Source organism: Balaenoptera physalus, assembly GCF_965194825.1.
Source record: "Balaenoptera physalus genome assembly, chromosome: 19".
Classification (NCBI taxonomy): domain Eukaryota; kingdom Metazoa; phylum Chordata; class Mammalia; order Artiodactyla; family Balaenopteridae; genus Balaenoptera; species Balaenoptera physalus.
The window spans coordinates 45,708,421-46,576,418 of record NC_138900.1 but is presented as its reverse complement, the minus strand read 5'-3'; the positions used below and the strand labels follow the sequence as shown (position 1 = coordinate 46,576,418).

General features: G+C 36.6%; 1 protein-coding gene, 1 long non-coding RNA gene and 2 pseudogenes across 4 annotated transcripts; 3 read left to right on the top strand and 1 right to left on the bottom strand.

The window, feature by feature from the left end:
- Nucleotides 1-101,131: 101,131 nt before the first annotated feature.
- On the top strand, nucleotides 101,132-114,442 carry LOC309649463 (small ribosomal subunit protein uS5 pseudogene; annotated as a pseudogene). The gene has a single exon. The product of its transcript is annotated as a small ribosomal subunit protein uS5 pseudogene (transcript).
- Nucleotides 114,443-132,829: 18,387 nt separating this feature from the next.
- LOC309649444 (uncharacterized protein) lies at nucleotides 132,830-633,313 on the bottom strand. The gene is made up of 4 exons (XM_082439483.1): nucleotides 601,467-633,313; nucleotides 320,792-321,335; nucleotides 141,704-146,518; nucleotides 132,830-141,024 (listed from the first exon to the last, which is right to left on the bottom strand). Exon 4 carries the CDS (start codon nucleotides 140,711-140,713, stop codon nucleotides 137,573-137,575), a length of 3,141 nt encoding a protein of 1,046 aa, XP_082295609.1. The 5' UTR covers nucleotides 140,714-141,024; nucleotides 141,704-146,518; nucleotides 320,792-321,335; nucleotides 601,467-633,313; the 3' UTR covers nucleotides 132,830-137,572.
- LOC309649492 lies at nucleotides 229,526-251,099 on the top strand. The gene is made up of 2 exons (XR_014257149.1): nucleotides 229,526-232,718; nucleotides 232,789-251,099. It is a non-coding gene; the product is annotated as an uncharacterized lncRNA (long non-coding RNA).
- On the top strand, nucleotides 425,640-429,207 carry LOC309649449 (eukaryotic translation initiation factor 4 gamma 2 pseudogene; annotated as a pseudogene). Its single transcript has one exon. The product of its transcript is annotated as a eukaryotic translation initiation factor 4 gamma 2 pseudogene (transcript).
- Nucleotides 633,314-867,998: the final 234,685 nt, after the last annotated feature.

Sequence of the window (867,998 nt, the reverse complement as noted above, 5' to 3'; positions counted from 1 at the left end):
AATGACTGAGGCCTTGACTGGGATGGCTTGAAAAGTAGAGATGTTTGGGGTAGTCCCATATCGGGCCATATGTTTAGGGACTTACTTTTGGCTGTCATCTGAGTTCTTCATTTCTTCCTCATATTATCTCTACTGGACCTAACATACCTAGCATTGTTCCCTCACTTACATGTCTGATGTCTGGGCTAGGATGATTATCACATCCAAGGATGCCCAGGCCCCTCTGTCTCTGTCTCTGTCCCTGAGTGGCCTTTCCACATGACTAGTGGCCTTTCACATGGCTAGTTTGGGCTTCCTCAGAGCATACCAATCTCAGAACAGTCAGACTTCTTATAGGATGGCTGGCTTCTCCCAGAGTGAAAACTCCAAGATTTATTATGTAGCCTCAGAGGTCCTATAACCTCTTTTCTGCTATATTCCTTTGGTCAAAAAGGAGTCACAGGCCTAGTTCAGAAAAAAGGACAGGGGATATAGAGCCCCCACCTCTTAATGACAGACATGTCAAATAATTTGTGGCTATTTTAATCCATTGCATAGGGTTTGGTGGATTCAAGAACCCGTACTTCTCAACATCATTCTTGGGTAAAGATGTGGTTGACTATTTCTCAGTAGAGAGAATTTTCCAATAATGCCAACATTCCTTATGCAGTAACCATGCACAAAGTGGAGTTCTGTGAAAAACTGGGAGATTTGGGGTACACCCTTATTGCCCCAACTTCATTTTCCATGTTACATCTACCAGGAGGGAGAAGTACTGGGATAACACTTCAGCCTTGCAGCTTCTGTACTCTCCTCAGTTCTCTCCCTCTCACTCTCTCTCTTGCTATCCTTTCTACTAGATGATGAAAAACTATGTGGTAGGGATGTCCTTGGTGGTGCAGTGGTTAAGACTCCACGCTCCCAAAGCAGGGGGCTGGGGTTCTATCCCTGGTCAGGGAACTAGATCCCACATGCATGCCTCAATGAAGGAGCCCACAAGCTACAACAAAGGAGCCCGCCTGCCACAACTAAGACCCAGTGCAACTAAATAGCTAACTAAATAAATAAATATTAAAAAAAAAAAAGGAAAAAGGAAAAACTATGTGGTAAAAGCTCATAAGTGGTTATGGTCTTTTGGTTCTCTCAGGACCTGCTTGCCAAGGGATCAAAGATGAGCTCTCTCCTCTTTCAAGCCGTCAGTCTGTGAGGACGGTGAGTGTCCTTGATGATGGAATCCAGGATCTGTCCTGCTGCTTTGACTCTGATTGGTAAGGGAAGTTTCATTCAAAAAGAAACTTCCACATGTCTTAGGTATAAGCCAGTAGTTATGTGTTGATATGTGCCTGGCCTTTGTGTCTCTTTTTCCATCAACTTGGAATCTGAACATAAAGTGAAGTGAGCGACTAGCTCCCTCAGATTCCAGTCCGTGGTGAACTAGCCTTGTGTTGACCTCACTCTCTCTTGTGGTGGTGAGAATACCAAAACTGAATGCAGAAAAAAGTACATAAACTTTTATACATTCTAATAGTGTGTCTTTTAAAATTACTCTTTGGCTTACTTGTTCCTTTTCATACTGTATTATTCAGAATTTCCAAAGCAGTGTTAAAAGTAATACTGATACAAACTTATTTTTTATTCTTCTTGATCCAAATGTCACTATTGTTTTATTACTAAGTAGGAGTTAAGAGATTTATCCTTTTACTTAAAAAAAGGAAACTATATGAGAAATACACTCCTCAACTGAGATGTCCATGGACCTTTTTTCTTATTACACTTATAACTAGATGGATATTTAGGAACATATTTAGAAATAAAGTATTCTTGGAGGTGGGGGGCAAACTCCACTTGATGAGGATGAAATCATTATATAGATGTAACCATATCTACAAATGAAAAGGGTTTTCAAGTATTTTCTTTATAATAATATATTGTTTTCATGATTATACTATAGTTTCTTTATATGTGTTTCCTATCTTTGTCAGCTTTTAGTACCAGCATTTTGCTAGCTTGCTAAAATGAATTTGATAGCTTTCCACTGAAAATAACTGCTTTGGTTAGATTCTTTAAACATATTAAATTGACACGTTAATTTTGGTGACTTTTACTGATCACAAATTACATTCGTCAGAAGGTCAATTAGTAGAAAAATAGAAAGTGTAAAATATTTAAATATACAGCTAATGGGCTGGGGAATATGTGTTTAGAAACAGACACAGGCAGTATCTCTTGCATATAAATATTTCACCAAGGAAGGGGAGTTTATATATTTGCTGTTGCTTTTGAGAAGGAAAAAAGAAATCAATGCTGTTCAGTTCTGAAGGGTCTTTTACCACACAAGCCTCATTTGAAAAGATAACAAGTTAGACCAAACGCTGGCTGAATACAAATACCCTATTTACCATGTATATCAGATATTAACAGCATTTAGAGTTTTCATGACAATAGTATATCTGGCTTGTACTTAATGAACTTAAAAGAATTATATCCAAGTCCAAATTCACCTATTCAGCATTTAGAGAATGATGGTTAAGAGGTAAGGTACAAAGCTAGGTGCTGGGTCACAGGCATGTGAAAAAAGAGGAAAATGATGTCTTTAATAAAGGGATGTAAATGGTTATTGAGCTCTCACAAATGCAAATGATTCATAATGCTTACTCACCAAGATAATTAGAGTGATGATTCACCTCCTACACAAAGGTTTAGAGACAACTATGGTCAGATATGTCTCTACCTTCCTTATTTCCCTCCTCTTGTGTCACTTAAGAGAGAGGGAGAGAGAAAGAGATGAAAGGAAAAGTCAAATTTTAATGTATTATACTATAGTATTCTTGTGTACCTATAACCTTATCTGATCTTCCACATAGCAACATATCATGTTTAATAAATGAGGGTGGTAATGAAAAATCTTAATATCAAACATACATATTCTGCAAACTTTGTTAACACCATTGTCTCTACTTCATTATCTTATTCATGCTTTAAAAATCCAATCCAAATGTCCATCTCCCTTACAGGAAGTCTTCTGAAGATGTCAAATGAAAGAAAGGGATCTCAGCTAACGTTTACTGCTCACCTATTACAGGCCAAGTGTTCTGCTAGGTTCTCCAAAAATGCCATCTCATTTAGCCCACAGAACAATTCATTATATCAAACGTTGTCTCTCATCATATAGTTCAGGAAACTGAGGCAAAGAAAGGCAATTATATTGCCTAAGGTATCAGCTAATCAGTAACACAGCCTAGATTTAAACCTATGCCTTCTTGACCAAAAAATCCCTATTTATTCCACAATACAAGCAGTACTTCCTCTAAACTCCCATACAATTGTGTTGACTTGTCAAAGTATTTTACACTTTACCTTGTCTTATATATCAACACAGGACTTGGCACTCTGAAAGCACTATTAAATTTGACTTAGATTTATTTGTATACATTAGCTGGACACCAGGTAAATGTCACATTCAGTAAATGTCCTATGTACACATAATTGGGCACATTCACAAATGGTGAGAGACAAGGACACCTTTGAATTTATGCCTGTCAGACAGAATAGGGAATAAGAAGATTAGAGGAAAAAATAAAATGCACCCACTTCAAAAATATTTTATACCTAACAGACTACAATTTTGCCTTGCAATTTTTTTCTGGTGCTTGGCTATCTTTAGAGACCTTATTTTCCTTCAAAGGCTTAATTTGAAAAAATCCCTCAAATAGGAAGTTACTGCAGGCAAGGTGGGCGGGGTACTTGTCTATGAATGTGCCACTCACCTTACAGTTACTGACGACCTCTTCTATTAATCATTGGCACAGATATTTACTAGAGCATGTGGTTAATATTGGGCAATAGGACCAATTTAGACCTCTCTTAGAGGAAAAAATTCCCCATTAGGCACTGAAAGCAAACCCAGGAGATGACAATTACAAGCTAATAGGGTCATTTCTTCTTGTGTTTATATTTTCAACTGAAAGAAATACATTAACTACTACAGGAGACCTCGAGAGAATGTGAAGGATCTAAAAGGAGAGTTTATTTTCTCATCTGAAAACCAAGCTCTAAGCCAAAAAACTAAGGTCTGACCCAAGCTTTGCTACACAATGGTAAATGCAGGGGAGGAGAGTAAGAAGCTGTTTAGCAGGAGTGACTCTGTGTATGAGATTCATTGGAAAACCACAGGATAGCTTTCAAGACAATGTATTTCAATATTAGTCCAGAAATTAACAAATGTTCATTAAGAGCAAGTGCAAGACACCCTGCTAGGCACCATATGACATAAAGGTGGAAAACTAAGTCAATCTTTGACTCCAGAGTTGGAAACTAGGAAGACACGGTAATTCAGTAAGTAGCAACTCTACACCACAGTAGGGGAAATGACATACGTACAAGTAAATATACAATTTCTTTAATATTAACAGGCAAGTCATGTATAAATTTTGTTGAATCAATGGCAGAGTGGATAGAAGAAAAAGTGTCTAAATGTAGAAACTACTGCTTTAAAAAGGGGAAATACCATAAGAATGTAGAATGTTCTATGATAAAGAGTGAGAGATTGACTGATTGTAGGAGAGTGGAGAGTAGAAGTCATGAGAATGTTATAGCATGAGCAATGCATTTCCTTTTTAGGTACCTGAAATATCCTAATGGAGGGTCTGGCTCGGAACGAAGGATCCAAAAGACAGAAATGTAGAAGTGAATGGAAGGAGTCAGGAAACCATGGAATATATGAGTATATATGTGAAAGTGTGCTTCTCTTCCAGTTTGACTCCTTCATAAAAGGTCTTATGCAAAGTGTAATAGGAAATACAATTTTTCTGTTGAAGTTTATAATTAGTCCTATTTGCAGGACAGAACCATTACAAAATTAAAATCCAAAGAGAGGTATGTAGAGAGTTGCAATTTAGGAATATTTACCACTGGGTGGTAACATTTCAATAGGATTTAAAATACCGTAGAGATGAAGAACATGGGTTTCAGAGTCAGAATGATCAAAATACAAGGACTAGCTAACAACTTGGTAGCTGTCTGACATACGCCTCACCTTCCTTACACGTGCATACCTGAGAGATATTGTGGGTTCAGTTCCAGACTACTGCAATAAAGCGAATATCTCAATAAAGCAAGTTACATGGATTTTTTTGTTTCCCAGTGCATATAAAAGTTATGTTTACACTATGCCATAGTCTATTAATGTGCAATAGCATTATGTCTAAAAAAGACAATGTACATACCTTAATTTAAAAATATGTTATTACTAAAATAAATGTTAACCATCATCTGACAATGCAGGGTTGTCACAAACCTTCAATTTGTAAAAAAAAAAAAAAAAAAAAAAAATTAAATATCTGCAAGGCATGATACAGTGAAGCACAATAAAGAGAGATGAGCCTGTATTTAAAATGGATTAATAGTGACTATTTCAGTTTTTTTTTTAAGTAACAAAGGTGATAATATTTTTATAGCATTTAGCACAGTGTTTGGCACATAGTTAGAACTTAATAAGTGGCACTGTGATCATTATTTTCATTGTTATTGATATGAGGCTATCCTTGAGACAGAATTATGACAAATGTGCAGGAAATAATTTGTAAAGCATAGGATTATGATATAAGAATCAGAGAGGATTGGGGAACATGTGAGAGAATTTGCAAAGCTAAAATTGTCTGATACAGGAAGGAAAGACCTGAGAAGAAGCCCTTGATCTTCTAGATCTCTCTCCATTTCGTCTAAGCCTTTGGCTTATGTTTGCCTGTATCATGAGATCATTTAGAAAAGATCTCTGATCGGCATGAATACGTTTGGAAAATAGGGTTCTGTGTGTAAGCTGAAGGTGTTAAAAGTTATCTCAATACTGCTTGCCCCAGGGTGCCTCACCATCTTGTTTCCCTTACTTTTCAGGCACCTTCGTCAACAGTCCTTGATTAAACTTCTCTCAATTTACTCTGAATGTGTCATCATTTTCTTGTGTGGCTATAGATGGATGGAACCACAAACACTGCCTCCTGATTTGGGGAGCAATGAGAGAAAATTTTATTACCTTTCTATTTTTTGTTGTTGTTGCTCTTGTTGTGTTGTTGTCTTTTGTATGTTTGCTTGCTCATTCCTCTTAAAATGATGGACAGTATCAAGCACATATGAAGTACCCATTGCATTGAATATAAGATATATCTGCATCAGTAGATGGAGATTACATGAGTAACCCACGTGGGGATGACATGAGTAACTTGTCACTGGAATTACTTTTCATTTCTATATTTGGAACCTAATAAGTTGGAACTACACTTTACTGGTAATGACTGATTAGGACTATCTCCCCAGGGACTAAAAGCACCCAGAACTCTTTAAGAACTTTAGGAGACATGTTTTTCTTGTTTGGACCTCCCATTAAAATTCAAATTAGTGAAAACATGAAGAACTTCTTGCTGTCAGAAATTCTTTAGTTATCTAACATACCCCAAACCTAAATCCAGTTCTTATTATTTTTAACGTGATCAGAGCTAGAGGCATTTGCTGCAACATTATAATATATGGTGAAACACTAACAGCCCCGAGCGGGCCAGGAGTGGGGGTGGGGGGTGGGCCTCCTGGAGGACATCTTTGAGGAGCACTATTGAATTGATGAATAGCCAGAGCTGATTAGAACTCTCCAGTCTTCTTGCAAATGGAACCATCACACTTTCTTCACCAAGCTTGGGCCACAAGTCTCCACTAAGCCTCCGTCTGCAAATCCTGCAAACCATGGACAGTCATGGCACAAAAGGGGATCTGTGAAAATCTAAGGGATTGGTCAGATGAAGATCCCACACCTACACTTGGGAATTCAACTAAATATGGAGAAGCATCTTCTGGCTCAAAGAGTAGAGTCCAGATGTGCCTGTTAGAGGTAAGAAATCAAGTACCTATAAATGATAGGTGCTTGGAACACATAGACCTGGTTTTGAGTTCTGGTCCTTCCTCTTTGGTGGAGTAGCTTGGTAATTTTGAGAAATATATTGAGGAAATGCATGTATCTATATCTGTATTTATTTATCTGTATTTATCTATTAATATGCACACATGCACACACAACATGCATAAAATATGCACAGCATACATGTACAGGGAGAATGTACAAAAAGTGCTTAGAATGGTGTTTAGAAATTATTGCTCAATAATTAGTAGCTGTTATAATTCTAGCAATGTTTTTTGAGAGCAAAACATGTGCATTTGTTCCATTGGCAACATTTTACCCTTTGACTTGTCATGTTATATAAAAGCCTAAACTTCTGTTCCAAAAATCTTAAATTTAATTTTTCTCAAAAAATACTACTATGAGAAATAATTTTTAAAATGCATCTCTCCTCAGATACTCATACTGTTTTTCTATTTCTACAATATTGCATTCCTTTGATTTTCTAACAAGTTTGGTCAACAGGAAAGCACAAATAAATCCACAACTTAATATACAGATTTTGAGATCTGCTTATCTAGGAAACATTTTATCATTATCTCATTTTGTTCCTGCCTGGTTCCCAAGGAGACAAGGCCTGGACACTTAAAATTAAAAATATAGCTTACAGTTCACTTAAATCACATCAGTATAGATCTGAAACAATGGTGCCAGACAACAGCAATTGATGCCATCACTCAGAATATCTGAAGAAGACACAGCAATTTCAATCCCTGTTTTGAGACACTTAGCATAATCTACATACTCCATTGAGGCCTTAGGATACCCCACTCAGCCAAGGAAAAGTAAAACCATAAATGCATGAATACTTGAAATAAGCTACAGAATATTATCAGCAACTATACAGAAGAAATTAATTAAGGGAGAAAAAGGATGAGAGAAAAAATACAGGATTTCACAACAGTTAAAATAAATGAAGAAAACTACACACAATAAATACATAGTACTTACGCTTTCATCATTTAAACATGTTTATATTTAATAGAAAACATATTGAAATGATCTCCAGATTGACATGTGCTCTACTAAAAGATACCAGAACCTGTAATCATCTTGACTTTTTCTTCATAAATACTATAATAAATGTATCAAAAGTTGTATCTCAATAATATGGATTTGGTTAAACTGGAATCCCTATTTATGTTCTCTGTGTTATAATGATTATATTGGTTTCAGTTACACCTAGGATCCAAGGTAGTCTTGTGGGAAGAAAATTATAGGAACTTGCCAGTTAGCATGGAGGAATGAGAGATCCCACTGTGTACTGTATTCCCACTTCATTTTAAAATTCTCCTTGACACATCTTTTATTCTATTGTGGTTTTTCCATCTCAGGGAGAGCAAAAGAGGGCCAACTCATCTAGGATTCCACAAATGTGGGAAGTGTTAGTTGGTAAATGGTTGTGTAAATAGTTCAGTTTCACATATCACTAAACTATAGATAAGGTCTGCCCCTGTTGGGAGAATAAAATGAGTCCTGGCTGTGAAGATTCCTTCATTTCCCAAGATATAAGAATAGGGAGAAGTTATTTGAATGAAGTGTTTCTCTACAGGAAACTGGGAATAAAATAGCTCTTTTAATAATATCCCTGGGTTTACGGGGTTATCTCCTTAGCTTTATGCCATAGAGATAAATGTGAACCAAGTAAAAATATTAACTGTCAATAATGGAGTGATAGAAGATATCACATCTGAGGTTCTACCTATATTGCTAAGGACTGTACTAAATACCAGACTGTATCTAAAATATTCTTTACAATAATGCCACAGGGTAGGAATATACAATACATATTTAATATATAACATGTAAACCTTTAAAATATAAACATGGTTACTCAGAATTTAAGTAACTTCCCCAAATTTTCAGAGCTCCTTTAAAGTCTTTCCTACAGTACACAGTGTGTCTCAATAAGCAAATCAGAGCCAACATTCATTGTCCTTATGTGAGCCTTTCCCAAAATGAGGGAGAAAGAGGAAAGAGAAAATCATCATCCTTGTGATTTTATATAGGATCAGTCCAATCAATTTAGTTTGGAATCACAGTACCTAGATCCTGGTAAATACACAAAAAAAGGTCCAATATATGTTAGCTGCTATTAGTAGAAGTATCGATATCATAGAGGTTTTATCACAGAGGATTTTTATTTACTTGTTTGACTCCAATAATAGACTCTCTTCTGTATCCCTGAAAAAATAAGCCTTCCTAAATAAGTAAAATTAAAGAAGAGGAAAGTAAGGAGTATTTATAATCACTACAGTATAAATGTGGTGAGGCATATAGCCAACCTAAGTTTCTGCCTTTCTATATAATAGGTACTTCATAGATGGTTTTGTTATTACACAATTAAAACTACATGAGGCACACTAGAATGAAAAACACGTTTGATCCATAAATGTACTGCTGCCCAAACAGAACAAATCCAGTATCCTTAAAAGAAGAAAGAGCCTGTTTCCAAAGTCCACTCCTGACTTAAAAGCAGACACTATGATCCATACTGATAACAGGTCTTTGTACATAACGCTTGCTGGCTGTTGAAGGTCTGAAAACTGCATACTGTTCTTTTAACAATTAGAACCTATTATTTGTGATCAAGTCAGACAAAATAACCCAAAGAAAATAACTGTTTACACGGAAGAAAAGGTTGATAAAAGCCCCTTGCTTCTTAGAAGCAGGAGTCCCCTGCATGTGATGCACTAACAGTACAAGACAAAGAAGCCTGATAGAAATGCTGGCGTTTATCACACCCTTTTTTGTTCAGAAACTATACAGGAAGGTCGAACTTTCCATTTCAGGGCAGGAGATAGAGATATTACAGTATTCTGTAGGAAGATGGAAATTGCTGAGAGGCTACAAACTATCCTGCTCGCCTTATAAGGAAAACTAACTCTACCAGAGACCTATATTCCCTGTCCTTGGACAAATGCCACTTTCCAGATAGGGCCCTCCCCATTTCAACAAGTAAAATCAGAAAATAAAGCAAATTAAAAATAAACTAACAAAAGCACAACTACCTCATTGACCCATGAAAATAAATTCTCATGGTCATGAAAACTAAGTGACTGAGATCACTTCTGAATTTTTTGTTTAAACTACAGGAGTAAGAAGGCAAAAAAAAAAAAAAATGTTACTTTATAAATGCTTGGAATTTTTAGTAGATATTCTATGAGTATGTTTTACTTACTTTACTTGTCTTTGTTAAATATCTTTACCTTCTTAGGAACATAGGTTAATATGGACAAGATGGAGATCAGTTTGGATTATACAAAAGTGGGGTACTGAATTGGTCTTAACTGATGGAGTTGAGGTCCCGGGAAAAGTTTCACCATGCCAGAAGTTTAGCTTTCTACTCTCTTTCTCTTGCTCGCTCCCTCTGTGTGTGTGTGTGTGTGTGTGTGTGTGTGTTCTATTGAGGTATTACTTATATACAAATACAATTAACACACATGAAGTATACAAGTTGGTGGCTTTTGACAAATGCTTACCCTAAAGTAATCACCACCTCAATCAAGATAATGAACAGTTCCATCACTCTAGAAAATTCACTTATTCCTTCTCACCCTCCACCCTTCAACCCAGGAAACCACTGATCTGACTTTCTTCAAGATTAGTTTTGCCTGTTCTGGAATCTCATATAAATTGAATTATACACCATGGATTATTTTGTGTGCAGTCTCTTTTGTTCAGCATAGTATCTGTGAGATTAATCCAATGAGTAGTTTGTTCCTTACCATGTTTTCATTTCTCTTAGGTAAATACCTAGGAGAGAAAATGCTAAATGTGTATTTCTTTATAGGAACATACCAAAAATGTTTTCAAAATTGTTTGCCCCATTTTATACTCTCTCCACAGTATATGAGATTCCTGATGTGACATATTGTTGTCTAGAATTGGTATTTCCTGTCTCTTTTAATTTTGGACATTTTAGTAGGTGTGAAATTGTGTTCCATTGTGATTTTAATTTGCACTTCCTGAATGATTAATGGTATTAAACATCTTTAATGTTTATTATTTGCGACTTGTGTATTTCTTAAGTGAAGTGTATGAGACTTTTGCTCATTTTTAGATTAGTTTATGCTTTTTTAAATTATTGAGTTATATGATTTCTTTCTATATTTGGAGTTTAAGTCCTTTTTCAGACGTATGTGCTAAGAAGTTGTCATTGAGTCATTAGCTTTTAGTCTCTAGATGGTATATTTTAAAAAGTAGAAGTTTTTGGAGAGTTGAACCCAGGCTTTAGGCTAAGGAGAGACAACACGGTCTCCTGTTACATGGGTTTGGGAGGAGAAAGTCAATGCCGCCCACATAGCCCACATCAGCAGAATTTTGGGACATCTATATGAAGAGACAACACATCTAGACAACAAAGAACAAACTCAGTTTGGTCTCCATGTAGGAGTTGATTATTCCTGAATCTCTCCTGAGACAAAGGACAGAAGTGGTTAAAAAAAAAAAAAAAAGAAAAAAGAAAAAGAAAAAATAAGTAGTTTTTACTTTTGATCAGGCTGAACTTAAACATTTTTCTATGTTTCATGCTTTCTATGTTTCATATTAGATATCCTTTTCTAATCCAGGGTTGGAAAACTTTTCTCCTCTGTTTTGTTCTATAGATTTTATTGTTTTAGTTCTAAGATTTATTTCTGTGAGTTAATGTTTATGTATGATGAGAGTTGGGGGGTCAATTAAAATTTTTTTATATCTATGGATATTCAGTTTTTCCAGCATGATTTGTTGAAAATAATATTATTTCCCATTGAATTACTTTGGTTATTAATTGAAAATCAACTGACAATGCATATGGATATGTATTTCTGAGCTCTCTGTTCTGTTTCGATGATCTGTATATAAGTCCTTATACCAATATCATTCTATGTTGACCATTAAAACTTTAGAATAAGTCTTCAAGCCAGATAGCGTCAGTCCTTGCTTGTTTGTTTGTTTCAAAGTTATTTTGACTATTTGAAGTTCTTTGTATTTCCACATAAATTTTAATCTACTTGTCAATTGCTACAAAAAATCCTGATATAATTTAAATTGAGTTGACACTATAGATCAATACGTAGCAAATTTACATCTTAATGATATTGAGTCCTTTAATCCATGAACATGGCGTAACTTTACATTTCCTTACATTTTCCTTATTTCTGTAAGCAATGGTTTATAGTTCTTCATTGTACTGGTCTTGCACATATTTTGTTAATTGTATCCTTTATTTCACATTTTGATTATTTTTGACTGGTATTTTTAAAATTTTATTATCTAACTGCTCACTGCTAGTGTATAAAAATAAATTTTATTTTTGTATATCAACTATATATCCTGTGACCAAGCTAAATCCTTTCAGGATTTTACAAAATAAATCTCTCAGAGTTTTCTATGCAGACAATTGTGTCAATGTCATATAAAATGTAAAGAGAGAGTTTTACTTCTCTTTTTCCAATCATTAAGACTTTAATAGCAAAAATAACAATAATCTTTGTTATCTAAAATGATGATGATGATGATATTGCTGATGACTGCTTTATTGCACAGTTACAACTTCCAGAGCAGTATTGAGTAGAAGTGGTAAGACAGGCTATCTTTACCTTATTTCTGGTCATAGGGGAAAATCAATTTTTTGTCATTAAGAATGGTGTTAGGTGTATATTCATTTTTAATGAATTTTTTTCAGATTCAGAAAGGTTTTATTCCTAATTTGCTGATTATTTTGATAATGTATATGCACTGAATTTTATCAAGAGTTTTTTTTTTTCTATTAAAATGACCATATTTTTCTCTTTTATTCTGAGACTACAGTATTGATTGATTTTCAGATGTTGGACCAAATATATATATTTGAGTCTCTGATATTTTGTACAGGATTTTTACATCTAGATTCGTGAGGGATATTACTTTGTAATTTTCTTTTTTAAAAAAAATTTTTTTAATTATTATTATTTTTTTATTTTTTTATACAGAAGGTTCTTGTTAGTCATCAATTTTATACACATCAGTGTATACATGTCAATCCCAATCGCCCAATTCATCACACTACCACCCCCACCCCCCTGACGCTTTCCCCCCTTGGCGTCCATACGTTTGTTCTCTACATCTGTGTCTCAATTTCTGCCCTGCAAACTAGTTCATCTGTACGATTTTTCTAGATTCCACATATCTGCATTAATATACGATATTTGTTTTTCTCTTTCTGACTTATTTCACTCCATATGACAGTCTCTAGATCCATCCACGTCTCAACAAATGACCCAATTTCGTTCCTTTTTATGGCTGAGTAATATTCCATTGTATATATGTACCACTTCTTCTTTATCCATTCATCTGTCGATGGGCATTTAGGTTGCTTCCATGACCTGGCTATTGTAAATAGTGCTGCAATGAACATTGGGGTGCATGTGTCTTTTTGAATTATGGTTTTCTCTGGGTATGTTCCCAGTAGTGGGATTCCTGGGTCATATGGTAATTCTATTTTTAGTTTTTTAAGGAACCTCCATAGTGTTCTCCATAGTGGCTGTTCAATTTACATTCCCACCAACAGTGCAAGAGGGTTCCCTTTTCTCCATACCCTCTCCAGCATTTGTTGTTTGTAGATTTTCTCATGATGCCCATTCTAACTAGTGTGAGGTGATACCTCATTGTAGTTTTGATTTGCATTTCTCTAATAATTAGTGATGTTGAGCAGCTCTTCATGTGCTTCTTGGCCATCTGTATGTCTTCTTTGGAGAAATGTCTATTTAGGTCATCTGGCCATTTTTGGATTGGGTTGTTTGTTTTTTTAATATTGAGCTGCATGAGCTGTTTATACATTTTTGAGATTAATCCTTTGTCCATTGATTCGTTTGTATATATTTTCTCCCATCCTGAGGGTTGTCTTTTCATCTTGTTTATTGTTTCCTTTGATGTGCAAAAGCTTTTAAGTTTCAATAGGTCCCATTTTTGTTTTTATTTCCATTACTCTAGGAGGTGGATCAAAATAGATCTTGCTGTGATTTATGTCAAAGAGTGTTCTGCCTATGTTTTCCTCTAAGAGTTATATAGTGTCCGATCTTACATTTAGGTCTCTAATCCATTTTGAGTTTATTTTTGTGGATGGTGTTAGGGAGTGTTCTAATTTCATTCTTTTCTATGTAGCTGTCCAGTTTTCGCAGCACCATTTATTGAAGAGACTGTCTTTTCTCCATTGTATATCTTTGCCTCCTTTGTCATAGATTAGTTGACCATAGGTGCATGGGTTTAACTCTGTGCTTTCTATCTTGTTCCATTGACCTATGTTTCTGTTTTTGTGCCAGTACCATATTGTCTTGATTACTGTAGTTTTGTAGTATAGTCTGAAGTCAGGGAGTCTGAGTCCTCCAGCTCCGTTTTTTTTTCCCTCAAGACTGCTTTGGCTATTCGGGGTCTTTTGTGTCTCCATACAAATTTTAAGATTTTTTATTCTAGTTCTGTAAAAAATGCCATTGGTAATTTGATGGGGATTGCATTGAATCTGTAGATTGCTTTGGGTAGTATAGTCATTTTCACAATATTGATTCTTCCAATCCAAGAACATGGTATATCTCTCCCTCTGTTGGTATCATCTTTAATTTCTTTCATCAGTGTCATAGTTTTCCGCATACAGGTCTTTTGATTCCCTAGGTAGGTTTATTCATAGGTATTTTATTCTTTTTGTTGCAATGGTGAATGGGATTGTTTCCTTAATTTCACTTTCTAATCTTTTGTTATTAGTGTATAGGAATGCAAGAGATTTCTGTGCATTAATTTTGCATCCTGCAACTTTACCAAATTCATTGATTAGCTCTAGTAGTTTTCTGCTGGCATCTTTAGGATTCTCTATGTATAGTATCATGTCATGTGCAAACAGTGACAGTTATACTTCTTCTTTTCCAATTTGTATTCCTTTTATTTATTTTTCTTCTCTGATTGCCGTGGCTAGGACTTCCAAAACTATGTTGAATAATAGTGGTAAGAGTGGAAATCCTTGCCCTGTTCCTGATATTAGAGGAAATGCTTTCAGTTTTTCACTATTGATAATGATGTTTGCTGTGGGTTTCTCGTATATGGCCTTTATTATGTTGAGGCAGGTTCCCTCTATGCCCACTTTCTGGAGAGTTTTTATCATAAATGGGTGCGGAATTTTCTCAAAAGCTTTTTCTGCATCTATTGAGATGATCAGATGGTTTTTCTTCTTCAATTTGTTAATATGGTGTATCACAGTGATTGATTTATGTATATTGAAGAAACCTTGCATCCCTGGGATAAATCCCACTTGATCATGGTGTATGAGCCTTTTAATGTGTTGTTGGATTCTGTTTGCTAGTATTTTGTTGAGGACTTTTGCAGCTATATTCATCAGTGATATTGGTCTGTAATTTTCTTTTTTTGTAGTATCTTTGTCTGGTTTTGGTATCAGGGTTATGGTGGCCTCATAGAATAAGTTTGGGAGTGTTCCTTCCTCCGCAATTTTTTGGAAGAGTTTGAGAAGGATGGGTGTTAGCTCTTCTCTAAATGTTTGATAGAATTCACCTGAGAAGCTACCTGGTCCTGGACTTTTGTTTGTTGGAAGATTTTTAATCACAGGTTCAATTCCATTACTTGTGATTGGTCTGTTCATATTTTCTATTTCTTCCTGGTTCCGTCTCGGAAGGTTATACTTTTCTAAGAATTTGTCCATTTCTTCCAGGTTGTCCATTTTACTGGCATTGAGTTGCTTGTAGTAGTCTCTTAGGATGCTTTGTATTTCTATGATGTCTGTTGTAACTTCTCCTTTTTCATTTCTAATTTTATTGATTTGACTCCTCTCCCTCTTTTTCTTGATGAGTCTGGCTAATGGTTTATCAACTTTGTTTATCTTCTCAAAGAACAAGCTTTTAGTTTTATTGATCTTTGCTATTGTTTTCTTGGTTTCTATTTTATTTATTTCTGCTCTGATCTTTATGATTTTGTTCCTCTGCTAACTTTGGGTTTTGTTTGTTTCTCTTTCTCTAGTTCCTTTAGGTGTACGGTTAGACTGTATATTTGAGATTTTTTTTGTTTCTTGAGGTAGGCTTGTATAGCTATAAACTTCCCTCTTAGAACTGCTTTTGCTGCATCCCATAGGTTTTGGATCATTATGTTTTCATTGTCATTTGTCTCTAGGTATTTTTTGATTTCCTCTTTGATTTCTTCAGTGATCTCTTGGTTATTTAGTAACGTAATGTTTAGCCTCCATGTGTTTGTGTTTGTTACTTTCCCCTGTAATTCGTTTCTAATCTCATAGCGTTGTGGTCAGAAAAGATGCTGGATATGACTTCAGTTTTCTTAAATTTACTGAGGCTTGATTTGTGACCCAAGATGCGATCAATCCTGGAGAATGTTCCATGCACACTTGAGAAGAAAGTGCAATCTGCTGTTTTTGGATGGAATGTCTTATAAATATAATTAAATCTACCTGGTCTATTGTGTCATTTAAAGCTTCTGTTTCCTTATTTATTTTCATTTTGGATGATCTGTCCATTGGTGTAAGTGAGGTGTTAACGTCCCCCACTATTATTGTGTTACTGTCAATTTCCCCTTTTATAGCTGTTAGCAGTTGCCTTATGTATTGAGGTGGTCCTATGTTGGATGCATATATATTTATAATTGTTTTATCTTCTTCTTGGTTTGATCCCTTGATCATTATGTAGTGTTCTTCCTTGTGTCTTGTAACAGTCTTTATTTTAAAGTCTATTTTACCTGATATGAGTATTGCTACTCCAGCTTTCTTTTGATTTCCATTTGCATGGAATATCTTTTTCCATCCCCTCACTTTCAGTCTGTATGTGTCCCTAGGTCTGAACTGGGTCTCTTGTAGACAGCATATATATGGGTCTTGTTTTTGTATCCATTCAGCAAGCCTGTGTCTTTTGGTTGGAGCATTTAATCCATTCACGTTTAAGGTAATTATTGATATGTATGTTCCTATGACCATTTTCTTAATTGTTTTGCATTTGTTTTTGTAGGTCCTTTTCTTCTCTTGTGTTTCCCACTTAGAGAAGTTCCTTTAGCAATTGTTGTAGAGCTGGTTTGGTGATGCTGAATTCTCTTAGCTTTTGCTTGTCTTTAAAGCTTTTGATTTCTCCATCTAATCTGAATGAGATCCTTGACAGGTAGAATAATCTTGGTTGTAGGTTCTTCCCTTTCATCACTTTAAGTATATCATGCCACTCCCTTCGGGCTTGTAGAGTTTCTGCTGAGAAATCAGCTGTTAACCTTATGGGAGTTCCCTTGTATGTTATTTGTCGTTTTTCCCTTGCTACTTCCAATAATTTTTCTTTGTCTTTAATTTTTGCCAATTTGATTGCTATGTGTCTCAGCATGTTTCTCCTTGTGTGTATCCTGCCTGGGACTCACTGCACTTCCTGTACTTGTGTTCCTATTTTCTTTCCCATGTTAGGGAAGTTTTCCACTATAATCTCTTCAGATATTTTCTCGGGTCCCTTCTCTCTCACTTCTTCTTCTGGGACCCCTATAATGCGAATGTTGTTGCAGTTAATGTTGTCCCAGAGGTCTCTTAGACTGTCTTCATTTTTTTTCATTCTTTTTTCTTTATTCTGTTCCGTAGCAGTGAATTCCACCATTCTGTCTTCCAGGTCACTTATCCGTTCTTCTGCCTCAGTTATTCTACTATTGATTCCTTCTAGTGTATTTTTCATTTCAGTTACTGTATTGTTCATCTCTGTTTGTTTGTTCTTTAATTCTTCTAGGTCATTGTTAAACATTTCTTGCATCTTCTGGATCTCTGCCTCCATTCTTTTTCCGAGGTCCTGGATCATCTTCACTATCATTATTCTGAATTCTTTTTCTGGAAGGTTGCCTATCTCCACTTCATTTAGTTGTTTTTCTGGGGTTTTATCTTGTTCCTTCATCTGGTACATAGCCCTCTGCCTTTTCATCTTGTCTGTCTTTCTGTGAATGTGGTTTTTGTTCCACAGGCTGCAGGACTGTAGTTCTTCTTGCTTCTGCTGTCTGCCCTCTGGTGGATGAGGCTATCTCTGTAATTTTCTGTTTTGAGTTGTCACTGTCAGACTTTTTGTAAGGGTAGTAATGTAGAACTCACAGAGTGAGTTGGGCAGTGTCCATTCCTCTCGAACTTTCTGAAAAAGTTTGAGTAAATTTGGTACTACTTCCTTCTTCTTTGTTTGATAATCTTCATACTCATTCAGACTTCATTTTTTAAAATATTTATTTATTTGGCTGTGCCAGGTCTTAGTTGCTGCACTCAGGATCTTCATTGCTGCATGCCACATCTTTCGTTGCGGCATGTGGGATCCTTTTAGTTGCAGCATGCAGGTTCTTCCTGGTAGCATGTGGGATCTAGTTCCCTGACCAGGGATCAAACCCGAGCCCCCCACATTGGGAGTGTGGAGTCTTATACTGGACCACTAGGGAAGTCCCTCATGCAGACTTCTTTGTGGGCAATTTTCTTAATAGAAATTTGATTTATTTAATAAATTTAGGACATTCTGATTTTCTATTCTTTCTGCCATCAGTTTTGGTAACTTGTTTTAAGTAATTTCTTCCTCTATCTACCTTGTAGAATTTATTAGCATAAGGTGGTTCATAGCATTTCTTCATTATCATTTCATGTCTGTAGGATCAGTACTGATATCTTCACTTGTATTCCTGATTTTGGTAATTTGTTCTCATTCTCTCTCTGTCTCTTTTTTTGTTTTGTTTTGTGCTATGTGTTGCTTAATTTTATTGATCTTTTCAAATATCCAGCCTTTGACATTCTTAATTTTCATTATTAGTTGTTCTTTATATTCTACTGCTTTTTGCTCTTTATTACTTCTTGCATTTTACTATTTGGAGGTTTATTTTATTTTGGCTTCTTTAGGTGAAAAGATGAGTCATTGTTTTAAAGCATTTCTTCTTTTCTAATATTGTTTAAAGCTATAATTTTTCCTATTGTTTAAAGCTATAATTGTTCCTCTGGTGAGGCTATAACTCACAGATTTTGATATGCTTATCTTTTGTTTTTAGGTAGTCTGAAATACTTTAAATTTTCATTTTGTTTTGTTGTTTGACTTATGAGTCATTTAGAAATCTATTTGCAAATACCTATAGAATTTGCAAATTTGTATTTGCTAATACCTATAGATTTTTTAAGTATTTTAATGTATTGATTTGCAGTTTAAATTTTCACAAATCATATAAGATTTCAAACTTTTGAATGTATTGAGACGTATCATGGGCAAATATCTGGAGAAATATTAAATGTGACCTTGAAAAGCAGGTATATTCTGTAAATTTTGATTGGAATGTTCTTTACATGCCAGTTAGGTAAGTAGGTTGAGACTGTTTAGCTCTTTTATATATTTATTGACTTTTTTTTTTGGTCAGCTAGTTTCATTAAGTACTAATACAAGGGTGTGAATATATCTGAATATCTTTGAAATTTTACCTATTTCTCCATTTAGTTCTCACAGTTTGCTTAGTGAACTCTGAATACCTTTTATCAGGTAAAGAGCTATTTAGAATTGTCATGTGTTCCTGGTGAATTCATTCTTGTATCATTATGTAATTTTCCTCTTTGTTTCTCTTAAAATTCTTTGTTGTGAAGACCACTTTTTCTTTATTAATATAGTCATGCCGGTGCCAGGGTTTTTTTTTAATGTTTACATTGTTTTTTAATGTTTTAATGGTATATTTTTCTATCATTTTTCTTGAAATCTATCTGGGTCTTTAAACATAGAATGCATCTCTTAGCAAATAGTTGGATTTTGCCTTTTTTTTCTTTTCTTTTTTTTCAGTCTGACAATCTCTGTCTTTATTAAAAGGCATATAGTCCACTTGCTCTTAATGAAATAATTGATATGTCTGGGCATAAGCCAACCAAAGGTTTTTAATCTGTTTCTTCTGATTTTGTTCTTCTGTTGTTCCTTTAATAACTTGTGTTGATCAATCAATCAACAAATGTTCTAGTGTTCTGTTTTATTTCCTCTATTGGCTTCTTAGCTAGATCTAACAATAATGCATCTTTAACTCATTAGAGACTATTATATCTCCTAGCGCTTTGTACTTCACCTTGACACTTCCCCTTTCCTGCTTTGCACTCTACAAATGTAATACTCTTACAACAGTATAATTTCATTTACCCTTTCAACACTCTCTTTTCCTCTATGCAATGGTTTCATATCATTACAAACCTTAACACTGTTATGCTTTTTGCTTTAAAATATCAGTTTTAAGTAAATTATGAGAAGAAAAAAAACACATAGTATTTTGTGTATGGTCACTTTCTTACAATGCCCAGATTTAATATGAAAAGCAAAGAGATAACATTTTAAAAATCCCTTATATATCTTAGGAGAATGCTGAATATTTAACTGACACAGAAATAAAATGGTAAAAGGCCAGAAGTTCCTGATATTTGAGAGCAGAAGAAAAATAAGCTTGATTTAAGAGAAAATTAAGTATATGCCTGCTCTCAAAAAATTAACATTACATGATTTTTATTTGTGTGGATGTAGGGGAAAGTGGCTCTCCAAAAATGTGGAAGAAAAGATTTTTTAAAAAAGAAAGTTTTTAAATGTTACAAATAAAACAAAAGCATGAAACTAATGTTAAATCCCTGATAATCTTTTTGAAAGCTAAACTAAATTTAAGAGGATAAAAGAAAAAAAAATGATAAGTATGATGAGTTTAATATTACAAAAATAAAGATTAAGTATTAAGAACTTTGAGTATGCTATTCTGTGTATTGAGTAATTAAGGTGTATCATGCCATTTCATCCTTTCAATAACCCTGTAAGGTAGGTGCATTTATCAACATCATTCAGGTGAAAAATACTGGGAAAGAATAAGTAATTTATCAATGTGTAGTTAGCAAATGTTGAATCAAAACAAATCTCTGATTCCAAAGCCCGCTTGGTTAAGACTAAGCTGTATTGCCCCCCATCTAATTAAATTAATCAATTTGCATAGAAGGAAGCCAAATCTATGATAAAAATGAGTTTTGAAAATTAAATAAATTAATCTTGACTATTATTTTAGAAAAACACAAAGATAATTACCATTAATAACAATAATTACCATTTGATAATAAAATCAAAATGTGTAAACTATCTTCAAATTTATAAAGAGGTAAACAGCAACCAAAAAGAACATATAACAAAACATACAAAATTAATGGAAAAAAATGTAAGATTGTCAAAGATAAAACATAACATAAAGCAATGAAAAATAAAATTTTAGTGGTATATCAATTACAATATTTGTTTAAATAAATGTAAATTGCTTAAAATCTCTTAAATTCCTAGAATTTTAGATTTGGTAAATTTATTTAACTCAAAGTTGCTTTAAGAGATACAATTAAAACGTACAGGACATTAAAAAAGTTACAGAAAAGTTTTTTGGGGCAACTTTAATAAGAGAAAAATTCTGCAAAAGTATTTTTACAAAACATTGTCAGGGCTTCCCTGGTGGCGCAGTGGTTGAGAATCTGCCTGCCAATGCAGGGGACATGGGTTCAAGCCCTGGTTTGGGAAGATCCCACATGCTGCGGAGCAACTAGGCCCGTGAGCCACAATTACTGAGCCTGCATGTCTGGAGCCTGTGCTCCACAACAAGAGAGGCCCGCACACCACGATGAACAGTGGCCTCCACTTGCCGCAACTAGAGAAAGCCATCGCATAGAAATGAAGACGCAACGCAACCAAAAATAAATAAATTTAAAAAAAAAAAAGTTGCTAAGAGAGTAGACCTTAAAAAAACCAAAAAACAACAACAACAAAAAAACATTGTCAAAGGATAAGTGATTAAACAAAGAACATTATTTTGTAAAACTTACAGAAACCCAACGACAATATAACATTTGTACAACTTTATGTACTATATAAAATGGAATATTACTCAGCCATAAAAAGAAACGAAATTGAGTTATTTGTAGTGAGGTGGATGGACCTAGAGTCTGTCATACAGAGTGAAGTAAGTCAGAAAGAGAAAAATAAATACCATATGCTAATACATATATATGGAATCTAAAAAAAAAAAAATGGTTCTGAAGAACCTAGGGGCAGGACAGGAATAAAGATGCAGATGTAGAGAATGGACTTGAGGATATGGGGAGGTGGAAGGGTAAGCTGGGAAGAAGTGAGAGAGTGGCATGGACATATATACACTACCAAATGTAAAATAGCTAGTGGGGAGCAGGGAGCAGCCACATAGCACAGGGAGATCAGCTCGGTGCTTTGTGACCACCTAGTGGGGTGGGATAGGGAGAGTGGGAGGGAGACGCAAGAGGGAGGAGATATGGGGATATATGTATACATATAGCTGATTCCCTTTGCTATACAGTGGAAACTAACACACCATTGTAAAGCAATTATACTCCAATAAAGATGTTAAAAAAAAAAAAAAAAAAACTTTATGGACTTAATAATAGGACCCAAGCAGATTTTAAAATTAGAAAACTTTTAATAATAAGATAAATTGATAGAAACTAATTTCTTAGAGATTTTAATAAGTTCCTATATAGTTTTGAAAGATTAATAAGTTATAAGAATGATAAAATTTTAAATATCTAAGTGAATATAAGAATACAATGAATTTAAGAATTTAGGTATATTTCCAAATGGGTTCTTGAATATTTTTCAATCATAAAAATTTGAGATCTCCTATTGATAGTTTTTATGTCAGGAAATTGGAAAGTCAAATAGAGTAAAAAGAAAAAGAAAACAGAGCAAATATATACTGTAATTTAAGGAAATAGCTATTTTCATACTAAATACAGATTACTAAATGCATATTGTTTATGTTTACAGTAAGAAAAGAAACACAGTTCATTCTGAATAGAATATTCTCAGAGCATCATATTTTTCATTATTGGTATGTTTCATCTCCTGTCTGTCTCCAAAATAATGAGATTTTAGCTTGAATTTTTAATGTAATCTAATATAGGATAATAGAGAATAAAGTTATAATGAAGGCAGTCTAAAAGTAGCTGAAGTTATAAATATCATCAGTTCCTTGATATAAATGTATTGTCTTTTCATATTTTGTCCTTGACAGAAAGAAAAGCAAAGTAAGTTTATTGTTTCCATTGCTTAAGGAATATGTTAGAATGTAGTTGTTATTTTTTGTTCTCTACAAGTTAACAGAAATTAAGATCCCTCTTGTGCCCTAAAGGTATTATAAGAAGTTGTAGACTGGTTTGATAAGCAAACTTATGCTTTTAAATTTAATCATCAATTAACAATCTATACAAATCTAGGCTGAGAATCTATTATACATTTTCAGATTTATAATTTTAGGAGAATCAAAACACTCAAATGTATATAATTTGTACTCAACTTCAATCCTAATCATTAACTGAGTCAATATTATTCCAATGGATTTTGACAAGTTGTATACTAGGTTACACACCAGTTAAAACTGACTCAATGTAATAATAACTAATTCATGTTCACCAGCTCTTGGGTCTTCTGCAAAAGACTTGCATTTGGGAGAACCAAAAGAGTTGGTGTCCACTCCAAAGAGAAGAGCAGCATTTGGGGGTCAGAGTAAGGTAAAGCAGTGACTGTGCAGGGTCGGGACACCCGAGTATGAGGCCTCGGCGTCATTCTGGGCATTTGGTCTGGCAAGTCTCACAGCTTGGCTGGATTCCCAGAGCTTCATCTTTAAAGCAAAGAAATGTGTCACCCCCTGGATCACCCTAAGATCCTTCCACTCCTAATACTCAGTTATCCTACGAATCACTTAGTTATTCTGAGATTTCCAGGAGCAGTCTTGGGACTCAGAACAAGAGATTTACTCATCCCTGCAATATTATGAAAACAAACACAGAATTTGGGAAAGCCTATCGTGAAGCGTTCCAGGGTCCCACCAGGGAGGGAAAGACAAGAATCTGGTTGGCACATTTTCTGCTCCCAGTCAGGACTGTGAGTGTGCAGGTGGCCCACTGTCACTGAGGCAAAGTGGACACAGAAGGCCCGGGGCACCATGGGGATGGGACCACCAGGGGGATGGGACCGCATACAAACGGGTTAGTTCAAAGCAGGAGGCAAGGAGACTTCATGCAGATGTTCATCTAATACGAGTCCCAGGCGGTAATTGATCACACTCTTGTGTTTCTGGTTCTTTTTCTCCTTCATCATTTTCTTGTATTTTCATTTTTATTATATTTGATCACTATCTGCATCTCTTCTATCAGTTTTTATAGTCCTATACCGACTGATGGCCTTTCAGAAGGTCAACAGGGAGACGCAGGAGGGAGGAGATGTGGGGATGTATGTATATGTATAGCTGATTCACTTTGTTATAAAGCAGAAAATAACACAACTGTAAAGCAATTATACTCCAATAAAGAGATTAAAAAAGTGCATTGGTAAGGAGAGACAAGATAGGGGTAGGGGAGTAAGAAGTACTAACTACTATGTATAAAATGAATAAGCTACAAGGATATATTGTACAGCAAAGGGAATAGAGCCAATATTTTATAATAACTATAAATGGAGTATAACCTTTAAAAATTGTGAATCACTGAAACTTATATAATATTATAAGTCAACTATACCTCAATAAAATATACTAATAAACAATAATAAAAGTTTACAGAAAGTATTAAAAAAGTACATTGGTAAGGAAGTAGATTGGCCTCATATATAAAGCGACCCTTTTAAAGCTTGTGTTATTAAATGTAATGGGGAATTTAACTGGTAAGATTTTAATGTGTTCAAATATCTTATTTATGGTTATTCTGCTTTTTCATTTTTCAAAATTTCTCTCAGGCTTCCAAGATTTAAAAACAAAAAGGTTTTGTAACACATAGTGAAAAATACATTTCTGTGATATCTTTGTAAGATTATTTCATGATGCTTTAATCTGAGCCCTCTTTGGAGGAAACAAATATGGATTTAAATTATGGACGAGTTCTCTGGTTATTGTTTTCTGAAGGATTGAAAAAGCTAATGGTACAAGGGAGAAAATGGTACCCTAAAACTCTTAAGGCATCCCCAAAGAGCTCTTGTTCATTAAGCCTTAGTGAATTCTTCAACATGCAGCCCCTCTTTTCCTGACTTTCTTTATTCTGCAAAACCAAGAATGTGACCCCCACCCCAAAATTTTAAAACAAAATTAACATGCTATATACTCATCAAAAAAAAAAAAAAACTAATTCAAAGAAATTTTGTGTTATATCTATTCCCCCTCCTTCCAATGGCAGAAATCTTTTTCAGATCATGTCATTCCTGTTTAACTTCTTGATCAAAAGATGGAGACCTACAATCATAGCATCTTCTGACATATTTAAAAGGAATCTATCACATCCCTTTGTCTAAGAAATATTTATTAAGATTTTATGTCTTTGTTGCTTGTGTGGTCAACACAGTTCATAATGTTGATGAGAGGTTATCTTCATTTCATGAATATTTTTCCAGGGTTTACCAAGTACTGTAATTAACCTTATTTGTTCATTACATGAGTCTTTTAGGAGCTAAAAGTACAGGGGAGAAATCCACATGTAACCAGCGTACTACAAAGCAACATAGCTCATGATTTGATAGAAGACTGACTGAGAAGTCACATGAGGGGCATGGAGGTACACAGAGGAGGTGTACTAGACATGGGGGTACTGATGGGCTTTGATTTAGCAAGTCTTGTTGACATAAAGTTGGCTTGTAATAGCTGGCCTGCAAGGTTCTCTTTCAAATTTTTGATCTTGTCACAGACTCACATCCTTTGCATGGTTCCGTGGACCCAGACTTCTTTAACCTAAACGAGCTGTTTTACAAAGTGAGCACAATCTGACTGGGTGAGTTCAAGTGTATGTATCCCAACATATCCATTTAGAGAAATGGAAAACACAGGACCTTCTGATTATGGTGGATTAAAAATATTTCCATGTAAACAATTCTCTAGTTACTGAGTTGTTGTTTTTTTCTCACCTATTCCTCTCACTGGCCTCTGTAAGCATTTATTTGACCTTCCATTTACACTACCATTTTAAATTAAAATCTAGACTACTAATGAAAATCCCATAAATGTGCATTTCATTGCTTTGGTGAACTTTTTGCAATGTTTCACATAAGTTGTAACTTCCTGATTGTGTAGCCTTATGATCTGTTGTGTGTATTTGTTTATTTTTGTATATAACACCACCTATATAGGTACAGGAGAGAGGGATGCTATATAACAGGGCAGAATCTTAAATGGTGGTGGTGGTCATAGCAACTAATATTATTTAAGGGTTTATTTTGTGCCAGACTCTGTGGTAAGCACTTAGAAAATATTATATATTTACTTTCACAATAATCTTTAAAGGTAGCTGCCATTTTTTTTTTTTTTTTTTTTTTTACAAAAGAGGAAATGAAAGTAGAGAGGGGCTGAGTACATTTTCCAAGGTGCTAAATTCTAGAGCGTGCATGCATCTGGGGTCTGTGGGATTCCAAGGCCTTATGTTCTTATACCCCTGCAGTATCACTCCTATCTAGTATTTCCCTCTTCAGTAAAATGTAAGAGAAAAGAGAAGTGCCAACAAAATATGTCTCTGAAAACACACCTAGGCTGCCTGCTCATGTGCAACTTGGTTACCTGTGAAGACCCTATTGAAGATGTTTCCCTACCACATTCTCAACCTCAGGAAAGAAAAGCTGACCTTCTCCCAGTCATTGGCTCTGGCTACTGTCCTTTTCTTCCCTTTCCTGGTTCACTAATCCCTCTTATCTTTTTGTTATTCACGTCAATGCCCCATCCTCAACTGACTGCACAGGTAAATTTGCCACTCTGATCTCCAGTCTCACACTCTCCAGCAAGAGACCCTGCAGCACTTCTCAAAGAGGGGCACTTACTGACCAGGGAGGTCCCTCCTTCTGTCCACTGGACAATGGGAATAATATGCAGGGCTGATGGCTGAATTCAGAGAACATAAAAATAGCACCAGTTTCCATTCCCTTCTTTTCATTTTTAAAAATATCTGAAATCCTTATTCTGAAACATTTAAAATATACCTACATCCAGGGAATAAATCCAACTTGGTTTGATACGAAAATAAATGAAAGGTATGCCACATGTCTTACAATAACAAGAAAACCTGTCTCTGCTGTAAAAGCTCTTCGAATCTATGGAGCAAATGACCTCTTTAAGTAAAGCTTCAGATTCCCCAAAATGAAGCGCTCCCAGGGGAGAGCAGTCATCAAATTCCCTAAAGTGACATCTCCATAGATCTGCCAATGTGTGATGGCGACAAGCGATTTAATTACTGAATAGGCTCTCCTTCCCTAAGGTCCCTTTGTGAAACTGTATGAAACAATTCTCTTCAAATTTATCCCTGAAATGTGTCATCACTGCACATCTTTTCATTATTTTCATATAAGCCAAGAGATGGATTCTTTTCCAAATGTATTTATTTGGGTAAGGTCCTGGCAGCCATTTTTTTTCTTTCCTTTTTCTTTTTTTAAATCAACTTTGATGCTAGTTTCCTTTGAAAAACAAAACAAAAGTGCACCAATCGTTTTTAGAACCAAACTTACCTGCTTGTGTGGATATTCTTCATAATTGAGTATCTGTTCTTTTTTAGCTCTAGGTGAATCTTTTCTCTCTTTTCCTCTCTCCTGCTTTCTTCTCTCTCTTTCTCTCCCTGTGTCCCTCCCTCCCTCTCTTCTCTCCCTCTCTTTCTGTCTCCATTCAACATATTTACTATGTGGATACTCTGATCCAAACCCTGGAGAGGATATTAGATATACTAATAATAGCTGATGTAAAAAAGAAGGTTCTAAGCATTTTAATGTATATTTACTTATATTTAATTGACATAACCATCATACGAAGTCAGTACTATTATTCCCATTTAAAAATAAAGAAATTGAAACACTGAGAGGTTGAATAAATTGCCTAAATTCACATGGCTGAAAAGAGACACAGTGAAGAAGACATGAACCCAGGATGTTTCCCTACAGAGACTGCACCCATAAATATGACACTCTTGATAGTATTACAAACACCCAGGGAGAATGAAAGAAAACTGACATGAGTTACTTTGAAAGTTCTCTCAGATTATTCTCATGATTAGCGTTACCAGTTAAAATACAGGACCATCAGTTAAATTTGAATGTCAGATAAACAATACATTTTTATAGTGTAAGTATATCCTGAATATAGCATGAGACATACACTAAAATTTTTTCCAACATTTATCTGAAATTCAAATTTAACTGTGTCCTTTTTGTTTGTTTTTGTTTTTGGCTAAATCTGACAACATGGCAGTTGTGAGAGGCAATTATTATTTTTATATTACATCTATTTTTATATATTTTATCTTACATTACATATATTATATATAAAGAGTGAGACTCAGAGTTTCCATGGCCATACACCTAGCAAGTGGTAGAGTAAAATCCTTATCTCTGGCTTCAACACACTGTGCCACTGTAATAAATTCAGCTTTATGGAGACATAATTTAATGGTTCAACCCACAGACACACAGCAGCATTTAACAGAGAAAACTGATGACATTACACTGCTAAGTTGGTTATGGAAGTGATCATTTCCATTTTCCAAAACATCTCCAAAGCGCTCTATTAAAAGACTCAGCAATCCCCACTTCCAGGAATTCAAAGATATATTCTCATAAGTGAATGACAGAATAATTTAAAGGTACTGAAGTTTATTATTCAAAATGCTGAAAAATGAACCAGCATATATTTCATAGAAGTTGGGATGGTTGGTGTCAGGAAGTAAATAAGCAAACAGAGGTTTTTCCTTCCTTCCCAGTCACAAAATCAAGTTCAATGAGAGGAACTTTGTCCTATGCTGTAGTCCACACATACAGTGCTGTGTGGTCCCATTACTGATAATCTCCTAAATTATTTAAATAGCCGTATTTTTCAAGAAAACCCTGTTAGCCTTTCTCCTTAAACTCTTTAAAGAAATGCATGGGAATGAATTTCATCTTCAGGGACTCACGCTTGAGCAAAGCCGAGCCGAGCCAGATATTTCTTCAACATAAGCTGCCTGGGAGAAGACTGACACATAATAGGGTCTTTAAGTAACCTTATAAGGACAAGGGCCTGGGTTTACCCTTTATCAGCTGTTACTATTATTACTACCACTACTCTTACGATTTATGAATGAGTGAATGCATGAACAAATAAAATGATTAGCAGTGAATAAACAACTGAATCATATATATATGTATATATATATAGACATAATAAATGTATATATGTTCCTTTTATATATTATTTGATCATTATATATCATTTAAACCACTTAATCATATATATATAATATAAACACCATTTAATCATACATATAATGATTTGATCATATATAAATACATACATCCTGTATATATATTTTTTTATATATATATATATATATATATTCACATACATACACACATACATACTATTCATTACTGTTGAAATTGTCTTTGCCTCAAACATTTCTAAACCCCACAGCACATGATAAAAGTAAGCTGTCTTATTCCTGCTCTGTACTCTCATTTCTCAAAAATGTCCCTGCAAACCCAGTTTAGGATGTAATTTAGAAAAAAACTGGCTGAGCAGTGGAGAGACTTTTTTCCCTCCTTTTAAGGAACTACCAGTAATCAATTCAACCTACTGAAGACAGGCTTCCAGTCCTGACCCACTGAAACAACAGGCTAAGTAGGAGGAGTTCTTGCCTATTTTGGGGGGGAGGAAACAGAGATACAGACTGCAGCAAACCAAAGAATAAACATCAGAAGCCTTCCCATACCCAGAACTCCTGAAAGCAATATTTAAGTTCAGGGTTTTGGTGACAGAGGTTATGATGATCGAGTTTTGCTGAAGGGTTCTGAATGTGTCAAAGGAACAACTTTCCTAATAATGAGACCTGGGTGGAATTTATCTCATCTTAGGTTATCAACAAAAGGACACTGGATGGATTGCCCAGTGTATTAAAATGTGTCAAAAATCAGCTGTGTGTTAGGCAAGTTACTGAATTTCATTGGGCCTAAGTCACTACTCTATGGCAAGATGGATATGGTAAAGAATTGTTCATTTTACTTCTGGCTGTGACAATCGAAACTTAAGTGCTGAGAGATTTTCTGCATTAGGAGAAAAATGGGCTCCTTCCAACCCAAGAGGGTGTGCCCCAGCATCTGTCCTTAACCAACAACCTCCAAATTCTCCCTCTGTGCTCTAGTTGCCTGCCATTCACTTGTCTTTCTCTCTAGAGCACAAATTCCTTGAGTAGAGTAACTGGACATTGTTTATCATTGTCTGAAAAGTGTCTAATATGTAGCGTGTAGTAGTTGCTCAATAAATGTTAAATAAGTAACTGATTGGAAGAAGAGAGTGAAGCAGCACATTAGCCTGTGAGTCCAATCTGTGTCTTCTTCTGCATGACTGGTTCCTGGGATTCTGCCTTGTCCATGAGACCCTATCCAACTCATTGATTTCAGTTCTTTCAAAGCTACCAACCTCTGGCCTCATAACCCTGCTCTTCCTATAATGCAGAACCCTGAACCTGATGAAATTCCCATTGGAGACCATTTTTGTGAGGAACATTCATTTACTCAAAATTTCATCCCAAACCAACTATATGCCAGGCATTATTCTCTGTGCTGGGACTGTGTACTTAATAAGACAGATTAGACCAGGTTCCAGCTCTCCCTAATCTTAATTTCTAGTGAGGGAGAAAGACAGCTGTCAAACAGTTACACACTTGCACAAGATGTTTCTGATAAGGGTGAGTATTCTAAAGAAACAAAACTAGATGAGGTGAGAAAAGGGGGAGAGAGAATATCAGAGTGTGTTGTGGACTCTAAAATAGTTGCAACCATGGGAGACAAAGAAAGGATTCTCTTTGGTTATCTGCTAAACCCAAATGGTCATATGGTCATCGCCTATAAACCCATCGTGTAGTATTGTTTTAATCCTTCCTTTATCTCCTATGTATATTGTCTCATCCCCCTTCCAACTGATGGTATTTCTGTTGCTACTGTGTTTTCCAGATCCTGTAAGGCATTCCTCTCTGGAAACATTTTTTTGTTTTGTTTTTTTGTTTTTCAGGACACAGTTTTTAGAAACCCTTCATAAGTTTTGCTGTAATACAGTGTCCTTAGCTTCTCCTACCCTGATGCCATTGCTCTCTGAATGGGAAACATTTCTTTTTTCCAGGCTTAAACTGTCTGAGTTTGACTTGCCATCTGGTGCTGGTAAAGCTGGGAATTGCATGTCCTCCTGAAAGCATGCATACACTGTCCTCAAACCAGGGGGAAATGCTGGATTGGGAACCCTCCTCCCTTTGACTTTGCTGGCACAGGTCCACAAATATTATTCCAAGCAGATTTATTTCTCTCATTCTTTTCCAGCCCATCCAGCCCATCCTATTATTTCAATCTTTTATTTTCTTTTTTCCCTCAACAGCTGCAGTTAGGCTTATGACTATGTTTCTTTCATTAAAAGCCTATACTTAGCAAAACCTGAGGTTCTTTGTAATTAGCATGTTGCATACAATTTGGAGGAATGTTGTGGTTAAGGCATGTGTCTTTTATAAAGAAAATTTTCTATTGTAAACTGCTTATTTTGCTAATTTCTTTTAAGGATTAAAAAAATAATTTTCCCAGTATGGCAGGTCAAAAAGATGAGTTCTTCTTAAGGAAATTAGTGAACACGGAGAGAGAGGGTACATACTATTCTGCCAATGTCTTTCTTCATTGAGTCTAAAAGAATTTTAGGATTGGTTTTGTCCTCATTTGTCTTGCTTCCCCATGAGAGTAGTCTTTATTTGGCTTGAAGAAGCTGGGAACTGGATATCTTTTTATTCTTTAAAACTATTTTGACAATGATAAGCAGCCTCTTCCAGGTGGATTGTAGAAATCTCTTTTTCTGATAGTTAAGGTGTTGTAAGGGGAGTACAACACTGGAAACTCCAGAAAAATCCCCATGGTACATCCAGGGACATCCTTCGGGTATTTTGGGTTTTTTTTACTTAAAATAACAAAGGTTTATTTCTTGCTCATGGTTCATATTCATCACAGATCATTAGAAAGTTCTGTTCAACATAATCATTCAGGGGTGCGGTCTAATAGACAGCTAGCCTCCATGTAGGATAAAGAAAGCTCTGGAGGGTCTTACATGGGTAATTAAATGCTCTAGAAGTGGCATCTCTTCTTCTGCTCACCCCACCCAACCAAAGGAGAGCAAGTAAGGAGAATGCCACCGGAGCTGGGGAGAGAATTAGATTTTGGGGGGAGATAGCTATCACAATATTTATTTTTCGTACATTGAATTTTATCTCTGTTTAAGGTATTTTAAAAGGACTCTGTCACTAACTATTGGTGAACTAAACAAGCATCCCATAAAGGCAAAGCAACAGAGTAGTTACAAACTTAGACTCTGGGTCTGGGCTGCCTGGGCTGCCTAGGCTGCCTGAGTTCAAATCCTAGCTCTGCTGCTTATCATGGAGCTTTAGGCAACATACTTAACCTTGCTGGGTCTAGTTTCCCCATTTGTGAAATGGGGGTTATTAAAATAAAATGTACCTCATGATGTTATTATGAGATCAAATGAGTTAAATATAGGAAACTATGCCGGACACATTATAAGTGCCAGACAAGTGATATTGTTACAGCATCATTCAAACATATAATTAGTGTTCTTGTATCAAGTTCTGTTTTTATGGGGTACACAAACTAAGAACTAACCAAAGGTAGGCAGCAATGTTGCACTGAGTCAATTTACTCATTATATATCTCTAATAAAACCTGATGCCCTCATCCGTGACTTAGTCATTGTCAGTGGGGAACTCTCTGGCATTTTCTGAGCCTCAGTTATGAAGTGAGGAAGCAGCACAGGCCGGACAAGGATGCTACAGGCACACAAATATTTCACTCATCCTGCTCATCTCATCCTCAGTCCATAGCAGACATTATTAATGGAGCAAGGCACTCTCTCTTGCAGGATCTGACACTCTCTGCAGAGCCAGGACATAGTCTCAGGCTCCTTTTCAAATTCCTGTCTGTGGAATCTGGCCTACATCAGTTCTAAGGTTCCTTCTAGCTTCAAAATCTACGAATCTAAGATGATAATTGGAACTTGAAAACACAGTTCCAGTTGATCTCATTGGAAAATTATAGCACAAGGATTTACTATGATTGCCAGGTCAATTTGACTAGTGCTCATAAGATCCAAAACCATCAGACCTGCCTTCAAGGTCATCTTGGATTGAAAGTTTACTTCTCCCTTTGCTCTGCCATATGTAAGTAAGATTACCTGTGAACAATGAATATTTAAATTCTATAATAACTATTGATGGAAGCTTTCTGCCTTCTGAGGTAGCACATTAAATATTTGGATAAGTCTGTCTATTAAAGCATTCTTTCTTGTATTAGGACCAATTAACTTCTGTTACTCCTTAATCTGCCTGCCAGTTTAATATCAACTGTAACTGAATTTACACATAGTTGTAGCCAGTTCTTTTTTTTCCAGCCTGGTTTTTCATCACTGAATTAACCATCCACAGGCCTTTAAATATTCTGTCAGCGGGTAGGAAATTTTCAATCCTTTCCTTTTCAGTTGCCCTACTATGGATAACATCTAATTTGTTGATTGGTGTCCTCTAAAGCTTTCATTTCATGTCTCTCTTTTTTACACTCGATAAATATCTCCTTTCCTCTTTTTGCCTCATTCTTACATAGACTGATTTGAAGAAATAAGACTGTGTCATTCACTTGGTTTCTTAAAAGAACAATTCAAACTGGTTTCTGGGAACATTCTGAAAATGACAATTGAGAATCACAGAAAGCTATCTACAGATTATTACAATAAACCTGGGTCCAATCTAGCAGAAGTGTCTATTATGGGGGCATATTGGCATTGAAAAAGATATAGGCACTTAGGACTTCTCTCAAACACAAAGCCTTTCTGGATTCAATGCTCACCTGTAGTTGAAACACTGTGCTAGTTTATAAAGGGGGTTCCAGGACCATCTATACTCATTCCCTTCCTTCTTTGGGAACTACCAGCAGAACCCGGGTTATTCATAAATGGAAAGAACAGGATTGTGCACATGTAAGTTAATACTGATATTGCTACTAGTACTCTATTACTACTTCTACTACTGGTACCACTTCTCATTAAAGAGAACTTGGCCAACACAAGGTTGTATGTTGAGAGCTTAACATTGATGTTCTTATTTAATTTCCCAGTAATTGTGAGGAAAGTTTCATCATTCACCTCTACCATAAAACAAAACAAAAACCTAAGATCCCAAGGTAACATGAGTTTGGAATTTCACCTATAGTTATTTGGCAAGGGAAATATTTTGACCAAATTTTACTGAGAAGGAGACATTGTTGCAAGTCAGTGTTCTAAATTATTGGCAACTAGCTTGAGGTTATTTAATGAAGTTTGGTCTGACTTCAGAGTCTGAGCTCAGCAGAGCTTCTAGCCACTACAGTACACTTTCTTCCATAAAATAAAACCAGTAGACTACTCAAAACCGCAAAAAGAGATAAGAGATTAAGGTTAACTTTAGGGCTTAAATGCTGGGGTCACTGGGAAGCTCACAGTGCTTAACTAAGGCAGTGGGCCCAGTTAGATTTAGTTGATACTGAACTTTTCAGAGCATATACGGCAAAACTGCTTGAGTCCTTAGAGGGGAACTGAGCTGTTGTATTTACTCTTTGTTCTCTTCGATGATGAACTTGTCCTCGTCTTTCCATTTCATTGTAAGAGATAATTCCCCTCTCTGTGTTGCCACATAAAGATCTGTGCACATGTTGTTTAGAAATCTCCAAAGTTTGTAGATAATCATAGTTGCATACATTCATATATGCCTTCTGTATAATTATATTGACTTTGTGAGAATTCAGGCTTATTCCAAGAATAGAAGAAAATTCTATGTGCAAAGATACATTTCCCATGCATTCATATTGCAATTTTAATGAGGTTGAAAAAAATTTTACTGCTTAAAAGATTTTTAACATGGTTGAACCTAGGACATTTCAAGAGGTTTCAAAGAAACCTGCATTATGTGTGCCTGCGTGTGTGTGTGTGTGTGTGTGTGTGTGAGACAGAGAGAGAGATTAAAGTATCAGCTTGTGTGATATTTGCAGCACTTTCTAAAATAATGTCTTATCTTTCAAAATAAATCACAAGCAGGGACAGCCAATGGGTTGATTGTTTTGACAATAAATACTAACTCAGCCACTAAAACAAGAAAGTCAATTTTCCAATGACAGGAACCTGTGGACCATTAACACATGAGAGATAATTTTCAAGAAGCACTCCAAGTTTACTTAGGTTCACTGGATTCTCTGGACCAGAAGGCATTTCTGGCGACCTTCAATATAGTGACTGTAACAATGCGGAAAAAATCAGCATCAACTTATGTTGATGATGATGTCGGGATAGCGCAGTGTTTTTGATGCAAGAAATAAGAGAGAAGGTCCTTCAGGGAGATCACTACTACATCATACCAGTAAAAAAAAAATCTCCTCTGCATGACTGTCTCATTCACGTGAGTTTCTCATTCAGAGAAGAGCCGATACATTGATTTTTTTTCACTGTGGTTTCTCATTAACTTGACCAATAAAACCAAGGCAGACTTTAATGGTAATTTCATTGATCAGTCCTGTTTTGTCACCATTAACCGTCATTTACTGAGGCCCTGTATGAGAAAACTGAGCTAGACATTTCATATGACTGACAAGCTAAATAGAAAAGGAATCATGATCTCTGACATCCAGAAGAACAAGTGTGGAAACACTGGGGTTTATAACCACTAAAACTCATGTTTGAAGCTCAGCTCTGCCACTGCTTATTGCTCTCTGGGCCTCAGCTTACTCACTTGTCAAATGAGGAAAATTATACCCATCTCACAGGATGGTTGTGAGGATGAAGCAAACTCCTCAGTGTCATGTGTCTTGTTTCATTCCTGGAGTATTACGGGTTCTCAACAAGTGGTCACCTCCCACCTCCCTTTTTCTAAAGGGTTAATTTTCTACTAATTTAAGAGACAGAATAGATATAGAAAAGTAGAAAACAAGACAAAATGCTGAAAAATCTTAACTATTGAAGCTATAAAATAACTTATATAGGGAAAGAAAGAGAAATAAAATGAAACATGAGAATGACTCTAGTGTATCAGAACCATGATCTTTGGAAACATTAGAGTTATTTCTAGAAGTATTCAAATTTTAATTTATATTTGAAATCCCAGTGAATCAAATTATTTATTTATAAATATCAAATATAGACTTAAAGTACAAACTTATAATTCTTTATGAGAATTGAATAAAGTGTGCGTGTGTGTGTGTGTGTGTATAAACTTTAATACCAAGAATCAATAATACCATAGGCAGGTCTGAGACTCAACAGGGCAGTAAACTTCTGAGCCAACACTCAGGCCATCTGTAAATGGACTTACTATTCTATACTGTGTTGAACCAAACGGATTTCATGATAGTAACAATAGAAATGACTTTCAGTTTATTTTTTCCTTTCTTCTTTTTGTTTGCAAAGTTTAAGGACTTTGTATCTTGGGTATATGATTTTTGTCATCTTGACAAACAGAAGGTGAGGACTATTAACCTGATATTCTACTCAAATGCTATTATTTTGAGAACATAAATAGATGTAACGTTCAACTTAGTATCTAATAACTCTGTAATAGCAATTAGTATTCTCCAAAAACTCATTGTGTGTATGTGCTTATGTTTGTGTATGCATATATGCAGTGCATATATTATTATTTGTATTAGTGCCATTTGACATGCGAGCAATCTGGAAATCAGAATGTGGGTGTTTTGGCAAAGATCACACAGCCAAACTGTCTCATGATACTTTCATATACTGTTCTGTTTTTGCTTGCTTTCGAAGATGATAACCTGTTGAGGGCCATTCTTTTTTAACTTGATTTATTCCATGAACGTTATCTGTAACAGGCATGGTTTCATCAGTCATAGATATATTCACAAGTAATTGTAATAGCTTAAAATATAATGCAATGTTTCCAATCTGATTAGCACCAACGAGATTACAACCCACTAATAAAGTAAATATATCAGGATTTCTTTGGGTATCAATTGGCTGTCTAAACTCTAAGAAGGACACATAACCATAAGCCTATCTATGTCCATTTGCTAACCCACTGGACACAAAACCTAGCCTTTTTTTTTTTTTTAACATCTTTACTGGAGTATAATTGCCTTTTAATACCATTTTCATGCAAATGTCAATCACAAGATAATGAAACACCAAACCCTTTGTTGAATTCCTATTCTGTGAACCTTGTCTTAGAAACTTTACTTTTATTATCTTTAATTTAAAGGGCAAAATTGTACAGGAGGGATTGTCATTTCTCTGTATATTCCAGATGAAGATATTTAAAGGCTCACAGAAATTAATAACCTTACCAAAAGATAAACAGTCAGTGGATAAATAGGTTTTAAACTCAGATCTCTGGACTAAAACTCATGTATTCTCCTTCCTTAACTGCATCCTGCTACATAGTAAACAAAGTAAGTCTCCTATTGGTTGTCACCAAGCTATAGTTTCAAATCTGAATTCATTTTTTTGACTCATCATCAACTGAGTGGCCCAGGCATATTCTTTCCCTTGTTCTGCACTTCAGCAGCAGACACAATTAATAATCCACAAATAATCTTGTGATCCTAGAGGGCATTACTGTTTTTAAGAAGCACACTTAATCTCCTCTAAAAAACTGGAGTATTAATAAAGGAAAATAAATGCATCTCAATTTAGGTCAGATTTGTGTGTATGTGTGTTTCCTAAAAAGGAGCATAATTATAGTCTCTTTCTTGTTCCTAAAGGAAATCTTAAATTTGCAAATGCTCAATTTTTAAGATGTATTAAATTTTTCTTTATGTCTGACAAAATCTTATAGTTGAACATAAGGTTCATTTTGGTTTTATTTAATTATCATTCAGGTGATCAGACAATTCCACAGAGATGAGAAGAATATACTAAGCAAAAAGCTAAAGGCAGTTTTAAATACTGATTCCAAGCTAAATCTTAGTAAAAGACAGTTTTGCCTTTTGATAGTAGAACTAGCAGTTTAGTCGAATCTCTATCTAAACAGAAATTTAATAGTGGTTATTTCATGCTCATATGGTCAGGTTTTTGGTCCAATTTGTTTGTGATGAGTTAGAGTAACTGATATGCTAATCACTGTTAGTTAATTAAAAGTGGAGTTTCCATTTAGTTACAAAGTACATTAGTGTGCCGAGCATATCACATGCTAGATGACCTGATTCACATATTTGAACTCCTAAAATGAGAAGGAGGTGGTGGCAAATCTATTTGATATGTTGCCAGGAGTGTCACTAAGCTGCTTCTAGAAACAGCTTTGGCTTGATAATCAGAAACACTGGGTTCTATTCCTTGTTCTCCTGCTGTTTTGCTCTGACCCTTGAGTTTTGTCTCTTAAACCCTCAATGACTCAATTTTCCAAGAACAAAGGATGGAATAGAATTAAATGATGCTGAGGCCCACTTTCTTGTGCTTCTGTGGCCAAGGTTCAAAAGTAATTCAGGGGTTTGAGTCTCTGCTCAGCCACTTCCTAGCTCTGCGATCTTGGAAAAAATGTTTAACCTCTCTGATCTTCATTAAATAGGATGACATGAGGACAAGCGTGCTACCCACATGGCACTGGTGCTCAACTACAGGTCATGACAGTGATGAAGAAAAAAAAAATGATGATGTGGTCATGAGACATAAGAAGGAGGGGGCGCAGCAGGATAAGAAGCTGGAGAAGGAGAGGAAACAGTATTCAAGAGGAAGAAAGAAAGAAATGCTAGAGTTTATGTATTTTACTGATATTGTAAAATTTTCTTATGGAGCTCCTGAAAATGTAAGTAAATGTATAATAAGAAAAAAATCCATAAATGTAGGCACTGAAACATAATCTAGTGGAGCTTTTCTCAAAACCTTATCCAAAGGGTTCTGTCAGCAAGTGTCAGTCAAATACGTATTTCATGGTTGACTAAGTTTTGGGAAAAGATCAGTGAAACAAAAAGATCTATAGAAAGTAGGGCCTCCCAGAACTTTCTGAATATTAGTGTACACAGTGATTCCTCAAGACTATTTCTTTGAAATTTATTTTCTTTTATTGTTTTTTTAACCTTTTTTGAGAGTGGGTAGAAGGAGGCAGAGGTTTAGAGATTGTACAGGCCTAGTGCTCTGTGGAACAAACTTTAGCAAACGTTAGAATGATGAAAATAAGTGAAGGATTGGATCTTAGAAACCTGATTAAAATCTCACTCCCGTTACTTAACCATGTCACTTAACCAAGCTAATCCTTGGGTGACTATAAGTGGAGATGATCCCATCTTGAAAGATTGTTTCGAGAACTAGGATCAACACAGGTAATGATACCAGCATGTGATACAGACTGAATAAACTGATAGTAGTAATATGATAGATTCCAGGCACACTTCTTTTGTTGAAGCCCAAAAGAGAAAAAATTGTGCATCTTCCCCCACTCTCCACTTGAAATCCATTTGTTATGAAAAACATCAAAGACTGATTCCCATATGTGGAACACTGTGGAAGCAATTTGTTGTTGATTGCTTCCTTCTTGAAACAGAATTAGAGGAAAATGGGATGGAAAGTTTTGATTCCTCCAAAGAAGGAATCTGAAATAAGATTGAGGGGGTGAGCAGAATACACATTCTGAGGTTAATGCTATTAGAAGTTAACTAATTCTTTCTGGAGGAGGGATATCATTTGCAGTAAAGCATCTGCCAACCGTTGTAAGATATCAGAGTAGCTGGACTTGTCATTGAAATAAACCAATGCAAACAGGCCTTTTCCTGCAGGGGGCATAATTAAAACTAGAGCCATTTTCACAGATAATCCATTTATAAATCATGGTAATAAAATGGCCATCATGACAGCAGCTCAGTGACATTTTTTCACAAGCTCAGCTGTATCCAAGCAACCAAAATGTCTTAACTCAGATGAGAAGAAAGGCAGGATGGGGTCCCAGGAGTCAGAGAGCAAGAGCCCACTGTCTGGTTCTCTTTTCCCGTAAGAGAAGGTGATAGGTTGATGGCTAAAGGGGCTTTATACGGTCCTGGTTACTACAGCTCACTTTATTTGCATGTCAGAATGAATGGACAATCAAGACTTTAGGTGTTTCTCAACTCTTTCCTCATTCTGGGAACTGATAAATGGGGAACTCCAAGGCCCATTATATCCACATCCAATTTTGATCCATACCTTGCTGTGAGAGATTCAACTGATCAGCAGGAGCTGGAGAGAGAAGAACATATGGCAGAAATCCAGGTATTCTCTACTCAGCTGTTTACATGTGTAATTGCAAATCGACAGTGGCTGTGATATTACTGAGCGGAGGTTCTAATAATCATCATTAACAGCAACTATCATGCACTGTAATGCTAGAAAAGTGTGTCTCTTTCCCCCAGAGGAGAGACAAGAATTCTCTTTTCACTGCTTCGGGATTTTTCTATGCAACCCATCCTTGTAACCTTCTGACAACTGAGCTGTCCAAACTCAGCAGGGATTTAAATATTTAAAATAAAAATAAATCTTATCCAAGTTTTTTTTAAGCACTATAGCACAAATAAATTTGTATAAATCCCATGAAATGACCTGCTTTCGTGGAAAGACCAAATATTATGGATTGTTAAACATACATTTAAAGATATTTGTGTCTACATGTGTGTACATATGCACATGTGTTAAATGAGACTTATCTTCACCATCTGTCAGTGCAGAGTAATAATCCTCTCAGAACTAAATGAGATGAGGGTGAAAGCATGGAAGGCAAAGTACTATGTTCAGGGAAACTCTTTATTATTAGCATTATTGCTATGAAAGATGCTGCTAATATTCCCATGGATTCCTTTATCCTCTCCTCTTTCATAAACTTTATTGAGGAATAGTTGAAAAATGTAATTCTATATATTTAAAGTGTGCAAGGTGATGATTTAAGATACATACACACTGTGGAATGATTATCGAGATCAAGATGTTTAACACATCCATCACCTCACATAGTTAACCTCTTTTGCATGTGTGGTGAGAATGTTTAAGATTTACTTTTGTGTATCCATTCCAAGTGTGCTTTCATTGAAAACTGCTAGGCCTATACTTCTAGGTAAGAAGCTTTCCCTCAGGCTGTCTGTAGTCACCTCCTCTTAGTAGAGGGAAAACTTTAAATGACTGGGGGCAGCCTTCTACCAATAATCCTGAAGACAGCCAGTTTTCTTGAGGTTAGTTTGGGACAATTCTAATTTCTCTAGGGAGCCAGATTACCTGCACATCAATGTGTAATCCATGCTCCCCTGTGGGACTGAGCCAACATTTCCCTCCCTGGGACTCTGCTTGATATCACACCCTGTGTGGTCTCCTTTTTCCCCCACTCCCAACTCTCCTACTACGTTTTCCTGAAAATTCTTCCAGATTAAATTACATTCCCTTGAATTGTTTGTTTCTGAGGAACCCAGCTTGCATATCTAGAAAAGAGATGGAAGTAGTTAGGACCTGAGTGGGGACTGGACTCAAGAGAGGCTCCCAAGGACTTACAGTATTTCCTGTATAAAACCTAGGAATCATCAAGTAGCCAGAAACACAATCCAGGTGAAAGTATTTCACCAGGAGATGGTTATATGGTTAGAGACCATGAACTGGAAAGGAATAACTACATTGATTAAAATATTAATAATTCACAATTGTAATAACATCCGTAATTGATTGAGGCTTTGTGTTAGGTGCTGTACCAAGAGCTCTAGTGCATTTCCCCCCTCATTCAGTGCATGCAGCATTGAGGTAGGAGCTATTATATTTTCTATTTTACAGATGTGGAAACAGAGGCTTAAGAATGTTTTGTGGGACTTCCCTGGTGGTCCAGTGGTTAAGACTCCACACTCCCAATGCAGAGGGCACGGGTTCAATCCCTAGTCGGGGAACTAAGATCCCATGTGCTGCACAGTGCGGCCTTAAAAAAAAAAAAAAAAAAAAAAGAATGTTTTGTACTTCCTAAGTTCACATAGCTGTGGACTTGGATTTGTGCCTATATTTGTCTGACTCCTATCATAAGGATAATCACTATATTGTAAGATTTGTTTACCAGTCTAATGGTGTTTTTGAAGAACAAAAAAGTCAAGATAAGGTTAGGGAACATGGTTGATATGATCAAGCTGATGTGATAACTAGTTGGAGCAAATGCCACATTTTAATGCATATCTCTGTGTCCCTTGCATGCGCCTTTGAGGACATGCGGCTCAGCACGAAGGGTTAACATCCACTGTAGTAGAAGAAGACTTTTGTTCTTTGTTCTCAATAAATCTGCCTCCTCCCTGCCCCCCACCACCTCACACACACCCACTACCTTACCTTCCAAACCCCAGCAATGTTAAGTGACATACTCAAGGTCACAGAGCTATAAAGGCAAGTGGGCAGCAAGTCCACATCTTCTGACTCCTAGCCCAGGTCAGTTTCTTTCCAACAACATCATGCTAATTTAGCGTCTCATATCCAAATCCCAGGCAAAATCAGAACTGGTTTAGTATTAGATGGCTGTCCAAACACAAGTTTCCAGTGGAGAAGCCAAAACCAACCCTCTATAAACCTCAGCTTTCTAAAGGAATGTCAAGATTCAGCTTCCTTCATCATCTTGCTGCCAACCCTCTGGCCTTTGGACTCAGCCTGATTTTGAAATGCTAATTTAGAGTGCTTCAAGTGGATATTAACCAAAAAATTATTAATAAGTGCTTCTCAAGCTCAAGTGTAATAGGCCCCATAGAAAACACAAAATTGTTTACTCAACATATTTAAATGTGTCTTAAATGAACTAATTGCTTTTCTTGGGTGTTCTGCCAGATTTGTGGCTTTATCCCTGCTTTGGAGATTACGAATCTGAAGAAAAGAATCTATTGACCAACAGATACTTATCTCTCTGTGCATCTGCAGACACAGAGGCATTAATATCAATCATTTCATAGAAGGAAGGTCATAAACATAATTTCTGTCTTCCTAGATTAAGCTCTGACCACATCAAGAGGATGGAGAATAATCTGTATATAAGATGGAAATCTAAGGCAGATGGATTCTTCCATCTGTGAGGAATCATTGAGACAACGCTCGTTTCCACTCTGCCATCTCATTTCCCTGACACACAGGCTCATTTAAACATAGTTCCCACAAGAATGAGCCCCAGTGTTATCCCTTGATTGCAACTAATTATCTCTCACCAGTGGGCTGACCATTTGCCTGTTTCCTCTCAGACCTGCTCCTTTCTCTCTACTTGCTTTGCTCTGATATCTGCAAATTACATTCACCAAACCAACATCTGGTTCTGTTTAGGCAATGGGATGCCCTGGTAGAAAACTGGAGGATCGAATAGGGAAGAGGCCAGCCTACTTCTCTCCTCTCTACACTTTGGGAGGCATCACTGATGGTGGGATGTATTTTCCATTATTGCATGTCTTCTCAGACAGGAAACCCTTACCCTGAGATCAAGCTCCCATTAGGTGGAACCATATCCTAGGCACTAGAACACGGCATTTGTCCCTTTACTTCAGGGATGGTAGCAACTGCCAGTTGTTGCTACTACCTCCCTTTTGGCCCTTTTAGCTTTTCCAACATTTTAGTATCTAGGGGCCTAAACAAATTCCTCTATTGAACTACCTGTTGTGGGCTCATTTTCTCTGACTGGTAAAACTGGTTTCAGCCATTTGCCCTTTTATCAGAGTAGGTATGTGCACTTTTCTTAACCTTGGTGTCTCCCTCAAATGAGCACAGCAGAGCACTCACCCCCCACCAAATATATCATATTCTTATTTCCAGGATATTTGTGATTTGCTCTTACACACATTGACAAGGGCCTTCCCTCCCTCGTGCAGGTAAATGTGACAATGAGAAATTTCCAAAATTTATCAACAAGACCTCACTTATCTGATAAGAATCCTCAAGGATGTAAAGTTGAACTCTGAATAGCTGAAGAAAATGGCAAAAAGGACCAGCTTTAAGAGTCCAGGCAGGCACTCATGAGGGCACTTCAGGTACAAACCTGACTCTACTCTTAGCTTACACACAGTTCCCATAAATGTAGATACCTGATTTCACATCAGATTAAGGAAGAACAAGGGGAAATACCAACAGGCACTGATAACGGTAATAATACTGATAGTTGATGATGAGAAAATGATAAATGGAAGCAAAACTTTAAAATTAATTATAATATTACCAAAGTAAAACTAGTTAGGGCTTTTTGATGTAGGATAAAACACAACTGCCCATATACGTGAATCATAACCCAATACCAGAATAGGGATAAAGGAAACTAGTATATACATAATGCCAGGAATCATTTTAGGGGTTAAAATATGCATTATTTTAATATTGGGGTACTGATAAAGCTATTAAGTATGTACTATGCTCAACCATTTCACAGTTAAGGATAACAAGGCCCTTTAAGCTAAGTACCTTCGGTGGTGTCACAGGCCTGTGACAAGGGAAAGGGCAGAGATGTAACACCTGGTTGGCCTCTCTCAAAATCTCATGGCCTTACTGCTCCATACTGGACAATTGTTGTTTGTAATTACAAACTTCAGATTTTTTTGTTTTAAAAGAAACAGTTGATTTTACTAAATACATTTTAAGAAAGTGATTAAGCATCTAATACATTGTAGAAAAACTTCCAATTGCCATGAAAGAATAAAAAAATGTTTTGAGAATTGGCTGTTGGAAGCTTTATAAATGCAGAGGGGAGAAAGAGGTAGCTTTATAAAAGGACGTGGGACAGCTCAGATGCAGGCAGTGCTGCTGAACTTGTCTGACTTCCACGTTGTAACCCAATCTGTTTGTTCTTGATGACCATTTACAGGTCAGTGGTTAAGCCCTGGCCTTCCTATCCCTCTCTCTCCAGAAATACCCATGTTGTTCTAGGAAGGTACAGCTTCTGGCCTACAAATACCTATCACTTCCTCTGTTGGTGAATGGAATTTAATCAGACTAGCAAACTAAGCCAAAGTCATATAAGGGGTAATATCTGATGTGCTTAACGAGAAATCTTTATGCAACTGTTCTCATCAGTCAGACTTAGAATAAGACGATGCTATTTTTACTTCACCTTGGCTTTCCACAGAAAACTTTAAAAGGCTTAAGATCAGTGCCGATTGTCAATAGATCATCTCCCATCCTGTGTCAGGGCTCACTGCTGTGTCCATGAGACCCAAGAAGGTGTCATCGATATGGCTGTTCCAAGTAATTCTAGATCCATTTTCTCTTTTGTTGAAATAATAACCGAGAGTGTTATAGCTAAATGCCCTGCTTTCCTCCTTCTCTTTATCTTCCAATACCAAGTAAGATCCTCCACTCTTATCAGAAAGCGTGGTGCTTATTAATTCTACATTTATTGAACATTTATCCCATTCCAAATGTAGTGCTAGGTACCACAAGGATAATAGGAACAAGTTATAGACACACCTTTCAGAAGCTTGTGGAAAAAAAAGAAAAAAAAGCATAAGTGTAAGTTTGAATTTTAAAAATTGACTCCTCCTAATTCCTCACAGATTAATCACTAAGCTCTTTCACTTTTACATAATGTCATTTGAATCTACCTATTTATTCTTATACTTTCTGGTCTTGGCTATAACCAGTCCTTACCTGGACCACTGCCCAAGTGTGATCATGTGATGCCCCTGTTGAATGGCTTTTAATAGCTGCTTTTTTCTCTTAGAATAATCTTCAGAATTCACTAGTAGACTGCAGAATCTGCTCTCACCTACATCTCCAGACTAACCTTGTACCTCTCTGCCTCTGATGTTCTCTGCGCTGACCATCCTGAACCTCTTCCAGGTTCACATTTATGCTGCATTCTCACTCACGTCTGAGCTCAAACTCATCTCCCCTGAGATGTTTTTCCAGATCTACCTGTCTCATATTGTTTTTTCCTTCCTCTTCCTCTGCTGACATTACCTATCACATAGCCCTAATGAAAACTCCCTTCATTATGTAAGTCAGTGCCAGACATTGCATCATTTCCTCGTTTTGTTACTTGTTTACTCTCTGTCTTCTCCACTAAGAATTTAAGCTCCAAAATATCTAGGAATTTCCCAACTTGCTCACTTTTGAGCTTCTAGTATCCAATAGTGCTCAGCATCAAGTGGGAACGCAATCAATGTTTGTTGAGTGAGTATATGAATGAAAAAACCTTAGCATATTAGCACATTTTTTCCCTCTGGTCAGATCGGTTGTCTCCTCTTTCTTTAACTGGTTACTTGTACTTATTCCTGAGGCCTTGGCTTCAATAGGATTTCCATCAGTACACTTCTTTGACTCACCAAGCTAAATTAGAACACTCTTGTGTATATTATGATAACCACTTCTGAGCTTCAATTTCATAGCACTTGGTGTACTCTTAAAAGATGAATGAATGATTTGTAATTATTTTGCTTATGATCCATGTTCACCCCTACCTTGTAAGCTCTGAAAGGGCCTGAATATCTTGTTTCTTCACCACCTTATTCCTCATGTCCAGTACAGTGCTGCATGCAGGCTTTCTAATATACAAAGGCAGATACTCAAATTCTGGACATCAGGTCAAGGGAAAATTGTCTAGCAGCTCTCATAGTGCTGGGAATCTAGTGTTGTATATACAGAAAGAAGACATAATCAGGGCCAAGTAGGGGAGGACTGGGGAAATAGTCATACAGGCAATAGTATATAATCTAAGCCTTATATATTATGACAGATTTTGATAGGCACAGACACTCCAGGAAAGAGAAAAGCCATGTAAAGCAATAGGAACAGAAAAATAGACAGTATGTTTGAGCAGAAGTAAGAAGGCAAATTTAAGCACTTAGTAGGGTTTTTTTTTTCACTTTTTCTTGCAACCAAATATATTTTCCTTAAAGACCTCTCTTTGTCACTATCCTCTCCAGCAGCACCTATTAATGGTATTAAGTAGTTTTAGAAGAATTTATATCACACTCTGCACGTACCCAGAACACCAACTTATAAACACCCAGCCGTGTTCCTGAATGGCCAGTTGGAATGGTGGGAAATGGCCTAGGCCAAAAACAAATAAGGTAAGGATGTGGGGACAATACACACACATACACACACACACACACACACAGGCGTGTACTTGGAGATTTCTTTTCACATCTCAATTACTTTGTATGGGAAAATAAACGATAATATTACTTAACACATTAAGCACTTACATGTCAGGTACTATTCTAAGACATTATCTATCTATAAACTTTGTGGGGGACAAGCATTTGTGACACTTGCTCAATTAATTAATTACAACTTGATCTGGAAGTATTATATATTTTTGGTGATGTTAGTATCATCATCATTACCATCACTACACTTTATTGAGAACCTAGTATATGTCAGCTCCAAAGTAGTCGATTAGCACTGGGGGAGAGAAAGCAAGTGCTCGAGGGAGGCGTAAAATGATTCTATCAGATAATCTGGGTGATGATGATGATATGGAGCTTTAGGGAAGAACTGCAGAAGTAGAGGAGAGGACTTCTCTACCAGATGGAACAAGTGACTATAGTACGGAGAGAGAGAAGTTCTTCTTCAAGAAATTACCTAAACATTGGCATTCCACCTCAAGCAAGTTGGACCAGTCAGACTGTCTTTTAGGGAAGTTTGGAACTATGACTGATAGCCTGTCAGTGAGCTTGATTTTACTTGCCTAATAGAGGCAATTCAACACAGAAAGATGTTATGCACTTGAAGAAACAAAAAGCAATCTGTATAAACGAGAGAGTGATACATATATAGAGGTAAGCAGAGAAGAGAATAGAAAAGATTTAGGATTATGGCTCTTCCAATTGTACTCCTGGAGAGGTTCTGGAGAAATCCCAATAGTTATAGAAAAAAGGAATTTCCATATGGCTTCTCTATAAATTATGGCATCTTTATTAGGAAACTATGACTCAATTATATATCCGAAAGTTCTCCATGATCCCCATGGATAATGGTAGAATAGCTGTTGAAATTTGTTTCATAAATACACTAGTGAAAGAAAGAAAGCAACAGACTGAGAGAGAGAGAGAGAGAAGTAAAGAAAGAAAGAAAGGAGAATTTAGAAGAGTGCTAATATCTAGGCTAAGACCATGCAATAGGAAGAGAGTTTAGGAACTTAGGACAACTCTCATACCCAAATGTCAATTCTGATGATACAGCATTTGATAAGCAACACTGGGTCCCCAGATGGTCCCCAAATCCTACATGAGGTAGCAACTTAATCTTAATGCTCCATAGATTGATAGAGGGGGTGGGAGTGTGTTGAAAGCATTTAAAAGCATCCTCCTTTACCAGCATTGTCTCAGGGACCATAGGGCCTGAGCCTACAGAGAGAGCTGGAGCAGAGCCCACAGCAGAGAACTGTGAGAGCCAGAGGAAGGCAAAGGTGGCCTGGATCTCTAGCTGGGTTAAGGCGTTTTCTCTCCCAAAATTAGAGTCAGAACTTTACCAATTTAATAAGGCACTTTTTTATCTCTCTCTCTCTCCTTCTCTTTCACTCCAACAAAGATCAAGAGTCAAAGAAACATCAAACAAGCGTACAGCAGACAACCCAAATAAATAAGCTCTTCTTTTTGGAGAATGGTGTCTTTTGTTGTTTGTCAGAAAGCAGAGCTCAAGCTGGGATGTACAAATTAGCCTTTGGAAACTCAATGCTCTCCCTGGAGCTCACCTTTATTTCTGAATGTTTAGTCTAGCATTTGTGACAAGCTGTGTCTTGCAAGGGGAATCTAGATTTCCTTCTGCCCTGAAAATGGGAAAGAGAAACTGTTGATATCATAAACTCTTTTCAAGATGGGTCTGAAAACATGTAATCCTTTTTTTCTTTTCATTTTTAGCACAAGCCACCAAAGACCATTTTATAGAATCCACACAAAGCGTGTTTCAGAACCCAATGGTATTTTATTGAACTAACGTCCAACATGGGAAGAAAATTTGGCCTCATAATATAAAAAGCCAGAAACTATTCATACACAGTTTAGCAAAGTTACTCTTTTCTTCTTGTCCTCTTCTGTATTAAATATGTAAATATTTATTTTAAAATTATTAAATTATTTAATTATTACTATTTATGTTAATATTTTATATATACATGACTAGTAATGGGAATAGCAGCTCCACTGCTAACCACATTGACAGAAACCTGAGTATTTGTGTTTGTGTGTGTTTCATACACAATTGGTTCTCTGCATCAGTGTCACTCATTCTATCTAAAGTATGAGAAGGATGAAAATCTGGTAAATACGTGCCTACCCAAAGCAACAATTCTAACAGAATGGATTCAACTTTGAGCTACTCAGAAGATGGCTAGAAGCAGTGACTCAGAAGCCTACCCATGGTCAAATCCAGCAACATTCTGGCTCTTCCACGTATGAAATTTTGGGCAAGATACTTAACCGCAGTGTACTCCAGTTTCCTGGTATGTTTCATGTGTTAGTATTTGCAACTATTTAGCACATTTCCTGACACTGTTTTATCTTATAAATATTATGAACAAGTTTTATATTATAAATTTAGTTATTATTATTGGCTAAAGAAAAAGGAAGAAAAAACATTTATGCATTTCAATCTTCTCCCCACTATGCTTGTTTTTTAGTACTAACTTGAATCACACCTTTCAGAAATTCAGAGAAAAAGTCCAGTTCTGTTTAACAAATTTTATTGGAAACACACACCAAGCAATGAGACCACTGAACTGGATACTGAGGTTATAAAGGTAAATAAGAAAAAAAAAATCTCTACCTTTTGTGGAAAAGAAAGGTCATGTGGGTCCCTAGTGTGGCAGGTATTTTGGAAGAGCCTGGACAGAGAGACTAATTTAAATGCCTTGCTAAATGTCCAGGCTAAGATGACAAGCCCTTAACCAGCATTTCCCAAAATGAAGTACCCATACCACTGGGGCGGCATGGGGTATATTACAGGGTGCAGAAAAGGTTAAAAACAACACTATTTACACAATGAGTTTCCTTTTCCAGTGCTATTTCAGTCCTCCTGATTACACAAAGTAGAAGGTCTCAGTTTGGTGACGGCTGTTCACACCTCTTTAAAACTTGCTAATCCCCCATCTCAGCAGTCAGAGCTGACCTCTAGGCAATGGTTTCCAGCTAGAATTAAAAAATTCATTTTTTTAAAACTGTAATTACTTTAAGGTTATCTTCTCTTTCTGTTCTGAACTATTTTTTACCATTCATGATTGGAACATATATGGTTTCTTTTTAAATAAATGCACTTAAGTTTGTGAATTTAGATAAATATATTAGGTAGATAATAGTTTACTGTGTTACCTGGATATAGAAGACATTAAAAAGGTGATAATCAATGGCTAAAACTAGGTGTGCACTGACAGTAGAGATTAAAGAACAGATTAGAGAAATATTTAGAAGATAGGATAAGCAGAAGTTAGTGATATGTTTAGGAAGGAAAGAGCTACAAATGGTCAAGTGGTCAAGTGATTCTGAGCCCCAGCCAAACCTCTAGTTGGTGCACAGTATCTGAAGAGTTAACTACCTGATTAATGCTGGTGTTGACTGCAGGTGGGAAGCCTATTTGAGATATGCCTAATAAAGCTCAACCACATTCTCTCTGTATTCATTTTCTTGACAAATGCTATCTCTGCACAAATCTGTGTTTTTCTTGGCCACTTTTTTGGGGGGTGCTCTGTAGAATAAGCACCCTTATCAAACGTCTGAATAGGCATCACTAATTGCCCTCCCTATTCAAAATGATGGGGTTTGACATATTATTTTACCAGGGTATGCCTGGAAGGTGGACGGACTCTAGTGAGATAGAAAAATGCACAAGGCACCTAATATTTAATCCCCTAAAATGCAACTTTCTGTCCAATAGCATATTATCATTTTACTTTGTGAAGAATTTATGAGAATTCCCCTCTCTCTTCACTGCTGGAGTAGACTGATATGTTTCAAGCCGTTATTAGACTTGATGAGGAACGCCATTCACTAAGGGTTGTGACTTGGGGAAAGTGGGATAGAAATAAACAAAACACAATTTCTGTGAGTTTTAAGTTCCACAGGAAAATTGTATCTGTTCTACATACTTCACAGGGTTGGAGGGAATATCTAACAAAATTACGTGGAAAAATATTCCCCAGTAGTTTTGGGTGAAAATAAACACACAAAAAAGGATTTTCTGTTATTCAGTGTTTAGTCTACAATGTTTCAGGGTCATGAGCACTCACACTAATTTGTGATGAAATCCACAGTCTCCAAACTGAAATGCTTTCTTCTTTGGACAGACTTTTCTAGCTCCCAAGACAGTGAATCCAACTTTCTTTTGCACTCATAATTGGGCATGTTTATACACAGAGCTTCTCAGCCCGGGCACTACTGACATTTGGGTTGGATAACTCTTTGCTGTAGGGGGCTGCCCTGTGGACTGTAGGATGTTTAGCAGCATCCCTGTCATCTACCCACTAGATGCTAGTAGCACTCCCCACCTGTGACAACCAAAAATGTCTCCAGACACTGCTGAATATTTTGCCTGGTAGGTCAAAATAGTTCCAGGACAACTGTTACATAGTTATGTGGCATTTCTCTCTCTGTACTGAAGTTGTTTGTTTTTATGTCTATTTATATCAGTACGTTAGAAATAATCTATATGTCACTGAGCACTGCATAGTGGGTGCTCATCTTTTTCTGGATTTTCTAGACAACACATACTGTATGGATAGGCACAAGTTCCTATTTATCTTTTCTCCGCATTTCAAGGACCTGTCTAGTGAAGGGCTGGTGTATAAAAGTCTCAATTACATTTCCTCAGTGATCAAATGATGAATGACCTCTTCAAAGGCAGCACCTAAATAATTTTCAGCTTGACATTTCCAGCATCAAACACAATGTAGGACATATAGGGGATTCTTGATGAATGTTTTGGGGATGAATCAGTGAATGAATGGATAGAAGGATGAATAGAGGAAGACAGCCTCACATTCACGGGGCCAGACATTCATGCGTGTACATCCTTAATTTTCCCCTGGAGTTACTATGACTACAAACACCTGAGCTGCCAACTTTCTGCCTGAAACTCTAAAGAAGATTCCAGGTGAGGAAGCGTCCTTGGCAGGGACCCAGCAGACCCAGCAGTGGCTCACAGGTGGAAATCTGCACAGACTTAAGTGAAAATCAGATTCATCCTAGCTGAACTAATCTGTGACTAGAAAAAGAAAATCATCGCAAGTCGCCATGGTTGGGCAGGGACAGGAAGGACTGAGATCAGACAATTTAATGCCAGAAAGTTTCACAAAGGCAGTGTCCAGAACACGTATTAATGGAGTTGTTGCTTCTATAAAGCCATAGAACAAGCCTCCCCGTTCAATAAGGGGCAGAATATTTTAGATCTAAGGGGTATTTTGGAAGAGAGGAATCCATGTGGACCACCACAGAGTTTCCTCTTTTTGTTCTCTTTTACAGGGAAATCTGATACTTCTGAATGGATTTATTCTACTGGGAGCTTTACCAACCACAGGAGCTTTGATGACCTGCATTGAAGTGGGAGGATCATAATCTCCTGGAGAGAAATCTTCTACTACCATCTACTCAGCCTCAAGTTCACATCTTCAGGGGCAACTTGATTTGGGATCCTAAGAATTTCTTTGGTGTTTCAGTTCAAGAAAGTTTTAATGTTGATGCTTCTTTGTTCTCTGGTCAGCTAAATCATACTCAAAGTTTAAGATGTGTCTTAAGCAAAATACTCTAAGAATCATTTCCTAAACTTATACCACCTCTTCTATCTATCAAAATTCTTTGCTATGATGATTTTGTTTTTATAATTGTTATTTCCACTATATTTAAATTCCCTGATGCAGGAATAGTATCTGAATATTGACGATGATGGTGATGATGATAATAATAATATAGAAAGAAATTAAATGATTTATTGAGCATTAATATAACCTAGTCAATGACCTTAGCATTTTACAAAAAAATTTTTGCATTTAATTCTTAACACAAATTTATGAATCACATCCAACTCTGTATTCTTATGTCTTTGGTACTCATATAGGCTCTGACACAAGGATGATTACTAAGTGCCATTGCATTGAATTTATATATAAAGAAATAGAAAAAGTGGGGTAAAGAAGGGGCCAAGGAGTAAGGAGTACCATAGACTGGGGTGCAGTGTTTTCTAATGGACACTGGTATTAAAGTATGAAGACCTGAATCTGAACCTCAGCTTTGTGTCCTCTCTGGGCATTCATTTAATTATCTGAGTCTCAATTTTCTCTTTTAAAAATTGTGGATCATGATATCTGCCAAAGAGAATGGTTAAAAGGACGTGGAATTTAGTAAGAGCCCAGTTTCTCCTGTTATTAATATGCATTTTAACAATTGTAAATATCATGAAGAAAACAAAGTTGCATCCAGATCAAAGCTGGTTAATTACCTCCTTCCATGAATCGAATCTCAGATTCTACTGGGATTAAGTCAAGTTTACTGCCCCTACTCCAAAAAAAAAATTAATAAAACGCTTTTAAATTATAGTTTTAAATCTAATTATTATACAACATTCTTAAATTCTCAGCCCATTTGCTCAAATCAATGATCTACACTTCACATTCAACATATTTGGAAGAAGAGTACAACACTAAGTATAGTTAGCTAACACTCAGGGAGTTTACCGGAAATCCTCATCTTGAAACTCTCAGTGCCTTAGTCCAACTCGGAGGTACTAATTTTTATTTTTTTTACATAGCCAAGATAGAAACTCATATGATTCTTTTGAGTAAATAGTTATGAGGGAGGAATACATATCCTAAAATGTGGCATGATGGCTCCTTTACTAAACCTCTGAAGACAAAACTTAAGCAGGCTTATTTTCATAATTTAAATAATTACAACTCTATTTTCTTAAAACTTTATTGTTTAATGGGGTACTTTTGATAAGTTTTAATAGCTCCAAGTTCTAAAAAACATATTAAACTTGGTAACTAAGTACTGAATGATGTATTTACTATCAACAAACCACCATAATGTATTTTAATTTGTTCCTGAGAGTACTGCTCTATGAGGTTCTATAGCCAATGATTATTTTTTCCATGAATTATTTTCCAAAAAAATTTGAGGACATTTTCACAATACTCTATATTAATAGAGGAAAATCAATTCTGGTTAAAATGTCTTGAATAAGTCCCATTAGCAAAAGATCTGTGTGTGACTGAAAAATTTTCTAATTCCAGTACTGATCAATTTGCTTCAAGTAAGTAGACTCTTGACATATTCAAGGAATATGGTTGGATTCTATACAAATATTCCAATTAACAAACACTACTCTAGCATATTCTTTTTCACCATAAAATGATGTAAAAATTTATAAAAAATTAGTTATCCCTTATATTTGTAATTATATTATAAATAAAGTCACACACACAGTTACTAAACTAAATTATACAGCATAATATAATTTCTTACAACTCTAATTTTCTACTTAGCATAGTAGTGTCTCTTAAGGTCATGCAAGAATGGGATAAATAATGCATTTAAACTGCTCATAACTAGTACATATTAAGTACCTAATACATGTTATTAATTGTTCTTATCATGAGCACCATTAATTCATTAATTCAAAAATATTTGTTGAGCATTTACAATATGCAAAGCATTATTCCTGAAGCTAAAACCATGGCAGCCAATAAGTTAAGCAAGACACTTGCTCTGTGGAGTTTGCATTACCTTGGGAGCAGAATAGTCTTACTAAATTAATAGTAGAGTGTTAAATACAATGAATAAAACAAGGTGATGTGTTAGAGAAAAATGGAGAGGGTGGGTGATTAGGTTAATGTAGATTGGGTTGTCAGGGAAAGTCTGTCTGAAAAGTAACATTTGGGCAGCTATCTGAATACGATCAAGACTCCCTTCCGGAAAGATCTGGAGCCAGAACATTTCAGGAAGAGGAGAAAGCAAGAAAAAAGGTCCCAAGACAGGAATTAGGTTTTCTGTCTTCCAGAATCAATAAGAATGCCAGTGTGCCTTGAAAACTGACCAAGGAAAAGAATGACAAAAGATTTGGGAAGATGGACAGGGGCGCCACCAAGTAGAGACGTGTAGGCTATGAGGCACTGGTATGTCATAAAATCTATAAAATGATGGAAAGCCGTTGATGGTTTTTAAGAAGGGTCATAACACTATCTGATTTATAGTATTAAAAGATGGCACTGGCTGCTGTGGGGAGAAAATATGGGAGTGGGGTGGAGAGAAGAGTGAAAGGGAGACAAGTTGGAGGCTATTACACTTGTTTAGGTGTAAGGAAGGTTTAAAGTAGTAATGAATCAAAGTTGATTTCCAATTTTCTAGTGTGACCAATTTCACACTAGAAATTACTATTATTTACTGAAATCGGGAAGACTAGCAAAGAAACAAGTTTGAGAGATGGGGCTAGAGGATTAAAGGTTTGCTTTTGGCCATGTCAATGATCAGGTGACAACAATATGAAATCTAAAGGGAGATTTCAAATATATATTTGAATTAATAAATCTGGAGTTTAGCAAAGATGTTAGGGATAGAAATATAAATTTGGAGTCATCAGCATTGAGTTGGTATGTAAAGGCATGGGGGCTGATAGAATTAATAAAGATAATTCATTGTGATGATTAAAAAAAATCATGCCCTATCTTGGAGGACATTTATATTACCTCTCACAGTCCCCACGCACAAAACCATTTTGTGAGGTAACTCCTAGGTTATCACTAGCTGGGTGTCACTAGCTGGCTACTGACTGTTGTCCACCATTCAATCAAATTCCCGTTTGTCTAAAGCCTTTCAAATGACTTTAGATATCTGAGATTGCTTATGGATGCTTAAATTTCTAAATGCCTTATACTCCAAAGGATTTATTCCAGTTTCAAAGATTTTTCAGTACCCAGTCAAAGTCTATTTTAATAACAACAACAAAATACCCTGAATCTTCAAAATATCAAATTTTTCATTAAAATAAGCTTTAAAATACCACATGCTCTTTAATTACTATGTGTGCTACATTATCACAATGAATTAGTAACATTCATGCAACACACACACACACACACACACACACACACACAAAGATATGAATAAAGATGGCTTTGATTTAGGACCTGGAGAGGACTCCCCCTTACATATCAGCCTTTTCTGTAGAATTTAGGAAAGCCTGTTTCATCTGGTTTGGGGAAGGTGCTAATTAATAGAAGATACTTAATCCCATCTCCAGAGATTCTTATTCAGTATTTCTGACATGAAACATTTAAAATAAGCGGTCAATGTGTTCTCCATAGTGGTGGTGTTTCCAGCATCACACTTTGATAATACTATGGTATTCTCACAGGAAGGTCACCGTACTGAACATTTTCTTATGATGTGTTTCCAAATAATAAGGTATTAAGACATTTTCTTCTACAGACAGGATCTTGGCCCTTACCGAATATAGTGGACCATGTGGAACGCTGTCCAGATTTCCTTTTAAGACAGAAGGACTTATTCCTCAGCTACTGGCACTGCTGTCAGCTGATAGCCCTCAGCTGTCAAGCATCTTGGAGATTTGCCTCCGATGAAGACAGTTGTCTTGTCAAGATCACATCCTCTTCCCAGGGGGCAGACTGCATCAAATGTCTTTTCTATGCAGGAGAATAAAAACCATTTCCCCATAGTTTAAGACAATATGGAAGGGAATCCTCACCAATAACAGTCCTGCATGCAGATCTCCATCTCTGTACCTGTTTCTGGGAACCCGAATGAAGATGGAAGCTAACTGATAAATGGCCATTTTCCATATTTGTTGAAAACAGCTCATTGTCTCAAATATCAAACAGCAGAGAAAGTCAGAGAGTGAGTTCTAACTATTTCCTACAGAAAGCTGAGCATTCCACCAACACTCCATGGCAAGCCCAGTTCTAAGAATGAGAAAGAAATATCAGATCTCAAGAATTGCATACAGACCAGAATTGGATGAAAGCATGAGTCAGTCAATGCAGGGGACATCGAGAGGATTTGGCACTTCCTGATGTAAAGTTTGTATTGGTCTCCTTCCTGCTACCTTATGCATTGATGGGCCTGTTAGACTGAAGAGCACGAGATCAGGCAGTCAAAAGTGGCTGCTGTAAAATTACACACTGTCCTTGATCTATAAGACTGTCAGAATAAAGGTAGGTAGAGTTTACTAGCTCTAAGAACAGGTTAATATGAGGGATATGGCTGCATTATTTGAAAGAGCTCATGCCCACCTCGACCCTTCTGTTCTGAGGCTTGAAATTCCACTATTTGAAATATAAGACAGGAAGAAGGGATAAAAGACTAAAGCCATTAGAAGTTAACTGTACCATGAAGGGAATCTGTTCTTAGGCACAGTAGGGGATACCACAATAAAAGCTGTTCTCTGATCAACGTAAAGAGAGCTCCAAACCCCAGGATCAATCCAAATATTTGTGTTTTAAAAGGTTCCATCCACATCTGGCCTACCTTCTCCACACATTCTTGACTTATAATGAGGAATGGACACAATTCCCCTCTTTCAACTTCTCACTTTGCTGTCCAATAAAAAAAATATATAGCAAAGGGAGCCAAAGAACTACAATAGATGGTAGGAGCCAAATAATTACAATAGAAGGTCTGAAGTAATAGCTATTGCAAAGGAGCAACAGAGAATGTTTGGTGAAAATTGATTCTTTTACCTGGGATAAATCAATAAAAACATCATGCAGGAATAGCTTTTGACCAAGGCTTTGACGGATATGTAATAATTGCTCAAAGCTATACCAAGATTTTTATTTGCTTTCTAGAGAAGATGCAATAAACCATTATTTCACTACAGTGTTTTAGTACGCCCAATATGCCAGGTATATTGTTTGCTGTTACGAATGCATTAGAGAACCAGTTTAATAAAATTCCTGTCCTTGTGGTACTTATAGCACAGTGGAATGTAATGCCAAGCTAATAACTGAGAATACTCAATAGTAATTAAAAACATAATATGGATATGAACAATTTACTCGATTTCGAAGGCTTGGTAGCATTAAAATGGGATGGGTTATTTCAGTTCCATTTAACATTCTATGTTTGAAATAAATTTACTTGGATTCCCTGAGAACAGTGAGACAAATCTGTATTCAATGTTCTCAGAAGCAACAGAGTGCTGTCTCTTCTACACTTTAGAATAGAAAGGTCCAAAGCAGAATTGGACATGAGGTAGAAGATGGTCTGCAATGCAGTCTCACTGAGGGATTAAGTCATCATCATGGGGAGATCTGGACCTTGAATGTCCCTTCAGAGTTGTCCTATCTATATTAGGACTAGGCCTTAGAAGCCTATATTGACTAATCTAATCCCCAGTATTGGATGGGGACTACCACCAACCAAGGAATAAGACTTTGGGAAAGGCAATTGCATTTGGCTTTGGGAAATTCTGGAGAGGAACTCAGCTTTGAACCCTCAGCAGGTAGCACTCCCAGCAGCTGGAGAAATGAGTGTCTTAATTCTGAAGTGGGCATATGGGCAGCACACCACAGCCTCGCTATAATATCTAACACAATTGCTTTCTCAGTTATCAAAAGCAGTTTTTCTGATTGTGCTCAAGACCTTTCCATAAAATATGAGTTTGGAAGACGCATTTTCTTGCTATTGCATTTCCTGATCAGGAAAACGTGGCAGTGTTATGGAATGAATTGTGTTTCCCCAAAATTCATATGTTAAAGCCCTAACTCCTAATGTAACTATATTTGGAGATTAAATGAGGGCAGAGGGTGGGGCTCTAATCAGATAGGACTGGTATCCTGATAAGAAGAGGAAGAGACACCAGGGGTGCACATGCACAGAAAACAGGCCATGTAAGGACACCGTAAAAAGGTAGCCATATGCAAATCAAAAGAAGAGGCCTCAGGAGAAATAAAACCTGCCAACACCTTGATCTTGGACTTTCAGACTCTAGAAAGGTGAGAAAATAAATTTCTGTTGTTTAAGCCACCCAGTCTGAGGTATTTTGTTATGCAAGCCCAAGCAGACTAAGACAGGAAGCAGGAGGGTGAGCTAGGTATTTTCATGTATCACAAAGGTGAACATTCAATCATCAACTCAAGGCCTATAGTTCCAGATTTGGATTTCTGACATGTATCTGGACAACCTAGGGATACAACAGTTTCTTCAGCTACATTCTAATTCATTTAAAATATCCATGTAATGAAGATTTAAAAGATTTGATTCTAAAATTAAATGTCGTATTGTAGTTCATATAGTTAATATATCTGAATGAATGTTTATGTGACTATATAACCAAAATATATACCTTTTCATTATTAAATATCATGAGTATATGTGTGTGCTAGTGTATGCTAATAATTTATAGATATATATGTATATATATACATATATGTACACACAGATATGGTTTGTACATTTACACCAGATTAAAATTAATGCTAATATTAATTTACTGTGCATTTTAAAAACATTCTATGTTGACTAGTAATACAAATTTTAATGAAGAATAAAGTGCCTGTCCACGTATCTGTGATCTACCTTAAGAGACAAGAACCATAACATTTCCCATAGTGGAGATGCTAGAAGCCACCTATTTGGTCTTTGTGTAACTAGTCTTGATAGCCTCAACTATGCACTGCTCTGATGCCAGATAATTCTTCCCAAATGCAAATCTATTGACATTACTTCCTTGCTTAAGTCTATTCCCACTGCCTTCAGCAGAATGACCAAGAATGATGTACAAGGCCTTTCCTGAGCTATCTTGTGCCTGTGTCTCAAGCCCATTTTGCATGTCTTTATAGCTCCATATGCTGCAGCCCCGCTGAAATACTTGTGGTTCTTATACAGACTCGTGTTACTTTCATGTGTCTGTGCGCAGGTAGAGCTGCTCTCTCTTGCTTCCCATTGGTGAAATCTTACTCCGACCTACCCGCCCCAGGAATGGCCACCCAGCCATTGCACAACAGTTCTCTTTTTAGAGGCCTTGACGTTATACTTATGCCCACAGCACCCCACTGCCCTGCAATGATCCAGTTTGCTTGTCTCGTTCCTGGTGAGTCTCTGAGCACCATAGAAACAACGAGGAGACCTTTATCTCTACATCCTTAGGAATTTTCTCAAGAGTTTGCAACCAGTATGTTCACAATGCAGGTTCATTGATTTGAACTGAAGGATGAATAGACAAGTGATATATATTTTACCCAGAATAAATCAAAGTTTTGCCATAAAATCATATTATTTTCAAAGTATAAATTTGAAATATAACTGAATTCAAAATGAGTAATTTTTTTTTTTTATGATAAAGAAACTATGCCCTCTTTTTGTTCAGATGCTCACATTTAACACTACACTGTTTTAGTAAAGATTTAAGCAGTTACATGGTCACTAGGGGTCACTCTTACAATTTTGAATCTTGTGAACCTGTGTAGGTTATTTTCCTTAGAAAAATTTAATTTCAACTCTTTCCTCTGTGACATATATAAAGGTGCCAGTGATGATACCTGATGGGTGTATCTGCTAAATAAATTACTTAAACTCTATGTTTACCTTTTTGGCTATTAAGTATCTCCAGGATGGTTTCCCTGGATGTGTTTAAAGGAAGCTGTAAGGTAAATATAACTGGATAGTCAAAGCACATATTAATGAAAAACAAATACTATTTCATCAATTATGTTCTCATTGAAAAAATATTACCTTATTGTTAAGGTAATATTGTTACAGATTGTTACAGATTTTTAAAAAGGTTACGGTGAGCCTTGCAGATGATCCTCCCATGTATCCACTGCTAAATTACCTGCAGAAATGCAGGCACAACCTTGGCTTTTCAAACCACCAAGTGTCATCTCAGCAGGATTCTTAAGCACAAACAGGCTGAAAAGAAACCAACAGACATTTGCAAATGACAGGGGAGCAGCAAAAAGAGAAACAAATCTCTTTTTAACTGTTCTGTGATCACCTCTATTCTTGCACCCACTCTCAAACCTTCCAAGTAATTAGTGTGTGGCAATCAATCATAGCTCTTCAGGCAGGCGCCAGCTAAGGTGTGTGATGTTTGATTTCACATCTCGCAGGAGCAAGACTTTCAGGAGTTAGGAAAAGAGGCAGGAGGCTGGGCAGGAGGCTGGGCAGAATAGATAGAGGGCTGTGGATGAGGCAAGTTACCCCTTCACGGGGCATCTGTAGTCAGATGACCAGGAGCCTGGGGCATGTTCTCAGAAGGAATAAGCTAGGTGAAGAAAGAAAATTTGTACTTCAAAAATAATTTGGAAGATTTAGGAAGATTGGGAATAATGACTATAGGCTTTAAAGCCAGACTACAAAATTGGAATCTCATTTTAGCTACTCAAAAGCAGTAGACCTTGAGAAAGTTGTAAGCTTCAATTTTCTCACTTGTATAATGTGAATATGGTAAGGACAATATTTGTTTCTGTATCTAGATATATATATACACACAAGTATCTATGTCTATAGCTATATCTATAGATACCTATATAAAGATAGATAAATATGTACACATATACACACATATATATGTATGTGCACATGAATATATACATACATGTACATGCACGTACACACACATCTCCAATTTTAAATGCCTGGCCAAAACTTGATGTTCAAAAAAGCTTCTTTCTCTATTATGCTAGCTGAGCAAAGTGTATCTCCTTAATCAAAAATCAGGAAATACTGACCTAATATACAACTGGGGGACAAGATAGGATATTTGAAATTGGATCTGTCCCAGAAAACCGAGGGTATTTAGTTGCCATAATAATGTGGCTAAACCTGATTTCCACTCATTCAATCTCTTTGAAAGGCATCATAAACCATTTGTTGATTTTTCTTAAAGGAGAAATAGTAAAAAACATGTACCAGTTGAAAATGAAGTCAGGCCACCCAATTTCAGTTACAAACTTGGGCATTGGGCCTGCCAGACCCTCTCAGTGGGCTCAGCTGTACTGAATATAAAAATTAAAAAATAAAAACAAAAAACCCAAACCAAACAAACAAAAAAACCACCCACAATTTAGAAGTCCCTTAACTCAAGGACAAGGGAAAAGCTAAAGAGCAGTATTAAGTAAGGTCACATAAGAGATGGTCATTGCAGGCCCTAATGCTAGATTCTGCTGACCCTGACTGCCTCATGCTAGGGTTAACCTTATGTCCCTTCATGTATGTCCCATAGCTTTAGCCTACAGAACCTAAGAAGAGAAGGGTAATGAAAGCCACAAAACACAGGCAGGGCTATTTAAAGAACTTTGTGGCCAGCACTGAGAATAAAACTCCACGAGCAGCTTTAGAGAGACATGCAGGGAAATCTGTTGATTCTACGTCTAAGATATTTGCTTAAGAAGTGAAGAAAAAGAAAAAAAAGAAAGGAAACAACACTATTGCTGTTAATATTTAAGATTCCAAGAGATAAATATTCTATCTGGAAAGTTTCTATCTATGTATCTTTCTAGAATCTCAAGGATTTTACACAATGGATGCCGCCATTTTGGAGATGAGTATCACAGTGCTTCTGTGGGCAGGGAAGCATAGAGTACTGCTGTGCAGTCGGTACTTTGCAGGCACAAAGATCTGACATTAACTGTATTACCGAACCTCTCTAAGAGAGCTTTCCTATTATCTAAAATGGGTAATAGCATCTACTTCTTACATGTTTGGTAAGAACAAACCAAAATGATAATGCACTTAAAGAGGTTAGCACAGTGCCTGACAGTTTATTTTTAGTTTATTTCACAAGGAGTTGCAGAGATTGATCTTTCTATTCTGTTTGTGATTTTAATAGCTGCCATTGGCACAGGACACAGGTTTTGTACCATCCCTCACCTTATTTTCTTTTGTACTGTTTGAAAGTATTTGCACAGAGAGAATTGTAAACCAAAATGTCTCAGTCCACAGGGATGATACAAATATGGGACTGCCTTGTATTTCAGGAAAGCTGTTGTCCTCTAGAGACATAAAGATTGGCAAAATGACCTCAAAAATTCTTTACAGCCTGGAGAATCTAACTTCCCAGCCATTTGTGTTTTCTTATAGGATGTTCACTTATACTCTGCATAAGGCTCTCTTGGTTGAGTGGATGAAGTATGTCAGTAGTTGGTGCCAAAAAAATGGAGTGTCTTCCCAGCAAACAATAGCAAAAGCACAGAGTTTTTTGGGTTTTTTTTCTAATTTTTACTCTTGAACTGGTACAGAGGTAACCTGTGAACAAACTAATGTGAATATTCATCATTTGGAGAGCATTTGAATTGTCCAGAACTTCCCCCAAATATCTATCCCACTTGTTAGTCCTTGGTTTGTTCTTGCACAGAAATATCTTCACATGTGTCTGTATCTCTCCTATAAACCTTGGTTAAAATACAAAGTTCTCAAAAAGAAGACAAATATTAAATATTTTTGTTGAAAACATCTTAATGGAGACCCTTATTATAGCACATCTAGGGACAAAACTCCACTCTAATGAGACAGAGAATTCCAGAACAGGGCAGGGAGATTTTGAAAGGAAAATGTGAGCACCAAGGACTGACTTTTCTCAATTCATTAATGACTTTGACTATTCATTTATATTTTAAATTACCAATTACTTGAAAGGACCCATTATTCACCATGATATATGCTAGATACAGATGTTGGGGATGTAATCTGTGAACAGCTTAGTCCCTGAATTCAAGGAATTCCGAATTCAGAGGAGGAGATGTGTTTGTAGTTAAGCAGTTGTTTTCATAACTTTATGATGGATGCTTTAAGAGATTTCTGCAGTAGGTATAGCATAGGGACCAAAAAGTTGAGTGATAATCCCCTCATTGTGATTGGGAAGGTGTACAATAGGTGGTATCTCGGTTGAATCTTGAAGGATGAATAGTTATTCATCAGAAGGATAATTTTGCACTGGGCTGAAGCTAGATGGAGTTTTATTAAAGAGTTATATTATCAGGGGCTTCCCTGGTGGCGCAGTGGTTGAGAATCTGCCTGACAATGCAGGGGACACGGGTTTGAGCCCTGGTCTGGGAAGATTCCACATGCCACGGAGCAACTAGGCCCATGAGCCACAATTACTGAGCCTGCGCGTCTGGAGCCTGTGCTCCGCAACAAGAGAGGCCGCGATAATGAGAGGCCCGCGCACCGCAATGAGGAGTGGCCCCCACTTGCAGCAACTAGAGAAAGCCCTCGCACAGAAACGAAGACCCAACACAGCCATAAATAAATAAATAAATAAACCCAAAAAAGTAAAAAAAAAAAAAAAGAGTTATATTATCAGAACATTAGAATGTACCTTCATTGATTTTCACATTGCAGTTTTTGTCTTTTTACTCTTCTGATATGTTCAGAAATAAATAAGAATAATACAATCCTAGAAATGGAATACACAATATTGTCAAAGCTAAAATACAATCACTAACATTTTATAGAAGCTTACTAGCTGCTGCAATGCATCAGATGTTCCACATACATCTTCTCATTTAATCTGGACCAAGACAATATGAAAAGAGCAATAGAATTCCCACTTTACAGATGAGGAAAGTAAGGTGCAGACAGGATAAGCAAATTTCCCACAGGCATATTAGATTGAAACTCAATATCTTGGTTTTCTGATTCTGAAATCTCTGCTCCTAACAGGTGTGAAATGTTGCTACTTGTCCATATTACCCTGTTCATTATTATTCAAAGCATGAACCGCTGACCAGCAATACCAACATTACCTGAGAATATGCTAGAAGTGAAGATTCTTAGGATCCACTCCAGATCTCCTGAATAAGAATTTGCATTTAACCAAGATCAGAGGTGATTCTTACACATAAGAATGTTTACCAAACATAGGTTTAGTCTAATCCTACCACTATAAATCCCGTACATGATTGTTCATACCAGAGAACGATTTTATCTTGCAGTTTCACTTGCTCATTTGCTAATGAAGCCTGTCTCCCTTTTATGCAGTAACAGTATACCCTCCCTGTAATGAATGGCCCTCTTTCTGAAACAATGGGACATGCATCCCTCACTCTTTCATGTGTCAACTCATCACTTATGTAGGGCCGAATTTGAATATATGGTAACTCTCTTATTCTTTGCTCCCGTCTAATTATTTCAATTTCTTTAACTATTACATTAATGATGTCATGTCTACCCCTCATCTCTCTGGTATCTCATTTATGGGCCAATGGTAGCTTGACATTGTCCTTCATAAAACCAAATCCTATGGAATGAACCAACTATTGCTGATACATTCTTTCTGGGAGAGAATACAGATAGACAATTACTCTCTGTAATCTGAATATTCTGGGGCTATTATTAATTGAATAACACCAAACATCTCATTAAGCCAGTGATCACCTCAAATGCCAGCTGCTGTTCCTAGATACCAAGACAGGTCATCTCCCTGCTCTCTCTATTCATGGTCAGATTTGGAGAAGTGGGCCTCATACATGCCCTGTCACACCCTGCCCCGAAATCTTATATCTGAAATTCCCTTTGCTCTTGAAAAGTCTTCAATAATTTTCTTCTCTGGGACTTTCAGACATTTGGAACATTCACTGAGTAATCGGGAACTGTAATTGTGGATCATTTAGGCAGGACTAAGTGTACCCGTAAAAGCAGGAGAAACTTTACCCTCCTTCTATACTTAAAATGAGAAAAAAAAAGTTCAATGAGTATCTAGACTCTGGGGAAGCAAAGACGAGTTAGTAAGAGTCCTTGCTTTATAAGAGGTCACAGACTGGAGAAAGAGAGAAAGGTAAGCAAAAGCATAATCACAGTGGAAAGTATGAGCACAATTCTATGGGAAACAGAGAGGAATAAATGATTAATAGCCTCAGGGAGGAGAAGAGAATTTCAGAGAGAGACAGCGTTTGAGCTGTCTTATAAGGATGATTTTGCTAGTCAAAGAAGACAGAGAAGTCCTTCCATGCAGAGAACTAGGTTGTAAATAGTCAGAGAGAAGAGAATCTTGTAATGGAGCATTCAGATAATGACAGACTTTAGTTTAAGCTGGATTCAGAAGGAAGGGGAGAAGCAGGAGATAATCTGTCACCAACATGTATTTTAAGAAGGCCTTGTATAATGAGCCATAAGGTGAGAATTTAATCCTTTGAGCACTGGGGAGTCATGCAAGATTCTTCTTAAACAGAGGATATCGTGATTTGATTTGTGATTAGAAGTTAAACTCTGCGGGTAAGCTGGACAACAGATTTCAAGCAGAGGGAAACTGAAGGTTGAAAGATCCTTAGGAGGCTTGTACCATAGTCCAAACTAAAGTTGTTGAAAGTCCTGTCAGACCAATGTTGGTAAAATGTATCACCCAGATATAAAGGACCAAAGCACATTAGCAATAATAAAAGCTTTGCCAGCACAGCTGTTTGACTCCTAAATAAAACAAATGCTTGAAGCTCTTAGAAATTGTAAGGGAATTAATTTCAGTTCCCCAATGGTAAAGGGAACAATCCTCACACACATTTTCTACTGAGTGTTTTACTGGATGAACAAAGCAGAAAGCCTGAGTACATATCGTTAATGAAATGTATAAATATTCTACCCATTCAGAAGAAATCTGTACAGTAAATCCAGGGAAGGAGGAAAATAGCTTTGAGAATAAACACTAAATGAAAGAAAAGTCATATCACATCCAGAAAGAAATAAAAACATGTAAACCTCTGTGTATTCTAACCAAGAAATGACTTAACCATCAGGGAGCGAAAGTTTAGAAACATAACAGTCTTGTTGTTTTTGAGGATGCTAAGGCAATTCAAACCACTTTACCTTTTTCAAAGTGTGTCCCCACCCAGTGTCTCATTTAATCCACACATCACCTAGAATAGGCTGCTGCTATTGTCCACATTTGACCAGGCAAGAAAAATTTAGGTTCTAAGAGGTTGAATAACTGACTTAATACTCAAGCCTCTTTGTGGTACAGCAAAGATTCAAACTGAGGCTTCTCTTAGGCTGAACCACATAATTTGCCATTTTTTAGGTTGAAATGTTTAAATATTGGCAACTTCGTTTAAATATTGGCAACCTAATAGGTCCCAAGTACAGTGCTCTAAAGTTTTCAATCAACAACATGTAATTCCATGGTTGCAAAAGCAAATTAATTTAAAATGTCAAGTGAAATGTCAAGCAAAATGGTTCTGTATCTCAATTCATCTGGGCACCAAACTGTCCCTTGTGTGTCACTGAAATGGATACTAAACTAACAGAAGAGCTGTTTGAACACCATCCCTTCTCTTATTTTCCGAAGCATCACCATAAATATCCTTTTACTCATAGATTGCTTTCTTTAGAATATTATACATCATAAGATAATGTATTAAAGATATATTATATATAATATATAATTATACATATCACATAAATATTACTATAGACCCAAACATGAACACAATTATTATTTTTGTTCCAGCTTAAAACTGGAACAAAAGATACTTTTAATTAAAATGTGGCATTTCAGGAACTATATTTTTGCCTCCAGGTTTCTGGAAAGAAAAATAAAAGAAAGATGTTTAGTAATGCAACTGTAAAGATGAGTCTGTGCCCTGAGAATCATGATAGCTGGTAGAAAAAATGATGTAAGGTCCCTTGCCAGGAGGATCCAATCAAGAACTCTTTGAATCATGTACTTTTGGTTACAAGGTGAAGGCCACAGATTTTCAAGGACCTTTGCTTCATTATTTGCTTCTTATTGAAAGAATGTGTCTGCAGTGAGTACAAAGAATTCTCATTATCTGAACTTCCATCTCAGCCCTTAAGGACATTTGTCCCACTATTGACCTTTCGCTGGTTTGTTTCATCAGCACACTTTCCAGTGGCTGCATATGGTGACCAAAGCTATCCACGAGGGCATAGAGTCTTTGCAGAAGACTTAAATATACCTACCCAAGTATCTACCAGGCATTTGCTCTTATAGTCTCAACTAGAAGCAACTGGCAAACCTTCCCATCTTGGGACAACTCCAAACATCTAGAGGTATATATATATTTTAATGTTGAATGGAAATACGTTTCTAATAACTGATAGCTCTGTTAGTGCCCAGAAATCACAAATTTTTCTCTCCCTCTTCCACATGGCACCAGATGTCTTGCATTGGTATTACCCCCTCCAGCCTAAAATCTTTCTCCATTCTTTCATCTGCTCCTTTATGTAATATAATGTGGAATTCCCTCAAAAATCTGATTATTTCTCTCTGGCATCCCATGTGACTTTTAAATGTAGTCCGCAAAAGTACCTCTCTCCCCACCTAAAGTGAAAACCACATGGTTTAAAACCTGAAGAGCTTTTATGTAACCTTCAGGATAAAAGCTAAGCTCTTGACTCTGTCACAAAAATGCCCATAGTATGATCTCAGCCAGCCTCTCTGACTCACTCAAGTCATGCCATGCTATTGCAACCCTACAGACAAACCTTGTTTTCTTTCCTCTCTAGGCCTCTGCACAGGCTGTGCTCTTCTTTTCATAGGGACTCATGTCCTATGAGACTCAGCTCAAGATTTTACCTCCTCAAACAATTTTGAGTGAGGATGAGTTAGGTACTGTTCCAGGGTGTTTCAGCAGAGCTGTGCCTCTCTCCACACTCAGCAATTATCCTACAGTCATGCATTTGTTTCCCTCCCAAAAATGCACAGCTGGACCATGACTTCTTTGAGGGCAGGCACAATGGCTTCATCTCATGTTCTTTTCTTTCTGCATCATTCCTGACAGAGTAAATGCCTAAGCCAAATAAACAGCTTAAATTAACACAACCTTAGCAGTTGAGGACTGACAAGGGATACACAGATAAAGCAGGCTTTAATGGACTGCAGACTACGTAAAAATTTAGATCTTAACATGGTTCCCTTGCTAATTGGTAATCCCAGTCTATTGGCCCAGCTCACCTATCAGGTTGGATATGGGGAACTCTCTAGCAAGGAATCCCCTAAATCATCCAAAAGGTCACTTTTAATAGCAGGGTTTAAGGACATGAGCTCTGGTGCTAACATACCTGATTCTACTGCATAGTGGCTGTGTGACCTTATACAAAACACCTAAACTCTTTGACCTTCAGTTTTCCTATTTGTTTTAATAGGGATTGCAATAGATTCAACTTCACAGTGAGCATACCAAGGCCCAGAAAAGCTTAAGCAACAGGGGCTCAAAGAGTTAAGTGGCAGAAGAATTAAGATCTGGATATCCTGACTTATAGATTCGTTTTCATTTTAGCATGATGCCTCTTATTTGGGAGCCAGATTTGAAGGACCCTGGATACTTAGGTAAGGGACTGACACATTCTCTAACCATGTGAGGTATAACTCAGTACAGACAACACACCAGCTCTCTGTAGGGGCTCAGCCCAGGTGTTTAAGATAGTTAATGAGTTAATTAAAAACTCTATGGGGATTCTTATTTGTTAGTGCATTTTTTCTAAAAGCACACAGAGTCTGCCAGGTCTATCAGTCTCTAGATCGCAACATGAGAATCTGCAGATTATGAGGTCAAGAACTCCCCTAAGGTCAGACAGGTATTTCTTTCAGCTTCATGCTACATGCTACTACACAAGGAGATAAGGCATCACCAAAACCACAAGGAAACCCTGCATTCTTGCCTCAGTGCTTTCTGACTGACCTGCTTTCTGTATTGTAAGCCTGTGGTCTCCACGATGTTCTGCAAAGTAATGAGCCACAGACAGGACAAGGAGGCTTATGAAAGAGGGCATATGGTTTATCTGTAAGCCCACATAGCACTCCATTCACCTGCAGGGCAGCATAAGCTTTGAAACTGCAGTTTGTGGGCAAACAGTAATTTAATATACAAGCAAAAACCAATTATTTTATTAAGCACAAGACATTTCACTTTGGTCTGATTGAGGTAATTTGGCATTTATTTATTGAAAATAAATTGAAATTCTATTTTGTTATATTATTACAAAAAGTGCCGTTCTTCATTGAGGCAATCTGCCATTGATTTTCTATATTTTCTACATATGCAATTCAAGGTTTGAAAATTAAAATAATATTTACCTTACAAAGAATTCACATATCTATTAATAGCTAATGCAACTGGCTCTTACCATATTACAGATACAGTTGCATATGTTACTTCAATTGTTACAGCAAATTCCATGAGAGACCATGACCATCATCATCTCCATTTTCAGATAAACAAATTAAGCAAGAGAAGCAGAGTAAGTTGTCTATGGTAAAACAACTAAAAATTTCTCTTAAGCTTATGTTGGCTTTCACATAATTCTCTTGATGTCAGTATGAAATATGAACTATTTCTTTATTATTTGTATTTTAGATGGACATGGTCAATAGAATTGGAATGGTTTTCTTAAACTATCTGAGGTGACAAACATCCTGGGGATGAAATAATCACTGTTCCAGCTCAAATGAAGTCAGGCAGGAGGAGTTCCCTATTATTCATGTGGGAGAGTCAGCCTTTTCATTCTATTCAGGTGCTCCACAGACTGGATAAGGCCCATCCACATTGGGGAGCACAATTCATTTTACTCAGTCTATGGGTTTAAATGTTACCCTCATCAGAAACACCCTCAAAGACACACCCAGAATGATGTTTGACAAATAGCTAGGCAACCCATGGCTCAGTCAAGATGGGACATAAAATTAATTATCAAAGCTTCCTACTCTGCTACATACTAAGAGTGATTGGATAAATCATTTAAACTGCTTAACAATCAACAAAATGTTCATGAGAAACCATCCTACATGGGGTTATTTTGAGGATTAATTATGCTACTATCTATGAAGTGTCTTTTACTATATGAATTATATCTGTTTTTATTCTGCAGCCTTTCATATCAATGCTCCCTCATTTATGAACCATTTTTGCCACTTCTACATATCATGAAAGATAATAAATATAAAATAATTAAGAATGATACAAGAAGACTTATAGTCTGGGTAGATTGCTCTATAAGAGAGTCTCGTTTCTTGTGTCTACCTACTCTGGGGACTGTGAGAATGACTGAGATATTGTCACACACACACACACAAATGAATACAGGAAATTTACTGATAGCAGTAGGTGTTATAGTTTAGGCTTTCCATGAAATAACGTATAACACTTTTATATCAGTCTAACATTTTGTCAGACTTACATTTTGTTTCCAGACAAAAGAGAAATATATTGAATCATAACTTCTAACTATCTACACTGTCAATTTGTTGCATCTATATGTTGTATCCATGCCATATTTTGTCCACACTTACACTTGATTTAGAAAACTATATTAGTTATCTGTTGCTATTTAACAGATTGCTACATGCTTTGTAACTTCAACTACCACGCATTTATTAGCTCATAGTTACCATGGGTCAGGAATCTGAGCACTGTTTCCTCTATACGGCTACAATGAAGGTGTAGTCAAGAGCTGGATCTGCACCTGAGAGCTAAACTGGGGATGGATTCACTTCCAAGCTCATTTAGGTTGTTGTCAGAATTGTTCTCCTTATGAGTGGAGGAATGAGGTACTTGGGTCTTTGCTGGTTTGTTCTTGTGGGTCACTGAGATCTCGAAGGCCTCCGTAGTTCCCTGCTACATGTTTTCTAGAGACAGTTCACGATATGGCAGTTTACTTCTTCAGTACCATCAAGAGAGTGGGAGAAACTAGTGTAGGTCTGCATAAAAGATTGAGTCTATATAATGTAATGTAATCAGGGGTGATATCTCATAACCTTTGCCATATAATGTGACATAATCAAGGGAGTGACATTCCATCACCTTTGTCATATTCTATGGGTTTGGAACAAGGCACAAGCCCTGCTCACACTCAAGGGGAAGTGGTTATACAATCCCTTCTGGTGTGAATACCAAAAGGGGACCATAACTGGGGGTCATCTTAAGTTTTGCCCGTGACAGAGATAAAGAAGAAATATAAGCAGCCATTAGAAAAATGTGAGATGGACTTTTTTTAAAATTCACTATTTCTTAAGAGATGTAATTTCCTGGAAGTAATTGCTCAGCTTCTTCAAGGTACTTATTTCTTCTTGTAAAAGGTTGGAGGAGGCTCTATTTTCCTTGGTGACATAAGTATAATTTTTAAATACCACTTCAAAATATAAATGTATATATACATACATATATACATATACTCAGTTTTGGCTAACCTTAAAACATTTAGTAAACTATTTGGGAAATTCTTAAAGACACTCAATTTTCCCAATGCCTTAGTGCACTTTGGCACAGATTCTGAGTCCAAGCACTACATATTTATTTCAAGGAAAATCCAACTTCCCTATAGGAAAAGAAAGCACTCATTCCTTCTTTCAAACAACCTCAGCAACACTTTCTAAAATTTTTAGTGTTTTTAGATGCAGCTGACAAATATTTCCACCTAAAATGCTGTTGTTTTTGAGGGATGATGTTCACCCAATGATAACAGCAATAATTTGATTTTGGGGGAGGGATAATAGGTATAACTTTTTACTCCCTTCTTTGTATTTTTATGAGTGGTTTTAATTTTCTAAAATGAACTTTTTATTTGAAATTATGAGAAAGCAATTATCTTCAAATAATTACATTGTGAGATACAAGACAGTTAAAAGAAGGGAAAACATGTTCACAACTCACACAATTGTAAAAAGAGAGAAAGATTTAGTACTGCTGAGAAGTTTGCATGTTGATTCTAAGGTAGGCAATATTCATATGGATTTACAAGCATGCTGACAAGTCCATGTCTAGTACAATTTTTGAGGTTCCCTGGTTGCTAGGTCAGTAATGCTCACAGATCAGTGCACCTGAGTCATAAACCACATGTGAAATAATACAAACTAAGAGAGTTAGAAGGAATTCTCAAGTACAAATAACAGTCTAAAATGAAAATAATAAAACTTAACTTGAAAATACTGAGCAGTTCAAAGTATATTTCTCAACTTCTTTCCCAGAAATCCTGGAGCCTTCTGTTCACAAACACCTGGAAACCCTAAGCCAGAATGTGATCACGTAGTCACAGTCTCCCAGCACTGATATTTCCAGAACCCTATTTATTTTCCCTCTCCTTAAATGACTTTAACTTGTTGTTATTGCCTGAAATATAAGTGGGACACATTCAGAAACAAGCAATACATTTTGTATATGGAATACTCTGAACAATCTAGTTACTAACTGGAAAAGATCGCTTAGGGAAAAGTTGAACTGGACAGACAATCAAGAAATGTAATGAAGAGCATCATAAATTGTGGATGTCGCCTGTATATAAATGTGATAACATCACAGTTGGAGGAGCTAGATGTCCTGTGTTGACATTGGATTTGGATTATAAAGTCATTAGGGCCAAATGTCTGGTCCCTCATAGGACATTTCTGTAACTACCAAGGTTGCACATCACACACACACACACAAACACAGAGGCACGCACACACACACACACACACACACACACACACACACATATGAAGAGTTTAAGGCATCTCCACTGGAGATATATGCATGGTATAGACAGTACTTTCCTACATTCCTACTTGGTCTACCTTTATTAGCCATAAGGAAGCTTTAAACAATGTTATACCTCATTTGGAATAACTGGGGAATTAATTATTATATAAAAGTATACTATAGGTAGCTGAAACATCCAAAATTAAGGTTTAAGGTTGTTTGAAACCAATCATTTTGGCAGCAAATTATTTTGAAAAATTTATGCCCTCCCTGCCTTAGTACACATAGAATTGTAAATTTAAGTTAAAAAAAAAAAAACCCTTAAATACTGCAACCTTTTTTATGGATATCAATTGTAGAGTGGCCAGTCGCTTGGTCTATAAATAAATGACCCCTAATTACATTACTAATTTGTAGAATTATTTTTTTTATTATATCCTTACTGTTAGTTGGACAACTTTCACTTCTTTCTCATTAATGTCAGAGTGTCTTTTATCCATCTTCTAATTTAATGTTTCTAATACTCCTTTGGTAGGAAAACCGGCCAACTGACTTTGGGTGTAGAATGAGAGAAAATAAAATAAAATAAGGTCTAGAAAGTACATGTAATGTGTAAACTTAATAAACTTTACTTTATGTATGTCTTAGCATTGGTATTAAATACCTATTTTTTTCATCTCTATAATTTTCTGATAAGTGAGTACTGACTACATGAAAAGTTGTCATATATATCTTTTTAAAGAATATAACAGCTTTATGAGATATAAAGCACGTACTACAGAATTCACACACTACAATTCGGGGGGGACCTTCAAGACGGCAGAGGAGTAAGACGGGGACATCACCTTCCTCCCCACAAATACATCAAAAATACATCTATGTGTGGAACAACTCCTAAAGAACACCTACTGAACACTGGCAGAAGACCTCAGACTTCCCAAACGGCAAGAAACTCCCCACGTACCTGGGTAGGGCAAAAGAAAAAAGAAAAACCAGAGACAAAAGAATAGGGACGGGACCTGCCTCTCTTGGAGGGAGCTGTGAATGAGGAAAAGTTTCCACACATTAGGAAGCCCCTTCACTGGCGGAGATGGGAGGCGGGCGGGGGGGAAGCTTCAGAGCCACGGAGGAGAGGGCAGCAACCGGGGTGAAGAGGGCAAAGCACAGAGATTCCCGCAGAGAGGATTGGTGCCGACCAGCACTCACCAGCCCGAGAGGCTTGTCTGTTCACCCGCCAGGGCAGACGGGGGCTGGGAGCTGAGGTTCGGGCTTCGGAGGTCAGATCCCAGGGAGAGGACTGGGATTGGCTGCATGAACACAGCCTGAAGGGGTTAGCGCACCACAGCTAGCCGGGAGGGAGTCCAGAAAAACTCTGGACCTGCCTAAGAAGCAAGAGACCATTGTTTCGGGGTGCACGAGGAGAGGGGATTCAGAGCACCGCCTAAACAAGCTCCAGAGACAGGCTTGAGCCGCGGCTATCTACACATACATCAGAGACGGGCATGAAACGCTAAGGCTGCTGCTGCAGCCACCAAGAAGCCTGTGTGCTAGCACAGGTCACTATCCACACCTCCCCTCCGGGGAGCCTGTGCAGCCCGCCACTACCAGGGTCCCATGATCCAGAGACAACTTCCCCGGGAGAACACACGGAGCACCTCAGGCTGTTGCAATGTCACGCTGACCTCTACCGCCACAGGCTCACCTCGCACTCCATATCCCTCCCTCCCCCAGGCCTGAGTGAGCCAGAGCCCCCGAATCAGCTGTTACTTTATTCCCGTCCTGTCTGGGCAGAAACAGACGCCCTCAGGGGACCTACATGCAGAGGCAGGGCCAAATCGAAAGCTGAACCCCAGGAGCTGTGCAAACAAAGAAGAGAAAGGGAAATCTCTCCCAGCAGCCTCAGGAGCAGAGGATTAAATCTCCACAGACAACCTGATGTACCCTGAATCTGTGGAATACCTGAATAGACAACGAATCATCCCACAATTGAGGCGGTGAACTTTGGGAGCAACTGTAGACTTGGGGTTTGCTTTCTGCATCTAATTTGTTTTTAGTTTTATGTTTATCTTAGTTTAGTATTTAGAGCTTATTATAATTGGTAGATTTGTTTATTGATTTAGATGCTCTCTTCCTTTTTTTAACATAACTATATTTTTTTCTCCTTTAGTGAGTGTGTATGTGTATGTTTCTTTGTGTAATTTTGTCTGTATAGCTTTGCTTTTACCATTTGTCCTAGGTTTCTGTCTGTCCGTTTTTTGGGGGGTATTTTTACTATAGTTTTTAGCACTTGTTATCATTGGTGGATTTGTTTTTTGGTTTGGTTTCTTTCTTTCTTTGTTTTTCTAATTACTCTTTAATTTTTTAAATATTTAATAATATTTTAAAATTTATTTTGATAACTTCATTTCCCGTCCTCCTTCCCTGCCTCTTCCTTCCTTCCTTCCTTCCTCCCTCCCTCCCTCTCTCTCTTTCTTTCTTTCTTTCTTTCATTTTCTCCCTTTTTCTCTGAGCCGTGTGGCTCACAGGCTCTTGGTGCTCCAGCCGGGTGTCAGGCCTGAGCCTATCACGTGCGAGAGCCGAGTTCAGGACACTGGACCACCAGAGACCTCCCAGGCCCATGTAATATCAAACAGCGAGAGTTCTCCCAGAGACCTCTGTATCAATGCTAAGACCCAGCTCCACTCTACAACCAGCAAGCTCCAGTGCTGGACACCCCATGCGAAACAACTAGTAAGACAGGAACACAACCCCACCCATTAGCAGAGAGGCTGCCTAAAATCATAGTAAGTTCACAAACACCCCAAATCACACCACCAGATGCGGTCCTGCCCACCAGAAAGAAATGATCCAGCCTCATCCACCAGAACACAGGCACCAGTCCCCTCCACCAGAAAGCCTACACAACCCACTGAACCAACCTCACCCACTGGGGGCACACTCCAAAAATAATGGGAACTACAAACCTGCAGCCTGTGAAAAGGAAACCCCAAACACAGGAAATTAAGCAAAATGAGAAGACAGAGAAACACACATCAGATGAAGGAGCAAGGTAAAAACCCACCAGACCAAACAAATGAAGAGGAAATAGGCAGTCTACCTGAAAAAGAATTCAGAGTAATGATAGTAAAAATGATCCAAAATCTTGGGAATAGAATAGAGAAAATACAAGAAACGTTTAACAAGGACCTAGAAGAACTAAAGAGCAAACAAACAATGATGAACAACACAGTAAATGAAATTAAAAATTCTCTGGAAGGAATCAAGAGCAGAATAACTGAGGCAGAACGGATAAGTGACCTGGAAGATAAAATAGTGGAAATAACTACTGCAGAGCAGAATAAAGAAAAAAGAATGAAAAGAATTGAGGACAGTCTCAGAGACCTCTGGGACAACATTAAACACACCAACATTCGAAATATAGGGGTCCCAAAGAAGAAGAGAAAAAGAAAGGGACTGAGAAAATATTTGAAGAGATTACAGCTGAAAACTTCCCTAATATGGGAAAGGAAATAGTCAATCAAGTCCAGGAAGTGCAGAGAGTCCCATACATGATAAACCCAAGGAGAAACATGCCAAGACACATATTAATCAAACTATCAAAAAATTAAATACAAAGAAAAAATATTAAAAGCAGCAAGGGAAAAGCAACAAATAACATACAAGGAAATCCGAATAAGGTTAACAGCTGATCTTTCAATAGAAACTCTGCAAGCCAGAAGGGAGTGGCAGGACATATTTAAAGTGATGAAAGGGAAAAAACTACAACCAAGATTACTCTACCCAGCAAGGATCTCATTAAGATTTGAATAAGAAATTAAAACCTTTACAGACAAGCAAAAGCTAAGAAAATTCAGCACGACCAAACTAGCTTTACAACAAATGCTAAAGGAACTTCTCTAGGCAGGAAACACAAGAGAAGGAAAAGACTTCCAAAAACAAACCCAAAACAATTAAGGAAATGGTAATAGGAACATACATATCGATAATTACCTTAAATGTAAATGGATTAAATGCTCCAACCAAAAGACAAAGACTGGCTGAATGGATACAAAAACAAGTATCCATATAAATGCTGTCTACAAGAGACTCACTTCAGATCTAGGGACACATACAGACTGAAAGTGAGGGGATGGAAAAAGATATTCCATGCAAATGGAAATCAAAAAAAAAAAGATGGAGTAGCAATTCTCACATCAGACAAAACAGACTTTAAAATAAAGACTATTACAAGAGACAAAAAATGACACTACATAATGATCAAGGGATCAATCCAAGAAGAAGATAAAACAATTGTAAACATTTATGCACCCAAAATAGGAGCACCTCAGTACATAAGGCAAATGCTAACAGCCATAAAAGGGGAAAACGACAGTAACAAAATCAAACTAGGGGACTTTAACACCCCACTTTCACCAATGGACAGATCATTCAAACTGAAAATAAATAGGGAAACACAAGCTTTAAATGACACATTAAACAATGGACTTAAATGATATTGATAGAACATTCCATCCAAAAACAACAGAATACACTTTCTTCTCAAGTGCTCATGGAACATTCTCCAGTATAGATCATATCTTGGGTCACAAATCAAGACTTGGCAAATTTAAGAAAATTGAAATCGTATCAAGTATCTTTTCTGACCACAATGCTATGAGACTAGCTATCAATTACAGAAAAAACTCTGTAAAAACTACAAACACATGGAGGCTAAACAATACACTACTAAATAACTAAGAGATCGCTGAGGAAATCAAAGAGGACATCAAAAAATACCTAGAAACAAATGACAAGGAAAACACGACAACCCAAAACCTATAGGATGTACCAAAAGCAATTCTAAGAGGGAAGCTTATAGCAATAAAATCCTACCTCAAGAAACAAGAAACATCTCATATAAAAAACCTAACTTTACACCTAATGCAATTAGAGAAATAAGGAAAAAAAAAAAAACCCCAAAATTAGCAGAAGGAAAGGAATCATAAAGATCAGATCATAAATAAATGAAAAATAAATGAAGGAAACAATAGCAAAGATCAATAAAACTAAAAGCTCGTTCTTTGAGAAGATAAACAAAATTGATAAGCCATTAGTCAGACTCATCAAGAAAAAAAGGGAGAAGTCTCAAATCAATAGAATTAGAAATGAAAAAGGAGAACTGAGACTGCAAAAATACAAAGGATCATGAGAGATTACTACAAGCAACTATATGCCAATAAAATGGACAACCTGGAAGAAATGGACAAATTCTTAGAAAAGCACAACCTTCCGAGACTGAATCAGGAAGAAATAGAAAATATAAACAGACCAGTCACAAGCACTGAAATTGAAACTGTGATTAAAAATCTTCCAACAATCAAAAGCCCAGGACCAAATGGCTTCACAGGCGAATTCTATCAAACATTTAGAGAAGAGCTAACACCTATCCTTCTCAAACTCTTCCAAAATATTGCAGAGGGAGGAACACTCCCAAACTCATTCTACGAGGCCACCATCACCCTGATACCAAAACCAGACAAAGATGTCACAAAGAAAGAAAACTACAGGCCAATATCACTGATGAACATAGATGCAAAAATCCTCAACAAAATACTAGCAAACAGAATCCAACAACACATTAAAAGGATCATACACCATGATCCAGTGGGGTTTATCCCAGGAATGCAAGGATTCTTCAATATATGCAAATCAATGTGATAAACCATATTAAAAAATTGAAGGAGAAAAAACATGATAATCTCAATAGATGCAGAAAAAGCTTTTGGCAAAATTCAACACCCATTTATGATAAAATCCCTCCAGAAAGTAGGCATAGAGGGAACTTACCTCAACATATTAAAGGCCATATATGACAAACCCACAGCTAACATCGTTCTCAGTGGTGAAAAACTGAAACCATTCCCTCTAAGATCAGGAACAAGACAAGGTTACCCACTCTTGCCACTATTATTCAACATAGTTTTGGAAGTTTTAGCCTCAGCAATCAGAGAAGGAAAAGAAATAAAGGAATCCAAATTGGAAAAGAATAAGCAAAACTGTCACTGTTTGCAGATGACATGACACTATACATAGAGAATCCTGAAGATGCTACCAGAAAAGTACTAGAGCTAATCAATGAATTTGGTAAAGTAGCAGGATACAAAATTAATGCACAGAAATCTTGCATTCCTATATACTAATGATGAAAAATCTGAAAGAGAAATTAAGGAAATAGTCTCATTTACTACTGCAACAAAAAGAATAAACTACCTAGGAATAAACCTACCTAAGGAGACAAAAGACCTGTATGCAGAAAACTATAAGACACTGATGAAAGAAATTAAAGATGATACAAATAGATGGAGAGATATACCATGTTCTTGGATTGGAAGAATCAACATTGTGAAAATGACACTACTACCCAAAGCAATCTACAGATTCAATACAATCCCTATCAAACTACCACTGGAATTTTTCACAGAACTAGAACAAAAAATTTCACAATTTGTATGGAAACACAAAAGACCCTGAATAGCCAAAGCAATCTTGAGAAAGAAAAATGGAGCTGGAGGAATCAGGCTCCCAGTCTTCAAACTATACTTCAAAGCTACAGTATTCAAGACAGTATGGTACTGGCACAAAAACTGAAATATAGATCAATGGAACATAGAAAGCCCAGAGATAAACCCACGCACACCTGGTCACCATATTTTTGATAAATAAGGCAAGAATATACAATGGAGAAAAGGCAGCCTGTTCAGTAAGTGGTGCTGGGAAAACTGGACAGCTACATGTAAAAGAATGAAAGTAGAACACTCTCTAACACCACACACAAAAATAAACTCAAAATGGATTAAAGACCTAAATATAAGGCCAGACACTATAAAACTCTTAGAGGAAAACACAGGCAGAACACTCTGTGACATAAATCACAGCAAGATCCTTTTTCACCCACCTCCTAGAGAAATGGAAATAAAAACAAAAACAAAAACAAATGCAGGCTTCCCTAGTGGCGCAGTGGTTGAGACTCTGCCTGCCAATGAAGGGGACACGGGTTTGAGCCCTGGTCTGGGAGGATCGCACATGCCACGTAGCAATTAGGCCCGTGAGCCACAACTACTGAGCCTGCGCTTCTGGAGCCTGTGCTCCGCAACAAGAGAGGCCACGATAGTGAGAGGCCCACGCACTGCAATGAAGAGTGGCCCCTGCTTGCCGCAACTAGAGAAAGCCCTCGCACAGAAAAGAAGACCCAACACAGTCAAAAATAAATTAATTAATTAAAAAAAAAAAGCGACCTAATGAAACTTAAAAGCTTTTGCACAGCAAAGGAAACTATAAACAAGATGAAAAGACAACCCACAGAATGGGAGAAAATATTTGCAGTCGAAACAAGTGACAAAGGATTAATCTCCAAAATATACAAGCAGCTCATGCAGCTCAATATCAAAAAAACAAACAACCCAATCCAAAAATGGGCAGAAGACCTAAATAGACATTTCTCCAAAGAAGATATACAGATTTCCCACAAACACATGAAAGGATGCTCAACATCACTAATCATTAGAGAAATGCAAATCAAAAGTACAATGAGAAAAAAAAAAAAAGTACAATGAGGTATCACCTCACACCAGTCAGAATGGCCGTCATCAAAAAATCTACAAACAAGAAATGCTGGAGAGGGTGTGGGGAAAAGGGAACCCTCTTGCACTGTTGGTGGGAATGTAAATTGATACAGCTACTATGGATAATGGTATGGAGGCTCCTTAGAAAACTAAAAATAGAACTACCATATGACCCAGCAATCCCACTAATGGGCATATGCCCTGAAAAACCATAATTCAAAGAGTCATGTACCACAATGTTCAATGCAGCACTATTTACAATAACCGGGACATGGAAGCAACCTAAGTGTCCATCGACAGATGAATGGATAAAGAAGATGTGGCACATATATGCAATGGGATATAACTCAGCCATAAAAAGAAACGAAATTGAGTTATTTGTAGTGAGGTGGATGGACCTAGAGTCTCTCATACAGAGTGAAGTAAGTCAGAAAGAGAAAAACAAATACAGTATGCTAACACATATACATGGAATCGAAAAAAAAAAAAAAAAAAGCTTCTGAAGAACCTAGGGTGAGGACAGGAATAAAGACCAGATGTAGAGAATGGACTTGTGGACATGGGGAGGGGGAAGGGTAGGCTGAGACGAAGTGAAAGAATGGCATGGACATATATACACTACCAAATGTAAAACAGATAGCTAGTGGGAAGCAGCTGCATAGCACTGGGAGATCAGCTCGGTGCTCTGTGACCACATGGAGGGGTGGGATAGGGAGGGTAGGAGGGAGACGCAAGAGAGAGGGGATATCGGAATATATGTATATGTACAGCTGATTCATTTTGTTATAAAGCAGAAACTAACACACTATTGTAAAGCAATTATACTCTAATAAAAATGTTTAAAAAATTAACTTATACAATTCAACAGTTTTTAGTATAATCACAGAGTTGTGCAATCATCACCAACCATCACACACACCATCACCACAGTCACTTTTAAGACATTTTTTCACCTCAAAAAGAGACTCCCATCCCTATTATTAATCACTCCACATTTACCCTCAATCCTCCAGCCCTAGGCAACCACTAACCTACTTTCCGTTTGTATGTAATTGCTTAATCTAGGCATTTGATATAAATGGAGTAATTGAATGTGTGGGATTTTCTGTGTGTGTATGTCTTCTTTCACTTAGCATAATATGTCCAAGGCTGCAGCGTGAATCAGTATTTTATGCCTTTTCTCTATTAAATAATATTCCATTATATGGAGTACCATGTTTTTTTTATCCATTTACTGGTTAACGACATCCTACACAACTCTGTGTGGCTTGTTAGACCAAGGGTTGGACCCTTCCCATTAGTTCTTTTGGAAATATGATCTGAGAAATAGTCAAGACAACCTCTGATGGTGGCTAGATCTGTATCATAAAATTAGGAGACGCTGAAAGGTCATTCTGTTATGTGGACTGGATGAAAAGAAAAGGTGTTCTGCTGTGAAAGAAAAGTGAAGCAGGTTTTCAGGAGGAGCAGAGGAAACACATGAGGAGAGATTGCAACTGTCCTTCTGGTTTATAATTCCAAGCCCTTCTGGAAATCCTTACTTTACCTGAGAGATGCATGAATCCTCAGAATAGATTTCCACTTTTTTTGGTTAAGCCAGTATGGTGGGTGGAGAAATTACTCCCAAAGTTTTCTATGTTGCAGTCCCTGAAATCTATGACTATGTTACCTTACATTGCAAATAGGATTTTGTAGATGTGATTAAGGGTATGGATCTTGAGATGGGGAGATTATCCTGCTTTATCTGGGCTGGTCAAATCTAATTACGTGAGTCATTAAAAACAAAGAACCTTTTAGAACCCTGAAGAACATTTGGTTAAAGGAAGTTTCAATTAAAAATGAAGGAGCAGAGAAATGAAATGTTAGGACTTCACCAGCCATTGTGGGCTTTGGAATGGAGGAAGGGGGCCATGAGCCAAGAACTGTAGGCAGCTTTTACAATCTGTAAAAGTTAAATAACAGATTCTCCTAAAGCCTATAGAAAGAATCACATCCCAAATTACATATTGATTTTAACCCAGTGAGACCTGTGTCAGGTTTCTTACATCCAGAACTGTAAGAAAGTAAATCTGGATTAAGCCACTATGCTAGTGGTAATTTGTTACAGCAGCAGCAGAAAACTAATACTGTTGGCTTCCATTTATTTCTGCTATATGAAAAAAAAAAGTCAACAGAAAGGTATTTAATGTAGGCTCCAGCAGCCAAAATATCCTCTTTGCAACGTAACTGAAAGATGATCTTCTAAGTGTGGGATGTAGTTTTTGTAATGAAGAGAATACTTGCTTTGGAAGGCAATTCATTGGTCAGTGCTGATGTGGCAGGCAGATTTCCTAATATGGCTCACCAGATATGTTTCACTTTGACCCCTGAACGTGGGAATATCATGAGCTATCATTCTACGATTGTGTTATAGTATATGGCACAATGGTTTTCAGTTAGGGAGATTACCTGCCTGGGCCTTATAGATCCTTAAAAGCAGAGAGTTTTATGTGGATGATAGCAGGAGAAACCAGATAAATTTGAAATTTGAGATGGATGTGACACACTGTTCCTGATTCGAGGTGAAAAGAGATGGGGGTGGTTTCTAGTAGCAGTGAGAGGCCCTGACTTAAGATGCAGCAAGGAAATGTTAACTTTCTACCTCGAGTCACAACAAACTAGATTCTTTCCCCAAGTCTAAGAGCCCAGCTTGGCAGACCTCTTGACTGTAGCCTTGTGAGACATTCATCAGAGAACTCAGCTGAGATCACCTGGACTTCTGACTTAAGAAATGTGAGATACTATATGTGTGTTGCTTTAATCTACAAAGTTTCTGGTAATTTGTGATGTAGCCATAAAAAACTAATACAGATGGTTAGAAGGTTGGTCCTTAAAAACTAATATCCACCCAGACTTCCCAGTTTTGATTCGGACTCTCCTGCTTACTAATTGTAGGTCATTAAGGCTGTTTATAATGTTCAGTTTCTTCTTCATATGAGCACAAGTTATGATGGCATTTCCCTCCACACTTTGAAATTAGGTGTGATTTGTGGCTTATCTTGGACACTTCAATGTGAGTAGAAGTGATTTGTATCAATACTGGGTAATGCTTGACTTGCTACATACCTTCCCTCTTGTGCTGATCACAGAAGGACGTGTTGAGATTGTGCTTCCATTATCCTGGGTCCTTGAGTGACTATGGTAAGTAGACTTTCCCCACATTTCTCTGCTGACTCATAGTGGGCATATACACAAGCAATAAATACTCTTTTTAGTATTAATCTATTAGAATTTTGAGGATTGTTGTTACTCAACAAAATCTAGCCTTTCCCTGCTGAAACACCATTTATGTAACCTTGGGCAAGACCCTTAACTATTATTACCTACTCCTTTGTTGTTGTTTTGTCTCCTCCTCCTCCTCCACCTCCTCCTCCTTCCACTTCTTCTTCCTCTTTACCATCATTATCATCATCAATTTTATAGGAAGAAGAATAATGCTCATAGAAGCTACCTTTTTTGAGCACTTACTATGTACTCAGTTAAAAAGCCCTTAAAATATGCCGTATCTATTTAGCATAGTAGCAAACATCACAGGTTCTGAAGCCCATCTGCCCTAGTCAACAACTTTGATACTTTGTTAGAATGTCTATTTTTATGCCTGTTTTTCCATTGGTCAAATTGAGATAATAGCACTTGCTTCATAGGGTTGTGTGAGGACAAATATAAATTAACACATGTGAAATGCTTAGAACATTGCCTGATATATAATAACTCTCCAATAAAAGGTCACTATTTATATGGTCTGATATAATTTTCACAACAACCCTATAAGGTAGTGATTATTATTTCCATTTTCTAGGCACGCACACTGAAACTCAAAAAATGAATTATTTTGCTCAAGTTTACACCAGTCATTCTATCTGACTTCAAAGTCCACGCTCATAACCATTTTCTCATTGGTTCTGCATGCCTCTGTCCTCATGATTTAATCAATTCCTTCCTTCTCTAGAGGACTCACATGCTTCCACTAAGTTGTGTCTTTATGTCACAATGAAATATCCTAAGTTCCTTAACTGATTTATGATCTCACCAGCCTCAGAACAACTGCTTCCCCAGTTTGTCAACTTAATATAATCTGAGCTCTCCACAAGCATAATTACTACGTATACCTAGATGGACTCTGGGCTATGTGTTTTATTAACAATACAGGAGAGTTTAAAATTACCACTTTTTTTCTCCAGAAATGGGGACTATATACAGGCTTGTTAGAATAATTAAAAAGTTGTGAAGAAGAGACATCAGGAACCCTGAGTTCCAACCTAAGCTCTGTCACTCACTGGCTGTGTGACCGTGGACAAGCCAATTTACTTCTCTGGGCCTCAGTGTCCTCATTCATCAAAAGAGGGGATTCAATTAGTGGGATATGTTTCAAATCCTCTGAGACAATAAGTCATATGCTTACTGAAAGCCTCACTTTAGCTCATGCGTGGAGGTGGCTCATGGGAATCTAATTGGGAAAGATGCTCAATTTTGTGCTGTGCTGGAATCAATGCACCAGAAGGAAGAGGGCATGTAAACAAGGGCCTATGGTGCTTATTTTCCCTAACAAAATATCCCAAAGTGTGAGAATTCAGAGGCTTGAGCTCTGTTGGCAATCAATAAAACATGAATGCGTCTTTCTGAATGCATTTTCCTCATCCCCTTCAGCTTTCCTGTAATGAGGAGATAATGAGCTATAGACATAGCCAGGGGTGCCTGGGAGCTTCTTCTAACATCCACTTTGTTAGAAGAACTTTTTCAGCTGAAAGCAAAACATTTTCAAGGGATATTCTGCCAGCTGTGTCATACCCTGAGATTAATGTCATGATATTTTCTCCAGAATTTGAGGGTACCTACAGGGGTCCCTCTAATGGGCACTACTCAGTTATTGTTGGGGAAAATAAGTTTTGTTGCCACTTCATCGTTTTTTTTTTGTTTTTTGTTTTAAATCAGACCATGAGAAAATATTTACTGGAGAGGCACAGGACTCAATTTTATAAACTAAAGCCCCCTGAGGTCATCATTTTATCTCAGGTATATTCCTGATGTTATTTCTTTTTCCTGCCTCTTTTACTGGCTTCTGTGACACAGCCTTCCCTCCTTTTTCCTTAGTATTTCCAACAACCACTGTATTTTGGACATCTTATATACCCATATGTGGTTGAGGAATGTCTCCAGCTCCCTGCCTAGCCTAAAACAAAGTCTGTAAGTCTATAATGGTAAAAAGTCTGGAGTGGTAAGTCTGTAAGTCTAGAGTGGTAAAAAGATTTCACCTTTCTTCTCAAAATTAACCAACTGTGGCTGTCTGGGGAAAAAATAATAACGATGAGAAGAATATCAAAGTGGCCACAGATCTCAGGGGGAAATGGGACTGTGTTTAGTCAGGGATGATTTCCAAGAAGAAGACCTGTTGTGTTCAATATTTGCTGTTATTGAAAGGATTTTCCTGAGTACAATAGGGAGAGGGGATGAGTGACTGGTTGGGATGTAAAAATAATGCACAGGAGGAAAAACAAGAGCTGAAAATGTGTTAAATGACATATTTGTTCTGGTCTCCTGCAGAGGCAGATGGACGCCTCCACCCCCCCGCCCCCAACTCAAAATTTAGTTTGTAGATGAAGATTGAGGGCATATCGCACACACACACACAAACACACACCCCAACAGGGTATGGAAAGTTTTATTACTTACATAATTGAGATCTCTGGGGAAAGTAGGGCAGGACTCTCAAACAGGTCAAAAATGACCTAAGATGGCAAGAAAAGGAGACTGGTTTTGGCATTTACTGTTGTTAGGGGGCAATGCTAATGAGAGTTCCCAGAGGGCAGGTGCTTGCATGGTTTGAATTTTGCACTGGACCCCAAAGGGGAAGCACCCAGCCTTTCTTATCAGTTTGTCTAGGAGCACAGCATAAGGGCAAAAGGGAGGGAAGAGTCTAAAAACTGTCAGCAGTCAAACATCAGAAAATGAAGTCAGATTCTTCATAACATTCCTACTTCAAGGGACACAATTTAAAATTGGTATAAAAAGAATCCAGTCTCAGAGGTCAGATAGCATGGGTTCAAATCTTAGCTTAACCACTCATAAGCCTGTGACCTAATGAAAGGTGCTTAATTGCTTCAAAGCTGATTTTGTTCCTTTGTAAAACAGGGGCAGCATTAGGACCCATCTGTAAGAGGGCAGGTGACTGGTGGAGAGGTTGCACACGACATTTTAGTATTGGAATACAGTAAGTGCAACACTATCATTGCATCAATGTTGTACTTTCTACTACTGGGTTTGCTACAACCACTAGCCCCACTCCTATTTTTCCTGATTTTTCTCCATAGAATAAGTTTCCAGATCTACCTCTCTTCTGTGTATTTGTGTGTTTCTTTCCTTTTTTGGGGTCCGTCAAGTGGCTCATGGGATTCTAGTTCCCTCACCAGGGATTGAACCCGGGCCTTCAGCAGTGAAATCGCAGAGTTCTAACACTGACCGCCAGGGAATTCCCTGTGTATTTGTCTTTAAATCTGAAATTGGGGTATTTCAAATGGTTTTTTAAAAGATCTGGGCTGGGTGTTCTTCTCCTCAGTGGCTATGTTGACCTCAGTACACTCCATTCTGGGGACAATGACTTGCTGACACCCACCTTCTTATGGTGTGCTCCTTCATGGAAAGCGGGGCAGCCTGCTGTGCATACTTACTAGAGGCAGTTCCTTAGTTGCCCACAAGATTTCACTATTTGGATTTGAACAAAGCAAACTCCATTTTCTTACAGAATATACACGATTCACATTTCATGATATTTCAGCTGATGGAGAAACTTGGTTTTCCAACTGCAAATCCTAGAAGCTTGCCTGAACATAAATACTTTCTTACCCAGATTCAATATTCATATCTTGGTTCAGATTTAATCATTTAACCTCATTCATTTTATTTTTAATTGTATGTAACAACTGTCCTTTTTCACAAATGTGTTCTCAAAGTCACAAGGTGAGAATTTCATTTAGGAAACTTTCTCCTATCTTGACTTTCCTAGTGCATTTTATCTATACCTCTCTCAAGACAAGGATCCATCCTATTTTGTGTTGTGTTTGTCTGTATGGCTGATCACTTAAACTTTCCACATGATTGGTATCATCGTTTGGTTGTCTGTTAGACACATAGCTTTTAGCCATTCTCTTGGAGATTCTGATTCACTGGGTTTTGGGAGGGTGCTTGGGAAACAATATTTTAACAAGCATTCAAGGATATTCATGAAATACTGGTCTATTCTCTATGGATTTTAACTGCATGCAATTTGTGTCTTTACCACTAGAAGAGCCAGCATACTTTGTGCACAGTAGTAACTCCAGTGCTCAGTTAGTGAATTCTTATGCTCATTGGGATTTTCTGGAGTAAAAGAATAATAACCATAACAATAGCTATGATTCATTACATACTTACTATATATTCCATTCTTTAGGCATATTACTAAATCTTATGTACTAAATCAGAATGTAGATCTCCAGGTTAGAGATCTGGAAGCTGAAGCTTGAGGTGGGGGTTGTAATTGCCTCAGTATACAGTTAAAAAGTAGCCAAATACATCTTTATATCCAGGTGTGTCTGACAGCGAAGCCCCTGTGACTTGTGAAGGGGATTGGGCATATTTCTCCAGCCACTGCTGCTTGCCCTAGTTAACATTCTCCTTGAGCAACCTACAAGGTCCTTAACTTCTCACTGGCATAAATGTCTCTGATGCTCCCAGTTTAAAAATTGCAATACACATAAATAATTCAAGCAAACAACTTGATATAGTGGAGTGCATTAAGGCTAAAATAACCCTCCCCTTTTCGACTAGTTTAGAAAACCATCATCATTTTCTAGAAATACTCTCTGGGCTTCATGTGGTGCATGGTACATTGAATTTGTTAGCATTTTGCCAGCTCTGCCATTCAAAAGAAAAAAAAAAGCACTCTGGAATTGCTGCAAAATCAGCGTAAATGCAGATTTAATTGGCTTTGCCTCACAAATAACCTTCTTCATGCCAGCTTTATTGCAATGGTTGGAGAAGAGCCTATCTTTTTCATCACTATACTGGTTTTCTGTTAACAACATTCATAGTCAAAATCTGAAAGGTATTTACTTATAGGCTAAGGCCTAGGTGGGTTTTTTTTTTTTAAACTTTGGGTTTATTTATTTATTTATTTATTTATGGCTGTGTTGGGTCTTCGTTTCCATGCGAGGGCTTCCTCCAGTTGCGGCAAGTGGGGGCCACTCTTCATCGCGGCGCACGGGCCTCTCACTATCGCGGCCTCTCGTTGCCGAGCACAGGCTCCAGACGCGCACAGGCTCCAGATGCGCACAGGCTCCAGAAGTGCAGGCTCAGCAATTGTGGCTCACGGGCCCAGTTGCTCCGCGGCATGTGGGATCCTCCCAGACCAGGGCTCAAACCCGTGTCCCCTGCATTGGCAGGCAGGTTCTCAACCACTGCGCCACCAGGGAAGCCCAGGTGGGTTGTCTTTAAACAGAGGTTTTTTCATCCACCAGAGGTTTATCTCGATAGATAGATGGGTGGATAGATTGATAAATCTAACTGTTTTTATCTCCAACATCATCTCATAACAACTCCTTCTCGCCCCTTGTCATTCCCTCCAATTACACTGTCATCTCTGTGGTCTTCAAACATCCTAGATTTTTCTAGCCTCTGGCTTTCACTCCAACTATTGCCTGTTTCGGGATACCCCTTTCCCCTCATCTCTTCGTGGGTTACTTCTTCCCATCCTTTATACCTCTGCTAAATTTCACCTACTTTAAAATGTCATCCTTGTAATTCTCTCTGAGATGGTCTACTCTCCATTCTGTTGAATCTCTGCTTGTTTCATTTATAGAAGGGGTTGGTGATTTTTTTTCTCTGTAAAGCCAGATAGTAAATAAAACAGGACACTGGCAGGATTCAGCTGCTAGGTGTAATCTCCTGACCCTTGCTTCATAGTGCTGATTACAAGCTTTAGTTGGAACATTTATTTTGTTTCATGCTTGTTTATTATCAGCATGCCCATTATAATAAAAGCTTCATGAGGACAGGAGTCATAGTGCACTTGTTCTTTATTGTATTAACATTGAACATAGTAGATGCTCAATAAATATCTCTTGAAAGAAAGAAAGAAAGTTAGTTTAGTTTGATTTAAATATTTAGCCTTAATGATTCCTTATAGACTGCAAGATTAATCCTAATTCCTTAGGACACATATTCCCCCAGACTCTTGACCCAATGAAATCTTCAGTGCCAACACTCACTACCATCTTTACTGTCATAGGACAAGAGCTGAAGTTCACTCATTCATTTACTCTTTCATTTAGTGTCATGCACAATAAATAATATTCTAGACACTGTGCTAGGCACCAGGCTAACAATGACACATAAACGAGACACAACTAGTTTAAACTCTCTCTTGGAGTTTAAAATCTGGTATTGTCTCAAGTAGACAGATATTCATATCTCTCTGTTTTGCATGCTGTTTAGCATGATTTCCTCTGCATGTAGGTTCCTGTTATCAGATTCACTGAGTACTCTTCCATTTGTGCATCCCACATTAATTGAGTGGTCACTATGATGCTCTTCCAATTCATCCCTTCATCCTCTCTGTCGTTCTCTATGATGTTCACTTCATATCTTTACACAGCCCCTATCTTTTGGGGCCATAGTCATTTCTCTAAGGGCCTGTCTCCTTCACTCAACAATGACTTTCGGTGAGCCAAAGAGGCTAGTCTGACATTCCTCATTGTATTAGCAGGGTCAGGCAGAATGCCTGGATTACAAACCAAATAAATGTTTGATGAATGAGTCAGTTCTGGCATCTTACCTAGCGACTTTTTTTTTTTTTTTTACAAATTTATTTATTTATTTACTTTTGCTGTGTTGGGTCTTCGTTTCTGTGTGAGGGCTTTCTCTAGTTGTGGCGAGTGGGGGCCACTCTTCATTGCGGTGCGCGGGCCTCTCACTGTCACAGCCTCTGTTGTTGCAGAGCACAGGCTCCAGACACGCAGGCCCAGTAGTTGTGGCTCACGGGCCCAGCTGCTCCGTGGCACGTGGGATCTTCCCAGACCAGGGCTCGAACCCGTGTCCCCTGCATTGGCAGGCAGATTCTCAACCACTGCGCCACCAGGGAAGCCCTTACCTAGAGACTTCTGTAGTACTAATTATTTATGGGATGAATTCAGAAGAGTTTGATAAGGATACTAAGAAATTATTGTGTTTGGATTATTATCAAATACATTTTTCTGAGATTTAAATATTTATGAGTTAAAATTCCAATATATCAATTAATTTTAGACATACTGCTATCTTTTACTTTTATAAACCATTAAAATGAAATGATATTCAAAATCCAGTGTTTTGACTGGGGTCAAAAGTGGAGACTTGACAAAGGTGGAAAATTTATTAAGGGTAAAATTACATAATGATACTTTTCAATGGATTAGTGAATCTGAACTGGTGCCTTGTTCTCTGGTACAAAAATAGGTCATGGTGCTTTTATTTCAAATACATTACATTATAGGACTTTCTGCATAGGATCAAAAATTTCACTGATTCATTTGATGTATCTGTTTGAAGACTTAAGTTCTAAACACACAAAACTATAAAACTTTTACAAGTCAAAATGATCCTTTAGAAAAGCCATAAAGCAATGTTTATATATACATATATATTGACTTAAAAATAGTTCTCTTGAAAAACTGTCACTGCTATACAAAATAACCCTGGACCCATGCAAATAATCTCAGCTTTAGAATATGAAATAATTTGCAAATTAAATGATAGAGTTTCAGAGAAAGCATGGGTTGTTTTTTAAAGTAAGTGATAGAAGGGTTGCAGATATGCAGAGAGCCTTCTGAAATGGAAAGTTTTCATGTACACTCAATGATTTCGTAGAAAAGCAAGTACTTTGAAGCAAGTGGCAGGGTTGAAATTCTGCTACCTTTCCTTTATCTATTTTCACTTTTCCCAGAGCATATGTTTCAGCATAGTTTTATTAGCAAGTGGAGAAGATGCCACTGTCCAAAATCTGTGGTGTGATTAGCATTATTGAATGGCAGGTTTTGTGTTACTCATGTTTATTTTATGCCTTTCCAAACCATCTGCTTCCTTGTGCTATGTCTTACGCAGATAGTGAGAAACAGTGACAGTAGAGGTATACAGTTCCACTACAATTCTAATGGTTTCTGACATTTTGGGTTTGGGTTTCTCTTTTTCTGAGTGTCCTAGACAAAACTGAGTAACATGCTCACTTCTTAGGAAACAAAGCTTAGAAATAATTCACTCATTCATTTAACTCAAATTTATTCAGTATTTATTCAGTGCCAGGTAGTAGACAAGAACCTGTGGTTACTGAGATGCATGAGACACTATTTCTACAATAGTTTAGTCAGGGAAACAGGGAGGCAAACATTGTAGTGTGAGAAGGTCTACTATAGAGTTAAGATAAAAGTAAGATGGCATCAGGAAGAGAAAGTGAAAGCATTTGTTTCAAGAATGCACTGGAGGGGGGGGAGAGAAGATGGCGGAAGAGTAAGACGCGGAGATCACCTTCCTTCCCACAGATACAGTAGAAATACATCTACACGTGGAACTGCTCCTACAGAACACCCACTGAACACTGGCAGAAAACGTCCGACCTTCAAAAAGGCAAGAAACTCTCCCCGTACTTGGGTAGGGCAAAAGAAAAAAGAAATAACAGAGACAAAAGAATAGGGACGGCACCTGCACCAGTGGGAGGGAGCTGTGAAGAAGGAAAGATTTCCACGCACTAGGAAGCCCCTTCGCGGGCAGAGACTGTGGGTGGCAGAGGGGGGAAGCTTCGGAGCCACAGAGGAGAGCGCAGCCACAGGGGTGCGGAGGGCAAAGCGGAGAGATTCCCGCACAGAGGCTCGGCGCTGAGCAGCACTCACCAGCCCAAGAGAGGCTTGTCTGCTCCCCCGCCGGGGCGGGCGGGGCTGGGAGCTGAGGCTCGGGCTTCGGTCAGATCGCAGGGAGAGGACTGGGGTTGTCAGCGTAAACACAGCCTGAAGGGGTTAGTGCACCACAGCTAGCCGGGAGGGAGTCCGGGAAAAAGTCTGCAGCTGACGAAGAGGCAAGAGACTTTTTCTTCCCTCTTTGTTTCCTGGTGCGAGAGGAGAGGGGATTCAGAGCGCCACCTAAACGAGCTCCAGAGACGGGCGTGAGCCGCGGCTATCAGCGCGGACCCCACAGCAACAGGGGCGCAGAGGGAAAAACGGAGAGACTCCCGCACAGAGGATCAGCGCCGAGCAGCGCTCACCAGCCTGAGAGGCTTGTCTGCTCCCCCGCAGGGGCGGGCGGGGCTGGGAGCTGAGGCTCAGCTTCGGTTGGATCACAGGGAGAGGACTGGGGTTGGTGGCGTGAACACAGCCTGAAGGGGTTAGCGCACCACAGCTGGCTGGGAGGGAGACCGGGAAAAGGTCTGCAGCTGCCGAAGAGGCAAGAGACTTTTTCTTGCCTCTTTGTTTCGCTGAGCGCAAGGAGAGGGGATTCAGAGTGCCGCCTAAACGAACTCCAGAGAAAGGCGCGAGCCGCGGCGATCAGCACGGACCCCAGAGACGGGCGTGAGACGCTGGGGCTGCTGCTGCCGCCTCCAAAAAGCCTGTGTGTGAGCACAGGTCACTCTCCACATCGCCCCTCCCGGGAGCCTGTGCAGCCCGCCACTGCCAGGGTCCCGTGATCCGGGGACAAGTTCCCCGGGAGAACGCACTGCCCGCCTCAGGCTGGTGCAACGTCACGCCGGCCTCGGCCGCCGCAGGCTCACCCCACCTCCTCTGTACACCTCCCTCCCCGCGGCCTGAGTGAGCCAGAGCCCCCGAAGCAGCTGCTCCTTTAACCCCGTCCTGTCTGTGCGGGGAATAGACGCCCTCAGGCGACCTACACGCAGAGGCGGGTCCAAATCCAAAGCTGAACCCCAGGAGCTGTGCGAACAGGGAAAATAAGGGGAAATCTCCCCCAGCAGCCTTAGAAGCAGCGGATTAAAACTCCACAAACAACTTGATGTGCCTGCATCTGTTGAATACCTGAATAGACAACGAATCATCCCAAATTCAGGAGGTGGACTTTGGGAGCAGGATATATTAATTTTTCCCCTTTTCCTTTTATTTGTGAGTGTATATGTATATGCTTCTGGGTGCGATTTTGTCTGTATAGCTTTGCTTTACAATAGCTTTATTTTACTTCACTATATTATAGCCTCTTTCTTTCTTTCTTTCTTTCTATTTTTTCTCCCTTTTACTCTGAGCCGTGTGGATGAAAGGCTCTTGGTGCTCCAGCCAGGCATCAGGGCCGTGCCTCTGAGGTGGGAGAGTCAACTTCAGGACACTGATACACAAGAGACCTCCCAGCTCCACATAATACCAAACGGCAAAAATCTCTCAGAGATCTCCATCTCAACATCAAGACCCAGCTTCACTCAACGACCAGCAAGCTACAGTGCTGGACACCCTATGCCAAACAACTAGCAAGACAGGAACACAGCCCCATCCATTAGCAGAGAGGCTGCCTAAAATCATAATAAGGCCACAGACACCCCAAAATACACCAACAGACGTGGACGTGCCCACCAGAAAGACAAGATCCAACCTCATCCACCAGAGCTCAGGCACTAGTTCCCTCCACCAGGAAGCCTACACAACCCACTGAACCAACCTTAGCCACTGGGGACAGATACCAAAAACAACAGGAACTACGAACCTGCAGCCTGTGAAAAGGAGACCCCAAACACAGTAAGATAAGCAAAATGAGACGACAGAAAAACACACAGCAGATGAAGGAGCAGGGTCAGGACATACCAGACTTAACAAATGAAGAGGAAATAGGTAGTCTACCTGAAAAAGAATTCAGAATAATGCTAGTAAGGATGATCCAAAATCTTGGAAACAGAATAGACAAAATGCAAGAAACATTTAACAAGGACGTAGAAGAACTAAAGAGGAACCAAGCAATGATGAAAACCACAATAAATGAAATTAAAAATACTCTAGATGGGAACAATAGCAGAATAACTGAGGCAGAAGAAAGGATAAGTGACCTGGAAGATAAAATGGTGGAAATAACTACTGCAGAGCAGGATAAAGAAAAAAGAATGAAAAGAACTGAGGACAGTCTCAGAGACCTCTGGGACAACATTAAACACGCCAACATTCGAATTATAGGGGTCCCAGAAGAAGAAGAGAAAAAGAAAGGGACTGAGAAGATATTTGAAGAGATTATAGTTGAAAACTTCCCTAATATGGGAAAGGAAATAGTTAATCAAGTCCTGGAAGCACAGAGAGTCCCATACAGGATAAACCCAAGGAGAAACACACCAAGACACATATTAATCAAACTGTCAAAAATTAAATATAAGGAAAACATATTAAAGGCAGCAAAGGAAAAAAAACAAATAACACACAAGGGAATCCCCATAAGGTTAACATCTGATCTTTCAGCAGAAACTCTGCAAGCCAGAAGGGAGTGGCAGGATATACTTAAAGTGATGAAGGAGAAAAACCTACAACCAAGATTACTCTACCCAGCAAGGATCTCATTCAGATGTGATGGAGAAATTAAAACCTTTACAGACAAGCAAAAGCTGAGAGAGTTCAGCACCACCAAACCAGCTTTACAACAAATGCTAAAGGAACTTCTCTAGTCAAGAAACACAAGAGAAGGAAAACACCTACAATAACAAACCCAAAACATTTAAGAAAATGGGAATAGGAACATACATATCAATAATTACCTTGAATGTAAATGGATTAAATGCTCCCGCCAAAAGACACAGGCTGGCTGAATGGATACAAAAACAAGACCCATATATATGCTGTCTACAAGAGACCCACTTCAGACCTAGAGACACATATAGACTGAAAGTGAGGGGATGGAAAAAGATATTCCATGCAAATGGAAATCAAAAGAAAGCTGGAGTAGCAATTCTCATATCAGACAAAATAGACTTTAAAATAAAGACTATTACAAGAGACAAAGAAGGACACTATATAATGATCAAGGGATGGATACAAGAGGAAGGCATAACAATTGTAAATATTTATGCACCCAACATAGGACCACCTCAATACATAAGGCAAATACTAACAGCCATAAAAGGGGAAATCGACAGCAACACAATCATAGTAGGGGACTTTAACACCCCACTCTCACCAATGGACAGATCATCCAAAATGAAAATAAATAAGGAAACACAAGCTTTAAATGATACATTAAACAAGATGGACTTAATTGATATTTATAGGACATTCCATCCAAAAACAACAGAATACACATTTTTCTCAAGTGCTCATGGAACATTCTCCAGGATAGATCATATCTTGGGTCACAAATCAAGCCTTGGTAAATTTAAGAAAATTGAAATCGTATCAAGTATCTTTTCCGACCACAACGCTATGAGACTAGATATCAATTACAGGAAAAGATCTGTAAAAAATACAAACACATGGAGGCTACACAATACATTACTTAATAACGAAGTGATCACTGAAGAAATCAAAGGGGAAATGAAAAAATACCTAGAAACAAATGACAATGGAGATACGACGACCCAAAACCTATGGGACGCAGCAAAAGCAGTGCTAAGAGGGAAGTTTATAGCAATACAAGCCTACCTCAAGAAACAGGAAACATTTCGAATAAACAACCTAACCTTGCACCTAAAGCAATTAGAGAAAGAAGAACAAAAAAACCCCAAAGCCAGCAGAAGGAAAGAAATTATAAAGATCAGGTCAGAAATAAATGAAAAAGAAATGAAGGAAACAATAGCAAAAATCAATGAAACTAAAAGCTGGTTCTTTGAGAAGATAAACAAAATTGATAAACCATTAGCCAGACTCATCAAGAGAAAAAGGGAGAAGACTCAGATCAATAGAATTAGAAATGAAAAAGGAGAAGTAACCACTGACACTGCAGAAATACAAAAGATCATGAGAGATTACTACAAGCAACTCTATGCCAATAAAATGGACAACCTGGAAGAAATGGACAGATTCTTAGAAATGCACAAACTGCCGAGACTGAACCAGGAAGAAATAGAAAATATGAACAGACCAATCACAAGCACTGAAATTGAAACTGTGATTAAAAACCTTCCAACAAACAAAAGCCCAGGACCAGATGGCTTCACAGGTGAATTCTATCAAACATTTAGAGAAGAGCTAACACCTATCCTTCTCAAACTCTTCCAAAATATTGCAGAGGGAGGAACACTCCCAAACTCATTCTACGAGGCCACCATCACCCTGATACCAAAACCAGACAAAGATGTCACAAAGAAAGTAAACTACAGGCCAATATCACTGATGAACATAGATGCAAAAATCCTCAACAAAATACTAGCAAACAGAATCCAACAACACATTAAAAGGATCATACACCATGATCAAGTGGGGTTTATCCCAGGAATGCAAGGATTCTTCAATATACGCAAATCAATCAATGTGATACACCATATTAACAAACTAAAGGAGAAAAACCATATGATCATCTCAATAGATGCAGAGAAAGCTTTCGACAAAATTCAACATCCATTTATGATAAAAGCCCTGCAGAAAGTAGGCATAGAGGGAACTTTCCTCAACATAATAAAGGCCATATATGACAAACCCACAGCCAACATTGTCCTCAATGGTGAAAAACTGAAACCATTTCCACTAAGATCAGGAACAAGACAAGGTTGCCCACTCTCACCACTATTACTCAACATAGTTTTGGAAGTGTTAGCCACAGCAATCAGAGAAGACAAAGAAATAAAAGGAATCCAAATCGGAAAAGAAGAAGTAAAGCTGTCACTATTTGCAGATGACATGATACTATACATAGAGAATTCTAAAGATGCTACCAGAAAACTCCTAGAGCTAATCAATGAATTTGGTAAAGTCGCAGGATACAAAATTAATGCACAGAAATCTCTTGCATTTCTATACACTAATGATGAAAAATGTGAAAGTGAAATTAAGAAAACACTCCCGTTTACCATTGCAACAAAAAGAATAAAATATCTAGGAATAAACCTACCTAAGGAGACAAAAGACCTGTATGCAGAAAATTATAAGACACTGATGAAAGAAATTAAAGATGATACAAATAGATGGAGAGATATACCATGTTCCTGGATTGGAAGAATCAACATTGTGAAAATGACTCTACTACCCAAAGCAATCTACAGATTCAATGCAATCCCTATCAAACTACCACTGGCATTTTTCACAGAACTAGAACAAAAAATTTCACAATTTGTATGGAAACACAAAAGACCCCGAATAGCCAAAGCAATCTTGAGAACGAAAAATGGAGCTGGGGGAATCAGGCTCCCTGACTTCAGACTATATTACAAAGCTACAGTAATCAAGACAGTTTGGTACTGGCACAAAAACAGAAATATAGATCAATGGAACAGGATAGAAAGCCCAGAGATAAACCCACACACATATGGTCACCTTATCTTTGATAAAGGAGGCAAGAATATACAGTGGAGAAAAGATAGCCTCTTCAATAAGTGGTGCTGGGAAAATTGGACAGATACATGTAAAAGTATGAAATTAGAACACTCCCTGACACCATGCACAAAAATAAACTCAAAATGGATTAAAGACCTAAGTGTAAGGCCAGACACTATCAAACTCTTAGAGGAAAACATAGGCAGAACACTCTATGACATAAATCACAGCAAGATTCCTTTTGACCCAGCTCCCAGAGAAATGGAAATAAGAACACAAATAAACAAATGGGACCTAATGAAACTTAAAAGCTTTTGCACAGCAAAGGAAACCATAAACAAGACCAAAAGACAACCCTCAGAATGGGAGAAAATATTTGCAAATGAAGCAACTGACAAAGGATTAATCTCCAAAATTTACAAGCAGCTCATGCAGCTCAATAACAAAAAAACGAACAACCCAATCCAAAAATGGGCCGAAGACCTAAATAGACATTTCTCCAAAGAAGATATACAGATTGCCAACAGACACATGAAAGAATGCTCAACATCATTAATCATTAGAGAAATGCAAATCAAAACTACAATGAGATATCATCTCACACCGATCAGAATGGCCATCATCAAAAAATCTAGAAACAATAAATGCTGGAGAGGGTGTGGAGGAAAGGGAACACTCTTGCACTGTTGGTGGGAATGTAAATTGATACAGCCACTATGGAGAACAGTATGGAGGTTCCTTAAAAACTACAAATAGAACTACCATACGACCCAGCAATCCCACTACTGGGCATATACCCTGAGAAAACCATAGTTCAAAAAGAGTCATGTACCAAAATGTTCATTGCAGCTCTATTTACAATAGCCAGGACATGGAAGCAACCTAAATGTCCATCGACAGATGAATGGATAAGAAGATGTGGCACATATATACAATGGAATATTACTCAGCCATAAAAAGAAATGAAATGGAGGTATTTGTAATGAGGTGGATGGAGTTAGAGTCTGTCATACAGAGTGAAGTAAGTCAGAAAGAGAAAAACAAATACAGTATGCTAACACATATATACGGAATCTAAGGGAAAAAAAGGCCATGAAGAACCTAGTGGCAAGACGGGAATAAAGACACAGACCTACTAGAGAATGGACTTGAGGATATGGGGAGGGGGTGGGGTGAGATGTGACAGGGTAAGAGAGTGTCATGGACATATATACACTACCAAATGTAAAATAGATAGCTAGTGGGAAGCAGCCGCATAGCACAGGGAGATCAGCTTGGTGCTTTGTGACCACCTAGAGGGGTGGGATGGGGAGGGTGGGAGGGAGGGAGATGCAAGAGGGAAGAGATATGGGAACATATTGTATGTGTATAACTGATTCACTTTGTTATAAGGCAGAAGCTAACACACCATTGTAAGGCAATTATACTTCAATAAAGATGTTTAAAAAAAAAAAAGAATGCACTGGAATCTTGAGCATTTAATTATCAATATAAGAGAAAAAAAGCTGCCAAAGAGTACTGCAGACCAAAGCACCTACATTGGTAGGTGTCCATAGAAATGTGAGAGAGATTGTTGTTGAGAAATTTTAATTACTTTGGTTTGGCTGAAATACAGGGTATGCGTGGGAAAGCAGGAGAGAATGAGACTTCGCAACTTGATAACAATTGCTGGTACCTACTGAGCCCTTAGTACATGGCAACTACTGTACACCTATTCTCTTATTTAATCCTTCCAACAAATTGTTAGACTGAAACAATTTTCTTACTTTTCTTATTTTACAGATTAGAAAGCTGAGTTTCAGAGTTTTAAGCGGTATGTTGACTCAGTGCTCTCATAGAACAATCAAACTGGGTAATTCTGGAGCGTTTAATATTGGGATTATTTATAAAGCTGTAGACATGGTTTAAACCAATGGATCTCAAAGTATTGTCCCTAGACTGGCATTATCTGCATCAGTTGAGAGTCTGTCAGAAACACAAATTCTTAGGTTCTATTCCAGAGCTACTGAATCCAAAACTCTGGGGGTGAGGCCACACAATCTCTAGTCTAACAAGCCCTACAGGTGATGCCGATTCATGCTGAAGTTTGAGAACCACAGATCTAGGGAAGCAACCATGGATGGTGCAGTGCTATGTGGCTGGTAACACAGGGGAAGATGCATCACCCTGATGTCTAAAAGAAAAGGCAGTTGTCAGAAGCACTGATACTTCTTAAGCCTTCCTGAAATGTCCTTTTGGTTGAAAATTTTACCAATTGTGGTTTCCATGATACGGTTTTTTTCTTTTTCTTCTTCTTCATTTCTGACAATAAACAGAAGCCTTCAGGGATTCAGTAAAGAGATCTGGGTTTGAATTTCAATTTAGCAATTACTAACTGTGTAATCTTAAACAATTTCCTTATACCCCCTGATCCTAAATTGTTGTTGTTTTTCACCTATTAAATGATTTTAATATTAGTGCCTACCCCATAAGTTTTTTTTTTGTAAAATTTAAATGATTTAATATTTAGAAAAAGTTTAGGATAGCCTGTACTAAATATGTGTTATATGTTACCTATTGTTAATGATATTTTATTGCCACTGTTGCTATTATCATTATTATTATTCTTTCTCTGTTTTTTTTCTAAGGCTCTACTTCCTCTCATGGTATTTCACTTGAAATTAGATTTCGCTTTTCATTTTATACATATATCCCAGGTTATTTTTACTAGTATCTATTCTGTGTAACCCTCAATCTGTATCTTCAGCTTCATTTATCTTTTAAATTCTAAACTTTTATATATAACAACCTACTAAACAGCTCACATTGCTTATAACATACACAGCATCAAATATATATACATAAAATCAATCAAGTAACCAACAACAAACAAATAATAATAAGAATCCCCATTCATTTACCTGCCATCTGTGACAGAAATCTGGGAAGCTTCTTATACTCCTTCTTCTGCCTACAACTTAGTCATCTATAGATTTTAACAAATAAATTCCACAGATTTTAATAAATTAGACTCTTTTGCCATCTCCATTCCTGAATCCTGAGTTCTTATCTCAGCCAGGTTAGCACAAAAGCTTTAAACACCTTCCTCCTCAAAAATATTGCCCAGTCCTACTGTTCTCCATTCTTCACCCCAATTAGAGTGTTTCTCTCAATCCAAAACAGAAATCAAACAACCAATAAACACATAAATAAATAAGACTGTATAACTGCACTACTTAAAACTCTTTTAGGGGCCATATTACTTGTACGATACATTCTCAGCTGCTTAGCCTGACTTAGAGGGTAATTCTCTGACCCCGACCTACTCTTATGTAGAGGTTGCATGGCATAATGTTTGAGAGTAGCACTCCAGAGTCATATTGCCTGCATTTAAAACAGGCCTTCACCTCTTCTTGCTCGTCATCTTTGGCATGTGTGACAGGCATCTTCTGTTTATCTCTCCTGATCTACACCCCATCCTTTACTTGCTCTGTGCCAGGGAGGCTGATATGTCTGGACCTCATCAGTTACCTTCCCTGTCCTCTGGTATCACTTGGATTTGGCCACTGATGGCCACCATCAGGAACTCTGTAAACTAGCAAGAGAGGGTTCCCTTCCTGGTGGGTTGCCAAAGGTTGATAGTGCCTGTCTACTGAAAGCCACAGCCCCTGTAATACAGATCTCTCAGGATTGCTTTTGCTGGGTTCTGTTAACTGCCTTCTTTTCTTTCAAGCCGAAGGGTGACAGCATCTTCCTCTATGTTACCAGACCCTGTTCAGTTTGGGTAACTGGGATCTGGCTTTTTCTTGTTCTCTGGGCAATAAATGGGTATCTGCCTTAGAACAATGCCCAGTAACCACTTTGCTTTTGCCATACTTTTTAAGCACCACATTCTTTACCTTGAACCCCAGTTCCTGCAGCTCATCATTTGCCATGACCTTTGCCATGAGGCTCCCTGATACAATGCCAGTCAGGTCAATTCAGCTACTTAGTAGCTGTGATACTGACCCCTGACCTTCTTGGCCTTGCACCTGTCACCTCCCCCTGGGATAACTGAGCAATGGTTTGGTTTCAAGGTCTCTAATATTTAATTGTCTGAAGTATTAAGATGTCAACCCAGTCAAGTTCTAACAGTGAGAAATTTCAGCTCTGGATGATTTTTTAAAAAATCAGTCATTAGAATTTTGTTATTTTAAAAGATGATTCTGACTATATATGTGTTTTCCCCTTGAGCTCTCCTTAAGGAAGCTAGGATTTTTTGGCAGTTCTTTCTCTTTTTTTCTCTTCCAATCAATACCTTAGTCATCTTCCCAAGAGAATTTTGGAATCATGGGATTCACCCCACTGCACCTTGATCAAAAATCTACTCTATTTTCTGCAGATATATGCCTAAGCCCTTTTCATTCACTTTATATCATTTAATCTCAAAAACATCCCTGTGAAATTGCTATCACTAGTATCCCTGTTTTACAAATGATAAAAGTGACACTCAGAAATCTTCTGAAATTTGCCCATGGTCAAAGAATCAGCCAATGGCAGAGATAGAATTCTAAGTTTTCTCTGTTGAATACCCAAAGTATGAACTATTTTAATATAATGCTTCTGTTTAAAAAAATACAAGCTAAAATATTTCAAACCAATAAGTAGCTTTATATTTCAAAGATAAAATCCAAAATCATATGGCTCATGTATATTATATATTAAAGGGTAAACACTCCTTATGTTTAAAATAATGAATTCCTTGTTCAGTTATGGGATGTTTGGAGTTCATAGAGTATGATCCAAGATGTCTTTTGTTACAAGTTTGACTTGAAGTCTTGGTGTTACATTTCATTCCTAATTCCAATTTCTCCTGGTCAGCTCTGTGCCCTGCCCTGGGTTAGGCACCCATCAGGAAAATGTTTTTGGCAGTCTCCCTCCAACAGTAAACAGCTAAATGGGGAACATGTTTATGGTGTGGAGTCTCATCTCTGACATGTCTGGCCCATACCATAGGACTGGGATTCTATTTAAGTCTCTATGACTAAGGTGCCAATTCTTCTTTATAGTAGAGATCTATCCTGAATTCCCTCTAACTAAATGTTTGTGGCTTCAAGCATTTTACCTATCTATAAAAAATTCCCATTACAGAAATGGATGTTTCCTGCCATGATTCAGGCCCTCCTCCAAACAGGTTGATACTTAGAACCATGGAATTTCAACATTTAACTGACTTTGCAGATTATTTCATGACACAGTTGGTTCAGTAATCATGTAAGCCTGGGAATGGGGGAGAGGGAGAATTTTCTATCCTCAACAACATTCCATCTTTCCCAGAAAAAGAGATGTGACCCAGATCCAAAGTGAATCCATCCAACCAGCAGTTAACTTCCCATTTTCTTCATCATCTTGTGTGTCAGTTGTCCTATTTTCCAATTATATATTCATCCACTTTTTCTTCATTTTTTCTGTCTGAATTTATAACTTATTTGCTTCTTCTATTTTAAAACAACAAAACCCACAAAAACAAATATTTTCTTTTAACCCTGAATCCTATTAGCTTCTGCTTCATCACTTCGCTTTGTTTACTGCCAACCTCTTGAAAGTACTAGTTTAAAACTTGATGTTTCTGCTTCCTTTCATGTCAATCATCTCAATACCCTCCTGGATCCCCTCTGAATCTACTCCTCAGTGCAGATACTCCTCACCTCCTCACTTGGAGCTCCTTGAATTTCTTGTTTGCAACAGGACTAATCCTGTGTGTGAGGGACACATCGCCCTAGATAGGGCAGTTAGAGTGTCATACTCATCTGGACTGAGTGGGATCCATTTGGAGCGGTCTGGACTATGTGATAATGATATTTCGAGTCCTCTCTTTTGCATTGCAATATATTTCTGACAACAAAAACTCCTGCTGACAGAACTGGAAAAATTTGAGCTACATGGATTTGAGCTACATGCATTCTACCATCCCCATTAACTTTCTGTATCTTGTATTTGTCATTTCATGTATTTTTCCTAGAGTACAAACTATTCTTCTTAACATCAGCTGTAGCATTACACCTTAACTTCAGTAAAGAGAGCCCAAAATAAAACTAAAACACTGAAAATAAACTATAATAAACATCTGGATGAAAATGTCCAAGAAAATAATGGTATTATTCTTTTCTATGACAAAAACAATTGGCTCCCAAAACAAAACAAAACAGTGCCTAAGAGGAGGTAAAGGAGGTGAGAAAGTGGCTATCGTATAAACCCTTATGACCAGAGCACTTGGTTTCATTTTTCACCATGATTTTGAATTTCTACTCTTAATAATATTTCCCCCCTATTTTCTCACTCCAGTTTTTTTTTTTTTAATTTATTATTGTATGCCTTTTTGTTGTAGTACACTTAAATCTTTGAGGGGAAGTAAGGCAATGAACAAATAAATGCATAACAAGTAAGACATATTGACAGCTTTATTCTTCTAAATATTGAAGGCATACTGACTTATGGCAGCATCCTCCTGGGTCAGAGGGTGAGGTGGTCATTTAAGGAGTATTTGTATGAGGAAATATCCTGGGGTGGGTGTGGTGCTCACGTCATAGGAACAGTAAGGACACAGAATAAAAATAGTCGGGAGGTTAAGGTATTTGTGACTCTAATTTTTACACAGCAGCTCGGATATTAAAATTAAGCATAATATGAAGAAAATCAATGACTTTTCTTGCAATAATTTGTTTTCATTTTTTTTTCCCCTCTTGGTTGTAAGAAGGTACCTATTTTATTTTTTTAAGTCCCTCTGAGGAATCTTGCACCCCAGTCCCCCAAAAGGGGCAGTATTACCAAAATACCTTAGAGTTGCCCCTCCATGAACTTGGGTGGCCTCTGTTCTTGGTAGGAAAAAAAATATATCATCAATCTAATTTCAGAGGCCGATGAGAATAAAACTTTTACTGGGCTTCATCAGCCAGACCTTAGATTGAAATGCGGGCCCATTTCACTCCCTATTTCATACTTATCTTTCAAAAGTCATGGAGAAGGCTGCAAAAGTCAGTATCCAACTGAAATCCTGAGTTAAAATTGTTTACAGTTGCCTGGGACAGTAATTAATCTGAAATCATTACTTGTCATTACCTGGCTCCCTGAATATGCATTCAATTAGTTAGGAACTTAGCTAAGGAGTGCTATTAGCACAATTAAATATTCCTCACAAATTCCATTGGCTGAATCTGAACATTTTGTTTTAATAGAGTCGCTGATAACTGGAATGTTTCCACAGGAATAGGTCCCATGGTCTGGATAATAAGTCTGGTGAGGAATAAGTGAAGGGATTTTGCAATTTTGAATCACAAAGAGAAGATTAAATCTCTTATCAACATTGGAAGATCAACAGAGAGAGAAGGAAGTTGTCCACGGATGTGTTACTAGTGATGGCAAAGCTGGAAACAAATTACAGAATTACAAAAAGGCACACTTAAAATCAATGAAAGAGAACTAACTCTGTGCAATGTGATAGGCTGATTGTAAAGTCCCCATCCCTGGTGGATGATCCCAAGTCCGCAATGTCATAGAATGACTCCCACTTCCACAGCCTAATTGCAGATGCCAATGAAACTGGGCTGGGGGCAGCCCTGCCCATGATGTCTATAACATTCTCCACTTGATTGTCCTGGAGACTAGATTTACTCAATAATACAAAAGGTCAAAAATCACTTCTATCAAAAGGATTTAATCATTCACTCAGAAACAGAGTGAGCTACGTCAAAAGAAAAACGGTTTTCCTTGTTTGGGCAGTATTCTTTATGTTGGGTTTAAATTGACTCCCGTAATGTAAACTGAGACTAACTTGCAGTCTAATTCCAGTTGTTCTCATTGAAGAGAATTTTCAGAAGCCACAGTTTGGCAGAACGTTCAGCTTATTCAATGAAGAAATTGATAAGGCAAAGACAGGCATGACTCTGGAGCCAAGGGGATGTACAAATGCTCTGTGCTTTTTGGCCTTGTTAGAAAAACCTCCACCCATCTTACAACTATCTTTTACAACACGTCGTAGACACTGGGATGTTTGGGTCCTAGTCTATGCAGCTAACATAGGGACAATTGTGTCCCTTCCTTTAGGGACTTAATAAACCTGAGGGAGAACCCTACATACAAACATAAAATTTCCACAGAAAACTATAAGCACTGAAATTTTAAGTATAAAATAAGCAGTTCCCTGCCCTCACTTATTTCAGTTTTTCCATCTGTAAACAGAGTGTTGATCCTTTAAGAAGGCTTTCCAGTTCTGAAATAATTACGACTAGTACTTAATCATCAGCTACCTGGAGCTACGACCTGCACCCTCACCGGAAGGTGGGCTTCCCAAGACATCAGTAGAATCCCACTGCAGCTTCCAGGCACATGGTAGAACAACGAATCTCTATTAGTGTCATAAACTTACTGTGTGTTTGTAATGGTAAACATCTCACCTCAACAGTTGACTTATGTCTGCTTTTTAAACAACTGCAACAGATGGTTGACACTTGAACAGAATACATAATTACTCTGCAATCTAACACTTCATTCTTATTTGTTCTTTCTCAAAGGAGAGAAGCTGTGCCTTATGCCATTGGGTCTAATCTGTTAGTTTAATCAGAAGCAGTGCTAGGAAAGCTCTCAAGAGAGATGAGCTGTGGGAGGATTCCTAATCCCAGCCTTTCGGGGACATTAAAAAAAGCTGGGGGGCGGGTGGTGGAGAGAGAAATCTTAGTACTTTTTAAAAACCCATGCCTCATTCTCATTTGTGTTCCAGATGAGGAAAGTTTTTACACATGTTTTTTCTCATTTCTTCTACTTCACCTCCCTTAGCCTCAATTTCTTCATCTGGGTTTGTAATCCCTAACTCAGAGGCTGCTCTGAATAGTAAACGGAATAACTCCTGGAAAGACCTAGCATAGAGCTTGGCATATAGTGGACACTCCACAAATATCGCTATGGATAAATTTAGGTGAAACTGAGGGGCATCAACTCCTACTTGTTCTGACACTGTTAATGTGATTCAAGTTAAGTCCTTGAACCCGCCCATTCAACCAGTGACCTTTCTCAAACCCACATTTCAGGAAGAAGCCTCCAACAATATTTCTCTCCCTCTTTTATGGAATCTCTTCTGCAAACATTGCTTCTCCACACTCTTAACCAAGGCAGCTCCTAGGTTGGCATAAGTCCCTGGAAGCCCAGAAATCCATCTACCCTTCTTTACTCAACCGTTCTTATTCTCCATGCGAATCTATTCCAAATTCCACTCCCTTTGCTGATTCAAGAAATCTTAAATCAAATATGCCACTCCCTCCAAAGTTTACATTTATAGAATAGTGCTATTGTCACCTTACTTGTTTTATGTGTGATATATTCATGGGAATTTTGATATCACCTATCTCAAGCTTGTCAGAGAACTATGCTGTTTCAGAGAACAAAACAAAAATCTATGTCTGAAAGGCAGAGGGTTGTCAAAAAATGGAATTTGGTGTATCAGAAGAAAACAATTCTACTTCATCCAAAGTATCCTAAAGCTTTCAGATGACCCTTGACCGGCGATAATACCATATTTATTTTGGAAAAGATTACATGCCATCAAAGACCACACTAAAATTTGGTAATCCATTGAATTTATGCAACTCAAGAAGGCAATGGAATTTAAAGTCTTTAGGGAAAGGGCAGCAAAGTACCATCTAGAATAATTTACAAAATGTAAAGAAAAGAAATTAGGTAACATAAAACATATAGAAAGCTAATTGGAGGGGTCTTAAAAATTCAATCACCATATGGGAGAAATGCATATTTATTGAGTTCTATGCTAAGTAATTCACATATTTCACACACAAGAAATGTGGTAACATACGCAATGTTCTTAGCATAGAGGGTGGCATGTAGTGAATGCTTAGTAGAGGCTGAGTACTATCATCTCACTCAATTTCAGAAACATTTCTGTTTTGCAGACGAAGAAAATTGGTCTCTGAATATTTGGACAGCCAGGCAAACTTCACAAAAAGAGAATGTGTTGAAATCAGGATTCCAAGTGAATCTTCCAGACATTAAATATCATCCATTTTTTTCTACTGTGCTACACGACTTGCCATTTGAGCTAAGAAAGAGGACTTTTCTTTCAGAGAATGCCCCATTACTCATTCACAACTCCAATCTTGGCAGATGTAAACACAACTCTACCTCTTCTACTCCAGAGGTAGAAGACACTCGAAATCTGCTTCCAAGTGATACCTAAGCCCATTGTGAGAATTTTAGCGGACTTCAAGTATATTCACTCATTCAACAAATATATAATGAACATTCTACTGTATGTCAGGAACTATTCTAGGCACATTTGCAGCACAACACCCCAGAACTCCTGCTCATCCCAGTCAACACCCTCTCCAGAGAAACCACTCTTCTGATGTCTATCACCATATATTAATTTTGCCTGTTCTTGAACTTCATAAAATTTGAATTAGACAGGTTGTACTCCTTCTTGACTGGTTTCTTCCACACGGCATTTTATGCTTTACTTTTAATTTAGCATTACATAATAAATGGTTTCCTTCAGCAAATTTCATTCAACAGAGATTTATGGAGTGTTAACCAGGTGACACACACTGACGCAGACACTGCAGGAATATTCACTATACCCATTATTATTCAACAATATATTGAGGTTCCAACAAATAAAATAAGAAGGAAATTTTTTTTTAAAAGATAAAACACTTGGAAGGAAGAGATTAAAATAATCTCTTGTTTTGATGGTGAGGTGACTGCTTACCTAGAGAATCTTAAAATATTATACTAGAATTAATGCAATATTTGGTAAGGTGATGAAGAAAAGATACATTTAACAATAGTCTTTTTCTGTTGTAACAATGCACTTCTAGAAATCAAAATAGACTTTTTCATTTTTAAAGGTATTATTGGGCATGAATGCCCATGTATTTGTCCTTCTTGACACATAGGGATAAATAAGTTAACAAAAGAAACAAAACCCTTGACCTCATTGAACACATATTCTAGAGAGGATAAATAAAATATAATCTATAAACACAATAAGTAAAATTGTATGGTAGGCTATAACTTGAAAAGTATGTTAGAAGTGGAAAATTAAGCAAGGTAGGGGGAAATTGCCAATGCAAAGGAGGTACAGTTCTAAATGGAGAGATCATACTCTCAAGCTACCTTAAATCAGTATAACACTGGATGGGGAAAAAAGGGTCATGGAAAAAGAAAAGACGATCCAGACTTGGCTTTAAATATGTACCATAATTTAAGGTATAATAGAGATGTTATTTTAATTTAGAGGAAAGAGAAGTGTGCTATTTATAAAATAAAGCTGGAACAACCACTATCCATCTAGAAGTTAATAAAAGTGGACCACTCTGCTATACTATGCAGAAAAAATAAGTCCCATTTAGGATAGAGACCAAACCTAAATGTAAAAATTGATAATAACAAAATGATGTAAAAGATCTCTCATGAGAAACTAGAAAGATAATACATCCTTCATTCCTACATATTTATTGAACCTTGTTTATGCTCGGTGTTTGAGGCACATAAATGAACAAAACACAGAGTTCCATGTTTAATAAGTAGCAGACAATAAATAACAAGCAAAATAAACAATTATATGATTGATTTTGTCAGGAAATAACAAATGCTATAGAAAAAAGGAATAAAGAGCATAAAGGAGTGAAAGAGAGGTTGTGAATGCTGAAGCCAGAGTGGGTGGGTAGAGAGTAGGTCAGATTACAATACTAATTAATGCCAAAAGATAAGACTGAAAATGTGGCACTTGAGCGAAGACTTGAGGAAGGTGAACTAGTTATTCAGGCAGATTCCTTGGGCAAGAGAACCCTGAGCAAAGTCAAGAGTTGATATAAAGGTTCTAATGTGGGAGTGTGCCTTGGGTCTTTAAGGAAAAGCAAGGTAGGTATGTGGCTACAAGAAAGTGAGTGGGGTGGGGGAGGGGGATTGAGAGATAGAATTGAATCAGGTCACATAGAGCACTTCAGGCCCTTTTAAGAACTTCATGTATAACCATTACATCTGAAAAACTAGAAATCAAGCCCTATTTGACAAGATAGAAATTAGAAATCTTATTGATTTACATACCATAAAAAAGGAAATAGACAAAACAATAGATTTGGAAAAAAGTATTTGCAGTACCTAAGATTCACTATATCTATACTATACACTAAATAGAAAAATGCAACAAGAGTATTAAAGACAATTCACAAAAGAAAAAAATAGAAGAGTTCAACAGGTATATGAAGAATTTATCTACCTTTCTAGTAGTTAAGTCAATGAAAATAGTGACATATGGATATATGTCTGTAAGACTGGAATAAATTAATAAAAAAGCTTTAATTCTAATCACTGGCTAAGATTCACAGTTACACTTGGTAGTAGACATACGAATCAATGCATTTTAAAGCAGTTTGTCAACATCTAGTAAGATTAATGACATTTATGGAAACTATAATTTTAAGTGATTGCTTTTACATCTTTGCAAGTCTTTTTATCATAATCAATTCAAATATTTATATAAAATTTGACTCTACAACCTGATTGTGTGTATATGTGTGTGTATGTGTGTGCAAAAGAGTGCATGTGTGCACACATACTCATATAGGTGTTTTTGGATGGGCTCAACACTGGAAAAAGATGCCCAGTGATTTTGGCTTTGGCACCAGAACCCTGATTTAGTCATAAACTTGTCTGCTTTGTTTTATACATAATAATATACATATAAGCATGCATAAGTATATATATTTTTAGATTTATATTTCATATATATGCAAGTAATTTTGGCATAAAAATTCAAGCTTACAAAAACAGGCTTTCTTTTATTCCAATATTCATTTTTTGTTGTTGTTGTGGAAACTAAGGCCCAAAGAAACATCCAACTTGACAGAACCTGTGAATAATAAAGCCAGACACAGCTCTTTTTCTTTCTTTTTTAAAAAATCATGCCAATGTTCTTTTTGGAAAAAAGAGCCTGAGAATTTTGAATTAGATGTGTTCACATAATATATTGCTTGCTTGTCTTCTCTTAGTCCACTCGAGATTTTTTCCACTGTGTTCCAGAGTCTCCCAAACTTTTTAAAGTTTATGCCTGAAATAAAGTAGCATGCAAAAGTTCTCTGTACTGAGGACAAATGTGTTGATTATTGTGTTATATTTCCCATTATAGGAACATCAGAGAGAAACATCTGGACAACAAGTGGCCATGGAGCAGAAATGGAGAATTACTGGGAAATGCATGCAATACTGTGGACAAGGGACAAAGGATTCTGAAGGCACTGATGCCAAAAAATTCATATCAGAAAAGAGCAAAAAAAGAGGATTTTGTCCCAAGATTTTTTTAAAAATGACAAATACAAATATCAACAAAGGTCCATAGATGTTTTAAATTTTATTCCAAGTGGAAAAAAAGTCTTCCAATTTTGTTGAACACTTTCTTTAGGCAATAAAGCTTACATTTATTTACAACCTCACATTTAATCATCCTGATCTATGTCTAGATTTATATAAAGAAAATAGCCAAGACCAAGAGAAGAGAAGCAACTTGCCTAAGGTCACAGAGTCAGCTATCAGCACTTCCATAACTGGACTTGTATGTTCTGACACATTCATTATCCCATCCCTTTCCTCACGGAATAACCTGGGGTGAGATCTTGAATGACTGCAGAAAACGGAGAATCCATAGTTCCAGGGACACAAAAGTAAAACGAAATTATTTTCAAATATACCTACTATAACTGAGCAGAACACATCTTCTGCAATGCTGATATCAGCTTTTTATTTCTGGACACAGATAAAAGTTACATGCTGTACATCACCGCTGAGGACATAGCTTCTTGAAGGTGGAAGACAGATGATTCATCTCCTATTATTTTGTATCTTTTTGACTTCATAATACATATTATTTTCACTGAGCTTTGAGCACTTTGAAATCATGAAATATATCTTTGATTTTTGGTCCTTGGGGCAAGCTTAATATGATCACAAAGTAGATGTGGATAAATGAATTAATGATTGAATGAATGAATGAATGGGTGCATTTCCAACTTACAAGTGCAAAAACACTTCTACTTGTGGACATATGACCTCAGGAATTTGTTGGTGACTCCCAAGCCCTTAATCACTGAAATCACTTATTATCATATATGTGTGTGTGTATGTGTGTGTATGTGCACACTGAAAGTCGCTTCCCCAGTGTTGTCAGTCAGAATCATTCAATACTTAGGGCACTTTATGTTTTGGTATGACTTCAGAATAAATGTATCTTCTTGAGCCACTGATCATCTTTGATTTGAAATACAATTTGGGGGAGGCTATCATAGGTCAGTTACTATGCCAGGTGTTAGGAATAAAAGAGGCAAAAACAATTTCTCTACATGTGCAGAAACTCAGAGATAAGTTTAGGACAAATACGTACAAGGAACCAGAGAGCACTAAGAAGGGCTTTGGACTTGTATTTGGATGTGAGACCTGAAGGATGAATATAAACTGCATGCAGAGACGGTGGGCATAGGAGTAGGCAGTGGACTATTTGGGGAAGCTTTTACAGACTGATGGATCTTCATGTGTGAATGGCACATGGTACATGAGAAGATCTGAGAGAACATATACTTTCATGAATGTGGAGTGTCTATGTTTACCTGGAATGATAGGAAAAAGGAGATAAAATCTGAGAGCAAAGAGAAAATAAACTCTGAGAGATAGGAGAAAAAAGCAATAAAATCTGAGAATAAGCAGTACCAAATCACAAAGAGCCTTGTAAACTTAGCCTAATATCTTATACTTTATCAAGGGCTTTGAAGGTTATTGAATGGTTTCAAGTAGGGGGTGCAGTGTTATCTTCAGATTGCTTTCGAGAAAGATTACTCTGCTGTGTGAAAACATGGTGAGATGGGCAACACTGAAAGGAGAAGATATGTTTCTTCATCTAAGATGCTAACACAGTTGGAAACCAGCAGGGTGTGTTTGAAATGGGTCCTGTACCATTTGATACAATAGTGCAGGTAGGATTTAAGACAGAGCCAAACACAGAGCCTGGCACAAAATATGCATGCAAAATATCTCAGTTTCTCCCCACTCACTTCTAATTTCCTCCTTTTCTCTTGTCCTATAATTTTCTTAAGTGCTATTATTATACATTGCTTATGTTATGTGTGTTTTATGTATGTGTGTGGGAGAGTGGGGTAAGAGTTGGCCTACCTACAGTCAAATCTCCAGGCAGCACCGAGTCTTTCAAGAATCACATTCCACTTCTTATCCGTAAAAACACCAAATGGCGGATGATGCTGGTGCTGCGGGAGGGCCCAGAGGCCCTGGGGGCCCTGGAATGGGAGGCTGAGGTGGCTTCCTCAGAGGCTTCAGCCGAGGCGTCCTGGGCTGGGGCCAAGGCCATGGAGCTCACAGAGGCAAGGCCGAGGACGAGGAGTGGCTCCCCGTCACCAAGCTGGGCCGCCTGGTCAAGGACATGAAGATCAAGTCCCTGGAGGAGATCTATCTCTTCTCTCTACCCATTAAGGAATCTGAGATCATTGACTTTTTCTTGGGGGCATCCCTCAAGGACGAGGTTTTGAAGATTATGCCTGTGCAAAAGCAGACCCGTGCTAGCCATCGGACCAGGTTCAAGGCATTTGTTGCCATTGGGGATTACAATGGACAATGTGGTTAGGGTGTCAAGTGCTCTAAGGAGGTAAGCCACTGCCATCCGTGGGGCCATCATTCAGGCCAAGCTCTCCATCGTTCCAGTGCAGCAAGGCTACTGGGGGAACAAGATTGGCAAGCCCCATACCATCCCTTGCAAGGTGACTGGCCGCTGTGGCTCTGTGCTGGTGTGCCTCATCCCTGCCCCCAGGGGCACTGGCATCGTCTTAGCCCCTGTGCCCAAGAAGCTACTGATAATGGCTGGAATTGACGACTGCTACATCTCGGCCAGGGGCTGCACCGCCACCCTGGGCAATTTCGCCAAGGCCACTTTTGATGCCATTTCCAAGACCTACAGTTATCTCACTCCTGATCTCTGGAAAGAGACAGTGTTCACCAAGTCTCCATATCATGAATTCACTGATCATCTTGTAAAGACCCACACCAGAGTTTCCATGCAGAGGACGCAGGTGCCAGCTGCAGCCACCACATAGTTTTATATGAGAAAAATAAAGTGAATGAAGCTGGTTTAAAAAAAAAAAAATCACACTCCAGTTCTTTTAATGCCCTTTTAATTTCTTTTTAGTTCTATTTTGAACAGGACTCTCTCTCCAGGTGTTCCTTATCATGTGTTGGGAAAAAGAAAGGGGAGAAAGTTATGATTGTCCTTTCCTCCAGTCTCTGAGTGTGACATTGTTCTGTCCATATACAATCTCCCCAATTTTCAGGTATACATAGAGGTCAAGGAAGACATTTTTATCATCCTTTCCCTTATACGTCCTTGTTCTCTGTGATCTTCTTAACAAGAACCTGTGGTGAAGTAGTAAGTTGACGAGGTCCACCTAGACCTGATACTATTCAATATTCATTAACTGCTTCTCTCTTTGAGGGGAAGGAGGTAAATATACCCTATCTGATCAGATGGTATAATGGTTAATTTTATATGTCAACTTGACTGGGCCACAGAATACCCAGACATCTAGTTAAACGTTTCTTTCTGGGTGTGTTTGTAAGAATGTTTCCAGAAGAGATTAGCATTTCAGTTGGGGGACTGAGTAAAGCAGATGGCCCTCCCCAATGTTGGTGAGCATCATCCAATCCATTGAAGGCCTGAATAGAACTAAAAGGTGGAGGAAGGTTGAGTTTGCTTTCTGACTGAGCGTTTGAGATGGGACATTGGTTTTCTCCTAAACTTCGACTGGGACTTACACCATCATCATTCCTGGTTCTCAAGCCTTCAGACTCAGACTGGATTTACACCATTGGCTCTCTAACTCTCTCTCTATATATCTTATTTATTCTGTTTCTCTGGAGAACTGTACTAATACTGATGTTAAAATAGAAAAATTATGTCAAAAGGTTGTTATGGAAGAAGAAAATGTGTTACAGTGAAACAACTTTCATTTCCATAGTTCCAACTGCTCTGGAATTAGGGGCAATTTCTCCAGGGATGGCAGCTTGACAGCAAATGGCTGAGTCTCTGAAAGGCTATATGATCACTTTTCTAAGTAAACTGTGGAGCGTCTCTTCATTGAGATAAAATGCCCAGATCCAGTTTAAAGGAATGCTACAACCCCCATCCACCTGACAAACTATTGTCTTAAATGTCAAACAAAAATATCACACTTCTATGACACTTTCCTTAATCCCTCAGGTAGAGAATGTTCACAACTTCCTCTGTGCTCAAAAAATCTTGTACACTAGGTTTCATTACACAGTACAAGCTTGTATTACACTGTAAAATTTAAATTTTCATTTGTGTATCCATTGGTCCCACTAGTATCTTGTGATTAGATTATGATTTTATCATGCCCTCTCTCTGTACATTTAGAACTTTCACATAAAAATAGGTGGTCAGCAAAAAAAAGAAAAGAAAAAATGTTTTTAAAATTAATGAATGAATCAATCCATACAGGCTCTGAGAAATGCCTCCTAAGAATTATTTTTTAACTTTTTATTTGGAAATAACTATAGACTCATAAGAAATTGCAAAGACAATAAATAAAGGTTCCCTGTGCCCATCACTCAGCTTCTCCTAATGGTAACGCCTTATATAATTATTGCATATTATCAAAACAGGAAATTGATATTGGAGCAATACAATTAACTGACCTTACTTGGATTTCATTTGTTTTTGTATGTCCTAATTTTTCTTTGTTTGTTTTTGTATGTCTGTGTATATAGTTCAATGAGATTTTATAACCTGAATGATTTGCAGAACAGAAATACAGAACTGTTTTGTCAGCACTAAGAAACTTCCCTGTGTTCCCCCTTTATAGTCTCTCCTTCTTCTTCTTCTTCTTCTCCTCTTCTCCTTTACACTCTCCCCTTCTTACCTAATCCTTGATAATTATTGACCTGTTCCCCATTTCTGTAATTTTGTTATTTTGAGAATATTACATAAATGGAATCATGCAACATGTTAACCTTTTAAGACTGTAATTTTTCACTCAGTATGATGCTCCTGAAGTCCATCCAACCTGTTGAATTTATCTGTAGTTTGTTCCTTTTTACTGCTGATTAGTATTCCCTTGCATGGATATACCAAAGTGTGCTTAGCCAGATGCCTAAGACTTTATTTGATTTTCCCAAGTTTTCTATCATTACCACTTAATGCTTATACTTCTCATAGATGACGTAATTAAATATCTCCCCCCCAGGATTCTTTGTGTAAGTGCTTCCAGTCAACTTCTTTTCTATAAGCCATTTCACCTAATCTGAAGTCCTTACTGTGCTAGGGAAGAATAACTAGACATCCAACTTGGCCCTCTATCATTCTCCAACCCAGCACCAGCAATAGCTCTTTCTCAGTAGTAAGGACATAATATTTATAGACTCTTGGCAAGAGTTTGGAACTGTACAGGTTCACAGTAAGTAATTTCGGTAAATGTTCCTAATTCACTCTAACTCCTCCTGCACACATTAATCTTGTACCCCAGGGTTTTTTGGCAACACACTTTTAGATGTTATCATAAAGAATTTATTTCTAAACCATGAATAACTCAGTGAGTCTGAAAGTGTGCTCTTCGTGGGGAAATGTTTTTAAAGCAAAATCAGTGATATCTGAAATAGCTATTGCAAGAACTGAATTTAACAAGTCAGTATACACTTACAGTTGCACTGATGACTTGGGGGTGGGGGAAATGGTTGTGGCATAAGTGGGAAAGGCAGCAACAGCATTTTCTTACTCTAAGTGGTGGAGTGGGCATTTTTCAGTACAATAATGATTCAAACACACAAAAGGAATCCCTATGATGCTAAATAAGGAACACTTTGTGTTTTCTTCTCTTTTCTTTTTTTTTTTTTTTTTTCCACTCTCACCCTGAGATTAGGGGAAAGAATGGAAAAAAGTAATGAGAATCCAACTCGGCGAAAGTAAAGTGCTTTCTCTGTTAGAAGTACAAAGAGAGATGTGCCCAGGACTTTCGTGTATATTCTGGAAGGAAAGCCTGCTTCCAGAAATGGCAAGCTTAACCTTCTCAAAGTTTTATTTTCCTGAATTATCAAGGCTCAGTCTTGTTCTTTTGTTACTGAATACATCTCCCATAGAACTCAAATGCCTTTTGCACTGACCGCGGAGCTGATGGTGGAGGCAGCAAGGGAGTGGGTGAGGAAGGAGAAAATGTATTTCATGTTTCTTATAATCAGTTTCTTTCAGGGGCTTCTTCAGGGACTACCTGATCCTTTCACAATAGTTCTCTTCCTGATCAAGAAAAAGAAATGTGATCTCACAGTCTCCTTGTAGCTCTCCTTCATTGAAGTGATTTTCTTGTTCTGAAACCAAAATGATTTCTAGGGCATGGCTGAAAAGTAAGCATTCTTGGCTTGTTTTCAATTTCTTCATCCCCAGCCATGACTGGAAAATTTTTAAGCAGTCTTTCTCATGGTTTCTTTCTGTTTTTACTATTCCAGTTCCCTTTAGATGAATCATTTTTCACTGCAGCAGAAAAAGTGAGGGAGGGAAAGTTAACACAGTGCCAGAGAATATAATGTTTGGTCTCCGCTGAGTGCTGTAACTCAGATGGATAGTTGGGAGCATTTCTAGCTGGGTTTCTGGCTGGAAAGGGATTTTAAAAATTACAGAAACTGGAAATAGCCTTCATGCTAATGGCCAGGATTCACCAGAAGTAGAAGTGTACACTGCCTACAAGAATGTTAGGGGAGATTTCCAGAAGGATCTTGCCCAAGAACCTCTTCACTTGTGCTCTCCAATTTTTAAGTTTGAGTTCAAGATTAAAATAGATGTTTTATAATCTCTTAATATCTGTGAAACATTTTCTATTCCATAAGAGGATAGGATGGGAACGAAATCATGGAATTTTCCAACTCTTGGTGCATGTAGTGAGTAGAAATTTGACTTAGAAAGAATTGGATTTTGTAGGCAGGCCTGAATGTACTTTCTCACTTTGTTATGTATCAGTTGTTGATTTTTGGAGAATCCCCATTACTGTTCTGATATAGGACACTATAACGCTACCTTTCTCACAAGGCTATTGTGGTATTAAGATGTGCGCGGAATATCCAGTCCAGGGCTCAGCACGTGGGGCTCAATAAAATGTAATGTCTTATTGGAACAGCTTAGCTCTAGTACAGGCCTTAAAAATAGTCTACTCATGTTTCTTCCATTTACAAACAAGAAATCAAAACCTAGAAACAAGAATTTACTAACACAGAAAGTTAGTATTAGAGACCTGACTCCTTGGCTACTATACGTAGAACTGTTTGTACTTACATTTATAACTTTTGTGTGTACACTTTTAAATATTTACAGTACATAGATAGTGTTTATAAAAAATAGCTTTAGTGTAAATCTGGCATATATCTAATAACACAAAACCATAAACACAGGTAAAGGATGATGACTACTCAAACGAAAATAAAACAGATTCTGCTAGATCCAAACCAAAGATTGAATTCAATATCAGGTTACAACATGAGTTCACTTATTTTTATCATACTCAGCCTACATCTGACTTTGTTACCCAATACATATTATGCTGAGACTGTTATGTAACATCCCTGAATTCAGCTGTTGTTCCAGCAGATGACATTAAAACTCCTTCAACCACCCTTAAGATAACATAACAAATGAATTTCACTTCCTTAGGATTTCTGGCAATGACTTAAAACTTATTTAACATATGTCTAGAAAGACAAGCTGCAGAAGAGGACAGAAAAATGATTATTCCACTTATTAAGTGTATTCCTAAGCTTACTTCAAAATGACTGGACTGACAGTTCCCATTGGATGATGGACACTTATGGCCCATTGCCTGTGACCTCTACAATGACTGATGGGAAGGTCAAAGTTGGCTATAAACATACACAGAGGTTGAGGTAGATATAAATGTTTTCTCATGTCTAGTATTAAAGATATGATTTAACCTTTTAAAATGCATCAATTACATGATACATAAGCAATCTCTTACATCTTCTCTAAAACATATTACTTAAATAAAATAGAATTTTAGCCTTATAGATAGCTTTCACAGCAACTTAAGTACACTGATGGTCAGGAGATTTTTCTTTACCTTTTTTAACAAATTTTTAAGTGTACAGTACAGTATTGTTAACCATATGCACGTTGTTGTAAGGCCGATCTCTAGAACATTTTCATCTTGCATGGCTGAAACTCTATACCCTTTGAAGAGCAATTCCCCATTTCTCTCCCCCCAGCACCCAGCAACCACCATTCTACTTTCTCCTTCTAAGAATTTGACTACTTTAGATACCTTATATAAATAGAATCATGCAGTATCCAAAAGAATTGAGATCAGAATCTCGGAGAGATATTTGCAATTCTCATGTTCACGGCAGCACTATTACGTTATTACACACAACAGATGGAAACAATCCAAATGTCCATCAATGGATTAATGAACAAAAAAGCATGGTATATACATACAATGGAATTTTATTCAGCCTTAAAAAATAATGAAATCTTGTCATATGTTCTAACATGGGCAAACCTTGAAGAAATTATGCTAAGTGAAAGAAGGCAGTTACAGAAGGACAAATTAAATGAGGCTATTCACATGCTATATTTTAGCATCATGACCTACTTTTCCCTACGAAACTAAGATTTTTTAAAAGATAAACCAAAAAAATAAAAAAATAAAAGATAAACCAATGTTATGCTCTTTTGGACAGGGAAATTCAAAGACTATGTCATTAATTAATACAGAAGTTTGTGCAGACTAATTATCTAAATGTTTCTCATGAAAGATTTGAGATCAACTTCTTACGGAAAATGTAAAAATGATCAGGAAGAAACCTCTTCAATGTTTTATTAGTGTTATATAATCTAAACAAGAACTTTTGCTCTTTGGGCTTCAATTTTCTTACTGGCCAAAAAACAAAACAAGCAAACAAAAAAAAGGAGGTGTAGCTTGTGAATCTCTAAAGGGTCTTGACAGTTCTAAAAGTTTATGGAAGTCAATCTTGTATGGAATCAAAAGATTTTCCAAAGGATTTGGAGTCTGAAAGCCTGGATTTGACTTTGACTTTGTCACTAAATAGCTTTGTGGTCTGTCATAGTCTTGGTTTCTTCATTTATAAAATGATGCTGATACCAGCAGCCTTCCAGACTTCTGGAGTGTAAATCACATGACACTGCTGAATATATGAATGCATTTTTCACTTCCTAAAAATATGAGGATTCTCCAGTGATTCTATTATTAGTATTAATCAGTAGGATGTATTAATCCTAAGGGCCTGGAATACAAACATGGTCTCTAACAAGGTCATGAGCATACTAGATTCTTTCTACCAGGGGCTTTAAGTGAATCTAAATTTGGGAGGATCTCAGAACCTGAGGATTATAGGACCTGTAATTTGAGATCTGACAGTTCTGGAAGCTCAACGGAAGTTAAACCAAAGGCAAGGCATGATTCAAGATACCAGATGAGGTTAAGAAATATCATGAATTACTGGGATAGAACATATTTCTAAATACCTATTTAACTTATTTTAAAAATGTGTTCCCATACAGACTCAATGACAGTATTGATTTCAAGAATTAATCAAGGAGAATGGATGAATGGTTGCTCAAACAAGGGGAAGGTGAGGTGCTTGCCCCTTGCCTAGGTGATTTATGCATATTATTTTGTATAATCTTCCTGATAACCCTATCAGATAAGGATGTCTATTCTTATTTTACAGATGGAGGTACTGAGATGCCTAGAGCCATGGAACAGAGATAAGATCTGAGTCCAAAGGATCGATCGATCGATCGATCTATCTATCTATCTATCTATCTCTATATATATCTCCCTATTTCTGTATCTATATAATAATTTAAGAAAATAAAATCCAAATCTTATTTTCATATTGGTGAATCTTGGTCAAATAAGAGAAATGGTTCATCACAAGTGAAAGTTAACCTCAGGATCATGCATGAGTAAATAAAGAAAAAAATAGGAGGAGGAAAATAAGAAATCTGAAATAATTTGTTGGTCTAATAGGCTAGTATTTCCATGAACAATATTAGCAATAATAATAATAAACCCTTTTATAGGCTTGTATAACTCCATGGGAGAAATAAAAAAAAGAGGGGGTATAACTGAGGTACATTTTAACACTTGATTCATACTTCATTAGAATAAATCGATTCTTAGAATTTCCTCAGAATAAGGTATCTTAGGAAAACTCCGGATGCTCCAGCAGTAATTTATTTGCATTACGGCTTAGTTAATGGCTTTTGGAAGAAGACAGAACCTGACCATATGAAGAAAGACAACATAGTTATCTTTGCCATCAGAAAAATTTGTCTGGTAAAATTTTTAAAAATAATGTATATGTAAAAACCTATGTGAGGAATATTCAGAGAACATAAATGATTCAGCATGAAGACATATTTGTTCGAAGTCTATCCTCTTTTATGAAGCCTATCTGTTCTTGGAGTCTTTTCACTCCTTCCCGAACTCTGTTCCTCAGAACTCACTGTGTATCTCAAGTAGACTGGATCCCTCCTCTCCAATTACGGTTGGAGATTTTTGAATAGATATATGGTTCCCAACCACCACTGTAGGTATGCAAAATAACTTCTAGACTTTAAGCATTATACAAGCCAGATTCTGAATTACAGAATGAGGGTCTTTTGGTTTTGTTTTGTTTTTTGAAATGCTTTCCTTACTTCTCTCCGTTTCTGGAAATCTTAAGTAATTTGGCATCTTGTCATATCTTGAAGGTCAGGCTGACAGCAATGGACATGCTCAATTTCTTTCTGATTTCCCAAGGAGATTCATTGATGTACTATATTTTTAGTGTGTGATTAGGTCCCTCACATTAATAACAGAATACAGACCATCTGTAATTCTGATTATTAGTCTGTCTTGAAAAATGAGGGGATTCATTTAACCAGTATTGAAGAACTAATTTGAAATTCACTAGCAATTCATTTTTCCCGGTTACACATTAGATTACAGGTCACTGAATTTGAAATCAGCCTGGATTCTTAATGCGCAGGGGAAAAACATCTGCTAAGAAACTACCTACAAGTAGCTTAAAATATAAAAAGATAAATTCCTCCATTATAATTAAGGAGACATTATTTCCTGAGATTCTATTGACTGACTTAATGTTACATTCTTTTCTTGGAGAACATTCAAGCAGATGCACATCTGTAAATATTGATGAGGATGCAGTGGAAAGAGTATTGATTTTAGAATCAGAATAATATAAGTTCAAATCCCAGCATTGTCTTTTAGTTACAGCCAGATCTTGGAAGACTTATTTACTTAACTTCCCTTATTTTCAATTTCCTCACTTATAAAAATCAGAAAAAGACTTTTAGACTTACAGAGAACTTTTCACCTTTACAGCTATCAATCACTTCTTAGCCCACTCTTTTCTCTGCTAATGTCCCTAGGGGTGAGTGCATGTGTGTTTGTGTGTGTGTAGCTATGCTGTAAGGATTTGTAACATCATGTACATAGGTTTGATGTAAGAATTCAAAGAACTGATGTCTATAAAACCCTTATACTTGATGAAGGATAATGATATGCTGATCAAGAGAGAAGGATACAGAGAAAGATTTTTTTTAATAAGAAGGTAGAAAACTTATAAACAGGGCATAATTGGTGGTACTGTTCCATAGATAAATTTACTTTATTATACAAGGGATAAATTATTTGGTTTCTGGGAAATGTAGATTCTAAGAGTTTTGTTGTATAGTTATGCATGGAATATATTCTGTTTTACAGGTACTATACAAACAAACAAAATCTCTTCAGACTGAAACATGATAAATTGGGAAACAGAAAAGAGCTAGTTTTGGCATTATTGCTAACACAAAAGAGGAGTACCATACTGAAGTTTTCGAGGAGTCAGTGTGGGAAGAAAATTAAATCTTAAGTGGAAAATGCGCATTAGATAATCTCCTTGTCTCTTGTTTCTCTGCAGGACTTGTTGCAGCCAGTAAAAATATTCCAAGTGGATGTCTGTCCAAGTGGATTTGTGGATGTCTTCGGACTCATGAGTCCTGCTTGCTGATATTGCTATGGATGGAAAACCTGAGCCAAGAGATGTGGATCTTGTCTTTTAGGAGACTTCCTGGATTTGGTGGAGGTTGATGGAGGAGACCCTGGTGCTTCAGTAGGTATCCCTGTATCTGGCCAGGACCAGAGAGGACTCAGCCTTGCCCCTAGTACCTGGAACAGGAAGAGTCTAATGCACTCTGTGGGACATAGTAAGAGTACCTCTCCTTGTATTTAGTTCTGCTGATTAACAAGTGGGCTTGGGCTTCAACAAAGTTCTATTCAGTGAGAAAGAACAAGGAAGAGGATGGAGGAATGTTTTGGATGGACTAAAAGAAAAGCAGTCATAAAAAAAAAAAGGGACACGCGGTAATGGTAGGATGGTGGCGTTGGTACCTTTTGTGGTTCCCATCGTGGGTGACAAAACATTGCTGGTGTGGGAGCTGAGCTCTAGACCCACGGCCGAGGCCTTGCAAGTGAGCCGAGCAGGGGCGGAGGGAGGGGTGGAGGAAGCCACCCCGTGCCCCAGTAACTGGGCGCCCTGCGGTACTGCTTCAGCACCTCATCTGCCTGTGGTCTCCGCTGAGAGGAATCTTAGTTCTAGAGCCGACCTGAGCAGTCAGCTCGCCCCCACAGATTTTTGAGAGGTAGTTCCCAACAGACGGCATTGCCTCTTACTTCTTCTCGAAGCTTAGGATTTCAGAGGGAAACTTGTTCCTGAAATGAGACGTGTTTGGAGTTGCAGGCTCACCACAGTTGCCTGCGGCGAAGGGCTGGGGGAATATAAGGGAACGGGCGGTTTGGCTTCCTGGGTGTGAAATTTCCTGCACTTACTTAGCATGGGACCACCCTACAGCATTCTCTGTTCACAGTCTTCTCCCAGTTTCGCCTTCTGTATTCGGTCCGAGTCTTCCCAAACGCAGCAGTGGCCGGTCCTGGGTTCTATGCCATCATCAAGTTTTATTCAGCAAGGGATGCCCACAGAGCCCAAAAGGCACGCAACCATAAGCAGCTTTTTCAGACATCTCCAGTGAAGAATTCTCAATCGTAATCCTTTGACAAGAGTTGAAGATTCTTATCTTTTTAAATTGCCAGCATTAAAATATTTAGACATGGGAACAACACAAGTGTCACTTACAACAACTGAAAGCATCCTCATGATGACCCTTGAATTGGAAAAACTGAGGTGGGTCAAAAAGGATCTTGCTGTGATTTATGTCATAGAGTATTCTGCGTAAAAATTGAAGGAGAAAAACCATATCATCATCTCAATAGATGCAGAGAAAGCGTTCGACAAAATTCACTCCCATGTATGATAAAAACCCTGCAGAAAGTAGGCATAGAGGGAAATTTCCTCAACATAATAAAGGCCATATATGACAAACCCACAGCCAACACCGTCCTCAATGGTGAAAAACTGAAACCATTTCCACTAAGATCAGGAACAAGACAAGGTTGCCCACTCTCACCACTATTATTCAACATAGTTTTGGAAGTTTTAGCCACAGCAATCAGAGAAGAAAAAGAAAAGGAATCCAAATTGGAAAAGAAGAATTAAAGCTGTCATTGTTTGCAGATGACATGATACTATACATAGAGAATCCTAAAGATGCTACCAGAAAACTACTAGAGCTAATCAATGAATTTGGTAAAGTAGCAGGATACAAAATTAATGCACAGAAATCTCTGACATTCCTATACACCAATGACGAAAAATCTGAAAGTGAAATTAAGAAAACACTCCCAGAGACTTCGGGGAAGATGGCGGAAGAGTAAGACGCGGAGATCACCTTCCTTCCCACAGATACAGTAGAAATACATCTACACGTGGAACTGCTCCTACAGAACACCCACTGAACGCTGGCAGAAAACGTCCGACCTCCAAAAAGGCAAGAAACTCCCCCCGTACTTGGGTAGGGCAAAAGAAAAAAGAAATAACAGAGACAAAAGAATAGGGACGGCACCTGCACTAGTGGGAGGGAGCCGTGAAGGAGGAAAGATTTCCACGCACTAGGAAGCCCCTTCGCGGGCAGAGACTGCGGGTGGCAGAGGGGGGAAGCTTCGGAGCCACGGAGGAGAGCGCAGCCACAGGGGTGCGGAGGGCAAAGCGGAGAGGTTCCCGCACGGAGGCTCGGCGCCGAGCAGCACTCTCCAGCCCGAGAGGCTTGTCTGCTCACCCGCCGGGGCGGGCGGGGCTGGGAGTTGAGGCTCGGGCTTCGGTCGGATCGCAGGGAGAGGACTGGGGTTGGCGGCGTGAACACAGCCTGAAGGGGTTAGTGCACCACAGCTAGCCGAGAGGGAGTCCGGGAAAAAGTCTGCAGCTGCCGAAGAGGCAAGAGACTTTTTCTTCCCTTTTGTTTCCTGGTGCGCGAGGAGAGGGGATTCAGAGCGCCGCCTAAACAAACTCCAGAGACGGGCGCGAGCCGCGGCGAACAGCGCGGACCCCACAGCAACAGGGGCGCAGAGGGAAAAACGGAGAGATTCCCGCACAGAGGATCGGCGCCCGCCGAGCAGCACTCTCCAGCCCGAGAGGCTTGTCTGCTCCCCCGCCGGGGCGGGCGGGGCTGGGAGCTGAGGCTCGGCTTCGGTCGGATAGCAGGGAGAGGACTGAGGTTGGCAGCGTGAACACAGCCTGAAGGGATTAGCGCACAACAGCTGGCTGGGAGGGAGACCGGGAAAAAGTCTGCAGCTGCCGAAGAGGCAAGAGACTTTTTCTTGCCTCTTTGTTTCGCGGCGCGCAAGGAGAGGGGATTCAGAGCGCCGCCTAAACGAACTCCAGAGAAGGGCGCGAGCCGCGGCGATCACCGCAGACCCCACAGCAACAGGGGCGCAGAGGAAAAAAACGGAGAGACTCCCGCACAGAGGCTCGGCGCCGAGCAGCACTCACCAGCCCGAGAGGCTTGTCTGCTCGGCGGGCGGGGCTGGGAGCTGAGGTTCGGGCTTCGGTTGGATCACAGGGAGAGGACTGGGGCTGGCGGCGTGAACACAGCCTGAAGGGGTTAGCGCACCACAGCTGGCTGGGAGGGAGACCGGGAAAAGGTCTGCAGCTGCCGAAGAGGCAAGAGACTTTTTCTTGCCTCTTTGTTTCGCTGAGCGCAAGGAGAGGGGATTCAGAGTGCCGCCTAAACGAACTCCAGAGAAAGGCGCGAGCCGCGGCGATCAGCACGGACCCCAGAGACGGGCGTGAGACGCTGGGGCTGCTGCTGCCGCCTCCAAAAAGCCTGTGTGTGAGCACAGGTCACTCTCCACATCGCCCCTCCCGGGAGCCTGTGCAGCCCGCCACTGCCAGGGTCCCGTGATCCGGGGACAAGTTCCCCGGGAGAACGCACTGCCCGCCTCAGGCTGGTGCAACGTCACGCCGGCCTCGGCCGCCGCAGGCTCACCCCACCTCCTCTGTACACCTCCCTCCCCGCGGCCTGAGTGAGCCAGAGCCCCCGAAGCAGCTGCTCCTTTAACCCCGTCCTGTCTGTGCGGGGAATAGACGCCCTCAGGCGACCTACACACAGAGGCGGGTCCAAATCCAAAGCTGAACCCCAGGAGCTGTGCGAACAGGGAAAATAAGGGGAAATCTCCCCCAGCAGCCTTAGAAGCAGCGGATTAAAACTCCACAAACAACTTGATGTGCCTGCATCTGTTGAATACCTGAATAGACAACGAATCATCCCAAATTCAGGAGGTGGACTTTGGGAGCAGGATATATTAATTTTTCCCCTTTTCCTTTTATTTGTGAGTGTATATGTATATGCTTCTGGGTGCGATTTTGTCTGTATAGCTTTGCTTTACAATAGCTTTATTTTACTTCACTATATTATAGCCTCTTTCTTTCTTTCTTTCTTTCTATTTTTTCTCCCTTTTACTCTGAGCCGTGTGGATGAAAGGCTCTTGGTGCTCCAGCCAGGCATCAGGGCCGTGCCTCTGAGGTGGGAGAGTCAACTTCAGGACACTGATACACAAGAGACCTCCCAGCTCCACATAATACCAAACGGCAAAAATCTCTCAGAGATCTCCATCTCAACATCAAGACCCAGCTTCACTCAACGACCAGCAAGCTACAGTGCTGGACACCCTATGCCAAACAACTAGCAAGACAGGAACACAGCCCCATCCATTAGCAGAGAGGCTGCCTAAAATCATAATAAGGCCACAGACACCCCAAAATACACCAACAGACGTGGACGTGCCCACCAGAAAGACAAGATCCAACCTCATCCACCAGAGCTCAGGCACTAGTTCCCTCCACCAGGAAGCCTACACAACCCACTGAACCAACCTTAGCCACTGGGGACAGATACCAAAAACAACAGGAACTACGAACCTGCAGCCTGTGAAAAGGAGACCCCAAACACAGTAAGATAAGCAAAATGAGACGACAGAAAAACACACAGCAGATGAAGGAGCAGGGTCAGAACATACCAGACTTAACAAATGAAGAGGAAATAGGTAGTCTACCTGAAAAAGAATTCAGAATAATGATAGTAAGGATGATCCAAAATCTTGGAAACAGAATAGACAAAATGCAAGAAACATTTAACAAGGACGTAGAAGAACTAAAGAGGAACCAAGCAATGATGAAAACCACAATAAATGAAATTAAAAATACTCTAGATGGGAACAATAGCAGAATAACTGAGGCAGAAGAAAGGATAAGTGACCTGGAAGATAAAATGGTGGAAATAACTACTGCAGAGCAGGATAAAGAAAAAAGAATGAAAAGAACTGAGGACAGTCTCAGAGACCTCTGGGACAACATTAAACATGCCAACATTCGAATTATAGGGGTCCCAGAAGAAGAAGAGAAAAAGAAAGGGACTGAGAAGATATTTGAAGAGATTATAGTTGAAAACTTCCCTAATATGGGAAAGGAAATAGTTAATCAAGTCCTGGAAGCACAGAGAGTGCCATACAGGATAAACCCAAGGAGAAACACACCAAGACACATATTAATCAAACTGTCAAAAATTAAATATAAGGAAAACATATTAAAGGCAGCAAAGGAAAAAAAACAAATAACACACAAGGGAATCCCCATAAGGTTAACATCTGATCTTTCAGCAGAAACTCTGCAAGCCAGAAGGGAGTGGCAGGATATACTTAAAGTGATGAAGGAGAAAAACCTACAACCAAGATTACACTACCCAGCAAGGATCTCATTCAGATGTGATGGAGAAATTAAAACCTTTACAGACAAGCAAAAGCTGAGAGAGTTCAGCACCACCAAACCAGCTTTACAACAAATGCTAAAGGAACTTTTCTAGTCAAGAAACACAAGAGAAGGAAAACACCTACAATAACAAACCCAAAACATTTAAGAAAATGGGAATAGGAACATACATATCAATAATTACCTTGAATGTAAATGGATTAAATGCTCCCGCCAAAAGACACAGGCTGGCTGAATGGATACAAAAACAAGACCCATATATATGCTGTCTACAAGAGACCCACTTCAGACCTAGAGACACATATAGACTGAAAGTGAGGGGATGGAAAAAGATATTCCATGCAAATGGAAATCAAAAGAAAGCTGGAGTAGCAATTCTCATATCAGACAAAATAGACTTTAAAATAAAGACTATTACAAGAGACAAAGAAGGACACTATATAATGATCAAGGGATGGATACAAGAGGAAGGCATAACAATTGTAAATATTTATGCACCCAACATAGGACCACCTCAATACATAAGGCAAATACTAACAGCCATAAAAGGGGAAATCGACAGCAACACAATCATAGTAGGGGACTTTAACACCCCACTCTCACCAATGGACAGATCATCCAAAATGAAAATAAATAAGGAAACACAAGCTTTAAATGATACATTAAACAAGATGGACTTAATTGATATTTATAGGACATTCCATCCAAAAACAACAGAATACACATTTTTCTCAAGTGCTCATGGAACATTCTCCAGGATAGATCATATCTTGGGTCACAAATCAAGCCTTGGTAAATTTAAGAAAATTGAAATCGTATCAAGTATCTTTTCCGACCACAACGCTATGAGACTAGATATCAATTACAGGAAAAGATCTGTAAAAAATACAAACACATGGAGGCTACACAATACATTACTTAATAACGAAGTGATCACTGAAGAAATCAAAGGGGAAATGAAAAAATACCTAGAAACAAATGACAATGGAGATACGACGACCCAAAACCTATGGGACGCAGCAAAAGCAGTGCTAAGAGGGAAGTTTATAGCAATACAAGCCTACCTCAAGAAACAGGAAACATTTCGAATAAACAACCTAACCTTGCACCTAAAGCAATTAGAGAAAGAAGAACAAAAAAACCCCAAAGCCAGCAGAAGGAAAGAAATTATAAAGATCAGGTCAGAAATAAATGAAAAAGAAATGAAGGAAACAATAGCAAAAATCAATGAAACTAAAAGCTGGTTCTTTCAGAAGATAAACAAAATTGATAAACCATTAGCCAGACTCATCAAGAGAAAAAGGGAGAAGACTCAGATCAATAGAATTAGAAATGAAAAAGGAGAAGTAACCACTGACACTGCAGAAATACAAAAGATCATGAGAGATTACTACAAGCAACTCTATGCCAATAAAATGGACAACCTGGAAGAAATGGACAGATTCTTAGAAATGCACAAACTGCCGAGACTGAACCAGGAAGAAATAGAAAATATGAACAGACCAATCACAAGCACTGAAATTGAAACTGTGATTAAAAACCTTCCAACAAACAAAAGCCCAGGACCAGATGGCTTCACAGGTGAATTCTATCAAACATTTAGAGAAGAGCTAACACCTATCCTTCTCAAACTCTTCCAAAATATTGCAGAGGGAGGAACACTCCCAAACTCATTCTACGAGGCCACCATCACCCTGATACCAAAACCAGACAAAGATGTCACAAAGAAAGAAAACTACAGGCCAATATCACTGATGAACATAGATGCAAAAATCCTCAACAAAATACTAGCAAACAGAATCCAACAGCACATTCAAAGGATCATAAACCATGATCAAGTGGGGTTTATCCCAGGAATGCAAGGATTCTTCAATATACGCAAATCAATCAATGTGATACATCATATTAACAAACTGAAGGAGAAAAACCATATGATCATCTCAATAGATGCAGAGAAAGCTTTCGACAAAATTCAACACCCATTTATGATAAAAGCCCTGCAGAAAGTAGGCATAGAGGGAACTTTCCTCAACATAATAAAGGCCATATATGACAAACCCACAGCCAACATTGTCCTCAATGGTGAAAAACTGAAACCATTTCCACTAAGATCAGGAACAAGACAAGGTTGCCCACTCTCACCACTATTATTCAACATAGTTTTGGAAGTGTTAGCCACAGCAATCAGAGAAGACAAAGAAATAAAAGGAATCCAAATCGGAAAAGAAGAATTAAAGCTGTCATTGTTTGCAGATGACATGATACTATACATAGAGAATCCTAAAGATGCTACCAGAAAACTCCTAGAGCTAATCAATGAATTTGGTAAAGTCGCAGGATACAAAATTAATGCACAGAAATCTCTTGCATTTCTATACACTAATGACGAAAAATCTGAAAGTGAAATTAAGAAAACACTCCCATTTACCATTGCAACAAAAAGAATAAAATATCTAGGAATAAACCTACCTAAGGAGACAAAAGACCTGTATGCAGAAAATTATAAGACACTGATGAAAGAAATTAAAGATGATACAAATAGATGGAGAGATATACCATGTTCCTGGATTGGAAGAATCAACATTGTGAAAATGACTCTACTACCCAAAGCAATCTACAGATTCAATGCAATCCCTATCAAACTACCACTGGCATTTTTCACAGAACTAGAACAAAAAATTTCACAATTTGTATGGAAACACAAAAGACCTCGAATAGCCAAAGCAATCTTGAGAACGAAAAATGGAGCTGGGGGAATCAGGCTCCCTGACTTCAGACTATATTACAAAGCTTCAGTAATCAAGACAGTGTGGTACTGGCACAAAAACAGAAATATAGATCAATGGAACAGGACAGAAAGCCCAGAGATAAACCCACACACATATGGGCACCTTATTTTTGATAAAGGAGGCAAGCATATACAGTGGAGAAAAGACAGCCTCTTCAATAAGTGGTGCTGGGAAAATTGGACAGGTACATGTAAAAGTATGAAAATAGAACACTCCCTGACACCATGCACAAAAATAAACTCAAAATGGATTAAAGACCTAAGTGTAAGGGCAGACACTATCAAACTCTTAGAGGAAAACATAGGCAGAACACTCTATGACATACATCACAGCAAGATTCTTTTTGACCCAGCTCCCAGAGAAATGGAAATAAGAACACAAATAAACAAATGGGACCTAATGAAACTTAAAAGCTTTTGCACAGCAAAGGAAACCATAAACAAGACCAAAAGACAACCCTCAGAATGGGAGAAAATATTTGCAAATGAAGCAACTGACAAAGGATTAATCTCCAAGATTTACAAGCAGCTCATGCAGCTCAATAACAAAAAAACGAACAACCCAATCCAAAAATGGGCCGAAGACCTAAATAGACATTTCTCCAAAGAAGATATACAGATGGCCTACAGACACATGAAAGAATGCTCAACATCATTAATCATTAGAGAAATGCAAATCAAAACTACAATGAGATATCATCTCACACCGGTCAGAATGGCCATCATCAAAAAATCTAGAAACAATAAATGCTGGAGAGGGTGTGGAGGAAAGGGAACACTCTTGCACTGTTGGTGGGAATGTAAATTGATACAGCCACTATGGAGAACAGTATGGAGGTTCCTTAAAAAACTACAAATAGAACTACCATACGACCCAGCAATCCCACTACTGGGCATATACCCTGAGAAAACCATAGGTCAAAAAGAGTCATGTACCAAAATGTTCATTGCAGCTCTATTTACAATAGCCAGGACATGGAAGCAATCTAAATGTCCATCGACAGATGAATGGATAAAGAAGATGTGGCACATATATACAATGGAATATTACTCAGCCATAAAAAGAAATGAAATGGAGGTATTTGTAATGAGGTGGATGGAGTTAGAGTCTGTCATACAGAGTGAAGTAAGTCAGAAAGAGAAAAACAAATACAGTATGCTAACACATATATACGGAATCTAAGGGAAAAAAAAAAAAAAGCCATGAAGAACCTAGTGGCAAGACGGGAATAAAGACACAGACCTACTAGAGAATGGACTTGAGGATATGGGGAGAGATGTGACAGGGTAAGAGAGTGTCATGGACATATATACACTACCAAATGTAAAATAGATAACTAGTGGGAAGCAGCCGCATAGCACAGGGAGATCAGCTCGGTGTTTTGTGACCACCTAGAGGGATGGGATGGGGAGGGTGGGAGGGAGGGAGATGCAAGAGGGAAGAGAAATGGGAACATATTGTATATGTATTACTGATTCACTTTGTTATAAAGCAGAAGCTAACACACCATTATAAGGCAATTATACTTCAATAAAGATGTTAAAAAAAAAAAAAAAAAAAAGAACAAAAAAAAAAAAAAAAGAAAACACTCCCATTTACCATTGCAACAAAAAGAATAAAATATCTAGGAATAAACCTACCTAAGGAGACAAAAGACCTGTATGCAGGAAACTATAAGACACTGATGAAAGAAATTAAAGATGATACTACAGATGGAGAGATATACCATGTTCTTGGATTGGAAGAATCAACATTGTGAAAATGACACTACTACCCAAAGCAATCTACAGATTCAATGCAATCCCTATCAAACTACCACTGGCATTTTTCACAGAACTAGAACAAAAAATTTCACAATTTGTATGGAAACACAAAAGACCCCGAATAGCCAAAGCAATCTTGAGAACGAAAAATGGAGCTGGAGGAATCAGGCTCCCTGATTTTACTTGCAGTGTTTTTTTTTTTTTTTCCTGTGAATGAGATATCTCCTTTTATTAAGGTATAATGGATGTACAATATTATATAAGTTTCAGGTGTACAACATAGTACTTCACAATTTTTGAAGGTTATATTCCATTATATTTATTATCACATGTTGGCTGTATTCCCTGTGTTGTACAATACATCCTTGTAGCTTATTTATTTTATACATAGTAGTTTGTACCTCTTAATTCCTACCCCTATCTTGCCCCTCCCCCCTTACCTCTCCTCACTGGTAACCACTAGTTTGTTCTCTACTGTAGATACATATCTTAATCAAGACTCAGAGCACATTGGATACATAATTCTATGTTCTCTTTTTTCTTAATATCATATCAAAACTTTTCCAATCTCCTTAATCTTTGAAAACATGACTTTTAATGGGCTAATTTTCTTTTGCTAGCTTTACAATTCTTCTTAGATAAAATAAACCCAAAGAAGTTATCAGGTGGCAACAACCTGGCTATCCCAAAGTGACAAGTGAGTTTAAAATTGAAAATCAGAGTTATTCATGTTAACTGTTTTCTGGAGGCCTCCATGGCAACTCACCAATAGGCAAGACCAAGGTGAGTTTAAGGTAGCTAAACCTGGAAATGTAGAACTCAAAGTCCAGCCGTGGGTCACAGTTATCTCTAGATTTGGGGATAATAGGCTGTTTTCACTTTCTTTTTTATTCCTTTCTGTACAGACTAAATTTGTTACCACAAGCATGCCTTGCTTTTAAAATCAGAAATAAACCATAATGCTATTTTCATTTTGGAAATAGACGACACCTAATTATATATTTACCTTGGTTCTCTCATCCTCATTCTCTCTCTCTACACACACACACACACACACACACACGCAAGCACAGCCAGGAGCCCCATTCCCACCTCCCATTTTCCAGGTGCACAACCTCAAACCCTACTCATCCCTCTTCCCGCCTCCCTCTCCCCTGCCCCTCCAGGATCCTGGGCAGGCAGGAATGGGAGTAGGGGGCTTTCACCTCATCCCTCAGTCTTGTCCTATATGGCTCCAATCCACTCATCTGGAGCCTGATGCCAGGAGCCAGCATTGCTCAGCAGAAAGGAGACAAACTTTGATGGAAATAAGCTTTTTTTTTTTTTTTTAATTTATTTATTTATTTATTTTTGGCTGTGTTGGGTCTTCGTTTCTGTGCGAGGGCTTTCTCTAGTTGCGGCGAGCGGGGACCACTCTTCATCGCGGTGCGCGGGTCTCTCACTATCACGGCCTCTCTTGTTGCGGAGCACAGGCTCCAGATGCGCAGGCTCAGTAGTTGTGGCTCACGGGCCTAGTTGCTCCGCGGCATGTGGGATCTTCCCAGACCAGGGCTCGAACCCGTGTCCCCTGCATTGGCAGGCAGATTCTCAACCACTGCGCCACCAGGGAAGCCTGGAAATAAGCTTTTGATGTCAGAAGGGCTGTGCCGCTTCCTGTCTGTGTGGCCCTGACCAAGTCACTTCACCTCGCTGAACGTCAGTTTCCTCATCTGTAAAGTGAGGATGAGATCTAGTTTGCAGGATTATACCACAATTAAATGATATAATCTCTTTATCATACTAAGGGAAGTAAGTCAGACAGAGAAAGACAAATGTCATATGTTATCACTTATATGTGGAATCCAAAACATGACACAGATAAGTGATAACATGTGACATTTGTCTTTCTCTGACTTACTTTACTTGCAGTGTTTTAATGGAACCTATCTACACAATTCGTAATACACCAGAGAAGAAAGCTGCTAAGTAAACCTAAGGAATTGACGAGATCACACTTTTATCTTTTAGGCATGTCCTTTTAGCCCTCCCAGGGTGACTGATAGGTATGGAGATCGTATATCTCTCATCACTTCAGCCAACAAGGAAAGAAATCAACAGTAGCATGAGAGTGACTGGAGGTGGGGCAAAAAGGATCTTGCTGTGATTTATGTCATAGAGTGTTCTGCCTACAAATTGAAGGAGAAAAACCATATCATAATCTCAATAGATACAGAGAAAGCTTTCGACAAAATTCAACACACATTTATGATAAAAGCCCTGCAGAAAGTAGGCATAGAGGGAACTTTCCTCAACACAGTAAAGGCCATATATGACAAACCCACAGCCAACATCATCCTCAATTGTGAAAAACTGAAACCATGTCCACTAAGATCAGGAAAAAGACAAGGTTGCCCACTCTCACCACTATTATTCAACATAGTTTTGGAAGTTTTAGCCACAGCAATCAGAGAAGAAAAAGAAATAAAAGGAATCCAAATCAGAAAAGAAGAAGTAAAGCTGTCATTGTTTGCGGATGACATGATACTCTACATAGAGAATCCTTGAGATTGGAGTCATTGGGAGATTTAGGAGTCATAGGAGTCATCCTATGAGATGATGACTACCATAATCCCCATTTTACAGATGAGGAAATTGAGTCATAAAGCTAATAAATGACAGACCTGGGTTCAAACCCAGGTAGTCTGGCTCCAGAATCTCTACTCTTAACCACTTTGTTGTATTACCACCAATGAGATGGGGAGAGGGACATGTTGCTGTAAAGAAGATGGAATAAAGATGGGAGAAGAATAGATGTTAAGGAATTAAATAATGGGGTAAAAAATGGAGAAGGAAAAAATAAGGGCAATTAAAAGTAAAAGACTGGAGGAGAGGGAAAAATAGTAAGAAGGAGAATGAAGATAAGGAATCATGGACAAACAAAAGGTGGAAACAGAAAGTCAGTCTATGTGGATTGGGGAGATAAGGAGGACCCAGGAAGACCTGAAGAGAGGCTGCCATGTCAGGCAGGATGCAGAGAACAAATGAGGAAAGGCGATTCTTACATGATGGTGAAGGCGCCGTTGTAGGTGTTAGGCTCTGGCTCAGGCACTCTGTGGAGCTTCTTCTTTGGGCTGAGAACAACACACGACAGTGTCTCATTTTTGCAGCTACAGAGCTCACATATGCTGATGTTTGTGGTGGCATTCTGTTCTGGCTGCTTCTTTTCTGGGGTATATTTTACACCAGGAATACCTGTGGATACTGAATACTGAGTCGAAGGAAAAAGAACTGTCTCAGATGGCCTTGGTTGCTGAGATATGTTAACTCCTAGGTCCACAGGTGGAACTGTGACTTGAGTCAGGTGTGGTTGTGCAAGTGTCACCTCAGGGTGTTTTGGAGGGGGAGCTGTAGTCTGCCGTAGGGATGTAGAATGTCCAACCTCCATAGTGGGTTCTGGAGTTGTGGTTTGCTCTAGGTCCACATGATGAACTGTGACACTGGATGATGTTGAATGCTGACCTTGATCCTTACTTGGGGTTGGAACTGTCACCTCCTGCAGGAATGGAGATTGAACTACAACCTCCTGAGGTGCCTCTGGAGGCTGAGTTGGGGTCTCCTGCATGATTGGAGAATGTACAGTCTCCATATTGGATCCTGCAGTAACTGTAAGTTCCACATCCATAGGTTGAATTGTGACTTGAGTCAGGCTTGGCTGTGCAAGTGTCACCTCAGGGTGTTATGGAGGGGGAGCTGTAGTCTGCTGCAGGGCTGTAGAATGTTCAGACTCTGTAGTAGGTTCTGGAGTTGTGGTAAGCTCCAGGTCCAAAGGTTTAACTGTGATACTGGGTGATGTTGGATGCTCAGCATGATCCTGATCTGGTGCTGGAACTGTCACCTCGGGATACAATGGAGACTGAGCTACAACTTCCTTAATGAGCTCTGGAGGCTGAGCTTGGGTCTGCTGCATGGTTGGAGAATGTTCAACCTCCATACTGGATTCCAGAGTTAACATAAGAGGTTCAAAGGTTGAACTGTGACCTCAGTCAAGGTTGGATGCTGAGCCTGAACTTGCTCTGGATTTGGAAGTGTCACCTCGGGGTATGTTGGAGGAACTATAGTCTCCTGCAGGGGTGTGGAATGTTCAGCCTCCATAGTAGGTTCTGGAGTTGTGGTAAGCCCCTGGTCTAAAGGTTGAACTGTGACACTGGGTGATGTTAGAGGCTCAGTGATCCTGATCTGGTGTTGGAACTATTGGGTTCTGATATACTGGAGGCTGAGCTACAAAAACCTCCTTAGGTGGTTCTGGAGGCTGGGCTAAGGTCTCCTGCATGGTTGGAGAAGGTTCATCCTCCTTAGTGGGTTCTGGCCTTATGGTCAGTTCAAGGTCCAAGGTTGAACTGTGACCTCAGTCAAGGCTGGATGCTGAGCCTGAACTTGCTCTGGATTTGGAAATGTCACCTCGGGGTATGTTGGAGGAACTGCAGTCTGCTACAGGGCTGCGGAATGTTCAGCCTCCGTTGTAGGTTCTGGAGCTGTGGGAAGCCCCTGGTCCAAAGGTTTAACTGTGACACTGGGCAAGTTTGAATGCTGAGCTTGATCCTGTCGCAGTGTTGGAACTGTCATCTCGTAATGCATTGGAGTTTGTGCTACAACCTCCTTAGGTGGCGCTGGAGGCTGAGATGGGGCCTCCTGCTGGGCTTGAGAAGGTTCTGTCTCTTTAAGGGGTTCCAGAGGTAGGTCTGGGAACTTCTGTTGGACTGGAGAAGATTCCATATTCTCAGGGGGCTGTAGAAGCTGAGGAAGGGTCCCTTGAGGGACTGGAAATAGTTCCACCTTTGCAGGGAGCTCTGATGACTGAGCCTGAAGCTCCTGCTGTGTGGGAGAAGGTACCACCTCCTTAGGGGGCTCAGGAGATATAGCTGAGCCCCCCTGGGGAACTGGAGACTGAGCTGGGGCCCCCGCCTGGACTAAAGAAAGCTCTATCCCTCCAGGGGGATCTGGAGTCTGAGTAGGGTCCTCCTGCTGCACTGGAGGATGTTCAACCTCTTTAGTGGGCTCTAGAGTTAAGGCAACCGCCAGATCCACGGGTTTAACTGTGATATTAGGCAACACTGGATGTTCAACTTCACCTGGACCTAGAGGTGAGAATGTCACTTCATTATGTACTGAAGGTTGAGCTGCACCATCTGTAGAGGCCCCTGGAGGCTGAGTTGGGTGCTGATGCTGGACTGGAGAAGGTCCAACCCACTCAGTGGGCTTCGGATGCTGAGCTGAGCTCTCCTGCTGGCTTGGAGAAGGTTCAGTTTCCTCAGGAAGCTCTTCAGGTTGAGTTGGGGCTCTCTGCTGAACTGGAGAAGGTTCAACATTTTCAGAGGGGGTTGGATGCTGATTTGAAAACTCTTGCTGGACTGACAAAGGTTCCAACTGCTCAGGGGACACTGTAGACTGAGCCGAGGTTTCTTGTTGGGGTGGAGAAGTTTCAACCTCATTAGTGAAAGCTGGAGTTACGATAAGTGCAAGATCCACAGGTTTAACATTGACATCGGGCCGCTGCAGAAGCTGAGCTTGATCCTGACCTAGAGGAGAAACTGTTGTCACGTGATGCTCTGGAGAGAAAACTACAGTCACATTAGAGAGCTCTGGAGACTGAGTTGGAGAGGATTCAACCTCACCAGGAGGCTGTGGATGCTGAGCTGTGGCTTCCTGCTGAGGTGGAGAAGGTACAACCTCAGGAGCCTGTGGATGCTGATCTGGAGTCTCCTGCTGGGTTGTGGCAGGTATAACTTCTTCTCCAGGATGCTCTGGATACTGAGCTGGGGTCTCCTCTTGTACTGAAGATTTAATATGTGTACTGGCTTCTGGAGATTGGGCTGGCGCATCCTGTTGAACTGGCAAAGGTTCAACCTCCTCAGGTGGCTGTGAAGGCAGTGTGGGGGCCTCATGCTGGGCTGTAGAAAATTCTGCATTAGTAAGGGGCACTGAGGGCTGAGCTGAAGGCTTGTGCTGATTTGGAGAAGGTCCCACCTCTGGAGTGGGTTCTTTTGTTATGGTAAGCTCCACATCTGCAGGTTTGACAGCGACACTGGAAAAGTCTGAATGCTGAGCATGATGGTGACTTGGAGGTGAAACTGTCATTTCATGAAGCTCTGGAGGTTGAGCTGGCTGTTCCTGTTGAGTTGGAGAAGGTTCCACCTCCCCTGAAGAAGGCTCTGGAGGCTGAGCTCGTTGCTCCTGCAGGGTTGCAGAAGGTTCTATCTCCACTGGAGACAGAGCTGGGATCTCCTGCTGGGTTGGAGAAGATGCTGCCTCATTAGGGGGCTCTGGAGACTGAGCTGAGGCTTCCTCCTGGGTTGCAGAAGTTTCAGCTTCTCCAAAAGACTCTGAAATCTGAGCTGTGGTCTCCTGCTGGGTTGCTGGTTTCACCTCCTCAGGAGGCTCTGTAGGCTCAGAAGGCTGAGTCGGTTGTTCCTGTTCACTTGGAGAAGGCTCAGCTTCCACAAGAGGCTCTGGAGGCTGACCTGTGGTCTCCTGCTGGGTTGGAGAAGGTTCAACTTCTCCAGGAGGCTCAGAAGGTGGAGCTGGTTGCTCCTGCTCACTTGAAGGCTCAACCTCTCCAGGAGGCTCTAGAGGCTTAGCTGAGGTCTCTTGTTGGGTTGGAGAAGATTCTGTCTCCTCAGAATGCTCAAGAGGTGGAGCCAGGGCCTCCTGCTGAGCTGTAGGAAATTCAGCTTCCGTAGTGGGCTCTGGAGTGATGGTAAGTTCCAAATCCAGAGGTTGAAGTGTAACACTGGGCAAGTTTGAATGAGCGTGATGCTGAACGCCAGGTAGAGATGCTACCTCATCACTCACTGGAATTTGAAGTACATACTCAGTAGGGAATCCTGGAGCCTGAGTTGGGGCCTCTTGATGGAGTAGAGAAGGTTCAACCTCCTCAGGGCTCTCTGGAGGCTGAGATGGGTTCTCCTGCTGGACTGGAGAAGGTTCAACCTCTTTAGTGACCTGTGGAGTTATGGAAAGTGCCAGATCCAGAGGTTTAACAGTGACATTGTACAAGTTTGACTGCTGAGCTTCATTTACCCCATGATGTACTACTGGTTGAACTACAACCTCCTTAAGTGTCTCCAAAGGCTTGGCTAGGGCCTCCTGAGGACTTGAAGTTTCTAGTTCCTCAGGGGCCTCTGAAGGCTGAGATGGAGCCTCCTGCTGAACTGGAGGTGGTTCTACCTCTCCAGTGGGCTCTGGATGCTGAGCCCGGGCCTCTGCCTGGGGTGAAAAAGATTCAACCTCCTCAGGCGTCTGTGGATGCTGAGCAGGGGCCTGTTTCTGGGGTAAAGATTCAGCCTCCTCAGTGAGCTCTAGATGACGAGTTTGGGCCTCCTGCTGGGATGGAGAAATTTCAGCTTCCACAGGGGGCTCTGGAGGTTCATCTGGGCTCCCCAGAAAATCCGTAGGTAGGCTGTCCTCAGGATAAAAGGCATCCATACTGGGATCTAAATAATCACCCTGCAACTGTTGTTCTAGACCCTGAGTTTTTTTTTCAAATTGGCCTGTAGTTTCAACAGCTTTGGCAAGCCGTCGATGCTGAACTAGATCTTTCTTCAGGTTTAGGGGTGAAACAATAAACTTCATTGGTTTTGAGCTCTTACTACCTAGAGGTGGAACAAGTATTTCAAATGATTGGTGACCTTCAGCCTGATCTAGACCTATGTTTTTCGTCTTATATTTGTGTCGAGAAGGCAGAACGAAGGCCTAATTCTGATTCCAATCCAGCACTGGAACTTCCTCTGGGAGCTTTTGATGTTGGGTTTGCTTGTTATTCAGATCCTGATGTGGAACACCAAACTGAACTGGCCCTGTAGGCAGCTCTCCAACCGAATCCGAGTCCGGGTATGGAACCTCAGTCTCAGTCAACTCCTGATGAGGCGGGGCCAACATCTGGACTGGAGACGAGGACGTCAAGTAATTAAAGCCCCCGGCTTCTGCCAGGGGTGTAAGGGCATGGGGCAATTTGGGAGGGGGGTCTGAGACGTATGAAGACCAAGCCTCAGTCAGCCGCGGGGGGTTGGGGGTCACCTGGACGGGGCCCAGGGCCCACTCTGGAGGCTGAACTGCCTGGACTAGAAACCACAGTTGTTGCCACGTGAGGAGGAGCCGTGGCAACCAAAGGCGCAGCCGGGACATAACACGTGGCGGCTCCCAGGCGCAGTGACCCAGGCCACTGAGGAGCTGGAGCCACATCCTGCGTCCGAGCTGAACTGCTATGCCAGCGCCGACGCTAGGGCTCACGTTAGCAACCGCGCGCCCCTCCCCCACCTAACGTCCCACCCGTTATTTATGACGTGTTAGTTCCGCCACCTTTATTAGGTTCGTGCGGAGATCCAATCCGCGCCACCAGAGTGGGCCTTTTTCCCAGAGTCCCCAGGGCGCAAGCCATCCTTCCCCTTGCAAAGGCGACAATTACCTCCTGCCGGGCCCTCTTCCCAAGCACTCCCTGCCCTCCCTGGCCCCAAACAATGAGGCGGGATTTGGGCTGCAGACCCGAGTAGCCCCAAACTCCAGCGGCCCAGGGGTGGAGGGGGGTTGGGGAGGATGCAGAGCTTCCCAAGGAAACCACAGGACCTGGCATTCTGGGAAATTCAAAAGTGCTAGTCCAGTTCTGGCAATCTGAACTCTTCCTCCTCAAAGCTGAAGTCTGAGAGACATTCTTCCTCCCTTTGGCCACACAGCTGACAAGAAAAGTAGCTGACCTGCAAAATGAGCACCAGTTATGGTGGCGGGAGGGGAACACACCTTACAATTATTCTAAAATGTTGCGTATATATGTCCATGCCACTCTCTCACTTTGTCACAGCAGCTCGGTGCTTTGTGACCACCTAGAGGGGTGGGAAACGGAGGGTGGGAGGGAGGGAGACGCAAGAGGGAAGAGATATGGGAACATATGTATATGTATAACTGATTTACTTTGCTATAAAGCAGAAACTAACACACCAGTGTAAAGCAATTATACTCCAATAAAGATGTTAAAAAAAATAAATAAATAAATAAATAAATATTTTTTAAAAAAAGGGATTTCCCTGGTTGTGCAGAGTTTAAGAATCCACCTGCCAATGCAGGGGACGCAGGTTCGATCCCTGGTCTGAGAAGATCCCACATGCTGTGGAGCAACTAAGCCCGTGTGACACAACTACTGAGCCTGCACTCTAGAGCCCGCGAGCCACAACTACTGAGCCCACGTGCCACAACTACTGAGCCTGTGTGCTGCAACTACTGAAGCCTGTGAACCTAGAGCCCATGCTCCACAACAATAGAAGCCATTGCAATGAGAAGCCCGCACACTGCAACAAAGAGCAGCCCCGCTCGCCACAACTAGAGAAAGCCCATGCCCAGCAACACAGCTTCCCTGGTGGTGCAGTGGTTAAGAGTCCACCTACCAATGCAGGGGACACGAGTTCCCCACGGCAGCCAAAGACCCAACGCAGCCAAAAATTAAAAAAAAAAAAAAAAAATAGTGATGAGTTTGCCATCCCTTTGCCTAATAGAGCTTTATTATATTTGCCTTTCAGAGTCAATTACCTATCAAAAGTGCCTTTTACCCCCTAGCTGGGACCATAATTTTCTGTTTATTTAAAGTCCTTCCAGAAATATTTCAGGAAGTAGCCAATTTCACCTGATTACTTGAGGTATTTTTAATAATAAATGTTGAAGCCCAACATTTATTAAAGAGGCCAGCCTCCTTCTGGGTTTTCCCTTTTTCATTTCATTTTATTAAAAGAGAAGATTGAAATTCTCCCTGAATCTGTGTTCCTTAATACCATTTAGCTTGTCAGCAGTTCTTTCTCTTTAAAAATACTGCATTTTAATTCATTCCTGGTGGCTGTGCTACCTGAGAGAAAATATTTGCAAGAGCACTATAATATCTGATCCAAAATTTTTATTCTCGGTTACTACTATTCATATAGTTTTCAGCCAGGATTAATGTCCTCTGGTAGAAACACTCATTATTAATATATTCATTAATCCTGATTGTGTTAAATCTTGACAGTTCTAGAAACTTATTTCATGTGAACCCACTTGTGTACATTGGAACACTGAATAGTTACTATTGAGTTTGACACTTTTCATTGCTTCAAATAGGTATAATGGCTTTTATTTAAATACAATTACGGCCCATCTTTTTATTTAGATATTCACTATATTTTAGCTTCTTAAATTGTGGTTACTCTCTTGTAATAATAAATTAATAGGAAGAAAAATAAATATTAGTGACAGATGAAACAAAAGAATAACACCAATACTGATAACAGCCAACAGTTGCACAGCATCTACTATGTGTTAAGCATTTGGTTAAACATTCTATATTCAATACCTAATTTAATCCTCAAAAAAGTGTATAAATTAGAAATAGCAATTTTATTTCCACGTTGATATTGAGGAAACTAAGATCTGGGAGGTTAGGTGATAACTTACTCAAGATGTTAATAGCAATATAATACACATGTGTGCAATATACAGAAGTGGGTGGACCTGGACCTCAGACAAGAATCTGTTTTATGTCATGTCACAACACGTGCTTTTAACCTTTACCCTGGATTCTGAATTTTCTGAGTCTTTATATCCCTCTGTCAGGATTTCAACCCCGAGCAGAAGCACCCACTTGCCAGATACAATGGTAAGTTTTTTCCCATGGCCCATTCAGGGCTTGCATAACAAAGAATGTCCTAATAAATGCTAAACTGGATTATAGTTAGTTCCTTAAGGATTATCTACATTAAGTGATTTTTGTTCAAATACACAATGTTTTTATTTGATCCAAAAGCTTTGAGTTTTGTGTATACTTATACATACACTGACTGAGATTAAAATACCCATTAGTTAATGATTTTAACAACATTGGCTTAGAAAGTTCCGCATATTTTTGTTATGGAAGAAGAAAACTACAGAAAAGTTTTACGTTTACAATTGTTGATGAGGTTAATCATTTCTTTAAAATAGTGATATAATTCAAATCACTAGTGTCTGCCATCAAATAATAATGTTATTGGATATTTTGAGTAACTGAGAATAAATTTTTATCACATAATACTTTTTTATGAAAGAGACATATTCTTCTTTAAGCTTTTAAATAAACACTGATCATTTGGCGTCTCCTTCTTTTATGTCATGTCCTATTGCATCATGTATATTAAAAGTTTGGCCAATACTGTGTTAAAATCAATTAATAATGGGTACATTAATCTCAGCTAGAGTATGTGTGTGTAAAACTCAAAACTTTTGGATCAAAACAATATTCTGGAAGTCAATGATAAGGATGGTATCTTAATCATATCTGTGCCACCAAAGTGCTAAAAATATGTATCCTTCTGGGTAGAAGGTTTTGGCAGCATATACTGCTATTTTGCCCCATCTATGGGAGCTTAAATATTTGTATCAACTTTTTGTTTGTGGACAAGAAAAGATAATCAGCTAACTCAGAGGAAAGTAAGTTTAATAGAAGGATATTAGCTTGTTCATAGGGAAGCAAGAGGACCAAAAGAGGCTGGTCTATAGCCACTGTAGAGTCTACCACTGCTTCTGCACCTGCTTCCTACCTCAAGAAATGGAGGCTGCTGCCCTCACTTCAAAATGATTTCTGAACTGTCTCCATGCTTTGTATTCCTGACTCAAGGTCCCAAGTCCTAGACAAAAACACTGACTTGCTATAAAGAGGTAAGGGCATGTGGCCATGGTCTAGCTACCAAAACATTGGAGAGAGTGTCAGGTTTTTTGGCTTCTGAGGTCAGAGCAGCAGAAGTACAAAGAGAAGGCAACTGCTTCCCCGGAAATGACTGCATAGGGTTAGTTTTTACTGATCAGTGACTAAGTATTTTCACCATTGAAATAAGTTAGTTGGCAAGAGGGTGGGGGAGGCAAAAAAGTAAAGCCAGAAAACCTGTGTTCAAACATATTCTTTGCTACTAATTAACTTTGGAATAAAAATCATAACAACTCTTCATTGAAATTATAAAGGTCAAACTATAGAGCACTTTTTAAGTAGAACAGGTTATCTGTCAAATTTTAGTTAGTAAGCTAAATGGATGGGGCAGATTTATCACAACAGTTTTAAAGTCTCTTTTCACTTGTATTTCTGGGCCCTACCAGATAGAGAGAAAGCAAAATCATACTTTTATATTAATTGTGTGCCTCCTTTCTGCAAGTTCGACACCTGAGGTCTTAAAAAAGATTTCAGAGCACACTGAAATCAGAACCAAATTCCACAATATAGCTGTTGCAGCCAATTTTCCCCAGCCACACTCTTCAGAAAAGCTAATGAATCTAATAAAATCTTGTAGGTCTTGCCAAAGAACCCATACATGATTTAAAAGATATAAAAAGTTCTTACACAAATGGTCAGTCGAATGCCCACAAAGTCTCTGGTAAACATCCCAGAGGCTGGTATGAATAAAGTTAAATGCATATATTTGACTTGTTTATTCTAATAACACTTTGGTTGTTTAACGGCTTTCATAGTTACAAAAACAGTTTCTTCAGGACTTCCCTGGTGGTCCAGTGGTAAAGAATCTGCCTTACAATGCAGGGGATGCAGATTCAATCCCTGGTCAGGGAACGAAGATTCAACATGCTGTGGGGCAACTAAGCCCGTGTGCCACAACTACTGAGCTTGCGCGCCTCAACTAGAGAGACCATGTGCCTCAAATCACAGAGCCCATGTGCTCTGGAGCCTGCGCGCCACAACTACAGAGCCCACGTGCCCTGGAGCCTGTGCACCACAACTAGAGAAGAGAAAACCCACACACCACAACTACAGAGAAGCCAGTGAGCTGCAACAAAAGATCCCACATGACTCAACGAAGATCCCACGTGCCGCAGCTAAGACCTGACACAGCCAAAAAAATAAATTACAAAAAAAAAAAACAAAAAAAAACAGACTGTCATACAGAGTGAAATAAGTCAGAAAAAGAAAAACAAATATCGTACATTAACACATATATGTGGAATCTAGAAAAATGGTACAGATGAGCCTGTTTGTAAGGCAGAAATAGAGACCCAGATGTAGAGAACAAACGTATGGACACCAAGCGGGGAAAGCATGGGGTGGGTGTGGTGGGATGAATTGGGAGATTGGGATTGACCTATATACACTATCATGTATAAAACAGATAACTAATAAAAAAAAAAAAGAAAGGACAGAAAAAAAAGATTAGCTATAATATACAGAACCTACAAATTAAAAAAAAAAAAAAAAAAGCAAACAACCCAGGATAGAAAGCCCAGAGATAAACCCACGCACCTATGGTCACCTAATCTATGACAAAGGAGGAAGAACATACAATGGAGAAAAGATAGCCTCTTCAATAAGTGGTGCTGGGAAAACTGGACAGCTACATGTAAAAGGATGAAACTAGAACAGTACCTAATATTGTACACAAAAATAAACTCAAAATGGATTAAAGACCTAAATGTAAGACCGGACACTATAAAACTCTTAGAGGAAAACATAGGAAGAACACTCTTTGACATAAATCACAGCAAGATCTTTTTTGATCCACCTCCTAGAGTAATGAAAATAAAAACAAAAATAAACAAATGGGACCTAATGAAACTTAAAAGCTTTTGCACAGCAAAGGAAACCATAAACAAGACGAAAAGACAACCCTCAGAATGGGAGAAAATATTTGCAGTCGAAGCAACTGAAAAAGGATTAATCTCCAAAATATACAAGCAGATCATGCAGCTCAATATCAAAATAACAAACAACCCAATCAAAAAATGGGCAGAAGACCTAAATAGACATTTCTCTAAAGGAGACATACAGATGGCCAAGAGGCACATGAAAAGATGCTCAACATCACTAATCATTAGAGAAATACAAATCAAAACTACAATGAGGTATCACCTCACACCAGTCAGAATGGCCATCATCAAAAAATCTACAAACAATAAATGCTGGAGAGGGTGTGGAGAAAAGGGAACCCTCTTACACTGTTGGTGGGAATATAAATTGATACAGCCACTATGGAGAACAGTATGGAGGTCCCTTAAAAAACTAAAAATCGAACTACCATATGACCCAGCAATCCCACTACTGGGCTTATACCCTGAGAAAACCATAATTCAAAAAGACACATGTACCGCAATGTTTATTGCAGCACTATTTACGATAGTTAGGTCATGGAAACAACCTAAATGTCCATGAACAGATGAATGGATAAAGAAGGTGTGGTACATATATACAATGGGATATTACTCAGCCATAAAAAGAAACTAAATTGAGTTATTTGTGGTGAGGTGAATGGACCTAGAGTCTGTCATACAGAGTGAAGTAAGTCAAAAAGAGAAAAAAAAATATCGTATATTAATGCGTATATGTGGAATCTAGAAAAATAGTACAGACGAACCAGTTTCCAGGGCCGGAATAGAGATGTAGATGTAGAGAACAGATGTGCAGACACATGGGGGGAAGGGAGGGTGGGATGAACTGGGAGATAAGGTTTGGCATAAATACACTACTATGTGTAAAATAGATAGCTACTGGGAACCTGCGGTATAGCACAGGGAGCTCATCTTGGTACTCTGTGATGACCTACACGGGCAGGATAGGGGAGGATGTGAGGGAGGTGCAAGAGGGAGGGGATATAAGAAAAGAAAAAAACAAAACAAAACAAAACAGTTTCTTTTGCCTTAATTTAATCAAAATAACAATGATTATATCAATAGCCAACATTAACTTGCCCTTGCTGAATCAAATTCATAACCATTTTTCTTCATGATGACATGATGAAGAATGAATGATATTCCCAAATATCTATACCTTTAAACTAATCTAATATATACATGTCCCTACTGGTAAAAATCATGAGCAAGCCTTGAATCTTGCCATTCTAGGAACAAAGAAAAACAACAAGAACAATTTCCAGGGCAATGACTATTTTGTTGTTGCCCTTGTTTCTACTCCATTTAACTGAACCACTAGCAACTGGTGTCATTTATTGTTCTCACTTCTGCCCTTTGGACATTGTCCCCATCTTGATTTCCATGGATCAGTCATGAAAGCCTTTAAGACTCAGATTTAAATGATTTTCTTTTTACCATTTTCTGCTCTGATAAGCAAATTCCAGAAAAATATAACTTCTAATCCCAACTAAACAACCCTGACATCATTCCCAGGGTCCAGATGGATGGATATTATTATCCTTACTGGAGAAACACAGTAACAGAAACTTAGTGGGTTAAAGTCACTTGCTCCAGTATAGCTTTTCTGCTATTTTTATACAAAAAGCTGCTTTTAAAAACATCCCAAAGTGAATATACGAGTAGGAAAAACTTCAGTATTTATAACCCATAATCTAAAGTTTTATCTTGCATTTAAAAAATATATATAAATAAAATATAAAAAATATAAAAACAAAAAATAAAATTATATTACAGAAAACTTGAAGAGTTAATTTAAATAACATGAAGTTTTAAATTTTACTGATGACCTTAGTCATTTTGTATGATTTCCATTTTCTGAACTATTGTCATAATCTACTAACTGATCAAGCTATCTCTTGCACCTCCCCATCAAATCAATGCTTTCCACTTTCTAAAACAGGAATGTAAACATATCTCATGTCACACACAAACACACACTTAAAATGATAAAATTAATCCTAGTGTCTTGTAGTGAGAAGTCTAAAAAGGGTCCTTCATGATTAGTTCTCTTTCTACCTACATTTTCACTACTACTGATCATTACTACTATTTTGACACACTGTGTGTGTGTGTGTGTGTGTGTGCGCGTGTGTGTGCATGTATACACTTCATTTTCTTTGCATATAGCGTTTCCACTGCAGGAAATGTCCCCAACCCAGATACCTCCTACAACATCCATGTCAGACATTACTTCCTCTATGAACACTTCTGGTACAACTCAGAACTCAATGATTGCAAATGACAGAATATCCAAACCAAACTAGATTAAGCAAAGCAGGTTATCTGACTTTGCCATATAAAGTTAAACACCTCTTGATTTTAATCCTTATCTTGGATGAAAAACATTTATTTATTTTAGAGATTAAGGCTACAAGTCAGGGTCTGGTACAGGCTAAGCACATTCAGTAAGTATTATTTGAATAAATTTTATACCACAATGGTTCTTGTGTGATCAAAGGATATAGAAATATATTTTATCTCCTGATGCATTGGGCTTCTACAGCATGACTTTTGGTCTACTATCCTTAAATAATTGTATTGATCTTCATAAACCTTTAACAAATTGAATTTTAAATTTGTGGAAGGGGGAGAAAAAAAATGTAGGAGAGAAAGAGAAGCTTTGACAAACTCTAGAATGAAGAAACTTCTGTGTTCTGAACTCGTAAGATGGAGTGCTATTTATGAAGTACAGTTTTCTATAAAAATAGGCTCATATTGATTTTGATTACTTTTCTTTTTTATACCCCAAGCATCTGGTGAATATTATTGTTGAGTTAGAGCTTGGTGCCACAATACAGACCGTAACTGCAGTTCAGTGGGTGAGACAGACCTCTTCTGAGTCAAGAATCCTCTATCATAAATCTCAAAATAACAAACATTCATCAAAGGTTTAGTGACACATTTTTTTTTCCATTTTTACTTCTACATTTCCTACAAGGAAATAGGCAAGCAAAACCTACTGTGGTATTTATTGGACGATATGATGCACTTTCATATTATGAGAATATTTATACTACTTTTAAGTTGTGCCACACTAGTACATATTCTGGATTTGTATTAAAATCACTAAGAATGAATGATAACTTGACTAGTTCTATAATTATTTTAAAAATTGAATTAGTATTTAAAATGTCAGTTTTGTTTTCAAAGTTTTTGCAGATGCATTTGGAACTGTTCCCTGTGTGCATTACCCAGCGGTCAGACTGGAAACTAGCTGGTGATCTATCCTGTAGGCCAGTTCTGAAAGTCTAATGAATGCTTTTAAGATCAGGATCATGCAAGAACAGCTCATGGGTGATCAATTTTATAATTTTTTTTCTATTAATATTTCTGTAAAAAGTGCTATTGGGATTTTTTTTTTATGGGAATTTAAATCAGGATCTTGAAGAGTTAACTGCAATACCATTGTTTATTGCAGCATTATTCACAATAGACAAGATATGGAAACAACCTATATGTCTATTGACAGATGAATGGATAAAGAAAATGTGGTATACAATGTTCATTGCAGCTCTATTTACAATAGCCAGGACATGGAAGCAACCTAAGTGTCCATCAACAGATGAATGGATAAAGAAGATGTGGCACATATACACAATGGAATATTACTCAGCCATAAAAAGAAATGAAATTGAGTCATTTGTAGTGAGGTGGATGGACCTAGAGTCTGTCATACAGAGTGAAGTCAGAAAGAAAAAAACAAATACCGTATGCTAACACATATATATGGAATCTAAAAAACAAAACAAAAAATGGTCATGAAGAACCTAGGGGCAAGACGGGAATAAAGACGCAGACCTACTAGAGAATGGACTTGAGGATACAGGGAGGGGGAAGGGTAAGCTGGGACAAAGTGAGAGAGTGTCATGGACATATATACACTACCAAATGTAAAATAGATAGCTAGTGGGAAGCAGCCACATAGCACAGGGAGATCAGCTCAGTGCTTTGTGACCACCTAGAGGGGTGGGATAGGGAGGATGGGAGGGAGGGAGACGCAAGAGGGCAGAGATATGGGGATATACGTATATGTATAACTGATTCACTTTGTTATAAAGCAGAAACTAACACACGATTGTAAAGCAATTATACTCCAATAAAGATGTAAAAAAAAAAAAAGAAAATGTGGTATATACATACAAGAGAATATTACTCAGCCTTAAAAAAGGAAATCCTACTATTTGTGACAACATAGATGGATCTGAAAGACATTATATTTAGTGAAATAAGTTGGTCATAGAAGGACAAGTATTGCATGATTTCAATTACATGAGTTATCTAAAGTAGTCAAACTTACATAAGCAGAAAATAGGATGGTGGTTGCCAGGGAATGGAGGATGAAGGAAATGGGAAGTTGTCATTCATTGTACATAAAACTTCAGTTATGCAAGGTGAATCAGTTCTAGAGATGTGCTGTACCACATTGTACCTATAGTTAATACAGTTCTGTGCACTTAAAAACTTAAGAGGGTGGATTTCACTTTGAGTGTTCTTACCACAAAAAACAAAACTAAACAAAAACCCAAATGGACACAAGAAATCTTTTGGAAGTATTGGATATATTTATTACCTTGGTTGTGGTGACGGAATTATGAATGTATGCATACATCCAAATGCATCAAAATGTATACATTATATATGTGTAATTTCCTGTATATCAATTATACATCAGGAAAACTGTAAAAATATTAAGAATGAAAGAAAGGATATCACTATGGACCCCAGAGACATTATAGAATTTTAAAGGAATACTGCAGACAATCTACACACATAAAGATTCATGGCATTGTTCTTGATAGTGATTTCATTAATATGACACCAAAATCACAGGAAACAAAAACAAAACCAAACAAGTGGGACTACATCAATCTAAAAAGCTTCTGAACAGCAAAGGAAATGATCAACAGAGTGAGAAAGCAACATACAGAATGGGAAAAAATAATATTTGCAAACCATATATCTGACAATGGGTTAATTTCCAAAATATTTAATGGACTTTCACAACTCAATAGCAAACATACACACACACACACACACACATACGTGTGCATGTGTATGCAAATAACTCAATTTTTTAAAACTGGCAAAGGTGTTAAATAGATATTTCTCCAAAGAAGACATACAAATGGCCAACAAGTATATAAAAAGGTGCTCAAAATCACTAATCATGAGGGAAATGCAAATCAAAACCATGAGGTATATGACCTCATCCTCAGTTAGGATGTCTATTACTTAAAAATAAACTGGCAAATGTTGGGGAGGTTGTAGAAAAATTGAAAACCCTGTACACTGTTAATAGGAATGCAAAATGGTGCAGCCACTATGGAAAACAGTATGGAGGTTCCTAAAAAATCAAAACTAGAACAACCATATAATCTAGCAATCTCACTCCTGGGTATATATCCAAAAAATTTAAGAATCAGGATCTCAAAGATATTTATACTTTCATGCCTAATATTTATAATTTATTTCTTCTCTCTTACATCAGTCTTGCTAGATGTTTATCAAATTATCTTTTTAAAGAACCAGCTTTTGCTTTCATTCATTCTCTCTATTTTCTATTTTTATTTCACTGATTTTTGATTTTATATTTATTAACTCTTCTATTTGCTTTGGGTTCACTTTTTTTTCTGTTTTTTTTTTTTGTTTGTTTATTTTTAAATTTTGGAAACCTGTATTATTGATTAGAGATCTTTTTTTTTTTCCTATAATAAAATTAAATGCTCTAAATTTTCCTCTAAGCACTGTTCTCGTGCATCTCACAAATTCTGACTTGTTATATTTTCATTTTTGTTTAGTTAAAATTTTTTTTTGTTGAACATATTAGTTTCTTTTGGGTTGTTGGACTGAGGGCTTCAGTTTCTCTCTGGCTGTTGGCTGGATGTATCTCCCATTTCCTTGCCATGTGGGCTTCTCCACAGAACAGCTCACAATATGGCAACTGGCTCCCATTAGCATGAGCAAGTAAGAAAGCAACAGAGGCTGAGCAAGACAGAAGCCAGACTCTTTTTATAACCTAATCTCAGAAGTCATATCCCATTGTTTTTGCTGTGTTCTCTTCTTCAGGAGCAAGTCATGAGATCCAGCCTAGACTTAAGGGGAGAGGATTATACAAGGGCATGAATATCAGGAGGTAGGCATTATTGGGGACATCTTAGAAACTGCTGCTGAACACAGAAACAAAAACAAACAGACAAATAAATAAACAACCAACCAAATCGAAGATAGAAGGCATTGGAAAATGAGATAATGAGGTCCCAGTCACTGTTGGTAAACGTAACCAGGGAGACTGACCTCTCTCTCAATGTGCTGCATTGGAGTAAAGTCTCATATGAATATTAACTCTTAGATTGTTCTGTTACTCTTCTTAGCCAGAAAAGAGGTCATTTCCCCCATCCAGGGCAACAAGAGAAATATTGCACTTGCTTGCTTTCTGACTTAGTTTAGCCCCACTTTCTTCCATTTGATAGAAGAACTGCCTTCCAGACTATTTTTACCTTCTTCCAAGCACTGGTTCTGAGAGGGAAGACACAACTATACCCCTGAGACACAAGAGTAGGACAGAGCTACTGAAATTCAAATAACTTCTCTAAGCCACATGCAAACAGGGCCAAGAAGCTTCTGCAAAGTCAGTGAAATTGCTCTCCAAAGCCATGTAACTGGAAGATTCTAAGTGAACCTAAAAATGGCTCCACCTTAATATTTCCTTCTAGCACATTTTGGCCAAGTGCTATGCCTTCGAAGCAATTCTTGAGACTTCTGTGGATTTTCTCAAATGCAATCTTATTTCCAAAGTTTATCTTGTTTCTACATTTAAAAAAAAGGGAAAATTCCACCTCCCAAGTGCTCACTTCATGCCATAAACTGTGCTAAAAGTCTTTATATTTGTCTCATGTAATACTACCATTCTATACTCACTACCATTCTCATTCCTGTTCTAGGGATGAAGGTCAGATGTTATATAATTTGCCCGTTTGCTAGAGCTGAGCTGAGCCGAGCCATGTTTCTCATCCCAGGTCTAATGCCAAAGTCTGAATTTTTCAAGAGTTAACTCTATTTAAAGAGACTTAAAGTACACATTCTTAACAGATCATACCAGTAGGTAATTCACTCTTTTTAATCAACTTTATGGATGCCTATCATGTTATGAAATGGGGATACAAACTGGAATAAAGAGTTCAATATAATTGTTTGGAAGTTCACAGTCCACTGGAAAGTGTCAACTTATAAAAAAAATTATAATACAATGCATTAAAAACTAATAAACTATGATCCAAGTATTATAGGGATGTTAAAAGTTGAAAGAAGCTTCATAGACAAGGCCAGTTTTGTTTGCTAAGACATATCCCCCCAGACCTTTCTCTTTTGGGGTTCTGAAGTAATATAGAGGGGCAGACATCCTTCCATAGGGGCTGGAATAATTTTCCTATATTTTAAGAAATAATTGGTTTCTGATACACCATGTTATTGAAGGAATGAATAAATGAATAAACAAGTGGTTTATGGTTATGGTTCCAGCAGTTATATGAGAGGTGAGTCATGTAGTTAATAAGTTAATTACAATTATGCTTATGCCTAGCTTACCTAAATAAATAACTCTAACATTTTTAAAAGATATCTGATTAATATCTAAACACAAGCAGCTCTTCACATGCTAATTAGATGTCAACTGTTCTGCAAAAATAAATACAAACATTGGTAATGGTAATTGAAGTTGAACTTATTATGATTATTAAATTTAGTTTTCAAACATGTTAATTGCTATTCTAAGGCAAATTCCCATTCAAGATTCAAGAGATCCCATTACCCATCTTTAATCACTGATTATGTACTTCCTGTAAGATGGGCCAGTTTGAATATATCTACTGCTTACTGCTGGATATGTTTAATGACTTGTTTCTGGAACAGGTAACTGAGTGGATGGCCACCTAGAGATTAATCAGTTTTGAAGGAAGTAAAATAAAAGGTACTGGGTAAAGAGGTTTTAAATCTACTATCAATGAAGAACTCATTATAGAAGAATGGTAGTTTACAGATCTTTTCACAGCCTCAAGGTAAAGCTGATCTTCCAACATCATCTTTCTAGCTTCACCTAACTGGAATTAGCCAATTTGCTTTTCTGAACTTGCACAGGAGACTGTTTAGAATTCAGACATCAGCTTGTCAGATCCCATCTCCTGAGTCCTCCCTTGATCTCAGAAGCCTAAGCTAATTCAGATTCTTGAGTTGACAAAAAAAAAAAAAAAAAAAAAAAAAAAAAGGATATTTGGTTTATGTTCTTTTAAGTACGTATTTCAGTCTTACAAAGGGGAAGGCAATAACTCATGTTAAAAAGAGGGGTTATTTTTTATAACTCTTCAATATTGGATAAAACTTAACTGTAACTCTGATTACATTACCAATCAACCAAACATAAAAGGACCTTCTAAATGGATTACAAGCCCCGCCCAGACACAGTTATAAGATTATTAACACTCCTTTCTTTTTCATCCCCACATCTTTTATTTGTCCAAGTTTGAATTTACAGCAAAAACATTATCCTGGCTTTACTCCTTGCTTTGCTTACTTTTCAAAGTGCAATATGGATAGGAGCTTGAATTGGGATTATGCAGAAGAAAACCTGTCTCAGCTGTATATTATCTGTGTAAAATTAGGCAAGTTAAAGTAATGTCCTGAAACCAAGTATACTCATCCATAAAGTGAGGATGACAATAGCCTTAATTCAAAGTACTGATAGGATTAAGTGGTGTTCATAAATCCCCTCATCCAAAATTTAGTACATAATAATAAAGGTTAATACTTAATTAGCCTTTGCCACATTCCATACACTGTACTAACTGCTTGCCCTGTGTTAAAGAAAAATGTACTCCCCACAAGAATCTCTTTTTAAAGATGAAGAAACTAAAGCATACAGAAGTTAAGTGGCTTGCCCAAAGTCATATTGAGAGTAAGTGGCAGAACTAGGGTTCAAATCCAAAGACTTTGGCTCCAGATTCTGGTTTTTACCTCCATATGCCCTCCTGCCACCAAGAGTGTCACCTGTGGATATTACAGCCATTAATTCTTAACATTCTTTCTGTTATAATTAGTTATATAGTTGGTTTTATACACATATTTCTTATTAAAACAATCAACTTCTGGACTATGGCTATATCCTAACCATATTTTTTCTGTGATCCCTGAACAGAGTCCTATATATGATAGTTTATTGATAAATATTGTGAATTAATGACTATATACATGATACTGCTGGCAGTCTACAATCTATAAATCTATAAATTTATATCACATAGTGATTTGTTCAGCACAGCCCATGTGTGGAAACTATCCCATGTGTCATGTGTTGGACTATGAAAAATCCTATAGGTGTATTGATCAAATGAATTATCTCTGAGTTATGATTCTATAAGCACCAGGAAGAGCTGGATCATGCTCAAGTGGAATGGCAAAGGCATCTTTCATCCACAGTAAAAATTATGACTCCACATAACCCTGGAAACTGAGGCTTACAGAGGTTATGTTACTGTCTAATGTGTATTAAAGGACACAGCTATAATTTAAACTCAGGTCTCTGCCTCCTTTTGTATGTTTCACATGGAACTCTATGCTATCAAATTTCAAACCTCAGATGAGACTTACGTTAAACTTTGAATCTGAAATAGTCCTAGAAGAGCATTTAATTAGCTAGTTATATCAAATAAACTACTCTAAGGGTCTTAAAGTTATTTTATTTTGCATTGGGGTTTGTTTTGTACTGTGTATTTTGTTGTTTTGCTGTACATGGAAAGGTACACAGCCATGGAATCCAAGGAAGAGTTCTTTTTTCACATATCGATAACTTAAACTCAAATGTAAGCACCGCACACATAGGCATTCACAGAGAGCTTCTGTACAATGCACAAGTAATTCTGCTAGATAAATGTGTGTGTATACACACACACACACACCAAGAGGGCAACTAAAGATTTCATTGTTTCTGGCTCTCTCCTCTTTTTTGTACCCTTTATTTTTTCTCTTGGTTAAGTAAACTGACCTACTTGCTCAACACAGACATAGCCACATTCGGCATCTGGCACCATAATAATTCCTTTAGCCTTTTCTTCAGTTCTTACAATTATTTAGCAAGATGCTTTGTAATTAATTCACTTCCTCCCTCCTTCTACTTGACCTTTTCTTTCCCAGGAGTTAGTACACATTTACTACTTACTAAGTGGACTCATAATTCACCCCTATACCTAACCCCACCTGCAAATAAAGCACTTCTCTCTCTAGATAAAAGCACTTCAAGTATTATTTTGCAAGAACTTTCATCATGTGGCTCAGGGAACAGACTGCCTTAAAATATTTTTTAGAGTGCCTTAAATAGATTTAAAGATATCTTTTGTCAACTATCTTTTAAAAGTGAAACATAGCTATATTTTTCTGTTTGTGGCCTTTGACCTCAGATACTATGTTAAGCGTTTTACTCATGCAATGCCAACTAACCTTTGAAAATACTGTGAAATACTGACTATTGTGCCCTTTTAACAGGTGAAAGTGAGAGAAGGTAAGTCACCAACCTAGTAGAGCAGGTACTGTAGGAGCCCCACCCGTATCTATGTGACACTTATGGTTCCAGTACATGCTGACAGGGTCCTACTGTAATTCCCCACCTGAGGGTTTTTTCTCATCTGTTCATTGGTTAGACCAGAAGTGCCAGGGAGTTAATGGTCTCAGGAATATGACTCAGACCATAACACATGAAAGTCGGAAGCATAAATCTAGCTTCTTTGCTCTTCTGGTGGAAGAACACTGAGGCATGTTCCTCACTGTCTCTTGGTTTCCCCATGGAACTGAGCCTTAGTTGTACACAACTCTAACCTGTTGAATAAGGCATCCTTTGTTGAATTCTTGTGCTTCTCAGTCTCTCTTGCCCACTCCCTTACTGGTACTTCCCGGAATCTCCTTTTCCCAACTCCTGTCTCAGTGTCTGTTTCCAGTAGACCTTAATCTAAAACAGCACTAAAAGGCAAAACTCAGATACAAATCCAGGTCTGCCTGTCTGCCAAGCCCATACCCACAACCTCTATGGTTCTCCAGGGCAAATTTAGTGCATGTGTTCTGGTAATTCTCCCCCTGGCACAGAATTGGCATTGACAATAAATGCTGCCACCTTAGAAAGCTCTGATGTGGTGATGGCATTTAGAGTTAATTTTTTTTTTTTAATTTCTGCCAGATTCTTGTCCTTGGCAATAAAAGAAAAAAAAAATTCTTCCAGTAAGCAGATATTGAAAGGTTTTCCTTTGAAGATATAAAAGGGACACACATCTGGTTCCCAATTTCTTGTTTCCTTAGGTAACCTCTGCGGAAAGGCACTCAGAAGTGTACCAGTGCAGCCTTAGTTGCTCTCTGCTGTGCACTGAAGCCCATAACACAGGAGGAAATGGTCCTGCTGGCCCATTCAAATAAGCACTGTGCCAGCAGCAATGACACTTTCCTAATATCGCTATGGGAACATTCACTGGAAGCCAGTGTTGCTTTTGAACTCTATGAGTTTGATGGCAAAATATAGATATACAGGCATGCAGAGATAGAAATAAAGAAACAGAGAGAGAGAAATAGGGTGCTTTTTTTCTATTAGTCATTCAGAACTGAGGAACTGCTCTCACAGGTTTCAGGTCATAATTAAAAACATCTTCAGAGTTTATTTAAATAGATAATTTGAAGAATAACAGATAATACAAATGTCTCTGAAGAATACCTGTATCCTAATTGTATGTTTATCAACATCTAATATATGTGGGCCATGGCGGTAAACGTGGCCCAGAATATACATTAATAATATTTTTAATTGAGTGAAAGAGAGGAAAGAAAAATGTCGAGTGAGTTTGAGTCTCCAGATGGAGCATGGGGAAGCTGGTTTGGTTGGGAACAGGCTATGGAAGAAGAAAGAAATATGAAGTGCAGAGCCCATACTAGAGATGATGAATCTGCACGGTGCAATATAAGACTCTTGGCCTCATTTTCGAAGGAATTTGAGAAGCAGAATTACACAGTAATGATTGAAAGGATGGATTTGAAGACAGAAAGTCCAAATTCAAATTTTGATAGTGTCATTTATATACAACCTGTGTAGCCTTGATCAAACTTGCTAACCTCTCTGTGTTCACTTTCTTATTTGAAAACAGAAAAAATAGTACCAATCTCACAAATGAATGTCCTAAAAAATTAAGTAATTTATAAAAACTCTTTTTTTTCAATCCTTGTTTTCCCAGTAGATAATCAGGCTCACTCATTACTCAAGCTATAAGGAAAATTATTACTAATCCTAATAGTAATAAAGTTAATAATTTATGTTTTATAATATACTTTCATTTAGACTATAGGAAATATGCTGTGTGAAAATAACACAGAATTAATCAGAGAGGTAATATTATTACAATTTTACAGAGCATATGCTCAAAGATCTCAAAAGTGTTAAAATGTTCTTAGCAGATCCATACCAACTAGTAAATTGGAAAATGATCTGATAGCTGTAAGAGCTGATATACGAAATTTTCAGTTAAAAATGACCCTAAGTAAAACAATAGTAAAACTAAATAAGATGTACTTCGCCTGCATCATTCAGGGCATGACCAATAAATTTGATATGGCTTTGCTTTGCAGGACATTTGGTCCTGTCCAAAATATCTATAAGGCATTTGGTCCCGTCCAAAATATCTATAAGGCCAAAAAAATTTTTTATTGACCAAATAAGATATTTGATCAATAAAAAATCTGGTCCACACCAAAAGGTACTTGAAATTTGGTCCCATCCAAAAACTCCATGAGCATATCTGGGCCACGCCAAGTGATTATGGACAGGATGAACCATCAAGGATCGTTTGGAGTGGACCAAATGTCTCCATGGATATTTTGGACAGGACCAAATGTCTGCTAACCATGGCTTTAATATAACCTTTACTGTTTGTGTGTGTGTTTGTTTTGGATGGTAAAGGAAACATACAGTCTTTAAAATAAAGAAGATTCTGAACAAAAAAAGACAACAGCAGTCAAATTTTTTGTTTATTTCCTTTTAGGATTGTTTTCTGTGTTAGCACACACATATATAGTTGACTTTACACTTTATAATAAACAGTGTTTCTCAAATCTGAGTAATGTGCAGTCTCTTCCAAAGGGGAAAAAAAATTTCCCAAATCACTAAAAATTTTTCCTTTGGATTCTAGGAACCTACTATTTGAGAAACAATGCCTTGAGAAAGCAAAATCTCATTCAATGAAATTATTTTCAACTGAGAATTATCAGTAAGCAAGAAACGATTTATAGTGACTAACTCTTTTAGGTAGTTATTAGACAGTCATGAAATGAATATTCACTCACACACACATTTATCATAGAACGTTAAGGCCATTCTATATTGGATATTTTCTTGTTTTCATTATTTTAAAATAATACATAAAATTATACCATTTTATCAAAAACTTCTGTCCTTTTTTGAGATTGTTTCTTTAAAATATGCTTCTAGGACTTCCCTGCTGGTGCAGTGGTTAAGAACCCGCCTGCCAATGCTGGGGACACAGGTTCGATCCCTGGTCTGGGAAGATCCCACACGCCGCGGAGCAACTAAGCCAGTGCACCACAACTACTGAGCCTACGCTCTAGAGGCCGCGAGCCACAACTACTGAGCCCACATGCCACAACTACTGAAGCCCGCATGCCTAGAGCCCGTGCTCTGTAACAAGAGAAGCCACTGCAATGAGAAGCCCACGCACTGCAACAAGAATAGCGCCGCTCGCCACAACTAGAGAAAGCCTGTGTGCAGCAATGAAGACCCAACACAGAAGTTTATAAAAATAAATAAATAAATAAATAAATGATGGTGAAATGTAAAAAAAAATAAAATAAAAATAAATAAAATATGCTTCTAGATGTAGAGACATATGATTTAAAGACATGTACATTTATAAGGCATATATATATATATATATATGTACATATACATATTTACTAACAGAGTATGGTTAAGTATCAGTTGTTCTAATCTTTGGTATTTTATCAGTATATTTTTTATTTGGGACATAAGTCCATACCGTTGTAACTATCAAGTATCACAAGTCCACTGAATGTGCAATGCTCATAATAGTAATTTGTTTATCTTTAGAGATCAATTAAAACCACATGACCCTCTTTTGCACTTCCAGACTAGAGACTTCCACCCTGGCTCAGTGTTTCCCTCAGGTCCCCCACCCATAACTTCAGGAATTCTGTGGACTCTAGGATAAATCCTTTCCCTAGAAGTCTTCTAACATTCATAAATCAAATGGTAGGCTCAACTTCTTTGGGACCCTCCCAAGTATCTGCTTGGTCTTTTACTGAGAATTATGCCAGAGGCTGTGACCACTAAGGAGCTGCTTCAGGTTTACTCGCTTAAGTTCCTGGCTCAAAACATGTGCAGTTTAATCCTCGGTATGTAGAATAATTTTTGGAAGAAATTTCTGGTAGAAATCCTGGGTTCCAGTTCTGCTCTGCTACTGATTAGATGTGTGAACTTGAGGAAATCTCTCAATCTCACTTAGCCTTGGATCTCACATTTAGGACAAAGGACTAATTGAAAGCTATGCCTACCCTGTGCAATCTTACAAAGATCAACACACTGTTAGGTCCTTAAGAACAGAGGAGAGGTCAAATTTGTCTTTGACTTGCCAGTGCCAAATTAATGTCTAGAATAAATCTATTATTGCCATTAGAAATCCTTAAGGTTAGTTTCCACAATAATTACTTCAACAAATGTATGTTGATCACCTATATGCCAGGTATTGTTTGAGGCACTGAAGATGTAACAGCGAACAAAAGGGAAAAATCAGACTTCATGGAATTTATTTTCTAGTGATAAATATTTTTTGGGGGGAAGGGAGAATTTTATAAATATATATATTTATATAAATATAATAGATATTTATATGTCTATTATATATCTATATAAAATATAAACTGTTTTATATAGCTATATAATAGATTAAATAAATATTTGAACATAATAATATATAATAGAATATATTTATGGAGAAAAATTTTTTGGATTTTAATAGGTAATTTCTTTTTTTAAAAATATTTATTATTTTATTTATTTATTTGGTTGCGCCGGGTCTTAGTTGTGGCCTGCGGGATCTTTGTTGCCGTGTGTGGGATCTTCTTTGCGGCACGTGGGATCTTTCAGTTGTGGCATGTGGGCTCTTAGTTGCAGCATGCAGAATCTAGTTCCTTGACCAGGAATCGAACCTGGGCCTCCTGCATTGGGAGCATAGAGTCTTAACCACTGGACCACCAGGGAAGTCCCTTAATAGGTAATTCTTATATTGAATAATATTTAATTGCAATAAATTTTTTAACTACATAAAATCCATTGTAATATTCTTTTAGCTGGGAAAAATCCTAGGTAATTGGACCTTTACATATTCACCAATTTTTATTAGCAATTATACAAACATACCAAAGAATGCATTATTTCAATATTCATCATGCCTTTAGGTAATCATCTTTTCTTCCTATCTTTTTTTTCCATTTAAATTTAAATTTCATGGGAGATATTGTACAGCAGATGTCCTTGGTCTTGGTGTTAGTTGTGCTCATGGGGGTGAAAGGAAGATATTTTTAGAAAAAGAAGTACCTCTATGGCCTTGTATTCAAATAATTATAACTTGAAAACATTGCAATATAGGAGAGATATATATTGTAATAATTAAACTAAGTGTTTCTTTCAACACAAGATTTAGGAAAAAGAAGAGAAATTTTAAGGGACAGATTTCAGCTCATAATATTAAAAACAACACGCTTTAGCAATGTGTGTGTGCGTGTGGGTGCATGCACACCAGAAAATGGAATAGGCTACATCATATGCTGTGAGTTCAGTCAGACAGTTTTTAGCATGGAAAGATCACTCACTGGATTAAGTTGCTATAAACAGGCTTTTAAAGTCAGTCCAGTGTAGCATGACAAGGCAACCATCAAGGGCTCAACCAGTTCAAAACCTCCAGCTCCATGAAATGCATTAGTTACCAGTATATAGTGCTAGAAAGAAATGTCCATCTATACAGACAAGTCAATACCTATTTATTAGGCACTGACCATGCACTTGGCACTGAGGCTTCAGAAATGAATAAAGTTCCCCCTTCTCTATACTGAGATGATAATCAATGAGACTCATTATATAGGAGAGGAGCGATGGTTAAGAAACCAGGAAGAAATGAATTTGAGCCCCAGTCCCATCATTTATTAATATGTAATCTTGACCATTTTCTCTGCTACACAATTCCTCAGGTTTGCCAAAAGAAAGAATGCAAAAACATTCACAGAGGCCATTCAACTGAGCAGATGTATAGATGGCTCTGTTTGTCTAAATCTGCATTTCTGATAAAGTTCCAGGCTGAGTGCCGAAATAGCATCATTTAGAGAGAAACACTGCATTCTATGCTTCATTAGTCAGACAACCTAAAATCATTATACATTAGATAAAAAGAAACCAAATGACTTTCCCAGGACCTCCAACTCTGCATAATGCATGGATTTTCTATGCATTAGCTCATCATTCAGAAGTACAGTGTATCTAAGGTTGACACAGAAAATGGCAGATTATCTTAAGGTTTAATTTTGGAAAAAGACATGTACTAAACTAGGTTTTTTCTGACTATGTGATTTATTTGACAAACAAATAAACAAATAAAAACCCTAAAGTGAGTGTAGTTTAATTAGAAACAACATAAAATGTTAACAGATTACATCCAATTTCTGTCCATTACTTAATTACAGAATGCTATGAAAATTACTTGGCCTCTCCTATAATCAGCTTCTTTATCTTAAAACGGGGGATCATCCCCCTTCCTCACTGGATTATTGTAAATGTTAAATGATATAATCTCAATCAAAAGCACTTTATAAACTATAAACAAATGTATATATACCTATATACACATATAATTTTATATATATATATATACACACATGCATATATATTAGCAGTTACCATAGTATCTGGCACATAATAGGCACTCATATAAGTTTTGAATGAATGAATAAATGTACTAAAGATTGTAATCAAACCATCCATTCAATTCTTACTTCCAACAAGTAATTCTGGGTTTGGAATATAGGCAGAAGAATATTTAATCTATCTACTGACTGCTTTCTTATGCTAGAGGAATTAGTCATTTCTATGTCTTTAGGCTAGAAATTCAACTTGGAAATACATTCAGGATGAAGATACTTTAGTAGATAAAACGTCACATTAAAGTTAATTTTTATATAAAAAACTAAGGCATTTATAAGTCTGGTAACTGAAAAGTCATAGAATAGTAGTATTGGAGGACAAACCTTACTACCACCTTTTCCTCACAGATAAAAAAAGCAAGGACAGGGAAGTTTAGGTGTCCTACCTGGGTTTTACATGGATGGAGAGAATGTCTTGGACATAAAGACAAAAGATGATATTACTGAGTTAAAGACTGTGTCAACTGCAAGGTAAAATATCTCAGAAATGCCATACCCATATGTCATACTGGTAAACAGAAATGGAAAAGTTTTGTGTAACTAAGAACATTGTGCATTTGAGATTGTAGAGAATCCACTCTCTATTTTACTTTAAATATAAACTATATATGTTCCTGAGAAAAATACTGGGTTTAGTGAGAAGTACAGAGCAGCTGTGAACTTGTTGAATTCTAATTATGCATCAAGCATATTCTTAAATATTTTGCACACATTATGCCATTCAATTCCCCTTTATAGTCCAATGATGTAAGAATGATTATTGCCATTTTACTAAATAAGGAAATAATTTAACAAAATGAAAATCTGACATTTTAAAAATAATATGCCTAAGATTATATTGTTCAAAATACAGTACTGGGGTTTGAACCAAGAAAGTCTGACTCCGAAAACTACAGACCTTTTATTTTTATTGAAGAGGCTACATGTCTCCCAGCTTGTACTTGTAATCAGTGGTCTATGACCCAGAAAGAAATTTAAATGTAGGATTTTGTTGCTGTTGTTTTTAAAGCAGGTTCATGCTGATATAGGACAAGTAATAGAGGAAGGAGAGAGTTGAACATATAACTAAGGCACGTTGCCAAGGAAACTCCATAGGTACACCAAGTGTCACAGAGTCCAGGGACATAAAATCACTTGCCTGTGGCCGTAATTATTTTCTTGATCAGTCTACATAGCAAGGAGGAGACATCAAATACTCCAGCATCTTAGAAAGGCTAAAATATGGGGTGAACAGGAAGTTTTCAGAGCTTAATTTAAATGTTCAGGAACTTAATGCATCCTCCACCCTGAGAAATTGGAAATTGCTAATTTGAACTTTCTTCTGAAATTCTAAAGAAAACTGCTTTGAGAGCTTTTAATGTCAAGACTTCTATGAAGCCCCAAGGTAGTCTTCTACTCAAAGTTAAAAAACAACAAGGTTCTAGCTATAAGAGTATAAGAGGCTCAGGTAGGCATGGAAGTGTCTCTTGAAACCTAAGAAAAGGAGCAAATGTATACAATGACTTAGATAGCAGACGCCAGGTACCATTCACCTGGAAGTAGCCACAATACTGGAAATAAAACATGTAGAACAATCTGAGGAAATTTATTTAGGTTTACTTTGCTATTGGCTATAGGCAGTGCTTATCTCATTGAGAAATTCTGTTCCTAGTACATCAACTACAATGACCTTTTGGACACTTTTTGTCGGTTCATTTTAAATATTCTTCTCTAGAGGTAATTCAAGAGATTTTTTTCATGTATCATGTTAACACTAACATCCAGTGTGATTCTGATGGTAACGCCCCATATCAGGAAACTTTCAAAAACATTATGTAACCACCTGTAATTATGAAAACTGTTTCTGTTCTGGCTCTATTTAGATCTTCAAACTTCTCCTTTAATAATGTGATGCTCTCCTCTCCCCCAATTATCCCATGTCTCACATCCTTGATTTTAAAATGTCCTTTTCTTTAAGTCAGTATTTAACTGACCTCAATTCCTCATCTCCCCGTAGGCAACTGAATTAAGCTTACATTTTAATTACAGTGCTTAAAGTTTTCCAAGAATATGAACTATTGGCTGCCCCTACTAGCCGCTGTACACAAAGTTCTAGAATACAACATTCATCCTTCTTTATTCCTGTGTTTTCACAATATAACATCAGTAGTCATATAAAGCTTCTTTCTCTATCACTGCATTTTTAGCTCTCATTTTGTGCTGTTTCTCTAAACACTAGTATAGTCCCTGAATTTTTAAGAGGTAAGACAAGAGCTTCAAGTCCAGCATTATTTTTCAAAAGGCCCACTCCCCCCATTTTTTAGTGATTGATTCTATAAACATTGTTTTTTTTCCCCTTATTTTCAGCATCTTTCTCAGCTACTATATCTTTGGATTTCCTGTTTATTTCACATCCATCTCAGTGGGTGCTAATAAAAGGTACAAAGCAAAGGAAGATCCTCTCTTTGTGGGCAGCATAAAATTAGAAAAGTTTGGCACACAGTTTTAATATCTTTATAGACTGTGTTTCATAGTGCTCACTGCACAATTGTGCATGCAAAATCTCAAAGCGCAGAGCAAATATATCAGCAATAATTTCATGGAAGCAGGCTCTGCCTAACATGTACAGAGTCCTACATTACTTTATCAAACTGTCTTTGCGTAATTAGTCTGTCTGCAATGCCTGGTGTATAAATTAAGCATCTAATTTGTCTTGACTGGCCTCCGGATCACTTGATCAGTCCATTCTGCCTCTGTGATGCTGTAGTGAATGCCAAGTGCAGAGAAGGACCCTGTGGAAGCAGAAGTGTGTAAAAGCAGAAACTCCCTGAGAGGTCAGAGGCAATTTTCAAATTAACTCATCACTGACACCCGGGTGGAATGTATGCTATTCCTTCCAATGACAGTGATCTTCACAAGGGGCATAACTGATGTCCCTGGTGGCAGGTTACTTTGTATCATGGCTGGTAAATAATAAATAACTACAACTCAAGATGTAAAGTTTACTAAATGAAATCAAATTAAAAGTAAATTATACTTTCCTCCCAATTCAACACCATTTCTCATAAGCCACTTATCAATACCACAGCAATCTGTACAACTCTGAGACAAGCTACACAACTATTCAAGCCTGATAAAAACAAAATAACTCCTGTAGCCATAATCATTCCTCAAGAGCATTTAATTTGTTGGCTTTTGCATTATTGCTATCAAAACAAAATCTTGCAGCTTTACTGGAATACATAAATCTCTTTGATTTAAGGGTACTTTATCTCTCTTTTCCTCAGATGAATTTGAAATGGTACAGAGTTAAATTTTTATGGAGTGATTTCTGGGGGGAAAGGCTTACATAATTTTCAGTACCAGACAGTGTGTTCTGCTGACAACTCAGAAAGTTTGAAGAAAGTGTTTAGCTCAATAGATGTTTTTTTGTCAAGAGTGTATTCTCTCTTCTGTAGCTGTGAATGCCCAACCAGTACAGATGTGTGCTCCCTTCTATATACGCTAACACACTTTCAGTATGGATGTGCAGCCTCTCTTCTGACTATGTGAATGGGTATATAGTGGAGAAGCTAGAGGCCTGGATTCATGAAGACTCTAGACCATTATCTTGTCACTTTCTACTGCTGAGGACTCAGCTTTTAAAAACATCCCATTGATAGTCTGTGGTTACCACGTTTTGTAATGAATTTATCAGAAGGTCTGTTTTTTCTCTAACTTTTCTAGAGGCTGTTGACATGGATCTGGGGCTCCATGGCTCTGCAAAATGATGGGGACTTGACAAGACAGTGCATCTCAACTCTGGCATTATCTGATTTATATTAACATAGCAATCTCACACGCTTTTTCTTTTCCTTTTAATGTGGTTTTTTTATAAAGAACAAAAGATATACTGGCTCTAAATATACTCTGATTAGGTATCCACTTGGTGGATGTTTGGGGCCCTAAAACTGAGAAGATTTTTCTAAATGGAAGTGTGCTCATATTTACGTTGCTTGATCTTCAAATTAGAAATGCTTCTCTTTCTAGAGTAAGATTATATATATAGAAGTATAGTATAAGTGGAAGGTAGGAGAGAAAGGGTTTGAAACTATGTAGAGGTGAGTTATGGTCACAGGAAGTAAACATTACTGTCATGTAAACATAAGATGGTCACTACTTTTCTAAGGCAAATGCCTCAGTAAAGAAGGGTTATCATCAATTTACTGAAATGTAAAAATGCCTTCACATTATCTACAGTCATAGAAGACTGAGTTAGAAGATCCCTTTTAGATGACTAAGTCTAGTGACCAAATGTGAAAACTGGGACCCATAACATCAAGTGACCTCCCCAAGGCCATACAGCAAGTTTACAGTGAAGGGAAGACTGAAGCCCAGAACTCTTGGCTCTTTCATCTTCGGTTTCTTCGTTTATGCATCTGTGTGTCAGGCACCGTGTTAGGCCTTGAAATTCAAGGATGATTAGTGAAAACAGATATGATCTCTTTTCTAGTGGTCTCTGGTCTACTATGGGAGCCAAACATTAACCAAATAATTACTCAAATAAAAAAAGGTAAATTGTACAGAATGACAATGAAGAAGCATGTAAAGCAATAAGGTCAAGAATGGAATTTTTTTTTCAGGCATATGAAAAGAAAAGAGTGCATGCACGATGATGAAAAGACTTGTTTTTTGACATAGATTTCCTTGTAAGCACTTCTGAAGATGCATCTCAGAGGTAAGTCCTTTCAAGGAGCTATGATTCTCCCAAGGTGATACAGGGGCAACATTCTCAGTTGTCCCATTTGCATATCTCCCCATTACCAGTTCAGATTGAAATGGTCTATTCTGCCTTTCCTATTAAATCATGAGCTCATTAGTGGCAAATAATTGGATCTTGCCCATTATTTGATCTATACATATACCAGCATAATATTTTTATGTTCAGGCAGGAAGAAAAGAAAAAGCAAAGAAGAGCAGGATAGAAAGAGGAGAAAATTGTTGGAAGCACATACTTCTTGAGGTTCACAACACATTCCTTGGCTTATCTAGCTTTAGCACAGCTGTGGGGGACAACATTTTACAAACTCCCAGTATCTCATCTCAAGGGACTCCCTGGAGGCTTTTATGTTTCCTCCAGTGTCAAGTAACTGCTTATCTAATGACACAGGCACAGCCTGACAGTGTGTAGGGAGGGGAGCTTACCTAATACCTCCAGAGGTAACCCAATAAGCTACAGGAGATATTGGATAATTGCCTCACATTCTGATCATCTGAAAACATTTTTGTGGGACATTCTACATGGTTTCATAGAGGGTCAATAACAGGATGGAGTCCCAGTTTTTATGATGAGAAATTGTTCAAGGGTGCACCCTTTAATGGCTTTTTTCCTTCCACTGATCAGTCTCTCTATTCCCTCATTCTTCTTTCTGAGACAACATTAAAAAAAAACTTCTTGCGTCCAAGTCTGTATCTTAGTCACTGGTGGGTAGGGGAAGGAAAGAAGCAAATAAGGTAAAGTTTTTTTTTGTTTTTTTTTAACATCTTTATTGGAGTATAATTGTTTTACAATGGTGTGTTAGTTTCTGCATTATAACAAAGTGAATCAGCTATACCTATACATATATCCCCATATCTCCTCCCTCTTGAGTCTCCCTCCCACCCTCCCTACCCCACCCCGCTAGGTGGTCACAAAGCACCAAGCTAATCTCCCTGTGTAACGTTTTGAGTTGAGAAGAAGCAGTAACTAATTATCAGATCCTGCAGAGAGTACGAGTAAGTCTAATGTTTAGAAAATAATTAGCACTGGTTGGATGCTAATAATATTAAAGAAAGCAGGTTAAATTGAATTGTTGAGGGATTGTAACATAAAAGGTATAGGGACTTCCCTAGGAGCGCGGTGGTTAGGAATCCACCAATGCAGGGAACACGGGTTTGACCCCTGGTCCGGGAAGATCCCACATGCCGCGGAGCAACTAAGCCCATGTGCCACAACTACTGAGCCTGTGCTCTAGAGCCCGTGAGCCACAACTACTGAGCTCGTTTTCCACAACTACTGAAGCCCGCACACCTAGAGCCCATGCTCCGCAACAAGAGAAGTCCGCGCACGAAGAGTAGCCCCCACTCGCCGCAAACAGAGAAAGCCCGTGTGCAGCAACGAAGACCAAACGCAGCCAAAAAATTAATTACTTAATTAATTAATTAATAAAAAAGGTATATCTTGAGATATAAGGCCTTCTGTATAATTGTAGGCTACCACTGGTTCTCAATCTTGACTGAACCAAAATATCACAAAGGTTTAAAAGTTGCTGGTACTCCAGAACTCCAAATGAGAATTTTTCCAGAGTTGAGTATCTGGCATATATGTCTTAAAACAAAACAAAATGAAAAAACAAGTAAACATTCCCATAAGAGATTTTATGTGCAACAGAGTTAATAACCACTTGAGCAGCTATTCTTAAACAAAAATGTTGCTGGGAGAAGTATACTAGAGGTTGACAAAGCAGTGTGGATAGATCTTAAAACCATAGTAATCAGCAAAAATTTTCTTTTAAAAAGTAAGCTCTATGGTACAACATTGTTCATGTAAATTTAAAATATATTCACACAAACAATTTTAACAAATACACATTAAAAATGATATATACCAAAATTTTAGAATCACTGTCAATAGAAGAGAAGGAAGATGTGAGTAGGGAAATAGAAGAAAAGGAAATTGATCAAACCAGATGCGGGGCTTGCACAGACCAAGGACAATCATGCACCAAGAAATAATGAGTATGATTAACTCATCCTTTTTTATCAATGCTCCCTTCCCAAAAATATTTGTTGAAAACTGCAAAGATATATTTATCATAGATTATGTCAGACAGTTCTAGCATGTGTTTCCATGTATACATACACTGGCACATGCACATTAAAAGAGGGCAATTGAAAACCCATAGCCCAATGAGCTACCCTGGCTAAATGACCATTGCCAATAATCAATAATCAGTATAACATCTCTTCATCTCCTGGCTATGTAAGGCAATCACTTATGCTGATGATTACACCATGTTCATCTGTGAAGTAAACCAGCGGTAGCCAGAGCTAATGCAGAACCAAGACTAAACAAAAAAGATGACAAGATAAATTACGTGACTGAATCCCAGTTTCATGCTGGTAAATCAGGCAAAATTTGAGACTGCAACGATGTAGGCGGACAGACACAATAGAATATACTGTTCTGCATGAGAGGTTTCCAAGAGGAGACAGGACTGTCCAGCATATAGGATTCGATTATATAATACATACTCCTGTGTGCTTGATCTTAGTATCTACTAAAAGTTTATAATCCCCTTCTTCTTTCCCCAAGTTCAGAGAGTTGGAGAGTGTCAAGTTTGAGCGGGGAAATTTGTTCAGTACCTGACAACTTATTTGGCTTCCTACCTACTCTATGAATAATTATTTTTTAACAACATAACATTTTTCCTGGTGAATATATTTCCTCAGAAATATAATTACCAAAGTGAAATCCTCTTGAATGTCTCAACTAGTTACGAGTAGCCACAGAATGAAAACAATGATAAAGATGGCTATACATTTTCAGAAATAGCTTTTTCACATATGGAATTATATATGTATATAGTTAAATAAGTAAATAACTCCTCTCAGTTCATTAGACTCCCTCTTTTTTGGCTTTGGATAATAGTTTAGTATGGCATTTTAAAGTAGAAAAGAGTATATGAAGTTTAAATATTAGTTAATTTATTTGGACCCACACAATTTCAGTTTATAGTGTTGGAGATAGTCACACGCTATTATCAAAAAACACTTCTACTTTGAGCCTCCAACTAAGTTTGATATAATGAGGTGCAGTTTTTAAAATGTTATGTTCATATTTTATCCATCAATTTGCTTTTCAGCAGGTCTGCTGTCAGTTGAGTGTAATTTAAAGGTACAAGAAGACTTCTTTTTTGAGTGAAAAGATTCATAATTCTTAACTGTTATTATCACAGCAAATTACTCTAAATGAAACCTGGAAATATTTATTGGTACAAAATAGATATAATCATAAAGATTTGGTGATGTTATATTGAATAGATGCCTACTTGAGAATATTTACCTAGTCTGACTTATCTGTCCCATCTTTCTCAGTCTATGTCACTGCCTTAATTCAAATGCTTATTTCTCACTTATTGAAGGGCAACTAGACCCCGATTTTTCTTATCATCTCCTTTTTCCACCATGCATGACATTGCTTTTCCTTAAGTACAGTGCCAATCAACTCATTCTTTGTATTGAAAATATAACTTGCCTACTGTTTGAAATAACTCACTTTGCCATTCCAGACTTTCCAAATTGTAACCAATAGCTCTACCATTTCATCTTATTTTTCACCAAACTCCAACACAGACTCTATAATCTAGATCCATGCTGTCCAGTACAGTGGCCACTAGCCACATATGTGGTCATATGTGGTCATAAAGCATTTTACATGTGTCTTGTCCGAGTTGAGATGCAGTGTGAATATAAAATACACACACAATTTTGATAACTTAGTACAAAAATATTTAATATGTCTCCATCATTTTACATTGATTACATATTAAAATGTTAATATTTTGAATCTATTGGGCTAGAAAAAGGTATCATTAACATTAATTTCACCTGTTTTTTTTTCATTTTTTGATGGGGCTACTAGGAATCTAAAATTGAATATGTAGATAATATTGCATTTAATTTGGACAGAGCTTCTTCAGAGAAAAAGAACTAATGAATGTAAATCAGATATATGTCATTTTGGTTCCTAATTTGGGTCTTATACATTTTCTTTATGCACTGAACAAACATTTGTTGTCTACCAGTTACCAGGCATGTTTCTCAATACTGAAAATACTGATGTGATCAAGATAGACAAGGTCTGCCCCTCTTAGAGTTTAATTTTCATAGAGTATATGGCAAGTAAAGCAAGAAAACAAACAATTTCAAAGTGTGATAAATGGCACATGAATGGATGATATCCATTGGATAATACTTGGAGTTTATGATTATTTTATAGTTTCACCAAAGAAATCTGTATGAATACGTGACATTTGAATGGAGATGAGAAGAATGAGAGAGTGTCAGTATCTTCCTAATTTGCATTCATAGATATATATGAAAACATTTAGTTTTTCATGTAAGTGTGTACACTATCAAGTGAGGTTCTGCTCCAAGATTTAAGCTCTATGTTTGATATCATGAGAGGTGAAGTATGATCTGGAAATTTAGTCTATATAGCAATAAAAGAAGCAAAAAAAAAAAAAATAACTAGCCTAAAAATTAAATTAGGTCTGTAGACCTTTAATAAACCATTTCCTGATTATCTTATATGTGGGTGGAAATTTTAAAATTGCATTTAATTCTTTTTTATTCACCCAAAATTTAGCCAATTCTTTTTTTATCAGTTTATATCTGGGCACCTGGTTGAATCTTAAAACATCTGTGAAGTCAGGTGTTCTGCTTCTGCCTTCCAAAGGATGCACAAATCAACACAGGATCCAGATCAACAGATGGTGTAAATTATAAGAAATTCTAGAAGTAGTAGTGTGTGCAGGTGAAGTTAGTGTACTCAGATCTGTAACATGAAATCACGGATATGCTCCTGAGTGACTTTTTCCATTACTCTGACAATTGTCAGATTTCTCTCAAGGGCAAATTCCAATGACAATGGTTTTTCATGACATGGAGAATTATTGTTGCTACCCAAAAGGGAGCCCCCGTACTAAATTGTGGGACAGAATTTTCTGGGCAATTAGTTCTACTTTCCCCAAAGAATCAAAGGTGAGTCACAGAACTTTTTGAAAGAGCATAACATTTTTTATGTACTTTGAAGTTCATTCATGACACTTACAAAGATTCGTTTTAAATTGTCTTGCTAATCTGAATACATTCCTTTTATAAAATAACAAATAATTATTATTTCTCCTTTAATGCAACTTACTACATAGTCATATTTTATTAGGACTGATAAATAAACATTTCACAATGTTACTAAAAACAATATACTTTATTAACCTAGCAAACCTTAAGTGTCTCTGTGTGTCAGACCCTATGCTAGATGATAGAGATTCAATACCATGAGAGGCATGCCCTTGAAGAAATAGGATGAGGGAGTCTACAGTATCAAAAACATAACAAATTGATTATAAAATGAAGCAGAGAAGTTCTTATAAAAATACCATGAGTAAAGTTTCATGGAAATATAGAGGGAATGTTTATTCATTTTGCCTAGAACATTCAGAGAAAACTTTATGAGGAGGTAGTAAGAGTTCACCAAGAAAGACACATAAGGGCATCCCAAGACAGCATTGATAGATTGTTAGCTCTAAGATTGTTTAAAATCAAAACAAAACAAAACAACGATGAATAAATCCATGTGGGTTGTTTTGTGAGACTGCTAGGTAAGTTGTTTGATGTATAGTGATGGGAAACTTAATTGAAAGGGTAGATGAGGCCAAGTTGTTTAGTACTTACTGTGGGTTAAGGCTCTCCATTTTTAGTACCTATAGCCCTTTGGAACCTTAGGTAAATATGGCATGATTATTTTACTTAGGAAAATTTTAGGGAATGTTATTGGTTGCCCAACACTGATAATATCATGAGAGTCATATACCCAAACATTATTCAGTTAAGGATCATTTCGCCAAGATTCGATACATAGTGATATGTTAGCCCCAGCCTTCTTCAAATTCTGCACCCCTCTTTTTCCCTTAAAGTTTACAGAACAAAGGAACAGAAGATCTTTCCAATTGTCCTTGTCTAGCAACCTGATCTGAACCTGACAGTCTGAATTCTTTATGAATCTGCTATGTAAATGAGCCAAAGATGGAATCTATGTATTGGCCCCTACTTAGTTTATTTCTTCACTGCAGATTGAGACCCATTAGTTCAAAAGCCTGCAGATAGAAAACTCTAATTTTTACACACCCGATGTTTAAAAACTAACCCAAATAAGCAGATTTTTAGCTATTTAGAGCCTGCTTGCTTTGCATCCCTCACCCAGCACTGTTAGCCATTGGTAAGATAGTCTTGTGGCTTTAAGACTAGAAATCACTCCTGCCTTTCCGAGCTGTCTGGCACAGGCTCCCTGCCTTGAAGCTGAGCAATATCATCTAGCCATATAAACCTATCTCCCATTTCCCTTTCTCCCAGGAGTTCTACTACTGTACCCTCATTCTGGCTTCCTCATTATAAGCCTCTGGATGGTCTCATGCTGTAAGGGATTTCCTCTCTCATGCAACTGTATCCAAGAACCACTCAGTAAAGCTTGTTGCATTTTACTGTCTCTCGCGGTCCTATCTTTTTCCTTGACCAGCCCCCCCAAATCCCTTGAACATCTTGCATAATCTAAGCTTCTAACTCACCACCAAAACCAGTGAGTTTAGCATTGAACTTGGAAGAGCCCAAATTCTTTCAATGTTACTTCTCAACAGAATTAGATTTCTAAGAAAGGACTGTGGAAGGTTAATGGTGGTATTAGAAGGCAACTGAGAAAGTAACAGCAGGGAGAGTATAATGAAAAATTTATCTAAGAATGGCTGATGTTGTTGAGTTTTGACATTTTCTTCCCCTTTTACATTATTTCTCTTTTAATATTAAATATCTTATCATTAATATTGTTCATCAGCACCATAATATATAGGTGTGTGTACAAATATATATTTACTCAACAGTGAGTAAGAAGGATGGACTGGAGAGGGAGTTAAATGTCAAGGATGACTGCATCCGTGGACATATAGAAATGTGTAGAAGAGGAATGTAGCTGGAACCAATGGAAGAGTTCTGGGATCAAACCAAGATGAAACAGGCAAAAACTTTCTAACTTCCCAACCTTATTTACCAGCAGAAGTCCTTCTGCGTCAATCCTAAAGGAAGGCCACTTCAGAAGAGTAATTTAATTCAACATCTTAATTCCAGGATTGTTTCTGGGCTGACAATCTACAGAATATTTGATTTTTTAAACGCTAAAATTTTACTACGCTTAGATGCCTGAGAATTCTGAAGAAAGATGTCAGTAACTGACAAATGGAATGAACCCAAATGTGGCTTTCTAGCTTTCTCCATATAGACAGACTGAGCTGATGAATCACAATAAAGGGATCTGAGTTAATTCAGTATTTCTAAATTCCCAGATGAGTTATACATAGGGAAAATAAAGGTATTTTCCTTGACACAAATGACTCTCAAAGGTCTTGATAAAACTACAAAGTTGACCATCACTATTTTTTTTTTTTTTGTACCTGCTGCATTTACCTTACTAATCACCTTTACCAATGGGGATTTATTTCTTTCACAAGATGTTTTGCAGATGACAGACTTACGTAAAAAAAAGGATTCAAACTTTATGGGCTTCTAAATTCAAACACAGTTTTTATTTATTTTATTTATGACTATTTATTTATTTATTAACATCTTTATTGGAGTATAACTGCTTTACACTGTTGTGTTAGTGTCTGCTGTATAACAAAGTGAATCAGCTATATGTATACGTATATCCTCATATCCCCTCCTTCTTGAGCCTCCCTCCCACCCTCCCTATCCCATCCCTCTAGGTGGTCACAAAGCACTGAGCTGATCTCCCTGTGTGATGCAGCTGCTTCCCACTAGCTATCTATTTTATATTTGGTAGTATATATATGTCAATGCTACTCTCTCACTTCGTCCCAGCTTACTGTACCTTCCCCCTCCCCGTGTCCTCAAGTCCATTCTCTACGTCTGTGTCTTTATTTCTGTCCTGTCCCTAGGTTCATCAGAACCATTGTTTTTTCTTTTTAGATTCCACATATGTGTGTTAGCGTACAGTATTTGTTTTACTCTTTTTGACTTACTTCACTCTGTATGACAGACTTTAGGTCCATCCACCTCACTACAAATAGCTCAATTTCGTTTCTTTTTATGGCTGAGTAATATCCCATTGTATATATGTGCCACATCTTCTTTATCCATTCATCTGTCAATGGACACTTAGGTTGCTTCCATGTCCTGGCTACTGTAAATAGTGCTGCAATGAACATTGCAAACACTGTTTTTAGAAGAAGCACAAGGTACCAATTCCTGCCAGTATCTTCATCTTAGTATGCCAAATGGGCCTCTTACTCCTGATTGTACAAATTGAATAAATCCACCAAAATTTAACATACAATGCCCCAACTGGAAATAAAAAAGCCAACATCAATATGGACCATTTCCCTGGCCCTTTCCCTGTTTGTACTTCTCTTTTTCTCTTGCTTCCTTCCTCCACAAAATATAGCTAATCATCTCTCCATGTGTCATTCTGGATTTCTGTTTCCCTCTGGTTGGGGAACAGTCCTCTGGCTGTTTTATTTCCTGTTCGATGGTGAAAATCACTCTCTTAAGCCCTTGGATAAAAGCAGACCTGTGACATAAAAAATTACATATACAAATAAAATGGAAGGAAGTAAGGATGGAGGGAATGCGGGTGGGGGGGAAGAAGGGGAGATGTCTACAGGTGGGCATACAATTTGAAAATGTTGTGAGCAACTGCACCATTTTATGACTTTACGGTTAATTTATTTTTCTATTTTTTTTAATAAAATATAAATTTTGATGTTTATATTATCACAGGGGATGGGGGAAAGAATCTGTACCTTTTGTCTTATAAGTGATTTAACGGACAATACTCCCTGTTGTATTGTAGTCAGATAGTTACAATATCCCCCTTTGCTGAGATGTTGGGAAATTCTGTTGGAATACTGGACTGAACAAGAGAGTGGCTTTGATGTAGGCTGGAAAAAAGGCTGCATTTTGATAATAATGTGACTAAAAGCTCACCTGCTCCTTCTCAGAACACACAAATGGACACACATGCATGTACGCGCATAAACACACCACAAACTCTTTACTTCCTCTAAGCAAATATCAATAGCAAGTCTAATATTTTTCAACTCATCTGTCATAAGTAAGGGAGATTAAGAAACTGAAGTATGGAAGTTGCTTTCCTGAGCTTTCAGAAAGGGCAGCCAGAGGAGAGGGGATAGAGACAGAGCCTCTCTAAGGATCACCCACCATATTTTAAACCTGAGTGAGGAGGCTCCAAAATGAACAAGTGTCTAGTAATAAAGTGGTGGTAGGCACTGGAGCTTGAAATTATGGGTCACTTTTGATTAAACACTGCTCACAGAAAATAAGCCCTGGCTTTCAGTCATACAGTCCCTGCTATCATATGCAAGAATTTAAATGCCAATGCTTATTAAAACTAGCCTGAGCAATAGCCGAGAACCACCTTGGGGATGATCCATTAAAAAAGAAAGACCTACAGTTCTCCTCAGAAATAATTAAAGCTCCATCAATGGATGAGATAGTTGATGGAATTTATTTTAGTATTTTTCTGTGTTTGGGAGGGGCAATACAGTTTAGTGGAAAGATCATCAAATTTAGAGCTCAAATATGATCTAAACACATTCATATAGTAATTGTGATTTGGCACAAGTGAATCAACATCTCTGGGTCTCCACTTCCTCACTCTAAATTATGGGCATTAAGACTCAGAGCTCCAAGGATGGATGTGAGTATTAAATATGATAATTTATGTAAAAGAGTAAGTCTCCTGCTTGGAATGCTATCGATGCTAAGTATAACTTGTTCTTTGTAGTAATCTGAGCTTCCAATATGCAACGAGTACTCAATAAATGGTAGCTACTAAGGTTACTTTTTTAGTTATTTATGATTATACTTGATTTGTTTATTTTTTCAATATTGCTCTTCTACTTCTTTATTCAGGAAGAGGCAATGGGTTGATGACTCTTTTATAAATGTTATTATAAAGCCCCAAGAAGGAATTGCTTTTACTCTTGATTCATATTGCTTTTTACATATTTTTATTGATTTTTATATTGAAATCCTCCTTTCAATATGTTTTAACCATAATCCTTGTTTATGGGACCGAAGATCCCAGCATCTGGTAATAAGTTGCTTATTAAAAGGTGACATGGAACTAACCTTCAAGATGGCCGAGGAGTAAGATGTGGAGATCACCTTCTTCCCCACAAATACATCAAAAATACATCTACATGTGGAACAGCTCCTACAGAACACCTACTGAACACTGGCAGAAGACCTCAGACCTCCCAAAAGGCAAGAAACGGCCCTTCCCCACATACCTGGGTAGGGCAAAACAAAAAAGAAAAAACAGAGACAAAAGAATAGGACGGGACCTGAACCTCTGGGAGGGAGCGGTGAAGGAGGAAAAGTTTCCACACACTAGGAAGCCCCTTTACTGGCAGAGACTGGGGGTGGGAGGGTGGGAAGCTTAAGAGCCACAGGGGAGAGTGCAGCAAAAGGGCTGCAGAGGGTAAAGCAGAGAGATTCCCACAAAGAGGATTGGTGCCAACCAGCACTCACCAGCCTGAGAGGCTTGTCTGCTCACCTGCCATGGCGGGTGGGGGCTGGGAGCTGAGGCTTGGGCTTCAGTCAGATTCCAGGGAGAGGACTGGGGTTGGCTGCGTGAACACAGCCTGAAGGGGGCTAGTGCGTCACAGCTAGCCGGGAGGGAGTCCGGGAAAAAGTCTGGACCTTCCTAAGAGACAAGAGACCATTGTTTTGGGGTGCACGAGGAGAGGGGATTCCTTCCCTGTCTTCCCACAGAAGGCAGAGCACCACCTAAAAGAGCTCCAGAGACGGGCATGAGCCGCAGCTATCAGCTCGGACACCAGAGATGAGCATGAAACACTAACGCTGCTGCTGCAGCCACCAAGAATCCTGTGTGCAAGCACAAGTCACTATCCACACCCCCTGCCCTGCCCCGGAAGCCTGTGCAGCCAGCCACTGCCAGGGTCCCATGATCCAGAGACAAATTCCCTGGGAGAACACATGGCACGCCTCAGGCTGTTTTAACTTCACACCAGCCTCTCCCGCCGCAGGCTCTCCCTGCATTCCAATTATAACTACCGTACCCCACCCTCCTCCCGGCATGAGTGAGCCAGAGCCCCCTAATCAGCCATTCATTTAACCCCGTGCTGTCTGGGCAGGAACAGATGCCTGAGGGTGAACTACACGCAGAGGTGTGGCTAAAACCAAAGCGGAACCCAAGGAGCTGTGTGAACAAAGAAGAAAAAGGGAAATTTCTCCCAGCAGCCGCAGGAGCAGCGGATTAAATCCCCACAATCAACCTTATGGCCGCTGCATCTGTGGAATACCTGAATAGACAACGAATCAACCCAAAATTGAGGCAGTGGGCTTTGGGAGCAAATATAGACTTGGGGTTTGCTGTCTGAGACTGACTTGTTTCTGATTTTTATGTTTATCTTAGTATAGTTTTTAGCACTTGTTATTGTTGGTGGATTTGTTTAGTGGTTTAGTTGCTCTCTTCTTTTTATTATTATTTTTATTTTAATAATTGTTTTATTTTAATAATTTTATTCTATTTATTCATTTATTATTATTTTTTTTCTTTCTTTCTTTTTTTCTCCAGTTTCTTCTGAGCCATGTGGCTGGCAAGGTCTTGGTGCTCCAGCCAGGTGTCAGGCCTGAGGCTCTGAGGTGGGAGAGCCGAGTCCATGACACTGGATCAACAGAGACCGCGTGGCCCCATGTAACATCAATTGGCGAGGGCTCTCCAAGAGATCTCCGTCTCAATGCCAAGACCCAGCTGCACCCAACGGCCAGCAAGCTGCAGTGCTGGACACCCAATGCCAAACAACTCGGAAGACAGGAACACAAAGCCACCCATTAGCAGAGAGGCTGCCGAAAATCATACTAAGTTCACAGACACCCCAAAACACACCACCAGATGCAGCCCTGCCCACCAGAAAGACAAGATCCAGTCCCACTCACCAGAACACAGGCACCAGTCCCCTCCACCAGGAAGCCTACACAAGCCACAGAACCAACCTCACCCACTGGGAGCAGACACCAAAAACAACGGGAACTACGAACCTGCAGGCTGTGAAAAGGAGACTCCCAAACACAGTAAGTTAACCAAAATGAGAAGACAGAGAAATATGCAGCAGATGAAGGAGCAAGGTAAAAACCCACCAGACCAAACAACTGAAGAGGAAATAGGCAGTCTATCTGAAAAAGAATTCAGAGGAATGATAGTAAAAATGATCCAAAATCTTGGAAACAGATTGGAGAAAATACAAGAAACATTTAACAAGGACCTAGAAGAACTAAGGGCAAACAAACAATGATGAGTAACACAATAAATGAAATTAAAAATTCTATAGAAGGAATCAATAGCAGAATAACTGACGCAGAAGAACGGATAAGTGACCTAAAAGATAAAATAGTGGAAATAACTATCACAGAGCAGAATAAAGAAAAAAGAATGAAAAGAATTGAGGACAGTCTCAGAGAGCTGGGGCAACATTAAATGCAACAACATTCGAATTATAAGGGTCCTAGAAGAAGAAGAGAAAAAGAAAGGGACTGAGAAAATATGAGAAGAGATTATAGTTGAAAACTTCCCTAACATGGGAAAGGAAATAATCAAGTACAGGAAGCACAAAGAGTCCCATACAGGATAAATACAAGGAGAAACATGCCAAGACACATATTAATCAAACTATCAAAAATTAAATACAAAGAAAAAATATTAAAAGCAGCAAGGGAAAAGCAACAAATGGCACACAAGGGAATCCCCATAAGCTTAACAGCTGATCTTTCAGCAGAAAGTCTGCAAGCCAGAAGGGAATGGCATGACATATTTCAAGTGATGAAAGGGAAAACCCTACAACCAAGATTTCTCTACCCAGCAAGGATCTCATTCAAATTCGACGGAGAAATTAAAAGCTTTACAGACAAGCAAAAGCTGAGAGAGTTCAGCACCACCAAACCAGCTTTACAACAAATGCTAAAGGAACTTCTCTAGGCAGGAAACACAAGAAAAGGAAAAGACCTACAATAACAAACCCAAAACAATTAAGAAAATGGTAATAGGAACATACATATTGATAATTACCTTAAATAAAAATGGATTAATGCTCCAACCAAAAGACATAGACTGGCTGAATGGATACAAAAACAAGACCCATATATTTGCTGTCTACAAAAGACCCACTTCAGATCTAGGGACACATACAGACTGAAAGTGAGGGGATGGAAAAAGATATTCCAAGCAAATGGAAATCAAAAGAAAGCTGGAGTAGCAATTCTCATATCACAGAAAATAGGCTTTAAAATAAAGACTATTTAAAGAGACAAAGAAGGACACTACATAATGATCAAGGGATCAATCCAAGAAGAAGATATAACAATTGTAAATATTTACGCACCCAACATAGGAGCACCTCAATACATAAGGCAAATGCTAACAGCCATAAAAGGGGAAATTGACAGTAACACAGTCATAGTAGGGGGCTTTAACACCCCACTTTCACCAATGGAGAGATCATTCAAAATGAAAATAAATACGGAAACACAAGCTTTAAATGACACATTAAACAAGATGGACTTAATTGATATGTATAGGACATTCCATCCAAAAACAACAGAATACACTTTTTTCTCAAGTGTTCATAGAACATTCGTCAGGATAGATCATATTCTGGGTCACAAATCAAGCCTTGGTAAATTTAAGAAAACTGAAATCGTACCAGGTATGTTTCCTGACCACAACGCTATGAGACTAGCTATCAATTACAGGAAAAAAAAAACTGTAAAAAATACAAACACATGAAGGTTAAACAAAACACCACTAAATAACCAAGAGATAACTGAAGAACTCAAAGAAGAAATCAAAAAATACCTAGAGACAAATGACAATGAAAACATGATGATCCAAAACCTATGGGATGCAGCAAAAGCAGTTCTAAGAGGGAAGTTTATAGCAATACAGTCCTACCTTAAGAAACATGAAACATCTCAAATAAACAACCTAACCTTACACCTAAAGCAATTAGAGAAAGAAGAACAAAAAAACCCCAAAGTTAGCAGAAGGAAAGAAATCATAAAGATCAGAGCAGAAATAAATGAAAATGAAATAAAGGAAACAGTAGCAAAGATCAATAAAACTAAAAGCTTGTTCTTTGAGAAGATAAACAAAATTGATAAACCACTAGCCAGACTCATCAAGAAAAAAAGGGAGAAGACTCAAATCAATAGAATTAGAAATGAAAAAGGAGAAGTAACAATTGACACTGCAGAAATACAAAGGATCATGAGAGATTACTACAAGCAACTATATGCCAATAAAATGGACAACCTGGAAGAAATGGACAAATTCTTAGAAAAGCACAACCTTCCGAGACTGAACCAGGAAGAAACAGAAAATATGAACAGACCAATCACAAGCACTGAAATTGAAACTGTGATTAAAACATCTTCCAAAAAACAAAATCCCAGGACCAGGTGGCTTCACAGGCAAATTCTATCAAACATTTAGAGAAGACATAAAACCTATCTTTCTCAAACACTTCCAAAATACAGCAGAGGGAGGAACACTCCCAAACTCATTCTACAAGGCCACCACCACGCTGCTACTGAAACCAGACAAAGATGTTACAAAACAAGAAACCTACAGGCCAATGTCAATGATGAATATAGATGCAAAAATCCTCAACAAAAAGCCAGCAAACAGAATCCAACAGCACACTAAAAGGATCATACACCATGTTCAAGTGAGGTTTATCCCAGGAATGCAAGGATTCTTCAATACATGCAAATCAATGTGAAACACCATATTAACAGACTGAAGGATAAAAACCATATGATAATCTCAATAGATGCAGAAAAAGCTCTCGACAAAATTCAACACTCATTTAAGATAAAAACTCTCCAGACAGTAGGCATAGAGGGAACTGACCTCAACATAATAAAGGCCATATATAACAAACCCACAGCCTACATCATTCTCAATGGTGAAAAACTGAAACCATTTCCACTAAAATCAGGAAGAAGACAAGGATGCCCAATCTCACCACTATTATTCAACATAGTTTTGGAAGTTTTAGCCACAGCAATTAGAGAAGAAAAAGAAATAAAAGGAATCCAAATCGGAAAAGAAGTAAAGATGTCTCTGTTTGCAGATGACGTGATACTAGACACAGAGAATCCTAAAGATGCTACCAGAAAACTACTAGAGCTAATCAGTGAATCTGGCAAAGTAGCAGGATACAAGATTAATGAACAGAAATCTCTTGCATTCCTATACACTAATGATGAAAAATGGGAAAGAGAAATTAAGGAAACAGTCCCATTTACCATTGCAAGAAAAAGAATACAATACCTAGGAATAAACCTACCTAAGGAGACAAAAGACCTGTACGCAGAAAACTATAAGACACTGATGAAAGAAATTAAAGATGATACAAACAGATGGAGAGATATACCATGTTCTAGGATTTGAAGAATCAACATTGTGAAAACAACTATACTACCCAAAGCAATCTAGAGATTCAACACAATCCCTATCAAACTACCAATGGCATTTTTCACAGAACTGGAACAAAAAATTTCACAATTTGTATGGAAACACACAAGACCCTGAATAGCCAAAGCAATCTTGAGGAAGGAAAACAGAGCTGGAGGAATCAGGCTCCCTGACTTCAGACTATACTACAAAGCTACAGTAATCAAGATAGTATGGTAGGGGCACAAAAACAGAAATATAGATCAATGGAGCAGGATAGAAAGCCCAGAGATAAACCCACGCACATCCGTTTACCTTATCTTTGATAAAGGAGGCAAGAATATACAATGGAGGAAAGACAGCCTCTTCAATAAGTGGTGCAGGGAAAACTGGACAGCTACTTATAAAAGAATGAAATTAGAACACTTTGTGACACCATACACAAAAATAAACTCAAAATGGATTAATAACCTAAATGTAAGGCCAGACACGATAAAACTCTCTGAGGAAAACACAGGCAGAACACTCTATGACGTAAATCACAGCAAGATCCTTTTTGACCCACCTCCTAGAGAAATGGAAATAAAAACAAAAATAAACAAATGCAACCTAATGAAACTTAAAAGCTTTTGCACAGCAAAGGAAACCATAAACAAGACAAAAAGACAACCCTCAGAATGGAAGAAAATATTTGCAAACAAAACAACTGACAAAGGATTAACCTCCAAAATATACAAGCAGCTCATGCAGCTCAATATCAAAAAAACAAGCAACCCAATCCAAAAATAGGCAGAAGATTAAATAGACATTTCTCCAAAGAAGATATACAGATTGCCAACAAACACATGAAAGGATGCTCAACATCACTAATCATTAGAGAAATGCAAATCAAAACTACAATGAGATATCACCTCACACCGGTTAGAATGGCCACCATCAAAAAACCTACAAACCATAAATGCTGGAGAGGGTGTGGAGAAAGGGAAACCTCTTGCACTGTTTGTGGGAATGTAAATTGATACAGCCACTATGGAGAACAGTATGGAGGCTCCTTAGAAAACTAAAAATAGAACTACCATATGACCCAGCAATCCCATTGCTGGGTATATACCCTGAGAAAACCATAATTGAAAAAGACACATGCACCCCAATGTTCACTGCAGCACTATTTACAATAGCCAGGACAGGGAAGCAACCTAAGTGTCCATCGAACGATGAATGGATAAAGAAGATGTGGCACATATATACAATGGAATATTACTCAGCCATAAAAAAAAGAAATTGAGTTATTTGTAGTGAGGTGGATGGACCTAGAGTCTGTCATACAGAGTGAAGTTAGTCATTAAGAGAAAAGCAAATACCATATGCTAACACATATATATGGAATGTAAAAAAAAAAAAAAAAGGCGTTGAAGAACCTAGGGGCAGGACAGGAATAAAGATGCAGACATAGAGAATGGACTTAAGGACACGGGGAGGGGGAAGGGTAAGCTGGGACGAAGTGAGAGAGTGGCATTGACATATATACACTACCAAAGGTAAATTAGATAGCTAGTGGGAAGCAGCCGCATAGCACAGGGAGATCAGCTTGGCGCTTTGTGACCACCTAGAGGGGTGGGATAGGGAGGGTGGTTGGGAGACGCAAGAGGAAGGGGATATGGGGATATATGTATACATATAGCTGATTCACTTTGTTATACAGCAGAAACTAACACAACATTGTAAAGCAATTATACTCCAATAAAGATGTTAAAAAAAAAGTGAGATGATTTTTTATTAGAAAATCAAAATCAATAAATCATATTTTTGTCCTTAGCAGAGGTTAAATGAACTACATCTACAAAATCAGGATTTTACCTCATTATGAAGCTTATCTTTTCAGCAGTAAAATGGATTTCTTTTCGAGACTTCAAGTACATTTTAGAAAATTTTATTGATCTAAATCCAGAGCTGACAAGATGCCAAATCAGGATACAGGTAATAATGACTAGTGCAGCATCTTCTGCAAAGAACTGGGGGCTGCTAGGCACAGGTAGATAGTCCTGCCAGGAGATGTCAAATCCATGTTTTAGGGCAGGGCTTCAGACCCTGATATGGGATAGAGAACTGGAGCATCATTATCAGGTGGAGGGGGGCTGTTTTATATTCACCCCCTGTAACACTTCAGTTAGTTTAATCATTCAGAAAACCAAAAAGTCATTCATTCATAAAGTATTTTTTGAGCGTCTGCTCTGTCTCAGACATTATCTTAGGTGCTGCAGATAGAGTTCTTTGGTGCCTTCCCTCATGGAGTTTATAGTCTGCAAGGGAGAGATATACATATAAAGAAATTGAATTACAAACTGCAGTAAGACCATTGGAAGGAAAAAGAGAAGGGGCAGGCTCAGCAAGGTCACTGAGAAAGTAGTATGGCACATAGCAGTACAGCAGGTTCTTAATGTATGTCTGTTTTATTCAAGTTCCTGGGAAAATATTTTTTGTGGGGACACTATATATGTAAATAATTTGAACCACACATATTCTGGTGGCCCAATTTCATGTAATCCTGTGAAAGAGAAACTGCCCTGACCAGCAGAAGTTATCTGCTCACCAGGCTGTCCTTTAGAACTTCAGGTGGTCATGGGGCTCCAAGACAACTCCACAGATGTAAGTCCTAGATATCGTCTGAGCATCTGGTAAGCTCCACTTGGAAGGAGCGGCTAGGGGTTGGTTGGCAAGGTTGGAAAGTGCCCTGAAGGGAAGAAATAAGGCCCACATATGCTACGTTCTTGGCTCAGGACATCCTACCCAGTGGGCACCACTGCTGCAACATCTCCCAAAAAGGGTGTAAAAGACACATAGAAAATGTCAAAGAAGCTACTCCAAAGTGTGGGGCCCTGCATTTCAAGGTCTGGGACAAGGGTTCAACTGGATCTAAGGGTGATGCTGATAGTAGGGATTGGCTTTGAATGTCCCAAGCTCAGTTCTTACGCTGAGTGCATATGATAGGGCACACTTTCAAACAGAAACATTATACTTTTTTTCAGTGGATAGTAGAATATTACTGATTTTCATGGCAGTAGTGGGAGCAGTAGTAGTAGCAACAGCAGTAGTAGTAGTTGTAGTTGTGTTAGTAATGATTGGATAATAATTAAAGTGGAAATATTAACCACTTTGGGCACATAATACATGTGATTTATCTGCATTAATGAATTTAGTATTTTCAAACACTGTGAAGTATTTCATTACTGATAATCCAAGGCTCACGGAGACAAATTAACTTCCCTAAAGCCACACATAATAAGCAGTAAACCTGGAATTCAAACCCAGGAAACAGGGTCTCTAGGAACAAATGCCATTAAACATTACCCTATATGGTACGTTTCAAAAGAAAAAAATCCACTGAATAGACCAGGGTATCAAAAACCATCCAAATGGTAAAATTAGAGAACAAAAGTAGTAAAAATGTCCAGAAGCCGGCATCATGAATGAGGACACTCTGGGAGACTGCTGATATACCTTCCATAGCAAGTGTCCTTCTCATCCTTCATACCTCCTTTCCTTTCTTTAAAGAAGAGTTTTGTCCTGATACTTTTATCCTCCTTCCAATCACACCTTGAGTTCTTCTCTTTTAGAGACAACTACATCAGAAGTACATACCTGCCAGCACTCATATCATTTTCTCTACCTGCTTTAGTCCTGAAAGAATATATAAGAATATGTGAGGAGTTTCTTTCCTTTGTTCTTACCAGTCAGATATTTAGAGGAACTGTGTGTTAAGACTCTTTTTTTTGGCTTTGACATTGTGGGAAGCCCACAACACATTATCAGTCTTCTCTTCTATGTTGGTCAGGAAATATTAAAGGATGCCAAGCATTTTAACCAATATCCTCTGTTTAATCTCTCTTCATCACCTCAAGAGTAATCTGGATCTCAGGTAATTATGGCCTGATCCTTGGGGATACAAAGAATAAGACATTATCTACATCACCCCTCCTGGGCTTCCACACCTTCCCTCCTACGGACACCTCTACCGTCCAGGAGAATACACTCAATGAAAAATATCTATTAAGAAGCACTTCTACAGGATAAATTACTTACTCAGTTTTGCCAACTCTGGGTACCACAATCTTGAGTATGAAGACAATTTCCAAAAAAGTCACTTTAGATATATATGCTACTCAGCCACATGCCTAATTCTCCTATTTCCAGCCACACGAGAAGATTATATGCCTCTAACTCAGACATGCCATGAGCATGCTCTTACCAACAGAATGTGAGTAGACATGACCTGGGTCTCCTCTAGGTGGAAGTATTTAAGATCTGCTCCAACTTGGAGGGGCGTCAAACAAAATAGGGAGCTAAGCCCCCCACCCAGATGTGACAGCATGGATAAAAAATAAACATTTCTGGCTTTAAGTCACTGATGTTCTAGTGTTTGATACCATTGCATGGCTTAGTCTAAACTGATTAAATACAGAGGCATTTCAAGAAGATCTTGAAGACTTGGGAGACATTAGAATATGTTTTCTCAGTGATGAACACTTTTAAAAGGACCACCGTCATATGAATAAATCAGTGCCCAGAAATCTGGTTAAAGAAATAAGTGTTTTGTTCTGGCACTGAAGTCACTTTACCTCTCTGGACATTCAATTTCACATTTGTAAAATGAAGTGATTTAACTTAATAATCTCTAGAGTCCCTCCTCACTCCATAAATCTACAAATTATCTGCATGCTTTGTATTCACAGCACCCCACCTCATAACTACACACACTGAATATATGAACAAGAGGAAAATATCTTTTTAAAAAAGTAAGTTCCTTCATTTAATGATGTAATATTTTAGCAGTATGTTGCCCATACTCATATGTTAGCATAGTTTTTACTACTTGTTCTGTGAAAGATAAAGCAATTATTGAGAGAACCCATTGCGTCCATAAAAGGAAAATCTTTGTTTATCCTGGCATTAGTCAGCATGAAACCTGTTGAGTTCTAGCTCTTCTTGTTACCCTTCTCCCCCTCTCATCTACACACATCTAACCCATAACTCTAAGTCCTGACAGTTCTACTATTCGAGAATCTCTGGCATCCATTAACCTTTTCCCATCCCTACTGGCAATGCCTTAATCCAAGAAAACTTGTTTGCTGCAACTCTCTCCTTACTGGTCTTCTTGATGGCACTTTTGCTCCTTTGATATATTTTCTTTCAAGCCTGAGCCTTCCCCTTATACTTTATCATGTCAGGACCAATCTCTCTTCCCTCCTCTCATTCATTTTGAAATTTTTATATTTCCTTTAGGAGATTTTTATCTCTGCATAGCACTCTTTGATTAAGGACAGATACCCTTGACATGAACTCTGGAATAATTTTATTTTCATTTTCATGACATTAGAACAGTGAACTACATTATGATTTCTTATAAGGATTACTGCAATTGGTGGTCTGACAAATATTTATACTTCTCCTATGTACTCTTCATACTTCTCATGATATCTTCATATAAGATGAAGTCCAACTAGAGTCTGACAAAAAAGACATGATGATCTTGTCCTTAGCAATTTCTTTTATTGCACCTCTTGCTAAACTACAATCTCACCTTAAATTTTAGACTCACTTGACTAAAGGAAATCTGTTTGAATAGAACATTTATCTCTTGCTTTAAACACCTGAAGCATTGCTCCCTGAGACTTTAATATCCTTGATCCAAATGTTCCTCTGGATAACTTCTAATGGTCTCTAAGAGCCCAGTAAGCAGGGAATTATCACTATTAGGAAATATTCTCTGAATTCTGTAATAATGGGTTAGATGTTCTTTGTTTACTCTCCACAATACTTTTAGCATTTTATCAACCTTCATCAAACTGAATTTCTATTTTCAGTTTGCTTATCTGGGCTTTCCTCTGGACTTGAAGTTCCCTGAGGGCAAAGCTTATGTTTCATTTGGTTTTGTATGTCTAATGCAAGTCGTTCCCTCTCTGGAACTGTTTCTTCATCTGGGAGATAAACTTAATGCTCTTTGCTCCTGACAGCTTTGGGAGTTATGAAAACCAGTCTAAGACAATGAACATAAAATTGGTATATCAACAATTAAATACTGCATATGTGGAGACGAATATATTCCAATTTCTTGCATATGATAGGCTTTCAATAAATGGCAGTTGTTGATTATGCCAACTGGAACCTCAGCAATCTGTGTTACCTAAGAAAGTTAGTCTCTACTCAGTCATTAGGATTCTACCAAGACCTAGACATAGCAATACCATCAAAGACCATGAATATTCTACTGTACAAATCCATTAGGAATACATAAAGCATTTTTTCTGTTGGCTTACTGAGGCAACAATTATTCAAAATTCAGAAGTTTCTGCTTGGCTTGTTCCTAAACAGTTGAGTGAAGACTTTGGATCCCTAGATTCTTCTTTCTCTCTTTGTACTACACAGCTCACTGTTGCATGCATGCATTCATTTATTCACATTTTGCTGTATAGTAGACAGGAATCTGAGTCCTGAGGAAAAACCTAGAGATCTGAAAATGCCCTTCCTATCAAGAGTCCCACTGATCAGTTGAGGAGCTGGGCTGAAAAACAAAATAACAACAAAACTAAAAGAAACAAAAAACACAGGTAATAAGGGCTCCAAGGTACATATGCATTGGGTGGAATGGTGGAGACAAAATAGAGAATGGTTCAAAGAGCGCTGTAGCTGGAGGGTAAAGAAAGGCCTCACAGAGGGAAAACACGTTATTTGAGTTTTAAAAATGATTAGGAAGGCATAGGATGATTTTGCTTGAGGAGAGAGGCAGGGATTTCAGATGGACATTTTCCAGTATATGAAGGTAAAAGTAGCAAAAGAGATTGCATGAGGCATTTAGCATTTAGGAAAATATATGTGTTTAGTGAACCCAGGACTTAGCATCTGTAAGAGGTTGTTGTTATGTGTCCAGACTAAGGAGAGCTTCTGTTGCCCCTGTATGGTGGTCACCTGCATCCTGTGAGCAACCGAGAGACCTAGCAGAGTTCTCAGCAGAAATATTTAAGTGAGCAATTAGATCATTACTTATTGAGAGTAGGGAGGGACAATTGCGGATCTAGAAGCAGATAAAGAGGCTAGTATACCTGGAAGCTGAAAGAACATAACAAGAATCAAGGCTCTGGAAGGACCTGAAGTAATGATTTTAGTATAGTATTTTTGTTTGTTTTTAATACAAAATAATTTTCCCATGCATTTATTTTATGAAGAAATGATTTTATAAGTGACATTATATGTTAGGATTTGTTTCATGCCAACTCTGATCATTTGGGGCTAGGTGTCTGCATCACTGTGTTAAGAAGGATTCTGAGGCTCTATCCAGGCTCCAGGAAAAAGAAAACTTGATTATATGGTGATGTATGTTATGGTCAAGATAAAGGGAACACATTTAATATCCCTGTTTTTATTTATGCAGTTAACATAATGAAACAGAGTTGTTCGTGTGTTAGTCATGAGATGGGCAATCCAGAGTTCTAACAGGTTATTTCTTTGCTCTCTGTCCTACCTTCACCCTACCTAACATGTCCAATTACCTCCTATAACACTTAGATCTCTAAAAAATATACCTTGAAAAACCATTATTATAGTTAAAATGCCCTTATTTAATAGATGAAGGAACTATTTTCTGATGGTTGAACGAAAACAACTATTTGCATGAAAAATGTACTCAAAACTAGGGTTAATGGATTGTTTTTAACAGTTTATTTTGCAATACCAAAGGATACAAGGTGAAGAATTCTCATTTCAGTGGTTTTAAGAACTACACAGCTTCTGACCAATGAAATATCTTACAATTTCTAATTGGTTTAGATGTCCCAAGTCCATCTTAGGTGAATAATATCATTTAAATATTTTCGGTAATTTCCCTTACTTTAACAGGTTTTTAAACAATGTTTCTGCCTTGCTTCAGGACAACATCTTTTAATTGCTCTAAATTATCACTGATGTCTGTAGCATTTTCACAGAACATGGATTGATTTCAATTAACTTTCTCATGCTTTTGCATAAAAGCAATCTTTTTCAATTTGCCAAATTGGATCACACAACCTCTTGGAGCTGAGGAATGACAGTTGTTAAAAGGTTGGGAAAAGAGGACACAGCCAAGGTTGTTTACTTCCTAATGTCTCCATTTGGAATTTTCAGTTGTGCTTGATCATATAAAACCATTGATGAAGAATGTGGGTTAAAGAGTTGAAATAGACTATCCCCCCAATGGAGCGCTTTGAATTCCCCAGGATTATATTTTAACTGCAAAGAAATAACCAAAGAGAATTTGTTTAAAGCCTGTTCAAACACCCCTACCACAATTAAAACTGTTGTTTTTTCCTTTTTTCATCTGCTTGTGCATATGGTACAAGTGATGGACTCTCAATATCTGTGACCATGTACACTCTGGGTTGTGGGTAGTAATCTGCTGGCACTTTTACACAAAATGACTCCATTACTATTGTTGAGCGTTACAAGATTTGAGGTAAGCAGTCAGTGGAGAGCAACTGTGAAAACACAGTCAGTACAAAAAAACGAGAGACCCAGAACCTTGGAAGTCACAGGTATTGAGACAACAGAATTCAAGGTGGGACAAGGCAAATGGTGCAGAACCTAAAGAGTGAATGAAAAATAAATGAAAAAAGTGAGTGGAACAAGGGTGAAAGAAGCTAATTTTTACTGGCATATTTAATAAATCCAAGAGAATCAACTTAAAAATACTAACAAGTTATGGAAATTAACTCAGATGACTAGTTACAAAGTTAGTGTGGAAAAGAATCAATTTCTTAATTTAGAGATTACGTGATTCTATATATAGAAAAACCCTAAAAATTCCACTGAACAAACTATTAGAACCAGTAAATGATTTAGTAATGTTGCAGGGTACAAAATTAATGTACAGAAATCTGTTTCATTTCTATACACTAATAATGGACTATCAGAAAGAGAAATCAAGAAAACAATCCCATTTACAATCAAGTTGAAAAGAATAAAATACCTAGCAATAAATTTAACCAAAGAGGTGAAAGAACTGTACTCTGAAAACTACAAGACACTGATGAAAGAAACTGAAGATAATACAAATAAATGGAAAGATATTCTGTGTTCATGGATTGGAAGAATTAATACAATTAGAATGTCCATACTACCCAAAGCAATCTACAGAGTCAACGCAATGCATGGCATTTTTCACAGAACTAGAATAAATAATCCAAATTTCCTCTTCTTAAAAGGACATCAGTCAGATTGGATTAGGGTCCACCCTAATGGCCTCATTTTAACTTAATTGTTTCTTTAAAGTCCCTGTCTCCAAATACAGTAACATTCTGAAGTACTGGGAGTTAGGGCTTTAACATATGAATTTTGGGAGGGCACAATTCAGCCTATAACAGACTGTAAGCAACCTAAATAGCCACCAATAGCCTACTATTTAAATAAATCATGGTGCATCTATACAATAAATACTATACGGCCACAATGACAGACACACATACACACACACACACTTATACTCTTAGCTTATCACAGGAAGGACAGATAAAGGACTGATGATGGTATTTACTTGTAGAGAGGACACACCTTGTGGCTTAGGCATGACGGGGAGACTATTCTGTACTGCTTATTATTTTTTAAGGTGTATGCATTTTTTTTTTAAAGAGAGGGAAAAATATTTAAGAGAAGGAATGATTCTAGGACTTGTAGCCTGTGCAAAAATTGATGGTGATGCCCTTAACTAAGAAAATGAATACAGAAATAAAAAAATAAAATAAATGTGTGGAAGTCAGCAGCCATGACACTCAAGCTCTTCTTTTTAAAGACCTTCGCAATGATATAGTTATAGTGTCATCCTTCTGGTATTTCAAGTAATTAAATCTTCTTCAGTAAGGTCATGCCCATGTAATACTGAATTCCATAGTAACGTCAGTCCTATTATATTGAGCTGCCAACGTGTTACTCCACTTGTGAGACCATATTCCGCTAGACTACACTACAGACACATTAAAATATGAGTGGAATATTAAATTGACCATCCCTCCATTACAGAATATGTCATCTTTCTCCATTATAATGCAATGTCGCTTTCTTTACGGGCCTGGAAAACTTTTTGGTATTGTTAGTAAGTTTCTGCTGTCTCTTTGATGTCAGTAGATATTTAATTTAATTATCAGGGTTGAATGAACTTGGTGTAGCTCAGTGATAGCTAACAACTCTGTGGAACTGGAACAGTCCACAAACAAATTAGTTCTCCAGATGTGGAGACATAAATAACCACACCAGTGCTATCTGTGGATGTAAAGGGAAGACAGGCATTGTGAGTAATAATTGAATATTTTCTGAAATGGCGGAAAGGGCATTTGGATACAGAGAACAGTTTGATTTAAGTTTTGCATTTAGAGGAATACTCCTCATTTTTTCCTGTTTTTTCCTAGTGTGTAATCAGTCATTAATTAAGTAATTTCACTTCATTCAACCTCTTAAATATGTCTTGTGCCCATTCTTCAACCAGACTCATCCACTGAAATCTTGCCACTAGATAAAAATTTATAATAAATACAACCAATAAGATCATCCCTTTGCTCAAAATTACTCTGTGCTCAAAATTACTCTGAGGATTCCTGTTGGCTAAAGGAAGAAAAAAATCTCAACTCCTCTGACAGCTATACCAGATGCTTCATAATCTAGTTCATATTTTCCCCTTCATTAGCACCCCCCTGCATTTTCTCCTTCATACTTATACTCCAGAAATTCTGACATATTCTCAGTGTCTTGCATGTGCCACATATATTTCTAGTCTAGAAAAATCCTAAGGGAATTGTGTTTCAATCCAAGTATCTAACAAACTCCATCCCATCCATACTGTGTGTTTATTCACTGATTCTTGTCTCAATGTTTTGCTGCTAAAATATTAAAATCCCCAACCATAAATAACTTAAATAAGAAAATATTTGTAACATTTTACTAAAAGTATACCTTTCGTGGAAGGAACCCTATAAACAAAGCAGGGTAGGTCTACTCCAGGTTAGCATCGTTAGCCTGTTAGCAACCTACCTAATGTTACCCTCTTATCATACTACATAGTTGCTGTTGAGGCTGGCACTGAGGCCTTAGAACACAGGAAAACAAAGTGAGGAGACTGATTCATTAATTTGAAGCAGAGTGACTCTGGTAGTTTACTGGTTAGGATCTGATTAACAGTTTCTGCAGATACAGAAAGTTGTTTTGTTTGTTGGTTTTTAAACTAAAAATGGCATTGGCTTCCCATGTATTGACGATCCAAACATAGGATACCATAGTGATTCAGTTACCATCAAGCATGGGTGGAGTGGAGGAGTTAACTGTTAGCTGGAGGCAGGAGGGATTTCCTGCATGCAATTAATTGGTTGCTGCCATTGGCTCCATTGTTTGGCATTTCAAGGGGCCATGGTCATGGGAATAAGCAAGAGGATAACATCACTAAAAGTTAAATATATAAAATGCATATATACAATATTTTATATATATATATATATAATATTTCTGTTCTCTGGAGTTGCCTGAAGGAGTCCCAACTTCTATTTGGACTGAGAACAAGGGTTTTCCTGGTTACAAGGCTAGGGTATTCATGTCATGAAGACACTTAGAGTGATAGATGTCAAACACATTTGCACAGTCATTTGTGAGACAGAGATGTGAAACAGGATTTTACAGAATACCAGTTGGGCTTCTGACCTCCTCACTTCTTGATTATCTGTACGTTATTTTACCTGTCTGGAATAGCCACTCCTGTTTGGATCCCTAGCACATTTCTAGTAATCCTTTGAACATCACTTGAACTAGGACTTTCTTTATAAAGCCTCCATTCATTCCCCAACAAAGACATTGTTTTATCCTATACTATGTTCCCACTGCATCAAAAGAGTGATCATCTAAATTGCTCATCTTTATATCTGAAGGGCCCAGCATAGTTTCTTGGCATGTAGTAGCTACTCAATGCATGCATTAAATGAATTCTAGAATTAATCACTAAATACACAAATATATTCATAAATGAATTGATAAAGATGAATGAAAACAATTTCTCCTATTTTAGTGCTTTGAGGAAGAGAAGAGAAGGTAATTAGCATAAATACATATAAATATTTAGTAAATGTGTAAGGGGTATTGGAGTAAAGGGATCTCTGTAATCAATTTTTAATTGTTCAGAAATAAAGAATTGAACACAAAACAAATAAAATAAATGGAAGAGATGCACAGAGAGACTAAACAATGCAATCTCTCACTGTTAGTCTCTGGGTAGTTCTGAACAAAACTTTTCTGAACTTAGCTCAGATTATGTTCTAGGTCATTGGCTGGCTATGCACAAGGACAATACATGAGCAAATCACAGAGCACATAGGATTTTTGTGCTGGAGAGGCAGTTGTTAAAGTTTAGGTCTAAAAGGTAAAGGAGAAAAGAAATGAGGTGTGGAGTCAAGGTTCATTCATGTAGGTCTTTCTTGGATGCTGCCACCAGCCAAATAGAGCAGACCCTTGACTTGGAGCCATAAATGGGAGAGAGATGAACATAAAGGACAAGGAAATGAGAGCTTGCAAAGAAAACTTAGGGCCGAACAATTTATACCTGGCATGTAGAGTTTTACTAACTTCTTATTTAACTTAAATTCTTAGTAAGTGCCTCCCTCCTTTCTCTGCAGGATATTCCATAGGAGCTTCTGGGTTTAAAAATAATGAATTTGTTAACAATTTTAGTTTCAAAAGAAAGCAGAGCAGATAGACTCAGTGGCAGAAGAGTTTTAATACTGACTATACCACTGACTGAATATCCTCCTTTGAGGAAGTCAAAACCCATTAACCTCTTCTGGAAAAAAAGAGTGTGTGTGACTGGATTAGATATAACAATGATTAATGATATTAATACTACCTAGTATTTATTTGATATTTCCAACATGACAAGGACTGAACTAAGAGTTTTACATTCATTACTTAAAATAATTCTTAGCATAACCCTCTGAGTCAGGTGCTGTTTTAATATGCCCATTTTATAGACGAAGAAATTGAAGTGGTAGTATTGGAATTTTAGCTAAGGAATTTTAACTTTGGAGCCTACATCTTTCTTCAGGATCCATTCTGTGAACACTAACCATATATTCCTGCATTTTAAAAACAACCCTGTTCAATTATTATGATTCACTAGGCACATAAATATCAGACTTTTCATTCTTTGTGTCTTGATTTTTAACTTGTTCTTGTTTTAACAACAGCACCTCTGTATGTACCCTTCTATGTGTATATAAGTAGCTACTGACTTTGCAGAAGCACCACTGGAAAATGTCCATTTGAGAGGACTGATGACAAAGCTGTTACATTCTTTCTTGGTGTGTTCATAAATTTTGCTAACATCTATTTTTTAGTTAGACAATGAAATTACTGATAAATATACTAATTACATAATCAAATAATAGAAGTAGAAACATTTTAACTCAAGTATATTTTTGCCAATAGAATGCAAAAATGTTTTTCATGGCTTTAAACATTTTCAAGGATTTTACATTATGCAATATAGAATGATCTGCCATCCTTGGAGGGCAGACAAGGTGTTTTAACACCAAGGCAAACAGGCAGCAGAAACTAGAGTCTTGATCAAAGGTCTTTCAATAGGATGGTTCTTATCCAGGACTACTTCTGGTTCAGGAAATTCAAATATAGCTTTCCAGGAATTAATTAAAAAGAAAACCATTTTAATCAGATGAAACTGGTCCATTCTGGATGTCTGAACCAAACTTGGTTGGTATTCAGAGACATGGAACAAGATGGTGAGGGTTCTTAGAAACTAAGCCCTTTGAGGAACTGTCAGAGGAAGTATGGGTTTTTAACCTTCCAGGAGAAGACAGAGGTGCTGAAGTAGACTCTGGAAAACACCAGAGACAGGAAATATCATGGATATTTGTGCACTGAGTGATGATCAGAGCAGGGTGTTTCAAGCTTGGCATTACTGACATTTGGAGTGAGAGAATTCTTTATTGTGGGGTGCTGTCCTGCATATTTTAGGAAGTTTAGCAGCAACCTTACCTCTACCCACTAGATGCCAATAGCACCCGCCCCCCAGCTGTGACAACTCATTGTCAAATTTCCCTAAAAATCTCTTAAAATACCTGCCAACTTAGAGACTGAGTTTGTGATTCCTCTCTAATTCCAAAGCAGCATGTAACAATATGTCAAATTTGGTATGATGTGCAGGATTTATTTTAAACTAAGAATGGGCTTCCTCTACTATCCTTTCTTCTTTTGTGTTTTTAAAAAATATTCCGTAATAAAAACTGGCATTCATTTTTAATCCATTTATAAAACTAAATCTTGACAACTGCGAAATTATCGACTCAGAATGTACTATGTGTAATTCTTAACAAAGTAACACTAATATAATTAGCAATAAAAAAATGGGATGTGGGTAAAAAAAAGTTTCAGCGTGCTAATTATTTTATTTGCATAAAAGGGATTCCATCCATACTGCCTTAAACATGTTAGGAAAATAATGAGTCTAACTTCTTAATGATTTTAATAATGTATTTTTTAAAATTTCTTAGGGTCTGTTAATAAATTATATACCCTAATGTAAAAAAAAAAACTTAAGTTTAGCAATTCAGTTAGATTTTCTTCAGGTTCTTTTTTCTCTTAAATTCAAGTAGAATAAATGAAGTGCATTTACTTAAAATATCAATAAGAGTAGAAATAGTCTGTTTACAAATGTCTATCTAGTTATCGTCCATCCATGTATCTAGTTTTCTATCTTCCTTTTTGTCCTTCCAATCACCCATCCATTATTTATCTTTCTATCCATCCATCTAATCATCTTTCTATTTGTACGTATGGACAGATAGATGTCTGTTTAGCGACTAATTTATACTACCACCACTGCTATCATCTAATTTGAATACTAGTAACTTCTGGGTTGGTGCTATCCTTTGCTTTCCTCTTTCTGCTTTTTATGTTACTTGAAATGTTAAATGAATATAAATGATTTTAATAATATTAAAATGATAATGCTTTAAATGGGAAAACACATCAGAAAGAAGAAAATAGTAGTTGATATAGATTGTTGAGAATCTGGATTGCAAGGATTATCTTTTGTCAAATTTGGGAAAATAATATTTCTTGAAATGAGAGCTACAGGTGTTGTTCCTAAGTAGAATAAAAATATCTAAGGAAAATAGGAATTTTGAGCATTTTTGTGGATCTTTCACAATATTCAACACAGGCCTGGATTTTGCATAATGAAAAAATATAAATAAATCTTCTGTGCCCCTAAGTCCCACAGTTCATATCACATCAAAAGCCAGAAACACACCTGGATACCCAAGTCCTCCCTTACAGTTCCCCATTCCTCATAGTCTTGGCTTTGCAACTTGACACACTCATCTCGTCTTGCCCCATTTAGGTTTGGTTTTCTAGATCCACTTTTATTTCCTGCTTTTGAAGAAGTTTAGGGAGCTATAGGTAAAAAATAATCTTAAGATTATTTAAGTATCAGACCATGACATTCCCAGGTCTAGACTTTCAAAGATAACAGGCAGATCCCAGTCCCGTGAGGGTGGACATTTTGCACTATGGAGGTACAAATCACTGAGTAAGAGAGTGTAGGAGTACATCAATGGATATATATATATTTTATGCATTTTTTATGTGTGTTCTGCCTCACAGCCAAAGTGATTTGAGGCAGCCTCTGTGTCCAGCTGATAGGCATGGGAGAAAGAAGCATTGATTTTACACATTCCTTCTTTAAGAGATCATCTTTTTTTGGCTGCGCCATGCAGCTTGTGGGATTTTAGTTCCCCAACCAAGGATTGAACCCCAGGCCCTCAGCAGTGAGATCTCAGAGTCCTAACCACTGGACCACCAGGGAATTCTCTAGAGATCATCTTTTCATCTAGCATTGGCTTGTATCAATTAAGCTCTGGATGGGTGGGGAATTGTGGGACAGAGTCCTCTAAGAATTGTTTTATTCAATCACTTGAACAAAAGAGGATTTTTTTTTTTTTTTGATAGGAGCTGACGTTGATACTTAACTTACATTCTTTTTTTAGATTGCTCTGTCATCTTAGGCATATTGACAGAGAAACCTCAAGGTGTGTGGCATCAGATAGCTTCATCTCAGTGTGGAACCAAGTTTATCTTTATTTCCACTTTCTTTGGATGTTTCAGTTGGCTTTATTTGGGGGGAAGCAGTGTATTTCAGCTCTCCTGCTTCCACCTTTTACAAGCTCATTCAGATTGGGTGTCAATAGATAAATTAGATAAATAAACATGTGGTTTAAGTTTCATAGAAATAGGAAAGTCAGATCAACATGATGTAAGCAAATCCTTCTTAAAAATGTGTGTTCTATTCAAAGGGAGGATTACTTTAGTCAAAACTTAATTTGTGGGGCTTCCCTGGTGGTGCAGTGGTTAAGAAATCCGCCTGCCAATACAGGGGACACGGGTTCGGGCCCTGGTCCGGGAAGATCCCACATGCTGCGGAGCAACTAAGCCTGTGCAACACCAACTACTGAGCCTGCACTCTAGAGCCCGTGAGCCACAACTACTGAGCCTGTGTGCCACAACTACTGAAGCCCGCGTGCCTAGAGCCTGTGCTCCACAACAAGAGAAGCCACTGCAATGAGAAGCCCGTGCACCACAACAAAGAGTAGCCCCCGCTCGCTGCAACTAGAGAAAGCTGCGCACAGCAACAAAGAATCAAAGCAGCCAAAAATAAAATAATAAAATAAATACATTTTTTTAAAAAAATTTGTATGTTATAGATAGGGAAACATGATATTAAAGTGGTAAATATAGCATTAACGGTCCTTTTTTTAAGGAAACTAACTTGTTAGTTGAAAATGGAGTACTTAGGACATAGGCTAAGGGGAAAAAAAACAAAAAACAAAAATAAAAGAACAAAAAATCCTGTTAGCATAAGAAAATGGTGGGATTCAGTGCTTGCTACAGATAGGACAGAGAGGAGGAGAGGAATTTGAGAGGAGAAGAAACAAATGACTATTGTAAGTCTGGAGCCAATAGGCAAATATGATGAGTGAAAATATTTCAAGGCAAGGTGGTCTCAAAATATTTGAAACAGATATGTCTAATATTTTGTTTTCTTACATTTTTAGTCTTGTAACCAGATTTTAATGTCCTCAACCTTCAAGAAAAGGTCCCTACACACAAAGAACCCAATGGAAGAAGTATTTGGGGTAATGAATACAGTTGCTTTCCTGAGAGCCAATGCAACGTTTAAGATGGGATAGCAGGTACAGAAAAAATGAGAAATTCTTTAATTCAGCTGAAGAAAGAAATTGGATGCAGGACTGTGAAGGGAAAATTCAATCAAATCCATAAATGGTCAGAGGGGGACAGAGACTTGAATCTTGCTCTGAATGTGAGACGTCAGCTCAATCTTGCTTTGGTTGAATAGCAAGGGACTGTTTGACCTAAGTGATATATGAATTAGACATAGAGCATCATTACTGACATTTTCTAAATGTAACTGAAGGAAAACTGGATCAACATACTGTACCAGCAACACTGAATGAGAGTTAGAAAATATGGATTTTAATGGTACAGATGAACTTACTGGCTAAGCAGAAATAAGAGTCACAGATGTAGAGAACAAACTTATGGTTACCAAGGGGGAAGGGGGGTGCCAAATTGGGAGATTGGGATTGACATATATACACTACTATGTATAAAATAGATAACTAATGAGAACCTATTGTTTTACTCTACTCAGTGATCTGTGGTGACGCAAATGGGAAGGAAATCTAAAAAAGAGTGGATGTATGTATAACTAATTGATTTTTGCTGCACAGCAGAAACTAACACAACATTGTAAAGCAACTATACTCCAATAAAAATTTAAAAAAATAAATAAAACTTTCAAAACTGTTGAATGCTAAAAAAAAAAAAAAAAAGAAAATATGGATTTTAATTGAGACTCTGGCATCAATTTTCTCAATGACTTTGACAAAGTTATTCATCTTCTGTGATCTCCAGCTATAAAATGGGGGCATATGACTAGGTGTTCTTTCAAGTCTTTTCAATCTCTAAAGAAGTTCTGAAATATGTCAACTATAGTTAACTCTTAATTTGACACAATCAACCTGTCATCCACAGATTTGTTCTCCCTCTCAACATTATCTTTGTAAAGATTTAAAAATTTTATTTGTAGCAGTAATATTCATGATAACAGAGCTGTTATGAAACATGCATTGTGAAGAAATACAATAAATCATTTTCTGGGTTTTTTTTCTCTTATAGTAGCAATGGGTCAGGCTACGAGAGTGATCTCTAAATGAGAAAGTTTGGTTGAAAAGCATATAATTCTGTATGCTGCATTACCCCATAGCCATCATGTCTGTGTGGAGGGGGAGTGAGTTTCTTGAACTAGTGCCAGCCTCTGGGTCTGGGAGCTGAACAGCTTTCCTCTAGTTTAAAGACATCTTCTAACTAGGACACTTGTATGGATGCTACAATTTTCTTCTTTGCAGCTTTAACTGTCTAATAACGTGGAGTTTTCTCTAGGCTAGCTCAGCAAATTCTGCTCATTTAAAAAACATCAACCTTGGGCTTCCCTGGTGGCGCAGTGGTTGAGAATCTGCCTGCCAATGCAGGGGACACGGGTTCGAGCCCTGGTCTGGGAAGATCCCACATGCCACGGAGCAACTGGGCCCATGAGCCACAATTACTGAGCCTGCGCGTCTGGAGCCTGTGCTCCACAACAAGAGAGGCCGCAATGGTGAGAGGCCCGCGCACCGCGATGAAGAGTGGTCCCCACTTGCCACAACTAGAGAAAGCCCTCGCACAGAAACGAAGACCCAACACAGCCAAAAATTAATTAATTAATTAATTAATTAATTTTTAAAAAATGGTGAAGAGATGCAACATCTGTAACTATGCTAGGTCTGTAGGGTTCCATTGCTTGTTAGAAGGCAGTATTAGGTGACGGTCAAGGCAAGGAACCAAGAATTTGTTATTAAATAAAAGTAGGTTATGTCTGGTTCTGCTACAAGCTATATGACCTTGGACAAAACACTTAGCCTCTTTAAACCCGGTTTCGGAGCAGTAAATCACATACAACTATGGCACCTACTTCACAATGTAGTTTTGAAGATCACATTAGATATGATATATACAGCACTCAAAAACAGTGCCTGCCATAGTGTGACCCTCAATTAATACTATTTATCATTATTTTTTTCTGTCTTATGTGGATTGCACCATCCTATACAGGTGAATTATGGGAGGGCATCAACACTTTGGGTGTTCAGACACCCTTCAATATCTGCTATTTTCCCTTGGCAATAGACATTTTACTTCCCGTTTCCTAGTCAGCTAGCTGCCCCAAGCTGAGTCGGGAATTTACTGCTTAGATTCAATTACATGCTTGACGTTAAATACCAGGTTGTTTGATTGTCCATCTTGCAGGTCTTACAGAAGCATTTATTCACATGCACAAATTCTAGTACATACCATTTAAATACAAAGTGTAGATCTTTCCAAATATATCTCCTCTGATCTATCCAAATTCAGCTAATATTCACTGTGCCATCGTCTGAATGTCTGTCCTTAACTAAATAAAATCTTTCACATGCCTAAATACTGTTATTAAAACTGCTTAGTATATTTAAAAAGATACTCTCAGGTACTCTTAGTCCTCTCAGGTACTATTTCTCTATTACATGAATTATTATATTTTTTGTTAATTACATTTATTTCATTTTAATGCAACTATACCTTTCACAAAGTTGTCTAACTTTGATCATGAACTTTGATCATGAAGATCATGAACAATGCTCTACTATCCTGAATCACCGCTATGCTAGTGTCTGGCTTACTACAGGTGCTAAATAAATGATAGCTTAATAGATGAGAGATGAAATAAACCTAGCTATAAAAATTTTAACTCAAAACCCTCAAGTTTTAGGGTTTTAATTTAATCCACTACTTTCTTCTAGGCCTTTTATGTTTTTTACAGTGTGAATAAAGAAAAGACACTGCAAATATATTTTGTTTGAAGAGGAAATCAACATGACTATGTATATAATCGGTCATGTCCAAAAAATTCCATGGGTGTGACTCATCGTGTCTGGTAAAGATACTCTTGCCATAGGAAGTGAAATAAATTATTGAACTATAGAATACTTGAGCAGAAAGGTACCTTAAACTTTACCTTTTCCACTATTTCTCATGCTAATAGCATCAAGATCAAGTACTACTGGGTCAGAATACATTTGTATGGGACTCAAGAATTTGCATTTTTAAACTTTCCCTTACTGATTCCTAAGCAAAATAAGTTAGAGAACTATCTATTTACCATGTTCAACATACTCATGAAAGACAAATAAAGACATGAATGAGACCCAGGGAAGAGAAGACGTTTAGGTAAGATTACCTTGCCTAGTCTCTTTATTCCCAGCACTATTTGAATAAAATCTGGCCAGTGGAAATCATGACATCTCGACATGTTCCATCTCGACATGTCAATTGCTTAGTGTGAGCTGATCTTTCAGTTTACATGATCTGTACCCCAAATGTCAGGAAACACTCCTCAGTCATATTGCCCCAGGATATTAAGCAAATAACAGAATTCAGCATTACAAAATTAACAGTCCCTGCCAAGCCTTAGAATCAATGTCTTTAAGGAAAAAATACACACACACACACACACGCATGCACACTTTAAAGTTTGGGAATAAAACATAAAATTTTATTGTTGGACTATGTCCTATCTTTATAAGTCAGAACAATTTGCTCATAAATCTTTGGATAACTGACTCTGCTGTGTTCTAACTCCATGAAACCTGGCTCTCAGCAGAGATGCTTTATACAATGTGACCTCCCTGAGGATATTTCTCTGAGTTTTGCTCTTACATTTTTCTCTAAAACTTTTAGCCTAAAAATAATTATAAGACCTGAGGGCTAGTCAGAAAATGTAGACTTGAACTGTTCCTCATGACGTCATTTTGAAAGGGACAGCTCTTTTGATTGTAAGATTTAAACAGCTAACCACAAACTAATGACTTCCAAATATACATTTCAGATTCAGACTCTTCTCAGACCTGTCTCCAGGAAATCTAAACCTGGGAACACAAAGACATTGTCTTCCCTCCAAGACTATTTTGTCAGTAGTCACTTTTCAAAAACATGTGTGATTTGCTGTCTTTTTTTCTTTTTCCTCTTTCCTCCCTCCCTCCCTCTCTCCTTTCATTTCTTCCTCCCTATAGTCTTCTCTTTCTTCATTTTTCTTTATTCTTTCTTTCTTTCAGAGGTCCCTATAACCTTAAGAATGAAGTTTAAACTTCTCATTTCTATTGAGGGGAAATTCACAAACTATAAAATAAGCCATTTTAAAGCAAATAATTTAGTGGCATTTAGTACATTCTCAGTACTGTGCAAACACCACCTCTATCTAGTTTCAAAATATTTTCACCACCAGCCCCTCAAAAACCCCAAACCCATCAAGCAATTACTTCCCATTTCTCTCCTTACCCCAGCCCCTAGCAAACACCAATCTGCTTCCTGACTCTATGGATTTATACTTTTACGGATCTTTCATATAAATAGAATCATACTGCATGTGACCTTTTGTGTCTGGCTTCTTTTACTTGGCATAATATTTTGGGGGTTTATCCATACTGTAGCATGTATCAGTTATGTCATTCCTTTTTATGGCTGAATAATAATCCACTGCAAGTACAAGCCACAATTAGTTTATCTATTCATCTGCTGATGGACATTTGAGTTGTTCCCACCTTTTGGCTACTGTGAATAGCACTGCTGTAAACATGTGTATACACCTATTTGTTTGAGTACCTGCATTTAATTCTTTTGAGTATACACCTAGGATTGGAATTGCTGGGTTATATGGTCGGTTTATGTTTATATTTTTGAGGAACTACCAAACTGTTTTCCACGGCAGATGAACCATTTTATATTCCTATAAGAAATGTACAAGTATTCTATTGTCTCCACATCCTCTCCAATACTTCTATTTTCTGTATTTTTTTCCTATGATAACCATCCTAGTGTGTGTGAAGTGGTATCTGATTTCACTTTTTTTTTTTTGGCCGCGCCATGCGTGCAGCATGTGGGATTTTATTTCCCCCACCAGGGATCGAACCCATGCCCCCTGCAGTGGAAGCACGGAGTGCTAACCACTGGACCACCAAGGAAGTCCCTCATTTCACTTTTAATTTGCATTTCCTAAATGACTAAAGATGTTGAGCATCTTTTCATCAAACTTCTCATTTTTTATCACAAGGTCCTTAGGACCTCCCCCTGCCCATTTCTCCAACACACCTCTCATCTCTCCCCCACACTCTGTATGTTTTCTATCCCCGTCTAGTTGCAGGTCCCTCAGTAAGCCTTGTTATCTTGCACCTCTCTGTATGTTATTTCCTCTGCCTGGAACATATGTGCTTCTTTTTCCTCCAACAGTTATTCATTCTTTAAGACTCATATCAGATATTAATGCATGTTACATGGCCTCCTTCAGGTTAGTATTGGTTTTCTTTCTATAATTCATGATATCACCATTTACTTAATTATATCATGTTATTTATGCTGTTTTTGTTATACCTTTCTCTGCTTCTTCTTCTCTCCATTAGATTTCAAATTTCTGAAGGGAAGAGTCATCATCTTTCCTTTATGTAACCACACTTTCCAAATTTGATGATGCCAGTCACTGTCATCTTTAACACTCCAAGTGTTTTACACAACCCTTACAGAATGTCCAAAATCTGAAATGGCTTCAAATGCTCAGTGTTCTAGCCCCAAATCCCTTACTCTTTCTCACGTCAACCCTATTCCTATTTACCTCCCTCCCTCCCTTCTTCCTTCCTTCCTCCCTCCCTTCCTTCTTTCCTCTTCTCTCATACCTTTCATTCTTCTCCTTTCCTCTCCTCTTCATCTCTTATATATCAGCTTCTCATCACTGACTCTTGTTATCTCACTCAATAGTTCTCTCTCCCTCTCTCTCTCTCCCCGCTGTTGCTCTCAATCACTCTCTAGCTCACTCTCCTCAGCACCTGCTCCATGTCATTCAGTCCCTCCAGTGCCCCTTGCTCCTCTTATTTGTCCCTCACTGCTGTTTCCTAATCTAAGCATGCCCTCCTCCCATCCCACCTCCTACACAGTTAACCGTTTAGCATCCTTCATGTTTCATCCTGTGCTACCTCAGGGATGCTTCTTCTAAAACCCTAGACTAAATTAATTCCCTTTTAATATTCTCTCTCATAGTTCTGTACCAATTCAATTTATTTTTAACATCCTCTCTTGAGAAAAATCTCTAAGTTAGGCTGAGCCAAAACACAAAGAGCTACAGTTTTCTTCCCTGCAAGGCAAATGGGTTGTGGGATCTAGGGCACAACCCTTGACACACTGAAATGAAACAATAATCAAATGATATAAGGCACCTTGAATGCACTGTGCAAAGATGAGGTGTAATAAAAATGCCAGGTATTACTAACATTATCTCCTAAATCTGTTCATCTGATTACTCTTTGCAAGTGCTTCTCCAATGGTAGTACTGGGGATATACCATTAATTCAATAATAAGGTTAAAATCCTAATTTCTATTCATTTGACCTCTATTAAACCTATCTGTTTATGGAGGCTTCTACAGAGAAATATGAAGAAACATGTAGTTATTGAAGACAGAGTTAAAAGGTTTATTACATCAGTGATACCATTCAAATAATTTTTGAGAAACACTTAGTTTTGTCTAAGAAGTCATTCATTTAGCTTATGGGATCCTTATGATACACACAATAAGAAGCACTTACAGAAACTAGAAAGCAAACAATAAAAGAGAGGCTTGTACCAAGGGTCTGGGAAGTGATAATCTGAAAATAGATAAAGAAGACCAAAGGGGCACATTCAGTTCCCCAACCAACCCTCCCTCCCTCTGCGTGTTGCCCAAGGTCCATGTCAGGATCAATAGGGAATAAAGTCAGAGTTGTGTTTCAAGCAGCTAAGTGCGGCAAGTTGTTCTTCCACAGACCTGGTGGCCTTTGAAAAATCATTTGCTCCTGTACTGGATATTTCTGCCCCAGCTGTCATATGGTACAATAGAAGGTGACAAAAAGCAAAATAAAGCATCATGTGCTTTTGCCCCTTTTGCAGTCGACTCCAGGTTTGCTTATTATTTTTTTAATGATAATCTATTTCCAGTCTATTGGTTTGCCCCCAAAACAAATAGTGCTATCCTCTCAGTGGCAATGGTTGTAGAAAATTACAGGAACTCAGGGCCAAGCCTTTCTCCCAGATTATGCTAAGAATGGCTAAAGAAAGAAGCATTATGTATTATTTGCCTGCTGTATGCAGACATCACTCCTAGTGATGTCAATTACAATGTTCCATTCAAACCGCAGGGTAAGCCTGTATGGTAGATGTTACTCCCTCTATTTTCAAGAGTGGTTCAAGTGAAATTCAGAGAGGTACAATAGCACAAGGTTTACACAGCTTCTGTCTGACTCCCAAACCAAGCTTGCTATAGTGGAGAGTCCAAATGAAGTCTTGATAAATTTCACTGGTTGAACAAACTTTAAGGTTACTATTCTGACAGGTACTGTGGATACTTAAAGTGATAGAGGACTTTAAAAATAAAAAAGTGACTGACATGAGTCTTTAGGTATAGATTTCTTTTCTGGTCCATGCCATATACATCTTCGATATGAAGGAAATCACCAATACTGAGCCAACATATATTCTACTGAAAATAGGCAACTAAAATACACTTAAACCATGAAAGTCATTTTACTAACCAATGACATATTATTTAGGGAGTTCCTCTTAAGTATCTCTCTTTGGAGTAAATTCCAGACAATCTTCACTTTCCTATATCATTGGGAGGCACCTCTGAGAAGAGTGAATGGCTCTTGGATTTAATGTCTAGGAAAATGTTCCTAAAGTTTAATTTCATTTCAGAAAGATAACTTGCCAACAATTCACTAAAAGACTTGAGTCAGTTTCTTTTGTATGTGGCTAAGCAATGCTCATTTGGGGAAAAAAAAAACCCCAAAACCAAAAAACTTCATGACAATGTATTTGGATCTGTTATAAAGCAAATAGATGGGAAACCTGGTGACTAAGGATACTTTTTTTTTTTATTGGATTGAAACAATGCAAACTGCACACTGTGTCTAAATGTTTAACATAAACATTTACACTGAATATATTTGCTGATCAACAGCTGCTCAAACAAAAGCAGCGAATCTAATGGATTTCATAGTCAAAGCCCCCATCAGAATGGAGTTTATATTCACTACTCATGGCTTATTCAACTGTGCTTGTGTACTGGCCTTTGTTTCAAAATGATTACCTACTTTTAATCTTCTTCCAAGAAACAATCAAAACAAAGTTACTTAGTTCATGTTTCTAGACCAAATTAAGTGCAGGGCAATTAATTTTATTCCCCAAACAAAATCCAGTTAGTACTACTGATATGGAATAATGCTTTTCTATCATAATGCAATTATGCTATGTGTGCCCATTTCAACTGAACATATACAAAGACATTCCAAATGCATCTGAATTCTCTATCCCTGTTCGATGTACAATTCAAAGCACTTCAATTAGGGGCACTTGCAAATCCTTGGGGATCATGGACTGAACACCTCCCTTTGTGAGCAATCAAGAACTCCATGAACTAAATGGATTTATAATTTTGCAGGAGTTTGAATCTTACGGGAGGAGGCTGGTGTGTGGGAGTCAGTCACTTAGTATAGGTAGAGATAGCATTATGTATCCCAATTCAGCTCTATTATACTTTACTGTTCACTGTGCACATAATAACCTTTGGGAAGTGATAGAAATGGAGTTTCTTTGTAAAAAATGAGTGCCAACTGTTAATGTTAGTAATAAAATCCAGGAGAAAATAAAGACATCTTCATGAGTAATGGTACTCTAAAAAGAAATAGGAGCACTCCCCCCTTCCACCACTACAAGAATTGTAAACTACTGTGGTATTAATTAAGTTGGTTATTCCTAAACATAGTAGAGTATATTCCTCATAAATGATAAAGTCGTAATAAATGTGATTAAATGAAGGTATAATTATTTAGTTTCCTATAACATTTCATTTGGAGATGATTTTGGATCTGGCTATTCTTATGGCTTAGTTAAAGGAGGAGGAGATTAAGCTAGACTCTAGGAGAAGGTACAATGCATTAACTCTTTCATGTCCTCTGAGTACCTTGTAAGTAGTAAGACAATGTTACAAGTGACAAATCTTATTCACTTAGGTTTCAAAAGTGAACAGAGGCAATGCTATATTTAGTTATTTTACCGCAAAGTAATTTGTTATTTTATCTCCTTTTTCTTTCTTCATCTGATCTAAAAACAACATACTTTCTTTCTTGAAATAAATACTAATGAAAACAATTTTTCTTAGTGATAAACATATGCAACTTTATGACACCTTTCTTCTTATGCTGAAAAGTAAGAAATTCCAAAGCCACCTTGATGCTGAAATTCTTTCCTTCATAGCCTTGTGCTATTTTGACAAAGTATTCTTATAAATACTTCTTTTACTGCTGTACCGTCATGCTAGAGGCCCATGTTCACTTCCAATCTACCTTTTATAATGCTGACAAAATATATTTCCTAGAGTATCACTTTTTAGTATGGAATTTCCCAGCTCACAAATTTTAATGGGCCCCTAATGCCAACTCTCAGGGATCCGAACAGTTTGTTTTTGCTATTTGCTTTGTTTTAAATAAGAATCACTACCTTTAAATTACTTAAACTCAAATGTTATCAAGTCTAAAATGAGGGGAGTGTTGGAAAATATATTATATACCTCCTTGCTCCTTGGAACTGTACAAGATACATCACAGAAATCACTTTACATAATCTTTTCAATAATCCTGGAATGCGGAGGAAGAAAATGAGACATGGGCAACTTACCTGTAGTAAGTGCCAAAATTTGGATTTGAACTAGCCCCTTAGACTCCAATAGTGATATGTGTGTATGAGAGCAACGGAAAAAAATGTTATGGGGATTCACAGATAAGGTGAAGGTTGCTGAGGGTCCAAGACCTGGATGTTTTATTCTCACATTGCTGTACAATGGCATCCTTGTGGATTGCTACTGTTTGAAGACAACTGGTGCAAGACCATGCCTACAGATGCACATGACTTTGAGTATCATTTTCATCCTAACTCAAGCCCAGTTCTACCATCTCTTCAAGAATAGGTCTCAGATTGCTGGCTAACTCTCAATTTTTAATATCTAGAAGCTCTGCCCCCAGAGGCTTGGCCTCTGCCCCATAAGCACATGCTGTGAGAGCCGCTAATATTGCTCTAGGGGTCACTGCACATTGGTATTCTAAATAAATATCTGCTGCTGATTTTTCATAGCTTATATGTCTACTCCGATCCTTATCTAAACATGGCAACATGAAAGAAAGCAATGTCACAGTATGTATTTATAGATATTCATTATTTAATTCTTTCACAGATAACTTGAGTTGACACCACATGGCAGGAATTTTTCTAGAGCTTGGAGCTATAAAGGTGAGACACACTCCCTGCACCCAAATAATCCATCACCACAATCAGGATCAGTGATTTTGCAGCTACTCTCCTTGCAGTATTAGAGGTTCAACAAAACACCTCAACCTGTACCCAGTACTTTTTCATTTATAAATATTTAATAATCTAAATATATACCAAATAGAGATTTAAAAAGATAGATGGAGCTACATCTATGGGATGGAAGATTATGTAATCATGAGTAATGCTCACAAAATTTTTCTAACATTCAGATTTTTATGCATTAAGTTAGTAAAAAATATAGAATTACATACATATATACATATATGTTATCATATATGGACATATGCATAAAAGGAAATTATACATAAGATATATTATATTATTAAAAATGGTTTTCTGTGATAGATTGTGAATGAATTACTTGTGGTTATTTTTCTGAAATTTCAAATTCCAAAAATAATTGTTTATTTTCTGAAAAAGACAAACACCAATTATAAAAATAAATTGTATTCTGCCTTCCTGGTAGTGTATACCACCTCTCACTATTTTTAACAAGCCCCACCCACAACACTACATATATTTTTGTCCAATTTTATTGAGGTTTATTGACAAATAAAATTCATATATTTAAGGTATACAACATGATAATTTGATATACGTATACAGTGTGAAATGATTACCGCATTCAAGTTAGGTAACACATCCATCACCTCACATAGTTAACGTTGTGTGTGTGTTGAGAACATTTAAGATCTTCTTTCTTTGCAGATTTCAGGTTTACAATACTGTAAAATTAACTAAACTCATGATGCTGTGCATTCGATCCCCAGAACTTATTCATGTCATAAATAAAAGTTTGTACCCTTTGACCCACATCTCCGCATTGCTTCTACCCTCTAGCCCCTGGCAACTACGGTTCTATTCCATTCGTATGAGTTTAACTTTTTTAGATCTCAAATATAAGTGAGATCATACAGTATTTTTCTTTCTCTGTCTGACTTATTTCACTTAGCATAATGCCCTCAAGGACCATCCATGTCATGCAAATTACAAATTTCCTTCTTTCTCATAGCTGAATAATATTTCATTGTTCACATATATTTATATATATACCACAGCTTCTTTATCTGTTCATCTATCAGTGGACACTTACATTGTTTCCATGTCTTGGCTACTGTGAATAATGCTGCAATAAACATGGGCATGCAGACATATCTTCAAGATCCTATTTTCATTTCCTTTGGATATATATCCAGAAGTGGGATGACTGTATCAATATCTAACTCTATTTTTTTTTTTTGCTGAAGCTCCCTACTCTTTTCCATATGGCTGTGCCAAATTATATTCCCACCAAAAATGCTCAAGGGTTCTCTTTCTCCTCATCTTCAACACTTGCTATTTGTTGTCTTTTTGATAATAGCTATTCTGACAGGCGTGAAGTGATATCTCACTGTGGTTTTGATTTGAATTTCTATGATGATTAGTGATGCTGAGCATCTTTTCATGTATCTGTAGACCATCTGTATGTCTTCCTTGTGAAAACGTTTATCCAGGTCCTAAGTCTATATTTAATTGGGTTATTTGTGGGGTTTTTCTGCTACTGAGATATTGGAGTTCCTATATATATATATAATATTACCCCTTATCAGATATATGGTTTGAAAATATATTCTTCCATTCCATAGGCTACCTTTTCCTTTTGTTGATGGTTTCCTTTGCTGTAGAGAAGGCTTTTTTTTTAAAAATTAATTAATTAATTAATTAATTTATTTATTTATTTATTTTTGGCTGTGTTGGGTCTTCGTTTCTGTGCGAGGGCTTTCTCCAGTTGCGGCGAGCGGGGGCCACTCTTCATCGCGGTGCGCGGGCCTCTCACTGTCGCGGCCTCTCCCATTGAGGAGCACAGGCTCCAGACGCGCAGGCTCAGTAGTTGTGGCTCACGGGCCCAGCCGCTCCGCGGCATGTGGTATCTTCCCAGACCAGGGCTCGAACCCGTGTCCCCTGCATTGGCAGGCAGATTCTTAACCGCTGCGCCACCAGGGAAGCCCCAGAAGCCTTTTACTTTGATGTAATTCCACTTGCTTATTTTTGCTTTTGTTGCCTGCACTTTTGGTGTCATATCCAAAAAATCTTTGTCAAGACAAACGTCAAGTTTTCTCCCTATGTTATTTTGAGGAGTTTTATGGTTTCAGGTCTTTCATTTGAGTCTTTAATCCATTTTGAGTTCATTTATGAGTGATGTAAGATAAGGTCTGACTTTACTCTTTTGCATGTGAATATACAGTTTTCCTGACACCATTTATTGAAGAGACCATACTTTCCCCATTGTGTATTCTTGATGCCTTGTTAAGTTTAGTTGACCATATATGAATGAGTTTATTTCTGAGCTCTCTATTCTGTTTCAACAGTTTATGTGCCTGTTTTATGCCAGTACCATACTGTTTCAATTACCTTAGCTTTGTAGTACAGTTTGAAATCAGGAAGTGTGATGCCTCCAAGTTTGTTCTTCCTTCTCAAGATTGCTTTGGCCATTTGGGTCTTTTGTGGTTCCATACAAACTTTAGGATTTATTTTTCTAGTTCTGTGAGAATTGATATTGGAATTTTGATGGGGTAGCATTAAATCTGTGGATTCTTTTGGGTAGTGTGGGCATTTTCACAATATTAATTCTTCTAATCCATGAACATGAAATATCTTTCCATTTATTTGTGCCTTATTTAATTTCCTTCATAAATGTTTTATACTTTCAGTGTATAGATCTTTTACTTCTTTTAGGTTAAATTTATTCCTAAGTATTTCATTGTGTTTGATGCTATTTTGAATGGAATTTTCTTCTTAATTTCTTTCTTAGATAGTTTGTTGTCAGTGTGTAGAAATAAAACTAATTTCTGTACATTGCTTTTCTATCCTGCAACTTTACTGAATTCATTTACTAGTGCTCACTGGCAGGGTGATGCCACTTGGTTGTACTCTGCAACTGAGTGGGTCCACAGTTGGGCTCCACAATTACCCCTGGTCAAGTGGGGCCCCAGGCTGTGCTTCCTGGAAGATGGGTGTTGCTGGCTTGACTCTGCCTTCAGGCACAGCTGCAGGCTGGTCTCTGTAATTGATTATGGCCACAGACTGTGCCCCACAGTTGAGCAGGATCACTGGCGAGGTTCTCTGCTCAGGCGGTGCTGCTGGCTGTGCTCTGCTGTAGGTTTGGGTTGCTACCAGGCTACCAGTTTGGGCAGACTGCAGGTTGTGCCTAGAAGCTGACAGAGTTGCTGAATAAGCTCCCTGGTTGAATGAGGTTGGTGTGTGTACCCCAGATTTGGGCGTGGCTGGAGTTTGGGCTCCACAATTGGGTGGGGTCACTGTCTGGGCTCTCCGGTTCCATACGGCCACCTCTCATTTCATTGGGATCATTGGCTTGGCTTCTTGCCTGGTTAGGGCCATAGGCTATGCTCTGCAGTGGGGCAGGGTCTCTGGTGTGGCTTCCTGCCTGGGTGAGGCCAATAGCTTTGCTCTCCCACTGGGCTGGATTGCTGGTTGGGAAGCCAAGGCAGGCAGAACTGCCAACCGTGCTCCCTGGCAGGACAGGGACACCAGGTCAGCTCCGTGAGTGAGTGGAGTGGCTGGATGGGCTCACTGGTCAGGTGATGCTACCAGCAGGGATGCAGTGACCCCACGAAAATCCATGTGCTGGTCACTGTGAGCCCTGTTTCTCTTCTTTGTTCCTAGCTGACTCCAGGTGATCTAACCCTGTTACTTCCCCCATGTTCCCCGTGAGACAGAATCTGGCCTCCTAGGAAGTGCCTTGGATTCTGGGGAAGCTGAATATCTACCTTGGACTCTCTTTCCCCACTTGAGAAATTGTAGGCCCAGAGAATCCCTCTCAGTGTGGTGCTGTGTCAGCATGGGGGAGGGCTGTCACAGTCAAAGTGACACAACTCTTCTTACTCTTCTAATGCAGCTTGTCTTTTTTTTCTAGTCCATGGGTGTCCTTTACTCTCACTCCTGGGTTCTGAGATTTTCAAAAAGGCATTCTTGTCTGTGGATAACTGCTAGTTGCTCCTTCTGTGAGGAAATATAGCCAGGGACCTCCTACTCTACGATCTTTCTGACGAACCCAGTCACTATGTATATTTTAATTGGACACATAACCAGGCAGACATTATCATTATGACAGAAATACAGAAAACGATTTGTGGCCACAACACAGAAAGGGCAGCATTAGCAGTAATAGCATAGATAAGCATTTTTTTTGTTTTGGAAAGGTTCAAAATTCATGATTTTCAAGCAACAAAGTACCCCTAGAGTAAGAGACAAGCAACATATAGACCAGTTCTTTAAAAACACGACAGAAACAATGAAGGCATGGCTGAAGCTCATCAACCTACTAAAAAAGATGGAGGAAGACACTTTCTTCCACTGTGAAGTTGGCAGAGCCCATCAACTCAGGACACACTTGACAGCAAACTGAATATAACCAGAGCATGCCAGATTTGCAGAATGCCATTATTCATGCACTGGTTCTATAGCAGTTACTAACAGTAAGTTATTGAGAGCAGTAGGCCATTCTCATCCTCTCATCATCCCCTAACAGTTTAACGGTGAACGGAAACATGATTTTAAGGATTTCTTTAAGATGGAGAAAGAACTGACTTCTGTTAAGTCATAAAGGAGATGATTATGGACCAAATGGGAGAATATGCTGAAGCAGACTTAAAGACAACTTACAGGCCTGGCAAAGGTGGAGTTCCTCTCCCTTGTAATTTGTAGACAGAGTTCCTGAGACTTGACCAAAGCACCAGCTGCCTTTCATTTCCTCAAGCTCTGCTCTCACTGTATAAACCCGGTGATGGAAAAGGCAGCTTTCCAATGGATCACAAATAGATAGCAGCCATTTGGAAGTACTGCAAGGAAAAGAAAGGAGTGTTAGTGACAAAGTATTTATATTTCTTCAGAGTCTTCTAATTGTAAGACATTGCTTTAGGTAAACTATGCAAACTTATTATTTCCAATTCTTCTTTCCTAATAATTTTAGATGTGGCTGAATGGCCCTAGATTTGAAGAGATGGTCAGTTATAACGTGTACAGTAAATCTTTCTTCCTTCATGTCAAAGGTAAAAGTAATGACATTGATTGAAAACCTAATATGTGTCAGGGTTTTATATGAGTTTACTCTTTTTGGTCTCACTACTATTCTTAGGGTGCACATTACTGTAAAGAGAAATGGCAACCAGGGAGATGATATGAGTATCAAAAACATGCCACTTGTAGGTCTTGCAGGAGAATTATGAAACCAGTTGTCTCTGACTCTAAGTTGAATAGGCTTTCAACTTTATCATTTAGCCAGAAAAAGGCTGAAATGTGTGCTACAGGAATAGTTAATTCATTTTAAAATAAACTCTCATGTATTAATTATAGGACTATTCACAATCAAAGCATGCTTTTTAAACTGGCATTTTAATATGAACCTTCCAAATTAATCAGACAATTAGTGCCTTACAGACTCAAGCCTTGTAAACCAAACATTGAGCAAATCTTATCTCTCAAGATTAATTTATATGGTTTGTCTAAAGTATCATATACCACAAAATCATATTTAAGAGTGGGTATGCAAAGAAAAGAATGCTATTGCTTTATTTATAGGATAACCCAAATAAAGTAAACTTGATTAGAAGAAATGATTTAGGAGGTATTAGGTTATGATAGTAATGTTCTGAACTTAGAATCAGTAGCACAGGCTTGAAATTTAGCTTTACTATGAATGAGGTATCCTCAGAAAACTCAGTCAAAATTGTTGAACTTCAGTTTCCTCACCTGAAAATTGAAGGTAATAATGACCAACCTGCAACATTGTTATAGATGAAAAAAATATATAGTAGAATAAATGTTTCATAGTAGGTACAGGATTGTGTTAATAAAATAATTAGGACAAAGTTCATTAGAAATCTATGAAAATCCTCCTTGATTATACCTTTCTAAGTTTTACTCATTTAACACATTTTTGTTGAGTGTCAACATTTATCAAGTGCATTAGTCTGTAGAGCTGCCATAACAAAATACCACAGACTGGGTGGCTTAAACAACAAAAACTTATTTCTCACAGTTCTGGAGGCTGGAAGTGCAAGATCAAGATGCTGGTTGGTTTGATTTCTCCTGAAGCCTCTTACTTTGGCTTACAAGTGGCCCCCTTTCTTCTGTGTCCTCATATACATCTAGCTTTTCCTCTGTGTACATATATCTCTGGTGTCTCTTCCTTTTCTTATAAGGACATCGGTTAGACTGAATTTAGGCCCACCCAAATGACTTCATTTAACCTTAATTACCACTTTAAAGCCCCTATCTCCAGATACAGACACATTCTCCGATACTGAAGGCTAGGACTTTCACATATAAATTTTGTGAGGACATGATTCAGCCCATAAAACCAAATATTTTAGGGTAGGGAATTGACTAAAACTACGCGCAAAACAAGCGTGTTACTTGACCTCAAGGAATTTTAGTCTGGTGGAGGTATAGATGAATTAAAAGGATATTATAACAGCATGTGATAAATGACCTTAGGGAAATCATGCGGTGCATGAAAGCAGAGAGTGGAAACATTCTATTCAGATTTGGGGATCAAGGAAAGATAACCAAGGAATTTCTTCTAAATTGCCAACTGACATAGAAATAGAAGTCAGATTTGCAAAGATGAAAAGGTAAAGGGTACCCCAGGCACAGGAGACAATCTGTGCAAAGTCACAGAACTGAGAATTTGTGTTTAGGGAACTTAAGTGAGCTGAAGTGTGGGAGGAAGAGAAAAGAAGAATATGCAGAGATTTAAAAACCATGGTGCAGTCATAATGCTCCTTTCTAGCTAAATCAGAACTTTTGACCTAATCCTAAAGGCACTGAGAACCTCATAAAAAAGTGTTAGATAAGAGGGACACATTAGCAGTTTTGTATTTTAGAAAGATTTGTGATGTAGGAAATGAGCTGATGAGAGACAAAAATGAAATCAAGAGATGAAATTCCTCCAATGCACCAGTCACCATGATCTGGGACATGGAAATATCAAAAGGGATGAAAAAGTAAATTTGTGAGCGACTTGTGGGGTAGAATTTATACTTAGATTGGTTGAGGAGGGATGAGAGAGAGTGCAGAAGAGTCTAAGATGTCTGCCAAGATTTTGAGTTGAGTCCATGAGTGGGGGGTAGTAATATTGCTTGGAAGGAGGGTTAAAGTGAATGGGAGGTTTCAGAGTGGAAGGATACATTCTGTTTAGATGTACTGCTTTTCAGATGGATATCTTATTGGAGATGTCAAAGACAGCAGTTTCTATGGGGTCTGGTTGCTGCTAATTGCATTTTAGTGAACCATCTTCAACCAAATTCAGCTCTATTATTTCTAAGGTAAAATTCATTTATGTCAACTCTTTATTTTTGTAAGACACAACTAATAACTACTAGTTTTCTTTTACCTCCTTTGGAGAAATTATGGATTATAAGAGGTAACTGGATTGGTCTTTTTGACCATTATTTCATGAATCTGCAGACATCAATTCAGCTTAAAATATGTCTGTGCATGTAGTAAAATATGTTTATCCCATGATGAAAGATGCAAGTAGACAATCAATGAAAATTTATGTAGGGAAGTCTCATTTGTTGCTGTTAAGAACAACTTGAATAAAGTCCAAAACCATGCATTTAAGAAAACTAAAACAGAAAAAAAAATTCATTTAAGAACACAAATTATTCAATAAAAAAGAAACAACCTGATATAAAAATGGGCAAAAAATCTGAATAGACATTTCTCTAAAGAAGAGATACAAATGGACACAATTACATAAAAACCGGCTCAACATCACTAATCATTAGAGAAATGCAAATTAAAACCACAATGAAATAATACTATATACCATTAGGATGGTTATTATTAAACACACGCGCGCGCACACACACACACACACACACACACACACACACGCACAAACCCAGAAAATAGCAAGTGTTGACAAGGCTGTGGAGAAATTAAAACCCTTGTACATTGCTGGTAGGAATGCAACATGGGGCAGCAGCTTCAGAAAATAGTGTAACAGTGCCTGAAAAAAATTAAACATTGAATTACCATATGTTCCAGCAATTTCATTTCTGGGTATATACCTGAAAGAATTGAAAGCAGGGACTTGAGCAGATGTTTGTACACCCAAGTTCATAGCAGCATTGTTCACATTAGTCAAAAGAATGGAAACAACCAAATATCCACCTATGGATGAATAGATAAACTGTGGAATATGCATAAAATATTTTATATTATTTATTTTTTTATTTTATATTTTATATTATTTAACCATAAAACAAATGCCATTCTGATACATGCTACAAAATACATGAACACTGTGCAAACTGAAATAAGCCAGTCACAAAAGGACAATTACTGCATGATTCCATTACATTAGGTATCTGGAAGAGTCAAATTCATAGAGACAGAAAGTAGAATGGTGGTTGCCAGAGTCAGAGGAGAGAGAGGAATGAGGAGTTATTTTCTAATGGGTACAGAGTTTCAGTTTTGCAAGATGAAAAGTACTGGAGATGGATGGTGGTAATGGCTGCATAGCAATGTGAGTGTGATTAAAGCCACTGAACTGTACACCTAAAAATCATTAGAATGATAAATTTTTCCAAAATTTCAAAAAACTTTAAAATAATTGTATAGTATTTCCTTTACTTATGGATTAAATTTAAAAGCAAAAATCTCAGTTTGTCATACAGCAAGTATATGGTATCAACACTCCATGATACAATCAGCAATAGTGAATGCTATCAATACATCAGAAGGTCACATTATCCTGCAAGGTGTTTATGTGATATACATATGTTAGAAACAATATTATGAAATAAATGTTAACTTTTCAGCACAGATGGAGAGTTATAAACCCTGGGATCTTCTCTGTCCCCACTAACAGAAGCACAACAATTATCAACAGATGCTGAGATTAGAACTTACTAAGACTTGGGTGCAAAAAAAAAAAAAAAAAGAGTAAAATAAAAGTCAATTTATAAACAATATTGTTATGTCTGCAATTTATATATTTCAGAGGATATTTAGAAAAAGCCCCATGGTAATGAGTTTCAATACATCAAAGCAGAAATAAACACATATGTTCACAGTGTCTTGGAGAATAATACAAATAAATTACTACAAAATGAGGAAAAAATTGATTGGACTGATACTCCTTGGAGCTGCTGTTTCTTTCTGGTTAATTCCATTTATTACATGAAGTTGCTTGAAACTTCTTAAAAGTCTGTTTAATATTAGCTTGTTAAATATTCATAAATGTTTTAGAATTTGGTTATTGCTTTCTTCAGATCCATAACCTTGCTTTAATAGCCCACATATATTCACATCCACTTAGCAAACACATTACACGTGTCATTAAGTTACACAATGAGTATAACTGCTTTACTTCCTACTGATTCTCTCCTAGGTGTAAGTCATCAGTTAAGAATCTTCTCTCAGAGTCTCAGAGTCTGGAAAGCCTCCTGGTATCTGAAGGGATCAAGCCAGGTGAGAGTCACCATATCCCTCCCAACATCTTAATTATTTATCACCCTGCTCCAGCAGGTCAGGGTTTTTTCTGAGGACACTGCCAATCTGACTTCAATCAGAAGAAACCTCAGAGCTCACTCTCAGTTAAAGGAGGCCAAATGCCCAATGGCTGAGGAGAGCTCCAAGGAGCTTCACAGCCTCATTAGGGCATAAATGGGATTTCCTGATCCAAATTTGCACATAAAAAGTCAACTCACTTAAACAAACAAACAAAGGAAACATTTCTTGATTACATGTTTCAAATCCTTTAGATTCACCTCTTTAGATTTCCTGCTTCTTCCTGACATCTGACTATGCCATTTTCACAAATTCTTAACATGTCCTCAAGAGACCAAAAAGAAAGGATAATGTGAAACTCAAATGATTGTTTTGGACTTTAGTTGCAGTCAGAAATTAGTGTGAACAGAACTTGAAACTGTTGGCAAAATGATAATTTGGGAGCATCAGTGATTTCAGTTTCCTTGACACCCCCTCATATACACCTTACTATCCCCAAATGTTTTTCCCACACAGCCAGTGGAATTGAAACACCTGCAGCCTGGGACTTCCTTGGTGGTCCAGTGGTAAAGAATCCGCCTTCCAATGCAGGGGCTGGGGGCTCAATCCCTGGTCAAGGAACTAAGATCCCACATGCCACGGGGCAACTAAGCCCTCGCGCCTCAACTAGAGAGCCCACGTGCTCTGGAACCCGCATACCGCAACTAGAGAGAGAAAACCCTCATGCCACGACTAGAGAGAATCCTGTGAACAGCAACGAAGAGCCCGTGTGCTGCAACAAAAGATCCTGCATACCTCAATGAAGATCCTGAGTGCCACAACTAAGACCAGACACAGCCATAAAAATAAAATAAATAATTAAATAAAATAAATATTAAAAAAAAGAAACACCTGCATTCAGTATTTGTTACTTGTTAAAAGTGGTCTTCTCTTTGAGGTGTATATCCTGTGCATGAGAGACATGAAATGTCCACTTGGGAATCCAGGCAGGGGCTGTGTTAGGGAGATGAAATAAGAATATTAGTGAATCTCCTGGATATTGTATCAAGTAAAGTAACTAGCTTGATTCTCAGGAGGCCTGTGAAGGACTATGTGACTCCGGATAAGCCTGATAAACTCTATCTCATTTTCCTTATCAGTAACATTTAAATCTACAAGCATTCCTCAAATCTCTTCTTCCATTCAGTGCTGTAAGAGGTGTACCCAATGTTTGAATGTGTAAGGCCAACACTGAGCTATCATCCAGGTGACAGTCTAGACACAGAGATCATCAAACTCTAATGTGTATGAATATCCCTGGGGAACTTGCTATATATGAATATTCCTGCAGAACACAGAGAAATTCTGATCTAGAGATGTTAGAAATAGCTGATTTCTCCTTTTAAAAAAAAATTGATATTTTTTATTATTTAAAAAACTTGTTTTGCTCCGTATGTTCTGATCAAGTATGTTCCTGTCAATGATTTTGGGTCATCTCTCTTCTGCATTGCCATGCTGTGACTAAGGCAGTGGAAAAATTTCCCTTAAGCATTCCATACTGTACCTAAAAATGAAAAGGGTCTCATTTTGTCATAGCCACATGCCTACCATGTATGACAATGGTATATATCGGTGATCACTTTAATCAAAGAGGGTGCTTTTAATTTTTGTTCTTCTGAGGATACTGACTGAAGGTATGTATATTTTTCACTCCAAGTTCTAAATATGATCTTATCGTGCCTCTTCTGAAAGTCCCTTAGTTACTACCCAATTATTATACCAATGTTTTTCAAATTTTGGCTAGGGAGGATCCTCAGGGAGGACCAGCCAGAAAAGTAGTTGGAGACAGACCTTCAGTTGTGCCAGTCTCCCTTTCCCTCAAACCCCCACCCACCTACATGCACACACACACACACACACACACACAAGTAGAAAACTGCAGTTTTAACCTGGTTTTGCTTACTGGATTTCCAAAGAAAATTTTGATTGGGTTTCAGAACTAATCAAAGACAGAATCAAAGCATCAGGTTTACTCTCTCTGACACGAAACACAAGTTCCATTATCAACCCTGTTTCCTGTTTCTCACGTAGTTCCTTCCGTGATATACTAGCTAGCTCACTCCTACTCATCTCCCAGGACTCAGAAACATTTTAAGGCTATATTTGGGACCCCTTTTCTGTGATTCCACAGATTTTTGTGAATAATTTTGCCATAACCCAAACTGTAGTATACTATAATCATAGGTTTACCTCTTGATATCTATATCATTCATGGAAAAGAGAGCCCTTTGAGGGCAGATACCATGTCTCCGTGTCTGTTATATGCTTTTTAGTTTTAAATTTCCAGTACCTAACACCTTGCTGGATACATGATACATGCTAGTACTTGTTTACGAAATAGATAGAAATATAAAACAATTTCTTTTTCATTTACTCTCTTTTAATGTGTTATTAATGCTTCTAGCTTTCTTTTTATTTCTCAAAGACAAGATACTAGCAAAACCAGTACATTCAGACAAATTCAGAAGATTACCTGGATTTTGTTAGAGATAAAAATAAAAGAATTTAGGTCAAATAACATGTAAATCTTTGAAAGGATCTGGCAATACTTCAGGCTTTGCTAAATTAAGGGTTTTTTGTTGTTGTTGTTCTGTTCTGTTTTTACAGCTATTTAGAAATCAGTGGAGGATGTAGTTTTAGCCTAAGAATGTTCAGCAGTTCCCTACTCACCTCAAGATAAAATCAAACATTCTTCTGCCCTGAAAACTCAGCTCTTTGAAACTGAGATCTTTCCCCATTCAAATCCCATGTGATTCTACATCTTTCTACAAACTTAAGATCCAGACATAATTGGTCCTAATTTGGTCAACACCTACTAATACCTCAAGACCCAGTTCAAATGGTTATTAATTATAACAGCCTGTCTTGGTAAATATGTTCTGTTAAAGTGCTTGCCTGACCTGGTAATTTTAGGTCTCCCCTCTTCCTCACTGACATGATGTTATCAAGGCAGTTTGAAAATTTCCCTTAAACACATCCATGACTTACCTGAAAATAAAATATGCATCATTCTGTTGTAGTTAGCACCCCACTATATGTGAGGATGTTAAACACTGGTTATCATTTGAATAAAATACGATACTTCTCTCAGTAATTATTTAAATTATTGTTGAGTGAAACTGATTTATCTATCATTCTATGAATTTTAGCACCTGTATAGAATCATGTATACTACAAATGGGACAAAGAACAGTTCCATCGTTTCCAAAAGACTACTTCAGGTTATCCCTTTATAGTCTCACCTTTCCCCCAACCCTAACCCTTGGCAACTGCTGACCTGTATTCTACCTCTACAGTTTTATTTTTTTGAGAAGGTCATATAAATGGAATCATAAAATATATAACCTTTTGAAACAGGTACTTTTTTCAATCAAAATAATCTCTTTGAGATTCATTCAAGTTGTTGCATATATTAATATCCCACTCCTTTTTATTTCAGAATCGTCTTCCATTGTAGATGTACCAGAGTTTGTTTATCCATTTATTCACTAAAGGATATTTGGATTGTTTCCAGTTTTTGGCAATTACAACTAGAGCTGCTATAAATTTTTATGTATGGGTTGTTGCATGAACATAAGTTTTCATTTTTATAGGATTAATACCCAGGAGTCGATTTCTGGGTCATACGGTAAGTGAATGTTAAAATTTATAAAAACTGTCTAAATGTTTTCCAGAGTGGTTGTACCATTTTGCATTCCCATCAGGAACTTATGAGAGTTCCACCTGCTCCTCACCCTTGTCTATAATTAACACTAGCAGAATTTTTTAGCCTTTCTAATAGGTGTGCAATGGTATGTCATCATGCTTTTAATTTACATTCTCCTAATGACTAATTAAATTTAAAATCTTTATTATAGGGTTATTTGACATACATAATCCTCTTTAGTGAATTACCTATTCAGGTTGTTTGGTCATTTGTTGCTTTCTTCCTCGCCAATACTGCCTTTTAAAATTTTAAACAGCTTTATTGAGATATAATTGATATACCAAGGACTGCATATATTTAGTGTATATAATTTGATGAGTTTGGACACATGCATACACCTGTGAAACAATCACCACAATCAAGGTAACAGACATAGCCATCACCTCCAAGGTTCCCTTGTGTCTCGTGATGGTTAATTTTATGCGTCAAATTCATTGCACTAAAGGATGCCCAGATATCTGGTGAAACATTATTTCTGGGTGTGTCTGTGAGGGTGATTCTGGAAGAGATTAGCATTTTAATCAGTCAACTGAGTAAAGAAGATCCTCCCTTGTCAATGTGGGCAGGCATCATTCAATCCATTGAGGGCCTGAATAAAACAAAAAAGAAAAGGCAAATTCTTTTTCTCTCTTCTTGAGCTGGAATGCCCATCTTCTCCTGATCCTGGACTTTAGAGGTCCTGATCTTGGGCCTTCAGACAAGGAGTTACACCATAGGCTCCTGTGGTTTTCAGGCCTTTAGACTTAGGCTGAATTATACCACTAGCTTTTCTGGTTCTCCAGCTTGCAGATGGCATATCCTGAGCCTCCATAATTTCATGAGCTAATTCCCATAATAAATCTCCTCTTCCATAACTTTATATATCCTATTGGTTCTGTTTCTCTAGAGAGCCATGACTAATACACGCCCCCTCTTTTAAATATTTCTGTGGTACAAATATAACATGAGATCTATCCTCTTAACATTTAAGTGCATAATACAGTGTTGTCAGCTGCAGATACAATATTGTACAGCAGATCTCTAGAACTTACTCATTTTGCATAACTGAAACTGTGTACCCATTAAATAACTTCCATTTCCCTTCCCCCAGACCCTGACAATCACAATTCTATTCTCTACTGCTACGATTTTAACTATTTTAAATACCTAATATTGTATAAGTGGAATCATGCAGTATTTGTCCTGTGACTGCCTTATTTCACTTGCAATAATGTCCTTCAGGTTCATCCATGTTGCTGCAAATGACAGGATTTCCTTCTTTTTAAGGCTGAATAATACTCCACCGTATGCAGAGTATATCACATCTTCTTTATTCATTCATCTATCAATGAACACTTGGGTTGCTCTGATACCTTGGCTATTGTAAATAATGATATGATGGCTATGGAAGTACAGATGTCTCCTTGAGACACTGATTCCAATTTTTTTTTTCATATATGTATCCAGAAATGGGATGGTTGGATCATATGATAGTTTTATTTTTAATTTCTTGAGGAACCTCCACACTGTTTTCCATAGTGGTTGCACCGTATTACATTCCTACCAACAGTGTATAAGAGTTCCAGTTTCTTCACATCCCTGACACACATGGTTATCATTTTTCGTTTGTTTGTTTTTTATTAATAGCCATCCTAACTGGTGTGAAATGATATGTCATTATGTTTTGATTTGCATTTCCCTGATGATTAGTGACACTGCACACCTATTATTTAATGGTGGCCATTTGTGTGTCTTTGGAGGAATATCTTATCAAATCTTTTGCCTATTCTTCTATTCAGGTTATTGTTATTATTTTTTATATTGAGTTGTAGGAGTTCCTTATACATTTTGAATATTAACCCCTTAGCCCTAAAAATGAATGAAATTCTGCCATTTGCAACAACCTGGATGGACCTAGAGGGATTATGCTTAGTGAAATAAGTCAAACAGAGAAAGACAAATACAATATGTTATCACCTATGTGTGAAATCTAAAAAATCAAACAATCATGAATATAACAAAACAGAAACAGACTCACAGATATAGAGAACAAACTAGTGGTTACCAGTGGGGAGAGTGAAGGTGGGAGGGGCAATATAGGGGTAGGGGATTAAGAGTTTGAAACTACTATGTATAAAATAAATAAGTTACAAGGATATATTGTACAGTACAGGGATTATAGTAAATATTTTATAATAACTTTAAATGGAGTGTAATCTATAAAAATATTGAATCACTATGTTGTACACTTGAAACTAATATAACATTGCAAATCAACTACACTCCAATTTAAAAAATTGAATAAATACAAATAAGCATAGATTCAGAGATGACCAGAAAGCTTTAGAAACAACATGTCACGGTAAAAAGGTCCCTTCCTATTGAGAAATGGATGATCATAAATAAGCCCTTGTGGGTCAGGATATATGGAAAGACATTTGGGTTCACCTGCAAGAGTCTGAGGATGCCTCACAGTTTTCAATATTCTGGCTCACAAGGCACCAAAACCTCCTGGCAATCAGGAAGCTGATGCCCTAAACCAGATATAAGCCTTAGCAACCGACCCTTCAGTAGATACAGCAGATCAGGTATGTAGAAAGAATGGCTACCATAGAACCCAGATAGGATGACATATTGCCAAGGATGCTGAACTGCCCTTTATATACAGTGAGTTGGTTAATGTAATTATAGCGTGTCCTTTGTGTTCTAAACAATGCCCAAGGCAACTACCAAAGGAATCTGGGGCCATCCACCAGAACTTCCAACTTGTGAAGGATTGGCAAATTGATTATATTGGCCCATTCCCTCCACATGAGGTTTTTAAGTATGTCTTGATTTGTGTGGACACCAGGTCTGTCCTAACCCAAACTTTCCCCTGTTGCCAAGCAAACTAGGCTACCCCCATTAGGGCATTACAGAAGCTAAGTACCATATACAGCCACTCTCATGGAACAGACAGTGATTAGGGGTCACATTTTAAGGGTCATGGCATGCAAGACTGGGCAAAAGAACATGACAGTGAATGGAGGTTCCGTCTCTGCTATAACCCACAGGCAGCAGGGTTGATAGAAAGGAAGAATGGAATATTAAAGAAGCAAATTAAACTAGTAACAAGTAAAACCACTTTGGCCTGCTGGACCAGCGTAGGTCCCAGGCTTTCGTACATCTGAATAACCAACCAGTAGAGCCCATTACCTCATATACCAGACTGGGAACCCCTGCCAAGACACTCAACACTGTAGAGGTACAGAAATCATGGGAGACAGCCAGCGACCTGACTCACGTTATGGATCAAGCTGTTATACTGCTGAGAACACCTAGCCCCATTACACCTGGGAAAGGCGTTTTCTTCTGGAATTCGCAGTGGGATGTCTCACAGGGATGGTGCAGCCAGAGAGCCGCCGAACGAGCCACTTTCATGCAAGTGAAACCCCTCGCTGACCACTCAGGGCACATTCTGGAAGGGGAGTGAAAGAGGAGCGCACCTAACAGCTAATTACGAGGAATAAAGTGTTGGAGAAAGTCATCCAGATGACGCGACCCGTTGGCCGACCTGCGAGCTGGAGCTGGGAATGCGGTATTCCTCACCCCCTCCCCTGTCCTGGGAATGTACCTTCCGCCCACCATTCCCACAGCTGAAGCCGTTTCACTGAAATAGCCTTGAGAGAGTAACTGAGAGGGTGTACGTGACTGAACTCTCTTAAGGCCTCTCTATTAACTTTGAAGATTCCGCGGGCAGGTGCAGATACCTACTTGTCTCACAGACAAGTCTCTTGGGTAAGTTCCCTTGCTTATTTAAAGGGCCACCTACCAATTCGGAGTGGGCTGCCTCTTTCCTCAGTCACTTCTGAAGCTCCGTGTCCACGCTCCAGTTTGTGAACTAACAGGGAGGAGAGACTGGACCAGGCCCAGGAGCGGCTGAGAGGCCTTGGCTGTGGTGTGCACTCCTCGGGCTGGCCGGCTGGCCGCAGGCTTGTGCGCGGCAGTGGAAGCCAGTGACAGGAGTCGGGGTCTGCTGTGTGCACATGCAGAGCTACAGGTGTAGCTGTGGGCACAGGCGACAGCACAGGGTCCGGAGCCCGGGGTCCGGGCCTTGTCAGCGTCCGCGAGCATCTCGTCAGGATCTCGGCTGTGCCGCCGGCGCACGGGCTAGCTGTGGGCATGCGCACAGCGGAGGAGGCGGGTGGCGGGAATCCCGCCACATCCGGGAACCTGAGCGGTCGTCGGAGGCTAAAGTGCCTCCTGAAGAGGCGAGTTGGTTGCAAGTGAGGGCTCCCAGCGCCAGACCGTCCATGGTGGCTCTGGCAGCCGGTGAGGAGGAGGACAGAAGCAGGTAGAGACTCAGTCACTCGCATCTGTAAACGCCAGAAAACCTGTGGAGTCCTCAGCGGCAGGAGCGGTCTGGGTCTGTGATGGCTGCTCTAGCCGCTGTTTTCCTCAGTGAGGAAAACTGCTGGTGTCCTCTTCAGAGCAGACTGCTGGGGTCCACAGTGAGGTCCTCAGTGATGAAAGCTTCAGGGTTCCACTGGCATCTGCAGCAGCTGTTGAGGCCCTCGGAGGCAAAGGGTATTGGAGTCCTTGGCGGAGCGGTTGACAGGGAACTGTGGGCGCTCTGCCGGGGGCTGGTATCCGTAGCCTCTGCTTTCCTCCTTGTTTCGAGCTGTCTCTAGACAGCTCGGCTGTGCCAGTCGCTGGGTGGGATGAAACAGAAGGCGGTCCTCCTGCAGGGCCCCGGCAGGCTGGGAAGCTGGTTGCTCTTCCTGTTCTCCTTTTCCTGGTGAAGGGAATTCTCTGGGGTCTGGGAGTTCCCTGTCAGCGCCAAGTAGTCCCAGCCTGGGGGATGGGGTGATGCAGGCAAACTGAAACTATTCTTCCTTCCCTTTTTGTGAGGTTATTATCGGGCTTTTTGTTCCACTGTGTTGCTGAAGCTTCTAAGTGGACTCCTGAGCTCCCCCAGAGCTATGTAAATTTGTGGATAGCTGCTTAATTGTTGTTCTTTATGGAGGCTGCAGTCTGCTACTCCACCATCTTGGTGACATCGCTCTTACCACTCCCCAAAATTTTTTGAATGAGCTTCTCTATATCTACAAAAATATACTGCTGTAATTTTGATTTGAATTAAATTAAATCTTTTTTAAAAAAGTGCGAGGAATGACATCTTTACGAGGTTGAGTCTTCCAATTCATGAACACAATTATGTATATGCATTTTTTTTAAAGATCAAATTGGTTTTATTGAGCGATTCCTGAATTGGTTAAATAGAAAGATGCTCCCTATGCATCTCTGTTTTTTAAGATCTTCGATTCTTTCATCAGTGCATTTACGGTTTTCAGAATACGGTTTCTATATATGTTTTACATATTTATACAAGAGTATTTCCTTTTGGGGTTATTTTAAATATTTACATTATTGTTTTTGACCTTCATTTTATAATTGTGTATTACATTGCTAGACATAGGAATACAATAGATTTTTATGTGTTGACCTTGCATCCTACAGCCTTGATAAATTCATTTATTTAGTTGTGAGAGGTTTTATTCTGTTTTGTTTGTTTTTAGAGCCTCTGGGATTTTCTCCTTAGATGATGAGGTCATCTGCAAGTAAGAACAGTTTTATTTCTTCATTTCAAATTTGTATGATGTTTACTTTATTATCTTGTTATATTTTCCTGGCTGGAGCCTCCTGTTTAATAGGAATGGTGTGTTTAATAGGATTGGTGTGAGTTGATACTCTTATTAGGTCTTTCACTATTAAGGGTGAGGTGAGTTGTAGTTTTGTTTTGTTCTTGGTAGGTGCTCTTTATCGGGTTGAGTGACTCCTATTTCTAATTTCTGAGAATTTTTATCAGCAGTGGATGTTGAATTTTGTCAGATACTTTCTGGGCATGAACTTTTCTGATCATGTGGATTTTCTTTAGACTGTAACTATAGTGGGAGATGTTTGTTTTCAAATGTTAAACAAGCCTTGCATTCTCATGATAAACCATAGATGGTTTGGGTTTATATTGTTTTATATTATGTTGGATCCTATTTGGTAATATTTTGTGGAGATTTTTGAGATTTTATGTATTTCGTGGAAAACCTGCTTTACATGAATGGAGTTTTAAAAGCAACAGTTCATACAAAGGCTCCAACAAGGTAAATGATTGGTGTTGGTTTCTAGTTTAATTTCACTGTGATCAAAGAACAAAATTTATATGATTTCTCTTATTTTTAATGTGTTAAGGTTTGTTTTATGATCCAGGATATGATGTATCTGGTGTATGTTCCATGCAGGCTTAAATGCATATTCTGCTCTTGTTTAGTGGAGTGCTCTATAAATGTCGATTAGATCCAGTTGACTGATGGTGTTGTTCAGTTTTCCAATATCCTTGCTGATTTCGAGTATTAATTCATATTGATCCTGATTTTTACTCAGCAAGAGTGTTGTTTCTGATGTTTATTGTGGATTTATCTATTCGTCTTTTCATTTCTGTTGGTTTTGCAATGTGTATTCTGTAGCTCTGTAGTAAGGTGTATATATACATTTTCTTAGGGAATTGACCCTTTATCATTTTGTAATGCCTCTCCTTAACCTTAGTAATTTTCTTTGACTGGAAATTTACTTGTCTGATGTTAGTATTGCCACTCCAGCTTTCTTTTGATTAGCATTCATGTGTTATGTCTTTTTGCTAGGCTTTTAATTTTAGTCTCCTTATATCATATTTGAAGTGAATTTCTTGTAGGCAACACATGTTTTTAGATACATTCCTCTAATCTCTGTCTTTTCATCGGCATATTTAGATACTTTACATTTAATGTAATTATTGGTATGTTTGTATTAAGTCTATAATTTTATTAATTGTTTTCTGTTTTGTCCCTTGGTTTTTTGTTTCTACTTTCCTATCTTTTGTGGCATATTTTAACATTTTTGGTATTTCTACTTGATTTATCTGTCTATTATATAGTTGATTATAATTTTATGGTATTTTTGTGGATTACTCTAGAAATCACAATATAGATTCTTAATATTTCACAGTATAATAGTATCAGCATTTTATCATTTCAATTGGGATATAGAAACGTCACCACCATATAGTCCCTTTACCTTCTTTGCTTTATGTTACATTTTCTTATCAATTGAAGCTACCTATGTTGAAAACCCCATGATACAATATTATGAATTTTTGCTTTCAACGGTAAAACATTTTAAAGCTCTTAGAGAATAGTCTATTATATTTACCTAAGATATTAACCATTTCTGTTGTTTTTACTTTATTCCCAATATTCCAAGTTTTCTTGTGATATTTCTTTCTGTTGGAAGGATTTCCTTTAGTGATTATTTTAGAGCAAGTTGACTGGCAACAGATTCCACTAGTTTTTCTCTGTCTGAGAATGCCTTTATTCAGCTTCACTCCTGAAATATAGTTATTCTGATTACAGAATTCTAGGTTGACTTCTTTTTTTTTCTTTTAGCAATGTAAAAGTATTATGCCACTTTCTTTCCATCCTCCAAGGTTTTTTTTTTTAATTACTACTCTTTATTTTATTTATTTATTTGTTTATTTTTTGGCTGCATTTGGGCCTTCGTTGCTGCACACAGGCTTTCTCTAGTTGGGGCAAGCGAGGGCCACTCTTCGTTGCGGTGTGCGGGCCTCCTACTGCAGTGGCCTCTCCTGCCGCAGAGCACGGGCTCCAGATGCGCGGGCTTCAGCAGCCGTGACACAACAGACTCAGTTGCTCCGTGGCATGTGGGATCCTCCCAGACCAGGGACGGAACCCGTGACCCCTGCATTGGCAGGCAGATTCCCAACCACTGCACCACCAGGGAAGTCCCCCTCCAAGGTTTTTGATGAGAAATTTTAGTCATTGAGACTGGTATTCCCTTATAATGTGTTATTTTTCTGTTTTCAAGATTTTTTTTTTTTTTTTTTTTTTACTGTCTTCAGTCTTCAGTATTTTGAATATATTTCAAGGCATTAATTTTGAGAGGGATTTCACTGACCTCTGTGAGTCCATTGGTTTATTTCTCTCTCTTTTCTCTTTTTTTTTTTTTTTGGCATCAAACTTTTTCTTCTTTTTTTTTTTTTTTCTGGGGCTTTGATCACTTGAATATTTTATCCTTTGGTGTTAACCCACTGGTTTGTGAGGAGCCGTTTATGTGAGAAAAAGAGAAAAACAAGTATAAAAATTATACTTCGAAAATAAAAACTTCACAGTTAACATGGAGATGCTACTAGGCTGAGGAAATTACCTAATATCAAGCAGAAACAAGAGAAGAAACACTGACATGTATATTTAAAGAATAAAGTGGATATTTCTGAAAACCAAGATAGAAGTATGTAGAAAATAAGCAATGACTGTCTGATAATTCAGTCTTTCTCATAGCTGTTGCTGTGCTGTAAAAAAAAGTGCATGGTGCTATCTGCCAAAGGTGAGTCATTCTTGCAAAAAAATTAAATATTAATAAGTTTAGACATACAGTATATTTTAAACAAATTCTTTGAGCAGTGTTCCAAGAAATAAAAACTTGGAGACAAATAAATGTTTAAATTGACAATTTTAATACATAATTATGTGAAGTTCTATTAGTTTTGCTAGGAGTTAATGCATGTTACATTATTTAAATAGTACCCAATAACGTTTGCTGGGGTTTTCAAGTGCTTGGATATTCACTGTATACTATTGATCTTTGAAAAAAGAAGTGCATAGAGAATATATGAATGTTGCTGTGGAGTACTCCAACAGAAAATTAGAAACTGATGTAAAATCTGAGGCAGAAAAAGAAATACAGATTTTTAATGGCAAAATAAAAATCAGGACAAGTAGACAAAATATTTTTATTATTTAAAAAGGAAGTGACCTTATACAGAACAGCATACATCATAGCACTCAACTTGCAGATATTTTGGATGAACTTATAACAGTTCAACCAACATCAATGCAAAAGGAAGGAAATCTTTCTATGTTTGGAAAATTTGTTGTGCAACAAAGATTAAGATGACAGGATAGAACAATTAAGCTTTTTGTGTTTTAAACTTTCATTTTTAGTGATAATAACTTTTAAATATTAAATACTTCTGCTATTATATTTTAGTTTCAAATTATTTTATTTGACATTCATTAGTGGTAATGTTTCCTTCTTTAATGTTTCTATTATAAAATATTTCCTGATCAGGCAGAGTTCATTTTGCATACTATTTAAATATACAATCTTGTCATAACATATTTGTTTATAGTAATAACCACCCATGTATTTGTATGAAATTTTTACAATATCCCCCCTGAAGTATTTAATATAATCCTGTCATGAAAAAAAGGATTCACTCTTTTTTAGCTGTTCATTATTATTTGAAAACAGTTTCAAAGTGCATAAAAATACAGAATTATTTATGATTTTGGAAATTCTTAAGAATTCCTGGGAATTATGACTTCTCATTTTCAAATTCCAAAGGTTAGTATCTTTTGGGAATTTGGAATAAGGAGATGGATACTAAGGCTTCTGTAGAATCCTAAGGATTCCAAGAAGTAGCTGTGTAAAAATATCTGAATGAGGTGCTCCTAAGGACTTTGCCTATTTTGGATTTACAGTCTTAGTTCTAACTTCATCTGCATGCTCAGTGAGGAAGTACCCCACATCTAAACATGATTTTATGTTATGCTGGAAGGCCTCATCCTTAATTCAGGGCAGCTTTTCCTTTTGTGGCTTTTGAGGTTTATGTTTCTGCTGAGTGTTAGAATTTCAAAGGTGAGAGACTATTTATTTACATTATGGCCAGTTTGTCTAAGGGAAGTCTGACAGTTGTAATAAGTCTGTTGAGCCTTCAGAGATTTTAAAAAGAAAAAAAAAAGAGACTCTCATTCTGACAGGTTAGCAGTGGGAAACCTTGCCTTGATTTCTGAACTTATTTGTTCTTTGAGTTTTTATGTACCATATGGAAAACCTCCTTTATATGAAAGGAGATTTAAGAGCAAGAGTTAGTACAAAAGATCCAAGTTAGGCATGTGAAATCAGGAAACACAAGTGGAGTGAAATGTGCTTAAGTTGTTGGTAAAACATTTGCTCCTGTTTAATAGCTTAATGAATGGATCTCCTCTCCTAATCCCTCTGACCTCTGTTGTGGGTTCTGAGTGTGAATTCCCTGCAGGGAAACAATATATACTACCTACAATGCAGTAAATTGGGAGGGAAATGGAATCTGATTTTTGTCTTTAACAGCCCAATTTTTCCTTTTCTTGCACATTCAAGTTCCTGCTTCCCACCCTCTAAGGAGCAGGAAATTTTCCAGAGAGAGAGAAGTTAGAAAGAGAGGGGCCAATTTTCTGCTCATTTGTGTGTGAAGAATGTCTAAACAGATATCAATCTAATGATAAGGTACTCAGAAAGAAGGCGGCCTATGTACTCAAGATCCTGATTTCAGTGCTTTCAGATAAATGTACAAAACTGGGATTGCTGGATCATATGGTTGTTTTTAATCTTTTGAGGACCCTCCATACTGTTTTCCATAGTGGCTGCATCATTTTACATCATTTTACATTCCTCCCAACAGTGTACAGTGTTTCAGTTTCTTCACATCCTCACCAGCCCTATTGTCTTTATTTTTTTTAAATATATAATAGACATCCTAACAGTTGTGAGGTGATATCTCATTGTGGTTTTGATTTGCATTTCCATGATGATTAGTGATGTTGAGCATTTTTCCTATACCTGTTGATCATTTATATATTGTCTTTGGATTCCCATGTTCTTTAAAGCATTATTCACAGTAGCCAAGAAGTAGAAACAATGTAAGTATCCATCTACACATGCCTGGGAAAATGTGGTATATACATACAATGGGCTATTATTCAGCCTTAAAACAGAAGGAAATACTACAATATGCAGCAACATGGATGAATCTTGAGGACATTATGTTAAGTGAAATAAGACGATCACAGAAGGACAAGTACTGTATGATTCTACTTATATGATGATTTTATATGATGATCTGCAATAGTCAAATTCATAAAGCAAGGAGTAGAATGGTAATTGCCAGGGGCTATGGGGAAGGGAGACATGGAGAGCTGTTCAGTTTTAGTTATGCAAGATGAATAACAATACTGTAATTTACGCTTAAAACTTTGTTAAGAGGGTAGATCTCATGTTAAATGTTCTTACTACAATAAAAAAAAAGGAGACCTAACAGAGAATAGACAGTTCCATGCATGTCAGGGTGCGCTATTTGAGCATCTTGCAAGTAGGAGTACCTGGAGTATTTTGGGTGTGTGATGGAATAAGAGAGAAGAGGAAATGCAGTTTCACCAAATAACACTGTGAAATGTAAAGTAAATAAACTTTGATGTGCTTTGAGATAATTAATGACATTTGAATCGAAAAACTTCTGATTACGATTGACCCTTGAACAACTCACGGGTTAGGGACACCAACCCCTGTGCAGTCGAAAACCCGTATTTCACTTTTCAGTTGGCCTGCCATGTTCCATATTTGTGGTTCTACATCCATGGATCCAACCAACCTCAGATCATATAGTACTGTAGTATGTATTTATTGAAAAACTTCCATGTATTAGTGCAGTTTAAACCTGTATTGTTCCAGGGTCAACTGTATTTTACTATTTTTAACACAGTTGCATTAGACTGCTGTAGACTAGGACATGTAAATCTATCTGTATGGATTATATCCATTTGGTATCATACCCAAATACCTCCCCTCTGCTCCAGGAAAAGACAAATTGATCTCACTCTCATTTCTGTAATTCTACCAATGTAGTTCCTACTAATTCTTTAGGACTTATATTATTATCACTTCCAAGAAGGCATTTTCTCCCACCACCCCCTCAGGAATAATGTTAACTATTCTGTCTATTGGCATCCATTATTTACTTCTTAACCTTTATCAAATCATTTGTTGTACAATTCCATAATCAATGATTTCTTCTGTTTTGTTCTCTTTCTTGATCCTCAGAGTTAGCACAGGGCCTGGATGGATGAGAGTCCCCCCTCCCCTTGAAATATATTTTAAATGAATAGAGAAATAAATAAACTTACCTAGCTAAGATAGTTAAGACAAGTGGTATGGAAGACTACTTATAGTTTAGTATTCACTTTTAGGGAGAAAAGTCTAATCTGGAGGAAATGATACCACTTTGAGAGTTAAAGCAGAAATGATAATGGTACAAGTGAGAAAATTTTCTGTTCCAATTTCTCACTTACAGTTCCACCCAAACTGAAAAAAGTTCCAAGAGATGTTTGAGAACTGGTCCAGTGGGATAAAGTTTAGAAACAAGTTCTGTATATGAGACGTCCTCAAGTATCTAAGGGGACATAAGAGGTAGAGTATCTGATAGGGGTCTGGCCCCTTGATAAGATATTCAAAGCAGAACTGGCCATATTTTTTCATACAGTTTGGATGTGGCTTATATCAAGATCTTTCCTTACATTCTTATATATCCTCACTCTTTTTCATGCTATGGATATGTATTTTGGTCTTTACACATTTTCCTTTCTAATCATTTGTCATAGGCATCTTTTTTCCCCTTCCTAATGATATATCCATTGTTAAATATTATATTTTATGTTTTATATTTTTGATTTTTACCTCATGTTTTACCTCAATTATTTCTCATATGCAGCACAAAAGTAACATTTACTATAATAGAACTTCACTGTTGGATATATAATTCCCTACCCCATCACAATTGCCAGTGCACTTAAATAAATTCTATGAAAACTTCCTTTTTTTCATTGAATATTATTTTTATGGGTTTTTTTCTAGCATCTTTATTGGAGTATAATTGCTTTACAATGCAGTGTTAGTTTCTGCTGTATAACAAAGTGAATCAGCTATATGTATACATATATCCCCATATCCCCTCCCTCTTGTGTCTCCCTCCCACCCTCCCTATCCCACCCCTCTAGGTGGTCACAAAGCACCAAGCTGCTTTTTTTTAAAAATTTTTTTAATATTTATTTATTTTATTTATTTATTTTTGGCTGTGTTGGGTCTTCGTTGCTGCGCGCCAGCTTCCTCTAGTTGTGGTGAGTGGGGGCTACTCTTTGTTGCGGTGCGCGGGCTTCTCATTGCGGCGGCTTCTCTTATTGCGGAGCACAGGCTCTAGGCATGTGGGCTTCAGTAGCTGTGGCATGCGGGCTCAGTAGTTGTGGCACGTGGGCTCAGTAGTTGTGGCTCATGGGCTCTAGAGCGCAGGCTCAGTAGTTGTGGCTCACAGGCTTAGTTGCTCCATGGCATGTGGGATCTTCCCAGACCAGGGCTCGAACCCGCATCCCCTGCATTGGCAGGCGGATTCTTAACCACTGAGCCACCAGGGAAGCGCCAAGCTGCTTCTTGACAGTATCGAATTTGACAAAAAATATTTTAAATTTTCTGATTTCAGATAAAATCATATTTTAAATGGTGAAGTATGAAAATAATTAGACCCTGTTTACTTAATAGTTTAAATACAATAGACTGTTTTCTCCTAAATAGAAGAAAAAGAAAGAGAAAAAGAAAGTATACGTTCTTATTGTTTCCCACTGGCTGTATTTAATTGATTTCATGCACTTAATATTTTTTGTCCTTGGTGTTCACTATAATTAGCTGAACAAGATACTTGAAATAATGCACTTTAATAAAAACAATTATATAAAAGTGCTTTTAAAGATCAATTGACAGCCTTATATAGCACTTCTCAAACTGTGCTATTGGATATGTTATTAAAAACACCCTATGATTTTAAAATAGAAGTTTGGAAAATGCTGGATTACACAAAGTCAAATGGGTGTTCAATAGTGAGATTTTTCAGAAAATATTAGTGTACAATAATCCTAAATAAAGATATACTTGGTACCACTTTTGAAACTATTTTTACCATGTGCACACTCTCTCTCTCTCTTTATTTTGTTTTTAATTTCTAACATTATATATGTGTGTGTAACAGGTAGAAATTATTTAGTTTTTTTTCAAGTTAATTGAAAAGTAAGATCTAATACAGAAGTTGTATGTTTGCATTAAGGGAAGACAAACTAACATCTTGGCATTCTGTAGGAATGAAGATTTCTCTGTGGTTTGAACATAGAAAAATGGCATAAACTTTGACTCATTACATGGTATGCACAGTGGAGTCATGCAGAATTCAAAGGAAACGAAATCTAAAACACTAGCTCACCTACTACATGTGACCTCATATTTCACATTAAATTAATTACTTTTCTTTTATAATTGTGTTTGTTTTGAGCTATGATTCTGGCAGTTTAAAAGTTTTAAAGTGAGTATAAGGATTTTATACCTATACTAATGTTTACATATATTTACATAAGTTTATACTGTTTTAAATCAACTCATAAGATGTAGGATTTTTTCCTCTGTAAATAATAGTTTTATTATTCAAGGTTTAGAAACTTTGTCACATGATGGATATCATCTAAAGGTGCATTTGATCAGTAATGTTTGAATTTCATAACTATTGACTTAGAGCTAATAAATCACTTGTCTTATGGAAGCTCATGTCAGGAATAAAAATGAGTTAATAATTATAATCCCCAAATAAAGTATCTCCTCAAAAACTTGAACTCATCAAAAGAAAAACTTCATCTGCATAATATCATAAAGTTTCGTAAGAATAGAAGTGTGATGTTACCACAAAAAGAGTAGAGATTTTAGTAGTTTCTGGTTGAATGTTACTGATGATTTAACCCATTCCTCTGTGAATTTCCAAATTATAATATCATATACTTAATATATTATTTTAATATATTGTTACGGATGTTATGGACTTATATATTTTCAGAGACAGATAACCTGCATGAGAGTGGAAATACATACACTTTGAGAACAAATAGAGTAGAAATACCTGCTCTGCCACTTGTTAGTTTTGTGATACTGGGTAGTCAAACACTAAAAATATGAATTAAAAAAAAGTCTTCAAAAGACCTCTGAGAATGCATAAATCTCATTTACTGAATTACTGAATGTTATTTTTTTCTTCTCACTAAATACTCCCTATACAAACTTAATGGTTAATATAATAAAATAGGCCATTTTGTATAATTATTCTATGGACTTCAGTTTCAAATGTTCTTCTTCTGAGAAGAAGATTTAATAATATGCCTCAGGGAAGAAATGTACAAGTGCTAAGTCTTACTTAAGGTTATCTTAAGAGGAAAATGTTTTTTTATGAGTATCTCTAAGTATTTTTATGGCATAAATGTAGTTTTCCTGTCTAAATATCTTTTTGATGAATTTGATATTCAAATAAATATTAACATGATCCACATACAATACCCATTTGAAAGGTTATGGGTGAAAATTCAAGAGAAAAGTTTTTTTTAAGAATAATGCTCAAGTGAGTTAGTTCATTGCCATAGAATATATTTTTCTTCTCATTTGAATCATAGTTTTTTTCAAAACTAAGAACAATTCTCACTTATGTTTTCTAAAGATTTCTTATTCTGTGGAACATAATGTCTGTAAAAGGTTCAAAGTAGGGATAAAAGTAGTGAGAATTAGCAGCTACATAACCTCATGCATTCTATGTATCTATACCTTTATCTGTTTTGGTTAAAATTAATTCATGCATTCATCCACTTTTCTCCCCAGTATTTTAGAGATGAAAGAACATTTTTATAGACTCCTGCACGTACTCACTTCTTTGACGAGTTTGCTTGGCTATTTAAACAAATCAACATATCTAGAGTTGTTTATGATATCATTATCATCCCTGATGTCTTTTTTTTAAGTGAGGGAGGAACAAACAGCATTAAGATATGCTATTGGCTGTGTCATTTTATGCATAATATTATTCATCATTAGGAGAACCCCAGGAGAAAGGTATCGCCATGCTCATTTTACAGTTGAGATAACTGAAACTTAGAAAGGTTAAGGGGGAAATCACGAGTTATGCAATAATTAGGTGGGTGGCTCTAGATCTATTTGCTCCCCACAGCCTTGGTCCTTTTAAAAGTCAGGCAGCCGTCTAGTATGACCTTATCACATATGTCATTGCTCAGTTTCTTCTCTGTTTTGAAAATTCAAATTCAAAGCCTCTTTAACCCATTTTACTGAGTGAGATTCATCTCACTTTGTTAAAGAATCTCTTTTAATTGATGTTAATTATAATCCTCCTTGTTTCTTCCTTTGACTTAGTTTAAAACCTTCCAGTTTCAGGCAAACCTCATAAAACACATGACCGTGTACTTGCTGGTTGATTCCTGTCTGTGGATGATATTCTCAATGATTCAAAAATTTGACCTAAATAAATGTACTCTGTTCAAACCTGCTCCCATAAGGACACTGGTTTCTTTCTGGAGAAAACTCTGGTTTCTGACCTCCTGAGGAGACTTTGACAGAGGTTGGGCTGCACAGGAAGGTAACCTGTAGTGGCACATCTTGAGGCAGAGAGAAAACAGAGACAAAAGCCAGGGGGAATGTAGGTGTTGGTTGTAGCAAGGAGAATTTTCAGGCCCACACCTAGAAACGTGCAAACTTGCGAGATTTGCCATTCTATTCAGCAAACATGCCTTGAACTTTCAACACATGCCAAGCAATATGTAAGAGAAAGGAAGGTTAAAAATCAGGTAATGAAACTAACATTTCTTAAGATGTGACAAACATTGTGGTAGATAGAACCTAAGTTTTACATTCTACTGATGTATTTTTTCTAACAAATACCTATTGTGTTGGTTAATTTTTTTTTTTTTGGATGGTTAATCTTATATGTCAACTTGGCTAGGTCATGGAGTGCCCAGACGTTTGATCAAATATTATTCTCTGTTGTCATGAGGGTATTTTTGTATGAGATTAACATTTGAATCAGTAGACTGAGTAAAGCAGATTGTTCTCTTTAATGTGGGTGAGCCTCATCCAATCAGTTGAAGGCCTCAATTGAACAAAAAGTTTCACCTTCCCCTCCTGCCTTACTGTCTTCAAGTTTGGACATTGTTTTGTTCCTGCTATCAAGTCAAATTAAAACATCAGCTCTTCCTGGGTCTGGAGCCTGCTGGTCTTTGAAGTGGCACTTAGACCATCAACTCTCCTGGGTCTCCAGCTTGCTGACTGCAGATCTTGGGACTTGTCAGATTTCATAACCACATGGACCCATTCCAATAAAGGAAGAGAGAGAGAGAGAGAAGGAAAGAAGGAAGGGAGGAAGAAAGAAAGAAACTCCATTGGTTCTGGTTTTCTGGATAATACTGAGCAATATACCTATGTTGGTGTGCTATGGACAGGGGATTTCAAGGAGTATGAGATAATCCATTTTCTAATTTATTCTTCCCTGATTTTCTCCATCAACATGGCCCCTGAAGTTTCTAACTGAGATACAGGGACCTCAGAACAGGCATCTTTCTCAAGAAATCTGAGACCACATAGATTTTTAGCCTTTACCAATTCTCTCCCTGCTCCCAATCAGTCAGAAATCTATTTCTGGGAGATTGATCCGTTGCTATTGATCAGTTTTCCAAACTGCAGCCGTTTCTTGCTATGTCCATGGTTTTGTCACAATTGTCATCTGCAATGTTGACTTGATATTTAAATATACTCACCATTTTTTACTTAAGTGCGTGTGCTAAAGAGGTTTGACTATATTGGTATTTTACATGGAAAACTAGTATCACTTGCTTTAAAGAGAGGTAAAAATAAACCTAAGAAAACAAGAGAATACTCTTATATTCTAATACGACCTTATTGCTCACAAGGCTCTGAATTTGAACCAGCTTTCTCTTTGTTTCAAGTGGAAATTAGCAAGTATTAGAAAACTGAAACTTTCTCTTTGATGCAATCAGCATGGATTAAAGATAGTTCAAAAAGACGTTACTTCTTACTGCTTGAATCAGTGTTTAAAAGGTATACTCTTGGGAGTTCCCTGGTGGCCTAGTGCTTAGGATTCTGGGCTTTCACTGCCACAGCCCAGGTTCAGTCCCTGGCTGGGGAACTGAGATCCCGCAAGCCACATGGTGCGGCCAAAAAAAAGGTATACTTTTTACTACTCCTAATTACCTCTAGTAATACTATGATATGTACGCTGCATTTTGAGGAATGTTATTATTGAACATTTCCATCTTTAGTGGTAAATTATACCTTCTGACCATGCTATTCCTGGCCTCGTGCTTCCCTTCCTCATGCTAAATTTTCTGCAGAGAGGTACTTCCTTGGGAAAACCTTGTTCTGTTGTAAATAACTGTCTTCCTCAGCTCTATAAAGGTAACTAAATTATTGATATATTAGAATCACCTGGAAAACTTTTGCAACGTCATTACTTGAAATTCCTCCCCAGTGGAATGAAGCCATCTCCATAGTTAGAAACTAGAAACCTGTCTTTTTAAAACCAGGCTTCATCCTCATCAAGTCATGAACCAATCTGGACTGAGGCAAGCAAACTAAATCCAATAACCTAAGATCTGTTGCTCCCAGGGTCCATCAATGATCAAAAGGTGTTGACCAAATGGAACCAGTATTGAGGAGAGAAGTTCAGTGAGATCATGAGAATGTGCCATTAAGGAACCACAAAAAGTGTTAAAAGCAGAATGGAAGTCTTGGCAGCTGCAATCAAGAATTTAAAGGGAGGTCAGTCTCCCACTTTGTACTTTCAGAGTGAGACATGATTCTCAGGCAAAGATGGAGGAACATTTCAATACACTATAAAAAGTATGGAGGAATATTTCAGTAAAATATGTAAGCAAATAAAATTTTTTATTCATTAGAGTGGCTCAATAATGTATTATCTCATTTTACCACTTACGAGTTTTCACTATTTCCCAAGGTAGGGATTTGGGATATAAAGTTTCTCTTGAGAAACTTTTAGTCAAGTAGGAATGACCTAATAGTGAACACTCATAGGGATACAGCAGTGGCTGAATGACCCCGTGATCTGTGGTGACTGAGGCTGCTGTATGGGTGAAAGGTAGGACCTGATGACATCTGGGGCTTCTTTTTCTCTAAAATCCCAAGTACTATTACTGACTTGTTGCAGAGGTATGCTATAAATAGGGGGTGAAGTATATTATACTCACACATCTATACATGTATGTATCCATTTGAAAGACATCACATGCATTCTTCAGATAGCTTTCATCAAGCCCCGTTTATTCCTCCTTTTCTAACATAGAGGAGAATGCATTTGGACGTGGAAAAGGCAATGCTTTTTTCTCCCCCATTCTGTTTTTGTTACTATTATAACTCAATTACTTTATTTCTAGGAAAAGGAAGTAAGTTAGCTTTGCTTTGGCTCTGGTAATTCTTATTATTTGCTATGAATGGAGTAATTTCCAGTTAGTGTGTTAGGGATCGATTACAATTTCAGGGTCCTGTCTCTACCATTCGTATTACCTTAGGTTGAGCGTAAGACAGAATTGTGAAGAAGGTAAAAGTAGTTTTGGTGCCCTCTCCCCTTTTCTTCCTTGGTCTCTATAGCCCCATTTCCTGCAGTCAGACACTTCCTCTCTGCTCCCTGGCACATTTCCAAAGGACTGAGTTTCAATTGTGAAACCTTAATTGTCCCTTTTTTAATGCATATTTATGGATTGTGTATGACCAGCTATACGCTAACCACAGAACACAGAGAAAGGTAGCCTTTGCTCTCTAAAAGTTTATTGTTACACAGTAATACACTGGGGAAAAAACAATTGCAAAAATTTAGGGGGGAAATTGCCCTAGGATGCCAAAAGAGGGAGATGATCTCTAACTGATGGGGACATTTGATTTGGGTTTTGAAGTATTGCTTTGCAAAAGTGATCTCAGATGGAGAGAACAGGCAAAGCCAAGATGAACTGAACCGAGGGTGATACATACAAAGGTTGTGGTTAATGGACCACCTGGTCTGGAATAAATGATGGGGAAAAAGGAACTTGTGTATAGATATGGATGGATACAGAGAAATCACTAGATGATTCCAAGGTGATCTTTTCCCTTAATATGAAACAGTTAAATAAAAGTAAACCTTTTAAATAATGATATGGGCATGCTAAGACATGTATAGGTAAATAGAGCATTTTTTTATGTGTGTTAAATAATGAATATCAATTGTCTGACTATAGAAGCAACATATAATTGTTAATATGTTCTTTTTCTTTCTGTATGTTTAAGTTTCCTGGCTAGAGGTGGCCTCTTTTTTAAAGTGAGAATTCAGTTTGGCATGTTTGTAAGAAAGTAATGAAGATAAGAAGAGTGACATTAGAAACAAAATAAGGAAGGCCCAGAATGCTAAATAGGAGCAGAGGACTGTTGGGCAGTCCATGAGGAGATTGCTGCATCCTGCTGTCTTTATTTATTTTATTCAATTATTTAAAAATCTTTATTATATTTTTATCATAAAGAAAAAATATGGCAACTATAGAAAACTTGGAATCATAGAAAAATATATAAGACAACATGAAAGTCATCCAAAATCCACTCTTCAGAGATAGTAATTATATAATGCATGTTTCCTTCCAGCTAAACATGAATATATAATATATAACCCCCCCACCCCCACACACACACAATTTTGACATTGATAGAACTAGAATTATACTGCATGTATTTTTTTTAACATTTTTATTGGAGTATAATTGCTTTACAATGGTGTGTTAGTTTCTGCTTTATAACAAAGTGAATCAGTTATACATATACATATATCCCCATATCTCTTCCCTCTTGCGTCTCCCTCCCTACCACCCTCCCTATCCCACCCTTCTAGCTGATCACAAAGCACCAAGCTGATCTCCCTGTGATATGCGGCTGTTTCCCACTAGCTATCTATTTTATGTTTGGTAGTGTATATATGTCCATATATACACTGCCACTCTCTCACTTTGTCCCAGCTTACCCTTCCCCCTCCCAATGTCCTCAAGTCCATTCTCTAGTAGGTCTGCGTCTATATTCCCTTCTTGCCCCTAGGTTCTTCAAAACCTTTCTTTTTTTTTTTTTTTTTTTTAGATTCCAAGTATATGTGTTAGCATACGGTATTTGTTTTTCTCTTTCTGACTTACTTCACTCTGTATGACAGACTCTAGGCCCATACACCTCACTACAAATAACTCAATTTCGTTTCTTTTTATGGCTGAGCAATATTCCATTGTATATATGTGCCACATCTTCTTTATTCATACATTTCTCGATGGACACTTAGGTTGCTTCCAAGTCCTTGCTATTGTAAATAGAGCTGCAGTGAATATTGTGGTACATGACTCTTTTTGAATTATGGTTTTCTCAGGGTATATGCCCAGTAGTGGGATTGCTGGGTCATATGGTAGTTCTATTTTTAGTTTTTTAAGAAACCTCCATACTGTTCTCCATAGTGGCTGTATCAATTTACATTCCCACCAACAGTGCAAGAGGGTTCCCTTTTCTCCACACCCTCTCCAGCATTTATTATTTGTAGGTTTTTTGATGATGGCCATTCTGACTGGTGTGAGATGATATCGTGTTGTAGTTTTGATTTGCATTTCTCTAATGGCTAGTGATGTTGAGCATTCTTTCATGTGTTTGTTGGCAATCTGTATATCTTCTTTGGAGAAATGAGTATTTATGTCTTCTGCCCATTTTTGGATTGGGTTTTTTTTTTTTTTTGATGTTGAGCTGCATGAGCTGCTTGTAGATTTTGGAGATTAATCCTTTGTCAGTTGCTTCATTTGCAAATATTTTCTCCCATTCTGAAGGTTATCTTTTCTTCTTGTTTATGGTTTCCTTTGCTGTGCAAAAGCTTTTAAGTTTCATTAGGTCCCATTTGTTTATTTTGTTTTTACTTCCATTTCTCTAGGAGGTGGGTCAAAAAGGAATTTGCTGTGATTTATATCATAGAGTGTTCTGCCTATGTTTTCCTCTAAGAGTTTTACAGTGTCAGCCTTACATTTAGGTCTTTAATCCATTTTGAGCTTATTTTTGTGTATGGTGTTAGGCAGTGTTTTAATTTCATTCTTTTACATGTAGCTGTCCAGTTTTCCCAGCACCACCTACTGAAGAAGCTGTCTTTTCTCCATTGTATGTTCTTGCCTCCATTATCAAAGATAAGCTGACCATATGTGTGTGGGTTTATCTCTCGGCTTTCTATCCTGTTCCATTGATCTATATTTCTGTTTTTGTGCCAGTACCATACTGTCTTGATGACTGTAGCTTTGTAGTATAGTCTGAAGTTAGGGAGCCTGATTCCTCCAGCTCCATTTTTCTTTCTTAACATTGCTTTGGCTATTTGGGGTCTTTTGTATTTCCATACAAATTGTGAAATTTTTTGTTCTAGTTCTGTGAAAAATGCCAGTGGTAGTTTGATAGGGATTGCTTTGAATCTGTAGATTGCTTTGGAAGTAGAGTCATTTTCACAATGTTGATTCTTCCAATCCAAGCACATGGTGTATCTCTCCATCTGTTTCTATCATCTTTAATTTCCTTCATTAGTGTCATAGTTTTTTGCATACAAGTCTTTTGTCTCCTTAGGTAGGTTTATTCCTAGGTATTTTACTCTTTTGGTTGCAATGGTAAATGGAAGTGTTTCCTTAATTTCTCTTTCCGATTTTTTATCATTAGTTTATAGGAATGCAAGAGATTTCTGTGCATTAATTTTGTATCCTGCTACTTCACCAAATTCATTGATTAGCTCTAGTAGTTTTCTGGTAGCATCTTTAGGATTCTGTATGTATAGTATCATGTCATCTGCAAACAGTGACAGCTTTACTTCTTCTTTTCCGATTTGGATTCCTTTTATTTCTTTGTCTTCTCTGATTGCTGTGGCTAAAACTTCCAAAACTATGTTGAATAATAGTGGTGAGAGTGGACAAACTTGTCTTGTTCCTGATCTTAGTGGAAATGGTTTCAGTTTTTCACCATTGAGGATGATGTTGGCTGGGGTTTGTCATATATGGCCTTTATTATGTTGAGGAAAGTTCCCTCTGTGCCTACTTTCTGCAGGGTTTTTATCATAAATGGGAGCTGAATTTTGTCGAACGCTTTCTCTGCATCTATTGAGATGATCATATGGTTTTTCTCCTTCAATTTATTAATATGGTGTATCACATTGATTGATTTGCATATATTGAAGAATCCTTGCATTCCTGGGATAAACCCCACTTGATCATGGTGTATGATCCTTTTAATGTGCTGTTGGATTCTGTTTGCTAGTGTTTTGTTGAGGATTTTTGCATCTATGTTCATCATACTGCTTTGTAGTTTTCTTTTTTTGTACCATCTTTGTCTGGTTATGGTATCAGGGTAATGGTAACCTCGCAGAATGAGTTTGGGAGTTTTCCTCCCTCTGTTGTATTTTGGAAGAGTTTGAGAAGGATAGGTGTTAGCTCTTCTGTAAGTGTTTGATGATAGAAAATTCGCCTGTGAAGCCATCTGGTCCTGGGCTTTTGTTTGTTGGAAGATTTTTAATCACAGTTTCAATTTCAGTGCTTGTGATTGATCTGTTCATATTTTCTGTTTCTTCCTGGTTCAGTCTCAGAAGGTTGTGCTTTTGTAAGAATTTGTCCATTTCTTCCAGGTTGTCTATTTTATTGGCATATAGTTGCTTGTAGTAATCTCTCATGATCCTTTGTATTTCTGCAGGGTCAGTTGTTAGTTCTCCTTTTTCATTTCTAATTCTATCGATTTCAGTCTTCTCCCTGTTTTTCTTGATGAGTCTGGCTAATGGTTTATCAATTTTGTTTATCTTCTCAAAGAACTACCTTTTAGTTTTATTGATCTTTGCTATCGTTTCCTTCATTTCTTTTTCATTTATTTCTGAACTGATCTTTATGATTTCTTTCCTTCTGCTAACTTTGGGGTTTTTTTGTTCTTCTTTCTCTGATTGCTTTAGGTGTAAGGTTAGGTTGTTTATTTGAGATGTTTCTTGTTTCTTAAGGTAGGATTGTATTGCTATAAACTTCCATCTCAGAACTGCTTTTGCTGCATCCCATAGGTTTTGGGTCATCGTGTTTTCATTGTCATTTGTTTCTAGGTATTTTTTGATTTCCTCTTTGATTTCTTCAGTGATCTCTTGGTTATTCAGTAGTGTATTGTTTAGCCTCCATGTGTTTGTATTTTTTACAGATTTTTTCCTGTAATTGATATCTAGTCTCATAGCGTTGTGGCCAGAAAGGATATTTGATACGATTTCAATTTTCTTTAATTTACCAAGGCTTGATTTGTGACCCAGGATATGATCTATCATGGAGAATGTTTCATGAGCACTTGAGAAGAAAGTGTATTCTGTTGTTTTTGGATGGAATGTCCTATAAATATCAATTAAGTCCATCTTGTTTAATGTATCATTTAAAGCTTGTGTTTCCTTATTTATTTTCATTTTGGATGATCTGTCCATTGGTGAAAGTGAGGTGTTAAAGTCCCCTACTATGATTGTGTTACTGTCGATTTCCCCTTTTATGGCTGTTAGCATTTGCCTTACGTATTGAGGTGCTCCTATGTTGGGTGCATATATATTTTCAATTCTTATATCTTTTTCTTCGATTGATCCCTTGATCATTATGTAGTGTCCTTCTTTGTCTCTTGTAATAGTCTTTGTTTTAAAGTGTATTTTGTGTGTTATGAGAATTGCTACTCCAGCTTTCTTTTGATTTCCATTTGCATGGAATATCTTTTTCCATCCCCTCACTTTCAGTCTGTATGTGTCCCTAGGTCTGAAGGGGGTCTCTTGTAGACAGCATATATATGGGTCTTGTTTTTGTATCCATTCAGCCAGTCTATGTCTTTTGGGTGGAGCATTTAGTCCTTTTACATTTAAGGTAATTATCGATATGTATGTTCCTATTACCATTTTCTTATTTGTTTTGGGTTTGTTATTGTAGGTGTTTTCCTTTCTTATGTTTTCTGCCTAGAGAAGTTCCTTTAGCATTTGTTGTAAAGCTGCTTTGGTTGTGGTGAATTCTCTTAACTTTTGCTTGTCTGTAAAGGTTTTAATTTCTCCGTCAAATCTGAATGAGATCCTTGCTGGATAGAGTAATCTTGGTTGTAGGTTTTTCCCTTTCATCACTTTAAATATGTCCTGCCACTCCCTTCTGGCTTGCAGAGTTTCTGCTGAAAGATCAGCTGTTAACCTTATGGGGATTCCCTTGTATGTTATTTGTTGTTTTTCCCTTGCTGCTTTTAATATTTTTTCTTTGTATTTAATTTTTGATAGTTTGATTAATATGTGTCTTGGCGTGTTTCTCCTTGGATTTATCTTGTATGGGACTCTCTGTGCTTCCTGCACTTGATTAACTATTTCCTTTCCCATATTAGGGAAGTTTTCAGCTATAATCTCCTCCAGTATTTTCTCAGTCCCTTTCTTTTTCTCTTCTTCTTCTGGGACCCCTATAATTCGAATGTTGGTGCGTTTAATATTGTCCCAGAGGTCTCTGAGACTGTCCTCAATTCTTTTCATTCTTTTTTCTTTATTCTGCTCTGCAGTAGTTTTTTCCACTATTTTATCTCCCAGGTCACTCATCTGTTCTTCTGACTCAGTTATTCTGCTATTGATCCCTTCTAGAGAATTTTTAATTTCATTTATTGTGTTGTTCATCACTGTTTTTTTGCTCTTTAGTTCTTCTTGGTCCTTGTTAAACGTTTCTTGTATTTTCTCCATTCTATTTTGAAGATTTTGGATCATCTTTACTATCATTATTCTGAATTCTTTTTCAGGTAGACTGCCTATTTCCTCTTCATTTGTTAAGTCTCTTGTGTTTTTACCTTGCTCCTTCATCTGCTGTGTGTTTCTTTGTTTTCTCATTTTGCTTGACTTACTGTGTTTGGGGTCTCCTTTTTGCAGGCTGCAGGTTCGTAGTTCCCGTTGTTTTTTGTGTCTGTGCCCAGTTGCTAAGGTTGATTCAGTGGGTTGTGTAGGCTTCCTGGTGGAGGGGACTGGTGCCTGTGTTCTGGTGGATGAGGCTGGATCTTGTCTTTCAGGTGGGCAGGTCCACGTCTGGTGGTGTGTCTTTGGGTGTCTGTGACCTTATTATGATTTTAGGCAGCCTCTCTGCTAATGGGTGGGGTTGTGTTCCTGTCTTGCTAGTTGTTTGGCATAGGGTGTCCAGCACTGTAGCTCGCTGGTCGTTGAGTGGAGCTGGGTCTTGGTGTTGAGATGGAGATCTCTGGGAGATTTTCGCCGTTTGATAATATGTGGAGCTGGGAGGTCTCTGGTGGACCAATGTCCTGAACTTGGCTCTCCCACTTCAGAGGCACAGCCCTGACGCCTGGCTGGAGCACCAAGAGCCTGTCATCCACATGGCTCAGAATAAAAGTGAGAAAAAAAAGAAAGAAAGAAAGAAAAAATAAAATAAAATAAAATGAAATAAGATTTTTTAAAAGTTATTAAAATAAAAAACAAAAAATAATTAAAAGAAAAATTGAAAAGTGATTTAAAAAAAGAAAGAAAGAAGAGAACAAAACCAAATAACAAATTCACCAGTGATCACAAGCGCTGAAAACTATACTAAAAAAAAAAAAAAACGGACAGCCAGAACCCGAGGACGTATGGTAAAAGGAAAGCTATACAGACAAAATCACACACAGAAGCCTACGCATACACACTCACAAAAAGAGAAAAAGGGGAAAAAATATATATATATCATTGCTCCCAAAGTCCACCTCCTCAATTTGGGATGATTCGTTGTCTATTCAGGTATTCCACAGATGCAGGGTACATCAGGTTGTCTGTGGAGATTTAATCCACTGCTCCTGAGGCTGCTGGGAGAGATTTCCCTTTCTTTTTTTTGTTCGCACAGCTCCTGGGATTCAGCTTTGGATTTGGCCCTGCCTCTGGGTGTAGGTCACCTGAGGGCATCTGTTCTTCGCTCAGACAGGAAGGGGTTAAAGGAGCAGCTGCTTCAGGGCCTCTGGCTCACTCAGGCCGGTGTGGAGGGAGGGGTACGGAGTGCGGGGCGAGCCTGCTGTGGCAGAGGCCGGCGTGACGTTGCACCAGTCTGACATGCGCCGTGTGTTCTCCCAGGAAAGTTGTCCCTGGATCACGGGACCCTGGCAGTGGCGGACTGCATGTATTTTTGTGTACTTTTTTTTTTTTAATATAAATTTATTTATTTATTTATTTATTTATTTATTTATTTTTGGCTGTGTTGGGTCTTTGTTTCTGTGCAAGGGCTTTCTCCAGTTGCGGCGAGCGGGGGCCACTCTTCATCACGGTGCGCGGGCCTCTCACTGTTGCGGCCTCTCCCGTTGTGGAGCACAGGCTCCAGATGCGCAGGCTCAGTAGTTGTGGCTCATGGGCCTAGCCGCTCCGCGGCATGTGGGATCTTCCCGGACCAGGGCACGAACCTGTGTCCCCTGCATTGGCAGGCGGATTCCTAACCACTGCGCCACCAGGGAAGCCCTGTGTACTTTTTTTTTAACTGACTCATATCTTATTCTATTAACCAGCTTATAAAAACAGAACTTCCTGAACAATGTTAAATTATAAGGCTGATAGCATTCATCCTCTGGTGTTTGGATGATATACCTTTCCATTGTTCTATAATATGTTTCTAAAGAGATATAAAGACAGGCAGATAGATGGATAGATTTAATTTACTTTCATTTCACTTTGGTCTCCTGAATAAATAGTTGGAGTTTGCCAACCATCCCATTACATGGAATGCCCATGGAGTTCCACATCTGGAAGTTCGTTGTTGTCAATAGCCACAAACCCACTTCTCAGTACAGTCCCTCTTTAAATATACTGGAGATCTGTTAGACTGAAGAGAGACAGCCTTACCCCAAATGTCAGGTTTTCAGACAAGCTGGCATATGGAATAACTGACAACAGCGATCTCCTACATGCATGCCTACCAGGAGACTCGCTGCCACCCCTCTATGGACAGCCTGCCCCTGTAGCTGCTACTTACTAGCCAGCTGTTTTATGGATGTTCTAGTCTAGGAGCAGAAGTAGCAATTGAGATTGTTATGTGGATGAAGAAGAAGAACCCTCAGGCTGTCTCAGTTAAAATTCCTATGCAGTGATAGAAGATGATTGCAGAGGTGAGAAACACATCATTTCTGAACAAGATAAGAAACAGCAGTAGTGAGATAAAGGGATTCCCTAACATACATGACTGATGGATTTCTGTGATTTGTTGCATAGCAAATGTGAGTTGCCAATTTCTCAGTCTCCTTCCAATTCTTGTCAGTTTCAGTCCTGTCATTTTTCTGGCAATTAAGTAAACCTAGTGTTCAATATAGTTTTGAATTTTTTTTCTGCAAATTTGGATTAGTATCTATGATATATAACCAAGACCCTCTTTAATGGAGCCAACTTTTACATATGGATATGTTAGGGATTCTTTCTGGTCTGAATCTTTCTATTTTTCTACTTCCCCCTCAACCCTGCCCTGAAACATGTCCCGTATTTCAGGGGCCGGCTGAAGGCCGTTTTCTTTGTATCTGGGTTTACTCTCTGTTTACATCACTTTGACATTGATGTTTTATGGGAGAATCCCTTTGGATTCATGACCTTACCTTCATCCATGCATGCTGTGAGGCCTTTTAGACCTAGGTTGTATCTGTATCTCCTCAGTTTCCAGAACCCTATATCAGAGTTCTTTGGTTGCCTGGGAGAGGAAAATTGGGGATTTCTATGGGTTTCTAATTATTTCAGTGGGAAATTGAGAGAGGCTGAGCCAGCAGCTCTTAGTTGCTCAGATGTCATTTAAACCTGGAAATAATTCCAATGAAGTTTTCTGAGGAGAGAAATGAATGATTGGTACTATACTTAAAGATAATAAAAGTTTGGCTGCAATGTATAGAAAGCTTTAAAGGGGAACTGAATTTGAGAAAATCGGTAAAAACAAAACGAAACGAAACAGTGTAAAACTTTAAGCCAGAAGTAGTGAAGGCCTGAAATAAGGTAGTGTTTGTTACAACAGAAGCACTGGTATTACTTGGCTCTTGACTCAAAGCCAGACAAATAAAAAATTTAGAAAAAAATCTGTGTTCTTTAGATGACTTGAAAAAGATGGTGGTGGGCAGCCTAGTTAAATATGCTGAGCTGCAATTTGTGTTTTTCTTTTTCTTTTTTTCAAAAAGAAATGAAGATTGAAAAGAATATTATCTACATAAAGAAAATTGTGATTATTAAATAATCTATTGGAAAGACTCTGGTACACAGTAGGTATGAGAAAAATATTAGTCCTTTTTCTTGTCATTTTTAGAATTATTTATTTATACTCAACTGGTTCTGTTTAGCTATTTGTATGTTTATCTACCCACTGAGTTAAAACAAATCCTTCTGTTGTCTTAATTTTATTAAGCTGGATAAACTGTGTTCCTGTCTTGCTTTGTTACCTTGTCCCTGCATCAGAAATAAATGATGAACATCACTATCTCTGGGACCTTTGGTTATTATCTCTGGTTTTCAGAATTGTGCATTTTCCCCATGTATGTTTTCAAGCTGATATGTCACACCAAGATAACTCAATGTGAGCTGCAGAATTTGTATCATAGTATCACTGAGACTTCCTATCATTTGCCATGGCTGAAACAACCTGACATGAAATATAACACTATAACATGTCAGGTGGAAAATTTAAACATTGCTTTTTCCCAAGGAAGAATAGAATCTTTATATTATAAACCACACTATTTCAACAGGGGGGAAAAAGTTATGATACTGTATTGATTCTTCTAGGGAGCTGAGTTAGCGAAAATCCCTTCTACTTCAGGATTGTTCATTTCCCTCTTTTGACACAAGAACAATTCTAAACAAGCTGTTTCGTAGCTAACTAAAATCCTTTTAAAAATATCCCAGGAAAGCATTTTGATAAGTACCAAACTAGTAAAACTGTTGTTTACGAGTGTCTTGTTAATTTCTTCTCTCATATTTTCTTGGTAAACTCTAAGTAATCAAGATGGATACAGACATACCTTATTTTATTGTGCTTTTTTTAATAGCACTTCACAGATACCGCATTTTTTCCTTTACAAATTGAAGGTTTGTGGCAACCTTACATCGACCAAGTTTATTGGTGCCAATTTCCCGACAGCATTAGCTCACTTCTTGTCTGTGTGTCACATTTTTGGTAATCCTAACAATATTTCAGACTTTTTCATTAGCATTATATTTGTCACGGTGACCTGTGATCAGTGATTTTTGATGTTGCAAAAGATCATTGCAAAAAAATTACAACTCACTGATGGCTCAAATGATGGTTAGCATTTTTTAGCAACAAGGTACTTTTTAATTAAGGTATGTATTTTTTTTATACATAATACTATTGCACACTTAATCGACTGCAGAATAGAGGAAACATAACTTTTATATGCACTGAGAAACCAAAAAAATTGTGTGACTCATTTTATTGCTGTGGTCTGGCACCGAACCTGCAGTATCTCTGGGGTATGCCTGTACAGTCACTTACAATTTATAAGTCTCTCTCCTTCCTATTTGCACTAGAGAAAAGTAGAGTGTTACAAAGCATATAAGAGCTAATTATGCAAGAAAGCTGAGTTGTAGATGGTGCATTAGTTTCCCTGAAGTGATCAGTCTCCAGTAATTAGCATGAGCTAAAGAGAAAGAGAGTCTACTAGAAACTACCATCATTTCTATGACTTTCTGTCTACTTTTCTCTCTTTATTTTGCTCTCTGCCTCCTTTCACTCTCTTGTTTGCTAGACATTCTTCTTGGCTCAATCAGAAAACAGACTTTGGTTCCTTGTAATAAAAATAATTTATAAATGCACACTTGAGGTTTCTTTCTGCTGTCATTCTGATTTTATATTGATGATTTTTTCTTGATCACTGGAGTACTGGAGGTGAATAAAGTAGCAAATAATCATAAAATGATGATGAGGATAATGATGACATTGATGATACAGATAGTTCACATATGAGTATTTTTTATTCCCTGGAAATCATGTTAAATAGTTCCCAAGCCAGGAGTGGTCTGGTGGTGGGAAACATGGCAATTCTATGTGGTAGGTACATTTAACGTTTTCATTTCCTCACAAGGTGATTGAAATTAATACAAATCAAATTATTCTTCTGAATTATTGTTTGTTAGTAACAGAACCAAAATACAGACCTTATTTATTCTGACTTGAAATCCTATGTGCCTACCCCTCATGCTGTGCTCTATGGAAGATGGACTTGCACTGATAACATAGGATTTAGAGTATTAGCCAAATTCTACTTAGTGGGGACAGATCCAGGGGGTTTCTAAACGTAGACACCACTGCTTCTTAGTGATGCTGCTTTTATAGAGGCATATATGGACTTGTGGGCTCATCCCTATTCTTTGCATTATTGGGTGTTTGGATTTTAAGGTAGTTATATTCCATAGGCAGAGCCAGCAAAAACAAAACAACATAATTAAGTGGCATAGGTGGGTTAAAATGCAAACTACTTATAAAAGATTATAATGGCATAATAGCAGAACAGATAAGGGTATGAATATTTCGGTTGGATAGTGGTGGATTTTAGAACACAGTTCACACTACACCCTTTGTGTGACTTCGAATTCATTCTGCCTTCGTTTCTCCATCATACACTTTTATATTATTGTTCTTACAGGCCTGTTGTGAGGCTTAAATAAGATAATGCATAGAAAGTGTTCTGCACTGTACTTATAAAAAAATAAGCATGCCACAAATGCTGTCTATCTCCTTTCCCGTATCTGTGGGGCATTGGTCTTTCCTTGGTCACTCCGGTCAATCCAACAGACATGGGACTAGCAACAACAAAAGGAAACAGAACAGACACTATTGTTGCTGATAAATCATCCTGGATTTAGAGACTTCTCCCTTTGAAATTTAAGAATATCGAAGGCTTAGCCAAGGTGGCAGAGATTATTATTCTTTCTGTTATCCCTTAAGAGCTTGAAACAAGATCACATTTGAGGGGGCTTCTTGAGGACGTGCTTTGCTTTGAAGACTGAAATTTTATGTATGCATGTAATGCCTTGTTTGGGATGGTTAGATTTTTACACCCTAGTGGGAAATTCCAGAGCACCTTCTGTGTTCTAATTATTGCTTTAAATTTGCTCAATCTACTGAAGTTGTAGAATATAGTTTTGGGTGGTGCCCAACAGTAAGAATTTGGGGAAGAGAGATAGAATTTAAATACAGATTTGTGCTGGTGCTGTTCCTGTATCCTGAAGTGTCTTTTCCTCTTGGAGCACATTATATCCTCCTTCAAGACTCAGTTCAAATGTCATCACCTTCCCAGGTCATTCCCTAACCCCTCCTATCAATATAGAAATATGTATTACCTTGTGCCTATAACTGGAAATAATACTGAATAAAATAAGTATTTATTGAACACTCTATCTGCCAGGCATAGTGCTACCTCTTTAATATACTTTATTCCATTAATCCTTATAAGAATCTTTTGCTGAAGACATTATTGCTATGCCTATCTTAATGATGAGGAAATGAAGGCTTAAAGCTGTCGTGTAGTTTTCCCAAGGTTACCAAGCTAGTCTTGGGTTTTCCTCAGAGAAGATGGATGTGTTTTGTCCAGTTGCTGCATAAACTAGGCTCATTCCAGAATATTAATGGAGTTAATTAATCTTTTTATTATAAGCTCCCCAATTCTCTGGAAATGTTTGTCAAATACAGAATATTAATAAAAAATTAAAATGCAATATACTGAATAATTAAACCCACAAAGGCCTGATTTATCTTTAATGCTTTTAATGATATTTTTAAAAAGGGAAAGTTTTGATAACATATGCTTGGGGCAGCATATGAAGAGATGAACAAGCTGTTCCTTCTTATTGTTTATTCTTAGAGGCTGTTGGTGGGGAAGCAAAATGCCAAGGACAGTGATACTGTGGGTATGATTGCTGTGTGCATGCGTCTGGTAGTATATTATATTTTTCTTCCTTAAGTTTTATTTTTGTTCCGTATTCAAAAGTCCTTTTCTCAGTTGTGCTTTGTTTTTTAGAAAACATTTTTAATTTTGAGGATTTTTTTTCCTTTTTTGTCTATCTATTGAGAATTCACTAGATTAATACTTTCAAAGTCCTTCGTAACCAGGTTCAAAGGAACTGAAATGGCACCCTTACCGTATAGCATGAATCTCTCCCTAAAGAGTTATCAAGGTAAAGAAATGAGCAATCAAGCCATGAAAAGACATGGAGGAAACTTAAAGCCTAAGTTACTAAGTGAAAGAAGTCAATCTGAAAAGTTCACATACTGTGTAACTCCAAATATATGACATTTTGGAAAAGACAAAACTATGGAAACAGTAAAATGATTGGTGGTTTGGGGCAGGAAAGGATGACTAGGTGGAACATGGGATTTTTAGGGTGGTGAAACTATTCTGTATGATAAGGTAGATATATGTTCAAATCAATACATGTTTGTCAGACCCAAATAATGTACAACACAAGAGTGAACCATAATGTAAATTTTGGACTTTGGTTGATAATGATGTCTCAGTGTTGAGTTACTCATTGTAGCAAGTACTAAATTAGTATGGAATGTTGATAGTGGAGGAGGCTGTGTGTGTGTGTGTGTGTGTGTGTGTGTGTAAAGGGGCATACATGGGAATTATATGTACTTTCCACTCAACTATGCTGTCAACCTAAAACTGCTTTAAAAAATAGTTTATTTTAATAAGGAGGGAAAGGAATAAAGCACAGTGGTTCCTTTACTTTTCATATTTATCCTGTCAGACAATACCAATTTCTATGATCCTGTAGGAAAGTGGTGATAAGAAGTTTAAGGAAACATTTCCAGAAATGGAAAAAATTGCTAAAAATAGGAAAACTACAAGTTCACAATGCTTTTCCTCCTTCAATATCTAACTTTCCCATCTACTTCTCCCTTCTTTGCACAGATAGCACTTTCTTGTGTTACAGAGCACAGCTTAAACATTGCCAATTTAAGAAGCTTTTCCTGACCATCCCATTGATCACAGACATATGGATGGTGCCTAGCATATTCACCTACTCTAGTTCTCCGCATACTACTGTTGTTCTTCATATTTATAAATCCCTTTACTTTATCTTATCTGTCTAGATCTCTTTGCCTTACAGTTAGCTTCCTTTGGAGCAGATTAGACATGGGTATCTTCATGTTCTGTCTAGGCCACTGTTTTCACCGTGGAGGACGGCAGTCATAAAAGATACTTTTATGACCCTTAAAGATGCAAAAGACTCTCAAAAAGGAAATAGGGCCCTTGGACTCTAGGAAATTTGGCTACTCCAGCTGGTCCTTCAGCAATTTTCAATGTGAGTCCTACGTAGCAGTGATTTATGCTTGAGCAGCATTTGTTAAGCCCAGATGTTAAGCCCATTTATTTATTTAAATGAGATTTAACGCTAGGGAAAAAACACTTATTGTGTAGCATACATACTATGAAACAAATCTTCTATTAGGCACTGGAATGCAAAGATGAATAAAACAGAATCCTGAGTCCTCCAGGTTCAGAAAGAAGCATTGAAGAGGGAGGCATGATTATACTGTTATAATACTACACAGTGTCAGTTATAATGAAGGCTGGTTTCAATATTTGAAATGAACAGTAATTCAGATATTTGATAAAGGTCAAAGGACTTCACCAAAGTCATAAATTAGTAACAATGTTCAAGATTCTATAGGAGTTTGGAAGAGAAATAAGGAGGAAAGAGTTTCACGATCAGTTACCAAATGATCTAAGGCTGAGGTGTGTAATAGTGCATGGCTTTAGTGGGATGACAAGCAGTTCACAGTACCTACACCTGCACCTCTGGGAGGGAGCTGTGAAGGAGGAAAAGTTTCTACACACTAGGAAGCCCCTTCACTGGTGGAAACGGGGTGGGTGGGGGTGAAGCTTCAGAGCCACAGAGGAGAGGGCAGCAACAGGGGTGCAAAGTGGAGAGATGCCCGCACAGAGGATCAGTGCTGACCAGCACTCACCAGGATTGTCTGCTCACCTGCCGGGGCAGGTGGGGACTGGGAGCTGTGGCTTGGGCTTCGGAGTTCAGATCCCAGGGAGAGGACTGAGGGTGGCTGCTTGAACACAGCCTGAAGGGAGCTAGTGCACCACAGCTAGGTGGGAGGGAGTTCAGAAAAAGTCTGGACCTGCCAAGAGACCATTGTTTCGGGGTGCGCGAAGAGAAAGGATTCCTGCTCCGTGTGCCCACAGAAGGCAGAGCTCATCTCTAAGTGAGCTCCAGAGACGGGTGCGAGCCGCGGCTATCAGCTTGGACCCCAGAGACGGGCATGAAATGCTAATGCTGCTGGTGCAACCACCAAGAATCCTCTGTGCAAGCACAGGTCACTATCCACACACACCCCCGCCCCCGGGAGCCTGTGCAGCACGCCACTTCCAGTGTCCCATGATCCAGAGACAAATAATTTTTTTAAATTATTATTTAAAATATCTTTTTTTTTAAATTATTTAATTAATTAATTAATTAATTAATTATTTTTGGCTGTGTTGGGTCTTCGTTTCTGTGCGAGGGTTTTCTCTAGTTGCGGCAAGTGGGGGCCACTCTTCATCGCGGTGCGCGGGCCTCTCACTATCGCGGCCTCTCTTGTTGCGGAGCACAGGCTCCAGATGCGCAGGCTCAGCAGTTGGGGCTCACAGGCCTAGTTGCTCCGCGGCATGTGGGATCTCCCCAGACCAGGGCTCGAACCCGTGTCCCCTGCATTGGCAGGCAGACTCTCAACCACTGCGCCACCAGGGAAGCCCTAAAATTTCTTTTAATTTAATAATTTATTTTTTATTTTGTAAATTTATTAATAAAATTTTTTTTTCTTTATTTTTTTCTTTCTTTTCTTCTGAGCCATGTAGCTGACAGGGTCTTGGTGCTCTGGCCTGGTTCCAGGCCTGAGTCGCTGAGGTGGAAGATCTGAGTTCAGGACATAGGACCACCAGAGACCTCCTTGCTCACATAATATCAATCGGCAAGACCTCTCCCAGAGATCTGCATCTCAGCGCTAAGACCCAGCTCTACCCAATGGCCAGCAAGCTCTAGTGCTGGACGCCCCATGCCAAACAACTAGCAACACAGGAACACAACCCCACTCGTTAACACAGAGGCTGCCTAAAATCATACTAGGTTCACAGATACCCCAGAATGCACCACCGGATGTAGCCCTGCCCATCAGAAAAACAAGATCCAGCCCCACCCACCAGAACACAGGCACCAGTCTCCTCCACCAGGAAGCCTACACAACCAACTGACCACCCTCACCCACTGGGGGCAGACACCAAAAGCAACGAGAACTACAAACCTGCAGCCTGCGAAAAGGAGACCCCAAACACAGTAAGTTAAGCAAAATGAGAAGACAGAGAAATACACAGCAGATGAAGGAGAAAGGTAAAAACCCACCAGACCGAACAACTGAAGAGGAAATAGGCAGTCTACCTGAAAAAGAATTCAGAGTAATGATAGTAAAGATGATCTAAGATCTTGGAAATAGAATGGAGAAAATACAAGAAACGTTTGACAAGAACCTAGAGGAACTAAAGAGCAAACAAACAATCGTGAACAACACAGTGAAATTAAAAATTCTCTAGAAGGAATCAGTAGCAGAGTAACTGAGGCAGAAGAACGGATAATGACCTGTAAGATAAGATAGTGGAAATAACTACTGCAGAGCAGAATACAGAAAAAAGAATGAAAGTAATTGAGGACAGTCTCAGAGATTCTGGGACAACATTAAGCACACCAACATTCGAATTATAGGGGTCTCAGAAGAAGAGGAGAAAACAGAAAGGGTCTGAGAAAATATTTGAAGACATTATACTTGAAAACTTCCCTAACATGGGAAAGGAAATCGTCAATCAAGTCCAGGAAGCGCAGAGAGTCCCATACAGGATAAATGCAAGGAAAAACATGCCAAGACACATATTAATCAAACTAGCAAAAATTAAATACAAAGAAAAAATATTAAAAACAGCAAGGGAAAAGCAACAAATAACATACAAGGAAATCCCCATAAGGTTAACAGCTGATCTTTCAGCAGAAACTCTGCAAGCCAGAAGGGAGTGGCAGGACATATTTAAAGTGATGAAAGGGAAAAACCTACAACCATGATTACTCTAGCTAGCAAGGATCTCATTCAGATTTGAATGAGAAATTAAAACCTTTACAGATAAGCAAAAGTTAAGAGAATTCAGCACCACCAAACCAGTTTTACAACAAATGATAAAGGAACTTCTCTAGGCAGGAAACACAAAAGAAGGAAAAGACCTACAATAACAAACCCAAAACAATTAAGAAAATGGTAATAGGAACATACATATCAATAATTACATTAAATGAAAATGGATTAAATGCTCCAACCAAAAGACATAGACTGGCTGAATGAATACAAAAATAAGACCTGTATAAATGCTGTCTACAAGAGACCCACTTCAGACCTAGAGACACATATAGTCTGAAAGTGAGGGGATGGAAAAAGATATTTCATGCAAATGGAAATCAAAAGAAAGCTGGAGTAGCAATTCTCATATCAAATAAAATAGACTTTAAAATAAAGACTATTACAAGAGACAAGGACACTACATAATGATCAAGGGATCAATCCAAGAAGAAGATATAAGAATTGTAAATATTTATGTACCCAACATAGGAGCACCTCAATACATAAGGCAAATGCTAACAGCCATAAAAGGGGAAATCAACAGTAACGCAGTCATAGTAGGAGACCTTAACACCCCACTTTCACCAATGGACAGATCAACCAAAATGAAAATAGATAAGGAAACACAAGCTTTAAATGACACATTACACAAGATGGACTTAATTGATATTTATAGGACATTCCATCCCAAAACAACAGAATACACTTTCTTCTCAAGTGCTCATGGAACATTCTCCAGGATAGATCATATCTTGGGTCACAAATCAAGCCTTGGTAAATTTAAGGAAATTGAAATCGTATCAAATATCTTTTCTGACCACAACGCTATGAGACTAGATATAAATTACAGGAAAAAAACTGTAAAAAATACAAACACATGGAGGCTAAACAATACACTACTGAATAACCAAGAGATCACTGAAGAATTCAAAGAAGAAATCAAAAAATACCTAGCAACAAATGCCAATGAAAACACGATGACCCAAAACCTATGGGATGCAGCAAAAACAGTTCTAAGAGGGAAGTTTATAGCAATACAATACTACCTCAAGAAATAAGAAACATCTCAAATAAACAACCTAACCTTACACCTAAAGCAATTAGAGAAAGAAGAACAAAAAACCCCCAAAGATAGCAGAAGGAAAGAAATCATAAAGATCGGATGAGAAATAAATGAAAAAGAAATGAAGGAAACGATAGCAAAGATCAGTAAAATTAGAAGCTGGTTCTTTGAGAAGATAAACAAAATTGATAAACTATTAGCCAGACTCATCAAGAAAAAATGGGAGAAGACTCAAATCAACAGAATTAGAAATGAAAAATGGGAAGTAACAACTGACACTGCAGAAATACAGAGGAGCATGAGAGATTACTATAAGCAACTATATGCCAATAAAATGGACAACCTGGAAGAAATGGACAAATTCATAGAAAAGCACAAACTTCCGAGACTGAACCAGGGAGAAATAGAAAATACGAACAGACCAGTCACAGGCACTGAAATTGAAATTGTGATTAAAAATCTTCCAACAAAAGCCCAGGACCAGATAGCTTCACAGGCAAATTCTATCAAACATTTAGAGAAGAGCTAACACCCATCCTTCTCAAAATCTTCCCAAATATAGCAGAGGGAAGAACACTCCCAAATTCATTCTACAAGGCCACCATCACTGATACCAAAACCAGACAAAGATGTCACCAAAAAAGAAAACCTAGGCCAATATCACTTTTGAGCATAGATGCAAAAATCCTCAACAAAATACTAGCAAACAGAATCCAACAGCACATTTAAAGGATCATACACCATGATCAAGTGGGGTTTATCCCAGGAATGCAAGGATTCTTCAATATATGCAAATCAGTTAATGTGATAAACCATATTAACAAACTGAAGGAGAAAAATCATATGATCATCTCAGTAGATGCAGAAAAAGCTTCGACAAAATTCAACACCGATTTGTGATGAAAGCCCTCCAGAAAATGGGCATAGAGGGAACTTACCTCAACATAATAAAGGCCATATATGACAAACCCACAGCTAACATCGTTCCCAGTGGTGAAAAACTGAAACCATTCACTCTAAGATCAGGAAAAAGACAAGGTTGCCCACTCTCACCACTATGATTCAACATAGTTTTGAAAGTTTTAGCCTCAGCAATCAGAGAAGTAAACGAAATAATAGGAATCCAAATAGGAAAAGAAGAAGTAAAACTGTCACTGTTTGCCGATGGCGTGATAGTATACATAGAAAATCCTAAAGATACCAACAGAAAACTACTAGAGCTAATCAATGAATTTGGTAAAGTAGCAGGATATAGAATTAATGCACAGAAATCTCTTGCATTCCTATACACCAATGATGAAAAATAGGAAAGAGAAATTAAGGAAACACTTCCATTTACCACTGCAACAAAAAGTAAAATACTTAGGAATAAACCTACCTAAGGAGACAAAAGACCTGTATGCAGAAAACTATAAGACAGTGATGAAAGAAATTAAAGATGATACAACAGATGGAGAGATATACCATGTTCTTGGATTGGAAGAATCAACATTGTGATAATGACTGTCCTACCCAAAACAACCTACAGATTCAGTGCAATCCCTATGAAACTACCAATGGCATTTTTCACAGAAGTAGAACAAAAAATTTCACAATTTGTGTGGAAACACAAAATACCCCGAATAGCCAAAGCAATGTTAAGAAAGAAAAACTGAGCTGGAGGAAGCAGGGTGCCTGACTTCAGACTATACTACAAAGCTACAGTAATCAAGACAGTATGGTACTGGCACCAAAACAGAAATTTAGATCAATGGAGCAGGATAGGAAGCCCAGAGATAAACCCACACACATATGGTCAGCTTATCTTTGATAATGGAGGCAAGAACATACAATGGAGAAAAGACAACCTCTTCAATAAGTGGTGCTGGGGAAACTGGACAGCTACTTGTAAAAGAATGAAATTAGAACACTCCCTAACACCATACACAAAAATAAACTCAAAATGGATTAAAGACCTAAATGTAAGGCCAACACTATAAAACTCTTAGAGGAAAACATAGGCAGAACACTCTATGACATAAATCACAGCAAGATTCTTTTTGACCCATCTCCTAGAGAATGGAAATAAAAAGAAAAATAAACAAATGCGACCTCATGAAACTTAAAAGCTTTTGCACAGCAAAGGAACTTATAAACAAGATGAAAAGACAACCCTCAGAATCGGAGAAAATATTTGCAAGCAAAGCAACTGACAAAAGATTAATCTCCAAAATATACAAGCAACTCATGCAGCTCAATATCAAAAAAACAAACAACTGAATCCAAAAATGTGCAGAAGACCTAAATAGACATTTCTCCCGAGAAGATATACAAATTGCCAGCAAACACATGAAAGGATGCTCAACATCACTAATCATTAGAGAAATGCAAATCAAAACTACAGTGAAGTATCACCTCACACCAGTCAGAATGGCCATCCTCAAAAAATCTATAAACAATAAATGCTGGAGGGGGTGTAGAGAAAAGGGAACCCTCTTACACTGTTGGTGGGAATGTAAATTGATACATCTACTATGGAGAACAGTATGGAGGTTCCTTAAAAAACTAAAAGAACTGCCATATGACTCAGCAATCCCACTACTGGGTATACACCCTGAGAAAACCGTAATTCAAAAAGAGTCATGTACCACAACATTCATTACAGCACTATTTACAATAGCCAGGACATGGAAGCAGCCTGAGTGTCCATCGACAGATGAATGGATAAAGAAGATGTGGCACGTATATGCAATGGAATATTACTCAGCCATAAAAGGAAACGAAATTGAGTTATTTGTAGTGAGGTGGATGGACCTAGAGTCTGTCATACAGAGTGAAGTAAGTCAGAAAGGGAAAAACAAATACTGTATGTTAACACATATATATGGAATCTAAAAAAAAAAAAAAATGGTTCTGATGAACCCAGGGACAAGACAGGAATAAAGACCCAGACATAGAGAATGGACTTTAGGACATGGGGTGGGGTAAGGGTAAGCTGGGACGAAGTGAGAGAGTGGCATTGACAAATATACACTACCAAATATAAAATAGATAGCTAGTGGGAAGCAGCCGCATAGCACAGGGAGATCGGCTTGGTGCTTTGTGACCTCCTAGAGGGGGTGGGATAGGGAGGTTGGGAGGGAGATGCAAGAGGGAGGGGTTATGGGGATATATGTATACATATAGCTGAGTCACTTTGTTATACAGCAGAAACTAACACAACGTTGTAAAGCAATTATACTCCAATAAAGATTTTTTAAAATACCAAACTATAATATACTTTTACCATACAATCCATCATTATAATCCTTGGCATTTACCCAAAGGAACGGAAAACTTATGTTCATATAAATACCTGCACAAGAATGTTTATAGCAGCTTTATTCATAATTGCCAACACTTAGAAGCAACCAAGATGTCCTTCAGTAAGTGAATGAATAAATAAGCTGCAGTACATCTGGATAATGAACATTATCTAGCATTCAGTGCTAGAAAGAAATGAGCTATCAAGACATGAAACGACATAGAGGACAATTAAATGTGTATTACTGAGTAAAAGAAGTCAGTCTAACAGGGCTATATAATGTATGATTCCAACTATATGACACTCTGGAAAAGGGAAAACTTGGGAGAGAGTAAAAAGATCAATGGGTGCCATGGAGTGTGGAGTGGGGAGGGATGAATAGGTGGAGCACAGAGTATTTTTAGGGTAGTGAAACTACTCTGTATAGTATAATAACGAATGTATATCATTACACATTTGTCCAAACCCATAGGATGTAGAACACAATGAATGAACTCTAATGTAAACTGTGAACTTTGGGTGTTTATGATGTGTCAATGTAAGTTCCTTCGTAACAAATATACTATTTTGGTGGGGGATGTTGATAATGGGGGAGGATATGCATGAGTAGGGTTGGAAAATATATGGAAAATCTCTGTACCTCTCTCTCAATTTTTGCTGTGAATGTAAAACTGCTCTTAAAAAATAGTCTTTAAAAAAAGTGTATGGTCACCTTAGTGACAAGGCCAAGGAGGGGGATAGGATCTGGACTGTGGGGGTGTGGTATATTATGGTTAGAAGGTTGGGCCTTTTTCCTATGAGGACCCAGATAAGTAAACTGTGAAGGATAATGACCAGATAGGATTTTTATATTTTATTTATTTACGTGATATTTTAAAAGGCAAGTCACTCAAATAGCAACAGGAATAGTGAAATATACAGGAAATGAGGATCCTCAAATAATCTAATAAGAAAACTATTAATATTGAAAATAATTGAGGAGTAGTACAGTGTGGACTAGAGCTAAGGCATGGTGAAGGTAGGGAGAAAAATAAGGCATTTAGAGATTTCTGTGAAAGAATCAATTGGGCATGGGCAGAGGGTGATGACTCCATGTTTGTAATGTGACTTACAGCCTGAAAATACAAAAATTCAGAAGGAGATGACATGCTCTGATGTGGGAGATGATAAGATGAGGTCCTGTGGGGCAGGTATGGGAACACAGATCCAGGAAGGAATTGGTCAACAGTGATGATTATTTCAGACAAGTGAAGTGTGGGTAAGGCAGTCTTCTGGAATTTCCACAGGCATTAATGATTATAATAAGCAGAATAAGGATGATGTGAGGTCTAGGAATCTAATATCAATCAGAATTTGGAGGTTTGCTAAGATAATATTTGATGAACACCTCAGTGGAACAAGCATCGTGTTATTATTTTGTACCCATGTAAAATCACATAAATCTCACAGCAGCAGAAATAGGCTGTCATTCTTTCCCCCAACAAATGTTTATTTAATGTATCTTGTGTTTCAGATAGTGTAATCATCATTGGATAACTGTCTTTTACTTTCAAATGTGAAAACTTATGCTCAGAGAGGGGAAGATATTTAATGGAATAACAAGCTAATAACTGGCAGGGGGTGGGGAGGGAATGAACCTGGTTGTGTTTAATTCCCCAGTCAATGCACCTTCTTCTGCACAACCTTGCTATCAAGGTATCAGACCTAAGAACAAATCTGATTGTAAAGTGGTTAATTGCATTTGGGTGGAGGTAGATTGTTTAGGATGGGACTTGCAGTCTAACTGCGTCTTCTATATAGAGAAGAATACCAGTGTCAGGATTTTAAAGTATCCTAATCAGGCACATACACACAAAACAAGATATCTAGGTGGTACAGTGATAGACACAGGAAAATGTTCATCCATAGAAATCTGCTGTCATCTGAAGCTTAACATAGTGGTAAAGGTGGTTCCTGGTGGGTAGAGAATATAATTGGAATATCTCAGGGCAGGAGCTACTAGAAATGCAGGCAAGTTCTTGACATCAATGATATTTTTAGGAGGGAGAAGGATTCAGCCCATCTCTGTCATGATGCCAGGGAGTTCTTCTTGTTTACGTAGTGCTTGTTTGTCAGTGGTGGGGAGAGAGGTGATTGGAGGTAATTCAAGGTTCTTGTCATCCTCACTCCTTTCCGCCCTCCCTTCATTTCTCCCTACCTTTGTTTTCTCATTTCTTCCTTTCTTCCTTCTTCCTTTTACAAACACTAGACTTTTATTTACTATGTGTGATGCACTGGGAATATAATAAAAAGCAGGGCATGACATTGCCAGTATGGGACTCACATTTTTATGCAGAAAGCTAAAAATAAATAAAATAATTTAATTAGTGCAAAATAACACAAAAATCAAGAACACGGGACTGAGCTAGATCTACTTTACATAGGGACTTCAAGGCAACATTTTTTGAGGGTTGATAGTAAAACCAGGTCTTAAAGGATGAGAATGAGTAACTTTTCACACGTGAAAGGTTTCTTTTCTTTCTTTCTTTTTTTTTTTTTCTGGCCTCGCTGCGTGGCATGTAGGATCCTAGTTCCCCGACCAGGAATCGAACCAGTGCAGAGTCTTAACCACTGGACCACCAGGGAAGTCCCGAAAGGTTTCTTAATAAGAGGAACCTACAACCACCTAGTTACTCAAACCTGCAATGATGGCTCTTTTGTTCTTCACACCTTTCATAAAAACCATCACCGACTCACTATCACTCTGGGTTACAAACAAGAAAATAAAAACACTTATGAGTACTTAGAAAAAAAGGAGATTTAACCAGGAATTAGTTACATTGGTGGTAGATAAGCACAAAGCCACCTACATTAGTAACCTACCGTGCTTAGGCTGGTGGAAGAAAATTGGTGTTCTCCAATAGGGGCTGAAGCATGAAAGATACACAGATGCCTCTGAGGATGGAGCCGGGAGGCAGAGAGGGATCACGTGAAACACCATTTCCTCCCTGTTTTTTTTTTCTTCCAAATGTCTTACCTGTGCCACTCATTGGTTGAGCATCTAGATGACAAGGGGGGCTTTAGAAGTTAACACCTGCTGGGATAGTCACAGCTCAATCCTTATAAAAAGCAAAGCAGGGCTGGTTTGAGGAATGGATCTGAGGATAATCAAGTCTTGGTTTCTCACATAGTATTGTCTCAAAATGTTATCTGAAACCTGTCCACTTCTCTCCATTTTTAGACCTTGGTCTGAGTCATCATCCTCCCCCACACAATAGCCTCCTAACTTCCTCCCTAGATTTAGTCTGATGCCCTGACAAGTCTCCGCAAAGCAGTATGAATGAATGAATGAATGAATGAATGATATTGTTGAAATAATAACGGGTGGATAAAAGGGAGGGGGTATGAGGTTCAATATTCTATATGAACTCCTGACTTAGGAATTTGCCTCTGGTGAAGTAACAATTTTTTCTGAACCTGTATTCCTTATTGGTAAAATACTCATAGCAACTCTCTCACAGGAATGATAGAAGCAAAAACAATGTTAGGTATGTAAAAGTGCTTAGAAAACTGAGAGTACAGTGTGCTGCTGTGAAAAATCAAAACCACTGGCCCAGTGGGCATCTGTATGTTTGAATCCTCACTCTGATATTTACTATTCACGTTGTTGCTTAACCTTTCTGAGCCTCAGCTTTCTCTTGTTTACCATATATCTTTCCCTATTTTTTTTTAATCTGGCCTGCCCTCAGGACTTGCTTTGACTGATAGAAAGTGGTGGAAGAGAAATGATGCTGCTCCTGAGGCCAAGCCTTCCATTTGTGCCCTCTTGGGACACTGCCTTGAGACTGCCGTGGGAAGCTGGGCTAGTGGACTGGGTTGTGCGAGGCCACATGGAGGAGAATGGAGGGGCCTCAGCAGCAGCACCAACTACCAGTCACACAATTGAGGATCTAGAACCTTCTAGAATAGCCAACCTCCTGATAAATGCAATGCAAGAGTGAATACAAGTAAAATCGGAGGAGAATCTCCTAAGCACCCCACATAATCAAGATAAATAGTAAATTGCTATTTGTAGCCATTAAGATTTGGGGTGATTTGTTGCAACAGTAGTTAACTAATACGGTGTATATTATCAAATGGCATGACTTATTAAGAGAACATTATTATTAACTATTGATAAATTATGATTGACGCTACTACTGACATAATAATAGCATTGTTGTATTTTAATCTCTTCAAAATAACTAAAGGGGGGCTTCCCTGGTGGCGCAGTGGTTGGGAGTCCGCCTGCCGGTGCGGGGGACGCGGGTTCGAGCCCTGGTCCGGGAGTATCCCACATGCCGCGGAGCGGCTGGGCCCGTGAGCCACGGCTGCTGAGCCTGCGCGTCTGGAGCCTGTGCTGCGCAACGGAAGGGGCTGTGACGGTGAGAGGCCCGCGCACTGCAGTGAAGAGTGGCCCCCGCTCTCCGCAGCTGGAGAGGGCCCTCGCACAGAAATGAGGACCCACCACAGCCTAAATAAATAAATAAATAAATAAATAAATTTAAATTTCTAAAAAAAAAAAAATAACTAAAGGTAGCATTATGTCCAGAGCTTTTTCAGTAGCATATGGACCATATTATGACTTTAACATTATATTGAGGACAGGGTTCAGTTGCAATTTATAGGTCTTAGCTTCCCTTCCCCTCCACTTTTTAGCATGTTATCTCATTCATAGTAGATATACATACACATTATTTAGCTTAAGGGAATATAAAAAATGTACAATTTTCAGAAATTGAAATCCTTATTTTTCCCAACATTGACAAGCACTTTATATAGACTCACCTTTGATTTTTAAGCTAACTAAAGAAGAGGGCAGGTGGCATATGCCCTTTTGCTGATTTTTGGAACAAAGACCAGGACAGGCAATTGAATGCTAGTTTGAAAGATGAAGTTGACCCCACTTGCCCTGTGACCATCTCTTCTTTTTCTGTGGAAGAAAGCTCTCGAAAGTCTTCTGTAAAGCCAAACTTAGAGTGCTCTTATCTGAAAGGAACTGCTCGTCTCCATCTATGACTCAGATTATTTCTTTGCATATTAAATTAGAAGAGACAGTTCCAGCTGGATCCATCAATGTATTTATAACTCAGTCACACAATTTTCCTCCAGGCGGAAAACTTGGCAAACATTCTCGCAGCCTCGCTGTGACTTTCAAAGATGAGAAGAGGAAAATAATTGTGGCAGTTTTTATATCAAACTTCTTGTCTAAATTCTGAATATAATAGGAGAAGTTCAGTCCCCTAGCACATCACAAGTCACCATTTCCACCAAAGGAGGGAGTGAGTAGGACAGCTGAGGAATTTACCAAAAAAATCAAAATTTCTTCTGCCTCTCTTGGATCTTATTCCCAATGAATGATCTTTGGTAACAACAGTGAGAATGTCCCTTGAATTCTATGAAAGAAAGGAGTATTTTCATTCATTAATGACCTGGCACAGTATCTAGCACAGAATCAAGACCACTGTGCTGGGTGCTTTAGACACACAATGTCATTAATCAATAAGGCAGATTTGATTTTCCTCAAACTTAGGTTGTGACAAGTTAGTTAGCATATTCAGGGCACAGAGTCATCTCCTATAATTTATTTATAGCTTGTTTCCAAGGGAAATTATATAAGTATATATACACATAGGACTTAAAGTGCTCTTATCTGAAAGAGGTCAGTCGTGTGTGTCCATCTATCAGTCATATATATCTGTATTTTTACTTAGTTTGTGACAGAAAATCAAACTCAAAGTGTTCTAAGTAAAAAGGCAATTTGTTTAGTCATATAACTAAACATTCAGGGGTAAGTCTCCAATCAGGTACAGCTGTAAAATGGTAATATCACTAGGAATCTCACCACGTGTCCCTCTCTCTGAAGTTGAAACACTTCTACTCTATTAGTTTCAAGATTAACCAATCCTATATTTAGAAATTCTAGTACAAAAGAATCTTCTATCTCCCAATAAATTTAATTAAAATACCTGATTCGAGTCTCATTGGCCTGTTATAAAGCATTCAGCCATCCCTAGAGTAATCCCTGTAGCCAAGAGGAGGAATTAGGCTGAGAAGTTCAACCTGGATCATGTGTCCTCTGGCAAAATTCTAGCAAGATCTATATATTAGTTAATATAATTATATCAATGTTAACCTTCTGATTTTGAGAATTATACTATGCCTATGTAAGATGTTTATATTAGGGGAAGCTGGATAAAGGTTATGTGGGAACGCTACAGTTTTTGAAACACTTCCATTAGTCTAAAGTTATTTCAAAAACATTTAGAAAAGTATACATTGAACCTAATGGAATGTATGACAGTAAAACTTTAGAGGGTAAATATCTGTGAAAGGCTTCACCTAGCAATTTTCTTTCATCATATGAATTAGAACCTTTGGGTTCCATGGTTGGCCATTCCAGTTTTCTCTTGCTTCTTCTTCCCTGCTTTCTTCACAGACCACTTCCTTTTTATATAGATACTTTTGATTACAAAAGCATGTGTTATTATTTATCTGTTCACATATTTATCTCCTCAGCTAAGCTGTGTGTATCTAGAGTGTCAGGTCTGTAGCTCATCTTCAAAGTCTCAGAGCCAAGCTGAAAGTCTAGTACAGACGAGAAGCTCATTAAATGTTACTAGAATACATGAACAGGAGCATGCTAATTTATTAATTCATATCAACAGCTGGGATAACAGACTATTATTTTAACTAGCTAATGGTTTGGCTTTTAAATAAATATTTAAATAGAATTTTAGTTTATAATGTTCATTTAATTCTTTCCTTTCATACATCAGTGTCCAATACCATATTATAGCTAGGGAAAACATATCCTGAGTCTGTTTCTCAGAAAAATAAATGGAAAAATGCTAATAGCATTGCTGTTTCTAACTGCTTTTTGTATGTGGGTTGTAGGGAGTGGGGGGAAAGGCATTGAGAGTTTATTTATGCATTTATTCTATCAATATTTATTAAGTGTCTCAATGCTGTTTTAGGATATGGTCTATACCACCTAATCGTAGGAGATTAGTGGATTCATTTGAAGAAGCAGGCAATTCAGTGAGGGGGAAAATCACCTTAAAGTGTAGCATATCAAAAGTAAACTCACAGTTCCTCCACCCCACCCCCTGCCATTGTCCCCTGCTGTCTTTGGAATGAGCCAGGTTTCAGTCAGCTCTAGTGTTGTCATATGATATACATCCATCAGCAAACATGCACTCAACTCCTGCTGGGGCAAGTGTCATGGGATAAAATTATCTTGGAAATGCTTGCCTATCTGAATATGCCTGAGTGCTAATATTTTATATATTCTATATTTGGTTCTTTTTTAACTAATTAAAATTATTAAGATGGTTTAGATGTAAATATGTATTAGGTAATACAAATGTAACTGATAGCAAATAATATCAACTCAATTCTATTTCAGAGAAATGTGTCCACATGTCTTGTTATGGTAAATGTAATAAAAGTGCAGAGGTCTTGTATCTGGTGACATTCAGGAAGAAGGAATCAGGTATCCATTTGTCTAGGGCTGATGCAATGTTGTAGGCTTGGGGTCCAGTGTACTGACAGTTCTCTGTTCATCAACATGAAGAAAGTCAAAGAGATTTCCTGAATACATGTGATAACGTTATGGGAATTAAATTCCCTGGAGTTTCTAATAATAAATTAACTATCCAGAGATCATTGTTATGTAATCTACTGAAATGGGAACTGACCTAATTCCTACTTGCAATGGACTGAATTATCTCCCAAAATTCACATGTTCCAGTCCTAGCTCCCACTGTGATGGTATTTGAATATGAGGCCTTGGGGAAATATTTACGTTTAGGTAAGGTCATGAGGTGGAGCCCCCATGATGGGATTAGTGCCTTTCCAAAAAAGACTCCTGAGAGCTTGCTCCCCCTCTTTCTCCCTGCCATGTGAGAACACAGCAAGACGGTGGCTATCTACCACCAGAAAGAGAGCTCTCATCAGAAACCAACAATGCTGGCACCTTGATCTTGGACTTCTAACAACTGTGAGAAAATACATTTCTATTGTTTAAGCCACCGAGTCTATGTATTTTGTTATGGCTGAGTTGATTAATTAAGACTCTACCTTTTCTTCTTCCCATGTTAGTTAGCAGAGCTGTAACACATATTCAAGTGTATTGACAAATATTTTTATACTGGATGCCTCTCAACTCTGAAGGGCTAGAGGTTTGACTTGATGGAGAGCTTCAATAAGATATTAGGGGAAGTAGAAGTGATCAAGATTACTTAAGAGAAAGCTTCTGCTAGTACTGATAATATTTTATAATTAAGGAAACACATAATCCAAGGATAGTGTCAACTGTGGGAAATATCCTGATCTGTGACTGAAATTTGGTAAAAGAAATGGGATACATCTTATTTTCTCGTTTGATCACTAAATTCCAAACATAAATGGTTTTTGCTTAAGTTTCCGTATGTCAAAAGTACTTTATTTAATGGTCCATGTGGTTGGTTTAAGGTGATTAGAATGAGAAGTTTCTATTTGTAGGGTATTTATTCCCTCATATAGAATCTCTGAAGAACAGTGTTGAAACCACTGTTAGATGCTTCAGGAAGCACTGTGCCTTGACTAAGCCTGACCAAGACCTAAAACTTAGGATCACTGGGAAAGCTCATAATTCTCAAAGATTATGATTTTTAGTGTATGAAATTTAGTAACCGATAATGCATTGTATAGAGAGTTTTAAGTGTCTCGTTTACCTTACCATAATATCTTAGTGATGTATACTTCCTTAATTTTCACGTCTTTTAGGACAGGGACTTCTTCAACCTCCCTGTCTTTAGCTATCTTACTCATTTCCAAACAGAAAAACATGAGACTACATACTGTGGCTAATAGAAAATGAAATATATGACCCTGTATTTCAAACAACTTATATTTAATGGGGACAAAATAATATGAATATAAAATTAAATATTTAAGCAATTCGGAGGAAAAACCAATGACTATTTGCTGTTATTCCTGGAGGGATAGGAATTAAGTTGGACCATGGCATCATAGGGACTGAAATGAGAATGAAGAATATATCAAGTGGTTGTGAGCTAAGATCCATGGATGCGCAGCAAATACAATATTTTAGGGAGAGGAAGGCAGCTATTTCAAGCAAAGTTCCCCCACCCCCGCCACAAGAGAATAATGAAGGTTGGTTGGGGCCAGACTGGAAATAGTGTATCATAACTACAAGAATATAAACAGCATCCACTGATCCAAGAAATAGAATAAAATTTGTTTTGGGAATACTGAACCAGCAGCAGTTTACAGAGTGGGAGTGGTGGGTGAAGAGAGTTGGAGGCACAGAAGCAAATAATGGAGGAGGATCTGGATGGTCTTAAGAAACAACTCTCTTCTTCTGCCAAGTTTCTATTGCTTAAGGGATTCACAACAGGAACTGGTAGCCTAACAGGAATTAAAGTGCCATTTTTATAATTCTAGATTACAAAAGGCAAGGCAGGCTCCTTGCTTCAAACTTGACCTCTGTGATGCTCAATTTTATAGATGCAGTTTTGGTTCTCTTTCACTGACCCGTTAGATTCTGAAACAGACCATACTCCTTCCAGCAACTGTGCCTTTGCATATTTGCACATCCATCTCCTCTCCTTGGAGCACTTTCTTTTTGCTGTTGTGAATTCATACTCAGTGTTCAGATTTCTGCTCAAATATAACTTCTTCAAGGTGTCTTCCCTACCATCCTCACATTTAGACAGGCATATTCACTGCTTTCATAGCTCATGTTCTTTTTATTCATTAACTTATCTCATCAATACCTATACACTTGTTTGTGACCATGATGATTAATGTTTATCTATTCCCACTGAAATGTTAAGTCCTAAAATAACCAGTCCATAGCTAGAAAGTGGCAGAGTCTGGACCTAAAAGTAGCTATCTCTGAAGAGGTGAAAAAACCTAAAATATATCTCAAACAGAGTGAGAATATGGAGGAATCTTGCCAAAGCAAACACAAACAAACAAACCACAGGATTAAACCTACTTTGATATCACTGAGACAAAATACCCAGTACCAAGATTTGAAATGCTTTACCGTTAAACAGGACACACCAAAAAGTAATATTTTACTCCCAATTCAGACTATGTCACTTTCTGACATAGGGATTTGCAGTAGAGATGCACAGAGACACCATGGAAATGCTTGGAAGCCCTCAAGTGCTGAGAATTTTGGGGGCAGACTTCTTCTCTCCGCACAGATGAACAACATGAGCTTGCTGGAAGGGGTTCAAAGAACAGCCCACAGCACCACTCAAGTTTGCTTAAGTGACTGACGTTGGCTTCAGCCTAGAATCCAAAGGTGACAACTGACAAGGAAGAAAGGAAGGGAAAGCAGAGGCGAGGTTTGAACGTTTGCAAAAGCCTAAGGCAGCAGAAGGCAAACATCTTCTGGGGTTATCACAATGTTCGTAACGAGTTGCACCAGAAATCTGTCTAACAGAGTGACAGCTGGTGATTGGAGCAGCCAACCCTAAAGAATTACCCCTGTCCGCCTCCTTTGTAGGGTCTGAAACAATAGGCATGACAAGAATGGGTTGTGTGTCTTTTCATGTCTAATTTATTCATCTCTGAAGGGAGGATTATAATAAGATAGTAGACATTATATAGTGCTTACTATATGTCAGACATTGTTCTAAGTGTGTTGCTTATGTTAACTACTTTAATAAGCCCAACACTCCTGACATAGGTACTATTATCAACCTCTCTTTTCAGATGAGAAATGGAGGCACACAACATTAAAATAATTTGTCCAAAGTCACACAGCTATCATTAACAGTCTAGCTGCTAAGAGCATGTGCTCAATGCTGGCACTACACTGCCCCCGTATTATAGTATGATGGTTAACATTTATTGAATGTTTATCATGAGTGTTTTATATGCCAAACAGCGACATGTGAAATCCTTTGTTCAGGCTTGGGAAGAATGTTTTCCACTGTGACTCTATAGATGAAAGAATTTAGGCAGAGAGAGCTGTCATGTTGAGAAGCAGTTATTGAGCAATTCCAATGTATATGGTAAGATGCTATGTGATGAGCACACATATAAAGATGAATGCCCCACCCACAAGGAGCTGATAGTTTAAGAGACTAGAGGTAGGGGAGTAATGGTAAGAGACAAAGCTAAACATTGATGTGACCATCTACCGCGTTCCAGGTACTAGGCAAGGCATTTTGCATATACTGTTCCATGTAATGCTTACATCATCCCTATGATGAGAAAGGTCTCATTCTAACCCAGTCTTCTATCACTGTGTAGTTTTTATTATATATATATTTATAAACATCAGAAAGGAGCTGGAGAGAGTACCTTAGCAGAGGTGTTCAGTTGAGAAAGCTGTACATCTCTCATAGCCCAAGTTCTCACTGTCAGGTCCATGCCACTTGGCTGAAGCTTCCCTAGGTCTCAGACTGTAGCCCAATTCATATCTTTAATTCTTGTCTTTCCACAGTAAGCATGTGTGAGGGACTCAGTACTGATAAACAATGTAACTTCAAAACCTTCAGAGAACAATCCATTCTAAGTGTTTTTCATGGAAAATATCCAAAGTACTCAATAATTGATACAAATGATCAGGTGCTTTTTTAATTAAAAAAAGTGTTTTGCAGAGTATTCTTTTTTTTTTTTAATTTATTTATTTATTTATTTTTGGCTGTGTTGGGCCTTCATTGCTGCATGCGGGCTTTCTCTAGTTGTGGCAAGCGGGGGCTACTCTTCGTTGTGGTACGCAGGCTTCTCATTGCAGTGGCTTCTCTTGCTGTGGAGCGCGGGCTCTAGGCGCACAGGCTTCAGTAGTTGCGGCACGTGGGCTCAGTAGTTGTAGCTCGTGGGCTCTATAGAGTGCAGGCCCAGTAGTTGTGGCGCACGGGCTTCCTTGCTCTGTGGCATGTGGGATCTTTCTGGACCTGGACTCAAACCCGTGTCCCCTGCATTGGCAGGCGGATTCTTAACCACTGCGCCACCAGGGAAGCCCTGCAGAGTATTGTTAAAAAAGGATAGATGGGAACAGATTGAGAGAAGAAAGGAGAATGTATTTGCATATAATACCAAAAAAGCCCACAGACTTTTACACTGTTTCAGATGCTTTTGTAGGCATAGTTCTTTTTAAGGATGATTATGCACATTGTAGCAATGTGTGGTATGGATTTTCCCTTGACAATAAAATCAGTAACTTGTTGTATGGTACTGAGTACATCCCACCACCTCTCTTGACCACAGTCTCTTCGACTTCCAGTTCTGTGTATAGGCCACTATAGCAAGATTCAAAAGAAACACCTCTGACCAGAGCTCCAAGAAGATAATGACCAGGGCTTCAGTGACTCCACATGGCCTGCACAGTAAGACCCAAACTCTGCAACTTGAATTCCAGCGCTCTGAGTGTGCCACCACTCTCTATTTACCTGGCTCCCTTCATGTCTTACTACCACCATACAGCCCTAACTCCAAACATTATGACTTGTGCTTTTTTCGTTTTAGAAAATGTCATGTTTATTCAGGATTCAGTCCTTTTTCAGATGCTGTTTCCTCTTCTTGGTATGTATTTTCATACCTTTATCTCTTAACAGATATCTACTCATCCTTTAAGCCCCAAAATTCCTACTCTGTGAGAGCAGTGGCTTCAAAAAGGTACAGTTGAAGTATTATCTTTAAAATGTATGTATTTGCCAATGTGGTAGGTGAAAATATCTCATTTTGCAATTCCCTAATTTCTAATAAAGTTCAACTTTTTGTTATTTGGAAATTGTTATTTTTCAAGCTAAATATCTTTTCATAAGTGGAACATAGTGTGCCTGTGTGTGTGTGTGTGTGTGTGTGTGTGTGTTGCGCAGTTGTTTGTTCCCTTTTTGAGTTAAGGGTGTGTGCTTTTATGCTTCACTTGTTAACATCTGGGTCTTTAGAATGTACTTTTCAGATGTTGAGTTATAGGATATCTTGTATAGACCTCCTAGGCAAAGTCAGGTGAGGCTCTGATGGGATTCAGCAAGAATCTGTTCTGGTCCTTCTAATTGGTGATGTATGGGTAGCCATGTCCATGTGTATCTATTGATATCTCTGCCTGATAGAAGTTATAAATGAATGGAGGGAATTATTTTTTTCTTTATAGTTGAAAATTTTTCATTGTTCTTCTCTACCTAAATGAATATATGAGAAGATTCAATTCCTACATCTCCTCCATTACCTGTTTCTTTTTTCTCTCTCTCTTTTTTTTTTAACATCTTTTTTTTTTTAATGACATCTAATGTTTATTAAGCTTCTACTGTGTGCCAAGACCTTCTGCATCATCTCACTGGATCGTCTCAATAACTGCATGAGATGGGTACTTTTATTATCCCCATTTAATGGATGAAGAAAGTGGGTTCCAGAGGTAGAAGTAACTTACCAGGAGTCACATAGCTAGGGAGTGGCAGAGCCAGACAGGGTGCCCATAGATCTGACTCCCCCGCTCCACACCAGTGTGCCACACAACCTTGGGATGATGCCTCCATTAAAGCAAAGGAAACACAAGCAAGTTCCTAAAAGACATTCTTCTAAAACACAACAACTATGACAGAATGTTAAATCAAATTCAAAACCATGCAAAGAAAATAAAGCCCTGGTTCTTTCCCCTTACATTTTCTCATCAGAATTCACAGTCCCATTATGTGTATTGCTCCCGTTGTTCCAGTTTCTTCTTACAAAGAAGTTTTTGGGGTTTTTTTTAACATCTTTATTGGAGTATAATTGCTTTACAATGGTGTGTTAGTTTCTGCTTTATAACAAAGTGAATCAGCTACACATATACATATATCCCCATATCTCCTCCCTCTTGCGTCTCCCTCCCACCCTCCCTATCCCACCCCTCTAGGTGGTCACAAAGCACTGAGCTGATCTCCCTGTACTATGCGGCTGCTTCCCCTTAGCTATCTATTTTACATTTGGTAGTGTATATATGTCCATGACACTCTCTCACTTTGTCACAGCTTACCCTTCCCCCTCCCCGTGTCCTCAAGTCCATTCTCTACGTCTATGTCTATTCCTGTCCTGCCCCTAGGTTCTTCAGAACCTTTTTTTTTTCTTTTTTAGATTCCATATGTATGTGTTAGCATATGGTATTTGTTTTTCTCTTTCTGACTTACTTCACTCTGTATGACAGACTCTAGGTCCATCCACCTCACTACAAATAACTCAATTTTGTTTCTTTTTATGGCTGAGTAATATTCCATTGTATATATGTGCCACATCTTCTTTATCCATTCATCTGTCGATGGACACTTAGGTTGCTTCCATGTCCTGGCTATTGTAAATAGAGCTGCAATGAACATTGTGGTACGTGACTCTTTTTGAATTATGGTTTTCTCAGGGTATATGCCCAGTAGTGGGATTGCTGGGTCGTATGGTAGTTCTATTTTTAGTTTTCTAAGGAACCTCCATACAGTTCTCCATAGTGGCTGTATCAATTTACATTCCCACCAACAGTGCAAGAGGGTTCCCTTTTCTCCACGCCCTCTCCAGCATTTATTGTTTGTAGAGATTAATCTCCAAAATTTATAAGCTGCTCATGCAGCTCAATATCAAAAAAAACAAACAACCCAATCCAAAAATGGGCAGAAGATCTAAATAGACATTTCTCCAAAGAAGATATACAGATTGCCAACAAACACATGAAAGGATGCTCAACATCACTAATCATTAGAGAAATGCAAATCAAAACTACAGTGAAGTATCATCTCATACCGGTCAGAATGGCCATCATCAAAAAACCTACCTGTTTCTTTCTATTTGCAAAATCTATCTGACTTCATATTTCAGAATGTAGCACCCAACCTTCACTCCCAGAACTTAGCTCAGTAATTTACATAATGAAACAAAGGAAAGGAGCAGAGCATGTGTTTTGGCTGGGTTGATGGACGTTCTGGGTGGTAGGCCATAAATCTCTTCAACTTTTTAACTTTTTTTTATTTTTGGTTGTGTTGGGTCTTCATTGCTGCTTGTGGGCTTTCTCTAGTTGCGGTGAGCAGGGGCTACTCTTCGTTGTGGTGTGCGGGCTTCTCATTGCAGTAGCTTCTCTTGCTGCGGAGCATGGGCTCTAGGCGCGCAAACTTCAGTAGTTGTGGCACGGGGGCTCAGTGGTTGTGGCTCACGGGCTCTAGAGTGCAGGCTCAGTAGTTGTGGCACACGGGCTTAGTTGCTCCGCAGCATGTGGGATTTTCCCGGATCAGGGCTCGAACCCGTGTCCCCAGCCTTGGCAGGTGGATTCTTAACCGCTGCGCCACCAGGGAAGTCCCTCTTCAACTTCTGATTTCTTCTCAATTGAGTCTCTCCACACTGTAACTCATGGCAATTATATCAAAGACATTTGAACAATTTGCATGCCTTTCAGTATTGTGGTAAATTTGAAACAGTTGCTCTTCTTTTCATGGGCATTTTATTGGAAAACTTTTAGACAGTGGAAGTGAATCAGCCTTAGTTAACTGATCAGTGAGTCATATGAGTCATATTCTAGCACTTAATTCTTTTATTTTATTGACACCTACCTGTGAGCCCCCGGGTCTAGCATTTTAGCTGGTATATAATAGGTGCTCAATAAAATGTTAATCAATGAGTTGATTTCTCCAGTGTGCACTTGGGTAATATGGAATATGCTAAATTAAGTGCCTTCCTACTTCACCCAGCTACAAGTTTAAATATAATTCTGTCCCCACGGCAATTTCTCAAAAAAGAAAGGCCATTAACTCTACTGACATGTGTAATCTCCAACCTGACTTAGTACCCCAACCTCGCATTTCTCAGATGTGTTTAGTTGATTAAATGAAACTATGTGGGGCTATTTGTCTCTCTGTCTAGTAGAATTCATGACTGAGTAGCCTCCTCATATTTCAGTTCAGGCTTCAGTGGGTTTCTGAGGAAAATTGCTCTATTTTTGAGGAAAGAGGCTTAAATATTTTATTTCAAGAAAGTATGCAGATGATTAAAAGTACAACTTAATTGGAATAGTTTGTGTTCACTGAATATTTGCATTTCTTATTCCAAATCATCTAGTGTACTATAGCTTTCATTCATTCCTTCATACTTACTAACCCCCGGAGAAAATATCTACCCCAAGAATGATCTCAAAAATTGTGTCAGAGTATAATGAATGCTACCATCTTTTTGTTTCTTTTCTTATTAATTTTCAGTTTCTCAACATAGAACAATTTAATTTCTTTTTTTTTTTTTTAAGACATTTTATTCCATCAGTACTTTAAAATATATAGGAAGGTCCTCTGGCAGTTTAGAGCAGATGAAGTTGATTTGGAATTCACTGATCACCATCATTATCATGGTCATCATTTTGAGAGGGGAAAAGAAGGAACACAGTTCTGACTCTTAGTTGGTTAGTGTTTCTACCAGAAGAGCAAGTATCAGTTTTGAGATCTCTGCTGTATTATATAAGTGGTTCACCACATCATTATTTGCATTGAAGATACTGAGATGTACCACTTAGATTCCTCTTCAAGAAAAGGCTTACTGTCCATCTGCATGGAGTGTGGTAGCTGACAGACTTCACTTGGTAGCATTTTGAGGGTCTGTTTCAGGAACTCTCTAGCCTAGATCACTCCCTCATGTGGCCTTAATCCAGTTATTAAGCAAAGCACTGGTAAAAAAAAAAGTCTGACCATTTCCACTCAATATGATGGATAACTTTTTTTTGTTTTTTTATGATGGATAATCTTTGAGCCACACTTCCTCATTGGGATTACGAGGCAGACTTTGTCAGATCTGCCTTGCAATCCTACAGCCCCCCTGCCCACTCATGCTTCTTACTATTTTCTTTAAAGGATGACTCCCCAAAGAAACCAGTACACTCCTAACTATCTCAGCGTCAGCTTTCCGAAGAATCTAATCTTTGGAAAATGTGTTAGGAAGGTAAATAAGAAGGCAGACCAAATGGATGAAACATCAAGCAGGAAAGCTGGCTTTGCTTTGCCTCCACTCTTATATGCAGATATCCAAGGATGCACTCAGATTTTAAGCAGCCATTTGCTAGAATGATTTGGATGTAGAAGGAAGGAGAACTCCTTTCTTTTCAGGGTTACAGCTGAACCCTTGCCAGCTGCTCACTTTCAAAGAGCATTGTGCTAGAGTTTTGAGAACAAGCCTATCTAATATTGAAAATAAAATAGTGCCATACTTTCCCTTTGGTTTCCTCTTTTGTGCTTGCTTGCATCTCCCTTTTCATGGTAAGATGGTGCTGATAGGCCATGATAGAAATGAAGCCTTCCTGGTCCCTTGACCCACTGGCTTTCTTAACAAAAGCAGAAAGTTATTACAATCCTGAGTGCTGTAAATCAAGAATTTCATCGTCCTGCATATGCATATCAATTCCTTAAGCTGAATTAATCATCATTTAGGATCCTCCCTACAATCCTTTGATTATGCAAAACATATTCAGCTAAGAACATTGTGGTTCAGGGAGTTAAGATGGCTTGACTTAGGTGTCATTATGATCATTATCATCATCTCTTACTGAATATTTAGTGTGTGGCAGATACTGTGATGGGCATTTTATATTAATTATCTAATTTGCAACACCTCTATGACATTGATACCATGGTATCCAATTTTCAGATGTGAAAGCTAAGCCTAGAGTGTCTAGTAACACATCTAAGATCACACTGTTAAAAATGCCAGTTTTTCTGTGCTTATCAGGTCTGACAAATGGATTCAGTTTGCCTGGATCCAAGACCATTGCTCTTTTTCTTTCATCTAAGAGTTCTATTAATAGGAGCACAAGAGAGAATTTATAATACTTCAGATGGATTATGGCTTTTTTTCTGACATATCTTCCTGGCATGTATGAAGAACACAGATTTCATTGCACAGAATGTATTTTCACTTCTCAGATCAATCAGAAATGTTTATTTCCTTTCTTTCTTTTGCTTTTTCTCATTAAGAATGTAGAAGTTATCCTTATTTTCTTTGTCAGGTCCATATCGTTATTCTTCCCAAGCAATAACCATTTTCCCATTTGAGAGGTAATATGTTAATTAAACTATTATAATGTTGTGGAGTCCCAAGAGCATGATCTGTAAATATAATAGATATGGCTTTGAATAATGGAGCTGATGCTGATGCCCTGGGTATTTGACAATTTATTCATTGTGTGTTTAAGGTTCAGAGGATAACACCTATTGTATAGGAATTCTATGAAGGTGAAATTATATCATCCATCCAACTTTTATTTATTTAGCTATCATTTGTTGGTGACTGGAAAGATAGACATAAACAAGTAAATGCAACAAAACAGACCCACAGGTTGTTAGGGCAGCATAAAGGTACATAGTAAAGTACTAGACACAGGCAGGGGGTTGGACATGCAGGATTTTCTGGAAGACTTGATACCTGAATTCAGGTTTAAAGTATGAAGAATTAAGGCTGAGTAAAGAATAAAGCAATGGGGAACAGAGAATTTCAGTCAAAGCAGAGGGGACAGTAAAAGCAATTGAAAAAAAATCATCGAAAAAACATACCACGGTTGTCAGGAGTACTTACCTGTTGTGAGATGTAAATTTTACAGCAGTGGGCAGATGGAGTGATGCTATTTGGATGCTTTTTTGTGTGTATAAATATCCACAGACTAGAATGATACCTCATACACAGGGCTGAAGAAATCATACTTCTCCTTTTTTCTTTCTCTGAGACTCTTGTTTTTAGATGTTTCTACCTTTTTCACTTCTTAGTCCTTCTATAGGACCTACATAATTCCCTACCAGTCATCAGAGTCCACTCATCTGAACTGTCATCCGTTAGTATGGGTTCCAATCAATTAACCAAAGATATTTACCCATTTTATTTTTCCTCCCAAGAGATTTTCCACAGAGCCCCCATGTCTTCTAAGTAACATTGGCTTCTTTTTATTTTCTATTTATCAGGTGTGGATCAGGTCTTAGGAAGTGATATCATAGGTATCTTAAAAGGATTATCTGCTTGGAAAAATGTGGGGAGGGTGGAAACAGAGTAGGGAACTTGTTTATTTTAAAATAATGAAAAGCATGGAACAAGAATTCAAATTCTTGAAAATGAAGTAACTAAATAATAGCTTAATATGTACATACAGTAGAAAATAACACTTTGGTTCCTTTTTTACATTATTTCTTTTATTGTTGGATTTCTTGGGGTGATTGGAAACAGAGCTGTGGAGAGAATTTTGTAGGAATATTTAGAATAAATTTATCTGTCAAAGTGGAATTCTAAAAAGAGATTTGAGAGCAGAGAATCATGTTTTTACAGCCATCACTCAAAGAATTTTATTTATTTATTTATTTATTTATTTATTTATTTATTTATTTATTTATTTAACATCTTTATTGGAGTATAATTGCTTAACAATGTTGTGTTAGTTTCTGCTGTATAACAAAGTGAATCAGCTATAGGTATACATATATCCCCATATCTCCTCCCTCTTGCGTCTCCCTCCCACCCTCCCTATCCCACCCCTCTAGGTGGTCACAAACCACCGAGCTGATCTCCCTGTGCTATGCGGCTGCTTCCCACTAGCTATCTGTTTTATATTTGGTAGTGTATATATGTCCATGCCACTCTCTCACTTTGTCCCAGCTTACCCTTCCCCCCACCGTGTCCTCAAATCCATTCTCTACGTCTGTGTCTTTATTTCTGTCCTGACCCTAGATTCTTCAGAACCACTCTTTTTTTTTTTTAGATTCCATATATATGTTAGCATACGGTGTTTGTTTTTCTCTTTCTGACTTACTTCACTCTGTATTACAGACTCTAGGTCCATCCACCTCACACTCAAAGAATTTGAAAGGGATCTGCTATGTGCAGATGGAAATTACATTTCTCACTAGCCAGATATGCTTACATTGCAAAGATAACTTTGCAAAATTTTGTCAGGGAACATTCATTTATTGTTCTGCTCATTAATTTATTTATTCAGTCACTCATTTTATAATATAGGTTAATTAAGCAACTACTGTTAGTTGGGTTCTGTGCTAGCTGTTCAGAACAGTTATGAAGAAGAATAAAGGTTATCTTTACCAGAACTTAGCATTTTCAATGGGAAGACAGATGCTATACAAATAATTATAACTCAGTGTGATGTATATACTTAAGCAGAGGTGGTGATTGGTTGCCTTGGGAGCACACACATATTAGGCACAATCTACAGGGAGAAAATCAGAACTGAAGGATGAATACAAATTTTCTGGGCAGACTACAGAGGAGGAGCTTGACTAATGATAAGAGCCTCAAAAGAGTTAAATGTTATCACAATAGAGTTAAACGGCTAAGATTTTGGATTCTGGAGTCAGAGGAATGATTTTAAATTCTTGCTTTTTTCCTATTATCACTCTCTAATATTTCTCCCCCACTGAGTACTTAATATGTATTAGGCATTGGATAAGAAATCTATCAGATCACCTTCTCCGATGTTCACGGCAGCCTTATGAGTCATCAACATTTTACAGATGAGGCAACTGGCATAAATAGTTTATGGCACGCTCCAGGTCATACAAATATCAGGAAGGATCTGGACACATGTGGTTTGACTCCACAGTCAAACTTAGCTTCCAGAACAGCTAATGTTATCCAATCCCTTTGCTCCATCTAAGCTTTAAATATTAAGGTCTTTTAATAAATGGGGATCATCATTGACTCTGTACCATGAGTCAGTCTCTGTGTTAGGCATTTTAGTAACACAAATAATAACAAAACTAGCAATAACAACAACATGGCTACCAACTGACCTTGTTTTATAGAAGGCAATGCATTAATCAATACTAAACCTTAGAAATGGTTATGTTTATTCGACAAATGAAGAAGCCTGGGTTTAGCTAGGTCATGTAATTGCCCAGTAACAGAGCTTGATAATGATAAAACATATAAACACACACAGAATCCAGGTTTGCTCCTAGAGCGCATACATATCTAACCTTACCACAGTACTTCCTGCTGCTTAGAAGGCACCAGATCCACTGCTTCACTGGTCTGCTGTCTGTGCTTCCAGCACTGCTACAAGACCCAGAACATGCCTATTGTGGCAATGAAGAAATATTGCAATTATTCAGAGACAAAGCCCTCTGAATAATAACTCAGGGCTCTGAAATGTTAACTTAGAAGTGTTTACCGACACCTCAGGGGGAGGCAACCATCGGCAGCTGCATCCGACAACACTATCGATGCCCATTGATTTGATTGCTACCATTATTCAGGTAAACCCTCCACTAAAGCCCTAAGATGCACTGTGACTATGGACATGCTCAGAAAATCCCACACATCTCTTTATGAGCCCACCTGGCACTTCCTTGTGGGGGATTGGTTGCTGCTTTTTCCCTCAAAATACATTTTGAAGAATGGAATAAAGTCTCTGTTCTTCAGCTGCAAAGTCTGATAAGCATGATTAGGTCGTCTTTTCCAGCCTCAGTTACTTTATTGGAGGTACAATAAATGCATATTAGGAAGAATTAAGTAATGATAATTGACATGTGATAAACTAGGTAAATAATTACTATGGTGGCTAATATTTATTAAGCTTTTACTGTATACCAATATTGTTCTTTGTCTCATTGAATTCCTTCGATAGGCCCGAGGGTAAGTATTATTACTTCCATACTTTACAAATGGGGAAGCTATTATAGTGTTATCTTAGTCTGTTTAAGCAGTTATAACAGAATGCCACAGACTGGGTGGCTTATAGACAACAGACATTTATTTCTTATAGTTCTGGAGGATGGGAAGACAGTGAGGGCTTGCTTCCTGGTTCATAGATGACAGTCTTCTTGCTGTGTCCTCATATGGTAGAAGGAGCAATGGAACTCTCTAGAGTCCCTTTTATAAGGGCACTAATCCCATTCACGAGGACTCTACCCTCATTACTTAATAACCTCCCAAAGGCCCCACCTCCGAATATCTTAACGTAGGGGGTTATGTTTTAACATATGAATTTTGGGGAACACAAACATTCAGTTTATACAAAGCATATATACCCTAAGGTGACCCCCAATGAAACACAACCACATATAATCTTTTCCCTTGAGCTCAGGCAGAAACTGTGACTTACCAAAGGTGAAGGGAGTTTTCAGGTGTAATTGAGGTCCCAAAGTATTTGATTTTGAGTTAATCATCCTAGGTGGTCTGATCTAATCAAGTGACTCCTATAAAAGAGTACCATCTGTTCAGCATATGAAGAAGACATTTTATCTTCTTTGTAAGAACTTAGCATTTTAGATGGGAAGGCAGATTCTAAACAAATAATTATAATTCAGTGTGATATGTAGTACCTAGGCAGAAGTAGTGATTGGTCATCTTGGGAGCACAGATATATGAGCCATAACCTACATGGAGAATGTCAGTATGGAAGGATGAATACAAATGTCCTGGGTGGACTACAAGGGAGGAACTTGAATCATGGTGTAGAACCTCAAAAGTGTAGGGCAATATAGTCACGTGGCTAAGACTGGGTCAGAGAAGTCAGAGAGAGTCTCTTGCTTGCCCTAAAGAAGTAAGGTGCCATTTTCTACAGCACAAGGAAATTAATTCTGCCAAAAACTTAAGGGAGATTTTAAAAAAAGATCTTTTTTCAGTCAAACCTCTGGTCAGAAAGCAGCCTGACCAACACATTAATTGCAGCCTTGTGAGACCCGGTAGAGGACTCAGCTGAAATATGTGCAGACTCCTCACTCATGGACACTCTGAGAAAATAAGTTATTTTTTTCTTAAATCATTTTGTAATTGAAGTAAATTTCACATAACATTAAGTTAACTATTTTAAAGCCTACAATTCAGTGGTGGTTAGTATATTCACCATTTTGTGCAGCCATTGCCATTTTCAGTTTCCAGATATTTTCCTTTTTTAATATTTATTTATTTTGTTTATCCATTCATCCATCAGTGGCCATTTGAGTTGTTTCCATCTTTTGGCTATTATGAATAGTGCTACTATGAATATGTGTGTACATGTATTTGTCTGAGTATCTGCTTTGAATTCTTTAGACTGTGTAACTAGGACTGGAATAGCTTACCTTTTCAAGGAGGAACTGCCAAATTATAATAAATGTGTTTTAAGCCACATTTTTAAGCAGTGATCGAAAACAGCTTCTCTGAGGAAAAACAACAACAGAATTCAGATTAAAATGTCCATGTATAGAAATAGTACTTGAAAGATCAGGGATTTGATCTCAGATCTATCTGCAGTTAGGTACAGGGATCATAAACATGTCCATATTAATTCATATTTTCAACAAAATACAGTGTTGCTGAGTTCCTTATGTAAGTCAGTGGTTCTCAAAGAGTCTTCACCAACAGCATCAGTATCACCTGGGAGCTTGTTAGAAATGATTATGACCAAGCCCTACCCAGAGCTTCCAAATCAGAAAGTCTGTGGTTGTGGTCCAGCAACCTGTACTTTAAGAAGTCTCTGGGAGCTTCTGATGAATACTAATGTTTGAGATCCACCACTACCATCAAACAGTAATCTGGGAATTTAAGTAAGGAAATGATGGAAATGAAGATTCCCTCATTGAATGCACAGTTTACTAGGTGAAACTGATAGATGAACAAACATGTCTAATATAGTGCAGTCAGCAGTTAGAGAGAGGGTATAAATTATGCTCTATTAGACTCATAGAAGAATTAAGCCTTCTCTGGAAACATTGGGTTTCTTCACAGAGAAGGTAATGTGCAAAAAGAGACTTAAAAAAGAAGTAGGATTTCTGCAGTTGATGGAAAAGGGAAGCATTTAAGGGGATTTAAATATTTTGTATAAAGTGATGGAAACATGGGCCGTGATGATGCCTTTGGAGAGTGTAGGAGGCATATAGGAGAATGTAGGGGAGGATATCAGAAGGTGAGACTGAACAAGTGAGCGCTAAAAAGTTTGGGCTTTATCTGTTGCACTTAATGAACCATAAAAGAATATTTAGAAAAAAATAACATCGACTTGGAATTTCATTTCAGAAGGGATAAATTTGGTGGGAGAAAGATGTAGCTCATGAATAGGAAGACTCTTGTTTAATTTGCTACTTTAATGAACACGTCACTAGGCTTCAGTGTTCTCTAAAATAATACATATTAATTCTTTCTAAAAGGCTTTCCTTAAAAATCAGTTATTTGATGACATATGTATTTTGTTTGTTTTGGTTTTACTTTTATTTTGAACAGCAGTAATTATGCTGTAAAACGTTGCTATTATGTGCTGCCACTGTTTTAAAATTAAGATTTCTTGTTCTTAAAGTTAGTGAAACTGTCTAAAAATGACTTTGATAAAACAGTACTGAATATTGAAACATTTTCTGGCTGAATCTTGGTGCATTCTAAGGGAAGCATTATGGTGGGAGTAAGTATATGTTGAGGTGGTGGGGAGGGAGTGACATTACCCTTTCACATGAAAATAGCCAATGTAGGTAGTACGAGCATTGGCAGATTTTACCACAGGGCCACAATTTCAAATTTAAGCTTTTCTATGTTAGGCTTTTCTGGTTGGTTAACACATTCTATGGGGAAACTGGAAAGCTGACTGAGTGTCGGAGAATTCCTGGGTTAGTGTAAAGTGTTCATTCTGCTTCTTGGGTCGGAGGGGGTCCCTGCAATCTCATTTGAAACCCCAGCGCCAAAGTGAAACAGAATACCCTAGTTACTCTGCATAATTCGAGGCAGCCAAGCTGAAAATTATTTGGAACTTTGTGTTATTTATACGATTTGTTCTTCACTAAACCTGCAATCATTAGAGTCACTCTGGAGTCCATAGCTGAGCTGTGGAACACCACAAGGAATAGAGTGCTACTTCCCACTTCTCATTTTTAGAAGCACTGTCAAAGCTGTTCTTTATGTGGAAAAAGCACATGATTTCAATTAGTTTCTAGGGGATAGCAACCTGGAAACTCATTTATTTGATACCTTGAAGTCTCAAATTGTTCTTATGCACCAAACCATGGAAGGTGAAGAAACCAGCAGCTTTATCACTATCTTTCATGTACTTTCTGAGCTACAGTCAGAAAGAGCTTGGTTATAACACATCCACATAACATAGACATACACACACACTTACACACAATCTGTTGAAGGAGTGACAGGGTTCCAGGGCATTTTGGTGACCCTGACAATTTGTATTCAGTTATTCTGAGATGCCCTTTCTTGGATAATTATTTTCAAAAATAATTTGAGTTATTTTTGAAAATAGGAATTCAGTGATACTGTTATTTTGGGATGTGGGTAAAGAAAAAAGGGGAAAGAAGACATCAATACAAACCTGAGTTACAGGCTTCCATTTCCCACCCCAACCTCATTACTTAGAAGTAAGATAACATTTAAAGACGTTCTCAGTAAACTAGTAATAAGCAGCGAGCCTTAGGACTTCCGTTGGGTCTCACCAGTCTGCCATTATAAGACCACGTAATTCAGGACTTCAGGATGCTCATGGGATCACTCCAAAAACAGGGACATGGATGAGGTAGCCAGCATTCTGCCAACCTTGAGTTTCCTTCTGAGCCATTCCTCCTATGTATGGATTCTTCCTTTGGTCCACTGGGTCTTCTGCAGATCACTTTCTCAAACTAGCTCACACATACTATTTGTACTTTGAATGAACTGGTCACCTAGAGTCAGTTTGTCAGCTTTATGTCATGGATCTACTTACTCCTCTCTGGGGAAAGTTGTTCTGATAATAACTTCTTTCCTGGCCCTTAAAACCCATCTTTGCTGAACTTTTCCAATGGGTACGTACTCCGTGGCTGAAGCTTAATATCCTAGACATAAATGCCTCTCCAATTCATTAGAGAGATCCCTATGTTTTGTCATAGATCTCAGAAAGCAAAGCCCTGGACCCACTTTTAATTGTCCACTTATTCTCTTTATTTATTTAAAAATCTCCTTTGTGTGATCTTGGGAAAATTAATTTATCTCTGAGTCTTATTGTCTCTTATCTCTAAAGAGCAGTGATTGAAAATGTTGCTATCACAAGCCTCGACACAAAATTACAGTGCTAAGAACGTAAGGATGAAATGAAATGTGATGGGCATTAGTGGGGTGAGGGAATATCAAACTTAGAAACGAAAATACCTTCAGAGGGTCAATCGGAAGCTGATAAGATTAATTTCCCAATTTCCATAATTAATGATAAAAAAATCATCAATTAAAATATACTGCCATGCTTACACTCTTCTCATCTCTGTAGTACTTCCTTACTAGAAAAGCTGAGTGAAGCTCAGTTGCCTATTTGGCCTTTGATGTATAGCTGTGCAGAAGATGTCTCTCCAGCAAGTACATAGTTATGGTCACTAAATATAAAGTTCTTTGGATCAATGAGATGACACAGATAATTAATTCATAAAAAGCCTCCTAGGAAACCTATGCATAAGGTAAAAAAAAACCTCTATGATGTGCTTCAGAGAATTCTCATTGTCAAAGTGAAAAGCAGTAGAATCACAGGAATTTTTAAAAATTGTAATTTGGTAAAGTAGCCTAGTCTGTGTGGCATTCACTAGTCTGTGAATCTGTGCCATTAATAATTACCATATGTTACAACATGAACAGCCAATATAAATTAAAAGATTAAATATGGTTTATTGGCTCAACTTTCTCTCAGATCACTTACTTTTTTTTTTTTAGATCACTTACTTTTGAAGCCTTGGTGTCATCCTCACCCCTGTCTCCTCCTTCACCATTCCGTCCAATCAGCCGCAAAGCCCTAAACATTTTATCTTACACATTCAAATTATCATGACAGCCTTCCTGCCAGTACTTTCCTTCAGATCTCACCAAATCTTGCTTGAATTATTGAGCAGTTATTGCATTTAGTCTCCCTCCCTCCCTCCCTCCCCCTCTCTCTCTTTCTTTCAACCTTTTTAATCTGCTATGTGATGCTAGAAGTATGTTTCTAAAATTACATATCTGATGTTACCCCTTGCCTAAAAATGTCCAGTGGATATTTATGGTCCTTATTAGGGCTTGTTAAACATTCCTTTCTAGCTCCACCTTCTTCGATCTAACCATCCCCATATCACTTGCCCTCCTCTAGCCAAATATTTGAGAAACATACTCTTCATGATGAATATCATGCATTTCCATATGTCTTTCCCTCAATGCATACTGTTTCATTGGTATGTAATGTCCTTTACTTTTACACTTAGTAAATCATTACTTTTTCTTTAAATCTCTGTTCTTTTTGAGAAAATATTCTCAGGTCTTCAGGAGCAATTGGGGACCCTTTTAATGTAACACAATAGTAACTTATTGATTTATCTGTTACTATTCATAACATTGACCACTATAATGGACTGAGAGAGGACCCCACCTAATCCAACTTACAACCACAGGGCCTTACTGTGTCAAGAATATGTCAAGCACTGAATATATGGTGTATGTAGAAGGAGATGGACTAAGAGAGAACATTTGTTAAAGCAAGAAGAATCCACGTGGTAGAATTTAACGTAATGAAAGAGTAATGTGCTTGGTTCTGTGTTAACTTCTCTGGAGGATGTTGAAGGTCATGGCCAGAAGTTGCATGTGGCCTATATTTAGGCTCATTGGTGGGTCTGGTTTTTAGAATATTTTTGAAAGAGCTGGCGATTTTCTTGTCTAAAGTCATTATCAACTTCTCTTTCTTTTCCACTGTGGACAAATGTAGCCAAATCATCAACAAAAAAATGAAGAAGGTAGTGGTGGTTTCATCAGAGGAAGCATCTACATGAGCAAACACAGATGCAAATGCAGAGATAGATAGAGAGAATAGAATAGGATAGAGAGAGAGAGAGACAACAGAATCTCACAGCCACAACTAGCATTTTGCAGAGGTCATCGGAAAGAACAAAAGCTTTTTGTAGAAATCAGTTAATTAAAACTCAATACAGTAAGTCCCTTACATACGAACCTTCAAGTTGCGAACTTTCAAGATGCGAACGTGCATTCCATCAACATCAGGCGTGAGGGAAATTGCAGCTTGCCCTCCATCTCCTATTGCTGACGATCCTTCAGCTCTACCATCTCCCACCTCCTCTCTCTCCTCCAGTTAGTAACTCTTCTTGCCTGTTCACTCGATGCCAGCCCCCGTATGCCAGTTGTTGTACTGGACTACTGTACTTTTCAAGGTACTGTACTGTAAAATTAAAAATGTTTTCTTTATTTTTTGTGTTTGTTTTTTATGTATTATTTGTGTGAAAAGTATTATAAACCTATTACAGTACAGTACTATATAGCTGATTGTGTTAGTTGGGTACCTAGGCTAACTCTGTTGGACTTACAAACAAATTGGACTTTCGAACGCACTCTCAGAACGAAACCCGTTCATATGCAGGGCACTTACTGTAATTAAAGAGTGTTCTTAAAACAGGGCGATGTATTAGTCAGGATTTTCCAAAGAAACAGAACCAATAGAGAACTAATCTCTTTCTCCCATCTCTCTCTCTCTCTCTCTGTCTCTCTCTCTTTCTATATATATATATATATATATATATATATATATATACACACACACATATATTTATATTTATTTATCTATTATAAATAGATAATATTCCATAAAAATTTTTGTTATGTAAAATAAATAAATAATAAATAAATATATTTATATATTTATTATGAAGAATTGGCTCTTGTGATTATGGAGGCTGTGAAGTCCCATGATATGTTGTATGCAATCCAGAGAACCAAGAAAGCCAGTAGTGTAGTTCCAGTCTGAGTCCAAAGACCTGAGAACCTACCAGCAGATGGTGTAGGTTCCCAGTCCCTGGACCAGGAAGACCAATATCCCACCTTGTTTCAGGCAGAGAGAGTAAAATTTTCTTTTCTTTGCCTAATTTTTGTTGTTGTTGTTGGCCCCACCATACGTTATGTGGGATCTTAGTTCCCCAACTAAGGATTGAACCCGTGCCCCCTGCATTGGGAGCATGGAATCTTAACCACTGGGCTGCCAGGGAAGTCCCTCTTAGCCTAATTTTTAATCTCTGCAGGCCCTCAGTGGATTGGATGATGTCCACCCACATTGGGTAGAGCAGTCTGTTTACTAATCTTAATATTCAAAGTGCTTATAGAGGTGCAGAGACCTTACATGAAGATTGATTTTTAAAGTTTAATCCAATAAGAATCACCAGGAAGATCTGTTAAAAATGCAAATACCATGGTCAAACCACTAGAGATTCAGATATGTTAGCTGTAGGAGGCAAACATTGGCTGTTTGACCATTTGAGTTGACTCCTCAGCAGCTTGTGGAATCTTAGTTCCCCGACCAGGGATCGAACCTTGGCCCCTGGCAGTGAGACACCAAGTCCTAACCACTGGACCACCATGGAATTCCCCTGATTTGACTCTTGAACAACGCAGGAGTTAGGGGCGCTGACCCTCTTTGCAGTTGAAAATCCGAGTATAATATATAGTCAGCCCTCCATATCTGAGGTTCCTCTTTATCTGCAGATTCAACCAACTATGCATTGTGAAATAGTGTAGTAAATAAATTGTAGTAAACTGAAGAAATCCATGTATAAGTTGACCCGTGCAATTCAAACTCATGTTGTTCAAGGGTCAGCTGTATTTAGTTTCCTCTTCTTTCATCAATACAACCCATATTTTATTTTGCAGGTCTGCCCTACACTTAGCCCTGCAGCTTGTTTGGAATTGATCTCACAGTTAGTTTTTCACTGCTATATGGATGGATGGATACATCCCTAATATGCAACAGTGCTCGCTATTGCTGCTTGAAAATACTTGCTTTTTCACTGAAACTCTCTGTTCCTCAAATGTTGTGGGATTAGTCTGGAACTCTTAGATCCATTGTTGCTCCATGTGAAGAGTTGACCTAAAGATGAACTATGTGCAGGAGCTTCCCATGTGCATTTAGAATGGAAAATATATAGATAGTAGATTTATGTTGAATGTTTTAAGAATACATATATATCACAATGAAACATATACCCATGTTCCCTTGATTTATTCTAAAGTGGATCTTATACTTCTAGCATTTGATGTTGAAGTAGAAGGAAAGAAAAAAGTACATATGTGCTGTGACTAAAACCCTCAAAATAGTTTATGTTATGTTAATACTTGACACCATACTTATGCTTATGTTGAAAAAATATGTTTGTGCCTATCAAATGTGTTTTATTTTTTAACACATTTTCGTATATGTCAAAGTAGGATTTTGAACTAATGTTCATTACCAGGAATGAATTCTTGAGTTCAGTTCCACTTTATATCTCATTCAGAAGAAATTCTGATCTTAAATAAAACTGGATTCAGAGGTCAGTCATTCTATTAAAATGAAAAGTACAAAATAATCTCTTTTGCACATGATCCAATGATATTAAACTAGCATCAGTATAATTGACCCTTTTGTATAATTTTAAAACATTTCCTATTGCTGATAGTCAAATATTGCAATAAAATGAGAGGACCTTGTTCAAACATATTATCAAAATTGTGAAGAAAAGTATATTTTGACCTCAATTCAACGAGTTCTGCTAAATCAACCAGATCTCTTTCACATTTAGTAACTTTAATTATTAAATTTGAGAATGTCTAGATATTCCTTATGAATTTGTTTGCAAATAGTTCCATTAGTTAGTATTTTCAACTCTGTGCTAAGGACTATAAAGATAAATTTAAAAACTAGATTCTTAATTGCACCTCAGGTACACTATACAATGTAGACATCTTCTCTAACACTCGGATGTGCTGTGCTGTGGAGACAAAAAAAAAAAAGATATGTATACCTATAATGAGCATTACAATTAATAAGAATTATAACTTTTGACAGTCTGTTGCATACAAGGCACTGCTAAGATATATATCTGGCAACCATCTGTAATGATCACTCATTACTTACAGTTTTGTTTACAAGATACAATTGATTCAAATTTTTTATTTTTTCTTTTGACTGCGTTGGGTCTTTGTTGCTGTGCGCGGGCTTTCTCTAGTTGCAGTGAGCAGGGGCTACTCTTTGTTGCAGTGTACGGGCTTCTCGTAGTGGCTTCTCTTGCTGTGGAGCACGGGCTCTAGGTGCGCGGGCTTCGGTAGTTGTGGCACACGGGCTCGGTAGTTGTGGCTCACGGGCTCTAGAGCGCAGGCTCAGTAGTTGTGGCACACGGACTTAGTTGCTCCGCGGCATGTGGGATCTTCCTGGACCAGGGATCGAACCTGTGTCCCCTGCATTGGCAGGCGGATTCTTAACCACTGCGCCACCATGGAAGTCCCTACAATTGATTCAAGTCCCTACAATCGATTCAAAGTTTTAAAGGACCAAGTTATAAACAAAAATTTCTCACAAGATGTATAATTCAAGGACAATTTTACTGGGAAAGATTTGGCATACAGGGGTATTAAGGAAGGCTAAATAATCTCTCATGTTTTTTGTTTGTTTGTTTGTTTCTTTGACGAAGCTCCACAAAATCTTTGCAAAGGTTCAGTGAATCAGGGGTCATTTTCACGGCTCCTAAGACTAGATCTCACAGCATCAACCTCCTTGCCAAGATTTCCTTGAGATGTTGCTGAATATTCATTCCATCAAACAAGGACTCCTGATTTCTTTTACCCATGGAAGCCGGGCAATGCAGCAAAAACCTATTCTTCACTGTCACGCACATCACATAGACAAGACTCTGCTGGCAGTTCAAGATAAGTAATATCTGCTGGAAGAGGGTAAAAGATGTAAATCCTTTCTGTGTCTTATGTACTGCAGACTTGTTTAGCACAAGAGTGTCTGGTTGCTGGAGAAGTTGATCTCCTCTAAATGACTTACAAACTTTAAAACCACAATGGTGCTGAGGAAGTAGGGTGGTGAGGGCAGGGGAAGGCGGGGGAAATACAGCTGGTGCAGGAGGGGAGAATAAGATTATCTCCTTTGGTAGGAATAGTGTAAAGTAGTGAATCTGGCAGCAAATGTAGAATCAGAGGTTATCTGTCCTCTTTGATGCTTCTATCTGGATATATGACCTTGGATAAATCACTGAAGTCTCTAGTTCTTGGTGTCCTCATTTGTAAGGTAGGAATTGTCACCTATGATACCTGCTTCAGAGGGATGGGTGTTCTAAGGGCACAATAATTTTTTAGATGATATAGTTCACGCTTCAGCTCTGCTCTGGCCACAATTCCTCTCCAAATGGTGCATTTCTCCTTCTCTAATTTGAGAATATACATAGAGGACAACTCTCAGAGACACCCCTCTTGCAGTATGAAAAGACACAATGTAAGAGAAAAGAGTGGTATTGGCATTGTGAAGATCAGGAATTAGGAGCAAGTGGCAGCCAGATGGTTAGTGGTGAAATACTCAGACTCTATAATCAGGTAGATGTAGATTTGACGTTGAGTAAGTTACCTTGTGAAACCTCATTGGAATTTCTCTGGAGGAGAGTGGGATGATAGCGTCTACCTCCTAGTGTTACTGTGAGTATTAAATGAGATTATGTTTGGTCCCATGTCTGGCATAGAAATGCTCTCAAAGGTCTGCTGTTGCTGATCTTCTATTGTTTTTGTTGTTATACTTGTCTGTTATTACCAGAACTATCATTAGCTTTTACTGAATAAATATGTCTGTGTAGCACTTACCCAGAAGAGCTCTATAAAGTAGCCCATGTGAGAAGCAACCAACAGCATGTCGGCATCAATAGTTAGGGATTCCTGTCTTTTGATTTGGGGCTCATATTTGAAAATCCTTTTGGTTTTCTCTGTTCATGGTATTCTAATTCATATGGGCTCTCTCTCCCAATAAAGAGTCACGTGAGCATCTCATGTCTTAGTTTCAGCTATTCTGGAAGATAGCTACATGCTACTTTGAAGTGTCTTATTCACCTAGACCTTATAAAATGTAGTTTTATATATGCCATGTAGTCTATTTTTAAGTCAGGTAATCAACCCCAAATATACCCTTAAAATATGGTGATGTATTATGGACAAAGAGCTAGATACATGCCTTTACTTATTTAGTTCAGGCTTCTGCCCATTAGAGGAAACCCCTTTTATCCTCTACGAGTGTGGACAATCCCACTCTAAGGTCTCCAGAGCTCAGATCTCATTGCACTGCCTTGGGAGAAGAGGGCCTCTAGAATGAGTCTTATCATCTACTTGGTGATTGCACTCTATTCCTGCTTTTTAAAAAATCACTACTGCATGCAAGACCACCCCCAAGATGGCAAGTGCTGATTCTTAGCACCAAAACATCTCAGATGTTAGAAGATCTTACGGCCTTCCATAGGGCCACAGAAGGGTCCTTAGGGGAATAATGAAAATAAGGTTGAAAAGTACTGCTGTAAGGCTACTGAGGTCTCCAAAATGACTTACCTGTACTATCCTATCTGAACATAATATTTGGAAACAACTGGGAAAAAGGCCAATGGTAATCTGTTACAGACTGAATTGTGTCCCTACAAAGTTCGTATGTTGAAGTCCTAACCTTCAGTATGTTAGAATGTGACTATATTTGGAGATAGGGTCTTTAAAGAGCTATTTAAGATTAAATGAGGTCAAAGGTTTGATCCCTAACCCAATATTACTGGTGTCCTTTTAAGAAGAGGACGAGATACCAGAGGTATGTGACCAGAGAGAAAAGGCCATGTGAAGGCACAAAGAGAAGGTGGTCATCTGAAAACCAGGAGAGAGGCCACAGGAGAAATCAAACCTGCTGACGCCTTGATCTTGGATTTCTTGCCTCCAGAACTGTGAGAAAATAAACATCTGTCATTTAAGACACCCAGTGTGGTATTTTGTTATGGCAACCATATCAAACTAATTCAGAACCACAATATCAACTTTATATTGTAAAGCTGGTATTTTACATTGTCAGAAAGTAGGCTTATTAATATTGAGACTCAAAAATAGTCAGACTTAACCACTTAGTCACAGGGCATGACATAAAATTCCACACTTCCTCAGGTGAGGTCCTGCGTGTAGAAATTTTAGGAGGGCACCGAAGAAAAAATAATACGTTCCATGTGATAAAGGCTGAACTAACTTTCAGGAGCTGTGTGGCAAAAGTGACTAGGTTATGTATGGCCCAATTCTTCCAAATGCATCTATCAGATTAATCAACTTCTCCACTCATGGGAAGTGGTCAGTGAGGAGTGGAAAGAGGTCCACATGGAAGGAAACATCTGGACATTGACCATCTCTATCACCAGCCTAGCAACTATCTCAGAGGTAGAGCTCATTAACATTCTCTGCATCGATCTAAAATGATTGAGCCCAAGCACTGGGGTATCAGGAGGCATTAGCCAGGTGTCTGATCTGAGAAATAAAAAATCATTGGCGTGGTCATGTGTTAGGTACTTGCTATCCATTTCCCTACAGAGTTCTGGGGCCCAAGGCTGATTTATGGATATACCTGAATGATTAGGATAACATGACTCACTGTTGTAAAGGATGAAATTTGGCAAGGTCACTACTTCTTATTTGACTCCATTTTCATCTCCACGAAAAAGATGTCAACAACTTCTAGGATGTTAGTTAAGGGAAAATGAGATGATGGACTTAGATGTGTCTTTCCTGGAAGAAATAACAGCAAGCATATTTTTGAGGAGTAGACAGTAGTATGAAAGGCTACATCATTAACAACTTTGAAGCTGGGGTGGGCCATTTTGAATCCCAACAAAAACAACTGGTCCAGCAGCCACAAGCATTCTAAGTAAGAATGTCACATATTCTGTGACCTAAGTTTCCATTCTCTCATGACATTGCAATGAGTGGACCAAGGACTTGACCCCCAAGCAGCTCATGATACAGTGATATTTATGCAAAGACATGTGGTTTATGTTGCAGCCATGCCACATCACTTCCAGATGTTTGCAGAACATCACTGGCAGCATCTTTTGAGAGGCTGTTAAAGAAGAACAGGGCTGGTACTTTCCTGATTCTACTGTTCCTGTACTTTCTTTTGTGGGGAAGGCAGAATGCCAGCCACGCCAAGGGAGATTGTTGCAATGTATGTGTTACATTTGAACTTCAAATCTCCAGTAATTTTCCCAATTGTGTCTTTGTAATGAGTTCTTATGAGACCAAGAGCAAAAAGGCTGAGATTCTCAAAAGGAAGTTGACCTCTTGAAAAACTATGTTCTTAGCCTCAACCTAGCAGCCTCTTCGTACCATCCCCAATAACTCTTGTCTTAATCTATCCAACCAGCACACTTTTCACTTTAATTAAGTGGGGGAGGGTGGAGAGAGAGGAAGACAGAGGAAGAGGGAGAGGAAGATAGAGGGAGAGGGAGAGGGAGCGTGAACAAGAGAGCCTATGCTAGAATTCTAGCAGGCCATTAAAGCTCATAGACAGATAATGGTCAACTATGGGTGCTCATAAAGAATTCTGAGAGGGGGAGTGTCTGAGCAGCATCTTCTTTGTGAGTTGGTTTTCATCCCCTCAATTAAGTATAAGCTAACATGCAGTGCTAACTATTGGCCATACTTCCATCTATAGACATGCCCCCCCAGACTGGATAATCCTGGCTTCCCATTCACCCAACCCCTATTGATTGTGAAACTTCTTTCACAATGGTTATTGGATAAATCACTGGACTTTTCTGGTCTCACTCCCTTCACAGGAGATTTTAATTATTGCTACTACTTTGCTGCCACATATCCTCTGCCTTATGCAACTATTTGCATACTATTTTGGTTTATACAGGTCTCTTCTATCACTTTAGGAAGTTCACAGATATTTTCTGTAAATGTAAATATATGCATATATTTTCTACTTATAATGGTCACTGATGAGTATCAAACTTTCTCCCCTACCTCAACATGCAGCATTGTTAAGGTCTTCTTGAATTAGTAGCAGAGAATTAAAATATTATTTGTAAGAAGCAATTGAGATTTTCCCCCATAAACCCTCTCCATCTCATCAATCAACCCAGGAAAAGAGCCCATCTATATTTTCCTGGCTAAGATAAAATTCTTAGACCTTCCCAACATGTGATTTCTTTAAAATAACTTGAGGAGGGAACAGATTCATATTCAATACCCTCTATAGTCATTCTGTTTTCTCATTTATATGAGTAACTTAGTCTGTTTTTTTTTTTTTTTCTTCCTCTTCTTCAGTTAAATTTCCTTTGGATGTAATAACATTTTCTCTCCTCTCCACTCCACCAGTCCATACCAAATACACTCTACTCATAGCTGTTCATTTTCAATGTCCCTTTAAAAGTTTAAATGTCACATTTGCATTTCAATGTTTAAAATACAAGAAGCTGAAAATGAAATAAAACCATAGGAGGGGGCCTTTCAGTGAATGGAAAATAGTAATAAATCCAGTGTTCTGACCCCAGTTATGGGTGTTCAGCCTCGTAAGGCCCCTTTCATTCATCCTGCTCAGGCTGGGTGACACAAGCCCCTTACCAGACTCCATTCTCATCTCCCTCTCTTCCCATCAGAGTGTCCATGTGCCACATGATCAGTGTTGAGACATATGCTTTCAGTCTGTCTTTCTATTCCCTGAAATGAAACCTTGTAGCAAAACAAAACCTAAATCTTTCTGTGACTACACTGGACTTTAAAACTATAAGGATAATAAGGACTTTGGTGGTGTTTTTTGATCCAGGGAGAACCATTTCTACCAGTTTTCAAAAGTAGATACATAGCTGATGGATAGTGCAGCAGCTTTTTTATCCTTTTCATGGAATTAGCAAAATTATCTGTCATTGAAAATAATTAGCAGGCATTGAAAAGACAGCAGGTTGCTCCACAGAGGAGATTCTGTAAGGAATGTGTCTTTGGGGCCAGATAAACTGGGGTTCAAATATTTTCTTTATCACTTGTTGGTAGGGTAACTGTGAGACATAGCTTTTCTGAGCCTTAGTTTTCCATCTGTAGAATAGGCACACTAATGTCTGCTTCAAGCTTTGTTGTAAGGATTAAGTGATGGGACATATGTAAATTTCCCTTAAACCACATTGGGTAATTGGTAAACATTCAATGTATTATTATTATTACTATTGTTATTGTAAGCAATACTGTTTACTGATATTGGTATGCTAATGCCTTTTGTCTCTGTGGACCTTCTCTCTTGTGAGACTCACTCAAATGGGTATCTTATTCCCATAGTTGGAAACACCAACTTTGCAGGACATGTGTATTCTTTTTTTTTTTTTTTTTTTCATTTTTGAGTGTTTTATTTATATCAAACTGGATAAAATGTGTGTATTTCTCATACAGAAAAGACATGTCGAGGAAGAAATGTACCTTTCAACTATTCATGGGTACACAAGTACACTGGGGAGATTGTAAAAGTGCAGATTGTGATTCAGTAGGTCCGGTGGGCCTGAGTTCTATTTTTTTGTTTGTTTGTTTTTGTTTTTGTTTTTGTTTTTCCACACACACACACTGTATTTTATTTTTACAAGAGATAAATAGACTGACACCAAGCATTGTACATGGATGACCACAACAAAAGCAACAATGATTGCAATTACCAAACATGAAACACACTCATACTATGTCATAATATTGACATTCAGTCCAGTAATCCTCCACTGTAACAGCTCCTTTACTTTGCAGTGAAAATTGATTTGTATATTCTTTGCCTCTGAGTCCTTGTGGGATTTTTTTTTTTTTTTAATTCAGACAGAAAGTCACAAAAATTATACCCATCCTCATCAGTTCACTCAGTCCCATGTAATTAATTTTTTTTTTCATCTTGATCTTTTGTTAGCACTTTTATGAGTTCATCAGTTTTTCATTAGAGTTCTGAAAATGCTTATTCATTCAGTTCAGCAGTACAGTCAGTTACCAGAAACCTGTACTTGTCAGTCTTTTCCATGAATTTCTTGAAAGGACATGTGTATTCTTAAGTGGACTCTTAGGCTCAAAAAAGCTTCAGGGAGTAAAGTTAATTCATTACTTCAACAAATATTGATTGGAGGCCTGGTCTGTGCCTCATATTGTTTTACAAGTTAGGCATTCAGTAATGAACAAGGTGAATGAGTTTTCTAGAGGTTATATTCTAGGGGAGGAAAACAGAGAAAAATAAACAATTAAATATACAATCAAACCAGATAATTTTATAGTGTGGTATGTACTATAAAGAAAGTAAAACAGAAGCATGTGACTGTGGGGGGAGATTAATTTGGACTCTGTGGCCAGGGACAGGAGCAACCTCACACTAGAGTTGGTTCTGAGTTTATTCCTAAATTCCAAGTAAGATCCAGTCATAGGAAATGCTGGGATGGGAGGAAAGACCATTCTGGATAGGCAGGGAAACCCATTAAGCTAAGATTAGAAAGAAGACCAATGAGTCTCAGGGCTACTGACTTGGGCAAAGGCGATATGGGGTACTGAGAGGTGAAGAGGAGTAGTGGGCAGAACAATTTTGTAACAACCTTTCTAGGCCACAATAAGGGATTTGTTTGTATTATACTTGGAGAAGTAGAGAAAGCGTGCCCTCAAAAGACTGATGAGTTGACTCTAGCTAATGTCCAATTGTGACATAATAATGGCTTGGTCCAGGTTATGTCCAATAGTACAGATGGGGAGTAGTGGATAGATCAGAATAAATTTTGGAACTAGAGTTGATAGGCTTTATTTCATGGATGTGAGGGATGAGGAAAAGAGAAGAATAAATTATTCCTACATTATTTCTAGTCATAGCACTAAATGAGACAGATGTGAAATCTTCAGAAGGATAATAAATCTCAGGAATTATAAAAGTACATCTGGATATGGAATCAGAACATTGGGAGTTGAATACCAACTATTCGACTTACTATGTGGCCAGAGGCAAATAATGTAATGTCTCAACTTCCATCTTCTATAAAATGAGGATAATAAAACTATATTTATGTACCTGTGAAAGGTGTTTTGAGAGCCAAATGAAACAAAATCACTATAATTTTATGGTAATATTTTATCAAGTGTTTAATATATGCAGTGCCTTGTGCTGAATGCTTTCATTTTACTCCTTAAACATGAGATCAAAGACATTTGTTGGTAGTCCCATTTTACAAGTGATGAAATTTAGGCACAGAGAGATTAAAAATGTACATGTGGCCGAAAAGCTAGATCACAGGTTTAGTTCCCATGCGTTGTAGAATCTAGAGTCTGTGCCATTAACTGTTACCTAAAATGTCTCTTAGTAAGTCCCAAAAAGGTTACTGAAATTTATAGTTGCAAATCATCTATAATATTGTTAATAGGAATGGTAGAAAGAAAAAGAAGTAATTTAATAGGAATAATTTTAAAAATAAGAAGATAAACTGTGTATGAGTAAAAGTTTTAACTTCTCCTGAAACATGGTTACTTTGTGATGGGAAAGCAAACTGGAATGAAATTATGTGATAAGTTATCTTAATCCTTTAAATAAAAAAAAAAAGAGTCTGACAGCAGTGACAGTATCTGATAGTGCTGTCTCTTACAGTACCTAGCATCTAGTAATAGGTCCCTAAGTAGGTGTTTAATAAACTCCTACAGAATACGTAAATAGATCTTTTGGGCAATAGTCTGTATATTTCCACAATATAAATTTCTGAAGAGCAAACCCTTGACTTTTTTTTCTCTTGTCTTATTTTGCCTTCCCTCACAGTGTTGAGAATAGTAGAGGTTCATTAAATTTATTATTTATCAAATAAGCTCTTGCTGCTAGGCACTAATGAGAAGGAGCATGAACACAGATGGTACAAAAGTGCCAGTAAGTCAATGACTGTTTTTGTCACTGTCCTGAAGCAAAGCAATCATCACATTGTTGGAGTCTGGGGTCCACATCTGATCTAAGAAAAAGGGTTTATTCTCTTGTTTATCTTGTTAGTTTATTTTCATTTCCTAATTGGTTAAGATTTGCTTAATAACTTAAGATCCCAGGGCACATAGAACCTTGAAGATTTCACCATTTACATAACGCATTTTATGTTTAGCCTTATTCAATGTTCTGTCATGTTGCTGAGCTTTGAAATGATATATACCCCAGATATCAGGATATTACATTGAACAGTTAGAGAATAAAGTTGACCCACTACCCTCCCTGCCCTCAATCCAGAGGAAGTCCTATTTCCCTGGTATGTGACCTCTTTACATATTTTTTCTCTGCATTAATAGTTCTCACTGTTTCTTTCGTTCTCATTTATTTATTTATTTATTTATTTATTTATTTACTCACTCATTTGCACCGAACATGTGTATCCCTTCTATGCTCTATATATCCCAGGAGTGTAGAACTATGTGTGCTAATCTATAAATCACTCTTGCCTAGAAAAGCATCTGAGGTAACATATGCTTGTTAAATAAATGAGAGATACATATGCCTCTGGGCCTTTACACACCTTTTTCTACCAGAAAAGAGTCAAATTCTTAAGCAACGATAATGAGAAGTTGTATTTAAGGTGATGTATTAGGGGATGTATCAGCCATCTATTGCTGTACAACAAGTTACCCCCAAACTCAGTGGTTTATGGCAATGACAGTAATGTTGCCATCCGTTCCAGTTTTAGGAATTTGGGAAAGGTTAGGCTGGTAGTTCCAACTGGGGGTCACTTATGTGCAGTGAGATGGGGGCTGGCTGGTCATGTTATCTCTGTCTTTCTCATGTATTCTCCATGTGATAGCTCAGCATGAGTTAGTTTGGGCTTCTTCACAGTATAGTGGCCTCAGAGCAGTCAGATTTATTCCATGGTGGCTCACTTCTCTTGTCTGAGTCTTCTAGAATTCAGGCAGAAGCTGCATCACGTTTGTGAGCTACACTTGAAAGTCACTTAATGTCATGTCTGCCATATTCATCTAGATGACTATTTACTAAGGTCAGCTAGAGTCAAAGGGAAGGGTTATAGGCTCGGCTTTTGATGGGAAGAGTGTCAGAGTATTTTGTAGACGTGTTTTAAAGTTACCACAGTGGGTTATATAAAGTATAAATTTTTCTTTGGGAGGTTTTTCTGAAATCCCCATAACTATCTTCTTCCCTTTTGTATTTCCCCATTTAACTCTTTATCAGGAGACAGCAATATGTGTAGTGATGAGGCAAACATGCTTCACCAAACAAAATGTATCTATTTTTGTAGTAGGAGAGAGGTTAATTTTTATGAGCTTCTCCATGAAGAGGAAAGGGAATTTGGAAACATGCCTGATGTCTTACCTTGTTTCCATTTCTTTTCCCCACAAACCCTTAGGCTGGAGACTCCAACAGGCTGGGTTATTTCAGAGGAGACACAAATGAGCAGAGTTGTATGAGCTGGTTGGTAGAAGGGGAAAGCCTCTCTGGGAGTCCCAGTGTGAGTTGGAGAAGACAGATGTGTTAGCAGCTGTTCAGCTGGATAATGAGTCAGCTCACAATGCATGTGGATAATCTACAATACAGCTAATACATTCACAGATAATCAAGAATTGACCATATGCCACAGCTGGACTATGTGTGCAGGCAGCACATGAGGAAGGAGGAAAAACAGGAATTTGACTGTTATCTTAAAAAAAAAAAAACACTCCTAATATCATATGGATAATAATAGTGGACCATTCGCATAAGTAACATTTGTGTTTATCAAAGCATTATCAGATCTTCCTTTAATTCGCTTTCTTGTGAAATAGAGAGGCCACTCCATTTTTCTTAATGGAGTGCTTTAAAAGGATGGGAAGGAAAAAGAGAGAGGAGACTAATATTTACTGCTCGCTAACTCTGTGTTAGGCACTAAGACCTGCCCAGAACTATAGAAATAATTAGTGACATGACAGATAGAATGTGGCCATTTTAGCTAGCAGTCCAATTCTCATGGAGTGCAATATTAATTATGTATTGCAAATCCAATAAAAATGCCTTTTAGCTGTAAATATTTTTCACTCTGTGCATTTGTGAATCAGAAAAATATATACTGACCTCATAGAATCACTGTCTTCACTTTGCCTCGGAATTGAGGTTTATTTTGTGGTTATCTCACAGCATATTTGCATATTAAACTTATAATTTCCTTAGTACCATCAAGCCTACTTACGAAAAATTCAGATTCTCAGAACCTCCTCCCTAAAGATTCTGATTCAGTTAGTTGTGAGAGGAACCAGAGATCTTCATGTTTAAACAAACACTTTCTGTCTGAGGCTCTGAGAAACATTTTGGGAAACACTATTCTAGAGCATCGTTCTCAACCTGGGGTGATTTTGCCACTCTGGGGACATTTGTCGATGTCTGGAGATAGTTTTGGTCATCACACCTGGGGAACAGGTGCAACTGGTATCTAGTGGATAGGGGCCAGGGATGATGGTAAACACCCTGCTGTGAATAGGGCAGCTTCCCACGACAAATCTGGCCCCAAGTGTCAGCAATGCTGTAGTTGAGAAATCCTGTTACGGAGGAACTGTAAAAGCCAGTCACATGACCACACAAAGATTTAATTACTACTCCATGATATCTGTCCATATCTATATCTATGTCTGTGTTTATTTGTATGTCCATATCTATATCCATATCTATCCATATCTGTGTCTATATCTATGTCTATGGCTATGACATGTCCATGTCTGTCTATATCTCTGTCTGTATCTATATCCATATCCATATCTATATCTATATTTATGTCTATGTCCATGTCTATATCTATGTCTTTGTCTATGTATATGTATGTCCATGTCCATATCTATCTATATCTCTATATATCTATAAGATTTTATAATATTAAAGATAATTTGCATCTATAAGCTTCAGTAACCTTTTTAGGACTTATTAAGAGACATTTTAGGTAATGGTTCATGGCATAGACTCTGTATTCAAGAGTGCGTGAAAACTCTATATACAGGCACACCTCAGAGATACTTCAGGGTCCTTTCTAGACCACCATAACCAAGTGAATATCACAATAAAATAAATGACATGAATTTTTTGGTATCCCAGTGCCCATAAAAGTTATGTTTATGCTATGCAGTAGTCCATTAAGCATGAAATAGCATTATTTCTAAAACACAATGTACATATCAATTAAAAATACTTTATTGCTAAAAAATTCTAACGATCATCTGAGCCTTCACAATCACTGATCAGAGATCACCGTAACAAATGTAATAATAATGAAAAAGGTTGAAATACTGCAAGAATTACCAAAATGTGATACAAAGACACAAAGTGAGCAAATGCTTTTGGAAATAAGGCACCTATAGACTTGCTTGACACAGTTTGCCACAAACCTTCAATTTGTAAAATATGCAGAGGACAGATGAATTAGCAGTTTGGGATTAACATATACACACTACTGTATATAAAATAGGTAAACAACAAGGGCCTACTCTACAGCACAAGGAACTATGCTCAGTATCTTATAATAACCTATAATGGAAACGAATCTGAAAAACTGAATCCCTTTGCTATACACTTGAAATTAACACAGTATTGTAAATTAACTATACTTCAATTTAAAAAAACATGCAAAGCTTTAGACAAAATTCTACATGCATTCATGATAAAAACCCTCCAGAAAGTAGGCATAGAGGGAACTTTCCTCAACATAATAAAGGCCATAGATGACAAACCCACAGCCAACATCGTTCTCAATGGTGAAAAACTGAAACCATTTCCACTAAGATCAGGAACAACACAAGGTTGTCCACTCTCACCACTGTTATTCAACATAGTTTTGAAAGTTTTAGCCACAGCAATCAGAGAAGAAAAAGAAATAAAAGGAATCCAAATCAGAAAAGAAGAAGTAAAGCTGTCACTGTTTGCAGATGACACGATACTATACATAGGGAATCCTAAAGATGCTACCAGAAAACTACTAGAGCTAATCAATGAATTTGGAAAAGTAGCAGGATACAAAATTAATGCACAGAAATCTCTTGCATTCCTATACACTAATGATAAAAAATCGGAAAGAGAAATTAAGGAAACACTCCCATTTACCATTGCAACAAAAAGAATAAAATACCTAGGAATAAACCTACCTAAGGAAACAAAAGACCTGTATGCAGAAAACTATAAGACACTGATGAAAGAAATTAAAGATGATGCAAACAGATGGAGAGATATACCACGTGCTTGGATTGGAAGAATCAACATTGTGAAAATGACTCAGCTACCCAAAGCAATCTAGAGATTCAATGCAATCCCTATCAAACTACCACTGGCATTTTTCACAGAACTAGAACAAAAAATTTCACAATTTGTATGGAAACACAAAAGACCCCGAATAGCCAAAGCCATGTTAAGAAAGAAAAACAGAGCTGGAGGAATCAGACTCGCTGACTTCAGACTATACTACAAAGCTACGGTAATCAAGACAGTATGGTACTGGCAAAAAAACAGAAATATAGATCAATGGAACAGGATAGAAAGCCCAGAGATAAACCCACACACATGTGGTCAGCTTATCTTTGATAATGGAGGCAAGAACATACAATGGAGAAAAGACAGCCTCTTCAATAAGTGGTGCTGGGAAAACTGGACAGCAACATGTAAAAGAATGAAATTAGAACACTGCCTAACACCATACACAAAAATAAGCTCAAAATGGATTAAAGACCTAAATGTAAGGCCGACACTGTAAAATTCTTAGAGGAAAACATAGGCAGAACACTCTATGACATAAACCACAGCAAGATCCTTTGTGACCCACCTCCTAGAGAAATGGAAATAAAAACAAAATAAACAAATGGGACCTAATGAAACTTAAAAGCTTTTGCACAGCAAAGGAAACATAAACAAGACAAAAAGGCAACCCTCAGAATGGGAGAAAATATTTGCAAATGAAGCAACTGACAAAGGATTAATCTCCAAAATTTACAAGCAGCTCATGCAGCTCAATATCAAAAAAACAAACAACCCAATCCAAAAATGGGCAGAAGACCTAAATAGACGTTTCTCCAAAGAAGATATACAGATTGCCACCAAACACATGAAAACATGCTCAACATCACTAATCATTATAGAAATGCAAATCAAAACTACAATGAGTTATCACCTAATACCAGTCAGAATGGCCATCATCAAAAAATCTACAAACAATAAATGCTGGAGAGGGTGTGGAGAAAAGGGAATCCTCTTGCACTGTTGGTGGGAATGTAAATTGATACAGCCACTATGGAGGACCATATGAAGGTTCCTTAAAAAACTAAAAATAGAACTACCATACGACCCAGAAATCTCACTACTGGGCATATACCCTGAGAAACCATAATTCAGAAAGAGTCATGTACCACAATGTTCATTGCAGCAGTATTTACAATAGCCAGAACATGGAAGCAACCTAAATGTCCATCGACAGATGAATGGATAAAGAAGATGTGGCACATATATACAATGGAATATTACTCAGCCATGAAAAGAAACAAAATTGAGTTATTTGTAGTGAGGTGGATGGACCTAGAGTCTGTCATACAGAGTGAAGTAAGTCAGAAAGAGAAAAATAAATACCATATGCTAATACATATATATGAAATCGAAAAAAAAATGGTTATGAAGAACGTAGGGGCAGGACACAAAAAACGATGCAGTCATAGAGAAGGGACTTGAGGACACGGGGAGGGAGAAGCATAAGCTGGGATGAAGTGAGAGAGTGGTATAGACTTATATACACTACCAAATGTAAAATAGATAGCTAGTGGGAAGCAGCTGCATAGCACAGTGAGATCAGCTCGGTGCTTTGTGACAACCTAGAGGGGTGGGATAGGGAGGGAGACGCAAGAGGGATGAGATATGGGGATATATGTTATATATTCACTTTGTTATAAAGCAGAAACTAACACACCATTATAAAACAATTATACTCCAATAAAGATGTTAAAAAATAAATAAATAAAAATAAAAAAATAAAAAAACATGCAGTATCTGCGAAATGAAATAAAACAAAGCACAACAAAATGAGGTGTGTCTATATGTGGGAGTGTGTATATGCAATGTTTTTTCTATACCAAATAATGTGAGCTTAACTTCCTTTCCTCAGTGAAAGTCTGATGATATCTTAAGAATTTTAGCTGCATCTAAAAATGCCTTATTTTGTTGGAGAATTTCAACCACAGCACAGAAAGTTAAAGATATTTCTTATGTTAGAGGTTTTGAATTCCCTGAGTAAGATTGGACAACCCATCTCAAATTCCGTTCCTCAATCCAGAGACACAAATTGGATACTAAACTCGTAAAACGGAGAAGTTGTAAAGTGTGTCTTTAATACGTTAAAGAAACAATCATGTATCTGGAAAAATCAATCTTAAATGTACCCATATGTATGTGACTGATTAGTGCCTTTTTATGTTCTGCTACCTGGGGCTGTACCCTAATATACATAAACTATTCTGAAATTTCCTCATTCTTTCTCATTTGTAGTAGAAAGGTAGAGACTAGTAAGAAGGAAGAACAGGAGATTGTGAAAAATGGGACTTGCCATGAAGTCAATGAGAATATTTATTATTCATAAGAGGGAGATGAAAAGGAGATGCATTATCTCAGGGCTGATTTTTTTCAACTATTACCTATCCTTGCCACCCAGGCTTATTTCTCTTTTCTGGGATACTCACATTCTTTGTATCCACTGGATATCTCCTTTGGATATCTCTCAATAAACAATGGCATTCACCTTCCCCCAACACATGCACCTTATACTTACTTTTTTCCAAGCATCAGGCTGATATACAGACTTTCCTATTACAAATTATAGATATTCTAGTTATTCTAGCATTCAAACCCTGTGAGGTTCATACAGATGAATAATTCTTGGGTCACTTCTGAAGTTTATCTTAATAACCCATTTACTCATTCATTCTATACTTATTTATCAAGTGACCAGTATGTGTAGACTTTCTGCTAGATGCTTTCAGTAAAGAATGAGTAACAGTAAAGTTCTGAACTTCCTTGGGTTTATTAGTGAGCAAGGAAGGCAATAGACAAATTTTTTAAAATGCTTATATTTTATGAAGGAAAATGTGGCAAGATAATGGGAGAGATGGAAAGAGGTGGATATTCTGTATAAAACAGTCAAAGGCGGCCCCAACTCAGAAGGTTATTTTTCTGTGGAGAACTAATGTGTCATGATTCTTGATTCTTCTTCTCTTTACTCTTCTAGTGTGACTCTATTTTCATGTTCCACAAGTACCTTAATGACAAATACAGAAGAAATTCCAGAGCCAAGCCTTTAGAACTTCCATAAGAATTTCAGATTACTCAAGAGAAGGCGGCCAGTTTAGGGCAGGTGAAACCCTAATGCCACCTTCTAATAAGAATGCACCTGTATCTGTCTACTTACCTTACAGAGACCAGGCTCTGACTATACTATTCTGTCTTCTATTCTGTCTGAATAAGCAAGTAAGCTCAATTGCCTTATATTAGTATCCAGATTATCATGATATCATAATGTAGTGAGATGAGAATTTATAGTAAAAAACAAAAACAACTGACTTGAAATCTTGACCATGTCACTATGTAATTTTTGACATGTTACTTACTCTTCCTGAATGCCATATCATTCATTTATAAAATAAGATAATATTGATGGTGCCCATTCACATCTCTAGTCTCAAGCATCATTTCATATACAGTTGAGTTACCTTCTGTTGAAACTTGCTGTCTTTGCTTTCTATGATGTTGCTCATCCATGGATTTCCTTCCACCCTTCTGCCTGCAAGTTATCAGTCTTCTTTGCTATAAATATTACTTATAAGCTGTTCCTTTTCAAAATTTCATCTCCAGTATGGGTCCGTCATGTCAGCTGCAGACCCATGTGTGACTATATTTGTGTTGGTGTGTAAATATAAAAATGTCTAGTTGGCATCTGCCCTTGGATTTCATACAGTAATGCCAAGCTTAACATATTCAAAGCAGAACATTTTATCCTTACCCCAAATTTGATTTCCTCAAAGCTGTCATCTTTAGTAAAGTGTTCACATATGAGCCAAGTCTTTCTAGGCACTTTAGATCCCCCAGCTAGTCTTTTAACTCCCAAAGCACAAGTTGCCATCATCTGGACTGTGGCAGTAATCTTAGCCTCACTGTCATTCTTGCTCCCTTTCAGTCCCATATTGCATACAGAAAATGGAATCATCTTAAAATAAAAACAACATCAGTGAATGCTGTGCCATTGGTTTCAGAACAAAATTTAGAATCTTTCACATGACTTCATTAACCCACATTATCTGGTTTACATTATCTACATTCCCATTTCCTGCTTCTCTTCTTACTGCCCTTCATTCTTCCAGTGGGCCATCTCACAGGCATTTCACACCTATTTTCTCTGCCTGGAATATTTTTCTCCTTCCTGTTCACTGTGGCACAGCTCATTCTTCTTCTTCAGATTAAATCCTTCATCCCCAGGGAGGCTTTCTCCTCTACCCTTCTCTAGTTCCTGTTGAGGTTGGGTTCTCATTATAAAACTCTTTTTATTTCTTTCATATAGCTTAACATAGATATAAATATTTCATGATATATGTGATTTTCTGATTAATGTATATTTCTCCCATGAGAATACATGATTGCTAAAGAGAGAGACAGTCTGTTTGTTCACTGCTCTATTGCACACTAAACACACTGTCTGGCGAATTACATGTTTCAATAAATATTTTTGATAGAATGAATGCATAATAAGTCATCATGAAATCCAACCATCTCTCTTATTTTCAGCAACCATGATATCACATATAACACAAAAATTTTATTTAAAATAGTCTGTTTTTAAAGTAGCTTCACTACATTGCAGTGATTTCAAATCATCCTCAGTCCTGGAAATAATTGGTCATATAATTCATTGCTTCTTTCATTCATAAAGTTTATTTTGTGATAAACTTAGTCCTACTAAGTCTCAAGCATTGTATTAGGCCCAAAAGAAATAAGCATTGAAGAACACTGCTATTTCCTTTGCTTTGAAGTCTATTAAATCTGTTTGTGGTATTAATATTTATCAATCAAAGACATCAACTAAAATATCCAGTCATAATAAAAAAAGAAGAGATGTTTACAAAAAAGATTGATCTAGAGGAAATAAAAAGAGTTTGTTGTGCAATATTTTTAAATATCCAAGGGAAATCTGAGACTTGGAAAAATTATTGTAGCAGAGAGAGAGAGAGAGACTGTTATTTTAATTAAAGTGATTCATTTGAGGACAAAGGGACAAATTCTAGGGAATACAGAGCCCCAGATTTCCACTCATGCGGTCAGTGGTGGATTACACCTCAGAATGAGAAGGGGCAATTCATAGTCTAAGCTAAAAGCAAATAACTTTAATTAAGCCTGGCTCATGGGTCTAAGCTTAGGAGACCTTTTTAATAAGAGAGATCACATGAATGAGGAAAATTTTATTCACCACCTCACCAGGCTACTTTTCCCCTCTTTTTGAACTGCCTTTGACAGTTTCTTCAACATATTTGAGGATGAGAGTAGATGAAAGAAAAGCAGTTCTGACCTTTGGCTTGAACTTATGAAATGAGAATTGGTGATGGTACTATGATAAGCAGTATGCAAGATTCAGAATAAGGCAATTTAAAAGTCATATGGTGTATAATGCTTCTCAATGGGAGAATAATTTTCTAGCCTCCTTTCACATAACATATCAACTCAACAAATAGTTTTGAGTGTTTGTGTACCCGACACTGCCCCATATTCTGCAGTTGGAACAAAATACAAAACAGGATAAATAATTATGTAGTAGATATTATAATGGATAGAATGGCAAAAAATTTTAAAAAGCCTATAATATTATATTATATTAGAATGTATAGTATATCAGATGTTTTAAAATAAATACAAGTCAAAACAAATACTTAAAATAATCGGTGAAGGGGAAAATCATGCTGAGTGTGAGTGGATGTTTGAGAGGGAACCACCTGTACTGAATAAAGCACTTCTAGTGAGCCGAACCTCTGGACTTTTTGTGGCAGTTAGAAATCCCTAAATGCTACAAGTTCCTTGAAATCCCTAAATGCTACAAGTTCCTTTTTTTTTAATTAGCTTCATTCTTGGATTGATCTGTTAGGCTCTCTCTCTGCTCATATTTTTATAAGGCATATAATTCTAAGAGGTTTAATGTGGGCTAGAGACAGAGTCTGTTGTTACATCTGGACAGAGTAACGCAAATGTGATCAATGTTTGTTTGTCGGAAACATTATTTTCAGTAGTTAAGCTGAGAAACAACTGAACCAACAAGAAAGTCATACAGAATATATTGGGTCTTTAAATGCATATACTGAGCTATAATGTTCTCTAAATTATTAAAATGCAGAGGCACGTACCTGTCTAGCAATGTTATATTTTTATTACTCAAGGTGTTTGTGCATGTGATCCAAAGACACATGTGCAGGTTCACTAGAGTTCCAAGGAAACACACACATACACACACACACACACACACACACACACATACCCCCTCTGCTATAGACTAGATATTTGTGTCCCCCCAAATTCATATGTTGAAACCTAATTCCCAATGCAATGGTATGTAAAGAAAGAGGATTTCTGGGAGGTGATTAGGTCATGAGGGTGGAGCCCTCATGAATGGGATTAGTACCCTTATGAGAGAAGCCCCAGAGAGCTTCCTTGCCCACTCTGCCATGTGAGGTTACAGCGAGAAAGTGGCCATCTATAAACCTGAAAGTGGACCTCCACCTGACACCAGTTGTGCCAGCAGCTTGATCTTGGACTTTCCAGGTTCCAGAACTGTGAGAAATGAATCTTTGTTGCTCATAAAACAAACAGACTTAGACAGCCCCTTATTATTTTTTTTCATTTATTTAAATTGGAGTATAATTACTTTACAATGTTGTGTTAGTTTCTGCTGTACAATGAAGTGAATCAGCTATATGTATATCTATATCCCTTCCCTCTTGGACCTCCCTCCCACCCCAATTCCCCATCCCATCCATCTAGGTCATCACAGAACACCGAGCTGAGCTTCCTGTGCTTTATAGCATGTTCCCACTAGCTATCTGTTTTACACATGGTAGTGTATATAGGTCAATCCTACATGATTGTATACAGTGGAAAAGCACTGGACTTGGAGATAGAGAATCTGGGTTCAAATCCTGAACCTGCTATAGATGAGCTAGTGGCTTTTACAAGCATGGATTTCTCTTCTGTCAAATGGAAATATTGATATCTGCCTCATATATTTGTGAAAGGACTAAATTACTTTAAAACTTTCCCCCAAACATTAGGCAACGAAATAAATGTAAGTGTAATTTCAGTGTTGCTGATGAATGAAGTTTTTAAAATATCACGGCCAGTTACGTGTAAAGTGTTAGGAATTATATCCCTAACTCTACGAGTGGAAGACAATACAGTATCAGGAACAGAAAATATCTGGTTAAACTGTATGCTATGGTACATCTTTTTAATTGAAAAATGCAATTGATTTGTTTTCTATTTTGCTAATCATCACCTATGTCAACAATTGATAAAGCATAAATTAAAATTTTCATGTGTCAACATTAAATCTATAAAATCTTCTTAACAGCTGGCAGTTGTCTCAAAATGTTAGCCTGCTGGATAAATATGTACTTAAGGAGACAGGAGCATGTGGCCTTCCCAGAGCCATGCTTCTAAATGTTACAGCAGTTCTAACATACTTTCAATTAAATAAAAATTAAAGCTCAGGAAATGTCACAAAAGGGTAACCTAATATTTGATCATTAATGTGCTTATGCAAAGGAATATTTACAGCGGTGCATTCAGAAGTGATCAACTCGCCTTTCCAAGTTCCATGAAACCAAGGTTTAAGAAAATGTTTATATAAAATTTAGAGCAGAGTTTCTTGGTAGTCTGTGCCCTGTAGACTGATTTTGATCGTAAGGAAATGTTGAGAAGTGTTTGTGTTGCAGTTTTCTTTTTTAGTTCAACAACCAAGCGTCTCATGATTAGAGTTAGTTAAGTTATTGTCCAAGATCACAAAAGATCATCTTGTCCAAGATCATCTTGCCCAAGTCATAAAAGACATTAAATGGATAATTCATTAATATCTTCCAAATAGATATATCTGAACCACCTGTGTGGCCAGATACTGTAAATACAGAGTATTAGTCTAATCACCATTAGACCCTAAATGTTAAAAACTCTCTCTTCCGCTTAAAGCATAACAGACCAGTCCGTTTTCCTTCCTCTGGTGATTTAAGTGCATTTGGAAGAATAGTGAACAAGTGATCATCCTCATTCATGTTATAAACCGGTGTGTCCTTATAGATGCTATTCTGCTATTGAGCAACATTCCCTGCTTACAGTTTAATACCCCAAATCCCTTTTGCCTTTTCTCATAGCTCTTATTTGCCAACACTTTAATTATTGTGAATAAGAAACTTGCCACATTTGCCACTTCCAGTGCATCTATTTCCATAGAGCACAGTGTCATCTCCAGGTCTAAAACAAACCTTTTTTGCTGGAGTCTGTAAGAAAGAAAAAGTGGTATCACCTAGATCTCTAAACATAAAGTTTATTTATAACTTGGTATTATTTCTTAGAGATCAGGTTGACAGTCAAAAAATGGTATATGGACCCATCTATTGACTTAAGATATGGGACTATCTCTGGTTTAGTGTTAACTAATGCTTTAGAAAAAAATATATATATATATATATTTTTTTTTTCTGATTCAGAATCAGAGATAATTTCTTACAAAAATCAGATTTTCTAATACTTAAAATCATAGATGAATTTTTCACCTCTTCTTAAGTTTAGGTACTTTTTAAAAGATGAAGAGCCTGTGGGAGTCCCAATTAGAGTCAATTATAGTTTGATTGACTTACTTTACCACTTAAACACCTAGAAGAGGTTATTCCTTCATAAAGAAAAAAATTTCCTGTCCCATGTCTACCAGACTTAGGGTTTTATTCTTTGTATGGAAAATAGCCATGGTGCTTGACTGGACATAACAATTAAACTGTATAATATACCACTGAATCTAGACATGAGAAATTCTGAATGAAAGTTCAGAGAGATAAGGAGGAAAGAAGAGGGGGAAGGGAGGGTGAACACCTGGAATAAAGAAAATGACAATTTAATTAAAATATCTATGCCTAATATGTAGCCAGAATACTTACTCTCTCAGTGTAGTTATTTATTTTCCCCACATTTTATTGCAGTGTCTTTATAGGATAGCCTGATTATCTGATATGCTTATTGTGTTCATTTTCATAGTTTTCTTTGCTATTTTTGAGTCTTTACTTATCACATAACTTAAGATAAATTTATCCAATTCTCCTTTACCATCTTGATCTTGTTGGAATTTCAATAGGAACTGCATTAAATTCATTTATTTATTTTGGGAGAATTTACATTTTTATCATATTAAGTCTTTCAAGAAGCCTTTCCATTTGTTACATAGCTTTTTTCATATAGGTCTGATGCCTTTCTTCGACTGAGTATATTCCTACGTATGTTATTAACTTTTTGCTATTGGGAATGGATTTTTAAACTTCAGTTCTTCATTTGTTTTGTTTGAGTAAAGAAGAGTCTACTGATTATTGTATACTTGTAATCTGTTGCTTTACCACATTTCCGTATTAAGCTCTAGTTATACATATGATAATAATCATCACCAAATAGGGATACTTTGACATCTTCTAATGTATAGAAGATTATCCAATTATTTCATTCTATTATTGCAATTGCTGACACTTTCAGAGTAGTGTTAAATACTTAGGGTGATATAGAGTATCCCTGTTTCTGGTTTGACTTGATATGGGTTTTTGTGTTTCACTGTTTAGGATAATGGCAATCATCCATTCAGTAATCCATTCAGTAATTTTTTAAAATGGTTGCTAAGTTTTTCCAGTTTTATTGAGATATACATGACATATAGCATTGTATTAGTCCAAGATATACAACATAATGATTTGATATGTGTATATACCACACAATGATTTCCACAAGTTTAGTTCACATCAATCATCTCATCTGATTACAAAATTTTTTGTGTGATGAGAAATGTTAAGATCTACTCTCTTAACAACTTGCAAATGTGTAATACAATATTGTTAACTATAGTCACCATGCTGTACATTATATGTAGTTCTTAAAGATTATTTCTACATTGCAGTGGGATCATCAGGTTTTTTACCTTTCTCAAAAAGGCCATTCTATGGATTTTTCCTCTTTATGTTATTTTTATTTTACAGCTTTGTTATTTGTTTTTCTCATTTTAAAATATATGCATGCTGAATGCAGGAACATGAATTAAGACATGGGCATTTTTTCACAAGAGACTGAAAAAAAATGATGGAGAAGGTAGAAAGCAAATCATATCAAGAACCATTTTAGGAATCAGAAGAGAAAGAAATCATAGATGACATAAGCAGATGGAGAAATATACCATGTTCTTGGATTGGAAGAATCAATATTGTGAAGATGACTATACTACCCAAAGCAATCTACAGATTCAATACAATCCCTATCAAACTCCCAGTGGCATTCTTCACAGAATTAGAACAGAAAATTTTACAATTTGTATGGAAACACAAAAGACCCCAAATAGCCAAAGCAATCTTGAGAAAGAAAAATGGAGCTGGAGGAATCAGGCTCCCCGACTTTAAACTATACTACAAAGCTACAGTAATCCAGACAGTATGGTACTGGCATAAAAACAGAAATATAGATCAATGGAAAAGGATAGAAAGCCCAGAGATAAACCACGCACGTATAGTCACCTAATTTACGACAAAGGAGGCAAGAACATACAATGGAGAAAAGACAGCTTCTTCAATAAGTGGTGCTAGGAAAACTGGACAGCTACATGTAAAAGAATGAAATTAGAACATGGCCTAACACCATACACAAAAATAAACTCCAAATGGATTAAAGACCTAAATGTAAGACCAGACACTATAAAACTCTTAGAGCAAACCATAAGAAAAACACTCTTCGACATAAACCACAGCAAGATCTTGTTTTACCCACCTCCTAGAGTAATGAAAATAAAAACAAAAATAAACAAATGTGACCTAATGAAACTTAAAAGCTTTTGCACAGCAAAGGAAACCATAAACACGATGAAAAAACAACCCTCAGAATGGGAGAAAATATTTGCAAATGAAACAACAGACAAAGGATTAATCTCCAAAATATACAAACAGCTCATGGAGCTCAATATCAAAAAAAAAAAAAAAAAAAAAAAACCCATTTAAGAAATGGGCAGAAGAGCTAAATAGACATTTCTCCAAAGAAGACATACAGATGGCCAGAGGCACATGAAAAGATGTTCAACATCGCTAATTATTAGAGAAATGCAAATTAAAACTACAATGAGGTATCACCTCACACTAGTCAGAATGACCATTATCAAAAAATCTAGAAACAATAAACGCTGGAAAGGGTGTGGTGAAAAGGAAACTCTCCTGCACTGTTGGTGGGAATGTAAATTGATACAACCACTATGGAGAACAGTATGAAGGTTTCTTAAAAAACTAAAAATAGAGCTACCATATGACCCAGCAATCCCACTACTGGATATACACCCTGAGAAAACCATAATTCAAAAAAGTCATGTACCACAATGTTCATTGCAGCAGTATTTACAATAGCCAGGACATGGAAGCAACCTAAATGTCCATCAACAGATGAATGGATAAAGAAGATGTGGCACATATATACAATGGAATATCACTCAACCATAAAAAGAAATGAAATTGAGTTATTTATAGTGAGGTGGATGGACCTAGAATCTGTCATACAGAGTGAAGTAAGTCAGAAAGAGAAGAACAAATGCCGTATGCTAGCGCATATATATGGAATCTAAAAAAGATGATACTGATGAACCTAGTGGCAGGGCAAGAATAAAGACGCAGACCTAGAGAACGGACTAAAGGACACAGTGGTGTGGGGGAAGGTGAGAAGCTGGGGAGAAGTGAGAGTAGTATTGACATATATACAGTACCAAATATAAAATAGATAGCTAGTGGGAAGCAGCTGCATAGCAGAGGGAGATCAGCTCAGTGCTTTGTGACCACCTAGAGGGGTGGGACTGGGAAAATGGGAGGGAGCTCAAGAAGGAGGGGATATGGGGATATATGTATGTATATGGTTGATTCACTTTGTTGTGAAACTAACAGCATTGTGAAGCAATTATACTCTAATAAAGATGTATTAAAAAAAAAAAAGATGTCTCAAATGGACTGTGACTTATCCTCAAATATTTAAAGGACTGTAGTGTGGAGGAGGATATGGACCTGATCATTTTTCTTTTAGAAAACCGTTACCTCCACCATTCCCAGAACCGCCATCATAATCATGTCAACCCAATAGTTAAGACTGATGAATGCTGAGGCAAGAACAAAGTCAAGCCATATTTATGTGTTGGGTCATATGGTTCTTATAGCTTTTGACTGGGAGAAGTAGTCCATGATCTCATGTCTATTATATAGCAGTAATGGCCCTGGTGCCAAGAGTTGTGTCTTAATCATAACATATTCCCTTTTCACGCTAAATGTTTTCTCCTCATCATTTATCTTTGCTTAACATCACACAGTCCTCCTCTCAGTCCTGCACACAGTTTCCATGAGGACAGGGATTTTTCTGCCTTTTTGTCCATCACTATGACTCAGCATATAAAAAAGTGCTGGTTATATAACAGATGCCCCAAAACATTTCTCAATTTAATTAATGAATTGTAGCAAATATATTAGCTGTGTGGTATATCCCAATTAAACACAAAGCATAGTTTAAAAATTAATTAGGGTCAAATTAAATATAGGATTAAACTACCTCAAGCAGTAGTCCCAATCAGTAGAAGTCTTCTCACAAAGATTATTGACAAAGATTTTGTACTGGACTCAGGAACTAGAATGTGGTACTGATATCGAGGTAGTACCAGGAAAATGGTTGGGACAGGTGATTTTTTTTAAGTCCTTTCTATGCTCATTTTCTATTACTTGCTACTGTTTACAGACTTTTATGTTTGCCAGACAATATACATATACAGACATTTGTGCATACATGCACATATACATATGCACACACACATTTTGTCCCCATTCCCCACCAATGATTTGTTCTTATTAAAATGGCTCTATGGTTTTGTGGAATTTTCCAGGACTTCTTTTATGTATCATACAAATGTTTGAAACTTGGAGTATGACTGCCTTTGGCTTAATTATTTTAAATCATTCCATAACTTTTATGCAATATAATAAATGTGAACTTTATTTGCATCTGGGGAAAAAATTAAATTTTGCATGCATTAATAACTAACCAAAGTACAAAGTAATTAACACTTTTCAATGCTTTCTGATAAGTGCAGCCATAACATAGCAATTAAGCTCTCAAAATCCACAAAGAAGATACAGGAAATTATAGTCTTTAAATTCTATATTAAAATTTAGAAATCTGTTTTAGGTTTCTGTAGAGTATGCGTGTGTGTATTAGGTAGAGTGGAGAAGAAAGTTCAATTTAGTAAAGTTTTAATTAGAGAACCTACAATCAGGTAGTACTGAATGATTGTTTAAAATGTACAAGTTTGAGCTGAATGATTTTTACCAGTAAAAACATGTAAGTATTCTTAATTAAATATGGAACTAGAGAAGCCTTTAAAATAGTTTAACACATAAACTACCCCCCTCTAGCACCCACCCCACTTCTATTTGTCAATGTATAATTAAGAATTAGGAAATTTTATAAGTGAAAGTATAAATTACATCTACTTGAATGATTACAAATATTTAGTCTTCAAAAGAAGTGGTGTTTAGGGTATTTTAAATTGTGTCATTTTAGTACAATTTGAGGTCACATCTGTCTAAAATGTTACATATGATCTAGTGGAATTATAATCATCATCATCAACAACAACAATCCTCGACTCTGAATTTGATTGCAATGGGACATGACAGGAGATCTTATAACAAATATTGCTGATTTACACACATATGGATTTCATGTTTACCCACTGATCAAGAGACTAAAGGGCTATAGATCAGATTTCTCTCCATCTCTCCTGTTGCAGATTGTGGTATGCTAGGATTGTATCATATAAAATTATAGCATGATACAATTATAACAAAATTGTTAACAATATGATAAAATTATGATCAGTTGAATATATTTTCCAAGAAAGTGAATCAAACCTTTTAATAGGATTTTAATGGTGATATTATAGTAAATATAAGAATGTTTTTATTTTCTTCTAAAGTTAAGCTATTTCTGATTCCATCTCTTTAGTTACATGGCCTCAAACAATGGATGAATCTCTCTGTGCCTCTGCAGATATTGATGACACCTTGGGTTGTAATGAAAAGAGAATATGTGAATACAAATACATTGCTTAGACTATTGACTAGAGCTTAATGTGTTCTGAGTAAATTTTAACATAATATTATCTTATTCTTTATGGTACCCATTTTAGTAGATTCAAATGGAGTTATTTCTCTAAATCACAAACGTGGATAATAAGGTAATATTATAGTGAGGGCATTATAATTCGTGTACTATAAATTTTGAAGCCCAGCCTCAGTCTGTATTTCATAAGTGAGAATGAGAAGAAACTTTCCCTAATTTGACATTGTGGAGCTTTATCTTTTGAGTGGGTTCTAAACTTCAGGATACAATTGCTAAAGGTGCCAATATATTTATTTACATTATAAAAAATGTTATGTATATTCAACATTATATACATATACCTATATATAATATGTATGTATATGTATGTGTGTATGTATGTATGGGTATACACACACACACACAGACACACCCAGAGGCACAGACTTTATGACCTTTTCAGGACTTGTGCCTGTCTGATTGGACAGTTTCTCCTACTCTCCTTCCCAATTAAAGGAAAGAACTTGCCATGTGGGGAAGGCAGGAGAGTTACAAATATGTTTTCTCAAAGGTGGTTTCTAGTAATCCATTTGTATGGAATATTGAAAAGGTCAGTGTAATACAGCATGCTCTCTAATTCTTTGAAAATATGAGGCATTAAAATTCTGATGCCTCATTCAAGGTAGTAATGAGAACATAACACAAATTGAACCTATTATTTTGACAGTGATAGTATGAGAATGGCAAAGGAAATAAACTTGATACTGCAAGTGACTTTTTTATTTCAAAATTTCTGAACTTCCTTGCTGTCTGTTTTGCAAAGGGGAAGTATAATATGCAGACAAATACTAAATTCTTTAAAATAAAAATACCCCATGGAAGAGTGGAACGATAAGGTATTTTAAACACTAAGAAAATGTTTATAATTGTGTAAAATCAGACGAAGACCTCTTTTTCTTTAATGCTGATTCTCATCATGGAGAGCAAATTTTCTGAAAGTTTCCAAAATAAAAGCAGCAGAAGTTTATATAGAATTATAAAAATTAGAGCTATAAAAGTAATTAGTATGTTAACTCTTTGGGTAAATCAAGTGAAGAAATAGATTGAAAGAAATCCTTAAAGTCATGGTAACAAAGCAGAGACTAGAATTCAGCTCTCAATGATCCCTGTCTTGTGCCTCACTTATCTCCCTTTTCAAAGAATTATCAGCTGCCTGCTATTGCCAGCAACCACCAGTCTTATTTCCATTCATAAAATAAAATAAAATCCTGCCATTTCTACAAAGAGAAAAGGAATTCTAATATTATCATGAGGATTTTGCAGCTATGGAAAAACAAAGACAATCCATTCTTCCCTTATAATGTCTTTAAAAACGACTAACTGTTTGGCTGTATCCAGAGCTGAGATGTTGGTTGAGTACAGAGAGGGGTATCTGCTAGTGAACTTGATCAATGCAGACAACAAAATTGGATCTCTTTATGCCCAAAGTGTACTTTGTACCTTGTACCAAGAGAGGTTTAGGCTGATGGGCTTCATTGACCAAAGTTGGGTAGTCTCTGTACACGGCTAAACTGTGATGAACGTCCTCTTTCTCTCTAGGTATGTGTTCTGTGCATTTATTTTTGTGCTTTTTCGTACCTCCTATCTCAGCTTAAAAGAGAGGCAAATAGATAAACTGTTTACTCATGAATCAAGATAGACAGTACTTCCTAGTTGTACAAACCAAATATCCTTTTTATTCTTTTACCCTTATGATATGGAGTCATAATTTTATTCGTTGTCTCACTCTACAAATATTGTGCATCAAACTACTGTTTGAGCTTTGATTCAAAAAGTGAGCAAGCAGCCATGCTTCCTGGCTTCAGGGAGAGTAATGATAAGTGAGACGATGAGCGTTTAAGTATGACACTAATAGTAAAGCTACATCAGTGATAAGTGATGTACAGGGGAGTTACAAGGAATAATAAAACTATATCATAGGCAATTTGTTTACTGCTATAATGCTAGTATTAAGGACAGTGCGTAGTACTAGCGGACCCTCAATGAATTTACGTTGAATGAATTTGACCTGGTCAGGAGTGGCCTACCTCACAAATTCCTGCTTCAATTTTGCTCCGGGGTGAGGAGAGTTAATTAATTAATGGAGAGGGTGAGGTAGAGAAAAGCCATTGAAAAGGTTCTGTGGGTCAAGAATCATGCTGAGTTCAGAGAGGGCCAGTGTTTCTGAGATCTAAGAGGATTATATATGTAATAACAGAGAGAGAGACAGAGAGCTGGCAAAAGATAAACTGAGTTAGAGAGATACATAGGAAAGATTGTACAAGGCATTGTGGACCATACAAAAGGAGAATATCCCAAAAGTAATGGGTAGCCTTTCAATATTTTAAATGGGCATAGGAGTGAGTGACCTCATCAGTTTTATCTTCCTATTTTTAAAAATTAATCCATGGAAATAAAATCCAGTATAAACTTCTAGCTCGTTTAAAAGGACCACTGCTCAGTGCTAATCTGAAATAATTCTTCTCCCTGATAAGCCCTTGAAAGTGCTGGCAAGTATCTTTGCTCCCATTTTCTGCAGTTCACCATGATACTTTAAGCTTGCATCTAGTGCACCCTGGGGTAGCCCTATCAACCCACATGTTCAACTTGACACAACTCTATATTTGTTCTATACATTTGCTGAGATCCCATGATTCTATTTATGGATAAGCTCTGCAGCTCCCTGCAGGATACAGCTCTTTGCTGAAACTTAACCATTTAGCAAATGTTCTGACACCAAGTATAGCCTTCACCTGTCTTCTTCTTTTCCTGGGAACGGACCTTTACTCATAGGCCTAGATGATATAGGTATCATTGGCCTAAAATCACATATCCACCCTTGGATTTTAATACAGCCTTCCATCAGCACTGCTTGGAGTCCTTTTTGGGCCCCATTCAGTATGTGAGATTTGTTTTGTTTTGTTTTGTTTTGGTTTGGTTTTTTTGGTATTCACATTAGTCAGAGTGGAATCCCAAGCATCATGTTCTCTTAGATAGTGCCTATGACTGTGCTGGCTCTCCCTATGTCCTTCATTCTTAACTCTCCATTTCACTCATGATCCACACTGTGCTTGAGTGAGTTTTATGACTGAGTTTTTAAGGCATTACATGTAAGTGTCCCTACTCTAGTCCTTGCCTTTTCTGACTAGCTTGTTAGGCTATTGTGACTCTTTACCATAGAGAGAAAAAATTGCATGTGTGTGTGTGTGTGTGTGTGTGTTTATCTACATCACATCTATACCACGCATACACACACACATACACACAGATTCAGAAGAAATTGTTTTAATTATGTTTCCTGGAGGAAGATTTTAAAAACTCTAACATTTTGATGGAATGACTTGAGACTCTAAAACAACCCCTTCTCTGGAGGAGCCATTAAGCATCTGGGGTTAAATGTTGGACAGAGGATTGGGTGAGATGATGATTGAGATGGTCTGGAGTAAGAGGTGTGTTGTCAGGTTGAAAGTTTATCTCAGGATCAACTGAACCTTCCATTTCTGGATGGACTTGGCATTGACAGAATCAGTCCATGTGCCTCAGTATTTCCCATGTCACTCTGTTGTTGAAAGTGCACCTGTCTATAAATAGGGAGACCTGTATTCTAACCCTTGCTTGGCAATTTTGTTTGAGAGATATTGAACAAACCTATTTCCTCTCGTGTCCTCGGTTTCAACTGTCCAATGAGTGGTTTGGATTTTCCCCTCCTTCCCAACTGTGTGTATAGAAACAAATAAACAAGGTAAAAAGGAATTGTCTGGACCCATCCTAGACCACTGAATACAGATATCCAGGAGTGGAGCCAGACAGCACTTTTACGGTAGGTCCTCATGATTATAAAACGAAGCCCAGTTGAGGATCTACTCTACTGTGACAGTGTCAATGTTGCCTCCACCACCAGAAACCTTCTCCATTTACTCTTTAGCCTTCATACCTATTAAAATGTGTCAATTAATGAACCTAAACATTTTTACTAAGATAGATATTGCTCTTCTCCTTTTTTTTTTTTTTTTCCCTTCCTTGCAGGAATGCTGTTTTCTCTGCTTAGAAAATACCCTGTTCACCTTTGGCTGTCTAACTTCTACTTATATTTATGGTTTTTAACTTGGATATTGCTTTCTCCATAAAGTCAAGACTTGGTTAGAAGCATCATGCATATATCACCATTGTACCCTCTGTGTCACAATTAGTTCATTTATAATTTATTTGTCTCTTCATCCACCTATGTACCTTTTAGTGTAATCATTTACTTCTTTGTATCCCTCAGTCTGAGAGCCAGAACTGTCTATATCTTATTCAACACTATACCCTAAACTCCTATTAGTAAGCCTGAAATAAATTTGTTGATGTTTTGAATAGATGGTGTATTATATATCTCTATACTATATCTATATTTATATATCTTTCGACAGAGAAAGAGAGAGAGAGAGGTCAAGTAAAACTTTTAATGAGCATGAAGTACTAAGTGTAATTACTGATATAAGGCCAAAGGAAAAACATGTGATATTTTAGTTATGCCCCTTGATGTTAAAAATAATGATTTTTTAAAAATTAAATCTTTAAAAACTATAAAAGTCTCCCTAAAACCATAACTGCCTTTGTGGGCCTGTAAGGTCCCAGAGAGGCATAGATTAGAAACCAGTGGATACAAGTCCAGTTGAGCCAAGTCTCAATTCCTTACTGGGTATAAAAATCTTATGTTATCTTTCTGTGAGTAAGTACTTTAAATATTTTATATTTTTAAATGCAAACTATTTTGTGAGAAAGATTTGTGTACTATGTTTTTTTCAATCTTCTAGTAAAGTAAAATAATAAGAAAAAGACAGTAAATATTTGTTGAATTTATTTATTTCTCTTTAAAAAGGCAGTCTGACTTAGGTACATCTGGTATTGTTTATACAGCAGAAACTAGAATGACAGCATTTCCACTACAACAACCAAGAAACATCTTCATGATTTTCCTAATTAACAGTTCTAAATTTTCGCAGGTGTGTTTCCAATAGATAGATATTAATGGGGCCTAAATAACACATAGTTTAAGTTATCTACTTTTCTTTATAGAATGACCTACATTTTTCGCTCTATCAAATCCACATACTGAGATGCCAAAAGAACAATGAGTTTATTTGAAAGCTTAGCATTCATTAAGAATTTTTTTTTAAATGTGTGGTCACTGGGGATCATGTAGTTCTTCTTTGATGTCCATTTCTTTCCAAGTATAAAATTAATGCATTACCCAATCATTATAAGGTAGCTTTCCTAAGTCCTTTCCTAAATCAAATCCTTAACAGTAAGGCCTCTTCCTCTGATTATCAGCTATTAAACAATGTCTTCCTGTTCATATTTACCTTGATTTGTGTTCTGAAGCAGGACAGCAATTACAGTAATGATATCTTGCTTTTGAATAGGACTTTAGAGGAAGTAACTAGATAATATTTCCCTATAGAAATTTCTTAAAATATACTTATTTACTTATAATAAGGAAATAAATAATTTACTTAGAATAATTCAAACAAGATGTACATTCTAATACTATTTAAGAAAGAAAAAAATCTAAACTCGTATAAAAAGTAAATAAAATTATAAAGTATGTGTGTCCAATGAAATATGAGGAAATATGCAAATAATGGTTTACAAATTTTATAATAACATATAAAGAATAATACTGATAAAATCCTAACATGCAGGATTTTGGAAAAAACAGTAGATATTCATTTGGAAAAAAAGTTAAATTGTAACAATAAGGAAGAAAAGCAGAAATTAATATTCTACTATGTTCTACTATTGGTTCTACTATACAAATATTTTAGGAAACTTGGTTTCTTGGTTTTGTTTTAGCTCAGTACACCTAAGTATGAAAATAAAGACTAACTTGTGTCAAGCTTCTGTTGTGATTTACTGATCATTTATATTGATCAGTGATCATTTATATTGATTTTTCTCTTTAATCTTATGTATTAGCAAGCTAAATTTATAGATGAAAAAAGTGAGGTTAAGAAATCTCATAACTTGTAAAGGCCAATCAGTTAGTAATTAGTGATGGATATAATAATCCAGCTCACTGTCTTACCATGTTCAAACCATTCAATAATTGAAAAATAACATGGGAAAATGCCTTTGAAAATGAAAGCCTGAAGTGTGAGTGTAATTCCAGAAAAGGATGGAAAAGAAAATATTTTCTTATTATCAAATTACTATATGAATTTAGACATATCTCCCTGAGGCAGTGTTTTCTAATCAGCAGAAGGGTAATAATACCACATACTAACTTGCAACTTAGATAGAGATAGAGAGATGATAAGACAGAAATCGTCTAGCAATTATTTGACAATATTTTCAGGCTACAATGTGCACTACAATGTGCTACCTGTTTGGAATACAATAAGTAAAGTACAGATATTGTCTGAACCCTGAGAGAGCTTACACACAATAAATAGTATCTACTGTTACTCATAACATCTTTAGTTTACTGTTACTCTGGAAGCAGTTACCCCAAATAAGTAATAGAAACAGAGTAAAATCTTGTGCAGAAAATGGATGGTTAAAAGGGCAACATTTCTTCTCTAATTGGTACCCTTCCAACTTTTCACATAGATTTCTGTACTGTAAGCCAACTGAAATGACAGCAAAGTGCTAGTGATAAGGGAAGACTCCCAAGTAAAGCTTTACAAGTTTGCAGGAATAAACACAATATGCTGTTTTGACTGCTGTTGCCAGGCATGTATTGTTTTCATGTTAAATTTCTTTTAGAATCCATTGCCTTGCACCTGGGAATATAGTTGCCAAATAACGTAAGCACTCCAGCCCCAAGATTATATTGTAGAATAAGAACAGCCCTTATTTCTGGCAGACGCAAGTAATTGTGGCAGATTTAGAAAATTGTAAATAAAATAAACACCTACATCATACATCTCCCACATCACAACAACAATTAAACATTTTCTTTTAAGTCTATTCAGTACAGGGCTAGGTTAGAGAGATGGATGGAGGGGGATTGTTAATTTCTAGATTTGACCAATTTTGTGTTGGACACTTTACGATATTTAATAAGTTATAGCATCATGGTTAAGACAATATCAATCAAACTTAGGTTGGAATCCTGGTTCCTTGACCTAGAGCAATTCAGTTAACCTCTCTGAGCCTCAGTTTCCCCAAGTTTAATTGGGCAATGAAAGTGTCTTTCTCACAACATTGTGATGAATCAAAAAAGACAAAGAAAAAGGTACATAAGACATTAAACTTGATGCCTGATACATAGTGAGTGATGCATATATTAATATTATTAGAGCCAGGTGTTGTCTATGTCTATGACAATAACTAGTGATGTGCTTTACTTAGAACATAAAGAAGGAACCAAATTCTGATAACAATCCTTTAATGACATCTTGTCTGGATTTTCATTGGCACCCGACATATTTATTTCCAACATGTTTACTATGTGAGGGCATATCTGTTTTGTTGTCTGGTGGTCTGTGAATTAACAAACAGTATATGTATTTCTAGACATACATATCAGGTATATGTGTGTGTATGCAGTATTAAATATATTAATATATAGTAATATACAAAAATCAATGTTGTATTTGCTCAAAAATCATATGATGTGAATGTCCTCGAGTTCTTTCTTCCCACCCATCTTAATTACAAAGTCCTCAGGCTTTTCTCCCCTCTATATATGCTAATCAGTCAGACATGTGTTTTTTGTTTGTTTGGTTTTGTTTTGTTTCCTTTTAAGATTGAGTAGTCAGCAAAATGATGTTCCTGGTCTCAAGGAGCTTATTTTCAAGGAGAAGTGGGGGACACAGACAACACTCACTTGACCAGTAATTTAATAAAGTAAATCCAGAGACTAATGCATTTAAAGGAGGTCATGGGATAGAGGATGAGAGGAAGATGCTTTAGCTTAGCTAGCTGAATAAAACTTTCTTAAGAAATGAGTATGTGATATGAGAAGGATTCTGTCTTTCCTGGTTTTCCTTTGGACTTTGGTCATAGGAATTGTGGGGTAGAAACGGAACAGAGACAGTTTGAAATGAGGCACATTGGCCAGGGATTGGGAAGTGCCTACAGAGCAGGCAATCAAATGCAGGGGGAATGGAGAGCAAGATGCCCAAGTAGCTATTGTATGTGAGAACAATGGAAGGGAAACAAGAAAAAAAAAAAGGATGACTTTAGACCTTGTGCCCCTTCATGGCCTTTAAGCACTGCAAGTAAAATGCATGAACTACTTTGAAATTATGTGACTTTTCTTTCTTTCTACAATAGTGACATTCATTAAGTTAGAAGTATGGGACTTCGTAAGTTGGCTGACTGTGTTCAGAAAGAGCTAAGATACTTCCTCCTTCTACAGCCTCATTTTTTCTCAGCTGTAAAGTGGGGAAAATAAAGACACGTAACGGCGTTGAATGATTTAATATTTGTGAACTGCTTTAAAAAGTATCTGACACATAATCATTGCTGAATAATTGTTAGCTATTAATTTGTCGTTAGTGTTGAAATATTTTGTGTTGATGAATGCATTTTCTGTATAAAATTAATTACTTTCACCAGACAATGTTTGTGGGAAAAATAGCTTTTTTCCTGATTGGAATTCTCCTAAATATTCTTCCCCAGTTTCACAAAGCTATTGTAAATACCATGCAACACTTACACCATCAGTTGTATGTAATTTGATCACATAAAAATAAGCATTATTTGGTTTATAAACATAACTACCCAATAGCTAGTTATAAACCTAGAGGGAGAAGTAACTAATTAACAAAATCATAAATGCAAAGGAACATAAGGAGACCAAGGCAAACCAAAGGGTTTGATGATCCGTATTTTAACGGAGATTTCTTTTTCCTTTTTAAATAATGGAGATTAAAGAAAAAATTCTTTCACACTTTGTAAATCCAAATTAGACTTCTTTGAGTGTTATAGATTAAGTTCCTTATATATTTATTTAATACCTACTGTAGTGTCTTTTGGGCTCTCTAAAGAGAAAAGTGATAAATCATGGTCCCTATCCTCTAGGGATCATAGCTTTGTCAGGAACAAAGAAACAACACATGCATAATTAATGATGTTACAATGTGATGAATGCATTTTAAAGATATGAATAAAGAGTTCTGAGAACACAGAGATAAGAACAATTAATATAATTTCTCAGAGGGGGAGGCATATAAGTTTGGCCTTGAAACTTGTCAGGTGAAATTACACAGTGGAGAAAGAAGAGTGAAATCATTCGAGATAGAAGGTTGAACATGAGCTAAGGGCTGGAGGCCCACAGAAATTGGGGGCACTACTGATGTGGGGGAAATGAAAGAAACGGCCAAATCATTAAAAGTTTTCTATATCGTGCTGGGGACATTGAACTTTGTTCTTTTCATTTAGGTGAGCCATTCAATGATTTTAAGGAAGGACAGGTCATTAATAGAATCATCTATAAGAACAATCATCTGGACATTCCTGTCTAGATATGACATGCCAGGCACCAGGACTTTTCTGGCCAAGAATATGATTTTTCTGGAGAGTGGTGATATCAAGTAAGGTTTATACAGCCCTTTACAGATACTCTGTAAGATGATTTGTGTGATCCTGTGGAAAAAGAACAAAGCAGGAGGCGTAACCGTCCCAGACTTCAGACAGTACTACAAAGGTACAGTAATCAAAACATGTTATTGGCACAAACAGACATGTGGATCAATGGAACAGAATAGTGAGCCCAGAAATAAAACCACACACCTACAGTCAATTAATCTTCGACAAAGGAGGCAAGAATATATTGGGTTGGCCAAAAAGTGCCTTTGGTTTTTAAGTAAAAATAAAAGACACATTTGTCATTTTCACCAAGAACTTTATTGAACAACATATTCACCCTTTTGTTCCACTACCTTCTCTCATTTTTCAGGCAACTTCGTAATTCCATCTTCCCAAAACTTTTTATCTTTTTGAGCAAAGAACTGTTCCAGGTGCCTTTTACAGTCTTCCAGGGAATTGAAATTTTTTTCCATTAAGAGAACTTTGTAAAGACCTAAATAAATGGAAATCTGAAGGTGCAATGTCTGATGAATACAGCAGATGAATCAGAACTTCCCAGCCAAGCTGTAACAGTTTTTGCCCAGTTATCAAAGAAACATGCAATCTTGCCTTATCCTGATGGAAGATTATGCGTTTTCTATTGACTAATTCTGGATGCTTTTCGTCGAGTGCTGCTTTCAGTTGGTCTAATTGGGAGCAGTACTTGTTGGAATTATTCATTTGGTTTTCTGGAAGGAGCTCATAATAGAGGACTCCCTTCCAATCCCACCAAATACACAACATCACCTTCTTTGGGTAAAGACTGGCCTTTGGTGCGGTTGATGGTGGTTCATTTATCTTGCTCACGAAATGAACCACCATTCCATTATCTTCCATTCCACATCATTGTGCAGTATCCACTTTTCATCGCCCATCACAATTTGTTTTAAAAACAGAATGTTTTTTTTACCTTTAGATAGAGAATCACATGCAGAAATATTGTCAAGAAGGTTTTTTTCACTTAACTTATATGGAACCCAAACATCAAAGCAATGAACATAACCAAGCTGGTGCAAATGATTTTCAGCAATTGATCTGGATATTCTGAGTATGTCGGCTCTCTCCCGTGTGGTATAACACTGATTGTTCTCAATTAATGTCTCGATTTGATCGCTATTGACTTCAACTGGTCTACCTGACCGTGGAGCATCGTCCAGCAAGAAATCTCGAGCACGAGACTTCACAAATCACTTTTGACATGTTCAATCAGTCACAGCACCTTCTCCATACACTGTACAAATCTTTTTTTGCATTTCAGTTGCGTTTTTACCTTTCTTGAAATAATAAAGCATAATATGCTAAAAATGTTGCTTTTTCCTTCCACCTTCAATATTAAAATGGCTACACAAAAATTCACCAATTTTGATGTCTTTTTTTTTAAATGCACTCTGATATGACAGCTGTCACATGCGACCTAACAGTTGTTTTGGATGAAGTTAAAGACAACTAAGTGCTACTAGAGCCATCTTATGGAAAAAAACCAAAAGAACCTTTTGGCCAACCCAGTGCAATGGAGAAAAGTCTCTTTAGCAGGTGGTGTTGGGAAATCTGGACAGCCGCATGTAAATCAATGAAGTCAGAACACAACCTCACACCATACACAAAAATAAACTAAAAATGGCTTAAAGAGTTAAATATAAGACATGACACCATAAAACTCCTAGAAGTAAACATAGGCAAAACATTTTCTGGCATAAATCATACCAGTGTTTTCTTAGGTCAGTCTACCAAGGCAATAGAAATAAAAGCCAAAATAAACAAATGGGACCTAATCAAACTTACGAGGAAACTATAAACAAAACGAAAAGATAACCTACAGAATGTGAGAAAATATTTGCAAATGATGTGACCAACAAGCGTTTAATTTCCAAAACATACAAACAGCTCATACAACTCAATAACAAAAACACAAACGAACCAATCAAAAAATGGGAAGAAGACCTAAATAGACATTTCTCCAAGGAAGACATACAGATGGCCAACAAACACATGAAAATATGCTCAACATCAGTAATTATTAGAGAAATACAAATCAAAGCTACAATGAGGTACCCCCTCACACCGGTCAGAATGGCCATCATTAAAAAGTCTACAAATAACAAATGCTGGAGAGAGTGTAGAGAAAAGGGAATCCTCTTACACTGTTGGTGGGAATGTAAATTGGTGCAGCACTCTGGAGAACAGTATGGAGGTTCCTCAAAAAACTAAAAACAGAGTTGCCATATGATCCAATAATCCCACTCCTGAGCATGTATCTGGACAAAACTATAACTCTAAAAGATACACTCACCCCTATGTTCATGACAGCACTATTTACAATAGGCAAGACATGGAAACAATCTAAATGTCCATCGACAGATGAATGGATACAGAAGATGTGGTATATACACACATACACACATACACACACATGCATACAATGGAATATATGGAATATATGTGGAATATATATATATATATGTACACACATATATACACACACACACATAATGGAATATTACTCAGCCATAAAAAGGAATGAAATAATGCCATTTGCAGCTACATGGATGGACCTAGAGATTGTCATACTAAGTGAAGTAAGTCAGAAATAGAAAGACAAATACCATATGATATCACTTACATGTGGAATCTAAAATATGACATAAATGAACTTATCTGTGAAAGAGAAACAGACTCACAGACATAGAGAAAAGACTTGTGGTTGCCAAGGGTGGGGGATGAGGAAGGGTTGGATTGAGAGTTTGGGACTAGCAGATGCAAACTTTTATATATGGAATGGATATAACAACAAGGTCCTACTGTATAGCACAGGGAACTATATTCAATATCCTTTAATAAACCATAATGGAAAACAATGTGAAAAATAATATATATTACATACATATATATAGTATATATATAATATACATGTAACTGAATCACTTTGCTATACACCAGAAACTAACACAACACTGTAAATCAACTATACTTAATAAAACAAGGAAGCTTTGTGTGTTTTCATTTTATCTAACTTTGTAATAAAACTATTAAACAGAGATCATCACTATTTCTACTTAACAGATGAGGAAACTGGAATTCAAAGTTTCTGTATGTACCCCAAGGTCACATGCATGATAAACCTCTATATTGTGGGTCTACAGTTTAGATAATGCTCATTTTCAAACAAGGATTCTGAACAACCTGAGAATAGAACGAAGAATACATATGGAGGCCAAAATATCTTTTTGGTTATCATTAAGGATGGATGAGATCAGAGGATGTGGCATTAGATTAATTAGTCAGATGAACTTGCTACTTCTTTATCCCAGAATTCAATGTGGACTCACTCAGTCCCAAATGGGTTTGGACCAGGGCAGCAGGGCTAATCACTTGGAGTGGGTCTGCCTAGGTAAGATGACTTGAAGGATCACTGGACACATGTAGGCTTAAGCCCCAAGAGGAAGAAATATGATGCAGAGCTGAACATTGCAATTCTTTCGAATTTATCTTTGTGATTGTCATTCCAGATTCCCTAAGATAAAGAGTACAAAGGAATGGAGAGTACCCACAAAGGTCACAAAGGTGGAGTTCCCTATACCCGAAAGAAAACAAGATGCAAGGTGGGGGATGAAGCATTTTCCCCACTCCAGCAGTCTTTGAACCCAGTTAGTCACTCTGGACCCATGATGTTTTCATTATACTGACTGATCTTAACTCTAGGTCATTGATTCTCATTTTCCTCCTCCCTCACTCCCAAACAGCCTTGAGATAAAAAGCAAGCCAAAGGCTTCAGGCTAGAGGACAGCTGAGTTTTGGAAATAGAGTAGTTTTTTAAGTTTCTGCACTTAGGAGATAAGACTTCTGAAATGGTGTTCCAGTGTAGGCATTAGGCTAAGCGTGCTGCACAGAGAGAAAGGCACTGTGGTTCTTCTGCAAAACTCTTTCTGAGTGAAAGCTGCCAGTGAGCATTAGTGGTATCCAAGAGGGAGAGCTACTCTGCAGCCTGTTGTGCCTTCATAGAGGGAGATTTTGATGATTCCACTTAAAAAAAAACACACAAGACTTTCCAACATCATTGACTTTGTACTGTTAAAATTTTAAGTCTGGTGTTATGTTTCTATGTGGACATCACCATTTTGATGAGCCAGGAGGGTCAAATTATATCATCAATGATGTCTTCATTACATCACCTGGGGAGTTAATCAAATGAAGAACTACTCTTCTTCCTAAATAAGTATACCTCTCTGCATATCTCGTGCTGCCTTTGCTGAGAAATGGTGTTCTTTTTTAACTTAGCCGCACAATGATCTTGGTGAAATGTGCACAATAAAAGAGGTTCCTATTTTGAGCTGCTTTTTAACTAAGAATATTTTATACTACTGCATCTTCATAGTCTTTAACACACTGACATTATGTAAATTAAATATGTTAATCCCCAACTCTATGCAATCTTCTTCCATTTAAACTTTTTTCCCCTTTTGTTACCAGAGAGGAGAAACAAAAAGAAAAAAAAGAGGTTGTAAGAAAAGACTCCTGCAGAAAATAATAGCTATGTTCAATGTTTTCCCTGGCTTCTTATTGTTTAAAATGTGCTTTTCCTGCCAAGGTCCCGTTAAAGTGCATTACCTCCACATGCTAATAGACTAATTAAAATATGAATAAATTAAAAAAACACATTTCCTATAAACTTTTTTTTACCTTTTCTGGTGAACTTGGAGTTAGAGATTTTCTGAACTTGGAGTAATCAAAAAGATGTCATTCACTTTATTGCTTTCTTGCTAAGAAAACTTCAGCTCCTTCCCCTGTCTTCAGTATAAACCTATGAGTGGATAGTGCTCCATGGAAGTAGAAGAAAAATGTTATTTAGGATCAAGAAGCCTACATTGGCAGCTTGGCTGTGTAATCTTGTTCTTGGTGTCTTTTAACTTCTCTGTTGCCATTCTTTTCTTATATATGAAATAGGTATCGATTTACTGCATCTCGAAAGGAGATTATAAAGAAGAGGTGGTGGTTTTGACAAGGACTTCCTTGCATCTGTCTAGCCCTGGTATACAGAATTACATCTGGTTTATCGTTTATCCTAATCATTTAGTCCAGGTAGGGAGCATAATAGGACTTTAGAAAATGTTCATCACATGGATGTAGTTTTGAGGATTATGGCATAGGTTAGATTGTGGAGGCCTGTGAAAGCTGATCTGAACTATGGCTAGGAAGAGCTTGGTTAAACCATCCGTGTCCCTGATGTCCTAGGTAAATAAGAGAAAGCAAACAATAAGGAAGATGTGAGGCAATTTATTGGATTCTAGAAAGCTATCCTTGTTGCCTAAATGTTGCTAATTGAATCTCATAACTTTTGGGTATTTAATAAGTATCCAAGAGTATATTATAGGCTACACTTAAAACTTATGCTTAAAATGTTGTTACAAATTGGACAGGTTACACACTAACTCATACTTAATGAATCATTATGGGGAGAGGAGACTGCATGTATCAGTTCTCTACAATACCAGCCACTGAGATAGACCCTTTCTTGGAGCATTTTCTTTAACCCATGTGACTATCTATGAGGAATAAGTAATATTGTTTCCATTTAACAGATAAGGAAAATGAAGGAACGGTATTTAGAACTCAGTTTGTGTACAAAGATTTTATTCATGAGTTGTGGTGGTTTTTATGTGCCTAAATAAATCAGTGTCATTACTAGGACAAAGAGGTTGATAAAGTAATTGATTGAGGCACTATAGTAAACAGTTATATAATGAAGCCAGAGAAGAGTGAACTGAGTGGTGGTCATCAGGATTTCCCTTGGGATAAAAGAGATGGGTCCACAAGGTCTGGGGTATCCATTTCATGAAGTTTTGAAGCTCAGGAAGTCTTGGACAAGCATCTAGTGAATAGATTCTCCTGACTATGGCCTAGGGCAGAAAGATCTTTTTTCCTTTGGATCATCTAACACCTCCAATGTCTTTTAGAAAGACGGATGATATATTTTTAAAAAATATTTATTTATTTATTTGGCTGCGTCGGGTCTTAGTTGTGGCACATGGGATCTTCGTTGCAGCAGGCGGGATGTTTTGTTGTGGCGCGCGGGCTCTTGGTTGCAACGCGCAGGCTTCTCTCTAGTTGTGGTGCATGGGCTTCTCTCTAGTAGTGGCACGCGGGCTCTAGAGCACATGGGCTCAGTAGTTGCAGCGTGTGGTGCTCTCTAGTTGTGATGCATGGGCTCTAGAGAGCGCAGGCTTAGTTGCCCTGTGGCATGTGGGAATCTTAGTTCCCCAACCAGAGATCGAAGCCACATCCCCTGCATTGGAAGGTGGATTCTTAACCACTGGACCACCAGGGAAGTCCTGAGATGGATGATATTCTAAAATGCCTGATCTTTCTCACATATGGTATTGCTTAGAAATTGAGTTTTGTGTCACTTGATTACAGCTGCATAATTTCACTAAAATGAACAACTCCTCTTCCAGCAACACATATTTCCTATTCATTGATAATGCTTGGTGCTTGGGATCCTTTCCTCATCTTAGAGAGGGATTTATGGCATAATTGTAAGAGTAAAACAAATGTCTTTTCCAAGCGTACAGCCTCATGTTTGTGGGTTCCTGGAATAAAATGTAAGAGTTTCTGAGGAGAAGAAAGGAAATCAGAGTGTCAATTTTGGGATTCAGAAATCAAATTTGGCAGCCACAGTCTCAGGTCAGCTCTTGTTATCAAACTATAAATATCAGTCCTTTTTACACCAAACTCCAAACTGGGTTAAGCCTTTTTATGATCCATGTACTTAATATTCACTTATTCATTCACCAAATATTTGAGTTTCTACTCTATTTAGTCACAATGGAAAACAAAGGGGATGTTTTAATAAATTAAATAGGCATGATCCATGCTCTCAAGGAGCTTGCAGTCTGCTAGAAGAGACAGACACTGATCAAGTAAAGAAATAATTCATTATATGATTCCTCATTGTGTTACATTCTATGGAGGATTCAAAGAGGGTGCAGTGACAGAATAACAAGAGGGACCTACTTATATATGGGATAGCATTTAAAACTCTAAGCTCTGGAAGAGAATCAAAGTTTTGACAAGGGGAGAAGAGGAGTTTCCAGGCAGAAATAGGAATTTCACATCTTCAAGGAGGAAGAAAACCTTCTTTACGTGGGAAGTTGTTCAGTTTTCCGGTGCTAATCTATGGCTCTCCATTCTGCCTGCTTTGTTCCTTCTGGCTATCTTTTTCATTCCTGTCTATCCACTGCTGATACCTACATCTCCAACTTAGATGTCTCCTGTGAGATTCAGATTTTAGAGCCAGTTTGTCCATTGAACACCTCAAACTATGCATCTCACAGGTACATCAAAGTGACTGTGACTAAAATGAAAGCCTTTACTTTCTCTTTCAGTCCTTCACCATGTCCTATAATCTCTGACCCCTTTCTACTTCATCCTTATGTCTTATTAGTAACCAAAGTTCATCAGTTCATCTTTATATTTTTTCCTGTATATATTTCCCCCCTCCCTGTCCTGTTGTCTCTTAGTCTTCTCTTCATATCTGCTGCTTCCTCTCTACTTTAGGTTTTTGTTTAATATTCCTTTTTACAGCCTCAGAATGATTTTTATGAATCCCAGATCTATCATGTCACATCCCTGCGTAAACCTCTAGTGATTTCTCATGGTCACAAGAGAAAGTGCAGGTTCTTATTGACATAGAAAACCCTTATCTATCTGGTACCAGCATATTTTTCTTGACCTTTCCTCTAACCATCCTCTATTTTAAAATATATCATTGTATTATTTTATTGATTATATTTGTTTTATATTAAATATTTTCTAGGTATTTCAATCAAGAAGAATAGAGGATACTTCTCTGCCTTTGCACATGATGTGCATTCAGCCTAGACTGCAACCTGCTTCTTTGTGTGCCAGTCATTCTTCTTGTCATACTTCAGGTCCCATATTATATATTAGATTCAGCACTGGGGGGCTACATCTATCAGATTAGTCAGCACAGTGGATTCTAGTGATAGCTGTTTTTCTTTCATGGCCATGATTCGTTTGAGTCCAGGAATTTCCCCTTCATTATTGCATTATTATATCTTCTAACCCCCTACACACATTAGCAGGGCATTTGGTACAGAGTGAGTTCTTGAATGAATGAGGGTATGAGTTGTCAGTGGACAAAAGTGTCTTTCAGGAACCACTTTCTTTCACGATTCTGAAAACTTTAAAATGAATGACACATATGTCTGTACAACAGAGAAATTACAACCTCACTTAAACATCAACTCCTCATTTGAGAGGACAAGTTAAATTGAGAAGAATGTATCCAAAATCAACGAGCAGCATGTCTTTGTGCTTAAAAGGCTGTTTCTTTCCAGTCAGTGTGATGAGAACAAGGATTGACATTCTCAGCCTGTCTGAAAAACAGGCCTTGAGGTATCAGACTTCATTGATCATTCAGTAAGCAGTTATAACCACAGAGCCACAACCAGAAAGTTCTGGAGGGGAACAGAAGGAAAGAAAGCTCTGGGTTCTGACTTAACCTTACCATTTAGTCAGTATCATTCAAAGATTCAAAGGTGTCTTATGTTTGTTGTGCCTATACACATAAATTTCAGCCATCTTTAATCTACTACAATCTGACTTCTGTGAAAAAGAAGGCATGCTTTGACTTGTCCTAGCTGGGAGCATGCTAGTTCCAGGTTGGGTTGTGGGGGAGGGAAAAAAAAAAAAAAAAAACAAAGTGAAGAGAAAGAGAAATTCATACATTAAACCCTCTAGAGCAGTGATTCTCAGCCAGGGGTGATTTTGCTCAACGGGATATTTGGTAAAGTCAAGAAACACTTTTATTTATCATGAGGCATGTACTAGTGGCATCTAGTGGGTAGAGGCCAGAGCTGCTGCTAAACATCATACAGTGTACAGGATAACCCATCCCCCTAACCAAAGAATAATCCAGCCCCAAATGTCAATAGTGCCAAGGTTAAGAAATACAGCTCTGTAGTCAGTGGCATTAATTGATCCTGTGACCTTAAAATTCACTTATAATTTCAGGACCTCATTTAACTCATTTGTGAAAGAAAGAGGTTGGACTAGATGGTTGTTGAATTTTCTTTGATATATGGTGTTATATAAGTCCAAATCCTAATATGGGATAGAAGCATGAAGACATTATAAAATAGAAAGCAACAATTAGAGTAAGTAAAAACACATGGCAAAGACTTGAGTCATTTGCTTTGAAACATGTAGTTGATATAAAATAGGTTATGCAGGAATTTTTTGCAGATATCTGGGGTTGATCTTCAGCAGCCCTCTGTATTAATCTTTGAGATTCTCCCTCGTAGAGAAAGACTGCAACAGAATTAAAAAGATATACCAAATAGAATCTAAAGTTCTTTAGGATGTCTCTTTCTGCAGATTCAAAATTACTAGTCTCAGTGAAAGGCCATTTACGTGAGACTCTAGCAGTGTGTGCCACTGATAAAGACAGACTCAGAGACATGGGGATGGTTTGCTGAATGATTGAAAGGAGGTATTTGTGTGGGCGATTTACTTTCCTTTCAGTTTCAAATTTTAGTACCATGCTCCCCTTTATCCTTCCAACAGTATAATAACCGTGACCCCAATTCACAGCTTGAATCTCCTTATACTAACAGAAGGTCATCTTGGAATGAATGGCCTTGCATTGCCAGATCAAAAAGTGCAGTTTGGGAAGGAGATAAGGAAGAGAGGACAGGAAGAAAGACCTGCTGACAGTTCCCTAATTCTTCCAACCTTAGAAGTGAGAAGACATTGATTCTCTGTTCTGGTGTAACAACCTATGCAAACCATCAGTTTATTATAAATAGGTCTTAATATTCTGTGGGTCAGGACACATCAGGGACCATTTGTCTTTGTTCCATGATGTCTGGGGTCTTGTGGAAGCTGGAATGACCAAAGTACCTTGTGGCATCTGTCTCTCTGTCTCTTTCTCTCCTTTCCCTCCCCCATACCAACTCTCCATATGGCTAACTTGGACTTTCTCAGAACATGGCAGCCTTAGAGTAATCAGACTTCTTCCACTGTGGCTTAGGGCTCCAGGAGAACAAGACAAAAGCTGCCTGTCTTTTTCAAAGCTAGGCATGGAACTGACAGAATATCACTTCTGCTGTACACTATTTATCAGTGCAGTCACAGGCCTTCTCAGATTCAAAGGGAGGTGAGATATACCCCATCTGTCAATGGGAGATGTGTCAAAATTTGTATGACCATTTTTAATTTGCCACAATCTAAGTTAATTCTTCTGTAAAAATGTTGAAAGTGTGTTCTAAACACTCTGTTGGGAGCATCAGTATTTCACAGGGCTGGATAAGGAGATAGGAAAAGATGAAGTGAGATATAAAAAGAGAACAGTCAACGTAAAAAAATAAAGACTGCCTATATGAGACCTAATGTCGTCAAAATTTTTTACTTTTATTTTAAACTCAACATCTGTGATTTGGGTTCCTCTAGTTGACTTTTTTGGGCTCTCATTTCTGCTCCTACAACCTCATTTGTATATGCATTACAACTGCAATTTTTTCTTAGTCTCCCTTTAGATGATCTAGAAACTATGTGTCACTCAGAAGTTTCACTTAGCCACTTACTAATAATCTTAAGAAGTTACATTAATCATCCTGATTTTCAATTTCCTCATCTGTGTAATGGTGTTAATACCAGTATTTACCTCGTTAGGTTGTTGTATAGATGACATAAGTTATATAAAATGACTACTACTGTTGAACACGTAGAAGAAACTCCATGAGAATTTGCTGGATTAATTTGCCAATTCTCAAATTAAGGGCCACATTGGCAATAGCTGAGTGTTTGGTGGGAGAAGGGTGATTAAATATGGGTGAATTAAATAAACCTTTTGGTGGCTTGAATAAATTAGCAGGGAAAGGTATCTTATGCATCTCTTCTTATTCTATATTTTACCTTGTTGATAGTTGATATTATCTATCCCCTTGGTATAAATGATTATTTTTATGCTGTGGCTGCAGAATCTCTCTTTCTGTTATGACTTAACTTTTTAACTCCAGGATGGCATGTAATTAATTGTACAAAAGCTCTTCAAACTCTACATGTCCAGTACCCAACTCATATCATGCGAATTTTTTTTGTCCTTTAGTTTGATTATGCAATTCAAGAAATAGAGCAATAAATAGAGCAGAATATAAAAGCTCCTATAGCTTTATTTGAAAAAAAAAGAAACAAAAACAAACTACTTTCGAAGATTTTGGCATCTATAGTTTTAGATGTATTTCTCTTCATGTGTAGCTAGAAAAAGAAAGATGGTTAAAAATATAGAGGAGTTGAATTGGTTTATTTGACCCAAAAAAGAGAAAATTTAATCATATTACATATGATTTAAAGCTCAAATGTAATGTACCATGTGAAAGTGACTGGTGCACAGGAAATATTTGCTGTCTTCTATAAAATTATCCATTATAGTATTCTTCATGTTGAATTCCTGTCCCTTCATTATGATTCTGCATTTTCTTCACTTCAATGAAAAATATCTTTATTTATAGAAAACCATGATTATATATTCAGTTATGTACTATGTATCTTTCACTAGGCACTAGATGTGCAAAAATAAAATATACTTTCTTCTTTTAGGAAATTATGAGGGAAAGAGGCAGGAACAATGAAAAAATCATACAGTGAATGAGCCACTGGGGTCATGTGCAAGCCAGAAAGGTAGAATGGAATAAGGTGCTGAATCACTAAATATGTACAGTGATGATGTATGTTAGGTAGTGTGTTTGCTAGTAACCCCTTATTGTTGAACCTTAGGGTAACCGTACAGCATAATCCTCAAGAGCACAGGCTATGAAAGCAGAATTTGTGGGGTACAGTAGTAGTTCTGCCAGTTATTATGACATTAGGCAAATTATATCATCTCTCTAATTCTCAGTTTTATGCATTTGCAAACACATATGTCGTGAGAATTAAATGACATAATACACATAAAGAACATGGAGGAATGCCATGCATACTGAATACTCAGATGTCAGTCAAAATCAGAAGGGGAAAGAGAAGGGGAAAGAGAGGGGAAGGGATGGTTTCTGAAGTCCTTTTAGGCTATACGTAGAAAATATGAACTTTAACATGCTAAGTGATAGGTGCCATTGAAAGATTTTTAGCACAGAGTGCCATGGTCAAGACTTTGATTTAGGAAAAAAAAATCGGAACAGATGAAACTCATGCACAGGCAGAACTCCTCAACCAGGTACTACAGATGTGAATAAGGGAGTTCTAGTGGTCTTTGTTTGGTGTGACCAAATGCTTGGCAGAGTTTTTCCTTTCTATTATATAAAACTTTCTATAGCCATGAGTTTTCAAACATTTTGTGTTTCAGAGATTGAAAAGATCTCCCACATTTTGTCATTATCCAGGTGGATATAACAGCCTCAAAGTATGTTTTGGATTTCAAGCTCAGAAAAATTTGGCAACAATTTCTAATCATGAGTGTATTACATCAATGTTTTAAACTCAAAACTTCACACAAGGTCCTGACTATCCCATAGTACAATAATAATTTTTAAAAAGGACAGTTTCCCCATAGTACAATAATAATTTTTAAAAAGGACAATTTCCCTCCATTTTATGGGTAGCCTTCAAGTATTTGTAAGAATGTTTTTAGAAAATAAGAGAAGTTTCTTATGTTATTTCTTATCAATAACATATTGAAGTTATTTTGATGCCATTCAGGTGAGCCTTGAATGTGAACCTCCATATGTGTTCTGATACTTATCAGATCATAACGTGACAGAGTTTATTCATTGTCAGAGAGTCATTATTGCCAAACTCACAATATTCCTTGTGAGTGTTTCCTGAAAGACCGTCTCAGATTTTGACCCAAGTGAAGCCAATGCCATCTGTTCATGGGCAGTGGAGTTCCAGGGTTGGGGCAGTCAATATCCAGCTTCTGAAATAAATTGCAGATTTAATGAGACACAAATAAAAACAGATAATTGTGGCTGTGGATCTGAGAGGTAAGGCGTGGAGTCCATGCATGACTGAACAGGAAAAAGTGCTGCTTTCCTGTGGCACGTTACAGGACTGCCAGACAAGTGTGATTAAGGCAATTTACACGTGAAATTCGATTATGAATAAAAGGATTCCCCTTCTTTCCATGCATGTTACGTGAGGGAAATTTGTGAGTGGTCTTAATTAAAAACAACTGGTAGCTGATTGGCAGTTGGGCATTAGGTGGAAACTGGCAGCCGCTAACGGGAGAGAAGATGGAGAATTAATGACAAGTGAAAGCTTTGTCAGAAAAAAGAACTAGGTGCTTGCTGTCAGTCATCCATCCTGTGCCTCCACAACCAGCGATTCTCCCGAGGATGCAGGCTGCTGGGCTGGCTTCTGCAACATGGCAATCAATATCACACTACCCAAACACAGAGTCTAAAGTGATAGGGGACTTTGGCAATGGTATGCAGGTGTAGAAAAGGCAAAATTCTGACTTTCCCCATTACCTAACAACTCAATCTTTTCTGCATTTATAATTTCCTTTAGAAGTCACACTGTAAAAATTATTATCACACTCCTCTTACAATGAGGAGGAGGAGGAAGAGGAGGAGGAAAAAGGCAATGGAAATTCCTTGGAACATTTTAAAGGTCATGTAACTCTTTTAATAGTTTTTGTTTTTTTTTTTAACTCAGTGTGGAATAAGGGACATAAAAATGAAACAGGATAAATAAGCTGAACAATCTATCATTAGCAATCAGCTATTATAATAATGAGAATAAAATGAAACTTTACATTAGCATTTTTATTTTAATAATACAAACCTTTTATCTTATGTTGCACACACATGGTGTCATCCAAGATAAATGCAATGAAATAGCTGTTATAAGTGCCATTTTATGGATTTAAGGGGAAAAAACCCCCTGAGAAACAGTAGGGTTAAAGAGATTTCTAGTCATAACGATTGTACAGTCCAGATTACGTCTTTCTTTTTTCTTCATTTAAAATTCTCTCTCTTTCTCTCATCTCTCTCCACAATCAGTTACCTCTGCTTTTTCTGCTTCTGCTAACACCTGGCCAAATATGGCTTTCCCAGACCTGGCTTCACATCACCTCAGGTTTAAAATCTGATGTAAAATCTTGTAAATGAATTTTAGAATTAGAGTATGAACTGAGATTTAGATTCTCAATTCAGAAAAAGTCAAATTTTTATATAAATAAGAATTGAAGATTAAATTATTTTTCCCTAGTGTAAGGATCAGAAAAATAAAATGGAAGAAGTTGGTATAAGGTGACAGAGGGGATATAGCCACAATTAGAGCCAATGTAACAACAGGGCTGCGGATACCTCACATAGGAACACCAGGCATCAGGTCTGAATCCTTACAATGTTATACTAATACATAATCTTTTCCCAGAGGTCTTCATCTCCTAGTGTGGCATTGATATTTCCATTGTGGAAAACACATATTCATGTAAGGAATATACAAAATCTGGAGATTCTAGGGAGTTCTGTTACCTAGAGGAAATATAATAAATAGGAGATGAAATTGCAAACCAGTTAGTAGGTATTTAACAAAGTGGTTGAATGATTGAATAACTGAACCCATGCAGTCTCTCTAGAATATATCAATGAATTACATATTCTCTCTGTTTGAAATAAAACCCAGAGTATCCAAAATATCCAAATAGGGTCAGTGAGACTTGACCAGCCATGAGTGTGAATGATCTATCTATACCATCAAAGGCTAAAAAGAAAATATATGAACAAAATAAAATAACTAGTGCAGGAATAAAAATCATACTTAGAAAGAACTATGTGGAAAGAATGATGGTGAGGTTATGAATCATACTTACTTCTTCAAGTGTATGGATTAAATGTCTTTACATATACACATCACTCTGTAAGTGCGTTAGACTAAGTTGGTGCATAACAACTCAAATGGAACTTTTCTCATTTCTTGCTTCCACTTCAGCCTTTTTCCTTGTGCTCTTTTTTTTTCTTCCCTTTCTTTCTCTTTCTTTTTGCTTCTTTTCCTTCATAATCCTCACCTGAAAGATGGACACTGTTATGTAAGTTTTACAGAAAAGGAAACATTGACTTATTACCATTAAACAACTTGCCCAAAATTTCAGTAAGTGAGAGCTGAAACTTGTACCTAGCTTGGTCTGTGTCCAAACAAATCACACATTCAAAACTATTTCCTCCCCTCTCAAATTCTGGCCCATTTATCCAATTTTGTCACTTTATAGATGGAGATATCAAACTTTGGTTACTGAACTACTGAGGAGTCCAATTTAGTTTTAGTTTGAGAATTGCTGACATATGTGTCTAAATATTTCACAAAGCCTACTGCCAATGCATCAAAGCAGCCTTTGATAAAATGGTATCCTATTTTTCTAACATGATTCTTCAGCGATAGAAATTTATGTGAACCAAATCTATAGTTTTGTCATCTCAGTGTCTAATGCCATTTCTTTCAGAAATTGCTTGGAATAAGGGACGTAATCCTTACAGAACAGCTTACACAAAATACAAAGGTTTATCATGGGGCCCAAGTACAGGAAAGTCAGTTAGGCCTCCCTTGAGCCAGTAACCAAGGGGCAAAATGGTATTGTATTGCAGGTAGCTGTGCTCTTCTCAGGCCACCTTAATCTCTTATCTCTAATTATCTCTCTCTCTCATCTATCTCCACAATCAACTACCTTTGCTTTTTCTGCTTCTGCAAACGCGTGTCCAAATAAAGCTTCCTCATACCTGGCTACTCCTCACCTCTAATTTCAAAACAGTGCTTGACTGAACAAGGTGAGACTGGATTCCAAATTCCTACAAGAAAGAACATTATGGGCCCTCTTTGAGAGGGGGGTTTGCCTCTGGTCCAATCAGCGGTGGACAGGGTCATGTGACTCTCCATCATCTTGGCTGAGGTTGTGATGGTGAAGTGAGAAGGCAGTGCAGGCCTCTACAATGAGAGTGAAGGATGGGGGTAGAAATGATTAGCTTTTCTAGGCCAGATATTGTCAGGCATAGAGGTATGGTTAAGATAAGGCCCTCAAGAGCTCATAGAATGAAGGGCAGGTTAGCATGAGGCAAAGGTGTAAGTAACTGGCATATTTGCAGCTCAAGAAACCTATCAGTCTGTAAATTCTCATTCACATTTCTCAATACTTCTTTAAGACAATATGGTCACTGCCTTCACAATTGCCTTTATTTACCCAGATGAATTTCTGAGGAGTGAATGAGAAAGGAGAATAGGGGAATGAAGGCAAATGAAGGAAAGAAATTACAGTCAATCCTCAGTATCCATGGGTTCCGTGTACTATGTTTTACATTTGAGGCTGGTTGAATTCACAGATAAGGAACTCGCAGATACAGAGGACTATGGGAATTGAGCGTCCTCAGATTTTCGTATCCATGGCGGATCCTAGAACCAATCCCTCTTGGATACCAAGGGACGACTGTAGGTTATTTACAGGATGGGATAAAAAGGAAAATGCAGCTGAACTGAACTATATAACACAGACCGGGGGATGGGAGAGAGAGGAAGAAATGGACAAACAGAGGGACAATATAAGGGAATGAAAGACCTCAGAGAGTGTATGTGGAAAGAGGAAACATACAGTATTGCTGGATTTTAAGAGTTTAATCTTCTTTAATAGTTCTGAACTTCCTAATGAAGGACTGGAGTGTTTTGATGAACTGTGCTGTAAGCGGTACCTAAGTTTCTGGATTCAGGATTCGTGGAATAAGGATCTGACAAAAGGAAGTTGCCATAGGAATTTTCAAATTTGAAGAAGGAACATCTGTCACAGGAAAAGTTAAATGCTTTGAGGACTTTGTAGTCTTTGGTTTGAGCCTTGAAGGGGTTTAGGCATGTGGACTCTAGAGGACCTGGCCATGGAAGTGAAGGAAAAAGAAAGAAATTGGGGTGAGGTAGCACTGAATCCCTTCTGCATGAAAGTACTAAATGTACCTTCTATGCAGTTAATTCTTCTCAAGTCCCTCTAAGACCCTTAACTCCATTTATAGTCAAGGAACTGAGACTGGGTAATGTTATGTCCCACAGCTCAGTAGTGGCCAGGTATTCATTGAAATCCCTCCTAATTCCAGAAGTCACGGTGATCCCAGTTTACCAGCCTTTCTCTCAGATAGGAGATAAACATAAAATTTGTTCATTTGTTGTATCGTTTATATTTATTTTTAAAATATAACTAGTCAAAATGTGACCTCTTCCTTATATAGTTGATTTTCTAGCAATGCAGTGAGTCAGGGACTCTGATTTGTATTCACAGGGATTCTATCTGTCTTTTTTTTATTATTCAAGTGTAGTTGACTTACAATATTATATTTGTTTCAAGTGTACACCATAGTGACTTGATATTTTTATAGTTTATACTTCATATAAAGTTATTATAAAATATTGACAATATTCCTGTGCTATACATTACATCTTTGTATCTTAACTATTTTATACCTAGTAGTTTGTACCTCTTAAGCCCCTTCACCCATCTTTTCCTAACCCTCCAGCCCCCTCCCCACTGGTTACCACTCATTTGTTCTCTATATTTGTGAGTCTCTTTCTGTTTTGTTATATCCCTTTGTTTTATTTTTCAGATTCCACATATAAGTATACCTGTCTTGGATCATGAATCAAATTATGATATAGAATAATGTGGTATTCATACCTTCTTAGCTCTTGACTTTTATATTTTAAACAAAAAGGCTCTATGTTAAGTTATATAAATATAGGGACTTCCCTGGTGGCACAGTGGTTAAGAATCCGGCTGCCAATGCAGGGGACACGGGTTCAAGCCCTGGTCCAGGAAGATCCCACATGCCGTGAAGCAACTAAGCCCCTGCACCACAACTACGGAGCCTGCGCTCTAGAGCCCGTGAGCCACAACTACTGAGCCTGCGTGCCACAACTACTGAAGCCTGCGCACCTAGAGCCTCTGCTCCACAACAAAGAGAAGCCACCACAATGAGAAGCCCGCGCAGTGCAAGGAAGAGAAGCCCCCGCTCGCTGCAGCTAGAGAAAGCCCATGCACAGCAACAAAGACCCAAGGCAGACAAAAAATTAATTAAAAAAAAAATATATATATATATATATATTTATATATATAAAACTTCCCCTGTACCATGTTTGGGAATTACTTTTTTTTTGTAAAACTAGAGACCTTGCTATGGTTTCAGAATGGAGAACTTTGACATATGTTCGGACATTCATGAGTTCTCCTTTCAGAAGTAAAAGCAGCAAATTTAACAATAAGGCTAGTGTCCTTTCTGGGACATTTTAGAGAGCTTTCAAGGAAAATGTAAAGAACTGAGCAAAAAACTGTAGAGAGGAATTCACCAAGGAGAACTTTTATAAAAATCACCAAATTCAGAGGAAAGCGGTTAAAATTCTGAGCTCTTGAGTGACTATCTGGTCCCACATCCTGCCTTTACAAAAACTTTCTAGCTGGTAACCTTTGACAAGACAACCTTTCTCAGTTTCTACTTCCTCATCTATAAAATTGGATAATACTATTATTATTGCATAAAGTTGTAGTAAGGTTTAAAAGAGTTAAAATGTGATAAGCACTTACACCAAAGCCTAGCACATAGTAATGGCTCTAAAATTTTATCTGCTCTCATCCTTCTCCTGTATGACTTTTTTCCTCCCCACATATCTATCCTATTTCTTTAAAGAGATTCTTGGGAAACTGGAGACTATGAAGTAGAAATCTAGGGAGGTGGTGGCCTAATTTTGCAACCAAACATTGGAGGAAGAAGCTGAGAAAAGTATGTGGAGATGGTGGGAGGAGTACTAAGGCCAAATCAGACGTAGCTGGATTCCTCAGGACTGTGGGAAGTAAGGAGGAGGGAAGGATGGAAGGGAGGGAGAGGAGGAGGAAGGGAGATGCATGATCAACATTAGTGAAGAACTATAAATTCCTTGAAGCTGGTGTGAGATGATATCTCATTGTAGTTTTGACTTGCATTTCTCTAATGATTAATGATGTTGAGCATTCTTTCATGTGTTTGTTGGCAATCTGTATATCTTCTTTGGAGAAATGTCTGTTTAGGTCTTCTGCCCATTTCTGGATTGGGTTGTTTGTTATTGAGCTGCATGAGCTGCTTGTATATTTTGGAGATTCGTCCTTTGTCAGTTGCTTCGTTTGCAAATATTTTCTCCCATTCTGAGGGTTGTCTTTTTGTTTTGTTTATGGTTTCCTTTGTTGTGCAAAAGCTTTTAAGTTTCCTTAGGTCCCTTTTGTTTATTTTTGTTATTATTCCCATTTCTCTAGGAGGTGGGTCAAAAAGGATCTCACTGTGATTTATGTCATAGAGTGTCCTGCTTATGTTTTCCTCTAAGAGTTTTATCGTGTCTGGCCTTACATTTGGGTCTTTATTCCATTTTGAGTTTATTTTTGTGTATGGTTTAGGGCGTGTTCTAATTTCATTCTTTTACATGTAGCTGTCCAGTTTTCCCAGCACCACTTATTGAAGAGGCTGTCTTTTCTCCATTGTATATTCTTGCCTCCTTTATCAAAAAAATGGTGACCATAGGTGCATAGGTTTATCTCTGGGCTTTCTATCCTGTTCCATTGTCTATATTTCTGTTTTGGTGCCAGTACCATACTGTCTTGATGACTGAAGCTTTGTAGTATAGTCTGAAGTCAGGGACCCGATTCCTCCAGCTCCATTTTTCTTTCTAAAGATTGCTTTAGCTATTCGGGGTCTTTTGTGTTTCCATACAAATTTTAAGATTTTTTTGTTCTACTTCTGTAAAAAATGCCATTGGTAATTTGATAGGGATTGCATTGAATCTGTAGATTGCTTTGGGTAGTATAGTCATTTTCACAGTATTGATTCTTCCAATCCAAGCACATGGTGTATCTCTCCATCTGTTTGTATCATCTTTAATTTTTTTCATCAGTGTCATAGTTTTCTGCATACAAGTCTTTTGTCTCCTTAGGTAGGTTTATTCCTAGGTATTTTACTCTTTTGGTTGCGGTGGTAAATGGGAGGGTTTCCTTAATTTCTCTTTCCGATTTTCATCATTAGTGTATAGGAATGCAAGAGATTTCTTGCATTAATTTTTTTTTTTAATTAATTAACTTATTTATTTTTATGGCTGTGTTGGGTCTTCGTTTCTGTGCAAGGGCTTTCTCCAGTTGTGGCGAGCGGGGACCCCTCTTCATCGCGGCGCGCGGGCCTCTCACCGTCGCAGCCTCTCCGGTTGCGGAGCACAGGCTCCAGACACTCAGGCTCAGCAGCTGCAGCTCACGGGACTAGTTGCTCCGCGGCATGTGGGATCCTCCCAGACCAGGGCTCGAACCCATGTCCCCTGCATTGGCAGGCAGACTCTCAACCACTGCGCCACCAGGGAAGCCCTCTTGCATTAATTTTGTATCCTGCTACTTTACCAGATTCATTGATTAGCTCTAGTAGTTTTCTGGTAACATCTTTAGGATTCTCTATGTATAGTATCACGTCATCGGCAAACAGTGGGAGTTTTACTTCTTTTCCGATTTGGATTCCTATTACTTCTTTTCCTTCTCTGAATGCTGAGGCTAAAACTTCCAAAACTATGTTGAATAATAGTGGCAAGAGTGGGCAAACTTGTCTTGTACCTGATCTTAGAGGGATTGGTTTCAGTTTTTCACCACTGAGAATTATGTTAGCTGTAGGTTTGTCATATATGGCCTTTAATATGTTGAGGTAAGTTCCCTCTATGCCTACTTTCTGGAGGGATTTTATCATAAATGGGTGTTGAATTTTGCCAAAAGCTTTTTCTGCATCTATTGAGATTATCATATGTTTTTTCTCCTTCAATTTTTTAATATGGTTTATCACATTGATTTGCATGTATTGAAGAATCCTTGCATCCCTGGGATAAACCCCACTTGATCATGGTGTATGATCCTTTTAATGTGTTGTTGGATTCTGTTTGCTAGTATTTTGTTGAGGATTTTTGCATGTATGTTCATCAGTGATATTGGCCTGTAGTTTCCTTTTTTTGTGACAGCTTTGTCTGGTTTTGGTATCAGGGTGATGGTGGTCTCGTAGAATGAGTTTGGGAATGTTCCTCCCTCTGCTATATTTTGGAAGAGTTTGAGAGTGGTAGGTGTTAGGTCCTCTCTAAATGTTTGATAGAATTCACTTGTGAAGCCATCTGGTCCTGGACTTTTTTTTGTTGGAAGGTTTTTAATCACAGTTTCAATTTCAGTGCTTGTGATTAGTCTGTTTATATTTTCTATTTCTTCCTGGTTCAGTCACGGAAGTTGTGCTTTTCTAAGAATTTGTCCATTTCTTTTAGGTTTTCCATTTTATTGGCATAGAGTTGCTTGTAGTAATCTGTTATGATCCTTTGTATTTCTGCCTGTCAGTTGTTACTTCTCCTTTTTCATTTCTAATTCTGTTGACTTGAGTCTTCTCCCCTTTTTTCTTGATGAATCTGGCTAATGGTATATCAATTTTGTTTATCTTCTCAAAGAACCAGCTTTTAGTTTTATTGACTTTTGATATTGTTTCCTTCATTTGTTTTTCATTTATTTCTGATCCGATTGTTATGATTTCTTTCCTTCTGCTAACTTTGGGATTTTTTGTTCTTCTTTCTCTAATTGCTTTAGGCGTAAGGTTAGGTTGTTTATTTGAGTTGTTTCTTGTTTCTTGAAGTAGGATTGTATTGCTATAAACTTCCCTCTTAGAACTGCTCTTGCTCCATCCATAGGTTTTGGGTTGTTGTGTATTCATTGTCATTTGTTTCTAGGTATTTTCTGATTTCCTCTTTGATTTCTTCAGTGATCTCTTGGTTATTTAATAGTGTATTGTTTAGCCTCCATGTTTTTGTATTTTTTACATATTTTTTTCCTATAATTGATATCTAGTCTCATAGTGTTGAGGTCAGGGAAGATACTTGATACGATTTCAAGTTTCTTAAATTTACCAAGGCTTGATTTATGACCCAAGATATGATCTATCCTGGAGAATGTTCCATGAGCACTTGAGAAGGAAGTGTATTTTGTTGTTTTTGGATGGAATGTCCTAGACATATCAATTAAGTCCATCTTGTTTAATGTGTTATTTATTTATTTATTTATTTATTTTATTTATGGCTGGCTGTGTTGGGTCTTCGTTTCTGTGCAAGGACCCTCTCTAGTTGTGGCAAGCGGGGACCACTCTTCATCACGGTGCGCGGGCCTCTCACTATCGCGGCCTCTCTTGTTGCAGAGCACAGACTCCAGATGCGCAGGCTCAGTAGTTGTGGCTCACGGGCCTAGTTGCTCCACGGCATGTGGGATCCTCCCAGACCAGGGCCCGAACCTGTGTCCCTTGCATTGTCAGGCAGACTCTCAACCACTGCGCCACCAGGGAAGCCCTAATGTGTCATTTAAAGCTTGTGTTTCCTTATTTATTTTCATTTTGAGGGATCTGTCCATTGGTGAAAGTGGGGTGTTAAAGTCCCCTACTATGATTGTGTTACTGTCGATTTCCCCTTTTATGGCTGTTAGCATTTGCCTTATGTATTGAGGTGCTCCTATGTTGGGTGCATAAATATTTACAATTCTTATATCTTCTTCTTGGATTGATACTTTGATCATTATGTAGTGTCCTTCTTTGTCTCTTGTAATAGTCTTTATTTTAAAGCCTATTTTGTCTGATATGAGAATTGCTACTCCAGCTCTCTTTTGATTTCCATTTGCGTGGAATAACTTTTTCCATCCCCTCACTTTCAGTCTGTATGTGTCCCTAGGTCTGAAATGGGTCTGTTGTAGGCAGCATACATACGGGTCTTGTTTTTGTATCCATTCAACCAGTCTGTGTCTTTTGGTTGGAGCATTTAATCCATTTTCATTTAATGTAATTATTGATATGTATGTTCCTATTACCATTTTCTTAGTTGTTTTGGGTTTGTTATTGTAGGTTTTTTCCTTCTCTTGTGTTTCCTGCCTAGAGAAGTTCCTTTAGCATTTGGTGTAAAGCTGGTTTGGTGGTGCTGAATTCTCTTAGCTTTTGCTGGTCTGTAAAGGTTTTAATTTCTCCGTCAGATCTGAATGAGATCCTTACTGGGTAGAGTAATCTTGGTTGTAGGTTTTTCCCTTTCATCACTTTAAATATGTCTTGCCACTCCCTTCTGGCTTGTAGAGTTTCTGCTGAAGGATCAGCTGTTAAACTTATGGGGATTCCCTTGTGTGTTATTTGTTGCTTTTCCCTTGCTGTTTTTAATATTTTTTCATTGTATTTACCTTTTGTTAGTTTGATTAATATGTTTCTTGATTTGTTTCTCCTTGGATTTATCCTGTATGGGACTCTCTGTGCTTCCCGGACTTGATTGACTATCCTTTCCCATATTAGGGGAAGTTTTCAACCATCATCTTTTCAAATATTTTCTCAGTCCCTTTCTTTTTCTCTTCTTCTGGGACCCCTATAATTCGAATATGAGTTCATTTAATGTTGTCCCAGAGGTCTCTGAGACTGTCCTCAATTCTTTTCATTCTTTTTTCTTTATTCTGCTCTCTGGTAGTTATTTCCAATGTTTTATCTTCCAGATCATTATCCGTTTTTCTGCCTCAGTTATTCTGCTATTGATTCCTTCTAGAGAATTTTTAACTTCATTTATTGTGCTCTTCATCATTGCTTGTTTGCTCTTTAGTTCTTCTACGTCCTTGTTAAACGTTTCTTGTATGTTCTCCATTCTATTTCCAAGATTTTTTATCATCTTTACTATCATTACTCTGAATTCTTTTTCAGGTAGACTGCCTATTTCCTCTTCATTTGTTTGGTCTGTTGGGTTTTTACTTTGCTCCTTCATCTGCTGCGTATATCTCTGTCTTCTTATTTTGCTTAACTTACTGTGTTCGGGGTGTTCTTTTTGCAGGCTGCAGGTTCATAGTTCCCGTTGTTTTTGGTGTCTGCTCCAAGTGGGTAAGGTTGGCCTGGTCCAGTGGGTTGTGTAGGCTTCCTAGTGGAGGGGACTGGTGCCTGTGTTCTGGTGGGTGAGGCTGGATCTTTTCTTTCTGGTGGGCAGGACCGCATCTGGTGGTGTGTTTTGGGGTGTCTCTGAATTTATTATGATTTTAGGCAACCTCTCTGCTAGTGGGTGGGGTTGTGTTCTTGTCTTGCTAGTTGTTTGTCATGTGGTTTCTGGCACTGGAGCTTGCTGGTCATTGAGTGGAACTGGGTCTTAACATTGAGACGGAGATGTGTGGGAGAGCTCTTGCTGATTGATATTACGTGGGGCCAGGCTATCTCTGGTGGTCCAATGTCCTGAACTCGGCTCTCCCACCTCAGAGGCTCAGACCTGACACCTGGCTGGAGCACCAAGACCCTGTCAGCCACATGGCTCAGAAGAAAAGGGAGAAAAAATAGGAAGAAAGAAAAAAATAAAATAAAATAAAGTTTTTAAAATAAAAAAATAAAAAAATATTGGGCTTCCCTGGTGGCGCAGTGGTTGGGAATCTGCCTGTCAATGCGGGGGACACGGGTTCAAGCCCTGGTCTGGGAAGATCCCACATGCCGCGGAGCAACTAGGCCCGTGAGCCAACAATTACTGAGCCTGCGCATCTGGAGCCTGTGCTCCGCAACAGAGGCCACAATAGTGAGAGGCCCACACACCGCGATGAAGAGTGGCCCCCACTTGCCGCAACAAGAGAAAGCCCTCGCACAGAAACGAAGACCCAACGAAGCCATAAATAAATAAATAAATAAATAAATAAATAAATAAAAATAAGAATTGCTCCAGTAATCTTATTAAAAAAAAGAAAAATATTATTAGAATAAAATAATTAAAAAGTAATTAAAAAAAAGAAGAGAGCAGCCAAACCAATAAACAAATCCACCAATGATAACAAGCGCTAAAACTATTCTAAGATAAATATAAAAATCAGAAACAAATCAGTCGCATACAGCAAACTCCAAGTCTACAGTTGCTCCCAAAGTCCACCGCTGCAATTTTGGGATAATTCGTTGTCTATTCAGGTATTCCAGAGATGCAGGGAACATCAAGTTGCTTGTGGAGATTTAATCCGCTGCTCCTAAGGCTGCACGGAGAAATTTCCCTTTCTCTTCTTTGTTCGCACAGCTCCTGGGGTTCAGCTTTGGATTTGGCCCTGCCTCTGCATGTAGGTCACCCTCTGGCATCTGTTCCTTGCCCAGATAGGAGGCGGTTAAAGGAGTGGCTGGTTAAGGGGCTCTGGCTCACTCAGGCAGCAGGGAAGGAGGGGTAAGGAATGCAGGGCAAGCCTGCAGCGGCAGAGGCCAGTGTGATGTTGCAACAGCCTGAGGCGTGCCATGTGTTCTCCCAGGGAAGTTGTCCCTGGATCACGGGACCCTTGCAGTGGTGGGCTGTACAGGCTCCCGGGTGGGGAGTTGTGGATAGTGACCTGTGCTTGCACACAAGACTTTTGGTGGCTGCAGCAGTAGCCTTAGAGTTCCATGCCCATCTCTGGTGTCCACGCTGATAGCCACAGCTGATGCCCATCTCTGAAGCTCATTTAGGCGGTGTTCTGAATCGCCTCTCCTCATGCACTGCGAAGCAATGGTCTCTTGATTCTTAGGTAGTTCCAGACTTTTTCTTGGACTCCCTTCTGGTTTACTGTGGCGTACTGGCCCCCTTCAGGCTGTGTTCACATAGCCAACCACAGTCCTCTCCCTGGGATCTGACCTCCGAAGCCCGAGCCTCAGCTCCCAGCCCCCACCCGCCCTGGCAGGTGAGCAGACAAGCCTCTCAGGCTGGTGAGTGCTGTTCGGTACCAATCCTCTGTGCGGGAATCTCTCTGCTTTGCCCCCTGTACCCCTGTTGCTGCGCTCTCCTCTGTGACTCTGAAGCTTCCCCCCGACCCACCCCCCGTTTCCACCAGTGAAGGGCCTTCCTAGTGTGTGGAAAGTTTTCCTCCTTCAGAACTCCCTCCCAGAGGTGCAGGTCCTGTCCCTATTCTTTTGTCTCTGTTTTTTCTTTTTTCTTTTGCCCTACCCAGGTAGGTGGGGATTATCTTGCATTTTGGGAAGTCTGAGGTCTTCTGCCAGCATTCAGTATATGTTCAGTAGGAGTTGTTCCACATGTAGATGTATTTTTGATGTATTTGTAGGGAGGAAGGTGATCTCCACATCTTACTCCTCCACCATCTTGAACGTCCTCCCCTATGCCCCATTTTCTAATTCCCTCTAACTACCTAATCTTCCCCCATTGTTTCCTCCATTCACTCCTATTTAAGACTATTTTTCTTCTGTTCCCCAAGGAAACTCAACTCCTCATAGCTGAGAAAGAAAAAGTCCTGGCCATGCTTCCTTCCTTATTCCCATCAGCCCTGCTATCTCCAACTTTGAGAAAATGGTAATGTAGGGTCTGCTGTGTCTTCATGCTTTGAAGAGGGTAGAACTGCATGGTGGAAATAATTCAGAGCCTGCACATCCAGGCAAGGCTCTGCCCATCCATGGCTATGGTCAGGTTCTTCCTGAAATTCTTAGGAAGAGATCATTCTGGACAGAGTGACTATTCTTGTTCTGAACACAATACACTCTACTTCTAAATAAGAAAAATATGTTCCCACTCTTAATGTGATTTTGACCACCCTCACGTTTTGAAAAAAGTAACTCTGGCATTATCGAGTTATTCCTGCTTCACCCCACAACCAATGAAGGAGATTTTGAATAGAACCCTCCCTGCCCCAGCCCAATCAAATGAGAATCTTTGGGGGTGTGGTCTTAGCGTCAGAGCTCTTTAAAAAGCTCCCCAGCTGATTCTAATGTGTAGCAGTGGTGGGAAAGCTATGTTTAAAGAAAGTTAGTCTACCTCCTATTCTGATTTTATTACAAAGTATCAAAAGGAAGGAAGCAGATAAAAGTCATAATTAACTCAATAATTCCTGAATACATTCTTTCTGATCCCCAAATTCATTATAGAAGGATGGGGAGGGGCAAATAACCAACATTTTACAGTAAAGTTATTGTGTGGATTATGTATATTAGGGAAACTAGCACTGATACCTTGCATATAGTTGGTGCTTAATACACTGTAGATGTATCTGCCCATCTTTTCCTCTAGCTCTTCATAGGAAGAGAAAATAAGATGAATTGGCACTGAGGTACTCCTAATGCAACGACTTGGGAACTGTTTCAGGATTAGGTTCAAATTCTTCCTGTGTCTACAGCCCTGACAGTCAGTTTTCTGATCTGTAGAATTCTTTACTAAATCTAGTTCATAGGATTAAATGAGTTAACCCACTTGAAAATGTCAGGCTCACAGGAGGAGATCAGTTAATATCGGTGACCCTCTCCTACTGCCCCATTTTTGAACGGAGGTTACTGCTAGGCTGCCTGAAAAAGTCACTGTTGAGACTTCCATTTTCTGTGCATCTAACATCTCCCAGAATGCTAACAAGCATCAGTTCCCCCTGGTTATTTGTGGTGGCTTTAATTCTTGTTCATCCAAGCTGCCAGCCAGTGCTTTTAACACTTGCTATAATCACAGCCTCTACATTCACATTAAGATCTCTGCAATGGCTACTTCTTTCCTCAAAGGTCTGCTGTACAGGTTGGGAAGTCAGTCTTCATGGTGTTGAGACCAGGCTTCTGGGAGGGGGTTAATATTCAAAATTTCCAAGTGATTTCCTCAAATAACAGTCTTTGTTCCTAGTAAAAATATCTCTCTACTATCAAGCTTTTATTTTCCTTCAGCCAACAACATCTATTTAGTTAAGCAGATCTGCACATCCACCCCAGTGTTCACTCTTGTTTTTATTCTTATTTCCCCTCTGACAATTGACTGTGAATCTTGAATGTTTGCATCGGTGCTTGGAGTGGCCAGGAGGAAGCCTTATTAGCTAAATGTTATTTTAATAGTTTTTAGGTTTTACTTTTCTCACCTATTAGGTTATTTCTCATACTCTGTCCAAGTGATGGCCACATTCCATTTCAGGACACTTAAGGCCTTGCTGGATTTGTCATCAGCCTACAGCTCAAATCCGTATACATTCATGCAACCCATGGATCGGAACAGTTGTGTGCTTTCACCTCAGTCTGTTGAAGTCATTGTCATTTGTACCTGAAAGCACTTCTTCTGAGTTCCCAGTGGGATTGTCCCTCCTTTGTCTGATTGTACTCTTATCCCAGGAGTTGTCCTATTCTCCCACTAGCTATAGTTGTTTCAGTGCTAATCTATCTTCTTGGCTACACTATAAAAAATCTTAGAGATTATGTTTGTTAGTCTCTGTACATCTCAGAAGTTGGTAAATACAACCAAAAAATGTGCTTTACAAAGCTTATTGAATTGGATTACTCCAAATTATACCATTTTTTTCCTCAATTACATCATCACCATGGATTTCAAGCTAAATATTGGTTGAGACCACAGAGCATCCTACACTCTGTAAACTGATTCTTTTCTGTAATTAGTTCAAGATCCTAATTTTCAGATTTGGTTTAGTTCTCATCCTAAAAATCTTGCCATCCCTTCTCATCTTCTTTCAGAGACTCCTCTTCCTTTTTGTTCTATTAATTTCATATTATTTTCTAGAGTTTTGAATTGTCATTTCTCTTCCTTATTTGCTATTCACTTTCTTTGGGTAGTGTGAATTGCCACCATGATTTTAATTATATAAGCCAATAGCTCCAAAATCTGTATCTCCAACCTACACCTCTTCTCTAAATTCCAGAAACTGTCCCATGGTCTGGAATGGAATAGATGCTCATTGAAGTGTTTTGTGAATGAATAAATGAATGAATGGTATCTTAAGTGTGTACCTAGTCTTAGAGGGCTTCAGAAAGTCAGATGCAGGTCAAACTTGATGCACCATACAACAGAAATTTAATGCAAACGACATATCTAATTTTAAATGTTCTCATAGCCACATTTAGAAAGCAAAAAAAAAAAAAAGGTAAAATTAATTTTAATAATTTATTTTCCTTAACTCAGTATATCCCATATATTGTCATTTCAAACTGTGATCTCTGTGAAACATTGTCAATGTGATATATTCTTTTTCATATTAAGTCTTTGACATTCAGTGTGCATTTTACATCTACAGGTCAACTAGAATCAGATGCTAAATTCAGTTCCTTGGTCTTACCAACTACATTTCTAGTGCTTATCAGCCACACATGACTTGTGACTGCTCTATTGGATGGCACAGCCATGGTAAATGGAAGTCATTGCAGGTCCTAGAGCAGGAGACAGATGTAAAAAAGTAAGGTTTTGAAGTAAAATAAGAACAAATCCTCTCCATACTTAAATGTTACCATTAATCTTTTTTGTTTGTTTAAACAGATGTTTAGTTATATTTTGCAACACAGCAAAAAGACTACCAGAAGGAGAAAATGATCATTATTAACCTGAAGACTTAAATATCATTAAAGGCTCGCCAGTTTGAGGCTGATGTCTGTCATGAACTTAAATATCAAGACTTAGCTCTTCTGCCCCATTTTGCCCATTTGACTCTTATTACTATCCATTTTCACATGTAAGATTTAATACATTGAGTCTTTTTCACTAGAGTTGCTGCTTTCACTTCTCATTTTTCTCCTTCCCGTAGTCATTGTCTATCACATCCTACAAGAGTTTGGATAGGAAATTGAGAACCAATATGAATTGATCTGACCTGATTGTGGAAAGTCATATTGCAGTCTAAAATAATGAAAGAAAGACCATGTCATATAAAGGGAGTGTGTTTCCGCCTAGATGTGCTGCCACATAACCTTTATAAAAATAGCATTTTCTCTTGCTAAATAGTATTGGACTCGAGTCAGTGACTCAGAACCATCTGAGAGTCTTCTTGAGGTTTGCAGACGGAGTCACGGAGATGCAAAATGCCTCAGGGCCTGCAGCTTACCTCTTGGTTTTTGACCTTGGCTTTGTCCTCCATCCCACATGTCAGATCAAGGAAACCAGGCAACAGCTTGAACGAAGCAAGTTGTGTAATATAAATACAATGAAAACTCTGCCCAGATAACTCCTATTGATCCTCTGGGGCTTTGAGCCATACCACATTGAATTTTTTTTTTTTTTTTTAGGCGTGCTGACTGCAAACAGATTTCACTGGATTTATATGACTTTTTCAAGCCACTAGGATACCAATTAACAAAGGGCTAATGCAGTACAAGGCTTCAAATAACTAATGCAGCTCTGTGAAGGCCTAAATCCTGAGGAATATTTTATCCTCTAGAAAAAGCCAGCTGTTTAGAGGCTTTCGGACCACTGACCCTCTCTGCGAGGATAAAATAGGAGGTGCTTTTGGGTTGGCTCCTTATCTTCTCTCCCTGCTGCTCCCTTGGCATCCTTTTGAACGTCAGCCACCTCTTGCCTATATACTCTGCCTCTTTCTGATAAACTCTGGAAAAGGGAAATGGCGTGAAAAATAAGCCCCAAGCCGTGCAGCATCGGTGTGGGTTTTAGAGAAGGAGGCTGGCACAGCTGAGGATGAGGGAGACATTCTTGTCTTCTGACTTTCTGTCAGTACAAGAAGGAATTCCACAGTTTCTTCAAATTAATCATCATTATGTTAACTTACCCTGTGTCCTTAGTCATAGCTACTACTTCGCTGAGAGGAAAAATAGTATTTTTCATGTCAATATGGAGCTATGAATAGTCTGATCACCATCTCTGAGCAGCGAGTAAAGAGGAAATAAGTAGGAAAATAAGTGATTTGGGGTGAGGGTAACTGTTTGTCATCATTTGAAGGACATGAAGGACAATGCTAAGGATATTCTTAGATGCCAGGCATAACAGTAAAGTGAAAGTTAAAAGGTGGCAGATTTTGTCTCAGTATACAAAAAGAAAACACTGACAATTGAGTGCCTTCGTCTTTATACCCCTCTCCTGAAGAAAAAAAAAAAAAAAAAGAATAAACAGCCTTAAAAGAGGGAAATCAATGGAGTCATTCAGGAAGAGACGGGACACCATATTTGGAAAATATTAGAAAGAATTTAAGCCTTATAAGGTTGTCACAATGCAAAAAAAAAAAAAGTCTTCTTTCCCCTTTAGTCCAGGAACTATGAGATTCTGTGGTTAGAGAGATCTCTTGTTATCAGAAATCCTAAGCCAGCTTGTTTTGCAGTTGGACAGTTGTTTGAGGATGAAAGCCCCTTGGTGACCCAGTGATAACATGTGTGCAGCAGTCCCCACTTGGAAAAGGTCTGGGGAGGATAGGAGTGTATGACATGGGGCTAAGGACATGAGATTTATGCCTGTGGAACCTTTGAACCAGTGACGTGTTGAAGAAGAGTTATTAGGTGACTCTCAGAAATCGCCCTGCACTTTTAAGATTCTGTAATATAGGAATAACTATCTGGTCTGAAATGGCATGTTAAAATACAGAAATAGCACTATTGATGAGCCCTGCCTGTAACTTAAACAGAACAAATTAAGGTTGGCAGGAGGGCACACTCCTTTTCTAGAGCCATCAGCATCTGCTCAATCAGATGACCTAATAAAAACAACACACAGATGCATTTTATGGCCTGGGGGTGTTTTCTGGGGAATGGATTAGATGTAACTAATGAAGGCCAGGCAGCCAGCTTAATGCCTACGCTAGCCCTGTGTGGCACGCTTGGCCAAGAAAAGCTCAATAACTAAATGGCAAAGAGAACAGATGAGTCCTGTAATTGACAAAAGGGAAACGTATTGCGGGCCACAGTAGGGTTGGCGGAGTTGGAGTAATACAAATTTCATTGTGATCTTTCTCACATACTCTGTGGTGCTGGGATTCAGTGGGGGTGATGCTAGGATGCACGAAGAAAAATTTCAGACTTAGGGAACATATAGCCCAAATTCTCACTCTTTTGGTGAATTAATTTCTATATTTATATTCAGTAAATATTCTTGACACATAGTTCAGTTTGTTCTTGACTATGTATACTAATATTCAGTTTTACATTCCACACTGATCATTGAATGTCTATTAGTAGTCAGACCTGACTGAGGAATGAGGGATATAATTAAGAATGTTTCCTGCTTTGTATGTAGCTTACAATGATGTAGAAAGACAAAAACAAAACAAACATATAAAAACAATCTCCAGCCAAGTAAACACATATATTAGTGAATAGTTTCAAAGAGATCTAAGTATTGTGAGAGAAAACTATGTCTGAAATAGAAAATAATATATGGTGGGATAAATTATTGAATGGGTGGTCATGGTCAGAGATGGACAAATGGAAGTGACATTTGACTTCAGATAGAAGGATGATAAGGTGTCAGGGATTCTTTGTGAGGAATCTCTTCTAATGATGTAAACTTCTATTTGTGAGATAGTTTTTTTTCTTCAATATGGAGCTTTTCTCAGTTCAACAAACACTGAGTTTGGTAAGTGCATCAGTGGGTCAGACATTGTGCTATGTGACAGAGACATCATCCTTTTCTCTTAAGGGCTTGCAATCCTCTTGGAAAGGACGTAAAAGCCAACAAATACTGTACATTGTAATATATCCAATATTAGAATTTTATATCAGATATTAATTTAACACAGTTGATGGTGGGGTTCATTTTTCTGTTGGAGATTTAATAAAAATAATAATAATAATGGCTAATCTGTGTGCAGCAGAATGGTGAACCATAAAGGTGGAACAATCCAGCATGTGCAAAGATATGCTTGCATGAGATAACAAAAGATTTCAGAGTAACTGCAACTGGTGTATAAATTAAGTATAAAGTGGGACAGGTGGCAGAGAAATATTTGACTAGAGAGAGAGTCAGAAGTCATATATCAAGGATAATGTGTAAGGGCTTTGGTACCCAACTTATAGATGATTAGAGTAATCTAAAAAGTTTAAAACAGTAGAGTGAAATAATGATAATAATAATAATAGTAAGAAGAAGAGGAGGGGAAGGTTGAGGAAGAAGAAATAACATTTATTGAATATTTAATAAATGTCAGGCCTTTTCATAAGAACCTTATTTATAGTAAATCAGTTCTTGTAAAAATCATCTGAAGAAACTGAGGCAGAAAGAGATCTTAAAAAAATGTATTCAAGGTCACACAGTTCAGCAGAGCCAGGTAGTCTTGCTCCAGGGTTTATGTCCTGCAGGAGGCTACCACTATACATATATGATCCTATTTATTGTACATTTAAAGAGTCACCTTAAGAGCTAGGTGTATGTTCAATGTATGTTTAAAAATCACATTAAAGGCTATGTTAAGGATAAGGTCATGGGAACCTTGCAGGAGTCCAGGCATAAGCAATGATAAAGTCCTACCTCTTGTTTCTTCTATGCACTAGTTCTAGTGTACCCAATTAAGTTATACACTGTCCCTTCTGTAGTCTTTAGATATTAGAAAATCACCTGCTTTCTAGGTTTTTTCTAGGGTACCAATCCTCAGTTCTACCAACTGTTTCTCATATGATGTCTGTGTGCGCACGTTCACTGTTCTGATCACTGTTGTTTGGAAATGGTCCAGATTGTCAATATCACCCCTGCTGTTTGATACCTAGAGTGTTTCCCAGTGTTCTAAATTATGTTGCTTCCATGCATAATGTGAGTCACCTCTAGTTGTAATATAGAACATGGGTTATACATTTAGTCTTCCTTGTGGTAATTTGTAAAGCATGAGTAAGTGTGAAATGGCCTGCAGTTCTCTCTTGAATATCACTCAAGGGACTTCCAAGAGAGATATTCCTCTCAAAAGGGGATTGTCCTGTCCTGCCCAGTTTTAATCTCACAGAGAATGCTTTTGGTCTCATGGAAACATGCGGCAGATGTTCAAGAAATGCACATTATATCAATCTTGTTGCACTTATACAATAGATTTAACACTGTATGTACTTGTCAGGCTTTTCCATCTGTTTCAAGTGTCAGAAGTGTAACTCACATTAGCATAACAATGTATATTGGAAACTTCTAGAAGAGCTCACATTTCCACTCTGAATATACTTTTTTTCCTATCAACTCATCTCAGAGTTTCTTGCATTATGTAGTGTAGTTCCACATTTTATACCACAGTGTCACCAAGCCTCCTGGGTGTTCTGTAAGCTAACAATGTTATTTAAAGGCTGCTTTCAACTTTCTGGATACAAAGTAAAACCTGGACGTAATAGGATATCAAGGACTGGAGCTGAGGATTCTGACCAATCTCCATCCATTTCTTTTTCTCCCTTTGTTTATGCTTCTGTTGAGATCATTTTCTTCTACTGCATAAAGGACCCCTCCATGTGGTTGAGGGGAGGTCTGCCACATCCGTATGTCTATAAGCTTTGGGCTTGCAATCCAAAAGACAACAGCTCTATCTCACTGGAGAAAAAAATAATTTAATTGACCTATGCTGTGTTCTGTACTCTATCCAGTTGTTGGGTGGAGAATACTAAGAGGACCCTGTGAAGAGGAAGAGCTCCTCAAATAATAGGTGGTGCAGTTATAAAACATGGTAATGGGAAATTGTATTATGTGGAGAAAGAATAAAGGGAGGAAGAAAGAAGGGAAGAAGGCAGAGAAGGAGGAAGGAAGAACAGTTGCCATCACTCACAACCATTTTGGAAGAATTTGGCATGATCTAGTAATACTGAAGAAGTTACGATGATGAGTCATAGGTGACCCGTCACTCCTAAGCATGTCCCTTTGCGAAACCTTTGCACATGTACAACAGGATACAGGTACAGGAATACTTTCCTGTAAAAGCCAAAATCCAGGACAAAGGTTCATCAGCTGTAGAATGTACGGATAAATTTTTGTATATTCATGTAAAATTTTCTATGTTCGTATAACACTGGAAGTGACTAAATCTAGCTACCTCTAACAAAAGAATAATCTCATTTACTTTAGATTGGCAAGAGGAAAGAAAGTATATAAAATAAATGTATTAAGATTCCACTTACATTAAGTTCAAAATAGGAAAAGATATACTATATTGTTTAGATCAATATATATTATATTGTTTATAGATAATATAGATCCAAAGTATGTTGTTTACTGGTTAAAGAAAAAAATTAAATGGTTATCACAAAAGTCATTACAGGGTTTACTTTTTCAGGAAAGTGATGAGGCTCCTATCAGTTAAGGGTATGTAAGGGGTTCCTGTTATGGTAACAATAATTGATTTCTTAACTTAAATGATAGTTACATGGAATTTCTCACTATAATTATTTGTTAAAATGCAGGCATGTTAATTAATTTTTGGTACTTTTTTATTGAAGTATAATTGACATACATTATATTAGTTTCAGGTGTATCCATTATGAAATGATCACCATAATAAGTGTAGTTACCCATTATAATATAGAATTACAAAGTTATTTTTGTGATGAGAAATTTTAAGAATTAATTCTTAGCAACTTTCAGATTTGCGTTACAATAGTATTGATTATTATCACCGTGTTCTACAATGCATCACCATGACTGATTTATTTTATAACTGCAAATTTGTACCTCTTGATCCCCTTCACTCATTTTGTCCACCCCCAACCTCCCTTCCCTCTGGCAACCAGAAATCTGTTTTCTGTATCTATGAGTTTTGGTTTTTTTTGTTGTTTTGTTTTGTTTTGCTTTTTAGATTTCACATATAAGTTAAATCTTATGGTATTTGTCTTTCTCTGTCTGACTTATTTTACTTAGCGTAATACCCTCAAAGTCCATCCATGTTGTCACAAATGGCAAGATTTCATTCTTTTTTAAGGCTGAGTAGTCTTCGTTTGTAGATACATACCACATCTTCCTTATCCACTTATCCATTGTTGGTATCTTTTACATTAAAAATGAAAAAAATAGTTTTTACTGTACCCCCTTCTGACTATGGGCTTGTAAGTGAGAAATGTTCATAATTCTTGTTCCATGGCATGCTAACTACGTGACATCGGGCAAATTCTTTCACCTCTTTGCCTGTCATTTTCTTCAACACATAGTTGAAATACTAAAATAATGATGATTAAAATAGCAATAACAACAATGTTAACATTCACAAAGTTTTGAAATCAAATATGACTGTGCATGTAGTTAGTCACCTAATAATTTGGTTGGCGTACACTAAATATTAAATGGAGTATAATTTTTGTACTTTATTTCTGATAATGATAATAGAAAAATATTCAGTGAGAAGTATATTGTTTCTCTCTGGCTCTCTGCTAGCAATAGGCCCTTATCTTTGAGCTCTTTTAATTAAAATATAAAATTAACCAAACTAATTGTTTATCTGGGCCTGCATAATATTTTAGAAACTGTTTTCATTGCTCGGAGTCAAAAGTAAAGATAAAAAATTCTAATTTTTAATAAGTTCTCCATAGAGACTGGATTGCTCCTTCACTGCCCACATACTTCCAGTACTAGGATTCATAGGCTATGTATGTAATATGATGTGATATCTGTGTCAGTATCTTTGTGCAACGTTATCACATGGTCATAGAATTTAGCAAAATTTTCAAAAATGAAAATATTTTGGCCACAACTGATTAAAACCACTTTTCTTTCTATTCTGACTTGCCCTTAACCACACTTAATCTCATGTCAGGTGGCGTTAGAGTAGCTGTGGGCTGTGTTGTCATCCAGCTAAGGGGAAGTTGAATTGAGAATGTACTTAATTTGTATTTAAGTAAAATATACTTATATGATTTACCTTCATGTCTGAATATCATTTAGTTAGTTCTGGCCTTCCATTATAGGATGAGCTTCCAGGAATACTACTAAACCAAATTTTGGTGACTCACCTGACATCACAGTGCAAATGGGCAAGGATGGATGTCATATCCTAATTTGAATGTATGTTATGAATCCCAGAATGCAAAGTATATGGACAGTGGGGGAGAAAGAAGGTTTGAAATGTGTGGATCCTGAACCTGGTCTATGAAATATTAAATTATTCAAACCATTATAATACATAATAATAAGTTCTGGTCAATACCTGGTTAAATGGAAATTCTCTCTTATGAGAAATATACTAATTATTCTCATATAAAATAAATATATTGAATGATAGATCGATAGAGAGTAACTGATAGATTGAGTGATTGGTTGATTGATAATTTGATATAAATTATATATGGTTCAATTTTTTATTACCCTGAATTTATAGAGTAAAAATCTCTAGCAGTATTACATACAGCAAAAGCTTTGTGTTTGAAATTTCATGTTTTATGCATCTCAAATATCAATAAATTTTAAAATAGATAAAAACACTAGAGGAGAGAGTTGGTGATGTTTCTAATACTTTAATAAAATAATATTAAAAATATGTTACCTGAATAGATATATACCCAAGTAAGATATACAAGTGGTCAATAAGCATATGAAAATATACTCAACATCATTAGTCATCAGGAAATGTAAATCAAAACCACGATGAGGTACAACTACAATGGTTATAATAAAAAAGATGAATACTCACATGTTTTAAGGATGTGAAGAAATCAGAACATTCATACACTGTTTGTGGGAATGTAAAATGATACAACAGCTTTGGGAAATAGTGTGGAAGTTTCTTTAAAAAGTTACACACAGAATTATCATATGTCCCTGCAATTCCATTCCAAGAGAAATTAAAACACATATCTACACATAAACTTGTATATGAATGTTAATAGCAGTAGCTCAATAAAAAAATGATACCAGGAAAAAAATCCCAAATATTTGGAAATTAAACAAATAGAGATTTCACTTGGGACATTAGACAAGAAGTCAAATCAAATGAAAATAAATATACATGTTATGAAAATGTAGGAGATACATCTTAAGCAGTGTTTATGGGGAAATTTATATCTTAAAAAATTTAAAGATTATAGTAGATAAAAAGAATGATAGGAAGTCAAGGACCTGAGTTCTACATACTTACCATATGTTCCAACATTTCTGGGTATTTGCCCAAGAAAAATGAAAATACATGTCCACACAAGCACACAACACATGATTGTTCATAATAGCATTAGTTATAATAGCCCCAAACTAGAAACAACCCAAATGTCCATAAGCTGGTTCATGGACAAATGCATCAGGGTATATATACAGACAATGGCTTCTCAGCAATAAAAATAAACCAAACACTGATACATGCAACAACATGGACAAGTCTCTTTAAACATTGTTCTGAGCAAAAGAAGCTATAAAAGACTACTTCTCTGTAGTTCCATTCATATGACAGTCTAAAATGCATACATTCAGGGGAAGAAAACAGATCACAGTTACTGAAAGCCAAGACTTCAAGGGGTGGGGGACTGCCTGCAAAGAGACTAAGAAAACTTCTTGAGTAACTGGAAATGTTGTAAATATTGATTATGGTGTTGTTACATTATGCTTGTATTTACCAAACTCATTGGACTATGGGCTTGGAATGTAGGAATTTTATTGCATGAAAATTATACTTCAGTAAAGTTGTTTGAAACCTGTCCTTTGAAAAAAGTAGGGTTTTTGGAGTTCAAATCCTTGAATTCACTTTTATGCAGATACCAGCTATGTGATGTAAGGAGTGTAGCTTACAGTCTATGAAATCAGTACCCTGTTTATAAATTGCAAGTCATCATATTTACCTCCCCATTTTGAGGAAGAAACAATTGAAATCATGTATCTGAAAGTGCTCCATGTAAACTGTTCCATCAGTATCACCATAGAACATTTTCTGCTCTTGAGTTATATGCCTTTTGTAATGTTTGTACCTTTAAAGCCTTTGAAGTAATAATGCAGCTACATACCCCATACTGTATTTCCACTCCCCAGTATTTACTTCACATAGACCCAGGACTTGCCTGACATTCCCTCTGTTTTGCCGGCTTTGATATGAATGCCTTCACGAACGAACTATTGCAGTTAATTTCAGTTCCCAGAAGTTCACATGCAGGACTATTTGAACAGTCTTGAATCCACAGTCTCCATTAGCAATGACAGGTGCCACCTCAAGGTGCCTTGGGCAATTCTTCCGAAAGGTCAGCTATAAACACATTTGTTCCTGTACTTTCTCCTTACCCCTCCTCCTAGCACCAAGCCCAATTACTTCTGTTTTGTAAGTCAGTATCTTCATCAGTACCACACAGCAGAAGGAACAATATACTTAGGTGACAGTTTTTAGCTGGCGGCAGATCTGATTAATGAGGCAAGGCTGAAATTAACTTTTCCTCATGTCACATACATTTCCCAAGTTATGTAAAATCCCCCATGTTACGCTACCTATTAACATCTTCACTACCAATAACCACATTGAAATATAATGTACTTTTTACTGAAATAAGCATCCATCCGTGTCCTATTATCTGTAAATAAAATGTGACATGATTTGATATTAACACAGATAAATTTGTCCACTTAGAGAACTCTTTAGTCAATACAGTATTTCCTGATTGCATGTCTCATATACATATATACATATAGGCATATTATGTTAAAAACAGTAATAGGTACATCTTGATGGCAAAAATGGAATATAGAGTAAGGCAGAAATCTTTGACAGGTAATTATTGTGAATGTCAGTTATGCCATATACATTAAAAATAATCAACCATGTAACCAAAGGCAGATTGCCATTCCCATTCAAAATTAATTTTCCAAAGGAACGCTGTTCAGCATTCTGAAATTGTTTTCAGAGTTCAATAATAAAAATGGCAAATGCTCCAATTCCTCTCCTTTGTGTGTCTGTACTTAAGAAAATCCATTTGGCTCAGACCCACAGAGCTTAACAGCAAATGTTGCATATTATCATTGTAATTAGAAATAAATAAATTAGAAATCTGCTAATAGAAGATGTATTTATAAATAGAGTTAGTTGACCAAAAAATAATTAGAATTTTTTAAAAAGGTTAAAACCATAATTACTAATTTTCTTATTACCAAATGAACCCAATATTATTTTTTAGATAACTAGCTAAAAATTGTCAACATGGATTCAATTTACAACCTGGAAGCAATTAGATAAATTTAATGTGGAGGAATCTCTAGATTATTTGATCTGTAGTAATACAGGGACAAACTAGTATCTATTTTTTGAGGTTTTATAAATATTGAATGAGCTTTTACACATAAATCACTTAAGATAGCATCTAGTATATTGTTAGTGCTCAATAAGTATTAGCTATTAATTATCACTGTGGTTATTTATGTTCTAGTTCTGTCTTCTGAGGTAATGGTGTCATGCTTTCTAGTCTGTACAACAGAATATACAGTTTTACAATCTGTTTTTGGTTTTGTCACTGAGTAATGTCTGGCCTTGAGCAAGTTAGGAGGCCTCTCTGGATGTATTTTACTTTCCTTTTTTAATGGATAATTTTGGTGTGGATAAAGATCCTTTTCTCTCTTAGAGACTATAATTAAGTCAATGCCTGATGTACATCAAAATGTTCCCGGAACCGAAAACATATTTGTGCTTCCAATAATGCCTTTGATGATCTCATACAAAAGGTGACTGATTATTACTTTTATTTCAAATGTTATAAATGGACACTGGCTTTAATATTGGGGGTTCAAGGTGCATTCCCATATCCTCCAAGTCATATCTTGGTGCATCCCTAGTCCAGCAAAGGGACATCTTTCATTATTTCTTCTCTCCGTGTGAAACTACGCCCAATAGATGGTTAGTGAGCGCCGACTGCATGCCAGGCAAATGCTAAGTATTAGTCCTATTTGGAAGATGTGTAAACTGAGGCTTACAAAGATTAAGTGAGTTGCCTGGTACAGTCTAGGAGTACCAGTATCAATAGCCTTTCTCTTGTAAATGTAATGTTAACTCTCATTAAAAAAATAAGTGTAAACAAAGTTAAAGTTAAAACCTTCACACCCCTACCTTCTCTCTTTAAATGCTACTCTTCCAGTTTTCCATTTTGTTTGAAAACAATAACAAATATAGATAGATGAATAGATAAATTTAGATCTAGATCTATATAGGTTATCTCTATCTATCTATCTACCTATCTGTCTTTGTTGTTATTGTTTTCAAATAAGCATAAAGAGTGAAAGAGGGAGAAAGCAGGCAAAAGACATCTAAAGAGAAAGAAGGAAAGAAAAGGGAAACAAAGCAAAATAGTTTTCTCTTGATTTGTTTGATTTTAGGGTCAATGCAAAACGGAGAGACAGAAGGCAGGAAAAGCAAATCAAGTTGATGAGTTCTGAAGCAAACTCTAAAGTCTAAAAACACAGTCCCATCTGTATTCTCTGGCATGGTCTCCAGTCTCTGGGCCCTTCCCTTGCCCTGTCCACAGTGGCTCACACATCACCTGACCTGGTGACCAACCCAGCCCAATAAGACCATTCTCTCCTCTGAGCCCAGCAACACTTCAGAAGAGGATCTGACACACAGGAAGGGGATCTTGGGGCCCTGCCATGACCGTTGGCTCACAGGGTCTGCACAACTAAGGCCTCTACCTTTTATGGGCTGCAGATACTCTCGTGAAATTCAATCGGTCGAACCTCATGATGGACACAATCTCTTTTAGCTCTGACATACAAAGATTTCAAAATTGCCGAGTGTCCTACTGGCCTCCCATTTATAGAGCGTATTTCCAAGTATAAATAATGGTATTTTTTATAATCTTGGTCTTGTTTGTGTTCACAACACCACTCAGTAGTGTCTATAAGTTACATAGGGCAGGCGTATCCTCATGACTAGCACAGTGTCAGCAACAAAGCAAGTCCTCAAAGAAGGCTTGTGAAATTATAAGGAGATAGTCCTAATAAAGACTCCCTGTTTGACTCATTTACTGCAGTGGACTAACTCTGAGTAACAAAGTGTTAGGGATTATCAAGTTTATCAAAATTTAATTTAATTTATAAAAATGCATCAATTTTAATTTATGATTATATAAGCTATTTAATTTATAATTGAACTTGATTTAATTATAAAATCCACAATTTTGGTCAAACCAAAATTAGTGAAGTTCTTTCTTTGACTCCATTAGCTATAACCCTGGTCTTGCAATTGAGACAAAGGCAGACAAAGGCCCTAACTGTAGTCTTTGCCTTGTTATCAGCAAACAGTGTAGCTGGATTCCAATTAGGATCCCAATCCACTGGGATTGACACCCCAATCCATTAAGCGATCAGTTGATTAACCAGTTTTTAAAACAATTGTGGACACTCCCAATAGTATTTTAATTCAACCACTATTTCACCACCCTTTTCTTAAGTCTGTAATGAGAGACACTGCTCAAAGGAAAGTCTATGTCCTATCAATTACGTAAATACAATTTGGCATAATTCGGGTTGACTCCTAGTGATCAAGGGTGTCACCAGTTGGGATGGAATGAAAAGCACAGGCATTGTATCATACAGATCTGAATTTGGCCCCCATAACTTTGACTTTTCAGTCTAGTTCACTTATTCTCTCAGTCTTTCTTACTTTAAGCATAAAAAGGGACAGTAGGATTTACCTTTCCTGCTTTCCTTAAGAATTACAGATATTTGTCAGCCATAAAAAGGAATGAAATTGGGTCATTTGTAGAGATGTGGATGGACCTAGAGAGTGTCATACGGAGTGAAGTAAGTCAGACAGAGGAAAGCAAATATTGTATAATAACACATATATGTGGAATCTAGAAAAATGGTATAGATGATCTTAGTTGCAAAGCAGATGTAGAGACACAGATATAGAAAACAAATGTATGGATACCAAGGGGGAAAGGGGTGGGGTGGGAGGAATTGGGAAGTTGGGATTGACACATACACGTTATTGATACTATATATGAAATGAACAACTGATGGGAACATGCTGTATAGTACAGGGAACTCACCTAGTACACCGTGGTAACCTAAATGGGAGGGAAGTCCAAAAGGGAGGGGATATCTGTATGTGTACGGCTGATTCATTTTGTTGTGCAGTGGAGGCTAACACAGCATTGTAAAGCAACCACACTCCAATAAAAATTAATTACAAAAGAAAAAGAATTACAGATATTTGTATTAAAGCACTTGCACAGTAATATACATAGTAGGTGTTTAATACCTGATAGCTGCTATATTTTATTACTGATATTATTATAGATAAACTTTATTAAATAATACACAGGTTATTATTAGGTATTCCATCTGGTATTTAGATTGTAATTGAATTAGGAAGTATGTAGTCTACAGTTTCTTTATTGAGACATATAGGGGAAAGGTTGGGGGATTGTGAGGTGAAATTACAACTCCTCAGGTACAAATAAAATCCTGATGTAGTTAATGAGTGACCTCACCTGTGATAGTAAGACTCAAACTTCTCTTAGAATTGAGAGAGAAAGACTGGGGGGGTGGGGGTGGGGGAGAAAGTATTGGGGAAGGAGCCAGCAGAGAGAAAGATAAAAATATATCAATTGTAGTTTCTGAATAGTTGCATTCAAAGAATGTAGTGCTGAACTTAATTAAATATTTTGTCTCAAGTTATGAAACCTTCAATCCATTTATTTCTCCTCTTTAAGTCCCCTGCTTTTGTGTTCTTTTAAAAGTAATAATTGTCAAAAACACTATCACTGCCACCACCTTCTTCTCAAATTAGTACTGAGCCAATTGTGATAGTCAGTAAACTATAGTGGATAAACATCCATGCGATCTTAAATATCTTAGAGGTGTGCAAAGCCATGGGCCATGTGAGAGCCATCTGTAAACACTGAGAAGAAAAAGGCAGAATGGGGAGAGGTACTAATATCTTTTTAGTACTTTCTTCTGACTTTTCATGTTTTGTTTCATTACATTCTCAAAACTATTCAAAGGGTATTTATTACTTCTACATACTATAATGTATAAATTCTAAGAATCAAAGAGGTAGGAAATGGCAGAGCCGTGACAAATACAAGTCTCTGGGTCTCCAGTTTTTTTTCTGTTGTCTCCAATCTACCAGAGTTGTTGAGTGAGAACATGGATAATATGATGAATAAAACTGAAAAAATAATGTCTTCTGTGATAAGTTGGGAAAGACTTCCTGAAGAAGAACACTGTGACCTTGGATTTCAACTTTCTTGAGATGACTACCCTATCTCCAAAGTGGCAGTAAGCTTTCTAGTCTCTGCTGATTTTTGTGAAATGAAAATAAGCAGATGGAAGTGAATGTGTTTTTAAAACACTAAAGCATCCTAAAAACATGAGAACATTTTCAGAAAGGAAATAGTTGGGTGAGCTGGAATTGGTGGTTGAGTCTCCTGTAATACTAATCACCTAGACCAACATTTCCCAAAATCTGTTCCATCATTGATTCCAGGAACCATAGGTGCTTCTGCGGGGGGCATGTCCCAAAGTCAGATCACTTTTTGTTGGTAAAGTTTTTAATCTTTTTTCCTTTTTATGATATATTTAGTTCATATTGGCATATTAAAAGCTCTGTGATTTCTGCAATAAAATAGAAAACAGTTTCCATTTAATATTTTAAATGAATAATAATTTTTTTCAATAGGAATAAAAATTTATTCAATATGAATAAAAATATTGAATGAAAGTCCTGATTCAGATCTTAGCTCTACCACTTACTAGTTATGACTTTAGGCAACTCTTTGAGTTGATACTTGCTCATTAGATAATTGGGTGATCCCATTGCAAAATAGTGTCAGTTCAGGGAAATATTGTAGGTACAGTGTCTAGTACACAGTAAGTGTTCAATAAACACTAGATGTCCTCTCCTTCCCTCTACAGATCCCATGTTTTTTTGTTTTGTTTTGTTTTGTTTCACCAGACAGATAATTGCCTTGGAGCAAAAACACTGTCTATTAGTCATATTTGCCTTGCGTGAAAAGAGTTTGTGTCAAATCCTAGTTTTAGGAAGGAAAGGATAACTAAGCACTTTCTGTCATATTGGCAGGCACCCGTCCCATTCTTGGAAGCTAGTAAGATAAAACACTGCAAGTCAATATCTCCATGTCATTTTCTAAAAATTTCCTTTCATTAAGAAAAAAAAATTTAAAGAGATACAAAATTGCTTCTGTATTTCACCTCTCACACACCAGGAGAAGAGGAAGTTCTGAAATCGGGCTCCCCCATCCCCAGTGGGCCACCCCAGGTATTTCCCTGTCCCTGTCCTCTCACATCCTGCTTCTGCTCCTCCATTTATCTGGGGCCTGTATTTGGAACTCATTCATGTTTACTCGATAGCTTGGATTATCTCTTTTACTTATGCTGGAATTCATCAACATGAAAAGGAGTGAGGGATGATCCTTCACTTCTCGTAAACACTTCATTATTTGCCTTTGATATTTGAAGACAACAAAACAAAACAAAGCATATTCTTACAGAGTGTCTCCTCAGTAATTACGGCTGGTGTTGTCAGTTCCAGACTGCCCTCCTGCCAGCATCTGAAATATCTAGCAGAGAAAGACAAAGAAACAGCCATTTTTACTCTTTCCAAAATGATAACCTAAAATCAACTCAGCTGTCCTTGCTCTCTGGCAAGCTCCCAGGCCAAATGTGCCTCTCTTGTTTGGGGTGCTAGTCTTCTTGAAAACACATTTGGACAGGGGGCTGCCAAGGAACTAGCAACAGAACTGAGCCAGTCATTTTGCCAAGACAATACCTGACGTTCAAAATGCTGCTTTTCTTTAATCCTGTATACTTTACAGTTGTCTTCATTGCCTTTGCCTGGCATTTCTTGGAAAGACTTTGTTTTACATTTACTGCCTTTGCCTCTGTTTGCCGTGACACAACTTAATGAACACATTTAATTACATAGTTTTTTTACCCCCTCAGATAAATGATATTAGATGAAGAATAGTTTCTTAGAACTTGCTCTTTGTTGTTTTTGTTGTTGTTGTTTGTTACGCAGTTTACATGTACAAAGAAAAAGAGGACATGGAAAAGGAAAAAATTGCCCTTTAGTAGATAGATCAAGCTTATTATCTCTACTGCCTTTTGCTTATTACTTCATGACCTTGAACAAATAGAATATGTTTTTGTACCTGAGTTTCTATCACTGTTAATAAGGAAAAGTAATATCCATCTTTATTTTAAGAATAAAAATGGGTATTTTTGGAACTTCCCATTCAGACAGGATGGCATAAACCTGTATCTTTCTGCTCTCTGCTAAACACAATATAAACCTTGGAAATAACACAGACAACAACAAAAGGAGAACTCTGAAAACATGGTAAGAAGGAGCTGAGCTGGTTTGGGACCCCAGGACTGGAAGAACAGGCATTTTAATTTTGCCCCACCCCAACAGAAGAAGCCTACTAAGCCCTGACATTTTCTGACCCCCAGGCAAGCCATAGAAGGTGTCCCCGGTAAGTTCCTCCCTCTCCTGGATCTAGCAGAGTGCTTACGACAATATCAGAAGAACTCAACACATACATGACCAGCAAGGCAGATATACAAGGACCTCTGACAACAGTAAGTGTCCAGAAAAAGCACTCTTCTATACTGCAGGGCCTAAGACTCTACTTTCCCACTGAGAAATACTGAGGCAGGAAGATAGAATAGGCTGAAGGGATCTAGTCAGAAAAGGAAATTCCATTTGGAAATCTCTTTGTCCACACAGTCCTGAGACTGTCTTTTCTCCCCTCAGTTCAGCCCCTCAACATCATCCAGAGACACTGGAGGTGGGACATAAGCAATGGATGGACACAACCACAGCAAGTGGCTAGAAATAGAAAACTTCACCCCTCTTCAGAGGTACTGGAGTGCATGGGCAGAATCAGCAAGAAGGAGCCAGCAGTAGCAAAATGCTGTTTAGCTCAGAGGGTCTGAGACTCCCTGTCCCTTCAGAGGCAACCAGGCAGCTGAGGGAGGGGGAAACTGCTAAGGGCTTCCTACCACATCCCTCCCCCATGAAAAGGTACCCAGCAGCCCAAGATGGGGAAATCCCATTTGTATCCATGGTGGGAGCCCTGCTGGTACCTAATAAACTAAGAATAAAACAAAAACAAAAAACCAACCAACCAAACAAGGCTCTGGAAATTAAAGTGCCATTGGAACCACAGTCCACAAATGCAGGCCAAGACTTGTGTGATAAAGCTAAACATGATGACTACCTGATAAAATAAAGAGTTAAAGAAAAAAGAGTTAAATAGGGCAATGAGTTGCTAAATTTAACAGGCACTATGTTGAGAATACTATAAAAAATCACCCTTCATACCAAGAACCAAGAAAATCATTTATATGAGAAATGATAGTAAATTAATGCTAATGCCAAAATGAATCCAATATTGGAATTATCCAACAAGGATTTTAAAGCTTCTTTCACAAAAGTGTTATAATAAGCAATTACAAATTTCTTGAAACAAATGAAAAAATAGAAAAAAATTATAGAAAGAAATAAATGTTATATTAAAAAGATCAAATAAAAGTCATAGAAGTGAAAAATACAATAACAGAAATAACAAAAAAATTAACCAAATGGGCTCAATTGTAGAGTGGAGATGACATATAAAGGAACCAGCAAACTTGAAAGCAGATCAGTACGATTTACCCAATTTGAAACAAAAGAGAGGAAATACACTGAAAAAAAAATTGAACTGAGTCTCAGGAGCCTATGGAACAAAAACAAAAACAAAGCAAAACAAAACAAAAACAAAAAGTCCAATATTCATATTACTAGAGTATCAAAAAGAGAGGAGAAAGAGTGGGGCTGAAATAATATTTGAAGAAATAATGGCTGATAACTTCCCAAATGTGTTGAAGAAACCAACATATAGGTCCAAGAAGCTAAGCAAACCCCAATAAGATAAGCACAAAGAAACCTACGCCAACAACAATACGTAAACTTTTGAAAGCTGAAGACGATGAAAACACCTTGAAGGCAGAAAAGAGAAACAGTATTATCCATAGGAAACCCCATTTCAATGTTTGTGGATTTCTCATTTGAAACCTTGGAGTCCAAAAGAAAGTGGCACAATATTTTTTCAAGTGGCAAAAGAAAAGAACTGTTAACCACAAATTCTATTTCTGATAAAACTACCCTTCAGGAATGAATGAGAAATAAATTCTCAGTTGGAGAAAATGAAAAGAATTTATTGCTAGCAGACCTACCTTTATAGATTGGCTGAGAAACTTTTTCAAACAGAAAGGAAATAATAAAGAATTATGGAACATTAGGTAGGAGGAAAAAACAGTGAAAGAACAGAAACATGGGTACATAATGTAGACTGTCCTTTTCCTCATGAGTTTTATAAATCACATTTGATGATTGAAGCAGAAATTATTACATCATCTAATACTCAAGACAAAGATATTTAAAAGTGAGGAAGGTAAAGTGACCTAAGTGAAAGTGAGATTTTCATATTGATTTGAAGAGGTAAAATGTTGATATTCACAGACTGTGATGTTACACATGTATATTGTAACACACAGTGCACCCATTATGAAAATTACACAAAGAGATGCACTCATGAACACTACAAATAAATCAAGATGGAATCCTGTACAATAATCAAGTAACACATGAAAAAGCAAGAAAAAAGAGGAATGAGAACTGGAGGAAACAAACAAAACTATTAGTAAAATGGCAGATATGATTCTAGCATACCAGTAATTATCTTAAATGTAAATAATCTAAATACAGAAATCAAAAGAGAGAATGATAGAGCAGTTAACAAGATATGACCCAATTATTGCCTGCTTATAAGAAACTAACTTCAAATTAAATGATATATGTAGATTAAAAGTAAATGGATGGAACAAAAGTTTAACATGCGTATAGTATTTTTCAAATGGGAATTATAATAATAATACGTAATAAAGTAGAATTCAGAGCAAAGAAAATTACTATATGCAAAGAGGGGCATTGCATAATGACAAAAGGATTATTCACCAGGAAGACATAGCAATTCTAAATGGGTATTCATCAGCAGTAGACCCTCAAAATACATGAAGTAGTAATGGAAAGAGCGTAAAGCAGAAATAAGCAAATAAACAATTATGGTTGCAGACTTCAATATACCATCTCTATAATAGGAACTGACAGAAATACTAGACAGGACATCAGTAAGAATATTAAATCTCTAAACAATGCAATTAACCAGTAGGATCTAATTGACGTGTATAGAACATGCTGCCCATAGACAGAAGGATCATTTTACCCTATATTAACACCTACTATACATGTATAGTAATCAAGACAGTATAGAAGTAGTGGAAGGAAAAAAATATAGGCCAGTAGAATAGGGAACCCAGAAATAAAATCACACAAACATGCTTAACTGATTTTTGGCAAAAGTGCAAAAAACAATTTAATGGAGAAAGGATAGTCTTTTCAACAAATGGTGCTGGAACATTTGGATGTATAGAGGCAAAATCAATCAATCAATCTATCTATCTGGCCTAAACTTCTCACCATATACAAAAATCAATTCAAAATGAATTACACATTTAAATGTAAAATGTAAAACTGTAAAAATTTTAGGAAAAAAATAGGAGAATATCTTTAGAATCTTATCTAGACAAAGAGTTCTTAGGCTTGATACCAAAAGCATGATCCATGAAAGAAACAATTGATATATTGGATTTCATCAAAACTAAAAAAAAAAAAAAAAATTACTTTGTGAAACCCATGTAAAGAAGATGAAAAGAGAACCTACAGACTGAGAGAAAATATTTGCAAATGACATATCTGACAAAGGAGTAGTATCTAAAATATATTTTTTAAAACTCTCAAACCTTAACAGAAATACTTTTTTTTTGAACAGACATTTCACTGAAAAGAATAGACAGATGGCAAACAATGACATGAAAAGATGTTCAACATCCTTAGCCATCAAAACAATACAAATTTACACCATAATGACATCTACTACACATCTATGTCTAAAATAATAAATAATAACAACACAAAATGCTGGTGTGGTTGTGAAGAAACTGAATCATTTATACATCACTGGTGGGAATGTAAAATGATTCAGCAACTCTGGAACACATCTTGGTGGTTTCTCATGAAACTAAACATTCAATTGCCATACATTCCACCACTCCTTGGTATTTATCCATCCAAAATGAAACTTTATCTTCACACACACACCAAAAAACCCTGTGCATGAATGGTCATAGCAGCTTTATTTGTGATAGCCAATACTGGAATCAGAGCTAATGCCCTTCAGTAGATGAATGGTTAAATAAACTGTGGTATATGCATATCATGGAATACTACTCACCAATAAAAAGCAATGAACTATTGAGAAACACCACACTTTAGATGCATCTGTAAGGAATTATGCTGCATAAAAAAACCAATCCCAGAAGAGGTGGTTTCACTTATATTTGAAAAGACACAGTTTTAAAAATGGAAAACAGATTAGTGGTTGCCAGGAGGTATGGTTAGTAGTATGGGGATATAGTGTGGAATGAGAATGGTTTACAGAGTTTATATTTAGCTGTGCAAAAGAATCAGCATCACTCCATGCTAAATTTTTATCTTTATTTATGATTGTGTGTTCATTGAAATCTCTCTGTCTTCCTCCATTGTTTCTCTTCTTTCAGTAACCATGCATGCATTCATTTATTCATTCAACAAACAAGTTCAGTCAGCATACTTTTATGAATCCTGCATTTCTTTAGATATGGAATTTAAAGTGAAAGAATCAAAACACTCCTGGGAAAAAATAAAATTAAAGTAAAATTTCTAATCCTGAAATAAATCTTTAAAGTAGTATTCTGTCCTCATATAACTTTATTACTATGAAAAGTTACTTGTCACTTTCTCATATTGCATTATTCGGATCAGCAGTATGTACCAGAAGTCATATGGAATAGTTATAGGACATTTAAGTGTTTGGCTATAGCACTTAAGTCATTATAGGAAACTTATGTTTTACTCACCAATGTAAAAAAAAACTCAGGAATTTGTGAAGCAAATCATGTTACACATTTTCTCTACCCAAATTCCAAATAAACTACCCTGCGGAATGTTTACCATGCTCAGACCTATTTTATTTTTTTTTTAGTTTAATACTTTCATTTATATTGGAGTTTTTATTAGTAGTGGCAGTAAATAATGCATTATCCTTTGAAAATGTTGTTAGAATAAGTGTGCCTTATCAATAATGTACTGTGAGAAATCCATTGTTTTGATTTAAATTCTAAGTTCATTTATTATTGACCAGTTTTGGAAAAATATCACGTTATCATTTACTTGAATTGTCAAGTGCTTCACATAATATCAGTCCTGGGTCTCTGGATAGTCAAATGGCATAACAAATGCTGGATTAGCAGTGCTTATAAGTCTAACACATACACACATACACACACTCACACTCTTACACACACACACACACAGAGCATTCAAAAATCTTGAATTTCAAGCATTACAACTTCAGTAATTATCTAACTTCATACATTGTTTTCCTCCTTTCCATTTGTGGGGCTAACTAAAATGCTAAGTTTGCACTTAAATCTGTGCTGGTGAAACATAGGCAAACTCCCTATATATTCCAGTTTTATCACATTCCAGTGAAGTTATATAAAGCCTACCTGTAAGGAAGGCATTGGTTTACTGTTTTGCTTGACTAAAAGTTCATTGAAAGGGAGTACACATTGTCAATTTAAGAGAGTCATTTTGAATAAGAGTTTAGAATTGGCATTGCTTGTAGACTAACAATATTTACCTGTCATTGGTACTTCAGTTTAATCCGAAAAGGTAAGAGAGAAAGACAAGTAGTTTAGTGTTTTTGATTTCTTGCGATGTGCATGGGGCATTCCATAAATCCATTCATTGCAATAACACCTATACTTCAATAACCAAACATTTCTTTTCTGGAATGAGACTGCTAAGACCAGAACTAGGATCTTCAATTCATTATCTTTGTCTCTTTGTGAAATTAGTTTATTACTCTATGCCTCAGTTTTCTCATCTGTAAGATGCAAATGTAATAGGTAATAGTAGTACCCATGAAAAGGGCTTCAGCAAGTATTAAATGTAATTATACATACATATAAAGCTATTACTCTGGAGGCTGGCCCAGGGTCAGCATTCAATGTATGTTAGCTATTATTATTATCTTTCCTACAAAGAAGTGAGTATTAGTCTCAAATTTTCAGAGTATTTTAAAGCTCAGAGAGGCTAAATCACTTGTTGCAGCTCAAACTGCAAATAGCAGAGCCAGGACACAAACATGGATGTGTTGGACTCTGTAGCTTTATCTCTTTCCACTATGGCCCTGCCTTTTCCAGGATTTGATCAGGTGGAAAAGAAATCTCACTTCACATTCCATGTGTACCAGCTGCTTAGAGTGATGCTGATTCTTTTGCACAGCCAATTGGCATAAACATTGTGCCTTTTACTTAAAGAATTTCGATCTGCTTTGTGTACTTTTATTATTGCAAATTCTAGATTGAAGAGGTGGTAGTGGGCTAACTTGATAATTTGGAAGGATTGCTTTAGGTAAGTTAGCTTGAAATAGAATATTTTGCAACCACTGGGCATTGCAGTTATTGATAGAAAATGTTTTCTGTATTCCAGGTAAAAATATAAGAAATGAAGGGGAAAGGGGCAAGATATCGGTAGAGGATTAAGCGGTACAAACTACTGTGTTTAAAATAAATAAGCTAGGACTTCCCTGGTGGCGCAGTGGTTAAGAATCCGCCTGCCAATGCAGGGGACACGGGTTTGATCCCTGTTCCAGGAAAATCCCACGTGCCGCGGAGCAACTATGCCCGTGCGCCACAACTGCTGAGCCTGCGCTCTAGAGCCCGCGAGCCACAACTACTGAGCCCGTGTGCCACGACTACTGGAGCCAGCGCGCCTAGAGCCCATGCTCTGCAACAAGAGAAGCCACCTCAATGAGAAGCCCGCGCACTGCAACGAAGAGTAGCCCCCGCTCCCTGCAACTAGAGAAAGCCCACGTGCAGCAGCAAAGACCCAATGCAGCCAAAAAATAAATAAATGTTCCTTTTAATAAATAAATAAATAAATAAGATATAAGCATATATTGTACAATACAGGGAATATAGCCAATATTCTGTAATAAGTACAGATGGAGTATAAACTTTAAAAATTGTACACCTGAAGCTTATATAATATTGTGTATCAACTATAACTCAATTAAAAAACAGGTGTAAAAAGATAAATGAATTGATTGTTCTTCATAATTACTTTACCCTTACAATATCACTAGAGTCAATCTGGGCTCAGAGTGTGTTCCAGTGTTTCTTAAAATGAACCTGTATATGAATCATCTGGATACTTAATGATTTGTGTACTGATTCTCTAGTTTTTTATTGAAGTATAGTTGATTTACAGTATTATATTAGTTTCAGGTGTACAATCTAGTTATTCAAAATATTTATAGATTGTACTCCATCTAAAGTTATTATAAAATATTGGCTGTAGTCCCTGTGCTGTACAACATATCCTTGGAGCTTATTTATCTTATACATAATAGTTTGTACCTCTTAATCCCCTACGCCTATCTTGCCCCTCTAGGTTTTGTTACTACTTGTTTGGGTAGAGCTTGGGACTATTCATACTTAGGAGCAGTTCCGGATACCTATATGAGGGTGGTTTGGAAACAAAACGTTGATCTCTAGGTAATGTTGAGTGTAGCAGTGATATGCATATATTTAATACCAGCATTGGGGGTGGTATCCTCAGTCCTTTGATATTTGTTAACACCTCTCTTTGGTTTTTGAACCAAGACTTTGTTTTTCCCCTAATTATATGGGTTTTTCCTTTATATTTATTTCATCATTATGATAAAGATTTTATTGAAGAATAATTCCTGTTTTCTTATAAGTAACTAAAATGTTACATCAGATTCTAGCATGTTTCTACTTTTTATAGAAATATGATTAAAGAATATAATTTTTATACAATCAGTAAATAATTTGTGAAATAGGAAATTTAAGCAACAAATGTCAATTTCTACTTAATTAGAAAATATATATGGATAGCTGTTAATTTAGATTACTCAGAATTCTCTTTTTTTGTTATCTACTTTATACATATTAGTGTATATATGTCAATCCCAATATCCCAATTCATCCCACCACCACTACCGCCCACCCCACTTTACCACCTTTGTGTCCATACATTTGTTCTCTACATCTGATTCTGTTTCTACCTTGTAAACCGATTCATCGGTTACCGATACCATTTTTCTAGATTCCACATATATGCGTTCATATACAATATTTGTTTTTCTCTTTCTGACTTACTTCACTCTGTATGACAGTCTCTAGGTCCATCCATGTCTCTACAAATGATCCAATTCTGTTCCTTTTTATGGTGAATATTCCATTTTATATATGTACCACATCTTCTTTACCCATTCATCTGTTGATGGGCATTTAGGTTGCTTCCATAACCTGGCTATTTTAAATAGTGCTGCATAGAACATTGGGGTGCATGTATCTTTTTCAATTACATTTTTCTCTGGGTATATGCCCAGTAGTGGGATTGCTGGGTCATATGGTAATTCTATTTTTAGTTTTTTAAGGAACTTCCATACTGTTCTGCATAGTAGCTGTATCAATTTACCTTCCCACCAACAGTGTAGGAGAGTCCCCTTTTCGCCACACCCTCTCCAGCATTTATTGTTTATAGATTTCTGATGATGCCCATTCTGATCGGTGTGAGGTGATACCTCACTGTAGTTTTGATATGCATTTCTCTAAAAATTAGTGATGTTGAACATCTTGTCATGTGGCTCTTGGCCATCTGTATATCTTCTTTGAGAAATATCTATTTAGGTCTTCTGCCCATTTTTTGATTGGGTTTTTTTTTTTTTAATATTGAGCTGCATGAGCTGTTTATATATTTTGGAGATTGATGCTTTGTCCGTTGATTCGTTGGCAAATATTTTCTCCCATTCTGAGAGTTGCCTTTCCATCTTCTTTATAGTTTCCTTAGCTGTGCAAAAGCATTTAAGTTTAATTAGGTCCCATTTGTTTATTTTTGTTTTTATTTTCATTACTCTAGGAGGTGGGTCAAAAAAGATATTGCTGTGATTTATGTCAAGGAGTTTTCTTCCTATGTTTTCCTCTAACAGTTTTATAGTTTCTAGTCTTACATTTAGGTCTTTAATCCATTTTGAGTTTATTTTTGTGTATAGTGTTAGGGAGTGTTCTAATTTCATTCTTTTACATGCAGCTGTCCAGTTTACCCAGCACCACTTATTGAAGAGACTGTCTTTTCTCCATTGTATAGCCTTGCCTCCTTTGCCATAGATTAGTTGACCATAGGTGCATGGATTTATCTCTGGGCTTTCTATCCTGTTCCATTGATCTACATTTCTGTTTTTGTGCCAGTACCATATTGTCCTGATTACTGTAGCTTTGTAGTATACTCTGAAGTCAGGGAGTCTGATTCCTCCAGTGCCGGTTTTTTCTTTCAAGATTTCTGTGGCTATTCGGGGTCTTTTGTGTCTCCATAGAAATTTTAAGATTTTTTGTTCTACTTCTGTAAAAAAAATGCTGTTGGTAATTTGATAGGGATTGCATTTAATCTGTGGATTGAGTCTGTAACACTTAATAATTACTTCTTGTGTACAAGTTCATGGTATAACTACCACATACTAATTAGTCAGAATGGGAGTTGTCCCATCAGGAAGCTTGCACATTCCTCTTAGATAGCCTCATCCATCAGAGAGCAGACAGCAGAAGCAAGAAGGACTACAATCCTGCAGCCTGTGGAAAGAAAACCACATTAACAGAAAGGCAGACAAAATGAAAAGGAAGAGGACTATGTACCAGATGAAGGAACAAAATAAAACCTCAGAAAAACAACTAAAGAAAGTGGAGATAGGCAATCTTCCAGAAAAAGAATAATGATATTAAAGATGATCCAGGACCTCTGAAAAAGAATGGAGGCAAGATGGAGGAAATGCAAGATGTTTAACAAAGACCTAGAAGAATTAAAGAACAAACACCTAGAAGAATTAACGAGCAAACAAACAGAGATGAACAATACAATAACTGAAATGAAAAATACAATAGAAGGAATCAATAGCAGAATAACTGAGGCAGAAGAACGGATAAGTGACCTGGAAGACAGAATGGTGGAATTCTCTGCCGCGGAACAGAATAAAGAAAAAAGAATGAAAATAAATGAAGACAGACTAAGAGACCTCTGGGACAACATTAAATGCACCAGCATTTGCATTATAGGGCTCCCAGAAGGAGAAGAGAGAGAGAAACGACCCAAGAAAATATTTGAAAAGATTATAGTTGAAAACTTCCCTAACACGGGAAAGGAAATAGCCACCCAAGTCCAGGAAGCACAGAGAGTCCCAGGCACGATAAACCCAAGGAGAAACATGCCGAGACACATAGTAATCAAATTGACAAAAAATAAGGACAAAGAAAAATTATTAAAAGCAACAAGGGAGAAACGACAAATAACATACAAGGGAACTCCCATAAGGTTAACAGCTGATTTCTCAACAGAAACTCTACAAGCCAGAAGGGAGTGGCACAATATATTTAAAGTGTTGAAAGGGAAGAACCTACAACCAAGATTACTCTCTACCCAGCAAGGATCTCATTCATATTTGACGGAGAAATCAAAAGCTTTACATACAAGCAAAAGCTAAGAGAATTCAGCACCACCGAACCAGCTGTACAACAAATGCTAAAGGAACTTCTCTAAGTGGGAAACACAAGAGAAGAAAAGGATCTACAAAAACAAACCCAAAACAATTAAGAAAATGGTAATTGGAACATATATATCAATAATTACCTTAAATGTGAATGGATTAAATGTTCCAACCAAAAGACACAGGCTCACTGAATGGATACAAAAGCAAGGCCCATATATATGCTGTCTACAAGAGACCCACTTCAAACCTAGGGACACATACAGACTGAAAGTGAGGAGATGGAAAAAGATATTCCATGCAAATGGAAATCAAAAAAAAATCTGGAGTAGCAATACTCATATCTGATAAAATAGACTTTAAAATAAAGAATGTTACAGGAGACAAGGAAGGACACTACATAATGATCAAGAGATCAATCCAATAAGAAAAAATAATAATTATAAATATATATGCACTCAACATAGGAACACCTCAATACATAAGGCAAATGCTAACAGCTATAAAAGAGGAAATTGACAGTGACACAATAACAGTTGGAGACTTTAACACCTCACGTACATCGGTGGACAGATCATCCAGAAAGAAAATTAATGAGGAAACACAGGCTTTAAGTGACACAATAGACCAGATAGACTGAATTGATATTTATAGGACTTTCCATCTGAAAACAGCAGATTACACTTTCATCTAAAGTGCACATGGCACATTCTCCAGGATACATCACATCGTGGGTCACAAATCAAGCATTGGTTAATTTAAGAAAATTGAAATCATATCAAGCATCTTTTCCAAACAGAAAGCTATGAGATTAGAAATAAATTACATGGAAAAAAACGTAAAAAAAAAAGCACATGGAGGCTAAACAATACGCTACTAAATAACCAAGAGATAGGGCTTCCCTGGTGGCGCAGTGGTTGAGAATCTGCCTGCCAATGCAGGGGACACGGGTTCGAGCCCTGGTCTGGGAACATCCCACATGCCGCGGAGCGACTAGGCCCGTGAGCCACAATTGCTGGGCCCGCGCGTCTGGAGCCTGTGCTCCGCAACAAGAGAGGCCAATAGTGAGGGGCCCGCGCACCGCGATGAAGAGTGGCCCCCACTTGCCACAACTGGAGAAGGCCCTCGCACAGAAACGAAGACCCAACACAGCCATAAATAAATAAATTAATTAATTAATTAATTAAAAAAAAAAAACCAAGAGATAACGGAAGAATTCAAAGAGGAAATCAAAAAATACCTAGAGGCAAATGACAACAAAAACATGACGATCCAAAACCTATGGGGTGCTGGAAAAGCAGTTCTAAGAGGGAAGTTTATAGCAATACAGTCCTACCTCAAGAAACAAGAAAAATCTCAAAGAAACAATCTAACCTTACACCTAAAGGAACTAGGGAAAGAAGAACAAACAAAACCCAAAGTTAGCAGAAGGAAAGAAATCATAAAGATCAGAGCAGAAATAAATGAAATAGAAACAAGAAAACAATAGCAAAGATCAATAAAACTAAAAGCTGGTTCTTTGAGAAGATAAACATAATTGATAAACCTTTAGCCAGACTCATCAAGAAAAAGAGGGAGAGGACTCAAATCAATAAAATTAAAAATGAAAAAGAGAAGTTACAGTGGACACTGCAGAAATACAAAGCATATTAAGAAACTTCTACAAGCAACTCTAGCCAATAAAGTGGACAACCTGGAAGAAATGGACAATTCTTAGAAAGGTATAATCTTCCAAGACTGAACCAGGAAGAAATAGAAAATATGAACAGACCAATCATAAGTAATGAAATTGAAACTGTGATTAAAAATCTTCCAACAAACAAAAGCCCAGGAACAGATGGCTTCCCAGGCAAATTCTATCAAACATTTAGAGAAGAGCTAACACCCATCCTTCTCAAACTCTTCCAAAGAATTGCAGAGGAAGGAACACTCCCAAACTCATTCTACGAGGCCACCATCACCCTGATACCAAAACCAGACAAAGATACTACAAAAAAAGAAAATTACAGACCAATATCACTGATGAATATAGATCCAGAAATCCTCAACAAAATACTAGCAAACAAAATCCAACAACACATTAAAAGGATCATACACCATGATCAAGTGGGATTTATCCCAGGGATGCAAGGATTCTTCACTATACGCAAATCAATCAATGTGGTACACCATATTAACAAATTGAAGAATAAAAACTATATGATCATCTCAATAGATGCAGAAAAAGCTTTTGACAAAATTCAACGCCCATTTATGATAAATACCCTCCAGAAGGTGGGCATAGAGAGGCCCTACCTCAACATAATAAAGGCCATATACCACAAACCCACAGCAAACATTCTGAACGGTGAAAAACTGAAAGCGTTTCCTCTAAGATCAGGAACAAGACAAGGACGTCCACTCTCGCCACTATTATTCAACATAGTTTTGGAAGTCCTAGCCACGGCAGTCAGAGAAGAAAAAGAAATAAAAAGAATCCAAATTGGAAAAGAAGAAATAAAACCGTCACTGTTTGCAGATGACATGATACTATACATAGAGAATCCTAAAGATGACACCAGAAAACTACTAGAGCTCATCAATGAATTTGGTAAAGTTGCAGGAAACAAAATTAATATACAGAAATCTCTTGCATTCCTATACACTAACAATGAAAGATCAGAAAGAGAAATTAAAGAAACAATCCCATTCACCATTTCAACAAAAAGAATAAAATATCTAGGAATGAACCTACCTAAGGAGGTAAAAGACGTGTACTCAGAAAACTATAACACACTGATGAAAGAAATTAAAGATGACACAAACAGATGGAGACATATGCCATGTTCTTGAATTGGAAGAATTAATATTGTGAAAATGACTATACCACCCAAAGCAATCTACAGATTCAATGCAATCCTTATCAAATTACCAGGGGCAGTTTTTATAGAACTAGAACAAAAAATCTGAAAATTTGTATGGAGACACAAGAGATCCCTAGTAACCAAAGCAATCTTGAGGGAAGAAAATGGAGCTGGAAGAATCAGATTCCCGGACTTCAGACTCTACTACAAAGCTACAGTAATCAAGACAATGTGGTACTGGAAGAAAAACAGAAATATAGATCAATGGAACAGGATAGAAAGCCCAGAGATAAACCCATGCACCTATGGTCAACTAATCTATGACAGAGGAGGCAAGGATATACAACGGAGAAAAGACAGTCTCTTCAATAGGTGGTGCTGGGAAAACTGGTCAGCTACATGTAAAAGAACGAAATTAGAACACTCCCTAACAGCATACACAAGAATAAACTCAAAATGGATTAAAGACCTAAATATAAGACTGGGCACTACCAAACTCTTAGAGGAACACTTAGGAAGAACACTCTTTGACATAAATCACAGCAATATCTTTTTTGACCCACCTCCTAGAGTAATGGAAATAAAAACAAAAATAAGCAAATGGGACCTAATGAAACTTAAAAACTTTTGCATAGGAAAGGAAACTGTAAACAAGACGGAAAGACAACCCTCAGAATGGGAGAAAATATTTGCCAACGAATCAACGGACAAAGGATTAATCTCCAAAATGTATAAACAGCTCATGCAGCTCAATATTAAAAAAACAAACAAACCAATTAAAAAATGGGCAGAAGACCTGAATAGACATTTCACCAAAGAAGACATACAGATGGCCAAGAGACACATGAAAAGATGCTCAACATCACTAATTATTAGAGAAATGCATATCAAAACTACAATGAGGTATCACCTCACACCAGTTAGAATGGGCATCATCAGAAAATCTACAAACCACGAATGCTGGAGAGGGTGTGGAGAAAAGGGAACCCTCCTACACTGCTGGTGGGAATGTAAATTGATACAGCTACTATGGAGAACAGTATGAAGGGTCATTAAAAACCTAAAAATAGAATTACCATATGACCCAGCAATCCCAGTACTCAGCATATACCCAGAGAAAAATGTAATTCAAAAAAACACATGCACCCCAATGTTCACTGCAGCACTATTTTCAATAGCCAGGTCATAGAAGCAACCTAAATGCCCATCAACAGACATATGGATAATGATGATGTGGTACATATATATAATGGAATATTACTCAGCCATAAAAAGGAACGAAATTGGGTCATTTGTAGAGACGTGGATGGACCTAGAGACTGTCACACAGAGTGAAGTAAGTCAGAAAGAGTAAAAACAAATATCGTATATGAACGCATATATGTGGAATCTAGAAAAATGGTACAGATGAACCAGTTTGCAAGGCAGAAATAGAGACACCAATGTAGAGAACAAAATTATGGACACAAAGGGAGGAAAGTGGGGTGCAGGGTAGTGGTTGTGGGATGAATTGGGAGGTTAGGATAGACTTATATACACTAATATGTATAAAATAGATAACTAATAACAGCCTGCTGTATAAAAAGTATGTAAATAAAATTAAATTTAAAAAAAAAGAATGGTAGTTGTTTGGGATATGTCCATAACTCTTTGAAGTCCTTCATGTGACACATGTTTACATTATATAACCCCAAAACTCTAATTTTTTTTTCTGGACTTTAGATTGCCTGCATGTCTCTTAGAATGTGGTTCCAGAGCTTGACATATTGCAACTGTTACCTCAATGAGGATAATGTAGCTGAACTGTATATGCATTCCACTGTGTTCTCATAAACTTCACGAGGCATTTCCTAGTGTTCCTTTCCCAGTTAGTTACCTGAGAGGTTAGTAATGCTCATATTCTCATAAGATTTTTAAAATTTTGTTGTCTACACACCAGAACTTACAATTTTAATGTAATTAGCAGGTTAAGTGAACATAGTGATGTCATGTATCTATTTGACTAACTCAAAACAGTCTGTTGATGTAGTTTGCTGAACATCAATAATTTGTGGTTCAATGCAGAGCCTTAACTGGGGATATTGTTTTAAGCCTGTATAGTTTTTTTTTCTGTTTTCTTGTTTGTTTAATGCATTGCAAACCCAGGCTGGAATAACCTTCTAAAGATTGCTTTCTGTGAGAGCAGCTCTACCTTCGTTCTAAATACTAGAATATTAACTGCAGTAATTAGGTTCAGCATACCCAGTATCTTAGGTCAGGCCTGGAAGCAGAGCCTGAGACAAGATTTCATGTGAAAGTGATTTTTTTAAAAAGTCCTCTTAGGAGAAATCTATAAGGAATGAGGGGGAAGAGATGAGGACAGGAAAACAACCCAAGTAGAGATGTGGTTTCCAGAGCTCAGCTTCAACCTCATATCATAGGAAATTCTGTAGGTCAGTTGTTTCACAGTGTCCCACTAAAGGCAAGAAGGCAGGACTGCCATGACTATGGACTGCCTTGAAGGTATGAGGTCTATAACCTTCTACCATTCCAGACATCTCTGGGCAAGTTTGCTCCAGTTAGTCAAGGGTAATGCTCTGGAGAAGATGGGTGCAGGTATTGGCAGTCAACACCAACATTAGCTGGGGGATGGAGGTACTCTCCTAATAAAGTGGATCTGATTAGGGAATCAATAGCATCTGCTTCACTCAGCCCATATAGCAATCAGAAATAGGAACTAATGTGGTTCTTTATTACAAGGCTTTATGACTACAAAAAAAATAATTGAGAAGAGATTACTGAAACTATAAAAGAAAGAATCTAAATTCAAACTATACTTTCTTATGGAAAATTTAAAATGTCAATTGCAGAAATTTCTCAATATATCATATTACAATGACTTAATGATCACACATTATGTTTGGAGACTTCATCTGTAGTCTGTGCAGTGGTGTCCATGCAGAGCTGAAGTTTTAGAATCTGTCCTTTCTGTGTAACAGTATAAATACCGACATTATCATTACGACTTTCACATAAAGACACAGTAAACCTCTCTAGTTTTAATATCTGCTTCTCTGAGCAGTATCCATCATTTTCTTAGCCCTGATACTTGTACTATGACACTACAGGAATTTTCTAGTTCTCTCTAGTAGTGAGGTGAAAAGGCAACATATTCTAGGTTAGGAATAATGTGTTATAGCAGAGAAGTCATTTGATATATAGCCATGCCCTATTCATATTCAAAAAACGGCTTTGTGAGCTGTATCAGTGTGGAGTTTCATGGTTTAACATTCTTTGAAGACATTCTCCTTGTCAATTTTGATCTCAGTTGTGATAACACTTCTGTTCATCAATATATGGTTTTCATCTACTTCTGAGTCCCTGGGAGGAGTTGAGTTCCCAATTTCTCAGAGTTATATGCAAAACCATATAATTTGCTTTTAAGCGATAGTATATAAGTACAAATTATATGCATCAGTTCCAGGTAGAGGTACTTAATTGTTGATGCTCAACTCTTCAAACCGTGTTCCCCTGCAACAATGTTTTTGGAAGTATGCCTTTAGGTAGGGGCATCTAGGGATGCTGAGATAACATGTAGAGGATAGCTGGAATGGAGAATCACCTGGACCAGACATTTGTTTTAACATGACACTGACACTTTTTGTTTTACCATCTGTTTTAACATGACATTGACACTTTTGAGGTTACTTGTTAACCCAATGTGACCTAGGGTATCCTAATATAGAGATTGAATCACTTTACTCTCTTTCAGGCATAAATGAATACCAATATTATGCCAGTTTGACAAATTAGTAAGCTGAACTGCTAGTACATTACATGATTTCACTAGCAGCAAAGAGAAAATGGGTGAAAAAAAGAAAAGATTTGAAACCGTATCTGTTCTGAGCCTAGGGCAATTTTTTACTACTTGTAGAAAGAAAACAAAGGGTCTTCTGCACTGCCTACTTATAGTGGATTTAACCATGTGATAATTACATATCAGTGTACTGAAGGTTGCCACTGAAGATACACAACCATTTGATTGTCATATTTCCACAAATACCAATGATTTTTTTTTTTCCCAAGGAAAATTTTAAAACATTTTAGACCATTTAGGAAGAAACACAATGATCAATGCATTTGCAGTTCTATAGAGCTAAATGTTCTGGACTCCAAATACAATTAAAATCTAAATCATAGAATTTAGAATCAGAATAATAACAAAATAATAACAAAACCACAATTGCATCTTCTCAACTTGCTTCTACTAATTCTAGTATTATTGTCATCAACATGTATCACCATGTATTAATTCTAGTATTACTGTCATCACCATGTATCAGTTTTTTAACTAGTTACATTTTATGTAATTTAATCTTCATTAAAATATAACCCAGATATTACTGCTCACAATTTTACAGCTGGAAAAACTGAAAATTAGAAAATGTAAATGATCTGTCGAAGGTCAGAGAGTTTCTATGGGAGAGGATTCAAATACAATTTCATCTGAGTAGGACCTCATGAAAGACCTTAGCTTGTGTCTTAGCTTAACGACAACTCATTTACTGGATGATCTCAAACAAGCCCTTTTTCATTACTCAGTTTTTTTCATATGAAATTAAGGATAATAATACATCTCATAGGTTTGTTGTGAGTATGGAATGAAATGACATATGAAAACATCTGTACATTATAAAAACTCATACAAGACAGTATAGTTTTCTTATCATTTTACAAATAATTGCGGGAATACTATAAGGGTTATTATGAATATGTGCCCATACTTGGTTCCATTATATTATATACCATTTCTTGTAAAGAACAGTGATTTTTAAGAAGCTGTCTTAAATGTAATTATATAGTGGGCAAGTATAAGTGGTTAGTTAACTGTGTTGGTAGTTCTTTTTTGAAGAATATCCCTAGCAAATAGCTATATAGCTCATTGGAGCAATCAAAATTAAAAATACATATCTGAGGCTTAAATACTCAAAAATAGCTCACAGTTAAACATCATACTGCTTAAAATTTTAAAAGATGCAATTATCTTTTTTTTTGGCAATCTCTGAATATTCTCTGGATTGTTGGTGGATTTAAAATGGTTTCAAACAGTAACTTTTACAAGATTCTATTAAATTGAAATACAGATGGGTATGCTATTTTCCTCTCTTACTATAATCTCTCCTCCAGTTTCCTCCTGGAATATACATATTCCCTGAAAAATGGATTAATTCAGTCAATTTCAAAAGTTTGAAATAGTGGTATGGTAGGTGATTAGAAATTCAGTCCTTATAAATGTGTAAAGTAAAATAATTTTACTTCATTCCAAATAATTTTGGAATACCCATCATATACACATACACCTACACACACACACACACACACACACACCATTGCATTATTTAATGTCATACATGCAAAATTCTCTTAGAATTTGAATCTTATAGGGTATGATAACATTATGATAGTGTCAAAACAATTCAGAATATAAAATAAATTTTTTACTGAAAAATATTAGAGGAAGAGATGTAAAAATAAAGGTAAATGGCAATGCTATGGTAAACATATGGTATATTATTTGTATGCCTGTTCATTGGACACATATATATTGGACACCCACTATATGCCAGTCATTGTCCTAGGGGTTGGGATATAGCAGTAAACAAAACAGACAAAGCCCATTTTCTTGCAGAGCTCATATTATAGTGAACAAGATAGATAGTAAACAAACAGATATATAGCCATGCTAAAGGATGATCAGTGCCCTGAAGGGAAATAAAGCACAGTAAATGTGTAAGAGTTGTGGGACTGCTATTTTATATAGGATTACATATTTAGGGTTCTTGCAGGAACAAGATGACACATTTAAATTGGGATAATTGAGGGTAATTTAATAAAGAGACTGTAAACACATGGACTAGATGTTGGGAAATGCTAAAGGATGGTTTCATACCTCCAGGGATAGTAACAGCTGTGTACAGTACCAGGTCTAAAGGGGTCCAGAATAGAATCTGGAGTAGAGAGAGAGTTTATGGATAGAGCCACTTTACAAGGAACTGTGACTTTAGTGGTGACTTCCATAAAAGAGAACAGAGGAATAAATACCCCAAACTAACATGCCTTCTTCCATCTAGTCTCCAGATGATGCACTTCAATGAACAAGCCCTACCAGAAATAAAAGGACAAGGCAGTTTGTCTATACAGTAGATACTGGACTGCCTGGTAGGGCACAGAGCAGGATAGAGAAGGACAGAGACTAGTTCTAGAGGGGGAAACAGAAGATAGAGCCACAGGTGTTCAAGGCATCCCTCTCTGGAAGGTGATAGTTGAGGAGAGACCTGAACTAGATAAAGGACAGAGACACTAACGGTAATCTGGAGGAAGCTCTTTCAAGATTGAGGGAACAAAAAATTTTAAGGTCTTGAGCAGCTCCCCACTTTCGCGTGGTGCCTGAATATCATGAAGAAATTTATGTAAAACAGGTCCCAGTGTTCTCTTCTTCTGTCAGTATAGGTGATGTCCTATCTTGTCTTTTGGATTTATATCCCTTTTCCAATTCCCACTATTATCACTGTAATTTGAGTCTTCATGATTCTGGCCGGTATTATCTATGGTGTCGTCCATTTTTCCACATCTAACATGTAGGGGCCCAGGCCTGACCAGGTGAATTATTGCTGCTAATAACACCTAGGTAATTACTTGTAGAGGGTTAATACATGCCAGACAAACATCATCAGAGTAAGATAGCCAGTCTGAAATAGAGCAAGGGTGTTTCAAGATGCAAAATTGTAAACTTAATGGGATGCTGACAGTGATGGGGCAAAGCAGTTGTTTGCAGGTAAGACACTGGAGCTACTCCTGAGTTTGTGGGCTGGTACCTTTAGTGACTATTTCTTGCTATGTGTGGCCATTAAAGGCATGGGGAGAAAACAAACATCTCTATTACTTTATATATTCATTCAGAAAATATGATTTGAGTGTCCACCATATTCTAAGTTCAAGTGATGTAAAATAATTGGGGGTTTGGTCTACTTTAAATGGGGTGATCAGAGAAGGGTTTGTGAGATGACATTTTAAACGTATACTCTAAATGAGCATGGGGAGAAAAGGGTAAGAGTGCACTGTCATATATAACAACCTCCTAATCTTTATCTCTTAATTCACCCATTAATAGAGAGTTTGTCTCTAGAGTAAGTGGTGATGATGACGATGCTGATTATAGGAGTAGGATGAGGAGAGTGATATTGAAGATAACAGTGATGCTAAAAGTGATAGGAATTGATATAATAAAATTCCCATGAGGGCAGAGACCATGTGTCTGTTGTTTGCTGCTTTATCCTCAGCATCTATCACAGACATAACATTGATATTCAATAAATGTTTGTTGAATGAGCAGAAGCATGAATGAAAGATGATGGTAATGACTAGGAGTGGTTCAACACAATTGAGTTGATGATAGAGTATTATGTACCTCAGAACTAGAGACTGTCAATTTTCGTCTGTTTCAATGGCTTTTAAGGAAATGAATCATTCCAGTGATATCAAATCTCAAAGAATTAATTTTCACCTTATTCTGTTGAGCATTATCACCTAGTATTTAGCACATTGTTAATTATCACTTTGTAACCATTTGTAAAGTGTGAAAAACCTGCTGCACATATTCCTTTCACTAATTGTGTTTCTATCCAATCGAGAGCAGTGACAAGCAGAAAATACAGTGTTTACGGTAACATATCTAAAATAAACTGATTATAACTTTTCTTCTTAAAAACTAAAATGCCAATAATTCCTCTGCATGTACTGATAAAAGATAGAAATATGTTATATAAAGTATTGAATGTTTCATTGAAAAATCCACAATAAAATCCCAAATCAATTGTGTATATCTATACATCAATAGAATACTGATATAGAGGAAGGAAAAATAACAGCTCTGGAGTCAATGATACATACATGACTCAAATCTGAACTGTGCAACTGGCTATTGGGAAAATTATATAAATACTCTAATTTTCATTTTCAACATTTGTTATAATCATGAGGATTAAAATTACACCCAGCATAAAGAAGGTACTCATTGGATACTAGTTGCTGACATCTTTCTACATTCAACACAGTGTCTTATCAGAACATTTGTCAAGCTATGGATGGAACTAAAACTTACGGTTTTAACTGCTCAAATGAGCTTTATTATCTTTGACACCTACTGTGTGTAGGGTTTAGTGACATATATTTTAGAAGATCTAATAATGCATAAATATGGTCCTTGCCATTAGTTTACAGTCTGTGAATGGAAATGGTTTTATGCATCAATAATTCTGAATCAGTGTTTATTAAAAAGTAAGTACAAATAAATTCTGAAAAAAAGCATTATTTTTATTCTAATGCTGTGTAATCATTTAATACAATTATGAAACTATGCTTAAATAACTTATGTTTATATGATTAAAGCTACTATATAATTGTGTATAGATACAATTTTGTTATATTTCTTAGAGAGTCATCTCTTGCCCAATGCCTCCTAAAGCCTTTCTCCAGCCTTTCCAGTACTAGAAACATGTCATCCACAACTTAATATAGAATTGTTGCTACAGAGAACAGATACAAGCCAAACCTTGTTCCTTGATCTGTGAATATCAAGACATTGTAAGGCCAGAGATTCCGAACTTAAAGAACATGAAATATAAAAAAGTTCAAGGATAATCTGAAGTCTACATACATATTGTATGATTCCAAATACGTGACCTTCTGGAAAAGGCAAAACTATGGAGACCATAAAAATCAGTGGTTGCCAGGGGTTAGGGAGGACAAAGGGGAAGGATGAGTAGGCAGAGCACAGAGGACTTTTAGGACAGTGAAATACTCTATATGATACCATAAAGATGGATACATGTCATTATATATTTTTCCAAACTGAGAGAATATACAACACCAAGAGTAAATCATAATGTAAACCATGGACTTTTGGTGACTATGATGTGTCAATGTAGGATCATCAGTGTTACAAATGTTCCACTGTAATGGGGGATGTTGATAATGAGGGAGGCTATGCACGTGTGGAGGCAGGGGATACACGGGGGATCTCTGTAGCTTCCTTGCAATTTTGTTGTGAACCTAAAACTGCTCTGAAAAATAAAATCTTAATAATAAAAAAGTCCAGGCATAATGGCTGTCATAAACAGTAAATTTTCAGAAGTACACGAACACTCAGAGTTGATTTCTGTTCCCACAGACCAGTCAATATTTCTAACAGTTGGATAGGGAGGGCATCAGAGTGAGGAGATGGGAGACTAGGTGTTGGAATGGCCTTGAGAAGAGGCTGTTTCTAGAGCTGCATATGGGAGGGAGAAGAATTTATAGAATCATTGTTAGGTTTGGTGATTTGAGGAGAAAGACCTTAATTTGCTTCCAGATTGTGCCTTATTGATCTCCTTGTCAATCCTAGTGCATTAGAAATAGGAGAGTAAAAATTGTTATGTAGGATAGCTTTTTTAGACACATCAGAGAATTGAGTTCACAGAGCAAACTGCCACCCCAAAATCTGGGGAGGTAGGTGAATCCAGAGAGTCACAGTTGAAATCTGTTTACTTGGAGTAGAAGTTGCTTAAGTGATAAACTGGTAGAAAGACTTAAATGATAATTTTGATAAATTGCTGGAGGCTGAGTGGGGACTAGCATAAGAATGAGAAACTCCTGGGTTTGGAGCCGTCTTAGAGTGACTTCCACACTTTTGGGGGTTTTACTTCCAGGAAGCCCAAAAGGTTCTTAAGGTAAAGATCTGAGAAAGATCCCTTCTTGACTCTGATAGGTAGATGGGAAGAATAATTCTCCTGAAATACTCCCAGAGCAGTCTTTACAGCAAAGGCTTACTCTCCAGGAGAAACATCTTTATCAGAAGATGTTATCTAACTTTATCTAATGTGGGGGGAAAAGAAAATACACTGCTCCAGCCCACTCTAGTCTTCCTGTGTCACCAAAGGGAAACAAAAAGCTGAGAAACACCTGTGAATGTCATAGCCCACAGAGGGCTACTAAAAGATTAGGAGTTAATAAGAAGTATATAGAATGCTTCCCCTCCTCCATGCCTTACTACTGTGCTAATAGAGCTCCAGTATAATAGGAGAGATTACAACTGAAAGAGGTGCAAGACACAAACTCTTTCTGAGGAGAGTTACGTAGGAAAGACCACAATCAAGAGAGGAAACAAAAAGAAAGATGCTAGAGGAATTTGAGGCTGCTGGGAACTACAGCTACAGCAAACATTTAAAAAGCCCACTTCTAACCAGATTAAAATAACTTCTCACACCAAGGACCTACGTACCTTATTTGCCATCCTAATACATGTCCATCTTTCAACAAAAAAAAAAATTATGAGGCATGAGAAAAGCAAGAAAAAAATAAAAGAAAAACAGTCTGAGTAGACAAAGTAAACCTTAGCTCCAAACTCAGAAATGGCACAGATGTTGGAATTATCAAATAGGGAATTTTAAGTATCTGCGATTAATATGTTAAGGGCTCTAATGGAAAAGTAGACAGCATGCAAGAACAGATGGTTAATGAAAGCCAAGGCATGAAAACTCTAAAAAATAATCAGAAGGAAATGCTAGAAATCAAAGACACTTGTAACAGAAATGAAGAATTCCTTTAATGGGCTCCTCAGTACACTGGACATGGCTAAGAAAAGAATCAGTGAGTTTGAACATAGGTCAGTGGAAATTTTCCAACTGAAATACAAAGAGAAAAAAAGAATTAAAACAAACAGAACACCTAAGAAGTCTGGGACAATTTTAAAATGTGTAATATATGTGTATCTGCAATATCAGAATATGAAGAAAAAGAGAATGGAGCAAAAAATATATATGACTCAGAACTTTAAAAATTAATGACACACACTAAATCACATATTCAGGAACCCCAGAAAACACCAAGTAGAATAAATACAAACAGAGCAAAATCAAATAAATAAACCAAAAAACTACACATATGCATATCATAGTCAAACAGCAGAAAACCAAAAAGAAAAAAAATCTTGGTGAAGCCAGAGAGGAGGAAAAACTAGCTTACCTATTCATGAACAAGGATAAAAATTACAGTGAACTTCTCAGCAGAAACCAAATAAGAAAAAAGAAAATGGAGTGAAATACGTTGATTGAAAAAAAAAATACACAACCTAAAAGTTGAGAATTATGTTTTATATGGAGCATTACTGAAGACTATAGCCAGGAAGCAACCTCTCAAATAACTCTGAGGAACTGTTCCAAAGAGGTAAGTGTGGAGCCAGGATACACTGGAGTTTTTTGCTGGGAAAAAAACCCATGTAGTCAAACATCAAAAGATTACTGCTAATCACAGAAAAACCCCCAGACATCTCAAGTTAATGATGTTAGTGCTTTTCTGTATAGGGGAAGATACAAGAGTTTAGGCTTATTGAAATTATTCCTTTGATATGCATCGTAACTGTGTAGGGCCAGTATCCTGTTTTTCTCCATCCTGAATTCCCCTCAGGGTGCATCTTTGCTGGCTGTGGTGGCCAATGGATTGTTGGCAGGCAACATCCTTTGTTTACTGATATGGCAGGCAACATTCTTTGTCCACAAATATTTAAAGTATTGAAAAAACTTACCAAACTAAAATTATTATCCAGTGAATTGTCCTCCAAAAATAAAGGAGCAATTAAACCTTTCTCAGACAAATAAGAACTGAGAGAATTCATCACAAGCATATATGACCTAAAGTAAATGTTAGAAGTAGTTCTTCAGGGAGAAGGAAAACGATATAGGTCAGAAACTTGAATCTATGTAAAGAAAGGGAAAGCATCAGAGAAGGAATAAGTGAATAATTTTTTTCATATTCTTAACTTAGCTAAAATATACCTCTTACAACATTACTGAAAAATGAAATGATTATGTATAAATCAAACAAAATATGTGCAGGATGTATAGTATGTGGAAAACTACAACACTCAAAAAAATATCAAAGATATAAATAAATGGAGAAATAGCCATGTTCATCAATTAGAAGAGTCAACATTGTTAAGATGTCAATTCCTTTGAACATGATCTATACAATGAATGTAATCCCAAGCAAACTTCCAGCAAATTATTTTGTACATACCAAAAAACTCAATCCAAAGTTTATATTGAAAGACAAATGACCTTGAGTAGCCAACATGATGCTTTATGAACAAATTGGAGAACTGGCATTACCTGACTTCAAAACTTAGTATAAAGCTACAATAATTAAGAGAGTATAAACACATAAATCAATGGAATAGAAAAGGAAGCCCAGAGGTGGAGCCACAGAAACATAGTCAACTGATCTTTGACAAAGGAAAAAAGGCAATTCAATGAAGAAATGATATTTTTTCAATAAATGGTGCTGGGGCAATTGGATGTGCATATGAAAAAGAATGAATATAAACCAGACAAGTACACTTTTTACAAAACTGCCTCAAAATGGGTTATAGATTTTAAATTTAAAACACGCAACTGTAAAATTTCTAGAGGAAAACATGAGAAGATCTAGATGACCTTGGGTTTACCCATGGGTTTTCAGATACGACACCAAAAGCATTATCCATGAAAAAAAAAAATTTATACTTTATTAAACTTAGAAACTTCTCTGTGAAAGACATTGTTAAGAGACTATAAAAACAAGTCATAGGTTGGAAGTTTAGTACTTGCAAAACACTATCTGGTAACTTTTGTTTGTTTTATATTTTAATCTCAAACATTCAAAGAACTCTTAACACTCAAGTATAAGAAAACAACCCAATTAAGAAATGAGGAAAAGGTCTAAACAACCATGTTTACAAAGAAGATATACAAATGGTAAATACATTTGAAAAGACACGTAACATGATTTAACATTATAGGACTTCAAAATAAGACAACAGTGAGATACCACTGCCCACATATTAGAGTAGCTGAAATGTAAAAAACATAACAAAACAAACAGTACTGTTTGCTGGTGAGTATTGAAAGCAAGAGAAACTGTTAATCATTGCTGGAGGTGATGCCAACTGATAGAGTCACTTTGGAGGGCAGGTTGGTAGTTTCTTACAAGTTAGAAACAGTCTTACCGTTCAGTCTAGCAGTTGTGCTCCTAGGTATTTACCCAACTGATTTGAAAACTATACCTGTACAAAACGGACAAGTGAATGTTTGTAACAGCTTTAATTGTAAATGCCCCAAACCAGGAGCAACCAAGAAGGTTTCCAACAGGTGAATTGTTAATCTATGGTACATCTATACAATGGAATATTATTCAGCAATAAAAAGAAATGAACTATCACTCCATGAAAAGATACACATTAAGCTCATAAGCAAATGCTGAGTAAAAGAATGAAGGTTGAAAAGGTACATCCCATTTGATTCCAAATATATGACATTTTGAGAAAGGCAAAACTATAGAGGTGTTAAAAATATCAGAGGTTGCCAGAGAGGAGAGAGGTGAAGAGGGCTAAATAAGTGAAGCAAAAAATTCCCTTATTTTTTTAGGGTAATGAAACTATTCTATATTGTAATGGTAAGTACATGGCACTGTGCATTAGTCAAAAGCCGTAGAACTTTATAGCATAAAAATTGAAACTTGGTGTATACAAATTTAAAATATGCATAAATCATAGTGTCCCAGGACAAAATGTAGAATGGGACAAAGCAGTCTAACTGTATTATATATGTAAGAAACAATTTCACTGAATGAGATGGGGAAAAATATTTTTGCTTTAAATAATTTTGGAGATGACCAGAGTCTAAGACTAAAGGCAAAAGAAACTGTACACAGACACTGTAGTCGAGTTGTTATTTCCTTCAGGCGTACTGGTTAACAATTCTGATACTGTTATATATGTATACCAGAATTGCACAATTAAGCAAATGGATGGCTGATGGTGAAAGCCAGGTCTCTTGCTGCTAGAGTGAAAATTTATAGAAAAACTAAAGTAAGGAGGTAATCTATGTGGTAATGGATTACAGTTAGATTCATCAGTATAAATTCGTGTTTAGCTTAATATAGATAGAATTGGTTACATATAGAAATATTTATAGATATGTATATACATACAGGTTAAACACGTATTTCTTGTTCTTTCAGCTTGAAGGGTCTTGAAACATTAACACGTCAGTAGCTGCAAGCACACCTAGTACTTAGATCTTGGCTTCTAATATGATTCTTACAATAAGAGGAACCAGGCCTTCTTGGAGATTTGGCTGAATCTAGGACTAGGGTAGGATATACAAAAAAGAGGCCTTGAGTATCTTGTAGTGCAGAAAATGAAATAGTACTTAAAACAAACACACACAATAATGGGAATATGTCAAAGGGACACAGGAACCAATTGGAAAAGCTCTCAGTGACCACAACTGGAACAATTTGAGCGACAAAATAAATAAAATTTTATTGGGTTATAACCCAAAGTATAAAATAAGTATCCATGAATTCATTCTGATGTTAATAAATCATTGAATAAATAAATAAATAGAGAATAGAAAAATCTATCATCCATAATTTCAGATAATTTATGCAGATGCTTTGCCATCAGGGAGGTGGGCTGTGCCTCAAGGATTGATTTCTTTCCAAAGACTACAGTGTGAAAGGGTTCAACAAGAGTAACTTCACAGTGGAGAAAACTGATAAATGCTACCTCAGCCAGGTGTCAAGGTTAACATCAATAGTGATAAGTCATGTCAGTAGTAAGTACCCTTGATATGATGTGAAGAATAGGGCACTTTATTTCTGGTCTTCCTCACAAAATCACATAATCCCACTATAACCTTCAAAAATAAAAGACAAATCCCAACTGAGGTACAGTTTACAAAATGCCTGACCGTTATTTCTTAAAACTGTCAAGGTCATCATAAACAAGGAAAGTCTGTAAAACTCCCACAGTTAAGGGTATCTAAAGATACATGACTGGTAAATGTAATATGGCAATCTGGATGTAATCCTGGGACAGAAAAAAAAATTAAGTAAAGATTAAAGAAATCTGAATAATACCCCAAATTTAGTTGATGATAATGTATCAATATTGGTTTATTAATTGTAAAAATGTGCCATGTGAATCATTAATTATAGGGGAAACTAGATGTGAGTCATATGGAAACTCCCTAAACAATCGTCACACATTTTCTCCAAATCTAAAACTACTCTAAATTAAAAGTTTATAAAAAATATAATCAATAAAATTGTGATATCTATAACAATATGCTTGATGATGTAGTTTTGCTAAAACTTACCATTTTGTTTAATAGTAAAAATATGTTTATGTAATTTAGTTTTATATTTCACCTGTATTTGTATTTTTCCTCAACAAAAGTACTACAGAGATTATTCTTTATTTTCATTAATATGATATAAAACGGTATTGATGATTTTAATGATTTATTTGCATGTTAGAGAAATCAACCACTATGCTAACCCAAAACAGTGCCAGGAAGCAGTCCATTGTAATTAGATTTACCTGTTAACTTTCTAAACTTGTTTCCTTGAAGATAATTTTAACGATAAGGTACAACTGAAGTTAGATGGTTATCTAATTAATAAAAATCATCATTTAGTGTGATTTTCCTACTGCATCTAATGCCAAGTATCTTTTCACTGATATAAAATGAGCAATGTATCTACTTACCACATATGTGTGTACACACAGTATATGAACAAATTCATTACTTTAATGCAGATACACACATGATTTAGAGTGATAATAGAGTTATAATACAACATAAAGTATTTAACCACAGCAATAAGTATGTATGCATGTTTGTGTGTGTATAAATAAATAAATATATATATACATATAGAGAGAGAATATATATGTGTGTGTATATGTGTGTGTAAATGCACATAGTGTAGGAATAAGTTCATTAATATGTTGTTAAGCTGTGGTATTAAGTGAATGTGGGAACATGATTTACAGATTTGGGGGGAAAATCTCAGTTAATCCTTCTATTGGCAATGTACAGCCCTGAGTTAAAGAAGCCCCCTATATGTTGCCATTGGATTGTGCTTAAACTAACACTATTTCAAGTCAATAAGAATAAGAGCTACTATTTTTAGAGCATCCAAAATAGCATGAGCTATTGGCTATCACTGTATAGTTACTCAGAGATTTGTTTTTATGAAGAGCCAGTATGGTCCAATTTTACCCACCCCTGATCCCATGCCCAAGTTCCTCTAGAAGAAATGTTTTTCATTTGTATTTTCTCCTAAGGAAAACAAACAAACAAATATTTTTATTTGTCTACCCAGTGTGACGATCAGAAAATTTTGAGCATTGGGAGATTCATACATCTCAAAGACAAATCAAATTATCAGTGTGTGCTCTTTAATTTTTTATTTTCAGTACAGCCCTTGTATCTGGAAAACATGTAACAGACACTCATATTTTAAATAGTAATTTTCTTGTAGTATTTTTTAGCGATAAAAGTCTGGGTCAACATACATTGAAAAGGATTACCAGTTACCAAGTTACCAAGCACCTTTCACTTCTGCCATCTTTCATATCTGCTTTGCATGAGTTCTTACACTTATGTCAGGAAAATACTTTTTGAATCTTATAGCAAATCATACTTCATATGTGAAATATATGATCCCTAGACAGAGAAAAGAGAGCAAGAGAGAGAGGGAGAGAGAGAGAGAAAGCAGAGGTAGTTAAGGGGAAGCTACTATGTCTACTATATGTTGGTTATTTTTATTCATGTCTTTTAATTTCTTCTACACAATTATTCATGAAGAGGTTAGGTTAGGTAATTATTTTTTTATTTAAACCAGGTTTGTGTCACCAAAGAGACATGCCAATTCTAATTTATGTATTCCTATATCAGTGAATTACCATGTTAAAAGAAAGCTAGTTTTGACATTTTGCAAGGGTCCTTCCCCATTAATGCTCTCCAGTTAGAAAGCATTTTTGAGTTTAATATTACTTTAAATTTGTAATTATTGTAATAAGATTACAGAATTAAAGAAAACATAGAGGCAATTGTGTCCAACCTTTTATTCTTCAGCTATGGAGAATTTCCCTTACAGAGATCACATTTCAAACATTACATATCTACTGGCTATCAAAATTGAAACTCTAACCCTGGTCTTCCAGCTGCAAAGTACATTGCCCTGACCACTACAAATATTAATAATACTTGTGTACCTACTGAGGGCAAGGTGGCATGCAGAATATGAGAGGCAGCCTTAGGCTATGACTAATGAGTCTCTTCACACTAATGGTGCAACTTGTGATCAAGATCTTGGCCCTCAGTTTTGCAAACTGAGAACCACTAATTATTCACATAGAGGCAATGCATCCCTAGACAAACTCTGAAAAACAATCTAACAAACTATGATGTTTCTGTGTTAATTTATAATGGGATATAAACTCTGGCAGAATCACCAGCTCTTTTCTTCTGTTTATTTAACTACATGAATATTGACTACTTTCAGTGTTCAACGTGTAAAGGTTGACATTATGGGTAACACAGTTGAAGACCGCGCAGTCAAAGCACAGTATAGATTTTAGAGCTACGGGGCAAAATAGGGGAAATAGCTCAAAAGATAGATCAGTCAATGTTGGGAAGCCCTTGAATAGCAGAATGATAAATTACAACTTAATTTCTTTGGCAATTAGAAGATGTTGAAAGTTGTGGAGTAGGCAAATTATATGATTAGAGATCTATGTCAGGAAAATTGATTTTGCAAATATGTTATAGTTCCAAATATTGTTCTTTTCCTGCCTAAGATTGCTTTTCTCATATTCTCAGGGAATTGCCCCATTTTTCTTTAGGAAGCCACCCTGTCCCTAGTGATAAAAGTATTTTTACTGGATTGAAGAGAAAAAGAGGTAGTAGTAGTTAGGGTTGTTTTGATGTTATTAATATTGTTAAGACAAGGGGGAACAAAATCTGCATGAGGGAGACATTGATGGTTTTGATTCTTAGTAAATTAGTTAAGTGAAGAGTTAGAGGGAAAGAGGGAAATGGAGGATTAAAGTATGTCTCATTTTGATCTTGGGAAATGAGAAGATAGTGATGGTTTTGACATATGTAATGGTGTCTGATAGAAAAGTTCATTTAGAAAACCAGGAGAATAAGATCCTTGCCCCTCCAAGTAGTTATGTGACCTTAAACAAGCCCTCTACCTTCCATATTCTTCGGATGTTTTATGGTAAAATGATGGAGTTGAACAAAATGATCTCTAATCCAGATCTAAGATCCATATTATAACTGAAATGACCATTTTTATTTTATCATGGAGAATTCAATTTCTTGGATGATTACTCATTATTTGAGATCCTTATGTGAGCATAAAAGTTCATTTCATACACTAATACAGAACGAGATTCTAATTAAACCTTAGAACTCAGAAACATTTCATTAAGTTCAGTTTATGATAGCAACAACTCAGAATGACTATTTTATAATAGAGTAATAAATATACTACTGCATTGTTAGTATCTTATGATCTCTTACCCTTGATTTCTCTTCCTGCTGGGGCCCCCAGGCCCTTAGTATAGACTAGTGAGACCTCAATCCTGTGACTCTAGTCTGGGCTGATCAAGACCACTGTTTTAAAACTCTGAGGGCTCACTATACAGTAAACAGTCCTGATAATCTGGCCCTAATTGTAGAAACTTAATATCTCTGTTATATTTGAGACAAAGTCTAGCCCAATGAGTGTAGAGATAGGATCTCAGTCAAGTTCTTTGCACCTAAATCTGTTTGATTCACCATCGTATACACAGCACCAAGCAAAGTGCCTAGGACAAGTTAGAAGCTCACAGTTTCATTTATCAGATGAATTAATACTGTGTCTTTGTGTTGATTACTTATCCAGGGGGCAGACAATGTTTTAAATGTGCCTTCTTTGCTCTAATGGTATTGCTGCTGTTTTAATATTCTCCATTGAATTCTTTGATTTGCACGGACTCACTTTGTAGTACACTCCACAATGAGTGCTCTCAGCTCCTGTGGCCATGGATATTAATAGCCATATACGCTTCTGTCTTGGCTTCTCTCCTTTAACATATTCTGCCCTAACTTATTTGTGGTTTTTGAGGGTTTTTGTTGCTGTTTTAATTGTATGTTTTTGTTTGTTTGTTTTGTTTACTTTCTTCCCAGACACACTTCAAGGCAAAACTCAAATTAATTTGACCTATGCAATTCTTCTCTTTGTTCTGCTTTTGAGCACACTTTTTTTTTTTTTTTTTTTTGGTCCAGTGTGCCAAGTTCTGGGAATGGAAACTAGATAAGTCCCAGTTCTTACAGGGCTAGAAATTCTCAACGCATTCACCTCTCACTCAGGTCGTAAATGAAATCATCAACAGCCTAGACGAGTGTGGTGAAATTGAAGGAGTTCAGAAAAAGAGCCAGTTGACTAGCTTTTGATCACTTTTGAAAGTTTTACTTTTGTTCTGTTTGTTTTTTCCCCTGTTGTGAAATTAGAGACTTGCTTAGATCTCTCTGGATTCCTTTTCACTTTTAATTTATATACCTGAAATATATTTCTTGATAAATTTTAAATTTTCAAAGTAATGTTGGAGATATGTTTTTACTTTGTTTCATTTTTATTAAGAGGCTCAAAAAATCAGAGGGAAAAGTGCTCTTTCAGCCATTGACTGGGTAGCTATGATGCATATTTATGCCCTTCTATCACAGATCAGTCCATGAAATTTTAATAAGATGGAATTTTAAACTGTGTATAAAAACAACCAACTTACAGGCAAGCAGGACTTGCTTCAAGTCTTTGCTCCAATGTATACTGTATGGACCCATGCCTCTACCTTTCTAAGCTTTAGTTTATAAACACATTAATTCAGAGTATTACCTAATTCATCATTTATAGTGAGGTTAAATGAGGTGTTGAGTTTAACCCAGTGTCAGGCACATGAAAATGCTTATTAAATCTAAATACAGTTAATCGTATAATTAGTAGACATATTCTTTCTAGTGTGCTTGCAAATTTATTCTGTAAGCATGAGGATACTCATGACCATCACTGGTGCTTTAATACTAAGACTCCTGTAAAAATCTATAGGCCCATTAATTAAGCCTTAGTAAATAGTAGTTTGTACTTGGAAGACAGGATGTTTTTCTCAAATTTATGTCTCTCACTAACCCTAGCACAGGCTCCAGTGCATTATATGTGTCTTGTTTAATATCTGTTTATGACATCATCTTGTCACTGTACTATGACTAAAGGAATACATCATTTTTCTTTTAAACTCGATTTCCAGTGGCAAGCTTCAACAAATTCCACAACCCTTTACTTTAAAGTCTGGGGAGAGTAGTATAAATCACTGTCCCAGGATGGAGTGTTTGTGGCATGCCTGTATCTTGGCAGACTTATTAATAACAGCATTTTTTCCTATAGAGTCTCCACATAGCCTTAAAAGTTTTCAACAGAATGTTGCAGAAGGCCGTTACCAATGCATGAGAGGGATTGAAACCTCTTTCACAATCTTGATCTAATTTTCTCATTATATTTATGTTGAAAGTGAGACCCAAGGAATTTAAGTGACTTTCCCATGAAAATCAAGATTTCTGGTTCCCTAGGTTTAGAATTATAAAATTGTGAAATTGTGGAGGGTGAGATATTAAAAGAAAGAGAAGTGGTGTTTATTGATTACTTATGTTTTGTCAAGTCATGATATGTGTTATGTGAACTCACCTTCACATCACTCTAATTATAAAAGTTTTCTTTTTTATAGATGAGGATACATGTAGGAAGCAGTAGTGCTGAGATCTGAGCCTCAAATCATCAAAACTGTTTTTCCTTTATAATTTTTCTCCTTCAATCATGTAAGTACAACCCCTCAATTGACAAATAAGTGCTTCATTCCCAGTGCCCTAGGTTAAATGGTTTGTTCAGTGTTATAAATGCATCAAGTCAGTGGCAGTGCTGGGTGCATTTCTGAGTAAGATAGTGTTCATTTGCCAAACACAGTTGAAGTCTTCATCCTGATGGGGTTTTTTTTCACAAAAGGGGGACATAATACTTGGCCTCTACTGAAAATATTTACTTAAAATTAGAGGCGGGTTAAGTCAAGTTCCTGATAGATTGTCAAAAGAGTTTAGACTTGAAATCTCTTTATAGTAAGTTTACAGAGAACACTTCCAGTCACTTAATGCCTTTGGTGCTTCTTTTAATACCTCTGGAAATATGCTACATTAACTATGACATTTTATTCATTTTGTTTACATTCTTGGCTCAATTTGTCTCAAGCGGAATCTTTATTACAGTACATCTTAAAGAGGACAAGTCTTAGCAGACAGATTCCCTTATTACGCAAACCGAGAGCACCACACACAATGAACACACCTGTGCACACACACAGGCACACACACACACACTCTCCAAATAGGTCTGTGTTTCCTTTTGGAAAATGTTGTTTCAGTATAAAATGTATACTTTAAACACAGCTTCCCGTATTTAATTCAGCTACCACCAAAGGGGCACACTTTAAAGATAATGAATATCAATACAGACTTCTGCAAAATGTTTACCTAGTGAATAGTAAATCACTTTGAGCTCCGGTAATTCCTCCAGTACACTTCCTATAGGAATCCCAGCACAATTAAGGGCAGATGAGGACTACAACAGATCAGTTAATGTATTTCTTTGCCATTCGTACAATAATATTGAGTACTAAATGATGTAAGATATATCTAGTAACCCTTTCTGAAACTTTTACCCCTGTCACTTGATATTTTGGTGGGTGATCTCTAGCCAATCCCCCAAAACCAGGAGATTGCAAGTTCAATAATGGCATTAGGAGGCGGTTACACCTCGTGGCAAATCACAGAAATTCTGGAGTCTGTCTGCTAACACCAAATTCTACTCCTTCTACTTGTGAGGTTGTCATATAAGGCAAATAAGTTTATCCATCTAGCCTTTATTTCTTCATTCTTAAAGTTGAGATAATAATAATGCTTAAGGAATGTGGCATTTTCCAAATGAAATAAGATAATCTTTTAAAGCATGTGACATAATGCCTTTCAACAATAAAGGTTCAATAAATGATGCCTAATTGTACCACAGGGTGCTATCTCTAATGCTCAAAACAACTCCACGAGAGAGAAATCATTGTCCCCACTTTACAGGTTTAAAAAACTGGACCTCAAGGTGGTACTGTAATTGACAAACTATTAAGTGGTTAAATCAGTTCAGACTCTAAACTCTAGTCTATTCAGTTCCAAAGCTTATGTGTTTTCCACCCCACCAAGCATGACATTACTATAACATTCAAGAAGTGGTCATAGGAGGTAAATGAACCTGTTAGCAAGGCATCTTTAGAAAGAACAGCTCAATTTCAACCCTGCCAAAACTCTGACCGTTGTGTTTGGCAGACACGCTTCAGCTTCCAGATGGATAATTTTGAGCCAAGACACTAATCAGGTCAGTAGGTCAACCCAGAGGAAGTGTTTGCAGCTAATGTATCCTGGCAGATCTATCAAAATGTGGTCATGCTCAAAATCTCATGCTCTACAGGGCATTTCAAGGGCCTTTCAGAGCAGAGGCAAATGATAGAAAATGCCTGTCTTCAAAACCTCCCATACTAAGGCCACTTTCTTCATGCTTTGTGGAACAGAACTGCAGGCATCAACCATATATTTGCATAAACCTTGAAGAGATAAGGCCCTGCCTCCTAAAGAACATTTTGGAGGATAGGTGTTCTTGCCATTTTGAGGCAAAGTGCACATCGGGATTTTACTCTGTAGAATAATATAAAGCATGCCCATTATAGAGAGACAGTACAGAGGGAGAAAATAGCATGTATTTAGGACAGGGGCCAATATGGTGCTATTCCTGGCTCTTGTCACTTGTGACCTTGGGCCAGTTGCTTAACTCTCCTGAATTTCATATCATATGTAGCCGTGATGGAACAATGCGTACAGCATGGAGTTGCTGTGAGTAATAAAGAGAAAAAAAGTTTAAAGCAGTCGACGCAGTTGGCATCACACAACTTCAGTTCATCTGCTTTCTCTTCACCATCTTGCAGTTAAACTACTATACTCTGACATCTTAAAGATCTTCATATGATCATATATTCTACACAATGTACTGAAGCTGATTTACTGAAACTGTACTGACAGGGTCTGTAGGAGTCAGGAACACAGCAATGTATTGACTTGACTGTAAATTAATGGTTACCAAAACCAAATGGATCCTCAACAATCTAGCAAGGTTGCTTTGTTTATCTTCCTCTTATCTTACTGCTTTCTCATTCTCCATAACTATATTAAAACTTTTCCACTATCCTCAAAGGTCTAGTGTCTCCTTCTCCATCCCACTCTCCCTTCACCTTAAACATATGACCCAAAAGATGCCCTGAAAAATGTCTCTTAGTATCTGCACTTTTTTGGCAGCAAATATACTAAGAATTATTCACTGAACACAGTTTTTCTAAAAACAAATTTCAAGGGCGTACCACAGCTTCTGCAATGGAATAGATGTTCAAGACATATATGCTAAGTGAATGAACAATGGTACATATATACAATGGAATATTACTCAGCCATAAAAAGGAATGAAACGGGGTCATTTATCGAGATGTGGATGGACCTAGAGTCTGTCATACAAAGTGAAGCAAGCCAGAAAGAGAAAAACAAATATCGTATATTAACGCATGTATGTGGAATCTAGAAAAATGGTACAGATGAACCCAATTGTAGGGCAGTAATAGAGATGTAGACATAGAAAACAGACATGTGGACACAGGAGGGGAAGGGGAGGGGGGGACAAATAGGGAGATTAAGTTTGATATAAATGCACTACCATGTGTAAAATAGCTAGTAGGAACCTGCTGTATAGCACAGGGAGCTCAGCTCGGTGCTCGGTGATGACCTAGATGGGGGGAGAGAGGGGGAGGGAGGTCGAAGAGGGAGGGGTTATATAGGTATACATATAGCTGATTCACTTCATTGTACAGCAGAAACTAACACCAAAATTGTAAAGCAATTTTACTCCAATAAAAAAAAAAGTTTCAGGAGATTGCTTCAAGATGGCAGAGTAGAAGGACGTGCGCTCACTCCCTCTTTTGAGAGCACCAGAATCACAACTAACTGCTGAACAGTATTCAACAGGAAGACACTGGAACTCACCAAAAAATATACCCCACATCCAAAGACAAAGGAGAAGCTGCAATGAGATGGTAACAGAGGCGCAATCACAATAAAATCAAATCCCACATCTGCTGGGTGGGTAACTCATAAACTGGAGAATAATTATACCACAGAAGTCCACCCACGGCAATGAAGGTTCTGAGCCCCACGTCAGGCTTCCCAACCTGGGGTTCTAGCAACGGGAGGAGGAATTCCTACAGAATCAGACTTTGAAGGCTAGTGGGATTTGATTGCAGGACTTCGACAGGACTGGAGGAAACAGACACTCCCCTACTGAAGTGCACACATAAAGTAGTGTGCACATCAGGACCCAGGGGGAAGGAGCAGTGACCCCATAGGAGACTGAACCAGACGTACCTGCTAGTGTCGGAGTGTCTCCTGCAGAGATGGGGAGTGGCTGGAGTCCCCCCATTAGCCCCACCAAAGAGCCTGTAGGTGCCAGTGCTGGGTCACCTCAAGCCAAACAACCAATAGGGAGGGAACTCAGCCCCACCCATCACCAGACAAGTGGATTAAACTTTTACTGAGCTCTGCCCACCAGAGCAACACCCAGGTACTTGGCACAAGCATCTTAGATAGCCTCATCCACCAGAGGGCAGACAGCAGAAGCAAGAAGAACTACAATCCCACAGCCTGTGGAATGAAAACCACATTCACAGAAAGATAGACAAAATGAAAAGGCAGAGGGCTATGTACCAGATGAAGAAACAAGATAAAACCCCAGAAAACAACTAAATGAAGTGGAGAGAGCCAACCTTCCAGAAAAAGAATAATGTTAGTGAAGATGACCCAGGACCTCGGAAAAAGAATGGAGGCAAAGATCGAGAAGATGCAAGAAATGTTTAACAAAGACCTAGAAGAATTAAAGAACAAACAAATAGAGAAGAACAATAAAATAACTGAAATGAAAAATACAATAGAAGGAATCAATAGCAGAATAACTGAAGCAGAAGAACAGATAAGTGACCTGGAAGACAGAATGGTGGAATTCACTGCCGCACAACAGAATGAAGAAAAAAGAATGAAAAGAAATGAAGACAGACTAAGAGACCTCTGGGACAACATTAAATGCACCAACATTCTCATTATAGGAGTCCCAGAAGGAGAAGAGAGAAAGGACCCAAGAAAATATTTGAAAAGATTATAGTTGAAAACTTCCCTAACGCGGGAAAGGAAATAGCCACCCAAGTCCAGGAAGCGCAGAGAGTCCCAGGCAAGATAAACCCAAGGAGAAACATGCTGAGACACATAGTAATCAAACTGACAAAAATTAAAGGACAAAGAAAAATTATTAAAAGCAGCAAGGGAAAAATGACAAATAACATACGAGGGAACTCCCATAAGGTTAACAGCTGACTTCTAAGCAGAAACTCTACGAGCCAGAAGGGAGTGGCACAATATATTTAAAGTGATGAAAGGGAAGAACCTACAGCCAAGATTACTCTACCTGGCAAGGATCTCATTCAGATTCGACGGAGAAATCAAAAGCTTTACGTAACAAGCAAAAGCTAAGAGAATTCAGCAGCACCAATTCTGCTCTACAACAAATGCTAAAGGAACTTCTCTAAGTGGGAAACACGAGAGAAGAAAAGGATCTACAAAAACAAACCCAAAGCAATTAAGAAAATGGAAATAGGAACATACCTATCGATCATTACCTTAAATGAGAATGGAGTAAATGCTCCAACCAAAAGACACAGGCTCACTGAATGGATACAAAAACAAGACCCATATATATGCTATCTACAAGAGACCCACTTCAGACCTAGGGACACATACAGACTGAAAGTGAGGGGATGGAAAACGATATTCCATGCAAATGGAAATCAAAAAAAAGCTGGTGTAGCAATACTCATATCAGATAAAATAGATTTAAAATAAAGAATGTTACAAGAGACAAGGAAGGACACTACATAATGATCAAGGGTTCAATCCAAGAAGAAGATATAAAAATTATAAATATATATGCACCCAAAATAGGAGCACCTCAATACATAAGACAAATGCTAACAGCTATAAAAGAGGAAATTGACAATAACACAATAATATTGGGGGACTTAACACTTCACATACACCAGTGGACAGATCATACAGACAGAAAATTAATGAGGAAACACAAGCTTTAAATGACACAGTAGACCAGATAGATTTAATTGATATTTATAGGACATTCCATCCAAAAACAGCAGATAACACTTTCTTCTCAAGTGCACATGGCACATTCTCCAGGATAGATCATGTCTTGGGTCACAAATCAAGCCTTGGTAAGTTTAAGAGAATTGAAATCATACTGAGCATCTCTTCCAACCACATGCTATGAGATTAGAAATAAATTACAGGGAAGAAAATGTAAAAAACAAAAACACATGGAGGCTAAAAAAATACATTACTAAATAACCAAGAGATAACTGAAGAAATCAAAGAGGAAATCAAAAAATACCTAGAGGCAAATGACAACAAAAACACGATGATCCAAAACCTATGGGATGCAACAAAAGCAGTTCTGAGAGGGAATTTTATAGCAATACAGTTCTACCTCAAGAAACAAGAAAAATCTCAAAGAAACAATCTAACCTTACACCTAAAGGAACTAGAGAAAGAAGAACAAACAAAACCCAAAGTTGGTAGAAGGAAAGAAATCATAAAGATCAGAGCAGAAATAAATGGAATAGAAACAAAAAAACAATAGCAAAGATCAATAAAACTAAAAGCTGGTTCTTTGAGAAGATAAACAAAATTGATAAACTTTAGCCAGACTCTCAAGAAAGAGAGGAAGAGCACTTAAATAAATAAAATTAGAAATGAAAAGGAGAAGTTACAATGGACACCGCAGCAATACAAAGCATCGTGAGAGACTACTACAAGCAACTCTAGCCAATAAAGTGAACAACCTGGAAGAAATGGACAATTCTTAGAAAGGTATAACCTTCCAAGACTGAACCAGGAAGAAATAGAAAATATGAACAGACCAATCACAAGTAATGAAATTGAAACTGTGATTAAAAATCTTCCAACAATCAAAAGTCCAGGACCAGATGGCTTCACAGGTGAATTCTATCAAACATTTAGAGAAGAGCTAACACCCATCCTTCTCAAACTCTTCCAAAAAATTGCAGGGGAAGGAACAGTCCCAAACTCATTCTACAAGGCCACCATCACCCTGATACCAAAACCAGGCAAACATACTACAGAAAAAGAAAATTACAGACCAATATCATTGATGACTATAGATGCAAAAATACTCAACAACATACTAGCAAACACAATCCAGCAACACATTAAAAGGGTCATACACCATGATTAAATGGGATTTATCCCAGGGATGCAAGGATTCTTCAATATATGCAAATTAATCAATGTGATACAACATATTAACAAATTGAAGGATAAAAACCATATGATAATCTCAATAGATGCAGAAAAAGCTTTTGAGAAAATTCAACACCCATTTATGATAAAAACTCTCCAGAAAGTGGGCCTAGAGGGAACCTACCGCAACATAATAAAGGCTATATACGACAAACCCACAGCAAGCATCATTCTCAATGGTAACAAACTGAAAGCGTTTCCTCTAAGATCAGGAACAAGACAAGGATGTCCACTCTCGCCACTCTTATTCAACATAGTTTTGGAAGTCCTAGCACGGCAATCAGAGAAGAAAAAGAAATAAAGGGAATCCAAATTGGAAAAGAAGAAGTAAAACTGTCACTGTTTGCAGATGACATGATACTATACATAGAGAATCCTAAAGATGACACCAGAAAACTACTAGAGCTCATCAATGAATTTGGTAAAGTTGCAGGAAACAAAATTAATATACAGAAATCTCTTGCATTTCTATACACTAACAACAAAAGATCAGAAAGAGAAATAAGGAAACAGTCCCATTCACCATTGCAACAAAAAGAATAAAATACCTAAGAATAAACCTACCTAAGGAGGTAAACGACCTATACTCAGAAAACTATAAGACATTGATGAAAGAAATCAAAGATGACACAAACAGATCGAGAGATATACCATGTTCTTGGATTGGAAGAATTAATATTGTGAAAATGACTGTACTACCCAAAGCAATCTACAGATTCAGTGCAACCCCTATGAAATTATCAGGCAAAGGTCTTACAGAACTAGAACAAAAAATCTTAAAATTTGTATGGAGACACAAGAGATCCCTAGTAACAAAGCAATCTTGAGGGGAAAAAATGGAGCTGGAGGAATCAGACTCCCTGACTTCAGACTCTACTACAAAGCTACAGTAATCAAGACAATATGGTACTGGAACAAAAACAGAAATATAGATCAATGGAACAGGATAGAAAGCCCAGAGATAAACCCATGTACCTATGGTCAACTAATCTATGACAAAGGAGGCAAGGATATACAATGGAGAAAAGACAGTCTCTTCAATAAGTGGTGCTGGAAAAACTGGACAGCTACATGTAAAAGAATGAAATTAGAACACTCCCTTACACCATACACAAAAATAAACTCAAAATGGATTAAAGACCTAAATGTAAGACTGGACACTACTGAACTCTTAGAGGAAAACATAGGAAGAACACTCTTTGACATAAATCACAGCAATATCTTTTTTATCCACCTCCTAGAGTAATGGAAATATAAACAAAAATAAACAAATGCGATCTAATGAAACTCTAAACCTTTTGCACAGCAAATGAGACTATAAACAAAGCAAAAAAGACAACCCTCCGAATGGGAGAAAATATTTGCAAATGAATCAACAGACAAAGGATTAATCTCCAAAATATATAAACAGCACATGCAGCTCGATATTAAAAAAACAAACAAACCAATCAAAAAATGGGCAGAAGACCTAGATAGGCATTTCTCCAAAGAAGACATACAGATGGCCAAGAGGCACAGGAAAAGATGCTCAACAACACTAATTATTAGAGAAATGCAAATCAACACTACAATGAGGTATCACCTCACCCCAGTTAGAATGGGCATCATCAGAAAATCTACAAACCACAAATGCTGGAGAGGGTGTGGAGAAAAGGTACTCCTGCACTGTTGGTGGGAATGTAAATTGATACAGCTACTCTGGAGAACAGTATGGAGGGTCCTTAAAAAACTAAAAATAGAATTATCATATGGCCCAGCAATCCCACGACTGGGCACATACACAGAGAAAAACATAATTCAAAAAGACACATGCACCCCAACGTTCATTGCAGCACTATTTTCAATAACCAGGTTATGGAAGCAAGCTAAATGCCCATCAAAAGACAAATTGATAAAGAAGATGTGCTACATATATACAATGAAATATTACTCAGCCATAAAAGGAAGGAAATTGGGTCATTTGTAGAGACGTGGACGTCCCTAGAGACTGTCCTACAGAGTGAAGTAAGTCAGAAAGAGAAAAACACATATCGTATATGAACGCATATATGTGAAATCTAGAAAAATGGTACAGATGAACCGGTTTTCAAGGCAGAAATAGAGACACCGATGTAGAGAACAAAGGTATGGACAGAAATGGGGGAAAGTGGGTTGCGGCATGGTGGTGGTGGGATGAATGGGGAGATTGGAATTGGCATACATACATTATAATATGTATAAAATAGATAACTAATAAGAGCCTGCTCTATAAAAAATAAATTAAATTAAATTATAAAAAGTAATTCATGAGCTCCAAATTTAAAAAAATAAATAAATATAATAAAATTAATTAGTATTAAAAGTTTCACATATAATGAGCTAGATGGATTGAAACAACAGGAAGTTTTAAATTTGTATTGAGAATAACACCTCCTTATAATCTTTCTGTTCTTTACACAATATGGGGTATTTTATTTCTATGATAATTCCTAACTATTCTGTGATGTAGGCAGGTCAGAGATTTTGATCTCAGGTAAATGACAGTTCAGAGACCGTAGATAACTTTTCAGAGAGAACTAATCAGCTGGGATTAAGGTCTTCCTTTCCCGATTAATTTTTTTTTCTGTATACTACATGGTATTACATATGCCTATCTTGAAGAACAATGCCTGTACTCAGAAAGCCCAGAGCTGTCCAAGACTAAATGCTTATTTAATATTTATAGATAGCAAAGATCTGATCCATGTGTACTGTGTTCTGGGTTTGTTCCATCTGACAGGTATGCCAGTAGTGCTCACCTTTCATTGTTCAAGGCTCAATGATTTGGAAATGACTTCTCTTAAAGCAGGTATCATCATACTGTCCTGGATACTCTATCATTTGAGTATACTGCTGTTAGTCCCACAACTAGTAGACTTTAAATGTCTGGGACTGGCCTATTCACGTAGACTTTGGATAATGTTTCCTAGATAGTAACTGTTATCTCGTTCTCTTCTCCCTGGTGTTTTCTTTGTTTATAGTTATGGGCTTTCCTAAATTGGAAAGATTCCCTAACAAGAGTGCTTACTTTGTTTTCAGCGGTTTTAATGTCAACCACATTCCTCTCTAGTACTTGTGTTTTCGTAACATCAGGGGAAATTAAAATGTGACCTTTTTACACAAGAAAATATTGTTGCATTTGCCAGCAGCAATATTATAGGAAAAGGTGAGATTTAGAGAGCCTGCAACTTTTTGCTCTATGACCTTAAGATGAGTCTTATAATCTGTCTGTGAAGTATGCCTAGTAATTACCTATCTCACCTGATTATTGTGGGTGTGTAAGAAGGCAGTGTATATGAAAGTGATGAAGATAGTTATGTTATGCTCATTACTATCTTAAATTTACTAATTCCTATTGAGTATGTTTCTCTATTCTTCTATCTCTAGCTAGTTATTTGTATGCAAAAATGAATGTTTTATTCCTAAGAATGAAAAGATCTTAAAAGTACCTGAAAGTCTAGAAAATTGAGCCAGAAATAATTTAAGAAATGGAGACTTTTTAATCAATACCTTCAACTTTTACAACACACACACACAGACACTCACCATTGCAATTTTGTCACATTCTTCTCTTTAATTTGGTTTGTATTCCTAAGTGTGCAGTGGGAAATCTGCAGAAGGTTTGATCATGCTAACTACAGAATTGTACAAACACAGTGCATTCAGATGAAAGAAAGAAGGGGACAGATAAGAGAAATAGCATTATTTATATCTGTTCTGTGCCATTTAGTAATTCAAAGAAAGCCAAAACAAACAAAAAAGAAATCTTTACCATAGGCATTTCCCTGTTACTTTAGAAGTAGAGACTGTGGAAGCTTATCAAGCTTAAGTAAGCAGACAAAGAGCACGCAGCTATTAAATTGTGGTTTCAGAATTCAAACTAACTCACATTAGACTGAATTCCAACCTTTTTATTTGCATGATGCATGATAAATCCTACTAACATTTTCTAATTTATTTAGCTTTTACCCACAGGCAGAGGCATTATCGAGTGTTAAATATGAAATGTGCACAGTAACCCTTCTCCAGCTACTCCCCTTTCTTTTTTGTCCTCCACAGGTCTCCAATTTCTTGCTTCCCTTACTTTGAAAGCCCACTTATCTTGACTTTCTTGACTAAAAGCCATTAACTTTTCTCTTGGTGATAATCTGAGCTGCAATTTGGTGGTACCTCCACTCCTGCCTGTGACCCATAGGATCTCCATATCCCTACTGGCCATTCTGACCACTTACTGACCATTGGGCCTCAGTAAGGAAAATCAGCCTAATTTCACCATGTAGTCATCTTTTGATTGTAGAAATCAGTGAACATATCAGACTTTTGTCCAGAACAAAGGGTTATTGTGGCAACTAAGTTCTTTATACTGAGTTGTAGATGGCTCCCTCTTGAGGGTTAACATCTGCTTTTTAAAAAAGACTTTTTAAACAAGGTCCTACTGTATAGCACAAGGAACCATATTTAATATCCTGTAATAAGCCATAATGGAAAAGAATATGAAAAAGAATATATATATGAATATGTATGTGCGTATATGTATGTGTGTGTATATATATCTGAATCATATGTGTATGTGTGTGTGTTTATATATATCTGAATCACTTTTCCATACACCAGAAACTAACACAACATTGTAAATCAACTATACTTTAAAAAAAAAAAAAAAGCACGTTTTAAATCCTTGCCTGGGACATTGGGTTATCTTTACAACCATTTTATACTATTAGATTACTATTTGCATGTAGGATGGACTGGATAGTCATTACGGATTCTTATCATTTGCAAGCTAGAGAGACCTTATAGGTGTAACCCATTATTTCCCAGTCCACATTAGCCTGCAGGAGGCTCGACTGACTTTATCACAACTACACTTCAGATGGAAGGAGTAAAGACAATGAAAGGAAAAGGAAAGTACAATAAGCTGATTAACAGTGTATGTCTCTGCAGAGGGGGTAAAGAAGAATCAGTTATGGGGACAAATTTTCATGACTGGCCCAAATTTAGGAAATAAAGAATCACCAGTCCTACCTCTCATTAGACAAATAAAACTACAGGAACTCAAATGCCTTCATAAATCACATAACATTGCTGGAAGGGGCGACTCCTTCCTCCCCCTTCCCTCCGCCTTTTTTCTTTTCCGTTCCCCTCCCCATCCCTTCCCCGTCCCCGATGACCAGATCCTGAGGAGGCAGCTGCAGTGGCAAATGCTGAGTTCTCGGTGAAGGTTTTTCATTTCTCCCATCCCCTTCCCTCCCCACCCCATCCATTAATATTATTCTTTTGAAGATTCTTCGTTGTCGAGCTGCCAAAGTGAAAAGTGAGATTGCAGAAGGCGGTGCTTCTCCTTTCAGTGCTTCTTCTGGCGGAGGAGGAAGCAGGGGTGCACCTCAGCACTATCTCAAGACTGCTGTCAACAGCGAGTTCCCGGGGAAATCCCCAGGGCAAAACGCGCAGAAATCGATTCCTGCAGGAAACACTAGATGAGATGACAACTCCGTAGCAAACAACTACGCAAATGAAAAAGAACAACATGATGCAATCTTCAGGAAAGTAAGAGGCATACTAGGTAAGCTTACTCCTGAGAAGTCTGACAAGCTATGCCTTGAGCTCCTCATTGTGGGTGTAGAGTCTAAACTCATCCTTAAAGGGGTCATACTGCTGATTGTGGACAAAGCCCTAGAAGAGCCAAAGTATAGCTCGCTGTATGTTCAGCTATGTCTGCGATTGGCAGAAGATGAACCAAACTTTGATGGCCCAGCAGCAGAGGGTCAACCAGGACAGAAGCAAAGCACAACATTCAGACGCCTCTGAATTTCCAAATTACAAGATGAATTTGAAAACCGAACCAGAAATGTTTATATCTATGATAAGCGTGAAAATCCCCTCCTCCCCGAGGAGGAGGAACAGAGAGCCATTGCTAAGATCAAGATGTTGGGGAACATCAAATTCGTTGGAGAACTTGGAAAGCTTGATCTTATTTATGAACCTATCCTTCCAAAACACTTTTGGAAAAAAAGAAGAGACTCCAACTCAAAGATATGGGAGAGGATTTGGAGTGCCTCTGTCAGATAATGAGGACAGTGGGACCTAGATTAGACCAGGAAAGAGCCAAGTCCTTAATGGATCAGTATTTTGCCCAAATGTGCTCCTTGATGTTAAGTAAGGAATTGCTGGTGAGGATTCGTTTCCTGCTGCAGCATACCATAGAGCTGAGAGAACACCATTGGGTTCCTCACAAGCCTTTTCTTGACAATGGACCAAAGATGATCAATCAAATCCGTCAAGATGCAGTAAAAGATCTAGGAGTATTTATTCCTGTTCCTATGGCTCAAGGGATGAGAAGTGACTTCTTTCTGGAGGGACCGTTCATGCCACCCAGGATGACAATGGATAGGGTCCCACTTGGAGGACTTGCTGATATGTTTGGACAAATGCCAGGTAGCAGAATTGGTACTGGTCCAGGAGTTATCCAGGATAGATTTTCACCCACTATGGGGCGTCATTGTTCAAATCAACTCTTCAGCGGCCATGGGGGACACATCATACCTCCCACACAATCACAGTTTGGGGAGATGGGAGGCAAGTTTATGAAAAGCCAGGGGCTAAGCCAGCTCTACCATAACCAGAGTCAGGGAATTTTATCCCAGCTGCAAGGACAGTTGAAGGCTATGCCACCTCAGTTTTCTAAGAAAGGACAGCTTAATGCAGATGAGATTAGCCTGAGGCCTGCTCAGTCTTTCCTAATGAATAAAAATCAAGTGCCAAAGCTTCAGCCCCAGATAACTATGATTCCTCCTAGTGCACAACCACCACACACTCAAACACCACCTCTGGGACAGACACCTCAACTTGGTCTCAAAACTAATCCACCACTTATTCAGGAAAAGCCTGCCAAGACCAGTAAAAAGCCACCACCATCAAAGGAAGAACTGCTTAAACTAACCAAAACTGTTGTAACCAAGTATCTGAATAGTGGAAATGCAAACGAAGCTGTCAATGGTGTAAGAGACATGAGGGCTCCTAAACACTTTCTCCCTGAGATATTAAGCAAAGTAATCATCCTGTCACTAGATAGAAGTGATGAAGATAAAGAAAAAGCAAGTTCTTTGATCAGTTTACTCAAACAGGAAGGGATGGCCACAAGTGACAACTTCATGCAGGCTTTCCTGAATATATGGGACCAGTGCCCCAAACTGGAGATTGACATCCCCTTGGTGAAATCATATTTAGCACAGTTTGCAGCTCAAGCTATCATTTCGGAGCTGGTGAGCATTTCAGAACTAGCTCAACCACTGGAAAGTGGCACCCATTTTCCTCTCTTCTTACTTTGTCTTCAGCAATTAACTAAATTACAAGATCCAGAGTGGTTAACAGAGCTTTTCCAACAAAGCAAGGTTAATATGCAGAAAATGCTCCCAGAAATTGATCGGAATAAGGACCACATGTTGGAGATCTTGGGAGGAAAGGGACTGGGTTTCTTATTCCCACTCCTCAAATTGGAGAAGGCACTGGTAAAGCAAAGTTGGATCATCCCCTCAAACCATATATAAGTGGATTAAAGATAACATCTCTCCCAAACTTCATGTAAGTAAAGGATTTGTGCACATCTTAGTGGCTGGCTTCTTACAGTACATTTCTAGTGAAGTAAACCCACCCAGTGATGAAAGAGATTCTTCCTCTTCTCCTTCCAAAGAAGAGAGCAGGAAAAACAATTGCTTCTTTCCTTCAAGCCAGTAATGCAGAAATTCCTTCATGATCACGTTGATCTACAAGTCAGTGCCCTCTGTGTTCTTCAGGTGCACTGCTACAATAGCAACTTCCCGAAAGGCATGCTGCTCTGCTTTTTTGTTCACTTCTATGACATGGAAATTATTGAAGAAGAGGTTTCTTGGCTTGGAAAGAAGATATAACCCAAGAGTTCCCAGGGAAAGGCAAGGCTTTGTTCCAGGTGAATCAGTGACTAACCTGGCTAGAAACTGCTGAAGAAGAAGAATCAGAGGAAGAAGCTGACTAAAAGAATCAGCCAAAGCCTTAAATTGCACAAAACATACCGTTGCTATGACGTAACTGCATTTGACCTAACCACTGCGAAAATTCATTCTGTTGTAATGTTTGCACAATATTTAAAGCAGAAGCATGTCAGGATTTCTTTCTGCATAAGGTTTTTTTGCAGTGTAATGTCTTAATCATAGTCTACCATCAAATATTTTAGGAGTATCTTTAATGTTTAGATAGTATATTAGCAGCATGCAATAATTACATCATAAGTTCTCAAGCAGAGGCAGTCTACTGCAAGAACCTTCTTTGCTGCCAGTTATCATAGGTTGTTTTAAGTTAGAAAACTGAATAGCAACACTGAATACTGTAGAAATGCACTCTGCTCAGTAATACTTGAGTTGTTGCAATATTTACTTATCCATTTGGTTGTTACAGAAAAATTCTTAACTGTAATTGATGGTTGCTGCCGTAATAGTATATTGCCAGTATTTCTACCTCTAGTAATGGGTTTTATGTGCTAGATTTTAATATCCTTGAGCCTGGGCAAGTGCACAAGTCTTTTTAAAAGAAACATGGTTTACTTGCACAAAACTGGTAAGTTTTGAGATTTTAAGTGCCCTTGAAGTGGTCTTTGTGGGTGTGAAACTAATGGTGAGAATTTGAATTGGTCCCTTGTATTATAGTATTGAAATTAAGTCTACTTAATTTATCAAGTCATGTTCATGCCCTGATTTTATATATTTGTATCTATCAATAAACATTGTGATACTTGGAAAAAAAACATTGATGGAAGGGAACATACTAAACTCTAGAAGTTATGGTTTACAGATAAGCAATATTACCACCTAGACACATTCACCAAGCAGTCTCATGTGGGCCTTAATTAAAGCTTAATTCTGCATTTCTTCTAGTAATTATATGTGCAGGCTGCTGTTAAATGAAGAATATTCTTTATTTTCCTGGGCCTCTTAAGAGTATTGCAATCCAAGGTTGGGACTACAAACTAATACTAAGAGGTTTAATTACTAGAGCATATTCTATGACATTTATATGAAATAATAGGCTGAGCATAACAAAATTTTTAAAAGTAGCACTATCATATGCCAGACACCCTCCTCAATCTACTGTCTGCCTTAATCCTCACAAAATTAGATTTAGTCGTACTGCTATGACTGTTACCAAAAGCCAGACCCTATATAGAACTTATGATGTATTAGCCATTGTTCTAAGTACAGACAGACAGACACACACACACATACACAAACATGCATGAATGTATGAAGTTGTTTAATTCTTATAATCACTCTATAAGATAGGCGTTTTTATCCCTGTTATATAGATGAGGAAATAAAGGGTCAGAGGCACTAAATAATGATTATTCAATAGGTATTAATTAAATGTCTCCTCTTGTTGGATATTATGTAAGCACAGGGGATATAAGGATTAATATGAAAGAAGTGTTCCTGGAGCCTTCAGTCTAGTGAGGAATACAGACTTTAAACTGATAACACCAAGAGTTATTACTCATTAGCATAGAATTGCTATAATGAAGAATTTTATAAGAAAGTATATAATATAGAGGTAAAATCTCATCTCCAGAAAGGGGAGCTTTTCTCTAAGCCATAATAGCAGATTAGAACAGCTTCTCAGGGAAAGGCGGAGGGAGGATAGTGAAGACAGTAAGGGTTTGAACTGCACTGTCCAATGCAGGACATGAAAAATGGCTAGTGTAAATTCAGGTGTGCTGTAAGTCCAGTATACACAAAAACTTCTACATGTTATTATAAAAATAAAAAGAAAATAAAATACCTTGTTCATACCTCCATTTTTATATAGACTACTTCTCAAATGTTAATGTTTTGGATATATTGGGTTAAATAAAAAATTACTGTCAAAATTAACTTCATCTGTCTAATTTACTTTTTTAGTGTGGTTACTAGAAAATTTGTAATTACACATAAGACTTGCTTTGTGGCTCATACTATGTATCTATTGGGCAGGATGACGTAGGGTTTCAGACCACAACAAATGCCAGTAGCTTGGAGGACTCATTGGTGAGAAGCAGACCTGTGAGGCTGCAGTGGGTTAACTATGATGTGGCAAGAGCTGAGGCTGGAGATAGAGGCAGGTTAAGGGCACACACCTAGGACTTGGTGTCAGACACTAGGGTATTCTTGCTTCTTCATTCAACCAACAGCCAGGCTTCTCATCACTCCGAAAGCTCTGGGATACACAGATCCATGTTCCTGGAGTTTACATTCTTCAAATGAGCTGCTCAGAAAGAATGTACCAAAAACTGAAAATGAGAAAAATGATTCATCTCTGCCAATTCCCTGAATGAGCAAGATTTTTGGCCCAGGATGTGGCACTGGGAAAATAATATAGTTTACTTTCTTACTGGTTACCCTATCCTCTCTTTTCTTTTTTCTGTGGTTAACCATGTTTTCATTTTTCCTGTTTTTCTTTTTTTTTTTTCCTAGTGGCAATCTCCCATTAAGAATATCCCTGGGGGTCCACTCTCATACCTCTTGTGCTAAACCCTACCACTTTCTGAAGGAGCTAATCCTATCTCAGTGCAATGCATATATTGTTCTAGGGCTTATTACATTCTTCTTTGCGTTTTAGTTGTATTTTTATGTTTGTTTGTTTGTTTTTTTCCTGGGATAAAGCAAGGTAATTTACTGAAGCAGAAGTGATACTAAATGACTGTTATAGTTACTACCATAACTAACTAAATAAATAAAAAGAGAGAAAAGGAAACACCAAAGAAATATAAGAAATACAATCAAAATTTGTTGTAACATGTATAATATTGGTCATCTTGTATTTATAAACACCAAAATCTATTTTAAAAGAGAGTGTGTGCACATGGCGTGTGCATGCATGTGTGTGTCTGTCTGTATGAGACCCTCATCGTGTGTGTGTGTGTCTGTCTGTGTAAGACCATCATATAGGCCAGAGTTGGGATATCAGTGTGGACAGCTGTACTTTTCTCTCTCATTCACAATAACTAAAGTGTGTTTGTTGTATTTTAAAGAAAATTTCTGTTGGAACCCCCCTCTCTGAGTACATGGTAGCTAAAGTGACCTGTGTCATTTTTATTGATATGTGTCTACTATTTTAATGGAAGCCTAGTTAAAGATTAACTAGCTAATCTTTATGATGATAGAATTTATTTGCTTTGAATTTTCATAAGATTTATTGCGGGGCTTCCTATTGCTCTCCTACAAGAGATTTGGATGGTCCTTTCACCCACCCTCTCTCTCCTGTTCTCAGTTTTTGCTTATTAAAAGAATATTTAATGGCTGTAATTCTACCACATACCCTGAACATGGCCCTGAGACTGTAAAATTCAATCTACCCAGGAAGAAAGTATGTAAACTTTCAGTCCTCAGCAAATAATAGGAATTTATCCATCTTTACTGAAAAGAAGTGAATATTATTGGAGTGTGTTTCTTTAAGTAGAACATAAGCTTTGGCACAACACAAACCTAAGTTAACAGACTAATTCTACTTCTTACTAGTTGTGTATCATTATTGAGCCTCAGTTTCTTCATCTGTCAGAATGGGAATGAAAATATCAAGCACAAATATTACTGAGAAATTTGCTTGGTGCATAGACATTCCTCAGTCAGATTTTGTGTTTATACCTTGGTGTATACCACGACTGTCGTGGATTCTTAAATTATTCCTCTCCCAGAGTGTATCTTCAAAACAAACTGAATGAAATGCTGTTAGATTAGATCGCCATAAAGACAAAACAACCAACTACTACTGAAAAGAATTTATTTTAAACTTTATTAGTACAATATGTCAGCTACAGAAAAAAAAGAGAAGATTTTAGTGAAACCACTTTAAATTCTAAACAACACATACCAAAAGTTTAGAGCAAGAATCAAAGCCTAGCTACACATTGGGTCTTAAGCACATTCTAACTGACCCTGAGCAAAAATCCAAGTTCTATTCTGCACAGATGGCAGAAAGCAATATTCCTGTGCTGCCAAAAAATATGTGTGGGCTGAGAGAAGCACTAGATGACTTATTAAAATTGTTCTTTTAGCATCACCTTTGATGAGGGCTTCAAGACATTTCAAACTAAATGAAAAAATCAATGACCTATAGAATGCAAAATGAATATAGGATGCTGTTGCTTTGACGGGATGTATTCCCAATGTGGAATAAGATTTCAAACTGGAGTACTATGTAGAGACAAAAACACCAAAAACTGAAACTGCGAACAAAGTTTATAATCTGAGCTGGGGAGATAAAAGAGTGGGAAGTCTTCCAAATAGTTGCATTTAGCATTGGGTGCAGCCCAGTTTTCATTCCATTCTAAGTTCTTCCTTGGGAATGTACAGTTACTCCTGGGGAAGTCTCCATCAAAATTTTCTCGACACACGGCTCTGGCTAAATCCAGATTTACTGACCCCTGGGACCTAGTTCCTCTGGTATGCCAATCCAAGTGATGCTTCTCAACCCTTGTATTGGCTGAATTATTTTAAAAGGTTTAAATGATAGTTTGAAGTTCCTTTTTTTTTTTTTTTTTTTTTAAATTAGCTCACTGTGCCTGTGGACCAGATGGCAGTGAGTGCTGCTGCTGTTAATTTAAATAAATAAAAATAAGAGGTCAGAAAATAAATTAAAAAAAAAAAAAAAAGAGGTCAGGCAGATTTTCAAATGTTCTGTGTGAAGCAAAGAGCAACATGCATCCCCCAACTTTTTTTCTTTCTTGTCTTTTTCTTTAAAATGTTCAACTTCAATGGAAAATTCAATCAGCATATCTCTGATTCCTTTATACTTAACACATCAGAATGTTTTTTAAGTGCTAGTTGATGTCAAAGATACATTATGAAGATTTGTGTAGGTAGTTTCCAGCCTTTGGTTTTAGAAAGAGAAAAGTTGCATTTATGTTAAATGAATCTAAAAAGGTTGATTTTGGTGCTACGCTTGAACTCCACAAATGATAAGTACCTCCAATCTCAGGAAAATATATTTCTCCATAGACACTGTTATAATATGCAGTTTTATGAGGCATAATATCCTCATGCACACTCTCCTTTGTCATAAAAGTAAGAGGGTAACAAGTGGGTGTTTGAAAAGGGTAAAATTATTGAAACAGTAGAAATGACTCTGGGCATAAAAATAATTGTTGAAAAAAATAAGTGTTTAACTTGGATGGTTTTAGCATTTGTGGCAATTAATGCTTATGTATATCCATGAATTAAGAATCTATACACATTAAGGGTTGGGATGGACAGGAACAGATAGAGACCAGAAAGTTTTGTTTGAAATGCCAGTAATAAGGTCAGTTAATCTCCCCGTAACAGTAATATATGTTTAGGTATGCCCAAGTAACAAAGAACCCCCAAATCTCAGTTATTAGCTTTAGTTGTGGGGATTAAAATAAGGGTCCTATTCATTGTGACAATTCAGGGAACCAGGCTGAAAGACATTTTATCTAAATGTACTTCTACATTAACCACAGCGGTACAAAGGCAATCTGATGAATTGTGGCCTCCCTCTTTAAGTTTTCATCCAGAAGTGACATATCACTTCATCTCTCATTTCTTAGAAAAAAACAAGTCACATTCCCACACCCAGTTTCAAAGAGAATGGGAAAACTCAATCCAACATTTGCCTAGACTGCTAAGAGCCTGAAGTATTTGGTCAATTCCACTTAGGTCTACTGCTCTAACCAAAGAAGCCAGGAATGCAAGACCCAAAGAGAGTGTGTCACCAAAGTTCTTAGAAGCCACCTAAAATCAAAATTTAGGAAGCTATTTCACATCAAAAAGAACAGGGTTGAAGCCATTAAAGTGAGGGTAAAATATGAAACAGTTGAAACAAAATGGAAGGAGATTGGTGAATTTTGGTGACTGTCTTACATAGAGAGGGATCTTCTTTAACTCTAAAATAGTCCTAATTCATTGTATAAAGATTAGTCTGTGTATCTTAAAGGTACAAGGTCAAAGCTGGTAACAAATCTGAGAGACTGTGCATCACCAACAAACTCTTCTCTCTTAGTATTTGATAGTTGTATTTGTGCCATGCCATTCAATGGATTGAATTTAATTCACTATATGACTGTGCTTTTAACAACTTTAAAAACAACAACAACAACAACAAAACCTTTTCCTTTCTAACCTATATGGTGTGTAGTTGCTAAAACTTGACTACAGAGATGATGAAGTCAAGTCTTTTTCTCCTTGGATTGAGGTATCCCCATAAGAACCTATGTTTTCCAGATGTAAATTCCCTAATATTTTCCCATTTTGAAGAGTCTTCTATATCTAAAACCTTCATTCTTCTTTTGGCACATTTGAAACCCATTTGTGCTCTTCAGTAAGCCACAGTGGAAAGATTCTAGGGTTCAGTGTCAAACAACAGGAATTTGAGTGCCAACTATGCCAGTTTTAACTGAGTCACCCTAGCATTGCCTTAGTTTTATCATCTACACAATAAGGATAATGTTACTTATTTTGCATTGTTTTATAAACATAAAATACTATTTTAAAAAAACATGGCTTAAAATTCAAAAGGTAATAGACATGGATTAAATATTTATTTCCTGGCCAAACTTTAATGGCAATATTATTTTAAAGGAGGCCATATACCATAGCATTTAAAAGTAGAAATAAACTACCTTTGTTTAAAATTTGTATGGAAAAACAAAAGACCCTGAATAGCCAAGACAATCTTGAGAAAGAAGAACAGAGCTGGAGGAATCACAGTCCCTGGCTTCAGACTATACTACAAAGCTACAGTAATTGAAACAGTTTGGTACTGGCACAAAAACAGCCACATAATTCAGTGAAACAGAATAGAGAGCCCAGAAATATACCCACACACTTATGGTCAATCAGTCTATGGACAAATGAGGCAAGAATATACAATAGAGAAAAGACAGTCTCTTCAATAAATGATGCTGGGAAAACGGGATGGCTACATGTAAAAGACTGAAATTAGAACATTCTCTAACACCATATACAAAAATAAACTGAAAATGGATTAAAGATATAAATGTAAGACCAGACACCATAAAAATCCTAGAGGGAAACATAGGTGGAACACTCTTTGACATAAATCATAGCAATATTTTTTTGGATCCATCTCCTAAAACAAAGGAAATAAAAGCAAAAATAAACAAATGGGACCTAATTAAACTTAAAAGCTTTTGCACAGCAAAGGAAACCATTGACAAAATGAAAAGACAACCTACTAAATTGGAGAAAATATTTGCAAATGATATGACTGATCAGGGGTTAATATCCAACATATATAAACAGATCACACAACTCAACATCAAAAAAACCCAAACAACCCAATTAAAAAATGGGCAGAACTGAATAGACATTTTTCCAAAAAGGAAATGCAAATGGATAACAGGCATATGAAGAGATGCTCAACATTGCTAATCATCAGGGAAATGCAAATCAGAACCACAATGAGATATCACCTCACACCTGTCATGATGGCTAGCATCAAAAAGAACACAAATAACAAATGTTGGCGAGAATGTGGAGAAAAGGGAATCCTCATACACTGTTGATTAGAATGTAAATTGGTGCAGCCACTGTTAAAAACAGTATGGAGGGTTCTCAAAGAACTAAAAATAGAACTCTTTGATATATATATATGAAAAGAACAGCAATTCCACTCCTTGGTATATAAATGAAAAAACCAAGAACACTAATTTGAAAAGTTCCATGCACCCCGATGTTCATAACAACATTATTTACAGTTGCCAAGATATGGAAGCAACCTAAGAGTCCATCAACAGATGAATAGATAAAGAAGATGTGATTGAGATAGATATATATATATATATATCACAATGGAATACCACTCAACTTTAAAAAGATGGAAATTTTGCCATTAGCAGCAACATGAATGGACTTGCAGGGCATTATGCTAAGTGAAACAAGTCAGAGAAAGACAAATACTGTATGATATCACTTATATGTGGAATCTTAAAAAAATACAACAAACTAGTGAATATAACGGAACAAGGAAACTCACCAATATAGAGAACAAAGTAGTGGTTACCAGTGGGGAGAGGGAAGGGGAGGGGCAATATAGGGGTAGGGTAGAAAGATATAAACTATTAGGTATATAATAAGCTACAAGGGTATACTGCACAACACAGGGAATATAGAAAATATTGTATAATATCTATAAATGGAGTATAACCTCTAAAAATTGTAACTCACTATATTGTACACATGTAACTTATATAATATTATATATCAACTTGTGTATTGCAATTAAAAAATTAAAATAAAAACCAAACCTACATCAACCACTGTGTAACCTTTGGCAAGTCATCTTTGAGATGACTTGAGATACATCTTTCCCATCAGTTAAATTGGAATGATGATAGGAATGCCAACCTTATGGTATTGATGTAAAATTAAAGGCAGTAATCTACCAAAAATTAGTTTTATGCCTGGCAGACAGTGAGTACTCAAAACATGTTAGGTATTATTACTGAGTTCAACATGTGAAAATGCTTTGTAAGCTATCATATGATGCAAATGTTAGTTACAACATTATTCTTATTAGTGTCATATTTCATTTTGTTGAAAGGAATCATAATAACACTATCATGCTCCATAGATTACTGATAGTTACTCAAATTAATGTGCCCAAATGATAATAACTTTGTCATTGATACACTAATTGTTAGAGAAGGAAGGAAACTGTCAGTGGTTTTCAGTGTATTTTTGGAAGTGGAAATATTTTTGCTTTTCCCCAAATGAACCAAATAGAACTCAATCTTAAAAAAAAAAAATTAAATCTGAAATTGTATGTGGTGGGTTGGTTTTGGAATAATGCCTTAGTCCTTTCTGTTTTGAACAGTTTATTATTTATACTCTATATCATATTCTTTATTCTTACCTTTGTTTTCCTGAATCACTTATATGCTGATTAATATAAACCATGTTTTAACTCAAATGAGTTAATAGATCTGAGAAATTATACAATATAACTATTTTAATATCAAATTAAAGGCTAACCTTAAAACAGAAATCTTGAAGACATACAGAGCCTGTTCTGTTTCTCTGTCTCTTGGTCTGCCTGTTTCTCTCAGTCACTTCCTTACTCACAAATAGATACATATGCTTTCCCTTTTCACAAAAAAGCTGGTCCTATCAGCAATAATATTAAAAAAGCTTGAACATTCCATACATTTTATCAAATCTGAATAATCTATTATGTTTGAAGAAATCACATTTTAATTTTAAATAATTCATATCAATTAAATACACAGCACTTCAGACTGAAAACCAGGGGTAGGCTTGCAGATAAGGATTCTAGCCTGGAAAATCTTACAGTTCGGTAGGAAAGATAGGCAAGCATACAACTAAGTTTAAAAGAAGCCAGTGCAATACGCATTCCAAATAGGGTTTGAAGCAAATTGCCATGTGTTCAGGGTAGGAAGAGTGATTAATTCAGGATGGAGGCATCAGGAAAGGTTCACAGATGCATTCCATCATCATTTGTGTGGTGTGGGTCGGGGAGCACAGGATCATTTTAGGTTCTTTATTTTTGACTTCCAACCAGGCTCTAATGAATTTCCAAGGGACTCTCCCCTTGGATCAGCTCTTCCCTCCAAAGAACAACCTCTATCCCCACCTCCCAACCTTTTAATCGTTCATGCATTGATTGCTGAGAAAGCTTTTGGCCAAATGATGAGTAGTTACTCATTTCCCTGCATTTCCTGGGCACTGGGTGTTTCAATTGACATTTTCTGTACATCAGGGATTTAAATCAAGGCACAAACCATATTTTTGAAAAGTGGCTATCTTTTGTTTCTTTGTTTTACATTCAAACCATTTCTCTGGGCAGTATTTGTTCCATTGTTTCATTAATGTGTGGACAAAAGTTTTAATGATATAATCAAATCAATGTGTCATTCATCAGAAAGAAGGAAAATGTGTGTGTGTGTGTGTGTGTGTGTGTGTGTAAGCACAAAGTTTTGTACTATCAGGTTTGTAGGGGAGGTAGATATGCAAACAATGAAATAAATAACCTACAGCAAAGCAAAATATGAATTGAGCTCAGATAAAAAAGGGACAGTCTACAACTATTTGGGGTGAGATTTTTTTCTTCTCTCCCCTGCCCCATCCTATCCCAGACATGGAGAACACTTTAAACCTATAGACTATAGAGTTTGTAAACAAGCAATGTTCATTCAAAGCCTGTTGTTTAAATAAAAGTTGTCATGTCTGCTCTTATATTTTGCAACTGCTGGGAAGGCATTTGAATTCAGTTAATCTTCAGAGAATCTAAATTTACATTGTTATAGTTATAAATATACCAGAGGCCATTGGATGGTATATTTCCCTTTACTCTTCCTAGTCAGCTGCCCCTTCATATGTCTTCTTCCTCTGGACACCCAGAAATGCCTAGGTTCCTTTTCTTCCTCTTCCTCTGGCTTTACTCCCTTTCTCCCTTTAGGGCCTAGCTTTATTGTCCTACTTTGTACATGAGCTGGTAAGCTCCATTTCATGCCACTGCTACTTTGGTTGGAGATAGTGGAGTCTTCACCATGGAGTCTCTAAGACACTCTGCTTCACTCCATACACAGCATAAGTTCAACCAATTACTGTGCTTAGATGTTATCTTCCCAACCAAGAGTGAAAATGGAGGGATTCCAAGGGCTGGAGACAGAGAACTTCTATCTATCCTACCACATTTGCATACATTCTACAAGATATTGGAGATCCATGAAAATTATGTTTTCAGGAATTGTAATACCCTGAGAAAAAGCTTATCTTATAATATTAAATTTAAATAGCAGGATACAAAAATTGTGTACAAAGTAGAACACAAGAATTATAGAACATTGGTCAAAGACAAAATAAGAAAGAAAAGAAATGAAAAAAAAGGACAAGTAAAATACAAGATGCTATAAGTATTTGTTTGGTACTATGGCACTATGGTAAAAACTATGGGTGCCTTTTTTTCTGCCTTTCCTTTTTTTTCTTTCTGTTATCTCTCTCTCTGATATTCATTAATCACAATGCCTATATAAGTAATAGCATTATTGAAGAAACACAATCTGTTAACAATATACATTCTTCATTTTATAAGCAAATGCACACATTAATTAATGGTGTATTAAGAATACATACTCTTTCTGGTTTCATCAGATTGACATGTGATAACACTGTTTAAAATGTTTCTTAGTTTTTTTTAACACATGTGAAACATACACACACTAGAGCTTCCTTCTAAGTGATAATTACAGAAGAAAGTCAACTTGCATTGTATGAATTGTATAAAAATAGATTGCTGAGAAGGTTAAAACATTAACCAGGTATTATCAGTACAGTGCTGATTAATTATTTCTACTTTGGGGAGTAAAATCACTATGTCAACCTGTAAAGGAAGGAGAATAATAATTTGAGGAGTGATTTAAAACATGACTCATGTAGTAGAAGGCAAGAATTCCTTCTGTTTTCTTTCTTAAATTCATCTCCCTCCAGTGCCACAATACTTCTGACTAGAAAGGCTTAAAAATCTTCTTTGTAAAGGTAAGAAGGAGAGAAAAATCCTTTTACAGAATTGTACTTTCCAGTTTTCATTTGCACGATGCTTTCCTTCCCCTTGATATTATGTGTTGAGAACAACTGAATTATGACCTTGGCTTCCAGTCAGATCCTGTTGAGTCACAGAAGATAAATTGATGAACAGTGCTAAAGTTAAGGCTCGTAATTCAGTTGTCCAAAGTACATCCTGCAAAAGCAGTTTGTATAAGCAATAAAAAATGGGGGAAAACTGCCAGGAATGCTCCCTTTTCCATTTTGTTTTGGTTCTTGGAGAGAGTTTTGCCCAATAAATGTGTTTTGCATTCTTCAAATTTGTTGCCTTTTGAGCCAAATCTAGAAAATGACTGGGTTTCCAAATTTGATGGTTTATTATCTATAGAAAAATTCAGGTTTCTTAAAAAAAATAAAGGATGCGTTCATGCAGTAACACAGCAATATCAGGCCCAGAATTTGTGCAGGGAATTCTGACTTCTCCCCTGTATATGTCATTCACCTGTAAAATCTTAAGTTTATGCAACTCCATGCATTGAATATATTTTATATGCAGGATTAAATGATATTTTTAATGTATGTTTTATTGGCTAATCTATAAACTTCAACATCTTTAGTGTTCACTTTTGTGTCTCATGTTAAGCAGAGGGCCTAGCACATAGTCTAAGCACATAATCAATACCCAGTAATTTGAGTATTAACTACAATACTCAATAAATATTACTTATAGAGTTTCTACTATGTATCGGGCACTGTGATTGTCATATAGGAACAACAGCAGCAAAAACAAACAATTAGCTTTTATTGAATTGTTAATATGTGCTGAGAATTATGTCAGGTACTTCATACTCGTTTAATTTCCAAAATAAGTTTAAAAGATCGGGGTCATCACTTTTTATATTTCACAGATAAAGATATTGAAGTTAAGGCAGGTTAAATAATTTTCCTAAATTGCAGAGCTAAGTGGCAGAATTAGAATCTTACACAACACTGACTTTGCATGCATCACCTTATTCAGTCATTACAATAAGTACACAGGTAGATATTATTACACACTTATTTCTCAGATGATAAAAAACTGAATCTAACAGAATCTAAGGAAAATGCTTTCTTTTTTTAAATAGAAGAGGTGAAGAAAAATATTGAACCCAGTTCTGAATGCCTTTAAGGTTAATGCTCTTCCCCTGAGAAGTAGGTTATTTGGTGGTTTTAAGTGGATTTTAGAGATTGAACCCTCACTCAAGAAGCTAAGGACTGTGAAGAGGTTAAGAGATACACAGAAATTACACAAAGCAGGAAGTGACAAATTCTATGAAAGAAATGTGGACAGATAACAACATCTTATGGGAGTTTTAAGAAAGGAGGCGGAATCATGAAGAGCTTCACAAAAGAAGTAGCATTCAAATTTTCCTTGAAGCACAGGTGGATCTAGGCATAAAAGGATATAAATGCAATAAGCCATGGATCCAAAACGTTGGGTTGGAGCATATGCTTTGTAAAGGAGAGAGAAGATAGGTACACTATATAGTGCTAAGGATTTCAGTATTACAATCCCTCAGAAAGTTTTTTTTTAAAGAAACAGTTCATACAGATCGTAATATATGATGTACAACAAATCAACTTTCTTCAAGTCCTTCCTGTACATAATTTTTAAAAGATGAAACAAACTGACATTAATTGAACAACTACTCTGTGGAGGGTCCTGTAATAGGAATAGGGGTGAGGGGAGAGGGAGAGGTCCACCAAAAACGCTGGCAGAGTGGCTAACCTAGAGGGGACTAATGAGACTGTAATCAGTTGGAGAGCAAACCTTCAGCCAGAACAAAATAAAAAACTAAGTGGCCCGTACAAAAATTGAATTTACAACTGGCCTCATTAGTGCCCTGTTCTAGCTAATTGGGCCGTATGTTAACACAATGGGCATGCAGCAATGTTGGAAGATAAATGAAAAAGCGCTCCTCTTCCAACTCCACTATCATGGATATATGGAGTACCAGATGGTGGCACGTTATAAATGGAATGAGTCATTCTGGAGGCACATCTGAAGTACCAATAAATATGGGGTTCACATAAACAGAAGTTTATCTATAAGCACCTTCTCTAAACAGAGGTGGAGAAAGGAGTCAACAGTGATTTTGGACAGAGCACTGGAATGAGAATCTGGAGACTGAAGGTTTAATACTGCTGACCACATTTGCACCTACTCCTCCCTGTCTTTGGAATTCACTACCCCCAGAATTTTGTAAGCCTGACTCCTTCTCAAATTTTATTTATCATCTCAGTTATCTGTCCTCAGACAGCTTTCCCTGACTAAAAGGCTTAAAGTAAATCTTCCTTCATATTCTCGACCTCACTACTGTATTGATTTCCTCCAAATATGTGAAATTTTAAATTTACTTTTTCATTATGTTTCACCTACACTAGAATCTAAGTCCCATAAGGGCAGGGATTTTTTTTCCTGTCTTGTTTACCAGTATATCCCCAATGTCTAAAATAATACCTGGTTCATGGTAGATGCTCAATAAATATTGAGTAATGAAATTGTGGCTTTGCCCTATACTATCTGACTTAAGACAAAACATTTGGTCTGATATAGTGCTGTCATTATTATTAGTGAGGATAAAAAATAGCAACACTGTATGCTGTTATAAAGATCAAAACTGTCAAATCATGTGAAGGCCCTTCAAAATTTGTATGGGATAATAGAACATGAGTTTGCCATTTTCAGTAAAAGAGAACAGTCATGGGAGGATAAAGCTTAACGGCCAAAAGGAGATACCAAGTGTCTTTTTGAATAAGGTGGTAGGAGATTGTGTGTCCTTATCCAATTCTGTTTTCTATTCTGTGTTTCAATTTCTGTCATTTGTGAGGACCCTCGTAACTCTAGAACATGATGAATTGCTGATGATACAGCAGATTTTTTTCTTAACATCTTTATTAGAGTATAATTGCTTTACAGTGGTGTGTCAGTTTCTGCTCTATAACAAAGTGAATCAGTTATGCATATACATATGTCCCCATATCTCTTCTCTCTTGCATCTCCCTCCCTCCCACCCTCCCTATCCCACCCCTCTAGGTGGTCACAAAGCACCGAGCTGATCTCCCTGTGCTCTGCGGCTGCTTCCCACTAGTTATCTGTTTTACATTTGGTAGTGTATATATGTCCATGCCACTCTCTCACTTTGTCCCAGCTTACCCTTTCCCCTCCCCGTATCCTCAAGTCCATTCTCTAGTAGGTCTGCATCTTTATGCCCGTCTTGCCCCTAGGTTATTCTGACCATTTTCTTTTTTTTTCTTTTTTTTTTTTTTTAGATTCCATATATATGTGTTAGCATATGGTGTTTGTTTTTCTCTTTCTGACTTACTTCACTCGGTATGACAGTCTCTAGGTCCATTCACCACACTACAAATAACTCAGTTTTGTTCCTTTTTTATGGCTAAGTAATATTCCATTGTATATATGTGCTACATCTTCTTTATCCATTCATCCAATGATGGACACTTAGGTTGCTTCCATGTCCTGGCTATTGTAAATAGAGCTGCAATAAACATTTTGGTACATGACTCTTTTTGAATTATGGTTTTCTCAGGGTATATGCCCAGTAGTGGGATTGCTGGGTCATATGGTAGTTCTATTTTTGGTTTTTTAAGGAGCCTGCATACTGTTCTCCATAGTGGCTGTATCAATTTACATTCCCACCAACAGTGCAAGAGGGTTCCCTTTTCTGCACACCCTCTCCAGTGTTTATTGTTTGTAGATTTTTTGATGATGGCCATTCTGACGGGTGTGAGATGATATCTCATTGTAGTTTTGATTTGCATTTCTCTAATGATTAATGATGTTGAGCATTCTTTCATGTGTTTGTTGGCAATCTGTATATCTTCTTTGGAGAAATGTCTATTTAGGTCTTCTGCCCATTTTTGGATTGGGTTGTTTGTTTTTTTGATATTGAGCTGCATGAGTTGCTTGTATGTTTTGGAGATTAATCCTTTGTCAGTTGCTTCATTTGCAAATATTTTCTCCCATTCTGAGGGTTGTCTTTTCGTCTTGTTTATGGTTTCCTTTGCTGTGCAAAAGCTTTTACGTTTCATTAGGTCCCATTTGTTTATTTTTGTTTTTATTTCCATTTCTCTAAGAGGTGGGTCAAAAAGGATCTTGTTGTGATTTATGTAATAGAGTGTTCTGCCTATGTTTTCCTCTAAGAGTTTGATGGTGTCTGGCCTTACATTTAGGTCTTTAATCCATTTTGAGTTTATTTTTGTGTATGGTGTTAGGGAGTGTTCTAATTTCATTCTTTTACCTGTAGCTGTCCAGTTTTCCCAGCACCACTTATTGAACAGGCTGTCTTTTCGCCATTGTATATTCTTGCCTCCTTTATCAAAGATAAGGTGACCATATGTGCGTGGGTTTATCTCTGGGCTTTCTATCCTGTTCCATTGATCTAAATTTCTGTTTTGGTGCCAGTACCATACTGTCTTGATTACTGTAGCTTTGTAGTATAGAGTGAAGTCAGGGAGCCTGATTCCTCTAGCTCCATTTTCTTTCTCAACATTGCTTTGGCTATTCGGGGTCTTTTGTGTTTCCATACAAATTGTGAAATTTTTTGTTCTAGTTCTGTGAAAAATGCCAGTGGTAGTTTGATAGGGATTGCTTTGAATCTGTACATTGCTTTGGGTAGTAGAGTCATTTTTACAATGTTGCTTCTTCCAATCCAAGAACATGGTATATCTCTCCATCTATTTGTATCATCTTTAATTTCTTTCATCAGTGTCTTAAAATTTTCTGTATACAGGTCTTTTGTCTCGTTAGGTAGGTTTATTCCTACATAATTTATTATTTTTGTGGCAATGGTAAATGGGAGTGTTTTCTTAATTTCACTTTCAGATTTTTCATCATTAGTGTATAGGAATGCAAGAGATTTCTGTGCATTAATTTTGTACCCTGCTACTTTACCACATTCATTGATTAGCTCTAGTAGTTTTCTGGTAGCATCTTTAGGATTCTCTATGTATAGTATCATGTCATCTGCAAACAGTGACAGCTTTACTTGTTCTTTTCCAATTTGGATTCCTTTTCTTTCTTTTTCATCTCTGATTGCTGTGGCTAAAACTTCCAAAACTATGTTGAATAATAGTGGTGAGAGTGGGCAACCTTGTCTTGTTCGTGATCTTAGTGGAAATGGTTTCAGTTTTTCACCATTGAGGACGATGTTGGCTGTGGGTTTCTCATCTATGGCCTTTATTATGTTGAGGAAAGTTCCCTCTATGCCTACTTTCTGGAGGGTTTTTATCATAAATGGCTGTAGAATTTTGTCGAAAGCAGCAGAGGCCGGCGGGGTGTTGCACCAGCCTGAGGCACGCCATGCGTTCTCCTGGGGAAGTTGTCCCTGGATCACGGGACCCTGGCAGTGGCAGGCTGCACAGGATCCCGGGAGGGGAGGTGTGGAGAGCGATCTGTGCTTGCACACAGGCTTCTTGGTGGCGGTAGCAGCAGCCTTAGCATCTCATGCCCGTCTCTGGGGTCCGCGCTGATAGCCACGGCTCGCACCCATCTCTGGAGCTCCTTTAAGCGTCGCTCTTAATCCCCTCTCCTCGCGCACCAGGAAACAAAGAGTAAAGAAAAAGTCTCTTGTCTCTTAAGCAGCTCCAGACTTTTTCCCGGACTCCCTCCCGGCTAGCTTTGGCGCACTAGCCCCCTTCAGGCTGTGTTCACGCAGCCAACCCCAGTTCTCTCCCTGGGATCCGACTGAAGCCAGAGTCTCAGCTCCCAGCCCCCGCCCACCCCAGAGGGTGAGCAGACAAGCCTCTCGGGCTGGTGAGTGCTGGTCGGCACCGATCCTCTGTGCGGGAATCTCTCCGCTTTGCCCTCTGCACCCCTGTTGCTGCGCTCTCCTCTGTGACTCCGAAACTTCCCCCTGACCCACCCCCCTGTTTCCACCAGTAAAGGGGCTTCCTAGCGTGTGGAAAGTTTTCCTCCTTCAGAACTCCCTCTCAGAGGTGCAGGTCCTGTCCCTATTCTTTTGTCTCTGTTTTTTCTTTTTTCTTTTGCCCTACCCAGGTAGTTGGGGATTATCTTGCATTTTGGGAAGTCTGAGGTCTTCTGCCAGCGTTCAGTAGGTGTTCTGTAAGAGTTGTTCCACATGTAGATGTATTCTGATGTATTTGTGGGGAGGAAGGTGATCTCAGCGTCTTACTCTTCCGCCATCTTGAAGCTCCTCCTGATACAGCAGATTTTAACAACTATTTATGGCTGTGTTTAAGAGACTGACATTTCCCTATTTCCCATTTCTCAGGTCATATTTAAGATGCCAACACAGAAAAAATGTGTGTGTGTGCACCTTCATACTCATTTTCTTACTTATTGAGAACTGCCACAGTAGTCAATGTTAAAAAATAAAGTGTCAAAAACTTACTGTACGGCCAGCACAGGGCCAAACCCTATGGGTTGACAGAATGATTTTGCCATTCCAGGGGCATACAACCTAGATAAGAATGTAAGTTAACTGTTTGAAAAAACAGTGCATATTGCTCTCCAACAGTAGCTTTACTCTGAAATAATAAAGATTAAATCGTCTAGCATAGAAAAGGAAGGAAATAGCATATAAGCAAAAAAGTTCTTATATTATCTTGTATATACTTTGCTTGATAATAAGACTAGGAAGACAGAGGCCAAAACCAGAGAGCAGGGAATTATCTCAGGCAAAATAACAAGGAAATTGGACAGAGGTTGCCTTTCTAAATAACATATAAGAGACACCAAATTCCAAGCATGGAAAATATGAGGAACATCATTTATAGGAAAGGCAGTGGTGTAAAATTCCAGGAACAAATGGAGGAAAGAAGTAAACTATCATTGTTTGAGCACATATGCTCGGCAAAAAAGAATTTTATGTTATATTTTGTTTATCTTCTGGAAACCTTGCACTGGAGGTATCATTTGTAGTGGTTTACAGAAGAGCAAACTGTGGCTTACATAGTTTCACTGGTTTGTCCAAAGCCACACTATTACTGAATTACTGAATTACTGAATTACTATTACACTATTACTGAAAAATATAGTTTCACTGGTTTGTCCAAAGCCACTTTTGAATCTTAGGGGATATAGGGAGTTTAGAATACTTGTGTAAAAACAGGGTTTACTTACGTTCATATCACTTTTGTAGACTTATAGCCCAGCATCTTTGTGTAAACCCTTGCCTGTCTAAAACTGCACCAAACTGAGTCTGATGTCTGAAATTTTTATGGTACTGCAGTAAATTTGAAAAGAGTCAACTTGGAAAGGAGATTGCAAAACCTTTACTATGACTAGCCCATATGGTAGCTTGTTTCACAGGAAAAGCTCAAGAAAAACACATTGAAAATCCTACTTTATGCAGTGAGTTTCCCAAAGATAAAGTGCTATAGCTGTGGTGCAAGTTTCTTTCTATTTATCCGGGTCTGTATCTTAAAAATCTAATTTGAAAGAAAAATTTGTGATTAGGCACATTTATTTGGCTCTTTTAATAGTAGCAGTTTAACTTTGAAAAATTTATAGAATTGATAATAATAATGATAAAAAATTAGGTAAAATGACAAAGAGTAAAAAATAAGATTGTAAGATTTTTAGTATTTTTATGCCTTACAATTAATAATGTTTTTGTTTTATAGACACTCATGCAGCGTTGTTTGTTGATGTTTATTTAATAAATATATACATATTGTACACGTAGCAAAACTTGTGCTAGATGGCCAGGATTTAAAGATGCATATGGAAGTCTCTGTCCTTATGGCACTCATAGTCCAGTGAATAAGACAGAAATAAATAATAATTTCAATTTAGTATATTAAAAACCGCAGTGATTTTGGACAAAGGCTGACCACTTTTGACTGATGGCTTCAAAGAAGACATACTATGAAAAGTTTTCCCTTGGTTGAAGAGAACAAAGAGGTCCCTTTGCCAAAGCAAGGTGGGGTAGACCACTCATGAAAAGAGAGCAGTTCTATGTGGTTGAAGCTTTACCCATCTGCCTTGGAGTAAAGAAACCAGATTGAGAAGTAGTTCAGCTACCAATACTGAAGGGCCACAGATGCCATGCCACTGAATTTGAACCATTGTCTCATCTGTAATTGGAGCTCACAGTCACTTCCTTTTAAAATTAGCCTGGATAATCTAAAGCCCTGTCACAGATCCAGGGAAAACAAGCTGAAGCAAATGTAATACAGGATTGAATATTTCAGTCAGGAGAAAATAACATGACAGAGTTAAGCAGTGTGTGGTTGAACAGAAAGCATTAGCAATGATTATATATCAGTCTGAATCTTAGGCTTATAAGACAGCAGATGCAGATAAATCTCATTTTTATCGCCTATGACATTTTCAAACAATGAAGTATGACTTTTTGAAATTTTTAACATCTTTCAGTACTTGCAGTCATGGTGTCAATGGTTTTATAGGAAGCTCTTGCATGCCAATGCTCTAGACTTCAGGGAATCACTCAGTGTCTACAGTCTCGAAAAAAATCTTAGGGTTCTAGGGTTTTCGCCTTGATGACTGTATATATAAATTTCCATTAATTGTGCCCAAAATGAGACAGATAAACAGGCAAGCATAAACAACCCTCCATTTCTTCTTTCTTTTTGCTATTCTCCCTTCATTCTTCTTTCCCTCCGTTCTTTCCTTCCTACAATAAACATTTTTTGAGAACCTACCCAGTGACTAACATGGCTGTCATGAGTGACTAAAACACAGTCTCTGTTCTCAGTGAGGTTACATCCTGGGGAAGGTGTGATGGAGTACAAGACCTAGATAATAAATATACAATTAATCAAATGATGATAAATAAGTAGGATGCACTGAAAAGATCTACGTTATGGCCATTTCCAAATACAGTGACCAACCTGTTCTGGTTTGCCCCAGACTCTCCTACTTTTAGGGACTGAAATTCACATGTCCCAGCAGTGCCCCCAGTCCCAGATAAACTGAGTCAATTGGTCACTACAAGTTCCATGAGCACATTGCCTTATGAATATTGAACATCACCTGTGAATAAAGGGGGAGACTTTAAAAGGATATTTTCAGTTTACGCCTTAACTGTATTTACTCAGGATACAGTTCTGTCTAAGCAACCAGTAGGGAGGGTTTGTCAGGTGTTTTTTCTTTTTTTACGTGAGCTACCAAAAAGTCTGCTGGGAAATAATTTTCCAAAGGTCAAAAATAATTTAGTCACAACATTATGTTCATGGATAGCAGGGCAGTTATAGATGTAAGAGACGAGAATGTCTGCTAAGACTGATCTGTAGTCTTATCTCTGTACGTCTGAGAAGGAACATCTCCATGACTCCTTAGGGAAGCATAGGTGAGATCAGCTCTGGAGACAGAAGTATTTGGTAAAGTGGTGGAGAGGAGAGGTGAGGTATATTTAAGGTATCTAGAGTAATGGGACAAAGGGTCAGGAAAAAATGAATAAATCTTGTTATATTATTTACTGCTATGCTGATATATACAAGAATGCATTGATTAGAATAATGCAGTCAGTAATTGTTCAGAATTTACTTATCCAGCAATTTTAATGACCAATAAGCAAAATTGATTTACTTACTCATTTTTTTAAAAACAGCATTAAAAGAGTTAATTTAGGATACAGAGGTAAAGGATACCTAAATGTGCTAAGAATTTACTAAACGCTAGGTCTTATGCCAGATAATTTGCATAATTTATCTTCTAAATCCTCAACAGATTCAATAAAAAATATATTGTTTTCCCCATTTCACAGATCAGGAGACTGAGTGTTAAGAACATGGGTTGACTTGGCCAAAGATCACACAATTAATGAATGCCTCTACAGAATTTCAGTAGAAAAACTTGAATAGCAATGATGCTATGAAAATTGTGCTAGTGGGTATGAGCCAAATACTCTGAAAACATTGGAAAAAGGTTGGCTAATTTTGCATGCAGTCCTCCAGAAAGGCTTCATAATACATCTTCAGAATCCATGTTGGGGAATGCTGCCTTCAGGCACCACTTTATTATAGCTGAGGGTAATCACTGATGAAAATAATAATGATCCTGAGTCAACAAAAATTAATAAGCACTTTTTTATTAGTGTAAAAGCTTTAGGATAGTTTTATGTAAAAATTTAATGAAAAACCTAACAAGTTTTAAGCTCATCATTGGCACTAGAGATGCATATCAGTTTGAAAGCTTTCCTTTAACCTGCTGAATTTTTCAGTTTTCAAGGGCAAGCAACCAAAAAAGGAATAAAGGAGAAATCAAAAGGGATAAAACAATACTTATATTCAACGATCCTTAGGAAAGTCACCATCTGGTTGGTGAAAGGAGATCTGGGGTTTTGTTCTGACTTTTTCACCAACTAACTTTGGTCTTTAGGCTATTCCTTTAACCATTGTGGATTTCAGGATACATATATTAATACCTGTTCTCACTTTATAATTCAGTATTTCTTTTTAAGACCAAATGAGAAAACATATATGTTTGAAAATTAAAGATTACAGCAGATGGCAAATAGTTTGTTATTTAAATAATAAAATACTAATATCTAATAAAATAAAATATATAATTAATGGTTTAATTTTTATATTTTAGAACTCCATTAGAATTCAATAAAATATCTTAATTTATTATAATTTAATATTGTTACTGCTTTTTCTTTACTATTAGAAACTGAGATGATCCATGGTCTGCCTGCCTGGAATTAAAATTTAAAACAAACAAATAAACAAACAAAAACTAGACACTGTTGAACCCCTAATAGATTTCTACTAATTATATATAGTAATTATAACTTAAGTATATATAAATTATGTATGTATAAAGCACGTTCCATATGCCAGACACAGGGCTTTGTTCTTTCCAAAACTCATCTCTCCTGATTTTGCGTTAGCAATATGACAGATTTAGTATTGGTTCCATTTTATACAAGTGGAAACTAAGACTCAGAGACATACCTGAGAGTATATTACATATATAGGCATCCCTCAGAGACATTGTGAGTTTGGTTCCAGAACACTGCAACAAAGCAAATATTGCAATAAAGCGAGTCACAATTTTTTTGGTTTCCCAGTGCATATAAAAGTTGTTTATACTATACTGTACTGTAGTTCATTAAGTGTACAATAGCATTATGTATAAAAAATGTACATACCTTAATTAAAAAATACTTTATTACTAAAAATGCTAACCGTCATCTGAGCCTTCTATGATCTATGATCTAAGATCTATGATCTTTGCATAGTAACAAAGATTATTGATCAAAGATCACTATAACAAATATAATAATAATGAAAAAAATTGAAATATTGTGAGAATTACCAAAATGTGACACAGAGACCCTAAGTGAGCAAATGCTGTTGGAAAAATGGTGCCAATAGACTTGCTCCATGCAGGGTCGTCATAAACCTTCAATTTGTAAAAAAAAAATGCAATATCTGTGAAGCAAAATAAAGGAAAGCACAATAAAACGAAGTATGCCTGTATTGAATGGAGCTGAGGTTAAAGTAAGTACATCAGAGGTCCCACAACACCACTTTTACATCACACAAAAATACCTGCCCAGTTTATTGCTCAGAGCAGGAGTAAGAAGTGAATGAGGAAACATGGGCTACATATTCTTTAGTCTCTAAAGCAGTGTTCTCTACCTTAAATTCCTGCTATGTTAAGTCCTGTGTAGATCAGGCTGGTTTATAAGGCTATAGGGAGAAGACCGTGAGGCTCTTCAGAGAGCCTGCTGCTGTACCCAGGCTTATTTAGTCTTTTTTATGTCTTTGGTGTGTTTTGGTATGATTCGTTATCATCTTCATCTGACACACATGTATATTCAGTCTGGAGCTGGAATGGGCCAGGACTTCCTGGTTGCTTTTGTGACTTTTGCTTAAAAGTAGTGTAATCTGGACTGTCTTGCATCTGTATTTCCAACTTGATTGAAATGTTTTGTACCCAGGAATTTGATTTTATATTTCTTTGCCCCACCCCCTAATACCTAAAATAGTTCTATGTAAAACTAGACTATAAATGTCTGTTGGTTGTTTTTATAACTGTGCAATGCTAAAAATAAAGGGTAAAAGGGAAAAAAAAAAGAAAACCTTTTGAATTCTCTCCCCTTGAAAATGCTCTTGCCTCAAGGATGATCTGAGGAATCAAGAAGCTACCACATGCCCACTGTCACCCCGAATGGAAGTCAAATCTTCGAAGCCTACCCAGTATTTAAACCCTGGCAGAAATAGTAAACTAATTTTCTTTGGAAGCAGGATTGTACATGTTTATTTTGTGATTTAATAAAAAGCTGACATAGCGGTCATTAGCTTCCCAGAGTGGGCTCCGTTTAATATGCAAAACACACAGAAATTAACATAGTAATTATATTAGAACTAACAGGATACAAACATTTTAAATGGATTTAACACATTAAATAATTTCATGTCTTATGTGGCCCTGGTGTCTTTCACAGATGGTCACAACATTTGCTAATTTGTTCTACAGGTAGTGTAAATTAATGTGATTTTCTTTGACTCATTCTTTTTGAATGTGGCCAAATAGCTTTATTTTTACTTAAAGTCGTAGCTACTCTGCTTAATGTGTTTTTGGTTCCTTTAGCAAAGAAGATCTATGGGGTTTTTTTTCAAAATGGTGGCTTTCTTTGCATCCAAATTTGGATGTTGGGGAAGAAGAAAGGAAGTTAGTAAAAATATGTCCATTTGATATGTCAGATAGCACAAATGTTAATGTCACTAATGCTACTCAACTAGAAATCATTTATTCCTTTGCATAGCAATCATTTTTAAGACACAGACTATTCACAATGTACCCTACTAACTGCTGACAGTAAAGGATGAATAGTATGTATTATGTCTTCAATCTTTAAAGTCTATAGGAATTGCTAAAGGGAATACATTAGGGAAATGTATATCAAGACCAAAATGAGGTGCTACCACACACACTTAATTAAAAAGTGAATTTTTTTTTCATCTTCTTAATATTCCAGCAAAGCAATATAAACAATATTCTGTAGGAGTTCAAGGAAATAAAATATTGTTACTACCAGTTAAATAGTAATAGACTTTAGTAAAAGGAATAATTGCTTCTTGGAGAAATGCCTGATTCTAGATCTAGGAAGGCAATATAAAGGATGATACAAGAGCATCTCTTTATACAAAAAATCAAGGACGTAGTCAAAGTCTACCACAGTCACATCAAAACTAAAGGATTTAGGAGTCCGACTGAAGAGGTCTCATTAGTCAAAGATAAGATAATCTAACCATTGATAGGGATAATAACTGCAGTGGATTAAAATTCATAAGGTATGATTTAATCAGAGTCATTATTATGAAAACAAAACAAAACAAAAATCATCAGTTCTGATCACCTTTGGAGAATGCTAGAACTTACTCTTTCATAAACTGGTAACAGGAAAAAAATTAAGCATTATCCTGACCTTATTATGCACCCTGTATCTCAGACTAACCAAAGAATCAATGAGGGAAACTTTCCCTTAATGGAAGTATTCCAGCTTAAAAAAAGAGACAAAAAACAAAACCAGAAGGATTAATAATAGAACTAGAAAGTCACATTTTGCAACCCTTAATGATTTTGTGGACATGGAAAACGTTCATGGATGGCTGCCATCATCACTAAAAGAGGGAAATGACAAAAGAACACACCATCTTCTATGAATTTGTTTTTAAAAATAAAAAAGATAAATAAAATAAGAACAGCAAAAGAACAACAAAAACCTTGATACAAATTCATGGTTCTCAACCAGGTGTAATTCTGTCCTTAGCTAACATTTGGCAAAACAACAACAAAAACCTTGATACAAATTCATGATTCTCAACCAGGTGTAATTCTGTCCTTAGGTGATATTTGGCAAAATCTGGAGGCATTTTTTTTTAATTGTTACAGTTGGGGAAGTGCTAAGTGGCATCTGGAGGACAGAGCCCAGGAATGCTGCTAAACATCATACAATGCAGAGGAAGTCTCCTGCAACAAAGAATTATCCAGATGACTTAATAAAAGATGTCAACAGTGCTGAGGTTGAAAAACCCTGATATAAACATATGTTTACAGAAAATACAAAATACAGAGTATTGTGTTAAATAGTACAATATGCACGCACTCAGTAAAATCTGAACTGAGGAAAACTCTGCAGGGCTAAAGACATGTCTCTTCAACAAATAAATTGCAAAGAGATAAAGCAAAGAGAAGAAAAGAGAGAGATGCACACACAGACAGAAAGACAGAGAACAGAGATGATCTATAGATTAATAAGATTTGAGACTTATCACCCAATCCTAATATATAGCCATAAAACCATACTTAAGAGAATACAATATTAATGGGATACATTGGGATTTTTGTAACATGACTAGAAATTTGAATTGCTAACAAATTATTATTTAATGTATGATAATGATATTGTGAATGTTTAAACTATTTGTCCTTATATTGTAGAGATGATGCAGAAATTTTTAAAGATAAAATATATCTGGAATTATAAAATAATCCAGAAGTGGGAGAAACATATTGAGTGGAAACATACATGAAACAAAATGACCTCTGAGTTCATAACTGTTGATGCTGGATGATGGTTACCTAGAGGATCTTTAAACTATGTAGTGTTTGAAATTCCTCTAAGGAAATTTTTTAAGAGTTATCAAAATAAAGAGTTTATATCCCACCATTTCTAAAGTAGTACAAATCTCAAAAAGAATTCATCTATTAATTTGTTAACTTATTTATTCATAGACTATTTTGATCTGATTTACTAGATGAAAATACTGACTTTTGAGTCAAACACCCTTGGAATTTAATTCCAGTTCTGCCAGTTAATAACTGTATGACATTGGTGTGCAGTTATCTCATTCCTGTCATCATCATTTTACTCATTTCCAAAATGTAGGACCACAATATCTAATAGTAGTTACTGTTATATTAGAGATTATAAGTGAAAAGTGCCTAGCACTATGCTTGGTATAGAATAGGTATGTAATGAATAGTTGCTGTTATCACTACAAACTTTTCAAGAAGGAAAAAAGTCAATGTACTACCTTTAAAGCAATGTTTTGTTAAAATGGTTACTCTTCAGAGTATCCTTCACTAAGGAAGTAGATTTTGGATTGGTAAAATTGCCCTGTGAATGAACAATAAAAATTAGAAATATATTTTAGTTTCATGCAGCTATACTTCCTAAGCCTGAATTTCCTTTGTAGTTTTCAGTGATTTGGTTTGACTTGGTGAAGCTGACTGTTTACGACTTATGCTGACCTTAACCTCAACTGTCTTCAGAGTGACTAATTATTGATTTTGTGTAAGGACTATTTAATTAAATAGATAACAGGAAGAGATAGCATTTCTGTATAGAGAGAAATGGCTGAAGGTGATTATTAAATGTTTTCCTTGTGGAATCTTGATAAAGTCGTTGTTAATTTATATTTTCTTCTTTAGGACATGCCTGTCTCCTCATTCGCCTCCTTTTCTGACATTGTCACACCATTGGGATGGTGCCTGTTTATTTGAGATGTCTGACATTTCTCAAAAATTTGGCTTGACACGTGTACTAATAAAGCTCAATTATTGAAAGAGTAATAGTGCATTGGGAAAGGTCATGTATGAGAGAATGATGTATGTTTTGATATTTGAAACTTATTTAGGTGGTTAAAATAAATTAACCTGACCATTATCTGCTGGTATATACTACCATGGTTAACTCAGACAGTAATCAACAGTGCAAATACTGTAATACATATATGCTTCTATTACGAGCATTAAGTGTTTTCATTTCATTGGCAAATTTTTATTGAATGTTTACTAAGTTCCAAGCACAGTGCTAGGGTCTAGGGATGTTCTGGTCAATAAAATATGGTGAGTGGCTTCTCTTAGATTGCACAGCCAAGTGGAAAGTTTGATAAGCATACACTTGGAGAGCAGAGTGTGTAAGTAGTAGGAAGGAAGCAATCTTAGGCAGAGTACTGACCCAGAGAAAGAGCATACCGTGGGACTGATGCTCTAAGTATAGAATTACCAGAATTAACCCCTAGGCTGGTATCTAAGAATTGACATTTACTAGCCTGGTTAAGAGAAATGAATAGGGGTAGGGATGGGAAGGATGACTCCAGGCATTAGAATTCATGTGTTGAAAGGGAGAGAGTCAAGAGGGAAAAGTACACACTATTACTGATGTACTATTTTTGCCCCTCCAATTCATTGCTTGATGAGGCTAAGTGGATTTGTGTTTTTCATGGTCACACCTTATAATGTAAATTAAAAAGAAAATTCAAGTGCTTTCAGATTGTTCAAATTGTCTTCTATCAATTCATGGATATAATAGTTCATTCTGGAGGTATGTAATGGCCTTAAGATTAGAAGATGGGAGTTCAAAACATGACTTTACACTCATGACTTTTTAAAAATCTTATCACTAGGAGTTCTAGAATGGTGAACATATTAAATTATCTCCTACTTCATAAGATCTTAATTAAAAATTCATTGGGTCAAATGTGATATTGACTAGCACATTTTTAGAGGTAGACTAAGTGTTTTGGGTATTTTTGTGGCAGCTTTAATGAGATATAATTCATGTACCATGAAATTCACTCAATAAAAGTATACAATTAGTGTGTTTACAAAGTTGTACAATCACGACCACTGTCTGATTCCAGAATATTTCATCACCCCAAAATGAACCCCACGCATGCCCATTAGCAGTCACTCCTTATACCCCCTTCGTCTTTCCCCTAGCAATCACTTATATATTTTCTGTCTATATGGATTTGCATATTCTGAATATTTCATAAAAATGAAATCATAAAATGTGTGGTCTGTTACATCTGGCTTCCTTTACTTAGCATAATGTTTTTAAGCTTCATCCATGTTGTACAATGAATCAGTACTTTATTCCTTTGTATGGCTGAATAATATTATCTTGTATGGATATACCATATTTTGTTTATCTGTTTATCAATTTATGGACATTTGGATTGTTTTTCTTTTTGGCTGTTGTAAATAATGCTGCCATGAATATTCATGCACAGGTTTTTTGTGTGAACATATGCATTAGATTTTCATAAGTATATAACTAGAAGTGGAATTGCTAGGTCATATAGTAACTCTCTAACTATTTGAGGAGCTGCCAGACTGTTTTGCAGAGTGTCTGAACTGTTTTACAATTCTACCATCAAGGATGTTCCAGTTTTTCCTCATCCTTGCAACACTTATGATTGTTTTTTCATTTTAGCCATCCTGTCAGTGTGTGGTAGCACCTCATTTTGGTCTTGATATACATTTCCCTAATGACTAATGATATTGAGCAACTTTTTATGTACTTATTAGCCAATTGTATACCCTCTTTGAGAACTTTGGTTTTAAAGGCAATTTTGAATTTAAGTACTTATTGGTTAGATTACATCTTCACATATTGAATTAGACTGCCATGATAATATTTTTGTAAAAATATAATTTATTAATGAGTATTCATCATCTGCCCTATGTTTGTTGTGACCTGACATTTATATAAGAACAATAACGTTAGTAATAATGTTAAGATAATGAAGAGTAAGAACAAAAAATTACTCAACCAAAATAACAACAGTAAGACATCTTGCTTGTTAAGCACCTACTGTGTATCAGGCATTCTCAGTATCATATTCTGCACATCTTCTTGTCTTCTGGAACCATGTGTTTTAATATTTCACAACTTTTACATGTTATGGGCAATGTTTCAGATATGGTATAAGGAGATATTATTACTTGAAGATAGTGAGGAAATCATATTTGCATATAATACAGAATCCAGTGGAATTTATAAATGGAGTTTTCCTTCTTTAACAGTAATGAGAATGTTCATGCTTTAATTATGCTTTATTAAGTTTGGCTGGGATGGCAGTACTGTGTAGTATTGGGAAGGGGAAAAAAAGTTCTTGGCCCTTAAATTTTTTCCCCTTTAATCAAAGTCTAGCACATATGCCCTTAGAAATGTAGGAATTTTAGAAAATAATCAGATATATATAGGTTCACATTCATCCATTGCTACTGTGCTTAAAAAATGTATTTTATTAAACAAACTGTGGCAAATTCTAACAATGGAATAACAAAGAATATTAACTTTTATTCACAAAAAAATATTATTATGTATTCAGTATGTGCCAAGGATCTGTACTGAGTGCTTGGGATATATCAGTTAAAAATTAAAATAATAATATAGATATGTACATATTTACATGGTAAAATGCATAAAATATGTTGTGAATGAAAAAATATATTGTAATATATCATGTGTATTATTTTTGATATATAGTTAGATATGAAGCTTATATTGAATGCACCAAGATATAAATAACAGTGATCCATAATCACTGTTACGATCAACAGTGTTACGGTTTAACAGTGACTATGGATCACTCTTATGATCCATTATGGCTGAATTTTATTTTTCTCATCTATATTTTCCATTTTTTTAATTATTGAAAATAGATTGTATAAAATATAAGTATAAAAATAGGTTTAAATTTAGATAGATTTAAATATGAGGATATTAAATGCTTCCTCATCTAACAAAAATAAAGACCATATTATTTGGATGACAGTGATAATGTAAACATTAAATGGCATGTAAAGTAAGTACAAATTATCTAATACACTTTGTGATGGGTAAAGTATTTAAGTGCGTGCTCACATATAATTATCACTATAATTCTGTAAGAAGAGATTATTGTTCCAAATATACCAAAAAATATTTTAAGGCGTTCTTAGCCAAAGTTCCCATGTTAGGTCTTAATGCAAACCCTAGCTTTTCTTCTTCAAAGTCTTTTATTAAACTCTCTTTAGAGCACATCAGAAATAAACTCTGGGGTCTAATAATTCTTAGAGTACCAACTGTGAAGCACGTATATTGTTGGTTGACCTATAGTTTTGTAACTTGTGTTTTCCATAATTTAGTAACACATATTGTTACAAGGTAGATAGAGTGTCTCAGTAATCAAAACCAGAGGCTTTTCACCTGAGTCCTTTCATGCCCCTACCTGATTCTTCCAAGAATAAAGGCTGTCAAGTACCTGAGCTCGGATGAGGTATTTTGCCATTTCAAGCAGCTAACAAATTTTAGACATTATTTCTCTGAAACCTACGATAAGGCTTGAAAGGAGACTCTCCCTCTGCTCTCTTTTAAATAGAAGGTAAAAGCAAGAGAGGATTTTACTCTCCACAAACAGTGATACAAACTTAGGGAGACAATCATGTCTCAAGTCCCCACTCCTGTTTTTTATTTGTTTTGTTTTGTTTTTGTTGTCACAAAGCAAAGTGAAGCATTTCTTTACCGAGGTCTTCAATTGCCAACTTCTCTTAAATTTCTATTGCTTTCCTCATCCTTCTATTTCTGCACTCAGTTTAGAAATAAAGTGTCCTCAGTTTGATTTTTCAACCCATTGAAATGGTTGGAAATTGAAGAGTGTTATACTTTTATCTTCTATCATTCACATGTTTAAAGCCCCACCAGTACTCTGATGTAATTTGTTCCATATGGATACTTCATCATGTGATGTATATAATCTGTTTTCACAACTAATTTTTTCCTTTAATAGGTTCAGTATTTTCTCCCTGTGTGTGAATGATAAAAGTATTTACTTTGATCACATTGCTACAGTTGGAAGAGCTTCCATAAGGAACCTCTCCAGGAAGCTCATTATCAATAACTTACGAATGTTTCAGCCTGACTCTCAGACTCTCCAATTCCAATGACATTGCTTTTTTACTGATACAATGGTGAAAGCCAATTACTCCTTACTCTAGATCATTTGTACTTCTTGATGGGAACTACCTACTTCAATCAAAACATAATCATCCTTTTACATAAGACTCATTCATTCCCACATCCATAACTGCTCAAAGTGTCTTTCCTATCGTAGAGTCTTCCCCCAGTCCTCTTGGACCCATTCATCCCCTATACAATTTTCAAAGTTTCTTTTAATTCTTTCTCTGCCAAGTTACTTTTGGTCATAGAGATACTGTCCCTCCTGTGATTTATTAGTTTCATGGTTTCTTATATCTTTAATCAGACATAATATTTTCACTATATAGTAACCAGAGTGATCTTTTAAAACTGTAAATCAGATCAGGTAACATTCTTACTTATATCCTTCAATGGCTGCCCACTGCATTGAGAAAAAAAGCTAAGCTTCTCATCACAGCCTAAAGGAGACTTTCAAATCTGCTCATACTGAGGTCTCCATCTTTACCTCATTTCATCTCTGCAACTCTCAGTACATTCCAGCCACAATTACTCTATCAATTATCTCTTCCTGCATAAAATCAATAGCTTAAAATAACAGTCATTTATTATTTCAAAGCTTCTGAGGGTCAGGACTCAAGGCAAAGCTTAGCTGAGTGCTCTGCTTTGGGATCCCTCATGAGCCTGCAATCAAGGTTAGCTAAAGCTGGGATCTCATCTGAAAGCTCAACTAAGGAAGGACCTGCTTCAAAGATTACATGGCTATTGGCAGGATTCAGTTCCTTGCAGCCTGTTGGATTAAAGGGTTTATTTCCTTGCTGGCTGTTGGCCAGTGACCATCCTCAGTTCCTGTCTGACTGTTTATTGCCCTCTGTTGATTGCCATGTGGACCTCCCCAATATGACCTCTTGCTTTATCAAAGTCAGCAAGGGTGAGAATCAATAATGAGAATCTGCCAGCAAGACAGAAGTTACAATTTTATAGTATATAATCACTAAAAATATTTACATCCCATTATATTTTCTGTATTCTGTTCATTAGAAGCAAACCATAGCTCCCACCAACACTCAAAAGGAAAGGCTTACACAAGGGCATAGATACCACACAGCGACATCTTTGGGGGCTCTTTGTCCACCACACTTATCTTCAGTCTCATCCTTGAATAATGCAAATTCAGTTGACTTCAGACTGTTTGCAAGAGTTCTTCCCTCTGTTTCAAATGTCCTTTTACTGGCTCTCTGCATAAGTGGCTCCTTTTTACTTCTCATTTCAAATGCCATCTCTTTCGCTAGGTCTTGGCTTACCATCCTTAGGCATTAATACCGGTGCTTAATGCATCGTCTGAATGAATACATGAAAGGCTGCCTCCACTGGGTGTAGCCCTGCATTCAGTAGGAAATGGGCTTTGGATATCCATTTCTGAGTAGCCCTAGACAATTTTATTTTCCAACACATTTTATATCTGTTCTCAGATGATAGTGAAAAGTCCCAAGCAGGCAGCAACAATTGCCTTAATTTGTATTTAGAACAGGAAGAAGTCAGGTTGACTCTAACAAGATCTAATGGATAGTGCAGGTCATTTGAATTCCCGTAAGTTGGAGTGTTTGAAATCCAGATTCCTCCATTACTAGATTAACATTTGTCTCCAGGGCTTAATAATGGTATGTGAACATTGTTCAAGAAATATACATTGTATACAAAGAAAGAAAGAAGGAAGAAAGAGAAGATGGAAGTACATTTTCTGAGTCCGTTTCCTCATTTACTAAATGGGTTTAGCCACACACACTCAGTGTATAGAAATATCGAGCATAGTAGAAGGAGAAATAATAATTATTGTATTACACCAGTTTATAAAAGATAGAGGTAATGTCAATCCTTAGGCAGTAATAGTCCAATATCCTTTACTCATATTCAGAGTGTATCATATTTGGGGAACCCAATGTTAAACAAATTTGAACTGTTTTCCTTACTGGGGAAAATCTTTGATATGCGCATCATTGATTTCCCAGTGAGGTAGGAATGCCTCTGGGGATTGAAACTGCATTTTACAAGCATCTTTTATCATAACCCTCCTCCTTCATTGAGAATCTCACAGGACATTGAAAAATCCCCATTAAGGAACAATAATTGATCTCTCTTATAGTAACACTGACCATTAACACATACTTTAGTATTTTCTATGCTTATCATGTTCGTAAGTTTCTGGCCATTTAAAAGCTAAGTATTTTTTATTAGGACTAAACAGCAGACTGTGTATTCTGCCCACTGTTACATCAACAGCAACAATGAGTCCCTTTTATAATGCTGGTGTCAGATAAGAAGACCCTCCATTTAGGCCAACATATCTTTCAACAAATGGAATTATATTTCAAGTTGTATGATTTAGCTTTTGGTATATTGGAAACTCTAAGATAAAAACTGTGTCATAATGGGATTCTTTTGTATTAGCGTATTTGTTTTTTGTTTAAAATACCATAAATTATTCTCTATCCCTCAGCCCCACTTTTTTCATTTCAGTGTGTTTCATGTATTAATGTTTTGCTTATTTGCTACTTCAGGCTCACTTCTTCAATTGTTCTGGTCAAATAACTCACCCCCTTTCACATTCCTCTAGGGTTTCCTACACCTCTCACAATGCCACTTCATCACAAATACCCTCAAGTAAGTACTTATCTTCAAACAATACATAGCTTCTAATACATGCTGGGGTGGGGGAGGATTCCACTCACTTTTAACATAGAGGAGTACATTCTTTATTTTTATTTCTCTATTATACATTCATATAAATATCTAGGACTAGGACTAGTCTAGATAGATTGGCTAGTTGAATCATTTTCACGTTGATTTCAGCCAGCAATGGCTAGTTGAATCATTTTCACATTGCATCTATCTGACTTTTTTCTCCCTCTTCTTCCACTTTTAAGGGTTCATGCAGTCAGATTGGGACAACCTGCCAAATTCAAGACACTCTCCCTATTTTAAGGTCAGCTGCTTAGTAACCTTAATTGCACGTGCAACCTTAATCCCGTTTTGCCATGTAACATAACATATTCACAAGTTCTGAGAATTAGAATATGTGCATTATTGGGAGGCCTTTATTCTGCGTATTATTCTGTCCCTACAATGAGTTCCCATTTCAATTTATGTGCAATGCCATGACAGGATTTAATCACATTCTATTTTAATTGTCCATTTCCTTGTCTATACGCCACACTCTACATATCCAGTCTTTGCCTACTCTAGACTGCAAGCTTTTAATAGAATAGATATTAGGTCTTTTGTTTCCCCAGAGAATAGAATAATCCCAGAGAATAGCTGTCCTGGAATATAGTTGCCTTTTAATAAATATTGGTTGCACTTTGACTAATGTGTATATGTGTGTGTGCGTGTGTGTGCATGTATTTGAATTTATCCTGAAAGTAATTAAGTTTTGGGTAACTGGAAATTAACCAGTAGAATACTACTGATTTTACAGGAGGTGACAATGACTTCCAAACATATATCTTCTCTGAATTACTGATCATGCATCCAACTTCTTTGTATCTCTATTTGGACCTCAAAATTAGCATGTTAGATAAAGAACCACCAATTCCTTTCACTCTATAATGTGATCTTTTTCCATCTGTCTCTGAATCAGGCACTAGTACTACCGTATACCTATAGATCTATTATTGCCGTTTCTCTTTTCCTTAACACTATGCTTAATTCATTAGAGGTAGAAAGCTGTGCCTTTAAAATAGATCTTAAATCTGTCTACTTTTCTCCTTTTCTAATTTAATCAACACAAACTACCTTTATCACTTACCAGGGTTACTAGTAAACTTTGCATGAATCTGCTCAGGCTGCAGTAACAGAATACCACAGACTGGGTGACTTAAACAACATAAATTAATTTTCTTTCAACTCTGGAGCATGAAAATCCAAGATCAATATGCCGGCGGGGTTGGTTTCTGATGAGGCCTCTCTTCCTGGCTTGCAGATGGTTGCCTTCTCACTATGTCCTCACATGACCTTTCCTCTGTGTGTGCATGCTCCTGGTTTCTCTTCCTCTTCTTATAAGGCCACCAGTCCTATTGAAATAGGGCCCTTCCCTGGAGATCCCATTTAACCTTAATTACCTTCTTAAAGACTCTATCTCGAAATATAGACACATTGGGGGCTATGGCTTCAACATATGAATTTGGGGAGTACAATCCAATCCATAACAACCTTACACCCCTACAACCCATTTTGCACTTAGTAGAATAGGTGATTTTCTTAAGACTTAATTTGCATGATAGCATTTCTCTGATTAAACCCTCTAGGCTTTTCACTAACAATTTAAATAAATTTCCAATATCTCATCCTGGTCTGAAAAGTCCCTTTCATCTGACTCCTCTCTAACTCTCTAAACTTAACTTGTACTACTTTGTCCTTTATTTATATCCCTAGCTCATCCTTGCGTCAGTGCTTTTGCATTCACTGTTCCCCTTCTCAGAGAGCTCTTTACCTAGACCTTTTGGTTTTTGTCTTAGCTCAGATAATACTGCTGTAGCCTTTTTCACCACTTTCCGTAAAGTAGGTACTCTGCAACTAAGTGGAAGCCATTGGAGCTATGTTTCAGGTAGTGCATAATCAAATTTGTCTGCAAGCTGAAGACTGGGATCATATGACCCAGAGAGGCACTTTCCAACTTTAGAATCAAATGTTTTCATATTGTTACCAAGAAAACAACTATTTATAAATAGTTATTTCTATTCTGCTGAAATACATTCAATCTCAGTAACAGAAGGTAATTAGCAAAGAATCTAATCAGCAACATTCTTTAGTGCCCATCATTAAAAAGCTTAACTGTTGCACCATTTTGCTTTTCTGCTTTATGAAGAACTCATTTATGTACCATTTCAATGCTATTGTAATTGTGAGTGAGTTTTATGGGGGGATTAAATTACTGTCCTCAACTTTACAACACAAACATTACCTGCAGTCTTCTATAACCCAGCCACGGGAGCAAATAGGGAAAAAAGGAAAAAATTAGCATAAAAGTACTGATGCTGGAACTGAACTTTGATGCTCATTGGTTTGATTGATCTGAGGTACCACATTAAGATTTCAAGCCATATGTTATAAAATTTCCTTTTTATTTCATGACTCTTTTTTTTCTTGCAACCGATTCTTAATAGCTATACACTAGGGAGGATGAATGCACCTAGAAAGACTGAATATTTAAAAGACACAAAATGTCAATTCGTAAATATTTGAGCATTTGGTTGACATCTCATCTCAAGAATAGAGTTGCCAAAACTGCTCTCACTAATAAAAAATTAAAAAAAAAACAAAACCCTGAAATGATTCATGTAGTTGGAGGCAATTGCAGTTATCTTTGTAGAGAAAGGTCAGTTTCATAAGATGAATAAAACTCGTACAATAAATTATTTATTAGCCATTTTTTCTTGTAACTGTATTAAATACATGTGCAAATCATGTATTTTAGGAGTTGTTCTAGAATGAGAAGGTACACTTTTCTTTCAAATACTGCTGATTTAAATCTACAAAAAAAAAAAAGTCTTGCCCTTTTATCCATCAAGTAATATTTAATTTACAAGTTTAACAATTGTGTGTTGTTCTCTTTCTATACAAATAGAATTTTTTTTCTTTTAATTTTTTTCTTTTCCATCTTCTTCTGTCTCTCTCGCTCTCTTAGATTAGATTAAAAAGTAAATGTTGAATGTAAGATACCTCATTAAATGTAGGATATTGTTTATTCATTTATAATCCACACTCTATTTTAGATTTTATTCTCAATACAGTCCTCATATTAACCCCTTTGATTAGGAATCACTATTCCTATCTCTTAGTTGAGGAGGTTAAGGCTCAAGAGGTTAAGTGACTCATGCAAGACACACAACTATTAAGTTGTGAAACCAGTATAGAAAAGCCTACCATAGGAACATCCCCAAACAACTTGGGGTGAACATAAAATTCTCAGCTGGGATACAGAGCCACAAAAAACAATCTGCCAATGACTACAGACCACATGGAATAAAATAGCTGCATGATAATTGCACACATGGAAAGAGAGTAGAGATAGGACAGCTGAGCCAGAGAGGTGGTCTTGAAGGTGAGAAAAGGCAAGAGTGTGGGTGGTACTTCTTATTGATCAGGAATTTTAAAATATTTATATACAATTTTGAATTTAATTAATTATTTCACTTATTTGTTCACATACCTACAGATTGTTAGTGCCACTTACAATAGTTTGAAAGGACAGAAATGATTTCTGCCTTGTAAACTTTCCATCTCGATGAATGAAACATAAACTGGTTAAATAATTAACTTCTTCATGAACAGAAATCTATAATAAACTTTATGTAAGGGTATGACATCTAGGTACCAGAATAAAAGTGTATGCTTGCCCTGGTGAACCACTACAGACAGTGAGATCCTGGAAATGGTGTTTGGGGACTGATGGACTGGAGAGGTAGTTCATCAAGTTTGTGGAGGGATTGGAAAGCCATGCTTAAGAGTTCTGTAAATTCTGCCTCCCAGAGATGCTGTTTTAATAGGTCACAGAGATCCAAAATTGTGCACAGTACTTCAAAAGTTTTACGACAGGGTGAGGCATTTCTCATTACTGAAGAGAGGAAGATTAAAGCAATTTCATAGCACAGAGTGTTACATTACTGAAATGCTAATGAACTTAGACAGTAAGTAATTTAGTATATAGTCTGAAACATAAGATGGCTAATGTTTTGTCCCTCTTAAAAAGATATAGCTTCTTTTGTCTGTGTGTGCATCCACATCCACACACATGCACATACACACAAATACACAAAAATGCATGCAGTCTTCTATAACCCAGCCACAGGAGAAAATAGGAAAAAGAAGGAAAAAATTATCATAAAAGTACTGATGCTGGAACTGAACTTTGGTGCTCATTGGTTTGATTGATCTGAGATTAAGATTTCAAGCCATGTGTTATAATATTTCCTTTTTATTTCATGACTCTTTTTTTCTTGCAACTGATTCTTACTGGCACACCAGCCTATTAAAAATGATTTTGTAATTGCATATAAAAATCAATAAATGTATAAAATAAGTAGATAGAAATTAAATACTGTATTAAAGGGGATTAGTAAATTGTAAGCATATTCTGAAGTTAATATTAAATATGAAAATCAGAAGAAAAACAAATGGAGATTTACCTTGTCAATCTGCAAGTAACTACATGTTTAATTTTTAACATGAGAAAAATATGTTCTCACATAATTCTCATAATGTGAAAGAAAAATAAAAGTCTAATTTATGAGACCGAGATGTCGTTCCAAACCCAACTGTTGAGTTCCTTTTGCTTCCCATTCACAAACCTGTCAAGTACTGAACGGAAGAGGAGATGAAGAAAGAATCTTAAGCACAAAGGTGGCACGCATTGGAACCAATATGTGCTGATTGCACTGATAATTTCCTTCTTTGCCAATGTGCATGCAGCTGGCAGGGAGTGAGCGAGGGAGCTGGGGTTGATGAGGTAGAATGAGACTGTCATTTAAACGGTGTATTCGAGGCTTGTATAAAATTCTGATAACTTTGGGATTAGACCAGAGGTTAAAGTCAATAATAACTTCCTCATCTTCCAAAAAAATATGGCTAAGGTTAACCTGTGAATATATCCTCATACACCTGAACATCTACTTCTTGTTTGAGTTATCCCAACTCATCCATCCATCCATTCATTCCATAATAATCTATTTTGTACTTATTGTATTTTGAAAAACCTGCCAGATACTTTCCTTTAAACATGGCAGTAATTCAGGAAAACAGATGATCTTCATCTTGATGATGAATAAACTGAAGTTCAAAGAACTCAATCCTTAAATGGATAGCTGGTAAATGCCAGACCCAAAATTTAGTCCCACTCATGTTTGTTAATTTCTTTGTTCATTTGTTCAGCATACACACTGTTATGAGAACAATCAGCTAGATGTCTGGAGTCAGTGGAGGTTGGGGAAGTTGTAATTCCTAATCTCCTGGAGTTTGTAATCTACTGAGATTATCTGGTGTCAAAATCGGTTGCTCTTCTTCTCTATTACATGTTTTCAGTAGAGAAAAAAATGCACATACTGAGCACCAACCCTGTGTTTGACACTAACCATTTTTCACTTCATGTAACAACCACAATATTTCCTTCAGTACATCTCCTTTATAATATGCCCTGTTTTACGAATAAGAAAGCAAAGACTTGTTTGCAAACAATAATGTCATAAGCACTACAGCAAGTATGTGTAGGGCCAAAGTATCTCAAGATTTAGAGCTTACATAAAGGTCATAGAGAAATCTATTCTGCTTTGCCTTTTTTTAATGCTGGCTGGAAGTGAGGGTGGTGGTGAGAACTTTACTTCCTTGAGAAATTTCTGCCACGTAAAGCATAAAGCTCCAGGATTTCCTCTTGATATTAAATTTAGTTGGGTTAGGCTTAGAAAAGAATAAAGAGAAAAGACACGTACTAAAGAAGCCAGAAAAGATAAACGTTCTTAAGCCTATATTGACATTTTTCTTGTTCAAAGAGTTAAGCTATGTACCACGTATATATCTCAGAGAATGAAGTTAGGTATGAAATTATACCCACACTCACAACTGGGGAGGAGTAAAAGGAAGAAAAAAAGAAACTCAGCATAAATATTTCTCATAGAAAAATCCTTCAGGTTAACCCAGATCTTATTTCCTACAACTCATGTCTAGAGAGTTCCTAAAGGAACCACAGCAGCCTCAGGACTCAGAATAACTTGCAGTTAATTATTATGAAAATAATAATTTCAAATGAATAGTAATAATGATGATAATATGCCATGGTTAAGCCTAAAACGTAAATAAAATGCTTATATATTTTATATTCTGGGTCGTTTTGGAGTGTTTTTTTTTCACTTTTTAAAACAATGTATAAAACTGTACAAAATGTACTAAGTGTACAAATGTACAAAAATAAAGAATATTAAAAGAAAATAGCAAAAGAAAGGAAAAGAAGATGAGAAGGAACAAAAGTAGTTATGAAAATGAAAAATATGCAGGTGATTTCCTCTAAGCTGTCTTTCCTTGATTAATCTTGTGACTATGATACACAAATCTTACCCCTAAAGTCAACCAACTAGTCATCTTAATAAGCTGGGAAGAGAAGATTTAAAATAATCAAAGGACTCTTATTTAGGACTTGTTCAATCTAATAATTCCCCGGGAAATATCTAAGAACAAGACTCAGCAAACACTGGACCTGTTACAATAAGCAAGGCAATGTGTCCATGTGATTTGGGAGAAGGTGAGAGAAATGAGCTTCTTTGCCAGGAAGTCACAATCCAGTAAGATAAATCTAGATATGAGTCATATTGTTCTAAGTGTATCAATGAAGACACACAAGTTACAACTTTTAATGCTAGATCAGGAAGGAAGCAGGAAATTTTACTTTGAACTAGATAGATCTGAGAATCCTGGTAGAATCGGTAGGGTTAGTTTTGAAAGATGGAGATGCAGGGGGAGAGAATTCTGGTTGGAAAAAAAAAAAACACTTCATGAACAATGTTAAATTATTGAAGAAAGTGCATGGGAACCACAGAACTTGTGGGTTGTCTGATAATACAGGAAAAAATGGCATTAGTTTGGGAAAATAGATCTTGGGATGATAACTGGCTTTAAGAGCTAAGAAAACCACTGAAGAATGATAAAACTTTCTATCTTAAATCTCATGAAGATTGGCTTGACAGAAGTAGACAGAATGTTTTGAAACAAGAGTATAGAAACCAAGGAATCAATTTGAGAAACTACAGAAATATTTAGGTAGGACATAGCAATGATATTTTCTAAAGAGCCAGTGAACTTTCTTTTAAATATAAGAAAACTAGTTACAGTGTGTGTGCTCAGTCATTAGGATGCCATGATGGAAACCCCTAATGCCCTGATTACAATCCACATACTTTGGGATCTGTAGTGTGTAAGTGTGAAGGAATATAGTACATACATCACCTGGAAAATAAATAGCAGAAACAAAAGAAAATGCAGCATCAAACATAGAGTTCAAACTTGCCCATTTTTCTTGCCCTCTGCTTTCTGTCTCTAAGAGAAATAGATGTTATGTTAAGCGTACATTTATTTTTTTCTGTATAATTGAAGGAAATGCCTTTCATTTCCCATAGTCTGGTATGGTCCATACTTATTCATTAATATGACAACAGATGGGAAACAAAAACACTCACTGAGAGAACTATTCATGCTAGCTTGAAAACACCTAAGCATAATTATTTGGCAATTCGGGAGATTTTGTAGAAGGGATTTAGAGCAGTGTTACTCAACTGTGGCTACTTCAGAAACACCTGAAAAGTTTTTTTTTTAAATCCAAATGTCAACGCTATACTCCAGTCTCTACTGGTAGGACCCAGGTATTAATATTTACTGAACTCCTCAGGTGATCCTAAAGTGCAGACGAGGTTAAGAACAACTGCCTCAGAAATACACAGGCAATAATTACAATACCGGCTATTAACACAACCCTCTTGGTCATGGGGAATTTACTAACTTATATGAGCCCTAGTTCTCTCATATATAAATGAGAATAAAATAACCACTTTTCAGAATTGTAGAGATAATTAAATATCATTATGATATGTGTGAAAGACTTTAGCTCACACATAATAGATACAGATCCAGTTAGTAAATATCCATGCCCATTCCTTTATTATTCTTTAGGAATTGGGGTAACGTCCACTGAAAAAGTCCAGGGATAAAAAGATATGTGAGTTTCATTGCCTGAATATAGTCTTTTTTTTATTCTCTGACTGCCTTTTTTTTGAGAAAACATATTTAGGGGTGAGGATAACAAAGGATGGTAAACCCAGCATCACAGAGGGCAAGAACATTTCAGAAGCCTTATCATAGCAAGGACTGAGCTTTAACTACTTGGTAATTCTACTGGAAAAATGACAGTTATGTGTCAAGTAGCATTAATGTTATTGAATTCTCTCCAGATTATTGGATAATTAAGTTGTCAGTATTTAGTCCACAGTGAAAATCACTTGTATTGAAGACTTTTACTATGAAAAGAATCCCAACTGGAGTTCTAATTGATCCTCCTTAGGAATTTCAGATTTGTCTTGGTTGAACTTTCATTTCTTTAGCATTCAGACATACGTCCTGCAAGAAGCAAGGAACCCTTTAAACTGGCCACAGGTATGTTCCCAGATTCCTTTTCAATAGAGTCCCCTAGAAGGCGCTGTCAGTCTCTGACAGGTAGCATTTTGGATTGATCTTCTTCCTCCATAACTGGCTTAGTTCCTTGAAAGAGGACATGGAGGTGAGCAAGGAACCTCCTGAGGAATGAGTCAGTGACCATGAGAGTATTTAATTAGAGGAGAAAGCAGGAGCAGATGGTACACATTGTGTGACCTCAAATGGGCTGTGTGAAAACTAATACCAAGGCAGCCAAAGATAAAACCTTTGCAAAACTATTTTTATAACTGCTTAGGGCATTTAATCTCAATAATCAATCTAAGTTTTTATCATCTTGGGATTTCTTAAAAACTCACACATTTTATTGTATACATGGACAGAGAAGGAAATACATACATAAATTATTCTTTAGGATAGAAATAAATGGTATTGAAAAGAAAAGGTATGTGTGTAGAGATTTATACTTAAATACATCTAGAAATTCTGTGTTAAATAAAATTAACATTTTTTTCCTAAAGAAGGTTTTAGGACTTTTTAGAAACATTAATCTCTTAAAGCTGATTATGATTCTCCAAAGGTGGGCTAAAGATAAGTAACATCACTGAGATATATTTGATTAGGGTATCGTTTTGTCATAGATTATGTTGTGTGACCACTATTCCACAGAAATCACTTTGACAAATGCAGGTATAAGACATTCTTATTGAACAATCTTACCAATTTTTTTTAATTAAAAAAAAAGGTAACTGGAAGGCAGGAGGCAGTTAGAGATGATAGATAGATAGACAGACAGATAGATAGGCAGATGTACAAAGTCAGAAAGAAACAGAACCAGCATCAGCAGAGTAGGTCTGAGACAGAGAAATGAATAAAAAGATGCATTAGCAGGTGAAAAATTTAGAGACTTAGATCATCCATGCTGAGATTTTAAGACCCTTCTTTTATGCTTCTGAATTTGAAGGTAAGGCTGGGGTTTTGGGATATGAATGACCTTAAAGGAGACCCGCTAAGACAGACATCTTCTAAGTCATTAAGCAGAAAATAACTCACCATTGCTCTCTAGTTATGAAGGTAACTCTTCTTTCCTTCCTTGAGTGTGTTTCTGTTACCTTTTCTGTGAATTGGAAAGATAGAGTCCCCTTTCTTACAGGGCAATTGTGACAAAGATGTGATGTTTAAAACTACAATCCCTGGACACAGTAAGGACTTAATTTATGTCAGTTGTAATTATAGTAACAGCCTGTTAAAACTGTCAGTTCCTCAACCAACCTCCTGGCATAAAACCCGTGAGCAAGTCCTGGCCCTGAAGACGTATATTTGATACAAAGAGCTTTGGATTTGGACTTTGAACCTCTAATCAGAGATTCTGTTTCTGGCTCACCAAAGCAAAATGTCTTTGAGCAGAGCACTTATTTCTAATCATCAATGCCAAGAATTCTGAGTTCCAGTTCCATGTGTGTGGGGTGGGGAGGGGGTGTCCCCACCAAGTAAGCAATTCTCTGGCACCAACTGGATGTCCTATAATTCAGTTTAGTTCCAACACTATCTACCTCACCAACAAGGTGTCCTATAATTCAATTCAGTTCTGACACTATTCATCCACTTGGAGATAGCACAGATCCCACAGGTTAAGAGCTCATCCCTGCAACACTAAGCCACCACACACACTCACTTCAGATGCCAAACTCAGGTGAGTTATCACATGTGCTTCTGACCAACTGGCTATAGATCAGACATTCCAATACCCAGTTGAATTAATTTGCCAGAGCTGCTCACAGAACTCAGAGAAGCATTCTAATTACTAGATTCCAGTTTATTATAAAAAAATATGACTCAGGAACATACAGATGGGAGAATACATAGGGCAAGGTATGGGGAAAGGGCATGGAGCTTCCATGCTCTCTGAGCACGCCACTCTCCCCAACCTGTTCATCAACCTTAAAGCTCTCTGAACCCCATCCTTTTGGATTTTTATAGAGGCTCCATTACACAGGTGTAATTGATTAAATCAGTAACAATTGGTGATTGAACTCAACCTCCAGCCCCTCTCTTCTGAAAGGTGGGGAATAGGAGTTGGGGGGATGGAACTGAAAGTTCCAACCCTCTAATCACAGGTTTGGTTCTCCTGGCTACCAACTTCCATCTTTAGGTGTGTCCCTGATTCACCTCATTAACCTAACAAAAGACACCTTTATCACTCTCATTCACTTAGGAAATTACAAGGATTTAGGAGCTGTGAGTCAGGAACTATGGAAGAGGACCAAATATATATTTCTTAGAAATCACAATATCGCAATGCCTTCATGCAGCATGGTTTTTAACTCTTTTTCTGAAAATTCCCAAGGTTGCTGCCTTGGTGTAAGGGGTTGGAATCATCCACGATAAAAGAAAGAGTCATGTTCCCAGTGACTGAGACACATATGATCAATCACATGTCATAATCCATGTGAAAATGCTTTGATATATGCCAAGCACCAAGTGAAAATAGGGCTTACTGTCAAAAGATACAATTTGATAAGGGAAAATTAAGCTGTAATTTTACCCATTATGCATAAGACCACAACAATTCATTAAGAAATCTGTATGTAGGAAATAAATAACATTTAAGACATGTTTAGGTGTGGATTTAACTTTAGGCTGAGATAAACCCATCAACAAATCCCTTCAAGCAGTGCTATTTAGAAACTGGAAGAAATTTATAGAAAGTGTAGAAATATGAACATTTCTGACTCTCTGGGAATACTAGCACACTATGGGATGTGTGAGGTTCCCTTCTTTTCTATGCTTGACTCAGAAATACAGTCTTAGCCCAATAGACTGTGAAATTTTCTCTTTATTTAGTTACTTGGTTCAGTGGGACAGTGTCATTAAATTGCACTTGCTTGCATCCATCAGTGCATGGGGAACAATACTTGCTCAAGAATCCCAAACTGTCTCTAGAAATAAAGGACATCTCCCTATTCCTCCTTCTCTTTTCTTCCCTTGTTTCAGGCGCTCCTCGCAACATATCATGCATGCCTCCTTGCTCCTCTCAGAAGCTGCCACCACCTACTCTCTCCAGTGGGTATCTTCCCCCAAAGCCAAGCAATACTTTATTTACTGCCTCTGGAGACAAGCATAGGAGTTCTTTCCATCTAAATTGCTGTTTTGTTGATCACTATGGGGAGGCCATCAGGGAGTTACTAACCAAGAAAAACCCCAAGAAACAAACAAAAAACCAACCCAAAAAACAAACAAACAAAAAAGAAAACAAAAACCCAGCAACATAGGGAATGTACAAACTGGAAAGTTTTTTGCAGTCTTGTTCCATGGTGTCTAGTCCCATACTGTTTACTGATAGAATAAACAAAATAAAAAACAGAGTAAGGCTTTTATCCACAACCAAAGTGCGTTCTCTCTCTCGCTGTCTCCCTCTCTCTCTCTCTCCTGTCGCTTTCAGTGTAGGATTTTCTGTATCGGTCCCCTCAATCACTGTGAATCATAATTGCAGGGGGAGCTTGTTAAGATGTGCAGTTTGGTGCTATTAAAGGGGTAAGCATTTCTCTGTTTTTCCTTCAGTGTTCCATGAAAAAAAGTTTATTAGCATTAAGTAATGGCCCCATCCCTTCAAAAAGTGTATTTGTATTAGCCCCCCACTGATATCATCAACTGGTTTCTTAAAATTCTGAGAGATTCAAAGAATGTGAAAATGCTCAGCTAATTTGGTAATTTGCAAAGGACATTTAGAGAATACATATCTCTTCAGAATGTGTATTTTAAATAAGAGAGAAGACTTTTTTCCCACCTTCTGTCACTTTAGTCTTATTCCCAGCTGACCCTATCTGAGAAAAGAAAAGAAAAACATGTTTAATAAGATGATAAAAATAGAATAAGCATAAATGAAGATTTTGCTTTGTTTCTAGGAGCTGAGAGGGATGGTAGAAATCAAAATCAGATAAGTAAAAAGAGCCTCTTGTGACCATCAACAAAAAGGGAGATGATTCCTATAGTTCCACCCAAGATATACTCCATAGTACTGTTAGGTAACTAGATAGAAACATTAAATATTTTATACCATTTCCTACACCTGAGTTTTTCTGGTACTGGTCTCTGTCTGTATGATGTCCCAATTATTGTGGACCTAAGGATTTACTGACAATAAAATTTTTTTTACAAAACAGGTAAAATTCTGGGGGACAAATTCAAAATAGAAAAGTGCCCTTTCGTAATTGAGTGGTAAAGAGGGAAAATAAAGGAGGAAAATTTAGGGCCCTGGAAAACAAAATAGAGCCATAAAATTGGAGGAAGTACTTACTACTCATTACCCTAAAACAAACCAATCCATTAAGGTAGCTGGACTTTCCAATACAGACAGAAGAGGGTGATATTTAACAAGGAATTTTGTAAAATGCAAAAATGCCACATATATGAACAAGAAGATTGATAAATTCATACATAATTTATTTTACAAACTCAGAAAAAAAGTCCAGAACCTATATTAAATAAGGAAAATTCTCTTAGGGGGAAAAAATACAAAAATCAAAACAAAAAACTCTGAAACCTAAACAGCTGTAAGAGAACACTCCAAACAAAATTATGTCATCAAGCAAACATTTGAAAATTAAAACAAAAAACCCTTGAGATTAAAATATTAAGAACATTAATATTTTTAAAAGCAGAGGAAAATAAAGATAGTTGATTGAATTCAAACACAAATGGAAGAAAAAAGACAAAATTATCTTGGAATGAAGAGTAAATTACAAAGTGCCTAAGGTTGAATAGTCTCAAATAAACATTTAGTAAGGAGAATGGGAAGAAAGTCCGATAAACAACTAAGTGAATAAAAATAAAGAAAGTAGTAAGGGCTTCCCTGGTGGCGCAGTGGTTGAGAATCTGCCTGCCAATGTAGGGGACACGGGTTCGAGCCCTGGTCTGGGAAGATCCCACATGCCACGGAGCAACTGGGCCCGTGAGCCACAATTACTGAGCCTGCGCGTCTGGAGCCTGTGCTCCGCAACAAGAGAGGCCGCGATAGTGAGAGGCCCGCGCACCGCGATGAAGAGTGGCCCCTGCTCGCCACAACTAGAGAAAGCCCTCGCACAGAAACGAAGACCCAACACAGCCATAAATAAATAAAAAATAAATAAAAAATAAAAATAAAGTAGTTCCTTAAAAAAAAAAAAAAGGTAAGAAAGTAGTAAAAAGGTTCACAGAGAAGATATTGGAATGAAAGAGATACATAGTTGGGACAGCATTTCTATTATTGTTAGTCCCTGAAAAAGAAAAGAAAAACAATCTAAATAGCATTAATATTTAAAACTATAATCTAAGAAAATAGTATAAAAATAGAAAAACATGGATCTACAAATGGAAAGTGTTCACAGGATACATTGGAAGAATGGTTTGAAGAATAATACAGGCATACCTTGAAAGTCTAAATTAATCCTTGATCAATGGGCTGCAGAATAGATGTTGTGATAACAGGCATGAAAACAACATTAATCTCATTGAAAAACTCCATCAGAGCTCTTGGGTGGCCAGATGCATTGTCAATGAGTGGTAATATTTGAAAGGAAACTTATTTTCCTGAGCAGTGGGTCTCAGTAGTAGGCTTAAAATATTCAGTAAACCATATTGTGAACAGATGTGCTGTCATCCAGGCTTTGTTGTTCTATTTATAGAGCACAGGCAGAGTAGATTTAGCATAATTATTAAGGGCCCTAGGATTTTTGGAATAGTAAGTGGGCACTGGCTTCAACTCAAAGTAACCAGCTGCATTAGCCCCTAACAAGAGAGTCAACCTGTCCTTTGAAGCCTTGAAGCCAGGCATTGACTCCTCCTCTCTACCTATGAAGGTCCTAGATGCAATCACCTTCCAAAATAAGGCTTTTTCTTCTACACTGAAAATCTGTTGCCTAGTGTAGCCACCTTCATTAATTATCTTAGCTAGATCTTCTGGATAACTTGCAGCTTCTACATCAGCTCTTGCTGCTTCACCTCACACCTTTGTGTTATAGAGATGGCTTCTTTCCTTAAACCTCATGAACCAGCCTCTGCTAGCTTCAAACTTTTCTTCTGTAGCATCCTCATCTCTCTCATCCTTCACAGAATTGAAGAGAGTTAGGGCCTTGCTCTGGATTAGGCTTTGGCTTAAGGGCATGTTGTGGTTGGTATGATCTATTCAGACCACTAAAACTTCGTCCATATCAACAATAAGACTGTTGCACCCCTCTTACCATTTGTGTGTTTGCTAGAGTAGCACTTTTAATTTTCCTCAGTAACTTTTTCTTGTATTCACAGTTTGACTAACTGTTTGGAATAGGAAGCCTAGCTTGCGACCTGTTTCAGCTTTTGACATGCCTTCCTCACTAACCTTAATCAATTTTAGCTTTTGATTTCAAGTGAGAGACGGGTGACTCTTCCTTTCACTTGAAAACTTAGAGGCCCTTGTAATGGTATTGATTGGCCTAATTTCAATAGTGGTGTGTCTCAGGGTATAAGGAGGTCTTAGGAGAGGGAGAAAGACAGGAAAAGACCAGTTGGTGGAATAGGCACAGACCCAACATTTATCATTTAAGTTTGCAGTCTTACATGGAGGCAGTTCATGGTACACCAAAACAATTACAATAGCAACATCAAAGATTACGGATCACATAGCACTATGACAAATATAATAGTAAGGGAATAGTTTGAAATATTGTGAGAATTACCAAAATGTGACGTGTAGACACAGAATGAGCAAATGCTGTTGGAAAAATGGTACTGATAGAAGTGCATTAAAACAAGATATACTTGTATTAGGAAGGGAGGTAGCCAATTCCTCAGTAACAGGTTACTCTTAATCCCATGTCCTTAGAAGCTTTCTTGCCAACCATATTTTACTTGACAATTTAATTGCTAAATAGAAATTCATTTTAATTTTCTTTATCTATTAAATGACAATCAGAGAGATACCTCCTCTTTCTTTTTTTTTAGTTTTTATTGGACTATAGTTGATTTACAATGTTGTGTTAGTTTCAGGTGTACAGCAAAGTACATCAGTTATATATATATATAACTGATTTTATATATATATATATCCATTGTATATATATATATAAATATAAATATATATATATATATTCTTTTTCAGATTCTTTTCCCATATAGGTATTACAGAATATTGAGTAGAGTTCCCTGTGCTATACAGTAGGTCCTTGTTAGTTATCTATTTTATATATAGTAGTGTGTATATGTTAATCCCAATCTCCTAATTTATCACTTCCCCCCATGTTTCCCCTTTGGTAACCATAAGTTTGATTTCGCTATCTGTGAGTCTGATTGTGTCTTGTAAATAAGTTCATTTGTATCATTTTTATTATATTCCACATATAAGTGATATAATATGATATTTGTCTTTCTCTGTCTGACTTACTTCACTTAGTATGATAATCTCTAGGTTCATCTGCAAATGGCATTATTTTGTTCTTTTTTATGGCTGAGTAATATTCCATTGTATACATGTACCACATCTTTTTTATCCATTCCTCTGTAGATGGACATTTAGGTTGCTTCCATGTCTTGGCTATTGTAAATAGTGCTGCAGTGAACATTGGGCTGCATAGAGTTACCTCCTCTTCTCATTCGCTTAGGTCTCATCAATTTATTGGTGATAATTATCTGGAGTTATGCCAGTTAAAGAATTAACTCGAAAACATGGGGAAAAGGTATGAATAAATTTAACCAAATATGTATAAGACCTCTACATGAAAAAATAGAAAACATGGCTAAGAGAAATTAAGAATATTAAGTAAATGAAGACATATACCTTGTTAATGGATGGGAGTTTTAATATTTTTAAAATGATAATTCTTCATGAAATGATGTATAGATTCGAAACAATTTCTATCAGAATTTCAGCATGTATTTTGTGGAAATTACCAAGCTGATTCTAAAATTTATATGAAAATTTTAAAAAACCTAGAACGGCCAATATATTCTTGAAAAGGAAGGAACAATTTAGATGGTTTATACTAAGTTGTAAGACTTAGTATAAGGATTCAGAATATGAAATGATGAATTAGTATAAAAATAGGCATATAGAGAGAGTCCAAAATAGACCGACACACATATATATAGTCGATTGATTTTTGACAAAAGAGCTAATATAATTCAATGTGGAAAGGGTGGTCATTTCAATAAATGGTGCCAAAAAAAGTGGCTATCCTATAGAAAACAAAATGAACCTCTACCCCTACTTCACACCTGTGCAGTGAAGGGTTAACTCAGCAGATTTAGGATGTTCAAACACTCAGCTTACCAAAGAAAGGACTGATCCTTAATCAGCTCCTAGGAGATAACCTCTAAGCCTTTGGACTATCCTGACTCCTAAGAGGGTCTTTTGTATACCTGAGGCCTTGGGCCATGCAGATAGTTTATGCTAACCATGTGATTTATGGGGGGTACCTTAGGCTGTGGTGTATCAGTTTGACCTCTGGAAGAGCTAGAGACTGAGCAACTAAGGTCAGTCATGCAGGTGCACCATACTCATAGGACCGACACCCAATAAACTCCCTATACATTAAGGCTTAGATGAGCTTCCCTGGTTGGAAATACTTCCTGCATGTTAAAATACATCATTGCTGGGAGAATTAAATGTCGTTCCTGTGATTCCAGTGGGTGACGACAACTGGAAGCTCCTGCCTGGTCTCTCACCAACTCTGCACTATATAATTTTTCCTTCCCTTACTTTAATCTGAATCCTGTAGTTATAGTTATAACTGTGAGTATAACAGCTTTTCTGAGTTTTATGAATCCTTCAATCAAATCACTGGATATGTAGGTAGACATGGGACTCCTACATAACACCATACACAATTAATTTAAATGGACAATGACCTAAACATAAAAATAAAAACATTAAACTTACAGAGAAAACATGAAAAATCTTTATAACCTTAGAATAGGCAAGTGTGACATAGATAGGACACCTAACCATTAAAGGAAAACAAAATCAGAAAATTGAACTTCATCAAAATTAGAACCTTCTGCTCTTCAAAAATACCCATTAAGAAATGAAAAAAAACCCAAACAAACCCTAATTGGTAGACAACTGTCATGTACATCTGACAACGGAATTGTATTTAGAATATATAAAGAGCTCTTAGAACTCAATAATAACAAGATAATTCAGTTTTTTAAAAGGGAAAATATTGAACCGAATCTTTATAAAAATATATAAATGAAGAAAAGTGAAAATATATTTATAGGTGAGTTTTAATAGAATTTTAAAATAGCCAAAAAATAAGGGAAAATGTCTATCAACAAGTGATTTTATAAAAAAAAATTATGGTACATTTGTACAATGGAACACTACTAATTAGTAGTAAAAGAGTAATCTATTGAGATTTTATTAGGGATTCTTTTAAGGAATAAATAACTCAGATGATCTGCTTATAACCCTTGGTATGTAAAACCCTTCAATGGACTTCCATTGTACTTAGAATAAAACCTAACATCTTAACAATGAACTGCAAGCCCCTGAATGTTTAGCTCCTGACTTCCTCTCTATCCTCTTCCTAAAGTCAATCTATTCTTACTCACCAAGCTCTAGCCCATTGATACTTTTATTAGGTCCAGTTGCCACCTCTCTCTTTTTTTACACAGGGTCCTCATTATTCCTTTATAATTCTTAGTAAGATTTAATTGATTATGATACATGTAATGAGAATGTCCATATATAGCACAGGAACTGGACCATATTAGATTATTAGAAACTCTCTTTAGAAATAGAGATCGAGATTTTTGTTTGCTCATCCTCGTTCTTCTCTACCCAGCTCTGTACCCCAGAAAGCAGACCCTCACAAGAAGGCATCAAGAGACTTTCTTGCATTCTGGTTTCAGCTTGCATGGGGAGAAGAAAGTGGGTGGCAGGAAATTGAGTCAGTGGAGTTTATTCCACTGACTCCCTGTATGCAATGTCACTGTTAGTTGGCTACACCTTTTTGAGTCACCCTTCTTGCCAAGCAGTCTTCTCCTTGTAGCTACCTTCTTTCCTTTCCTCTTGCCCATGCAAGCCTACGAATAGTTTTGCTATTTTACCTACTATTACTAGTCTCAGGATACTATACTACTTCTGGTTGGCTTCCTTACCACAATTTATTTCCTGACCACAATTTATAAATAGTCTGTTTATTAATCTCCCCCAACTATCCAATTTGAGCCTTTAGCTGACTTATAAAATGAGCAAATGAAATACAGATGGTGAATTAAATGGTAATTTAATACTAGAACACAAATTGTTACAATTCATCAAAAGAATGGGTCAATGAAAATGAATCATATGAATAGATATCAAAGATGTTTTTAAAGTTCAAAATTTATAACTACTAGAAACTGTTAACAGAGTAAAAATTATAGAATTTTTCATTGATATAATAAAAATAAATATTAGAAAAAATGTAAAAAATTAGCATTATTAACATTAGATTGGAAATAGTCTCATTAATTTTAAGAATAAGTTTGAGGGCTTCCCTGGTTGCACAGTGGTTAAGAGTCCACCTGCCAATGCAGGGGACACGGGTTCCAGCTCTGGTCCGGGAAGATCCCACATGCCACGGAGCAACTAGGCCCGTGCGCCACAACTGCTGAGCCTGCACTCTAGAGCCCGCGAGCCACAACTGCTGAACCTGCGTGCCCCAGCTACTGAAGCCCGTGCGCCTAGAGCCCATGATCTGCAACAAGGGAAGCCACCTCAATGAGAATCCTGCACACCACAACGAAGAGTAACCCCTGCTTGCCGCAACTAGAGAAGAGCCCGCACACAGAAACGAAGACCTAATGCAGCCAAAAATATATTAATTAATTAATTAATTAATTAAAAAAATAAGTTTGAGAATGGATAATAACCATCATTATTTTTTAACTGCATTCTAGAAATGATCTTCAATAACATCAGAAAATATAACAAAATAATAGGTATTTTTGAAAGGTGAGTACAGTTTTTACCATTTGCCAGTTATATGATATTTCACCTGGGAAACCCAACAAAAGCAGCTGCAAAACAAAAACAGGGAAATATAATCAGTAAATCCAATAACAGAGTTGGTAACAAAATTAGCATAAAACTAACACTGTTCTCATATACTCGCAAATAGCTGGTTAAGAAATATAAGGTAATCCCATTTAAAATAGCAATTACTAAAACCAATACCATACAGTTCCTGGTATAGAACCTTATTTTTTTTCCAATAAATACTTGAAAAAATATTTGAGAACGTTTAAGACTATGGATTGAAGAGGGATGAAGAAGTCCCTGAGATTAGGATATAAAAATAAAAAATGGAGATGGAATGATTTTGTAAACAATAAAGCCCTAGATTTGATCCACAAAATTTTCTCCACCAAAGTCTTAGAAATTAGAGGCTACTTCACATCATGCATTTCAGAATGTAACATCTAATCTAATTTATGATACGAGTTAAATTTATGTTTGTTGAATGTATGATATATATGAATTAGTAATTGAGTGAATGAATGCATGCATGCACAATGAGAGAGTGACTGATGCATCAAATGTTCAATTTCCAGTTTAGACTGCCTTTCCCTGAAAATGGAAATTGCATATAAAATCATTCATTGCATGCACACTTGAAATTGTACAGCTCTACCAAAAATAGAGAGTACCTACAGTGGTTGTTTTACTACCTCTAAATGTCAATCCTTATCACTAGATTTAAATGAGGACGTTCCCAAAAATGTAATGTACAAGTTTCATATATAGTAAGACTTTGAAAAAAAAATTGTTCAAACCCTGTACTCATTCCCAATTTCCCCTCAGGATTCCTTTGGGAGACCAGAGGCAGCTGGAAGCCACTGTAGATGTCAGAGTGAGACAGTCAGTTTGAATTGAATGATGCTAAAAATAAAATGAATGGTGGTACCACGTGAAGGATTAGCCATAAAGGACTCAGGCTTTCCTCAGAATTACAGTTATCTCTGAAAAGCTGTTTGAACTGATACTATAAGTGGGAAGAAATTCTGACAACACATCATAAGGGATTTTCATAGAGAGATTAACTATATTGGTTCATGAAACTCAGAGATGTCCAGTGAGTATAGAAAAGGTTAGAGATTTTAAGTTTTATTGAAAATAAAACTTTTTAAAATATCGGACCCAAGTTTGGTGAGAAGTAAGACTTTTAAGAATCAATATTTAATTATTTATTATTAAGTCACAGGATAGTATGGTATTTAACATACAGGCTAGTAAGGATGATACGTTTCAGAATTAGAAGACCAGGTACAAAGTCCTGGCAGCAACACTAAGCTATGTGGCCTCTGGTATTCATTTAACTCTCCCAAGCCTTGCTTTTTTTAATCTAAATGAAGACAGTAACAATGACACATCAGTTATCTTAGAGCAGATCATTTGGACAACTGTAAAAGACTAAAGAGATTGTAAATGTTCTCTTTAGGGAAGAACATCTCCACGTGGATTTTTGCATTCCATTATATCTAGCATATCGGTATTGAAAAGAACTCTAGATATCAGCTCTTGCCTACCAAGATCTCACCTTTAGTGTGGAAAGACATAGTCCTTTTCCATACACCTGCCCCTTCCTTCCTCCATCTTTCATTTGCTCTCTATCTCCCTTTTTTCTTTCCCTACTCCCACTTACACAATGATTCAGCACCTGCTATGTACTAGATCCTGAGCAAGATGAACAAGGTATCCCTGCACCAACTTCCAAAGGCTCTCATTCACTCTCAAAAAATAGTTTGGAAACTTAATTCATCACAGTGCAATTCTAGCACGTTCTTAAGAAAGTGATTGAATTCTTGCATTTCCTCTACCACTCTCATAGACTTCTATCTTAAATTCTAAGTCCTTATAACGTGTGTACATATCTCTTGCTTATTTCTGAATATAGTTGTATGTGTGTGTTAAAAGAAAATGAATAGGGCAATTGTCTAATAATCTAATAACAAGGGTAATATTGTGTCTTCATATACAAACATCTTATTTGTGCTTCAGTGGTTGGAGAAATGGCCAACTTGAATACTTTACAGACTAGACTTGTATAAAATTATCCCTCTCTGAATCCCAGTGCTCTCATTACCAGCTGTATGGCCTTGGCTATTTACTTAGCCCCTCTGTCTCAGGTCTCTTAAAGGAAAATATGGGCATAGTAGAGGTACCTAAACCTAGAAGCTGTTCTTATAATTATGAATTAATACAGGTAAAGAGCAAGAAATGGTGTTTGACACAGAATAAGAATAGTGATTATTACATATATTATTTTTGTATATATATATGCAGTTATGTAGTTTTTATATATTAATTCTAAAGTATGTGTGTATATGAGAGAGAGATAAGGTTAACATATAGCTATATACATATTTAGTGCTGAACACTTATTTTTCATTTAAGTGAGGCTTCACTCATTTATTTCAGAAGGATTTCTTGACTGTCTACTGGGTCCAGGCTATGTATCCAGTGCTAGTGATGTGGTTATAAACAAACAAACAAAAAAAAGTGATAAGCGTGGAACTGTGGCAATGCAAGATTAAATTCTGGGACCCAAACAAGAAAATCAGGCATGCGTAAATAAGGCTCTTAATTAATTCCTAAATTTTATTTGCACTTTGTTTTTGTACAATGAAAAAGGACAGAGATTCAGTAGAATGATCTACTATGAACGAACCAAATGCAGAGAATACCATTATATAAGGAAATATCTTCAGCTGTCTTTTTCATTTTCCAGAATATATTATTTTGCTGTACTGAGTAGTTTTAAAGAATAAGTGAGATTATATACTAATGTTTTTAGCTCCCTAAAAAAGATCATTATCAATGTTAAATCCATGTAAAGCACTTTAGAAGAAACAGAATAGAAATGGTAGTTACCAGAATTAATCTGAGTATAGAATTTGGCACATATAAAAAGGCATAATGACACCTAAAACCATACCCTTCTTCCCAAATTGCCATGACATGCATAAGATTTTTCAGTAAAGTCCATTAACCAGGTCTATAAAACACTCTTAGGAGAAACACTGATTTTTCAGTACATTTCTCAAATTGGGTAATTTGAGGGGTAATTCAAGAGTTTTGAAATCATTAAGACTACTTAGTCCAATTATATAGAGTCTGCATCACAATTACTACTTTGAATTTTCTTTTGTCTATCTTAAAATTAATTTTTAGCTGTATTACTTATAAGTGTAAGTAAAATCAAAGTAACTATTATTTTTCTTCTTTGGGGGCCTTTCTTTACAGAAGAAGTAAAAAATATAGTTATTTTTGGCCACTTCATTTTCAATTTGTAGGGAATAAAAAAGGAATATTTACTGTGATGTGAATATTCATAAAACATATCTGGTACTACAACTTGACTAAATTTTTAAATATATTTTCCGTCTTCTAAGTCTCTCTATAGAAAATCAAGTATTGTTTTCTTTATAAAGTTATTTTCTTTGATCACGGTGCTATATTTTATTCTTTGATCAAGTTGTTTGTTTTTTATTTTTTCTGTCTGCTTTCATTTATCTAACATCCTGCTGTTTAATTCACTCTCATTAAATGTTGCTGGTTTCTAGAGTGAAATGAGTTTTATTCACTTTGGTTTATCAGGATCTCAAGCTTGTTTTTCTTCTTTTCTTGCTTTATTTTTCCTTTTGCTCTTTGTATATACAGAAATTCTATTTTTTGAATAGCAAAATGAAATGAAAGAGAATTTTCAAAGAGGCTCCATGCTCCTAAATGAGACATCTAAGTTAATGGTCATTAAATTTAATGGAAAGAAAAAATAGTCTAGGTACTAATTTTTCAAATGGAATATGTATGGCAAGCTCCACTCCATCACCTTTTGGGTTTTTGGTGGTGCGAATTTAGGAGATGGGGAGAGCAGTTCAGGGTACTACAAAGAGAAAATTTTGGAAACATATAAGGAGATTCAAATTTCTGCACTGCATTAGTAGTTCTAATTAATATGTAAAATATCATGAGCCCATTGTGTCCACCATAATCATGGGGCAAGTCTGATAAGCAAGCTGCAAAATCTTATTTTAAAAAAGACTCAGAGAGCTGAGCATCTAAACATAAAATGATGACTTCCTAGGAAAGAAGAGATCTATAGCTGTTTTCATCTCTAGTGGAGTGTTGGAAGGAAGAAGACTGCCATAGAGAATGGTTAGGAGAAAAAAGCCAAACTCTTTTCAAACTTTTAATGGCTATATTTGTTCTGGCATGACAGATTAGAATCCTTCAGAAATCCAGCTGAGGAGCAAGCCTGCAAAGAACCACCAATTCTTTCTCATGTTCTTTCACCGAATGCACTAGGGTAGCAAACAAAGTCTGCGGGAGAAAAAGAGAACTGATAGAGACTCCCTCTAAGGCATGAGAAGCCTTCATTAAGAGGGAAGGTACCAACCACCTGTGTGTTAGGGAAACAGTGGGAGAACTCAAGGAAATCCTTCTGAGAAACACCAGCTTTTTCCTAAGGATACTGCAAGTTCCCTTCAGAGTCTGGGCAATATATAAGAAAGAGATCACCAGCTACAGAAAGAGAGTGTCAGGATGAAAAAATACAGAATTCTCCAGCATTCCAAAAAGATAACATATGGGTTGTAAAACAAAAAGAGATTTCCTGTTTCAAAAACCTGTTAGCAGTGAAGTAGAGCATAAAGAGATATACAATCTTCCCAGAGTAAATCCCATGCTCTGCTAAAGGAAAAGTACTGATCCTACAGTCAAAATATTTGAAACCAGTGGCAAAGTTAATCTAATTAAACCACCACAAACTCTACATGCATCGCAAATACATATCAAGTTGAATTAGCTTTCACAATAGCAGCCTGAAAGGGAAAAGGGTTATAATGGGTCATGCACCTTCCTGGGGTTAAATTCTAAATGTTTCAGTGTCTATTTTTTTTTAACACACAGTATGATCTATAATTTAAAAAGTGTGATAGATAAGAAATAAAGCAAGGAATTGTGACTCAAATCAAGAGAGTATATAGTCAATGCAAACATAGAAATAGCCAGATATCAGAATTATCACTGAAATTTCAAAATAACAATGGCAAATAATTTAAATGATCCAATAGAAATGATGGACCACATGCATGAACAGATGGGAAAATTGAAGATGGGGACACAAAGGAGAATGCTGTAAATAAAAATAAGATACTAGAAATGAAAAACTCATTTGAGGGATTTAGCATCATATTAGTCCCAGTGGAGGAAGGGAACAGTGTATTATTGTTTTCTATTGCAGTGTAAGACTTATCACAAAGTTAGATGCCTAAAACAACACACATTTATTATCTCACAGTTTCTGTGAGTCAGAGGTCTGAGCACAGTTTGGATGAGTGCTCTGCTTAGGGTCTCACAAGGCTGCAATAAAGATGTCGGAGCTTTCTGAGGAAAAGATCTGCTTTCATGCTTCATTGGGTTGTTGGCATGATTCATTTCTTGGCAGCTGTATGATTCATGGCAGCTCATTTCTTCAAAACCAGCAATCAGAAATGAGGAAGTGGAGGAGATAAAGGGAGAGATAGACTCCAGCACAGTGGATATTAATGTCTTAAGTAATCACAGAAAATTGGTTAGAAACAAGTCACAGGTGCCACCCATACTCAAGGGAAGGGATTACACAAAGGTATGAATATCAAGAGGAAGGGGTCATGGGGCCACCTTAAAGTCTGTTGCATAATAGTCAACTTCAAGAAGAGGTGATAGAAAATATCCAAAATCAAACATAAATAGAAAAAAACTTTGAAGATTTGTAGAACAATGTTAAAGTGTCCAACAAATGTGAAAAGTAAAGCTCCTGAGGTAGAGGAGAGAGAACGAAAACTCAGCAAACACCATACAGGATCAACACAAAGATAAAGAAATCCAGTCACATCATTAATAGGTTGCTGAAAACCAAAGTTAAAGAGAAAATCTTAAAATCAGCCACAGGGTGGAAAATGACACATTTCAACCTGGGAAAAAATGGTAAGAAGGGCAGTTAACTTCTCATTGGAGGGAAAAAATATAGGCCAGAAGACAATGGAAAAGCATCTTTAAAATGCTGAAAGTAAATAAAAATAACCTCATGACCTAGAATCCTGTAGAAAATGAAAATATACTTCACAACTAAAAGTGAAATAAAGACATTTTCAGAATCATAAAAGCTGAGAGAATTTGTCTTACATTACAAGAAATGATTAAAGAGCTTCTTTATACTTAAGGGGTATGATATTAGACGCAAGCCCCAGTCTGCAAGAAGAAATGAAGAACATTCAAAAAAGAGAAATATGTAGTTAAAGACAGAGGTCATTTTTTTGTATATGTTTAAACTTCTCGGGACTTCCATGGTGTCGCAGTGGTTAAGAATCCGCCTGCCAATTTAGGGAACACGGGTTCAATCCCTGGTCCAAGAGAATCCTACATGCCGTGGAGCAACTAAGCCCATGAGCCACAACTACTGAGCACATGTGCCACAACTACTGAAGCCCACGTGCCTAGAGCCTGTGCTCCACAACAAGAGAAGCCATCGCAATGAGAAGCCCGCACACCACAACGAAGAGTAGCCCCCACTCGCCACAACTGCCCATATGCAGCAATGACGACCCAACACAGCCAAAAATAAATAAGTAAAAATTTTTAAAAACTAAACTTCTTTAAATGAGTGTTAACTGTTTAAAGAAAAAGTGATACCAATATCTTATAAAGCTTTATAACATAAGTAGAAATAAAATATGGCAAAATGTATAAAATGGCAAAAGAAAGAGAAATAAAATTATAATTTGTAAAGTCTTAACATTGTTCATAAAGTAGTGAAATATTATCTGAAAGTAGAGTGTGATACATCAAGGTGAATACTGCAATCTCTAGTACAACTACTAAAGCATAACAAAGTTTTAGCCAAAATGCCGTTAGTGGAGATGAAGTATAAAGGAAGTATAGGTATATATTTAACTTGATTCACCCAAATGAAGGAAAGAGGGACAGAGAAACAAAGGAAAAATAGGACAAATAAAAACAAATGATAAGATAGAAGTCGTAAGTACAAACATATCAGTAATTACACTAAAAGTAAATGGACTCAACACAAGAATAAGGCAGAAATTTCAGTCAATATAAAAAGTAAAGCCCAACCATATGCTGTGTTCAAGAAATACAATTTAAAAATAAAAACAGAGAAAGTGAAAGTTAAAGAGTAGAAAATAACAGGACATTCAAGTAACTAATCAAAAGCAACCTGGAGTGGCTACGTTAGTGCCAGGCAAAGTAGGCTTCAATACAAAGATTATTACAGAAGATAACAAAGAGAATTTTATAATAATAAAGGGGTGAATTCATAAAAAGATATAACAATCCTAATTATGAAAACATCTAATACCATTGCTTCAAAATATGAAATAAAAAATTGATAGATAAAAGAGAGAAATAGCCAAATCGATCTTGAGAGTTGGAGATTTTCATAATTTTCTGTCTTTCAGTAATTAGTAAGAAAGGTAAGGAAAATATTAGTAAAGAAAAGGAGAGGGCTTCCCTGGTGGCGCAGTGGTTGAGAATCTGCCTGCTAATGCAGGGGACACGGTTCGAGCCCTGGTCGGGGAAGATCCCACATGCCGTGGAGCAACTGGGCCCATGAGCCACAATTACTGAGCCTGCGCGTCTGGAGCCTGTGCTCCGCAACAAGAGAGGCCACGATAGTGAGAGGCCCGCGCACCGCGATGAAGAGTGGCCCCCGCTTGCCGCAACTAAAGCCCTCGCACAGAAACGAAGACTCAACACAGCCAAAAATAAAAATAATTAATTAATTAACTTTAAAAAAAAAAAAAAAAAAAAAAAAAAAAAAAAGAAAAGGAGATAGGAACAGCACTATTTTCAACCTATCCTTATTACTGTTAATAAAAACACTCTCAACAGCTGCTCAATACTCTTTTTTTTTTTAAAGAAGGCATTTTAAAAAACAAAATAGGCTGATTCTTAAAACAAGTGTTAACAATTTCAAAAAATTGAAGGAAAAAAATACATTCTCAGACCACCACAGTATTAAAGATAAAAAATAAAAAAGATATCTAGAAATTCCCCACATAGTTGGACATTAAGCAACACCCTCAAATAATTCATGTTTTAATGAAGGAATAATAAGACAAATTTGAAACTATTTCAACTTGAATGTAGTGAAAAGTTACCATGTCAAAATTCTGGAAAAAGAAGTAAATGCAGTGTTTGAGGTAATTTTTTTTAAGATATAAATAATTATAGTAGAAAAGATGGGTCTAAAACCAATAATCTAAGCTTTCATTTTTTGAAGCTACAATAAAAATGGCCAATTACAATCAAAGGATGTAGGAAAATAATAAAAATAAGAATGGAAATCAATGAGTGAAAAATTCATTTTTGAAAAACTAACATATTTATTCCCTAACAAAACCATACAAGAAAAATAAAGCAAATTACCAAAATAAGGAATGAAAAAAAGGGGGGGGGGGACAGATGTCATAGAACTTTCAAAGATACTAAGGAGATAACATGGACAAATTTTATGCCAATAAATTCATTTAAAAAAAGGTAATTGACAATTTTTTTGAAGATAAATTGCCAGAACTGATATAATATGTGATTTTTCTACTCAATAAAAGAAAATCCATATCAAAAATCTTCCCAAATAAAAATTCAAAGTGAACTCTATCAAATAAGAGAAAACTTTCATTTTTACACAAATTCAGGAATTGAGGGGAAACACTCTTCAACTAAAGTCATGAGGGCAGCATAACTCATATTTTTAAATTTGAGGAAATACTACACAAAAAAATAAAACTACAGGCCAATATCTATCTTGAACATATATCCAAGTAGTTTTTTAAAATAAATGCAAGTTTTGCCTCCCAAATATATTAAAAGGAGTGTATCAAGACAAAGTGAATTATGGTGGGAATGCAATCTTGGTTTAATATTCAAATCCCAATCAATATAATTTATTATGTTAACAGAACAAAGAAATTTTATACCATCATCTCAATGGGAGGAAAAAAGAAAAGCACGTGACAAAATTCAATACTCCTCATGATTAAAAATAAAGAAGAAAGAGAGAAAGAAAAAAGAAAACCAAAGGAACAAGCAACAACAACAAAAAATTTCCTATCAAAACTAAGAATAGAATTTTCTTTTTAATCTGATAAGGGCATGTATAAAAATCTTACAGACTACAATATATAAAATGGTAAAACTTTGAATGTTTTCCCAGGAACAAAGAAAGGATATCCACTCTCACCAATTCTAGATGTCTGGCTAAAGGTTTATCAATTTTGTTTATCTTCTCAAAGAACCAGCTTTTAGTTTCATTGATCTTTGCTATTGTTTTCTTCGTCTCTATTTCATTTATTTCTGCTCTGATCTTTATGATTTCTTTCCTTCTACTAACTTCAGATTTTTTTGTTCTTCTTTCTCTAGTTGCTTTAGGTGTAAGGTTAGGTTGTTTATTTGAGATTTTTCTTGTTTCCTGAGGGAAGATTGTATTGCTATAAACTTCCCTCTTAGAACTGCTTTTGCTGTATCCCATAGGTTTTGGTTCATCGTGTTTTCATTATCATTTGTTTCTAGGTATTTTTGGATTTCCTCTTTGATTTCTTCAGTGATCCATCGGTTATCTAATAACATATTGTTTAGCCTCCATGTGTTTGTGTTTTTTACAGTTTTTTTCCTATAATTCATTTCTAATCTCATAGCATTGTCTGAAAAGACGCTTAATATGATTTCAGTTTTCTTAAATTAACTGAGGATTGATTTTTGACCCAAGATGTGATCTATCCAGGAGAATGTTCTGTGTGTAGTTGAGAAGAAAGTGTATTCTGCTGCTTTCGGATGGAATGTCTTATAAATATCAATTAAGTCTATTTGGTCTAATGTATCATTTAAGGCTTGTGTTTCCTTACTAATTTTCTGTCTGGATGAACTACCTACTGGTGTAAGTGGGGTGCTAACGTCCCCCACTATTATTGTGTTACTGTCAATTTCCCCTTTTACGGCTGTTAACATTTGCCTTATGTATTGAGGTGCTCCTATGTTGGGTGCATAAATATTTACAGTTGCTATATCTTCTTCTTGGATTGATCCCTTGATCATTATGTAGTGTCCTTCTTTTTCTCTTGTAACAGTCTTTATTTTAAAGTCTCTTTTGTCTGATATGAGTATTGCTACTCCAGCTTTCTTTAGATTTCCATTTGCATGGAATATCTTTTTCCATCCCCTCACTTTCAGTCTGTATGTGTCCCTAGGTCTGAAGTTGGTCTCTTGTAGACAGCATATATAGAGGTATTGTTTTTGTATCCATTCAGGCAGTCTGTATCTTTTGGTTGGAGCATTTAATCCATTTACAGTTAAGGTAATTTTCAATATGCATGTTCCTATTGCCATTTTCTTAATTGTTTTGGTTTTGTTTTTGTAGGTCTTTTTTCTTCCCTTCCTCTTTTGTTTTCTTCTCCTGTGTCTCACCAATTCTATTCTACGTTTTAGTAAAAGCCCCAGCCCAAGCACTAAAGAACAAAAAGAGATAAAAGGCATACAGATTGGAACGGAGAAAGTAAAGCTTTCAACATTCACAGGTGGCATGATTTTGTATGGCGAAAATCCTATATTATGTACATAAAATTTGTAGAACTAATATATAGATTTATCAAGGTCCTAGCATACAAAGTCAATATACAAAATAATTTTATTGTATACACTAATGATAAAAACATTTTTAAATGAAATTTAAAATACTGTTTATAATAAGTGCTAAACCTATCAAATTGCAAGGGACAAATCTAATGGAAGATGTGTAATATATCTATATCTGCATAGATAATGACAAAGTATTGAATAAAGAAATTAAATAATATATAAATAAATTGAAAAATCTATATATCCGTAGATGGGAAAGCTCAGTATTACATGATATTTTCCCCTAAAACTCATCTATAAGTTCAACACAATTCCAATCAAAATCCCAGCAGCCTTTTTTTTTTAATTGGCAAACCGATTCTAAACATATTTGGAAATGCAAAAGGACCTAGAATAGCCAAAACAATATTGAAAAAAGAAAAGTAATATGAAATTTCCATTACTAGGTTTGAAGACTTGCCATAAAGCTGCAATAATCAGTGTAGCATAATGATATACAAATAGATCAATAAAACTGTATAGAGTGCCAAAATAGAACACATAAGTATAGTCAATTGATTTTCACACGTTTCCAAATTAATTAAATTTGGAAAAGAAACATATATTTTTAACATATAGTGAAAAAATAGGATTATCTATAAAGAAAAAATGCATTCCATGTAAAAAACTATTAATTTGAGTTGGATCCTTGGTCTAAACTTTAAGACTAGAATAATAAACTTTTAGAAATAAAAAAAAAAACTAAGAGAATATATTGGTGAGTTTGGGGAGGCCAATATTATTTAATCAGAATACGGAATACACTAACCATAAAGATGTCTGCTGAACAAAAACACTATTGAGAAAATGAATAGGTAAGTCATAGGAGAAAACAATCATTGCAATGCATATATCTGAAAAAAAAAGTCTTGTATCTGAAACATACAAAGAACTCATGTAAAATAACAATTAAAATACAAACTTCCCAATAAACATGGTCAAAAGAATTGGCAAGAAACTTCAGAAAAGTATGCATATTAATAGTCAAAAAGAACATGAAAAGGTGGTTGTCATCATTAACCATCAGTAAATTATAAATTGAAAAATTCACACCCACTAGAATGAGCAATGTAGAATTTTTAAAAATAATTAAATATATATAAATAATACCTGCAAAGACAGGGAGCAATTGGGATCGCATGTTGCTGGTGGAATATTAAAGCAAAACAACCATTTTGGAGGGCCCTTGAAGGATTCTATTACAGTTCAATATACAATTGAAGTTAAATTACTTGTATACAACGTATAATTCTCTGTACCCACAAGGTCACTCCTAAGTATTTACCCAAAAGAATAAAAAACTATGTCAAAAAAGAGAAAAAACAACCCATGTACATGAATTTTTATAGTAGCCATATCTGTGAATTAGACTTATCCCATATACTCATCAAGAGGATAATAAATAAACAAACTCTGGCCTATTAATACAATTGAATGCCACTCATCAAAAACAAAACAAAAAACACTACTGAAACATACAGCAGAGATGTATATTAAAACACATATACACACACTATACAGAGTGAAAGAAATCAGACATAAATGAGTACATACTCTATATATCCTGTGAAATCAAAAGACAGGCAAGACTAATCTTTGGTGTTGGATATCAAAAACTAATCTCATCAGGGCAAGGATGGGGATCAACTGGAAGGAAACTTTCAGGGATGAGGAAAACATTCTGTATCTTGTTTGAGTTGTTTTACATTAGTATCTACAATTCTCAAAATTTATTAAACTGAATGTTTAAGACCTGTTCATCCTATTGCATGTAAATTATGAAAAATAGATGATAAATACAATAAAATAATAATAAATAATAAAATAATAAAAACAATGAATGAATAAATAAAACTTCTTAGCACTACCACATATATGGATATTGGATAATTTATTTAATCTCTGTAGACCTCAGTTATCTTCTCCATAAATCAAGGATAATTATATCTGCTTTACAAATTGGAAGCTTCTTTTTCTTATACATAAGCTGTTGTGATACAGAAGAACTTCAAATATCCTGTACTAAATATTCAAAATGTCATTTCATTAGTTAATTAAAGGAGTAAATTATTGAATGTTTAATAAATAAAAAATCAGGAAACGTCCTAATGACAATTTTTTAAAGTTTGTGAGTACATTTACAGAAAATTCTTATCAACATATAAAATTAAAAAATTTCCAACATACATTTAACATTTCAACTTTCTAAGTAATTATCATTCTTGAAAATCTCACGATAATTTGTGGATGGAGAAAGAAAAATTTCAGTTTCTTTCCAAATTGGGAAATTAATGACTATCAGTCCAACTGGGCTGAATTCTTGACCCCTAGACACAGCTTTGTTACATTTATGAGTCTTTGAAGAATAAACGTACATTTATTGATAAACTTGGGTTTGCTCAGCTTCTCTAGGTTTTTGTGTGCTGATAGATACAGTCTTATTTTGATTTTTCAAGCTGTTAGAGAGCTTCCAAAGACTGTAGATTTATTCAATTAAATAATGATGGGGAAATAACAGCATGTGAAAAGGAAACCACGGATTCATTCTGATGATAAATCTCAAACATCAAAATTAACACATCATGGTAGCTTTTATTCCTTTTTACTTGAAAAATTGTTGCACCAATTAAATGATACAATTAAAAAATAATAATACAGAGAAATCACATACAACCCACAAACCTGAAACAAACTTTTTCTTTTTTCTTGGCCTGTTTCTTTTTTGTTTGTTTTTTTTTGTTTGTTTTGTTTTGTTTTGTTTGTGGGAGGAACCATTTTTCATTGTAGTAAATCATTAGTTTCAAGAATGAAAGAATAATCATTAAATTCTGGCTTTATATGTTAGCTATTTGACCTCATGCAAATATCTCAAACTTGAGCCTTAATTTTCTAAAATGAGAGTAACATCCATTTTTTTGAGATTCTAAAATATATTTTAGCACATTTTTAATTGCCAGGAATCAAAATGTATTTTAATAACATTTAACAATTAATTATAGAATTACAAGAAAATTACAAATATAAGGTAGAGAGTTTCTTTATACTTCACACCCAGTTTCTCTTAATGTTAACATATTTCATTACTGTGATACATTTGTCAAAATTGAGACCAACATTTGTATGCTATTATTTTCTAAACTCCAGACTTTATTTGTATTTAACTAGTTTTTATACTAATTTTCTTTTTATCTTCCTGTATCCAAAGCAAGATAACACATTGTAATAGCTCATTATGTCTCCTGTAACATTTCTCACTCTTTCCTTAACTATCATTACCTTAACAGTTTTGAAAATTACATTTTGTCTTCTGTCCCTCAATTTGAGGTTAATTATTATTTTTTCAAGATAGATGGGGGTAATTTGTTTCAGGGAAGAATATCACAGACATGTAATGTTACTCTTCATCATATCATATCATGATATCAAACTAACATTCCTGGTGATTTTAACCTTGATCATTTGGTTAATATAGTATATATTTGATATTTAGGTTATAATCCAAACTTACTAATTTTTGCTAAAGTGTTTCAGCTTTGCCTATTGAGGACTCTTCTGATCTGCTTCTGTCTTACTGGCATCCCCATTTTTTTTGTTTTTTAGTGTTTTCTTGCTTTTAGGCACTACAAGAAAATGCAAGTTAACTGTATTTTCTGTGCCCCAGCCTAGAATCAGCCTTTTCTCTAAAGAGACTTAGTTTCTTTTATTGGAGAATAGCACTTAGAAACCAAGGGATTAGGTGTACTTGTGGCTTTTTGGGTGTCACTATTTCTAGACCCTATAGGGACCCTTTTAGTGTACTTTCTCAGAGCTAGAATATATAGGTATGCACACTGACCCAGGTATATACACATATCTGCTATCTATCTATCTATCCATCCTAAACATGAGCTCATATTTTCTCCAACTTTAATCCAGTAACATAAGGATTCATTCTAACCTTCTCCCTTGCATATTGATAACTTCCCTCTCCAACAGTGAGAAACTGGGTTCCACCATCCACCATTTGTTAACTTGTGTGTTATACCCCAGTACACATGTAATACAGCATAAAATTGTGGATCCATGCTCCCCATGAAAAACAAATTTGCCAACTAGAGTACCATGTTTATGTATCGTTCCTTTTTCCTTAAGTTGTTGTATGAAAACATGTTCACACAAAATCCTTCGTGCTAATTTTTATAACTTTATTCCTAATCCCCTAAATCTGTAAATGACCTAAATGTTCTTCAACAGGTGAATGGCAAAACAAACTGCTATATCCCTACAATGGAATAAATACTATTGATCAATAAAATGAACTGAACTATTGATTTGTACAACTACCTGGGTGAATCTGAAATGCATATTACTAAGGGGAAGAAACCAAACGCAAAGCAGTATGTTGTTATGATTCCACTCACATGACATTCTAGGAAAGGCAAACAGAAAACAGATTTTTGGTTGCCAGATGTTCAAGCTGGGCTAGAGAGGGTTGTTGATAGGAAGGAAGATGGGCAGGGTACTTTTTAAGATGAATATACTATTATGTGTGACATTGGGGTGGTGAATTTGGGCATTTGATTAAATCCATAGACCATATATCACAAAGAGTGAACTTTAATTTATGCAAATTTAATAAAAATAATCAACAGAATGTCAGGGGTCCTAAGTTGAATGAAGACATTTTTTAACTTTTTATTTTATATTGGAGTATAGTTGATTAACAATGTTGTGTTAGTTTCAGGTGTACAACAAAATGATTCTTGGTTATTGATTTTAAATATAGCAACGTGCACATGTTCATCCCAAACTCCCTAACTATTCCTCCCCCCTATCCTTCCCCCTGGTAACCATGTAAAAGATGTTCAACATCGCTAATTATTAGATAAATGAAAATCAAAACTACAGTGAGATAATACCTCACACCAGTCAGAATGACTATCATCAAAAAATCCACAAACAATAAATGCCGGAGCGGGTGTGGAGAGAAGGGAACCCTCCTACACTGTTGGTGGGAATGTAAATTGGTTCAGCCACTATGCAAACAGTATGGAGGTTCCTTAAGACACTAAAAAGAGAGCTACCATATGAATCTGCAATCCCACTCTTGGGTGTGTACCCAGAGAAAAACATGGTCCGAAAGGATACATGCACCCCAATGTTCATTGCAGCGCTGTTTACAACAGCCAAGGCATGGAAACAACATAAATGCCCATTGACAGAAGAATGGATAGAAGACATGGTACATATATACAATGGAATATTACTCAGCCATTAAAAAGAATGAAATAATGCCATTTGCAGCAACATGGATGGACCAAAGATTGTCATACTGAGTGAAGTAGGTCACACAGAGAAAAAGTATCATATGATATCGCTTATATACAGAATCTAAAGAAAAAAAAATGATACAAATGAACTTATTTGTGGAACAGAAACAGACTAACAAACTTTGAATAAAGACTTTGATGTTCCCCACACCCCTGCCCCAAACCCCCCCGGGGGGGGAAAAAGTATTAGAAACTGTAATATTATTCTTCTTGGGCCGCCATAAACAAAATACCACAGACTATATGATTTAAACAATAGAAATTTATTTCTCACAGTTCTGGACGCTGGGAAGTCAAAGGTCAAGTACCAGCTTATTTGGTTTCTGGTAAAAACTGTCTTTCTAGTTTGCAGAAGACCCTCTTATTGTATCCTCAAATGACCTTTCCTTGGGAAATGTACATTAAGAGATCTTGCTCTTCCTCTTATAAATCCACTAATCCTATCAGATTAGGACCCCACCCTTATGACCTCATTTAACCTTAATTACCTCATAAAAGCCTTATTTCCAAATACCTTCACATTGCCAGAATGGGGTGGTGTGTTAAGACTTCAACATATGAAATTTGGAGGGACGCAATTCAGTCCATAACACATATGTATAACATAACTTAATGGGGGAGAAAGGAGCAGACCTAAGTAACTTTGGAAAATGTTGTTTTTGATGTTTTTACTGGAAACTATATGTTTAAAGTGAAAATTAATTTTAAAATTGATGCATAAACTTAACATATTGTGTTGCTTCGTTTTCTACCCCCAACCCTTAAGAGTTGTTATTAATTTGATGATGCATCTTAAAATTTATGGGACTTTGTATCTTACAGAGATTAATTTTATAACATCTTTAAAGCGTGTAATACATCTTCAAACAAAGAATTGGCATTTAAATAATGGGAGCTATTATATTTATTAAACCTTTACCTAGCTAAATTAGCAGTGAATATACAATTTTCTTACTCTGCTTTTTGACAGAGTATTACAGTATTTCTATGTTGTAATGGTCATAATAATAATAATAATTTTAAAATTACCTTTTAGCTCTCTATAGAATAGATGTACAATTATTAATTTACTCATTCCTCAATTTTCAGACATTTAAATTACATCTTGATTTGTGATTTGTTGCAATGTTCTTGTGGTTCCATAAAGCTGTTTTTAATCTTAAAATAAAACTGAGGCATTAAAAACATGCAGTGAATGAGATTGGCTCAAGATGGCAGAGTAGAAGAACGTGCGCTTACTCCATCTTGTGAGAGCACCAGAATAACAACAAACTGCTGAACAGTCATTGACAAGATGACACTGGAACTCACCAAAAAAGATACCCCACATCCAGAGACAGAGGAGAAGCCACAGTGAGACTGTAGCAGGGGCGATACCACAATAAAATCAAACCCACAATGGCTGGGTTGGTGACTCACAAACTGGAGAACAATTATACCACAGAAGTCCACCCACTGGAATGAAGGTTCTGAGTCCTGCATCAGGCTTCCCAACCTGGGAGTCCAGCAACGGGATGAGGAATTCCCAGAGAATCTGATTTTGAAGGCTAGTGAGATTTGATTGAAGGACTTCAACAGGACTGGGGGAAAAAGAGACTTCACTCTTAGAGGGCACACAGAAAGTAGTGTGTGCCTCAGGACCCAGGGGGAAGGAGAGTGACTGTATAGGAGACTGAACCAGACCTACCTGCCAGTGGTGGAAGGTCTCCTGCAGAGGCGGGGGGCAGCTGTGGCTCACCACGGGGACAGGGACACTGGCAGCAGAAGTTCTGGGAAGTACTCCTTGGTGTGAGCCCTCCTAGAATCCAACATTAGGCCCACCAAAGAGCCTGTAGGTTGCAGGGCTGGGTTGCCTCAGGCCAAACAACCAACAGGGAGGAAACTCAGCTCCACACATCAGCAGACAAGTGGATTAAAGTTTTACTGAGCTCTGCCCACCAGAGCAACACCCAGCTCTACCCACCACCAGTCCTTCCATCAGGAAGCTTCCACAAGCCTCTTAGATAGCCTCATCCACAAAGGGAAGACAGCAGAAGCAAGAAGCACCACAGTCCTGCAGCCTGTGGAAAGAAAACCACATTCACAGAAAGATAGACAAAATGAAAAGGCAGAGGGCTATGTACCAGATGAAGGAACAAGATAAAATCCCAGAAAAACAACTAAATGAAGTGGAAGTAGCGAACCTTCCAGAAGAAGAATGATGATAGTAAACATGATCCAGGACCTTGGAAAAAGAATGGAGGCAAGATGGAGGAGATGCAAGAAATGTTTAACAAAGACCTAGAAGAATTAAAGAACAAACACCTAGAAGAATTAACGAGCAAACAAACAGAGAGGAACAATACAATAACTGAAATGAAAAATACACTAGAAGGAATCAATAGCAGAATAACTGAGACAGAACAACAGATAAGTGACCTGGAAGACAGAATGGTGGAATTCACTGCCACGGAACAGATAAAAGAAAAAAGAATGAAAAGAAATGAAGACAGACTAAGAGACCTCTGGGACAACATTAAGCACACCAACATTCACATTATATGGGTCCCAGAAGGAGAAGAGAGAGAGAAAGGACCCAAGAAAATATTTGAAAAGATTATAGTTGAAAACTTCCTTAACATGGGAAAGGAAATAGCCACGAAGTCCAGGAACCGCAGAGAGTCCCAGGCAGGATAAACCCAAGGAGAAAGATGCCGAGACACACAGTAATCAAACTGACAAAAGTTAAAGAGAAAGAAAAATTATTAAAAGCAATGAGGAAAAAATGACAAATAACATACAAGGGTACTCCCATAAGGTTAACAGCTGATTTCTCAGCAGAAACACTACAAGCCAGAAGGGAGTGGCACGATATATATATATATATTTTTATTAATTTATTTTTTGGCTGTGTTGGGTCTTCGTTTCCGTGCGAGAGCTTTCTCTAGTTGCGGCAAGTGGGGGTCACTCTTCATCACGGTGCGCGGGCCTCTCACTATCGCGGCCTCTCTTGTTGCGGAGCACAGGCTCCAGTCGCGCAGGCTCAGTAGTTGTGGCTCATGGGCCTAGTTGCTCCGTGGCATGTGGGATCTTCCCGGACCAGGACTCGAACCCATGTCCCCTGCATTGGCAGGAAGATTCTCAACCACTGAGCCACCAGGGAAGCCCAGCACGATATATTTAAAATGATGAAAGGGAAGAACCTACAGCCAAGATTCCTCTACCTGGTAAGGATCTCATTCAGATTTGACAGAGAAATCAAAAAGCTTTACAAACAAGCAAAAGCTAAGAGAATCCAGCAGAACCAAACCAGCTCTACAACAAATGCTAAAGGAACTTCTCTAAGTAGGAAACACAAAACAAAAGGATCTACCAAAACAATCAAGAAAATGGTAGTAGGAACATACATATCGATAATTACCTTAAATATGAATGGATTAAATGCTCCAACCAAAAGACACAGGCTCGCTGAATGGATACAAAAACAAGACCTGTATATATGCTGTCTACAGGAGACCCACTTCAGACCTAGGGACACATACAGACTGAAAGTGAGGGGATGGAAAAAGATATTCTATGCAAATGGAAATCAAAATAAAGCTGGAGTAGCAGTACTCATATCAGATAAAATAGACTTTAAAATAAAGAATATTACAAGAGACAGGGGAGGACACTACACAATGATCAAGGGATCAATCCAAGAAGAAGATGTAACAATTATAAATATATATGCACCCAGCATAGGAGCACGTCAATACATAAGGCAACTGCTAACAGTTAAAAAAGAGGAAATAGACAGTAACACAATAATAGTGGGGGACTTTAACACCTCATGTACACCAATGGACCAATCATCCAGACAGAAATTAATAGGGAAACACAAGCTGTAAATGACACAATAGACCAGATAGATTTATTTGATATTTATAGGACATTCCTTCTGAAAACAGCAGATTATATTTTCTTCTCAGTGCACATGGCACATTCTCCAGGATAGATCACATCTTGGGTCACAAATCAAGCCTTGGTAAATTTAAGAATATTGAAATCATATCAAGCATCTTTTCCGACCACAATGCTATGAGATTAGAAATCAGTTACAGGCAAAACAAAGTAAAAAAACACAAACACATGGAGGCTAAACAATACATTATTAAGTAACCAAGAGATCACTGAAGAAATCAAAGAGGAAATCATAAAATACCTAGAGACAAGTGACAATGAAAACACAACGATTCCAAACCTATGGGATGCAGCAAAAGCAGTTCTAAGAGGGAAGTTTCTAGCAATACAATCCTACCTCAAGAAACAAGAAAAATCTCAAACAATCTAAGCTTACACCTAAAGGAACTAGAGAAAGAACAAACAAAACCCGAAGTTAGTAGAAGGAACGAAATCATAAAGATCAGAGCAGAAATAAGTGATATAGAAACAAAACAATAGCAAAGATCAATAAAACTAAAAGCTGGTTCTTTGAGAAGATAAACAAAATTGATAAACCTTTAGCTAGACTCATCAAGGAAAAGAGGAAGAGGACTCAAATTAATAAAATTAGAAATGAAAAGAAGTTACAGTGGACACCGCAGCAATACAAGGCATCGTAAGAGACTACTACAGGCAACTCTATGCCAATAAAATGGACAAACTGGAAGAAATGGACAAATTCTTAGAAAGGTACAACCTTCCAAGACTGAAGCAGGAAGAAATAGAAAACATGAACAGACCAATCACAAGTAATGATATTGAAACTGTGATTAAGAATCTTCCAACAAACAAGTCCAGGACCAGATGGCTTCACAGGTGAATTCTATGAAATATTTACAGAAGAGCTAACACCCATCCTTCTCAAACTCTTCCAAAAAATTGCAGAGGAAGGAGCACTCCCAAACTCATTCTACGAGGCCACCATCGCCCTGATACCAAAACCAGACAAAGATACTACAAAAAAAGAAAATTACAGACCAGTATCACTGATGAATATAGATGCAAAAATCCTCAACAAAATACTAGCAAACAGAATCCAACAACACATTAAAAGCATCATGCACCATGATCAAGTGGGATGTATGCCAGGGATGTGAGATTCTTCAATATATGCAAATCAATCAATGTGATACACCATATTAACAAATTGAAGAAGAAAAAACCATATATCATCTCAATAGATGCAGAAAAATCTTTTGACAAAATTCAACACCCATTTATGATAAAAACTCTCCAGAAGGTGGGCATAGAGGGAACCTACCTCAGCATAATAAAGACCGTATACAACAAACCCACAGCAAACATCATTCTCAGTGGTGAAAAACTGAAAGCATTTCCTCTAAGATCAGCAAGAAATTAAGGATGTCCACTCTCGCCACTATTATTCAACATAGTTTTGGAAGTCCTAGCCACGGGAATCAGAGAAGAAAAAGAAATAAAAGGAATCCAAATTGGAAAAGAACAAGTTAAACTGTTACTGTTTGTGGATGACATGATACATGATGTGGATTACATAGAGAATCCTAAAGATGCCACCAGAAAACTACTAGAGCTCATCAATGAATTTGGTAAGGTTGCATGATACAAAATTAATGCACAGAAATCTCTTGCATTCCTATAAACTAACAACGGAAGATCAGAAAGATAAATTAAGGAAACAATCACATTCACCAATGCAAGAAAAAAGAATAAAATACCTAGGAATAAACCTACCTAAGGAGGTAAAAGACCCGTACTCAGAAAACTATAAAACACTGATGAAAGAAATCAAAGATGACACAAACAGATGGAAAGATATACCATGTTCTTGGATTGGAAGAATCAACATTGTGAAAATGACTATACTACCCAAAGCAATCTATAGATTCAGTGCAATCCCTATCAAATTACCAATGGCATTTTTTACAGAACTAGAACAAAAAGTCTTAAAATTTGTATGGAGACACAAAAGACCCCAAAAGAGCCAAAGCAGTCTTGAAAAATAAGAAAACAGAGCTGGAGGAATCAGACTCCCTGACTTCAGACTCTACTACAAAGCTACAGTAATCAAGACAATATGGTACTGGCACAAAAAACAGAAATATAGATCAATGGAACAAGATAGAAAGCCCAGAGATAAGCCCATGCACCTATGGTCGACTGATCTGTGACAAAGGAGGCAAGGATATACAACGGAGAAAAGACAGTCTCTTCAATAAGTGGTGCTGGGGAAACTGGACCACTCCATGTAAAAGAATGAAATTAGAACACTCCCTAACACCATACACAAAAATTAACTCAAAATGGATTAAAGACCTAAATGTAAGACCGGACACTATAAAACTCTTAGAGGAAAACATAGCAGGAACATTTTTTGACATTAATCACAGCAAGATCTCTTGTGACCCACCTCCTAGAGTAATGGAAATAAAAACCAAAATAAATGGGACCTAATGAAACTTAAAAGCTTTTGCACAGCAAAGGAAGCTGTAAACAAGGTGAAAAGACCACCCTCAGAATGAGAGAAAAAATTTGCAAACAAATCAGTAGACAAAGGATTAATCTCCAAAATATATAAACAGCACATGCATCTCAATATTAAAAAAACAAACAACCCATTCAAAAAATGGGCAGAAGACCTAAATAGATATTTCTCCAAAAAAACATACAAATGGCCAAGAGGCATATGAAAAGATGCTCAACATCACTAATTATTAGAGAAATGCAAATCAACACTACAATGAGGTATCACCTCACCCCGGTTAGAATTGGCATCATCAGAAAATCTGCAAACCACAAATGCTGGAGAGGGTGTGGAGAAAAGGAAACCCTCTTGCACTGTTGGTGGGAATGTAAATTGATACAGCCACTCTGGAGAACAGTACGCAGTTTCCTTAAAAAACTAAAAATAGAATTACCATATGACCCAGCAATCCCACTACTGGGCATATACCCAGAGAAAACCATAATTCAGAAAGACACATGTACCATAATGTTCATTGCATCACTATTTACAATAGCCAGGTCATGAAAGCAACCTAAATGCCCATTGACAGACGAATGGATAAAGAAGATGTGGTATATGTATACAATGGAATATTACTCAGCCATAGAAAGGAACAAAATTTGGTCATTTGTAGATATGTGGATGGACCTAGAGTTGTCCTACAGAGTGAAGTAAGTCAGAAAGAGAAAAACAAATATTGTATATTAACACATATATGTGGAATCTAGAAAAATGGTATAGATAAACCGGTTTGCAAGGCAGAAATAAAGACACAGGTGTAGAGAACAGACGTATGGATACCAGGGAGCAAAAGCGGCGGGCGTGGGGGTGATGGTGTGATGAACTGGGAGATTGGGATTGACATGTATACGCTAATATGTATAAAGTAGATAAGTAATAAGAACCTGCTGTATAAAAAGTAAATAAATTCAAACAGAATAACATGCAGTGAAGACCATACTGATTTTGGAATATATATTAAAAGTTGTCTGAATTTGTAAATAATGCCACCTATGGGCAATTCTACTTGTCGTTATCCTTGTTAATAATTCCCATGGTCTTTTAAAGTGGAATTCTTAAGTTTTTTTTCCCCTCAGCATTTCTATAGTTCAGTCAATCTCTCTATCTCACTCCAGTAGCCAGTTAACATATGAATATTATTTTTAAACTTTTCAAAACAGGTTAATTGAGATATGATTCATATATCATAGTTTCCCCATTTAACGTGTGCAATTCAGTGATATTTAATATATTTGTGTATATGTGCAACCATCACCACAGTAAGAGTTTTTTAAATTATATGAATATATTCCCTTATCAGATATGATTTTGCAAATATTTTCTCCCATTTTGTGAGTTGTCTTTTTGCTTTCTGATGGTGTCCCTTGAATCAAAATAGTTTTTAATTTTAATGAAGTCCATTTATCTAATTTACCTTTTGTTCCCATAATTTTGGTGTCATATCTAAGAATCTCCTGCCAAATCCAAGGTTGTTAAGATTTTTCCCTGTGTTTTCTTCTAAGAGTTTTATAGGCTTATGGGTTTGATAGGTTTATTTGCTACACTTCATTGAGTAAAATATCCTAATATACTTGTAACTGATGGACTTGGAGAACCAACCATGATCTGGATTAGACCTCAGTGTCCCAAAATTCAGTGCTCTTCAATGAAGTTTGGATTGTGATTCTCAATAATCAAACCAGGCCTAAGAGTCCATTTAAAACTTATTTCTTGGAAATACAGTGGTTAACTATTTAATGCATAGGTATATGACGCACTGTCTCTACAATGTACCTGTGTGATGTTTCTTGCCCTATAGATTTTCAAACTTTTAAACATATAATTATATATGATGCATATAGAGTCAGAGTATTACTCTTGTTTAATTATATAATTTCTAGACCTTAATGTTTCTTTAAATGTACCATTTTGTGGAAATCATATGAGTTTCTGGCAACAGAATTATTCATCCAGAAGATAAAACAAACTGAATTATGCCTGACTAAAAGGTCCATATGTATGATACAATGAGAATAATTTATTTAAAAACATTTATGACTTTAAAACAATCTACTATTAAGATTTACCTTCCATTTTCGTATCAAATAATTATTTAAAAAGTATCTCCTGGAATAAGCCAGAAACTTGGTTACTGTACAGGAGATTCCTGGTAGTTGTTACTATTACAGTCAGTTAATTGACAAGAGTAGGTGATGCTTAATCATAGAAGTGGTTCACACAAGTATTATTTCAGTGATGTACTAGCCTTGCATGGGCCAAACGTATATTGCTTGAGATTATTTTTTTTTAAAGACAACTGTCAGGAAACAATTTTAGAAACCTGTACTATTCACTTGTATTTAAAATAATGTTGCAAGTTATGCTGATTTAATAATGGAAGTACAAAGTAAAATTACAATAACATTTACAGAACAACAGTTTATCTTCGTGATACATTTCACCCATTAAGTAGAATAATGCGGAGTCCAAGAATTAGGCTCAGACATTGTTATAAATCGACTGGGTTATGTCAGACCAATTGCTAAAATTACCTCTATTTATGCCATTGTTTCTTAAATAGGCAGGGTTTTTTTTCCCCTTGAGGGAGGGGAGCTTAAGAATTGAAGTAATGTCCATTGGATATTAGTATATTATAAATTTTTAAAGCCAACAACCCATCTAGTTATGTGATCTTCCCACCTTTTCTATTTTCACTCAGTATGTTTCTTATACTTTATGAGCCATTTGAAGCACAACATTACTTTAAGTGGTTGTATGACAGCATTAATAAAACTGAGTTTCTAGACCTCAGTTTTGTATTTTATCCTTAAGTCTCTGGTTTGAAACAGAAGGAGAAAGGGAACAGGAGAGAGGGACAGAGAGACAGAAAGAAAGAAAAAGAGAGAGAAGGGAATTCTGTAGAGTCAGTAAACCAGAACTGACAATGAGCAAAAGGATAAGAGTAATTATGGCTGTGCAGTGGATTTCACCTCTGGAAGTGGTGAATGCTGTGATGAAGGGAATGTGATATTGGCTAGCAAGAAGTATGTTAGACACAGTTTCTCCTTGGAGACCTCCCTTGGCAGCCCTCCACAACCACTAACCCCCAAAACCTAGGTAACATGCTCCTTCTATTTTTAACTCAATGTTGGCACAATTCTCCCTTTATTTGACTTGAATGTGCAGCAGCCTGTGCACCAGGCTGTGAGTCAGAGGCAGAGTCTCTGTCTTGTTGATAAATATCTTCAGTTTTTGGCACAGAGACTGGTTCAGACTTAACAAATATGTGCTGAATGATGACTGTTGAATAAATACTTCACGTGAGATGGGTGCAGAGGACAGGCAGTGCAGTGGACCAGGGAATGTTAACAAGGATGTTTTTTGAATGAAAGATATCCAACAGCAGGAGGTTAATTATATGTATAAGAAATCATGAAAGCATTCCCATTTGAATCTAATTTTTATGCCTGCAAAGTAGCAAAACAAACAAATGCCATTCAAATCAATGAGTATTAAAACATCACATCCTCAACCCCACCCCTCCCTAGCTTCTTGAAAATTAGTAGCTTGATTCCCCACTTTCAAGTTCCCATCTTTCTCAGGTCCTGATTTAGACAGAGAGCCCAACATCCAAAGGCACTTACAGTTCAATTGCATAACCTTAGATCTGATCCCTGAATATTATTCACATGGAATCATATTAATAAATTCATTCTTAAAATACTGTTAATGGGAATAGAGAGGAAAATCACTTTTAATAAAGTAAGCGTGATTATATAATGTTACTTTCAAATGATTGTCATTAAATATTAATTGATTATATACATGAGAGTGTATATACATGCTATACCTATATATACAAGATTAATATATACATGTAAAACATTGTTATGAATTTAATTTGAAGAAAACTATCATACACTGTATATCAGATCACTATTATTAAATCATAGATATCTGAGACAATATTATTAAATATGAAGAGATATGTATTTTCAATACTTTGTCAACCCATTTCCCTAAATGCTGTCTGCTAAAGAATGATAGTGTTTATTTTATTCATCCATCTATACAATATCCCTAATTCTCATCTGCACTAAATTAACTATGAAATAAGATCATCCATTATCACTTGAACTGGTTTTTTTTGTTTTTGTTTTAATAGATCTTTATTGGAGTATAATTACTTCACAATACTGTGTTAGTTTCTGTTGCACAACAAAGCAAATCAGCCATATGCGTACACATGTCCCCATATCCCCTCCCTCTTTAGCCTCCCTCCTATCCTCCCTATCCCACCCCTCTAGGTCATCGCAAAGCATGGAGCCGATCTCCCTGTGCTATGCTGCTGCTTCCTGCCAGCGAACTATTTTACATTCGGTAGTGTACATATGTCGATGCTACTCTCACTTCACCCCAGCTTCACCCTTCCACCCCATGTCCTCAAGTCCATTTTCCATGTCTATCGCTTTATTCCTGCCCTGCAACTAGGTTCATCAGTACCTTTTTTTTTTTAATTCCATATATATATGTTTTAGCATATGGTATTTGTTTTTCTCTTTCTGACTCACTTCACTCTGTATTGAACTAGTTTTAAAAATTTGTTCTAGGGAAGTCGTTGTCCCTGGACTGATAGATTTAACTCTCATTCTGTTCATAAATCTTCATTGCTGTACAGTATCTGATTAAACTAAGCTCTGCCTTGTGTTTTGAAACTTCCAAAGTTCCACTGTGAATGTTCTACTTAATCTCTCCTCCTAGAAAAAAACCACTAATTCTATTATATTCCACATTTCAAGTGCAAAACCTGTTAAAGTTAAATAAAGTTGCCCATAAAATGTTACAACTTTTAAGATTAACTGATGGATATGCTTGAACATGCTTGAATACGTGCATTGGATGGGTAGACAACAGTGACGGTTTTTAAATAATTTTTTTGAGAGAACCATTTCTATTTGCAAACTTCATTTTTGTTACCTGTTTATATAGAATCATTAGTCACAAATATCTGCTGGAAGAAAACATTCTTCTAGAAGTTACTTCTCAAAATCATTAGATGCATTTTCATGGTTAAAATTGTTTCCTATTTAAATGGTCATCCTCTTAATTAAGAAAAGTTTTCCACATGTAGTGTTTATGTTATAGGCTCCATGTTAAATCATGCATTGCAAACTATTCTGAGGCAATGCATTGAGCGGCTGCAAATGATTTCCAGAGACCTGGCTAGCATTCTTGCCTGAATACATTCTTGTCTTGCAATGTAAAAATTAGATATAGGGGCTTCCCTGGTGGCACAGTGGTTAAGAATCTGCCTGCCAACACAGGGGACACGAGTTCAAGCCCTGGTCCCGGAAGATCCCACATTGCCGCAGAGCAACTAAGCCCACGCGCCACAACTACTGAAGCCCACACCCCTAGAGCCCGTGCTCCGCAACAAAGATAAGCCACCACAATGGGAAGCCCATGCACCGCAACGAAGAGTAGCCACCACTCGCCGCACCTAGAGAAAGCCCACGCGCAGCAACAAAGACCCAATGCAGCCAAAAATAAATAAAATAAAAATAAATTTAAAAAAGAAATTAGATATAAAATACAGATTTTGACACTGCTCATGCTGACAATCATAATTAGTATCTAAAAAATCTTGAATATCCAGAAAAAGTCTTCTATAAAGACTGAATCATTTTTACAAGTTCACAATCATAAATAAATACACATATACATATATATGTCATACATATATATTCTTACATATTCTATATACTAAGAATAACAAATATTCTTATAGTCAGAAGATTATTAAGCTTCTACTGTATGCCAAGTAGTAAGTCAGCCAACATTATTTAGTGAAAAGAGCACTGTCAGGAGACAGATGATCTTGGTTTAATTGCCTGTGTTACTGTTCACTAAATTTTAGTTCTTGAAGTTCTTTTAGCTACTATTTGTACTTCAGTTGTCCTCCTCTGTGAAATGGGGGGTAATAAGCCCTATCTCAAGGGGTTTTACACAAGGATTAAATGAAATGATATCTGTAAAATACTTGGTAGAGTAAGTGGAACATTATAGGAACTCAACAAATGTAAGCTTACTCCTCTCATGAGTTATGGGGAGATCAGTAGAATATATAAGACATGGCTTCTGGCTCAGAGAAATACACTATCTACTGATACAAAAGCCAAGGGAGAATCATAGGAGAAACTGAAAAACTATCCATGGGGGAAAAAGAATCTTATTTGATTGTCAACTAACTAGTAAATGTTCAAATTAAAGAGAAGGAGAAACAACTCTAGAATAGTTTGAGGTAGCCCACTGGAGAAGGGGTTTAGTAAATGGATAAGATTTGGGTAGGTAAAAATAAGTGACAAATGAATTCATGCATAGGTAAATTAGGCCTCCATTTTTCCAATGATCTTTCAATCACTTTTACCTACTGAAAAGTAAAAGCCACAATTATTCTTTGAAATGAATCTGAAGGTGTTTGTTTCTCTTGAATGTTAATATTTGAGAAGTCTTTGCCAAATATTATACTCATGGCCATGTCCACTAAGGAAAAAAGAGACCCAGTAGGAATAGGCCAGTGGATGCTGCATGGTGATAGCCTAACCCTGTTGATAATCTTGGATTAGCCCAGGAATCTGGTCCTCCCTCAGTCACACCTATTTGATGATTTTAGACAAGGACCTCTCCCTCTTTAAGCCTCAATTTTGTTATCTGTAGAATGAGGAGGTTGCTATTCAGAATCTCTGAATCCCTTCCAGTTCAGGTACACTTAAAGTGTAAGCCCAACTATTCCATGGCCAGAAACTCTTAGGTGTCCAATGAGCTGTGAAAAAGAAACCTATTAGGAACTGGAACATGGGAGAGACTGTGAGATAATTAGATGAACAAGCACAACAGGGAAGAGTTAATAGGAAACACCATGAGTCAAGAAACTGGAATTTAAAACCATGGAATTTCTTCCAAATAAAGAAAAAATAAATTAAAAAAATATATTTTCAAGAAGGCTTTTAGGACAGTGAGAAAAGGTTGGTTGCTCTCTGCTTGGTGGTCAGCACTGAAAAAGAAACCACCAAACAAGATGATGCATCCATTTCTAAGTTCACCGTTTAAACACAAACTCACTACTTCTTTCCAGGATCCTTTTTTCCCCCTAGGTCACTTTCTCCTTGTTTATAGATTAGTTTGGCTAAATTTAATATATTTGGCCTCTGGAGAATGAATTGGAGGTTGCTTTCCCTGTGAAAGGAAAGAGAACTCCCTCATCTCTTTCTTATTTTCCACCCTCCTTGGAGCAGCTTTGAGACTATTCTGAAAACCACTCAAAATACTAATAACATTCTAGAGACGTTTACTCAATAACCACAGGTAATTATCCCCCAGAGAAAAAAGGACTGAAGGTTTATGGGCTATTCAAATGCTGTCTCATAACTCTCCTCCTTCAACTATCCTATAAAACTTACAAATTACAGTTGTTTTGCCTACACAGTACATACAACTCAGTGTAAAGAAAATGGCAAAATTCATTTAATGATCAATATTCTTGTTAAGGTTTCAGTGGCAGCATGGTGGTTTTGCAGTTGCCATTAGATGAACTTATAGCTTGAGTCATTATGCTTTCTTTTTTATTTCAATATTTATAGATATTGGTGTTTCATATTGAGTCCAAGACTTAACCCCCATGTGTGTTTTCTGTCATTATGGAAATAATTTCATTGTCCTTTCATTTTTGTTATAAACTTTCATGGGGTCATTGGGAAAAAAAATATATTTCCTTTTCTGATTCCATTAACTGGAGTGTGTCCATTTTATATTCTGTGTTTAAGTTACAGACATTAAAGTTGGAATTCATCATCCTCATCTTCATGTTAGCTACTATAAGGATTCATACTGGATTTGTATTCCACCTGCTTTTTTGGGGGGGTGGGGGTAGGTTTAGACTTACAGCTTAAAGAACAAAGGAATTAATTATGTCTCTCTCATGTAATTGTCTTGAGTGAAAGAGTCCAGTTCAGTGAGTTAGTTGTACTCCTCACAATCACTTGAGGGCCCAGGTTCCTTTGACTTACTGATAAGCCACACATAGGCCAATAGCATCATTTACATGGTTAAAGCTGAATCACCACCATGTTTGTTTTCCAGCAGGTGGTAAATGGAAAGAAATCATGGAAAGGTTATGTCCATTGTTTGATGCGCAAACCTAGAACTGGCACACATTACTTCCAACCAAATCCTGTTAGGAAGGTTCTTGTGAAAAAACCTGGGCTAGACTATTTGACGATGAAATAATGCATGGACAGGGATAACAGAGACAACATGATTCTGGCAACTGCAAGTGAGATCATCTTGGATCACCCAGCCCCTGCTGAATCTCCAGATCATTGCAGCCACATCACTGACCTCAGGTGGTACCATTAGAACCCCCAGCCAGCAGAGGTCTGCGTAAATATCAGAAAGGATCTTTGGAAATAATGTCCATATGCCTGGCTAAAATTCTTTATCTATGAAAGATGTGCCTTTTTATAGATTATTAGTAGTCTCTACCACATCTTCCATAGCAGAATAAGTTGCTAGTAAGGATAGTTCTGGCAGTAGGCTGAAAGGGAAAGGATGGAGGAATATTTTCTGATTTACCAGACTGATGGGCTCCCTGTTCTGAGTCCTAGTTTCTAGAGAATGTTTTATTTCATTTGATCTACCGGGTCAGGATTTGGCATGGAGTAAAAAAGTCTAGCGAAAGATTTGACGTAAATTGGCTGATATAAACACAAAGGGAATTTATTATTATTTTTTAAATAGATCTGTATTGGAGCATAATTGCTTCACATTACTGTGTTAGTTTCTGCTGTACAACAAAGTGAATCAGCCATATGCATACATATACCCTCATATCCCCTCCCTCTTGAGCCTCCCTCCCACCCTCCCTACCCCCCTCTCTAGGTGGTCACAAAGCACCAAGCTGATCTCCCTGTGCTATGCTGCTGCTTCCCACTAGCTACCAGTTTTACATTTGGTAGTGTAAGTATGTTGATGCTACTCTCACTTCACTGCAACTTCCCCCAACAGCCCATGTCTTCAAGTCCATTCTCTATGTCTATGTCTTTATTCCTGCTCTGCCACGAGGTTCATCAGAACCATTTATTTTTTTTTAGATACCATATATATGTGTTAGCATAACGGTATTTGTTTTTCTCTTTCTGACTTACTTCACTCTGTATGACAGACTCTAGGTCCGTCCACCTCACTACAAATAACTCAATTTCGTTTCGCTTTATGGCTGAGTAATATTCCATTGTATATATGTGCCACATCTTCTTTATCCATTCATCTGTCGATGGACACTTAGGTTTCTTCCATGTCCTGGCTATTGTAAATAGTGCTGCAATGAACATTATGGTCATGTCTCTTTTTGAATTATGGTTTTCTCAGGGTATATGCCCCGTAGTGGAATCGCTGTGTCATATGGTATTTCTATTTTTAGTTTTTTAAGGAAACTCCATACTGTTCTCCATAGTGGCTGTATCAATTTACATTCCCACCAACATTGCAGGAGGGTTCCCTTTTCACCACATCCTTTCCAGCATTTATTGTTTCTAGATTTTTTGATAATGGCCATTCTGACTGGCGTGAGGTGATACCTCATTGCAGTTTTGATTTCTATTTCTCTAATAATTAGTGATGTTGAGGATCTTTTCATGTGCCTCTTGGCCATCTGTATGTCTTCTTTGGTGAAATGTCTATTTAGATCTTCTGCCCATTTTTTAATTAGATTGTTTTTTTGATATTGAGCTCAATGAGCTGTTTGTATATTTTGGAGATTAATCCTTTTGTCCATTGTTTTGTTTGCAAATATTCTCTCCCATTCTGAGGGTTGTCTTTTCATCTTGTTTATGGTTTACTTTGCTGTGCAAAAGCTTTTAAGTTTAATTAGGTCCCATTTGTTTGTTTTTGTTTTTATTTTCATTACTCTAGGAGGTGGGTCAAAAAAGATCTTGCTGTGTTTTATGTCAAAGAGTGTTTTTCCTATATTTTCCTCTAAGAGTTTTATAGTGTCTGGTCTTACATTTAGGTCTTTAATCCATTTGGAGTTTATTTTTGTGTATGGTGTTAGATAGTGTTCTAAGTTCATTCTTTTACATGTAGCTGCCCAGTTTTCCCAGCACCACTTATTGAAGAGACTGTCTTTTCTCCATTGTATGTTCTTGCCTCCTTTGTTGTAAATTAGGTGACCATATGTGTATGGGTTTATCTCTGGGCTTTCTATCCTGTTCCATTGATCTATATTTCTGTTTTTGTGTCAGTACCATACTGTCTTGATTACCGTAGCTTTGTAGTATAGTTTGAAGTAAGTCGGGGTGCCTGATTCCTCCAGCTCCATTTTTCTTTCTCAAGATTGCTTTAGCTATTTGGGGTCTTTTGTGTTTCCATACGAACTGTAAAGTTTTTTGTTCTAATTCTGTGAAGAATGCCATTGGTAGTTTCATAGGGATTTCATTGAATCTGTACAAAGGGAATTTAGATACAAAAGAAAAGTGAGATGCACAAAAGAATGTAGGCTTCAGTCTACATTCTGAATGGTCTTGGGTAAAAATTTTTGCCACAGGACTATTTTTTAGGGATGGGAACCATGATTTGTTTGGGATGATCTGCTAGAGCTAGGAACGATGCACAGTTAGAAGTGAGTGTGATTTGGTCTTCACTCAGGAACTCAGAATATGGATCACTTGTGTGCAGAGTGTGGAGAAGACATATGGAAAGGGAGGCGGGGATTTAGGTCATATTGTGAATGTTGGAATTGTCCCCATGGGAGTGCTGTAGGGTATTATTGATTCATGTTGGTCCAGGACACATCAGGGAAATTCTCAACTAACTAAAGTGTATGTGTGTGTGTGTGTGTGTGTGTGTGTGTGTTTGTGCGCAGGCTCACGTGCATACTCGTGTGTTTATTTGTGTGAGTGGCTTATGGATTTCTTAAAGTACATCCTTTCTCATGGAGATTGAAGGAAAGAAAGGGGCAAATGAAATTTCCAATCTTATTAAATAGGTACTCTGACTTTGGCACCATGCTCAGTTACTTTTATACAAATCTCACTTAATTCCTACAAATAGAAAAATTAGCATATATTTCTTTATTTCTCAGATGAAAAAATTGAAGTATATAGATGTTGAATTACATGCTCCAGGTCATTCAGAAGTCAATAAATAATGGTTTTCTGGTGCCAAACCTGATGCATCTTTAATTCCAGCGCATGGTCTTATGCTTGTATTGTTCACTCCTATAACTGAGCCTGCAAACAGGGACATCTAGGGATACTGATATGAGAATGCTGTGGGCATCACTGATAGGGCAATAAAACAGAGCACTGAGGACAAAAGCAGAGCAGAGCTTTGCAGGCAGATCTCATTTTATTGAGCTTCACAGATATTACATTTTTGTTTTTACAAATTGAAGGTTTGTGGCAACGCCTTGTTGAGCAACTATATGGGTGCCATTTTTCTGGCAGCATTTGCTCACTCTGTGTCTCTGTCATAATTCTGAAATGATTCTCATGATATTTCAAACCTTCCACCAGCCAAAAGGTTATGTGCCTGAAGGCTCAGATGATAGTTAGCATTTTTTAGCAATGAAGTATTTTTTTTTTACTGCTTTATTCCTACATTTAAAAAATTATTTTTAAATTTTTTTTTTACATCTTTATTGGAGTATAATTGCTTTACAATGTTGTGTTAATTTCTGCTGTACAACAAAGTGAATCAGCTATATGTATACATATATCCCCATATTCCCTCCCTCTTGAGCCTCCCTCCCACCCTCCCTATCCCAACTCTCGAGGTTGTCACAAAGCATTGAGCCGACCTCCACGTGCTATGCAGCAGCTTCCCACTAGCTATCTATTTTACATTTGGTACTGTATATATGTCAGTGCTACTCTCTCACTTCGTCCAAGCCTCCCCTTCCCATGCTGTGTCCTCGAGTCCGTTCTCTACATCTGCGTCTTTATTCCTGCCCTTCCACTAGGTTCATCAGTACCATTTTTCTCAATTCCATATATTATGTGTTAGCATACGGTATTTGTTTTTCTCTTTCTGACTTACTTCACTCTGTATGACAGTCTCTTGGTCCATCCACCTCACTACAAATAACTCAATTTCATTCCTTTTTATGGCTGAGTAACATTCCATTGTATATATGTGCCACATCTTCTTTATCCATTCATCTGTCAATGGACATTTAGGTTAAGCAATGAAGTATTTTTAATTGAGGTATTTACTTTGGTTTTTTAAGACATAATGCTATTGTGCACATAATAGACTACAACATAGTGTAAATGTAACTTTTGTATGGACTGGAAAACAAGCAAACAAAAATCCTGTGACTCCTTTTATTGCAATATTTGCTTTATTGTGGTCATCTGGAACAAAACTTGAAATATCTCAGAGGTATGCCTGTATTTAAAAACAAAAGCAAACAACAAACCTCTCAATCTCCACCAGAATAATGAATCTTGGTTCTTACTGAATGTACTGTAGCCTAAAATGTATTTTAAAGATGTCAACATCTCAGGATATTCTAAAATATCTTTGTAAAATGATACTCTACAAATGACTACTACCATCTATTTACATGTAATCTTGTTTCTGTTCTCAATACTTCTGCAACATTTGGAATAATGATAAAGTGTGTGGTGGGGGAGGGGTGAGAAATAGTGGAATATTCCCCTAATTCTGAGTTCAAATTTCAGGAATATAATACTATTTTCCTTTTAAAGAATTAAGACAGCATCCTAATTATTTGAGGATGGTATTGTGGTATTGTCAAGGATACCTTAATAACTGATCTCTTAGAGAATGATCTCTGTATTTCACATTACAACACCTTTTCCCATGTTCCTAGCCCAGAGTCACACTTGACTTAGCACCATGGCAAAGATTTTCTGAACAAGCTTACTCAATAACCCCTCATCAGTGAGTCATATGATCTAAATCAGATGAAAAAATATATTTTACCTCAAGTACACATAAAGCAAGAGTCTACTGAAAAAGTTCATTTGCTATAATGCTAAGGAGGACAGAAAATTGGGAAACAGGACTACTAAGCCAACTCTTATAGGAGACTTGCATGAGGTCAAGTCTGATGTGACTTTGGGGCAAGTTTGATTTATCTGAGCATCTGTCTCCTAATTGGTAAAATACAGACAACACCACTTACATACATTTATCTGAGGATTGTCAAACAAGCCTGTAACATGCCTATGAAAATTGCTGGTATATAAAAGCATTAAATGTATGATACTTCATAATGGTTTTCTTAATGTTGCTATTTCAAGAACAAAATTAAACGAATATAATCTTTGCTTAAACATTTGCAATAATAGGGATTAATAGTGGAAAACGTGAACTCTTGGGTCACGTTACCTGACTTCAAACTCTGAACCCTTCTTTTTACTAGCTCATCAGACAAGGCACTCTGACTTTCTGTAGCTCATTTTATCATGCATAAAATGGAGATAATAATAATATATAGTATGGCTATGCTAAGTTAATAAGTGTAAAGCTCACATGATTGTGCCTGCCACTCAGTAAGATCTATAAAATATTTTTATAATATATGTGTTGTCCCTTTTTTCCTGTGTTAGTTTGTTTAAAGGTTAAGGGTCACAATTCTGGCTTCACATTTAATCACCTGGAATGTTTTCCAAATTACTGACACCTTGGCTATATTCCTAGAATACTGCTATCTAATAAAAAGGTTGCAAATAAAATATGTAATTAAAAGTTTCTCATAGCCACCTCGGAAAAGTAAAAAGAAGCAGATAAAATTAATTTTAAAAAATATTTTATTTGACCCAATATATTTTAAGTAGCATTTCAACATGTAATCCACATAAAATTATTGATATATTTCATATTCTTCTGTATTGCTGAAGACAAATTATTCACCAGACAGTTGTTAAAGATGGCAAGACAGGTGCCATCTTTTTTTTATTGGAGAATAGTTGATTTATAATGTTGTGTTATTTTCAGCTGTATAGCAAAGTGAATCAGTTATACGTATACATATATCCATTCTTTTTTATACTGTTTTCCCATATAGGTTATTATAGAATATTGAGTAGAGTTCCCTGTGCTATACAGTAGACCCCTATTAGTCATCTATATTATATACAGTAGTGTATATATGTTAATCCCTATATCCTCATTTATCCCTGCCCCCCTTCACCTTTTCTAACCATAAGTTTGTTTATACAGTTGTGACTCTATTTCTGTTTTGTAAATAGTTCATTTGTAACAATTTTTTAGTTTCCACATGTAAGCGATACCATATGATATTTGTCTTTCTCTGTCTGACTTACTTCACTTAGTGTGATAATCTCTAGGTCCAACCATGTTGCTGCAAATGGCATTATTTTGTTCTTTTTTATGGCTGAGTAATATTTCATTGTATATATGTACAACATTTTCTTTATCCATTCCTCTGTCGATGGACATTTAGGTTGCTTCCATGTCTTGGCTATTGCAAATAGTGCTGCAGTGAACATTGGGGTACATGTATCTTTTCGAATCATGGTTTTCTCCAGATATATGGCCAGGAGCAGGATTCCTGGATCATATGGTAGTTCTATATTTAGCTTTTTAAGGAACCTCCATACTGTTCTCCATAGTGGTTGTACCAGTTTACATTCCCACCAACAGTGTAGGATAGTTCCCTTTTCTCCACACCCTCTCTAGCATTTATTGTTTGTAGATTTTTTTGATGATGGCCATTCTGACCAGTGTGAGGTGATACCTCATTGTAGTTTTGGTTTGCATTTCTCTAATAATTAACAATGTTGAGCATATTTTCATGTGCTTTTTGGCCATCTGTATGTCTTCTTTGGAGAAATGTCTATTTAGGTCTTCTGCCCATTTTTTGATTAGGCTTTTTTAGTTTTTTTTTTTTATATTGAGCTGCATGAGTTGTTTGTATATTTTGGAAATTAATCCCTTCTTGGCCGCATCATTCATAAATATTTTCTCCCATTCTGTGGGCTGGCTTTTACTTTTGTTTATGGTTTCCTTTGCTGTGCAAAAGCTTTTAAGTTTAATTAGGTCCCATTTGTTTAGTTTTTTTTTTTTTTTCATTACTGTGAGAGACAGCTTGGAAAAGATATTGCTGTGGTTTACGTCACAGAGTTCTTTTGCCTGTTTTTTCCTCTAAGAGTTTTATAGCATCCAGCTTTACATTTAGGTCTTTAATGCATTTTGAGTTTATTTTTGTGTATGGTATTAGCATTCTAATTTCATTCTTTTACATGTAGCTTTTCATTCTTTTACATGTAGCTGTCCTGTTTTTCCGGCACCACTTATTGAAGAGACTGTCTTTTCTCCATTGTATATTCTTTCCTCCTTTGTCATAGATTAGGTGGCTGTAGGTGCGTGGGTTTACCTCGGGACTTTCTATCCTGTTCCATTGATCTATATTTCTGTTTCTATGCCAGTACCATATGACTGTTTTGATTACTGTAGCTTTGTAGTATAGTCAGAAGTCAGGGAGCCTAATTCCTCGTTTTTTCTTTCTCAAGATTGCTTTGGCTATTTGGGGTCTTTTGTGTTTCCATACAAATTGTAAAATTTTTTTGTTCTAATTCTGTGAGAAATGCCTTTGGTAATTTGATAGGGATTGCATTTAATACGTAGATTGCTTTGGGTAGTATAGTCATTTTGAAAATATTGATTCTTCCAGTCTAACAAAGTGGTATATCTCTCCATCTGTTTGTGTCATCTTTGATTACTTCCATCAGCATCTTATAGTTTTCTGAGTACAGGTCTTTTGCCTCCTTAGATTGGTTTATTCCTATGTATTCTACTCTTTTTGATGCAATGGTTAATGGGACTGTTTTCTTAATTTCTCTTCCTGATCTTTTGTTGTTAGTTTATAGGAATTCAAGAGACTTCTGTATATTAATTTTGTTTCCTGCAACTTTACCAAATTCATTGATGAGCTCCAGTAGTTTTCTGGTAGCATCTTTAGGATTGTCTATGTGTAGTATCATGTCATCTGCAAACAGTGACAGTTTTACTTCTTCTTTTCTAACTTTGATTCCTTTTATTTCTTTTTCTTCTCTGATTGCCATGGCTAGGACTTCCAAAACTATGTTGAATGACGAGAGTGGGGGCTTCCCTGGTGGTGCAGTGGTTAAATCCGCCTGCCAATGCAGGGGACATGGGTTTGAGCCTTGGTCCAGGAAGATACCACATGCCGCGGAGCAACTAAGCCCGTGTGCCACAACTACTGAGCCTGCACTCTAGAGTCCGCAAGCCACAACTACTGAGCCCGCGTGCCACAACTACTGAAGCCTGTGCGCCTAAAGCCTGTGCTCTGCAACAACAGAAGTCACCACAATGAGAAACCTGTGCACCACAGTGAAGAGTAGCCCCGGCTCGCCACAACTAGAGAAACCCCGTGCACAGTGACAAAGACCCAAAGCAGCCAATAAATAAATAAATAAATAAATAAATAAATAAATTCTTTAAAAAACAAAGTGGCGAGAGTGAACATCCTTGTCTTGTTCCTGATCTTAGAGGAAATGCTTTCAGGTTTTCACTGTTGAGAATGATGTTAGCTGTGGGTTTGTCATATGTGGCCTTTATTGTGCTGAGGTAAATTCCCTCTATGCCCACTTTCTGGAGAGTTTTTATCATAAATGGGTGTTGAGTTTTGTCAAAAGCTTTTTCTGCATCTATTGAGATGATCGTATGGTTTTTATTCTTCAGTTTGTTAATGTGGTGTATCACATTGATTTGCATATATTGAAGAATCCTTGCATCCCTGGGATAAATCCCACTTCATCGTGGTGTATGATTCCCTTAATGTATTGTTGGATTCTCTTTGCTGGTATTTTGTTGAGGATTTCTGTGCCTATGTTCATCAGTGATATTGGCCTGTAATTTGCTTTTTTTTTTTCCTTTGTCTGGTTTTGTTATCAGGGTGATGGTGGCCTCATACAATTAGCTTGGGAGTGTTCCTTTCTCTGCAACTTTTTGGAAGAATTTCAGAAGGATAGGTGTTAACTCTTCTCTAAATGTTTGATAGAATTTGCCTGTAAAGCCATCTGGTCCTGGACTTCTGTTTGTTGGAAGTTTTTTCATCACAGTTTCAATTTTTATACAGGTGATTGGTCTGTTCATATTTTCTATTTCTTCCTGCTTCAGTCTTAGAAGGTTATACCTTTCTAAGAATTGGTCCATTTCTTCTAGGTTGTCTATTTTATTGGCATATAGTTTGTAGTAGTCTCTTATGATCCCTTCTATTTCCGTGGTGTCCATTGTAACTTCTCCTTTTTCATTTCTAATTTTATTGATTTGAGCCCTCTCCTTCTTTTTTCTTGATGAGTCTTGCTAAAGGTTTATCAACTTTGTTTATCTTCTCAAAGAACCAGCTTTGAGTTTCATTGATCTTTTCTATTGTTTTCTTTTTTTTTTTTTTTTAATAAATTTATTTATTTATTTATTTTTGGCTGTGTTGGGTCTTCGTTTCTGTGTGAGGGCTTTCTCCAGTTCTGGCAAGCGGGGGCCACTCTTCATCGAGGTGCGCGGGCCTCTCACTGCCGCGGCCTCTCCCATTGCGGAGCACAGGCTCCAGACGCGCAGGCTCAGTAGCTGTGACTCATGGACCCAGCCGCTCCGCGTCATGTGGGATCTTCCCAGACCAGGGCTCGAACCCATGTGCCCGGCATTGGCAGGCAGATTCTCAACCACTGCGCCACTAGGGAAGCCCCTCTATTGTTTTCTTCATCTCTCTTTTTTTTACTTCTGCTCTGACATTTATGATTTCTTTCCTCCTACCAAGTTTGAGTTTTGTTTGTTCTTCTTTCTTTCTTTGCTTTAGGTGTAAGGTTAGGTTGCTTATTTGAGATTTTTCTTGTTTCCTGAGGTAAGATTGTATTGCTATAAACTTCCTTCTTAGAACTGGTTTTGCTGTGTCCCATAGGTTTTGGATTGTCGTGTGTTCTTTGTCATTTGTCTCTAGTATTTTTTGATTTCCTCTTTGTTTTCTTCAGTGATCCATTGGTTGTTTAGTAAACATATTGTTTAGCCTCCACGTGTTTGTGTTTTTTACAGTTTTTCCCTGTAATTTATTTCTGATCTCATAGCGTTGTGGTCTGAAAAGATGCTTAATATGATTTCAATTTTCTTAAATTTACCGAGCCTTGATTTGTGACCCAAGATGTGACCTATCCTGGAGAATGTTCCGTGTGCACTTGAGAAGAAAGTTTATTCTGCTGCTTTCGGGTGGAATGTTCTACAAATATCAATTAAGTGCATCTGGTCTAATATAAGACAGATGTCATTCAAGACTTTTGCAATAGGAGAGAGAGAATGACTTCAACTCCAAATACAACAAAGACAACTGAGAATTTATAGGCAAAGAGAAGAATGAGGAGGTCATAGATGGAAAATTACTAAGAGGAGATATGAAAGAGGAGGAGGGCTCCTGCTAAACTGGCCTACCAGTATTCTTACTAAAGGCAGGCCAAGAACTTAGACATCAAGGGTGAGAAACTTAATAAGATATCAAGGGTGGGGGATTCTCAATAAACTAACCTAGCAGGATATTTACTAAACTGGATTTGTCAGGGGAAGGATGAGAGGCCCAAGGATGAGGCCTATTTGAAAAGAAGGCACAGTAGAGCCTGTCTAAAGTCTGGTCAAGGAGAGAGTCTGTGTCAGTATGTTTGTTGATTTTGTAGTTAATATTGGGAAACTCAGTGTGTATTTCTCACTCACAACACATCTCCATTCAGATCAGCCATCTTTCAAGTGCTCAGTAGTACCATGTAGGAGTGGCTGCTGTATTGGACAGTGTAGTACTAGAGGCTACAATTCAATGTATCTAGGGCAGGTCTCAGGCATCCCTATTTTTTTAAACTCCTGAAACAATACAGTTGTGCAGTCAGGTTTAAGAAGAAGGATGTAAGGGCTTGTTTGTTCTATGGTGCATCCTTCTTTGCTACTTTTATGAACTTCTGTGTTTTCCTAAGCCCCCAAGTGACTCCAAAGAAAATCTTAGCACAAATGTCTTAGCATATCATTGGCTTTCTGTCATGTTCAAAACCCTCCTGGACTATTCAATGTCATGTAAATTATATAAGAAAGATCTATTATGAGTGCAGGACAGAGGTCATTTTAGGAATTCAGCATCCTCTAAACTTTTTAGCTCTTGCATGAATCCTGTTGATATTTAAAACCAGGCATATGAAAAAAGAAAAACAAAAACAAACCAGGCATATGTTTCCAGAAAATAAAGTAAAACTGTGGCTTCGAGAAACAAGCAAACAAAAAAACACTTAGAATTAACCCAGTGTTGGATGTAAAAGACTAAACTCATAGCTATATTTTAGCTATTTAAAATGCCCTCTGAATAAATCTTCATAGAAATCTGATTCTCAGCCCAAGGCGTGTGATGCACAATCCATGAATTGCACTTTTAGTATTATTGCTTTTCAGTCTTTCAAAGCTTCCCCTAATTATTCCAGTGTAAATTTGACTATGTAATGATGACCTATGGAAAGCTGCCTTTTTGCCTTTGAGCTGGAGTTGCATTTCCCAATCACCAGCACAAAGGCTCTTTTATACACAGGCTGCTCCTTGACTGTAAAAAAATCACAAGAAAATGTAACTGTATACAATAATCATTAGTATTCCACAGGGAGGATTTGTGTTTTGTGTTTGAGGCAGTTCACATTAAATTCAAGGTCTTAACACTCCTTTGAGGCCTCTCAGGCCCCCATTGATACTCTTGAAAAGGCTTTTATTTCTTCAACATATGTAAATTGCAAAAGGTGAATTCAATGTGATTTAAAGCTAACATCTCCTTAAGAGCTCAGAGGAGACAAAGGTTTTAATAAATGAAATAGTAGAGGAAACTGAAGTTCCAGCATTTCAATGTAATGTGATCATGAAGATGGAAAATAATATTTAGTGAAATTAAAAGGTCAGGCTCAGAATGTACATCACTCTTAATCTACATTTGCTCCTTTCATTTAATTCATCTGACATGTTTCCGTCCTTTCAAGGGAATTCTCAAACAAGATCTATTGGATAAAGAATTATTAGTGAAATGGCCTTGGGGGTCAGTTTTTAAAATATGGTAATCAGACTTAGATGGGAGTAAATTTTAAAAGACCACGTAAAGGAAGTTTTATCCACCACAAATGCACCTTCACCAAAGCTTTACATTGTCATTTGGCATAATACAATCATTTATAGTGATATACTTCATTTTATTATTTTAAATTTCCTCAAATATTTTTCTTCAATATTTAAGCTGCAAGATTGCTAGATAGGTAGATCCCAGCTGTGAATTACTCTCATTTGAAGAAGCCATTGCATTTAACATTCAGTGGAAAAAATGGTTAAGTTAAAATGGATTTTCTTTAGCGTGATGAGTTGCTAGTGTTTATATATCACCTGTACTTAGCTACTGCTGTCACAAGGCTGCCTTGTCCTGTATCATTAACTAGGAATCTTAAGCTAGCAGTCATGTATTAGAGTTACTATTTTGTATGTTGTTAAAGAGCATTAGAAACCTTTCATTTCCAGAGGAAGCAACAAAGCAAAAATAAAAATAAAATAAAATAAAAGGAAGATTTACTTGTGTAGATTTTCTTCTCTGATCAGATGTATTACAAATAAATACAGACACTTTCATGAAATAGGACGGGAAGTGCAGAATAGAATCTTCAGTGATGTTTGGGAAACTGTAAAAGTTTTAAAATATATCCTGCTGAATCCAATGCTATGATTTTAAACCCACATTTAATACGTGTGCAGATGCTAGCCTGATTCTAGTACTATTGATTTACTCATTCCTTCATTCTTTCAAGAAATATTTCACATATATGTAGGGGTAGAAAATTTTCCTTCGATGATTCTAGGTCCTTTGGCTGGTCTAATAATTAAATTGGCATAAGACAGTTTAACAGGAGAAAAACAAATCTAATTTTTTATGTATGAGAAGCCCCCCAGAATATGAGACCTACAGGCAGTCAGGCAGTTGAGGGGACTGTCTGCCATCTTGAGCAGGAATGGGATAGGGGCCTGGGGCTTCAAAGAGGAGGCAATTCACAGGATGATAAAAAGAGCAGATGTTTGTCCTGCCATGTAGGTAAGTCTTTCAGATAAAAAGTTATCTCTAGTAATAGCTCTGTTTCTGGGCCTGGTTCCCTATCTAAATTCTTTTAGGCAGCTAAGGGAGAGGTAAAAGTTTTTCTTATGTCTGCTGGGACTTGATTGCCTCCAGCTCAAAATAATCCACATGTTAAAGTGGCGCATTTGGTGGGGGTGGGGGGCATATTCTGCTCCCCTTCATATACCTACTATGAGTCAGTGTCAGGGCTGAGTTCAGGGGATTGAAACAAAAGCCCACCAGATAAAGTTCCTATCTCCTTGGAGCTTACAGCCTAGAGGAGAAAAAAGCACGAATAAATATGCAATTACAAAGTGCTAAATAAAAGGAAAGCATCTGGGCCTATAAGTATATATGATAAAAGGGCCTGGCTTACCCTGGGGAAATCAGGGAAGCCTTCCTTGAGATAGTGACATTTAAGATGAGTACCGAAAGTAGAGTAGGAACTTTCAAACACCTACTTATGAAGTGGCATTTTTCAAGGCCCAGAGTTCAAAGCTAAGACCTTAAAATCTACTGGAGGAAGAGACTTTTATATGAATGATTTTACTGCAATAAAAGGAATGCTATAATTGAGGCCAATATGCAATGGAGAGATGTTCTATTTTATTACAAAAAATTTTTTTAAATAAAAAACAAACAAAAAATCCCTTAGCATTGCTTAAAAGACTGTTGAAAATCCTCCCTAAAAATGTTGTCTTATCTGTGTCTGTCTTTTTTTTATAGATATATAAATTTATTTACTTTATTTATTTTAATTTTTGGCTATGTTGGGTCTTCATTGCTGCGAGTGGGCTTTCTCTAGTTGCGGCGAGTGGGGGCTACTCTTTGTTGCAGAGCGCAGGCTTCTCATTGCGGTGGCTTTTCTTGTTGCAAAGCACGGGCTCTAGGCACACGGGCTTCGGTAGTTGTGGCTCTCAGGCTCAGTAGTTTTGGCTCGCAGGCTCTAGAGCACAGGCTCAGTAGTTGTGGCACACGGGCTTAGTTGCTCTGAGGCATGTGGGATCTTCCCAGACCAGGGCTCGAACCCATGTCCCCTGCATTGGCAGGGGGATTTCTTAACCACTGCACCACCAGGGAAGCCCCTCTTTGTCCGTCTTGAATCTGGTTTACGTTGTGTCCCTTGCTCAGGTCCTCTGTAACTTTATATTATCTAACACTTTCTATATATTCACATAGACGTCTCTTATTTCTTTTCAAGGTCTTTGATAACTTGACAAACTTAGACAACACCTGAAATCTTGTGAAAGAAATTAAATGGTGCATAGAGGCATGTGTATTATTATTATTTTACTAAAATACACATTAGATTTTCCTAAAAAACAAACAAACAAACAAACAAACAAACAACCTTGAGTAAAATGCTACTGCCTATCAGGGAGTTTTCCAAAGGACCGTTTGAAAATATTAAATAAACTGACACACTGAACTTGAAATCCCTGAGCCAGTTTTCTAAATATTAGGTATTAAAATCCATATGTGAAAGATAGTACCAAGGGACTTGTTTTTTCAGCCTAAATGTGCTGTTCTAATAACACTGTCCACGAGCAATGTCACTGCCATTGAGAGGGAAGACTGAGTTTTGTGAAAACTGAACACATCGTTTATGACATTTTGAAATAACTTTTATTTGAAAAAAATATTGACATTCTAAATGCTTACAAAAATAATCTTATGACTTCTATTGGTGGGTCATTAAATAGATATGGGTACAGAGAGCTGTGTATTTTATTTTTTTAAAAATTCAAAAAATAGAATTTATTTTTAAGATAATGTATTCATTGATCTAGAATGGACTGTATTTTAGAGATCATCTATTATATAGTCCAACCTCCTCAGTTTATACATAAGCATGAGAATGCTCCAGATCATTCCATTGGTTAGCAGCAGAATCAGGAAGAGAATCCTGGTCTACTGACTGTCAGTTCGATGCTGTTTCCAACCCACAGCACTGGCTCCCTTCTCTTTATTACCTGGTCCATATTCCACGGGAATAACAATTGGTAAGAGAGAAGAAGGGTGAATTGCCGAGCTACCCATACATTTTCAACACTGCAAAATCAAGCAACATTGGTTCTCCCTAAATGGATCACAGAACATTCACATTATTAAATAAATAAATAAGAATTTGGTACCTTCTTTAAGAATCTATTAAAACACTCAAAGAGATTGACTGTATTCTCTCCTCTTTAGTCTGTTGAACTTGACAGGAGACTCAGACAATTTAGATAAACATCATGGTTCTAGAAGATTGCAAGTCTGTATTGCAGAGCATTTTCATAGCAGGATGTTCAGTGATGCTCGGAATTTAACATGTAATTGGATGAATATGTTTAAACTGTCAAAGGCAGCCTATCTTCCTTATCAAAGCAGAAAGGGAAAGAAAAGGAGCTATGCCAAGACTGAGTTCAGCTAAATGGTAGATCCAAGAAAAACCTCTGTAGTTGACCCATATATTGTATGACTTTGGGAAATAAGCATATGCTTTACTGACCGTAGTGCTTTCTCTTTGTCTTTCTGTTTCTCTGTCTCTCCCTCTTTGTCCCTTGTCTCTCTCTCTCTCTCTCCCTGACTCAGATGTTGCTTATTTTTTATTTCCACTTTAATATTTTATATAAAATCTTCACACTTACACCCACCTCACTCCTCCACCTTCACACATACACATATATATCTCCAGGAACATATGTAAATTTCTGACTTTGCCTCTTCCATTCAGCCTCTGCCTCTGCCTGCATCTACAACTACTCCCAGGCGTTGACCCATTTCTTTTTTGTTCCAGTTCTCACTCTTATAACTCATCCAGAAGGCAGACTAAACCCATCATGGGAATTCCCTGGTGGTCTAGTGGTTAAGACTCGGGCGCTTTCACTGCCATGGTCCCAGGTTAAATCCCTGAGGCACAGCAAAAACAAAAACAAAAACAAAAACAAAACGTGATGAAGAGTGTGTGCCCTAGAGTTAGGTGATCTTCTGAATGCCAACTGTACCTACAATGGTGTATTCCTGAGAAAGTGGTTTTAGTCATAAAAAGCTAGGTTTACTCACCAGTGAAATGCACTTATTAAAGGTATAAGAATCATGTACATGATAATCACTAATTGAATGGGGTTAAAGCACCATAAAATATGACAATAAGTATATCAGCCCTTTTTAATTATTTTTAATCTTGGTGTAATCCCAGTCATTACCCAATCATTACCCTTTTTTTGCTCACTGCATATTATAGAATGCAGATCTAGCCAATCTTCACATAAATCTGATTTTTAATCTTGGACTTCATTGTAAAATTCCTTTCCTAAGTAAACATGACCCTCAGTTGAGACCTGAAAATAAACCATAGACTTCATATCGTAGGTTTATGGAAGATCTTTGAATAAGGGTGGCTAGAAAAAGAATGACTTTAATACAGACTTCTTCAGATTGTTGACATTTCTTCAAGTTGCAGTGCCACTAAAGGGGCACTTGGATAGCCATCCTAAGTCAGAAGTGGTGACCTGAGGTGGTCACTTTATATTGAAAGGGAAGGGAGGCATATGCAATTACATCTAAGGAAGTATTTTTTTCTTCTTCCTAGCATTGGAAGGCCCCACACCTCTCTCCACAATTAGTATGAGGGATCAATAGTTGGAATAAAGCCTCTGAACTCAGATTGGGCTATACGGTATGTGGTATAAAAATATGAAGTCCAATCATAAGGCTTCTCAACCACATTAGCTGTATATATGAAGCATTTAGTTTTGTTTTTGTGTGTGTGTTTTCTTTTTCTGTTTTTTGTTTGTTTGTTCGTTTGCTAGCAATGGACACCATGGCTGATTCAAGAAAAAAGAAAAGGAAAGGAAGGGAAAAAAAGACAAGCATAAATAGGAAAGGAAAATAAAGAAAATAAATTTAACATTATTTATGGGAAAGGTCAAGAAATCAAAGCAAAGTTGAAGAATCAGATCTGGGAAAGGACAGGAGTCAGGAGTCAGGACAGCTTGGGGATTCAGGGTGAGAACATCAGGGGTAGTCTTATTTGGATCACCTGGGGTAAAGCAGCTTCAATAGATATGTCGCTTTTTCTGCTCAAGATTCACATTTCCAGGAGGAAGAATCAGATTTTCCAGTCATGAGTCATATGTACAAGTGTAACTAAGGAAGTTCTAGGCATTTTGCTCACCTTTCCCACAAAGACGTTAAGCAAATGGAGAAGAGAGACAATTCTCCAAGGCAGAACAGAGCTGTTGACACTAGAAGATTAATGTATCCTAGGCCAGCCAACTCAACAGATCAGCACAATGGTTTTCACATGGGGGTCTGCACATTCTGGGAAGTTTCATCAGTTTCAGTAACTTTACTGGAGTAACCAGTGAAATATGAGGCTGGTAAAGCTACAAAATTATTGTTGAATGTGGGGACATGTAAGTCAAATCACACAAGGACATTGTAGCTAATCTACTCATATCACCACATTATCTTCAAAATTAATATGCAAATTTAGGTTAGAGTATCAATATCCAATAAGTAAGAAATATAGCCAAAATTTCTTGAATATTTATGATGACGAGTTGCAAGAAATATCACTCCTGGCATGTCACAGCAATTGTTCAGAGGCCTGCACCAGCTCACCTACCCCCATCCTGCCCACAGCCATACTCACACACATCCTCTTTATTTCAGATTTAGATAATTTTCCTTCTTGGATGATTTAAGCAGTCTACACAAAATGATTCAATCATCGTGCTGACTCAATACTGAGCCACTTACAATGTTTGGACTAAATTCACAACATCAGTCTTCAGCTTAACATGCTTAATCATGAGTCATAAAATGACCCCACATTTCATTTTTATATGATTTATCACATTATATGGAGCTGAATTACATGTCATCTTACTTATGAGTTTTGTTTGAGGATTTTATTTATATAGCTCTATATTCCTTTTCTTCTCTAGAATATAATTACTAGAGTCCACAATATATACAAAATCAGGGGGAAAATTGTGATATTTAACATTCTAGTATAATGCCATAACACACTGGCTAGAATAGTAGGAATACACAAATAATTACTTAGAGGCCTAGTCAGAAGATGGATAGAATAGTGAATTTCCTTCTACAAACACACATACACACACACACACACACACACACACACACACACATACACATACACACAAAGTCAAACAGTCAGTGAAATGGGGCAGATAGAATTCTGCTTATATTTTTAGACACTTGAACAAGTTCTTATATTTTAGTCATGCAAATTTAAACTTTATGACTGAGATGTTATATTTTTTCCTGTGTGTAAATTCAGTATAATTAAAACTTCCCTAACTACATTAAGGTAATAGTTGAGGATTCAATGATCTCACTCACAGAAAAAGAGACATACACACTGTAAAGTTCTAGACTAGACATTTATTATTAGTTTTAGTGCTTATGGGCTTTTGGTATTTTCTAAATAAACTTCTCTAGCCAAAGGGAATAGAATTTTACTTGAATACATTGTTCAGGTTTCAAACACAAAGGTTTCATATGGGAATGATTTTTCCAAAAGTACACTATATCATTCCTTTCTCCAGTTCAGCTCCAACTCAATCCACAAAGTTCATCTAAAATCCACCTTTTTGTCTGAAGTCTTCCCTAACTCCTTCATCTTAAAATGATGATAATTTTATGATAGTGCAGCTAAAGGCTGGAGTAATCTGTGATTTCAACAATTTTCATCATGGAGAAATTCAAGACCAGAAAGAATGGAAATCTGGAAAAATGGCCTTGTTTTAGAGACTAGACCAACTTGTCAGTCAGGGAGGGGGTGCCCAGAATTTAAATCCTGGTGGAATATTGTTCAGGGAAATAAATGTGCCAAGAATACTCATAGAGCATTTCCTAACAATAGCCAGATTATCTGGATTTGCCAGAACAGTGCTCGTAATTCCAAAAGACATGCCTGTATGGAAGGGAATTGGATTGATTAGCAGAAGCATGGATGTTAAATTAAGATACCACCAGGCTCAGATCTATTTACTCTTCTTGTGAAGTTGTGGCTAGCTTAACCTCTCTTAGCATTATTAATTTTATTTGTAAAATGGGGATGTTGTCTACCTAATATGAGTTATAATTAAATGAAACAATGCATGAGTGGATAACACACATGTATAAAAAAAAGATTATAATATTGATTCCATCTCTTCTCTGTATGCTACAGAGACAGAATACTGGCTGGCATCAAAGGGTACAGCTCTGGGTATGGAGGGCAAAATGGAAGGCACAAATGAAAAACTAGAGCCCCAGTCTAAATGCCCTGTTACAAGTGTTGCTATTAAATTATTATTTTATTTAACTTTGCACATATTTAGGTCTTGTCTACTCATGATTGTAAACTCAGACACCCTCTTTAAAGCCATTTTTTCCAGCTCTCAACCTCCTTTCATTTTTGTTTGTTTTTGTTTTTTGTTTTTTATGAGTTGTTGCTTAATAGCAAATGTGTCTTTGGCACCTACCTGCAGTTTGCCAAACATTGTGCTGAGTTATTGAAAATTCTAAAGAAGAAATATACTCTGCTCTCAAGCAACTTTTATTCTCACTATAAAGACAAGAACAATGCATATCAACTAACAGAAAAGAATACTAAAACAAAAATGAGAAACTTATTCTTTAACCTGAGAGTTAATGAATTTTTAATGAATTTAATGAATTTCTAATAGAAGCTAGGTGGTATCAAAATAAGCAAATATGTATGCTGTAGATGGCATTGTAAATTCATTGAGCCCTTGAAAGAGTGACTGGGGAGAAATAATGCTTAATGATTAATTGTTATTTGAATAAATTAATATATACATAACCCTTTTGGAAAGCATTGTAAAAGTTCATATCAAGAAAAGCTCAAACATAATTTATATATTTTGGTCAGTGATGAGGGAAAAAAACCTACACACAAATATGCACACACACATGCACACACATATATATAAAGCATATTCATATTTATCATATAAAAGTTATTAAAGTTAAATACCCATTAATGCTTATATAATATATTCACTGGTCAGATCATTATTAAAATGTTAAGATGGGAATTATATGTTTGAAGCAACTGGGAAATACTATATGATAAGACATATCTCTTTATTTTTTCCTTAAACTTGATACCTTATTTCTGCTTTTATTTGAATTTTATCCTGATGTATATTTTTATGTAACAGCCAAAAATTCTTTGTGAAATGGGTAGGCATAAATATAGATAAAAAATTAAAATATGGTGCCACTTTCTATAGAAGCTGTTTATATATCTAGCTTGTTGTTTAGTATTTTATTAAATATATGTTCTCTACTTTTGGAGCATATAAATTATAGATATTTTATATTAATGATTATGTGGATACTATTTTTTATCAGCTTTGTACAAGATACTAAAGGGGCAGGCAGGCTGTATCCTACATGTGATATAATTAAAAATCAGAGAGATATTAAGTAACTCTGTCAAGGTCCCCAGCAGAACTCAATCTTTTGTCTATAACCACACTGTCTCTTCAAACTGCAGTTTCTGGAAAAAAACCCCAAAATGCAGACTTTTGTTTGTGGCAGAAAAAGTGGATTTTGTGCAAGATAAACCATTCAAATTCTGAAAGGGAACAATGAATTCATTAATTGATTTTCATTCTAAAGCATTAGATATTTTCCTCTGAAGATGCCTTATATAATGTTGTGGTGTAGGGAGTTCAGGTGTTTATTAATAATGATGAAATGAATAATCCCTTACATTAGTACAGTGCTTTACAGATTACAAAGCATTCTAACATCTTTGATTTCATTTAATTCTTTGAAACACCTTGTAAAGTAGGCAGGATGAATTTAATTATCCTTATTTTATCTGGAAGCAAATTGAAGTTCAGTGAGGTTAAGCTAATGCTGAAAATTTCACAGAAACTGGAGGGGTTGATACTTAATCCTGGACTCTAAATTCTAGAACAGTAGCTCCCTTTTTTCCTACGACAGTAATACGTCTCAAACTGTGAACCTTTATCAAAGGGAAAAAAATCACGGTCTATCATTATTTCCATATGATTAAAATATGCACACACATAAACTGGTTATAAACTCCTTAAACTTTTAGCTTATATAAAATTATAAAATTACAAAATCAAAAATCACACATAAAATGCTGAAACAATAAAAAGACCTCCATGTGTCCAATAAGATTATCATTTGCAGGAACTGAATTATTGCTCAGCATGTGAAAATAGCACCAACTGCTAAGAATAAGGTTCTTTGAATTTGCATGGAATATATTACTGTGTGTGCCATGTCAAGACTTAGTGCTTCTTGAAATTTTCTCTTTTGAAATACTGAAGAAACTTCTTTTGTTCAGCTCACTGTGCTCTGGTCCTGGCTTTACTTGGCGTAATTGCATCACTTACACATAAAGTTGACTTCTGTTCTTTGTGCATTAACCAAATAGTACTATTGGTATGAATTTGATCATAAATCCAAATGCAAATACAAGCTGAATTCTAGAGACAGCCCTCAGTCACATAGTGTTCATTCACTGGACTCAGGATATGTTTATATAGTTTATCTAATTATAATCAAAGTGAGTAAAATAAATATTAATAAAAACAACTTACAGCAAACCTGTATACCTTAGAGAACATTTGCAGGCAATTTCAGAGATTAATGAATATATTTAGGAATGTTTTACTCTATATACAGCATTTCCTTAGTGTGGAAAAAATATTCACTTAGTATTTTCTTTTATCAGGCATCATAATTTGTGCCTGAGTTCTCAGAACACCCAGTGGAGGAGGTATTATTTGAACTTTATTAGTAAGTGGAATAAAGCTGGGAGACAATAACATGCTAAAGGTTGCAAGAAAAAAGTAAATGCTGGAATCAGAATGTTGACCCAAATCTATTTGTACACTGATAGAGGATTTCAGAATGAGACTCCTCAAAATGTCACTTTTGCAAGAGGATTATTTGAGGTAAAGGCAGTGGAGAGTCTGCAGGTTCAAAAGAAACTACTGCCCCTCTCTTAACTACCTAGAAGAATTTAAATAGAGGATTTTTCCCAGGTAAGAGTTATTACCAGAGATACATTTCATCTAAGTGGCCTCATCTATTTGGCAGGGCAAACATCTAATTACCAAACATCTGTTCCTCTTATCATCTTTTGAATGACCCTCCTGTCCCTGGCAGCCCCAGGCCCCTGCCCCATTCCTTAGCTCAGAATGGCATATAGACCTCATTTTACCTTTCTGTCTCTGAACTTCACATGTATGTGAGGTCTCTGACCCTTTCATGGGTATAGGGTTACTGTATGTATGAAATTAAATTTTATTTTCCCCTGTTACTCTGTTTCATGTCAACTGAATTCTTAGACCAGTCAGAAGAACCTAGAAGGGTAGAGGGAAGCTTTCTTCTTCCCCAACACTGACTCTACTTTCTTTCACCCATGCTAGTCAAGATCTGAGAATAATCTGTTTCATCAACTAAGAACAATCCTGATTTTAGCCAACGTCCAACAAAACATTCTTATCATACAAGGGGAAAAAACAACAACAAATACCAATTCCTTGCTAGTGTAGCTCTACCTTGGTAAATTATAGAGTTATGTGGACCTCCAGGCAACTAGAGTATGAGACATGAGCTTCAAGTAAAGTCAAGATTAGTTATTTATTAATGTGTGGGGACAATGTTTCTTTGAAATGTTTAAATAATATGTCTTGGTTTTGCTTGCTGAAATGTTTGTTTCTATACTGAAGGAGAATGCAGCGTCCAGCAAATGTTGAAAAAGTGTGCCTTTTAGGTTTGCCAGAAATCTATAGTTGTTAACAACATAAAACTTCCAAATTCAGTGTAATAACTATACTAATACATTTACACACATGGATAGATAGAGAGATCATACACATTTTTTTACCTCTTTTCCAGCAATCAAGTGTCCTAGCCTTATTTTTCTTGCTTATGGCTTGTGGATAACTTTTCATAAGCCCATGCTGTTAGCATTGTTCACACACATCTCAGTCTTCTCCATCCAGACTGAGACAAGAGGACAGTTTGGAGGGTCTTTTTTTCCTCCTCAAACTGTATTGCAAATATATTTGCTCTAAGTCTGTTTTCCTGTTTACTTAATTTTCCATGTCCAACTTTAACTTCTCCTTTGCTAATTATTTCCAAGTAAATGGTGTACCATTTCCTCTTAATGACATCAAAGGTCTTTTCACATAAATGAAAGTTTGGGGTAAATGTAACTTAAATGTTGGGAAGTGATGATTTTATAGGTAGAGGGACATTCAGTTGTTGAGCCACAGATTTGAAATCCCACTAGTAATAATTCATTAATGTATATATTTTTACACTTGATTTTGAAATTAATAAAATCAGGTACTATGCCTGTGGTGTTCAAAGCATGGTTTTGAAACATACTTGAATTCTGTAAATTTTATTTTGATAGGAAAAAAATAGCTATTCTTTATTCATTTATTCATTTGTCCAAGCTATTCATCAAAATGTCATTTCTGTTTTTACAATGTTTCAATTGATAATTCAGTCTGAGCTTAGGTACTTCATTTTGAAACACTGCAGAGAGGCTTCTTCTATTTTTGGGTGACTATGGTAGTAAGAGTCTTGTTTTTTATTAAGACAAACCTGGCATGTAGCTTATGCTGATTAATAGTATTTCTAACATTAAGTAATATATCCAACATTGTATCAGTTTGGAGCGTTATTCTGTATAATGACCTTAAAAATACCTAAGGTGAGGAAATTTTATTACCTTCCATTTCTTTTCCAGGGTGAAGATTCATGGGTTTCTGATTTCTGCTTCATTTACAATTGTTATCATTTTAATCTGAATGTGCTTTCGCTTAGTTATATTTCTCTTAATAAGTAATTCATAGAAATAGCCTCTGCCTACCAGCTGAAATCTGTTTGGTTGTCATAAAGAAGAATGGGGTCCCATGTCCAGCACTGTGGGAATTATGTTATTTTCATGAATTCAGTATTTGCTTGACCTTTTATTCTTTTCTGTAACAACAGTAAGATCTCTCTCTCCAAGAGTTCCACAATAATCTCCCTCAACCAGATGCACATACCAATTTTTTAATGTACAATTCTTAATATATAATTTTAAATATAATGCAGGAATTAACATTTATCCCATTTGCCCTTCTATCTCATCATCTCCTTTATTATATATTACCCTGGTCATGCAGCAAATGAACAGTGGATATTTATGTCTTTATTTCTTGGTGTATGTAGCTCGTCGTCACATACGTGTTATTGAATTCTTATGTTTGTTTTCATTAGTTAATTTTGTATACGGTCTAAATCTGACTGTGCCTAAAAATGAAAATTATTTCTAAGGGATCAAAATTATAGTATTATCTTATTTACTTTACTTAAATGGCAGTTTAGTACCTTTAAGTTATACGTGGATGTCAGATACTTTACATCTACAAGTCTCAGAATGTAAAAGTGGCACCAGGAAATATTATACCATTAGACAGCATCAGAACCATATTGAACCCCAAATGGATAATCTTCATATTTAATGTCCAATCATGGGCCTAGAGTAGAATGAGAAGGGATTTAATTTCATTATTGACTAGTAACACTGAGTTATAAAGAAGAAAAACAGACAATAGAGAAAATTAATGATAAGCCAACATTATATAGACATATTTATGTCTATATTGATATCTATATCTATCGATATCATTTATAGTCAAAAAGAGTAAGAGTTAGAATGAGGGCTAGGGAGACAGAAAGAGAGAGATTAAAATTTTTGTCTTGTTAATTTTTTTTCTCTTACAGTTTAGCCTGATGTGGAGTAGAAACACTATAGCCTTGGAGTTAGAGAAAGCCTTACTTAAATATTTTTTTATGAGATACTACTTGCTCATAATTAAATTGAAAAAGAGTGCATTGGAGACTAATAATGTCAGGAGCATCTATATATATATATATATATGTACACACACATGTATTTATATATATATATATGTACACACACATGTAATTACATACATAAATATATATATAGTCCTCCATACAGTGTCTAAAACATTGTAGCTGGTGCTACTCTGTCTTTTCCATATCAGACAGTGAGTCTTTTCTCGGTATTCATCTCCTATGTCCTTTCCTGAACCAAACTGCATATAAATGAAGCAAGTGATAAAGAAATCATATAATGTATTTAGTCTTAAAGTAAGTTAACTTCCAAATCCAAGAATCAGTCATCCCATTATGAATCACTGGAGATAGTCACACCCATGATCTCAGATGTTTCTTGGATCTCTTGAAATTATCCCTGCTTTCCAGCTGTCCCCTCCTTTCTTCAACATCCAGTAGAACTGGCTTACTAAATGTGGCTTTTACCGCAATCAATTCCTCCAAAGACTGATTAGTATAAAAATTCGAGCCACTAATGCATCTCGAATCTAGGCCTATAAATCCTGCCCACCGTGGGCAGACTTCTGTGTCATCATTTATCATTGATTCTACTGTTTCATCATAACTATCCATTGTGATTATATTATAGTCTATCTCAGATATAATCATAAATGAGACTTCTGGGTTTATTAAACTTGACTCAATCTCTGGATTCACTTAGTACTCAATGTAGATATTGGAGGCTTTTATAGGGGAGCAAAATTTGCCACCCTAAAATGTGTCTCTTTGGAATATTATTTTAAGGTGGTTATTTTCTAAGAAACAGCAGACATGGGAAAAATTCTAAACACAGGTAGGAATTACCTTTTTCTAAGAAACATTTACATTTTTAAGGGAAATCTCCATTTGTAAGGATGTCTCCCTATCTGTACCTGGAAGAGGAGGATAACCAAATCTGTAGAAACCATCATCAGTGGAGAGGGCAATGACTTTAATCTGCATCACAATCACACTTGTTTATTGTGATTTTCCTGGTAACCTCCCATAACTGATTCTTCCCATCCTCAGCATCTTCTTTTGTCTTTGGCTGAGGATGGTACTTAAGGTGAGGGCTTTGGCCCTTTTTGGTGAGTTATTCAGTTTTTCTGGGTCTCTCCCATGTGTACCTGTATTAAAATTTGATTTTCTCTTGTTAATCTGTCTCATGTCAATTTAATTCTTAGACTATGCAGAAGAATCTAGAAGAGTAGGCGACAATTTCTTCCTTCCCAACCTTTTCAATGAGTGATAGCTATTAGGATTAGTATTGGTATTCATTTTCTCTAAATTCCCATTACATCGCAAGTTAGATTTCATGACGCTGTGGGAAAGGAAAAATAGTTTTCCCTCTACCCTTCTAGTTTCTTGGCTGAGACCTCCCTATAATAAAAATATAATAAAATAATAATAGAAGAAAAACAAACAGAATTATAATAACACATATACCTCCTGGATACATGAGAGATACCCAGGAAAACTGAGTAGCTTTCTGAAATGGCCCAAGCCATCACCTTAAATACCATCTCCAGTTAAAGATAAAAGAGGTTGGGGGTGGGAAGCCAGTTATAGGAGATTTTTAAGCAAAATACAGTACAGGAGGATATGGCTGTTATGCAGATTTAAGTCTCTGCTTTTTCCATTCATAAGAGTTTCTTGAGATTTAGTCATCCTTCTCTTCCTGGTACAGAGAGGGAGACACCTACAAATGGAGGTTTCCCTAATAATGTAAATGTCTCTTACAAAAGGGTAACTTCTACTTGGTTTTCAGAGTTTGCTTATCCAGTGTCTGCTCTTCATTAAAAATAATCAACCTAAAATAATATTTATGCCAAAGAGGCATATTGGGGGTGACAAATTATACTTCCCTTTAATGCTTACATTTATATCCTTTCCAAAATTATTTTAGTCTGTATTACAGGTGCTGGGTAGAAGGTGAGAACATAGTGAAAAACACATCCCTGCATTCTTGGCAGTTTACATTCTAAGTGATAAGTATATGTCAGTGTATAATCACTAAGATAAGTATGGTGAAGTAAAAGTATGTTGTTCTATGAGAATATATAAAAGAATTGGACATAAAATGAGGATTTGGAGAAGGCTCCCTTGAGAAAGCAATATTTTACCTGGAGTCCGAAAGATGAGGAGGAGTTAAATAGGCAAAGGTGGATTGTAAAGTACAAAGAAGTGTATTGGAGAAAAGGTGTTGGATAAAGTTTCTGAGGCAGCTGAGAGATCTTATGCATGTTATCAGAACTAAAAGACGTGGATGAGTGTGAAAATGCTAGGTGTCGTCTCAGGGGGGTTCCAAGGAGCTCCGGTCTGGTCCTTTATGTCTCAGCACAGAAAGAATTCAGCCAGAGGCAAAGTGATAGATAAGAAGTGATTAGAATAGGACGCTTGTGAGACTTACAAGCCGGTGGGTGAGAGGGTGCTGTGCCCTGAGAACTTAGTGGGCTACAGTTTTATAATCAAAGGAAAAGTGGGGAGGGGGAAGAGACCACCTTCTTCCTCATTCTTGAGTAGACGTCAAGCTTCCATCATGAGCTCCTTCTCCAGGTTGGGTTTCTTGTCCCTACATGGTCAGGCCAGGACTGTCATGACACTGTGGAAATTATTGTTTTTATGTGTGCAAAGAGCATGTCGTAGGCGTCATAAACTTACTGAGCTTACTGAGCAGGATGTGGGTCTTATGCCACCATTGTTCTATTGTTTTGGGGCATGTCTCATGCTTCGGTTGCATGGTTTTCTTGCTAAGCAAGCCTGCTTGGTTTTGTGGTTAAGCAAACCTGCTTTCTTGAGTGATCATTAACTTGCAGGCGTCTCCCATGCTTTTTCTTTACTTACAATCCCCTAGTAGAATTATCCCTACCAAGTGGGTTGGCAAAACTGAAGTACGAGGAGTACTGAGGGATACTGAAAGGATTAATAGACCATGTTAAGAAGTTGAAGCTTTATCTAAAGAGCAGTGGAAAGACAGTGAATGGTTTTGTGCATGGGACTGGAATACTGGGATTTGAATTTTAAATAGGTAATTGATAGGGCAGGTGGAGTGTGTTGGGGGAGTAGAAGTGCAGGGAGGTAAGGTAGATGGATAATGCAGATATCCAGGAAAGAATTATTCTTATATTAGACTAAGATGGTGACAAGAGAAATACGAAAAATGGCAAAAAGTAAATACAAATTTAGATCATTAAGTGTATTTTAGCGAACTGGGAAAGACCTCTTTAGGGTAATAATTATACCTGTGAATCCAAAATTGCTGATACCATGCACAAATTTACCAATCTGGTGGTTACTACAAACCACACATATATATTACTACAAATCATGTATATATATATATATATATATATATGTTTTTTGTTTTTTTTTTTTTCCTGAATTGGTCCTAGACCTTGAAAATCCCTGGAGCCTTTGAAAACCCCTGGAAACCTTGAAAGTCATTCAGAGTCTGCAAGACCTTAAACATAAAATTTTTTCAGTGTGAACCATACAAATAAGTTAGTGCTGTTTGTAGTTGATTAATCAGGCATGCCACACGTCAGGTTCTGTCAACAGCAAGAAAGTCTGTCACTTCCTTCCTTACTGCTCAAACAAACTTAATTTGAATGGAATTTTAAATGCACAAAGATAAGTTACCTTGACTGGAAACTATAATTTAATCGTTCCTATAATTGATTAAGACAATGGAAAACAAAAAAGAAATGCCTACAGAATTTTATAAGCATTTTTGGATGAAATGGAAGAAGTTTATTTTTCACCCCCTTCCCAATTGATAACATATTACAACCTCTTCCCAAAATAATAATAATTGCTGACATATAACGATCGTTTGCTCTATGCCAGGCACTGGAGTAATGTCTTTACATACATTATCTTAATTTAATGCTCACAACAATTCAGTGAGGTAATTTTTCAAAGCTGCTTTTTTCAGATGGAGAAGAAAGAACTTAAATGATTTGCCTACAGTCAAAAAGTTTGTAAGTGATAAAGCCAGTATTTAAATAAGTGCTAACCCTAAGGTCCATATTTTCACATTTATGCAATACTGTTTTCTACTGTGTGGTTCAAGGGTTTTTGGTAACTGTCCATGTGGAAGTGAGCAGTTTCCATGAGGGGGCATGAACTATGTATTTGTGGCATTCATTCATTCAATAGGAACTACTGTTACCATGTTATTTTCTGGGAATTTAGTAGCAAGTGTGACACGCATAAGGTCTGCCATCCTACAACTTTCAGACAAGAAGGAAAGATAGAAAATTGAACAAGGATTAATAATAAAATATAATAAAGCTTATCAAAATGAAAGGACAGAGTGCCCTAGAAATTTATACCAGGACCAAATATCCTAGTCCTTAGGGGAGAAATAAAAAAGTAAAATTTTTAGACACTAGAAGGACAGCCAAGAATCGAGCAAAGATGAGGGAGGCGAAAAGGAGAAAGTTTGCAAAGGCTTTCAGTTGAGAGAGAACAGGTCATGTTTTAGAAAACAAACTAGTACAGTGTGACTAGAAAGTCAGTGGGAGAGAAAACCATAAGGTTGCTTGATTAGTAAACTAATTCAGTACCATGGAAGACAATGTAAGCCATATTAAGAAGAGTAGACTTTATCCTCAGCATCGTAGGAAGCTATTGAATAGGGAGTCATATGGTTAGAAATTTAAGGCTCAGATTGGGTATACTATGCCCAGTGGATGAGGTTAGGGCTACATAGAGACTGGAGCCAGGTAATCATATACATGATTGTAAAAGGATGTAGTTGACAAGAGTACAGTGATCTGGGCCAAGAGATTAAATTCAGCTAGAAAGAAAGAGCATTTGAAAGATGTTTAACTCGAGAGATTAGTAGTTTTATGGTGGAGTATATATGGGCTGAGGGAAAAACCCCCAGATCTCTGCATTGGATAGATCATTGCATGGTGGAACTGTGCCCTGGGACAAAAAAATGACAAGTATGGAGGAAATCATTACTAATTTATTTTTGGATGAGTTAAATTTAAAGTAATAATGGTATGCCCAATGGGCATGTATCTCTGATGAGCATTGGACAATCTGGAGGGGAACAGTGTGCCTGTTTTCTACCAGAAATGGGAGACACTAATAAAACAGGTCGTAAGGTAAGATTAAGACCAGCACTGTGGGAGTTTAACCAGATATCTTAGAACCAGGCAGGATTATGGTTCTGGTTTCCTGTAGAGAAAACTAATGACAAGGATGTTAGCCTTTTGGAGAAAGTATAGGGCTGGCTTTAGTTAAAAGAGGAATGTTACAAAATAGGAAGGGAAATAATAGCAAATCTGGCAGAAATCTAATCCTATGGGTTGATCCAACATATGGAGAGAAAAAGAAGAAACATATTATGGGGATTACAGGGTTAACTTTGTGCAACCCAAGATGGTTTGACCAAGAAGGATCCTTGACAAACAGTTTGGTAGCGATCTGAACAATTGCTTATTTGTTCACTACATTTCAAATTTGAGGAAGAAATATACTAATCTTTGTGTGTGGAGTGTATTAATCTTTTGAATATGAGTATTAGTAGATATAATAATCCTATAAGTATGATTTACAGTTCTAAAAATTACTAAACGACTCAGCTATCAGACTGAGAGTTTAGTGAATTTAGATTGCAGAAGGCTGATTATGGCAGAGGGCAGGTCTTTATCCAGGAACTTGCCTTTATGCGGTTATTATGTGTTAGTAACTTTGGTTGTTTGTGGAATGTTAACAAATGAGAAAACAGATGCCCTCAGATGTCAAGTAACTTGGCCTAAATTATACTGCTCATGAGTGACAGAACTAGTAGTGGGCTTAGGTGGAGAACCAAGACTGACAAAAGTTATAACCTAACCTCCAGGACAAATTTACTTGGAAAGTCACCACCCCACCCCACCCCCGCCCCACCCAACTAGGTAGGCTCCTTGGAAAACTTAGGCTATATTCCTTACAAATAGCCTTTCATATGAAAGAAAGAACTGCCAAAAACCTGACGCATATGTTTATAAGTTATTTCTTTCCAAATCATGTTTTGAGTCTCATTCTGTGTATTTTGTCAATGGTTGCCCTCTGACATCTTTATCCAGGTTGGAGTATTAACAATAATAAATAAGAGAAAAATAAACATGTCCCTATATAAAAAGGGTAGGAATTCTAACTGAAATAATGAAGACTAATTTTTATGGAAAGTTTTTTATCTGTCAATCAAAGTACTGGCTGATTGACCAGCCTTATATTGTACTATTTGACAGATGAGGATGTTGAAGTTCAGAGATATAATTGATTATATTTATTTTAAAATATGAAGTGTTTATTTATTTGTTTAAAATATGAAGTGTTTATCACAGAAAGAAAAAATAAGAAAAATCTACCTATTTAGAGGTTGTACTGGGGGTGCCTCATAAGTATGTGACTGAGTGGCAGATCCTAACTTTACTTGGGCAGTGGGGCTGGAGGAAATTGTGTAGCTGCTGGATAGAGATTTTTATACTTGCTTATAGCTCACCTATTATCCATGTGCATTTTCTAACTTCCCATGCAGTTGAGTTGGGGCTGTGTAACCAGTTCTTGTTTATGCACTGTAAGCAGAAATAGTGCAAGTCATTTTGGAACACAGACCCTTTGGAGGAATCTTGCCTCTGCATCTCTTTTCTTCCTCTGTCTCAGCAACTTTGGAAGCTCTGCAGTACAGAATACATAATTAAAAGATGGAGGTAGCCTAGATACCTGAATGAACAGTTTTAGGAGAGTGATAAGAGAACATTCTGAAAAAAAAATGTGTAATTGTGCAATTAAATATTACACTCTTAATCCACAGAGATTTGGGGATTCTTTGTTATGCAGAGTAGCCTATCCTATCTTGACATAAACTGCAAGCCACAAAGCAGTTCAACTTGAGATACTTGATGAAGCCATAGTGAGTGCCAGTATAGAGAGATATGTAAGACAGGATGGGCAGAGAAAAGTTACAGCTGTTTAAAATAAGAGCCTCATGTTCAAAGTCACAGAGTTAGGCAATAGGAATGGTAGATATCAAACACTGGGTTCTCTAAGAAGCCCACTCTTAGATGGATATTGTAATGCAATAAATTCCTTGGGGAGTGTTCTCAGGATTAACACTGTTGAAGAAATAAATAATGAAGAGTTGAACAGAGGGAGATGTTGCACTGCAATGCAGACACAGCATTTTTCTGCCATTTTTAACAGGACACTCTGGAGCTGCAATAGATTTTCAGAGATGTCTTAGATCAGGGCAAAGGGGCCAGGACTTTATACCCCATATGGACCAGTAAATTGATGGAGGGTGCCCTCAGGAAGGGAACATGACCTTGGTCAAAGCAGCTCGTTTCAACTGATGTCACATCCCCAAAAAAGATTTAGCTGAGATTTGTCAGTCCATCAGTACTATTCTTTTTGTAGCTTCAAGAATCTTTCCACTTCTGGTTCCCTGGGGCTGGACGATGGGATCTAACACAGTAGGCATTAAGGCAAAGTTAGTAGGCTTCTCATGTGACAACTCTATATACTTGGGCAAGTTGAGATGCACAGATGCCCAATAAGTCTGTATTTTTTTATGTGTTTGTATGTTTGCTTAATATATATATATACATATGTATTATATATATTATATATATATATAAATGGAACATTTAGATGTTATACTGCCTCCATGACTGTAGAGTGGATTGGTATTACGGGTGGGGACTCTCTGGCCCAGTATAGTCAATCATTTGGAAACCATATTGTCTTTTTATTTAATTCTGCCATATAGTTAAACATGAGCTTGTACATGTGACTTCTTGGTGTATTAGAGAAAGTAGGTTCAGCGTGTTTTCCTTAATGAACCTTTCTCTTCAGTTCCTCATTCTAACTGCTGACAGAGATCACTATCCCTCCCTTCTACAATCTCCTTAGGAAAATAAATCTCTCTTTCTCTTTGAGAAAAGTATTAATATTTAATTGGAAAAACTCTTAAAATGTTAGGAAAATATTAAACCAAACACTAAATAATGCCCAGGAGAGTAGGCAGCTTGATTTGTGCAATGAAGTTTAGTTGTTCATTTGCATTTTTTTCTAATAACAGTGACCTACTAAGTGGATCTTTTTCATGTTCCTTTTTAAAAGTAAAGTTCTATTGAGTAAGAAAATAAGTCACAAAAGGGGATGTCAGTTTACATTTCTTTTCCAAAGTACTCTTTGAAACAGTGCTTATTTGAACACATTAAATTTGTTCCAAAAGTATTCAGGTCATGCATTATTAAATATGTAGTTTTAGCAATTTTAGTTCTTCCAAGATATGTTGTATAGTACATAATTTGTACTTTTGAGTGAATATTACTGTTTTATGCTTCCAGATGTCTCTGTAATTTGCTATTCAAAGGTTAATGTTATGCACATATTGAAGGTCAAGATTTAGTGGAAATTTAAATGATAAAATGTGATTCAACACATACAATTGTGAAAAAATTTGGCAAAAATGGATTCAGAGGATGGTTAAAGATTAAAGAGGATTAAGGGCTATTTTAACATGTGAAATTTAATGTATTTTATTGATTCTGAATTATTTATATCATCTAGGTTATAAGGGAGAGGAAAGAGCAAAAGTTTGGAGGTCAGTCAATGTCCATGAACAGTAGATTTTTTCACATCTACACAAAGATTACTCCTATGTTTCATGAGGGATTTTTGGTGTATGTGGTGATTTTTTTTAACCTATGAAAAATCCATAATAGGATATAGAATACAAAAAAATTTTACATTAGTAATAATAACAATGACAACAATAGCTAACACTTTGTGCCTCCTATGGTTCGGGCAGTATTTATAGTGGTGTTAACATATTTGTATTCCTTTCATCCTCACAAAAAAAACCCCAAAACAAAACTGACTTTCATTTTATCTTTGTGTCACCGACGAAGAATCTCAGGTGCAGACAGGATCCATAAATTGCCTAAGGTCACATGCCTAGTAAGAGGCATTGTAGGTTTTTTAAGCCAGACACATTGGCTTCAAACCTGGCATACAACAAACACATGAAAAGATGCTCAGCATCACTAATCATTAGAGAAATGCAAATCAAAACTACAATGAGGTATCACCTCACACCATCGAAAAATCTACAAACGATAAAGGCTGAAGAGGGTGTGGAGGAAAGGGAACCCTCTTGCACTGTTGGTGGGAATGTAAATTGATACAGCCACTATGGAGAACAGTATGGAGGTTCCTTAAAAAACTAAAAATAGAACTACCATACGACCCAGCAATCCCACTACTGGGCATATACCCTGAGAAAACCATAATTCAAAAAGAGTCATGTACCACAATGTTCATTGCAGCACTGTTTACAATAGCCAGGACATGGAAGCAACCTAAGTGTCCATCGACAGACGAATAGATAAAGAAGATGTGGCACATATAAACAATGGAATATTACTCAGCCATAAAAAGAAACGAAATTGAGTTATTTGTAGTGAGATGGATGGACCTAGAGTCTGTCCTACAGAGTGAAATAAGTCAGAAAGAGAAAAACTAATACCGTATGCTAAGAGATATATATGGAATCTAAAAAAAAAAAATAATGGTTCTGATGAACCTAGGGACAGGACAGGAATAAAGACACAGACGCAGAGAATGGACGTGAGGACACAGGGAGGGGGAAGGATAAGGTGGGATGAAGTGAGAGAGTGGCATGGACATATATACACTACCAAATGTAAAATAGATAGCTAGTGGGAAGCAGCTGCCTAGCACAAGGAGATCAGCTTGGTGCTTTGCAACCACCTAGAGGGGTGGGATAAGGAGGGTGGGAGGGAGATGCAAGAGGGAGGGGATATGGGGATATATGGAAGCATATAGCTGATTCACTTTGTTATAGAACAGAAACTAATACAACATTGTAAAGCAGTTATACTCTAATAAATATGTTAAATATATATATAAGGCAAATAGGAAAAAAAACCTGGCATAATAAAAAATGTGATATACTGCCACTTAAAATATGGATTTACGTATTTTATTTGCATACATTTTATTTCTCACAAAGGATGATCTTCAGTTTAGGATAACTTACTAGTTTATGATCCCCTGCCCCCCCAAAACAGCGTAGCAACTTCATTCTTTTAAGACCTTTCTTCTCTTACACAATCTTGATAGTCACTAGAGGCCCATAAGGATCATGAGAAGCAGAGTGAATATTAGAGATGAGTGGACACAATGTGAGATATTTCTGGCAGATAATTTCACATGGTACTAGTAATTTGTGATTTCAGTTTTTATGTTTTTACGATAAAGAAACAATTTTTAAATGTATCTCCAAAAATGAATGGAGCTGTTTTTTATGGCATCACTATAAATGTAACTTTCTTGAAGTACCATCACTCTCAAGAACTTCTTAGTTCTTAATTTGGAATTGCACTGAGACTTAGCAAGGGAGGAAGAAGATAATGTAAGGATGAGCCACGTTTTGATAATATAGATTACATGCAGCCCTGTGACACTGCCTAATACAAAGACCTACACCAATGGGAACTCCCGTGAAATCAGGTGGCACAAGGCAATGAAACTAACTATATTTTAAAGTAGACAGACAAGGAAGGACATGGGCTTGTTTACATACATGCACACACACCCTCAGTGAGCTTTTTTAATAAAGTAGAAAAAGATATCATTGCATGAATTCATGATCAGATAGAAAAGATTCACATGCTCTCAAAAACTTTGGAAGCAATATTGTTTGACTTCTGAAAGCTGAAATACATCACAATCAGATGTAATCAAAAGATATTTTCATCCTGGAACAATAAGGATTTATTATAAAAGAGTTCAGAGAAGTGCTAACAAAAGATCAAGATGAAAAAAAAAATTAATTACATGGGACTGAGTGAACTGATGAGGATGAGTATAATTTTTGTGACTTTCTATCTGAATTAAAAAAAAAAAATCCCACAAGGACTCAGAGGCAAAGAATATACAAATCAATTTTCACTGCAAAGTAAAGGAGCTGTTACAGTGGAGGATTACTGGACTGAATGTCAATATTATGACATAGTATGAGTGTGTTTCAGGTTTGGTAATTGCAATCATTGTTGCTTTTGTTGTGGTCATCCATGTACAATGCTTCGTGTCAGTCTATTTATCTCTTGTAAAAATAAAATACAGTGTGTGTGTGTGAAAAAAAAAAAAAAAAGAGTTCAGAGGAAATTCAGTTTCCAATAAAGGCAACCTTAACCTCATTAGTTCTTGACTTTCAACCATTGTTTGAGAATCAAATCGATCGAAAATCAGGGTGGCCTGTGGTTTGGAACTTGTGACCACCAGCATGAAATCACTTGTTGAAGAAATGTGTACTCAGTACCAAATCCATAAGGGTTTATTGGGTCTAAGATATTCAATGCAATCTGTTCTCTCTGAAGGTGATGCTTAGCTAATGTTTGTTTCATATGGCCGATATGCATGTTTCCTTACTTCCGAGAGGAGTTTACCTTTCACAATTAGATCTATAACACTATTTATTTGGATTCTTTTAATTTCTCTCTTACAATTATTTTTCTTTTAGAAAGAACTTACATGCTTTATTTAATCTAACACTAATTGAAACAACATCCTAAGTCATAATTCAGAAAGTGTTAAAAAAAAAGAAGTTTAAAGCTTCTTTGAATTGGGAGAAAATATCCGAATCATCAAAGCTTCTGTCTACACTTACCTCACTTCACTGCCTTTCCTCTCCCAGCCAAGTGGCTCTAAGAACTCTTATTTATATCTGTGGAAGGGATCAAAAATGGAAATGGGTACAACATCCAGTAACAGACTTCCAAAAGCAGTTTGATATGTATTTACAGGAAGAGTCTAGAAAGAAATATATCTAGGAAAGGTGAAAAAGAGTAGTGGGATGAACACACATTCAGAATGCATTAGGTTTTTAGGAAGATGTACAGAAAGTTTGCAGAAGCAGGTAGAGATGGGGTGTGACTGGGTGCTGCTAAAAAGATTAAGGACAACTGTCTTGGTTCATGAATTGGACTTGCAGAGCTAGATGAATGGAGAGGATTTTTGAGGACATTTATTTTGCCTTATAAAGGAGTTTCCCCATTTGTATTTTCTGAGGGGAACATTGAGTATTCAAATTCTTTTTTAGCTTCTCTGGAATTGTCAAGAAATATGTTTATTTAGATACAGACTTTGAGTCTGTGGAACAATAAGCCAATCATTACTGGATCTTTACTTGGCTTATATCATCTTTGGGCAGTAGAGTCATGGATGCAATAGTCAGCTAGACTTATGTCTATTTCAGTATTTTTGTATCTATGCTCCTAAAAAGTGTCTCAGAGTTTGTTTCTGTGTTAATAAATGTTATATGGGCAGGAAAGGGGTGTATAAAAGAAACAATGAGAGGGAGGGAAAAAGGAAGGTAGGAAGGAAGGAAAGAAGGGAGGGAGGGAGAAAGGGAAAGAAAGGAAAACTTTAACAACTTTCTTTGATGCCAGAGTTCTCAGAGCTTTCCCTATGTTCTTCAACATTTCAAAACTCTAAGATGAAAATAAAATACACAACACATCTCAAAGATAATTAACAATTATCACAGCAAGGTGTGTGTGTGTGAAGTGTCACACATGGAAATAGCATTACGTGAAACATACTTGGGATACTGAGCTTTACTAGTGTTTAACCTCAGGATGTCCTAAATCAGCAAGCACTTTTTTTTTTTTTTTGAGAAAGACCAAATTCACATCTCAAATACAAACTATATTTGGTTAACTAATCAGTAAACTTGAAAAGCTTATATGTCCATGCATGCACATACACAGAAGAACAATTGCAAACAATGTATCATATAAGGTTCTGATACCAGCCTTCAACAATTGATTAAAGAAGTTTGTGAAATTCATAGCAAGCATGGCTAACTGAATTGTTCTCTCATGGTCTGGATCACTTTCTTTAGTCACTGAAGTCAGTAGTAGGCACAGATTCCTTATGTGTTCCAAAGCCAATCTCTAGAGGCAATGAACTTTGCAAGCATGTTTTCCTTCCTTTTCTCTCTGAAACTGTTATTTCTAAGTATAGAAGACTCTCAGTCTTTCCCCTCATTTCTAAATTTCAGACTTTAAAAGCAGAGGCTTCATCTACTATTTCTTTAGCTTTGTTTGTTTTTGTTTGAATTTACAAAGATCTTTGCAATGGTGTCACACCCAGTGAAAAGGAAAGCCTTTCTTTTACTTTTTAAATCTAGGAACATCTACCCTTCCTCTGTTCTGTAAAATGTAGGCTGCTGCTCTCATTTCAGTGCTGTAGGAAACAGTTTTGCTCTAAGTCTGGCCATTTGAAAGAATGGAATTCTCTGTTTTGTCAAGGGATAAGATCAGTTTCCTAGCAAGAGTGCAATCTGATAGAAGTTCCTTCATTGCACAATTATGGACTGCATATCATTATGCAGTGTCTCCTTCCAGCTAATTCAGGCATTTCTTAAAGAATATACAGCTATTCCTGTGTTGACTCATTAAATTAAATACCTGCAATTAAGTTAGACAATTATCAAATTTGGACACTATATTTAAATGGTTTCTAAATTGGTGGTATGTGGAGAGGCAGGGTTGTCGATGCAAAAGCCACATAAAATGAAATATAAATTCCTTAGGTACTTAAAACAAAATATAAATGTGATACAAAATAAAAGTTACAATAATTCGGACAGCAAAGATAGATCAAAGTTTGAAATACAAAGAAACTACTCTCTTCTCTCTCTCTCTCAAATAATAAAAATTCTTATTACAGAAATCATTGTCTTATTCTCTTTTACTTTTAATTTACTATTGTGGCAGAGAGAATTTGGTTCTCAGAAATTTGAAGTCAGGAAGGAAGCCACAGCTATACTTTTGAGTTGCAGTAAATAAGACTCAAAAGGTGTATTCTGAAAGAAGATATTATCTTCAATATAAACTTCTTTAATGAATGAATGAATGTGTCAATGGATGGATCACTTGGAGGAAAGCTTATATAAGAACATGTTTTAGAGAAATTTAAATAAGCCTAAATACAAACTGAACTCAAGACTGAAGACTAGAGAGATTTAAGGCCCATAAAACCCAACAAGAAAAGGCAGAACTAGTTTAAGGAGTTTAAAAATAACCAACTTCATTAAGAACTGAACTTTGTGTTTGAAAATTCTGCCCTTGATATGGCCAAGGAAGCTCCTACTAAACCAACACTCTGCAGTTAATAACTATAAACTGAACAAAAATACCAAAACAAATGACAGTACTTGGGAGCAAATACCATATAGGCACATTTCAGAGGGCACTCGACACTTGTGATAGCAAGTAATTGAGAGAGTTTCATTTTTCAGTGAGATTTAGCCGGGGGAAAGACTGAACTTAAGTCCTGCATGAAGAGGCTAAAAGAGAAAGCCACATGTCTTTTTGGCCTGAAAAACTAGAGAAAAGAGTCCTGAGTAACCATAACAGCTGAAATTGGAGGAAGGGAATCCATGGAAGGAGCAAGTCACAGGTGGGGGAACAAATTTTGTGTCTACTCCAATCAAATATCTGGCTGATCTTGGAAGCCTGCATATGAGAGGTAGATGCCAAGCAGCACAGCTAAAGATGAAGGAAGTGACGTAATATTTAAAATGACCCCCAAGAGTGTTTGTGGTTCTAATATAACCAAATTAATTACCTTTCTTTTTTTTTATAAATTTATTTATTTATTTATTTATGGCTGAGTTGGGTCTTTGTTGCTGCACACGGGCGTTCTCTAGTTGCGGCGAGTGGGGGCTACTCTTTGTTGCAGTGCATGGGCTTCTCATTGAGGTGCATGGGCTTCTCATTGCGGTGACTTCTCTTGTGGCGGAGCATGGGCTCTAGGGCACGCAGGCTTCAGCAGTTGTGGCATGTGGGCTCAGTAGTTGTGGCTTGCGTTGCGGGCTCTAGAGCGCAGGCTCAGTAGTTGTGGCGCATGGGCTTAGTTACTCTGCGGTATGTGGGATCTTCCTGGACCAGGGATTGAACCCGTGTCCCCTTCATTGGCAGGCAGATTCTTAACCACTGCACCACCAGGGAAGTCCCTAATTACCTGTTAAACAAGCAAAACAAAACACACAATCCTCTTTGGAGGAATACAATAGGATCTATAGTCTCCACAACATAACATTCACAAATACAAAGCCTACACTGACAAATTTTAGACCAACTGATTATTGATGCAAAAATTACGCCCAGCTTAATCAAAGACCTAAATATAAGAGCTAAGATTTTAAGTCTCTTATAAGAAAATATAGGAGGTATAAATCTTCATGACATGGGAGAACATAATGATTTCTTCAATATGACACCAAAAGTACAAGCAACAAAAGAAAAAAAAAAGCTTGAATTTCATAAAAATTGAAAATTTTTGTGCATCAAAGAACACTATTAAAAAGGTAAAAAGACCACCCACATTTACAAACCTAAATAATCTTAGCATATGGGCCTCCTCCTAGGTATTTACCCAAATAAGTTGAAAACTTATGTACATTCAAAAACTTGCATTCGCATATTTATAGCAGCTTTATTATAATTGCCAAAATTTGGAAGTAATCAAGTTATTCAGAGATAAAAATAAAGAACCATCAAGACCTGAAAAGACATGGAGGAACCTTAACAGATATACAGATATACAGATATTGCTTAGAGAAAGAAGCCAGTCTGAAAAGGATGCATGCTGTATGATTCGAACTATATGACATTCTGAAAAAAGCAAAGCTATAGAGACAGTAAAAAAAGATAGTGGTTGTCAGTGGTTCAGAGGTGGAGGAAAGGGAGAGGGATAAATATGTGGAACAGAGAGGATATCTATGGCAGTTAAACTACTTTGGCTGATACTGTGATACTGTAATGATGGATACCATGACATTATGGATTTGTTAAAATTCATAGAATTGCACAATGCAAAGTGAACCCTAGTGTGAACTATGTACTTTAGGTAAAAATAATGTTTCAATATTGGTTCATCAAATGTAACAAATATAATTGTTAATAATATGGGAAACTGTGTTCAGTGGGGGAAGGGGTATATGAGAACTCTCTATATAATTCCTGCTCATTTTTACTGTCAACTTAAACCTGCTCTAAAAATTAAAATCTATTATCTTTTTAAGTAAAGTAATAGAGAAATATGTATCATCTAACACTAAAAGTAAAAATAAAAATACAATACAACCCACAGAAAGAGAGAGAATATTTTCAAATCATATAGAAGATAAGGAAATTTTATCCAGAATTTATAAAGAATGCTTACCACTTAACACTAAAAGGATAAATAACTCAATTAAAAACAGGTGAAAGGATTTGAGTAGACATTTCTCCAAAGCAGATATACAAATAACCAATAAACACATGAAAAGATGTTCAACACCATTAGACATTAGGGAAATGTAAATCAAAACCACGAGACAACACTTTGCATTCACTGATTCATTCAGATGGCAATAATAATAAAGACGGATAATAATAAGTTTTGCTGAGGATGTGAAGAAATTGAAACCTTTGGACATTTCTGGTGGGGATGTAAAATGATAGAGCCACTTTGGAAAATAGTATGGAAATTTTCAAAAGTTAAACATAGAGTTAACAATCTGACCCAGCATTTTCAGATATAGATATAGATATAGATATAGATATATGTATCTCCAAGAAAATTGAAAGAAAAAAAATAGGTCCATGCAAAACTTGTATGTAGATGTTCATAGCAGCATTATTCATAACACTTTAAAAAGTAGAAGCAAACCAAATTGATGAATGGTTAAACAAAATGTACTTTATGCAATAATGGAATATTATTCAGCTATAAAAAGTAATAAAATACGAATACATGCTACAATATGTGTAAACCTTGAAAACAGTATGCTAAGTGAAAGAAGCTTGACACAAAAGCCTACATATTTTATAGCCATTTCTATTCAGCATTGTATAAGATGGCCTTAGTGATTGAAATAAAGCAGGAGAATAAATCTAATGATATAAAAATGTGTAAAGAAAAAGTAAAATTGTCTCTCTTTACTTTTGACATGATGGCTTATGTAGACTATGTTAAGAAATTCAAAAAATTAGAATTCATAATTAAATTTAGCAAAGTCCTAAATTACAAGTTAGTATATAAAATTAATGTATTTTTATATTGTAGCAGCAATAGGAAAATATGATTAAGAATAAATATCTCTACTTAAAGTATTATAAAAATTTGGGATGAATTTAATGAGCGTATGAAGCTTTCTAGGCTGAAAAAAAGAAGTGCTGAGTGAAAATAAAGAAGAGCAAAGTAAATGGGGAGATATACCGTGGTCATGGATTGAAAAACATAATATTGTTAATATGCCAATCTTTTCCAAATGATCTATAGATTCAGTGGCATTCTGATCATAATCCCAACAGACTTTTAAAAAAAATTTTTTGTAAGAATTTACAAGCTTATTTTTAAATTTATTTGCAAGTATAAGGGGCATGGTATATTCTAAGCAAACTTGAAGAGGAGGAACAGAGCTAGAGAAATTATATTACTTGACTTCAAGATTTATGATAAAGCAAATGTAATCTTAGAACTATAATGTTAGCATAAGGATCAATACATAGTTCAAACATAATGGAAAACAAAATCCCAGAGATAGTCCCAACCTTATACCGTTATTTAAATTTTCACCAAGTGCATAAAGTAATCCAATGGGTAAAGATAGATCCTTTCAACAAATGGTGCTGGATCAAGTGAATATTCATATGGGAAAAAAAGGAAACTCGACCTCCAACCTCGTATTATACACAAGCTTAAATTGAACTGGATCATAGACCTCAACATAAAGACTAAACCCATAAAGCTTTTGAAAAAATACAGGAGAATATGAATATGTCCATGGATTTTGTAGTCAAACTTCTTTTAAAGGACAGAAAGTAATTACCATAAAAGGAAAAAATGATAAGTCTAATTTCATCATAAAAGAAACCCAATGAAATATAACGTTTAGAAAAAAGATAATTCACAGGTGATAAATATTCACAATTTATATTTTTGGAAAAGGACAAAAGACTTGTATCCAAACTATATGAAGAACTGTAATTCAATAATGAAAAGACAATTAAATAAAAAATGAGGAAATATTTGAACAGATGCATCAAAAAGGAAGATATGCAGATAGCCAATAATAAGCACATTTAAAAAGACAGTAGCATATTTATCAGGAAAGTGAAAATTAACATCATAATGAGTTAGCGCTATGCATCCACTCAAATGGCTAAAATTAAAAAGACTGATTGCTACTAAAAGTTGGCAGAAGTGTGGTATTCCTAGAACTCTTATACATCATTGATGGAAATGTACGGTGGTGCAGCCACTTTTGAAGATTGTCTGGCAATTTCTTATCAATATTAAGCATACACCTCATTATGTAAAGGCAATTCAAGGTATTCACCCAAGAGAAATAAAAGTACTGGTTACAAAAAGGGCTATAAAACAATGTATGTAACAACTTTATCCATATTAGCCCTAAATGAAATACTACCTAAGTATCCATCAGTAAAGAATAGATTTTTTTTTTAAATGTTATATTGATATAGTGAAATACCATCAGTGATCAAAGGGAATGCATTACTGATGCACACAACGACATGGTTGAATCTCAAAATATTATGCTGACTGAAAGCAGGCTTATGCAGAGCATATAAAGTATGATTCTATTTATATGAAGTTCTAGGGCAAGGAGAAATAAATCTATGGTGGAAAAAAATCAGAATGCTGGCTGTTCCTGGAGGATTATAGAAGAGATTGAGAGAATTTTGTTGAGTGATGGTAATGTTCTATAATTTGATATAGGTGTATGCATTTGTCAAATGTCAGCAAATGTTCATTTAAGTTCTCAGTTTTATAAAGTTTGCCTCCAAAGGAAAAAATACAGTAGATAAATGTCACACACTAGCCAATAACATGAATGCTGAAGTATTTATGTGTCCTATTGTAAAAATTTACACCAAAATGCATTTATTTGATGGATAAATAAAGCAATCTATAAACAGATAGAAATATTAATAGTGTTAAAAGGAATATAGTAAAATGACAATTATAGAATCTAGGTGATGAGTGTATGTATATTCACAATAAAATTATCTTGTGTGTTTTGATGCTACACCTCACTCTTAAAAACATCTCAGGAGGGATACGTTGTGACACATCATTCATTTATACTGAAATTTTTTTTTTAATGTATCTTTCTTAGGGGAAATTTATCTGTCTTGTGCTAATTTCCACTGTCTATTCTTATGGGAAACCAAATTGATTAGAGTCTACACATAAACCCAGAACACTATTATTTGCCTTCAATTTGGGGGAAAAAAACCCCAACAACAACAAAAAACAACCTACTCTGGTTTCCAAGCCATGTACAAAATCTGTCAAGTATAAAGTATGATCAGGCTTTGCATAATGCCATTTGGAAGAAACATCCCTAACAACCAAAACAGTATCAAGAAAGTACAGAACTTTAGAAATTAAAATGACAGGAGAAATAGAAATGACTATTGGTAACCATGAAATTCATATTAACTTGTTAACTTGAGTTAAGGTTTGGGTAGAGACCCCCTCAGTCCAGTCCCCATCTTCTTTCCCCACTGTGGGCTTCTAAATTTTTCACCATAATTATTGAGGGCATCCCTCAATGTAGAAATTCATCACTTATAGAAATTAAGTATCTAGTTTTATCTCCTTGTATTTTAGACAGAATGCCAAGGCTCAGAGAACTAATGTGACTCACCAAGTTCACAAAATATAGTTCTCTAATGGCCAATTGTACTTTCAATTAAAATAATAATTCAGGCTAATATGGTAACATAAAATAGTTGCTTATGTGATTAAATTTTCCACTTCTTTCTTGCAATTATTGATAGACTAGAAAATGTACATTAGCTTTTCTTTTTATTTCCCAAATAACTCATCAATTTGGAATAAATTAATGTAGACGATATTAAACCAAACGAAAATGAAAATACCTCCTTTTCAGTTTTGGACCTGTGGAACAGTTTCTGATGAATTTGCTTAGATAATGTGCCAATTTACCAGTGTGATTTTTAATAATAATATTTTCAAAAACATTATTTCTTAACGCCTAAGTTTTCAGTCTTCATATGTAATATTCACTCAAGGGTTATTACTGTTAAAAGGGACTGATCTCAAATACACCTATCAAAGACACACTCAACTCTATTTTAAATAAAAATTGTGTATATTTAAGGTGTACACCATGATGATTTGATACTCATATACATAGTGAAATGATTATAGTCAAGCTAATTAACATAGCATCTCCTCACACCATTTCCATGTTTTTGTGTGTAATGAATGAAAGCACATGATGTCTGCTCTTAGCAAATTTCTAGTATTCAATACAGTATTATTAACTATAATCATCATGCTGTGCATTAGATATCTAGACTTATTCATCCTACATAACTGCAACATTGTTCCCTTTGACCAACATCTTCCCATTCCTCCTACTTCCTTGCCCCTAGTAACTACCCTCCTACTCTCTGCTTCTGTGTATTTGACTTTTTTACATTCCACATGTAAGTGAGATGATGCAGTTTTTTTTCTTTCTGTGTCTCACTTATTTCACATAGCATAATGTCCTGTAGGTTCATCCATCCTGTTCTCGAAAATGGCAGGATCTCACTCTTCTTTTTTTTAAGGCTGAGTAGTATTCCACAATTGCTTTATCTATTCATTTGTTGATAGACATTTAGGTTGTTTCTATATCTTGACTATTGTGACTAATGCTACAATCAGTATGTAGAACGTGGGAATGTAGATACCTCTTTGAGGTGCTGGTTTCATTCCCTTTGAGTGTATAACCAGAAGATTGATTCCTGGATCATGTTAGTTCTATTTTTAGTTTTTTGAGGAATCTCCACCATTTTCTATAATGGCTGTACCAATTTACACTCATACCAACAGTGTATAAGTGTTCTTTTTTTCTCCACATCTTTGCTAAAACATCTTTTGTCTTTTTCTTTTTCTTTTCTTTTCTTTCTTGTTTTTTCTTATAATAGCCATCCTAACAGCTGTGAGGTGATATCTCATTGTGGTTTTGATTTTCATTCCCATGAGGATTACTGATGTGAGTATTTTTTCAGACACCTGTTGGCCATTTGTATGTCTTCTTTGGAAAAGTGTCTATTCAGGTCCTTTGCCTATTTTTTTTAATTATTTTATTTTATTTTAATTAATTTATTTTTATTTTGTTGCACCAGGTCTTAGTTGCGGCTTATAGGCTCCTTAGTTGAGGCAGGTGGGCCGCTTAGTTGCGGCTTGAGGACTCCTTCGTTGCAGCTTGCTGGCTCCCTAGTTGCAGCATGCATGGGGGATCTACTTCCCTGACCAGGGATGGAACCTGGGCCCCCTGTGTCGGGAGCACAGAGTCTTAACCACTGTGCCACCAGGGAAGTCCCTGCCTATTTTTAAATGAGGTAGTTTGGGGGTTTTTTTGCTACTGAGTTTTAAGAGTTCCTTATATAGTTTGGATATTAACTCTAATCAGATATGTGGTTTGCAAATATTTTCTTCCAGTTCATAGGTTACTTTTTCATTTTGTTGATGGTTTCCTTTTCTGTGCAGAAGCTTTTTACTTCAGTGTAGTCCCACTTGTTTATTTTTGCTTTCTTTACTGAGCTTTTGGTGTTATATCCAAAAAAAATCGCTGACAAAGCCAACATCAAGGAGCTTTTATTGTATGTTTTCTTTCTTTTTTTTTAAGAATCAGTTAAGCTGATATTCTCAATTTTTCTACTACAAAAGGTAGATGGATACCTTTCTTTCTTTTTTTTTTTTTTAACATCTTTATTGGAGTATAATTGCTTTACATTGTTGTGTTAGTTGCTGCTGTGTAACAAAGTGAATCAGCTATACGTATACATATATCCCCATATCCCCTCCCTCTTGCATCTCCCTCCCACCCCTCTAGGTGGTCACAACGTATGTTATCTTCTAGTACTTTTATGGTTTCAAGTCTTATGTTTAAGTCTTTAATCCATTTTAAGTTAATTTTTGTCCATGGTGTAAGATAAGGGGCACACTTGTTTCTTGTTTTCTCAAACTATCAGTGACTGCTAGCATGTAAAACTGCTGGCTTTTTTTCAACTATTTGCATTTTAACCATTACTGGCATTTAGTAGGCACAAACACTTGCAATTTCAGCTGTCAAATGGAGACATAGGAATATAAGAGTGAAAACACGCTATATAAATAAAAGCCCATTTCTACCTGTGTGACCAGGTTGTCTGACTTTGTCCTTCTGGAGTAGGGAAACCTGTTGGCAAGTGTATATGATGAAGTAAAACTTTGGTCCTTCTGCTCTTTTACTATAATTATTTGAGTTTCACCTTTGAAACTTGAAAGAAATTAACAATGCATGGAAGCAAATCATCGTGATCAGTCTCGAATTGATTTTCTTTCTCTTTTTTTGTGCTTAGAAAATCACAGATCCTTGCCATATCATATACTCATCACATATTTTAAGAAACTATCTAAGAGAGTAACTTTATAAAGTAGAATGTTCTATATGGTTGTAAACAAGTGTCCTCAAGTTCCAGTATGCATCCAAAACACCTGGAGGTTTGTTAAAAGACAGATTGCTGTGCTGCACTCCCAGAACTCTGATTCATATGTCTAGGGTCTAGGGTGGAAGCCTAAGATGGCATTTCTAGCAGATTCCCAGGGAAAGCTAATGTGGTCTAGGGACTACACTTTGAGAATGATTACTCTACCCTAATTGCTCTGTAAGTCACATCAAATCATTGTTTTCTCTTAAAGAGAATTCAAAAAATTAGTGAAGTTGGAGATCATGGAACACTCTTCTCTATGCTGTTACACTAGCATAACCATTAGAGCATAATGTATACAGTACATGAATGAAACATGTAGTACATTTATAAAGATTTTATTTGATATTTGAATCCAAACATACTTTGGAGTAATGTGGTCTAATAATTTCCACTGGTAATGTGTTTCTAATTTTTAAAACTCATGATTTTTAACAATTTATAAGGTATTTTTTCTTTCCTTTTCTTCCTTCCTTCTTTCCTCCCTCCCTTCGTCCCTCCCTTTTTCTACCTTCTTCCCTTTCTTTCTTCCTTCCTTTATTCCTTCCTTTCCACAGAAAAATTTTAATATATGTTTTCATGTCCAGACAAAGCTGAATCCCATTTGCAGGAGCATAGTGCAGGAGTATAACTCTGGGAGGCTATGAGGTGGGTATTATTATGATGCACAGTCATGGCCTCACCTGTGGAATTTAACACCTTAATACATGCCAATAGGAAAAGAATTAAGCAACTAAATCATTTCCATGCCTATAGAAACATGCCACATTTCTGTTTGCCCAGCGATGGTGCAAACATCATAAATTCTGTTTTGAAGTAGATTTTTTAAAAGTGTAATCTTATATAATGCGTTTCTTGCCATTTCACTCTGCTTATGATTTGATGGTAGGACAGCACACACATATGAGGAGGCGAGAAATGTAGAGATATATTCCTCCCGACCCCCTGACTCTACACTGTGAGTCTATAATTTAAGTGAACTTCCTTTGGAGCTGTGAGAGGACGGGCTGGTGAAGTTTGATAAGCAGTTTAATTTTTGATTGTCACCTTCTTGTGAAAGTTCACAAGAAATAATTTGTAGTTTACGTCTTTCTTTTTTGGGGGGGAAAAGTCCTGGAGTGAAAAGAAAAGAAGGATAAGCAATAACAAAAAACAAGTATTGATGTTGTTTTTGCAAATACAACACTTTTCTGTGAGTCTGCCAATTTTGTCACCTGTAAAATGGACGGGGAATGGATTAAGTAACCTACCAGTTTCTTGCATAAAAGATGTTTTAATACTTTCATCCTTTAGGCATGATGGGAGCCCATTTAGTAAACATGTTGAGGATCCCACTGAACATATCTGCACATATTTCTTCACATGTGTGCTTGTTTGGCAGCACCTTGCCTTCATGATGGCTGTCTAACAAATAAAATTGTGTAATTTTTCTTTTTCAAAAGTGACTTACATATATATATTTTCCCCTAAACATTTGGGTAAACAGTATTATTACTCCTGCACAATAATGGAAAAGTGTTTGAAATAATGGAGAATGCAATTTAGAATTCTGACATAATATGTTCTCAGCCTTTGGCAAGGAACCTGTATTCTTGGTTCTCCTCAGTTCAGTTCATCCATGGCTATACTGCTTTTAATTTGATTATGCTTTCTATGTTTTTTATGGAAGATCTACAGTTAAAAAAATACACACATATTGGAACTAAAATACTTAACATGATGTATGAAAACAATTTATGAGTGTGACCACTGGTATTTAGTCAGAATTCTTTTTTATATGTTCCTGATATTTATTAGAATATATTTATGGGAGCATCTGATTCTTGCATACTGGGGCCCTGATTTATTTTCCTTATTATTTTCTGCTCTTTAAAAATAAGAGTCACTTTCTTCAGCTTCCAACTTCACAAATCTCTGATGAGGTCAGTGCTTTCTAAAGTAGAAGGCAATTTTATCCACTCCAAATGAACAATTAGCATAAATTCATCTATCTTGCATAGGATGAATTCTCCATTTAGGGCACCATGGTTTATTTTGACATCTTCTGTATACTTCAGTAGCTTGAAGAATTCTGCATGCTACTATCCCAAAATGATTTTTTGCTTTCAAATTGCTGATCTTAATAAGATGGGCTTCCTTCATCTCCTACATTACCATATCATACCTAATGAAATCAGGTTCAGCCAAATTCCAGGATGATTGACCTTTATTAACTGGTAATTCAGAAACATGATTTCATAAGGCTCTATCTTATAATGCACACACACAAAAAAAATGACATAAGTAAGACTACTTTTTATTGGCCACGGAAGAAAAAGATTCTCTGGAATCCAGTCAAAATTAAGCTTCAAAATATGAGAATGATAGAGAAACAGTGTGTACTCTTCCAGAAGATGACATTAATTCTGTTACTGTAATTATGTGGCTTTATGTGTATTGTATCTACTTTATTATCCTTGGACAATGCTTGAAAATGTGATATAATATTTTTTTTTATTGACTCTATTAAGGCTTTTGCAAGGAAATACATTTTTTTCCTCTAAAGATATTTCTTTCAAGAAACAATATACCATGCAATCTTCCTTCATCCAGCATTTTTGAAATTTCTTATGTACAAGTCGCTATGTGGGTGTGTAGGGAATACAGCCTAAACCTTTTACCCAGTCACCTTCTCTTTGTGAGGGACTAGTCTAGGCAATGTAAAAACAGAGACCAGGTTTGTACACTCAAAAATACAAAATTCAGAATGAGAAATAAATTGTCATAGTGTGCTTTGAATGGTGAGACAATGGTAATCATTGTTTGCAATGGGGGATAATTCTCAAGCTCAATGTGTTTCCATCTCCTCTTGTTCCCAGTCATCCTAACACTGCTGTGCACCCTTGTTCTTTCCCACTCATATTCTGAGGTGGATAGTTTTTAAGCCTAGAACTTTCCTAGCTGGATCCAGTTAAAAGCACAGGTAATTTTGCTTAGTTTGTTTTAAAGATTTTATTATAAATTGCTGTAAAGACCAGAAATAAATAAGATAGCAAATATGGGGAAATTGTTAATGTTTTGTCACTTTTAAATTATTTATTGTCTTAGGTTTTTATCAGAAATAGGAATGTTAATCTGACACTTTTTTTTTTTTTTGCACTGAAAGTCATTCTTTAGAAAAGAGAAAATATCAGTATAAATAAATAAGGTATATCGGTTAGGGTTCTAGCAGAAAACAGATGGTTCACACAGACCAGATAATTGAAGAAGGGTTTATAAAAGATCATTTATTTATTTTTTTAAATATTTATTTATTTATTTGGCTGCACCAGGTCTCAGTTGAGACACACGGGATCTTCGTTGCAGTATGCAGGATCTTTTTTTTTTTTTTTTTTTTTAAACGCATTGTTTACTTTATTTATTTATTTATTTTTGGCTGTGTTGGGTCTTCGTTTCTGTGCGAGGGCTTTCTCTAGTTGTGGCAAGCGGGGGCCACTCTTCATCGCGGTGCGCGGGCCTCTCACTGTCGCGGCCTCTCTTGTCGCGGAGCACAGGCTCCAGACGCGCAGGCTCAGCAATTGTGGCTCACGGGCCCATTTGCTCCGCGGCATGTGGGATCTTCCCAGACCAGGGCTCGAGCCCGTGTGTCCTGCATTGGCAGGCAGATTCTCAACCACTGCGCCACCAGGGAAGCCCCAGGATCTTTTTAGTTGTGGCGTGCAGGATCTTTAGTTGAAGCATGCAAACCCTTAGTTGCGGTGTGTGGGATCTAGTTCCCTGACCAGGGATCGAACCTGGGCCTCCTGCATTGGGGGCGCGGCGTCTTAGCCACCAGACCACTAGGGAAATCCCTAAAAGTTCATTTAAATTGATGTGGCAGGGACATCTGCTTCCAGGAAGATGGAGTAGTTACATATTTCCCTTTTCCTCTTGCTAAGTGTAACTAATAATTCTGGACATTTTATATAAAATAAGCATAAGGAACCTCCAAAAGATGAAAGAAGACACACTAGCTACAGACCTTGGGACTCAAGGAACAGTGCAGTGATGAGTTTCCTTGGTTTTCATTTTGTCTCATATATCCTAAACATGGAGTAGAAGAAGCCAGCAAGCCAGAAATCCCAATGGGCACAGATTTTTAAAAAGCCACCATAACAGCCTCTTTTTCTAGCCAAAGGACCAGGAAAAGGGTAGCTTAGCAAAATAGAAAATGTTTAGGCAATAATGTTCTGCTTCAGCCAAACACCAAGGAAAAACTGTGGCCCACCCCAGTCCACACCAGAAGGTTTCCAATGGGGAACTTAGACTTCCACCCTTACCAGACTGTAACAAGACACCAAAACCCCACTGCCAGAGTAGTGTTGGAAAAGACATGTGGGCAGTCGAGACTTTTATCTCCACCTGGATTTAAGGAAGCACACACCCATTCACCACTAGGCTTCCTCTGACATTCCCCCATGGTGAGTGGGTACACTCCTTAAACCAGGTGGGGATGAGGTCCTTGCTGCCTACATGGCTTCTCAGAAACCACTCCCAGAAGTAAGGTTAGGGTGCCTCATCAGAGCCTGGCAAGGGTGGAAGCCTAGGTTCTCTAGAACATTCACTGCTGCCCAGCACTAACAAGGCAACCCACCATCCCCTCCACTGACACCACTGGCAGTACAGGGAACAGTAAATAAGGCAAGTGAGCCCCTTGGAGAGGGTTAAAGAGTGGGTCTGGAGGGACAAACAGGGGCTGTGCGACACATATAGACTTTGGGAAATCTTGACACTTTCTTCATGGGGACAGATCTGCTCAGAGTTATTCTTCTTGAAATCATTATCCAGAAGTCTTGGATATGCTCCTAACAACATATAGCTTTTAGTTGCAGGTAGTGAGGCTCAATTTTTTGTTCTGAAAATAGGAAATAGTAATAATTATCTCTAGTATTATAACAGAAATAAGAAAACAAAATTAAAACCCTTAAAGTATCACTTGGAACAATGCAAATAGTCAATTATTTTTCTTCTCCTCTAGCCTGTTTCCTTGGACCTTTTCCTTTTGCTTGTCTCTTGCTTCCTCATAATTAGAGCAATGAATATTAAACCATTTATCAAATGCAACCTCTGTATTTGTTTCTGCGTAGTAACTTTTAGGCCCTGCCTTAAAGCATTCATGGCTGTACATACTGACAGGCATCCTGTTCAGAGAACTGATGCCAATACAAGTAACAGGGGAAATTCTGAAGAGAAGATAGATTGACTGTTCAGAGACTCAGAGAGTAGTAACTCAGTCATCATGGAGTTCAAGGCCTGGATTTAACTCTGCAAAGAAAAAAAAAAAATCCTGTTGGATTCCCATTCAGGTGGAATCTCATATAAATATAACAAGGACAGAGCATGAAAAATGGTCAAGGAATTGAGAGACAGAGACCTCAAGACACTCGAGTGTCAAAGAACAAAAGGAGTAATAGTTATGATAAGAAGTAAGGTTAACTACCTAAGGTTCCAAAGGTGGGGACCAAGAAAATGACCACTGGATGCACTGAAGAAAAGATTATAAATGACCTATAGGAGGCAATTTAGTTAGAGGCTATATGAGATTACATAGGAATCAATGAGGCTTATTTTCTCTAAAGAAATAAACTTAATGTCTGAATTTTGCTATGTAATTAGTGAGAATAATGATGATAATGATGATGAGGATGATGATAATGACAATGATGATGATGATTTATATGAGAAGGCAAGTGTAGTACTGTTGGTTCATCCTTAGAGCCCATTACTGATTTGATCTTTTTGTTCATATTGTAACTTGTCACTGTGGTAATTGAAGGAAATATGGTACCCTGTTTTAAACAGCACAAGCTGTAAATTGGGATTCATCACAAATGAATATGATTTTTCCCATTTTATGTATTTTCCTTTAAAAGTTTCTGTCTGGGTATGTTTTACTCATGTGAGACTTCTGTCATACCATATAAGCCCATGAGAATTAGAGCTGTGTTCTAGACCTTACCAGTCTGTTTCACTTCGGAAAATGGTGTTCAGACTAGGGGGAGGGTTGACTAGTTCAAGAACTTTCAGATGTTAGAGAATGTACATGGCAATTTTGAGTAAAAGGAGCCTTCAACCAATTAAGCCAGAGAAAGTGATCAAGTGGAATGAAGTCACGGTTATGTGGCAGTCTGGTTGGTTTGAAAAAAATGATCCATGTTGCTACTTCATACATTTATATAAACTGTCAATTTGTTCATTAACTATTCAACCATTCACTAAATTGGTATGCACTATGGACAGACAAGCACTCCTCTTGGTCTTAGGGGGAAAGATACTTTATTGAGCTTATATTGAGGGAGAATAATGCTAAACACATCTAATGTAGTGGTAAATGCTATGAAGATAAAGTGAGAAAAGGGTCTAGACAGGATAATAAAGATAATTGAAGGGAGCTATTTTCGATTTGCTGCCAAGGGATAGCTGCTTGGAGAAGGTAGCATTTCACTGGATATCTGATTGAAAGAAGAGAGTTTAACTTGCAAAGATATCTGGCAAGGAAGTGTTCCAGACAGGAAATAGCAAGTGTAAAGACCCTGATGTAGACATGAGCTTTGTATTTCCAGAACTGCAAATACAATGAGTATGGCTAGAGCTGAATAGAAGAGCAGGGGAGTTTTGGGGGATATGGTCAGAATGGTAGTTAGGAATGATATTATACTTGACTTGGTAGGCTATGCAGGGAATTTTAATTTTATTTTGAGTGTGATAAGAACCCACTGGAGGTTTCTGAGCAGGTAAGGGACATTATTTTATTCACATTCACCCCATCTACTGAATGGAAGATATATTGTAGAGTGGCAAGGGTGAAACCAGGAAAACCAATTTAGTATTCCAGGCAAAAGACTATGGTGGCTTAGATCATGATGTAGCTGTGAAAGTTATGGGAAGATATCCTCTTCTGTATATGGTTTGAAGCATGAATCCCCAAGAGTTTCTAACTGATTAGATGTTGGTATGAGGAAAAGAGAGGAATCATACTTAGGTTTTTGGCCTGAACAATAGAAAGAAAGGCAATGCCATTATTTAGCTACTCCCCTGAAAGCCACATTTTTGTTTCTGCACCACACTGGGTGATAATCCTTCCTGAAGATCAAAATCATGCTGTGACTATGAACGGGCAGTTTGTATTCCTGAGTTCCTTCATCACACACAAGGGCAATAATCTATACATTATAAAAAGTGACTTAAATTTGTCAATATGGGGTTTCATTTTTGATACACTTTTGAAGTTTAGGTTGATGCTGAAAGTCAGACACTTAAGAAACCCTATTTTATATTCCATAGTGCAAGAGTTCATGGTAGTGTTTTAAGACTTAAAAAATAAAAAAGAAGTTCTGAAATCTATTATCTTTTTATAGTGCCTAATAATAATTGTCTATGACTCATACAAATCAACCTTTCAAGTATCCTGTCATAAAATAAAGGAGAAGTCACAGAGTGTCTAACAAGAAGTTAGTAAAGAGAATAAATGCATAATAGTGCAGATTTCATTTGGCTTAAGTTTAAAACCCTCCAAACTTATCATTAAAGTTAATTTCTGATAACATGTCCTAAAACTACTCTTTCAAATTAATCTTCACCTTATAGTTCATATTAAGCTCTGAAAATCCTTTTATGAAGAGTATAAAATGGTTATGGATCTACAGTAATTCCATCCCTGGTTTTCATTCAAAAATCAGAGAGGTGGGATGGGGTGATTTACATGTGGCCATACAATTATCCTACCACAGAGGTCCAGAAAATACAGATGCAAACTCAGTGTAAAATAATACAGAAACTGAAAGGAATGACACACCATGTAGCTTTAATAATCACTTCATCATCAACTAGTGTCATGAATAAATTACCTTCTTAAGTGAGAAATTATAGACAGCCATACATAGCTGACCAAATCTGGCAATAGATATCTTCAGCAAATAAGGTAGAAATACTGTATTTAATTAGTTTCGTTTTTTGGGACTTTTACAAAAATAGGATTAAAAAAAAAAGACAGTATAAAAACATCCATCTGACATGCATAATGCCACGCCTACCAAGACACCTGGTGTTAGCCCCACGGAAATACCTCAAACTCTCATTTGTTACATTCTGAAGTCTTTCTAGAAAGATTATTTTCATACTAAATGTGTTTGCTTGAGATGATTGGACAGAAGGATGAAAATTCAGAAGATACAGAGAACTTTTATTTGTCTCAGGTTGTATTTTGGTGGCCTATCCTGATTACCTATCTTTTTTTTTTTTTTTTTACCTTTGCAAAATGGGAACAATAACAGGAATAGCTACAGCTTTATTTTAAGGCTTCAACGAGAAAATGAAGATTTAGACATTTAGAATACCCCAATTGTAATGCCTTTGTGCCAGATTCATAAGCATGCACAATTTTGAATACCACAGCAATGTATACAGCTCAGCACACATTGTAGCTGAGGACTTTCTATAGTTTTATTGGTTCAGTTCAGTCATCTGTTCCAAGGAATATTATGAGATCACATAGATCACTCTATGATATAGTAATCTCTCCTTTCTTGGGACTAGGCCTTATGATGCAACGCCATATAATCTTTCTGTTGGAAAGGCTCTTAATGGTTGCACTGCATGTCTTCCCTTTGATACTTTGAATCTCCTTTATGATGTCCCTGAAAGTTGTCACTGTGACCTACTTGAGTACTTTTAAAGAAGAAAGACCAGTCCTTTCCAGTCTGGTGATGGAAAAAGAGCACTGATCCAAGAGGCAGAAGTGGTTTTTCTACTTACCAGGGTCCCAAAGTAGCTCTCCCTACTACTCAGAATCTCTTCTTTATGAAACATGATTTCTGTAGAAATGACCTCAAACTATTTCTTGAGCCTTGAGATTCTGTTATTTTGAGGTGCTCCATTTCATTCTGTTACCTTTTGTTGTCTAGAGCTCTTCATACATACATAGTTACTAGCAGGAAAATGGCTTATTTTAGTATATATCACTTGGTAGACTATTGTGCAGCCATCAAAATGATAAATACAAATCCACATAAAAATCTCAGAATGTAATGTTAAATGACATGCAAGAGCACGTACCATAATACAGCTATTTTTACATAGGCCTGCTTATGGACAAAATCAGAAGAAATTATGCCATTATGAACATGTATATTAGAGAAAATTATGTATACCATTTTCCCACATTTTAAATAATATTTCTGTACTTTAAGTATAGCATTTTAAACAGACAAGAGAATAGACAGATCTTTATACTGAAAAAAATAATCACCCTGCAGCTTTCACCCCCTGTCTTCACTCCCTCCCCCAGAGAGAATCTAGTTATTTTCTCTGGGCAGCCTTCCAGTAATTTGAAGGTGAACTTCATAATGGTCTATATTTTTTCATCTAAGTCAAATACTCTGAGTTTCTTTGGTTATTCCTCCTAGGACATGGTCTTTTAGCCTGGGCAATTTAATTTTGTTTAATATTCTTTTAAAAGTTAACACCTAAAAATGAACATAGCATTCCTGTGGTAGTCTGACAAATATGGGACTATCACTGTCCTAGTTCTGATGAGTATGCAATTTCTATTACTGTAGCTGAAGATTAATTAGCTTTTGAACTAGCTGCATCACATGGTTGACTAGCAGTAGATTTTCTGTCATCTTAAAAGCCTTACATCTTTATACATGCATTGCTTCTCTGCTTTTTTCCACCTCTCACATTTTATTTTATCGAAATAATTCTCTTGGATATAATTTGAGAACCATATATATATCTAATTCTGTTTCCCAATGAAGTCAATAATATACCTTACTTTATATCCCCCACAAATATAACTTAAATGGAAAAGAAAATGCCGTTACGACATTAAAACAGAGCTTATCAAACTTTGGGGAACGTGTGAATCAACTAAGGGACTTTTAAAAAATACAGATTTTTAAGCTCCAATCCAAGAAGTTCTTATAAGTCTGGTAGATGTGGAGCCCTGTGACTTGCTTTTGAAGACACTCCCAAGGTTGTTTGAAGCAGGTGATCCAGGAACCCACTATGAAAAACTCTAACCTAAGAGAACTTCCATTTTCTGAGCTGTGCTCAGTCAGTAATTACATTAATTACTTATATAGTTCTTTATTTTTTTTTACTGGAGTATAATTTTTTTTAAAGATTTTGTTTTTTGATGTGGACCACTTTTAAAGTCTTTATTAAATTTGTTACAATGTTACTTCTGCTTTTTATGTTTTGGTCTTTTGGCCGTGAGGCATGTGGGATCTTAGCTCCCCAACCAGGGATCGAACCTGCACCCCCTGCATTGGAAGACGAAGTCTTAACCACTGGACCGCCAGGGAAGTCCCTATTGGAGTATAATTGCTTTACAATGTTGTGTTAGTGTCTGCTGTACAAGGAAGTAAATCAGCTGTATGTATACATATATCCCCTCCCTTGGACCTCCTGCTCACCCCCCCCCCCATCCCACCCATCTAGGTCGTCACAGAGCACCGAGCTGAGCTCCTTGTGCTATACACCAGGTTCCTACTAGCTATCTATTTTACACATGGTGGTGTATTTATGTCAAACCTAATCTTCCAATTTGTCCCACCCTCCCCTTCCCCCTCTGTGTCCACATGTTTAGTTTTCATCAAAGACCCTGCCAAATTGATATTGTGGAAGAACCTTCTAGGTCCTAGACAATAGGATGAATCTGGCTCACTCAATTTCTACTGCATACCTAAGCACAGAAAGGTTTGAGAGGATGACTATGTCAAGCACTAAGGCTTTGCTAACTGTCTATGTGGGTGTACCCATCTACCTGTTCATTTGTGTTTGTTCATTCATCTAACAAACACTTATTTATTAAAGCTTATTATGTATCAAGTACTATGCTAGGATAGAATATAGGATAACCTTGTCTCATTAATAAGCAAACAAACAGAAAACAAAAACAACGAAGCAAACTAAATCATAGCTACTCGCCGGTCATTCTTAGATTCTCCTATCAAGTGTATAGCAGTGTTCCCCCTCAGTGTTCTTTTGACATGACTACAAATTTTGAGCTTACTCCTCCTCTTCCAACCCAGTCCTATATATTATTTCCTTGCTGGCTCTTTCCTTTCCTGCATTCTCCTTTATCCAAGTCTGCCTTCTCAGGGCCTAGCCTATTATTGTTCAAGGTCCTTCATATATTCACACAATGATCTGTTCAGCCAGATTCACCTGTGTTATCCCCATTTTACAGTTGAGAAAACTTGGGTGAAGAGAAGGTAGATAGTTTGACCAAAATCACAGAGATAGTGGAAGAAAGGGGTTAGAAAGTAGGTCTCTAACTTCTGTCTCAGTCTATTTCAGTTTCTCCATACTACTTTTGAAACTGCATGGTGCCTGGCACATTTTCACTTGACAGATGCTCATGTGAAAAAGGATGCATATAGATATGCCCCTGACAATACTAGGCAGTTTAATGCTAGGACTTATTCCAAGTGAATATTGATGGCTCAGATTAATATAAAATACATTACTTTTGAGATCCACAGAATAAAAGTTAGGTGATAAGAATCCAGAGAATTCAGAGTGGATTACACAGAAGTAAATAAGTGTGTCGTATCCCTACTGGATCTAACCTATGGGTTACTCTAAAACCTAACCCTTCATGCTCAGAAAATTTCAGCCACAATAGCTTCCCTTCTGTTCTGAGAACATGAACCATGCTCCTTTTCAACTCAATATTTTTGAGGGTCCATTGCTCTCTTTCTGAAAAACTATGGACCCAATTCATCAGAGGCCTCCTTCGAGTCATTCTGGCCCCCACACAAATGTCACTGTGTCACTGGAATCTTCTCTACTTTATCAAATGACACCTCTTTCCCAGTTACCTGGTATTAACTGACTCTGTGTTATCTTTCTCATAGCACTTTTGAATATCTGAAATAATCTTCCTTATTTATTTGTTTATTGTTTGTCTCCTCACTAAAATATTGATTGAGCCAGAGTAATTTTTTTTATTTATTTGCAAGTAAAATCCTAGAATAAAAACAGAATCTGCTATACAGTAAGCACACAATAAATATGCAGATGAATGAAATAATGAATGTTAAGGTGTTATATGGAAAAAAGAAAACTCAGTGTGTTCAGAAAAAGAATAAGTAAGAAGAATGATCACTGTATCTATTCTGGGAAGCTGTATGTATGCTTCATTGAGGAAGTTCTGAGGGTTTTCATAAGATAAGTAAGCATTGCATAGTAATTTTCAAATCCCCCATTGTCCAGTTTCTTAATTTTTGAATAGGAAAACAAGATAAAAAATACCCAGGATGACTGTATTTCAAGAATGTTCCTCCAAATAGGTGCCTACTAGATATTTCAGGTATATTAAAATTTGTCCATTGTTCAACATGATAACACTTTCTCAGTTCTACTAAATGTGAGTCTGGAAGTCATTATCAGTTGTTATCATCCCTTCTGACAGCTATTTGTCATCACTCCCTCCATTGGTTCCAACGATCTATACTAGCTAGAAATGATAAATGATAAAAGGAAATCTAGCCGTATTTTTCTCTTTCATTTCTTGAGAATCAAGCAGTAAGATCAGACTCTTGAACACAAGACTTTGTTTTTCCAGTTTATTTCCTTTTCCTTTCCTTCCTTCCTTTGTTTTCTTTTTTTTTTTTTCTCTTTCATTGTTTTTTGGGTTTTTTTCTACATTGTTCCTGAAATTGTTTTTATTTGGTGCAACAGCATCAAGATTTCTGTAACTCTTCATTTGCTAAAGCTTGGCTTGAGCTTTGGGATATTTTAAGCTTTGGAATGTAATGCAGTGCAGAACACAGTACATAAAACTAGTTAATGGTATTATGGCTTGCTCATTCACTTTATTTCTGGGAAATAACTGTTGTGGAAACTTTCAGCTTTCAATAATGAGATATACCTCTCCATTTTTTTTCTTCATATTGTCTGATAACAACTTTTTCCACGTTTAGAAAATCAATACATTGCCCTTTGGAAAATTCTGCATAGAACTCTGGGGTGTTTTTTAATTGATTGGATTAAGTGTCAAGGAAAGAGAATATGAATGTCTACACGTATGGCTCTTTACTGCTTAAAGGACACAGAGGTGACTGGAGACAGTACAGACTCCCCATTTCTATAATCCTGCTTTCAAATTTGAATTTAATCACCCATTTGACATGTGACCTTGGGTCACTTTTCAATATCTCTGAACCATAGTTTCTTCATCTCATGCTTATGAAGATACTTCACAGGATTATTGGGAGGATGAAATGAGATAATCATTACATGGGCTAAAAACATTTATTTTTCCTTTACAGAAAGGGTAATGTGGATGGTTTGGCTGTCATTAAAAGAAACACATACACATAAAAACACACCCACACCCACACATTTACATAAGTGTACACACACAACAAATGTAATTTGATTAACAATAAGAATTTTAATTATCCAGTTGGTACTTAATTTTATTAATCATGCTTTTATCAGTTTTCCTCTTTTTCATGATTACCTGGCCTTATCATGTAACATTCAGGGGTCAGGTGCTTCTATTTTTAAAAGAGAAGTGGTCAGCATTCTTCTGCAGAGAACTGAGACAGGGATAACTTAATGTGGTTTTCAAGTGGAAGGTTCCAAAGTTAAGAAGAAGTTATTTCCTTTAGGGAAAGACTGCTATTATAAATATAGAATTATTTAAGGCGTATTATAATTTTAAAATGTTGGAATTTAAACATTTTTATTTTTAACATTTTTTAATTAAAAATCCTCTGGTCTGACCCCTGAGATGGCAGAGTCATGTAAAGCAAAATTCTTAAGCAGATGAAATTCTTTTGGATAGATGTTTGATAGCAACTGACATTGTTCTCTGGATGTAAAATTCTGAAAGTGAAGGTCAACCGATAAAATCCTATGACACTGTTCTGCTAGACATAAGGCTGCTGTCTTACGAATGCTGTGAATGAAAGGTTGGGTGGAGAAGAATATATTGAGACTCCTATTTGATAGTCAGTGGAGGACAGAGATCCAGTGAAATGAGAAAAACAAAAATATTTTCATTAGAAGGAAAAGCTAGGTTTGACTTAGAGGTTTTCATTGTTCTCATTGAACCAAAGGAAGGGAGATAAAGACATAGAAGAAGGACAACGTTTAGTCTGATTGACCGTTGGGCTCACTTGAGATCACATTCCAAAGATACAAATCACTTTAAAGTTTGGGCCTTCCTTATCTATGAAATTTTCTGTTACACTGGCCATTTTTGTAGATCTCTGTATTTATTTTAATTGTATTTCATGTACCATTACAAATCTAATGCAGTATTGTAAGTTGAGAGTCTTTTGATATTTTAATGATATATAATAAATAATAAATTTCATTTAACCACCACTAAATATTTTTGTGTAAATGTTTATTTTCATATTAAAAAATTTCCCTTGTAGTATTTCTAGGCTCAGATATATTATAAAAGTGTTTAAATTTTTCAACATTAATGAAACATAGGTAGAAAAGTTGTGATAAGTAGCTGTAAAAACAAAGTCTGCATTGTAAAAGATGATACTGAGTTAAAAAAAAAGAGTTAACTATTTGGGGAAGTCATATGCAGATAGAATTTAAGCATTCCATGAGGAAATGAAGTTGCCTTTCAAATCTTTGTCACTCCTAATAGTCTCAATTTAACATTCAGAATATGTTGTTATAATCTATTTCCTAACGGAGTTTATAGTCAAGAAGGCAATATAGACTTTACACATAAATTTTAAAAATATAATCATCTAATTTTGATTTTGACGAATGCAAAAAAGTAGTATAGGTGATATTAGAAACTAACCTAGGCAGGAAATCCTGTTCAACCTAGGAAGGACATTTCAGGTGAACTTGGAAATATAAAAGGTGTTGCTCAGGAACTGTGTGAGTAAGGAAGGATGGAGGGAAATAAGTTCAGTCAGAATGTACTATATGTTTAAAAACCTTAGTCCTAGAAAAATAATAATTGATATAGCAAGGTATCTAAAGGAGGACTTAATAACTGTTGCACAGAAAAAGAGGCAGAAAAGAATCTCAAAGGCCCTCCTAAGTAATGGTGAGGAATTTGGACTTTACTTGAAATTCAATGGGAAGTCATTGAATAATATTAAAAAGGAGACCTGTATAATCAGAACTGAGTTTAATAAATTCTATTAATGATCCACTGGCAGTCGTTTCCCCTTCTCTGTTTCCATTTCCTCATCTATAAAATGAGAACATATGGTCATTTTTAATAGTTGCCTTTTATAGTTTATCATGCTATAGATTCTTTTCTGGCCGCATACAATAAATCAACCTATCATGGCACTGGGCATCTTATGAGTCATGGAGGAGATGTGACATTTAAATTTCATTCCAGTCTGGCCATTAGCACAATGCAGTGGAAAGAACACTGGGCAGGAATCACGCTTCCCACTCGTACTGGCTTTTGGGAGCTTGGAAGACACTTAGCTTGCAAAGCCCTACTTATTCCATTTGTTAAGTGGAAGGATAACAATACCTCACTGATAAATTTTTCCATATGTGAAGTGATTTTTGTTAATGGCTTAACTCATTCCCTTCTCTGAGATATCTGAAAATGTGATTTAGTCTCAATTGCAACATTTTTCCATCTTCCTGCCCATGACTACCATTTGTTTTTGTTTGTTTCTTTTGAAACCAGACAACCTTGGGATTTCTAAGATTAAAGGTAGTGTCACATACATGTGACAATATTCCCAAGCTTTCCCTATAAGTATGAAGGCATTTGGCATTGTTCATAAGCTAGTGAAGTATAGTACAGGGGAGTATGACATATTAATTTAGATTTTAAAAATGAAAAACAACAATAATAGTCCATAAAGGAGAACTTAGTAATTGCCTGACTTAATTAAGGTGAGCTTACCTGGGCTTACCTCTTGAGCTGTGCCCAGGTACTATTCTTCACTTTACCAGTCTTATGTGTAGAGCCTGAGAACATCTGTGAAATTCTGTGGGGCTTCCCACTGCTTCTCTCTGATTTGAGCTACAGTGAAACCCATAGGGCCACATATGTGTCCTATTGACATGTTAGGATGAAAGGCTAGGCCTCAGGTATAACCACCACGTCTTTCTACTCCTGTTCAAATAGGTGTATGATAGCAGTCCCTTATCTATCACCACTGCCATTTGCTTCCATGAAAAATAAGAGGCTAAAAGAGATTTCTTCCACAGCTGATGTGATACAGTTTTTTTGCTTTCCCCCCTAGTTTTTCATGGTGATGGTTTGTCTTCTATTTATGATTTGGAGCTACAATGATGTGGCTGGTTTGACTTAAAGAGATACCTTACTCTTCAAGGTAAAGAATAAATACCAAACACAGAGAAATAGTAATAACTTGCCCCAAGGAACAATGGAAGGGAAATATCAGGACCATAACATAAAGAAATATGTTTTATATATATATGTAAAACATATAAAATATATATATAAATAAATAATATATATTTGGGGGGTGTGGAGAGAGTGAAAGTGATAGTACTAATTTTCTCATCATACATAATCAAAGAGAAAAACAATCAAAAGCCAGCCTCTCTTGTGACCACCTAGAGGGGTGGGATAGGGAGGGTGGGAGGGAGGGAGACACAAGAGGGAAGAGATATCAGATATATGTATATGTATAGCTGATTCACTTTGTTACAAAGCAGAAACTAACACACCGTTGTAAAGCAATTATACTCCAATAAAGATGTTAAAAAAATAAATAAATTAATTTAAAAAAAAAAAGCCAACCTCTCCCTGGATGTATGTTTTAGGTTCAGGGAGGTGTACCATGGCACTTTTTAAAAATCTACTAATAATTAATAAATGCCACAGTGTTTTTGTTGTCAAGAGGTCAGCCCACTATGTCTAAATGCCCTTGTTCCTGTATACATCCTTTGGGAAGGCCTAAAAAAATTATTTGCAAGAATTTCTACTACCTCCAATATATTGTTTTAAAGAGATAGTGAGATGAAATGGAAAGATTATAGGTTGAGACTGGAAAGACAAATTTGAGAGCTAGGGGTACTGTGTACCCTTGGGAACATCTCTTGCCCTCTCTGAGCCTCATTGGTATTGTCAGTAAATGGAGACGATTCAGTAAATGCTCTCAAAAATCCCCATATTTGGAAATCTACTTTCCTGTCATTTATAAAATCCTCCATAAAGATACAGTCAGAGGGAAATAGAAGAAACTTAATTCAGATAAATGTTCTCACGGATTGCATTTGCAGTTTGTTCTAGACCAGTTTTAAATTGGAATCATTAAACCTCAACTCCCATGATGTTCCAGAGGAAACAATAAAGGTAGTTTCGGTAGACAATATCAGGAGTAGGGAGGTTTCCACGGTTTCATCATGTTTTCTCACGAGTTATATTGAGATTTTGGAAGAAAAGAAAAAAACCAAAAAGACACATAGAATAAAATATAAATTTCATCCTACAGTATTGTAATATCCACGTGCTGAAATAAAAGCTATCTAATAAAAATAAAAGCCCAAATAGAAGAAATAACAAGGATAAATTCACCTTCATGGACATCGCTGTGCTTTCTTATGAGTTACCACAATATCCCCTGAATATGCTGGGTCTTAAAACAAGCAAACAAACAGATAATAACATATATATATAGAGAGAGAGAGAGAGAGAAATTCAAAAATTCAACCTGTTTCTCTGGTGAACTATGAAGGTTTGGGCTGGAAATGCACCATACAGTTACTGTCTTCCTTGCAAGCATATGAAAGAAGTTCTTTTAATAAATACACCCTCTCCTATGTGGATGCTTTCCTCGCCTTCCTCATCAAGTAGAGATAATTATTCTCTCTTTTCTCACACTTTCACCCTCTGGTCTTTTTACTGTTGAGTTATCATTGCACATTTCAATTTATTTGTTTCTGTGCCAGCTCCCTATTTTTCCTGGGTTGCACCTTGGGTTCAGTTTCAGTGTCTCTTTTAGTTTCTTTGTTGCCACAACCCAGCAGAATTCCTGGCACATATTGGGCCTCCACTAATGCTTGTGGAACCAATTTAAATTAATTACACCAAATTGTCCTGCCTGAAGGTAAGTTTATTTTAGAGAATATCATTAATACAATTTTGTTTCACCAAGCCTGGGTATATATCAGGGTCATCTAGTAAATTGTTAGAAATATAGATTCCTCGGACATCTCAGGAGCTGATTCGGTAAGAAGGAAGCCAGGAATCTGTAATTTGAACAATCCTGCATATTTTTATTCAGCTTTCCTGGCTGTAGCCATGTGGATGGCTTTTGGACAAAGTGATATATGTGCTTTGAGGACACAGAACATGGAATTCTCCAGCATAGCCATTTCCAGTCTGTATGGAACTTCTACTTATCCTCAGTGAAGCCCAGTTAAGTTTTTACCTTTAGTGCTGCAGATAAGACATACTATCTCCTTCCCCCCGTGTTTTATGAGAACTCTGTGATAATGCATAGAACACCTGTCACATAGTAGAGGTTCAAAATATTGTAGCAAAGTTTATATTAGCCCTACAGCCCACCCCAGTGCTAACCTCAAGTAGGAGCTCTTTGATGCTACTTCATTTTGCTCTTTGTCAAAGTCATATGATGGGACCACTTCATTGGAATTTTAAATGGCAGGGAAAAGGGAGTAATACATCTTCTCCTTCTCCTATGGCTGGACATATATTTAGGTAGGACTTTTCCATCTTCTTTGGAGAACCTCTGCTCAGGAAGGCTAAGTGGTACATGAGGATAGATTCAGTTGAAAAGGTTAAGCAGGCCTAATTCTGTCACAGGCATTAGTACAGAAGAGTAGAAGACATTCTGAACTCTTAGGTGCTAGATACCAGGTAAGCAGATAGGCAATCAAACATTTTTGTCTTGAGGGGTTTCTGGTCACAAGGTCACATCTCATAATAGAATCATATCAGAAAATATGACTGAGTATTGCAAACTTGAGAATGCAACTATTTGGGAACTAAAGATATATCATTTCATTTGTTTGAAAATATTTGTTCAATGCAATCAATATGCTACACATTGTACCAAGTACTGAGAAGAAAAGAATATAATTAAGGGTTGGTTCATAGCCTCTAGTAGCTCAACAGTTGGGGGTAAGACCATAATATAAACAAATCCATGGAATGTTTTTTTAATGTTTTAAGAAGATTGTAGCCCAGGGAGCACAAGTAGACACGGAAGCTGAGTAGAAGAGTGTCACACCTAGCCTAACAGTCAAGGACATGATTCCTGACCTAAGACTCATGAGGCAGGTAGAAGCTAACACGTTGAAAAGGGGCACATAAGAAATTTAAGACTTTAGTAAGAATGAGAAACAGCAAAAGGATTGCTCTTCCTTGGGGTTATTGGGAATGTGTACCAGTGATACTACCTTGTATCTATCCTTTCTAGAAGGAACAAAGCTATGTGACCTCAAGCATGACATGTAAATTCTCTGATTCTTGATCTGAAAATCCTCACAGTACTATTGGAGGATGAAATAATACAATTTATATAAATAGTTACATACCAGTATCTCAAATTAACTAGCATAGAATTTCCCAAATTATCTAACATAGAGTTTGGGTATAGAAAAGCAATTCCATTGAAAAAGTGGACAGCGTTAGGGTGTGGTCACAATTATTTCAGATGATGACAAACTCATTTAAGTTCTCTGATAAGTGATAATAATTTTTTGAGAAAATGTCGATCAGATCACTCTTGATCTTTCGGGGTACATAAATCAAACTGACATAGAATTGCTAAAATATGATCAAGTTAAAGAAAGCAGCAGTCTCAAATATAAATATGAAGGATATTTGCTCTTTGTTGACCCTTTATCATTCATCCCTGAGTGGGGACATAGTTCTTTTAAAGTTAAACAAAAGATGTAGATCCTCAAAAGATATTAATGCTCTTGCAGAAGAAAATGTTTGAGGAAATTAAAACAAATACGGTGGTATCACCACTTTATAGGGAGCGTTCTGAGGGAAAAAATGAAAAGGGAGGCTCAAGAGAGAAATTTTCATCTTAGAATCTATATTTAATTTAATGCCTATTTTTGTAGGCAGTTAAAGATGAGGAATTTTAAGTGTTGAATGGTTCATTAAAGATGAAGAAGACATGGCCTCTGACTCCAAAGATTCTAACTAAGATGACATAATTAGAAATAAACCATTAATTCTATGAATTCTACAGAAGAGTCATTTCCAAATGGTGTAGGGAGGGCACTGCCCATTCTTCCTATAAGGAAGGAAGTCACAGAAAGAAGGCTTTACAAAGGGGGCAACAATTTGATCTCGAAGAATGAGAAAAAATTCAATACATCTGCATAGGATTAAGGGAAAATGACATTCCAGAAAGAGGGAATAGTGTATGCCAAAGCAAAAGGATGTGTTTAGAGAACTGTAAGTAATTCAGTATGACTGAAGTACGGTTGAGTGCAGAATTGCCTGAAGAGGCAAGCAAACATACACTCTCCAATTGCTTTACAGGTGATGCCATGGAGAACCATTCAAGATGTCCAACACATTTGCCTGCTTAATTTTTTGTTATTCTCTACATGTGTATAGGCAAGTAATATATAGTTATCAAGTGCTTTTACATGCAATATCCAATTTAATTATTATATCACTATGAAGTAGCCATGGCTAAGAATTTTGCAGGTTAGGAAAGAGATATCCAGAGAATGAAATTACTTGAGTAATCTCACTCAGATTAGTGACAGATCTGAGAATAATTTGGGTATGTTAATACACTGTTTAAGTAGTAGTGAGGATTATCTAATTTCCTAGATGCAAATGAAAGTTAAAAAGTCAAATGAGATGTATCAAAACCAAAAAATTAAATAGAGGTTCATACAGTCTAAGACAAAGTCAAGCCAAAATGTTGGACATCCAGAATGGTTGGAATGATGATTGAATGCCACTAGCGCAATCCCTGTCTCTGTCTCTTCTCTCTCTATGCCACATTTTTTTTCTCTACAGGTACACTTTTTTTTTTCCTCTGCATATGTTTTTTTCTCTGAAGTTTCACATACTGGGAAATATGACCACTGACAAATTCTAATTTTGTATTGTATGACTGACCCAACACTTTCTCTGGTCTTGTGTTTAAAAAAAAAAAAATTTGGCTAGGGGCCCAGCTCTGGATGAATCAAGTCAGATGTGCTGTGGAGGTGGTGAGGAGGTTATGCTGCACTCACATGTGGTTGAGGGGAAGAACACACAATCCTGGAGGTGACCACAAAAGAGTCAGTTTCACTTTTCAGAACTATAGTATGTTAAATAAAAAGTGGAGGAATGCTCTCATTAATGCCATGTCATAGCTTTGAACTGCAATAGTGATCTGTAAGCATTTCTGTTCCTAAGCTAAGCTGCAGTTACCTATTTCAGCCGCTGAGTTATCTTGCCATCATTTCCCTCCCTTGGAAACCTCTAAGAGTAGTGTGATATGATAGGTACAGTATTTTACAGCCAGCCAGAAAGACTTTGGTTCCATTACAGCTTAGTCATTAATTTGGCAGTTTTATTGTATACACATCCTTTCACCTATCTGAGCCTACAGTTTCCATACCAGGAAAATAGGTATAATAATGCCAGCTTTGTAAGGATGCCTGGATAATTGGAGTTGGCAAGGCAGTTCACACAAAAATAGTCTCTCTATAAAATGAAAAGAGTAATATTTCCAACAAAAGAAAACAAAATAAGTCGGTTCAATTAAATGTAAGGTCCATAAATGCAGTTACCTGGCTTACCTTAGTTACATTATATTTTCAGTGCCTGACACATAGTCAAGGCTCAATAAATATTTATTAGGAAAACAAATATTAAAATAATCAAATAATTAATTAAATGAATAAGTAAGGAGTTGGATGTAATTTATTTAATGAGAAAATTGAAAGATACATAATAATCAGAATATTAATGTTTCTCAACTTCAGGCAAGTCTATAAAAAAATATTGTCAAACCCTATCAAATGAGCTAAATTAAAACAATCAGCAGATTTCAAAATAGTTGGTAGTGCTAAAGTGTATTGAATATTGGTAATCGATGGAAATCTTTATGTTTAAAAATATGGAAAATCAAAGTTTTATGTTTTCTATATAATTACAGGGAATTAAATTGTATAAAACTGGTGGGAAATCAAAAGAGATCAACCCACCAACAAAAAAAGAGCTTTAACCTTGATGAACTCTCACTAATACAAAAGTTCTTGGCCTTCTATTGACAAAACACTGTATTTTAATCAGGACTTTACTGAAATATAGGTGAAGCTGCCATTCAGGAGAAGGGAAAATAATGCAAACAGTTTTACACTGTCTATATGTAAATCATTTCATCTTTGTAAATCAATCCCCTTCCAATAATTTTAGGATACACAGAAAAATTTTATACTGCTTTTTCAGGGTTAAGGAGTGTAATCACCAAAATTGATAAATGTTGTTGAAATCAGAATTAATAGCATAGTTATCTAACACTGGATTTTTCTGATTACAGCTTTGACATTGGTAATAGTTGCCATAATACAATAATGACCTTTTCTCCTTTTACTGTATTTCACATCATTTATTTATTTATTTAGCCTCACTTTCTCTGTTTTCAATATACAGTTGTCCTTTGGTATCTAAGACCCCTGTGGATACCAAAATACACAGATGCTCAAGTTTCTTATATAAAATGTAGTATTTGCATATAACCTATGTTCATTGTTCCATATACTTTAAATCATCTCTAGATTACTTATAATACCTAGTACAATGTAAATGCTATGTAAATATTTGCCAGTGGATGGCAAATTCAAGTTTTGCTTTTTGGAACTTTCTGGAATTTTTAAAAAAATATTTTCCACCTGTGGTTGGTTGCATCTGCAGATGTGGAACCCAGGGATGTAGAGGGCAGAAATGCCCTCCCTTCCGCTTTTCTGGGTGCTTTTTGGTGATCTGCCTTTATAGTATACTGTGTTTGGAGGGTGTATACTATGAAATTACATATCTAAGACAGCACATACCTTTCTGGAATAATCCACCTTCACAGTAATGTTAGGGAATGTACTATTCCCTGCCTCTAAATCCTGCTGGAGCAATTCTAACCAAGAGTGGTTTGTGTTGTGAAAGCCCACTAAGGAGATTTATGGGACTTCCTTCACCAGAGAGCTGTGTCCAGGCTAATTATACGCACTGGACCCTGAGTCCTGGGAGGGAATAATGTCATTCAGGAGTCACAATGCCCACTCTCACTCCTGGCCTTATTTGTGACCTTAGCTATGAGCAGGTCCAGCCACCTGCACTCATTAGGGCTAATTTAATAAATTTCTAGGGCTTCAGATTCTTCAAATGTGCCTTAGGGTCACTACATAGAGTGCCTCAGATGCTTAAACATAGAGTTACAGATCTACATCCCTGACTAGACTGGACCAGCTTTATTTTTCTGACCTTATACTGTTGCAATTCAGGTAGAATTTTATTTGAACAAAAAATTGGTCAATTTTGATATTCTCAGACTTAAAATAAGACAGAAAATCTCAGATTTTTAGACTATAAGATCCCACGATAATCTCAGTTGTAATTTAAATATTGAATGGAAATTATGGTCACTGTAGGTTCAAAGCTTTCATTTTGCTACCAACTTGGAGTGCTGTGTTGAAGATACTAAATTTTTAGTGTGATGTCAGCCATCAAACCTAGAAAGAAGGGGGACTTATAGTTGTTGACACTAATACTAGGTTAACAGTCTCATTTTTGTTTGCTTGTTTGTTTTAGATGAGAAATGTGTATCTCTAAGCAAGGAATCAATTTGTCCAATATCACAGTGATTAGATAATATTAGGAATAATTTGGAGAATTGTGATACTATAACAATTTCACTTCCCTAGATAATCTTAAACAAGCAATCCTATTGACAGTAACACAAACAGACTCATTGTTTATGTACCACTTAGGAAAATCTTGAAATGATGTCTTTGATATCATCATTCAGAGCATTTTAGGAATTTACTAGGCCAGGATGAGCAAAATAAAGAAGAGAAAGGAGGGATGTCCCTGATTCCATCCTACAAAAAATGTACAGAGTCAACACCTTGTACCTTGAGTGAAGAAAGAAAATATCTGCAGAGCACAGACTTTGTGCCAGGTAGCATTCACACGCACAACTTAACATATCCTCTCAACAGCTCGTCACCAATGACTAAGGGGAATAGGTGTATAACAGTTCAGCTTTCTTGCTCTTTGGGTGGGATAACTCCAAGGCACCGTCTCTACTATTTCCCAGGTTTTTCCAATGGGATTGAGCCCCAGTTGCCTATAGTAGTAACCTGTTTCTTTAGGCTCCCTTAATCAATTTCCTTCCTTCTTCTATGTCATTTCCTCACCCTATGATGTTCCCTGTGATCATTTCCCAAATTACCAACTTGTACTTTAATACTTATCCCAGAGTCCTGTTTCTGAAGCACTCTAAATTTAAGACACCCAGTTGCTAATTCATGCACTTGGGTTTCCTATCTAGCTTCCTCTAACTCTAAAGCCCATGGTTTGTTAGCTGTGCAATGCTGTTGTCTATAAATGGAGAATATAATCTTTTATAGTGTTTATGTATTTTTTAGGCTGGTGGGATTTTTCCCAATTGTGGATTCAATTTTAAATTTGATTTCACAAAGTAACACGTTTTTACAGTGTTAAGATGAAAGCACACATGGGCTTATTAAAAACAATTGAATGTTGGACTTCCCTGGTGGTCCAGTGGTAAAGAATCCACCTTCCAATGCAGGGGACGCAGGTTTGATCCCTGGTCGGGGAACTAAGATCCCACGTGCCACGGGGAAGCTAAGCCTGCACTCCACAACTACTGAGCTTGTGCGCTCTGGAGCCCACGTGCCACAACTAGAGAGAGAAAACCTGCACGCCACAACTATAGAGAAGCCCTTGTGCCACAACAAAGAGCCCGCATGCCGCAACTAAGACCCGACAAAGCCAAGAAATTAAAAAAAATTTTTTTTAGTGTATAGGAATGCCAGAGATTTCTGTGCATTAATTTTGTATCCTGCTACTTTACCAAATTCATTGATTAGCTCTAGTAGTTTTCTGGTAGCATCTTTAGGATTCTCTATGTATAGTATCTTGTCATCTGCAAACAGTGACAGCTTTACTTCTTCTTTTTCGATTTGGATTCCTTTTATTTCTTTTTATTCTCTGATTGCCTTGGCTAAAACTTCCAAAACTATCTTGAATAATAGTGGTGAGAGTGGGCAACCTTGTCTTGTTCGTGATCTTAGAGGAAATGGTTTCAGTTTTTCACAATTGAGGACGATGTTGGCTATGGGTTTGTCATATATGGCCTTTATTATGTTGAGGAACGTTCCCTCTATGCCTACTTTCTGCAGGGTTTTTATCATAAATGGTTGTTGAATTTTGTCGAAAGCTTTCTCTGCATCAACAGATGAATGTACAAAGAAGATGTGGCACATATATACAATGGAATATTACTCAGCCATAAAAAGAAACGAAACTGAGTTATTTGTAGTGAGATGGATGGACCTAGAGTCTGTCATACAGAGTGAAGTAAGTCAGAAAGAGAAAAACAAATACCGTATGCTAACACATATATATGGAATCTAAGAAAAAAAAAAAAAGGTCATGAAGAACCTAGGGGTAAGACGGGAATAAGGATGCAGACCTGCTAGAGAATGGACTTGAGGATATGGGGAGGGGGAAGGGTAAGCTGTGACAAAGTGAGAGAGTGGCATGGACATATATACACTACCAAATGTAAAATAGATAGCTAGTGGGAAGCAGCCGCATAGCACAGGGAGATCAGCTCAGTGCTTTGTGACCACCTAGAGGGGTGGGATGGGGAGGGTGAGAGGGAGGGAGACGCAAGAGGGAAGAGATATGGGAACATATGTATATGTATAACTGATTCACTTTGTTGTAAAGCAGAAACTAACACACCATTGTAAAGCAATTATACTCCAATAAAGATGTTTAAAAAGAAAAAAGACTTAAAAAAAAATTTTTTTTTAAATAAAGAAAATTAAATAAATAAATAAATAAAAGGGCTCATTTCATTACGTAGAGCCACCTGGATAATTAAAAATAAAAATAAAAAATAAAAACAATTGAACGTGACAACATTCACATACGGGTTCCACATTGCTGCCTCTTGAAATAAGAGAAGGGGAAGGTCTATGTGACAGTCTGGAGTATCCACAGCAGCCCTGACTTCCATCTTTGAGGCCTTGTTGTACAGGCTTCTTGATGAGCTGGGCCTTGTGGACAGAACGAGTTACCTTGTGGGGCAAGTTATCATAGGAAACCCAGGGAGTTTGTAACTGCCCAACTATAATACACAGTGAACTTTTTCTCCAGAAGTTTGATTTGAACCAAGAGCAGCTACAGGCCTAAAATTTAAGGAATAAATTCAGTTACATTAATTACAAACCATAGTAATACACATAAATATTTTTAAGTTACTTTAAAGTAATTACTCTTGCATGTTAAAAGTAATATAACTATGCTGAAAAATTATAGAGAAAGTATAACACATGATCCCATTACTCCTTCATACAAAATAAAATAACATTTATTTATTTACTTTAAAGTAAAATGAAATAAAAGACTAGCACCAGCCTTTAGTTTTATTTGTGGGTCAATTGAAAATTTAAATCAAAACAGTTTATATTAGATCAACCAGAAAAAAAAAAAACAGTTTATATTATATGAGTTTTTTATTCCTTTGATTTTTAAAAAGTATTTATTTATTTATTTATTTGGCTGTGCCGGGTCTGAGTTGCGGCACGCAGGATCTTTGTTCTTCACTGCCACGTGCAGGATCTTTAGTTGTGGCATGTGGGATCTTTAGTTGAGGCATGTGGGCTCTTAGTTGCAGGATGCGAGACCTTGTTGCCTGACCAGGGATCGAACCTGGGCCCCCTGCATTGGGAGCACAGAGTCTTAACCACTGGACTGCCAGGGAAGTCCCTATTCCTTTGATTTTTAATTAATATTAATTTTATGTGTCTTTTAAATTATTGTTGTATGACTTATTGGAACATCCTGAAAATTTTACACTGACCTTAGCCCCTATAATTGGACACATAGTTTATAAACATATCTTAGTTAACTGAGGAAAGGCTAAACAAAAATTATTCTTCTTTTCTTCCTGTTTCTACTTGCTGTTTGCTATTTATAAATCATCATGCTCCTGGTAACTTAGGATTCAAATGTGGGTTCAATCCATATCTCATGGATTAACGATGGATAGTGTGTAAAACAGCCTGTAGTCCACAAGAAACATTAAATAAATGTGAACAACTCTTAAGTTCCTGTCTCACCCATCTCAGGTTTTGTGTTTCAGTTGCTGCTCCCTTAGTTCAGGCCCTCACGGCCTTCATTCTAACTTCACTGTTAATTCTGCAGGTTTTGTTTTTTTATCCTTGGCATAGCACACAATATAGGTAGAAAGTGTAAAAGAACATAAGTTTTTGAGTCAAGTAAGCTCAGCCAGGATTGATCCCTAGCTCTGCTTTGTCCCTGCTGTATGAAATTGAGAAGTAGCTTACCCACTCATATCCTCAGTTTTCCCCTCTATGAAGTGGGGACAGTAATACCTAATTAGCAAGGTTTTGTCCGGATTCATGATGACCATACATTAAGTGCTCAGCACAGTGCCTTGTAAAGCAAATGCTTCTGAAAGAATAAATATTCTTATGAATGGAGTCTTCTGTCCTTTTGAGAGTTGCCACTTGACTGAGGATGAATATTGTTATCATAATAATCCCAGTACTAATCCAAAGGTCTGTCTTGTCCGACTTGGGGAAAAGAGAATTTCAGGCTACTGCAGCTTCTAGACCAATCATATGATCCTTGCTTTTAAGGATGTAGAAGTGAGGAGTAGCTTTGTCATTGTCATATTTGAGAAGAAAAAGAAGGGGGGGGCATGTGAGAATCAGCAAAAACAAATTTTGGAGAATTCCTATAGCAAGAGAAGGCAAAGACATTTATTTAACTCTCTTAATCAATTATTGTGAAAATAATCTGACTACAACCCATTTGATCAATGTGAGTGGGGCCCAAAACTCTGGGAAGTGGTGTTTTTCTTCTCTGATTTCAATTTCATCTGCTATAGTCCTTATATGAAATTGGATGAATTACAGCAGCTGAAAAGATGAAGTGGCTGTTAGTTTCTGTAAGAAAGACTGATGACAAAAATTGGCCTGGACAAAAATACCAGTTATAATCACCAGCCAACTGGTAAGGGGGAGGAAGTGCTATTCATTCCTAATTCCAACTGTTAATTACCTAAAAATATATACATTTCTTACTTATATTTTTGGCATATCATGATTTAATCAAAACATGGTCTGTCATAAGTTTAAGAGAAGCATATTCAATTTATAGGGCATCTTTTAACAGTGTAATATTCCTGATGATTCAGTGCAATAAAATTTAAAAGAGTAACAGGCTAATAGACAATATTTAGTGTTGTTAATATACTAATATCCTAAATTAGGTGCCAGATGACAATGTTATACTTATTCCTAACCTATTTTACAGTTTGCATGATGAAATCTGAGCTTTTTGGCAGAGAAGTTCTGTAGGGTTAGGCAGAGATGGTAATTGCAGGTGCTTGGAAGTTATATCCAGGATTCTCACGTGGAAAATAAACTCAGTGCTGGATCCATGGTGAGGAATGTGCATACGTAAAGAACATTTACACATGTATTAAAATATCTGTTATAGAACCTACCTTTTATTATTTATAAGACATAGGTCAAGACAGCCTTTTTCTTTGAGTCTCAGTTTCTTGTCTGTGAAGTGGAGTAATAAAAAATAAGTTGAAATAATATTAACATTATTAATGTTTCAAATGATTAGAATTAATCAAGTGCTTAACTTAAATGTTCCAAGAACTACTCAGATGGCAAACGGTTAAACCTCACATTATTTATTTACTTATACTTGAATATAAGTGTATTTAAACATCAGTATACTAAGTATAAACTTATTATACATAAATCACCCAGTATTCAAGGTAGATTCTATTACTATCTTTCTCTGTAGAAGAGGGGACAACAAAGCACAGTGAGATTAAGAAACTTGCTCAATTTTATGCAGCCATCAATGATGAACACTGTATGTGAACACAGGAAGTAAGACACCCAATCCTGCCATCTTAACCATTCCATCAACACCCTTTCCTACGGGGAATATATTCAGAAGAAGGAATTGCAATTGTAACTATAGTTGTTATCACCTAGGAAAATGATGAACGTTGTTACTGAAGTTGGCAGGAGTCCAGCCTATCCTACAAATACAGATTTTGCTAAAACATAGAATCATTACACATGTTTAGGGAAGATTTCACTAAGAAGAGACTTTTCAGCTGGCCCTTGGAAAGTGCACAAATTTTGAAGGTGAAGGGGATAGTGTCTTAGTCAATTTGGGTTGCTATAACAGAATTTCATTGATTGGGTGGCTTGAAAATAACAGAAATTTACTTTGCATCATTGTGGAGGCTGGGAAGTCCAAGGTCAAGGTGCCAGCAGATTCAGTCTCTGGAGAGACCTGCTTCCTGGTTCATAGACAGCCTTCTTGCTGTGTCCTTACATGGTGGAAGGGATAAGAAAGCTCTCTGGTGTGTCTTTTGTAAGGGCACTAATTCTGTTCATGAGGGCTTCACCCTCATGACCTGATCATTTCCCAAAGATCCCACCTCATAATACTATCCCACTGGGGGTTAGAATTTCAACATATATATTTTGGGGGGAAACACAAACATACAGTCTGTAGCAGACAGGTATGGTTGTTGGAGGAGGAAGGGAAGTAGGAAACATTTTTTTTTTTCAATTAAAGGGAGGAATTCTTTCATTGGTACAGAGTTAGGAAAAGACTGATATGACTAGAAATTTGAGAAACTCACTCTAGCATATTCTAGATCATGTTGTGGTGTGCAGAAGAGGAGGTTGTATGAGAATTCGACACTAGGCAATGAAGTATAGCAATCAGAACCACTGGAGCTTTACCATCAATAATCTAATGGTCAACGAACTTTTTAAATGACAAGTGGGAAAAGAGAAGTGAGGAGATGATAGGACCCACTTATATTTTTTAGAATTCTGTGGTTTTCATAATGTTGAAGTTCAGACTAAAGGAAAGAGAATCTGTTGGCAAGGGGAACCAGACAGTGATAGGATTTCTACTTCCATTTGGCTCTACTGTAGAATAATGCAGCCCTATTTCCTGTCAATGGGAATCTCTGTTGTTTTTAAGATCTCTCATTTATAGCATTTCTTCTAGATTTCCCCAGCTTTGTACAATTTAGAGAAATATTCCAGAACACTGAGTTCTACACTCATTATAAAACTGTCAGAAGTGATTTTGTTGTGACCTAATGTGTGGGCAGCTACAGAAAAACACATTATCAGCTGGTACAAAAAAATGTCCTAATAGAAAAAGCTGTACAAGGATGGGTTTGGTAGTTCTAGAGGTAGTGAGCTCCCTGAGAGCACAGGACTGCACAAGAGAGTGCAGATGGGATACAAGGAGCAGTTAGATTTAAAACATTAATGTATGTAAGAATCATCTGAGGACCTTGTTAAAAATTTAGATTCTAGTATTCAATCCTAGAGATTTAGTAAGTCTGGGTGGGTCCCAGAGATATTCATATTTAATAGGACTCTCAGATGTTTTTGATTGAGATAAGCTGTTGGTTCACTTTTAAGAAACAACAACCTTGATATTCTTTTTATGCTTTTAATATTAAATCTTAGTTACTCACTGGAATGAGCCTTTTAGATCCTGGGCAACATATTTGGAACCCAGCGACAGTGAGTGGAGGCACCATGTAGGGTGGCGGTGGCAGTGGCGGTGGTGGCGGTGGCGGCAGTGGTGGCAATGGTTTCTGAATAGAACTTACACTATGTTTTCTTCTTTGTTTGGAACTATTTTAAGCTTCAGTCTAAGAAGTGTGGCCTGTGGTCAGATTATGAGATTTTAAAGAAGTTCTTTCCCCCAAAAACAGGACATTTAAAACAGGGTTGTTTATGCTAACATGACTCTGGCAGCAGGAAACATTGATTAGACCTTCAAGAAGTTGATCTTTGGTTCACACTTGGAATGTATGAAAGATGGCAGAGACCTTGGGTGTGCAGTCTTCGTGCTGGGCTCCCATTCTACAATCAGGAGCTTTGTGGAATTCTTATTGCCCTGCAGTATTGTTCCTTCCCAATCAACAGAAAAGACTCAGAGCAAAGGTTGTAGGCACTCTGATTTGGGTATGGACACAGCATTTGGGGAGAATAACAGGAAAATGATGAGGTTATTGAAGTTGGTTAAAAGTCAATTCAAATTGAGTGAAATTGATCAACCTTGGAATCACTAAAGAGCAGTTACGGACCTTTGTCTCTGGGCACTTTTCTCTTGCCTTTGAATGTGCTATCGCTTATAGTGGCGTGTGCTCTTAGTTTTCAAACCCAAGCTCATTAGCAACCTCACCTGGGAAACCTCTGCTACACGCGGTCAGAGTAGAAATTACATATTATTTTCTGGCCAGTAGAGCTGTGTTTGGATTTCAACTGGATTGTGGTCACTTATAAGCAACATCACCCTGTGAGAACTGCTTAAATTCTCTCAGATTCAGTTGATTTGTCTGTGAAATGGGAACTAAAAAACTGTTCTTATGGGAGTTCCCTGGTAGCCTAGTGGTTAGGATTCCAGGCTTTCACTGCTGTGGCCCAGGTACAATTCCTAGTTGGGGACCTGAGATCCTGTAAGCCACTCAGCGTGACCAAAAAAAATAAAAATGAAAACTGTTCTTGTAATGTAAACTTAATTAAAATATCATCCAATATTGGAAATCTCTTTATGTTTTTCAGGTATCATTCATAACTAAAATCATATAAGAAGTTCTGCAAACAGATTATACTTTGTTTTTCCCCTAATGTTCAAGTGATGACTAATTTTCATTCTTTGGTCAATTTGACAAATATTTATTGAGTACTTATATTGAATCCACACTTCTAAGTGGATTCACCTAGAGGATTCCTAGAGGAGTCCAAAAAGAGGGTTCACTTTTAAAGAGACAAACAAGGTCCTTACTCTCTTGAAGCTTATACTTTAGTGATTGAGAGATACAACAAATAAGAATACATATAAAGAAGATGTCAGAGGAATCTATTATTATCATCTGTTGATTAGTTGGTTTCTAAACTTTGTTTTCTTAATTTTAGATGAGGATTGTATTGAGGTAAAGCTACAGTCCCAGTTTCATGCTTCTGACCCTCCCATCCATGCCTGGTTCCTTCACAAATGCAATCCTAACTTCAACTCTGGTAGTGATATCTAACAGCTTCAAGGGCTGTTCTTGGCCTTTGGTAGGCAACAGACCATTGTTTCACTACTGGGAATAGCTGTTGGCAGAGAGAAGGCACCACACTGAATCATAAGTGGAGAGAAAGCAATATTCTTGTTATAACAGATGGTTGTTCTGAAGTTCCAAAAAAACAAAATAAAAAAATATACATATACATACTTAATACACACACACATACAATTATATTGTCTATTATTTAACTACCATATTATTTAATCACTAATTATCTTCAGGGACTTCCCTGGTGGTCCAGTGGTTAAGACTTTGCCCTCTAATACAGGGAGTGTGGGTTCAATCCCTGGTCGGCAAGCTAAGATCCCACATGCCTTGCGGCCAAAAAACCAAAACATAAAACAGAAGCAATATTGTAACAAATTCAATAAAGACTTTAAAAATGGTCCACATCAAAAAATCTTTAAAAAAAAGAATTATCTTCAAAAATGAGTTTTGAGACTGAAGATCAGAGATGCTTTAAAAAAAAAAAACTACTTTTGAAACAGGCAGCCTCTCTTCTGGTCACACTTAGCTCAATGTAAACAACACTCTTATGTCTGTTATCTTCACATATAATTTTTCCATTCTCTACTCCGCTGCCTATTGCAAAGACCTCTATGAAGTACATCAATGAACTCCCCTGCCTCTGGTTCTGGAGCTGGATTAGGACATTAGGGGGCCTGGCAGGAGATGAGAGAGAGAAAGGAAATTGAGGTGAGTGTATTTAGGTCCCCAGATTTCTTTTTGCAGGGTCATCTTGGGCTTGCTGTGTCCTCTGCTCAGAGCCATTGGTTTTCTCAAGGTGGCCTTTTTCACACAATTCTATATTTCAGTAACTACTTACTGCCCTTGCCCCTTCAGGTCCAGGGATAGGAACAGCTCTTCTATTACTAGCCCAGGGTTTTTGCAACATTCATAATGGTTATCCTACCACCCGCGATTCAATATATAGTCCCTTTTTAGATAAACTTTCCTCAAATTGTCCTCATTTGAGCATAGCATCTGTTTCCTGTTGAGTCGCTGACAGTTCCAACTATCACCAGTAAAAGCATTCATTCAAATCTATTAAGTGACTCAGAATGGGAGTAGTAGAAAGTACATCAGAATTAGAAGTTTGGGATTCAAATCATGGCTACACTTTTCATAAATGTGTGCCTGAGGCAAGTTATTTGGACTCTATGAGTTTTAAATCTCTCATGTGCCAAATGGGGATAATAATGTCTCAATTGCAGAATGAAAGCATGAGCCAGAGATATTGTTTGTAAAAAACAATCTATATGAGGCATGAAAAATGGTATCCCCAGTAGTGTTAGTCTTACTAGTTATATTAGTAGTCATTACATGAAACACACCCTTGATTTCACCAACTTTATAACATTAATAAACTAACAGTTCTTAATTTGCATCTCACCCCTATGATTTCAATTTGTTAATATGTCTAAGAATAAGGGGTTATGCAAACGCCTAATACCAATATAACAGCTGAATATGCACATCTTCTACTACTTCTCAGAAGCCCTTTTACATTTTTTTCTGAAAGTGCAAGTTAATTAACACTCATAACATGTTTAAATGCCTGGTACTGAAAGCTGAAAGAAAAATGCTAGTGTTAAAAGTCTTCAATTGGTTGCTGACTAATTGCCCCAGAAGACAACTGTCACCGGTAAGGAAGCATCTGTCTATCTTGCGAAATATTACAAAGCCAAGACCTCCTGTTAAAATCTAATTAGTTTAAATGTTACAGATCTCTAAACTTTGTTCATACAAAAGGTTGAGGTTTTTTTAAAAACAGATAGTGTATTTATTAATCAGAGCAACAAATGGTTTGGTGAGGGCAATTCTGTGATCAAGATCAACACCACCAGATATTTCCAAGCAACTCCCATATTAGGGGGGAAGAAGCCCAGCTGAGGGATTTGTTTATCCCCAGATAAATTCAGACCAATCTCCAACTAATAGGCCCAAATATAATAAGGTTATACTTTTCCTAACTTTGGATGGTTTTATTTCTATTGTATAGTGAGAAATTGTATGTGGTTGGCAAATTTAACAAAATCACTCAGAGTGGTATTATTGATAAAGGTAATACTTAATGAGTTCCTCCTATGTGCCTAGAACTAGGATGAACTATTTTACATGATCTCATTCAATGCTTGCAATATCCCTTTGAGGTAGGTACTAACTCTAAATCTGGACTCTAATTCAGGCAATCTCACACTACATTCTGTGGTCTTTACTATAAAGCTATAAAAGTACACCTACTTTTGTTAATTATTTCCCCATCTTGTACCACAATAAGATACTTAACTTTCCATATACAAATGAATTGTATGACCTCGTTTCATTGTGTTATTGACACTTGAGTTCCATAAATATCAGATAGGTTTACTTTTCAACATCAAATATAACTGGATCAGACCCCACTTGTCAGTGTTTTCCTGATTCTAATTGTGCCCACTATCAGGGCTCCCTCTCTCTTTGGCTATATTATGCAGTGTTCCTAAGGTGCACCTGTTCAGGGGTACATGGAATTGATTCTGGCATTCAGTCTTGGTGGCTTCAATGATTACTTTCCATCCTTTTGAATGGAATGTATCTGCCTAGTCCTAGTTTTTATACAACTATCTGTCCACAACTCCTTCTACAGGTGGGTTATGTATATATACCTCACAGAGGTCTTCTCTGCTAACAACCTCAGAGAATATTACCCACTGCTTCCATGGTCACCATCTTTAATGTCTAACTCCTTAGAGCCTTCCATGAAATTATCCACTCTTCTCTTCTTTGGCAGTGCTTATTATTTGTTCCAAGACCCCTGTCATTCATGGGAATGTCACAACCCATCCCCTTCCATTTCTCCAGAGCATGACTTCTTTATCCAAGTTGAGCCACTCTCACTTCAATTAAAACTTTAGGCTTTTATCCATTTTTTTTTCAATAGGAAAACATCAGATTAAATTATTTTGCATCATAGCCTTGCATCATAAAGCTGTTTTGGTGTTTTTAAGCTGACTCCTGAAATGCAAAGAAGCTGTTAATTCTCTAAGGGTAGGGCTATATGTATAATGAGGAAAGCCAGAATCAGGATCTCAGACCACAGCGGTGGTGGAAGGGAGCGGGTAACGTAGAGTAGGGAAAGGGGTAGGGTAGCGTTGAATTCAAGCACTCTTTCTTTAAATAATTTATGTCTTTGAAAAGATGATTTAGTCCTTCCCCCAACAACTGGTTTAATTTTCCTGCTAATAAGGCATGAGTTTGCAGCTGACTTTAATAAAAAGCTTGACATATGTGAGCCATTTTACATTAGAGAAATGCAAACAACTAAAATCCCATTCATAACTTCCCATTCATAAAGCTCCATTGTCTTCTCCACCATACTGCTTGTCTTTTTCTCTCTCTCTCTCTGTCTATCTCTCTCTCAATGATTCCTACTTCCCATTTTCCACCACACCTCAAGTCCGCCTTTTATTATGCAGTATAAATTACCTCTCCACTTCCTATTCATCCCTAGGCTTACCTTGGATAGCTGAACATTTATTATTGTGTGCTTTAAAGGACAGAAAATCTATTCTAGATCCAGCAAGGTAGGACACAAATCTAGGTACAGAAAATCTAGAAACAGCTTTAAAATGTCATTCTTCTTTTTCCTCCCTCCTCTACTGTCTCTGGGAGAATAAGGGAAAACAGATTTTCCCCACTAATAATGAATTATATTTTCTTTATTATAATGTAGAATTTTAAAAAAATTGAATTGAACTTCCTTTCCTAACCCCCCTCAACACTATTTTAGTATAACCACAGGGTAGTATTGTTATTCCAATATCACAAACATGGGAACAGACTCAGGTTAATTGATTAATATCATTGATTTAATTGACTAATATAAACCTCATATCTAATAAAAAGCTGGAGTTGGGATTTGAATCTAGGAGTTCCACTTCTGTCCATTTTCATTACGTACCATGTTGCAGATCCTTAAAGATAATCAAATATTCAATATAAGCTAGGCAAAAAAATATAATTTTCAGGATTATCTTAGAAATGGTAAAGACATGTCCTAGTTTCTGACATGTCATGCAGAATAAGTTTGGGAAATGAGAGTATTACATGGTTAGAGGTAATTCCCACACCAAAATGACTTTTTCCCTAACTGCATTAGATAGTTTCTGAATCATGATAGGAAAAGGTTCTAGAACTTTTTGAGCTTTAGAGTAATAGTGGTATTTAAATTCTGTCTCAAATTGTGTAAGTTTTATGATTTTGATCAAGTAATTTCTTAAGAGTTTCAGTTTCTACCTCTATTAGGAACAGATAAAACTTGTCTTGCAGTCTTTTTTTTTTTTTTTTTTTTACCTGAAACCTTTTTATTCTCCCCTCAGAAACCCATGGAGTTTCTTCAGCAGTCTTCTCTATATCTTCTACTTCTCCTCCAAACATTACCCTTTCCTTTTAGGATCTTCCCTGATGACCCCTTTCACATCTCTTATACTATTGGACAGAGAGATGAGGTAGTTCTCAGTGAACTTTATGGCTGCTTCCTAGCAATTATCCCATGCCCTCCCTCAAAGCCCCCAAACTTAAACATCATGTCATCATATCAAGCTATACTCTAATCCTTTGTGTTAGTCATCTTCAGGTTACTCATCATTCCCCTTCATTGCTTGAAGATGTTAACCCCTGGCTCACTGTCTCTATCCCCAACACAACTGCACTCAAAATTCTTAATGATTTTAATATCCATGTAGATAATCCTTTCAAGACCCTGGCCTCTCAGTTTTTCCACTTATCCTATAATCTAGTCTTCAGCCTTACATAGGTTGAAGACTTACATGCTCATAACTCTGACTTTGATATGACCAAAGTACACATTCCTTCCTTAACAGAAATTTCAAGCATCTCAACTTCTGACCATTCTAATTCAGTCCCTCAAATATACCAACTCCAATAATTCTTCCCCCCACCTAGGTTTTTAATACTTTAACACTATTACTCTTTAATTGTTTCTCATCTCCTCACATTCTCACTTCACTTCTTCCCAACTTTAGATTCTATGGTCAATCATTATCATTATACCATCAACTCCATTAGTTCTCTCCCCCTTTTGAATACTATTCTGCCAAGTCCCAACATTAGTTCAGTTCATCTGCATTCTTGCAGCTTCATGTACATGTTGGGGGGGAGAGGAGGCTCACAAAACCATGCTGAAAGGTCTCACTTTAAATCCACCATGCTTAACTCAAGCCAGGCTTCAGTGCTGCCAGGCAGTCCTACTCTATTTCCCTAGTCTATGTGCTCTTCCATCTCCTGTATCATACTCCTCTTTCCTCAAATCTTAAACATCCTCTACTTCATCCTACTGTCGGGTGATGATCTCATCTCATCCAGCATGATGACTTTAAATACTATCTGTATATGGATATCTGTATGTTTACCTGTTGGGATCTCTTCACTGACCTCAAAACAGTTGTATCCGATTTCTTACCCCTGTTGAAAACTGAATGCCTGTTTTCTTATCTTTCCACGTCAACTCTTCCCCCAGTCTCCTTTCTCAGTTAATAATAACTTAATTTTCTGTTTCTCAGCCATAACCCTTGAAGTCATACCTGACTTCTCTCTTTCTATTCCCCTCACATTTAATCCATCACCAAATCATATCAGCTGTCTTTGTCTTCCAAGTTTATTTGGTATCTGACCACTTCTCATAATATTCTCTGTCCTCCAAATGGAGTTCAATTGTCTTTTTTTCCCCTCAACACCCAGTGGCCTGTTTTCAATCCCAAAGCAAGAATGAGCTTTTTAAAACACATCAGTTATTTCCATTGCACAACCTTCCAGTAACTTCCTGTCTGATTTGGGTAAAGTAAAAACCCTTATACTTTCCTTTAAGGGTCTGGTCTCCCTCTACACTTTGACCCTATCTTCTACAACTCTCTCCTTTACTCATTTACTTTAGCCACTCTGGCTACCTTGCATTTCCCGAAAACATTAGCACCTAATCCCAGGGAACACTCTATATATTTATTTGTTAACTTATGTATTATCTGTCTTCCCATACATGTTACTAGATTATAATCTCCATGAGAGTAAGATAAAAACTGTGGGTCTTCACTGATGTATCTCAGGAACCAAGGAGAGTGCCTACTACACAATAGATGCTTAACAAATATGGGCAAAAGTGTGAATTAATTAATTCCAAAATTATATGTGATACTCATGTAATTTTGGTGGTAGACTCCTTTTATTTTTACCTCCTATGAAAAGTATCAGGGGGGACCTTCAAGATGGCAGAGGAGTAAGAGGTGGAGATCACTTTCCTCCCCACAAATACATCAAAAATACATCTACATGTGGAACAGCTCCTACAGAACACCTACTGAATGCTGGCAGAAGACCTCAGACTTCCCAAAAGGCAAGAAAATCCCCACGTACCTGGGTAGGGCAAAAGAAAAAAGAAAAAACAGAGACAAAAGAATAGGAATGGGACCTGCACCTCTGGGAGGGAGCTGTGAAGGAGGAAAAGTTTCCACACACTAGAAAGCCCCTTCACTGATGGAGATAGGAGGTGGGCAGGGGGGAAGTTTAGGAGCCACAGAGGAGAGCGCAGCAACAGGGGTGCGGAGGGCAAAGCAGAGAGATTCCCGCACAGAGGATCGGTGCTGACCTGCACTCACCAGCCCGAGAGGCTTGTCTGCTCACCCGCCGGGAGTGGGTGGGGACTGGGAGCTGAGGCTCGGGCTTTGGTCCCAGGGAGAGGCCTGGGGTTGGCTGCGTGAACATAGCCTGAAGGGGGCTAGTGCGCCACAGTTAGCCAGGAGGGAGTCCGGGAAAAAGTCTGGAACTGCCTAAGAGGCAAGAGACCATTGTTTCGGGGTGCATGAGAAGAGAGGATTCAGAGCACCGCCTAAACGAGCTCCAGAGACGGGCTTGAGCCACGGCTGTCGGCGTGGACCCCAGAGACGGGCATGAGACACTAAGGCTGCTGCTGCAGCCACCAAGAAGCCTGTGTGCAAGCACAGGTCACTATCCACACCTCCCCTCCCTGGAGCCTGTGCAGCCCGCCACTGCCAGGGTCCCGTGATCCAGGGACAACTTCCCCGGGAGAACACATGGTGCGCCTCAGGCTGTTACAGTGTTATGTTGACCTCTGCTGCCACAGGCTTGCCCTGCATTCCGTACCCCTCCCTCCCCCGCCCCAGCCTGAGTAAGCCAGAGCCCCCGAATCAGCTGCTACTTTAACCCTCTCCTGTCTGGGCGGGGAACAGATGCCCTCAGGCGACCTACATGCAGAGGCGGCGCCAAATCCAAAGCTGAACCCTAGGTGCTGTGTGAACAAAGAAGAGAAAGGGAAATCTCTCCCAGCAGCCTCAGGAGCAGTGGATTAAATCTCCACAATCAACTTGATGTACCCTGCATCTGTGGAATACCTGAATAGACAACGAATCATCCCAAAATTGAGGCAGTGGACTTTGGGAGCAACTGTAGACGTAGGGTGTGCTTTCTGCATCTAATTTGTTTCTGGTTTTATGTTTATCTTACTTTAGTATTTAGAGCTTATTATCATTGGTAGATTTGTTTATTGATTTGGTTGCTCTCTTCCTTTTTTAATATATATATATATATTTTTTCTTTTTCTCTTTTCATGAGTGTATGCTTCTTTGTGTGATTTTGTCCGTATAGCTTTGCTTTTATCATTTGTCCTAGCGTTCTGTCTGTCCATTTTTCTTTTTTTGTTTTTAGTACAATTTTTAGTGCTTGTTATCATTGGTGGATTTGTTTATTCGTTTGGTTGCTCTTTCTTTCTTTCTTTCTTTTTTATTACTTTTTTATTTTTTAATTTTTAATAATATATTTATTTTTTATTTTAATAACTTTTTTCTTTTCTTATTTTATTTTATTTATTTTCTCCCTTTTCTTCCGAGTCGTGTGGCTGACAGGGTCTTGGTGCTCCGGCTGGGTGTCAGGCCTGAGACTCTGAGGTGGGAGAGCAGAGTTCAGGACATTGGTCCACCAGAAGGCTCCCGGCCCCACGTAATATCAAATGGAGAAAGCTCTCCCAGAGATCTCCATCTCAGTGCTAAGACCCAGCTCCACTCAACAACCAGCAAGCTACAGTGCTGAACACCCTATGTCAAACAACTAGCAAGACAGGAACACAAACCCACCCATTAGCAGAGAGGCTGCTGAAAATCATAAGTTCACAGACACCCCAAAACACCACCGGACGTGATCCTGCCACCAGAGAGACAAGATCCAGCCTCATCCGCCAGAACACAGGCACCAGTCCCCTCCACCAGGAAGCCTCCACAACCCATTGAATGAACCTTACCCACTGGGGGTAGACACCAAAAACAACGAGAACTACAGTAATCAAGCTACAGTAATCAAGGCAGTATGGTACTGGCACAGAAACGGAAATATAGATCAATGGAACAGGATAGAAAGCCCAGAGATAAACCCACACACATTTGGTCACCTTATCTTTGATAAAGGAGGCAAGAATATACAATGGAGAAAAGAGCCTCTTCAATAAGTGGTACTGGGAAAACTGGACAGCTACATGTAAAAGAATGAAACTAGAACACTCCCTTACACCATACACAAAAATAAACTCAAAATGATTAAAGACCTAAATTTTAGGCCAGACACTATAAAACTCTTAGAGGAAAACGTTGACAGAACACTCTATGACATAAATCACAGCAAGATCCTTTTTGACCCACCTCCTAGAGAAATGGAAATAAAAAGAAAAATAAACAAATGAACCTAATGAAGCTTCAAAGCTTTTGCACAGCAAAGGAAACCATAAACAAGATGAAAAGACCACCCTCAGAATGGGAGAAAATATTTGCAAACGAAGCAATTGACAAAGGATTAATCTCCAAAATATACAAGCAGCTCATGCAGCTCAATATCAAAAAAACAAACAGCCCAATCCCAAAATGGACAGAAGACCTAAATAGACATTTCTCCAAAGAAGATATAGAGATCACCAACAAACACATGAAAGGATGCTCAACATCATTAATCATTAGAGAAATGCAAATCAAAACTACAATGAGGTATCACCTCACACCAGTCAGAATGGCCATCCTCAAAAAATCTACAAACAATAAATGCTGGAGAGGGTGTGTAGAAAAGGGAACCATCTTGCAATGTTGGTGGGAATGTAAATTGATACAGCCACTATAGAGAACAGTATGGAGGTTCATTAAAAAACTAAGAATAGAACTACCATACGACCCAGCAATCCCACTACTGGGCATATACCCTGAGAAAACCATTATTCAAAGAGTCGTGTACCACAATGTTCTCTGCAGCTCTATTTACAATAGCCAGGACATGGAAGCAACCTAAGTGTCCATCGACAGATGAATGGATAAAGAAGATGTGGCCATCTATACAATGGAATATTACTCAGCCATAAAAAGAAACGAAATTGAGTTATTTGTAGTGAGGTGGATGGACCTAGAGTCTGTCATGCAGAGTGCAGTAAGTCAGGAAGACAAAAAGAAATACTGCATGCTAGCACATATATATGGAATCTAAAAAAAAAAAATGGTCCTGAAGAACCTAGGGGCAGGATAGGAATAAAGACACAGACATAGGTAATGGAGTTGAGGACACATGGAGGGCGAAGGGTAAGCTGGGACGAAATGAGAGAGTGGCATGGACATATATACACTACCAAATGTAAAATAGATAGCTAGTGGGAAGCAGCCGCATAGCACAGGGAGATCAGCTCAGTGCTTTGTGAACACCTAGAGGGGTGGGATAGGGAGGGTGGGAGGGAGACGCAAGAGGGAAGAGATATGGGGATATATGTATATGTATAGCTGATTCACTTTGTTGTACAGCAGAAACTAACACACCACTGTAAAGCAATTATACTCCAATAAAGATGTTAAAATAAAATAAAAAGGTATCCAACTACCTTTTGTAGTAGAAAAATTGAGAATATCAGCTTAACTGATTCTTAAGGAAGGATGTTCTCTCTTTTCCTTGTTCATATTAATAGTATCATTATCTAATATATGTACATATTCTGCACCCAGTAAAATTTAGGCAGGTATATGCAATGTGTTTAACTGGTTGCCTTTATGATTTTGTTTAGAGGGAACCTATGTTATACCCCTGATTCAATCCTGAACCTTTTTATGATATCTGACAAGGATATCCCCTTATTTCTTAATTTCACCCATTCTTTTTCACTTCCCACACAACTCTTCTTCTAAATTCTTTTTCCATCCACTTTCTAGAATATTTCAACCAACCTATAGAAGTGATCAGGATTGAGTCTTGTCGTATATCTTTACAGTTGCAAAGCCTGAAGTATTAAGGGCTTATGGAGTCGTTTGGAGCTGTCAAGTTATTGCTACTCTGCGAATAAAAGTGTGGAGTTGGGCCTTGCTATTGGAAGGTTAAATGGTAAATTGCTTTCCTATAGATAGTGGTAGTGGCTATGCCAGGTGTCAAGGGAAGGATGTTGTGCGGGGGAGCTTCCATTCAAGGCTGTAGTAGTTTATCCTCTAGAGTATCTAAAATCATATCTTGCCAAAATGTGAAATAATATTCTTCCCAAACCTCTACTGAGTCTGTATGGTAATTCAATGTAGCTTCTAATAGCGCTATATTTCATAGAAACTACTCATCTTTAACCTTGCCCTTATTATGCTAAGAAGCATCCTTACCCCCTACCTATTCTACCACCCTTAATTAGTGCACAAAACATCCTATATTAACTGGTGATAAGTAGTGTGGTATCCAAATTGTTTCCTTGGGAACTCAGAGGAGAAAATATTAGTCCTCCCTGATATATTCATTACACTTCCACACACACAAATATTATGAAAATGCTTGTTCTTCCCTTTCTTTTCTATTAGTGTATATTAAGTCAGTTATTTCACATTCATTATCACTGAACAAACTCACAGTAGATAAACAATAGGAAATATTGCCCATGAAATTGCCACCTGCCTAACTGCCCGAATGTCTCTAATACCCGCTTTGCTTTTACTGACATTATGTCTGATTCTGATTAATACTTTTACTTTAATATTGCCAGCAACTTTGTACATAGTTAAGGAATGAATAAAAATCCATGAACCCTTCAAGTAGCACTATTAAAGGAAGCATTCCATAGAACTGTAAACATTTTTGAAATAGAAGGAATGAATGTGCATTTGTCAAAGAAAAATTGCACCAGATACAGTTAAGTAAGGAAGACTTCATTCAAAACTTTTGCAGTGGGGAAGGGAGACTGAACCCTACTCTGCTGAAATGAAAGGTGAAGGGTTTTCAAGGGCTGGGGTGATCTAGTGGAAAAGTACTGGAGGATGTTGGAGGGGAGGTTGGCCAATGTGCTCAGGTCAATCGTGTTTGCTAATTGTCACTTGTGAAATTTAGGCCCCTTCCTCCCATAGAGAGATGGGGGATAGGGACACTAGTTTTCTTGATGATTGCATTTCAAGAAATGGCTCCCAGGTCCTTCAGAATGACATTCCTGGGTTTTAAAACAGGCAAGAGGCAGGGAGAAGATTTACATCTCACAGGGAAAGAGAAAGACTTTACAATTGCAAGTTTTTTAAAGTACAGCTCTAAGAAAGTGGAGGTAGGGGCCTATAGTCAGGGAAGAATCGTGTCTAAAGTTCACTCAATTTTAGGGGAACATTAAGAATATCTAGGTCACATAAAAGTTCTTGTACAGTAGGCACTTTTTTTTGAATAACCTTATAACATTCCTGAACAGTAGGGACTATAATATACATTATATATAACGGAAAACACACTCAACGTGTTAAGTTGCCAGCCTAATAGAGAAAAAGGGGAGGGGTGGATTCTATCAAGATGCTCTAAGAAAGTCTGGTCTCCTTACCCGTCACTGTCCAAGTTACCTCTTCATTTCTCAGTATTTCATAAAATTCTTGGGGAAGCCACAAAGAGCTCCTCATACCGCCTGTCCTCTGTCAGCCAGACCACACTATCCACAATACTTCCTGCAGAATAGAAATGCTTCCAAATCTCTCCAGGATCACCTCAAATAATCCCAGACCACTCCCCTCTAAGGCTTGAGCCTCCCATTGCTTCTTCCCCACCTGGGAAAGATTATCCCCTTCCAACTCCAGGTGGTTTGCATCAAGCAGTTTTTTCTAAAACAGCAACTCACTTCAGATCCAGCAGAATTCTTTTTAAGTGATCATCAAGGAAATCACTTTGGAGAAAAGAGTCCTGAGGTTAAAAAACAAAAACAAGAACAAAAATAAACAAACAAAAAAACAAGCTACAAGTGACGAGGCCTTTGGGTTGGTGAGAATAAGATCAGGGAAGAGAAAATTCAGTTCTTCTTTGAGCTGACATCTCCCTTCCGTAGTCACTCCTAATGCTATCAGAGTCTTGGTCTTTAGCTTAGGTGAGATCTTACACACTGGGAGAATTCTTGCGTATTGGAAAAATTGTCCCCATTTTCAAAATAATTTCATGACTCTATTCCCAAATGAATGCTTGAAGAAATGACTTAATTAGACAACATTTACTCTGTGATAAGCTCCTGTTGTTTACTAGGTCAAAGATGTGGTGGATAATCATTTTTTACTCATCCTGAGATCGTAGAAGGGGAAATAAGCAAGTCTTTGGTGCATTTGATTAGCACAGACTGTGATCCCAGATGACTTAGGTCAAAACCCTATGTTTATTTCTCAAGAGGAAGTACTTGAACCTGGATAAGCCATACAAATGTGATTGCATGTGATTGTATAAACTTGGATTTGGTGAGAGTTAGAGAAATTCAACAAATATTTATTGAGTACTTATTTACTTTTTCCTGTAATCCAACCTCCACATTCTCAGCTAGAGTGATCTTTTGAAATAACAAATTTGATCACACCACTCTTATAGTTTAAAGACCCCCAGTGACAGGCTGTTTGTTAGCTGTCGCTTTAACTTGAGGGCCCAAACACTAGGGGTACAAAGTGGTCTGCCAAGGATATCCATAGTATAGGATAAGGAATTGATTCAGGATTTATTTTTTCAAATATTTGGACACAGTGTTTATTTTTATAATAAAAACAACTAATCATGTTTGGAATATAACATTCACACACTTTTTAAGCTGAAGTAGGACATTGTGTAAAATAAATGACCTTATTGGTGGCATTTTGGGCTGTATCTCTAGACCCCAGAGGATATGCATTCTAGCTCATCTTCTATTTGCAATATTTGAATGAAAGAATTTGAGAAACATTGGCCAGGGTAAGATCCAAATTCTTCAGCAAATAACACTAAACCCAGCATTATCCAACACTGGTTGTTCTTGCACTGTTACCTTTTGGCACCTCTTGTTCACAATTTATTCTCCACCAATTTCAAACTACTAGTAGTAAAGTACTTTGCTTTCGTGAAAACTGTTTTACTCCCTTAGAATGTCTCCCTCTCATCCTGTTCTTCCAAATACATTCCTATGTGTCCATCCTTCTCCATTAGCTGAGAATCATCTTCCCTCTTAAATCTTGCCTGAAAACTCCAAGTATAATTAATTCGCTTCCATCTCTATGAAAACATTATGACCATCTTATACTCTGCACACTTTTTTATTGACATTTTATGTTCATATAAGTGCTTTGCTTCCCAAGAACCAGATGGGTAGTAAAGACAGATGCCAGTAATCCCCATATTGCTAATGCTTTCAAGGTAAGCATCAAGTTCTTCTCCAGCTCCCAGTACCCTAGCCATGTCTCTGCTCTCACCTAGAACTTCTCTCTTCTCATTCTCCTCTGTGTTCACACCCCACAGTCCTTCATTTAGTTCCCCAACTAGACCATCATCTCCTTTGCTTCGTGTTTTTTATACATGCTGTTATCTCCCCCTGGATGCCTAGGAAAATGACCAACCTTCTCCCATGCCCAAACTTTTTTCTAGTTAACTTATATTCAGCTATTGGACCCCAGTGCCACTACTGGTTTCTTGAGAAAGTTTTTCCTGCTTTCCTCAATTAAATATCTCTTGAATACATATTTTTCAACATATATTTCATGACCCCTATTAGATGACAGGAAATATTCTAGATCCTATGAATTTAGCAGGAATAAGATAAACACAGTTTCTACTCCCAGGGAGGTTACAACCTAGAAAGGGTAGACTGGCAATAAATGAGTATGTGTCATTTTCTTCTTTGTTCACTAGTGTAAAAATATGCTATGCAGAAAGTAAAGCAACAAGGATTACCAAGTTGCTATTCTAATTTGAATGGCCGAGAGAATCTCTCTAAAAAGTAACATCTAAGCATGGATCTTTAAAGGGAGCTCAATCATGCCAAGTTTACATAAAGAGAATTCCAGCAAAGGGAAGGACTGTTGCAAAGGCCCTAGGTTAAAAATAAGCTTGACGTGTTTAATAAAGAGAATAATGTGAGTATAGCTTAAGAGTAATGGCAAAAGCAGGGGGTATGATATTAAGGGGAAAAAGTAGACAGAGGCCATATATACAAACCAAGAAAAGGAATCTGGATTTTATTCTAGTTTGCTGGAAAACCATTGAAAATTTAAGCAAAAGAGAATTATGATTTCTTAAAAAAGAAGCATATTTTTGCTACATGAAGAATGGAATATAGTAGTAATGAGAATGGATGCAAGAGGGTATTTAGGAGGCTTTCAAGGTCCAAAAGAGAGAGTATAGTATCTTGGAATCAGGAGATAGTAATAGAAATGTGGGCAGGACTTGTGGATATCTTGGATGTGAGGTATGAAGAAAAGAAAAGATGCAAAGGAAAATCATTTATTATCCAGGTAAACAGCTAACAAGTAGTTTTTGTTTGATGGGAAAGATTGAGAAAAGAGAGGTTCGGAATGGGTTAGAGGGATTAAGGGTCAGGAATAGTATTTGTCCATGTTAAGTCTTCTTTTTGTCTACACACTCAGAGATGCCAAGTAAGAAATGTGACATATAAATCTGTGTTGAACAAATAAATGATTTATTGAAAGCTTGGCCAAAAACTAAATAGATAAAATCATACTGAAGGTCAATTCACAGGAATAGAATTCTGCAAATGTTGTTAAATTTTTTTTTTAGTACCTTATTGCAGTTTTTATTTTATTTTATTTTATTTTTAACACCTTTATTGGAGTATAATTGCTTTACAATGGTGTATTAGTTTCTACTTTATAACAAAGTGAATCAGCTAGATTTTGTCTCAGTATTGGAACATCCCAATCCTTTCCGCATCACCATTAAAGCACACTTCTCTTAACCTGCTATTACAACATATAAATTGATCTTATAATTGTGTTGCTTTTGGTTTTCTCCTCTTCTCCCTTCACTTTATTTAAATCTGCTTCAGGCTAAAATTTTAAAAAGGCACAGTTTTCAGGAGAATCACAAGAAGGTATCCTGGCATGTGCTCTAATGCAGCACCATTGTACTAACTGGAAGGGGCTCAACCTCAGCTGTGGTTTAACCTTTCTCCTGTGAATATTGTGTTTTGGTGTGCACACTGGTAATGAGTTTGAAACCTCTTACTAGTATGAGAATGTTTGGGGAATTCTGGCACCACTGTCCTTCCCAATGCACAACCTGAGTCATCAATGATAAGGTTGCCAAGACTACACAGAACCTAGATAACAATTGGCTGTAAAACCAAGCTGCAAATTTAACTGTATCCTAATTACAAGGAAGATTATACAGTATCCATGTGATAACAGAAGCCTCTGCAAGATGGCATAAAGCACAAAGTAGTTCTAAGTATGAATTCAAGACATGCTTAGCCAAAAAAAAAAAATAAGGCATAAAGAAGCACCATATAAGGGAGAGGACTGTAGAGGGAAAACCACAACATAATTTTACCAGAATTACCTCAACAACAACAACAAAAAATACCAACAGTAACAAAAGCAACAATAGCAAAAGTATCACCAACGGAGGGGCAGACCCAAAATAACCACTGAAAAACCTTCTACTTTCAAGCAGTGTCTGGGAAGTAAGGTTTCCCCCAGTTTCTTTATTATCTCATTTTTCAATTTTATTTTTAATACCCTGGAGCATATTTTAATTCTTTCCTCTCATCTATCATTTTTCCCCCCATGAAGTTGTTTCTTTCTTTGTTGAACCATATGCCTTCTACATTTGAATCCACAAACATTCTGTCATGATAGTCCTTCTAGCTCACTCTGAACTTCAGGGAGGAATGAATGGTGCACAAGATAATAATATTCAAAAATAGAGAGTAGATATGAAGTCACTGCCTTACAGTAGTGATCCTTAAATCATTAGTTTTTCACACAAACACATAACACTTATTTATCTAGTGCCTATACTATCACCAAGTAAGCTACTAGGTCCTTATTCATGTAATGGTATAGCAATAAATATTAAAATGACCCAAATAATCAATAGCATGATGGATTTTACAAAAGAGGTTGTAGAGGGTGCTATGGAAGCTTGACTTTTGGCACAAACATCTTGGGCCTGGGCTCTTGAATGTAAAGGTCCAAATGATTTCCCACTGTCCACATCAAAAAAAAAAAAAATGTTAAAACACAGGCAAGCTGGAGTGGGATAGAGAATCATTTTCTCCTATCGTTTATTATTAATTATTAATAACTATATATTATTTATATCTAATCAGAGGAATCCCTTCCCACATCCTCTCCAATACACCCTCGTACACACACCCATCCACATACACACGTGTCCAGTTGAAAAACTGAACCTGCAAACTTGAAATATAAAAAGAAAAAATGACAAAAATAATATGGCTTCTTGGTATGTGGAAGATTCTCCCATTCCCCTCATTTTCCCTCCTCTCCCCATCCCTAACCCTCCTCTGCACTCTGCCTTCCTCTGCCTCCCTTCCTTCCTTCCTCCCTCCTTTCCTCCCTTCCTTCTTTCCTTCCTTCCTTTCCTCCTTCATCTGTAATAGTGCTAGGTATTGTGCTAGGAATTGTAATACAATATTAAACAAAGGAAATAACTATTGGGACTGCCTTATCTCCTAAACATTTCACTAACATGGATATCTATCGTATGTTACACCTTCATAGCCTCCAATCCTCTGAATCTGTATTTTAACCAACAGCTCAGGTAATTCTGACATTGACAATAAGCAAGTCCCTCTTTGAGAGAAGAAAAAAATGTCCATTTCATAGGCAACATAGGTAATTCTCAAGTTGCCTCACATTGGTAAATGAGCTATCTCAGCACTATTATTTTTTTGTTTTAACTATTCTTATTCGACCTATATTTGGTGATTGCTTTAAAATCTTGTGCCTTGTCATCTTCCACCATCACCACTCCAAATGTGTCCAGCAAAACCTCACTTGGATCAGGGCTCTGCAGGCTCTGTGGAGCTGCTGCTCCAAACTACATGAGAGTCTATCCCGTTCCCCACAGTTCCAACAATGCCAGCAAAACCTAATATCACTGGCTAACAGAACAATCATAGAGGAATAACACAAAATAAAATAATGCATTGTAAAATATTTTTTCAACATATGAAACAAATACAGAACTCTATCATCTAGCTTAACCCATAAAGAAACCAAATCCAGAAGGACAGTTCACCTACAAGATAGAAGTAACATTTTTGAGAGATATAGGCCCTAGTATAATTTAGGATATTAGTATGGACCTGTGCCATTTTTTATGACTTTAGTGTAATTCTTTGCACTTTTCCAGGTATCCTCATTCCAACAGTTTGATTGCTCCATGAGCATTCTTGGGTAAATTCTTCAGAAACTTTGTCAAGATTTTATTTGTCTTAGTTTTCTCAGATTCTATTGGGAATTCAGCAAATATTTATTAAGAAACTAACAAAGAATTATCAGGGCTTGAAGAACTAACTGCCCAGTAGACAGGGATAACATAGAATAGGATATTTAAATCCTTAATTGTATACCTATGCCTAGCATTGTAGCCATATATCTATATTTATATCTAAATGGTATTTATATCTAGTGGTATTACTTATGCATACAGGATTCTAAAACAGTGAGTTGGTCCATATAATCTACTCTCTACTTCTCTGTTTATTCTTCAGTAAAACAGGGAAATATGAAAAACATTCCAAATAGGTTATGACATGCATTTGCATAATAAGCAGCAGCTACTATTATTATTTTATGATTATGTTTTTACTCTTCATTTTGGGCCTCTTGACATCAAGAACACTGCTTTATTCAAGTCTCTATTTCCTATGCCTATCGCAATTCCTGATGACCTTTAAAAATCTTTCTATGTCTCATATGTGCCATTTATAACAAATGTAAGATGAAATCCCCAGGTATTTTTCTTAGAAAGGTTTTAAAAATATAATATTGATAGAAATGGCTTGGAAAGTGATGGGCATATGGTAAGTGCTCAATAAATATGATTTGTAAGTATTATCCTTAATCCTTTCCCTCTAGTGTACCATTTTCTTATGTTATTAAAATGGATAATTGGTACCAGGTACTTATTTGATTGTCCATTCTTCAGCCCTAAAGTGGCTTGAGGATAGGTCTCTAGTTTGAGTGAGGAAAATATTGCAGGAAAGCTGTCATATATTCTTAAAACACCCTATGGAAAGTTATCTTGCAAACAGAAAGGTAAGAGTTAATAGCTACAGCTGAGAACATGTATGCATTTGAAACGCAATTATCCTTGCCTAGGTTTTTAGCCAGATAACTTGGGACTAATGATAACATGAGTTTATATAACCCTTTCCTTCATATCTTTCCTCCTTTCCATCTCGTCTAATCTTCTGGTTAGCCTGTCGCAGAGGAGGTCTTAGAGGGATCCAGTGGGGAAGTAAGTAACATTTTAATCACATCTTTATGTGTGCGAGGCACTTCCCATACATAATCTCACTTAAATGTCAAGGTGCTTTATGTATTATTCAATTAATGACTATACTTAATAGTTAGTAGTTTAGGTCCAAAGAAGCTAAATCATTGGCTCAAATGAGAATGGCCAAGTCAAGATTTGAACCTTGGTCTCTCTTTCTTTGAAGCGCTTGCTCTCTCCAGTATGCCACACTTCCCCTGAGTTTGCCATCTGTTCCCATAACATCTGCCCAGGTATTACTAAGTGTCAATTGTCCACATGGTACAAAGAATATAAGGGCAAGAGGTCCTGGATTTCTTTGTTAATTACATTTTCCATATCTCTTAGGTATCCTGCCAAGGCTCTGACTCATCCAGGTGATGACCTTTAGAGAAACACAGACTTAGTCCTTCAGCTCCTAAGGAGCCATCCGAGTGGATGACTCATGTGCAGCCAGTGGCTTCACAGGGACTGGAATGAGAATGGGCAAAACATATCAGTTAATAGAATGCTTCTAATAAAATGAGCTAATTGCAGCGTGTCATGTAGTTATTGGGGACATTCTATTTTTCTTTTTGGTTTGAGGTCTCCATTAAAAAAAGGAAGAAGAAAAAAGAAAACCATGTCATTTTTTGTTTTATTCACCAAAAAGCACATTCTGAAGAAGATAATACTGATGTGCTTATTAGGACTTTGTAAAATAGATAATAAAATTAGGGACTTTACATGAAAAAGGGAGTTTCATGGAGAGGATACTGAATAATCTCATAAAACCACCAACCCATATCGGAGTGGGTGGGCTCGGCCACTGGGGCAACTGTTGTGGAGATATTGGCATTTTGGGAGCTCTCAGTTTTATGCCTTGGATTCTGTCTGCAGGGCAGTTTTACGCATCTTTCTGTACATGGCAGGGTATTTTTTTTTCTTTTTTAATATGATGGGAAGCACAACCCCTGGCAATTCTTTATTAGTATAACTTTAGTCTCTTTTTCCTGTGTCCAGTCAGCCCAAGGAAGGGAGATATCCACCCAGCCCATGTCCAGTTCTAGAGCAAAGTGGTCAGTGGGAGTCTGGATATTATGACTGACCTAATTTGTATCAGGTGATCATTTATGATCTAAACAAGTAGGGGATGGGGTCATGCAAGTTCTTTTCTAGTCCTATCTGAAAACTATATGGGCAAGGTGGTGAGAAGTCACAAGAGTGGTATCTGACAATAGGAGCACGATGGCAATGACAGTGCACGGATCACTGGGGGAAAAACACAAAATGCCTTATCTTCCCCACACCTGCTCTGTGCCCAGACAGAGCTCTGGCTCCTTCAGCAAGACTGCTAACTTTCAGGACTTTGGCCATTTCTCTCTGCTAAAAAGCGGTTTTCCGAATTGCAGGTGGGGAAACTAAGATTCAGTAATGAGCTCGGACACTTGGAGCATCACAACTAGTGAGTATTCTGGGACCTTTTTTCCACATCAGTGGTTACACACAAGGTATAATTTGAAGGACTTCAGGAAATTGTTTGTGCTTAGCAATGTACTTCTCAGAATCCTGGAATTTTATCAGAGAAATATAAAACTGTTTGATATCAGGGTGTGAAGGAGATATGACTTCTGATGCTCTATTTTAGCTGTCTTTTCACATTTCATATAACCTAGTAAGGGTCACTAACCTCCTGCTGGTGGGACAGTACACCAGACTAAAGTCTTCTAACACCTTAAAGTTGTTCTGCTTTCTGCATAAACACTTTATAAGTGTAGAACGAATACAGTATAAAAATGAATGCTTTATATAATGTGTGTTTTCCCCAATTGGTTCATCTTTCTTAATTTTTTTCACCTATCTGAGTTCATATATGTGCACTGTCTGGCCCCTGTCTGCTTGAATCTATACACTCAGAACCCATTTTGAAGAATTCTTCTTCCAGCTTGAGTGTGAATGCTTCCAGTAACAAGTTCTCTACATCCAGACTCAGACTTCTTCATTATCAGGTGGTTTTAATTATTAGAAGATTATTCCTTATATTGATGTGGATCTGCCACCTTTCTAATAATGATCTTTAGATAATCTAATGATCTAATAATAACTTTCTGATGATGATCATTGTTCTTTCTATGGCCATCGGGGAAGATCTTTTTCTCCTGGATACGGAAGACATTAGAATGTCTGAATCTATTCCTGCCCTTCTGCATGACAGCATATCTACCCTATGCTTAATTTTGCAGATGCTTCAAGCTTTGCTTTTTTTCCTGATGAAAACTTTCATTGATTATGTGTTTTCCCTCTATCTTACCTTATCCTTTAGTACCTGAAATCCTATCTCACCACTGTCACAATGTAGTCAATGTCTGGCTTCTGTACTAGACAATATCCACCAGGTAAGGACAGGGACTCCTCTTCTTTTCACTACTGTTACTAAATGCCTATTGCAGTGCCTGATATATTGGAGTTGTTCATTGAATGTTTTGATAAGCAAATGAAGAGTAGGTCTTCAGGAGTATTGTAAACAACTCACTTATCACCCAAGTGAGAAAATATTAAATTAAATATTAAATTGGAAAAATGCTAACTTTGTTGAGAGCTTTCTAGTCTATGTTTAAAACTGAACTAAATCTTGTAAAATATATTAGTTATTCAAGGGTGTACTTTTGTATTTCTCCGCTCTGAGAAAGAAAGCTGAGTTGAATTCTACTTTCAACATTCCACTGTCCTCTCTTGGGCTTTTTGCAAGGAAGGCATGGATGAATTTTGCTTCTGTCAGTGTTGGTATAAGCTCAGTAAATCCCTTCTCACTTGTCCCTTGTGTACCATCAACTGCATTTCCTTCTGAGAGTTCTACTAAAATGGTTTGGGTCTCTTCATCCCTCTGATTTTGAAAGATCAGCTAAGGTGAAGGAGGCTTGAACCAAGTCCAATTCTGATGACTCCACTTTATCATCTGTGGTGTTAAAAAACATAGTCTGGAAGAACATTTGACCATTATTCTCCCATGCTTTGATGACTCCACAAGACCTGAAGACTAAAAGTCTTACATGTCTCTCTAAAATTGTTTTCATGCACCTTATAAAATGGCATTAATTACATATTTATTAGTGTGATTATTTGAATCACGTGCCTCCTCCACTAGACAGTTCCATATCCTCTGAGGAGGTGTGGGCCATATCTATTTTAATCTCACTCTGCTTCCAGCCACTAGGGGAGAAGGAGTTTAAGAAAAATGCATCGAATGACTGGGTGAATTACAATTCCTAATGCATAAGCTTGTAAAAAATCTCCTTTTGCTGCCTCCTGTTTAGTACTCCTTATGTCCCATCTCTGAGGACCTTTTGCTCAGCCATTTAACTTAACCGAGGAAAAAACAATTTCTTTGCTAGTTGATTCACTCTCTGGAAATTTCTTTTTTCAGCTCAAAATTTCTAGGTCTCTAATTCCAACCGATTCTTAAAGGGTCAGACTTTCTCCATTTACATGAATTTGTCCTAAATATCTGGCAGGGCTGTAGTCTTAGTAGCCAACGATAACTCTACCATAATCTGACACACTTTAAGGCAATTACCCATTTATTTGTTTCTCTCCCCACACTGTCCTCCATGATGAAAACCTTGAGAATAGGGAGCCCTTTATTATTCAATATTCTAAACACTTAGCACTATCCTGGGTCCAAAAGAAGAGCTACATGAATGTTAGAAGATGGAATTGTTGTCAAATGCCTTAAAAGGTACTTTCATCCTTTCATATAACCTGTCTTCAGATGATGATTGGATGAAACAATGACATAAACTACTGTAAGAGCACTCAAGAAATTTGGAATTCTTCCTTCTCTGAATTCTAATATTACTGAGAGTAGTAACAAAAGTAGCTGCTTAAATTTGCAAAAACTTTTTAGTTTACAAATAATTTTATTTTCTTATTTCCTCATAAATGTTTCAATGACTTCTATCCTTTGGAAGAAAAAAAAAAAGCAACATAAGGTCTTTTTGTCGATATGCCCCGTCTTCTTTCAGTTTGACAAATGCACCAGAACATGTGTATCTGTATGGAAAGATTGAAGGGAGGCAGGGGGCAGCTTTCACAGGAAGCAGCCCATCAGGCAGCATTAGCCATTTCTGGTAAAAAGACGTCTGTGCTACGAAGACTAGAACTGAACATTTCCATAGTAATTGCTACTCGACTACAATGTGATACATACCTCGAGATGCTACAGAGCAAAAATGATGTATTTATGTTTTAGTGATCTTTAGAATAGTGTGTGTGTGTGTGTGTGTGTGTGTGTGTGTGTATGTGAGAGAGAGAGAGAGAAAGATTTTAACTGATAGTTTTGATTGTCTATGACCCCTTGGTTGTTGAGAAACAATTCAAATTCAAGTTTGGGGAAATGTTGTATAATAAGTATATTCAATTTGCGTAATAATCCTATTTAATAATATGGTCATTCTGAACCATCTAACCGACAGCAAGCTTCTGAAAAAAGGCTCAAGATGCCTCATCTTCTTTTTCTCATTGTTTAGTAAAGTGTTCTGGCATGAGGTCCACTCTGATTTCAGACCAAAAAGTAATTTATTCAACCTGGAATAGAGATTAATACAGTATAAAATCTAATATATTTGAGAATAAATAACCCAGAGAATAAACACAATAATAATCTTGGGAATTAATATAGTTATCATCACCACTATTGTTTGAAATCTTCCTTTTTTCCATAGTAATACTCAGGCTGACTTCAAAAACCAAGGGCAATTGAAAAGCACCATTACATTTACAGTTAGTAGTACTAACTTTAAATCAGACAACTACCTGCCTGTATGAGTTCGGAAAATCAATTAACCTCTCCGGAAAGGTTTCCTGATTAAAAATGAGGCCAAAGATTCCTTTGTCACCTTCATCTCCAGGTAGTGTTGAGAAGCAAATGAGATAATTTTAAATGAGAAGTTTTATGCAGCATGAAATATCATGCAAATATAGGCTACCATAACATCTCCCTAAAAAACAATAATCTAGGGCATGACCAGGGATCAGCCTCACTGGACTGTCCCCTCTGCCTGCTTTTTCAGGCAGACCTAAACTCCACCCTATTTGTTTTTCTGCATCCGTTCTAGCCACATTTGAAAACTCTCTGCTCCTTGACTATTTTATGCACTTCCAGGTGCCCATGTCTTTTTACTTGCTCTTCCTCTGCCTACGTATTCTTTGCTTAACCTTTACTGCTGATCCACTCTGTCAGCTTCTGCTTATCTTCCAAATCCCAGTCCATCTTTGCTGCTCTTTCAGTACTTCATCTGGTCCCACCCTACCCAGCCAGAATTACAACTGCTTTGCCTTTCTGCTGGGAAAGCGTGTTGTTTATGCCTTCACTATAACATTAATCAATTATCTGCCGTTATTTATTTATACATTAGATTCCCCAGCTATTACATCAGAATTATAATGGAATGGGACAAGTTCTAACAGCCATAATGAATTAAATGCCTAATCTGTGTTAGGCACCATATCCACATAATTATGTCATATTTTTAGAAGCAACTCAGCTCCATAAATCTTACAGGAAGTAAATTTAAAATGACTCCAGTGATGTTGAAATTGGCACTTAGACGCTATTTCTTGAAAGCTCAGTAAGAAGAGTTTTCCTGTGTACTTTTTGAGCAACAGTGAACTCCAAGTTCCTTGTGGGCAGGCACCGTACTTGGCACTTCTTTATCTCCTTCACAGCTGTTCACATACATCATGGACATGCACTCAAACAGTGATCATTGATTGTTGATGATGTGTGTCACTTCTTCCTCTTTTTTTAGGATTCAGGACTTGAGGTCAAGTCATTATGCTGACACGTCTTGCTGTTTTACCACATTATGTGCTTTCTAGGGTATAGATTTCTAGTGCCTTGTCTGTTTGTACATTGCCAACACAGCAGATGTCACAGCAGCTTACAGCTCTTTCTTAACCCCCGGCCACTCTGCTTATGTGTGGTTTATCATGATTAGTTTGATAAATGGCTTTAGTTCTTTGGAAACCAATTGCTCCTTTTTCTCTAAAACACAGTATAATTATAATTTTATACAAGGACACAAGAAACTTTCTCTGTATCTTAAAGTGATGATCTGCATGTTCTTAGGAATGAGCTTTTAGTCTGGGATCCAGGGAACCATAGATGACTTCTGGGGTTCTAGGAGCCTGTGAAACTTGACACCGAATCCATGTATTTCTGGCAAGGTACGCATTTATGTTTCTCTGAAAACAGGAGCTAAATTTGTTAGATTTCAAAAGATTTATTCACAGAAAAAAGGTAGAGGAAAAAACGTTTGTAGCAACATTATTTATATAATTTCAAATTGGAAATAATCCAAATATCCATCAATTCTTAAATGGATAAACAAAATGTGGTATATCCATCAAGGTAATATACTTGGGAATTCAAAGGGAAGAAAAACTATAGATATACACAACAACATGGACAAACCTCAAAAGCATGATAAATGAAAGAAATCAAGGTACAAAAACTACTTACTATTTGGTTCTATTTATATGCAATTTCAGAAGAGGCAAAACTATAGAGATAGAAAGCATATCAGTTGCTTGAGGTTGGGGTGAGAGTGGGGATTGACCTTCAGATAGACGTGAAGTAACTTTTTGGAGTGATGGAACTATTATAAAACTGGATATTGGCTATGTATAAATTTATTGAATATGAATTTACTATGTATATGTACACATACAATGGGTGACTTTTAGGTATATAAATTTTATCTTAATCAAGTAGTTAATTTAAAAAGGTAGATAAGAACTAGAATTTTAGAATATATTGCCTCACTTATATATAATAATCAGATTACGAAGCTGCAGGTTCACCAGTATTAACATTTTTTTTTGGCAAATAAAGCTTAGAAATTGTTCATCTGTGAAGAAGACAGAAACAAAAATCATCATTTAAAGACTACAGGCGCTGTGAATACTTGTGGAAAAGGGAAATACCTGGAATCAGAGCAGTTTACCATTTTAAATAAATCACACACACACACACACACACACACACACACACATTGTATACAGTGTAGTAAAATCTATTCACATTTTAGCAAAAGATTCAGATGTACCAAAAATAGGATTCAGAACTTAGAGAATAATAGTCTTGACACTAGGCATTCAGAGCATGGCACAAGTTTAATTATAATATTATAATAATGTGCATTCTGTGTGGCAGGCACTATTTTAAGTACTTTACGTACATTATCCCAATCAGTCTTTACAATAACACTATGCATCAGTGCTTCTATTCTCTGAATGTTACATTTTCAGAAATTGAGTTTCAAAAGGGTAAAAGTAATTGTCTACGATTATATGAACCTACACCTGTTTGACTCCAAAGTCCCTGTCTATAACCTCAATGCAACTCATTGCCTTATCACCTTCTGTAATAAATCAGCATATATAATATATACCACTAAATATGGCATACACACACACACACACCACTAGGTGGTATCAGAGGAAGTTGGACCTCCTGGAAAAGAGAGGCAACAAAATAGTCATACAGTCTCAAATTTTAATCCTGTATTCACATTTCTCAAGCATTCATTGCTAATATCAGCTACCACCACAGAAGCTTTGCCTGAGGTGTTACCATTACTTCTTTAACACACTGGTGTCAAAACAGACCAATCTCCCACCCACCTTCTGTTTAAAAAAGCTGAGATCTTTCAAAAAGACTAGCTAACTCAGGTTCCCCTACAAGAAACTAGAGCTAAGGGAAGGAGTGAGACATAGTGATTTGTGAGAAGTAAAATTTCATTTCAGGCCCCAAAGTTGTCTCATATCCACCCAGGGGGACGAGGATAACTTCAAATGTATCCTTTTTCCTGTTCAGGGTTATCTCTGTGACTGGGACAAGCAGAACCTATGACCTCAGCTAAGCAGGGCATAGGACTAAAGCATATACATAGCTTATAAACAACCTAACCACCAGAATAAACCATCTACTAACTCTTCTTCTTAAAATTAAAAGAGAGAGAGTCAGATAAACTAGGCTAAGAAAATACTTGGCAGTTTATGTTCCTCCATTTGGTTAACTAAATCCTTCTCCCTCGGGCTAAAAATTATCTCATTAAGAAGGCATTGGTGTATTGACAGTTAAAAACAATGTTAGTTGTGCTTGTCAGTGATCCATGTTGTCCCAATTACCATTACTCTAAAAAGATTTCAGTCACCAGTCGGGCTTTACACAAAGAAAAGATCAAAACAAGCTTGCAATTAGATGTATAATTTTAGAGCATCATTTTACATTAACACATTACTTGAGTCTTCTGATAAAACCCTTTTGGACAAGAGCAAATAGCATAAGCTTTCCTCATTAATAACTGATTCTCTTTAAAATTCTTTAATGTCCAGAATGAGATGATCATGTTTCAAAGCAATTAAATACCTCTATTCTCCACTGCAGTTAAGCTGAAGATAGCATGATGGAGGAACGCTATTATTTGAGTTACAATTAGGGTACCTTTTAAAGTTGTGATAGCTAAAGGTAAATGTAATCACAGAACAATTAGCAAGTAATTATACTGTTACTACTTAAACTCATGTCTGGAGTGAGCAAAGATCCTGAATTTCAGTCTGTGACAATTTAGGTGAATTATTTATTTTCATTGAATAACTATTGAGGAAAGCAAATGAGGCAAGAACAAATACCATCTGTTTACCTGACAAAGCTAAGTATAATAGTCAGACTATCTACATAATAGGTGGAAGTCCATTTGAAAAATATTATTTACATAACTGTTCTCTTGGAAAACAATTATGCGATAAGAGACTTTTTAAAATAATGTTTTAAATTATAGCTTGGCAGTTTTATTATTAAAAAAAAAACTAAGTTGATGTAGCCAATATGTCATTTATCTCCCACCTTTTTAGTCCTTACAACATTGTTTTTGAACCTTGAAATAGTCTTTCTCTTCATGAGTTGTAGATAACTTTTGATTTCTCCAGGGTCTAAAAGATTGCCTTGCACATAGTGCTTGGTGAATATTTGTTGAACAACTGGACTGTGTAACTGCTGCCTCAGTTAGATTTCAAGTATTGACTTCTCTGCCATTCCATTTGGAATGTTGGAAATTCTAAGTATTCCTGTCATTGAGGGGTTTTCAACCTGGTAAGGTCAGAAAATACATATAGTTAACACTTCAGTGATATGTCCCTCGGTTGAGAATTTGTTCCTCAAAAGATGTTTATTGAATCCCTACTATGTTCCAGACCCTGGAATAGCTACATTCTTGTATTGCATGTGATCCTTAGAAACACCTTGTTGGCAGGCTTTCTCACCTCTTTTTTACACTGGGAAAAGAGGTTCAGAGAGGCAGCAGTGATCAGTGAAAAGCAGAGGGCTTTTGACTGTCCAACCTGGTTCAAATCCTGACTCATGTGTGGACCAGGCTGTTATTTACATCTATGATGGTGGGTTTTAACCAATTGTAATATGGAGGCAATAAGGAGGCTGCTATTGGGCTTATAAATCCTGAGCTCATAGTGCTCAGTACAGAGCTCAACTCATGCCAGGCATTCAATAAGTGGAGGATTTTTATATTACTGTTGTTTTCTTGTAGTAATAATAAAGGTGTTAATCATAATGATAGCTGATGAGTTTGCTGCCCAAGCACATGATGTGAGATGTGAATTAAAATAATGGCCCTTACTCTTACTGTTGGACTCCAAGGCCAGTGATATTTTTACTTTAAATCATCATTTGTTTGTGAGATTACTGAAAAACGCATACACAGATGCACTTACAAACAACACAAACCCACACGTGTGTGCATCAGGATAATAGAAAATATCTGAACTTGGCTAAGTAACCAAAAAAGAACAACACAGAATAGATTTCCTGAATCAAGTAGATTCAGAAAATACATACATTAGGCCGCTCTAGGAGATCCATAATATATATATATATATATATATATATATATATATATATATTACCAGGTGAAAGTTTTTAATAGAATTTAAAGAGCTCCTACTTTTGTCCTGGCACATTGCAGATATATGGCAAGCAATGCATAGTGTAGTAGAGAGGAGCAGATATTAATCAAATAATAAAATAAATGCATGTAAAATCTCAGTGACAACAAGCACCACACACACACACGTGTGTATATACATATATATATATATATATATATATATTTTTTTTTTTTTTAAACTGGTAAGTGCATGGTATTAGAAGAGTGTGAGGTACCAAACAGGTGAATGCAACCCAGACAGGGCAGTAAGGGAATACTCCTCTGATGATCTGATATTCAATCTGAGATCTGAGGTGAACAGAAGCTAGCTCATTGAAGAGTGGTAAGCAAGACCTATGAAAAGAAAATGCATTTGGAAATACCATTGTTCAGTAGTTGTATGGAATTTATTAGATATGGTGTTTCTTGAATGGAAAAAAAGAAAGAGGGAGCTGGTGTATTTGAATTTGGAAATAGCAGGAGGGCTTAGTACTTCTTGTTCTTAGTCTTTTTTCTGTGTATTTTCTCCATTTTGAGCTCTATTTACACTGTTTTTAGCAGTTTCTAATGTCATTTTAAGGTCTACTTTTTTGAATTTTTCTCTTCTCTATTCTAGTTCTGTTACCTTACTATTCTCCTGTTGCTATATGGTTGCCTATTTTTGCATCTCATTTTATGTTCTATTATAAAAAACTTCATATTCTCAACAGTTTTCAAAAGTGTCAAAAAGTATTTTCTGAAATTTTAATTTCTGTCCAGGTTAATTTTTGAAATTAAAATTTCATTGGTCATTTAAAAATCTTTAATATTAAAAATGTATTCATCATTTTCCTCTGCCTCTCATTGGTTTTTCTCTCCTTTTCCTATCCCCCAACTTCTTGTTTTTTTAGTATTCTTGCATACATCCTATCTTAAAATTTTGACTTCTTATTCTTCTTTGAATAGCCCTGAGGGCCATTTTAACATTTTTCTTGTTTGTGTCTAAGGTGTGGTGCTACTATTTTTCTCATGCGTCCTCATTGTCCTTCACTGTAGAATTATCAGTACACTAAGACATTAGGTCAGAGATTTTTCCAAGAGAAACTTCCTAAATCTCATTTCTGGTTTGTTTTTAAATTTAAAAATTTACTGAGGATTTCTCTATGACATTTTTAAGTTGGCTCAACAGATGTAAAATGTATCTTCTCCTTCCCATTAATTAATAGGGATATTCTCAAGATTAGTGGTATAGTTTTGAGAAAGAAATATCAGTTGGACAGAGTAGTGAGTGGTAAACTAAATATCCAAATGAGAATATCTCACACATACACACACACACACACACACACCTTTCATCGACTTAAAATTTATTGCTATGTATATGTGTGCGTGTGGAGGTGCATAGATATTAATTAACTCATTACCTATTTTTTTAAAACTCAGCTTTTTTTCATTTTTTTACCTTGATAAATAGTATTTTTGACAAATGAAAGTGTTACATATTGATGAAATCAAATTATATATCATTGTTGTTTTCTGTCATTATTAAAAAGTCTTTCTTCAAAGTAAGACTTTGATATAAATATATCACATTTTCTTAGTCATTTAAGGTTTAATATTTTCCTTCAAACTTATGTTTACTGAAATGTATTCTACTGCCGCCTTTTCCCTAAAATCCTAACCAGTTATTCCAGTTGCACTTATTAAAAAACACATCCTCTCTTGCTGACTTAAAAATGTTGGCATTTTCATATGCTGAATTCAGTATGTCACATTAACAGCTAATTCTGTTTCTGTACCAAGACCAAATTATATATGTGTGTAAATATGTGTGTTCTGAAGTGTATGTTTTATAGTTTTATTACTTATATATGGTGAAGCTCTTCCTTCTACACTATCCTTCTTTTTGTCCTGCCTCCCAATAGCCTATTTGTCTATTTTGTTTTTACCAAATGGACTTTTAAAATTTGTTAGAGAAATATCTTTATGGTATTTTTATTAGGATTTCTTTGAATTCATGTGTTAAACTGAAAATGCCTTATATCTTTGTAATAGGGTGCCTTTCTATCCGTTGATTTGAGCCCCCTTTCATGACTCTGGCAGCGAAAAATAAGTGAGTGAACCATGGTAGATACTTTCTCATGGCCAGCTGCCCAAGTGTGAAAGGAAGAAAACCTGAACTTGGGCAAAGACAACTTGTAGAGGAAATGGATTAGATTAATATGTCATTTCTGTAGTAAATATAGTGAACCTTTTTTTGTTAGAGATTGAATTTGGATTTTTAAGGAGAACCAATAAAATATAAAGTTCTTTTTACTTATAGAGCAATTGTTTTACTCTTAAGATAACTGAGAATTGAAACCAAAGTAAAAATAGGGATCTAGAGCTGGTTATTTAACAGCAATTTTTGGTACTCCCTCTTACTGAGCCTAAATAACAGATGGAGATCCATAAGAGTGACTGGGGAGAAAGCAAATGAAAATTAAGATAATTAAGTGGGCAATTGCCTGTTAGGTTAACTAAAGAAAATTTTGTGTAGCTGTGGATCTAGGAAGCTTTGAGCACAATTGTCATATATGCACACAGTAAGAAGGCTTCTAATGTAAATTTATTTTTGTGGAAATTGTACACAAATGGCTTCATTTTGGAGATCACTTAGTCATGTATTTATTCATTATATAATATTTTATATAAAATAATATTAGTAATGTATTTATATAAGCATAGTAATAAAATGAAAACACCACCAAATAAGAACCTATACATCTGCAGTATCTTTGCAGATATCATTGTGTGTTGAACTCTATTTAGCCACATGGGAGGAAGATGTGCAAAATTATATATTATTTTTCACTGCTCCAGATCTGTTTCTTCACCTTCTGTATTTCTCTTAATATGTACCATCCACCTAATTATGTAAAAGATCATATTTAACTTCTTTTCTTTCATCACCTACCTACTCTCTGGAATAAGGGATGAAGCAGGGAGTTTACCATTTATTCCTCTCATCTCTAAATCTTTGTAACTGTATCCTCTGAGACATTTTTTAAGCGAGATACATATCACAAAAATCAGCAGCATGGGATAGCATTTCAAAGGCAATCTCTACATTTATTTCTGAAGTAGAAAAACAAAGCTATAAAGAGAATTTTTAGGAAAGTTAAAACTGTGAATGGAGTCAGTTGAATGAAAACAAAGCAATAGAATGACGCTTGAGGATTATGTCCAGGAACTGAAATAGAAACATAAGGAGGAAAGACATAAGGAGGAAGTTGGAAAGAATCAAGGAGTTCAGAAAGACATATCTATGACAACGAGTGTGTTTTGGATACACGTTAAATGCCATCGATAATGGACAGGGTGCTGTCTCAATGAGTGTCGTATGTTAAATGTGAAGTACTTACTGGAAACCCAGGTGAAGATGGCTGGAAGACCGTTTGAAATCAAATCTGGGGTTTTAAAAACTGGCCAAGACTAGACAGTATAAGTTCCAGACTCTCCTGCATGCAAATAATAATGTAAACATCACAAAGCAATGAATTTATGAGAAATTTAGTATTTAAACTGAGATTAAAAGAAAGTAAGAAACAGTGAGGAAACATCTACATGTAAATAATGAAAGAAAGAATAACAGCTATAGAATAAATGCATGTTGGAGTACAACTTAAAATGTACAAATTTGGGATGGTAAAAAAATAACACTACAAAAAATAAAGACAATTTAGTGTAAAATTTACGAGCACGAGAATTGAGAGGATATGATTGAAAAAAATACTTGGGTCCCCTTTAACATTTGATTCTACTGTGATATGAGATTAGTTGACAGAGGAATGTGAAGGTGGCAGGTATAAATTAAATTTATGCAACAAACCTGTTTTGATTTTAAAGGGTAACATCCCAGAACCCCAGGATTATCTCCTAACTTCATGGCTGAATTTTCTAGATTATAGAAGATTTCATTTTTAAAGGAAATAACAGTGGTTAAGATTGTCTCATATCATCACAATTTATAGTATGTATTGTTAACTGCATACCATGCGTCATAAAGATTTTAGTAATAATCCACTAAACTCTTAAAATAAACTTTTAATTTTATGAAGTTTTAGATTTATTGAAAACTTGCCAAAGAGTTCTCACAAACTTCGCACCCAGTATCCCTTATTATTAACATCTTACATTACTATGGCAAGATTGTCACAATTAATGAGCCTATATTGATATAACTAAAGTCCATACTTTATTCATATTTCCTTAGTTATTACTTTGTGTCCTTTTTTTTACTCTCTGGGATCTCATCTAGAGTATCACATTGTACTTACTCATAATGCACTGTAAGCTCCTTTTGTTAAGTTTCTCAGACTTTGCTTGTTCTTGATGACCTTAAGTTTTGGTCAGGTATTTAATAGAATGTCCTTCAATCAGGATTTGTCTGATGTTTTCCTCATGATTAGACTGGGACTATGAGTTTGGAGGAGGAATATCACAGGGGAAAATGACATTTAATCACATAACAAGGGCACATATCAACATGATTTATTACCATTGATGTTAACCTTGATCATCTGGCTAAGGTAGTATGTTAGGCAATTCCACTGTAGTTTTTCTTTTCCTCTGCTTTTTCATACTGTTCTCTCTGGAAGGAAATCATTGTGTACAGCCAACATTTAAGGTGTGGGGAGGTATGTTCCACCTCCTGAGGGCAGAGTATCTAAAACTTATTTGAAATTCTTCTCTACGGGATATTCATCTCTTCTCTCCCATTTATTTATTCATTAAATTATTTATTTATATCAGTATGAACTCATTGTTTTTTATTTTATACTTTGGTTTATAATCCAATTCAACTTTATTTGTCGAATTATTCCAGCTTTTGCTATTGGGAACTCTTCATTTGGCTCCTGTTTCCCTTTGAAACACTACCACCATTGAGGGATTTTCTTTTTAAGCACTATCTTACATTTTCTTACTACAAGATGCTGTAAGCTCACCTTGTATAAGTCCTTTCCTGTGCTATAATCAGCAACTTCTCCAAGGAGCCTGTTTCTTTTATTGAAGAATGGTATTTGAAACCAAGTTCTGGGTGCTATGTGTGATTATTGCTACTCTAGTAGAGATGCTTCTAGACCCTCTCAGATGAGAGAACATGGACTTATATGTGTGTATACTAAACTGTATATATACATATATCTATAAATATTTCTATTTGTACACATGTACATCTATATTAAGTTAAACACGGCTTCATACCGGTACCTTCAATTTAAATTCATTACCACATGGATCATTTTAGCCTCCTCTTGTTTATTAGTAACCTCCCACTCCAACAGTGAGGAATCTAGCTCCTACCATTGGGCATTTATTTACATAAATGTTCATTTCCGTTATACATGTAAGACAGTATCACAACTGCTAACCTATACCCTCATGGTAAACCATTTTATCAGCTTCAGTATACTGCTTATGTAGTTTCTTTTGCCTTTAGTCTTAAGACTCCACTCATTTCCAAAGTTACTTAGGTCAGCATCCTTTCTCTCCACATCCTGTAGTGAGGTTACTTCATATATGTGTAATATAGTTAGGTTGTTTTATCACATTCTGTATTCCATCCAAGGAACCCATGACATTCTAAATGATTTTTTTTAATTTGCATACATTAAGGTTCACTCTTTGTCCTACGTTCTATGGATTTTGGCAAATGCACAGTGTTATGAATCAACCCTTAAAGTATCATATAGAAAAGTTTCACCCAGAAGAATCCTTTGTACTTCATCTATACAATAGCAACCCCTCCTCCCAAACTCATGGGAAAAACTGATTATTACTTTTTTTACCATTCTTATAGTTTTCCTTTCTCCAGAATGGCTTGCAATTGAGAGCATAAAGTATGTAGTCTTTTTAGACTGAATTCATTCACACTTTTGTGCAGGTTTTTGTGTGGACATAAGTTTTCACGTAAGTTGGATGGATACCCAGGAGCATGACTGCTAAATCATAAGTTAAGTCTGTATTTTACTTTATAAAAATTCCCAAACCATTTTGCAAAGCAGCTTTACCATCTTGCAGTCTCACCAGCAAAGAATATGAGTTACTACTGTTCCTCATTCTCTTCGGCAGTAGATATTGTCAGGGTTTTTTTTGTTTTGCTTTATGTTTTTTTTGGGGGGGGCAGTGTGTGGATCTTAGTCATTCTAATAGGTGTCAAGTGATGTCTTCTTGTTATTTGAACTAGCAGTTCCCTAATGTAAAATTATGCTTATTTTCCATCTGCATATCTTCTTTGGTGAGGTGTCTGTTCAGACTTTTTGCCCATTTTTTTAAATTGTTGATTATTGAGAGTTCTTTCTATATTTTGGATACATGTCCTTTATCAGATATGATTTTGCAAATAATGTTTTCCAGTCTGTTGCTCCTTTTCATTCTGTTAACAATGTCTTTCACAGAGCAGAATGTGAAATTTTAATAAAGTCCATCTTATCAAATTTTGTTCTTATAGATTGTGCTTTTGCTATTACATGTAAACACTCATCACCAACCCTAAGGTCCTTGAGACTCTCTTCTTTGTTTTCTTCTAAATGTTTTATAGTTTTCTATTTAATATTTAGATCTATAATCCATTTTTATTTCATTTTTGTGAAAGATGTACAGTGTGTGCCTGGGTTCCAGTTTTTGCACATGGATATCCAGTTGTTCCATTACTATTTGTTAAAGTGATTGCAATTTTTTTATTAATTGGACTTTGCTCTGTCAAACATCACTTTGACTACTTATGTATGGGTCTATTTCTGTGGTCTCTATTCTGTTTTGTTGATATTGTTTCACCAACACTATGATGTCTAGTTTACCATAGTTCTATAGTAAATCTTGAAAAAGGATAGTGCGAGTCCTCCAACTTTCTTCTCTTCCTCCTCCTCCCATTTCTTTTTCTTCAGTATTTTGTATGTTACTCTGTCTTTTGTCTTTCCTTATGAATTTTAAAATTATTTCAGAAAGATTTATAACAATCTTATGATTAAATATCAGCCTTTAGTAGACTTGTGTCCCTAGGCTGTGACCTTCACAAGTAGTTCTCATATTTGTCCACAATCATTGAGACAGATAGGCTACTGTAGGTTTTAAAGGTAGAAATACCCTTTTCCCAGTTGGGATAGGCTGTGATAAAGTCTTTTCTCTGGAGAAGCATCCCTTTGTTGTAGAGAATGCTCAGGGAATATTTCACAATGTTTATTCTTCCTTTCTCCTTCTCAGAATCACAAGAGATCTTTCTTGACTCCTCACTATGAGAACCTGGTAGGGTTCCTGGAGATAAATCCCTGAAAAATGTGGGATTCCCTAAGACTGCCTCCCCCAGCAGTTTCTCACTCTCCCCCACATCCACTCTTCACCTCTAACAATTAGTCAAGATCATCTTTTGAATTGTCCTATTAGTTTATGGTTCTAGTGGTATTTGCTCCAAGTAGGTTGATCTCTACTGTGACTCCATGAGTTCACCTGTCTCTCCTGAATTCAGAATATTAGTTTGCCCTATATTCTTATTTCTTTGGTTAGTCTAAAAAAAGTCACTGATTTCCAGTTTGTTTAGCTTTTTCCTGTTTTAAGGCAGGAGTGATGCCTACCAGCTCTTCATGTGTTGGAGCTGAAACCAGAAGTATCAAGACTGCTGACTTTTACAATAATGGTATTATTGGTCCACCTCAGGGTTACTGAACATGAACAGAACTTGGATTTGACAGTAAAGGGAATCAGTTGGGTTTGCTGTATCTTATGGCTCCGGAATTTCTTAACCATTTTCACACAGTATTTAGAAGTTTAATTGATACCTTGCTCAGAAGAATGAACAAGGAGTCTGACCCCAGGGCTTTATAGTGGTAAATAAACTACTCAAAATGGAATTAATTGAGTAGAATTAAACTACTTCATAGACCAACATTTTATAGAAATATTTTTAATAGAGTTATTTTGTCAACAAGAATGCCATGTGATGGGCATGATTTTGTTTGTGTGTTTATTGTTGTTGTTGTTTATATTACCAGCTCAGCATCTCTTTCACTTCCTTGGTTATGGGATTATTCTTACATGTAGGCAAAGTAAGAGTTCCCTTTTTTTCCTAATCAGAGCCCAGAGATAATCCTGGCGTAGCTCAAGGATGGAAATATTGCCTAAGTCTGGCCAAAGATAGTCTACCTCAGAACTGTCGATTGTGCTGTTCAGAAAGGGATGCCTTCTTCTACTTAGCAATTGTAGGTAGGAGGAACAAAAGCCTGCACCTAGGAGGTGGGAAGCATTCTTGCTTCTTCATAGGAAAGTCTTCCCTGTGAGTCAAGCAATGGCAGAGAAAAGCAGAGATGAGAGATGGAGCAAGACAAATCCTAATGACAGAATGAGCAGGATCTGGCCTTGTCTGAAGCTCCTAGAAATTTTGGATATATGAATCCATGAAGTCTCTCTAGTGTATAAGTAAATTTGAGTTAGGTTTTTGTGACTAATACATAGTCTCAATTTATACCAGTCTCTGGATCTTGGAAACAGTCTTCTAAAATTAATTTTGTCTCACAAAATTGCCTTTGAAATAGTTAAAAAACAAACAAACCTGGACACTGTCTGGACTGAAAGGGATTCTTTGTATAGGTGAGCACTGTAAGACCTTTGCCATCCAAAACTTTCTTAAAATGACATAATGAAAACACTAACTCACAAAGATATTTGTACCCCCTCCCATGTTCGTTGCAGCATTATTTTCAATAGCCAAGATATGGAAATAGTCTAAATGACTATCAGTAGATGAATGGATAAAGAACTGTGAGAGATATATATATATATGTATTTTTTTTTCTCCTTCCCTTGATCATTGGTTTTCCTGTTTATCAGCAAAGCCCTTACAAAAGTCTCTATTATCACTTACTGAACATTGTTCTTGTTCCTCCATCAACAGGGTCCTCTCTATTTTCTTTTTTTTAATTGCAATTTTTGCAGCTTTATTGAAATGTAGCTGACATACAATAAATTGCACATATTTAAAATGTACAGTCTGATAAGTTTTGGCATGTGTGTCCGCTTATGAAACTGTCACCACAATCAAGATTATGAATATATCTATCACCTCCAAGGGTTTCTTCAAGCTCCTTGGAAATCCCTCCCTTCCCACTTCCCCAGGGAACTACTTATCTGTTTTCTGTTACTATGGATTAGTCTGAATTTCTAAGATACTAAATGAGGATGCACTGTGTGCTAAGTATCATAATTTATCTTATTATCACATTAAATCAATTCTACAAGACATGCATTAATATGCCCCCTTTGAGGATGATACGCTGGGGCTCAGAAGGGTTAAGAAACTTACCCAAGGTGCTAACAAGTGAGCAGAGCCAATATTCAAAGCTTTGTTTGCTGACACCTTTCACAGTGTCATGTTAGAGTAACATTGTGGGGAATCAGTGGCCCAGAGCTATCTGCATTGAGAATGAAATTTTTTTGTGCAAATTAAATAATGTTTTTTGCATACTAACTAAGGACTAACTAAAGACTTTGGCCAATTACTATGGGTCCTGGGTAACTGACAACCTACTCTCCTGCATCACTTAGGGTGGCCACAGGAAACAAATGAACCACTCAAATTAATGTAAGTAGAGGAAAGTTTAATAAAGGACTATTCATAAATGTATGTATGGGTGGAGAGCAGGAAAACACAAAAAAATAGGGCAGAAACCCAAGATTAGTGAAAACAGAGATGTGACTACTGCGAGGCCTGAAGAATTGGGGGAGGGAATAGGTACCAAGAACCCAGAACCAGAGATGTGAAGAGAAAGTTGCCTGGGAGAGGATCAATGACTTCTGGGTGAGTGCCACAGCCTAGACAATGTATACATTCACTGTCTTCTTTCCCTCCACACCCACCAGTGCTTCCATTCATCCAGACACAAACCAAAGCAACATATCAGGGAGTCTGCAGATACAGTTCTTTTATTAAGCCTCCCAGGACAGTGAGTAGTAGAAAGAAGGGAGGAGAGTAGGCATGGGAAGAGCAGTGGGCAATATCCAGCATAGCAACCACTTCTTTGTTAAAAACCATGACTAAAACAATGACGTGTTGCTCAATTTGTCTATCATTTTGAAATGTATTACATACACACACACACACACACGCCACACCTTGGTGCACCCCAAAATGATGTTAACGTTCCATTTTAAAAGCTGAGGATTGATATGCGGGATAAACATACTCCCTAGAGAGAATTCAATTTTCACTTTTGCAGAAATCACATTCAGTGTTAATTCATGTGTTTAAGAACTCATGTAAAAACAAAACAAAACATTGCCAAAAATTTAGAGAGCAATATTTATATACACATATATACACACATATATGTATATGTACATTATATATAGATATACATATAGATATAAATGTAGGTATAGGTTTGTGCAAAATTTTAATATCTTCCTTTTATGATTGTTTTAGGTATTCATTGTCTTAAATGAATTATAAACATCAAACAACAGTTAACAAGCTGACCATTAAATTTTTATCTGACACTTGCTAGGTACAATTTAACATTTTTATTCACTTCCACAAACATATATTAAAAGTCTAATATGTACCAGACATTATGCTATGCATTGATTTATTTCTTCAAAAAAAAAAGTAAAGTGAATATGCTGGAGTTATTTTACAGGTTTAGTGGCTTGGGATGGAAAGTCACAGTATTGGCCTTTATCTCATAAAGTGGGATTTGATCGACAAACCTAGTGATAATGTGAATGTATGTAGATGTCAGGAAAAAAAAGTAAACAACCTTTTCCAAATTGAAATAACTAACCCTAATTTAGTCATAATTTGTCTGTGGGCTTTTCCTATGGCAATTCAACAGTTCTAGTCCTCATGTAATTCACACCTTCTTTAGGGAAACATTTTTGGCTGTAAATGTAAGAAGATATTGAAGTTGATGAGCTAGCATTATATAAAATCACAATTTATTTCCACAGGAGTGAGTCAAGAAAACATGGAGTAGAAAATCTATGTGAAAGGACTTCTGTTTATGGTGGTGGGAGTGTCAGGCTAGGTTAAGTCAAGCAACAGCTATCAAATGCTAAGTTAAAACCAAAAAAAAAAACCCAAAAACCTGAGCATCTGAAAAAACATAGCAGAATTTCTAGTCCAATTCTGGAAAGAAAGCCTATAATCAGAAAGGTATACAGAATATAAGAGCACCAAAACTCCACATAACCTAAAGTATTCATCATAAACAAGTGTTTTTGGCTCTGTGGCCCCTATGAGCCAGAGTCAGAGGTTAGGACTCAGGGCTTGAACAGGGGAGAGACTTACGGGAGAACTATCCTATATGGATCTGGGGTCTTAAAGGCTATGTTCTCAGAGTGAGAGGAAGTCAGATCTATAACTGACTCCTTACATCCTTTGGGCATAGTGCTTTTATCTATCCTGAGAAGTCATATCCTTGATGGTCCCGGGACCCTCAATCTTTAAACAAGGTTGAAAGCAGTACCAAGTGGAAGGGATCTTAGGTGCCTTTAGGTACTCAGCAGAAGCAAACACAAAACCTCTCTAGAGAAAGACATACCAATCTAAGTTTCTAGGAGGACCCCAAAATTAATGTTATTGGGCAATTGCGAGCAGGCAATAATTAGGAGGCTTACGACCAAAAAGAAAAGGGAAAAAATATATGTCAAAACTAACCAAATTAAAGCTCATATATCTATATTATTAACAGAAAAATGGAAGTCAAGGCAAAATCTGTTACAGAGATAAAGGTAACCATTACTTGAAAATGATAAGTTGTGAATTAAAAATCACAATTTTAATTACTTTTTTCCATTTAGTAATATGGCCTCAAAATATATAAACAAAGATGGGTAAATGACAAAAAAATGGGAATTCTAATGGGCATATTTTAACAGAACATTTGAAAAAGCAATAGAAAAACTTGACAAGATATTATAAATAATATAATACATTCTTTTGAAGTAGTCACAAAAAATTGACCATGTATTTGGTCATAAAGCAATTCCCAAACAGCTCAGTTTGTCAATAGTAAGATTTAGTCAAAATTCAAATATAAAAATAAAACTAACATTGCTTTGTGTTAGTAATTTAGAAATGTATTGCTTAATAATCTATGAGTGAAAACAGCAAATAAATAAAAATAGTTATATGTTGACTTGAATTATAAAGAGAAAAACATATCAAAAAATTGTTTCATTGAAAGCAGTACTTGCAGCACGATTTAAAGCCTTCCCTTTATGTTACAAAAGGGAGAGAAAAAAATAAAACTAATGAACTAAGCATCAGAACAAAATTTGTGAAAGATTAGCAAAATGATTTCAAGTTATGTATAAGGAAAAAAATATTAAATGTGAGGGCAAAATTAAATGGAACACAAAGCAAAATATATGGAGGATTTACAAGATCCAAAGTGAATTAGTTGTTGATTAGCTTTGGAAAGACTAATAATATTGACAGACCTGTAATAAAACTTATCAAGAATTTAAAAATGGAAGACCATGAACATAAGTCATTTGCTACAGATATGTAGTTAATGAATACTTAATAACATAATAACATTAACAATTTTAGGCTGTTAAATTTGAAAATGTAGATGAAATGGACATACTCCATATATGGAAATGATATGTCATTGATTACGTTTTTGACTATTTTCAATAAATGGTGTTGGATAAAGTATGTATATACAATTCCATGTGTACCTACCATCTATCTAACAATTCATGTATGTGTATATATATATATATACTCAATATGTACACATACTTCTGTATAGCATGTTTATATACATAGATACTCACATATGCATATACATACATAGATAAAAGAAAAATTGAATCATGACTTTTACAGTATACCAAACACAAAAACACAATTCCAGATAAATCGTTAATCTAAATTTGAAAGGTTAAAAAACAAACAAATAAGTAAGTAAGTAAATAAATAAATAAATAAAACTTTTAAACAAAACATAGGAAAATATCTTTATGATTTGGGGGTAAGAAAGGTGTACTTAAATAGGACCCAAAAGTTTTAATCATAGAGCAAAATATTAATGCATTCAACTAAATTAAGAGATTTTAAAATTATCTCTCAATATGATTTTCTTTGATATTTTCAAATAAAAATGTGTACTTTTAAAAGATATCAAGATAATGAAGAACAAAGACTGACTGAGGAAAGTTTCAGGTTGAGAACATAAATGATATGACAAATGCACCTCATGACCTTCAGTTTGATAACAGGCCAGATTCTCTTCCTTTTGTTATAAAGGTAGTAGCGGGACAAATGGCAAAATTTGAATAAGGCTTGGAGATTGGATGATAATACTATATCAGTATTAATTTCCTGATTTTGATAATCCTGTGGTTATGTAAGAGAATGTACTTATTATTAGAAAATGCACTCTGAATTTCTTAGAGATAAAGTGACATTGTTTATGTGATGTATTTTCGAGCGATTCAGAAAAGAATACGTGTGCATGAGAATGTTCGGGAAGGGGAGAAGTGAGAGGGAGAAAGAGAGAGCAGGGTTGGAGGAAGGGAAAGAGAAACTGGAGAAAGGGTATACAGAAGTTCTTGGTTTCATTTTTGCAACAATTCTGTAAGTGTAAAATTATTTTAAAATATTTCCAAATAAAATGAAAAAATTAAGAAATGCTCATCAAAAGACACAATATTAACTTCTACCAATCGTGAGCAGAGCTAGGATTTATTTGATGTTTCTAATAAATATTCAGTATTACCTCATAAATTTCTCTGAGTGGAGATAATAGAAAACTCTGTATTTGAAAAAAATTTTAGCCTTGCCTCACTTTTACAAGATACCTGATATTCAATTTAATTAGTGACAGTAATTAGGTCAAAAATAATTTTCATACTGCAATATGGCATTCAATGAAGTTTTTAGAAATATTGTTTAAGTGTTTTATAAACAGCTTTGCTAAGAATTCCTTGTATGTAGTAATTATACTTGTCAAAAATTATTGGTTGTGTATGTATGTTCTTAAATGTGTCTATCAGAATTCAGTAGAAATTTTTTTGCCTGTACAGTCTTATAAACATGAATTACTTGTCCACTATAGCACATAAAAACCTATATTTCTGGCTTGCCTTAAAAAAGTTGACATCTGGCAACAGTGAGCTTTCCACGGCAATAATTCTCTGGCACATGTGTTCTCCAGTTAGCCTAGGTCTCTGCCTCACTGTTTTGTGTATTTCACAAATATGCATTTCACATGCCTTCCTGCCCTTTGTAGGCATTTTAGTTTGTGATTTTGGCTTGAACCTTCCCACTGAGATTTCACTTACGTAAGAAATCATTTTTCTTACTTTTCTCCTATAGCTAGTGAAAAAGTAAAACTCCAATCCAGCCCATGAAATAGTATTATTGCACCCTCCAAATGAAGAGAATTTTTGAGTCAGCCTGATATGAGGGCATGGAGCTTGGCATATCTGAATTTCAGTTCCCAGCCTGAAGGGCTGTCATTTCTTTTTCTTTTATCTCAGTTTTCTCATAACCAAAATGGGGATAAACATGCATACTTATTTTGAGGCTAAGGAATTGCCTGACATACAGTAAGCACTCAAATATAGTAACTATTTCTTTTCCCTCCCTCCATACTATACCAGTGCTTTCAAATGTCCTCCTTTCCAGACACATTCCTTCTCACTAACATTTCTGTATATCATGTAAGGAAAAAAGACATTTAATTTATTAAGTTTAATAAGGATCTAATAAATAGAACTCCTGTTACTAAAGTGTAAATATCAAATATAAATAGAATTAGATAATTACTGCAAGTTTCCTATGAAATGACAACAATATGCATTTACATGGCTTTAGAAATTAGACCTAAAAATTGTAGAGCGAGTGCAGAATGCCCACTTTGTAATACCTGCAATTCCATGTCATATTTGGGGCCTGGTCTTGTCCTGTCACAATCGCTGTGATGCTCTATTCTCAGAGGAAATTGTGAGTGTAATTATTGGTAGAACCATGTTCTTGTGATAGATGGAAGAGAACATATTCTCCTTCTAACACATCATCATATCAGCTCATAAGCTAATCCTTTCTTAGGTTTAATAGGAGCACCTCTTAGAAACATTAGACTCAATCCTACATCATGCATGAGGGCAGTGACCTTGTATGTCTTATCTTCATTTGAATCCCTAGGCCAAACATGGTTCCTGGGACATAGTTAACACTCAGCAACTATCCATTGATTGGATGAATGAATGAAAGCATTGACTGTTATAGAATATCCATTTTATAAGCAGTTGAGATGGTTTTGATTGCAAGTGTCAGAGAACACCAATGCAATAGACAGCAACAATACAGAGTTATTAGCTCACATAATAATGACTTTAAAGAATGGGAACCTAGCTCAAAGTTGAGTTACCTCATATGTTTTCAGGAACCCATGATTTTCTGTCCTCAATACTGGGACTTTCTTCTCTGGTTAGCTCTCTATAGCAACCACTTGGTTGCAATGGTTTCATAAATCACATCCTGCATTTCAGTGACCAAAAGTGAAAGAGTAATCTCCTCTGTCTTGTATCTATTTTTAAGAGAAATGAAATTCTTTACCATAAACCCACATCTGGGCTTCATCTTATTTCTCATTGGTCAACATTGGGCCATCTAATCAGCTCTACTAGCAAAGAGAAGGGGCTTTGCCATGATCAGTTTACAAGAATTAGATAAGCTCTGAATTAAAGATGAGGTTAGTTCACTTTATCTGGGATAAGAGGAAGGCACAGGATGTCTAAATAACACTGGAATTTTGTTAATAAGAAATAAAGGGGAAAGGGGCATCAACCACACTGAAAAATGTATTAATCAGAAAGCAGATTAATATTTCTTAAAACATAATTTCTGAGAAAAGAAGATTATTTTGTTCAGCTATTTAAACAGTAGATTCCAAGGTAGTTTGTTATAAGTTTTTCTCTCCATCCAGTTTCATGTTACAACCCCTTGTAGTAAGGACCAGAAAAAAATACTTTTAAACAAAGTTTACAAGTTTAGCCTTGCTTAATATGCACAATAGTCACAGATATCAGTTTCACCTGTTTCCTAAGAAGACAAGATACTTGCTTAAGGCCTCCTTGCACTGCCATGTAAAGAGTGTTTACTGAAAATTTACCATAACAGCTCCCCATTTTCATAGATGAGGAAATTGAATATTAAAAAGCCTGTTTACTTTTCAAGGTTATATAGCTGAGAGTGATAGAGTTAGGTTTTAAGACCAGAATAGTCTGACTCTGAAGTCTAAGGTCAGCTGCCTCTAAATGAAACAGATTATGTGCAGGAAAATTCTTTCTGTCCACTGTGAAATGATTTCGAAAGAAATAGTAGTCAAAAGAATTGCAAATAAGGGACATTAACATTTCAACAATTTTCATGTATTCAGTAAATGTTTCTTCAGCATCTATTCCATATCCAAAACACTGAAAAATAAAAACTCTACTGTATCTTCCTTTACCTTGTGAAGATGTGGAATACATTATTTTTAAAGCTAGAGATCATTTCCAGTGTAGCAGATAAATGAGTGGGAAATGTTGAAAGAAATATGCATAGGGGTCATGGGCAAAGTTCATTATAATATCACGGAGTAAATTTTATCCAGTAAGTTTCATAGAAGTACAAAACAGAAATCTAAATTACGCCTCAAGACTCAATATAATATCTATTGGTATATGTATCTATCTAAATTATGCCATATATTCCCTTAACACTCTTTTTTAAAATTTACACTTTTTTCTAGATCTTTTAACTTTTTTTTTTTGAACTGTAACTTTTTACTTACTTTTTTTTTTATAAAGCCTTTTAAATTGTATTTATTTATTTATTTATTTTATGGCTGTGTTAGGTCTTTGTTTCTGTGCGAGGGCTTTCTCCAGTTGCGGCAAGCGGGGGCCACTCTTCATCGCGGTGCGCGGGCCTCTCACTATCGCGGCCTCTTTTGTTGCGGAGCACAGGCTCCAGACGCGCAGGCTCAGTAGTTGTGGCTCACGGGCCTAGTTGCTCCGCGGCATGTGGGATCCTCCCAGACCAGGGCTCGAACCCGTGTCCCCTGCATTGGCAGGCGGATTCTCAACCACTGCGCCACCAGGGAAGCCCTTGTAACTTCTTTTTATCCAAGTTCCTTCATCAAATAATGTCTGAAGAAATAATATAAATTAACTTAAAAAGAAATATACTAAATGGAGATATTAGCTACAAGCAACTTATTTGCTTCCATAAAATATAAGAACTACTATTTTAAAATTAGTATGGAGAAATATAATTGGAGGAAATTTAGATAAAGGAATAAGTAATTCACAGAAAAGAAAAATTCCACTGGGAAATTTAACATATAAATAAGTGCTTAAGAGAATGGTAATGAAAGCAATGATCATATACATATATATGTATATATACACATATATATAGTGTATATATATATAATATATGTTATATAGTTACAAATAAATATATGTCTATATACATGTAAATATATGTATATGTTTATGTACACATGTAAATATAATTGCATATGTGTATGTATATACCATTAGATTGGCAAGCAAAAAAACTATCAATATTGATTGTTTAGACAAATATAAGATGAAATGAACTTTCTCACACTGCTGGAGGGAGTTTAAATATTGAATATTGCCTCTGACATGTTGAATAGGAATTTGGTAGGTAGGACCTAATAATTCTAATGCGTATGTATCTATTAATGAGAAATTCCATCTTTGAGTGTATATGTGGATATTCACTGCAGCATTGCATATGATAAAGAACAAAAAAAAGTGAGAACAATATACGTATCTTTGTATAGAGGAATAATTCAACAACATGTAGTGTATTGAGAAGATAAATTTTGAAAAATAGTCCTGATAGCTGGCAGCTGGTTGCTGACAGCTAGGAGTTGACAGGTCAGCAGTATTCCCAACTGAACATAAAGAACTTTCACAGAATTTGAACAATACTCAAGCAGGCTACTATGTAACCATGATGGAACAAGAGAGAGATAAGGTCACTCTGAAATCACCACTGAAAAGAGACAGAACAAGGATACCATGCAACCACAAAAAAAACTAAGCATCCTTGTTTTTTGATTAACTGACACTATTTCTTGAAATAAAATTCTATAAACTCTAGGAACATAATGAAAATTCTAACTCCACATTACTGCTCCCACTCCTATTTTATATATTTTTTAAAATATTTATTTATTTTCTTTATATTTTTTGGCTGTGTCCAGTCTTTGTTGTGGCCTGCGGGCTTCTCTCTAGTTGTGGCGCATGGGCTTCTCTTTAGTTGTGGCATGCGGGCTCCAGGGCGCATGGGCTCTATAGTTGTGGCGCGCAGGCTCCAGAGCATGTGGGCTCTGTAGTTCACGGCATGCGGGCTCTCTTGACGCTTGAGAGCTCAGTAGTTGTGGCACATGGGCTTAGTGGCCCCATTGCATATGGGAACTTAGTTCCCCTACTAGGGATGGAACCCACATCCCCTGCATTGTAAGGCGGATTCTTTACCACTGGACCACCAGGGAAGTCTCTGCCCCCTTTATATTTTGACCATAACCAATTCAAAACAGGTCATTGCTTTACTAAACCTTTCTCAAAGACATTTAACACAGGACAGGCTAAGAATTCCTCCGCATTACTTTCGTAGTTCTGTGTATTTACTTTAATCATGGCACTTCTCACGCAGTTATTATTACATTTTTGTGTTTCTATACCTGCTTCTCTTCAAGACTTTGAGTTCCTAGAGGGAACAGACCCTGTGTTGGTTTAGCATTTTGCGTCCAGCACGATGACAGGCACATATGCTCAAGAGACATCTTATTGACTGAGAGAACAAAAGAGTGGATTGATCAGTGCATTAATAACCAAATAAATACAATCACTGGGAAACAATCTACATTTCATTTAATTCATACAATGTTACATACAAAGAAGATAATATTAAAATTAAAAACTAAGGAAATGTAATTTTTTTTTGACATTTCCTACCATCATCTCACATCTCACCCCTCCTTAATTCCACAAAAGGGAGAGAAATAAATGAAAAATAAAAGGAAAGGAAATATCTATTTATCGATTTGCAAACATGCAGCTTCTATTTGCAACGTCCAGAGCCCTGTTTTGAAAGTTGTGTGCACAGTAGTGTATTAATTATGGGGATTATGAAACCCTGAGGCTCGATGTGTTGAAATAGAAAAGGGTTTTAATTCTAGGGGAACCATCTCTAGATTTTGATGTGAAATAAAGTTTCTTGCATCGACCCTGCGCTAATGAAGATCAGAATGTTCTCTTAGTGTGATCAGAGCTACTCCCACGTTGATTACCTCTCGGTAAGTTGAGAGGAAATGGAAAAGCAAAAGCATTGATTTTGAAGAAATTTCTTGTCTTGCAAACCACATATTACCCAAATAGATTTACTCTTAATCTTTTAATAAACTGAAACAGTTAGCGATTTCTGCAAATGATGCCTCAGTCTAATCTCACAGAAGACTCTCAGTTCTGCAGTGGATTACAAAAGTCTCCCATCTTTCAATATTTGTCTTTGCTTCTTTCAGCAGCTGAATTTAATTCTTATTATCCTCAACGACAAGGCAATTTCAGTTGATGAAATTTCTCATGTGAAACCTACACTTTTCAAATAATAATTTACAACTCCAAATTGGATTTGTGTGTATGAGTGTGTGTGTACATACACACACAGTTCACCTGAAGATGACAGTCTGATTTGTGAACATATAATTCATTTCATAGATTAAAATGTTTTTAGCCATAAGAAATGAAGCATCATTGTTTTCAAAGAAAGATTAAGTTCACATGATCCTCGGGTTCATAATAAGAAATGAAGTGGCAAAAGTGAAAACAACAACAAAATAAACAAACAAAAAGAAACCCCTCATATTCTTAATCAATGTGATGAGTCAATAGTCTTAGTTGAGTTTGAAGATCCCTCCTGCACCTACCCAGGTTCACATGTGCATTATTTCTTGCCTAGTTACTGTATCATCTTCCTAATTGCTTTCCACCTATGAAATTTCACCTATCTATTCATTCTTATTGCTATCAGAATGATCTTTCTAAAAAAGTATTTAAGATAAAGCAAAACAAACATGTAATTTGCCTGCTTAAATCTAAAATGTTAAAGCTCTTAACTGTGTGCCAGGCACTGTTGTAGATGTCGTGATCTATCTGGTTTTTGATTGTCATGACTCCTATGTAGATATGGCTCTCCCCTCTTAACAAATGAGAAATCTGAAGTTCAGAAAAGTTAAGATGATTTATATAAGGTCTAGAATAAGATTCCTCAACAGCAGTATTATTGACATTTTAGGTCAGACAATTATTTGTTGTGAGGTACTCTCCTGTGCACTGTAGTATGTTTAGCACCTTCCCCGACCTCTACCACCCTATGCCAGTAACAGGCCCCTGACCCCAGATGAGAAGGGCCAAGATGTATCCAGACATTGAGAAATATCCCCTGGGAAAACTGACAAAATTATGATTGAGAAAGTTAAGAACCATTGGCCTATACATGTATCTCTTTCATAATAATGTAATCCACATAGTTTAATGGCCTCACGGATGCATGCTTTATCATTCCCAAATATTCATTAATTCATTGGTTTCTTGACTCAGTTTTGGGATATGTTTAAGAACTTGGACTCTGTGCCAGTCTGCCTGAGTTTTTATCCCAGCTCTACCATTAACTGGCTTTATGACATTGGGCAAGTTCTCAACCCCTCTCTGCTTTAGGACCCTCATCTGGATTTGGGAATGATAATCACACATCATTCATAGGTGTGTTAAAAAGACTAAGTAGGGTTTTCTATGTAAAGATCTTAGAAACAGTGGGATTCTGAATTGACGCCTATGGTGATCAGGGAGGAGAGTCTGAAAGTTTTCTATCGAGCCACCTTTTTAACATTCTTACACCCGACTACCCATGTCAAAGAGCAGAGAACCAGCTCAGTAAAGCGACCCCATTGCAGACAGGATATTGGGGATCTCCTTCCCTGCCTACAGCCCCTTTACTACAACTTCTCTCCCAAACATACCATCACTATAATGCCTGCTCACCATATAATCTGCCACAATCACTCTCTTTCTCCTTATAGTGATCACCACATTCTTATCACTAGTAGGGTTGTCCAAAGTTATCAAATTCCAGGAGATAGAAAACAAGGATCCACTGTCATATACTCTCCTAAGACTCCTCAGTAGTGTCTTACTCTGCAGTGCATTGTGAACCATTTTCCATAAGATTGTGTGAATACGTGCGCTGGTTTCACCCTGCTCCTTGTAGGTCTTCTGCTCTTCCTGAAACTGATTATCTTCTCCTTACATCTTTTATTTTTTAATTGTATTTTATTGTGATACGAGCAGTTAATATGAGAGCAACCCTCTAAACAAATTTTTAAGTGTGCAAAACAGTATTATGACTACAGGTACAATGCTGTTTAGCAGATTTCTAGAACTTATGCATCTTGCTTCACTGAAACTCTATGCTTATTGATTAGTAACTCCCCATTTCCCCTTACTTTCAGACCCTGGCAAATACCATTCCACTCTTTGATTGTATGAATTTGATTATTTTGGCTATCTCATATAAGTGGAATCATGCAGTATTTGTCTTTCTGTGACTGGCTTATGTTGCTTAGCTTAATGTCATCAAGGTTCATCCCCATTGTTGCATAATGCAGAATTCTCTTCTTTTTTAAGGGTGAGTAATATTTCATTGCATATTTATACCCATTTTCTTTTTCTTTTTCTTTTTTTTAAACATCTTTATTGAAGTATAATTGCTTTACAATGGTGTGTTAGTTTCTGCTTTATAACAAAGTGAATCAGTTATACATATACATATGTTCCCATATCTCTTCCCTCTTGCATCTCCCTCCCTCCCACCCTCCCTATCCCACCCCTCTAGGTGGTCACAAAGCACCGAGCTGATCTCCCTGTGCTATGCGGCTGCTTCCCACTAGCTATCTATTTTACATTTGGTAGTGTATATATGTCCATGACATTCTCTCACCCTGTCACATCTCACCCCTCCCCCTCCCCATATCCTCAAGTCCATTCTTTAGTAGGTCTGTGTCTTTATTCCCATCTTGCCACTAGGTTCTTCATGACTTTTTTTTTTTTTCCTTAGATTCCATATATATGTGTTAGCATACTGTATTTGTTTTTCTCTTTCTGACTTACTTCACTCTGTATGACAGACTCTAACTCCATCCACCTCATTACAAATACCTCCATTTCATTTCTTTTTATGGCGGAGTAATATTCCATTTTATATGTGCCACATCTTCTTTATCCATTCATCCGATGATGGACACTTAGGTTGCTTCCATGTCCTGGCTATTGTAAATAGAGCTGCAATGAACATTTTGGTACATGACCCTTTTTGAATTATGGTTTTCTCAAAGTGTATGTCCAGTAGTGGGATTGCTGGGTCGTATGGTAGTTCTATTTTTATTTCTTAAAGAACCTCCATACTGTTCTCCACAGTGGCTGTATCAATTTACATTCCCACCAAGAGTGCAAGAGTGTTCCCTTTTCTCCACACCCTCTCCAGCATTTATTATTTCTAGATTTTTTGATGATGGCCATTCTGACCGGTGTGACATAATACCTCATTGTAGTTTTGATTTGCATTTCTCTAATGATTAAGGATGTTGAGCATTCTTTCATGTGTCTGTTGGCAATCTATATATCTTCTTTGGAGAAATGTCTATTTAGGTCTACTGCCCATTTTTGGATTGGGTTGTTTGTGTTTTTGTTATTGAGCTGCATGAGCTGCTTGTAAATCTTGGAGATTAATCCTTTGTCAGTTGCTTCATTTGCAAATATTTTCTCCCATTCTGAGGGTTGTCTTTTGGTCTTGTTTATGGTTTCCTTTGCTGTGCAAAAGCTTTTAAGTTTCATTAGATCCCATTTGTTTATTTTTGTTTTTATTTCCATTTCTCTAGGAGCTGGGTCAAAAAGGATCTTGCTGTGATTTATGTCATAGAGTGTTCTGCCTATGTTTTCCTCTGAGAGTTTGATAGTGTCTGCCATTACACTTAGCTCTTTAATCCATTTTGAGTTTATTTTTGTGTATGGTGTCAGGGAGTGTTCTAATTTCATACTTTTACATGTACCTATCCAATTTTCCCAGCACCACTTATTGAAGAGGCTGTCTTTTCTCCACTGTATATGCTTGCCTCCTTTATCAAAGATAAGGTGACCATATGTGCGTGGGTTTATCTCTGGGCTTTCTATCCTGTTCCATTGATCAATATTTCTGTTTTTGTGCCATTACCAAACTGTCTTGATTACTGTAGCTTTGTAATATAGTCTGAAGTCAGGGAGCCTGATTCCTCCAGCTCCATTTTTCGTTCTCAAGATTGCTTTGGCTATTCGGGGTCTTTTGTGTTTCCATACAAATTGTGAAATTTTTTGTTCTAGTTCTGTGAAAAATGCCTGTGGTAGTTTGATAGGGATTGCATTGAATCTGTAGATTGCTTTGGGTAGTAGAGTCATTTTCACAATGTTGATTCTTCCAATCCAAGAACATGGTATATCTCTCCATCTATTTGTATCATCTTTAATTTCTTTCATCAGTGTCCTATAATTTTCTGCATACAGGTCTTTTGTCTCCTTAGGTAGGTTTATTCCTAGATATTTTATTCTTTTTGTTGCAATGGTAAACGGGAGTGTTTTCTTAATTTCACTTTCAGATTTTTCATCATTAGTATATAGGAATGCAAGAGATTTCTGTGCATTAATTTTGTATCCTGCTACTTTACCAAATTCATTGATTAGCTCTAGGAGTTTTCTGGTAGCATCTTTAGGATTCTCTATGTATAGTATCATGTCATCTGCAAACAGTGACAGCTTTACTTCTTCTTTTCCGATTTGGATTCCTTTTATTTCTTTGTCTTCTCTGATTGCTGTGGCTAACACTTCCAAAACTATGTTGAATAATAGTGGTGAGAGTGGGCAACCTTGTCTTGTTCCTGATCTTAGTGGAAATGGTTTCAGTTTTTCACCATTGAGGACAATGTTGGCTGTGAGTTTGTCATATATGGCCTTTATTATGTTGAGGAAAGTTCCCTCTATGCCTACTTTCTGCAGGGCTTTTATCATAAATGGGTGTTGAATTTTGTCGAAAGCTTTCTCTGCATCTATTGAGATGATCATATGGTTTTTCTCCTTCTATTTGTTAATATGGTGTATCACGTTGATTGATTTGCGTATATAGAAGAATCCTTGCATTCCTGGAATAAACCCCACTTGATCATGGTGTATAATCCTTTTAATGTGCTGTTGGATTCTGTTTGCTAGTATTTTGTTGAGGATTTTTGCATCTATGTTCATCAGTGATATTGGCCTGTAGTTTTCTTTCTTTGTGACATCTTTGTCTGGTGTTGGTATCAGGGTGATGGTGGCCTCGTAGAATGAGTTGGGGAGTGTTCCTCCCACTGCAATATTTTGGAAGAGTTTGAGAAGGATAGGTGTTAGCTCTTCTCTAAATGTTTGATAGAATTCGCCAGTGAAGCCATCTGGTCCTGGGCTTTTGTTTGTTGGAAGATTTTTAATCACAGTTTCAATTTCAGTGCTTGTGATTGGTCTGTTCATATTTTCTATTTCTTCCTGGTTCAGTCTCAGCAGGTTGTGCATTTCTAAGAATCTGTCCATTTCTTCTAGGTTGTCCATTTTATTGGCATAGAGTTGCTTGTAGTAATCTCTCATGATCGTTTGTATTTCTGCAGTGTCAGTGGTTACTTCTCCTTTTTCATTTCTAATTCTATTGATTTGAGTCTTCTCCCTTTTTCTCTTGATGTGTCTGGCTAATGGTTTATCAATTTTGTTTATCTTCTCGAAGAACCAGCTTTTAGTTTCATTGATTTTTGCTATTGTTTCCTTCATTTCTTTTTCATTTATTTCTGATCTGATCAATATGATTTCTTTCCTTCTGCTGGCTTTGGGGTTTTTTTGTTCTTCTTTCTCTAATTGCTTTAGGTGCAAGGTTAGGTTGTTTATTCGAGATGTTTCCTGTTTCTTGAGGTAGGCTTGTATTGCTATAAACTTCCCTCTTAGAACTGCTTTTGCTGCATCACATAGGTTTTGGGTTGTCGTGTCTCCATTGTCATTTGTTTCTAGGTATTTTTTGATTTCCCCTTTGATTTCTTCAGTGATCACTTCGTTATTAAGTAGTGTATTGTTTAACCTACATGTGTTTGTATTTTTTACAGATTTTTTCCTGTAATTGATATCTAGTCTCATAGCGTTGTGGTCAGAAAAGATACTTGATACGGTTTCAATTTTCTTAAATTTACCGAGGCTTGATTTGTGACCCAAGATATGATCTATCCTGGAGAATGTTCCATGAGCACTTGAGAAAAATGTGTAGTCTGTTGTTTTTGGGTGAAATGTCCTATAAATATCAATTAAGTCCATCTTGTTTAATGTATCATTTAAAGCTTGTGTTTCCGTATTTATTTTCATTTTGGATGATCTGTCCATTGGTGAAAGTGGGGTGTTAAAGTCCCCTACTATGATTGTGTTACTGTCTATTTCCCCTTTTATGGCTGTTAGTATTTGCCTTATGTATTGAGGTGCTCCTATGTTGGGTGCATAAGTATTTACAATTGTTATACCTTCCTCTTGGATCGATCCCTTGATCATTATATAGTGTCCTTCTTTGTCTCTTGTAATAGTCTTTATTTTAAAGTCTATTTTGTCTGATACGAGAATTGCTACTCCAGCTTTCTTTTGATTTCCATTTGCATGGAATATCTTTTTCCATCCCCTCACTTTCAGTCTGTATGTGTCTCTAGGTCTGAAGTGGGTCTCTTGTAGACAGCATATATATGGGTCTTGTTTTTGTATCCATTCAGCCAGTCTGTGTCTTTTGGTGGGAGCATTTAATCCATTTACATTTAAGGTAATTATCGATATGTATGTTCCTATTCCCATTTTCTTAAATGTTTTGGGTTTGTTATTGTAGGTGTTTTCCTTCTCTTGTGTTTCTTGCCTAGAGAAGTTCCTTTAGCATTTGTTGTAAAGCTGGTTTGGTGGTGCTGAACTCTCTCAGCTTTTGCTTGTCTGTAAAGGTTTTAATTTCTCCATCAAATCTGAATGAGATCCTTGCTGGGTAGAGTAACCTTGGTTGTAGGTTTTTCTCCTTCATCACTTTAAGTATATCCTGCCACTCCCTTCTGGCTTGCAGAGTTTCTGCTGAAAGATCAGCTGTTAACCTTATGGGGATTCCCTTCTGTGTTATTTGTTGTTTTTCCCTTGCTGCCTTTAATATGTTTTCCTTATATTTAATTTTTGACAGTTTGATTAATATGTGTCTTGGCGTGTTTCTCCTTGGATTTGTCCTGTATGGGACTCTCTGTGCTTCCAGGACTTGATTAACTATTTCCTTTCCCATATTAGGGAAGTTTTCAACTATAATCTCTTCAAATATTTTCTCAGTCCCTTTCTTTTTCTCTTCTTCTTCTGGGACCCCTATAATTCTAATGTTGGTGTGTTTAATGTCATCCCAGAGGTCTCTGAGACTGTCCTCAGTTCTTTTCATTCTTTTTTCTTTATTCTGCTCTGCAATAGTTATTTCCACCATTTTATCTTCCAGGTCACTTATCCGTTCTTCTGCCTCAGTTATTCTGCTATTGATCCCATCTAGAGTATTTTTAATTTCATTTATTGTGTTTTTCATCATTGCTTGGTTCCTCTTTAGTTCTTCTAACATCCTTGTTAAATGTTTCTTGCATTTTGTCTATTCTATTTCCAAGATTTTGGATCATTTTTACTATCATTATTCTGAATTCTTTTTCAGGTAGACTGCCTATTTCCTCTTCATTTTTTAGGTCTGGTGTGTTTTGACCCTGCTCCTTCATCTGCTGTGTGTTTTTCTGTCGTCTCATTTTGCTTATCTTACTGTGTTTGGGGTCTCCTTTTCACAGGCTGCAGGTTCGTAGTTCCCGTTGTTTTTGGTATCTGTCCCCAGTGGCTAAGGTTGGTTCAGTGGGTTGTGTAGGCTTCCTCGTGGAGGGGACTAGTGCCTTTTTTCTGGTGGATGAGGTTGGATCTTGTCTTTCTGGTGGGCACGTCCACGTCTGGTGGTGTGTTTTGGGGTGTATGTGGCCTTATTATGATTTTAGGCAGCCTCTCTGCTAATGGATGGGGCTGTGTTCCTGTCTTGCTAGTTGTTTGGCATAGGGTGTCCAGCACTGTAGCTTGCTGGTCGTTGAGTGGAGCTGGGTTTTGATGTTGAGATGGAGATCTCTGAGAGATTTTCGCCATTTGGTATTACGTGGAGCTGGGAGGTCTCTTGTGGACCAGTGTCCTGAAGTTGGCTCTCCCACCTCAGAGGCACGGCCCTGATGCCTGGCTGGAGTACCAAGAGCCTTTCATCCACACGGCTCAGAATAAAAGGGAGAAAAAATAGAAAGAAAGAAAGAAAGAAAGAAGATAAAATAAAATAAAATAAAATAAAGCTATTATAATAAAAAGTAAGAAAAAAATTATTAAGAATAAATTTATTAAGAAAAAATAATTTTTTTATTTTAAAAAATAGATTTATTAATTTTTTATAATAAAACATAAGAAAAAAATTATTAAGAAAAAATTTTTTTTAATTTTTTAAAATAAAAAATATGAAAAAACTTATTAAAATTTTTTTTTAATTTTTAAAAATAGAAAATAAGGAAAAAATTATTAAGAAAACATTTATTAGGAAAAAAAATTTTTTTAAGTAAAAAAAAAACAAAAAACGGACGGACCTAACCCTAGGACTAATGGTGAAAGCAAAGCTATACAGACAAAATCTCACCCAGAAGCATACACATATACACTCACAAAAAAAGGAAAAGGGGAAAAATTAATATATCCTGCTCCCAAAGTCCACTTCCTGAATTTGGGATGATTCGTTGTCTATTCAGGTATTCAACAGATGCAGGCACATCAAGTTGTTTGTGGAGCTTAAATCTGCTGCTTCTGAGGCTGCTGGGAGAGATTTCCCTTTCTCTTCTTTGTTCGCACAGATCCTGGGGTTCAGCTTTGGATTGGGACCCGCCTCTGCGTGTAGGTCGCCTGAGGGCGTCTGTTCTCGCCCAGACAGAACGGAGTTAAAGGAGCAGCTGCTTCGGGGGCTCTGGTTCACTCAGGCCGGGGGGAGGGAGGGGTACGGATGTGGGGCGAGCCTGCGGCGGCAGCAGCCGGCGTGACGTTGCAGCAGCCTGAGGCGCGCCGTGCGTTCTCCCGGGGAAGTTGTCCCCGGATCACGGGACCCTGGCAGTGGTGGGCTGCACAGGCTCCCGGAGGGGCGGTGTGGAGAGTGACTTGTGCTCGCAAACAGGCTTCTTGGTGGCGGCGGCAGCAGCCTTAGCGTCTCATGCCCATCTCTGGGGTCCGCGCTTATAGCCGCGGCTTGCGCCCGTCTCTGGGGTCCGTGCTGATAGCCGCGGCTCGCGCCCGTCTCTGGAAATCGTTTAGGCGGCGCTCTGAATCCCCTCTCCTTGCGCGCCAGGAAACAAAGAGGCAAGAAAAAGTCTCTTGCCTCTTCGGCAGCTGTAGACTTTTTCCTGGACTCCCTCCCGGCTAGCACCGAAGCCCGAGCCTCAGCTCCCAGCCCCCGCCCGCCCCGGCGGGTGAGCAGACAAGCCTCTCGGGCTGGTGAGTGCTGCTCGGCACTGATCCTGTGTGCGGGAATCTCTCCGCTTTGCCCTCCACACCCCTGTGGCTGCGCTCTCTTCCATGGCTCCGAAGCTTCCCCCCTCTGCCACCCGCAGTCTCTGCCCGCGAAGGGGCTTCCTAGTGTGTGGAAACCTTTCCTCCTTTACGGCTCCCTCCCACTGGTGCAGGTCCCGTCCCTATTCTTTTGTCTCTGTTGTTTCTTTTTTCTTTTGCCCTACCCAAGTACGTGGGCATTTTCTTGCCTTTTGGGAGGTCTGAGGTCTTCTTCCAGCGTTCAGTGGGTGTTCTGTAGGAGCAGTTCCACGTGTAGATGTATTTCTACTGTATCTGTGGGAAGGAAGGTGATCTCTGCGTCTTACTCTTCCGCCATCTTGCCCAGCTCCACCCCATTTTCTTTATCTGTTTATCTGTTGATGGACATTCAGGTTGTTTCCACATCTTGGCAATTGTGAATAGTGCTTGCAATGAATGTGAGAGTACTAATATCTCTTCCTTAGTTATTTGGAATGATGATACATATTTATCTACAGTTTAAATAGAGAAATGAGCTTAATATAAGAAAAGAAACTCATATATGCTTATACTCAAGGGTCATGGAAACCTTCCACAGTACATGATATTTGAACGTAAACCTAAAAAGAACAGTAGGTACTAACCAAAAAAAAGAGCGAGGCAGTGGGAAAATGTACAAGAGAAAGCCAACAAATGCTTGGTTCTAGAAGTGAGACAACATGCATAATCAAGAAATTGTACAGATATTTGTGAAATACATAAATGTTCTGGCATTTGACATATAAGAATTTCCTGGTTGGAGAAATGTCTGGTTTACATACTGATCTATCTGAAATAGTCCACCTCCACCCTCCCCATCTCCATTCTTTGGTCTTCATATGACCAGTTCTGTCTCATCTTTCAGTTGTTAGCTCAGAACTTACCTTCTCAGGAAGTTCTTCTCTAGCTACTTCATCCTAGTATGAAAAACTCTAATAATTGTTATGGAGAAAATTTTTTAAAACTAGAAAGTCTTCCAACAGGAACTCTTGACCTAACTCTATTGTTTGCTTTCCAGATAATAAATGCAAGTTCCTGAGTGCTGAGGACTTCTGCTTTGTTCATCTTTTCATTGCCAGTGCTTAGAATATTGTCTGGCACTCAATTCAGTTGGTGCTCAAAATATATATACTGAATGAATGAATAAATGAATAAAAGTTGTCCATTGTAATGTCACTCACCAGTTGTATTCCAGCAACCTGAGGCCTTGACAACAGCTGGATCCCTGTAATACTAGGCACATCTCCCTAATTAGAAAGTGGGTGGGGGAGAGGCCTTTCTTTCAGTAAGTCAATTTTTTTACTTATTTAGCCAAGAATTTGGCTTTTCTATCCTTGTCCAAGGCCAAGAATACATGGATACCAGGCCAAGCAGTTGTACAGGGTCTTAATTTGGAATTCTCTCCCATTTCTGGAGGCTAAAAAAGAAGAGCTACCCAGTCTCATAGCCAGCAGGGTTAGGAACAAACACACATTTTTAACAGCAAAAATTGTTTATGTACTTGATTGGCATTGAAACAAGCACATACTTTTTCTGAAAGTCAGTTGTCATTTTTTTGGTGGAGGTGGGTTGTGTACTTTAATTTTTAAGACAGCTGACATCAAGCAAAATACATCCAGAGGGAAGTGTTAGTTCTGTTCTAAGCATGGGTGGGAAGCAAGATTTAAATCTTTACTATGAAGGACATTTTGGCTGTCCTAATTTGCTCAGTTTCATGGGTCTCATTTTGTTCTAATTAGCAATAGGGGTAAGAAATAAGAGCATGTGAATCACATCTTACTATGAGCTCAGATTTCTAAAGGTCTAATATGGTAAAATATACAATTTACAATGTATTTTCAGTTACTCACAGTAATTTGAAAGCTACACGAATAGAGTACAACAATGGATTTTTTCTCTAACTAAAATCCAGCTAATGTCCAGCTCATACATTTGCCATTTTCATTTCTGACCCCTTTCTGCAGCTGTGGGTCCATGAAGTCATGGTTTTGTTGAATTCATTTTATATTATGCTTCCTAGTACAATGTTTTGACCATGTCTGATTATATAGCTCAATTGGAGTGGAGACAATTACCCGTTAATTTAGAAAAAAATTCCCTTTCAAAGCCTGAGGGAATCTGCTCTTCAATTTTGAAAGAAATTTACAGAATCAGGTTGTTTGTATCAGTTGTAAGTATTGTTTAGTGTTTGACCCAGGGTTGCCTGATATATCACTCAAACAAATATGATTTTATGTTTGTCTCTTTTCCCTTTTCTCTGTGATACGAATTCTGATGAACTCAGAATATCTTCTCTGCCATTGAGTTTTGCACATCCTTCTCTCTATAGTTTTGCCATAGATTTCCATATATATGGCTATATATTCAAGCCATAACTATAATAAATAAGGCTCCCATTATAACCTTGCTTAAAATAAGAGATGGGTGCATTTTCTTCTACTTTCTTACAAGTACTTTTTAAAGTCACTTCTATTTTTAGAAAAAAGAAATAAAAAATTTAAAATGCACATGTTAACAACCTGTGTTGATTGGAAATACCCAAAGGTGTTTGTGAAACCGAGCTTTCATGAGATCAGTTTCTCTTCCTTTTATGTCCTAAACTTCATCTTCATTGCAAATTGCCTGACCCTTGTGGAAGATTGCTGTTGGGCACACATATGAAGAGGTTAATTACTACTTTATTATATCTTACATGTTTCTCTATTTTACAGCATCCAGGTTTTTTCTCTGTTACTCAGTGGGGATGTGTTAGATTTCTTTCTTCCCTTGTTGAGAATGATTCTGGTTCTCTATATACTTAAGAAAAAAGTCCTTCCATACAACATAATCACATTTTGGGCGTTTGCCATGCTCCCCAAATCAATTATTTAACATAAAATGCTAGGTACTGTGTGTTCACAAATATCTAATGCATGCATTCTGTCTAGTGAGAAGATCAGGCAGGTACATGAGCGAAATAAAACATGAAAATCCAATAGTAGGAGTGGGTACCAGACACAGCAGACAGGGATAAATGAGGGACAGGTGGTTATTGGGCTCGGCAAAATCTATCTAGAGAAAGATATCATGAGATAGAACTTCAAATGGCAGGCAAAGGAGGAAGGACATTTTGGAAGGAGGGTGTAATATATGTAAAACGATGAAAGAATGGGAGATATAAGATACACTTTGGGAACTACAAGTGTTTAATATTTTAGGGTCTCAGGACTCATGGGGGAATGAGATTATCAAATTTGAGAGCAAGGGCCAAAACATGGGCATGGGTCATAAAATTTCCAGTTATCAATCTATATCCACAGAGTAGACCTAGACAAAACCCTAATAACATCTACTGCTTTGATATCGTAGAAAGAGCATAGAGCATGGAATCAGAAGTCTTGTGCTCCCACCTGCTGAGTTACTTTGGACAAGTTTTCTTCTAATTTGAGCCTTCACTTCCTCAATTAAAAATTAAGAACAATAAAATATTAATCTCCTAAGGCTTTTGGATAATTTTGCATGTGTCAAAAAAGCTTTGGAATTTAAAAAGTACCAGCCAAAGTAATGTCCCTCTTTCACATAGTCATTCACATATTTTCAAATATTTGAGGGTTTAGAATCTATCAGGCACTGGTCTAGCCAACAGGCAATTTATCAGTAAGCACAGCAAGTAAGACCCCTTCTAGTATGGAGCTCATGATTCCCTTTTCTGTGGCATTTAATCTGAGACCTATAAAGATCATAGGGAGAAAAATTTCAGGAAGAAGAAACAGCAGATATAAAGATCCAAAACCAAGAATGTTATTGGCATGAAATACACACACATTCACAGAAGATGAGAGGATTGGAGTATCCCTTCAGATGCTGGGCCCCTTGGGGAAGGATTGGGCAAGTGGGATTTACACCCAGCAGAGCAGTTCTAATTATAGACATACAGCATGTGGGCCAGAGGCAAGTGACATATATGCAAGGCTTTAGCCTTTAACACTCTCTCACCAAAAAAGAAGAAAATTCCTTTTGTGTTGCTAGGATACCTCTGCATTTTAGAATCTGCAGTGCATTGAGCTCTTGACTCTTGCCCTTTCATGTCTTTTTCATCTGTCAAGGTTCTCAGAGGAGAGTGTCAGGAAAACTTGCAGTGGTCTCCTGCTTTGGAAGCTAGAGGTCGACTTCTCTCATTGCTCCTATTACTTAATATTTTCCTTTCCTTTCTTCTAAATGGTGCTGGGATTTTTTTATAGACATGTCATATTAAGTCAGGAATGCAAATATATGCTAACTTAAGTGCTCACTCTGATCCATTGATGGTAGGTGCCTAGAATACCATGTGGAAAAACATTCTAGCTAAGGTGGGGAGCTCAGCAGAGAGTGAGACAACAAAATTGTCTACGTCTTCTTTGGATTGAGTGAGTAGCAAAGAGGCAGAATTGGACTGAATCTTCCTTAAAGTAAATCTGCCTTTTTGCTCTAAGATTAAAGTCGCAATTGGGTCATTCTTTTCTTTAGCATATTTTATTTTCAATATATTTTCCTAGGTAAAAGAAAACTTATCATAGTTATCTTAAATAAACATTAGTACCAAGAGTGCAGCCTAAAAAGCTATAGATAGTATCATCTATGGCACTTTTTTCCCTTAATAAGTCCACATACACTGCCACTGATATTCCCAGCTTCTTGGACATTATACAAATGACTTAGTATTTCCCAGCCTGTTTTCTTATCTGTATGGTGGAGTAATAAGAGAACTTACCTCCTAGAATTGATGTAAAAATTAAATGAGAAAATCTCTTTAAAGAACTTGCACTAAGCTCAACACATAAAAATTTCTTAATAATTCCTTAATAAAAGTTAAATGGGGACTTCCCTGGTGGTCCAGTGGTAAGGAATCCACCTTACAATGCAGGGGACGTGGGTTTGATCCCTGGTCAGGGAACTAGGATCCCACATGACGAGGGGCAACTAAGCCCACGCGCCACAACTATTGAGCTCGTGCACCTCAACTAGAGAGCCTGCATGCCACAAATTACAGAGCCCACGCCCTGGAGCCTGCACGCCACATCTAGAGGAGAGAAAACCCACACGCCGCAACTAGAGAGAAGCCTGAACTGCAACAAAAGATCCCACATGCCTCAACGAAGATTCATTGTGCCGCAACTAAGACCTGACACAGCCAAAAATAATAAATAAAATAAATAAATAAAACTTAAAAAAATGTTAAATGATGGTGATGATGATAATCAAGTCTCCTATGCTTGTGAAAAGAATGGTTCACAAATTCAACCCAAGATGGGAGCATCTAGCCAATTCCTAAGTCTGTGGTAATTGCACATCCAATTCACTTTAGTTATTTACTTTAAAGATCCACTGAATGGCTCCATCCAGCTGTGTCATTAGAAGAAGTTAACAAGATATGTGTCACATCTGCCACTCTGTCAGTGTTTGTTTTCTTTCAATATAAATTCAGCTTCCATTACATCCCCTTTTAATATTTTTAATGTCTCAGTTTTCTCAATTGTAGTAGATGAAACAGAGAATTAAATTATCAGAATTAATACTAAAAAGAGGGAAAGTAATAAAATAAAATGTAATGTGCAATCTAGTAACCTTAACTTGGTGGAAATGTAGATACATTCAATCTGAATTGAAAATAATATTTATAAATGAACAAATTATTTGATGTATAAATTACCAAATAATCATTTAGTTAATCAGTTGTCACATTTCAGTCAGATGTTTTGATAACGTCTAGACCAGTGCTGAACAATAGAAATAATAATGCAAGATGCATATGTTATTTAAAAATTTTAGTAGCCACATTAAAGAAGTAAAAAGAAACATATACAATTATTATATTTAACCCACTATATCCAATATATTATCATTTTAGTCAATATTTAAAAGAATAAAATATTATATTTTATTTTATCCATATTCTTGAATATGCAGTATGTATTTTAAGCTTATAGCACATCTCAATTAAATGCTAAATTTTCATCAAAAACACTGATCTATCCTTAGATTTTGTAAGCTTTACAGTTGATAAAGTCAATTCACATACTCTAATATTCCAAACACACTTAAAAGTTTTCCACCATCTGGACTGAGTGCTCCAAAATAATTTTATTTTAATACTCACATAAATATGGACAAAACTGGTTTATTATTTTTAAAAGGACTGATTTGACTTTGAAGCAAAAGCATATTAATTTCAAAACCACATCTGTCCAAGTTAAATAAATTGACTAACACTTGGGTCAACTCATTATGCTAATAAACATCAAATTCAAAGGGGTGTTATATAGAATGAAAAACAACACTAAATTTATCAATATCAGAAAGTCTTCTTCATTTTTCCGTGTTTTGTAGTCAATTTGCGTGATGCTGTTGTTTACAATTAAAATCTACATATTGACTTATTTTATAAAATGTCATAAATCATAGTTCATGGTTTGTTTTGTGAAAAGTTTCAATTTTGATATAAATTTTCTTACCTGTCTAGCTAAGTCACAAATTACCTTTTTCTTTTTCCCCGCTTGGTGCTTCAAATTTAGTTCTTCCATATGCAGCTTAACAATGATGAAAACACATAATTCATGCTGCCACATTTTGTCTTTGATTATTGAATATTTAACAAACATTCCTTTATTTCAAGAAAAACTTAAACCTGAATTAATAGTACAGTAAGTCATTTAAACCAATGAGCATTTTTGGTAAAGAACATGAGGCCATTAAATTTTTTGTTTACTTTGGATGTGTATACTGAAAGACTTGAACTATATCTGTGAAGCTTTTCACAAAGTCTTTCTCAGGAAACTGGAAGCTTTTCACAAAGTCTTTCTCAGGAAACTGAGAACAAATATTTTCCACATGTATCATACAGCTGAATGAAACAGTAAGGGAAACATCAGTCTCCTAATTTAAATTAGAATAATTATTTTTTAAATCTAATATATCTGGAGTACCATTCACCTTCATAGGAGTTTTAGGAAAAATATATAGCTAAGATTTCTCTTCCTCAGATGCAAACATTTCAGAAGGATATATGTCACGAGTTTCATATTTTAGACTATGAATTGACAACATTTTCTTGTGAATTTGGAAGATCTTTGAAATTAAAATGTACCCAAATACTATTTGGGCAGTGTCTTTTATATTGCATGGCTAATCTAAAACTAGGGAGAAGTAATGACAGTTATTCAAATTTTGAGTCAATTGATAATTGATATTGTTAGAAACATTTTAAATTTTACAGGCAATTATTTGCTGGCTTAATTGAGAATCTTTCATTTTATGTAAAATATATTTTTAGTCTTTTTATCATAACAGTAAAATTGTCAATATAATTATTTCTTTAACTGGCTATCAAAAAAATGGTTCCTTCTTTTTGTGCACAAACCCAAGCATTTTTATGGCTGGCCAATATTACAAGCTCAGATTCTTTTATAGATCATTAACTTTTTTGTGTTTGTTTCATATTTGTTTCCGATTTTAGGCAACCATATATGCTCATTCTCTTTTATCTTTTCATATTTAAAGACAATTATTTTAGAGCAGTTTGGGTTCACAGCAAAATTAAGAGAACGGTACAGAGAGTTCCTATATATATCCTTCCCCAGCTCATTCATAGCCTCCCCAGTTAATCAACATCTCCCACAAGAGTGGTACATTTGGTACATTTGTAATTCTTTATTAGTTCCAGGAGTTTTTTGGTGACTCTGATTTTCTACGTAGATTATCATATCATCTGTGTATAAAGACACTTTTATTTCTTCCTTCCCAATCTCTATACATTTTATTTCTGCTTCTTATTGCATCGGCTAGGGTTCAAAGTATGATGTTGAAAAGGAGTGGTTAGAGGGAACATCCTTTCCTTGCTTCTGAACCTAATGGGAAAGCTTCTAATTTATCTCTATTAAGTGTAATGTTAGCTGTAAGTTTTTTTGTATTTTTTGTATCTACTATTTTTTGTAGATACTCTTTATCAAGTTGTGGAAGTTCTCCTCTATTCCTGTTGTACTGAGAGTTTTTATAATGAATAGGTGTTGATTTTGTCAAATGTTTTTTATACTTATATTGATATTATCATGTGCTTTTTCTTTTTTAGCCTGATGATGTGATTATTACATTAATTGATTCCTGAATGTTGAACCAGCCTTGCATACCTGGGATAAATTTCACTTGGTCATGGTATAGAACTATTTTTATACATTTTTGGATTCAATTTCTGAATATTTTGCTCAGGATTTTTGTATCTATGGTCATGAGTGATATTCATCTGTAATTTTATCTTCTTGTGACATTTGTCTGGTTTTGGTGTTAAGGTAATTCTGGCCTCATAACATGAGTTAGAAGTAGTCCCTATGCTTCTGTTCTCCAAAAGAAATTGTAGAAAATTGGTATAATTTTTCCCTTAAATATTTGGTAACATTCACCAGTAAACCCATCTGAGCCTGGTGCTTTCTATTTTGGAAAGTTATTAGTAGTTGATTTAGCTTCCTTAATAGATATAAGCCTATTCAGATCATTTATTTCTTCTTGTCTAAGTTTTGGCAAATTGTGTCTTTTAACAAATTGGTCCATTTCATCATCTATGTTATCAAAGTTGTTGGCATAGAGTTGTTCATAGTATTCCTTTATTATCTTTTTAATTTCCCTGGGTTCTATAGTTCTGTCTTTTCTTTCATTTCTGATAGTAGTAATTTGTGTTCTATTTCTTTTTTCTTAGCTAGCCTAGTCAAAACCTAATTAATTTTATTGATTTTTTTTTCAGAAACAGCTTTTAGTTTTGTTAATTTTCTCTGTTGATTTTCTGTTTTCCATTTCATTGATTTATGCTCTAATTACTACTATTATTTCTTTCTAATGTTTACTTTGGATTTAATTTGCTCTTCTTTTTCTAGTTTCCTAAGGTGTAAACTTAGATTACGGCCTTTCAACCTTTTTTCTTTTCTACTATATGTATTCAGTGCTATAAATTTCCCTCTAACCAATTATTCTGCTGCATCCCACAAATTTGGATGTTGTGTTTTCCTTTTCATTTGGTTCAAAATATTTTTAAAATTTCTCTTGAGATTTGTTCTTTAAGCCATGTTATAAGTGTGTTGCTTAATCTCTACATATTTTAGGACTTTCCAGCTATATTTTTGTAATTGATTTCTTGTTTAATTACATTGTGGTCTGAGAGCAGACATTGTATAATTTCTCTTTTTAAAAGTGTTAAGGTGTGTTTTATATTTCAGAATGTGGTCTATCTTGGTGGAATGTTCCATGTACGCTTTGCAAGGATGTGTATTTTGCTGTTGGATGAAGTCCTCTGTAGATAACCATTATATCCACCTGACTGAATTCAACTATTTCCTTACTGACTTTTTGCCTGTTGCATCTGCCCATTTTTGACAGAATGGTATTGAAGTCTTCAGCTATAATGGTGGATTAATCCCTTTCTCTGTGCAGTTCTGTCAGTTTTTGCTTCATGTAGTGTGACAATCTATTGTTAGGCACATACATCTTAATAATTCTTATGTTTTATTGGAGTCTTGACCCTTTTTTATGATGTAATACCATTCTTTATCCCTACTAACTTTCCTTGCTTTGAAGTCTGCTGAGTCTAAATTTAATATAGCTACTCCTGCTTTCTTTTGATTCGTGTTAGTATGGTATATCTTAATCCATCCATTTACAGCACATAGTTGGGGCAGGTCTTGTTTTTGATCTACTCTGGATCTTTGGTGCATTTATTTTATTGAAATTCAAATTGATTACTGATGTGTTGGATTAATATCTACCATATTTTTTACTCTTTTCTTTTTGCTGCCCTTTTTCTTTATTTCTATTTGTGTCTTCTACTTTTTTCTGCTTTTTGTAGTTTTAATTGAGCATTTTATATGATTACATTTTCTCTTTTTTCTTATCATATTAGTTTTATATATATATATATATTTTTTTTTAATTTTAACTGGTTGTCCTAGAGTTTGCATTATACATTTACAATGAATCCAAGTCCACTCTAAAATAACACTATCCTGCTTCATGGGTAGTATGAGTGACACACATACACACAAAGATATATACATAAATATACATAATCAAATACATTGTTGCTATTATTATTTTGAATAAACTTGTATCTGTTAGATCAATTTAGGATACAAAAAATAAATGTTTTTATTTTACCTTTATTAATTACTTCTTTGATGCTCTTTCTTTATGTAGATAGAAATTTGTGATCTATATCAGGTTCCTTCTCCCTTAAGAACTTATTTAATATTTCTTGCAATGCAGATGTCCAAGTAACAAATTCCTTCAATTTTTGTTTGAGAAATTATTTCTCTTACACTTCTGAAGGATAATATTTTCAGAGCAAATAATTCCAGGTTAATTTTTTTTCTTTTTTCTCTCTCAACACTTTAAATATTTCCTTCCATCCCTCTTCTTGCTTGCATGGTTTGTGAGAAATTGGATGTAATTATTTCCTTTCTTCCTCTGTAGATAAGGTGCTTTTCCCCTCTGACTTATTTCAGTATTTTTTTTCATCTTTGATTTTCTGTGTTTTGAAAATAGTATGCCTAAGTGTAAGGGTTTTTTGGCATTTATCCTGCTTGGTATTCTCAGATTCCTGGATCTTTGATTTAATTAATTTAATAATTAATTTTGGGGAAATTCTCAGTCATTTTTGTTTTTAATATTTCTACCAGCCCTTTCTTGTTTTTTTTTTCGTTTTTTGTTTTTTCCTGGTATTCCCATTATATGTATATTATACCTTTCGTAGCTGTCCCACACTCCTTGGATATTCTGTAGTATTTTTTTTTCAGTCTTTATTCTCTTTGCTCTTCAGTTTTGGATATTTCTTTTGAGGCTTTCTCAAGCTCAGAGATTCATTCCTCTGCCATATCTAGTCTACCAATAAGCCCTTCAAAGGCCTTCTTCATTTATATTAGATTTTTATATCTATTATTTCTGTTGGTTCTTTCTTAGGTTTTCCAACTTTCTGCTTACATTTGTCCATCTGTGCTTGCATTCAGTCTACTTTATTCTTTAGTTCCCTTAGCATTTAATCATAGCTGTTTTAAATTCCCAGTCTAATAATTCCAACATTCCTGTCATTTCTGGTTCTAATGCTTGCTCTGTCTCTTCAAGTGGTGTTTTTTGCCTTTTGGTATACCTTGTAGTTTTTTTCTTGAAAGCTGGATATGATGCAGTGAGTAAAAGGAGCTACCATAAATATGCTTTTAGTAGTGTAGTGGTAAGTTGTGGGGGAAGGGGCGAAGCATTCTATAGTTGTATGATTAGGTCTCAGTGTTTTTGTGAGCCTCTGCCTCTGGACTGTGAACTTTATAAGTGTTTATTAGTCCCCATCCCACACCCGCACCCCCGCCCCACCTTTGGCGGATCAGGATGGGTAGAGTGGGCTGGCGTTGGGTATTTCTCGTCTCCTTTGTAAAAGCTTAGAGCTGACTGGAGTTGGGTATATCCCTTCCCCCATGCAGTAAGGCTCTGGTTAACTAGTTTCTTCTGAAGGCAGTACTTGTAAAGAAGAACAGAGTGCTCTGGTGTGTTTCAAAATGGTTCCTTTTACTCTTCCCCTGTTGGAAGCCTGAGGAGATTTTTTTTCTCTAATTCTTACTATAAGAACCTGCCTGATAAAACCAGATAAAACTCAAAAAATTTTTGGGGGTCCCCTATGACTGGTTCCCCCAGAGTATTTAACTCTCAGACTGTCTGTACTGAGTTTCCAGCAATTCATCAATTACAGTTCAGGTTTTCCTACCCTGGCACTGATTGCCATGGAGTTTTCTGCTCATGAATGTCTCCTTGGATAAGGTGTGACTCCCTGTTTTCATCTGTCTTTACAGTCTTGGGGGAGTGGTTTGCCCTGTGTCCTTACCTCTCTTATGGATTCAAGAAGAATTGTTGATTTTTTTATTTACTCATTGTTAGAACAGAGGGGCAATACCCAAGCTCCTTATGCAGTACAGGAAATCTGAAGTCACTGTCAATTCTTTTTTTTTTTTTAATTGCTGAAACAAATCTTGTAATATTGTTTACTTTATTATTTTAAAATACCTTTTACACAGTGGAAAAAAAAATAGAGTTTTATTTTTGCTCTGCCACAGTAAAGTGCATTTGTTAGTCAATGTGAAATATTTGATATGCCTACATCCAGTTTTCTTTCTTTCTTTTTTTTTTCTATCCTTGGTGTATTACAGCTCCTCTGCTGCATCCACACGCAATTCTGCATCATTAGAATGCTTTGGTTTTTAATATAAAAATTTGTCCACACTTATTTCTTTTATACCAGTGAAAATTTATTTATAGTATTCAATTTAATTACCAGTTACAATTGCATTGTTATCATTTTAACTACTGCTGTCTGCATAAAGCATTCAAGTAAACAAATTACAGGACATTAGATTGATACATAGAAAAAGTCATTTGAACTGAATCAATCTGTTGACTCCAACTAGATCAGTGATGTGTTTTGTGTTATACTCAAAATGACATACACATTTAACATGCACACCCAAATGCAACAGTACCGTACATGTTGCATCAGATAAAGTAAAATGCAGTCCTGACAAACCAGTAAAGTTACGTTCAGTGTTCCAATGAATGTTTCAATGGAATAAGAAATTACTCTTCTTGACTTTTAAGTGTAAATTTAAATTAATTAAAATTAATATTAAATGAAAAATGCAGTTCCTCAAGCATACTGTAAGCCACATGCCAAGTGCTTTATGATCACATGTGGTTAGTGGCTACATTATTGGACATTGCAAGTCAAGATTTTCTTATGGTCAATTTATGAGGACTGATCATAAGTGAGTAGTTCCAAGTATATACTTTCAAATATTTATAATTGTAAAATAGTTTGCCTTAAATGTGCTTTACTATGGAGAGTGATTGTAACAGTTCATACTGGAGGAAAATCTCCAATCTATGGTTGGAAATTCATTTTTGTTATATAAAGAGGTGCTTTCTCCACTGGATAATGTATACTTCAGGTTTCATTAATACTGTGTAGTAGTCAACTTTTCAGTAATCAATTTAAGTAACCAAAGCTCTAAGAGATTATTACGGATATGACACATAGTTATTCTAGTCACATTTCATTTTGTTCTTAAGTGGAAAATATGATGCCATAAAAACAAATCATTGTTTGCAACCCCTCATTGAATTTATTTCGCTCTTGGTAATTTCACTTTTATATTAAGGTTCATCTTTGGACAAAAGTAGACCATCAAGGAGCTTTAGCTTATGTCACGTAGACAATGAATCCATGCCTACCTTTAGATGAATTTGCCTGATTGAGTGTTTTTAGGATTACAGTGCCAATTAGAGCAACTAAAAGTTAAGGCAAGAAAGAACAACATCCAAGAATGTAAAGGTAACTAGGTATGGAATATCCACAAGGCAGACTCTGCCACTTTATTCAGATCTGTGCTCAAATGCCATCTCCTCAGAAACGGTCTCTCCAGTCACCTCTGTCAACCATTCCCTTATGTGATTTAGCATTCTTCATATTAACAATCTACAATTTTTAATTTTTCTTTAATATTTATTTATTTATTTGGCTGTGCTGGGTCTTTGCCGTGTGCAGGATCTTCGTTGCAGTGTGCGGGCTCTTAGTTACAGCATGTGGGATCTAGGTCCCTGACCAGCGATCGAACCCGGGCCCCCTGCATTGGGAGCTCAGAGTCCCACCCATTGGACCACCAGGGAAGTGCCATTTTAATTTTTATATATGGTTTTTCTTACCTTCACTCCCATAAAAAAAATAAGCTCCATGAATATGGGAAGCGTGTCCCCGTAGTTCATGACTGTATTCCCCTCAAATTGAGGAGTATCGTGCGTGTTTTGGGTGCTCAATATGTATTCAAATATCCACTGAATAAATTAATAAATTTGGTAATAATAAATTCTGCATTCTTAAAGGTTGTTGTGTGTATATATACATACATAAATAGATACATACATACAAATGTGTATATGTGCATATAAACACATACTTGTGTGTGTGTGTATGTATACCTTTATTAATTGGGCATCCATTATGGGAAAAGACAATGAGATTATAATGTTGAAAAAACACAGATAAGACCCCTTTTGAGTTCAGAGATCTTAGAGTCAAACTGGGGAAATATATTTTAATCAAATTATCAAATTATCCCAAACAATAATTTCTAAGTATGGTTACTGCTATGAAGGAAAGTGACAAAGTTTTATAAGGGCATATAGGACCTTAGCTTCATTTCAGGTGCCAAGGAAGTCTTCCCTCATGAAATGATATTTAATCTGAAATATTAATAATGAAAATAAGTAATAGACAAAATGGAGAAAAGATCTTTCCCACTGAGCAAATAGCATAAGCAAAGGCCCTATGGAGGGAGGTCACACGGAGTTCTTACAAAACAGAGCACAGTAGCTGAAGCACAGAAACCAAGTCAGCTTTATAAGAGATGAAGCTAGGGAGTTAAGTCAATTCCGTAGGGACGTGTATGCTGTGCTAAGTATTTTTGCTAAGTATTTTGATCTTTATTCTAAGAGAAATAGGACACTATTGAATGGTATAAAGCAGTGGGTATATGGCGTTTATAAAATATGGAATTGATATAGATACCTTGGATTAGAGCAGTGATGGCACATGTCTTTTTGCTTTAAGAACAAGTATACATAAAACAGCACAAAGTCTGCCTTCATGTTCCCAATAGGATGTTCACCATATCACCTTGACTTCATGTTCAGCCTGATCATTAGAACTAGACTCTCTTAACCTCTAAACAATCATTCTGTAAGTGGAAAGGTGAGTTCAAATCTTAACTGCCCCCTTATAGTACTCAGTACTCATCTGAATACAGATACAGACTTTCATTTACCCTGAATGTAACAATTATGTTTAATATTTATATAGCACTCATATAAAAGGTACTATTCTCAGTCTTTTACTTTTATTAAGTAATTCGATCCTCCAGCCACCCTATGAGGTAGGTGATATTATCCTCATTTTACATATGATGAACTGAGGATGTTAATGGCTGTGTCCATCCACCTGTCCCAAATTAGAAGGTGACTCTCACCCTCCAACACTGTGATCATTTTCAACAGTGAAAATGCGAAATATATAGCCCTTCCTGACTTCCACCTTGAAGGCATAGCATTTGTATCTTCTACGGGAAACATACAGAGGCAATGGCATGATCATAAGTCCATGTTACATCAAATGCATGGAGAGGTCAAGCAGTAGACAAAGTTATAAACTACCTTAGGGATATATTTAACAAGGCCAACACTTCAGATGTAGGCCAGCTTGTAAAGTCAGCCATCAGACTAGAAGAGGAAGCAAAACATTAAAGAATATTCACTTAGCTCTTCAATGACATTTCTTTTTAAATGACCATGATAAAGTCTAGGGCTTGAAGGAAAATTTAGTTGGGGATATTCCATCAACAGCAGCTTAAAGTCCCCCAGATATGCTTAAGGAAGTACCAAAGAGACTAAAAAAAAAATAATTACAAGTAGGGCTTGAAGGAAAATTTAGATGGGGATATTCCATCAACAGCAGCTTAAAGTCCCCCAGATATGCTTAAGGAAGTACAAAGAGACTAAAATAAAAATAGTTACAAGTAAAATGGTTTTAAGCTTAGGCATTAACTATAGTTAAGCACAGAATCATTGTTTGAGAATTACTGAGGGATTCTGTGCTGGTTGAAAAATAGACTACAGGGTTGCAAGATTGTAATCTGCTCTCATATTCTTTCTCTTCTCTGACTTCTTTTTTTGTTTTCACCTTTCTCTTTTCAAAGAGGGACTTATGGCAACTCATTAGCAGCTAGAGTAGAAATCTGGAACCTGACAAAACTTTGTTAAATCCCTGCTATTCCACATAATACTGTGACCTTGAACAGTGCTTCAACTTCTTAATTCCTCCCACCTTCAAAAGTGGGGGTTGATAGACTACCTTGGAAAGTTGCAAAAGTTAAGGGAGATAATGCATTAAGTGTCTAGGACATAATAAGGGCTCATTGATCAATGAATGATTGAATGATTTCATGTTATTTCCCTTACAATTCATTTCCATGTTCTTTAGAGGTAGAGGTTAGGACAAAATTTTGGAGAATGATGACCGAAAGAAAAATATAAATAGTACTTGGGAAAACCACTATTTTGCTTAAATTTTTTTCTTGGGCATTGCTTTCTTAAGTTCCAAGCTGAGGAAATTTAAATAACATTTTTATTATTTTTCTTAGAAAGAGCAATATTGTGTCTGAATGCAGACTGTCATATTCAGGTATTTAATTCAGACAGGAAGTACCTGACCAAAATCTTTTGCATGTAATTGGTGGGTTGAATAAAATGTCTTCCTAGGTGTAATCTCTCTTTAACAGCAGGTACCTTCCGTCAGGTAAAATTATAGTTCTTATGTGGCATTAGAAAAAATCCAAGTATTTTCAGCTAAAAATTTACATCATCACTAATAGCTCTTATATCCTTTAAATATATATATACTGCCTTCCATTTTAGGATTCTATTTCTAGTACATAAACGCAAATATGAGATTCATTTAAAGATCTATAACCACATAAGGACTTGGCTTATATTAATGAAGAGGAACGCATTCTGATTAGTTTTGATTAAATTAGAAATATTATATTGCTTTCCTGAGACATAATAAAAGGAGACTTTTTATAGGTAGTGAGACACTTAACTTTGCCCTTAACCAGCTGCTTGGCATTACCTATTCTGATGGAACTTAACTGTCTTTGGAAATTAACAGAGATGGCTGAAATTAAAGACATTTTCTTAAGAAAAGGAGATCTTGGATTTTTTTTTTTTTTCCCCAGGAAAACATTTTCGCAGTTCTTCCTTTGGCATAAGGTACTTTTCAGCAGTAATTATTATTCTGTTGATCCAGAAGCCCAAAGAATTTTAGTTATTATTTTTCCTAATAAGTAAAAGGATTCACATACTGTTATATAAAAGTATTGACGTAAGGTCAAATTACTGATAAAGAAGTGGAAAATTAGAAGCCACTCTGTCCAATGTCTTAGTTGAATCTTGAATTTCCCCCAGTATACCTAAAAAGGCTGGTATTAGAGCCTCTCTTTTCACGAAGTAATAGTGCTCCCTTTTAAAACTACCACTGAACAAAAGAAACACCTCCTATGACTTTACCAAGAAGTCTTACTTCTGTCCTGTGTGGTTACATGTAACAATCTAACAGTTTTTCAAAGATGCCACTGTTACCTTAACTCTACAGGAATATCAGACATATGGAAGGGTGTCAATGGGCATTCCATTCTCAGGAATGGAGCACAGTTCATCAGGAGCACTCATCGTCCAAGATGGTGCACAGCATGAATCATCTTTGGGTGTGTTCATTCTACTTATGATGAATGTCTGAGTCCCAGTTTTCTCTGATCCCTTTTCTCCTCTCCCTTTGCTCCTCTTCATCTTTTCTGTCATTTCCTTAACACCGTTTTCCCCTTTCTGGAGACATTTCTTAAGGTTCTTGGCTCCATCATGGAAGACAGACCAAATGGTCAATTATACCAGATTCACTGGGATTGGTTCTCTATAAACAACAAATGTTTCTAGTTCTGATAATGGTAAACTCTACCTCAAATTATAATAAAGATTAATTAGGTTACCATTATTTCAAATCTTGGTCTTTGTACCCACCCCCCGAAGTGTGGGGTGTTTTCTTAGATTCTGTATTTGTCTATTTGGTATCCATTCATCACGGGGTCAATTATACTGACTCTATTATCTTATTTTCTCTATTCTTGTTGCTCTGACATTTCACTGACAAGGGGGAGAATGCCTTTCGAGGGCAGTCTTTTTTAGCGAAAGCAAATGGCTTGAAGAAGCATGCCTTTCACATATAGACCAACCAATCCCAAGTCTAAACTCCATACAAACCCCCTTTATCTAACTTTCACACACCAAAACATTATTTTCCCTGCTCTAAATCAACCCAGAGCCAGGTACCAGACACTTAGAGACCACCCATATCGCCCAGAGCCCATATGCATTATTCAAACTATCTAATCCTAAGCTATTTACCGTGTCCTGTCTTGCCTTTCCTGTAGAAACCCCAGTAAAGGTTTCCCATTGGCTTTCCCATTATTCCTGCTAATAAAAATCTTCTTGAAAAGGCATTAGCCTCTTCACGTTGTCACTCAGTCACCTATATAAATGGAGACCTGGGCACAGAACATGTGGAAATGGGAAAAGAGGAGGATGTCTGAGATAGAGAAAATCTAGTCCTGCTCTGCTCCTACAACTGAAATGACCTCAGATTACATAAACTCTACTTCCAAAAAGGCCACAGCAAGACACTCCAAGTCTCACAAATATGAAGAAGCACATCACTTTATAATTTTTCTTCATCAGATAAATCCCAGTGAAAGGATATCATGCTTCTATATCTGACACCTTGGCCCCATGGTCAGTATTTCCTCAGTCAGCTGAATCTTTCTGTAAAACCTCATAACTTGTTCTTGATCAACTCTTATTTCAGGCTGTGTGTGTCCCTAACCCCTTCCCTCAATGTAGCCTATTTCAACATAATATGAACAAATCTATAGATGTAAAATATGATACAAGATGCATTATACAAATATATAATAATTCTGAAATGCAAACACTCTTTTCACTAAAGTCTGTATTGACCTGAAATGTGTTATTTTATAATCTCTCTTCAATATTTGTCAAGAGCTTAAAGCTAGTTTTCAAATTTATTTGTTATATATATAAAATTAAAAAAAAAAATCTTCCTCCTGGAAGATTTGACTCTAGAAGGACCTTGACTCACCTTTTTCTGGGTAAACATATCGAACCCAGAGCTGCATAGATTCCTGGTGACTAAGATTCTCCTTTGTGCTACTTGCTGTGCCCAGAAGGCGACTCAGCAGTGAAGGCAGGATAGGGCTGGCCTGTGGATGTTTCAGTTGCCATGCTATGGTGTATAGTCTTTCCTGTCATCAAAAAGTAACTGTTGAAGGGAACAGTGTCCAAAAATGTTAGGAGATTATGCCATGAGAAAAGGCTCATTTAAGTATTAGTTATCCTGATAAAACGTTACAGAGGCACGAGGAAAGAACAGATTGCTGATTTCAGGCTTGTTAACAAGAATCTTCTGTAGAGACACAGAAGATCATGGCCCCCAAATAATGAATATCGTAGCAGGGAAATGGCATGACAGGTTCCTTCTTATTCCAATTGAGCCAGTTTCTGCAAGAACAAAAGGTCAGTTGTGCTAAAGATATTTAGAGAAGCATAGTTTGGACATGCCTTTCAGTGCACCAGAGTTCGATGGTTGCTGTGGAATTGATTTCTTACACCAAGGCCAGATGGCGGCTGGGGAAAAAGTCAGAATATGCCATTCTATTTACTAAGAAAGAGTCAAAACAAAATCACCCTCAAGAGAAGATGTGGCTCTTCAGTGGGCCACAGATATAGCCTTTTACTTAAGAATAAATTTGGCTCAGTGAAATGATCAAACTACCATTGATAACTCATTGAACCAAACAGAGCTTTTTAATAATCAATAAATCATTATTTACATCAAGCATATTTGAAAACAGAAAATGAATCACTTTTAATATCCAACTGCTTTGTGGAAGTACTCCTTGGCGTGAGCCCTCCCAGAGTCCGCCATTAGCCTTACCAAAGAGCTGGATAGGCTCCAGTGCTGTGTCACCTCAGGCCAAACAACCAACAGGGAAGGAACCCAGCTCCACCCATCAGCAGACAAGTGAATTAAAGTTTTACTGAGCTCTGCCCACCAGAGCAAAACCCAGCTCTACCCACCACCAGTCCCTCCTATCAGGAAGCTTACACAAGCCTCTTAGATAGCCTCATCCACCAGAGGGCAGCCAGCAGAAGCAAGAAGAACTACAATCCTGCAGCCTGTGGAACGAAAACCACACTCACAGAAAGATAGACAAACTGAAAAGGCAGAGGACTATGTACCAGATGAAGGAACAAGATAAAATCCCAGAAAAACAACTAAATGAAGTGAAGATAGGCAAACTTCCAGAAAAGGAATAATGGTAGTGAAGATGATCCAGGACCTCGGAAAAAGAATAGAGGCAAAGTTGGAGAATATGCAAGAAATGTTTAACCAAGACCTAGAAGAATTAAAGAACAAACAAACAGAGATGAACAATACAATAACTGGAATGAAAAATACATAGAAGGAATCAATAGCAGAATAACTGAGGCAGAAGAACAGATAAATGAAATGGAAGACAGAATGGTGGAATTCACTGTCGCGGAACAGAATAAAGAAAAAAGAATGAAAAGAAATGAAGACAGACTAAGAGACCTCTGGGACAACATTAAACGCAACAACGTTCGCATTATAGGGGTCCCAGAAAGAGAAGAGAGAGAGAAAGTACCCAAGAAAATATTTGAAAAGATTATAGTCGAAAACTTCCCTAACATGGGAGAGGAAAAAGCCACCCAAGTCCAGGAATCGCAGAGAGTCACAGACAGGATAAACCCAAGGAAAAACATGCCAAAGACACATAGTAATCACAGTGACAAAAATTAAAGACAAAGAAAAATTATTGAAAGCAACAAGGGAAAAATGACATATAACATACAAGGGAACTCCCATAAGGTTACCAGCTGATTCTCAGCAGAAACTCTACAAGCCAGAAGGGAGTGGCACGATATATTTAAAGTGATGAACGGGAAGAATCTACAGCCAAGATTCCTCTACCTGGCAAGGATCTCATTCAGATTCAACGGAGAAATCAAAAGCTTTAAAGACAAGCAAAAGCTAAGAGAATTCAGCATCACCAAACCAGCTCTACAACAATTGCTAAGGGAACTTCTCTAAGTAGGAAACACAACTGAAGAAAAGGACCTACAAAAACAAACCCATAACAATTAAGAAAATGGTCATAGGAACATACATATTGATAATTACCTTAAACATGAATGGATTAAATGCTCCAACCAAAAGACGCAGTCTCGCTGAATGGATACAAAAACAAGACCCATATATATGCTGTGTACAAGAGACCCACTTCAGGCGTAGGGACACATACAGACTGAAAGTGAGGGCATGGAAAAAGATAGTCCATGCAAAAGGAAATCAAAAGAAAGCTAGAGTAGCAATACTTATACCAGATAAAATAGACTTTAAAATAAAGAATGTTACAAGAGACCAGGAAGGACACTACATAATGATCAAGGGATCAATCCAAGAAGAAGATATAACAATTATAAATATATATGCACCCAACATAGGAGAACCTCAGTAAATAAGGTAACTGCTAACAGCTCTAAAACAGGAAATTGACAGTAACACAATAATAGTGGGGGACCTTAACACCTCACTGACACCAATGGACAGATCATCCAAACAGAACATTAATAAGGAAACATAAGCTTTAAATGACAAAATAGACCAGATAGATTTAATGGATATTTATAGGACATTCCATCCAAAAACAGCAGATTACACTTTCTTCTCAAGTGTGCATGGAACATTCTCCAGGATAGATCACATCTTGGGTCACAAATCAAGTCTCAGTAAATTTAAGAAAATTGAAATCATATCAAGCATCTTTTCTGACTACCACACTATGAGATTAGAAATCAATTACAGGAAGAAAACCATAAAAAACACAAACACATGGAGGCTAAACAATATGTTACTAAGTAGCCAAGAGATCACTGAAGAAATCAAAGAGGAAATCAAAAAAATACCTGGAGACAAATGACAATGAAAACACGACATTACAAAACCTATGGGATGCAGCAAAAGCAGTTTAAGAGGGAAGTTTATAGCAATACAATCCTACCTCAAGAAACAAGAAAAATCTCAAATAAACAATCTGACCTTATACCTAAAGGAACTAGAGAAAGAACAAAAAAAACCCAAAGTTAGTAGAAGGAAAGAAATCATAAAGATCAGAGCAGAAATAAATACAACCAAATAAATCAATAGCAAAGATCAATAAAACTAAAAGCTGGTTCTTTGAGAAGATACACAAAATTGATAAACCTTTAGCCAGACTCATCAAGAAAAAGCGGGAGAGGACTCAAATCAATAAAATTAGAAATGATAAAGGAGAAGTTACAACAGACACTGCAGAAATAAAAAATATCTTAAGAGACAACAACAAGCAACTCTATGCCAATAAAATGGACAACCTGGAAGAAATGGACAAATTCTTAGAAAGGTATAACCTTCCAACACTGAACCAGGAAGAAATAGAAAATATGAACAGACCAATCATGAAATTGAAACTGTGTTTAAAAATCTTCCAACAAACAGAAGTCCAGGACCGGATGGCTTCACAGGTGAATTCTATAAAACATTTAGAAAAGAGCTAACACCCATCTTCTCAAACTCTTCCAAAAAACTGCAGGGGAAGGAACACTCCCAAACTCATTCTATGAGGCCACCATCACCCTGATACCAAAACCAGACAGAGATACTACAAAAAAAGAAATTACAGACCAATAGCACTGATGAATATAGATGCAAATATCCTCAACAAAATACTAGCAAACAGAATTGAACAACACATTAAAAGGATCATACACCATGATCAAGTGGGATTTATCTCAGGGATGCAGGGATTCTTCAATATACACAAATCAATCAATGTGATACACCATATTAACAAATTGAAGAATAAAAACCATATGATCATCTCAATAGATACAGAAAAAGCTTTTGACAAAATTCAACACCGACTTATGATAAAAACTCTCTAGAAAGTGGACATAGAGGGAACCTGCCTCAACAAAATAAAGGCCATATACGACAAACCCACAGCAAACATCATTCTCAATGGTGAACAACTGAAAGCATTTCCTGTAAGATCAGGAACAAGACAAGGACGTCCATTCTCACCACTGTTATTCAACATAGTTTTGGAAGTCCTAGCCACAGCAATCAGAGAAGAAAAAGAAATAAAAGGAATACAAATTGGAAAAGAAATAAAAATGTCACTGTTTGCAGATGGCATGATACTATATATAGAGAATCCTAAAAATGCCACCAAAAAACTACTAGAGCTAATCAATGAATTTGGTGAAGTTGCAGGATACAAAATTAGTGCACAGAAATCTCTTGCATTCTTATACACTAACAATGAAAGATCAGAAAGAGAAATTAAGGAAACAATCCCATTCACCATTGCAACAAAAAGGATAAAATACCTAGGAATAAACCTACCTAAGGAGGTAAAAGACCTGTACTCAGAAAACTATAAGACACTGATGAAAGAAATCAAAGATGACACAAACAGATGAAGAGATATACTGTGGTCTTGGATCCAAAGAATCATTATTGTGAAAACGACTCTACTACCCAAGGCAACCTAAAGATTCAATGCAATCCCTATCAAATTACCAGTGGCATTTTTACAGAACTAGAACAAAAAAATCTTAAAATTTGTATGGAGACACAAAAGACCCTGAATAGCCAAAGCAGCCTTGAGGGAAAAAAACGGAGCTGGAGGAATCAGACTTCCTGACTTCAGGCTGTACTACAAAGCTACAGTAATCAAGACAATATGGCACTGGCACAAAAACAGAAATATAGATCAATGGAACAGGATAGAAAGCCCAGAGATAAACCCACGCACCTACGGTCAAGTAATCTGTGACAAAGGAGGCAAGGATATACAGTGGAGAAAAGACAATCTCTTCAATAAGTGGTGCTGGGAAAACTGGACAGCTACATGTAAAAGAATGAAATTAGCACTCCCTAACACCATACGCAAAAATAAACTCAAAATGTATTAAAGACCTAAATGTAAGACTGACAGTATAAAACTCTTAGAGGAAAACATAGGAAGAACACTCTTTGACATAAATCACAGCAAGATCTTTTTTGACCCACCTCCTAGAGTAATGGAAATAAAAAACAAAAATAAACAAATGCGACCTAGTAAAACTTAAAAGCTTTTGCACAGCAAAGGAAACTATGAGCAAAACGAAAAGACAACCCTCAGAATGGGAGAAAATATTTGCAAATGAATCAGTGGACAAAGGATTAATCTCCAAAATATATAAACAGCTCATGCAGCTCAATATTTTAAAAAAACCCAATCCAAAAATGGGCAGAAGACCTAAATGGACATCTCTCCAAAGAAGACATACAAAGAGGCCAACAGGGACATGAAAAGCTGCTCAATATCACTAATTATTAGAGAAATGCGAATCAAAACTACAATGAGGTATCACCTCACACCAGTTACAATGGGCATCATCAGAATATCTACAAACAGCAAATGCTGGGGAGGGTGTGGGGAAAAGGGAACCCTCGTGCACTGTTGGTGAGAATGTAAATTGATACTGCCACTGTGGAGAACAGTATGGAGGTTCCTTAAAAAACTAAAACTAGAATTACCATATGACCCAGCAATCCCACTACTGCGCATATACACAGAGAAAACCATAATTCAAAAAGACACATGTGCCCCAATGTTCACTGCAGCACTACTGACAATAGCCAGGTCATGGAAGCAACCTAAATGCCCATCGACAGACGAATGGATAAAGAAGTTGTGGTACATATATACAATGGAATATTACCTAACCACGAAAAGGAATGAAATTGGGTCATTTGTAGAGATGTGGATGGACCTAGAGACGGTCACACAGAGTGAAGTAAATCAGAAAGCGAAAAACAAATATCGTATATTAAAGCATATATGTGGAATGTAGAAATATGGTACAGATGAACCAGTTTGCAAGGCAGAAATAGAGACACAGATGTAGAGAACAAACGTATGGACACCAAGGGGGGCAAGTGGTGGGGGGGTAGGATTAACTGGGAGATTGGGATTGACATATATAAATTAATATGTATAAAATAGATAACTAATTAGAACCTGCTGTATAAAAAAATAAATAAAATAAAATTCAAAAATTCAACAAAAATAAGAAAAAGGAAAAAATATAGCTTCAACACTCCCTGCATCCAAAAGCAGCCACTGTAAATATTCTCTCCACAGAGATAATTTTTTTATGTCAATGCGCATATATTTTCCTTTTTTTTTTTTTTTCTCTTTCATGGTGAGGAGAAATAAAGCTTTAATGTACATGCTATTTAGAGTTGCTCTTGTTTTCCTTATATTTATGGAACTCTAGGAAACTAAACTCCCTATTTCCATGGTTTACATTTTAATGGATTGTCTTCTAGAAACTACTATATGCCACAGCTGTGTGCTGACACACACACACACACACACACACACAAAGACACACGCGCATGCACACACACACACACACACACACACACACACACATATATGCAGTATTTCAGTGCTCAACTGGGTCATTAGAAATTGTTTAGTCCTAAATTCTTAAAAGAGAGAAAAAATACAAGGCCTAAGTATGTTAAATAAATTGTCTTCATTAATGCGACCTCAGTTTTCTTATGAATCTAAGAAGAGTTGTGGGTTTTCAGTTTGTTCAGCTTTTTCCCTGTTGTGACAATAGGAATGTTGACTTCTAAGCTCCTTACATCTTAGATTAGAAACCAAAACTCAATCATTTTAATCTTTTCCTCTCATTATACTTAGATTGTGACTTTTGGAAAGAACATGTATGTAGCTGATATTTTAAAATATATTTTCTTATCTGACAATCTTTATTACTTTATTGAAGAATTTATAAATTTACATTAACCATATTGATATGTTTTGCCTTAAATCTATCATCTAAAGTTTTATTTTTTTAGTCCTATCTTTACTTTTTCCTTTTTCTTTATTTCATTCTTTTTGATTAGTTAAGTCCATATTTTTCACTTTTTAATATTCCTAATACCTTCTTAAATTTTCATGCTTTTACTCTAGTTTTTGTTATATTTTGTAGAAATTACACTGTATATTCTTGCCTCTTTAAGATCTAGTATGAATTAGTATTTTTTACTGTTAAAAAGAAAATGTAAGGTTTTGATCATTTAAGCTCCATTTAAACCTCTTTCGAGTTAATTTTGGCATGTATTTTATATCTCACAGGACATTATCATTATTTTCTGTAAAGTGAGAGGGAGGTACAGAAATTTGTCATTTATCTCCTGCCCCCACACATGCACAGCCTCCCTGTTATCAACATCATAATGTGCATTTGTTACCAAGGATAAACGTACATTGAGACATCATTCTCACCCAAAGTCTATGGTTTACATTAGGATTCACTCTTGGAATTTTACATTCTAGTGGTTTAGACAAATGTATAATGGCATGTATCCATCATTATAATAACATACACATTATTTTTGCTGCCCTAAAAATCATCTGTGTTCCATCTATTCATCCCTCTCTATATCCCCAACTCCTGGCAACCACTGATCTTTTTATTTTCTTCATTCTTTTGCCTTTTCCAGTTGGAATCATACAGAATCTAGCCTCTTCAGACTGGCTTTTTTCACTTACTAATATCCATTTAAGATTCTTCCATTCCCTTTTTATAGCTTAATATCTCATTTCTTTTTAGTATTGAGTAGTATTTCATTGTCTGGCTCTATCACAGCTTATTTATCCATTCGCCTACTGAAGGACATCTTGCTTACTTCCACATTTTGGCAATTATGAATACAACTCCTATAAATATCCATGTGCAGGTTTTGGTGTGGGCATAGCTTTCAACTCCTTTGGGTATATATCAAAGAGTGTGACTGCTGGATCATATAATTAAGAGTATGTGTAGTTTTGTAAGGATTTGCCAAGCTGTCTTCCAAAGTGGTTTTACAATTTTGCGTTCCTACCAACAATGTATAAGAATTCCTGTTGCTCCACATCCTCACTAGCATTTGTTGTTCTCAGTTTTTCAGATTTTGGTCATTGTGATGGATGTGCAGGGGTGTTGCATTATTATTTTAATTTGTATTTCCCTGATAACATATGATGTATAGAATTTTTTCATATGCTTATTTGCCATCTGTATACCTTGTTTGGTAAGGTGTCTGTTAAGTTCTTCAGTGCATTTGTCAATCAGGTTGTTTGTTTTCTTACTTTTGAGCTTTAAGGGTTCTTGGTATGTTTCAGCTAACAGTCCTTTATCAGATTTATCTTTTGTAAGTATTTTCTTCAAGTCTGTGGCTTCTGTTCTCATATTTGACATTGTCTTTTGCAGAGCAGAAGTTTTTAAAATAATGAAGTATAGCTTATCAATTATTTCTTTTATGCTTTGTGTTTTTGTATTGTATCTAAAAAGGCATTCCCATATACAGAGTCATCATGGGTTGCTCCTATGTTTTCTTATAGGCCTCAAAATTTTTCATTTTATATTTAGATGTATAATTAATTTTGACTTAATATTTATAAAGGGTGTAAGGTCTAGATTCTTCGTTGTTTGTTTGCATGTGGATGTCCAGTTGTTCCAGTACTCTTTGTTGAAAAGATTATTTTTGCTCCATGATATTACCTTTGCTCATTTATCAAAGATCAATTGATTATGGTTATTTGGTAATATTTCTGGGCTTTCTGTTTTGTTCCACTGACCTATTTGTCTAGTCTTTCACCAATACCACACTGTCTTTATTCCTATAGCTTTGTAGTTAAGTCTTGAAGTTAGGTAGTATCAGTTCTCCAACTTTATTTTTATTCTTCAATATTGTGTTGGCTATTCTGGGGCTTTTGCCTCTTCAGATAAACTTTAGAATCAATTTGTCAATATCTACAAATAACTCATTGGGATTTTGTTTAGGATGCATTGAATCTATAGTACAAGTGGGGAAGAACCGACATCTTCATAATATTCAGTCCTGCTATGATCATGGAATATCTGTTTATTTAGTTCTTTAATTTTGTTCATCAGAGTTTTGTAGTTTTTCTTATACAGATGTTGTATCTATTTCGTTAGATTCATACTTTAGTATTTCATTTTTGGGGGGTGCCAATATAAACTTGTTTTCAATATCAAATTGTACTTGTTAACTGCTGGTTTGTAGGAAAATTATTGACATTTGTATACTAATCTTGTATCCTGAAACTTTGCTATAATTGTTTATTAGTTCCAGTAGGGTTTTTTTGTGTGTCAGTTCTTTAAAATTTTCTACACGAACAGTCATGACATCTGTGAATGACGATATTATGTATTTCTCCCCAGTTTGCATATTTTTAAATTTATTTTTTATGCTTTATTGTATTAGCAAGGATTTTCAGAATGATGTTGAAAAAAACTCGTGAGATGGGACATCCTTTTCTTGTACCTGATTTTGGTAGGAAAGCTTCTAGTTTGTTATGATTAGTATCATGTTAGCTAAGGTTTTTTGGTAGATATTCTTTATTTAGTTGAGAAAGTTTCTCTCTATTCCTATTACACAGTGAGTTTTTATCATGAATGGGTATTTAATTTTGTGAAATGTTTTTCCTGCAACTACTGATAAAATAATGTGATTTTTCTTTTTTACTCTGTTGATGTAATTGACTACATTAATTGATTTTTGAAGTTGAACTAGTCTTACATACCTGGAGTAAATCCCATTTGGTCATGGTATATAATTCTTTTTATACATTGTTGAATTTGATTTTATAATATTTTGTTGAGAATTTTTACACCTAAGTTCGTGAGAGATATTGATCTACAGTTTTCTTTTCTTGTAACATCCTTCTATACTTTTGGTATTAGGGTAATGCTGACCTCCTAGAATGAGTTAAGAAATACTCCCTCTGCTTCTGTTTTCTGAAAAAAAGATTGTAGAGAATTGATATAATTTCTTCCTTAAATGTTTGGTAGAATTATCCAGTGAACCCATCTGAGCCTGATGCTTTCTGTTTTGTAAGGTTATTGACAATTGACTCAGTTTATTTAATAAATATTTACCTATTCACAGTCTTTTTCTTCTGTGAGTTTTGGCAAATTGTGTCTTTTAACAAATTGGTACATTTTATCTTCTAGGTTATCAAATTTGTGGGCATAAAGTCTTTCACAGAATTCCTTTATTATTCTTTTAATTTCCATGGGATTTGTAATGCTGCCTTCTCTTTCATTTCTGATATTAGTAATTTGTGTTTTCTCTGTTTTTCATAAGTTAGCCTAAGCTAGAGACTTATCAAACTTACTCATCTTTTCTAATTGCTAACTTTTGGTTTTGTTGACTTTCTCTATTGATTTCTTTTTTCTATCAAATTAATTTCTATTATTTTTTTATTCTACTTACTTGGACTTAATTTGCTCTTTTTTTTCTACTTTCCTAAGGTAGAAACTTAGATTATTTACTGTAGATCTTTCTTCTTTACTAATATATGTATATATATTCAACACTATAAATTCCCCTCTAAGCAGTGCTTTTGCTGTATCTTAGAAATTTTGATGTTGTGTTTTGATTTTCAGTTAGTTCAATTTTTTGAAAATATTATCTTGTGATTTCTTCTTTGAGCCATGTGTTGTTCAGGAGTGTGTTGCTTAATTTTCACATATTTTGGAACTATGCAGTTATCTTTCTGTTGCTAATCTCTGGTTTATTTTCATTGTATTCTGAGAGCAGACATTGTATACTTTCTATTCCTTTACATTCGTTAAGGTGTGCTTTATGACCCAGAATGTGATCTGTCTTAGTAAATGTTCCATATTAGCTTGAGAAGAAAAATGTGTATTCTGCTGTTTTCGGACGAAGTAGTCTATGGGTGTCAATTATATTCAGTTAACTGATGGTGTTGTTGAGATCAACTGTACCCTTACTGATTTTCTGCCAGCTGGATCTGTCCATTTCTGAGAGAAGGGTGTTAGTATCTATAACATAGTGGACTCTATCAGTTTTTATGGCGTGTAGTCTGACACTCTGTTAGGCATATACTTATTAAGTATTATTATGTTTTCTTGGAAAACTGACCTCTTTATCATAATGTAATGCCCTTCTTTTTTCCTAATAAATTTTCTTACTTTGAAGTTTGCTCTGTCTGAAATTAATGTAGCCACTCATGATTTCTTTTGATTAGGGTTAGTATGGTACACTTTTCTCATCAATATACTTTTAATCAATAATACTCTCTATATTTAAAGTGGGTTTCTTGTCAGTACCATGTAGTTGAGCCTTATTTTCTGACCTAATCTGATAAGCCCTGTATTTTATTTAGTTAATTTATAGTAATGACATTGAAAGTGATGACTGATATAGTTGGATTAATATATGCCATCCTTTTTACTGTTTTTCTATTTGCTGCCCTTATTCTTTGCTCCTATTTTTGTTTTTGGTATTTAGTATAGTTATGTACCTATACTTTTTTTTTTTTCTGTCTTCCCCTGCTTGGATTTCCCAGAACATATTGAAACTGAGGGTTTGGGATTGTCTACCAATTTTGGAAAAATCTAATGCACTATCTCTTCAAGTATTGCTTTTTCACCAGTCTCTTTCATCTCCCCTTTTGTGACTCTAATTACACTTACACCTGTAACCACCACCCTTTTATCTTTTACTCTTTTCTATGTTTCCTGTCACTTTTACTCTTTGTGATTCAATTTAAATATATTATCTTCCCTGATCTTTAAGTTCACTATTTTTAAAAAAATCTGTTGTGTCCTTTTTGTTGGGAAATCTAGCAAGTGAAATGTTATTTTCAACTGTCATGTTTTTCAATTTAAAATTTTGCTTTTTTTTTAATGGGTTACAATTATCTGGTTAAATTTTTCATTTTCTCATCTTTTTTCTTACAAGTATTTACCCACCTTTATATTAAAGTCTGATTATTAAGATTAGCTAGATCCACTTCTTAGCATTTCCCCCAAAGTCTTTGTTAATTCATTTATTCCAAACAGAGCAAAAAGTTTAGGAGATAAAAAGAAAGTAGCCACATAGAGATTGAAAAGCTAAGCAGAAGTTTTAGCAGTGACCTAGTGTTGGAGAGAAATATAGATGGAATTCAGAGCTCACCAAGGATGAAGAGCCAGTGTAAGCATGAACTAGACCAGATCTTTAAAACTCTGACACCCAGCTTTGTATTACCTGGATACTCAGCTCTAATAAGTATGTAATATATCATTGATACAATAAGACATATTTTACAGAGCATCTTCAGTTATCATATACAGTACTTAGTAATCAATTTTTAAAATTTGGGCAAAGGACTAAACAAGGGGAAAAAAACAAAACAAAAACAGGTCAACAGATGATCCAGATGCTTTAGTACTCATTTTAATGAGTCAGTATATCATTATGAGCAGAAGGTCTTAGATAGTGTTTGTTTAAATTTATGCAGGATTCCCCTCTTTTATTGAAAAATATATATATTTTTAAGAATTGTCCTTGATACACATAGAAAATAGTCAGCAAATATTTATGGGGGAGAATATCTTTGCTTCAAGACAACACAGGTCATCAAAATGTTTATAAAAGTTATTTTAAATTCCAATTGCTATTATAGAATATTTGATTTTGTTTTCAATGTTTTCTTGTTGATACTGAGCCTCAGATGAGTTGAACAATGGCATATTAGTACAATAGTATATGGGTGTAACTTTTGACCTAGCAACTATATAGACTACTTTGCAGCAATCTTACTTCTCCTAGTATAACTTACCATACAGAGTGTATTATAAATCTGAGTTTGGATCATCTTCCAACACTTTATCTTTTGTACTTTCACTTTCATAAAATATCTGAGAGTTCCTTTAATGTGAAGTTTTTGCCAGTGTCTTTCCTCTGGGTCATCTTCATCTTTTTCTTCACAACAGCTTTCCTAATTTATGTCAATAACTTCACCTTCACTAAACTCCTCCAGCTGCATTCCCAGAATCTCTCAAACAGTGTCAATGTCAATGATCCGCAAGGTCAGCTATTTATTCTATAACTCAATTTATGTTCAATTGAAATCCTGCAAGTTATTGGTAAGTGTGGTAAATGTTTCTGTCATAATGTATACATACTACTTGTTAACTTCCTCCCATTATGCTCTTCTGTCACCCTTTTCACATGTTCTAATCACATCCAATTTTACTTCCACTATTATAATTTTTTGTTCTGTTTTGTTTTGCTTTGTTTATGCACATTCATCTTTGTTGGCTAATTCTCTTTCAGTTATCCAATTTTGTAAAACGTTATCTGGGTTCATCATTGGGAGACAAGGAGGCAACACAAATACTTGCTTCCTTTCTGTGCATGAAGTGAAAATGGATGTGTAGTGTTCAATCACTGACAGACTTTGAGGGAAGCAAAGTGATTGATCACTGATCATGATGCACATTTATATATGCACTGATGTATGGACTCAAGTCTAACAGGGGAGTTTGTACATTTTGCACTTGCTCACTGTTAATATACCATGGTAACTGACATTTGAACTGTGTTGTTACAGGATGAGTGTATTATTTAATAAGGCATTGTAACTGAAACTTGTGCCTGCTTAAACCATTCAAAGCAAGGGCTGCCTTTAGTTAGTTTTGCATGGAAGCATTGGGCTGATTATCATTTTCATCTTTATACATTAATGCATTGTACATATTTTCCACATTTGGCACTGAATATTCACTTAAGAAGAAAAGAAAGATATTATCTCCCCCCAAAATCCTTAAATAGACAACTAATACATGCTATTTCTTTTCTAATAAACTTGGCTAAATCTTACCATTTGCAGTATTCTAGGACCTCTTCTTAACATGGACTTTGGAATTTGACACATGTTATCCAAACCATTTAATTGGTTCACTTTCCTTTTCTGTAAAATTGTAATAACATTATCTATTTTTTATGGTTGGTAGGAGGATGAAGTAAAATTACAAATGGATAATGACAGCATAGTGTGTAGCTCATAGAGGGTATTTGATATATACCATTGAACATCCCAACGTTTTCTTCAAAATAAATATCAAAAGAAATTCTTTGATCTATTTCCTCATTTTGTTGTGTAGTGGCTTCTACAAAGCAAAAATAAAGGTCTTGTCTTACTAGACCATATGACGAATCACAACTATAATAAAAAGCCTTGGCTCTCATATAAAACCCCTTTTGGCAAGTCTTCTGACTATCTGAGAAATTCAGTAAAAAAGTCTTCCAAGTTATGTTAGTTTAGTCATCAAGAACAATCTAATGGATCTCCAAAGCACCAGACAGAAATTAATCTGTGCATATATAACAGCAACACGGATGGGAGGTAGTCCAGTGCTGCCGCTAATCAGGCAAGCAATTCTTGAGAGATTCCACATAACATTAATACTAACAGAGATATCTCCGTTTCTTCTGGTGCTTCAAAGCTAATAAATGCCAGCTGGTAAATGTCACAGTGGCCACATTCTCTGACACTTTCTGACACCTTTATGAACTGGATATCCTTTCAATGTATTGAGTGTGGATTACCTTATATATGCACTGTGTGGTTTAATATGGGAAACAGTGCCAGTAATACACTGTCCCTTCTTTACTTCTCTATGAATTAAAGATTAATAGGGAATTCTGTTATGTAAATAATATCCTAATATAAGACAAATATATAGAAAGTTTGCTATGTTAATAAGAAGCAGGACTTTAAGACTGATGGCTGGCAGGATTTCCTTATTCCGAGTGAGAGAGAACAGAGGGAAGGTAGGATTTGAATGAGCTTCAATAAATGAATGGGAGCGAAGGGGAGAAAATACTAAGAGGAAAGCATGAGTGAAGATTTTGGAGGTATAAAGATATAGTGTTTGCTCCAGGACTGACCCATCATGGTATGGTTAGAGTTTCAATGATACAATGGAGAGAGGATATAAGGATTGTGGGCCTATAAAAAAATGCTACTTGAGTCATTAAGCATTAAACATTCATGCATTGGTGTCAGACAGACCTAAGTTTCAACACCAAAATACCACTAATAGCATTATTATTCCAAAACATATTCTAAAATATACCCCAAATACTCCATGACTGATTTATTATTATCATTCTGTATATAATGCATTGCTGCTGTGCTGGATAATTATTACGTGTTATCAAGTTAAAATAAATGTCTTATATTTGTTGAATGACTAGTGTGTAATAGATATTTTTAAAAGCACTTTATAAGTATAATGTCATTTTATATTTTAAAAAACATGGATTATGTAAAATTATAATCTCCATTTACAGACTGAAAAACTGAGGTTTATGAAAAAGTAATTGCCCAAGGTTCATACAAGTGGTAAATCTTGGAGCCTAAATTCAAACTCAAGACAGCATGAGTGTAAAAACAAAACAAAACAAGCAAAAAAAGAATCAAACTAAAACTATCCCATATTGCAAGAATCCCATATATAAGTCAAGCAAGGTATCTCTGCCATTTAAGAGATTTCTTATATGAAGAAGCAACACAGACTCAAGAAAGACTAATAATACAAGAAAAATAGTAAAGGAGATGTCAAGTTCAAACAAGTCAGAGATTGCTTCTAATGGTGTGGTGAGAAAGAATTTAAGGAGGTAAAGTTAAAAGTAAGAAATTGAAAGATCAGAAGGTTTAATTTCAATTTCTTAGAAAAGGTAAAGTGTCAGAACAAAATAAAGCTAAGAGATCAACTTTGCTTACCTTTAGATTTCTAATGACAGAGAAAATATTTTGAATCATTAAGGCAGCAGCAAGATTTGTCTTAACATAATTTATTTTATCAGGAACTATGAGCGATACATAGTAGGCTCTCTCTTTTTCTTGAATGAGTAGCTATGCTCAATAAAGATTGACCTGTTCTTTCTGTAATACAATACTATATTTGTCATTCTCTTGACTTTTTTTAAAGCTTAAGTGAAGTATAATTGATATACAAAGAACTGTACATGTTTAATGTATACAATTAACTTATCTTTCTTAACTTCCATTAGGTGCAGCCCAGTATATCCCAGGTTATCTGACTTAGTCTGTTCTGTACCAATCCTTATCTTTAAGGGAAATTTTATATTGGCATTATCCATAAGGCACCCAGCCCAGTTTCCTAGTGTTACTAGACTGATTATCCTTAGTATGATTTAATTGTTCACAACATAGAGGAGCCTTTAAACTTAAATTACCATAGCCTGGTATTAGCTACATAAATCCATCCCATGATTGTGGAAGGTCTTATTCCTTGGCTGAAACTTTGCATGTTGCTCTGATTGAGCTTGAGTAATAGAAAACTCATATTTATGGCCACGGTCAGAGCAGGCATTATTAATCGGCCAGGTGAGGGAATTCCACCTAGTAATATCAATAGTTACCTGAACATGACTATAATTTTTCTTTTAAAGTAAATTTCCTCAGGGCCAACCAATTAGAGCCTTGGAGTAGAGAAATTCACCAAGGTAACCCAGAAGTACTGGACACAGGTAATTGGCCACAATCCCAACAACTGGATTGATTTTTAAAACTAGCATAGGATCGTGCCCATGATAGGAAAACATTTGATTCATAAGCAAGGGTCCAAGAAGTCAAGAAAACATTGTAAATGATCATACGAGTCAGGTCGAGGATCTTGGGCAAGCTGTCTTCTTCTGATGCTGTCTTCTTTTTGTCTTAGTATGAGTGTAGTTTCTCCTCTGTTTGTGTGTTGTTTTAAGGTGAGTTTGAGGTCAGCTGTCCTCTCTATAGGCCAGTCCAGTGCAGGGGCCCTTTGTGAGTGGAAATTAATCCAAGAGTCAATTCCCTTCAGTTTCACTGTGCATGAGCTAGTTAAGAGTACCTGATAAGGGTCCTTCTATCCAGGTTGGATATAGTTCTGTAAATTATGTCTTTTCCAGTGTGCATAATCCCCTGGTTGTAGGTCATGGGGCATCTGATCTTCATTCAGATATATATTACTGAGATAAATGTCAGAAAAAGATTTAGAGTGTTCTTCAATTAAACTTTACATTAATATAACATAACAGCAAAGAACTATCTGGGAGGTGAGTCTTAGTAAATACAGATCTCCATTAATAAAACTTGGATTTAACATTCATTGAAACATAATCTTTTTCTCTCTAAAATTACCCTCTTTTCTACTGAATGTAACCAAATTAAGACTAATTTGTTTGCAAAATAAGTCTGGTCTCAATACTTGGCCTGATGATTTATATAACTGTAATTGATCATCTAGACATGCTGAAACTTTTATAAGGAGTCTCAGACTAGACTTTTAAACGACCTCTCAGGGCCAGGAACATCATGCCAAGGGCTTATCACAGATTTTTGCCTAACAGATGTAGGTGAATTCCTCCCTTTTCGAGGTCTCCAAAATACCTTGGGATTTCTGTACCTGCTAGTGAGGTAGCCTTCCTAATTTATCTGACAAAGCTGCTGGGAACCTAAGAGTTTCCAATCTCTGGAGAGAGCATATAGAGAGGAAAAGATAAATGTTTCAATTCTGCTTACAAAAGTATAATTTACCAAATTTCTGTAAGTCATAATGAGTTTGAGGGGAAGGTTTCCGTATACCTGGAAAACACAGATTTAAACCTGCAATTTTTCAGATAGAAACCATAAAAATTATAACCATATTCGCCAGTTCACTCAGTCCTATGTAACTAATCCTTTTTGTTAACAGCTTTATGAAGCCATCAGGGTTTTAATTAGAATTCTTCAATTTCTTACCCAATTCAGCATTATGGTCTGAAAGTCAGAAACTTGTATTTATCCAAAAGTCCTTTCTATAAATCTTCTTGAAGAGGAAACATTTTTGCAAAGGCATTAGAGTGAAACCTTAACTGTCTATAATGACAAAAGACTTGAGAAGGCCCATTTAAATCTGATTACAATGCAATTAACAAGGAGACTTGGTTACTGCTGTGACATAACAACACTTTAAGATAATAACTAGAATATTGACCAGGACATATCAGAATTTTAGGAACTCCACATAAATCTAGAATATCTATATTAGTAATATTTACCATACAATATAACCTGAGAAGATTTATTACTCATTTGACAATACTTCCCATGTAATTTAACATACCAAGTGAACCTAATTAGTTTAATATTTCTCTTTGGGATGTTTCAGGGGCCCTTTGAAGCATCCCAAAGTTAGCTAGAGGTCAAAAGGACTTCATTAGAATTTGATTTAGGAAGTTTTGTCAAAAAAATATCAAAAAGGGTTTAGAACACTCAGTCAGATAGGATGACAGGTCACTGTGAAACAAAGTTATTCACTTAGCCAAAGTAACAATAAAGATTTCAAAGGCAAATACAGAACAGATCACTTAAAAGGTAAAGAAACTTAAAATCTGTTATGAAACGCAGTTCAACATTTTAAGAAATCTTGTCCTCTTAAGAGAGAGAAAAGCCAAATTCAAGTTTTGTACCTGCTTAAAATTCATTTACTCAATTAAATTTATTTTAACCTTAGTCAATCCTGACCATGCACAAAACTGTTTTCTCGGGGTCCACTTTCCACAAACTTTTTTATCTCTTTCTGTATTCATCACTTTATTTTTCCATCCAGATACAGCCACCTGTAAGTCAGACCTACTTCCTTTTCCCTTAATAAAATGCAATTCCTTTCCTCATACCTTCTTTACTAAAAACACACATCCTACTTTCCTTAAGCAACCATGAACTGTCCTTTATATCAACACTGTGTAGATTGGTAAACATAAATCCAAATAATAAATCTTGAAAAATGTGCTTTCTTATATAAAACATCTCAGTGTGGCACCAAACATATTTATTAATAGTTCTAAATCTTTTGTTTCTCTGTAAAAGGAAGCTAATGTCCAGTAATTAATGTTTTAGTATTTTATTTTATTCCTAAAAAGTTCACCCAAATCTCTTATCTCATTTGCATTTTCTTTCCTTAAAAGTTACTTCACATTGAGTTACTTTCCTTGCTGACAAATTTGCAACAGATATAATAAGATCTTATTTAACTTCTATTAAACCTAGGTACAATAAAAGTACTATACTTAATCTTAATTACTCTAAAGACGTGTATATTAATTAGATCGACAAACTTAAACATTAATACCAGATATGAATTTAATACTGAATATTTCTCAGTTCACGTGAACCTGAAATTTATTTAGCTTAATTTCTCTTGTATTTAGGATTGTTTGATTTGTAAGTGCTTACTTTTCTTTAAGCCAATTAAATAGAGCTCATTTACAAATTAACCTCAGCAATATTATCCAAAGACAAAGACGCATACTGAGACATACATATATCCAGACAGGCACAATGAGAGATCTGGCTTCCTTTTCTAAACTTAGTCATGAATCAGATATCACAATATAAAATACACTAGTTTATAAATAACAGTTGGAATAAGTAAATTTTTAAAGGCTTCTTCCCGTTTTTCCCTCAATCTCAGGAATTAGAGGTGGTCTAGATAAGTGTTCCCGAGAGCCCTGATCTCAAGGTACAGGGAGAGAAAATCAAGTTCTCCTAGTAGGACCTGTTCCCTCAGAGTCAGAATTCTGAAAAGGCGTTTGATCAAGTTTGCTTTTACTAACAAGTTTGCTTTTACTAACTGTATTTGCAAAAGAACCAGTTTTGGAATTTTCAGGAGTTTTACCTAGACCAACTTTCTCTGGAGTCTAAACAAAATGGTGGCCACACAGTGTTATCCCATTTCACAAGGCAGAATGGCCATCACAAATCACAACACAGAATACAAAGTATAAAACACATACAGGCCTGGCTGTCTTGATCCGACACTCCCTTAAATACAAGATTGCAGTCTCTCAGAAAACCTCCTACAGAGACACAGAACTTCAGATCTGAGTACTAACAGAGTAAATGGAAATATCTCAGGTTTTCAAAGATTTCAAAGGGGGGAAAGGAGGCCAGGTAAGAGGGGAAGGAGGGGGGACAAAAAGGGTGGCCTTACAGATGTCTCTTGCCACCTGCAGACACCCAGGTGTTATGGGACTTTCCCCTGGGCTTCTAGGCAGGGAGGACGGGAACTCAGCCCTATCAGAAACCAGATACTGGACCAGAACCAGAATTCGAGTTCTCTGCCCACAGGAGGTGATCAGGCTCTGACCCTCAGATCAGACTGAGGCCCTTCCACAAGACTCCTGCATCCAGGACCAGGACAGAAAGAAAAAAGGGTAGGATAGGAGGGGTTGAAAAGAGGAAAGAGAGAGGGAAGGGGAAAGAAGTCAACAAAATCTCTTGTTCCTTACCCAGTCGGGGCACTCTGGCCAGTCGTCCGCGTCAGGAGGAGACCAGGGACAAACGGGTCCCAGTTGTGGCCACTGGGTCTGGTCCGTCGGTGGGTGAGCTGGTCCCCGAGTACCTCGAGTGGTCAGGAAGTCAGTCATAGCGAAGAAGAGATCCCACCAGAGTTGCCATTTGTTGCAGGAAGGGGGACCCCTTCCAAGGCCTGAGAGTGGGCTCTTGTCTAACACTCGGAGATGAATTGTCCGAGGAGACACACATGCTGACAAAGCAAGAGACTTTATTGGGAAGGCGCGCCGGGCAGAGAGCAGGAGGGTACGGGAACGCAGGAGGACTGCTCTGGCACGTGGCTCGCAGTCTTGGGTTTTATGGTGATAGGATTAGTTTTCGGGTTGTCTCTGGCCAATCATTCTGCCTCAGGGTCCTTTCTGGTGGCCCGCGCATCACTTAGCCAAGATGGATTCCAGCGAGAAGGATTCTGGGAGGTTGGTAGGACATGTGGACTGGCGTCTCCTCTCTCCTTTTGACCTTTCCCCTATTCTTCCAGTTGGTGGTGGCTTGTTAGTTCCATGTTCCTTATCAGGATCTCTGTCATAAAATAACTCATGCATATTGTTACTGTCTTTGCCTGGCCAGGGTGGGAGGTTTCAGTCAGTGTTTCCCCTAACAAATTTAAGCTCCTTTCTTTAAAGGTCTAGATGGGTAAGAATTCTGGTCCTAAATTGAATATAACCTGCCTGGCCTCTTGTTTTAATAGAACCATTTAGTTGGATTGTTTCTTTAACAGTAAGAACAATTCTGTAAAACTTTGCATCCTGCTGTGTCCTCTGTAATTGCTTCCTATTTTCCCCCTGAAAGGAAGATTTAGCTAATTGGACTTTAAGCTTAATACCCTTCAGGGAATATCTCCTCTATATTTTTTCCTTGATAACTCTTTCAGAACTACTTAGTATACCACAGACCAACAATCATTAGTATTGTTTTACTGTTACACAGTGCCTGCAAAATAAAAAGGTTTGCATGCATTTAGTTTGAAATGTTTTACTAGTTGTTTTAACAGCTTTTGAGTGGTTTTACAACATAATTCTTTTTAAGAGGATAAAAAATAATATTGAATGGAAAATACACTGAAGTATTAACTCTGGAGAAGTTAACACTTGAAGTAACAAAGTAACCGAGTGAGAATAAATACTTAGTAATCATTCCCAAAGTGGAGTGGCATCAAACTTTCTTCATTGCTTATCTGTGAGCTTCATAAGAAGCAGCCTCTTGAAGATAAACTTTATATTGGAGTGTCAAAAAATGAGGCTGTCCATTTCCTGTCTGTGTGAGAATAAGCTAGAGCGCACAGGCTTCTGTGCCCTCAGAACCATATAGTGTTTAATCACAAAGCCATCTGCGTGTGCTTTTCTGAATCCCTAACAGTAAATTTTCACCTTACACTACCACTAAGGTATTTTTCTGTAGCTCCTTCATTTCTATTTTATCTTCCTTTATATTCTCTCTAGCAGTCATCTAAAAGATATTCAACCTAGTTTTATTGAATCAATGAAAAGAATTTAACACAAGAGTAATCAATCCAACGAGTTACAAATGCTTCTTGTATTTTTCCCCTGCCCCCTCAGCACTTACTAATCTGGGGCTCATGGGATTCAAGCAACATCATCTACCTGCCTGAGGGCCTTTCTGACTGTGGTCACCAGAAAGTGACTGTGGTGACTATTGACTGTGGACAATAATAATGTTTGCTGTTTTAAGCCACTAAGTTTTGAGGTGGCTTGATTTTCACCAATAGGTTATTGATATCAGCTCCAATGCACACACACATACACACACACACACACACACCATGGTTCAGTTTATATTTCTGCTGCTAGCAACTATATAGTTCTAACTTAAATATCTTTATCCACTTACTAGCTATGTTGCTATGTTATCTTTTATTTATTTATCTATTTAATGTCTGTATTGGGTCTTTGTTGCTGCGCGCGGGCTTCCTCTAGTTGCAGCGAGTGGGGGGCTACTCTTCGTTGTGGTGTGCGGGCTCTAGGCACGCAGGCTTCAGTAGTTGTGGCTCGCGGGCTCTAGAGCGCAGGCTCAGTAGTTGTGGTGCACAGGCTTAGTTGCTTTGCGGCATGTGGGATCTTCCCGGACCAGGGCTCGAACCCGTGTCCCCTGCACTGGCAGGCAGATTCTTAACCACTGCGCCACCAGGGAAGTCCATAGCTATGTTATCTTGAATAAGAGACTATTCCATTTTTTTCAACTGTGATAAGGGTAGCAATATGTGGTGTGGATATGAAGATTGGAATATTGCATTTGAAATTCTCGCACAAAGAACAAATTTTCAAAAAAAATTTTACACTTGTAATTATAAAGTAATTGTTTATCGTTGTAGTTCCCAGAAAGTGACAGAGTGTCTTGTACAGAATAGGTACTTTACTGGATTCATGAATTTACAGAATGAATAGAAGATATTAGTCGATATATTGATACTGATTCAGATTTATCTTAGGAAGACAGGAATCTGATTTAAAGGGAGAATTCATGCACCCACAGATACACAAAGCTATGCATATACATTCTAACCACATGCCCTTGAAAAATATTCAAAATTAAATAATACCTGTAGTTTGGCATACCTAATGTTTGTCTACATTGTCTGTGATAAAATTAGTAATGTAAATATTATAGGGCAAAGCATTTATTTACATTATGCAATAGAAATTGATTTCATGTATTTTAGTGACTTTAGCTAAGTAGTTACTTTTTATTCTCCCATATTAATTCAAGCAGTTTAAAATATTATTAATGAGAAAGATATGGGCAAGGAGAAATGCAAATTACATAGGTCATCTCTTTAGCTTCTTAAAGGGATGAGTACCTTTAAATTTAAGAACCTAGACAGGATGACTACTTATAGTCTCAGTACAAATAACAGATTTTTTTAATGAAAAAACTACTTTGGTGAAGTAAACTTTTACAACCCGTTTGATAGATGGATTTGGAAAGCTCAGAATCAGAGAGTTTAATCAAATATCACTATAAATTTTGTCATATGCACGTCTCATTATTTTGGCCCCAGATTTTAAAAATTCTAGAAAGCTAAGGTTAATAATACCTTTTGACCAAGTAATTTCTTATCTAGAAAGACATCCCACATAAATAATTCAAAATACAGAAAAAGCTTTATATAAAAATATTATTATATAATTATCCATGTTATTGAAACAAAAGGAAAATAAGCAAGATGGTCAAATTATAAATTAGGCTAGGTAAACTAAAGTATATACTTTTTTAGTGTATATAAATGATGATGATAGAGATCATGTAATAACATAGATAAATAGCACACTATTTAAGAAATTAAGGGTAAAAGTTAATGTATAATGTAATGATAAGCTTAGAATAAAACTGAACAGACATGCAGCTAAAAAGATACATAGTTACTTGGGAAAAAAGGACTAAAAAGTCACATGCTGCAGTAAAAGCATAAGTAAGGTAGTTCTGTTTTAAAACTTGGTTCTGCCCTTAATGGTTCTATGATATATGTGGCTTGTCATGTAATCCCTCTGAATAGTTTTCCTCATCTGTAAAGGGAGGATATTAGTTATATCTACTTTGCAAGGTTAGTACCATAATTAGAAATAATTTACTTGAAAGACCAGGTTCACAGTAGTACTCAATGAATTCCAGTTAATATTATTATTATTTCTCTTGCTTGTGATTAGGTAGAGAGATTAAGGGTGATTTTTTTTCTCACTTTTATTGAGATATAGTTGAGATACAGCAGTATGTAAAGTTTAAGGTGTACAACAGAAGGACTTGACTTATATATTGTGAAATGATTACCACAGTGTGTTTGGTTAACATCCATCATTTCATACAGATACAAAAATTAAAAAAAAAAAAAGAAAGAAAAAGAAAAAAATGTTTTTTTTCCCTTGACATGAGAACTTTTAGGATCTACATTCTTTTTTTTAAATATATAAATTTATTTATTTATTTATTTATTTTTGGCTGCGTTGGGTCCTCGTTGCTGCGTGCAGGCTTTCTCTAGTTCCGGCGAGCAGGGGCTACTCTTTGTTGCAGTGCGTGGGCTTATTGCAGTGGCTTCTCTTGTTGTGGGGCACGGGCTCTAGGGTGCACGGGCTTCAGTAGTTGTGGCACACGGGCTCAGTAGTTGTGGCTCGTGGGCCCTAGAGCTCAGTAGTTGTGGCGCATGGGCTTAGTTGCTCCGCGGCACGTGGGATCTTCCCGGACCAGGGCTTGAACCCGTGTCCCCTGCACTGGCAGGCAGATTCTTAACCACTGTGCCACTAGGGAAGCCCCTAGGATCTACATTCTTAACAACTTTCAAATATAGCATACCACAGTATTAACTCTGGTGATTTGTTTTCTCTCTTTTCACTGATTCTATGGTCATTAGCTTTACAGTGGAAAACATTTATGTATGAATAAAGAAACTAGAACTCAGATCTTGATAGTCCATCTTGTTTCAACTTCAATTCAGATTCGAGAGTCTAAGGATGCCGTTCTTCATGCACCAGGTGATGAGCTGCATCCCCAACTACACACCTGCACTTTTTGTTTTCATATAAAAGGAGAGCAAATTCCTTCCAGGGACCCAAACCTGAGCTACAGAGAGTACTTGAGAGGAAGCTCTAAACATCGTCAGTTCCATCAAATTGAATTTTTTAAAGTTTGATGGCAGTCACATCACTTCATCTTTTAAATTCAGCTACATAAGTATAAATATCACAACATAAAATATTAAAACTAGCCCCATAAACAGCACTCCAAGGATGGGAAAAAGACTTGAGGATAGATTCACCGGGTGAAGCACGTTAGTTATCACCTTCCTGCTGATTTTTTTTTTTTTTCTTCTATTACACCGAGTAAGTTAATTACAATTCTCATTTGGCATGCACTGGGTGAACGGGAGATTTTCTCCAGTCATCTGCCATTGGAAGGTATGTGTTCCTCGCCAGAGGAAAATCCAGCAAACAGCCTTAGTAGACTATGTAGAAGAGGATTTATTTTTAAGTCTTCTTTCGCTTTCTAAGTCTCACCATTTGCTGGTCTGAGGTTTCTAAAAATATCTGATGTCATATAAATCCCAGGGCATTTACTTGGAACACTATATAATTAGGTTTATGAACACCCACATTTTTACTGCATTATTCCTGTTACTTTTTTAATTGCCCAGTTAGTCTGCTTACACACTGTGCATCGGAGCTAGCTTTCAGTTTTGTTCTGATAGATACTTTTTTAAAAAGTAAAATAGGAGAAAGTATCATTAAATGTCACTTCTCAGTTTAAATGGAAGAAGCTTTTCCTGATCTAAGAGAATGGGCTTTTTCTTCCTGTTATACTGTGTCATGCCAACCTATGTTTCTTCCACCCTCTCCCTGTCATTTGACTCAACGTGTTCCCTCTTATCACAGGCTCTTTTCCCATTCTCTTCCCACTCTCTCAAAGTTGTTTTTCCTCCTTTCTTCAACGAATTAACTTTGCTAATTCTTAAGATCTTAGCTCCATCACTGCTTCCTCAGGCAAACCTTCCCTGATCTCCATGACTAGGAAAAATCCTCTTTTGAGGGGCACACACCAACATGTACATCACCACAACACTTTTCTAGCTGAATTTTACACTTGTGCATAATTAATTTGATGTCTTTATCACTGTTAGCCTATTACGGATGTGAGGACAAAAGCCAAGTCTATTTGCTAATAATTATATCCCTCAGGTCTAAAACAGCACTGGAAATATGGAAGGTACTCAATAAATATTCATTGAATAAGCAAAGATTTTAGCATTAAATAAATCAATATATGTAGAAAGTCTAGTCTATATTAAGTGATCTTTTATAATTAGAGTAACTTCTTTTTGAGTAGATTTGGAATTTGAAAAGTAACAAATATCTCTCAATGAAAATAAGATGAGTAGTTTAGTGCCAATTATTCTCTAATGTATTAAAAGAAACAAGAGGTGATATCAGTGTGAGAATTGGTTCTGAATGCATAAGAAAGAAGTCTGAACATTGCATGGATACTGACTGTTTCATTGGCAAAGTACATGACCTGAGTGGAATTTGTTGAAAAACACTAGTTTTTCATTTTATATAATTCTGGATGATTTGTTAAAAAATAACATGTTAATTATGATCTAGCATTTTAAAAAATGTGGCTATGCTTTCCATGGAGAGGGATATTGTGTGATAAACAGAAATGCTTTGGAGGCAGACAGATGTGCTTTTGAACCTAAGCTCTGTCACTTCCTAACTGTGTGAATCCCACTGCTTTGTAAAATGGAGGACATGACTCTTGCCACTAAGGATAACATCAAAAATTAAATGAATATGTATAGCGAATATTCTGTGCTATAGAGCAACTTGAATAGTGATACTCCCATGCCCCCCCCCACCACACACAAACATACAAAGGCAGGCCTACCAATGATAGTTACCTAGTTGTCCTACGAAGGAGGAAAAAGAGCAAAGTGATATTTCTCAAGTAACTTTCATATGCAAAGCACATTCATGTGAATTATCTAATATCCTCTCCAGTGGCCTGAGAGGTTGATGCAAGAGAGGAAACTGAGTTCAGGATAATTAAGCATGTTGCTTCAAAATCACAAAGCCACAAGACTTTCTTTTCAGAAGAAAGATGTAAGGGCATAACCTCTGAGGCATATTCTAATTTTGTTGACATAAAGATTTAACTGGATGGACCTGAACACCCTACAGAGATGAAATCACTTTGAAACCCTGGCAAAGGAACCCATAGCTTTTCTTAATGTTCATATTTTTCTAGCAAATTAATCTATTAATTTCTTAGCAAACAAAATAAAAGGATATAAAAGAAAGATTCAGTGTCAAAGTCATGCAGGCAAGTCATCATCTTGGTGAGCTTGCCAATGAGAAAACTGCCAATAATTTACTCAAGGAATTTATCCTATTGAAGGCAGTAAAGCAGACAAGTTGAGCAAGTGCCAAAACAAGTTCATATGATGTAACGAAATTGGGTTTTGACAACAAAATGATGTATATTCCAAACTGATCTTAGCAACTTCTAGCAATGTGATCTTAACATTATAGTAACCACTTTCTGTTTACTCAGCAAAAGAGTAAGAATTAAAATGATTTGGGGGTGAGAATTTCAGATATTGTATACATAAACAAAGTTACCTGTACAGTCTTGGTGCTCAATAAAATAGCTATTATGCTTCATGTTAAAATGTCTCTAAGACATTGTCTGGCATACTGTACGTGTTCACAGTGATAACTCCCTTTGTAAGTGAAAGAACTGAGAGCTTATTTTTCTTTTACCAAATTACTACCTGCCTCCTAGCACCTAAAATGGACCAAGGCACCTAAAATAAATGAAGACTGTTAGCAGAATTACTAGTTCAGTCACTGAGGAAATTTATTTCTCCTCCTCCCCCTCTTCTTCCTCCCCCTCCCCCTTCCTCTTCCTCCTCCTCCTTATTCTTATTTAGATAACAAAGAACTTAACCTAGGGGGGGGGAAAAAAGAACTCTGTCTCTAGAATGTGGTAATTGGGGTAGAATATGCATGCAGAGAAAGCAACCTAGTAGGGATGTTGTCCAAACCAGAAATGCAACATAATACAGGATATTATTTCAATTCCAATGAAAGTGGAACTGCCTTATAAAAGTTGTTAAGCAAACAGTCTCAACAAAGTTTGACTAATAACAAAAAGAAAGTTACTTTGTCTGTTCAACATTCTCTCAGCACATCTATGTGTCCAGTTCTTGAGATACCTATATAAATGAGAGAGAGCTCCGGCTCAAAAACAGTCCAGGATACCACTCTCTGAGCATTTGGACTCAGAATGGATACCTTGGGATTTCTTGGAGGACACAATCTATAAATAACAGAAAACTTCAAAACCAGATATACTATGCATCAGAACAGAGAGAGATAACTTGAAAATTGTGATACAAAGCATGCAATGAACTTCATGATTCTGGACTTCCTTGATTATTCAACTCAGTTATCATAACCATTTTAAAGTATTTCATTACTCACATGTTCTTTGCATTGTTTGTCACCATTAACAATTGCAGTCCATATATACATATGAGAATAATTTGGGATTAGTCCATAATAATTAGCATTATGTGATCTGTTTTACAAAGCACCTTGCAAAAACAAAGAGATTTACTGTAAGAAAATGTCTCATATTACTATAGAGGGTGAGGAGTCCAAGATCTGCACTTGGCCAGCTGGAGACCCAGTAAAGCCAACGATATCATTCCAATCTGAGTCCAAAGGCCTAAAAGCTAGGAGAATCAGTGGTATTTCAGTCTGAGTCTGAGTCCAAAGGTAGAAGAAGACTGATGCCCAGCTTCAAGACAGTGAGGCAGAAAGAAAGAATTATTTCCTATTCAGCCTTCAACTCTAGGCTTTCAATGGATTGGATAATACCCACCACATTGGGAAGTGTAATCTACTTTACAGAGTCTACTAATTCAAATGTTCATCCCTCGCAGACATATCCATAAAATATGTTTAACCAAATATCTGGGTTCTCCATGGCCCTGTCAAGTTGACATATAAAATTAATCATCACAGGAAACTAGATCTCTAAGTACTCAGTAGAAATTTTAAAGCAATCAATCAATACTTTCAGATAAATATGTGTACATTATAAAGTCCCGGATACAAAAAAGGCTTATGGACAATGTCATATTCGCAAATTAATTACTACAGAGACAGTCTCTCTTGTTAGGTTGCCTTAGTGATGGGAAGGCCAAGATCACTGAATTCTTACCACCAGGCTTTGCCTGATGCATCATATTCACTGGGCTATAAAGCTGAAGACTGCCCATTTAACCTTAGCCATATGTCTTCTACTTCCATGCACTTGGTCATATGGGAAGTGGACAGCTGCCTGGATAAATCATCCAAAGATCTTGGAAGAGTTTAAAAATAGAGGTCTAACATAGTCAGCATTACAGATTTGATGCCTCTTTAAATATTTCTATAGTTTTCTCCCAATATTTGTTCATCAAGCATTCATGCAACAAATATTTATTGAATATATACTTGGTGAATTTATAGTGCAAGATGCTGTTGGTATTAGAGGACAAAACATGATCCATAGGCCCTAGGGAAGTTAAGTGTGTCAAGATTTTTCCCTTTTGTAAGCTGGGATTGCCCTGAATAGATTGCCCTGCCTTCTACATAGTAGGATTGCCTAAGGAACAATCAGTTTGCTCACATCAGCATAGCATACGGTGCCCATTAGGTATCTAGAAACTGAATATTCTTCGTCTGTTCTAAAGCTGGACTGACACTTGCTAGCAGTTCACTTTAATATCACGTGAGCTTGAAATTTATATCAGAAGGCATTTTATTGTATGATTGTGAGTAACAAATTTTCCATGTACCCATATAGCCCTGATAGAAATCAATGAAGGTCCTCAGTGCAGGTGGAATTAGAGAAATTTAAAGGGGATATTTTTTATAGGCATTTGTATGGTTGGAAAAGTAACAGCTATTCATTAGAGAGCATCAGAAAACCCAGAAGGAAAAATAAGTAAAAGAAAATACCAAGACTTACCACCTAAATATAACCATTGACAGCCAGTTATTAAAAGATGTTTTTAGTCTCGATATATGAAATATAAAATGCCTGATATTTACTGAATGCTTTTCTGCTAAGTTTCTGTTCACAATTTCTTTCTTTCTTTCTTTCTTTTTCTTCTAGGTGAAGTTCTGTCTTCTGACCTAGGTATTTTTAGTATTTACACCTTAAAAATAATAAAAATTAAGCAGAGGGAGATGAAGTAACTTTCTCTAGTTAGTAATATCTAGTTCGTAAATAACTCTCTCTGCTTAGTGAATATCCAGTCCTGGTACTGTGCCCTTAAATATCATATTCTAGTGAATATTCATACTCACACATGCTCATAGTTTTTTGGGTTTTTTTTTAAGAAAAAAAGACCATGTGTAAATTCTGTTTGTAATATGCTTTTTAACTTAACATACAATAAAAACATTGGTTTGTCATTAATATGCTTCTGTATTCTCATATATGAAGTTTGTGGGGTGTTGCATTGTTTTAAGGATCTTTTTGTAACTGTTTTTTTAAAATATTTTTACTGTGATTTTTTTAGGGTGTATTTTATCTTGAAGAATATTTCTATTGCCACTCTTTTAGGAAGTGAATAATCCTGAGAAATATCTGCTAAAACTATGGTGAGCCTTAATGAATTAGAACAGAAAACACCATTGAGGAATAGGAGGCTTCCTGCTTTCCCAAATTCAGGATAACTCTCCAGACTTAATGTGGTCCAAATACTGATTGCATTTGGTCCTGTTTCTGAGCATTGGCAAATCTAAATAGAAATTGTATAAATTGCCTTTTGTCCACATGGCATTAGGAGAGAAATGAGGGGAGGTTCAAGTTCTCTCTCTGTATATCCATGCTATTTAATAATCCTCAGGATTCTAGAGACGTGCAATCCTCAGCTCATATGTCTTCTGTTACGAGAGAGAAGATAGCCAGCTAAATAACTATCTCCAAAGGTGAAAACTACCATTTGTAAAAGAGAGGACGAAGTACACTGTGGGAGTTCAGAGAAGGGTCACATGGCCTTAAGGTGACCTGAATAGGAGGCTCCTCAAGAGGAGGGGGCATTTAAACTTGGCTTTAAGAATTGAAAGAAGCCTTTTTAGTCGAACTTAACTGGGTGATACCAGTGACATAAAGTCATTTCCACTATTGCAATGAATGTGCTTTATGGGACTTAGAAAATGTATTGTTGAGAGACAGGTAAGCACAGAATGTTTCTAGAAGCATAAGATCAGGTTGAAATCCATTTGTCATTAACAATATTTGGAGATATCACTATGAAGTTTATGCTTCATTTTGGAAGATACAATGTTGAACTGTCCATCCTCAGCTAATTTTGAAAATTCAGTGTAAACCACTTTTGCATGTATTGCCTAAGAAATAAACACGTTGCTATATACACAGAAACACAATATAAATAATAATTGAAAAACCCAAATGGAAATCTGACAGCCTCAAATCCCATTTGATATCGTATATTAATGCATATATACAGAATCTAGAAAAATGGTACAGATGAACCTACTTCCAGGGCAGGAATAGAGACGCAAACATAGAGAACGGACGTGTGGACACTGTGTGTGGGGGGGGTGGGGCTGGGGAAGGGAGGGTGGGATGAACTGGGAGATTAGGATTGACATATATACACTACCAAGTGTAAAACAGATAGCTAGTGGGAACCTGCTGTATAGCACAGGGAGCTCAGCTTGGTGCTCTGTGATGACCTAAATGGGTGAGATGGGGTGGGGGAGGGAGGTCCAAGAGGGAGGGGATATATGTATACATACAGCTGATTCACTTCATTGTACAGCACAAACTAACACAACACTGTAAGGCAATTATACTCCAAAAAACAAAAAATCCCATTTGATCTCATTTAATCTAAGAAACTTCTTATAGTTGATCAATTGATAAAAACTAAGAGTTAAAATATTTTCAAAGCACCACTGTTTGGCCAGTGGTTCACGGAGTGATAAAACCTAACTTGTGCCTTCCAATTTAGCAAAAATTTAGCAATATTTAGAAACACTTATAGTGCATACTGCAGATAAACTTGTGGATCGACCAGTTACATAACTATCTAGAAACATTTTATTTTCAAAGAGCAGTACACCTTGTCAAATTCAGCTCTAAGATGAATTTAAGTAGATATTGTCAACAGGCTACAATGGAGTTGGAGTAATTATCTGAACTGTAGAATTCCACTCTTTGCCCTCTTGGATTTAGCAAACTTTTCTCTTTTCCCCTCATCCTCAAAAAATAAAAGGGATTTCAGCATTGAGATCGCTTTTTCAGATAGTTTTTTTTTTTTTTTTTTAATAATTTAGGTTCATGACACTACAAGATTTCGTTTCTAGATCCTATATCTATTCATTAGAGAGCATCAGAAAACCCAGAAGGAAAAATAAAGATGATAAATATATCTATTTATTTGTTCAGAATATTAGGTAGAAGCTGTTATGTCTCAATACCCCTGATTTCTCTGCCCCAATCTATCTCTGCAGTAATGAGATTGACTGGGGAGAGCTTACCAGTGAATGAGCATGAACTTTCCACAAATATTTCAAGTCAGATATCAGAGCAACATCTACATTCACAAATACCTCTGGCTAATCAATCAGCTAATTCAACAAAACATTAGTTTCATTTGTTAAGTAGTATCCATGCCTGGCTTTCTCTGGCCAGCCCATCAGGGTCTTTCTCTGTACCATGAGGCAGGTAAGAGGAAGTAGAAGGCTGCCGCTTCTCTGAAGATGTAAAAGTGCAGCTATTAAAAATAAATGAAATGCAGGAGAAAGCCTACTTAGTCGGGAGGACTGGGTACAAATCTGTTTCCTTTATTTTTTCAGTAATGATTTATTGAGTGCATATTATGCACTAGTCACTGTGTTAGGTGTTTGGAGATAAGAAAGTGAAACATCTAGTTGAGGACCTGGTCCTTGGAGCTTACAGACTAGTGATGGGACTTACTTTAATATATATTCATCTTAATAACTATAGATTTCTAATTTTGATAAATGCTTGAAGGAAACACATGGTGCTCTAAGAGTATTTGGCCTCAGAAGTGGAATCCATGAAACCTTCTAGGAGGAAGTAATCTTTCTGATGAGATGCACAAGTACAGTAAAAATTGATTAGGTTATGGTTGAGTAGATCCATGAAATGAGTATCAGACGGAGGACGCAACATACGCAAAGGCCATGTGACAAAGGGAACATGGCCCATTCAACGAATTTGAATAAGGTTGAATTGCAGAGAAATTTAATAGTTTAAGTTCACATGGTGGGAGGCACAGCTGGACAGGAGGTTGGTGTCAAGAAAACATAGGGTCCAGTAGTAAATATTTGCTACCTCCTATGCGTGAACATTGGAGAGTTCCTTTCTAACAATGGCTGCCTTTCTTGTTGAGTCCTTATTCACTAACTGGAAACATAATGTCCATACTGTATCTTCACCACACATTCTGTCTCACTGTGAAGCCCATGTCCTTTCTTCTCTGTGGCAACATTTCTCCATTTCTGTGGATTTCAGTTCTCTCATCTATCTTTAGAATCCCTGGTCAAACCCAAAGATAGCTAATATACATTTTGAGCCAGATACTTTTATACACTTTATCTCATTTCATCTATCTATCTATCTATCTATCTATCTATCTATCTATCTATGTCACTCTTCTTTAATGCAGGCATCATTGCTCCCATTTACAGAAGAGAGTTTCTCACATGTGTTAGGTGGGCAGAGCTATATGACATCCATGCCCATGAACCTTGCAATGCCTCATCTGCAAACTCAAACCAGTTCTATGAATGTGTGTTTAGTGAGGAGGCATTCTATAAATTACAACAACCCGGTAATGTTCATATAATCAAAAACACATATAAAATAATGTGTAAAATAGCTAACTTTATAGTACATATTTAGTATCTAATGAGGATTTTAGAATTTTAGATTTATTTAAATATTTATATTTTACACACCCAAAATTTCAAAATTTTTGAAAAGAATTTCAACCAGTAATCTCTTATTTGGTCTTAAATAACTAAGAAATTGGTACCTGTGTGTATTCTTTTGTGTCAATGTGTTCTAAGTCTAAATAAGTGCGGCCATCTATTTATATTAAATGGTATATTAAATGCACTATAATTGAACACATTATAAACTAATCTAGTGTAATGTGCACCAAAAATAAAAAAAGAGGGAGGGTGGGAATGAAGATTCAGTGCTTTCATCTTGTTGGGGAGGGCATACGCAATGGAATCATGTAGGTCATTGCTCTATCCCTGGCTCTGCCACCAGTTAAATGACCCTGGGTGAGTCATTTCTCCAATCTAAGGCTTAGTTATTTGCACAATTTGTAAATTTGTAAATTTTTAAAATAGGACAGTTGTTAGGTGATATATGACATATGGATGATACCCATAACAGTATCTGCTTCTAACAGAGGCTTTTAAAAAGAGAGAAAACACTATTATTGTAAAACATTGAGTTGGACCTATTATCAAGGTCACTTTATTCTTCCTAGACAGTCCAAGTTGTAATTAAATCATGTCTCCAACTTATCAGAAAACCCCTCAGCTCAGAGAACCTTCCTTATTAACTTTTAAATTAAAAAAAAAAAAAGTCGAGCTTACTTTCCTCTCAGTCAAATTATGGTTGACAATTTTTCCTTCCTACATGATTTATTTACAGTATATACTTTGCCTTTTGTTTATTTCTTCTTTCCGTAACTAGCAAAGACATTGCTATCCAAGATACACTCATGCAACAGCTGGCTAGGATTTTTCTCTGATGCCCCAAGGGACAAATGTCTGAAGGTCACCACAAGCATTTTTGTTCCAAACATTTGTTTTGGTTTTGTGACGTTGTTTTAAATCCTTTTCCTCATAACTGGGAATCAGGAAAGTCTCTATTCTAACTGTGGATCTGCATCTGTTGTTGTGGTATCTTACTGTTGGCCTCCAGGCAATTGATTCTCCATGTATTGGAATTTACATCTATACTGTGTACAGGCTGGATCAGTTTGGTATAGCAGATGGGCATTATTTGTTTGGCTTTCTGAAGAAGAAGTCATATTGCCTAAAGCCCTGGATGGAGATGTAGAACCTAACCGTGAAGAAGAGCATGTAAAGATGGATTAGATATGTCTGCCATGAAAACAAGAGGTGTACTGTACATTTCCCCATCCTGAGCTTCTAATGGTCTTTCCAGCAGAGATATTCTGTGATTAGGTTAATCTGTGAGTGAGTATGATTAACACTTCTTCACATCTCCAGTGTGAAATAATACTAATGATGCTGAATAATATTTGGAACTTCATGTGTCTCAGATGCATGAGTTACCCTTTCGCAAACTTCCCACTCCAATCTCTCTTTCTCTCTCTGAATCCATTTCACTTATTTTCAGAAAGAGAAACATGATAAAGAACATTTGTAAACCTGCACTAGAAACATTTAAGACATAAACAACAGGCGAGAGAAAATATTAATTAAACATTTTATCCATAATCTTGAAATTAATAAAAATATTACTAATCTATAAACACACAGGCAATGTAGTAGTTCTTTTCACTCTTTTACTAGTTCTATACCTTGCTGATAGCAACTCCATTAAGCAGATATTATTGTCCTCATTTCACTGATGGAGAATAGTAGCAGTTAGGGGTAAAATGACTTCTCATGGTCCCATAACTAGTAAGAGATAGAATTGACACTAGCCTCCATTTTAATAACTAGCTCAGGATTGTATATCCTCTAGTTCACCTGCTTCCAAACCAATATCTGATATATTAAACATATCTCAGTGTGAATCATTACATATATCTCCTTGGGTAGCTTTCATTGACATCATCACAGTCCAAAATAAATAAATAAATAAATGACAGTCCACTGTGTGCTATATAAAAGATGATTATAGGCCCAGGTAGGCATCTTGATAATTGACCAAGATGGTATGTGTTTATTAAACTAAACAACCTCACTTATGACAGGGAGTTTTCTCTCCGATATTATGTGAATCCTATGGATGTGTGTGGAAATTCACTTTGCATGTATTTGTGACTGTACATATGTGTGTGGGGGAGTACACTCATATAAGAATTTGTGAGCTTGGGAAATTGTTTATTGGAACAAGGACGTCATTTGCCTTTAGATTCCCTATCTCCAAAGATAGTCCCTTTGAAAATAGGGCCATTCTAATCCCAGTGTCCAGCACAGCGCCTGCACAAATTGAAGACAAGGTCATAAATATTTGATCAATAAGAGGGTAATAGTCTTGGCCATATTTCCTCTTCTTTCCTTTCACATTCTTTCAGAATATATGTTAGGCACTTTATCAGTCATAAGATAAACCTAGTGAAACACCACCCTTTATCCATTCCTAAGATGAAACACTCCTCATATCACTGTTGTGGTCTTAGAGGGACTGCCTTTTCTTCACCTCTTATGCAACAGGAATAGTTATGTGATCTGGGATGGTCTCTGAAGTTAGTATAGCCAAAGCCATATCAATTGGATTTTCCTTGGGAAGATTGTGTCGCAGATAGCAGGAATATTGAATATTTCTACTGGAGTTCCTAAATTGGGAGTAGGCAAATACAGGCTCATTGGGGGATATCTTCATCACCATGTGGAGAGATCCCATCTAAGTAGTAAAATTAACCAAGAGCATCAGAGTTGAGAGGGGAGAGCAAATACCAAGGATACCACTTGGGGTGCTCAATATGGCAATGACTTTCTTTGTGACAAACTCTAGACTTCCCAATCAGATGAGCCAGAGCTTCTCTTTTACAAATTGACTGGTTGTTGCTTGCACCAAAAATATCCTGGACAATGCATGGTACAAAATATATATAACAATATTTTTCTGCCTTTAAGCACCCATCAGCCTACCAGTGGGTGGTTGTGTGTATTTAGCAGTATCACTATCACAATGAGATTCAGAATCTGAATCTTCTATCACTGGACTCCAAAAGACCAGGAGATATTAAGCAGAGTGAATTAGCAGAGTCAGAGGATTATTAATCAGACTTACTACCCACAACCCCTACATTTCATAGTCACTTTCAAGTGACTCTTTTGGACCTTCCAGGGAGGAGTGGTATGTCAACAGTGTGAACATTATCATTTTCATATTTTCAATAATCAACACACTTACAGAACATTTCATATATGCCAGGTACTATGTTCCAGTGAGATTTGGATAAGAGTTCACTCTGGGGATATATACACCCTACTGATGGAAACAGAGATGTCAGTAGAATATCACAATAGTCAGTGATATACACTCTGGTATAAATATAAGCAGGGGTTATGAGAACACAAAGGACAGAAACATTTCTATGTTTATTAGATTTATCTTAGCCAGGTAAAGCCAGAGAGAATACAGAAAGTGTTTATAAGAGAGAATAGCCAGTACAAAGGCATGGAGGCAAGAAGGAACATTAAACATTTGATATATATGTGTTTATTGGTATATTTGGAATGGAGGGATGGTGGGTAGTGTTAGGAGGGGAGATAAGAAAGGTACAGAGGTACATGATAAGGAAGAGCCACAGTAACTACAAATAAAGGTATTAAAGTATTTAAACCAAACTTTGTACAATATGGAGATTGGATTGGAGGAGAATGAACCTGCAATTGGTTTGATGCTTTAGTAATCATGATGAAATTTAGTAAAGTCTGCCATTACGTAGGAGGAATACGTCTTCGAAAGGTCACTCTTTGCAAGAACTTCTGATGACATCACATTTGTTATGTCCCTGTAGGAAAGTTATTTCTCATTTCTGAATCTCAGTTTACCTACATGGACTATGGGATCTGCTGGGCCAGATAGATCCTAAAGCTCCTTCCTTCTCTAAACTTGGTGACTATGAACCATACATCCCACATGAGAAGAATTTGAAGCATTTCACAGACTTGAGCCTAAAAACGTAGTTGAAGTAATTAGTCTGGTTCCAATAATGCAAGTGACAGTTGTGGCTATCCACATCAAGGTACTTAAATTTATTGAATCTCATTCTAGTTTCTATAAAGGTGCTAAACCCACCACTTACTTGAATAAAAATGGTACTTATTTTAGTGTAGGTCTGATCTACTCTCATTCCAAAGCAGCCTTTTCTGCACAAAGATCTCTCTCTGTCTACCAATGTTTTCTTTTTTCCTGGATATATCAAATTTATTTAAGTGCCAAGTTGTTGGCAAGCTGAATTAAAATTCTAAATAATATTCAAAAAGAAACAAACAGAGAAACAGACATAAATATGCAGAATAATGATGCAGGAAAATTTTAACAGGGAATATAATCAAACTTTGATAATTTAGGTAAAAACAAGAAAATCTGTGTCATGACAGAAATACAATTCTGGTAAAAGAGAAATCATCATTCTGTTATTTACAAGGAATATAAATCCTGAAGATAAGGATTGGAAAGAGATATGGAAATCACTAAAAAGTTTGTGTCTATCAATGCTTAATATAATTAAAGTGCTTATTTTTACTGTAAAAACAGTTTAGAGGGTATACTTAATCAATATTTCTGTTTAAAATAGACTGTGGCTAATAATGTACAGCCTGATCCAAATGTTAAAACTTCTGATGAAAAAAAAAAGGAAAAGAAATTCAATATGAACTTAGAACCAACTGCTCTCAGCATCAAGTGCTGTCTTAGAATCAGCAGCTCTCTTTTGACATTCACTTTCATTTCAGGCTGTCTGTTTCCCACTGAAGTGAAACAGTAAGAGTTCATCAGAAGATTGGAACATGATTAACTCTTACTCATACCATATGGACATCATTGCCATTCAGGATTCTAAATAGTATCTGTGACAACTATAAAGATATCCAGTGGATGTCAAGCATCATATATGGAGAGTAGCACAGGGGACTAGGAGAAAGATGCCAGGTTCTTAATTTAGTCCAGTATGTGGGTCCTGACCTAAGCTGTGTGGCTTGGGGCAACTGCCCACTTTGACTCACATTCCCCTTCTGGAAAATGTGGATTGTAATACAATAACTATGTAAAAGATTATAGTTTGGTATGGCCCACCCCCCCACCTCTCAGTCACCTGGAACTCATATTATTTTCTGAAAATTAAATACACCTAATCGTGGAACTTGGTTGGTACCCATCTTAGATTCATGAGATCTATTTTCTCACACCTTTGAAACCATTACTCAACTTCCATGTGCTTTGTTGTTAATAGCAAGCACCGGTACCTTCTGAGGCTGGCTCCTGGGCATGAGAAACTCCAAAACCGAGGGAAGATACAGAAGTAACTGAGAGTTTTACTACCCTCTCCTCCCAACACAGGGTATCCCATAACCAAAGTCGGTAGGGGAGTACAAAAGCCCATCTCCTTTGCCTCAAAGTGTCACAAACTCAGGTGTAATTTCTTCTTCTTCTTCTAAGCCCTACTGGGGATCACATTGCATGTGGGACTTCATCTGAAATCACACCTTTGGCTTCTCCCCTTCCTATTCTGGCCCTCCACATTTCCTTCCTAGTTCCTCCTGGGAGCATTTCCTTAATACATATCAGTACTACTGAATCATTCACCCAGGATCTGCTTCTGATAGAGCCCAGCCTAACATACATCAAGATGTTCAGTGTTAGTCTCATGTATAGCTTTTGTTGAGACTATAGTATTTGAGGGCATGAGTGACTAGATATTAAAGACTGTTATCTGGTGTCTTAGAAGATGATGTTGGACTGGAAAGAGATTGGGAGTAAGAAAGAAGAAAAACAGTCAATTCTGTTTAGAAAGGCTCTGTTAACCACAAGAAACTTGCCAAGTGAAAGTCACAGAACAAGAACTCATGGGTGTGCATCCAAGACCACGCAGAGAACACCAGCCTTGGTGAAAATGAATGCTTCAGTCACTGTTTTATTTAAACAAGCCTCACCCTTCTCTGGATAGAAAATCACTCAAGACAGGTTGCTTTTGTTCACATTCTGTGATTCTCAAACAGATGACTAAGTAATGTGGAGAAAGAGGGTGATAGTCCAGGATAAAAAGATGGGAGACCAGTTCTACCTGGTTCTAAGACATTGTTCTTGTTCCCCATTTGTAGCCTTCATACTATACTTAGAAAACGTCTTACTTTTTCATTGCAGTTATTTTGTTTCATATTCTGATCAGAGACCTTTTTGTTACTCTCCCCTCCCCCCAAATCTTTCCAATCTAGACTGGCTGAGGTGGGATCTAGGATGTCCTGTCCTAGTGCTAGCTCCTGGGACCCAGACTTCAGCACCAGACCATTTCATTCATCTGTGTCGGGAGAGGCCTATTCTAGGAGGACACTGTCAGCCACCAGCATGTATTACTAGAACTATTTCATAGAGCTTCATTTATATGCTTTCTGTGGGAGCTGGGGAAGCCTTCTCAGCATGTATCTCTGTCCTAATATACCCCCATAACGCTAAAAATATATATATATATATATATATATATATATATATATATATGACTTGCAGCCATGCTGCGAAAGCTGTGACTTACCTTCTTACAAGCTCAGGTCTGTTCCACTGTAAGTTAAAAACCCAGAGCCCTGCAGGGCTATTTCAGTAAGTAAATGTAATCATGATTGAACCAAGAAAGTGATGATACACTGATCACAGGCTGGCAGCCAGGTTAATGGTAAATACATGGTCAGTTTTCGGGGTTTTTTTTGGTTATTGTTTTATTTTCTTGCTTAAGAAGATTAAACACATTCAGTGAGTCATTTCACATAAATTAACTCATATCTCCACCAGCATTTGAATCAGTGCACACACACTTTGTCTTTTACACATTTGATTTGAATATACATTTTTGGGAAAAAATGTACATTGACACAGTACATTTGGACTCTACCAGACTATCACAATCCACAGGAACTTATTACATGTATACTATTGTGACTCTGAAAGAAAATTTCTTATGCAGATTCCTGAATATATCCATTTGAAATATCTGAGCATTTTGAGCCAGTACAAGTGTGCTTTTTTTTTTTTTTTTTTTTTTAATCAAAGAGCCACTGTTTAGCCTCAGAGGCTGGATATGTTAGCGCTTCCTTAACTATTTAAACATGACTTTTCTAAAATGCCTGTCCTCATATCAGGATATCTTAACACTATAAAGAAATTTTGTTTAAAGCTGGATTAGGGCATTAATCTCTATGCAGTGTGAATTACGGCAGGGAAATATGTCTACATAGAATGTTAGATAAGACCTATTAAGTAAGAGGCTTTCAAAAGAGGCAGGATACTTATTAGATGTCATGTACACACTTTTCAGTGATATATGAGTTTACACATAATGGTAATATACATTTCAGAATGCTATGCTCCTCATATAATACGTATGGTTAGAAATAGGGGATATAGAAAGACTGTAAGCTCACGAAAAATCAATTTGTTATCATTTAACGTGCCACACTGCCCCTATCCTAAAGTAATAGGCAGTTGAAAAGAGTGCAGGATATTCCATTTCTCTCACTGCTCAGTTATGAAAAAAACATATTAGTGGCTTCCATTTTTCAACGTTATGTTAATGGAATGCAAATAGAAATAGTGGAATGGAAAACTGGATGGCAAGATGAGACTTTCTGCTGGATTCAACATTTTAGAAAAAAGTCCGCAGCACAAATCTCATTTTCTGTGTGAAGCAAGAAGGTTAAAATTTGTATTTAATCATGGATTGGACTTGCTACCGCTCTGAAAAGCCATCATAAAGCATTGCTAGCATGGGCACATTTGTTGGCCGGATAGTAGCATATGATTCAATTTTCCACCCTTTGCAGTTCAATACAGATAAAAAAGGAGTGAAATATATAAATTCTCTTCCCCAAAATGATATTTCTAGTTGATGATATTCAGCTGTATCAGAGTCTGCAAAATTTCTTGGCTTTCCAAAGACAATGACTAAAAAGAAACCTGAAAGTTGACAAGTTGACATCCTTAAAATAAATAAATAGAGATAAAAACATTTTAAAAAGATTAAAAAGTAAAAGTAAATAAAGAGAGAAGGTGTATGGACAGTGTGTAAATTGTCCCACTTTTCAGCTGTCCAGGTCCTTGATTCAGCAAAGTCCCAGCTAACGAAAGGTAGATCATACTCATGGCCTGGTGAGAAGTCTTGGCCTAGTAGGAGTTCTTCTCTGAGACAGCACAAAGTACCAACAATGCAAAGTGATTCCAAGTCTTTAGGAAAAGCCAAGTATACTGGCCCCAGAGGTCATAGGAAGAATCAAATACATGACCCTGAGTGTGTTAACATCAGGGAGAAGTGAAAAGAGTCCAGAGAATTGTCAGTAATAGCAGACTGGCAAAAGGAACAAGCAGTGGGACAGGTAGCTAGTGATATCCTCAAAGGTTAGCCTAACTGGATAATGGCATTAGATGAGCAAGTTAGAACTACCATAACCAGGCTGATGGCAAGAGCTCAGGTGTCAAGCCACACATGATTTTGAAATATAGTAATACTCCTTTATGGGCTGAGAAACCTTAAATTTATAATCTTCCAACATCTTAGTTTTATCACCTGTAAAGCAGCTTCATAATTTACTTTATGTGAAGACTAGAGAAACAGTATTTATCATATATCTGGTTTGATCCTTATCATACAGCATACCTTAAGTAAATACATTTTTTTCCCTTTCACTACAAAGGGCAGCAAAAGTTTTATTAAAAAAGAATCTCATGGATTTGCATTTCTACCTAGAAAATCAATTTGAAAACTTCAAATTACAAAGTGAAATGTCTGTTTTTTACTGAGACAGTTGGGGGATAGTCAAAGCTTTCTCCTGATTTTATCCACAAGCAAAAACAACATCTGAGAAAAAATCAAGGTTCAGTATTCTAGAAAATAGTCTTCAATTCAAATCTATACATCAAAAGCAGAAATAAATCGGGGTTCACAGAGATAGGAGATTAGAGATGGAGCAAGAGGGTGATTGGGTATTACCAAGATTGCCAAGATCTCAGCCGAGTGCCTGTGTCATGGCCAGTACATGTTCATGATTTGAGACTATTTTAAGCTTTATTATGGAGCTATAGTTGAACATCTGTGAAATAGGAAGCAGAATCTACTTTATCTTAACTATTGAAGGAAACCCAAACCATTACTGAGTCATTTGCTTCTAATTCATTATTTCCACCTCCACTGTCTCATTGCCCTTCCAACTGGGATACCAGGCCTGCAACTTCATAGAAAGAAGACAGTATGTAAGAACCTGAGGACCTGCTTGGCTTCTTCTGATATAAGCACAAGTACTATGAAACCCTATGTCTGGAGGAAGCCATGATTTCCTTTTACTAAGAATTTTAATTTGAAAGAGGTAGAAATGAAAGCGCAACCACCAAGCTCCTGTGTGTGTGTGTGTTTTGTAGCTGTTTAGTGTGGCTTTTCCTTTTTTAGTCAGTGCTGAATAATGTCCAGCCCTAGGGACCCAAATCCAAGTCAGCTTTCGACATGAGAAAACTCATTTTGATTCCCCCATTTGACAGAGGTGATGAACCTGTATTGACCTTGGTGACAGTTACATTCAGGAGCTGGGCACAGAGTGTAAAAACAGCAGGCATCAGTGAACAGGCTTTCAGAGGTAATGAGCCAAAGATGAGACACTCTTCCAATTCCTTTGGGAAATTGCTAAAAATAGACCCTTTGCTGACTCTAAGTATAAAACTAGAATAAAGACTGGGGAATATTGAGACCAGAGTTATAGACATTAATTTAAGGCCTACAAAATGATCCAAAGGTAAAAAGATGGATTCTTGAAGAATATTAAACTTGATTGAAAGTGACAACAAAAATCTATGTGTCCATGGGGTGTAATAGCCGAAAGGGCCCAAAGGGAACCAACTCACCGTCTTGATTTTACAGATAAGGAAACAGGCCCCAGAGAGTTTATCTAACTTGCCTAAGGATGAGAATAAGTTAGAGGCAGAGGCAAGTATATAACCCTATAATTTGCAGTACTATTTTGCACTTATGTTCCACTATCACAAATTATCTCCTGTGTAGAAGCTATAAACATGTAGTTGTTTTCTTAGATACAGTAAAGATTATATAAAATATTTTTAAATGATATAGATTATCTCAAATACCTGAAAACCATATTCTCCCTGAATAGCATTCAATTCTAACCTTGGCAAATAAAGAATGATGACATTCAGGTAATTAAGTGGATGTGTGTGTCGGGGTGGGGGGTTTCTGAGAACTTTGCTAAATGCAGAATGATTAGGTAAGTAAATTATCAATCAATATTCAGTTTTAAATCTTGTTGGCCAACCTGTACATCTTTACTGAATTAAACATGCTCTAACTCTAGGCATTTAAACAGGAAAATAAATACTTGATTTTTGGACAAAGAAGAAAAGACACAAGTAGCACCAATTTACCAGCTGACCATTCTCATTCTTGGCCCAAGGGATGCATACTGCTTTAACCTTTGGATGCTTTCCTTTAGGATTAACGTGGATAACAGAAGGCATGTTATGTAAAGCTTTACATCGATCTCAGTTCCATTGTGTGGGTCTTAATCTTTCCCATCCAAGAGAAAGCCGGAAGTACAGGTTTACACCTTCAGACATTGTCCCTGTGGAATGAAATGCCCAAGGTGCAAACCTTCTATTATATGCTATGTTATTTGTTGTTAAGACATTTATTTGGCAACCTCAAGTTTGTTTTACCCTTCTTCCTTAATAATAACATTAAAAACCTCAAATTTTAGCTAGCCACAGACTAATCATGAAGAAAAACTACATCTCCCATCTAGTTTTATCTCAGTAACTGAGTTCTTCTTAAGGAGATGAAAATGGAAGTGTCACGGGGTTTCTGAGTCTTGTATAGGGAAATACTTGACCTCTGTTTGTCATAATTTGCTTTTTCCTTCTTACATTATGCTGTTTGAAACACGGATGTGATGGTTGGAGCTCCAGCAGTCACCTTGGGTGATGAGTTTTAAGATCCATAGCCAGGTTCTTGAAGGCTTCATGTAGCCACCACATCAGACCTAAACTGTCCATAGCAAGCTAGCCTTGGTTGAAGAAGATAATAATAATTTATTACCTATTTAACCCATTTTTACAAATCATATAGCACATGAAGTTAAAATTTCTAATGTATCTGTCTAAGATTCAGGAAGATAGAGTATCTCATTATTATTGAATCAACAACTTCATCTTAGAAATTTGGGTTTTTATACTTTTTGATCTGTTTTAAAAGAAAAAAAGTTAGCTTTGTTATGACACATATTGTAATGTAGGACCTGAACAATACACTAAGTTTTCCAAGGGAGGAGAAACATTAGCAGACAAATACGACTGGTTAAAATATTCTCTGACTTTATTATTTTAACTCAAATGTTAGATAATCACCTATAGGACATCAAACAAATAAACATAAAACTCTACATGAAACTCCTTCAGTACTATACCATCATCCATTTCCTTCTTTCGTTTTTTTTTTTTGGCTGTGCTGTGCGGCTTGCAAATCTTAGTTCCTCGACCAGGGATCGAACCCAGGCCATGGCAGTGAAAGTGCCAAGTACTAACCACTGGACCGCCAGGGAATTCCCCCATTTGTTTCTTTATTGAACAATTATTGAGCATCCTATGCTGTGCCAGGCACTGCCCTCTGTGCCTTTAGATGTTTTTTCTTCTTCAATACTCCTAAAAATCTAATAGATAAACTTTTCAATCTATTTTTCAACAGATCCTAATTAAGGTTTTTCTTGAAAACATTACCCTCATTTGTTTGCATGAATTTTGTGTGCTCCAGACTTGCTTTTCCATCTAACCTGGCTTTTCAACATGGCTGAAAGAAACAGAGGAAGAGGAAGAGAGGAAAAAAGAGGTAGAAAGAATGAGCACTGGACCATATTTGTATGTGGTCGTGGAGAGGCATGTGTTAGTGTGTGTGGTAAACCTTGAGCAGTTCTCTTTTGGATTCTAGAAAACAACATTTGCAGAGATCCTGAGGGTCCTGTAAGTGCTATCATCCACTGCCTTAGATTTGTCAGGCTAGTTACAGGCTTGCCTGGGCTCGTGGAGTGGTACTCTTAATTTTCTGGCACTGTGACTCTACCTCCCAGCTGGGCTCAGCACTGTCAGTGACTTCGTTAACCCCCCAAAGGGCTTGTAAGGTTTAGTTTCGCAAGAGGACCAGGGAATTTTAAGATTTCTTTGTCATCTCAGTGTCAGCTATGCATTCTGTGACAGTCTTTGCATCTGCTAAAAATAAACGTATGATTTAAAGGGCATGCTAAGGACGGGGTGGCCCAGTATCTTACCCATTCTAGCGATGGTGGGAGTTGGTGGGCTCTTAGCATGGTCACGAATGACTACTCACTGGTCACAAGCATTTAAACCAACTTCACTAATTTGGCATAATTATGTCCTAAGAGCTGGCTCTGTTGAAGTAATAAAATATGTCAATTATTAAATATCTTAAAATATTTAAATATGGATTTTGTTTGGGGAAGGTGTATTTAACTCCAGTGAATTGCTAATGTGTGGTGAAAATCAACTTTAATATTTAGATGAGAACTTCAAGGCTGCTGTAATGAATAGATATGACTAACCATGTATATTTATGTGTAGCAATAATGGGTTTCCACACTTAGTTTGCTTTTATCTTGGATCTACCATGTGGAGGACCTTATGATACGTGCTGTTGTAGTTAGATACACACATCAGTTGCACATAGTTCCAGCCCACAGGCAACAAGATGGCAAAAACAAAATGAATAACATTGAATTCAGATGTGGATTCAAATCTCAATCCATACATTTAAAAAAAAATGTGTTTTGGATGATTATGCCATCTCTCTGAATCTTTATTTGAGCATCAGATATTTGCGATGGTCAAAAGGAATAGTAAAGTCAGTTCCAGGCTCAGGATATTTGTTTAAACTGTGTTAGTTCCCTTCAAGTTTATAAGAGAGAGGGGAAAATAATGATTTAGAAATGTGAAAAATGGATTGGTCCCTTTGGATCTGCATAGCGAGGCTTTGGAGGACAAGTTGGGGTGGCTCTTGCAGTAGAGATAGTGTTTGGAGAAACAGAGGTATGAGTAGTGCTTGGAAAGGTAAATTTTACTTAGCAAAGTGGAAACATTTGAGCAAAGTGTTGGAAACAGGAGGGCATGATACCTGTGTAGAATGTATGGCTTGTTAAATGTGGTTGAAGCATAGTTTAATTTTCTAAAATAATTTTCTTCCGCAACCTGAGTCTTATTTAGAATCTTTGTTGGATTATTAAACCTATTTTTTTCTGACATCATTAAAATGAGGTATTTCAAATTGCCAGGACTTGAATTATCACACTTATTAGATTAATAGAATCTGAATAAACACCCAGTGGACACTGAGCTTCCAACTCCACTGTGAGAATAAATTTATCACCTTCACTTTCACCAGTGGGCACTTGACACAAACGAACCCATAGAGACATAACACAATGTCTATGTCACTGCTGCTTTTTTAAAAAAACTTGACCTTTCTTTCTTTCAAATAGATATGCACAGAATTGTTTATGAGGTGAAATAACCTGACTCTATTTGAAGTGTTTACAGAAAAGATTTCCCAAGCTGCTAAAGAAGAAAGATTACAGAGACTATCAGAGTCTTGTTAACAGCCATCAATAAAACCATGGCTTAGTTTATCTCATGTTAATCTAAGCAAAATTTTATGATCCAAGGTCAGCCTTTCATCTTGGTTAGACCATCAAACCAGGAATGAAAATTAATTTCAGGAATTATTGAGTTGCACTGGACATTGGCATTAGGAAAATCTTGATTTGAATTTTAGTTCCACCATTAACTAGTTATATGCACGTATTTTTAAAGTTCTGTTTTCTAATTAACAAAATGGGAATTGGAACTTTTTCATAAGGTAGTTGCATTAACTGTTTAAAGATACATTTTTAAAACCTAGCAGTGTGCTTAATAGTAAGGTTTTAGTACTTATTTGTTATCTTTATTTTATTGTATAAATGACATTTAGTATACACAACTATATGCCAGAACTAATCGCTATTTTAATGGTACTTTATAGTGGAGGGAGGACTGATTTATTAGTAATAAATTATGGTAGGGTAAAATTAATCTTTAAGAAATTCATAAACGTAATTCTAAGAGAGTGCAAATGAAAGAATGATTAATTTGGGTTTGAGAGATGAGGGGACGCCTGCAAGCAGCATTGACATTTGAGTTTAGCCATGAAGGATGACTATTCTAATAATCTGAGAATGAAAGTAAAGATGCTATGAACGAGGAGCTGCATGGAACCCAGGGTCAGGAACAGCAGTCCTCTTGAAATTTGGAATGGAGGAATATATGATTAGTCTTCCAGTTTTTGAGAGACAATAGGCTGCCTTATCTTTGTTTCCATCTGAGAGTCCGCTATCACTGCATTACATCACTGTCCTCCACTTCCTCCTCACTCTCCAGCTTATCCTTGCATTTCACAGAGTCCTGCCACAGGTCTATTTCCATAAGACCTCTCATATGCAAAGGAGTCACCAATACACATCGTCACTAGCACCATAAGAGTTTTGGGGAAAAAATATACAAGTAGAGAGGTAATAGAGTGCACACAATCCCCCCACACTCTAATTAAACCACAGCTTTGTCCAGCCATGGCTGCTTATTCATTGTAGCCAAAGTTCCAATGGAGAGTGCCCCTGCATCCATGATATTCTGTATATTACAGAGACAAGAGGCAGGGAACATTGATGCGTCTGTATGATGATGGAAACTCATTGGTCAAAACACAAACAAAAAAACTGCCATGCTAAAAAGAGGAAATTTCTAGACTTCATGAGCTGCTGTTAGCTTGTTTCTCAGTTTAGCTAATCAGAACTGTCAAATCAACATTCTTCTAAGCAACAGGGTCTCCAGATTTGTTTCTCACCCACCTTATAGACCCAAATATTGATTAATTGAGTCACTGTGACTCAAATCTAGATTTGAAAGAGAAGACATGACTGTCCCAGCCTGGGTCAGGTGAGCACTCAGTGCTCACACAGTGGACAGAGCCCAGCAAGTAACTTGACTGACATGAATTCCTTGATATGACAAGAAATGTGAGCTAATATGTGACTCCAGACTCTCCACAACAATGGGGAAATGATGTCTAAAAGGAAGAGGCAGCATGGCAAGTTTTAGAGGAATTATAGGCCAGTAGCAGAACTTAAGGGCATAAAGATATAGACCAGGAACTAACAGTGAGGATCACCAGATGTCTGGCACAAGTGTGGCAAATATGGTGAATTATGTATGACACTGTGCTCCCGAATACTCTTGAACTTTTAGACCCTTTCTCAAGCTATTGCAACCATCACAGATTTTTGCCCCAAGTTGATCCATGAGGTAAAACCTACCTTGGCATTCTAGAGTTCTGTACTCTAACCATGGAAGCTTACCTCTACAGATACTGCAGACATGGAAAGGACTTTAGATGCTGGGCGACTCCCCTAGTTCCTACCTCCTTTGTACTTACATTGGCTAAAGATCTTCTAGGATGAATAATAAAGTGTACTATGAGAAATGGGGGTCTAGACATGATTTTTATTCCTATCAGCACATTCTCTTATCTTAATTTGTAACAATAATATAAGATAGAAAATAAAGACGGTGCTTATGAACAGTTCCAAACTAAAAAATAAATAAGTAAATAAATAAAAATTAAAGGGAGGGAAGAATAAAAATAAGACAGGCTGAAGTGCCTGGAAAATGAATTTCCTGCAAAGATAGAGAGATAGAGATTGAGAGACTTTAATCAAAAACTCAGAATATAACTTAGCTTCATTAATATGCTGTATTTTTAGGTTTTGGGGCCATACTTATTGGGGTAACATATGAGTTTATATGAGCAACATGGACTCCCCATCTCTGGAATACTTCGCTTTAGCACAGCAGTAGAACACAGGATAGAAAACTTCCATGGTCTCATATAATAAATTCAGAGAACACTTTATTAGTCTATCAAACTGTCCATTTTATCAACTTAAAAAAATAAAGAAGTATGGGAAAGATTATATTGTCCTAGATATTAACTAAGATTCCTTCTAGATTTAAAATCGTGCAAAAATGGACACGATTTTTTTCCCAAGGAATGGAGGAGCCTAGGAAAAGTAATCCATGTATAATCAAATTGCATGTGTGGTTATTTTTGTATGTGAACAATGACAGTGTTGAAGTTGGGCTGTAATATTGGTTGTTCCTGAATCCATTTGGAAAGCACTAAGTAAGAGCACTTGCAATTTAAATAGCATCATTTTGTGGTGTTGATTTAATCCTTCATATAAATAAGGTTTAACAGACTTCTAAGAAAAGGAGTATAAATGGATAATGACATATATGGAGTTTAAAATTACGTGCATCACACCCACAGATGAATTAGATCAAGAGAATGTTGGAGAAGTGCTCTCTGAAAATAGAAAACAAAAAATTGTAATTGATGAAGTAGATTTTCCTGGGGCTCCTTCCTGAAAATTCCCAATAAATTATGATAAATACAAAGAAGAGATTGAGAATGGTGATACTGACTTTAATTGTTTGAAATTACTCAGTTTCTCATAGACAAAAATTGACAGTATGGAAGCAAAAGCTGGAATCATATTGTGTTTTCATTTGTTTGTTCCCCTCATTCCAGTGTAGCCAAGCATGGCTCACGTTGCTTGGCACAAACAAAAAATAATTCATGAAATCTTAATAGGCTAGAGAGTACTTTTTGAAGGGGGACGAGGCATGGGAGAAAGAATAATATTTATTCATAGCTTTTTTTTTTTAATGTGTGGTTGATATAATAATTTTTGTATTTGTCAAATATTTAGTACTTCTTAATCCTCACTATAATGACAGTATAGTAGCAGATCACTGCCTTCTCTTTACAGATGTGTGAAATAAAGTCTGGAGGTAGTAGGTAATTTTTCCAGTCACCCAGGAGGCTTAGATGAGAAGGCCTTTTCCAATCATCTTAGGAGGCAGACCTAGAACTTCAGAGGCTTAGAGCTCACCTGTGCCTCCTAAGGTGTTAACCATCTATGTGTAACTCTTCTCCCAACAGATGTTAGAAAGTAGTAGATTTTCAGATGCAGGATATGTTTGGCCAGGCTCTTTCAACAATCTAGTAGCCCAATATTTGGTCAAAATAAGTCAAAACATAGCATTCATTATATACAGCTCAACTACTCATTTATAATCTCTGCAACTTAAGTGGGAAATGGTTCAAAAAGTAACAAAAGCCTTATACTATGTGAACAAATTAATAAATGAACTGAAGAAGTAATAATCAATAAAGTAAAGTATATAAAATTATAATAAATATATCTCTGACAATTGTATCCCTCTTTGGAAACAAATTCTTTATATAAATTTTAAACACATTAACACAGGCACAGGTACACTAATGAATGTCCCACATTCATACTGAGTGGAATTTATTACTACTCCCACCTAAGCCCTGCTAAGCCAGCTATGCCAATGACACTTTTTTTCTTTTTTTCTTTTTTTTTTTTGCCTGACAGCAGCATATTATCTCTGGTCTGATGTATGCTACAGTACCCCTTATAATATAAGCTCCATGGACACCATTTGTGGTGTTCTTGTTGTTTTGTAAACTGTTATATCTCTAATGACTAGAACAGTGTTGGATACACAGTACATACTCAATAAAACACTTATAATGAGTGGAAAATGCCAATTTCACTTCAAACCATTTACATTTCCGTAAATATGAATGAGCTTTGCAGCTATTCTTTCTCTTAGAAGTAGCCTCCGACCCAAGAATGCCTGAGCTTTTGTATATAGTCTCTTAATACATTCTCCTATAATATTATCTCCTACAGTGACTTTTCCTCTGGCCATTATTTAGCAAATAATAATGCTGAATAAGTCTTATTTAGCACCTCCTCTGTGTCATGAAAGATGCTGGCATCCTCTAAAAGAGTCAGGTACCTCTTTTCATGTTGTATCTCAGCTATTGCTGAAAGAAGCAGTTTATGAAAATATAATAGAATGTTGGGAAAATAATTATTCTGTCACATCTGAACCAGCAGTGGTAAGTAACATGAAATTAGATTAAAGTCAGGTTTCTAAAAGTACCTTATATGTACCATATAAGTATGGAAGTTACTTTTCCAAATGAAATATTTTGTTATATTTGGTTACATTTGTTTACATCCTGTTGTTTGTTCCTAAAGACTACCTTTTAGGAAAAAAAAATATATATATATATATTTCTTTTATTGGCATTGAAGAAAAAAAATGTTCAGTGATGTTACTATACAAATTATATAAGTAGAACATAATCTCCAGATAAATACTGAGATTCCAAAATAACTTTGATCACATGGTTTTATACTTGGAGGGAAAACTGAATAACCAATTGTAGAGAGCAGGAACTTTTTAGTGCATAGGTTTGGGCTCCTATTCCTGATGGTTATTAGCTTTGGAGCTTTGAGCAAGTTACTTACATTACCTTTTGAGTCATAGTTTTATCCTTTGCTAAATGGGGATTAAAAATACCAACAATGAGAGGGCATGTAGTTCTGTAGAAAATATGGGTAAACATTGTGATTCATAGCAAATGATCAGTGCATGATTTCTGCTATTGTGATAGTATTTATCCCTTTTCCAAAAAAAAAAAAATTTAAACACTTGTTTTTATCTCCATCTATATGCTAACCACTTTAAATAATAGAAGTTGCATTCTATCAAAAAACTGATTCATATTCAATAGACTTCTACATAACTCTACTTTTGCAACCACCTAAAAATAGTGGGTAAGCTCCATAGGCAATCAATAATTTACACTTCATAGCGTGGCTGGTTGTTGAGCTAAGCAAACTGGCACATGACTTTTTTGTAAAATAAATGAATTACTTATGAGGAGTTTGGGGCAAGGCTTTTCTTTCATGGACTTTCAACTGCTGTAGTACCCATTACAGAGGAATTATGAGCCGTATTTGACCCACTTTAGTTGTTTTCTGTCAAGTGAAATGCTAAGCAAAGTGAATACTACAAAATTCTTCCTACGAGAAGCTTATTAATATAAAAAGCTGGATATCAAAAAGGTCAGAACTTAATTTTAAAGGGCTCCAAGCAATTTTGACAAACTCCCTAGATAAGGGCAGATGGTACGTAACAATTTTCTACATGGCTAATTTTAATAAGACCGTTTTCCCAGTTCTTCTGTGAAATTAGTAAGAGGACTCCAAAGAAAGGAATACCTATTGATGGCATATTATATTCCCAAAATTATTAGATATTTTGCATGTATTAGTTTGTTTTGTGTCCATAACACTATTCTATCATAGATATTTGTACATCTGTATTAATCAAAACTCTTTGAAAGTGTCAGAATTAACTTAGATGACTTTGGGGAAAAAAGAAAAATAAACTACATGGTTTACATAACTGCAGGAAAGGCAGTGAAAAGCTATGCTTTCAGGGTTTCATGAAGGAACCTGAGACTTGAATGCCACTAGTGTTCTATTTGCAAGCTATGAAAACCAACTCTGGCTATAATAATGAGAAAAGGGAAATTTATTTGAAAGATATCAGGTACTCCTGGTATTCAGTGTAGCTTAGAGGCTCAAGTTTGGAATGTGACAGAAACAGAGGAAATTCCAGAAGGCCAAACAGCTAAATTTAGCTGTTTTTTTCGTGAGAATGTTTCTCTAGGAAGCCACTTATACTCTACCAGGATGAAGCCACCATTGGCAATTAAAGATCATCACCAACACCGCATAAGCAAATAACATTTGCACAGTTGCTCTGTTTTCCGTATCCAGTACAGACACTGGGAGAGAAGCATCCAATTAGACTAGCCTAGAAATTGACCTCTTCTCCTTGAGGTTTTTTCCATGGGAGGATTCTGACCATCTGCAAGACTCCGTACAAAGAGGGAATTCCTTAAATGAGTAAAGATAGTTGGAGGCCTGACAGTCCCTCCAAACAAGAGATAGTCCTCAGAGCTCTCTCCCTTTGCCCAGTAGATTTGCCTCTCTGGATTGGCAGCATCATCTCCTTCATGTCAACTTCTTCCATTTGTTAGGAAGGAAGACTGCCAACAAATTCCAAACTTACATATTCATCACCAAAGGGGAAATAATTAATTCTCCTTTTTGCATCTGTATAAACTGTGAGAATCCCTTGCATTATCAGTATTTGGATTGCATGCCCGTCTCTGATGCCAGGAAAGTCCCCAGTTGACATCTCTCCTTAAAACATGGTTGAATTGGGCATAGAATCATTTACTCTAAAGATACTAGCTTTATATAGCTACCCAAATTTTCACTTGACTGAAGAGAATAATGAACTTAGAAGCTATCAGGCAACTTCTGTACAGTTACAAGAATGCTAGATGCTGGAATATGTATTGAAATTCAGTGTGTGTGGTTATCTTTAAAATGCACCATTCTGCCTTCCAACTTTTCCATAAGTGGAAAATATGGTCACACAAGCTATTTAACTCTCCACTGCTCCAATAATTTGATGAAATAATGGACAATTTGAACAGTTTCAAAAGTGAAATGGCAGTAAAGATTTTAATTAAATCTTCAGAAATCAGCTACTTTGAGCACTACCAAAAATATCTGTTTGAAATTTTCTAGTTAACTTTAAAAAAATAAAATTAGCCTGATTTAGCAAAATATCTCTGTGGGGGGTGGAGGGGAAGCACCCCCCCTTGATTTTTCAAATAATGATTTATGAAATAGTCTTGCTATGACTTTTAATTGTTTGGGGGTTAATTACCAAAGATAAAATGTCATCCCAATGATTAGAGGATACTGTCTCACTAATGATAATTTAGGCAGAAATTTTATATCAAATTATACAATGGTGTATTTATATTAAATCATTGTTTCCAAACCTGGATAATCATCAGACTATCCTTAGAGAATATTCAATATTTTATTAATACAAATACGTAGGTCTCACCTAAGAGCTTTGAATTGTAACCTCTTGGGTTATTTATAATAGAGAAATCCATATTTTTTAAATGCTCCCAGAATAATTCTAATGATTAGATGGGATTGGATACTACAGAGCCATATGATATATGTAACAGAAAAGTTAAAATTAAATGTTTGCTTAGTTTTTAAACCATTGCACTTCAGGATTTTAAAGTTATATGTGAAAGGACTTTCCTATGGCTCCATTACTGTGCAAAATATAGAACTGTTAATTTATTTGTACTATTATTCAGTGTCTTCAGACATTTGTTGGTGATGAAATATTCACCTATAGGTAAACTTGTACATGGAAATTCAGAGATAACTGCATGTTCGGGAAATAGGATATGACCTCTGTCTTGGCAACCATTAGCCTGAGTTAATTCAATTTATTTTTTTACGCATTTATTGAGCAACTTCTATCATGTAGACAGTGTTAGGGTCTGTAAAAGTAGCAGAGAAATATAAAGGTAAAATTCTTAAATTTGGTCAGTTAAATCACCATGTGAGATATAGTTAACAAGACAGGGAGGGAAGAAGTGATGGTGAATATCATAAAGTAGATTTTTCTGTTTAAATGATAAGTAAGATCTGCATTTTAGGCAGAATTAAATGCACCAGCAAAAACAAACAAGCAAACAAAAAACAAGCTAGAAAATAAAAAACATAAAGATGGAATGCTTAAAAAGAACAAATCAGAATTGCCATTACGGTATTACTCTGGAAGCCAAGGGTAAGATTTATCTGAGTAAGAGAGAAAGTTGGAGTTTTGAGGACTGCAAGAATTAAGAATCAGAGTTTGACAAGATGAAGGATGAGAAAGTACAGTAGGATCGCCAATTCTGCCAACTGCCAAATATCCCTGTTGGGTTATCTCTAGACTTAAAGGAAACAAGTGCAAATGCTTTGTCTTTATGCAATGTTACAGATGACGTTTAGCCTAGATTCCCTAATTTCAATGAAAGTTCAGATCCCTGATTGTTATTTAATGGAACTATGCTGCTATCTAGACATAGTGCTTCCCAAGACAGAGTGAATGGTCCACATTCCTCAGGACTTGGCTCAAGATAACACTATTTTTGCCAACTAGAAGAATGGCAGATTGTCAGAAATGGTATACGGCTAAAAGATCACTCTCTTTTCCACTCTACTCCAAGAAGTGTTGCTAAAAGTCAGACTATTGCTTCACAATGCAATCAATATGATTTGCTCCCTAAGGTTTAATTACCTCTTAAGCTAATTAAACTTACCTTTAAATAAAACACTTCAGGTTTTATCTGAAGTGTTTCTTATTTTGGCTAATCAGCATTTCTTATGCACCGTCCATTTCCTGCTCTTATACTCTTCCCATTCCCCTCCCCTTTTCCACATACACTCTCATTTCCCTTGCCTTGTCTATTGATGGAATACGACTTCCTAATGGAAGTCTTTCCTGTAGGTGATATCATGACTATAAAGCCTAACCTGTACTCCTGTGCTTGTATTGCTGGAATGACTTCCTTTGTGGCAGGAGACTCTTCTCAGAAACAAATGTTCACATAAGTTTTTTTTCTCACCCCTAAAAGGACTCTGTGGTGAGGCTGAGAATGTTTGGTTATTTATTATACCTTACCCTTTTTGCTCCCTTCTCTTTCTGAACCTGTAGCAAGACTATATCTCTAGGCCCCCTATACAGTGAATTGTGACCTTGTTACTGAATTCTGGCTATAGGAGAATGTAGGCAACAATGGTTATTAAACAACAGCATTGGCAACAAAAACACAATTCCTAATCCTCTGTGTTCTCTCTCTTTCCTACTCTTGCTACCTAATGCAGAGGACCTATCTGAGGACCCCAAATCCCTTGGGGATGGCAGACCTACCAGATAGGATAGACACTGGTGCCTGCCAACTTGAATTATAATGTGCAAGTGCAAGAGAACCTAATTCCCACAGTAGTAAGCTGCTGAGACTTTAGGTTTATTGAAACAATTATCTCTCTGAATAATATATCTGAGCACAATTTAGCCAGCAGCCTTGAGCTAAACCTGAAATTGCTGGTAGACCTTGCACAACTCATTGAATTTACCTGAACCTCAGTTTCCTTATCTGTAAAAATAAGAAGAAACAAAGCAAAACAACATTTCATCTTTAAGCCACTGGTGATGTTACAGACTGAATATTTGTGTCCCCTCAATATTCATGTATTGAAGCCGTAAGCCCCAATATGATGGAATTTGGAGGTGAGGGCTTTGGAAAGTAATTAGCAATGAGGTCATAAGGGTGGCCTCTCCCCTTGGGATTAAGGGCCTTATAAGAACAGCAGGAGACACCAGGGCTCATTCTCTCTGCCATGTGGGGGCACAGAGAGAAGGCAGCCGTCTGCAAGCCAGGAAGAGGGAATTAAATTGGCCAGCACCTTAATCTTAGACTTCCCAGCTTTAAGAACTGTGGAAATGTCTGTTGTTTAACCTATTCAGTCTATGTTATTTTGTTATGGTAGCCAGAGCTGACTAAGATAGATGATAATTAAATAATATGTTGTTACTATAAATGTCTAGCCCAGGGCCTGGAACACAAGAGGTTATCAAACATTGTTAGTTTCTTTCACCAGTTTTGACTTCCTGGATAAATATTCAAAATCAAATATTTAATGCACATTTCTCTGAAACAAAAGTCACAAATATTCACATTTTTTTCTCTTTAAAAATTAACAGTTTACCTCAACAAATAATTCATACTCTAGTGATTATATTTCTGTCTTATTCATTTCCACTGCCCTATTACTTTTTGTTTTTAGTTTTAAATATATATTCAGTAGTAAAATTAACAGAAGTTGAAAATCTCTCTCAACAATCCAATCATGAATAATAAAAATGTTTTACAACTTTTATCAATAAAAGGCCATTTTATTAACCATGCTACATAATCTCCTGCATTTTTTAAAATATCAGGACAAGATAGGATGGTGGCAGGTAGTACCTAGCGTGTCTTGATCTATGTGAACTCTTGAAAAAAGGAGGGTCTAGAGACTAGATATACAGATTATATATTTGCCTAAGTATAGTGTTGACACTTTAACAATATTGTTATTTTCCTTCTATTTTATTTTATTTTTTTAACATCTTTATTGGAGTATAATTGCTTTACAATGGTGTGTTAGTTTCTGCTTTATCTCCTCCATATCTCCTCCCTCTTACATCTCATCTCCCTCCCTCCCATCCTCACTATCCCACCCCTCTAGGTGGTCACAAAGCACTGAGCTGATCTCCCTGTGCTATGCAGCTGCTTCCCACTATCAGTTTTACATTTGGTAGTGTATATATGTCCATACCACTCTTTCACTTGTCCCAGCTTACCCTACCCCCTCCACGTGTCTTCAAGTCCATTCTCTAGTAGGTCTGCTGTCTTTATTCCCATCCTGCCCCTAGGTTCTTCATAACATTTTTTTTTTTAGATTTTTTTTTTTTTTTTAGATTCCATATATATGTGTTAGCATACGATATTTGTTTTTCTCTTTCTGACTTACTTAAATCTCTATGACAGACCCTAGGTGCTCAATTTCATTTCTTTTTATGGCTGAGTAATATTCCATTGTATATATGTGCCACATCTTCTTTATCCATTCATCTGTCGATGGACACTTAGGGTCGCTTCCATGTCCCAGCTATTGTAAATAGAGCTGCAATGAACATTGTGGTACATGACTCTTTTTGAATTATGGTTTTCTCAGGGTATATGCCCAGTAGTGGGATTGCTGGGTCGTATGGTAGTTCTATTTTTAGTTTTTTAAGGAACCTCCATACTGTTCTCCATAGTGGCTGTATAAATTTACATTCCCACCAACAGTGCAAGAGGGTTCCCTTTTCTCCACACCCTCTCTAGCATTTATTGTTTGTAGAGTTTTGGATGATGGCCATTCTGACTGGTGTGAGATGATATCTCATTGTAGTTTTGACTTGCATTTCTCTAATGATTAATGATGTTGAGCATTCTTTCATGTGTTTGTTGGCAATCTGTATATCTTCTTTGGAGAAATGTCTATTTAGGTCTTCTGCCCAGTTTTGGATTGGGTTGTTTGTTTTTTTGATATTGAGCTGCATGAGCTGCTTGTAAATTTTGGAGATTAATCCTTTGTCAGTTGCTTCATTTGCAAATATTTTCTCCCATTCTCAGGGTTGTCTTTTCGTCTTGTTTATGGTCTCCTTTGCTGTGCAAAAGCTTTTAAGTTTCATTAGGTCCAATTTGTTTATTTTTGTTTTTATTTCCATTTCTCTAGGAGGTGGGTCAAAAAGGATCTTGCTGTGATTTATGTCAAAGAGTGTTTTTCCTACGTTTTCCTCTAAGAGTTTTATAGTGTCCAGTCTTACATTTAGGTCTTTAATCCATTTGCAGTTTATTTTTGTGTATGGTGTTAAGGAGTGTTCTAATTTCATTCTTTTACATGTAGCTATCCAGTTTTCCCAGCACCACTTATTGAAGAGGCTGTCTTTTCTCAACTGTATATTCTTGCCTCCTTTATCAAAGATAAGGTGACCATATGTGTGTGGGTTTATCTCTGGGCTTTCTATCCTGTTCCGTTGATCTATATTTCTGTTTTGGTGCCAGTACCATACTGTCTTGACTACTGTAGCTTTGTAGTATAGTCTGAAGTCAGGGAGCCTGATTCCTCCAGCTCCGTTTTTCTTTCTCAATATTGCTTTGGCTATTCGGGGTCTTTTGTGTTTCCACACAAATTGTGAAATTTTTTGTTCTAGTTCTGTGAAAAATGCCAGTGATAGTTTGATAGGGATTGCATTGAATCTGTAGATTGCTTTGGGTAGTATAGTCATTTTCACAATGTTGATTCTTCCAATCCAAGAACATGGTATATCTCTCCATCTATTTGTATCACCTTTAATTTCTTTCATCAGTGTCTTACAGTTTTCTGCATACAGGTCTTTTGTCTCCTTAGGTAGGTTTATTCCTAGGTATTTTATTCTTTTTGTTGCAATGGTAAATGGAAGTGTTTCCTTAATTTCACTTTCAGAGTTTTCATCAGTAGTGTATAGGAATGCAAGAGATTTCTGTGCATTAATTTTGTATCCTGCTACTTTACCAAGTTCATTGATTAGCTCTAGTAGTTTTCTGGTAGCATCCATAGGATTCTCTATGTATAGTGTCATGCCATCTGCAAACAGTGACAGCTTTAGTTCTTTTCCGATTTGGATTCCTTTTATTTCTTTTTCTTCTCTGATTGCTGTGGCTAAAACTTCCAAAACAATGTTGAATAATAGTGTACTTTATTTTTATTCCATTAGACTGAGCAACTTGTGGATCAACACTATTCCTTAAAATGAATGGAGATTATAGATAGAGAGAGAGAGATAAATAGATACAAGTATAGATAGATAGATAGATAGATAGATAGATAGATAGATAGATAGAAATTCATACTTTGTTCTTCTGACTCCCATTTAACTGCATTTTAAAAAGTGCTAGAAGTACCATACGACCTAGCAATCCCACTACTAGGCATATACCCTGAGAAAACCATAATTCACAAAGAGTCAGGTACCACAATGTTCATTGCAGCTCTATTTACAATAGCCAGGACATGGAAGCAACCTAAGTGTCCATCGACAGATGAATGGATAAAGAAGATGTGGCACATATATACAATGGAATATTACTCAGCCATAAAAGGAAACGAAATTGAGTTATTTGTAGTGAGGTGCATGGACCTAGAGGCTGTCGTACAGAGTGAAGTAAGTCAGAAAGAGAAAAACAAATACTGTATGCTAACACATATATATGGAATCTAAAAAAAAAAAAAGGTTCTGAGGAACCTAGGGGCAGGACAAGAATAAAGATGCAGACGTAGAGAATGGACTTGAGGACACAGGGAGGGGGAAGGGTAAGCTGGGATGAAGTGAGAGAGTGGCATGGACATATATACACTACCAAATGTAAAATAGATAGCTAGTGGGAAGCAACCACATAGCACAGGGAGATCAGCTCGGTGCTTTGTGACCACCTCAAGGGGTGGGATAGGGAGGGTGAGAGGGAGGGAGATGCAAGAGGGAGGAGATATGGGGATATATGTATACATATAGCTGATTCACTTTGTTACACAGCAGAAACTAACACAACATTGTAAGGCAATTATACTCCAATAAAGATGTTAAAAAATAATTTTAAAAAGTGCTAATGAACTTTATTTTTTATAACAGATGTATGGAAAAATTGTGAAGATAGTACACAGATTTCCCCAAACTCCACACCCAGTTTACCCTATTATTGAGATCTTAGATTATTTTGGTATGGTATCCATAAACTAATACTGATACATTATTATTAACTGAAGTCCACACTTTATTAAAATTTCCTTAGCTTTTCCCACTGTCCTTTTTTGTACTTTTTCTGTTCCAGGATCCCGTCAAGGATGCCACATTACATTTAGTTATCATGTCTACTTAGACTCCTCTTGCCTGCCGCAGTTTCTCAGACTTTTCTTGTTTTTGTTATCTTGAGAGTTTTTAGGAATACTAGTCATGAATTTTGTGGAATATCCATCACATGGGATTTGTCTCATATTTTTCCCATGATTCAGGGACTATGGACTACTGGGAAGATGACAACAAAGATTAAGTGCCATTTCATCACATCATGTCAAGGGTACATGCTAACACAATCAGTCGTTACAATTAATGTTGAACTCGGTCACATGGCTGAGGTAGTCTTTATCAGATTTCTCTACTGTAAAATTACTCTTTCATCACCCTTTCCATTCTCTACTTTTGGTAGATTTTTCTCCCTTGCCTCATTTATTTATAATTATTATTCAATGACTTATTTGTATAAGTATGGATTCATAGATGTTTTATATTTTATGTTACAACCCAATCCTAATTTTATTGTTCAAATTATATCAGCTTGGGCCATTGAGTGCTCTTTCAGTTGGATCCTGAGTTGTTTTGATAAACCCTTCATCATTGTGTTTTTGTTTTTAGTATATCCTTTCTGGCACTTCAAGATGCTACGTGCTCACCTTATATATTTTCTGCTCCAGTCCTAGAATCAGTAATTACTCCAAGTAGTTCTTGTCCCTTTTATTGGACAGTGGTTTTAGAAACTATAAGATCAGGGTGCTAGGTGTGTTCATTGTTACTGGGGTGTTGCTTCTAGGGATCCCAGATGAAAGAACAAAACAATATATGTGTGCATACACAAGTCTATAAATATTTATATATGTAACCTTCTTTATCTGTTTTAACCTAAATATAAGTTCATACGATGTTTTTACCTCTAATCCATATCACACAGATAACTGTTGACTCCTTCCTTTATTTATCTTTAAATTCCATCTTCAGTGGTGAGAAGCCCAGCTTCCACTATCCACATTCTATTTACTTAATATTTTAATTCCAGAATTCACTTATAGAACTATCAGAATTATTAGCCCATACCCCTGTGGAAAACAACTATATCAACTAGAATACAGTACTTCTATAACTTTTAGTTTTACAGACTCCACTCATTTTCAGTGTTTCCTAGGTCAGTAACATTTCCCCCACCCTTTTTATTGAGGTTGTTCCATCCATTAGTAGTACAGTTAGAACGTTTTCCCACAGTCTGCTTTCTACTTGAAATTGGCCAGAACTTTTAGATTATTTATTTTTAAATTGCCTGCAGTGAGATTCCTCTTTGTGCTGTAATACTCTGTGCATTTTGATAAATGCATAGTGCCATGTATCCACAATTATAGTATTAAATGGAATAATTTTACCATCCTAATAAATCTCCTGTGCTTCAACTATTCAATCTTCCTTCCCCTGTAACAAATGTTCACAACTTTTTTTTCTGTTTTATCCCTTTTCTAGAACATCATATCATTAAAGTCACACAATATATAGTCTTTTCAGACTGACTGCTTTCAACCAGCTGTGGTCATTTATGCTTCATCCATGTCTGTTTGTGGTTAGATAGATCATTTCATTTTTTTGGTGAACACTATTCCATTGTATAATAGCATAGATCTATGTTTATCCATTTACCCATTGAAGATCACATTGATTGCTTATTTCTTGACAATTTTGAATAAAAATAACATAGACATTCATGTGTAGGTTTTCGTGTGCACATAGTTTTTGAATCATTTGAGTAAATACCTAGGAGTGTGATTGCTGAATTATCTGATAAGACTATATTTAGCTTTGTAACAGACTGCCAAATGGTTTTCCAAAGTGGCTGTATGATTTTGCATTCCCACTGGCAATGGATAAGAGATTTTTTTGCTCAGCATCCTCACCAGAAATTGGTAGTGAGTTTTTATTATTTTTAATCATTCTAATAGGTATATAGTTGTATCTATTTTTTGCTTTAATTTTCAAACTCCTAACAATATATGATGTTGAACATCTTTTCATATGATTATTTTTCATGTTCATATCTACTCTTATGAGATGCCTGTTCAGCTCTTTTGGCCATTTTTTATTTGGGTCCTTTGTTTTCTTTCTCTTGGGTTTTCTTGCCCCCAAAATCCTCTGTGTTCCACCTATTTATAACTCCCTATACTCTCCAATATCTGGCAACCACTGATCTTTTTATTGTCTCCATAGTTTTGCCTTTTCCAGAATGTCATATAGTTGGAATCATAGAAGACTTAGCCTTTTCAGTCTTTTAGGCTTTTTTCACTTAGTAAGATGCATATGTTTCCTCCATGTCTTTTCATGGCTTAATAGCTCATTTCTTTTTAGTGCTGAATAATATTCCATTGTTTGAATGTACCACAGTTTATTTATCTATATACCCACTGTAGGATATCTTGGCTACTTTCCCATTTGGGCAATTAAGAATAAAGCCTCTATAAACATCTATGTGCAAGTTTTTATGTGGACATGAGTTTTCAACTCCTTTGAAAGTAAATAACAAAGAGCTGCCGGATTGAATGGTAAAACTATTTTTAGTTTTGTTAAGAAGCTGCCAAACTATCTTCCGAAGCGGCTGTACTATTGAGCATTCCCACCATCAATGAATGAGAATTCCTGTTACTCTACATCCTCACCAGCATTCCATGCTGTCAGTGTGCCCAGTTTTGGCCATTCTAATACATGTGTAGTGGTATCTTATTGTTGTTATACATTGTTGAGTTTTAAGAGGGATTTTTGTTTTGTTTTGTTTTTGTGTTTGTGTTGTCTTGTTCTGGTTTTGTATATTTTGGATACCAGTCACTTATCAAATACTTGTTTTGCAAACATTTTCTCCTAGTCTGTAGCTGGTCTTTTAATTCTCTTAACACTGCCTTTCCCACAGCAGAAATTTTAATTTTAATAAAGTCCAAGTTATTATCAAGTTTTTCTCTTATGGGCTGTGTTTTTGATATTGTATCTAAAAAGTCATCACCAAACCCAAAGTTACTGCTATGGACTGAATATTTATTTTCCTCCAAAATTCATGTGTTGAATGCTAATGCCCATGATGATGGTGTTTGGAGTTGGGGTCTTTGGGAGAAAATTAAGTCATGAGAGCAGAGTCCTCATTAATGAGATTAATGCCCCTGTAAAAAGGCACAGGGGAGACATGATCTTTCTCTCTGCCATGTGAGGAGATAGCGAGAAGGAAGCTGTCTGCAAACCAAGAAAATGCTTCTTATGGGTACAGACTCTAGCAGCAGCACCTTGATCTTGGACTTCCTAGCCTCCAGAGCTATGAGAAATAAATGTGTTTTTCATTTATTTGTTTGTTTAAGTCACCCAGGTTTTTCAGTATAGCAGCCTGAACTGACTAAGATAGTCATCAAGAGTTTCTCCTATGTTTTCTTCTAGAAATTTTATAATTTTGCATTTTACAACCACATCTATTATTCAAAATAGGTTACTTTTTGTGAAAGGTGTAAGGTCTGTGTGTAGATTACTTTTAGGAATATGGATATTCAATATTTCCAGCATTATTCTCTAAAAGATTATTCTTTCTCCATTGAATTGCCTTTGCTCCTTTGCCAAAGATGAGTTAACTATATTGTGTGGTTCTATTTCTGTACTCCCTATTTTATTTTATTGATCTATGTCTCTATTCATTTGCCAATACAATCCTCTTTTCATTACTTTAAGCTCTGTATTAAATCTTAATGCCATTAGTCTTCTTTTCTTTTCTTCAGTATTGTGTTACTTATTCTATGTCTTTTGACTTTCCATATGAACTTTAGAATCATCTTGTCAATATCTACAAAATAACTTACTGGGATTTTGATTGGAATTTTGTTGAATCTATGCATCAAAGTTGATTGAACTGGCATTTTAACAATATTTAGTCTTCTAATCCATGAAAGCAGAATATTTCTACATTTATTTATAACTTTAATTTCTTTCTGCAGTTATATATTTTTCTGCATATAAATTATATACATAATTTGTTAGATTTATTTTTGTTATTTTTTATTTTTAGTATTATTATAAATGGCACTTTGTGATGATGATGATGATGATGATGATGTCAAACTCCTATTTTTTGTGCTGGTGTATAGGAAAGCAGTTGACTTTTTTATATTAACCTTGTTTTCAATGACCTTGCTATCTAGATATTTCTCAACTTATGATGGGGTTATGTCCCAATAAAGCCATCATAAGTTGAAAATATCACAATTTGAAAATGTATTTTGTACACCTAACCTATCAAATGTCATAGCTTAGCCTAACCTACCTTTAAAGTGCTCAGAACACTTATATTTAGCCTACAGTTGGGAAAAATCATCTAACACAGAGCCTGTTTTATAATGAAGTGTTGAATATCTCGTGTTATTTATTGAATGCTGAGTTGAAAGTGAAAAACAATGGTTGTGTGGGTACAGAATGGTTGTGAGGGTATCGGCTGTTTACTATTGTGATCAAGTGGCTGACTGAGAGCTGAGGTTTGCTCCCGCTGCCCAGCATCATGAAAGATTATCTCGCTGCGTAACACTAGGGCAGAAATCAAAATTCAAAATTCAAAGTATGGTTTCTACTGAATGCATATCACTTTCACACCATCATAAAGTCAACCTTGTAAAGTCAAGTTTCCACCCATTGTAAGTCAAGGACCACCTGTGCTTGCTTACTATTTTCAGAAGTTATTTTGTCAGTTCATCTGTGAACAGTTTTCCAATTTATTTTCCTTTCCAATGATTTACGTTTTATGTTCCTTTCTTGTCTTATTTGAACTAGCTAAGATATCCAGTACAATGTTGAATAGGATTGATGAGAGAGGGCTTTCTTGCCTCTTCTGTGTTTACACCTAATCTCTCATTGTCCACTATGATATTAGCTTTAGGTTTTTGTTTTTGTTTTATTTTGATTATTTGAATGTTCTTCATTAAGTTGAAGAATTCCCACCCCCGTTACTAACTTGCCAAGAGTTTCTCTCATGACATTGTTGGATTTTGTCAAATGCTTTGTCTGCATCAACGGATATGATCGTATGATTTTTCCCCCTTATCCTGTTAACATGGTTCATACACTGATTGACTTATGAGTGTTGAATCAGCCTTGAATATCTGAAGTGAATCCCACTTGGTCATGAGGTATATATAGAGAGAGACAGAGAGAGAGAGAGAGTTGAGTTTGATTTGCTTATATTTCACTGATAATTTTTGCATTTGTGTTTGTAAGAAATATTGATGTGCATATACATCTTCATTTTGTTTTTTTATTGGAATAATGCTGGTCGCATAGAATGATTTAGGAAGTTTCCCCTCTGTTTCTATTTTCTGGAAGAGATTGTATTGAACTGGGATTTTTCTTCATTACATGTTTGGTAGAATTCAGCAGTGAAACAATCTGGGTATTATGCTTTTTTTTTTTTTTAATTTTTTATTATTATTATTGTTTTTTTTTTTTTGGCTGTGTTGGGTCTTCATTGCTGTGCACGGACTTTCTCTAGGTGTGGCGAGCGGGGGCTACTCTTCGTTGTGGTGTGCAGGCTTCTCATTGCGGTGGCTTCTCTTGTTATGGAGCTCGGGCTCTAGGGCATGCGGGCTTCAGTAGTTGTGGTGCGTGGGCTCAGTAGTTGTGGCTTGCAGGCTCTAGAGCGCAGGCTCAGTAGTTGTGGCACACGGGCTTAGTTGCTCCGCAGCATGTGGGATCTTCCTGAACCAGGGCTCAAACCCATGTCCCCTGAGTTGGCAGGCGGATTCTTAACCACTGTGCCACCAGAAAAGTCCCTATGCTTTATTTTTTGAAAGGTTATAAATTATTTGAATACCTCTAATAGGTATAGGCATATTCATATTATGTATTTATCTTATCAGTGTTTGTGTTTTGATAGTTTGTATCCTTCTAGAAATTGTTTCATTTTATCTAAATTATCAAATTTGAAGTCATAGAGTTGCTTGTAGCATTCCATTGTTATCCTTTTAGTGTCAAAGGGCCAGTGATGACCCCTTTTTCATTTCTGATGTCGCTAATGTGTATCGTCTCTCTTTTAGTCATGGTTATCCAGGGTTGAGGCTTATCAATTTCATTGATCTTTTCAAAGAAGCTGCTTTTAGTTTCATTGCTTTTCTTTACTGTTTTCCTGTTTGTCATTTATTTCTACTCTTAGTTTATATTGTTTCTTTTCTTTTGATATTTTAGGTTTAAATTGCTCTTTTTCTCTAATTTCTTAAAGTGGAAACTTGCATTATTGATTTTAGATCTTTCTTCCTTTCTGATATATTCATTTAATGCTACAAATTTTTCTCTCTCTCTGCTTTTGCTGTATCTCACAAATTTTGATAAGTTGTATTTTCATTTTCACTTAGTCCAATGTGTATTAATTTATATGTAATATCCCTAGTATGTAGTATATAATATGTAATAGTATATATAATACAATATGTAATATAATATTGTATTACATAATACATAATATTACATAATATAATATATTAACTTGAGTCTTATTTTTTGAAGTATGTGTTATTTAGAAATGTGTTTTTTAATCTCCAAATATATAGGAATTTTCTAACTATCTTTCTGGTTTTTATTTTTAGTTTAATTCAGTTGTGGTCTGAGAACATACTTTACATGGTTTCTTTCTTTTAAGTTTGTTAAGGTGTGTTTTATGGCCCATAACGTGTTATAAGTTGCTGAATGATCCACGAGAGCTTGGAAGGAATGTGTATTTTGCTATTGCTAGATGGAATGTTCGAATAAAAGTTAATTAGATCAAGTTGATTGATAGTGCTGGTAAAGTCAACTATATCCTTACTGATTTTCTGCCTTCCTGATTTATCAATTTCTAAAAGAGGTGTGTTGAAGTCTCCTACTATAATAGTGGATTTGTCTGTTTTTCTTCACAGTTCTATTAGTTTTCGTTTCATAAATTTTAACACTCTGTTGTTAGGTACATACGCTTTTAGAATTGTAATGTCTTTTTGGAGAATCAACCCTTTTATCACCAAATAAACACCCTATTTATTCCTGACAATTTTTTGTGTTCTCAACTATGCTTTGTATGCAAATAAATGACTGCTTCAGCTTTATTTTTGTTACTGTAACCATGGTATATCTTTTCTCCATCCCTTTACTCTTAACCTATCTGAGTCTGTATATTTAAGTTGGTTTCTTGTAGATAACATATATTTGGCTCCTTGTTATTTTTTTATAGAGAATCTTTGCCTTTATACTGATATGTTTAGAACGTTCCCATTTAAAGTGATGATTGATGTGCTTAGATTAATATCTATCAAGTTTTAAATTTTTTTTCCATTTTTTGCACTTGGTCTTTGTTTTTTTACCACTTCTATCTTCTTATGCCTTTTTTTTTTGGCTTTTAACTTATCAGTTTATATGATTCTATTTTATCTACTTTCTTAGCATATCAATATATTTCTTCTAAAAACTTTTAGTGGTTACCATAGAATTTGCAATACATATTTTTAACTAGATATACCTTCTAATAACATCATACCACTTTATCTATAGTGCAGATGCCTTATAAAAGAGTATTTTTAATTCCTCTCTCTCACCCATATGACATTGCTGTCATTTATATCACTTATACATTGCTACTATTATTAAATTAAAGAAACAATTATATTTTAAATTAAGAATAAGAAAAATAAATGACTTTATTTTTCTTTCAGTTATTCTTTTCTGATGCTTCATCTTTTTTTTGCTGTAGATCCAAGTTGCAGATCTTTTTTATTTAAATTCTCCCTGAAGAATTTTTAAAAATAATTTTAGCAGCACAGTCTGCTGGAGATTAATTTCTTCAGTTTTTTTGTTTGTTTTGTTTTTGTTTTTGGCTGTACCATGTGGCATGTGGAATCTTAGTTCTCTGACCAGGGATCGAACCCGTGCCCCCTGCAGTGGAAGCACAGAGTCCTAACCCCTGGATCACTAGGGGATCCCCAGTTTTTGTTTATCTAAGGAAGACTTTTTATTTTTCCCTCACTTTTGAAGGATAATTTCACTGGTATTGAATCCTAGGTTGGTGGGGTTTTTTTTCTAACACTTCAAATATTTTATTCCACTTTCTTCTTTCTTGCATGGTTTCTGACAACATATCCAATATAATTGTTATCCTTGTGACTCTATAGGTTTATTTTTTTCCAAGATATTATCTTTGTCTTTGGTTTCCTATCATTTAAATATGATAATATGATATACCCAAGTGAATTTTCTTTACCTTTTTTTTTTTTCCTGAGTCTGTAGTTTGGTGCTTGTCATTCATTTTGGAAAGTTATCAGTCATTACTACTTCAAATATTTCTTCTGCTACATTCTTGTTTTTCTCTTTTTAGTATTTAAATTGCATGTATGCTACACATTTTGAAATTCGTCCATTGTCTTAGATGTTCTGTTCTTTTTTTTTTCCTTCATCCTTTATTTTTTTAGCATTTCATTTTAGGAGATTTCTATTGACCTATCTTAAGATCTCTGATTCAACCCTCAGTTATACCCATTTTACTGATGAACTCAAAGTTATTCTTCATTTTTATTATACTGTTTTGATTTCTAATTTTTTGTCTTTTTAATTTTGTACGGTTCCATATCTGTGGTACATAATTTTATATTTCCCATCTAGTCTTGTCATCTGAAAAACTGGGCTCCTCTCTTAGTGGGTAGAGCCAAAAGACACATCAAGCCAAAGATCGGGGGAAGAAAGGGTTTATTACTTGCAGCAAGTAAAAGGAACACTAAAGATTTTTCCCAAAGCAGTGTCTCCCAGAACAGCAAAACTGAGGCAGTTTGAAGCTAAGGTTACATGCATATTCACAAAGGGGCTTGAGCAGAGAATACAGCATAAAATTGGGTCAAAGTTTGACAGAGTCCAAGCTTTAGTTGAATGAAGTCATGAGGGTCAGAAGAGGTCAACATCATCATCCCTTTGGTTCCAGTTAATCTGGTGGTTGAGAACATTAGGCTAATCTTTACCATTGAAACAGAACTGGGAGTCTTTACACCTGATATACTATCTTTTCTATTGTTACTTCTCTTGCCTAATAACAGTTGTTTGTTCCTGCATTCTTTTATTCCCTTAAGATCATTAATTACTGAGACCTGTTCAAGGACAAGCACTGTGGCCAGGCTTAGATCATAGAATGGCTTAGACCCAAAATGGCTTCTCTTATGTCAAGAAAGCTAGGTCTGGTTCTCTTTATTCGGGGACGCATACCCCATCTGCTAACTTTCTTACATGTTGTCTATGTTTTCATTAGACCCTTATAGCATATTAATCATAGTTATTTTAAATTTCATGTTTGATGTTGACAATTACAACATCTGTGTTTTATTTGAGTCTGGTTCTTTTACTTGGTTTGTGTCTTCAGGTTATGTTTTTTCTTGCATTTTAACAAGATTTGTAATAATTTTGGTGAAAGATAGATATGCCATATCAGGTAATAAGAACTGAGTTAAATAAACCTTTAGTGTGATGTTTTATGTAATTTTGTCAGTATTGGACTGTAATTTGGTCAGCCAGAGGCTATTTCCTCTAGTGTCCTTTGTTTGTTTGTTTGTCTCCCCTGTTGTCATTAGGAGAACAGCACAAGCTTTATTCAGTGCCCAAAGAATGGAGAAGGGGGAACCTAGTTTGCAAATCAACTTCTCAACCCAATTCAGAGGGGAGACACCAAATATATAGGAAGGTTGAAGTAAAAGGGAAGGATTTGGAAAGAGTAGAAGGAATATTCCTGTGTTATTAGAGAATAGGAGTGTGGTTTGGACCTGGAACCAATGCAAATCTTTTCAGTCCTTGTTTGGGCTTTTCTGGTTGTTGTCACAGCAATCATCAACTGTCTTGGTGTGTCATTTAACATGTTAATGTATTACAATGAGTGTACAATGAGGCTCAGGGTCTACAGGAAGTTAAATCTTCCACCATCTTGGGCCTAGCTGGTTCTAAGCAGTTCTTGTTTTTTTTTGTTCTTTTTTTGTTTGTTTGTCTGTTTGTTTTTTCTCTTTGCAGCTTCTTCCTGAAACTTAGAGAAGAGTAATTGGCTTCTGTTCTAGGGAGGGGCAGAGTTATGATTATGAGGTGACAGTCTTGGTAACAATCATAGTGATAATAGAAGGAGCAATGGGTTTTGAGCCCTATATGCCTGGTTCAGATTCTTTAACCATACCTTACTATGTGAGTCACATCAAGAGATCTATTCTTTTAGAGCTTCATGGACAAAATGAAAAGTGAAGGCTTTTTTTTTTTAATGTGGTCATTGTTAGCAATAGTAGATACTCATATTATTTTTATTTATTTTTTAAAATGTATTTATTTTTTTTAATTTTTTTGGCCATGCCATGCAACATGCAGGATCTTAATTCCCCAACCAGGGATCAAATCTGTGCCCCCTGCAGTGGAAGCACAGAGTGCTAACCACTGTACCGCCAGGGAATTCCACACATATTATTCTTTTTCCCACTCATATTATTTTTAAATTATAATATTCACATGCAAAGTATTATATCATCATCATAATTAACAACATTATCAATGCTTTTTTGGATTATTGATTTCTTACTAGAGAGCTAGCTGGGTGAAAAGACCTTTTGAAATAGTGAAGTGTGACTATGATGTAATGAAAAGGACATTGAAAGGAAAGTGATTTCAGTTATAGGGTATAATGAAAGAACTGAAAACATACATTGCCACCTTTGTGATTTACCAAAACAACCCCTTGTGTGGTCCTTTTATGGCTATAAAGTGCCTGCCATCTTTTTGTGTTATCTTCACACCTATTGTGTGATAGAGACAAAAACTAAAACATTTGTTTCCCTTGATAATCCTGAGATAGGAATGAGAATAATAATATTTTTCTTGTTTTAATATGTGGGAACTGAAGTTTTATCATCAAAGGAATAAGTCTAAAGCCATACCTTTTGTTTGGAAGAGTAGCTGGAATTCAACTCAAGAATCTAGAAAATTTATTCTCGGACTTAGGCCAAAGCTCTTTCCTCTACACAGTATGGCCTCTTGCCAAATGTAGGTAATTTGATTCTCCATTGAATCCCAAAGGTTTTTGAGTCTCAAACTCCAGAACAGATAGGAATTCATGAGTGAAGCTGTCTGTGTGCTACTGACACTTTAAAACTCCCCCCAGGTTTCAGTAACCTTTGTCACCCTAGGGGGAAAATAATGCAGGCATCACAGTTGAGCAGAGAATTCAAGTTATCAGCCCTAACCTGAGCAAGACAATGAATTCTGATGTGAATGTTTATTGCATAATCTAAAGCTTTGGAAACATTCTAATTAGTTGCGGAATGCCACTGTTTTAATAGGTTGTCACTCCACTCAAATTTTAGAACTATAATAAGAAAAGTGAAAAAGCGGGCTGCCTAGAACCCAGAGGTACTTGTTTTCTATAGCCGATATTATGGTAATGGTGATAATCTCTTAGACTCCCTTAAGAGAGAGAGAGACATAGCCTCACTCCATAGCATCTTCAAGATTGCTAAAGGGCCTCCAAACAAGAGAGATTTCTTCTATAGCTGTCTGGCAGGGGATCTTTGTATTGTACAATTAATCTACTGTAGGATATGGTTTTCTCTTAAACAGTGGGAAGAGGAATTGGGTCTGATTCTCTACTAACTAGCAACCACTTCATAAACTAGAGGTCACTGGAGGGGCCACAGAAATTCTAGGAGAGGAAAAAGCCACAGTGACTTTTACTGGTCCCTTAAAGGCCATCCAGTAATCTGAAAGTGAAAATGCAGTAATACTTATCTTCTCCCCAGACACTTATTGTCCAAGAGTGTGCCTATGCTTTTACCATTAGAATGGTAAAGTCATGACTTGGCTTTGGGGGAAGCAGTGTGGCAGAGCGCCAAGGGACCATCTGTCTTTTGCCTCAAAGAGACATGAGCTTTGTGGCCAAGCTCTCAGTCTCAAGGCACCAACCAATCACAATAAAACCTATTGCATCTTTTGACCAATCGGAGTAAGATTGGATGGGTAAATATTCCTTCTTTTATCCCCAGGCAGGAAATTGTGATATGTATTTCATAAAACTCTTTAAGAGTTCCCAGTAGGATTTATCATTAGTTACTGTAGGGGAGCAGAATTTGCCATCCCAAAATATGTCTCTTTGGCATATTAATTGCTTTAAGCTGATTATTTTCTAAGAAACAGCAGATATTGGAAAAACTCTGAAAACTAAGTAGGAGTTACCTTTTTGTAGGAAACATTTACATTTATAAGAGAAATCTCCCTTGCTGTACCAGGAAGAAGAAGTTGACTAAATCTAGATACTCTTATCAAGGGAGAAGGCATTGACTTAAACCTGAATAACAACTTTGCCCTAGTTTACTGTGCTTTTCTTTGTAGCCTCCCTTAACTGACTGTCTCCACCCTCAACATCTTTAGCCTCTTTTGCCTTTAGCTGAGAATGGTATTTAAAATGAGGGCTTTGGCCATTTTGGTGAGTTACATGTGTACATATCATTAAATTTTTGTTTGATTTTCTCCTGTTTATCTCTCTCATGCTAATTTAATTCTTAGACCAGCCAGAAGAACCTAGAAGGGTAGAGGCAAATTTCTTCCTCCCTGACATTACCCATCCTGGCGGCCAACTTGATAATATATGATTGTATTGGCTTTCAGGCCTTCTCTGTTTCTCTTGCCTGCCTTGTACTCTTGGTATCCCATTACTAAACAAACTCGTGTCACATAAGCCCTTTTCTCCAGTCCCAGAGGAAGACATTTGCTTTAAGCTCTCATTACTTAAAGTATGGCCTGAGTACCATCAGTACTGGCATTACCTGGAAATTGATTAGAATTGCCAAGTCTACTGAATCTCAATCTGCACCTCAGCAAGGTCCTAGGTGCCCCTTAAAGCTTAAGAAATACTACCTTAAAATTCAAATGCCATAACGATTTAAATTAGATGGCAAACTTAAATGCCTCAGAGCCCAGACAAATTATTTAAATTATTAAATTATATAATGATATAAATGAGTTAAGTGACCTTATTATAAGATAATAGAGAATACTGTAGACTTTGAGTTGGAAAGCATGCATTCTATGCTGTTTCAAAGATGAAGATGTTACCCGAAAACTGGGTTCGCCTCTTGGTGGGTGTAGAGCCAAAAGACACAATCAAGCCAAAGAGCGAGAGGAGGAAGGATTTATTACTTGCAGCAAGTAAGGCGAACACCGGCGATCTTTCCCAAAGCAGTGTCTCCATGAACAGCAAAATTGGGGCAGTTTTAAGCTAAAGATACATACATATTCATGAAGGGGCTTGAGCAGAGGAGAATTAAGCATAGAATCTGGGCAAAGGTTGACAGAGTCCAAGCTTTAGTTGATTGAAGTCACGAGGGTCAGAAAAGGTGAACATCATCATTCCTTAGATTTGGACCATTCTCGGGTGTCAGCGTGTAGTTACCATCCTCCACCTGGGGGCCCTAGTTCCTGCAGAACTCTCAGGTTGCTATGTACATCCTTTGAGGAGGAACTAGGACTGTTTTACCACTGAACTTTTGTTTCTTAACTGCTTTTCCTCTGTTCCTGCATTCCCTCCCTTCCCTTAAGATCCTTAATTACTGAGACCTATTCAAGGACAAGCACTGTGGCCAGGCTTAGGCCAAAAATGGCTTCTTTTATGTCAAGAAAGCTGTGCCTAGTTCTCTTTTTCCAGGGATCCCCTACCCTATCTGCTTACAAAGCTACCATATGAGTATTGAAAATTGATACCATTTAGTAAAATGGCCCTGCTTCTTGCAAATTTTTCTGAAGGTACAGGAAATCAAGGCTAAAGGATACATCTTTTGTAATTTTTAAAACATTTGGGAGCCCAAGAAAAACATATAAAGATTGGAAATGTTTTATAGGCTTCTATTTGTCCTTCTCCCCAGACATTAAAGCTATTTTACTTATGAAGCACCAAGTAGTCAAGGTACACCAGCAATGAACAATCCATTGATTTTACACAGGTATCTTGCTAAATCACAGCCTTCTTCTGTTCTAAGCTTATCCACACCTCTGACCTCCATATGCTCTTAATTCTCAGTTCCATTTTAATGTATTTCTGAGATTTCTTTCTATGGCCTTGAAGTTCGATTTGGTCTCAGCCTGATTTTATTCTATTCTCTTTATTCTAAAAAGGGCTCAACTGTCTTTTATTCTTTTGGCTTCCTTTGAGGGGATACACTACCATAGAACCCACTAAAACCAATGATGGAAATCACTCCCTTAGACTTTCTAGGTTCCTTGAAGGTCAAGAATAATTTGGACCTCAGAGAATTGTTTTGGTTGTTGTTACTAATGATCACCAACTCTGCACATTTCCCCATTTCTAAATTGATCAACTTCAGTATAACCATTATTTGTCAGTAGTGTTATTACATTGAAAAATCTTCCAAAATATGGTACCCATGTGGAAAAACTGCAATCAAATTACTCCTTCTCAGAAAACCAATCTTTCCCTACCTTGGGAGTGGAAAATAATAATACAAATAATAATTAGACCAAGTTATCACTAAGAATCCTTTGATATTTTACTTTTTATGATTTTCTCATTCACTACAATTTATTTTTATCAGCAATTTACAAGGTTCCCTTGGACAGAAAAATTACATACACCATGGTGGGATTATTTTCCTCTTCCCTTTTGATTATGAATTTTGTTACCAGAATGTAAGCAAATTCTACACTGAGCCTTGTGATTTAAAGACGAATAATAAGAATCAAGGAATCAATACTTAGTAAAATAATTTAGGGAAAAAAACAATAAATTTTTGCATTTGAAGATTAACTTGGTTGTTTGTCTCTCCTTATAAAATTAGTTTTGTTCAAGATCTACTGTGCAGGGAAGACCTTAGGAAAATAAAGCGGTGCATTTTTCATCATCTTCAAATCTGTTTTCTGCTTGAACAGAGTTAGCATTAAATTAAAAAGCAAGGAAATCACTTGCTGATGGAAGTCTCAGTATAAGAAACATGGTAGAAAGGTCCACTCTCTTCTGGGTGTTGATTTTTAAGTCACTCAACTGCACATATTTCTGACCACATAAACACCAGGAATTTAACACAGCTTGATCACCTAGCCTATACTACAAAAAGAGGAAATTCTTCTAAAAACACAAATATTGCTATTTACAGGTAATCTGGTAGAACAAAGAGGCTCACCTTTTAGATCTCAGAGACCTGGCTTCAAATCCTTACTCTTATACTTGCCAGCTGTGTGACCTCAGGTATCATACTTAACTTCACTGAGTATTAGTTTCCCCATCTGACCAAATTTGTCTGACTCTGTGACCCATGCTGTTTCTACTACATCAGGATTCTCTTAATGTGTCTGTATCCATATAACCACTGTTACTAAACAATTTCCAATACAATATTTTCTTCAGGCCCCGCTATTATATGCTGTGTCCTCAGAGTCCATAGCATGTCTATTCTCATCCTCTAATACTTTGTCTGTTTATCACATAGAAATGTCCATCAAGTTTTTAGCACTACCTCGTCTATTTAATCCAATCAGACTGTGACCTCCATAAATCTGTTTCACATGTCTCTATCTCCCGAAATCAAAGGATCCATCAGGGTCGTTAGAAATTGGTAAGTGCTTAGTAATTATTGCTTTCTCTCCCTCCATTTAAGTATAGCATAATTTCAATAAATGTAGGAAGTTTGAGAAGAGGGTTATCATCTCCAAATTAATGCTAGATTTGGAGTTCTCTGATTCAAAGGAAAGCAAGGGAACTAAATCAGAAAGTCCAGCAGCATTTCACGCTGGAGAAAGGGATGTAAACAAGCTGGTTGCCACTAAGCAGTGTCCCACGTTGATGGCTCAATTTTTTTCTCCTTTTAACTGTGTTCGTTTTTCAGAGTAATATGTGTTGCTGGAGGGAGAAAAAGGTCACAGTAGGAGGTGACATATGTCACTTCCTGTGTCATTACTAGGAGAGTCTACCTTGCCATGTTTACCTCTCAGTAGTCTCCTGCTTATTTTCCACTTCCCACTAAAGCAAACCCGTTTCAAGTACACAATTCAGGGAGCAGTGCCGCAGGAAGGAAGGCAGCAGCAAGGGTGGTACTCATACAATATACACCTGGAAAGCTTTCCAGGGACAAGTATTCAGTTTTGCACCCTGCTTCTGAATGCAGATCTGCCAGCTGGGTGACTCTGTTGCAAAGAAGAGGCCCAGGGAAATGCTATTTGCCTCTTTGTTTAACCCAGTGTTCTGCTCAGAAAAATTCCTCAGTGTACAGTGCACGCATAGAATGTTAAATTTTAAATAATAAGATAGGCAAATACAAGTCGGAGAGAGAAAAACATGATTGAGATGTACTCATTTATTCAACCAATATTTAAGGGGCAATTATTGTGTGCCATGCACATAATTTCTGGGATTCTAGAAGTCCATGCTGTGATGAATGAAATTGTGTAGTCAAGAGAGGAAAAAGAGAACAGGTATTTAATTATTTTAACAAATAATTAAAAAATGATTACAAATTGCAAGAGTCGATATGAAGGAATTATAGAAGAGATGGAATAGATGGTGACATGAGGCAAACAAAGAGGGAAAGTTCATAGCAAGCCTTATCGGAGGTGGTGACATTTGAACCTGAAACTGACGGATGATACTTCTGCTTCTAATAAAGATGATATAACAAGGACTACTGGTGGCTCAGTGGTTAAGAATCCACCTGCCAAGGCAGGGGACACGGGTTCAAGCTCTGGTCTGGGACGATCCCACATGCCACGGAGCAACTAAGCCCGTGTGCCACAACTACTGAAGCCAGCACGCTCTAGGGCCTGCATGCCACAACAAGAAAGAAGCCACTGCAATGAGAAGCCCACGCACCACAACGAAGAGTAGCCCCCACTCACCACATCTAGAGAAAGCCCGCACACAGCAACGAAGACCCAACTCAACCAAAAAAAAAAAAAAAAAATTAAAAATTAAAAAAAATCTTTAAAAGATGATATAACAGGGACCGAATTTACTTTTGACCTGAAACAATCATAAAACAAATAAAATAGTTGAAATAAAAGTTTTTCAAGACATAGGACATCAGACAACAAATGCATCAGGCCTGAGTGTTGGCAAGCAAACAAGAAAGCCCTGCTGTTGGCCGAGCTTATTGCCTTGAGAAACTTTCCAGACAACAGTGCAGGCAGTAAAACCCAGGCAGCATGCAGCTGTCTCCTTGAATTGAAGAGGCAGGGCGGAGAATATAGGATTTGATGATGGATAAAGTTCACAGGACAGGGGAACTGATGAGAGAGATACATACAGAGAAAAGTACACATATCTGCAAGGGTCCCCAGTGTGTATCAGCACACGCACAAGGAGACCACCTGAAACTGGGAAATGACCACCCAGAAAGATAAAAGTTAACAGAGCCTGGCATTTATAGAGGTTTAGAGTAGTGCTTGTTCCCAGCAGCCAGATTGGGAATCTTTATAATTCATGGGGCATTGGCTACAATACACAGGGAAATAGCCTTACACTGAGCATTGACTAGTTCTACATAAGAAATAATAAAAGTAAGACCCAGAAGGACCAAACTGATTCCAAGTTTCTGAACTATTATTAAGTCTAATTCTTTGTTAAGAATTAGGCTTAATCATATATATGGGAATAGAGAAACATCCAGCACTCAACAAAGTAAAATCCACCATGTTTAGTATACAATAAGATCATCAGGCATGCAAAAAAAGAGGAAATCTATAATTAGAAGATAAATAAATTAATTGAAAGAGATCCAGAAGTAACACAAGTAAGTATTAGATTTAGCTGGGAAGAACATGAAGATGGTTATTATAACTGTACTTTATATGAACCCAAAGATAGGTGGAGATATTGAAGATATAAAAAGATAAATCAAATTTCTACAGATGAAAATTATAATGTCTGAGGAGAAACATACAGTGGCTGGAAGTTATGGAAGATTAGCTATTTCAGACAAGACTGGGCGCCTTCAGGGTGGTATGGCCGTAGATGAAGATTAGATATTTCAGAAAAAATGAACAGTGAATTTGAAGACATAGCAATAACAATTATTCTTAAAAAAGAAAACAGAGAAACAGAATTAAAAAAAAATAATTACCAGTGAGTTGTGAGATAAGTTAAACTAACCTAATATACATGCAGTTATTATTCTGGAAGTCGGACAGTATACAGAAAAATGTATTTTAAAAAATAATGGCTGACTAATTTCAAAATTTGATTAAAATTAAAAATGCACAGATCCAAGAAGCTCAATAAACTCCAAGTGTAACACCAAGGCAGATCATAGTCAAATTTCTCAAAACCAGTTATAAGAGAAAATCTTAAAAGCACACATTGTGTGCACGCACACACACACACACACACAAAGGTAAAACCTAGAATTCTATTCCAGCAAAAAATCTATAAAAATAGAAATACTTTTTCCGACATAAAAAAGCTGAAAGAATTAGTCACCAACAGGCTCACATTCTAAGAAACATTATAAAGATGTCCTTCAGACAGAAGAAAATTGTACCATTTGGAAATCTACCTCTAGACAAAGGAACAAAGAACACTAAATGATAACTACATGGGTAAAAATACAAGCTAGTTCCCTTTATTTAAATCTCTTTAAAACACAATTGACTGTTTAGACAAAAATAATAACATATAGAAGCACATTACATGACAACAAGAACAGAAATTTCAGGAGGGGAGAAATATAAGTATACTACTATAAGTTTCTTATGTTAGACATGAAGTGGTATATCACTTGAAGATAGATGTTTGAAAGGTTAGGATGGATGCTATAAACCCAAAAGAAACCACTAAAATAATGAAACAAAGAGTTATAGCTAATAAGCTCCCCAAATGGAGATAGAATGGAATCAGAAAAAAAAATTGCATTAATCCAAAAGAAGGCAGAAAAAGAGGGGAAAAGGAACCCTAAACAGAGGGGGCATATACAAAAAGAAGTAATAAATTGATAGATATAAAATTAATCATATAAATATTTAAATTAAATGCAAACAATATATAGCCCATAGGTTAAAAACAAGACCCAACTATATGCTGGCTGCAAGAAATACTCTTTATAAGGACACAAATAGGTTAAAGTAAAAGAATAGAAAAAGACATACCGTTCTAACACTAACCAAAGGAAAGGTGGATATTAATGTTAATTATTATTATATAATATTAAGATCAGTAGATTTCAGAGCAAATGTTATCACAAAGAAGTTCATTTCATAATTATAAAGGAGCCAGTTCTTTGCTAAACATTTATACACCTAATAACAGAGCTTCGAATTACATGAATCAAAAATTATAAAGCTATACAGAGAAATAGACAAATCTACAATATAATCAGAGATCCCCATACTGCTCTCTAAATATTTGATAGAACAAATAGAAAACCAGTAAGGATATAGAAGATTGGAACAGTATCAGTGACCACCTTCAACTTAAGTGACATTTATAGAAGAGTCTTCCCTAAAACATGAAGTAGTTGTACCCATTAAACTTCAAGGTACAATACTGAATAATGATTGAAAATTCAGGTGAAAAAAGTAAAATTTTGGATTATTTCAGTCTCACCCTGCATTGATCATTATATGCTTGTACTCCTGCAGTAAATCTCCTAGTTAACCTTCTTGCACTTTTCCCATTTAAATACTTCTGCATATTTCTCCAAGAAAACTCTTTGGTTTCTGAATTTTCCCTTGATTTATACTGCCAAATGGATTCGTTCTAGAGCCAAACCATGGAAGTTCCTCTCATGTATCCCACCCAAGGGTCTGGCTATATTCCCCATAGACTTCATTGTTAACCTTCCAATCTTACTAGATTATACTTAGTCGATTATTTTCATCCTTCACCCCAACACTTTTCTCTCACTTCTTCTCCATACTCCTCTATCATCTCCATGAAATCTTCAATTCTAGATTAGGGTTTGTGTATATGTATGGTCATTTAATATGATTTATATTGAAGCAAAGATAATCACATTCCCTCCCTCCCCTATGATCAAGAAATGAGAAATCTAATTTTAAGAGAAAAGTGTATGAGCAAATACAGTTCTAATGCTCACTAGGTAAAGAAGAACAAAAAATTCCTTTACCCTTTCCTGGAATCCTGGGATGCTGTGAAATGAGCTCAAAATTAATATGTAGAGTCCTGTCCAGTTGTCATCATATTCAGACAGATATCCACACATATGTATATGTGCATATGTATATATTAGATGAATCCAGTTTCTGTCACATACAAACTATAATTTCTTAGGTAAGTCATTTAACGTTCCTGACCCTCAGTTTCTACAGCTATAAAATGAGCATAAGAACCCCTGCTATGCTGTTACAGGGTTGTTTTGAAGGTTATAAGGAAAACATGACCTGAAAGAGCTTTAAAAATATATTCAATACTTTATGTGCACGAGAGACTTTTATTGTGTGTAGAGTTGACTTGGAATGTAAAAGGATAAGTCGTAAAAAAGTTGTAAAACTTAAAAGTTGTAAAACTTAGGTATCACATTTGATTATATTTAATCAAAATGTTCACAGTTTGTTAGAGTTTTATATGAGAGTATTGAGTTTTATCTTGACTCTTCCTATTATAGTTTATATTTAAGCAAGTTACTTAATTTCTCTGAACCTTAGTTTCAGCATGAAGAGAATGTAGGAGGATGCATTCTGCTTAAAGAATATTTGGGAAGATTGAATGAGATAATGTAAGAATTGCATCTGCGAGATACACATATACAGTCTCCCGTGCTTCATACATAGATACAAAGATAAAAACATAGAGAATATGGGAAAATGAATTATTTAGTACATTTCTTTGGTCACATCAGACCCCTAATTCATTTTGTAATGTAGTGGTTCTTCCTGTTGACCCCAGGGAACATTTGGCAATGTATGAAGAATTTGATTGTCACAACTAGGGGCCAGAAGGATGCTAGTGGCATCTATTGGGTGGTGGTTAGAGATGCTGATAAAAATGATACTATGCACAGGGCAGCCCCCAACAACAAATTATTTGGCCCCAAATGTCAATAGTTCCAAGGCTGCAAAACCCCATTGTAATAAATAAATAAAGACATGCAGGATTCTATTCCTCACATATGTACAGCTTCTAACAAATGAAAAATCTGTCTGTGCTCGGAGAAAAGGAAAGACAATCAAAAGGATATATTGTGTGATTTTTATTTCTTTTTACCTCTTCTTTTTTTGCTTGTATTATTCCATGGGCATTTCTCTAGTTTTGTCAGTTAGTGGTCAGCAGGGTCTAATAAAACAACCACATCTTGTGGAGAAGTCCTGACTATTGCCATAATAAAACTAGAACATTGTGCCCAGTATGTGACATTATTCTTGATTCATTTTCATCTTTTTTTTTCTTGCAATATATTTAAATTATTTCTTAGAGGCTTTGTGTATGTCTGACTATATAAACTGTATGCAAGATGTAGGCTGATTTGCACTAGAGATAGACAGTCTTCCAAACCTTGAGTCCTGTTACTAAGACACTAGCAGGATCATAACTTTTAATTATGATTGGCAGGGATCATGTATTTCCTGTTTATGCCAGTTTTATCAAAAAAATTTAAAAATGAAGGAGAAAACCTTGCAGATGTATCACAAAGCCTTGTATCCAGACCTAGACTAGTAATAATTTCTCGTTGGGCAAGACAGATACCCGACGGTCATTGATAACCTCAGATCATAAATCCTGTACACATGACCCTTCAAAAGATTCCTGATCTCTTGTTGTAAGCCAGGGTATTGTTCCTCCCATCAAGAATTCATTCATGTGTGGCAGCACAAATGCACAGAGGTTCAAAGGTACAAAGACAAGTGATAGCATTCATATTTGGGGGCAATAAAAGCCACAAGTGACATGAACACATGAACTCTCTCTATAGATGAGAGCAGCTGGACAGCCATCCTGGGAAAGTAAACAGCAATCCAGTAGGGAAGGCCATTTATGCCATGTTCTAGTCAAGGAGATCACTTTGACTCGTTATTTTTAAATATCTTATGGTTGTAGAAGAGGGTAAGGACATTAAGACAGATTTGACATAAAGTGGGCCCTCACTAAGCTGAATTAGTTAATACTTGGGTAATTATTTGAGATGAAACAAATGACTTACCATTGTTCTTAGGGTAAAAGCCAAAATCCTTTACATGGTATGCAAAGCTAGCTCTCTTTCAGTGCCTTGAATCTTGTCTTCCACATCTAGCCTTTACTTAAGTTCTTCTTTCAGTCCCAATTTTCATGTAATAAGCCCCTGTTCATCCTTCAGGTTGTAGCCTAGACTCCATCTCTTCAGAGACATTGTCCCTGATTGTCTATGACATATATCTCCTTTATGTTACCTATTGTGATTCTAATTTTATATTAATCAGTGTAGTTATTTGGTGAGTCTCCTATAAAATTGTAAATTCAATAATTAAGGCAGGGACTGTGATAACCTTCGCTCATCAGTTTATTTCTGGTGTCTTTACATGGTACCTGCTATCTGTTGGGCTCTCAATAAACAATTATGGAATAAAGAAATACATAAATGAATGAATAGATTAGTCTACACACCCTATGTGTTTCTCAGGCAATTCTAGGTGCAGGGGAATAAGATAAAATGTATAAACTATACTCTTGTGAAATATAACTATACTTTTATCTCACAATCTAATAGGGGACTTAGATATTCAAGCATAAAAGCAAAATAAATATGAAAAATGGTTTAATAATATTATATAAAATAGTTATAAGAACACTGAAGGAGGAACATGCACCGATACATATTTTTTTACCTCCTGAAGAGCAAGATATCAGTTTCCATTGGCTTACCACATTCTAATCAAAATATTCTTCTTTCTGTCATTGTTCATTAGCTTAACAAACTTGGTCACACTTAGATCCTTTGTATTTTTTTCTATATATTTGAACCTCTGCCTGTACAATCCATCTCCATTTGCTCATTCAAGGATCATTTCCTAAGAGACATCTGCTTAACAACCAAGTTTATGGTACTCCTCACTCTTCCCTGGTATTTTTGACTCTTACCCTGCTCTTACTTTTTCACTGCACTTATCACTATTTTAAAATGTATTGCTTATTTATTTGTTCATTTTCTATTTTTTCTACGCTCTAGAATGTGTCATGAGGGGAGAGAATTTTTCTGTGTTTCTCAGCATGTTCTCTCTGATCTCTCAAAGAGGGTCTGGGGTCTAGAAAACACACAATATTTTTTGAGTGAATGTATGACTAGGGAAAGGAAGAATACATAACTGGAGAAAACTTTTTAGAATTTCTAAAATCTGAATTTGATCTCACAGAGTGAAAAAAAATTCTTAGTCAAAAAATGAGATAAATTTGAGGCAGAAGAAATAGTGTGTGCAGAGTCACTGAGGGAGTCATGGTGTATTTGGGGATTTTTTTTTTTTTTCTTGAAGCATCATTTGTGTCTTTGTCAGGTGCCAGAGACAGGCAGCAAGAGTAGAAAGGTAAGAGCAAGGCAGAGTATAGAAGGACCTCAAAGTTAGTAAATTCATCTTTTCTTCTCTGAGCAATAAGAAGTCACAGAAGGCATTTAGACTAGTAAATGAAATGATGCATTTTGCATTTTAGGAAGATCAATTCAGCAGTTGGATGGAAATGAAATGGAAGAGATAGTGGCTGCTGGCCAAGAAACCAGCTAGAAGACTGTTTCCAAAATCCAGGGAGTATTTCTAAAGCATCTCCTATATGACTCTCAGTTTTACTCTCTTTAAAATGTGGACTTGACCATTGTAGTGTTACGATAAGGCTTAAAAACATCTATTCTTCTGCTACTATTTCTTTAAAAAAATTTTTGCACTTAATAGCTTTTATTCTAAGTTTATAAATATAGGGAAATGTAAAGGGAAATAAGAAAGAACAGAGACATTTTCTTAAGCCTGCTGTATTTAACAGGCATGTTGTCAAAGGTTAAACTATATAAATGCATTTATAAATAAAGGGTAAAAAGAGGCCAACATAATACACACGGAAAAACTAAGGCCAGATGATACAGAGGCCAAAAGAAGGTCAGTATTACCATATGAGACTCAATAGATTAAAGGATTGCATATTTAGAAGAAAAACAGTGATACTAAAATTAGAAATACTGACAGGTATCAGAGTGACAAAGACCATTATGAGGGCGAAAAGGCTGATATGAATGCAAAGTACCAAGGATTCAGCCTGACCCAGCCTCCAGTTCTGACTCCGATCCTTACTAGGAGCCTGACATTGAGTGAGACTATCCCTTCCCTCCCTGAAATTCACTTCTTTTATCTCTCAAAAGAAGACATTGGTCTCAATAGGTTATTAAAAGCAGGGGTCCCGTGCTTCCTAAAGTACTTCAAAGTAGTGATGGAGCTATGAAAACTACATTCAGTGTTTTAGAACTCCAAAAGGAATTCTACATTCTCTGATGATAGAGCTACAGCAGTTATCCACAACATCAGAGTTGGTGTTTTTTTTTTTCTGTCTGAAAATATGATTCATTGTAGTCATTTTGTGTTGTTGACAGCTCTCATTAGTGATTATATATTCTGGGCTCACAAAAATGGAAACATTATTGCTGCACTGAAATTATTTAATTCCCAGACAAACATTTACCAAACTTGGAGCAAAGGGGAAGTGTATATAACCAAAGTGATGGCTGAGAGACTAGCTCAAATTTTGGGAGCCAAGTGGTGAATGGAGATTGATCATTCCAGCTCCTTCACTTGTTTCCTCCTTAGAACTTTTTAGGGAAGGAAAACAGTACAGTTTTCATTTGCCAGCCTCAAAGAAGCACCTGTCAGAAGATTTCCTCAGCAGAACCATGAAGAGTTAATATTATGAAATGTTAATTTGTGAAAGGGAAAGACACAGCTGGGAATCTTGGGTCTGTTTTGTCATCCCTTCTGCTGAAGTTTTCTGTGGATGGTGAGGATCTGTCTCTGAGATTATAGGAGCTCTGCATGGATTTTTCATATGCCTTTGGAACTAATTTGTTGACTTTACGCATGAAATAAATTATTCTATTTCTGAAAGTTCTCATTTTCCCCCAGTGATGGAGGGTTCATGCTTTCTCATCCTAGTTATTTGGCAAGAAAGCCTACTTTCTTTTTGATAGAAAATAATTTAGAGCATGTAGAAATGTTGGTCTTTGGGGAAACAAGCTTTCCAAGTTTGTCTAGGGCATTACAGGACACAATTCTAGGAGCAAATATGACCTGAGAAACTGGCAAAATGTGGAGGGATATTAATTGGCATCAGAACAAGCTCTGAAGCCCTCCAAGGGGTGGCCTAGTGTTACACATGTATGATCAACACATATTGGACTTTGCTGGAACAGTCCTGGTTTATGAGTTTTTACCCCCAAGTCTAATTATTAATAGGGCCCTTTTTCACTGTCAGAAATGGCCCACTTTGGATGTGGGTAAATAGTATGAGTAAATAATGTAAATAATATGAGTAAATAATACTCATATTATTTAAACAGAACTGAGTGCAGAACCCAGGAGATTTCAGAAGTTTCTTACAGCTTCTGCTCCATGACTTAGGGGTATACCCAGCTGGGGCATGTCTCTTTAATTTGTGACTTTTGGCATGGTGCTTAACTCTACTTCTCTCTTTCACCCGATTCTGAATAACTTGGGAATTGGATTTTAGTTACCCTATCTGGACTTGTAAATGGGTTTCTTTTTTTCAGGGGAGTAGGGAGTAGGATGATTTCTTTCCCTAGCAAATATCCAAGCTCTACTCTCCATTCTCCACACTGTTACCTTTGGATCAGATCTGAGCAATTAGTGTGGAACTCAGCTGGGTTCTGGGCTCCAATTTCTGCCTATTTTAGGCCTGTCAATTTCTTGTTAGCACATTTCTACTGGAGAGAGTTAGACTTGGTATCTTGACTCCGTCATTTATTTACCCGCTGACCACCATATGGTACTAGAGCATCATCAATTTCAGGTAATTTTCCATTTCCCCAACTCTAAAAAGGTGTGCCTTCCTTCAGAAAAAAAAAACAATAAACATGTAGGACAATTACTGACCAGAGTATATGGCATATAGTAGTTGTTGATTAAATGTTAGTTCTCACTTTTCCTAATCTGCAAATGCCAAATAAAGAAAAAGATATCAGGAATTTGACATGTAACTACTCAGAAGTTTTGACATTTTTGACCTAAAATATCAGTTTCCATGATTGTGAAAACTCTAGATATCTCATATAAGTGGAATCATATGGTATTTATTTGTCTCTTTATGAACTGGTATATTTCACTCAGCGTAATGCCCTCAAGGTTCATCAGTGTTATAGCATGTGACACCACAGGATGTCTTTTTTTTTTTCTTTTAAGAGTGAATAATATTTCATTGTATGTGTATACCACCTCTTGTTTATCCAGCCATCCCACTATGGACATTTGAGTTGCTTCCACTTCTTGGCTATTGTTTACAATGTTGCAATGAACATAGGTGTGCAAATATCTTTTCAACGTCCTGTTTTCCTTTCTTTTGGATATGTAGCAGAATGAAATATCAGAAAGGTACCAAACAGATCTGGCTGGAATCAGATTTTTTGTTTCTTATGGTGGTTTGACCAAAATGTTGTGTATTTGGCAGCCTTGCATTATGTATGAAAGAACATACTTGAATGATTGGTTAAGAGAAACTTACAGGTGTAAGAGGCACATAGTATTTGCATCATAAGACATCATTTTGCATACTGGTTTCCTCATTACAGGAGACACATATGATTGGGAGTAATAAACATGATACCTTGTAAAGCAGAAACCCAAGAAATTGAATGGTCCTTACATTTGGTATACCCTGATTAAATAAGGTGTCATCAGGTCCTCAAGAACTTCTTCCTTATCTTAAGAAAAGTACATTGCCAGTTTTAGTAGGGCATTGCCTGCATGGAGCAACTGTGATTTACAATAACTGCAAAGCCTTTTAATGAAAAGCAGGAGAAATCAATGATGATGACTGAGGGAGAATACAAAGTCATATCAATGAACTTCAGTATTTATAAACATCAAGGCCTAAATAGGGAATTCCCTGGCGGTTCAGTGCTTAGGGCTCCACGCTTCCACTGCAGGGGGCATGGGTTGGATCCCTGGTCAGGGAACTAAGATCCCACATGCCACATGGTGTGGCCAAATAATAATAATAATAATAAACATTAAAAATATTTTTAAAAATCCAGGCCTAAATAAATAAATGTAATAAAAATAAATAAGTAAAATGGAAGGCACAAAGAAAAAAATAACCTATCCTTTATCTGGAAACGAATCTCAATGTTCACCATCAAAAATGTTACATGTGCTATGTTTCCTTACTTACCTCAAATAGAAATCAGGTGTACCCACTCTTTCTCTTCCCACATTTTAGTTTGTGCTATATACTGATATCTAAAAAATTGAAAATCTCAGGGACCATTTATAATTCTGCTTAAAGTCCCAGAAACCAGTGATATAAATTTATTGGAGACATGGATTAACAGGGTGGCAGAAAATGTACAAACTTAAAGACTCAGGCAAGGAGATTTTATTGGAAGTGAGCAATAGAAACACAGCTTGTTTCAAAAGCAATATATTTGGGGGTGGTTCTCATTCTTCTCTTAGTATCACATATGCAATTTGTGAAAATCAGTTGGCTGGCATGTACCCTATGCTTATTGACCCAACTGGTAGAGACAGGGCTGAGGTGTTTCACGCAATCCCTAGGTTTCAGTGGCCACTTACAGACTCTGCAGTGTACGTTCATTCTCTTTTCATCCTCCTTTTGATGCCCTCCCCACAGGTAAGTAGCAAGGGAAAACCTGATGGAATTACTTCTCAGGGAAGAATTTTGTTGTTTTATTCCCAGAGCCCTGAGTCAAACACACACACACACACACACACACACACACACACACACACACACACACATACATTTTTGTTTGTTCTTCACTGAAGTTTTAATCCTTAAAGTGTCTCAATGTTAATACTTGACCTTGTCTGGTCCATCGTTTTGTCCATTTCTCCCTTGAGGTTCATTGGATCAGAATTGACTAATGCCCACAGGATAGCTAAAGTATCAAAGGCAGCATGCCACTGTGGTTTTCAGCTTCTGCTGGAAAGCCCTTGGGGATTTCCCTTAATTTCTAGTAAATTCAACTGAGCAATTCAGTGCATTTTTGTTATGTTTTTCCAATATTTTAAGAATGCTAGAGTGGTTAGTTTTTCAGGAATCTAGTCTATCATATGACTGAAAATGAAGTCAAATTATTCTACTAACAAACACCATAATATAATATATGTGTTTTAATCCTAAAAAAGCATTACCACATAAAGAACTTCTTACAAAGTGAATTTCCTGGAAAAATTCATTACTCTTTTGAATCAGTGAAAGTCTTTCCTGGTGAGTACTGCCATCCCCGGGCATGCAGTTTTCATTTCTTCATCATGAACTGCAAGGTCTTAACAGAATACGGAAAGCTTTCCCAATGCAGCTCTGGTTCTCACGGCTGCTTCACTCTCACCAGGACTTGCCTCATCCCCTGGTAATAAAGTAAGACTAATATTTCCCACTTCTGACATTTATGCCGTATTGTTCCCATTATCTCGAAAACCCTTCTGTACTTCATTACCTTGTTACTCTTCTTCATGTATGACAACTGAATTCAGGTGACACATATTCTACAAAGACTTCTTGAATCCCTAAAACTAACTTAAATGTCCATCTTTCATCTTAGGCAAATGGTGCTTTTTAGCAATTGGCATAAAATTATACACAATGAAAAGCAAATCTCTTATCCCAAATTCCTTAATCTGTATTCCAGATACAATCTTTCAAAAGCTTCCTGTAAACCTAAGAGAAATAATCTAAGCAAATACATTTAAGTGATTATCCTTTAATTTGTTAATCAAACTAAACTCTGTAAATTATTCTTTATTCCTATTTTGTACTTCCTAGTTGTACATATTGGATATTGTTCTCTATCACATGGTGCTTTATAAACCAATTATCATAATTCTCACAATGCATTTAAGTTATTGGCTTAAACATTTGTTTTGTAATTGTTTCCTGCCTTTAAAGACAGGGGGTAGCTTGCTCATCTGTGTAGCTGGATATCAACAAGGTTGGCAGGCATGAAGACATTCAGGATATATTTGTTGAACAAATGAAAGTGAATTTAGTTTCTACTCCTTAATGTATTTTTATTTCACTGGGTAATGTTCATACTGTATCAGCATTGCTCAGGAAATTCCAATAACTATTATGTTAATGTTTCAGCTTTATAGGGACAATGCTATTCACCTTAAATTGTAAAACAAATTTTATTGTACTCAATGTGGCTTTAAAAAAGGAGACAGATTAGGAATTTGAAGTACCTTGAACACTGGCTCATTTAAGGAGAGAAACAATTCAGAAAGCCATCACTAATATCCTCCTGCACAAGCATTGCGTGCATGGAATCAGCTTTGCCCTTTTGAAAATTTCTAGCTGACCTTTAAAGAAAGCTGAGCTTCTGAGCTCAGCAGTAATCACACAGTGTCACTAGTACTATTACCAATTTTGAACAAAGGAAAACTCATGAAACATTTAAAAAGATGTCCTTGGTTACTTAATTTTTATGTTTTAAGCTCATGAATAGAAATGGGCTTTTAAAACCAGTAAATATTTAAATGCAGATCTCATCTGTGAGTCTGTGTATGTGTGTGTGTATTTTTGGAAGTCTTAATCTGCTAGTTACTAGTTGTACACTTTGATCAATTTTTGTTATTCTTTTCCCCATTTCTTCACCTGTAAAATTGTTATAGTCACAGTGAGGCACATAGCACAGTATCTTCTTTTTTTTTTTTTTTTTAGGAATTCCTTTATTTTTATTTATTTATTTATTTATTTATTTATTTATTTATTTATTTATTTATTTATTTATTTTTGGCTGTGTTGGGTTTTCGTTTCTGTGCGAGGGCTTTCTCTATTTGCGGCAAGCGGGGCCACTCTTCATTGCGGTGCGCAGGCCTCTCACTATCACGGCCTCTCTTGTTGCGGAGCACAAGCTCCAGACGCGCAGGCTCAGTAGTTGTGGCGCCTAGTTGCTCCGCGGCATGTGGGATCTTCCCAGACCAGGGCTCGAACCCGTGTCCCCTGCATTGGCAGGCAGATTCTCAACCACTGCGCCACCAGGGAAGCCCAGCACAGTATCTTTGCAAGGAATGAAAATTGAAAGAAGCACAAAAGTTATGGAGCACACACCCTGAGAGTGTGTGTGTGAAAAACTTGACTGTTAATTGGGGGTTGGCAGTTCTAGTTCTGGTTTTGGTACTAACTTCCTTTTGATCATTCTCCCCTTGTGATCTAATGAGAAGTGTGGACTGGATGCTCAGAGAGTCCCTTTCCATTCTTCAAGTAGAACACCATCATCTACATTTCATCTGTGTCCTCGCAGGGGCATAGCTTCTCACTCAACTTCATTTTAAGTTTACAACACATTCCTTTTCCATGTCATGCACAGTTTTCAAGAACTTATCGAAGGATTAACTCTTCCAAAATTAGGAAATATACTGAGGAAAAATAAATACAAGGGGATTGTCTGATGAGAAAACCAATGTTGAAGAGAAGGGAGGGGGAATTCCAAGATGGCAGCTGCACAGTAGGTCTGGGAAGCAACCAGTGTAGGCTGAGGAAGGGGACCATGGGCATCTAGATGAAGATCTTCAGAGAAAACAAAAAAGAAAAAAAAACATGAATAAATTGTCTGCCTTCTTGACTGTTTAATGAATTGTACTGAAAGGCATTTTTAAAGAGCCCTGGGAAAATGTAGAAACACTTGGATTTTTACAGAAAAATCGTTTTTAAAATGAGACAGTTATTAATAATCAAAACAAAAACAGTTGTTCAAAACAGACAATTAAGTCAATATATTTCTTGGCTCAGTAATGAATACTATTTATATAGATATAGCAATAACAATGAAATATGTGTCTGAAAATTGAGACACAATTTATATGGTAGAAGGGAGAAAGGGCAGAAGTGTGAAAGAACTCAATCCACATCTAAAATAAGAGGAAAACAGATTTGACTAGTTGGAAGATAACAGGATGCACATATTATTTAGATGTATGGAGGTAAATACCAATATAAAAAGCTAAATGAACTAAAAAATAAAAATTTGTTGGGCGGGAGAGTTGCTTCTGGTAGCAGGAAAAGGATAAAAGAAGGAAACTATTGGACTACATTTCCCTACTGCTTTTAAACCAGATATATGATCTCTTTTTTTTTTTTTTCTTTTAAGCATCATCAATAAGGCTGTAGAATAACAGATACAAGGGAACTTGTTAACTATGGCATATGTAGAATGAGATATCAATCTCACTAAACATTGACAGTACTAAATATATTCTTTCACCTGTTTCCTACAGACACGTTGTATGGTAAAATTTATTATCAACTAATATTATAAAGGAAGAGAGCAAGGTTTAAGGAAATCATGATCTCAACAAATAGTAGTAAAAAGAATCATATTTGAGTCTTTTGATTTTAAATGACATTTAATTGCCTTTGCAGAGCACTACCACTTTGACATTGACTGAAAACTTCTACTCCTAGTTAACTGAGCAAGATACAAGAACTTTGGAGTTGCTCGTGACCCCTTCTACTCCTATTTCCAGATAAATAGAACCACTTCAGATACATTGTCTTGCACCTGTCCAAGGGGAAGCATGATGTCAGGGATGCAAGTCCTAGGAGCCTCTTGCTATCGTACATTATGGCAATAGCTTTGCAGTTCAAAAGGTTAAAAAAAAAAAAAGCCACAAGGAAAACACAAGAGTGTTATCATATTACAGTGATTTCCATTGCAGCAGAATTTTATTTGTTGTCCCTGGGAAAAAAATACAAATAATTAAAAATAATGTGCACAAAACTGACCTGACCAGTAATGAGATAATAATTTTTCTGTGTGTTTAGACATTGAGTTTGCAATTTTATCCTCCAATGCTTCTGAGTGTTATACATTTATCGATTGCTGATAACAGTTGCCATTAACAAAATGATATTCCATAGGCCAAACATTAGCACTTCCGGCAAAAGAGGGAATTTCACCATTATAAAGAACTACATATGCTTCCATATTCTTAGTACTCTGTTTCTGTACAAACATTTCAAATAGGAAGGAATCATAGGGGCACTTTCTGTCTTTACTATAAACTATCTGGTACATGGTATCTTTAAGTTCTAAGGATAACTAGTAGTAGAAGTAGTGGTATTACTAGTGATAATAATGCAAGTGGAAAATGTTAGAAAATTATAATTGTTGCAATATTGTTTCTTCCCTGGAACACCTATTTATATGCAAAGACAACAGAGTTTGTGCATGACTAATACTTACTAATGTATACTTTGTTATCTTCTAAATTCCACCATTGATTTATCCATCCAGGCATGGATGGATGCATGCATCTGTTCAGATGTTCAACAGATATTTACCAGGTACCCACCACATGCCTGACCTGGTTCAATGCCCAGTGGACACAGAGATGACAAGCACAGTTCATGATCTTTATAGTAGGAGATGGAATACAAGAACATAGTTTCAATATGAAATGGCAGATGGGGTAATTGAAGTAGCAAGGCCCTAGCTTGAGTCCAGAGTAAACTCATCTCAGTCTGGTACGTTAGGATCCCCTGTATAGTTGGTTCTGCTGGGTATTTCTCTCCACAGGACGGGAGAGAGCTAAGGCTAAGGCTCAAGGAAATACACCTGGGTCCAAGGGAAGGGCTGATTCTAAACATGTCTGCATGTTGCCTCTCTGTCCTCCAGCCCAAATCCCTCCAATTCTTCCTGACCTGGGGAGAGGCTCTAGAAGAATGATTAAGAATTATAGTCTCAAAAAAAAAAAAAAAAAGAAAAAAGAATTATAGTCTCTCTTTCCTCTCTCATATATCATCTCCATGTATCTGATGTTGAGTAAATGGGAGAGTCAAGAAGCAGAAATCAGACAATGATCAAAGCCCAGTTTCCCTCAATGTTCTCCATATGGAAGAACATCCTAGAATTTGCATTAAAAAAACACTATCCTTATGATATGCCCTAATATGATACTCTGAAATGACCTTAAATAAATCTTACCTGCCCTCTGAGCTGTAGGTAGAGGGAAGGTGAAACAACATCAGTGGAGAGTTTTTTTTTTTTTTTTTTTGGCCTCAGGGCCTTATTCTTTAAATAAGAATAGGTGACGACCTAAAAAACAGATTTTTTGGCTCACCTTGTCACAAAAATTGAGAGCAATTTTTTCTTAGATTTAGCATATTGTCTTACCAAACTCATTTTGAGATTGGGAAGGGAATTAGGAATATATAATATATTTAAGTCAAAGCAAATCCTGTGTTCTTTGTTTCAACAGCTGTTAGGAGACAAGGATTTTAAATAAGAAGAATTAAAAGGATAAATTAGAGAATAAAATATAATTTCAGATGTCTATATTTCTAACTTAAACACATTTCAAAGTATCTTCAAATATTGATGACATGAAGCTACTACTTTTATTCTCCCTGGACAGAGAGAAAAGATGTTTATCTTATACAGATCTTTGCCTTACTGAACATGGTTGTTTTTTGTTTCTTTGTTTGTTTTTTTCTTGACAAAAGTGTCATTTCCAAATGGCACTTTCAATCTTGCATAATTTGATCTAAGTATCTGTCATTTCCTAGGATTAATGCCAGATGGACACTGGGAACATTCTAAGAATTTGCTGCTAAAATAAAGAGAGGGTCCAAATACACACCTGGTCACAAGTGATGAGAGTGTGATGGATAACAGAGGCATTTATTCAACAAGAGGATATACAGATGGCTTTGCAAGATTGAGGTTGACCTCTTTTTTTTAAATTTTTTTTTTAAATGAAGTATAGTTGCTTTACAATATTGTGTTAGTTTATATGGTACAGCAAAGTGAATCAGCTATATGTATACATATATCCCCTCTTTTTTGATTTCCTTCTCATTTAGGTCACCAGAGAGCATTGAGTAGAGTTCCCTGTTCCGTACAGTACGTTCTCATTAGTTATCTATTTTATACATACTATCAATAGAGGTTGACCTCTTAAAATACAATGCAACAAAACAAGGGCCACAAAGCTCCTTTACCTCTTTTAAATCACTGTAGACTCATTTCACTAAGAATTTACCAGGTATAGGGCACTGGGCTAAGCATAGTCCTATCGACAAGGTTCAATGCTTACACCCATTTTCAGGATGAGGAAATAGACTCCAAGAGGTTAAATAACATAGCTAATTCACATTTTAAAAAGTGACAAAAGTGAAATTTTATTCCAGAGCTCTCCAACTTTTAACCTGTGTAAACTCTACCACATTTTGGAGGATTATTAAATCTTATAATTTGGGGGCTGAAAAGGAAAACCAATCTCACCCAACCATGTGTTCATAGTTATTTGCTTACAAAATTTATAACAAAACAAGCACATCTTGATTGGTTTCAAAATGTTTTCTCTCTCAATGGATTAGGAACATATTGTGGACAGTTTCCATGTTATCTACTTTGTCCCCCTCTGTTGCCTTATGTTCCTGGAACATAGTAAATGCATAGTAATTATTTGATGCATGAATTTAACATCAACTGTAAAGCTGCACTCTCTTCCATGTGACCTCCTACATGGTTGGAGCTTTTTAGATCCTGGAAGCCGATCATGGAAGAGAGAATCAAAAAGTGTTGATTTTGTTAGGAATTGCGTACTAAGATGTAAACTGACTGCCGTGTGGCTGACAGGGTCTTGGTACACCGGCTGGATGCCAGGCCTGAGCCTCTGAGGTGGGAGCAGAGTTAAGGACATTGGACCACCAGAGGCCTCCTGGCCCCACGTAATATCAATCAGCAAGAGCTCCCCCAGAGATCTCCGTCTCAACGCTAAGACCCAGATCCACTCAACGACCAGCAAGCTCCAGTGCTGGACACCCCATGCCAAACAACAAGCAACACAGGAACACAACCCCACCCGTTAGCAGAGAGGCTGCCTAAAATCATACTAAGTTCCAGACACCCCAAAGCACACCACCGGACATGGTCCTGCCCACCAGAAAGACAAGATCCAGCCTCATCCACCAGAACACAGGCACTAGTCCCCTCCACCAGGAAGCCTACACAACTGCTGAACCAACCTTACATACTGGGGGCAGACACCAAAAACAACGGGAACTATGAACCTGCAGCCTGCAAAAAGGAGACCACAAACACAGTGAGTTAAGCAAAATGAGAGGACAGAAATACAGAGCAGATGAAGGAGCAAAGTACAAACCCAGCAGAACAAACAAACAAAGAGAAAATAGGCAGTCTACCTGAAAAAGAATTCAGAGTAATGATAGTAAAGATGATCCAAAATCTTGGAAATAGAATGGAGAAAATACAAGAAACTTTTAACAAGGACCTAGAACTAAAGAGCAAAGAAACAATGATGAACAACACAATAAATGAAATTTAAAATTCTCTAGAAGGAATCAATAGCAGAATAATTGAGGCAGAAGAACGGATAAGTGACCTGGAAGATAAAATAGTGGAAATAACTACCACAGAGCAGAATAAAGAAAAAAGAAAGAAAACAATGAGGACAGTCTCAGAGACCTCTGGGACAACATTAAACACACAAACATTCGAATTATAGGGGCCCCAGAAGAAGAAGAGAAAAAGAAAGGGACTGAGAAAATATTTGAAGAGATCATAGTTGAAAACTTCCCTAATATGGGAAAGGAAATAGTTAATCAAGTCCAGGAAGCACAGAGAGTCCCATACAGTATAAATCCAAGGAGAAACACGCCAAGACACATATTAATCAAACTATCAAAAATTAAATACAAAGAAAAAATATTAAAAGCAGCAAGGGAAAAGCAACAAATAACACACAAGGGAATCCCCATAAGCTTAACAGCTGATCTTTCAGCCGAAACTCTGCAAGCCAGAAGGGAGTGGCAGGACATATTTAAAGTGATGAAAGGGGAAAACCTACAATGAAGATTACTCTACCCAGCAAGGATCTGATTCAGATTTGACAGATAAATTAAAACCTTTACAGACAAGCAAAAGCTAAGAGAATTCAGCCCCACCAAAACAGCTTTACAACAATTGCTAAAGGAACTTCTCTAGGCAGGAAACACAACAGCAGGAAAAGACCTACAATAACAAACCCAAAACAATTAAGAAAATGGTAATAGTAACATACATATCAATAACTACCTTAAATGTAAATGGATTAAATGCTCCAACCAAAAGACATAGACTGGCTGAATGGATACAAAAACAAGATCCGTATATATGCTGTCTACAAGAGACCCACTTCAGACCTAGGAAAACATACAGACTGAAAGTGAGGGGATGGAAAAAGATATTCCATGCAAATGGAGATCAAAAGAAAGCTGGAGTAGCAATTCTCATAACAGACACAATAGACGTTAAAATAAAGATTATTACAAGATACAAAGAAGGACACTACATAATGATAAAGGGACCAATCCAAGAAGAAAATATAACAATCATAAATATTTATGCACCCAACATTGGAGCACCTCAATACATAAGGCAAATGCTAATAGCCATAAAAGGGGAAATCAACAGTAACACAATAATAGTAGGGGACTTTAACACCCCCACTTTCACCAATGGACAGATCATCCAAAATGAAAATAAATAAGGAAGTACAAGCTTTAAATGACACATTAAACACGATGGACTTAATTGATATTTATAGGACATTCCATCCAAAAACAACAGAATACACTTTCTTCTCAAGTGCTCATGGAACATTCTCCAGGATAGATCATATCTTGGGTCACAAATCAAGCCTTGGTAAATTTAAGAAAATTGAAATTGTATCAAGTATCATTTCCGACCACATGGTGTGAAACTACATATCAATTACAGGAAAAAACCTGTAAAAAATACAAACAAATGGAGGCTAAACAATACATTACTAAGTAACCAAGAGATCACTGAAGAAATCAAAGATGAAATCAAAAAATACCTAGAAATAAATGACAATGAAAACATGATGGCCCAAAACCTATGGGATGCAACAAAAGCACTTCTAAGAGGGAAGTTTATAACAATACAGTCCTACCTCAAGAAAGAAGAAAATTCTCAAATAAACAACCTAAACTTACACCTAAAGCAATCAGAGAAAGCAGAACAAAAAACCCCAAAGTTTAGCATAAGGAAAGCAATCATAAAGCTCAGATCAGAAATAAATGAAAAAGAAATGAAGGAAACAATAGCAAAGATCGATAAAAGTAAACGCTGGTTCTCTGAGAAGATAAACAAAATTGATACACCATTAGCCAGACTCATCAAGGAAAAAATGGAGAAGACTCAAATCAACGGAATTAGAAATGAAAAAGGAGAAGTAACAACTGATACTGCAGAAATACAGAGGATCATGATAGACTACTACAAGCAACTATATGCCAATAAAATGGACAACCTGGAAAAAATGCACCAATTCTTAGAAAAGCAAAACCTTCTGAGACTGAACCAGGAAGAAATAGAAAATATAAACAGACCAATCACAAGCACTGAAATTGAAACTGTGATTAAATATCTTCCAACAAACAAAAGCCCAGGACCAGATGGCTTCACAGGCAAATTCTATCAAACATTTAGAGAAGTGCTAACACCTATCCTTCTCAAACTCTTCCAAAATACAGCAGAGGGATGAACACTCCCAAACTCATTCTACGAGGCCACCATCACCCTGATACCAAAACCAGACAAAGATGTCACCAAAAAAGAAAACTACAGGCCAATATCACTGATGAACATAGATGCAAAAATCCTCAACAAAATACTAGCAAACAGAATCCAATAACACTTTAAAAGGATCATACACCATGATCAAGTGGGGTTTATCCCGGGAATGCAAGGATTCTTCAGTATCCTCAAATCAATCAATGTGATACACCATATTAACAAATTGAAGGAGAAAAACCATATGATCATCTCAATAGATGCAGAAAAAGCTTTTGACAAAATTCAGCACCCATTTATGATAAAAACCCTCCAGAAGGTAGGCAGAGAGGGAACTTACCTCATCATAATAAAGGCCATATATGACAAACCCACAGCCAATGTCATCGTCAATGGTGAAAAACTGAAACCATTTCCACTAATATCAGGAACAAGACAAGGTTGCCCACTCTCACCACTATTATTCAACACAGTTTTGGAAATTTTAGCCACAGCAATCAGAGAAGAAAAAGAAATAAAAGGAATCCAAATCGGAAAAGAAGAAGTAAAACTGTCACTGTTTGCAGATGACATGATACTATACATAGAGAATCCTAAAGATGCCACCAGAAAACTATTAGAGTGAATCAATGAATTTGGTAAAGTTGCAGGATACAAATTTAATGCACAGAAATTTCTTGCATTCCTATACACTACTGATGAAAAATTTGAAAGAGAAATTAAGGAAACACTCCCATTTACCACTGCAACAAAAAGAATAAAATACCTAGGAATAAACCTACATAAGGAGACCAAAGTCCTGTATGCGGAAAACTATAAGACACTGATGAAAGAAATTAAAGATGATACAAACAGATGGAGAGATATAGTATGTTCTTGGATTGGAAGAATCAACATTGTGAAAATGACTCTACTACCCAAAGCAATCTACAGATTCAATACAATCCCTATCAAACTACCACTGGCATTTTTCACAGAACTAGAACAAAAAATTTCACAATTTGTATGGAAACACAAAAGACCCCGAATAGCCAAAGCAATCTTGAGAAAGAAAAACGGAGCTGGAGGAATCTGGCTCCTGGTCTTCAGACTATACTACAGAGCTACAGTAATCAAGACAGTGTGGTACTGGCACAAAAACAGATATATAGATCAATGGAAAAGGATAGACAGACCAGAGATAAACCCACACATATATGGTCACCTTATCTTTGATAAAGGAGGCAAGAATATACAATGGAGAAAAGACAGCCTCTTCAATGACTGGTGCTGGGAAAACTGGACAACTACCTATAAAAGAATGAAATTAAAATACTTCCTAACACCATACACAAAAATAAACTCAAAATGGATTAAAGACCTAAATGTAAGGCCAGACACTATCAAACTCTTAGAGGAAAACATAGGCAGAACACACTATGACATAAATCACAGCAAGATCCTTTTTGACCCACCTCCTAGAGGAATGGAAATAAAAACAAAAATAAACAAATGGAACCTAATGAAACTTAAAAGCTTTTGCACAGCAAAGGAAACCATAAAGAAGACGAAAAGGCAACCCTCAGAATGGGAGAAAATATTTGCAAGCGAAGCAACTGACAAAGAATCTCCAAAATATACAAACAACTCATGCAGCTCAATATCAAAAAAACAAACAGCCCAATCCTAAAATGGGCAGAAGATCTAAATAGACATTTCTCCAAAGAAGATATACAGATTGCCAACAAGCACATGAAAGAATGCTCAGCATCACCAATCATTAGAGAAATGCAAGTCAAAACTACAATGAGGTATCATCTCACACCAGTCAGAATGGCCATCATCAAAAAATCTACAAACAATAAATGCTGGAGAGGATGTGGGGAAAAGGGAATCCTCTTGTACTGTTGGTGAGAATGTAAATTGATACAGCCACTATGGAGAACAGTATGGAGGTTCCTTAAAATCTAAAAGTAGAACTACAATATGACCCAGCAATCCCACTACTGGGCATATACCCTGAGAAAACGATAATTCAAAAAGAGTCATGTACCACAATGTTCATTGCAGCACTGTTTACAATAGCCAAGACATGGAAGCAACCTAAGTGTCCATCGACAGTTGAATGGGTAAAGAAGATGTGGCACATATATACAATGGAATATTACTTAGCCATAAAAAGAAACGAAATTGAGTTATTTGTAGTGAGGTGGATGGACCTAGAGTCTGTCATACAGAGTGAAGTAAGTCAGAAAGAGAAAAACAAATACTGTATGCTAACACATATATATAGAATCTAAAAAAAAAAAAAAATGTTCTGAAGAACCTAGGGGCAGGACAGGAATAAAGACGCAGATGTAGAGAATGGACTTGAGGACATGGGGAGGGGAAAGGGTAAGCTTGGGTGGAAGGGTAAGCTGGGACAAAGTGAGAGAGTGGTATTGACATATATACACTACCAAATGTAAAATAGATAGCTAGTGGGAAACAGCTGCATAGCACTGGGAGATCAGCTCGGTGGTTTGTGACCACCTAGAGGGGTGGGTTAGGGAGGGTGAGAGGGAGATGCAAGTGGGAGGGGATAAGGGGATATATGTATACGTATAGCTGATTCACTTTGTTATAGAGCAGAAACTAACACAACGTTGTAAAGCAATTATACTCCAAAAAAGATGTTAAAAAAAAAAAAACTGTAAAGGTGCAGACAAGTCATGTTTTTCTCTCACTTTATTGTCAATTTACCCCCTTCTATTTAGACTCTCATTTCATCATCTTTCCACCATCCTCGTGCCTTAATTTTATCTAAATTATGCTTACATATGTTTGCCCAAAGTTTAGCTCATCTAGGCGTCATTATCGCATGATTACTCTTCTAGAGAACTTAGAGTTTGGGGGAGAATGGATACATGTATATGTATGGCTGAGTCGCTTTGCTGTGCACCTGAAACTATCACAATACTGTTCATCGGCCATACTCCAATATAAAATAAAAAGTTAAAAATAAAAAATAAAGAACTTTTGTGCACACAGGGAGGATATGCAAATTACACATTAATTTATGATAATTTATGGACAATGAGAGGTAATGGATAGACAGTGACTGGTATTGGAAACTTTTGCATTACTGTTTATTTTATTTTTCAAAATCCAGGAATTCCTATGATGTACAACTTTACAAAACTGCAGAGTACATAAATGTTGTTATAAGGATTGTATGTACTTTTGGCTTTTAAGTAGTCAAATATTTTTAAATATTTAAGAAATTGGTTTAAGGAAAGGTTTAAACATATGAACAGTATAAAATTGGCAACATGCTAAAAAATGTTTGAGGAGGAATCACAGGTACTACAGATCTAAATAAAAATCTCTGACAATTAAGATGAATAGAAAACATGATGGAAAAGAATTACTGTTAGAAATAAGAGTGAAATGTCATAGCACTCAACCAGCAGTCTGGGTGTGAACAGCCAATAGCTACAATTAATATGAGAAGCCTAGCAAGGGAAGTATGTATTCCAAATGGGAATATTGCAATGAAAGCTACCAGGGATAAGTTAAACATGTGTAATGAATACTCTGAGTTTTCCACATTTGAACTATGAAACACATGAGTAATCAAAATTCAATCCCTGCTTACAATAAGAGAATCTAGAATGGCTTAGTAATGCCAGGTTCAGACAATATGCAGTTGACTCTCAAGCAACATGGGCTTGAACTGCACAGGTCTACTTTGTTTTTTCAATAAATACATACTACAGTACTAAACAATCCATGGATGGCTGAATCCATGAATGTGGAACTGAGGATATGGAAGACTGACTTCAAAGTTATATGCGGGTTTTCGACGGTATGTGGGGTCAGTACCCAACGCCTGAGTTGTTCAAATGTCAAGGTGTTCCAATGAGTCTGTGGTTATCTCATCTATGAAATAAAAATGACCATGCATGTCTCATGTGATTCTGATAAAGGTGAAGTAAATAAAAGGATGTGCAAATATCTCAAAATTAGAATTAGTCAAGAGAGGGTAGTTAATATATACTGTTTACATTTTTGTATAATTGTGCTTTTGATAAAATTTTGACAAAATTTATATGGCTTCCAGATATCTCAATATCTCTGTGATGTTTCAAAACTAATCCTTTTTTTTTTTTTTTTCTGATGAGAATTGGAAGTAAAACTTAGATGCAGGTCAAAGCAGTCAATAGAGTGTCAGTTATGAGTTTCAAGGCAGATTAATCATCTTTCTGGTTTTAACTCAGCATTTGCTCTCCCTCTTTTAAAACTTCTAATGACTCCTTGTTGCCAATATGTTTAATCCCAAAGCTAGGTAACAGAAGGTAAGATTTATATCCTACTGTATTTCAGTTCACTCATGTAGTGTCTGTCTATATTCCTGCCAAGAAAGCTATGTGCATTTATTCAATCATCAAAAATACTGTGGCATCTACTTAGGGCAGGTTACTGTGCCAGACACTGAGAAGATACAGATGAATAAGAAAATTCTCCATTCTTAATAGGAATCATAGTATTCCTACAGAGATAGCTCAGTTAAATGAACATTAGAACTTAGCAGAGGAAATCTCAGGCAAGTATCGGAACAGGAGAATCAGGCATTTAAGTTAGGCTAGAACAACAAGATGAATAAGTTTTAGAGATCTAGTGTACAATATAGTGCCTGTAGTTAACAACATGGTATCATTAACTTAAAAAATGTTAAAGGATAGATCTCATGTTAAATATTCTTCACATACACACACACACACACACACACACACACACACACACACACACAGGAAACTTTTGAAGGTAATGAATATGTTTATTTTGATTGTGGTGAAGGTATCATGTGCATATGTGTACATCCAAACTCATTGATTGTAGACATTAAGTATGTGCAGCTTTTTTTTGTATATCAATTATACCGTAATAACGTTGTAAAAACATAAATTAGGCTAGAAAATATGTTCAGGGAAGGCATTAAATATGAAGAGATGACTTGAGCTGGTGGTTAGAAATAAATTGAGATCCCTCAGTGCATGAGTTAAAAACAAAATCTAGATAACTGGAAGAGCATGGAGCATGACGTTGTCTAGACATGTGGAAGAGCATGGGAGTTTTAATGTTACTTAAGTATGCAACACCCCTTAATGCCTCCGTGCATTGCAAATGCTAGTCATGTTGGCTCTACATATATCCCTTTATCTCTTCTACAGTTGGCTTCTGTGAATTTATCAAGATCAAGTGAAAATATAAATTCTTTCATGAGGTCTATTTAATTACTCAAGCTGGGGTATTTATGTCATGCTTTGACTTGGTGCTAAAAACAATGGCACATATTCTTTTTACCGGATTCTGTAGTATTGCAACAAGATCCTCTCTTGAAGGCCAGTGTCTCTGATCACCAACTGATGGAAAAGGAAATAGGATGAATGTGTTACTTGCAAAGGTTGGCTCAATATGTGGGTGTGAGATAAATATTGACTGCTGTAGTACACCCTCACTAATGAGGGGTCATGAAAGATATCAGGGAGAGGAAAAAAAACAACAACAGTTGGAAGATCTCTTGGTGGTGCAATTGTCATCCAATATGTGTGAAAAGTATAGTGGCCTGAGACAAGAATGCACATGGACTCATAGGTAGTAGCAAATGGATAACCTAATTGGTCATGGGCCTAGAAAGAAAATGATTGGAAGACCATGGATAAGGAGATCTAGACCAGTGGTCCCCAACCTTTCGGCACCAGGGACCGGTCTTGTGGAAGATGATTTTTCCTCGGATCAGGGGCATCGGGGGAATGGTTCAGGCCGTAATGCGAGCGATGGGGAGCGATGGGGAGCGATGGGGAGTGGCAGATGAAGCTTCACTCACTCCCCTGCCGCTCACCTCCTGCTGTGCGGCCCAGTTGCAGTATCAGCTCTTCTCTGGTTCTCCAGCCTGGAGGTCTGCCCTGAAAATTTCAGGCTCATCAGCTTCCTTAATTGTGTGAGCCGGTTTCTTAAAATCTCTCCCTTTCCCTCCCTCTGTCTCTTTCACTCTCCATCTCTCTCTCTCTCTCCATATATATATATTATATATATATATAAAATGTATATATATATAATACATATGTACATAATATTGATTCTGTTTCTCTAAGTAAACCTGACTAATACAGCTCTGTAAAAGAGACTAACTCTAGAAAGTACTCTAGAGAAGCCAAATTCAAACTTCTGTCTTTGTAACATATGACTATATACTTTAATACAACATGTAATTTATCCAAATTAAATTTAGATTACTGTAGTTTAAGCAAATATCAATGGGAGTTGTCTTGGTTTTGGTTTTATAATTTTATTTATTTTTAAAAGCAGAGTAACAATTTTTTAAAATATAAAAACTCCAATATATTCATGGTGCACTGTCTGTGGCCATCAGAAATCAATCTATTTTCAGATAATCTGCTTAAGGATTAGAGGGACTAGTCAATACTTATTAATCAACCCTTCAGCTTTAATTTCACTTAAAACCAGCTTCACTGTAATAGAGATGGGTTATTTTTTACCTCTTTAAAAATAAGCAAGAAAAGCATTTGTGAAAATGAAGCTGGATTTTGATTTGTGTTCATAGTTGTTACTATTTATGCTTGAACTTTTAAAATTGAAATTGCTATTTGGCACACAATATTAATATACATTTGATCTGATTTTTAAGGGTTGATCATATTTTAATGCTCTATATCTTTTTCAGTTTGTGGCTTATATTACTTGAATAAATTATTTCAAAAGGAAGGAAGATGATGGCACTTTTACAATTTCACTATTTTCATACCATAATAAGTTTATTATTCATTTTCCAAAGAACACAGAAGTAATTTTCCTTTCAGGGAGGATGAATCACTATCATTGATTCATCAATTGATGTATAAAATTGACAGTCAATGGCCTGGTCCTTGATTCTTGATTCTAAGTCAATGTTTTGGAAACAGGAGCAAGACTTATTTTTGAGTACTTCTCTGATAAGTTGAGATATATAACTACACATTAACTAAATCAAACCATGACACAGATGTCTAACATATTTCCAACACACTAGTCAAATAGTAAGCAAGAGCATCTGTATCAGATTCAAGCAGCATCATTTGCCAACAGTTCTTTGGTCATGAGAAGATGCTTGCCACTTTATTCATAGTCACTCCTGAGTTAGTGCAGTGGAATAAATTAGACAAAAACCTAAAGGAGCTATGGGAAGCAGTATAATTAATCTCCCTCAAAAAGTAGATTTTCTTTCACAACAGAAATACAGATGTTGCCTCTGATGGTTTCATTCAGTAAGACACAAAATACCTGATTGGGTAATAGCCTGATTATTGACAATTTGGGTGGCTGACCTAGCACTGTGATTAAAGTATTGACTCTAATTTATGGGTTCTGGGAAAATTGCAATTAAATGAAAGCAACACACAAGCCATAATGAAAAAAATATTATATTACATTCTCTCCTACATATGGAAGAGTATGAGCAAAGTGTGCATGGTGGTTGAGATTAGGGACTCTTTAGAGCTGGGATGGCACTGCTGTGGATCTTCACAGTCTGAGTCTTCCCAATTCCACAGAAGACACAGAGCAATAAGCCAGATAAAGCATGTGCAAGTACTTCTGAATCAGAAACTTGATATCTCAGAGACAACAATCTGTCCTCCTTTCCTATGAAATATATCTATGGGAGCTAGAGGAAGGTGGAGTGTGGATGAATAGTAGGACTATTTCTCCAGAAATTCTAATTATAATTATTCATATGGTATTTTCTATCAAGTATTCAAGGAAGTTGAAATGAACCTATTCTGTAAGCGGAGGAGAAGGATACAAAATTATCTCTAAACCTGATGTATCCTGACTAGATTTAGATATGGCAATTTAAAAAAATAAATGAAGAAAATGCTTTACCGGTTCTAAGATATTGTGCTCAGTGATTTTACTTATATCATTTTCAGAAAAAAATTCTGAGGGTTATATATTGTCTTTGTTATATAAATAAAAATGGCAAATCTTGAAGAGTTTCAGTATTTTGCTTGTAGTTACAATGCATATACAGAATTGAAACATATGTCTGCTTTACCCAATACCTGTGCTCTTTCCACTGAACAGTTATGTCTTTCTATATGATAACTTAAATGATTATGTAAGTGGAAAGATTATGCTTTTCTAACAGGTCTATGGACATTGTTAGATGCTGTAAGTGACAAAGTTGGGGACAAAAGAAAGTCCTGCATTGAATGAGAGCAGAAGTGTGGATGTCTCTTTTAGTGTCACTCTGTAGGACTTGTGTCCTAATATCATTTTAGTGTGTTGTAATAGGAAATCTACATATTCCTAATATTTCTAATTCTTCCCTTGAGAGCACATGGGAAAATTGGACTTTCCTAACCCTTTGATGTTGCGAATGGTTAAGTATCTAATTATGCCAATGGAATATGTGAAAAGAAGTGGCCTGCCGTTTCCAGGACAAGACATTTAACGGTCAGTACTTGATTATACAGCTGTCTCCTTCTGTGCCACAAAGAATTTGAAGGCATTTGTGTGCAATAGCATATCATAAGATGGCATAATATTATAAAATGGCATAGGGTGAATGTGTAGGGTAACGTGTGTTGGGCATGTAGCATGGATATGAAAAACACAATTCAGTCGTGCTAAGCCATGAAGATCTTTTGTATTTTGTTACTGCAATATAGTTTAGCCTCTCCTGACAGATGGAGATATAAAAGAAGAATTATATTTCTTTTTTACAATTTATTTATTTTATTTTTGGCTGCGTTGGGTCTTCATTGCTGCCCACGGGCTTTCTCTAGTTGCAGTGAACGGGGGCTACTCTTTGTTGTGGTGTGCGGGCTTCTCATCCCGGTGGCTTCTCTTATTGCAGAGCACAGGCTGTAGGCGCACAGGCTTCAGTAGTTGTGGCATGCAGGCTCAGTAGTTGTGGCGCACGGGCTTAGTTGCTCCATGACATGTGGGATCTTCCCAGACCAGGAACAGGGCTCGAACCCGTGTCCCCTGCATTAGCAGGCAGATTCTTAACCACTGCACCACCAGGGAAGCCCTGATTATATTTCTGATGTATTATTCTTTCCTCACAAAGCAGAGTAGCACATAAAATAGCTTATATGGGAAGAAAACATCAGAAGTAAAAAGTTGCTTCCATATTATTTACTGCATTTCATCCTCCTACAGCCTATTTTTTTTTATTTTGAAAAAGAGAGTGTTCAGGTTCATGGAGATAAAGAAATGTGTTCTGTGTCACACAGCAATTATTTGGAGTCTGCATGTGAATGAAGATACTGTAGCTTTTAGACCAAGATTTCTTTCTCTTGTCTGTGGCCAGTCCTAGTTCTTAGTGCCAAATCCGATTAATGTGCTTCAGCCCTAAATGATCTCTTCTACTAGGCTTTTCAGCTGAATTTAACATTACTCCTAAACTTCTCTGTTCCTTTGACTCCTGTGGCACCACTTTTCTTTATTCACTCTTTTATCTTTCTTTGCTTCCTTCATGGACTTCACTTCCTCTCCGTGTCTCTTAAATATTCATATTTTTATGTGTTCTCTGCTAATGTCATTCTTTTCTCTAACATCTCCAACTGGGTGATCTCATCCACTCTCATGGTTGTAATTCTCATTTTTATGCTAATGACTCCATTTATAGGCAAGTATGAACTCATTCTGAAATTCAAAGCTCTATATCTAGTGCTGTATATGCATCTCCTTTTGAATGTTCCCAAGACAACTCAACCTATCATATCCAAAGTAAATGCATCTTTCTTCCTAATGTGCATGTTACATGGTCCCCTGTATTCCAAATAAATGTCATCATTCACCTCGTCACTAAATCCAGAAACTTGGACATCACCACAAACTCTTCCATCTTTGTCACCACAACACAATCTGTCAAACTCCAAAATAAGTTCATTATAACTTCTAGATAATATGGTCGTTTTTGAGCACATTTTCCACTTTCTGCCCAAATCCCAGATTAGTTTTCTTTTTTTGTTTTTAATTTTGTTTGATACTCCCATTAAACTGATGTATGAACAATAACCAGGCATTCTGCTTTCTATCTTCATCCTTCTTCCTCAATAAGCCACATTTCTCTCAGTATGCTGTCTCAATAACATATCCTAACCAATTCTATTGAAGTATAATTTATATATAAATTTTATACATGTTTAAATGTAGCGTTTACTAAGTGTTAACATATATAAATACCCATTTTATTAGTGAGTTTGAACTCCTGTAACAGAAATTGTATAGAAGGGGTGGCTTAAACAATAGAAATTTATTTTCTCACACTCTGGAGGCTAGAAGTGTGAGAAAGTAAAGGCACAGACTTTGCTCCTAAGAAAGTCACAACCTTTGCTCCTAATAAAGGCACAGCCTTTGTTATATACTAAATGGTGTAGAGCTGAGAATAAGGTAATAAGGAAATCTTTATTAGGAAGGAAGACTGAGATTCTGGTCTATTTGGTTTCTGGTAGGGGCTCTCTTCCTGGCTTGCAGATGGGTCCAAAAGAGAAGTAGAAAATGCTCTCTGGTATGCCTTCTTATAAGGACACTACTCCTACTGAATCAGGGTGCCATCCTTATGACCTTATTTAACCTTACTTCTTCAAGGTCCTATCTCCAAATGCAGTCACATTGGGGGTTAGAGCTTCAACACATGAATTTTGGATAGACATAATTCATTCCATAGCACCCATGTTTTCACCGTCTCCATCCACATATAAAACGTTTCCTTAACCAAGAAAAAATAATTTTATTTATCTTTACATTCAACACACTTATACACTCAAAAACAAATAAACAACCAAAAAATAAAAATAAAACAAATCTAGTAAGTCACTGATCGTCCTTCTGTCCCTGTATATTACTTTGTCTTCTCTAGAGTTCCTTATAAGTGGATCATACAGCGTTTTGCTTCTTTTACTGTGTATAATGTTTCTGAGATGTGTCCATTTTGTCTGTTTCAGTAGTTTTTCCCTTGTACTGCTGAATAAGTAGTATTTCATACCACACTTTGTTTATCCATTCACCTGTTGGTAGATGGATTGTTTCCAGTTTGGGACAATAATAAGTACAAATGCTATTAACTTTTATATCCAAATCTTTGAGTGAATGTATGTTTTTATTTCTTTGAGGTAAGTACCTATGTGTAGAATCGTATGTTCAATTATGGTCTGATCATCTTGAATGTGTACAGGTTTCTCTTTATACTTTGCTAGAAAATCCAAGGTATTTTCCACATTCCTCTAACTTTTGAAGGAGCGAACTCCGCTCTGTTTCCCTTACAAATCTTATCAATCTTCATTTCAGGCTTTCTTCATCAGGAAAGTACATCTTACTTTTGTGTGTGATCTTTGCTCCTAAAAAAGGCACAGCCTTTATTAAATACTAAATGGTGTAGGGCTGAGAAGAAGGTAATAAGGAAATCTTTCCACTCTGGTGGGGCTGGAACTCAGACACTACCCTTCCCTATTCACAGCCTGATCTCTACTGTCTCGTTCTGTTTTCAACTCCATAGCAGATACTCTCTGATAAGCCTCAGGTGGCCCCACCATGCACATGCACAATCCAGCTTTCAGCCACAAACTTAAGGAGGAATCTCACATGAATTCTGGGGCCCTTCTCTGAAGTTCCAACTTTCAGACTCAGCTGCCTTTATCTCTGATTTCCACTTCCTCAACTCAGTGGACAGCTGTACCCTACTCAGACTTTATCCTTATGTGATGAGAAATTTTCCCTAGACAGATATTTGGGCAATGGGATTCACATTATGAGCCCTCCTCCCCTCAGAGGTGACCCGGTTGCAATGCCTATTCTCTGAGTCTGAAAAGCGTCACCTTATGTATCTTGTCTACTTTTATGGTTTTCATGGTAGGAGTGCTAGCCTGATCTGTACTAGCTGAAACATATATTTTACAATGTAATTTTAACTACCTATTTATTCACGTGCTGAAAATCCTTTAAAATGTATATATCACAATCAGATGAGCATAGTTTTCAAGGCCCTTCGTGCCTGGCTCCTCGAGTTTGCTCTGTAGTCTCTCCTAATCTTCTTCTCATTTCTGAAATTCTAAATTTCTTACAAGCACCACGCTGCTGTTAGCCCTCACCCATGCCTACGTACATGTTTCGTTGTTTGACACCCCAGCTTATACATGTGAGAAGAGTTGGAGTCCCTCAAATGCTTAAGATGTCATTTAGATATGTTTGCCCCATATATTGACAATAGGCCGCTGGGTGTATATGCAACAACTAAATGAACGAGAGTTCTGTGAATCCCCTCAAAGGGGAGAAAATAGTCTTTAAAAATTTTTAAGTAGTAAATGACCAAATGTCAGAAGCATCTGTCAGATAAACAAACAATGCCAAGGTCTCCCTTTGTTCAAGGGGAGGAGCATGGCTATTCTTTCGAAACAATAAATCAGGTATGAGAAGTTCGTTTAAATTTTCTTTAAAAATATTCTAAATAAGAAGACAGAATGAAAAAGGATAATCAAAAATTCTAAAAATAATAAACTTAGAAGAAATTCTTCTAAGGTATTCAGCCTACCATATAAGGCTTTATAAATCCCATTCATTTATCTATCATATATTTATGAATCACCTCCAATAATTAGTTCTTAATGGGGATACACAAAGATGAATGAGGTATTCTTTTCCCAGAATGCCCTTCCAAATTATTTCCTGATCATCACCTAAGGAAAAAAAAAATTTCTCTTCAATTGAAAAGTCCAAAAGTATATGGCTTAAAAGACAAGATAATAAGGAAAACTCTGATATATCTCTCATTAGTTTAACAAAGATAGATGGAATGAGAAATGATAGATTTTTTTCACCATAGAAGGGAACTACTTAAAGTAATTTAATAAGATTTTGCTACAACAATGGAACTAACAATTTCACCAAAAAGGATAACAATGGTATTTGCTCAGATTTTCTTCAAATCATTTCAGTATTTGTGTTATTTATACTTTAATCATATCTAGTCAGACACAGAAAGGATTACTCTCCTTATTTTCTACATAGGAAAATTGAGCCTCTGTGAGTATAGCAGATGCTGTCAGTGCCCCATCCATATGTCCTCAGCATTCATGCTTTCTATATGCATTGATGGTTTTCTACTTCCAGAACCTGTGATATTTTGACTGATGTTGTTTTCTGGCAGTTGGAGCAGGCTTGCCTCCTCAGGGTAGACCAGAAATGATAGGGATTAATGCCTCTAGTGCAGTCTTTGCTCAATAATGACAGGAGTTAGTGGATAAATGTGCTACCTTCCTCACTTTTCTTCAGAGATGTGAGGCTCTGATGCATGTTCTTTGCAGTGTCCCAGAGGTCTCAAGTGGGACTGAACATTTATACCCACAATGAACCCAGAGTTCATTAATGTTCTCTGCATTGCCTTCCATCTCTTTCCCATATATCTTCCCCATTTCCCTACTGTGCCTTCTAGGATGGCTTCTTAAGAAAATACTTGCACACAAATTTTGTCACAAGGTCAGCCTTTGGGGAAACAACTTTATGAAGATCACTGACTATCTTGAAGTCACACAGGCAAGAATTGATAAAGGTGACACAAGGCTACATATATCCCAAACCCAAACACATTGTAATTTTTAACCTCAAGAATTGCACTGAGATAAAGGTCTTCCTATGGATATTCCTCTTATATCATCCTGTTAGCAAACGGCCCTTCACTCTACAATTAAAATAAGGGCATTTAGCCTATGTAGCTTGCTTTCCAGTTCAGCTCTATTTCCCACTAACATGTGCCAATTAAATAATATTTTTTAAAAGACAGTCTAATTTAATGGAAAGGGCAGGCCTTTGGAGTAAGAAAGATCTGTGTTTAAACATCTTTTCCACCTCCTACTTGTGTGAATATTAATGTAGTATTCCAAGTTTCAGGAACCTCTTCTATATAATGATACTAATAATAATAGAATCTAAGTCATAGGGTCTTTGAATGGATTAAATAAAATAATACACATAAACCACTTAACATAGCTTTGTTGGCACTATATGTCTGGCACCTTCTGATATGACGGTGATTTCTTCCTTGAGGGTAAAACTTTTTTCATTAGATTTTGTATCAGTGGTAGATTAATACTTGGAATAAAATCAGGGATTGGGATTTATTGATCTCTTGGAGTAAATGGACAAACTTAAGACTTCTTATATGAAAGAAGCTACACTGGCTATTTTAGTGCACAGGTAAAGAGTTCCAGCAGAGCAGTAATTCTCTCACAGGCTTTGGGAAATCTGACTGTAGAACCATCATTTCACAGGCCCAACTTAGAGAGCAAAGAGCCCTATCTGTTTCTACCAGTTGCTTTCTCACCGATGTTCTCCCTGGCCCCAGGTAACAATATAGGAAAGTTGAGCTTATCTGGAAGGCCCTAAATTACTTCACTTTTTTTGTTTAAAAAACAGAATAATAATGTGGTTCACTCTAGGCAGGGCTGTTTATTCCTAACAATCCATACTGTGCTTCTATAAATAGCCAAGCCTTCTAACCTTTGGCAATGCCGATGCAATAGCTATCAGCTATTAGGTGTCTTCAAGGTGTCAGATCCTTTATAGATTTTATATGAATTTTCACACTGATGCAATGTAGGTAGGAGGGACTCTAGTTTGTTAAGTTACCTCTTGAAGGTCAACAGCAAGTGCTTGATGCCAGAGTTTGTTTTAATCCTGCTCTGTATGATATCAGCTTCTACATTTTTTTCCAACTAATATTTTCTTGCTTTATGTTAACCTTCATGCATGTATACGTATACATGTATGTTGGAAAAAAATTTATACATAGGAGTATAATATAAAATATATATATAAAATATATAATAATATATAATGTATATCTGTGCTTAACCTTAACCAACCTCAAATATGTTGACAGACGCATTGATTAATTCATTTATTCATTTGGATTCTGTTTCATGAGTATCTAATCTCACAAATTAGATGATCTAATCTGTGTCCCACATTTTGAAAACCACCAAGAATGCAGCAGTAACTTAGTTTCCACTCCAAGAATGCATTCTCTAGTGGAGAAACAGGCTTGAAAACAAATAATTATAAAGCAGTAATATTTGTTATGACATATGTTTCAAAATATGTTATGGCAAAAGGTATGGGAAAATGAAGCCAACTGGAGGATTCTGAGAAGTCCTCAAAGAAGCACTGATTTTGAGTCTTATAATATTGAATATGTTTGAGTTTCTACTGCATGCCTGGTACTATTCTAACTGCTTTATGTGCATCAGATCTTTAATTCCTTATAATAACCATGTATCCTAAATGATCAATGCAAATTTTAGCACATTAAGATTTAAAAAGTAGAGGCCAAGAGAGGTTAAGTGACTGTCAGCGTTTCACAGCCACTAGGTGGCAGAAACAGAATTTGGATGCAGTCAACCTAGCTCATGAGCTAGCTTAACTAACTTTTTTTTTCTCATTTTTTTTTTGAATAGATCCTTATTGGAGTATAATTGCTTCACAATAACGTGTTAGTTTCTGTTATACACCAAAGTGAATCAGACATATGCATACATATGTGCCCATATCCCCTCCCTCTTGAGCCTCCCCCCATCCTCCCTATCCCACCCCTCTAGGTCATCGCAAAGCACCGAGCCAACCTCCCTGTGCTATGCTGCTGCTTCCCACCAGCCAACTATTTTACATTCGGTAGTGTATATATGTCGATGCTACTCTCACTTCACCCCAGCTTCCCCCTCCCCCGCCATGTCCTCAAGTCCATTCTCTATGTCTACATCTTTATTCCTGCCCTGCCACTAAGTTCCTCAGAACCTTTTTTTTTTTTTTTAAGATTCCATATATATGTGTTAGCATACAGTATTTGTTTTTCTCTTTCTGACTTACTTCACTCTGTATGACAGACTCTAGATCCATTCACCTCACTACAAATAACTCAATTTCATTTCTTTTTATGGCTGAGTAATATTCTGTTGTATATATGTGCCACATCTTCTTTATCCATTCATCTGTCGATGAACTCTTAGGTTGCTTCCATGTCCTAGCTATTGTAAATAGTGCTGCAATGAACATTGTGGTATATGTCTCTTGAGCTATGGTTTTCTCAGGGTATATGCCCAGTAGTGGGATTGCTGGGTCATATGATAGTCCTATTTTTAGTTTTTTAAGGAACCTCCATACTGTTCTCCATAGTGGTTATATCAATTTACATTCCCACCAACAGTGTAAGAGGGTTCCCTTTTCACCACACCCTTTCCAACATTTATTGTTTTTCGATTTTTTGATAATGGCCATTCTGACCGGCATGAGGTGATACCTCATTATACTTTTGATTTGCATTTCTCTAATAATTAGTGATGTTGAGCATCTTTTCATGTGCCTCTTGGCCATCTGTATGTCTTCCTTGGTGAAATGTCTATTTAGGTCTTCTGCCCATTTTTTATTGGATTGTTTGTTTTTTTGATATTGAACTCCATGAGCTGTTTGTATATTTTGGAGATTAATCCTTGGTCTGTTGTTCAATTTGCAAATATTTCTCCTATTCTGAGGGTTGTCTTTTTGTCTTGTTTATGGTTTCCTTTGCTGTGCAAAAGCTTTTAAGGTTAATAACTCCCATTTGTTTATTTTTGTTTTTATTTCCGTTACTCTAGGAGGTGGGTCAAAAAAGATCTTGCTGTGGTTTATGTCAAAGAGTGTTTTTCCTATGTTTTCCTCTAAGAGTTTTATAGTGTCTGGTCTTACATTTAGGTCCTTAATCCATTTGGAGTTTATTTTTGTGTATGGTTGTTAGGTAATGTTCTAATTTCATTCTTTTACATGTAGCTGTCCAGTTTTCCCAGCACCACTTATTGAAGAGGCTATCTTTTCTCCATTATATGTTCTTGCCTCCTTTGTTGTAAATTAGGTGACCATATGTGCATGGGTTTAACTCTGGGCTTTCTATCCTGTACCATTGATCTATATTTCTGTTTTTGTGCCAGCACCATACTGTCTTGATTACTGTAGCTTTGTGGTATAGTTTGAAGTCAGGGAACCTGATTCCTCCAACTCCGCTTTTCTGTCTCAAGATTGGTTTGGCTCTTCGGGGTCTTTTGTGTTTCCATACGAATTGTAAAATTTTTTGTTGAAAAAGGAGAAATCACAACTGACACCGCAGAAATACAAAGGATTATAAGAGACTACTACAAACAACTATATGCCAATAAAATGGACAACCACGAAGAAATGGACAAATTCTTGGAAAGGTACAATTTTCCAAGACTGAGCCAGGAAGAATTAGAAAATATAAACAGACCTATCACAAGTAATGAAATTGAAACCATAATTAAAGATCTTCCAACAAACAAAAGTCCAGGACCAGATGGCTTCACAGGCAAATTCTCTCAAACAGTTACAGAAGAGCTAACACTGATCCTTCTGAAACTCTTCCAAAAAATTGCAGAGAAACACTCCCAAATTCATTCTATGAAGCCACCATCACCCTGATACCAAAACCAGAAAAAGATATCACAAAAAAAGAAAATTATAGACCAATATCACTGATGAACATAGATGCAAAAATCCTCAACAGAATACTAGCAAACAGAATACAACAACACATTAAACGGATCATACACCATGATCAAGTGGGATTTATCCCAGGGATGCAAGGATTCTTCAGTATCCTCAAATCAATCAATGTGATACACCATATTAACAAATTGAAGGAGAAAAACCATATGATCATCTCAATAGATGCAGAAAAAGCTTTTGACAAAATTCAGCACCCATTTATGATAAAAACCCTCCAGAAAGTAGGCATAGCGGGAACTTACCTCATCATAATAAAGGCCATGTATGACAAACCCACAGCCAATGTCATCCTCAATGGTGAAAAACTGAAAGCATTTCCACTAAGGTCAGGAACAAGACAAGGATGTCCATTCTCACCACTCTTATTCAACATAGTATTGGAAGTCCTAGCCATGGCAATCAGAGAAGAAAAAGAAATAAAAGGAATACAGATTGGAAAAGAAGTAGAACTGTCACTGTTTGTAGATGACATGATACTATACATAGAAAATGCTACAGATGCCACCAGAAAACTACTAGAACTAATCAATGAATTTGGTAAGGTTTCAGGATACAGTATTAATGCACAGAAATCTCTGGCATTCCTCTACACCAACAACGAAAAATAAGAAAGAGAAATTAAGGAAACACTCCCATTTACCACTGCAACAAAAAGAATAAAATACGTAAGCATAAACCTGCTTAAGGAGGTGAAAGACCTGTACTCAGAAAACTATAAAACACTGATGAAAGAAATCAAAGATGATACAAACAGATGGAGAGATGTACCATGTTCTTGGATTGGAAGGATCAGTATTGTGAAAATGACTATACTACCCAAAGCAATCTACAGATTCAATGCAATCCCTCTCAAACTACCAATGGCATTCTTCACAGAATTAACTAACTTTTAATGATAGAATATGAGTTCATCATAAGGAAGGAAAGGCAAGGGAATGAGGGATTCTAAGGAAAAGAAGTATCATGTGCTACAATTGGGGATGTCCTGAATGTAAATGGTGGTGTTTCCAAACCATGATGTATTGTGAGTTAACATTAGCAAATTTGATGGATACTTTCAGAGAACAACTAAATACACTGTAGTTGTCATTTACTTAAAAGCATCCATGCATTACTCAAGAGGCACCACAATTTCTAAAAAGCTTGAATTACATCCTGTGCATCTTGATGGTTTAAAAACTATGGTATCATGTCCACTAGAGGACAGATTTCAAGAACTGGCCCTTTCAACCAGTAGGAAGCTGATTATTTAGACCCTGGTTTATTTGACCTACATACTGATATGCTTTTCAAACTAAACATCTGTCTATCTTTCCTTCCTTCCTTCCTAGCCACTAGACCTGCTTATACAAAAAGTTCATATAGTACATACATGTCCTTGCTATGTTGAAGTCTCAAAGAACCGGCATTCTTTACAACTATTTTTAAAACTTAAGACTCAATCTTTCCATTTGGAAAATGTATGATTATTTTACTGCTAATCTCCATCTAACTTTAATCATAGCCTGAAATATTACCTTTCATCCCATCACCTTCTATGAATTTTTTTAGGAATTTAAGACCATCCTTGCCTTTAACTATGCAGTTGCCAGTTGCTACTAATTAAATTACTTCAAAACTTAACAGCTTAAAATCCTAACCATTTGGCTGTATCTCAAGTTTTGGGTATTCAACTGAAACAAAAGTCGTGACACATATTCAGTGACAAAGGTGAAAAACCAAGTACATGTGTGTAAACTCATATAATATAGTAGCTAAATATTGAACATTCAATGTGTGCAAAATATTCTAAGCACATTGGATTGTCTTATGAAAAGATGAACTCAAACAAGTATATATGAAAAAAATCAAACATAGTGTGTATATAAATAGACATACACGTATACATATTCATGTATGTGTATGTGTAATTGTATTAAATTGCTTAATATTTATTTATATATTATATGAAACATATAAAATATGCATTCTGTAAATACTTATTTGTATGTAGTATTTAAGATAAAAGCATTCTTTACATACACATATGCTCACACACAATATTTAATACAGAAATACTGTGCTCAGTAAGAAAAAAATTACTGCTCCCAAAGAATGTCACTATCCAGTAGTGAAACTAATATAAAAACAGATAGTTAATATACAGTGAGGTTGTACAAATAATACACTTAAAAGCATTAATTTCCTGTAGAGATTGTCCTTACTTGGTGGATTTGCAACTTTTGTGCACATGAGTGTGTCCATTTGCCAAAACAGAAATATCTTCTCTCACTTCTTAATCTACTTCTGCTCTAGGTTGGTATCATCACCCAAGATATGGTGGCACTTTGTCTTCAACATGCATCAGTATTCTTATATGTCTGACTCATAAAAACTTCATGTGATTAAATACCAAGAAGGGAATGGGGAAAATGGAAAATAACTTACACTTGTAAATCACCCACTATGGCCTAGGGAACGGAAGGCACTTTGCCTATGTCATCTTACTGAATCATCATGAAGTTCTCTGAAACAGATATTTGTAATCTCAGTACTGAGTGTGCTAGGTAGAACCATGCCCTTCCCTCAAATGCTATCCATATCCTAATCCACAGAACCTGTAACTATGTTATTGTTGCCAGAGCTTGTCCAGGTCTTGGCTCAAAACCCATCAACCCCCACCTTTAGCAGGAGTGTCCTTGCTCACAACCCTCCACTCCCACTCTTACCAGAAGTGTCCTTGCTCACAACCCTGCAACCCCCGCCATTAACAGGAGTGTCCTTGCTCAAAACCTGCCAACCCCACCTTTAGCAGGAGTGAACATAAATCTTTAAGTTAAAGGGTCCAGAGATAAGAAATGGAGCAACACACAGAAAAAGAAAAGAACAGATGGAACTAGCTGGGACCAAGATGGTGATTAATCTGACCTCCAACAGACCCTGAGTCTCATTATAAGTTGATTTTACTATATTAGCATATTAAATGGCATACCTACCAGTGGCCATGACCAGACACTAAGTACCAAAGAAGGATAGAAAGAGGGTGGCACCCCACTCCCTCGAAAAAGCCCTGTCCCTTCCCCAGTAGACTAATGCATATTCCTCCCCATCATTAGCCTCACTCCTCCTCCCTTTGTCTCTACTCTTTAAAATTAAATCACTCTCCAAGGGGCGAGAAGTTGATCTGCGAACCTAGTTCCCACTTCTTCACTCTTTGGCCACTGAATATAGCTTGTGCTTTGGTTTTGGCATTCACCTACTAGAACCCAAATGGAAAAAGAATCCTCCCCTGTCAAGGCAGAGAGCCTCAGCCAGGCTAGGGCCCGAGCAGAGTCCATATGACTTAATTTGGTAACATTATCTTACATGGCAAGAATGACTTCTCTGATGTGATTAAGGTTGTGCAACATGAGATAGGAAGCTTCTCCTGGGTGAGATCTCTAATTAATGGGTCTGTGAGCCCAATGAAACTACACGAGTCCTTAAAAATAAAGAACCTTACCCAGCTGTGGTCAGAGGGAGATGTGACTTGGAAAGAATGGTCAGAGAGATGCTATGTTACTCACTTAGAATATAGAGCAGGGGACCCAGGAACCAAGGAGGTTGGGTGACCTCTAGAAAATGGAATAGGCAAGGGAACCAGTTCTCTCCGAGAGCTTCCAGAAAGAAATGCAGCCCTGCTGACACCTTGATTTTAGCCGATTGAGACCCACATCTGATTTTTGACCTAAAGACCTCTAAGATTAAAAAAAAATTGTGTTGTTTTAAACCACTAAGTTTTTGGTAATTTGTTGCAGCAGCAATAGAAACTGAGAATGAAACAGAGGGTCAGAGAAGGACACACACACCCCAGACTTAGAGTTTGACTCTAGGGCTCATAATCTATCACACTAACCTGTGTTAGAGGAATATATTTTCTCTAGAAGCCTCTCCTTTGTGGATCAAGGACAGATTTTATAGCAGGAGGAGACATAATTTCTGGGGCTGACGTGAAAATATTTTCGCAGAGTAAAGATATTATATTATGACATCAGATTTTATGGAAGGTGTGTATAAGAAACGTCATTTTGAAGAGCATGTCTGTGTCTTCTCTAAACTTACAGTAGAACTTATTTTCTATTGTGTTTGATGATGCCAGTTAAATTCACAACTGACTGATAAATACCATCATGCTGTTCACTGTTAAGAGATACTGTGCCACTGGAATGAACTTCAGTATTACCACTCAACAGTAACTTTATAATGCAGTGTGTTTTACGTTACCCTTGTTTCTCTGTCCTATAAAGAATAACATTCACGATTTTTAAAACACGAGAATCTAGCAACAAAGGTTAAACAAATGAAACTCTAATAAGTAAATCTAACCTTATAAGCTTGGTCAAAAATATATCACTTTTTTGTATTATTATTTTGTTCTATATTAAATTTCCCTGTTTTGTGTTTTATCAGATACCGTATGCCACATCACCTTTTTTTAAATAGCAAGATTTCAAATGATTCTATTCCATATATTATAAAAATATGTCATTATGTAATGCAAAATTATAATCTTTTAATGTATGCAAGAATACATATATTATTGAAAATATATATTGTGTGTTGCTCTAGTATATATGCATACTTTTGAGTACTTACCTTCACCCACTTCCTACCACCACACACATTACATTTAGGCTATGCAATATGGTGTATACTGGGTATTAAACATAGTTTTCATTTCCAGTGGCAACTCGGGATACTGTGTAGTCATTTTCTAAAATGCTATTTTGGAAAGGATTCAGATGGCTCATCTAACTGCCATGGGAAAGTACAAGCATAATGCATAATGAAAGATACCACGGTCACAGTAGGAGGACATTGCTGCAAGCTTACTTCTCATTTGCCAACTCTAAGTATATGCAACATATATCCATACACTGTTCTATATCCTGTGTTCTTGAGTGGGTGCATAAATGCAGTTAGTTTATCTTGGGAAGTGTTCCTCGAGACTAGGAGTGAGGAACTAGGAAGGAAAAATGAGGAAGAAGAAAAAGCCCGTCTAAGAGTACATTATCAAACTGGTCATCATGATAGGCACCTGGCCCTCTCCATCTCTACTAATGTCTAAGGAGACATGCAGAATGCACCTCAGAGTTGTCCATCCAGGGGACAAAAAAGGGAGCATTTGTCCACCTAGTTCTTCTACCATGCTAGTCAAGGATTGACCCTGGGTTGTTATTGCCCTTGCTCTTCCAAGTTCATGCATTTATGGGATTAGGTTCCTCCAGGTATCCCATACTATGACATCAGAGAAATCCTCAGACAGCAAGAGACAAAAATGTAGTTCAGCTGAGACAATCCACTCTAAATATATACTTGCAAAAGCTCGTTTTTGCAGCAATGACTGGAATAAAAAGTGGGGCATGAGATAGTTGAAACATATACATAGATAGGTAGATAGATAGATGATAGATAGGAGATAGAAACTTCATATGCAAATATTTGTTTCCATCCAGTCTTTTTCCAAAAAGAATTTGTCAGCATTTTAAATGTGTGTGCATCCCCTCATGTGCATGCACAAATGCAAATAATTTCTGTGAATGATTTCCCATGATTTAAACCAAGGGTGAGCAAACCTTTTAGACAATACATTAATTTTAAATGTGCAGAGTACATCAGCCTTATCCAGGGCCATCTTTTTTTTTTTTTTTTAATTTATTTATTTTTGGCTGTGTTGGGTCTTTGTTGCTGAGCATGGGCTTTCTCTAGTTGCAGCGAGCAGGGGCTACTCTTCGTTGTGGTGTGCGGGCTTCTCATTGCGGTGACTTCTCTTGTTGCGGAGCACGGGCTCTAGGTGCGTGGGCTTCAGTACTTGTGGCACGCAGCCTCAGTAGTTGTGGCGCACAGGTTTAGTTGCTCCGCGTCATGTGGGATCTTCCCAGACCAGGGCTCGAACTCATGTCCCCTGCATTGGCAGGTGGATTCTTAACCACTGTGCCACCAGGGAAGCCCTATCCAGGGCCATCTTAATACAATCAAGTAAAGAAGCTACACAGGTGGAATAACACCAACACAAGGGCTGTATTTAGGACTGGAATTCTCAATTCCATTGCAGGACTCTGGAAGGGGACCAACTGTAAATACTTTAGGCTTTGCAGGCTATAAAGTCTCTGTTGCAACTACTCAGCTCTGCTGTTGCAGGACAAAAACAGCCATGGAAAATAAATAAACAGATGGGAGTGGCTGTGTTCCAATAAAGCTTTATTTACAAAGAAGCAGGTAGTAACTTGCTGAACATTGTTTTAATAATGGGAAAATAATTTTTGTAATATGAGATTTCCAGAAAAAATATTTATATATATTTGAGGTATTTATAAAATTAGAAAATAAGAAGTTTGGAAAATAGAGGTAATGAACAGAAATTACCAGGCACCATGTGATCATGACGTGTTAAATCCTATCAAATAAACACAGAATGAGTGAGAGGTCACATGCTGAGAGCATAGGAAATAACATTAGGATTGGAATCAGGAAACCTAGTTTCTAATCCTTTCTCTGCTACTTCATCTTAGTGATTTTAAGCAAAAATACTTAAATCATCTGTGCTTAAATTTCATCATTTTTAAAATGGGAACAATATTAAAGACTTCCAAAATTGTGAAAGTTAAATGTAACCATGTGGGAATGCATCAGCTCCGTGCCTGCCATGTAATAGGCATTCAGTAAATACTAGTTAAATCTCAACCAGATAGCTTGCACAGGAAGTGTGGTCATTCCAGTCAGTGAAGCTGATTGCTGTGCCCACACAATCTGTGTGGACATTTTGCCTAAAATCACACATCAACTGTGTGAGAGGCAGCAACTGCGCCTCCTGTCCGTGGTAGGACCCTAACAGAGACCTCTCAAAGGAATGACTGGGCACTAATTCAAGTACCCCAATGCCACCAGGTAATTTCTGAGGCTTCTCTAAAACAGGAAATTCTATGATCCTGAAACATATCACTGGTTGCTTTTAGAAAATGTAATTAACAATGCTAAACTTTCTAACTCTTAATAATAACTGAATTGATGAAGCAAAATTATCTTAAGGGATTTTAAAGCAGAAATCTTAGCATGCAGTTCATTTTGGCAAGTAAGAATATGGCATCACCCCTCCTCAAAGATTATTGTCTAATGGATATGCTTTCCTGAGAGATAGGTAACTACATGATTCACTCGAAATGAGCTCACATCCTGGAAGAAAGCCTTTCCAGGAATACATCACTAGAGGATGGGGAAGCCTCATCAATTTTTTCATTTGAGTCAGCTTAGTGGGTTAAGCACAACTTCTTTTAGAATGCGCTTTAAACTTCAATATCATGGAGTGAGAATTCACAACTGCAACATTCACTTACCAAGGATCAATAAGCTTTATTCTAAAAACTCTTCCATCATCAGCAGGGAGATTCCTCTCCCCACAGTTGCTATCTTTCTTGGCTGCTGTTTTGGAGTGCCCACTGTTTCAAGGAATGGAGGAAGCCCCTGTCAGACGGAATGGTTAGGGAGGCATGGTTACAACATGAAGAGACATGTAGAGGCTTGAAAAAGGTTCAGAATGTAACATATATCATTATGAACTCCCAAAGGATGCTAGAAAGGCAGTGAATTAAGAAACTGCATTATAATGAACAGTTCAAAGCAGTTGGATTAAAGAATGCAAAGACTAGAAGCAAGAGACAATGGCTAGAGTCAAGATGCCAAATGACAAGGGCCTGAAATACAACAAAGTATTAGGGATGGAGAGCATGAAAAAAGTGGGTTTTGAAAATATTCAGTCTGTAGAGCCAGTGTCATATTGGTAGACAGCAAGTTGGCAGAGCTACACACAAATTTGGAAGTCAGACAGAATCTGATTTGAAGATTTTTATTTGAAAGTTATCTGCTTAGGCATAGTAGCTGAAACCACTGACATGACTCAAATTGACTAAGGAGAATGTGCTGGATGAGAACAGAATATCAGGCATACAGTCTAGGGATCGTGGAAGGCCAGTCATTCAACGTTTATTGATGGGCCTATTTTAGGCCTAAGATTGGTTAGCTTCAAGCCCCAAAGAGAGAGAGAGAGCAAGCAAGAGGAAGAGAGAGGGAGAGAGGATATGAGAAAGAATCTAATATTTAAAATATTTTGAAAAGAGAAACAAAGTGCAAAATGCCAACTCCAGTTCACTTATACATTCATCAGCCAATTTTACAAAAATATTTAGGGAGCACCTGTTATGTGTCAGGCAACTTGGATACAGCAGTGAAAGATAGAATCATATACATCTGCTTCTCGGCCTCTTGGTGTCTTCCCCTTGTTCTCTGTGCTTTCACATGACTTCCCCAGATTGCAATCTCTAGCACAATGCTATTTACACAGAATGTCACTTGTAGAATAATGGGCATTATAATTAATAACTAGGAAAAGAAAATCTGACTATGTAATGAAGAGTATGAGAGAAACACAGAAATCTGCATTCCATTCCTCAGAACTGGGGTTACATGGTTTAACTCATGCATTCAAATGAAAACTTATTTTATCTTGCCAGGTAATTCACCTTTTGAGAGATAAAACTAATCAATTGGGAACAAAGTGAATATGCTTTCACTTGTATTGCCCTTTAGACTTTTACTAGGGAAGGGAATTGACACCATGGAGAATGATCATGTATTCTGGGTGTTCAGCATCACGGAACTGAATACTCTGTTGTGTTCTGTAGCTAAACAGCACACTCTTGCAAGTCACGACATTACTAATATTAAATAAAAATTGACGTGTACTGTTTCCATTTGCTCTTATGACAAAGGTGCAAATTTCATCCTTTAAACAATGTCTCAACTTCTACTTACATAAAGGACATCTTGTTTAATGCAAGAAAGAGGAGAAAGATGTTGGTTGATCACTCTGCCCAATTGGGTACCCTCAGCAACTGCAGTTATCCAGGCTTATTCTGATACGATGTAGTTGGGATGTTTCAGTACGACTTGTAAGAATGAACCCAAGACAGATGAAAAAGCCCAGATTGCTAAGTTTCATGAGAGTCATCTGATATCAAAGCTTCATGTCAAAAAATAAAAATAAAAAAGCTTCATGTCATCCATATGTGAAGATGCTTTGACATGTATTTAAGTTAGAAATATAAGGAATATCTGAAATAGTATTTTCTTCTCTAATTTATGCTTTTAATTCTCCTTATTTAAAATCCTTCTCTCCTAACAGCTGTTGAAACAAACAACACAGGATTTGCTTTAACTTAAATATATTTAAGTGACATATTCTTAATCCCCCTCTCAGTCTCAAAATTAATGTAGTTTTCAAGTTTCCACCAAGTGAGTGTTTAGTCAGCACTGGGAAACCAGGTGGTCCTATCTAAAGAAGGGCACTGAAAGAAGGGAAAATCCAAATGGGTGGGATATCTAAAAGCAGAGGGAGACAAGTGAGGCAGAAATCTGTGGCAGGCGGTAGCACTCCAAAGTGAGAAATGACCAACTGTGTTAAGACTGAGGATATGGGGAGGGGGAAGGGTAAGCTGGGACAAAGTGAGACAGTGGCATGGACATATATACACTACCAAATGTAAAATAGATAGCTAGTGGGAAGCAGCTGCATAGCACAGGGAGATCAGCTCGGTGCTTTGTGACCACCTAGAGGAGTGGGATAGGGAGGGTGGGAGGGAGGGAGATGCAAGAGGGAAGAAATATGGGGACATATGTATATGTATAACTGATTCACTTTGTTATAAAGCAGAAACTAACACACCATTGTAAAGCAATTATACTCAAATAAAGATGTTAAAAAATAAAAGACTGTATGTATTTAATGGATGTGTTTTGCTTTTCTTCCTCTGTGTGTCTTTGCAGGTATGTATATTTTGGGGCTGGAGAAGCAGGTAGCAAGAGATGCCGATAGGTTTCTCAGGTCAGTGTTGAGTTATGCCTTCTCTCTTTTCTTTCTTTTTAAAATTTTCTTTCTCCCCCCCGCCTTTTTTTCCACTGCAATATGTCCAGATCAGTAATATGTTCAGAGCAGGTAAATGGAATAATCAACATATTAGATTAAAACGTTGGATTTCAATTGTGTAGCCTTCTCAGTTTATGAAGATAGTCTTGTATTGTGCCAGAACCCTTGGAAAGACCACAGGCATTTTCTGTGAAAGAACAATATTAATGTTTTTCTCCTGAGAAGACTTTACTCATTTTCTCTATGATAAGTAGGTAAGGATAATTGCACAGTTCCTTAGTGTGTGTGTGTGTGTGAGAGAGAGAGAGAAAGAGAGAGAGAGAGACATGTTTTCATTCTTTCAAGAAACATAATCAAAATAGACAAATATTATACATGAAGTACATGTTAATACATATAATATATGAAGTACAAGTTGGAAACAGGACCAAAATGTTATCATTGGCTTTTGTCTCTTTTCTGCTCTTTCTCTGTATAAAAATATAAAACATCAATACTTCAAGGAAATCTATAGATCATTTTGTCCAACTATCTCACGTTATATATAGTTGAGAAAATTGATGTCACGAAAATTAAACTGGCTTGTGCTAAGTCCTGGAGCAAGGGACAGAACCAGGGCTAGAATGCAGTTCGCCCAGCTTTCGCTCCAGTGTCCCATGAAGTGGTTTTCCTTAGAGACTTTAGCCACGATCTGCAATTACATTCTAGCCAAAAATTTTACAAAGTGACCAGTCAAGTCTCTGTGACTCTTTATAAAACTGAGTAACTCCAAGGAAATGAAAATAAATTTTTTTAACTTTTTGTCGTGTATAACTTGAATCAGGATCCTGCAGCATTTTTTACTTTCCAAAATAAATCCTGATAATGGCTGTTGAAAAACCATAATGAAATTCAAGAAGTTTTATTTTTTTCTCTTATCTTTTACTGCCAAGCAAAAAGAATCTCTAACACCCTGCTAACATCTGCATGGGAGTCAGCTGCTATGGAATCTAGGGGGATTAATAGAGAAATAGTAATTATAACAACAACAACAATAAAATAATAGTATTCATTTGCTAGGGTTGCCATAACGAAGTACCACAAACTGGGTGGCTTATACAAGAGAAATTTATGGTCTCAAAGTTTTGGACATTAGAAGTCCAAAATCAAGGTATTCACAGTTTGCTTCCTGTTGAGGGCTGTGAATTTTTTCATTCTTCTCACCTAGCTACTGGAGGTTTTCTGGCAATCTTTGATGTTCTCTGGCTTGTAGAAGCATTGCCCCAGTAGCTGCCTTTATCATCACAAAGTATTTCACCTACATGCGTGTATGTCCCCAAATTTCCCTCTTTTATAAGGACACCGATCAAATTGAATTAGGACCCACCCTAATAATTTCATTTTAACTTGATTACCTCTGTAAAGACCAGAGCCCCCACTAAGGTCACATTCCATGTTACTGGGTGTTAGGACTTTGCTATATAAAATTATGCAGGACACAATTGAACCCATAAAAATACTAGTGACTAAACAACAATAACACTAATTATTGTTCTTCTCATCACAGGTAAGAATTCCTGAACACTTACCAGATAATATGCCAAGCTATATTGAGCACATTTAATAACAACAACTCTAAAACTAATATATTAGTAGCCTGATTTTATAAAAGGAAATAAAAGAGTTAATAACTTGCCCAGAGTCACACAACAAGCAAGGCAATTGTTTGCAAAAGGTGGCTGATTTACCCCTCAAGGGACATTTGGCAATGTCTAGAGACATTTTTGGTTGTCATAGGAAGATATACTACTGGCATCTAGTGGGTAGAGACTAGGGATGCTGCTAAACTTCTTAAAATGCACAGGACAGCATCCTTTCTCCCACCACAAAGAATTATCTAAACCAAAACATCAATAGTGTCAAGGTTGAGAAATATTGGTATAAGAGGACAATCCAGGCTTTAAATCAAGTCAGACTAAGTCTAAGGTAAAGTTCTCAACTACAAAAGCAGTGAGGAGTGGAGAGAGTCAATAGTGGGAGGACTTCTTGCCTGGGCAGGAGCTAGTGTTCAGAGTTTGCATGAGAACAGTGGCTTGAAAAGGTAGGTGCAGAGACTTTCTTTCCCTTAAACACACCACTGGAATTTTTTCTTCCAAACTCGATTTTTAAAATTTTATTTTGCTATTTTAATGTAGAAGTAATATTATTGTTCAGACAATATTTGAATAATACAAAAGCAGAAAAATAAGAATCACTCATTTAAGTACTCAAAACCAGCCACTGGATACATTTTAATGTATTTCTTTCTAGGCTCTTTCATTGCTAATTATGACATAGCTTCGGTCATATTGCATGCATAATATAGTTTGGTGTCTAACTTTTTAAAATTAACACGAGTAGATAGTATTTTTCTTCTTTGTGAGATCATTATTTTGAACAACTTCATGTAGTTTTTTATATGCAAGTAACATATTATGTCAGTGTAGTAAAATGTCTTAGTTATTAGGTTGTATCCAATTTTTTCTTTCTTTTGTTTTCCTTTTCTTTCTAACTTCCCTCTTTCCTTCTCTCATTATATATAATTTATTTTTTATTGTTATTACAATATTTTTTGCTCCCTACCACTCCATAGGATTGCCAGAATCAGGATTACTAAAACAAATAGTACACAAATTGTTCTTTATTCATTTTGTCACATTATTTTTCCAGAGTGTTGCATTCACTTTTCCGTATCAGTTTTCTGCCCTCCTTTCAGTACTGAACATGATGATTTAAGGGTAGAAAAGCATATTTCATTTTCCTGGATGTTTTCCTGATTGGGGGAAGTTTTTCTGTGTTAGCCATTATATTTTCACAACTATATTTTGTGTGTTTTTATGTTTTTTATGTGTGTGAGGGAACATCCATGAAGCTTCTATGCACCTTATTCATATTACGTTTTAACATTTTCCTGTCAAATTTAGTCATTTTAGGCTGAGATCAATGTATTGTTTCTTCCATCACTTATACATTTTGTGTAATATCTCATTATAAGCATAACGCAAGGGATTGGCCACATGCAGTTTAATTTTCTCTCCCTCTAAAACCTCACTACACTAATGGAAAAATGTGGGTAAAATCACCATTTACCCAATGACAATGAGACAGGTGAGAAGAAAAGAGCAGACACATTTTTTCAACAAATTCAGCAGGTAGAATATAGATGGAGGAGTTGGAAGTGTCACACTAGGATGGAAGTTAAAACATAAGTGGCTTCTGAGGAGGAAGACTAGTAAGAAATTGGGCAGTTTGCCCTGCAGAACCCCTGAGGTGCTCAGAATTTGGAGGTGAATTGAAGAGGGTGTGAACACAGGGGAATTCTTTATACATTTTTTGTTTTTTACAAAGTGATTGGCATTTCTCAGGTTTCCCCTTCATCCCACACTCCAGGAGATTAAATTAGTTTTTCCTTTCCCACTGACTCTTCCTCTTCACCGAAGATAAGAAGCCTGCCATGTAAAATATTTAATCAAAAGACCTGAACTCAGCCAAACTAGTTGAAATGTTAAGCTGAGATGGGGAGGGGGTGGAACAGTTAAATAAAAGTGAAAAAAGTATGGTCTATGTACTGTACAATGGGGCACGTTCATCATTATCCACCCTAATCACAAAATTCAGGAAGCATGGCTTATGCATACCAAAGCAGGAAATTAGAGGATTCTTCTGTAGAGAAACTGAATGACCCCAATTAAAAAAAAATATATATATATATATCCGCAAGACAATGGCAGGCACCTATAGACAGTAAACTGAGGACCCCTGGTCATCAATATTCCCCCCCTGGCACAAAGTTTAGTGCTTCATTGAACGAATAGACAAGAATCACCTGATATTTGAGGAAATCCTCCAATAAGAGAGTGACAAATACAAACAAATAAGAAACTGATAGAATGCAAAGAGCAACTAAAAACTAAAAAACTTTAAAAATGATTGTTTCATATATAAATTAATATATATGTATATAAACTTACTCCTTAATCACTAGAAAGTTTGAAAGATAATATTGAAAGAATTTATAAAGAGTAAGCCAAAATCATAAAGATATGGAAAGTAGAAGAAGCAAATGAAGAAGATTAATCAGAAGGCTCAACATTTAATTTAACAAGTTTCAGACAGAGAAAGTAAAATTAAAGGGAAGGAAAGGACACTTAAGGATCAACAGGAGCCTAAAGAAAAACAAAACTATTACACACATACATAGACACACACACACGCACACCAAGGCATACAACTGTGAAATTTCAGAATACCAAGGATAAAGAGAATCCTTGATGGCTTCTAAATAGATTAAAAGGTCATGACCAAAATAATGTAAATGTACATAGTATTGGACTTTTCAGGTAGTACTGGATAATAAAATATATTGCAGCAATGCCTTCAAAATTCATAAGAAAAAAAAATCACTTGCATCCTAGATTTCTATATCCAACCCAATTATCAATGAAGTGAGAGAGCAGAACATGGAAGGGCTAAAAATTGTTTATATAAATGTATATATATGTATATCCATTTATGGAAGTATTAGAAATGTCCTTAATTGAAATTATGTAATAAATTTAAATGAATGCATGGAATACAGGAAACAGAACTCCATATCAAGAGGATAGCAAATGACAAAAACAAAGATTCAACACAGCCATTAAAAAAAAAGAGGATAGCAAATGGATATCCCATTATGCTGCAACCTCAAATTTTCATTGTAGATCTTGGAGAGAAGCACCAATACAAATTGCAGCATAAACACAAAAGGCTCTAGGAAGAATGTCTTAGGGGAATGCTTATGACAAAGTATGCTGTAGGTTACAACATTGTGGGGGAAATATTGCTCAGTGTCAACTGAACAAGGACAAATGATAAAGAAGCACACATACATAGGCTTCTTAGAGAGGAAATCACATGGAGACAATGACAACTGGTATGTGGGCTCCTGTTGCTCACTACTTTCAAGGTCAGAACACAGAGACCAAGCAGAATTGGATACTGGACTTTCGGAGAAAGACCCAGAACTTTGTGCAGTGGGAACTTCAATATATATGATTTGGGAATCATTAGCTCCTCACCTACCATCATCAGGGGCTCAATGTAGTAGAAATATAATGTGGCAGTACCTCATCTCTAGCCTTATCTTGACAGCTAAGCAGTCTGTGGAATGAGTTTGAGTTTGAGTTTGAGTTTACAGCTCTGTGATGTGGTGAGATATGGCATGATCTCACTGTAATGGTTAGAAGAGCACCGTCCCCTCCCCTGGAGTGTTGGAATGTTGGGATCCAACCTCGTCACTGTTATAAGTACTTGGGTGTGTCTAAGTTCTGGAGTTTAGCAAGAGGGAAAGTTCTTTACTGGAAGGCCAAATGCAAGAGACCAGTCTTGGACAAGTTAATCCTTACACAAGTTAAAATATTAATTCTAAGAAGAATATAATGTTTAAAAATGTCTACATAATATTTGGCTCAGTTATAAGTAAAATTTACATTACCATGCACACTATAGATTTTAAATGACAATTGTGATATAAAAGTATTAGCTGAATGATGATGGAGCAATGGGAAAGAGATAGAAGAAGAAAAAAATAATGCATAAATTTTATAAATCAAGAAAATTTAGTTTATTATATCTAATTTAGATAGATGGAATAAAATATTATAAGAGACATCTAAATGAGTTGAACCTCACCACCTTATGGAAGTGAGACTGGGGAAGGGCTACCCTATTTTTTATTATAAATCCCTTGTTACTGTTTGAGTTTTCACCTATATTCGTGCATTGACTTAGATACACAAAATGTAATAAAATATGCTAAAACAAAGTATATTACATAGACATATTTTATTTATTTATTTAATAAATTTATTTATTCATTCATTCATTCATTCATTTATTTATTTATTCATTTATTTATTTATTTTGGCTGCATTGAGTCTGTTGCTGCGCACAGGCTTTCTCTAGTTGCGGCGAGCGGGGGCTACTCTTTGTTGTGGTGCTCGGGCTTCTCATTGTGGTGGTTTCTCTTGTTGCGGAGCATGGGCTCTAGGCACGCGGGTTCAGTAGTTGTGGCGCACGGGCTCAGTTGCTCCGTGGCATGTGGGATCTTCCTGGACCCGTGTCCCCTGCACTGGCTGGCAGATTCTTAACCACTGCGCCACCAGGGAACTCCCTTTGGACATATTTTAAAATGTTAAAAATCATGACATAACTATCCACCCATGTGGACAACACAAATGTTAAATTTTAGATATTTTTCCAATCATATATATTTCTTTATGTCTCTGTTGTCATACTCTTTATGATTTTCTAACTTGCTTTTGTTATACAGTTTATGGCACATGTTTCATTATATTTAAAAATACACATATCAAATAACATGCATGGATTTGGGACATGGTCCATATAGCTCCTATTTCCACACTTTTCTGTGCCAGGTGTGGTAGGGATGGATTACATCAGTGGCTTCCCGTGCCCTCTGGCTTCCTGTTGAGTTTGGCCAATGGAAGCCAATATCAGAGGGAATAAGGAAAGTGAGGTGGAATAACTTATTTCACCAATTTTTTTTTTTTTCATGAGAAATTTGCCTCAGCTTGGTAGATTCTCTAACCAAAGTTCTTAGTTCCTTTCAGCGCAGCCATCTCTACCCTTAAATTATGTTAACCTCTACCTACTCTAATTTATTTCAGACCAACTGAGGTAAGATCTCACTGTTATTATCTTTTTATGGTGTTTCTACATCTTGTCCACAACTTGTAAATAGTACCTTTAATAAACCCTCTTCAAATTACAATTTGAGAGTTCTATTTCCTGCTAAGACCTCTAGTGAAACAGGCATGTAGTGCTAAATAATGGGGAAAATAAAAAGTAAGATCTTTGAAAAAGAAAAGTCTTGCTCTGAAAATTGTCTCAGACATTATCAAAGTGCGTTGTCTGAACTCTCTCCCAGCCAGTTTCCTTATCTTTGAAATGTAACTCTTTTTCTTTATAATATTTTTTTGTGAAGAATACATGAGCTAATCAACATAAGGGAACTAAATGCAGTACCTGGCATGTAGCCGATACTCAGTAACAACAACAAAAATAGGTAGTATTTTATACCATATCTCAACACTTCTGAAACCTTAACATACATGTGAAACAACTGACGATATTATTCAAAAGGACAATTTTGATTCAGTAAGCATGGGGTGGGTTCTGTGATTTCACATTTTTAATAAGCCCCCGAATGATGCCAGTGCTGCCAGTTCATAGAAAACCCGGTGAATGGCCAAGTTCTGTATTATTCTAAATGCATGTCTATACATGCTTTGGTAAGTATTCAATAATGTAAGAATTCAGGCATTTTTAAATACGTTTTTACGTTATTGTTACAAATTCTCATTTATATGGCAGGCTACTACTACCACTTCTTCAATACTGAGTTTACAGCAGCCACTAAGCTAAAAGTGGCTACCACCTCATTTAATTATTATAGCAACGTTATAAGGCATGTATTGATTCCTTTGCTTCAGATGAGAAACAGAATGTGCAGAGTAGTTGGGGAACTTGTTAGAGTTTCCACCATGGGGAGAGCTACCTGATTCAAAACGTTTGTTGGGAGAAGGCTGACGCACAGCATTAGAAAGTGTTGAGCACCTCTTCCAGAAAGGACCCTATTTAGGTTGGGGGGGCCACTTACTATAGTAACTGTTTCTTCCCCTGAGGTCTGGGGCATCGTTTGATCAGGTGAACATTTTCATGGCAACACAATGCTTAGCTGACGACATCTGTTCAGAAAAATTTTCTTCAGCTATCTATCTATATTTATATATCTGTATCTATATGAGACGTGAGGGAGGCTGGGCATCTGAAGCTCATTTTTGTCTATTTTAATTTCACCAGTCTTGTAAAGAAACCTGTCCCATAAATATGGTTGGCACCAATGCTCTACTGTCTATAATTGTCTAAGAATAAGGGTAGTCTGCTCTCACAGCATTATCAACTTATCCTTTTTCCAGTGCTCAGTCAGGGGTAGGGTAAGCTGTGCCAGCTGGAGCTCAGCACACAGAACTCATCCACTATTAATAAATAACCTATCAGGCACTCATTTTCATCCAGTGAAGTACCCATGCAGTGGTGTACTAAAATAAAGTGAAACATAGAATTCGGCTATATTCTCTTTTCTTACTTACACACAGCAAAATTAAGCTTACAAATAAACTTCACATGTCAAGGTTATTTCGTGCTGGAACATAAAAACAATTGAAATCACATTTCTTTTAAATGCATTTCCTATCATTAAAATTACATTTATTTATTTTCATTTGTGCAAAATATACCCTCATGCTTTGTTCCCAGTCGCTATTTATACAAGGAAGAGAAGATTTGGCCTTGAGAGGTAAATTAAACCAAGAGCAAGGAATGGACTTTGTAAGCCACATCTCAGGACCAAGTATGAGATAATAAGATATAACTCACACTTTTTTTATTATGTGGCCAGTCTTGTTAAGTCATCCAACCTTATTGGACCTCAGTTTCTTCATTTACAAAATGAATGGGTTGGGTGAAATCAATAGGTTTCTAAGGTAGAGCAGAGCACTGGTGTGGTGAGATTATTTGTCAAGGGCTCAAGAAATAGTATAACAATAAAATAATCATGGAAAAACTGCCAAGATTTTGGAATGGTTTACTTTAAAAAAATAATAATTGGATTCAATTTTTCACTGTAGGCTGGACTGGATATATTAAATAAGCAGTGGCTGGCCATTCTGATATGGTTTCTAGGTGGGTAGCTCTATAATTAAAATGTCTAAAATTGTAAAATATCTAAAATTTACCTGATCTAGGCCTGCAGTGAACCAAGTGATATTATCATTAGGTTCTTAACGAGTGTGGTGACTAGAGATTACTGTAGTAATTTTATACCCTTGCATTTTTACCCAAATAGGTATTCCCCAGAGGTGGTGTTTGCAAATGTGGCCGTTATCTGTCATGCAAACAGAATGATTGAGAACCCCCAAATATAATGATCCTTACCCTTCCCCCTAGGGGTTTGGAGTTTATAAATATGTGAGACAACTTTTGCAGAGGGGATATCTCAGTTGATTTTTTCTTTTCAGTTTGGCACTTAGGACGTACCAGGCATGGTGCTTGAAACTGGTGACACATGGATAAAAAGTCTGAGTACTTCCTTAAGAGGTTTACAATCTGGTAGTGGAAACAAACAGAAAAAACAACCCCAATGTCTTATTGTAATAATAATGATAAGCTGCAATAGTGGAGCTGTTAAGAAACCTTGGGAGAGGGATTACCTAAAGAAATGGTGCAGGAGTTGTACCATATTATAGGAGGTGAGTTCTATATGATGAATATTGTAGGGAGAAGAAACTGTATAGATAGAAGCATAAAGGAGTGACAACATGAAAAAGGTTGGCCATAGAGAAATAGATTGTAATTGCATTTGTAATTACAAGGATGGTTTTTGGGTGGGAGACAATTAATTGCCCCTATGAGTATTTAGATAGTTGAATGTAGAAAGTCCTTTAAGGAGAAGCTGACAATGAGGTCTGCTTTGGCTGCCCTTAATCTTCTGTCTGTGGATTTGCTGTCAGAATTTAGTTGCTTTTAATGAATCGGGAACCTTTTGCATGTTATCTCACCCTAGAAGTATTCTAAGCGTTAACGCTACTGACATATTTACCACACATCCTGGGCCAGCTTTACTCTTCGAGTTGCAAGTTAAGATGCCCTGAAGTTGACAAGAAGAAGCTGCTTCCTTTGAAAAGACTGTGATGATGATTTTGGCTCTTCCAGGTCCATTCTTTTCCATCCCCCGCCCAAACACACTGGAAGGCCTTGAGAGCTAGAAAGAAGCCCTTTTGTTGGAGAGGGATGCTGAAGAGCAGATAAGGCCCACTCTGGGAGGGTGCTCATTAAAGTCTTGTTTTAAAACAGAGATTTATCGTTTAGTGACCCCTTGAATCTCCCTTGTGATGAAAGAAATTTTCCAATGTTGAAGTATGGGGAAGAAGTCATTGTGGCTTATACATGATTTAACATGAATTTTTTACTAACTAAAACAGCCTGTTTTGGCCTATCAGACATACACTATACATCTGCTTTAATTATTAAAGAAAGGGGTGTGTGACCAGAAGTAAAGAATGTCCATGTTAAAAACAAAGATTAAATGCGTCCCTTCTTGGGATGTCAATGCTGGTACTCTTTTGATGATAAGACTCCCTTCCCAGGTGCCAAGGCCAGTTGTGTACATGTTGATCTGTTTTTTGTTTTGTTTTGTTTGTTTGTTTGTTTGTTTTTAAACCTTGAAGGAATGTATCTCTGACTTGTTTGATGTGCTTTGTTCTGACAAGATATAAAACTTCTGAAAACCATGCTTCTCCAGAGCAGTTCCTCAAAGTTATCTGAGAGGCTGTCTCCCAGGCTATAGTCCTTAGTTTCGCTAAAATAAAACTCTTTTTTATTCCTATTGTAGATTGTTGACTATTTTTGTCAACAGTGGCTTAGACTGGACTGGAGGTAGGATGCTCAGAACAGAAATATGGGAAGGAAGCATCAAATGGCTTCTTGTGTAGCCCGTGAGAGTGTTTCCCACAGTATCACAAAAGCTCAGAAAAGAGGTACTGAAAATATAAGCTGTAAAAAATATCTTTTCCCCATAGCTCTACATCTTCTTGCACAGCCCTGGGTAAATAGTAAGACTCAATAAATGCTTGTTGAATTGATAGTATTGGCAGCTCATTCACTTTATTCTAATTAAATTTCTCTCTCTAGGTGTAAAATGACTTTTCATTGAGCACATTTCAGATAGAAGTTTTTAGACACAGACAATGCAGCCACAAAATGAACTCAAATCCTGTTTGGTTTGATGAGTGCATTTTATTATCTGCCATTTGCTAGCAATTAGATACCAAAAATCTGAAGCTTTTGTAAACACAAGGGGGATTAAAGTACAGCAAGCTCACCAACTACTTGTGATGCTTTTCAAGGAGATTCAGATGATCTATTTTGTTTTGTATTGTTTGCTTTGCTTTGTTGTAAAAGATTCTCTAGAGTATATCTGTTCTCTCAGAGGAACTAGGTGAAAGTAGCATTTGAGTATTTAAGAAAGAGCCTCAGGACATATAAATAGACTCTCATTTATCTAGAGAAGAGTCAGCTTTGGAAGATGTTCCTGCTTACAACCCACTTTGATCACCTCCCCAATAGAGCTCCATTTCAGCTTAGCTGGTGAATCTTGGAAGCTCATATGTGTTTTGTCACAGCTGTGTGTGAAATATTATGTAATTAAATTTTACATTACATCAGTCCAACTGCATAATAAAATGTCATCTGGTTAATTCTGGTTTCCAAATGTCCTTTATAACCAATTCAGAGAAAATATTACATGTGATTCATACCACAAATTGTTACGTAGGCATATACTAGCATATTTATGGTATTATACTGCATGCCAAATGATGCACTAAATTCAAATATGGACATGCTAATTTCCCTTGTGTTGACAATATGAAGTTCTAAGCATTATTCTTTAATCAGAACACAACCAATTCACTGAAGTCATAAAGTGGACTTCTCCCAAATCTGCTTGCTTCCTTCCTTTTTCAAAGAAGTCAACTCATTGATTCTTCAAAGTGTCAGTAGACAAAGGAATGTCACACACACACACACACACACACACACACACACACACATGCATGTGTGTGTATGTATGTGTGTGTGTGTGTATATATATATACACATATATATGTATATATATATCCATAAATGTATTGCAGATTTCATAGTTCAATTACAGAACTGGAGATGCAGGGATATTTTGGAACAGATATTACTTATCTGACTGTAAATGTTTTTGACAGTGTTCCATGTCAAAATCATTAGAAAAATAATACAGGTAAACAAATGACCTGGGTATAGAAAATGACTGGGATTTTGGTATGGTATTTTTATCAGGCTGTCTTAAACCAGAAAAAAATGGAGATGATGGTGTTAAAGAGGTATTCCACTGTATCATGAAAAAAACCTGCCTTTAATTTTATCCTTTTTCCAGAATTTAAAAATGATCTGGAAGAGAATAATGACATTAATTGTGCTTATATTAGGTTGTGTATGCATTGGACTATTTCCTTTATAAGTATTATCTAATTGATTATCACCAAACCCATTGTGATTGGCTTAATTTTTTTTCTGTATATAATTTTTGTCTGCAAGTTTTCCACTTGCAGTGGACTGGGTACCAAGGATATGGTAGAACACCCATTAAAGTTATTTAAATGTATGGGTTTATCAGTGCCAAACTACCAAACTATCAGCTCATTTATTTATTTAACAAAACAGAGAACCATTGTCAGCAGTTGCTTGAATATACTGAAAACAATGGCACTAGGGATAGGGGCCAAGGGGTATTTTGGGAGAGCTTTAGCTACTCATTAGGACTCCAGCCTACTGTCAAGAGGGTACCACTAGGGTGAATTATAATATGAATGGTCCTTCCTGGAGTTGTGCAATGTAATATAGCAACTCTTGTAATTTTGTCAGTGCTGATCTCCCAATCCATGCAAGATAAACAAATAATCCAAGTGAAAACACAGAGTTTACTATGCAAATGTGCCTCCGAGAAACATCTCTAATACACATATTGACAACTCCAAGGCCCTCCTATATAGAAATTTTAGATTCTTCCATTTTAATGAGCTAATAAAGCTGATCAAGGCAAGATGGACTTATTTGATTTGATTTGTTTAAAATAATATCATTGGAAATCAATCCACTTATCAAACAAAGTATATACATATATAAACATTTAGAAACTTTAACATTTGTGCACCTTATTATGTAAGCTGTACGCCTAAACGCACACAAACACACACACACACACATGCTTTCACAATAACAACCAAGATAACATCAGAAGCAACAGATTTTTGCCACACGAGAATAAATAATTTTGTTCATTTGCTTAAGTTTGGAAGTTCGAAAGTTTGGAAGTTTGAAAATGTTCCTTGTTATTTACATGTATTCATTCTCATTCATTTGTTCATTGAACACTGCTTGAGCACAAAACATTGTTTTAGTCACCAGGGATATAATTGTGAAAAAAAAAAAACCATGATCCACCTATCTTCTTAGAGACCTCACATATGGGGGTAGGGGGAGGGTTAGAACAATTAAAAAGTATACTTTTATGCAACGTGATAAGAATTAATAAGAAGAAAGGACAGGGTGCAAAGAAAGCTCCTAGGAGGGATGTCATAAAGGGTTCTGAGCTAGTTATCCTTTATTTGCCTCCCAAATACAGTCTATGCCCTTCTCTGCTCTGTCTTGCTCTATGATCTCCAAGGATGGTATCTCCTGAGTTCCCATGCTCTCTAACTTCTGTTGGGTTGACCAATAGGAGGCACCAGCAGAAGATAAAAAAGCAAAAGGAGAGTTCAGGGTTTATGCTTCAGCTTCCTTTCCTGCTTTGCTCTGTCTCTGGAAATGGATTAATTCCCCTATGGGTACAGTTAAATGAGTTATCTCCAAACCCCATTTCACACCAGGTTCTAGGTAACTCAGTCATTTCCCTTACCCCAATCTAGGAATAGTAACAGCTTCCAGATATCATTAGTCTTTGTGTGACTCATCATCACTTGTTGGTTCTTATAACCCTGACTACAACTCTATAAATAATTCCTAAATTACATTCTCTCTAGTTAAGTCATTCTGTGTGTGCCATAATTTCCTGCTAGGACCTAGACTGAGAGAGTTTCAAACAAAGATAAACCCTGGGGACTTCCCTGGTTGTCCAGTGTAAGACTCCACGCTCCCAATGCAGGGGGCCCAGGTTCCACCCCTGGTCAGGGAACTAGATCCCACATGCTGCAACTAAAAGATCCCACGTGCCACAACTATGAGCCAGTGCAGCAAAATAAATAAATAAATAAATAAATATTAAAATAACAAAAACAAAACATAAACCCTGGATAGTCTGTAGATTACAACAATGAAGAATGTTTATAGTTAGATAAACTCAAGTTTAGATGCTCAAGCTCAAGTTTACACCGTAAGCTGTTTATATTGGTCTCTCTAAAACTCAGTCTTCTCATCTATAAAGCCATAAGATCTGAAAAGTCATGGAAAAAAAGTTTAGACTTTGTCCACAATGCAATGAGAAGGTACTTTGATAAACAAAGGTCTTGTCTGCCATGTGACTTTAAAAAGATTGTGCTAGAATTTACAGTAGGGAGAGAATAATGGATATAACATTGAAAGCCAAAAGACTGAGATTTTTATGTTTTTGTTCTTTAGTTTTAGCCAGTGTGATTTTATAAGGGCAATAAGAAAGGATCCAGGAGTTGATGTTGCTTATACAGGTCAGGAGAATGGCTTTCATCTGAATTCCAACTCTTGTTTTCATTTTCTTTCACTACACTGATGAGTCAATCTATCAGGAAAATGGAAACATGGTTAAAAACAGAGATGGGTGTAGTTTATATATTAATCAAGGACTTGGGAAGCCTGGATTGAGAAATCCTGAGAATTGTGGGCCAGTTAGTAACATGAGAGAAAATTGTAAAGACTTGGTAGAGATTACATTTCATAGCACAAGAACTAGCAATCTACAACAAATCCAGTGGAACTGAAGGGACAGCTTATTATCCTAATGGTTGAAATTAAAATAATAACTATATTAAATAAGAGGTAACTAAATTAAATACAAATAAAGCTATCTAGTGAAGCTTCATTTGAAGTTGTAGAGAGACTATAAAATGTGTATACTTGTAGGGACTTGCTAAATACTTTGAAATTTTGTGGAAAGCAGTATATAAATTAAGATTGAGACTATAATTCTTTTAGTATATAATAACAAACATACAGTGGGGACACGTTGAATGTAAATTAGTTTAAAAGAAACAAGGAAATGCTACCTTAGTGTTATCTATAAAGGAGCTGAAATAATTTATTAAAGTGGTTAAGAGTATGATCTGTAAAAATATTTAGACAAAACTGAATTTAAATCTGGACCTTGACAGTTACTTCCTGTATGACCATGAACAAATTAATCTTTTCTGATCTCAGGTTTCCTCAATAGCTGAAATAGGGCCTCAGCCTCATATCCTGAGGATTGAATAAGTTTATTAATATAGATATTTTGTACAGACCTAGACTCTCAAATGCAATTGCTATCATTATTATTGTTAAAAATGAAGTGTTCATAAAGTCCAAGAGAATAAGTCGTAGGTAAATATAAGTTAAATGATGATTATTAAAAGCATGTCAATACATAAAAATAATAAATGCTAAGCAAAAGGCTAAATAATGTAGCATTAGTTATCACTCTCTTTTCTCTTCTTTCCTTTTGTATAGCTTTTCAATATCCAACTAAATATCTTAAGGTAAGGATTAGGGATTTAGGGGAGACTTTTCTTTTATAATATAATTAATATCATTATGTAACTTCTTTTGAACATTTTTAAGTTAAAAATTTGCTACCTCCCAAATGTTATTTCATACATATATATGAGTGATTATAAAAAGTCAGAATGTTGGTTATATAGTTTAATTATGGCTCACATGTAATGTATGACAATCAAAACCATTAAAAAATGGTGCTCCAAATTTTTCAGGGTGGGAAAACTCTACAAAATTAGCCTTGTATAAATCAGAAGTGAATTTCTTACTTCATCTATCCATATAATTTTAGTGGCCCTTCTACCATACAGTTTTCAACAAATTTTGTTCTCAGAGTGAACGAACAAAGGTGATTTGGAAATATCTCAGAGTTTAAACAGACAGTGTTAGTTTATAATTCCATGCCTCACATTAATTTACAGATTATTTCAAGTAGAATTCATGAAAAATTCCAAATAATTACAATTTCAATGCTGGAGTTGATGCCTTTGGAAATACAAATAATTTCACAACTAAAAAGTTATCTTTAACTTAAATAGTCCAATTAAACCAATTCAATTGCTATATGGTGGCAATTTAAATTATGTTCTTACTTTTAATGAAGTAATTACCTGCTAAGCATTGCCATGCAAATTCTTCAATATTTTCCAAGAGTAACTCTTTTTTTTTTTTTAAGAAGTTTAGAGAGGCCAAGCAACCGTAAAAGAAGATGAAAATTTGAGCCCATAACTTCTTTCCACAGTAGATGAGATGGTACATGAAGTATCTCCTGACTATGCCCTCATTTGTGATATTCAATGAATATGGATTAGCAATTAACCATGGCTACACTCAAAGCTAAGATAAATTACAGGAATAAATTCAGGGTGGACGTGTGGTGTGCAATCCGTATTGATCAGCTTGCAGAAAATGACCTCGAAATTACTTTCAATTTTATGTGGCTAGAGATAGTTCTTGCACAAGTATTTTGTCCAATTATATAGGAGCTGTCATTAGAGATGTTGGGAAATTGCTAAGGAAGCAATTAGTGTAGGATAGACTCCAGAAGAGTCATATTTATTTTTAAACTCAAAGAAAATAAAACCCATGTTCACAATCTCATAGAATCATGATATTATTAATAGCTCAATCATTTCTGATACTTCCTTGGATTGTCATTGTCATCTACTCATCAGTTATTCAACCATGAACACCTTGGGAACAGATGCTATATTTTGGATCTCTACACATTCAATATCTGGCATGCAGTAGGGAGTAATGAGTGTTTGTTAAATTGAATAAGGAATCTGAAAACTCTCTAGAGCATTGAAAAATATAGAACATGTTCTCATTCCACACATTTGATTTTTTTTCTCCATTATCCTATGGATCAAGATTTTTCAGATGAGGAAACTTACATACAGAAATATTTACAAGCTGTAAAGCAAAAGAATAACCAGCCTTTTGCTATTTTCAAATGTTTTCCATAGAAAATTAAAATGTAATGAAATTTTAGATACTGTTAACATCAACCATTCTTTGGGCAGAAGAAGAAACTAACGGAGAACCAGTTTTAATTATTTTACTCAAGAAGACATAGCTATTTGGTAACATATTTGTATTTAATGTTAATAATAACATTACTTGGCTTTAAATAATAAGAATCTTAGTATATATTGAATATAAACTAATATTCAAACTCCTTATCAGGCTAATAAGTTTTTGTATAATCTTGAAACCCTGTAACTCAAATTTGAGCCTTTCTCTCCTTCCTTCACTTTATTCTGGTTTCCCAATATTCCTTTTAGTTTTCAAATTAACTACAATACTTTTGGTGTCAAATACTTTGTACATACTCTGTATTCATCTTAGAATTTCATGTCCCTCTTATCCTCTAAGCCTTCCATTGATTTTTTTTTTAATTACTCTCTTACCAGGTCTTCCAAACTAAACCTATCCCAATAGCCTTCTCTAATTAATCTCCATCAAGTGTATTTTGTTTATTAACATCATAGCATTCATTTCTCACTTTCTAATTCTATTATTATTAGTTGACTTATGCATCAACATTCTTTCTTCCAGAAACATTATGTTCTATGACGTCAGGGGTGATCTTTGTTTTACTAATTACTATATATAAATCATCTAAGATAGTGCTCAGTACATGTTAGCCATTAGTGAACATTGCCTGATTTAAAGAGTAAAAGAACAAATGAATCATTGTCTTACATACTCAGCAACCACACTATTATAAAGATGCCTGAGGGCTGATGTGAATCCAGCTCAGGACATACACATGTCATTACAGTGACAGAGGTGTGAAATTGAGGATCCAACTTCTAATCAACTATATGCTGTGCATTATTCAGAGTGTCTTTAACTGGCCAAGAAAATGCCTATTAGTTACAAAATATCAATGATCTTTTAATATTCTCCTCCATAGGCTTATTTTTAAAGGGTCATGAATAATGCTGCTCTGATATTAAGAAAGCTTTTATTATTTTTCTATTAAGAACTTATTAATCTTCCCAATGAATGACTGCTAGATGTAACTTGCTTATACAGATTTATGTTAATTGATAGAAGAAAGCTATCACTCATAAAAAGATGCTAAAATTAATTTCTCCTACTTTATTAAGAGTTATGTATTCTCTGTGTGTAACATCCTTTTAGGATATAAGATGCATGTCATGCTTGGGTAAGACTGCTCAGGGCAAAGTAGCCTCGAAAGATTCCCTGGGAACCCAGAAAGAAGTCCAGACTCTTTTCTTCCCCAGCACTGTGAGCATGGTATAAAGAGGATCAAGGGGCCATTGGCTGAACGTTGGCAGTTCCTTACCATTCCAAAAGTAGCAAAGAAGAGAAAATCTGTATATGTCTGTACCATTATATGTAATGCAAATTAATGACAGATACATTTGATAGAAGAGTACAAAGCCTGAGGAAATCTTTGAAAGCCTCTTTTTTAAAAAGATTCATCTTCTAAGACAATTAGAATGGTGATGTCTTATGGTGCATTGATGAGAATATGTTTATTTCAGTATAGAAAAACAGGGCTTACTTCGAAGTGTGAATTTAATAAATATTTACTGAATTAATACATATATCTAAGACTATTTTAACTAATAAAATATTTGCCCATCTATCCATCTATCTACTCACTCACTCATCCATTCATCTACTTATTTAGTTGTGTAACATAATTTTGAGAAATAATTTTATTTCAGGCACTGGATCGGATGACACATACTATATTAAGCAAAAGTACTTGGTTCCTCCCTCTGTGGGGACTTTATCTAATAACAACCCACATTGTAAACTAGATACATATTCAGTCCGTTTTTTCAACATTCCATCCTTCAGAAAACTACCTTTCTCCCATTCCATGTGGTACTAATTGAGCTGACAGTCTTAGCAACTTTTATGTCTCTGAGAAGAGATGGCCCATGATATAGGGCCTGGTAAAACATACCCTTTATTCCCCTGGTTTTAATAGTTAGTTTAAGGGCAATTGCATTAATGAGGTGACATCAAGCAGAGAAGGGGTCTTCTCAGAAGTTGATCTACAGTAACTGGATGAAGAAGCTCTATTTTTACAAGACAGTTTCCAAGACTGGGGAGTTCGACCATAGGACTGTGACATCATTTGTAACTGCTATATGGGAAAAGCTTGTTTTCAGAGTAAAACTGGGCAGAGCTAAGCAGAAAAGAAAACAGAGAGAGGCCTTTTCCCTTTATAACCCAGAGCCAAAGTATGGGATGAAGGATGTGGAACTCTCTCTTTGAATCTGTGAGCTACCTTGGCATTCTTCCCAGAAAACAAAGGTATCTTGATGAACTCAACCACTTAGATATTTCTTGATGGAATTGATGGATTTCAGAATAAAGGGGAACAATTACGAACACCCATGCATTTTTAAAATAAAGTGAATTGGAGATGTAGGAGAAACAAAATTCAACTTAGCCTTAGATTTCTCCTTAAACTAAGACCCAGAAAACATAGAACATGAAAAGCTCTAAATGTTGGAGTAGACGCAAAGGAGAAAGTAGATCAAAATTAATGCACCTTATTCTGTGACAGTAGAGACATGTTACCTGCTTTTCTCCATCCGCACTATAACTGCCCAATCCAGGTACTATCACTTCTTCTTGTTTCCTCTATCATCATCTTCCTGAGCATCATTGAGCTCATAAATAGGGACGTTAATCTCTCCTGTACCTGTTTGGTGGGAAGATTGATGGAATCAAATGACAGGTTCATGAGATAAGTCTGATTTTCATGCTTGGCTCAAAAAATAAATCTAAGATAATACAAACACGATCCACAAATATTGTGATATCATAACTATATCAAAATCCATATTAGCTTTCCATTAAACTCTGATGACATCTGGTCTCTCTTTAAAATCATCCTTTGTGTTTCAAAATTCATATTTACCACCAAGGTTTTTTTTTTTTTCTTCTTCTGCTTCTCCTGTTCCTCCTCCTTCTTCTTTTCCTCCTTGTCCTCTTCCTCCTCTTCCTTCCTCTTATCTTTCTCTCTTTTTTTGGATTAACACTCACAAAAACAAACAAACAGAAAATATATAATACCACTAAACTTTAGTGTATAGCTGAATGATTTAACATAAGTAAACATATGCAGCCACCACCCAGATTAAAATATAAACTATTCCCAGCACATCAAATAGCAGCATTTTCAGGTCCAAGCAAGAAAGTAATAATTGAGATTAAGATCAGAAGGCTGTGTGAGGTCTTTGGGATCACTATATCTTCCTTGCATGAAGGAGGAGGAACTAATCACTCTAAGCTCAGCATGTGTATCAATGATTTTTTTATAAAATTTCCATGACATGTGGAGGCTGAAAGGGGAAGTAACCTGCCCCAGTTATGAAGACATGCTATGAACCTGAGTCTGTGTGACCCTACATGCTCTTCCCAATACTGTTGGATTCCCAAACCTTTCATATAAATTTATCACAGTGCATACCATTTTATACTTCTGAAAACCCACTAGAGACTACATATTTTGAGCTCAGGGACCACATCAAATCTTTATATTGACAGCACCTAACACAGAGCTTAGAACATCTTAGATTTTAGAAAAATTGTGGGATCATGTTTGGATGGATAGAAGGAAGAAAATGAAGTAACTAAAGAAAGAAAGGAAGAAGAAAGAAAAGTAGGAAAGAAAAATGTAACAGTTATAAAAATGCTAGATTTTTCTTGCTTTTTTTTCTCTTTTTTCCTTTAAAATTTGTGTGAATCATGTTGGAGAGGATAGTTCTAAAGAAGAAACCGATGAATGAATGAATGAATGAATGAATGAAAGCAAATAAGGGAAGTAAAGGTGAAAGTTGGTTAATATAATTCTTACTCACATACTCCATCTCCACCACTACTTCTACCCATAGCATTTATCACTTCCCAGAAACAGTGCTTCTGGGATTTACATCTCAAGGCTGGAAAAATAAGCAAACAAACAAAATCTCTGTCAGGTAATTCCAGCATCTGATTCATCTCAGCGTTAGTATCGATTGGTTATATTTTCTTGTACATGTTGTGATTATCCTGGTTATTGATGCTGAGTGATTTTTTATTGTATCTTGATTGGACATTTTTTATTTCATATTTCATATTATGAGGCTCTGGATTCTATATAATGTTCTTTTTAAACGTCTCCCTTTTGAGGTGTAATGGGAAGGATAGGTATGTATTTATGTTCAGCTTCCCATTGGACTCCTCCAACTTCATCTCAACAAAAGTGGGCACTGACTCAAAGTGCCTTATTGCAGATGTGTGCTGTGGAATTTCAGCTACCCCTCAGTCCCTCTTACACCTCCCTAGCGATATGGAACACTGACACATACCACCTCATTTCCTCTGAGTGAGGATATAAGCTCAGATCACTACTAGGACCCCTGTCATTAGCCAAGGTAGACATGGAAGGCTGGTGACTCATACCACTTCTACTGCAGAGTGATGATAGAAGCTCAGCTCCCTGCTGGGATCCACAAACATCCGAAGGGGGAGGGTAGAAGAGGAGTGACAAATAACCACGCCTTCTATCACTTTATTCTCTCTTGCCGATGTTGGATGGGAGTGGACACTCAGCTCCCCACTGGGCCTGTTGACGCTAAGGATGGAGGGAAGCAGTATGCTTTCTATCCCTCACTCATACCATTTCCTTCAAACTTGTCAATGCTTACATGGGTCAGCTCTCCACTCTACTGCACTGTCACTATCCTGGCAATGAAAATAGAACACTGTCTGCTTCCACCATGTGGGGATGGAAGATCAGCTCTCTGCTCAGCCTCACTGTCACTATCTAAATGGAAGGATTGGAATGCCACCACCTGCTCTTGGTGGGCAAGGAATAGAAGATCATGTCTGTGCTTGGTCCTACTGACATCACTTGGTTGGGGACTAGTAGCACTGCTGTTATTTTCTGCAGGTGGAAGTGGGATAGGGTGAAAAATCAACTCTCCACTTGGTCCAAGTGCAGGTTTTCCACTGGTATTTGGCTGTAGTTGAGCATGCATTGCCAAAAAAAAAAAAAAAATGTGTTCTTTTGTTAGCCCACCCTTTTCCCCATCCTATGGCTAGGGGAAAAAAGTATTTTATTTGGAGTTTTTTTTGGTCAGTGCCTGTTTGTGGTTCAGGGATGGAGTCTTCTGCAACTCCCTCTGTGGGCTGTATAAGAGCAATAGTAAACCCAGGGGATTCACTGCAGTGTAGTTCAAGTCTCAAGCTCCTTAGCAGCCAACCTTCTTTCCACCTTTCAGAGTTTGTCTACTAGTGGCTTTTATGTTATTCCCAGGGTACTTTAGTTGTAAAGGAGAAGACCTAGGAGGAATGTGACTACTCCGTCCTGGTGAATTCAGAGGTTGACCCTTACCTTTTGTGATAATTTTGTTTGGAAATAGTTCTGAAATGTATAATGCTAGACATGTTTGCAGTTTTTCTTGTTACTTGCTGAATTTCTCAAGTATCCTCTGAGGTAGTTTTATCCATGCTCATAGATTAGAAAATAGACACAGAGAGTTTAATTTAGTCCACTTTGTTCATACAACTACTAAGTAGTAGAATTTGGATTTGAACCCACGTGTGTCTGACACAGATCCTATGACCTTCAAATGAAAACAGTAGTGTTAAATTGTAGTGGAAAGTATGGGTTATTTAAGTATTCTTTGAAGAAGCCTCCTTTTAGGGAGGGAAGAAAGGATTGAAGAGGTGAGTGTCCAGTGTTCCCTATTTTTGTCTCAACTACAGGCCTAATGAGACCTACCTATGGTATTTAGTTAAGTTTCTACACTGTCTCCTAAGAAGATTAATAATTATTGCTTTGTTCACAATCTTTAATTAGTAAAGCTATTAGATTCCAGAAAGTGATGACCATTCATAATATGTTCATAATATGAACAGTCATCAATACGAACAGTGATGACTGTTCGTATTGATGACTGTTCGTAATATACACTGAGACACACATTAAGGACACCATCTTTAGTGGTACCTCCCTCACCTACCTATTCACTTAAATCCTAAAGCAAAATTTTATATATGAAGTTGTTACAGTGCTTGATATATACATACATACACACACACACACACACACACACACACATATATATATATACACACGGCACTCAATTGTTAGTTCCTTTTCTTCATAAATAGATTTTGCAGAGAAAGTAGAGAGAGGAAAAACAGTTCTTTCCTTAATTGACTTAGGTGTATCATGTCAAGATCTGTTGCACTGGGATATCTCCATATTTTAAATATATACATAAATCTATATAACCTCATTTAAACATTAGCTGCCAGTTTAACAAGCTGGAAGAGAAATTCAGGCCTCAAATCTCTCTGCTCTCTAAGTAAATAGTCAATGTCCCCCATTACATTGGATTATATAGATTTGTCACTGGTGTTTTATTTGGCTTCATTTTTAAATGGGGGATCTCAACTCTGGTACTTCACAAATATTCCTGGTCTTCTTCATCATTCTAAGATAAAAACAAAACAAAGAGAAAATGTTCCCTGGTGAAAGAGGTGTTGATCTCAGCTTTACTCAGTACTCCTGTGTAGATCACCTTGGAAGTTTCAAGTAAGCAGACAAAGGTACAGTGTGATCCATAAGGACGTTTTTTTTCTTCAGCTTTTAAGGCATGCAGCATATAAGGGAAATTGAGTTGGTGTAATCTATTCTAAGAAGCTACATTATTCAGTTGGAGACCAACATGTAGAACTCCCATATTATTCCATTTCAACTGTGTGCCAGATTTCTGTAAAATCAAATAGAAAGAGAGAATGTCATTTATTTTCTTACCTGACTTTTAAGTAAGTGTTTATAACGATAGAGGTAGAGTCAACACACATGTCTAAAACTTTAGCGACTTTCCTTACACAAAGTAGTAACGATGTTAGTAGTGCAAGTTAGAGGAGTAGAGTGAGGAGAAAGTAGTATTACTACTGTTACTAACTAATCAAGCACGTTTAAACTGAGTCATGCTAGGCCCTTTACCTACTTTTTTCATCTCATCCCTTCGCACCCCCCACCCCCAAATCAATTAGGGTTATCAAAATACCTAATTTATACATAAGGCAGCTGAGGCTTGGAGAAGTTTAGTAACTTGGCCAAGAACATACAGATAATTCTAGCTGGCAAAAGTAGAATTAGATTCAGGCAATCTAAAGGCAGAACTTATGCTCTTAGGCAGTTTGGTATGTAGATTTCCATACAGTGAAAGTGTAGTAATCAGTACCCATTATTATTACAGTCACAGAATTTGAAGTGATTGTTTCAAGTGTATTGGTATGTATGTGATCTGTATATGTGATGTGTGTGTGTTTGTATGTGTGTGTGTGTCCAAGCAAGATGTAGGTATTACGTCTAAGGAAGGCTCCAGGAAGTTCATATGTGTGCATTCACAGTAGTCGTTAATTTTTCAAAACACATGGGATTTGGAAAATACGAATATACCTCCTTTCTTCATCAAGATAAACCAATATCTAACAGCTTAATCTACACACAAAGATGATCTGTAGAAGAGAAGACAATAATTCAGTATATCAGTCATCTGTTAGGATATAGTCCAGTAATTTCATTTAAATGCAAACAAAGCCAGTGGAGCAAGGTGTCTTCCTTTTGTCACTCCAGATCCCCTGCCCACCCTTCTCCAGTCTGCTCTGTGCATCCCCCCATTCACTTCACCCCCACTAATAAGTATCTAGTTTATCAATGGGCCTTCTTTGCACTCTGGCTTCCCATTGGCTTTGGTCAATTGGGAGCCATGGCAGAAGATTAAGGGAGAGAAGAAGAAAGTGAGATCAGAGTATTCATTCCCTTTCCAAAGAATCATCTCTGACTTGTTGTTTCTGAACTAAATGAAAGCTTCTCTCAAGTTTGCCCTTAGTATAGGATATTCTTCTTTCAGATTACCTTAACCCCGTGTATTCAGTTATCTCTTTGTACCTAAGGGTGGTTAAAACCTTGGGATGATGCACTATCCTCGGTAGTATAACTTAAACGTTTCTACATATGTTTAAATAGTGTCTTTATTAAGACATTCTCAAAATCCTATAATTTCTTTGTTCCATCTGCTTCTTTCTAGTATGCTAATATATATATATATTTAAAGAACCTCTTGTTTCACTCATTATAGAAACTTCTTATAATCAATTAAGCATATTTTAAAACACCCATCCACATAGGTTTTAAAAACTACAATTCATAAACTCAAATCTGGAGGAATTGAGAGAGAGGTTATGCGGGTACAGTCCTTTTACTGAACAATGGAGAAGCCTCTCCTAGGTCATAGTGTATGGCAGTGCCTAGATAGGACCATGATTGTGACATTAGGAGTTCTATGGAGGTTGATGCTTTTTCCACTGTAACTTGCTCCTGTGCATTGCATATGTTTGTACAATTCAGAATTCCATCCTTCTATCCATGAAGTTGTATTGTTGTATTCAATGCATTTTTTCACAGAAAATATGTTGCATTCTTTTTTTTTTAATCATGTGATTCTTTTTGGTTTCCAACACAATAAATAATATAGTGTAAAGTATAAATAAATAACGTCACTTAAAATACCATTTTCAAAATTACTGTACTTTTGTTCCACTGTGAAAAGAATTTAAGTCAGAGTAACAATGAATTGACTATAAAGAATATCCCATTTGACAGGTATAAGCTCTGAAGTACAAATATATTTCGAGTCATTCTTAGACATGCCCTGTTTCTCTTCAGTAACCAAATTGATTGTCCTTGACAAGTTAGCCTGGTCAGGCACAAAATAGAACCAGTATCACAGTGTCTAAGGATTTTTTTCCTGCTAGTTACCAAGCTGATCAGGCATAATCCAACTTTTGACTAAAATAATTAGAATGACACTTATCCATGGGGATCTTTTTTGTACTAAGTCATGAAGGACCACAAATACATTCCCTTTGTTCTCTATGCTAGCATTTCATGGTGTTTTAAAGTAATATTAATCATTTATTTCTTATGTACTGTTTTAAAATTCATTAAGTGCTTCTGTACATATAGCAGATCCAGTAATCCTTGTTGAAACAACATTGTGTTGCAGTGGGAGGGGCTGTGTTCCCCTTTGTTTACCCCTTCTGGGCACCTGGATTTTGACTTAGTATTCACATAGGCTTCTCTCTCTCTCTCTATTAGTACCTGTGCTGTCTGGAGGGATTCTCTAATTCATGGCATTAGAGAGATAACAAAATTTTAAATTGAGAATGGCTTAACTTACACTTCAGTATGAGACTGAGACAGAGTTTACTCTGCCCTTAGTGTTGCAGTTATAAAATTAAAAATTTTAATATTATCCAGTTTACTCTGATATTAAGGTTAATTCCTCCTCTACTTAAGGACTAATGGGAATTTTTGAACAATATGGCAAAAAAGGTACAGTGTGGTCTCAATGCCTTTGTCCATATTCTTCTGTCATCTTTATGTGCCCCATGACTTTCTTTTCCCATACCATCTGTGTTTTTTATTGGTCATTTTAAAAAGCCTTCATTACTATTAGAAATTTATTCTCAACCTCTACTGCCATTTATAAATGTCCCCCTTCAATGCAGTATTTAATCAACTAATTTCTGTGGATGTTTGCTTCTTCAACTAATTTAGCAAAATGCTTTGTTCTTGCTTTTCATTCAGGAAAAGGCTTGTCTCCATAATTTAATTGCTTTCTCTTGATTTTGGGTCGATTCACAGTACAGGCATGCCTCATTTTATTGTGCTTCACTTTAGTATTATGATTCTCAGACAGTGCATTTTTACAACTTGAAGGTTTGTGGTAACGCTGCCCCAAGCAAGTCTACCAGCACCATTTTTCCAACAGCATTTGCTCACTTCGTGTCTCTGTGTCACATTTTGGTAATTCTCTCAATATCTCCAACTTTATTATTATATCTGTTATGGTGATCTGTGATCACTGATCTTTGAATTTGCAATTGCAAAAATAGCATGACTCACTGAAGGCTCAAATGACGGTCAGCATTTTTTTGAGCAATACAGTATTTTTAATTAATGTCCGTACATTGTTTTTTTAGACATAGTGCTATTGTGTAGTGTAAACTACAGTAGACTACAGTATAATATAAACATAGCTTTTATATGCACTGGGAAAAATTTGTGTGACTAGATTTTTCATGATATTTGCTTTATTGCTATGGTCTGGAACTGAAACCACAATATCTTCAAGGTGTACCTGTATGTGTTGTGCTATAGCAGAGCAGAGTGATACTCTGAATGTTGTCCAAGCTGAAGGATGAATTCTTTATTCAACAACAATAAGAGCAAATCTTGGATGCCTTAATCCTTCCTGTAAACAGTCTTTTGATATCTCTCTTATTTTTTCACCGTGACCCCACACTCAGTTTACAACTCCACTGTAGTAGCAAATCATATTTGTCTCTGCTTATGTGTTTGTTGTTTCTTGTATCATCATTCAATGTTAATATTGAGTATAGTACCAATGTATTATTTATACTTGCTCTTATAATGTTATATAGGTGAAATTAATCCCATATAAAATAGGAAAAAAACCCTGAAATCTAAAGAACTTAGATGCATTTCTAAGACCTTTGAATTTGAGTTCTCAATACCCATCACTGCTCCATCCCCACTTCTTACTTGTTGTCATATTCCTAGTATATTTAGGTCATAAGTAAAGTGTTTTTGACCTAGGAATGATAGACCCTACCCAACCTGCAATCACATATTAGTGGTTCTCCAACTTTAGTGGGCATCAAAATCACTTGGAGAACTGGTTAAAACACAGATTTCTGGTCCACACATCCAAAGAATCATTAATCTGTACTGTTTCTAGAAAATGCATTCTTTTGATCAGTTTGGTCTAAGGATATGTATCTTACCCAGGTCTTGTTAATAAGAAATACAAATAAGTTTGCTAGGGAAGACTTCTCTTCTGATATAGAAAACACATTTATTCAGAGGCACAGCAGTCATCTTTAGCAACTTCACGGAATTGTGAGGTGAGAATCATAAAGATGTAAAGCCATTACTTCTAGGATGATGCAACAGAAAGTTTGGAAGAATTGGGTCCTGGATGACACCTTTCAAGTCCTGATGCAGCTCTAAGTAGCCTCCTTGGAATTTCTAGTTTTATTAAGACAAGTAATCCCCAATTAATTTAAACTGAAGCTAGTTAGGAATTGAGTTGCTTTCTTTTTTTTTTTTTTTAATATTTATTTATTTATTTATTTGATTGCACCCGGTCTTAGTTGTGCCAGGCAGGCTCCTTAGTTGCAGCATGTGAACTCTTAGTTGTGGCATGCATGTGGGATCTAGTTCCCTGACCAGGGATTGAACCCAGGCCCCCTACATTGGGAGCACAGGGTCTTATCCACTGCGCCACCAGGGAAATCGCTGAATTGCTTTCTATCTCAACTTATACAGACACCCAGTAGTTTAAGGGACCTGAGATTTCAAATTTGGTTTAGACAATTTTTGTTTAAATTTGGCATTCTAATATACTCATATTTTCCCTTCCCTCATGGGTTGTGTTGTACTACCATTGGGTCATCCAGTCCTGCTACCCACTTTACTCACTTTGTTGCTTTTTCCTCCTCTGAAAAGAATTCCAAACATTGGTTCTGTTATTGAGATCCATCAAAAGATATGCCAAAATGGAAAAGGCAACTTTTAATTAATAGGCATAATTTTAAAAAGAGAAAAAAATCAGAATATTAAAATGTCAGAAGAGTGTTGTGTGATGAATTAAACAAGAGAACAAATTTAAAATCTCTAAATCATGGCAAGACAGCTATTTAGGTGCTATTGTGTACTCTTGGAAAACATAGTCCAGCTGTTCTAGAAAGCATTACGGCAGCCTAACCTGTTTAAGAACCCTGATCCTGAGCGTGTTTTACTCCAGGCCATTGCCGAACACATGGATGGAAATTACTACAGACATCAGCCCAAGCAAAGTCAGGCATGGCTCCACTTGCCTCAGTGACTTGGCATAATGCAGTAAGTGTTGTGCAGTTAACACTTCATTGTATTATCTTTGAAATCTTTCTTTGCCTGTCACACAATTCAGAGACACAAAGAATTATAATACCTTTATTCATTCTTTTAACAATTATTTTTGTTGTCAATATATAATCAGAAAAATAAAGCCTGTATTTTATGATTCTTAGAGTAATTTCATATTCATCATCTTATTTGAATCTTGAAACAAATCTATGCTCAACCAGTGTGACAAAAAATATCAGTATTTTACAGCTGAAGATATTAGGGATTTGAATATTGAAATATGGGGAGAGGATCTTCAAGGTCATTTGTACCCTCCTATGAATGAATTCAGGATTCAAACAGTGGATTTTCTGGCCACTGACCCAACGCCCTTTGCTTAGGAGACATAGGGACTTGTGCATGGTCACTAGTGAATCAGTGCTAGAATTAATACTAAAACCTGTATCAGCTGACATCCAGTCAAGTATGTTTCCAATAGTTTATGATCCTTTTTGTGTGAAGCTGATATTATGTTCTTTCTTCTTTATTCCAAGTATAGAAATCTAATTAACTCTGAACTTTGGATGCAGAGGTCTCCTATGCCATGCCTCAGTATATTATTAATACCCCTTCGAATTACTAGAGTGGTAAAGATGAAGGTGTTTGTATCTGAAGCTCTGTGATATCCCTGGGGAAACCAACAGGGCAACAACCTGAATCATAATAAGAAGCCTTTGGATTGCATGCAATGTCTGTTAAATTTTAAGACTGTCCTTGACAAAGCAGAAGAAATATAAAACTTAGGTAGAATTTTCTAGTGATTAGGGGGTAAAATATAGAAATGTAAATGTAGTAGAATAATTGGATCACCTCTCTCTCGATAGATAGATAGATAGATAGATGATAGCTAGATAATAGATTGTTTAACTGTTAGAAGAAAAGTAAATTGTGGGCAGTTGCTGTGATGATTCCATTATAGATTTTGATTGAGATACAAAGATAAGCAGAGAAAGCATTTGCTTGTCAAGATATTTCCAAGTTAAAGAAAAAAAACTTTCTTAGTTAATATATATATAAATATTTATATATATTTAAATATATTATATATATAAAACAGGTTTTTTTTTCTGTTACTATATATATATAGTTAAGGGATAGATAAATGAATGGATGGATGGATATGTAGGTAGGCAGATACATAGATAACTGTATAGATTGATAGATACATTTTACTCCATATGAAATCTTTAGACATAGAAACAGGTCTATTATTATAATATATTATTACCTGAGTTGTGAAGCAACCCACTGCCTTTTACAAATATTAATTCAAGCAGCATTCAGTAAGTTCCTCCTTTGTAAAAGGCCCTGAGAGAGGCATGTAGAGTATGCAAAGATGAGTAATACCTTGGTCATGTCTCTATTAGAGAGTTCATCATATTGTTGCAAACATGTTGGTGTCCCCAGTAGACTGTGTAGAGGAAAAGAAGTAGCTGAGATGGGGAAATCAAAGACCATAGTTGATTGTTCTTTGTTTCCGTGGTTCCTGACAAGTAGCATGATGAATGATACACATTTTATTTTGATCTGCCCATAATCTTGTTCTTGTTGTCAAGATTAGGAGAGACATATCAGAAGTCAAATCGAGCAAACATGGAAGTCTCTCTCTGAGTTATACAGACCTTTAAATTAAATGTTCTATGACAGGACAAACAAATAATTCCAGGGCATATTCCAACTTTGCTAGTCCTATTTTTCTAGTGTGGGATAAATAAGAAAACAAATTATGTTTATGAACTACGCCTTGTGTTATACTTTTCTTGTACATAATAAAACTGATAATATGTCTTTTAGACTCATATTAACGGGCCTCATTAATTCTGTAAATCATTCAGAAAAGATGTATTTCTTGGTTGCGTGGGAAGAGTGTTTGGTGTTCACAAGCAATATCGTGAACCTGAACTTTATTTTTTTGCCAGTATGACAGAAAACAAACAAGAACCATAATAAAATCTATGTTTGTGTATAAACAGACACACACACATATACATACATGTGTACATTTTATCTTACTAAAATGACAGGAAACTGATAAAAACCATGACTAAATGTACATTTGTGTATAAACACACTGTCACACACACAAACACACACATAGCCTTTTTTTTTTCTTAGAAGTGACAGTGTTGTCAAGATATAACTTTTAAAGTACTGTGTTTTTACTGACAGTGAACGGCACCAAAAAGGCATCTCATTGAACTTTGGAATCTGTGACCCTGGTGACATGTCCGTTTAGACACTAAAAAAAAAAAAAACAGAAAAATCTGGCGTAAATGTATTGGCTTATATAACTGAATTGTTCAGTTTTTCATGAATTGAAGCACAGCTGGATCCATGGTTCAAATGGTGATAAGTATCAAGTTCCAACTTTTAGGCTGCCTTCCTTTTGCAGCCTTAGTCTCTTCAGTCGCATAGTAGCTAGATGGAAGGAAGAATTCTAACATACTCAGAGGTTCAAGTGCATATGGGATGAGTGAATCTCTTTTTCTGAAAGCCAAACATCTGTTGGTTGCATTGGTTTAATCTGGACATAAGCTTATTCCTAAACTCTAAAGAAAAGGAAGGTTCTGATTGGTCAGGCCTCGGTTTAGTTACTAGGATCCTGCTGCCTAATTTGAACCCTGGCTTCCTTGATAACTATGATATCTTGATAATTTGATAAATTTATAACACATGATATCTTGAGGACCTTGATATCTACATGGCCTTAAACAAGTTACTTAATTTTTTTTGCTTTCAGTTTGTATCTGTAAAGAGTGAATAGTAATGTTTCCCGACTCATAGGTTGTTTTATAAACGAATGTGTTTGATTCATGGGGATTGCCTAGGACACCTGGTGCAAGGGTCTTGAATAAGCATGTCATTATTATCACAGGTGAGCTCTACCTCATAAAAAAGTTCATGAGGAGTGGAGGATGAATGGATGTCTACAATGAAATTGAGTTATTTTTTAAAGTAAATACATAGTAAGTCATACCAAAATATATATCTACAGATGTAGTTAAATAGCCAGTGCTTGATCACTGTGGGGAAATGTAATTATTGGTCACTGGAGAGCTCAAGATCACCTTGAGAAATCACTTCTCAAGGTTGCCTTGGCAGTCTTTTAGACACATTTCCTTAAGCCTTCTTCCCTCTACCTCAAAATTTTCATCTTTATGCTGAGTTTGAATTAAGAAAGAGGAGCGTGGCATTAAAAAGTGTGTGGGTGTGGAGGAGGGGCAGATCTCCTTTCTGGACAGAATGAGTAGCTCAGTGAACCCTCTCCCAGCAAAACAACCACTTAAGTAGAGAAATATATTTAGAAAGGAACAAAAACAAACAAACACGTAAAGTCAAAACTATTAAAATTATTTAGAAATTGTCCCAAGGGCATATAGCACGTGAAAAACATTTATTCAAAAAAATTTAATAAATCTTAGTAAGGCAGAAAGAGTCTGACATGTGCGCCAGAGACTGCTCCTATTGCCAGTCCTACGAGCTGCAGATAATGGAAGCTCTAAACCAGAGGCTTTATACTGGATAGGTATAGCCAGGATATGAGGACTCCATCTTATCACAGCTCCCAGTCTAGGGCTGTGTTTTCACCCTGGGCAGGGGAAGCTGCTGGAATTTACTCATCACCTCATGATGCAGAAACTTTGTTCTTGGTGGGAATAGCCAAGAGGAATAACTGTACACACACACACACACACACACACACACACACACACACACACATGAAATCAGAAATGTCAGAAGTATAAAAGAGGGAGGGATACAGCCCAAAGGGCCCTCCTAGGATCACACATAATTGTCGGTTAGGAGGCTGTATGCATGAACTAGCCTGTACCCACTCAGGAACAATCAGAGTAAGATGTAGGGGAGATGTGAAGCATTTCCCAAGCCATACTCAAATCCATCAACAAAGGGCAGAATCCTCACTGGCACAGTGGGGCTTAAGATCAGTCTCTAAGTGAAAATGGCAAAGAAGGGAGCTCCAAGGGCCTCTTCCTCCACAAGAAAGAAAAATGGACAAAGACTCTTAATGTCAAGTTTGGCAGAACTCTGGAAAGTAGTCAAAAGTTTATAGCAGCCAAGAAAACACCAAGTCAAGAATAAGATGACTGAAACATGGTAGGAGAGCTTTGTGGCATTTTAACTTACCCTTGCCTCAGATAACACTTTAAATCAACATCAAAAAAGAAAAAAAAAAGCCCTAGTAAAGTAATTATATTGGTAATTATAAAAGACAGTATCATTTTATATTTTTCCTTTCAACTGATTTAAACAATAATTACAGTATACAATATATGTTAGAGAACTGTAATAATGAAGAGTAATAGCACAAGGAAGTGGGTGGGAAAAAATGATGTATTAGAATAAGGAAATTAGACCAGATGGGAACTCATTCACATTTTAAAAAACCAAGCAAGCCAGAACTGGTAAATAAAGTGTTGATATAATAAACTCTACAAATATATGTTTACTTTCTATTCTTTTCTCAGCTTCTTTAAGAGACGTAAAATTGTTAAAAGTAATGATTACAATATCTATATCTATCTACATAGATAGATATAAAAATATTGGTAAAAAATCATAAGAAAAATTAGAAAACACTTTCAGATGAATGAAAATGAAGCTACTAATACCAATACTTATGCGATGCAGCTAAAGGAGTACTGAGAAGGGAATTTATAGCTGTAACACCTGTATTTAAATAAATAAGTAAATAAATAAATATTTTCTATATATATATATGTTTCAAATTGGTAACTTAGTCTTTCACCTTAAGAAAATAAAAAAAGAGAAAAGTAAACACAAAGCAAGCCTAAAGTAGTAAATAATAAAGATCACAGAATAAATTTTAAAGGATTTGGAAAATAAATTTAGAAAATCAATGAAATAAAAAGTTGTTTCTTTGAAAAGATGAGCAAAATGGATGAGATTTTACCTCAACTGACAAAGGGAAAAAAAAATAAGATTGAAATTGCTAAAATCACAAAAGAAAGAGGGGACTTAACTACTAATTTTAGAAATATAAAATAATTTATAAGGTAACGTTATAGGCAATTACATGCCAACAAGTTGGGTAAATTATATAGAATGGAAAAATTCATACAAAGGTACAAACTACCTAAATTGACTCAAGAAGAATAGTAAACTCTAAATAGACATATAAGAGGTAAATAAATTAGTAATTTAATACTATCCACAAAAGAAAGCCCAAGACCAGATGGCTTTACTGGTGATTTCTATTGAATTTTAAATAAGATAATCTCTGAACTTTGAGGACAGACTAAGTACCAAAACCAGACAAAGTAAGCACAAGAAAATAAAACAACTAACACTCTTTATGTAAATAGATACAAAACATCTCAACAAATAATTTTAAAATTAATACAATAATGTATAAAAGTACTATATACCATGACCAAGAGGGCTTTATCCCAGAAATGCAAGGATGATTTAATATCTAAAAATTAATTAATGTAATATACAATATCAACAGATTAAAAATATAAACTAAATGATCTCAGTATTAGCAGAAAAAAGTATATCACAAAATCAAACATAATTCATGCTAAAAATACTCAACATATTAGTAATAATAGGGAACTCTTTCAACCTAATAAAAGGCACCTAGGGAAAAACCACAGCTAACATCATAATCAATGGTTAAAGAATGACAGTTATTTCCTAAGATTAGGATCAAAGCAGGAATATCTGATTTTACCACTTTTCTTTTTTTTTTATTTTTTATTTTATATTGGAGTATAATTGATTTACAGTGTTGTGTTAGTTTCAGGTGTATAGCAAAGTGATTTAGTTATACATATATCTATTCTTTTCCAGATTCTTTTTCCATATAGGTTATTACAGAGTACTGAGTAGAGTTCCCTGTGCTATACAGTAGATCCTTGTTAATTATTTATTTTATATATAGTAATATGTATATGTTAATCCCAACCTCTTAATTTACCACTTTTCTTTTACATTGTACCAGATATTCTAGGACAAATAGGAAAGAAAAATAAATAAATGGCATCCAGATTGGAAAGAAAGAAATAATTTTTATTTATTTATTTATTTATTTATTATTTTTATTTATTTTATTTTTGACTGTGTTGGGTTTTTGTTTCTGCGCGAGGGCTTTCTCCAGCTGCAGCGAGCAGGGGCCACTCTTCATCGCGGTGCGCGGGCCTCTCACTATCGCGGCCTCTCCTGTTGCGGAGCACAGGCTCCAGACGCGCAGGCTCAGTAGTTGTGGCTCACGGGCCTAGTTGCTCCGCGGCATGTGGGATCCTCCCAGACCAGGGCTCGAACCCATGTGCCCTGCACTGGCAGGCAGATTCCCAACCACTGCGCCACCAGGGAAGCCCCGAAAGAAATAATTTATCTCTATTTGTGGATAGCATGATCTTTTATGTAGAATATTATAAAGAGTTCACTAAAACACACACACAATTAGAACTGATAAGCAACCTAAGTAAAGATGAAGGATACAAGTTAAATATACAAAAATCAATTGTATTTCTATACACAAGGAATGAACAATGTGAAGATCAAATGAAGAAAATTCTCTTTACAATAGCATCTAAAAGAATAAAATACAATACTTAGGGATAAAACTTAAAGAAGTGCTGAAAACTACAAAACATTGGTGAGAAACTAAAGAAGATTTAAATAAAGGAAAATATATACCATTTTCACAGATTGGAAGCCTTAATATTGTTAAGAAGACGTACATAACACTGATCTACAGATTCAATGCAATCTGTATCAAACTCCCATCTGGCTTTTTGGCATAAAGTGACAAACTTCTCCTAAAATTCATATAGAAATAGAAGTGATTTAGAAGAGTCAAATTATCTTGAAAAAGAAGAATAAACTTGGGGGACTCTTCTTATTTCAAAACTCACAACAAAGCTATCAATACAGTGATCAATACAGTGTCATTCTGGGTTTACAGTAGACTTATAGATTAATAGAATAGACTTGAATGTACAGAAAGAAACAACTTTCTGGTCAATAATTTTTTTGACAAGAGTGCCTAGAACATTTCAGTGGGGCAAGATTTGTCTTTCAATAAAGGGTATCGTGGTAACTGATCACCTATATGTAAAATAGTGACTGTGACCTCTACTGCATGCCATATACAAAAACTAAATCAAGCAGTAATTTAAGCGTAAGAGTTAAAATTAAAAGAACTATTACAAGAAAACATTGGAGCAAATCTGTATGACCTTAGATGAGGTGTTTCTTCTTAGACATGACGGCAAAAGCACAACTGGCAAAAGAAAAACAGAAGATGGTTCTGTATCAAAATTAAATACTTTTATGCTGCAAATGATAACATCAAGAATGTGGAAAGACAACTCATAAAATGGGAGAAAACATTTGCACATCATATATCTATAAGGCTTTTGTATATAGCGTATATAAAAATAGCTTACAACTCAAAAATAGATACAGAACCAAGTAAAAAATAGGCAAGTATTTGGATAGACATTTCTCTTAAAAAGATATATAATGTCTTATAAGCACATGAAAAGCTATTCAGTATCATTAGTTGTTAAGGAAATGCAAATCAAAACCTTAATGTGATATCACTCCGCACTCACTAGGATCATTATAGTAAAAAAGAGAGACAAAACAGATGTTTGACTATGATGTGAAGAGACTGGAAACCATAAACATTGCTGGTGGGAATGTAAAATGGTGCCCATTTGGAAAACATTTTGCCAGTTCCACAAAATGTTAATTATAAAGTTACTATATAACCCAGCAATTCCACTCCTAAGCATATACTGAAGTAGAACAAAAATGTACATCCACCAAAAAAAATGTGTATACAAAGGTTATAGGAGTATTACCCAAAAGGTGGAAACAACTCAAATGTCCGCCAGCTGATGAATGAATAAATAATATGTGACATTTTCATATGATGGAATATTACTCAACCATAAATTTGAATGAAGTCCCGATATATGTTACAACATAGATGAACCTTGAAACCATTATGTTAAAAGAAAGAACACATTCACAAAAGACCACGTATTATATTATTTCATTTATATGAAATGCTGAGAATAGGCGCATTCATACAGGCAGAGATTAGATTTGTATTTCCTTAGGATTAGGGGTGAGAGGATAAGAAGAGTGATTTCTAATAGGTTTGGAATTTCTTTTGTAGGTGATAGAAATGTTTTTAAATTGGATGTGGATATGGTTGTGTTTTGTATGTTAAAATTGGTGAATTTTATGTTATGTGAATTATATCTCAGTAAAACTGGAATAAAAAAAAAAAAGAAGAGGAGGGTTTTATATATATGTACATATTCCCAAATAATGATTCAGGTGGTAAACATATTTTTAAGCCACAACATAAAAGGGAGATGACAAGGCAGTAAATATGATTATTTAATCTCTCACTGACCCTCATTTTTGTGGATGACATAGCTGACTGCTGTCTCTTTTGAAGTTCTGTAACCAAGTAAAATTGTATAAAACATGGCTTCATCTCCTCTATCGTTTGTTTCTGTGTCCTTGGCTAATGAAATGCAAACTTTACCCAAACTTAATATGAAGGGGGTATGTGTGTGTGTGTGTGTGTGTGTGTGTGTGTGTGTGTAAACCTCCCCACCCCAAGAATCTGTTCACCAGTTGTAAAATAAAGTTTTTAACTAACCTAATTTCACATACCTGTAACCTTTGAAACTGGGAAAGTAGAAGTCCACCGTGCATTATTATTTATAGTGTGTTCATATAGACTTCTGTGGTCATATTTTATAAAAATGTATATTATAGCTCTTTTTCAAAATAGAGTCAGTATGAATAATAAGAAAAATATACAGTGAGTGTGAATAGAACATAATACCTACAGTCAAACTACTTTGCTACTCCTTGTTGCTATTTGGGACAAAATCCTCTTTTGTGTTGATATATTGCATACCACCACCTGGAAATAACTATTGTATCATATTGGAAGCATTTTTTCCCTAGGAAAATAGTTGCAGAAAGGCTAAATGAGCTTTCTCCATCCTTTGGCAGGGAGACTCTAAAGTTGTTGTTCTCAATCCTTTGGAGCTTCCAGGGTGTATAATGTTTACTGGGTAAATCTCAAATGTCAAGTCAATTAAATCCCAGAAAACACTTGCACAGCCAAACCCAAAACTTCCATCTTTTCATTGTCTAAGATCAACTTACATCACAGGAATTCACTAATGAGTGTAATGATGGATAGTATGCTGTTTGTGAAGAAGAGATATTACCACATTAGAGTGACCTCCAGGAAAATTAATTGAATGGCAGAGGCCTCAGTGAAAATGGGTTTTCTGTTCTGCCTCTTCTCACTCTCTAAACGTGACCCTGGATTCTTGATTCTCTAATGGTCCAAACTATACTTTGGTCCCAGGATATTTGACAGAAGTATCTTGAGAAGTGTGAAATTTCCTTGGTGGTGCCTGAACACTCCATATTGTTGCACAGTTTTAGCGCTGAAGAGCTCTTGCTCTATGCTTCCAAAACTCCCTCTCCTTCTTCAGTTATACCTCATAACACATGCTGTTGACACTGCCTGTTTCATTCTTGTTTTCCCTACTATTCTTGAAGCGGTGAGAGGGTAAGGGCAATGTGTATCTTCCAAATTTCTGATCATTAGTAACTAACACAATTGGGGAAATAAAATAGTTATTAAAAATTAAATGTGAATGAATTAATGGATGAATGGACAAATTAATCAAAATCTTGAGATGTTTAAATTTTTATAGACTTGGTGCTGGAGAAAACCGTTTAGGTCACCCAGTTAAGACTGTCTCCAAAGAAGAAATAACATTTCTCTCATTCCCTTTAGTCAATGAACTGCACTACTGAATCAAGGCCAGCAAATTAAACAACTGTGGAACACTTCTTAGTGTTTTTCTTTATAATAAGCCAAGTTTCTCCTTCTTTTAAATGTACTCTTCTTATGAGCAGGATAAATCATGCCCAATGTCTTTTTCCCATTAAATTTTGGATAATGGGAATGCCAACATGGAGACTTTACCTTTATGTGCTGAACAGCTCAAGTTTTTCTTCAATTTTTATCCCTCTGATATTGTTTCAGTACCAATTGTTAATCATTCAGAAAAAAATTTTCAGTCATCTATAAAATAGCTGGGCATCAAGCCAGGCGATCATCCTGCTTATACTCTGTCCTTGTTCTAATTAAAACAGGAAGCTATTACTGTTAAAATTTATTATATAATTTATTGTCTTGAGATAAGTATCAAAGGAGAACTATACTAAGGGGTAAAATATCATATTTTCAGTGAGAAAATTACAGCATAATCATTTCAAATTAGATATTTCTTGAATGCCAAGTATTTCTTATTCCTGTGGAGAAGTTATTTATTCTTATGGCTGAGAATAATGTTTGGTTATTATCTAAACCAACACACACACACACACACACAGTATTTCCAATGATTTAAATATGATGAGACTATTTTAAAGCATGGCCAGATATATTCAGACAGTTTACCTGGGAGAACAACTTTTTTCATCTCAATCCACCTCTCTATATACACTTGTTTTTACCACAATTTCATTCTAAGGAATGAAGGTTTATTTTTTTTCTTTCAGTAGACATTAAAGGAGGTATTTCAACTTAAATTCTTCAAGAATTATCTAGGTCACATTCACAGCTTTTAACTCGCGTGGTGAGAACTGTTCTTCTTTCCCAGATGACAGAGGCTATGTAAGTGTGTAGGAAGATGGATAGGGAATCATGGCTTCTCAGTCTTATTCTCACATTTTCCTCAGTCCCAGGGGTGTTTTTTCAGCTTTTCAGATTCACAAACTTAATTTCACTGGTTTACAATGTGAGAGGACTCTAGCCTTGGTGAATTGATTCGTGCTATTCTAAAACACAAGAGACCACTACAGAAGCTACAATACTAAGACATTAATTTATATTTTTTAAAGTTCCTAATGGAAGAAACACTAATGCCTGTTTATCAGGAACATCTGCCCTCAGGAGATAAAAAACTATGAGAAGCTATAGTTATTTTGTTTCTCCAACAAATAGTATGTGGATATTTAACTTGAAGTGCATTGCTGATGCATACTGACTTTCACAGGAGACCCTAAATGCAGTGGTATCAATGTTTTGTACTCAACCACAACACAAAACTACCCATCAAATTTTTTTAATCTTTTCCAGTGAAATAGGAACTCATTGGAAGTATCAGTCTCTGTCCTGTGTAGTGCCTCACCTCATCCAATGTCAATGTCCCTTGACTCCTCAAAATTATCTCTGCCCAGTTTCTTATACAAACCTAACCAGGATAATGTTGGCAACTATACATTTAGCCCAATCTCCAGTGAGGATTAGAAATCATTCTGAGGTCTTATCTCAAATCCCTGGTTGAAACCATAGGTACCTGTTTGAGCTTTGATCACAAATGTCCTCATAGTTATCTATAATGCCTTACTATAGCATTCCTATAACTAAGAGGCATATATTTTTGGACATACTAAAGATTCCGCAAATTCTACATCCCCTAAATTTGAACTCAAGATCCTTTCCCCAAACCAGTTTTATGTCCTGTAGCTCTTATCTCAGTGAATGGAAACCTCATGCACAAAATCATCAACAACCATCTGTTGCTTCAGATACTGAACAACAAGTAGGACATGACCGTGAAATTTGAGAGGAAGCAGATAAGATCAGTTCAACATTTTTACTGGCCTTCTGACTGTGGAAATGTGACAGATCAAGGTGACAAGGCTCAGGCAGAGCATGGGGATTTCGTTGAAACCCATGGAATAAGCATTCTACTGAAACCCATGAAAGAACAAGTCTTAGGAGTAAGAATCACACATTAGAATTAAAGCCACGCTGCAGAATTGAGGTCAAAATATTAATAGATTACCACTGACAAAGAATAGAACCAAGCTTGAAAGGCTGAAAAGGAATTACCAGTTAAATAACTACCAACAGAATACAACTCAGTATTGTTTAAGGGAAGATGATATAGTCCAGATTCCACACAACTTATTATTCTCCTTGTCCAACAAATCATAAATCAGTAAAATGTAAACCAAGAATGATCAGGAAAATCTGAGTCATAAAAATAAAACAAATCAATAGAAACAGACCTTGAGATGATTCAAATGTTTGAATTTGAGGAAAAGAAATTTAAAATTATGGTCAAAGACTAAAATACACTGATAAGCTGTAGTGAATAGTAAATCTCAACATCTCAGCAGATAAATAATAAGTATAGAAACAAACTAAAGAGAGCGGTTATATATCCAAGATCTCAACATGAGGTATTCTGTAGACCTGCTCCCTAGTGAAACTCATAAAAATTATGACATAGCAACCATTTAAAGTCTCTGGAAATGGACTAATGGCATACAGCAAATAAAGAGACATTTATTCAAGAAAATCTGCTAACATACAGTTAGAAAAGAAAGAGTTTGAGGGCATTTAAACCCATTCCGCTCCCACTCTTTCTCAGTCTTGTGACAGAAATTCTACTACAGGTGAATGCAACAAAGAGCAGATGGTTCCCACTACCCCCATCTCCCTGTATAAGTCTGCAGTGTCTTCTGAGAAGTGGTGGATCATCAGCATATCTCATCCTATCTCTCAAACACCTGTTAAAGAGTCTGAGTTCCTGGTGAGTACAGCCAAGAAAGGGAGGTGTCATTTTTCCACTCAGCCTCCACCCGTGGGATGGAAGTTTTACCTTGGCCCACTGAGAATACTGGGATCCTGATTAGCCTCTATCCAACCATTAGTAAGACAGAGGTCCCATGCTGGGAGAGATAAGCTGAGAAGACCAGAGGCTACTGTCTTCCGTCATCAAATACCCAGCTCCTGAATCACGGATGCTATGTGGAGAGAAGTGGCTGCTATGTCTGTCTTCTGCTTCAGAGCCATGGCTCAGAGATTCTGTCCAGAGGAGAGACAGGTTATAAAAGATAATGCAGTGAAGTTCTTCCCAAAGGAACTGACTTTGTTTGCAATAGAATGTGGGGAAATTAAAGCCTAGTGGTACTCTTCAAAATAATGGAGATTGTGGTGAAAAGCAATTAAGACAGACAGATAACTTCATTGAGATATAAGGTAACTTGTGGGCCAGCTTAGTTTATCAGACAGAGCTATACTGGAATAATATTTCTGTATTTCACTGGAATTAATTTAGTGTAACTCTAAAGTAAATTCTCATAAGTAAATATATGGTAAGCTCTAGAGCAGCCATTGACAAAATAACTCAAATATATAGTTTAAAAGCTAAAAGAATTAAAATATTACATTGTAAAAAAAAATCATTTAACAAAAAAAATGCAGTAAAGAAGGAACAGATAAACAAAAAACACATGAGACATAGAGATTAAAATAAAATGGTAGAATTACATACAGCTATATAAGTAATAACAGTAATAATAAAAGGGTCAATCCATAAGGAAGGTGACAAAATATGCTCCATAACCACTATGAAATGAAATTAGAAATCAATAACCAAAAGAAATTGAGAAACTCAGAAATCTACAGAAATTAAACAACATACTCTTTTTTTTTTTAATAAATTTATTTATTTATTTATTTTTGGCTGTGTTGGGTCTTCGTTTCTGTGCGAGGGCTTTCTCCAGTTGCGGCGAGCGGGGGCCACTCGTCATTGCGGTGCACGGGCCTCTCACTGTCATGGCCTCTCCCGTTGCAGAGCACAAGCTCCAGACGCGCAGGCTCAGTAGTTGTGGCTCACAGGCCTAGCTGCTCCACGGCATGTGGGATCTTCCCAGACCAGGGCTTGAATCCGTGTCCCCTGCATTGGCAGGCAGATTCTTAACCACTGCGCCACCAGGGAAGCCCTAAACAACATACTCTTAAAAAACCAATGTGTCAAAGAAGAAATCACGGGAGAAGGTGGAAAATATTTTTGAGATGAATGAAATGTAAACACAACACTATGTAACGCAGCTAAAGCAGTTCTTGGAGGGAATTTTATAGCTGTAAATACCTCTTTAAAATAATAAGAGTAAAGATCTAAAAATCAATAATCTAACCTTCCACACTAGGGAACTGGAAAAATATAACAAAGTAAACCCAAGGCCAGCAAAAGGAAGGAAATAAAAAAGATTAGACTGGCAATTAATGAAACAGAAGTCCAAAAAACAATAGAGAAAAGTCAACAAAACCAAAAGTTGTTTCTTTCTTTGAAAAGATCAACAAAATTGACAAATTTTTAGATAGATTGATCATGAAAAAAAGATACAAGGCTCAAATAATTAAAATCAGAATGAAAAGACTGGACATTACTACCTACCTTACAGTAATAAAAGGATTATAAAAGAATACTATGAACAATAGTACACCAATAAAATAGACCACTTAGATGAAATGAGCAAATTCCCAGAAAGACTCAAACTACCAAAACCGGCTAAAGAAGGAATAGATAATCTGAATAGACCTAGAACAAGTAAAGAGATTGAATTAGTAATTTTAAAACTATCCCCCAAAACCACCAAAAAAAACCCTACAAAATACTAGCAATACAAATCCAGGAACATATAAAAAGCTCTATACAACATGACCAAGTTGAATATACCTCAGGAATGCAATGTTGGTTGAACATCCAGAAATCAACTGATATAATAGGACATATTAATTTTTAAAAACCACAAAAAAACCTACAAGGTTGTATCTATAGATACAGAAAAAACATTTGTCAAAATCCAACACACATTGTTGATAAAAACACTGAATAATCAGTACTTCATGTCAGAACTTAACCTGGTAAGAGCATCTGTGAAAGACCCACAGCAAACATCATACTGAGATCAAGGACAAGACAAGGATATCAGCTTTCACTGCTTCTATTTAACATTATACTGGAAGTTATAGTAACATCAATTAGGAAAGAAAATGAGTTATTAGAAAGGAAGAAGTAATGTTCTCCCAATTCAAAGATAATGTGATCTTATATATATACAAAGTTCTAAGGAATCCATTAAAAAATGTTTTTTTTTCTGGAAGGACATATATTATTTTATTAAAATATTTTGTAAAGTTTTCAAACTAGAGCAGTGATCACCCTTATAAGCTCACAATTTATATAACAAACTAACTTAAGTTTATATTCATTTTAGCATAAGGTGATGGAATGAAATTGCAAAGAAAATACGGAATTTATTTTGTGAAAACTTGGTATGTAGTTAACTGAAATATTTTAACAGCTTTATTGGTATATAATTCATACATCATAAAGTTAACTCCAAGTGTACAATTCAGTCATTTTTAATAAATTTACAGTATTGTTCAATAATCACAATAATTTTAGAATATATTTATCACCCTAAGAAGATACTTTTTGCCCATTAGCAGTCATTTCCCATCCCCTCTCACCCCACCTCCCCAGCCCCCAGTCCTAAGCAACCACTAATTCTTCTTTGTTTATAAATTTTCCTATTTTGTACATTTAACAGAGCAGAGTTGAAAAATATAAAAACCTATTGCAGCATAATCCTAATTATGATGTAACCAATCTATCCTTATAGATAAGCATCTACATATATATCTCCATGTTTAAGGAAGTACACCTAAATATTAAAGTTGATTGTCTTCAGTTTTTTTAATGTAACATCATTTTCCAACTTTTGCACTGATATGTGCAGTAGAGTAGAGTAGCCCCGGTCGCTGCAACTAGAGAAAGCCCACGCACAGCAATGAAGACCCAACACAGCCAAAAATAAATAAAATAAATAAACAAATGAAAGCTAAGATGAGAGACTGGAAGTGTTATAGACTGATAGACATATGGCTCCTTGTCGACCACCTTTCCCACAGGACCCTCCTTTTCTGGAAAAGGGATTACTATTCCAGAATATTAAAAAAAAAAAAAACTAGAATATTAAAAAAATGAAAATATAAAAAAAAAAACAACTAGAACTCAACAGCAAGAAAACAAACCCAATTTAAAAATGGGCAAAGGACTCCAACAGACATTTCTCCCAAGTAGATATATGAATAACCAATAAGCACATGAAAAGATGCTGAATATCACTAATCATTACAGAAATGAAGATCAAAATCACCATGAGACCATTTCATATTCGTTAGGATGACTATTATCAAAAAATAAAACAAAACACAGAAAATAAGTGGAGGTAAGGATGTAGAGAATCCAGAACCCTCCAACACAGCCGGTGGGTATGTAATGGTACAATTGCTTTGGAAAACAGTCTGGTAGCTCCTCAGAAAGTTAAGCACAGAGTTATTTGACCCAGAAATTCTACTTCCAGATGTATACCAAACAGAAACAAAAATGAATATGCACACAAAACTTGTACACAGACATTCATGGCAGCATTATTCATAATAACAAAGGTGAATACAACCAAAATGTACACCAACTGTTGAATGGATAAATAGTATATGACATATCTATACAATGGAATACTATTCAACCATAAACTAGAGTGAAGTACTTATGTATTTTACAAAATGGATGAACCTTGAAAACATTATGCTAAGTGAAAAACAACCACAAAAGACCCCATATACATGATTTTATTTATATGACATGCTCAGAATTGGCAAACCTATGCATAAAGTAGTTTAAGTGTTGCCTAGACCTGGGCAGGGAAGGGAGATTAGGGAGTGACAGCTAAAAACTATATTATCTTTTTTGGGGTGATGAAAATATTCTAAAATTACATTTCAATAAGCCTGTTACCAAAATAAAAAAAATATGCTAAGCAATTGGGAAGATGAATCTATTTAAGGACAAGTTTAGAATAAAGACCTCCAGTATTTATCACTGTTGTGTCACACTGAGTGATAAAATAGCTCAACCACTGAGGGACACCTGGTTTTGTTAAGGTCTTATTTCACTGAGGGAAATCCTACTCCACAGCCCTTTGTCTCCCTCTGTTAGTTGGCCTAGGATTGTGTGTTAATTCTCATTTTGGATGATTAACCAAAAAACATGCATTTGGCCTCAAATGTCCTTCAAGAAGAAGGAATTGTAAGTAGAGTCTAAAGCAAACAAACAAACAAACAAATACCAGTCTTATGCCAAAGCCAAAGGGAGATCTCCTAAATGCTGGTTCCTTGGACTTATTGATAGGAATTTTCAAGGTTTCTTTTTCCTAAGTTTCAACCAGCCTCTGGCATATAGTCCTCACTCTACAAGACAATGTTACATTTCTGATTTCTGAGTTGGCAACGTTTACTGTTATGTTGAGCAGTTTCATTGGTGTGTTGTACAGTACAATAAGCCAATAAGTCACTCTCTAGGTTTAAGGTGTCACAGTCGAATATATTTTGAAATCATATGTCTGGATAATCTTAACATAGATTCCTATATTAAAATTTCTGCAAATCTGTGAAATTCAGTTTAACTCTGAGTCATGGTCTCCCAAATTGAATTGACTAGGGAATATGCTACTACCTCTTTTTTATTTTTACTAATTAACATGTGAAGGAATTAGTATTCTATAAAACACACATTAGGAAATGCTGTTTTAGTGCCTATGTTATATAGTTTTTTATGTAGCCAGATTGAAAATAAACCTATTGACAGATGATTTAACTGTAAATGGGCACGACCAAATATGAGCTTATTAAGTCAAATATTCTGTTTCAGTGTTCACATGGGCCTACTGAATCAATTTGAAAAAGATTGTGATGTGCTACAGTATTCTAGATGGCAGTCTGTGTGTTGGCATTCCTAACCTCCTGTTGGCGCTATGTGTAAAGGCATGGTATCAGCTATACAGGTAGTCTCTGCTTGCCTCAAGTTGTCTCTGGCAGGTTGCACAAATTCCCTACACTTTCCCTAAAAAATGTTGGTGGAAATTTCCAAGTAAGGCATTATTGACCTATGCATGTGTATATTTATTTTGTGGCTGGCAAGAATATTTAGCTAACCTATTCATTCTGCATTAATAATCTCACTCCAGATAACAAAGAAAAGGACATAAGTAAAATATTAAATAGGCCATATTCACGTGGTTTTAAGTCTAGTTAGAGATGAACATTTCTATACCACCTAAATAAGGAGAGTTACATGGGAAAATATTCCTGTAATGTGTTGCTTCTAGGTTGCCAATTAATATTTTTTAAAATGGCTGCAACCATCTGGCTATTACAGGATGCTGGAGATAAAGTTGCCATTAAATTTAACCATATGTTGTCCAAACAGAATTTTCAGTCTTCTGTAGATAATTCAGCTGCATTTTCATTCATATGTCCATTTATTTACTTAACCAATAATCATCAATGTACTAGCTGCAAGTCACTGATTTTAGCTATGAAAAGAAGGGTGCTAAGTAGGGATTATATTATTTTTGACATCAAGAATATATGTTCTTAAGAGAAAAAGATGTGTATGCAAATTATAAAATTAAGAATGTCATAGAAGTCACATGTGGGGGAAATGGAATGAATATTTACTAAGTGCCTCCTATGTATGGGCATTATGTTATGCTCTTTATATTTAAAGGAAAGTATATTGCTTTGCTAGGACTGCCATAAAAAAATACCGCAGACTGGGTGGCTTAAACAATAGAATTTTTTTAGTCACAGTTCTGGAGGTTAAAAGTCCAAGATTAAGGAGTTGGCAGGTGCGGTTTCACCCGAGGCCTCTCTCTTTGGCTTGCAGATGGCTGCCTTCTCACTATGTCCTCACTTGATTGCGCCTTGATTTGTGTATGTCTGTGCCCTAATTAACTCTTCTAGTAAGAATACCAATCATATTGGAATAGGCCCATCCTATGACCTCATTTTAACTTAATCACCTCTTTAAAGATTTTTATCTCCAAATGTGCTTACGTTCTGAGGTAATGGGGATTTAGGACTTCAACACGTGAATTTAGGGGGGAAACACAATTTGGCCAGAAACATAAAGTATAGATTTTTTTTTCTCAATTATGAAAACTCTAAAACTCAAAGGGGATAACCAAGTTACCACTGGAGACCCATGTGTCTTCTGCTTCAAAACATTTCATATCAGTAATAATAGAAGCATTTTCAATAAGTTGCCATGTTTTATGTTGAGAATTTTGCTTGTACTAATTCATTTGGTGCTCCCAACAATGCCATCAGATAGGCAGTGACAATTGCACCATTTTAGAAGTGAGAAAAAATGAGGCTTAGAAAGATGAAGCTACCGACTCAATGTCACATAATCAGTAGGAGTCAGAGCCTTCTTCTAAATCTTTTTTTGCTCTAAACTTATCCCTTCTTTTCTGGAACTTGCTAGTTTCAAATTTTCTGACTCATGAAAAAATACATCAGCATGTGTTATAATATTGGATTTTATAAATATGACCCAGTGTGGGTAACATCAGTATGTTTGGGAGTTTGGAAGAAAAAGAATATTACCTTCTTTAGTACATTGGTATCCAAGCAGAGGTCCAGAATTAAACCAGGAGAAACAGCGGAAAAGAACATAAGTATGTAAACAGACTGTCCTCTGAACTTGAAAAACAATACACCTACACTTAAAATATGCCATGATCTTTTTTCACTGCAAATATTTTTGAGGAGTCAACATATTATAGTAATTCTACTTTCATTTGATTAACTTTTCATTAATAATGAAAACTCCTTACATCCTTAGACAAACCCAAAATATCTCTCTGGATGCAAATTCAGGGTGCTGTGATTTGGAGACAAAAGAAAGAAGAAAGAGACTATCTATCTAATGGGCAAAGATGTAAATGATCGGTGTAAATCAAAGGACAAAAATAAGCACCTGATTTTGAACACTGTCAGGCTGAATAACAATGAGAGAGTTCATCTGACTGAGATGGTAGAAATGTGTGACTCGGGAAGAGGTGGAGAGGGATCCTTTAAAGATGAGAAATGAAAATGTCACCAAAATTTTGAGAAAATACTACTTCCCAGGAGCAGGTTAATGAAGCAGAAGCAAAGCTCCAACTGTCAGCAGCTGAATTATTAAAGGAGGAAAAGCAGAATCTGTGGACAGGTGCAGGCTTGTCCAGAAATTGAAAAATCTTAAAGCAAATCTCCAAGAGAATCACAAGAAGCTTCATTTAACTTTTATCTGAACACTTTAATGGTGCATTTGCTTTAGATTTTAACATTTTTCAGAGTTCTTTTTTTTCATACATCTATACCCATTCTCTTCCAAAGAGGAATAGTCACAAATCCGTGTCAAGAATTGCAAATGGGAAAATGGAAAAAGTAAGCAGACTGGCATTATACCAGTGCACTCATCAGTTAGACATCCCAAATGCAAGCATGCCTTTGGAAAACTTTTCTCTCAGGTGATATAGAAGAGTAGTGGATTAAAACCTGCACTTTGGGTCAACAGAACTAGGTTTAATCCTGTCTCTGCAAAAATATTTCACGTGTGACCATGAATAAGTTTATTTAAAATCATTAACTCAGATTTTTCATTTGGAGATAGCTCTTGATTCGGGTATACTGTGAAGATTAAAAGAAATAGAATCTGTAGAACCCAGCTGTTTCCTTTCCTTTTCTCTATAGTCTCTGCTCTTCTGGCTTTACCCTGTTCTGGTTTTGCCACCCAGAACTCATCTTAAAGGAGTGGCTTGACTTCTTTATATCATTTCCCTTGGCTACAGAAGAAACCACCTGAGATCCACAGTTAGGGAGGAATCAAATGCTTGTATGACAGTTTGCAGCCCTAAATATAATGATGAACAATGTGCCCAACTATGGGCAGAAAATCAGAGCCACTCACAGAGACTTTATTTATTTTTCTTTAATACTGATAAATAGGTAGAATCTACAATATCATTAGTCATCTGGATGCAGGAATTCAGAAATTGTGCCTATAATGGATAGCAATCAATTGCCCTACTTCAAGGATCTAAAACAAATTTAAGGTATAAACACATTGATTTCTGCATTTGAGCAATTCATGAACTTTTCAATGAGCCTTTTCTATCTAGGAATAATACAGATTTAGATAGAAATGCACATGCATATTTTGTGTATGTAAGTATGTATACTAAATAATTTGTAAGGTGTTAATGCAGTAACTAATTGACTACACTGTAATCTCATTTGTTATTTATAACAATACATTTAAGCATATAATAGAATACAAGTGTATTCATAATGTATACTATTTTGCTTATACATTAAAGAAGAGATTCATAATTACTCTGGTGGATGCAGTGATGCACTACACAGTCCCACTTTAGGAATGAAAGGCTTTTCATCCACCTGATGGGAGTGATGCCAAGATAACCCTTGGCCCTCAGTTGTCAATCCTCCTTGAGGACTGTCTCAGCTGAAGAAAACAACAGCATCCAGAGTTGTTTCTGGATGCCTTTTTTCTTTGGCACCCTTCACGTGGCTATAGATCACCACAAAGATAAAGACTCAGCCCCAAAATTTGAATATACACCCAGCTCCCCATCAGGCTGACACCTTCCTTTCTCAGACGTCAATCTAAGTATACCCCCCTCTGAAAAACCTGCATTGTTATTCCATCTTGGAATCTGCGTTCCAAGGGAAAAAACCTGAAACAAATGCTCAGAAGGAAAGGTTGATTGAAATGGAGAGAGATAGACCATTAACAACAACAACAGAAACAAATACAAAATAAAATAAAATATGATCATTGCTTTTTGGGGGGTGATAAATGAAAGAGGAAAAGGCAATGATAAAACATAGTGACGGTATCTTCCCTGATGGAAGGATGGTATTGACTGTACATAGAGCACAGTCAATTGTGCTAGCCCTAGAGGCCACTTAGGCTAAAATGTTGGCTCTGCCTCTATTTAGCTTGTGTGTCTGTGGGCAAGAAACTTCAACCTTCTAATACTTATAGGGAATCAAATTATAGAGTACATGCCTGGCACATAGCGTTGTGTCTGGTACATAGCAAACACTAAATAAATATGTGAACAAATAACTTGTAAAAGCTTGTAATTGTTAGCAGCTAAATTACCCCCAGAGCTGAGGTTCCACAGACATTTTTCAAGTAAACTCTTTTTCCATTCTGCTTTATAATAGCAGTATTACCATATTTACAAAACAAAGAATACACAGGGTGATTATTTGTTTACAAAATAATAATCCCCCTTCCAAAGGATTTGTCATAGAAGCCTTTTAAGGATGAGGGTGTTTTCATTTGCCAACCTAGATGCCCTCTCGACTCTTCTCTACTCTGTACTGTCCCAGGAAACTGGTCTATATGGGTATCTGCTTTCCTCTCTGCCTGCCATATATGTTTGGCCAATGGGAGACACAGCAGTGAGGTCAGAGGATGGGAGGAGATTCAATCAGGCTACCAGGTCCCCCTATCCACCCAGCTCTCTTCTCCCTGTTCCAGTAATCACTATTTTCTCTTGTTTCCTCAGCCCTGATATTTATCATATCTTTAGGCTGCTATTAGATCTAGGGCATTTCACTATCCCTTGATTAACTTCCTATACTCTGACCACATCTTGGTAAATAGTGACTTTACTGGACTTCCTGCAAATTACCCAGCTCGAATGTGAATGCTCCATCTCCTCCTCCTCCTGCTAGAAACTTGACTAACCTAAGTGAGTCTCCTAGAGATTAAAAAATGTGTTTTTATTTGAAAAAATGTATTTTCATTCATATTCTTTTCAGAATCACTTTTTTTCATCATATGGAACGTTAAAGCAAATGATCTGAGCTGCATTCAACATGAAATCTCTCTAATTTTACTCATAAAGTAAACTTTTTTTTTTTTAAGATTTATTTATTATTTATTTATTTATGGCTGCCTCGGGTCTTAGTTGCGGCATGCAGGATCTTTTCATTGCAGCACGCAGACTCTTCGTCGCGGCGCACGGGCTTCTCTCTAGCTGTGGCACTCAGGCTGCAGGGTGCGTGGGCTCTGTAGTTTGCCGCCCACAGCCTCTCCACGTCCCCTGCATTGTAAGGTGCATTCTTTACCACTGGACCACCAGGGAAGTCCCAAAATAAACTTGTATACTCAGTTCTATTGAAGTGTCTCAAGTGAGCAAATGGATTAATAAACCTTATTTTAAAATTGAAAGACTTCAGCCAAAAGGTTCACCTACAGTGACAAATGCCATTTCTTTACATTTTTTTTTTTCGTACTGATTACCTCTAAGAGACGAAAATAGATTTCCTTGGTTTTGGCCAACTTAAAAAAATAAATGTTAAGAAAAAGAAATTAAAGCACAAAAAGCAAACAAACAAAAAGATCTGTATTCTCAAATATGTTCACTACCATTAGCTTAATACTGAAAATTGCCTACAGATCAAAGCTATTTAAAAATCATAATATAAAGCATGATACATCCAAACTTTGGAACATCATGTAGGCACTAAAAGTGGTTTTATGAAAAAGAACAGTAGTACTTCAGTGGAAGATTATGTCTTCATGTTAGGTGAGAAAAAAAATCAGGGTATTCATTTTAAAATGTGAAAATTTCTAGAAGAAAGCACATAACAACTCTTGATATGATTTCATCCAAGTTGTAGAGCATAGGTAGTGTTATCTGCTACTTTAAATTTTTTGAAGTCACAAATTGTCATAATAAGAATAGAATTCACTGTCAGAAAAAGTACTCATGGTTTTTAAATTTCTACTTGAAAAGAAATTAGTGAAAAAACAGATTATTTCTTCATGTATTTTAATATATTCAAGGGAATTAGTTTGCTTTAGTAATATATCTAAACTAGTCTGGCTCTGGGATTTTAAAGAATGAAGTGAACAGCTCCAAAATTACTATATATACATATGTATATTTTAGTAAAGACCTTATTTTAGACATAGAACCTTGGCTAAGAAGAATATAACAGGTATCATCCTAATTCCCTGTAAATTATACTTAATTAATGCACTGATCTTAGTATTATCTCTTAGAACTGAATCATTTTCATAAAAAACCACATCAGTTCAATATAAATTTTCAAAGACATGGAAGTACTCATATAACAATGCAGGAGATTTCAGAACAAAATCACCTTAATTCCCTGGGATTTAACTCGTAGGTAGTCTTTCTTTGTTCCTGTGACATATTTTTATTTCAATATTGCCAGAAAAAATCATAGGAACTTGGCTTGATGTTAATGCTAGTCTAGGAATAAAAAGAAAAAATACTTTAAAACTATTTTTTGGAGGGAGCAGATATTATTCCGTTTGTACAAAACCCCAAATTTTATCGCAAGACAAGTTATATCAGCAAATGATAAAATACAAAAGAACTCCTGTGATAATAATGCATCAGGATGGTATATCCCAATTTAGAAATCTTGATATTTCTAGTCTCCCTGGTCTAGTTCTTCTAACTTTCCCTTATTTCAGGAAGACCTGGTATTCCATGCAGTATTAGCTTTCATCTCACACCTCCACCATATGCATTCTTTGTCATGAATGCACAACCATCCTTGAAGTGGAGGTAATAAAGTTTACTTGATATTCTTCTCTTTTGTTAATTTAGGTGATTTCTCTTGTCCATAATTATAAATAGCATCATAATAAATAGTGACCCATGCTGATATTTTTATAATGTAACCCTAAATCAACCAGTTGTAAACATGCAAATTAATCACAGAAAAACATATTGACGTTTTCAATTCAATACTATCAAATCAATTGGACCTAGCCTTCCTTTAGTTTCATTTCTCTTGAATTCTGTACTCAAAATATTTTCAACCTCTTGAAATCCCAACCCCTTCCTTCCAAATACCTACATATTTCTCTTGTTTCCCACCTACTCTTTCTTGTGCCTAAATTGCCCTTAACTTTATTGTCCAGCCACTAAAAATTCTTCTCATTGTCTCAGAAACCCAATATTGCCTTTTGTTTGAAGCCTTTCCTAGGTACCCCACTTAGGATTAAACTCTTTTCCTTCCTTTCTTCCACAGAATTTTACATACCTATACATTAGCATTTACCATATCCCATTGTTGTTACATGTCTGTGAGAAAGTTAAAATCAGGCCTAGTCACTACAAGATTGGCTGGGAGTGACCTGGACTTTGGTGTTCCTCATCTCACAGTAAAGTTTCCTTGGCAACTCTAGAGTTAAGATAAATGTATTTTTATTTCCATTACTCTAGGAGGTGGGTCAAGAAAAGATCTTGCTGTGGTTTATGTCAGAGTGATTTTCCTATGTTTTCCTCTAAGAGTTTTAAACAAATGGGACCTAATTAAACTTCAAAGCTTTTGCACAGCAAAGGAAACCTTAAACAAGACGAAAAGACAACCCTCAGAATGGGAGAAAATATTTGCAAATCAAACAATGGAGAAAGGATTAATCTCCAAAATATACAAAGAGCTCATGAGCTCAATATCAAAAAAACAAACAATTCAATTAAAAAACGGATGGGAGACCTAAGTAGACATTTCACCGAAGAAGACATACAGATGGCCAAGAGGAACATGAAAATATGCTCAACATCACTAATCATTAGAGAAACGCAAATCAAAACTACAATGAGATATCACCTCACACCAGTCAGAATGGCCATTATCAAAAAATCTAGAAACAATAAATGCTCGAAAGGATGTGGTGAAAAAGGAACCCTCCTGCACTGTTGGTGGGAATGTAAATTGATACAACCACTATGGAGAACAGTATGGCGGTTCCTTAAAAAACTAAAAATAGAACTACCATATGACCCAGCAATCCCACTACTGGGCATATAGCCTGAGAAAACCATAATTCAAAAAGAGACATGTACCTCAATGTTCATTGCAGCACTATTTACAATAGCCAGGACAAGGAAGCAACCCAAGTGTCCATCAACAGATGAATGGATAAAGAAGATGTGGCACATATATACAATGGAATATTACTCAGCCATAAAAAGAAACGAAATTGAGTTATTTATAGTGAGGTGGATGGACCTAGAATCTGTCATACAGAGTGAAGTAAGTCAGAAAGAGAAAAACAAATACCGTATGCTAACACATATATATGGATTCTAAAAAAAAAAAAGTTTCTAAAGAACCTAAGGGCAGGACAGGAACAAAGATGCAGACGTAGAGAATGGACTTGAGGACACGGGGAGGGGGAAGGGTAAGCTGGGACGAAGTGAGAGAGTGGTATGGACATATATACACTACCAAATGTAAAATAGATAGCTAGTGGGAAGCAGCCACATAGCACAGGGAGATCAGCTTGGTGCTTTGTGACCACCTAGAGGGGTGGGAGGGAGATGCAAGAGGGAGGAGATATGGGGATATATGTATATGTATAACTGATTCACTTTGTTATAAAGCAGAAACTAACACACCATTGTAAAGCAATTATACTCCAGTAACGATGTTAAAAAAAAAAAATCCCATGGGATACTGAAAAGCTAGGTAGTTTATTATTTTTCATGAAGGTTAAGGCATATTTCGCTGGGGAAAAAACACAACAACCCAGTCCTAAAAGGAGCAGAATCATAATCCCAGAGATCACATACAAATGATGCTATAATAAAACCAGACCCATTTCATGTCAAGATTTTTTTTTAAACGTTCTTGATTTAAGATAAGTCGAATTTAGAGTGAAGTCAGTAGGAGTACACAAGGAAAGCTATCATGATCCTTGGAACTCCTCTAAATTCAAAATAGAAAATAAATGAGAAGATGGAATTGAAAAATGAGAAAATGGATCAAAACTTTAGAAGCATTATGCAGTACTTGATCCTTCAGGCAGAGAAATGGTTAAGTGGGATGACAGAAATCTCTGTTAACAATGGTCTCTAATGTTGGGGTGTCTGTAATTATCCAATTTCTAGCCTTTGAGTCTTATTTATGTTGTGTCTCTTTATAGCAGAAGAATGTGAATCATTCTTAGGATACTGCCAAAGACCCCAGGAAGTTTTATTTCTCATTTTTTGTAATAACCATATTTTGAGAAGAGTATTCTTCCAATTGTCTGTCTGAGGCATCAATCTGTGGGGATTCTAATTGAATCCTGCATCTTTCTGGTTTATAATATCATAGGACATAGATAACCCAATCTAACTTGAGCAGAGCTGCTCATCATTTCAGCTTCAGAGAATTCATACAGAAGGACCAGCATATTAAAAGAAATATGTTTATCTTTCTCTCTTTTTATTACTGACTACCATCATTTCCTTAAGAGAAGAACATCAATACCATAGCACATATATTTATGTAGCAAATATTTATCATGAATCTTCTGGGTTGGTGGTTCCCACATTTCCACCCATATAAGATTAACTTTGGAATTTTGATAAAATGCATAGGTATACCCTCTAATATTCTAAGTCAGGTTTGTGTGAACTATGGTCCTACATTTTATTGAAAGAAAAACCTGATGACTCTGATATTGGTGACCCATAGACTGCACTTAGAAAAACACTGTTAAACATTAGACATTATTTAGCCATTGTAAAAATAAGATGTGTTATGCATATATTCTGTTCTCAAGGAGCACACCAGGGAAGGAAGGACAGCGCCAGCAGATAAAAAGAAGCATAGGAGGAACTATAAGGTGAAAGCATATGACCAGAGAAGGGAGAGGTAACAAAATATTGAGTGCCTTTTATCTTTCATGCACTCTGCAGGGCATTTTATATATATACATTATAGAATTTAAGGGGAAAATCTCCAATTTGCATATAAGGAAACAGGTTGAATTAACTTAATAAATCAGTCAGGGAACCCATAAAAAGTAGCAGAATAAAAATCTTATCCCATGTCAGTCTTTCCAAAAAAGAAAAAAAAAGAAAAAATCAATGGTTTTACACTGATAGCACAGCAGATTGAAAAATCTGTGCATGAATAATTATAATGCAAAGGAGACAAAGGCACTCCATAATATAGACACAATATTCTTCACAGGTTGGAAAATAGCACAGTGACAAGCCCAGAGTAGACATTTAATCAAAGTCGCTTACTTCCTGTTTGTTTGGAGAGGATAATTAAGGGCTCATTCAAGGAGACCAATGGATATGGAATATTTGACTTGTAGCTGTTATTTTCATGTTGACACACGAGAGTAACAACTAGGTACACTTAAAAAATGTTAAAGTCCTAAAACTCTTAGATATGTAGCCAGCTCTTGTTTTTTTAAGATCAAATGAGTCCCTGAAAGTGTTAGTAACTTGTTAAAAGTCACAATAAATTAGTTTTGCTAGCAAAACTTTTCATGATAAGGTATTTTTTAATATCTCCCGTTTTTCTGCTGTTGCTTCCCAAAACACAACCTAAGATCCTTCCATGCCAAATGTAATAATGGATATTGTGTTGTGCCAGCAATTCAGATCTTCCCTTTTGTACCAAGGCTCTCCCTCAGTGGCAGCTGAAAACTCTCAACTGGTCTTTCTTGAGGAATTGTCCTCAGCCAAAGAGAACGTCCTCACCCAAGACGATACCCCCTCCCACCCATGCAGTCTACATCCTCTGGTAAGTGTCAAGGTCTAACCGCCTTACATTAAGACAGGACAATTCTGAAGGGCCAACCCATCACCAGAGCCCCCCAAGTGACTGTCTAAGCATTTTTTGCAGCTCAATCACAATCCATTTCCTCCCTCTAAGCAACCCTACTGCCTTCATTCCCTTAGAGGTGTTGATCTTGAGGACATCCTAATGTGTAAGTCTGGGCCTATTATCCTAGGAACCTGACTTAAGACATCAAATTATTAGATCTTCCCTTCAGGTGCTTTACTTTTCTGCATATTTATGACTGAAATGCTACCTTTTGGGGTATTATTCTTCCATGGACAACCCAATGCCATTTTCAGCTTAAACTGCCCATTAATTAGGATACCAGTGGGAAATTGATGACATCTTAAAGTTCTTATAATTTCAGGAGGGATTGTTAAAGGGAATATTTTAAAAGGAGAAGATAGAATATATAGAAAACACCAGGGATATTCCTTCCTGAACCATGGGACAGAGTGATGCCCCTCTTGACTCCATTGAGATGAGGTAAATGAAAGAATATAGGAGAAAAACCAATAGAGAGAAGGGCTGGGGCTGTTAGCTGAAGGACACATTTGGTTCAAATGTACCTTGCAGGGAAGGATCTGGGAAAATAAATACATCAAGGATGAGAGTAAGGGGATGAGTGGCTCTGGATGAGAAAATGGAAGAGAAAATAATGTCCAGGTACAATGGGTATCTTGCTTAAGGCCATAAAGTTAGTAAGTAGTGCTGGCACTATAGAGCCACCCATAAGAATGCCTGTGCCATCATTTGATATAATAAATAAGTATTTTCCATTTTATTATCATGTTATATTTCTGTGTTTATATCTGAGGAAGATTTTGAGCTTCCTAAGATGAGGCGTTAACTGTTACTCATTTCAGAATTTCTAACACCTAGTACAGTGTTGCAGGAAGTATAGAGAAACTTCCTTTTTCCTTGCTTACTCTTTGCTTAATCTCTTCATTCTTTGATTTTCCTTTGCTAAAAAATAGTTAACCTTCCTCGCTTCTAAAAATTATGCATTATAGTTTCCTGGGAATGTACGTGGAGGTGTTAAGGAGAATGGGACATTCTCTTTCTGCTGTCCAGAAAGTTACAGCAGCGACAAACCTTGGAGATGAATGGGACAATGGCTGTCATGGCCATAATGCCATTATATTCAGAAAAATCAATAAAATGTATTAAGTGACTGAGTGAGTGAAGGAAGTTAATGACACAACTAGGACGAAATATGAGTTTCTTCATATTTAGCTCCACTATTTCTTGCCAACACATGATAAGGCCTCTTTAAAGGAATGATAAACATATGAGTGAACTACTAACATCCTCAAGAGCAGACAGATATATTACAAAATAATGTATTAAAGTCATGTTAAAAGAAGAAAAACAGATATTCTGCATCTCTTTGGAAATAAGGAGGTTACCAAAATATATCGTCAGAGAGAATTCAGCTTTGATGAAAGAAATTCAAATGCACAAATCACCGATCTTAATTAACCACTATTGATTCCATGGTATCAGGTTGAAATTAATGTAGGGGAGTTCATCAAGCACAAGAGAAATGAAAGTTATGAAGGTCTTCTCCTTTTAAGCTAGAAAGAGAAAGGGAAATTTAGGCCTATCAGGCAAGAGGCTCTGCCAGGTTTCAGAGGCCAAAGAAACAGGCCCCAGATGGAATCCTGTGGACTTCTGCCATCTCCTTGGCTGGGCTGAATTTCTGCCATTTGCCTGCATCTGTCAGTGCAAAAGGCAAAATCTCTCCCCTCCCACCCACCTACTTCTACCTCCACCACCCACCCCGGCCTTTTCAAAATATATTTTATTTTATTGTCTCATTACTTTTTGGAGACAAGCTCTGGAACTCCTGTCTCCACCAAAAGCAGCCCACTTCCTGCTGTATGGGAATTTACTTTTCTGCCTGGAACAGGTGTTATTGTTTAAAAATACCAAACAAAACTCCTTTAGCTACTATAAAAAGCATAGCTTTAGAAGCTTTATATAATTTTCAGAGCAAATGGCATTAAGAAATTTGCTCTTGCACCTGCCTACTCTTCAGATTTGCATAAATGTTCATTGCTGTACAAATGTAGCACGGCGTTTGGTTCTATTAAATGCAAAAAAAACAGAGACTCTGTCCATCTCTAAAGCATCTTCCAGGAGAATCACAGACATTCACTTTGCTTAAGCACATGAAAGAATGAGGGGAGGTTTCAAAATTTTCATACTAAAAGAAACTTCTAAAAACACAAAATATTAGAAAATGACAGGCTAAGGCTATGCATATATTTTTGTCTGTAAGATTTAAGTATCTACTTGAATACATTACATTCTGAACATTAGGCATTGGCTTGTGAGAGAATTTCCTTCATAACATAAAGCTAACAAGCCTAGTTTGGAGTCGGTAATGTGAACAAATGGTCTTAAATTCTAGTACCATTTGTGGTGATATGGTCCAACAAATTGGCAAGGATCTAGAGTTTTCAAAATATAAAATATTTTAAAAGAATAATAAAGGGGGAAATAACACATAGGGGAATTCAAACTGAGTTAGAATGCTGCTCTAAATGTATAGTTTTCTTTACATCTTGCTTCAAATGTAAATCTTTTCATACATGTTGCATTGAGCAAAGTAGTAGGTCTCTCAAACTTGTTTTATCCACTAAGTGCTGTTGTGTGTACTTTTTAATGATTTGCTATCCTGTATATTGTTCTACCTCTATAGTCTTACTTCATACTCTCATAATTACTTGCCAAAATTAATACAATAACTACTGCAATACTCTAGTTATTGGTATCACAGCATTTAATTTCAGTACCAACAAAATTATCTTCCATATTTCAATTTGCAGAGTTATCTTGGAAAATAAATAGAAAAATGTAATTATCCTGTTAAAACAATATCACTTCCTCCCATGACCCATAATAAGATATCCAAGCTCCATATATGAGTTTTTTACTTCATTTACAAACTCTTTTTTTATTGGTCCTTTACCTGCTTTTTTAAAATCACTACTGACATTTTAGACCAAATTTTTTTTATTTTTAGATTTATTTTTTATTGAGGTAACATTATATAAGTTTCAAGTATACAACATTTACTTCTACTTCTGTGTACCCACAGCAAGCCCACCACCAAAAATTTAGTTTCCATCCCTCACTGTACATTTGATCCCTTTTAACCATTTTGGCCTCTTCCCCCCACCGCCCACACTGTGCCCCTTCCCCTCTGGTAACCACTACTCTGTTCTCTGTATTTACATGTCTGGCTTTGTTTGCTTTGCTCATTTATTTTATTTTTTTGTTTGTTTGCTTGGTCTTTATTCCACATATGAGTGAAATCATATGGTATGTCTTTCTCTGTCTTATTTCACTTAGCGTAATACACTCAAGTCCATCCATGTTGTTGCAGATTGGGCTGAATAATTTTTAATGTTGGATGTGGAACCTGTCTTGTGCATTGTAGGGTGTTTCGCAGGATACCTGACCTCTACTCACTAGATTCTCATAGCATCACCCCACAAGTCATGGCAATTAAAAATGGCTCCAGGCATTGCCAAATGTCCCATGGTCACAAAATTTTCTCTCATTAAAAACCATTGATCTTAACACGGGTTTCATGGAACCCATGTATATCCTCACATCCAAATCCATTTACTCGTGAATTTAGTATCCACTTAACACATGCCTACTCATCCATCACGATCTAACTCAGGTGCCATTGCTCACGTGAAATCTTCTTTGATCCTTCTAACAATTAATTCTTTGTGCCATCTTAGACATAACCCTATCTCATCACATATTACCCTGTATTTAAACAATTTTTATTTCTGTCTTACCCATAAATCTCTGAATTTATCAAATGTAGAACTTGTTTTTTTATACAGATCGTTGATTATGCTATTACCTAGTAAAAAGACTGCCACATGAAAGAGAGGAACTCATTTAATATGTTTGAAAGAGTGATTGAATCATCAAACAAACGTTAAGATGATGAATAGTTGTTTGTCTGTGTGCCACACACTAGCATATAGTAGATAATTAATATATGTTTAGAGAAGGGATGAGTGAAATAGTCAATGTAATGGCACTCAAAATGGTAGGAGTCTATATAACACTCTGACACTCCAGCAACAAATCCCATTATAGCTTCCTGGATATTCATTTCAAATTATGAAACCTCTCAGAATATTATCCCTTAAGTGTAAGCTAAGTTGTTCATGTAAAAATTATCCTTATTTCATTTTGGATGTGCTGAATTAAACAGACTCCTGTTCCATCTTGTCTATGCTGTAACCTTTACTAGACTAGAAGATGAATCTTAAATGGCCCTGGGTAGTCTGTGATCCATGCAGAATAACTGCAGTCCACTTACTTTTCCCTCTTATTTTTATCCTTTCCTCACAGGGCCACTCTCTTATCCTCCAATTCTTTGTGTGGTTTAGCATGAACTAATGACTGCACATTTATGCCTATGAGAGTTTATAGTCTGAATAGTAGCAGGAATGTCTTTTGACAATTTGCATTGTGCATATTGTTATAAAAATAAGAGAAGGGGAATAAGGTAATGGACTGTTTGTGAACTCTTTTCTCTTCTCTGACATCATGTGAGTCAGAGGAAGACAGGTCAAGATTGATGAGCAGATTCTTAAATCGTTTGTAAATTGATGAAACTCAAAGAAAGGATAGGGCTCTGTCTTTATCCTCTTATTGTTACATTCTAGTTTTTTTGACAGGCCTTAAAATAAGCTCTTTTCCTTCCACATGTCATCAATAAAGCAGACACAAAAACTCTTCCTTGGTGATTTCAGTACACTCGAACTTTTCTCTTTTGATTTGAATGGAATGTATTTAAAAAGTGATAAGGAATTCTGCAATGATTTGAACACCCAGCAGATATAAGGTAGAATAGATCAGTAGATATTGGATCAGGAAGTGAGGATGAATGAAAGTACACTTCAGGTGGAAATCTCTGTATAAGTGTGTGTGTGTGTGTGCGTGTGTGTGTAAATATAGCTATAGGTGTACATATATCTATCTATCTATATGGAGAGAGAGTTATTATAGGAAATAACTCAAATGATATGGAGGCTAAGTCCCACAGTCTGCTGTCTGCAAGCAGGAGAAACAGGAAAGCCAAGCTGGTGGTATAATTCAGTACAAGTCCAAAAACCTGAGACTTGGGGAGCCAGTGGTTAAATCTCAATCTGAGTCCTAAAGCCCTGGAATCAGTAGCACCAATGTCTGAGGGCAGGAGAAGATGGATATCTCAGGTCAAACAGAGGGAACGAATTTGCCCTTCCTCTGCCTTTTTGTTCTACTCAGGCCTTTAGTGGATGGATATTGCCCACCTGCACTGGTGAAGGCCATCCTCTTTATATAGTCTACTGAGTCAATGTTAGTGTCTTCCAGAGACACTCACAGACACACCCTGAAAAAATGTTTTACCAGCTATCTGGGCATCCCTTAGCCAAAATGACACATAAAATTAATGATCACAGGTTTGTTCCAAAAATAGAGAATAAAAAATAACAACATAATGGAGAAAAGAGAAAAAAAGATTGGTGAGGCGTGTAGAGTTACATTTTAGGCCCTCATTTCCACTTCAGTGTATATGCTTACTGATAAATGGAATAGAAGCCACTCATAAATAAGAATTTGTTATTGTTATAAAGATCTTATTCGTGGGACTTCTCTGGTGGTCCAGTGGTAAAGAATCGGCCTTACAATGCAGGGGACATGGGTTTGATCCCTGGTCAGGGAACTAAGATCCCACATGCCACGGGGCAACTTAAGCCCTTGCACCACAACTACGGAGCTCACACGCCTCAACTAGAGAGCCTGCATGCTGCAGACTACAGAGTTCATGCACTCTGGAACCTGTGGACCACAACTACAGAGCTCACGTGCCCTGGAGACTGCACACCACAACTAGAGAAAAGAAAAACCCACACACTACAACTAGAGAGAAGCCCACGCGCCACAACGAAGAGCCCACGTGCTGCAACTAAGACCGGACGCAGCCAAAAATAATAAATAAAATAAATCAATAAACAAATAATAAATAAATCTTTTAGAAAAAAGATCTTATTAGTAAGCATTAGCACATAATTAGCAAATATGCTAGGATGTAGCTAGGTTTAGAATATCTAGACATGTTTTGAAATCCCGACCCTTTCAACAATGTCATTCTTTTCCTTGAGCCCTGGTTTCCTAGTTTTGGACACTATCTGGAATACTATACATTTCTTGCAACTTATAACTGTTGATGTAATATTGAGTAATGTTTGCTTTATTTTGGCAATCTAATATAGCTTTTCACTTTATTTGGAGTTCTAAAAAATAACGTTACAGGTATTTTAAGGTTATATAATTTTAAGGTTCTATATTTTAAGGTTATGTATTTTACAGTTATAAGGTTTTATATACTTAAGGTCATATATATATGTATATATATATATATATATATACACACACATATATATGTATATAAAATATATACATAAAATCCTCTCTTCTGGAAAGGAGCTGAACAGATGAAAAAATATTATTATCTCCCATAGTCATTTTCCATGACATTATGGTCTCTTTTTCCATGAGCAATCAGCTTTTTTTCCTCTTCATGCTATCACATACATATTGTTGTTTGTGAGGATAAAAATCAATGGCTTGATTCATATATCCATGTATCAAATATGTTACACAAAACCATTTTCTAATATTGAAAAGCAAGGAGAAAAGTTATTTCTCTCAGAAATTGCAGTTTGTTTTCTGGTGACTTAGCAGCAATGTCTGCTGAGTTTCAGAAAATCCCATAACTGGATTTATTTTTCCAAAAGAAGTGTTAGGGTGGTGATATGTTCAGCTTTTCACATCATAGAAATTAATTACCCTGATAAGACAATGGAAGACGGATTAGAAAATGATGAAATGGAAGCTGATTGGAAAGCGGTGGCCCTAGCCTTGAGCAGACTCCCAGGTTATAGCAGTCTGGATGAGGCAAATACATCATGGTATTTTTCACAATATATTGAATTAATTTTGTGTGAACTTTAGAGCACTATCCAATTGCTGGTACATAGTAGGTAGACAATAATGATGTTCATTTTTCGGAAGAGGGATTATTTGTCTTCATTGAAACTGTAGAGTCACAAAAAATTTGATTTACTTTCTGGAAATAGGATTCATACGTTGACTCTGCCTCTCACCTATGCTTATTCTTACATCCATATGTGCAAAATGTGTAAATGTGTAAACCGTGCACAGGTGCACACACACACATGCACACATTATTTCGGTTTTTAACTACCAGTAATTCTATGGTGATTTTCTTTCCATAATTCAGTAAAATTATTTCTAAAATTGCTTTTACTTCATAATGAATCCTCTGTTTTAAGGAAGAAGTGCCAAACCATGTAATCTGAAATGGATATGATGTGACCCAGCAAATTAAAAATCTAATTTCTCTCCTCTCATTGTATAAGCACCATAAATTTTCTAATCCCTTTTTTGTTCTGAATATTCATAGTCATGTGATTATTAGACTCTTTTTCTGAAAAAGAAAAAATAATGAAGACTTCATTTGTAGTAGAAGATGTTAGAGTGGATCTACTTGTTCAGAATCACTTGAGGTAATTTAATAATTTACATCTTTCATGTGTGTTTGAAAAGTATGCTCTGTTATAGGTAATAGGTACTGAAGTCACTCACGTCAAACCTTGACTTCTCATTCCCTCTCCTGTGAAATGAAATATCTGAATCAAGAATTACCATATCTTAGAGGCTCAGACTGTGTAATTATGCCAATTTTCAAGGCAGCTCAAATGGTTAGATAAAATGTATTTGAAAATCAGTATTTTACACTGATCACTTGATTCAGTCTCATTAGATAGCATTACCTTACTCTCAGACATCAGTTAATGCAATGGCTAGAGTATGAATCTCTCTGTTTTCCGGGCTTTAGTTTGCCATCAAATTAGGTGCAGAGAAAACTGAAGGACATAGAACACTAGCTATGCAAAGAAAAAAAAATAATAATGATTATTGAATGTGATTTCATGAAAGAATAGAAATATTTTGAAGCCGTAGCTGAAGTCCTGGCATCTCAAAGAAAAACAATTCCATTGGAGATTTAAGTCTTTTTTTCTTAAAACCCTAGGCCTTTTTGCCAAGAACAGGGCCTAGGGTAGACGGAGGCTTTGATCAGAAATCACCAAATGAGCCCTTTTCTTTTACTAGTAAGGAAACTAGGTGACAGTAGTGGTGGCAGTGAGTAATTTTTTGGAAAGGCAAAACGAAATCAGTAGGACCAAGGTTTTTTTTAAAAAGAAAAGGATTCTAAGTGTTAGATACTTCCCAACACATTGTGGCCACAGCCAAAGCCAAGCTCCTGCCATCAGCAGCCTTTCTCTTTTCCTGAACTAGATAAGGTACAGCCATTGTGTTGTTCAGATTCTCCTAGGAAAAGGGCTCTTCTTTGTTTGCATCACCTATTTAAGGTTACCTGTTTGCTAAAGTAAGGACATTTAGATACCAAACATAAGAACGTGCACAGTCTTTACTGCAACATTTTATTTTTCTTTCCAAATGATCTTTATGCAGAAGGCAAAGTATTTCTTGTGAGACTTGCATACCTTCCCCCCTGTGTTGCCATACCCTCCATTACGCCTAATGATGCTAAGTGCATTATAGGTTATGAAGCAAAAATATAAGCTAACCTCTGAGCAGGGATCCTCTCCACATAACCAGGTATCTACATACCAGAGAAACTGCTGAACACATCTGATCATAGTGGTTAAGAAGGAGGCTCCAAACTCTGCCTCTTATTGACCCTGTGAGACCCTGACATGCTCTGAACCTACCTAAAGTCAGTTCGCCACCCAGTTCTCTGATCTGTTATTTTCCTTCTGGCCTTGTGTTCATCATAAATTTCACTTCCCAGTAAGCAGCCTTCGCGTCTCACTCATTTCTTTTTACTGATTACAACTCATGATCTCTCTATTTCCTGCTTCAAAGGGTTTGTCCCTGGAGACCTCATCTGAGCTGTTTCCTGAGAAGTAGTAATAGGGTATTCTGTGGGGGTGGGTGATGGGCTGGGGCTCTGTTTTCCTTTCTGTCTGTCTGACCTCCCCTTGCTTGTCTCAGCCTTGGCCAGTGCCTGTCCGCAGTGAGGTGGGGGAGCGGGGAGAACCGCTGATCTGAAGGCCCAGAGCTGATAACTCATCCTGGTCCTCTCCAGTGTCCAGGGATCTGGAGAGATCCTCACCCACTCAAAAGGAAAAAAAGGAAAATAAACAGAAAAAGGATAAAAAGAGAAGGATCAGGGAGTGGCCACCTGTGTCTGCTGGCCCTGTGTCTGTTCAAAGGTGTTGGTAGGTTGGTGTGTGTGGTGTCATGAGATCTTCATAACAAAAGGTCTGTGGGTGATCTAAGGCTATACCTCCTAAGGCTTTGCAAAATTTTGAATACGCTGAAACCAGAGTAAGAAAAAAAAAAAAGCTGGTCTACTCTGTTGAGAAAAACACCACTGAATATTCTCCTGTGAACTGAGGGCTATGTGGTGATAACTTAGAAAATCAATGAGATAAAGCTCTGTACCTTGATATTTATGCTAATTTCCCAAAGAACACAATCTTCCCCAAAGATTCAGCAACTTTTAAGGGCATAAGCACTGTGTCTTCCTTACCTATGTTTCCTATAGTTTCTTGGGCATATCACTTAACTTTAAGCTTCAGTTTCCCAGGATGAGTATGAAGCTGACAATTTGCTTTGCTTATCTGGAAAGCAAGGCAGAATAGACTGAGAGCAAGGCGAAATAGATTTGTTGTATAATTGTATACCAAAAAAACCTGTTTTGTATGCAATTATATATTTTTCCTTGTTTAATGCCCAATATATTTATCTTTTGAATTTATGAAAAAACAGAAAACCAAAAAAAACAGAACTAACAAAGATCAAGAAGATATTCCTCTAAATTAGGCATAGGCGGCAGGCAGGCAGGCATAGACAATATGTAAATGAATGGACATGATCATGTCCCATTATCATATTTTTAAGTGAAGTGAGAAAATAAAGAAGGGGAAATTCCAGATCAGATTCACCACCTGGAGACAATTTCATGTTTTGTAAATTTGGTATTCTGACAAGGCCCTGGGATCTGAGCCCTCAGGACCCTGGTTTCTCTTTTGGACCAAACACAAGGTGTGAAGGCAATGTTATCCTGAGGCCTAATCATGTGTTTACATAGACTCTGCCTCCTGGTTTGTGCTCTTGAAGAAAGGCGCTCACTCAGCATCCACTGTTCACAGAACTCATAAAAACTGACCATTTTAGACAGTCTTTTTCCTGCTGTCACAAACTTTCTGTACAACTTGATTCACTTTAGAAGGGAACACAGTGCCTGGTGTGTACTGAGCACTTACTAAGTTGTGCCATTGGACAGGGTGTTCTAGAACATGTTATCTCAGTGAGTCCTCTCAACAACTCTGTTCAGTAAGGACTATTAATGCTGTATTTTTTTTAAAAGAAGGAAAGTGAATTTAAGTGGCATGTTCAAAGTCATATAGCTTGTAAAAGAGAGACAGAATTGGAACACGAGTCTTTTTGATGCCTAATGTCATGATGTTTTTATGATCTTTTCATGACATCATACTGCTAAGAGAGTCAAGAAGAGGAATGTGGAGTTCCTCTTAAGGAGTCCATTATTAGCTCAGTATACTGGGCATGGCATTTTCTCCAAGTAAAAATAGAGATTCAAACAGCATGCCATCTAGGAAGTAGAATATAAACAGGCTTATTCTCTTAATAAACATCACCATTCCTAGCCTAAGAGTCCCTCAGAGAGATGGAAGTCTTGCTGCTTTGAGACTGCCTGAAAAGTATATTCCAAATAAATACCATATTCTCTACCTCTGGAGCGTTTACTTCAGAATGTCCAGGATGGACCCTGAATACCCTCGTTTCCCTCTCCCCACTACCACCGCTGTGTAATTCTTATGAGTGTCTGAGATTGGAAGTGACTGTATTCTTAATGTCAGGCTAGGTCAGAATCCCACTCACAGAGACTATCAAACATACTCACAAAGCCCTTACAACATCTTATGCTGTCTTCTTGGGAAGTCAAATTTTGGACATTTCAAGAGGCTGTCTGGTATGGTCATTAAGAACATGGGTACTGAATTTAGAAAGCCTGGGTTTATCACTTATTATTTTTGTATTTGAGCATGTTATTTAAACTCTCTGTGTCTCAAGATAATAAAACATTCTACAACTACGAGGATATCAAATGAGACAAGCTATAGTAAGCACTTGGCAACCTATTACTATTGTTATCAATGCTGGGTACTGGTGGTATACCTGTTAGATACTGCACAAATAGACATAACAAATGATCCCAAAACTCTGTGTCTTACAACAGTAAGCATTTGTTCTTACATGCAGGGAAGTACAGGTCAACTGTGATTTGGCTGAGCCTGTCTGGATCTCAGCTGGGTGGATTTGCTTCAGAATGCAAATACAGTTGAGCATGGCTTTAGGCTCTGGATTGGGTTCAGATCTGCTCCATGAGTGCTTGTTCTGGGACCCAGAATCCAGGGCCAGCAGATGCCTGGGACATACTTTTCTCATGGTGGGTCACCGATGTGCAAAAGCCAAGTCGAACTATATGAACACCTATGAGGCCTCTGCTTGAGTCACTTTTGCTAACATCCTGTTGGTCAAAGCCACGTCATTTGGGAAGGAAAATAGATTTCATCAATCTGAGATTAGAAGCAGCAGGAGTGAAAATATATGGAAAAATAATCCAAACTATCAAAACTATAGTAATAATGATTCTCAATTAATAAATATGATGCTCAACATTTGCTGTGAGACTATAGTTTGCAACATACTGTGCTAAACACTACATATTGATTTTTCTTTAAAGGTATGAGAATGAAAAACCACTATCACTGAAACCATCATAAATGAGAACGGCCTTCACCTTTTCCTCCTCTGGGAAACACATTCGTACTATGACACTTCTTTTACAGGTGGCTCAGAATAATTTATATTAGAACAGCTGATTTCTTCCAGGCTCTGTCCTAAAATTCCTAGAGACATCAGAAATAGGGAAATATCCCAAAGGTGTCCACACTCTGGGACATGGGTATTATCTGTGGGAGAATGTTAGCTGGGACTTGAGTAGAGGATAGCCAGTTAGAGTTGATTAATTCAGCAAATATTTATTGCAAACTAATGCTATCCTAGTTTCATGCCAGGTAGAAATTTAAAGTGAGTTTAGAAACATCACAAGATTTAGTAAGGAAGTTAACTAAAGAGAAAGGTAAAAGCTAATAAAATAATAATATAATAATAATAAAGTCAGATCATAGAGGGGCTTAAATATGATTAGATATTGTATAGGAAGTAGGGAGGGATTGACACTGGTGAGCAGATGTTAGTATATAGGAGATTCATCCCTCTAGGAACATTTTAAGTATATATAACATTGGTTTAGTAGTATAATTTTAAAGGACAAATTAAAAAAAAAAACAGAAGAACAATGATTAACATACCAATAAAAATTGAAAACATTATGTAAACAGACTATTCAGTGACAAGAAAATACAAAAGACCATAGACATTTGAGAGGTTCAACTTCAAAAGTAATTTAAAGAAATGCATATTATAACGACAGTGTCCTCCTGGTTGGTTGTTTTTTCAGCAGTTATTCAAATTTTTTTTCAGAAGTCTTTCAAATTTTTAAAAATTTATTTTAGTGTGATAAAGAATGTTTTACATGAGATGTACCCTCCTAAAAATTTTTTAAGCTTATAATACATTATTGTTGACCATAGGTACTGTGAAAACCTTTTTAAAATTAAATATAGTTGATTTACAATATTATATTAATTTAAGGTATACAACATAGCAATTCAAATTTTTTTATAGATTATACTCCCTTTAAAGTTAGTATCAAATATTGGCTATATTCCCTATGTTATACAGTATGTCCTTATACCTTATTTACTTTATACATAGTATTTTGTATCTCTTAGTCCCCTGCCCCTTTCTTGACCCTCCCCACATCCCTCTCTCCACTGGTAACCACTAGTTTGTTCTCTATACCTGTGAGCCTGTTTCTGTTTTGTTATATTCATTCTTTTTTTTTTTTAGATTTCACATATAAATGATAACATATAGTATTTGTCTTTCTCTGTCTGACTTATTTCACTAAGTATAATATCCTCCAGGTCCATCCATTTTGTTGCAAATGGGAATTTTTTTCATGGTTGCGTAATATTTCATTGTGAGTGTGCGTGTGTGTGTGTGTATATCTACACACCACATCTTCCCAAAAACTTTTTTAAAGGAGGAAATATTACTAATATCCAGCAGTGGCAACAGTATGAGGGTAAAACATAGTCTCATAAATTCTTAGTGGAAATGAAAATTGGTCTAGCATTATTGGAGAAAAATTTGTCAGCATCTTTAGAAATTTTAAATGTGCATTACTTTTGCCCAGTATTTACCTTCACAGATATATATCCAAGAGAAAAAAACAATAACAACAGAAACAAAATCAAACCAAAATTATATCCATGTCCAACAAATACAAGTGGGTATTCTATTGAAACCTTTCAATAGCAAAATTGGGATTGAATTAAACTCTTATATTTACTGAATAGTTATTCACGTTAATTTCCATCCATTATATAAAATTCTGTGCAACATTTTTTTAAAAACTGGTCTTGAGAAATGTCACAGAGAACCTAGTGTCTTTCATGAATGAAGTATCACTGATAGTTGTTTTACTGTCAGTGTTTCTGGTTCAGAAGCTTGTCAAAAGGTGTTTGCATTTTTTTTCTTTTCATTTTCTTTCTTTTCTGTGAAACTTGTTTTAAATTTTTTAAATGGCTAATTTATCATACTCTGTGCATATAGAAGATGGTGTAAAAACTGGACATACTTTTCCAAAGCTGTGAGGTATGATAAGGTATGTAAATTGCTGGCTTGAATTCTAATGAAGAGGTAAAGCCTAAATCAAATGTCCTTTCCAGGTCTCTGTCAAGAAGAATTGCAACGGCCTTTCCAATTAATTATCATTGAAGTTAAAAAGGAAAACAGAATAGCTGTAATTAATGCAAGCAATAGATAATACACTCATTAACATTGCTCCTGTATCATTTTGTGAAACATACTTTTTTTTTCTGTTTTTAAACACTACAGAGCTGTAGGAACATCTTACACATTTGTTTCATGCATTTAATCAAATCTTAATCTTTGGAGTCTCTTATCCCTGAAACAACTAGCTATATAAATTAAAATAAGAATGGTAAACTGGTAATTGATTAGTTCAGTGTTGATTAAGGCTCTTGTGTGCTTCTCAGCCGGAGGGCTACCAGGAAAGCTTACCTTCCGTATTTTGGGGAAAACTCAGAAGGAAATATTTAGCCTACAAAGAGGAAGCGGAACAAGAAAATAAATCTTCAGTATCTACAGAGAAATCTGCAAAAGGTGATAAGTAGAGGTTGCTACTCTTTATACTCATTATAAATGTACTGATTATGAAAAGAGCACAGTTGTTGCAAGATGGTGGACTGACAATGGGCTATGTTGTTAAGTGTTAGGGACTCATACAGTCCTGTGGTCAGCAGTAATTAATTATAACTTTTCCTTCTCATCCATGTAATTGCAGTTGTAACTAGGCTGAAATATGTTCTTTTTGCTTACTTTCCAAAAGAACATAATCACTGACAGAACTTTATGCAATATTTCAATAACAGCAGGCTTCAGTATCTTCATTTTACAGAGCAAACTGCATGAGGTAATTGACATGGCTTGTCCAAGTGCTGGAATCAGAGTTGAGCACAGTAGCTCATGGCTCCAAATCAGTACTCGTTCCTTTATTCCACACCTTCTAGTGTTTATAAAATACTAGTATCTGGATCAGATGGCACCATGCATAAAAAAATCGTTCGTGCACTACAAAGTTCTACTTAAATGGAAATGATTATAGAACAAAGCAAAATGCATTTCTTTAAAGTTAGAAAAACCAGACCCATTTTAACAACTTACATAAGCAAATTCCTTTCCAACAATAGTCTAAATCATTAAGTTATAAAATGGTAGTTTAATGTATTTTAACAGACTTTCCATTGCATGTTCCTTAGAATTCACTTCTCAATTTTTGTGTCTTAAAACATGAAAAGAGTAAGATATGGCTCATTCTCTCAAGGGTGTGATATTCTGAGGGGGGCAAAATTAGATATAATAATTTCTTTAAGTATAATCATGATAATAATACAACCACGCAACAATTGAAAGTAATATGAATCATTAAAGACAGAGACTAAATCACAGAGGTGAGGCATGTACAGAGTTTTAGGAAAATATTGCCTTAAGAAAGTAGCTATTGCCTAAATCAGAAGAAGCGGTATAATTTACACCTGATCCCAAGACATCCCGCTTCATCCCTGCGATTTAACAAACAGCTGGTCTTTTTTTTCTGTTCCAGGTATTGTTCAAAGCACTGGATATGCAAAATGCATGGACACACTGCGCCCCCAAGAGGAAAGACAGGTACTTCAAGGTGACTGCAACTCAGTAAGTACTGAAGTAAGATTGTGAGCATCATGAGGAAGAACTAATAAGTTAAGGAAACATTTAAGATGAGCCTTGAAGGATGGGCTGTAGTTTATCTGGAGGAGAAGGGTGGAGAGATACGTCTATGAAGAAGAAACAATGAGCAAGGATAT

Coding starts and splice junctions, on each gene's coding strand:
- LOC309649444 (XM_082439483.1), bottom strand. CDS start 140,713: ATGAAGTTTATTGTTTCACCCCTAAACCTGAAGAAAGATCTAGTTCAG.